General features: G+C 37.1%; 2 protein-coding genes, 1 long non-coding RNA gene and 3 pseudogenes across 17 annotated transcripts; 4 read left to right on the forward strand and 2 right to left on the reverse strand.

Moving 5' to 3' along the window:
* Positions 1–89,149: 89,149 nt before the first annotated feature.
* On the reverse strand, positions 89,150–89,732 carry LOC131750906 (signal peptidase complex catalytic subunit SEC11C pseudogene; annotated as a pseudogene).
* A 185,475-nt stretch (positions 89,733–275,207) lies between these two features.
* XIRP2 (xin actin binding repeat containing 2) lies at positions 275,208–345,998 on the forward strand. 3 transcript variants are annotated; one of them, XM_067026234.1, is made up of 10 exons: positions 275,208–275,497; positions 289,521–289,543; positions 298,262–298,422; positions 303,460–303,597; positions 325,281–325,391; positions 325,951–326,023; positions 326,976–327,106; positions 327,768–337,131; positions 339,224–339,357; positions 344,127–345,998. In XM_067026234.1, the coding sequence occupies exons 3-9, from the start codon at positions 298,366–298,368 to the stop codon at positions 339,316–339,318; spliced, it is 9,969 nt and encodes a 3,322-aa protein (XP_066882335.1). In that variant the 5' UTR covers positions 275,208–275,497; positions 289,521–289,543; positions 298,262–298,365; the 3' UTR covers positions 339,319–339,357; positions 344,127–345,998. The 3 variants fall into 3 exon arrangements, with proteins under 3 accessions (XP_066882335.1, XP_058909924.1, XP_066882336.1); XM_059053941.2 differs by lacking the exon at positions 289,521–289,543 and having other exon boundaries at positions 275,221–275,497; XM_067026235.1 differs by lacking the exon at positions 289,521–289,543 and having other exon boundaries at positions 275,221–275,497; positions 339,240–339,357; positions 344,127–345,851.
* Positions 345,999–372,135: 26,137 nt separating this feature from the next.
* On the forward strand, positions 372,136–962,188 carry B3GALT1 (beta-1,3-galactosyltransferase 1). 13 transcript variants are annotated; one of them, XM_067026238.1, is made up of 8 exons: positions 372,170–372,434; positions 560,453–560,556; positions 818,635–818,749; positions 864,614–864,682; positions 865,587–865,718; positions 883,998–884,113; positions 919,349–919,465; positions 956,825–962,188. In XM_067026238.1, the coding sequence occupies exon 8, from the start codon at positions 957,054–957,056 to the stop codon at positions 958,032–958,034; it is 981 nt and encodes a 326-aa protein (XP_066882339.1). In that variant the 5' UTR covers positions 372,170–372,434; positions 560,453–560,556; positions 818,635–818,749; positions 864,614–864,682; positions 865,587–865,718; positions 883,998–884,113; positions 919,349–919,465; positions 956,825–957,053; the 3' UTR covers positions 958,035–962,188. The 13 variants fall into 13 exon arrangements, with proteins under 13 accessions (XP_066882348.1, XP_066882338.1, XP_066882341.1 ...); XM_067026241.1 differs by lacking the exon at positions 818,635–818,749 and having other exon boundaries at positions 372,161–372,434; XM_059053962.2 differs by lacking the exon at positions 864,614–864,682 and having other exon boundaries at positions 919,349–919,478.
* LOC131750908 (ubiquitin-conjugating enzyme E2 variant 1 pseudogene) lies at positions 761,536–761,978 on the reverse strand (annotated as a pseudogene).
* Positions 861,658–862,106, forward strand: LOC131750907 (coiled-coil domain-containing protein 117 pseudogene; annotated as a pseudogene).
* Positions 962,189–963,792: 1,604 nt separating the features above from the next.
* Positions 963,793–967,552, forward strand: LOC136793598 (uncharacterized). The gene is made up of 3 exons (XR_010839127.1): positions 963,793–963,919; positions 967,203–967,336; positions 967,479–967,552. It is a non-coding gene; the product is annotated as an uncharacterized lncRNA (long non-coding RNA).
* Positions 967,553–986,658: the final 19,106 nt, after the last annotated feature.

Raw genomic sequence — 986,658 nt, forward strand, 5'->3', positions numbered from 1 at the left:
TGTTTTAAAAGTGTATTTTAGGACCATTAGTCATTGCTTTAGAAGTTGGACACAATGAGGTTACTAGAAGAGCTTTAAATGGTCCCACCATCAGCCTGTCTAGACAAATTATCTAGTAGTCATTTAAATGTAGCAGAATAACTTTATTTATTGCCTTATAATTAATTAGGGCATTCAAGCTGATATGAATGAGCCCAATTCATGGAGTCAGTTGCCATTTAAACACATGCTAAGTCTAAACGTAATTTCTAACAGAAATTACTAGTATCAATACCTAACATAGTGATCAACTATTTACAAAATTCTTTGACACCTGTCACTTTATTTAGTGCTCTTAACAACTTGATGGCATAGGTACTTTTATCCCCATTGACCTGATGTGAAAATGGGCAATCACTGAAGTTAAGGAACTCTTCTAAGAAAATGTTAAGCCATCAAGTAGCAGAGTCAAGACTCAAAATCAGATCTTCTATTTCCATGCTTAATGCTCCATCCAATATACCAGATCTGACTATTGGATGAAAACAAGGTTATTTCTTGACAAATTTGTAAAAACAAGAAGAGAAATGAGAAAATCTCTACTGCTGTAAGGTTGAGATAGTTGCCATGTTTTAAATTATAGACTAACAAACTATTTGAAGAAACTTTTACATGACTTTAATTAAGTCTATACATAATAAAATTGTTTAAATGTCTACTCTCTATAATGGTTTACTAGACACAGAGTAATTATGCTGAAGGTTGTGTGCAATATTGTACAGTTTTCACCTGCAGAGCCATGAGCTGCCTTCACTTTGCCCCATTTACAACCTCTACATCACAACCTTGCTTTCACCTGTGTACATTTATTAAGATAAATTTTCGAAGTAAGTTGAGTGAAAGTGGCAGATAACTTCAGTGTGTCCCAGAATTTACAACTCATGGAAATCAGCAAATGTGCCAAAGAGATGGTAGAGCAGAAAGTGTCAAAAATGATTAAAACAGTTTTAAAAATAGGATCATTGAACCTGTTTAAAGGTCTGATTAAGAAGGTCACCAGGGGCTTCCCTGGTGGCGCAGTGGTTGAGAATCTGCCTGCCAATGCAGGAGACACGGGTTCGAGCTCTGGTCTGGGAGGATCCCACATGCTGCAGAGCAACTGGACCTGTGAGCCACAACTACTGAGCCTGCATGTCTGGAGCCTGTACTCCGTGACAAGAGAAGCTGCGATAGTGACAAGCCCTCACACTGTGGTGAAAAGTGGCCCCCACTTGCCCCAACTAGTGAAAGCCCTTGCACAGAAACGAAGACCCAACACAGCCAAAAATAAGTAAATAAATAAATAAAAAGAATGTCACCAAAAATTAAATCTAGCTTTTTTGGAGGAGATATGGGAATGAGTGGGAAAATTGGAAATTATGCAATCAATGGACAGTAAAAATAAAAATCTAACATTTTTATTTCAGTTTAGAACCTTAAGAGCTTCATTCACCTGGACACTTCTCAGCTCCTGTAGGGCTAGATCAGTTACATCCTTCTTAATATCTTTTGCCAACTAACCATTTCAAAATTACAGCTAAAGACACTGCCTGTTATTTGCTGTATCCTGGAACTCAAATCTCCCCTTTGAGAGCTCTGAGCTTATTCAGTGAGGCATAGCACTTAATTTCATTTGCAAAGTTTCTGCTATTCAACTTTCCACAAATTAAATGAGATCATTCATTGCTTCCCTTGTAGGCTAATGGGACTTAGATTGTTTGTTCACATTTAATGTCCTAATACCTCAGTTTCATGGTCTAATGTTTAATAATGAATCAGTAATGGAATTGAATGTACTGTAAGAAAAATATTCTTCAGTTTATTATTTTTTACCTTCCTATGGCTCTGTGGAACGTTAGACATCTTCTAGCTCAGAGCTGCAAACTTAGATGCCTGCCAGGACCAGGCAGGCTATAAATGTGTGAACTGAACTTGATGTAAGAGAATAGAGGAAGTTGGGTCCTATGATAACCTAAAGAAAAAGATTCCTTATTTTTAGGAATGAAAATTAGCTTTAAGAAAAAATAAATAAGGCTAACAGACATATCGGGAGTCTGTGGTTGGAATTTGCCCAAAGCTTCACCAGTTTTTTTTTTTGCTTGTTTGTTTGTTTGTTTAACAGCTTTATTGTAGTATAATTGCTTTACAATAGTGTGTCAGTTTCTGCTTTATAACAAAGTGAATCAGCTATACATATACATATATCCCATATCTCCTCCCTCTTGCGTCTCCCTCCCACCCTCCCTATCCCACTCCTCTAGGTGGTCACAAAGCACTGAGCTGATCTCTCTGTGCTAGGCGGCTGCTTCCCACTCACTAGCTAGCTATTTTACATTTGGTAGTATATATAAGTCCATGCCAATCTCTCACTTCGTCCCAGCTTGCCCTTCCCCCTCCCCGTGTAGATGTAGAGAATGGACTTCACCAGTTTTTAAACCTGATCTTACCTACCTCTTCCATTTTATAAGTTAGAAAATAACCAGTAAACAAAACCACTTAGTTTACCAAAATCATTCAAGATCCCTAGTGTAGTGCTGAAAAACTATACCAACACTTTCTACACTTGAGAGGAATTGCAAATATTAATAATTATGACCTGAAAGAGGAAGGAAACATGCATTTTAGAGGAAGAGAAAGCCTGGCATTGGATTAAGGTAAGAAACCAAACAGCAGGAATCAGAGTGCAAGGTATATTAATAAGCAAAATGAGTACCTAAGAGAAAGCAAATAAAGCAAAATGTAAGGGTGGTCAAGACAGCAGATATGGGTTCGATGATTAGACTAATTAAGGTAGAAGTGTCAACTCTATAAAAAGACCACACAAACTAGTTGGAATATTTAGATGGACAAACATGGTTTTTGGTTTTAAGCCTAAAGTCTTCATCTTAACAGGCATTTTTAAGCAACCAAACTACAAACAAAACTGGCAGACAGTATATATCTATCAATATATACTGCTTGTGGCTTCTGTAATTAATTGGATTGTAATGTTTCTTTATGAATTTAGATTTAGAAAAGAAACACAAGATGCTTGTGTAAATAATTATAAACAGTGAAACATTTGGAGACACGGGAAAACACATCATTTATATCGTTTCTGTTTCCTAATAAGGAGAGGTGACAGACCCAAAATGCTAGCTCACATGAGCAAGATTTGAAAAAAGAACAGTGATCCTGGGAATTCAACATATGTTTGCACTCACAGGATGATTTTATATGTTAGCTCTTCTGGTTTGAATTCCTGGTATTTGGTAAAAAGGAAAAAATACTAATAAAATAAGTTGTTTCATATAGTGTTGTTTTCAAGTTCTGTGTTTCGCTAAGAGCTATGAAACCTCTTAGGAAACTAACTTTTTTTTTTTTTTAATGTAGGTTCACTATTGCTTTTGCTGCTTTAGAAATAACTCACTCTTTTGGCCAGTGTAGTGCTTCAGCAACTAAAAATGTGTAAAACATTTGGAAAGGTGACATTTGGCTAGAGTTTTAAAATTTGTGATTTTTAACTTGAGATGTTCTGAACAATGTGTTTCTAGTTGTCCTATAAAAATCATTTCTTTGAATAAAAAAGCTAAAGGAAAGATTCTTTCATATCCGTTACTGTAAGAAGAAGCTTTCTGGGGGCAGATTCATTATGTATGAGTGAAGAGACATTTAAAATTGGAAACCCTTGTTTTTTAGTGTAAAATTGAAGAAAATGAATGAAGAATGTTCTGAAGAATGTTATAAAGCTGGGTGAAGGGGGACAGGATAGTAGGTGTAGTTTAAATGATTCAACTAATGAAGGCAGAAATGTTTCAGATGCAGAGAATATTACAGATAAAAGAAACAGCTCAGATAGAAGGAATTAAATGGATCTGAAATCATAAGTCATATAGTCAGTGTCTCCTTTGGAAGGTGGTTCAGAAAGAGGAAAGAAACAAATTGATCTATCTCAGAAGTAAATGTCCAGGGAGCTGAACTAAAATTCAGAGATTTTAAGAGCTTCTCCAGGGACTTAATATTATGAAAAATGTGGAGAAAAACAGCTTTAATGTATTCAATATCTACATTTTAATATCTGAATATAACCTGAAAACAAACTGTTTTAAACAAATGATGAAAGTGACTTCAAGCAAAGCAAAACTGGGAGAAAACTGTGACATTTAGAGAAATTCTGATATCAGAAGCGCCATTTGAATTTAGGCTTACTAATGGTTTTGATTTCTGGTAATATTTGCATGACAAAGATGAATTTGTAAGGGCAACTCTTTTCTGTTAATCTGGTTGATCGATTCCTTAATCTGCCACTCCAAGTTCTCTCTTGTTCGTCAGCTGAATAAAATTATCTGATGAGATAGTGCCCTGAAAAATGTCTCACTCAGTCTCACACACTCCCCAAAGCACCTTTCCATACATCATTTCCCTGTACATTTTCCATCATGAAAGTAATATTTCCACTACAGAAAAAGTAATCAGATTCTAAATTAAGAAATTAGTTATCAATGGATTTAAACTTTCTACAGATACTTATACCTTCGAGTGTTATATTTAAGTTGAATGACTGTTAACATAAGTACAGAAAATAAGAAAATACATTTTCAAGGGCAGAGGGGGAAGATTTGCTTGTTCTGGGCACCATAGTTCATCATAAAAATGTCAGAAGTGGGGTCAGTGACTTGGTACAAATCATATAAAACACTCCACATAGATTGTTTTGTCTTTTGTATATATTTTAAATTTTTTATAAATGTATATATAAAATTATAGTGGGTTGTAAGATCCTCGAGGTCAGGTTTTGTGTCTTCTCTCTCACAGTAGACCTGTCCCTAGCACAATGCCTCATAGTTAGAATGTGACCATAAATATGTCCTAAATAAATTCACAGTAATATTTTGTAGAAAAAAAAAGAATTTTGGATCAATACACATATAATTTTATAAATAACCAGTTTTCAAATTCTGTTATATTAATTAGATATGAAGATGTATAGACATGGTACATACAGTAATAAACTAGGTTTTCTAGAGCATTCCCTAAAATTTCAATGTAGTTCAAGTGACAGATACATCATACTTGGTAGAGAAAAATTGCCTTAATTTTGTAAAACCCCTGAGGAAAGGATAAAGATAAAAAATGGATATTCTTGGCCCCCCATAATAATTTGAAATAACATGTTCAGAATTCCATCGCATTCCTCCTTGAGTGATACCTGATTATAATGATGACACTTGCTTTATGTTCGGAGTGAAGACTTGCTTTCTTCTGCATTTATTAGGACACATTTTTTTTTCTCAATGCAAGTAATACCAGAAACTAATAAAAGAGCCAGCAAGTATTAATTAAACTCCTACTCTAAGTGCTCTGGGGCTACCAAAGAACCTTGATCCTCTTCCTTTAGGATTCTACCGTATGATTGGTAAACTAAGACATATAAATTTACATTGCTAATAAAAATACTGGGTTATACAAAAGACCCATAAAGGAAGAAATCAGATTTGGTAAATATGGCTCCTTAATCTAGATGGCTTTTCTGTGTTTAAATTCAGGTAGAAACAACTCATCTCATGATACTGGGATGGAGTCTAAGATTTGTTCCTTGATTTTTCTGACAGACATCAACAGTCTTTAAAATATTTGGGGCAGGGAAAATTGTTTGAAGACAATAAAAGCCTCCTTAACTTGGCCCAAGTTAAAGATATTTATTGCAAAAATGCATATTTAAAAAATTTAAAGAAAAACAGAACAACCAGATTTCGGCAAGGCTGGAAAACATGAAGCTCCAGGTAGCGCATCTGTAGGAGTTCGTGGACCTTTACTCTAATAATCTGCCATTACCTCAGCTCGCAGCTTATTAGGTTTCCATATATCTTAGTTCAAATTCTCAAAAGGGGACCTGATTAATTCACATTGATAGATTAGTTCCTCTGGGGTTTGGTAGCTACTCTTGGCTCAATCAGCCATGTCAGGGGAATGACACTGCTAATTAAGGATACGGAAAACGAAGTGAGATCTTTCTGTAGTAGACATTTTTACAATGCCTGTACATATTTATTTATATGTAAATGTGTAATAGAAAACAGACTTTATGGGTATTAATAAAGTATCATTATCTTATTCTAAGGAGGTATATTTAATGGCGAGCTGTTGACAGTTCTTACTCCTGTGTATTCAACATCAATGCATGGCTCACAAGCTACACAACTGCTTAAGTTAAAACCCAAGTGTCCATATTGACTGGCCCCCTTAACTTACCATGCACATCCAATCACTAAATCCTAGCTCATCTATGTACTAAATAACATAGTATACTGAAATCATCTATCTGTGGGTGAAACTCTCCCATTATATGGTAGAATCCATGGAGGAGTAGACTGTGTTCACATTTTTCATATTTGTATCTCTAACACCTAACACAATGCTTGGCACAAGCAGCCCTGGCTGATACATTGAGTGTAGCTTTGTGGACCCCTACAGCAGAGGACTCAGCTATACAGTGACCACAGAAACTGAGATTATAAACATGTCTTGTTTAAGTTGCTTAGTTTGTGGTAATATTGTTATGTAAAAACAGACAGATAATATAGTCATTTTTATGCATTAAATTTTAAAAAATTAATGACAGTCTCATTTTATTTTTTTAAGTTTTTAATGAATTTATTTATTTTTATTTATTTATTTTTGGCTGTGTTGGGTCTTTGTTGCTGCGTTTGGGTTTTCTCTAGTTGCGGCGAGTGGGGGCTCCTGTTCATTGCGGTGGCTTCTGTTGTTGGGGAGCACGGGCTCTAAGCACGCGGGCTTCAGTGGTTGTGGCACGTGGGCTCACTAGTTGTGGCTCGCAGGCTCTAGAGCGCAGGCTCAGTAATTGTGGCACACAGGCTTAGTTGCTCTGTGGTATGTGGGATCTTCCCAGACTAGGGCTCAAACCTGTGTCCCCTGCGTTGGCAGGCAGACTCCTAACCACTGCGCTACCAGGGAAGTCCACAAAGTCTCATTTTAACTTCTGAATCTATGATTTTATTTTCTACCACAATGTAATATTTAGCATTTAGTAATGATTTTGTATTAACTTGGCACAGAACCCAACACGGTGGAATGAGTCAGCAAGATGAGGACCAGATGTGGGAAAATCATTGATATTTTTCCTTTGGTTCCTCCTCCCTGCCTCCTCTGTACTTTCTGCGACCAACATTGTAGACCATGGCCCCAAAGTGTTTCAGTTCAGAAGACTTTGTTGTTTTAGTTAGGAATCACAACTGAATCTTTTTTTTAGCTTCTGTGTCATACCTCTATACCTCTTAATTTTTCCTATAAGATTCCATGAAATTATCAGGTGCCCTGTTTTTGTCTCAAATTCAGATCAATCTACCATAAGTGTGTCTCTATTTCAGAAACAGAGGAACATTCTACTCCTATTCAGAAAGGAGTAGATGGTTATGGTTCTTGACCTATACAGTGTTATATTGATATAACAGAAATGATTCAAATGATCATTTCCTCTTTATGGTTCCAGAGACCATGATATCCTTAGACATCTAAGATATCCCGAGACCTAAAAGAAGCCCATTTTAACCAATTAGGTTAATAGTATGTATGGGTAATGAATTTTACCACTCAAATACTCAGAAGAAATGACAAAACTACATAAAGAATATTGAATAAAACTAGAGGAGTGACATTTTTATAAATGTAGCCTACATGATTATTCATTTATCACTGTTGTACCTGAGTATGAACTTCTGAAGCTATGTCTTAACTTATTCTCCTATCAGGAGACACTAATCTTCTAGATGGACAGGTTCTTCCTCTTCCTCTGTTCTGGAGTTACCTAAGTCCACATTTGTATCAAGTTTCCACATGCTTCTAGAATTCCTGCTTCTGGGAGTGCTAGGAACCCCTCAGATTGCCTAGAAGATGACTGAACCTTTGAGGAAACATCACCAAAAGCCTTGAGCTTTGTGATATGCTGTCCCTCAAACTGAAGGACTCAGAACACCCAGGAGAGCATTTAGCTGTTAAGGATAACATATTCAAGTAATGGAAGTTCATCAAAACAGAATAATTCTCTACTCAGAGTAAGCCTAGACAGCACAAGACAAGAAGGCAGAGGACACATGCTTTAAATTAGGAACCCCAGTCTAGCAGGAAACATTGAGTGGATCCTGAGATTTCAGTATGTGTACATGTAAGCAGCTCTATTTTTACAGGTTAGACAATCTTTGCTTTGGAGACAAAAAAGATTTCTTACCTTGAAGAAATCTGGCTACTATGATTTATAAAACCACATTACATAAACTTACTCAACCTTAAAATGTATTCAGATATCTTGGGGTTTCAAAAATGATTATTTGGGATGGGATCTGCGAATAAAACAAAAACATAAAATACGTGATTGTAAACACTGATTTTATTGTAAAAGGTAAAAAACTTAAGTCAATAATTTGCTGCAGTGTATGGTCCTAGCTAAAAGGACAGAATGACTCTGTGAATGTATTATATGCAACTAAAAATCCTTAGCATTACCTATTTGTAAACCAGTGATTATTTCTTTTTAGATAGTGTCCAGTTCATAAAGAAATTCAAATTTTGTATTCATGATAGAAGATAGGTAGGAAATAAGAGTCTTAGTTGCCTAAAGCTAGATATCTTTAAAAATTATTTAGTTATTTCAATGCCAATTTTTTCTTAAAAATGTAGAGTTTTATTTAAAGAGGAAAATGTGTTGTCTTAAAAAGAAGTAAAGCATATATAATGAAACTGAGAAATGTGTAGTTTAGCATTATTTTAAAAATAATAGTTCTACAGTTTTATTCTTTACTAATAAATGCAGTTACTACTGAACATGAAATTGTCAATTGGTGGCATGGCATTCTTCCTTTCTGAGTAATTTTAATTTGTGTGCTGAAATTAATAGTTGAACTTTTATAAAAATACGAAGTAGAACATAGTATTTGAAAGAGAAAATATGGTTGCTAAAGTATATAACAGTTAGAAAATTTAGTGTTTTCTATTAATGTTTTAATGAACCAGATAATCTAAATGTTTATTATTCTATAGAAAAATTTGTATTTGAAATATTTAGGAAGGTTTCAAGGTACAAGTCTTACACTTTTTTTGTGACAATACTTTAGTAATCTAATTACTTTGTTCTTGATGAATTCCATTTTTCCAGTATTTCAATTGACTTTAAGAAATTTAAATTCATATAGTATTTTAGTAATAGATACATTAGAATGCGTCATTAGACTTTCTATAATTCAAAAAGATTCCAGTTTTATATATTCAGAATTTTGAGATGGGAAAGGATCTCAGACAAAGTTTCAGAACACATATTTTATATATACTAACTTAGCAATAATATGGCATCAAGATAGTAGATATCTTTCTCACAATCCCTTTGGAACAAAATAAATAATTAAATGATATTAAGTGATAATATTAATTTGGAATTGAATGTATACATTTACAAGCCTTGGCATAACAGTACACAGCAAAATATATTAAGGTTGTAAGGGAATATTATGTTTTATAAAAAGAAAGTGACTTTAAGTCTTTTTAAAATGAGTAAGATAAATAAAATATGTTAGAACAGGAATTTACAAAGTTAAAATTGTATGTGAAAACATGTAGATTTTAATATTGTTTGAAACTTAACATAGAAGACAGAACTGTTTTGCCCAGCCTGAAGTCATACATACGAATCTATGCATATAACCATGCATTAAACCATAGCAGATAGACCAGATGGTGGCTAAATGAAATACTTTATATAGGGCTTCAGAGATTAAATTGCTGATTTTTTTTTTCTTTCCACATCTCATAAAGTAGACTGATAGAACTTATTTCCACCACTATCAGAATCTAATTATTAACATCTAAAAATGAAACTTTCAAAGAATATGGAGCTGTCTTCTGTTTGGAAAGATAACACCTTCAAATTTAAATAAACCGCCACAAATCACATAAGTAAATACTGCTGTAGCCATGTAGAATGAGTTATGAATGACTCTAAAACAAAGTAAATTGTATACATATGTCTGTTAGAATGCATACTAGAAGAAGAAATATCTATATAGAATACCTTGAACTTGATTTACTAGTTTTATTTTTTAATATTATTATTTTTGGATTGATATACAAAGAATCTTTAAGTATGTTTTGTTAGAAATTAATATTTTTACTATAAGTAAAAACCATACATTACTGATTCACTTATAGAAAATTAAATAGAAGCACCATGTGTTAGATAGTAGTAAATAGAAATATCAATAGGAAATACTCATTTAAAGAAATGCAAGTGTTTGTTTTGTACATCTGAACCACTGTAGCTCCTTGATCACAATTTCTAATACCATTCTCAAATTAAAAAATCCAAGGTGCTGAGCTTCCCTGGTGGCACAGTGGTTGAGAGTCCGCCTGCAGATGCAGGGGACATGGGTTCGTGCCCCGGTCCGGGAGGATCCCACATACCGTGGAGCGGCTGGGCCCGTGAGCCATGGCCGCTGAGCCTGCGCGTCCGGAGCCTCTGCTCCGCAACGGGAGAGGCCACAACAGTGAGAGGCCCGCGTACCGCAAAAAAAAGAAAAAAAAATCCAAGGTGCTTTTGAAAATTTCATGCCTGGGTCAGTGAAGATACAAGACAGGTCAAGGATATATTAGTGCACCCAAAAGAAAGTAAGATTTCACTGATTAATAGCATAATTTCAAGAGGACACAGGAGTCCTAAAGAGAGGTTCCTACTGGCCAATGTTTTAAAAATATAAACATCCAAAAGTTGAAAACTGTGGCTGGTTGAAGCTTATTGAAGGAATGAAAATCAATGAGTCCATAAAGAAAAGATAAATATATTTAAATAAAATTTATTTCTGTCATTTTATTATTCAATTACTTTGATATTATTGAGTCATTTATAGTATTTTATCTTATCATCCATTCTGAATTAAAAACCTCCAGGGAGTCTGAAGTGATTCAACAATGCCTCTTTTTCTGAAGAACAGCAGATATAGAAACATCTACTACCTAAAGAAAAGTTTTTCCAAAATTAGAGCCATAGGACTATCACAACTAAGATAAAATGACATACTCACAAACGAAGATTATTGAATACATGAGGAAACACTATGAGAGAGTGTCAACAAAAGCAAGAAACAACCATTTATATATGAGCATTTCTGAAGAAATGAAAGATGCAATTGCAAATGTGAGTGTACAAAAAGCCGCCAAGTTAACAGATACATTTTTATAATATTTAAGAAATAAAAATTATAATGGTGGAAAGTTAAATGTGCACAGTAAAATCTCACAGTAAATCACTGAATTTAAATTTAGAAATTTATAAATCCTAATATAATAGATGGCAAATAGGATAAGAACATAACCAAAAAAAAATTTTAAAAACAGGGAGAGAGAAGAAATAGGAGAAGCAAAATGAGAAAAAAATCAAATGTAAAATGATAGATATAACACCCAAATTATCAATAGTTTCACTAAATGTAAATGGAGAAAACTCACCAATTAAAGATGAAGATTGTCAAATTGATTTTTAAAAAATCAGCTATGTATAGTGGTAGACAGAATAATGCCCCCCAAAGGTGTTCAAATTTTAATCCCCATAACCTGTTAATATATTAAATCAAGTACAATAAAAGCACAAAAGTGACCTAATGGACTTAGGCTGACATGGTTGTCATTGTGGTCCTTGGTAAGAGCAGTATTGGTGGAGTGTTAGGGACAAAACTTGATTAGAGAGGGTTGAAGGAAAAAATGAAGGTGAGTAAATGGAATTGGTGACTGTAAATAACTTCTTTCCACTCATATTTATTCAATGCATGTTTCTTTTCTTCAGTAAATTTTTGCTTGGTGAGGGCAGAATCACATATTTATACTCCACACAGTTCCTAATGAATTCATTTGAACAGTGTAAGTACTATCTAACATTTGTTAAATAAAATGTTATGTGATTTTTGCCTAGAAAAGTGAAACTGATGGAGAGAAAGGCATTCCAAGGTTTGGATAAGGTTGGGGTAGGGGAACCTGTACAAGACACATAAAATTTGCTTTGAAAACCATTTATAGAGTATTACCTGCTGTCCTAGGCTGAATAATGGCCTCTAAAGATAACCACCTCCAAATTTCTGGAATTTGTCAACGTTACCTCAATGTAATTAAGAATCCTGAGATGGTAAGATTTTCCTAGATTATGAAATGGGTCCAAAATGCAGTCACAAGTGTCTTGTAAGAGGGAAGCACAAGGAGATTTTATCAGAGAGGATAAGACAAGGTGAAGATGGTGAAGAGAGAGGCTTGAAGATATGCTGCTGGCCTTGAAGATGAAGGAATGAAAAAAATGCAGCTCTAGAAGCTGGGAAACTCAGGGGAACATTTTCTCTCTGAGAATGTTTAAAGGGAGAGGGGTGCTGCTGACACGCTGCTTTTAGCTCTCTAAAATTCATCTTGTACTTCTGATCTCCAGATTGTAAAATAATAAATTTCTGTTATTTTAAGCCACTAAATTTATGGTAATTTGTTCCAGCAGCAATTCTAATATACTCATCTTCCTGGTATAGGGATTCATACTGTGGAAGACAAAACAATATTTGATTGATTATGTGGAATGTTGGGGGTTGTTTGAGAAATACTCATCTAGAATTTTGATAGCCTAAGGAGTCTGGGTCTTATTCTGTGAGTCATATAGGAGCAATAATAGTTTTTACATGGAAAATTAACTAGCTAAAGAGTGATCTAGGACATAGGACATATTTTTCTGATAGCAGAAGGAAAAAGAGAATGGGCATGGAAATTTTGGTGGGTATCTGGGTGAATCCATGTGTGACATGATAAGGATTTAGATAGGCATAGAGAAAACATGAAAGAGAAAAAGTAATGGTTAAAAGGAATTCTTTAAAATAGGAGTTGTCATGATGGCACCTCCTGGGTTGAGTAACTGGGCATAAAGATAAAAAGTTTAAAATAACTCAGCAACGCTGAAAATGGAAGAGTAGAAAGATAAGACTCTTGCAGAACTGATAATTACCAAAAAACATTATGGTGGGGAAAACCAAATGAGCCATGAGTTCATTTCTGCATTGCATATTGAAAGGTCTAGTAGAAACTTAGAAATCTGAAATTGCTATTTTGATGAAAAAGTTAAGGCCACAGATGGATATGTCTGACTACAGATGAGCTGTCTTAAAATAAAAAGACAAACAAAGGTTAAAAAGTTGATTAGAAGGTGAGAGAAGGAACTCAAAATAAAGAATAGGTTGGGGAATATCTCTCATAAGTTTCCAGCTGTATGATTTCTATTTCAGTCTGAAAGCTAAGATATGTATCAGAATTCATATAGTAAGGAACAGGCAGGTAAGAAGAAACAAACAGGTTAGATCTGTATATTTCCTCTTTATGATTCCTTTAGTTCACAAATAGCTTTCAGACTTCCGAATTTTAGGAACTCCACACCTGATGGTCTGATGCATATCCTTCTCCAGACGTAGTCTCTGATAGCTGGTCATTTCTTTTGTTGTTAATGAACTTTAGGGCTTGGCTCAGTCACTCAGTTCACTATTGTGAACTGTAGTGTTGGTGTTTCATGGTCCTAAGTCATATCATTTGTGTCTTGGGAGCCCAAAGGACTTATGCATTTTGCCTGGTTCCCTTTATGCAAACCTTTAGGCAGATATTACTATTAAGGCTAAATGTGTTGCTTCTTCCAATATCTCTGCATTTTATTTGGAACAAGGCACCTGTTAAACTTAATTTTGGAATTCAGGCATTGCTATATAGGCTGTAATGAAGGATTCAATTTCCTTCATTTCCTTTTTCTTTTGTCCTCTTTTATTTGTTGTCTGTTCCTCTCTTTTTCTACTTACTGGGAGAAAAAAGTGACACCCCCAACTTCCTCAAGCAACACTCCATGGCTGGCCAAATCAGGCAGCTCTATTAAGGTTAATTTCAGTTCTTCTGGAGTCAACAGAAGATGGAGTGATGCTCCATTGACCATCATTCCATCTACCAAAATAACAGTTTCATTTTAATTGTGAAACTGCAAGTCTTGAATAAGGTGCAAAATGAATCACCATGTAGTTTAATGCATTTTTGCGTTCTTCTGCTCCAGCAAAAATAGAACAACAGATGGCCATAAATTTAGGGAAGCTTAATGAGTTGGCAAATTATGACATAAGTAACTTGGAAGGGAGTAACTTAAATGTGTATTAACAAAGGAAAAAAAAATCCTCAAACATATTATTTTGGACAATGGAACACATTACTATTTGTGATTTCTATTTTCTTTTAATTATTGTTTCCTTGATGTGGTTAACTTAAGAAAATCAGATTCAGATAAGTATAACTCCTTTAATTTTTTTTTTTTTAAACATGGTGCTTTTTGGCCAAAATCGTTGATGTTCAGTTATAGCTGAACTGCAGATTACCCCCTGACTTTCTAGTTTCACTCTCAAGAAGCACAGTGCCATTTGATTTCCAGGCACCCTGGAAAGTTCAGGGTTCTATAGTAAACAACACTGATGGGGAGAGCCTCTGGGACAGAATATGCATTCCCCAGGACAGGACTGAGTCATATAAATTCCTTATTGAAGTTTGCTGTATATCCTGGAGTAATTATAAAACATAATAATTTTATAGGGAAATTCCAAGGACAGAAAGAAAGCGAGAGAGCGTTCTTTGAGGATTGAGTTATTTGTGGGTAAATGGGCATTAATCAATTAATTATTATTTAATTATTTTAATTTTATTAAATTAAAATAATATTTAATAATAATATTTGATAAATATTTAATAAATTTAATTGTTTAGTTTTAATTATTAATAATTAAAATTATTTTCAAAATAAAAGTAATTAGATCTTTTCACAAAACTGTTTGCATGGTTCTACAAGAAGCAAAGAAGTAAAAACCTTAAGGACTGTAAGCTTCAATATGATAGACTGCAAAGTGTCCATAGAATACTATAATATAGATGTTAGTTTCAATTTGTGAGAGTCAGTTCAGCGATATGGCAGGGCTGGAATCCAAATTATGGAGGGCTAATGAGAAAATGCCAATAAATAATTGTAGACAATGAGACACATTGCTTTTTCAGTGAGCTTACCAAGAAATGGCAGGAGAAGAAAGCAATGAAAAGACATTTTTGGAATCAGACTTTTGCATATATTTTGATAGAATGAGTGTTTTAAACGGGACAGATTATTAGTAAGTTAAGATCTCACTCTGTATTAGATATGACAAAGATGCTGAGAAGACCATCCTTGGTTGTGATTTGGAGAGGGATTCTCTTCCCCTTTCATATACAGATTTCATGTTTTCCTTGAGGCCTAATTTTACACATATTTCAACAATATTAGGTGCAATATCCTTGAGCTTTGGTAATTATGAAAAGTATTTGATAAAAAGTGTGATACATTTGGGTCTGGATACAGAAGATATCCAAGCCCTCCATAAAATATTCATGTTGGAATCTTAGAAATATATTTGACTGTTCTATGGAATTCGAGTTAACAAAAGTCAAAGTGTCATATATACCTCCAATCTCCTTTCCCCCACTAAAATGTGGAACCACTTTATAAATGAACTTTAAGTGTCCAAACTTAAAGTTTTTACAACACAGTGGGATAGTTATTAGAAAATGGAATTGTTATTAAGTATATTCACTGGAAGAAATCCCTAATGGACCTACAAAAACCAAAGGTGCAATAAAGTATAACTTGAGAGTTTCTAAAAATCTTTTAGCCTCTTAATCGGAAGAAAGAGCCTCTTAATTCTTTTATTTTACTCAACCTTCACCATCAGTTGGATTTAACTATGTATGTTTTTAAGCTTTGTAACTTTCTTATAGTACACAGGGCAAAGGAAAATGATTATTTTTCATATTTTTCTCTTTGATGTCAAGGAGACACCAATAAAAATACAATTTTAAAAAGGAGTTGCTCAAACCTTTAAGGCTATTGGAAAACTTAGAAAAACATACTGAATACATTTATTTTATTTAGGCAAAGCTTATTTTAAAAAAGATCTTAGGGGCTTCCCTGGTGGCGCAGTGGTTGAGAATCTGCCTGCCAATGCAGGGGACACGGGTTCGAGCCCTGGTCTGGGAAGATCCCACATGCCGCGGAGCAGCTAGGCCCGTGAGCCACAACTACTGAGCCTGCGCGTCTGGAGCCGGTGCTCCGCAACGAGAGGCCACGACAGTGAGAGGCCCGCGCACCACGATGAAGAGAGGCCCCCGCTCACCACAACTAGAGAAAGCCCTCGCACAGAAACGAAGACTTGAGACAGCCATAAATAAATAATTTTTTTTTTTTTTCGGTACGCGGGCCTCTCACTGTTGTGGCCTCTCCCGTTGCAGAGCACAGGCTCCGGACGCGCAAGCTCAGCGGCCATGGCTCACGGCCCCAGCCGCTCCTCGGCATGTGGGATCTTCCCGCACCGGGGCACGAACCCGTGTCCCCTGCATCAGCAGGCGGGCTCCCAACCACTGCGCCACCAGGGAAGCCCAAAATAAATAAATTTTTAAAAAATGATTTTAAATTTACAACATTCATCTAAAGATTATGATGTAAAATATGACCCTAATTATAAAGCATCTAAAATACATGTTTTTGATTTTTAAACATTCATAGATCTGTTTTAAGTAATACACACATAATTTAAAAGAGTTCTTTGCCAAACTTTCTCCATGGCCCTATGCTTAGAGACAAAAGAACTATGTTCTACTCTTGTCTGTCATCTGTTATTGTATTACAATTGGAAGTCACTAATTCTCTCTGAAACTCAGTTGTTCTCATCTACAAAATGGGAAGATAATAAGTTTTCTTAGAAGGACTGCTGTGAGGATCTAATGAGAAAATGTGAGAGAAACACATTTACAAATCACAATCAAAACATAAGGTACTATTGTTATTAGAGCATTTATTATTTTCTCCCAAAATAAAAAAAGAAAATTTCTTGAAGCATTTACGAATTTATGAAGTAGATTATATCTAAAATTCTGGTCCTAAGTATGAGATTTCCATAAAGGAAAAACATATATATTGGAAAGGGGGCAAGCAAAAACAATCTTCTACATACAAATATTTATGGAAATTTTGCTGGGGATAAAATTGTGAACAAGATAGATATGACCCTTTCCCTTACAAGCTTATGATGTAAAGCAGAACCTGTAGCAGAGGTCATTTGATGCATATTAAAATATGTATTTCTGGACCCACCACAGATCTACTTAATCAGAATCAACGATAATGGAACTTGGGAGTATACATTTTCAAAAAGCATTGTGAGAAATTATTACTCTGCAGTTTATAAAGGAGTTTCCTTGGAGTGTGATTTGTATTTTGGTGGACCAAGAAAGTGGTCCACCACTTTCTTTCTTCTGTTGTTTATGTGGTAACTCCAGTTACCAGCTGGAAAGAGTGTGGCATCATAGGAATAGCTCAAGTCTGAAGATATGGGTTCTACCAAAGAAGTATTGCACTGGGCAAGTTAAATAATCAAGGAAAATTGAATACAAGACAATTGCAATATGGGAGAGAGACTGGATTCAACTCCACTGTGGGGGAGGGGCTGGAGGTGGGAGAGTTTTAGGTGCTGGCATGAGCTAGTTGAAAAGTACTTAGGACTTTGGTGGGGAGGTTGGTCAATGTGATTCAGCCGTCTGTGTTTACTAATTGGTGATTATTGATTTTTAGACTCCTAATCTCCCAAAACACAGGGGCACTATCTTTCTTAATGATTACATTTCAAAGGGATGACTCCCAGGTCCTTGAAAAACCAAACTTCCTGGGTTGTAAAACTGACAAGATACTGGGAGAAGATTTATATGACAAAGGGGCAAAGAAATAAGTTACAATGACAAGTTTTCCAAAGCAAATGCTCTAAGAAATTGGAGGTTAGGGACCTAGAGTCAATAAGAAATCTAATCCCAGACCTTCCCAATCTGAAGTCAGTGCTTCTAGGACCCTGCTTCAATACTAGGGTCATGTCCTTCAGATATTATTTGTTAAATATTTTGAATATCACTTCTTTATGTTATAGTCTACTTTACACTTAGTCAGAAAATGACTCTAATAAAAAACACGGCATTAGCAAAAAAGGAATTCCTAAGATTTCAATATGTCATATTTCTCTAAGAATCTATGCCAGCCACTGTAATTGCTCTATATTCTCAACAAGTCTTTGATATTCTATAATATTTGTTTTCCAGACGTTAAAATGTTATTTTCCTTTATATTCAATTAAAATCTATTGATTTTGGCTCTGTGCAAAATGTGTGGGAGATCACAAATGAATCAAAACATTAACTTTAAGATTTTTCCATTTACTAAAGGGAGAGAGGTGTTCTACAAAATGCTAGGAGAATACATGATTAATTCTGACTGTAGGTGATGGACGGGTTAGAGGTGAGATGTTTGGGAGAATTAAGACCATTTCTAGTAAGGTCCATCTGGAGAATGTTTGCTTGGATAGAAGATGATTTATGGAACTTATTAGAATTTTTTTCAAATTTTTAAAGGCTTTTTTCATGTGGAGGAAGGATTAGACTTGTTCTGTATGGCCCCAAGGCTTAGAATACGCTCAATGCAGGGAAAGTTACAACTATATTTGGGGTTAATAAAAGAAATAATTTTTAAAATCAAAGTTAATGCAAGTGCCCTGTTCTGAACTTTCACAGCACCACAACCAGAGCCCTTTCAACAATTAATTAAGCCAGAGATTAATTCATTGGAATCCCTCATCATACTATGAAATCCTGGGCAAAGATAGCATGGGATTTAATCCAATATCTGGTGGCTTTTTCCAGCACATACTGGATATCAGTTAGTGTGTGTCAAGTGAATTAATAATTTTTTTAAGTGAGATTTTTTAAAAATAATGTTCCAGCCGAGTGTGGAGTGCCCATTCACAGATATAAGAGCAACCAGGTAGGTTTACACAGAATGCGTGTGTATAATGACACCTGGAAGTCTTTATTTCAAGTCCTAATAAAGACACCAATGCCTAGTTGAAGATGAGTAAATGGAAATTCAAGAATAATTACTCCCTCTGGACTTATTGTGCAATCAAATATAAATACTACAGTGGTTAGTGCACTAATGGTTCACTTACTGATCATATCACTCTTTAGAATAAGTCTAACTGCTACAAATTTGTTGGAGTTGTTATATAAGATGAAAATTATTTTCAAGCCCTAGTCTAAGGAAACACTCTTTTATTGGTCTACTGCGTTCTAAGTCATACAATGTTTATCTGTCTCCTACTTTTATAAACTTAAATTGTCTAGGCTGGGATACAATGTACTGAAATCAGGTCTTTTAACACTATTTCCAAATAATAATAATCTGCCAATATGATTCCTCAAAATTTACTTTTAAATTAATATTTATCAAAATTCACTTTAAAATGAATAATTTTCTTTTACCAAATGGTTTGCTATTTTAATACATATTCAGATATCTGACTTCCGCCTTAGGAACTACTAATGTTTCACAAAAATAAGACTCTTTCTCTGGTTTGAGCACACTCTTTTCATTTTGTTAGATGTCCCGAGTCTTCAGAGATGAGAGGGATGCATTAAACTCTTCTTGTGGAAAGAAATCCTTGTGGTCATACATAGCAATGGATCCCTCACTAGGCACATCTGGTTTCATGCCATTAATCTACTCTACTCTTCTGGGCCTCCAAACCCCAAAGGCTCAGAGAATGATCCTACTGCAACATTACATGGACTTTGTGATTCTCTATACCCTTTCTAGCTGCAGATCTCTAACTTGACATTCATAATTTAACAAAGGCATGAATAAAGTCAAGAGGAGAGGCATGACGGTTGCAAAAGGCATGATGACTTTTTAAAAAGAAGCAGTGAAATGATGATGATTCCTTCTTGGTTTTACTCCTCCTAATACCTTTCAAATTTTTTTATGAGAAAATTATCAGAATCATCCCTGTCACAATTTGGTCTTGGACTTGATCATCTTTATATCTAACCAGTTACCTTACTTGTCCAATATTCCAAGTGAGTATCATTTCCAGATATATTTAGTACAGTCATTAATAGGAGCTCTTAATAAAGTGGCACCCAAACTGTATTTTTTTCTCGATATTACATGGAACTGCTGCTACATTCTGACCAAAGTCAGGATATATTTTATCTGTCAAGTTCTCTGTGTCTACTGTTCTTGTCACTTCTGTCATAGATGGAAATTAAGTTGATTTGACAGGATTTATTTTTCACAATGCCAAGCAGATTTTACCCAGCAACCCATGATTTCTAGGTGCTTGCAAATTGATTTTTTGATGATACCTTTCAGTAAGTTTCCAACTAAGTAGTGATGATGACAGGCCTATAATTTTTAGGGTTGTCTTTATTTTTTTAATCTTTGCATGGTGAGAAAAAGAAACACACTAAGATAAGTACTGCATTTATTCTCCCAGTATAGTTGAATCCCCAAGTACTTTTTATTTATTTTTTTTAACATCTTTATTGGAGTATACTTGCTTTACAATGGTGTGTTAGTTTCTGCTTTATAACAAAGTGAATCATTTATACATATACACATGTTCCCATATCTCTTCCCTCTTGAGTCTCCCTCTCTCCCACCCTCCCTACCCCACCACTCTAGGTGGTCACAAAGCACAGAGCTGATCTCCCTGTGCTATGCGGCTGCTTCCCACTAGCTAGCTATTCTATGTTTGGTAGTGTATATATGTCCATGCCACTCTCTCACTTTGTCACAGCCTACCCTTCCCCCTCCCCACATCCTCAAGTCCATTCTCTAGTAACTCTGTGACTCCATTCCCGTCGTACCCCTAGGTTCTTCATGACCTTTTTTTTTTCTTAGATTCCATATATGTGTGTTAGCGTACGGTATTTGTTTTTCTCTTTTTGACTTACTTCACTCTGTACGACAGACTCTAGGTTCATCCACCTCACTACAAATAACTCAAATTCATTTCGTTTTATGGCTGAGTAATACTCCATTGTATATATGTGCCACATATCCTTTATCCATTCATCTGCTGATGGACACTTAGGTTGCTTCCATCTCCTGGCTATTGTAAGTAAAGCTGCAATGAACATTTTGGTACATGACTCTTATTGAATTATGGTTTTCTCACAGTATATGCCCAGTAGTGGGATTGCGGGGTCGTATGGTAGTTCTGTTTGTAGTTTTTTAAGGAACCTCCATACTGTTCTCCACAGTGGCTGTATCAATTTACATTCCCACTAGCAGTGCAAGAGTGTTCCCTTTTCTCCACACCCTCTCCAGCATTTATTGTTTCTAGATTTTTTGATGATGGCCATTCTGACCGGTGTGAGATGATATCTCATTGTAGTTTTCATTTGCATTTCTCTAATGATTAATGATGTTGAGCATTCTTTCATGTGTTTGTTGGCAATCTGTATATCTTCTTTGGAGAAATGTCTATTTAGGTCTTCTGCCCATTTTTGGATTGGGTTGTTTGTTTTTTTTTGATATTGAGCTGCATGAGCTGCTTGTAAATTTTGGAGATTAATCCTTTGTCAGTTGCTTCATTTGCATATATTTTCTCCCATTCTGAGGGTTCTCTTTTGGTCTTGTTTATGGTTTCCTTTGCTCTGCAGAAGCTTTTACGTTTATTAGGTCCCATTTGTTTATTTTTGTTTTTATTTCCATTTCCCTAGGAGGGGGGTCCAAACGGATCTTGCTGTGATTTATGTCATAGTGTTCTGCCTATGTTCCCTCTAAGAGTTTGATAGTTTCTGGCCTTACATTTAGGTCTTTAATCCATGTTGACCTTATTTTTGTGTATGGTGTTAGGGAGTGTTCTAATTGCATACTTTTACATGTACCTGTCCAATTTTCCCAGCACCATTTATTGAAGAGGCTATCTTTTCTCCACTGTATATTCTTGCCTCCTTTATCAAAGAAAAGGTGACCATATGTGCATGAGTTTATCTCTGGGCTTTCTATCCTGTTCCATTGATCTATATTTCTGTTTTGGTGCCAGTACCATACTGTCTTGATTACTGTACCTTTCTAGTATAGTCTGAAGTCAGGGAGCCTATTCCTCCAGCTCCACTTTTCCTTCTCAAGATCGCTTTGGCTATTCAGGGTCTTTTGTGTTTCCATACAAATTGTGAAATTTTTTGTTCTAGTTCTGTAAAAAATGCCAGTGGTAGTTTGATAGGGATTGCATTGACTCTATAGATTGCTTTGGGTAGTGGAGTCATTTTCACAACGTTGATTCTTCTAATCCAAGAACATGGTATATCTCTCCATCTATTTGTATCATCTTTAATTTCTTTCATCAGTATCTTATAATTTTCTGCATACAGATCTCTTGTCTCCTTAAGTAGGTTTATTCCTAGATATTTTATGCTTTTTGTTGCAATGGTAAATGGGAGTGTTTTCTTAATTTCACTCTCAGATTTTTCATCATTAGTGTATTGCAATGCAAGTGATTTCTGTACATTAATTTTGTATCCTGCTACTTTACCAAATGCATTGATTAGCTCTAGTAGTTTTCTGGTAGCATCTTTAGGATTCTCTTTGTATAGTATCATGTCATCTGCAAACAGTGACAGCTTTACTTCTTCTTTTCCAATTTGGATTCCTTTTATTTCTTTTTCTTCTCTGATTGCTGTGGCTAAAACTTCAAAACTATGTTGATTACGAGTGGTGACAGTGGGCAACCTTGTCTTGTTCCTGATCTTAGTGGAAATGGTTTCAGTTTTCACCATTGAGGACGATGTTGGCTGTGGGTTTGTCATATATGGCCTTTACTATGTTGAGGGAAGTTCCCTCTATGCCTACTTTCTGCAGGGTTTTTATCATAAATGGGTGTTGAATTTTGTCAAAAGCTTTCTCTGCGTCTATTGAGATGATCATATGGTTTTTCTCCTTCAACTTGTTAATATGGTGTATCATGTTGATTGATTGGCATATATTGAAGAATCCTTGCATTCCTGGAATAAACCCCACTTGATCATGGTGAATGATCCTTTTAATGTGCTTTTAGATTCTGTTTGCTAGTATTTTGTTGAGGATTTTTGCATCTATGTTCATCAGTGATATTGGCCTGTAGTTTTCTTTCTTTGTAACATCTTTGTCTGGTTTTGGTATCAGGGTGATGGTGGCCTCATAGAATGAGTTTGGGAGTGTCCCTCCCTCTGCTATCTTTTGGAAGAGTTTGAGAAGGATAGCTGTTAGCTCTTCTCTAAATATTTGATAGAATTCTCCTGTGAAGCCATCTGGTCCTGGGCTTTTGTTTGTTGGAAGATTTTTAATCACAGTTTCAATTTCAGTGCTTGTGATTGGTCTATTCATATTTTCCATTTCTTCCTGATTCAGTCTTGGCAGGTTGTGCATTTCTAAGAATTTGTCCATTTCTTCCATGTTTTCCATTTTATTGGCATAGAGTTGCTTGTAGTAATCTCTCATGATCTTTTGTATTTCTGCAGTGTCAGTTGTTACTTTTCCTTCCTCATTTCTAATTCTATTGATTTGAGTCCTCTCCCTTTTTTCTTGATGAGTCTGGCTAATGGTTTATCAATTTTGTTTATCTTCTCAAAGAACCAGCTTTTAGTTTTATTGATCTTTGCTATCATTTCCTTCATTTCTTTTTCATTTATTTGTGATCTGATCTTTATGATTTCTTTCCTTCTGCTAACTTTGTGGGTTTTTTGTTCTTCTTTCTCTAATTGCTTTAGGTGCAAGGTTAGGTTATTTATTTGAGATGTTTCCTGTTTCTTAAGGTAGGATTGTATTGCTATAAACTTCCCTCTTAGAACTGCTTTTGCTGTATCCCATAGGTTTTGTGTTGTCGTGTCTCCATTGTCATTTTTTTCTAGGTATTGTTTGATTTCCTCTTTGATTTCTTCAGTGATCACTTCGTTACTAAGTAGTGTATTGTTTAGCCTCCATGTGTTTGTATTTTTTACAGATTTTTTCCTGTAATTGATATCTAGTCTCATAGCATTGTGGTCAGAAAACATACTTGATACAATTTCAATTTTCTTAAATTTACCAAGGCTTGATTTGTGACCCAAGATATGATCTATCCTGGAGAATGTTCCATGAGCACTTGAAAAAAATGTGTATTTTGTTGATTTTGGATGGAATGTCCTATAAATATCAAATGAGTCCATCTTGTTTAATGTATCATTTAAAGCTTGTGTTTCCTTATTTATTTTCATTTTCTATGATCTGTCCATTGGCGAAAGTGGGGTGTTAAAGTCCCCTACTATGAATGTGTTATTGTCGATTTCCCCTTTTATGGCTGTTAGTATTTGCCTTATGTATTGAGGTGATCCTATGTTGGGCGCATAAATATTTACAATTGTTATATCTTCTTCTTCGATCAACTACTTGATCATTATGTAGTGTCCTTCTTTGTCTCTTGTAATAGTCTTTATTTTAAAGTCTATTTTTTCTCATATGAGAATTGCTACTCTAGCTTTCTTTTGATTTCCATTTGCATGGAATATCTTTTTCCATCCCCTCACTTTCAATCTGTATGTGTCTCTAGGTCGGAAGTGGGTCTCTTGTAGACAGCATATATATGGGTTTTGTTTTTGTATCCATTCAGTCAGTCTCTGTCTTTTGGTGGGAGCATTTAATCCATTTACATTTAAGGTAATTATTGATATGTATGTTCCTATTCTCATTTTCTTAATTGTTTTGTGTTTGTTATTGTAGGTCTTTTCCTTCTCTTGTGTTTCTTGCCTATGTTTCTTGTTCCTTTAGCATTTGTTGTAAAGCTGGTTTGGTGGTACTGAACTCTCTCAGCTTTTGCTTGTTTGTAAAGGTTTTAATTTTTCCATCAAATCTGAATGAGATCCTTGCTGGGTAGAGTAGTCTTGGTTGTAGGTTTTTCCTCCTTCATCACTTTAAATATGTCCTGCCACTCCATTCTGGCTTGCAGAGTTTCTACTGAAAGATCAGCTGTTAACTTTATGGGGATTCCCTTGTGTGTTATTTGTTGTTTTTCCCTTGCTGCTTTTAATATGTTTTCTTTGTATTTAATTTTTGACAGTTTGATTAATACGTGTCTTGGTGTGTTTCTCCTTAGATTTATCCTGTATGGGATTCTCTGTGCTTCCTGGACTTGATTAACTATTTCCTTTCCCATATTAGGGAAGTTTTCAACTATAATCTCTTCAAATATTTTCTCAGTCCCTTTCTTTTTCTCTTCTTTTTCTGGGCCCCCTATAATTCGAATGTTGGTGCATTTAATGTTGTCCCAGAGGTCTCTGAGACTGTCCTCAGTTCTTTTCATTCTTTTTTCTTTATTCTGCTCTGCAGTAGTTATTTCCACTATTTTATCTTCCAGGTCACTTATCCATTCTTCTGCCTCAGTTATTCTGCTATTGTTCCCATCTAGAATATTTTTAATTTCATTTATTGTGTTGTTCATCATTGCTTGTTTCCTCTTTAGTTCTTCTAGGTCTTCGTTAAATGTTTCTTGCATTTTCTGTATTCTATTTCCAAGATTTTGGATCATCTTTACTATCATTATTCTGAATTCTTTTTCAGGTAGACTGCCTATTTCCTCCATTTGTTAGATCAGTTGGATTTTTATCTTGCTCCTTCCTCTGCTGTGTGTTTTTCTGTCTTCTCATTTTGCTTATCTTACTGTGTTTGGGGTCTGCTTTTTGCAGGCTGCAGGTTTTTAGTTCCCATTGTTTTTGGTGTCTGTCCCCAGTGGCTAAGGTTGGTTCAATGCGTTGTGTAGGCTTCCTGGTGGAGGGGACTAGTGCCTGTGTTCTGGTGGATAAGGCTGGATCTTGTCTTTCTGGTGGGCAGGCCCACGTCTGGTGGGCAGGTCCACGTCTGGTGGTGTGTTTTGGGGTGTCTGTGGCCTTATTATGTTTTTAGGCAGCCTCTCTGCTAATGGGTGGGGTTGTGTTTCTGTCTTGCTAGTTGTTTGGCATAGGGTGTCCAGCACTGTAGCTTGCTGGTCGTTGAGTGAAGCAGGGTATTGGTGTTGAGATGGAGATCTGTGGGAGATTTTCGCCATTTGATATTACATGGAGCTGGGAGGTCTCTTGTGGACCAGTGTTCTGAAGTAGGTTCTCCCACCTCAGAGGTGCACAACTGACTCCTGGCTGCAGCACCAAGAGCCTTTCATCCACACGGCTCAGAATAAAAGGGAGGAAAAGATGAAAAAAAAAAAAAAGAAAGAAAGAAAGAGGAGGAAGAAAGAGAAAGAAAGAAAGAAAGGAGAAAGGAAGAGGAAGGAAGGAAAGAGAAAGAAAGAACAAGGATAAAATAAAGTAAGAAAATAAAACAAAGTTATTAAAATAAAAATAATTATTAAGAAAAGTATATTTTACGTTAAAAAAAAAAATCAGACGGACAGAACCTTAGGACAAATGGTGAAAGCAAAGCTATACAGACGAAATCTCACACAGAAGCATACACATACATACTCACGAAAAGAGGAAAGGGGGAAAAAATAATGTATCTTGCTCTCAAAGTCCACCTCCTCAACTTGGCATGATTCGTTGTCTATTCAGGTATTCCATAGATGCAGGGTACATCAAGTTGATTGTGGACATGTAATCTGCTGCCCCTGAGGCTGCTGGGAGAAATTTCCCTTTCTCTTCTTTTTTCTCACAGCTCCTGGGGTTCAGCTTTGGATTTGGCCCCACCTCTGTGTGTAGGCCGCCTGAGGGCGTCTGTTCTTCGCTCAGACAGGATGGGGTTAAAGAAGCAGCTGATTCGGGGGCTCTGGTTCACTCAGGCTGGGGGGGGGACGGAGTGGTGTGTATGCGGGGCAAGCCTGCGGCTGCAGAGGCCAGCATGATGTTGTACCAGCCTGAGGCGCGCCGTGCTTTCTCCCCGGGAAGTTGTCCCTGGACACGGGACCCTGGCAGTGGCGGGCTGCACAGGATCCCCAGAGGGGCGGTGTGGATAGTGACCTGTGCTCGCACACAGGCTTCTTGGTGGCGGCAGCAGCAGCCTTGGCGTCCCACACCCGTCTCTGTTGTCCTCGCTGATACCCGCGGCTCTCGCCCGTTTCTGGAGCTCCTTTACGCCGCATGCTTAATCCCCTCTCCTCACACACCAGGAAACAAAGAGGGAAGAAAAGGTCTCTTGCCTCTTCGGCAGCTCCAGACTTCTCCCGGACTCCCTCCCGGCTAGCCGTGGTGCAGTAACCCCTTCAGGCTGTGTTCACGCCGCCAACCCCAGGCCTCTCCCTGGGTTCCTACCGAAGCCCGAGCCTCAGCTCCCAGACTCCGCCCGCCCCGGCGGATGAGCAGACAAGCCTCTCGGGCTGGTGAGTGCTGGTCGGCATCGACCCTCTGTGCGGGAATCTCTCCGCTTTGCCCTCCGCACCCTGTTGCTGCGCTCTCCTCTGCGGCACCGAAGCTCCCCTCTCCGCCCCCCGCAGTCTCCGCCCGCGAAGGGGCTTCCAGTGTGTGGAAACCTTTCTTCCTTCACAACTCCCTCCCACTGGTGCAGGTCCCGTCCCTATTCTTTTGTCTCTGTTTATTCTTTTTTCTTTTGCCCTACCCATGTACGTGAGGAGTTTCTTGCCTTTTGAGAGGTCTGAGGTCTTCTGCCAGCGTTCAGTAGGAGTTGTTCCACGTGTAAACGTATTTTTGATGTATCTGTGGGGAGGAAGGTGATCTCCACGTCCTACTCTTCTGCCATCTTCCTAGCTCTCCCCCAAGTACTTTTTAAATTAAAAGATTTTAGGTTAATTGTTCTTTATTGACTTTGGCAAACTCTTAAAAAAAAAAGGTTATAAGTCGCCAGAACTTGCAATTCAGAATGTAACCAGTGTACAAAATTAGTCTTACAAGGAACCTTTATGTCACACCCAAATATCATATTATAGCTGTTCTGTATTTTCAAGCTTTCAAATAAGACTTATGAAACTTATAATTTGAGGTTTGCCTAAACTCTGCAGCTATTGATATGATTTATAGTCCTTTTTTATGTAAGAAAATTCATTAAACATGTAAGATTTATGATATTACACTAAAATGTCTTTCTGCCACTGGATTCATTTATCAAAAAAACAGGTAATATTGTCCTGAATAATATATCACTCTAACAATTAAATATGAAAACCTCCAGACTGGACTAACATCTATTAGAAAGACCAAATAAAAATCAGATGTTAATTAGACTTTGTGATTACAGTCTCTGAGGAGAAAGACTTTTAATAAACTCAATTGAAATAATATATAGTTTAAAATATATAAAATCAAATCAAATTATCTCAAAATTCTGGTAGTCCATAGTTCTTAGAAGATAACTGATATTTTAAAGCACTTTTTGGGTGCCAACCACTACACTTAAATACTGCTGATAAAAGCCAACATCCACTGAACACTTACTCCATAATAGGAACTATATTAAGTTCTTAAAAAAAATTATTTCACTTACTTTATTCATCTCACAAGAGTTCTGTTGGGAAATATTTTTATCATCCCAGTTTTTAGGTGAGGAAACTAATGCTTAGATATGTAAATAATGCATTTAACATCGTTTAAGTACCGGTGGTTGAGCAGGAATTTGATGCCAGCTCTTCTGAATGTGGACTTCATGTGCCTGACCGCTTCATAACATTGTCATATGTCCCAAATCCTCACAAGTGACTTTGAGTTAGATATTATGTTCATTTTTATACACATGGAACACAAGACTCAGTGATGCTTAATACATAGTTTAGTCATATAGCTCAAAAATGCCACCTGGATTCAAATTCACACTCTATATCTCTAGAGATCTGCAGAAGAAAATAATAATAGGTAACCTGATAGTACCCATTAATTGATCTGGAACGGATTAACCTATTAGTTCCAAAATAATGAACAATATCTGGTTCTGATGGGGCACAAAGCAGATTCTTCTAGAACTCAATGTGTCTTCATGTGGGACTATTTGGAGTGATCCAGCAGGTCCCTAGGCAGCCAAGAGGGAGCATCCCATAGGGATTGGAACATCTAGAAAAAAGTAAGATTTTTCTAAGATCGTTCATAAATTTTCTACACAAATTTGCTTCTCTTTAAGTACTTATGATAGGACACTATTTTCTCTCTGTATATATTTCTTTTCAATAACACATAAAATTAGGATAATATCATAGCATCATGGATGTATTTTGGTTAGGACGTGGTGACAGACACTGCTTCTAACTACCCAATTATTCATTTTTCTTATTAAGTGAACCACAATTTTATTTGGGGTGGCAATGTATCCAAGAAAAATACTTGGTCTCCCAGGCTCCCTTGCAGATGGGGCTGGCTAAGGGGCACAATTCTGGCTACTGATAGCCAGGGGATTCTGGGGAGGAAACTAACAAAAAGCATCCTCACTCACCAAGAAAAGAGCATTTGACCCTTCTGCGTTCTTTCTTCTTAGAACATGGATGCAATTTTTAGGATATAGCAACTTTCTTATAAACTTGAAGATAAAAGCCACCTGCTAAGAATGATGAAGAAAGATTGATGGCATAACCTATCCTGGACTAATTCTGAATCCATTTGTGCAGGAGTCCCCAACCTCAGGGCCTCAGACAGGTACCGATTAGACACCGGGCCGCACAGCAGGAGGTGAGTGGTGTGCAAGCGAGCAAAGCTTCATCTGCCTCTCCCCATCGCCCCTCATCACTCACATTACCACCTGAACACCCCCCCCACCACAATGTCCCCCGGCAGAGGAAATATTGTCTTCCATGAAACCAGTCTCTGGTGCCAAAAAGTTTGGGGACCGCTGTGATTTGTGTATGAAACTAACATGATATGGTTTTCTGTTTAAGCCACTGTGTCAGGAATTTCTATAACTTGTAATCACATGAAATATTAATGGACTCCTAAAAGTTAAGAAATGCAGTGATTCCCAAACATTATTTTAGTCATAGTACAATTTCTTTAAATTACTACATATATATATACTTCTTACGTGCAAAACAGTTAAAAGCATTATTTCTAAGTTGAGGGAGGGGTGTTAAATGTGGGCTTCCATTTTAAGCACCCCTGACTGTCCTGTTTTGGAAAAAAATAATAAATGAGATGCAAATTAAAATAAGTGTTTGTTGTGTACTAAGGGTTGAATTGCCATCAGAAAGAGTGGAATGCTCATTGGCCAGAGGCTAAAGACCACCACACTCTTAACATATCAAGATTTCAGCCTTTCTTTTATGGGTGAAGACAGCTTTGTGACCCTCTTGGGAGGAAAGGCCTATGGAAACCCATGTAGGACAGATGAGCCCTCAGGATACTGGGTACAAAGGGGAAAGTTTACCTTACAGTTCTAAGTTTGCAAACTTCCAGAGGGCTGAAAGAGGTTCTAATAAGATATATTTGAAAGAGGTCTTTGTGTTTGTCCAGCAAAACATCAAGGGTTCATTCATTTGCGAAAACTCCTTTTTTCTTTAACTACTGACATGCAGCGCTGTCTTATTATGGAGAGGCTAATCTCTTCAGCATTGTCATTTATACAGGTCTCACAGGCACCTCCACAGGACACTCAGGTCCCTACAGAACATGGTTATAAATTATTGATATTGTCTCTGCATTACTAAGTCACTGGCAAATCTTACTAGAGGGAGTGTCCTGCCACAGATTAAACCTGTTTTTCTCATTGGCTAGAGAAGTAGCCAAGTTCATCACAGTGTAGGTGAAGAGCTTATGAAGAGCAACCTCCCTTAGCAAGTAAGAACCTTGGGAATGTCTAAGGGCTGTGTGTAGAAACTGGAATTTAAGGTGCATAGTCATATTTATGCTTTGAAGATTTTTTTTTTAAAAAACCTGGTACTCCTCTAGATATAGCAAGTCTCAAGGGGAAAGGTGTTTCTAAATTCCTGGGATAATTTTGCTGAAACCAGTCTTTACCCAACACCTACAGGCTGGGTTTCGCTGTGGGAAGTGGCTCTGTGTGTGACCATAGTTGTTCTAACGGCCCTGTTCAAATGAGAGTTATTCTTGGGAATGAACTTCCTCCAAAGCATCACTGTGAATGGACATGAGCCTGGACTGCATTTGGACCAGAGCAGAGGCTCTGTACCTGTCATGGAGTTTTTACCAAACCACTGTGGGCAGCTTTGTCCACAGGGACAGAGGAGATGTACTTTTCTGAGACAAGTACATCTTTTCCCCAAGGACTAACTGCAGCCTCATCCTGAGCCCCTTCACGACTTCCATCAGGGATACTTGATTGTGACCCCTCATTATCTGAGTCAGTTCCCCAAAGTAGGATCTAAAGTGTTCAGACTCACATCTCAGACTGAGGGTTTCCTGAAAATGTAAAGGTGGAGAGTTTAGAAACTTTCTACTATCACCATGGCATTCAGGGAATGAACTGGACATATTATTTGAACCGCAAACCACAGTTTATGTAAGTGTAAAGAAACCAAGGCCCTGAGATGCCAAGAGGCTTGACTAAATATCTTTAGGTGCACATTTACCTCTCTGGACATCTGGCCCTCATCTCAGCATTTCTGGAAGTTTTCTAAGAGCATAATCAACCATCTAATCTCATTTTAATCCTTTGAAGACTGACTTTATTGCTGAAAATAAAATCCATCCTGAAAAGATAATTTGTCTCCACTAAAAATTCAAAATTAATTAAGTTTTATAAATTCAAAATTAATTGACAGTCTTTGAGGAAAGTTTTAAATGTGTTTTGATTTGTTTTAGTGTAGTACTCAAAAGAAATGTCTCTACTGAATGCCATTTCTCATACCACATGAAGAGGTTTTTCTGCCACTGAAATACTTTCAAAGTTCCACGTATTTCCTTTAAGACATGATCTATACAACTCTCTCAGGTCAAGGAGAGCATTACGAATCCCATTTTATTTCCAAGAGACTAAAGCTCAAGACTAAGTGGTGGCTGAATGGAAAACATAGGGCAACAGTCTCCATGCACTTAGTCCCAGATCTGTATTCTTTGCTACTACACTGCAAGCATGCCCACATTATCACACCCATTCCTATTACATGGTTCAGTCTCCATCACATTCACTTACTGAATAAGAAGGTGATTTTGATTTTCTTTTTGTTGTTGTCCGTCATTGCCCAAGGGGAAAAAAAAAAAAGCCTTATACATACATTTGCCTCTTTAATGACAGAATTTAAGCAATATCTACCTTCATGTCTCAGATGGGCTGATCTTTGCATTATATTATGAATTACCAAGTTTCCATTTTCCCTTGATTTGCATGTGTTTGGGGGGTCGGGGTGTACAGAGGGTAGAAGCAACAGGGATTGAGCGCCCTTGCCTTTAACACCACATACAAAAATTCTCTTCACCAAGAAGGCTATTTAATTTATTTTATCAAATCTGGTCATTTATTTACCAGTGTACTTTCTACACTTTCTGATTACTATTTGCATGATTTTTAATGACAAGTTTTTGTGGATTTTTTATTGTAGCTATAAATATATATGTAAAATTTACCATTTTAACCACTTTTAAATGTACAGTTCAGTGACATTAAGTGCATTCACACCACTGTGCAACCATCACCAATATCCATCTCCAGAAATTTTTCATCATCCCTAACTGAAACTCTGTACCCATTAAACAATAACTCTTTATTCATTCTCTTCTCTTCTCAGCCCTTATAACCGCTATTCAATATTCTTTCTCTATGAATTTGACTATTCTAGGTACCTCATATAAATAGAATTGTACAATATTTGTTCTTTTGTGACTGATTTCTTTCACTTAGTATAATGTCTTCAAGTTTCATCCATGTAATAGCATATACTGATACCAGAATTTCCTTCCTTTTAAAGGCTGAATACTATTCCATTGTATGTTTATGCTATGTTTTGCTTATCCATTCATCTGTTGATGGATACCTGGTTTATTTCTACCTTTTGGCTATTGTGAGTATGCTGCTATGAACATAGGTGAACAAAAATCTGCTTGAGTTCCTGCTTTTAATTCTTTTCAATATGTACTCTGATGTGGAATTGTTGGATCACATGGTAAATGTGCATTTAATTTTGGGGGGAACCACCATACTGTCTTCCAGAGCAGCTGCACCATTTTACGTGCCCTCCAGCAATGTACAAGGGTTCCAATTCTTCCATACTTTCACTAACACTTAACTATTTTCTATTTTTATATGTTGTTTTATAAATGCTTTATAACCATTTAGCATAGTACCTTTCCTACAGTAGGCTTCCACAAGCATCTATTGCATTAATGAATGATGTTGTATCTTCTTCAGTTCATTGATATTTCTGTCCATGTAGCAAAGTATTTCTCAAATCTAGTGCCTATGGGCATCAGAATCACTTGTGGTGCTTTGTAAGAAGGCAGATTCCCAAGGCCACATTCCAGGCCTATTGAATCTGGAACTCCCTAGTTGGGGCTTTCGGAATCTGCAGTGTCAACAGCATCTCAGATGATGCTGGTGCACAGTAAAGGTAAGCAGTGCATTTGATCAGACTGTAAATCCTAGAACATGAGACTGATCCTTTCTAAACCTTTGGCAGCTTCCCACAATAAACTCTAAAACTCTATTTTTCTATTATCAACATTAAGATATGTATTTTAAACCTCACAAGAGCAAGTTTTGGATGGTGGTTTTTCTACAGATGTATTCTGTATGTGAGAGTGATAGAAGCCCACCTATGTGACAGATCATGAGCTTTGTGCTAAATAACAGGTATTGTCTGGTACCCAGCCTGCTTGGGATAATCCATGAAACATTTAATGAATATATTCTTTTATTAAATACGAATTATCCACATCCTGCAGACAGTTTCCTGGGATGCTGTGAGATCAGTCCTTTGAGGATGGGTTTTTGTTCTATAGAATTCGGAAACAAAAGCTGCTTCAATCAGCCTTTACCTGGCAAACCTTGTAAGCTGAGTACCCAGCACAAGAAGGGGTTATGGTCGAAAGTGCACTTCTCTCTTCCATGACTTACTAAATAATGTATCTCCCAGCGCTAGCAATGAGAGATTTGGTGTCTTGTAACCGCTATCTAGCGACGTATGTCCATCATGCTTGATGTTCATTAGTTAGATGAGATCAGTGAGTTAAAGAACTGTTAAATTTGTGTTTTCCTTTAATGGATATGTAACTGTGGTAGCCGAGTCACAGGACAGGAACTTGACAGAAAAGGACATGGCGGTAAGATAAGCTTATTGCAAATATACAACTTCATAAATTCTTTTAATAACTTGTCTTAGCTAGGTGCTTTGCCAGTTCGCTTAATAAATGTGAATGAGGAGATGAAAGAAAAATAAACAAATGCATTATTCCTATCTTTCTCTTCACGTATCCGAATTATGCATGCATCTTATTAGTGGCAAATTAAGTAATGTACTAATTTTAGGTACATTTTCAGAAGGAAAACTAATTGAAAATCTGTTTTGATGAAGTTAGAAGAGCCAAAAAAATAATTAATGGAATTGGCAACATCTAATATTAAGGCTTTAGTTAGATATTTTTAATATTCTTTGAAACTCAATTCATTTCTTTCAAATTCTTATCAGGTAGATGTTCAGCAACTATTTGCCAAAACTAATTAAAAGTTCCCTCCCCCAAATAGCTCAATTAATTTTTTTGACAAACATTTTTAGTCATTGCCTTTAGGACTTTTTTCTCTGAAAAAAAAAAAATGAATATTGTCTGAGACTATTTCTCAGTCACAGCAAAAATACTGAATGATTGGTAACAGAAATATAACCAAAAGAGAAAAATAAATTACACAATATTAGTGTTATAAACCTAATACTAGGGATTCTTACTCTTTTTGGAAGGTGATAGTTTAACATATTTCCCTAACCTTAACTTGCTTTCTATGGTTGCAAGACTGAGGATTTCCTTGGCAGAGAATCTGGCTCAGTGACGACAGAAATTTGGCAGGTTCCTGGAAACCTTTTGTTTTGTAGTTTGAAACTGCAGTTTGCTGATGCTGATATGCCTCACAATCTTCTTAAGCTCTGTCCCCTTGTTGGGATCATTAGCTACTGTTTTTAAAGGAGGCTAGCATTATATGGCGAAATATTTTCCCCTTCCAGGCAGATAGCTGTAGTTAGCCAAAGACAAGATGCCCACAAAGAAAAGTTCTATCGCACAATACATTTTTATTCTACTCTGGTATCTTTTTAATTCTTAAATTGGTAGAGCCTTCATTTTGATTAACAGAAAGTTTCCTAACTTTGTCTGGTATGAAAATTGCTGAAATATATGTGAAAAATATTTTTATATTGTAGTCATATTTTAGGGCTTCAGGAGAAGCCCTAGATTCTACTCTGATTTCTGAAATGCAATGTTTAAGAGGATTGTAGGTGTTGGATAAAAAGCAAATTGATTTATGACTGAAATTATGTATGAAACAGCTTTGTGATACAATTCAGACCCTCTGCAGCATGCTATGTGTTCAGAACTTCAAAATAAACATTAAATAATTGGACAGAGTGAAATAGGGTTAAATAACCCCCTGAAGAATTCCATCTTCCCGCCTTCCTGGCAAAAGGCTTTCCATCCAGGTCCCCACAGGAAATATGTTGAAGAGGCTTCCCAAGTTCCTAAAGCTGAGTTTGTATTCTTTTCCATAGTAACCTTTGGCTGGTTACTTGATGTAGAGTGCCATAATTTTTGAGCAATGGAAATGACATCACCTGCAGTTAGGTTCAGGCATCATTTCATAGAAGCAATATAAATATATATACATAACCACGAGAGGGAAAAAGGAGGGATCACATGCTGATTCTGAGGAGGCTTTGGTAGTACTGTAATTTAAAACAGAGATGACTGCAGTAAAGTAAACTGACTCTTGGGTTTAAATTACCTTCAATGGCTATTCTCTGCTTAGTGAAAACTGAGAATATTGGAATTTGATGCTATAAATATTAGAGTAATGTGTGGGAAATTTTAAAATATTTCAGAAAAATCTATAACTGTTTCAAAAGGCATTTTTTTTTTCCCCATGGAAGGAGGTAGACAGTTTAAAGCTGCTAAAGACAATATTTTTTTCTTTAAGTGTGGGAAAGCCAATTTCCTCAAATTCCAATATAGTAACACAATTATTTTTACTTTTGAAGATACTTTCAGTTCTTGAACATATGCATGTATTTTGAATTAATGAAATATATTCACTTTCATGTATTTATTTGCTTAATGTTATACTGTAAATTTATTTCAATATTTCGATGCTGTCTTCCTACTTACTAGTTCAGATGGCTACATAATTTCATTGTGTAATTGACTATAATTTATTAAAACATTCCTCATGCTTTGAACTTTAGGGTTTTCTTTTATAATGACTATTAAAATGCTGCAGAGGATATTTGCATATAAAGAAGGTTCTTCTATTAAATTTTTACTTTAGGATAAATTTTCCTTTTTGAACATATAGGTCAAGGTTATCAGCACTTTTGTCTCCCGTGCCATATATCAGGCTGTTTAAAATGTTTCATTTGCTATCATTATATGATAATCATATATCTCTTAGATCTGGAAATGTATTTCAAATTGATAAATAACTCTGCTTTTAACTTGAAACACTCTTAGAAGAAAATTATACCAAAGCATGTTTTTAAATACAAGAAATGAGAGCTATGATTTTCAAGAAATCTTAGTAAATCAACCATCTGAAACTATTTACAAAGCTTGTTTAAAATTTGACTTCAGGGAATTTCAGTGGAGCAGAAAAGCATTTGGTAATTTTTCTTTTCACCAAGAGTTACTCAGAGACTTAATTTTTCTTTGAGCAGATTGGTGTGCTTGACAGGCAAAAATCAATGCTGTTGTTCATGAAATATGCCACACACCTTATATATTATATATTAATATAATTTTATATTATTATTATTATTAAATTATCATTAGAAATAAGCTCAATGTTACAATAATAGAGGCAGGAGATAATTCTTACAATTACAGAGATCACAAGGTATAAGAACACTTTTGTGAGAGTCCAGTTTTTAATGCATTGACAACTTAATTTTGGATACGGCTTTCCTTGCCTTGCTTAAAATTTTTCCCTCTACACACCTTATACTCTTTTACATGAGATAGCAGATCACCTAGCAGCAACAAGAACTCAAGACTTTGGAATTCTAATGTGAATGTTAGTTCATTTATACAGTATACTAAGTCTTGGCAGATTTTATATCTGCCAGTCCGTGCAAACAATGGACTCTTTATTAGTGTTTCACAAGTATGGATTTCAGATCACCTTCCTTAAAATCACCTCAGATGCTTATGAAATAGTGAGCCACAACATCTTTGACAAGTCAGGAATGGCTCTCCAAGAGGGTCATGCCTTAAGTTGAGACCAGAAGCATAATTAGGAGGTACCAGAACATAAGAGGGAAGAGTACAGAGGCAGAAGGAACAGCGTTTGCAAATGTCTCGTGGAAGGAGAGAAAATAAGGAATATGTGAGACTGAAAGCCTAGGGGGATGAAATCCCAGAGGGAGAGGACAAGAAAGGAGAATCTTGGTTTAAAATCCATTAAATCACTAAAACCATCCCCTAAACAAGGAAAAATGCAGAGTCTATTTACTGAGGTTAGACCAAAACATTTTATGTGTCATATGTGACAGTGCAAGACAGCATGCATTTCTATGGAAATGACAACATTGGATGTATTATGCCCTAATGTTTTTTTTTTCCCAACTCCTCAGTTAATCCTGCTGCTATGGATGTTTTTCAGTTTTACCCTACCTCAATCTGCCTAGCTAAAACTTTGGTCTTAATGACTCAACTTAGTGATGCCTAACTTAGGGATGACATTCACTTGACACATAAAACCAAAGTCCAAAATTCCTAAACTCAAGTTGTTCTTGAGCATTGCTCACCTGGGTGACTAGATTCTACAATACCCACAGACAGGCCTCTGGATATGTGAACACAAGTAAATCCTGTGTGAATCAAAGTTTGTCTCACTGAGTGTGAAAGAAGAGATCTCTGTAACCAGTTGGCAACCTTTGCAGCATAGTCACAGGCAGATCACCTACATAGCTCCTGGGGATCTTCATTTCAACTCAGTTTTTTAAATTAAATTTTTATTTAATTTTAGCTAAATTTTAATTCAGTGATTTTTTAAATTTTTATTTTATTTATTTATTTTTTATTTTTATTTTTTTTGTGGTACGCGGGCCTCTCACTGTTGTGGCCTCTCCCGTTGCGGAGCACAGGCTCCGGATGCGCAGGCTCAGCAGCCATGGCTTACGGGCCCAGCCGCTCCGCGGCACGTGGGATCCTCCCGGACCGGGGCACGAACCCGTGTCCCCTGCATCGGCAGGCGGACTCTCAACCACTGCTTTGCCACCAGGGAAGCCCTAATTCAGTGATTTTTGTTGTTATGAAACATAACAGTTAACTTCCTCAGTTCATACATACCCAGATTCTGGTTTATTATACAGTTTCCTCAATGCTGGGAAAGTCTCTCATTTTAGACATAAATGTTGCAGCCTATCATATGGTCTTTAACAGATGCCCACTGTTTTTTAATAAAATAAAAATACAAAAAAGTATTTGTTAAATATAATAATTATAAATACAAATACTCTTTTAAAACTTGTCAAAAATCATGACTGTGATGAATGATTAATTTCTACTACTACATATATACTGAGAAGGAATCTGAGGCTTACCTTGTATAGTTAGTGACTTTTGCCTTATGTCAACATTTTTCAACATGGCTTTGATGAAAGACAACACTTGAGGCAACTATGGGCAATTTATGATGAAAGATCCTCTCATTAAATAAGTTTAAAAAAATCCTAAATTACTTAGGCTTCTTTTTGTCTCAAAGATTTTTCAACAGCCTTTAATCTGGAAGTGCACATTATAGTTCTCTTAGAACCAGATGAATATTAAGCTTCTTAAACTCATTTGTCTAGATAATCCTTGCTGTAATGGTTTCTGAAAAATGTCATGGAAGACTAGAGTTCAATGGGACACCCCAGCACACTTGGTCACAAGGGGAACAGTGGCATGTATCATCATGACAATAGTGAAAACATGTGGCCTAATGACCTACCGTTGGAATTAGGTAGTAGACATCTCTTACTGAACAAGAGTATTACAGCAGTGTGGAATCAAGAAACAGAAACCACACAGCAGGTTAAACAGAAGTTTAATATAAAGAATTAACAACTACAATAAAAGTGTAACCATAATATATAAGGAAACATTATATGATACCCTAGGGCTGAGGTAGAGTAAGCAAGGAAGGACAAATTCACAACAGGTTCAGACACCCTTGGAGAAGGTGTGGTTCAGCCCCTGGAGAACAGAGAAGCTTCTGGTTTAGCCAGGCTGGGGCTGCTCTGGAGTTTCTAGACAAGCAATAGGCCACCCTCCAGGGTGTAGCCTCAATGGGTGATTAATAGCTGGTAACAAGGAAATGCAGTGGGAATCAGAGTGTGTGTGTGGGTAAGAGGACTTCAGAGGACAAGGATTGTGCAGGGGCTGGCAGAGGAACAGCAGATTAGTGTTTATCTCCTGGGCCACAGTCAGTCTGCATGCAGGCTGCTCAAGGTTTCCTAGAATCAACAACTGTTCCCTCTGTGACCCTCCAAGCCACAGGCAGCTATGGGATTTGTTTCCATGTTGAGAGGGCTGTGGAAAGATTTTTCCCAGGCCAAGGCTATAAGATCATGAGGGGTGGCATTCCATTTCTGTGACTGGACAGGCTCCACTGGGTTTTCTCACATTCTCCTAACCCCTGACACTCCACCCATGTAGCACCTTGCTGTAAGCCCTTCCTCCTACAATGTCCCTCTGGCTCCCTCGACGGAGAAAGCTAAACATCGTAAAGGAGAAATGCTTAAAGAGATTTAGTCATTTATGATGGAGCATATATTTAAGGGTACACTTGCAGGTGAGAGGCAATAAATGGACAACTGGCACAGCATGTCGCTTACCATTCATAGTGGTGGCCTGTGTAGCAGAGTACCTTACCATCTGTCACTGCACAAGAGGAATGCTAGTACATCTATGTTTCTCACCCTCCCCTCCAAGTGGAATAAAATCTGGAGGTTTGACTACCAAATCCCTGGTTTATTTGTTTGGTTTTAAACATGTTATTTTGAAATAATTCTAGGTTCATAGGAAGTTGCAAACATCGTACAGAGTGAACTCGTGCACCCTGTACCCAGTTTCTTCTAGTAGTTCCATCTTACATTACTATGGAATATTCTCAAAAACAGGAAGTTGGCATTGGCACAATGCGTATATATATTTTCACGCCATTTTATCACATGTGTAGATTGTTGTACTTTCATTGTAGTTGTTAATTCTTTATAACCAAAGCAGTCAAGACACAGAACTTTTTCACCTCCACACAGATCTCGCTTCATAGTCAAACCCACCTGACCCCCATATTCATAACCCCCGGCAACCACTAATCTGTTCTGCATATCTATAATTTTGTCATTTCAAGAATGTTATATAAATACAATCATACAGTGTGTGAACTTTCTGAGACTGGATTTTTTCACTCAGCATAATGCCCTTTCATATATATATATATTCAGTTAATGATTTTTATCTACTCTGTAATCACTGTCTTTTAATTAGTCTTTTTAGACCATTTACATTTATGTAATAATTGATGTTATTGGGCCTGCTGTTTTATTTTGTTTTATCTTTGTTCCCTCTGCTTTTTGTTTCTCCCTTTACTTCTTCTTACCTTCTGTGAGTTACTGGAATACCTCAGAATCCATTTTGACTAATCTATAGTGCATTTTAACTTATCTCATTTGTGATGGATTTTTTTTAAGTGCTTTCTCTAGGTGTCATGTTATACATATATAACTTATCACAGTCTATTGGCATCCACATTCTCCCAGCTTGAGTGAAGGTAGAAACTTTACCTCCTTTATCCCTTCACCATCCCTGGTTTATAATATAATTATCTCAAATAAATCCTCTACATATACTGAGTACCATATCAGATGGTGTTATACTTATTGCATCTACCATCAACATAATTTAGAGGACTCAAGAGGAGAAAGTCTAATGTACTTATCCATGATTTTGCTCTTGATGTTGTTCTTTCTTCATTCCTGGTGTTCCCAAATTTCTTCTTTTATAATTTCCTTTGTATTTCAAGAACTCCCTTAGTCATTCTTAGAGTAAATTTTGTGGTAATGAATTCTCATAGTTTTTCTTTGAGAATGTTGTCCTTTTGCCTTAATTTCTAAAGGTTAATTCTGGTAGACATAGAATTCAGGTTGGCAGTTATTTTCTATTAGCATTTGAAAAATATTGTGCCACTTCCTCTTAGACTCCATGGTCTCTGATGAGATAGCCACTGTCATTCAAATTGTTTTTCCTCTATAGGTAAGGTGTCATATTTTTCTCACTGATTTCAACATTTCTTTTTTTTTCAAAATTTGTTTTTCTGAAATTTGGTTTTGATGTGTCATAAGGATTAGCTTAGCTTTTTTATTACAGTTTCATATCTTTTGCTAAATTCAGGAAATTTTCATCCATGATTTCTTTGAATGTTCTTCAGTACCACCATCTTTGTCCTCTTCTTTTGGGACTCCAATGACATGAATGCTAGATCTATTTTAATGGTCTCACTCGTCTCTGATGTTCTATTTTTTTCACTGTATTTTCTTTGTGTTGTTTACATTGGGCAATTTCTAATCATTCTATATTCAAGTTCATTGATCCTTTTCTTTTGTTCTTTCCATTCTGCTGAGACTATCCAGTGAGGTTTTCTTTTCTTTTTTTCTTTTTTTTTTTTTTTTTTGGTTATTTATATCTCAATTCTAAAATTTCAATTTGGTTCTTTTTTTATCTTCTATTTGCTAAGCCTTTTCCATTTAAACATTTTTTAAAGCAGGTTGTAATTGTTCATTTAGCAATTTTATGACGACTATTTTAAAAGTCAGATAATTCCAGATATCTGAGTCATCTCAGTGTTGGTGTCAGTTGATTGTTTTTCTCCTTCACGTTAGGTTTTCCTGGCTCTTGGTATGACCAGTGATTTTCAATTATATCTGGACACTTGGGCATTTATGTTATGAACTTTGGATCTTACCTAAATCTGTTTCACAAGATGAAGGGAGGAGTTGCCTCATTATTGCCAAGTGGGGTTGAAGTTCAGTTTTCCCAGTTAGCATCCTTTGACTCCCTGGAGAGGGGTGCTCCACTACTGTTAGGTGGTGGTGGGATTTTACTGATATCACCCTGGCTGGCTGGGAAGGGGAGAGCGCCCCCGTTATTGCTCTCCATGTAGCCCCCACTGATACCACTGCTAAAAGAGAGGCCTCACCAACAGTGAATATTGGTGAAATTTCTAGCTGCCAACTCTGTGTCCTCTGATGCAAGCAGGGAAGGAGAGAAATGTCTCATTACCACTAGGTGGTGCAGAAATACATGATCCTTACATGGTCTCCACTGATATCTTAAAGAAAGGTCTTATTACCATCAAGTGGGTATGAAAATCCTGGCTCCCCACCCAGTTTTCTCTGATACCATGGTTGTGGAGGGAAGGGGAGGGGAGTCAGTGAGGGGCAAAGTCACTGGTGTTTTTGATAAATATATATTTGATCTTTGTCCCTAGTTCCTGGCACACAGCTCCTAAAACTCTTGGAACCTCTGGAGTGATGAGTGTGTTTTGTATGCTGATGAGATGACTGGTGGCTGGGGACCCTTGATAGCTTCACAATGAGGGTTGCTAGCCAGAAACACCAAAGGATTAGAAGGTGGAAACTTTTAACCACCCTCCCTGACCTCCAAGGAGGAGAGAGAGGCTGGAGATTGAGTTAATCACCAGTGGCTAATGATTTAATCAGTCATGCCTATGTAATGAAACCTTTGTGAAAACTCTTTAAATAATGGGTTTGGAGAGCTTCTGGGTTGGTGAATACATCAAAGTGCTGGGAGGGTGGCACACCCCTTCCTCATACTTGCCCTATGCATCTTTTGCATTTGGCTGTTCATGAGTTGTATCCTTTAAAATAAACAGGTACATTTAAGTAATGTACCTTCCTGAGTTCTGTGAGCCATTCTAGAAAATTACCAAACCTGAGAAAGGGGATCATGGGAACCCCCGATTTGTAGCCAGTTGGTTAGAGCTACAGGTGGCAACCTGGGACTTGTAACTGGCCTCTGAAGTGGGGGCAGTCTTGTGGAACTGAGACCTTAACCTTTGGAATTTGTGCTAATGCCAGATAGTTAGTGTCAAAATTAAATTGAACTTTAGGACACCCAGTTGGAGTCCAGAGGATTGGAGAATTGGTTGATATGGGGAAAAAAAACCACACATATTTTGGGTATATTTCATTATTTGCCTGACATATAGCAATTATTGTCTAAAAGCTTTGCTAACTTTCCCCTTTCCTACTTCTTAGCTAGAGAGAACAGGCTATTCTTAGGGAATTTCCTTTGTTCCCATTGGAGTCTTTGGATTAGTAGCTCTTCGAGCAACATGTTCTGGATATATGACTAAAAGAAAACCCAGGGAATTCACCACCATCTTGTTCCTCAAGTGCAAAAGTTCCTAGGCTGTCTGCCTTCTCTCTACCTTTCAAAGTCCTCGTTTCTTTTTACATATTAGTTCCTGTGTTTTTAGCTATATTTAGAAAGAGGAATTGAGAAAAATATGTCTATTCCATCTTTATCTAGAGCCAGAAGTTCCAAATCAGTTTTGAATGTTTGGATCGCCTTTTCTATATGATAAAAATGGTTTTCCTCCTCCATTTGCCAATTTTTTTCCTCCCAACTTTCCATTCCTAACTATGCAAGGTTGTCTCAGAAACAATTCTTTCATTAAATAACCTCATGAGGTCACTATTACCAGCTGTTACAATGTTCCCACCATTCCCTTGCTAATAAGATCTTTTCTGAAGTCCATTTACACATGAGACACAAGCATTTCCAGCATATGCTGATTAGATTCTCAACATATGCTGATCATTTTCCCAAACAGATATTCAGGTCTTATTGGGTGCTACTGTTTTATTGAGACTTTCTATAATAAGAGACTAATCCAAATTTATTAATTAGCAATTTATTAAAGCCAAATTTTCCGGTCTGTTCAGTCTGTGGATTTGTAGCTTAAAATATCCTCTTTCTTCCTGAAAGCTTTCCTATCTAGGAGGCTCCTGTTTAGCATAAATATTTGAGTGATTTAAATGATTTAGCCAGAGATGGGGCTGGGAGTGGAATTAACAGCTATTGCGGGTCTAATTCACATTAGACATTTTATGCATTATCTAATGTATTCCTCAAAATAAAGCCATATGTATATAAATCCATTTTACCAATGAAGCTTTTGCAAGGTCACACAGTTAGTAAAACCCAATCTGGGACTGAACTCCTGCTCTAAGTATAGAGCTAGCCAGCAATCCATGAAGCATTAGTGGATAGAAAACATTTTTTTTTAAGTGAAGGATATTAGAGTAGAAAATATCACCAGACATTTCACATAGTAAGGGAAAGTATTATTTAATGAAAACAAAAGTTTTTTTCATATATATATGTATATAAATTTATTAATGTTGTATGTGCGCTGAGTCCCAATGCATAAAGTGTTTTTTATAATGTGGTTGGCAGTCAAAGAAGTCTGGAGCCATTGTATTAGGTGACCTTTTGAGATACTTTCACTTAACCTAAGTGAGGTTGTTTACCATACCCACTGTGCTAATACTTTTCCAAGAAAATGCATCATCCCTCAAGAGCAGAATTTATTTCTTGAAGCCCCAAATTTGCAGTGTAGAATCTCTGGGTTACAACAGAAAGTAGCTATTTCTATGATAAAAATTCATGCTAGTGTATCGCTCTTGATGCCTATGATTTTAGTATGTGTGTGTATGTGTTTGTTTCTGTTAAAAGTGCAATCTACCATTTGTTTTTTTTTCTACTCACCACAAAACTCTATAACAAAGTTAAATTTTAATCACTTTCATAATGAGATATGAATTAAAGTAAAAAAGAGACATTACACTCCAGTGGTTAAAAGGGAAGATACTGGAGTCACACAGATGTATTTCAAATCGAGGCTCTGTCACACAGAACCCTGGGCAAATTACTTCTCAACTTCCTTACCTGGAAAATAGTGTTCATAGTAGCAACTAACTCCTTGTGAGAATGTTGGGATTAAAATGAGATATACATATAAATTATTATCTAAATTATTATTATTTTCTTATAGCAAAAACTTAGTAACTTTTAGCTATTATTCCCTTACTTTTAAAGTAATATTTGCAGAAACCAAGAAAATCCTGAATGGTTACAGGCAGGAAACAAACCCCTTTCATTCCTGTTGGATGTGTTAAATTGCTCTTTTCTCAGAACATACTAAATGATCAGTGAATATTGCTCAAATTTTACTTTGTAAGTAATTATTGACTGATTTTACATAGAAAGAAAAGGGAAGAAAATCATGTTTTCCTAGTGTTCTTTTTTTTTTTTTTTTTTTTTTGCGGTATGCGGGCCTCTCACTGTTGTGGCCTCTCCCGTTGCGGAGCACAGGCTCCGGACGCACAGGCTCAGCGGCCATGCGGCATGTGGGATCTTCCCGGACCAGGGCACGAACCCGTGTCTCCTGCATCGGCAGGCGGATTCTCAACCACTGCGCCACCAGGGAAGCCCTGTTTTCCTAGTTTTGTCTCTTTAGAGTCAAATGTCCTTGGCTATACAAATCCGTCCTCTCCATAATCTAATTCTAGGTTAACTGACATAGCTTCGTAGGGTCAAGAGCCAGAAATTATATAGCAAAGCTGGATTTCTACACTGAAATACAAATCCCAAGAGCTGGCACTCCTAAACACAGTGTTTGGAAAATTACTAACATGCATATCTTTGATGAAAGGACTTTTGATATTGCAGGACAACCTGGCATCATCGATGTTCCCGATGCAGAAGGGCTCCCTGAACCTCCTGCGGCAGAAATGGGAATCCAGCGATTACCAGAAAAATGAGTGTTGTCCCAGGGGCAGTCGTTGCAGGCTCTTCCAGCCTCAAGAAAACAAATTTCTTGAACCTGAAGGAGAGGTAGCTTCAATGCCTGGACCTCCAGATCCCCCAAGTCTGCCCCGCAGTGTCGGAGAAGAGATGTTGAGCTCAGAGCCTGAAGAGAAGTTTCCTGAGGACAAGAGTGACAACTCCAGGGACTGTGGCCGGCCAGAAGTGCTGAAAGAGGATTCCGTGAGTGGTCGGCGCAGGATCGAACACTTCTCCATCGCCCTTGATGAGCTGAGGAGTGTGTTTGAAGCTCCTAGGAGTGGAAACAGACAAGCCGGACCAGCTGAGTATGGCCAGAAGGTAAGGAACCGTTGATTGAGAGTCTAAATTTACAGTAAACAAGCAAGGTAGCTTGCCTAGTCTGCCGTTTATTTCTAAGCATGTAATTTTTTTCCCCCTCACTACTATTCTAGACAGATGTCCTGAAGCAACCGTGTAATACAGTGTGAAATGTGGCATCCCCTGTTATTGACTTCCTCTATAGTCTGTTCCAGTGGGGACCCGACCTCCTTTCAGTCCCACAAAAACAGCTCTGATAGACCCTTTTATACTGATGTTTCTTTATGTCCGTGCCTTGTTTCCACAACTAAGTTGTAAGTTCCTTAGAGGCAAGGACAATTTCTTACCTGTCTTTGTACTTCAGACATCTAACAAATGGTGCTGCATTTAGCTAGAACTCCACAAGGATTTATCAGTAATGATGGTGAAGTGGAACAAGTGAAGGCTCTGGAACCAACAGTGACCTAGATTTTAATCCTGAAACCTGCTATTTACTTCTCTAGCTGCATGACACTTAACCTCGTGAATATAAATGTCTTAATCTGCTACTTCCCAGGGATCTTGTGAGAATTATCGATAATATGTGTATACCCACTGGGCATACAATCTGGAATATTTTGTGATAGATGATTATGCCTCAGTGATTATGGTATATTATAATGTCACATATAAAATATGTCTGTTAGCTAAATGGGACATTTAATCAAATGCAGGAAATAGGATTAGCAACATTATTAACGAAGGTCACATTTATACTTCTGTTGTCAATTAAAAGCAACTACTGTTTAAACTAAATTGCTTGAATTTATTACACTCATTAGGGCCCCTACATAAAGAGAGTATAGTTGTATTTCATAAAGAATTAATAAATGATCTCAGGTTTTCCATTGGGAAACAAACTCCATGCTTTGTTCTTTTTTTTTTTTTTTTTTTTTTTTTAACCTAGTGACAGCTAACAGGGAGGCACAGTTCTATTCTTGTTAATGGATAATTAGCCTTCATTGAAGTCTTTACAGAAATAGAAAAATTTTCAAAATAAATTATTTTACTAATACTTTCTCCCATGTTTTGTAATGGGACATATACAGTAGTTATGATGAGACCATTCTTGTATATCAAGTAACTCAACTTGGTTTAATGAGAATAAGGAATATGAAGTTATATTTATGAGGTTATGTTGAAACTAGATGATTTTTCAAAAAATACAACCGCTTACCAATCTCCAGTTTGAGGACTTTGTTTCCCTCCTTTTTACTCTACAGGTGCAATCCTCTTTGTTTATGGTTTTATGATAGTTTTTAGTTGGATGTCTAGGGATTGGGTACATTTAATGTAGATATTTACAATGTCATTTATTTTTACCTTAATGAATTAAGAAAAGTAAAGCCACAGAAAAGAGTTTCCATTCACTCTCTATTGACTTTAGTGTAACAATTTTGGACATTTACTCAAGATAATTGACAAAAGAAATGGCCAAAGGTAGAAGTTGTCATCCTTAAAAATTATGTAATATAACCCATCCTCATCTGGAGCAGTACAAAATAGTAAAAAAAAAAATGAAACATTAATAAGGGTTTCTGGTTGAAATGTAAGATTCCTACTATTGGTATGCTATGTGATTTTTCGATCTGGTGCCTATAAAAATAATTATGGAAAGAAGTCAGACATGTGAAAACACTGGTTTACAGAAATGAAATTTGGTTAACTTTTTGGCTGTGTTGGGTCTTCGTTTCTGTGCGAGGGCTTTCTCTAGTTGCGGCGAGCGGGGGCCACTCTTCATCGCGGTGCACGGGCCTCTCACTGTCGTGGCCTCTCTTGCTGCGGAGCACAGGCTCCAGACGCGCAGGCTCAGTAGTTGTGGCTCACAGGCCCAGTTGCTCCGTGGCATGTGGGATCTTCCCAGACCAGGGCTTGAACCCGTGTCCCCTGCATTAGCAAGAAGATTCTCAACTACTGTGCCACCAAGGAAGCCAGTTAACATATTTAATATGCTGTGTTCTGGGTATTCTAAGGTACTATGCCATAATATGGTATTTCCCTAAATGTATGAAACATGGATTGTTCATTTAGAAATTTCTCATCTGCAGAGACACACATGAATTTTAGAATAATTTTATATAAATGAGTGTTAATGTTTGCAGAACTCTCTGTATAAATTCCATATGACTTCTAGAACAAGAAGGAAAAAAGGAAAAGAAAAATGAGAATCCAATGAGGAATTAACTTACTTTCCTCCAGTGAATCATTTTGTGATGTTACTAAGCATGCGAAGAGTCCTAGCTCACCTTAATTTAAAATTATATATTTCATGCAAAAGCTTAGTAATTATATACAACTTAACCCTTAACACTTTGTTTCTATAGATATCTTTCTTCTTTCTCATATCAGTACTTTCTGTTATTATTATAAATTAATAACATATTTATTTACATAAATTATCCAAAAATATTCTAGCTACTTTATAACACTGATGCTTATATTTATGGAAACTCTCTATTGAGATACTGGTGATGTGGGGAAAGATATTCAATATTTATGATATTTAAAGCAAGGACAGAAAATAATTACAGATAAGAAAAGTTCTTGCAATTAGCAGATCATCTCATCAATAATAAACAAGAACTGCATTTTAATGTTGCTGTAGAAGAAAACTTCAGCAAAAGGCACTTGTTAAGAAAAAGTTCATAAAATTATTGAGGTTCAGTCTAAGTTTACAGAATTTTTAAAGGCATGGAATCTTTTATATATATGTATATATATTTACAGATATGCACACAAAGATATATGTTTAAAGCATTTTCAGTGAACATAGGAGAAACATGTCTTTATTTATTAAAAATTGTCCATTAACAGATAGTTTAGAAAAGTATTTTGTTAATTGGTCAAAGGAGCTCTAAGAGCCAATATTATTTTCTATAAGTACATAAGCTCATAAAAGAGAGATGATCTCAACCCCTAAATTCACTGTATTCCAGAGCTTTTGTTAAAACAATTTATCCTAATATAATTGCAATAGAAAATTAATGAGAAAATCTTAAAATAATTTTCCAGCTGACATTTTATAATTTCCAAAGTGAGACACAGCCTATTGTTATCATTTCTAAAATACCTTATAAAAGTAACTTTGAATGAAGTTTTAAACTGAAGATTTTTATGCTCATGAGGCAGACTGTAATTCAAAGACATAAATTCACACAGACATTATCCCAAATAAATGGTATGGAACATGATTTTAAAAGAATTTTTAAGAATTTACAGGAATCTAAGATTATAAATTTTGGAGAGAATGTCATATCCACTTGCAACACTAAGAAATATTAAATTGTTATTATATAAGGCAATGTATCCATTAGTATTTGCTGTGTAACAAGTCACTCCAAAATTAGCAGCTATAAACAATAAGCATTTGTGATTGTTTACAAGTCTCTGGTGAGCTGGGAAGTTTATCTAGTGTTTTCTGGTCTCCCTCATACATCTATGGTCAGTGGCCAAGTCAGCAGGGGTTTGGCTAGTCTAGGATGGCTACAGAGCTGGGACTCAGCTCTGCCCATGTGGTCTTTCCTCCTCCTCCAGCAGGTTGCCCAGATTTATGCCCAGGTCATAAGTTTCAAGAAAAATAGTGAAACTTCCCAAGGCCTCTGGAGGTCTTTGCTCAGAACTTACACATCATTTCTCCATATTCTATTTGCCAAAATAGTCACAAAACAAGCCAGATTTTAATGGGCTGAAATATACTTCACCTCTTGATAGGAGGAGTTGTAAACTTACATTTACAAAGGTAAACAGATACAAGGAGAGGAACGATTGGAGCTACTTTGTAAACAATCTACCACAGGCAAGTTTACTTAAATACATTGAAGAATCAGAGTGTTTTAATATATCATGAATTAATGCAAACATGAGGAGGAGGACCTTACACAAAAGGATCCATGTTGAGAATTATTAGTGGATAAAATTCATGTCTTATTCTTCTCTTAGATTCATTTAATTGACTACACTGATGATAATTATTGTGGAAGGCAGAATAGTGGCTTCCCAAGGATGTCCACATCCTGATCCCCAGAACCTGTGAATATGTTACTGATATGGCAAAAGGGACTTTGAAATGTTATTAAGTTAAGGATCTTGAGATGCAAAGATTCTCCTGAAGTATACAAGGTGAAAACAGGGTCTTTATAAGAGGAAGGCAGGAATGTCAGAGTGAGAGATAATCAGAGGAGATATGATGACAGAAGCAGAGATGGGAGTAGTATAGGGCCATGACCCAAGCAATGTGGGCAGCCTCTAGAAACTGGAAAAGGCAAGGAAACCAGTTCCCCCCTAGAGCACCCCGAAAGAATGCTGCCCTAAAGACATTTTGACTTTAGCCCAGTGAAACTAACTTCAGACTTTGATATCCAGTACTATAAGATCATAAGTTTGTGTTGCTTTAAGCAACACAAATTTGTGTAGTGGTAATTTGTTACAGCAGCTATAGGAAACTAATACAGTTATATTGTAGGCTCTTCAAACATTGTTAAAGACGGTTGGGTAGTATATGATTTTGAGTTTTCCTTTGTTCTTCCCTGATGAACATATTCCTATGTTTCAAAATCAGATCTTGACTTTCTTCTACATGTAGTCTATGATATGAACACTTGTAACTTTAAGTAACTAGGCAACATTAATAAATATTAGTTTTGGATGATCTGTATTTGAAATGCAATACATAGTCACCTAAAAGGGTGAATTTATCAGGAAAGTTTGGCAAAATTACTACTACTACTACTACTACTACTACACTACTATAATAAAAGAAGAAGAAAAGAAAGAATACTTTAAGGGAACAAATAAACACAAAGCACTTGTGAGACACACTTGCTTTAGTTCATATTTCTTCTATGGATGACAGAATTTATGTGGAATATACACACAATTTTTAAACAAAATCAACTCTTAACTCTGAGTAGTAAGTTCTGAATAGCAGCAGTGTTTAGACTAATTTGGAGCAGAACAGGTTGTACAAGTTCTTCCTTCTTTTTCTAAGTTCCTAGTTGCCGTCCATAATGCTGGGACGGTGAGACCACTGAGCAAGCCCCCCTAAAGGATCACTTCAGCCTTCACTGTGATCCCAGTGTAAATAAGAGGTTTCTTGCTTCAATTAATAATTAATTTTTGCCTTTATAACATTCATATTTTTAGACTCCATATAGTAAATAATCTGATTTTCACAGTAGATTACTTAGTGACTTACTTGTGCTTTTAATGCACAGTTATGATCTTTTTCAAAAACCTCATTCACTTGTGCAATCAGGTTGAATTTACCTAATGTTCCAGCAGAGATTGTTGCTCTAATTTACTTAGGCCCTAAGTTGACATAGAGCATTCAAACATGAGCTGAACTTGATCAAACCCAGGAAGCACAATCACCCTATTCTAGTTAGTTGTGCTGCCTCAGAATGCATTAATTTGATCTATTGTATGATTGGAGGCTTAAAGGAGAACATGAAGACACAGGCTAAGGGACTATGGACCTACATGTGCAACAGTGATTGAATAGGATATAAACAATTAAATATGGCATAGTTTCCAGAATGTTATTTTCATTCCCTCCAATAATCAAAGCCTCTGGTTTTTCATTTAATAACCAATTTTTTATCTCCTACTTTTTAGTTCTGCATAAAATCAAGCCTTTAAAAGCACAGGTGAGTCATGGCTTGCAGTTTGCTTCCACGACAAAATCACTTCATTAGATACTTGAACTTACATTTGCTCCTTACACTTGGGCATGTGGGGACTCAGGGATTAATTTATCTCTAATCTCAGAGAGCGGGAAGCACTACTCTTTGCAGGCAGTTAGTTAGCTCTGTCACAGCCTCTGATTCTCTATCTCCCACCCTCCTGTCTCTTCAGTGTTTCTGAAATCATTTCTGTCAAGCGTGATGTAGTTTGTAAAAACATCTAACAAGATGGAGGTTAATACAATCTTGAAAATTATTGCTGAAGTATCTGTCCACCAAACTGTCAAAAATATAGTGATAAATGTATTTTTTTTCCTATGGGAAGAGTTTTAAAGATCTTTGAAGAAAAAAAATATTTTTTTCCTTTGCCTGAAAAATGAGCAAGTAGATTTGGTAGAACTGAATAAATAGTTTAATGAGAAAGATCACTCCTTTTTTTTTTTTTCTGTTAGAGGATATATTATACAAAATTGTAATTTTCATTTCAGCATAACATATAAAAGCATATTTGGTGACAAAGGATCAGCTGGAAACCTTGGCTCGGCTACTTCCTCATTGTGTGAACTTGAATGAGTTATTTCACCTCATTAATCCTTAATTTCACACCTATAAAATAAGGAAATTAATACAGCACAGGATTTTTGTGAAGATAAAGTTATATAACACCTGAAAGAGAAGAGGTATTTAAGAGGTAGCACCAAATGAAATTTAAGAAATAACACCAAACTAGCACCAAATTAATATTTCTTCTACTTTCTCTTCTCCAGTATCATTTGTGTAACTCAGTCAATGTCCTCAGAGAAAATATTTAATCTCAATGGGCTTTTGTTTTCTCACCTAAAGGCAGAAGCTTATACTCTATGGTTTCTAAAATTGGAAAAATGCTTTGGGCGAAGCAGCTTTTATTTCAGTCTGACAACACCTTAGTCTTTTGCAAAGGCCCCACTAGAAGGGCTCTCACTGAGTGGAGCAAATGTTAATGAAACTTTCCAACATGGGTTACAATCCCATTTTGAGATGAAAAGACAATTTGTTAAATTACAGTTTTCAAAGCTTTATTAAGACCCTAGGCAGAGATATGTTTGCCACCTTCATAGTTCTTTCTGATTAAGAGAATTCACTGGTGCTTAGTCAAAAATCCAAATCCAAAGGAGATGAGACTTAGGTGGTATAAAAGTGTTTATTGTATTCACACACACAGAGAGAACAAATTAAACTTAGACTTCAAAGACAGCACAAGGATGGATCATATTTTGTTTCATTTTGTGCTGCTTTTTCTTTGCAATATAATTTGTTTTTTCAAATATTTTTAGTGTTCTTTGGTTGTTCTTTTCCTCCATTTACAGGTTTATTATTTTACTGCCTCCTGTGCAGTGTTTTATGTTAGTTGAAGAAAAGATAGCTCTGTGATCTGATGGTAACTTTCCCAACTGAACATATCTGTGTGCCCTTAAAGACTTTCCGAGGAAACTGCCATCTTGTCTTATTTGTGTCTTGCAGTGATATATGCAGTCACAATACGACTGTAGAGAATGTAGTGCCAGTAACCACAGAAAGATGTTAAGCAATATTGACTCACCTTCAACTGGGAGAACTGCTGTCAGGTCATAGATTGGCATTCTTTGATATTTTACATGAAAAACTAGTGAGGGTTTGCACCCTTGTGTTATAAGAAAATTGATACCAGCTCTGCTGCCTCTGCTGCAAACCCACTTTCTTTTACCCACCCTGTCTTCCCCAGATGCTTAGCCGACATTTCTTCTTACTGACTGAATTAATTCTGTGAGTCCCACACATGACTCTTTTTCCCCTTTCCTGTCCTCTCATGGCTGATTTTCATATGCTACCAGGGTTTTTTTTAACCTTACCATCAGGATAAGCTAAAAGGAGAAATAAAGAAAACATTACATTGGGAAGGATGCTTAAATAGGGAGAATTTTGGTTTTTATTCAGGGCCTTTGTCTCCACCAAGGGCCATGGAAATGACATTCTAATCACTGAACCAGCAGTCCAAATGCCATCTCATCCTTGCCTTCTCCCTCTCCCTAGCCCACTCTGGTCACCTCTAGAGACTATGCCAAAGCAGTTTTGTCAGAACTGAGTTAATGAGGTGAACACTTGATCTGCCATCTCAAAGCATGAAGCTAAGTGCTAGACAGCGCCTGACAGACAACTGGTCCAACAGGCATTTGGATGCCTCTTTCCAGACCAAATGGAAAGTCTGGCTCAAGCCTTTTATCAAGTAAACCCCAATCCTCCTCATCACTAAGCCCAACCTCACAGTCAGAGTCACATCTCAATGGCACCTTGCCCAAGGGTTCCTGACCAGGTACTGAGCAACTGGCTCTGGCCTGAAGGCTGTGCAGAGGGGACACTGCCCTAAGGCAAAATAGGGCAGTGAACTGCATACATGTGGGCCAGAAATCTATAACCTTCTAGAAGAAGGAAGGCCCCAGGGCAGCACCTAGGGCTTCAAGCACGGAACCCTGGGGCCACAATCTGATGTCTACTAAGGTCCAAGTCTACAGCCAGCCGAACGCACCATTCCATTGCATATACTTGGGCCAATTGCTCCTGCAGGCACCTGCAAGGTGTTTAGAATTTGTCACAGGAGACCAGTGATGATTGCTCCTGGAAACTTTGCCCCAAAGAACAGCCTCAGGGCTTTGCCTCTCTTCCTAATAACACAGGGATCCCTTCCACAACACTCTGACAGCTAAACTTCCATGTAGTGTGGACAGGCTCAGGAAACACACACACACACACACACACACACACACACACACACACAAAATAAACCCCAAGTGATCAAAATTAATATTGCCAGTAATAAGATATATTGATATCATGTACCCCCTGAATGTACTATAAAGGGCAAAATACCACTCCTGTGGTATTCTTGCCAAAACTATGTAATCTCAATTAATCATGAGAAATATCATTTAAACCCATGTATATGGGGATGATATAAAGCAGCTGGCCATTACTCTTCAAAAGTGGTAAAGCCATGCTGAACAAATACTGAGAACAGCCACAGATTGAAGGAGACTAAAGAGATGTGATAACTAAATTGAGGATGGGATCTTTGAATCGTGGGCCAGAAAAGAGGGCCTTAGTGGGAAAGTTGGTGAAATTCTAATAAGGTCTACATATAGCTTGGCTTCACAGTCATACTGTGACTAAATAAAACGTTAAGATTAGGGAAAGCTGAACAAATGGCTAATGGGAATCTCTGTATTCTTGCAACTTTTCCATAAGTATAATGTTATTTCAAAATAAAAAGTTAAATAAATATTATGATCATTCTTGAGGCGTTAGCACTGTGCAGTAGAGGATTATGGCCTCTTTTGTCCTGATTTTTCCAAACCTCACAGATTTATTATTTTTATATCCCTTTGTAGACCATGATTCCTAGCTCACTACTCCTGTACTTCTAAAACTTTGGAAGTTTTAGCCATTTAATCTCCGCCTATAATCTCAGGTTCTCTGCAATTAATTGTTTTTCTAGCAAGGAGAATTTAAGGAGCCTGATCAGTAGTTCAGAAGCTGAGTATTATGGACAGCTCTGTAGTTAGATCAGCTTTAAATTTATACCCCAATTCCACTCACTGAGTTTCACTACATTTTCAGAAGTAGAGTGCTTGCCCTGTTTTTATTGTAGTTGTAGTAGGTGTTGCTGCTATTTAAACTGTTGGTTCTGTCTTGATTATAGTCCTTCCAAGTCATTGCATCAAATTCAAGAAACTCAAATTATCTCTCATCTCAGACTCAAACTCCAGGAACTATAACTACTATTGCCATTCTGATGCTGATTTGACAGCAAACTTCAATCTGTAGAATACATTGCCAGCCCCTCCAAAATGCTCACCCTCTTTTTGGTGTATAAAATAAATTGTTTTTTGATAGATTTCCCAAAGCTCCTAAAATATCTTCCTTCTCTTTGGAGCTAGCCCCTCTGATGCCAACTTTCTTAATTTCATAGGCTCCCCTATCTGGTCTTTCTTACTGAGTACCAAGCCCCAGGGTTGATATAGTAAAGCCTTCTTTAATGTAGTTGCCTGGTTTATTCCTCAAGTGAAGTTCTTTAACTGAACTTAGAAGTCTGGAATCTTTTGAAAGGGTTGAAATTCAAGATATTTAGCATGAAGTGCACTGGAGGCACTGATAATTCAGAATGGATGTGGCTATTACAACAGGTACAGTCACCCTGGTACCCTCTTCCTGGATATCAACCAGCCTTTAGACACCAAACTGTACCTTTATTTTAGCACCTGCATTGCACTCACTATACTGTGTGTGGAAATCAAGTGGTTAATACATTTTCCTACTTGGAAAGCTATTTCTTTGTTTAATGTGTAGTGGTAAGTGAATGCAATGAGTTTCAAACACCTGAAACAAATTCAAGCTCCGTTAATGTTTCTCATCTACACCTACTACCAAATATGATGATTTATGGTACTTAATAGTGTACTAACTTGTTTTATGTCAATGTAAAGTCATTTATTGGATGCCATCAGACAGATTGCTCTAAAGCATGGTAATACATCATAATGTATGCAGTTCTCCCCCCACTGTTATTTGTGGAGCCATGTCCAGAGCAAACATTTAAATTAATTAGAATGTTCTGATTTCAACCTTGATTAGATGTCAGAGTCTTTTATTAATGATAAAGATGATATAAAATATATCAATTTCTGGTCATAATGATGTTATAATTTAATCTCTTTCCCATTTACCTTTATTTTTGAGTGCTGGGGCAATTTTTTTTTTAATAAATGTATTTATTTATGGCTGTGTTGGGTCTTCGTTGCTGCACGTGGGCTTTCTCTAGTTGCGGTAAGTGGGGGCCTCTCTTCATTGAGGTGCGCGGGGCTTCTCATTGTCGTGGCTTCTTTTGTTGCAGAGCACGGGCTCTAGGTGCACGGGCTTCAGTAGTTGTGCCACATGGGCCCAGTAGTTGTGGCTTGCGGGCTCTAGAGCACAGGGTCAGTAGCTGTAGCACACGGGCTTAGTTGCTCTGCTGCATGTGGGATCTTCCCAGACCAGGGCTCGAACCCATGTCTCCTGCATTGGCAGGCAGGTTCTTAGCCACTGTGCCACCAGGGAAACCCCTGGGGCAATTTTTTTTACTTGTGTTTTGAAATGAAATTCTCATAGGAAAGGAAATTCAGAGTATAAAAAACAACAATAAAAACAAACAAATACCAGGAGTCCCACAGACAAATTTTCTTTCTCTTCCATAGCCTCATACACACACACACACACACACACACACACACACACACACACACTAATACATAGGCTTTTAAAAGTATTTTTTATGTTTAAAAGTAAATTTGAGAGGATGTAGGGCATGTGTCAATGTCTCTAAAAAGACTTATTTATCCAGGACCAGCAGTTGTGTTTTCCCTGAGATATGTTTCAAGTTTGCTCTTTGGTTTATAGGTATAGCTTGTTTTGCAGGTCCCACATATTTTTGATGTTATCCCTGAATGCCTCACCTCATCCTAACACTGGTCTGCCCCTAGACCCCTGGAGGATAAGGCACTGTGCTGCTGTGAATGGCTAGCAAGTACTAATTTTTAAACACAGTATTTGTCAGGTACTTTGTTGAAGGCTTCATGAGTATTGCTGCCCATTTAATACAGTCATCTTAAGTTCAGAACTATCGTTATTCCTGTTTTACAGCTGCAGGGTGGACAAGTTAAATAACTAGTCCAAGGGTACACCATTGGTAAGTAACAGAGCAGGGATCTGAACCCAAGTCTATCTCAATCCAAAACCCACAATATTAATTACTACTCTCTGAGTGTTCTCTGGGTTCATATTGTCCATTTTCATACAAGATCTCACAGCTGTGTTTCTGGTATAAATGGATCCTAGCCAGTCATAGAAATCACACAACTCTTAAACTTTGAATACCACAAACACTACTTGATATACTCCATTCTAAGACGTATTTTTTTGCATGTTAACATCTTTGAAATTGACATGCTTCTTGTAGTCAATGGCATTTCATCATTTGCAGGGATTTTCCCCTTTTCTTAGAGGTACATAAAATAATGATGTCATTTTATTTTAATAAAATAATATGGCATAAATAAACTTCATATTTTGAGTAAATACATTTAAAAAGTCAATGACCATTGTGTGCCAGCTATGTACTAAACACTTGAAATATATTTTCTCTTTTAATTTTCATAACCACCCTATAAGGTAAGCTAGGACAGCATCATCATTATGCAGATGAGAAAATAGAGGCTTAGTAAAAATAAACCCTCTTTGTCTAAGGTCCCTCTGTGAAGAGGTTGAAAAAGGAATTGTCCAAACAGGCTGAGTCCAGAGGCTTTATTCTTTTTTTTTAAAAATTAATTATTTATTTTGGCTGTGCCGGGTCTTAGTTGCGGCATGCAGGATCTTTTATTTGCAGCATTCAGACTTCTTAGTTGAGGCGTGCATGGGGGATCTAGTTCCCCGAGCGGGGATTGAATCCTGGCCCCTTGCACTGGGAACGTGGAGTCTTACCCACTGGACCACCAGGGAAGTCCCAGAGGCTTTACTACTAAAGGCTAGTTTTTGTATTATGTCTATTTGGCTAATAGAGTTTAGAGTAAGCTGAAATTTTCTACTCTAATGAACAAGAAACTTTGTGCAAAATAACTTCCACACTAACAAGGAGCTTAATAAAGAAGTGAAAGCAATCAATGATGGCTTATTTGCGGGAAGAATAAGCGTTATATTTAACTTATTTCTCCTTCAGGGACTAGGAATAGAAGCAGAGATGAATTTAGTGTAACTTGACCCAAAGAAAGATATTTAGAGATATTTGAAGTAAAAGAGAGAGAAAAAATTAGAATTTTTTTTAATATTCACTAGTTTTATTTTTGAGATTCCACATATAAGTGATATAACGCAGCATTTGTCTTTCTCTGACTTATTTCACTCAGCATAATACCCTCCAAGTACATTCATGTTATTGCAAATGACAAAACATCATTATTTGTTATGGCTGTGTAGTATTACATGTGTATGCATATATATATATATATATATATATATATATATATATACATATACATATACATACCACATCTTTATCCATTCATCTGTTGATGGACACTTGGATTGCTTTCATATCTTGGCAATTGTAAATAATACTGCTATGAACATTGACATGCATGTACCTTTTTGAATTAGTGTTTTCAGTTTTTGGATAAATACCCAGGAGTGGAGTTGCTGAGTCATAAAGGTAGTTCAAGTTTTAGATTTTTGCAAAACCTCCATTCTGTTATCCGTAGTGGCTGCACCAATTTACATTCCCACCAACAGTGTGCGAGGGTTCCCTTTTGAGACATTTTTTAAAAGAAAAAAAAAAACTTTGCAGTTTATTTTAATACTTATTAGAAGGCAAATTCTCTAACTGATAAAATCTAAATGTAGAGGAAACGTCTAACTATGAGAAATTTAGAAGCCTAAAAGCTGCTGAAGAAGGCAACTAGAGAGGAAGAAGATAGTAGGTCAAGACCAAATAAAATTTTTAAAATTTAATGAACAGGAATATAGTCTGCTTATTTCTGCTTTTTGTGCTTCTTTTTAATTCTCTGAATTACTTACTGTGGACAGTCACTCAGATTCGTTCTTCTCTTTCTGTGATTTCAATTTTTGACCCTATGTAAATGATGCTGACATGTTTATCTCAATCTTACCCTATTACCTCAGCTCTGTCCCCCCAGTTTTTAACTCATTCTGAAAACTTCCATGTGTATATTCTTCAACCACCTCAAAATGCCCAATTCTGAGCTCATTATTCTCCACCTAAATCAACTTCTTACCCAAAGCCCTTATATTTTCAATGACACACCTTCTGTGCAGTGACCAAGAGTTCTCTCTGATAGTTTAATTTATCCTGCTCATTCGCCTTCAACTCCACATTTCCCAATTTCTCTTTCCACTTTTCATTTATCACCTAGCCCTTGTCACTTCTTACCTACGTTATTACATTACCTTCCTGTCTGGTATCTTAGTCCTTTATGGTAAAACTTTTATTGTCCAGGCTTCATCTCAGTTATATAATCTCAGCTCTAATTCCCACAGTCATGGGCTTGTATACAATATCATATACTTATGTATGTCATCTACATACATTCTATTTTTTTTGTCTTAAAAAGTACATTTTTTGTACTGTCTTTCTTGAACTTTGTACATAAATTTGCTAACAGTACAGAATACTGGTTCTTCCTCAACCCAGGTGATTCTGATCCAGTAGATATGATACGGTTACCCAAGCTTCACATTGTCAGTAAGCACCCTGAGTGTTTCCCCTATGTGAATCTATTGATCTCATGTTTAGAAATACTGTCTTATACACTATAGTCATTTTCTAACTCTTTGCTATATAATGAAGGTGTACAAGACATGCCCCATCTGGTTTACAGTCAGGTGGTTCAAATTTCTCTCTATTTGGAGCAGTAGTGCTGGTATGGATGGTGCTGGAAGAGTAGGCATAGTTTTTTTTTTTTTTTTCTTTTTTTTTTAAACATCTTTATTGGAGTATAAGTGCTTTACAATGTTGTGTTAGTTTCTGCTGTATAACAAAGTGAATCAGCTATATGTATACATATATCACCATATCTCCTCCCTCTTGTATCTCCCTCATAAACTCCCTATCCTACCCCTCTAGGTGGTCACAAAGCACTGAGCTGATCTCCCTGTGCTATGCGGCTACTTCCCACTAGCTATCTATTTTATATTTGGTAGTGTATATATGTCCATGCCACTCTCTCACTTCCTCCCAAATTACCCTTCCCCCTCCCCGTGTCCTCAAGTCCATTCTCTACATCTGCCTCTTTATTCCTGTCCTGCCCCTAGGTTCTTCAGAACCTTTTTTTTTTTTTTAAAGATTCCATATATATGTGTTAGCATACGGTATTTGTTTTTCTCTTTCTGACTTACTTCACTCTGTATGACAGACTCTAGGTCCATCCACCTCACTACAAATAACTCAATTTCTTTTTTTATGGCTGAGTAATATTCCATTGTATATATGTACCACATCTTCTTTATCCATTCATCTGTTGATGGACATTTAGGTTGCTTCTATGTCCTGGGTATTGTAAATAGAGCTGCAATGAACATTGTAGTACATGACTCTTTTTGAATTATAGTTTTCTCAAGATATATGCCCAGGAGTGGGATTGCTGGGTTGTATGGTAGTTCTTTTTTTAGTTTTTTAAGGAACCTCCATACTGTTCTCCATAGTGGCTGTATTAGTTTACATTCCCACCAACAGTGCAAGAGGGTTCCCTTTTCTCCACACCCTCTCCAGCATTTACTCTTTGTAGATTTTTTGATGATGGCCATTCTGACTGGTGTGAGGTGATACCTCATTGTAGTTTTTTGTTGTTGTTGTTTTTGTTTTATTATTTTTATTGTTTCTATCTTTTTTTAACTTTCAACCTGCATCTTTTTTTAAAACATCTTTATTAGAGTATAATTGTTTTACAATGGTGTGTTAGTTTCTGCTTTATAACATAGTGAATCAGCTATACATATACATATATCCACATATCTCCTCCCTCTTGCGTCTCCCTCCCACCCTCCCTATCCCAACCCGCTAGGTGGACACAAAGCACCAAGCTGATCTCCCTGTGCTATGTGGTTGCTTCCCACTAGCTATCTATTTTAAATTTGGTAGTATATATAAGTCCATGCCACTCTCTCACTTCATCCCACCTTACCTTTCCTCCTCCCCATGTCCTCAAGTCCACTTTCTTCTTCTGCATCTTTATTCCTATCCTGCCCCTAGGTTCATCATAAACTTTTTTTTTTTTTTTTTTTAGATTCCATATATATATGTTAGACTACCATACGACCCAGCAATCCCACTACTGGGCATATACCGTGAGAAAACCATAATTCAAAAAGAGTCATGTACCACAATGTTCATTGAATCTGTATTTACAATAGCCAGGACATGGAAGCAACCTAAGTGTCCATCGACAGATGAATGGTTAAGGAAGATGTGGCACATATATGCAATGGAATATTACTCAGCCATAAAAAGAAACAAAATTGAGTTATTTGTAGTGAGGTGGATGGACCTAGAGTCTGTCATACAGAGTGAAGTAAGTCAGAAAGAGAAAAACAAATACCTTATGCTAACTCATTGTAGTTTTGATTTGCATTTCTCTAATGATTAGTGATGTTGAGCATCCTTTCATGTGTTTGTTAGCAATCTATATATCTTCTTCGGGGAAAGGTCTATTTAGGTTTTCTGCCCATTTTTGGATTGGGTTGTTTCTTTTTTTGATATTGAACTGCATGAGCTGCTTGTGAATTTTGGAGATTAATCCTTTGTCAGTTGCTTTGTTAGCAAATATTTTCTCCCATTCTAAGCATTGTCTTTTCATCTCATTTATGGTTTCCTTTGCTGTGCAAAAGCTTTTAAGTTTCATTAGGTCCCATTTGTTTATTTTTGTTTTTATTTCCATTTCTCTAGGAAGTGGATCAAAAAGATCTTGCTGTGATTTATGTCAAAGAGTGTTCTCCCTATGTTTTCCTCTAAGAGTTTTATAGTGTCCAGTCTTACGTTTAGGTGTTTAATCAATTTTGAGTTTATTTTTGTGTATGGTGTTAGGGAGTGTTCTAACTTCATTCATTTACATGTAGCTGTCCAGTTTCACCAGCACCATGTATTGAAGAGGTTGTCTTTTCTCCGTTGTATATTCTTGCCTCCTTTATCAAAAATAAGGTGACCATGTGTGCATGGGTTTGTCTCTGGGCTTTCTGTCCTGTTCCATTGATCTATATTTCTGGTTTTGTGCCAGTACCATACTGTCTTGATTACTGTAGCTTTGTAGTATAGTCTGAAGTCCGGGAGCCTGATTCCTCCAGGTCCGTTTTTCTTTCTCAAGATTGCTTTGGCTCTTCAGGTTCTTTTGTGTCTCCATATAAATTTTAAGACTTTTTGTTCTAGTTCTGTAAAAAAGGCCATTAATAATTTGATAGGGGTTCCATTTAATCTGTATATTGCTTTGGGTAGTATAGTCATTTTCACAATATTGATTCTTTCAATCCAACAACATGGTATATCTCTCCATCTGTTGGTATCATGTTTAATTTCTTTCATCAGTGTCATAGTTTTCTGCATACAGATCTTTTGCCTCCTTAGGTAAGTTTATTCCTAGGTACTTTATTCTTTTTGTTGCGGTGGTAAATGGGAGTGTTTCCTTAATTTCTCTTTCAGATTTTTCAACATTAGTATATAGGAATGCAAGAGGTTTCTGTCCATTAATTTGGTATCCCACTACTTTACCAGATTCATTGATTAGCTCTAATAGTTTTCTGGTAGCATCTTTAGGATTCTCTATGTATAGTATCATGTCATCTGCAAACAGGGACAGCTCTACTTCTTCTTTTCCAATTTGGATTCCTTTTATTTCTTTTTCTCTCTGATTGCTGTGGCTAATACTTCCAAAATTATGTTGAAGAATAGTGGTGAGAGTGGACAACCTTTTGTTGTTCCTGATCTTAGAGGAAATGGTTTCCTTTTTTCACCATTGAGAACAATGTTGGCTGTGGGCTTGTCATATATGGCCTTTATTATGTTGAGATAAGTTCACTTTATGCCTACTTTCTGGAGGGTTTTTATCATAAATGCGTGTTGAATTTTGTCAAAAGCTTTTTCTGCATCAGTGAGATTATCATATGGTTTTTCTCCTTTTCTCTTTCAATTTGTTAATATGTTTTATCACATTGATTGATTTGCGTATATTGAAGAATATTTGCATTCCTGGGATAAACCCCACTTGATCATGGTGTATGATCCTTTTAATGTGCTGTTGGATTCTGTTTGCTTGTATTTTGTTGAGGATTTTTCCATCTATGTTCATCAGTGATATTTGTGTGTAGTTTTCTTTTTTTGTGACGTCTTTGTCTGGTTTTAGTATCATGGTGATGGTGGCCTCGTAGAATGAGTTTGGGAGTATTCCTTCCTCTGCTATATTTTGGAAGTGTTTGAGAAGGATAGGTGTTAGCACTTCTCTGAGTGGTTGACACAATTCGCCTGTAAAGCCATCTGGTCCTGGGCTTTTGTTTGTTGGAAGATTTTTAATCACAGTCTCAATTTCAGTGCTTGTGATTGGTCTGTTCATATTTTCTATTTCTTCCTGGTTTAGTCTCAGACGTGCATTCTGTTTTATAGTGCTGCGTTTTCAGTTACAGAGTAACTAGCCAAGTGTGGTTACTTTAACTGCAATTAATTAAAATTGAATTAAATTCAAAATTCATGTCCTTAGTCACATTAGCCATATTTCATGTTCTTAATAGCTACATGTAGCTCGTGTTTACTGTTTGGACAGCATGGGTATAAAGTATTTTCATCAACTCTGAAAGTTCTATTGGGCATTACACTCTAGTAGCTCCTATACAGGGCTCCAACTTCCCCAGTAAAATGCTCCTAGCGTTGTATGTGTTCTAGAATTCTTCTGGTGTATTCCAGTCTACATCTCTGCCTTTCCACTTCATACTAATGACTCAGGTGGACTTTGCCTAACTTTCTCTTTTTGATTTTGCCCCTGAATGCTCAACATACTGTACGGTTGGAGCCTGTCCAAAGAGCAATACCAAGGGAATAAGAAACCAAGCCAATGAATCTACTTACAGTAATTTAGTTATCATGAATGCTGAGCATGATATTGGGACTAATTTTAAGCCTATATTGGGTACAAATAATCTTCTTAAGCATTCCAGGGTGGATTTTCTTATTTAACAAAACTTTAAAAAATAATCTATTTCCTTTCTTCCAGCTCTTTATTCTATGCAGACACCTGTCCAGTGTTGCTACCTTGGGGTCCTTTATGCCTATAGAAGGGTTCTTTGGTTTCCTCCAACTACCATGTCAAGATAATATTCCAGATGTTGATATTCACATTTTTAATAATAAACTTTCTTTTTAGAGAAAAGAAAGTTTAGAGAAAAAAATGAGTAAAATACAGAGTTCCCATATCCCCTCTCCCTCCAACCCCCAGTTTCCCCTATTACAAACATCTTGCATTAGTTTGACATTTATTAAAATTGGTGAGCCATTATCGATACAATATTACTAACTGAAGTCTTTAGCTTGCCATCATTTGGAATTCTCAGTGTTTTGAATTTTAACCTTTCTAATAAGTGTATAGTGAGTGGTTTGATTTTTTTCTACTTATTATTGTCTTGCTTCTGCCCATTGGTACTAAATTGACTTTAATTTTTCACTATTCTTGGGTGTATCTAACTTTGGGGTATAAGTTGGTTTTGTTTTCTTTATTTATGACAAGATACTCTTTTAGTCCTATTTTATATATTATTTTACTCTGTATCATTTCAAATTTAATTCCCCAGACATTTTGTTATTTAAGAATTAATTATACATATCTGACCTATACAGCAACCATATGTCCTGCTTTGTAGGAACAGTCCTGGTTTACATATGTTGCCCCAGCATAATTTTTAATAGAATCCTTTCCATTCTCAAAAGTGTCCCAGTTTGAGTGATAAATTATTTTACTACCTTGCTTGAATATCCACCTGAATTATAAGGCAAGAACACATCTTCTCTTCCTTTTCCTTCCCTCCGTTGTTTTTAACAGAGTGCCAAGCATGTTGGGTGTGCTTATTAAGTACCTTGGGAATGGGTGCATGGAAGGCCCTTGTTAAAATGAGCTGGCTCTTTCAGGGTCTACTCTCCAGGTCATGTGCTTTAGCATTTCATCCTTAGGACTCAGCTTCAAGGTAACCTTATAGGAATTCTTCAGCCTGCACTTCCTATAGTTGCACTCCTTCTGCTAATTTGACAGCAGGTGTTTAATAACCTGATGTCATTTGTCCCTTGCATATGGTCAACCCAGCCAAAGCAATCTTTTCAGTGGCTGTGTGCCAGCTTCTCTGGGTTGGACACCCTGTGTTATTACTCTATATGCCTTATAGATGACACTGGTGAAATTGTTCAAGAAATGGACATCAAGGAATTAATGCTACTTTTATAACCTTTTTTATGTCTGAAGTCTGATGTTACTTTCACATCAATTTATATCTACCAGCCTATCAAAGGATAAACTGCCTTCCCGATTCATATTTATTCCATTTTGCCCCATTTGTTATTATACAGTAACCTGGAGCATGCAGCTAATATCAGAGAGAGCTTCCATTTAGCTGTTGCATAGATTCTCTTGGTAGAATCTACCTCATGACTACTGACTTACACCCAACCCCACTGCCATCACCAGTTCAGGAAAGTCCTCATAATGTACTGTGACTTGTTGTGTGACATGTTTTTTTCTACTCTAGAAAATGTTAAGTACTAATCAATTATTACCTACTCTTCTAAATTATAAAATATTTCAGGCATATAGAAAAGAATAAAAATATATCCTGCATCTTCTTGCAGTTGTACATCAGAAATGCAGTGCTGAGCATATAGAGGCTCTCAGGTACTGGGGTCCTGTATGTATATACCACATGGTGTTGAAAGACATTTATGTCTACCAAAAAGCTTTATCTTATGCTAATGTCCAAACTCCCTTTTCCCATAATATATGAAGATTTCTACATAAAACAGGAGAAAGTAAATTCAGCAGATGCAGAACTCAGAATAAATAATAAAAATATACTGCTCCATACACATACGTATGCATACACAACATTAAAATAAGCCAACTAGAAAACCAGTTACTCTCTTTTTTTTTTTAATTTTAAATAAAGGTAACCAGGGGTCTGTGGCACATATACCTAAGTGAAATGGTTTCTAATACTCAAAGTGAAGTGTTCATAGATATAGTTGTGCCGAATCATCATGTTTTCTTATTCTTTATCAGTTAATGAAAACAAGGTTTTGGTCCCCAGCATTGATCAGCAGCTGAGTTTCTTTTCTGCTAAAAGAAAAAAATGTAGGTGACATTCCTGTCATTTCAAAGAAAATGAGGGGGTGGAAATGAAGGAAGAATGCACTGCTAAGAAGCACAGATCATATTTTCTTGCAATGCCACTAATAATAACTTCAGAGTGGTAGCTAGAGTATAGATGCTGTATAAGCAAAAATAAACCTATACTAAATGGCTTTTAATGTTTGAAAGGAAAAAGTAACTGCAAAGTTAAAATCAGTTTACTACAAACAGCTTCTCTGTAGCAATGTATTTTGCTATAGTTCTCCCTGGAGTTTTTCGGCATATTGCTCAGAGATGTCTCAGCAGAGTATATCTGATGAGGTCTTTGCCATTCATCATTTTCTACTGAAAGATGCTTTTCCAAATGTAGAAATCAAAAAACTATAAATTCTTCCAAAGAAATTATTCCAATTTCAATATGAATATTACTATTAAGTTCTCTCCCCCCGTGAAGAGATTATACTGACTTTTAACTAGCAAGTGAAGTTCCAAAGTAGATAATCATTAAAAACAAGAGACAATCCAGTTTTCATAAAGATATAGTAATTAAAGTGACTGTAGAAGGATAAGAATCATAAGGGAGAAAACTGCACTCGGGTGTCTTTGAGTCAAACTCCCTCCCAAGGATGGAATTCATATTATATCCTGGGCAGATGGCAACCCAACTTCCCTTTAAATACTTTCAGTTTCAAGGAGTTCATGCTTTTGCAAAGCAGTTCTTTCAATTGTCAGATGGCTCTCTTTCGTAGAAGGTTAGTCCTCATGTTGAGGTGAATGTCTACTGGGAATATCCATATTCTGAATCAAGTTTTGCCCTTTGAAGCAACACAATATTCTGCATTTGTCACTGCGGGAAATGACAGGCTATGTCTAACCTTGGGGGCTCAGGACACAGCTTAGCAGTAGGAGGTGAAGTTGAGATACTCCTGACTGAAGAGTCATGGCCAAACCTGTACATGACAAGGGCATGATATGACTCAGCAGGTTCAGACTAAGGAAAGACAGATGCCCTGAAAACAAAACCACAGAAAGTTTGGATGTTAATTAAGGAATCTGTACTGCAGTGGTCAGCCAATATATTTGAGTATCTTGCTTCAAAGATATTTTAAAATCTTTGTTTGGGAGTTTTATGCTTATTTTTTCAGCGGACAAATCAGGATTATATTTGTAGACTCACTTGGGAGTGCCAGCAACTTTAACAGAGACAAATGTCATTGTCTTTTTTTTGTTTGTCCAAGTGTTGCAACAAGCACTTGGGTTAGGAAGGTATAGAATTTGACAACTGTGGGATCCATCCAGCATTTTTAGTATCTTTCTTGAGTGCAGTTCATACTCCTCAGAGCTGTTAGTACCCTGTGGTACTATACTGACATAATATGTCCCTTTTGAGGCTTTGCTTTTTCTGGCTAAGCTTCAAATCAAGGACTTATAGCAGTTTTATTTGTATAGATAGATACCAAATGTGTTATTTTCATCTTCTAATTTTTATATTGAAAACATATTCTTCAATTATAATTTCAGTCACAGATACATATATTAATTCTTTTTTTTTTTTTTTGACTGATTTTGCTTGCACACATCCTTTTCCTCCTCTGACAGTTGTCTCCTCTGTCATGACAAGCAGGTTAAGGGCCAGAGTTGAAGAAGAACCTTCTTAAGTGCTTCTGGCACTAGAAGCCTCTTTTGTAGGATGCCAGATAACAGAATATACCCTCTCCTCCAACGACCGCAATCAGCCCACACACTCCCAACTCTGTCTCTCAGCATCCAGCTCTATGACACTTTTTTTCCAGTTTTAATAAGGTGTAATTGACAAGTAAAATTGTAATATATTTAAAATATACAATGTGATGATTTGTTATATGTATATATTGTGAACGAATTCCCCTCACTGAGTTAATTAAAGCATCCATCACCTCATATATTTACCTCTTTTGTTAGTTTGTTTCAGGTAAGAATGCTTAAATGCTTAGCAAGTTTCAATTATACAGTACAGTGTTATCAACTACGGTCACCATGTCATATATTATATCCTCAGACCTTATTCGTTTTATAACTGAAAGTTTGTATCATTTTACTAATCTTTCCCTATTTTCTCTGTCCCAGAGCTCCTGACAACCACTTTTCTCCTCTCTGTTTCTTTTTTTTTTTTTTTAATTCCACATATAAGCGGTACCATAGAGTATTTGTCTTTTTCTGTCTGGCTTATTTTACTTAGCATAATACCCTCCAGGTTCATTCATGTTGCCAAAAATGACAGGATTTCCTTCTTTTTTAAAGCTGAATTTACATGCACACACAAACACACACATTTCCTTGATCTATTCATCTGTTGATGGACACTTAGATTACTTCTATACTTTGACTACTGTGAATAATCCTGAATATGGGATGTGGGAATATGAATATGGGAGTACAGATACCTCTTCGACATAATGGTTTTATTTCCTTTGGATATATGGCTAGAAGTGGGATTACTAGATCATATGGTAGTTCTATTTTTTTTTTTTTTTTTTTTTTTTTTGCGGTATGCGGGCCTCTCACTGTTGTGGCCTCTCCCATTGCGGAGCACAGGCTGCGGACGCTCAGGCTCAGCGGCCATGGCAAACGGGCCCAGCCGCTCCTTGGCATGTGGGATCTTCCCGGACCAGGGCACGAACCCGTGTCTCCTGCATCGGCAGGCGGATTCTCAACCACTGCGCCACCAGGGAAGCCCGGTAGTTCTATTTTTAATTTCTTGAGAAACTTCCATATTGTTTTTTGTAATGGCTATACCAGTTTACATTCCTACTAACAGTGCACAAGTGTTCCCCTTTCTCTACATTCTTGCCACCATTTGTTCTCTCTTGTCTTTTTGACAGTATCCATCCTAACAGCTGTGAGTGATATCTCATTGTGGTTTTGATTTTCATTTCCCTGATGATTAGTGATATTGAGCACCTTTTCATGAACCTGTTGGCCACTTGTATGTTTTCTTTGGAAAAATATCTATTCAGGTCCTTTGCCCATTTTAAAATTCGGTCATTTGTTTTTTTGCTATTGAATTGTATGAGTTCATTGTATACTTGAGATATTAACCCCTTATCAGATATGTGGTTTACAAATATTTTCTCCCATTCCATAGGCTCCCTTTTCATTTTGTTGAGCAGAGGCTTTTTAGTTTGATGTGGTCTCTGTTATTTATTTTTGCTTTTGTTGCCTTTGCTTTTGTTGTCAAATCCAGAAAGTAATTGCCAAGACTAATGATAAGGAGCTTACTCCCTAGGTTTTCTTCAACGAGTTTTATGGTTTCAGGTCTTAGGTTCAAGACTTTAATCTATTTTGAGTTGATTTTTGTGTATGGTGTAAAATAGTGCTCCAGTTGCATTCTTTTGCATGTGCCTGTCTAATTTTCCCAAGACCATTTATTGAAGAGACTCTCCTTTCCCCACTATGTATTCTTAGCTCCTTTGTCAAAAATTAATTGACTTGATATGCATGGGATTATTTCTGAGCTCTCTATTCTGTTCCATTGATGTATGTGTCTGCTTTTATGCCCATACTATTACTGTTTTGAGTCCTATAGCTTTATAATATAGTTTGAAATCAGAAAGTTTGATGCCTCCAGTTTTGTTCTCCTTTCTCAAGATTTCTTTGGCCATTTGGGGTCTTTTGAGGTTCTGTGCAAATTTTAGTATTTTTTTTTCTATTTCTGTGAAAAATGCCATTAGAATTCTGATAGGGGTTGCATTGAATCTGTAGATAACTTTTGATATTAATTGTGGTTTATGGTACCAAATTTAAGAGTGATGGGAGAATAATATCACTGAAAGATTTAATGAATCATTTAAATTTAAAAGTTATTGAGGATTCCATAGAGGTGACATTTAAATGTTGATGTCTTTTATCTTTATTGCAAAGGAAAGAAGATGGTTTATCTTGTTTTGATCAGAAAATGAATCTTGCAGTCTGATTTTTAATATTAAGGATCACTAAAACTTTAATAGCATGTAGGTTTCTCTCTCCCCTTTCTCACTACCCAATACTTAGTGCCAACACTGCCTCACTGAATGTGTTTTTCTCTATACTAAAAGGATTACAGGCTATACTTTCACATATAATAAGTAATAGCTATATTTATCAAAAATCTTGTCAACTCTGCATTTAGACAGCTGTCAGCTTACATTCAGTATTGTTCTCTGGAACACCTGAGGGAGGCTCAGTATTAAACATTTAATACTTTGTAGAAAAGGTTTATACAGTTTTCATTGAGCCTTTTAATTCCATTTCTAAGTTAGATTTTCACCTTTTTACATTACAAATTCACCAAGCTCCTATAATTACTGAATGACTGGACATGCATTCAGGAATATTATCTTTCCCATTGTTAGGTATGTTCTGATAATTTCGATCAAAAAGAACACCAAATTTATACTGCTTTTTAGTTAATAGCATAGTTTTAATTTCTCATCTATTGTGATTTAATAGATGCTCCATGCACCATAATCACCTCAACTCACTTGATGCAACTGACTATCTTTGCATAAACACATATCCCAATGTCCATACCAAAAAATATTTATGTACCTGTCTGATCCCTCCCCACTGTTCTCATGGGGAAGGACTCTGTCAGAATTCATCTTAGTATCCCTAGTGGTTAGCAGGGTGATAGGTACAGGGCAAGTGTGCAATCCATGTTTGTTGAATAAATAAATCCATCTTAAAGCAATTCTGTGCCTTTGACAGTTACATATATAAGATTTGAAGGACGATCACCTGAGCTTATTTGGTTTTCTGAAGACTTTTCTATTATTCAGTTTATTTGGTGGTTATATATTTGCTCATTTCACACTGAAACACAGTTCTCAAGTTTGTAAAATGCTTTCCTGCCTACCTACCTTATTTCGTTATTATGACAACTATAAAATAATCTGTCATTGTTGAAACCTGGCCAAACCAATAATCTATATATACATCCATTCCCACCTAAAGTGTAGAAAGATATCCATCTTGATTTAAAATAGCTACCGTGGAGAGGAGCTTCAAGACGGCAGAAGAGTAAGACATGGAGATCACCTTCCTCCCCACAAATACATCAGAAATAAATCTACATGTGTAACAACTCCTACAGAACACCCCCTGAAAGCTGGCAGAAGACTTCAGACTTCCCAAAAGGCAAGAAACTCCCCACGTACCTGGGTAGGGCAAAAGAAAAAACAGAGACAAAGAATAGGGACGGAACCTTCATCAGTGGGAGGGAACTGTGAGGGAGGAAACGTTTCCACACACTAGGAAGCCCCTTCACGGGCGGAGACTGCAGGAGGCGGAGGGGGCAGCTTCGGAGCCATGGAGGAGAGCTCAGCAACAGGGGTGTGGAGGGCAAAGCGGAGAGATTCCCGCACAGAGGGTCGGTGCCAACCAGCACTCACCAGCCCGAGAGGCTTGTCTGCTCACCTGCCGGGGCGGGCGGGGGCTGGGAGCTGAGGCTTGGGCTTTGGTTGGATTGCAGGGAGAGGACTGGAGTTGGCAGCGTGAACACAGCCTGAAGGGGCTAATGCACCACAGCTAGCCGGGAAGGAGTCCGAGAAAAGTCTGGAGCTGCCGAAGAGACAAGAGACTTTATCTTCCCTCTTTGTTTCCTGGTGCACAAGGAGAGGGGATTAAGAGCGCTGCTTAAAGGAGCTCCAGAGATGGGTGTGAGCCGCGGCTATCAGCACGGACCCCAGAGACGGGCATGAGATGCTAAAGCCGCTGCTGCCGCCACCAAGAAGCCTGTGTGCAAGCACAGGTCACTTTCCACACCGCCCCTCCTGGGAGCCTGAGCAGCCCACCACTGCCAGGGTCCCGGGATCCAGGAACAACTTCCCCGGAAGAACGCACAGTGCACCTCAGGCTGGTGCAACGTCATGCAGGCCTCTGCTGCCGCAGGCTTGCCCCGCATCCGCACCCCTCCCAGCCCCCGGCCTAAGTGAGCCAGAGCCCCCAAAACAGCTGCTCATTTAACTCCATGCTGTCTGATCGAAGAACAGATGCCCTCAGGCGACCTACACACAGAGACGGGTCCAAATCCAAAGCTGAACCCCAGGAGCTGTGCAAACAAAGAAAAGAAAGGGAAATTTCTCCCAGCAGCCTCAGGGGCAGCGGATTATCTCTCCACAGTCAACTTGATGTACCCTGCATCTGTGGAATACCTGAATAATGAATCATCCCAAATTGAGGAGGTGGACTTTGGTAGCAATGATATATATATATATTTCCCTTTTTCTCTTTTTATAAGAGCATTGTGTATGCTTCTGTGTGAGATTTTGTCTTTATAGCTTTGCTTTTACCATTTGTCCACAGGTTCTGTCTGTCCTTTTTTTTTTTTTTTCTTATTTTTAGTATACTTTTTAGCACTTGTTATCGTTGGTGGATTTGTTTTTTGCTTTGGTTGCTCTCTTCATTCATTCTTTCTTTCTTTATTATTAAATTTTTAAAATAATTATGTTTCTATTTTTTACTTTAATAACTTTATTTTATTTTCTTTCACTTTATTTTATTTTATCTTTTCAATTCTTTCTTCCTTTTTTTCTCCCTTTTATTCTGAGCCGTGTGGATGACAGGCTCTTGGTGCTCCACGCAGGCATCAGGGCTGTGCCTCTGAGGTGCTAGAGCCAAGTTCAGGACATTGGTCCACAAGTGACCTCCCAGATCCACATAATATCAAATGGCAAAAATCTCCCAGAGATCTCCATCTCAACACCAAGACCCAGCTCCACTCAACGACCAGCAAGCTACAGTGCTGGACACCCTATGCCAAACAACTAGCAAGATAGGAACACAAACCCACCCATTAGCAGAGAGGCTGCCTAAAATCATTATACGGTCACAGACACCCAAAAACACATCACCAGACGTGGACCTGCCAACCAGAAAACACGATAAAGCCTCATCGACCAGAAAACAGGCACTAGTCCCCTCCACCAGGAAGCCTACACAACCCACTGAACCAACCTTAGCCACTGGGGGCAGAAACCAAAAACAAAGGGAACTACGAACCTGCAGCCTGCGTAAGGGAGACCCCAAACACAGTAAGTTAAGCAAAATGAGAAGACAGAGAAACACACAGCAGATGAAGAAGCAAGGTAAAAACCCACCAGACCCAACAAATGAAGAGGAAATAAGCAGTCTACCTAAAAAAGAATTCAGAATAATGATGGTAAAGATGATCCAAAATTTTGGAAATACAATGGAGAAAACACAAGAAACGTTTAACAAGAACCTAGAAGAACTAAGAGCAAACAAACAATGATGAACAACACAATAAATGAAATTTAAAATTCTCTAAAAGGGATCAATACCAGAATAACTGAGGCAGAAGAACGGATAAGTGATCTGGAAGATAAAATACTGGAAATAACTACTGCAGAGAAGAATAAAGAAAAAAGAATGAAAAGAATTGAGGACAGTCTCAGAGACCTCTGGGTCAACATTAAACACACCAACTTTGAATTACAGGGGTCCCAGAAAAGAGAAAAAGAAAGGGACTGAGAAAATATTTGAAGAGGTTATAGTTGAAAACTTCCCTAATATGGGAAAGGAAATAGTTAATCAAGTCCAGGAAGCACAGAGAGTCCCATACAGGATAAATCCAAGGAAAAACATGCCAAGACACATATTAATCAAGGTATCAAAAATTAAATACAAAGAAGAAATATTAAAAGCAGCAAGGGAAAAACAACAAATAATATACAAGGGAGTCCCCATAAGGTTAACAGCTGATCTTTCAGCAGAAACTCTGCAAGCCAGAAGAGAGTGACAGGACATATTTAAACTGATGAAAGGGGAAAATCTGCAACCAAGACTAGTCTACCCAGCAAGGATCTCATTCAGATTTGACGGAGAAATTAAAACCTTTACAGACAAACAAAAACTAAGAGAATTCAACACCACCAAACCAACAAATGCTAAAGGAGCTTCTCCAGGCAGGAAACACAAGAGAAAAAAAAGACCTACAATAACAAACCCATAACAATTAAGAAAATAGGAACAGGAACATACATATCTATAATTACCTTAAATGTAAATGGATTAAAAACTCCAACCAAAAGACATAGACTGGCTGAATGGATACAAAAACAAGACCCGTACATATGCTGTCTATAAGAGACCCACTTCAGACCTAGGGACACATACAGACTGAAAGTGAGGGGATGGAAAAATATATTCCATGCAGATGGAAATCAAAAGAAAGCTGGTGTAGCAATTCTCATATCAGAAAAAATAGACGTTAAAACAAAGACTATTACAAGAGAAAAAGAAGGACACTACATAATGATCAAGGGATCAATCCAAGAAGATATAACAATTGTAAATATTTATGCACCCAACATAGGAGCACCTCAATACATGACGTAAATGCTAACAGCCATAAAAGGGGAAATCGACAGTAACACAATCATAGTAGGCGACTTTAACACTCCACTTTCACCAATGGACAGATCATGCAAAATAAAAATAAATAAGGAAACACAAACTTTAAATGATACATTAAACAATATGGACTTAACTAATATTTATAGGACATTTCATCCAAAAACAACAGAATACACTTTCTTCTCAAGTGCTCATGGAACATTCTCCAGGATAGATTATATCTTGGGTCACAAATCAAGCCTTGGTAAATTTAAGAAAATTGAAATCATATCAAGTATCTTTTCTAACCACAATGCTATGAGACTAGATATCAATTACAGGAAAAAGTCTGTAAAAAATACAAACACATGGAGACTAAACAATACACTACTTAATAACCAAGAGATCACTGAAGAAATCAAAGAGGAAAACAAAAAATATACCTAGAAACAAATGACAATGAAACATGATGACCCAAAAACTATGGTATGCAGCAAAAGCAGTTCTAAGAGAGAAGTTTATAGCAATACAATCCTACCTTAAGAAATAAGAAACATCCCAAATAAACAACCTAACCTTACACCTAAAGCAATTAGAGAAAGAAAAACAAAAAAAAACCCAAAGTTAGTAGAAGGAAAGAAATCATAACGATCAGATCAGAAATAAATGAAAAAGAAATGATAGCAAAGATCAATAAAACTAAAAGCTGGTTCTTTGAGAAGATAAACAAAGTTGATAAACCATTAGCCAGACTCATCAAGAAAAAAAGGCAGAAGACTCAAATCAATTGAATTAGAATTGAAAAAGGAGAAGTAACAACAGACACTACAGAAATAGAAAGGATCATGAGAGATTACTAAAAGCAACTCTGTGCCAATAAAATGGACAACCCGACAGGAACAGACAAATTCTTAGAAATGCACAACCTTCCGAGACTGAACCAGGAAGAAATAGAAAATATGAACAGCCCAATCACAAACACTGATATTGAAACTGTGGTTAAAAATCTTGCAACAAACAAAAGCCCAGGACCAGATGGCTTCACAGGAGAATTCTATCAAACATTTAGAGAAGAGCTAACACCTATCCTTCTCAAACTCTCCCAAAATATAGCAGAGAGAGGAACACTCCCAAACTCATTATACAAGGCCACCATCACTCTGATACCAAAACCAGACAAAGATTTCACAAAGAAAGAATACTACAGGCCAATATCACTGATGAACATAGATTCAAAAATCCTCAACAGAGTTCTTGCAAACAGAATCCAACAGCACATTAAAAGGAGCATACACCATGATCAAGAGGGGTTTATCCCAGGAATGCAAGGATTGTTCAATATATGCAAATCAATCAATGTGATACACCGTATTAACAAATTGAAGGAGAATAACCATATGATCATCTCAATAGCTGCAGAGAAAGCGTTCGACAAAATTCAACACTCATTGATGATAAAAACCCTCCATAAAGTAGGCATAGAGTGAACTTAGCTCAACATAATAAAGACCATATATGGCAAACCCATAGCCAACATTGTCCTCAATGGTGAAAAACTGAAACCATTTCCATTAAGAACAGGAACAAGACAAGGTTGCCTACTCTCACCACTCTAATTCCACATAGTTTTGGAAGTTTTAGCCACAGCAATCAGAGAAGAAAGAGAAATAAAAGGAATCCAAATTGGAAAAGAAGAAGTAAAGCTGTCACTGTTTGCAGATGACCTGATACTATATATAGAGAATCCTAAAGATGCTACCAGAACACTATTAGAGCTAATCAATGAATTTGGTAATGTAGCAGGATACAAAATTAATGCACAGAAATCTCTTGCATTCCAATATACTAATGATGAAATATCTGAGAGTGAAATGAAGAAAACACTCCCATTTACCATTGCAACGAAAAGAATAAAATACCTAGGAATAAACCTACCTAGGGAGACAAAAGACCTGTATGCAGAAAATTATAAGACACTGATGAAAGAAATTAAAGATGATACAAATAGATGGAGAGATATACCATGTTCCTGGATTGAAAGAATCACATTGTGATAATGATTATGCTACACAAAGCAATCTACAGATTCAGTGCAATCACTATCAAACTACCAATGGCATTTTTTACAGAACTAAAACAAAAAATTTCACAATTTGTATGGAAACACAAAAGACCCTGAATAGCCAAAGCAATGTTGAGAAAGAAAAACGGAGCTGGAGGAATCAGGTTCCCTGACTTCAGGCTATACTACAAAGCTACAGTAATCAAGACAGTATGGTACTGGCACAAAAACAGAAATATAGATCAATGGAACAGCATAGAAAGGCCATAGATAAACCCATGCACACATCATCACCTTATCTTTGGTAAAGGAGGCAAGACTCTACAGTGGAGAAAAGACAGCCTCTTCAATAAGTGATGCTGGGAAAACTGGACAGATACATGTAAAAGAATGAAGTTAGAACACTCCCTAACACCATACACAAAAATAAACTCAATATGGGTTAAAGACCTTAATGTAAGGCCAGACACTATCAAACTCTTAGAGGAAAACATAGGTAGAACACTCTGACATAAATCATAGCAAGATCCTTTTTGACCTACCTCCTAGAGAAATGGAAACTAAACTAAATATAAGCAAATGGGACCTAATGAAACTAAAAAGCTTTTGCACAGCAAAGGACACCATAAACAAGACCAAAAGACAACCTTCAGAATGGGAGAAAATATTTGCAAATGAAGCAACTGACAAAGGATTAATCTCCAAAATTTATAAGCAGCTCATGCAGCTCAATATCAAAAAAAGAACAAACAACCCAATCCAAAATTTGGCAGAAGACCTAAGTAGACATTTCTCCGAAGATATACATATTGCCAGCAAACACATGAAAGAATGCTCAACATCATTAATCATTAGAGAAATGCAAATCAAAAGTACATTGAGATATCATCTCACACTGGTCAGCATGGCCATCATCAAAAAATCTACAAACAATAAATGATGGAGAGGGTGTGGATAAAAGGGAACCCTCTTGCACTGTTCATGGGAATTTAAATTGATACAGCCACTATAGAGAACAGTATGGACGTTCCTTGAAAAACTAAAAATAGAACTACCATACAACCCAGCAATCCCACTACTGGGCATATACCCTGAGAAAACCATAATTCAAAAAGACTTATGTACCACAGTGTTCATTGCTTCTCTATTTACAATATCTAGGACATGGAAACAACCTAAGTGTCCATTGACAGATGAATGGATAAAGAAGATGTGGCACATATATACAATGGAATATTACTCAGCCCTAAAAGGAAACAAAATTGAGTTATTTGTAGTGACTTGGATGGACCTAGAATCTTTCATACAGAATGAAGTAAGTCAGAAAGGGAAAAACAAATACTGTATGCTAACACATATATATGGAATCTTAAAAAAAAAAAAAAAATATATATATATATATATATATATAGTCATGAAGCACCTAGGTGCAAGATGGGAATAAAGACACAGATGTACTAGAGAATGGACTTGAGGACACGGGGAGGGGGAAGAGTAAACTGGGACAAAGTGACAGAGTGGCGTGGACATATATACACTACCAGATGTAAAATAGATAGCTAGTGGGAAACAGCCGCCGAGCACAGGGAGATCAGCTCGGTGTTTTGTGACCACCTAGATGGGTGGGATAGGGAGGGTGGGAGGGAGAAAGACGCAAGAGGGAAGAGATATGGGGATATATGTATATGTATAAACAATTCACTTTGTTATAAAGCAGAAACTAACACACCATTCTAAAGCAATTATACTCCAATAACGAAGTTAAAAAATAAATAAGTAAAATAAAATAGCTACCGTTCCAATCTGCTGCCACCTGTCATTTTCGTCATTGCCATTAAAGGGAATTTTGAACAGTAGTGTCTACTTTATTGAGGCATTCAAAGGGCGCAAGTGGCCACCGCAGTCATCTCTGCTTTTATTACAAATACCCAGATCAATCTGCCTTATGTAATAAAGTCCTCTTATTCAGTGGCAACTCTGTCTTCTAAATCCACATTAACCTAGCGTTGTATTTGGCAGGACAGAGTCACATTTTCAGTTGGCATCATTTTACTCCTCAAGCTTTGTGCAGAATTTTTCCCTGACATGAGTTATTGTAAGTGTTTACTTTCTGCCAAAGAAATACAATCTCATTGTTTAAGAATTTACTCAGTGAGCAGACCATAGAGCAGAGGAAACATCAGCCCTGCACGATGTTTTTCATGCTTAAAATGTAGCCCAGAAGTCTACAAATAAATAAAATAGCAGCTGTCCATTGACCCAGCAGGCTCAATGCACCAGTCATAATATAGTCAGCAAAACCCTGAGAACATGGTTTATTTTAAATAGTCTACTCTCAGTTGTTCCTGGTAATGGGAGAAAAAGATGGGCATGGCTCATTAAGTTGAGAATATAATTTTAAAAGACTCATGTGTACTATTAGTTTGAAATGTTTTCTTCCTCATGTTATTTTCTGGAGTTGTTTTCAAATAGGAAAACTAATATTTTAGCTTTGTGTTGCTCTTCACTAGTATAGACTTTAGATCTAGGGATTACAATTAATTATTAAAGAAATGGGGCTTCCCTGGTGGCACAGTGGTTGAGAGTCCGCCTGCTGATACAAGGGACACCGGTTCATGTCCCGGTCCTGGAGGATCCCACATGCCGCGGAGCGGCTGGGCCCGTGAGCCATGGCCGCTGAGCCTGCGCGTCCGGAGCCTGTGCTCCTCAACGGGAGAGGCCACAGCAGTGAGAGGCCCACGTAACACAAAAACAACAACAACAGCAAAAAATAAATAAAAAATAAAGAAATGATCAGAGTAGAAACAACAGGGGAAAAAAGGCAGCTGAGGGGTAAGATAAGAGCTACTTTAGGTCTATCAGTCCAATTTCCAGTTTAAGTAACAATATTCGTTTCCTATTGCTGCTATAACAAATTACCTCAAATTAAGTGGCTTAAACAATACAAATTTATCATCTTACAACTCTAGAGGTCAGAAATCCTACATGAGTCTCATTGGGATAAAATCAAAGTATTGGCAGGGCTGCATTCCTTACTGGAGGTCTCTTTTCTCCAGAAAACAACCCCATCTTCCCTGATTGCCCTCAGGTGCTCCACTGGTCTCTGATGCCATAGTCTTTGCTTGGTTATTTTGCAGTCCATATTTTTGGCTAAAATAATGCTCAAGGGAAGCAATAGTCATAATTCTCTAAGAGAAGTTCAGGAGGACTAACTAAAGCTCTTCTATCCCTGGCCATCCTGTTCTGCTCCTTAGCTTGTTTCACACATACCAAGTTGGTGCACAATGCACTACACAAACATCTTCCATAACATCTCAGTTATGGGACAGGAAAGGGCCCTGTGCTCTTGGATTTTCCCCTCATTTATCTCACACTCATCCATAGGCTTTTTCCTAGGTGGAGGAAATGTGCATCTACTACTCCATTTTCCTCTGTTTCCTTTCTTCTTTTCCCCACTGACTCCAAGAGCTGTAACTTAAATAGCTGCATCCTCTTGACTTAAGCTTAATAACAAGAAGAGCCTCTAGAATTAAATTGCAAGTAATAGTAACCAACTCAAAAAACTTAAGAAAATTGGGTGCTCAGAGAAGGTTTAAACCATCAGCTAATAGTCCAGGAAATTATGCAACTGAACATCATGAACTACTGTAAATAGGTCAATGAATTCTGCCAGATCTCCTTCTCCCTCATTTCCTCTCCCTCCCTATCCAGATATTTTTCCTTCCCAATAATGTCAGTTCAGTTTTTTATCAATGTGAACCATCTTCCACCACATGCTGGGGAATATGGCATCTATCCTGTTCATCATGATCATCATGCTGGGAAACACAACCTCCTTCAGTCAGCACCTCAGTTTTACATTTTACAATATTTTCCATCATAGAGAGACTGATTCACAGTTCCACTTAAAAAATCTAGAAAATGTTTACTGGCTTGACGTTGATTGAATTTTCAGTGCAGCACTAATCAGATGTGGCTAGGGGGAGGGTCAGATAAGAGCATGACTACCAATTCTTCTTTCCCAGAGGACATTCCCAGAGAAGAGGAAATCACTGTGAGAAAAGTTAACCCAAGATCATTGCCATCATTTAAGAATCTGGGTGTCCTTGGTTCCATTTCCTTCATAGAATTAAAATGACCTTCTGAAATTTTTGCTCTCCCAAATGTTTAACTTACATATTCTGTTTACCCAAGAAATAGAAACAACTGGTGGAATAGAACGCTAGTAAACGTTCCTCACCTCTCATCTTCCAGCCAAATATGAGTACAGGTCAGCAGGGCTATTCATGAATGAGAACAATTCTGGATGATCAGCATAAAGCCAAGGGTCCATAGGGAGAATCACCCTTGGGAGACTTTATTATCTTGACACAAGTTCCTTACAATTGTGGAATTAGACTAGTGGAAGTTCCCTAGAATTTCCACGATTCAATATAAAGAGATAGTGGAGAAATCTGCTCTAGTTTTCAAATACTAGAGATCAGCATAAAGCCTTTGTAAATTCTTTATATCATAGTGATCCCCCAACCAGCAGCTACAGCATCACACATGAACTTGTTAGAAATACAAATTGGGGGGCCCTAACCACCTACTAAGTCAGAAACTCGGGCTAGGGTTAGCAATCTGCATCTTAAAAAACCCTCCAGGTGATTCTGATGCATGCTAAAATTTAAGAACCACTGCTCTATAATAAGCTATAGTTAGGCCAGATAAGGCATGTTTTCACTTGAACATATCTCCTTATTAAGTGAGGGCTATGGTCCTTAGAAATATAGCATTTGGGGGATCCTTCCCTATTTATTTGCTGTCCTCAAAAACCCTGCTTCCAGTTTTACTGATAAGAATTCTGAAAAGCAGAGATCATCTCAGGGGTTTAAATCTGACTTTCCAGGGTACCTCTGAAAGGCTCTAGTCAAAAGCATTAATTAGCCTCTACTTGCTTCTGTTTTTAGATTGACAGCTATCCATTATTGGAGATTGTGGTATTACTGGAGTATTATTGTGAGTGAGTCTTTATAGTATTATAGTATTATTAGATTATGGTGATTATATAATTGTGAAAATATTATTAAAAAGTGTTTCTGACTACTTATTTCTTGAAACCAGTGTTCTTTTTTGTTTTTCTTTTCTTGTTTTACTCTATATTTGATATTTTTAAAATAAAAATTCACCAGCATATCTCTTCCTTAATTTCTTATGTTGTTTTTGCTGATTCCCAGAAAGAAATGGTGGTTTGAACATATTTGGAGATGTACTTCTTTGTTTCTTCTGACCTTCTTACTTTGGGTTTCTTACATCAGATGACTTCCTGAGTCAAGTCATTTAAAACATCTTTTGAATTCATTCTTTTCACATGAAAAAATGATTCTCAGGCTGACATGGGAATATTATAAAAATAGAGATGTGTGGTCCTCACCCAAGACCAAATTAAATTAGAATAATTAGTGGTTGAGATACAGAGAATTAATATAATTTAACAATGTCCAAATAATGACTGCATATATAGCTAAGGTTGCGACCCACTGATAATGGATTTTCCCTCATATCCAAGTTCCTCAGAACATAGTTTCAGAGGTATTATACTAGATTCTAGTTTTTTGTGTGTTACTGATGGAAATTTTTCAGATTTGAATGGGACATCAGCAACATGGGTTATAGATAGATTATGTTTAACATAAGATACCTCCATTTATTTTTAACTTGATGCATAATGGCACCTGTTAGTTTCCCATAGAGCATATTTCAGAAGTAAGGGCAATCTGACCACAACATGGAACACACCACTTCCCACCAGTCTTGACTCTGCTGATTAGCTGGCCAGATTCCCTTCCTGAAATGAGGTATTGATCACGAAAGAAGTCTTTTTAAAATTGTCATTGCTGATATTGTTATATCTGCTACTGAGAATGGAAGTCAGTTGTAGACAGCTTGGATTTCTATTTATAGCAACATATTTCAATAAGTTCATGGAAGACACAATAGGCGCACAATAAATTGTTGAATGAGTAGTTTAACAATTGATATATGTCAATATGGAAATTGTTTTGAGATAAAGAAATTAAATTGCATGAAGATAATTTATGTGTATTGTTTTGTTGTTTGGATAGATCCATTTGAATTAGAAACATGGAAAATAGTATCTGAATACACTTTTCACTGACATTAATATAGTTTACCAATTATATTAGTAATTCATTTTAATTTCTAAATTCCAGGCTTCATATCTCTAAAATGATGATCTCTTAAACTTGCAGTAGAAGCTCTTCTACATTTCTTGTACTACTGCTGCTCTTTTTTCTTCTACTCCAGATTTTACAGGCAGAGTTGTATTATCTCAGGACCTTCCTGTTGGAAAAAGCTATGTCAAAATGAGTTGTCTGTGTTATGTATACATTTTGAGGATAGTTATTTGTGTTAGTTTGTATTGGTTATGTAAGCTTTTAGACCTCAGATTTCTTAGCTGTTGAGTAGAAAAAGTGGACAAGATGACCATTAATTTCAGAAGGCAGGAAGGATTTGGGCAGTAGGTCACAGCCAGGATGAAAATATAATGCAACGTTTCTTCACCAGGAAGGGAAAAACAAATCATAGTATCAGGTTATAAATTCAGTGAGGATAACTAAAAGTTAAGAAACTAGCAAAATACTGAAAAAGAAGATTTTTGACAAAAGAAATAGGACTGGTGAAGGTCAAATAAGATTAAATACTAATGTGAAGGCTAAGCAAAGGACCTGGTACTTGTAATGCAGTGATATCTGGAGACTGACATGAATGGACAAAGTTTTGCCCTTGATGTGCCTCTTACTTTGAAGTGGTTCATTCACATACAGTAGACTGTACAGATTTCAAGTGTACATCTTGGTTGATTTTTACATGGGTGTATTTCCATTCACCCATTTAAGCATTACTCAGACCAAGATTTCCCCTCAAAAGCTTCCCTCATGCTCCTTAGTAGTCAATGACACCCTCCCAGCGTTAACAACTATTATGACGTCTATCATAATAGATTAGTTGTCTGTGTTCTTAAACTTCATATGAATGGAACCACACAGTTTGTGTTCTTTTGTGTTTGACCTTTTTCCCTCAAGATAATTTTTCTGAGCTTTGTCCATGTCATTGTGTGTAAAAGTGGTGTGTATGTTTCTTGCCAAGTTGTATTCTGTTTTATAAGTATTCTGCAAGTTGTTTATCCATTCTCCTATTGGTGTACATTTGAGCTGTTTTCATTCTGTGACTATTTTATTAAGTTTTTGCATGAAACTGCTAGGAATATTTTTATACATGAATTTTCATAGACATATGCACATTGATCTTGGATAGGAGTAGAAATGTTGGCACATTTGCTTGCTTATGTTTAGCTTTAATGGGTTCAGCCAAAGAGTTCTTCAAAGTGATTGAACTAATTTACATTTCCACTATCAAAGTATGAGAGTTCTGATTACTTAATATCCTTGCCATTATTTATGTCTTCCTGAATTTTTAATGTTAGCCATTCAAGTGGATGTGTACTGCTCTAATTATGCTTTTATTTGCACTCCCCTGACGCCTAATGATGTTGACCACCTTGTCAATGTTGATTAGCCATATGGAGATCTAATTTTGTGTAATGTCAGTTCAAGCCTGCTGCCCATCATTTTAAGTTGGTTTTTGTCTTTTTTTATTTGTAGCATTTTTATATATATACTAGGTATAAGTCATTTGTCAGATTTCCCTCTCCCATCTCCCTGTTTGTGCCTTGCGTATTTGCATTCGTAATAATGTCTTTTCCTTTTCAGAATTGCTTTATTTTAATGAAGTCTAATCTATAAATTCTTACTTTAATGTTCTGTTCCAGAAATATTTACCTACCCCAATATTATAATGTTCCAATGTTTTCTTCTAGAGGCTTTATTACTTTCAGATACATGGTTCGATTTGAATTAATTTTTGTGTATGGTATAAGGTGGAGGTCAAGACTCTATTTTTCCATGTGGGCATCTATTTGCTCCAGCACCATTGTTGAAATGACCACTCCCACCCCTTGACATATACTGAAGTGTTGTGGCACATTTCATAAAAATCAAGTTATCCTCCACCTATGGATCTATTTCTGGACTCCCTATTTCATTCCTTTGGCCTATTTGTCTATCCACACACTAATACCACACTGTCTTCACTATTGTATCTTTACAATAAATATTAGAATCTAGTGAACTTCCTCAATTTAGTTCTTCCTCTTCAAGATTGTCTTGGCTATACTAATCCCTTTATGTTTGCATTTAAGTTTATAGAATCAGTCTGTTAACTTACAGACACATGCACACATACACACACCCCACTTCTGGAATTTTAATTGATATACATTAAAGCTATATGTCAATTTAGGGGGAATTTACACCTATAAATGTTGAATCTTCCAATTCTGTAACATAAAACATCTCTAGTTATTTAGGTCTTTTAAAATTTTTCTCGGTAATATTTTGTATTTGTCAGTGTAGGTATCTAACATATCATTAGTTAGATTTATTCCTATGTGTTTGATATTTCTCAAGCTATTTGTGAATGGTACTTTTAAATTTCATTATCATGTTATTAATTATTCCATTGTTGTTTTAAAGATACAAGTCCCTTTATATTTTTGTGGGGTTTTTTTTGCTTTGTTTTTGTTTTTACTATTTTTCATGTTGCAAACATAATACATGTTTATTATAGAATTTTGAAAATCACAGAAGTATAGAGACAGATCTTAAGGTGGCCCCAATAATCTCTGTCTTCTGGTGTTCAAGTCCTAGAGTGAGGGTAGGACCTGTGATTTGCTTGTAATCAATAGAATGTGGCAAAAGTCAAAGATGTCACTCCCATGATTATGTTACATTGTGTAAGACTCTGTTCTGCTACAGTCTCTCTCTGTTGCTTTCTTTGAAGAAGAAAGCTGCAATGAAGTAAGTGGAGAAGCCCATGTAGCATGGAATTGCAGGCAGTCTCAAAGAGGATGGTGGCCTCCAGAATAAAACTAAAACCCTCAGTTCTTCAGCTCCAAAAGAATGAATTTTGCCAACAAACTAAATGATCTTGGAAGTAGATCTTTTCCCCAGTTGAACCTTTGACGAGAATGCAGTCCTGGCTGACACCCTAATTGCAGCCAGCTGAGACCTTGAAGCGGGAACCCAGTTAATTCCTGCCCAGATTTCTGACCTACAGAAACTGAGAGATAATAAATATGAGCTGCTTTAAGCTGAAAATTTTATGATAATTTGTTACTTAGCACTAAAAAATGAACACAAAGAACATACAAATAAAGTATAAATATTGGTCCCTTATAACATAGCTTTGTTACCTATGGCTACAGCTTCTTCCACTTTCTTCTTAAAAATACCTTAATTGTGTATGAATACTTCAAAAGTCAGCATTTGTCAAATATGAGATAATAAATAAGCATCTCCTTGAGTGACAATGTGTCTTTAGAGACATTTTCCCTAAATTATGAAATGTTATCTTAAGACACTTGCAGAGGAGTTCCATTATAATTGAGGGCATGAATGACCCAGAAACTATGATTGTGTTAATGAAGTCTTTTGAATTCATTACAAAATGTTAAGAAATGTCTAATAGGTGGTAATAGCAAGTATTCTAGTTAGTAAATGAGTCTGTTATGTGGGAAAATGGTGATTACATAATGTTATAAAATGCAATATCTAAAACCACATGTAAAATCTATTTTCAGCTAAACAAAATAATAGGTCATCAGATAAATAGCAGATAGAATTACAGATAGCTAGAAACAGTGAAGGACTGGAAAGAATAGGATGAACATGCTAACCATATTCATGTATGAGTCTTTAAATGTTGGAATTTTTAGTGATTTTTGTATTACTCTTTATGCTTATCTATCTTTTTAAAATTTTCTACATGTTTTTCTTATATTTCCAAATAGAAATTATTTGAAAAAGAAATGATCAATAGAACACGTAGTCTATAAAAAGAAGAAATCATAAAAACATGCTAGTTTTATTCCAGGACAATTATATATCTTACTTTGAGTAGAGAATCTTGCCAAATATTTTCACCTTTGATACCAATCTTTACTAGAAGATACTACTAAATTACAGGGAACTAGTCTGGTGATAAAGATATAATAAAGGAGCAGCAATAAAACATCTTCCTCTGACTCTTTCTGTCTTCTCTGTGAAAATTCTAACCCTTCAAGTTCCTCCCAGTTAATACAGAAATTCTCCAGAAAAATATGTTCTCTTCAATAGTCAGTAGGTCCTCACCTTGCTGTATCTGTGCTGCTATAAAACTGTCACAAGCACCCATGCCCTAGCAAAGCTTCCAAAGCTGCCAAAAGGCTCCATAGCCATGCAGAGTCAAATCCCTCTTCATATTACTTCTCTTTGAAAAGAAACTCCCCTGACTCAGTTCAGGCTTTAAAAAACCCCTAATCCTCTTGGGCATTTTTCAGTCTTAGGACAAACATAGCTTTAGAGGTCATGCAAAGACCTCTGAAACAATATTGTCTTTAATTTATGTAGCCGTTAAAAATATATAGCATGCTTTGACAAGATACTATCTCACTTTATATTTATGAAAAACTTCAAAAGTCACATAAATGCATTGCCTAATAATATCATTCTTTCCATCTCATATATAAGCAGAAGTTCCTTTGCAACTATAGTCAGTCCAAGGACACACAGCTAGTAAGTGATAGAGCCAGAACTCAAATAAGCTGCCAAGTTCCATATTGTTCATTATGCTCTTTCCATAAAAATATTGTACAATCTCGCCACAAGCATCAAATTCTATGTATTATTTAAAGAGCATTGTGACTATGCATATTTTATAAACTGGTACTGATAAATAGTTCCTAAGAGGAGACAGGAAATGTTAAAATCATTACTTTCAAAATATGATCTTTTCATTGAAAAATTCTGTATTTCACTTGTATTAGAAAAGATATTCAGTATCAGGTATTTTTTAAATGCAAAATAAATGCCTTGAAGAAGAACTGTTTTGAATATTAAGCTCCACAGCATCAACCAAATTGCTGACATAAGTGTTAAAAATAGTTAACAACATCAACATATTACCAATTAAATTGAAATTCTCAAATGGCATCTCTTTTGCTAGTAATGAAAACATCAAAATATACATGAATCATCAGGAATAATATCTAACGAAGATGAATAAAATTAAAACATGGTTTCATTAAATTTGAATTCAATACCATTATATACAAATAAATGGCTATCAGATGGAATAATTAAATGTTTTTAATTGAGATATTTCTACAGGAAACATTGTTTCCTTTGTTATTTAGAATAAAAACATTTTCTCTTCAGGTTCACAGGAGAAAAATATAAAAAATATACCAACTGCAGATCTTCACCATAAGACTGATAACATAATTTAGATATGTTTGTATCACTTTTCTCTTAATTTATTTTTTAAAAGTAAAAGAAAGATTATTCATATGATACATAATTCATTTTTAATTTTAAATATAGTAACTCAATACGTAAAAATTTAAAAGCTAGTCGAACCATTCAAAGGTGAAACAATTTTTGGAAACTGTCATGAAGTAACTCTGCTCTCCCTTTACTCTGTCCTTGCCTGATCAGAGGATTCTTTGGGTCTCCACTTTAAAGCTATTTGGAAATACTACTGCCTTCAGAGGATCAGACAAAGTACTGATTCTTTATAATAGTGGACATGTGGAGGTTTTGGTCATTATGTAACTATTTGTCGTGATGTACACTTGACCTTTTTTTTTTTCACTGATGAATCATTTATTCGAACAAGACAAAAACGTCTCCACATTGTTTCCTTTTATACAGAAAGTGGAACATTTCCAATATATTAGCTTTTCTCCTTTTCAACAGAATTTATTTCAGTCTGGTCCCAGGAACTGCCTTTCATTTTAGGATTCACGTTTTAGTAACACATATGCACCCATTACAGCCAAAAGAGCATACTTGAATTTTGGAAGTTGTTCATTATAATGGTGAGCATACCAACATATGGTAAAATCCCTCTGGCTCTCCCCACCACATCCTTCTTTTCCAGCCAGTTCTGGCCGCCTTTGTACAAGCCTCCATTGTCAACTTCATTATTACCTCCTTTAGTCAGAAATTTGATGTCTCCATTATCTTTTTTATGAACTTTGATTACTCTGTGAACTGTTGGAATGTCTTGTCCTTCCACTTCAAAAACAACGATTTCACCAGCTCTAACCGGGTCTTCCCAGAAATTTGTCAGGAATAGAAGGTCACCCCTGTGGAAGGCTGGCTCCATGCCTCCGCTCAGCACCACCATGATGGGACTCTCACTGCCAGTGAGGACGATCAGGCCTTTCCAGATCATGAGCAATCATGACACAGTCATGGCAAAGTTTAAGACCTGGTAATAGAACTGGCGCTTGTTCATCTTCCTTGGGTCCCCTAAGACGTCCAAGCCGGACTCAGGGAGATGCGACCCCGCGGCACCCATGCGCACCATGCCGGGGTCTCTGGGGGCCGAGGCAGCCCACGGGCTCCAAATGTTACAGACAGCTCACTTGACTTCTTATAGCAAACAACACTCTTCTATTTCAGTTCACATGAGGGTGGATACCTTCTGAAGTGGGACATGTGATTCAGTCTGGCCCAAAATGAGCATGGTTGTCCCATATCACAGTGACCGGCTAGTGGTAGGCATATGACTGGGCCACATTAGGCCAATCAGAATGGTGACTGTCCTGTATTTGTGTGTTTGCAACCTAAATTAGAATTTGTAAAGTCTTTAATTTGAGTCTCTTCTTTTTCCCCTATTCTCCAGCTGTTACTCCAAGAGATAAGCTGGGTCATTTATGTGACCTTTAGCTTGGACATTTCTATCAAGATGATTTTCCTCTAGAGTACAAAATCTTGTTCCATAGTGTGTTTGATTTCATGTCCAGTTCAATTATTTCTAGTTCAGAAATACTCCTCAACAAGAATCCACACGCCCAAAATGTCCTGATGCATATAATTGGGTAAAATGGCAAATAATGAGAAGTGAAATATGTATGATGGTAGCCTTTTCTCTTTGACCCTCTGAATTTTTTTCCAACCAAAAAATGAATAATTGGTACAACTAAAGTTGGCATGAAACTTACTGATTTTTTTAAACCACATTTTAATCTTAATTTTTCTTTACTGGTATCTTCCAGTTTATTGGTTTTGATGTGTTTTTTATTTTCTCTTTTAGTTCAAATTAATGTGTACTACTAATGATTATTTAAAGTATATGTGTGTTTTAAAACTGTCATTAGTCATTCATATTTCCTTTAAAAAATAAAGACCAATTATGATTTTTTGTATATTTGCTCACATTTACAAAACAAATAATTTTACCTCCTATTTATAAGTTACATGGGAGGAGTCAATATGAGGTCATCTGGGAATGTTAAAAAAGACTATTTCATGCCTGGGCCACTGATAAGAGCTGCCAGCACCATAGCCATCTGAAATCTGGGATAATAGCTACATTGCATTCCTTCTCAGAAACAGATAGTTTCCAGGAGAGATAGTGGGAGTTAATGTCCATGTCATATGATAAGAGGAACCAAGAGTTGCCTTTAATAATCATAGCTATATTAATTGCCTGTTACAGGAGCCTAATTCAAACTACCTAAAGAAAAATAGTATATTCGTTCATGTAACTCTGATCAAAAACAATAATTAACACATATCATTCAGTATATGCTAGGCATAGTTCTAAGTGCTTTATATACTTTAGCTCATTTTATCTTTACAAATATCCCTATGACCTAGGTGTTATTAGTATTATCATCTCATCCCCCTTCCAGTGTTGAAGCATTCAAGCCATAGAGACATTAGGTAATGTGAATGAGACACAAGAGACAAAAAGCAGCAGAGTTGGGACTTGATCACATGCAGGTTGGCTGCAGAGATCATGTACTGACTCCCCAGTCTAGAGTGACTCAAATGCTCCTGGTGTCTGAGGTTGCTCCCAGAAATGGAAATGCTGTGGGAACTGCAACCACAGACATGACAGCAAGACTCTCTTTGTTCATCCCTGTCAACTCTGCCCCTCTTTGCTTCTCTTGGTATGTTGACCATATTCTCTTCTGCTTGCCCTGGCCTTTCAATCTAGCAAGGACCCCATCCTCTAACAGGTTCAATTACTGACCCCAAGGGGTAAAAGATTGTCTGGTCCTGGGTCCCCCGCCCAGTTCTATGACTTGGAATAAGTTGTTTGAGGCAGGAGTACTGGAAAGCCTGCTGGAGAGACAAAAACAATCATCTCCACGTTCCCCTGCAGTTTCTACCTGCCAAAGGTATGAGGTTTTTACTCTGTTTTTACTCAGTGAAGTTTGCTATTCCTAAGAGAGCATAAAAATAGGACTGTAAGTCTTACATGGATTTCAAAATCCATAATAGGATGTTTTAAGAATTAGTTATTCTAGGAATGTGGTTTAGGATCTATTAGCTCTTTAAGGCCCATGAAAAGTCCTGAGATTAAAAAAAAAAAAAAAATTAGGTTAAAAAAAAAAAACCCAAAATCAAAATGTGTACATATCTAATTAAATGTTTACAAAGGTAAGAAATTGGAAAGACAACTGTGACCCAGCTCCAATCATATACAGATAAATTTTAATAGGTTTGGTATAAAAAGGATGAAGTTCCCCAGAAGCTTGAGAATCTTGAGCCTCTGGAGGACTTAAGAAGACCCTGTTCCACTAATATAACTCTTGGAGGACCAGAGTACCCAGAGGGATCAGACAAAAATTGAACATTGTCACCATCCAGTGAATTTCATTTGCCATCCTTGGTCCATGTCGCCTCAAAACAAATGGAACTATTTAAGCTTTGGTTATCTTTTCTAAGTTTTTGCCAAAACTCTCACAGGTGAGAATTCTACTCTCATCCTGTGTTTGCTCACAGAGAATAAAAATGACGATTATGATTTCTAGAGCTGTTAAATATATTTAGGGTTTTTAAATAAAAGATCTTGATCTAAATACAAAGTATCCTGATTATTGTGGTTAAACTTAGAATGATAGTCTGCACTGTTTAAGTAAAACCTAATATTGAAAATGATGAATTGTTCTTTAGTTGTTAGATGTAAGTTATGTTATAAAAGTGCTCTGTCCTTCGGCCACTAACCAAGCAAACCATCTCTTTGCTTGTCCCTTTTCATACTTCACCTATGCAAGGAGAATCTCCTTTTTCTTTTACTGTGATGCTTTATTGTATTACTCTGACTGTTGCAGAGTTTTTACATGTAGCCTGGATAGTTCCCATTTAACATAGATTTCTACTACTCAGTGGAGTTATGAATACAACCAGATATGAAGCAGTGATGTGTGAAATGACATGGTATATGTGGCCCATCCTCATAGAACAGAACTTTGCCCAACAATTTGGGGATATTTTTATAAATACACAAACTCATAAATACTTATGGAGATGGATCGATTGACAGGTAAAGACTGATTTTCTAGAAAGAGTAAAACCGTGATTCTCATGCATATAAAAGGAATATGTGCCACATATTTTGTGCAACTCATTAATGAAAGGGGGAATCAGTAAGATGTTACTGATTACAGAAGAATTCAAAATACCATCTAATGATGGATTAAAAAGTGCTTAAATTAATTTACAAATAGATGTAAAAGTGGTCAATATTCAAGAGACAATAATCAGATTCCACTGAGTACAATTTGGATCTCTATGGAAAAATATTGTCTTCATTGCTATCACTTATCTAAAACTTAAAGAGTTGTGAAATAGCTCAGAAACAATGATATGCACAGCATCTCCATAGAATCTGATAACACTGAAGGGTTTGCTGAACCAAGTTTTCATTGGCCCAATGCAAATCTTTCAAAATTTTTATTGAAAAAATCTATAATACATAGATATATAATAAAGAAATGGATATACTTTAAAGTAAAATGTCAAATGCCAATATCATATTAATTTTAACTATAAAATAGGTGACATCTAAAGCAATTCTGACTTTTAGCCATGATTATTGTCTCACTTTTCACAGTTCCTTTAAAATAGGGGTTCATAAACCAGGGTACATGGGCAGTATTTATATTTTCAATAGGAAGAAAACAGTTGCTTTCATCAAAATCGAAAACAGTACTTGATAAACAGTGGTTTGAAGCTAATCCTTTAGGGAGCACTTTGGAAGACAATTCTGTAACATGAACTCATTCATTCAAGCACTTCCTAAAATGTAGAATACAGAGTAGTTACACTTCCTTGGTATAAAGTGTATTCGTATGCTTAAAAACAGAATCTTGGGGGAGGGACATCCAAGATGGTGGAGAAGTAAGATGTGAAGATCACCTTCCTCCCCACAAATACACCAAAAATACATCTACACGTGTAACAACTCCTACAGAACACCTACTGAATGCTGGCAGAAGACCTCAGACTTCCCAAAAGGCAAGAAACTCCCCACATACCTGGTTAGGGAAAAGAAAAAAGAAAAAAGAGACAAAAGAATAAGGATGGGACCTGAACCTCGGGGAGGGAGCTGTGAAGGAGGAAAAGTTTCCACACACTAGGAAACCCCTTCACTGGTGGAGACAGGAGTTGGAGGTGGGGAAGCTCTAGAGCCATGGAGGAGAGCACAGCAACAGGGGTGCACAGGACAAAGCAGAGGGATTCCTGCACAGAGGATGGGTGCTGACTAGCACTCACCAGCCTTCGAGGCTTGTCTGCTTACCTGCTGGGGGTGGGTGAGGGCTGGGAGCTGAGGCCAAGGCTTCAGAGTTCAGATCCCAGGGAGAGGACTGGGGTTGGGTGCATGAACACCACCTGAAGGGGGCTAGTGCACCACAGCTAGCTGGGATGGAGTCCGGGAAAAAGTCTGGACCTGCCGGAGAGGCAAGAGACTTTTGTTTTGGGGTGTGCAAGGCAAGGGGATTCTTTCCCAGTGTGCCTGCAAAAGGCAGAGAACTGCCTAAGCAAGCTCCAGAGATGAGCACAAGCCATGGCTATCAGCTTGGACCCCAGAGATGGGCATGAACCTTTAATGTTGTGGCCACTGCCACCAAGATTCCTAGACAAAGAAGAACACACAAAACCCAAAGTTAGTAGAAGGAAAGGAATCATAAAGATTAGAGCAAAACTAAATGAAAGGGAAACAAAGAAAACAATAGCAAAGATAAATAAAACTAAAACTGGTTCTTTGAGAAGATAAACAAAATTGATAAACCACTAGCCAGACTCATCAAGAAAAAACAGGGAGAAGACTCAAATCAATAGAATTAGAAATGAAAAACGAGAAGTAACAACTGACACTGCAGAAATACAAAGGATCATGAGAGATTACTACTATATGCCAATAAAATGGACAACCTGGAAGAAATGGACACATTCTTAGAAAAGCACAAACTACTGAGACTGAACCAGGAAGAAATAGAAAATATAAAAAGACCAATCACAAGCACTGAAATTGAGAATGTGATTAAAAATCTTCCAACAAACAAAAGCCCAGGACTAGATGGCTTCACAGGCGAATTCTATCAAACATTTAGAGAAGAGCTAACACCTATCCTTCTCAAACTCTCCCAAAATATAGCAGAGGGAGGAACACTCCCAAACTCATTCTACAAGGTCACCATCACCCTGATACCAAAACCAGACAAAGATGTCACAAAGAAAGAAAACCACAGGCCAATATCACTGATGAATATAGATGCAAAAATACTCAACAAAACACTAGCAAGCAGAATCCAACAACACATTAAAAGGATCATACCCATGATTAAGTGGGGTTTATCCCAGGAATTCAAGGATTCTTTAATATACCAAATCAATCAATGTGATAAAACATACTAACAAATTGAAGGAGAAAAGGAGAAAAATCATATGATCATCTCAATAAATGCAGAAAAAGCTTTTGACATATTTCAACACTCATTTATGATAAAAACCCTCCAGAAAGTAGGCATAGAGTGAACTTGCCTCAACATAACAATGGCTGTATATGACAAACACACGGCCAACATCATTCTCAATGGTGAAAAACTGAAACCATTTCCACTAAGATCAGGAAAAAAACAAGGTTGCCCACTCTCACCACTATTATTCAACATAGTTTTGAAAGTTTTAGCCACACCAATCAGAAGAGAAAAAGAAATAAAAGGAATCTGAATTGGAAAAGAAGAAGTAGAGCTGTTCCTGTTTGCAGATGACACGATACTATACATAGAGAATCCTAAAGATGCCACCAGAAAACTAATAGAGCTAATCAATGAATTTGGTAAAGTAGCAGAATACAAAATTAATGCACAGGAATCTCTTGCATTCCTATATGCTAATGATGAAAATCAGAAATGGAAATTAAGGAAACACTCCCATTTACTATTGCAAAAAGATTAAAGTACCTAGGAATAAACTTAAGGAGACAAAAGACCTGTATGCAGAAACTATAAGATACTGATGAAAGAAATTAAAGATGATACCAACAGATGGAGGGATATACCATGTTCTTGGGTTGGAAGAATCAGCTCTGTGAAAATGACTATAGTACTCAAAGCAATCTACAGATTCAATGCAATCCGCATCAAACTACCAATGGCATTTTTCACATAACTAGAAGAAAGAATTTCACATTTGTATGAAAACACAAAAGACCCCAAATAGCCAAAGCAATCTTGAGAAGGAAAAATGGAACTGGAGGAATTAGGCTCCCAGACTTCAGACTATACTACAAAGCTACAGTAATCAAGACACTATGGGTGGGCTTCCCTGGTGGTGCAGTGGTGGAGAGTCCACCTGCCAATGCAGGGGACACGGGTTCGTGCCCTGGTCTGGGAAGATCCCACATGCCGCGGAGCGGATGGGCCCGTGAGCCATGGCCGCTGAGCCTGTGCGTCCAGAGCCTGTGCTCCACAACAGGAGAGGCCACAACAGTGAGAGGCCCGCATAACAAACAAACAAACAAAAGGACACTATGGGCTCGGGCCCTGAACCAAGATGGCGGAGTAGAAGGATATGCTCTCACTCCCTCTTGTGAGAACACCAGAATCACAGCTAGCTGCTGGACAGTCATCAACAGGAGGACACTGGAACTCACCAAAAAAGATACCCCACATCCAAAGACAAAGGAGAAGCCACAATGAGATGGTAGGAGGGGCGCAATCACAATAAAATCAAATCCCATAACTGCCGGGTGGGTGACTCACAGACTGGAGAACACTTATACCACAGAAGTCCAACCACTGAAGTGAATGTTCTGAGCCCCACTTCAGGGTCCAGCAAGGGGAGGAGGGATTCCTAGAGAATCAGACTTTAAAGTCTCATGGGATTTGATTGCAGGACTTCAACAGGACTGGGGAAAACAGTAACTCCACTCTTGGAGGGCACACACAAAGTAGTCTGGGCATTGGGACCCAGGGGAGGAGCAGTGACCCCAGGGGAGACTGAACCAGATCTACCTGTTAGTGTTGGAGGGTCTCCTGCAGAGGCAGGGGGTGGCTGTGGCTCACCGTGGAGACAACGACACTGGCAGCAGAAGTTCTGGGAAGTACTCCTTGCCATGAGCCCTCCCAGAGTCTGCCATTAGCCCCACCAAAGAGCCAAGGTAGGCTCCAGTGTTGGGTTGCCTTGGGCCAAACACAAACAGGGAGGGAACCCACCCCACCCATGAGCAGTCAAGTGGACTAAAGTTTTACTGAGCTCTGCCCCCCAGAGCAACAGTCAGCTCTACCCACCACCACTCCCTCCCATCAGGAAACTTGCCCAACCCTCTTAGATAGCCACAACCACCAGAAGGAAGAGAGTAGAAGCAAGAAGAACTACAGTCCTACAGCCTGTGGAAAAAAAAACCACATTCACAGAAAGATAGACAAAATGAAAAGCCAGAGGGTTATGTACCACATGAAGGAACAAGATAAAATCCCAGAAAAACAACTAAATGAAGTGGAGATAGGCAAGCTTCCAGAAAAAAGAATTCAGAATAATGATAGTGAAGATGATCCAAGACCTCGAAAAAAGAATGGAGGCAAAGATTGAGAAGATGCAAGAAATGTTTAACAAAGCCCTAGAAGAATTAAACAACAAACAAACAGAGATGAAGAATAAAATAAATGAAAACTACAATAGAAGGAATCAATAGCAGAATAACTGAAGGAGAAGAACGGATAAGTGACCTGGAAGACAGAATGGTGGAATTCACTGCTGCAGAACAGAATAAAGAAAAAAGAATGAAAAGGAATGAAGACATCCTAAGAGACCTCTGGGACAACATTAAACACAACAACATTCGCATTATAGGGGTCTCAGAAGGAGAAGAGAGAGAGAGAGAAAGAACGAGAGAAAATATTTGCAGAGATTGTAGTCATAACCTTCCCTAACATGGGAAAGGAAATAGCCACCCAAGTCCAGGAAGCGCAGTGAGTCCCATACAGGATAAACACAAGGAGAAACATGCCGAGACACATAGTAATCAAATCCGCAAAAATTAAACACAAAGAAAAATTATTGAAAGCAGCAAGGGAAAAATGACATATAACATACAAGGAAACTCTCATAACGTTAACAGCTGATTTCTCAGCAGAAACTCTACAAGCCAGAGGGGAGTGGGATGATATACTTAAAGTGATGAAAAGGAAGAAGCTACAACCAAGATTACTCTATCCAGCAAGGATCTCATTCAGATTCAATGGAGAAATCAAAAGCTTTACAGACAAGCAAAAGCTAAGAGAATTCAGCACCACCAAACCAGCTCTACAACAAATAATAAAGGAACTTCTCTAAGTGGGAAGCACAAGAGAAGAAAAAGACCTACAAAAACAAACCCCAAACAATTAAGAAAAAGTTCAGAGAACATACATATCGATAACTACCTTAAATGTGAATGGATTAAATGCTCCAACCAAAAGACACAGGCTTGCTGAATGGATACAAAAACAAGACCCATATATATGCTGTCTACAAGAGACCCACTTCAGATCTAGGGGCACATTTGGACTGAAAGTGAGGGGATGGAAAAAGATATTCCATGCAACTGGAAATCAAAAGAAAGCTGGAGTAGCAATACTCATCTCAGATAAAAATAGATGTGAAAATAAAGAATGTTACAAGAGACAAGGAAGGACACTACATAATGATCAAGAGATCAATCCCAGAAGAAGATATAACAGTTTTAAATATCTATGCACCAAACATAGGAGCACATCAATACATAAGGCAACTGCTAACAACTATAAAAGAGGAAATCAACAGTAACACAATAATAGTGGGGGATGTTAACACCTCACTTACACCAATGGACAGATCATCCAAAATGAAAATAAATAAGGAAATAGAAGCTTTAAATGACACAATAGACCAGATAGATTTAATTGATATTTATAGGACATTCCATCTAAAACATCAGATTACACTTTCTTCTCAAGTGCACATGGAACATTCTCCAGGATAGATCACATCTTGGGTCACAAGTCAAGCCTCAATAAATTTAAGAAAAAGGAAATCATATCAAGCATCTTTTCTGACCACACTGCTATGAGATAAGAAATCAATTACAGGGAAAAAAACGTAAAAAACACAAACACATAGAGGCTAAACAGTATGTTACTAAATAACCAAGAGATCACTGAAGAAATCAAAGAGGAAATCAAAAAATTCCTAGAGACAAATTACAATGAAAACACGATGATCCAATACCTATAGGATGCAGCAAAAACAGTTCTAAGAGGGAAGTTTACAGCTATACAAGCCTACCTCAAGAAACAAGAAAAATCTCAAATAAACAATCTAACCTTACACCTGAAGGAACTAGAGAAAGAAGAACAAACAAAACCCAAAGTTAGCAAAAGGAAAGAAATCATAAAGATCAGAGCAGAAATAAATGAAATAGAAACAAATAAAACAATAGCAAAGATCAATAAAACCAAAAGCTTGTTCTTCAGAAGATAAACAAAACTGATAAACCATTAGCCAGACTCATCAAGAAAAAGGAGAGGACTCAAATCAATAAAATTAGAAATGAAAAAGAAGAAGTTATAACAGACACCACAGAAATCCAAAGCATCCTAAGAGACCACTACAAGCGACTCTATGCTAAAAAAAATGGACAACCTAGAAGAAATGGACAAATTCTTAGAAAGGTATAACCTTCCAAGACTTATCCAGGAAGAAATAGAAAATATGAACAGACCAATCACAAGTAATGAAATTGAAACTGTGATTAAAGGTCTTCCAGCAAACAAAAGTCCAGAACCAGATGGCTTCACGGGTGAATTCTATCAAACATTTAGAGAAGAGCTAACACCCATCCTTCTCAAACTCTTCCAAAACATTGTGGAGGAAAGAACACTCCCAAACTCCTGCTATGAGTCCACCATCACCCTGATACGAAAACCAGACAAAGATACTACAAAAAAAGGAAAATTACAGACATATCACTGATGAATATAGATGAAAAATCCTCAACAAATAATAGGAAACAGAATCCAACAACACTTAAAAGGATCATACACCATGATTAAGTGGGGTTTATCCCAGGGATGCAAGGATTCTTCAATATATGCAAATCAATCAATGTGACACACCATATTAACAAATTGAAGAATACAAACCATATGATCATTTCAATAGATGCAGAAAAAGCTTTTAACAAAATTCAACACTGATTTATGATAAAAACTCTCCAGAAAGTTGGCATGGAGAGAACCTACCTCAACATAATAAAAGCCATATCTGACAAACCCACAGCAAACATCATTCTCAATGGTGAAAAACTGAAAGCATTTCCTGTAAGATCAGGAACAAGACAATGTTGCCCACTCTCACCACTATTATTCAACATAGTTGTGGAAGTCCTAGCCATGGCAATCAGAGAAGAAAAAGAAATAAAAGAATATAAATTGGAAAATACAAAGTAAAAGTGTCACTGTTTGCAGATGACATGATACTATACATAGAGAATCCTAAACATGCCACCAGAAAGCTACTAGAGCTAATCAATGAATTTGGTAAGGTTGCAGGATAGAAAATTAATGCACAGATCTCTTGCATTCCTATACACTAATGATGAAAAAAATGAAAGAGAAATTAAGGAAACACTCCCATTTACCATTGCAACAAAAAGAATAAAATGCCTAGGAATAAATCTACCTAGGGAGACAAAAGACCTGTATGCAGAAAACTATAAGACACTGATGAAAGAAATTAAAGATGATACCAACAGATGAAGAGATATACCATGTTCTTGGATTAGAAGAATCAATATTGTGAAAATGACTCTACTACCCAAAACAATCTACAGATTCAATGCAATCCCTATCAAAATTACCAAGGGCATTTTTTATGGAACTAGAACAAAAAATCTCAATATTTGTATGGAGACACAAAAGACCCCAAATAGCAAAAACAGTCTTGAGGGAAAAAATGGGGCTGGAGGAATCAGACTCCCTGACTTCAGACTATACTACAAAGCTACAGTAATCAAGAGAATATGGTACTGGCACAAAAACAGAAATATAGGTCAATGGAACAAGATACAAAGCCCAGAGATAAACCCACATACCTATGGTCAACTAATCTATGACCAAGGAGGCAAGAATATACAATGGAGAAAAGACCGTCTCTTCAGTAAGTGGTGCTGGGAAAACTGGACAGCGACATGTAAAAGAATGAAGTTAGAACACCATAAACAAAAATAAACTCAAAATGGGTTAGAGACCTAAATGTAATACCAGACACTATAAAACTCTTAGAGGAAAACATAGGAAGAACACTCTTTGACATAAATCACAGTAAGATCTTTTTTGATCCCCCTCCTAGAGTAATGGAAATAAAAACAAAAATAAACAAATGGGACCTAATGAAACTTCAAAGCTTTTGCACAGCAAAGGACACCATAAACAAGACGAAAAGACAGCCCTCAGAATGGGAGAAAATATTTGCAAACGAATAAGTGGACAAAGGATTAATCTCTAAAATATATAAACAGCTCATGCAGCTCAATATAAAAAATAACAAACAACCCAATCCAAAAATGGGCCAAAGACCTAAATAGACATTTCTCCAAAGAAGACATACAGATGGCCAAGAAGCACATGAAAAGCTGCTCAACATCACTAATTACTAGAGAAATGCAAATCAAAACTGCAATGAGGTATCACCTCACACCCGTTAGAATGGTCCTCATCAGAAAATCTACAAACAACAAATGCTGGAGAGGGTGTGGAGAAAAGAGACCCCTCTTGCACTGTTGGTGGGAATGTAACTTGCTACAGCCACTATGGAGAACAGTATGGAGGTTCCTTAAAAAACGAAAAATAAAGTTACCATATGACCCAGCAATCCCACTACTGGGCATATACCCAGAGAAAACCATAATTCCAAAAGACACATGTACCCCAGTGTTCACTGCAGCACTATTTACAATAGACAGGTCAGGGAAGCAACCTAAATGCCCATCAACAGATGAATGGATAAAGAAGATGTGGCACATATATACAATGGAATATTACTCAGCCATAAAAAGAAATGAAATTTAGTTATTTGTAGTGAGGTGGATGGACCTAGAGTCTGTCATACAGAATGAAGTAAGTCAGAAAGAGAAAAACAAACACCGTATGCTAACAAATATATATGGTATCTAAAAATAAATGGTTCTGATGAACCTAGGGGCAGGACAGGAATAAAGATGCAGGCATACAGAATGAACTTGAGGACACGGGGAGGGGGACGGGTAAGCTGGGATGAAGTGAGAGAGTGGCATGGACTTATATATACTTATATGTAAAATAGGTAGTGGGAAGCAGCTGCACAGCACTGGGAGATAAGATCAGTGCTTTGTGACCACCTAGAGGGATGGGATAAGGAGGGTGGGAGAGAGGGAGATACAAGAGGGAGGGGATATGGGGAGATATGTATATGTATAGCTGATTCACTTTGTATACAGCAGAACCTAACACACCATTGTAAAGCAACTATACTCCAATAAAGATGTTTAAAAAAATATTGTTTTCAAAAAGAAAGAAAAGGAAAATTTCTTTTAATATTTCCTCATATTATTTAATTTTGACATTCGTGTTCATTTTGGTTATCTTTCTGTTATTTTTAGTTGCTTCACATTTGCCCCCCACCCCCATAGCACCCGCTTGCTTGAGTGTGGTGTTCAAAAGTCTGTTTTGAGGTGGCAGAACATTAACAATATTCATCTGTCTCATCTTAAAAAATATGAGAGGAAAGGAGCCAAGAATCTGAGAGAGGATGATGTGTCAAGCCCAGTTTAGTTACCCCAGGAATGTTATTTTTAAATTTTTTTCCATAATTCTTATGTGCTAAGAATTATTATCATCATTTTATAGACATTGATATTGAGGCTCAGAGGGGTTACGCATTTGCTTGTATCTGTACTTGTTCCCAGGTTCATCTAACTCTAATGAGCTGTATACTTTTACTAGTACACTTTGATGCCTCTTTATTTCAAACTTTCCATCCTCTAATCTGCAAAGAGAAAGTTGTAAAAAAAAAATATTTTAAATATAAAAATAGATAGGGGCCACATGTCAAAGACTGATTTTATTAATTAATTAGGAAACCAAAAATAAATAAATAAATAAGAGAGCTGGTTACAGGAGTATTCAAAAAGCACAGTTTTGTGTGGTCAGTAAGGAAAGAAATACCAATCTACGATTGTTAAATCCTCCACCCCAAAAATCATACCTCATAAGTTTGTTTTCTTTTCCTCTGCAGATTAATCTCTAACTGTATAGGCATATAAAACACCTGGGGTTTTGTTAGTAAAACAGAACTACAACCTACAAGATAGTTCAGTGAGACGAAAACAGGTTTATTAACAAGTAATCTAGCATGATATTAAAAAATCAAAGACAGCATTTATCTTAATTTCTCATTTTGAAATATTATTTTACAGAATATAGTGATTTGAGAGTGTGGGCTCTGAAGCAGACTGCTTTGGTTCAAATGCTGTGTCCTTCCAATAGCTCTGTGTAGTTAAGCAACTTACTTAAATTCTCTGTGCCTTTATTTCCTAATCTTTAAAATGAGGAAAATAATAATGGAGTTTACATTATAGAGTATTATGGGACTTAAGGAAGGCTTGCACATGGCAAATACCTTAACCAGTCATGGTTGATAGTTCAAGGTTGATTTCATTTTGGTCTTTTTCATTGTAGCCATGAGGTGAAGTTGCAGCAATCATAACTTTGGGGGTGGGTAGTTACTTTCTTTTATTCATCATCTTCACTTGTTTCTAGACATTCTTTCATTACCTTGTTTTTATTTCTCTATGTCAACACCACCTTTCACTTAACGCTATTAAATTTTTCAGTTGGTTAAATTTGTATGTAGTTATGTTCATGTCAGATAGTCTATTAGCAAGTGTGATTAATGTGATATCTACAAATGCATTAAGCATATTTATGATTCCAGGACCAGGTCATCAATCAAGGATTATTTAAGATTCGTTTCAGAACCAATGCACTAACATAAGGTAAAGTTCCTTGAATTTCATATTAAAATGTGCCATATATTGTGTTTATAACTAAGACATTTCTGTAGTTTCTTTATTGACCTTAAAACTATAAAATTACTTCATCTGAAGTATATACTTTAAAAATCTGGATGACTTAGCCTCAAACCCGTGCTTTTTTTTCTTTTTCATTTTACTCACCTTTTCCAACTTGCTGTCTTTTAAGGAGTAGAAGCTAAACAGCAGACTTCACATTTGGATATGAAAGGATATGCCATCAGTACCAATGATAGTTAATTACATACAAATAGTTTTACAAATGAGATGGCTAGCACTCCCTTAAAATTCCAAGGTATTACTCCACACTGAATAATTTAAATTAGAAATGCAAACCAAATGCTAAAGGTAGCATTTGGCAATGTTCTTGATTAGAATATCTGCATGTAGTATTTGTTTATGCAGCAAACTGAAGGGCCCTCCCTGGTTGTTTTGCTATTTGAAGAATCTTCATAGAATCTCAAGTACTTGTTGTCACTGAGGCAAAAACTAATTTGCTTCCCATTATAATATCTGCCTTTCCAGTCATGTATTTAATTGTGGTGAGGTCTTGGGAGTAGTTTCTGACTTTTATACAAGGAAAAATGAGAGTAGAGTTGTTACTTTTGACAGCTTACAGATTTTAAAAAAGATGAAAAATAAGTTGAAGTCAGAATTAAACTCAAACTATAAAAGCCTTAATTAGTGGAAGCATAATTACAGGGAGCTATTGTAGAATAAAATCTAAATTGAATTAAAATATTTTTTCAACTGACTTGAAGATGGAAAAAGCATGCTTTTACACTATAAGCAATTTCTCTAAATTACTGCCCATCATTGAATTTCATAGATTAAAACTGAGTGCTAAAATAAAAGCTTTTTGCTACCATTCTTTTTGTTTAGTTCAGTTTGGAATGATTTCCTAAGGCATTTTTAGAGCAGTAATATTATTTCTTCCTGTTGTGTGTGGTGAAAGTTGTCCAATCATTTTCAAGGCCAGTGATAGCAATGATTATTAAAAAGTATAGATACTACAAAACTCCCTCCTTAAGAAGTCATTCAATCATTTGATCAATAACTGAACAATTATTATATACATTCACAGAACAGAATAGGCACTCAGCACCACTCTTGGTATAATCAAGGATGCTTAGAAGAGCTAAAAATGATGCTTAGATTTTTTTTTTTTAATCTCTCTTTCTTTGTTCCCAGTCTGCAAATAGTCATGAATAGGCAGGGATATGACCATAAAAGAATGAGTAGTGAATGAAAGAAAGCTAAATTGTGAGTTATTATTAGTGTACAGTTTTAAACACAAATGTCCATATATTTAATTACTCTTAATATAATAATTAGTTAAGCTTGATTATTAAAAAAATTTATCATGTTAGCTTCCAGAGTTCCTTGTCTGCAGTTGAACCTCCTAGATTTTTAGATTTCTTAAGACTGAAAAAATATGTATTTATATTTATTTACACACACACACACACACACACACACACACACGCATACATGTATATGCATATATATTATATATTATTTTGCCAGGTAGTAATTTTTAAAAAAACCTACAACTCTCTGTTCTCTCCATTATTTTACAAAATAAATGTATTTTTAAAATTTGGGAAGGACATCATTGCAAATGGAGGGTCCTTGTGTTACTGAACTCAAGTCCAGCTGCTTGCCACTCAAAAATCAATACCTGAGAGGCAGTTGTTGGTAGAAAGGAAAGTTGCTTTTAATCAGAATGCCAGCAATCTGGGGAGATGGTGAACTCAGTGTCTGCAAAAAACTAAATCCAAAGAAGATTCTGCTCGGCCATGAAAGTTTTTAAAAGGCAAAAGGGAAGTATTCTCAGCTAATCATTGAGAAAGGGGGGTCAGAGTCATTGCCATCCACTACTGCTTGGAGGCTTGTCGACTCCTTGTGATCTTTCTTTAGATGCTATCTCATTCACACAGTTTGTTCCTAAGATTACTGAATGGGAAGCTATGGAAGAGATCTGGTCATCTGTTAATTACTTATTCTTCATTTCTACCTCTTTAATCTACAGAAAGAATCAACAGGTTTGGCAAAGTATTGTGTGATCTAAAGATTTGATAGGTGTGCTAGGACTAGACATGAGTAGAGCATGGGGACACCTGATTTAAAGTAAGTTACGATATAGCTTTGCTAAACTGACAAAAATGGGGGTTTCCTGCTGAGGGAAGTTTCCTGCAAAGAGCTGCTTACACTTGCAAGGGGGAAAAATGAGTTGGCAATCTGAATAAGTCATGCACTGACTATATTATACTTTTTGACTTTTTTTTTTTTTTTGGTCATTTGTCATGGATTGGTCAAAATTCCATTACTGACTAAGGTTTGGGAATGACTGGACCAGAGGTTAAAATATTATGTATGGGCCTTTCACAATGTAGCCTCAACTTACCTTTTACCCTTATCTTCTGAAAATTTTACCCATGAATTCTAAGATTCAGCTGTGCTGAGCCACATTGTTACACCCCAAAATAGTACTTGCTTTGGAATGCACGAACTTGAGATGTGATCCCACAGTGAGCTACTTCACTTCTCTGAGCCTCCGTGTTCTCAAATAAGAGGCAGGACATGATCATAAGATCATACTTTGTTCTCAGCCTCCACTAGTTAGCAGTGTAACTTTGGGAAAATCATTTAGCCTCAGTATACTTCATTTGATCATCTATACCATGAGAACAATAGCATTACCTCCCCACCGAACTATGTAGATTAAATGCATTAACACAGGAAGCTTCAAATGTGTAAGTACAGTTATCAGTTTTCTATTGCTGTGTAACAAACCACCCCCAAATTTAACAGTTTAAAACAACAATGAATTAACACTTTTCAAGATGCTGAGGTTGACTGGGCAGTTTTTCTATACTGCATGTGTCATCTGATCTGGGTTCGCTCATGCAGTTGCACTCAGCTAGTGGATGAGCTGAGCTGGAAGGTCCCAGAAGCCCTCTCTCATGTCTCGGGTGTTGGTACTGACAGTCAGATGGCTTGCCTGACTCTTCTCCATATGGCCTCTCTTCCATATTGCCTATCCCTCATGTGATGTCTTATCCTCCATTGCTTTTTTACATGATCTCTCTCTCTCTAGCAAGATATCTGGGACTTCTAAACAGCATGGCAGCTGGGTTCCGAGAGAGTAAAAGCAGAAAGATCCAAACATTATAAGGACTAAGCCTGACCTGGCACAGCTTTACTTCTGCTGCATTTGATCAGTCAATGCAAGTCACTGAGGAAAAGGGAAATAGACTTGGCCTCTTGATAAGAGGCATGTCATGCTCATGCAAGGAAGGGAGAAAATGTGGGCAGCCATATATGCAGGCAAAATAGCATGCAATAAAGTTTAGTTATGATTATTTTATTAAATGCAGTTAATGCTCTCAAATTGTTATGAGGATAAAATGAAAAATTTTAAAGATACAAAGCACCACCTCTGTTGTCATTGATATCATTGCTAACAATTGTCACTTGTACAAGATTCTCACCCCAACTGTATTTTTGGAAGTTCTGGCAGCTGAAATTCTGCTGTAGCTGAATTATTCCAGCACATGATTTCCAGGCCTTGGGCACTGCACAACAAGAGACCACTTCTACTCCTTTCCTGCCTGGCCCCTCAGAATGTTCCAAGCCTCAGGTTGTCCTGAATCTCTGTCTGCCAGTTGGTAGAGAGGTGTAGGTGGGGTACTTGTTTCTAGAAAAGTGGTTTTATGAAATAATGTCTCCCATAGAAACAAAAATGTTGATTATGTTCTCGAGAACTCGAAACATGTTTTCTGGCATTTATGGGCTGCTTTCATAAGTTAAACTTTCTAGGGTTTTGTTTTTATTTTTTTGGCCTTGGAAAAATGAAGTTTTAAAACTAAGCTGTTTCTGAAATGGTACCTACAAGAGTCAAGGAGGTGGGCTTTCACACCTAATTTTATGGAGAACTAATTTGAAAAAATAGTTAAGTATCATTTGCAGTTTATAATTCACTGTTACACAAAAAAACTAAACCACTAAACCATTTACAAGGTCTCCATTTCCTGCCAGTGCCTCATCTTTTTACACTCTTACCTTCCATACCAAACCTCTTTTGCGCTGTTAATGTTCACTCAATTTAAAATGAGCAAAATTCAAATTATAACACAATTTAGGCAATAACTGAACTGCTGAGGTTTTCATATGCCAATATTTAACTTCATAAAGTAATAGGTTTAAGAAACACCCTGCAGAGATGTGAGAAAATACATTCTTCTGGGATTTTTGCAATTAGGACAAACATGTCTAGAATTATACAAATTTCACACCTCTCCACATCCAGGAAGTAGGTTTTCATCACCATGAACACCAATTCTCTTTGGTGACTAATACTAAAATTCCCATATGAATCCTAAAATAATAAATTGTTATTAGTCTTCCAAAGGTTTAGAAAGTTGAAAGTTGCTATAGCAACTTTGATCATTTAACCATATTTTAAAATATAAAAGAACAATTTATACTCAACTTTACCCTGTGTTTTTTATTTGGACTATCAAGGCTCATTTCAAGTAAAACTTGAATTTTAGACCATAGCCGTTTCAACAAGTATTATAAGGGACAATAATTTTGTACCCTTAACTACTTCCACAGCCAGTGTAGGTTGTAGTAAAACAAATGATTAAGAAAGTCTTGGGGCTTCCCTTGCCTGGTGGCGCAGTGGTTGGGAGTCCGCCTGCCGATGCAGGGGATATGGGTTCGTGTCCCGGTCCGTGAGGATCCCGCATGCTGTGGAGCTGCTGGGCCCGTGAGCCATGGCCGCTGAGCCTGCGCATTCGGAGCCTGTGCTCCGCAACGGGAGTGGCCACAGCGGTGAGAGGCCCACGTACCACAAAAAAAAAAGAAAGTCTCCAATTTTATCATGGCACCTTAATTATATTATATAGATATGGATAATGTTAAATTCAATTTTAAAATTGTTTAAGTATTTTCATAAGCACTATTATTATTACAGATGTTGATAGAGTTATGTCAAGTAACACATTCATAATTTTAAAGGAACTAATTTTTTCTTCCTTAAAACATACTACTGCTTTGGGACCAGCCAGGGTACCCCTAGACCATATTGTAATGTTCCTGTCCTGGCATGCAGATGTAACACACATTGCATGCTCTTAATGACAAACACACAGTGTACATCGTATTGTCACTTGCAGAGCCTAGGCTAATACTATTGCCTCTTCAAAGGAAATTATTCAATACCATCTCAGCATGAATCTAGAAGGTTCTTTGGAGACATAGTCATATTGAGGATGCCTTGAATGTTATCAGGCATATAAATGTATTTGCATTTTTGGATTTGATCAAATTATAGTAACAGCAACAGGTTACAATTGTCACTCAGGTTTCTTTAGTCTGACCTTGCCTTTGGAAAGGAAGTAGAATGTTCCATCAGTTCAGAAATCAGCACAGGTTCTAAGGTGAGGACTTAGTATCACTGCTTCAGGTGCACCACCTTCTCAGACCCTTTACTTCACACACAGCTTTGTTCTACTATAGGACATTCTCATGGCATTCTTATTGTTTCTCTAACATCCACCTTCCTTCTTCTGTCCTAATTCTTGTGCACTGATCATAAGTCAGTCAGTCAGCCTCTCCCTCTCTCTCTTTTATCCTGCCTTCATTTTTTAAAGACAAAACATGATTTCAATTATGCTGCTATGAATAAAAGTACTAGGAGTTATATCCCTGTATTCAGATATAATGAAATCATAGGAATTTTACCCATATAATTTACTTTTACATTTTTTTTTTTTTTTTTTTTTTTTTTTTTTTTTTGTGGTACGCGGGCCTCTCACTGTTGTGGCCTCTCCCGTTGCGGGGCACAGGCTCCGGACGCGCAGGCTCAGCGGCCATGGCTCACGGGCCCAGCCGCTCCGCGGCATGTGGGATCTTCCCGTACCGGGGCACGAACCCGTATCCCCTGCATCGGCAGGCGGATTCTCAACCACTGCGCCACCAGGGAAGCCCTACTTTTACATTTTAATTTTTAATTGTAAAAAGAATAACATATTGAGAAGATTAGAAAAGTGATCTATAAGCTCATCATCCTAGGCAACTAGTATATTTTTGAGTGACCCTATTAATCTTTTGTGAGTGTGTACAGACAGACCTCACTTTGCATGGTAGTGTGGGACAATAAACATGGCCATTCAAGCTAAATCATACATAGCAATCTTAATGATCAATGGGAAAATTTACAAATGTTCCACTATTTATAACATTTTTATCAAAATATTCTAAAATCTCCTGCTATTAATTATAAATGCATGCAGAAATTAATGAAACATATATGTGTTCAGTAAACTGTAATTTAAAGCATTAGCAATATTGAGAATTAAAGTGTTTATTTCTTTGTAAAACTTACCAAAACACACAAATGGTCTTGGTGGTATTATTCAAAAGAGCCAAAAATTGGAAACAACCTAAATGTCCAGCAACTGGTGAATGGATAGACAAATGTGGTATATCCACACAATGGATCATTATTTAGGAATAAAAAAAAATGAATTACAGATACATGCTGTAATATATGGATAAACCTCAAAACCATTATGCTAAGTGAAGAAGGCAAACACAAGAAATCACATATTGTATAGTTTTATTTATACAAAATGTCCAGCAAAGAAAAATCTATAGAGACAGAAAGAAGATTATTGGCTGCCTAGGGTGGAGGTTGAGGGGAACAGGATTAACAGTAAATGAACATGAAGGACTTTATTGGGATGAAGGGGAATGTTCTTAAAATTTTTAATGGTGATAGTTCTACAAATTGGGAAATTTACTTTAAAAAATCATTGAATTGTACAGTTGGAATGAGAGAATTATATGATATGTAAAATATGCCTCAATAAAGTGGTATATATAAAAGTGATATTAAGCACAGTTTGAATAGCGATTGTTTCTTCTTATCCATATAACTCATATATGGAGTAATCATCTTTTCTATCCCTTGGTAAATTGTCGTTCCCCATTCTAAGTCTGAATCAGCTTCCAGGATTTTATCCATTGTACTATCAGTATTGTGAAATATTTCTGATCATTCACTTAATGTGAAGGGTTTTTTTTGGGGGGAGGGGGAGGGCGGTGGTTGCTAGCAACATATTCTCTAGGCTGCCTTGATCCTTTTCATTACAACCACTTTCCTCATTTATGTCACTAACTTTCTTTTTATTAAGTTCCTTTTGCTGTGTATCTGGGGTGTCTCAAATGGCCACAGTGTCAACATTCCCATGCTCAGCTCTTTTTTCTATAACTTCATTACTTTTTTTTTTTTTTTTTTTTTTTTTTTTTGGTGGCCTCTCCGGTTGCGGAGCACAGGCTCCAGACGCGCAGGCTCAGCGGCCATGGCTCGCGGGCCCAGCCTATCCGCGGCATGTGGGATCTTCCCGGACCGGGGCACGAACTCGTGTCCCCTGCATTGGCAGGCGCGCTCTCAGCCACTGCGCCACCAGGGAAGCCCTATAACTTCATTACATTTGACTGGAATTTTACTTCCAGCATTATCTCTCTTTGTTTCTGTGCTGCATTTTAATCTTTATTGACCAACTTCACCTTTCCATACTGATTTTTGAAAAATGCACATGGATTTATCACTGGAAGACAGCACAACCATCTGCTTTGCTACCTGTGTTGAATGAACAACAAATGTGCATTGACCAATCACCAACAGACTTTTGAAGAAGTGATATGGCTGGTTATTGATCACAATGAGCGTCTGGTTTTTTGTGTGTAGTGATTTGTAAACTGAACAGATAGCAGTGGAGTTTTTGCTTAATGCAGTAATTCACTGCTAATATTCTGTAGTAACTGAAATTTGACCTGTGGTTTTGGGGAACTGGTGTCATTTAACTAAGTTGTGGTAACTGAAATATATTTATATTGAGACTGTGTGTGTGGGGGGGGCACATGTGCATATGTGATCAGTTTCATATAATTTGTTGTCAGTTGTAGAATGCACTCAGACCCAAGTAATCAAAGCCTGAGAAAGAGTGATTTAAACATATTAGTTTTTTTTTTTTTTCACATAAAAATGAAGTCCAGGATAGATAGTGATCATGTATCCAGATTCCTTCTCTTTCCAGTCTGCTATCCTTCCCAGGTAATGTTTTATTCTCAGACATTGTCTCATGGCTTCAAGAGGGCTGCTCTGTGTGTAGCATGAATTAGGTAGGAAGAAAGGGAAAGGTCAAGGGCCAAGTATATACAAACAGATTCTGTCCCTTTTTAAATGAGCTTCCCTGGAAGATCCTCCCACTGACTTCCACTTACATCTCAACAGCCAGAAATGTGTCACATGACCAGCTCTGGCTGCACAGCAGTCTAGCAAATGTTTATTTATTTTCAATCTAGGTATATGGTTACTCTTTAGAAACTGGAATTCTATTAAAAAGAGGGAGGTAGAATGGATATTGAATAGGTAACTAACAATACATAAGTATTTCACAATTTCACTTTGTTATATCATTAAGGATTTTACACAATTTAGCTGTTTTTAAAAGCAATATGCTGGAATATTATAATATTCCATTAATCATTAATAACATCTATTTTTATTTTGTTGAGTACCTCCTTTATTTATGGTTGATTTTTCCCTTTATTTGGAGATTTTCCTTAATTACAGCTCAAAGGATATTAATATTTTATGATCTTCTTAAAATTGTCAATTTTGAAAAATCATTATTTATTAAATTGTATCAATACAAGGGAGAAAATGTAGGAAAATGTCCCTCCCAAAATTCATACCTACCTTCTCTTACTCCTTTGATTAAAATAATTTTCTTCAAATATCAATAATCATTTAAGATTTAAAAATATCATTTTAATCCTTTTTTATTTTGTTGTCTTTATTTGCTAGAACTTGGAAAGATTCCTTTTATACTATTTTCCTAGGCAAATATACATTAATTTTCATTTATGATACAGTAAATGGACTAACCCAGGGCTTAACAGTAATAATTATCTTTGTTTTCATGGATTTTATGGATGCCACATAAAATGAACCTCTTTTCATACAAATTTTACTATGCACAGTTTCCAAGGATGGGGGGGTGGGTAGAAATTTTTTATACACTATGGCCCCTAAATGTAAGCCAAGTGTTGCATTTTATGGTCACTTTATGGATATGAAGTTGTAGTCTGTTCCTGCATGGAGGAAAAGCATGTAGACCCTATCACGAGACAGCTCTGTTTAAAACAAACCATGTAGACAAACACTTATGAGTGACTTAGGACGTCTTCCAAGATAATTTTTTGTTTAGTTCATTTTCGCGTTCATCATTGACCTTATAGCCTAACCCCATGTAAGATACAACTGCCCTGACAAGTATTTTGCATTACATACAGCTAATTTCTTTTTAAAATTATGTTAGGAACTTTCTGTGTTAGCTTAGATCCTTCTCTCAATGTGATTGATGGCTACTTGCTGAGTGTTGATGATAGCTGAATATCATCAAAATAATGAACAGGGAAAAATCTTAAGAATCCAAAATGATTGGCGATCTTGGAATCTAAGACTCATTTATATTTGCCCTTAAAATGCGAGACCCTTTGCGAATTGTAGTTTCTTAGATTAAAAAAAATGACAAATTTCAGTTTGCTGCCTGGGCATCCCCTAAGAATGCACTGACAGACAAGACCCACTGACTGTGGTTCAGGTAGCTAGATACATAACAGACAGCTGTGAGGGATAGCCATCAAAAATGCTGAGTAATTGTATAAATTAGATAAAAATGCAGCAATAATTAAGCTGACTCAATCGCAAAAGGAAATCAGTTATCAGATTTAATAGAGAGAAACTAGGGCAGGTTTTATTTTTCTTTACTAAATGATTTTTAACTGTTTATGAAGGGCTTTTGCGGGTTCTCCCCAGGTGAACAGAATCAGACTGGTGATTTTCAAGCAAATATCCTCATTTATACATATTTGTTAACAGCTGGGGTCTGGAGCCATATTGTCTACATTCTAGTGTCAGCTCTGGCACTGTAGTATGTGACCTTGGTGAATTATTAAACCATCTATGCCTTAGTTTCTCTGTGTACAAAAAATGAAAAGATTAATAATAGTAGCTGCCTCATAGGGTTATGAGGACTGAATGATAGTACATAGAAAATACTTAGAATAGTGCCATGGAGTTGGATGTGCTCAACAAATATTAGAATTATTATTACTATTATCATCATTATTATTAATTTTTATTTTATTGGATAAAAAAGCATCAAGAGTAAGCCATCCATCTTTCTACAGTGAAATTGCTTCTGCTATGTCTTTCTCTTTTGATGTATATCTTCTTGTCCTGGTTATCTTAAAGTTAAATTTTCTGCAACATAAATGTATTCCCAGCCTTTCATTCACATCACATGCTCATGGAATTTCAATGGCAAGGGGGATTTTAGAGAACCTATCTTCCAATCCCCTCTTTGTCACAGAGGGTCAGGAGGACCCCAGCACAGGCCCCTCTCCTTTTATAATGACTGCTTCACAACCCTTAGCACTTTGACAGGAACATCTCCATTTCTTCCAACTTCTCAAAGTAGAAACATTCCTGAAAGAAAGTAGAGAGTATCTGTGGTGATTGTCAGCTCTCTAGACTCAAGAGAAACTACTTTTAATGTATTTTGTTCCTGGTTGTTCCGCTGTTTCTTCTCTGGCTGTCATCTTTAATATATATCAAAATCAATTTAAAAGCAAGAGAGTGCAAGTGTCCCTGGTGTAAAAAATAAACCTAAGCCATTTTCTCTGATCAAACCATGAAAAGTTGCCCCTGGAGAGGGCCAGATAAAACAGGGGCTACAGAGACCTTCCATGGACCAATGTAATAACTCATTTTTGTGCATTTGCAGTGCTAGGCTTTGCTATGCAGTTCTGCCTGTACAAGCCAAAAGCAGCAGTGTGATTAGATTTTTAATCCCATTAACTCTAATTGCTTCTCAGAAGCCGTGTACTTATAGTATGTGTCTGGTTTTAGAAATGCAGGGGAAAGGGAAAGTGATGAAATGTTTCCTTCAGTCAGGATAGAAAACCAAAAAGCAAGGAAAACTGCAGAAGCAACCAGTTATGGAGAAATGATGGTGGGGTTTTTTTAAAGACTCTATTTATGATGTTTAGATATGCTTTTGGATATAAAAATCCTCCTGACTGCTCTGAAATTTCAGTATAGGAGGGCTCATTTCCCTGTGCTTATTCCTTGGGATTGGATTTTGACACTCTTATTGTGCTTTTGATAGTTTGCCCACAAATTATTGCACGGAAGAGAATGAGGCTCCGAGGTAGAACGTCTCCTATTTCAGAGGATACAATCCCAGCGACTGTCTTTGTGATTCCAAACAAGGTCTATTAAACACAAAGCTGACCTAGTGGAACTGATAAACACAATTGCTTTAAGGAAATGGAGATGAATTGTAGCTGAGGTTTAGGAAAATAGGAAAGCATAACTGAGTAAATTAGAAATAATTTAAAATCACAATTATAATACCACTTCATTTATTTTTACCCTGCCTGTTTCATGTTGCATGGTCTGTTATTTGAGAATGTTTCAGTGTAGCTAGTCTTACTGTTTAAAAAATGAGGTTATTAACAAGAAAATCCATTTTATTCTGCAGAACATCTATTCATTGTGAGAACACTGAGCTTAAAAGTGGGGTCGTTTTTTAACTAAGGAAATCACAGCCTTGCAGGAGTCAGCAGTTGGTGGAAAGGGGATATGTTAGTTGAATGATGAGAGAAAAGAAATGAAAAATGAGTGGAAAAGAAAATGCCAACAACAAAATCCTTCCTATCCAGAGCCCACAGAGCAAGTAGCAGAACGGGAAAAAGAAGGGAGGGAATGGAGAAAAGGTCAAATATGTGAATGTGTCATTTTAGCTCAAACAGTTGTACTTGTGAAAAGGTCATGTGAATGTTTCAAAAATAGGATCCTGGGTCTCCCACCAAGATCAGATTGGACCCACTTTTGCAAACCCCTGATCTGATAATCATATTACTGGATGTTTTGACAAATGCAAAGAACCTTGGAAAGGAATGAACTCCCTTCATTTTGAGTCTGTGAGTCTCTTGAGAGGACCAATTTATGAGTGTTGAAGATTCACTTCAAACGTCTCAGACTTATGACTCTCAGATTAAAAGCAGCATGTATTATTGGGGTAAGCTTAGTATGGAATCCTAGTTTCCTTTGAGACTAAGGTAGTTTATGCACACCTGTAAGTCGGAGGATTGGGATCATTATCACTTATCTCAATGGAAGATGACATAAGCATAATTAATATTTGCAAAATACTTGATAGTGAAAGTCAAGTCAGTCGCTTTTATAAGGACTCTATTAGAGAGACTAGAATTGGCTTTATCCCAAGCCTCCTACTTTGAAGAACTTACTGGCATACTGTAACCATCCTCGACCTTTAACTTCTTCAAGCATGGATTAAACTCATTGGGAGGACACTGACTTGTGCCCTTTGAGACACATTATTGCTATTAGAAAGCTCAGGACCATCAGTGCATTAAATGGCTGTACTTGTTTAATTAGCATGACATGAATTTGAAGAGTGTTTTAATGTAAAGTGTCACTGCACAGCCCCCCTCTCTGGGGCTCTGTGTGGTATTCCATGGATTTGCTGGCAAACTTGCAGTTAGGAGAATATTTTACATAGAGCAGAGTTAACCCTCACTTCTGGGTGAGAGGATCAGAGACATTAACAATGATGATTGAGTCATTTTGAATTAATTGTCATTTAGAGCTTGTTTCTTCCCTTGGACCTGCCCAGCATCAATACGAGGTATGCCAGAGAGCATCTAAACATGTTTCATTTAAATTCATCAGAGCAGCATCAAATTAAAGCCTCAGAATGTTTCTTGGAGACCTCAGAATTGATGTCCAGTACATTTTAGGGCCATGGGGTTGCTTTAAATTGTCTTAATCACTTTGAGTTTGCATTATCAGTTACTAAAAAAAAGAAAAGTAAAACAAATAGGAATAACCTCAAATCTGACAGCTCAATTATCCTTTAAACAGCTAACATTTCTGTTTACTTATTTTGTATTCTATTTAGAAAACAAGGAAATGAAATAAAATGTGCTACATACAACAAGGGAATGTAACAAAAACCTTGATCAAATATGTTTCTCTTTTTTAAAAATTTTGTCAGGAATAGATATGAGAATTTTACTGTCCAATTTTAAGAAGTAAGAACTTGGAAAAGGGGCATTGTATCTACCTACAAATGACTATGTTTATAGATATACTGGATGGTCATCTTCATTTCCCATCTCCCTAAAAATATCTCCTCTATTTTTCTCCATGGAGCAGAACTCTAATCCAACATACCTGAAATTTCTACCATTAACTGTGCTATTTTTGGATTAGTTAGCAAATGTAAATGTGCCTTGGCTAACGGAACACATTAAAATACATGTAATCATCTTTTTCAAAAAAATTCATTGAACACTTGTCTAGTAGGGAAGATAAGGATGGATCAGGCGTAAGTCCATGAGTCAAGGAATCTTTAGTTTAGTAAAAGGATTGTAAAATGCCCTAGAATGGTGCCTGGAGACTGAAAATGGACAATGGAGGGCTATGGGAGTTAAGGAGGAAGAGATATTTTTTCAGTTTCTCAATGAGATGCTATCAGCATCTTGAGCAGAATAATATTGTGTTAAGAATCCCCGGCTTCCTGTAACTTACCAGTCTTATAACAACTTTAAAAATAAAAATATCCACTAATTTCCAAAAGCTATCTGAATTGGCCTTTGTTGAAAATAAAATATTGCTAGAGGATTCAAAGGAGATTTCTTAGAAGAGATAGATCTTAAACTGAAGATGTTCTAGGCATGGAAAAGTGGGATGAAAAATTCATGTAGGTCTAAGCAAAACCACAAAAAATGTATGTATGAAATAGTGAGTGGTCCATACAAAAGCTTACGGGGGAGTAACACTGTATTGGTATAGGATTCATTCAGGGCAAATTTACCTCATTAGGACTGGTTTGTTAATGCTAAATCTAAATTTTCTGGGGAGGCAGAAACACTGCTGTATACATCTATAACATGAAGTTCTTTTTTTTTAAACATGAACTTGTTAAAGCAATTGATTACATCCATGTTCAAAATGTATTTCAGACAAAATCTAAAGAAAAAAGTCTACAAAAATGCAATTCAAAGAATTTTCTTGGCCGAGATAAAGAAAAAAAGGTGATACAATAAAGGAATGTATTGTTAAAGTTTATTAATTTGTCATAGGGAAGATCCAAGGTCAGTAATTTAATGGAGGTGACTCTGACTTCCTAAATGGGGTTCTTAATCTCATTAAATTACATTAAAAATTCATTTTATCAGAAATATTTGTCACTTTCTAGAAGAAGTTGTAAATTAGAGCAACCCCAGAATTCCTGTTTCAGAACCAGTTTGTGCCAATTTTCTTTCTCACATCTTAATATCCTAATACTGTAATGCCAACCACTCAAAACTAAAAATGTAAAAAAATATCAAAAAATTTTCTTAAGTAATTCATAAGCAACATAGCTCCAAACTAGCACTGAATATCTATTTGGTTATTTACATTTCATTTGACAGTCTTTTTTCCTTCATCCTCTCATTTATTCATTCATTCATTCACTCAAGCTGCTGGGAATGCACAGATGACAGTTCTATCATTCCTGTAGAGTTATATGTTGAGGGAAGAGTAGACTAAAACAAGTAAATAACTAAGATAATTTTAGAAAGACAACAAGCATTTCATGTTAATGAGGGTAATAAAAAAAGTGTTAATGAAGAATAAAGATATGGGGGAGGAGAAAATGTTTACAGTAGATGGTCAGAGATGGCATGTCTAAGGAAGAGATATTTGAACAGATGCCTCGAAGATATATGAGTCATCAGTGCAAAGATCTTGGTTAAGAGAATTCCAGGTAGAGGATAAGTTATGGCAAAGGCCCTAAGGCAGATGTAGGTTGGATTTAGGAACCTAATGGAACAAAGGCCAGGTTGGTTGAAGCAGAACACTAGAAGAGTACACATGGAACCAGAAAGAAGTCAATCCTATGTCATGTAGGATTTTGTACTTTACCTTTAAATCAATGGAAAGTCCTTGAGAACTTTTAAGCAAGGGGAATTTGTGATGATTCTGACTCCTCTAAGGAAAATGGAAGCAACAGTGATGAGGGGATGTTATAGCTGTCCAGGTGAAGAGATGGTCTGCATAGGGAGGAGTGGCTCAGTCAGGATCAGTTTTTAAAGTAGATTTGACAGGACTTGCAGATGAAGCAAAGGTGGGAACTGAAGGAGAGGAATAAAAATGACTGACATGTTTATGTTCTGAGGGCTTCAGTAGGTTGGGGTAAAGTTAGACATTGTATTAGACACGTTAGACATTGTACTTTGATTTACAGATACGCTGACTCTAAACATATGGATAAAAATTAATTGGTACTTGAATTTTTACTACAGCAGCTATTTTAGATCAATATCATTTAAAATTTTATTGTTAACGTTTTCAACTATTTAATTGCATTACTGATCACATTGTCATTCTGTTAATGTATAGGTGAATTGTACTTCTCGTAAAGTAATGTTGAAGAATGTTGTAAACAGTAAAAGTTAAAGAGTTGAAATTCTGTTTGGCATAATGTTAAGGCCACCTAAGCTACACTTTTTTTGGAAAGAAATGTCAGTGATATAAACTTAAATATGGATATCTGATATTGATACTATCACCCTAAAACATTTTAAATTTGATCACCACAAGTCGGTTTTAAATGACTTTTTATAAAGAGTAAAACTTACTTACATACTAAAATGCATTAACAAGTCAGTTGAGAATAAGTTTGGTCCTGATCTCCTTTTACCATTTTTTCTCTTAAGTGGCTGCCTCCCTGTGGCCCTAGAATTATCAGCTTTCCTTTCATATGTCCACCTTCATAAGCCAATTGGACTGAGTGAATCTTTTGTCACCTCTAGCTTAGCCGTGTTTGTATATATATTTAGTCTTCATACATACTTCAGGGATGTTGGATGATATTTTGAATTAAGTTTGTCTCAGGCAGACATCATGACTGCACTCAGTATGCCTCTCCTTTCTAGTAGCCCTCTATGGTCTGCAGCTTGTCCACCCAAATCATTCAGAGTGGATTTAATTATGCCACAGCAAAAACAATGCTTGCAATCAGAAAGTTTGTCTTTTGTTCACATTCATGCTATATATCCACTCTTGGTCACCTGGGAGGTTCTGCTCATTGTAGTTATTAAAAGGCATGGTCTGTCAGAGCAGTAACTAGCCTAAACATTGCCAGTTGACCACCATAAGGAGAGTGAGGAGAATTCTGTATGTCAATAAGTACTGCCCAAAAGCGATGCATGTCACTTCTACTAACAGTACAGTAAACAGAACTACTTATGTGGCCTAACCCAATCAAAAGAGGCAATTGTAACATGTGTTTAGAAGGCAAAGTCAGTTATGTTTGGTGAATGACTACCACACCTCCTGACTCTCCCTCTAGGAGAAAGAGAGAAAACAGTGACATTGGTGACACAGGTCAGGAGATACATTTGTCATTCACAAGCATTACTGATATTATATCTATTTATTTATCTATCTATCTATCTACCTGCCTACCTACCTATCTATCTATCTAGAGGGAAAAACACAATACCTTATGTTATATATTAACTTATTATTGCACGATGATTATAGCAGTATATGCCCAACTCTTGTTTGGCATTGACTGTCCTTTACATGTGCTCTAGTGGTTTATTCACTTTTATAATTTCACATGGGCAGAAATGATTGGGTTAGGATTTCTAGAAAATATCAACAGCAAAAATAAAAGGTAGTACAAGGCTTCATAGATAATTCAATTATGATAGATTATATATAAAGTGCTACTATGTCCCCAGAAATAGCATCATTTTGAATTCTACACAAAACTACTTAACATCACAGATTAATACATTGGAAGTCTCTGCTTTATTAATATTTGGCATTTATACATTTGAGTGTGTTTTTTCAAGTACGATTTAAAAACTGGCATAAATAACCTCAGGAATATGGAACTCAAAGAAGGAAGATGAAGTACATTGTTCAAGAGAAAGGTCTTTCTCCTTGCTGGTGAGATTGTTCAGTCAGTTCTTTACTTAGAAGTCAGATAGTATAGTGTATGCAGCATAGCAGAGGTTCAGGGTTGTATCCTTGACCCTAGATCCACTCAGAAATATGATACATTAATTCAGTCATCTCAAGGTGTACCTTTTGGCCACTCAGCAGACAGCCAAAGTCATGGTGTTCCTCAGGGGCCTCTACCCAATGGGTATACCCTTTTTACTTTCCTGTTCTTCCTCTACCTTACTTTTTGAAACTTTTAATCCTTTCTTTTCCCTCCATCTTATGGTTTCCCCCAGTTTTAGCCAACTTCTTGAGTGTGTTATTGGATTTTATTTCCTCCATCTCTTTCTGCTTCTGTAAAGAGACAGATGTGGAACTTTGGATCATGAAGGTGGGTGATGGAAGACAGTAAAGTTTCTCTAAATGTTCTGATGTCAGGGTAAATTATAGATAATCAGACCTTTTGTAAACAAATTCAATCTATAGCTTGCACGGTTTCAAGCTGAAATATATTCTAGCACCTTGGTATTCAAAGTGTGGTGTTTGGACCAGCAGCATCAACATCAACCTAAGAACCGTAGGCCCATATCAGGTCTACTAAATCTGATTCTGCTGTTTGACAAAGTCATTGGGAGATTTGTATGCACCCCTGAAGTTTGAGAAGCATTCCTTCTAATCAATACATTTCACTGCCTTTTGTTTCTTTCCTTTCCTATTTTGAGTTGCAGTACGAAATGTCACTTTCCATTGCCTTACCCTTGGTTGTTGTCAGAATCCTTGTAACTAGGACAGTGGGAAGAAAAAACTCATTTCATCACCCTAGTTAAGAAAACATTAACAATGAATAAAAAGTATTGTTTGCATAAACCTCACAGCAAGTTTTTAGAAAAGACAGACCCACTGTTAAGAGTTAAATTTTCCCCAGGTTTAAGGAAAACAGATTACTGTCACATAGTTGAAGTCTCTTTGGTAGGAAAACTAAAGTTTCTTGAATTATGTGAAATTAGTTCAAAGCAACTTTGATGAGTCACTTATTCCATATAAGGCCCTTAAAACACAAATTACATATTGCTAAATCATATCAATACAGCTATTGATCCTGATTTTCAGCACAAAGTAGTCTAGGCCTTCTGAAGGAGTACTAGAGAGATGCTTGTATCACTTTCTCTAGCACATTGGGCACTACATGGTCAGAAAGCTGATGTGAAGAGTTACATGGTAAAGGGAGACCCCTCTATCCTATGCAGGGATGACAGGGGTCTTATGCTCACACATAATGTATAAGCCTGCAGTTTTCCACTAACAACCACATTACATACTCTTGACAGGACTGTGACTATAATCAGTGGAACATTTCATTTCCAAAAAGAATAGTTTTACCATTTCAACCGTATCCCACATAACTATATAATAGCAAATAGGAAAGAATTTCATTTATGTGATTCTAAAAGATGACAGTAGACTCTAGATTGATGAAATAACTTGTTTGGTCATAAGCCATCAACTTCTATGTAAATGATTGCATGGTTTTTAAAAATTTTTTATTGGAGTATAGTTGATTTACAATGTTGTGTTAGTTTCTGCTGTACAGTAAAGTGAATCAGTTTTACATATATACATATCCACTCTTTTTTAGATTCTTTTCCCATATAGCTCATTACACAGTATTGAGTAGAGTTCCCTGTGCTATACAGAAGGTCCTGATTAGTTATCTGTGTTATATATAGTAGTGTGTATATGTCAATCGCACTCAATAATTACGTGGGATTTTTCCTCATCAGGCATTTTTATTTTATTTTTAAAATTTTATTATTATTTTATCATTTTTTTTAACATCTTTATTGTAGTATAATTGCTTTACAATGGTGTGTTAGTTTCTGTTTTATAACTAAGTGAATCAGTTATACATATACATATGTTCCCATATCTCTTCCCTCTTGCATCTCCCTCTCTCCTACCCTCTCTATCCTACCCCTCTAGGTGGTCACAAACCACCTAGCTGATCTCCCTGTGCTATGTGACTGCTTCCCACTAGCTATCTATTTTACATTTGGTAGTGTATATATGTCCCTGCCACTCTCTCACTTTGTCACAGCTTACCCTTCCCCCTCACCATATCCTCAAGTCCATTCTCTAGTAGGTCTGTGTCTTTATTCCCGTCTTACCCCTAGTTTCGTATGCTAACACATATATATGGAGTCTAAAAAAAAAAAAGGTCATAATTACGTGTTTTTTAAAAAATCTGACAGAAATAGGTGCAGTCTAATTAGTGAGTATAGCAGATTTCCCCAAAAGAATATATTTAGCTACAGTTACAATAATATGTCAGATGAGTTTCTAGAATTGGAGTTCCTAGAATTCCAAGGAGTATATGAAGGCTAAATACATAGATGGAGGCATTATCATTAGAACTGTATAAAGATGGAATGAGCTTCTTAGGAGCTAATGTGTTCTTCACCAACAAAGGAATTCCAAAGGAGGCTCAATAATGACTTGGAGGACATGCTTTAAGGATCCACCCAATATGAGGAAATCTTTCCAGTTCTGAACCTTTTAGAACTCCAAATTTTCAGTCTTTAACATCAAATTGATGTTCTTTTATACATATAATTGAATATGTAAACAATTAATAAAGAATATCTGACCATGGAAAATTTAAACATCCTCAAATAGTATTATGTGAAAAACCAATTCAGAGAACAGATACAGAATCTGTCCTTTAAGAACCTGAAACAGTAAAACAATAAACCAATTTATAAAGGACAAGAGGATTCCATCTTTCCTGATGACTACCATGTGCTATGTGCCTCTGCCACTTTCTTCTGAAACTCCTAATGTCTCATTTGCCATAAAATCATAGGGCATTAAAGCTGGAAGGAAACTTACCAGTTATTTGTTACAAAGTCTTTTTACCTATGAGGAAATATCTGGAAGCTGGTGTATTTTGCCACAATTTTCCTTTATACTGAACCTCTGTTTTCAAAAGTATATGTAAATCACACTGGACAGTTAACTCTTAAAGAAAATTGATTTTAATATTTTTCCTTTTTTTTTTTTTTTTTTTTGCGCTACGCGGGCCTCTCACTGTTGTGGCTTCTCCCGTCGCGGAGCCCAGGCTCCGGACGTGCAGACTCAGCGGCCATGGCTCACGGGCCCAGCCGCTCTGCGGCACGTGGGATCTTCCCGGACCAGGGCACGAACCCGTGTCCCCTGCATCGGCAAGCAGACTCTCAACCACTGTGTCACCAGGGAAGCCCTTCCATTCTTTTCTAAAGAAACTAGATAGTGTGTGTGAATATTTTTGACTGACAGAAACAAGACACAAAAGATGTTATGATAATAACATTCACAAGACTGATCAACAACCAACTTTTTGTTATTAACGAGATGGTTTAATTTTTTAAATGTCAGTTTTAACTGTCTGAGCTATCAGAATAGTTCATTTGAATCTAAGCAGAGGCAATTAAACAATCTATGCTACCAAACGGATAAATGGTTTCAAAATTAGGGCAATGATACTTGCCAAAGGTAGTACATGTCATTCTTAGATTCCATAGTCTTAGTTTCAAAGGAGCTTAAATAATAAAGAGAATTTATTTTTTCACATAACAGAAAAGGCTGAGGTCACATAATGTGTCAAGAAGAGTCTTATCAAGTTTTGGTTCCTCTTCTGTGCAGTTTTCAAACTACATGCTGCTCATTGTGTCCACTTTATACTTAGTCCTCATGGTGGCATAATGGTTTCCAGAAGTTTCTGGGCCTTCACTTTTCCTCATCCCCATCCAGAAAATGAATAGAATCATTGAACAGAAGTCTTGAACATCTCTTTAATGAGAACTAATGAGGTGTATGCCAACAGAAGTTTTGAACATGAGTTTGGTAAGAAAAAATGAGGGCTATGCCAAACTGAGACTATCACAGTGGCTAGGGGATGGGATCAATTCCACCCACACTCAAAACTATGACATCTTAAGCAGGTGTTTAATGGGGTTGGGGGAACAGCCTAATGTTCACTATATAATGTAAATTTATCTACGTCTAGTATTCACTAATTGCAGAGATTACATGTTTCCATGTGTCAAAGTAGTGTATAAGAGCTACAGCCTTTAAAGGTGATAAATAACTACTTATTAATATGAAATGTGACAATCCATTAAAATAATTCAAAAATCCTGCTGGGTTTTGTAATGTCCTCTGCTGTATGAGTGAAAATAAATCATATTGCAATAAAAAAACTACTTTTCAATCATTGTTCCTTTAAAAACGGTTCAAATTTTAAGGCTTTGTATATGAATCTTCTAAAAATATTTTAAAGCATCCCAACTGGGAAAGCAATTTCATGCTTGCGTTTTAAAGAGTCTATTCAAAGAACTCATTAAAACCATTCATTTAAATAATTTTGTGTATGTTCATTATTCTATGTCCTTTAGGAGGACAAAAAAATATGAACTACTGCCAGAAAGCAAATAAAGGGAACAAATGTTAAATGTAAAAGGTTAGTCCTTCATTAAAATTGTTTAAATAGGCAGCAACTCCCCCTGTATGCTTATAAACTCTTCCAAGAAACATTGTACACATTTAGGACAGCAAATTAAAAGCAAAGACAACTAAAAAAAATCTATAGGTCAGTTTCATGAACTGTTAGCATTTGGGTAATTTTTGCTTTTCACTTTTGGTTCTAGGTGACTGAAGGGAACACAGTCTGCCCACATAATGTGACATGTTCATGGACAACATGAACCTGAATATTAAGGAGGTCCTGTAAAGGCAGATTTTAGGAAATTCTGTTTTGAAAAGCATCTATATTTTACTTAATTTTTTTTGCTTACTGTATGTACTTTCAGTCTTAACTTTTTCACCCTTATTTTTGACAACAGTCTTTAAGATCTGAAAAGGTCTTGATGAGGGAGACATGAATAATTTAAAATGATTTGATGTACCTTTTAGGGATATAATATAACATTTCTTCTACCCTTACATCTTGCCTAAGTATGTAAATCAGTATAATTTTACTTATTGTTACATATACCTTAAATGATGTGAGTTCTTGGCAAGATTTCTTGCTGTGTTTTTTGGGGGTTTTTGTTTTGGTTGTTGTTTTCAGTTGAATGTTGGTAACTGACAGATTAATAACATGACAGGTTGGCCTTAGTATCTCATTTTCTAGTCACTTTTTTCTCAAATAATGTGGTGAAATATTCTCATTTCTAGAGTAAATTGAACTTAAAGGAGCACATATAGGTTACATTCTCAGTGCAACTGAGGGACTCAGGGAAGACATGAACAAGTTAAAAGACATGATCTCAGATAGGAATATTTAACCTTGGTGAGATGTCAATTCTCCCAAGTTAACACATAAATTTGAAGTGATCCCAATAAAAATATCAACAGTTTTCCATTGATAGCTTATAAAACTGATTCTGAAGTTTTTATTTTAAAATAAATATGCTATTACACATAGTATTAAAATATTATGACTTTAATAGTGAAAACTGTTCATAAATAGAGAAACCAAATACAAACTCTAGAAATAGAACCAAATACACATACCAAATATATGGTAATGTGTCATCTAGAGTTTTAGAGGGAAGATCAATCATTTAAATGATATATATAAATGTTAGGATAATACAATGGCTATCTGAAAAATTTCATAGCCTGAATGAGCAAGGAACTAAGGGGAACAATAAGGGGAGTAAGTCTACTGAGATTATTTTTCCACATCACATACTCTCTTAACACTAAATCTGTACCTCTTACCATTTAGTACAATTGTAATTTTAATTTAATTGTTAAATAGTTCAGTTAGTTTCTTCTACTGGAGTATAAGCTACATCAGGGTAGGAACTGTGAATGTTTTTGCTAGTTGGTTTTTAGAACTGAATACACTGCCTGATTCATTGTAGAAAATCACTAAATATTTGTTGCATAAATGAAAACTGATATAAAAATTCCAATTGCTTCTAGGAGATAGTTTGCAGGAAGAAAAAATGAAGTGTGTAAATTTAAGTAATTTATTGGGGTCTGATGATATTAATTTGGGGAGATTTTAAAACTTCTAATATTTTGGTTCATTAGAGAACAACATGGATTAACTACATCTGATATTTTGGACTCCCTATTCAGCCACTCTCTTCCACAAACTTGTGATTTACAAGGTAATAAATGAAAAACATTTACTTGCAGAACATAATTAGTTTTTATTTATTTATTTATTTTTGTCTGCTTCTGATTCTTCATTGCTGTGCCCAGCCCACTCTAGTTGCAGCGAGTGGGGGCTACTCTTCATTGCTGTGTGTGGGCTTCTCACTGCAGTGGCTTCTCTTGTTGCAGAGCACAGGCTCTAGGCACGTGGGCTTTGGTAGTTGTGGCACAAAAGCTGCAGAGAGCAGGCTCAGTAGTTGTGGTTCATGGGCATAGTGGCTCCATGGCATGTGGGATCTTCCGGGACCAGGACTCGAACCCGTGTACCCTGCATTGGCAGGTGGATTCTTAATCACTACGCCACCAGGGAAGTCCAAATGTTGTACATTTAAAAGAGAACTTGGGCTTCCCTGGTGGGCTCGCCACAACTAGAGAAAGCCCATGAGCAGCAATGAAGACCCAATGGAGCCATAAATAAATAAATAAATAAAATTTTTTTAAAAACATGTACAACCAGTCCCTCCCATCAGGAAATTTGCACAATCCTCTTAGATAGCCTCATCCACCAGAGGGCAGACAGCAGAAACAAGAACTACAGTCCTGCAGCCTCTGGAACAAAAACCACATTCACAGAAAGAGAAACAAGATGAAAAGGCAGAGGGCTATGTACCAGATGAAGGAATAAGATAAAACCCCAGAGAAACAATGAAATGAAGTGGAGATAAGCAACCTTCCAGAAAAAGTATTCAGAATACTGATAGTGAAGATGATCTAGGACATTGGAAACAAAATGGAGGCAAGGATCGAGAAGATTCAAGAAATGTTTAACAAAGACTTAGAAGAATTAAAGAACAAACAAACAGAGATGAACAATACAATAACTGAAATGAAAACTACACTAGAAGGAATAAATAACAGAATCACTGAAGCAGAAGACCAGATAAGTGACCTGGAAGACAGAATAGTGGAATTCACTGGTGCAGAACAGAATAAAGAAAAAAGAATGAAAAGAAATGAAGACAGCCTAAGAGACCTCTGGGACAACATTAAATGCAACAACATTCACATTATAGGGGTCCCAGAAGGAGAAGAGATAGGGAAAGGACCAGAGAAAATATTTGAAGAGATTATAATTGAAAACATCCCTAACATGTGCAAGGAAATAGCCACCCAAGTCCAGGAAGCTCACAGAGTCACATACAGGATAAACCCAAGGAGAAACACGCCAAGACACATAGTAATCAAACTGGCAAAAATTAAAGAGAAAGAAAAATTATTGAAAGCAGCAAGGGAAAAATGACAAATAACATACAAGGGAAGTCCCATAAGGTTAACAGCTGATGTCTCAGCAGAAACTCTACAAGCCAGAAGGGAGTGGCATGATATACTTAAAGTGATGAAAGAGAGGAACCACAACCAACATTACTCTACCAGGAAAGGACCTCATTCAGATTTGATGGAGAAATCAAAAGCTTTACAGACAAGCAAAAGCTACGAAAATTCAGCACCACCAAACCAACTCTACAACAAAAGCTAAAGGAACTTCTTTAAGTGGGAAACACAAGGGAAGAAAAGGACCTACAGAAACAAACCCAAAACAATGAAGAAAATGGTCATAAGAACATACATATCGATAATCACCTTAAACATGAACGGATTCAATACTCTAATCAAAAGACACAGGCTTGCTTTGCTGTCTACAAGAGACCCACTTCAGAACTAGTGACACATACAGACTGAAAGTAAGGGGATGGAAAAAGATATTCCATGCAACTGGAAATCAAAAGAAAGCTGGAGTAGCAATACTCATCTCAGATAAAATAGACGTGAAAATAAAGACTGTTACAAGAGACAAGGAAGGACACTACATAATGATCAAGGGATCAATCCAAGAAAAATGTATAACAATTATAAATATATATGCACCCAACATAGGAGCAACTCAATACATAAAGCAACTGCTAACAGCTTTAAAACAAGAAATTGACAGTAACACAATAACAGTGGGGGACTTTAACACCACACTTACAGCAATGGACAAATCATCCAAAATGAAAATAAATAAGGAAACAGAAACTTTAAATGACACAATAGACCAGATATATTTAACTGATATTTATAGGACATTCCATCCAAAAACAACAGATTACACTTTCTTCTCAAGTGCACACGGAACATTATCCAGGATAGATCACATCTTGGGTCACAAATCAAGCCTCAGTAAATTTAAAAAATTGAAATCATATCAAGCATCTTTTCTGACCACAATGCTATGAGATTAGAAATGAAATACAGGGGAAAAAACATATAAAATACAAACATATGGAAGCTCAATAATACGTTACTGAATAACCAAGAGATCGCTGAAGAAATCAAAGAGGAAATCAAAAAATTCCTAAATTACAATGAAAACATGATGATACAAAACCTATGGGATGCAGCAAAAGCAATTCTAAGAGGGAAGTTTATAGCTATACAAGCCTACCTCAAGAAACAAGAAAAATCTCAAGTAAACAATCTAACCTTACACCTAAAGGAACTAGAGAGAGAAGAACAAACAAAACCCAAAGTTAGCAAAAGGAAAGAAATCATAAAGATCAGAGCAGAAATAAATGAAATAGAAACAAAGAAAACAGTAGCAAAGATCAATAAAACCAAAAGCTGGTTCTTCAGAAGATAAACAAAACTGATAAATCATTAGCCACACTCATCAAGAAAAAGAGGGCGAGGATTCAAATCAATAAAATTAGAAATGAAAAAGGAGAAGTTACAACAGACACTGCAGAAATACAAAGCATCCTAAGAGACTACTACAAGCAACTGTATGCCAATAAAATGGACATCCTTGTACAAATGGACAAATTCTTAGAAAGGTATTACCTTCCAAGAGTGAACCAGGAAGAAATAGAAAATATGAACAGACCAATCACAAGTAATGAAATTGAAACTGTGATTAAAAATCTTCCAACAGGGCTTCCCTGGTGGTGCAGTGGTTGAGAATCCGCCTGCCGATGCAGGGGACACGGTTTCGTGTCTTGGTCTGGGAAGATCCCACGTGCTGTGGAGCAGCTGGGCCCGTAAGCCATGGCCGCTGAGCCTTCACGTCTGGAGGCTGTGCTCCACAGCGGAAGAGGCCACGACAGTGAGAGGCCCATGTACCGCAAAAAAAGAAAAACAAAAATCTTCCAACAAACAAAAGCCCAGGACCAGATGGCTTCACAGGTGAATTCTATCAAACATTTAGAGAAGAGCTAACACCCATCCTTCTCAAACTCTTCCTAAAAATTCTGGAGGAAGGAACACTCCCAAACTCATTCTATGAGGCCACCATAACCCTGATATCAAAACCAGACAAAGACACTGCAAAAACAGAAAATTACAGACCAATATCACAGATGAATATAGATGGAAAAATCCTAAACAAAATACTAGCAAACAGAATCCAACAACACATTAAAAGGATCATACACGATGATCAACTGGGATTTATTCCAGGGATGCAAGTATTCTTCAACATACACAAATCAATGTGATACACCATATTAACAAATTGAAGAATATAAAACCATATGATCATCTCAATAGATGCAGAAAAAGCTCTTGACAAAATTCAACACCCATTTATGATAAAAACTCTCTAGAAAGTGGGCATAGAGGGAACCTACCTCAACATAATAAAGGCCGTATCTGACAAACCCACAGCAACATCATTCTCAAAGGTAAAAAACTGAAAGCATTTCCTCTAAGATCAGGAACAAGACAAGGATGTCCATTCTCACCACTATTATTCAACATAGTTTTGGAATTCCTAGCCATGGCAATCAGAGAAGAAAAAGAAATAAAAGGAATACAAATTGAAAAAGAGGAAGTAAAACTGTCACTGTTTGCAGATGATGTGATACTATGCATAGAGAATCCTAAAGATGCCACCAGAAAACTACTAGAGCTAATCAATGAATTTGATTGGTAAATTTGGTAAAGTTGCAGGTTACAAAATTAATGCACAGAAATCTCTTGCCTTCCTATACACTAATGATGAAAAGCCTGAAAGAGAAATTAGGGAAACACTCCCATTTACCATTGCAACAAAGAGAATAAAATACCTAGGAATAAACCTACCTAAGGAGACAAAATACCTGTATGGAGAAAACTATAAGACACTGATGAAAGAAATTAAAGATGATACAAACAGATGGAGAGATATACCATGTTCTTGGATTGGAAGAATCAGTATTGTGAAAATGACAATACTACCCAAAACAATCTACAGCTTCAGTGCAATCCCTATGAAATTACCAATGGCATTTTTAAAGAATTAGAACAAAAACTCTTAAAATTTATATGGAGACACAAAAGACCCCGAATAGCTAAAGCAGTGTTGAGGGAAAAAAAAGGAGCTGGAGGAATCAGACTCCCTGACTTCAGACTATACTACAAAGCTACAGTAATCAAGACAATATGGTACTGAAACAAAAACAGAGATATAGATCAATGGAACATGATAGAAAGCCCAGAGATAAACCCATACACCTATGGTCAACTAATCTATGACCAAGGAGGCAAGGATATACAATGGAGAAAAGACCATCTCTTCAGTAAGTGGTGCTGGAAAAACTGGACAACGGCATGTAAAAGAATGAAATTAAAACACTCCATAACACCATACACAAAAATAAACTCATAATGGATTAGAGACATAAATGTAAGACCGGACACTATAAAACTCTTAGAGGAAAACATAGGAAGAACACCCTTTGACATAAATCACAGCAAGATCTTTTTTCATCCACCTCCTAGAGTAATGGAAATAAAAACAAAAATAAACAAATGGGACCTAATGAAACTTAAAAGCTTTTACAAAGCAAAGGAAACCATAAACAAGATGAAAAGACAACCCTTAGAATGGGAGAAAATATTTGCAAATGAATAAGTGGACAAAGGATTAATCTCTAAAATATATAAAAAGCTCATGCAACTCAATATTAAAAAAACAAACAACCCAATCCAAAAATGGGCAGAAGACCTAAATAGACATTTCTCCAAGAATACATACAGATGGCCAAGAAGCACATGAAAAGCTGCTCAGCATCACTAATTATTAGAGAAATGCCAATCAAAACTACAATGAGGTATCACCTCACACCCATTAGAACAGTCCTCATCAGAAAATCTACAAACAACAAATGCCAGAGAGGGTGTGGAAAAAAGGGAACCCTCTTGCACTGTTGCTGGAATGTAAATTGACACAGCCACTATGGAGAACAGTATGGAGGTTCCTTAGAAAACTAAAAATAGAATTACTATATGACCCAGCAATCCCACTACTGGACATATACCCAGAGAAAACCATAATTCAAAAAGACACATGCATCCCAATGTTCATTGCAGCACTGTTTACAATAGCCAGGTCAAGGAAGCAACTTAAATGCCCAGCGACAGACAAATGGATAAAGATGTGGTACATATATACAATGGCATATTACTCAGCCACAAAAAGGAATGAAATTGGGTCATTTGTAGAGACATGGATGGATCTAGAGACTGTCATGGAGTGAAGTAAGTCAGAAAGAGAAAAACAAATATCGTATATTAATGCATACATGTGGAACCTAGAAAATGGTACAGGTGAACTGGTTTGCAGGGAAGAAATCGAGACATAGATGTAGACAGAAAATGTATGGACACCAAGGGGGGAAAGCAGTGGGTGGTGATGGTGGTTGGGTGATTAACTGGGCGATTGGAATTGACGTGTATACACTTATGTATATAAAATGGATGACTAATAAGAACCTGCTGTATAAAAAAAAAAAAAAAAAAAAAGAAACAGCCAATGCAAGAAGGACAGTCTGACCCTCCTTTGTCATCCTGAAAGCAGGAAATAAATCTCACTTGTGAAAGCTACCCTCCCTTGACCAGTAAGTGAAGAGACATCTTTATTATCAGAGATAGGAAATTCAAGGCCAAGAATGCTGTATAAACAAAGCTCCTTTACTAATTTACTATCCCAAGCTTAAACCCCTTTGTCTTGTCATTTCAGAAAAATATTGTTTCTTTTTCTAAAATGTATTTAAAAAAATACAACGTTATATTTATATCATGACTTTTTTTCAAGATGGCCATTTTGCAGTGGCTTCTCTAAGTCATTCTACAAAATCAGATATTGACCTACAAGATTGAATATAGAGCTATATTATAAAATTGAATGAAAAATATTTTGTAAGTATCTGAGATATCCTTAGCAAAATTATTTTTAAATTCTCTAACCCTGAGTGGGAATATTTGAACAACATGACATACAGAGTATTGCAGAAATAGTTAACAACTTGGGTGAAGGGCATTTCTTTTGTACAAAGTTGTGCCCATAATTAGCTTAACATGTGCATGACACTTTTAAATATAGTAACAGAACAATACATAATGTAAATGGATGCAAACATAAAGGACAACTTGCTATGTACAGAATGTTTGTGTTCTCCCCAAATTCATATGTTGAAACCCTAATCCCCAATGTGATGATATTTGGAGGTGAGGCCTTTGAGAAGTGAATAAGTTTAAATAAGGTTATGAGGGTGGAGCCTCCATGATGAAATTAGTTTTTGCTATTTAAGCCACCCAATCTGTGGTATTTTGTTATAACCACTGATTTATACAACACTTATTTTCTTATGTACTACATATCGGGTAGAATGCTCTTTATATGGATATGAAAAATCAGCAGTTCAATGATGTTAACAGAAAAGCAGCTAATAGGCTTAAACTAATTATTATCTATACCTGTTACTGGATCACCTTCCCAGCTTTGTTGGGGAAATGATTCTGCTAGGAAGGAAGAGAAAAAAGATGGATTCTCGTTGGGCACTGGATAGTAGGCAGTGAAGTGCAGCTCATATTCTGGAACCCCCACCCATAAAATATTCCTTTGAATAAAAAATATACTGATAGATTGTAGTAAAATGAAGCCATTTCAAAACTTTATTTAACTATGAAAACTGTTATTCCCTGACAGACAGAATAAGGAATATATATAGAGTCAGAAGAGGTTTTCAAATATATAATTCTGGAACCCTTATTGGGAGTGGGAAAAAGGGAACAGCTGTCTCCAGGTGACTATTTTCATCTTTATTTCACAGTGTTGTCATTCAGACTTAAGGTGTAGCTAGTGATAAAGGTGTAGCTAGTGGTAAAGGGAGGGGTTAATTCCAGACTAAAAGGGAACTTGTTAAAAGAAGAGTAGCAATTTCTGTAATCAAATATTTCATGTTCCAAGATATCTTAATAATGCTTTCTAAATATATCATCACTTGTCTTACATGATTTGCATTTTGAAAGCATATTTCATGTTCTAAAAAGATTTTGCACAACTGTTTTTGTTTTAGCTTACCATTTTCTAGCAAATTCTCTAAAGGGCTGAATGAATCAGGTTTGAAGTATTGCTTCATATCACACCACTTACATTTCATAGGCCATTTTCCTTTTCTATAAGTTTGCCATAGTTTGGCAAATGAAAATTTCTTCAGAAAAAAGAGAAGTAATTATGAATTTTACAGGGAATATAGTATTTAAGAAAGAAGTGTTAAGTGAGAAGAAACTGCTTATATAGAATTGTGTTGTTTATTAGAAAATTTCAGGAAATATATTTCCTCATATCATTGACTAGAAGAGCATGCTAAGACTTTCTGTTCAACTAGTGAGAACTTATTTTATTATCTTTTAACTTTAGTCTTTGTTCTGAGTACCTTAGAAGTATTAAAGGTAAAAGTATGGCAACAGATTTGTCACGTGATGTAATTATTCTATCTTCTCTGATAAGTATATAATACTAAGATAGTACATTTATTTGCCCAAAGTCACACAGCTACAAAGTCACAGAGCAGAGTGCCAGACCCAGGTCAGTCTAGCTAAAATATCCAGAATCTACGCAATGCCACTCTACACTGCAGGTTCCCACTGAAGTGTGTTCCACAGACCAGTAGTTTCAGTGTCACATGGATACTTCAAAGCATGGCAGAATCTCAGTCTTCACCTGAGAAAGCTGAACAGAATCTACATTCTAATAATAACTTTCCATTAAAGTCTGGGAAGTAGTGCTTTAGGTCATTTGTGTCATTGAAGACAAACCTTGGCCCAAATAATACAGCGTCTCAGTTATTTTCCACATATGGAGTAGGAAAAAATATGATTCCACAATATGCCTAACTTTATTCTTATATTATTAGACATGAAACTTACTCTACAGATAAGAAACAAAGACTGAGAGATAAAATGATTTGTTCTGTAATCCATGAGCATTTAACAAAAGATGGATCATGTAGCTACATGTTCATTTTTCAATAAATACCCTTGAAAATGTATTTTTATATACAGATAAATGATTCCTTTAAATTTCCATTAAGTTGTAGATATATTTATTGCTAATAGTTATTTATAAGAGAGAAACCTGTAATGTTTTATACTGAATTTTCAAATAGAGCAAATGAAAGGGTCTAGTATCAATTACGGCAGAGTGCCTTATAGCAGACAAATCTATTTCAGATAAAACTTATGAACTTAGGAAAAATTACTAAAGACAACTATGTGAAGGGTCATCAAAGGAACTGGAAGATATTTTCCCATTGAAAAAAGAAATATACACTGAGTGCAGTCTGTGTTTATATGGTTTTTACCCTGAGATCACTTCCCAGTCTGCTAAGCATAGGTTGACTAGATGCGAGCAAAAGTCTCCAGTCTTGTTGGCTTGAGATTTCAGAGGCCAGAGTTTGTGGCAGACCCAAATTGCAAGAAATAATAAAGCAAATACTTCAGGATGAAGAAAAATGATACCAAGTGGAAACTCTCTAGATAGAGGAATGAAGAGCACCTGAATATATCCCATAATAAATATGAAATTATACTGTCCAAGCTTTCTACACTTTACATGAAGTGGTACAGTATTAATTCTAAATAGATGGTGATAAGGATAAATATTGTAAATAGTATCACCATCATTAAATGGAACGTAATAATTAAACAGGTAAAGCTAAAATCAATGAAAACATACTACCTAAAGAAAGCAGTATAGGAAGAACAGAGGAACAAATGGGATGACTATAAAAATATGGCAAATATGAATCACCTAAATCCAAACATGTCACTGATAACATCAAATGTAAATGGACTAAATATTCCAGAAGGCAGGGAGTCAAAATAGATAAAAAAAGCATACCCCAAAAACATACTGTCCAACTGAATCATATTTTAAAATAAAAAACAATGTAGATTAAAAGTAAAGTATTGAAAAGATTCACCATACTAGCACGAGACACAATAATGCTGGTGTAACTATATTAATATCAGACAAGACTTCAAGATAAGAAGTGTTTCCAGAGAGCAAAAGTATAATTTCATAACGACAAAAGGTCAATACATAAGTAAGACATAATAATCATAGATATACATGTATCTAATAAAAGAGTTTCAAAAACATGAAGCAGAGACTGATAGAATTAAAGGGAAAAATAGAAAGATCCACATTTGCAGATTTTAGCATATTTCTGTTAGATAGTGATAGAAATGCTAGAAAAAAATAGTTAAGATGTAGATTAAATAGCACTGCTGAACAAATTAACCTAATTGACATTTGAAGAACAATGCATCAAAGTACAGAATGAACATTCTTTTTGAGTACATGTGGTATGTTTTCCAAAATACACCATATAGTGGGGCAAAATGTAAATCTAAATGAATTTCAAAATTGAAATCTAATAGAATACATTCTGTGACCCCAGCTGATTTCAGTTAGAAAACAAAGCAAATTAGAATTCCACACTAATGTCAAATAGTTAGAAGTTAAACCACACACCTCTGAATAACAGATGTATGAAAGAAGAAATCACAAGGGAAAATTAAATTATTTCAAACAGAATGAAAATGGAAACATGCATATAAAATTGTGAGCTATAGATAATATAGTTTTTAGAGGGAACTTTATAGCTTTAAATTCATATGTTAAAAAACAAGAAACATTTAAAGTAAATTATTTAATGTTCTACCTTAAAAAGCTAGAAAAGATGGACAAATTAAAACCAAAATAGGTAGCAGATAGGAAATTCTAAAACTAGAACAGAGATCAATTAAAGAGAAAACATACAAACAGGAAAATAATTAAAAGCAAAAGTTTTTTTAAAAAAAAAATACTGATAAAATTGATGAAACCTTAAGGAGATTGTTCAAGAAAAAAGAGAATACACAATGTCAGGAATGACAGAATAGATACCATTACAGATTATACAATATTAAAGGACAAATAACAGTACATCATGAGAAAGAGTTTACCAATAAATTTGATAATTTTGATAAACTGACAAATTCCTTGCATAATACAGCTTACCAAAACTGATTCAAAAGAGTAAGGAAATATGAATCACCTGATATCAATTGTACACATAGAGTTTTGTTTGTATTAAAAACCCTTTCTATAAATAGAACTTTGAGCTGAGATGTTTTCATTTGTGAATGCTATCAGACATTTAATGAGAAAACAATACCAATCAAATAATTTTAGAAAATAAAGGAAGAGGGAACATTCATTTTACAAAACCAGGATAATCTTTTATTTTTAAATAGCTCAGTTCTTTATTGCCATACAACTGATACACAATCACCATGTATATTTAAAGTGTATGATTTGATAAATTTTGATATATATGTGAGTGTGTGTTTGTGTGTGTGTGTGTGTAAATTGACCCTTTGTGATTTTCCCTCCTACCCGTGACAACCCTACTCCATCACCCCATGCAACTATTTATTAGCTTTTTGTCACATAAGTTAGTTTGCATTTTCTAAAGTTATATATAAATGGAATCATACAGAATGCACTCCTTTCATTTCACTCTGCATAATTATTTTGAGATGAATCCATGTTGTTCCTTGTAGTAATAATTAATTCCTTTCTATTGTTGAGTTGAATTCCATTGTAGGTTTCCCCACTATGCTATCAGAAAATAGAGTGTTCCTATGGAAACTTTTGTATGCTGAAAGGGCATAAATTGCATAAAGAAATTACCTTAGGACACATCTTGCTAACAGATGCACAAAATAAATCAAGATAAAGCACAGATTCTTACAGACACAGTTCAAAGCTATGATGGCCTGGTATTGAGATGCAGAGTGTAGTTCCCTTAGAGTGTAGGAGCTTGGCAGTGCCATTCTCACTGCTAGGGGTGCACAGTGCCTCTATAACAGCTCACTGCAAAACATACTCTGACCACTATTTTTGCTTTTCACCTTTTTTCTTAAAAGTAAAAACTCTTCTTTGGATCTCTTTCAGTTAGCAAAAACAGATACTAATGTAGGTCTTTGATAAAAGTTAAGTGGTATAAAGCAAATTTTTGTTAAGCAGGAGATACCTGAATATGAATATACCACTTTGTTTATTCTTTTACCTATTGATAGACATTTTTGTGTTTTCCAGTTTTCGACTATTACAAATAAAGCTGCTATGAACATTCATGTAGAAGTCTCTGAGTACAATCTTTCACCCCTTTTGGGTGAATAAATAGTAGACTAGCTGGATCATAAATTAGGTGTTTTTCTTAAAGAAACTCCAAACTGTTTTCCAAAGTGATTTTACCATTTTTACACTGCCAACAGAGTGTACAAGAGTTCCAGTTCCTCCACAGTCTTGCCAACACTCGGCATGGTTAGTCAGTTTAATTTTTTAAAAAATTTTATTGGAGTATAGGTGATTTACAATGTTGTGTTAGTTTCCGGTGTATGGCACAGTGATTCAATTGTACATATACATATATTCATTCTTTTCCAGATCCTTTTCCCATATAGGTTAGGAGTTTGGCTTACCCTAAAATTCATATGTTGAAACTCTAATCCCAACATGAAGGTATTCAGAGGTGAGGGCTTTGGGAGGTAATTAGGTCATGAGCATGGAGCCATCAGGCATAGGTAATCCTAACGTGCCCTTATAAGAAGGTAGCTGGAGAGCTAGCTAAATCTTTCTGCTGTGAGGGGAAACAAGGAAAAGTTGATGGTCTGTGACCTGGAAAAAGCCCTAAGTAGAACCTGACCATGCTGGCACTCAGATCTGAGACTTCTAACTTCCGAAAATGTGAGAAATAAATTGCTGTTTGTTATAAGCCACTCTGTCTATGTCCGTTTGTTGTAATAGCCTGAATGGACTAAGACAACCCTAAAATTGTCACATCCTTAGAATTCATATTGTACCACTTCCCACCCAACACCTGACAAGTTCCACCTCCCACTTCACAAATCACACTTGACAAATAGCCTAATGATAAAGTAATCGAATGCATGGCCTCCCATCCTTTGTGCTATTGTTTTCTTACCTTTTGTTTCTACATATGTCATAGCCCCCATCTTAGTGTTATTCTTTATAAAACAAAATAGTCATTTTCTTTGTAAGGAACTCAAGGGAAGAAAAAAATAATCTTCTCTATATACCCACATATATATAATTTCTGAGACTCTCCATTCCTCCCTCAAGATTTGTTTGCATATTCTATCATTTAATTATTTACAAGATTATTTTCCTTTTGTTTCTGAACCTAGTTTAAATAGCTGCTTTAAAATCCTTGCCTGCTAATTCCACATCTGTATCTTCTCCTTATTCCCTTTCCAATGACTATCCTGTGACTATTTTTTCAAGCCAACAAGGCTGTAGACTTTCCATTGGAGTTGTAGTCTTTCCTACTTGGCACAGATTGGGGCTTTCCATCTTACTAACAGCTATTAAAATGAGAAGCTCACCCAAGGCTATCCCCTTCTACCAACTGCCAACTTACCTAAAGTTTCTGCCTATTTTGATTCATCCCCTGGTGCATTTAGTTAGGTTTTTTGTTGTTGCTATTGTTAGTTTGTTTTATTTTGTGTTTGTATTTATCCAGAGCTTATATTTGCTATCTGTGGGAAGTTTGATTCAATAGGATATACTTGGCAATAAGCCAAACTTGGTGGGGTTTTTTTCAATTTTTTTCTTTCAGTTATTCATATTGAATAATTATATTGATCTGCATTTAAGTTTCCTAACAGTTTCTTCTACCATTTCCAATGTGATTTTTAAATCTATCTGGAGAAATTTTACATCATTTGTTGTAATTTTGCACTCAATTTCCATTTGGTTGTTTTTATAGATTCCTTTGATTTCCTGAGATTCCTTTCTTTGTCATTCATTAAGACTTTAAGATCTTGATCATACTTTTAATGGTTGCTTTAAATTCTTTGTTTGTTAAATCCAACATCCAGGCCATGTTCAAGTCTGTTTCTGTTGACTGATTGATTGATTGATTGATGGTGTGTCTAGTAAGTTTTTATTAGGTAAGTAGATATTTTGTTTGGTTAGTATACTGTAGATACCTAATTCTATAGTCTTCTTCTGGAGAGTATTGATTTTATTATAGCAAATAGTCAGTTGGTATCTGATCCCCTTGAATTTCTGTGTTAATGACTTTATTATATGACTGTTTAAGTCCCAAAGTGTGTGCCACCCTTCCTGAACTTCGTGGGATTCACTCTAAATTCTGTCTTCTCTGTGGAGAAGCTTTTATATTATCCCAAGACAAAGAGCCAGGGCAGACATGAGAGTCATGAATTTCCTTCTCATGAATAGTGCAGTGTTTTTCCACGTATTGTAGAATGCCTATAATTGGTTGTTGTAAATATTTTGTGATTGTTTATAATTGTGTAAGGCAGAAGGTAGTCTGGTGTTAGTTATGACCAGATGGGGAAGTCCCTATCCTCTTTCTCTACCAGTTCCTTCTATCAACCTTTAAATATTGACATGTCTCTCCAAAAAAGAAATTAACAAGCACAGACCTTAAAACCACAAATCTCCTTTTACCTACCACCCTATTTCTTCACTTTCTTCTCTGGTCAGTCTTATTAGAGTACTGTCCAATATGGTCATCTAAACTCTCTCAATTTCTATTAGTTTATTATCATACTGTAATCTGGCTTCCAGCTTCACAATGGGACTGCAAGAAGACATTTTATGGTTATCAGTTACCTCCTTATCATTAAATAAGAGGGAAATTATTCACCCAAATCTTAAGAAAGAGAAATTTGACATGTTTGAATCTTTACAAGGTCTCTCATATTTTGGGGAATTCTTTGAATTATTTTATTTAAACAAAAATGTTCCCTTTGAAGAAGACACATCAACCTGAAATAACTCCAATCAATACTAGTTTTGGAGGCTTCTAGGGGCCACATGATAAAATCAGTTTAAAAAATGAATAAAAATTAAAGCAATTATTAATTATATTATTATAGTAATTATTTCTGGAACTATTCCCTCATAATATTAATTTTGAGATATTTGGAAATATGTCTTTTAAATATTACTATAAATTAATGTTATAAGATAGAATATAGGGGTCACAAATACATATTTACAGGGAAAGTTATATTTTTATTTAAGACAGATATTATCCTAATGTTTTTTTTGTGAGTACTTGAGCATCAGAAACATATTTTTTAAATGTGCTGTATCTAAAAGAATTCAGAGCGTACTGAGTACTAGGGAATTCTGTTTTAAATAAAGCAAAATGTAGTTCTATGATTATGAGGAAAATGGTGTCAAGGATGCATGTAGAATCTTTGAATAAAATTGTCTCATGAAATATCAGAGTTGGGTTTCTGCCTCTCAATAGGGGTCCTGACAATGAGATTAGAGAATTAAGCCAAGGCCAAGTTATTCCTGTGCTTACAGACTGGTGAGCTATTCACATTGTAAGACTCAACTCAAACTTCACTTATTTTTTTAAATCAGTTCCAACTGCTGTGCCCTTGCCTCCACCCACAAACCAAGTGTTCTCATGTAATCTTACTTATTCTAAGTATGTTCTTACTATATTGTGTTGTAATTATTTGCTATGTGCCATGTGTACCCTTTAGAACTCCCATTGTCAGATGTATTATATAATTCTTTGTTTTCACAACAGCTTGCACAAAGTTTGGCTCTTGAGAGCTGTTGGGTTGACAACAAAACATGTGCTACAACTCTTTTTCCACCTTTTGTCTTCATTAAAAATGGAAATCAATTAGAAAAGCAATTAAAGCAATTACCAGTACAGCTAAGTGACCCCAGCTGATAGGCAGGTCAGAGAGAGACATAAGAAAAAGGAAAAGTAATCTATACAGTTACAAGAACATGTAACCATGTGTATGTGCTCAAACATGTTGTTTTTCACTCACTGGCTAATATTGCAGAAATGTTTTATTTATAAATACTATTTTTAATTGCGTAATTACTTCAGTATCTTTACCTAAAAATCTTCTCTAACAGTTACACTTAGAGTTGGTCTGGGTATGGAGAGATCTTAAGAATTTCTGATCACTCTGCTCTGAAAATAACAGTGATAATACTCTCAGGGTTCAGTCCATAAGAGAGCAAAGCGTCATATTTCCAAGTTCAAGTTCAAGTGATATAGTCACCTGGGAGGAGAAGCAAGATGGCCAAGGTTGGCAGAGCATTGCTCTAAATTGAGAGAAGGGCGCTGATGGAGCTAGGAAGTCACACTCATCTCTCCTTTAAGGTCAAGAGGAGAGGAGCGAGGCACCAGGCTGCACCACAGGGAGAACGCTTGTCCTGTAAAGCCACCTAGCTGCATCAGTCATGTCTAGATCTGGTAGAAGAGGTTTTGGGGAATAAGAGACACAACTTCATATCTTTGTATTGACTAGGTTATTTGGAATGACCAGAGGAGTGCTTTGCGATCCCTCCTGTAGTAGGATATTCTAACTGACCCTGTGGCTTTGAAGATGCTTCCCTAGTGTCCTCAGACCTTTATCAACATAGCCTGGGGATCTTCATAACTAATTCTTCAAAATCCCCATGTAACTGATTTATTGTTGCCACCTGATAGAGGGTTTTTATGAAATGTTTGCAGTTCCTTCAAGATGGAATAAAATACCAATTCTTATTTCAACTGAAACCTTCAGTACAGAACATTTACTCATTGCATGGCATTCATTTTGTTGGCAGTCACATATCCGTGATAGATAGGTACATATCAAAAATGATGAAAGCATCACAACATAAATAGCACCAAAGAAGTCACACATGCCTTTAGTATCTGCTTCCTCTTAAGATGCTCATATTGCCAAATAGTTACTAGATAGCAGAGAACAGCAGACTTTGCATCGATTTATAAAAGGTACTTTATGATATTCTGCATGTAAATATATGAGACCGGTTATGAGATTGTTCTATAAATGTTCATCTGAGGTCTTTGTATTGAATTACTTTAACTCCTTTGTACTGTGAAATGGTGTCATAAAGCATATGTTTAGATAAAGGAGGTTATAGAGTCTGCACTGCGTAAATATGTTCTGGAATTCTGACCTTTCTTTTCACTTACTGAGGGTTGTTGGGAGTTAGTATTATGCATTCTGATTTTACAGGAATTATTATCAAAAATACTGTCCATGTTTCCCCAAATGTTTTACTCACTTTATCAACAGGCTGGGAATTCACTAAGTTAATAGTTAAGGTCTCATTTAGACGTCAAATAAAACTTGAAAATCTAAATGGAGGGTGGATGTCAGTGATATTCAACCTAGTATGACCATGTTTCAATCAGTTTCTTTGCTCTCAAGATCTAGCCCATGTCAGCAATTCTGAGAATTCAGTAGTTTTGACTGAGGCAGGAAGAGGAAAAAAAAAAAAAGTTTAATATAGGGCTGTGAGGCAAGGTAAGCTAACCTGAATCACCTTTATGTTAGTTCTGAGTAGTCAGGAGGCAGCAAGAGGACAATGTCTGCCTAAGGGGTGGGAATGGTATGGAATAAGTTAAGAAAAAAGCCCAAAGATAGACCGAGACTCAGGAAAGGTAGATGGCAACAACAGGAAGATGATCTAAACTGGAACACGAAGACCAATATGATAGCAAGCAGCCTCGGAGCCACCAACCTCCACCCCTCGTAGCATAGGATATCTCTGCACAGTTTTCAATTACCAGCATCTATACAATCACTGAGGTATCTGGGGTAAATATTAACACAATACTATTAATAATGTGGTGTTCGTGAAAGACAGGCCATTCATAGCATCAGTGAATAATATAATGAATTTTTTAAAATTAAAAATCTTCATTCTATAAAAGATTTTTTTAAATGTTTTTTATTGGAGTAGAGTTGCTTTACACTGCTGTGTCAGTTTCTGCTGTACAGCAAAGTGAATCAGCCATACGTATACATCTATCACTTCTTTTTTGGATTTGCTTCCCATTTAGGTCACCACAGAGCACCAAGTAGAGTTCCTTGTGCTGTACAGTAGGTTCTCATTAGTTACCTATTTTATACATAGTAGTGTATATATGTCAATCCCAATCTTCCAATTCCTCCCCACCTTTCCCCCTTGGTATCCTTACGTTTGTTCTCTACATCTGTGTCTCTATTTCTGCTTTTCAAATAAGATCATCTATACCATTTTTCTAGATTCCACATATATGCATTAATATATGATATATTTTTTTCTCTTTCTGACTTACTTCAGATTTTTAAAGTTTACTTTCAACTAACACCCAGATCTTGATTTCTAAAACCCATTCTGTGATTAAAGGAACCAGGGTTTCTTATAGAAATGCTTGGTTCCAGGGATTGGGAAGGGAAAATACAAGATGTACCTTTTGATGTGCCATAAAGTAAGTGCTCAAAAAATGATGAGAACACTTGTAAAGGATGTAGGACCCTATTTGAGGGACCTCCCGATGTCCAAATATAGGACAACTTGAACAACAAGGTAGGTAAAAATAGTAACTATTCAGTCAGTAGAATAAAGCAAATATCCATCCATGAGTCCATATTAATATAAAGAATTGAACATATACAAATGGAGAGAATACATTCTTCCATACAGTAGAATTCCAATTAATTAATATCAAAGGCACGGTGGAAATACAAAACCACCATTAGGCAAACTCCACAGTGATTGTGACAGCCAAGAAATACTGATGAGTTCTAAAGGCAGGGAACAAAAGTATGATGAGAAATACTAGTTTTCTTAGTCTCAAAGCATCTTCCTACAACATATTCCTTTTGATTACAAAGGAAAAACAAAAGGGAAAAAGAATAACTTTGCTTCAGCAGTAATAAGACACATGGACATCAGGGGCCTCCTGCTATGGGAACATTGAAAAGGACACAACATCACCTCTGTTGTACTCTTGCCAATTATGCAATACAGATAAACTCAATCTAATAATGAGAAAACATCAGACTAACCCACCTTGAGGAACATTCTACAAAATAACTGCCAATATTCTTTAAAAGTGGCAAGTGACAAGGAAAGTCAGAGGAACTGTCACAGATTGGAGGAGACAAAGGGGACGTGACAACTAACTGTCATGTGGGACCCTAGGTTGGATCCTGCCCCAGAAACAGAGCAGTCATCGAGAAAACATGAGAGTTTGATTAAAATCTATAGATTAGTTACTAGTATCATATCAATGTCAATTTCCTGGTTTCAGTCATTGTACTATGGTTATATAAATGATGCTGTCACCAGGGGAAACTGGTTGAAGGATTTATAGGAATTTTGTACATTTGCAACTTTATAGGTATTACAAAATAAAAAGCTTAAAAATAAGAAAAATGTATGCTTTGATTTTTTTTTATTTTAACAAAAACTCTCTTTATTGGTTCTAGGAAATTGTTAGTATATGTACAAAAGTAGAAGTGACCATCTGGCATTTGGATATATGGCTTGTTGCACGAATGAGTTTTATTAAATTAAATTTTTTAAGGAAAAAGCATTAGTGACCTTTTTTTTTCTCTTAACAATGCTTTACTACAAGTGCTCCCTCTCTAAATTGCTGGCTTTACTGTCGAGAAATCTTGGCCAGAATCAATTAGGGTTGATAATCAGTTGTGAGGTGTCTTTAAAGATGCATGATCAATAAGAACGTTTTTCTGTGAAATTTGTCACATCATCTATCAGATACCTGATAATATTTGTTTTATTGCCGTTAATCTTAAAGAGATTGAGAAAAGGTCTCTTCTGAGTCGACTATAAAATTAGAGACTATTCAGTTTCTTCATCTCTTATAATATGGAGATAAAAGAAGCAATAAAAACAATTACCATAGAGCAGTTTTGCTGTGAAAGTGATTTTCAAATATAAATTTCTCAACACATGTAGCATAGTACTGACTCTTTGGACTGATATGAAATTTGTAGTAGATTGAGAATTTTGGAAAATTTCTTCCCACGGATGTTTCCTTGAAGAGAATTGGCATTAGCACTCAAGGCATCAAATACTATTTCCTAGCTTAGAAACCTATGCTTACACTGTCCTGAGGTTTTCATTCCCATCTTCACCAGACTGATTTGAAGCATCCTTTATGTTCCAATTCATCACCTTCATTAACTCTCTTTAATATCTCCCCTCTTCGTGTTCTCTCCCTGCCTTTTATATGCACTTTGAATAGTATAATCAAGGGACCAATCACAGTGATTTATAATTACTTCATGTCTTAGGTTCCCCCACTAAGTTGTAAACTCTTTGAGTCTTATTCAAGGTCTGAGTCTTATCCTTTTCATATCCACAGTCCTTAAGAGAGTGCCTGGTACATAGTAGATATGCAGGAATTATTTGTCAGAGAGATGGGTGAATAAATGAATGACCCAGGAGAAAAGGAGACAAATGGTAACTGTGAGGTGATAGATGTGTTGATTAGCTTGATTGTAATAATCATTTCACAATGTATACATATATCAAATCATTGCATTTTTCACCTTAAATATATATAATTTTTATTTGTCATTTATACTTCAATGAAAAGCTGGAAAAAATCAAAATCTATTCTGCTTTACATAAGCAGTACCGCCACCCCCCCAAAAAAAGAGAGAGAGAGAGAAGAAATGAAGAGACAGATGATTCAAATTCAGGAAAGAGTAAACCAAGCCCCAGTTAAAATCTCATAAAATTTGTTAACCTAAGCAAAATTCTAAAATGCCTCCTTGGGCATATTTTTTAGTATATTTTAGAATTCCAAATCTCTAATGTAATGCAGTAAGATTATAATCAGCCTAAACAAAAATGATTCACTGTTGTTCTCAGTTTGCACCCCTTCTTACCATCACTCCGATTTACAGGAAGACATGCACGTGCACACACACACACACATACACACACACACAGAAACTCACCTCTTAAATTTAGGAATTCATCCAATCTGTAATTCTCGTCAGATCCCTTCTCCATTTTAAAATTAACCTCACTTGCTCCCATTCCCAAAAGAATAATTACATTACTTCAAGAAGGAGTAATATTTGTCCTTTCTAGATAACATCTTAACCTTAATAGAGAGGCCATAAATAAAAATATACCTAAGATAAAGATTCCTAGATATGACAGAAAAATGAATGAAGGTAAGTTTGCTTTGCTTTGCTTTGCTTTGCTGGTACTAGGAAGGAGGAGGTCGCTTAACCTAAATATAGGATTATCTCTACATCTTTGATGATGATCAGAACACATTTAGCTCTGATATATTTCAAGAACATAAGAAGCTATTTTCAAACGATTTTGAATAATTTCTAGTTTTCCAAAAATGCCTTTTATTTTTACCACATTTTTAACCTTATTTCCTTCATATTTTTTTGAATTGTGTCTTGCACCTTATAGGCATTTTTGTTTACTTAAAGATCCTCTGCTTATATAATATTTTCTAGGTCTCAGCTTAGTCCTTGAGAGCAAATCAATAACTCATGTAGCTTTAAGAAGCTACATAAAAAAATTTAAATCAAGAAGTAGGTTATTCGCTAAGAAAATCTAGTTCAATATGTCAGTCACATAGGGAGTAGGTTCCATTTACCTACTTATTTCTTTTCCAGTCTTTGTCTCTTCATAAATGTAAGTTACTCAGAAATGACATTTTGAAGTGACTTTTGCAGAAAATGTATGCTTTGACTTTGCACAAAATGAATTTCTCTATGAAATTCAACTGAACTGACTGAGGATTATTGGAAGACATTTTGGTTTAGATGTTGACTTCTGTAGGTCACATAAAAGAGTTCCAAGTTGAGAAATAGGGAGAGAGAAAATGTATTTCTTCATGAAGTTCATAAATGGCTTCCAGCATTCCTTATAAATCATAACATCAAATGCATGTGACTCTGAACTCTATCCTCTAGAATTAACTCAAAACTTAAAATATTTTCATAGTTAATTTCTAGAAAACAACTTTAAAATCTGTATATTTGTTTTTTAACTTTCAATGAATTTTTGAGAAAATGAGCATATTTCTAGATTTTAAGTTAAATAGGTGATAAAAAATATGTAACTAAACTAAAACAAACAAAAACTGACTAAACGTACACACACACCAAAAAAAAAAAAAAAAAAAAAAGGTGAAGCATGGCTAATTTTAATTACAAACTCAAAGTAAAAAACCTATGGAATAGGGAGGATGGTAGGGAGACGTGAGTGGGAGGGGATATGGGTATATACGTATACATATAGCTGATTCACTTTGTTATAAAGCAGAAACTAACACACCATTGTAAAGCACTTATACTCCAATAAAGATGTTAAAAATAAATAAATAAAATCTAAAAACACAGAAAATCTATGGGTTATTTCACTAAACTCTAGACATAGGAGATTTGTATCAATAATAGCTACTCTAAATATATGAGTCCCACTCGAGTGCTGTATTTGCTTGCTCAGGCAAAGTCATATGCTTTACTGAATTAGAAGAACTTAGAAAAATGTTTTGAAAATTTTTAATTATAAGCTTTAAACATTTAAAATATCTTAAAGATAATGCGGTGAGTGAACACCTATTGCTTTCAAAGCACAACTCTCCTACCTTTCCCCCACCTGCACAATTACAGTAGAGCTAGTCCAGAATAGGTACATAGACAGGAAAATTCAATTCTTCCCTTTAAACTAAGGAAGACCACCCAGGAATTTCAGACATGTTTCTTTGATACACTGTAGATTACACCAGATTACAGAAGGGCCTGGTCAATCTATAAATCTGTTAGACCACTGCTAGATCAGAAGTAAATCAGTGAAATCATGGACCTCTTAAACAACACCGAACTTGAAATATCAATAGCTCTATTTGGAATGGGTGTGGTTCATAAGGCTGGCTGAGAAAGCTCAATTTAAATCATTTTTGTCACTGTACATCTTTTTAGTCACAGGACAACAGCAGAGTCAGGAACCAGAAAACACTAATGAGTAGAAAACCTAGTGGCCATTATAGTGATTTAGAATGGATTTTTCCCTGAAATAGTGAAGTTATTATTATTATTTTTGTGTGTGTGGTACGCGGGCCTCTCACTGTTGTGGCCTCTCCTGTTGCGGAGCACAGGCTCCGGACGCGCAGGCTCAGCGGCCATGGCTCACGGGCCCAGCCGCTCCGCGGCATGTGGGATCTTCCCGGACCGGGGCACGAACCTGCGTCCCCTGCATCAGCAGGCGGACTCTCAACCACTGCATCACCAGGGAAGCCTGTGAAGTTATTTTTGATAATTCAATTAACTGCTTGATTTAAAAGTTCCAGTTGGTGACAAACTAATACTCATTGTAGAAACCAAGACTGAATACAGTATTTGTGGCAATGGGAGGTTTAGACCATTGCTGTGATGGCAGAAGATATGAAGGAATGCCATCTCTGCTCATTTTTGGTGATTCTGTTATTGACTGCCTTGTGACACTGGGCTTGGACACTGTGCACACAGGCTCTGTACCATTATATCATCTAAACCGGGGCCCTTTTAAGAGTGAAAGTGGGTGCTGTTAATATTAGACCATGTTAGCAGGCATAACAGGGGCTCCTGAACAGACCAGGTTGTATTTTCACTTTATCTCTGTCTAGCAGTGGTCTCTGTTCTTTGTGTAGGTTAAGACATAGCAGGTGCCCTCACAATGAGCAGTCTCCTGAAACACTAAGCTTTTTTGTTCCTTTGAATCTGGCTACATTGGACAAAATATTAAGAACTATTACTTTTTCAAGCATGAAATGTGTCACATTGTGTTCGGAGCTTTAGAGAATGGATTCACCTAAGAAAGAGACTGCACAAAGATGAATTTACTTCTTAAGGTTTACTTATGACCTGCCTAATGAATACTCTATTTTGAAAACTAGATCTCAGAACTAGCAAATATCCATGAGTCTTTGTTGCTAAGAGGTCTCTAAATCAATATTAAACATGGTGGCAAGTGGGGGGCAGGGGGCAGGGAATGCAGGGAAGATAAGGATGCCCAATTTCTGTAATATAGCTCTACCTTTGAAAATCTCATTTTAGTAACTTTAGGATGAGGTATCTGAAAACAGAAATCAATCAATCAAACATTCAACATAGAAATATGTATTATATATACATATACAATACAGAAATATATATAAAATATATGCATAAAGGTTAAGGAGCAAATTCTTGGCATTAGTCTCTTAGTTGTATGCAACACAAACTTTCTCTGGCTAACTGGCAGAAATGTCTCAGGGTTTTTGGAGGCTACGGTAGTTTATAGAACTTGTAAAAGTGCTGCAGAACCAGTCTTGGAAAACAGGGAGGAGATCTACCTTCTAAAGAAAAGAGAAAGGGAAGATCTTGATGTGCAGCTTCATAGGGAGAGGTGTAGGCTTGTGTCCCACTACAAAAAGTGGATTTCCAACCAAATAGGAAGAATGTTATGAGTTAGAGAGCTTCCAAACACCAAGGTCTCTACAGCATCCATGCAGGGAATAAAAACAGGCTAACTGAAAAAAAGCAAGAAAAAATAAGTTGGCCTCAGAATTCTCTGAAACATGTAATAGAAGAGGACTTCCCTGGTGGCTCAGTGGTTAAGAATCCGCCTGCCAATGTAGGGGACACAGGTTTGAGCCCTGGTCCGGGAAGATCCCACATGCTGCGGAGCAACTAAGCCCATGCACCACAACTACTGAGCCTGCGCTGTAGAGCCCGCGAACTACAACTACTGAAGCCGGAGGGTCTAGAGTCCACTTGCCACAACAAAGAGTAGCACCTGCTCTCCACAACTAGAGAAAGCCCGCACGCTGCAATGAAGACCAAACACAGTCCCGAAAATAAATAAATAAATTTGTACTTAAAAAATCATATAATAGAAGGGAAAATGTATAGAGCTTTTGGATGAAAAGCTTGATACCTAAGGTTTTTATAAACTCAGCCAAGTTGTCATTCAGAACAGAAGACCACAGAAATAAATTTTAAAATACAAACCTATCTAGGAAATATATAACACTGCACCCTTGAGAAACTATTGATACTTAAGGAAGTACTCTAGCCTAGCAGGAGATTTTAACATAATGTAATGGTACCAGTACTGAAACTTATATTAAGTATCAAATTACCTTCCTATCATTATCATAAATATAGCTTCAAATGTAGTCAAATTGATAGTTTTCTTAAAGACAACAGAATAATAGAGTAATCTAAAATATATCAGATTATAAAAAGAAGAAAATTTGGGAAGCAAGAAGGAAGATGTATACTAATTTATTTTCAGATAAGCATAGATGGGATTTAGTTATTTTCGAAGGAGAAAATAGAGAAATATATAATCTTATATGTAACATATTTTTATTTACATATTTTCTGAAAAAATTAGCTTGATCAATGGCTGGAATAAAAACATAATTTTTTTCAAAAAACAAGAAAATATAAATAAAAGTATAATAAGCAGAGCAAAAAGCTAATTGTAAAAAAAGAATTGGCAAGCATAAATGAAATGTGTTACAAAAGTAAAATTAAATATGTACTCTAAGATTGGGGGGAAAAAAACAAATTGAACTCTGCTATATTTAAAAACATTTTAAAAAGCAATTCAGAATGTTTTTAAAAACTTCTTTAAAAATTTTTTATTTTATTTATTTTCTTATACAGCAGGTTCTTATTAGTCATACATTTTACACACATCAGTGTTTACATGTCAATCCCAATCTCCCAATTCATCACACCACCACACCCACCGCCCTGCCGCTTTCCCCCCTTGGTGTCCATACGTTTTCTCTCTATTTCTGTGTCTCAGTTTCTGCCCTGCAAAATGGTTCATTTGTACCATTTTCTAGGTTTCAGGTACATGTGTTAATATACGATATTTGTTTGTCTCTTCCTGACTTACTTCACTCTGTATGACAGTCTCTAGATGCATCCATGTCTCTACAAATGACCCACTTTTGTTCCTTTTTATGGCAGAGTAATATTCCATTGTATATATGTACCACATCTTCTTTATCCATTTGTCTGTCGATGTGTATTTAGGTTGCTTCCATGACCTGGCTATTGTAAATAGTGCTGCAATGAACATTGGGGTGCATGTGTCTTTTGGAATTATGGTTTTCTCAGGGCATATGCCCAGTAGTGGGATTTCTGGGTCATATGGTAATTCTATCTTTAGTTTTTTAAGGAACCTCCATACTGTTCTCCATAGTTGGTGGAGATTTACGTTCCAACCAGCAGAGCAAGAGGGTTCCCTTTTCTCGACACCCTCTCCAGCATTTGTTGTTTGTAGATTTTCTGATGATGCCCCTTCTAACTGGTGAGAGGTGATATCTCATTGTAGTTTTGATTTGCATTTCTCTAATAATTAGTGATGTTGAGCAGCTTTTTATGTGCTTCTTGGCCATCTGTATGTATTCTTGGAGAAATGTCTAGTTAGGGCTTTGGCCCATTTTTGGATTGTGTTGTTTGCTTTTTAAATATTGAGCTGCATGAGCTGTTTATATATTTTGGAGATTAATCCTTTGTCCATTGATTCATTTGCAAATATTTTCTCCCATCTGAGGGTTGTCTTTTCATCTTGTTTATGGTTTCCTTTGCTTTGCAAAAGCTTTTAAGTTTCATTAGGTCCCATTTGTTTATTTTTGTTTCTATTTCCATTACCCTAGGAGGTAGATGAAAAAAGATCTTGCTGTGATTTATGTCAAAGAGTTTTCTTCCTATATTTTCCACTAAGAGTTTTATAGTGTCCGGTCTTACATTTATGTCTCTAATCCATTTTGAGTTTATTTTTGTGTATGGTGTTAGGGAGTGTTCTAATTTCATTCTTTTACATGTAGCTGTCCAGTTTTCCCAGCACTACTTATTGAAGAGACAGTCTTTTCTGCATTGTATATCCTTGCCTCCTTTGTCATAGATTAGTTGACCATAGGTGTGTGGGTTTATCTCTGGCCTTTCTATCTTGTTCCATTGATCTATATTTCTGTTTTTCTGCCAGGACCCTACTGTCTTGATTACTGTAGCTTTGTAGTATAGTCTGAAGTCAGGGAGTCTGATTCATCCAGCTCCATTTTTTCCCCTCAAGACTGCTTTGGCTATTCAGGGTCTTTTGTGTCTTTAGAAGTTTTAAGAATTCTTGTTCTAGTTCTGTAAAAAATGCCATTAATAATGTTATAGGGATTGCATTAAATCTGTAGATTGCTTTGGGTAGTATAATCATTTTCACAATATTGTTTCTTCCAATCCAAGAACATGGTATATCTCTCCATCTGTTGGTATCACTTTTAATTTCTTTCATCAGTGTCTTATACTTTTCTGCATACAGGTCTTTTGTCTCCTTAGGTAGGTTTATTCCTAGGCATTTTATTCTTTTTGTTGCAGTGGTAAATGTGGGTGTTTCTTTAATTTCTCTTTCAGGTTTTCCATCATTAGTGTATAGGAATTCAAGAGATTTCTCTGCAATAATTTTGTATCCTGCAACTGTACCAAATTCATTGATTAGCTCTAGCAGTTTTCTGGTTGCCTGTTTAGGATTCTCTATGTATAGTGTCATGTCACCTGCAAACAGTGACAGTTTTACTTCTTCTTTTCCATTTTGTATTCCTTTTTTTTCCTTTTTCTTCTCTGATGATTGTCATGGCTAGGACTTCCACAACTACGTTGAATAATAGTGGTGAGAGTGGACATCCTTGTCTTGTTCCTGATCTTAGAGGAAATGCTTTCAGTTTTTCACCATTGAGAATGATGTTTGCTGTGGGTTTGTTGTATATGGCCTTTATTATTTTGAAGTAGGTTCCCTCTATGCCCACTTTCTGGAAAGTTTTTTTCATGAATGGGTGTTGAATTTTGTCAAAAGCTTTTTCTGCATCTATTGAGATGATCATATGGCTTTTATTTTTCAATTTGTTAATATGGTATATCACATTGATTGATTTGCATATATTGAAGAATCCTTGCATCTCTGGGATAAATCCCACTTGATCATGGTGTAGGATCCTTTTAATGTGTTGTTGGATTCTGTTTGCTAGTATTTTGTTTAGGATTTTTTCATCTATATTCATCCATGATATTGGTCTGTAATTTTCTGGTTTTGCAGTGTCTTTGTCTGGTTTTGATATCAGGGTGATGGTGGCCTCATAGAATAAGTTTGGGAGTGTTCCTTCCTCTGCACTTTTTAGGAAGAGTTTCAGAAGGATGGGTGTTAACTCTTCTCTGAATGTTTTATAGAATTCACCTGTGAAGCCATCTGGTCCTGAACTTTCATTTGTTGGAAGATTTTTAATCACAGTTTCAATTTCATTACTTGTGATTGGTCTGCTCATATTTTCTATTTCTTCCTGGTTCAGTCTTGGAAGATTATATCTTTCTAAGAATTTGTCCATTTGTTCCAGGATGTCCATTTTATTGGCATACAGTTGCTTCTAGTGGTCTCTTAGGATGCTTTGTATTTCTGCGGTGTCTGTTCTAACTTCTTCTTTTTCATTTCTAATTTTATTGATTTGAGTCCTCTCCCACTTCTTCTTGATGAGTCTGGCTAGTGGTTTTTGAATTTTGTTTATCATCTCAAAGTACCAGCTTTTAGTGTTATTGATCTTTGCTATTGTTTTCTTTGTTTCTATTTCATTTATTTCTGCTCTGATCTTTATGATGTCTTTTCTTCTTCTAATTTTCAGTTTTGTTTGTTCTTCTTTCTCTAGTTCCTTTAGGTGTAAGGTTAGATTGTTTATTTGAGATTTTTCTTGTTTCTTGAGGTAGGCTTGTATAGCTGTAAACTTCCCTCTTAGAACTGCTTTTGCTGCATCCCATAGGTTTTGGATTGTCGTGTTTTCATTGTCATTTGTCTATAGGTATATTTTGATTTCCTCTTTGATTTCTTCAGTGATCTCTTGGTTATTTAGTAATATACTGTTTAGCCTCCATATGTTTGTGATTTTTGCTTTTTTTTCTCTGTAATTCATTTCTTTTTTTTTTTCAGAGAAATATCAATGTTTTATTTTTGTTATTATTTTTTTAAATTTTTTAAAATTCATTTCTAATCTCATAACATTGTGGACAGAAATGATGCTTGATATGATTTCAATGGTTTAAAATTTACTGAGGCTTGATTTGTGTCCCAAGAGATTATCTATCCTGGAGAATGTTCCACGTGCACTTGAGAAGAAAGTGTAATCTGCTGTTTTGGGATAGAATGTCCTATGAATATCAATTAAATCTATCTGGTCTCTTGTGTCATTTAAAGCTCGTGTTTCCATATTAATTTTCTGTTTGGATGATCTGTCCATTGGTGTAAGTGTGGTGTTAAAGTCCTCCACTATTATTGTGTTACTGTCAATATCTTTTATATATCTTATATCTTTTATAGCTGTTAGCAGTTGCCTCATGCATTCAGGTGCTCCTACGTTGGGTGCATATATATTTATAATTGTTATATCTTCTTCTGGGATTGATCCTTTGATCATTATGTAGTGTCCTTCCTTGTGTCTTTAACATTCCTTATTTTAAAGTCTATTTTATCTGATATGAATATTGCTACTTCAGCTTTCTTTTGATTTCTATTTGCATGGAATATCTTTTTCCATTCCCTAACTTTCAGTCTGTATGTGTCCCTAGGTCTGAAGTGGGTCTCTAGTAGACAGCAGTTAGATGCGTCTTGTTTTTGTATCCATTCAGCAAGCCCGTGTCTTTTGGTTGGTGCATTTAATCCATTCATGTTTAAGGTAATTATCGATATGAATGTTCCTATTACCATTTTCTTAATCATTTTGGGTTTGTTTTTGTAGGTCCTTTTCTTCTCTTCTGTTTCCAACTTACAGAAGTTCCATTAGCATTTGTTGTAGAGCTAGTTTGGTGGTGCTGAATTCTCTTAGCTTTCGCTTGTCTGTAAAGCTTTTGATTTCTCCATCGAATCTGAATGAGATTCTTGCAGGGTAGATTAATCTTGGTTGTAGGTTCTTCCCTTTCATCACTTTAAGTATATCATGCCACTCCCTTCTGGCTTCTAGACTTTCTGCTGAGAAATCAGCTATTAAACTTATGGGAGTCCCCTTGTATGTTATTTGTCATTTTTCCCTTGCTGCTTTCAATAATTTTTCTTTGTCTTTAATTTTTGCCAGTTTGATTACTATGTGTATCGGCATGTTTGTCCTTGGGTCTATTCTGCCTGGGACTCTGTGTGCTTCCTGGACTTGGGTGGCTATTTCCTTTTCCACTTTAGGGAATTTTTTGACTCTAATCTCTGCAAATATTTTCTTGGGTCCTTTCTCTCTCTCTTCTCCTTCTGGGACCCCTATAATGAAAATGTTGTTGCATTTAGTGTTGCCCCAGAGGCCTCTTAGGCTGTCTTCATTTCTTTTCATTCTCTTTTCTTTATTCTGTTCCACAGCAGTGAAATCCAGCATTCTGTCTTCCAGGTCCCTTTTCCGTTTTTCTGCCTCAAGTTTTTCTGCTATTGATTCCTTCTAGTGTATTTTTCATTTCAATTATTGTATTGTTCATCCCTGCTTTTTTGTTCTTTAATTCTTCTAGATCTTTGTTAATCATTTCTTGCATCTTTTCGATCTTTGCCTCCATTCTTTTTCTGAGGTCCTGGATCATCTTCACTATCATTATTCTGAATTCTTTTTCTGGAAGGTTGCCTATTTTGACTTCATTTAGTTGTTTTTCTGGGGTTTTATCTTGTTCCTTCATCTGGTACATATCCCTCTGTGTTTTCATCTTGTCTATCTTTCTGTGAATGTCTCAGAATGCTTTTAAATAAAATGTAACTCAGCCAAGTTTAAAATATAGACAAGTGGGGAACACAGTATTAATATTAGCAAATCTGTTTTAAGAAAAAGTTAATGAAATAAGAATCATCATTTTATATCAGTGAAGGGTGTCATTTTCAGCATGAATTAACATCAAAATATATAAAACACATTAAGGAAAAAGTGACAAAAACATATCACTGTAATTGATTATACCTCTGTCATTCCATGGCAGATCAAGCTAGCAATAAAAAACCAAAAGCTAAATGGTTAGAAATTGAAATATATAACAGGAATCTAACTGCAGATACTGAACTCTGTGTCCTAAAAACAGACACTACATCTTTTTTTCAATTAAGCAAATATTTTTTTAGAAATCAGTAATATGTTAGCTCCCATATAAACACCTAAACAGTAAGTGAGAAATCATACAAGCAATAAAACGAGAAATGATGTTTTTTAAAAAGCTAACCATTTTTTTTCTTAAAAGGTAACCTTTCCTAAAATAACTCTTTGTTCAGAACTAAAATCATATATCATTTTTATTTTTATGATAACAGGGGCACTTAGCCCAAAAAGTTTTGAAAAGCTTATAGGACTATTCATAGCAATATATTTTGCTGTTATCAACAGATTATATGACTATGTGTTTGGAATCAGAAGAGAATCAAGTGGAAATATTAGAACTAAGATGAGAGACTAGTATAGGAACATGAATCAAATGTTATCCTATATGCCAATGATATTCAATACAGTATAGGCACAGTCTTTTTATCTTCTATTTCTAATTCAATATTTTAAATCAATGTAAGTATAGATTTATTATTGTCTTTTTGATTGACTCAAATTTCTAGTAGCTTGTTTCATTTTGTTCTTAGTAATTTTTATAATAAGGTAATATTTTATTGAACTGAATTTAGGGAATCCTAAAGCAATTGGATTGGGGATCTTTTCCTCCAAATGAATTTTGCCTTTTCTTTTTCTATGCACCTAAGAATGCTATCAACTGGGATTCCTTATATTTATTATTACTATTCTTTGCTACTTTGTATTTTATTTTATTTTACAATGTTGTGTTAGTTTCAGGTGTACAGCAAACTGATGTAGTTTTATATATATATACATATGTGTTTATATGTATTATTTTTCAGATTATTTTCCCTTATATGTTATTACAAAATATTGAGTACAGTTTCCTGTGCTCTATAGGAGGTCCTTGTTGGTTATCTCTTTTATATATAGTAGTGTGTATATGTTAATCCCAAACTCCTAATTTATCCCTCCCACTCCCTTTCCCTTTTAGTAACCATAAGTTTGTTTTCTATGTCTGTGTTTTGAATATAAGTTCATTTGTGTGTTTTTTTTTCTTTTTAGATTCCACATGTAAGTGATATCATATGATATTTGTCTTTCTCTGTCTGGCTTACTTCACTTAGTATGATAATCTCCAGGTTGATCCATGTTGCTGCAAATGGCATTATTTCATTCTTTTTAATGGCTGAGTAATATTCCATTGTATATATGTACTATATCTTCTTTATCCATTCATCTGTTGATGGACATTTAGATTGCTTCCGTGTCGTGGCTGTTGTAAATAGTGCTGCAATGAACATTAGGGTGCATGTACCTTTTTGAACTATGTTTTTTTTCTGTATATATGCCCAGGAATTGGATTGCAGAATCATGTGGTAGCTCTATTTTTAGATTTTTAAGGAGTCTCCATACTGCTCTCCATGGTTGTTGTACCAGATTTCATTCCCACCGTCAGTGTGGGAGGGCTCCTTTTCCTCCACACCTTCTCCAGCATTTATCATTTATAGACTTTGATGATGGCCATTCTGACTGGCATGAGATGATAACTCATTGTAGTTTTGATTCTCATTTTTCTAATAATTAACAGTGTTGAGCATCATTTCATGAGACTTTTGGCCCTCTGTATGTCTTCTTTGGAGAAATGTCTATTTATATTTTTTGCTCATTTTTTGATTGGGTTATTTGTTTTTTTTGATATTGAACTGTATGAGCTGTTTGTATATTTTGGAGATTAATCCCTTGTTGGTCACATCGTTTGCAAATGTTTTCTTCCATTCTGTAGGTTGTCTTTTTGTCTATTTATGGTTTCCTTTGCTATGCAAAAGCTTTTAAGTTTAATTATGTCCCATTTTTTTTTGATGTTGTTGCTCTTATTTCCATTACTCTAGGAGATGGATCCAAAAAGATATTCCTGAGATTTATGTCAAAGAGTGTTCTGCCTTTGTTTTCCTCTAGGACTTTTATAGTATCTGGCTTCATATTTAGGTCTTTAATCCATTTTGAGTTTATTTTTGTGTATGGTGTCAGAGAATGTTCTAATTTCATTCTTTTATATGTAGCTGTCCAGTTTTCCCAGCACCACTTATTGAAGAGGCTGTCTTTTCTCCATTATATATTCTTGCCTCCTTTGTCATAGATTAATCGACCATAATGCGTGGGTTTATCTCTGGGTTTTCTATCCTGTTCCATTGATCTATATTTTTGCTTTGGTGCCAGTAACATACTATTTTGATTACTGTAGCTTTGTAGTATAGTCTGGAGTCAGGGAGCCTGATTCCTCCAACTCTGTTATTCTTTCTCAAGATTGCTTTGGCTACTCAGGGTCGTTTGTGTTGCCATACAATTTTTAAAATTTTAAATCAAATATATTTTACCTTTCTAAGTTAAGAAATGAGGAAAAGTTTTTAAAAGGGAAAAAGAAGAGAGGTGAACCATGTGTGACTGTGTTTAGGTGCTGGCTTCTTTTCATTGTGGCCGAAAGCAAAGACACCATTGCCAATGTATATGCAAAAATATATCTATATTCTTATATCAAATTCTACTTATAAATTTAATGTTGTAAAAATGTAAGATATACATTTTTATACCCTATCGCAATTCATTCAAAGACCACTTCTGTTTCTATCTAACACAGTATTTTAGACTCTCAATCATTAACCCCTTACTTGATCCTCACTTAAAATAGATGACTTAATATCAACTCTACAGTTATAGGAGAACACACAATATTCGATAAACTTTAGTAAAGGGTAAGTATATTATCAACAGTATTTACTCTTCCAAACATAGGCAACTAAAAATTCAGGAGCATTTCAAGTCATACATGGAAGTGACTATTTTCTTAGAATTTAGTGGTCTTCTTCAAGTTGTTATTTCTTTCCTGTAGCTGGAAGGAAATTATTTTAAGAAAATATATGTATTGTATAGAGAGCTCAAGTAGAGCTATAAATGATTTTACATTAACTTAAAATAGAGTGTTTAGTATAAACTAGGCAAATGTGTTGTATAATTCCAATTTGAAATGTGTGATTATGAAAAACTCAGCCCTGATAATAGTGTAAAATATAAATTGCCCACTGGGTTTTCTGTCATAAATATGAAAGTGCTCCAGTATGGAAAGGTAAAAATAACATGTGATGCGGAATATCAGAGAACATATTAGAGAAACATCACTGATGAAATTGACGGTATTGGTTTTTTGCCTTTGCTAATTTATACTGTATTTTTCAGAAAGGAAAAAAAGGAAATGATTTCAATTTCCTCTTGACTTAAGATCCACAAACGCCCATATGTTGTGATTATTTAATGGATTTCATAAGACACTTTAATCTCGTTTCTTTATTAGTTTCTTTATTATTTATTTGTTGAAGAAATTTAGACAGTTTTCCTATAGAGTTTCCCTAACTGTTACTTTTCTGAATTGTGTCCAATTCCTCTGATCTGTCAAAGTCCTCTAAATTTGTAGTTGGGTCTAGGGTTTTGTCATTCAAGTGTGATTGTTTCTTTTTGTTGTTGATTGTTTTATGGCAAAGTCTACTTTATACGTGGTATATGTTCTTCTAAGAGGAGAAACATATGTCTCTTTTTGTTATGTTAGTGGCCATGGATGTTTGGCTTCATGAATTCATTAGGGGTTGAAAAATTAGTTATAAAGAGACACATCTCCTCCTATATTTGCTTACACAGTGGTATAGTTTGTATAAGAGAGCCAAGTAAAACTTGGTTCTTTCTCTTTATCATTTTTCCAAAAAATAAGTTGTTTTCTTAGCAACTTCAATAAGTTTTTTCTTAGCAATTTTCTTTAATTTTGACTATAATAGATATAATTATTGGCCATAATTTCTCCACCTTTGGTTACCCATGCTTTTTGCAATGTGCCTTTACAGTTTCTCTCAATAAAAGCAAAGTGTATTTTCCATCCCCTTGACTTTGACTCTAACCATAGGATATTAGCAAAAGGAGGCTGAGGAAGATGTGAAAAACCCTAAGCCAACCTGCAACTTGGAGCTAAACTCAGCCAAATCTAGCCTAGATCAATCAACCCCCTCTAACCCACATATATTCAGGAAAGAATAACTAATTATTGTTTAAATCCACTGAGTTTATATATGTTTTTTATGCAGAATTTTTGTGGCAGCAAATAAGCTTGCCAGGAGCATTTTTTAATTTTTAATTTTTAGTACCACTAAGAAGTTGTGAATTTAAACACATATCATGTGTTTCAATAATTTGCAGTTATTTTCTTGAATTAAGTTCTAGTTGTCTCCAAGTTGGACATTGGGAGTACCTTCATATTGATCACTGTGTCATTTTGACATAATCCTAATGGTTTTTGATAATCTAGCACTTAAAAGAACAAATATTGAAAAAACAGAAAGGATGATAATTTTCTATCATCACATGTCCAGATACTGTTAATGTCTTAAGGTACAATTGAAAAGTTTTCTTTTCTATTTCTAAAAGGGAATTATCTTTCTTTATTTTGAACTTTTATTGTATTTCATTATTGATGTCATTTATCAGTGTCTGGCTTTTTCATGTGTATGCCTTATCTTACCTCCTAGAATTTAAATTTTTTGAAAGTAAGAATTATTTCCCAGAGCATCGGGTCTAGTGTTTTGCACATAGTGATTTTCAATACATATTTGTTGAATGAATGAAAAATTAATTACTGGAACTGCATCAGTAAAAGGAAAGATGATAATGTTATCTTTATCTGGTAAATAGCTCTTTAAATATTCAAATACGGTTAATGTGGTGTAAATGTAGTCAGGACATATTCTGCATCTGTTTGTTGCTTGGATTGTCAGATGTTCATGGCTTATTAATCTTATAGCTTATAAAGCTTGAAAAAGAAATGTCACTAGTGTATTTGCATACAGGCATACCTCAGAGATATCGTGGGCAGGTTCAGTTCAAAATCACCACAATAAAGCAAATATTGCAATAAAGCGAGTCACACAAATTTTCTGGTTTCCCAGTGCATATAAAAGTTATGTTTAAACTATATTGTAGGGCTTCCCTCGTGGCGCAGCGGTTGAGAGCCCGCCTGCCGATGGAGAGGACATGGTTTCGTGCTCTGGTCCGGGAGGATCCCATGTGCCGTGGAGCGGCTGGGCCCATGAGCCATGGCCGCTCAGCCTGCGCGTCCGGAGCCTGTGCTCCGCAGCGGGAGGGGCCACAACAGTGAGAGGCCCACGTAGCACAAAAAAAAAAAAAAAAAAAAAAAAAAAAAAAAAAAAAAAAACTATTTTGTAGTCTTTTGTGCAATAGCACTATGTCTAAAACTTCAATGTACACGCCGTAATTTAAAAATACTTTATTGCTAAAAAATGCTACCCATCATCTGAGCCTTCAGTGATTCATAACCTTTTTGCTGGTGAAGGGTTTGATTTTGATGGCTGCTCACTGATTGAATGGTTGTTGCAGTGGCAATTTCTTAAGCAAGACAACAGTGAAGTTTGCCGCATCAATTGCCTCTTCCTTTCACAAAAAAATTTGTCTGTAGCGTGCAGTACTGTTTGGTAGCATTTTACCCGCAGAAGAACGTCTTTCAAAATTGGAGTTAATCCTCTCAAACCCTGCCACTGCTTTATCAGCTAAATTTATCTAATGTTCTAAATCCTTTGTTGTCATTTCAGTAATCTTAACAGCATCTTCACCAGGAGTAGATTCCATCTCAAGAAACCATTTTCTTTGCTCTTCCAAAGAATCAACTCCTCATCCATTAAAGTTTTATCATGAGATTGTAACATTCAGTCACCTCCTCAGGCTCCACTTCTAATTCTAGTTCTCTTGCTATTTCCACCACATCTGCAGTGACTTCCTCTACTGAAGTCTTGAACCCCTCAAAGTCATCCATGAGGGTTGGAATCAAGTTCTTCCAAACTCTGATTGATGTTGATACTTGGGCCTCTTCCCATGAATCACAAATATTCTTAATGCCATCTAGAATGGTGAATCCTTTCCAGAAGCTTTTCAATTAAATTTGCACAGATCCGTCAGAGGAAAAATTGTCTATGGTAGCTATAGCCTTACAAAATGCATTTCTCAAATAATAAGACTTGAAAGTCTACATCATTACTTGATCCATGGACTGCAGAATGGATGCTGTGTTAGCAGGCATGAAAACAACGTGAATCTCATTGTACATCTCCATCAGAGCTCCTGTATGACCAAGTGCCATGTCAAGGAGCAGTTATATTTTGAATGGAATCTTTTTTTCTGAGCAGTAGATCTCAACAGTGGGCTTAAGATCTCAATTGTGTTGTAAAGAGATGCACTGTCATCCAGGCTTTGTTGTTCCATTTATAAAGAACAGGCAAAGTATATTTGGCTTAATTCTCAATGGCACTAGGATTTTTAGAATGGCCAATGAGCATTGGTTTCCACTTAAAGTCACCTATCATTAGCCCCTAACAAGTGAGTCAGCCTATCGTTTGATGCTTTGAAGCCAGGCATTGACTTCTACTCTCTAGCTATGAAAGTCCTAGATGGCATCTTCTTTCAATAGAAGGATGTTTTGTTTACACTGAAAATCTGTCATCTAGTATAGCCGCCTTCATTAATCATCTTAGCTATATCCTCTTGATAACTTGCTGCAGCTTCTACATCAGCACTTGCTGCTTCACCTTGCACTTTGATGTTATAGAGGTGGCTTCTTTCCTTAAACCTCATGAAACAACCTCTGCTAGCTTCAAACTTTTCTTCTGCAGCTTCCTCACCTCTCTCAGCTTTCACAGAATGAAGAGAGTTAGGGCTTTGCTCTGGATTAGGCTTTAGTTTAAGGGACTATTGTGGCTGGTTTGATCTTCTATCCAGATCATTTAACTTTCTCCACATTAGCAATAAGTCCTTTTCACTTTCTTATCATTCGTGTGTTCACTAGAGTAGTACTTTTAATTTCCTTCAAGAACTTTTCCATTGCAGTCACAACTTGGCTAACTGGTGCAAGAGGCCTAGCTTTTGGCCTGTCTCAGCTTTTCACATGGCTTCCTCACTAAGCTTAATCATTTCTACCTTTGATTTAAAGTGAGACACATGCTTTTCACTTGAACACTTAAAAACTGTTGTAGGGCTATTGACATAATTTTAATATTGTTGTTTCTCAGGGAATAGGGAGGTATGAGGAGAGGGAGAGAGATGAGAGAACTGCCAATCGGTGGGACAATGAGAATACACACAACATTTATCTATTAAGTTCACCGTCTTATACGGAAACAGTTTGTGGTGCCCCAAAACAATTACAATGGTAACATCAAAAATCACCAATCACAGATCACCTTAACAAATCAAATAATAATGGGAAAGTCTGAAATATTTCAAGAATTACTAAAATGTGACATAGAGACATGAGTGAGAAAATCCTGTTGGAAAACATAGTGCCAATAGACTTGCTCAACATAGGGTTGCCATAAACCTTCAATTTGTAAAAAACGCAAATCTGTGTAGCACAATAAAGCAAAGCTTAATAAAACAAGGTATCCCTGTATTTCTTAAAATCATTATTTCTTATGTTTCTCCTACTGAATAATTCATAAAATAACCAAAGTTAGTTTTAAAGTATAAATACCAAGAAAGGATAAAATTTGTCTACATTAAAAAGAATAGAAAACAGAGATATAATTTGACAATCAAAAACATATGTAATCTCAGAATGGGAGAAAATATTTGCAAATGAAGCACCTGACAAAGAATTAATCTCCAAAACATACAAGCAACTCATGCAGTTCAATATCAAAGAAACAAAAAACCCAATCCAAAAATGAGCAGAAGACCTAAATAGACATTTCTCCAAAGAAGATATACAGATTGCCAACAAACACATGAAAGAATGCTCAACATCATCAATCATTAGAGAAATGCAAATCAAAACTACAATGAGATATCATCTCACACCAGTCAGAATGGCCATCATCAAAAAATCTACAAATAATAAATGCTGGAGAGGGTGTGGAGAAAAGGGAACCCTCTTGCACTGTTGGTGGGAATGTAAATTGATACAGCCACTATGGAGAACAGTATGGAGGTTCCTTAAAAAGCTAAAAATAGAACTACCATACGACCCAGCAATCCCACTACTGGGCATATACCCTGAGAAAACCATAATTCAAAAAGAGTCATGTACCAAAATGTTCATTGCAGCTCTATTTACAATACCCAGGACATAGAAGCAACCTAAGTGTCCATCAACAGATGAATGGATAAAGAAGATGTGGCATATATATACAATGGAATATTACTCTGTCATAAAAAGGAACGAAACTGAGTTATTTATAGTGAGGTGGATGGACCTAGAGACTGTCATGCAGAGTGAAGTAAGTCAGAAAGAGAAAAACAAATACTGTATACTAACACATATATATGGAATCTAAAAAAAAAAAAAATAAGAAAATAGAAAATGGTCAGAAGAACCTAGGGACAAGATGGGAATAAAGATTCAGACCTACTAGAGAATGGACTTGAGGATACAGGAAGGGGAAGGGTAATCTGGGACAAATTGAGAGAGTGGCATGGACATATATACACTACCAAACGTAAAATAGATAGCTAGTGGGAAGCAGCCACATAGCACAGGGAGATCAGCTCGGTGCTTTGTGACCACCTAGAGGGGTGGCATAGGGAGGGTGGGAGGGAGGGAGATGCAAGAGGGAAGAGATATGGGGACATATGTATATTTATAACTGATTCACTTTGTTATAAAGCAGAAAGTGACACCATTGTAAAGCAATTATACTCTAATAAAGATATTTTTAAAACATAGGTAATATTCATTAGTTGCAGGTGAACATGACATACAATTGAATCTCATATATTCAGTCAACAAACACTTGTGTAGATGTTGGGCTGCACCCCACAGGCCTGCAAGGCCTATACTTCCCTAGCTTCAAGACCAAAGAAAGAGCCTGGAGTCAGCATCAGAGACATCAATGGATAGGGCGAGCTTACAGGTCTGAAGCAAGGTCCTGGGGTGACACCCCACCATGTGAGGTAATGGTAGGGCAGGACATGGCAGCAGTCTTTCCTCCCAGGGGGAAGGGGAGATTACCAGATATAGAGGGAACTGATGGTAGGATGGCTCATTGGCTATTGGGGAAACTAGCAGAGGGGCAAGTGCCTCACTGCCCTTTGATAAGAACAGTCACTAGCTGGGGCCTGGGGCAAGTAAGTAGGAAGGTCAGTCATGTGAGCAGGTGTAGGTGACAGGCACTGGACCAGCAGGGGATGTACAGAGAACAAAGGAACAGCCATCTTGGGTGGCCTGATCTAACAGTGGGACTGACATAGGTAGAAAGAAATGATGAATAAAGAAAACACTTTCCTTGAAGAATTCTCATCATTAAGTTAGAATATAGAAAGAAATATAAAAACCTAAGTACAATATTATCAATTAAATAAGTTCTGTAAAGAGATGACTGAAAAGTGAAAGGAAATACTGAGGACAGAGGCTACTAAAAGTAGGTTGTGGGGTGGTCAAGAAAGTTCAAAGAAGATGTGGCATTTGAGCTGATTGTTAAATTATACATTTTATTGGTAAGTATCTGTGTGGAGAAAGGCAGTGAAAGGTATTGCAGATGCGGAGAGCAGAATTACAAATTTATGGAAGTATGAGGAAGTATGAAAGATTTAGGGAATAGGATATAATTCTGTAGGGTTGAAGTATAGATTATGAATGAATATTCTGGAGTAGTTGGAAGGTTTGCTTCTAAAGAAAATGACTTAGAATGGCATCAGAAGAAAGACTTTAAAAGAGTTTGTGAATGTTAGGCTTTATCTTTGAGGCAATGGACAACTGCTGGAGGATTTTAGGTAGCAACTAACATAATGAAATGTGTATTTAAGCCAATAATTCCAGTTGGTGTTACAATTGAAAGTGAAAAATACAAGAATATATTTAATCATATTTTTTGGCCTGTGTCTTAAATTGTTTTTTGATAACACCTTCATCCACACTGGAAAACAGAAATGAAATAAATTGTAAAACATTCGATTACCTAGAGAGCAGAGGCTAAATTAGAGTATTCCTTTTTGTTGTTGAAAGGTTTTTAATTAGGATTTTCTAGTCAGGGCCAGGAAATAATTTCTATGTTCTTTGATTGTAATAAAGTTGTTATATCTCTCTATTTCAAAGGTTATATAATAAAAGAAAAAGTCCATGGGATATTTTTGTTTGTGGAACATTATAAGGAAAATCAAAACTCTTTTATCTACGAGGATGTTATGAGCAGTGCAAGAAGTGTATTATTATTATTAAGTGTATGTGTCAGTCACCTTTCTGGGCTGCATTTATGAACATGAGTTCATTGATTTTCTTTTAACCCTTTGAAATGTGTAGATGTGGAATTTGAGGTCAAGAGAAGTTTAGTACCTTCCATCAGTTCATCACAATAATATTGGCACAGCTGTTTGACTTTTTAAATATATCAATAAATAAGCTTTAACTAACATTTATTTTCAAGACCTTCTTTTAGCAAATTTGGTCTACTACATATAAATGCAGCTAAAAAGTTTATAATTGCAAGATATTAGACCACAAACTGGATAGGAACACAGTGTAATTTGTAAGAGGAAAATGTCCATTATCTAGAATAAAATGTGTAGATAGATTCTCACAGAAGTAGGAGAATTGAATGTCTTGAAACTAGCTCTCCATGTCAATACAATCTCCATTTATAAATAACATTTGGTACAATGTACCTATGTGTTTCATAAGTGAATTGAAGTGACATTATATTATTACCTGGCATTAATAGAATTCCTATGTAGCACACAAAACAAATCCTATTGGCAAGAAATGATAAATTCAAAAATGAAAACAACTAAAATATTTAAAAATAAAAAGTACTATTGAGAAGAAAGATTTTTTTTATCATAATTCCTTGTTGTGATAACATTTGCAGATACCAAGTTAGAACCAATTTTGGAGCTTTTCCAATTTTTCTGAGATTCATTCTAATACATATAATACAATAAGGAGGTGAGTTACTTTCACCTTAAGTACACATACTCTTGCCATCTACTCTTTAGAAGAAACAAGAGTGGGTTTTATATAATTCTTCAGAGATTAGATCATCCCAGGGCATGGGTACTATCTTTTATCTGTTTTGTTTGTCATTGCAGTCACCACAGGTAGTGAATCAGGGATGGTCCAGCAGGCAGGAACCTTAGAGATAGTATTGTAGTTCAATTCTATCATGCACAGATGAAGGAACTGAGATGCAAAGAGATTAAGGACACCCAATGAGTTAATGGATAATGAAAATGTTGAGATTTAGAGCAATGGAGAATTATTTAGAATAATTGAAATTTCTAGAACAATTATAATGATTCGGTGATTGTTTAAAGTACAGTAGAGAAGACTATAGAATGAATGACCCCATAAGTAACTTCTAGTTACAGGGATTACTCAGTAGGAGAAGTTATGTAGTTGTTATCAATTTAAGCAGAGGTTAGAACAGAGCAGGATGAATTTAAATTCGATGGGGGAAAAAGACAAAGAAGAGCATTTGGAAAGTATTGACTACATTTTATGTATGGCAGGAAGAATCTATTTATTGAAAGAACTGACCAGTTATACAACTGGCTATTTGCTAAGCCAGGACTAGAATCAGCTTAAAAATGTTTGACTTCCTGCTAACCCTGAGTTAGTGTTTGTGTTGGAGTGGAAGCTGTTTCAAATCTATTTGGTCTGGTGCCTGCCATATCAGAATCATAACTTTTGTCTCAATTGTAACTTCAGACATATTTATGTGATAATTTAATGTCTGTTGTATTATATAGCTTGCTAGGCATATAATAACGAAATACCACAGACTAAGTAGCTTAAACAACAATTTATTTTCTCAGTTTTGGTGGCAAGAAGTCCGAGATCAAGGTGTTGTCAGGTTTGGTTTCATTTGAGGCCTCTCTCCTTGGCTTTCAGATGGCCACCTTCTCACTGTGTTTTCAGATGGTCTTTCCTCTCTGTGAGTGCAATCATGGTGTCTCTCTGTGTATCCAAATTTCCTCTTCTTCTAAGGAAACCAATCAGATTGGATTAGTGTCCCCTAATGGCCTCATTTTAAAGGCCCTGTGTCAAAACATGGTAATGTTCTGAGTTACTAGAGGTTATTACAGCTTCAGCATATGAATTTGAAGGGAACAAACTCTGCCTATAACATCTGTCTTCCCTTTAGAATGTAAAATCCATGAGGCTAAATACTATGTTAATTTTATTCCTCACTGTATTCCAGAACCTATTGCTGTTCCTGGCGTGTTTTAGATGTTCAGTGTTATTTTTGAATGAATGAATGAATGAATCGAGATGAGGTTGAAACAGAAGTTACAAAAAACATTTTAGGAGATGTTTCTAAGATATCTGGAAATAAAAATGTAGAGAAGGGACTTCACTGGTGGCTCAGTGGTTAAGAATCCACCTGCCGGGCTTCCCTGGTGGCGCAGTGGTTGAGAATCCGCCTGCGGATGCAGGGGACACGGGTTCGTGCCCCGGTCCGGGAAGATCCCACATGCCGTGGAGCGGCTGGGCCCGTGAACCATGGCCGCTGAGCCTGCGCGTCCGGAGCCTGTGCTCCGCAAAGGGAGAGGCCACAGCAGTGAGAGGCCCGCGTACCACCAAAAAAGAAAAAAAAAAAAAAAAAAAAGAATCCACCTGCCAATGCAAGGGACACGGGTTCGATTCCTGGTCCAGGAAGATCCCACATGCCGCAGAGCAGCTAAACCCGTGCAACACAACTACTGAGCCTGAGCTCTAGAGCCCACCAGCCACAACTACTGAGCCCATGTGCCACAACTACTGAAGCCTGCACACCTAGAACCCGTGCTCCGCAACAAGAGAGGCCACCGCAATGAGAAACTGGTACACCGCAATGAAGAGTAGCCCCTGCTCCCTGCAACTAGAGAAAGCCTGCATGCAGCAACAAAGACCCAATGCAGCCAAAAATTAGTTAATTAATTAATTTTTTAAAAATGTTGAGAAGCTTGCTACTTTTGTTTGTTTACAAACTATATGATGTTATAAGCTGTCCAGGATTTTTTTTTTTTCCGAGAGTTATAAAGGACAGTGTATATGGCAAAGGAATGAACAGTTCCATCAAAAAATGAATGAAGGGTGTAGAAGATCCAAATTCTTTGACAAAAAGGAAGGAAAAATTGTGGTATTGCTCATTGTGAAAAGTGAGCTAAAATCTGGTCTATGAATTGCTGCATTATTATTTTCTTAAACCCCTGTCACCTATTTACAGAGGAGGAATATTCTTCTCTGGGAATAGAATGTATTTGTGTCATTTCTGCTTTTAAACTGTACTGCATGATATTATTATGAGGATGTTCTAAAGTTGAAAATGGTATTGGGTCATTAACAGCCAAACCCAAGTATGTACAATCCTTTGGGTGCAAAGGAGACCAAGCATCCCAGAAAAATGCACATGACTTTTTTGTCAGTAGCTGGATATAATATCCTTTGGGTGAATTGAAAACATTGTTAAAAATTCTATCACATCAGTAAATTTCTTTCTGTTAGTAATATTGTTTTCTTTGAATAAGTCTGACCATCTTAAAGATTTAAGTCATGTGCTTTACCTTTCTCATCCTTCTCGTAGTCCCTTTTTTTTTTTTTTTTTTTTTTTTTTGTGGTACGCGGGCCTGTCACCGCTGTGGCCTCTCCCGTTGCGGAGCACAGGCTCCGGATACACAGGCTCAGCGGCCATGGCTCACAGGCCCAGCTACTCCGCGGCATGTGGGATCTTCCCGGACCAGGGCACAAACCCGTGACCCCTGCATTGGCAGGCGGACTCTCAACCACTGCGCCACCAGGGAAACCCTCATAGTCCCTTTTTTTCCATCCTTCTTTAATGTGTTTGCTTTCATATTTCACTAAAGTAATCTAGAAAAATAAGGAGAAAATCTATAGGAACAAATAAGACGTTTTTCATGGATTACGTGAATTAAACTACTGGATGTAATATACCAAAGGAAAATTACCTGAAACAGCTTATGAGGAGCAATTTTTTATTAAAATCACCACTTTATTTCTCTAATTTGTGGATCTTTTGATTTTTCAAAGATTTTGGCAAGAATTTCTGTGTTACTATAAGAAGTACCTAATTACAAACAAAAAAAGACAATTTTTTCTAACCTAAAGATATACCTGGAAACCACAATTACATGAGATTAGAAGTTATATAATCACAGATTCAGAAATCTCAGATTTACAAAAAAACAAACAAAAAACACAATAGCATTGCCAGTAATGAGCTGTGAAGCTAAAAGAAACATTTCTAAATTATTATCTTAAAAACATATATATTAATCAACATTGCCAGGCAAAAGACTGAGTTATCTCTCCGATACCCAAGAGAAAATGATATGACAGGACTGTTATCCAAAAAGATGTGATCTAAGTATATATGCAGTCAAAAACATAGGGGGGAAGTATTATAGAAGTATATCAGATACTTTAATTAAAATATTAGGTTATATTTTGGACTTTATAAAATTTGTGGTATCAGACATCTTTTGAAAATGTGTACTTTGTTGGATATTTTCTCACTGTAAATAAACATTTACTGCGGGACCTATTTTATATTACAATTATTTATTTTTGTTTGTTTTCTTAAAGACAACCCCTGAAACTGCAAAATCTTCAGGTTCCACAAAGCCAAGAGCCATCCTTGGATTGAATTTACTTTATCTCAAATGCCATTCCATCATATGATTGCTGAAATTTTTTTATGTTTAACTCAAACTTGTCAACCTATCTGTGTCTTTTGGTATAGACCAAAGCTCAATCCTCAAAAACCAAAAAGAACAGCCTTAATTTTATTTTCCAAACTAGACCTATCGTTCTCCTTATTCTCTGTCTTATTTTTGCTGGACAGTATCCTCAGTTTCCTCAACTACTTTTTATATGGAAATTGTAAACTTGTCTCTCTTTTCTGTCTATGCTTCCTGTTACTCTTAAAGTGTTGCTAAGGTCATAATAAGCAAGATATGATATGATGAATTATAATAAAGTCATAAAATACTGTTATAATACAATAGTATTTCTGCTATCCCATTCTAGATACTATTCATAACATAAGTGAAAAAAATCAACTTTTGTTGGTAAGGGAGATCCTCACAATTAACCTTTCTCCAGGGTTAAATTGACTAAGCAATATCCTTTTTTGAAAATAATCTTATTCTTATTTAATCAGGAATAAATCCACCATTATATACTGTTCAATTTTCCATTATAAAATCTTCTAAAATTCAGATATACTATGCCTGCTAAATTTCTCCGCTCTGCAAAAGATAAAATCTTTTTTAAGAGGAAACTCTTAATTCTATATAGCTTATCTTATTGAAGTCATTTTTATTTTCAATAATCTTTTTTTCGAAGTGCTCACAAAATACATTTTAATAATACAATACGTAACTTTAGGAATGTCATTGTTCACGCTTTTTGGCATTTAACAAATTTGCTTTCTCCATCATTTGAATATCAAAAATGACATTGCTGGAATACACTCCTCCATGGATCTCTCCTGTTCCTGCACATATTGCTAAGGCTGGGTATGTAAGAATGTAAAGTCCTAACTGCTTTTACTTAGGTAATTTTTCAGGATTGTGTTTGCAGAATGCAACTTTTAAGGATGAAGTAATGTCTTCTTATGGGACAAAGAGCAGACTTGCTTGCAGGTGCCATAAAGTATCAATAGTAGGTTTCTTAGACTCAGTGTTCCTCTCAGGTAGCCTATTTCACCGTATGCACAGGTATCTATGTAGACCCATCTGCACCAACCCTGTTGGAAATGGGGCTTGGAAAACTAACACTAACTTGCATCTGGATATCTGGATTTACCTTTTACTGTTAGCAATCAAGTCTTTTGTCTCTGAGCTGGGAAACTCATGTCTGGCACCATGTAGGACACTACAGCAGGCTAAATTACAGCTTGTGAGTAGATTAAATCTCAGGCTCTTTAATGTTTGTGACAGATATTTTTCCTAATATTATGTTTTTCTTTATCCGTATTTCACAATTTGTCAAAAAGATTAATAATGGCAATTGGTAGGCTTCTGGTAAAAATGGCCATGTTAGCCAATACTTTCTGGTTTTCTGGGAATCATCCATATTGAATCATATATATTGAATATGTTTATTTTGATAACTGTTCTTACTTATTGAGTCAAGGGGAGAAACAACCTAAAGCTTGAAAATATATTCTCTTGGTGCCACTGTGGTGAAAATAGGCACTCTCATGACTTGCTCATGGAACTTCAGTTAGTGCAGCCCCTATGGAGGGCAATTGGGCAGTATTTAACAAAATTATAAATGTGTTTATTATAAGACCAATTTCGCTTTGGGGAATTTATCCTTAATATATATTTGTACATGTGTGAAACAACATATATATATAAGTTTATTTATTACAGTATTACATGGCATAGCAAAAGATCAGAAATAACCTAGATGCCCATCAGTAGAGGACTGTTTAAATAAATCATGGTACATCCATGATTTATTTAACCTCTGTTTTAAAAAAGGCAATGTAGTCAGATGATGAAATACAGAACAATTAAAGCTTTAAAGGAATTATGATTACAAATTAAAATATATTAAAATATATAAAAATCAGGAGTTCAAAATGACAAAAAATTACCCCCATCAGTCTCTATTGCAGGACACTGGAACACTAATTCATTACTTCAAAAAAATGATAAATATCCTGTTTTTCCTGCAGGTATCTTACAGTACCCAAAAAGTTGGTGAATAAAAGTTTGTTATCAAAAGAATTACAGCAAATTAAAGCAAGAGGGATGATAGAATTATTAAAGAATCATTTTGCAATTCCTTATGAAAAAAGAATCTAGGCAACAATCATCAGTGGCTGCTAAAAGCATCAGGGGATCATTGAGGGAGAATTTTATGCTGAATGAACCAGGCTGATAGTGCCTAGACCCACTGATTAATCACTACAATTGAACTATCCCATGATATGTGCATCCTGCTGAGATGCATCAGGAAGAAGATAGAATCACTTATGAAGGATGCTTATAAGTAATTACACCTGAATCTAATAAAGCACCTGACTCTAATAAGGCCTCTAGTTCTAACTATCCCATTTTTTCTAAAGATTTTTTCTTGATGTGGAACATATTTAAAGTCTTTACTGAATTTGTTACAATACTGCTTCTGTTTTTATGTTTTGGTTTTTTGGCCGCGAGGCATGTGGGATCTTAGCTCGCTTACCAGGGATGGAACCCGCATCCCCTGCATTGGAAGGGGAAATCTTAACCACTGGACCACCAGGGAAGTCCCCTAACTACAGGAAGTATAATGGGAAGAGGACCATGTTAAATACTAGGAGGATACAGCCAATTAAATCTGAATGTGGAAACAAGTCTGAATGTAGGAACTTCTACATGACAAATGAACCTTAGATTTAAAAAATAATAATAATAAAGGCCATGGGGGAAAAGAGAGAGAGAAATGTTATAGATTAAAAGAGACTTTAAGAGACATGTCAACCAAATGCAATGTATAGATTTGTTTGAATAGCAATTCAAATAAACCAATTGTAAAAAAATAATTTAGAGCAAAGTTGAGGAGGGACTTGAACATGATCTGAGTTTTAGATTATATAAATGAGTCATTTATTTAGCTGGGTTTGATAGTGGCATTGGGTTTATGCAAATAAATAAATAATATTTTTAGCTATTAGAAATACAGTCAACACTGGAATAATTTGGGGGTTAAGGGCGCTGACCCTTTGTGCAGCTGAAAATCTGTATATAACTTATAGTCGGCCCTCCTTATAAAAGGGTCCTTTGTATCCAAGTTTCCCCATCCCACGGATTCATTCAGCCAACCTCGGATCCTTTAGTACTGTAGTATCTACTGTTGAAAAAAAAAAAAACCCATGTATAAGTGGACTCTCACAGTTCAAATCCATATTGTTCAGTAGTCAACTATACATATCAAAGTATTCATTGATGTGGTAGAATATCTGAGACTTATTTTAAAATATCTCAAGAAAAAATAAAAATGGGGAATAGATGAAGCAAGAGTGGCAGAATATTGATAATTATTGCTGAAACTTATACTATTCTTTCTACCTTTATTTGTTTTGAGAGTTTCTATAATAAAAAATGAAAGTGGAAATTTTTAAAAATCTCTTTATGCATGGATGTGGAAAGATTACCAAAACACAACGAAGTTGGGAGATACCAAGTTGGAAAATAAAGTGTATACTATGCTACTATTTGTATACAAAAAAGGGAAAGAGGAATAAAACTGTAGATTCAGATTCGTGTAGTGATACATAGGGAAGCTATGGAAGGTTACATAAGAAGCTAATACTAGAGGTGGTTAGCAACAGAGTAGGGGAAGGTAGGAACTTAAACACAGTACGACTTTTACTTACACCACACAAATATGTAAAAGTAAACAATGAGTTGTTAATATATACAGTTGTGAAAACTCAGCATAATCATCAACATGAAATTGAAGTAATACATTTAATTATGTACCTTTGTACATTCCAATATCTTAACTATGTTCATGTAATATCTATTCAAATATAAGAAAAATGTATAGAAAATGGCAACTTGGAGTCATATTCTTCATGTTTTCTCAATCATTTTGGATCCATTTAATCAAGACCAGGGTACTGTACTTAATATCCCTGCTCTCTGAGTTTAGTAGAACTTCATTTTCACCTAGTTTAGAATTTTATAAAATTCTAAAAAGATTATTTAGTCATCATAGTAACAGTCTTAAAAAATACAAATAAAAATATTTTTAAGAGATAACTTCTCTTTTTTAACCAAAGTTGTTGCAACTCCCTCTTACCAGTATTTATTCTTCACTGATTCAGCACAGTTGACTGAGTTTATACTTCAGTGAGTTTCTACTTTATGCTATAGTTTGGTAATATTAAAATTAACCAGACTAGATTTTTGCCCTCAATTTAATTTGGGAGACAGATGTGAACAAATTATTATAATACAAGTAGAAATAGAGAAACAAAGTTAGAGTTGAGAAATCTGGCTTCCTTCTCATGGCTATATTAAGATTATACCATAATGTCCACATAATAATCCACACTTAAGGGACTTTGTCTATCTAGATTTGAACTTTCCTGTCATTATCCTTACCTAACTAAGCCATATGTTCACTCTTTAGGTCTCCTCATTTCTTTCTATGTCCTTGTAAGACTTGCTGGTCAGCTCCAATGGTTCTTAAAGCTACAGCTCTCTTCTTTCTTACTGGAATTGTGACTTCTTTTTTGAATGCCTCTCATTTGATTTTTTTTTTTTTTTAGAGACTCAGACTATGGGATCATATCCAACATTCTTTCAATTTTTGAAATTTAACTTCCCATAATCTCGCCTGTTAGTCTGGCTATGCCTAGATTTCCCTCATTATCACAGACTCTTAAACAGCTAACTGTAATTCTCCAATGTCCTATTATTTCCAATTCATCAATTGGCTCTTCTGTGATGGTAAAGTTAGGACAATAGTAGTAAAACTTCTTGTCACTTGCTCTTCCTTCTCAGGGGAAAAATCGACATTAAGTCATCAATTAAAGTGAAAAAATTTAACTGCTACCCTGCTTTTGCGCTGAATCATCCAGAAACTGTCTACCTAGCTAAAATGTCCACCGTTACTATATCTTAGCTCTGATTCAGTTTGTTCATCTCTAATATGACGTTGCCAGTTATTTTCTCTTTGCCTTTATATTCACCAGAGTTTTTCAGTATATTTCTGCTCTCAAGTACATGGATTTTCATGCAAATGTATGACATGAAATGCTACTCAGTGTTCTCTTCTAAGCTTCCCCCCTGAATATATTATACCAACACTTCCAAGATTTTGAAGTATGGTGTTCAACGTAAAACATATCATAAGGAAAAAAGCAGTTCTAGAGTAAGGACTAATGACCCTCAATTCGATCCTCTTCCCTTTCTACTGGGCAGACCTCAGTGAGCATGAGAATCTTGCAGGGGACCTCGGTAAAATGCAGATTTTGATTCAGTAGGTCTGGGAGGGGCTGAAATTCTGCATCTCTAACAAGCTCCAGGGTGATAATACTTTTGGTTCATGGATCTCTCTTTGTGTAGCAAAGCTCCCCCTCACTAAAAGCATATACTAATACAAGGAACCCTAAATTAACCTAGACTATTCATGTAAAAATATAGATGAATATACTAACTATAACATTATTTTTATATTTGTTAAAGACAAATTTGTCTGCCATCTTAGTACACACTTTTAATGTGAAACTATTAGTATTTAGTCAATAGATCAAAAAGTCACTTATAGCCAGAAACCCCAGAAATACCTGGATATCTTAAGTATTTCATTGCAGCTTTAAACTTATGAACACACATTCAGACACAATCTTTCCACATAGTTCCAAAGTTTTTCTTTTGAGTACATTAGTTAATTGGAGTCCTCCTTCCTCATTCTTACCCTACTACAGCCCAAGGTATAAATTAAATATGTAATATCAGTTTCCTTAAAGGGGTGTAACAACACTCCTAAAATAAATTGAATGCAAATCGGTCCAGACATTCAACATTTAAGCACTTTTATCATTACCTTACAACTAATACCGTAGTAACAACATTTAGTAATTATCTGTTGAGATTTACATAGAAACAGGAAGTCTCTTTCACGTTCTTTTAGTTATTGCTTTGCCATTTCTTGTCCACTGCTAATCCAATCACACTTCCCATTTCAGGGAAGAAGCACATGGATCCATATTACAAAGAAAAAGGAGGACAGTCCAAGGTCGCCAGACTTCTGAGAAAAACCTATCGAATAAAATAAACAAAAGAATATTTAAACAGAGAAGAAACAGATTTTTCAGGAAATATGAAAATAATAAGCTAGATAGGTAGATATAAAAAGATCTAGATACATCACCAGAGAAAATCAAGAATATATTATTTCTAAAAAACAAGTATATAATTCTACAAAAGGGAAGATTACGGGAAAAAAGCTCTTTGAAATTTAAAATATGATTGTATGTTTTAAAAATCTGTAAATGGACTGGAGGATAAAATTTGATGAAATTTTTCAAAGCAAAGAGCAAAAATACAAAGAGGTCAAAAATATAAAAGGAAAGATGAAACACAGAACAATTCAATAAAATATCAGACCTATAGAAAGGAGGTCAAAAAGTAAATAGTGAAACAAAAGTAAGAACATTGTAGAAGTTCATTTCCCAGAGCCAAAGAGAGGAAATAACTTCAGAATAAAAGGACCCATGAAACGTTGAGCAGAATGAAGGATGTAATAATAACAGTAATAACTAGTTTTCTTTAGCTTTCTATTATGTGCCATTTTCTGAGCCAAGTATTTATTCGTCTTTTACAGTTTAGAAAACTGAGGCTTACAGAAGTTAAATCATTTGCTCAGTGTTACATGATTAGTGCCTAATGGATTCAGATGTCAGTCTAAACCTCATGCTCTTCAACACCACAGAAATAGGTCATATTTTACTGCCTCCTAATCTTACCTACTTGGGTGGATTGTCCAATCAACTGTAATTTTGCACATTCACTAGTCTCCGCTGAAGACTAAAACATTCATGTTGGTTTAAGCACATCACTGTTTTCTTTTTCTGTGAAAATGAGTTCTTTCACAGGACCCTCTTTAGTCCACACACAAGTTGGTCATAAACAGCTCACCAGATATCACCACATAAACTAAATTCAATATAGACTCAAAGTTTGAATACTTTTCTCTTTTCCTTTTGATTGATACCTATGACAGTTATGGAATTTATTAGATATAGTGTTAAAGTCTTTACAGAAATTGTTAAAGTCCATATTATTGCTAGTCAGTTAATATAAATCAGTAAAGAATTCCATTTCCCCTACTTTGACACCTTGACTCTAATAACTAGGAGAGAGTTATCCCCCACTGATGTTGATGATCCCAGCTCTGTGACTGTCCCCCCTTGCAGACCTGCAGAAGAGATTCAACACAGAACTCCCTGGCGATGCTGGTGCCTCTCTCCTCAGTGCATTCCCAATGATCGTGGTGAATGCCATGTCCTCTGGGCCTTCCTGTGGAACATAATCCCCTGTTGGGTCTTCTGACCTCATATATTTATTCTAACAATCCCCTCACCTCTTTGCTTATTCCTCTACCATCTTCCAGTGCAACTCAGGCATTTCCACTTTGCTCAGCCTGGGGCATAGCTTCTTCAGGCCTGTAAGAGCTACCCTAGCAGCAAGTTTGCCTCATCACCTACAGTAATGGCAGGGTGTTAAATCCTGTGTCTCCCCCGCCCCCCATAATTACCCCCAAGTGAGTGAATTCTTGATTGCCTCACCTTACATCTCATCCCATTGATTAGACACATCCAAAATTCAATCTCAGATTTACTCTCCTTGCTCCTTTCAGTGCTTGCTAACTAATGCTCACATCTCCTTCAGTGGGTTCTCTTTCCTCTCTTAAGCACACCCTCACCTGGATGATGTTGGGATTTAACTCTAGTTATCAGCCTGGCAACCAGGGGAGGAAATTGGCACAGCTCCTCAAAGACACACCTGTTGCCATGAGGGGGAAAAACCTCTACAGCATCTTCTAGCACAGCAAATGTCCTATGTCTTACTAAGAAGGAGAGAGTCTGCTCTGCAAGTTCTCATGGTTCAGGGGGTTCTGCAGTGCCAGCATCCTCAAAGTCATCCATCCAGATGTCCCCATCCCATAATTTAGAGTCCCATGTTTTCCCAACCAGAGCCTTGGACTCAGCAAAAAGACCTGATTTTTCTGAACATTTGGACATTTCTGGAGCTCTTTGAATATAAATATCAAGTCATGAGTTACTGCCTCAGCTCGGTCCACAATTCCACTGCAGGAGACAAAACACTTTGTGTAAGCTACCAAAGAGAACCTCTGGCACTCACACTTAGCCTTTTACTGCTTGCTAACATCCCTCAGTTTCTCATTACCCCCCTGTCAAGAAGTCGATTCAGGGTAGCCATAACCAGCCAGCTCTGAGGTCCTTGTAGGAATCATTGCCCCCATATTTCTAAGACGCCTGAATTTTTTTTTTTTAACTAATCAGAAAAGTACTTTTCTTTTTCATTTTAACATCTTTGTTGGAGTATAATTGCTTTACAATGGTGTGTTAGTTTCTGCTTTATAACAAAGTGAATCAACTATTCATATACATATATCCCCATATCTCTTCCCTCTTGCGTCTCTCTGCCTCCCACCCTCCCTATCCCACCCCTCTAGGTGGTCACAAAGCACCGAGCTGACCTCCCTGTGCTATGCGGCTGCTTCCCACTAGCTATCTATTTTACATTTGGTAATGTATATATGTCCATGCCACTCTCTCACTTCGTCCTATTTTTTAAATTGAAGTATAGTTGATTTTTAATACTATATTGATTTCAGGCGTTCAACGTAGTGATTCGATGTTTCTATACATTATACTCCATTTAAAGTTATCATAAGATATTGGCTGTTTCCTGTGCTGTACACTATATCCTTGTAGCTTATTTATTTTATACATAGTATTGTAGTCTGTGCCTCTTAATCCTTTGCCCCTATCTTGCCCCTCCCTCCTCTCCTCTCCTCACTGGCAACCACTAGTTTGTTCTCTCTATCTCTGAGTCTGTTTCTGTTTTGTTATATTCACTTGTTTGTTTTTTTTAAATCCACATATAAGTGATAACATACAGTATATGTCTTTCTCTGAATTATTTCACTAAGCATAATACTCTCTAGGTCCACCCATGTTATTGCAAATGGCAGAAGTTCATTCTTTTTTATGGCTGAGTAATATTCTATTGTGTGTATATACCACATCTTCTTTATTCATTCATTTGCTGATGTACACTTAGTTTTCTTCCATATCATGGCTATCGTAAATAGTGCTGCTATGAACATGGAGGTGCATGTATCTTTTTGAATTAGTGTTTCCGTTTCTTTGGATATATACCCAGGGATGAGATTGCTGAATCATATGGTAGTCCTATTTTTAGTTTTTTGAGGAACCTCCATACTGTTTTCCACAGTGACTGCACCAATTTACATTCTCGCCAGCAGTGTACTAGGGTTTCCTTTCCTCCACATCCTCTCCAAATGCATTTGTAGAGTTTTTGATGATAGCCATTCTGAGAGGTGTGAGGTGATATCTCCTTGTGGTTTGGATTTGCATTTCTCTAATAATTAGCAATGGTTAGCATCTTTTCATGTGCCTTTTGGCCATCTGTATGTCCTTTTTGGGAAAGTGTCTATTAAGGTCTTATGCCCGTTTTTTAATCAGGTTTGTTTTTTGGTATTGAGTTGTATGAACTGTTTACGTATTTTGGATATTAACCCCTTATTGGTCATATCATTTGAAATATAAAATGTCTCAATCTTTGCAGCTGCATGGGGCTTCCCCTGTACCAGGACATTTTCCCAGGTTACCTCCAGTGAAATCTTCAGCAATTAGGCCACCACCTTTGCCAGGGGCTATCTTTATCCAAATACCACTCAGGATAGTATAATCTTCGCTCACCAGGCAACAAGTGAACCAGTCCCCAACCACGTGTTCATTGGCCCACTCTTGGTACCACCTGTGTTAATTCAGGTTTCCCAAGGAGCAGTCTCCAAAACAAGATTAGTCATGAAGGAGAGATTGGGTGTGGGGAGGGGAGCAATTATGAAAGATAAAGGGAAAAGAAGAAATATAGAGAGAAACCATTCAGTCCATGATAAGAGGTCTGACCTGAAAAAAAAAAAAAAAAAAAAAAAGAAAAGGTGGGAGAGAGGAAGGGGGACTTGGAAGGAAGATACTCAGACTTCAGCACAATTCTAAGAAAGCTTCATCAGGTGAAGAGGAATGGAACCAAAGGCATCCATTAGAAGAGTCCCCTATCCCACAGGAATGGCCTGTACAAGTACCCTGCAGCTCTCAGTTTTTGGCCCAAAACAGACCAAAAGAAGCATAGCTTCTACATGAAAGGAGTAGTGAGTCCAGCTGGGGCTGTCAGTCAACTATGCTTCCTGCAGCAGGAGATCTGAGCAGTGCATTTTCTTGGCCAGAGACCTGAAGTACCATTTCCCCACCACTTGCTGACATTTACTGTTAACTCAAATTTAGCTTGTGTTTATTTCCACTGGGAAAACCTCCCTCTCCTCTTCCCTTCTCTTTCTTTTGCATAAAATGCAAAACTTTAATCCATTCCCCAGGATCCCAGTGTACACCAAATGTCTGCTTGCTTTGATCTTTGATGTGAGCACCTGGAAGGCAGGGATTTTTTTCTTGTTAATTTCTGAGTTTTTACTGCCTCGCACAATTCTTAGGATGTGGGAAATGCTGAACAAGTGTTTGCTGAGTGAACAAATGCATGCACAAGAGACCAAAGGAGGTCTACTCAGGTTAGATGTTCAAAAACTGGTATACAACAGTGATGAAAGAGTCTGTAATATATCTCTGTAAATAGTGAAATATTTTCAACTTCCTGGCCTGGTTTGGAGACTTAAAACTTTGAAGTGATTTAAGCAGTAAATGACTCAAGGTGCCATTCAGTTTCTGCTGTTATCAAAATCTGAGTGTCAACCTATTTGAAAAAAAAAGTTGTGCTTTAAATTAATAGCAAATGTGCATTCTGATTACAAGAAATAGTGACCTGATAATAATACCGTGAAAGAGAAAGGTTAGCAGGTGAAATATGTCACCACAAAGAGGGTAAGGAAATGGATAATGTTACTAAAAAGGATGAGAATTTAGGAGAAATATAAATATAGAGCGACTTGACCTCATTGCTACAAATCTAATCTCTGGGGCAGTGTAGTTGTCAAGAATTTTGTCTTCGTTAAAGAAAAAATTCAATGTGAAAAAGAATAAGGAAAAAAGAAACAAATGTCAAACATGCCCAATTAGCCAGCTAGAGTTAAGACCTAGAGTCTTGAATTTAAACTCAGATTTGCAGTGTTTGTATTCATTTTTTTACTGAGAAGCGGCAATATGGTCAGAAGATTTCCCATTGATTAAAGCAAATTTAATTTAAAAATGATTTCCATAACTTTGAATTTTTATTAAGATGTTTGGCCAAAATATCAGGAAATGAATTATATACTTCAGGGATTATGAATTCCTAAAGTTATTACACTTTCTCCATGTGAAAAAAAATCACATTTTTTAATACATTAAAACTTAGTTACATTTTATACCAGTCGTTTGTATTGCCACTCTAAGTGCTTCTGTTTGTAACAAGCTTACTTTTTTAAAGCTTGTATTTTTATTTTCTAGTTTTCAGTAAACTTATGGTGTGGCTCACAAATGCATTATTAGCTTTTAGGGGATAGATGTTAATGTCACTCATTCTTTCAGGCATAACGAAGACCATAAAAAAAAAAAAAAGTCCACTAATTAACTTGTTTCCATCTATATTAAAGCATTTGCTTCAACTTTCATGGAGAGTGTATAAGCCAAAGTTGAATGTAAAGGGTCACACCCAAGATGAAGGAACTTGTAGATGATCCTAAAAATTAATTAATACTAAAAATCTTCACTTTTATCTTATCTATCTGGATCTTTCAGGTTAAAGTTTATTAACAGATTTTTTGGTTACTTAAATAGTTGCTTAAAAAGTGTGCATATTATTAAACATAATATTCAAATAATAATGAAACATAAATAATAACCAATTCTGATTTTTAAAATATATTCTAAATCTATATCCTTCTACCATCAACAAAGACCACAGATCATCATTTAAACATTTAAAAATGAATTTATGTGTGTCTATACTGTATATGTATGTGTGTAGAGCATAATATATATACTATTATATGTACAACATATTATATATAATACACAACACCATGCATTATGTAAATTGTGTGTATGTGTTCTAACTGGAAATTTCTTTTTTATTATGATTTCTCGAGAGTAGGAATCAAGTCTACTCTAAAATATATAGCTCCACGTGTCTCATACTGGACAACACAAATTGTTAATTCATTGGCTGATGCTTTTTTAAAAAAAATTTTATTGTAGTATAGTTGAATTACAATATTACGTTAATTTCAGGTGTACAGCAAAGTGAATCAGTTATACATATACATGTATCCACTCTTTTTTAGATTCTTTTCCCATATAGTCCATTACAGAGTATTGAATAGAGTTCCCTTATTAGTTATCTATTTTATGTACTGTAGTGTATATATGTCAGTCCCAATCTCCCAATTTATCCCTCCCCCCCTTACCCCTCTGGTAACCACAACTTTGTTTTCTACATCTGTAACTCTATTTCTGTTTTGTAGATAAGTTCATTTGTACCCATTTTTTTACATTCCACATATAAGCAATATCATATATTTGTCTTTCCTCTGTCTGACTTAACTGTACTCAGTATGACAATCTCTAGGTCCATCCATGTTACTGCAAATGACATTATTTCACTCCTTTTTATGGCTGAGTAATATTCCATTGTATATGTGTACCATATCTTCTTTATCCATTCCTCTCTTGATGGACATTTAGGTTACTTCCACGTCCTGGCTATTGTAAATAGTGCTGCAATGAACACTGGGGTACATGTATCTTTTTGAATTATGGTTTTCTCCAGATATATGCCCAGGAGTGGGATTGCTGGATCATATGGTAGCTCTATTTTTAGTTTTTTAAGGAATCTCCATACTGTGGATGTACCAATTTACATTTCCACCAGCTATGTAGGAGAATTTCCTTTTCTCCACACTCTCTCCAGCATATATTATTTGTAGATTTTTTGGTGATGGCCATTGACCAGTGTGAGGTGATACCTCATTGTAGTTTTGATTTGCATTTCTCTGATAATTAGTGATGCTGAGCATCTTTTCATGTGCTTTTTAGCCAGGCTGATGCTTTTTTAAATCTCTTTCTAACTGCCTCAAGTGGTGGAATTTTTTTTCTATAACAGATAGGTTCCTTTCCTGTTCCATAATTATTTGTTTTATCACTGTCTGGTATATTTAATATGAAAACATCTTCCTCAAAGGACTAAGTAACATTTACTATTTTTATTCCTGAACTTACTTTCACTAAAATCTTACTTATTTCAAAATATAATTTGTTTATTAATTTTCAATTAGAAACAACCTGTTATTCTAGTGGTCTTCCAAATCTATTTCCTGGATTCTTCAGTTGACAGCAGTGGTCCAAGTGAATGGGCCTCCAGGTCCCCTTCTAATTCTTCCAGAGCCCTGGTTATCACCCCTGCCTGTGTGTTAGAATCACTTGGGAGGGTTATTCTTTTAAATTATCTGTGATGAGGTCTAATCTGCATGCTTTTAAAACTTCCTAGGTGATTCTTACATATAATCATTTTGGCACCTATCATTCAAGAGAAGCCATGGTTTCAGATGTGTTTTAGTGTGATTACGTATAAGATTTTGTTTGAATAAATGGTCTCATTGTATAAAAGTTGAATGCTATTGCTCCATTTGAAATATAGTTCTTTTGTCAATAACTTTCATAATTTTTGTAGGAAAATGTTTTATGATGATATAACTGTTTGCTTATTATATTCCGATATCTCTGCTTCCAAGTGATATTATTTTGATTATATTACTGTAGTTGAAAAACTTATTATTAGTAATATTAACTTTGTTAAAGCTTTTACTTTTGGAATACCACTTCAGGCTCCCTTTCCTCCTTTACATGCGTGGTTTCTAAAGTTTGTTGGAAGTTTTTCTTTTTAAAAATTGCCATTATAGGGCTTCCCTGGTGGCGCAGTGGTTGAGAGTTCGCCTGCCGATGCAGGGGACACGGGTTCGTGCCCCGGTCCGGGAAGATCCCACATGCCGCGGAGCGGCTGGGCCCGTGAGCCATGGCCGCTGGGCCTGCGCGTCCGGAGCCTGTGCTGCTCCACAACGGGAGAGGCCACGACAGTGAGAGGCCCGCGTACCGCAAAAAAAAAAAAAAAAAAAAAAAAAATTGCCATTATAAGAATGAGTTAATTAATTAAGTGAATAAATCTGTAAAACTAGTGTCAAGTTTCTTAGTTATTTTTAGATTTATTTTCTGTATATCATCATATTAACACCTTTACATTTTGAAAGTTATAATCCCTACAAAAGTAAAGATCCAAAATATAGGATTAAAAATAAAATAAAATATTATTAACTTATTAATGAGTTAACATGTGTATGCATATGGCTGATTCACTTTGTTGTGCAACAGAAACTAACACAGTCTTGTGAAGCAATTATACTCCAATAAAGTTCTATTTAAAAAAAGTTATTAAGCTCACAATTCTGTGGATCAAAATTTTTATCTGAGCTAGTTGTAGGGTTCTTCTGATGTCTAAGCTTAGCTGGACTTATTCATGCATCTGCAGTACTGAAGGTAAACTAGTTATGGTAGAATCAGTAACCTATTTAAGCTTCATATACTTTCTATTTTAATGTCATTTTCATTGTACCTTAGTATTGTATAAAATCTTTGAAAATTCTTTCCTTTTTCAACCATGAGAAGGACAACAAATAGAAAAGCTCTGTGTCCATGCTTGAATAAGTTTTTTTTTTTTTAAAAGGCAGTGTGCTTCTGGGGGCTAAATGAGGGTAGAGAAAACATAATTCAAGAGCAACAGATGTGGAGTAACTCAGTCCAGCTGCTCCCTTCCACCTACTGATTATCCTTCTAGGGGTAAAGCATTGAGGCTTTACGTGTTTATTTTAATGAAGGAGGCGATTCCAAACAAGAAGGTGTTTTTTATTGAGAATATTGTGTGGATCACTTTATATAAAAAATTATAATCTACAAATTCTATGCTATGGAATAAATATAAGAAAGTTTATGTTTCATTTGATGAAGTTTAGCAGAAATATAAGCCTTTCTCATTGATGGCTATAAAGCATATTCCTTGTCTTAGTTCAGGCTGCTATAAAAACATACCATAGACTGAGTGTTGGGTTTTTTTTTTAAATAAATTTATTTATTTATTTTTGGCTGTATCGGATCTTCATTGCTGCACACTGGCTTTTCTCTAGTTGCGGTGAGCTGGGGCTACTCTTCATTACGGAGCACAGGCTCTAGGCGCACGGGCTTCAGTAGTTGCAGCACACAGGCTCAGTAGTTGTGGTGCATGGGCTTAGTTGCTCCACGGCATGTGGGATCTTCCTGGACTAGGGCTTGAACCCGTGTCCCCTGTATTGGCAGGCAGATTCTTAACCACTGCACCACCAGGGAAGTCCATGAGTGGGTTTTAAACAGAAATTTTTTTCACACATTTCTGGAGGCTAGAAGTCTGAGATCAGGTGCCAGCACGGCTGAGTTCTGATGAAAGCCCTCTTCCAGTTTCAAATTGCCAACTTCTTGTATTCTCACATGGTGAAGAGAGGGCAAGAAATCTCTGTAGGGTCCCTTTTATAAGGGCATTAATCCCATTCAGTAAGGCTCAACTCTCCTGACCTACCACCTCCCAAAGGCCCTACCTCTTAATACTGTAACACTGGAGGTTAGGATTTCAACATTTGAATTTTCAGAGGGACACAAATATTCAGTCCATTGTACCCCTCCTGGCTAAAAATATGAAATGATGATGCAGCCTCATCTCTGAATATGCTTGTTTTACCTAATATTAAGAAACCCAAGAAAATGAATAGATTTACAATACTAGCCTAATATATTAAAGAAAATATATTGGGAGAAGGAATGATTGTAATAATTTTTTTAAGTGGTTGATTGATGTAATAAAATTACAACCTAATCTCATACTAGTTTTCTGTCCTCTTCTTCTGAATCTTTATTTATGTATTTTTAGGGGGATAAAATAAAGTTTTATCTGCTACCTTGGACTATAGAGTTTAATTTTATATGAAATGCATTAACACATTAAGCATTTGCCATTTTAATTAAGACCTAATTTCATAATTATGTGGTATACCACACACTTTTCTTCAGAAATATACCAGGTTCAGTAAATACCTTCTATTTCATCTTAATTTATTTCCTTCCTCACTAATTTTCATTTTGAAAAGTTAAGGTGCTCCTTAAGTATATAATAAAAATGAAAGCATTTCTCCTTAGAGAGAGTACAAACCCTGCCTGTATTAGAAATATTTTAATATGAAAAATAAGCAACAGCTAGGGTGGCATTTACTGAGGAAACTGGGTACTTGCAGTTTGTTCCTGGCATGGGCTTCTAAGTCACTGGGGGAAAATAAGACAGGGCATTCCTCTCATTTCCTGCTAGAAGCCTGAAGTTATAACATCAATATTAGAACATAAATGTGAAATGACTTTTTTTACAGATATAAATCTGATTGATTTAAGCGGTTACTTGTTCATGTCTGCATGTTATCTCTTTCTATATTGAGAGTCTCAACACATATGTCTAGTTATTGGAAGTCCCTTTGTTCAAACTGATAGCAAAAAAAGTTTCTTCCCAAATAAATATTCGAAATTCCCAGTTTATGTAAACTCTGTTTTCTCACTTTCCTAAGGCCTTCTCCAGGACATATTGCGACAGACTCATGAGCTCAGTTTGCACTCCTAATCACTGTGCACATAATCACATGATCCCTCTGTGAGTGTGGGCAGATTGCTTAACAGTGCTGAGTGTTAGTTTCTTCAGCTATAAAACAGGAGCAAGGCTAACCATCATATACGCTGTATTTGTTGTTTAGAATAGCAAGGTAATGCAGGTGTAATGGGCTGGTTTGGGCTGACTGAGTTGGATACACACGGTAATGCATGCAGCTCCTCTGCATACTCCTTTCCTCCATATCTGTTTTCATTCTCTTATAAGAGAGGAGCTTTGGTTGCAAAATCAATGCAGTGGAATGGCGGAATGAGCTGAGAGTTCCTGGTGACAATCAGACCTGGGTAAACAAATGAAATGGGGCATGCATGACACCCATCAAGCTCCTTGAACTGGATTTGAGCTCCTATGACTAGAGTAGGGACAGACAAAAACTGATGCAATTTCTTGGAAACTTGTTTGATCTTGGGCATGTTCACTTCTCTGAGTCTGCATACCCATCTGAGAAATGGTGATGATAATAATACTATTTCGTAGAGGTGTTGGGTATATTATATGGAACTGTGGATAAAAAGTAAAGTGCTTGGCCAATGATTAATAAATATCTACTATTATTTTTTATCATCTATGAGACTCTTTATCTAAGCTGACCTGTTTCAGAACCCAGATGACAAGCCTGGGAAAGAATTGGGTAGGAAGCTCCTTTCCCACCCATGCTCTTATAGCCCAAACCAAGTAGTCCCAAGCTATGGGGAAGTAGAAAGACCACACTCCTAGTGTAGATTGGCATTTTCACGATGGGAAAGGGCACTATGAGATTTTACCAAGTGGGTTTGTGAGCAGATTTTACCAAGTGGAGCCAGAGCAGGAGTAGAATAGCATGGTAGCTTCTGGATGAGGACCTTCTTTGGTAAGCATGGAATGCTGAGATCTGGGACACCCGGATTACACATGTAAATGCCTGAACACAGTACTGTAAGCATTCAAAAAAACGACTGCTATAATTATTATCATTGGGTCCATTTTCCACTAATTGCAAGAACCAGATAGCTGAAAAAGAAAATGAACTCCTGAAACAGCTTCAGTCAACTACAATAGCAGTTTTCTTGGCATGTCAACAGTTTACAATCACTTGGGTTTAAAATATTGACAGTGTTGTAGTTACACCTAGTTAATGAAAATAGAGACAACCATTAAATACTGGGGGATTTTCTGCTTGGTAAGAAGTAAAGAAAGATAAGCCAAAACATATTAGAAATACAGGTTACCTTTATCACTTTGCTCAATACTTAATATCTCAACATCTTGAAGAATGTGTAGGATTTCAATAGGCAGAGAGGCATATACATTCTAGAAGGAAGGAAGTAAAAACATGAGAGACCCAATAAAGGAGGAAAAATGAGAAAGAATTTATGGGAAACATGAGTAGTCCAGTTTCTCTGGGGGCAAGGCTTTCCTTTGTGCATGATTGAGTTGTTTATTGCTGCGTAATGAAACACCGCAAAACAGTGTCTTAAAACAGTGATTTTTTTATTTCTTGTGATTCTGGGGTTGACTAGTCAGATCTTTTGATCCACATGGTTTTGACTGGGGTCATTCAAGTAGCTGCATTCAGTGGGGAGTCTGGCTGGAATGCCTCAGTTCTCCTTGACATGTCCTTTTCTCTCAGTTCATGAAGTCTCATCCACCTGCACCTCTCCATGTGACCTCTCTCCAGCAAAATAGCCTGGACTACTTTATAGCATGGCTGCTGTAGATGTTCCATGAAATAACATTTCAAGAGGATAATTCCCAGTGTGAAAACATATATATGCCTCTGTTGAATCATGGTTGCTAATACCCCACTGACCAAAGCAAGTCATGTGAATAAGCCTCTGGAGTCAATGTGAGGGATACAAAAAAGTGAATACTGAGAGATGTGACTTGTAGGTATATTGAGAGTGGGGGAAGATGACAGTTCTAATGGAAAGGATTCAGAGATGGAGCCAGCTAGAGTCATTTATCTCATCACCACAGAACATTATGGTGGACACAGCCTATGTGTCTCCTTTACTTTACTTTCATACATATATCCCAGGAAAAAAAGGATAGAAAAGATATTTGGGGACAAAAAGAAACAAAAAAAATCTATCATAAAAATGAAAAATAATTGTAAATTTAAAATTTGGTAGATATCACTAGAAGATTTAGGTATAAGTAGAATTAGATTGACCTGTTGAGAAAACTGCTCAAAAAAAGCTTGGAAAATAGCTCTGTAATGGAAATGATTATTCCAGAAAAAAACTAGAATCCAAGAGAGAACAAGTAGAATTAGCAGAATTAACTTTGGGGGAAATTTTCAGGGAAATATCTCCCTTCCCACCTACACAAAATCCATATATAACAAGCAGTAGGCAGCAGTGGAAGTCTGATGAAAGAGAGCTACCTACTTAGACAGGACTCCTGGTATGTGGCAGACTGTTATACTGGAGATATCCCCAGGATACACACCTTGTGTCTTCCCCTCCAATACTGAATCTGGTCATGAGACAGCAAGAATAATATTAACAGAGGCTTTACAATAGCTTACCCAGTGAAGTGTATCCACGCGGGAAGCTTTTATTAGCATCCTGCTGCCTTCTAAGGAGTTCTGGCTATAAATTTCTAATGATAAGAGAACACCACATGGAAAGAAGTCTTGAAGAACTCGTGGACATCTTCAATATGTCCATCTCAGCTGAGCTGCCATGAGTGGTTTACAGTTGATATCACATGATGTTGAGACAACCGGATCTTACCAAATTTGCCCAAATTGCAGAATTTTGAGTTAAATAGATGCCTGTTTTATAAACCACTAAATTTTCAGATGACATGTTATACAGCAGTAGGTAAGTGAGAAAAATAGATGACTAGAGGAAAAAAAAGACCAGAAATGTATGTAATTCCATATGTATGGAACATTCATGATCGGGGGAAGATGTATAAAGGAAAAAAGAAAGAAGGGCAACCATATCCATCAGGGGAAAAACACTAAAATCCCCACAACCCCTCCTTAGTATGGCAATTTAGTGGGAGTGGTATTTTCTTGCCTCTCTATTCCACAACTAAAGCAAATTCTCCTGTAAATATGTCCTCCTCACTGACAACTAAACCTACAAAAAGGGGAAGTATTTTTCCCTAAGTTTTCTTCTTTCCATTTTATCTTTTAGCTCCTATGGTTATGTTTATGATTCATTTTGAGATACTTTTGATATATATAGTATAAAGTAGGCATTGGGGTTTAATCTTTTGCATATAAATAGCCAAATGATCCAGCACAACTTACTGGAATTTCCTAACTAATTTCCTTGGAACTTTTCAGAAATCTTTTGTAATACACATGTGGGTCTAATATGGAATCAGTTCTGTTTCATTAGCCTATATGTTTAACTTCATGCGAATATAATACTATCTTAATTACTGTAGAGTAGTAATACAGTTGACCCTTGAAAAACCTGGGCTTCAACTGAGTGGGTCCATTTATTTGTGGATTATTTTCAATAGTAAATACTATAGAACTACATGGCCGTAGGTTGTTTGAATGCATGTTGCAGAACCGTGAATATGGAAGAAACTGGGCTGTGGAGGTCAGACAATAATTATATTCGAATTTTCAACTGCAGGGGAGGGTCAGCGCTCCTAACCCCCTCGCTGTTCAAGGGTTAATTGTAATTCTTGAAATCAGATAAAGTCCATGTTTTTTCAAAATTTTTTTCTTTTTCAAATTTACCTTGATTATATAGAGTCTTCCATTTTCATATAAAGTTTAGAATCAGCTTATCAATTTCTACAGAAAACTTGAAAGGATTCTGATTGGGTTGCATTGAATTTTTAGATCACTTTGAGGAGAATTCATATCTGAACAGTATTAAGCCTTCTGATCTATGTTCATGCATTCTGTCTATTGAGGTGTTTAATTTATCACAGTAATGTTTTACAATTTTAAGCATACAGTATTAAATGTACATTAAATTTAAATGTATCACCAATTATTTCATGTTTTATATAATTTAAAATGGAATTCTTTTCTGTAAAGTTCCAATTGTTGCTGGTATATAGAAATATAATTGACTTTTGTATACTGATCTTATATCTTATGATAATACAAAACTCATAAATTAGCATTAATAGCTAATTAGTATATTACTTAAGATTTTCTTCATGGAAAAGTAGGTTGTCTGTGAATAAACACAATTTTATTGTTTTTTTTTTCTCTATCTGAATTTGTTTCATTTCTTTGTTTTGCTTTATTGATCAAGTTTGGACCTCCAGTAAAATGCTGAAAAGAAGTGGTGGGACCAGAAAACTGCCTTTTTTTCTGATCTTAGAGGGAAAGCATTTGGTCTTTGAAGTACGATGTTGCAGTAGATTTTTTGTAGATGCCATTTTCCCAGGTTTGTTCCATATTATGGATTGAATTGTGCCTCCCCCCACCCAAGATATGTTTAAATTGGAACCCCCACTACCTGTTGATATGACCTTATTTGAAAGTAAGGTCTTTATAGTTATAATTAAGATAAAGTCACACTAGGTTAGGGTTGTCCTCATAAGAAGATAAGAAAGACAGAAATAGACACAGGGAAGGCCCTTAAAGATGGAGGCAGAGATCAGAGTAATCAATTAGCCAAGGAATACAAAGCATTGCTGGCAAGCACCAAAAGCTAAGAGGCAAGGAAGAGTTTCCCTTAGAGGCTCCAGAGAAAGTATTTCCCTGCCAACAACTTGAATTTGGATTTCTAGCTTCCAGTACAGTATAATAATAAATGTTTGTTGTTTTAAGCCATCCAAATTTGTAGTGATTTGTAATAGCAGCCTTAAGAAACTAATATGCTCAGTTTTTATAAGTTTGTATTGAATATGGTCAAATGATTTTTCTGCATCTATTGAGAGAAGCAGTTGTTTTTGTTTTTTCTTTTACGCTGTTAATATGATGATTTGTTTGAATTGATTTTAAAATGTTAAACCAGTAGTATACCACCTGTGTGCCTGTTTTCCAACTCTGCATTCAGTAAAATGAACAATGATACTTGAAAGGAAGTTGTCCGTGGTGGGAATTACAACAGGAAAATTAGCAAATGCTGCAAATTAGTTTTTCTTTTTCCCCCTTCTGGAGCCTGTTGTTACACATACACCAACACACAACTCTGTTAGATCAATTTAGCATCTCTCTGATAAATCTGTTTTTCATGATGTGGGTTTTTTTTTTAAATATTTTCTGGAATTGATTTGCTAAAATTTTGCTATGGAGTTTTGTTTATTTGTTTGTTCCCCTGTTCATTAGGGCCACTGTAGTGTAGTATTCTTGTTATGTCATTTTCTGGTTTTGATAACAGGTAATACAGGCATCATAATATAGGTTGGGAATTACCCCCTTCTCTTCTATTTCAGGAGCAGATTGTGTACAATTGATACTATTTCAGCCTCAAATATTTGGTGGAATTCACTAGTGAAGATATCAGGGCCTCAAGTTTTCTTTGTGGAAAAGATTTTACCATGATGTCTATATCTGTCATAGATATAAGGTTATTCAGGTTATCTTTTCCTCTTAGGTGAGTCTGGCAGTAGGTGACATTTCATCATTGAACTATGCATTTCATCTAACTTGTTGAGTTGGTGGGCATAAGGTTGTTTATAAAATTCCATTATTTTTATTTTAATGGAGTATAATTGCTTTACAATAGTGTGTTAGTTTCTGCTTTATAACAGCTATACATATACACCTAAAGGAGTGATATCCTTATTTCACTCTGATATTATTAATTGGTGTCTTCTCTCTTTTTTCTTCATCAGTCTGGGCAGAATTTTATCAACTTTATTGATTTTTTTCAAAGAACCAGCTGTTGGATTTATTGATTTTTATAAATTTTCTAGTTTTAATTTTATTGATTTCTATTCTTATCTTTATTTTCTCATTTTCTTTAAGTTTAATTTTATCTTCTTTTTTCTAGTTTCTAGATAGAAGTTTCCACATTGATTTGAGATCTTTCATATTTTCTAATGTAAGCATTAGAAGCATTGCTCTAAATTTCCCTTCAAGAAATGCTTTAGCTACATCCTTCAGATATCATTTTTATTATCAGTCTTCAAAATATTTGCTAATTTTCCTTGTGATTTTTTTTTGTCTAGAAGTCATTAACTTCCAAGTATTTCAGTATTTTCCAGAAAATTTTTTTTATTGATTTCCAGTTTAATTTCATTGTGTTCAGAGGCTATATTTTGTACAATTTTAATCCTCATATTTTTTGAGACTTGATTAATGACTCATAATATAGTCTATCTTGGACAGAGTTGTGTATGCTCTTGAAAAGAATGTGTATTCTTCTAGTTTAAGATGGTGTGCACTATAAATTTCAATTTGGTTAAATGGGTTGATATCGTTATCCAAGTTTTTTGTATCTTTACTGATTTTCTTTGTACTCATTTTATCAATTATAGAAAGAAGAGGGTTGAAATCCCCAACTATAGCTGTGAGATATGTGTGTGTGATATAATTTACCTGTTTCTTTTTTCAATGTTATCAGTTTTGCTTCATGTATTTTGAAGGTCTGTTATCAAGCATATATGCACTCAAGATTGTCATGTCTTGATAAATTGACACCTTTTATTATGAAATATTTCACTTTACTCCTAGTAATATTCCTTGTTTTATAATTGATTTTGTCTTGATATTAATATAGCCAGTTTAGGTTTTTTTATTTGTATTTTCTAGGTTTATATTTTTCCATCATTCCACTTTTAATCTCTGTGTCTATATTTAAAATAGGCTCATTGTAGATAATATATAGTGGGTCTTACTTTTTGAATTCAATCTGACTTTTTACCTTTTAAATAGAATATTTAGACAATTTACCTTTAATATAATTATCAATATGTTTAGAATTAAATCTGCAATCAACCTATTGCTTTCAACTTTTCCTATTTGCTCTTTGTTGTTGTTTTCTCTTTTTCCTTGCCTTTTTAAAAGATTCTGTTTTAGCGCCACACTTGCTATTCCTCCTTGTTTTATTTTATGGTGGTTGCTTTAGGATTTACATTATATGTCTCCAGTTTATCACACTTTGTTTCCAAATAGTTATACCAGATTATGTGTGGCATAAAATCCTTATAGCAGTATACTTCAATTCACTTCCTTCTGTCCTTTATATAATTGTCACACATATTACCTCTGTGTATAATCTAATTTTAATTTTATTTGTAATTTTGATATAATACACATAACAAAATTTATCATCTTAGCCATTTTTCAAGTGTACAGTTCAGTAGTGTTAAGTGCATTCACATAGTTGTGCAACCAATCTCCAGAACTCTTTCATCTTGCAAAACTAAACCTCTGTACCCATTAAACAACAAATCCCCATTCTCTTTCCCCTCCTTCCTGGCAGCTACCATTCTACTTTCTATCTTTATACATTTGACTATTCTAGGTACCTCATATACATGGAATCATATAGCCTTTGTCTTTCTGTGATTGGCTTCTTTCACTTAGCATAATGTTCTCAAGAATTATCTGTGTTGTAGCTTGTGTCAGAATTTCCTTTCCTTTTAAGGCTGAATAATATTTTATTGTGTGTATATAACACATTTTGCTTATCCATTTACCTGTTGATGGTCACTGGTGTTGCTTCTACCTTTTGGCTATACTGAATCACACTGCTATGAACATGGGTATACAAATATCCGAGACCGTCATTTCAATTTTGGGGATATATACTCAGAAGAGGAATAGCTGAATTATATGATAATTCTATTTTAAATTTTTTAAGGAACCACTATATTTTTTTCCATAGCAGGGGCACCATTTTACATTTTCATCAACAATATACAAGCATCTCAGTTTCTCTACATCCTTACTGATATTTGTTATTTTCTGGTTTTATGATTGTAGCCAGTCTAATGAGTGTGAGGTGATATCTCATTGTGGTTTTGATTTAGATTTCCCTAATGATTAGTGATGTTGAGCATCTTCTCCTGTGCTTATTGGCTATTTGTATATTTGCTTTGGGAAAATGTCTGTTCAAGCTCTTTGCCCATTTTTTAAATTAGGTTGTTTATTTTTTTGTTGTTGAGTTTTAGGAGTTCTGTATATACACTGGATATTAATCCCTTATCAGATATATAATTTCTGAATATTTTCTCCCATTCCATGGGCTGCTTTTTCACTCTGTTGACAGTATTCTTTGATGCACAGAAGTTTTTTTATTCTATTGTAGTCCAGTTTATCAATTTTTTTCCCTTTGTTGCCTGTGCTTTTGGTGACATATCCAAGAAATCATTGCCAAATCCTTTGTCATGTAAATTATTTTAAAGTTTTTTAAAGGAAAAATTGTTTTTACGTTTGTCTACATGTTTACCATTTCTGGCTCATTTTATTTCTTTATGAAGATTCAAATTTCTGTGTGCTATTTTTTCTGTTTAAAGAACTATCTGTAACAATTTTTGTGATGCATGTCTCCAGGTGATACACTTTCTCAGCTTTTGTTTGGCTCAAAAAGTCTTTTCTTTACTTTTGAAAGATTTCTTTCACTGGTTAAAGAATTCAGAGCCAACAGGGGTGTGTGTGGGTGCGCACGCATGTGTGTGTGTGTATGAGTGTGTGTTATGTGTTTGTTTTCTTTCAGTACATTAATGGTGAGTGTCCACACATGCTTCTTATCTTTGTCCCCTATACATAATGTGTCCTTTTTATCTGGGTTTTTTCCTAATTACTAGTTTTAAGCAATTTCATTAAGATATACTTTGGGGTAGTTTTATTATATTTATTCTGCAAGGGGTCATGGAACTCCTTGAATTAAATCTATGGGTCTTTGAACTCCTTGAATTGAATCTGTGGGTATATAGTTTTCAGTAAATTTGGACATTTTTCAGTCATTATTTCTTCAAATATGTGTTTTGCTTCCCTTCTCTATATTCTTTTCCTGTGTTTTCAGTTATACATGTATATGTTTGATCACTTGATAATATCTCCAAGTTCTCTGATGGCCTATTTATTTATTTTGTTGTCTTTTTTTCTCTTCATGCTTTATTTTCAATATTTTCCAATGCTATGTCTTCAGTTTCACTGATCAGTTATTCTTCAATGCTTAAGTTTCTATTAATCCCAATCAGTGTATTTTTAATTTCATGTACACCTGAAACTAACACAACATTGTTGATCAACTATGCTCCAACATAAAATAAAAATTAAAATAAATAAATTTATTTTATATCTACAGTTTTCTATTTTTCTTCCATTTCTCTCTTTCTTGTGCTCATATTTTCCTCTACCTTCTTAAAAATATAGATATATTCATAATAGATATTTTGAGGCTATGAAGATATTTATAATTACTGTTTTAATGTCCTTTCCAAGGGTTCCTTCTCAGGCCTTATGTAGTTTTTAGTTTTCTTTTTTCGTGTTAGATCATAACTCAGCCAAAAACTTGAGTGACATTTCTGCATATCTTGCAACTCTGTTTTTATGTGCTCTCCAGAGCTCCTATCCTTTTGTAAGTTTTGGAAATTTCTCAGCTATTATTTCTTGAAGTGTGCTTCTGCCCATTCACTCTCTCTACTCTGTCTGGGACTCCAACTTAAGTTAATTTAATCATATTTATTCTGCTTTACATGTCTTGAACACTTCTACATTTTTCACATTATTTCCCTTTATGGCTCAATATGCATATTTTCTAATGGTCTGTATTACACTTCACTAATCCTGCCCTAATACGTTCTTTCCCCCATATTTTCTTAATAGAGATTTTCATCTCTAAATTTCCATTAGATTCTTTTCTCTGGTGAAAATCTCCAGCTCACCTTTTGTGGTTCCATCTTTTTTCTAACTTCTTGACCGTATTAATAATAGTGATTTTAAAGTCTCCCTCAGCTAATACCTATATCTCAGCCACCTTTATATCTCTTCCAATTGTTTGTTTTCACTCTTGGTTCTCAGTCATGTGTCCCTTTCTTTCACAAGAATAGTTTTCTTTAATTGAATGATAAACAGTGTGTATAAATAATTGTAGAAGCTCTAGAGAAGGGAATAATAAATATTAGGTTTTGAAGGCTGTCTATGGTCTCTGTCTCATATGTTTCTTTTCTCTTTCTTTCTTTTTGGTAACAATGCTTTAAAAATATTTTAGCTTGTGGACTGTGTTAAAACAGTCCACAGCAGATTTGTCTCAGCAGCCATGGTTTGCCAAGTCCACGGTAATAGGCAATGTACTGGTAAATAGTTCAGTGCTGTGAAATCTTGAAAGACTGGACTTCAGGAGATAGAAATGGTGAACTAGGAAATAGGATGCCAATGGTACAGATGTAGACATCTTTCTGAGAGCAGAGTTAAAGGGGAGGCAAGAAATGAGTTGGCAATTCAATAATTGACTACTGTCAAGATTAGATTTTTTCAAGAAGACATCTAGAGCAAGGTCAAAGGTAAAGGTAGAGTTGAACAAAATAGGAATCAGGTTTTATTATTTCCTTAATAAGCATATCTGAATAAAACTTCAATAGAGTTTACACTGGGGCAGGAAAGTATATTTTGTAAACAAATCTTCAAACTGCATCCTAGTAAACAATGTATTTGAGACTCGTGAATACCTGCCCTGCCCTTAGAATAGTACTAAGAAAACAACACTTCTTTCATCAAGCTTTGGTACAAAGTCAACCAAATAATAATATGCAGTTTTAAATGACTAAATATATTATTACATAGCAGGCTATCCAAAGTCATTATAGACTAGTAGGTAAATAATAATGTTCAAAAGTTAATAAACACATTCATATAATACACAGGTATCATCTTCAATAAATTAAATACTGTAACTTTCCAAACATGGTCCTTTAACCAGTATCTGTAACAGCTTAAATTGATATTTATTAAACCTAATCTTGAATATATACAGGAAAAAAGTCTTACCTTTCTTATGTAGATGTTATTGTGATTAATATTTAGCTATTTTCCTGGTGAGACATTTTGGCATTGAATACTGTTGTAAAATACTTTTATTGCCCCACTCTGGAGAGTCTTATCTTCTATTACAGAGAATTCACCCTTCCTTCTAGTAGCCAGATAGAAAGGTGCTTGGTCACCTTAATATAAACAGGCACTGTGCTGAGTTGAAACTGTGTAGAAGTCTGATAATGTTCTGTTTATCTCTGCTGTACCCATGGCCCTCCAGCATTTTTAATTAAGAGCATGGTGGTGTAATCTGCAGATCCCTCCTTCTGGTGTGTCCTACACTTTACTCACTGTCTTGTCAGAATTCCAACATTTCTACTCTGCTGTCCAGAGGCTTTCTGCTCAGATTTTTAGTCTCCCAGCCCAGGTATCCACAGTATTTGGAAAATATCCTGAGGAGAAACTGGCTCTGTGCTGGAAATACCCCAAGCCTCTTCTTTCCATAGTGGTCCCCCACCCCACAGTGGCTGTCCCCACCACTGGCATTCCCAGCAAGTTTGGTCTGGATTCTCAGTTCCCTGCCCATGCCCAGAATTGGCACATTTCCCCAGGATAAGCTAGCAAAGGTCAGCTCACTTCTCTAGGTTGTTTCCCTCTTTTTCATGTTAGCCTTTCTGTTTCTCATTGGTTTCTGTAATTCTCCATCTCCTTCAAACAGATGATTTCTGTGTTCTATTTGGCTTTCCTTGTTTTTCTAGGAAGGAGTGCTACCCTGCCATGAGCTACCCTATCCCACTCAAGCAGAGTTCTTTAAGATGGTTTAATATTTAAGCAAAAAATCATCAGCTTAGCCTTCCACAGTCTGAACTCAATCTTTATTCCAATCATGTCTCAGCCACATGCCTGAGTGTACAAGTTCTAACTTGCCGAGTGCACCAAATAGTCTCTCAACATTACTCATTGGAGTTCCTTAATCTAACCGCTCTGAATCTCTGGTTGTAGAAGCCATACCTACTTAACTCTTCTCCAGTCATATGCTCCTTGAAGTTAGAGACTGAGTCTTGCTTGTATTTGGATTTTCTGATGTCTCATAGTTCAGAGCTATACACAGAGGAGGAACTCAATAAATATTTGATGATCTTATTTGAGTAGCCTTTATTTAGTGTTTTGACACCCTTTGTTGTTTATTTCTATGACCCCCTAATCTAGGAAAGTTCAGTTCCAGATAAGTCTTTTATTAGCTAGGGTTTTTCCTGGTGAAAGCATCATATTTTGAGCTCAGTGACCTTCGGGTTAGCCATACAGAACCAGATAAACAGAAGATACAATATCTAAATGAGTTGTAGTAACTGAATAGACTAGTGAGATTGAAATCTATATCTTTGACATATTCTGAATTTAATGACTAAATATAGTTCAGAATTTAAATTCATATACATTGTTCTTTTAAAATGCCCATACGACCCCAGATGCCTGTTTCTTATCAGCTAATAAAAATAGCTTTTCTTACCAACACTTTTATCTATTCTTTCCCTTTATGAGTTTTTATTATAGGGACAGACAATATGTCTGCTGGTAGAAAGTCTTCCATTAAGACTTTTAAAGGTTTAAGTTGGAGCAAACTAGGTTCACAGAAAGTTGTTTTATCCATACCATGATTTTAGCATTTTCCTTTAAAGAACAAGTTCATCTTGATGCCCTTTTCTTAAATTGACGCAGAAGGAAAAAAATATCTTAAAGAAACAACAATATGTAATGGCAACAACTATTGCTTCTTGGAAGTTTATTATGTTGGCATCCCTCTACTAAGCATTTGTCCAGATTATATCTCCTTTAAAATCCACAACAACATCATGAGGTGTGTACCTATATAACCTTCATTTTGTAATTGAGGCTTGGAATAATTAAATAGTTTGCCCAAGACCAAACATTAAGTTTGGTAAGTGCCAGGATGAAGGTTTTGCCAAATTTTGTCTGAATTCCAAAACCTGTACAGTTCATATATGAGCTATTAGCTCTCTACCAAGACATGGAAAGTCACCAATAATGATTTATTATAGAAGGAATCACAGTAAAATAATATAGCATGAACATGTGTGATTTAAAATGTTGAGCTGAATTGGGTTAATAGAATATAAATTAATTTTTACTATAAACTGATGTGAATGGCACCATTTTACCTAGAAAATTTCATGAATTAATAAAATTGAAACATTTTCCTGAAAATATCCCTACTCCCAAAAATGTCCATTATTATATGTCACAAATATAATTCACTGCTGTGGTTCTAACATATCTGAGCAAGCATGTCTGGGGAACTGGAGAGGACTCTTCAGAAGTTTATTTACTTAGGAACTAAAATATCTTATGGGAACAAACTGATAAAATAAGCTTGGTCTCATGTTAAAGCCATCATTTGTGAAGGGAAAGGGAATTCTGAATATAGGGTAGGGGGTGTCACCCATATTCAGCTCCTGACCCATTTCCTCACCGACTTAACCTCTAAGAAAAAATTAGAATAACTATTAAACTGTGTAAGGCAGCACACACAAAAAAAAAACCATGAGAAATAAAAAAAGGACAGTGTTATTAACCCCATTTCTTCTGGACGCTAGCTGGCCTTCACATAGGGGCAGCTCCTGAGAATGTAGCACATGGCTGGTGTCAGTGTCTGATAGGCTTGGCATCTCCAGTGAGACAATGAAACATCAGCCACTCCCAGTGGGCATAGGTTCCTGGGTGAAGAATAAGGAGGCTAGGTGAGGAACACATTCAGCCACTATTAACACCACATTTGGTGAGAGACTTTGTTCATAAATAGTTTTGAGGCGTTATACTCAGAAATAATTAACAGGAGCTTAGCAGTGAACTATCATATGCCATGAATGGAACACAGTGCATAAAGTAATGGTCATTTAATATAGCAGCACAATGGGGTAAATATTTTTAAAATATAGAATATGGATATATCTAGATATAAGAACAATATATATACCTACATATACACTTATATAGGTATATTTATATAGGTGTGTGTGCATATATGTATGGTATGAGTATCTCTATGTGTGTGTGCATGTATGCATACATACACACATACACACATACATATATCCTGTTTATAGAAACTAACATTTTACCTCTCAGAGACTGTTTTATGCATAGGTGATTTTGTGGGGAAATGTATATAGAAAATAGTGATTTTTGTATAATATCAGGCAAAAAAACTGACAATATTAAATCAGTAACTATGGATGGCCCTTTCTGCCTAGTACACTACTTTTTCTTCACATGATAAGGTGACCTTCACTCTTCACATTAGGTCAGATCCCTTTGTTCTAGGGTCCTCTGGTACTCTGATTTCCTTTGTCATAGCACTGATTACATTTCTTTAATATGACAATACCTATGTCATTATTCAGCACACATAGACTAATTATATATTACTCTATATCCTCAGCCCAAGCAGAGTGACAGGTGCTCAAAAATACTTCATTTGAACGGTATGTTCTCTCAAATCAAAAGCTTCCCTCAGATGAGTATTTAACAATGACTTATACACCAGCCTAGCTATTATTGGGTCACTTTTCCAATCAATATTTACATTGTGAACATCATTGCTTATATAAAACACTTATATAAAAACAATCTAAATTTTTCCATCCTACAAAGCAGATAGGAAATATTTGAGGAGTCAAGAGAGTCTTCCCTAGCCTCCTAAATCATACCACATCGAGGGGCAAATACTCTGCATAAATGGTATTTACATTTCATAGCATTCTGCATTTTCCAGTTTAGACTTATTATATTGGTTAACAAAAAGTAAAAAGATAAAAGAAAAACTTCAAAAAACCATGATTCATTCAGTAGGCCAAAATAATGATTTTAAAAATGAATTGAAGACCATCACAACAATTCATTTTAAACACGTCAAATGATCATTAATTAAACCTCCCAGGTTTGAATTATTATTTTAAAAATTGTTTATCTTTTTAAAATCAAACAAATCCGTTTGTAATGTAAATAACAATTATTTATTTTACCTTTTATTAAATAGTGAAAACACTGTTAAACAAATAAACTTTTATTTGTGTGGGACACATGTTCCTGTTTTGTAAGAGAATTCTACAGTAGGTTATTGGTACATCCAATAACATACTGTCTCCTTTCACCTACTTTACAAGATCTGTCACTTAACTTTATTTCAATCTTTATCTTAAGCTTTCAAGTCCTGGCAACCAGATATCAGTGTCATCCCATTAATTATTTAGTGCTTCATTATCATTCAGTTCTTCTTTTGTAGCAAATGTCTACCTGTCTAAACCTGTGAGATTAAAGGTTTATGTAAGGAACAAATAGATAAATTAAATTTAGAAAAGAATGTCTTTGAATGTATCAATCAAAAGCTCTTTATTCTCATAAATATGGAATACTTTGATGTATACATGGCCCTAACTAGAGGGGCCTGTTTCTAAAACTAAATAATGACGTTTATAATAAACAGGAAAAAAATAAAAATAAAAGCTTAAACAGTAAATATCTTAGATTTAGAACTTCATCTTTGAATGTCAAAGCAAGTTTAAGTTTTTAATAGTATAGTTCAGCTTAACATTAAAAAAAAATCTTTTCTTCACTTTAAACTTTCATTTGGCTATTTAGCTAAAAGCTTTGTTCTCACTGAAAGTCAGCATGCTTTAGGAGAAAATGAATTAGACCAGGCATCAGAAGTCCTAGATTCTAGTACCACATTTTCACCATTTAATTAAAGGAGTGATCTTGGACAACTAATTGTAAAAGGCCCAAATCATCAGCTATAAAATGGGGATTGGATGAATTATCTTCATATTTGCTCCCAGCTTTAACATCTACAGTGTTTTTGTGTTTGTGTGTGTGGGTGTCTGTTATTCAATATGAATCCTGTCAATCTTTTTTGTATCCATAGTACCTAGAACACTGTCTGGTCCCCAGTGGTATTGTATCTTTTTTTTTTTTTTTTCCTAAAAGTAGGAAGGACCAAAATGTAGAATGAAGGTGGGAAGAAAGGAAGGAAAGAAGGGAAGGAAGGGGTGTTTAGAAATGTGACATTAAAAAACTATTGCCTATTGAGTAGACCTTTCAACCTGGGCAAACGATATCCGAGAAATATTTGGGGAGATATTTGTTTTTTTACCACCTAGCTCTTTCTCCCCCACATCTGGAACAATTCATTCAAATTTGAGGCACACATCATTTCTAACAGTTTCACAGCTTCTCCTTCAAGGTATCATCATCATTTCTTAGCAAGGGACAATTTTATCAAACTGTTAAAGGTTTTGCTTCTTAGTGTCTCTGGGTTTTATTTTCTCTGTCCATTTTTTTAAACCTCATTTACATCCAGGACCAATAATTTAACGGAGATTTTAGTCTCATCTCTTTTACTAAGATTTGTCTTTCAACAAGGACTGATGAGTATTCACTTCACAAATCCTGCAGAATAGGCAGTTCTTTATTGAGTTCTCTCTGAAAGGAGAATGGGTCCCTAGAATACAGCCTTCATAAAATACAGAGGGTGGTATCATGAGAGTGGCAACAGATGTTTACTAATTATGATAGAAAATGGTGGCTCACTTGTCTAGCTTATATTTTTCTGGAATGTAAATGATCTTAAATTATTAGGTGTTCAAATCATAAGTGAAAGTTAAGGTAACATTTCCAAAGAAATTTAGAAGGGATTTATTTGGCATCCAGGCAATTTCTGCCTTAGAGGATATTCAATCTTTTATTTTAATGCTGACACCTCAAGCTGGAAGGCTTTCAGTTACTGTTGAAGTTAAAATAACACAATGGAGGTAGGTGAATAAACTGTTATAAAAGACATGATGAATGATCAAAAAACATTGTCTATTATATGCAAGAGAAAACACATCGAAGAGAAGGAAATTAACTTGCAAAATGAGTCAAGAAAATAAAAAGCCAGACAGCTAACATGCAGAAAAATGAATATAGACTGGAGAGGGAAGAGATTTTATTAAAGGAAAACAAGGACTGTATCTTCTACCTTAATTACAGTTAATAAGCTTTAGAAATATTCTTTCTTGCCTTTTAGCCATATTTGTTAGACTTCAGGTTGACTGGTCCAGATGAATTGATTACATGTTTAAGGTGTGAAAATTATTTTTGAAGTGGAAGATTCACTGTGTCCATAAACATTGAATGTATACTCACTTTGCAGGGAACATGAGAGCTAAGAAAATATTTTTCCATTTTAAGGTAACACTACTGTGATTATTTATTTATTTGTTTTTGCTCTGTTTTTGTAAATTATTTGGGGGAAAAACAACTATTCAATGAAAGAAAACCTTTGTGAGAGTATAAATGGAGTAGTTAGATGAACTTTGTCAAATGACATTCCAAAGCTGGTAGTACAGGCATTTTAATGGTTTGCTTCTCTAATATTACACTAATTCTTCCTTGGTGCCTATATTGAATCATTTATTCAACAAATAATTGTTGAGAGCATATTTTGTGGCAGGTGTTAGCCTAGACTGAAGATGAACGAGTTTTAGAAAAGGCAAAATTCCCTCCATTTAACAGCTGATTTTTAGGTGTGGAGACACAAAATAAATAAATACCTACACAGCATTCCCTAAGTGCTACAGAGAGAGAATAATGAATGATAAGGACATAGGAATAACAAAGAAGGAAAAATGATTGTGATTTTAAGTGGTGTGACGCAGAAAAGTCACTGAAATACATCTGAGTAAATATCTGAAAGCCATGAAGAAGTAAGTCATAAAAATACCCGGGGAAAGAGTGGGTCAGCCATACACACATAAAGTACTAAAGTCTGAAGGCAAGAGCATACCTGGAGTGTCACAGAAAAGACCTATATGCCACTGTTAGGGTCTGGTTGTTACCCACAGTAAGATGAGAAGCTGTAGAAAGTTTTGAGCAAATAAGTAACATAATTAGCGATAAGTTTTTGTAGAATTATTTTGGTTGTCCTGTGGAAAATTCCTGTTTGTGTCCAATGGATGGCAATAAAAACAGTGACCAGTTAGGAAGTACTGCAACAATACAGATAAGATATAATGGTGGCTTGGACCAAAGTGGTATGGCATGAGAAAAAAAAAAAAAAGGCTATGGTGCTCTTTGCTGTAATGGTGACATCGGTTATTTAGACCAACTCTGAAATAAAGATGTGGGGAGACAAAAGTAAAAATGGTTCTGTGAAAGCTTTGAGGAACTGACTATATAGCAAGGACTTTCAGAATAAATAATCCTCAGAGAAAGCACAATCCCAGAAAAGTAAAACAGGACATTTAAGATGCATTGGCCCAAAGGGCACTTGCTGAAATTGTTAGACTAGCTGATATGGTGATAGACTGTCAAGGAGAGGCAGTAGAAATTAATGCCAAGAGGGTATTAAGGGCAAGAACCCAATGGGATAACATGCCTAATAAAGTAGAACCCTGAAGAGAAAGAATCTTATTATGGTAAAGATGACCCAGAAGTTAAGTCAATACCTCTCACCCCCTGACGATTGAGTAGAGAAAAGAGATGGAAGGAAGGAAAGTTGAAATATCCCAATCTCATTTGAGGAGTTGAAAAACAAATAGGTATTTTTGACTAAATTAATTAACTCATGAATGAATTTACTGTATGAATATTAGTTTATACTTTGGAGTCCTGGAATAAAATAATTTCTTGGTCTAAGTTAGGATTCCAATGGAACATTTCCCTACATGAAAGAACCATGCCTGGAGAGAAATGTAGCCATCTCCATGATCTTAATTTTTTATTTAACCACAATTTATATAACATTTAAATAAATGTAACATTTAAGATTGTATTAAGGAAATATTTAACAATTTCCAAAATATTAGATGTGAACATTTTGAAGGTTCTAAGACAAAAATATGCCATAACTTTCTGATCTGAGTATATAATATTCAATTTAATTACTTTTTTTAAAAAAGAGAATGAAGTGACTTAACCAAGAAATAATGTAGGATTTGTTTTTAATCTACTTTTAAATTTACACAATGGCAAATTTAAATTTCTAAATGAAATAACTATATATAACTTAGATTCCCTTAGTACTGTTATAACTTCAGAGAGATCTGAAGAAGCTTCATTCTTGCAGTTAAAAGGAATCAAAGTATATATTAAATTGTTACTTTCAGTAAGAAATAGTCATCTATTGTTAAAATAGTCAGATGATGAATTGGAGACTCTTCATGCACAAAGTGTTTTCAGTTTCTGAGAATCTGAGTGTTTTTTTTGTTATATATCTATGATGAATAAAATAAGAATCTCTAATTTTACTGGGTCAGAAGCCAGAAATTATTTAAACATGGGTTTTTAACTTATGGTTGGAATAAAGCTATTGAAAAATTAACAGAAATAAGCACACAAAAAATGTATAGCCTGCTTTAATATAGTATTTCTTTTAAATGTCTTTAAAATATTCAAGGGATATCAAGTTTGGTACCTTACGTGAGAAAGCATAGGTAGGTAGGAGGAGTGGAGATTACACCAATTTAACCATGTACTTTAATCAATTAAATTTAATCCCATAAAAAGTTATATGTTTGTAAATCATGTGTCCTATGAAAATATTTCATTGGGTACTATTACATTTCTGGCAATAGGGATCTTAAAAGATCATGGAAAGAATAGGAAGTATAGGCAGGCAAAATATGGAATGTATGAAAGTATCAAACATATTATAAAATTAGATGAAAAGTATAGAAATTTTGCTCTGGGACTTGTTCTATAACATTTTACATATGCTTCCTCCCTGCCCCAACCCTCCAAAAGCAAATCTGTCAAAACTTCACTCTATCCTTTATCCTAGCCAACTCTTAAGCATCCTTCAAGTGTCTGCTGAAGCCTCACATTCTCACATTCACTGCACCTTGGACTAGGTTACATTTCCCTGTCTTAACACCACTGCCACTGCCCCACTGACTGCCACTTCTCTCTCCTCCACTGCTGTGTGCCTCTTTACTGAGGTCCTGGCTTTCAATTCAGGCCCAGTCAAATCCATTCTCCACATTATAGCCAGAATGATCTTTTAAAAATGCTAATTTGAGCATGCAAAGGCCCAGATTTAAAGTCTCAATAAATTGGCATATTTTTTAGGATAGTTTAAAATCTCTAATGTGATCCATAACATTCTAAGATTGTAGCGTGACCAGTCACTTCTCCAGCCTCCATGACTGCCACATTTTGTTCTTTGTGCTCCAGGCATACTGACTTCCCTTAAGTTCCTATCATGTGTTCCCCGCTGTCTCATACTTTAAGTGGAAACTCTTCCCTCTATCCTGTATCCTAGCCAACTTTTACTTATTCTTCAGGTTTGGCTTATACTTCACATTCTCTCAGAAAAGCATTCATTGCACCCCAGACAGGTCACATTTCCATAGCACTCTGAATTCTCCTCACGCATCTAATTACGAGTTCATTCTCTGTCTTCCCTATTAGAATTTAACTTCTAGGAGATGAGGGACTCTGCCATTTTCCCGTGTACTTGTCATATAATTAGCATTCAATAAATGTTTGGTAAATAAATGGATAAATTAATGACCTGACTAAAGTGGAGTAGTAACCCTTGTATTGTAATCCTGTCAACTCAGTATATCAGCAGTATGTCACTTAAGATGCTGTTGGCTTTGTCCTCAGGTAAGCTTCCTTCTACCTTGTGAGATGGTTGTCACAGTTCTGGGCATCACATACAGGAAGAATAATGCCCAGTGGAGGAGGAGCAACTATTAAGCTGTCTTTTTTGATAGCAAAGACAACTTTTCCCCAAAACTCCTTATAAGAGTTCCCTTCACATCTCATTGGCTGGTCTACCAAATTTCAGAATCTAAATAACTATAGTTCATCTGTTCATTGCTCTTTCAAGTAGCAATGGTATTCCATGAGGAAGCAATTAGTTCAGCACACAAATGATACAATCATGTAAGTTCATTTCTTAAGATAATCATCATACTTCAGCATGCAGACAATATGCTTTATGCTTACTTCCCATTATGTCACAAAGAATAGATGTGTACTCTAGAGTCAAACTGTAATAAAATCAATAATTCCTAGTGCTCCAGCAAGAGCATTCTTAAGTAAACCTGATATTGTGTGTGTGTGTGTGTGTGTGTGTGTGTGTATGACTTATTTTTACTGCAAATGTGAGTCATAGAACAGAGGTCAGCAAACTACAGCCCATAGATCAAACATAACCCATAAGTACTTTTTTAAAATAACATTTTACTGGACTACAGCCATACCCATTTATTTATATATTGTCTACATATGTTTTTGTTTTTAAACTGCAGAGTTTAGTAATTGAGACAGAGACTGTATGGCCTACAAAGTCTAAAACATTTCCTATCTGGACCATTACAGAAAAAACAAATTACTAACCCCTAGCACAGAAGAGTACAATGACAACTAGTAGAGTTTGGTGCCACTACCTTAATTTGGGCTAAGAATCTAGCAGTTTTACTCATCATGTCTTCTGCACAATCAGAAAAAATGCCAACTCAGTGAAAACAGCAAATAACATCTTATTATGGAAATAAAACTGTCTTCATGGACCCAATGAAAGGTCTTAGGGACCCCTTAGACCAGTGCACCACACTTTGAGAATAATTCTGTAAATTACAACATGCATTCTTATCAAAACCTGATATAAATTAGTAGTGTTACCTCTTCTTAGACAATACAAAATTTTAGAACACTTTAACTCCATTTGCTCCATTCACTATTGATACGTTATATGAATTTTCTCTATATTTAAACTCTATAAGACATTATTTTTTAAGCAGTTAATATCACTCAAATATCTTTTCAAATATTGCTTCCTGAATCTCCGACCTTCTCTCAGGGATCACTGGCCATCCATCTGAAAAACACTTTAGGGTATTTTGTTTGATCTGTGGCTGGTAGTAATATATGTTCTCTATTTATATTTGTTTGAAAATATATTTATTTCACTTTCATATTGGAAGGATGTTTCGCTGGATAAGGCATGGTACATTCAGTATGCTAAAATGAAATAACTGTAATGCTAGATATGTTTCCATTGCTGGTTGGCTGACATGGTTTCTGATGAGAAGTTAATGGACAGTCTTATTGTTGTTCTTGGAGTATGATCTAGAATGGTCTTTGTTTTTAACTTTCAGTCATTTTTCTATGATGACACTCTAAGGATTGTCATTTTGCTTATCTATAATTCTTTGCTTTGTGGAAATATTTGTACCTGTGATTTGGTGCCTCTATCAGTCTTTGGAAATTTTCAGTCAGTTAATCTCTTTAAACTTTGCTTGCATCATGTTCCCTCGCCCATTCCCTTTGAAGACTCCAATTATACATATAAGAGACCTTTTCACAGTATCCCTTATGTCTCTTATGCCCCATCTGTATTTTGCAACCTTACTTTTGTCCGTATTTCAGTTTGTATATTTTTTCTGACTTGTCCACTAATTCCCTCTTTAATCGTGTCTAATAGAATTCAAACCATTTTATATTCTTAATTTTAGGCACTGTATTTTCCTTTTTCTAGAATTTCCATTAGGCTCTTTTTAAACATATCTTTTTCTCTCATGAAATTCGTAAACTTGTCTTTTTGTTTCCTTGAATGTATTAACCATAGTTTAAATTCTGTATCTGATAACACTGACTTATCTATTTTTTTATTGTCTGTCACTTTTTCAATCTTGTGGGTTTGTATTCTTATGTTCCTGGCTACTTCTGAATTAGTTTAGACATTGCATATGAAAATGTGTAGGAATTAATAATGACATCTGGCAGGATACTATGAGTATTTGACATTCAAATCATCATATCCCAGTCAAGGGACTGAGATCATTTGAAACTGGGTCTCCTTCCTTTTCAGTGCTAGTCAATTGTCAGTTCATCCTTCCTTTTAGTTTGTAGTACCTCAGGGTTCAATCTCAAAGTTTAGGACATTTACTAGATAATCCTTCCTTAGGGGCTCAAAACTCTAATTATTTGTCACTCAAGCCTCCACGTTTTGTCAACAGCCCTGCTCAACCTCTTAGTTTCTCTCACATTTTATGGTATCCTAACTCTAGGAGAAAAGCAGCCCCAAAGGGGAGGCTAACCTTTTGGGGTTCCCTTCTTCTCCTGCATCTTGGCTCTATAAATCTACACTATTTCTAATGCTTTCCAATGCCTTCATACAACTGTTAAATATTTTGTCCAGCTTTTCAGCTAATTGCTATTGTTTGGAAGATTGAACCGAATTACCTAGTCTACCATTATTGGAAGTAAATTCTGGATTGGGACACCTCTGTCATAGCTCATTCTACATGAAATTCTTCTTCTACATTCTTTGCCTTTGAGTTCCATACAATTCATATCCCATAATACTTTGATGCTTACTTTTTTAATATCATGGATTTCAATAACAATAGTTAAGTTTTCTCAGTCTCTCCATCTGCAAGTGATATTTTCATGCTTGAAGAAGAAAGACCTTATCAATTGCATATTCATATCTCAAGCAGGTTCTGATCTTAATGCACAGAACTGCACAATATTAACACCAAAACCAAAATATTTAATAAAAGATATCCCACCAATTAACATACTTTTTAGAGGAAAGATATTTTTTTTCCATGTGGCATTGCAGTTTACTGTGATCTGTCCCTGGATTCTAAATTTAGTTTCCATGTTGAATCTAAAAAATATTCCCAACCAGGCAGCATTTCTTGGCAAATATAATAATTCTTACCTATTATCTTTAGTAACTTTTTGGACTTCTTGATTACACCATGCACAGATTATACAATTAAAAATTCAATGCCATGGCTCCACTGTGGTTTATCCAAGGATTGGCTTTAAGAATGGTAGTTAATGGTAGAAATTGATGATTATATGTAAGTTGTAGAGGGAGATTTAAGCAAATTACAAGCCAGGTACTGATCTGGAAAGGGAAGACCCAATACTGAAGAAGAGTGAACTTTAACTGGAGTATAAGTAGATTATAACAAAATTTTTTTTAAAAATCCACTTGTGTATATAGTGCCTAGAAAAGTAACCAGAACTAAATACTTTATTAATCTCTTATAATAAGATGGTTTTACAATGTATGTTAAAGCAAAACATACTTGTGCAAATAGTTGTAAAAGTGAAAATTAGTTTCTTATTCTTTAGTATCCCAGCTTTAATATGTACCAGAAATTTTTGATTTAAAGTTTGGGAAATAATAATGTAACATATATAATTAGCTATATTAATTCATATAATAAAAATCAATATATTAAATAGTATTAATAAAATATTAAACAAATTATTTAATAATATAAAATATATATGTTTGATAGATATATATCAATGCATATTTTTGTTTTATTTTCATTTTTTTAACATCTTTATTGGAGTATAATTGCTTTACAATGGTGTGTTAGTTTCTGCTTAACAACAAAGTGAATCAGTTATACATATACATATGTTCCAATATCTCTTCCCTCTTGCGTCTCCCTCCCTCCCACCCCTCTAGGTGGTCACAAACCACCTAGCTGATCTCCCTGTGCCATGTGGCTGCTTCCCACTAGCTAGCTATTCTATGTTTGGTAGTGTATATATATCCATGCCACTCTCTCACTTTGTCACAGCTTACCCTTCCCCCTCCCCATATCCTCAAGTCCATGCTCTAGTAGATCTGTGTTTTATTCCCGTCCTACCCCTCGTCTCTTCATGACTTTTTTTTTTCTTAGATTCCACATATATGTGTTAGCATACGGTATTTGTTTTTCTCCTTCTGACTTACTTCACTCTGTATGACAGACTCCAGGTCCATCCACCTCACTACAAATAACTCAGTTTCATTTCTTTTTATGGCTGAGTAATATTCCATTGTATATATGTGCCACATCTTCTTTATTCATTCATCTGTTGATGGACACTTAGATTGCTTCCATGTCCTGTCTATTGTAAATAGAGCTGCAATGAACATTTTGGTACATGACTCTTTTTGAATTATGGTCTTCTCAGGGTATATGCCCAGTAGTGGGATTGCTGGGTCGTATGGTAGTTCTATTTGTAGTTTTTTAAGGAACCTCCAGACTGTTCTCCACAGTGACTGTATCAATTTACATTCCCACCAGCAGTGCAAGAGTGTTCCCTTTTCTCCACAGCCTCTCCAGCATTTATTGTTTCTAGATTTTTTGATGATGGCCATTCTGACCAGTGTGAGATGATATCTCATTGAAGTTTTGATTTGCATTTCTCTAATGATTAATGATATTGAGCATTCTCTCGTGTGTTTATTGACAATCCATATATCTTCTTTGGAGAAATGTCTGTTTAGGTCTTCTGCCCATTTTTGGATTGGTTTGTTTTTTATTTGTTGTTATTGAGCTGCATGAGTTGCTTGTAAATTTTGGAGATTAATCCTTTGTCAGTTGCTTCATTTGCAACTATTTTCTCCCATTCTGAGGGTTGTCTTTTGGTCTTGTTTATGGTTTCCTTTGCTGTGCAAAAGCTTTTACGTTTCATTAGGTCCCATTTATTAAACAAATGATTTAATAATATAAAATATATATGTTTGGGGCTTCCCTCATGGTGCAGTGGTTGAGAGTCCACCTGCCGATGCAGGGGACGTGGGTTCATGCCCCGGTCCGGGAGTATGCCACATGCCGCAGAACGGCTGGGCCCGTGAGTCAAGGCCGCTGAGCCTGTGCGTCCGGAGCCTGTTCTCTGCAATGGGAGAGGCCACAACAGTGAGAGGCCCGCGTAACGCAAAAAACAAAAAATATATATATATATATATGTTTGATAGGTATATATCAATGCACATTTTTGTTTTATCTATATATTTTTAATTAATTTATTTATTGGCTGCGTTGGGTCTTCATTGCTGCATGCGGGCTTTCTCTAGTTGCAGCGAGTGGGGGCCACTCTTCGTTGCGGAGGCTTCTCTTGTTGCGGAGCACAGGCTCTGGGCATGCGGTCTTCAATAGTTGTGGCACGTGGACTTCAGTAGTAGTGGCTCGTGGGTTCTAGAGGACAGGTTTTGTAGTTTTGGCTCATGGGCTTAGTTGCTCCGTGGCATGTGGGATCTTCCTGGACCAGGGCTGGAACCCGTGTCCACTGCATTGGCAGGTGGATTCTTAAACACTGCGCCACCAGGGAAGTCCGCACAACCACACCAAGAACTGGGACCAGGAAAAACTTCACAGAAATGACTCAACTAGTGAATAGTTGAATTGAGATATGAGCACAGGCTTGTCTGACTCCCCAAACTATATTTTTCCCACTATACCATATCAAATAGGAGAAAAAAATGAAAAATCAGACATGATACTGGTGTTTACAAACATATATAATGGGTATAATATTTATGAAATATTGTACAAGGACTTCTGGTTATGGCTGGGATGTTAATTAGTAAAAAGTTCTTTGAGAACTGTTTACTTCTTTAGAATTTTTTCAAATATATTATTTTAACAAAGTGCATAAAATCTCTAAAGCTCAGTATTTATATGAATAATAAATAATGTAACAGTTGCTTGGAAATTATTGAACCACATGTGACATATTAGCCTGTCTAGATTATTATCCTGAGGAGATAATCTCCCATTTAGCAGCACCAAATTCTCCCCCATAGAGGCAGACCACTAAAAACTACAGTACTTCCCCTTGGCCTAAGAAGGAAACTACATGCATGCTGTGTTAATATTTTCAGCAGACTCTTTTAGCAATTATAGTCTATAATCACTCACCTGGGACTGAACATATGTTGTGCTGAATTGTCATTTGTCTTTCTAGATTAAAAGCAAGTAAGCATCTTGCCTACAGTAGTCACTCAGGAAATAGTGGTTGACATGAAATCAAAGAGCTGCCTATTGTCAGGTCTGTGTGTGCTACTTTGATCTTCAGTCCTCTATCTCTAGCCTTCATCCTTCCATCATTATTAATTCCCTGCTCCCAAGCTCTGGGTAGAGTCATATTTTAATGCATCTCCTCATTTCTTGCCAGAAAAATAAGTTATGGAGAAGATAAAGCAGATATTTATTTCTTAGAGGTTCAAATATAAAAGGATCCTTTTGTCCTACTTTTTGTTTGTTTTTACTGTTGTTGTTTATTCTTTTTCTCTAATATCTTTACCCAGATGCTCAAGGTCACTTGAAGGCTAAGAAAAAATGTACTGAGCACTTTGAGTTTATAATTTTGCAAAACTGAGATTTACCTTACCTTCCATGTATTCTAATTCTACAAGTACAATAAAAAACTATTAATATATTTCATACATTGGAATATTATCTAGTTATGAAAAGGAATGAAGGTCTATATGTGATGATATAAATAATATACAAGATTTATTACTAAATAAAAATGAAGGTATAGGACTGTGTGTGTAGAATATAATCTCATTTATAAAAAATGGTAAAATTGTCTGAATATGTACATATATATTTTGATATGCATTGATTATGAGTGGAAAGATATGTAAGAGTAGTTTCTGAGTTCCCTGGTGGAAGGGAGACTTACTTTTTAGTCATACACTCTTGTGTACCACTCAAAATTCTTATGAAATGCTTCAGGTAGTTTCAATTTTAAAAAGTTAATAAAATGACACAATTCAAGATTTCTCAAAATAAGATTATATAGGATATAATGCATGCATGAATGCATTCATTCATTTATCCAAGAACCATTTATTAAAGTTGAGTTATTGTTGAGGTAGAAGGTGGGTAGTAGGGTAGTCATTGTGCTTCCAGGACACAATGAGTAGAGGGGGTGGTATCAACATTTCTGAAAGTTAGAAATGAACAGTTATCTGGCCAAGATGAATTTCATACTCTGTGTCCAGGTTGCCCTAGTGTAGATTAGTGGTCTCAACTGAAGGGTTTATTTGCCTATGTAGGTTACCCCTACAGTAAGTGGTCACCCCTACAGAACTGTTGAACCCTGATAATAACTGCTTGATTTAGATTGGCTTGGACACCAATTAATAGGGAGAAATCTAGAGATCATGGAAACAGCTGTCTGAATCAGAGACCTGGAGAGGCATTGAGAAGTATAGGTGCCAGGATGAAATAATCAGAATTCTAAAGCAAAGGAATTCTTTGGGATGGTAGCTTTTAAAGCTCACCCATTCTCAATGACCGCCTTTATATACATTAACATGGCCATTTATGAACCACTTTCTGTCCAAAAAAAACTGCAGAAGTATGAATATTGGCATTCATATAAACAACTTAACATACAAATAATGTAGAGAAGCAATTAGCTTCAAGACAGCTAAGAATTATAGTTAAAGCTTGAAAACATGCTGTGTGAAAACTACACTTACTCTATCATTAACCTAGATTTATTTCTAGGAAATTTTTGTTGTAAATCTAGCATTTAAAATGGTGACAATACCATTGTTTTTAGACATAATAAAGATTGTAATATATGCTCTCCTTTAATCTCCATAAAAATCCTATCTTCAGAAGGATCAGAAAGCTGAAGAGACCATCAACACAGTTTTCATTGCTCACCTCCTCTGCATTGTAATGTGGTCTTATCAGTTTTGTGTCACATTTATTCACCAGATATCCTATTTCTCTACCGTATATAGCAGACTCTGTTGGTAGCAAACTTTTTGTTCTACCACTATTTGGTTTCCAAATTAAAAACTTTTCCCTTTGATATTCAAGTCTTATTCTTTATCTCTTGGGGCATTTTATTACAATATAATCTTTCTATAACTGGCCTATCAGACAAAAGATGAATTGCTGTAAATAATAAAGAATAAAAACCCTTTTCAGTTTGCCTACTGCAATCTACCAGATTAACTTTTTATTATTATTACTTTCAAAGAAAGAATTGTGTCCTATTTTGGTACAATTCTTAGAGAATTGGCTTTTTTCTTTTCCAAACTGAAAATCATCAGCTATGATATTTGAAAAGGATAATGGTCTATCACAGATAAAACTGGCTTTAGCATTCGCCCCCCGCCCCGCTTTGTTGTTGCTCTCTGAGATTGGCCTCTTCTGGGTTTGCACAGTAAAATCTTTATTTCTTACCCAAACAGGTTTTTCCAACAAATCTCGAGATTTAGGAAGTCACCATTGCTACCAGGAATTTATGTTGCCCAAAATCAGCAAACAGACTTAGCCAACATTATAGCAATGCTCTAGGCTACAGGAAAGCTGTTATTTGACTAAGGTATTATTACAGAGTAGAAAAACAGATTACTCTTTATATTTGGGGTTCTACAGAAACCTTTCATAAAGTAGTTATACCTAAGGAAATACAGAAATTCATTTGTCAGGAAACACTTTAGCTAAATGGAGTCAAACACTAGTTATGTCCTTGCCCAGCTTTGTAAAAACTCATTCTTATGACTTCACTTTATAGAAAAAAAGTAGTAAAGTGCCAAGGTCAAACTACAGCTGATTTTAAATGTAGCTATTATTGCATTATTACCAGCACCAGTGATTGTTTTTTCTGCCCTAATCTGTATTCCCCCTGTCAGAAAAAGGAGTCAGCTGACTCTCTTAGTAAAGCCTTGCATGTTATAGTTATTGTTAGGGCTCCTTTAGAATTTTTCTCACAAAGTGTTCACTTGCGTTTTGTATGAGAACAAAAACTAAACTACCAGCACACCAGTTGATAGGAGCTGACGTTCTTCTGTGATTAATTCTCCTTAACAAGAAATTACTGTCTTCTATTCTCTTGGTTTTTCTCATGAAGGATTTTTGTATTTTTACTTGATTGGAATAATTATCTTACTTCTTGCAGTAGAATTTATCTGAGTATTTTTCATGTCTTATTTTTATTTTCCATTTTATTCCTTGTAAAATTAGTAGATAAAGAAATGCATGCTGGTAAAATGCTCAAAAATACCAGTGCGTATAGAATAAAAATTTAAAATTCCCCTTCACTCTTTCACCAACCCTGCATAATAATTTGATTCCTTCCCCCCAAGTAGCCACTATCCTTGCAAAATAGTCTCAATTTACATTTATATACTCTCACAGATTCTAATTTTCCACTTTTAAAACGTCAAATAACCAAACTATTTGAAATTTTTCTGAAGGAAAATTAAAAGAGTAATGACCTGAACCAAATGCTTGTGCTTCATTTTATGAACTTAGTGACATTTCTTGGCTTCTTACAGATATTTACTTGTTTCTATGTGCCTTTCTGAATTGTTAATGGTTGTAGTTGCCAAATAAGTAACCTCTGGGTAAATATGGTGTTTTCATAGCTTTATTTTAGTGTTGCTTAATTTATTTCTTCCCACATGAAATTGAGTTTTTGCCATCAAGAATAGCATTAGATATATTTATGATTCAAATCAGTTGACCCACAGCCATAGTTATGATGGATTTATATCATCAAAGCTACTTTCAGTTTGTTTTCTTGATCACTCACAATATCTGTGTATAATAACATTCAATTATCCTTATTCTGTACATACCTTTTAGCTCTTTTGAGCTGCTAGTCCAGATGATGAAATCATCCAATATAAATGTTTATTAAAAGTAAAAAGTTCCTCAACACAATTTTTCTGCTAAATTGATCTATGAATTAAATGTTGAATTAATATATTTGAATAACAAAATCTACTTGTGATTAATAACTAATTACCAAATGAGTTAGTAAGCTAGTGTTTTTGCTCAAGCTTTATTTTGAGGTGATTGTAGATTTACACACAGTTGTAAGAAATAATAGAAATCGTCTGCACACTTTATGCAGTTTTCCACAATAGTAACATCTTGCAAAACTCTGGCACAGTATCACAACCAGGATATTCACAGTGAGTATTTCCATCACCACATAGATCCTTCCTATTCCCTTTCATAGTGACATCCACTTCTGTTCCAGTCCCACCACTTCCTCGACCCTTGGCTATAACTGATCTGTTCTCCACTTCTATAATTTTGTCATTTCAAGAATGTCCTATAGTGTATATATGTCCACACCACTCTCTCACTTTGTCACAGCTTACCCTTCCCCCTCCCCATATCCTCAAGTCCATTCTCTAGTAGGTATGTGTCTTTTCTTCCCGTCTTACCCCAGGTTCTTCATGACCTTTTTTTTTTTTCTTTCTTAGACTCCATATATATGTGTTAGCATACGGTATTTGTTTTTCTCTTTCTGACTTACACATATACACTACCAAACATAAAATAGATTGCTAGTGGGAAGCAGCAGCATAGCACAGGGAGATCAGCTCGGTGGTTTGTGACCACCTAGAGGGATGGGATAAGGAGAGTGGGAGGGAGGGAGACGCAAGAGGGAAGAGATATGGGAACATATGTATATGTATGGCTGATTCACTTTGTTATAAAGCAGAAACTAACACACCATTATAAAACAATATACTCCAATAAAGATGTTAAAAAAAAAAAAGAATGTTCTATACATGGAATCATGCAGTTTGTAACCTTCTAGCATTGGCTTTTTTCATTCAGCCTAATTTTCTGGTGATTCATCTAAGTTGTTGAGTATATGTGTAAATACTTTTTTGGTTTTTTATTGCTGAAAAGTATTCCATGATATGGATGCACCAGTCTGTTTATTCACCCATTGAAGAATATGTGTCGATTGCAGTTTGGGGCTATTACAAATAAAGCTGTTACGAACATTTATGTACAGGCTCTTCTGTGATCATGAATTTTAATTTTTCTAAGATAAATTCTGAAAAGTTCAGCTGCTGGGTTGTGTGATAGTTTCATGTATAGCTTTTCTGAAAATTGCCAAGCTGTTTTCTAGAATGGTTATACCATTTTACCTCCCCACCAATAATCTATAAATGATCCAGTTTATCCACATCCTTTTGGTGTTGTCGCTATTTTTATTTTAGCTATCTTATTGAATTTTAGTTTGCATTTCCCTGATGGCTAATGAAGCTAAACATCTTTTCTTGTGCTTCTGAAATAAAATGTCTTTTAATGACTTTTACCCATTTTCTAATTAAATTTTGTTATATTTTGTTATTTTTCCTGTTTTGAGAGTTCTTTATATATTCTAGATACCAGTCACTTGACATATATATGATTTGCAAATACTTTCTCCCCATTTGTTGCTTGTGTTTTCACCCTCTTAACAACATTCTTAGCTGAGCAAAAGTTTTCAATACTGATGTAGTCTAATTTATCAATATTTCTTTTGTGGATCATTATTTCAATATCAAGTCTAAAACTCTTCACCTAGCTCTAGATCCTGAATAATTTCCCCTATGTTTACTTCCTAGAAGTTTTACAGTTTTACATTTTGCATTTAAATCCATGTTCCATTTTTATTTAATTTTGTGTAAGATGTAAAGTTTTACCTTGTGATTTTTTTATTATTTGTTTGTTGTTGCCTATGGATGTCCAGTTGCTCCAGTAATTGTTGAAAAGCCTAAAAAGCTATGCTTCCTCCATTGAATAGCTTTTGCACATTTGTCAAAAATCAGTTGAGCATATTTGCATGGGTCTTTTTTTAGGTTCTATATTCTGTTCCATAAGTCTATACATTTATCTGCTAATATCACAGTCTTGATTACTGTAGTTGTACAATACTTCTTAAAATCAGATTGATTTTTTTTCCTCCCACTTTATTTTTTTTTTTTTACAAAATTATTTTAGCTATTCTAGTTTCTTTGATTTCCACATATATACCTCTTCCTTTACTTAGATCTTCTTTTATTTCTTTCATCAGTGTTTTGTTGTTTTTAGCATCTAAGTCCTGTACATGTTTTATTTACACAGTTTATTTTTGAACAATTGTAAATCTTATTGTATTTTTAATTTCAACAGGCAAGTATTCACTGCTAGTACAAAGAAATTAAATATTTTTTGTATATCTTGTGTTCTGTGACTTTGCTCAACTCACTTTTTAATCCTAGGAAGTTTTTTGTAAATGACCCAAGATTATCTACACAGGCAATCATGTCATCTCCAAATAGGAACAGTTTTAATCCTTACTTTCTAATCTACATGCTTCTATTTCCTCTAGTTGCCTTATTGCACTGGCTATAAGTTCTAGTAATATACTGAATCAGACTGGTAAGAGTGGACATTCTTGCTTTGTTCCCAGTTTCAGTGGGAAACAGTCAAGTATCGTGTTAGCTCTAGGTTTTTTTGTAGATGCTTTTGTCAAGTTGAGGAAGTTTCCCTCTATTTCTACTTTTCAGAAACTTTTTTAAAATCATGAATTAGTGCTTAATTTTGTCAAAATTTCTTGAATTAAATCATATGATCCTGAGATTTTTCTTCTTCCGTCTATTAATGTGGTGGATTTTATGGATTGATTTTAGAATATTAAACCAGCCTTGCATCTCTATAATTGTTCAAGGTGTAAAATTCTTTTATATATTATGAATCCTGCTTGTTAATATTTTATTAAGAATTTTTGGGGCTTCCCTGTGGCACAGTGATTGAGAATCCGCCTGCCGATGCAGGGGACACGGGTTCGTGCCCCGGTCCGGGAAGATCCCACATGTCGCAGAGCGGCTGGGCCCGTGAGCCATGGCCACTGAGCCTGCGCGTCCGGAGCCTCTGCTCCGCAACAGAAGAGACCACAACAGTGAGAGGCCCGCATACCACAAAAAAAAAAAAAAAAAAAAGAATTTTATACCTATATTTATGATATTTTTCTGTAGTCATTATGTTTTATTTTATTTTGGCACTATCTTTGTCTGGTTTTGATATCAGTGTAATACCAATTTCATAAAATTAATTGGGAGGTGTCCCCTCCTCTTCTATATTTCTGGAAGAGATTCTATACAATTTGTCCTAATTCTTCTTAAAATATTTGGTACAGTTCTGAAGTGAAAATGTTATGTGTTGGGATATTTCTTTGGGGGGAGTTTTAAAATTACAAATTCAATTTCTTTAGTAGTTATGGGGTTATGAAAATTATGTTTTATACTGGGTAAGTTTTGGTATTTAGTACATTTCAAGGAATTAGTCCTCTTCATCAGAGCTATCATATTATGTGTGGAGAGATGAACAACATTCCTTTTTTATTCTTCTGATATCTGCAAGATCTATAGGGAGTTTAAAATATATAGATAGAAATCATGAAGACGAGATTACCTAGAATATATGTTTATGTATATGTTTATATATTCTAGGTAATAGACTATTAGAGAGAGAAAAAGGAGGACTATGACAGAACAAGAAAGAAATAGACAAAGGTGACCAAGAAATAGGAGAAAAATCCAGAGAGTGCAGTGTCATAGAAGCCAAGGGAAGGAGATGATTTCAAGGGGAGAAAGGAGCCTAGAGTGTTAAGTGAATTAAAGACTGAGACATGTCCATTGATTTCAGCAGCAAGGAGGATATGGATGAGATTGACAACATGGCAAGATCAATGCAGTGAATCAGTGGAAGCAGAAGCTGCATTGGGATGTGTTGAGGAGCAAGTGAGAAGTAATGAAGTGGAGGTAGTGGCAGTGGACAGTTCTTTCCAGGGTTTTCAAAAAGGAGGAGGAAGATAATGAGCTCCTGAAAGGGAACCAGGAGAAGAAAATTTAAAAAAAATTTTTAACATTAGATAAACATTAACATCTTGGAATGTTCTTTAGCAGGAATCTAATAACTGGGGAAAAGTTTAAAGTATTTAAAATATAATTTTCAAAAAGGCAAAAATCGTAACAAACAAATGGAAATATAAAGTCAAAGATTTTGTATAACTCATTAATTAATGAAGGAAACGGTGTGATATTGTGACCTGTTCCTACAGCATCTGAGAAGCTGAGATTGTTATAGGCAATCTAACAAAGATATGTTAGGATAAGATTACTGGATTAAATATAAAACTTGATCATGTCCAACACACCATAAATCACTGGAATTATCAGTTCCACCAGTCGGAAATTACTTGCAACTCTTTTGGACAAAAATATACACATTAGCACGTGTCTTCTCTAAGTCTCCGATTTTGGACTTCGGATCTCTAGTAAACATATGAGGTGAATTAAATACATTTCCCAAGACAGTCATTATGTGCCTTAGCTCCAATGTGATATTGAAATGTGCCTTCCATGCTTTTGGCCTTATTTCCAAATTTTAGTTAATTTTTCTGGCATACATTAGAGACGCTGGATAACTATAGAGTAAGATCTCCAAGAAGACAAGAAAGTGCGCTCATCCTGGCTGCACATTGGACTCTCCTGCAAAATATTTTTAAAGTACTTAAATCCTGGCTCCACTCTGAGAGATTCTGATTTAATTAATGCAGAGTGGAGCCCCAACAACACCCAGAGATGAGAACTCTGGCAGAAGATGTGGTAATAAGGGCACAGGTGAGAGAATTAGTCTTAGAAAAGGGAGGATACCACTTGGTATACAGAAAAGAAGCAAGGGTTGGGGACTTCCCTGGTGGTGCAGTGGTCAAGAATCCACCTGCCAGTGCAGCAGACACGGGTTCGATCCCTGGCCCAGGAAGATTCCACATGTTGCCAAGCAACTAAGCCCGTGCGCCACAACTACCGACCCCGTGCTCTAGAGCCCAACGAGCCACAACTACTGAAGCCTGTGTGCCTAGAGCCCTTGCTCCACAGCAAGAGAAGCCACCACAATGAGAAGGCCACGCACTGCAACAAAGAGTAGCCCCCGCTCGCCACAACTAGAGAAAACCCGTGCACAGCAACAAAGACCCAACACAGCCAAAAATAAATAAATAAAATAAATAAATTTTTTAAAAATTATATTTAAAAAAGGAAGCAAGTATGGACTGGAGATTCAAGATCAAAGATTTAGAGGAAAAAATAATGCCCGTTTCACTTTAATCTGGTTGTGAAAATTAAGAGAGAAGACAGATACAATTTCTTTGAAATGGAATAATATTTTAATTGGGTGGAATTTATTCACTACTCTTTCTTTGAAGCTTCCTATGTGCATGGACAGAAACAATATTTTATGGTAAATTTAATGGTCTTTATAGAATTTTAGTTGTTAAATTCACCCTCTTTAATTTAGCTTCTTAGGTATTCTCCATTGACAAATGTGATTTCTTAAAATATATCCAGTTTTAAGAGCAAAATGTCCACTGAATAATTACTCTTTCAGCTCTTTGATGTGAGATAGTAGTCTCCGTGGCCTAACTTCTAAATGCACATGATGATGGATGGTGGTCATAGGAATGATACATTCTCCTAAATGAACTCATGGTTTTCTGCAGCAGTGGTTGGCCTTGAACCCCCCCCCCCCTTTTTTTTTTTGGCTGTGTTGGGTCTTCGTGTCTGTGCAAGGGCTTTCTCTAGTTGCAGCAAGTGGGGGCCACTCTTCATAGCGGTGCATGGGCCTCTCACTATCACGGCCTCTCTTGTTGCAGAGCACAGGCTCCAGATGCTCAGGCTCAGTAGTTGTGGCTCACGGGCCTAGTTGCTCCGTGGTATGTGGGATCTTCCCAGACCAGGGCTCAGACCCGTGTCCCCTGCATTGGCAGGCAGTTTCTCAACCACTGCGCCACCAGAGAAGCCCCTTGCACCCCTTTTAAATTAAGATAATACTTTGAAATGCAGAACAAGAATAAAATACTATGGGGATCACCATGAAATAGGGCAAAGAGGGAGTATATGTAATTCACTTGCAAAGTTCAGTACTTGGGCACAGTCTCATGACTCACCACCTCGGAGAACAATTGCACCAGCCTACAGGTGCTTCTACCAGACTGGGAGCTCTTGAAGTACAAGCTCTTGACTATTCATGTCTCTAAAATATCAGTCTTTGATAACGTTTTTGGCATTTGATAGTTGCTTAATAATATTTGCTGAATGAACAAATGGATTATACTTATGATGCCAACAATAGTTCCAAAGGCTACAGAAATAATTATAATTCAAAGCACAGAGTTTCTGAGTTAAGAAGATTGAAAATTTCTTAATATGGCACATGCTAAAGTTCAGCAGTTTATTTATAGGACAATTTTGCTTCTGCCTCTCTCCCTCACTGCTGCAAATGTTAAACATCAGTCTGTCATGCATGCAAAGTGCTGATCTAATTGGCCTATGAGAGCTCTCTTTTCCCTTTCAGCATTGTAAAAATGTTGTATGGATAATCCACTTAGAACCTCCCCTTCTGTGCTACTATATTTAAAACAGCTTGTTGTGTTCATGGGAATTTATAAAATGAGTTTCTGAGAGATGAGAGATTGTAGAGTGCTAGTATGCTTTCCACTTTTCCCTGAGCCTTTGAAACAATTTACCTCAGTCACAGTGGGGTTGGTTTCCCTTGACATTTTTTTGACCATCTGTAGTCCATAATACAGAAATGGGAACTCTCCCAGGAAAAAAATGAGGCCTTTTCTGCACTTCTTCAGTGCCTCTCCATGAACTTCTCTCTGGGAGTGTATCTGGCTTCCTAGAGCTCCACAGTGTTATTTCTAGCAGAGAGCACAGTCCCCAAGGAGGGGAGGACTTGAGCAAGCTTTCTTTGCCACCTGTTCCTCCATGGTACTGAGTGTTGTATTCCCTACAAACAGCAAATAACGGTGTTAGGGTATGTGATCCCTTCACAAGTCTCAATATTTCTACTTCTTGATTCTGAACAATTCGAGCTTTGAATAAGAGCAACACTGCCTCCTAATCATCTAAGGCATTTTATAGGCATTATTTTCAGTGATTATTCTAATTATCACTTCAGCTAGTCTGAGTTATCATTGCCCTCAATTTATGGTAAAGAAAAAAAGTTACAGAGTTTATGATATATCAAGTTCCTATAGCTCATAAGAGATGAAAGAAGATAAAAGCCCATCGTTTTTGACAATTAGAAGATTCTATCTTTTGTAAAACATGGACAGTCAGAAGCTTCATAAGAGCATGTATCTCGGGCTCTCTTTTTAACAAAATCTCAACATGGCATAATTAGCCCATGAATATAAATATTTATACCTTATGAGGACCACAGTTTTTTTCTGAATATTCAATTTAGTGTCTAGAAGAGAATTCACAACCAGAAATCAAATACATTCCCCAAGAAATCTTCTCTGAAGTGTCTCTTTGACTTTGGAAAACTCTGTTTCCTTCTTAGTATTTCATTGATGATTGTTAAAATTGTGTATTGAAATGTCTATGGAGTAGCTATCAGGTGTTGAATGCCTACTCTACCCAATACCATATTTCATATTCACCTCAAAGTGAGCAATATTATCATAATTTTACAGAGGAAGAAATTGAAGCTCACAGAGATGAAATAGAAATAATTTTCTCAAGTTCACTAAGCCGGAAAGTGATGAAGTTGAAATTTAAACCCAGGTCCGACTAGCTTCCAGCTGTTTTCCACCTTGTTACCACAACTCAACACAATCATGTGAATGTTCTAGTTGTCAAGAACTTCGTGCCCCTCAGGAAACATAAATGATTCACTCTGAGCATTGTTAGGTCACCATCCATGCAAGTATACATTTTTTCACTTTGTTCTTTTGTATTTTTTAGTATGATCTTTTGAATACAGAAATTTGCTTTTAACTCATTCATGCAACACTAGGGAATATTGTTGGGTTATCTCATTTTCAAAAAGTTAAAGGGAAATGAAATAACAAGTGAATATAAGAATAGGAAAAGAAAACACTTTGCATGCTAACACCTAAATCTCAAATGGCACATCAGTTTTAAATTGTGTTAAAGCAGATTAGATTTAAAGGGTTTAGCCATTAGGGAATTTTCCATTGCCAGTAATATGGTCAATTGAAACTAGTTAGAATATTTTAATAGAAGTTTTCTTTTCATTAGAGTTATTCCAAGCCTGGATATAGTCTCCAACTAATAAAGATAATCATAAAATACTTTAGGGGTCTAGTTAACAAAATGAGAGCAACTGGGGCAAGCTGCAGAATTTGATTCTTGACTGAGAAGGAGAAGAAGGTGGTATTTCTGCTTTTTATGGAAAATTAACTGCCTAAATAAGATGCCAGCATGAAAATAAGGGTACATAGCACTAAAAAGCTACATCTCGGGGGGAATTTGTGTTCAGTTCTCACAGAGCATAAAATGCCACAGGCTTTCTTAGGCACACAGCAAGTCAGATGAACATGTTCTCTAAGGAGGTGAGAAACGAAGGGACATCATGATATGCACTGCCACTCAAAGCTCAAATAACAACATGGTTTGTTTTTGCCCATGGGGAACTTCAGTGAACTTCGAAACATACCTCTTTCAATTGCACAGCATTCTTTCTGTTAGGTCAATAAAAACTAACAAAGTAATCATGGACATGCCCAGCTTCTAAATGAGATCGGTTAAACTAAAGAAATGAGGAAACATGCATTCAAGACCCAAATCAGCTTTTCCCCTCCCTGAAGAGTCCTCCTTCCAAGAATATTAAATAATGAGGCACACACATATACAGAATATTTTCTTTAAAAAGTTGGGACCTAGGAGTTTTACTTAACGTATAGGGCACAGTACAAGGTTTCACACCAAGAAGGTGAATGTGTGCTGAGTAGCTTTATACCCAATTGTACGTTCTAAGAGAGGCGAAGAGGAGCAGGCTCATTCTGCAGAGAAATAACATAACAGGCATGGGAAAGGTTGAAGGTCTACCCATAGTTGATAGCAACATTGTTTCCAGCCCCAGAAGTATAGGTGACAGCGTTTACCTGGCTGTGACAGTGTTGGCTTGGCCGTCCAGGCTCACCAGCCTCTCTGGCAGAGCACAGGCACCAGAGAACATCATCTGAAGGGACCTGATTCTGGCTGCAGAGAGACCCAAGGTCCCGGTGGCTGAGCTCTCCTGAGTCCTGCAGCTATATGATGGCCCACTAGTTGCATTTGTGAGCAAAAGCCCTCTTTTTGAATTAATATATTTGTCAAATTCTTTGATAATAAAGATTGGTAGACACATTTATTACATTAGGTGATCTACAGAAATCCTAGAGACCGTCTTTTATTTTGAGAACATTTCTTACTGTATGCTTCCTCCATTCCTAGCCCTCTACAGGGCACTAAGAGGAAAAGATGAAAGATGGTAGAGACGTACCCTTGTTCCTGAGGGCCATGGCATCTGTTTCAGGAATTCTAAAGAAGGGTGTTGGGGAGAATTTTAGTATACATCACAGGTTTAGAGATAAAATTCTAGAAGTCTTTATATCATTCCAGAACTAAAGTCAAAGTGAAGAATGGCCTTAAGTGGTGGACCTAGAATTAAAGAACAGAAATCAAATGTAACATAAAATAAAACACAGAGAGAATGATCTTGAGGGTCAGTGCTATTTATGTGTTTATGGTTTTTTGCTTTAGGTCTTTCTGCCAGAGAATTCTTTGGGACTTTGTGCCTTGATTTGTATTGGCTTGTCAAGAGACAGATAAGGCTTATGTTCATTTCACCTGAGGACCTAAAAATCTGTCAGAATTTAATAACATTGACCAGAATGCAGACAGAGTCACAGTGGGAATGTATTTGCAAAAGTCAGAATTTCAAGAATGAATATCACTTTGGTCAGGAGGTTATAAAATAACTAGGAAAACTTTTGCCTATGGCTTAGTCTCAGAAGCTACGGCCTGCATACTTTATATCACATGTGAGCCTTACTTCCAAAGCAGAGTAGACATGGTGAGGTAAACGCATTCAAAAATTGTGATACACAACTACTCTGATAGGTATCCTGTTAAGTTCATGCAATAAGTGAGAGACTTATCAGTCTCTCACTAAGGAGAGACCACCTTAGTGGTAGTTAATAAGAACGTTTCTGTCTGGCTGTAGAGACACAACTAGTTGAATAAGTCTGTTGTTGTTAAAGCTACTGAGGAACTTACTTTAATAGATGTATTCAATGACCAGTTATATACTTATTGCTCTAAGTGTACTATATTAGTTTGCTAGGGCTGCCATAACAAAATACACAGATTTGGTGGCTTAAACAACAGAGATTTATTTTCTCATAATTCCGGAGACCAAAATCCAAGTTACACTTGCTGACAGAGTCGGTTCTCTCCTTGGCTTGCAGATGGCCACCCTCTGGTACCTCCTCTTGTGGTTATCTCTCTGCATGTGCACGCCTGGTATCTATTAGGGAGTCCAAATTTCCTCTTCTTATAAGGACCCCAGTCTGATTGGATAAGGTCTACCTTAAGGGCCTCATTTTAACTTAATCGCTTCTTTAAAGTCCCTATCTCCAAAGACAGTCACATTCTGAGCTACAGGTCATTGAGGCTTCAACATACGGTTTGGGGACGGGGGGAGGGCCACACAATTCAGCACATAACAGTAGTAAGTGAAATGGATTAATTAACGTGGTTGGATGTGGTATCTGTGTGCACCATAGTAGAACAGGAGACTGTAGGATTACTTGGGAAAAAGGTACCTATAGGAGTGACATGGGTGATGTTAATTTTATTGCTGTACAGTCAATAAGCATTGATAAAAGCAATTTGAAAATTATAAAAATTATTGATTCATTTTGTTCCCTGGAAAATGGTAGCTTCTAGTCTATTATTTAATATTTAAACCCATGCTGTAAGGAGTAATAGAAATACCATAATAACTGATGATCCGTTTAAAAAAGGAAATTTTTTATAGCTCTTTAGCAAAAATGCATATATTCTTGCTTATAGACAATAATTTTAATACTCCGACTGTTTATTTCATGTGTCATAGATTTTTTTAGTTTGAAGTTTTTAAAATTGTGATAAAATTGCTTTGCATTAGACTGCTGAGTTGTATCTAAAGGAATATTTTTAAAGTATTGGCAGTAAAGTTTTGAGTTGTCCTGTGTAGTGTATAAATTTTGTTTTTCCTTCTCTCCCCAAAGGAGTTAGCCTGTTTTTTTTGTTTTGTCTTGTTTTGTTTTTAATGTCTGCCCTTTCACTCTATCTCACATGTCTTTACCATCTCTGGACATATCTAGATTGTATTGAGTTCTAAATTTTTATGTGAATATCAAATTCAAAAATTATTTGAATCCATTCAACAAATATTGAGTAAGTATCTGCAGTGTTCAAGGAAAGCAGTGTGTTAGATGTCATGTGGACTATAAAGATGAATAAAGCATAACCTTGATGAGCTGACAGTGTAATGGGGAAAACAAGATGTGTAAAAATGAGTAGATTTTTTGTAATAAATTTAAATGTTGCATAATCTATAAAAATATTGAATCATTATGCTGTATACTTTAAACTACTATAATATTGTAAATCAACTATACTTCAAAAACAATAAATTTTTTTTTTAAACTCCAAAAAAAAAAAAAAAAAGAGTAGAATGCAAAGCAGAGTGAAAAAGGCATCAAGGAGATTGCAAATACTGGAGGAGTTCTGATGTGGGAGGGATTGATTTTCTCTGTGGCGTTAGGAGAAAGCTTCCTAAAGCAAGAGCCACTTCACCCTCATGTGAAAAGACAGTTGGAATTCTGTAGGAAAATATGGCAAGTGGGAATATGGGGGAGAGTGTTTTTAGGCAAACATGTATGAACACAGGTGGAGAAGCAGAAAGTGCAGAGATGATTTAGGAAATAAATACCTTTGAGAACAGCCAGAGAGGGATGGGCTAGCTTAGGCAGACGGGGCCTGGTGGAGCCATATTAAAAGGTTCTGAATGCCAAGTTACCGAGAAGTTATTGGGAAATCATACAGCCCAGTTAATTCACCTGATAAACCCAACATTGAAAATATTTATCAAGTGTGATTAAATGAGGGAGTTAATAGCCAAGATTTCTTTTGACCCTTCTTGAGCAGCAGCATGCAATAGGGTGTGTTATGTTGTAACATTCATCACACTCTCCCCATCTAATTATTGAATTTGCCTATTTTCTACTTCTGTTCCTGGATGCTATGTGAATATAAAATGTCATGAGATTTTAAAAATTCAGCTCGATGTTTGTTAAATGCCTGCAATGTATAAGGCATAATGCTACTTAAGGTCTAAGGAGGAATAAGGCACATTTATAGCTGTAAAGGAGTTGATCCTTTACCTGTCATGCCATTCTAACCCATATTATTTCAGTTTGGGGGATTGATTAATAAATTACAGTAGGAAGACAAGTTTGTGTAGCAATTAAAAATACCAGTTAAGAATCGACAGATCAGCATTTGAGACCAAGGTCTAGCACTTAATACTGTGTGGACTTGGGCAAATTATTCAAGTTACTTCAGCTCTCTAACTTTAGAGGAATTCCCTGGCAGTCCAGTGGTTAGGACTCTGAGCTTCCACTGCAGGAGTCACAGGTTTGATCCCTGGTCAGGGAACTAAGATCCCACATGTAGGGCAGTGCGGCCAAAAAAGAAAGAAAGAAAGATCTCCCAATGGCCAGAGCAGAAACAGTTTGAACAACAAAATAAACAATGATGTAGTATTGCATTGTAACTCAAAGTATTAAAACAAGCAAACAAAAAAAGATAACTCCCTCAGAGTATTGTTTAAAGTATCAAATAAAAATATGCATATAGGGCTTCCCTGGTGGCGCAGTGATTGAGAGTCCACCTGCCGATGCAGGGGACATGGGTTCGTGCCCCGGTCCGGGAAGATCCCACATGCCGCGGAGCGGCTGGGCCTGTGAGCCGTGGCCGCTGAGCCTGTGCGTCCGGAGCCTGTGCTCCGCAACGGGAGAGACCACAACAGAGAGAGGCCCGCGTACCACAAACAAAAATATGTATATAGAGCAGAACCTTTGGCACAAAGTAATATTTAGGAATTGCTGGCCTTTAAGATTTCTTCAAGGAGTGTTTCTCTTCTTCAGTTTTCTGAAAATGCCCTACATCCTTGGCATTCATGGCCTTCACTCTTCATTGGCTGCTTCTGGCAGCCACGTACAGTTGTGCAGGTTGTAATCTGCTTAAGGTCACACATCTAGGGAAAGAGGTGCCCAGCAAAAATAAGAGAGAATCGTGTATCTATTGTGACATTTTCCAGCAGGTGGCAGTAACATGTTCCGGTCTAACAAAATCAATATAGTATGACAACTTTCTGACAGATGGAATAATGTGTCTGGAAGAGAAGGCACCTTTTTCTGATTAGCTCAAGGCACCGAGTAGACTGGGAGTGGCCCTGCTTCTGGCTGTTCCTCCTCTACTGCCTTCCCCAGGTAATCTTCCTTTGCCTGTCTCCTAAATGCCAGTGAGGTTCTTTCTCAGCTCTCTGCACTTATTCCGTATACTCTAATTGGGTAATTTAATACACTCCTACTGTTGTAACTATCAGCTTGTTGCTAGTGAGTCCTCAATCTTTCACTCTAGCACAGATTTCTCTTTTGAGAAATGTAGCTGCCTCCTGGATGACTTCATCTGGATGTCTCATGGAAAACTCATATTCCACATGTCAAAGACCTTATTCACAGAGGAGGCTGTACCTACCAACCCCTCAAAAATGAAACACAGGCATCACTTTTAAAGCAAGATAACTCTGTTGTTTTTTATCAATATTTTCATGGAAAAGTTAAATTTCACTTTCATGTGTGAAATATGTATGGGGAGAAACAGAAGCCCCTGTGGCTTCTATCCGGAGTAATATTGCCCCAAAACCATTAGGGTGTGTTATATGCTTGATCTCCCAGGATCCCTCCTAGATCACCTCACTTTTTGTGGTGGGTCCGGAAGGAACCCTGAAATTGGCCTTAACTTCTTTGGGTTTGGAAAAGAAATTCATCCTGTTTTATTAATTTTATACAACCATCCAAATTAGAATATCTATGAGTTATGCTAGACTTCATTCACTCCTCTACTACTTTTATCCTACAAATTACTAATTTTATGTGTAAATATTATACCCTTTTAATGTGCTCTCTTTCTACTCCCCTTCTCACTAGTCTGTTGTAGGCTTGTTCCATCCCTCAAATGGAAATTTTAATAAGCTCCTTATTATACTTACTATGTAAGATATTGTCATCTTATTCCATTATTATATACTTTTCATATACTTGAAAAGTATATAGATATACTTGACAGATATCAGATATCTATCTAAAGTATGAATTTAATCTTGTTATCCCTATTTCATTCACTTTCAAGGATTCCTGTTACCTACAGGATGGAATTCAACTTCAGTCCATGAATCAGCTCTGACATATCCTTTTTTAGGAAGCTCGCTCTGACCACATCTTAAAGAAATTCTCCCTCTGTGTGTCCAGGATGCCTGCATTTCCTTATCATTACACACTCTTTTTCGTGTTACAAGGGTCAATTGATGTACTTTCTCTGTCACGAGACTATGAGCTTCTTGAGGCCCAACCTGCATCTTAATCATCTTTGTATTCACAGTGCCTAGAACAGTGCTTGAGACATATTAAATGCTCAAAAGTATATTGAATGGATGAAAGATGCTGTGGAATCGAATGATTGAAGGAACTTCATAGAGAAGGCTGCACTGAGTTGTGTTATCAGGGAAATGATATTTTTAATACACAGAGGGGGGGGCTTCCCTGGTGGCACAGTGGTTAAGAATCTGCCTGCCAATGCAAGGGACGCGGGTTCGAGCCCTAGCCGGGGAAGATCCCACAAGCTGGGGAGCAACTAAGCCCATGCGCCACAACTACTGAGCCCACGTGCCACAACTACTGAAGCCTGTGCACCTAGAGCCCGTGCTCCACAACAAGAGAAGCCAAGACAGTGAGAAGCCCACGCACCGCAACAGAGTAGCCCCCGCTCGCGCAACTAGAGAAAGCCCGCGTGCAGCAACAAAGTCCCAACGCAGCCAAAAATAAATAAATAAATAAATAAATAAATAAATTAAAAAAGAAAAAATACACAGAGGGAGGAGGTAAAACCTTCCAGGAAAGGGGTTGGGAAAAAGGGATTATAAACCTTCAGGAGAATTGTTCATTCATGAAGTCTTCAAGCCATGATTGGAGTTCTCCTTTTCCCTCAAGTCAGCAGAACATCATGAGGAGATTTCTTCACTTGTCTCTTGTACTTTGATAATTTCTCTTTCTTTCTGGCCTCTTCTTTATGTAGGCATAAAACTTCCTTTTTATTTCTCTAAAGGCAAGAACCCACTGAGTCGGGAATGTACATGAGCTAGCTCAGCACTTTAAATATAGACAAGTCCAAACATTCTCATTTCATTAGTCCCTGCTCACCTTCCACCCCCTTCCACCTCAGTGACCTCATCACTCATGAATCCATACTGAGAAGAAAAAATACAAAGTAATAAGGCAAACCACTTTCCTTTGAAATGCCTGGGAAGATGTTCTGACCATTTTAGGTGATCTTATATAGCTCCATGTTCTCTTGGGGAGTAGATGCTAGATTGTGATTAAAAGTTGGCATTTTCGATTCTGACATTTTTAAATATACATATTTTATCTTCTAAGATAAAAATTATGTATCATGTTAAAGAAATAAATGTATGTAAAAACAAAACAAAAAAGGTTTTCATTCTCTTTTAAGCTTAAATTTCTCCTATTTTCCATGTCTTTCCTGGTTTCAAGGTGTTTTAAAGCTAGAAAAGATTATAAACATTACTGAGAGATGTTATTTATTTGGATATTATTTAAACCAGAGCTTGCACCAGTGCTTCTGGAGCTACCTGTCCATCATCAGCAACCTCCTCTCTACCCTCAACCTCTTCCACAAATTCTTTCTCTACCTTATTGCTTTAACAGAAGCATGACTCTCCCTTGAAAAACCATCATCCTTGAATCTTCCTTGTGTATTTTGAGGCCATTGTTCTTTCTGGCCACTCCTCTCCCACTCTCTTGTTAAAAACTGTGATCATCTGAGGCTCATGGCAGTCAGGTGTACCATCTTGTCCCCCTTCATCACTGTTATTGATTAAATATCAGTTAAGATTCCCTTACTTACCAGGGAGGCTGAGACTTAACTTACTGTCCTTCTCAGCCTTCCGAGCCCTTCCATTAACCTGAGATATCATAGCCTCTGAGTTCCTAGCTTTCCTCTTATTTAACAACTTTCTCCTCTACTCCACTTTAGCTTCCATTTTTATGGTCACAACTGGATCCTAGCAACTGTAACTGTTCTACTTCCCAAATCAGTAAAGCAAACAGCTCATTTGCCTTTCTTTCCAATTTGCCTCACCAAGTATTCACAGTTCATACAAGTGTTCTTTAAACTCACCAAAAGTGAGTTTGTTGATCCTTTTTCTGTCTTCTGATCCACCGGTCCTTTACTTTCTTCCCTTTCGATCCATCTTGCATTCCGTGGTGTATCATTTCAATCACTGTCTTATTTCTCTTGATGGTAACCTAAATTCGCTAATATCTCTCCTCTCCCACACCTTAGACTACCCTACAATACCCATTTTCTTTTTATTTTTTCCTCACAAAACCTCTCTCTGGCTGAAGTCAGCAGCTATCCACTTTCTCATTGTCTAAAGTAGAACTGTGGAGAAACTTCAGACAAATTTCACTCAATAACACCTAACAATAGCCCTGTAAACTTGATATTACTAACCTCAAACGGGCACCCAGTGCTGCATTAGGCATGGCCATCTCTGTCTGCTCATCTCACTTCCCATACCCCACAGCAATGAAATTAAACTTTCTTCATTGTCTTCTCAATACTCTTCCCAGTTTCTTCAGACCTCACATCCTAACAGAGAAAACAGACAATTTCAGATTGGGATGTTCTTGTCTTCAAGCTGCCAAGCATACAAATCACCTATATCTATGGTAACTTCACCTTCCTTCCCATCAGTGACAACCAGAATGCTTTATGTTCTCCTATCTTTGTGTTATATTTGATCTGCGCTTTGGGTGCCATCTTCTTGCCCCTCGCGGGGATTTTACATAATTGATTTTTCCTTCTCTCCTCAGCACAGCCAACCTCTCCAACTCACTAATCCCTTCAATTGACTTTTCAACATATGCAAGTCTCTCTCTTGACCACAAAAATAAGCAAAACACGTCTCTCAAGTTACTGCTCTATTTCTCCCCTTTGCTTTAACACTAAACTATTCAAGAAATTATCTTCACCCGCTATCTCTCATCCAACCCTTCACCAGTTCTATCTGCCTTCCAGTCTTTTTACTTCCACCAAAACAGTTTTACTCTACAGTTTATATGTATGTTGCTAAACTCAAAGTATATATTATATTTAAGTTCCTATCTAATTTATACTCTCAGTAAGAATTAAATATTGTTAACAATATTCTTCGCTTCTAATTTTCTTCCATCCTTCTTCTTGTCTGCTTTTGCTCCTCTGCCATCATATTAAATGTCAGCATTTTTCAAGGCTTGGCTCTGGACAAGAGCCATCACACTTTCCTCATCACACCCGAAGCAACTTCATTCACACCTACTGTTTCAATTACCAACCAGTATAACTCAGATGACTCACAAATTACTTGTTCAGTTAAGACCTCTCCACTGAGCTCCAGGACTACCAATCCAATGTCTTTCGAACATCTTGGTACCCAATTCATGGTCTTTCCTTTCTCCCAAATCAGCCTTCTTCTGGTGCTCTGACATTATTTAATCATACCACAACTCAGTTAGCTGTGTACGCCAGAAAGAAAAATGAAATTCTCTCTTTCTCAAACCTCAGATTCAGTCCATTATCTAGTCTTGTCAGTTTTACATCCTAAATAGCTTTCAACTTAGTTCACTTCTCTTTATTTCCATCACCACTGTTTGTCGTCGCTTGCCTGGAGCACTACCATACTCTCATAATTGATCTTCTCATATACATATTGCCCTTCCTCCAGTCCATCCAACTCTAGAGCAGTGGCTCTCAACCAAGGGTGACTTTGCTCCCCACCGGAGATTTGACAATGTCTGAACACACTTTAATGGTCATGGCTAGGGGGCAGCGTTACTAGCATCTAGCAGTCAAAAAGGAGGAAGACTGCTAAACACCCTACAATGTACAGAATAGGCCCCTCACAACAGAGAATTATCTGGTTCAAAATGTCAGTGGTGCCAGTGGAGGGACATACAAACTATTATGGTCTTAGCTGAGTGAGGAGTTTCTGAAGAATTTTCAGCAATGTGTGTGTGTGTGTGTGTGTGTGTGTGTGTGTGTGTGTGTGTGTACATTTGCACACATGACAGAATCAGGTCTACAGTGTGAAAAGCTCAGCCTACCTGTAGAGTAGATTTTGCCAAAGTAGGATATTTATCCTTTAAATATCAGCTGAAGATCTTTTCCCCAGGGTGGCTTTTTATGACTTTCCCCACTAGGCTAATTCCTCTATTTTAAGTGCTCATAGTCTATGTATCTCTTCTTCGTAATCTGTACATAGTTGCATATTTACATTTATTTATGTGCCTTACTACACTTTGTCTCCCTTACTAGACTGGAAACTACAACAGATGAATCATAATCCTTTATTTTGTTTTATTTAATTTCAAATGAAATTGCACTACAAATGGTTGATTGTTGGATGTTAGATGTTCAGTGACTAAATCTCTTCCTATAACATATGAGAAAACTTAGTCCCAGATATATCAGGTGACCTGAAAAAAGTCACACAGCTAATAAGTTGTGAAGGGAAGGCTTGAATCCAAGTTTCTCATAATCAAAAGCTGTGGTGTTATTCCCCTCTAAACTGGTCTTGGGTGCATTTGTTTAAGCCTGAAGATTTTCACTCAGAGTAAATCTTTTGTAGAAGCACAGTGCATAAAACAAATGAAAAGATTTTAAAGCAGATCATTGCTTTGATTAGAGATAGCTCAATTCAACCTTATCTAAGAAGTTCTTTTCTACACAGGCCCCTTCTTACCACTTGCCAGGGTGCTAAGGAACTTGCCACAGACTGACTTGGATCTGATAATCAAGGAGTATAAATGGGTCTACTATTTTCATTTGTGGATTGTCTGCGAGGCCCCTTACTGCCTCAATATGTGATATACTTTTGATAGTTGTGAATTCGGAGTTGAGAATATCATTATAGCATAAGTCAGTGTCATCACTGCCTGAAATTTGCTTAAATGATTTCACCAAATCACATTTCATGTTTCTATATGAAACAGAGAGATGATACTTTCACATTATCTATCAAGTTCATGGACCATGTTCAGCATTCCTCCCTTTGTCAAAACAAAAATCTTCTGAACAAGAATCACTACTTTTTTAGGCATCTTGATTTTTTTCTTTATTTAACTTAGTTTATTTTTGCCAATGCTAGGAGTTGGATTAAATTGCTAAAACAAGAGCAAATAAACATATCACATCCATTTCATAGAGTCACTTCATGTGACAGTGGGAGTGGACACCAGACTGAACTGAGTTGAGAATTCTGTGCTCGTCCACTAGCTCAGGAGCTCATGTCACATGCCGTGGCTTGTCTGACATTGTGTCTTGACAATAAAGCAAACTGCTATTATGAACCTTTGGGTTTTTGCTAATAGTTGGAAACACAAATGTTAAAGGCAATGCCTTGAAAAAAATGGAAATTTCTTTTCCTTTGTTTTACTCCTGTAAATGTTTTTAGTTCCAGTTAAACATTCACAGTAAAGAAGATAGTATATACCATACACTAGGGTGGGAGGGGGACATTTAAAGATGAGATGATTAAACACATTCCAATATTTTCTAATTATATATTGTATATATGTGGTATATATATTATGTATGTAGTATCTGTATATATATATATATATATTCTGTGTGTGAAAATTAGAAAACATAAAAATGCTAAGAAGTTAAGAGGTTATTTATCTGAAAGCATTGCCTTTCTAACCATATCATAGGTACAGGAAATATACCTACTCTAAGAAATGTTTTAGAGTTTTTAGCTGTCTCTCAAACTTGACTCATTCATACCAGTGTATTTAGAATGTAACAAAAGTGAACAGCAATTTATCACATCTTTGTCTGAATAATTGTTGTTTAGAAAATACCACCTCATGTACAAAAACATAAAACTTGTGAGTAGCTATTAAAACTTTTTTCAATGTACTACTTGATTTAAAAAATATATAGACTTTTCTTCTCAAGCTGTCTTGGTTAATTTACTTATTTTTCACAAGTTTTTATTCAAAATAATTAGTCTGATTGACTTGGTTTGTTTTATTGGATTGTATTAATTTATAAAATAAGGAACACTAGACTCCCTGTATTCAAAATATCCTTTATAATTTTTTCCATTGGGAAACTTTTCTCTCTCCAGTTTTGAATTACTGTCTCAAAGAAGTAATTTCACAATCTCTATGAACTGCCAAACTGTACTTTTGCATGGTAGCTGAATAGGTTTGGGAACTCTGTAATTACTAAGTTTATCACTATAGGATAAGCATGACACTAAAGAAAAACTCATTTCCTTCTGTCTTAAGCATATAATGTTGATATATAGCTATTTTTTGAAATCCCTTATGGACATTTCTCAGGCCTTAGGAAGTTGCATCTATTAATGTATATTATGTTGTATTTTGACTCTTATTTCCACTTTCTCTCTTTTATGAGAGCAAAAAAATCCACATGAAAGAAAAGCTAATTCAGAAGTGGAACCAGTGGCAGAAAAGTAAACTAAGCATCAGATATGTGTTTGCCGTTTTTTGCTGTTATCAACATTTTACCCGAAGCATATTGGAAAGCATCACTCATAGAAACCTCCTCCCTCACTCACTCCCGCCTTCTAAACTCCCTAAAAACCACATCGTTTTCCCACTGATAGCTTTAACACACATCCCTTTAATGTCTTCTAACAGGAAGTGGAAATTGAGAGAAATTTGTGTTCACCAACATTTAAGAGTCAGCCTGGGAACCAGTCGGATGATTCTGTGAAAGATTCAGACAAGAAAGGTGAGGAAACACCTTTTGACAAGATGTCACCTGAAAGTGGTCACAGCCGCATCTTTGAAGGTTAGCATAATATTTTGATGTGATTTCTTTGGATTATATATTATACAGCATGAATGGTTAATAAATAAAATCTTTAAAAGTTTTGTTTAAAAATTGGGAAGGAATAGCTCAAGAAAAACAATTTAGGGGGAAAAAAGGAAGGTATTTTTAAATACATCTCTCTATAACATATTTGCTTTAATTTTCAAAAGTAAAATATATTTTAATTAATTACAAATCAGTACAATAAGCATTTTCTGTATTATGCTTTTGGAACAATGCATTTGACCATCATTTGACTTTTCCTTTTGTGAAAGAAAGGAAAACATATTTGTCTCTCTGTCTATGGGAAATAAAAGGATAAAATATAAGTAATTGTTGATGGCAAAACAAAAAGAATTTTATGCCTTCAGCATCTCTTTTTCAGACAATTAAACTTAATGTGCTTAATGAATTCAGAATAAAAAGTGACATTAGAGTGTCATAATTTAAGGGAAAACCTCTTAAATTTGATTAATGTTTTACAAACAACATTAAAAAGTCACTAGCTCATATGTTAGAAATTATACTCTCAATATAATTTCAACTATGGCAGAAGTGCAAAATATAAAATATAAATAATTTATTATAAAATACAGATATCATTTATCATTTCTGATTAGTCACATTCTGGGTTTTTCCATTTTAGCCAAGTAATGAATATTACAGTATTTGTGACGTTTGTTAAGGATCATAATTAGTACAACTTTTAGGGCATTCTTTTTTTTTTTTTTTTTTTTTTTTTTTTGGTGGTACATGGGCCTCTCACTGCTGTGGCCTCTCCCTTTGCGGAGCACAGGCTCCGGACGCGCAGGCTCAGCGGCCATGGCTCACGGGCTCAGCCGCTCCACGGCATGTGGGATCTTCCCGGACCGGGGCACGAACCCGTGTCCTCTGCATCGGCAGGCGGATTCTCAACCACTGCGCCACCAGGGAAGCCCTAGGACATTCTTTGATATATATATTTATATATAGCCAACCGTCAAGTTACCAGTCAACATGAGCAATGTGGAATAGTCTTTGGAATATGACAGACAGGTCACACTTTTGGAAAGTAAATGATACTCTACTTTAAAACTTTGTTATTCATAATGTCTTCTGTGAATCAGACCAGGAGCATCACCTGGAGGCATATTAGAAATGCAGAACCTTGGGCCCCTCACCAGTCCTACTGAATCAGAATCAGCATGTTAACAAGATCCTCAAATGATTCGTATGCACGTTAAAGTTTGAGAAGCTATACTCTATGATAGTACAGACTGAACCTCAGAATTATTTACATATGAATTAGCCCATTCTGTTTCCAATTGGTTTAAGTATGTAATTTGGAGTGGGAGGTGGTATGGAAAGAATAAAGGGGAGTTTTCTAAGAATGGGCCAAGCGTGGATTTCTAAATACCTTCAAATTAGAATCTCAATCTCTCTTTTTCATTTTCAATTAATTTTGGTATGCCCAATTGATATCCTAATAGGATTAGTATCAGTTTTGAAGAATTTACTCCACATATTTCTGGCCTTGTGATTAAGCTTTGTGTGCACTTGGCTGAATGGAAAAGAAATAGATTAGCAGAGACCAAAAACAGGGAAGCTTTAGGGAATGATTTATGTTCTGATGATGCTGGCCTGTGGGGATCTCAGCACAGGGAAGTGTATATGAGGTTGTCAAACTGATCAAAGTTACATGAGATAAACAACTCTCATCTCAACCTACTTCTCCTGTCCTGTGTTTTCTTTGGTTTCCTTGCAAAGCTTCTTAAAACTCTCTTTACTTTACAAGCTTAGAAAAGGTAGTCTTGGAGGGCAGCTATAATTTAGTATCAAGATATGACTTAGAGGAGAGGAGTCAAGATGGCAGTGTGGGAAGACGCAGAGTTAGCGTCTCCCCACAACTAGGGTGCCTGCCAGCTGCTGGTGAGGAACTCTGACCCCCAAGGAGATAGGAGGAACCCCAGAGTGAACTGGTAGGATGTAGGGGGACCGAAGGGAGAGGAGAAGTGGAGGCCAGACAAGATTCACGCCCCTGAGGCCAGGGAGATCAGGAGAGACAGGTAGGAGGGACTCTCCAGGAAGAGCGGGAGAGGAGCGGAGGTCAATCACCTGACCCACTAAGGCTGGGGAGCCTGATGAGCTCCCAATCCACTTCCCACTGCTCCAAAGCCCCATCCAGGCTGCATGGGTCCTGGAGGCATAGGAGGGAGGCGGAGGGGAGAAGAGGAGAGGCAGGTGGGAGGGGCCCTGTGGGAGGAGTAGGAGAAGAGCACAGGGCGATTGCCCCGCCTACTCAGCCTAGGGAGCCTGCTGAGCTCCCAGGCCAATACCCTGCCCTCCAAATCTGCCCTCAGGTCACATGGGTCCTTGGGGGCATAGGAGGGAGGCCTAGGGGAGAACAGGAGAGGCAGGTGGGAGGGGCCCTCCTAGACCCCAGACCGGAGGAGCAGAAGTGAGGATGGTGTTTGCCCCACCCACTTGAGCCGAAGAAGCCTGCTGGGCTCCCAGGTGAAGTCCCCTGCCCTCTGAGACCAGGGGTGGGGGGCAAGCCTGGTCCCCTTCTGTTCTTTGAGCCTAAGCCCCACCCCCTATATCCCCTAGGGCCTTTTCCAGCCCTGTGGGTCCTGAGCATTGGCTCTGCCCACCGCCCAAACCTTGCCCATGCTTAGACCCCACTCTCCACAGCTGAGTCCTTCCCCCTCCCACCCCCTTACCCCCCCCTGCCCTTTTTTTTTTCCTTCCTCCTCTTTTTTACTATTGTGGTACTGTTGTACCTCCTGGCTGTTGATTCATCTATATTTTTATTTTTACATTCTTTCTAACATATCTGTTAGTTCCTAGTCTAATTTATTTTTTTACTCTGCTATTGTTCTCTCTTTTTTTTTTTTTTTTGCTGCCCCACATGGCTTGTGGGATCTTGATTCACGAGCCTGGGGTCGGGTGGAAGCTCTTGCAGTGGGAGCTCCTAGGCCAAAACACTGGATTAACAGAGAACCTCATAATCCAGGGAATATTCATCAGAGTGTGTTCTCACAGAGTTCCTCATCTCAGCACCAAGACCCAGCTCTACCAATAGCCTACAAATTCCAGTGTTAGAAGCCTCAGACCAAACAACCAGTAAAATAGGAACACAATCCCAATCATAAAAATTTTTTTTTAATTTTTAAAATTTTAAAAAGGCAAAAAACTGTGTCACAGATGAAGGAGCAAGTTAAAAACCTGCAAGACCAAATAAATGAAGAGGATATAGGTAATCTACCTGAAAAAGAATTCAGAGTAATGATAGTAAAGATGATCCAGAATCTCAGAAGTAGAATGGAAGCACAGATTGAGAAAATACAAGAAATGTTTAACAAGGATCTAGAAGAACTAAACAACAAACAAACAGAGATGAACAACACAATAACGGAAATGAAAAATACACTAGAAGGGATCAATAACAGAATTACAGAGGCAGAAGAAGGAATAAGTGAGGTGGAAGACAAAATGGTGGAAATAACTGCTGAGGAGCAGAATATACAAAAAAAAATGAAAAGAATTGAAGACAATCTCAGATACTTCTGGGACAGCAGTAAATGCACCAACATTCGAATTTTAGGGATCCCAGAAGAAGAAGAGAAAAATAAAGGGTCTGAGAAAATATTTGAAGAGATTATAGTGGAAAACTTCCCTAACATGGGAAAGGATATAGTAACCCAAATCCAGGAAGCACAGAGAGTACTATACAGGATAAACCCTAGGAAAACACAACAAGACACATATTAATCAAACTAACAAAAATTAAATTCAAAGAAAAAATATTAAAAGCAGCAAGAGAAAAACAAAAAATAACATACAAAGGAATCCCCATAAGGTTATCAGCTGATTTTTCAGCAGAAACTCTGCAGGCCAGAAGGGAGTGGCAGGATATACTTAAAGTGATGAAAGAGAAAAACCTACAACCAAGATTACTCTACCCAGCAAGGATCTCATTCAGATTCTATGGAGAAGTCAAAAGCTTTTCAGACAAGCAAAAGCTAAGAGAATTCAGCACCACCAAAAAAGCTTTACAACAAATGCTAAGGAAACTTCTCTAAGCAGGAAACACAAAAGAAGAAAAAGACCCACAAAAACAAACCCAGAACAATTAAGAAAATGGTAATAGGAACATACATATCGATAATAACCTTGAATGTAAATGGATTAAATGCCCCAACCAAAAGACACAGACTGGTGGAATGGATACAAAAACAAGACCCATATATATGCTGTCTACAAGAGACCCACTTCAGATCTAGGGACACATACAGACTGAAAGTGATAGGATGGAAAAAGATATTCCATGCAAATCGAAATCAAAAGAATGCTGGAGTAGCAATACTCATATAAGATAAAATAGGCTTTAAAATAAAGATTATTACAAGAGGTAAAGAGGGACAGGATATAATGATCCATGGATCAACCCAAGAAGAAGATTTAACAATTATAAACGTTTATGTAGCCAACATAGGAGCACCTCAATACATAAGGAAAATGCTAACAACAATGAAAGGAGAAATCAACAGTAACACAATAATAGTGGGGGACTTTAACACCCCACTTACACCAATGGACCAATTATCCAAAGAGAAAATAAATAAGGAAACACAAGCTTTAAATGACACAATAGACCAGATGGATCTAATTGATATTTATAGAACAGCCCACCCACAAGTGGCAGAATACACTTTCTTCTCAAGTGCACATGGAACGTTCTCCAGGATACATCACATCTTGGGTCGCAAGTCAAGCCTTGGAAAATTTAAGAAAATTGAAATCATATCATGCATCTTTTCTGACCACAACACTATGAGATTGGAAATCAATTATAGGAAAAAACAGTAAAAAAGCACAAATACATAGAGGCTATACATGCACTGCTAAATACCCAAGAGATCACTGAAGAAATTAAAAAATACATAGAAACAAATGACAACAAAAACTCGATGACCCAAAACCTACGGGATGCAGCTAAAGCAATTCTAAGAAGGAAATTTATAGCAATTCAATCTCATCTCAAGAAACAAGAAAAATCTCAAATAAACAATCTAACCCTACACTTAAAACAACTCAAGAAAGAAGAACAAAGAAAACCCAAAGTCAGTAGAAGGAAAGAAATCATAAAGATCAGAGCAGAAATAAATGAAATAGAAATGAAGAAAACAATAGCAAAGATCAGTAAAACTAAAAGCTGGTTCTTTGATAAGATAAACAAAATTGATAAACTCTTAGCCAGACTCATCAAGAAAAAAAGGGAGTGGACACAAATCGATAAAATTAGAAATGAAAAGGGAGAAATCACAACTGACACTGCAGAAATAAAAAGGATTATAAGAGACTACTACAAACACCTATATGCCAATAAAATGGACAACCATGAAGAAATGGACAAATTCTTGGAAAGGTACAATTTTCCAAGACTGAAGAGCAAGAATTAGAAAATATAAACAGACCTATCACAAGTAAGGATATTGAAATTGTAATTAGAAATCTTCCAACAAGCAAAACTCCAGGACCAGATGGCTTCACAGGCAAATTCTATCAAACATTTAGAGAAGAGATAACACCGATCCTTCTCAAACTCTTCCAAAAAATTGCAGACAGAGAAACACTCCCAAGTTCATTCTACAAAGCCACCACCACCCTGATACCAAAACCGGAAAAAGATATAACAAAAAAGAAAATTCTAGACCAATATCACTGATGAACATAGATGCAAAAATCCTGAACAAAATACTAGCAAACGGAATCCAACAGCACATTAAAAGAATCATACACCATGGTCAAGTGGGATTTATCCCAGGGACACAAGGATTCATCAATATATGCAAATCAATCATTGTGATACACCATATTAACAAATTAAGGAATAAAAACCATATGATCATCTCAATATATGCAGAAAAAGCTTTTGACAAAATTCCACACCGATTTATGATAAACACTCTCCAGAAAGTGGGCATAGAGGGAACTTACCTCAACATAATAAAGGCCATATATGACAAACCTGCAGCAAGCATCAAACTCAATGGTGAAAAAGTGAAAGCATTTCCACTAGGATCAGTAACAACAAGGATGTCCACTCTTGCCACTCTTATTCAACATAGTTTTGGAAGTCCTAGCCATGGAAATCTGAGAAGAAAAATAAATAAAAGGAATACAAATTGGAAAAGAAGAAGTAAAACTGTCACTTTTTGCAGATGACATGATACTATACATAGAAAATCCTAAAGATGCCACCAGAAAACTACTAGAACTACTAGAAATCAATGAATTTGGTAAGGTTGCAGGGTACAAAATTAATGCACAGAAATCTCTTGCCTTCCTATAAACTAATGATGAAAAATATGAAAGAGAAATTAAGGAAACACTCCCAATTACCGCTGCAACAGAAAGAATAAAATACCTAGGAATAAACCTGCCTAAGGAGGCAAAAGACGTACTCAGAAAACTATAAAACACTGATAAAAGACATCAAAGATGACATAAAACAGATGGAGAAATATACCATGTTTTTAGATTAGAAGAATCAATATTGTGAAAATGACTACTACCCAAAGCAATCTACAGATACAGTACAATCCCTATCAAACTACCAATGGCATTCTTCACAGAATTAGAACAAAACAATCTTACAATTCGTATGGAAACACAAAAGACCCTGAATAGCCAAAGCAATCCTGAGAAAGGAAAACAGAGTTGGAGGAATCAGACTCCCCGACTTCAAACTATAGCACAAAGCTACAATACTCAAAGCAGTATGGTCCTGGCACAAAAAAAGAAATATAGATCAATGGTGCAGGATAGAATGCCCAGAGGTAAACCCATACACATATGGACACTTAATTTATGACAAAGGCGGCAAGAACATACAATGGAGAAAAGACAGCCTCTTCAATAAGTGGTGCTGGGAAAACTGGACAGGTACATGTAAAATAATGAATTTAGAACACTACCTAACACCATACACGAAAATAAACTCCAAACTGATTAAAGACTTAAATGTAAGACCAGACACTATAAAACTTTTAGGGGAAGACATAGGAAAAACACTCTTTGACATAAACCACAGCAAGATCTTTGTTGACCCACCTCCCAGAGTAATAAAAACAAAAATAACAAATGAGACCTAATGAAACTTAAAAGCTTTTGAACAACAAAGGAAACCATAAACAAGACAAAAAGACAACCCTCAGAATGGGAGATAATATTTGCAAATGAAACAACAGACAAAGGATTAATCTCCAAAATATACAAACAGCTCATGGAGCTCAGTATCAAATAAGCAAACAATCCAGTTAAAAAATGGGTGGAAGACCTAAATAGACACTTCACCAAGGAAGACATACACATGGCCAAGAGGCACATGAAGAAATACTCAACATCAGTAATTAGTTAAAGAAATGCAAATCAAACTACAATGAGGTATCACCTCATACCGGTCAGAATGGCCATTATCAAAAAAACTAGAAAAAATAAATGCTGGAAAGGGTGTGGAGAAAAGGGAATCCTCTTGCCCTGTTGGTGGGAATGTAAACTGATACAACTACGATGGAGAACAGTATGGAGGTTCCTTAAAAAACTAAAAATAGAGCTACCATATGACCCAACAATCCCACTACTGGGCATATACCCTGAGAAAACCATAATTCAAAAAGAGACATGCATCACAATGTTCATTGCAGCACTATTTACAATAGCCAGGACATGGAAGCAACTTAAATGTTCACCGACAGATGAATGGATAAAGAAGATGTGGAACACATATACAACAGAATATTACTCAGGCATAAAAAGAAATGGAATTGAGTTATTTGTAGTGAGGTGGATGGACCTAGAGTCTGTCATACAGAGTGAAGTAAGTCAGAAAGGGAAAAACCAATACTGTATGCTAATGCATATATATGGAATTTAAAAAAATAAAAATGATACTGATGAACCTAGTTGCAGGGCAGGAATAAAGAGGTAGACACAGAGAATGGACTTGATGGCATGGGGTGGGACAGTGAAGCTGGGGAAAAGTGAGAGTAGCATCGGCGTATATACACTACCAAATGTAAAGTAATTGGCTGGTGGGAAGCCACAGCATAGCAAAGGGAGATCGGTGCTTTGAGATGACCTAGAGGGGTGGGATAGGGAGGATGGGAGGGAGCCTCAAGAGGAAGGGGATATGGGGACAGGTGTATGCATGTGTCTGATTCGCTTTGTTGTGCAACAGAAATTAACATGGTATTGTGAAGCAATTATAATCCAATAAAGATGTATTTTTTTAAAAAAGAGATATGACAAATGTAAGAGTGATCACAGATTTAAATTTCCAGGTATACTGAAAAAAAAACCATTGTAGGGAAATTGCACTAAGGATGATAACAACCAGCTTCGTTTTTATTTTATCTGCACATTGCCCAATAACTCTAATCCTTATGCATCACTGTTTTTGAAAAGAGAAACTTCTTTTATTATAGGATCCTTTTTTCTTTTTTATACATTTATTTATTTTATTTATTTATTTTTGGCTGTGTTGGATCTTCATTGCTGCGTGTGGGCTTTCTCTAGTTGCAGTGAGTGGGGGCTACTCTTCGTTGCGGTGTGCGGGCTTCTCATTGTGGTGGCTTCTCTTGTTGTAGAGCACAGGCTCTAGGTGTGCAGGCTTCAGTAATTGTGGCATGCATGCTCTATAGTGCAGGCTCAGTAGTTGTGACACATGGGCTTAGTTGCTCTGAGGCATGTGGGATCTTCCCAGACCAGGGCTCAAACCCGTGTCCCCTGCATTGGCAGGCAGATTCTTAACCACTGTGCCACCAGGGAAGCCCCATTATGGGATCCTTTTAATTCTTCCATGGTAGCCAAAATTTTTCTCTCTGATGGAATGATCATAAGTCCTTTTAATACTTAGAGTTAATTTATAATCTTGACAAAACCTACACAACCAGAGTATATTGATGTTGTCTTTCTGCTGAAAAGATAATTTTTTCCAAGAAGATAAATACAAGTGTTTGAATAAAATGTGATAACTGAAAGATGTCAGAGTTTATACAATTCTATGAGTGACTATAATGGCCTCACCTATTAGTTAAACCTCTTAAGTAGCCTCAAGCATTTCATACTTGAAGGTATTCTTTACTTATAGCTCTTTCATAAACAGTAGAAGTTTAAAAATAAACTAACAAAAGATCATTAAAATGTAGCTACCTAATGTCTTGCATTGTTAGAATTTAGTAAAATCAATGTAAATTGATAGTCCCATCTCAGGACTCAGGAATAGAGATGCCTGATAGATTAGTTCAGGCCCCTAATCCTCAATTGCAGGTCCCAGGGAGCAGCACAGGAAGGCACTGGGATTTCCCCAGACTCCTTTCTATGTTTGATGAGCCATCCCAGGTTGTGTTTAATTGCTCTTACCACCCTTTTCTTGGGTTTGCTAAGATTTCCTCACTGATCTACGGGTGTCAAATAAAACACAGTGCTGTGTGTACACATTAGTGCATTCCATTCACATTTTCTGTGGTATGTGCTCTAGCAGTTAATTGTTCCAATGATTCTAGGAAGACATGGCTCATTTGAAATTAAATGTCAAGCATGATAAATCCATAATTTGACAAATTTGGATGACGTGATAGGTATGAGAAAAAATAAATTTATATAAATGGTTTTGATAGAAGTATCATAGGGATATACAAAATCTGATTTGTGGAATTTCCTTTAGAAATTTAAAAGCCGATAAGTTGGAAAGTGAATATTGAGAGCATGAGGTACTGATTTACATGGTTTGATCTACTTAGGTTTGATCCACCTGTACATAGTGTAAAACATCTATTTTTTTCTGCTGAAAAATTCTGGTCCAAGTTGTGCTTCAAATATCACAGGTGATTGGGTAATGTTCATCAAGTTTAAATTACTTGAGATTTTTTTATATGACAATTACCTGCTTTTCACTTTTATTCTCTAAACCATAATTTTAATATTAATTTTCTAAGTCATCAACATGTAAAATGCTAACAGATAAAATATACATTCAAAGTCACTTTTTCAAGGCTTTTGTGATAAACCTTAGAAATTACCTGCTGTATTTCTCTTTTTATTATGCTCCTTTAAAGCTAAATTCATTTTTTATTCTTATAATGGCCATTCATCTTCTCTGACAGATTTTACAAACAAACTGAGTGTTCTGTTTTTTCAAATTTTATACTGCTCTTTAAGTGGTGGAATCCTTTCAATTATTAATGTTTCTACAATATTGATGTAGGTGCACTATATATATTTGTGTGTGAGTGATTATTATTTACATATCTCATTTGTTGTTTAAAATTAGGCATTTTAGAGTAGTGCTTTTTGTGATATAAAATTGACCCACATGTATGCTGTCCAATGTGATAACACTACTAGCCAATAACCACTAATGTCAATTAAGCACTTCGAAAGTAGCTGGTGAGAATGAGCAATGTATTGTGAATTTTATTGCATTTTAATTAACTTAAATAGAAGTAGTCACTCTTTTGAACATTATAGTTTTAGTAGATGTCATTTCTCCAAGAAATTCATTGTCTACCTTTTGGATAGGAAGGAATCCAGACAATAGTTATTCATTTTGTTACCCCGTCTCCACAAATGTATCCTTCTTAAAATATATGTGGATAAATGTAAAGAAAATTTGTGTCAGCAAAATAAACAAGTAAGCAGCAATAATCCACATAGTAAAAAGATTGTCTTCTAGATCTAGTGACAGTCTCTTCTGTGCAGTATTTCCTAGTGACAAAGTTAAGAGAAGCGTAGTTTCACCTGTGTTCCCTTCTCAATGCACTAAAAAACAATGGTTTTATCAGAGGAACAGAAATATCTACTGTGAGGCTATGCGTTTTTCTATAACATCTTTTCTAGAGCTTAACTGTCTTGGGAATATGAATCCTCTCAGGTCAGGAAACAACTCATTCTCTAAATTCCTAAGGTCAACAAAGTTAAATGAAATGCCATAACAGGATGCTTTAAAATTAACAGAACCATTCCTTTAATAAAAAGGGGCTTCATTTGGAAGCTTATAAATAAATCAGACATTTAGTCACAGAGCATCTTCTGTGACGGCTATCAGCACCATTTGTTCTGCTCTGACTGATGTGTTGTCTCTAATGAAACTCTGAGCACAGGTTTTCAACCTAGTCTCTGGACACACGATGGTTAACCCTAGACTCTCAACACCAACTTCTGCTTCCTGACTTGCTTCCTTCCCTGTTCGTACCTTCTTTCACGCCCCCAGACAGTCTCCTTAAAAACATCCATGTTATTTTGATTCACACAGGAGACATTTCATCAGTAAAAATATTGTTAGTGAATCACCATTTAAAATAATCCTGAGATGGGTGACATCCTTTACAAAGTGAAGACTCTTTTTGTCACATCAAAAGGATTTGCCATGTTTGATCTGTTTACTCAGTTTGGAGTTGTTTTTTCTCTTTCTTAAAGTGCGTTTCATCTGCAGTTTTTCAATGACTCCCACATGGCCCTTTTAGTCCCTTTTATAGTCAGTGAGTCAAAACAAATTCCAGAGTTAAATCATGGGCTCTTCTGGAAGGGGCAGCTGGGAGTTTGCTATTCTGAGGAAATTGTAATGAAAGGTCTATTCATTAAGTCTTTCACATGGTAGCTATAAATCAGCACCTTGGAATGCTGGAAAATTTCCATTGATTAATAATCAAAATCCCAGGAAATCATTTTGAGCTGGGACATGGTCATACTTAATTTTAAAACATGATGCCATCAAAGAAAGAGAACAACAAATATAAATATCCCACTTGAAAACCATTCATTCATCTTACTCCCTTGCAATTGGAAAGAACTAAATATTATTTTTAAATATTCTGATTGTAGAATCAGAAATGTTTATCTGTTCCTAGAGAATATTTTTATGCACTGTTTTCATTTGTCCATTCATTCATTCAGCAAATATTTTTTGACTGTTTGTTTGAGCCAGGTACTAGTCTCAGTGCTTGGGAACATCCATGAATAAAACAGACAAAGATGAGAAAAAGAAAAAAAACCCTGCCTTTGTGCAGCTTGTATTCTAACAGGGAGAAACACACAATGCACAATAAAAAATAGTTTAAAAGTAGATTACATACCAGAAGGTAATAAGTACTATAGAAAATATAGACCAGGATAGAATGGATGGTGCTTGGTGAAGGACTGCAGTTTTAATTGGGGTGGTCAGGATCAGCCACAACAAAAAGATGACATTTAAGCAAAGACTTGAATAAAATATTTTCTCTTTTTCTTCATCCCTAGGGGTATACAAAGTCATATTTTTAAATGTGTTTAAGACAAATATATCCAGGAAGATTTGAGGCAGAATCCTCCCTGGGTGATGCCAAGCCCCATGATCTGAGTTGACTATATTGCTGGTTTCTATGCAGTTACTAGAAGCAGAGGAAAGATATATATGGCAGTAAAACCCTTACACCTTACCAGTGTCACCAATGCAAAGTGTGTGGCTATTCCTCCCATTGTTCCTCAATACACATCTTATACATTTGGAGTATTTATTGCTCTCTTTTGATCTCCAGAGAACAGGACCAGATAGGAGACAAAGAGTTCAGTCAGAATCACAGGGCTGGCTGAGGACTTGGACCCCACACATGGGAGCTGAACCAGAAGTGGTTATTCTAGGGAAAGGGACATGAGAATTGTGTTACCTAATAGGTTTGAAATTAGAATGTCAGTACAAAAGTGAAACACAAGAACCCCACATCTTAACCTGAGTTCATGATTCCATGTGTCTCTCCAGGTTGGCGTGGCTCAGATGACCGTCAGTGTTTCAAAATAAAGGCAACGTTAGAGGTTCATGAATGTGTTAGGTCCACATTGGAGAGGTTTGATGACCGGTGTTGAAGATGCAATCCTAGCTGGGTTTAAGCAAAAAACCTAGTCACTAAGGATTAGTGCATGACTAAGAAAACTCATTACTTTGAGCTGGTGATTTTGAGGGAAAGGGAAGAAGGAAAGAAGAAAGGAGGAGAGGGACAGAGGCAGAGAAAGGGACAGAGAGAAACACAAGTAAGAATGGAGGAAAAAAGGCAGGAAGAGACAGAGAGGAAAAAGCAGTTCTAAAACACTTTTGAGAAGTAGCTAGAATCCAGTTATTAAAGAACTATTTTTGGTGTCACAGACAAACACAGAGGGAGAGCAGTAGCAAAATCCATAAATTCAGCAGATGTTTACTGAACATGTACTATGGACCTACTCCTGTGTTTGGTATTGGGGAGTATGTGAAGACCCACTCTGTCCCTGTGATTTTATTTTAAGAAAGGAAGCAGGTTCATAAACAAACATCATCTTTAAAGGATGAACAGTTCTACCGTAGAAGGACCCAGAAGAAGCCATGTGTGCCTGAACCTGGGATGCTTTGTAGAAGTGTTGATTTTCTTTTTCCTTTTCTCTTTTATTTTTTTTCCCACTGATTGTGAAGTATGATTGGGATTTGATCAAGAAGAGAAAGAAGGGATGTTTGAGAGAGAGGAATAGGAGGAAGGGTGGAAATTCCAGGTAGATCTAGCAAAATCATGAAGGGTTATTGAAAGTCAGGAATTTGAGGGAAATAGGGACTCTCCATATGTTTGATGCTTAGCAGGTCATTTCAATGAATGTCCTTATACCCCATGAGCTGGGACCAGAGTGGGTTCTCAATTCTAAAATGAGGGTGAAACAATTCAGGTTGAGGTTAATTAGACTCAGTTGCCAGGTTAAGAGCTGGTTTGAATGAAAAGGGAAGACAATTTTTATGCTTTCAGAATTGATTAAAATGTTCATTGACATGTTTTAACAATGTTTACAAAAATGAAGGAGTGGAGTATTTGTCTATTTTTAACCACAATAAAAAACTAGCATTCCAGGGGCAATGCTATGCTCTAGACATCCTAGATATGGGGAGTGGGAAAAAAGCCACTAAGTATATTAGCTAATTAGCATTCTTTAAAGTTCAATTTTCAAAGTATATAAAGTTTTTTATGTATTTGTAGTTTCAGATTTTGAGCCACACACTTTTATTTTAAAATGTGTATTTTTTCCACACAATTTAATATTAGAAATACCTCATTTATTTGAAATCAAAATTAATTAGAAACATTTTACTTTTAAAGGTAATTTCTTATTATTTCTGCTTAATGCAGCTTCACAAGCCCTTTAAAATAAATAGTATCTATGATAAATTATAAGAATAATAACTTATTAATAATAAATATGAAAACATAAACACATGAACACATAAAGCACATGAACTTTTCTCTTTCTGAAGTTACATTTACAAAGAGTTAGACGTTTCTATATTTGGCTTTTTTTGAACATCTATAAATATGAGGATGGGGCTAAAATAAAGTTCTATGAATAAGTTTTGCCTGTCACAGTTGTGATTCCTTATTTGCAGCTTCCAAAGTGATGAAATACTATATGAGGCCTTAATTAGAAAAGTACACAAAGTCCCAGCCAGAGGGTCTCAGAATTCTTAAAGAATAACACGTAACTTTGTATTGCCTAAGACAAAAGGCCAGTTGTTCAATTTTTTGAAGATCATCTATTTTAAAAAAGATAATCAATTCTTGCCAAACACAATTGGAAACATCCTGTTTAACAGTTTATTAGGTCTAATGTTTTAGCATGTAACATTCTAGATAATTCCAGATTTATTAGGGGGTATGTAATCATTCTCTAGTGATTGTTAAGACCATCGCCTTTCATAAACGTCAGGGAAGAATTTGATACACCACCTCCAAATCTACTTTACATCATCACGTCACAATACTTTTGACTCATTGCTTCAATATCCTCAGTCTCCATCCCTAGCAATGATGTACTGCTCTGCAGGAAAATGGTGTCAGAGCATGGAGCCATTACTTTTAGTTATACTATTGATAGGAAATTATTAAGGAATTTAAATATTAATTTATAATGGACCCAGGTTGGTAAATCGCTGGTAGGACAAAATATAAATCCTCTCTGGAAGAATATACTTTCAACTAGGGCCTCAATAAAGTCTAGGGATAGAGTTCCAGTGAACATGAGCTCACAATCAAAAATCACAACTAGGCAAGAAACAAAACTATATGAGTCAACATGTATAACAAAGCAGAACTATATCTACATAGATATCAGGTATGAATTAGAGATTTTAGAAGGGGAACTCTGTATACTATGGAATTTAGTTGTAAAACATCTAACATTCAGGTTCATTGGAAATGGATAGATTAGTCTTGGATAACTGTCTGTCATTAAAAACAAACAAATAAAAAGTAGTTTGTGTCTTTCATTATACACAAAATTTCTTCCAGATGGTTTAAAGAGTTAAACATAAAACTTGAAACTCTAACAAGTTAGAAGAATTATAGAAGGATATATTTATGACTTCAGAGGGGGAAAGAAATACTAAACACAGAACCAGAAAGAGAAAATACAACACCCAACATCATAAATGTATTTAAACTTATGTTGACTGAAAAAAAAAGCACACCTAAAAGTTGAGAATTTTGTTTTATTGGGGACATTACTGAGAAATTAAGCCCAGGACACAGCCTCTCAGTTATCTCCAAGGGACTGTTCTAAGGAGGTAAGGGAGGAGCTGGGATATATAGGAGTTTTTGAAAAACAACAACAACAACAACAAAACAAAACAAAAAAAACAAAAAAACCAGGAGGTAGTCGAACATCAAAAGATTACTGCTAATTGCAGAAAAAACAGACATCTCAAGTTAATGAATTTAACGCTGTTCTATGTATGGGAAGATACAAGAGTCTGGGCTTAATGAAATTATTCCTTTGATATGCACCTCAACTATCTAGGACCAGTATCCTATTTTTCTCCATCCTGAACCCCCTCAGGTCATACCATCAGGGTGGCTGCAGTAGTCAATGGCTTGGTGGCCCCAATGTCCTTTGTTTATTGATATGACAGGTGACATTCTTTTTCCACAGTTCTATGAACAATATATTAACTAATTAAAAGACTAGAAAAATTAAAAAATATTACAGCACATATAACCAACATAACACTAATATCCAGGATATATATAGAAAACATCTACCAAAGAAGAGACAACCAGATTTAAAACTGGGCAGAATATATGAACCAAAACAAAACTATAATAGGTAATAATCATATGAAAATCTGAACAGCATTACTAATGATCGGGAAAAATAGAAATTAACACAATAATTAGGCATAATATTTTCCATCAGACCATCAGAATAAAAAAAAGTTGTGTAACAATTTGCATTTGTAGGATATATAAAGAAATAAACCCTCTCATACATAAGTGGTGGTAGTACAGAAATGGTATGATCTCTTGGAGAGACAATTTTAAAATGTTAATTAAAACTCAAAATCTCACCCAAAATTTTTTTTATCAACTTTTATCTATTTATCTAAAAGAAACACTACAAATGAGTATAATCATCAATATTGGAGGATATATACTGCAGTATTGATTTTATTAGAGAATGATTGGATAAAACTTATATGCCTATCAATAGAGGGATGATTAAATAAATTAAGGCTCACCAATACCAAGAAATACTATATAACTTTGATAAGAATAAGATAGTTCAGTTGGTACTGACATAGAAAGTTTTCTAAGATGTGTTGTTAGGTTTCTCTGCTGTTTTAATATTTTACAGCAAGAAAGTATTTTCCATGTATTACTAGCATAGTTTTGAAAATAGAAAAATCCTTAAGAGTGTGGCAACTTTTTTGATTAAGTAAAATACTGAACTCTTCATAGTACTGTTGTCAAACCCAAGTTTGTGTTCCTGACTCACAGTGAGGCCAAACAAACAAAAATATTGGAGTTTGGAGCAGAGAAAAGTTTATTGCAAGGGCCAATCAAGGAGAATGGGTGGCTCGTGCTCAAAAAGCCCAGACTCTTTGATGGTTTTCCTGGAAAAGTTTTTATAGGCAAAGTTTAGAGGGAGGTATGCAGGGTGTGTGGCCTTCATCTGATTAGTTGATGGTGAAGTAACAAGGTGGTATTCCAGGAATCTCAATCATCAGTCTTCTGGTTTCCATCAGTCTGGGGTCTATGTCCTTGTGCTCAGCCCGAAGTTACCATTCTCCACCCAGGTGGGGGCCTTAGTTCCTGTATAAGAACTCAGAAATATGTATCAGATTGTTACGTATATCCCTTGAAGAGGAACCAGGACCTTGCCCTATCACTGCACTATTGTTTCTTGACTTCCTTTCCTTTGTTTCTACATTCCCTCACTCCTCTAATTAGTAACTGTTTGAATCTGCCCTTTGGAACTCAGGGAAGGTCTAGGAGGTTGAAACCTTTTTTCCTAAAAACAAGAAATAGGGGACATGGAAAGGCTTTTGTATCTGGGAGGACCCCACAGGGTCCTGCTTGGTTTCAGTACTGTGAGTGGCATGTCTATGTGCTTAAGAATCATAAAAAGCTGTAAAAAGTTAGGTTTAAATTTTATAATAGCAATATAAGTGAGAAACTATTATATTAAAATGTGGCTGTTTGGACAGTGGAACTGGCCTTTTGTTGCTTATTTAATTCCACATTTTTTAAAAGACCACTCTTATTTCAATTTCCTTCCACCTTGGTGGAAGTTTTTTAGAGATTTTCAAGTTTAACAAATATTAGTGAATAAAGTATTTTAGAAGAGGTTAATATAAAAATCTTATAACTTTAAGTAAAATCTATTTTAGGACATAGCTCAATCTATGATATTGCATTGTTTGAAGAACAAAGTCTAGATTCTTTTACAGGTTTACAAAGGAATAAATTCAATGTTTGTCATTTATCACCAAGCAATCTGGATTGAGTCCCAGTGGCTATAGGACATTGCTTAAGTTGTTTGCATTTCAACTGTCTCTTAATAAACAATTCAGTTATCTTAAGTGATATTGGAAATTGTTAATAGCATAAAGAAGGTTATCATTAAATATAAACCAATAGACTGAATTCCTATTGAGGCTAGGCCCTAACATAGGGTAAGAAGTAATAGGAAATGAATTCTGGGATAGAAAAAAAGGTTAACAAAAGAAGATAGATCATGAGAAAACCAATTCTCTAGGAAGTATAGGCATTTACATTTTAAAGGAGGACGTTAATACCAATTATGTGTCAGACATAGGCACTGACAATGCAAGGATGCATAAAACATCCTCTCTAAATTCTCAAGTCTTATAATTTGAGTTTCTCAGATCACCCTGCTAGCATGATTATTAAAATGCAGATTTCTCAGTGCAACCTATAGCTTAAAGTAAAATGTAGCTTATCTCTTTGATTTGGACTCTATCAGTGCATTTTAATAAACTTCCCAAGTGATTTCCTTGCATTCTGGTCTAGTTTGGTAAACTATATTATCTTGGATTTTTGTTTGCTAAGGGAAATACCACTGAATTCTAGCAGCTCATAAGTACCAAGATCCATCTTGTGTTTGGAGAGAGGCAGGAGTTAGGCTGGAGTTGAATCAATTCATTTAACAAATTATGGTTGAGCATCTCTTATAGACTAGGCTCAGAAGACACAAATATGAATTAAGACTATAATCTTGCTCTCAAGGAGCTCACAGTTTAGAGAAGAAGATAGATATGGATACAAATATATTGAAATAAATGCTGATAGAGCTATAGAAATCACTATTCATTTACTCAAGCAACAAATTCATGAGGTGACTGCTGGACACCAGGCACTAGATATACTATGATGAACAAAACGTGGTTCCTGCCCATATGGATCTTTCATTCTGGTGGAGAAGGTAGACAATAAGTACATAAACTAGTAACAAAATAGGTAATGACATATTGTGAGAGTAAAGGAAGAAAACTGGGTGTATGGGATGGGGGTGGCTATGGAATTACTGGGGACAAAGGAACCATTTAAACAATCTTTAAAATTGAATTTCCAACTAGATTTCAAAAGAATTAGCTCTTAAGTCTGACAAGATATTTTCTGAGCTATTTATGTGTCAGTAGGCTGTCAAATGATTGTAGAGGTGATATCAGCTCTCTTTTCCTGTTGTCATATTTGTAAATCAACTAACTCCTGAAGTAAGCATCTGTGGCTGACGGTTCTGTGAGAGAAATGTTCTGACCATGTATTTTCATTTCATTCAGGTTAAGCTTACTTTTTTTTTTTAGACCAGCTGGGTATTATTGCTTATGTTTTTTTAAAGTCTTCATTTATACATACATAATCATTTACGTCCTCACAGCAATGGACTTGATATGACTTCATGCCCAACACAACCTGGGCTTGAAGAGCAAGAAGATAAGTCAAATCATAGTTAATTAGGTCTAGAAAAACAATATAACAGAAACCTCAGCTCTAGATATGTGAATAGCTATTTCAATAAGAAAAAAAGGCACAGACGTAGAGAACAAACATGGATACCCGGGGGGAAAGTGTGGGTGGCATGAATTGGGAGATTGGGATTGACATAACTACACTACTGATACTATGTGTAAAATAGATAACTAATGAGAACCTACTGTATAGCACAGGGACCTCTACTGAATGCTCTGTGATGACCTAAATGGGAAGGAAGTCCAAAAACTAGGAGATGTATATGTATAGCTGATTCTCTTTGCTGTACAGTAGAAACTAACACGACATTGTAAAGCAACTATACTCCAATAAAAAATTTAAAAGAAGAAAAAACAGGCCCATGGAGAAATGTTTACCATGTTGATGCCCCCCCTTCCATGTAATCACTTTGAGAAGTACATTCTACAAAATAGAAAATACCTAGATGGCTTAAAGGGAAGTTGGTGTTTTGAGCCACTGGCATTAGAATAACAGATAAAATAATCCCAGGACGTCTTCTTCAGATGCTCCCTCAAATGCAACCCCTCCCCCAATTGCACATGCAACCTCTACATATGATGATTCTGGCATGTTCTACACTGTGTTATGATTTATTTGTCTATGTTATTCACAAGTACATAGCAATATGTGCCCTGTGTGAAGTATATATTTAAAATACTTGTTGAATAAATAAATTAACTTTGAAATACTAAGAATCATTGAACATAGTTATAATTTTGTGCATATAGAAATATGCTCTTTCATATACAGGCTCATAATAAAATTGTTGAAAATGCCCTTTGGTGGTGGGCAGGTCCAGGTTAAATCCTGTTTGGGGCGCTTATAAACTGTGCAACCTTGAGAAAGTTACCTAAATGCTCTAACCTTTAATTTCCTACTCTTTAAAATAGTAAAGTTAATAATAGCTATCTCTTAGGCCTGTTGTTGGTATTACCTTGAATATTACATAAAAATAACTTATTATACTGCGTAGCACTCAAAATGGCACACATTTTGTTTGTCAGCTAGGGAAAGTACATTCTATAAAACTTCTGTAAGATATATTTATAGAGTGAATCATTTTAAAGCATATCTCTAAGATGTTTCCAAGTTCTTTGCATCAATAAACAATTGTAAGTTCATCAATACAAGGCAAGTTGTACTTGCATACTCAGTACCTAGTAGACATTCAAGGAATGTTATTTATGTGAATACGTGATTTTCCAGTTCTTGACAAGGTGGTTGGCTATGGATTGCAATTCTGAGGCATAAATTTAAATGATAAGTCTTGAAAAAACTTTGTATCAGATAAAGTCTGCTATATTCATGTTTTTATGACCTGTCAATAGAAAATTGTTTTTTTAAATAACTAAGGCCTGAAGCGTAAGAAAAACTGACCTATCAATGTAAGACGACAATTGAAGCAAAACATAAATGGCTCTTTGGTTAGTCAATAAAAATAGATGAGGAAACAGACAAGTGTCTAAAACTCCAAAGATCATGAAACTGACTGTTCATGACTTTCCTCTTCCAAGCTCCACTGCATCTTTTTTACAATTTTATTTTCATCTTGCTTATGTTTTTTCAATTCACAGTCTAAAAATGCCCATATTAAATCATCCCTACACATTTTCCCAGTTCCCAACATAAACAAATCAAATGTTGCTTAGAAACATTTACTATGCTTTGTTATTTACAACAATGACAAACACATTGAGTGCAATAAAGGCATGGAAACAAGCATTCTCAATAGACACATGAAGCAGTTTATGACATCCAAATGGCATTCTTGAAAAGGGTGATAAGTTCATGAGAAAGCCCAGTGAACCTAGTTTTGGACTGCTAAATCCTTCCCTCAAATCTTCTTGACTTTCATTGATTCATTTATTCATTTACTTATCTATTTATTCTGTATTTCATAAAACAAACAGATGTTTTGGGTGTGCTTTTGACTTAATTCATTATTTTTGCTTGGGATAACATTTGATCCTAGTATATTCAATGGAATGTTCCTATGTCAAAAGTCAGTATCTACTTTGTATGGATATTGTTCTTCATTTATGTGAAACAAAGGAAAGACGCTTACACAGATACTAAATACATATACATGTATAATAGTTCAGAGGCTATCCTTCATCTCCAATTGTTTTTTGTTTTTTGGGGTTTTTTTTGTTTTTAGATACACCAGACACAGACACAGAGAAGGAAGTCCACTAAAAAATAAGTGATTTTTCATTACTTTTAGAAAAAGTTTTGGGAATCTAGAACCCTTGCCTTTCTTCCCCCACCCCACCACCCATGATCAGAGCAGCTTGTGAAATGTTACTAATTCCATACTCTTAGAAAAAAAAGCAATAAACTTCCTTGGCAAGGCTGCTGGAGATCATTATGAAAAATGTTGCAGAAGGAGGAACAAAGTATGTGTACACAAGCCTGAGTGCTGATGTAAGAAGAAAAAATTGTACAGCTTCATCTTGGTCATTGTGACATAGTTTAACTTGATATCTGTCAAGGCTTTTGGTGAAAATATTGTAGGAGAGACTATTAAGAGTGAAAAAAATCTATGAAAGCTGTTTCTTTTCTCCCTGAAAATAAAGGGCATCAAGTGTGAAGTTATTTATCGACATAATAAAATGCCTTAAAACAGTGTTGTAGTTATGCTGAAACATAAACAGTTTGCCATCAGAACCTATAATTTGCTTAAAGATAACAAAAGAAAAATCATAGTCAATTATATGTCTTATCAGGTTACAAACAGTAAATATCCTTACAAAATGCACCTGAAAATCACTAATTAAACAAAGCATCACAGTTTTAGTCTCTGAGGCTACATCGTTTTCATCGTTTTCTGTCTCATTTATGACTACAAATGTTTTGGAGGCAAGAATCTACAGTAGAAGATTTTGACATGCAGTTGAAGGATACAAAGTTTTTTTAAATTGTATACTATTTACCTTTTGCAAAGTTGAAAGCACTAGATTTATCTAACGTTTCTGAAATTCAGTTCAAATGGACTTAAACATGAATTGGAGTAATAGAGATGTGTCCAAGCATCTGTTCACCAAACCAGCATTTATGGAGCACCCACAGTGTACCAAGCCTTGTGAAAGGCCCTGGGTATCCAGGAACAGCAGGACGGAAATAGACCTGCCCTCACAGAGTTTACCATGTGGTAATAGTAGCTTACATTTCTATTGTGCTTCAACAATATGTAAGGCATTTTTACAAACATTTGTCTTATCTACTTCTTATCCTTTGAGATAAGTGTTATTATTCCCAGCATATAAATGAGATTATTGAAACTTGGATATTTTAAGATTGGGAGATTCAGAGATAACTACAAATACGTGTAGAGGCTATTCAATCACAAAAATAGCCATTTATATTTTATTTCACTTAATGGTTCTTTCAATAAGATTTCAATCCGGAGACAAGAAACCTACAGTAATTTCAACACGGAAAGTTTAAAATAAGGAATCATCAACTATAGCAGGAAATAGGAGCAAAAGGGTGTTCAATATAAAGGGGTAAAGAAAACTCTAAGGAATATAGAAATAGCAGATATAGAGAGCAGCCACGACCTCTAGGGATAACACAGAGCACCCAAGAAAGAAACGAATATGGAAAGGGGCCTCTGCCCTAATAAAGCTGGTATCCAGACCTCAGGGCACTACTGTGGCCCAATGGATGGCAGAGAAGTTCATCGAGGGGCTGCACTGGGAAAGTGGGAAATCACCTTCTGGGTTGCTGAGGGAGGTACCATGGAGCAGTGCCGTATGCTGCTGGCCACAGAGTATTACAGGAGCCTGCCAGGAGAGAGGATGCACAGAAACCAAGAACTGTTTCTCTTCCAGGATCCCTCCAGGGTTCTCTACTGATGAAGCTTACCGTCTTGCCAACTGGCAAGGGAGAAATGTTCCAGTATCGCAAACAGAGCCACAGAGGGTAGATTTGGAGCTTAGAGGAATAAAATGATAAGTGACACGTTGATATATCAAGAACATTTAGATGAGTTATATCATATCATTTATTTGTCACAATTCACTAAGGGGATACATATTTTATTCTTATGTCATGGATGAATTCATTTAAAAATATATTTCCTGTATTTGTTTTAAAAGATAAAGAACTATGAGATTAAATATTTTGCCCATTATTATAAGGAGTAAAACTTATAACCTGGTAATCGAAAGCATTGAATTCGGCACCAGACTGGTCCAATTTCTGACTGTTAGACTTTCGACAAAATATGTTGGGAAAAATATTTAACCTCTCTGTATTTCTGTTTCTTCATTTAAGAAACAAACAAGGGCTTCCCTGGTGGCGCAGTGGTTGCGAGCCCGCCTACTGATGCAGGGGATGCGGGTTTGTGCCCCGGTCCGGGAAGATCCCACATGCCGCGGAGCGGCTGGGCCCATGAGCCATGGCCGCTGGGCCTGCACGTCTGGAGCCTGTGCTCCGCTAAGGGAGAGGCCACAGCAGTGAGAGGCCCGCGTACTGCAAAAAAAATAATAATAATAATAAAAAACAAACAAAAAACAGAACTTACTTCATATATTTCTTAAGAAGATTATATTGGATGATGTTTGCAATGTGTTTGGAATGTAGCTAGCACATACATAATGCTCATTTGTAGACTACTGTTGTTATTATCATATATTATTGAGTTACTTCTTCCATTAAAAAATCTTAAATATGTAGGATAAAGAATAAAACTCTATAAGCATCCCGGGAAGAAAATCCATCCTATACAAAGCAACACTGTCAAGCTGCACTGAATTTTTCTCCAACCTGTGCAATGCTAGAAAACAGTACAATGGCATGTGCAGGTCTTGGGGAGAGGTGATTATTAATAAATAATTCTCTAAGCAATCTAGTTGTTTCTAACATATATAGGCAACAGAAAAATAAGATATTAAAAAAAATAGATGTAAAAAATCTGGCTACAAAAGTTTTTCCACTTGTAAATGTATATTGTCCAATGGCAAGTGACAGCACGTTTCTCATTTGAAAAAAAGTTTAATGGGGTTTATTGTTTTGTTCTTGTTGTAAATATAATATGGATTTCCCATTACAAGATAGAGAAAGTTTAAAGAAAATAAAAATTACTGATATTCCTACTCAGTGAGAAACAGGTGTATTTCCTCCTAGTTTTTTTCTCAATGGATTACATGTAAATAAGCATATATAAATATACATTTTTAGGAATTAGCATTCTACTAGCTGTGTAGTGATATTCTATATTCTATAAGATGTGTGGTGGTATTTGATTGTGTTTTTATTAGTTATAGTAATTTCTGAAGGTTTTTAAATATATAGTAATGCTATTTTAATAATGATAGTTGTACTTCTTCCTTTCTAATCATTTTGTTGCATATTTCTTTTTCTTATTCTATTACATTGGCAAGACACTCCAGCATGATACCAAGTGGAAGGGATGAGAGTAGACATATTCATCTAATTTTTAATAAAAACAAAGCATTCACTTTTTATTATTAAGTGTGATGTTGGCTATAGAATTTTATGTACATGCTGTTTTTGAAGTTTAAAAAATTTCTTTTTGTTCTTAGTTTGTTGAAAGTTTTTAATCATGAAAGGATATTGAATGTTGTCAAGTATGGTTCTTCAGTTACTGGAATGATAAATTACTTAAAAATTTTTTTAATCTACAATTATGGTGAATGACTTTATTTGCTTTGGAGATGGAAATGGATTTGCATCATTGCTCATGAAAAAATAAAGCAAATGCAGACCATTGGGTATATAATTCTCCTATTTGTATAAAAAAGGAAAGTATGGAGATATATATATATGTATATATATATATACACACACATAGACATGTTTTATGAATATATTATCACTCATATACATGTCCTTTTATGTACAGAGAACATTTCAGGATAATGAAAAACTTAACAACAATCTGTTGCCCATATGCAAAAGGTCTTGGTGTCTAGGCTAGGAGAAAGGTTTTATTTTATGCCTACTCTCTTGTACTGTGAAATGTTGACCATATATGACTTTGAAAAAAATACATGCCTCTATTTCTTATGGTTATTTATTGCATTTAGGCTTAAGTATTTTATTAGCTTAGAATGTATTTTGAAGTAAACTATAAGGTGAGACTTTGAAATATTTTTTTTCCAATTATTTAGTTGAGTTTAGTCTGGAGAATTAATTCCATTTTGTTATGCTTGATTCAGAATAGTTATTTTTATTCCACTAAAAGGAATATTGATTTCAACACCAATTTCACTGTATTTAAATTAATGTAGCTTTGTAATTGAAATTTGTTTGGGGGCTAGTGTGCCATATTGGTTTATCATGTTTTTTACCTCACTCTTTTGTTACATTTTTGTATACATTTTTCTGATGAAATTTGAAATTTGGTCACCACCTTAAGGTGTGTACCTTGACCACTCAAATTAAAGTGTTTTCGTTTTCATACCACTGATTTCTTCTTTTTCATAAACTTATCCCTCTTTATGCAGTATATATATTTGTATATTTACTAGGGCCCATGGATTTTTGTTCATCCTATAAACACTATATCTAGACAGTACTTGATACACACCTGCTCTATAAATATTTGATGACTGACCTACTCAATGAATGAATGCATGTGTGAGTGATTGAATAAATTCATCAAACTCCAAAAAAAGCACACACTCGATTTTATTTCCCCTGCTTTTCTCCACTCTTGACATTTAATATCCCATAATTTATTTTAATCTATGATTAGAGCCCTGAATTATTACATTATTAAGATAAGATGTCATGAATACTAAAAATATATTATTTTCCATATACATTTTTCAAAGATTTTGGGGGAGTTTACATTCAATTTTGTAACTGCATTTACAATATTTTTTTACTTTTAATTCAAATAATAAGTCTTTTATACAATAAATTTCTCATTCTTTTATTCTTGATGTTTAATCATCTTTTGTAGGCTTGCAGATATATTTTAGTTGCTTCCCTACTGAGGATATATTAATCATTTTCTTTGAGAAATATTTTATATATTGAAAAATATATCTCTATGTGCCTCATACATGAATAACAGGCACTTGTCTATAATGAGAATTCTTCATTCTAATCTATGTCCATCATAAAAACAAACAAAAGCAAAACACCTCATATACAACATTCCACTCTATCATAATACATAATGTCTCAGTGAAGAACTCTGAGAACAGCTTGTCTTTTTCCTTATTCATTATTTTTTATCTTTAAAATTCAAAAATTTATAAGGGCATATCCAGGTATCTGGATGAACCTTTGGTTTTTTTCCTCTCAGCTCTTCAGCTTGAAAACTTTTTCTTTTCTTTTAAATTTAATTATTTATGTCCTTGCTATTTTTCTCTTTCTTCCCCTGAAACAGTCATTTCTTTGATCATATCCCTACCGTTCGTATCCATGATTATCTAGGCCATCATTTTCATCTCTTTGATTTTGCCCCTGCATTACAGAAAAATGTCTCAACTCTTTCCCCACTTCATTGACTGAATTAATTTTTTTCATATGTGCTCTTTACTATCTCCAATGCTACTTTAATTTTCTATTAAATTTTGCATTTTCTTACAACGTGTTTTAGTCTTCAGTTTTTCCATCTTTCATTCCATCCTATTCTCTCCTTAATAGCACCTACTATGGTTTTGTAGAGGCTTCTCCTGAATCTTTTTTTTTTTTTTTTGCGGTATGCGGGCCTCTCACTGTTGTGGCCTCTCCCGTTGCGGAGCACAGGCTCCAGACGCACAGGCTCAGCGGCCATGGCTCACGGGCCCAGCCGCTCCGCGGCATGTGGGATCCTCCAGGATCCAGACACGAACCCGCGTCCCCTGCATCGACAGGCGGACTCAACCACTGCGCCACCAGGGAAGCCCTCCTCCTGAATCTTTTTGAGAACATCAAGAATATAAGTGTAAATTTTTCAGCTATTTCAAAAATAAACTAATTTTTAAAAACTATGTTATTAACTGGCCTCATCAAGTCAGTGTCCTTTGCCTTCTTACAGCAGTTCCTCCTTATGACATCTTGACTTATTTACTTTACTTGCAGTGTGTTGAGATGGATTCAGGCTTGCCATTTCCTTCAGATAGTGTAGGTGAATTTTTTCCTTTTCTGCCATCACAGAACACTTGGCTCTTATAATTTCTCCCATAATTTTTCCTTTTTGTCTCTGAACTACATCTAAAATCTTTAATTTGGGGTCCTATCCAAATTTGCTGAATAGAGGTTGCAACTTGTACCCCATACCTTACAAAATTAACTTACGTTATCAGATACAGTGTGTAAATTTGCTTTTACATGGTGCAAAGCATGAAAAATTGTACAAAGTTCCATCATCTACTCTCTAAAGTGCTTCTTTAGGAACCTAAAATCCACCCCATTTCTCCCTTCTGAGATATAGTGCATGTATTGATATATACAGAGAGGGGTAGGGGTGGAGATGAGTCAGGGCTATAGCTCAGGTTGGCCCAGAAGTATTTCACATGGTACTGAGGGAAGACCTCCTAGTTTTGGTCAGCCTCAGCATGAGGCTGTGGAGTGAGTCAGTCTTTCCCTCTTACTTGAGAAAATTGTGTCCACTTCTGATTCAGAGAGTTCACTATGCAATGTGTCATCCAAAACTGCGATTCATGTTTGTCGCTCTCAATCATAACCATTATTGGAAATTCTGTACAAATGTCAGAGTATCAGAGTATTTTCTCCTCTTCTTCCTCCTCCTCCTTTTCTCTTACTTTTTTTTTTTTTTTTTTTTTTTTTTTTTTTTTTGTGGTATGCGGGCCTCACTGCTGTGGCCTCTCCCGTTGCGGAGCACAAGCTCCGGACGCGCAAGCCCAGCGGCCACGGCTCACGGGCCCAGCCACTCCGCGGCACGTGGGATCCTCCCAGACCGGGGCACGAACCCGTGTCCCCTGCATCGGCAGGCGGATTCTCAACCACTGCGCCACCAGGGAAGCCCTCTCTTACTTTTTAAATCTCCTTCATCTTCTCTCTTACACAAACATAAAATCACATTAATACTCTCTATCTTTCATTACTGTATTAGCAATTCATGCTATTTTGTGCTGCTTTTCTTTTTTACTATTTTATTTGACAGTTAATAAAAATCCTATTAGGAATGTCTAGTCCTCTTGTCATTTTTTAACCAGGTAGCTCCCTAATTTTAACTTACCCTTTTCTGGATCAAATCTCATAGATTCCCTAGAGTTCTTTAATTCATCCCTGTCTTTGTTATAAGGAACATGTTTTATACAAATTATATTTAAAGAGTAGGGATGATTCACATACTGAAGTACCTAGTAAAGAACATTTTTCTTTTTCTTTTTTATATTGGGACCCAGGTCACTAGACATCCCCCTGTATGCAGACCCTGATGGTGAGTCAAGAAGGTCCACATTTGGCTTATTAGTCAGGTGATTCCACATCCCTGTTTGCCCTGGACTGTTTCAGATTGTGCTGTTGTGTTAGCATAATTATTTATAGTGTTCCTTTCACTCTCTAAAGCATCCTGGTTTGCATCATCCTACATAAGACTATGAGATACAATTAAAATGTGAGTCATATATGCCTGAAAGACTTACTCATGCTTCCTTAATATTGTGATGTAATTTTAAAATTTTTATTTATTTAATTTATTTATTATTTTTGGCTGTGTTGGGTCTCTGTTGCTGCATGTGGGCTTTCTCTAGTTGCGCAAGTGGGGGCTTCTCTTCGTTGTGGTGCACGGGCTTCTTATTGTGGTGGCTTCTCTTGTTGTAGAGCACTGGCTCTAGGCTTACGGGCTTCAGTAGTTGTGGTGCATGGGCTCAGTAATTGTGGCTTGTGGGCTCTATAGAGCAGGCTCAGTAGTTGTGGCACATGGGCTTAGTTGCTCTGCGGCATGTGGATCTTCCCAGACCAGGGCTCGAACCCATTGGCAAGCGGACTCCTAACCACTGCGCCACCAGGGAAGCCCCTTGTGATGTAATTTTAATGGAATTGAGCAAGTGAAAATTACAGTTAATTAAATTTAGCCATAATTTAGTTACTAATACCCTAATCCTGCTTGCATGACAACTGAGTGGGGCATGCCATCAACAATGTTCAAAGCAGATTGTTAAACTCTAATTGGTGGATTAATACTTCATGTATGCTAGATAATAATGTAGAATTTGAGACAAGTTCTTTAATTCTAAAAATTTTAGACTTTTTGTTCTTTAATTCTAGAAATCTTAGATAGGCCCCATTGGTCCAGGGACTATATAGCAGGTGACTGAAGTACAATTGTCCCAGTTTTAAAGTTCTCACTCATCCACTCTTTTTGTCTTTGGAGTATCCACTGATTGATAGTTCACTTTGCTTGCTGCCATGCACAAAACGCCTTGCCAGAGCCTACCTATTTTGCAGGCCTACACTGTGCCTTAGCCACAGTATTTATCAATATGTGAAAGAGGTGACTCACCCCTCTCAAAGCATATCATTCAGGATATGTAATAGTGATTGGATAGAATTTTTTTTTTTTTTTTTTTTTTGCAGTACGTGGGCCTCTCACCACCGTGGCCTCTCCCATCGCGGAGCACAGGCTCTGGACTCACAGGCTCAGTGGCCACGGCTCACGGGTCCAGCTGCTCCATGGCACGTGGGATCCTCCTGGACCGGTACACAAACCCACGTCCCCTGCATCGGCAGGCGGACTCCCAACCACTGCGCCACCAGGGAAGCCCTGGATAGAATTTTTTAATTAAGGTCAGGATAAATAATATATCCCAAATAATCCAAACATATGAAATCAACAGAATTGAGTCTACTTCCCAATAATGCTGATTAACTTTTGTCTTTGAAGCAGTTACTTAACTTCACTCACCCTCAGTTTCCTTCTATGAAATGGTGATAATACCAAAATCTTGGGGTTGTTGTAAGAATAAAAGAAAATAAATGTAAATCACCCTGGAGCAATTCTCTTACAAAGTATAGATTTATTATTAAGGGAAAATTAAAGGAAGAAGAGAGATTCACTGCTTTTCTTAGAAATTTTTACTATTAATGAACAAGAAAAGAAAGTGAACCAAATGAATTCCTAGATGGTGTCTTTTTTGTTAAGGAGAATAGACTTCAACCAACAAATGGTACCAGCAAAAGTAGAAAAGGGAATAAATTCAAGATTACTGATGACCTAGTAAAGAAGCACAGATAATTTTGAAATCCCCTTATCAGATACACTTTATTTCAAGTCATCAAGAATATCTACAAATGTAGATACATAAATGGATCTAAACTCATATATCAGTTTCCCTTCAGAGGGAGATCTTTAGCAGGAGTATGACTTTATATATGTTGGTGGCTCCATTCTGTTAAATATCCTTTATCATTGACTTAGATAACATATATATTGCCTTGTGAAGAGAACAACTATGCTTGATGGCAGAAGTGAGCTGGAATAATGGGATGGAATCATTGCCATTCGCTCAGGCATAAACTAAACAATTATAGGAGAATGTGATGTGGCTTGTCAGTAATATATGCAAAAAACACTTAGATTTTAATGGACGATAGTTATATGATTCAACAATGTCATATTGCTGCAGAAAATCCTGTGAGCACTTTTTGATATTCAATATAAAATATCCAAACCAAAGCTTTCTATTTTTTTTTCACCTGTCTTCCAGATTACTAATCTTGTCTTTTGCTGTCTCCTATTTGCTATTAAACTATCCCTTGAGTTCTTAATGTCTGATATTGTATTTTTCAATACTGGAATGTCCATTTCATTATTATTTGTAATTTTAATTTTATTGTGAAATTCTCCATCTTTTATATACTTTCTATGTTATTTCTTGTATTTTCTTAAATATATAAATCATGATTATTTTAAAGTCCTTATCTGCTAATTCAAACATGTGTACCATCTGCTTTTTCTCCCTTTTTTTTTTCCTTGTAACTAGCAACAGTGTTCTGTCTTTTTGTGTGCCAGGTATTTTTTTTTAATTGAAAGGCATTGTGTTTTCAAACAGCAAAGGTGGAAAAGCTCCAGATGATATACTTTCATCAAAGAGGTTCAGCCTGTCCTCTGCTAGGCAGATAGAGTAGAGGGGGTAGTGGGGCTGACCACTTTAAGTTTTCTTTGAGGATCTGTCAGATCCTATCTCTGCTCTGCTTTTAAGAGGTCTTCAGCTTGGATATGTAGCCTCACACACCGTGAAGCTTCCGAATTTGGCAAATGTCTTGAGGGGGAGTCTGGCTATGGCTGAGTCTACTCAAGTCACCACTTTTATCACCCCAAGCCTGATCAGGTCCCCAACTTTGCTGTTTCACCTGTCTCCCACCTTCAAGGGGCTGAAACAGGATCCTCACTCAGCCTCCAGCTCAGCCCACAGTATCAAGCACCACTAGGAACAAAGTTATCGCAGATTATTTTAGAGTCAATTTCCATTTCCTTTGAGGACTTTCAGCTGTCACCTGTCCTCCCAGTAGACCTTTGTCTCCTAAATATCATGAAAATGCGGGCTGTTCCACTTTCATTTTCTGTGTTTGGGCTTATGACTGTAGCCTGCTTTGCTGTGAAATTTTGAAACTTAGCAAATATCTTGGGGAGAAAAAAGAATTTGAGGTCCTGCTACTCTCCAATTTTGTTACTCCAATCCCATGTAACTGCCAAAAGTTTTGCTGTTCTTTTTTCCCCCAGCAGCAGTGCTGTTCCTGAGTTGAGCCTGGATTCTCAGCCTCTATCTGCATCCAGAAATGAAAAATAACCTCCAGGGACAGTTTCAGATCCTTAGCTCTTAGTCTTGCACTTCCTGAATTGTGCTCCTTCTGGTGCTTATTGTTTGGCTGATCCTTGATACCTTACATATATTACTTTTGTAACTGATTCAGCTTTTCTCATTTTTCTCAGTGGGAGCATTGGCCTGATGCTAATGACTCCATCTTACTAAAAGCAAGTCTTATGTAGGTTCCAACTGAGTACAATACAGGTTTTAATAGGTAGAGGTATCTAGGCTCTGTGAAGATAATTTAAAGTATGTTTATGGATTGGATAGGGAACAAAATTTTCCACTTAAACTTCCTAAGATTTTTGATACAAGGAATAACCTTCTGGATCTTTCTACCTATTTAGCTAGCTGTCATCCATCTACCCATTCATCCATCCATCTATCCACCCCTCCATTCATCTTTCTTTCAGAGTAATTTCATAGCAATTAATTAGATTGTTAACGAAATGAAGAATGAAAATCAGTGTCTGAAACAACTGAAATAACGAATGGTAAGAATCTAGGTACTGACATTTTCATTGTCTTCATGACTAAAATGAATAAACCAAATTGTATGATAGTTAGCTAATTCTATAACTGAAAAATTTTGCTTGATCTTACGTTAGTTAATTTATGCATACTACCTTAGATCTAACATTTATTGTTCTTAATCCATTACTAGCTATTTTATAATGTTTCAACAAGGATTCTTTTCCTATCCATTATTTTTTTTCTTTTAACAATGCATAATCATTGAGTTTGGGGGTGATTACAGACATTAGAAAATATGAAAAAATAATTTTATTTATGTATGTATTTAAATCAAATATATTTCTTTCCTGAAAGGGCAGAAAACAGAAAGTTTGAAGAAAGGTTACCATGAATGAAACTTAGAGAAACAAGTGAAGAAACCTATCACTACAATGGAAGGAGAAGGCAGGCAGTTTTAAGTAAGAAGAGAAAATAAGGAAGCTACAAGTCATATCTTTGAGTAATTATCAATATTTTGAAAGACTGAAACCATGATAAGCATCATTAGCACCTATATGCAAATACCAGATTAAATTTAACTATATTTACATTGTGGGTCGATCTCCTCATGACTTAAATCGAACTATTGTGATCTTAGATCGGTCTAATGCCATTTTCTTATCCATATAGAAGGATAAAGTCACAATAATAATAATAATAATTTTAAAATAAACATTTTGTCCTAGATTTAGACTTTCATGAGTATTACATATATATTATGACATTTAATCCTCACAACCACCATTTAAAGTAGGTAAACTTGGGCTTCCCTGGTGGCGCAGTGGTTGAGAATCCGCCTGCCGATGCAGGAGACACGGGTTTGTGCCCTGGTCCGGGAAGATCCCACATGCTGCGGAGCAACTCAGCCCGTGAGCCATGGCCGCTAGGCCTGCGCGTCCGGAGCCTGTGCTCCGCAACGGGAGAGGCCACAACAGTGAGAGGCCCGCATACCGCAAAAAATAAAAAAAAATAAAAAAATAAAGTAGGTAAACTTAGTCCTGTTTAGTTATAGAGAAGTAAAATGAAGCATAGACAACATATGAAATTTGCCAGGTCATAGAGTTTAGTTAGTGTCAAAGCTGTGTTAAAATCCTATGCTCTAAATCAGCACTGTCCTATAGAATTTTATGCAATAATGGAAATGTTCTAGCACTGCACTGTCTAATACATAGCCACCAGGCACATGTAGAAATTGAGTACTTGAAATGTGCCTAGTACAATTGAGGAAATGAACTTTTAATTTTATTTAATTTAATCAAGTAAAATTTAAATGGTCACATGTGTCTAGTAGCTACCGCCCTGGACAGCACAACTCTAAACTAATTAGATTATATTGGCTGCTGGCCCTGAAAAATCTTGTGACGTGTACAAGAACACCATTTTAGAAGCTTTTTCTTAATCAGCTGGAACATCACTCCTTGACCTACTTTTAATAGAAATCAATATTGTATATGGAAAAAAATGTATATACTGGTCTTTATTAGTAAATAATAGGGTAAATAGCTTACTTGTAAGCATTTGTATGAAATAAACAGTATGTAAGTCAAGTCCTTTCTTTAAGTCAAAGGGCAATTTTCTCTTTCTTTATTTGGGCTTTCTGTGAGGGCATTAGTATATATACTTAACCCCACATGAGGAAAATAATAGAAGAGAGGAAAGATAGGGGAAGCTGGTTGTTTTATATTTACTTAGAATGTATTAGATGTTGGCATTATGGAGCTAAAAGGCGAGTTCTCCTACTTACTTCCGGGTCAGGTCTGCAGGGTGTGCTGAGTAAGCAGGGTGGCAGCAAAGGACACTTAATCTGATTCTTTCAGGAGCATGTGAGGTGACTCCTGTCCCTTGCTCGCTGTTCCTCCTGCCAAGTGTTTTTAAGCTAATATTAATGGGCAGGAATCACACAGTAGGTGTGCCCTTTATTCTCTCTAGAATGCCTTATCACTCCTTCCTCCTTCACTTTTTTGTCCAAAAGAGCACTTTCTTTACTTATATAAACATCACAATAGTGTTTTGCTTTATATGTGAAGTCTCAAAAAGCAAACTAATATTTTCCATGCCTAAGAACATTCTGTGAATAAAAACAGCGTTTCCACTTCCTGAGAACCCAAATTCCACCAGAATAAATTGGAACATTCTCTCTGTGCTTTATTTTCAGATTCTTGACTCTTAAAGATGGAAATTATTAAAACAAATGCAAGTAATTCAAGAGCTTTCACTCCTCTTTTTCCTCATCGGTGCTGGTTATATTTTAGGCTTTGTTCAGAAGGTCAGAGTTGGCTCGATGGTCATGGCTGTGGAAGGGAGTTTGATTGACTGCACATGTGCTAATACTATGCATACATTATTGAGGGCCCTACGAGGCAGAGTGCCCTCAGAGAACACTTCTGAAAAGAGTAGTTGACTCAGGCCCCACCTATACAGAGCTCAGTTCCTAAAAATAGATGCGAAGTTGCATCCTTTAGAAGCAGGGCTGAAATAAATTCAGCCGTCCCATCTACTGTCTTGATAGACCCTTCAGTGGAGCTGGTCTCCACTCCACCGATTGCTTTCAGGGGACTGGGAAATTTGCTGTACAAAGGAGGAAACTAGTCTGTGAAGAACTGTAAAGATATATGACATTTCCACGAACTTGGGGTTAAGTCTAAATATTACAAAAGGTATGTGTTATATAGTCATTGATACTCTGCTTCCAGAGTTGTGATATATTCTTGCTGATTGCTTAAGATCAATGAAGACCACAGGTCAAATTGTAATTGTCATCACAGCAAATACTCAGTTGGATTTTGTAGAATAGTTAGAATTTTTTACTTTTAGTATTGAAGAAATATGAACCATACTTGATAAATAGACATCAATGAAAATTATACTTCAATTTATAGCTAAAAGGGAAAACTGAAAAAATTAGTTTATCTTTTATGAGCATAAATTGATAATGTATGCAATGAATATGTTTGAAACTCTAAACTATATTTCTTATTTTTTTTAAACTATACTTCTTAAAATTTGCTGAGGGAAAGAAAGAGTTGAAAATATGCTCAACTGTTGCAGCTTGCTCAGAGAAATGTATAAAATGTATTCTTTCTCCAGCCTTAGTTTGATTTTGTGCTTCTTGCCCCAGCCAGTCTCATCTCCTCTGGGAGTATTACTGGAATAAGGATTAAAGAATCAGGTTCTTACATGTTTTACAGAATTAAGAAAAGCACTGCCAGTTGGATCTGCCAGGCCTAATTATAGTAAATACAAACTTAAAGAGAGAAGACTGAGATTTTACTTTTAAAATAGCATGGCCTTATATACTGTTTCAAATGAATTTATTCTGTCTTCAGTTGCCTATGAACACCTTAGTTTGGTCCTGTTGTGCCTTAAATGTTTAGATGTTAGAGACTGAAGTGATTTGGAAGAGGCATTATAACAGAATCTCTTATGACACCAACTAAAAGCAAGGACACTTTAAGATTACATAATACAGGGTTTAAATTTAGCCAGCTGGTGCTGAACTGAAAGATATTTTATTTTTACCAGAGCTCTATTTGGTCACTGACGAGCTGGAGTTTGTTTGAAGTATTTTAAAATTTTATGTGCAGGGTGCCAAAGGACGAGTAAAATATTTACCTCAGCTACATTCAGAGCCCTGAATTTTAATATGAGCACCAGTTTTGAGTTTTGGAAGCTATTACCATTGAGTGGCAAAAATATTGGATAAAAAAAATGGGAAAGTGTTGAGTTCTGTGCTTAAATATTTCTCTACTTCTCTGCCTAATCTTTGAATCTTTTACCTTTTTTACTGTTAACATGTAAATGAACAACTAGATCCATTTTTTAAAGTCATTCAGCATTTCAGATGTCTACAGTACGGCAAAGTGCCAGCTGTTTGGGGAAAATGTAGTCTGGAGTTTGGAGTAAATATTTCTGCATGCAGTGGTGTGCATCTTTTAGATACAACTTCCCTCAACCACCTGAAAAATAAAAGTAGATATTCTAATGATCACAGAGAGCTTTACTTCAGAAAATGTCAGGTGGGCCTCAAGTCTTCAGTGATTACAAAGGAAGAGAGGGTTGGTTGTTTCCCTCAAGTTTACTTTTGGGTAAAAAAAACCCCACAAAGTTCGTAGATAATTTACTATTGTTTACCATTGATAGCTGTCTGCTATTCAGTCATTTCCAGTATTTTGCCTCTCACTTACATTTACCACAATTGAAAAACTTCTGCATATCAGTATTCATTTTATTCGTTTGGTAAAATATTACTTATGATGAGACAATTTGGGGTTGGACCCCCATGGTAATCTCGGAACTGGAAACTGATACTTCCTCTCTTCTCTCTCTCTCATGCATACACATAAGTCTGGGCAGTAAGATACCATTTTGTAACGCTTGTTTGTTAGCTTGGAGTCACATCTAGATTCAGTAATTTACAGACCAGGCCAGAAACTTAATCAGTGCTTGGCAGAATAATTCCCAGATTTCTGATTGAACAATCTGTGAGGGATAGAACTTAAATGACATTACGTTGTCCTTTTTATTTGCTTCCCACCCCCTCTTTTAAAAGCATTCAAGTTACACTTTGAAATTTCATTAAATTGTAATTTTTTTTTTCCCTGCTTCTGAGACAAACACTTGCTCATTCAAATTATAGGTTCATCCTTTGCAGAATGTGGGTAACATCAGACTTTTCTGATTCAGGAATAACTTTTTTTAGAACACTGATTTATTCAATATAAGTACACGGTCTTTATGTGACGGCATGTTATGTTGTATTGTTGTTTTTTCCCTGACACCAAATGCATGGTATTTTCTGACACCAACCAATTCTCCAATTCTCTGACACCAGAGGGGTGTACAACAATTCAGTTCAATTCTCACACTAACCTCCAGAGTTAGAGCAGAACCCACCGATTGCCCACACTTTAGCCACTAACTCAGGACCAACCAAATGGAAGAGATCCATAGAGTAATCGGCGGGGGGTGGGGGTGGGGCACAGAGCTTTCATGCCCTCTCTGGGCTCACCACCCATCAATATGCTCACCAACTGGAAGCTCACTAAATCCTGTTGTTTAGAATTTTTATTGAGATTTCATGATGTAGGATGATTGGCTGAATCATTGGCCATAGTTAAGTAGGTTCAATCTCTAACCCCTCTCCCCATTTCCAAGGTGGGAAGTGGGGCTGAATATTCAGACTCTAATCGCTTGGTTGGTTTTTCTGGCAACCAGCCCCCATCCTGAAGCTGTCTCTATTTCCCCCACCCCCGCATAAGGCCAGGAATTAGCTCATTAGCTAGCATACCAAAGACACCATCACTCAGAAGTTTTGAAGGGTGTTAGGAGTTCCGTGCCAGGAACCAGGGACAAATAGCAAATACTTATTGTGTATTATATCACATATATCCACAATGTTACTTCTCCGTCTATGAAACACTACCTATAAACTCCAGAGTAAAAGTTTCATCCTATTTATTTTCCTAATCATTGGAATCCTTCTTTTGCAAATTTAACCTGAGTACGTCTCCATTTGTACAATATAATCAGGAAAAGCACAAAGAACAATGATAATCAGACAGCCAGTGTAAAGAATAAAGGTTTTTTCTTAAGAATTGAGAATCAGCAAATTCAATGAGTTATTTGTATCAGTTTGTATACAAGAAATGAGAGTATTGCTATATTTAATGACTCTTGAGACTTTGTGGGCATACATGATGGCATAAAAATAATCTGGCAGTGAGTAATGCAATAGGTAATCCAAATTCCTGGTAGAGTGGCTGTACTTCTTAAAATATCACAAAGGATAAAAGGAATTTATTACATAGATAACACAAAGAACCTCAGTGACTATTTGATTTAACACCTTTAAGTTCTAGATTAGAAAACTGAGCCACAGTACATTAACTAGTAACTTAACAAGATTTAGGCAGAGAGAATTAGAAACCAACTCTCTTGACTTATATTTCTGTGCTATATGTCATTTTGCAAAGCTTTGTGCCATATCACCCCAACCTTACTCCACCCCCATGACTTGGAACACATTTAGAGGTAAACCTTGATAAAGCCTATTTTCTTCCAGGTTTTTGTTGCTTTTTATTTTGCATTTCCTGTTTCTCTTTAATTTAAGATAAATTATGGAAAAGGAGAACTGATCCACATATTCATTTAAAACTCAGAAAAATGGTGATTGGTTTATTTTTTAACTTGACTAAGCATTTAAGTTTACTCATCTTCTGTGCTAGATGAGCTGTTTCTGCCCCCAACCCCACCGCAGACCCCCACCATCACCTTGTCATTGGAGACATCATTTTTCACTGCTCTTTTTGGCAGACCTTCAAGTAGGTTTTAGTCTTATACATTTTTCTAATTGTATGCGGGATATATCCTGTTGCCCAGAGAGGTGAACGCTTTAGATATGTCTGACTGTTCAAAAGTAAATAATTGTCAAATTGCTCCAGGCATATATACGACTTAAAATAGATATAATACTAAAAGAATTTATTTTAGGAAATTTTTGTTGGTCAAAGATCCAATAACACATCCCCCCCAAATCTGAATATATCAGCATGTGTGTTTCTAAATGCATTAACTTGGTAGTTATCAACATAGAAAAGCTAAAAAAGAAAACATTGTACCACCATTAATTTTTTTTTAGTTTTATTTATTTATTATTTATTTTTATTTATTTATTTTTGGCTGCTTTGGGTCTTCATTGCTGCGTGCAGGCTTTCTCTAGTTGCGAGCGGGGGCTACTCTTCGTTGTGGTGGCTTCTCTTGCTGCAGAGCATGGGCTCTAGGCACGCGGGCTCAGTAGTTGTGGCTCGTGGGCTCTAGAGCGCAGGCTCAATAGTTGTGACGCACGGGCCTAGTTGCTCCACGGTATGTGGGATCTTCCCGGACCAAGGCTCGAACCCGTGTCCCCTGCATTGGCAGGCGGATTCTTTTTTTTTTTTTTTTTGGCTGTACGCGGGCCTCTCACTGTTGTGGCCTCTCACGTTACAGAGCACAGGCTCCAGACACGCAGGCTCACGGGCCCAGCCGCTGCGCGGCATGCGAGAGGCTTCCCTGGTGGCGCAGTGGTTGAGAGTCTGCTTGCCGATGCAGGGGATGCGGGTTCGTGCCTCGGTCTGGGAAGATCCCGCATGCCACGTAGCGGCTGGGCCCGTGAGCCATGGTTGCTGAGCTTGCGCGTCCGGAGCCTGTGCTCTGCAGCGGGAGAGACCACAACAGTGAGAGGCCCGCGTACTGAAAAAAAAAAAAAAAAAAAAAAAAAAAGAAAGCAAAGTCCAGCATTATAAATGATTTCAAAACATGTCAATGCTTTCCATGTAAAGTTTCATAAATATGAACTGAATATAAAATAATAATCATTTTATTTTATTTTTTAATTCATAGGAAGTTAATTGCATTGAAATAAGATGTAGGCAGAACTCACATTATAAAGTATCTGGGTTTGTTTAAACTATGTATATTAAATTTTGATGAGTACAGTCACAGTTCCCCATTGAATTGCATTAAAATTCAAGGGTGCTTTATCACTATCTCTGTTGTTGCTGATTATTTTATTTTTAGTCAGTACTGTCATAATAAGAATTCAGCTTTATCTTATGTAACCACTAAGCCTTTTTGTCAAGTAATTAGACTTCGTAAGTAACTATAGTAAATAAGTGCTCCAGGGAAACTGAAAAATCTTTTTTTAAAGCCAAGGATCACCTTTTCATTTATCTGTCTTATAAGTTAGAAGTTTTTCTTGTTGACACAAGGGTCTTATTGTCAAGTTGGAATATTCTGGGAAAGAGATAGAATAAGGTGAGTTTTGTCACATTATTTAAGGGTGGTCAATTCCAGCTACAAGCTTTGTTTAAAATTCACTGCCTCTGCTTCTGTTGGATTTTGACCGATTCTCCTGAGAATTATATAAGGTAAAAGTCTGCTATTTGGCTACTAGGGTGAAGCCCAGCCCAGTTTCCAGTTGGAACACAGGGGCCAGAGCTAGAGGTGCCAAAGAAAGAGCAACGGGCAGCAGTCAGCCGCTTGGTCAGCTCTTTCTGTCCTCTGTGCCATCCAAGGATGCTCAGAGTGGGAACAGAACCTCGTTACAGCCCTGACTTCTTCAGTAGAAACTATGCTAGCCCTCTGGGTGCCGGAGGACTCAAAAACATTTATTTTTAGGAATGTAACTGTATTAGTGCACGTGTGCTTCAGTCACTGACTCATTCTGGAATGGGAATAATTTCAGGATTCATCATCCATTCATTCATCCAGAGCTGAACAATAACCCCAAGTTTAACTCTGTAAAATATCAGAGAAATGAAATTTGAAAGGAAGGCATATGTTTGTATTAAAGTTGCAATATTTTTTTCCCTACAAAGATCTAGTCCAGCTATTGCAGTTGTCAGCTCAAAACTACCATTTATAGTTTCTAACAGTCCACCCTTTAAATAGAAGCAACAAATTACCGCAAACTTCAATTTTCACTGCTCTTCATTTAATTCACCATTTCAGCCCCACTGGCCCCAGGTTCTCGACTATGTCATTATGTTATACTATTACCATCTCTTTCAATTTGTGCTCCATTATGCTCATATATACATATATGTATGTATATATGTGTGTCTGTGTATGTATACCTTATTTTCTATAAAGCACAGTGTTACCTATGCCTCCATATTGTTCTCCATTTCTTTCATATTTTAAAAGTCCATTTAGATGTTCAAAGAAAGATGAGTAGTCTTCAAACAACATCCAATAACCACAATATCATCCATAATGACACCTCTTTTTACCTTTTGTGTAACATTGCGTAAAGAGCCTGACAGAGTTTTGTAAACATTTGTATTGAGAAAGTGCGAAGCTACATCTTTATAATAACGATGACAATAATAAACATTTTCTACAGGATTATTCTCCCATAGATAGCTATATAAAAGGAGTTCCAGGAGTTGGCATATAAAATTTCATTATTTATATCATTTTTACATTTTGAAATTAGAAAGTTTTTTGAATAGTTTTTGAAATTAGAAAGATTTCACAAATGATATGCTATGTTCTCTCTCTCTCTCCCTTTCTCCTTCCTTCTTTTTTATTTCATTTCTAGGAAAGACCTCTAGAATATATTACTTAACCCTAGAGCTATCACTATCCTTAAGGTGTATGGAGTGTCCTCAGTTTATCAGAATCACAGAAACATCATCTCCCAGGGCCGAAGAGATTCCAAAGGAAACCCACATAACACTTTACTAGGAAACCAGAAAATGCTGTCAGGTAAACCCTTGTTAGTTGAACACAGACTTTGCAGCCAGACTACCTGGGTCTGAATTCTAGCTCTGACACTTAACCAGCTGGTTGAATCTGGGCAAATTACTTAATCCATCTCTGTGCCTATTTCCTCATCTGAAAATTGAGATAATAATAAAATCTATCTCACAGGGTTGTTTTGAGGATTAAATAAATTCATATTTAATGAATTTAAATTATTTATGTAAAATGACTGAAACAATAGAGCCTGGTACATAGTAAGTTCTACATAAGCTTTTGCTGTATTATCATTATTATTATTGTTCAATATATGAGACTAATATAATAACCTTTACATCTTTCCCGAGAGCAAGATAAGAATATAAAGTACCAAGTTATCCTAGATGCTGAACATTCAAAATAACAGCACACTAAATGAGAACTGTTTGAGAGAAAATTATCTACCTGATTTAATAGGTTGTTCTCTTGTTAAAGGCATCCTTCCCTTTCAGAGGTTTACTCTTGAGCTCAAATTAAATTTCTGTCCTCTCTGGAGTTGTAGAAAGCTATTAAATACCCCTTTTCTTTTATAATCTTCCCAACACTTGAAACTAACTTTTCAGTTATCCTTACTGATGTCTGCATCACATTACTTCAAGAAACTGAACTCTTCAGCCACTTCAACCATAATGACTCTGTCTCTTTTCAGATGGAGCTGCTCACAGCCATACATTGTACCTTGTCATTACTTTGAGTTAGTTCTTGGACTCTCAGAATATTCTTTTAGATCACAGTTTTCTTTCTTTTCAACTTCAACTGGTCTTGACCTACAGCATAGTCCAATCCTCAACACATCCTGCCCCTCAACCCTCTCCCTCTTTTGCCTCATCTCTCTGTATTTTTGATCCACTCACAGTGTCTGAGTAAAGATGGAAGGAGGACTCTTACTAGGGAGGGAGACACTGAAAGATGGGGCTGTGGGTACCAGACTGTTTATCAGGAGAATCCAAAGCAGAAAAGGCAAAGAAGAATCCAATAATGGAAGAGAAAGCAAAAGCCTTTGAGCCAGTGAAATGGTACAATGCATCAGGTTTGATGGATGAAGCTAAGCGGGAAAATAAATCACAAGGTCAGAAGGAAGGAGAACTAGGAACATGACAGGATGGAGCCTGGGATGGACTAAGGCACCCATTTCAACCAAGGCCAAGAACAGTTCAGAAGTGTTGGTGGCCTGGTGTTAAGGGCTCCTGACTCCAGGCTTCAGGGATGGGTTTAAAGCTTAAAGGAACCATGAGACACCCAATGCCCACTCTGCCTGGGCCCCATTGTCAGCTGCAAGAGAAGAGCTTTCACTGACCTCCCATCTCATTTGTCCCCATGTTCTTGAGCTAAATCTACCCCATCAAAAGCCAGTTCAACATTTTCCTCATAATCTGATATATTTGCTTCCATTCCCAGGCTGCCTAGGTGTATATTTATATATATATTTAAAGATATATATTTAAAGGTCTGTGGTTTTGCATATATGCTAATACCCAACACTCATTTTATTCACTTTTAATTGACTGCATATCACATTCACCATTATTCCTGACAATCCCAGATGTTCTCTATTCTAATATACCACTGGAAAAGTTGAAAATGGAAGCAAATTTGTGGGTAATATGTTTTTTTAAAAGCCACGTTGAATTTTAAAAGGTTTGTCAAGGTTAAGATTAAGACTTAGTTACTGGACATATACATTGATATAATATGGATGAAGCTGAGAACTGATGGAGTGTGTGTGATAAGACAGAAACAGAAGACTGGGGATGGAGCCCTGAAAAATATACATGGTTGGGTGTCAAGAATTGTGTGTGTGTGTGTGTGTGTGTGTGTGTGTGTGTGTGTGTGTGTGTGTGTTTCAGGAGACATAGATAGATGAGTGTTACTTTTTCCTGGTCTAAGCTACTCACCAACTCCACACTCGGTTTTGAGAGTTATAAAGAACAATGCAGAGAATGCTGCAAAGCATCAGCATTTTTAATTCCTCCTTCTGAGATATTTCTTGTAATGGCAAGTGTTAAGCTCCATGAGTTTTATGACATTTTCCTCAGGCCCTGCACTGCTGGTGAACGGGACCTGGGGCTTTCTGCCACATCTGCTTTCCTTGGCAGACTTTCAACTCAGAGCTGCACTAGGACACTCTGAAAACTTACTGAGGTCTTCCTGCTAGATCTCATAAAACAAATAGGATACTACTAGTGATTAAATGGTCCTCCAAAGAAAAGTGTGTGTGTGTGTGTGTGTGTGTGTGTGTGTGTGTGTGTGTGTGTGTATTAGTGTTTCCGTGTTCTAGCCATAGTCCTGTACTTGCCTGGGGAAGCCAGTTATTTTTTCTGGGCCAAACTCGATAGAGATATGAATGTATCTGAAATTTTTTAGCTATAACACTTTTCTAATTTCTTTCTGCAAATATGTAATAACAGGAGAATTTCTGGCAGAAATTAAACTGGGCAGAAAGCCCAAAGTTGACTAGTTTCACTTTCCAAACACACATTTTTATGCAGTTCTAATTTTCACCTGCTCATGTCGTGTCCCGCTGAGCATTTTGGGGGATGAGCTGGATTTCACTGTGGCACACTCACAGGTTCACAGGCAAGAAGTTTATTTTTGCTCCCTCCCAGAAGCTCTAATCCCAAATTTCACATTGCTGCTCTGCTTAAATAACTTCTGTTACAGAATCTGGAACTTGTTTTCTACTCTTTAAAAAGAAGTACGAGAGAGAAATTAAAATCCATCAACAGGAACCGTAAAAAGATGGGCATTGAATTTTGCAGTATTTTTGCAAGGCAGTTTCATTCAATAAATGCTTATTGGGCATACACTGTGTACAAGTCATGATGTTATATGTTAAATACCTGTGAAGTTGGCCGTATTCATCTCAACTGTCGGTTTGCTTCTTGGCAATCTAGGAATTTTAGGTAATAATAAAAATTGAATAACCAGTTCTGCAAAAATGTTAGGAAAGCCTCTGGCACTCATTGTTAGGGAAAGCACAAGCATGTCATGCTTAGAGGTGCATTATATTTCTCCTGCCTCCACATAAGGGCCCACAAGGAGCATTTCTGGCCACTGTGTGATGGCCAGCCTTTCATATTCACAGTGTGGGTGTTGCCATTTTGTAAACTGATGAAACTAAGAGATTCTTTGACTGAAATCATGGTGGACACGGTTATGCAGGCTACTAGAAGATTTAAGAGATGGAGACTGATGCTGAGTTCCTGGCTAGCCGTTGATAACCTGTAGTTGTAGTTAGGTGTCTAAATTTTTAAAATAATCTTTAAATACAAACAAGGAGATGCTTAACTTTAGAGTCTGAGTTCCCTTTTAGGTAAGTTGTCCTAAAACAGTAGGAGGTCACACTAAGATGAAGTGATTTGCCCATCTGCCTATGGCTTTTGATACCTAAAGGGAGTAGTCTTGGAAAGTGATTCTATTTTAAAGCCGTGGAAGCCTAGCTTCATATGGAATTTTACAAAGAAGCCCAATATATAGTTTTTAATTGCTTCTTACATTTCACTCCCCACAACTTTCCTCCTTTCACCTTCCACTACACTTGAGTTTAAATACCACTGGTCTAGGAAAACTTTTTTTTTTTTTTTTTTTTTTTTTTTGCGGTACGCGGGCCTCTCACTGCCGTGGCCTCTCCCGTTGCGGAGCACAGGCTCCGGACGCGCAGGCTCAGCGGCCATGGCTCACGGGCCCAGCCGCTCCGCGGCATGTGGGATCTTCCCGGACCGGGGCACGAACCCGTGTCCCCTGCATCGGCAGGCGGATTCTCAACCACTGCGCCACCAGGGAAGCCCTAGGAAAACTTTTGTTTGCAAGTTTTAATTAAATTATTTGTTGTTCACAGATGTTACTGTCTTAATGTGCATGGAAAAGAGCAAGTTTCAATCTGAATAACATTTAAAGACTGATTTTTTACACTTTATCCTCTAAAAAGAGGAGTGAAATAAGCAGCGTAAACTGAGTTCCTCCACTTACAGGGCACTTACAGGATTAGGTTTTGAATCTGAGGGAAAAGAAACAAATGCCAGTGCCAAAATTTTTAAGATAAGTAACTATAAATAAATTAAGGGATGATGAGACTGACTAACTTGTATCCCATGTGTATCTTAAGCAGGGAAGACTATTAAATTACTTCTACTCTTTGGACAGTTCTTAGGACCAGCATATCCTTAGGAAACTGACATCATCTCTTTCTTTTGAAATTACAGTCTGTGTTGATATGCAGAGGATATTTAGGTCATGTTAATGGTGACAGGGAGAGTAACCCAGCATCTGGCCAGTTCAAAGTTTTGATATATTAAAATCATTGTAGCTTTAATTTATAAACATCCTTATTCTAAATTTAAGACTGTTCAAAATGTATACAGCACTATCTAGTGCCCCCTGCAATTACGGGGGACAATAATCAGAAAGGAGTTGTGACAGTACAAACATTTGACAAGTGCTGATTTTACCTTTCATTTTAGAGCATGTTAGAAGAACCAGAGCTTTGGTAAGAAAAACAGATTCTTAATATTTCTGCTTAACATTCACAGTTTTATCTTCCTACCCAGGAAACATTTAAATGATTAAAGATCACATCGTTTGCAAAGTGTTTATTTCTTTAGGTAGAATTTTTCTAAGTACATCACTGCTCTGAAAGAGTGAATTTACTTCCAAAGGCATCTTTTATTCAGCAAGCAAAATGTTGCATTATTTAAACATTTTCACTTTTCTCCTTGATTGCTTAGCTTTTCCAGTAAAGAAAGTATATGGAATTAGTGTGCTTTCCTTTCTTTGATCAAGTCTATCAGCCATTAAGTTCAAAAGAAAACCATATCAAAGTATGCTGTTATTTGTGGACTTAGGCAGAGAAAGCATGTTATACAAAGACTTACTTAATGTCATTGAAAAGAGTTTGTGTAAATTCGAAGACCGAAATTCCCTAAGAAAAAAGGTGGACTGAATTAAATACATTTTTATTATTCAAAGGAAAAGAATGATTAGTAAGAGAGAAGCTGCCATAGCATCAATTGTCTAAGTCATTGAGAGTCAGAGTTTAGTGTTTCGCTTTCTTTTAATATCCTTTGTCAGAATAAATCTCAGATGCTAACCTTAATGGAGAGGTGAAAGTCGGAAAGAGGATAAAGAATTGAGGAATTCCTAAAAATGGATCTGGAAACTTCTGACTTTTCCAGACTGCAGCTAGCATAGAACTTATTTAAGGTAATAGTAAGTAAGTAACTTTCCTCCCCTGCCCACACTCAAACAATTTAAAGGTAGGCATGCTGGGAAGATGTTTTTCAATGCTGCAAATTATTAAATGTTCATCTGCATTTTATTACTGTTGCTTATTTTTGATCTGTTGAGTGACAACAGCATACTTGGAACTAAACAAAACAGTTCAGTACACATGAACTAACTTCGTATGGATTTTTTAAAAACCTATGAGAAGCAAAAATCAATTATTTTAGGGAAAGACAAATTCTAAGCTAGTAATCAGTAGGAATAAAAAAAGAGTATATTAGGAAATAATGAGTGAGAAAAAGAAGTTATATCAAAGAGGTAACAACTTAGGGATAGGTGAATAATGTAGAATGATACCAACTTTGAAGATTTTCTAGAACAGAGACTTTAGGAAAAAAGGGATGGAAATCAATTTAAACAGAAGGAATACACAGATTAAATAGAAAGAATACCTATATTCAAACTAACCAAATATTAAAACACCTCTTCCTTTAGCAGTTATCAAACACCTAAAGAAGGTTCTTAGTAGGGGTACAGAGGTGCCTAGCAATGCAGAGGTACTTAGTAGAGCAACCGTGGAATGGATCGTAAGTGAGGGATCCAGGATCCTTCTCTTCTTTGCCTTTGGTGGGTGGTGACAAGGGCAGCAGAGACTTAGGGAGTGGCCCAGTCATCCCCGCCTGACTGGTCCAGGCCAGGGTTCATTGTGCCAAGCCCACTGTTCAGAGACCCTATAGGAAAATGAAAAATGGGAATAACTTTGAGTGATGGTGTCATGATTTTACCTAAAAAACAGAGAGCAGGGGAAAACATGAGGAACCATCGCAGGGAGAAAAGGAGCAGATCTGTCCATATATTGGGCCATACTAGGGTGATTTTCATTAACTTTACATTTTCAGGGGACTTCCCTCTTCTTTGCTGGTGAAAAATGGGTAGCTCATTGGCTAGTGCCAAAAACACAGATAGACTAACACTTTGATATCATATACATTGACATTCTTCTCTTTATTATACATTTTCTCCATTCCTATGGCCATATGAGCAGGACAGTGCCAACTTCCTTGCCCTCATCTCTTACTGTCATTATCTATTCTTTCACAATCTATTGCATTCTCCTTGTTTCAAGCAACATGGTGGATACTTGGCTTATAAAGAGGAATGGAATATTATTATAGCCTTTAGATTCATATGGACCAGAGTCAAGTCTTATCCTTTCTACTTACTAGCTTTGAGATTTGGGAAAATTTCATAACTTTTATTATCTCAGGCTTGTATCATGTCAGATTATCTGGAAAATAATACCTAGGGTATATAATAACACCTAAGGTGACTGGAAGCTTGTGAGCATATATTATTTACTATGTGCAAGATACTATGTAAAACCCCTTACTTTAATAAGATCTCCTTCAGTCCTCACAGGCAATCAGATTCTGGTATCATTCTCATGTTATAGCTAAGAAGAAGGAGACTTCGAGAGGTTAAGAAATTTGCTTAAAGTCAAAAGTGTCAGAGATAGAATAAATATTGGGCTTTCTGGGTCCAGAGTAGATGGTCAATCTCCCTGAGGGTCTGCCTGCTGTGGGATGAAACCAAGACAGAACCCAGCGTAAAACAGGTTTCCTAAATGAACTTAAACCTGTGCTGGAGGAGCGTGCATGTGGGTGGAAGGTGAGAGAAGAAGGGAAGACGGAGAGATTCAACGATACACTAAAAAGTAACAAGTAATACAAACAGAAGTGTAATTTGTAAATGTTGGGAGAGCACAGCAGAGGAGCTACTCACCGCCTAGATTAAGTGGGGAAAAATCTGGAGAGAAATTGAGCCACTGTGAGTATACATGTGAGGGACTTTTCAACCCCATCAAATTTGATTGGTCTTGATCTATTTCAATTCAGTTTCATCTCAGTATAAATAAATGTGATTTGGGGGATGGAGATGTGGAGTGTGTGCTACCAAGTTCCTCAGGATTCCCCACCTCAGGAGGACTCCATTTGGTATGTCTTCAGAAAAGGCAACTTCCTTAGCAGGGCCAGCCATGTGGGAATTTTTTATTCCTAAATCAGCATGTCAAAATGGTGCAACTTGTTGTATTTCTGTTTTTAGAGATAAGGCCAGATTACCACTTAGAATACTGTATTTCTTGAGGATCTCTCTGGTGTTTTTCTTTTCCTCTCTTTTCAGGTAGAGCAGGACTAAATACAATGGTGAGTAATTTGTGCCCTGCCTCTGAGCACTGTGCTTGGTCCACAGTAGATGAGCAGTAGATGTTTACTGAATGTATGCCTAAAGCCTTAAGAGGAGAGTTTCTCAAATACTCTTATAGTATATCTGGGATGCAGATTTAAACAAGAGGAAACTTTGATGGAAGCATGCCACCACCTCCCATGCCTTGAGGCAAAACAAATCTATAGAAATGAGAGCAGTGGACCTTGCTTCACATTTTCCTTCCCTTATAGTAAAGTTTGTCTCTCTCCCTGCTGGTTTGGATCAATACCTAACCCCATCTCAAGTTTGATCTCTATAGTGACCAAAGAAATATAACTGAAAAATTTGCTTTGATTTCTAATTCTAAACTCAAGCTTATAAGGACAAAAAAGGATTCACTTAGACATAGAAATTCAACTTATTGGTTTCCCTTTGATTTATCCCTAGATACACTGCAATGAAGGATTTGTGTATAGATGTTTAGGAAACAGAAAGGAGAATTCATACCCTTAATTTAAAATTTATTTTATAATGTTATATTTTAATGAAAAATACTTACATAAGAGACTGTGTAGAGTTAAATAGCCTTGTACTCAGAAATACCTGAACTTAATTCCAAGCTGAGCCACTTACTATATGATTTTTACCTTTTTAAATGTTACTTTCACTGCAGTAAACTGGAAATAATACCACCCATCAGATATAGTTGTTATAAGAATTAGATGTAAAATGTAGATGTGTAAGAATACATGTAAAATGATTAATGTGTAATTGATACTCATTAACAGATGGTTATCATTGTTATAATGCAACATAAGTCTGTGCTAGGGAAGTGTCTTATATTGTAAAAATATGCATCATCTATAAGCATTTAATAGTTTTAATTTATTTGACTATTTCAAAGGAATTTAAGTCATTTTATTCAATTATTGATTTTTTAACTGGCCAAGTCCTTAACTAAACTAAGCAATTAATTAATTTAATAGCAATATGATTGAATTTTCAAATATGCCCAAACTAGCAATATTAACCTACTAATGATTATTTAATTTCTGTCTAACTTCTGTACATTTATAACTGCTCTCGTACCAGAAGCACTTCTTGTGAGATGATAGGGGCTGCAGGAAACAGAAGACAAGTCTATATAAGAAAAACTTACTACAATTAGAAATGGCAGTTCTGTTACTCAAAGAGATTACTATCTAAATGGACATTTATGCTGAGTCTTATCTATAAGTAGGTGGACATTTATTCTTTGGGGTGTAAAGAAATTCAAAGATGTTTCCTTCACAGGGTGGTTTGTGTATATGAATCTGTGAGATTAGGGGGAGCTAGAACTGAAATATGCCTCAAGAAGAATTTCCTATGTAGTGATTTCTGACTTGGTCAGGTGTATGTGTATGTACAGTGGATGCTTGTATTAGTTTCCTGTTGCTGTTGTAACAAATTACTGCAAACAACTGTAAGCACAAACAATTGGGCTTATAATAGCACAAATCCATTATATTATAGTTCTGGAGATCCAAAATCCAAAATGAGTTTCGCTGGGTCAAAATCAAGGTGTTGGCTGGGGCCCCACTCCTCCTAAAAGCTCTATGAGGGAGGTTGCCTGTTTCCTTCCTTTCCTTTTCCAGCTTTTAGAATCTATTTACATTCCTAGACTCATGGGACCTTTCCTCCACTTTCAAAGCCAGTAGTTTAGATTCTGCAATGCATCTCTCTCTCGCTTTCTTTTCTTCCTCTCCCTCTTCTTCTCCCTCCCCCTCACCCTCTTCTTCTCTCCTTCTTTTTCTTCTTCTTCTTCTTCTTCCCTCTCTCTCTCCTTCTGTCATTACCACTCCTTTCTGATTCTGACTTTTCTGCCCCCCTTTCACTTATAAGAACCCTTGTGACTACATTTAACCCACCTGGACAATCCAGGATAATCTCCCCATCTCAAAATCCTTAACTTAATCACATCTGCAAAGTCCCTTTTGCCATGTAATGTAGCGTATTCACAAATTCTGTGAATAAGGATGTGCACATCTTTGGAGGACCAATGTTTTGTTTACCACATTGCTAAATCTTATTGTTTTCCTCTGTCAGGCAACTGGATGTATAGGATCTCTTCCAGTATCTGGTAAATTAGGAGAATAGTGGTTATGGAAGATTTAGTAAGGAGGCAAGAACTAATCCTTCTTATTACCCTGAGAGATGATCTGTTTTTGTTAGTGTATAAATCATGCTAATCAGACGAATGGATGGATTTTGGGGAAGGTGACAGTAGTACACACAACACAATGCATTTTTGGGGAGTGGGACCATAGGGAGGTTAGTTTAAAAGATGGAATCTGATTCACTGGGTTCGTATGCTGGAGGGACGGCACGGTATAGCTTTCGTGCCATCATGGCATACACTTCCACTCATTTTACTCTTTGCCCTTCCTCTCCATGTTTTTTTAAAAACTGTAAATGAATACAAGATTGTGCTATACACTTGCTCTTTTATTTTATTCTCCGCTTCTTCGCTTTATAATATTCAAATGAGGGTAAAATATATAAAACTCAAATTGATTACAAATTTGACTTGGCAGCAGCATTCTGAATGTTTAAAAGAGATGGATTTTATTATTAGCTGAGGGATATGCAAATATTATAAATTATAGAAAATTTATTCATGCTAACGGCTCTGAGTCCATGGTATGTCCATCGGTATGATATGCTGTACACAAATCCGAGCTGGCTTATAGATTATATATTTAGATTTGATAGAATTTAGTTCGTCATTCTCCCAATTTAGTTCTCAATCAATTTTCTGAGTTCAAAGCAGTTGACTTCTTTATGATGCATCCAGAATATAATAGCAAGGCTATTGATATGTCACCAAAAGTACGCTTGCCTCCTTGAAGCTGGCATCTATATTTGCATCAGCTTTGTGGGCTTCCATGTGACACCCCAGCTCATTTCTCTGCCTGGCTTTTAGTTTGGACTAAATAAAGGCTTCTTGAATTGATTTTAGAAAATTTCCAAAAAAAAAAATCATTAAATTCTCATTCTTCTGCTCGAGAGTTCAAATTACCATTGAACCTTACAATTTCTTTTGAGTCATACTTAAACATTGGATTACTTATCCAGGACTATTTGCTTATTGTATATATTTTATTGCAGAGGCAATGAGTCAGTTAACAACAACAAAAAAAGCATCTTTTTGTTGATTGAATTTTCCTTCATCTGTTTCCTTGGGCAAGTGATTGTTTGGGTTTGTCTTTTGGTTTTTGGACTCTTGTACTTCTTGAGATGTAGCATAGAATTATACTTAAGTCACAGAACCCGGAGCCAGACTGTCTAGCTTCCCTTCCAGCTCTGAAGCTCACCAGCCACATGATCTTGAGCAAGTTTTACAATCTTTTCTGTGTCTCTGTTTCCTTATCTGTAAAATGGAGATTAAAAATAAATATAGCCTCTACCTCATAGGGTGGTTGAGACCATTAAAAAGACTAACTAGTCTGACACATAGAAAGCACTTTTTACATGTTTGCTATTATTTTTTTACTTGTGAATCATTCTTTTAAGTCCTTTATCTGTCTTTTCAATAATGTTAGTTTTTTTTCAACCAATATTCTTTACAGAAAATTAACACTTCAACCTATTTATTATAATTGTCCCTTTTCCATCTTCTTTTTGCCTTATAAAATTTTTGAAAGATTTTTTCACTTTGAATTTTCATGCTTAGAAAGTCCAACTAAAATCATTTTATGAATTATGTCTCTCTAAGAATTTTTCATCATTTTAAAAAGCATTTAACTCTTTATCTAATACTCAGTGTGTAATATGCAGTGTGGTGAGGAACTCTGAATGTTTTCCTCAAAATCATTACCTACATTTCCCAACATGATTTGTTGGTAATTCTGCTGTTTCCTCCCATTTCTGCATTGTTCTCTCTTCCACATAGTCACATGACCAACTCCTTCGTGTTTCAGTGCAAATGTTCCACTTCTCAGGATGCCTTCCTGACACCTAGCTCACTGACACACCCAGGTGGATTAGGTTCTCCCCCGTAGGCTCCCATCTCACCTGGTGCAAAACCATAAACTCCTTGGGCTATAATTGCCTGTTTCTCTTGCCGACTAGACTGAAATCTCTGGAGTATAGTGAATGTGTCTTATGCTTATTGTAGATAATCAATATTTATTTAATAATAATGAGTAAGTATATTAAAATAAACCTTATTAATTATATAATTCAAATAATTTATTTTTGAAGTTTCATATGGCAAAGATGGAAGAAAGTTAATGTCATCCACAGCAATTATAGTCCCATAAAATTCTTCTCGTTACAGATGCTCTTTATATGTTTCTGTACTATGCTAGTCAGCATGTAGAGTCACATCATTGTTACAACTTCATAGTGGGACAGCATCTTCTATCTACAGAATAGTTCTCTATTTCATTTAACATATTTTGTCTTTAATGCTACTTTGCATGAAAGGAATATAGTCATGATAACTTTTCATCTATTTTTGCCTCACAATTTCTTGGCCAATATTTTCTTTTTAAATTTTGTGTCTTGCAGGTGGCATATGGTTGGATTTATTTGTCTTTGTCTTTTAGGGTGAAGTTTGACCTGTGTTTATTTACATTTGGTTTTTCACTATTACATTTGGTTTTCTTTGTTAAGGCTCTTTGTTTTCTTTTTTGGCTGACTTTTGTTAAATGGACTGTGTTTGGCTTTTTGTTGACTTCTCACATGAGTAACAACTTGAATTCACATAGAGTAGTCCTCAAAACTAAAATTTCAGGGCTTCCCTGGTGGCGCAGTGGTTGAGAATCAGCCTGCCGATGCAGGGGACACGGGTTCATGCCCCGGTCCGGGAAGATCCCACATACCGCGGAGCAGCTGGGCCCGTGAGCCATGGCCGCTGACCTGTGCATCCGGAGCCTGTGCTCCGCAACGGGAGAGGCCACAACAGTGAGAGAAGCCCGCGTACCACACACACACACACACAAAAAAAAAAAAAAACCTAAAATTTCAGTAACCAATAAACAGTTCTCTAACTGCTTTTAGTGTTCAGTGTTATAAAGAAGATACCTCAGGATTTCTGAATTTTGTTTCCTCATCACAGAAACTCTTCATGTGTCTGCATAATTGTCTAACTTTTCTTTTTCCTTGATTCTGAAATGTTTTACTAGGATTTGCCGATATATTGGTGTTTTAAAATTAAATTTATTCCTATATTATGGTAAATACTATCTATGCCCAAATTTTATCTTCAGCAAAAATTTCTTCTATTGTATTTCATTTGTTCTGCCCACTCTCCCTCCCTCCCATGAAATGCTGTTATCTTCTAGTTTGAATTTTGCTGTCTGTTCTCTATCTTTGTCATGTTCTTTCACATTGTTGTTAGTATGTTATTGGTTTTCTCTTCTGCAGCATATATTACTCTATTAACTGCCTTCAATGTGTATTTTAACTCTTCTAATAAACCTTCAATACCCTTAGTTCTCTTCTCACCTTTGATAACTTTCCTTTCTTCTGATTTCACCACAGCTAGGAAATCAGACACACCTCTGCTTACACCTGTACTGTAAATCAGACAGAGCAAATATCAGCTTCACAACTCAGATACTAGCAAGTGTTCTCTTAGTGAAGTAAAGAGGTCAAAGTATTTTTTACTTTATTCTATAGACTTATTTATTGATGACAGTAGCATCATTTTTTTCAATTATTTGCTTTTTAAAACTTTTTATATAAATTTTACTTTCCATTTACAGTTATTACAAAATATTGGCTATATTCCCCATATTGTACAATACATCCTTGAGTCTGTCTTACACCCAACTTGTTCTTCTGTGTTACCTTTCTCTTTAAAGTTCCCCTAAACTCATTTAACACTGCTTCCAATCTCAGTTGCATCCAAGTCTTCTGAAATAGCACATTGTGAGGTCAGGTGACCAGTGTTCCTATCTTCTCCCCCACACATCCCTAAGTCCCTAAGTAAGGGACTCTCTTATCAACCCTACAAATTTATATCAGTTGTCATCAGCATCAAGATAGGAACAGATAGGTGCACTGCCTTATAGTATACTAGTCAGGAAACATCACCTTGTTTTTCAGATGAGGAAATTGAAAAACACTGACTTAGGAGGTTAAGAAACAACATGGACACAGTTTGTTAGCTGAAGGTTGGTTTTCTTTTCCACAACCCTACCTGTGTAGGCAAAGTTACTGATGGGAAAAAGAGGAGAGAGAGTGAGAAAAAGAGAGCCAAAGAAAGAGAGAGATTAAAATGTAATGTTTTTTCTGTGATCAGAATAAAAAGCTACAAGGCAATGGAATCCAAATCTCTTAATACTCAGGCAACTGATTTCCTGACCATTAATCTTAGGCATTTCCCAGTAGGATGAAAATGATAAAAATCATTTGGAAATATTTCGAAAGTAAATACTCTCTGTACATTTTTGCAAAAATAAACTGCTGACTTTCTGTTAAGATTAATAAAAGAATGACATCTTTAATTAATAATGTACAAAATGAAATTTATATCTTATGTGGAAAAACTTCAGTGGTTCATGTTCAATTAAATTTATATAGTGACCATTTACAACAAAGTAAGAAGAGTACAGCTGAACATAAATGGAATTCATCTGTGCAAATAGATAATCCAGAGAGGAAAATAAAGATATATTTTCTTCAGCATGTGAAAGACTTTCAGTAGTTGGTGGGAATCTCTTTTTATCAGGATCAACTGGAGGAGTGTACCTTTGTGTGGATATGAGGTTTTGGAAGACAGCTGGATTTTAAAAACTAACTGACATTTATTGTGAACATATCAGTTTCTACAATCACAGTATTCATATGATACGTCTTATTCCTTTATATTGTTTTCCTTTCAATACTGTGTGAAATAAAATATAAAACATAAATATTAAAATTTTTAAAATATATTTACAAATTTTATTAAAATAAATGAAAAATTTAACTGAACAAGAAGTCCTTAAGGAAAAGCAAATTCTCAGGGAGTCAAAAAACAAATGATTTTTAATTTTTCCTGGGTCGCAGTAGTTGTTCTCAACTGCTATTGTGTACAGAAATCTTGGAGAAGCTAATAGAAAGAACAAACAATGCAATAAGCTGGTTCAATGTGGGGACTGGGTAAGAAGGTAGGGAGAACAGGGCAGGGAAGGAACAGCTTGGTGGTCTGTTACCTGGGGTTGCCTGGGACTTGGTTCATTGTAATTAAATCAAACCGATTCAAATAACAAAGTATACCAAAGACCACTAATCCTGTGAGTCCAAAAAACTACCAGCCCTAGTGGGAAGCAGCCGCATGGCACAGGGAAATCAGCTCAGTGGTTTGTGACCACCTAGAGGCATGGGATAGGGAGGGTGGGAGGGAGGGAGACACAAGAGGGAAGAGATATGGGAACATATGTATATGTATAACTGATTCACTTTGTTGTAAAGCAGAAACTAACACACCATTGTAAAGCAATTATACTCCAATAAAGATGTTAAAAACAAAAAACTACCAGCCCTAAGGTGAAAGGCAGGGGGTGTATGAATGAGTGATAAACATATTAAAACTCACACATACACACATACACACACACACATATACACACACACACACAAACACACACCATATTACTGGTTTGTCTCAGAAGGAGCCCTTGAAATGATTTTGTAATTACAATTCTTTAAGAGTGAACAGTAGTAAACCAACCAGCAGAGTGATAACAGCAAAGAACACTGGATAAAATAAGAAAAACTAGTTTTGGAACCAACTCTGGCACCTATATCTAAATAACCATCACATTAACCAGGGAGGGTCCTTAGGTTTCTTTCACATAAGGAAATATTTAGACATGTTTCCTTATGCCTAAAAGGAGTTGGTTAGACTAGATGAGACTGTATCATCTCTAAGACATTTCTGTTTCTAACAACTGTTATTCTGTGATCATGCAATCAGTCTTTTGCTCTGTTTGCAAGTATGTAATTCCTAATACCCTGTATTTTTGTCAGGTAGATGGCTTAAATGGGAAAATATAAGATGCTCTGGAACAACTGACAAAGCTTTTTTTAGTGGGACTATTATTTATTTCTTATGTTACACATACCTCTATGGAATAAAAGGAAAAAAATCCACAGTCTATAATTCTCATAGCATTCACATATTTTAGATTTATCTCCTTGAGGGTTGAAGGGTAGGGAGAGAAGCAAAGAGCAATTTTTAGACTTGCCAAAGATTTAGTCAAACCACCAAATCTGACACTTACTAATTGTGTGATCATGGGAAAGTTTTTTAACTACTCTTGACTCTCCATTTTCTTTATCTATAAATTTTAGAAAATAATAGATCTTACCTCATGAGGATGTTAGAGAAGTAAATGAGATGATGCTTTTACAGCGTTTAGCATAACTCCAACACATAATGCTTTAGGAAATGTTCATTAACATTATGTGTCTCTTAATAAATACCTATTGTTTATCAGAATAATTGCCGAGTAGGAGTGGGGACAATATTTTCTTTTGCTGTTTGCATAAGCATATGCTTCTGTGTAGGCATTTTGTAGCTTTGCTTGAAAGCTTGAAAAAAAGAGAGTGACCATGAAACATGGAAAATACCATGGAATGTTACAGTCTGTTTTCCGAGACCAGATGTTTTAAGTGCCTTCACTGTTCCTAAGATGATGCTATTTTCTTTTCAAAACCTGAAACGATGCTACATTTGTTTTCAGTGACTGCTGGCCCTCGTAAGCCTGCGAGTGGATTTGCAGAAGACAGTGCTGCGCAGAAAGAGGGTGTGTCAGACCTCCAGGAGGTGGTGTCCTTGAAGGAGCGGATGGCGAGGTACCAGGCAGCTGTTTCCAAGGGTGACTACCGCAGCTTCTCCGCCAACGTAAGCTGCTTCTAGTGCTTCTGCATTAGGCAGGCTGCTTGTCTGCCTTTCACATGCCTCCTTTACATTGCAATAAAAGAATACTACTGGACGGGCTTCCCTGGTGGCGCAGTGGTTGAGAGTCCGCCTGCCGATGCAGGGGAGACGGGTTTGTGCCCCGGTCCGGGAAGATTCCACGTGCCGCGGAGCGGCTGGGCCCGTGAGCCATGGCCACTGGGCCTGCACGTCCGGAGCCTATGCTCCGCAACGGGAGAGGCCACAACAGTGAGAGGCCCGCGTACCACCAAAAAAAAAAAAAAAAAAGAATACTACTGGACAATGGGATAAAGTAGAAAAACACAGAAATAGTGTGTATCAAATCCAGAGTATCTGAAATTAAGCTTCAGCTCTGACCCTTATTAGTTGTGTGAACTTGAGTTATTATCTTAACCCTTCTCTGAACTTCAGTTTCCTTAACTGAAAAATGGGAAAAAAAACATCTACTGCAGAGGGTCTCTGTGAAGAGTAAAAGATAATTTACGTGTAAGCCATAAGGCACTGTATAAATATGTTACTACTGCCACAATTATCATTTAACCTATAGCTATTCTCCTTGGGAAGGTTGGGAATTAATTTCAGATCTTAATAATGTGGGTCTGCATGCTGCCTTCCTTGGTCTCATGTATAGTTCGTTTAAATTCACTGGCAGTATAATTTCTTTTGCTTTTCTCGTTTCTCTGTATGCCCTAAATCCATTAGAAGTAGCTTAATCAACATAGAAATGAGGGAGATTAGCAATGTGGGGACTCTGCTAAACCAATTATGATTACAAGACACAGCAGGATTCAGTAAGACCACCACTTTTTAGAGCGAATGCATAATAAAGTCATATTCAAAAGAATTTGTTGGGTTCCATATTCTGTGGCCTTCAATCCACAGGATTTGATAAGTCATTTTATCAGTAGCAGCTTTATAGCTTAATGGAGTATAAGGATATTCTTTTATAATTATAACCTCCAAATTAGCAAAGTTGTTCATTTAACCAAAAGAGAAAGAGAGAGAGAGAATAGCCAAGAAGGCTGGTATTCTAAAATAGCTACTCTGAACATTTTTCTTTACAAATCATTCAGAGACAAGAATGACTGTGCCAAACTCATTAACAATGTTGCAATGCTAGATGACATTTAAGTTTTTACATAGTTATTGAAATACATTTCAGGCGCTCCATATATTTTGAATGAATGCACAGAAATGACGTAAGTAACTTCATCACTTCCAAAACAAATAGTATCCCTCTAGCGCCTCCTGCCAGTCTTCTTACATAGCACCCCCTGCTGGATCATTAAGGAACTTTACTACAAATTAGTATTCTAAATTGGAAACATGATTCTTGGTGAAACAAGCTGACTTTGAAAATACCTAGTTAAAGACTGGTTGTTTAGTAAGCAATCTTTTATCTAGGAAGACTTTTATCTTGCTAAGCACTAGGAGAATATACCATAAAACAAATTTGTATAAGGCATGATTCGTATTTATAGTGTACTAAAAAGAGAATATTTAGGGCTTCCCTGGTGGCGCAGTGGTTGAGAATCCGCCTGCGATGCAGAGGACACGGGTTCGTGCCCCGGTCCGGGAAGATCCCACATGCCGCGGAGCGGCTGGGCCCGTGAGCCATGGCCTCTGGGCCTGCGTGTCCGGAGCCTGTGCTCCGCAACGGGAGAGGCCACAACAGTGAGAGGCCCGTGTATCGCAAAAAAAAAAAAAAAAAAAGAGAGAATATTTAAATTGCACATAAGGCAACTAAATTATCTCACTCTTTAATATAAAAATTTTAAATTTTAATGCTATTCTGAAGAAATTTTAAATATAAGGAATTTAATAATCCTTCTCTTTCCTGCCCATTTACAGACAAAACAAATTGAGGGGCAGTGATTTATGGTAGATCATGCAATTAGACAGGGACAAAGCCAGACTAGATTCCAGTCTCTTGACTCTAGTACTCTTTTAACTATATTCAACTGCCTTCTCTTATATAAGAAAGCATCTTTGGTCCAAAAAAAGTGCCCTACTGTTTGGTTTGGCCCTAAGCTAATATTTTGAGAAAAATGAGCACACATATTGTCTCAGAGAAATCCTGATAAATATCTAAAGTAAAGCAAAATAACTGCCTTATTTGGTCAGTTGCATCAAATGTTTGTTCAATCAAAAAATCATGGAAACTGCTTATAACCAAATTTCTGTCTATACAAATAAACCAAATATTTTATGCACAAAACTTGGAAGTCACTGATTTGGCCCCAAACTGAATCCATTATATTTCAGTCACATTGAAGTAGTTTCTCTTTGTCCTAGATCAGGTTCTCTTTGTCCTAGACTCAGGCAGATGGCATTTTGTTGAACCTAAATGAAAGGCCTGCCTGTGAAAAGGCATCGTCCTCAGAAGCCCCCTAGAGGAGAAAGAAGTAACATTTGTTAGGCCACAAAATAACAAGTTCTGTAATGTGCAGTTTTATTTCCTTTATCTTTTTTAACACTTGCAAGAAATCTGTGAGAAATATATTGCTATTCCCAGTTTATAGGAAAGGAAACTGAGGTTCAGGAACTCTAGCCCAAGGTTTTAAGTGTCACAACTGGGATTAGACTTACTGTCTGTCCAACTCCCCAGATTGTTATTTCTATTATGTCCTACAAACCAAGAACAGTTCTTTGTAAAGGAAATTGCTGATTCTGTATGGAATATACTTACCTAGGTTTCAGTGTTATGTATTTAAATTAACTTATTATTAAAATCGCATTAGGTAGGTTCTGTATTAAGTATTTAAATTAACTCGTTAATAGAATAATTATTATTGGCATATCCATTAAATTCCAAATCTTGTTTCTGTGTCCAAGAATAAGAAACATAGAATAAGGATAAACATTTTTAAAAAGGTTCAACACAAAGCAATCTAAGTTATGTGGTCATTTACAATTACATGGATTAGTTGGGATGTTAGTACATGGTGGTAAACAAGGCAAAGTGATCTCAGTCTGAGCAAAGAAACATCACTCCAGCTTATGGCCATAGGCTTCTCCTTGAGTAAGTCCTGCCATCTTACATATGTAAATTTTCCAAGTTGAGCTGAACAAGAAGACCTCATCACCACCACTAACTAAACTATAGCTCAAAGGACTTTCTCCCTTAGGCCGGAGAGCAGCATCAGGAGGGCTGGGGTCATGGTTGTACTACTAGTAAAAATAATCAACTGTATGCATTTTTGCCTGTGTAACATGATCTGATTCCAAAGCACAGTGCTAAAGTAAATGAATGGATATATCTGTTTTTTAATTCATTTAGTAGATAAGAGGCAACCTGTTCCGTATAGGAACTGATATTTTTGTGTAAACACACACACTAGTGAAGTATCCACTCGTTAGCATAATTAATGAGGCTTACCAGATTAATTTGAACATCATTTGGACACTGTTTATAGTGGTTGGAAAAAGTAAGTTTCTTCTTAACAAAATCTGCCTTAATTTCTGTAATTTAATATTTATATATTATCTGCATATGATCAATTGAAGAAGACCATTTATGTAAATTAAATGGCAGAGGGGGTAAAAGAAATATTGTAGCCTTAATTCACCCTTCCCTTTCTTTATCTTAAATTTCAAAAGAGATGCCATAATTTCTAATGACTTTAACATGTATCAAGTGACAGTAATTGACCAGGATTTACACTTGAAGTTTGTTGCAGAATTTGATAGAATGTATCCCTTCTTTCCATAGAGTCAACGTGCATATTCTTAAATATTTGGCAGTCCCTGTAACTAGGGAAAGGTTATGAACCTGATAAAGCAACCACTTGAGTATTTGCTAGTAATTCAGATAATCCTGAATATTAATTTCACCTCCAGTATTTTGGAGTATGGAAAACCCCAATTTAGTAGCTGTATTTTTAGTATTTGTTTGAGGAACTACATATTTGGGTAAAGATTTCAGGATCCCAAGAGTCCACAGTCCAAGGTATGGGAACCTCAGCTCACAGACATTCAGTTACTCTCAGGTCTCAAGGCTTCCAGGGTTATGTCAGGACTAGGCCAGACCTCAGGAGACCTCCTGTGCATGAAATGTCTCTGAGTCTCCTCCCAGTTTCAGGTGGACCTGGATGTATCTTAGAGGAAAGTGGGTTGGCCTGGGGCCTGTTTGCTTGACAGTTGTCATCCCATCTGGGCTTGAGTGCCCGCTAGGCTGGTGAATGTGCTGAATCATCAAAACCAAAGCCTTGGAATTACTGCACTTCCCACAGGGGCATGATATCTGACAAGACTCCTCAAATTTATTCAGGTTATTCTAAATGACACCTACTGGAATAAGCTTTCTCATCTGTAAAATGCCAATGATAGACTTGAATCCTTCTAAACTTAGACATCCCCACCATAAAAGACCGTACCTCACAAAACATGGAGAAGCATCAAGTGACAAAATATATGTAAATACATAGAAAATCACTCAGCACTATGTATTAAGTAGTTGTTATTTTTACTAATATTAATATTTTTGTATATTAAGAAAAATATGCTCTCCAAAATAGCTTCAAAGCTATTTTGTTCATCCTTAATGATTTAAATACATTTTGGAATAAGTCAAATGTTTTTTAATATTCTTAATCATGTGTTACCTTTATAGACATTTGGAATTTTAATGACAATTTTATTATGGATTAAAATTGAATCCATTATTCTAATTTCTGCTCTGTGTATTACGAGAGAAATCCATTCTAACAGATCTAATCTCCAGACATCAAAATCTATCTGAGATAAGGAAAATTAACTCAATATTTTAAAGATCCTTCTGACTTTATATCAAAAGACTGATACAGGAAAAAACAACGTGGAGAAATTATTTTTATTAAGGTTTTCTGTAATAAGATCATCCTGAAATAATTGTGTATGTTAATATCTTTTTAACATACCACTCAATAATTATCAACCATTTTTTAAAAAATAGCTTGAGAATCCCATCCTGAGAAGATATCAAGCTGAAATTTCCTTTTTATTTCCTTTTTGTTGTCTTAGATGCTGGAAGAATCAGAAGTGTGCACAGTGCCTGGTGGTTTGGCCAGAGTGAAGAAACAATTTGAGAAGGACAAAATTGCTTCTTCCTGTAATACCTTTACTCAGTACCAATACCAGCACCAGGACAGATCTGAGCAGGTAGTACTACTGTTGGTAAAGGATAAATCATATCTGGTTGAAATGCTTTCATTTCAGTGCTAATATAAAACACACATCCCTGCCCTCTTTGATGTTATATTTATTTTTATTACTCATTAACAAGAATTGTAATTTTAAAATGTTTTAGAAAATCACCTTTAAAGCATATCAATGTATTGATTTATTTACTTGGAGCATTTTGCCATGTTTCTAGGGAATCATACTGGAATATTTTTTCTCTTGGCTTCTAATATCTCAAACAAAAATAAAAATTAAATAGCCTAGGTTAGTCAATAGGTAAATAGAAATGTTGAGAACAATATTTACATTGAGTCTCTGCCTTTAGGTTATAATTCATGATAATCTATCTGTTATTTGTTTGCATAGATTAAATTTGAAGCATTATTCAGCTGCTTATTGTGATGAGTTTTCTGCTTTCTCTAAAAATCACCAAAAATTGAGTAGTGGAAACCAGATGTTATATAAAACTGCATTATACAACTTCTAAATGCTATCTTATATAAAAGATTCTTCCCCATTTCATTACTCCATTGTCATATATTACCAAATATTGTCATGGGTTATGATTTTTGAATATGAAAATCTAAGTAATAAAACTCATTAGAGTGAGCCTGGCACTTTGGAAAATAGTAATTGCACTGTAAACAGCTGGACTTAGGCCCAGGTTTTCCAGGAGGAAGAAAGATACTGGGGTATTTCTGAAATGTTGTAGTCAGAGTTAAACGTGGGGTTTGTTTTTGTTTTTTGGTTTTGTTTGTTTGTTTGTTTGCTTGTTTTATCAGAAAACTCCCTAGGGTATTTAGAGTTGCCTAAGTTGTGACTATTAAGGCTGTTGGGTTTGTAAGGTGGTGTCAGGGGCAGAATATCAGATAGATTGATTAAAAGGCTGGTATGTGGAATAGTATTTGTTTTCTTTTTCTGGCTTTGTTTGAAAAGTAAACAAGAAAAAGAAATGTGCAATGTAAGTTGCTCACGATAAGTTTATGGTAAGATTTCTTTTAATTTTGCCTAAAGGAAATGTAATGTAAATATATTAAGATTGGATATACTTGTGACCTAATGTATAGCTCTTGCAACATAGGATTCTAAGTGAATCAAGCATATGTGTTTACTTGAAACTGATCAACCAGATGCTATATAGTCATCATTAATAATTTAAATAAATCCTATGTAGAAGTATAGGTAAAGTATTTCCATATCCTTTATTTTGCAGGGAAGCAGTGTGATAGTGTAAGGGCTTTGGGACTTGTAGATCTGAGTTCACACACCACCTCTGACATTTATCAGCTGAGTCCCATAGACCCAGGGCCATCTTCATTGTGGGCAGTTGAACAGGGCTCCATACTTAGAGGGGCCCTGCACTTAGTTTCATGCTCTGCTGTCATCTTGAAATTCTTAATGATTTTTGAATAAGGGACCCTATATTTTCATTTTGCACAGGGTGTGGCAAATTATTTAGCCAGTACTACATAGTCCAAATTCATACCCCCTCAAGTCTCAGTTTCTGTTGAGTTATGATGGAGAAACTGATGAGTGTTTTGTCTATCTCAAGAGGTGATTGTGGAGGTCAAAGATGACAAAGAGCAGTTTCCATGAAAACATTTCATCATCTGTGAAACTTGGTATCAATTAGGATGCTTTATATTGCAAAAAACCAAAAACTCAACCACAAGAGTCTTAAACCTAAAGGAACATTACAGATTCATAAAAATGCAGTCTTGTGGAAGGGAGGTTTGATGTAAGTTCTGGGGCCGTACTAGAGCAACTGGCTTGTACCAACTCTTTGATTATTAAATTTTCAGGAATTTTGCAAACCAGATAATATCGTGTTAATAGCTTGAAATCAGCCATGTTGAGAATATTTATACCAAGGGAATTGGCAAATGCAAAAAATCAGGGATGTCCCTTCCCTTCCCTTCCCTTCTTCCTTCCTTCCCTCTTTCCTTCTTTTCTTTGAGAACCATTGTGAAGCATATATTACCTTACCATTGATGTAATTAAGGACTCACAGTATGTCTCTAGCATAGTAGCTAAGAGCACTGGGATGCAGCATGATCACCTGGGTCCAAGTCCCTGCTCCTTTATTTATTTATTTAATAAATTTATTTTATGTATTTATTTTTGGTTGCATTGGGTCTTCGTTGCTGCAGCAGGCTTTCTCTAGTTGCAGCGAGCAGGGGCTACTCTTCGTTGTGGTGTGCAGGCTTCTCATTCTCTTGTTGCGGAGCACAGGCTCTAGGTGCGCAGGCTTCAGTAGTTGTGGCACGCGGGCTCAGTAGTTGTGGCTTGCGGGCTCTAGAGCACAGGCTCAGCAGTTGTGGCGCACAGGCTTAGCTGCTCCCCAGCATGTGGGATCTTCCCAGACCAGGGCTCGATCCCGTGTCCCCTGCATTGGCAGGCAGATTCTTAACCACTGTGCCACCAGGGAAGCCCTCCTTCATTTATTAGCTGAATGACATTAGGCAAGTTTCTTAACTTCTCTGTGTCTCAATGTCCTCAATTATAAAGTCAAGATTATAATAGTACCCACCTCATATGTTTGTTAAGAGGATTAAGTAAGCTGTTTTTGTAAAGTGCTTAAGACTGTGTCTGACCCTTTATAAGCACTTCACAAGTGTTTGTTTAAAAAACTGAGTATCTCCTTGATCATATTTCTTCTTTTTTACCTGTCAGCCTCACTTCCTCTGAGCTGGCCCCATTCTCTCCCAGATTTTCCCCAGAAAGGAGTAAAAATGATGCAGAGGAAGAGTGAGAATCCTTTTCCCAGAAGTCCCAGGGAAAAAAACCTTACAGCATCTAATTGGCTCTAAGTGGAATACACATGCTCCCCCTAGAACTAAATTGCTGTAGCTAGAGGATGCTGATTGGCTGAGGCCTCTGTACCAGTTTACCTACGTGGAAGATCTCAGCATACCCTTATGAACAAAGAATAAATGAATGCGGGATAAAAACAAAAACAACCAAACCAGCAAATATATATATATATCCACTATAAGCTCCTTGCAAATATAGTTTATTATTATAAGCTGTAGTTCCTTCTCTGTGACCATGACATACTAAAGTGTGTGAGAGTAATAAAAAAACATGTGCTAAAACTCTGAATATCTGCATGACTCTGGGCCTGTAGTGACCTCTCTGAACTTCAGTTTCATTATCTATGTTTAGATACACTAATAATACCCCATAATTCCATGAGGAATAACTAAATCTAAGTCACAGTGCAATACAATATAAATAAAATATAAAGGGAATATATGGAAGGATAAATTAGTAAATACCATTTATTGAACTGTATGCAGAAGTCTGTAGGAAAATGACAGAAAAAAGTCATCTGTATCTTAGAAAATCAAATGACTAACTTATAATCCTTAATGGAAATTTGATATACATATCAGATTTGATTATAGAGATGAAAACATAGAAAAATCATGTCTTAGATATTCACTTAAACTCTTAAAGCTATCTGAATGCATTCTAAAAATCACTTCTTTTATCAGCAGGGATTGAGAACAAAACATTTACTGGTAGACAGATAGTTAATTCTGTCTTACCCAAGTTATTGTCGGCTCTGAGGGTGTTTTCAGGCTCTTTATTGAAAGTACTTGAGATTTAGCTCTCTGCTAAGTCTGCCACTGGTCAGAAAAATATTTATTTTGCTGACATATAAAAATTAATATTAGCTTGGAAATCAAGTTTAATTAGAGTTAAAAGAAAGAACATTTGTTTTGGATTTCTGACAATATTTAATATCACAATTAGTAATAATTTCATAAGGTGTAAGAGTTCAGTCCAATCTGACTCTTTCCTTCCTAATGTATTGAAGTGAGCTAATTCAGGGTAATTAGCTATTTGGAAACAGTTTGTCTGGGAGATCAGCAAAGGGACTAAGCAAGTTTTGAAAATTAAGCTGAGGTTAAAGGTCCCTCTGTTTTTTGATTGATTATTTCATACCTATTGAAAAGGAGGTTCTGAAATACGGGGGAAAAAAGGAGGTACAAGATATAGGAACATTCATTTATGCCAGACATTTTAAACCTAGAATGATGTCCTATTTATGTGTTCTAGACTTATGCTTTATGGTTCTACCTGTTTAACAGTTACCAGCATCACTGCTAGCCTGTGGAGTATCCTTATGTAAATTAGAAAAAGGAGCTACTCTCAACAGTCAGGGCCCCTGGGTGAAGGATGTTTGGGGTAAGGGTTCAGCTTCTTAGAAGAATGTGTTGGGGAAAATTTTATTAGGTGTCTCTGGTAGTTAGTACTACCCTTTTTTTTTTTTTTTTCGGTACGTGGGCCTCTCACTATTGTGGCCCCTCCCGCTGCGGAGCACAGGCTCGGGACGCACAGGCTCAGCGGCCGTGGCTCACGGGCCCAGCCGCTCCGCGGCATGTGGGATCCTCCCGGACCGGGGCACGAACCCCTGTCCCCTGCATCGGCAGGCGGACTCTCAACCACTGCGCCACCAGGGAAGCCCAGTACTACCCATTTTTAATATCACCCATTTAGATTCTGTTTTTCCAAACAGCCATTACTGATTCCTGTAGATATGAATAAAATCCAACTCTCCTTAAGGGATTATGAGCCATTCGGCATGTGTCCTGTTGACATTTAGGTTAGAAATATCACATTAGCATTGTTTCCGACGTTGTCTTAGGATTGATTTCTCAGAGTTCTATGCCAGTGAAAATCAGTAGGTTCTTAATGCTAGAATGGAAAGGACCATTTAAGAGGAATATTTTTAATCCACTCAGTACAGCAGGCTCCATTTGGGAAAAACAAACAAATAAAAAATAACCCATCCCCTCATCCTTAAAAGGGTGCTTGAAGTATGCTGGAGCAGCTGTTGTTGGTATGAAATGGCCATTGTCTCTTTTCAGAGTTGATTTGCACTCACCCTTTCCATGGTTTCTGGGTTGTTGGTTTTTTTGTTTTTTGTTTTTTTTTTTGAAGATTTTCTTCCTCTTTCTTCTTTTTTAACAGCTTTATTGAGATAATTTGCATACCATAGAACTCACCCATTTTAAGTGTACAATTCAATGTCTGTTTAATATATTCGCAAAGTTGTACAGTGTCACCACACTCTAATTTTAGAACATTTCCATTCCTCCCAAAAACAAACCTTGGACCCATTAGCAGTCTTAAGACGTTCCTTCTTTGTGCCATAGTCTCATATTAAGGGTTTGATTTTCATCCTCTCATGCTTATTTCCTCTTCATTTTCTTTCCCTTTCATTTACACAGTACTGAGTAGCTCCTTGCGTATTAATTGTGAAGTCCTAGAAGCCTCTTCTTTTCTGGAGTTGTTTTTTTGTTTGTTTGTTTGTTTTTTCATTTTAAGTGGCTTAAGTAGGGAAGAGCCGATGGGGCTCCAAAAGTCTGGTAAGTAATCAGTGCGATATAGCACTTAGGTAATTGCTTTCATGTGAAAATGGCTGCACTGAATCTATGTCAAGAGTCTAAAGTATTCCTGACCTTCACTCCCTGCCGCCAAGTCTGATGTGGACCAGTAGGGAGCTGCAAGACAGTGTGTATCTTTCCACATACATCTGCTGTTGCAAAAATCCTCATGTAAACATTAGCACTCTGTAGGATTATGTGGATTTGGAACAACCTCTGGACAATTTTAGGGTGATAGAAAATATTCTTGACAGGTTGTGACAGATATAATCTGACATCTGTGTGTTTTAGACTCTTTAAAGGTGACCCATAATTATTTTCTAGCAAACTAAACATATTTTTATCAGCTTAATGTCCACATTGCAAAGCATTTCTCATGTAAATGTTTCAAACCTACCTTTGGCTTTCTGCCACATGCACGATTTTTCAAGGGCCTAGATTACTATTAACAACCCCAATCTAACCTAGATCTCTATCAGCACACAAGGTTGTGACCAAAAGTGTCTTGAAAAGTTTTTTAGTTGTGTGCACGTTTTTTAAATGACTATTATAACTAAAGTAACCCTACTCAAAATGAGGCAGTTTAGACTAATGGTTAGGCATATTGGCTCCAGAGTCAGACAGCCCAGGTTAGAATTCCCTGAGTTAACCTGTGAAATGAGGATGAAGTAACAGGTGTGTTAAGAATAAAATGAGTCAGTTCATGTAAAATTCTTACTAGAATGCCTGGCAGATATTAAATGTTCAGTGAACACCAGCTATTTTCATTAGTAGTGTTGCCACTAAAGCATAATCCAGTGGTAATTATTCTCAAAGTAGAATGCGATTCATAAACATTTTACATATAGGTAAGATGACAAAGAAGGATGGCATTGTTCTGTGCCTCACACCTTAACTTTTTTTTCAGTTTTTTAGCCTGGGGAGACAGAATCATTTCCTAGAAGTTCATTAGGTAATTAAAGATTCGTTTAAAATTTACATCCCTGTACATGCTTTGCAACTGGTGACCTCCTGCTATCCAGTCTCCATCTGTCTCCTCTCTTCCTACCCGTGTCCACCTTCCTATAGCTCTGTAGGTCTTGGTGAAATCCCACATTTTTTCCTACAGAAGTTGAATGGAAAAGAATTTATATTTGGTAAAAAAATTTCCTTGCTCAAGATGCGAAGCCAATTAACTGCATTTAGTACTGCTTTTCCCAACTATGAGGAAAACAAAAGCAAAAACACAAACTAAACTCTGTGAAAATGTGTATTTCTCAGGATGAAAGCCTTTTTCTACCAGCCCCAACAAACCATTAAGTCTTCTCCTGCTTCCATAAAGCCCATATGTGCCTGGTTTGTCTAGAAATGGGGCTTCCAGTACTTATGGAGCGCCTATTATGTGCTTCTACCCCAGGCCTCCCTAGGTTGGGGTACAGGAATGTAGTAGGAGTGGGTTTCAATAAGTCCTCTGTCTTCTGGTTTCTACATCACTCTGGACCAGAAGCAAGACCTCTTCAGAGCTCCTGACATGTCTCCTCCTACCTTTTCTCTGACTGGATAAGGATTTAGAATTGATATGAAATCTCAGTGGGAGCTCTTGTCATCTAAGTCTCCTAGGCTCTCAGTAAGGTGGTCATGCACTGGAACTCCTCGGGCAGCCCAGCTAATTCTGGTTTAATTGTCCTGGCATGTGGTCAGGGATCAGGGAATTTTATAGCCCTCCAGGGGATTCTAATGTGCAGCAATGAGCATAGCAGTTCAAGCTTGAGCCAGGATTTATCCCAGAGATGACCACTCCCCTCTTAGTTTCTCATCTGAGGCTTCTCCACTGCCCAACTCATTCTTCACTCTGATACCAAGGCCCTTCTATTTCTATTGAGATTTCTCTTGAGATGCCTACTGCAAAGAATAGAACAGGGGCTGCTGAGAATAGAGAAATCAAGGGCTTAAAAAAATCATGGTGAATATAATAAATGCCAATCAGCCAAAGGACCAATTTACTGGTATCTCCAAGCCCAGTTAACTCCCGTGTTAGTGACAGACTGTATTAAAATAGTGGGGTTCTTTTTTTGCATATATACAAAGATATATTCAAATATCTTTTTAAAACTAGATAATGGAGTGATATAAGTGAACTAAAGAAATATCTATTTCTAGAATAAAAATAAACTAAAAATAATGAATTCATTAGCTTAAGCTACACTGATATGCCAATAATTAATTAAAACTGAGATTTAGGGCTTCCCTGGTGGCGCAGTGGTTGAGAGTCCGCCTGCCGATGCAGGGGATGCAGGTTCGTGCCCCAGTCCGAGAGGATCCCACATCCGCGGAGCGGCTGGGCCCGTGAGCCATGGCCCCTGAGCCTGCGTGTCCGGAGCCTGTGCTCCGCAACGGGAGAGCCCACAACAGTGAGAGGCCCACGTACCGCAAAAAAAAAAAAACAAAAAACCCAAAAAAAACCTGAGATTTAACTCATTAATATTACCATCTTTCATTTAAAAACTTTAATTTCATAGGATTATACAATCTGGATACCTAATGTCTCTTGAGTTTGTACCTTTGATATTTCTATAAAAATAATATTAATTTCTGAAAGACATAAGACGATTATAAAGTGATAAACCTTATTAAATCATATAGTAACATGCTCATAGACATTTGGCTCCTTACACAGCTAAACTAATATGTGGACTCCCCCTGGGATACAAGGTGTGCCCATAAAGCACTATAAGACTGTCTTATGTGATCTACTGGCATTAATCGCATTACTTTAGAGCCACACACTATAACTCTCAACTTCTGCTGTCCCCAAATGAAGTTGATGGTAATTGCTAACTGTCTACTGAGGTGAGACCATAAAGTCTCAGTCATGGTTCCTTTGCAACTTCCAGTTTCAGCTTCTTTTGCAGAATCTGTTGGTAGATGCTAGTGCACAGAGGGAGTCACACCTCCCTCCCCTGGGACAGCACTGCAGGCCATTCCAGTGCATCATTATAAAGGGAAACATATTCCAACCCCACACTGTGAAGACATCCGCATAGCATTTGCCTGGGTCTTTTGTGGAAACTCTATCTTCTTGATGAATCAGTATAGTCCATCCAATGTGTGCATTCTGCCTGGGTTACTTTAATGTGCTGAAAATGAGCAAACAAACTAATCTGCCTGGTGGCTTGAAGGGGTTCAGAAACATTACCAGAGGAAGGGGGGCCCCCTGCACAGTTTCTCAGGCAGTGAGGGCCTCAGTGAATGGTACAAATACTCATAAGTAAAACTGAGTTGCAAGATTCAATGCTTTCAAAAAACCTTGAATTGGTTGCTTTTCTATGATTCATCTTATTCTCCAAAATAAAATTTGTAGTAGTAACATTTATCCCAATTATTGGAATATTACTATCAAAGTTTCTCTTTCTCTTAATGGTACTGTGAGTTTTCTGTTTCTGAAACCTATTTGTTCTTATAGAATCCATTTTCAGTTTCATTTACAGAAGACAAGTATACATACAGATATACCCTTCACTCCTTTAAAGTGAAAGGAATTGGAATTGCTTTAGGAGAAAAGGAGTGGTTTTGTTCTTATCACAGGGCCTATGGTTATTGAGAGAGTGCCACTTAGACCCTTTCCTCAAAGACACAAAGTGAGAGCACAGAGTTTCATGTTCTTAGAGCTTCAGTAGGTGATCCGAAAGTTTTTGATGTTGCTAAAGATGTAAAACACAGATGTTTTGACATAATCAAATTTTATGTCTTCTTTTATGGGAGGGAGTGGATATTTAAGGAAAGTTGGAATAGAAAAAAAATACATTTGTATAGCCCCTTCTTCAATCTGGTCTCCTATTAGTTTAGAATTATAACTGTGCTCTTTGTATAATTATGCTTAATAGAATTCTCAAGTATATAGACAATATCTTGTAATATACTAATTAAATTTACTTTCTCTTTAAATTTTGTAATAGAATGGCAAGATATAGAATTTTAAGTTCTGAGATTTTGCTAGTTTGTGAGGAGCAAGGAAAATTATAACAACAAAAGAAACCCTTAACATTACACAATCATTTTGTTTACAGAACTTAGTAAAATCTGCACAATGCTTTTTCCACATGATTACTTTTATAAAACGGGTGTTTTCTGTAAGCACTTGACATCAGAGGATATTATTAGCTCTTTCTGCTGCTTCTGGGTCTGATATTTCTCAGAATAAACCTGTCTTCATGGATCTCTGAAAATGACTGGATTGAGTCAAGCTTGTCTATTCTTTTGGATGTTCATTTATTTATTAGTTTGCATAATTACAAATGAATTATCATGCTAAAAAAAACCTAGAAGAACACAAGGCCTGAGCAAAGGAAGAGGCATTAAGAGATTCTGTCCTTAGCACCAGGCCCTTACAGAGATATGTTTAAGAAATTCATTTTTTCCAGCTTCTTTGCAAATCTCAACATCACAGAACCCAGAGTAAGATTACATCTCCTTCTAACAGCCTTTTCTTGTCCTTGTTCTTTATTCCTATCTATCCTGAGTGATCTACCCAGCATGGTCCAAGAAACAGCTTTTTAGGAGACTACTTCATTTCTAACCCCATCAGGAGGACAGGGCACATCATATACCAGCCACTAGATGGACACCAATAGGGGGAGCCAAATGCTCAATTCATTTTCCTTATCCTTGGGCAAATACCAGCGTCTTCTAGAGACATCATCCTGCTATGGCATTTGAAATTCCTCCCTTGGATCCTGCAGTTCATCATATTGCACAGTATATAGAACTGTTTGGGGAGGTTTAGGGTGCTTCGATGACGTCAGTGCTTTAGGCTGGGGTTCAGTTTGTGAGCCTTTTATCAGCAGCATTTTGTATCATTATTCTAAAAATATTCAACAAATTCCCTCCAATCATATTTTCTGTGTTTTATTTTTCTTTTAGAGGATCAAAAAAAGTTTTCCTTTTTTTCCTCAGTTCCTTTTCTTTCCTGTCTTTATTTTTTCCAGGCCTTTCATTACTAGAGAGGGGATTATTATAATGAGAAAGTGTACTATCAAGTCTGGGTACAGAAAACAGAGAAAGAAAAGCAATACTTTGTGGGGAGGAGGGAGTGTGAAAAAAAATACTGATGAGAGAATTATAGATACTTACATACAGAGCTCCTTTTTCTATATCAGAATCAGATGCAGATATGTTTATTTCCTCCTGTAAAAATAGTGGTGAGACAGACAATATCATGTCACACCTGTCACAAAATACAGGGTAAATTACTTAAATATAATGATCATAGGCTCTGTGTTTGGCACCTATGCTCAGTATTATTTCTCTTATAATTTTGAGATACATGATCAAGTATTTATCTTTTACTGTTTCATAGACCACTATACTTGAAATAAGTTTTAAAGACTTTCACTCCTTAGCAAAGCCTGTTTGAATCTCATATGCTCTGATGCATCCTTATAAAATCAACTTGATCTTCAGTCATGAGTCTTCAGCAAGTGGGTAGGTGCCCTATCCTTTACAGTGCCCTGGAACTGATAAGTGTAACTGGGAGAAAATCCAGTACAGATCAAAGGGTATGTCCTTAAATTTCATTTCATCTGATTTGTTTCTATAAATCTATAGGAGTTAATGGCTCAATTTTTATAAGCTGTAGATGTATATTTTTAGGCAAAATGAAACTATTTAAGCATCTACTTAAAGCAAATCGTTCTTTATCCTTTTTTGTAAGAACCTTGTTTCCATTTTGAGACCCTTCTAACCTCTGACATTGATTTTTATATTTCTTGAAACCTTTGCACTTGATGACCGATATTATACTGATAGAAAAGATGGTTCACTGAATCAACAATCCTAAAAGAAATAAAGAAAATTTTGTGGTTACCTGATATACTGGTGAAAAGCATATTAGGGTAAAAGACTCAGTGATATTTTTTCAAAAAAATTAATATACAATAAAAATTAAAGCACATGATTATTAATTTTTAGATTCTTTGAAGGCATTTCAGTGCAGTTCTTCAGCATACTTAGCTGAAGAACTAAGTTAGTTGAGAATAACTCTCCTTCTTTCTTGTCCTACTTTAAATGCACTTTAGGTACATCACAAGTGCACTGTTGAGCACATCACTTACTGCTTTAAGGTGTTAAAAGCATTGACTCAAAACAACTGGTTGATTGAATTCTTGTTAATCTCTATATTCATGGTATATGTTTGGAATTTTCAAACCTTGCACAGCATTTTCCCTCCAACTCCTTTTACTGGTTAAGTCCATGGGTAATCAACATGTAGAATTTAAAAATGGTAAAATTCTTAAGAAATTAGATGTTATAAAGTGTGAAGGGCCTTGTACATTTCCTGACACATAGCAGCACTCAATCAGTGGTAGCTCCTTCTAGCTATCTCCTTCAATGCTTCTCTACTCTCTACCCCCAGCAGATTACAAATGAGGATTCTAAGTGAGACTGAAATTAGCTGTGATTTACTTGCCTGATTTCTCACTTGAATTGATGACAAACTCCAGCCCATAACCCAACATTCCTGTCTGTACTTCAAACTCTTTCCATTCCCCGTTTTACTAGTAGATACATTCACCAGTGAAATTGCAACTAATTACCCTTTTATTTTTCCTGATTTTTCCTCATTGTGAAGAAAACCCAAATGAACAGAGTAATTAAGTTCTAGTCATAATTAATAATTATCCTGAAGTGCTTTGTTTGCATGGATTATCTTGGAATGCTTATACCAGAGCCAAATCTGTTTTATGGTGCTTTTTCCTTCCTCTTGGATTTTATATAATGAATTAAAATGTATTCCTCCCAGTGAGCAAGGCTGATGACCATAAAGGCTCAGAGGGACAGTGAAAGAAGGAGGCAGGTTTGTATAACAGGAACTCTTCATGACCCTATTATCAGGCAGATTGTACTGTCTCAGTCTTCCTAAAGGAAGTTGTAATGTCACATGGAACATATATTGCCAAGAAATAAGCCCAAATCAATTTCATCATAGGACATGAGTAACGTTTTCTACTATGTTATCTGTTGTCAAAAATGAGTGGCATTCCTTTTCTTGTGTTTTCAACTGGTTTCTGTTTGGTTAATAAGACCTCCATGTTGACAAATAATACTTTCTTAGGAGAGGTAATGTGCACTTTTCCTTCTTTTGGATATCTGAAACTCCTGTACTTGGGGACTCCACCACCCCATGAGGCAAAACCAGCCTCCACTAGAAGAAGCTGCAAATACCATACAATCACTCTCCTGGCCCTCCTGGTATCTAGGACCCAAGCTTGTGAACTAGATCGCACCAATCAGACACCTCCAACTCAGTCTTTGCATAAAGAAGTAATGAAATGGCATGAGAAGCAGGAACTATGCAGAATCAGTTTTGGTGATGGCTGGTGGCAGAGATAAGCTACATCAATTTTCAAGAAAGAGCCATTCTAGAAGCAATATCTTTTACATAGTATCAATGGCTTTGGCAATGAGTGTGTCCAATGTCAACAGCAAGGGTGCCTTCTCCAGAAGGTTCTGCAGCATCTTTCAGCACTGTTCCTGGCTACAAAACCTCCAAGTCTTATTCTGTGAGAATAAGTATATTTCTGGAGTCTTATTCCTGGAGATTCTGTGAAATACACTTCTGCTATGAAATGTCTCTTTAACAAAGTACCTGTCCTATTTAAATCAGTTAGACTCTGATGCTTGACACTGGGAGCTGTGACTGATAAAACAATATATAAATTACAAATCTTAACATTCTTATTTTATTGTCTAGATGAGAGGCACACAACAGGACCTTTTAGGAAAGAGTTAAGTGTGAGAAGAATTGTATAACAGTAGAGAAAATCACTGTGAACTGACTCTCCACTGGGTACCAGTTCATAAACGATGAACCTATAGATGAACGATGAACTGGATAGATGATCAGAAAGCCACTCTCTGGCCATGCCTCTATAGAAATGTCCATGTCCTAGGGGCCAGAATGACTTAGAAGAGTTATAATATGCATAGGCACCTTTTTGCTTCTCTTTGAAAAATCCCCCAAATCCACTACTTCTCTGGTTGAAAAAAATGTACATATTGAAATTTGTTTTTTCTTTCATTTCTGGGCTTAATTCTACAATGAAAAAATTCATGGCAAAATTTATTGAGATAACCACAGACAATCTACTTTCCTTCAATCTTTTTTTCTTTTTGCCTTGTTTACTGTGTATCCCAAGTTACTAGGAAAACAGCTGATGCAGAGTAAGTGTGCAATGAATATGTTAAGCAAAGATAGCAAATACTAATGTAGCACTTATGAGCCAGGTTTTCACATATGTTAACTGACTTTCTCCTCACAATAACCTTCTGAGATAGGCATTAGTTTTAGCTGCCTGCCCCCTACTTTTTTTTGACAAGAAATGAACTTATGGAAGATCTAAGTAACTTGCCTAAGAGAGTGAGCAAATGTGATCCTAACTCAGGAAGGCTGACTCCAGTGTCTGTGCCTTATTTTTTTTTATTTAGCTGATAGTCATTAAGCACTCACCATATGTCAAGCACAAAAGATTCAATGATGAGTATGATATTATTTTGCCCTCAAGAAGCTCACTTTATTAGAGAGAAACACATATAACAAATAATTGCAAGTGCAATATAGTAGATTCTATCATGGAAAATATAAATGGGGTTTGTTGGGACACAAGGAGGTTGTGATAAACTTTACTCTGGATGAAGGATGGTCAAGGAGGGGAATCTGAGGGTGGAGGATGCTTCAGCTGAGACTTAAAATAATTTTTTATAAATACAGAATTACATTCTAGGTGAAAGGAACAACTTATGCAAAGGAACAACTTATGCAAAAATAGTATATTTGTGAATATAGTGAGGCACAATTGAATCATGAAGCTGGAGGTGTAGCCAAAGGCTGGATAAGAGAAAATCTTATATGCTATAATAAAGAATTTTTACTTTATTCTAAGGCAATCAAAAACCATTGAAGAAACAAACAGGGGAATAAGATGAATAGATATGCATTTAAGAAACATTTTTTCTAGTTGTATAGGATTGATATAAATGGTGTCGAGGTTAGACTGAAAAAGATAAGTTAGGAGACTACTGAAATAGCAGATTAAATACATGAGGACTTAAATGGGTCAGAAGTTCTAGGGTAAAGAGGGCATTGACTCAAAAGATAATTAAAGATAGAATTGGAAGAGCTTATAAATCAATTGGATATTGGTGAAGAGGGATAATAATAAAAAGGTAGAATTCTTCTGTTTCTCTCTTTTGGTTTGCATTAATTAATGTCAGATATATGTTACCCCTGGTTTTCTTTTTCTTTAAATTTTTTTCATTCTTTTTGCAAGCTTTTTTTTGTAATTTCACTGCTCCTTGAGACTAAGTTTTAGCCTCTTTTATTGTACTTTTATGTTTATTTATATCCAAGTGCCTTTCTTTGTTTTAAGATGCCTTACGTCTATGTTAGATTGAAATCTTGTATACGTGTGTATGTATGTGTGTATAAAAAACATACATCTATATAAAACTTCTAAAGGTGTCCTTTACTGAAAATTGAATGTTTCCATGTATCCTGTTCTTTTTAGTTTGTCAAATAAGTATTGTTTTATATTACTAATATGTTTGATGGCTCAGTTGAGAGTACATCTTTTACATGTTCTTTTAATGAATCTTCAGCATTTTTGGATACTGGAATATGGCTCTATAAATAACACTTTGGGGAAAGTAGAGGACAAAGTTTTAGTAGTGAAAGCTGACATTACTTATTCATAAACCTCCCTCTTTGAAGTCAAATATTCCTACTTTCAAATTAAGTATTTTTATTTAAAAATTATAAGTTTTGCTCTTTATAGCTAAATATGATCAAAGCATAATTGTTTTGAGCCCAGAAAGAGCTGAAATTAATTGAATGATAGTGCTTCTCTCAGAGATTTATACAACAAACCTGCATAATTCATGCATGTGTATATATTACAAATCTTGTCTCGAGAATTTCAAACTAAGTGAGCCATTTTTATTCCATTAGATATGTATGTACATTTTTTAAAATTAATTAATTTATTTATTTGGCTGCACCAGGTCTTTGTTGCGGCGTGTAGGATCTTTTTAGCTGTGGAATGCAGGCTTTTAGTTGCAGCATGCGGGATCTAGTTCCCTGACCAGGTATCTAACCCAGGCATTGGGAGCACAGAGTCTTAACCGCTGGCCCACCAGGGAAATCCTGTACATATTTTTATATATTGCACAGATATAGAGATAGATGAATAGACAGATGATTGATATGTAGATAGGTTGGTAGATAAAACTTTTACTAAAACAGTGCTGACAATCCCTAGCAAAATGCTATAGAGATAGTTGGTGCTCAGTAGCTATTGGTTGAATAGATAAATGTATAAGTGAAGCTATATACGATCACTCACATTTAGGGATGCAGTGATTTCAAAGGAAAAAGTTACTGTCTTAATTTTTTTTCCTGAATGTTTTGCATCATCAGTCTCTTAGGATCCAACAGTCCAACTAGGACACACTCATAGCTTCAGGCAGCATTACTACTGAACCAAGTAAAATTGGAGTATTCACTTCCAAATATATTGAGTTATATGAAGAATCATGACTTACACTTACCTTGATTCTTCTTTTACCTTGATATTAAAAATAAGGATAAAGTATTGTCTTCTACTGTCATCATAAATACCTCAACTTAATTTTCTGATGTCATAGTAATCCTGCTCAACACATTTCTACTGCTATTTCTACATGATGCTTGGCAATACATCAGATTCACAAACTCAATGAATAATAACAATTCACTAAAAAAAGAACATACAGACTAGATTTTTTTTAGCACCATGAAGATCTTTTAATAAAAAGACCACCTGAAAATAAATTTTCCTATTTTTCAATGTTCTTTACCTTTTTGTATGTGTTTGTTACCTTCGTGTATTTTTTGGTTTCTTGGTACAGGTTTCTCCTCCCTCTAATGATGTCAGCTGCTCTTCACAGCATCACAGCACTGCCCATATTCTTCCATAAATGTTCTGATCACTTGCAATGTTATCAAGAGAACTCTCCTCCATATACTTTGTCAATGATTGACATGTTATTGTTATATGCATCAGCTTCAGTAACTCAACCTACCAATCATAAAATGTTCAGTGCAAAGATTGTCATCCAAAATACCAAAAAATAAAATCATAGGATTATGTGGGGAAAAAATAGAATTTTAATTTTTAAATTAGATTTTTATAAAATCATAAAATTTTCACACTCCTGGGAAAAAAGTGACTATTTGCTCATGATATTACTATTGTCTATTTGCTCATAATATTACTGTTCACTCCTTGATATTTTTTGGGGCATCTACTCTCTACCAGGAAGCTAAACATTGGAATTTGAAGATGCATGAATTCAGTTAAAGGAAAGGGTTGTATTATCAAATAATGAATGTGTAATGGATAGGTAGATAATAGAGGTGTGTACTGACCATATAGGAATACAATGAAAGAAGCAGTAATAGGGAACTCTGTATAGAAAAGTCAGGAAAGGTTTCAAATAGAAAATAATTTTTTTAATGAATTTTAGGATCATTTTTGTCAATCTCTGCAGATGAGTCAGCTGGGATTTTGATATACATTGTCTTCAATCTGGAGATCAATTGGGGTTATTGACATCTTAACAGTATTACGTCTTCTGATCCATGAACCTGGGATGTCTTTCCATAGGTTTAGGTTTTTTAAATTCTTTCAGCATTATTTGTAGTTTTCAGAGTGTAAGTTTTGCACTTTTGTTAAATTTATTCTTAAGTATTTTATTCTTTTTATTAATTAATTAATTTATTTATTTTTGGCTGTGTTGGGTCTTCGTTTCTGTGCGAGGGCTTTCTCTAGTTGTGGCAAGCGGGGGCCACTCTTCATCACTATGCGCGGGCGTCTCACTATCACGGCCTCTCTTGTTGAGGAGCACAGGCTCCAGACGCGCAGGCTCAGTAGTTGTGGCTCACGGGCCTAGTTACTCCACGACATGTGCAATCTTCCCAGACCAGGGCTCGAACCCGTGTCCTCTGCATTAGCAGGCAGATTCTCAACCACTGCATCACCAGGGAAGCCCGAAAATAATTTTTGAGCCAAGACTCAGAAGTGTATAGTGAATGAGGAAAAGCCCTAACGTGAAACTCCAATGCTAGGGACATCAAATTTTATACTGTAAAGTTTTAAAGTAAATTTTTAAAATGTAAAGAGAAAATTCAGGGCAAAAAGAAAACATGTTTGAATTCAAACATATCAAAATCTAGACAAACACAATATATCAACCACAAATTTTTATGCTCATCACTTAAAAGAAAGAACTGATTATTCTTTCAAACCTTGAATCAACTGACATTTTTGCTAACATAAATAGCACATTTTTGGTGTTGTTTCTGTCTGTTTGACAACGATGCATATAACATTAATACATCATAACCCTTCCTAGTGTTACTAAGAATAAGGTTAGTGATGGGTAAAATTGCTGAATTACTGGTATTGAGCATGAGCTGTTTTTTCCACTCTAGTGAGGCAGTAATCATCTACTCTTCTGCCAGTCTTTCATCACACTTTTTTCTACTGGGTATACTTCTAAGAGTCACAATAATAGTGAGTCACCATAAAAAGTCTGTCCTTTCCTTACTCATTATGCTAGCATGAGTTTGAATTTTTATCAGTGGAAATGTACAATGTCTTTTCCTGTAACGATAATAACAGTGGCAAGTTGGGTAGGCAGAGTGTGAACTCTTTCCTGTGCTGGAGAAATCTCCTTAGGAGACGTGTACATCCATGAGAGACTTTTGTAATATACTTGACTAATCTATGAGCTGATATCAGATTGGCGTGAGCTACGCAAATATTATAGCATTTTATGATCATGCCACATTTTCTCCTTTAGATTCCAAAATTAGACCATGTATATCATCTGTGTTTCTTTTCATGGATGAATGAGATTTAAAAAAAGAGTTTAAGTGTGATTTATTAACTTACCCAAGATTATAGCATATCTAATATAAAGGAGGGAGTGAGTACTATCCCCATTCCTGACTTTGGTTAATCCACCTGTGAACAAAACTGCATTTTTCTTCTTGTAGCCCGATCTATATTTGAATTTAATTTTTAAGTACCAATTTCATGAACTGTTTCATGTGAATTTGCATATGGTATTCTGGCTGGAATTCTTTATTACATTTTATTTGTGTAATTTGATTTCTTCCTGAGCATTATGATGAACCATCCTTTTATCTAACCCTTCACTCTATAGACACCAGCAATTGGGAAGAATGAAAGTCAGATTTAAAATCCAACTCTACTAGTTGCATAATATGAAACACAGTAAATGATGGAAACAAAATCTTGGAATATTTTAAGACAGACGTTATGTAAACTGCAGAAAACAGGGGACAGTAAAATTGATGCATTGACACTGACACACCAAACTAGTGTAGCAATTACAATTGTATTTAGTAATAGCACATAGTGCTGAAGAAGAAACTTATAATTTTAAACTAAATTTATGTATCCTTCTACTGTTTGTTATATCATCTCCCGCAAGAAAATATATTTAAAGATGATAGGCAGGTTTTTAAAAAATGTCAGCTTGGTGTTAAATACTCCATTAGTGAGTCATGGGAACAGTGGCCAACTGAAAAGTTTATGCCCCAACTAAGACAGGTGGCCACTACTTTCTTCCAGCAAGCCACTGCCATGTTGGAATAGGGCATATTGCCAGATCTTCAAAATTTTCAAACATAAGCAGAAATCTTGATTTTTTTGTAGGTTTTAATTAGTTCAAAACTTTAAAAACATTGAGTGGGTCAAATAAGCTTGTCTCTGGGCCACAGCTTGTCATCTGGGCCTCTAGGCAGAGTCGTGATTCTATAGTAATGATCATTGTGCACTTCAATAAGGATCTTGGTACTGGTCAGGTTCCCGTGTCCTTTGCTCTTTCACTTTCAGTTTCATCAGTACTTCCTATTTCTCAGTGTGTCATAAGAAAGCCATAGAATATCCCCATTATATTCCTATAGATGGAAAGACTTACCATAGTTGTAAACAGTTATTATGCAAAGAGTTGTTATTTGTGCCCATGAATTTTTTTCTATCTGTGGTCTTCAATGACAGTTATTGTTCCCTCCAGCCTAATGTTATTAATACTCTTAAATAAAACTTGATTATGCAAAACTTTTTATTATATAGAATTATGATTAGAATATAGAATTATATATAGAATTATGATTTTTTTGAACTTAAAGGAAAGAATTGTTTATTTTATATACTCCCTCTTGAAAAAGTAAAGTACACATTTTGTTCATTGTTCTAACCCCAGGTTCTAGGACATTCTCAGGCAAATAGAAGGTTGAATGAAATTCATTTATTAATGGAAATTTGCTATTTTATTCATTCATTCATTAAGTAAACTTTTTCTTAGCATAAACTATGTGTCAAGCATGTTAATAAATATCTATTGATATATGTGGATCATTAACTAGGGCTAGAAACCCATTCTGCTTAGGAAAAGATTACACTGGCCTTTAATTTAATGAGATATAATATATACTTTTTCAGCTTTATTGAGGTATAATTGAAAAAAGGTATTTAAAGTGTACATAGTGATAATTTGATAGACATACACACTATGAAAGGATTCCTCCCATCTAGTTAATCAACACACCCAATGAAATGTAATCTACATTTTAAAGTGCAAACCTACATTTTGTCTTCAATTCTCTGAAGGACTTTGGGGAGGGTATCAATTTTTTGTCTTAATTCTCCTTCCTAGATAGTGTAATAAGATCAAATAATACTGTATATCTCTAAGCAAATGTCTGACCGCCACTTGGTTAATCAGAACTTAAACCCTGTATACCAGATACCCCTGGGGGTAAGCCAGACACTACAAGTCCACTAGCAAGAAAAAAAAAAAAAAAAATCACAAGTCAGGATCTCATGAGTTAACTTTAAACTTATTCTTGGTTTAAAGCTTTAGAATTTGATCCCTTAGAACTATTCAACTCCATGTTTTTCTTTAAAAAAAAAACAACATTAGTGCTCCTATTTGATTAATAGTAATAATGCCCCTTTGCTCACTTGACTATTCTCTACTAAGACAAAAATTTTAAAATCCCATCTCAAAAACAGTATTTGTTAGTCATGTAGTTATCAAGGGTAAAGTGAAATCCCAACTTCAAAGGTGTTCAACTAGGTGTGTTCTTGGAGAGTCATCTGCCTATGTCCTTATTTTTTGATGTTAAGATTTTTAGCAGTATGCCAGCTGCTTCACCATATCAATCAGTCAATCAATCAATCATATACTTGTGTCAGATCACATTCTGTAGTAACCGCAGGGCTGGATCACCAAAATTAATAGAAGTTTCAACCCTCTAATTCATCCAGGATCACTGTGCTAACTTAACCAAAATCAAAAGTAGCGCCATGTGTGAAGATAAAGACACACTAGCATAATATGGCCTATTTATATTGGTTATATTCTTCTATTGAACTCTGGATGTGTCATCAAACCAGAAGGCCACCTTGAAGATGGGAATGTCTTTCTGTAGACTGATAATCTGGCTTATAAACAAGAAAATATATTCCTTTTTCATCAAGGGTTTTCATTTTCTTTTTGAGATTCATCTTTGTTATATTGGGTATGAGTTGCCTCATTAACATTTGTTGCTTTCTAAGGGTCGTAGGCAGAATAATGGCTCCTGAAGATATCTATGTCTTAATCCTCAGAATTCGTGAATATGTTAAGTTACATGGCAAAGAAGAATTAAGGTTGCAGATGAAATTAGAGCTGCTAAGTAGCTGACCTTTTGACAGGGAGATAATCCTGAATACTCTGGATTAGTCCAGTGTAATCACAGTGGTCCTTAAAAGTGAAAGAGGGGATCACAAGAGAAAATCAGAGAGGTGGCAGAGGGAGAAAAATTTCAACTTGATAGAGAAGGGGGGCCATGAACCAATGAAAGTGGGCAGTCTCTAGAACTGCAAGAGGCAAGAGAATGGATTCTCTCCTAGAGCCTGCAGAAAGGAATGCATGCCTTCTGACACCTGCCAACACCCAATAAGACCCATTCAGGGCTTCTGACCTACAGAACTGTAAGATATTAACTTTGTGGTAATTGTTACAACAGCCAAGTAAACTAATATACTGAGGAAACAGGTTTTTTTTCAGAAGCGTCTGTCACTGAAATTGCATTAATAAAATAAAAGTTAAAATTTTCAGAATTTTCTTAAGGCATTGTCCATTCATTCATTCATTCATTCATCCATTCATTTTCAGGAGGTAATCCGTAACAGCCAGGTCGACGTTGCAGGACACAGCCAGGAAATGGAAAGAAATGAACAAGAAACTTCCAAATCACACAAAATTGATGTTCTTGCGACAGAAATGGTAACTATTTAGAAAAACAACACTTTCCACACAGTTTGCAGAACTGTGTGGAAATTCTGACCTGTTATAAACAGCTGCTTTTATTGTCCTTTTATATATTTAATATCAATACACATCAGTGTCTCTTTCCCTACTTTGGGGTTGATATTCTTTTTTTTTTTTTTTTTTTTTTTTTATTTTTATTTTTATTTTTATTTTTTTTATTTTATTTTTTTTTAACAACTTTATTGGAGTATAATTGTTTTACAATAGTGTGTTAGTTTTCCCTCTACAACAAACTAAATCAGTTATACATACACACATGCTCCCACATCTCCTGGGGTTGATATTCTTTGAAAAATAAAATGAGCACCCTAAAAATATAAGTGTACTTTAGGTGTCAATTCATATTTGTTCTGTTATAGAATGAACCCATGCATTAAAATAAATGACCAAAGTGTAATCAATGTGCGCTGAAGTCTTGGATGAAAATCACAGTGCAATGAAGAATATGTGTGCAATACTGACATAATTGACTTCTTGAAAACAATTATTTATTTAAAATTATCTTTAAACACAGGTCTCTCATCTTGAAAAACACACTGAGGAAATAAATCAATCTTCTCCACTCCATCAATATGTTCAAGAAACAGGTAAAAATCTGGTATTATTTCACCCCAATATATCTTTTTCCTATTGATGTTTCTGTGTTTGAATGGAGGACTTCCAAAGCACAAACCTTCCCACTAAATAAATTTAGTAACTATGACTTATGATCCCAAAGGGGACAGAGTAGTATTTCTATATATAATTAGGTTCTGCCTGTGGTATGAGATGCAATAAGCTTCTAAAATAGTTCATTGCCCTTCAACCCTATGATGTATTCATCCAAAACGCCTAGAAGGTGATAAGCCAGCCACCTCTGAATTGCATTTGCTCAGGGATCCAGAATAAAACTTGATGTTATCAAGCTCCCTGGGAACAGAAAAGTTATCTAGATTGTATTACTTTTAATAACAAATTTAAGCACGTTTAAGTCTAATTCTCCAACCCACAAATATGAGATTAGAATACAGGCAAGCCTGTGCAAGTTTGCATAAGATGGGTACAGGGTGCCTTGCCTATAAAAGCAGAATGAGAAGTTTTCCTGTCCCCAAATGCTAAAAGGGTAGATTTGAGCCAACTGTGACCCAAACATTATTTGACTATGTCTGAATTTGGTTTTATTTTAGTTTTGCTTAAAGAAGTAGATCTTCCTTTTCTGTTCTTCTACTGTTCTTTTCTTGTTTAATAACTTTTATTATTCTTTTTGAGCATAACAGCAAAACATGCTTGTAGAAAATTTGGAAAATACATACAATTAAAATAAACAGCACTTTCATTACTTACGACTTTCCATCCAGAGATAATCACCACCATTTTTCCTCCTATATTTCTTGACATATACTAACTTACATAATGAAATACTGCCATATGTATACATTTATATCCTGAATATTTTTACTTAACTTACATTATGAGGAGTTTTCCATAGAATTATAATGTCTTCTCAAACACCATGTTTATTAATTACATAATATCCCTGGTGTTGTTTTCTGTTTGTAGTCATAGATACACCTGAGGATGAAGAGATTCCAAAGGTTTCAACTAAGTTTTTAAAAGAACAATTTGAAAAGTCTGCCCAGGAAAAGGTCCTTTATTCTGACAAAGAGATGACCCCGACCAAGCAGATTAAGGTAAGAGAATTTCTCTGCACAGAGACATATTAAGTGTAAAACCAGATGTAAATACATAACATTTTCAAATTATTGAATGTTTGAGGTGGTTTTTCAACAACCACAAAAAATATCCAGAGCCAGTGCTTATTCTGTTCCATAAGAATAATATTATTCTATATGAGAAAAGCAGAAGAAAGAAAACTTTTCTCACTAGATAAAATTAGGGAACAAAAATTATGTATGCACTAAAGTTTAATAACTAACATTAAAGTAATAAAGCCCATGTTAAAATGTCAGCTACTTACTCTGTTCTGTTTAAAATTCCAAGGAAAACAAAACAACCCTCAAAAGTCCTTTAAGACTTTTATTGTTTCCCTCTAGATTACTCTGCATAGCACATTACATAAAGGAGGAAAAATAATCAAGATTATGTGTAAATGTTAAAATACTGAGTCATTGATGTATCGAATAGGGAATATAATGCTAAAAAGTGCAAATAGATTATAGGGAAGATAGTAACAAATACTGACTGTTGCTCCTAAGTAGATTTCTAAATGGAATATACCACCTGTTGTTCCCAGTGCAGATGTCATAGCAGGTGGACAGGTGAAGGTCAGTGCCTAAAAAGTCTCTACCACTACACTCATCTTTATAAGATTTGATTTTCTCTCCCTTAAAGATTGAAAATGAATATGAAGAGACTTTAAAGCCATCATCAGTTGTGGGTACCTCTTCCACTTCTTACACTTCAACCAGCCAGAGGAAGGAAACATCAACCACAAGACACAGTGACCACAGTGCCACTTCCTCGACTCTGGCACAAGTTAATGCCACTTCTTTGGAAAAGGCAGAAGAATTTCCTCCTCCCCCACCCAACATACTTCAAACTCCAATAGATGTGACAGCATTTTCCCAGTCCCCTGAACTCCCCAGCCCTCCTAGAATACCACCAGTCCCCAAAGAATTATATTCCAAGCAAAGAAATTTGTATGAATTAAACCGTTTATATAAACACATCCATCCTGAGTTAAGAAAAAACTTAGAAAAAGATTATATCAGTGAGGTTTCTGAGATTGTTTCTCGTCCAGTGAACCTGGGGAGCTCAGTTTCAGCAGATGTGCAACAAGCTCGGTATGTTTTTGAAAATACAAATGACAATTCTCAAAAAGGTCTGAACTCGGAAAGAGAACAGTTGGAGTGGGATGAAATTCTGAAGGGGGAGGTGCAGTCCATGAGATGGATCTTTGAGAATCAGCCATTAGATTCCATTAACAATGGCTCTCCAGATGAAGATAACATCTCCAAGGGCATTGCTCATCGAGAAATCATTGCTGGTGGTGATGTGAGATATACAACATGGATGTTTGAAACCCAACCCATCGATACTCTGGGGGATCGTTCTTCTGGCACTGAAGAAAATGCTGAGAAAATTCCTGAGCTAGCCAGAGGAGATGTCTGCACAGCCCGGTGGATGTTTGAAACAAAGCCATTAGACTCAATGCATAAAATGCATCGAAGTCAAGAAGAATCAATAGTAACTGCTATAAAGGACATAACCGGGGGGGATGTCAAGACTGTGAGATACATGTTTGAAACTCAACATCTGGATCAAATTAGACACCTTCACTCAATAGACGAGGTGCACCTACTGCAACTCAGGTCTGAGCTCAAAGAAATTAAGGGAAATGTTAAGAGAAGTATAAAATGTTTTGAAACTCAGCCATTATATGTTATTAGAGATGGTTCAGGTCAAATGCTAGAAATTAAAACTGTTCACAGAGAAGATGTTGAAAAGGGGGATGTGAGAAGAGCACGTTGGATGTTTGAAACACAACCCTTAGACACAATTAACAAGGATATAACAGAAATTAAAGTCATCAGAGGAATATCCATGGAAGAAAATGTCAAAGGTGGGGTGAGTAGGGCAAAGTGGTTATTTGAAACTCAACCTTTGGAGAAAATCAAAGAAGAGTCAGAAGAGGTCATCATTGAAAAGGAAACAGTAATAGGTACAGATGTCTCTAGAAAGTGTTGGATGTTTGAAACACAACCATTAGATATTCTAAAAGAAGTTCCTGATGCAGACCCTGTAAGGTCTGAAGAGATAATAGGGGGTGATGTACAAACTACTAAACATTTATTTGAAACACTTCCAATAAAGGCTTTAAAACATAGCCCCGATGTTGGAAAACTTCAAAAAATTACTACTTCTGAAGAAGAAAAAGGAGATGTTAGGCACCAAAAGTGGATTTTTGAAACCCAACCTCTGGAAGAGATTAGAGAAGATAAAAAAGAGTACATACGAACAGTGAAACTTGAAGAAGTTGACAGAGGAGATGTAAGGAATTACACACGTATCTTTGAATCAAACAACTTAATTAAATTTGATGCATCGCATAAAATAGAGGTGGAAGGAGTCACAAGAGGTGCTGTAGAGTTAAATAAATCACTCTTTGAAACAACACCATTGTATGCCATTCAAGATCACCTTGGAAAATATCATCAAGTAAAGACAGTCCAGCAAGAAGAAATCCTAAGAGGGGATGTAAGAAGCTGTAGGTGGCTTTTTGAAACAAGGCCCATTGACCAGTTTGATGAAAGCATTCATAAATTTCAGATAATTAGAGGAATATCTGCTCGAGAAATACAGACTGGGAACGTGAAATCTGCGAAATGGCTGTTTGAAACCCAACCTCTTGATTCGATTAAATATTTTAGTAATATGGAAGAAGTAGAAAGTAAAACTGAACAAGCTACAGATATCATTAAAGGGGATGTCAAAACCTGTAGATGGCTTTTTGAAACCCAGCCAATGGAGTCTCTTTATGAAAAAGTTTCATTAATGACTGGCAGTGAAGAAATTCATAAGGGAGATGTCAAAGCCTGTACTTGGCTCTTTGAAACTCAGTCACTTGATTCCATAAAAGATGACTCTGAAGCAACAGTCAAATTACAAACTGTAAAACAGGAGGAAATCCATGGTGGGGATGTTCGTACAGCATGCTTTCTTTTTGAGACAGAAAATTTGGACAGCATTAAAGGAGAAGAAGGAAAGGAAATCAAGGCCGTGGAAATGGATATCCAAGCTGGGGATGTCTCCAGCCTGCGGCATAAATTTGAAAGTCAGTCCTTAGATTCTTTAAATTCCAGTTCAGAGGAAGTTCTGAAAAAGATCAAAACCCAAAAGACTGAAGATATTCAGAAAGGCAATGTTTTAAATTGCAGGTGGCTTTTTGAAAACCAACCAATTGATATGATAAAAGAAAGCCAAGAAGATGATAAATTAGTTAAGACAGTGACAGACATACAAGGTGGAGATGTAAGAAAGGGGTGCTTTATGTTTGAGACTTTTTCTTTAGATGAGATTAAAGAAGAATCTGACTATATTAGCACCAAGAAAACGATTACTGAAGAAGCAATAAAGGGTGACGTAAAAAGCTACAGAATGCTCTTCGAAACCCAGCCACTCTATGCAATTCAAGATGGAGAAGGGTTTTATCATGAAGTGACAACAGTTAAAAAGGAAGAGGTAATTCATGGAGATGTACGAGGGACAAGGTGGCTTTTTGAAACGAAACCATTAGACTCCATTAATGAATCAGAGACTGTGTATGTTATTAAATCTGTCACACAAGAAGACATTCAGAAGGGAGATGTTAGTTCTGTCAGATACAGATTTGAAACCCAGCCACTAGATCAGATTGCAAAAGAACCACATGATATTGTGCCCACTGTAGACTATATTCAAGGTGGGGATGTAAAGACAAGTAAACAATTCTTTGAGTCTGAAAATTTGGATAAGAAGGCTTATATAAGAACAGTAAGTGTCAATGAAATACAAAAGGGCAATGTTAAAATATCTACTTGGCTATTTGAGACCCACACTCTAGACGAGCTGAGAGGAGAAGGGTCAGGATATGAAAATATCAAAACAGTCACCCAGGAAGATATGCAGAAAGGTGATGTGAAGCAGGCAGTATGGCTTTTTGAAAATCAAACTTTGGATTCTATTAAGGAAGCAGATGAAAGCATCACAAAAATCACCAAGGAAGAAATCCCTCCTTCTGATGTCAAGACAACTACATGGCTCTTTGAAACTACACCCCTTCATGAATTTAATGAAAATAAGGTAGAAAAGGTGGACGTTGTTGGCAAGAGCATTAAGGAAACCTTAGAAGAGCTCTACTCTCAAAAAGTTATTGAGGCTCCTGGAATCATCATTGAAGCTGATGAAGTTGGGGATGTTCGAATGGCAAAATACAAGCTCCTGAATCAAGCCTCTCCTGAGCTACAGAAAGAAGAAATCCTCAGGGTTGATCTCAGAAGTATAATGGTGAAGCTACTTTCCAAAAGAGACTGTCAGAAAAGAGAGATTTTGGTTAGTGAAGAAGAGAAGGGAAACGTTAATTTGACCAAAACTCAATTATTAAACAGATCAACAGAACTTCCTGCTGAAAAAGAAGAGATAGTGAGTGGTGATGTCCAGCAAGCAATAAAAAACCTGTTCTCCAAGGAAGGATCTGTAAAGAAAGGCATTTTGATTCAGGAAGATGAAAGAGGAGATGTTAATATGACTATCTATTGTCTTCTTCATGAAAATGCTGGTGACACAATTAAGCGTGAAGAAGTAATAGGGGGTGATGTAAAACGTACCATTCATAATTTGCTGTCTTCCATATCAAACAATAAAATATCTGAAAGGGCTAAAATCGATGCCTCTGAGAGGGGAAATGTTCAGTTTTTTACAACATGCATAGAAACTGGAGCTTTGGATTATCTCAGACAGCTCCAGACATGGCCAAATGAAACACTAACAGCTAGAAAACAAGAAAAGGAGGAAGATATAATTGGTGGCGATATAGAAGGTACAAAACTGTTATTAAAGAAAAGGCAATCTCAGGTTGAACGTAGTGTTAATGAAACTGACATCATCCCAGGAGATGTGCATAAAACAGTTAAGGTTTTTCTGACAGAGCCTCAGAGTACATCTTGTAAGTTACCCAAAGAAGAAATCATAAAAGGTGATTTGAAGTCAACCCTAAATTCCCTGAGCCAGGCCACAAGTCAGAAAACAGTGGCTAAAACAGAAGAAATTATAAAAGGTGACATGCTGGCCACACTCAAGTCACTTAAGGAATCAAGCCAAAAATGGAAAGAATCTAAACAGCCTGATGTCATCCCTGGGGATATAGAGAAAGCTACTGAATGCCTTGAAAAGACTGCAAACGCAAGGATGGAAATCCTGAAAAAGGAGCTTATCCGAGATGAACTTGGAGCATCATTAAGGAATCTAAAAGAAGCACAAAGAGCTTTCAAAGAGGTAAATAAAAAAAGTGTAATCAAAGAAGATGTGCAATCTGTGATGGTAGGATCTAAGGAAGAGCAGAAGACCGAGAATCATCAGGTGGCTATCCAGAGGGACAAGAAAAGCTTTCTTCAGCCAAGACCAGGACCATTTGAGCCGGCAGCCAGGTGGCAGGGGGGAACAGACATTCTTAATCAAGCTATAGGCAAATCTTGTCATGGGGATTTAAGAGAAGAAAGAACTGAGATTAATCTTCCAAAAGCCCCCAAGGGCACCGTAAAGATTGTCATAGATCGTGAACAAAACAATGATGCTCTTGAGAAAAACCTTAGAAGGCTATCTAATTCACACCACAAAGCTATTAAAAATGTGTTGGAAACAGGAGACAGAATGGGTATCTGGACTGATAACACAACAGAGCAACATCTTAGAGATGAACATGTGAGTGGACAACTGACTTCAACTGTGTCAGTTAGGCAACATCTAAAAACCAAGGAATCAGAGACAGTGAGAGAACAGAAGAAGGATGCTGTCTTTACCCAAACTATTGATGAAACAATTGGAAAGCAACAGACTGAAACTTGTGAAGTGAGGAATGACCAGCAGAAGATTGAGGCTTTCCCTGACAAGAGTCCTAAAAATACCAAAAACACTAAAACATCAACAGATATACAAAGCCCTAAGCCCAGTTTAACCCAGGGTCCAGTCAACAAGGTGGCTGGAGAAACATGTGACGTTTCAGAGGACTTTCAGAAGCAGTCTCTGTTGAAGCAAGAAATGCAATATTTTACTAAAGATATAAAGAAAAAGAACGTGACCCCTCAACCAGTGTGGCAGACTTTGCCTGTGGATCAAGACATGTCAAATGTAACAGAAGTGAAAGTCTCCCCCAAAAGCCACAATAAATTTAAGGCAACTGACAAAAAGCAGACCGATATCCATCTGAAAAGCCAGGACTTTCTAATGAAGACAAATACTTCCAAAGACTTTAAAATGGCAACGGAAATGTCCTTTAATCCAATCAACTGTAACCCTGAAAATAATGCAAAAGAAAGTGAGTTCCCTCTTCCACCTCCATCTCCACCTCCATCTCCACCTCCCAATTCATCAGCTGAAATTGAATTTCCTCTTCCTCCTCCACCTCCTTTCATGATGTTGCCTGAAAAAAATGTGTTTCTTCCCTCACTGTCCACAGAGAAGATGAAGGCTGAATTTGAGAATTTCCCAGGCCTTCCTCTTCCTCCACCACCAGAAGATGAGAAATTTGAAAGAGAAGGTCTAGCAATGTTTCCACCACCTCCCCCTCCGCCAGCTCCATCTCTAATACCAGCACATGTCCTTTCCTCTTCTGTTCAAGAAAAGCACAGTGGAGCATTCATACAATATTCCCAAGAAGAAGCCTCAAGCTCTCAGGCTAAAATCATAACAGGAAAATCTGGAGGACGTTTGCCACCTCCCACACTCCCCAAACCCAAGTTTCCCAAGCAGATAGAAGATAAGAAGATTCATAGTTCCCCAAAAGTTAAATTGGAAAATTCACCGCCAGATATGGAATGTAAAATTACTCCCTCAAAGGATCAGAAAAGAGTAATAATGGCAAGTAGCAGTGAACACATAGAGACAAAGCAGAACGTATCTAGAAAAAGTCTTGATAAAAGAAAACAATTATCTATGGACTCTACAAGGTCTTTCTCACAGACAGTTCCAGAAACTTCACCACCCAAGGAAAAACAGATAGCACCTCTCGTAAAATCTCATTCATTTCCAGCAGGTTCAGGACAGCAAAGCCCAAAACCTTATACGAAAAAATTTAAGACACCTTTAATGATTGCTGAAGAAAAATACAGACAACAAAGAGAAGAACTTGAAAAACAGAAAAAACAGGAGAGTTCTTGCTACAACCTGGTCAAAACAGAAAGCCAAAATCAAAACGTATCAGAGTTGAAAAAGGAAGTGCTGTTAAAAAAAACAAAGGAGGAGGTCCCCCTAGCTGGAATGGATACAGGGGTCACTGTGGCCCAAACCAACCCAGTCTCTCAAAGTTTTTCTCAAGTACTAGGAGTGTGTACTGATAACCAGCTTTCCACAACACCAGCAGTGACATTCACTGCCAAGAGGCTCCAACATGTTCCAGCAGCCTCAGAAGACAAAGATACCGTGAAAAAGGAAGTTTTGCAGAGCTCAAGGGACATGATCCAATCTAAATCAGCTCGTGAAATTAAACAGAGTCACCAAGAATGTAGGACACAGCAAACACAACAGAAGAAGTATCCGGAGCAGTTGCACTTGCCCCAAAGCAAACCAGTTTCCCCCAGTTCCAAAGTTAAAACCATCAAGCTTCCAACTCTAGACCATAAGTTAAATGAAGCAAACCACAGCTATGAAAGCCATGAAAAGCAAGCTGAAGTTGATGTTCAAACCATTACCAAACAACAGTACCAGGAAACTGAGAAAACAGAAGCAAGGACTGAATGTAGCGATAAGCAATTGGTGGCTGAAAAATATTATCAGTTACCTACGAAGGAGAGGACAGTAACAGTAAAACTGCCTACAGAATCCACAGAGAAAAGCCATGAAAGTAAGCTCAATATAGTTCATGAGAAGCAAAAAGAATTTAGAGAATCTGAGAGTGGGAAACTTCCAGGAAGTGAAGAAACAATTGAGAGACCACCAATGATTGGTCCAAAAAAAGAGAAACTAGTAGTTGAAAGAAGACAAGAACATTTGAATAAATCAGCCCAGAAGGTAGTCAAACAAAAGGTTACTGATGCACATCTTGATTCACAGACTCAGAATTTTCAGCAAACATATATACAGACTTCTGAAAATCAAGGTGAACATAAAAAATTGCCCCAGCCATGTAATAATCTGCAGGAAGAAAAATGTCTTGGCGTCAAGGGCATACAACAGAAACAAGTCTTTTCTAACACTAAAGATTCAAAGCAAGAGATTACCCAGGACAAATCTTTATTTTCCTCTGTGAGAGAATCCCAGCAGGATGATGGAAAATGTGCTGTAAATATATTGGAATTCTTGAGAAAACGTGAAGAACTACAACAGATTTTGTCTAGGGTAAAAGACTTTGAAGCAGAGCCAGATAAAAATGGCCTTAAAACATTTCAGATGCTCTTAAATATTATTCCAGTATGGCTATTAAGTGAAGAAAAAAGAGAATATGGAGTTCGCATTGCTATGGAGAATAACATAGAAAAAATCAAAGAAGAAATAATGCACATTAAAACTCAGGCAGAGGATATGCTTGTGTCCTGTGAAAATATAATTCAAACAGCCATGATATCCTCTAAAGCAGGAAAGCAGAGAAATAAAGCTACAAGTGTTAATGAAACATTATCTCAAGTGTCTAATGCTGATGTCAGCTATAATAAAAACACTGAGCGCAAAGAAAATACAATTGTAGAAAAAACAGAGCACCACCAAGTAGCAACTCATCAAGAAGCAACTGCTCAGCATCCTGTGAAAACCCATCAGGAAATTAAACTAGATGATGCCAAGGCTTCTCCTCCCTCTTTAAAAACACGCCCGCCATCACCAACTTTCATAACAATCGAGTCTACTGCACGGCAAACAGAAACCTCTGCTAAGGATGAGCTTTCCCAGTCCCCCGAAAAGGACAGTTTTGCTGAACCATCACCAAGACCTGTGTCACAACCACCTAGAATTCTCAGAGCACATACCTCCCCGTCTCCACCCAAGAGTCACTCTGAACAGCTTGTCAAACTCAAAGACACCACTGCGAAGTTATCCAGGGGGACCATCCCAGGTTCATCCATAACCCCGGTTCCCATTGTAGAGAAGAGGTCTGAGATCATCACATCTCCTGCAACACTTCGTCGTCAAATTAAGATAGAGGCTCGTGGTAGGGACTCTCCACCTACAATCACAATACCTATAAGTGTAAATCACACTGATAGTGGTTCCTTCAGAGAATCCATGGAAGCTCAAGAGGAAGAAAGGAAAGTAGGGAAAAGGGCGACTTACGTTCACAGAGATGGAGTAAATTCCACTAAGCGCGTAGTGCCAGATACTGTGAGTTTTGACGCAGTCGAAATCATCCGCAAAGTCGAAAAACCTCACCTATCAGAGCACATGCAGAGGTATGAAGCTGCCAACCGGACTGCTCAAATGGCTGAGAATGTCATGAACGACCATGAAAACGAAATAAACAGATGGTTCAGGGGATTCGAGGATGGCCTAGGTTTTGATGCAAAGTCAAATAGAAGAGTTTGTGCAAATGGAGAAGCAAACCCTAATATAAAACAAGAAAGTCGTACATTTTGTAAGGAGGAATTTGGATTAACATCTTTAGAAAGCGCTAGCTTTACCGGCTTTTCTCACAGTCATCCTAGAGAGCTGCAAGAAACGATGCCTGTTAAGCCGCCCAGCATCCGCTCTGAAACAGAATCTCTAAGTGAACTTTTCTCAGGTGTGGATGCATTTGAGAGTCAAGTTGTTGGGTCGAAGATGATGGTCTCTTCATCACAAGGCTCAGAAGCTGGCAGATCCGGCTTTGACTTCAAGCACGCCCCACCAACCTATGAGGATGTCATCGCTGGCCATATTTTAGATGTTTCTGATTCACCTAAAGGACTCAGGAGGAATTTTCAACAGACGTGGCAGGAGAGTGAAAGAGTTTTTAAAAACCTGGGATATGCAACCTCAGATGCTTCTGCAACTGAGATGAAAACCACCTTCCAAGAGGAATCTGCATTTATAAGTGGTAAATGAGCTTGCAAAGAGTGAAGTAAGATTAACCCATTTAAAGGCACCTGTTCCATAACTAAGATGATTTGCAGATAAAAGAGTACCTGGAAAGTACTAAACAGCATAACCTAAAACTAACAGCTTTACCTGGTTGTTGATTTCCTTGCCTTTGCAATGCTTGCTTTTACTACCTTCTCTTTACGAAGGAATTTAATATGATTCACCAGCACTGTGTGAGAGTAACAAACACTACTATATAGATTATTGAGACCTGTGTTTGTCAACATAAATAAGGCTTTGGATAAAGCAGCAGGTATAATAATAATTGTTACTGTGATAGTATTAACTATTATATGGAACTATATATTTATTAATCATTGTATTCCATTAGCACATTATGAATATTTCTTGTGAAAAGTTATTATTTCAACCACTTGTTAAAGACAATATTAGATAATATTCCTTGACCTACTATTGATGGATTTTTAACTGTCAGACTTAAGTGGTGTTTGAGTTTGAATTCAACACAGCCTGTTAATAATCCAAGAAACAATTTACACTCTTCGTATGTGTTTTAAGGATTTTTATTGATTGGGATCTCTGAAAAAAGTGTAGGTATGGAATTAGACCTTTTGTATATAAATTATTGTTACTGAGTTGGATGGAATTAGCTTTCTCTACTGCCACTGTTTTTTTTCTATAAATGATATTTTTCACCTTTAAACCCCAAATTATAGCTCAATTGGCCTCATTCACAGATGAACATGGACAATAATTTTTAAATATGATTATATTTGGAAGGAGGGAGATTTAAAACATGTGAACTTAGTACCAATTTTTTAACGTCAGAGAACAGCTCATTTCTTTATATTTTCCTGCTTTTTACAGTTAATGAGGCTTCACAATAAAAAGACTTGACATAATTAATGTAGTGCATTCTTTTGGACAGATTGAAATAGCAAGTTTAAAAATAAAAACTGCTGAAACTAATAATTCTGCCTCTATCATATTTGCAACGTATGTGTCTAGCTTATCAGGTTAATATGATTTCTTAATGTACTTGCTTCTGGCATAATTAAGCAAAGCTGTCTAATTAATTTCAAATGCTCAGTTTCTAAGATAACTACAAACAAAAAACACAAGGAAAATGGTATTAAATATAGAAGTGTGTCTCCTAGTAGAACCAAATAAACAAAGGGGATTTCTCAGTAGCCCAAATTGAGCATCAAAGCATTAAAGTGTATGTATTTTTTTAATATAAAGAACATTGAGCATATATGCTCTTGTATATAACGACTATGAAAGCTTAGTTATTCTCACAGGATTGTTGTGAAGATCAAAACGATACTCCGGTGAAAGTTCTGTGTCAGTTTTGAACCATTATACAAACACTGGTTAGTAATGTAACTACTATTATTCATAGGACCTGGAATTCACATGTAAGCAGCAGCACGTGACTGTAGGTAGAGGTAGGAAAATCATAACAGGCAGATATAAGAATCCCCAGAGCCATAAAATCTTAAGCCATTTAGATTGAGGACAAATGGCCCTGAACATTTCAGTGTATTTAGGAGGCTCGTCTTAAAGTTAAGAATTGGTGTTAGAGAGTCAACACTAAGTCATGAAGAAAATATCTAAACAAATACAGTATCAGCTGAAAAGATATGTATATATTTTGGAAAAATCTCTTCAGAATGCTTTAAAAACAAACACTTTGGACCAAGTTAGGTGTAAACCTTTATATATATGGAAAGCCGAGTTATTTAGAATGATAAGTGCTCTCAGGGCTCCTCATGGCTGAGTTCCCTATATATTCTTTTTAATGTATTAAAGTTAATGAACACATTATACTCATGTATATTTCCTTAAATAATAAAATCCACGTTTACAATGTATAAATAATAGAGACCAGAATAAGGTTGATTGTACCAGGACCTTAAACCTGATGGTGGGATGCCCTGCATCCCCAAGAGCAACATCCAGAGCAGTAGTGTTAGCGCTTTCGACTCTAACTGCATGGCCAGTGAATATGCTGTTGCTGTTTGTTTTGTTTTTACAATGTGACTGAAGACGATATTACATAAGCTTTTATAAATTTTTATTTTTAGAAACTTCAACTCCAAGACAAGGAAATATGTATACTTTGTCAAAAGACGGTTTATCCAATGGAGTGCCTAGTAGCAGACAGGCAGAGTTTTCATAAATCCTGTTTCCGCTGCCACCATTGCAACAGTAAACTGAGGTAAAATGTTTCGTGGTCTGGGGCACAAATATTTGAAGAGTCTGCAGTATACTTATAACATCATGTCTATAGCAAGATGTCAACTTTTCCACATCCTGTTGCCATCAGTTAAAACAACACCAGACAGGAATGTGGTCATGTTCCGTTATGTGTTGCTCAGGATGGCTGTGACCTTTTTCCTTTTGACATTTTGCTTTCTTAATCAAATCCAGAAGGGTCCCTTTTGTCCCAGCATTGAGATCACATAAATAAGAAGAACCCAGTGTTACTCTCACCACCACCAACCTGCCCCGATGGCATGCTCCATAGCACAGGGGGAATGGTCTTTCTAAAATGCAAATCTGGGCTTCCCTGGTGGCGCAGTGGTTGAGAATCCGCCTGCCGATGCAGGAGACACGGGTTCGTGCCCCGGTCCGGGAAGATCCCACATGCCGCGGAGCAACTAAGCCCGTGAGCCATGGCCGCTGAGCCTGTGCGTCCGGAGCCTGTGCTCCGCAACGGGAGAGGCCACAACAGTGAGAGGCCCGCATACCGCAAAAAAAAATAATAAATAAATAAATAAATAAATAAAATGCAAATCTGAGAGCCCTTCTCAGTTTCAAACATATAATGGCTTCCTCTCTCCCCCAAATTAACATCTAAATATGAATTAAAAGGCACGTCAAGATCTTGTCCCTTCTCATCTCCCAACACACCTTCCTCCTGTTGCATGTTACATTTCATGAATTTCTTTCAGTTCCTCAAAATCATTCTTTTTCTCTCTCACATCTAGCTGGTTCCAAATGTTATTGCTGCTCCTTGGAGGAGTTTTCCCATGCCTCTCTCCCAGCTCTCCACCCAGCTAATAACCACTCGTCCTTCAGATCTCAACTGAGATTTTATGTCTTTGACGGAACCTGCTTTAACTCCCCTATGTGGATCACAGCATCCCCTGTGCTTGCCCCGTTCTTAACACAATCTAATGTAGTTGTCACTGGCTGTAGGAAATGTATTAATGTTTGTCTTGCCAACACCTAGTAAATGCAGATATACAATAAGGACTCAAAAATATTTATTCAATGACTGCTATTTTTAAAAATCATTATATAAAAACCCACAAATACAAAAAAAACACAAACAAAGCAAGTATGTGGCTTGCTAAATTATTATAAAGTGAACATATTGTAACCACTATCAAGGTCAAGAAATAGACATTGCTAGTCATTCCAGAAGCTCCTTCCTCCCTGGGCCCCACCCAAACACAACCTATCTCTTGCGTGTGAGTAAATGGTATCCTTTGTAGTAATTGTTCCCTTGCATTTTTATAGTTTTATTTATCCAAATGTGCTTTCCTAGAATCTATACTCTAGTTTTGTCCTTTTTTAAAACTCTAATATGTCTTTCATGTCTTTTTAATCTATAGACTTTCCATCCATTCCTTTTATTTCTTACAATCTATTTGTGAAGGACCCACGATATTTGACTGGTAGAGTTTTCCACAGTCTGAAATTGCCGATTGCACACTCACAGTGCAGTTCACATGCTCCTTTATCCTTTGTATTTTCAACAAACTGTCAACTGAATCTAGGTTCTAGTTTAAACTAAGATTTGATTCCTTTTGAAAGAACATAGGCAGTCCACTTTTCTCATTTTGTGATCATAGCAGATATTGAAGCTTAATATCTATATCCATTAACTGATGTTTACAAAATGCTGATACTCTAATTTTGTTCTTCCTTTTTCATTATGAGAATACTTTCATGGAAGATGCTTCCTCTCATTTGCTATTTTGTTACACAGGGGTACAACTGATAAAGGAAAGACAGAATAAGTACATAATTCTTTCCCTTTATTTACCAGTTTTGTCAATGTATCAGTTATTTATTTAACAGTTTAATGTAATGGTTTCTTACCACCTACAGATAACCACTTTTAAAATATTTTAATGTCTTCATAAACTCACAGAGTTACACACACTCGATTGGTTTCAATCAGATGCAATTATCATCGTTACTGACACTCTAGTTATTCTATCCCTGGCCAGTGGAAGCCACTTCAAGTTGTCTCCTGAGTCCTTTTGACAGGACCTTAGTAGTCTGTGATAGCTTCCTCATTATCTGATAGGATTAGATGTCCCATGTTCCTCTTGTGCATTTACTGTTCCATTTACTGGAACCAGTTATTTCTCCAAGCCTTGATTTCCTTTAGTGAGAAATGATATTTCAAGACTACAATCTTGATGCTCTTTCTACTGGGTTGATCACTATTTTTAAACTTTTTCAGTGTTAAGAGCTAGTAAATATTTATATATAAAGAAAAAATATATCATGAATTCATAGTGATATTTCCAAATTGAATTCAAAGTTGCATTCCTTTTGCTTAGCGTCTTCTCGATTACATCTGGACCTCCTTTATTCCACTTCAGGGCTTCCAGTTCTCAAAGGAAAAGGAGATAACAGAATTAGACTCTCCCATATTCATTTGGACAACAAGTTTTGGAATCACAAAATTATCAGCACCACTGATTTGATTATCAAAGCATTAAAAAACTGCATTTGTCCCTCTGATCACCCACACGCCATTCTTTTAAATTGTCATACTGTGTCTTTGGTGTCATAGTATGTAGCCAATGCATGTCATATTATCTCCCTCTTTGCCCTCATTTCATCTCAGTTTATAGATAGCAATTTATTTAATGCTTGTCAACTGTCCTTATGTTGACATTCCATAGTCATTCTGGTTGTTCAAGCTTATTTTCAAGTAGAGTCCTCTGAAAAGGCTCATCGAAACTTTATTCCTTGAGTTCTCACATATTGATAACAATTTGTGATCATTACAATGGAAGGTAAGTTTTGCTGAAAGTAAAATTTGGGGCTTACATTTTCTTTCATTGAGTATCTTATATGCATTATTTCTTTTTTTTCTGGCATGAAGTGTTGGAAAGGTCTGATAATAATCTAATTTTCTTGCCCTTATAAGTAATACGGTCTTTTCTTCTTTTTAGATACACAAAGGATTTTTTCTTAAACCTAGTCATTTTATTAGAATACTTCTTGGTATTGGTCATTCTGGATCAATAGTGTCAGTTATTTAGTGTGCTCTTTCAATATGTAGTTTCATACTTTTTTATATTGGGAAAGTTTCCTTAAATTATAGCTTTTTAGTATTTAACTTGTTTCATTATTTTCTTCTTTAGGAGCTCCTATTATCTCTCAAATCCTTATCTCTTTTTTCATTTATGATTATAAATTTTCAGCTTTTGATTTTCCTATTTTTCTTAAGATGCTTTCTATGGATTTGCTCTTTTATGTCTTTTAATTTAGTTTTAATTGCTGACATATTTGATTTTTTTCCTTTTACTTCTATTTTCTTCCTGATATCTGATACCTTGTTTCTGACTTTTTCTAATTACAATTCATGCTGTTCTTTCAGGTCTTTTATCATTTTCTTAATGTCTTTTAGCTCATTTTGAAATATTAGGTTAAAATTTTGATGTTTTGAGAACACATTTTTCTAGCATGTTTTCATTGTCTGCAATGATATTATAATGCTCTTTATTCTTTCATTTCTTATAATAACTTCATATACTATTTGGCCTTGATACTTTCCTGTTGCTCATTTCTATATGGAATTAGTTTATCCAAATTGTGGAAGGAAGCAAAATTCAGGATGGTTTTCCCACCTTCACAGAACTGCCTCTTCTGGTTTTCATATACTGTTCAAAAAAGTATGATGTCTTGACTTCTTGGATTTCCTGCCTTGGATCCTCTCCCCCATGTTAATTGGGACCTTCTTTTCATTTCTGTAATCATTATCCAACTCAATTTTGTTTCCACTCCCATAATTGTTTTTCTCAGGGTAGAGTCTTGTTCTAAGAGGGGATCTCAGTGGTTCAGTTTTGAGTTTGATTTCTCTAGCCTCTTCAGTCTTTCCTACCACAGGGCCTTCGCACTCACTGGCTATTGAAACAGGTAAAACCCCTCCCAATTTCAGCTGCTGCTCTCTGATTGGCATGTGACACTTTCCAGGAAATACTGATTGCCTATTTTGTGGTCTCATATTGTCAGGTCCATTAGACACTTTCATTTCTCCCTCTACTGTCACCCTTACAGATGCAACTATTATGCTAGTCCTGTAGCTGTTGTTGGTTTGTGCTTACCTCCTTGTATTTTGGGGTTGGTGAGGATAACTTGTCACTTAGTTTTGTTGTAATTTTATCCATGGGTTTTAAGTTTAGCTTTCTGTTTTTATGTGGAGGTTCAGAAATATTCAAAAAATGATGCTGCTGCCTTTGACTAAATTTGATTTTTATTTTAACAGGCATTCTATTTGTTAATCTCTCCAAAGAAACAAGATAAAAAAATTGCATAGGCAAGCTTTCCAATTCATTCAAAATCCAGTTAACAAGGAAGCTCAAATAGTTGATTTTTGCATGTATGCTATTCAGGATTTATTGAAAACTGAAACCCCTCACACAATTCACTGAGTTAGCAAAGACTTAGTCCTATCATTTTACACCATCTATAACTACATATGCATTACACTATAATACCTATTATACCAATACCTGACATACAGCATGAAATTCTAAATACTCCGAGACAAGTATCATGTAGGACATTAGTGGTGACTATTATCTAACAGGAATGTTCAGTTAATAAGCACATTCCTATTGCCAGTAAGTTAATTGTGCTGAATCTCTGACTCATTCTTGAAATAATCAATTCCTAATTCCTTATGAATTTGCAGTGTATATTGAGAATGTTAAAATTTGTTTTTCTTTTTGGCAGTTTGGGAAATTATGCATCGCTTCATGGACAAATATATTGTAAACCTCACTTTAAACAACTTTTCAAATCTAAAGGAAATTATGATGAAGGTTTTGGACACAAACAGCATAAAGATCGATGGAATTGCAAAAATCAAAGCAGCTCAGTTGACTTTACTCCCAATGAAGAACCAAATATGTGTAAAAACAGTGCAGAAAATACCCCCATGCTTGGAGAGCTTAATAAACATTTAGATGCTGGTGACAGTGAAAGGCAAAGGGAGGACTTGAGAAAATGTGGGGAGAGGGGAAAATTAAAAATCATTTGGCCCCCTTCCAGGGAGATGCCGAAGAAAACCTTCCCCCTTGAGGAGGAGCTCAAAATGAGTAAACCTAAATGGCCACCGGAAATGACCACCTCTACATCCGCTGAATTTAAAAGTGAGTCGCTGATAGAACACATGAAAACTGTGGAAAATAAAGGACAAGAACAAGATAACATTTCTTTCCTGCAGCCCATCCACATGTGTCAGAAAGAGGATGTTACAGGAATCAAAGAAATGGAAATGTATGAAGCAAGAAAAGATGAGAAGAAAGAAGGAAATAAGAATGTGCAAGATAAGCGGAATGAGCCCAAAGATACAAAGAATAAGAGGAAAAGTGACCTGGATCTTCATGACAGCAGTAATGTGGTTGTGCAGAGTGCTGAGAAGGAGAAAAATGAAAAAACTAATGAACCTGATGGTACAGAAGTTTTACAGGTTACTAACACTGATGATGAGGCGGTGCCAGAAAATCGTAAAGAGAATTTGAATAAGAATAATAATAACAATTATGTAGCAGCGTCATATCTGAATAATTGCAGGCAGAAGACATCTATTTTAGAATTTCCTAATCTATTGCCACTGTCAAGTGAAGAGCACTACACTGCAAATGAATATCAAACTGAAAACTTAGAAAATGCTTCTCGAATCTCAGAGTTACTTGGTGTATTTGAATCTGAAAAGACTTACTCGGGGAATGTACTGGCTATGGCTCTTGATAAACGGACTGACAGAGCTACTGCTGGCAGTCCTATGAAGTCTGTCCCCAAGTCAGGCCTCAATGACAGGATCATAGTAAAGGGGAAAAGGTCAATGCCCTCTTCTGATACAAATATCTTAAATATCAAAGGAAACCACTCAAATAACAAAAACCTACAGTTCTTCTTTTCTAACACTGTGAAAATTGCTGCTTTTTCCACGAAGAATGAGAACATTTTTAAGAGTAATTTAATAGATTCTGTAGATCAAATTAAAAATATGCCATGTTTGTATTTAAGAGAATTGGAGAAGGACATCAGACATTGGCATGGTGAAACAATAGGAGCAGCACATATTAATGGAAACACAAGTTTTGATGCTTCAGGCAGTGAATTTACACCTGAGCCTCCATTTCCCACGGTGGAGGTCCAGTTTGAACAACTCACGGTGGAAGAGCAAATTAAAAGGAACAGGTGCTACAGTGACACTGAGTGAAACATCTCTGGCCACTTGCAGTCTGCACTCAGGCACCGAGAAATATCAATGCCCTGAAATAGGACTTTGGGGATTCTGGTAACCTTTTGTTGAACTTGTAAACGTTCAGAAATCTCATGTCTATCACAATGGAATATTTCTTGTATTACACTACATGTTGTTTGTCATAATTGGTTTGAATCTGAATGGAACGAAGAGATGAAACAACATGGCTCTGTTTTCCTGTCAAACGGCACTTAAGTATATTGCTGTGTTTTTCAACATGCCAGATAACATCACTGGTGACATTCTATACTGCTGATATTTATCACTGTTCTTAAATTTCCTCTATAATTTCTGCTGAAATAAAATTAAATCACCTGGGGTGCAAACGAAAACACTTGTGTTTCTTTTTTCCGTATATATTATCATTCTAAGTATATATGTTTTCCATGATTTAGGAAGTATTTGTCTTGGGCCAAGTATTTAATACACACACACACACACACACACACACACACACACACACACTCCTGGAAAAACTAAATACTAAACCAAAGCCGCAGTATTGTTAGAAAGCATAAAATATTCTTTCTCTTTTTTGCTCTTTTTGTAAAGATACAAAGACTACAGTGGTTCTTTAATTAATTACCTATATTAAACTATCATGGAACATGTCTATAAACATGTAATGAAAAATATCCGTTTTCTTCAAATTAATGTGGAGTCCATACTCAGAAATCAAATGAACTGGAAAGATTTTAGAAGTTACTTAAATAAATTATGCCAATTGCATTTTAAATTGCTTACTATATGCAATTGATAAACATACACGTGATATCACTACATTTTGTCAGGTTTTTTTCCTTATCCTAATTAATGGATATTAATTTTTTCTGTTAGGAAAACAGAAGATTTGGCTTCCGAATTTTCTGCTGAATTTGCCTTTCTTCAAATACATTTGATGATTCTAAGAAGAAAACTAACATGAATATAAATGAGCTGCTTCCTGGTGATATAGAATGTATGTATGTGAAACAGGCCTTATCTCATACTTTCCTACATAAGCACAAACCATTGCCTGTCCAAACCAAAATGCAGTGTTGAAAACTTGCTCTTTTTAGAAATTATAACGATTCTCTCTTGTTAGTATGTTCTCAACAGATACCTGAGACATTATTAGTTTACCAGGGCTGCCATACAAAGTACCACATAGTGGATGGCTTAAACAAGAGAAATTTACTCTCACAGTTCTAGAAGTTGGATGTTCAAGACCAAGGTGTCAGCAGAATTGGTTTCTCCTAAGGTGTCTCTCCTTGACTTACAGACGGCTGCCCTCTCACTCTGTCCTCATATGGCCTCTCCTCTGTGCAGGTACACTGCTGATGTCTCTTCCTCTTCCCGTAAAGACACTAGTCCTATTGGGTTAGGGCCCCTCTCCGAGGACCTCATTTAACCTTAATTACCTCTGTAATGGCCCTACCACTAAATACAGTCACATTGGGGGATAGGGCTTCAACATATACCTTTTGTGGGGCATTTTTACTCAATTTAATTGAATACTGTGAGAGTCTGCCAAGAAAATAGTAAGCTGTGGGGCTACAGTAGCAAACTTATTGTTAAAATTGAATCAGTGCTCTTTTGCACTGCTTTTCATATATTCTTAAAGACATAGCATTATACCTACAATCATATATGCTGAAATTACACAGATGTTTCCATAGAGAAAAAATAATTTATGAATGATCATGACATAGTATCTTAAGATATAGTTTCTTAATGTCAGCTGTGCTTTTACAAAAGTGCCTTTCTTTATAAAAATTCTACCTTGGGACTCTGCCCACTTAATCTTGATAGCCCAGTCCACTGTTCAGTTATGCTAAAACTTGGGATTAAAATAAGCTAAGGGGGCTTCCCTGGTGGCGCAGTGGTTGAGAGTCCGCCTGCCGATGCAGGGGACGCGGGTTCGTGCCCTGGTCCGGGAGGATCCCGCGTGCCGCGGAGCGGCTGGGCCCGTGAGCCATGGCCATGGCCGCTGAGCCTGCGCGTCCGCAGCCTGTGCTCCGCAATGGGAGAGGCCACGGCAGTGAGAGGTCCGCATACCGCAAAAAATAAATAAATAAATAAATAAATAAGCTAAGGTACATATCAGGGAAAACAGTAGAAAAATATGAATTGTTCTTCTGTTTACCCTTCATTCAATCAACAACATACTGTTTTAAAATCCTCTTTATCAGAAATATCTTAATTATTGACTTCATCACTTTCCTTAGATGACATGTAAGACTTTTAAAAAATTCAGATATACTTAGAAGTCCAAATATTGTTTTATTTAGTAATGAGTATTGTTTCACTCTATGACAAAATCTTTCGGCTAAATAAATAGCAAGCTTTAGGAACTAAAGTACAGATAAACGCACAAATCCAAAATACAGCAAATTTTCTTATTGTTGCAGACAGGGTATCAGTTTGCTGGGACTGCCATAGCTAAGTACTACAGACTGAATAGCTTAAACAACCAGAAATTTATTTGGTTTCTTCCGATGCCTCTCTTCTTGGCTTACATATGGTCATCTTCTTTCTGTCATGGTCTTTCTTTTGTATGGGTCTGTGTCCAGATTTCTTCCTCTTATAATGACACCAGTCATATTGGATTAGGGCCTACCTTAATGACCTCATTTTACATTAATTATCACTTCAAAGACCCAACCTCCAAATGTAGTCACTTTTCCAGATACTGGGGGTTAGGACTTCAACATATTAATTTTAGGGGGACACAATTCAGTCCATAACAGCAGTAATCACCTTTCACCTTGAGTCTTTTTAAAATACATCTATTAATATTATGAAACAACTTCCCAATAATTTTTCACTTGGGATTTATATCACAGAACTATGTCATATATAGATTTATGCTATAAATATTAAAATTTCCAGGAAAATAATTCTCTTTCAAAGGAATCAAAATGGGCTCATGATAGACCAAGTGCTTTACCAGAGGAGGCTGTATGATGGCAGAGCTTAGCATGTAAAGGGTTTTGCATTCTTTTTTCAAAACTTGACCTTCCGATGAATCTTATAAAAATGTCTGTTACCCAGAAAACTGTGCTGAATTATCTTTTTCAGCTTCCACCAATCAACCCTTGTGAGAGATTTGGAACTCTAGGCCACACATTCTTTGGTTTAGGACAATGGTTTTCCCACAGTGCAATAATACTGCAGAATGCACACCTACTACCCAGTCCCTAATGTGCAACCAACATGTGCATCTGCCATATTTTCCCCCAGACTAACAATTCTCTATAAACATCTCTAGAGTAATTTCTAAAGGCACATTAATTTTTTAAGGAACTGGAAGATAGAAAAATAATACTTTCTCTGCTATGTTTTAGTAACTGACTACTAGTTACTATCCAACTGAGGAGGAGAAAAGTTTTCCCATTGCTAAGAAAATGAACTTATAGAAAGACAATCACAGTTGTTGCAGTGAAAGAAAAGTGCAATACATTTTCTCCTTTCTGGAAATGCTATTGAGAACCAAGGGTGATTTCCATATCTAATGTAAAAGTTTAAAAATCTGCAGGTATTAACAGTAATATAAAATCTTACTTTAGAAAAATTGAATTTACATGGAGTTCAGAAATAGGCCATGAACGTAATACTCAGATTCAAAATAAGAACCATGAGAACATATGAGAGGTACTGAGGTATTTGGAGTCTCAGTCCCATGGAAATTATCTCTAATAGAAGACAAGAACTATTTTTGGATAAATATAATCTAAAAGTAATTTAACCTCAGATTTGATGGAGTCCTTTGGGAAGGCTAATTTAAGCTACCTAACAAGGTTCATTTACCATGGATATTTCCCCCCTAAAATATTATGAGAAATTTTAAAACTTTAGGTATTTTTATGCAAATGAAGTGATAGAGGGAAAGTAATAGTCATAGATTGTCTACAATGGGATCATTATCATTATCTTTTAATATAGTACCTCTTTGTAGAAAGTAAACTGATGGATGGAAAGCCTGACAAATATAGACTGTGGTGCCCTAGTCAACAGCTATTCCACAAATATTATGGAACCCTTGGTATGTGTTAGCACAGTGATTTTTCTTTTTAAGAATAAATCATGGTACCTTCCATATAAGCTCTCAGACTGGAATAAAAATCATTTAAAAAAAAACACTAATTACAGGTGATGCTTATGAATGTAGAAGGAAACAACCCAGGAAAACATATAACCACAAAGAGTTCTCTTAAACTGGAAGACTTCAAAATAAGTAGTAGTAAATAAACGGGTGGGAAATTTGGGGATTTGAAAGCTAAACTGTCTTCATTTTGCCATAATCATAATTTATTTCGATGTAATTATGTGGTAATGGATTCTACTATGCACAGCCAAGATTCCCCCTGCAGAAATGAAGGATTTACTGCCCCAGATGCTGGAAGTACTGCCCACAGAAACCTCTTCTCTTTCAGACCCCTGCCAGGATTGGTCTAGCAAAAGAGAGCCACTCCCTTCAACATGGACTGTATTCAGTAATGTTCAATGAAAGGACAACCCGGCACAAATCTGAAGGGTCACTCCAGTGTCAATCTCCCTGTAAGGTTGGCTGAGGTCTCTACTGAGCCTACAACAAAACTCAACTGCTTCTGCCCAATCTGCCTTCTTCCCCAACCCTTCCCTGCTCTTGGAACCAAGAGCACACCCTGATAAAACATCCCTAACATTCATCTCTGTCTCGGAATCAATGTCTTTGAGAACCCAACCTGGACCAGCTGGTGCTAGGAGTGGCCCAAGAAAGCAGACACTGGAATGACATTTTGGAGTGAAAATATTTGCTGCCTGACACTGGGCACAAGATGGCAGTGCAATTGTTAAAAATCCCAGCATTGTTGAACTAGAATGGCTGTACTGACTGAAGCAAATCCCTAGCTGGTACCATATATCAGATATTTCAGACGTGTAGGAGAAATATCAATTACTGCAATGAAAATGGAACTGAGTGGCCATTGTTAAACCCTGTCACTCTGGGGGGAAAAATTAACAGAACACTGAAAGTATTAATCAACAATAAAAAGCTAAATGTGGTTTAGTTGTAAGAATATCTGAGCCCCATGGAAGGTTAAAGTTTTTGCCAAGGTCAGGGACTCGTTTGGAAAAGAATGAGATCCAGAACATGGATGGAGATAAGTTGGCTGCTGCAAGCAAAAATGTTGAATCCCCAGATTCCTCTGAATGACCTGAGCCTATGGAAGTGGCCCATTCCTCCCTATTAAAGGTTAACACTTAAACTCTTACTCAAAGATGATGCAGTTGCCTCTCCCCAACTCAACTGGGTGCTTCTGCTTGTCTTGGCTGGCCTCACTCAAGTATCAGCAAGTCTTCTGGGAGCTGTATTCTAGGTTGTGCTTAGCTGAGACAGCTCTGTAGTAGGTGATTCATCCTTCTCCTGTGACCTGAGCATGTGATTCTGAGCGTGCCCTTCTCATGGTGATGGCAGAAGTAAAAGAGAAGAAGGAGAAACACTGGCACACCATTTACTTCTGCCTCATTCTAATGGCCGAAGCAAGTCTTATATTCAGAGTCAGAGTGAGAGCACTGCAAGCCTCTAGTTGTATAGTGTTTACTTACAGCAAGAGGGGAGAGAGTGTGTGTGCAAGATCCAGCCCCTTACAACGCATTGGTCCCCCATGGCTGGTGGATCCACTCCATAGCCAATGTGGGCAGTGTCAATTCACTTCATGCTACAGTAGAAGGACCCTGACCCTTGCCCATGGAGTCTGAAATACCAGAAAGCTGAGGGTGTTCCCAAGAGCCATTGACACACCAAAGCTAAGCAGTTCCGACAAAAGTTTGCATGTACCCCGATATGGAGGGAACAGGCTTGTAGGTACAGGCTGTGCTCTGAGCATTGCACGCAGTGTGATTTGTGACCTTTCCAGCATGTCCTTTAGGAGCACAGGGTTCTTTGGGGGAAAAAAGAGGAGGTGTCTCGCTGCACTTGGACCCATCCCACACATGATTTCTGATGAGTGAAGATTTAAGAGTTTCATAGAGACAATAATTGGTAATGACAACTACAGTATCCACCCTCTCATTTACAAATCCAATTGATTTTTACTGCTTAAATAACTCTCTTATCTTTCCTTCCTAGTACAAATCACATTTGTAGTTTTATGTGTTTTTTATAAATTATTTGTTGAGTGCAATTAGCACTCAACCCCATCCCTCCCATACTGACTGAAAGCTTTATAAAGACAAGACTGGGTCTGATTTTACTCTCCACATTTCCTCAAGTCCCAGCAAAAAGTTTGGCATATGGTAGGCATCTAATAAATTTTGAAAAAATTGAAAGAGCCAATCACTATTTAAATCTAAAACTTGAGCCACTGTACACACTGTATTAGAATTACATATGGAAATGGATAAGGATATCTTCTGGAATGATTTTTACATTATACACAAAGTTTCAACCACAGACCATGTTGATAATATTTAAAAGCAATACTTCCAACAGAACTGCAGTTGTACTCCCAGATTGCCTATCTAAATGTCAATGGCACCATTGGGCATTTTTCTAGAACAATGGCTGAATGGGTAGACTTCATTATTACAAATAGTGCTAGACAGATTTTTACAGGAAAACATGTTTATTTTCTTAAAGACTGACAAAATTAATCCAGTACCTAAGGATAGGCAAATTCATTCATACAAATACATTCATACATATATGTGAAATCTGTATTAATATACATTACAATAGCTTTAAAGTATATATTTTCCCCTGTATTAGTAGTTACCTTTTTCTGTACAATAACTTGTATAGAACATTTTGGTTGGATAGTTAAAGGCTGGAATGATGATAAGTCTTTGATTTGGAGGTCACATTTCAAAAAGTGTACCCACATATAAATAAAATGATGTTAAAGATGGAATTTTAAAGGAACTTATTTAAAGTATAAGAATTCATATGGTAATACCTCTGTTATTTTTACTAGCTATAGAAGTTTATGTGGTTCTCTTGTAATTTATAAAGCATGTCAATATGATTTATCTCAGTCTTCACAAAAACCCTATACTGTATGTAAATCTTTACTTCATCTGACATATAAAGAAACTGGGGCTCAGAGAGGTTACATATTTATTCCAAGATAACCCAGCAAATTAGAAATGAAAGAGATCTTAGAATTCCTAGTTTATATTTGAGGAAAACAAGATTTAGAGATTTTGAGTTGCCCAAGATCACACATTTAATACTGTGACACAAAGACATGAAAAAGAGTTATTACTTGAAGTCCCATACCCTTTCCTCCATCCAACCAGTCCTTTCACAACCAGTGTGAAAGGTTTGTTGTGATTTTGCTACCAAGAATTTAAATTTCATTTTCTGGCTTTATTTTTTGCTCCTGCATTTATCATTGTATATATATATATGTGTGTGTGTGTGTGTGTGTGTGTGTGTATCACTTATGCGTACATGTACATCTATGTGTGCATATACATGTGTATGTACACACACTAATGTTCTAGCACCAAATGAAACATCTATTGCTCAATCAAGGTCCTACACATGATTTGGCTGAAAAAACAATTTATTAGTTTTTACATAAACACATAATTTCAATATGTTTAGAAATTTAGTGTGTTGATGATTTTAATGAACTTAGATAACCTATGGAGTCCACTGGTTTTGGAAGATTTTAACAAGAATTGAAAAGGAAAAAAAAAGGTCTGGATTAACCATTATTTAACCAGAAATTACAGATAGGCAGGGAACTAATTGCCGTTTATTAGAGAAAACAGCTATGCATTTCCATACAAAAATAATATAAATTAGTAGCAGGTAGCATTCATCTTTTGCTGTGTTCCAAGCTCACAACAAGGACAGCACTGTGGTTTCTGATCTCATTTACTCCTCACAAGTGAGGAGCATAGACTGAAATTAGACCTAACTGACTAAAAAGTCCATTAACTATGGCTTTTCCACCTCCATCTGGCCTTTCAACCCTTCACTGTGTGTGTAAAAATATATACATGAAATGATCACATATATACATATGAACACAAGTATCCACCAGTAATGTGCCTATAACTATATAAATTTATATATTACAAAGAATATACACATGTACAATGTATATGCACATCACATTTTGTGTGTGTTTCTATGTGCATTTGTGCATTTGTATACACACATACACACACGTATATTATTGACTACAACCAGGTACTTATGCCTGTACATTCCAAAGACACATTTATAATGCAAAGTAGAGAAAAAAATAAGATTACTTATCGAAAAATGTCATCAACCTCAGGGAATGGAAGTGAAGGAAATATATCAATCCTCCCGCCTACCTTAAAGGCAAGCAGCAAGCAGAACTGCTCTTTTTAAATCGATGAAATTAACAAAAGCAATTGAACGTGGCAGAGAGGAGATATCAAGTAGGAATCAGCACATGTGGGACCTGAAGACTGTGAATAACTTAGAGAAAGACATCAACGCCTCTGCTGCTAGTAATTACCTCACTCTCTGTGTGGCTGTAAAACATGGCAGCATTTGTCCCTGTGCCTGGAAATGTCAGGACGTGAAATGTTCAGCCTTGGCTATGTGAAACAGCACAAGAACTATTCGCCCTAAATACCAGACCTTTTAAGTTTCAAAGTTCTGAAATATTTAAGCTAGAAATACTTCCAACGCTGGAAGATGTGTAAATGGCTACATTATAAAGAAGAAAGGAAGAGCACATGCCTATTTTTTAATTCATAAGAAAGTTATTAAATCACTAGCATTTCAAAGAGCCCACTTTCAATTACCCACGAAGAGATTGTCCACAGAAAATGTTCAATTCCAGGCTTGGCGTCTCCAACCTACCCGGACCACTACCTCCCTTCCACCTTCACTTGTGTCCTTGGGGAATAAGAACGAACTTCAATATCAGCAGAAGTGGAACATAATGGCCACGTTTACAGAGTAATTTCCTCTGATATTTTTATTCCAAGGCAGAAGGAAGAGAATTGTGAGCATAAATGACATAGCCTGGATTTCTGCTGCCTCTGCTTTAAATGGCAATCTTCTACAAGATCCCTCTAAAGACATTCCCCGCCGTCTTCCTTTTCATCTCTCTCCTGCCCTCAGGGTAGGCAGCCACTTATTCCCACACCACCGTCTTTTCCATCCTTTTTCATTAGCTGTGGCATCCTGCCTCTGTCTCCCTTAATGCCAGCACACGATGAGTGCTCAGTTAATTCTTGATAGACGAACGAATGAATAAATGGACCAATGAATGGCATAGGTTCCCATGGACAGTGAATGGTAGCACGTTGCAGAAGCACCTTCAAATCTTTGTCCCCAAATATAGCTGATAATAGAGAGTAAGGGGAGCAGGAAGAAGGAAAGGAGGGAAGAAACTTATGGGGATGCCTATATTTTGCCAAAGTAAATAGATCTTTCAAAATAAAGATCTATTAATATCCATCTGATACTTAAAATATAGGGCATATATTTAAGTATCATGCTTTTATAATTGAGGTAACTGATTGAGGTTCATTTAGTTTTAATAACATACTTCTGAGATAAGGTATTATTATCTCTATGTAAAGAACTTAAGTCTTGAAGAAGTTAAACTACTTTCCCAAGGTCACCCATCTAGAAAGTAGCAGATCACAATAAATTATGAGAGACCATGGGAACACTGGCCAAAAATTAGTATGCTTAAACCTAATCTGGGAGATCTGAGAAGTAGAGGTATGTGGGAAATAGTAAAAGAGAAAATTATCCAGGGAAACAGCTTGTAAGTATGTTTTTGTTTTTTGTTTTTATCTATGCTTTTCATTTAAATGTGAGTAATAATGAACAGATGAAGGAAAAGCAAAGGTTTTAGCAGTATAACTGGGGTTCGTTCCATCAGTGAAAACAGACAGGTTCAGATTCTAGGATTGAAACCCCAGAAGCCAAGAAGGCAGTTAGAGGAACATATTGGTTACCAACAGTAACTCCAGGTGTAACAGACAAACCCTGAAATCTCAGTGGTTTAAGATAAGAGTAGTTTAATCCTTGCTCCTATCACAAGCCACTTTGAGTTGGTGAGGAAGAAACTCTGCTCCAAAAAGGCCTTCAGGAACTCAGTCTTCCCGCGTTGTGGCTCTACGCTCCTCTGAGGCCCTGGAGTGTCCTGAATTGGCAGACAGAGAGGTAAAGGGGAACGAAGCTCACCAGTGGGAGGTTTCTATGGGCCAGGCCTGGAAATGGGGCACATCATTCTTGCCTGCATTTCATTGTCCAGATCTCGATATAGCCACACCTACCTAAGGGAGCCTGGGAAATGTAGGAAACTTTGGGCCCAGGAAGAAAATAAAAACATGCATATATCTGAACCTCTGCTGTAATGAGATAAAATGAAGTCCAGACTTTCAGACACCAAACCGCATCTATTTTTCAGTACCTTTGTACTAAGTATTACTCTTTAAAATTTGTACCTATATGCTACGAGTATATGTGAGTTTCCTATTGCTGCTATAACAAATAACCACAAACTTAGTGAAACACAAACTTATAATCTTTTCTTTCTGGAGGTCAGAAGTCCCCAAATCAAGATATCAACAGGATTGTGTTCCTTCCAGTGGCTCTAGGGGAAAATCAGTTTCCTATCCTTTTCCAGCTTCTGGAGCCCTCCTGTAATTCTTGGCTCATGTATGCCAGCATAGCAGCAATCCAGGATAAGCACCCCATTGCAATACCTTTAACTTCATCTCACTTGCAAAGTCCCTTTAGCCATGTAAATAATATATTCAAAGGATCTGAGGATGAAGATGTGTATATCTTTGGGGGGACATTATTCTGTCTAACATAGATAGTCAAAAGAATATAAAAATTAGGCAAATATCTGAATTTCATTCCGTTATTAACGTATGAGAGTCTATTTTCCATTTAAAAACAATCCCTTATATTAACAGTTTCATGCTCTTTAAAGCATTTCATACTCATAGTCATACTTGAGCCTTAAAATAGTCCTGTGAAAGAGATAGGGGAGATATTATATCCATTTTATTGATGAGTTTAGGCATGTGTTCATAAGAGTTTAGTGGCTTGCCCCAAGGTACACAGCTAGTGAATTTCAGATTTAAAATACAATACCATGTCTTCTAATTATAAATCTTTCTCTCCACTGCTCTATAACTTTTCCTTGAGAGTAAAAAAATAAAGAAAAATTCCTGGATTTACCAGACATTTCACAGCAGAAAGAAACAAACAAAAGGGCAATTTAGATGTTGATCCATCATTATCATCTTTCCTAAATACATTCATCATTTTGAATGACAGTGAAGAAGTCGAACACATTTCTACTCCTTTCAAATTTTGGATTTAAGACTCAAGCACAGGGCTTCCCTGGTGGCGCAGTAGTTGAGAGTCCGCCTGCCGGTGCAGGGGACACGGGTTCATGCACCGGTCCAGGAAGATCCCACATGCCGCGGAGCGGCTGGGCCCGTGAGCCATGGCAGCTGGGCCTGTGCGTCCGAAGCCTGTGCTCCGCAACGGGAGAGGCCACAGCAGTGAGAGGGCTGCGTACCGCAAGGAAAAACAAAAAAGACTAAAGCACAAAGTGGTCTAGTGGCACAGGACACAGAAACTGTACAGACTTAATCCACTGCTTGTCTCTCTCTTCCAGGTCTAAGGACACACAGTAAAGGGTAGCACGCACAAATGCCCGTGGAACCAAGCAGGACTTCTAAATATGACAAGCACGTTGGGTACAGAAAGCAAGCTTAGTCGTGAACAGTCACTATCACTCACCTCCCATGGCAGGGACAAAGGGGAGCAGTAGGGCCTGCGGCAAACTGGGGTCAACTTGAAGTCATTCATTATTTCTTGGCCTGAGCGGATGAACGTTACTGTGGGCATGAAGCTTCTCATAAAGGCATATGAGATCACGTTTTTTACACAAAATGCGTACAGGCTGCTTTTGTAGATGTCAAAGGTGGTTATTAGAATTGGCAAAATTAGTCTGAACAGTGTAATTAGTGTAGATTTGTTACTTTTATTTGGAGTTGCACCAGTTTTTTGGTTCCTAAGACCAAAGGATTATTCCTATCCTTAAAAGTTTGAAAAAGCCACATTGTTGTGTATGGAGGCAGGAAGTAGCAGTTCTTACCTACTTTTTCGGTAAGGAAGAAGTTTTGTTGAGCTTCTATCGTTAAATTCACAACTGAATGTTTTTATTAAACTGTATTCGCAATATACAGGTCCCCAGATAACTTGGGGGTTAAGTGTAGAAGTAGAAGAGGTGTAGGTGGAGGGTTATGAGGGTGTTTTCTCATGTGAATGATGGTGTCATGTTATTGATATGATCCATATACTTGCCTCATCACGTTACGATTAACATACGGAGGGAGTATAAGGCAGTAAGAACTATATTGATTCTGTAATGCAGGATCATGAGAATGATGATAACACTTTAAATAATTCTTTAAGTTATTTGTTGGAGGTAAGACTAGGTTTGTGAGGCTTGCTAGCAACCATCATGCTGCTCTTAGTGGGAGAAATGCTTGTTGGCCACGGGCTAAAAACTCACCTTCACTCATTGGAAAGGGCGGCTTCTTCTCAGGACTAGGCCATTGTTGCTTTGGAGAATGTGGACACAGTGTGGAGAGATAATCCCCTTTACAAAAGGGATAAGCCAGAAATTTGAATTTTTATATTAAATCTCCCAAACTGTAAAGGCTAGCATTTTAAATTGTTTGAAGACACAGAGTGGCCAGAGAAAACAAGTATGAAGACCAGAAAGAGTCCATAATGGGGTTGACAGTTCATGATTTCTTGCCTAAGGACATCGATAGGACTAGAATTATCTGTCCAGGAAGTGTTTGGAAATAAAGGGATGAGAGGTTTTGAGAGGTTGCCAAGGAGAGGGAGAGAATAGAATAGTATCTAGATTGCCCTTTGCATGTTCCAAAAAATGACACCTGCTCCTTCATATCTCCTTTGAAAAAATTTATTGATGGAAACCTTGATGGTAGCATTAATAATTCTTTCAAAAACAAAACAGATAAAAGAAAGAGGAGGTAGATGCAGCAATGAGACACATTTTTTTTTCCCCTTGATAGTTTTCTAAAAATACACTCATAAAAAATGACAGGTCACCAAAAAAGGTTTTAGTCTTAAAGATGTGATGAGTGATTCTGGAGCCACAGAGCCCTCAGTAATAGCGGGAGTGTATTGTAACGTTTCAACCTGAAAATCTCCATCATTTTTAAGCGCTAAGAGTAAAATAGAAGAAAAATCAAGTGAATCCTATATACTCTGAGTTAAGGGGACATGTCGGATGAAGTGAGGACCTCCCTGCCAAAAGCAGCTGGACAGTCAGGACAGATCAGAGCAGGGAGACATCCATCAGCTCAGGAGCCAAGGAAAGCATGGATGACCTTGGCATCCGCTGTTTGCTGCTATGCAGCAGAAGCAAACTGGCAGCCTAGAAAGAACTTACTTGGTAGATAGGTGACGATGGCCCCAGGTGGTAAGAGTTAGCAACATATAGGAGGAAGACCATTTCCTGTTTTACAGTTTTTGGAGATGTGGACAGAAATGAGTGTGGTGTGCAGTGGCTCTGATTGCAGGAACTCACTTGGAGAAGGTGAGGAAGGTGTAAAACGTGTTATACTTGCGTGACGATGGGGAACTGGAGAAGTCTCCACAAGCCTGCATTTTGAGTGGTAGAAGTTGTGTAAGCCAAGAAATGCCTCACGCAAGATTTGGAAATTGTATAATGGTGTCCATTCCTTCCATTTTGATATAATTAAAATAACTTTCTTTAAAAAGTCAATGTAATTTCATAATCAAGAGATAATCATTGCTATTTCTAGGTATATATTTATATACCTTTCCTCCTGGGATCCACCAACCCCCGAAGTGATTTTTGGTTTCTAGTTTGGTATATTCACTCTTTCTGCTACAAAGCGCTATGAGTTTTGAGAAATGCATCATGTCTTGTATCCACCATTATAATATCACACAGAATAGTTTCACCACCCAAAAACTCCCCCTGTGCCTCACCTATTCAGCACCCTCCACCCTGAACCCCTGGCAACCACTCATCTGTCTACTATCTCTATAGTTTTGTCTTTTCTAGAATGTCACACAAATGGAATAACACAGTATATAACCTTTGCAGACTGGCTTTTTTCACCTAGCATTATGCATTTGTCTTTGGGTATCTTGATAGTTCATTACTTTTATTTTTCCCCTCTGAATAATATTCCATTGTAAAGATTACTACATTTTGTTTATCCACTTACCTATGGCAGGACACCGTTGCTTTCAGTTTTTGTGATTATGAATAAAGTTACTGTCAACATTTGTATGTAGCCATAAACATTTTGTGTGGGGTTACCATAGCATCTAACAAAGCATAGCGATGTTTAGCTTTGTAAGAAACTGCCAAACTGTCTTCCAAAGTGGTTGCGCCGTTTTATATTCCCATCAGCAATGAGTGAGAGTTCCTCCTGCTCCACATCTTCACCAGCAGTTGATTTTTGGATTTTAGCTATTTGTAATATGTATGTATTGGCATCTCATTAATTGTTTTTTGGTTTTTGTTTGGCGGTACGCGGGCCTCTCACTGTTGCGGCCTCTCCCGTTGCGGAGCACAGGCTCCGGACTCGCAGGCTCCGGATGCGCAGGCTCAGCAGCCATGGCTCACGGGCCCGGCCGCTCCGCGGCATGTGGGATCTTCCCGGACCGGGGCACGAACCCGTGTCCCCTGCATCGGCAGGCGGACTCTCAACCACTGCGCCACCAGGGAACCCCCTCATTATTGTTTTAATTTACAATTCCTTAGTGACAAATGATTTGAGCATATTTCCATATGCTTATTTACCATTTGTATATCTTATTTGGTGAGATATCTGTTCAGACCTTTTGTCCATTTTAATATTGGGTTATTACTTTATTGTTGAGGTTTAAGAGTTCTTTGTATATCTTGCATACAAGTCTTTTATCAGATATGGGTTTGACAAATATTTTCTCCCAGTGTATGGCTTTATCTTTTCATTCTCTTTACTGGGTCTTTCACAGAGCAGAGTTTTTAATTTTAATGAAGTCCAACATCAATTTTTCTCTTTCATGGATCAAGCTTGTTGTTTTTGACCTGCTGTTTTCACTTAACAATATGTTTTGAGCATATTCCTTGCTAATAAATATACCCTTATAGTTTCAAAAAGCAGACAACACTTTAGACAGAGAAGAGTGTGAAAGAAATGTTTTCTAAGTTCATTAAGTGGAAAATTAGCACAAAAATTGTTTTTGGTTTTATGAATAAATGAATGTGTTATCTGAAACACAACTCCTTTTATATTCTATTTTTCTGTTATTTCTTCTTAATTTAATTTCTGTTTTGCTGCTACCACTGTTGCACTGCCAAGGTGGATGCTTAAAGATAATCAGAATGTCAACATGCCTTTGGTTGTGCTACTAAAGAGTATAACCTAGTTTTTTGTGATATAAAAGGTTTAAAAATCTAAGAATAGGGCTTCAGAGAGAAAAAACTTGGAAGTGAATTTGAATCATAGAATCACTGAATCATTTTTATCTTTAAAAGATAAAATTTACAAGCAAGATCAAGGTTAGGGGTCTTTTGAGTCCCTTGAATCACACTTGATTGATAATAATCAGGACAAAAATAAACTATGAATTAAAGGCTTGCATTTATTATTCCATTATCTATTGGGTACACAAACTCCCTTCCAATTCTCATAAACTTAATCAAGTAAATTAGTATGTAATCTGCCTAGGAGAAAGGACACCTTATCTTTTGCCACTGTATCCTTTAATCTTCCCAATTTCCCTACAAAGTAGCTATTATTATTCCTATTTTATAAATGAGAAAACTGGTTCTCTGGGAAGTGCAGTAACCCAATGGCACACAGCTAATTTGTGGTGGAGCTGGATTCTGAACGCAGGACTGACTGATTCGAAAGCCTAAGCTCTCTCAACTACCAATACAGAAATAAGAACCAAGTGTGTGTTTTACGTTTGTATATATACTTCTCATTTGGATATAGGTGAGGAAGAATTGACCTAAATATAGCTCCTAGTGAAAAATAATTTCCTATGGTGTCACAGTTAGTATAAGGAAAGATCAGTAAGAACTGAAGTAAATAGGTGAGGAACTAGTAAGCTGTTCAACAAACCCATTTCTCTTTCTTTCTGGACAGACTGTTTCTCAACCTACTTTACAGTTAGTCTGGCCATGACTGTATATATCACTTTCAGTCCTTGCTCATAAACATCACCTGTGTAATCTTCCTCTCTTTCTTTCCCTGGGCTTCCCTCAGCCTGAATTCTTGAATGGATTCAGTACTACCCACCCCTAGTTGGACTTTATTTGAGCAAGAAATGAACATCCACTAATTTAAGCCAATAATATTTCTAGATTTATCTGTCATAGCAACTAGTGCTACATCTACTAACACATAAATTGGTATTAGAAGTGGGATGCTGCAAAACTAAAACTTAAAATATGTGGCACTGGCTTAGTAGTTGGGCAGTAGGCTACAAGAAAATTAATATTATGAGTTTGAAGATGCAGAACAATGCCACGTGCAAGCAAAATGTTTGGAAAAATTGTTGTTTGGAAAAATTGTTGTCGGCAATAAAGTGAATAATACCAAGTATCCACTGAACCTTTCTTTAGAACTAGGAGAAGTTGGAAAAAGCAATTGTAACAGTGTGTATCATTTGCTAATAGCTAAACTTAGCAAAGTACTAAAAATAAAGACACATGAGGTGAATCAAGAATTGATTGTTTTACTAGTAGAAATGAAAAGGAATAGTGAAAGACCCAAAAGTTGGTGACTTAAAGTTTTGACAAATTTGATTCTGGTCCTCACATATTAGGAAAGACAATTTAGAAATAGATTGAACAACTTGGTCCATTAAGTTGGTTTAAGAGTGTATCCACCCCACCCATTTCTGTTAATTGATCTCAAAGAAGCTTTCACTGAGTTGAAGGGCAAGAGACAGAACAGCAAGGATAAAAACAAATAAATTAGGCTTGAGAATTATGTCTAAGAAGGAACTTGTGAATATGTGAATATTAGCATACAGTACTATCTGGAAACAAGTAGGATGGGAGCCTATTAAGTCTTTGATGTATTACCAAAGACATCGGAAGTCCAGGCTTTAAAAACAACAACAAAACTTGGATTCTTCAGAGTATAAAATAACCATTGAGTTTCCAAGCTTGAACCAGCAAGAAGCAAGCTGCAAAAAGAAAGCATATGCCCATCACCACTTCAAATGTGATCAGGAAGAATAATGTACAAGAGAAAATCCTTCCTGCAGGTAAAAGCGGGGCCAGAGAGAAACATGCACAAGAGTCTTCCTCCTGGAAATTAGAATCAGGGCCTCACTAAGGAACTTTCCCTCACCCAGACTGGGGGCTTTGACAAAGCCCACAGTTAAGTTTTCTTGATTGTTATGGACCAGTGTCTCCCTGACATGGCCTACGTCTCTCATTCCTAGGAAGATGGTTTTTAATTGCTACTCTAGTCTCTATTTACTGTTGTTCACTGGGGCAGTGGCGGGGTGGGGTAAGATAAGTAGTCTTTTGGTTTATAGTTTATGAGGAAGCATGCCAGATGGAGAAGAAGGTACAGCACACAAATATCTTAGTATTGAGCCCAATTCAGTAACTAGTTGGGAATTAGTTTATCTTTCTAACCATAGTGGAGGTCAAGAGAAAATTTTAAAGGGTAGCCTGTGGTAGAAGCGGGTGAACTGTTCACTAAAAGCATTTCTCTTTCCTCCTGGTGAACAGTTACACTGGCATTCCCAGAGCCCTTGCGGTTGATGTGGCCATGTCATTAAGTTTTGACCAATAACATGTCAGCAGAAATGACATGTCGTACCTGAACAATGCTTCTTGTCTCATATGCCATCTTCATCTGGATGTTGATTCCCAGAATCATTTTGAAAGCTATATGTTGACGATGAAAGAGCCTGAATGACCCTATCGAGCAAGTCCCTTTGCCTCCCCCTTTGCAAGCTCCTCACTATACCAACAGAACAAGAATGAGTGAGAAAGAAATGTCTATCGTGTTAAGCCATTGATATATTGGGATTTATCTGTTGCAGGGTAGCTATCCCAACAACTACTTTAGGAAAGATTTCCCAGAAATAAAAGCAAAAGTGAAATAGCCCCTGAAATTTACTTGTAATGAAGAAACATATCTCTTTAGTGGGAAAAGCATGAGCAAACACTATAAGACTCGATGGATCTTTAAAAGAATGGCTGAAAGTTGAAACAAGTCAACCACCCCAACTTTGATTACTCCTGCTCTAATATAGTTATCAATAATAATGAAAATTCTCTACATAGCTAATATATATTGAGCAGTTACCTTCCAGGTACTAAACTAAGCACTTAGAGCATATTATCTCATTTAAATTTCAAAGTCCTTCTGATAACTAGGTATTATTATTATTATTTCTATTTTATACCAGTGAGGAAACTGAGGCACTGAGTTATAAACTCAGTGGGCCTGGTCATACATCTCATAAAAGGTAGACCTAGAATTTTAGCTCAGATTGTGGTCTGTCCCCACACTCCTCATTCTTAATCACTTCATTCTATTGCTTAGAAAGCAAAGCACTTGAAAATGTCCCTGCTTTACCAATTCGATGTAAATGAAAATGTGCCTGGGATGATAGAGGTTTTGTGGTGGGGTTTCCAAAATGAGTCAAACCACGCTTCTCTTAAACACATTTTTCAGTTGATCACCAAAACCAGCACTCAACTTATTGTACCACTGTCACTCAGTTAATGTCCAGAAAATCCCATAAAATGTATACCTCACTTGTGTTTATGTCACTGAATACTAGCCACTCCATTCCAATGAAAATAGACATTACACATTGATGACTTAGTGGTTAATTTTCATTACTTTCTCATTAAAAGTCAAGCAAAAAAGAAAACTTGTACATTTTGGGGTCTTTCATTTATTTTCTTCTTGTGGCTGATTTGCAATTGTGCTTCACGCAATTATCTTATTACTCTTCGGAAAACAATGATGTTCTTGCCCCCAGAGGCTAAAGCCCTACAAAGAGGATCTATGTTCTAGTGCCAATACCAGCTGTTGGAAATTATCTTCCCGTTTAAATTCGATCTATTGCTTTTAGATTCTAGACTCTCCTGTTCAATCCCCAGAAACAACAAGTTTTTCAAAGACTAAAAAGACGCTAATTAGTTACATTAAAGTACCTGATTTAAATGTTCTGTTAAGGGATTTCCAAGTTGCTACAACATCTTGAGACTTTATATAATGTCTAATGGGTTGTACTGTTAGAACATTTTTGGTATACTGGATTAGGGGATGTAACCCTGGGGTGCTGTTAGAAGGGCTTGAGATGGCATGTGGCTGAGGACTGGTGTAATTCAGGAAGATTTACACCAAAGACTTAAAATCCAGTGGCTTTATGAGAGCTGACCATCCAAGAGGCCATAGGGGAGATAAACACCAGTAAGGTAAAATACCCTGTCATCTATCTTTCTTATACATATTAACATTAATTCTAATATAACATATTTATAGAGTACCTAAAACCTGGTAGAGATGTTACAAATGTATCATGTTGGGAATCTGACTTATTTTATCCTGTGCAGCTATGTTTTGCAATGTCCTTGTTAAAAATATTTATAATTAATGTCTCAATTGAAAAGTGCTTGATAATAATCAGAATTGCTTCTCTAAGAATGAACTACTCAGTCAAGTGCTGTATAGGTTTAACCAGTGAGTATAATTAAGGAAAAAAAAAAACCTGAATGCAGTATATACAAGTAAAATCTCAATTAAAACACTGAAGGATATAAAAAATGGAAGCCATTATCACTGCAAATTTTTAAACTTCAAATAATGAGGTTTTTTCTTTCAGAGACATTCACATAAACTGTCAGGAATTCACATCTTTTGGGAGAGAAAAATCAGCAGTACAGGAATAGAGTTATAAGATTTTAGAAAGGATTATAAACCAGGGACGTAAAGATGTAGACTATAAGCTTTCTAATATTCTAGTTTACATAAGTTGCATCTTAAGAAAATTCTGAAATGTGAAACCAGATTTTCACCTTGTGATTAAAATAATGCTAATAAGAAAGGTAGGTCTTTCTACCTCTTTAAAAACATTTACTTCCACTTTCTCTCTCTAACCACATCTAAAAGTCCTGTCCACTAGCAGCTAAACGCAAGTGGGCATGACTGAGTCTACATGCAAGGTAACTCACATTCTATGGTATTAAGGTCGTAAACAACTCTCAAGTCCCTGGTTTATGTTAAAGCTTTAAAAATTCTTGACATTGCAAGGGCATAAAATATTTTGTTGGCTATTTCTATTTAAGGCCTTAAACACTGAGATGTGCAAGTCTATTTTATTTTTCCCTGTGAATGTAAAAGCATTTCATGGTGCTCACTGGGTCTCTGTGCAGTCAATACGCAATAAAACAGAAGCAGCAATGGCTTGCACACTTCACTTACCAACTAAACAACATAACCCACCTACCCCTAACATTGCCAGGTCAACAGCCAGAACACTAGCCGATTACAAACCAAGGACAGAATATGTTTGTGACTTGGTGTTGTAGACGTTTGGAGAAGTGGATTTTTAAAAATCAATCCTGTTATGAAATATCAGGCCACTGTTAAATAGACACCAAAGGTTACTGAATATAAAGGAAGCATCCAGCCAACCTCCAAAGTAATGCAACATCAAAGAAGAATTTTTTAAAAAGGTTGCTAAAGGAAAATACTACAGGTTTATCTATAGGTACAGAAACTAAGGCAGGATCTCAGAACAGAAAACAACTTTTTTTTTTTAAGGAAGAAAAATGCTTTACAAACTTAATTTCTAGAAAGTAATTATCAAGCTGCATGGTACCATAAAGCCCTATTGATCCAAATTTCTCTTTCTGTATGAACTCCACAGACTTGCATGACTTGGCATCAGTAAAAGCTAATGATTCATGTTATTAGCTTCAGCAGCCTCAGTCCCTAGGAACTCAGCTTTGACCTTTTATTAGCACTTTTCTCCCAAGTAGGTAGGATCATTCTCCAGGCATACTTCCTAATCACCTAAAAACACCAGGAGAATGAGTTAAAAGCCTGACTGGGAGAGGGGCTGGGAAGCTAAGGGAAAAGATTCAGTCTGAGGAGAGAATGCATCCCATGGCGTGTGTGATCTGCCCAGCAATCTGGGGAAAACCTGGGAAGTAAAACTACATGCTAAGATTTCGTTTACGTAAACTTAAAATAATCATAATTGCGGGACATATGTTAAATGTTATCAGTTGATTTCAACTTTCAGCAGCAGCCCTCTCCTCCCCCCCAAAAAAACTCCATGCAATATTTATAAATTCATTTTTTCTTGATCAAACATTTATTGAACTCCTAGCACTATGCTAGGCACTTAAACAACATCCTGTTGTGGTAATATAGAAGTCATTAATTTTTTAAATTAATTTTTTAGTATTCTCTGCTTTACATGGCTTCTGAAAGAAGTATTGATTAATGAAGCCATGGAAAACTGCTTCGCAAATTACTAAAAAAGCTCTGCTCCTCTCCTTCCTACCCTTTCCATCCCTCACTGCTCCTCCTTCACCTGCCTAGCCTCCCCGCAACGCCCCAACCCCACAAGTACACACACACACACACACACACACACACACACACACACACAAAATTTCCTTTCCACTTTTCTGCTCCATGCTGGACCAATGCACTATGCAGTTCTCTTTAGTGATTAAAGCTACAGGAAAAAAAAAAAAAAGAAACATTATTAAAACAGATTGGATTTTCTTATTCAAGCAAATAACCTAATTCTAGATTATAAAAATTAAAGATAATCTATAGGATAGTTAAAGATTTTTTCTTCAATGTTGATAATAGTTTGATTTCTATAACATACACACTCGTTGAAGGACTGCATATCTTTGCAAATGATTTTGTTTCAATAATAACAACAATAAAGATTGTCAATACTTTAAGACTTTGTGAGACCTTGTCTCAATTAAAGTTCTTTATACAGCCTTCTGTACAAATCATAATTCCACCTTTATTTCAAAATACTGAACCCAGAATAACATAACTCTTTTCTAATATAATAGAAACATACCCACTTGAACTATCTTTTTCCCATTCTGTGTGGATCAAATGATTTTCACTCTAATCAGCCTACCATAATTGTCCTTTCAAAAGAAACCAAAGATCTCACTTAATCCACAATCTCTCATCAACACTTAGAGTCGAGTTGGTATATTTCACCTTCCAGTCCTTTAACAACTTTACCCTTCCTTGGATTCCACAGTACCCAATTACTTTTCAATTTCTTCCCAGGTTTCAGATTAAATCCCCTCCCCCGCAAAATGACCCCACCATCCTTATTTTAACTGCAGGTGATCTCCTAGGCTTGTTGCTCTGTCTACATTTTGTCCTTGGATATCTTTTACATTCTCTTAGTTTCAGTGATTCCCTCTCTACTGACAACTCCCAAATCTCATGAGAAAAGTATGATGAGGGGGGAATAGTATAAGGCTAGGAGTTGGAACATTTGCTTAGTTTGGAGTCCCGTCCCCTTATAAAATTTTGATGAGTGACTTTATTGTGTTCCTGTGTATGCTTGGGTGGGGGAAGATCATTGGTCCTGGTATAAAGTGTATTTTTTAAAAAAATACTAGTTATGATGACCTGAATAGAATTCCATTCTGGTGGTTTTGTTTTCTCATTGATTTCTCTTTAATTTTCTAACACAAGAAACTTACATACAAATCTTTTAACATGAGCATGACATCATCGTTACAGATATCTCAGAGTTTTAAATATGAAAATAGAAGCTTTATGTATCTGAAGTTATCTAATTAATTACATTATTGGGGGGGGGGGCAATAGCTTTATTCCAGGTGCAACTTACATCCAATATTAAACAAAATGGGTTGGGCTTCATTTAAATTAAGGAGCCAGCCTTTAAACTTGCATATTTCAACCATATTGGAAATGCAGAGTGAAGGAACCATGGGGAAAACACTCTCTCTGAATTACATCAACAAATAAAATGTACCTGGTAGTCAATTTAACAAAAAATTGGTAAAAGAGCCTCTTTGGAACTTAATATATCTATCTGTAGAAATAGGTATGACATATCCACAATGAACAGGGCTGTTGTGAGAATTCACCTAAGTCACACTCAAAAGAGGGTAATATTATCATTAAAGTCCAGTGCTCTACCTTTCTGGAAAGTCTTTTCTGCAAAAAGACCGTTGTAGCTTGCAGTTCCAATTATAAGTTAATCCTCACACCTGAGAAAGGCAGCTACAGGTTTACTTTGGTTTTAATCTCTATTTTACAGATAAGGAATGCTGGGCAAGTTTAAGTGACTCACCTGCAATTACTCACCCATAAACAGATCATAAACAGATCTGGAACTAGATAGATTTCTTTCCTTTTTACTCAGTTTTCCGTCTGCTAGATGTCGCTTTTCTCAGAACTGACTCCAGTGAAGTATTCAGTTTCTATTCTTGATAAATACAGATTGTTTTTGCATCAATTAATATACAATGAGTGTATATATTTTCAAGGTTAGACAAGTGGTTACTGATTTAAGTAGTGCCTAAGCAAACTTCTTCCTCCTCTAACAAGTTGAGTGACTTCTCTCATTGCATGGGGAGAAAAACAGACATACTCAAGAAGGCAGGAACAATAAAAAAAGGAAACATCAAACAGTTATTTAATTAAATATAATTAGCTCATTAAATAGTCATATATTTAAATAACACTGGACTTTCTGCCCAATACATCCCATGAAATTCACAGCAATGCATAAAACTTAGCATCAACATGCAATCTTTTCAGCTACTTAAAAATTTTTTTTCTTACTTTTGATCTTCATTGATGTTAAATATTTCATGGTTTTCATTCTTAGTAGGTTGTTAATTGTGCAGGTTTCTTTTGCTCAAAGCTGTTATGCATAGCACTAGTGATGGGAGATATTACTGTTATAGCTGTATGTGTGCTGTTAATTTTAACTTTTTTCTTGTCAGACAGTCATTTGATTATCTTAATCACTAACAACCTATAGAACATAGGACCCATATATTTTCAGGATTAACTGTTGCAAAATACCAGATATCATTAAAAAATATTACATGATACTGGGAAAGTATGTTTGGCAGGGCATGGAGGGGTGGTTAGAAAAATTATGTAGATATTTGCGTGCACATCTCTGAAAGTTTTTAGTATGCTCAAGTTTCGTAACATTTTCATATTTTATACGCTTTCCTTAGTCAGGATTACTCTTTGGATTGAAGGTCATTCAAAACATCTTTTATCAGAGATAGTTCTAAATTGTCATTGCAGTTAAATTTTCCAACTTTAAGATACACTTTTTAATATTTCTACTTAATGCAAATAACTCCCCTTTCCCCCCATGAAGTTTGAATAAAACACCTATTTTTTTTCTCTCTCTCAGACTGAAACTCCATTCCTCTGCTGATCACTTCATGTAGTTAATGAGGGTGTTGATTTTCAGCTACACAATAATCACAAAAAATAATGATCAATAATTTTTAAAACTAAACAAACAATAGCAACAGAAACCTTCTCTAGATTAAAAATTCAAAGTGATGTGGTACATGTCTGTTTTTGTTTTTGTTTTGCGGTACACGGGCCTCTCACTGTTGTGGCCTCTCCTGTTATGGAGCGCAGGCTCCGGACGCGCAGGCTCAGCGGCCATGGCTCACAGGCCCAGCCGCTCCGTGGATGTGGGATCCTCCCGTACCGGGGCACGAACCCGTGTCCCCTGCATCGGCAGGCGGACTCTCAGCCACTGCGCCACCAGGGAAGCCCTACATGTCTGTTTTTAGACTTAAAAGTAAATAACATCTGTTTCATTTGCACAGTTGTCTCTTTAATCAGAGATGGTCTACCTCCCAAACTAGATTGGTCAAATGACTGAAGAGGGGGGAAAGGAGTACAAGAAAATTGGGAAGAATGGTAGATATGCATACATTTCCTATAGTACTAGAAGATGGCAACAACACAAGTCTACTGTACCCTTAAATTTTCCTTAGAGTGCTCATAAAATTTCGGCAGGGTTTATTTTGGTTATCACAGGTCACATGGAATTACCTTGGAAGGAAGGTAAATGAAGGAAGGGGTGATTACTGCAAAAAGAAAAAGATTACTTAAATATAATTAGAAATAGCAGCGGCAGCATAGCTTAACACATACCGAATTCCAACTATTTGTCAGACAACTATGTAGCTCATTTATACCCTTGATTTTTGACCTTCACAACAAAGTTGTAAGATAGAGAAGGTTGCTTGAAGAATGACCCACAAGTTAAATTCTTACATAGAATTTACTTTTTTTTTTTTTTTTTTTACTGCAACATGGATTACAGACTTATTAGAATTCTAGACCTTTCAAACGTATTTGCACTGAAGGGACTTAAAATGCTGCACAAGGAAAGATCATCAAGTTTGGGGGAGAGAATGATGAGGGGAAAGAGTTTGCCATTTTCGCTTTCTTTTTCTTTTCTTGTTAAATAACATAACTTCTCTGGTGTTTGTGTCAAGCACACACACACACGAAAAACAAACAGAAACCTATTTTATCATTCCCTTTTCCAAAGGGAAAAAAAGGCAAACCAGCTAGGTTGCCTGTTTAAACTATCTTTCTTATTGCTACTTGAGGTTGCCTGTTTAAACTATCTTTCTTATTGCTACTTGAGGTTGCCTGTTTAAACTATCTTTCTTATTGCTACTTGAGGTGTTTTGTTGTGTTTTGTTTTGTTTTGCGACGGGGTGAAGATGGAGAAGTTTATTTGGAAGGAAGGTCTGGAAGGTCCCTCCACCTACCACTCTGAGAACATTTTTCCAGGTGCCTCTTTCATAGCTCGGGCACACTTCTGGGCTGATTACTAGGAGATGGAGTGGTTCGGAGGCTCAGAAGTACCACTCTTCTCAAATGCCAAAGCTGCCAAAGGGAGAAGGACGGGGGCGCTGTCTAGTGGCTGTTCGCGTGATTCCTTCCAGGCGGCCACCACCTCCAGGGATACGCTCTCCTGCAATGCCGTTCGTACTAGGGTCCCACGACTGCTACACAGGGATGCCAAGACGCTGAACCTCCGGGCCGAGGGTCTGGGGACAGAGTCACCCCGGGGGGCCTTTTTCTGCCAAGCCACGGGCTCCGAGCCGTTACAGAACGCCCCAGGCCCACTTCGGTGGGCCCGGCCGTCCGGCCACACCTAAGGCTCGGGAGCCAGGACTCCCCCCCCAGCGAAGCCCTCCCGCACCTCCCCCCATCCCGAACACCAGCAGCCTCGCCGCTTCTCCCGGAAACGAGCTTGCTGAGCAAAGGCGGAGGAAAACCTTGGGCCTTCCGCTCTGATTGGTCTCCCCCCGCCTCGCAGAGCGAGGCAGCGATTGGCTGCCGGGCGTTGTCAGTCGCCGAGGCCAGAGCCTTCGCCGGGGAAGCGCAGCCGGGCTCGAGTGCTTCGGCTGCCGCCGCGGCCGCTCAAGCCGCTGCAGCTGGGCGAGCTCGAGCGGGCGCCGCCGCCTCCGCGGCTGCCCACCCTGCCGCGCCGCCGGCGCTGCCGGTCTTGCAGGCGGACGCCGGGGAGGGGCAGCCGAGAGAACGGAGCACGAGGAAGTGGAGGCGGCGGCGAAGTGATGCTGGCGCCGGGGATGGGGCAGCGGCAGCGGAGCAGCAGCATCTGCGGGACCCAGGCTGCAGCGTCCCTGTGGCCCGAGGGCCAGCCGAGCGGCGGGAGACCACGCGCCCCACGGGTAAGGTCCGGCCTGGCGGTACGCGCACGGGCTCGGGGACCACCGCGGTTATCTTTAGTGGTTACGAGGCTCATTATGCCCGGGCATTCATACAAGGGTGTTTGGGACCCTGACAGAGAGTCCGGACGCACGGCTAGGGTGATGCTCGCTCCGGTGCTACTCCTGCTCGTGCGTTCTCCCCTCCGCGCTGACAGACTTTGATAGCGCGGGGATAGCATTGTTTGTGCATCTGCGTGTGGGGGTGCGCGGTTTGGGGCACTTTGCGGGGAGCGCGGTGGGTCCCCTCTTGTGTGAACCGACGTCCTTCAGGGATCCAGGCTGGGTTGGAGTGAATAGGATGCACTTGGCTCAGCGGGAGGGAGACCGCACGCAACGCACGGGAAAGTCCTCCGTGGCTCATTAAGAGCCGGGAAAATTGAACTTTATTGCCTTAATGAAAAGAGGGAGCTGTGGATACAGCGCGCCAGGGGACAGGCGCATTCACCGAGGCTCCCCAAAGTCCCACTTTGCGCCGGGGACTTTGGAGGGTAGGGGAGGGGAGAGGAAAGTAACGGTTGGTCCGCCTCGCTGGAGAAAAGGAGGACAGAGGGCGGGGAGTGGAACTAGGCTTGGGGAATGGAACTAGGCTTGGAGAGTGGCGGCTTTTTTGTGTGTCTGACGCCCCACGTAGGAAGCTCGCTACACTTTTCGGGAACGCAGATTTGGGGATGGAGAGAGTCCCGCTTTGAGGGGCTGACGGAGGTTGCTCCTGGCCCGCGCCTGCGTGGGTCACGGGTGTCAGACTTGGCGGCTGAAACGGGGCGGGGCTCGAGTGCACGTTCAAATGTAGCCCCTGTCTCATCCGGCTACCTTGGCCGAGTACCTTCGGGGTCGGGACTCGGCCGGGCGCGCCCGCGGCAGCTGCGTTCTGTCGGGTGGCCCCGCCCTCCGAGAAAGTTCCGGCCCACTGGGGTCTGGGCAGCCAGACCTAGAGCACGATAACCTCCAAGTGTACCCAGGTTTAGTACGCAGCTTCTTCCAGTACCTACACTTTTTATTTTATATTAAATTAGTTTATTTTGTAAAGCCACTGGGAGTTCCACCCGCGCTGCAAACCTTTCCGCGGAAGGCGGATTTTTGCTGCTGCAAATGGATGGTGCTGCCAGGCTAAGTCCGAGTCTCCGTAGCTCAGTGCAGTGGTTTTTCCACCCCTCTTCAGGACGCACAAACTTATTTTTGGCGATTGTTTTGTATGTGGCCCTTTGTCTCCTAGGAGTCTTTGCTTGGAAAGTTCTTGAAATACCTCGGCAGTAACAAACTGCCCCTGCCTTGGCACAGATGGAGAGGCTGTGGTCCTTTACAGAGGCGCTGGAATTGCAGCGGGGAATGGGACTGGAGAGGGCAGCTCCGTTCTTACCAGCTAGAATCTTTGGAAAGATGTTAAAAATTGGCTCAATACAGGGAGCCGGTTCTTGAGCTGAGAATAGCACTTTCCCAGTTACGTAGATCTTTAATCCCTTTCACTGGAGGAATCTTTGGCTCCCGAACACAACGCAACACAACAAAACCCAAACCCAAGCGGCAGGAACGACTTTGGTTGGACTCATTTCTGATTTGGCAAAGCTGAAAAAAATGAAAGTAAGACACCTAATAGAAATACTGTAGAAGAACCGGGAGGGAGCTGTCCAAAATGTCAGCATTTTTTGTTATTTTTTAAATTGTAAAAGTAGTATTTACCCCCAATTTAGTAATATAAAATAATTCTGAAGCAGATGAATAACTTACTGGTGAACTAGGAGTGATGTTAGTTTTATGTCCGAGAATGGTTGCACATTTTTTCATCATTTAATTTATGAGCTGTAAATGGAATTTTTCATACTATTTTTGTTGAACACATACATTGCATTTGGTGTAGTACAAAATTGGTAGCAAATATTTTCCCTATAGTAGTCATCACATCTGGTTTAAAAGGGTAGTTTTCTGATATCATTAAAGAGAGTATAGCTTGTGGTTGTTACATTTCAATACACAATTTACCTGTTGCCAGGTGATTATTGTAATGTTGCAATATTTAGTTGTAACTTTTAGGACTTTATTAAGATGATGAAACACATTAGGCAGTTGATTTTAGTTTTGTGTTTCATTCATGCAGTGCTATGAGCTGATAAAATTGTTTTCCCCTGTTAGCGGATATGGGAGAAATAGGCTTACATTATATTATGCATTACTAATCAATACTTTAAAAATAAGCTTAAATTATAACCAAGTTACCAATAACATCCAGTAATCAAAGTGGAACTTTTAAGGAAATTTTTAACTACTTGGCTAAGAATGTGGTTTTCACATTGCTAACAAGTAATATCTTGTAAATCCACTGCATTATATATTGGGGTAAGTCACAAGTTTTTAAACAGAGCTTTTGTATTCAGTTTCAGGTGTTTTGAGGTTTTTTTTTTTTTTGGAGGGGGACTTTTACTTTGGGATTGTTTTTCAGATAATTAAATACATTTTCAAACCCACCAGACCAAAATGTAGTAAAGTGTGGAGGAATGTGTCAATGAGCAGAAATGTTAGGAAAAAGCAGCAGTGTCTGTGTGTGACTGAAAGCAGAAACGTCGCAGGGTTGGGTGGGAGGGGAAGTGCTTAGGCTTAGGGGATGTAATAGTGCTAGCCTCTTAGTTTATACAAGCAATTCAAGTTACGCCAGCTCTGCAGATCCACTTCAGTTTTGACTTGTTTTGCTGCAGGGCAATCCATGAGCTCAGACTGCCATATTTTCTAGATGGATTTTAGTAACTCAAGTAAATGTCAATTTATCAGGACTCTAGGCCACTAAATTCATTATTTGACCTATACCGGATTTTAATTTTAATACTGCATAACTTTTCTAAAAAGATCACATTTACTGTGAATAGCAATTCAATCAATAGTATGATCTTATTAAATAAAACATATTTATTTTTTCAAAGAGTCATGACTAGAGTTTCCACATTAAGACAGTGAGGTTTATTTTATTTTATTTAATAATAATTTGTATTCATTTAATTAATAATGAAATCATTTTGGTTTTTGAAAACTAACGTGTTTCAGGGAATTAAAATCCTCAACCAGTTCAGTAAATCAGAAATTCATTTGCATTTTCTCGAAGTCTCCGTCCCTGCCTCTCTTTCTCTCTCTCTCTCTCTCTCTCTCTCTCTCTCTCTCACACACACACACACACACACACACACACACACACACACACACACATACATATATATGCATGCACACGTACTGGAAAGCTTCTCAGGAAGAAGATAACCACTCCTGCATTTGAAACAAGTTCACCAATCCATCCTAAATGATCAGTATACTTCATAAGGCAAAATTCTCATCCTCTTAGGTAATCTGTTACTAATTAATTATGGTACTGGTTTATTCAAGTAAAATTTAACAAGTTGAACTGTGTTCCAACTGTGTGCAAAACACTGTTCTAGTTGTTTTGACCATATCAGAGAATAGATCAAAGACCCCTGCCCTCATAAGGCTTATATTTTCTTGAGGTAAAATAGGTCATAAACAAAAAATGTAAGTAGATAACTTATATAGAAGATTTATCTCCTACCAACCTACCCTGTATCCCATGGCTCAGTCTCTTTCCATCTCATTTTCTCTTCAGTTAATACACATCTACCCACATATCCACACAAATATACTCAAATTAATCTAAGAACTGGAAAGTAATCACGATAAATATCTGATACATGTTACTTCTGAAGCTATATATCCAAAAACAGCAGTGCATATGATGAAGGTTAAAGGTAAGAGAAGGATTCAAAGATGATTAAGCAATAAAATGACAGGATATCTGCCCTTTAAAAATTCTTTAAAATCAAATAATAATATTTTTCAGAGGAACTAGAGTGGGAAACATTATCCTTTAACATATTGCATTCAAACCAGCAACATTTTAAAAGGCATTTATGACTATCCAAGGTCAAATCTACATAACCTCATTTAAAGGGGATGAGTGAATTGAAGTGGTAATAAAGGACTCAAAAGCATAATTCTAATGTGAAATGTTCTACTTCTTCCACATTGAGAGTGACGTATTCATGTAACTCTGTGAAAGTCGCTCAAAAACCCTGGAGTTTGAGGTTAAGGTTTTTCTAAACTTTATTCATCAAAAAAAAAAAAAGACTCACCATCTGATCGTCTAATAAGAAATGCCAAAACGCTTCAAAAATTTCAAAAAAAGTTTGTCTTTAATTCAGAATTGATTTGCTTATCCAGTCCAATTACAGATAAAACCTTGCAGTATTTTCCCAGATTCTGTTCTCTTGGGTGTAAAACAGTGTGCAATTATGATTCCAGTTTCACTTTCTGTGTTTTCCATTTCATTATTTTCTTTAGGGTCTTTAGCTTAAGTCTCAAAATAGTTTGTGTGTGTGTGTGTGTGTGTGTGTGTGTGTGTGTGTGTGTTTACCTTCGTGTAAAACATGGAACCTAGCTTGGCTTTCAAAAGTTGGTTTGTGAACAGTATTTTCATATTAGAGGAAAACTGAAGTTGTACTCCCAAGAATCTAGATCACATAATTAATTAGTGCCAACTTACCAGTTCTATTATGACAAGGTATTAGTGCAGGGCACATGATGCTAATAGTCATTTCTGAATGGATTTCCATCATTCAAGGAAAATCTTCAAGATTGCTGCTCTACAATCCAGTTTTAGGAGATGAGGAAAAGTCTTCTGATAATGCTGTTTCAGTATTTATCTAGATTCAGAGATGCATATACCACCCATTTAAGCCTTTACCTTTTTTTGCCCTGGCTTTTCTCCTTTCTGCCCCAAATAACAAAACTTTAGGAAAACAATGTTTTTAAAAAAGCAAGTAAACCAACCAACAGTGACCATACCTAGCACACAAAGTCATCTTTGGCTGATTATTAATAGTTAGATGAAAGCTAAGCAGAAATCAGATATTTGGACCTGGGAAAAACCCAGGTCATTAGTCTAACCTCTCCTGTGTATAAGGAGTCAATTGAAAGTAGAACCAGGTCTAGAAACATTGTTTGTCAACTACTATTTGTATAAGTTAACTCCATACCAATTGCCCATTATACAGCCCTACATTTTGTAAAATGGAGGTATAAGAAGAAATGACAACATCCACCAATTTGTGCATCTAAATATTTTAATACCTGAAATAATAATACATCACATTAATATTATGTTGGGATCAAGAAAATGATACACTGAGAGGCATTCAGAGATGTCATCTAAGATTTATAGGGCTAGAGGTGTGTTTGCATGTAAAATATTTGTATTTAATTCAGACATTTTGTTTATAATATTCCTTTAAAATATTTACTAGTATCTCTAAAAAAGGGATTTCTTACTTCCAGAGGTCTACGGGCTTCAAAGTGATCAATAGGTGAATTCAGGGACTCCAGGAAATACCAATTGTTTCCAAATTTTTTCGTTCTGGAACATTCCATAGCAAGGGAAAATGGTTAAGAAAACCTTAAAAGCTACTGCTTTAAGTTAGCATAAAACAAAAACAAAACAAAATACAGCAGAGTGAGGGAACATGTGGGGATAAGGAGAGGATTGTAAAGAACTAGGAGCTGTCTTATTACTCAAGGAATGGAAAAAGAAAAAGAAAACAAACAAACCTATTGCTAGATTCTATCAGACAGTGGTTTGAAGAGACACTTCGTTGTCCTAAGATGCAAATTTGCAATGGAAGAGATGGTTTATAACTGATATACTGCACTTCGTTCTGAGTTTCTGCAGTTAGCATTTTGTTTGGTCTTTGACTATGAAATGTTTTCATGACATATATAGGTGACTTCAGGGCTGAATCAATTCCTCACTGGACAACAAAATTTGTGGGTGACTTCCCCAGGGCCCTAGCACTCAATCAAAGACAATTGCCAGAGGTATACTTTGGTTGTATACAATTGGTTATAAATTTAAATGCTACTAGACAAGAAAAACTGCACTAAATGTGCACACATGCACTGTGGCTGCCTGAATAGGGCACATGAACTAATAGATTCCTTCCGTTGCTGAGTTCACACCACAGTCCATCACTACTTTAGTTTCTATGTCTATTAAATGACAGCAGCATTACTGATTACTTGAATTCCAATTTTTGAGGGGTTAGATGAATTGAATGTGAATAATACATATTGATTTCTCTGAGTGAACACAGCCATCCAGTTAGAGACAGGAGAGTTGCTATATTTGATAAGCAAAAACTAAAAAATAATGAATTATACTGATAAAGTTATTTTAGTGATTATGTTGGCCTAATTCCCTTTATTCAAATAAATAAAAGATAATCTTTGTTTCTAACGATGCTGACTAAAATAAAAAGTAGGCCAATCCTGAAGTTTCTTGAAGGCAGCTAAAGTAGTCATTTTTTTTCTCCATCTTTATTGGTTCCTTCTCTCTCTCTTTCTGTCTCTCTGTCCCTTTGTCTGTCTGTCTGTCTCTCTATAGATAAATAGATAGATAGATATTTTATACTTTGTGTTATAAGGAGTTATTTCAAAGCTGCCTGAAATTTTCTCCTGACTTTTTGGTAAAGTAACTCAAACTCAAAGGATATTAAAATACAAACTTTTACTAATGGATATTGACAATAAATGTGAAAAAGTAGAGACTTTTTCAAACTAGAAATACTGAATGTTGATGTATGTGTATATACATACATGCATATATATAGACAATCCAAATAAAAATCCAAAGAGATTGTTGCAAAATTTAGAGATTCTGAAGTTCATATAGAATAGCAAATAAGTTATGATAGCAAAAGAATGTTTAAATAAAAAAAGCATTGAGACAAAGTTGTACTATCAACTAAAGATATTAAAAATGGTGGTAATTAATACAGTATATTAACATGCAGACAAACATGATGAAGAAATTTTAAAAACCTCAGACACGAACTCTAAAATATGGAAAATAAAGCATGATATGCAGTAATCACAAACCTGTGTGAAAACAAAAAATGATCAATATATGGTGCTGGGAAAATAGAGTAATTATTTGCAAAAAAGGGACACTCCCTATCTCACACTACATTTCAAACATAACTGTCAGATGATATGAAGAGTTAATATAAAGAAACTCTAAATCAAGTTAGAAGAAAATAGAGACTTCATAAACACAAATATAAAGGGAAAATATAAAGATTTGTCCTCATAAATTTTAACAGTTTTAAGTCAAAAATCCCGTAAGTAAATCAAGAAAATATTTTCAATACAAATTGTGAATAACGGTTTAATATTACTCTTAACAAAAACCTTTCAGTGTTTTCTCCTATTAGAGAACTTATCTCAAAATATTGTGATTCACAGTTTATATCCATCCTCTTTACTAGATTGAAAACCTCTTAGAGAAACTGATCATCATCATTTTATCCCTAGTGCCTTGAACATAATTGGAGACAATAGGCATTGTCATTGGCTACCAAAAAATTTCCAAGTATACTGATAGAAAAATGGACTAAGAAATAAACTGATAATCTATGAAAGCTGGAAATATATAAGGCCAATAAGCAGCTAAAATTTTAACTTAATGATAAAATGTGAAGGAAAATATTAAACGATAGCACTTTTTAGCTTATCAAAGTAGTTAAGACTGTCAGTAAAGGCTGATTCATTTACAAAAGGTGATGGAGATGGTGAAGATGGGGCAAACTGGAGATTCCCCTAAACTTCTGGTAAGGCTTTTTTCATTGGTGTTTACAGAATTCCTTTGTTGCATGCTCCAGGTATTAAATATGACTAACTCAAGGAATAAGATCCACAACAGAAGAAAGGTAGTTTGTAGCTTACAGAATCAAAAGACAAGGAGAGGATATAGGATAGCTACAGAGATCATGGGAGAAACTGATGAAATCTTTGCCAGGTACTATCACTGGAATGAATCAGTATCAGTCCTTTTCTATGTGTCAATTTCCTGTAGGCCCAAATTCCTAGAATGGGAAGTCTTACTGACCTAGCTCAAGTTTCATGCCTAGGCTTTGGTCAGTGGATCACTGGGCACCTTGATTTCTGGTCCTATCAAGACCACATTCAAAGGAAAATCAAGGGACTGTTACTGAGGAGGGAACATGTATGCTGGACTGGTAAAAACAACAGACCTCGGGCTTCCCTGGTGGCGCAGTGGTTGAGAATCCGCCTGCCGATGCAGGAGACACGGGTTCGTGCCCTGGTCCGGGAAGATCCCACATGCCGCGGAGCAACTAAGCCCGTGAGCCATGGCCGCTAGGCCTGCGCGTCCGGAGCCTGTGCTCCGCAACGGGAGAGGCCACAACAGTGAGAGGCCCGCATACCGCAAAAAAAAAAACAAACAAACAAACAAACAAAAAAAACAACAGACCTCCACTGTGTGTATCAAAAGCCTTAAAAGTATTGCCTTTTTTCAGTAATTCCACTTCTAGAAATTAATTCCATGTAATTAGTCAGAAATAACACACAGTTTCATTAAAATGGCATTTGTAGTAGTTTGGTAGTAAAAATAATCTATTTGGCCAGTGATATGGGAATATTGAAATTATGGCATGTATCATTAAATCACGATTTTGAAAGCTTGGTAATAACATTGGAAAATGCTGATTAAATCATAGTGGAAAAAGAATACATAATTTAATATGAAGGAGAAACTTGCATTCACATCACAAAATGCCTTAAACAAAATATTAATGTTTGTTTTGGGGGGGGCAGTAGAATATGGGGATTTTATGTTTAAGCCTATACAAGTATTTTTTGGCAGGAACAGGCACTACTTCAATTAATCATACAAAAATCAATACTAAAACATAAAAGCAAAAGAATCGTTGGAGGAATGATAGTGGCTTTGAGCTTCTAGACAACTATATTGGAAGTAGAACATTGGACTGATATACTTAATTTTGTAAGGAAGGGAGCTAATTGTACAATATTCCCTTTTCCACGTTAAGATAGTTACTAGTGAAATTTGGCTGGTTTCCTACGTGGATAACTTTTCAGGAGCCATCTTGGACTTTGCTTTTTAACTCTTTAATCTCAATGTAATAGGATTTAAAACGTATTCACATTTTATGGTTCAAATGAAGAATTCTTACTTGAGAAGGAAGTTAAAAAAGAATAAAAATAATTACATGTATTGATATGTGTGTATCTCATCATTTACCCTGCTCATTTCTATAGGCTCATGCTTAAATTGAGACAATATAAGCTATTATATCTTAAGATAAACTATAGTCTGGCCCAGCTATTTATTAAATAAAATTAAAGATACTATAAAATTTGATTATGATAAAGCAGGAAACCATGCCTCCTCATATAAATCAGAAAGCAAATATAGCTGAATATTTTGAATATATTTTACTCTTGCTTATACCTATAGCTCAGAAACTACAATTTCCAAAGAACAAAGGGGTGTGAATATAAGAATGGGTGGAATTTTCCTAAAAGAATAATGCATTATTATTGTAATGCATTTTTCCATAGCAGTTTGCTCTGGTGTATTGGCTGAACTCTGTATGGGATGATTTTGATGATCTTGTGAATTATACTTGAACAAATAATGCAATTACTGGAGAAAAACAGAAGAAAAAGAAAATTGGTTGATCATTGTTCCCTCCAATAACCACTGCCTCCTTGTAGCTTGTGCAGTCTGACAGCTAGTACCATTCCAAGGCACAGGAAAGGATCATTTCATTGTTATTTTGTTAAATTAATGTATATACTTTTTGAATGGATAATATACACAGGGTTCAGAAAACACACGGTAAAAATTCTCCCTCTCATATCCCTTTCCCATATACCCAGTGCTCATCTTCCCCAAATAGGTAACCATTCTTACTAGTTTCTCAGTATCTTTTCAGAGATAGCCTAGCACATGCAAACAAACAGTAAACTTTTCAACTTTTTCTTTTTTCCCGCAATTTTTATACAGATGCTAACATTCTGTGTGTGTCTCTGTGTGTGTGTGTCTCTGTGTGTGTGTGTCTCTGTGTGTGTGTGTCTGTGTCTCTGTGTGTGTGTGTCTGTACGTATATATGTTTTGCTTCCTGCTTTTTAAACTCAGCAGTGTTGGAAGGACTGTCAAAGTTAATAGTTTCCTCATTCATTTTTAAGCTTTGTGGTATTACATTTGTTGAAAGTACCGTAATTTATTTATTATTAGATAGTCCCCTCCTGATGAACGATTGTGTTTCTCTAATCTTTTGGCGAACACAACCAATACTGTCATGAATAATCTTGTACACATTATTTCATGTGTGCAAGTCTTTAAGACCTAGAAGTGGAGTCTCCGGATTAAAATGTATGTGTGCTTGTTTACTTTGAGAATGTATGGGTCTTCGTTTATTTCACATTTGATTACCTTGCTTTCCTTGTCTTTAGTTGCATGATTAATAGTGCTGAATTGAACTAGACCACAAACTAGGATTGCTGACATTACTCTAGAGACCCCTGCCCAGGATTACACTTATCTATCAGCATGCTTTGTGTTTATGCAATTTATTGTGAACTTAGCTTGCTTAGTGAGCTTCCAGCATCTGCTTAACCATCTTGACCACAATAATAGTCACTAGAATAGGCAGATTTTGTCAAATTGTTCCTTAATTTCAGATATTCTTCTTTCCTATCCCTTGGTCTACTAGACTAAATCAGTTATATGAGCAATAGAAGGACTTGTTATTCATCTACTAAATGATAATATTAAAAATAATCGTGCCCCCTGTTGGCAAGGATGCAGTGAATCCAGTGCTTTCAGAAACCGTTCGTTGCAATTAAGATTGGCACAGCCCTTTTGAAAAACAATTTGGCAGCATATGGTCGGGACTATGAAAATATTCATGCTGTCTTATCTATTACTATTATTTCTGGGAATCTATCCTAAGAAAATAGTACAAAATATGGAAAAGATCATGTGTTTGAAGATGTTGATGGATATATTTTGTGAAATAAACTCAGAAGCAACTCAAATGGCCAATAATACACTTAGGCACATATATTTGAGGATAATAGGCAACCATTAAAAGTAAATAGGATTATAATAAAATAAAAATACGTATGCTATTATGTTTCTTGGAGGAAACAGTGTGCAGAATTATATACAAGTTCCACTATAGCTAGATAAAACATACACTTATGAACACTGAGATTATAAATGTGTTATAAAATGGTGGGAAAAGAGGTAATCCCTTTCTTATCTTTTTGTCTCATTTATCTAGACTGTATTACAACATTTATCTAGAATGTGTTACGACATTTTAAATTTAAAACTGAAAAAACACTAGATTTTCCTTTTTGTTTTTACTATTTTGTACTGAATATAAGTTACAGCTTCGGATGATTCTTTTCTACTATTCAGTGATGTGAGATTTTTCATCTTCTCTTTTTTGTAGAGATGAGTGTTTGTAGTCCTAGGGTTTGCAATGCAATGCCTGTTGCCTTCAAAAGTGCTCTCTCACCCCCTTCTGTGTATCAAAAGACATCTTAATCACTCAACTTCCTTTCACTCTCATTCCTCATGACAGAATTTTTTTCTCTTTGGAAGGACAAATTCAAATATTTTGAATAGTCCTGAACTTGCTTCTTACTTTCTTTTTAGACTTAACCTCCTGTCATCCTCTCCACCTCCTACCATCCTCTCCTGTGCTCACTACGCTCTTACCACTCCAATCTTTCTCTGTTTTACTCTAAGCCAAATCAGACTGTCTCCTATTTTTTTATTAAATTCTACAGATTTCATTAAAATATACTAAGGGACAGTTAATAGCATAGCACATATATCATGCTATCAATATACTTACCCCATGAAATAGGTGAACACTAGATAAGATTGCCCATGATAGTTATATATCTTTATGAAAAAGCAAATAACTAAAATATAATGAGAAAAATACCCTTTTTACATATGAGTTAATTTGTTAACTTGAAGTAGGAAAGAACAGTGTGAAGTATGCGTTTTTCCCACGCTAACTCTTTGGGAGATGAATGCAGTGACTTTATCTCTCTTTATTGAAATGCGTTTTATATCATAGCCTATCTTGTTATCTTTGCCCAGTTGATTATCACATTGTCTTCAAAGTATTAAGCTCACAGCTAATTTCAAAGAGATGGCAATGAGAAGAGTGTCATCTCATGTTTGAAGCACTATATTTTACACTTCTATCTACTTATCTTTCCTGTCAAGTGAACTGATTTTGAATACTCATTGTAAAGATGTTAATTTCTGAGACAGTGAACGAGTGAGTAGACGGGATCATTTTGAAGTTACAGTGGAAGGCGGTAGTGTGGCTGTCTAAAGAGCTTGCTTCAGACATGCCCTGTCAGTGGTCTGCCAGGACTGTCATCTGAGACTGGGGCAGCTTTTAAAGAATCCTCTGTTTTTGCTTATGCAGTACTAAAATTCCTCTTTCTCCTTTCACTATACCCTTTAGGGATATCACTGCCAAGATCATCCCTTCCTTTATCTTTTCCTAGTTAAACTCAGAGATTTTACTCTTAGCTATTCCAAAGTCCCCCCACTGCCCCACCAGCTGATAGTTTAAAAAAATTGTGGGTATCTCCATCAAAAAGACCTTCAACAACTTCAACAAATTCTCAAGCTCTACAAACATATCCATTAAAAATTGCATTCATAGTTAACTGTTCATCCCATGATTAGGAGTAGTGATGATATAACAAAATTTGAAAATGGAGTTAAAATATCATTTTAGTAAATGGGACACTAGTTACTGTCTCATTAAGCTTTTTATTGAGAATAATAGTAATAGTAATAATAACAGTATATAATTTTTAGAGTGTTACTATGTGTTCGATATAGAATTGCTTTCCGTTTTATAGGAATTATATAATTTAATACTTAGCAAAACCTTAGGAGGTAGTTGTCATTAATAATTTTATTTTATAGATGTTGAAACTAAGAACAAGATATTGACTAAGTAACATTTCCAAGACTCAAAAATGGGTTTTTGATGGAGTCAAGAATCTAACTCTGAAACCTCAAACAAAAAGGGAATTACTTTTGTTTATTGGATTTTGGTGTATAGTGGATTTTCAGCTTTTCCCCCTCTGCCAAACAAACTCAATAAAGGAGGTGAAATTTCAAGTATACATACATCTATACATGTGCACACATATGCATATGTGCATATGTATATGTTTATATCTATATTTATTACTAGAAAGGAACAGGCAGAGGGGAGTCTATTAACTGCAAAAACAATCCCATCTTCCTCAGACATTGGCTATAATTTCTGTCTATATTATTCATATCATCTGTCATATATTTACTATGCTGTTTTATTACTTCAAATTTCAATTTAAAGTTGGGAAATGCAGTAAGTGATATTTTAAAATCAAATTTGAAAGATCCTGCAATAAGATTCCCTCCATGTAGTCAGTTTAAAAATTAAATCAAGATATTTGGCTTCTGGGCTTCCCTGGTGGCGCGGTGGTTGAGAGTCCGCCTGCCGATGCAGGGGACACGGGTCTGTGCCCCGGTCCGGGAGGATCCCACATGCTGCAGAGCGGCTGGGCCCGTGAGCCGTGGCCGCTGGGCCTGCGCGTCCAGAACCTGTGCTCCGCAATGGGAGAGGCCACAGCAGTGAGAGGCCCGCGTACTGCAAAAAAAAAAAAAAAGATATTTGGCTTCTAATAAAAGCTTTTTTTTGTGAGATGGGGATGGGAGTTGAGAGTTGAGTACATTTCTATCGGATTTTTTTTAAGGCTGATTTTAAGTTGATAGAGTTTATTTCTTTTTTTTAGTTGGTGATGGGAAAACGGCATCCTATACTTAATTTCCCCCTGTAGCTCAGATAGGATGTGAGAACTATATTATGCCATCAGTGGCTTGACAAATATTTATGATGGCTGATCTTTTTCATCTATATAAAATCCTAAAAAATAACTAAAAATATCTAAAGCAATGATTTCAGTATACAGGAACTAATGATTAACTCCTGTTTGAGCTGGGGACTTAAACACCTGAAGCCTTGTCTCCTAGCTGTTTTAAAGTCATATTCATTGTCATATTTCTATCTATAACTTTACCAGTTGCAAAAGTAATTTACCCAGCAGGATCTGGCTTAACATCCAAGGGGCCATAAATCACAATCATGAGATTTTTTTCATTAAATATATTAATATTGTATTTCAAGCAACTGAATTCTCATAGATTATAGTTGAAGAGAACTATTAAATGTACCTTGGTCTATATTTGATGCTAGATGCTCCAGAGCAGAAGGGTTAGATCTGGCATTAATCCCTATTACTTGGTTTTTCTTTTTCTCACATTCGCTTTGCTTTCTTTTTGGTTACCTTTTATGCATCCTATGCTAGCTCAAAACTAATGTACTGTAAAATCCAAAATAAACAGCAGAATTCCAGAATTTCTGCAAATGAAGAAATAGATAATACATGAACATTGGAAAGATGGAAGTGTAGAGTTTATGTGCCTTAAAATTGTATACCCACTTCTTTGGTATTACTTCATACTCATGAACCACTTTTTTTGTGCGGCAGAATTAGTGCATGTGATATCCATGATTATTTGTTCTAGTAGGACTCCATAGCTACGTTGACGTACCTCATAAAACTTTTAGGCTGTTTTGTAATCTGTCATCCAGTGATTTAGAAAATACTTAGTATCCATATTCTCTTATGCCCATCAAATCACATTATAATTCCAAGAGCCCAATTCATTGATAATAAAGGGTGAAATAATAAAAATAATTTGTAAAAGAAAGAGAACGAGTTAATAGGCAGTAGGAAAGGGGGAGGGGTGAGAGTAGAGGAGGGGGAAAGAGGCAAAAAACAGATAATATAACAAGATAGCATGTCAGGTAGTGTGAGTGCTGTGAATAAAAACAAGGCAGAGGACATAAATTCTGATGGAAGAGTGGGTGGTGTGCTTTCGGTAGGGTAGTTAAGAACAATTTCTCAGAAGATGTGATATTTGAGCAGAGAATTAAGGAAGGACCATGCCATTTGATGCTACCTGGGGAAGAATTCTTCAGGCAGAGGTGCTGCAGGGGGATTGAACCAGGTGTGTTAGAGACACCTCAAGCTACGCAGCACTACTGCAAGGAATGAGTGAGGAATAGAACAGGAGGTGAGGATGGAGAGCTAGCCAGGGCCTGCCAACAATCCCTTTGTAGGCTTGCAGGAAAGATCATAGAGTATGTTTGAAATGTCAAGGATTGCAGGGTTTTGACTGGGAAGGTAGAGTGATGGGTTTTCTGGCTACCATGTGACAACAGGGGGAAATTGATTGACAACAGGGGGAAAAAGAGCCTGCTAGGAAATGAGCTAGAGGCTATTTCAGAGATATAAATGAGAAATAATGGTGGCCTCGGAGTCATGGAATAGAAACTCCTCAGCTTTATTCAAGTATGTCCGGAAATGATTTATCTTGTTTGCTAATGTCTCGCTTTTGATTCTACACATTATGTAAGGATAATGGCAGAAACCAAGGTGCTTGCAGACTCATTTGGGAGCAGCATTCTACACTTATCATGTGTGTGCATTTTATTTTTCCTAAGGCAACTTATCAATAATAAAAACACTAAAAGATTTGATTACATGAAAATTAAATGTGCTAATTAGCATTTCCATCTTCTCTCCTCTTTAGATTTAATTCCTACTATACTGTTTATCATTTTACATGCCTTCTCCTTCTTGTTTGGTTATTGCTCACTGACCTGGATGAGTGGAGAGACACTCTATAGTTATACACATAATTTTATTGTGTACATAGCTTTTAAAACTTTTTAACCAGTCTAGACTCTAGTGCAACACAGAAACCCAATTCAAAATAACTCAGGATAATTTATTGGCTTACATAGCTGAGTGATCCAAGGGGTAAATTCAGGTTTTTCAGGATCAGAGGCTTCAGCCAGTGATATGGGGACTTTCTTTAACCCAGCATCTTTGTATTCTGCTAGCTACTGCTTGGCTTCGTTCTCAGGCAATTTCTTTCTTTTTCTCTCTTTCTCCAACCTTGCCTTTCCTCCCATCCCACCCTTCACCTCTAAACTAGTCATCTCCAAATTAAAGATGCCAGAAAAGAAGGAGTGAGGTTCTTTTCTGGGGAAAGTCATGATTAGGTCATGTGACCTTAATACGTGTGACCAGGAGAAATGAGTGCTGACACATACGTCTACACTGTGCTCTTCTGGAACTCCTTATAGGGGCTAATCATGATCCCAAGGAAAGTTGATGGGGAGACAAAAAGTAATCACATCTACTTCAGTTGACTTACTTCAAATACATTTCAGGTTTTCTGGATTCCTTGGAAGCTGTCACTCTATTTTGGGGTTAATTTATGTGAGGAGAAGTTTTTAGAGTCTGAGATAACAACAAACCTCATTGTCATCTGGGTGAATGTAAAAATTACCCAGTGGCCATGAGATAACAATGGTTGGATCATCGTCTGTTAACACATTGCTTCCAACTGTGATACACACATTCATTTGAACAAAATTTCCACCAAGAGCTGTAAGAAAAGTTGTTGGATGGAACTTAAAAGAAAAATAAAACTTTCCTCAATGCAACAAAGTTTGTAAAGAATTACAGTGCTGAAATCTGGGAGAAGGAAGAACCCATAGAAGTGAGTTCAGCATTCCAGAATATTTTTATCATTAGGAAGAAATGTCTGAGGGGTGAGTTGCACTTTTGGTGCTCTCGTGGGTCTGGGTGGAATCCCTAGAACTTCCCTAGGGGGATTCACTAGCTAACCATCCTCTATCTGGGGATGGATTTGTAAAGAGCTGCAGTTTAGGAGTAAATTTATTGGAAGCAAACCTGTCTTTGCACAACTTGCAACCCCACCTCCATGTTATATGGTTGGCCTGGAAAACCACAAGCCTTGAAATCAGATTAAACTGGGTCAACCTAGCTAGTATCTCAAGTACTTGGCAGAAGAAAATGAAAAGCCTGTCTAGAAAAAATATTATCATTCTAGGTTTGAAATGCTTTAGCAAATAAGTTTTCATATATAATAGCCAGTATACATTTAAACCAGACATACATTAACCAAGGAATCAAAATTAACACTGTCAATGTAGGGCAGATGGTCATCATATGCCTCTAGGTATGACATCCTGAGGTGGAGACAGTATCATTTATGTATTATGACTGAGAATATATAACTTGAATCTAATCATTGGGAGATAACAGATTAGCTTTAACGAGGTCATTAAGATCCTGCATGCCACACAGGGAAAGCAAGACTGTGTTGTTTAAATATGTCAGTGTCATAAAAGACAAAGAAAGTGGGTAGAAATGTTCCAAATTAAAGGAGATCAGAGAGACATGACAACTAAATGCTATACATTATCCTATACTGAATTCTGTGCTGGAGGGGAAAATATGCTAAAAAATGACATTACTGGCTCAATTCATAAAATAGTATATTGGATAGAAGACTAGATGAAAATATTTGTCTTTAGTTTGTGCTGCTACAACAAAGTACCATAGTCTGGGTGGTTTATAAAGAACAGAAATTTATTTCTCACAGTTGTAGTGGCCAGAAGTCTGAGATCAGGGTGCCAGCATGGTTAGGTTCTGGTGACAGACCTCTTCTGGATTGCAGATGGCTAACTTCTCCTTGTGTCCTCACATGGTAGAAAGAGCTAGCTAGTTCTCAAGCCTTGTAAGGGCACTAACTCCATCCACTAAGGCCCCACAAATGCCATCACATTGGGATTAGGGTTTCAACATAATGAATTTTAGGGGGAACACAAACATTCAGTGTTATAACTGTGTTAAAATAACTGAAGTTGGTAACTGTCTTGTAGTCATATAAGGTAATAGCCTTATCTTAGAAACTAAACATAAAAGATTTTATGAGTAAACAATCATGTATTCAACTTATCCTCAAATGGTTCAGAGAAGACTTATATACATATATTACATATATAGAATTATATGTAGGGAGAGAATTAAGTAGATAGCCAGACAGATAAAATGGTAAAGCAAAGGGGCAAAATGTTAACAATATTTGAATCAAGAAAAGGTTATATGGATGTGTTATATACTGCTTTTATTCTTAAAAATTTCCTGTAATTTTGAAATTATTTCCAAATGAAAAGTTAAAAAGAAAAATTAGGCCCACCAGGACCTAAGATATTTAAGTTATCAGACACAACCTATAATGCCTTACTAAAAACAATCAATATACATTTATTATTTTCATTGATATAAAAAGCCAAACTTGAAAATTTATGCAAAGGTGACATAGCAGCTTTGAAAAAGAATCATACTGAAATAATTATTGAAAATAACAATAATTGAAACTAAGAATTTACTGGAATAAGTTTAAAAGTAAATGAGGGCTTCCCTGGTGGCACAGTGGTTGAGAGTCCGCCTGCCGATGCAGGGGACGCGGTTCGTGCCCCGGTCAGGGAAGATCTCACGTGTCGCAGAGCAGCTGGACCCGTGAGCCATGGCCGCTGAGCCTGCGCGTCCGGAGCCTGTGCTCCGCAACGGGAGAGGCCACAACAGAGAGAGAAGCCTGCGTACTGCAAAAAAAAAGAAAAGAAAAGAAAAGAAAAAAAAGTAAATGAGACATAAAAAAAGAGGGACTTAGCAAGCTAGAAGATGGGGCAGAACAGTGATAATCATAAGATGAAGATATAAAAGGAGGTAATAGAAGGACAGTGGGCGGACCTTACATGCATCTAGTTGGAGTTCCAGAAAGAAAGGAAAAGAAAGAGACAGAAGCAATATTCGACAACACAATGCCTGAAAGTTTTCCAGAACTGATTAAAAAATTTAATCCAAAGATTTAAGGAGTCCATGGAGTCCCAAGTAAGTTTTTAAAAAAAATCACAAACCGTACTAAGATGCTTCATAATGAAATTGCAAAAATAGTAACATAGAAGAGAAAGACATATCTTTCAATAGATTAGAACAACGTTCAGAACACCAATGGAAGGCAGAAGACAGTACAATATTATAGTCAATATATTGAATAAAAATAACTGCTTACCTATAAATTTATACTCAGTGGAAATATTCTCAAAGCCCTAAAAAAATGGAGTAAAATTAGATTTTCAGAAAAAAGACAAAAACTGTGTTTCTCACCAGCAAACCTGCATTAAACCAGTTTTTCTGTGTATAAAGAAAATGATCCCATAGGTGCAGGAAACAAGGAGGATGTTAAATGTATAGATAAATCTAAATGAAATTTGACTTTATAAAATAATTATGAAATTGAATAAATTGAATTGAGAGAATTAAAATACACAACAACAACAAAAAATCACGAATCAAGGCTAAGTTAAATGAAGTTAAATTGGTTCTTTTGGTCCTTGAATTGTCTGAAGAGGGACATAAGACTTTAATAAATTGAGAATGTGTGCTATAAATTCTAGGGTAAATCTGGGAGGATAGAAAAGTGTACTGTAATAGAGGGAAAAGTGAAATTCTAATTAAAAGAACATTCAGTCTAAAAGGCAATCAAAAAAATGAGAGAAATTGTAATAACACAACCGGGACCAATAGAAAATATAAGATGGTGAAGCTGTAACCAATATTTTGTAATGACATAAAATGTAAATCGATTAAATGATCTCAATCTCAAAGATTGTTGGACTGTATTAAAAAATTTTACTATGTACTGTTTTCAAAGGAGTATCTATAACATTAGGATGTGGAAAGTTTGAAGTTCAAAGGCTTGGAAAAAGTTATCACTACTCACTGTTTCTGTGTGGGTAGTGATGACTTTTTTCAAGACAGCACAACAGTTTAGGCATGGTTAATTGTAAGGATTGCAAATATATGTCAGAGAGACATAACAGCAGTATTAATTTAGAAGAATATTTGTGATATAATTATCAGGGAAATGCACATCAAAACCACAATAAGATATCACCTCAGACCTGTTAGAATGGCTACATGAGACATGACAAGTGTTGGTGAGGATGTGGACAAAAGGGAACCCTAGTGCACTATTGGTGGGAATGTGTTGGTACAGTCACTATGAAAAACAGTATGGAGAGTCTTCAAAAAAATTAAAAGTAGAACTACCATATGATTCGACAATGCCAATTTTGTATATATATCCAAAGGAAATGCAAACAGGCTATTGAAGAGATATCTGCACCCCCGTGTTCATTGCAGCGTTACTGACAATAGCCAAGATATTAGGAAACAACCTAAGTGTCCATCAATAGATGAATGGATAAAGGACATGTGGTGTATATACACAATGGAATCTTATTCATCCATAAAAGGAAGGAAATTCTACCATTTTCAACAACATGGATGGATCTTGAAGACATTATGCTAAGTGAAATATGTCAGACAGAGACAGACAAATACTGTATGACCTACTTATATGTGGAATCTAAAAAAACTGAACTCATAAAAACAAAGTAGAATGCTGGTTGCTAGGGCCTGGGTGTTCGGGGAAATGAGGAGATGTTGGTCAAAGGGTGCAAACTTTCATTTATAAGATGAATAAGTTCTGGGGATGTAATGTACAGCATGGTGACTACAGTTAACAGTATTGTGTACTTGAAAGTTGCTTAGAGAATAGAGTTAAATGTTCTCACCACACACAAAGAATGTAATTATGTAAGATGATGAAGGTGTTAACTAACCCTATTGTTGTAATCGTTTTGTAATACCTACCTGTATCAAATCATCACACTGTACACCTCAAATTTACACAATATTATATGTCAATTAAACCTCAAGCTGGAAAAATTACTTGTGATAAAGCATAAGATTTCATTCACATTATATATATAAACTGGTTTAAAAATATTACAAAAAACAGACATACATAAAAATGTACCATTAAACTACTACTGTAGTTCTGCTCTAGTTTTGTCTGGGATGTTTTTTCTTTCTCCCTCACTCCCTCAAACAAGGCATAGTGAGTTAAGTCAAGCAATGTCCCAATATAATGCTACAATATCTTGGCTTTATTAAGTCCCGATTTTCTTCTTCATTCATGGAAAAACCAGTGTACCATCACTTTTGTCATTTTTCTATGGGGATCTTAGTAAACTAACTTTCCTCTCAGGATAACTTAACTGTATTTTTTTGCCTTCCTGTTCTCTACTTTTTATACAGCAAGGAATAGGGAAGATTTTGAAGCCCGTATCCCAATTCCTAAACCATCTTTGGGTAAATGACTCAGTGTAATTTAAACAACCTTACCTAAAAAATTGACAGATTATTCTTGACTATGATCAACATGTTAAATGACTGAATATAACAACATTAATTTAAACACAAATAGATACCTGTAAATAGAAAGATTAAGAGTATTTTTAGGATCCAAATCCAGGCTGGATCTCCCAATCCAAGGGACTTTAAGCACTCTGGTCCTTTGATGACCCTAATGCAGCAGGTCAGATAAAGCTCCTCTCAAATTCAAAGCATTCAATTAGTTTTTTGACCTGGTTACGGCAAGGAGAGAAAACATTTCCCTGTTTAGCTCAGCATTTAGATGCTATCACAGGGAATTTCTTGGTTTGGGACTGTCTGTAAATGTGGTCTCTAGTCCTATTTCTATCAGTCAGTTATTGAGAAGATATTGATTTATTGATAATTATCAGATGATAATTGTGCATCTGATGGATGCACAGCAATTTAGTACACCTAACAAAAATATGCTTTCTTTTCAGACTTATAAAGTCCATGTCACTTGTAGTCACTTAGAGTTTCTTTACCATTGTTTCCCTTTGACCAAAGAAAAGTGCCCTTATATTTTAAAATTGCATTTCTGTAGTCCTGAAGTATATTAAGAGTATCTCTTCTCATGTTGCACCCACAAGGAGTAACATGGCTTTGCCGTTAGGTTAAAATCCTGAATAAGACCGTATCCTGTTGTAAGCATCACTGGCTGGGAGATTGGAGGGTCTTAATCATTCCCCCCAAAATGGTTGTCAACAATATTAGCCTGATGTGCTTTTGAACTGAGCTTAGCAGTGATCATTTAAAAATACTCCCTACTCATGAGTGTATAAATGCTCCTTGGCATTGGTTTCCAGATTTTAAATGGGGAACAATAAATTTTTTTAAAACGAAGTTTGGGGAAAACTGGCCTACATGCTGAGGAATCTGAGTCCCTTGGGAGGGGAGAGAAAATTGTTCAAACGTTGTCTTTGCCCTATAATAATGTAAACTGGCTACCTACCAGCATCAGAATCGGTCTGTCACTGGGACTAGCATATACAATTTTACTTCAATTGTACGAACATTATAAGCTAACTGATGTGCTGCCAATGTGTTCTTTAACAAGTGTTCCTCTGGTTGTGTAAGTTCACCAGCTCCTCTAATATAAAGATATAATTTGTGCCAAGAGTTAATGTGTCATTTTTGGTTTTACCAAATGAATTCTTTGTGTGGAATTAAACTATAGGTTTATTTTGTTGTTGTTAAATGCAAAATATGCAAAACTAATAGTGAATATTTATGTATCATTTTTAATTATCATTTTCATTATGAATTCATATATTGTCCTGGCTGGCATGCAAACAGGACACATTTTTATATGAACACATTGAGTGATAATGCTGTTAATGTGGGCTGCTGAAAACATTGGGTACATTTATATTGACTAAAATAATGCTTCTATTTTGTATTTTAAAGCCCTTTAAGGACCTCCCATTTCCCACAAATAAAGGTCATAAGTTATATTTTACATAAATTATATGGATGTATAATCTTATATCCTAGTAAAATTCTCAAATTTACATAAATGGGTTGTTACATATTGACTGTCCATTTCTAATTAGAGAGCTGTTTCATGATTCAGTTCAGTGTATCCATTAGATTGCCAAATATCTCCAAAACAGGAATACTTAATAAATTATGTCTCTTAAGCATTATTAAAACAAATCATGCATATTTAGTAAAAACTGTAAAAGTGGTGATAGTGATATACATCCATTGAATCTTGAAATTTAATTGAAATATTAGTTAAACCTTTTTAAAATGAAGAGCTGTTTCTACATAATAAATTAAAAGGCAGAGACTAATAAGACTTGTTTTTTGCTCCATGACAACCCATATATAAAATCTCTGTTTATACCACAGTCAGCTCTACCCACCAACAGTCCCTCCATTCAGGAAACTTGCACAAGCCTCTTAGATAGCCTCATCCACCACAGGGCAGACAGCAGAAGCAAGAAGAACTACAGTCCTGCATGCTGTGGAACAAAAAACCACATTCACAGAAGGATAGACAAGATGAAAAGGCAGAGGGCTATGTAGCAGATGAAGGAACAAGATAAAACCCCAGAAAAATGACTAAATGAAGTGGAGATAGGCAACCTTCCAAAAAAAGAATTCATAATAATTATAGTGAAGATGATCCAGGACCTCGGAAAAAGAATGGAGGCAAAGACTGAGAAGATGCAAGAAATGTTTAACAAAGACCTAGAAGAATTAAAGAACAAACACACAGAGATGAACAATGCAATAACTGAAATGAAAACTACACTAGAAGGAATCAATAGCAGAATAACTGAGGCAGAAGAACAGATAAGTGACCTGGAAGACAGAATAGTGGAATTCACTGCTGAGGAACAGAATAAAGAAAAAAGAATGAAAAGAAATGAAGACAGCCTAAGAGACCTCTGGAACAACATTAAACACAACAATATTCACATTATACAAGTCCCAGAAGGAGAAGAGAGAGAGAAAGGACCAGAGAAAATATTTGCAGAGATTATAGTCGGAAACTTCCCTAACATGGGAAAGGAAATAGCCACCCAAGTCCAGGAAGCACAGCGAGTCCCATACAGGATAAACCCAAGGAGAAACATGCTGAGACACATAGTAATCAAATTGGCAAAGGCAAAGAAAAATAATTGAAAGCAGCAAGGGAAAAATGACAAATAACATACAAGGGAAGTCCCATAAGGTTAACAGCTGATTTCTCAGCAGAAACTCTACAAGCCAGAAGGGACTGGCATGATATACTTAAAGTGATGACAGGGAAGAACCTACAACCAGGATTACTCTACCTGGCAAGGATCTCATTCAGATTCGATTGAGAAATCAAAAGCTTTACAGACAAGCAAAAGCTAACAGAATTCAGCACCACCAAACCAGCTCTACAACAAATGCTAAAGGAACTTCTTGAAGTGGGAAGCACAAGAGAAGAAAAGGACCTACAAAAACAAACCCAAAACAATTAAGAAAATGGTCATAGGAACATACATATCGATAATTACCTTAAACGTGAATGGATTAAATGCTCCAACCAAAAGACACAGGCTTGCTGAATGGATACAAAAACAAGACCCATATATATGCTGTCTACAAGAGACCCACTTCAGACCTAGGGACACATACAGACTGAAAGTGAGGGGATGAAAAAAGATATTCCATGCAAATGGAAATCAAAAGAGAGCTAGAGTAGCAATACTCATATCAGATAAAATAGACTTTAAAATAAAGAATGTTACAGGAGACAAGGAATGACACTAAATAATGATCAAGGGATCAATCCAAGAAGAAGATATAACAATTATAAATATATATGCACCAAACATAGGAGCACCTCAGTATATAAGGCAACTGCTAACAGCTATAAAAGAGGAAATTGACAGTAACACAATAAGAGTGGGGGACTTTAACACCTCACTTACACCAAGACAGATCATACAAAATGAAAATAAATAAGGAAACAAGCTTTAAATGACACAATAGACCAGATAGATTTAATTGCTATTTATAGGACATTCCATCCAAAAACCGCAGATTACACCTTATTCTCAAGTGCACGCAGAACATTCTCCAGGATAGATCACACCTTGGGTCACAAATCAAGTCTCAGTAAGTTTAAGAAAATTGAAATCATATCAAGCATCTTTTCTGACCACAACGCTATGAGATTAGAAATCAATTACAGGGAAAAAAACGTAAAAAACACAAACACGTGGAGGCTAAACAATATGTTACTGAATAACCAAGAGATCACTGAAGAAATCAAAGAGAAAATAAAAAAATACCTAGAGACAAATGACAATGAAAACACGACGATCCAAAACCTATGGGATGCAACAAAAGCAGTTCTAAGAGGGAAGTTTATAGCTATACAAGCCTACCTCAAGAAACAAGAAAAATCTCAAATAAACAATCTAACCTTACACCTAAAGGAACTACAGAAAGAAGAACAAACAAAACCCAAAGTTAGCAGAAGGAAAGAAATTATAGAAATCAGAGCAGAAATAAATGAAATAGAAACAAAACAATAGCAAAGATCAATAAAACTAAAAGCTGGTTCTTTGATAAGATAAACAAAGTTGATAAACCATTAGCCAGACTCATCAAGAAAAAGTGGGAGGGGACTCAAATCAATAAAATTAGAAATGAAAAAGGAGCAGTTACAACAGTCAGCGCAGAAATACAAAGCATCCTAAGAGACTACTACCAGCAACTCTATGCCAGTAAAATGGACAACCTGGAAGAAATGGACAAATTCTTAACAAGGTAGAACCTTCCAGGACTGAACCAGGAAGAAATAGAAAACATAAAGAGACCAATCACAAGTAATGAAATTGAAACTGTTATTAAAAATCTTCCAACAAACAAAAGTCCAAGAGGAGGTGGCTTCACAGGTGAATTCGATCAAACATTTAGAGAAGATCTAACATCCATACTTTTCAAACTCGTCCCCAAAATTTGCAGATGAAAGAAAACTTCCAAACTCATTCTATGAGGCCACCATCACCCTGATACTAAAACCAGACAATGATACCACAAAAAATGAAAATTCCAGACCAATATCACTGATGAACATAGATGCAAAAATCATCAACAAAATACTAGCAAACAGAATCCAACAACACATTAAAAGGATAATACACCATGATCAACTGAGATATATCCCAGGGATACAAGGATTCTTTAATATACACAAATCAATTAATGTGATACACCATATTAACAAATTGAAGAATAAAAACCATATGGTCATCTCAATAGATGCAGAAAAAGCTTGTGACAAAATTCAACACCCATTTATGATAAAAACTCTCCAGAAAGTGGGCATGGAGGGAACCTACCTCAACATAATAAAGGCCATATACGACAAACCCACTGCAAGCATCATTCTCAATGGTGAAAAACTGAAAGGATTTCCTCTAAGATCAGGAACAAGACAAGGATGTCCACTCTCACCACTATTATTCAACACAGAATTGGAAGTTTTAGCCACAGCAATCAGAGAAGAAAAAGAAATAAACGGACTCCAAATTGGAAAAGAAGAAGTAAAACTGTCACTGTTTGCAGATGACATGATACTCTACATAGAGAATCCTAAAGATGCCACCAGAAAACTACTAGAGTTCATCAATGAATTTGGTAAATTTGCAGGATACAAAATTAATGCACAGAAATCTCTTTCATTCCTATACCCTAATGATGAAAAATCTGAAAGAGAAATTAAGGACACACTCCCATTTACCATTGCAACAAAAAGAATAAAATACCTAGGACTAAACCTACCTAGGGAGACAAAAGACTTGTATGCAGAAAACTATAAGACACTGATGAAAGAAATTAAAGATGATACCAACAGATGGAGAAATATACCATGTTCTTGGATTGGAAGAATCAATATTGTGAAAATGACTATACTATCCAAAGCAATCTACAGGTTCAGTGCAATCCTTATCAAATTACCAATGGCATTTTTTATGCAACTTGAACAAAAAATCTTAAAATTTGCATGTAGACAAAAAAGACCTCGAATAGCCAAAACAGTCTTGAGGGAAAAAAAACGGAGCTGGAGGAATCAGACTCCCTGACTTCAGACTATACTACAAAGCTACAGTAATCAAGACAATATGGTACTGGCACAAAAAAAGAAGCATAGATCAATGGAATAAGATAGAAAGCCCAGAGGTAAACCCACGCACCTGTGGTCAACTAATCTATGACAAAGGAGGCAAGGATATACAATGGGTTAAAGATAATCTCTTCAATAAGTTATGCTGGGAAAACTGGGCAGCTACATGTAAAAGAATGAAATCAGAACACTCTCTAACACCATACACAAAAATAAACTCAAAATGGATTAGAGACTTAAATGTAAGACCGGACACTATAAATCTCTTAGAGGAAAACATAGGAAGAACACTCTTTGACATAAATCACAGCAGGATCTTTTTTGATCCACCTCCTAGAGTGATGGAAATAAAAGCAAAAATAAACAAATGGGACCTAATTAAACTTAAAGGCTTTTGCAAAGCAAGGGAAACCATAAATAAAATGAAAAGACAACCCTCAGAATGGGAGAAAATATTTGCAAATGAATCAACATACAAAGGGTTAATCTCCAAAATATATAAACAGCTCATGCAGCTCAATGTTAAAGAAACAAACAACCCAATCCAAAAATGGGCAGAAGATCTAAATAGACATTTCTCCAAAGAAGACATACAGATGGCCAAGAAGCACATGAAAACCTGCTCAACATCACTAATTATTAGAGAAATGCAAATCAAAACTACAATGAGGTATCACCTCACACCAGTTAGAATGGGCATCATCAGAAAATCTACAAACAATAAATGCTGGAGAGCATGTGGAGAAAAGGGAACCCTCTTGCACTATTGGTGGGAATATAAATTGATACAGCCACTCTGGAGAACAGTATGGAGATTCCTTAAAAAGATAAAAATAGAATTACCATATGATCTAGCAATCCCACTGCTGGCCATATACTCAGAAAAAACCATAATTCAGAAAGACACCTGCACCCCAGTGTTCATTGCAGCACCATTTACAATAGCCAGGTCATGGAAGCAACCTAAATGCCCATTGACAGATGAATGGATAAAGATGTGGTACATATATACAATGGAATATTACTCAGCCATAAAAAGAAACAAAATTGGGTCATTTGTTGAGATGTGGATGGATCTAGAGACTGTCATACAGAGAGAAGCAAGTCAGAAAGAGAAAAACAGATGTCGTATATTAACATATATGTGGAACTTAGAAAAATGGTACAGAGGAGTCAGTTTGCAGGGCAGAAATAGAGACACAGATGTAGAGAACAAACGAATGGACAGCAAGGGGGGAAAGTGGCAGGGGGTGGGGGTGGGGGTGTGATGAATTGGTGATTGGGGTTGACATATATACACTGATATGTATAAAATGGACGACTAATAAGAACCTGCTGTATAAAAAAGTAAATAAAATCAAATTTAAAATTAAGTAAAATCCCTGTTTAATATCATACTGACTAAGTATAAGTCCACATACTATGAGGAGGCTCATAGAATATTTGCCAATCTAGATATAAAATGAAGAGAGAATTTTTTTTTCATAAAGACTTTTTATGTTCTGTTTATATGGCCGAAGGAAAGTCTGAACTTTTCTCAGTCTCAGATGGGATTTTTTCATAGTTCATTACCCAGTGGGCTGTGGCACGATATTCGTTTTTTTGTGACAGAGGCACTGGGAACAATAGCAGCTACTACCACCTTCATCATTCTCTACCTTCTGGTTCCTATTTTCAGGGCTGTCCGGGAGCTCTTCACGGCTCATCAGATTTTCTATTTGGCAAACAGAGGGAAGTAGCACCTTACCTATGTCAGAAAAGTTTTATGAGAATAAAATGAGATATTTGTATCTTGAAAGCTTAGGCTGACATAATACTTTGTAATTACTATGAAATTCAAAATGTCTTTTCTCCCCTGCCTTCCCCTCCACTGCAAAACATAATCCCATTTTAGCTCCGTAAGTTTTGAGCAGAATTAACTCCTCTCTGCAGACCTGACTTCACAGTCTTTCTGTTTACTTCTAAGGCAACAGGTTTATGCTGAGAGAAGATCTTTTGCACGTGACACGAGTTTTGTTTCCACAGAAATAGAGAAAGTGTTCCACTTCGCTTAATATGATAGGATATGTTTTGAAGCATTTCTGTCCACTTTATCAAATTGACAAGTATATTTTGTGTATTTCACCTATTAATAAAATACAAGTGTTTTTCAATACCCAGTCCTTTACATAGTTACATAATTCCTCATAGCATGAGAAGAAATATTAGACAAGTGACCCAGATTTTCTTTCACATTTGTTCAGGCCTTGGAAATAGAAATAAAAGCTCCTGCTGAATTTCTAGCATAGTTGTGCTTCTATCGCGATTGTGAGAACTGCTACACATGAATGGGAGAGTGGGGAAGCTAGGGTATTTGGTGCAGAAGATGCCATACCAACCTCTCAGAAGTTTTTTTATTTATTGGGAGGAAATGATAAGGAATGCTTAATGCACAGTGAAAATATGAAAGTGCATGTATAACAAGAGCAACAAAAAATAAATGGGGATGGGCATGTGATTCATAAAAACCTTTACCTTAGGATTCTTGCATAGTGCAATGCTTCCTGCCCCGTAGTACACAGTTGAAAGATAATTATTGCATAACTAGCAGTCTTGCTAATATGATTTAAAGTATGACAAAATATTTCAGCATCACATCTGCTATGTAAAGAAAATTGGTATCCACCCTTTATTTCTGCTTGTAACCTGCTCATTACCGAAAGTTGGGTCCAGCTGTTGACTACTAGGAAGTCAGTACTGAAGAGGCAAGATTGGTGGAAAGGGAAGTTTGCTTTATGTCACAGGCCGGCAACCAGGGGAGAGGGTGGACTCATGTCCAAAGGCCAACTCCCCACTGACCGTCAGTAGGCAAGAGCTTTTAAAGGGGAGTTTTAGGGGTGTCTAGGTAGAGGGAGGAGGCTACAGGCATAAACAACAGAGTCAGCTCTGACAGTCATCTTGGAATTGGTCATGCAATGGTCTGATCAGTGTCATCTTGATTGTTTTGAGTAGTTAATCTTCAGTTCCAGGGTTGACTTGTTCTCATTTCTTTGAGGCCAGTTCTTGGAATTGTGGCCGCTTATGTCATGGCTACAGTCTGGTTATCCTGTAGTTAACTTCTTCTACCTGGTGGAGATTTCAGATCTACAAAACAGCTCAAAGGATGTGGCTCAGAATATTATCTATAGCCCTTGAGGAGGAGCTAAAAGTCCTTGACTTTGTTTAATGACTAAACTATTATTATTTCGTCCTGTTGACTACTTTGCTTTTCTTCTGCATTTTCTCACTTGTCTGGTAAAACTTATTCTTTGGATAAAGTTTTCTCTACAGACAAAAGGTAGGCAGAGGACATGGGGGGAGAAGACCATAGGGTCTTGCTTCGTTTCACGCTCAGCATTAATATACTGGCGTGCGCCATTGCCACAAGTCTTGCTGCTCTCCAGCTGAGGGCTTTCAAATCCCAGGCAGGGGTGGATGGACAAGCCCAGAGGTTATTGCCCCCAAGAACATCCTTAGCTAATAACATCTTGAAGTTGGAGGTAGATACACATCTATTTGCTCCCCAGGTGGGCTAAGTCTGAGGTATATTCTGTCTTGTCTCCTAGCATTCCCTAGCAGCACAGTTGCCTAAAGCTGTAACCTACTCAACCACAAACCCTTTTTTAAAAAATTAATATTTATGGGAGTATAGTTGATTTACAGTGATTTATAGTTGATTTACAGAGTATAGTTGATTTACAGTTTCTGCTATACAGAAAAGAGAACCAGTTATACATATACATATATCCACTCTTTGTTAGATTCTATTCCCATACAGGTCAATACAGAGTATTGAGTAGAGTTCCCTGTGCTATACAGTAGGTTCTTATTAGTTATCTATTTTATGTATAGTAGTGTATATATGTCAATCCCAATATCCCAGTTTATCCCTCCCCACCATCCCCCCTTGGTAACCATATGTTTGTTTTCTACATCTGAACCACACACTCTTTATTGGCTTCTGTCCCTTCTTTATCTGACATCTGTCTTCCCTAATCAGTACTTCCTGAGGTCAGCTCCCAAATAAACTACTTGCACTCAAATCTTCCTAGGGGCATCCAAACTAACACAAGCACCTTCCACAAAATTCTGAGGTCACTAACAAGGTAAATATCATAGCACAGATACTGAACGCATACACTAGTTAAGTTTTTTGTTTGTTTCTTTTACCAATTTTCAGGTTGTGTCAGTCCTCTGAGACTTGGTCATGTAACAATTCCATTTTTCCAGGCTCCTAGGATTAAGTGGGGTGGATATTTTAGGATGAGAGGAATAAAGAAATAAGGAAACAGCTGTAATTATCTCACTGTGAAGTGCTATAGGCATTAGAGGGCTACATAAATAATGTGTGTCAGAGGATACACTGAAACATGTAGGCTGTTCCAGCATTGATCAAAACATAAATGAACACTGCAGACGATGTTAGAGAATCCAGATAATCAGCTCAGCTACCTGGGATGGCAATGAAACACACAGTGAGTGGACAAATCACACTTTAAAGGGAAGTATGTGCTAATAGGACTCAGCCCGCCTCCAGAGCCCTCCAGGTGTGGAGAAGGAAAAGCCAGGGTGCTTCAGCTCTGCCAACACAGTACAGTCACATTTTTCTTGGGAGTGACTTGAGGACACATTTAAAAGCATGTGGACCTCATGAATACCCAGACCAAGATCGCAGACCAAGATGGCAGATTTCTTACAGCTGTGATAAAGAAGCCTACCCTCTTATTTGAATTTCCAAACGTTTATGTTTGAAAAAACAAAGAAACTTTTATGTTCTCCTTGAGTGATGACATCACAAATTTGGATGGATATGCATTTTATATTTGCAATCCAGCATATTTGTAAATTTCTTTAAAAAAAATCAAAAGTCAGATAGTTAATAACTTTCCTCACAGCAATTATATTAAAAGAAATCAGTGCATGATATGATTTTTATGCAAAAGTTTGGCTGCTGCTTGTGCATAAAGAGAATGATAGGATTTGTTTTCTAAAGAAATGGCAGACTTTAAATTCTGAGATTATTTCATTTAAAAATGGCAAATTTCTTTTCAGAATTTCTGGAAGGTGAATTTTCACATTGCAAATAGACCCAATTCCAACATAAAGACCTAAAATTCATTATTAGAATCTGAATCAAACTTTGATACAAGTTTTGTGAGTATATATACTCAAAAGCAGTTGATTAGCTATACCCAACACCAAAATTATTATCTTATGTGTTTGACCTTTTTGTAACTTTAATATTCTGATGGTTACATTTTAAAAAATGCTGTGAAATCCAAATAGTAGCAGACATTTACCCAAGTTTCATTCCCTAAGCAAGTCTAGGTATAAAATAGGACTTCCTTATGATTATTTTTATGAGACAAATGAGTGACTCAGGTTTCTACCCTTGGTTCCTCTTTGCAACTGTGCCCTTATCCTATTAAGAAATTTGATGTTTAGAAGAGGCAAAAAAAAAAAGAAAAAAATCCAACTTGTGTTTTCTGTAGTTACTTTCTGTAAAAGTTTATTTTTTAAAAAAGTTCATTAAGATTTCATAGTTATTTAAGTTCAACATTTGTTGATCTTAATTAGCCAAATTGGGTTCAGAAATGCAAGCCAACTGCACTACTTGGCTAAGGAGAAGAAAAAATTCCTTCTCCAACCTCCTGGATTCCCTGAGGTGCCTGGGCTTCTGGCCAGCCTCCTTGTACTCAGCTGCTGTGGCCTAGAGACTCCTGTCTGCACAGAGGCTGCAAAAATTCTCTGTGACAGGCTGAAAATCAGCCACAGAATGCCAGCTGCAAACGGGACAGTGAGATCCCTGGGAGGGTTTGGCCTTTTGGAACCTGCAGGGTGCCATTCGCTGTCAAGAACACCTTTCTCATCACCTTTGCTCTCAGAGGAGTTTGAGCCACTTCTATTTATAGCTGTGAAGAAGGATGACTTTGATGGGTCAAACTGGCCTTAGAGAGTTCAGCATAAGACGGCATTGCCTTGCTTGTGATGGCTTTTAGGACTCTTTGTAAGGAATAATGATGGTTAGGGCAAACTGGAAGGTGACCTCTTTTTGCTCATGATGTCTGTCTGGAGCACATTAGGAGCGAAGCTGCCACTAATCTCCATGCCTTTGATCACATTTCTACAATGGGCAAGTCTGCATTCAGACATCCTGAACTTTTGAGAGGGCTTTTCTAAACCTTTCATCTTTCCCTCACTCTAGTTTACCTTTTGTAATTTTCTTCCCTGAAGCCAAAGTTCCTTTCCAGGAAGCCTAGGATGGTAGCTTCTGACCTATTGGTCTGAAGATGGTACTCGTGCACAAATGCAGGAAAAGCTGGAAATGGTTTTCAGTTATCAAATACCTGTGCAAAGATGCAAGTGATAACTGCGGCCACTGTAATTAGACAGAAAGCAGAAGAGCATGGGGAATCTCTAGAAGTCACATGTTGGACTTTCTAAGAATTCTCTTACAAGAATAACAGCATTGCCCCAATTACTTTTTGACATGAAGGACAAAAAAAGAGCACACTCTCCTTTGTTGGAACTCAGATGAAGAAACTTATCTCCTTCTTTAAAAGAGGGACATACAAAGTTGTAATACGTGTGATTTTTGTAATTCCTCAGATATAGGTACTTAGGCACACAAAAAATCTATTAATGATTAATAATAATGGCGGGTGTCACTGAGTATTTACTGTGTGCCAAGGCCCTATGCTAAGCCCTTTGTTACAGGTACGTATTGGATCCCAACAGGCTAGGATGAGGGTGCGTTAGCTCCATTTTCAGATGAAAACACTGTGGCCCAGTAGTTAAGTGACTTGGTTACTCACACACCTTAAGTTCCACAACTTAGAAGTGATCAAGTTATGACTTGAACCCAGATCTATTAGAATCCTTTGTTGGTGTGATGAATCACTATCATATTTCTTGCCTTCTTTTTTTAAAGGCATACAACATGATGATTTTATACACATACACACGCACATTGTGAAATGGTTACCACAATCAAAATAATTAATACATCCATCACCTCACATTGATACCATTTTTGTGTGTGTGGTGAGAACACTTTTAAGATCTACTCTCTTAGCAAATTTCAAGTATATAGTGCCGTATTATTAACTATAGTCACCATGCTGTACATTAGATCCCCAGAACTTACTTATCTTGTAAATTTGTAACCTTTGGCTTATCTTCTTTTGGAAATGCAATAAAATCTGCCTTTTCCAGTTAGGTTGAACAATGTTTTGATTTTAAGAATCTTTAAGTGTTTCTCTAATTTTGGAATTCAACAACATCCTGGACTATTTTTTAAGACTCTGCCTCTACATCTAGGTTTCAAAGTCCATCATAGAGTTGGATATTGCCATGTTTGTGTTAAACAGTGAAATCCATTTCCACTCTTATCTCTGTTCTTCCTCTCTTCAAAGTGTCCTCACCCCAAGTACATATATACAGTCATAAAAACTTTTTCAAGGCACTTTAAGTAATGTTTCCTGTATAGATTATAAACTGATATTATTTAGATATATTTTTAGAAAACAGCATGTTTTTAAAAAATCGATTGAAAACATTTAGTTGGATAAATGGGAATCAAGCAGTTAAGGAGTGGGCATTGTAATTGTATAATGGCTCTTGAAGAAAAATGTTCACCTAAGGTCTGCTTTTTAGGTTAAAAGGAAGATTTGCAAGTTTGAATCAATCACCATAAAACAAATCCCCTACTCTCAAATATTCTAAACAATAAAAAAATATGGAGTCACACCTTTTTAAAGAGTTTTAGTAATTGGAGCAGAAAGAAAATCATTAAATGATTGAAAGAAAAATGAACCTAGGCTGAAAATCTAGTATGCATTAAAAATAGAGAAAAACCTAAAATATAAGAATAAAATTAAGCCAAGGCCTTCACGTCACTTTTTTTAAAGACTTAATTTTTTAGAGCAGTTTTAGGTCTACAACAAAATTGAGAGGATGGTACAGAGATTTCCCATATACCCCTGCCCTCACACATGCACACCTCCTCCATTATCAACATCACTAACCAAAATGGTACTTTTTTTTTTTTTAACCAAGGATGAAACTACATTGCCACATGATAATCATCCAAAGTTCATAGTATATATTATGGTTCACTCATAAAGACATATATCCATCATTATAATATCATGCAGAATATTTTCTCTGCCCTAAAAATCCTCTGTGCTCTGCCTATTCATCTCTTAACCCCACTGACCTTTTTGATGTCTCCATAGTTTTGTCTTTTCTAAAATGGCATGTAGTCGAAATCATACAGTATGTAGCCTTTTCATATTAGCTTCTTTCACTTAGTAATATGCATTTAAGGTTCTTCTGTGTCTTTTCATGGCTTAATAGTCCGTTTCTTTTCCATACTGAAAATATCCCATCATCTGCATGTACCACAGTTTATCTGTTCACCTACTGAAGGATATCTTGGGTTTGCTTCCAAGTTTGGGCAACTAGGAAGAAAAGCTGCCATAAACATCCATATGAAGGCTTTTTCTTTTTGGACATAAGTTTTCAACTTCTTTGGGTAAATACCAAGGAGCATGATTGATAGATGTTTAGTTTTGTAAGAAACTGCTAAATTGTCTTCCCAATTGGCTGTACATTTTTACATTCTCACCAGCAATGAATGAGAGTTCCTGTTACTCTACATCCTTGCCAGCATTTGGTGTCAGTGTTCTGGATTTTGGCTATTCAAATAGGTATGTAGTGGAACCACATTGTTATTTTAATTTACATTTCCCTGATGATATTTTAACTTGAATTTTTCCCTGATGGCATATGATGTGGGGCATCTTTTGGCTTATTTGCCATGTGTATATCTTCTCTGGTAAGATATCTGTTAAGGTCTTTGGGTCATTTTTTTGTTTGTTTTTTTGTTTTTTTTGGTACGCGGGCCTCTCACTGTTGTGGCCTCTCCCATTGCGGAGCACAGGCTCCGGACGCGCAGGCTCAGCGGCCATGGCTCACGGGCCCAGCCACTCCGTGACATGTGGGATCTTCCCGGATTGGGGCACGAACCCGTGTCACCTGCATCGGCAGGCGGATTCTCAACCACTGCGCCACCAGGGAAGCCCCATTTTTTTAATTGAGTTGTTTGTTTTCTGATTGTTGAGTGATGAGCTCTTTGTATATTTTGGGTAACTGTGCTCTGTTGGATGTGTTTTTTGCAAATATTTATTTTATCCTGGTCTGTGGCTTGTCTTTTAATTCACTTGATCATTATTTTTTTCTTTTTAACTTTATTGAGATACAATTGACACGTAACATTGTGTAACTTCAAGATGTACAACATGTTAATTTGATACATTTATATATTGCAATATGACCACCAGAGTGTTAGCTAAAACTTCCATCATATCACATAATTATCATTTCTTTTTTGTGGTAAGAACATTTAAGATCCAGTTTCTTAGCAACTCTCAAGTATATAGCACAGTATTGTTATCTATAATCACAATGTTGTATATCAAAAATTATTCATCTTCTCACTGGAAGTTTGTACCCTTTGACCAAAATCTCCCAATTTTTCCCACCTCTGCCCCTGGTAACCACCATTCTTTCTGTTTCTATGAATTTGGCTTTTTGTAGATTCCACATATAAGTGATAACAAACAGTATTTGTCTTTGTCTGATTTATTTTACTTAGTGTAATACCCTCAAGGACTATCCATATTGTCACAAATTCCATCTTTCTCATGGCTGAATAATATTCCATTATTATGTTATATGATATATATCATATCACATTTTTTTAATCCATTCGTTCACTGACAAACACTTAGGTTGTATCCATATCTTAACTATTGTGGATAATGCTGCAATAAACATGAGAGTTCAGGTAACTCTTTGCTATTTTATAGTATATTCACTTCCTTTGGATATATACCCAGAAGTGGGATTGCTGGATAATATGATAGTTCTATTTTTAATTTTTTCAGGAACCTTCACACAGATATGAGGTGATATCTCCTTGTAGTTTTCATTTGCATTTCCTTGATGAGTAGTGATGTGGAGCATCTTTTCATGTACCTATTGACCATTTGTATGTCTTCTTTGTTAACATATCTATTCAGTTCCTCTGCCCATTTAAAAATAAGATTGTTTGGTTTTCTGTTATGGGTTTATATGAGTTCTTTATGTATTTTGTATATTAACCCCTTATCACACATATGGTTGTCAAATTTTTCTCCTATCCCGTTGGTTGCCTTTTCATTTTGTTGATTGTTTCTTTTGCTGTGCACAAGCGTTCTAGTTCAATGTAGTCCCACTTGTTGCCTTTGTTGCTTGTGCTTTTGGTGTAATATCTAAAAAGTCATTGACAAAACCTATGTCAAGGAAATATGTCCCTATGTTTTCTTCTAGGAGTTTTATGGCTTCTCATTTAAGTCTTTAATTCATTCTGAGTCTTGTACGATAAGGTCCAGTTTCATTTTTCTACATGTATTATCTAGTTTCCCAACATTTATTGAAGAGACATTATATGTTATATTCAATATCTTGAATATTATGAGTTCCCTTGTCAAATATTACTTGACCATATATGTGGGTATTTATTTCTGTGCCCTTAATTCTGTTCCATTAGTCTCTGTGTCTATTTTAATGCCAGTACCATACTGCTCTGGTTACTGTAGCTTCATAGTATGGTTTCAAATCAGGAAATGTTATGTCTCCAGCTTTGTTCTTCTTTCTCAGGATTGCTTCAGGTATTCAAGGGTATGGTTCCATATAAGTTTTAGGATATTATTCTGTTTCTGTGGAAAATGCTGTTGGAATTTTAATAAGGATTGCATTAAATCTATAGATGACTTTGGGTAATATGGATATTTTAACAATATTAATTCTACTGACCCATGAGTATGGGATACCTTTCCGTTTGTTTGTTTCTCTTCAATTTCTTTTATCAGAGTCTTGTAATTTTCAGTGTACAGATCTTCCCCTCCTTGATTAAACTTATCCTAAGTATTGTTTTTTTTTTTTAAATTTATTTATTTATTTTTGGCTGTGCTGGGTCTTCGTTACTGTGCGAGGGCTTTCTCCAGTTGCGGCGAGCGGGGGCCACTCTTCATCATGGTGCACGGGCCTCTCACTATCGTGGCCTCTCTTGTTGTGGAGCACAGGCTCCAGACGCGCAGGCTCAGTAGTTGTGGCTCACAGGCTTAGTTGCTCCGCGGCATGTGGGATCTTCCCAGACCAGGGCTCGAACCTGTGTCCCCTGCATTGGCAGGCAGATTCCCAACCACTGCACCACCAGGGAAGCCCCCCTAAGTATTGTTTTTTGATGCATCCTTTTAAAATGTTGGATTCCCTGTGTTAATATAATGTAATATAATAATATACATATATATTATTAATATAATATAATGTAATATAACCCTCAAAATCTATTAATGTATACTATACTCATAAAGTTAAAGAAAAAACTAAGAGGATATTTATTGAAATGAAGTGAATAAATGCTGAAAATTTAATACTTATAAACCTATTAAAGATAATACATCTCTAAGCATTTTCATTTTAGAGAAAATAGTCTTAGAAAAAATTGATCCAGCATATATAAAGTTATTAGTTTTAGCATATCAACTATTAGATTCATTGTCTTAAACCACTAAGCTAATATTTACTATATGTAATGTTTATTTTTTATCTTGTACCACCTACTTACACAGCTTTGAATTCCACCTTCCCACTATTCTCAGCTTCTAATATATGTCAATGCACAGAGAAAATCAAAGTCAGGAACAGACTGATATGTAAACCCTCAATATCCAAACCCTCAATATTCAAACACCATATCTAGTGAGACACCTGCATTCACACCAATTCATTGATCCTTTAACCAGGTCAAGGTGGAAGAAGCATCCATCCACTTGACTCTCTAGATTTTTTCTTAATATTTTCTCAGGAATCTTACCTCCCTTTCTATTGGTACCTCTCAATGTACATTTAAAATTTTTCTATCTTGAAAACAACAGCAGAAACAAAGTGCCTGTCTATCCCACATCCTATTTTAACTGCTTACTTCCACTTATAAATGTGTGGAAGTGGTAATCTAAACTTGGGTCTGTTTTCCCAATTCCCATTTACCCCTCAGCCGATTTTAATCCAACTTCTGTAGTTACCAGTCACTTGAAAACCTTTAACAGTTAATGTCCAAAAGCAAAATATACAGGGCACTTTTTGGTTCATTTCTTGTTTAAAATCTCAGCATCATCCAGTACCTTTGGCCACTCCTTCCTTACCCTAGGAACTCCTTCTTAGTGTTTAAGACACTACAATATCTTGGCATTCCTCCTGGGACTTGGTTGTTCAATCTCAGTCTCTTTTCTCTTCTACTGTCAATTCTTTAAATGGCTGAAGTGATATTTTCATTATTTATTCATTCTTTCTTTCTACTAATATTTAAGTATCTACCTCATAACCAATTTTCCATGGCTATGTGGTGTATAAATTCCTTGAAGTGTCAGGACAATTTATTTATCCCTCCCTCCCCCCATCTCTCTTCCTCCCTCTTCCTTTCTTCCTTCCTTTCTTCTTCCCTCCCTCCCTCCCTTCTTGCCTCCCTCTTTCCTTTCCTTTCCATCCCTTTTCTTTCTTTCGCTCTTTCTTTCTTCCTCTCTCCCTTCCCTTCCTCTCTCCACCCATATCTTACCTAAAGTATCTGACTCAAAATCTGACATTCAGGAATTATGTAAATACATCACTGTGCTATATTTTTCCTGTAACATGATGGATAATTTCACCACTGTTATATACACATTAACATTGACTTGGTGGTAGATGATCGAAGAAAGAAGAGGTCAAATGTGGAGAATCTAAAGTGATATCCTTGTGCTTCTAAGGACATGATGACTTTTTTCTTTATGGCAGGCATTTACATTGTTAAAAGAGACTATAAAATGCCATTTTGTAAGATGGCATTTTCTGCAAGAGGACTGGCATGCAAAGCTGTTAAGCTATTTTATTGTAATAGTCTTAAAAACAATAAAAGAAGCACACTGTTAGAATAAAATATCGAGGAATTTGTTACTTCTATCTTAGTTTTCAAAAATACAAGTGGGGGCTTCCCTGGTGGCGCAGTGGTTGAGAGTCCGCCTGCCGATGCAGGGGACACGGGTTCGTGCCCCGGTCCGGGAAGATCCCACGTGCCGCGGAGCGGCTGGGCCCGTGAGCCGTGGCCGCTGGGCCTGCGCGTCCGGAGCCTGTGCTCTGCAATGGGAGAGGCCGCAACAGTGAGAGGCCCGCGTACCGCAAAAAAAAAAAAAAAAAAAAATACAAGTGAATTGTTCCAAATTAATTTCTTTCATGTACTAAAAAGATTGTCTAATTATTAACTGTCTCTCTCCACATACACTGCCCCCCACCATGAGCAGAAAAACGCTCAGCATCTTGAGATGTTTGCTCTTAAAAACAGATGGTTACGTAAAACAATTCATAAAGGCCTAGGCATGTCTTTCAAATACTCCAATGTAACAAAAATCTATAATAGATTCCATTAGAGTGAGTTACCCGGAAATAATGTAATATATTTAACAAGTTCAAAAATATGTGCTATCTAATATTTATAAGCTTTTTAATAAAAAGGAGAACACTAATATTGAGAGAAAAATTACAGGGATATTTCATTTGGGAAATGAACTGTTTCTGAGACAGAGGAGTCTAATTTTTAAAATATTAAAATTTTGAATGGCTCCAAGAATCCAGTCAATGATCTCATTGCTCCTGGTGAGGTACTAAAGGTGAGAGATTCTCCTCTTGTGTATTACCTGTGTGAAATAAAGACACATATTCTCTGGAAAGTTAGAATCTGGTTATTTTGAACATCTAAACAAATTAATATAGTGGTTAAATGTATTGTTTAATTTATATGAAGAGAAGTACTTATCAAATTATTACCTAATTTCTATGAAAAGTTCTTCTCCAACATATTTTTAAAGGGGTTATCCAGATACAGGCTGTCCCCTACTTTCCAACTAAAACATTCCTGAAAATATATTTAATAGTTGAATGTCTTAAAGAAAAACAGTAGAATCTCACTAATGAGATTCAATTCCCTGGAAGTTAAAAAGAGAAAAACCCCATAGTTAGTCTATAACTAGTGAAATTTTATGATTTATAGTTTGTAATATTTAAAAAAATTAAGCACTAAATATAAAAATTTACCTGATCTACTTCTCTAAATGCATGAATGTGCCATATTTTTCCTATAACATAGTAGATAATTTCACATTACTTGCATGACATTTAGGAAAATAAGTGATTTGGTTATTGAGAAGTATTTGATGATCCTTTTGCAAGGAAAGGAATAAGAGATTCTGCCATTCACTTTGGTGCCTTCTGTTTTGTTTTAAGGTTTTTTTTTGAAGTGGACCATTTTTAAAGTCTATTGAATTTGTTACAGTATTGCTTCTGCTTTATGTTTTGGTTTTTTTGGCTGCAAGACATTTGGGATCCTACCTTCCCGACCAGGGATCGAACCCACACCCCCTGCATTGGAAGGCAAAGTCTTAACTACTGGATTGCCAGGGAAGTCCCAGTTTGGTGGCTTCTTATCAACTTCCTTGAAGAATTTCTCAAAAGAAATATGAATTCCAAGTTTTCTTCTTTTGGTTAAGTGGCCTGTAACAGCTGTGCAACAGTGGTGAAACCCTCTCTGAATCCAAATTACCGGCGAGCTCTTTAACCTTGATTTTTAAACTTATAATCTAAAACGCTTATTTATTTAATCTGTCACTAAATGGAGGCTTTCAAACAGAATCTTCACTGATAGAAATCAGGCAGTTCTTTTTCATTATTTTGGATTGTGTTATTTTTTCCTCACAATTGAAAACACAGCCAGTCAGCTTAGGATTCATCACTTTTGGCATGACTCACCATTTCCATTTTGTCTCAGTTGTGTTATCTCCAAAACAATGCCTTCATTTTCTATTTTCTGGTCATTTTTTTAAATGAAATAAAGGCAAAGCACAATCAAACAGTATTATGATTGCTCAAACAATCATTGCTGCAGAGACAAAAGTGTATTGTGTGTGAGAACAGAGCCATGCAAAGCAGGCAGGCAGGTAGCCCCACTGTTCAATAGCTTGAAGTATTTGCTCACCAGCTGGTGTTATATAGGTCAGAATTTAGCAAAGGACAGAAAATTTAAGAGTGTGAGTATATAAGGTGTAAAGTTGTATGTGGCATGCGTGTCGGACAAGTGAAAGGTTCATTTTAGGTGGTAAAGTATATCCTAATTGCAAGTTGGTTTCTATTTTAGAAAATCCTTGGTCAAAGCTTCTGTGTTCTTATCTGTACCTAAGACTGAGTAGATTGGTGCTCAGAAAATGTTTATTTAATGCACATATGATTAATGAATGAGTGAATGAATGGGTGGCTACTTAGCTGAAATGCCAGATTATTAGGACACTGAATAACTGAGCAACATAGGTAGCCATGTTAAACGTAGAAAGGGGATATTAACTGTGAGCATGTACAGACAGAGGAATAGGAGAGTAATAGAGGTTTTTTAAGAGAGAATGTGGTGTAGCAGAAAGAGCTCATTGCAGCGATACACATCTGTGTTCAGAGTCTGCTTTATGACATTTCAAGCATGAGAGTGTCAGACAATTACTTACACTCTGTTTTCTCATTCATCAAACTGAGCCTTAATTTTCTCATTCATGAAGTGGGAATAGTTACGTTTTTCTCACCCGGTTTTGTGTATAAAACCCTTAGCCCAGTGGTTCACATTTAGTAGCTATTAAAAAATTCTGTTTTTTAATAAACATTTCATTTCAGAAGTTGTACTTGTCTTTTCCTTCTGACATCTGGGACCTAGTGCTCCCAAGTTACCCTGTGAGTCCAGAATTACACATTGGCTCAGTTTCCTGATTCCTTTTTGAAATATGGCCAATGATATTGTCTTGCTAGTGGGAGCTTGATAGAAACAATCCAGGCCACCAACAATCTCCATGGTGTCTTATTGCTCCTTGGCTCACATGTAGCTGTGATTGATGAGTGCTGTTTCAGCAGGTGCAGGATTTGGCTACACTATTTTGGCTGGAAACACACTAGTACCCTGCTTCAGAGTGAGCACTAATGTTGATTCAAAATGCAATTCAAGTACATTTGGAATTCAAGTGATCACTATGGGTTCTGAAATTGCTACCGGATATGGGCCAGAATGACCATACTTATGATTCTTTTTCCTTTTTGTGTGCTTAGTGGATGAAATTAACAGCAGTAGTTCTATAAAAAATTTCTAGGTGTATAGATGGAAAATCTGTGTCTCTGGGATTCTCTGTTTGTTTTGACTGCTTCAGTTCATGACATTCAGCTTACAGTTTGAGGCACATTACTTTATAATGGATGATGGAGTATCCCGATGATAATCATGAGTTATCAATTGTTTATCTTTTGTCCACATGGCACCAAAACACATGCCTAACTTTGCTGCCTGGTGCTGTGTGTTTGTTATTGTTTATAAAGTTTCTGTTTGTTTTGAGATCCCCAATGGCATATTTTAATTTACTCATACCTGAGGGTTTTACTCTATGAGGACCTAACGCCAAGAAGAATGATTTTTACCTAGTACATATAACACACTAATTTGTTGCACAGAAATTACTGAAGCAATATTATTAAAATGTAAAATTATATGCTTACCTACTGCATGAACAAGGGCAGTTAAAAAGTGTTAAATTGCTTAAGAAGAGTCATGAGATCCACAATGGCAATGCATGCAAATCTACAATTTATGGTAGGAAAAATGATGAAGTATTGCAACAGGATTTAATTAAGGATACACATCACATCCAAAAGGCTGTTTCACAGCAAGGGCCCAAGAAAGGGCAGGTGCCAGCTCAGATTGCCCTCCTTAATAATGGCCATGCTAGATTCACTTTCTCTCTCAGATAAGGAAACACAGACATGTGCACAAAATTCCTTGGAGCCACTGGAAATAAGTGTAAAGCAGAGATAAACACAGGAGAATTGGTCACAATTCTGTTTAAGAATAAGTTAAGTCGGGCTTCCCTGGTGGCGCAGTGGTTGAGAGTCGGCCTGCCGATGCAGGGGACACTGGTTCGTGCCCCGGTCCGGAAAGATCCCACATGCCGCGGAGCGGCTGGGCCCGTGAGCCATGGCCGCTGAGCCTGCGCGTCCGGAGCCTGTGCTCCGCAACGGGAGAGGCCACAACAGTGGAAGGCCCCATGTACCGCAAAAAAACAAACAAAAAAAAGAATAAGTTAAGTCCTCAGATCCACTACTGCTTTCTGCTTGCCACAGTGTTATACAGATGTAGAATTTTATAATCTGAAAGTCAGTGTTAGATTGGTGTTTGAATCATGAGCCTAAGGGGCCTTCCTCAAGCTCAGATAGCTAGTTAGTGACTGTGGCTTTATTAGAACTAGGTTCTGAATTTCTTTCTATCTACGTTGAAACTACCTGCTAACCCAGAGTGATCCTGCAAGGGAATGCTTTGGACCAATCAGTAACAGGATATACAACTCAAGATTTGGAACTGGATAATTTCGTGAGAAATAATCAGCTGGTGGTTTGTAAAATGCACTAGATGAGATTTAGATGGCAAGAACAGAGATAATTTAAGTCATTGCAATATTTCACAGAGGAAATGGACTAAGTTAACCTAAACTATGGTGAAGTTACTGGGAATGGAAGGATGAGGATGTATTTAAAAGACTAAACAACCTCTCTTCTCAGAGTTGTATTTCACGGCTCTGGGAAATCTTCCTATTTAGGTTTAAGGAGCTTTCTATTTTATCTTTATAGTGTGAGAGGATTGTACTTTTTTCTCATCATTTTCTTGCTTTCCAGATAACAGCTTACTAAAACTTTTATTCAGGTGCTTATTTTAACTTTATTACTATGTCCATTAGCATTCGTTATTATATTATAATTGAGTACAGTTCAAGACATGACCCTATTTATATTGGAAAATAAACATGATACAGTACAATTCAACAAGTATTTTAGCTACTTACTATGATTAGTCTGCTAGTGACACTATGCACTAAAGAACTTAATGATAGTATGGATCATTTGATATCGACTGCCTTTAAGATTAGTATTGATGGACAACTAACCATCCGGTATCTCCTCCTAATCTTCCTCAAAGTGGAATAATACATTGGAAAGTAAAGGGACTCTATTCACTTTTAAATAGTCCCTGCCAGGTGATTTAACCATGCTTTATAATTCATTATGTTAAAGACAGTTGATGAAGCATGAAGCAGTCATTTCTGAAGTTAGTTTTAAAGGAGGTCATGAGCTGATTCATTCAGGTTTGTAATTCCCTCTGAAACCATCTTTGAAACAAAGATATTTGGAATACACACACACACACACACACACACACACACACACACTAACATAGAATCATTTTCTAATGTTACTTGGGTACTTATTGAAGCAAGAGGATGGTAAAACAGGCAATAAAAAGAGGTTTGCAGTCTTAGTTAAAGATGATAGTATAGCTTCTCTTCCTTAAGGAAAAGGATAGTATTTTAGGGTGCTATTCTTTATGAGGAATTTTAAATTTTATTTACAATACAGATAAAATATGGTGAATAAGGTGAATACAGAGATATTTTAACAATTGAGAATAACATAACCAAAAGTTTATTTGTACAGACTCATTCTGGAATCATCTCTTAAGAATTATATGTCATAGATATAAGATTGCTTTTCTTTGATTGTGGCAAAATAATTTTCTGAGGTCTGTTTTCTCTTAATTTCCGAGTGATTGTATTCTGTTATTTTCCCTTCCTTCCTTCCTTTCTTCTTTGTCCTTCATTCATATTCTTGCTTCATTTCTCAGATTTTCTGCTGAAGCTCTGCTACTGTTGCTCTCTTGCTAGAATACTTAAGCTTTTTATTTCCTCTTTTATATTTCAACTTGAGGTATAATTTTTTGCTTAGCTTACATGGCTGGGTCTCTAGGTTAAGCTCCATTTTCTTAAGAAGCCTAAAATACTTCTTTTTACCTCTTAGTTCTTGGCCTGTTTTCTTCAAAACCTTCTCAGAAGGAAAAAATAGCAGCACAGCTTATTATATTCTAGAAAGTGTACTGGCTTATCTGTCCTTCCAGTGACCACAGGTATATTTTTGACCATCTATTCATTTAATTAAGGAGTCTTATTTGTATAAGGATAACCACTTCTTAATATACTATCCACCTTCCCTAGCTTGATATCTTGGAAATATCCACTGATAAACATTCTCTGCTTAGCCTGAAGTTACTTACATTTTGACAAGATAGGCATAATAGGAAGCATATAATTCCAGTTTATCTTCAAGAACCATAGTTTAGTGCTGCACTGATTTTTAGAAATCATCTCATAATTTAACCCTTTCATTTTAGAGATGAACAAATGGAGACTTAGGGTAGTTTGGAATTTTAGCCAGAGTTCCCCAGCTAAATTATCGCAAATTCTAATTTATTTGTTAGTTTATTGATTACATCGTTGGGAGAAAATAAAAAGCTTTGGTTAAAAACAAGAGCCTAGATATTCTGCATGCATTATTGTTAGTTCTTGCCTTATCTCAATTATATTTGCCAGGCAATGGACCATTTGCTAATACAGTCATCCCTTGGTAGCTGCAAAAGGATTGGTTCCAGGGCCACCCCCACCCCTCCCCGAGGGATACCAAGGTCCACAGATCCTTAGCCCCTTATATAAGATGCAGTAGTATTTGCATATAACCTATGCACATTTTCGCATATACTTTAAGACCACCTCTAGATGACTTATAATAGCTGATACAGTGAAAATGCTATGTATATAGTTGCCGGCATGTGGCAAATTCAAATTTTGCTTTTTGAAACTTCCTGGACTTTTTTTCAAATATTTTCTATCAGCCATTGGTTTAATCCACAGATGTGGAACCCACAGATATGGAGGGCATACTATATCTTGTTGATAGGAACTCCAGAGGAAAACCTGATGGCGTTTATTCTGCTTCCACAAATTTACAGCTATAGTGACTTGAGGATTGAAGTAGTTTTCTACATGTCAGCTTGGATCCACTGTTTTAGGCCATCTGAGATCTATTCAAGAAGCATCTTGAAGTGGAGTCCTTAAAAATAGCATACATTTCCCCCATCCTTTCAAAGGGTGGGAATTGGGGTTCATGCTTGATAAGCCTGTTAGGATTTATCCAGAAAGGCCAGTTTACCATGCAGAAGGCACTTGCTCTAATGATCATCAACAATGGTGCTGATCAGACTAAATAATTATTTGGCATTCAAATTAATCTCTGAAAGATGTTGCTGCTGTGTTATTATGAGCACAGTGTTCAGTCAGCTAGGGAATTCTTACATAAAAGCAGGTTAATTTAGTGTAGCAAGGCAGGCTGATGATTATTCTCCATTCCATTCTTTTTTAGGTACTTGACAACTGATTGGGGATTATTTCGTCCGGTCCTTTTTACAGGTGTAGAAGTTAAGCCAGATGTCTCCATTTCTTAGGTCCACTCTCATCTCCTTTAAAACAGATACTTTTAAGTAATTAATTCCTCTTAAAAAATTTTTTTTAGCTTTTTACAAGTCTACGATAAAGTCTCTAACCTGGGAGATACAGGTTATGTACTAATTTTCATTTTTCTTTAATCAATAAATGATGTACAATAATTTAAAAAGTTTTAAACATTTTCCATTTAGGGTCCATATCTTAAAATTTGTCCTGAATTTGGCCCAGAAATCCCAGCCAATTGTAACCTCAGCTTGTAGCCACAAATGAGCATAGATTTCTACCTGGTAATCCCTTCCTCATCCAGTAGGGCTAGGTGGGAACAGCAGAATTCACAGTTCCCCTGCAGCTTTCCAGGTTTACTTTGCTCCTTACCTTCCTCTCTCTCTTCCACAGGTAGGATTAGGATGTAGAGAAGCCAGGGCTGGTTAGAACAGAATCAGAATTTTGAAGAATACCAGCACTACATGAGGGCTGGTTTAAAACTATTGTTGGAGGTGAACTTCTCATTTAATTTTAACTGAAAAATACCCTCCACTGCAGGAAAGTCATAGGATATCATTTTTGTGGCTTCCTATAATTCAGGTGCTTACCAGGGGATATAGGTAATATGCTGTGAGGATTGCAGTATGTAAAGTCATTTCTGGAGAGTATCCATCTCTCATCCATTCCTTTGCTACACTCTTCAAACACATACACACACACACACACACATATGCACACATACATACACACACACCACAATAAAATCTTTCCCAAAATACATTTCCTTTGTGAAGAAATATCTGACCAGCTGGCTTTCCTGTATAATTTATTTTCTAGTGATAACTTTAGCATTTGGGGTATATAATTAATTCTTTCAGGCTGCTGCAATACACTTGAGTATTCATTTGGTAGCTGTCATCCTAACAATTTAAAAAATAACAAAGAATGTACTTCCTTTAGTTTCAAATGTCCTCTCTTTAAGTAATTTATTACTAGAAACAATGTTATTAGTTGCATAGTTGTTGCATCCGATATCTGTATTTAAATTTGACCTTTAGGTACTAATAGCCATGTAAAACTAATATGCCTTTGTATTGGATGGCTTTTTACCACTCACTGTGTAAGCAGCATGAAAAGTAGTCTGTTAAAGAAGTAATCATTTATATGCATTTGTTTTCTCAGGTTACTAATAATGAACAATTATCAATGTTATTACTCTCATTGGACGAATTCTCTGTATTCCCAAAAACTAATTAGAGAAGGTTTAAGTGTATTCTGCCTTCTTTTCACTGCTAAATGGGAAAAATTTTGAAACCCAAGAGACAATGGGTCTAGCAACTTTTGTTGCATTCTCCTGTATTAATAAGGTAAACAATGAATGTTTTGGACTGAAAAGGTTATAAGATTGCATATTTTCAAGATATTTTTGAAGGAGGTGACCTAATTTCTCATTTTAGGAAAAATCAATAAGTCAAAATGGTTATACATGGTGGACAGGATGTATTATTTCTTAGATCATATGTTAAAGTGTACAGGAGTTATCAAAGTGTTAAGCTAAAGTAAACAGAATTTTAGTCATCATAGTTTTTGGTCTTGGCACACACAGCTTGGCAGATGCTTGGAATTTTGTGGACCGAATGTATCAATGTGCAAAATTAAATCATCCCACCCTCACATGGCTCTACAGCTCTGTAATCAGTTCTGTTTCATTTTGTTTCTCTTAAGTGAGGGATTTTAGAAAGGTATACTACATTTGTAAGAATAAACATTCAATATTAGAAAGATATCAGTTAAGTCCCCTTTCACCACTCTTTTTCAACATTATACTGGAAGTTCTGGCTAAGGCAGTAAGAAAAGAAAAGGAAATAAAAGGTATACATCTTGGGAAGGAAGAGATAAGACTGTCTGTGTTCACAGATGACATGATAATCTCTGTAGAAAAGCCAAAAGAATTGGCCAAAAGCTCCTGGAACTAATAAGGATTATAGCAAGGTTGCAGGATACAAGGTTAATATACAAAAGTCAATTGCTTTCCTATATACCAGCAATGAACAAATGAATTTTGAAATTAAAAACACAATATCATGTATAGTAAATACCCCAAATGAAATACTTAGATATAAATCTAACAAAATGTGTACAAGCTCTATATGAGGAAAACTATAAAACACTGATACATGAAATCAAAGAGCTAAATAAATGGAGAGATAATTCATGTTCTCAGGTAGGAAGACTCAATATTATATTCAGTTATACCAAACATGATCTATAGATTCAATACAATTCCAATCAAAATCCCCGCAAGTTATCTTATGAACATCAACAAAGATTCTGACGTTTACATGGAGAGGCAAAAGACCCAGAACAGTCAACATAATATTGAAGGAGAAGAACAAAGTTGGAAGACCAGCACTACCTGACTTCAAGACTTACTATAAAGCTGCAATAGTTCAGACAGTGTGGTGTTAGCAAAATAATAGACAAACAGATAATTGAACAAAATAGAAAGCCTAGAAGTAGCCCCACATAAATATGGCCAACGGACCTTTGACAGAGAAAATGGTGCTAGAATGAGTCTAGACACAGACCTTATACACTTCACAAAAAATAACTCAAAATGGATTACAGAACTAAATGTAAAACACAAAACCATAAAACTCCCAGAAGTTAATGGTGGGGAAAACATAGATTGACATTGGGTATGGTGACGACTTCTTAGCTCCAAAGACATGATCATGAAAGAAATAATAACGTATACTTTGTTAAAATTAAAAACATCTGCTATAAGAAAGACAATGTCAAGAGAATGAGAAGACCAGCAACAGACTGGGAGAAAATGTTTATAAAAGATACATCTGATAAAGGTCAGTTATCCAAAACATATAAAGAAGTCTTAAAAGTCAACAAGAAGGAAACAAACAACCTGATTAAAAATGTAGCAAAGACCTAAACAGTTACCTCACCAAAGAAAATTTACAGATTGCAAATGAACATGTGAGAAGATGTTCCACATCATATGTCATTAGGGAAATGCAAATGAAAGCAACAATGAGATAGTACTACACATCTAATAGAATAATAACAATCAAAAACACTGACAGCACTAAATGCTGATGAGAATGTGGAGCAACAGGAACTGTCATTCATTGCTGATGGGAATGAAAAATGGTGAAACTGTTTTGAAATAAAATTTTGTGGTTTCTAACAAAACTAAACATATTCTTAGCATACAATCCAGCAATCATGCTTCTTGGTGTTTACTCAAAAGAGTTGAAAATGTATATATGCACCCAAAAATCTGCATACCAGTTTTTATAGCAGCTAATTCATGATTGCCAAGACATGGATGCTACCAAGATGTCCTTCAGTGGGTGAATGGATAAATGAACTGTGATACATCCAGATAATGGAATATTATTAAGCACTGAAAAGAAATAAGCTTTTAAGCCATGAAAAGACATAGAAGAATCTTAAATGCATATTACTAGGTGAAAGAAACCAATCTGAAAGAAGCTGCATTCTGTTTGAATTCAATTATATGCCCTTCTAAAAAAGGCAAAACTATGGAGACAATAAAAGTATCAGTGGTTTCTAGGGACTAGGTGGTTGGGAGGGATAAACAGGCAGAGCACAGAGGATTTTTAGAACAGTGAAAAGATTCTGTACGATACCATATTGATTGATATATGTCATTATACATTTGTCCAAACCCATAAAATGTGTAACACCAAGAGTGAACTATAATGTAAACTATGGACTTAGGATGATTATGATGTGTCAGTGTGGGTTCATCAATTGTAACAAATGTACTGCTCTGATAGGGGATGTTGATAATCTTAATTATCATGGCGGAGGCAATAAATGAGGGGGTGGGCAGGAGGTTTAGGGAAAATATACCTTCCCCTCAGTTTTGCTGTACACCTAGAACCACTCTAAATAATTAAAATTGTAATTAAAAAAAATCAATACTCTCAAAATTTATCTCTGAATTCAGTGAAACAGAATTAAAGTTACAGTGGGTTTTGCATGAATGTTTATATGTATAGCAGAAGCTGCACACCTCTGCATTTTCCAGCTTCTCATGTAGTTAGTTTGGCCGGGTGATTAGCACTAGCCAACAGGACATGATAGGGAATAATATGCATCATGGGTGAGCTTCAGGCCACTGAGATTGGACATGAGGCCACAGATGAAATACCCTAAATCTCTCATTCACCACTTGGAGGAGAGCCACAATTTTTTAAGCCACTAAAATTTTGTGGGGATTTATTTGCTTATAAAGCATATTCTCACCTATCTAGATTAATAAAACTAATAATAAAAATTTATATGAAGCAGAAAAATGCCAGGAATAGGTAGCTAATTTTGAAATATATATTTATAAATATATAATATTTATAAATTATTTACAAATAAATATAAGGTGAGAGAACAAATAGATGAATGGAATTGAATAGGTATTCAATATAAGCATACCTGAAAACTTAGTAGACGATATAGGTAGCATTGCAAGAGTCCATTGGCTACAGATATGAAAAAAAATTCGATACTTATCTCATACCTTATTCAGATATTAATTGTAGATGGATTTAAAACCAAAATGTGCACAGTAAGCACTTAAGACATTTAGGAGAAAATTTAGAAAAGGAATTTCTTTCTTAGTCAAGACAAAAAAAATATATAAGCTATAAAGAAAAAGAAATGATATAAATGAATACCTTGAAGTTTTAAGTGTCTGTACATTAAAAGACCCAATAAACAAAGTGAAAAAGAAAAACCACAGACTGAGAAAAGATTTTGCAAAAAATATAATAAAGAAGCATTAATATTTAGCATATATGAAAATTCCTTCAATAAATAAGAAAACATAAATTTAAAAAATAACAAAATGAGATACCAGTTCATACCATCAGATTTTCAGAACTATAAAGGCTAAGTAATCTAAATATTAGTGAGAACGTAGAGGAACAGAAACTCCCGTAAAATGTGGATGGCATTTAAATTGGTATTATCACATTGGAGAGCAATTTGCCCACTTTGAAGATGTGCATAACCTGTGACCCAGCAATTCTGCTTCTAAGTGTATACTCTACAGATAATTCTTATACCTGTGAAAGGAGAAACTATAAGGATATTCATAGCTATATCGATTGCAGTGGCAAAAGAACAGAAAAAATTCAAATGCTCGATGAAAGTATGTAACAAGAACTACATGTATCAACACAAATTTAAAAGTAAGAAAGTTGAATTTTTAAAAAGCGGGTTGGAAAAGAGAATATAATGTATGATACCATGATATAAAGTTTAGAAACATACAAAAAATACTAAGTAGTACATTATGAATTTGAATGCATGTGTGTGGAGGGTTGGGAGTGTGTGGGTGTGGTTATAGGTGGGTGTAAATAAGAGCATGAAGATGTGTATAAGAATGATAAATATTAAATTCAGGATAATGAATATTTTGTGGGAGGGAATTATATACAGGGACTTTCTAGTGTACTTGCAGTGGTTTATTTATTATGTTGGGAAGTGGCTGATTTGCAAACATTTACTTCTTAAGCTTGGGGGAGGATACACTGGTATTTGATATACATTATTCTCTGTGTCTTTTGCTAGTCTTAAAATACTTTATAATTGAATGAGGGTTTCAGTTGAGGAATGGAAATTCAAACAATAGGAGTTTTCCATTTCCAAGAAGGATGAAACAGTTCACAGTAGGCCAAGACTCTCACTAAAAACAAAGAAGCCAATGAATTATGAAAATGATATATGTAAAGGCATTAAAGAGCAGTGAGAGCAATTAGAACTAAAAAGAGTAAAATTGCAGGCAGGAAGAAGCTTTCAGAAGTGAGCTGAGGCTCTGTAGTGGTCCCCAGGGCTGTTACTGTATCGACACACAGGCTACAAGTTGCAGATATTAGCTAGACCTGGACAGAAGGTTTCTGCTAGAAACAAAGAATCTAGCAGAACTTTTTATATCCTCACTGGGCTAAACTAACAAAAATGGAACTTGAGAAGTCTTAGACATGTGTAGTTTCCAACTCTGACATTTGGTGAGTTCTGAAGCTGCATAAGCTTTGAGCAAAATCTTTGTAAAAGCAGCATGAGTTCCTTGCATTCATATTTGGGAAGTAAAGACCTGCTGTGGGTGGAAGAAAGGTGATGTGTGAGAACAACAGGTGAGAGCTGAAAGGACTTGAAGGAGTGCCAAATTGACTTTGATGATCTCCTCAACCTCTTAATGCCTAGGGTCTCTTAAAAATCCTGACATAGAGGTTGATAATCTAGGTTTCACCCTTAAGGGAGGACTACTGAAGTGGGGACAAAAATACAGTGACAGTGGAGCAGGGCTGATGTTACAAAATCCCGGACTTAAGAGGCCTCAAAACAACATGCAGTCTTCACCTCAGGACATGTGTCAAAATCTGAAGCTGCACAGGCAGGAGCCAAAAAGCTAGGTCATAAAAATCTTTTTAAAAAGTGAAATTTTTGCTGTGTTTTAGTGCCGAGGAGACAAAGATTCACAAGGATTTCCAAGGAGAGTCGTGAAGGACCATCCAGTAAGAACAAAGGAAACCACAGCGGAGCCTGGGTCTTAGCAAAGTAGCCTCCTCACCTTGACATAACTTTGCATGGCTGCATTAAGGTTAATAGCATCACTGCCACACCCACCCCACTCTACCTGCCTAGGAGAAGAAAGAGTAAATCTTCTCTAACTGAAGATATCATCATCTGGACCCTCTATCATTTTTTTGAAAATATACAATATCTTGCATTCAAACAAAAATTACTTTGGGGGCTTCCCTGGTGGCGCAGTCGTTGAGAATCCGCCTGCCGATGTAGGGGACACGGGTTTGTGCCCCGGTCTGGGAAGATCTCACATGCCGCGGAGCTGCTGGGCCCGTGAGCCATGGCCGCTGAGCCTGCGCGTCCATAGCCTGTGCTCCGCAACGGGAGAGGCCACAACAGTGAGAGGCCCATGTACCACAAAAAAAAAAAAAAAAAAAAAAAAAAAAAAAAAATTACTTTGGGAGTGGAGAAGAGATAGAACCATGAAATTGATCATGAAAAGAAACAGACAATAGACAAGTCAGTTATTTGTGTTGGCAGGTATTCACTTGAAAATCACTATGTTTAATATGTTCAAGATAGCAAAGGAAAATCGGAGTAAAATAAAAATATGGAGAACTATAACAAAACAGGAATCTATCAGTAACAGCAGACAGAAACACAACAACTGAAAACTAACATTAAGAACTCAATGGATTTAACAGCAAGTAAGAGAAGATAGGATCACAGTACTTAGGACATTAGAAAATATACAAACCGAATAACAGATAAAATAATATGGATAAACAGGAAAGGCAATTCTGGAATATGGAGACAAATAAAAGACCCCAAAACGGTCCAGCTAGGGTAAAGAAATAGTGATTTGTTTGTTTGGTTGGTTGATTCGTTGGTTGAGTGCTTTACACCAGGGCTTCACTGAGATGTGAGGATGTTCTGACTAAATAATGGTTGAAGTCTGGTTCACTTCAAGTATTAGTTCACCATTTATCTAGAAGAGAGGCTGATATCTGAAAAAGGCAAACATGAGGATGACAGCCCAGCCTTTTCTCTCTTGTAGTGAACAATCCAGCTCTGGTTCTAAATATGCATTCTTTGCTCAACCCTGTAAATGTCCTTCATCATATTGTCCTGAAGCATCTCAAAGAGAGATACTTAATGATGCATATTTGGTATATTATATTATACAGGAAGCATTGTTAAATAAAAGGTAACATTAAGCCTTCAAAAAAAATGTCCTTCATCAGACTCACTTTTCTTAGAAGGATATCAGCCAACCCTGTTGTTCCTTGAGCATGACTTTTATAATATCATGACTTATCCAAGGAGCTTATAAGAATATTCATTCTAATATAGAACAGCGAACTCTACTCAATGCTCCGTGATGACCTAAATGGGAAGGAAATCCAAAAACAAGGGGATATATGTATACGTATAGCTGATTCACTTTGCTGTACAGTAGAAACTAACACAACATTGTAAAGCAACTATACTGCAAACTAAAAAAAATATTCATTCTAATCACATGGAGTAGTTTTTCAGAGAGGAGTTGTGAAATATTAGAATTTTCTTTACCTTATTAAATTTCTTATAAATTTGGAGTTTTTTTGTTTTTGTTTTTTTTAATAAATTGATGGATGCCACTTGCCTGGTTGGATCACCACCTCTTAGTCCAGTTTTTCTTGAACTCAGTGATATATAGTCAAGTCACATAAAAATTATATTGAACCTTACCAGAAATAACTAAAATCATCAAAGTCAGAAATTCATTGAAAGTATCTGAAAGATATTGCTGTAAGTAATAGAGAATTGTAAGGTTTTTCAATATAAGACTCAAGGGGAAATAAAGTGAACAACATAAAATAAATACTGACAACAACAAAAAGAGACACATTTTGAAAATGTCTGAGACAAAAGGTCTTGGGATCAATATTTCTTAATATGAGATGGAGTTTATCAACAGAAAAATAACTTGTAAAATACTGGAAATGAGTCTATATCACTTCTCTGATTATTTAGTACTTAAAAAAATTTTTTTTCGCCTTGTAATCCCTGTTTTGAATTTCCTGCTCGCTTAACTGCGATTCTAATTCTAGTTCATAGCCCGGTATGTATACTGAACATTAAGGGTTTGACTGGTCATGAGGACACCTTTTCCTATGGCAGTTGTCACAGTGTTTAACACCTGTTTTCACTGCTTTCTTTTTCATCATCTTGAAAATTATGCTTCTGGCCTCCTAAGAGTTTGCTCAAAGGAGAAAGAATAACCAAAGCAAATGAGCTCTTAAGGTGGTCCACACACGCGTCACCTCAAGGGGACATTCAAGATTTATTCATTTTTCCTTCTTGAAAGAAATTCCTTTCCCTGACCACTGGATTGAGTGTCTGTGAATAATGTAAAACTGGAAAATTCTGTAGTGGTAAGAAGTAGCTTCATATTTTTGTTCCGTCTTTTCTCTGATAATGTTTGAATCATAATACCCTAAATGTGAGGCAGGTTGAGTGAAAAATAAAATCAGTATCCAGGGAAGGAGGAAAAGGCAAACTTGCTATATGCCATCACACAAAAGAAAGTTTGTCAATTGTTACCCCAGTTATCTCCCCAGAACCCCAACTTTTAATTTCGGTGTACTTTATCAGTAATGAAAGGAGGGAGAAAAAAAGGCATGGATTTGTGAGTTTATGGTCCCCCTTCTGGCCTTCATCATCATGATTGCAGGATGATTTCTGTGTTTTCAGGTTTCAGTTCTCTTTTTTAGGCTGGATTAGAAGGGGCGGGTGGAAGAAGCTAAAAGGGAGAGGATGAAGGAGGATATGCTTTAAAAAGTGCTTGCCCAAGTCTTCCCTTCTCATACGCCCCATGATTCTACGTGTGTAGCATTGGCCAAAACTGGATCACATTTCTGAATCTCACCTCTGTATTAGAGGAAGATGAGGGAGAAGAGAGTATTGGATGGCTTATTTATTTATTTATTTTTGGCTGTGTTGGGTCTTCGTTGCTGTGCACGGGCTTTCTCTGGTTGCGGTGAGCGGGGGCTACTCTTCGTTGTGGTGCACGGGCTTCTCATTGTGGTGGCTTCTCTTGTTGCCAAGCACGGGCTCTAGGCGCGCAGGCTCCCGTAGTTTTGGCACGCGGGCTCTAGAGCACAGGCTCAGTAGCTGTGGTGCACGGGCTTACTTGCTCCTCGGCATATGCGATCTTCCCAGACCAAGGCTTGAACCCGTGTCCCCTGCATTGGCAGGCGGTTCTTAACCACTGTGCCACCAGGGAAGCCCTTGGATGGCTTTTGGGTAGTCAGTTTATAGTTATTTACATCTCTTTCTTGATTTTTAAAAATCATTACAGGGCTTCCCTGGTGGCGCAGTGGTTGAGAATCCGCCTGCCAATGCAGGAGACACGGGTTCGTGCCCTGGTCCGGGAAGATCCCACATGCCGCGGAGCAACTAAGCCCGTGAGCCATGGCCGCTAGGCCTGCGCGTCCGGAGCCTGTGCTCCGCAACGGGAGAGGCCACAACAGTGAGAGGCCCGCATACCACAAAAAAAAAAAAAAAAAAAAAAATCATTACAAACATTATACATAAAATTGATGAATATGATGAATAAATAAAATAACAAGGTAACAGATACAGAATGTGATCTGTGAATATAATTTAAATAAAGCAAGAATTTAACCTATAAAAATAAGATAATCTGTTGAGCCACAGTTTGCTCCCATATCATCAGAAAGAACCTTGATGATAATCATTTTGTAATATATAAATATCAAATCAGCATATTGTAAACCTTAAACTTACACAATGTTATGTGTCAATTATATCTGAATAAAGCTGGGAAAAAAGAGCCTTGTCCACTCACCCCCAAAACAAACTCACCTTCACTTCCAAAAGTGAAGAGGATGGACAAGAAAAGCAGCATAATTGAGCAACTATTTTGTGTCATTTAAATACATTTAACATCCTATTGTGCTGACATTTCATTTCAATCGTGTGCTTATAAGCAGCATCTCTTTTCTCCCTTCTCGTACTGATCAAACACTCTGAAAGTAAACTTGGGGCTTTGGGTAAATGAATGACAATTGACAAACTCTCCTTGGGGATATTACTCTATCTAGGTGTAGAGCAAAATGCTAAATAGAAAAAAGAGAAATATTTTTGGTCCTCATGGATATTATACCAAATCTAAAGAAACAACATAAATGGGCCCTGGTATTAAGTGAAAGAAGACTTCTGGGTCACATTAAATGCTTGACTCTTTAACTGTGTTAGGCAGAGTTATTATTATTTCCTTTTAAGTGGAATCAAATCTTAACTAGATTAGATATAAGCTTTGTAGTGAAACCTTAGTAGGGGACATAGAAATATCATATAAAATTGACTAAAAAGAACACATGATAAGTTAAAGATTTATTAAATAACTTTATAGAATTATCTAGAAAATTATCTGGTAAGTGTGAGTGGAAAAGGAATAAAAACCTCAATATTTTACTTGGAAGATCCTGAAAAGATTGAGCTATAATTTGAAGCTTAACTTCCGTGAAATATCTACATCAACTTAAATAATAAGGTAGTTGTCAATTTTTATAAGAAAGTAATAATATAAGATAGTTAAAAAATACAAATTTCCCATCATGTCTTAGGATTTAACCAAAAGACCTTTCCTGAAACATTGAGACAGTTTGAAATGAACCTCCTAAGTTATCTAAAATAAAATTCCAAGTCACTGTCTTCTGTTGTAAAAAAATATATGGACACAAGTATTGTTAATTATGCAATTTTTGCAGTAAAAATGCTAGTTGGGAGATGTAGTCACATTTAAATACCAGCCAAGAGTAAGTCATTAAATCAAAGTCCTTTGAGATCCTCCAGTTGTAATTTAAATAATAGAGCCAACCCTGAATGTGATTTGTCCTATGTCTTTAGTTCCTTTGGGCTGCTGTAAACAAAAATACCATAGGCTGAGTGGCTTATGAACAGTAGAAATTTACTTCTCACAGTTCTAGAGACTGAGAAGTCCAAAATCAAGATGCTGACAGATTCAGTGTCTGGTGAGAGCCTATTTCCTGGTTCCTAGACAGCCATCCTCTTGCTGTATGTATCCTTATGAGGTGGAAGGGGTGAGGGAGCTCTCTAGGGTCTCTTCTTATAAGGGCACTAATCCCATTCATGAGGGATCCACCCTCATAACCTAAGTAACTTCCAAAGGCCCCACCTCCAAATACCATCACTAATAGATTAGGAGCTTAGAACTGAAGAGGTGAGCCTGACTGGGTGAAATTATATGAAATCTCTTTTACCTCATGACCATTAGGAATCCCTAAAGCAAGTTCAATTCTGCAAGAAATGTCCTTTGCCAACGGGGCCTTCTCACCAGTGTTCTCTCTGATTATCAGATCATCTTCCCAACTGTGTTCTAGGAATTATATTTGAAGTTCTGCATCGGCAGGAGTTTTTAATATAGGAAAATTAAATTTTATGTGTACTGTATCACTCTCCAAGCTCCGTGTGACTTGGGATTCACAAGAACTGATTATACTTGAAACGGGCTTGACATTGTTTTACATCAGTATCAGTACCAGTAGAGTTTATATAAAAGTGTGGATAGAATGGTTTCCTACAGAATCTGTAATTCTGTCTTGTCTTTGCTTTAGTATCCATGGACTTCCTGCTATTTGTTAAAGATAACACTTTTTTTCTGTGATTAGGTAGAAGAAGAAAATAGAAAATAATTCACTTATTTTTTTTTTTTAATCATGGAAGAGTTGTATTCGTATCTGGAAAACCCACATGTATTAATATCTTCAGAAATCAGGTTTACCTTTAGAGGTACTAGTTTGGTGTTTTGGATAGCAAAAAGAAGTGATACTAGTTTTGTAGCTTGGCTGACCTGGGTAATCATCCCATGTCCAAAACTTATTTTACTGTGTGATCTTGGGCATTTCTGAACCTTAATTTCGTCTTCTATAAATTAGCATTAATAATCTCCAAATTACAGAACTGCTGTGTGATGATCAAAGATAGTGTGTGAAAACCCAAATATTGCATAGCAACTGGCAGGTAATATATATATAGAAGAGGTTGACTCTTATAATATTATTACTAGAAACAGTGATGGATTTTTTAAGGTAAAAATTTCAGTAAATTTAATAAAAGTTTTAAGTCATATTGGCATGAGTTCATACATTTAACCAGTTTTCTTCTCGGTGCCTTTTCAACAAATTTTAAAGTATTTCTTCTATGTCACATGAAATGAGATTGCATTGAGGCAGTGTTTTGGCAATAAATTCATTTCTTTATATTCTTGATGGACACTACTACCTTTAATTGAATAGAATATCTTCATGAATAGATAGAACTCAATAAAACAAATTTTATTTGATGAAGGTCTTAGGGCTTGATATTTGCCAGAGAATTGAAGCAATTGATAAAACCTGGTATGCTTAACCACATAAAATGACCTAAATCCAAACTTCTTGGTCAGTTGTTCAAAGCCTACTGTGAATTGGTCCCTACTTCTCCAAACTTATCTTCTCCTAACCCACTTATTATTATGTAAGCTGAATTTCACGTTCTGGAACTATAAATTATTTTTTATTCACTCAAAATATAAAGAAAAGCCTTTCCACCATATCCAATATGTTCACATATCATTTATTCTAAAAGACTTCTCTCAAAGTCACCTGTTCCAGGAAGCCTTCCCAGATTCACTTACTAAAAGTATGTGCTGTTTCTCTAACCCCCATTATTATTTTTCTATAGATGGTTTATAGTATCTGTCTTTCTGCTTTGTAATATAATCATAGTCCCTACATCATATCTTTCCTGTTATTTTAAAAGCTCATTGAAAGCAGGATCCATGATCAATTAATCTTTGTGTCCCTGCAGTAGTGAGGAGAGGGTTCTACACCTAGTAGGCCAACTATACATATTTGTTGAACTGGTCTTAATTCAGATTTTCCAGGTCAGGATATAGGTATTGAAATGTCATATTAATTATTAAGTGATGAGATAGATAACTAACTATACTCAGGATTCTATAAAGACACAGTCTGTAACTTGTGTGAATTTTTAATGGAGCATACCTATATCTATAACAGTTTATCTTTAAAACTAACTCTTTTTATGTTCCTCTACAAATAATATTGAAGAACTTGAAGTTTACAATTAAACCATAATTTCAATCAATGCATTCCATATTTGGAATACAAAAATAGAATTCCATTTATAAAATGCTTTTTATAAAAGATCTGATATAAATGCAAAGAACTTTAAATGTATCTTCACACTTGTAATTGCCAGTAAGGACTAATCAGCATTTTCACAGGGATAGCAAAGCGTTATTGTTGCCAATCTTTTAAACCTTAAAGAAAACATGGTAACTGAAAAAATATTTTAAATGTATGTAAACTGATCAGAATCATAACTCTAAGTAATTCCACCACTCATTGTTACAGTGGGCTTTTGGTTAGATTCCTAAATCTCTTTGAATTACAGTTTATTTTTCATTTGAAAATGAATATAATAGCACATGGCCTGCCTACTCTGTGGGTTGTTGAGAAGATCAACTATGATTATATAAGCAAAGGAATTTTTAATCTCTGAATTGCTTATGATACATAAATAGTATCATTGATTAGAATACATGTTTTCAGTCTTTTGAAAGAAAGGTTTATATCAGTATGGGAAGGGTCCCAGTGCAGCTGGACACCCCTTCTGTGTTCCTAAGGTTCTGTGAACCTCGTACTCAATAAATGACATGCTGGCAAGCTCGCAAACTGCATTCCATGCAAAGAGTTCAGCCAGTACATACATTCCTTGTCCGTCTGTATCCGGCACAAGCAAACTTCTTGGAAATGTTTAGCTATGCATGCTTCTATGGCCCTTGGTCACACCTCCAAGGTTGGACTTCCTTTTTCTTTATTTTTTTGCCTGCGTTGGGTCTTAGTTGTGACACGTGGGGTCTTTGTTGAGGCGTGTGGAATCTTTTGTTGTGGTGAGCGGGCTTCTCTCTAGTTGTGGCATGTGGGTTTTCTCTCTCTAGTTGTGGTGCACAGGCTCTAGGTTGCGTGGGCTCTGTAGTTGTGGCACGCGGGCTTAGTTGCCCCATGGCATGTGGGATCTTAGTTCCTCGAACAGGGATCTAACCCGCATCCCCTGCATTGGAAGGCGGATTCTTTACTACTGGACCACCAGGGAAGTCCCAAAGTTGGAGTTCTTTTACTGTAGCGTGAAGTAAGGTTCATGCAGCCTCACTGCCCACGTTGGCTACAGAGTGGAACTGGTGGTCTTGGGGGACCAATGCATTGAAAGGGGCTGGATATTGTGTATTTTCTCTATTCTCTTTCTGCAAATAAACACTGATGTACTGGGGCCTGGTGTGCACGCTGTCTATCTCAGGGATCTCATGCACTAGTCTCTTCCCCAGGTGGCACTTACCTGCCTTGTAACCTTGGCTGCACTTGTTATATTCTATCCTGGGGCTCAACTTGACCACTTTGTGAAACTGTAACATTTTATTTATTGTCATTCTGGAGGTGTTTTTGTACAGTCTGTGTCATGACTTCTCCATGTTGTTGCAGATAAAGTAGGTATTTGAGTAGTTTTTTCTGGAGCAAAAATAAAATATATCTCATGACAAGAAAAATCAGCCTTTGTAGTTTTGCATTACTTCCTACTGATGACATGAAAGATAAAAAGCAATTTTGCTGTTGAAAGCAGACTTGGCTTTCTGAAAAAAGGTTTGGTGTGGCAAACCAAAGGATATGAGTATATGTGGAGGAATGGTCAGATGCAAGGTTTGTTTAATGTTCAGGAATATTTTTGTATTTTTGAATTCTGCATGTGTAATTAGTAACACATAGGTCTTATCCAGTCAATGTATATATCCAATGCAGCTAACAGAGCAAATATGACTATTATGAAGGATACTATTCTTATTAGTGTAGCTTGTATCGTTGCAAAATCCAAGTACATCAGATGAATAATTACCAGTATAAAAATCTTTATTAAATTCTGAAATCTTACTGAAATATATCAGTTTAGGAGACTTGCATGATTTTTCAATTCCTTGTGTTTTCACTATATTGTAGCTGACTGAGTCACTTGGAGTACCTAATACCTGCCTAATAGGTGCTGTGTTTGTTGGTTATCTGATACCTCCTAGAAGTTGGGGAAAGGGATTTAGTGTTGCAGTTCTGAAAGATGAAATTTCAAGCTTCCTTTTATTTCTTGTGATAATAAAAGATGATATAATCATAAATATGGCTCATCAAAAACAACTGAGGTCTTACAGAGCTAATTGAATTCATAAAAGCATGCGATATGGTTACTAATTCAGATTTTAGTATTCTTCTTCCTCTGGAAAGATGGTACCATTTTGTCTGAGGATGCCATAAGTCATGAGGAATCTTCCACCACCTATGGTATGTCAGCTCCTTTGTCTGATAGGCATGTTCTAAAACAATGGCCTTCCCAAATTGCCAGATTGTATAATAGTTCTCAGTTTTGTATATATTTTTTCCTGACTTATCATCAAGCCATAGTGCCATCCTCTTTCTAAAACAGCTAAATCCTCTTCAAGTTATCGCCAACTTTTCTTATTTCCTTCCCTCTCATAGTAGTACATCCACAAGGATAGTTGTTTCTTCCTTTGTTAAATCTTTTGTGTCTGTCCTTTTCTTTCTACTTTGCCACTGCGTAGGCTAAGGTCCTTAAACCTCGTACTCATTTCATTAAGAGCCCATTAACAGGACTTTATGCTTCAGTCTATGACAGTACTCCATGCAAGTTATTCCCTGCTTCACAATCCTTCAATTGTCATACATTGCCTGTACCACATTTATGATCTGGTTGCCCAGTCTAACTTATTTTTCCATCTTTATCTCTCATGATGTCGTTACATCAACCATCGATTATCAGCACATTGGTTTCTAGAACGTGCCATGTGGAGTCTAGACTGTCAACATGCTTTTGCTCATTCAATACCCCCTTCTGTTCTTCCTAAATTATATCTTAATTTTCCCTGTCTTCCATCGCTAACCTCAGGTCTTCTTATCTCCTCCATAAAGTCTTGCTAAATCCATCAGTGCTAGCCAACAAAAGCTTCATTCATAGTAGGCTTTATGGTGAGTTTGTTACATGGAGAGTGACCAATAAACATGCATTTCTTTGCTCCCCTCTTTCCAACATATGTCTCAGGATGATAAGGCTTTTCCAGCTTTACCTTGTAGGTAACTATCTCAAGGACTTTTGAAGGCTCAGAGACCTAGAAGTAATTTGCAAATTATAGTTAGTCTAAAAGTGGAAACTTAATTGATTAAAATTGCATTATACAGGTGAGGAAGTGAGGGCTGAGTGGACTCATGGGGTATGCTGGGTGAGCCTAACTTATCAAGTTGAATTTGATGAGTGACTGCCAAATACATACCTATGTATTATACTTAACAACTTTACACGGTCAATAAATACAGAATATTGCCTAGAATATCAGTCTTTGGCTTTCAAACAATCTGAGCTATAAATGATATTTAAACAGGATGCCATTATATATACACTCCTAGTTTTGTTCATTGTTAGTCTAGTATTAGTTTGTCTTTCATAAAAGATGTCTATTAAAACTAGTCCCTGTCCTTGATTTTAATATTTCTGAAATTCAGAACTTTTTCTTTATAATGAGATTTTTAAATTGTGTTTTTTAGAACAAGTGATTTTTGTCAACCACTAAGTTTAAAATGTGTGCAGTTAGTTTGAACATTGTACTGAAATCCCAGATATCAATGATGGACATTTTTAATGTAATAAAATGTAGAAAGATGAACATTCATAGTTTTCCTTTTCTTCAAAAAGGATAATTCAGGGACTTCCCTGGTGGCACAGTGATTTAAGAATCCGTCTGCCAATGCAGGGGACACAGGTTCGATCCCTGGTCTGGGAAGATCGCATATGCCATGGGGCAACTAAGCCCGTGTACTGCAACTACTGAGCCTGTGCTTTAGAGCCCACGAGCCACAACTACTGAGCCTGTGTGCCACAACTACTGAAGCCCGCGTACCTAGAGCCTGTGCTCTGCAAGAGGAGCCACTACAATGAGGAGCCCACGCACCCAACAAAGAGTAGTCCCCACTCACTGCAACTAGAGAAAGCCCATGTGCAGCAACAAAGACCCAACGCAGCCAAAAATGAATAAATAAAAATAAATTTTTAAAATAGGATAATTCATGGTAAATAGATTGAAACATACAGCTGGGGTGATAAGGGTAGGAAAGTATTTTCGTTTTCAATGTGAAAGGAAGAGATCTAAGAATGATTAGTACTAAGAATGATTCATATAGTACAGAGTTTTCAAGCGCCTCCCAGTAATGTTTATAGCAACTAAGTATATCAAGTTTTCCAAGGAAAATGAAAAACTAAGCACAACTGGTGGAGTGTGAAGCCCAAGATTGGTTAAATCTCTGGCAAGAGAGTTACTACCCTAACTCCTCTCCCCTGCTCACTGCAGAAATTGCTCTCCATTTGGTGGTAAGGTCAATACCTCCATTTATAATATATTATGAACAGTGGTGTCTGAAATGGGGATAATGTACACGTATTTCTGTACCTCTTGTTACTTTGCTTTAATACAGACTATAGCAACTAATAAAAGTGAAATAGACCCTCAACACACACATATGCCCTTGGCCAAAATTTGGAGAATGAAGGTTGGATGTAGATTATATGCATTTGGTTTATTTTTAAGTACTGTTGCTGTTATGCTATAGCATAAGGTGTACTATTTTTTTATAGTAGATAATGTATTAATATAATTGTGCTAAATTACATTCCTTGCTTCTGTCATTCTAATTGTAAATTTCTGTGTCTGCAACACTGTGAGTAGGTAGTGGTGTATAAACAAATACTACATACTGTTGGGAGTCTTAATATTTAAAGAAAGCTAGCTGTGAATCCTTTTATAAAGTGAAATTTTTGGTAATCTAAAAAATAAAATTATATTTACTATGTCCTAGAATTTCATACTTCTCTAATAGATTTGTATAAACCTTGGCTCTACAGTAATTGCTAAAGGTTGGATTTAATAAAATTTACATAGTCATATATGTATAATGAGACAGCCTAGTTTCCAAAAAATAACTTATATGAGTCAAGCATCATCAGGGTGGCATTTCAATGCACTGATAATACTCACAAATGGATTCTCAAAGGATTCATAATTTAAATTTAAGTAAAGAAATCATAAAAATACTAAACAAAGAATAGATACACCATTAATCTTAACATGACTGTTGCAAATAATTTCCCCAGTTTAAGCTGTGTGCATATATACACATATGCGTGGCCATAAACATATACCTGTGAATATACATGTATACAGAATTACTTTTCTAGTGTTTTCTAGAACTTTGCCTTACAGACAAGTTATATAAAAAGTGTATAATAAATACACAACTGTATTTATATTTAATACCATTTAAAATATGGATTTTAGTATTTCAGTTCAATGTATTTCCCAAGTTTCTGCAATTAACTTGCATTTCTTTTGTGATAAAATTTTTTTTTGAAGTAGAATACGGACAGAATGTTTAATGAATTCATGTTGCAAATCCAGGAGAAAAGCTTGTTTAAAAAAACAACCAACTACTACAACTGATCAATGAATTTAGTAAGGTTGCAGGATACAAAATTAATGCACAGAAATCTCTGGCATTCCTATACATCAACAACGAAAAAGCAGAGGAGAAATTAAGGAAACACTCCCATTTACCAATGCAACAAAAAGAATAAACTACCCAGGAATAAACCTGCCTAAGGAGGCGAAAGACTTGTACTCAGAAAACTATAAAACACTGATGAAAGAAATCAAAGATGACATAAACGGATGGAGAAATATACCATGTTCTTGGATTAGAAGAATCAATATTGTGAAAATGACTCTACTACCCAAAGCAATCTACAGATTCAGTGCAATCCCTATAAACTACCAATGGCATTCTTCACAGAATTAGAATAAAAAATCTTACAATTTGTATGGAAACACACAAGACCCCAAATAGCCAAAGCAATCTTGAGAAAGAAAAACGGAGTTGGAGGAAGCAGACTCCTCGACTTCAAACTATACCACAAAGCTACAGTAATCAAGACAGTATGGGGCTTCTCTGGTGGTTGAGAGTCTGCCTGCCGATGCAGGAGACACGGGTTCATGCCCCAGTCTGGGAAGATCCCACATGCTGCGGAGCGGCTAGACCCATGAGCCATGGCCGCTGAGCCTGCGAGTCCAGAGCCTGCGCTCCGCAACGGGAGAGGTCACAGCAGTGAGAGGCCCACGTACCACAGAAAGGAAAAAAAAAAAAAAAGACAGTATGGTACTGCCCCCAAAACAGAAATATAGATCAGTGGTACTGGATAGAATGCCCAGAGATAAACTGATGCACATATGGACACCTAATTTACGACAAAGGAGGCAAGAACATACAATGGAGAAAAGACGGCCTCTTCAATAAGTGGTGCTGGGAAAACTGGACAGCTACATGTAAAAGAATGAAATTAGAACACTCCCTAACACCATACACAAAAATAAACTCCAAATGGATTAAAGACTTAAATGTAAGACCAGACACTACAAAACTTTTAGAGGAAAACATAGGAAGAACACTCTTGGACATAAACCACAGTAAGAATTTTTTTGACCCATCTCCTAGAGTAACAGAAATAAAAACAAAAATAAACAAATGGGACTTAATTAAACTTAAAAGTTTTTGCACAGCAAAGGAAACCATATACAAGACAAAAAGACAACTCTCAGAATGGGAGAAAATATTTGCAAATGAAACAACAGATGAAGGATTAATCTCCAAAATATACAAACAGCTCATGGAGCCCAATATAAAAAAAATAAACAATCCAGTAAAAAATTGGCGGAAGACCTAAATAGACATTTCACCAAGTAGGACATACAGATGGCCAAGAGGCACATGAAAAGATGCTCAACATCACTAATTATTAGAGAAGTTCAAATCAAAACTGCAATGAGGTATCACCTCACGCCAGTCAGAATGGCCATTATCAAAAAAGCTAGAAACAATAAATGCTGGAAAGGGTGTGGTGAAAAGGGAACCCTCCTGCACTGTTGGTGGGAATGTAAATTAATATAACCACTATGGAAGACAGTATGGAGATTTCCTAAAAAACTAAAAATAGAACTACCATATGACCTAGCAATCCCACTATTGGGCATATACCCTGACAAAACCATAATTCAAAAAGAGACATGCAGGGCTTCCCTGGTGGCGTAGTAGTTGAGAGACCGCCTGCCGATGCAGGGGACGTGGGTTCGTGCCCCGGTCCGGGAGGATCCCACATGCCACGGAGCGGCTGGGCCCGTGAGCCATGGCCGCTGAGCCTGAGCATCCGGAGCCTGTGCTCCGCAATGGGGAGGCCACAGCAGTAAGAGGCCCACGTACCACAAAAAAAAAAAAAAAAAGAGACATGCACCACAGTGTTCACTGCAGCACTATTTACAATAGCCAGGACATGGAAGCAACCTAAGTGTCCATCGACAGATGAATGGATAAAGAAGATGTGGCACATATATACAATGGAATATTACTCAGCCATAAAAAGAAACAAAATTGAGTTATTTGTAGTGAGGTGGATGGACCTAGCGTCTGTCATACAGAGTGAAGTAAGTCAGAAAGAGAAGAACCAATACTATATGCTAACGCATATATATGGAATCTAAAAAAAAAAAAAAAGAAATGGTACAGATGAACTTAGTTGCAGGGCAGGAATAAAGAGGTAGACACAGAGAATGGACTTGAGGACATGGGGTGGGATGGTGAAGCTGGGGCAAAGTGAGAGTAGTATCGATATATATATATATACACTACCGAATATAAAATAGCTAGCTAGTGGGAAGCAGCAGCATAGCACAGGGATATCAGCTCAGTGCTTTGCGATGACCTAGAGGGGTGGGATAGGGAGGGTGGGAGGGAGGGAGACGCAAGAGGGAGGAGATATGGTGACATGTGTATGTATATGGCTGATTCGCTTTGTTGTACAACAGAGACTAACATGGTATTGTGAAGCAATTATACTCCAATAAAGATCTATTTAAAAAAATGAAAGAAAAGAAATACAGAAAAACAGTGGAGCAAATGACAATGTACAAATTTTTAAAACAAACATTTAATTAACTTTTAAACATATTTTTCTCTTGAAAATTCACTTCAATGTTATTATTTTAAATGCCAAAATATAATAGTGCTGGTATTTATCTTAGCTTCACCCTAAAATGGAGCGTTCTGTGTATTGAGTTACATTTGGATACAGTTTATTACTCAGGTAGTTTGTTAAGGCAAATTTTCTTCTTTTTAAATCCCTGCCACAGCAACTTTGTGTCAAAAAGCCAATCAATTCGGTCATGGACCAGGTTGGTGCTTAAGAAATTGAAAACATTTCTGCTGGCAGGTTCACTATTCATTTCTGACACCTGGCTGGTACAGTATTGAGCACTTTAATTTATTGAAGTTGCTGTTTGGAAAATAAAAATTATACTTTCTTCTACCTGGAACCTATTTCAACATTTCTCTATATCTGTTTGGACACAGTTCATAGCTTTTTAATAAAACATTGCCCATTCCTCTTTTTAAACTGTAATATAAATGATAGGTAAAACCATTAACTAATTTGAATTCAAGATTCACTTTTAACATTTGCAGAAATCATAGGATATCAAAATAAAAGCATTTTGAATGTATGATAAAGTGATTTTTGTTTGGTTATATCTTCAAACTTTGGGTATTTTGAATAGGATTTAAAGTGTAGATGTCTGTTTTTAAAAGGGCACTTATTTGATACCAAAATTACTCCTTTTTTTTTTTTTTCTTTCTTTTTTTTTTTACAAGGGATGGAGCAAAACCTATAGATGTCCTGATGACTTGGATGATTGCTGGGAACCCGAGCTAAGATGGTCATAAATTGAGTCTGAACCATTGCTTTAGAAAGAGGTCAAGGCAAGGGAGCCAATATAAGTTCATAAACACAAAGTCCTAGAGATAAAAGTATGTGTGAGGAGTAGGTACAGTTTGAAAAAGGAGTGAAGGAAGAAGGTTCTGGGTTATTTTTAAAGAATGGCATCAGGGCTTCCCTGGTGGTGCAGTGGTTAAGAATCCGCCTGCCAATGCAGGGGACACGGGTTCGTGCCCAGGTACGGGAAGATCCCACATGCCGTGGAGTGGCTGGGCCCGTGAGCCATGGCCGCTGAGCCTGTGCGTCCAGAGCCTGTGCTCCACAACAGTGAGAGGCCACAACAGTGAGAGGCCCGCCTAGCACAGAAAAAAAAAAAAAAAAAGAATGGCAGCAAAGTTTAGGACTTACCTTTGTGGGCTATTTGTTAGAGGTACATGGATGGATTAAGTTGCCATAATGGTAAAACCTCAGGCACATTCTGTTTGGTAGGTTTTGTTTTGTTGGAGACAATATACACAAAGATTTTTTTTAATTACAGTTTTCTAATTATGAATAAAGCTAAGAAAAAGCATCCAATTTTGTAGAGCATTCTGGTAAATGTCTTTTCAATAATAACTTGAGAATTTTACAAAAGGCTCAATTTGAAGTTGTCAAACTTTATACTCATTAAGTAATACATTCACAATCCTTTATTTTGATGTGATATCTGAATCATTAACACTGTACACTATTATGTGATAGGATTTTAATAAATTTTACCTCTACGGGTTGATTTTTACACACTTTGATGTATCGAATTTGTAGGTTAGGAACTGTTATTTCTGCCAGATACAAACAGGTATGTAAGCAACTATTTTGCTATCATTAGTGGTGAGGAGTATTCTAAGCATTCTGTGCAATTAATGTTATGAGCAGAGAACATTGTGGCTAATCAAGGACCTTAAGTTCACTTGCTGTCATTCGAGATATAAGACTAAGTCTTTTGAGAAAATCTAGTAGGAATGATCTTTATCAATGGTTCCCACAGTGTGGTCCCCTAGACTAGCAGCATCAACATCACCTTGGAACTTCTTAGAAGGGCAGATTCCTGGACCTCACTTCGGACCTACTGAGTCAGTAACTGCACGTGAGGCCCGGTGACTCTGATGCACATTGAAGTCTGCGAACCATTGATCTACATAGATGGAGACGTCATTTACGAAGGGGAGCCTAGAACCGGTTGTGCCATAAGAAAATTAGAAAATTCTCAATGACTCATCCCTCCTAAATGATACAGAGAAAGTTCTTCATTAAGAAAAAAAATCGAGTGATCCAGCAAAAAGTGAAGAAAGGATTTGGGAACATGAAAGGTTCCATGTGGCAGTATGGAAACCACAAGAAGCAAAGGGAGCAGAGATTCAGGTCAGGTGGTGAGCAGGGAACTGACAGTTTTAGTGCTTCTGTACACACAGCAGATTGTGATCCATGAACAAAAATCCAAAAGGGCAAATCGAAAGAAAAAAATCTCTCTGCCTTTCCTTTGTCAGAGCGTCTTACTGCTTAGCATTCTTGGTAACTATTCATGTTTCCTTCTGTCAACATGCTGACAACCAGCACCAATCAACATTTACTCCTGTTTCCTTGTTTTTCTCCCTCCTTTGTTTTTCATTCTAAAACCTTCTTTATCCCAAATCAGAGTTTCAGAGTCTAAGAAAATTACCTGTCACTGTAGCAGAGGTGGTTTTAAAACTAAATACATATTCCACAGTTCAACGCTATATAATATATTGCAAATCCTCTGAATCAACTACTGTTTTTCCACTTTTGACTTTAAAAAGTCTTTAGACATTGCATAACTGACAAAGATGTAGTGATACATGAGACTATCAATAAAATGTAGTTCGTGCCATGAAACAGGTTGATATTTCCCCCTCTTTTTCTGTGCTTGCCTTTATTCTCTTTTCTCACATTTCTTCATTTCTGCCTGTTCATACACATTTACTACTTGTAATTCTAGGGTGTTACCTTTCGCTTTCACGTCATTATCCCATGTCCTTTGTGCCCCCCTTTTCCAACTTTTCTGTTTTAAAATGACCATTTTTCCCCAGTTCTTTTTTGCTGCATTGTCACTTTCACTCATTCGCATATTCATTATTTCTTCACGTCCCTGTTCCTTCATCCTCATGCCTTTGTTTCTCCCTGCTGGTCATCTGTCCTCTTTCAGCTGCGCCTTACTTAACTGCCTTTTGATCTTGCCCTTCTCATCACCTTCTATATTTTAATTTTTTTCCACTTTCTTCTCCTTCACTCTTTTTCAATAAGATAGTTAACGCTCTGATAAAAATGCATACTGTCTGCAAAGCTTGAAATGTATATGCATCGTAGCAAGATGAATAGTCAGGGCTGTTGCTCACAAAGAAGGCAGCATTCACTGTGGCTTTCGACTCAGGCCTCTAAAGGTGTCCTATGCATTGTCCGCCGGTCCCTCGATACTTGGTGTTAATGATTTTTCTCATTCTTACTTGTGGCACTTTCAAACTTGCCTCATTTTCTCATCTTCCCTCAAGCCCTGTCTCATTGTTTTCTAGTATTGGAAGATGGCCTTGCCTCCAGATTCACAAAAAAAGAGACACTGCTGGTCATATATTTTCTCAATTTTTCAACTCCCTCCCCTCTCTCTCCTCGAGCCCTACCCTTCACCTGGTAAAACTTCAAGTCCATTGAAAGCTGGATGCACTCCTACTCCATTTTCTATTGTTATGCCAAGAGTGAGCTACCTGCTTTGCTGGGTCAGACTTGTTTTTTATTTTTATGCCCAGTGCCTGGCTCAAAAGGGGAACTTAGTACATGTTTGTGGAACCAGATTAAATTACATTTTTCTTGCCCATACTCTCCGTACCATTTCCCCCGATCCTGTATGTTCTCCTCACGTGTTATTGCCGAGTTTTTGTTTACTCGACTGTTGTTTCCCTTAGTTGTTGAGGGCAGGCTTTCCATCTCTGACTCCCAACATCTTAGTACCTAGTAGGTAGCACACGTTCTCAAAACAGTTTTGCTAAATGAGGAAATAAACATTGAGTGAATCCATTATTTTGCCTGCTATGAAAACTGAATATCTACCTACCTCCTCCTCTGGCACTTCTGCCATTCTACACGTTTTCACCAAGGGACCTGGGAGAGATGCTGAGGTGTAGTTTGCATCAGCCAGAAGACTGGAATCCATTTATAGCTAGGTGTTCTCTTCCTGTTCTCATGTAGACATGTATACTTCGACAGCACTGTGCTTTATATTCAGCGTAAATGTTGATGTTAGCTCATATCTTCATTTTCTTTACTTTGTCCTTTGCATCCCATATATTGTTAGCCTAGGCAGGATCAAAATATGCATGAGATCCTCTTAAAACCCACTGTTATTTCTGGGAGCATTGGGTATCAGTCGATGAACAATTTAGATGGCCTTAAATTACTTTTTACGAATGCCTTACATAGGTGGAAATTTTTCTCTGGCCTTTAAATGCCTGAAATGTAACAACAACAGCAGTAAAATGTGAATTATAGGAATGCTTTCCTGATGGGCATTATACTGTGGTTCTTGGTATTAGCTCAAGAATAGATTCCAAAACAGTTTTGGAATTGCTTGACTACAGGTAGTTTCCAGGGCTTCAAAGAATGCATTGCAGTTGAGGAATTAAAATGAGAGACTTGCATCCAGGATACCTATTTCTTTGCCCACCTCCCTTCACAGAGCAGAAACTGGAGTCTAAGAACAGTCTCCGAGTGGGATCAGAAAGAATTATGTTCTTCCCGCCCTTTCAGTTTGGAGCATTTGGTAAAGCTGCCTGGAAACCTGGCTTCCAAACTAGGCAGAAGTCTTCAGGTTATGTTTCATTTGTTCTCACTAAATTATCATGAACTTATTCTACTGTGAAAGGATCAGAGATACTGGCTCTTGCATATCTGTTCTTGCTTTTGCTGCTGCTGCTGTCATAATGACATCTTTCTTAATCACCCCTAGATTGCAAGATGCTGAACAGAAGATATAAGAAAATCATATCTCTTTCCTTAGCTCATATTCATAATATGAGATAAACACACACACACACACATACATACTCACATGTAAAATGCCTTTTGCCAAATTCTCAAAGAGAAAAATAAAACTTAATTTTTGTTATTTTTGAATGCTTGTTTTCTTTCTTCTGAGTGAGGATATAAAAGTAGATTGTCCTAAAATCTCTAAACCATAAAAATGAAGGCATATATACTACTATGGCACACAAAAGAAATCCGGGTGATAATAGTGACAATAATTATCAACCAGAATTTATTGAATGCTTTTGTAATGCCTCGAACAATAAGTACTCACACAGAACAGCAAGGCAGAAATAGTTATCCTGAATTTATGTAGAATGAAACTGCATCTCCAAATGATTAAGTGATTGGCTGAAGGCTGCACACGTGTAAGATTCCGGTGTTCCTTTTGTCTAGCAATTTGGAAAACATCAGAAGAAAGAGCAGAATTGCTTGCAGAGAACAATATTGGGAAATGTCTTATCAAAGACACATCATAAAGTTCGTGAAAAAAATTTTGAGAGACCAGTAATAATATTGAAACACTAACTTCTCTACAATGAAAATTGGACCACTGTGTGTACAAGCAAGGCAGCATCTTGTTTATGAAGTATTCAAACTGCTGGCAACTGGGGCTCACCAACTTGAAATCACGTACAAAATCACGTATTTTGTTGCTAAAAACTTGAGCTACCTCTTTGGCTCCAAAACTTTATGTTGGGAGTAATAGATAAAAAAATTAGAATTGAGAGTTAAAGGTAATATGCTAACACTGAATAGATTCAGATATATAGAATAATTTTGAAAGCACTGTAATGTGTTTTATGTCACTTTATACAGCAGTCCTATGGAATAATCAAGATTTATACATGTGGAAATTGCTAGTATGAAAAGTCAAATGACCAGACCATAAATGGTGGACCTGGACAAGAATCCAGATCCTCTGATGTCTGCTTCTGTGTTCTTCAAAACATATGATGACCATGAGCCATCAGGAAAAGATGAAGAACAGTGTTTCAGTTGTCTGTTATCCCAAAACATAGTGGCTTAGAAAAACAGCAGTCAGTTGGTTTTCTCATGTGTACAATTTGGGCATGACCCTAGCGGGGACATCATCTTTGCTCCACAGATGTCAGGTGGCTCCACTCCACTGAGGCTGGAGGATCCACTCAGAAGGTGCTCTATTCTTAGGTCTGACAAGTTGGTTTTGGCTTTTGGCTGGAAGCTCATCTGGACTGTCAGGGACATCAGACCTCTTCTTTGTGGGCTCCCCATGAGGCTCAGGGTGATTGGGCATCTTATGGGGGTGCCTGACTTCCTCTAGAGCACAAAAGCAGAAGCTGCCAGGCCTTCTTAAGTATTAGGCCTAGAACGAACACAGTATAATGTTTGCCACATTCTGCTGGTTGAAACCAGTCGTCATAGTGCTAGTCTAGACTCGGGGAAGAGACTACGCAAGTGCACAAGTAAATCAGGGTGGGGACGGCCTAGGGGGGGCCACTGATGTAACTGACTGTTACATTGCATACAGTTTAGAATATTCTGATTAAGGAGAACAGAGACATAGTATATATTTTTGAAAGGTTTCTAACAAGTTGGGTATTTACAAAAATAAACTTTAGTTAATGGGAAATGTTTGTTACTTCCTCCAGTAAGCCAGGTAAAAGAATCCACTGTGGGGCTTCCCTGGTGGCGCAGTGGTCGAGAATCCGCCTGCCGATGCAGGGGACACGGGTTCGTGCCCCAGTCCGGGAAGATCCCACATGCCGCGGAGCGCCTGGGCCCGTGAGCCATGGCCGCTGAGCCTGCGCGTCCGGAGCCTGTGCTCCACCACGGGAGAGGCCACAACAGTGAGAGGCCCGCGTACCACAAAAAAAAAAAAAGAATCCACTGTGATTTGAAAAGGATAATAAGTAAGTAAGTAAGTAAATAAATAAATAAATTGAAAATAATCTATCTTAACTATTTTTTTTTCCGTTTAGCAACTTAATCTCACTTCAAATAGATCTTTTCAGTGAGGATGTGATGGATTATCCATTGCTTAGTGTTGGATCTTCTTTGCGAGCATGTCCAATGTTTTCCAGCATTCTCTGCTGGACATAGAGCCACAGGAATAGCCTCTCATTCCTTTTTCTGTGTCACCATGAAGAAATCACTTATTTTTCAGAGGACACATTTTTGAAAAATAAGCTAATAAGATATCTTAAGGATGAGATGTACGTTTGCGGGTTATGTGTTTAACTCTATTCACCAAGAGAAGCCTCCGGTTCTGTTAAGAATGGAAAGCTAACTATTGTCATCACCTTTACATCTGGGAAAGGCAATGAAGTTCTCTCCAGTTAAACATATAGACTGGTCCCTCAGGAGTTTGATCAAGAGTTTGAACATTTATTTGCCAACTAAATGATAAACCACCCTACTCGCATCTGAGTAAGACAGACCTCCCTCGTGAAGTGTGTATCAAATGCTATGGTTTCCTTGCCAACATCTCCTTACAGTGGTCTAGTCATTCTTTTTTTAAAAATTTTTAAAAAATTTCTGGCTGCGTTGGGTCTTCGTTGCTGCATGCGGGCTTTTCTCTAGTTGTGGCAAACGGGGGCCACTCTTTGCTGTGGTGCACGGCCTTCTCATTGCGGTGGCTTCTCTTGTTGCAGAGCACAGGTTCTAGGCATGTGGGCTCAGTAGCTGTGGCTCACGGGCTCTAGAGTGCGGGCTCAGTAGTTGTGGTGCACGGGCCTAGTGGCTCCACAACATGTGGGATCTTCCTGGACCAGGGCTCGAACCCGTGTCCCCTGCATTGGCAGGCGGATTCTTAACCACTGTGACACCAGAGAAGCTCCTCTAGTCATTCTTTAAATCGTAAATAAGACTTTCTGGAGTGTTTCAAGGCATATAGCAAATCAAATATAGCAGGACTTCAAAAGCAAGAATTTTCCCATTTATTTTTCTACCAATCTTGTGAGCAGGAAAAAGGATTTTCTGTCAGTTGACACTAAACGGTAGCCCTCTGCTGTAAATGTTCCTTCCTTTAGCAGCCAGGCTAAAAAAGCAAGAGGACCAAATAGCTCTAAGGAACACTTAAAGAATGAGAAAAGTATGACATCTTCATCTCAAGTAATCTATAGACCAGGAAATGTGAAGATTCTGGAAGCAGTTAAATGGGAGCAAAGAATAAACTAATTTGAGGGAAAAATTGTCTTCTGGAGTGTGTGACCAGAGTGCTCAGGTTCACATAAATTTCATCCTTGAGTGTCTTGAAGTTTTGTACCAACTTTTTTCTTTTATTGCTTTACTTAGCAATATAAGAGCTGTGTAGTTTAAGTCCGGAAGCTATTAGAAAAAAAGAGAAATTCTTTTGAGTTGTTACTTGTGCTGATGCAGAAATCCTGAGGGTTGTATTTACATTTGAGAAGCCTTAAATCCTGCTGTCCCCGCCACATGATTTCCATTGTGCCTTGTCCTTATGCCCTTTACCTGGTTCCCCAGTGACAGGAGTAGGTGCTATGACCACTACATAGTTATACAGAAATTATGTAAATGAAATAAAATTCTCAGCCCCTGTTTGCTGCATATGACTCAGACAACCCTCATTTTCCAGGTTTGTGAAGGTCTGGCACTTTTGTCATTTAGGCAGTTTGCAGAGAGGAATCACATTCACCTGAAACATAGGAAGTGTTAATTAAGGCTTTATGTGATTCACAATTAAGTCTCTAAATTTAACCTCGTGTATGTCTAAATAAATGTTATCCTTACTGCCTTGCCTTACTTATTGATAAGTCTGTGGTGAATCCACGCTCTTGAATCTCAGGAGCCCTGCGTCTCCTTCTGCGGCAGTGCAGGATGCTAGGGTATTTGAGTGTGCTCCTTAGTTATTGCTTCTCTCCCCGACCCCACCCTAATCAGTATCTTTTTTTTTTTTTCTTCTTGATGCAATATATATGCAAACAATTCTTTTTGTAAAGTTTCTGTGAAATTTCTGAGTTTGAGAATGATTAAGGGCTTCCCTGGTGGCGCAGTTGTTGAGAGTCCGCCTGCCGATACAGGGGACACGGGTTCGTGCCCCGGTCCGGGAAGATCCCACATGCCGTGGAGCGGCTGGGCCCATGAGCCATGGCTGCTGAGCCTGCGCGTCCGGAGCCTGTGCTCCGCAACGGGAGAGGGCACATCAGTGAGAGGCCTGCGTACCGCAAAAAAAAAAAAAAAAAAAAAGAGAATGATTGAGAATATCTTTAACTCACTTCAAATTTCTGTTAAGTCTTATACCATGTGGACATATCTTACTTTATTTTCCCTCAGCAGAGATATTCTACTGATCTTTAGCATCTGAATTTAATAATTAGATGTGCAGTTCTTATTTGCACATTTCTTTTCTCTGTCAGTGGGGACTGTTTAGTTTGCTTAGTTTGTTAGTTTATGTTCACTTAATGAACTCTTAATTTTTGATAGATATTTTTCCTCAATTATGTAGTATTTTCCATTAGCATTTCTTAGAATTGTTCATACCCTTTCACTTTTTCTATTCTTTCTGCTTAAACTCCTATTATAAAGGTCTAGATTTATTCATTGATTCTCTAAATTCTGTAGCTTTTCATTCATATTTTCCATCTATTCACTTTTGTGCTGCATTATTAGTAAATTACTCATGTGGCTTTCCAAACTATATTACAACTGTGCTGTATCTATGTGATTATGCAAACTATCAGTAAAGGTTTTTCTTTTTTATAAGTTGTATATACATTTTACAGTATCATGTTGGTATTCCTAAGATAGTAAGTAGATGGGGATGTAAAGCAGCCAGTTTAAAATGAGGAATTTAATCAGCAAAGCAATTATTTATAAGGAATTAGCTTGACTTGTCTTATAAAATTTACTTTTTCAATCCAAAGTAGTAAAATGTTTTTGTATTGAATAGATACTATTCATATCTTGTGTGTGTGTGTATATTGAGTATCTTTGAACAGGGGAGAGACTAGTCTATTTTTGGATGTGCCTAGCTTTGCACTCAGTGGGGCCTCTGTGCTGTTATGTGTGTGACACAATATAGTGAAGTTGTTTTGGAGGCCTTGCCTTTTACTATCTCCATATTCAGAATAGTGGGAAAGAGTGAGGGGTAGGATTCTATGAATTCGAACCATAGTGTGGCAAAATCACATCAAAAGTTGCTAAGAATGGTAGTATTTGCAGTATTTTGTATTTACTAATTGCTAAAAGATGGAAGAGATTTTTCAGGAAAGGGTTATAGTGTAGATGTTTTCTTTTGAATGGTATCAGACAAGATTAAAGTTTGAAGTATTGCATTGAGTAAACTAGGGATTGGAAAATATTTGACATCAACTCTACCAAATCGACTGAGCTGTGAAACAGTTGAGTAAAAATATATACCTTACACAGGTAGTGATAGTAATACTCGATTTTATTTTAACCATCCAAGCATAGATTGAAGTACATTAAGTGGAGGAAGTGAGGCTAGGATGATTTCATAGATCTGGAACAGGATTGCTTTTAGCTTCAATACTGTATGTGCAGCAGCCAACAAGAAATGGAACATGTGATATTAAGGATAATAGTGGTTATGATTAAATAAAAACCACGTTTCAGAAAGTATTGTAGCAGGATCACACTGGACCAAGGAGCAAAGTGAAATTCAGCATAGAGCAGATAAAAAATATTATCCTTCTTAGCCGTTTTTAAATTTTATTTATTTTTGGGAGGTGGTGAATTTTTTTTTTTTTTTAATTGCACTGGTTCAATTAACAAAACAAACCAGAAACCTCAGTTCCACTACTGACACTTGGTAATCCTCTATGGGTTTTTGTTTGTTTGTTTGTCTGTTGTTTTTTAATAATGGAAGCAGTGATGGTTGAAATTAACTGTAATTAAATGCAGAGCAGGTTAGTATTAGTTTTTGTTTCTTAAGCCAAAGTTTCTATCGCTATACAAATATTAGCAAATTTCCATTGCTTGTATTATGAGATTTTAATATACTTTACAGTGATTATGAGAATACCTCATTACTGTATATACATAGGTGTTTAGTTTAGAATCCAGTCTCTTAAAAGGCCACGATTGTATCCCTTTAACTGCTAAGTCTGTGCACATGATGCTTCATTTTGTTAAGCTTATTTCCTGCAGAGGCATATATTATGCCTAATGGCAATGTCTGCAGGCATTGAATGACAGAACCAGGAGTTCCTATAGTGCTTTCACTCAACAAACATTAACTAAACACATACTCTTGACTGGCTTAGTGCTAGGCCCTGTGGGAGGAAAATAAAGAAGATACAGCCTTTTCTCCAGGAGAGCACACACATTCAGGTTTTGGTGCTTCTAAGATGGGAAGAATAGTCTGCTGGAGGAATTAGAGGGTTAAAGGATGGCTACTTCTGGTGGAGCTGCATTGAGGTGGGGTAAGGGGGTGGGAAACTTAGGTAGATATAACCGGCAATACTCTAATTATTTGGGTTATCTCCAAAGTGTTCATTATTTGTTAAAATAAAATACCTAATTGATCAATTGCATGAAACAACGATGAACTGGTATCATCAACCATGATTTACAAAATTTCAGTTTTGTGCACCAAATTTCCTCATCAGGAAGCAGGGCATCAGTGATGCAGTAAAGATAGAAGGAAAAAGAAGGTATAGCAGCAGTCAATACCAGGAACTATGTAAAATTTCACCTGTGAGTCTAGAATGTCCAAACTAATTCAGTGGTGGTATTCTTCTCATTTGTATTACAGGAATATTCACTCTATGAGGGTAGAGTTTTTTGGTGTATTTTTGATTACTGCTATATCTTTGGTGCTTTGCACATAGTATGTACTCAAAAATATTTCTTGAAGGTTTACACAGTATGTCATAAAATTTTTTAGTCTTTATAAGTCAAACATCTTTTTATTTTCAAAAGTTAATACATATGTTCCTAACAAAGAATGCATATTTCTAAAATAGCAACATTTAGATGGTAAAGATCTTGTTTGGCTTTTAATAGCAGTGTGTTTAAATAGATAATACTGATACTCCACCCCATATTTAATGATAAAGTCCAAAAATGTTCTTGTGGAATACTTTCAAAACTCTCAAAAATAGATTTAATTAAGATTATTGGCAGGCTAAATTTATTAAAACTTTAGGTAAAACACTTAATACTTTATCCAAAGAAGGTAATAGCATAAATTGGAATTAATGGGCTATTGTAGCTGGGTGAATTCTTACAAAATATCTAATCCAATTCCTTCATTTCATAAACTAGGAAACTGAAAATTAGGGTAGAAATTATAAATTGTTCAAATTAAATTAATTGCTTTTCATAAGTTCTTATGGCTTAATTCTGAATCTCTAATAAGAGAATAAATATTTAAACAATATTATTACTATATCAGTTCTAAAATTTTTAATGAGATGAAAATTTGGGGGAAATTAGAGACTTTAAAGCATTTGCTAACATAAAGTAGATTTGATTATCTAATTTTTAGATATATATTTACAATATTTCTTCAAAATTGGTAGTCTACTATTAAAATGGTTAAAAGATATGATTAAAATTATAAAGTAAAACTTCCGAAGAGCATTGAATAGAACTATATCTATTAAAGAAACTAATTTTATAATAAAAAATATTCCCACATAGTCTGGATAGTTTCATTGGTAATTCTCCACATACTTAAAGAAGAAATAATACTAATTTTACACAAAGTCTTTCATTCTTTAATGAGGACAGCATAAGTCTCATAACAAACCATGACCAAGTCATTAAAAGCAAGTAAAATTATAAACCATTATTTCTCATGAACATAGATGGAAAAATCCATAACAAAATGTTAGCAAATTGAATGCAGCAATGCGTAAAATGGTAAAACATCATGACCAAGTGGGATTTATCCTAGAAATGAAAAGCTAATTTAACATTCAAAAATAACTTCTATAGTTTACTATATTTACAGAATAAAAGAGAAAAATGTATGATTATTTCAATAAATGCAGAAAAAGCATTTGACCAAATTTAACACCTATTTATGGTTTAAAAAAGAAACTGTCAGAAAACAGTGTAGATGTGTCCTCAATCTTATAAATGGGATCTATTAAAAACCTATAACTAACATTATTCCAAATGGTGAAATATTAAATGATTTTCCTAAGATTGGGGACAAAGCAAAGAAGCTCACTCTTTCCTCTGTTCTAACTTTTGTGGAGATTCAAGCCAGTACAATAAGGGGAGAAATAATAGTAATAAAAGTTCTGGGGCTTCCCTGGTGGTGCAGTGGTTGAGAGTACGCCTGCCGATGCAGGGGACATGGGTTCGTGCCCCGGTCCAAGGAAGATCCCACATGCCGCAAAGTGGCTGGGCCCGTGAGCCATGGCCGCTGAGCCTGCGCGTCCGGAGCCTGTGCTCTGCAACGGGAGATCACAACAGTGAGAGGCCCGCGTACTGCTAAAAAAAAAAAAAAAAAAAAAAAAAAAAAAAAATTCTGCAGATCGGAAATAAAAAAGTAACAAAAACATGATTGTTTATTTAGAATATCCTAAAGAATCTAAAAAGTAACTTCTAAAATTAATAAATTTAGCAAGATCACAGTTTAACAAGTAAATATATGAATATCAGTTATATTTTTATACCTCAAAAGCAAACAATGAGAAAATGAAATTTTAAAAAGTCCTTTACAATAATACCAAAGCAAAAACATACTTAGAAAACATTTAACAAAAGACATAGGCCTGTAAACTAAAAACTATAAAACATTGCTGAAAGAAATTATGGAAGTCTTGAGTGAATGGAGAGCTATGTCATGTTCAGGAATTAGAATACTCAATATTGTTAATATGTCAATTCTCTCTAAATTGATTTACAATTCAACACAACCCCAACCATAATCCCAGCGGGTGTGTTTGTAGAAATTTATAAGATATCTAAAATTTGTTACAAATACAAATGAAATATAAATGACCTGACCTAAAATAGCCAAAACAATTTTGCAAAAGAAGTTATAGGACTCATACTACCTGATTTCAAGATTTATTTAAAGGTACAATAATAAAGACAGAGTGGCATTAGCATAAAGATAGACAGATACATCATGTGAATATAATATGAGCCCAGAAATACATACCTACTCATACACGGCCAGTTGATAAGGTTCTAAGGTAATTCCATTGGGAAAAGAACATCTTTTCAAGAAATAGTTTTGGAACAATTCGATAAGTTTCTGGGGAAAAATATGAGCTTCAACTCTGCTACACATCATATGCAAAAACTAATTCAAGATGGATGGATGATAAACCTAAATTTAAAAGCTAACTTGAAGCTTCTAGAAGAAAATATAGAAGAATATATTTAAACCCTTTGGGATAGACAGGACACAAAGCCCAAACTATACAAGAACATAATTAATAAAATGAACTTCATCTAAATTTAAAATGTCTGCTCTTTGAAAGATACCATTAAGAAAAAATGAAAAAATAAGCCACAGACTGGGAGAAAAATACTCTCAGACATGAACTCCGTATATACATCAAAGAAAGGTCTGGTATTTATAATTAACAAATAATTCCTATAAATCACTAAGAAAAACAAACAGGCAGAAAGAAGGAGCAAAAGACTTGAACAGATACTTCATAAAAGGAGGAGCTTAATATCATGATTTGAGAAAGGAAAATGATGATAAAATTAGCATTCAAGTGTTGACTTGTAAATGTTTTTGTTTTAATGTAATTTTTTTCCAAATTATACTCTGACTTATTATAAATATTTAAGCCAGTGATTTTCAATTCTGGCTACATATTAGAATCACTTGGTAGCCTTGAAAGTACCAATGCTGAGGCTCCATCCCAGACCAGAATCATTGGGGTGAAGATGCTGGGGATATTGGTATATATTTGGAAGCTTTTGGTGATTGTAATATGTAGTCAGAGTAGAGAACTAGTGCTCTGACTAATACTTATATGATGTATACTGCTGACTGTGGGATTGAGGGAAGCTTACATAAGCTATGCTGCATTTGTACCATGAAAATCTGATTTACCATTGCCAACTTTATGAAGATATATTGAACATTATACAACAGGAATCTACGGGGAGCAAGTAACACCAACTGTTAACTAGAGAAGGACTGTTGTTTTAAGGTTCATATAAAAGCCTTTGTGGTGTTGAGGCTGCAGAATTGGCAACCAACATCTCATTTAATGGTTTATTTACCTACAATTTTGATCAGTTTATCTTTCTTACTCTGATGATGTAGACAGCAGGATCCTTTTAAATTTAGATCCGATATGTTGGGCATAGCCTATTACCTGAGTAACCAGGGCTTCCAACTGTGTTTTATTGGAGGTTGATGGTGTGAGCCAAAGGTGGCTGGTTGTAACAACAGTAGCAGGAATAAGTTATTGGGCTTAAATTGAGGCTATTCATTTTATATTGCAGGATGTCATTTTTCCATATCTCCATTATGAAGTCGCCTTTAAGTCCCAGTTATAAAATGTCACTGATTCCACCACTTAATACTTTTATCTCACATGGTAAAACTTCATTGGTGTTATTTAGATTTGGTGTTCCACCGATAATATTTGCCGTGAAAGCTCTTCATGTTTTCATTCTGCCCTGTTGCATGAGTTTTTTTCTCCCTTCTGTGTTTTTATTTCCCTAAAAATTTTTAATGAATTCTCTCTTATCCTCTTCACTACCTTTGCATTACTTTTTTCTTTAGTTAAGGATGCCACTTATGGATACAAATTGTATTTGAGCTGAGTTCCTGCCTCTCCCTTCCTCCATCTTTTCCTCCCTCCTTTCTTTCTTCTCTCCATCCCTGGGTATATTATCAAGAACTCCTTTACGAGAATCATTCAAGGAGTGGTAAGTGTTTCACCTTAGAATGGAAACCAGTAGTTTTAAAGACAATCAGTGTCAGAAATACAACAGGCAGAAGACACTGCAGTAAACTACATACCTAGAAATTAAACTTGGTGAATACTGTATGTGGAAGCCTACCCAGCCTTCTTTGCAGGTGAAATGAAGGAAGAGTGGGGATGGCAGGTGGAGGTGGGGAGTAAGTCGCATATGAATTTGCATATGCGCCAAATGTTACTTTATAAATCACCAGGGAGGACTGCATCTCCCTTCAATTAGATGCTGTACACTATACCTTATTTATAAACGCCTTTACATTCCTAGATTCCTTATATATACACTAAAAGAGTTGGAGTCGATTCCCTTCCAGCTCTAGCATTTTGTAATTCTACAATGAGGCAGTGCCGTTTTTTTTTTTTTTTTTTAAGAATTTATTTTTGGGAGCAGTTTTAGGTTCATAACAAAATTGAGAGGAAGATAAATATACCCCTGCCCCAGCCTCCCACATTGTGATCAAGCCCCTCCCCCATGCCAGAGGGTACATTTGTTACAATCGATGAACCTGCATGGATGCAGCATCACCACCCAGAATCCACGGTTTACATTAGGGTTCACTCTTGGTGTTGTACATTATGTGTGTTTGGACACAGCAGTGCCTTATTTTGACCAGAATTTATAGAGTACTCTCTTAACGCACGTTTACTACAAACGCACGTTTACTACAACTATGATTCAATTCTGAGTAATTTCTAATCATAGGAGAAACAACTGTTCAAAAAAGGAGCTCCAAAGGAAGTCAGTATGTGGGGTCCAAATAAGAGATCTTTCTGGGAAGCAGGAAGTTTCCAAAGGAGGCCTAAACAGTTCCCACAGTTTGACAATACGCTTGCCCAGCTTTTATCCTGGGTAGCTCCTACATATCTTCTGATTCAGGGCCTGCCTTTGCTCCAGAGCCTAGGTTAGGAACCACTCCTCTGTAACACATGGTATTACAATAATAATTTCTGTGTACTTTTGTGACTACTCCCCTGAATGGGATTAGGGATCATATTTTTCAGTGCTGAAACACCAGCATGTAATATGCTATGAAACACATTGTAAATGCAAAATATTTTTTTTTGTTTTAAAGCACATGCACGAGTATCCAGGTATTCTGTCTGGTGGTAGAACTGTCCACAGTTCCCTTCTGCTGGTGGCCACTTCAGTACTAGTGAACCAAGCACTTCGTAGCCCTTTGCAACATAAGCCTTGAGTCACTGACATTGGCAAAGTTTTTCTTAACGTTTTTCTAATGCAAACCTCTCAGGTTTCAAGTTTTATGATTAAAGTTTTACATTTTATGGCTAAAGTTTTTATTGTGCATTTTGAAATGTAGTAAACATTAACTATAACACTTTTTAACATAGATATCATACTTCCAAAATGCACAATATTTATATATACATCCTTACATGTATGTTAAATATAGAGCTATGGTTAGTAGGGATTAGTGTAAAGAGGACCAGCTCTTGGGTAACCAGCTATTGGGACTCTAGCAAACCTTTCCATTTTAGTTTTGAAATAGTAGCAACAAAATCTGATCCCTTTAAATATGGGAAGTGGTGCACCTTGAATGAGAGAATGAATCTGGACGAATTTGAAAACCATGTTGGTAAAATGGAGCTGATTATCTTTTCCAGATCCTTAGAGATCTGGAACAGAACTAGAAAGCATGTCTCTCCCTGGATGGTGCAAATACATGCTCGATAAGCTTGTTGACTGACACATTGCAGTTTTCCTTGAAGAAGCTAACATATGTGGTGAACACGTGTGCTCAGGGGATGCTCTGGGGGTCCTATGGCAGCCTTGGGCACTTTAAATTCTAGACTCTTACTTTTGAAACCCTCTCTGGACCCCCACCCATTCATCCCCTCATACACACTCCTATATTCCCTGATTTATTTGTGAGAACTCATTATCCAGTTAGCTGCCCAATCTAGAAACCTCTGATTTGTGTTTTCTCCCTCCCCTCCCCATAGGCTCTCAGTCACCTGGTTTCTCCAAAATATCTGTCTTATTATCTCACCCTCGCCATGCTCACTACCTCTGCCCTCTGGCCAGCCCCCTGCATCTCTTTCCTGTACTGTTGCCATAGCCCCTGCTCAGCATTTCTCTAAGCACCTGGCTTTTCCTTTCTCTCATCGAAAGCATCATCTGTGCTTCACCTCTCCCCCAGGTATAAAAACCTCCATCTTACTAGTTTCTGTGGGCTAAAAGCGCATTCTTCTCTATCTGGACCAGAAGTTCCCAAAGAAGGTAATTGGTCCCCTTTTACTTTTTCAGCCCAGTCTTCATGCAGACCATCAGCATTATCCTCAGTATCATCCTCATCATTCCTCACCCCCCGCGCCCTACCACAGTAACAATTTACCGTATGCTGAGCGCTGTGCTGAGGACCAGAGTCATCTCGTGTCCTTTTTGCCACAGACAAGGGCAGTGGTGGTGTGGCGGAGGAAATCGAGGCTTGGAGAAGCTCAGTAAAAGCTGGGAAACAGAACCCCAATATAGGGCCACTAAGACCCCAGAGCCAGAGCTTTGAACCACTGCTTCATTGCCATTTTCCCCCCAAAAGCAGGCACTCTTTCCCCACGCTTTCCACCCATGGTGTTCCTTCTACCTCAAATGCTTCCTCTCCTCTACCTGTCAACTTCCAACTCATCCCTATAAGATACTGCCCAAATTCCACCTTCCATATGGCAGAGGAGTTGTGAAAGATTCCAGAGGCCACACTGCTAGGAAAAAACATAACTGAGATTATGAGACAACATAATTAGGGAAGCCCCAAATAATGGTTTTTAATTGAGGGTGAGCAGCAGAACTTGGGAACATGCTTTCAAAATACATACCAACACAGCCATCTCCCATGGTCTCCAGACTCTGACTCAGTACACCTGGGATATTGCCACATATTGAACTTCTTTTTTTTCTTACAAAAGCTTTTTGAGTAACTGATGTGTACTGTTCTGAACTCTAAACAGGAGCGATAGTCTCAAACCATGTTACTAGCCTTACACAGCCATGAGATTTCATCCTCTAATATCAGAGTCTCATATAATATCACTGAGATGCTAATTCAGATTTCTAGTGGGAGGTTTAGGACACATGACCCAGGAGCTTAAATCCTACTGTAGTGTTCTTTGACTTCTGGAATTGGATAAGACCTTGGCCAATGTTTATTTTAATGGTGTTTCAGACTAGTTTTAGAAAATGAAACCTTTCTTATTCCCCCTAATAAAAGTAGCCCTAACTATATATAATAGATGAATGAGGAGACCAGCTGAATGAAGTGAGGGCTGCATAATTGCCTCCTCTTTCCTCCAGGCCTTGAATGACCTTCTTGATTCCCTTAGGGTGCCACAGTGTTAACCACTGGTAGTCTACCTGTCCCATTTCACAGGTAAGGAAACTGAGGCTTAGTGAAGCAACTTACCTTGGGAACCAGTGTTAGAACATGAGAGCCCTCACTGTCATTCTAATATACTTTACATTATTACTTTTCTTGACTCCTGCCAAGAGAGGGCATTGAAAGATATAGTAGGCTGCCGTTGTCCTTACTAACATTTTTATCGACAGCATGCCATTGCTAAACTCAAATTTATGATTGCTAAAATAAATGGAAAAATGTATGTAAAGTTAAATTAGATTTCTTATCCCATTAAAGGAATCATTTGATTTTGTCAGTTGGGAAAAATACTATAAAATCAGATGTGATATTCATTAAGTCGAGTAATATAATGAAGCTGCAAAAATCATAAAATTGGATCTGGATGGGGCCCTGTAGTGGAGGTGATATGTTATCTCCTTATGTGAAACCTTGTAGATGTTTCTCTTGTATACATTCCACTAAAAAATGTAAAAATTAGTTGAGTCCCCTTCCCTTCAGTCAAAGAAAGACTAATAGGTATTACCAAAGAAAATTATGAAGGTAAAGAAAAGCAAACCATGTAACTCAATGTTTTCTCCTTACTTTAGCAACTACTAGGTTTACCTTAAAAACTTCCAAAGAGGCTGATTCAGTTTGTTACTAAACTTGCACATTTCATTTTTCAGTACACCTTTTTGCTAGTTAAATCATAGAATGTGTTGATTTGCATGCATTTAATTTATAAACCATATAATACTGTAGGCATATTTTATTTGGAAAAGGAAAAAAAAAAGATAGCATAAATGTCCACTGCCAACCCTACCCCCAAAAGCTAATAATGCCTTATTTTTTTGCAGCTGGCAGAATACAGAATATTGCATTTCAAAATTCAATTTTCTTTATTTCATGATAGTATTGAAGCATATTTGAAAGGAACATATGTAACTTAATAGGATACCACCCATTGCATCACCAGTGGCATTTCCTAAAGAGCAAAACTTGAATAAAAATGTAAAACAAATATTGAATATTTTTGAATAACAGGTGACATTGGATGGAAAGATAGCTTTCCTGTCAGCAGCATTAAGTAGAAGTTTTGAAGGAAGCATTCTAGATGGAGGAGACTGAGGCATTAGAATACTAAATCCTGCATTTATTGGGAGATGCAAGATGATGAGATAAATAGATACCACAAAATAAAGGGAGAGTGGACTTGGTGCTGTGTAATTCACACAAGAGGATAGAATAACCTTTACCTGGTAGGATTTAAGATTGCCTTGCAACGACTGAAGGCTTCTGTGCAGTCTGAGGGATGGATCTGGCCTTAAATCATCAAACAAATTAAAGATAGCAAAATGTTTTGTTAAGACAAACCATCTGTTCCAAAGCATCAGAAGGAGACTGGGGAAATCTCCAGTAAGGCTCCTGCATTTAGGAGCGGAATACTCGCACTGAGCTCGTGTTCCTCAGGGTCTCACTCAGGTTCATTATTTATCCCAACCCCGCCAGACTTGAAGACGATACCTGGGGATTAAAAAGTGAAAACACCTGAGGTCATCATGCTATCCAGGTACCCAGGATTTCAATGCACAATAACAAGGAAAAATACACACTGACCCTGCAGCTGTGGCTCTCCACACCGGCTGCACAGCAGAATTGCCTGGGGACCTTTGAAAGAAATCCCAATGCCTGGGCCCCATCTTGGGTCATTTGAATCAAGGTCCCTGGGGCATGAAACACAGGCATTAGAAGGATTTGTTGAAAACCCCCTGCAGGTGATTTAACATGCAGCCAGCCTTGAGAACTTCTGTTCTGTAGTAAGGAGACAATAGCCATAGAAACGAGGAGAGTCATCTCCTTGATAAAAATCATACACTGATATTTGGCAAATTTGACTTCTGTAAATACAACAGAAGGACAGGGAGGTCTTGTCCCTTAAAGGCGAATGCATCTGTTTCTTTTATGGACAAAATAATTTCCTAGAGTGTAAATTATCTTTTTAAAAAATTCTGGCAGAGGCACTTCCAAGAATATACCAGCTTTTGGCTGGCAAGAAGAAGTCACATTCTGGTTACAGAGAGAGTCAGTATGTTATATAAGAAGAACATCTTGTCATAGACTTAATTCTGTGATTCTGGTGTGCCCATGAATATTTTTGATGGGGAAGACAAGTCTTAGGTTATTTTTTCCCTGCGTAAAAGCATGGGATATGAGGAATTTGAGATTTTGTTTATGTTAAGCATTCTAGTTCTTCTGTTTGCAAGTCAGAGAAAAAATTCAGATGTATACACCTTAGTAGTTTCATTCAGTAGAAAGCAGAGAAAAATAAAAATGTCAATGAACCAACCACTGATGGGACCCAGGTGATTTTCAGTGACTTGGTACCATTTTATTACTTCCGTGTCAGTTTGAGTAACTGACATATCTGTAGGAAACGACTACCTTAAGACTAGAGGAGCCACAAACAAGAGCGTTTGCTCTAGATTGTGTGAATTAATCAGCTTGCTGATGCTACCTTGAGTGGGGTCAACCCAATACTTCAGGGCCTAACAGAGTGCAGCATGAATGTCTCATGCATGAATAGGGCCCTTAAATGGGAAAGTCTGGGTGGTTGTACAGTGAACTAGAGTTGCATGGTGGTTGTAGGAAATTTGCTTACTTACAAAAGGACCCTAGTCAGAAACCAGGGGTAGGAGAAGCAAAGTCCAGCCACCTACAGGAAAAGGCAATTGCCAGATGAGTTATCAAGAGAACAACCCCATGAGAAGAGGTTCTGAATGACCCCATTCTGAGAGGGACATCAGCCATATTAAGGAGGGATCAAGGCAGAAGCCCAGAGCTATATACCAGGCCACTGTGGAGGAGAAAGGGTAAAATAACAGCTACCTAAGGCCCCAGGACCGAATGAATCATTGCTACGCTTCATTGCTAGCCTCCAAGCCCCAATAGAAGGTGAGACTAGTTCAAATACTTGCCATTCCAGCTAGGATTTATCTTGGGGACTGGAGCTAGACCAGTGTGCAGGTGGGGCTAAATAGTTGATTCAAGTTTGGGGGTGGAGGGGCTACAGAGATGTAGAAGAAATGAGGTAAGAGCTGATGCGGTTGCTCCCAGTGTATATGATTGTGATCTTGCCACTTACAGAAATTGCCAACGGTGGTCACGACACTTCTTTAAAGAAAATGAGCTCATTCTCACCTGTCAAAATGATTTGCTTCTTTCCTTTCCTATTCTCTTCATTGCTCATGGAGATTAAACACTGGGTATATTAGAAGAAGGTTCTCTTTAAAGTTTTCAGACTTTGACCTAGGCTCCAGGTGGAGGCTGTCAATTGGAGTACACACAGCAGCATTATCTTTGGACCTTTTCCAAACTAAGCATACCCACTACCTTCTCTTTATCTCCATATTTTGCTGGAAATTCTGATTATGTCCTCTCCCTCCATCCCCTCAGCCCCCCTACCTAGGTTCTGGACAAACTGCAGAAATCTTCCTTATTTAAGATCCTTCTTCCATGTCATTCATGACACTTGTAATTCTGTATTTAATGTATTCTCTTCTGGGCTGTGAGCCATGCTACTGATTTCTATGAGGGATGAATCCATGTCTGAAGTAGAGGAAGCATTTGGTCAATATCCACATGAAGGAGTGAGTGAATCCACTTACTTATCTCTCCTTTTTTTTTTTTTTTTTTTGCGGTACTTGGGCCTCTCAGTGTTGTGGCCTCTCCCATTGTGGAGCACAGGCTCCGGATGCTCAGGCTCAGCGGCCACGGGGCCAGCCGCTCCTTGGCATGTGGGATCCTCCTGGACCGGGGCACGAACCCGCGTCCCCTGCATCGGCAGGCGGACTCTCAACCACTGCGCCACCAGGGAAGCCCTTATCTATCCATTTTTAATTCAACACGTTCATTGATCTTCCTTCCTATTTTAACAACTACAACATAGAGAACATTTCAAGTCATTTTCTTTTTTAAAATTATGTTCCCTGTTGCCCATCATTCTCATTTTATGTGGCTCTAGATGTAGAAGGATGGAACAGGTCTATATTTACTCTGAAATATACTATGAAACTTGCTTTGAGACAAAATTTCTCACCTCTGTCACCTCGAATTATTGAAGGGAGAGGAATATGGATACTACGGGAAGGAATCTGGTTTGTTGGCTTCCCAAAGATGGAGGTTATACCCTTGGCTGTATCATCCACTATCATCTAGTTTTATTGTATGAGAGAAATTCTGTCTCCTCGGAACACAGCAGTACTGTATGGATGAGTGAATGCACTGGGTAACAGTACATTTATGTGACAATTTTAATTATAGTTCCATGGTTACTATACCATGATTATTTTTGGACTTTGTGAGCTCCCTGGAACTTGTTTTTAGTTCCTTTATTATAGCTTATTTATTATTCAGAAACTCTTGATAAGACTTAGAATTACCTTATAATACTGAATGTTAGGCCTAATAAATCAGTTGATGAAGAACCCTTGCATGAATCCTGGGAATAACTGATGAAAGAATAATGAATGCTCTTACACCCACTGCTGGCTGCTTTAATGGTAGCTTTCATTAAGCAGGTGTAATTTTGCTAAAGCTCAATCTGGATTAACCTGAGCTAATAGATTTTTATGGCAAATGTGAGCTTTCAATGTTTCTTGTTTTTAGAGGATCAATAATGCATGACCATTGTCCTCCTGACTACCGTTACATTTTTTGGTTCTTTGTCTGTGGAAACTTAATTCTCATTCCCCCCTTCAATCCCAGTTTTTGTGCTTTGTCTTCCATCCTGTGGCAAATGGGCTGTAACTTCTATAAGGAAAGCAGGATGTCTACGTGTCTGAACTTTTGCTCTCTGGCACCTAGAGCAGAGCCTAAGGCAAGGAAAGCCTGCGATAAATACCTGTTGAATTGAATTAAGTACCATTGAATGATGCAACTTTACCATCCCTCTTTGAATTAGGTAAGGATGAATCTGATTAGGAAGTGCACACATTTTTAAAGTGACTAAATATTGACCCTCTCCTACAGCCTCTTTAGACTTGACTTTTTAGTCCCTGGGGAGCTCCAGAGTCTTCATCAGTTCTTTGGAAGGAATATTCTTCTGTGGCACTTGCACTGTCCAGGCAGACCACTGTTGTTACTTTTCTGTGACCTTATTCCTTCCTCCCAGGCCCTACAAGTAAACTAGACCAGAAATATTTCTTCTTTCCTGTTCTGCAAGTTTTTCCTTCACATTACTTCTGTAAGCCTTTAGCAAGACTTTATCTAATCTGGGAAGTTTTCTCTCAGGGACAGAAGGGTTGGGTACATACAAGAATCTGAAAAAAGGTCACATCAAAAACAAAAATAATAATAATAAATAAATAAATTCCCCAAATATGGTGCTCTTTCACTTTAGGGATATATACTCTTTTTTTTTTTTTTTTTTTTCCAGCTTGCTGATTTGCTTCTTTCATCTCTCTTGTTTAGAATGTAAGCCCACTGGGTAATCCATTGTACCTCAAACTGCTTCAGGTAATCTGATGCTCAACTCATGGTAAAAACAGTACAGTCTCACTTGTCATGCATTTAGTATTATTCATGGTAGGAAAGGTCAGAGTTAACAGAGTCATTATAGATTTTAATTTTTGAAACATCTTGAGATGCATCATCTCTATTTTAAAGTTGAATTATTTTTAGAATCAAGTAAGATATAATTAAAGTTACTTGGTCAGTAAATATTTTTAAGTAGCTACTCTGTCTTAGACAACTTTAGTTTTTTTGAAGACAGCATGAAATAGCACGAAAGAACATTAAAACTTAAAATAATAACACAGACAGTATTTTAATACATTTATTTGACTCAGTGTATTATTGTTTATATTAATTCAACAAAAATCAGCCATGCCAAAAACAATTTATAACCCATATGATAGTGAAGGATAAACCATAATACACTCCCCTTTAGAATGAACACTTCTGAAAAATCCACACATTTCTGGGCTGAAAATGAGCCATTAATAAATATTTCTGTTGTTGGTTTTTGATGTTTTGTTTGTTTTATAATCATATCTGTGATCTGGTAGAAGAGCCAGGGTTCATTAAAACAGATTTGGGCAAGACCAAGATGTTCAAGGGCAGGGAGAGTTTAATGCTAAGAATAGGGATTCGGGGATTGGAGGCAGCATGGATCTGGTTTCACACTGTGTTTCTCTCCTAACAGAAACGCAACATGAAACAAAGACATGGTAGAAAACAAAACAACCAAACATCAGTCTACATAGCCTTTAACTTCTTTTCTTAAAAATAAATGCAATTGAACAAGACTTTTTTAAAAAAGTAAATGATTTTGAAAATGATTTAACTGTCTACATTCCTCTTTTCCAAGTTAGGAATTATTCTGTCTCTCAGTAAAGATGCTCTGCTTTCAATGAGACACACATCCACTGTATAATATTTTGGAGGTCATCTCAAAAAATCTTTCAACATAATGTGGTATTTTTTTCAACTGCAGGCCTACATATGTCACTTTTAATACTCATTACATAGGACAGGAACTTAAGACCATAAATGGACCAGACATGCCTCATGTTTTAGAGCCTTTATCCACTTGTCTGACTTTGCTCTAAATTATTCTAAATTGGACATGGAGTGAACAATATTGTCCTTTATCATTATATTTTAATATAATAATTTACTTTTTATAGCTTATGATACAGCTAAATTTCCCCCTCCTTTACTGGAGCTAGCTTGTTAAATTAGAGGCAGATATGGATAACATTCCAGAGACATCACAAATTTGTTCTAGTTAGAATTCTTATCTAAAATAAGCCATGCTGCACATTCAGTTTAGCTGTGAAATTAATCCAAAGTGAACATCAAAATAAATTGCTGCCTCAGTGTGTATCTTTTAACAATAAATCCTTCATCTGCCCCTGAATTATAAAGATTTCTGATGAGATTTTATCCAACAAAAATTTGGGATCAGGAAAATGTTTAAAACTAACCATTCCTTCTACTGATTTAAACACTCATAGTTTCAGGTCAAACATGCTTTTTCTCTATCTGTGCAGAATAGATTTGGCAGTCCTACTAAATTTCATTTGTCATTACAAAAGCCAGATTATCCCAAAGTAATCATTGCATTTAGTTCTGAAACAAAACTGCCATAACCAGATTTTTCATTACACAAGATGTGCTCTGCTGTATTTCTGAAACAGTGTAGATAATTGTAGCAACAGTTTTTTTATATGTTACTCCAGATGTGTACATGATATTTTGATACTGCAGCTTTGATGCAACCTATTGAAGAAAAAACTTTTTTTTTTTTTTTTTTTTTAATTTTGGGGATGCTTTGAAGTGGTCTTTTTGCTAGAAGCAATTTGATGTGAGGACATTTTTATATGTTACACATTTTGAAAAAAACCCATTATTTTCAGCATTTCATTACAAAGTGCAGTATAGATATTTTCCCTCCAACTTTGAGACACACATCACCAAATACTTCCTACTCCCCAGACATGGAAATCGAGAATGGAAGTGGTTTAGGGGTGGATAAAGCTCCCAGAGGATTATTCCCAGGCATTGAAACCTAATGGATTTTACCCAGTTGGATGTGACACTGCTTAGGACCTTTCTTCCTTCCATTTTCTTCCTTTTGGAATGGGAAAGTCTATAAATATTATCCTATGCTGTACCACGATTGTATTTTGGGAGCAGATCATTTATTCTCTAATTTCACAAGTCCTCAGATAGAGTAGAATTTTGCCCTAGAATGGCTCATACCCAGAGTCTCATCCACACCTGATTTAGATGATGAGGTTTGGGACTTTTGAGCTGATGATATTTAGATGAGCTTTCACTTTGAGTTGGTGCTGTAATGAGTTGAGACTCTGGGGGATATTGGGATGGGATGAACGTATCTTGTATGTGGGACGGATGTGAATCTTTGGGGCCCAGAAGGTGGACTGTAGTAGGCTGAATACTGACAGATACGCCCCTGTCCTAGTCCCTGAAACTTGTGACGGTTAGTTTATAAGGCAAACAGAACTTCTGAAAGTAATCAGATTAAGAATTTTGAGATTGAGAGATTATTCTAGATTATCTGGGTGGGTCTGATGTAATCACAGGACACAAGATGAGTCAGAGTCAGAGGAGAAAGTGATGTGTTAGTTGTGGCAGAAATTGGAATCATATGTTTTTTGGAGGAATCACAAGTCAATTTTATTTATTTATTTATTTATTTTAATTGATCTTTATTGGAGTATAATTGCTTCACAATGCTGTGTTAGTTTCTGTTGTACAACAAAGTGAATCAGCCATATGCATTTTTGAAGATGGAGGAAGAGGCTGCAAACCAAGGAATACAAGTGGCAACAAGAAGCTGGAAAAAACAAGGGAACCAATTACCCACTAGAGCCTCCAAAAGGAATGCAGCCCTGCTCACAGTTTAACTTCAGCCCAGTGAAACTGATTTCAGACTTCTGACCTCCAGAATTCAAAGATAATAAATTCATGTTGTTCTAAGCCTCTCAGTTTATGGTAATTTGATACAACAGCAACGAGAAACTAACACAGGGGATCCATATGAAACTGCTTTATAACAATGGATTCTGAGAGAAAACTGATAATTCCTTGGATATTAATTTTATACTTTTTGGAAAAAATCGAACAAATACAGACAATAAAACTCTATGTAACAGGGGTGGGAGCTGGAGATGAAGTAAAGGTCAGGAACATCCACTGCACACATTACTGGGTAATAAAGAAGAGAAATTTTACGGTTTGACAAGGCTGTTTCAACTAGTATCCAAAAAACTGCATTAAAACCCATTTTCATATTGGTTTTCCTGGATGTTTTCTCTCCTGTGTCACTCACCCCCACTCCAGAGCATTTCAAGTTGGACCAGTAGAGACCCTTTTGAAGGTTAAATGGAGTTCAAGGGCTTCAACTCTTAGTTTCACTGCAGAGACAAAAGATACACTAATTAATGGCTTTTATGAAGACTTGGCTTTTCCTGGAAATAAAACCAAATAATTCCTCTGAAGAGTTTATAATTAATTGCTATCTAGCATAATTTGATTTGAATTTCTCATGGAAAACAGTTGAATGGAAACGGAGTTGATTATTATGAATCCAAAAGCTTCTTCATCTGAAGATTAGTCATGCTAAAAGCCAATATATCATTTATAAATTTTATTCTGCAGAACAATTCCTGTTTTGCTGTACTCTGTGTGTTGGAATGCTTATTAAATAGAATATGAGTCTTTGGAGGAACAAAGTACTTACTTCATTAAGACCAAAGCTTTTACTACCTGGAAGTCTCAGAAAAATAAGTTGTTTCAGACTGAAACATTTTTTTTGGATATAATTTTTCCTTTTAATAAAAAAGCCAGATATATGTACCTAATGTTATATATATTTGCATTCTTGTTTTTTGACTTTAGCACTTTGTAAGGAAACTCTTGCAATATATAAATCATACTTATTTGTGATTTTAAAGTAACATGAAATATAAATGAACTTTTCCTCAGTGATACTGTATTAGCAATAAGGCACTATTTTCCTGGACCAAAGCTCAAGAACACAAGAATAAGCTTGTTGAGATGTGTAAAACATGAGTGTACATGAGGTCCAGGACATGCCCAAGGAGGGTCACAGGAATGGCTGTGACCTGTCTAAAAAGCAGTGCAAAAAAGGGTGATATCATTACTTACATGATTTAGTATGTATGAAAAAGGAAAAATATAACTTATCTTGTTACTTCAAAGTCATGAAATTCCTTCAGAAGGTTTTCATAACAATGGCATGTTCTGATGCAGTCAGCAAAGACCTCAACAGCATCCTTAGGGTTATTACTACAATGATTTTTTTAGGTTCTTTTCAAATAAAGAGCCTTCATATTGGCTATATTGGCTAATGGTGTAAAGCCAAAGTAAAGTTTGAATAAAATAATGTTCTTAACCCGAATCTGCCAGGTCTTCAAATTCAGTACTTCCTAAAAGGAATTGTACCCCTTTAAAGGCAATATGATGTTTAGAATAAGATCTCTATTTGTTACAATCCTAGGTGAAATCTGATTTTTGATTTATTAATCACCTTTTATTTAGATTGAAGATTTTTACTTCCTTATTTCTTTTCATGTCTTTCTCTTCCCTCTCTTCCTTTTTTCCTTCTTTTATCCTCCCTCCTTCCCATCCTCCCTTTTCCTTTTCTTCCTACTTCATCCTTCCCTCCCTTCATCCTTTTTTTTCCTTTCTTCCATCCCTCTTTCCTTTTACTCTACTTTACCCGTCGAAGTTGAATCTAAAATGCCAAGCCTATTTTCTGGGACAAAAATGGAGAAAACTTTACAAATAATTCTCAAGTTATTGAGGAGGTGAGAGGAAAACATTTTTCTTCTTAACTCAGAAGGCACTCTATTGAAATGTCATTACTTTACTTTGAAAACCTCTTAGAACATCTTATTCTCACTGGCTCCCTGATTGTACTGACCAACGCTCAATGCAAACAGATTCTTGGACAGTTAAGAAAGGGAATGGAAGAGAATGAAGGGAGAGTGATCATTTTCTACTCAAATATTACATGTTGCATATGTAACAAGTGAATTATTAAGAAATGATGTGTTGTCTTTTCTTGATAATATAGATTTGTCACCTAAAAAATGAAAAGTTGTTTTCCCCTGCATGCCTTTGTGTTCTAAGTTTCTGAATTTTGTTGTCCCATGGGTGGATGGAATTTACCTTCATTCCATCCAGGAACATCTTCATCAGTTAAAGACAGCAGATCAATAAGCAAAGTATTCTCTCCCCCATTCTTCAGGGAGGGTAATCCTTATTCTGCCACAATCTAAGAAAAAAGACAAGAGACTCTGAGATTGGACTTCTTATTAAACTGGTTGAATGGATTCAGACCTAGCTTTGATTTGCAAAGTAATGTGACATTTCTTGCACCTCGAGTGTTATGGAGCAATTAATCTTTATTGCCCATACAAAATAATAGCAGGGAACCTTTTGATATACTCCTGTGTTTGCAATCAAATCCACTAGTTTATAACTATAAATAGTGTGTTTTATTTACTAATTTGAAAAAAGTTTGTGGTTCAGTCTTTGAGGATATAATCAAAGTGAGTTCAAGTTAGTAGTTATGCAGTTGAATGGATCAGATTCCAAGTAATGACCAAAAAGCCTTATATCTTCAGTCTGTTAGTCCAGACTTGGCACTTACAAATTCCATTAGGTAATGAGAGAAACATTTGATTTTATTTTGTCTTTCTAGTCTCTCTCTTCTCTCTCCCTTCTTCCTTCCTCCCTCTATTGCCAGGGCTGTACCTCTATCTCTACCTCTGTCTTCGTTTCAATCTCTATCTCTCTATTATTCCCGAACTCTTAAAAAATAATAATAGTTAATAGCTAATCTTTACTGAGTATTTAATATGTTCCAGGTATAAATCTACATGAATTTTATTTAGATTTGAAGGAATGATAAAATGGAGAACAAAGCAATTGTTGTACATTGAATTGTTATGAAAAGTAAACTTCATATACATTTTAAAGTATTAACCATTCATGAGAGGAATACCCACTAAGGATACTCATGAGAGAAATGTCCACTAAGGTTATGGGTCTGATTAAATTTAACTGGTCAGAATATCATTTACTCAGTCGCTCATTTAATTTATCCCTCCCTCTCTTCATTCATCAAGCATATCTTAGGTGCCTACCATATCAAGATTTATACTAATGGTTGTAGCTACAAAACAAAGGGAACTTAGTTTTCATCCACCACAACCTGTGTCCGCTAGTGGGTTTTGCATTTCCATACTGGAACTCTGCCTCAGAGATCTGTGTTCTAATGCCAAAGTGACATCTGCCCGCACAGACCTTCATATGCTAAGACTTTAGTGACTGCAATCAATCAACAGGATTCACAGCTCCCCATAATTTTGAGCTACTTTAGATGTGGCAAACTGCCATGGCCATGTCAGGCAGAAATATCTTACAGCTGTTAAAGGGCAGACTTCTCATTTAATTGAGATGGCTTGGGTAGGTATGGTGCAGGTGGCCTCATTAGAGGAGTTACAGAATGCAGGCAGCCACAGCCCCCTGAAATTCTAGAAACACAGGGGCCAGCAGGAACATCACACACTAATAACTGTGCTGAAAGCCCCCTTGGGGGCTGTTGCTTCAAAACAAGCAACAGGTGACTCTTAGAATGTGTCAAATGTCTTCTGTTACTTAGAGGTCAGAATAGTTGTTAATTTATAGAAAGGATAGAAACAAATTGGATAAAACAAAGTTTAAACACCTTTTTATCCTCTAAAGTATAAATAATTTAGTAATACCTGTGCTATATTTCTACCATCAAGACCAGACGGCTCATACTCATTCTCTTTCTTTCTCTCTTTCATTCTATTTTTCTTTTACTTTCAACTGTTTAAAATTGTGATATAATTGTTTCATATTTTAACATTCACTGTTTTGCTTTCAGTTTTTCCTGAGATTTTTTATTGCTTTTATTTTTGCTGGTTCAGAGAAACAGTATTTTCCTTTATTCTTCAAAATTATTTATTTTTTCAATTATATAAGGAATTCTCTTTCCTCCCAGTGAGATCCCTCCCATAGTTTTTGATCTACCACTTTACTATGAATTATTTGTTTTCTAGACGTGCGTCATAGTTGTCATTATGGGATTTCTTTTAGATGTATTTCTGTGTGAGAGGCACTGTTTTCTGGGATTTTATGCCTTTTTCTATCTTGTTTGGCTCTCATTTTGCTAGAACGTATACTCAAGTTGATTTCTCAGAAGAATGAAGTGAAGAGTAAAGAAGTAAAAGTCTGATAGTTTCATGTCAGAAAGTGTCTTTATGTTACTTTTATTAATAACTTAGTTGGACATAAAATTACAAATCCAAAATCACTTTCCTTTAAAATTTGAACGTGTCACTGTAATATTATCTAACATTTATTTTTGCTCATCAGAAATCTGATAGCAGAATGATTCTTATTCTATTATAGGAGATCTGATTTTAAGTCTGTAAGTTTTGGGGATTTTCCCTTTCTCCTTGAAGTTGTGAAATTTCATAAATATGTGTTAGAACAGAACTTGCCTCATCCATTCTGCTTGGAAGTAGGTGAGTCATTTCAATCTAAGGACTTAAAAGTGCTGTGCAATTTTTTGGTCACATATTTGATAATTTCTTCCCCCTCTATTTTTTCTTTCTTTTCTTAAATTATTTTTATATTTTGCTCACATTTTTAATCTGCTTTTACACTTTGATGTAAATTTTATTATTATGTTTTATCCATCAGCAAATTTCTACCCACTTCCTCTCTGCTTTTCTAGTTGATTGAATCTCTGTTAGGATTTTTTTTTCTGTTATTGAAGTATAGTGATTTACAATGTTGTATTAGTTTCTGGTGTATAGCGAAGTGATTCAGTTATACAAATATATACATATTCTTTTTCATATTCTTTTCCATATGGCTTATTACAGGATCTTGAATATAGTTTCCTGTGCTATACAGTAGGACCTTGTCGTTTATCTATTTTATATATAGTAGTTTGTATCTGCTAGTCCCAAACTCCTAATTTAACCCTCCCCCACCCCCTTTCCCATTTCATAACCGTAAGTTTGTTTTCTATGTCTGTGAGTCTGTTTCTGTTTCATAAATAAATTCATTTGTATCATATTTTAGATTCCACAAGTAAGTGATATCATATGGTATTTCTCTTTTTCTTTCTGACTTCACTTAGTATGATAATCTCTAGGCCCACCCATGTTGCTGCAAATGGCATTATTTCATTGTTTCTTATGGCTGAATAGTAGTCCATTGTGTATATATACCACATCATCTTTATCCCTTCGTCTGTCAGTGACCATTTACGTTGCTTTCATGCCTTGGCTATTGTAAATAGTGCTTCAATGAATATTGGGGTGCATGTATCTTTTTGAAGTATGTGTTTTTCTGGATATATGCCCAGGAGTGGGATTGTTGGATCATATAACAACTCTGTTTTTAGTTTTTAAAGGAACCTCCATACTGTTCTCCACAGTGGCTGCACCAATTTGCTTTCCCACCAACAGTGTAGGAGGGTTCCCTCTTCTCCACATCTTCTCCAGCATTTGTTATTTGTAGACTGTTGAATGATGGTCATTCTGACCAGTATAAGATGATACCTCACTGTAGTTGTGATTTGCATTTCTCTAATAATTAACGATGATGAGCATCCTTTCATGTACCTATTGGCCATCTGTATGTCTTCTTTGGAGAAATGTCTATTTAGGTCTTCTGCCCTTTTTTTTTTTTTTTTTTTTTTTTTTTTTTGTGGTACGCGGGCCTCTCACTGCCATGGCCTCTCCTGTTGCAGAGCACAGGCTCCGGATGCACAGGCTCAGCAGCCATGGCCCACGGGCCCAGCCGCTCCGTGACATGTGGGATCTTCCCAGACCAAGGCACGAACCCATGTCCCCTGCATCGGCAGGCAGACTCTCAACCACTGCGCCACCAGGGAAGCCCTTCTGCCCATTTTTTAATTGGGCTGTTTGTTTTTTGTTATTGAGATGTATGAGCTGTTTGTATGTTTTGGAAATTAAGCCATTGTTGGTCTCATGGTTTGCAAATATTTTCTCCCAGTCCATAGGTTTTTTCCTTTTGTTTATGGTTCCGTTTGCTGTGCAAAAGCTTATAAGTTTGATTAGGTCCCATTTGTTTATTTTTACTTTCATTGCTGTTGCCTTGGGAGACTAGCCTTAGGAAACATTTGTACAATTTATGTCAGAAAATGTTTTGCCTATTTTTTCGTCTAGGAGTTTTATGGTGTCGTGTCTCATACTTAAGTCTTTAAGCCATTTTGAGTTTATTTTTGTGTATGGTGTGAGGAAGTGTTCTAACTTCATTGATTTACATGTAGCTGTCCAGCTTTCCCAACACCACTTGCTGCACAGACTGTCTTTTCTTCATGGTATTGGGTGGGCCAAAAAGTTCATTCGGTTTTTTCTGTAAGATGGCTCTAGTAGCACTTAGTTGTCTTCAACTTCATTCGAAACAATTTTGTTAGATTGTACGTGACAGATGTCATATCAGCGTGCATTTAAAAAAAGACTTATCAAAATTGGTGAATTTTTGTGTAGCCATTTTAATATCAAAGATGGAAGAAAAAAGCAACATTTTTGGCATATTATGCTTTATTATTTCAAGAAAGGTAAAAAACACAACTGAAACGCAAAAAGAAGATTTGTGCAGTGTATGGAGAAGGTGCTGTGACTGGTCGAACACGTCAAAAGTGGTTTGTAAAGATTTGTGCTGGAGATTTCTTACTGGACAATGCTCCACGGTCTGGGAGACCAGTTGAAGTTGATAGCAATCAAATCGAAACAATAATTGAGAACAATCAACATTATACCATGCAAAAGATAGCTGACATACTCAAAATATCCAAATCAAGCATTGAAAATCATTTACACCAGCTTGGTTATGTGAATCACTTTGACGTTTGGGCTCCACATAAGTTAGGCGAAAAAACCTTCTTGACCATATTTCCACATGCGATTCTCTACTGAAATGTAATGAAAATGTCCCGTTTTTAAAACAAATTGTGATGGGCAATGAAAAGTGGATACTGTACAAGAATGGGGAATGGAAGAGATCATGGGGCAAGTGAAATGAACTGCCACCTACCACACCAAAGGCCAGTGTTCATCCAAAGAAGGTGATATTGTGTATATTGTGGGATTGGGAGTCCTCTATTATGAGCTCCTTCCAGAAAACCAAATGATTAATTCCAGCAAGTACTGCTCCCAGTTAGACCAACTGAAAGTGGCACCCGATGAAAAACATCCAGAATTAGTCAAACGAAAACGCATAATCTTCCATCAGGGTAACACAAGATTGCATGTTTCTTTGATGACCAGACAAAAACTGTTACAGCTTGGTTGGAGAGTTCTGATTCATCCACTGTATTCACCAGACATTACACCTTCGGATTTCCATTTATTTCAGTTTTAACAAAGTTCTCTTAACAGAATAAATTTCAATTCCCTGGAAGACTGTAAAAGGCACCTGGAACACTTCTTTGCATAAAAAGATAAAAGGTTTTGGGAAGATGGATTATGAAGTTGCCTGAAAAATGGCAGAAGGTAATGGAACAAATGGTGAATACATTGTTCAATAAAGTTCTTGGTGAAAATGAAAAATGTGTCTTTTATTTTTACTTATAAAACTGAAGGTACTTTTTGGCCCACCCAATATATTCTTGCCTCCATTGTTGTAGATTAATTGACCATGAGTGTATGTGTTTATTTCTGGGCTCTCTATTCTGTTCCATTGATCCAGATGTCTTTTTTGTGCCAATACCATGCTGTTTTGATGACTGTAGCTTTGTAGTATTATCTGAAGTCTGGGAGGGTTTTGCCTCCTGCTTTGTTCTTTTTCCTCAGGATTGCTATGGCAATTCTGGGTTTTTTTTGGTTCCATATAAATTTTAGGATTATTTGTTCCAGTTCTTTGAAGAATGTCATGGGTAAATTGATAGGGATTGTGTTAAATCTGTAGATTGCTTTCGGTAGTATGGCCATCTAAACAATATTAATTCTTCCAATCCAGGAGCATGGGATATCTTTCCATTTCTTTGAATCATCTTTAATATCCTTTATCAATGTTTCATAGTTCTTAGCAAATAAGTCTTTCACCTTGATCAAGTTTATTCCTAAATATTTTATTTATTTATTTATTTTGATGTGATTTTAGAAGGGATTTTTTTGTTTTACTGTCCCTTTCTGATATTTCATTGTCAGTGTAAAGAAATGCAACAGATTTCTAGGATTTTTCAGTTGAGGTAAGGAGAGAGGGGGGCAGCTATGGGTTCCTGAGCCCTGACTAGACCCTAGAGTTATACCATTTTCAGAAATTTGTTATAAACTCATTCACTGAAGATCTCTCTCTCTCAATTCTATTTCCATCACTGTTGCAGATTTACACTCTTCCTTACACATCTTTACCATCAGTTTAGTGGGATTTGGAAAGGGCTGGAGGGAAAACTTGTGTAGCAGTTTGGCCATCTTGAACTCAACAGGATACACATTTTCAACAGCTTGATTGGATGAAGAGCCTACTAGAAAATCTGGCTTTGTGTAGGAAATCTATCCCAGAAGACCACCATCACAGACAGGATATAGAAACTACAACCTAAACTTCCACAGAACTGAATTGAACAGAAAATTCTCATACTCAATCCAATAACTGGAACTTCTAGCAGAGTTGCCAGTGACTAACATAGGGTGAGAATTTTACTCTGCTTCAGTCTACTTTTTTAGTTGCCTTTTTTTTTCATGCACATCTGTGTGGTCAGTTTAAGTAAGCAGGTCTCATAGGATATAGTTAGAAAAGCTCATTGTTTTTGTCTTCCACTCTCTCTTTAAATCTGCTTGGTGAGGAACTCTATGTTCCTGCCACAGAAAAGCCCAGGCCAAACCAAAAGTCACTTTAAATTACCAAAAGAAACTTGGTTAAATAATTAAAATTACTTGGTTCCAGATAATGTAAAACATTCCAAACTTTATGTAAAATTAGTCTTCTATCCTTTCTTGCCCCTCTATTCTCAGCAAGATAACTTCAGTTTTGAGCCCAACTGGAGTTAGAAGAAAGCACAGGAAGGATGGTCATGTGTTTTCTGAGTTTGGCTGTTGTTTAACACTGACTCTCTCATGGAAACTTCTGTGAATTCTGTGAAGAATCCCCTAGTGGGTTCTTTTCTCTGCAACTGCCTTGAGGTGGACATTGCCCCTCCTTTTCCTGGCCCCTCCTGAGCTCCCAGCTTCAGTCCCCACAGTATCACCCACAGACTTTTATAATTGGTGTCCTCTTGTCTTGGCAGCCTGCCTTCTTTGGCAGGATCCTTTTGACAAGGGCCTTCTCACTAATCCACAGCATCTGCAACTTCAGGGCATACACATAATTTTCTCTGAGTGCTCCTTTAGAGTTCTCTGTTACTTTTGCTTGGAGTTAGAATACAGCATCTCCTTGGCCCTTCTGCCTCAGGGGATGGACTCCCAGACCAGTTCTCTTCAAATAAATCCTCCTCTCAAATTTCAGTCTTTCAGAATTCTCCTTGGTCGGCATCACCTATGGCCTTCATACCTCACCCAAAGCTGAGAAAGGAAAAGTCACATTTTAAAAGCCTGTTTGGCACAAGTTAATATTTTTTGGAACACATTATTATTATTATTATTATTATTATTATTTTTTTTTTTTTTTTTTTTTTTTTTTTTTTCGGTATGTGGGCCTCTCACTGTTGTGGCCTCTCCCGTTGCGGAGCACAGGCTCCGGACGCACAGGCTCAGCGGCCATGGCTCACGGGCTTAGTTGCTCCGTGGCATGTGGGATCTTCCCGGACCAGGGCACGAACCCGTGTCTCCTGCATCGGCAGGCGGATTCTCAACCACTGCGCCACCAGGGAAGCCCTGGAACACATTATTGATGAAAAGTTTGAATGACTTTTTAAAACTCTGTGAACTAAGGAAGACTCCTTAAGCTTGAATTCTTTAACTGGAGTAGAATCTCATAAAAAGCAAGAAATTCAGTGGAAACAAATGAGTTCTTACCAATAAATGGTTTGAGATTTGGAAGTAAAAGGTTCTGGGTGAAAGCTGAAAATGGACTGGCTTTTAAGAAATTCAGACAGCACATATTTGAGTAAGAATTGGCTGAATTGCATAGTGAAAATATAAACAATTTCATTAGGAGAGCTAAATGGAAGGAATTGTTAGAATACCTACGAATTAATTTTGTCACTAATATGATAAAATAATTTTAATTTCTAGGAAAAATTTGTAAAGAATTATGCTCAATTGTGATATTTATGAATAATGGAAAACTATTGACTTAAATAACTCAAAAGTGTAACAAATTTCTGTTGGTTGTCTTATGTACCTGTATACCCTAATTTCAAAAAAAAAAAAGTCAAAAGGCCTAACAAATCAGGTGGAACTTGGAAATATGCATCTAAGCAAATTGATTCATAAACATAATAAATTCTGAAAATCTACTGTCTGATAGAATACATAACTGGACCACTATTCTGGTCTCAATTCTGACAGATTGTTTGCAAGTATATAGCTAAACAACTACTAAGGCTTGCTATGTACTGGACGCTTTCTTAGTAACTAATATATTTTAATTAAATGAAACCTCAGAAGTAAAACCTATGAGATGGTATTATTATTATTATATCATTTCCACTGTACCGATAAAGAAATAAGGCATGGGGGCTTTAAGTAGCTTCAAGATCACACAACTTGAATCATGGATCAGGACATCTGGTGGCAGAGCTCTGCTCTTTTTTTTTTTTTTTTTTTTTTGTGGTACGCGGGCCTCTCACTGTTGTGGCCTCTCCCGTTGCGCGGAGCACAGGCTCCGGACACGCAGGCCCAGCGGCCATGGCTCACGGGCCCAGCATGGGTCACAGGCCCAGCCACTCCGCGGCACGTGGGATCTTCCCGGACCGGGGCACGAACCCGTGTCCCCTGCATAGGCAGGCGGACTCTCAACCACTGCGCCACCAGGGAAGCCCAGAGCTCTGCTCTTAATCATTATGCTCCTGGAAGTGACCAGACCCTTGTGAACAGTTGAAGTTATCATCATGTTTGAGTTGGCCCACACATAGGGTTCATCAAGTCAGATTTCTGAAAGCCCGGAGTTAGTCACATTTCCATGGCATGAGATTTTGGAAGATGATTGGAAGATATTGGGAATCACTTAGCGATGCAATTCTGACAGTGTATTTAAAATTCAAAAATTTTCCAATAAGCCCGATATGGCTTAATGGCAAGACCTCCCACCCATTGCATTTGCCTCTAAGTAATGAATGAGATTTGGCTAAATAGAAAATAATTTTTTTAAAAAGACTCAGATTTGTTTACACAAATATGGCTTTGGTTGAGTCAGGCCAGTGAGTTATGTGATCAATATTATGATGCGGCCAATGAACTTCTGATGATGGCTGTAGGAAGAGTGACTGGGACCAGGGAATAGAGCCCCCCCACCCCCAGTCTGCACTGGAATGACCAGACTAGAATACTGCACACAATTTAGAACACTGCACACAATTATGGACAAACTGGACATGTTCATGAGGGAGACAACTCAGTGTGAAAAGAACCAGAAACCAGGTTGACAAAGAATAGTTGATTACTACCTGAGAAAGAAAGGAAGGAAAAGGGAGGACATGGGAGGTTTTTTGTATGTAAAAGTTAAGGCCTGTTCATGAAAAAGGATTAGAATTTTTTTTCTGCTTGATCCCAAGAGGCAAAGACAGATGGATGTAAATAGAAGGTTACAGGATAATATAAGGAAGTACTTTGTCACGGAGTTGAAAAAAATAAAACAGACTATCAGTGATTGTTCAAGTATTAAACTGGAGAAATTTCAGTTAATTAACAGGTTGTTCTCTTTCGTTGTTTTGTTTCTTTGCTGTTCAATACAACTTGTTTGCCTGGTATTTTTGGCCAATTTGCCCAACTTGACCAATTATTTTGAAATTGTGAAGATGCATCACAGTCAATATAAATATGTTCACTGTAATGTAAGTCCTCTTTTTGTAGTGAAAATTGATGTTAGATGGCACAGCCATTCTTCACTCAGTGTAGTGTACTCAAAGACCTCTCTCTCCATTAACCAAGAATGTCTTACTGTAGCATAGATTTCAAATGCTTTGGTGATTTGTACTATGCTTAAATAAAGCACATCCTGGCATGAAAATGAATGAATGCCTCCTGGCACTCTGTTCATGTATTCCTCAGAGGTTATGATAATTAGGATGCTTGTTTAATTGCTGTCCTTTTATTTCCACTGGCTTGTGGCAGTTAAAGAACATATTTCAAACCATGTGTGTTGCATACACAGGTAATTTATAAACTCATTTTTGCTGTTATGAGCACAGGAAAAACATCCTGAATATCAATAAGTCAATGTTTTAATCATTTTGTGCCCACTATTACTAAAGGTACATTTGGTCCACTCCTTAGAAAGGATTCCTTTGAGTGACTGCATTTCATGACTGTGTCCCTTTGGCCATGATAAGTAAGCATTCTATCACTATAATAATTTTTATAGAATAAGAACTATTCAGATGACTTAGAGGTGCAACCAGTTTTCAGTGCAGATATGAAAATATCTGTAAGTATAAAGTAGCTTTCAATTACATCAGGAGCAAATATTTTATCCTATTCAGTATTGTTAAATAATTATTATCACATAAAAGTATTATATTTTAATAATGCCTTTAGTGATCTGAAATATAGCCAATTTATTACATTAGGAATGCTTAAAGGATATTGAGTATCTGAAGGTTGTTAATGTTAACTATTACAGTGCAATAATTATTTTCCAATTGCTATTCTTATTATGGCAATCATTTTTTAAATTATAATAAGCCCAGTTTCCTGGGGTGTTATTATTGGATCAGAGTGGGTCAGAGACCGAGGCAGTATTATTCCTTATTAGGAAATCATTGAAAAGTTCATGTTAAAGGCAGGATGAGATCAAGATAAAGACAATCTGACCATCTTTGTTACATTATCAAAGGATTTACTTCACATATATATATTTAGAGCTACAGAACTAATTATTAGATTCCCGTGCTTTCCCTTTTTATGTGAAATGTACAATATTAAACGTACTGTGTAGTTTGATTCACACAATAAAGGGCCTATCACAGTAAAACAAGTCACACAAATTTGTAAATATAAATATAACATAGAGTGAATCACCTTCAATTTGTAAAGAGCTCAGAATAGCAAAATGCAATAAAACAAGGTATGCCCATATTCAAAACTATCTTTGAATAAATGAAGTATGTAAACATGTATGGATAAGTACAGTTGGCCCTTTGTATCTGCAGATTTCACATCCACAGATTCAACCGAGCTCAGATCGAAAATATTTGGGGAAAAAAATTGTGAAAAGTTCCAAAAAGTAGAATTTGGTGCAGAGGCAACTATTTACATAGCATTTACATTGTATTTACATAGCATTTACACTGCATTAGGTATTATAAGTAATCTAGATATGATTTAAATATATAAGAGGATGTACATAGTTTATGCAAATACTACACCATTTTATATGAGACTTGAGCATACTTTGATTTTCTGATCTAATGGAGTCCTGGCACCAGTCCCCTGTAGATACCAAAGGACGACTGTAAAAGAAAGAAAGAAAATGAGTAGAGATAAATATTGGGAAATAAGGCAGCTGTTATGTAAGAAATGGTGGTATTTGGGGAAATCTTTTTATTTTAAGTGTAAACATTATTGAAATATTTAAAAATAATTACTTAAAGTGAGCACCCAGTGCAATTTCTTTCCTTTAAGAAGGATGGCATAAAAGTATTCAGGGGGGGAAAAGGTTAGAACTAGGAGGAAAGATCTTAACAGGGACTGTGAATTGAAAAAAACCACACCTTTTGGCTGAAGTGAATGATATCTAGCAATTGATTTGCTTCAATCTTGACAGCTGTGGTAGACGAAAGATCACCTGATTTCCAGTCCCACACAGTACAGCATGTCATTGTTCAAAAAATACTAAATTTTATAAGATCATTTCTAGGTTTCGACTATTTTTTAAAGTTATTTTATATTGGTGGCACCGTGCAGTATTTATTAAACTTCAAAACTACAGGTGATACTTAAAACTATACCCCAACTTCAGAAAATTTAAGTTAAAAAAAAAAGAGGTGGATTGACTCTACTTTATAGCATATACAAATAGCAACTCCAGATGGATTTTAGAAATAAATATGAAAGGCAAAACAATAAGGCTTTTAAAAAGAAATCATAGGCGAAATTTTTTATGACATGTTGTTGGCAAAGATAAATTGCATATAAAAAGCACTAACCATTTAGAAAAAAATGAAAAATAAAGAAGTAAAGTAAGTTACATTTTAACTACAAATTTTTGATCATCAAATGATATCTTCTGAGTAATGAAAAAACCCAACCATAGAATTGCAGAATATATTTGCAATACCTTTACCTAGTTAGGGACTTATATCCAGAATATGTGAAGAATTTCTGCAAATTGATAATCAAAACACAGACAATCAAATATAGAAGTGGGCAAAAGTCTTAAACATGCCCTTAGCAAAAAGGATATTCCAAGTAAACAATAGAAAATTTGAAAATATGTTCAACTTTATTATAGGAACAAAAATTGAATTTGCAACATAATACCATGCATACTTGCCACATGGCTACTATAAAAAGAAAAACCACACCAAGTGTTGGCAAGGCTATGAAGCAACCGAAACTCTCATACATCGATAATAAGTGTGTAAACTGGTACAACCACTTTGGAAAACTGTTTAGATTTATTTACTTAAGTTTACCATAGGCATACCTTATAACCCAGCAATTGCATACCTAGTATATAGCCAAGAGAAATGTGTACATCTCCTCACCAAAAGGCATGTACAAATATATTCTGTGGAAACATTGGATCTGGAAATAGCTATAAAGAACTCAAACGTCTATATTGTGGTATATTGAAATGCTTTACAAATATGAGAAGAAAATGAAAGAAAAAAATGAGAAAGCTACAGACTGGCTGGATCTCAAAGCATAATGTTGAACAAAAGACATCATTCATAAAGGTACATATTATATGATTCCATCTATTGTATGAGAAATCAGGATATTCCTTGCAGAAGGGTAAGATCTAGAAGAGGGCAAGAAAGGGGCTTTTTGGATTCTGGTAACACTTTATTTCTTGTTCGGAAGACTGGTTGCACTGATTTGTTCATTTTGTGAGCCTTAATTGAGTGTACAATTGTGATTTGTGCTCTTTTCTATATGTAGATTGTTCCAGAATAAAACTTACAGATAGAATGAGGGTAGGAGGGATGGAGGGACAGAGGGAGAGGAGAAAAAGAGAATAGATGGGAATAGAAAAAAAATTGGAGAATATAGTTAGCATTATATTCATCCTTTGGAATTGACTGAGGTTTCTTTTTGACCTAATAAATGGCCAATATTGTTAATTTTTTATGTGTGCTTTAACAGATTGTGTATTCTGATTTGAGAGACAGAATTTAATATGTGTCTTCTGGCTTAAACCTAGCAATGGTTGCGAAGTTGTTTGGTTGAGGTTTTCTACATCACTGCATTTTTTTGCATGACCTACATTTTCTGAGAGCAGCATGATAAAATTTTCAATCCATATTTTCTATTTATCACTACATTTCATTTGTTTTGTTAGTTAACCCTTTTATATTTTGAAGTTGTATTGTTGGCTGCATATGTGTTTATGATGAATGCATCTTATTTATCGTTCATTTTTTTGATTTTTTTTAACATCTTTATTGGATTATAATTGCTTTACAGTGGTGTGTTAGTTTCTTCTTTATAACATAGTGAATCAGCTATACATTTACATATATCCCCATATCTCCTCCCTCTTGCATCTCCCTCCCACCCTCCCTATCTCACCCCTCTAGGTGGTCACAAAGCACCAAGCTGATTTCCCTGTGCTACGCAGCTGCTTCCCACTAGCTAGTTTACATTTGGTAGTATATATAAGTCCATGCCACTCTCTCACTTCTATTGCTCATTTTTAAAGTACATAAACATCTTTCTTTGTACTGTATTTTTTGCCTTACATTCTAAATTTTCAAATGGTAATATTACTGGAGATTTTTGTGGGTTCATATTTGCCTGATATCTTTTTCAATTCTATTAATATTATAGTTCCTATGTCTTTTTGTTGTATGTCATTTATATATATCATAGTTGCTGTTTTATTAGGACTTTGTCTTCTTGTCCATATTTTCAACTTTCTCTACTATTTGTTTCATTTTAATTTATTTTTGCTTTCTTATTGATGATTTAAAAGTCATTCATTCTAAGTTTGTTTATTATTGTAGTTGCCAAAACTTAAGAACCATATTCAGTTTATTTACCCTTATTGTTGCATTTAACATAGCAATATCTTCCCCCTAATAAGACAAGCACTTTAGTAGTTGAGGAGAGTATCGTTTGGTGATTTAATATTGATGCATTTGTGTGTTGGATCAAGATGTGCAATGTATTTCTTTTGTGACTGATGATCAAAAACATTGAAAGCCATAAGTCTACTCTGTAGACCTTTTGAAAAAGGTCAGGATATTTCTTTTAGGTCTTCAGTTTATTTCTCTGCCCCAGCATTTTACCAAAATCATTTTATTCAGGTATTTACTGCACACACATCCAGCAGGGAGTGGTTCTCAGAATGATTGAAGAGCATTCAGGTATAAAACTTATAATAGGAATTTCTCCACCATCAATCTGCTATATTTCTTTAACTGTGCTCTAGACATCCTAAGCATAATGACAAGTTATTTTAATCTTGGGAAATGTTTTCAAAAGAGACAAAGAAAGGAAGAATCATTAAAAATTAAAATGGTTTTACTTCTTACATTTCTTTTGAGAAAAAAGAATCTCTGTATCAATGATCTGATAGAGTGGGAAAGATATAGCCAACCTCTTCGTGTCTAATCAGTAATTGTTACTGGAAATAAGAGGCCATTCAGGTTAGAGGGTAATTTCTATGAAAGAGGAATGAGAACAATTTACTGCTGATACCTGAGCATTATGCTTACATTGATTTCCCATTTTGCAACATGATTTTAAAATCTTATCTTTATCTGTGAAACAGATTATTGCACTACCTGTGATTCATTGACTTTAGGAATTGGTAACACTAATTAAAAATTGGAGCAACTAAAGTTTTTGTTGATAGATAATCACGTTGCTGTTCACTCTAGTACTTATTATATACTGCCAGTATCTATTTTGATAGGTCAATATTCCTGTTGTACATGTTTTAAAATATCTTTATTAACATGAATTTTTCAAAGTTGGCTCTACAATTAATTTCACAATACCCCATAATATAGGTTAAACTATAAAACTCATTTATAAATAATGGAAATGAAGAAAAATGGAGAGATTCGAGTTTTAAAAAAACAGCCTTGCTTTTCTTGTAGATAATGCAAACAGTGAAGACAATTTCTTTTTGCCTAGTCTTGGGTCATTAAGTTCTAGCAATTTCCATGAAAACCCAGAACACCACTAGTTTTCTTCTTACTACTTCTTGAGAGAACAGCAAATAGAATGAATATTAACATCAAATCAAGAAGACTTGAGCTTAAATCTTGACTTGGCAGTTGACTGACCATGTAATTCTGGCCAGGCCACATAACCACTCTGAGATGCAAAAATTTCTTTTTCTTATTAGCTCTAATTTATAAGGTCCAAGTAACCAATTAGGTTATAGTGTTCACTTTATGGAAGTCATTTTTGTTCCCTGTGTGTTACATTTCTCCTAAAGTGGCACATAATTAACCATGTGTCCTCTTCTTGGTTCAGTGCTTTTTATAAGAGCCACAGTAAATTAAGGATGCCAAATCGTAGATCTCAGTGCAGAAAAGCAAAGTGGGCTTTCTCCACAAAAGCCATGTATATGAACTGTGGAATCTTAAAAAAGATAAGTTATATTAAAGATTTATTACATTTGAATGAATGCATGCTCACTCTAATGAACCTAGGGTAATGCCCCCTATAAACACTGTTGGAAACTGTCAATCAGCAACTCATGTTAATGCCACTAGTAAGTTGATGGTGCTTTGGATTCATTCAAATATGCTTTCATCTCTCACCAGGCTTTCACAAATATTGTATTAACAATCTTGGCAGCCATGGGTGTGAGGAGTATGAGGTATATTCCCTTACTGCATGGCTCAGATTGCTGTTTTAATTTTTTAACAGACATTTTTCAAAGTACTATAATACATTTAATGCTTTTCAAGTGAGAAGAAAATCCACGCTTACTGAGTGTTTTTTACATGTCATAAATGCATTATCTTATTTAATTTTATAGCAACTCAATGAGGCAGATAGATTTTACTCACCACCCCCAACACCTTTTGCGGATTAGAAACTGCATCTGAGAGTGGTTACATCACATGGCCAGACTTACATAGTCAATCAACTGTCAAGTCAGTATCTGTACTCTCTTAAGAGTAATTAAAGGAAACTAGTATTATTTACGGTTACTATTTCCTGGAAATTTCTAGGACTCATTGGCCCACCATTGAAAGGTGGCCTCAGGAATAATGGTTAGTCTAAAAGAGAATAGTTTCATGATTTTACTTAACCTACTAGGCCCAATGAATCACAGACTATCATAGTCATGATTATTGAAAGTGTTAACTTCTTAAACAAATGCTAAGTTCTCTGGCAAAATGACAGTTTTCCTACAGCAGTGGTAACTCAGATGCTATAATGAGCATTGTGCAGACCTTGGTCTAGTAAGTGTACGATATGAATTTCATGGTATGATCAATGTATTTCAATAGCAGTTTCTGATGCTTTTTTAATGTTAAGCACTATTTATTGTGTTACACAAGTCCCATGTGTTCTGCAGTTTAAAAGAGTTTTTACTTTTAGCTCTTGAAAATGGCAGATTTTGGTCATAGTTTAATATTCACTTAGAGTTTATATGTGACTTATTTCCATTTTGGACCTCCACCTTGTGGCCACTATGCTGTTTCGATTGAAGGCACTTTCAGGAATTACTTACGTTTGTTCCCATCATGCCACTGACTCCCAAAGTGGTACACAGCTCTCAGGCCCTGTGCTTTTCAAGTGCTTCTGAAAAGTTCAGATCTCCAGAAATCTGTGAATTAACTCTCTGACTACTCCTACTTTTTTTTTTTTAACTTTCTCTCCTTCAGTGTGGGTGTAAAAGCAGTGACTTAACTGAAGAAGACAGCTTGATGCAAAGTCTAAGGTTGTCTGCAAAACCTTGAGAGAAGCAAAAGGTAGAGGTGTAAGACATAAGTGAGGGGAAAGGATGATGACAAAGGCAAACTAATGTCTTTTCTATGGTGGTTAAAAAGAACTTACCAGAAGGGAAGCTAATTGCCTCAGTGCCAGAGAAAACCAATTTTCTATTGCCTTAAATGATACTGCAGAGCTTTTCCATGGACCCCAGTGACCCTAAAGGCAGTTGTAGAATGGAGTTTGTACTTGGTAGTGGTTCTGCAACCGTCTCTCATGAACAAGACTATGACTTTACCAGAGTCTACAGAGGAAGCTACTTTCCCACTTTCTTCCTTCTCCTTCTCTATTTCCCGCTCATCTGAGCTTGGAGATGCCGGATCTTTGATTGAGGAGAGCAGTTGCCATGGTGGCTCTTACTCCATTGTAGAGTATTGTGTGTTTGCTTTTGGCGAGTGGCAGACACCACCCAGCCTCTGGGTGCTGTGGTTGCTTGCTCTGTCAGTGTCCCACTGTAGGAATGAGAGGGTTCTATGTGTTAAATGGTTTTCTTACTTTTCCAGAAAAAAAAATACCATTAGGAAAAATGACACTGTGGCCTCTGGTTTAGGAATACTACAATGAAATGAAAGAAAGCTTGACCACAGCTCAGGGAAATATATCTAAATGAAAAGGAGATCTAAGCCATATCAGATAAAGAACTAATAAATAAGACCCAGAATTTAATGTATTGGGAACTACTGTGCTTTCAAATATGATCACATAAGAAGACAATTGCAAAGTTATTTAAAGCGTAGAGTACCTACCTGAGTAAATGAGGTGTTAGTGCTTAATCTCCGCCCACAAAAGACAACAATATTTAAATCTAGTTTCTTCTTCCCAAGAATGTTTGACATTATACTTACTACCAATAAGCAAGAATTTATTAGATGCCTTCTAGTTGCCTAACATTATACTAGACACTATGAAAAATACAGATAATGTGTGAGACATGTTCTCTTGCCTATAAGCAGAGTCTGTGTGTGAGAGGTGATAATAAAATATATCATTAAATTGTCAAAATGTGTAATAGCAAGTACCATAGGAATTTAGAAAATGTAAAAGACTGATATGAGGTAAAACATCTAGGATGATCTGTAGGGAGAAGTTGGGACAGAATACCTTTATTCATGTCATCATTCACACTCAAAGAATGAAGAATTTTAAATCATACCTGAGTTAATCTGTTGTAATGCACCAAGATGCATCTGATAGCCTCTTCAGCTCTGAAAATATACAAGGATGATCGTACTTGCTATTTTCAGTGGCTGTTGACTTTATTCACCACCTTTAATCAGAAACAGTCCAGTGAGCCTGATTGTGTCAGAACCAAAGAGTCTGACAGTATTGTTATTTCCCAGAAGATTCCCTCAATGCTCCATCATGTGAGATTATCAGAGTGGACTAAAAACACTGCTATAATCAGGATAAACAAAATATATTTTTTCCTTTGGTATTTATTCTGAAGATTTTAAAGACTATTAAATATCAGCTTAATGGGTTACCTCCTATAAAATTAGCCCCAGCAAACTGATATCTGGTTTTTGTCTATCCCTTAGAGCATAACTCCAGGTGAAACTCTAGAGCAAACTGAAGGTTTTTGCAGCAGTCTGAAGATTACACACACACACACACACACACACACACACACACACACACACACACACTAGAGATTTAGAATTGATTCAGAATTCACATAAGATTTCTATGTATCAGCATCAGTATTATTTCTGTGCCATCCATTGTTTCAAATGACAGAATTAGTAACCAACGAAATTCTGGAGTGTGCCTATGGCATAACCACTGAAGGTCAGTGTCAATTATATTCCACTTAACCTAGTGAATAATGGATAGAACCTGGACGGTTTGGCCAACTAATGAATGGTAACCACGAAAATTAACAAAAAGCAGAAATACTGTAAATTTACTAGATGAACTAAAAGTAATGCAGGGGGGCTCCTAGTAAAGCTCTGGAGTATCTAGTTCAACATAGAGTTATCAGAGATGGTACAAGTTTGTTTGTATGAAGATACTGTACATTTCAAAAAGCCAAGACAGATCCATAAACTAGAAAAACTCACTGCACACTGGGGTTAACCCCAGAGAAGACTAATGAGCACTGCATGACTCAAGCATGTCCTTTGCATCTCTAAAGTGTTTTGAAATAAATATAAATTAACTCATGCCCAGCATGGCCATTTCAGTCCATATCTTCCACAATGATTGGCTTTGCAAACTGTATGAACCATCTTATCTGTGTCCATTCTAGCAGTTGTACATAGGCTCAGTCTCAGAACACATATAGTCATTGCTCTAAAGCTTCTTTGAAGGACAAATGATGCACACTCTGTTAAGTCCTACCTTCCAGAACTACTTTATTGCATGAAGTAGAAGGGCGTAGGCATAGTTATGGTAGGAAATAGAAAGGGATGTTATTTGGTGTTAGAATATTATCAAAAGTGACTTATACTTATATCACCTACTAGACACATTTAAGTGCTAATCTTTGCTAATGTGAAAATGATGAAATAACAGTCATTTATTATTGATTGAGTAGAATAATGGACTATAAGTAGGACATCCTTTTGGGTACTGTTGTGCAAAGGGAAATAATTAGATATCAAGATCCTAATTGTGTGGCACTGTGCTGAGATGGTAGGTACTAGGCATGCGTGGTAGAGCCAAGAGCACTGCTTCTGGGAATGACCTCCCCTTCCAGAGATTGGCAGGGCAAAGGTGCATTTTTCCCATGAGCCTCATGTGGACTGTACAGAAGGGAGCCAGGTTTAGGTCATCTTGAAGTGGACCCCAGCCACGAGTTTGGAAGTGAGGTGATTTACTGAGAAAGCGATGTGGGGTGAATTACTGCAAAACGGGGCTGAGGAAAAACACAGAAGCATTAGCCAGAGGAGACATCACTTATGTCAGAGAATTACAGCTGGAAAAACCCCAGCAACAGCAGTCTAAAAACCCCTCAGAAGCATTCCAGAAGAGGAAAAGCAGCATCCAGACATCAAAATCCATAGGGCACCAATATTAGGTTATACGCCTACCAGTCAAGTGACATCTATTGGTTTTTTGCTTCTCCTCTGTCTCCCCACTCCAACCTAAGGGATCAAGAGGCAGCTTTGTTAATGGGTAAAAAGGCTAGAAGAGCCACGGGCAGGGAGTAGAGAAGTCGTTGGTACCCCCTGCCCATAATAAGGTGGTGCTGAGTCCAGGCTTCAGCTGGGAGAAGGGAGAAATTCTCAATTGGATTGAGTGATCACCTTAAACCAGACTGCTCCTTGAAATACTGGAAAGCAATGTAAAAAAGCAGAAGAGAGGAAGAAAGATGTAGAGATCTTTGAAGGGGACTTGGTGAGAAAGAATCTATTTTCTGCTCCCAACTGACCAGGACCTGTTTGTGCAATAAACTAGATACAAATACCCAAAGTGTTTCTCCCTGGTGCAAGGAGTCATTTAAAATCTTTGTGTGTAAAGAGCCTTTAAAATTGCACATGATATATTGTCAAGCACAGTCTGAGGGTTTCCATTCAAATTAACAAACTGAATATTTCTGCTCAAGGTTTGTGACCGTCATTCTTTGCAGCAATTAATACCAATCCAAAGAGGGTTATGAGTAACCTGGGAACCACAAGCAGGACCCAGAAGACCTGATTACTAGTTGTGTCCCTGCAACTGCTTACTTGGGACCAACCTTTAATTCTTGGTACTTCTGTTTTCTCATTTGTAGATTGGCAGTTATACCCTCTAGAATGTAATCCCCCTCCCTTAAAATAGGAGTGTTTCATTTATTTCCCCCTCTGTTCCTAGTGCCTAGAACAGTGCCTATCACATAAGAGATAATAAACATTGAATGAATGGCTTTCCTGCCAAGGTCACAAGAATACTGCGAAGATCAGATGAGGTGGTAGACATGACATGTTTTAATAAGCACGACAGAAGCCAAAGGTACACACAGAGCATCATTATGCAGAATGGAAATGATTTGAAATGTCAAGATGCCATCTTTCCCAGGCACATTTGGCATCCCTAATCATCCAATGGCAATCTATTAAGTGCCTAACACGTTCAGCGTTTTGCTTTGATGTATCTATTCCAGTCTGTCTTGAGTACTACACATGCCATAAGTGAAAAGGTCTTATATGGAATCAAAGAAGGAAGAAAAAGAAATTTTGTTCCCTAAGGAAAAAATATGAGAGAATTTGGGATAACTCTTATGCTACAAAGTGAATAAAGGTGCCAGAAGACCTGGTTCTTATAGGCATTTAAAAATGATGGTGACGGTAATGTAATTCTAGATCAGTGGACTGGCAGACTAGCAAAATATACAAGGAAGCGCAGATGCCAGAGCTTCATCGATCACTGAAATGCCACCTGCTAAAATGCCAGAAGGAAGTCATAATTAAAGTTATGTAATCCTAGGAAGAGGCTCTTTTTTCCAACTTGAAACTTTCAGAAGTGTTCTCTCCAGTAATGTGTGTGTGTATGTGTGTAGTGATTTCCAAAATGATGAAGCAAAAATAGTTTGCAAGCCATATTTAGATTGAGGCAAGCAAGTCTGTAAGTCCTAGGGCCCTTTCATCCCCTGCTCATTTTTCTACAGCTGACAATGAAAATATACACTTTTTTAACAGCCATTCTCTTTTATAGCCAAGGGGGTTGTTTTGAAGGGTTGTGGACTTATAGCAATAATAGGAAACTTACATATACTGCAGCTGATTTCCAACAGCAGACAGACAATGAAATTTGAAAGTATGCTTTTTAGATTCTGTGCCTTGAGGTGAGCAGAGGAAAAGGAAGAGAATTCTTTTCCCCATCATTTTGAAGTCAACATTGCATGTTCACCAAATGCACACACATATGCCTGCACTTCTTTCCCCAGCTGCTCCTCTGGTTAATTTGTTTATTACTTCTACAAGCTACGTCTTGCCAGTGGTTTTATCAGCCTCTCCTGCTAGTATAAATCTACCCTATTACTTAATATGCTGCAGTAAATAATTTCTATTTGTGACTGTAAACAATGCTGGCAACCTCTGTGGATGATAGGCACTTGACAAAGCCTGCAGAGTCCTTCTTTGTCCCTGGCAGACAGAACCCTGCTGTTTGTGTCCTGTATTGAGTGCAGATCCAAAACTGGGAGCTTTATACATTCTGTTGGCAGTTACCATTTACCACTTTAAAAATAATTTGAAGGCTACAACTGCTTTGGTTATTATTTTGTATGTGATTCAGACTTTTTTCTTTTTTTCTTGAAGTAATGCAGTGACAAGTTCCGTAGAATAACCAAGAGATTCTGCACAGGTTTAAATGCCCACCATGGACTATTAAAGGATGAATCCCACCAAGGGGAAAAAACCCACCTGTTTAAGAAGCATTTATCTCAGATAATATGAGTTTTAAAGGATTAAGAACAGTATAGTAATATGGTTGAGAAAAATCACTTTTTCATACATCTTAGGATGATATATAACTTTCCAATTGCATGCTGTGCAGACCACTGCTAGACTTGGCTTATCAGAATTAACTCCTCTGGCAAATTAGTGTGGGAATAAGAGAATTGCTCTGCTGCACAGTATTTTACTTGATATTCAGTACCAGATTTTCTCAGGTTCTTTTTTACGTTTCATTTTGCATTTATGCACACAAATGTATATTTGTATCTGAGTACCAAATCTATAATGATTCAGTGCCTTTGTACATGATTTATATGCACTAATTTTGTAATTACTAGCACAGTAGATGCATGTACAAAAACAGAGGCACTCAGAAAAATGTGTTCATTGAATTTAAATGAAATCAGAATTCCTATTTAAAAACTGATTAAATATTATTCTGACATGAAGCATAATATACCATTTGTTGCTGCTTTTTTTTTAAACATCTTTATTGGAGTAAAATTGCTTTACAATGGTGTGTTAGTTTCTGCTGTATAACAAAGTGAATCAGCTATACATATACATATATCCCCATATCTCCTCCCTCTTGCGTCTCCCTCCCACCCTCCCTATCCCACCCCTCTAGGTGGTCACAAAGCACCGAGCTGATCTCCCTGTGCTGTGCAGCTCCTTCCCACTAGCTATCTACTTTACATTTGGTAGTGTATATATGTCAATGCTACTCTCTCACTTCGTCCCAGCTTACCCTTCCCCCTCCCTGTGTTCTTCATTCCATCCGTAATTTGTCGGGCTAAGACATGCAACCTATAACCTCCAAAGCAACAATCCAGGAGTTGTTTCCTGTGACATGAGAGAAGCATATTATTCCTCATGTAAGATGCACTCCCCAAACCAATAGAACAGAAGTGAAGCAGCTTGAACTGCTTTTGAATATGATGTTAATCATGACCAGGATGATGCCTTAGATTTTTTTTACCTCTGCAGTAGGACTCTTTCCTGAAAATCATGTTCATAGTTTATGGGCCCACTGGAGTGCGGATAGAAATTTGAATCCTGAGAGGCATGCAGGGTTTGTTTATCATTATTTCAGTTTATAATGGATACAGTGAAAGAATATCTGTTGTATTCACCTTTGTGTTCCTAGTTCCTAGCAGACTGACTGGGACATAGAAAATCTTAAGTATAATAGCCTAAGTAATATACTATTAGGTAGTGACAGAGCTCTCAGGAATGCGTATGTACTGCCGATAAGTATAAAAATAGGCAAAACCACTTTGCAAAATGGTGCAGCATTATTAGTTAAGTTGAAGGTATGCATACCCTATGACCCTGCATTCTACTCCTAGATATATATTCCAGAGAAATGTGTGGTTGTGTGCTGCAGGATATAAGGAAAAATATGTTAATAGCGTCATTGTTTAATATATCCCCAAACTAGATTCAACCTGAATGTTCCTCAATAGTAGAATGGATAAATAAGTGTGGTATAGTCATATAGTAGAATATTATACAGCAATTAAAATGAAACTTCTGCTATGGCTCAATTTTCCAAATATTATACTGAATAAAATTGAAAAACACAAAGGAACACAAAATACAATTTCATTTATCCAAATCTCAAAAATAAGCAAAACTAAACTGTATTGTTTAGATAAAATATACAGAGGTAATGTGATTAAGATAACATGGAAATTAGTACTGTAAATTCAGGATAAATGGTTACCTGTATGGGAAAGAAAGAATTGTGATTGGAAAAGGCTACATGGGTTGGGGAGGGGATCTGGGGGTCAGTGATGTTCTCTTTCTGACCTGATTTATTACACTAGTGATCACTTTATAATTATTAATTAAGCTCTATGAAGGCTTTATGTATCCATGGATAAGTTTCAGGTGTATAATTTTATATATGTATATATTATGTTAACCACAATAAGTATAGTGAACACATCACATACTTACAATTTTTTTTATGATTAGTACTTTTAAGGTCTTATCTCTTAGCAACTCTCAAATATACAATACAGTATAGTTAACTATAGTAGATCACTAACAACAGATCACTAATAACTTTCTCTTGATAACTAATATTATACTTATCGAATTATTTATGATCACTTCTAATGTTAGAATCATAAAATATTAATGTCAACAAATAGTCCATCCCTTTTATGTCACTATTATGTCACTATGACTAGATGAAGTCATTGAGACCAAAAGGAATTGGCTAAGTTTATATAAATCTGAGTGTTAAAGGCCAAAAGTGCCAATCTTGTTTCTCTCCAACACGGAGGCATGTTAGTCCTAAATTTTTCTCCTACAAATAAAGTTAAGGGGAAAATGTGCATCTGTCCTTCCCAGTCTAAATCCATGTTTCTTCTCTTTGAAGCCATGTGGCTATTCATTTCATTAAACTTCTTGTTTTTCCAGCTGTCCTCTCTCTGTAGTCTAGCTGCAGTAGGGTGAATTGGATGGGCCATGGCTTAATAGTATTTACTGATTCTACTATGAGCTAAATTGTGTGCAAAGTAATCATTAGTGTTTTTGTGCAGAAGGGGTTCAGGTGGAGATATTAATGAAAGATTGAGTTTGGTGCAGGAGTTCTTCAACATTGGGAAGTCCATTAGACTAAAAACCTAAGGTTGAAATTAATAGGTTGAGATTAAACCCTGCAACCTTCCTTCTTAACAAATATCCATAGGATACTGATGCTGTGGCCCAAGGGAAACACAGATTATTTTTAGTTGGCATGAAACACAGTGGGCTGAAGACCCCATCATGAACAAAAAGTCTGTCAGTCTCAGAGTTATTGAAAATTTCACCAGAAACTTTTATGAGATTACAGAATGACCTTAACCCGAAGAATTTAGCTTTTTCTTTTCTGGTGTGAATTTTGAGTTATTTTTGAATATCGAAAAATATATAATATGACATTATAAATGTTAACATTTATAAGAGGCACATACCATGGAAACTATAAACAAAAATGCCATTTTCCACTGCAGTAGTTCCTTTAGAATTTCTATAAATGGATAAGTAAAAGAGTTTAGGCCTAAAGCTTTAACCGCTTTGGATGTTTTTATAAAGCCTTTATATAACATTAATAATTTTTTAGTTCAGCTGTTTAATTAAAGAAATCTAAACTTTGAAATGACACAATGAACTCTTGCCTGAAAGACTATGTTTTCCAATACTTATTGTGAACTGGAAATCAATATAGGGCATTTCAGAAGTACTGTACAAGACAACAGATCGCAATTTTCTTTAAAAGGAAAATGGGCACTGGTAAGAGGACAGGGCCATGATAACTATATTTTCCAATCCCACATCCCTAAGAGAGCTCCGGGAACAAAGGCAGATTGTCCTGATCAAAACAGTGGGAAAAACAGATTTTATTTGTGATCCTCCATTCTGGGAATGTGCTCTTCCTGCTTAATGGAACTGCTCCAGATTTCAGGTGTAACATCCCAGAATTGCACTGGGAGTGGAGTTGGAAAGGCCCTAGAAAGGCTATCATGATTTTGCAAGATGTTTGTCCTACACATACAGGACACCGTTTATGTGATTATTTTAATAGTAAAATGTACTTTAACTTAGAATAAGATGTGATCATCATTCTTCAGTTCCCCATGTGCTGTAACCAGTCTTTAACTTTAAATAAATAAATAAATAACAAATGAAGGTAAATAGTACATGCAATCATGCTTGAAAATTCAGAATACAGACATGAAAATACATAATTAATAGTAGTAACAACTATTTACCAAGGACTTAGACTAATAAAACACTTCACATTAAATCATTGGCTGTGAAGAGCTTGTCTGGGGAATTAAGAGTAGCCTAGACCTCCCTATCCCACCTCAGCCCCTCACAAAACCACCCACTGTGGAGAGTGTCTTTCAGCCCCATCTGACCAGAAGTGTTGACAACAACTCCTAGAAGCTCTGACACTACTAAAGAAAACTAATAAAGCTCCAATAACAGACCCTAGAGAAATGGAGATCATGAACAGTTAGACAAATAATTTAGAATAATCCCTTTTTAAAAAAATTTAATTTTTTAAACATCTTTATTGGAGTATAATTGCTTTACAATGTTGTGTTAGTTTCTGCTGTATAACAAAGTGAATCAGCTATACCTATACATATATCCCCATATCTCCTCCCTCTTGCATCTCCCTCCCCCCTCTCTTATCCCACTCCTCCAGATTGGTTGCAAAGCACCGAGCTGATCTCCCTGTACAATGCAGCTGCTTCCTGCTAGCTATGTATTTTACATTTGGTAGTGTATATATGTCAATGTTACTCTCTCACTTCATCCCAGCTTACCCTTCCTCCTCCCCGTGTCTTCAAGTCCATTCTCTACGTCTTGTCTTTATTCCTGTCCTGGCCCTAGGTTCATCAGAACCTTTTTTTTTTAGATTCCATATATATATATGTGTTAACATACGTTTTTTTTCTCTGACTTACTTCATTCTGTATGACAGACTGTAGGTCCATCTACCTCACTACAAATAACTCAGTTTCATTTCTTTTTATGGCAGAGTAATATTCCATTGTATATATGTACCACATCTTCTTTATCCATTCATCTGTTCATGGACACTTAGGTTGCTTCCATGTCCTGGCTATAGTAAATAGTGCTGCAGTGAACATAGTGGTACATGACTCTTTTTGAATTATGGTTTTCTCAAGGTATATGCCCAGGAGTGGGATTGCTGGATCATATGGTAGTCCAATTTTTAGTTTTCTAAGGAACTTCCATACTGTTATCCATAGAGGCTGTATCAGTGTACATTCCCACCAACAGTGTAAGAGGCTTCCCTTTTCTCCACACCCTCTCCAGCATTTATTGTTTGTAGATTTTTTGATGATGGCCATTCTGACCTGTGTGAGGTGATACCTCATTGTAGTTTTAATTTGCATATCTCTAATGATTAGTGATGTTGAGCATCCTTTCATGTGTTTGTTGGCAATATGTATATCTTCTTTGGAGAAATGTCTATTTAGGTCTTCTGCCCATTTTTGGACTGGATTGTTTGTTTTTTTGATATTGAGCTGCATGAACTGCCTCTAAATTGTGGAGATTAATCCTTTCTCAGTTGCATCGTTTGCAAATATTTTCTCCCATTCTGATGGTTGTCTTTTGGTCTTTTTTATGGTTTCCTTTGCTGTGCCTTTTAAGTTTCATTAGGTCCCATTTGTTTATTTTTGTTTTTATTTCCATTTCTCTAGGAGGTGGGTCAAAACGGATCTTGCTGTGATTTATGTCAGTGTTCTGCCTATGTTTTCCTCTAAGAGTTTTACAGTGTCTGGCCTTACATTTAGGTCTTTAATCCATTTTGAGTTTATTTTTGTGTATGGTGTTAGGAAATGTTCTAATTTCATTCTTTTACATGTAGCTGTCCAGTTTTCCCAGCACCACCTATTGAAGTGGCTGTCTTTTCTCCACTGTATATTCTTGCTTCCTTTGTCAAAGATAAGGTGACCATATGGGCGTGGTTTTATCTCGGGCTTTCTATCCTGTTCCATTGATCTATATTTCTGTTTTTGTGCTAGTACTATACTGTCTTGATGACTGTAGCTTTGTAGTATAGTCTGAAGTCAGGGAGCCTGATTCTTCCAGCTCCATTTTTCTTTCTCAAGATTGCTTTGGCTATTCAGGGTCTTTTGTGTTTCCATACAAATTGTGAAATTTTTTGTTTAGTTCTGTGAAAAATGCCAGTGATAGGTTGATAGGGTTTGCATTGAATCTGTAGATTGCTTTGGGTAGTAGAGTCGTTTTCACAATGTTGATTCTTCCAATACAAGAACATGGTATATCTCTCCATCTGATTGTATCATCTTTAATTTCTTTCATCAGTGTCTTATAGTTTTCTGCATACAGGTCTTTTGTCTCCTTAGGTAGGTTTATTCCTAGGTATTTTATTCTTTTTGTTGCAGTGGTAAATGGGAGTGTTTTATTTCTTTTTCTTCTCTGATTGCTGTGGCTAAAACTTCCAAAACTAAGTGGTGAGAATGGGCAACCTTGTCTTGTTTCTGATCTTAGAGGAAATGGTTTTAGTTTTTCACCCTTGAGAATGATGTTGGCTCTCGGTTTGTCATATATGGCCTTTATTAGGTTGAGGTAGGCTCCCTCTGTGCCTACTTTCCAGAGAGTTTTTATCATAAATGGGTGTTGAATTTTGTTGAAAGCTTTTTCTGCATCTATTGAGATGACCATATGGTTTTTCTCCTTCAGTTTGTTAATATGGTGTATCACACTGATTGATTTGCATATATTGAAGAATCTTTGCATTCCTGGGATAAACCCCACTTCATTATGGTGTATGATTCTTTTAATGTGCTGTTAGATTCTGTTTGCTAGTATTTTGTTGAGGATTTTTGCATCTATGTTCATCAGAGATATTGACTTGTTGTTTCCTTTTTTTGTGACATCTTTGTCTGATATTGGTATCAGGATGATGCTGGCCTCATAGAATGAGTTTGAGAGTGTTCCTCCCTCTGCTATATTTTGGAAGATTTTAAGAAGGATAGGTGTTAGCTGTTCTCTAAATATTTGATAGAATTTGCCTGTGAAGCCATCTGGTCCTAGGCTTTTGTTTGTTGGAATATTTTTAATCACAGTTTCAATTTCAGTGCTTGTGAGTGGTCTCTTTATATTTTCTGTTTCTTCCTGGTTCAGTCTCGGAAGGTTGTGCTTTTCTAAGAATTTGTCCATTTCTTCCAGGTTGTCCATTTTATTGGTATGTAGTTGCTTATAGTAATCTCTCATGATCCTTGTATTTCTGCAGTGTCAGTTGTTACTTCTCCTTTTTCGTTTCTAATTCTGATGATTTGAGTCTTCTCCCTTTTTTTTTCTTGATGAGTTTGGCTAGTGATTTATCAATTTTGTTTATCTTCTCAAAGAACCAGCTTTTAGTTTTATTGATCTTTGCTATTGTTTCCTTCATTTCTTTTTCATTTATTTCTGATCTGATCATTAGGATTTCTTTCCTTCTGCTAATTTTCAGGGTTTTTTTTGTTCTTCTTTCTCTAACTGCTTTAGGCGTAAGGTTAGGTTGTTTATGTGAGATTTTTTTTGTTTCTTGAGGTATGACTGTATTGCTGTAAACTTCCCTCTTAGAACTGCTTTTACTGCATCCCATAGGTTTTGGGTCATCATATTTTCATTGTCATTTGTTTCTAAGTATTTTTTTATTTCCTCTTTGATTTCTTCAGTGATCTCTTGGTTATTTAGTAGTGTAGCATATTGTTTAGCTTCCATGTGTTTGTATTTTTTACATTTTTTTCCTGTAATTGATATCTAGTCTCATAGCATTGTGGTCAGAAAAGATACTTGATAAGATTTCAATTTTCTTCAATTTATCAAGGCTTGATTTGTGACCCAAGACATGATCTATCCTGGAGAATATTCCATGAGCACTTGAGAAGAAAGTGTATTCTGTTTTTTTTGGATGAAATGTCCTATAAATATCAGTTAAGTCCATGTTGTTTAATGTATCATTTAAAGCTTTTGTTTCCTTATTTATTTTCATTTTTGATGATCTGTCCATTGGCAAAAGTGGGTTGTTAACGTCCCCTACTGTGATTGTGTTACTGTGAATTTCCCCTTTTATGGCTGTTAGTGTTTGCCTTATGTATTGAGGTGCTCCTATTTTGGGTGTGTAAATATTTACAATTGTTATATCTTCTTCTTGGATTGATCCCTTGATCATTTTGTAGTGTCCTTCTTTATCTCTTGTAATAGTCTTTATTTTAAAGTCTATTTTGTCTGATGTGAGAATTGCTACTCCAGCTTTCTTTTGATTTCCATTTGCATGGAATATCTTTTTCCATCCCCTCACTTTCAGTCTGTATGTGCCTCTAGGTCTGTAGTGGGTCTCTTGTAGACAGCATATATATGGGTCTTGTTTTTGTATCCATTCAGCCAGTCTATGTCTTTTGGTTGGAGCATTTAATCCATTTACATTAAGGTAATTATCGATATGTATGTTACTGTTACCATTTTCTTAATTGTTTTGGGTTTGTATTTGTAGGTGTTTTCCTTCTCTTGTGTTTCCAGCCTAGAGGAGTTCCTTTAGCATTTGTTATAAGGCTGGTTTGGTGGTGCTGAATTCTCTTAACCTTTGCTTATCTGTAAAGATTTTAATTTCTCCGTCAAATCTGAATGAGATCCTTGCTGGGTAGAGTAATCTTGGTTGTAATTTTTCCCTTTCATCACTTTAAATATGTCCTGCCACTCCCTTCTGGCTTGCAGAGTTTCTGCTGAAAGATCAGATGTTAACCTTATGGGGATTCCCTTGTATGTTATTTGTTGCTTTTCCCTTTCTGCTTTTAACATTTTTTCTTTGTATTTAAGTTTTTATAGTTTGATTAATGTGTCTTGGCATGTTTCTCTTTGTGTTTATTCCCTATGGTACTCTCTGTGCCTCCTGGACTTGGGTGGCTATTTCCTTTACCATGTTAGGGAAGTTTTCGACTATAATCTCTACAGATATTTTCTCAGACACTTTCTTTTTCTCTTCTTTTTTTTGGACCTCTATAATTTGAATTCTGGTGCATTTAATGTTGTCCCAGAAGTCTTTGAGACTGTCCTCAATTCTTTTCATTTTTTTTTTCCTTTATAATGCTCCCAGGCAGTGATTTCCATTTTATCTTCCACCTCACTTAACTGTTCTTCTTCCTCAGTTATTCTGCTACTGATTCCTTCTAGAGTATTTTTAATTTCAGTAATTGTGTTGTTCATCACTGTTCGTTTGCTTTAGTTCTTCTAGAACCTTGTTAAATGTTTCTTGTATTTTCTCCATTCTGTTTCCACGATTTTGGATCATCTTCACTATCATTACTGTGAATTTTTTTTCAGATAGTTTGCCCATTTTGTCTTCATTTATTTAGTGTTGTAGGATTTTGCCTTGCTCATTTGTCTGTAACACATTTTTTTGTCATTTCATTTTTTTTTTTTTTATTTTGATGTGTGGTGTATTCCTCTGTTATTGGTAGTTTGGCTTGAGACGTCCAGCACTGGAGTTTGCAGCCAGTTGTGTAGAGCTGGGTCTTGATGCTGAGATGAGGACCTACAGGAGGCCTCACTCTGATTAATACTCCCTGGGGTTTGAGGTTCTCTGTTAGTCCAGCAGTTTGGGCTTGGAGCTCCCACCACAGGAGCTCTGGTCTGACCTCTGGCCTGGGAACCAATATTCCACAAGCTTTGTGGCTTGGTTAAAAAAAAAAAAAATAAGAAAGAAAAAAAGGAGCAGTTCAATATCAAAGAATAAAAAACAAAATAAAATTAGAAAGATTAAAAAATGTATTAAGAAAAATAAAACTACAATTGAAACAAAAGGTCGCTGGGGGTTCTTCCCATTCCCTTAGGTGTCTGTGGTCCCCCACCGGTGCCTGGTAGGTGCCCTAGTTATGTGGAGGCATGAATTCTGTGTCCTCTGAGTATGCCATTTTGATTCCCCTCCCCCAGAATAATCCTCTTAAGGAAGTTTAGCAAACTGCAGGAAAACACTGAGAGACAACTAAGTGAAATTAGGAAAACAGTGCATGAAGAAAATAGAAGTTCAACAAGGAAAGTAACCATCAAAAAAAAAAATTCTATAGTTGAAAAATGCAGTAACTGAACTGAAGAATTCAATAGAGATTTTCAAAAATAGACTCAACCATGTGGAAGAAAGAGTCAGCCACCTGGAGTATAGGTTATTGGAAATAACCTCATTAGAGGAACAAAAAGAAAAAAGGGTGAAAAAGAGTGAACAGCCTAAGGGAATTATGAGACACAATGTAAGGAAACAGTATTTACATTTTAGGAATTCCAGAAGGAGAAGAGAAAGTGAAAGGGACAGAAAGTATATTGAAAGCAGTAATGGCTGAAAACATCCCAAACCTTGGGAGAGAAATGGACCTGCAGGTCCATGAGGCTCAAAAAACCCCAAATACGTTGAACCTGAATAGGGATACTGTGAGACCCATTCAAATTAAATTGTCAAAATCAAAGACAATTTTAAGAGCAGTAAGAAAAAAGAGAGAAGTTATTTACAGAGGAGCCCCCAAAAGGCTATTGGCAGATTTCTCAACAGAAACTTTTCAGGCCAGGAGAGAATGGAATGACATACTCAAAATATTGAAAGAAGATACTTTAAACCAAGAATTCTGTACATGGTGAAGCTGTCCTTCAGAAATGGAGGAAGAATAAAGACTTTCTTGAACAAACAAAAACTGAGGGAGTTTATTACCACTAGACCTGTTTTACAAGAAATGCTAAAGGGGGTTCTTTCTGTGGGAGTAAAAGAACACTAATTAACATCATGAAAACATGAAAACGTAGTATAAACAGTAACGGTAATGGTATAAGGAATAAATCTCCTTGACATGTGTCCTAGTAACGAATTTTTGGATATGACACCCAAGGCACAAGCAACAAAATTAAAAATAAACACATAGGACTATATCATACTAAAAAGCTTCTGCACAGCACAGCAAAGCAAACAATCAACAAAGTGAAAAGAAATCCTATAGGATTAGAAAAATATTTGCAAACCATATATCTGGTAAGGGATAAATATTGATACAACTCAATAGCAAAATAATAATAACCCAAGTAAAAAATTGGCAAAGGATCTGAATAGACATTTCTCCAAAGGAGATATACAGAAGGCCAACAGATACATGAAAAGATGGTGAATATTACTAGTCATTAGGGAAATGCAAGTCAAACCCATACTGTGGTATTGCCTCATGCCTATCAGATTGTCCATCATCAAAAAGTTGAGATAACAAATGCTGGCGTGGCTATGGAGAAAAAGGAACCCTTATACACTGTTGGTAGAATTTTAATTGATACAGCCATTATAGAAAGCAATGGAGGATCCTCAAAAAATTAAAAATAGAACCACCATATGATCCAGCAATTCCACTTCTGGGAATATATCCAAAGGAAGTGAAAACACTAACTTGAAAAGATATCTGTACCCCCATGTTCATAGCAGCATTATTTAGAATAGCCAGAAGTAGCCAAGACATGGAAACAACTTACGTGTCTATCAATGGGTGAATGGATGAAGAACATGCAGCATACATACACACCCCCACACACATACATGGGAATATAATTCAATCATAAAAAATGTGGAAATCCTTCCATTTGCGACAATGTAAATGGACCTTGAAGGCATTATGTAAGTAAAATAAGTCAGACAGAGAAAGACATATACTATATGATCTCACTTATATATGGAATCTTAAAAAAAAACAAATTCATAGAAGAAAATTAGACTTGCAGTGACTAGAGTGTGGGACGAGGAGGAGTTGGAGAAATGTGGTCAAAAGGTACAAACTGCCAATTATAAGTAGTTGGGATATAATGTATGACTGCACTGCCATTTGATATATAGGAAAAGTTTTAAGAGAATAAATCCTAGGAATTCTCATCACGAGGAAAAGTTTTTTGCCCTTTTTTTCTTTCCTTTCTTTTTATTGTATCTATATAGGAAGATGTTAGTTGAACTTATTGCAGTACTCATTTTCACAATATATGTAAATAAACTATCACACTGTGTGCCTTAAAACTGTACAGTGATGTATGCCAATTATTTCTCAATAAAACTGGGAAAAATTATTGGTCCTCATAACTACATTAAGATATATGATAAAACTATAATATATCTTGTAGGAAAGAGAAATTTGATAGAACAGATTTTAATTCGGCCTTTAGGGTACTTAATAGCAAGATCATTTAGATATCATTTAGAGATTGTACTTCAAACCTTGAACATAATATCATTCTAATTCCAAATTCTTTATCTACAATTCATATCACTTTATTTCCCTGTTTTCTTCTTGGTTTATGTATTTATTGTTGGGTTGATTGTTTAGTTGGACTGTACCTGGTTCCAAAAGGAAGTTGAAGTAGCTTACATATGTTTAGGTCCACAAACTCAGGTTTGCAGAACTGTCACTTAAAAAAAAATGTATTTTCTCTCACTTAACTCAGTTTCTGACCCTGCACCCCAGGATCTGGTAGAAAATTTAACCTCTATGCTTCCTGCATTCTTACTCTTTCTTCCCTGGGATGGTTCCACAGCTCTGGTGTCTTTCAGAGTGCCATGGCCATTCTTTTTTAGGTCATTGTCTAAATAGATGGCTTCAGGAAAGTGCCATTGCCCCTGCTGCATAATCCCTCAGCTCTTTACCAATTCTGGGCAAACCTGGGGACCCTGGTCCTTTCTCTGAGGCCGCCTAAGGTCTAGCCTATGGATGCTCCCCATAACCTCTCAAGGGCTACTTTTCTTTGTTGCTGACAGAGGTAGGGCCCATCTTTGCTGTTCTGGGTCTCACTGGCTATTTTCTGATTTCCCCCATCTTCTCCTCTCCATCCACAAAAGACTTCTCCCTTTCTTTGCTCTCTTCCACAAACCCCTTTATGTTCTTTTAAGCATATAGACATCTAGAAAACAAAAGCAAGAGATACTTGCAAGCTATTTTATTTTTCATGGCTGATCCTTATAGTATCTAACCCATAATATAATGTGAGAACACAACACTAAAAGGCAATTGAGGAATAAGCATTTCTATGAGGTCAAAGCAATTTGGTACAAGAACATAACTCTTTGATTTAATTTCTAAATAAATATATTTATCTCCATGCCATTTCATCCTAAAGGGGATTTGGGATGTTTGCATAAATATGATACACTACAAAAGATAAAATACATAACAAGGTAAGTTGGAATGTGTATGGGAATGGGAACTTTTAGGAAGTAGTATAGAACCAAGGTTAAGATTAACACCCAACATTGCATGATAAACTTAGCTCACATTTTCTCTTCAAGTTTCCTAATGAACAAACCAGATGGAAACACATGTTTAGGTAATTAAGTGTCCAAAAGATAAAAATGAGCCAGGTATCTAGAGAAATATAGCTTTTCTGTCTTTGAGACCTGAGAGAAATTTCTTCTATTGATCTACATAAAGAAGAAACTTTCTCAGTTAGTGAACAGTGTCCTCTACTTAAAACACACACACACACACACACACACACACACACACACACACACACACACAAACAGACAAGTATCATATGAGTTTCTGATGAAAGCAAGTACAATGTTGTGATTAGAAAATGGAGACTTAAAGGGCGAAGAGACTGGGTTTGGATTTCAGCTCTGCCACTGCCACCTATGTGATCTCAGTTTATATTTTCCCTGTGGAGGGCCTCATTTTCCTCCCATAGAAGGAAAACTCACCAACTGCATAGGACTGTGAACATAAATAATTCCTATAAAGATTATGCCTGGCCAATACAAAAAGGCAATTTATATTAGCCTCTAATATTATATTTTTCTTCATAACCATTTATTCAGTACATATTTATTGAATGCTTGCTATATGCAAGGCACCATTCTACACACTGGAGATGTGACAATAAACAAAACAGGTCAAAATCCCTGCCTGCAGAAAGCTTGAATTACACTAGGAGGAGGCAGACAATGATCAAAATATTTAAGTAGAATGAATAGTATGATAGGAAACCATAAATTCTGTAGAAAAAATAGAAATGAGGTTAAATAATGCCAAGGGTGAGTGCAGGTGGTCTCAGTTCTAAATAATGTAGCTGGGGTGGCCTCTCCTGAAGAGTTGGAGAGAAAGCATGAGTGTATCTGGAAGAAACAATATCAGGCAGAGAAAGCAGAGTGGCTATTCATGAGTGTTTGGGGAACAAGGGAAACAGTTTGGGGGAAGCAAGGTAATGAGGATGAGAGTTACAGGGATATAGTTAGGGAGCTTATGAGGACCAGTGCCATTGGCACCTGTAACTGCCTTCTGAATGTGATGGGTCTACTAGAGAATTAAAGCAGAGGAATGATACGATCTGACTTATATTTGAATAGAGTCATCTGATTCCTCCGTTAGGAGGCTTTTGGACTTATCCAGGTGAGGGAATAGCAATAGAAGCTTGCATCGGGATGGAAGCAGTGGAGATGGTGAAAACTAGTAAGCATCTGTAACTTTTTTTGAAGTTAGAGGTAACAAGATGTGAAGGATTACATGTGGGATATCAGAGGAAAAAAGGAGGCAGTGATGTCTTCAAAGCTTTTGGTCTGAGAAAATGAAAGGATGGAATTGATACCAACTGGATAAAGTCAGAAAGGTATTGGGGGAAAATTATAGGAATAACCAGTTTCAGGAAGAATAATATCAGCATCAACATTATCATTGTTACTTTTAATAGTATTACTTTTTTCCTCAGAGCAAAGGGATGACATGCCACCAAAATACAATTCAGAGAGAAAGCACTTCAATGAGGATCAGAGGGAAAGTAGTGTAAGTGTGCAGCTTTTTGATGGTCTAACTAAAAAGCAAGGATAAAATTTGGGACATTAGAGGAATTAATGGACTGCTTATCCTTCAGGCATCCTGCCATTTATTTCTTACAACTGAAACGTTGATAATATTTAGACAACAGAGAATTCTTTGGCATGAAACTGTCATGTTCGTTATGCTACTGCCTAGGAAAAAATCCATGTGCTTTGAAAGTCAATTGAGTGGATAGTATAATTAATTATCTACAATGAAAATGGGAAGAGTTACGGTTAAAGAGATAATCATTCCACCTTCACATAGAAGAAGGTGAGGGAAAAAAGGGCCAGAGATAAATACTTTCCTCAGAAAACAACACTTAGACAAGTGGGAAAATAAAGGCCCCCCAGATTCTTTTCCATGGAGCATTTCTGTAATAACTGTAACCTGGTAAAATTTCAAAGCAATATTACCTATCACCTACCATAGAAAAATTTCATTAATGGACCCTTGATTGTTTTTATTTTAAAGTAATATAACTTTTTGATGAATTCTGCAGGACTAATTAAGTTGCAAAAATGCATCTCTTGAGTAGCTAAGTGGGTTAACCTGTAAGACGTTATGCTTGCAGGACAGTTGTTAGAGGATATCTCCCTCATATAGGGTTTTTTTGCTTTTAGAATATTAGTCTTTAAATCATTTGTCTTGAGACTAGTTGGACCTCATGTTCTGTCATTGATTGAGACTTCTCTTACTTTGAGATAGTAAAAATACACCATTGGCAACTGTCTGTTTACTGTGGTAGGGGTAAGTGCATCCCAGTTAACCAAAAGCAGTTTTAGGTCGTTAGGATACCTGTTAAGAAAAGATGGGCAAAGCACACTGCTCTTTCGAACCCTTTAAAATTATTTTCTGAAATTTGGTCAGTCTCTCTAGAAGAGATGATTGCTTGAGAATTTTTAGGGGAGGAGAAACTCCTATGCTAAGAAAAATCTCTAGGAAATTCAAAAATCTCTAGGAAATACAATGCAGATTTTCTAGGGGAAATCTGCAACAACACTGGAAACTAGGGAGTAAGCTGTAAATCTGTCACTAACTTGAAATGCTTTCTGTTAGAATCACTGCAGATGGGGCATGAATAAAGAAGAAATTACTCATAAGTCACTGGGCCAGAAGAGATGGATTATCATATAGGAAGTATGCAGTCAATATCCTAGAGGACATAAACCTTCCTGGACTTGGAGGAATGAACTGAGAGACTGACCAGGCAAACCCCCTGTAGGGCCTTAATGACTCATATGGGTCAGCAGAAATCCCATAAGTTTTAGTGGCAGTAGAGCTGGGAACTCAGAAAAGTAAAGGGAACAGAAAATCTGCAGTAATGATGACAGCAGTGAATTGGCTCCACACTTCAGTGACTTCCATGATGAAACTGAACTGGGATGCCAGGAACTGTGGAACTGGAATAATGATATCCTGATACTGAGTGAGAGGTTCTGTTGATTGGGAAGTTAGTAAGATTGGTCCAAAGAAATAACGACTGTTGGTACACTTGGAAGAAAGCTGGGTCTCACCAAATCTAGCTCCTGACCCAGAGGCTTCTGCAAACGCAGAGGAGAAAGCATGCAGAGATGAAGTTGGCATGCTGGGATCATTCACAGCCTTAGTGGCCCCACTTCTCTTACATACTATGTCAACACATGAGCATTAAGCCCTGTGAATTGAGCTTTAAAAGAATTTCTCTAACAGTAGGCAAGTGGAAAATGAGAAAGCCCAAGAAGAATCCCCTTGCCATGTTTTTGTGAGGAAATGCCAGGCATAGAAAAATTTAAAAAGAAATTCAAAGGGGGCTTATGAAAAGATTATAAAATAAAGCATAAAGCATTCAAGAGGCAGAGGGAAATCATTTTTTAAGAAATAGACTTTATTTTTAGAGCAGCAAAATTGACCAGAAGGTCCAGAGATTTCCCATATATCCCCTGTCCCCCCTACACATGTATAATCTCTTCTATTATGAACACCCCCCCACCAGAGTGATACGTTGGTCACAATCAATGAACCTACATTTATACATTATTGTCACCCAAAGTCTATAGTATACATTCCAGTTCACTCTTGGTGTTGTACATTCTATGGGTTTGGAGAAATGTATGTCACGTATCAGAGTATTTTCATTGCCCTAAACATCCTCCACTCCCTGCCTATTCATCCTTCCCTCTCTTCTTCAACCTCTGTCAATCACTGATTTTTTTTTTTTACTATTTCGATAGTTTTGCCTTTTCCAAAATGTCATAAAGTTGGAATCACAAAGTATGTAGCCTTTGTAGATTGGTTTCTTCCACTTAGTAATATGCATTTAAATTTCCTCCCTTTTAGTGGCTTGATAGCCTATTTTCTTTTAGTGCTGAATAATATTTCATGATCTAGATGTACCATTCACCTACTGAAGGACATCTTGGTTGCTTCCAAGTTTTGGCAATTATAAATAAAGCTCCCATAAGCATCCAAAGCCATATTCTTTTTGTTGTTATTGATCAGCTGACTTTATTTTTTCAGTTTTTTTTTTTTTTGTGGTACGTGGGCCTCTCACTGTTGTGGCCTCTCCCATTGTGGAGCACAGGCTCCGGACACGCAGGCTCAGCGGCCATGGCTCACGGGCCCAGCCGCTCCACGGCATGTGGGATCTTCCCTGATCGGGGCACGAACCTGTGTCCCCTGCATCGGCAGGCGGATTCTCAACCACTGCGCCACCAGGGAAGCCCTATTTTTTCAGTTTTATTGAAGTGTAGTTGATTTACAGTGTTAATTTCTGCTATACAGTAATGTGATTCAGTTATACATATATTTTCTTTTTCATATTTTCCATTATGGTTTATCACAGGATATTGAATATAGTTCCCTGTGCTATACAGTAGGGCCTTGTTGTTTATCCATCCTATATATAATAGTTGGCATCTGCTAATGCCAAACTCCCAATCCATCCTTCTCCTACCACCCCCCACCCTTTGGCAACCACAAGTCCATTCTCTATGACTGTGAGTTGGTTTCTGTTTCATAGATATGTTCATTTGTGTCATATTTTAGATTCCACATATAAGTGATATTATATGGTGTTTGTCTTTCTGTTTCTGACTTCAGTTAGTAGGATAATCTCTGGGTTCATCCATGTTGCTGAAAATGGCATTATTTCCTTTTTTATGGCTGAGTAATATTCCAGTGTGTGTGTGTGTGTGTGTGTGTGTGTGTGTGTGTGTGTGTGTGTGTGTGTGTGTGTCTGTCTGTATATGCACCACATCTTCTTTATTCATTCATCTGTTTATGGACATTTAGGTTGTTTCAGTGTCTTGGCTGTTGTAAATAGTGCTGCTATGAACATAGGGGTGCATGTATCTTTTCGAATTATAGTTTTGTCTGGATATATGCCTAGGAGTAGGATTGCTGGATCATATGGTAACTCTATTTTTAGTTTTTTAAGAACGTTTTCCATACTGTTTTCCATAGTGGCTGCACCAGTTTACATTCCCAACAGTATAAGAGGGATCCCTTTTCTCCACACTCTCTCCACCATTTATTGTTTGTAGATTTTTTTATGATGGCTATTCTGACTGGTGTGAAGTGGTACCTCATTGTAGTTTTGATTTGCATTTTTCTAATTAGTGATGATGAGCATCTTTTCATGTGCCTATTGGCCATCTGTACAAAAACATTTTCTTGAAAAATATCTTATATATGCAGCAAGAAATTTCAGATTCTATTTGCTTTGTCCCTTTGTCAAAGGAAGAAAGCATAGACTGGGGACTTCCCTGGTGGCGCAGTGTTAAGAATCTGCCTGCCAATGCAGGGGACACGGGTTTGAGCCCTGGTCACAGAGGATCCCATGTGCCACGGAGCAACTAAGCCCATGTGCCACAACTACTGAGCCTGTGCTCTAGAGCCCGCGAGCATAGCTACTGAGCCCGAGAGCCGCAACTACTGAAGCCCATATGACTAGAGCCCATGCTCCGCAACAAGAGAAGCCACTGCAATGAGAAGCCTGAGCACCACAACGAAGAGTAGTCTCCACTCACCTCATCTAGAGAGCCCACGTGCAGCAACCAAGATGCAAACGCAGCCAAGAATAAATAAATAAATTAATTATTTTCTAAAAAGCCAAGAAGTTGAAAGAGGCTTCTATGTTGAAAGCATAAACTTTATAAGAAGAGAGATAAAAGGTAAAAGAAAAGAGATTATTAAAATGGCATTGAGTGGCAAATGGAAGTTTGAAGAGAGATCAGTAATGAAAGTAAAGTTTAAAGTTGTGGAAGAATTTTTAAATGTTTTAAAACCAATTAAGGGCAGAAACTATACAACAGAAAACTGAACAAATATTATAGATCTTAGAATGCAGATAATAACTGTAACAACAAACATTTAACTGAGCAGAATAAAGATAAATGATGTGGAAAACAACATAGAATTGCTAGAGAAATCAGCACATGTTCAAAATGGTATTAAAACACATAATAGAAGAAACCATTTCATAGCTAAAGATATAATTTGATATTTAACAAAATTTATAGAATTAATTTTAAAAGACAAAGACACAGATATAGTAAAGATATTAAAATGTAAGCAAAAGAAATTCAATAAGCAGTCTGGCTGGAAGTAGAATGGAATAAATAATACCTTTCTTGCCAAGAAAACTGTATTTTTAGATCTTTCTTACAAAGTTATAGAAAAGAATAAATAATAATTAGCCCCTTTTTTCCCCTTCTTGTTCTATTATGGAAAATTTCAAATACATACAAAAGTGGGGAAAACTTGTATAATAAATCCTTATGTACGCGTTCCCCAGCTCAATAGTTATCAACTCATTGCCAACCTGGCTTCATCTCTATCTCCACCCACTCTCCCTCTAATCTTGGAAGCATTGTATCACTTGCTTGCATAAATACTTCAGTACCTGTCTCTAAAACATAAGGACTCTTTTTTTGAAAACATAACTACAAACCCTTACCCTACCTAAAAAAATACACTTATGTAATATCACTCAATAGCCAATCAGTGTATAAATCACCCCCAGCTTTATACATTCAGTTTTGATTTATTCAAATCAGGATCCCAAATACATTTACAAATTGTTTGGTTGATAAATCTTTAAAGTGTAATTTAATCTGTAAGTGTCTCCTCCCATTCTTTTTTCCTTACAGTTTATTCATTGAAGAAATACTTATTTTTCCATTCTACAGAGTTTGAGGGAAAACACTGTGATTCTAAATTCCAGTTAAATTCTGAATTTGTTCATCTAGTCACTTATTTGTCCATGAGATTAGAAAGTGTATCATCCATGTACCTTTCCTGAAATGTAAGCAAACAACAAAATCTATGAAAATAAAATGCTGTGATATAGAACTGGCAATGAAAATAGAATTAAGTCTTATAATTACAAGTCTATCATATAAAGTAGAATGAAAATATTGTGACTGTTTCTTAAAAGCAAAGATACATAATATATGAGTCTGTAATCATAGATGATTTCAATAAAACCATTTTAAATTAATTTTTTTTCATAGTGGGTGGTCAACACATTTCTTCTTACATTTCTTCTTTATACTTTAAGTGGATTATTAGAAAAGCAAATAAACTGAAAGCAAATTTGTAGAGATAGATACTTTTTAAAAAGGTTTTTCAACAACTTTTGCTTAATTTTAATTGCAAGTATAAATGTATTGAAGAGGATTTATCTAATTGTTATTACTTGTTGCAAGATTATGGACTCAACTTTTTTTTTTTTTTAAATAAATTTATTTATTTATTGTTGGCTACTTTGGGCCTTCATTGTGGTGCACGGGTTTCTCATCTTGGTGGCTTCTCTTGTTGTGGAGCACAGACTCTAGGCATGTGGGCTTCAGTAGTTGAGGCTCACAGGCTCTAGAGCACAGGCTCAGTAGTTGTGGTACACGGGCTTAGTTGCTCCACGGCACGTGGGATCTTCCCGGACCAGGGCTCGAACCCGTATCCCTTGCATTGGCAGGCAGATTCTTAACCACTGTTGCGTCCAGGGCTTCCCTGAACTCAACTTTTTTAAGAGTACTACATCTTTATCCTATATTTTTTTCTACAACGGGTCATTTAGCAAAAGTCTAAATTTTTTGCTCACTTGGGTACTAAAGAGTTCTTTATTGAGTATCTTCCTGGGATGAATATTCTGATGTGAACTCTAACTGCACTTTTTCTCCTTTTCCTTTAGAATTGATATATCCTCAGTGTGAGATCTTTAATGTTGACTAAGGATTGAGTAATCGTTAAAGACATCCCTTCATTCATGACACAGTGTTTTATAACGTGTGAATCCTCACATGTTCTATAAGTGTTGCTCTATGAGTACTTGATTTCCAGCCTTTACTTCCATTAATTGCTTCTCCAGCATGTTATATGGTTTTCCCCAAGACGATTCCCTCTGGTAAAGAAAACTCACATAGGAGAGAAAGCTTATATCTGTAATCAATATAGTAGAGCCTTCAGTAATTAATCCTTCAAGCACCAGAAGTGAATTCATACCGAGGGAAACCATACAAGTCTCTATAGGGGAAAGCCTTTAATGCATACTCTGTTCTTATCAACAGCACAAACTTTACACTGGAGAGAAACCTTATAAACGAATGTGGAAGAGCCTTCTTCCAAAGTGTGTACCTACATAGACACCAGAAAATTCATACAAGGAGAAAAACTAAATATAATGAATATGGGGAAGACATCAGCCAGAGAACTAACTTTTATTCACACAGAGAACACATGATCAAAAAACTATGTCTGTAGTCATTATGGAAAGGCCTTCACTGATAATTTATCCTTTAAAAATCATCAGCAGATTCACACTGGAGAGTAGCCCCAGTCCTGTAGTCACTGTGGAGGGGCTTTCAGTAGAACTCCAGCCTTGGTATGCACAGGAAAACTCAGAATTGGAGTAACACTTACAAAGGAAAGAAACATGAGAGGCTTTACCAAGAGAGAGACATTTAAAAATATATATACGTACCAAAAAAGGAGATGTATAATTTTAAAAATACTTGGAAATAGGGTGTGGGGATAAATCACAAGAAGTCCTGGACTTGGAAAAAAATTATTCTAAGATGTATATCTGAGAAATGTAAGCCCCCCAGTTTTCCTCTACACCTGGGTAAAAAAGAGGACTGGCCACACAGATCCTAGTTTAATAAACACTGTCAGGCAATAAGCTAAAAGTTATACACAGGACTTTAAAAGTTTTCCAAGTTAGATTTGTTGTCTAACTTTTTAAACTTTTAAAAGTTTAAAAGTTAGATTTGTTGTCTATTCAGTCATTCTTAATATTCATTATGATTGAAGGATGTTGCCTATTTCTATTCTACTTGTTAGAATTGTTTGAGTTTTAATTGATATCCTAGTAAATGGTTCATTTTTATAAATGTCTCAAAATTCCTTGAAAAAGAATATGTAGTCTCTGTTTGATGGGTATGAATTGCTCTTTTTGTCTTGGTCTGTGTTTTTCTCCATCTCTACATACACACACACACACACACACACACACACACACACACACACACACACACTCAGTCCAAGTCACCACTATGTCCCATCTTGACTATGACAGTAACACTTCAACCAATCTCTCTACCCAACACCTGACCCTCTGTATTCTACATAGTTAGAATAATCCTTTAGAAAATAACTCATTTTATGTTACTTCTCTGCTCAAAACCTTCATCTCACTCAAAATAAAATTCCTTACACCATCTGGCCTCTGGTGACTTCTCTGACATCTCCTACTACTTTTTTTGCTAACCAATTCAGGTTGGCCTCCTTGCCCTTCCTTCAACGTGCCAAGTATAGTCTCACCTCAGGTGTTTTGCATGTGCCCTCCCCTCTCTGCTACGCTCTTCCTCAGACATGTGTAATACTTGTTCTGTCTTTACTTCCCTGGTCTCTACTAATCTGCATCCTTATTCAGGCATCCTTCTTTGACCAACCAAATAAAAATAACCCCTATCCATTCCCTTACCTAGATTTAATTTCCTTCATTGCTCTTAATCACCACTCAGAACACTGTATATTTATTTCTAATCTACGTATTTATTATTTATTTAATATATTTTCTCGTTATCTGTCTCCCTCCACTGGAATATAAACTACATTGCTGTGTCCCAAGGTCCCAGAACAGTGCATTTACTCAATAAATATTTGGTTAATGAATGTGACCCACTTTCATCTCTCACCTTGCATACAGGTAAAATCTGCACCACCCTAGTATCAGGCATGGTGTGGGCTTCTAAGAGTCATCCATTTTGCTTTTACCCTGCAGTCTGTGATTCAGGAGTATTCACTCTAGTTAGGTACCATTGTTAAGTAACCTAACTTTTACCTTGATACCTAGAGGTATTATACCTGAAATTTGTCCCTGAGCTTAGCTGCATACTGGTTTCTGGACATATAATCTCCATCACTCACACTGTATACAGAGATAAATGGCAGCTGAGGTATGTTCCCCAATATGAAAAAAAGAAAAACAATGGTGTTGTCCTGGTAGCATTATGGAAGAGCACTCTGTATCGTATCCCTAATATATTTAGTAGGTTTTCATTAATTCCCTCTTCTTGAGGGTCTTTCTTGTTGAGAGATGGAAGGTTCTAGATTTCTGACATCCCACTAGATGGAGCACTTTCCACAGCAAGGCGTTCTGGAAATCCTCCCTAATTGAGTCAGAAGTTCTCTTATAGTCTACTAGGATAAATGAACATCTTTTTGTGCCTTCTGATCTTGGGTGGGATAAGTTGGGCCTAAAAGGTGAAGGGTTTAGCCACTGCAAATATGTCCCTGGTTAAACACAAAGATCTCTGCACACTAATTCCAGTGCTTCCTGTTTGAATAGTCTTCAAGTTAAGCTGCCTGTGTGCGCAGAGCATTCTGCTAGAAGCAGCAGGCACAAGTTTTCCATTTGGATTTGATAACCTCTACAGTTTGGGGGGAAAAAAATCACTACTTAGATTAGTTTTAAAATTTGTGTGCCCGTTCAGATATCCAGAATCAGCATTCCATGTTCATCAAGGAGATACTCATGGAGTAAGGCCAATTGTATCCTCTGACCTTGAACTGAGGAAAACCATATCTTATTTATGAATTCACTGCCCTGCTTACATTTTAAGGCTTGGAAGTGGTCATGATCCATCTGTTCAAAGAATTTTTGCTTTTTTCTTTATCACCTGAAGTAATGGAAGCAATGGAGATTTTCCCAGTGTCACATATTTCTCAACCATAGTTAAATCCCCAAATGCTCAGCCATTCCTTATTTAAGAGTATCATATGCCACCATTGCCCCAGATTTCTTTGACTCATGGAAAACAGTTGCCATGTCCTGAGCTGCAGAAACTCACATCTTCGTTTCTGATGTCTGATCTGTGATAGATACTGGAAAATTATAGTCTGCAAGGGTAGACCTGTTACCCCAATACCAACCCCTTGTGTAACAAGATGTTTAAATGCGATGTGAGTCTTAGGAAACAACAGAGTAGAAAACAGTAGGTGAGGGTGGGAGGGAGGGAGACGCAAGAGGGAAGAGATATGGGAACATATGTATATGTATAACTGATTCACTTTGTTGTAAAGCAGAAACTAACACACCATTGTAAAACAGTTATACTCCAATAAAGATGTTAAAAAAAACCAGTAGGTGACAACTTCTCCTGTGTTCTAAAGTAAGGTGTTAGACAACCTACACATGCCTTACAAAGGAGATTTGCAACTTCTAGCTTATTAGCCACCAATAAAAGAGGATAGAAAGGGCAAAAGGGAATTGGATATTGGAGAAAGAATTTCTTTGTAAAAAGTTGTTGGAATGCTGTGGCATATCCCCACAGACAACATTACGGAGGAAGAGAGGTGCTCCTCCTCTAACCTCAAGCAGACTGAGGAAGGTTTCAAAGAAACCATTGAGAAAGTGTGATGTTTTCTATGAAGGTTTGAACAATACATGTCAATTAGTGCCTGATATGCCTGAGAGAACCAAAGTGCAAGAAATGGAAGTTGCTTGTGGCAGCCCAGTAGAAGGCTATAATTTGGAGAATAACTGCTTTCTCAAAGATTGATTTAAAATGCATGTTTCCTATGGATATATGCACAAGAGAGTTCCCTGGGGTTGTCTCATTGGGATTATTTCTAAGAGTGCCACCTGGAGATTAGGTGGAATTCTGAAAGAGAGTTTTTTGGATGGACTTAGACTGTTGAGAATCAAAATCTGAATTTGGGGCAGGGGAAGGTCATAAGCAGCCAGCTGGAAAGTGCACCAATGAATTTCAGTGAAAGATTCTAAGCAATGAGTACCCTTTATGGAATCCACAAGGCACACTGAGGAGTGAAATTTAGGATTTAACATAAACCAATCTAAGAGAGTACTGATTCCAGCTTATAAGTCTTCCACTTTAGGAAGCTATTCTCTGCTCCTTTCTTCTTCCCACGACCTTTCAAACTTCAAAGAGCATTGGCAGTCTAATGAATTGGAATAGGGAAGAGAGACAGTAGCTTCAGGTGGAGTCAGTAGAGAAGTAACTATGTCACCCTTTCCCGTTGAAGTGTTTCCATCTATAGCACTCAGAAGGACTTTGTATTATCATAAAGTGACCAAAGGAGAGATGAGATCTGCCTGAGATTTTATCTAAGGACAAGGGAAGACCAAGACCCACAGAGTGAATTTTCAAAGTCAGTCATGAAAAAAAAAACTAAACTGCCTTATTTTGCCCCTTTCTTCTGCCCTTTGATATCATGATATCTCATATACATATATACTATATATTACATATACATTATATATAGTGTGCATATAGTATGTATAATATATGTGTATATAATGATGCACATAACAACAACATTGTTCATTTTGTTATTCAAACACTTTACATCTTAAATGGGATTTTGCCTTCATATTTGGATACCTGAGATAGTAGTGTTAATGATTAACACTAATAGTAGTCTATAAGATTGTTGTTTTGTCAACTTTCTTATACTCAGATTTTGCTTCTATACTTTAAAGCTATATTGTTTGATGCATGAAGGTTTGTGATTATTATGTCTTCTCAGATAATTTTAACTCCTTTGAATCCTAATTTCCATATCAATATTATGAACTCTGCTTTCTTTCTACTAATATTTTCCTAACATGTTATTTTAAATTTTCTTGTTTTCAAGTTTATATGTTATTTTGTTTTAGGTTGCTGGATTTGGGTGTATATGTATATACTTCCTCTAATCTTAGAATTAATAGTTAAAATTACAGCTGTATTTCAATCTTATTGATATCATCTGATTCTAGTTTATTTCTCTACTAATAAAAATTACCCCAGTCCTTAATAGATGATTTTTAAACATTTATTTTGCTATCAATGGAAACATCCAATCTATATCTATAACCTCACCTCACCTTCTCAAGAGTGAGAGAAGATGCTTAGCAAAATTTTTACCTATTTCTTCTTCCCTCCTATTTACCTTTCAGATTTTGTGGTAATCATTTACAATTTTAGTTCCAAGATTGAAATTGTTATATTATGTTTTTACAATTATGCCTCTTTCATGAATCCTAATGTAATAAAAGCAGTATATTTCACAACTACAATATAAATAATTATTTGGAGTTAAATATACATTTTCCTGAGCTCTTGGCTTACCTTTCTTTTATCTTTTATATTCTTGTATCTTGGATTTTTGTTTTCTTATTTTCTCAGACATCAGCAAGAAAAAATTTTAAGGGCCTCTAAATCATAACATTTTGAGTTTCGAATACACTATGACTATGAATTCAAAATACTGGTTTAACTGGGCATAAGCATTGAAGTTTGCATTTGTCACCCCTGTGCCTTATAAATTTATACTATGATTTCCCTAAAATTTCATGTTTTAGGTTAAAAGTTTGATGTGTGAGTCTTTTGTCTATGGAAATAACTTTTTTTGTTCCTATATGGTTTTACAATATTTTTCTTTATTTATTTGGTTCTTAATTTAACTTAGTTATGTCCAGGTATTTTATTTTTTTTAATATTGGCCTTTATTTTGTCTTTGATTATTTCTTCTTCTTCATAGCCCTGTTCTGGAATCACTGTTTTGCTAGTTATTAGATACTTTTAATTGATCCTCCATATCTCATAGCTTTTCTTTCAGAATTTTCTTTCCCTTTGCATTGTGTTCTGAGGTATCTTCCTGTTTCAACTTTTCATATCCTTTACTTGATCTTTTTGTTTTGCTTTTTTTCTCTTTTTTCTTTATATTTTTCTTCCAGACATAACCATTATTTTATTCAACCTTCTAATTGAGCCTTTAATAATGATCATGATTAATTTTTGAGAATTCTGATTAACCATAATTGGTCACTGATACAAAGGATGCAGTCTAGATTGATCTGTATTAGTTGCCACACTGGGTTTATTTATCTCTAATGGCCCTCAAAGACAGTGAATCTAGATTCTGATTACAGGATCCCTGGCTGTCGTGAGTTAGATTGTGCATATGATTGGTCAAATGGGCTCTAGTATTATATGCTATGAGTAATTGAATTTCAAGGTTCATGAAGAGATTGAGAACTTCCCTGGACCATGACTCTACTTTTGGCTTTGGTCCTAACACCCACAATCTGAATCTCTGGGGGCAGTTTTGCTTTAAAGGGCTGTTCTTTCATTTTTAGCTCAATCAAACTCTGGAGCCAGCAGTTCTGAAAGCAAGGAAATTAAACATGTTTGTACATCCTTTTTGTTAATGGGCTCACGTATTGCCCACCCTTCAGTCTTGCTCCCAGTTTTTGCTGCCACAAATCCTGGTTTGTTAATAGGGTCTCCTGAGAAAGTCACTTTTTGGCAGTTCTGCTCATATAGTATTGTGAGTTCTTAAATTTTGTGTCTTTTTTCTACCAATCTTATATCATACATTTGTTATCTTCCAGAAAATCTTCAAGATTTGATTTGATGGCACCCTTTCTTGTTAATTATTAGTATACTGGATTTATTCTTACTTATATTTTGACATCTCATTGTGGTTTGGGACGAACAAATATAGTCATGCCCTTCTGGTTTTGATGACCCAGATTATTGGATTTAGAGGTCTGATTATTAAAGAAACAGATACATCTATTTTTTTTTTTTTTTTTTTTTTTTTGCGGTATGCGCGCCTCTCACTGTTGTGGCCTCTCCCGTTGCGGAGCACAGGCTCCGGACGCGCAGGCCTAGCGGCCATGGCTCACGGGCTTAGTTGCTCCGCGGCATGTGGGATCTTCCCGGACCAGGGCACGAACCCGTGTCTCCTGCATCGGCAGGCGGACTCTCAACCACTGCGCCACCAGGGAAGCCCCAGATACATCTATTTTTAAATGTAAGGTGTCTTACAATATTTACAAAATGACCATTTGGGACAGTTATGATTCTGATATCCAGTTCTCTAAATTATTTTACTTATAAATAGTTGAAGTAGGATGCTTTGGTATTTATGGCTTCTCTTTCTTACATTTGTTAACTTTCACTGGAGGGAGACATTGAAAATCTGCCAAGAAAACACATTCAGAAGCAGAGAATCTCAGGAAGAATATCAGCTGCATTGCCTTTGCTTCCTGAATTCAGATCAAAATATCAGTCAGATGCTTTCATCCTACTCAAACAAGGGAAGTTGTCAGGGTGTATAAGGTGGAGAGAATCATCCTTCTTTTGATACTTCTAGCAAATAATGGCAGTGACTCCTCCTCATAGCTGCATCTTACGGTCATGGTATGGCATCCTAAACAATTATTCTGTTATCAAGCAGTTGTGTCTGGGAGAATCATATCTGCAAGGCTTGTTTTTAAATCATTCTCCAATGGTAGCTCTTTTTTTCTGAGGCACTTCATGGGTCAGACTCATGGACTCTTATTAATGACCAGGTATTTTTCACCTTTAACTTTCCCCTAAATGATGGAAGAATCTTTTATTGCCTTCCTCTACAAAAAATGAGTATTTAGGGAATTGTTATCTACCAAAGAAGAAAGAAAAATGAATTTGCACTGGGTAATTTCTAATGTATGTCATCCTTTTTCTGGGAGAGACTCCCAACCATGCAACCTTCAGAATTTAAACAAAAATGAATGAATGATTTAACAGTAATATTGTTTTCAATTTTGATGTGAGTTAAAAAGTGAAAGTTATTCAGAATATTCTTTTGTTCAAATTAATCTTCCCTGGATCCCTCATTCATTATTCAGAATTCTGTGGTAGATTGACCAATTTCATAAGAATGCTAGAGAGTTTATTTTCTTCTAAATAGAGCCTCTGACAGCTGCATGAATAACCATAACTCAATGACAAAATTTTTAATGGAAAATATATTTTTAAAAATATTTTTAAAATTCCTTTTTAGTAGCTACTTTTATTGTCCTTCTGGCTTCTATGTGTCATGGATTCATCAAAGAGAGAATTACCACTCTTCTAGTATTTTTTTACTATTTTGATTAATTATAAAAAAGTTCATATTTGGTAAATGATTATAGTTATCTGTGTGTTTCAGGAATATTTGAAATATTTATTGATGATGAAAGAGAGAGGTGACAGAGTAGTCATGGCAGAAAGCTGCCCGGCTGCAGAGTCAGGGGCTCACTGTATGTACAGTCTGGGTGAGGCTTAGGAATGTACATTTGTAGCATCATTCATGTACACAGGTGTAAGAATTGTACTTTGAGAAACATTAACACACAGTGCTTCTCAAGCTTTAATAGGAGAAAGAATCAACTAAATATCTTGTTAAAATATAGATTCTGATTCAGTAGGTCTTGGGGCTGCCCTAAGATTCTGAATTTCTAAAAAGGTCCCAGGTAGTGCCAGTGCTGCTGATTCAGAAAAACCACACTTCAAGTAGCAAGCTGAGACCAGTTGAGACCAGTCCTCAACTTTGCAAATCCAAAAATCTCAATTTTGCCAATTCATATCGAATTTGATCATGGAAAGACAACATACAATAACCAAAGAAAAAGGAGGCTGATGTTTAAGCCAAATTGCCAGTTTAATTATCGCACTGCTTCTTAACCTTGAGTGCCATGAGAGTAACGTATAGAATGCCAATGCTTAGACACAGTTCTGATTTAATTGGTCTGCAATGGTCCTGAAATATAGTTAAAACTTCCCAGCTGATTCTGATATGCAGCCACAGTGAGGATCACTGATTTACATTGAGATGTATAATGCCAGTAGATCAGCTACCAATGTTAGTTGATCAGCACGTCCTCTTTCTTCCCTGAAGAATATCAACATAGGGAGCCAGGGTGAAGTTGGTAGCTTGCCTGGGGAATGTAGAATCACAAGGGAAGAAGTTTAATAACTTGAGCTTCATCGAGCCTGATAGGTACCCCTTCACCATAGGATATGCTTGCCAAGGATGTGGGAGTGCAGTAGACCCTTCAGTGCCCTTCTGCAATTGATATAATCTTGCATTCTAAGCTCCCATTTTCTATACTGAGGCAGACTATCCTACCTCTGTTATTTTCCTTAATTCTTTAAAACATATTTTCAAATACATTTTATGTTTATATAATATATAGACTTTCACTTTATTCATTTATTCCTTTAACTTTAATCATCTCTTTCCAGCTCCCTAAAATTCTTAGTCCCCTTCATTGACAGTGGATGTCCCAACATCTCCTCCATGGTTCACTTCATTGTTCATGCCATAGGGTGAATTTTCTTTATATAGGTCTAATATTTTCTGCTTTTTAGTTTCATGCTTAGAGTGTAAGCTTTATTGCCAAATGTTAAACAGCCCCACCAACTTTACAATTCCTAAATTATTTGTTCAGTATCAATTATATGAATATATGAAATGCAATGTATATATTCTACTTTTCACAAAGTTAGCACAAGGATTACAATAGTTGAAGACAAAGATGAAATGAAACTGAGTAGAAGGTAGTTTAGGTTCATAGAATAAGACTACGTTTTTCTGTCACTTAGGAAATACTGTTCAGCATAAAATTGAAATCATACGTACAAAGGCACTCTCCTACAAAGGCATTTCAACCTGCAAACTGGACAAGTGCCAATGGAGTGTTTCACTGACTTTCTATTTTAAGCAGGAAAATGGTTCACCTAGAATTATCCTTTTCTTTGGGGGGGGTAAACTTTTACTATCATGAAACTTAATGGCAATTTAACAACAGATCATTTTGAAAACATGTGAAAGGAAGCAGGTAGTAATCAGGAATTCTTTTTGAAATTCTGTCAGACTAATTGAATTTTCCTCTCCTCAGAATGATAGGACTGATATATCAGTTGAAATAACAGCTGTAATTTACCTTGACTTTAAATGAGCTTCAGCTGCTACTAATATGGCATACAAATTACAATTTTTTTTTAAGTAATCGAGACTAGACTCTTGCATGGTTAGAGTTTTATTTATCTACACCAGAGGCTTATCCAAAATTATCTAAGGTTTTTGTGTATGTGCACTGCATTTTTATTGTCATAACCATGTCTATGTTATATTTGTATATTCTGAACCTACAACTGCAGATGAACCACAGTAATCACATGCAGTAATAACAGGAATATTTGTGTGTGTGTGTGTGTGTGTGTGTGTGTGTGTGTGTGTAAACCACCAACAAAGTCAGTGATCTGCAAGTGGAGTGTTAGCTTGGCTTGGAATATCAAGACTGACATTCTGGATAAGCCATACCATATAGCCATAGAGCCTGGATCAGAAATCAGATTTCTCCAGAGAACACAACCAATAGCATATACATATGATGGAGGAGTGGTATTGTTATTTTGCTCTGCTATCTTGAAGCCCACCACAATCAACAAAACTAAAATAGATGGCTCCTTGTGAGTGGGGGAGGCCTGAACACTGCCTGGAATGCAGTAGGCATTCAATATATGTACGTTAAGTTGATTGTTTTTAGCACAGTAAAGATATATATATATTAAGAAATTGGCTCGCGCAATGGTTGCAGAGGCTGAAAAGTTCCATGATCTGCTGTCTGCAAGCTGGAGATCAGGGAGAGCCAGTGGTATATAGTCCAGTCCAAATCTGAAGACCTGAGAACCAGGGGAACAGATGGCGTAAGTCCCAGTCAAAGGGCAGGAGAAGACTCATGGTACAGCTTAAGTAAGTTGAGGGAACAAACTTTCCTTCCTCCATGTTTTTGTTCTGTTCAGGCTCTCAAAGGATTGAATGATGCCCACGCATGTCAGGGAGGGCAATCTGCTTTACTCAGTCTGACTCAAATGCTAATCTCTTCTGGAAATACCCTCACAGACACACCCCAAAATCACGTTTACCCAAACATCTAGGCACCCTCTGACCCAGTCAAGTTGACACGTGACATTAACCATCATAGCCACTTCCATCCTGGCCCTCATCAGTGTCCTTGCACTCCATTACCTGGTGGCACTGGAACAGCAAAAATCAACCTCATCATTTCAGAGAAAAAAAAAAAAAAAACGGAATCTCGGGAGCTGTATGGAAGGAAAACTGCTTTAAAATTTCAGAGGCCAATTTCTCAAATACAATTGATACAGAAGGAGAGATGTATTTCAGACTTATGCCTCATGTAAGTATCATCTGCTTATTTGTCAACCTTGTTTTCTTGGAAAACTGAATATGCTAAGAGAGGAAAGCAATGTTAGAAATGATGACCCCTTTTAATAGGATTTTATAGTAATAAAAGTCCTATCTGTTATCTCATTTGCTACTAAGAACATCCCTCTGTTCAACACTTCCAAATCAAAACTTATCCACTCAGGTGTTTCCATGCTTGGAAGTATGGGACATTCCATACTTTCCTATGTCCCATGATTGCCCTAGATTGATTGAGAACTTCTAAAAGCTATGGTCATACAATGGACTTGTCAGAATGCTGACATTTACTTTTAGGGAAAATTCTAACTGGATCAAGGTTATTTAGTAGCGTTTACCCAGATTTAAATCCAAGTTCACCAGATTTGGAAAAATATACCGAATATCATTTGGGGGCAACCAGCAAGTTCCTTATTTCATATATATATGAATATGTAATGTATATTTCATATATATAATATATCATTTATGTAATTTTTAGTTTTGTTGATTTTGGTGGACTTCAAGATAGAGGAGCAAATTAAAAATGCCATTGCTCCATCATATTGAAGAAGAATTCAGTTCTTTACTTGTAATAGATCATTCTAAATGCTATACTCTTAATAAATATCTATAAAATCATAGAGTACATACAGCATGTCTCATTCTCTTAAAAATGAGGTCCAACCAACACATATATAACCACCTGATTTAAGGCAAAAAGACCATACAGTGCGATGGAGGAAGGTGATCTTTTCAATAAATTGTCAATTGGATGATATATGAGAAATGAATTCGACCACTAACAAAAACCATACATATAACTCAACTGCAGTTAATTTCAGATCTGTATGTGATAATCAGAACAATAATACTCTAAGAAGAAAACATACAAAAATATCTCCCTGACCATGGAATAGGCAAGGATTTCTTAAATAGGAAAACAAAAAAAATGCCAATAATAAAGGAATTTTTTAAAAAGATAAATAGGATCACATATTAAGACTAAAAACATCAGTTCATCAAAGTGTACCGCTAAAGAGAATGAAAAGGCAAGGCACAGACTGGGAGAAAAATATGTAAATATAAAATTTGGTCTGTGGGCTATAGTTTCCTAGGTCTTAAAAAAAAGAGGTAAGTGAAAGGAAGAATGAGAGACAAAGGCATCTTGTCAAAGAAGGAAGACATTTTCCTTCATAAGCCATTGGAGTAGAGTCAGACTTCAGAAGGACTGGCTCATCAAATATAAGCCCATCAGGTATTGCAATAGAGAAAAAAAGATCTCACAAAATTTCCAAGGTTACCAAATTTATTTATTTATATTTTTAAATTTTATTTATTTTTTACACAGCAGGTTCTTATTAGTTATCTGCTTTATACATATTAGTGTATATATGTCAATCCCAGTCTCCCAATTCATCCCACCACTACCACCCACCACCCACCACTTTACCCCCTTGGTGTCCATACGTTTGTTCTCTACTTCTGTGACTCAATTTCTGCTCTGCAAAATGGTTCATCTGTACCATTTTCTAGGTTCCACATATATGCGTTAATATACGATATTTGTTTTTCTGTTTCTGACTTACTTCACTCTGTATGACAGTCTCTAGATGCATCCACGTCTCTATAGATGACCCAATTTCATTCCTTTTTATGGCTGAGTAATATTCCATTGTATATTTGTACCACATCTTCTTTATCCATTCGTCTGTCAATGGGCATTGCGGTTGCTTCCATGACCTGGCTATTGTAAATAGTGCTGCAGTGAACATTGGGGTGCATGTGTCTTTTTGAATTATGGTTTTCTCTGGGTATATGCCCAGTAGTGGGGTTGCTGGGTCATACAATAATTCTGTTTTTAGTTTTTTAAGGAACCTCCATATTGTTCTCCATAGTGGTTGTATCAATTTACATTCCCACCAACAGCCAAGGTTACCAAATATAATCGGTCTGTTCATGGTGGGAAAGTAGCATTCTTTTCCCCTTAAATTAATATTATATCTGCAAAGATCAACATATATCTTAAATCAGCATTGCAGAAGTCAGGGGTTAAGTTGTTTTGTTAGGGTATATAATACTTAAGTTTTTATTTATTTGGGGGACTTCAGTTATTCAGGGTGACCTTGCTTTTTCATTTTCTTGGAATGCAAAGTGCAGACTCCTGATTGGAATGTGAAGTGTACCCTTCTCCTTAATGGCAACAGGATAAAATGTCAGTTTTGCATCCACTTATGAAGGTTTCCCACAGCAATATTTCAGTTCAGAGAGATTGTCGTAAAAAGCATGAAGATTTAAAATATATTTCTAGGGATTTTCAAATACTTTGCTTCATCAAGGATATGTTAAAATGCATTTTTGCTCTAAGGAAATAAAAATTCAACTCAAACCAGCTTAAACAATGTTGAGAATTCTATGAGTCTCTGTTCTTTTTTAAAAAAATAAATTTATTTATTTATTTATTTTTGGCTACATTGGGTAACTTTGTTGTTGCACACAGGCTTTCTCTAGTTGCAGCGAAGGGGGGCTGCTCTTCATTGCTGTGTGTGGGCTTTTCATTGTGGTGGCTTCTCTTGTTGCAGAGCATGGACTATAGGCGTGCAGGCTTCAATAGTTGTAGCACGCAGGCTCAGTAGTTGTGGCTCGCGGGCTCTAGAGTGCGGGCTCAGTGGTTGTGGCGCACGGGCTTATTTGCTCCGTGGCATGTGGGATCTTCCCGGACCGGGCCTCGAACCCGTGTCCCCTGCATTGGCAGGCAGATTCTTAACCACTGCACCACCACGGAAGTCCTGGGGTCTCTATTCTTAACTGAATAAATTCAGAGGTGGTTCAGGAATCAAGTTCATTTCTCTGTTCTGTGGCTCTGCCTCCTCTGTGTATCAGTGTCATCATCAGGCTCTTTACAAGGTGTGGTGACTGTACTCCTAGTTTCACATTTATAAGTAGATCAAAGGCAGAGAGTGTAACTTTCAACATTTGGCCGTAATTGAAACTGCTTTCCCCAGACCCATAATCAAACCTACCCTTACCTGTCTTTGGTCTGAAATCTATCATATACTCATTTCTTGAGCAAATCTTTCTTACCAGGGGAATGGCCCTGACTCAAGCTGCCCATCTTGAATGAATCACTGGGGCAAGTGGCCTGGAGTTACCCTGCATAACTTAGCCCAACATTTCTCCAAGTGTGAGCTTTGAAATGGCAGCATCAGTGGCACCTGGGCCTCCTTCTAGACCAACTGAATTAGAAATTCTGAGGGAAAGCTCCGGCAGTCTATATTTTATCAAGCCCTCTGGGAGGTCCTCTGCCCGCTTAAATTTGAGAACCACTTTTTGACTAATCAGATGCTACATCTAGAGCTGGAGCCAAACCCTCAAAGAGGTACTAATTAATTGGAAAGGCGTGAAATATATTATAGATATAGCCATAAAGCTGACCACACACAAAGCATATGAAGCATGTCTTATTTTATATTGAAAAATGTACAAAAGCATTATGTTTAGTTAATTAAAGTCATAAAATGTCCTTTTTTGGAATCTTTTTTTTTTTTTTTTTTTTTTTTTGCTGTATGCGGGCCTCTCACTGCTGTGGCCTCTCCCGTTGCGGAGCACAGGCTCCGGACGCGCAGGCCCAGCGGCCATGGCTCACGGGCTTAGTTGCTCCGCGGCATGTGGGATCTTCCCGGACCAGGGCACGAACCCGTGACCCCTGCATCGGCAGGCGGATTCTCAACCACTGCGCCACCAGGGAAGCCCCTGGAATCTATTTTAAATGAGATAAACTCTTATTTGGAATGGTTTATTTTTCATACTTTGGATTGGGATGCTTTGTGTGATTATAGAAGTTACTTTATTGAATTGTGACCAGATATTTTTAATGTTATTAGATTTAATATATAGAAGAGATTAGAATAGAAAATAGAGTGCAGTAATGCGAAATTTTTATTCAGATGTATGTCTACATATATAAATGTGTATGTGCTACTAGGTTGTAACATAACATGCTTAACAACTAGCTGTCTGGGGGCAAACTGCTCTGGTTTATAGTTTGTCGGTTTCCATGGTGTAAATATTACAACCCCTCCTGCCCATAGCAGATGTCAAGCTACCATTGTGACTCTGTTGAAGGTGGAGTTGGGCAAGATGCACAGTGCACACAGTTATATAGTATTCTAATCCTAAAGATATAATATATGTAAATAACCTTATGAGCCTACAGTGAAATGTAGTAAAATAATTAGAAATTGATATGTTTTGAGTATTTATTAACTTAATTTAATATAATGTATTTGATTTTAAATTATATAATTTAATGTTTAATAATGGCCATCTTTAACAACTGTTTCACAGCATTCCTGAAAACTTAACCATCACTTCTCATGAACCAGCTCAAGTACACAATTGGACTGTCCCGGAAAGGTTGAAAGCCACTGGTTTAGGCCAATTCCCCATGCTTACTGCTGACTCAAAATTTATGAGACAAAATGACAAATGTAATAAGCCATATCAAGACTCTCATCCTTTCTCTGGACTACCTAAGCTTCTCTTTTAAAAGAAGAAAATCTGATTTCTTTCTACTCCTCTTTTCCACAATCAAACTATTTTCTCCCTAAAAATTGGCAACTATATCCATCTTTGTCCTAATACACTGATGAATTGGATTTGGGCACTGAAGGGAAGAGAGGGGTTGAAAACCTTTTGATATCCAAAGATTGGTGTAATTCTGTGTCATTAACTCCAGTAAGGAGACAGGAATAATAAGAATTTAAATGCAGCTAGCTTCTGTTGGCTGGATCATGTTCACCATTCTAAGGATTCCTGCAATCTAAACTTTTCTCATGATAATCTTTAGCTCATTATAATATATTATGAAAATGAACAAATACTAACTAAACACCTTCTGCCTACATATTGTCTCTAATTTTCATGTAAAGGATATTAAAGGAAGGACCTTATTCAGGGAACAAAATTTCAAATATGACAACAGGATGAGTGCCATGTAAGTTTGTTCTGTGTCACTTTTCCTCAGAGTTTTTAAAGTATGTTACTAATAAAACAAGTGTGAATTTATTTGTAAATGAAATTTTATTTCCACATGAGCTTCTGGAAAACATCATAAGCCTTTCCCTCAAGACACAACTTAAGTCCTATGTTCTTTGCAAAATCTTTCCTAATGATTTGCCCTAGTTTATTTGTTTATTTTTTCTAATATTTAGTTACTTTCTTTATGGCAAAATTAGAACTCCATTGTTTTCTCATTACAATCTTACCGTCACTAAACTTTATGTTTATAAGAGCAGAACCTTTTACTTATTTTTTTGTCCCCTACTAACATCAGCAACATAGTAGTAAGCAAATACCTTCTAAAGTTTATTAGAAAGAAGTGTGAGGTTCTGCTCATGGGTCCATACAGTTACATCTCCTTAATATTATTATTATTAATATATTAATAATAATATTTAGTGCTTAACAATTCTTAGCACTATTCCAATTATTTTACATGAATTATTCATATAATTCTTACCACAATCTAAGTAAAAGAAAAATATTATTCTACCATCACATAGTTTACATCCAGATATGATTAAGCAGTAGCTGCATGTTTCAAATGTCTGCCAACAGAAAGTCCAACATTGATGGATTTCAGTGCTTTTAAGATTATATAAAAAATGGACTTAAGAGTTTGGGAAGTTCTCTAAGGCTAATGCAGCAAAAGACGTGAAAATGGCAAATATAATAGCAAATATAAGGATGACATAAGAATAAACTCTGAGTAATATAAACATTTTATTTGAGTGAGAAACAAGATAGATATGGTAATCCCTTGAAAATATACTATAAATACAGCATTTATAAGATCAGACCTGACACTTTAGAACTATAGTTCATGTCTTTGGCAAGCTCTGTCTAACCTAGAGGACCCGAGCAAGAGCTAAGACAAGCTGAGCTTTGGACTGGGCCATCTTTTCAAAGCTCTGCCTTACTCGGGTCTGAGAAATGTAATTATTCCATCTCTAATCTTTAATATAATTTCTAAGAAAAGTCAAACTGAAAGACATGAGCTTTCTGAAACATAGTTACTTAAATGATTTGTTTGAGGAATTCATTACTAGAAGCCAATATTCCTGTGTAATTTTTTTTAAAGGATCTCTTTTCATTTAAAATAATGATTTGAAAAAAGCAAAGTATAAGGTGGATAATCATATAATGCCTTTATTGCACTGCTTTAGCTGTTTCTTAAAGGAGATAACCTGAAAATAAAGACAATTGAAATGCAAATTCTTGGCCTCAATGAAATAATCATTCTTCTTTTCAGACAAGAATAAAATCTATACTATTTTAAATGGGCTATTTTTTCCTTGTAAGAAAATAAAATTGTTGTTTCCTGCAGCAGATTTTATTTGGCCATCTGAAAGTTCCATGACATTCCAATTATGAGGAAAAATATAATCTACCCTCTCTCTAGAAAAAAATGAAAAAAAATTTATGAGTGCTAGTGGTGGCCAGTCCTTATCTGTTTAGCAGAATCAGAATTAATCCCATACAAACACAAGTAAGGCAACACAGGATAGTGGCTATGAGTAGGGGGGGCGGGTTGAAGTTGGATAATCTTAAATTAGAAACTCAGCTTTTCTGAATATTAGTTGATTGACTTTAAGTTACCTAACTTTCCCTAACTTCCACTTCCAAATCTCTGACATGGGTATGAATTGACTCAAAGGATCTTTCGGGAAATAGATGATCTAATAGATATGAGGTGCCAAGTGCGATAAATGGAAGTTACAATGTTATAAACTCAACACTCTGCTTTTCATTCATGTATTATTCACAGCATAATTGATCACAGGAACATTTTTCAAATTTGTATCGGCATTGTGGTCTATTCTGCTCAATTCTTTACATGCTGACATAAGTTACTACTTTAAAAATCCAAATGATTCTTGATAGGGAGGATCTTTTAAGCATAAATAAATAAGTAGATAGATAGATAGATAGAGATATACATACATACCTACATACATACATACCTCATTTTTCAAGACAGGGCATTCCTACAGTTATTTTGGAGGTACCTGATAACTGCTCTATTTCAGTCTTTTGTATGAATCTAAGATTTTCATTCCATTCTGGAATATGAAGGGGAAAGTAAGAAATATTTCAGTATTAAGAAAGAGTAAAGTATTTAAGAGAAAAAAATCATTCCATTGAACTTGTTTGGGTGTATGTGTTTTTAATATGGCTTAAAGTCTTTGTTCATGACAAGATCAAAGATGTGTGTATTCAAATGTATTTTCAAAAGAATTCCAAAAAGCAAATATACATTATTTTAAATTATTTAAAACATTGCTCAGTGACTGAGATTGAACTATACAAAGGAATAGTGCCAAATGATAAAACAAAAAACTTCATATTGCCTAAAGGGGAAGTGGCAATTTAATGAAGATGTGGCTGGACTTTTTTTCTCTTCCCCTCAGTGTAAGGTTATTTCTTTCTATCTCCAAGGGCCTTTCTCACAATGACCTTTGTGAAAGAAAAGCTCAGTGACATTGCCTGCAGAAATCATCTGCTGCTTCTAAGTCAGTCACAGGTTTTGCTTTAAGGCAAGAAAACACATTGCTCCCAATCATACCTCAGTGTGTCGTCTTCAGAAAGCTTCACCCTCCTATAAATGCAAACCCATCTCTTGCAGTCAGATGGAAATATTTCAGTGAATTCCTCAAAGGAAATGTTACCTATGGCCCAGTTTCATTGGTATGTCCAGTGAGCTGTTTTGTTTGTCTGTTTGTTTTTTTAAGAAGAGAAATAAGATGCTAAGTTATCAAAAAAGGAAGCAATAAATTTGAGAATCAAATATGGATGTATTTGGCATATATTAAGAAAAATTAGCATGTTATTTATGAATATTTTAAGCACTATGGTCTTGGGAAAAAGGCTATTAACTTGGCCTCAGTAAGCTGTGTACTTTATTTGTATAATCATTAACTACTATAATGTTCCTTTATATTAAAACTAGATACCACTATGCTGTAGCAGTAGACTTTTGGGTGGATGCAAATTCATCCACTGTACCCTTTAGTCAATCTAATGACCAACAGGGATAGGAGACCTTCACATTCTGCAGATGGGAAAGCAGATCTGAAGGGAAGGAAGGCATGCTTAGCAAGAAAAAGAACAAAGCTGACTGGACCACTGAGGGCCACATTAATATCATGCATCTTTATCTGAGCTAATCTATAACTATTCTTTGTTCTGGGAATAAAAAGTAAAAAGAAAAATAAAGAAATCCAAGTATTCTCTTGGCTTATTACTAAATGCAAGGTCTCCCCCAGGCATTGCTTTTGATAACACACAAATAGTCCTCAGCAACTATGTTGAGCTATATAGTATTACTTAGTAGTACAAACAGTAAAGAACAAAAGTGTCATGTTAAGATTCTTGAGAGAAGACTGTCTTATTTCTTTGAGTGATTATTCCCACATGTTTATAAACCCTATATTATAAATAGTTGGCTGGTTTTTCTTTGTTTTGTCCTGTCAGCCAGAGTTTTGACATGATGACACATGACTGGTAGGGCTGTGTTCCTTATAGAGGATGGGATCAGAAGGCCATTCTGTGGTACAGATAAAGAGGAGATAAATAAATTGGCTTTTAACTCCAGTGCCATTGTCTGTGTCATTTGTATTTTGTCAAAAATATTTGTTTTCCACAACTGGAAAAAAAAAGCAATTAAGTATATTAATTAAGCAAACACTTTATAAACTTGGTACAATACATATATGTATAACGTAGAGTATATAGTATGAGATTAATGTATTCATTCATTCAGCAAATATACATTGTTTAGTATGTGCCAGACACTGTTTAAGGCACTAGGGTAAAGCAAAGACCCTGCTTCATGCAGGTTATATTCTGGTGGAGCAAGATAGACAATTTATAAACACCCAAAGAAATATATATTGTTAGTTGGTGATATGTACTTGGAAGATACATAAAGCATGGTAATGTTACTGAACTCAGGTTCAGCTGTTTGCCACTCAGAAGCCAGTAGTCAAGAGGCAAGTGTTGGTAGAAAGGAAAGTTGCTCTAATCAGAAAGATGGCAATCTGGGGAGAAGGTGGACTCGTGTCCCAAAACCAACTCACAAGATTCTGTTCAGCCGGGATAGTTTTTAAAGAGGAAAAGGGGAAAGAATCTCAGTGAATCATAAAGGCAGGAGGTCAAGCTCTGTGTTATTTTCCATTGAGTGCAAGCTGACTGACTCCTCATGATCTTTCTTTTAATATTATCTCATCTTTTTGTGGTCTGCCTGCAGCATTGCTAAGGGGGCCGCTGGAGGTAGAGAGCTGGTCATTCTTTAACTATTTAATTCTTCATTCCTACTTCTTTTAATCTAGGAAAACAGTCAACAGGTTAGGCAAGGTATTGCATGCGTTCAGTAGAGCATAAGTCAGGAGTTATGTTAAATGTTTACCTAGTTACTTAGTTTTATAATTAAGATTTAAGGGGAACAGAAATAGGCAAACAGGAAAAGGGCAGAAGAGCTGCTTACAAATCCCCACTTGTCAGACATCATTCCATTCCTGTGGGATTGGATCTGTCTTCTGTAGCCATTTTCTTAGAGTGGAAGATGTTGACATGGGTCTGTAACATCTCTTTGCTAACAATTTTAGTTGCCTGCTTACATATATGGGCAGAGAAAGCTACAACTATTTTGATGCCCACGAAGATATAGATTATTATGAGCAATAGTGTTAATCCCATTCTCTTGAGGCCAGTTCTTGGAATTGTGCTAGACAAGAATACATTCAGTACTGCTCAAGATGGAACAGCTGATGTCATGACTATAGTCTGGTCGTCATGCAGTTAGCTTTTTCCCTCTAGTGGCAGTTATAGTATCTATAAAACAACTCAGGAATGTACATCAGACACTGAAAGATTCTGTGATTCTATTGTCATAATTAACTGCTTGAGCCTGCTCTTTTGTGACTCAGGAAGGCTTGGGAAACTTTAGCTTTTCTACAAACAAGAGGCAGGGGACATGGAGGGGCCTTTGTACTTCGTGTTGGGAGGGGGAGGCCTGCAGGGTTCTGCTTGGTTTGAGTAAGGGGGGGGTAGAAAGGGACAAACAGTGATGCCATTTATTGTTCAGTGGGACACTCAAGGGCATAGCTTTCTAGAATGATGACAATCTTGGGAAAATTCTGTAGACTACTGATTTTCATAATCTGAAGGTCAATAATGTTATAGACAGACATTTTATGACTTTAGGTCTATGATAAACAATTTTCAGAATAAATTACTTCTGAGAGTAGACTACAAAATGTTTTTTAATCAAATCTAACCAAAATTTGACAGGGGCATTATAAGAAAAGGTAATTACAAACTACTCTTTCTCATAACATAAATGCAAAAATTTTACCCCAAATATTAGCAAGCCAAATTCCATGATACATAAAAATGTTCATGCATAATGATCAAGTTGGGTCTATTCCAGTGATGCAAGATTCAAAAATTAAATCAATATAACTTACCACATTTACAAAATAAAAGAAGAAAGTAGATGTTCATCTCAATAAATACAGAAAAGTAGTTTAATAATATTCAACATTTCTTCATAATTAAAAAATAAAACTCTTAAATTAGTAATGGGAAAGATTCTCCCAATCTGATAGAGTATTTCTGATTTTATACTTAATTATGGAGTACTTACTACTTACCCTATAAGACCAGAAACAAGGCAAGGATACCACTATAGCCACTTCTATCCAACACTGCACTGGAGGACCTATCTAGTGAATAAAGTGAAAAGAAACAAATGTCAAGGAATTAGAAGAAAAGATGACATGGTTGTATATGAAAACAGGATAAAAGAATCTACAAAGAAATTATTACAGTAATAAGTGAGTTTAGCAAGCCCTCTAGACCTGAAGTCAACATTTTAAAATATATTTTTATATAATATTGTGGTGGATTTGAAAAGATGCTCACAAAATTTACATATATATGACATATACAAAAATGTTGTTATGGGTTGGACTATATCTCATAAAAAAAAGAATGTTAAACTCCTATCCCCTAGTCCCTCAAAATGTGACTTTATTTGAAAATAAGGTCTTTGCACAGTAATCAAGTTGAGGTGAGGTCAGTATGGTGGGCCCAATCCAATATGGCTAATGTCCTTGTAAAAGGGGGAAATTTGGACATAGAGAGACACACACAGAGAAGGAAAATGGCATGAATACAAACAGGGAGAAGATGGCCACTAGAGGGATGCAGCTACAAGCCAAGGAACGTCAAAGATTGCTAACAAACCACCAGAAGGAGGACGAGGCAAGGAAAGATTTCCTTACACGTTTCCAAAGGGGCATGATGGCCTTCAGAACTGAGAGATAAAAAATTTCTGTTTCAAGCCACCCAGTTTTGGGTATTTTGTTATAGTAGCCCTAGGAAATAGTTCATGTCCACATATTTGTTATATCTGAAGTATTTGGAAACAACCCAAATATCCATCAACAGTAGCATGGACTTCTTTTTGAAGGTGGTATGTTCACATATTAGAATAGGTGTATTTATGTATTGGAGTGGGAATAAAAATGAAGAGAATACGGCTACAACTGCAGATACGGAGAGATGATAGGTAGATAGATATGATAGATCCATGTATAAAGTAAAAAACAGTTAAACTACTCCCTGGTGTTAAATCACAATAATGATTACCTGTCTAGAAGAAAAAGATAAAGCATGATTTGAGGAGATATAAAGAGGTCTTCTGCAGTGCTGCTGTACCTGAAGTGTCCTGAAACACTCATTCTATAACCCAGAGAACTGTAGAAGCCTGTAAGAAATCTGTAAGATAAGCAACATAGTGGTATCCTGAGAAGCATCATAGTGTTATTGTTAAAATGGTGGACTCTGAAGCCTACCGAAGTATAAAAGCCAAATCTACCACTTGCTAACTAAGTGACTCTGGGTAATTTCCTTCTCTGTGCTTCAGTTTCTCATTTGTGAAATGGAGTTAACGTTATCTATCTTAGGGGATTGTTTTGAGGATTAAATAAATTAAGGCTTTAAGACATTTAGAATAGTACCTAAATATTTATTTGATATGTATTCAATTAGTATATATTTATTAAATAAATATTTTCTATGTATTTATACTTAGTATGTATTATGTATTGTGTGTTTTGTATGTATTTATTAAATAAATAATATCACAGAAAAACAAAATTTGAACTATGGAAATTTGAAATCTCATGTTTAAAATTAAATAGTTTTTCTCCATTTATATTAAGTCTGTACAAACTAGTAAGTAGTGCGTGGGTACACTTAAGTGTTCAGCAGTACATGTGAGCAGATACATTCATGATAACTTCACATTCTAAATAAAATGCAACTTAAATCACTATCAACAGTAATGAAAATGAGATCTAATAGATACGTGCAATCATTATAAAATAAAGCAGTTAAAATATTCTCTATATGGAGTTAAGAGACTTTGATAACATACTGCCAAACTATAGTTATCTTTCTAAAAAGAGAAAACTGTATTGAAAAGCAGTTTCTAATTATCATTCATGGTTTAGATATCAATACATGATTTTAATTGATATGTTTAATCATTAAAAATTCAAAACAGAGCAGAAACAAGAACTACAATCCTGCAGGCTGTGGAACAAAAACCACATTTACAGAAAGAAAGAAAAGATGAAAAGGCAGAGGGCTATGTAACAGATAAAGGAACAAGATAAAACCCCTGAAAAACAACTAAATGAACTGGCAATAGGCAATGTTCCAGAAAAAGAATTAAGAATAATGATAGTGAAGGTGATCCAGAACCTTGGAAAAAGAATGGAGGCAAACATCAAGAAGATGCAAGAAATGTTTAACAAAGATCTAGAAGAATTAAAGAGCAAACAAACAGAGATAAACAATATGATAACTGAAATGAAAAATACACTAGAAGGAATCAATAGCAGAATAACTGAGGCAGAAGAATGGATAAGTGACCTGGAAGAAGAATGGTGGAATTCACTGCTGTAGAACAGAATAAAGAAAAAAGAATGAAAAGAAATGAAGACAGCCTAAGAGACCACTGGGATAACATTAAACGTAACAACATTCACATTATAGTGTCCCAGAAGGGGAAGGGAGAGAGAAAGGACCTGAGAAAATATTTGAAGAGATCATAGTCGAAAACTTCCCTAACATGGGAAAGGAAATAGCCACCCAAGTCCAGGCAGCGCAGCGAGTTGCATACAGGATAAACCAAAAGAGAAACACGCCGAGACACATGGCAATCAAATTGGCAAAAATGAAAGACAAAAATTATTGAAAGCAGCAAGGGAAATATGAACAATAACATACAAGGGAAGTCCCATAAGGTTAACAGCTGATTTCTCAGCAGAAACTCTACAAGCCAGAGGGACTGGCATGATATACTTAAAGTGATGAAAGGGAAGAACCTACAACCAAGGTTACTCTACATGGCATGGATCTCATTTAGATTCGATGGAGAAATCAAAACCTTTACAGACAAGCAAAAGCTAAGAGAATTCAGCACCACCAAACCAGCTCTACAACAAATGCTAAAGGAACTTCTCTGAGTGTGTAACACAAGAGAAGAAAATGACCTACATAAACAAACCCCAAACAATTAAAATGGTCATAGGAACATACATATTGATAATTACCTTAAACGTGAATGGATTAAATGCTCCAACCATAGACACAGGCTCGCTGAATGGATACAAAAACAAGACCCATATATATGCTGTGTACAAGAGACCCACTTGAGACCTAGGGACACAAACAGACTGAAAGTGAGGGGATGGAAAAAGATATTCCTTGCAAATGGAAATCAAAAGAAAGCTGGAGTAGCAATACTCATACCAGATAACATAGACTTTAAAGTAAAGAATGTTACAAGAGACAAGGAAGGACACTACATAATGATCAAGGGATCAATCCAAGAAGATATAACTATTATAAATGTATATGCACCCAACATGGGAGCACCTCAATACATAAGGCAACTGCTAACAGCTATAAAAGAGGAACTCAACAGTAACACAATAATAGTGGGAGAATTTAACACCTCACTTACACGAGTGGACAGATAATCCAAACAGAAAATTGACAAGGAAACACAAGTTTTCAATGACACAATAGACCAGACAGATTTAATTGATATTTATAGGACATTCCATCCAAAAACAGCAGATTACACTTTCTTCTCAAGTGCACACAGACCATTCTCAAGGATAGATCACATCTTGGGTCACAAATCAAGCCTCAGTAAATTTAAGAAAATTGAAATCATATCAAGCATCTTTTCTGACCACAATGCTATGAGATTAGAAATCAATTACAGGGAAAAAAATGTAAAAACCACAAACACATGGAGGTTAAACAATACGTTACTAAATAACCAAGAGATCACTGAAGAAATCAAAGAGGAAATCAAAAATTACCTAGAGACAAATGACAATGAAAACACGACAATCCAAAACCTATGGGATGCAGCAAAAGCAGTTCTAAGAGGGAGGTTTCTAGCTATAAAAGCCTACCTCAAGAAACAAGAAAAATCTCAATCTAACGTTACACCTAAAGGAACTAGAGAGAGAAGAACAAACAAAACCCAATGTTAGCAGAAGGAAAGAAATCATAAAGATCAGAGCAGAAATAAATGAAATAGAAATGAAGAAAACAATAGCAAAGATCAATAAAGCTAAAAGCTGGTTCTTTGAGAAGATAAACAAAATTGATAAATCATTAGCCAGACTCATCAAGAAAAAGAGGGAGAGGACTCAAATCAATAAAATTAGAAATGAAAAAGGAGAAATCACAACTGACACTGTAGAAATACAAAGGGTTATAAGAGATTACTACAAGCAACTCTATGCCAATAAAATGGACAACCTGTCATAAATGGACAAATTCTTAGAAAAGTATAACCTTCCAAGACTAAACCAGGAAGAAATAGAAAATATGAACAGACCAATCACAAGTAATGAAATTGAAACTGTGATGAAAAATCTTCCAACAAACAAAAGTCCAGGACCAGATGGCTTCACAGGTGAATTCTATCAAACATTTAGAGAAGAGCTAACACCCATCCTTTTCAAACTCTTCCAATAAATTGCAGAGGAAGGAACACTCCCAAACTCATGCTATGAGGCCACCATCACCCTGATACCAAAACCAGACAAAGATACTACAAAAAAAGAAAATTACAGATCAATATCACTGATGAATATAGATGCGAAAATCCTCAACAAAATACTAGCAAACAGAATCCAACAACACATTAAAAGGATCATACAACATTATCAAGTGGGATTTATTCCAGAGATGCAAGGATTCTGCAATATATGCAAATAAATCAATGTGATACACCATATTAACAAATTGAAGAAGAAAAACCATATGATCATCTCAATAGATGCAGAAAAAGCTTTTGACAAAATTCAACACCCATTTATGATAAAAACTCTCCAGAAAGTGGGCATAGAGGGAACCTACCTCAAAATAATAAAGGCCATATACAACAAACCCACAGCAAACATCATTCTCAATGGTGAAAAACCGAAAGCATTTCCTCTAAGATCAGGAACAAGACAAGGATATCTACTCTTGCCACTATTATTCAACATAGTTTTGGAAGTCCTAGCCACAGCAATCAGAGAAGAAAAAGAAATAAAAGGAATACAAATTGGAAAATAAGAAAATAAGAAAAAAATAAAACTGTCACTCTTTGCAGATGACATGATACTATACATAGAGTATCCTGAAGATGCCACCAGAAAACTACAAGAGCTAATGAATGAATTTGGTAAAGTTGCAGGATACAAAATTAATGCACAGAAATCTCTTGCATTCCTATACAGTAATGATGAAAAATCTGAAAGCAAAGTTAAGGAAACACTCCCATTTACCATTGCAACAAAAAGAATAAAATACCTAGGAATAAACCTACCTAGGGAGACATAAGACTTGTATGCAGAAAACTATAAGACACTGTTGAAAGAAATTAAAGATGATACCAACAGATGGAGAGATATACCATGTTCTTGGATTGGAAGAATCAATATTGTGAAAATGACTGTACTACCCAATCTTCAGATTCAATGCAATCCCTATCAAATTGCCAATACTATTTTTTACAGAAGTAGAACAAAAAAATCTTAAAATTTGTATGGAGACACAAAAGACTCCGAATAGCCAAAGCAGTTTTGAGTGAAAAAAAACAGAGCTGGAAGAATCAGACTCCCTGACTTCAGACTATACTGCAAAGCTACAGTCATCAAGACAATATGGTACTGCCACAAAAACAGAAATATAGATCAATGAAACAGGATAGAAAGCCCAGAGGTAAACCCACACACCTATCGTCAACTAATCTATGACAAAGTAGGCAAGGATGTACAATGGAGAAAAGACAGTCTCTTCAATAAGTGGTGTTGGGAAAACTGGACAGCTACATGTAAAAGAATGAAATTAGAACACTCCCTAACACCATAAACAAAAATAAACTCAAAATAGATTAGAGACCTAAATGTAAGACCAGACACTGTAAAACTCTTAGAGGATAACATAGTAAGAACACTCTTTGACATAAATCACAGGAAGATCTTTTTTGATCCACCTCCTAGAGTAATGGAAATAAAAACAAAAATAAACAAATGGGACCTAATGAAACTTAAAGGCTTTTGCAAAGCAAAGGAAACTACAAACAAGACAAAAAGACAACCATCAGAATGGGAAAAAATATTTGCAAACAAATCAACAAAGGATTAATCTCCCAAATATATAAACAGCTTATGCAGCTCAATATTTTAAAAAACATACAACCCAATACAAAAATGGCAGAAAACCTAAATAGAAATTTCTCCAAAGAAGACATACAGATGGCCAAGAAGCACATGAAAAGCTGCTCAACATCACTAATTATTAGAGAAATGCAAATAAAAACTACAATGAGGTATCACCTCACACCAGTTAGAGTGGGCATCATCAGACAATCTACAGACAACAAACGTTGCAGAGGGTGTGGAGAAAAGGGAACCCTCTTGCACTGCTGGTGGGAATGTGAATTGGTACAGCCACTATGGAGAACAGTCTGGAGTTTCTGTAAAAACCTAAAAATAGAATTACCATATGACCCAGCAATCCCACTACTGGCCATATACCCCGAGAAAACCATAATTCCAAAAGACACATGCACCCCAGTGTTCATTGCTCTGCTATTTACAATAGCCAGGTCATGGAAGCAATCAAAATGCCCATTGACAGACAAATGGATAAAGAAGATGTGGTACATATATACAATGGAATATTACTCAGCCATAAAAAGGAATGAAATTGGGTCATTTCTAGAGATGTGGATGAATCTAGAGAGTGTCATACAGAGTGAAGTAAGTCAGAAAGAGAAAAACAAATATTGTATATTAACGCGTATATGTGGAACCTAGAAAAATGGTACAGATGAACCGGTGTGCAGGGCAGAAATTGAGACAGATGTAGAGAACAAATGTATGGACACCAAGGGGGGAAAGTGGCTGGGGTGGTGGTGGTGGTGTGATGAATTGGGCAATTAGGATTGACATGTATACACTGATGTGTATAAAATGGATGACTAATAAGAACCTGCTGTATATAGTCTTTTTTTTTTTTTTTTTGCGATATGCGGGCCTCGTACTGTCGTGTCCTCTCCCGTTGCGGAGCACAGGCTCCGGACGCGCAGGCTCGGTGGCCATGGCTCACGGGCCCAGCCGCTCCGCGGCACGTGGGATCTTCCCGGACCGGGGCACGAACCCATGGCCCCTGCATTAGCAGGCGGACTCTCAACCACTGCGCCACCAGGGAAGTCCAGAACCTGCTGTATTAAAAAATTAATAAAATTTAAAAAAAAAAAAACAGAGATCTGGTGAACTTCAGAATTGGCAAACACATCCATGTGCTGGGAGGGTGGCACACCCAACTCTATGAGGACAGAAGCTCCTCTGGTTGGGACTCTTCCAGATATCACCTTATGTACCTCTTCATTAAAAAAAAAAAAAAATCATAACAGGTAAGAAAAACTATTTCTAGCATATAAAAGCTACTAGCCTTTTATATCATCAATACTTTTGCAAATTGTCAAGTATTCTCTGTTTCCTTATTAATAGCAAATTGTGTAAAATTATTTCTGTAGGATTTGCTACAAAAGACTGTCTTTCCATAGTGTTGATTCTCAAGAATAGAACTGTTATTTTTTTTTTGAACACTCATTTTGTCCACTTTCAAAAATAAACTGCCATCACAGTAGCTTTCCTCTGAACTATAATCCTGGTGTATATTTATGAATTCCAGGACCAAGAGCTTGGCAGTACATCTCATCAGCTTCAAACCCAATGTCTCTCTACTTGATTCCTGCTCTATCCCAAAGGGAGTTTATTTGATGCCATGAATTTCATAATACCAGGAAGGTTCACTAAGTTCACTGGTATAATCATCCCTGAGAATGGACCCATGAATCATTTTCTGCTATCAGATCAATCCAGAAAATACTAAAAATTGGTTAACTCATTTTTCACAGTTATAGCAATCAGAAATAAATAGAAATACCAGTCTGAATATGTTCTGTCTTCTTTTTCTTTTATTAAGAGATAGATTTTAGTCTTAGCATCTTAACTTTAGTTATATATAGATACAATATATATATAGATTTGTAATCCAATATATATAGGTACATAGCTAAATTTGTAATACAATGCAATTCATTGGAATGTTGTAAAGATTTGGATTTTAAGTAATACTCCTAGAGTGATGTGAGGTTATTTTTAAAACTATAATAGCTATTAAATATTCTACTTTCTTTTTAAAAAATGTTGTCTAAATTGCAGTTGGCAACAGAAGGAGCTGGAGAGGGATTGGAACTTATCTTTATGATAAGTTCCACTCCTACTCTACTGACTGTACATTATCATGATCCATTCAACCCATGTTGAAGATTTTACAGTGTTACTTAAGATTATATTCACCAGTCTTTTCATTTTACTCTGTGAGAGATAGTAGACCCGTTCCTTGGAGCTAATTTCTATTTAAAGAACTATGAAAAGCATTGAGGAAATCTAAAATTAAAAATAAAATATGTACTTTTCCATGTAGCTTGATCAATTTCATATAGCTATTGTAAGGGAGCATGCAGAGCCTCCGTCCCAAGGATTCATTTATTCTACCTAGAAAATAGGCTTTGTGGCTTTTAGCAGCTTGATATTTTGTTATCCTTTATACAGGTAGGAAAGAGCAGACCGACTGAAGGGCTTCATTATAGTGTAGTTTCAGCTCCTTGATCCTGTCCAGTGGGGAAAAGTGAAGAAGATTCTGCTAAAAATAGATAAGCAGAATGCTGGATAAACAAAATGAAGAGACCCTTTCTTGTTTAGGTTCCTTTCCTGAAGAAGCCTGTGGGAATTGTTATTTCTGAACATGACTAGCTAATTAATTAGTACATATTAAATATATGTGCATTTTGAAAATAAAAATCGACATTTGGTACATTTATACCACGTAACTAGAACTAAGACTTAGTGGGAAGACATGTTCCTATGTACACATTCTCCTTTCATAAATGGAATAGTTTTATCCCTTCAAAGTTAGCTAAGAAGGAAAAAAGAAATCGATATACCAAACCCCATCTTCTAAATTACTCCCATTGAAAATGAAAGCTGGGTTTTGGAGTTGAAGATTTAAAAGAGCAGATGTAGAAACTGAGATTTTGGCAGCCTCTGTCAGAAACTAATGAGCTTTGGGGAAATCCAGCTGATACAGAGTTTGGGTAGATTACTATAAAAACTATAGGATGTCAAACACCTACAGTGAACCAGCTTCAAGGTGGCACATGGAAACTGACCAGAGGTAGCCTTTCCAAATTCCTTATAGGATTATTCTCCTACAAAAAATTACCTAGTGTAGTATCATTCAATATACCTAGAATTTACATTCCCCTCAATATATACACCACACATACTCATTTTGAAGCAGAAGTACAAGTTCACAGTGCATACTTTAAGTTCTTGGTGGGTGCCTAACATGGTCCATTAGTCACCATAAAGCTGTGGATGACCTTTCTTTCATGGTGGCTATTTAGGCCAAGCCTGTGGATTCTATCCAGTTCAAGGGCTCTCAGCGAGCGGCCCAGAGCCTTCAGCTAAATGTTAGAACAGAGGGATAGTATGAACCACTGTATTAGGAGAAAGTGCTAGCAGACCATGAAAGCTCAGAGTTCTTATACTCTGTAATAAGGAGTTCCTTTTCTGTAATTGGTTCTCCTAGTGGTTTTGCTGTTCACTTCCTTGCTGTGATTGGCTGTACACAAACTAACTAATTTCAGTGTGTTCAGTGTTTTAGTGTGTGTTTCAGTATGTTTGCAGTGTTTCAAATGTAATTACTGCATATTTGACTAGGCAATTCCTGCACACCTAGCTGTAGGTTTACAGAATATACAAATTAGGCATTCTTTATGTGTTGCTGCTGATAAGATGCCGTCATGGGACTTCAAGTCAGAATTCACCCATACACATTTTTCAGTTTCAGTCCTACTGTCTCAATGTGTGTGTTTGGAAGGGTGTGGAATAAAAGTAGAGGCGAGAGATGTTAACAAGAATAAACAGGAATCTCTTTGCAAAAGATTGTAGCCCCCAAGGGTACTGGACCTTTCCAGATCATCTCATCACCTTCCCAACTATGAGTCTGATTCAGTGTTCCCCATAAAATCCAATCTCACTGTAGGCTCTACCCCTTGGGTCCAGTGGATCCAGCTTGGTGATTCACACCATGCTGAACATTCAGTGGCTTCCCGTGAAACGTTAGAATAAAATTTAAACCTCTGATCATAGTCTAAAGGATACTACACAAGTTTACCCCTGTCCACCAAACCCTCACTGTTGTCTGTGAAGCACTCAGGTAGCCTTTCTCTTCTTTGAACTTTCCAAGTTCCTCCTGTTTTAAAGGCTTTGCCTTGTTCTTCCCTCTGCTTGCTGCGCTGTTCCTCACTCTTCACTTTTTACAAATGAAGTATCATTTTTATTTGGCAGCACCAAAAAAGCAGAGCTGTCAAATGTTAAGTGAAATGGTGAAAAATGCAACGACCTGTAGTGTTGTCAAAATTTCAGTATTTTCGGAATTCTTTATGACAGATGGCCATATATGTATGATCGAGATGTCCTTCCTATGTATTTGTGGAAAAAGGGAAGGAATGTTAAGTCATTTTCTATGTGGAGCATTAAAATTGACAAAAGTAAATTTAACCTGAATTTGACTCCTTAATTATATAATTAATTAAGGAATCTATATCAGGCACATTCTGTATTCAGAAGTCTGTAAGGGGTTTTACTTAGGGCTTTAAAGTGTATTTGCAGAAGTTAATTATTCATAAGCTCAAATCTAACAAATTCATTCTTTTAGTAAATATTTATTGAGCACTTAGTATATGCCAGTCACTCTGAAAGTTAGTATACTACGTTTTCAGTTATCATGGAGATTCTAAAGAAACATGAACCAAAGGAATAAACACATTGGAAATAACCAGTAAAGACAGCTCATTTTCCTATGAACATTACCTGAGAATGTATTATGTGCCCATCACTGTGTTTGGCACCGAGAATATAAAATCCCTGATTTCAAGAAGTTTGGACTCTGGCAGAAACAGACTTAAGGAAAAAAAAAAAAAAAAACACCCCAGCAATTTCAATATATATCATCATAAGTACAATAACGTAAACATGTTAAAGGTATAGTGGTAGTAAAAAAAAAAAGAAAAGAAAAGAAGGTGTAGTCATCAATGAATGATGAGAGGTAGCAGCAGTGGGCCAATAGGGAGGTTTTCTTGGAGTATCCGAGAGTGTTTGAGTTTCAGAAAGAGAAGGAGCACGTATTATCAACATAGAGTATCCCCAGCCTTTCCCTTCCACCTGGAGCTAAAGGTAGTTTTCTTAGTTTCTTTCCCTCCACTGCCTTCCTAGAAAGGTTTTCTCCTTGACTGATCAGTTCTTTGATTATGCAAATCAAATGAAGGAAGAAGGGGAATACAGGAGAGAACCAGGACCTGGCGAGGAGTTTAGGGATAATTTAGAAGGAAGATGAGTAGGGGTTGCTGTTGTATATGAGGAAAATGAACAGGGGAGAAAAATGGAGGCTTTAACAAGTGTCACTCTTCTTAGACCATGTATCACATTTATGGGCTCAACAATGTAACTATCCTGGCATAATGTAGAGTAATACAAAGTAATAGATGCTCAACCCATTATTGTAAAGTCTGGGACTAAACTGTATGGGACACAGAAAGGTAAGTAGATATTTACTGGGAAGACAAAGAAGGATGACATTGGATTAGAGAAACCGGAACAGACAGAGACATAAACACATGAAATAGCAAAGGTTCTTGAGTGGATCTTAAAACGCTTGGTACTTAATATTGTGCAAAGGGAAAGGGAATGTTACAGAATGGGGATGTTAGTTTATGAGACTTCGTCTATGGGATACACCACTGGAATATGAAAAATTTCTAATCAGTCAACTGGTTCATACTTCAGTAGCTGCTTTGACTTAGTGTTTGCATTAGGTTGCCAAACTGGCCACCTAATTTGCCTTCTCATTGACAGTCTTACTTACTGTCTGTTTGGTACAGTTGCTTGTTGAGACATGCTGACATGAGATTCGACTGGCTTTATCTGTCTAAAACACTTGCAGTATCTTTTGGCATCATCGTCTTTCTTTTCCCTTGTGTTTCACTTCTATTTATTTCACAGTTATATTCTAGCAAAATCATGTCGATATAAGCATCACTTCATCCCCGTGAAACTGGTTGTACTGTCTCTTGGCTGTGTTGTCACTGTCTTATCTCCAGAGATGGATATAAAGTGAAGTTAACCAAGGCTAAGCTTCAAGGCCTATCACTTACATAAGCCCATTACATACAAATCTAATTTTTGACTTGTAATCCTATCTTCTTTTCTTAAATAGGGATCCCAAAGTTGTACAGGATTCAGGCCCCATAATACCTGGGTCTACTCCTGCAGTTATCTCAGATACAAGTGATACGACACAAGTTGAAAGAGCTGTCGACAGTACTTTAATCAGCTCTTGAAGCTACATTGCAGATTCTTATGATCAGTATTTGGTAGACTTCTAAAATTTGATGTGATTTTGACCCAGATGTTAAAATGTAAATTATTCATCATGTGGTTTGCTCTGCAAAGGGAGTACATAAATGTGATTCTAAAGTGATTCTAAAAATTTTGAATTGCCAATCCAGATACAATTACTGGATGATTGAAAATTTTATCTTCTCATAATAACAAATAAATGTACATGCTATGCATTGTAAATATCACATCAGATTTTATATATCTTCTTACTAAACAACTGGATTGGTTTGCTAGGGCAGCCATAAGAAAGTACTGCACATTGAGTGGCTCAAACAACAGAAGTTTATTGTGTCACAGTAAATGAGGGGCTAGAAGTATGAGATCAAGGTGTTGGCAGGGTTGGTTTCTTCTGAAGGCTGTGAGGAAGAATCTGTTCTATGCCTGTCTCCTAGCTTCTGGGGTTTTGCTGGCCATCTCTGTTGTTCCTTGGCTTCTGCTTCACCACCCTGATCTCTGCCTTCATCTTCACCTGGCATTCTTCTTGTGTGTGTCTGTGTCCAAATGTCCCCATTTTATAAGGACAGCAGTCATACTGGAGTAGGGGACCACCCTACTCCAGTATGACCTCATCTTCATTAGTCACGTGGACAACAGCCCTATTTCCAATAAGGTCCCATTCTGAGGTACTGGGAGTTAGGACTTCAACATATGAGTTCGGGGGTGGGGGGAGGCCATAACAACACGTGATAGTAAATGGATCAGAAAGAACAGTATGACGTTCATGCATTGGCTTGCTTCTCTTGTGGACAGTGCTTAGAATTCAGGTTAGCAGATCTGAGTATTTATCTTCAGTAGGCAAAGCCAGAGCCAGGATAACTAAAAGTGTTGAGCTTTTTTCTAATGTCAGTGGACATAGTTCTAAGTATTTATTATTTTTATGGTTAGGAGTTCAGAAAATATCATATCTTGCCCACTAGGTTGTGGCCTCAAGTTGCATTTCAGTTCTGGGGCCTGAAGCTTTAAAGCAACTGATGTTGGAAGATACAAAACATGATCCTTCCTGTCCTATTAAACTTTGACAGCTTTCAGATTTTTCCTTTAAGGGGGAATACTGTTGACAGTTTTGAAATTCTTTGGACTGTTTAGGGTCTTAATATCTTAATAAAACATTCTATGTAACAGGGTACTCCCTCATTTAAAAATATAGGTACCCCATTCAAAATAAAATTTTGAAATTTTATCCTCTACACCTCTCACTGAAATAATGGCTTCCTTAAATTTTTGAGCAAAGTTGAGCATTTGATTTCATCGCCTACAGTTCATATTTAATTTTAATTGATAAAATGGAATCATTAAAAAGAAAGAAATTGAGGAAGAGGAGGCAAAGAAGAAAAAAAGAAAAAAGAGAAGGAAAGAGAGAATAAGGGGATGACTAAATGTGAAGAAAAGAAAACAAGAGAAAAGACTTTCTTCTGACTTTTCAGAAAGCCTTTCTTAAGTAAGTTTTGTAGTTTCATAAATAATTCTGTCTGCAGAAGATAAAAGGAGCAGATTGGCCAATTACTTTCAAACTGTTTGGTCACATCCATGTTTTCATTCATTATTCAAGCTTTAGGAGTCATCAAAGAACCCTAATGCATAACTCAATAGGAGGAGTGAAAGCTAAGACATCGGCAAATGCTTTTTATGTTTAAGGTTTTGCCCACTTATGAGCGTATGTGCTTTTGAGTGTTGGGTTGATTTAAACTCTGTACATGGGAAGGAGGTTGATAGTTTAGCCTTTTGGAAAAAGAGGAAGGACATAAATTAAAGGTGCTTAAAAAGTCATGTGAGCAGGTAGAGCTAGAGGTGCAGGATGAAATGACATCCTTGACATTATGTGACCCACTCTCAGTCTATCCCCACTGCGCCCAAATCGTTGGCCCAGCTGCACATTTGTTGCTCCAGCCCAAGTAGCGATTGACCATATACAGTGATAGAACCAGAGTTTTCAAACAAAAAGTAGCTGCAAGAGCAGTTTAAAGATCATAAGAAGAATGAAAATGATTAGACAAAAGAGGCAGGATGATGCAGTGAGATGCTATAATAATGTGAAAGTGAGTTTCAAAGAAACATTTTTATGAGGTCTGTAATGTATTACTTTAGTTGTATCCTGATTGTAAGTTTTCAGACCATTTTATGGGCACTATAATGGAACTAGAAGTGCATGTCTAACAAAATAATAGAGTACATTACCAATTCTTCTCTGATGACCACTGCTGAGAAACTATTAGACCCATTTGTCAATGTACCTTGGTGTCTAATAGTAGTTTTCAAGAATGGATGGTTATGAAAACTATTCAACATTTAAAGATATCATTTCTCTTTATATATATTCCATTGAACCATCAGTTTTGAGTATATCTGTTTGTCCACCCATGCCTTTTCAGTAAGCTGATTGAAAAGTAAACAACAAAAACAAACTTTGAAAGGCAGGATAGTAAATACTAACAACTGTGAATGGTATTTGGAAGGTCTCTTTACTGTTTCAAACAGAATTGATATTCTGTCACATTTTGGGTATTGTGCAAGTTGGCCCAGAACATTAAATAGAATGTATACAAAATAGAACTTCAAAATAGGAAAATCCACCTTGCAATAAAATAGCTCAGAGTTCTGAGATAGTAGTATTCATGCCATTATAAAATTCCTTTACAATGGACAGATGTAACAAGCTCTTTAAAAGCACAGCCTTAGATATTGTTTATAGTACTGTAGGCACACCTTGCAGATGTTTTCCTAGGATCAAGATTGTCTCATCTGTGGTTGCATCTCTGTCATCTGCAATCTTGGTTGTATTTGATGCCTGTCGTGTAGGCATTGACAACATAGAAGTTGCCCTGTAGGACCATAAAGTTCTACCTCTGCAGACCTAGGCCCCTGTTTGGCTTTTACTGATTTTGTGGTCCTCTGGGATTTAGCAGCAACCTCAATCTGACCTCTAACTGGAGCTGCCCCTTCTGCAGATTTTGTTCAGTTGTGGAATCCCCTAACGTCAAACCCTTTAGGCTCTCTGATTCTCCGCTGTTAACTTTTTAGTTCTACAGTCATGGTCTTCAGAATTTCTGCTATTTCCTCCATATGTAATGACAGCTGAAGACAACTTGGGTAGGATAGGGGTCCATCTCTGGCTCTCTGTCTACCTATATCTACCTGGCTGACTTTTCTACCTATTGTAGCTGACTAGTTTGATGAAGGGTAACCAGCAAGGTTATTTTCTTCTCAAGGTCCAGAGTAGATGTGGTATAAGTCACCAGTACAAGAATTACTAAATATTTGGGGGAGTTTCTGTCACCCCACCTTCCAGTTTCAACCCCAAAGTAGGTTTAGGGAATAGAGCCACCCATACTCTTTGTACTCTTTTTGTTCTCCTTTTGTAGTCTAGAAAGGATCTTTATTTTTATCACCTCTCTGTTTTGTAGGAAAACTGGTCCTATGGCATCTCTTAGTTTTTTTTCTACCCTCACTATGACCTAAACCCTTGCTCCAAGTTCTCCAAGATTTGGCTCTTGACACTTAAATCCAAGCTTTTGGAATTTTTTTCCTCTTCAGGCTGCTGGTACTTGCGATTCAAAGCCATGGTTTTAAAGACTGTTGTCTGCACTGTTGACTTACAAAGGTCAAATTAGTTGTTCAAAGGCCAAAATTGTGATTCTTTGTTCTCTATGAATCAACCATACCCTGAGGCATCGAGAAAGTACTTATTTTTTTATCATTTAAATTTTATTTTATTTATTTTTTTATACAGCAGGTTCTTATTAGTTATCTGTTTTATATATATTAGTGTATACATGTCCATTCCAATCGCCCAATTGATCACACACCCCCACCACCACCCCGCCACTTTCTCCCGTTGGTGTCCATATGTTTGTTCTCTACATCTGTGTCTCTATTTCTGCCCTGCAAACCAGTTCATCTGTACCATTTTTCTAGGTTCCACATATATGCGTTAATATACGATATTTGTTTTTCTCGAGAAAGTTCTCTTTGCTACTTAAATATAGTAGAAAAGTTTAACTGAAAGAAATAGAAAAAAATCAGCACTTAGCTTAGAATAGAATGATAGGTGTAGTGTATATTTATCTATGTTTACCTATCTCCATAAGCTAAAACAAAAACTAATAAATGTGCTGGTTATGTGTCTTTGTATTTATTCTAACTTAAGTAATGTTCTCCAGTTAAAACATAATTAACGTTAAAAAGTTTTTGCTAGGGCTTCCCTGGTGGCACAGTGGTTGAGAGTCCGCCTGCCGATGCAGGGGACACGGGTTCGTGCCCCGGTCCGGGAAGATCCCACATGCCGTGGAGCGGCTGGGCCCGTGAGCCATGGCCGCTGAGCCTGCGTGTCCGGAGCCTGTGCTCCGCAACGGGAGAGGCCGTGGCAGTGAGAGGCCCGCATACCGCAAAAAAAAAAAAAAAAAAAAAAAAAAAAAAAAAGTTTTTGCTATAGTGTGTGGAAGGCAGAGTTAATATAGTGATTGGACTATTTTTAAAGCCATTTGCACAAATAAAGTGCACCACCTTAGCTGTAAACACAGTGACCACTAATTGGAGACTGAGAGTAGGAAGGAAGAATTTTTTTTTAAAAAAGTTTTTACTATAATAGAGCTGCACATGCTATCATTGAGTCTATTTTTAAAAATCTTTTAACACGAACATGCTGTCTTGGTTGAACCCTCTTAGCTATAAACACCATTGGTTCATTTATTGAATGTCTACTATATGCTGGGAACTAGGGATAAATAAGTGAACAATGGACATGTCCCTCATCTACTAAATGCTGAGAATTTCTTGGTCACCAAGTAAATATCAAAAGTCCTCCAGCTTATACCCCAAGTAGTAGAACTCCCAAACCCCACCTCTCCAAGAAGTCCAAAGCCACACCTAGAATCTTCACTTTTCTGTCTGGTGGAGGAGTTAACTGTGTATTTGGCATTTCCTTATCCACCCCTAGAGAGAGAACTCTGTTAGATCCCCAAAAGAGTTAACTCAAGATACACAATTTTAAGGCTGAGTTCTATAAAAGGCTCATTTATATGAATAATGTACAGAAAGAAATGTGTTTTTTAAATAATTAAAACATACTTCCCACCTACTATCTACCATTTCCCAAGATGCAACTGGTTTTTAGAAGAGTAGAAAATTACTCCATCAGTTTAAACAACACAGATTTGGTATATTTCCTTTCTTCTTGGGTTTAAAATGGATACAGCATAAATCCATCACTCCTTACAGTCCTCTGCTAAAAAAATAATCTCATAGTCTGATTCTAATTATTACTAAACTCAATAATATATCAAAATCTGAAGAGATGAATGATATTTTACACCTACAGAGGGGAGCTTTCAAAACTCCATTAGGACTAGATTTTTTAAAAAAAAGACATTTATTTTGAGCCTTCATTATTCTTATGGTACATATGGGAAGTCAGGATTAATTAAAGATCATCATGAGATTGAAATAAATTAACTCTTTCAGGATACCAGAGCTTTATCTATTAAATACTAAATTTCCACAAATGCAAAATTTGAAATATACATTTTCCACAATCCTTTAGGCCAGTGTTTCTTTTTTTTTTTTTTTTTTTTTTTTTTGGTTTTTGTGGTACGCGGGCCTCTCACTGCTGTGGCCTCTCCCGTTGCGGAGCACAGGCTCCGGACGCACAGGCTCAGCGGCCATGGCTCACGGGCCCAGCTGCTCCGCGGCATGTAGGATCCTCCCGGACCGGGGCACGAACCCGCGTCCCCTGCATCGGCAGGCGGACTCTCAACCACTGCGCCACCAGGGAAGCCCAAGGCCAGTGTTTCTTAAACGTATATAATATGTAGAGTCTTTTCTAAGGCAAGAACAAAAACAAGGCCAAAAATCTTCTTTTAGAACCCCAGTATTAAATCATTTTTTTTACAATGTTACTTAAAAATATGCAAACATAAAACCAGGCATAAATGCCTTATGCTTTTACAAAACATAGTTACAAGTAAATACAAACAAATCTCCAAATCTGATAAATTCAATTTCACAATATTGATTTTAATGTAATAGGAGGTGTTTTGTGGAAATGAAATATCTGTTCACCATGTAAAAAAGGCACTGACTTGCTGTGTGTAGTATAGTGACAATTCTCCTATTTTGTTTGTGGAACTCTCTTTGTACAGTGTCATCATTGGTCTTTTTCTATCTCTGTTCCTATTAATACTTCTTGGTGCCAAAATGATTGTATTTACAAACATGAACACTGGGTTCATGTGAGAATACATGGTTATAAGATAGTGGTCCAGAAGACCCAGAAATCACTTAGATTATTTTTTAATTACTATAGGAAATCAAAATGCATATATCATAAATATATTATTAAAAGGTAATGTTTTAAAAGGCAAGCTCAAGATTGTTATACAAATATGAAAAAACTATCGAAAATTTTATTTAACTCCATAATTAATGAGGAAACTAATAAGATGTCAACTGTCTCAATGGAGAATTCAAAATACCACAGGTACATAGTTGAGTCAGGAGTGTCGAAACAAATCTACAAATAGATGCAAAACTGGCATTTTTACATAGGGTTGGAGTGAGGAGAGAAATCAGTTTTCCCTCCAACAGAAGGAACTTGCATATCTTTGGATAAACCATTGTACCTTCTATCAGTTATCTATAATTTACAGCTTTGTAAAATAGCTCAAATTGCCCTTCAAAGAATCAGATAACCAAGAAGAATGTGCCAGATAATGTAGCCTTTGCATTAAAGATACTCAGTCTTCTTTTGATCCATTTCAGTCTTTCACAAGATTTGTCCATCCAGTATATTTAAGAGGCATATATAGACCTCATAGAACTTATCCATGGACCTCTGTGGAAACCTTGAAGATCTCCTCAGCTCAGCTGTCTCCCTTGAAACTCACCTCCAGCTGCAGATGGATGCCCCATGTGAGCATTAGTCTTAGAGGAATACACAGCTCTCCCTTCAGATATAAATACCCAAGCAACCTGTTTGGATGAGTTGGATGTCTTTTAAGGGACGAAGAACTGTGATAACTAATCTCAGACCTTTTACACGTGGAAAATTTGCCCAAGGGTAGAGAGTTATAAGCCAAATCCTCAATAGGAATGTTTAAGCATTTTTCCCTCCCTTCCATTCTTCCTTCTTGCCTTCCTTCCTTCCTTCACAATTGCTGCATATCAGATACTGCACTGTTTAATATATATTATTTCATTAAATATCGTAATAAGCCTATCGGTATGTGCAGTTTGTGAGAAAATTCAGCCTGAACTAGCCACAAATATTAAATACAAGAAAATTAAATGCAAAACAAGACAAACCCAAGTGTGTAAAGTATGTAATTAAATCTGCAACTAGTAATCAAAACAGTATCTTAAGGACTGGTTTAGATGACACATGGTGTTGTCCCAAAGTTAGATGTTCAGTCAATATTTACGGAACACATCATAGTCCTTCCCACCTCATCTGGGAAACTCAGTGCCCAACCTACATTTTTTTTTTTCCATAGGCCCATATATACATTTGTTATAGTGCTTGCCAAATAACACTAAATTATCTTTTTATGTGCTTATGTCCCCTTACCTTCCTTGGCTAAGCTATGAGCTACTTTAGCAAAAGGGCCATGTTTTATTCATGTGTCCTTGGTGCCTTGCACAGTGACAGGCACATACCAGGAGCTAATTATATACTTTTGAACTTATCTGAAATACACATACACAGTAAAGCTAATTCCTAAAATTGAACCTGTGGAAAAATTCAGCCCTAATTCACTAGTTCCAAAGATTTTATTTCCTCTCTCAAAATGTTTCACTACTGTTAGATAGATTTTAGGGTTTAATAGATTTGTTAAATTTGGAGCTGCTCAAAATTTGCTCTAGGGACACAGGAAAGGCTTGTCTTACTGGATACAGGCTTGCAGACTGAATGTCATTATGTGACATCTTTGAGAGTTAGGGGGGAAGGAAGCTGTGACAATGCAAAAACCATTAGAAATAATCTAGAATTTTGTACCACAATTATGTATGCAATGGATGGAGACTGAGAAAATCTTAAATGCCAGTATTTCTAAGTTTCCTTCAAACCTCACATGCTCAATACCAAATTTTACCTTAAAGTATTTCTTAGAATAACAGTGAGTATCAAAGAATGACTAAGAAACTGGGAACACAGAGAACTGATATTCACATTGGCAAAAAGAAAGAGTAGAAACCAAAACTAAAGTGAGATTGGAGAGTGGAAGTCGGAAAAGTGGAAGGAAAAATTACACTAAAATGCTAGGAAAAAGCTTCATTGTGTTAACTATTGGGTTGAAGAATAAAGATAAAATATGGGATTTAAAAAAAATTTATTACTTGGTCAAAATATATATAGTTCTTAAATATTAAATAGGTTAAACCTACAGAAACAGGAACCATAATTTCTATTAAGCAACAGAGCATTTCTTTTGAATTTATCACTGACCAGAGGAAGAAAGTAAAGTGTCATTCCACAGTTTCAATTGCAATCTGGCAGTGTTTTCTAAAGATTTATGGAATGGCTGTCATGACTGAGATAGTTATCCATGTCCCAATTACTTTAGGATTTTAGTAGTCATTTTCTGTCCTACCAGTAGAATGTAACCCAAACCCCAAGTTGTGTGGTCAGAGACTGGGGAGGACAGTAGAGACCAGTAAGAGGTAATGTTTGGATGTTTAGTTGGTTAAATACAAAGCATTCATTATCCATTATGGCCTTGGTTTAAAGTAAGCTTCTTATTCCAAAGAAAACTTTTGAACTACTCACTTTCTAGCATGTTTTCTCATAAAGCAATGTTTTAAAAAATCATGTTGGTTTTCTTCTAGACGGTTTCACAAAATAAGTAGTATAACCTCCTTAGAGGCTTGGAAATTCAATAATTTAATTATGTGGTTCATGTTTTTTTCTCTTTTCACTTTTTAGTTATATCCTTTCATCTTTTTCATCTTTCCTCCCATTTTGGAAAGTATTTTGGACAAATATGAAACAGGTTAGAAAGCCAAGGAAAATTTTCATATGCTTTAAAAATTGGATTGCCCACAGAGGGACTTTTGTTTAAAAGCATTGTGTGGGGGGTTGGTTAGGGAAATGTATTTACCTGAAAGCATTTTATATTGGAATGCTGATCTATTCATGGTTATACTTTGTTTGTATGTTAAATACCACACCTGTCACAAGCTTGGATTTATCGTGAGTATGCATAATGCTTGTTGTTGAGAGAGCTTGCAAATCCATCATTGACAATAGAGTCACCAGAAGTAGACGCACCTGTCTCCCCAGCTGGGACTTGCTCATGGGAAAGAGGGTCATTTAACACCATGTTTTCCTCCTCATGGACAGCTGTATATATAAGCTGCCCTAGGGTGTAGAAGACCTAAATTTTGTTTGTAAAAAAAAAAAAAAAAAGAGAGAGACTTCAATGTCAAAATGAAATTTGATATGAAAAGTATTTTGATGTTTTGATTCAGCAGCTTTAGAGAACATATAGGCTTGGTTTAATAGAAAAACACTATTTGGTTTGCTTTGGTCATCACTGTAACAGCTTTTAATGACAGCAAACACCAATATTTTCAGCTCAGATTAGCTTGGGGTTTAGAGTAAAATAGTTCATTCTGTTTTGATGCAAGTCCTTAGTTAAAACATGGGCCTTGTCCTCAATGCTACAACCATAACTCTTCATTTTTGTGCATTTTAATTGTCTATTTTCCCTTGACAGACTCTAAACTCCATAATAGGAGCTGTGTCTATTTTGCTAACCACTATTTTCTCTAGCTCAATGCCACTCTGTTAGCTCTGGATGTATTTGTGCTTAATAAATCTTTGTCAAGTGGATGCTTGAATGAAAGCATGAAGGATTGTTTTTGCTGACCAGGAAGGAGGTAATGGCTCCTTCTTAAAGTCTCCCTGATTCAAAATCACTCCAAAATTAAGAGATCTCTTTGAGTCCCACTTTTTTTTTAATGGAGGTATAATTTACTTACAGTAAAATGTAGATTTTATGGGCATGGCTCCATAGAGTTTTTTTCAAGTCTGTCTACTCATACAACCACTGTCTCAACCAAATATAGAATTTTTCCATTATTCTGGAAAGTGCCCTCCTGCTACTTTCCAGTTAATCTCCCCCAACCACTGTTCTGATTATTACTACAGCCTCTTTTTTGTCCTTTCTATAACTTCATTTAAATGTAACCATAAAGTATGTACTTTTTTGTGTGTCTATAATAAGATTCATAAGAGAAGACGGTGGTATTTAAAAAACTACTGTGTGCCTCTCCTTGGAGGATTTATTGCCCCACCTTCCCCAGTCTGCAACCACTGCTCTTAAGAATTCCAAAGATAAAGAGAATAAGATTCTTACAAGTAGAGTTCAGAAGTACCACTCAACTTAAATCATTGTACTGTGAGCCTCCATTTGACAAATGAAACCCATCAGTAATAATCTAAATAACTCTAATGTTAATAATCTATTATCTAAATAAGATAATGTATAATAATATATAATATTATAGTATGCATTAATAAATAATATGGAATTTATTACATTATAATAAATACCCTAATTAATCCTAACATTTCAGAGCTGGGATCACAGCCCCTTTTCCTGACAACTCTGAGCTTTACACAACAGCACACCATTGGTTTCACTTATCCTCAAGACAGTTCTGTGGGTAACCACCATGTGCGTGACAGGTTGTAGAGGAAAAGGAATATGAAAAAGAATGTATATATATATGTATAAATGAATCATTTTGCTGTACAGCAGAAATTAACACAACATTGTAAAGCAACTATATTTCAATTAGAAACTTTTTTTAAAAGTAAGGAAAAGAAAGAAAAAAGAAAGAGCTCCAAAATTAGATATTTCCTCTGAAAGTCATCTTTAAAATATATTTTCAATAACATATAACTCTGGGGGTGTAGAGGGTGGTGTTTAGGTAGAATTGTAAAGGAGGTTTACAAAGAACTAGTCAGTTTGCAGGCAGTGAGAAGAGGCTTGCCAAGTAAAGCCTGTAGAAAATGGATTCATCGAATTAGAGCAGTCCATGATTGACTGCCAACACCAGCTTATTTTCTTTGCTGGGTCCAAAAAAGAATGCCTGAAACTTTGTGGTGATGGAAGGCTATCTTATAGAACATGCTGGTGAAGCATACCTTTTCACTGGCTCAGACCAGTATTGTTATAAACTTGATGGGGTACTTAGGGCTCTGGTAAGGATTTTGGGGTCAGAAAAAAAATTAGACATAGTCGATTAGGGAGCAAAATGTGTTAGTTTATTTCACAGCATAGTAAAGCAATAAAACAGCCTTAGCAAAGCCACAGACAGGACTTGTGTAAGTCTAACACTTTTCAACTTCTCTTGCAGAAACAGAATTGTGATCTAGGGAAAGTAAGTAAGTAATTGTTGGCAAAGAGTTAATAGATAAAGTAGCCATTCTTTCAAAGACGGATGAGATTATAAATGATTTAAAGGAAGAAAATTCTCCCTTCAAATTAAGTCTTCTGTAATAAAGGGTGTTATTTTGTACAAGATAGTTTGATGCAAGATATGTGGAAATTTCATGAAATGGCAAAAAGAGAATCTGAACAACTTGAAACACAGTATGAGTATTAACTGAAGCCCACCAAGCAGATTATTTATATATTTTTCTTTCCCCTTAGACCCGGTAGAGACGCTTCAAGAACTGCTCTGTTCCGGGAAGGAGGGATTGTGTGAGGACACTGACACTTTACCCTGAGGCGAGTGCAGAAGTTTTCATTGTAAGGTAATAGTTGATTCCTACTTTTGGTCTTCTCATCTTTGGAAATTAATGAAACTGTGGTGTAAAATTAGGCCATGTTATCAGAAGTATTAAGGATGCTCAGAATTTTGTTGATAGCTTTGTAGTCACTCATGTTTACGCCTTTCATGTGGAGTAGGTGCAGAAATAATTCCTTAGCAGATACTATCTTTACATTTGAAGTAGGACAATATGTTCGAACGGTGAGAATTGCAAAACACCAATCTAGCCATTTGGGATTAAAATATTGTTAGCAAAGATTCTCTCTCAAGGTGCTTCTCAGTCTTTTTCTTGTCGTGTGCATGTAGAAAATAGTAATATCCCTATGATACACTGCAGAGGCCGCTCATTCCCAGAGACAACTGGTACTCAGCTCCAGAGCAGCTGAAGGGATCAAATCTTAGTACATCAGTAAACCATTGTTTGGAAGAGCTCTGCTGGGGAGCAGCAGATGCTTTCCTTTTTGAAAACCCTGAAGTATCCCCTGCTTTTTATGCATCCCTAGGATTGGAGTCTGGGTTTAGAGAAGCTTTTCTTAGAGGAAAAAAAATGATCCTTTTTGTTCTAAATTTTCACATGAAGTTAATTTTCCCTGAAGACTGACCAGTAATTTACATCAAGAAACTTGAACTTAAAAGTATTTTCCTCCCCCTCTTGATCTGTACAGTGATAAAGAAGTCCTCTCCTAGAGGACCCAGAAGGCATGTCAATTCTGGCAGGACTCCTTGTGGTCCTAGGGCTTTGGGCGAGTTTACATAAGACACAATCTACCTAAAGGGTTAAGAGGGCTCCCTGTAGGGTGAGGTAATTGTATAGTTTAGTCCTCACTTCAGTATTTGGTCTAATCTGGGTAAGATTTAGTTATCTCAGTAGTCATTCAAAAAGTGATTAAGCATTCAGCAGATTTGTGGCCTGACTCAAACCCAGACTGAATCCTACAGAATCATAGGCTGCAAGCTGATGGGACTTGGATACTCTGGTGTTTCTTCTGTGCCTTATTCTAATATCATGACACGTAACCCCAACAATTACCACCTCAAGGTTAAGAGGAAACAGCAGGCATGCCCAGTGGTGTCACCGTGAAAGACTGGCATAAATACCCTTTGGTCCCAATTCTAGAAGCGGTCTTATCGAACCAGGATTTTTGTCTTGTTTTGGTTTGCTTTGGTTTTATAACCTCTGTGTCTTAGATTTTACTTTTTTAAAAAACTGTTCAGAAACAGACTTTTTTCAGAGCAGTTTTAGGTTTACAAAAAAGTTAATTAAAAACTGCAGGGAGGGACTTCCCTGGTGGTGCAGTGGTTAAGAATCCGCCTGCCAAAGCAGGGGACACGGCTTCGAGCCCTGGTCCGGGAAGATCCCACATGCTGTGGGGTAACTAAGCCCGTGCGCCACAACTACTGAACCTGAGCTCTAGAGCCCGCAAGCCACAGCTGCTGAAGCCCGCGCACCTAGAGCCTGTGCTCCGCAACAGGAGAAGCCACCACAATGAAGAGTAGCCCTTGCTTGATGCCAACTAGAGAAAGCCTGCGCGTAGCAACAAAGACCCAAGGCAGCCATAAATAAATAAATAAATAAATAAGTAAATAAATAAATTCAGCAATGCAGCTATAGCCACAGGAAGAGATTCTTCATAGTCCCTGCAAGTTATAGTAATTTTTTCTGTATGCTTGGTGCATGTTTCTGCTTTAGATTTGATTGTACTACTTTGTAAATATTTCTGATGAGATAGACTTACATACTAGAATGTTATTTTCTCCAGTGTAACTACGACTCCTTTCATATTTCTTTCTTTGAAACATGGCACAATGCCTGTGTTAAAGACAGAATTTGCATGACACTTGTTAAAGACAGCAAGGAAGACGTTATTCAAGAGGGACTACAGCAATGACATTTTGCAGCAGAGGACAAGGACAAGTGGAAATTTATAGCCAAGGAGCAAAGTGGGGATCAGTGGCTGGATGGAAAATTACCCAGGTGAGGGGAATTCTTGCTAGACTGACTCAACAGGATTCTTGCTGAAGGCAGGACAAGGAGATAAGATATGGACAGTGGGGATGAGGAATTTGACCTAATAGCAAAGATAATCAGATACCAAGGGAAGAGCTGCTAAACTGACTCAGCAGAATTCTTGCTAAAACTGAACTAAGCAGGCTAAGGAGAGAATTCAAGGTCAGAGCCTAGTTGAGAAGAGGACTCAGAGGGTGCTCACTCAGATCTGGTCAAGGAGAGAGTCTTTGTCACCTGACACATGGTAGCATTTAAGTGACCTCGTATTGTGTTATTATATAGATAGACCTACATCAAATACTGTAGAAATCTATTAAGAAAGTCCTAAAGATACCAAACGAGGATTTTAATTTAAGGAAAAATTAGGGAAATCACTTTAAATCATGTAAATAATTTTGTGTAATGTTCAAAACTAACCTATTTAATGGAGCATAGATCTGGTTAAAAAATTAGACAACTAATATACATGAGCAATTTTTACGTGCAAAACAGAATCTCAACAGTGACAGAAATGCGAAGGTAAAATTGACATGTTCTCTACTTTCTAAAAAAAAAATGCAGTCTAGTGCAGGAGGGGCTGGGGGTGGGGGAACAGAAACAGAATTATGTTATATTAGTGATCACAGATTAAATATATATGCAAATTATTTAGAGAAATAGAATAAGTGGTATGTCAGCATTGGGTATACCTCAAATCTAGATTGAAAAGTTATTGATATTGATATCATGGTATGTGGAGACTGGTTTTTCAAACATTAGTATTCATAAAAATTACCTGGAGTTCTTGTTTAAATTTCACTCTCTTAGACTTCATACTTAAATGTCTGAGTAATTTGAAGGGTCCAGCATTCCTCACTTTTAACAGTTACCCCAGGTTACTCTATTATAAGGGACCTATAATAATAATAAAAAAAAAGGGAACCTATAAGTCCTGTTTTTAAAAACACTGATATGTACTATTTACAGTTTTCCTCCTTGTAGTGTGGTTCATGTTAGAAAGTACCCACTGAGAAATAGGGAAATCAGGCCGAAATCTAGGAACCACAAGAACGTACAAATGAGATTGAGTGACTTCATGGCCCCTTTCAGTGGTGTCATCGATGAAGGGTTGTCCTAAGAGTCTGAAAACAAGACAACAAACTAAATGGAGACACCAGCACAAAAATTGTGTCCAGTATTAGCACATTTAAAAAAAGAATCATATGCATATTTTTAAAATAGAATAAGTATTTCTAAATAGATAAAATATAATACAGTTACATCAATATTCAATGAATTGTTTATTTCAAAGGTATCAGTTATGATATTTAAAATTATAGGGTGATGATAAATACCCAAGAAGTCCAAAACTGGGGAAATTATTAAGTTAATTACCCTCATCCCAATGGAATATTATTTTCACTGCTTTGAAGAATGATGACATTTAGGAAGTATTTAACATAATGTTATGTTAAAAAATAATTAGAATCCACAACTATATGCTTGATACGGCTGTTTCCACATAAAATATGTATGTATATGTGGTGAAATTTCAGGTGTTTTGAATTCTAAATTTTCATAGATATTACACGGTGCTCACAAAATCAGTGCTAGAATCTAAAACCTACATAAGGTAAAACAATACTATCCAGAATCAGAAGCTTTGGTCATGAATTTTTAATAGTTAAGAGTAAATAGTTTTCAAGTCATAAGGTGCTTTGAGGTTATGCTACTATTGAGCCACAGGGGAACTATCTAAAGCAGTGATACTCACATCTGGCTGAGTATCAGAATTATGTGTGGAGCTTTGTGAACATATGGATTCCTTAGAATCTAGACAAGTGATTCATTTTTTTGCAGATCTGAGTCTGGGCCCTGGAATCTGATTTTTTAAAAGGTTCTACTGATGGCCTTATTGATTAGCAAAAGTTGGCAACCACTGTCTTGGGGAAGACAATTTATGCCTTCAAGAATTTCTGTAATGATCAATATATGACCAAAAAAAACCCCAACCAAACAAACAAAAAAACCTCCCAAAACCCAAGGCAAAATAATGTCAACTCCTACAATATTTAATGTATATAGCAGAGTAAATAAAGTAGAAGTTCAGAGGAGGATAATTTGGGAGGGCCTTCTGGAACAAGAACCTCATAAGCATTAGTGGCAAGGTAGAGTAATGCTACAGAGACCACAAGCTTCATCATCATCTTAACAACCTTCATGTTAAGAGGAGAGGTGGTGAGACCTTGAAGCACTTAGAGATGGCAGTAAAAAGATGGCAGCATTTGGGGATGGCAGCTTTCTCACCAATCCAAAGTGCAAGCCCTACACCCCTTCCCTAGAGGTCCAGGTCCCTTCCCAGGCTTTTCTTGCCATGTGGGATTCAGGCTTTGGGGCAAGGGATGCTCCTCGGGGGAGAAGAGGCTCAGCACTTTGGGATGGGAAGGGCTGTGTAGTCTGTAAATCAGTGTTTCTTGAGATGAGGGGAAGGAAGCTGAGGAAAGGCATGTCAAAATATTTGTGGAAGGACAAAACATTTATGATGTATGCTTATTCAGAGGCATTTCCCCAAAGGTAAATTATGGCATTTAAAAGGCAGAGAATCCATCATGGAGTAAGTTGAACTTAAACCTTTACAAATAGGTGTGATTTGTTTTCCTGGAACATGAAAGGCAGAGGTGAGAGGCATTTCAGTGATGAGGACCACATATACCTAAGTCGGCCAAGTGTCTTTCTTCTGTGGACTCAATTTCTTCTTTAATACCAATGCTGTTGTTGAAACTTACATTCTTCTACCTCAGTTGCCTAAACTAACAGTAACTTCATTTTATACCACATAGGATCTAGGACTAGGAGGTCAACAAATGTTTCTTAAGTGAAAAAAGCCAGTACTAGCTTAACTAGAGTCACTTGAGGTGTGGGTGTAGGTGAGGTTGGGTGGGGTTGGTACTCATATTGGACAGGACCTCAAGTCCCAGAAGAATTTGGACTTGGCCTAACAGTGAAGGTTTCTGAGAAGGATAATGAGAAGATAAATGTGAGTTTTGAAGAAGAAAATCAGCCAACAGTAAAGGAGATGGATTGAAGAGTGGGGAATAGGAAATGCAATTAACATGCTAATTAGCTAATTACCATGAGAGGAAACCTGGATGAGGCTGTTGGCAGTGAAAAGAAAAAAAAAGGTAGTGGATAAAACAGGGAAGTTTTCAACTCAATTAGAGTAATATTGATTCATCACCTACTAAGTGCCGGTCACCATTCTAGGCCACTGAGACAACAGTGAACAAAATAGACCATATATTCTATAAGGATTAAAAAGAAAACATAATGGAAAATAACTCATAAATATAGTAAGTAAAATGTATAACATGTTGGAAGTTGGAACTGTTATAGAAAAATAAAAAGTTGAGCAGAGTCAGGGGAACCAAGAGGGAGGAGGGCAGCAGTTTGCAGTGTTCCAGGGGATGGTCAGGGGAGGCGTCCCTGAGAAGGAGCAAAGATTTGAGGAAGGTCAAAGAGTGAGCCAGTCCCCTGAGGAAAGAGCATCCCAGGCAGAAGGAAGAGAAAGAGCAAAGACCCTAAGTGGGAGTGTGCCTAGGGTATTCCAAGAACAGCCACATTTTGAATTTAAAATGTATTTCAAGGCAAGGTGCTGAATGGTACCCATCACCAACTGCTGAAATGGAGGATTTGGCTGCTGGAAAGAATCTTCCTCCTTTGCAGTTCTGCTTCAGGCCAGATTGGATTAAATTTCTAAGGGAAAACAGAGATGGAAAGAAGCAGCAAGAATTAAGCAGTCAGCCTTGGGCCATGCCTATAGTTAAAGTCATTTAGAGAAAGTGAAGTTGGAGAAAAACCAGGGTGGCGTCTGTCCTTAAAGCTGTATAAAGAGGGCTTGACTAAGAAAGGAGGCTCCCTGGTGCCAAATGCAGGAGAAAAAAAAAAAAATTAAGGGGGCTAAAGACTGCAGAAACAAAACCCCGATGGGGTTGGGAGAAGGGACACTGGGTTACCAAGGTCATTGATGACTCTAGAGAGAACAGTTTTGATTGACTGAGAGAGAGCGCAGGATTACAAAGTGCTCAACTGGTCCTGTTTCCTCCACCGGGTACAGTGACAATCTGTGCTGTTAAGAATTAGTGGTGTCCTAGACAAGTTGAGATTTTCAGCTGTTCATTACAGGTACTTGAATAATATTTTGATAAGAAGTGTTGACAAGCTTGAAAGAATCATATTCAGTGTGTGAGGCTTCACACCGAGGCTGTGCAACTTCTCCTTCCTCTTTGCTCCTCCATCCACTCTGATTTCAGAGTAAGACCCAGTGTTGACCTGTTGAAGAACCGAGTTTTCTTCAGGTCATCACCAAAGCTTGTATTTTAGTAATGCATCGAGACTTTTTCTAGGGCACAATGATATTCAGGTTTCAAAAGGCCAGCAGAAACACATGGTTATCCTAGGGTGAAGAGTGGAGCCTGTCAATATTTGATAGCCTCTTCGATAGCTCCCTTAATCGATTTTTTTTTTAAGTTTGTAAGAATTAAAAGGTAGCATAATTAGTGATCCAATACACGTCTTTAAAAATGTTAATAAAAAGGCACACGGAAGTCAGGGATTTTATAAAATTGGTGCTTTCAGCTCTGGTTCCTGCTCCCTCTGCTGTGACCTAGGATTCATTTTTTAAAATATCTTTTTATGTTATGTTTTCTGAGACTCTCAGAAAAAAAGTGCTTTGAAAGCAATGGGAAATGAGACATTCAAAGAATGGAAAACAGCTTTTTTTACTTTTTTTTCCCCCGGTACGTGGGCCTCTCACTGTTGTGGCCTCTCCCGTTGCGGAGCACAGGCTCCGGACGTGCAGGCTCAGCGGCCATGACTCACGGGCCCAGCCGCTCCGCGGCATGTGGGATCCTCCCGGACCGGGGCACGAACCCGCGTCCCCTGCATCGGCAGGCGGGCTCTCAACCACTGCGCCACCAGGGAAGCCCTGGAGAACATCTTAATCTAAGAAAAGGGATGGGCTTGTTATTCTGGAAAACAAATAAGGAAAGCGTGTTAACATTGAAGTGATAGATGGTGGCAGTTACATGGAATTTCAGGATTGACTCCTTTCTGAAGGAGATCAGATTCCTGCTTAAGTCCAGTCTCTTGCCTCTTATTTTCTTTTTCCCTCTTCGAGTCCCATCATCTTGCCCCTTTTAAAACCTGCTCTCAGGAAAGGATCCACTGTCAGTCCTCTATACCTTCTTGTGAATTTGAATCCATGTGTCACTTCTCCTAAGTGTGGGTACATTTTAAACAGGAAAGAAAGGTTGTGTCTCCATTTAGAATAATTGCAAATTGGTCTGCTCAGTCTGCATGTAAGACCTGGGGAATTTTAAGGGAATTTTGACTTGATGGTTGCACTTTTATTTTTGCTTCCATTTTATATTAAAGGAACTGTGTAGTTCCCATAATTGCGACATAATGAGATTCTCATTGCTTTTAATTTACCTGCCTTTTTCTTTCTCAACTCCACAATTTGGCTAAATTTGTTAGCAAACAAAAAATTGTAGCTGCGTGAGTTGCATGTTGCTTTTACTGTTTACTATTTGATACTCACATCATTATGCTTCAAAGGAGAACAATCTTAAAATGAAATCTAGATCTTATATTCTGTGATAAACATCACCACTTTTCCCTTGAAGGCATTGTCTCAGAAATGAGTTTTTAAAAGGTAGCTCTATTGGTTTCATTTCTTGGAGGGGGGAAAATGTCAGTCAGAATAGTAAGGTAGTAATCTAGTATATTTAGTATTATGAGACTCAAGGATTTAGCAGTAAAAGGAAATCTTTACAGAAGAAAAAATTGGCATATTTTGTTAACAGCAAGAGAGTTGAATTGTTATATTTGACTGTGAATCTGGTAACACTAGAAGTAATTACTTAGAAATAAAAGCTTCTCTAAAGCTTTTTTATTTGAATTAGTCATTGTAATTGCATCAATAACAATTCTTAACTTTTATAAGCACAGATGTATGCATCATTTTTTTTAATCCTTCGATATTCAAAAACACATAAGACATATGCTTTATAGAAACAGAGGTAGAGGGAAAATAACATGTTTTCAAAGCATCTCAAAGCTCTGCATTAAAGGATAAAAGAAATTATGTTTACTTTTCCCAAAGAAAGAGAGCAAGAGAACAATTTGGGTGAAGGACATCAGAGGACCAAGTGAGAATATATGGCCGTCTAGAACGTGGAGATACCATAGTTAAGTTAACTTGATTATCTGCTTGACTATTAGTGTAGTTTAAGTAAAGTCTTGGGGATAGTGGGGAGGGGGAAGGAGTGAGCGTGTGTATGTAAGAGAGACAGCACAAGAGGTGGACAGAGCAGAAGCTCAGGGGGAAGAGTGTGAGTTCCAAGCAGAAGGAAATATTTGATTATCTTTCAAGTTTTTGGTTTGACACTCAAAATGGCTTTTGTTGCTTTGGAAACATCATTTCACCTTCTCACGCCTGAATTTTTCAGAGAAAAACATCCACTTAACGTCACAATAGCCTCACAGGAACAATTTAATAGTTTCTGCTAAAAACCTTTAAGTCTCAGCATAGAAGATGCAGGTTTGCAAAGGTGTTCTCAGCCTCTGTCAATCTCATTTTAACCAATTGAGAACTTGATGGGTTTATTTACCAGACCATCAACTGTAGAGAATAAAAGACAAGAATAATGTCTTAGAACTTGTTAAAATGCTAGTTAAATGATGACCAGAAAATGACAAGTTAACCTTCTTCAGTGGGACTTCTAAAACATGGCTTTAATATTCCTTAGTTTTATTTTACCACTTTAAGTGATAGCTAATCAGGAAAAATTCCCCTGGGGTGCCCTTGCTATGATCTTTGGAGAAAATTCTGTTTTGTTTTATGAGTGGTGGGATCTTCTCTCGATTTGACTGTATCTGGATGATCTGGCTATATCCACCACTAGAGTAACTGTAAGCATCTAGCGGTTCTGTGCCACACTCAGACCCCAGACAGACCTCAACGTAGGAGGAAAAAAAGATTCCATATTGTGCTTCCTATAAAAGCAAGAGTATCTGCCCATGGCTACATTTTTCTTTTGTGAGCATCAATAATTCTTGAATACATTGCTAATACATAGATCTAAAAATAAATATGGCTGATCATCTTGGCTACTGTTATTGGAGCTTTCAATTCACTTTCTGATTCTAACTTATTCCTGGGGCGAGAATAGAAAAATCTTTTGAAGAATGATTCACAGGAAGAGATTATCCCAATGAGGTAATTATAGGCTCTTTGATAATAGTTGATTGATTGAACTTCAATTCTTTGCTGATAGTAGGTCTATCATACTATCTAGGATTGTGAAACTATTAACTGTAAATTGAACAGTTAGGTTATTTCATTGTTTTGCTGCTAAATTCTTAGAGTAATAGGATACCCTTTAAAAATGGACATGTAAGGAGCCAGTCGTGTAAACTTCATGATATATTTTAATAAAGTACAGTGATTATAAAATTATTGTCCCTTTAACTAACTTTGTAAGATATTGTATGATGGAAGTAAATGGAAAAGGGCTTTGAATTTACAAAACTAGAACACACCTTAAAGTGGATATTTTGATCTAATTTGTTTTTTCTTTCTGATAACATATCTATTAAATAATAAATGAGAGCAAGCAGAAGAGTGTTTATTAACTAAAAATTCAAAAATCTTAATATTACATTATAATTATAATTATATTGTAATATATTAGTAAAGCTAGTACATCAGACAGCCAATAAGTATTGCTAGTTTTCAAATCTCAAATTTTCAGGTTTTTCCACTTAAGTTTTTAAGTATGTCAAAAATTTTTTTCCTGATTTTACATTGAATTTCAAACTTAAAGGACAGCAATAAATCAAAATTAAAAACACCAATACATTTTGTTTACAAAACAAAACCATAATGTTTCAAACATTATGAAACAGGTTATAGTTGCCTCTTAGTTGTAATATAAATATAAAACCAATTAGAACTTTTCCAAATTTGGAAAACTTTTTGCCCCTGAAGACAGCTCTCAGAAATGTTAATTTACTCATCTGCAACAGCAAAAGAATGTCAATGAGGCTGAGCCACCACTGGGCTGCTCTTGCAGTAATTAAATACCTTGGACTTTACGTTGAAGTGCCTGCTTATTTCTTGGCATTTAGCCTTCAAAGTAGTGTTAAGTTTGAGACGAATACATGAATGAATTACACGTGACATTTATAGCAAGACTCTAGAGGCTCATTTCTGCTCTGAATTCTTAGTGTTAATTCCTTTGAAGTTGTAAGCACGCTAGTGAAATGAACTTGTCCTATATCACTTCTGTATTCCATTTTTCTTACAATAGAAGGAAAAGACAAAGGACCATGGACGGTTCACTCATTCATTCATTCATTTATTCAAGGAACATTTACTAAAAGTCTCCTTTCTGTTAGGTAGAGAACAAGGTGGTGAAGGCTTGCATTTTAGTAGTGGAGATACACACTAAACAAAATATTTGGCCTATCTTTCCATAGGTACAATTATGAGAAATGCCATAAAGAAAACAGGATGAACAGAATGCCTTACCATAGTCAGAAGAGTCAGGAATCTCCAGGAGAAAGATAGGTGAAGGGAAGGGGAACATCTCAGAAAAAGCAGCCATAATGTTCCAGTGATATATTCATCAGCATATTTCCTGGACAAAACTGTAGCAACACAAATGTAACTGTATAGGATTTTAATTAATACTTTATAACATATAGATTATTTCAGGATACTTTTAAAGTTGTTATTGACATACTGCCCATTAAACTTCTTAAATTTCTCTGCAGTCTTTCTTTTTATCCAATCTTATGGATTGACTCCACTATTACAGAAGTGTTTACATATAGTGAATAAACCTGATGTCTATTCATGAATAATCACTATTCATGAGTGATTATTTGTGGAAAATTCAGGGCCACATGTACTTCCAATCAAGATCTGCAGAGTATCTGGCTGCCATGAGGTTTCTCTTTACTTCATTACCACCTAGACTACTGCTGGTTCCTGGACACTTGCAAAAAGTGAAAAAGCTTACTATTAAGGTTTTATCACGCTGGACTCTTTAAAGCTTCCAATAGCTGATGCATTTTATGTGATAATTGTCAAAATATAGTAGCTTAGCACTAAAAACTCTTTACAGTCAATATGATCTCCAATCTACATTTCCAGCATCGTCACCCACTACTTCCCGACACAAATTCTAAGCTTTGGCCAAAGCAGTTCATTTACTTTTCTCCTAATGTACCTTAAGTTATCTCACTTTCAAGAAATTCCCCCATCCAAAACACCTCCCCCCCAATTTCTCTTCTTCAAAAGCCTATTCAGTCTTCATAATATCATAACTGACTACATCGCTCCAGAGTGCATTTTTATCTGATATCCAATTTTTAAAATCATATAGGCTCTCTAAGGCCATATTCCTGGATGCCCATCTGCTTGGTAACACTTATGAAATTGTGATTACCATCCTTGTGTTAAAATGTCAAGTGGGGCTTCCCTGGTGGCGCAGTGGTTGAGAATCCGCCTGCCAATGCAGGAGACACGGGTTCGTGCCCGGGTCCGGGAAGATCCCACATGCCGCGGAGCGGCTGGGCCCATGAGCCATGGCCTCTGAGCCTGCGCGTCGGGAGCCTGTGCTGCGCAACAGGGAGAAGCCACAACAGTGAGAGGCCCGCGTACCACAAAAAAAAAAAAAAAAAAAAAAATGTCAAGTGCACTTTGTTTCCTTTATTTCATGTGTAGGTTCTATTTACAAAATAGATCTAAATATTGTCCCAGATTCTAGGCATCCTTTTTAAGTTTCAAATTCATCTTTCGAGCTTACCTTTAAAGCTTTAAAGTCAGGGTGCTTTGCCTATATTCATTGTTCAATAAATGCATGCTGCTGGGTTGATGAAAAAGAACAGAGATTTAGCAATAACCACCAAGCAGAAGAACTGCTGCGTCATCACCAGGAGCTTTCTGGCTCCCTGGATTAATATGCAGTGGGTACAATTCCATAACAGATTAATTGCTACCAATCATGAAGAAGTTAAAATACTCTCAGAATTTAGAAGCTATACTTGAATCATAATGAAGTTTCTTAATTTTGTGCCAAGCCTGTAGATTGTCTACTGTTATTTAGCTGGCTTTATTTATTTAGTGGTAATCATTTCCTGAGACTGCAGAACATTGAATTGGAATGGATACAATTCTAGCCTAGAGTCCCTATCCTACTGTTTTTTATAAGTTGCTCAGGACTAGATATCATATCCTGTTACACATCAACCGTGGAAATAAGCACTAGTCAGTCTTCAGGATCTCAAAATAAATTATCTCAGATTTAAGGTACTGCTTTTTTCTGTTTTCATTGTGATTGGTTTTCGTGGAAAGACAAACTTGTAGGACCATTTGCCACAGTCAGATGCCTCTTTTCTTTTAAACCAGTCATAAAGAAGAAACAGAAGATGGCTTATCAGAAAGGAGTAGTTTCCTTCAATTTCCATTGATAGCTTGCTAATTAATTAAATGAAGGTACATCTATACAACATAATACATACAGCCATTAAAAACAGGAATGTATGTTTCTCTTTGCTAATATATAGACATCTCCAAAATATATGAAGTGAACAAAGCAAGGTGCAGATCAGTGTGCATGATATGCTATCATTTGTATAAATATAAATAAAAAGGAACATGGGTGGATCTACATGTATGTGTAAAGGATATATCAGGAAGATTACGTGATGGGCTGATTATGTTAATAACTTTGGAGGAGAGGGGAGATGATTAAAATGAAGCAATGAGAGGGAAACTTTTCACTCAACACATTTTGTATTTTCTAAATTTTGAACCATGTGACTGTATTAACTATCAAAAAATAAATATTCTAAATTTTAAAATGGAAACACAAGAGGAGGAGAAAAGAAAGGAATAATTTTCTTAAGCGAGATGGAGCTGATGAAAGTTATCTGAAAATAATAGATTTGTATTAAGCCTGTAAGCATCTGGAAAACGCCTTTGAAGCTCCTCTTTTTGATTTTGTTAACACTCACAAATGGTTCAGTGTCAGGCTCAAGAAATGTGCTTAGGGATTTCGAGAGGGGAAATGGAGTAAAATCCCAGGATTCCCAATGGAAGAGCACAGAAATAGCCATCTACAAAGCAGATGTATTTGGTCATGAGGTGTTCAGTCCTCTTGGAGTTTGAGCATATAATCAATGCTTGATCCAGAGCTACCCAGAACTCATCAACACCCCCCTTCCCAAGAATGCACTTTAGATCCAAGTATGTTGAACCACTTCTATGTATCAGGTACTTTTCTGGAATCTGAAAATAACAACAAATAATACAGCAAATAACAAAAATCCCTGCTTTCAGGAAGCTTACAGTGTCGTGGGAGAGACAGATAATAAATATGATATATAAGGAAAGTATATGGTATATTAAAGAGTGACGATTGCTAAGGATAAAAAAAAAAAGAAGGAAAGTTGGATAGGAAATATTGAAGGTGCAATTGCAATTTTATTAGGATGGCCAGAGAAGGCCTTTTTGAGAAGGAGACATTTATTTAAAGTCCTTAAGGAAATGAAACAGTAAGCAAGCCATGCAGAAATCCAGCTAAAAGCGTTAGCAGTTGGAAAGACCTTGATATGAGAGCATACCTGGTTTGGCCAATGAACCAACATGGCTGGAGCAGAGTGAATCTGGGGAAGAGCAACAGAAAATGAGGTCCAAAAAGTGATGGGGAGGAAAGGTGCAAATCACAGAGGGCTTTGTAGTTCTCTAGAAGGAACTTGGCTTTTACTCTGAGAGAGATGAGCAGCATCTGGAAGGTTTAGAACAAAGGATTGACGTGATCCATTTACATTTTTTAAGGATTATGACTGACTGCTATGTATAGAACAGAATGAAAGAGGTTGAGAGCAGAGGTAAGAATGCCACTGGGAAAATTAATGAAATAGTCCAGGAGACAGATGATGGACATACACTGGGAAGTAGAGAGAAGCAGGAGAATAGCAGATACATTTTGAAGGCAGATCCAGTAGAATGTGTTGACTGTCAGATATGGAGAATGAGATAAAATTAAGGGCAGATTGTCAAAGCAGACTCAAGATGAATTACAGATCTTACCCAGTATCAAGTTTACTAATAATTTGTGGATACAGCTAGTAGCTATGCACAAGCCAAGCATCCTTCCCTTGGAAAGGTGTGAAGCCATCAGTGTAGCTCTCCATAAAATGATCTTTTCATGCATGAGGACGTGCTCTGGTTCAGATTTAACATGAGGGGTTAAAATAATGTATGTGAAACAGTGCTTGTACAAGGAGTCATTTCAGTTATGAAGCATCTTTTGTGTGTGTGTGTGTGTGTGTGTGTTACGCGGGCCTCTCACTGTTGTGGCCTCTAGCATTGCAGAGCACAGGCTCCGGACGCACAGGCCCAGCCGCCATGGCCCACGGGCCCAGCCGCTCCGCGGCACGCGGTATCCTCCCGGACCGGGGCACGAACCCGTGCCCCCTGCATCGGCAGGCGGGCCCTCAACCACTGCGCCACAAGGGAAGCCCAGCATCTTCTTTTTATATCTCTTTAATTTCGTAATGTGATTTTTTTCATGGAGCCATGCCTTAGAAATTTATAAATACCAAGTTTATTTTTGTTCTGTTGTGGTAGTGGTATTTTCAACATAATCCTAGACATGCCAGATACATCATACTAAAACCATTCTATTGATAAGGACTCTCCCACGAGTAAATACCATTTGTATATTTGCCAGCATTGTCATCCATGTGTTTACAAAGGTCATCTGGGTCATATCTTTCTTTCCTAGATGGATTAAGGTGACATACATATTGCAAGCCTGCTACTAACCCTTGCTTTCCTAGAGAGACAGAGATGGTGTTCAGGAGTTTCTCCTGAACAACAGACAGAGTTGTTGTTAACTGTAATGAGGAAGACAGTGAGAAAAGCAGTCACTGTGGAGTAAAACTATAGTAGCTCGGTTTTGCACATTCTAAGTTTAAGATGTGAATTAGGCATTTAGGTAGAAATGTCAGTTAGTCAATTAGCTATATGCATCTGGAATTCAGGGCGAAGTCTGTAATGTACATACAAATTTGGGAATCATTAGCATGTAGACAGTGTTTAAAGCCATGAGATAATAAGATGTGATCATCTGAAGAATGAGAATGGATAGAAAAGTAAAACTTAAAGTAGCAACATTAGAATCAGTAAAAAAGAGAGGGACAAAATATTAATCAAGAGCCTTCAAATATATATATACCATTTTATTCAGACGTTTCAGTTTAAGTTATTCACCCTGTGTGATAATCATAAAAATAGTGAAGAATGTTTTTTGTATTGTTTTAATAAGGAAACATTGAAAACAAATGATAGAAAATAGTTAAATTAATTGCCTTCATTCATTTATTTAAAATAACAGACAAAAAATATGGAAGATAAAAACAAGTAAAATAGATTAATAATATACTTGATTTTAGATAGACCAGAAATATGTATTTTCATGTATATATTTTTTTAGTCTGGAAAGTCTTCCAAATGTTAGGAAGTAAATATTGCTGAATGGTAGGTTTCCTTTTTCTACCTCACTGTATTTTCCAAATTTTCTACATAAATTTATATATTCAGAAAACATAAGTCATCTGTGAAGAAGGGAATAATAAATTACATGAAAAACATAAAGACACCTAGTAAGATGGACTTGAATTTTAACATAAAGAACATATTTGAACTTATTACTTTCACTTTTTCAAAATGCATTTATTATTGCGTACCTGATACCAAAAGCTCAGCTTCTCTGTGCCCTGGTGCCAAATCGAATCTCAGAGACAGAGTTTTGGGTGAAGTAGAAAAGAATAGCTTTATTGCTTTGCCAGGCAAAGGGGGACACAGCAGGCTCCTGCCCTTGAAAACTATGTGTCCCAACCCAGGGGAGTTTGGTGAGGAGTTTTATGGCAATAGTTCAAGGGCGGGGTTGCTGACAAGATTAGGGTGTGTGCAGGGTCTCAGGTGGTCAGTCTCCTAATCGTGATGGGCTTCTCTGGTCCCTTTAATCTTGCCTCAGGTGGTTTCTTGGTTGCTTCTCCCTTGATTAGCAACTGTTCGAATCTGCCTTTTGGAACTCAGGGAAGGTCATGGAGGCTGGAGTCTTGCCTGCAAGAAACAGGCGACAGAAAAGGCCTCCGTGCCTAGGAGCCCACAGGGTCCCACTTGGTTTCATACCCACCATGGGCCAGCGCAGGGACAGGGTAGTGAACACAAAAGACGGAGTCCCTTTCCTCATGGAGCTCACATTCTGACAATAAAGAGACATAATAATAACTATAGGATCTGTTGGGAAATGATAGGCACTATGGAGACAGGGCAAGTTGTCAAACTGATGACACGCTTTTGAAACCGTGCACCTCAGATTGGGACTTGAACCCACATGGCCGGGACTCAGACCCAGCCAAGTACCCTGACTGAGACTCGAACCCACGCGGCTGGGACTCGAAGATGGCCAAAACCCCCAGTCTTCCTACTGAGATAACACACCTGGTTTCAGGACTTAATGAAGCTCAGGTTCTTGATGTCTCATCACAGAAAGAATCCAGTGAGAGACAAAGTGATGGTTAAGAAGTAGATTTATTTAGAGAGAAACACAGTCCACAGACAGAGTGTGGGTCATCTCAAAAGGTGAGAAAAGGCACCAGGGTATGGGGTTGTTATTTTTTTATAGAAGTGGGTAATTTCATAGGCTAATGAGTGGGAGGTGTATTCCAGCTATTTTAGGAAGGGGCAGGGATTTCCAGGAATTGGGCTTCCGCCCACTTTTTTGATCCTTGTGGTCGGTCTTGGAACTGTCATGGGGCCTGTGGGTGTGTCATTTAGCTTGCTGATGTGAGCACCTACTGAGGCTCAAGTTCTAATGGAAGTCCGCCATCTTGGACCTATTTGGTTCTAATCAGTTTACGTCATGTCCTCAGGCTATGTCATTCCTTCAGAGGTTGTGCCCTGCCCTCCTTCCCTCCTGTTTCACTTTGAACTAAATGTACAATTTGAAATAGAAGCTGTGACAGCAAGCATTTTTTTCTCTTTCCCCATATTAGATGAAAAGATTTCAGTATTCCATCATTAAGTATGATGCTTGATACAGATATTTTTGTAGAAACTTTTTACTGGTTATAGAGTATCCTTAATATTCTTAGTGTTCTATGAGCTGTTATCATGAATACATTTTGAATTTTATCAAATTCTTTTTATGCATTTCTTGAGATACTCATATTTTTCATCTTTAGTCTGTCAGTGTAGTAAAATGCATTAAATAATTTTTAAATGTTAAAGCAACAAGGCATTCATGGAATAAATCTGCTTTAGTTTATATTTATTATATAAATTTATATAATATTTTATGTATATTTATATCAAATATAATTATACAAATATACATATTTATATTTTAATTTTTAATATATTTATATTCAGTGTGAAAAAAATTGAGTACAATTGCTATTATTTCTTCCTTAAATAAATGTTTGGAAGAATTCACAGTGCCACGTATGGAGTGTCTTGCAAAAAAAAAAAAAAGAAAAAGAAAATAAGAAATTAAAATGGAATCTATTCAAATCTCCAAATCTAACAACCAGTTCACACAATTCACAGAAAATTTAAGGGAGTCTGGGACAGGTTAAATCACACATGAAGAAGCAATTAGCCATGTATAAAATAACAGAAATTTTACAGGATAAATGACCTGGTTTTTTCATCATATTTAATGGTACAAAATTGAAATCTTGGTATCACAGCTTCTTTTTCAAATTGTTACTTTCTACCCCATGGTACAAAAGGGAAAATGAAAGGAGGAATAGTTAGTTACAAATGCAAGTGTAGACCTTATGTGGGTTTTAATTTGAACAAATCAACAGCAGAAGCCATTTCGAGACAATAGCTTGAACATCAACTGGATATTAAAAGACCGTAAGAAATTATGATTAACTTTATTAGGTATTTTAAAGGTACTATAGTTTTTTGTTTTTTAAAAAAATTTATTTAATTTATTTATTTTTGGCTGCATTGGGTCTTCATTGCTGCACCTGGGCTTTCTCTAGTTGCGGCGAGCGGGGCTAGTCTTCATTGGGGTGCGCAGGCTTCTCATTGCAGTGGCTTCTCTTGTTGCGGAGCACAGACTCTAGGTGCATGGGTTTCAGTAGTTGTGGCACGTGGACTCAGTAGTTGTGGCTCGCGGGCTCTAGAGCACAGGCTCAGTAGTTGTGGCACACAAGCTTAGTTGCTCCACGGCATGTGGGATCTTCCCAGACCAGGGCTTGTACCCGTGTCCCCTGCATTGGCAAGTGGATTCTTAACCACTGCACCACAAGGGAAGCCTGGTACTATAGTTTTAAAAAAAGATTGTTTTTTAGAGACACATACGGAACAATTCCAAGTGAACTTATATTATTTCTGCAATAAAAAAACTTCAGAAAAAAGTAAATAAAGTAAAATAAAAAGTAGAAGTGGAATAGATGAATCAAAATTATTAAACTTGTTGAAACTAGATTATGTGTAATGTGTAGGGTAATTATACTATTCTGTTTTCTTTTTGTGCATATTGAAAATGTGCACAAAACTCTATCATACAGAGTTAATTGTTTTTAAAAGAAGAACAAAAAGGTTTTGTTAGCTTATAAATGTACAGTCCTTGCTTCAATCTAATTTCTACTGCTGCTGTAAACTACCTTGTTCTTCCCTATTGTACATAGTTTATTTTAAACGTTGAGAAAATTTTCACAATTGATACATATTTTACTGGCTACCTTTTACAGACATCTTAATCATATTTTAAACAGGATATCAATTATTCCAATTTTGTAAAAGAAAAAAATTAATGTTTGGAATTTAACGAGCAAAATCATGGCAGTTTTTAAACATATTTATTTTTGAACATTCGATGATAGTCAGCCAGCGACAATTCCCTGCAGGAAACAGGAACAAGGATTGTCTTTTCTCTCTTCTTCTTGCCTTCCAATCTCTCTTTAATGTCCCCTATTGAAAGAATCTAATTGGGAGTCATGTGGCGAAGGAGAAATAAAGTTCACGGAGTCCTAGCCCCAGCTTCACAGAGCTGAGTACAAATGAGTAAATTTGGGGCTGAGACATAATAACAATAACTGACAAGCAGAATATCTGTTACTTTAAGTACTAAAGTTTAGTATTTTGGGTTTTTGTTTATAGTCAGATAAAGTACACTGTATAGAATAGTGGCTAATAAAGTAGACTTTTTTTTTTAAGTAGCTAAATCCTGGCTCCTACTTGTGGAAATATGGGTAAAGTACTGAATTTCTCCAAGCCATGGTCTTTTCATCCATAACATGGGGCTCATAATCATATCTACTTCATAAAATTTTTGTGAAGAAAAGATAAAATGAGTAGCCTGGCACATAGTATATGGTTAATAAATATAAACTGCTGTAATCCTTTCATAATCATTATTTTGCAATTATTATCATCATAGGGATTTCTACTTTTAACTGAAAAATACATCAAAAATTTAGTGAAAAAAAATAAGAGCATGAATTTTTTGATAGTTTAGTAACCACTTTGAATATTTTTAATATTGTCATTCATACATTCATTTTACAAGTTATCACCTTTAAGGGTATTACATTTAATATTCAAAATAATACTGAGGAGCAAAAATAATTAATGTCTTCAGCCTGAGCTAACCTAATATAGCTGGGAAAATCCAGAAATGCATAAGAGATTTTCCTTTGGAGGTAAGGAGATCCATTGATTCAGCTAGATGGCTCTAGATTTGATGTACCTATCCACTGCAAATGTTATTTCATTCAGTATGTTTAAGGCTAATCAATCATCCTTGAAGAAACACACTTGAGATGGAGAAGGTGCTCACTTCAAATTGTCCTCATATTTATGTTGCAGTTTACAAAAGAATTCTTACGATGTGCCACTGGATAATGACAGTTAACATAGTCATAGAGATTTAGCATCAGCTGAGCCACCATACAATTAGAATGCCGTAAGTCAAAGTGCTGAGAAGTGCCTCTATGAATAGATTATTGTTTCAAGGATGATGTATATTCATTGTTTTCTGTTTACACTGAGTATAATGCCACCCCTATTATTGTTTATTAGGATGGAATATTTATGTTGGTTTTGGTTTTGGTCTTACTACTTTCAGTTATTTTATTCCCCTAGAAAAATTAAATCTATCATAAAGCAAGTTCATCTAAAAATTTTATTCTAAAACCCTCTGCAGTCTGTATTTATCAAGTGAATCTCTTCAATGTTACTCAACAATCAAGATACTTTTAATATTAAGTGACCTTTGTTTTATATGGTTAAAGAATATTCTAATCAAATAACTGACTTTTAAAAACCAGCTTTTTTTAAAACATCTTTATTGGAGTATAATTGTTTTACAATGATGTGTTAGTTTCTGCTTTACAACAAAGTGAATCAGTTATACATATACATATGTTCCCATATCTCTTCCCTCTTGCATCTTCTGCCCTCCCATCCTCCCTGTCCCACCCCTCTAGGTGGTCACAAACCACCTAGCTGATCTCCCTGTGCCATGAGGCTGCTTCCCACTAGCTATCCACCCTACGTTTCGTTGTGTATATATGTCCATGCCACTCTCTCACTTTGTCACAGCTTACCCTTCCCCCTCCCCATATCCTCAAGTCCATGCTCTAGTAGGTCTGTTTTATTCCCATCCTATGCCTAGGCTCTTCATGACACTTTTTTTCCCCTTAGATTCCATATATATGTGTTAGCATATGGTATTTGTTTTTCTCCTTCTGACTTACTTCACTCTGCCTGACAGACTCCAGGTCCATCCACCTCACTACAAATATCTCAATTTTGTTTCTTTTTATGGCTGGGTAATATTCCATTGTATATATGTACCACATCTTCTTTATCCATTCATCTGTTGATGGACACTTAGGTTGCTTCCATGTCCTGGCTATTGTAAATAGAGCTACAATGAACATTTTGGTACATGACTCTTTTTGAATTATGGTTTTTTCTCAGGGTATATGCCCAGTAATGGGATTGCTGGGTCGTATGGTAGTTCTATTTGTAGTTTTTTAGGGAACCTCCATACTGTTCTCCATAGTGGCTGTATCAATTTACATTCCCACCAACAGTGCAAGAGTGTGCCCTTTTCTCCACATCCTCTCCGGCATTTATTGTTTCTAGATTTTTTGATGATGGCCATTCTGACTGGTGTTAGATGATATCTTATTGTAGGTTTGATTTGCATTTCTCTAATGATTAATGATGTCGAGCATTCTTTCATGTGTTTGTTGGCAATCTGTATATCTTCTTTGGAGAAATGTCTATTTTGGTCTTCTGCCCATTTTTGGATTGGTTGTTTATTTGTTATTGAGTTGCATGAGTTGCTTATAAATTTTGGAGATTAATCCTTTGTCAGTTGCTTCATTTACAACTATTTTCTCCCATTCTGAGGGTTGTCTTATCATCTTGTTTATGGTTTCCTTTGCTGTGCAAAAGATTTTAAGTTTCATTAGGTCCCATTTGTTTATTTTTGTTTTTATTTCCATTTCTCTAGGAGGTGGGTCAAAAAGGATATTGCTGTGATTTATGTCATAGAGTGTTCTGCCTATGTTTTCTTCTAAGAGTTTGATAGTGTCTGGCCTTACATTTAGGTCTTTAACCTATTTTGAGCTTATTTTTGTGTATGGCGTTAGGGAGTGTTCTAATCTCATACTTCTACATGTACCTGTCCAGTTTTTCCAGCACCACTTATTGAAGAGACTGTCTTTTCTCCACTGTATATTCTTGCCTCCTTTATCCAAGATAAGGTGACCATATGTGTGTGGGTTTATCTCCGGGCTTTCTATCCTGTTCCATTGATCTATATTTCTGTTTTTGTGCCAGTACCATATTGTCTTGATTACTGTAGCTTTGTGGTATAGTCTGAAGTCAGGGAGTCTGATTCCTCCAGCTCCACTTTTCATTCTCAATATTGCATTGGCTATTCGGGGTCTTTTGTGTTTCCATACAAATTGTGAAATTTTTTGTTCTAGTTCTGTAAAAACTGCCGGTGGTAGTTTGGTAGGGATTGCATTGAATCTGTAGATTGCTTTGGGTAGTAGAGTCATTTTCACAATATTGATTCTTCCAATCCAAGAACATGGTATACCTCTCCATCTATTTGTATCATCTTTAATTTCTTTCATCAGTGTCTTATAGTTTTCTGCATACAGGTCTTTTGTCTGCTTAGGTAGATTTATTCCTAGATATTTTATTCTTTTTGTTGCGATGGTAAATAGGAGTGTTTTCTTAATTTCAATCTCAGATTTTTCATCATTAGTGTATAAGAATGCCAGAGATTTCTGTGCATTAATTTTGTATCCTGCAACTTTACCAAATTCATTGATTAGCTCTAGTAGTTTCCCGGTAGCATCTTTAGGATTCTGTATGTATAGTATCATGTCATATGCAAAGAGGGACAGTTTTACTTCTTCTTTTCCGATTTGGATTACTTTTATTTCTTTTTCTTCTCTGATTGTTGTGGCTAGAACTTCCAAAACTATGTGGAATAAGAGTGGTGAGAGTGGGCAACCTTGTCTTGTTCCTGATCTTAGTGGAGATGGTTTCAGTTTTTCACCAGTGAGGATGATGTTGGCTGTGGGTTTGTCATATATGGCCTTTATTATGTTGAGGAAAGTTCCCTCTATGCCTACTTTCTACAGGGTTTTTATCATAAATGGGTGTTGAATTTTGTCAAAAGCTTTCTCTGCATCTATTGAGATGATCATATGGTTTTTCTCCTTCAGTTTGTTGGTATGGTGTAACACGTTGATTGATTTGCGTATATTGAAGAATCCTTGCATTCCTGGAATAAACCCCACTTGATCATAATGTATGATCCTTTTAATGTGCTGTTGGATTCTGTTTGCTAGTATTTTGTTGAGGATTTTTGCATCTATGTTAATCAGTGATATTGGCATGTAGTTTTCTTTCTTTGTGACATGTTTGTCTGGTTTTGGTATCAGGGTGATGGTGGCCTCATAGAATGAGTTTGGGAGTGTCCCTCCCTCTGCTATCTTTTGGAAGAGTTTGAGAAGGATAGGTGTTAGCTCTTCTCTAAATGTTTGATAGAATTTGCCTGCCTGAGCTTTTGTTAGTTGGAAGATTTTTAATCACAGTTTCAATTTCAGTGCTTGTGATTAGTCTGTTCATATTTTCTGTTTCTTCCTGGTTAAGTCTCGGCAGGTTGTGCATTTCTAAGAATTTGTCCGTTTCTTCCAGGTTAGTAGGGGACTTTAACACCCCACTTTCACTAGTGGACTGATCATCCAAAATGAAAATAAATAAGGAAACACAAGTTTTAAATGATACATTAAACAAGATGGACTTAATTGATATTTATAGGACATCCCATCCAAAAACAACAGAATACATATTTTTCTCAAGTGTTCATGGAACATTCTCCAGGATAGATCATATCTTGGGTCACAAATCTAGTCTTGGTAAATTTAAGAATATTGAAATTGTATCAATTATCTTTTCCAACCACAACTCTGTGAAACTACATATCATTTACAGGAAAAGATCTGTGAAAAATACAAACACATGAAGGCTAAACAATGCACTACTTAATAACGAAGTGATCACTGAAGAAATCAAAGAGTAAATCAAAAAATACCTAGAAACAAATGACAATGGAGACACGATGACCCAAAACGTATGGGATGCAGCGAAAGCTGTTCTAAGAGCAAAGTGTATAGCAATACAGTCCTTCCTTAAGAAACAGGAAACATCTCGAATAAACAACCTAACCTTGCACCTAAAGCAATTAGAGAAAGAAAAACAAAGCCCCCCAAATTTAGCAGAAGGAAAGAAATCATAAAGATCAGATCACAAATAAATGAAAAGGAAATGAAGGAAACAATAGCAAAGATCAAGAAAACTAAAAGCTGGTTCTTTGAGAAGATAAACAAAATTGATCATTAGCCAGACTCATCAAGAAAAAGAGGGAGAAGACTCAAATCAATAGAATTAGAAATGAAAAAGGAGAAGTAACAACTGACACTGCAGAAATACAAAAGATTATGAGAGATTACTACAAGCAACTGTATGCCAATAAAATGGACAACCTGGAAGAAATGGACAAATTCTTAGAAACCAGCTTTTTTAAGTCACAAAACGAACTGCATAAATTTTCCAGGCATGCCTATGTATTCAACGTGTTGTAGCAATACCTATTCTGAAGCAAAGTTTAAGCCGAATGGACTTTACCTTCTATTTACAATTAATTTTAATCACATTTGCCCATTTGTGGTTTTTCCCTTTTGCCAAGTTTATGTCCTTTCTAGACTCCCCCTATTTAACAGCTTGAGATGATACACATAGTGAAAATATTCTGTTCAATATGCTGAAAAATTCAACAGAATTTTTTTTCTGTCAAGGGACATTTGTCATATGCCTTCTGCCTTCTATCAGGCCCTTATTACTTCTTGTTTGGACTGATGTAAGAACTTCTTTAATGACTGCCCTGCCAGTGCCTTGCTTCCTTCCAAACTGTCCTCAATACTTCTGCTTGAGAAAGTTCTCTAAAATGCAAATTTGGGGATTCCCTTGTGGCGCAGTGGTTGGGAGTCCGCCTTCCGGTGCAGGGGATACGGGTTCGTGCCCCGGTCTGGGAGGATACCATGTGCCGCGGAGCGGCTGGGCCCGTGAGCCGTGGCCACTGGGCCTGCGCGTCCGGAGCCTGTGCCCCGCGGTGGGGGAGGCCACAACAGTGAGAGGCCCGTGTACCGCAAAGAACAAAAAAAAAAAACAAAAATAAATAAATAAAATGCAAATTTGAATGTAATTTTTTTTTTGGCTTAAATGTTTTCAGTGATTCCATATCACTCTCAGAATTAATTCCAAACTTTATTGTGATAGACAAGGCCATGTTTACCACTCTGATCTTGAACTCTGAACAAAGCGTCAGAATGAACTTAAATTCCAGTTCACTAATTAGTTAGCTGGGTCACCTTTGGCAAGTCATTTAATCTCTATGGGCCTCTATTTTCTCATTTGCAAAATGTAGGAAATAATAGTTCTACTATTGAGAAGGTATTATTGTTGCAAAGATTAAACAAGTGAATCTATGTAAAATGCTTAGGACAGTGCCTGGCACAAATTAGAAACTATATCACTTCAGCTATTATTATTATCCTACTGTTGCTGGTTTGTTTTTTTTTTTCCCCCATACCACAGCCCTATCAAACCCATGTGCAAACACGTGTTATGCTGCAGCCATAATGATCTAATCATACTGTAGACTGAAAAAAAATGCACAACCTAAAAGTTGAAAATTATGTTTTATTTGGTGGACTTACTGATGACGTAAGCCTAGGAGACAGATTCTCAGATAGCTCTGAGGGACTTTTCCAAAGATGTAAGGGATGAGCCAGGGTATATAGGAGTTTTTGCAAAAAATAAATAAAATAAAAAACCCCAAAAAACCCAGGTAGTCAGAACATCAAAAGATTAATGTTAATCAAAGAAAACAAGACATCTCAAGTTAATGTATTTAGTACTTTTCTATGTATGGGAATATGCAAGGGTCTTGGCTCCCTGAAATCTTTCCTTTGATATGCACCTTAACTATCTAGGGTCAGTATCCTGTTTTTCTCCATCCTAAATTCCCTCAGGGTACACAGTCAGGGACACCTCCCCTCCTCTCACATACACACACAGTGGCTGATAGCTTGATGACTGCAGTATCCTTTGTTTACTGATATGGCAGGTGATGTTCTTTGTCCACGATACACACTGAGAATTCCTTTGTCTGTCTCTGTAGCTCCTACTTGCTCTTCACAATTTACTTCATTTTTCAATCCTGTGACCACTCACTCCATGTAGATTACCTTCTTGTCCTAGATGTCATCTAAATATTTCTTTATACATGTGAACCTTAGCTTTCTTGACTAACTATACTACAAGACTGTAAATACTTTAAAGGCAGGAATTGGTTGTTTTGATTTTTTTTTAATCTGTATACCTCTAACAAAGCAGAGGCCAGTATATAATAGGTGCTTGATATATAATTGAATAAGTGTTTTTGTGAAATGCACGCAAAGAGCAAAGTTCTCCTCAAATAGATTTTCTTCTCTTTGTTAAAACATGAAGGAAGTTATCCCTTTCTACATTGAGATTATTATCCCTTTCTATACTGTTATTATTGATGTTCTTTGTTCTGTGCATTTAAAGAGAAAAGAAACAACCCCATATGCAGAAGCTGCCTTTTCCTTTTAGGACTAACAGATTAGCAGCAACCCTACGTCATCTAAAAAGCAAGCTTTTGTCTTTTCTAATAGAGACATTCTTTGATTATAGGAGTTATAAGAAAATCTTCTCAAAGCAAAGTGGTTTTCAGTCTGGAAAGAGTTTAAAAATATTGCAAATATTATTGAAGTAAATTCTACTGTTAATCACTTCTAGCCATTTAGTACACTGCCCATATAATCAAGAATGCTTTTCTGAAATTTTTTTGTGCACTTTTTATTTCCTATTTTATAAGTAAGCCTTTTACTTTTTCATTGATTTCCATTATAGTGAGAAGAGCAGTGGTCTAGAAACAGCCCATGAATTACATTATCTAATTTAATTAAGATGAACTGGAAATTCCTCTACAGATTCACCAGACAACTAAAAATGAAACTTTAAACTAGCTTTGTAGTGGACGAAAACTTCTGTCATTTACCGTCATTATGCACTCTTACATTCCTTGACAGGAGTTTATGAATAATTTCACAGAAACTACAATGCTCGATTTACATAAGCAAAGCAGGTGTTTCCAAATGTTAGTCTATTGCTTACTCCCAAACAATCCTAGGAGGAAATCATTGTCTCTAATTTTATGAACCATACGTCTGATTGTGTGGCACTCAAGTCTATAAAAACTATTTTATTTTACCAATATAATCCCATTTGATCCGAGTAATCTGTGAACTCTCCTTGCCATGGGGTTTCCTGGTCAGAGGATGCAGTGTGTTTCCATCAATAGGACTTTTGATCCTATTTGGCTTTCTGGGAAAAGATAAGTTCCTGGGGCAAGGAGAAAGGTTAAGGCTGTAAGAAGAGAAAAGATCAGGCATTAACTCTTTTCCTTCAAGTATATTTTAGCAAGTTAGCATGCCCGGGAAATCCTAACAAATGAAAAGTGAGAAGTTGACTGTCTGACTACAAATCATGAGATTTTGTTCTAGATTTTCATCTGAGTATAACAGACACCCACTTTTCAGCCAGAGATAAAACATTGTGAAAACAATTCCCAAGTTGATGTTGATATCAGCTACTGAATGGTGAATTCTTACCAGTCATTTGCTCTCTGTTACCTAGAGCGAATTCAATATTCAGTACTTATTTGTTTTAACTCTGTCACATTTTACCCTAACATCCCAAACATTTTTCTTTCTTATTCAGTTATTTTCTAAATCGATTTTTACATTTATGTCTTGTAAGACACCAAACTGCTTGGGAAAGGTTCTAGTAACTTCAATATCTTTAATTATTTTAAGCCATTTGCTGGAAAGAATAAAATGAGTGTCATGAATTTACATTAAACCTAAGAAAATAATTTTCCATATGCTGGTTTTTTAATAAGTAATAAGAGTCAGCTAAATTGACTAGAATATGGTGCTAATGAGATTAAAGTTGCAGGTTTGTTTCCTGTATAAGGTAATTAGTCTTATGTGGAAGAAAGCTATTCATAGGCCATAATTTTGCTCCACAATGGCATTTTATGAAAGGAGGACAAGGGAAAGAGTTGTAAAGGGCTTGTTGCAAAGCAAGATTTCCTCTTTGGATGAAAAATGACAGATAAAAAAATTTACTATAGTTTAGAGCATGTAGCAGGTCAACTAGCCAAGAGCATCATCATTTTATATGAGGCTACATATTATCATGTAAATGGGCACTTTTTTTAATTTTAGAATTTTATTTATTTTTTTATACAGCAGGTTCTTACTACTCATCCATTTTATACATATTAATGTATACATGTCAATCCCAATCTCCCAATTCATCACACCACCCCCTGGCCCTCTACCACTTTCCCTCGCTTTGGTATCCATACATTTGTTCTCTACATCTGTGTCTTCTTTTCTGCCCTGCAAACCGGTTCATCTATACCATTTTTCTAGGTTCCACATATGTGCGTTAAGATACGATACTTGTTTTTCTCTTTCTGACTTACTTCACTCTGTATGACAGTCCCTAGATCCATCCACGTCCCTATAAATGACCCACTTTCATTCCTTATCATGGCTGAGTAATATTCCATTGTATATATGAACCACATCTTCTTTATCCATTTGTCTGTCGATGGGCATTTAGGTTGCTTCCATGACCTGGCTATTGTAAATAGTGCTGCAATGAACATTGGGGTGCATGTGTCTTTTTTAATTCTGGTTTTCTCTGGGTATATGCCCAGTAGTGGGATTGATGGGTCATATGGTAATTCTATTTTTATTTTTTTTACGGAACCTCCATACTGTTCTCTATATTGGCTGTATCAATAATTTACATCCCTACCAACAGTGCAAGAGGGTTCTCTTTTCTCCACGCCCTCTCCAACATTTGATGTTTGTACATTTTCTGATGATGCCCATTTTAACTGGTGTGAGGTGATGCCTCATTGTAGTTTTGATTTGCATTTCTCTAATAATTAGTGATGTTGAGCATCTTTTCATATGCCTCTTGGCCATCTGTATGTCTTCTTTGGAGAAATGTCTGTTTAGGTCTTCTGCCCATTTTTTGATTGGGTTGTTTGTTTCTTTAATACTGAGCTGTATAAGCTGTTTATGTACTTTGGAGATTAATACTTTGTCCATTGATTCATTTGCAAATATTTTCTCCTATTCTGAGGGTTGTCTTTTTGTCTTGTTTGTAGTTTCCTTTGCTTTGCAAAAGCTTTTAAGTTTCATTAGGTCCCATTTGTTTATTTTTGTTTTTATTTCCATTACTCTAGGAGGTGGATCAAAAAAGATCCTGCTGTGATTTATGTCAAAGAATGTTCTTCCTGTGTTTTCCTCTAAGAATTTTATAGTGTCTAGTCTTACATTTAGGTCTCTAATCCATTTTGACTTTATTTTTGTGTATGGTCTTAGGGAGTGTTCTAATTTCATTCTTTTACATGTAGCTGTCCAGTTTTCCCAGCACCACTTATTGAAGACGCTGTCTTTTTTCCATTGTATATTATTGCCTTCTTTGTCAAAAGTAAGGTGACCATAGGTGCATGGGTTTATCTCCGGGCTTTCTATCCTGTTCCATTGATCTATATTTCTGTTTCTGTGGCAGTACCATATTGTCTTGATGACTGTAGCTTTGTAATATAGTCTGAAGTCAGGGAGTCTGATTCCTCCAGCTCCGTTTATTTCCCTCAAGACTGCTTTGGCTATTCAGTGTCTTTTATGTCTCCATAAAAATTTTAGGATTGTTTTTTTCTACTTCTGTGAAAAATGCCATTGGTGATTTGATAGGGATTGCATTAAAGCTGTAGATTGCTTTGGGTAGTATAGTCATTTTCACAATATTGATTCTTCCAATCCAAGAACATGGTATATCTCTCCATCTGTTTATATCATCTTTAATTTCTTTCATCAGTGTCTTGTAGTTTTCTGCATACAGATCTTTTGTCTCCCTAGATAGGTTTATTCCTAGGCATTTTATTCTTTTTCTTGCCACGGTAAATGGGAGTGTTTCCCTAATTTATCTTTCAGATTTTACATCATTAGTTTGTAGGAATGCAAGAGATTTCTGTACATTAATGTTGTATCCTGCAACTTTACCAAATTCATTGATTAGCTCTAGAAGTGTTTTTGGGCATCTTTAGGATTCTCCAGTTATAGTATCATGTCATCTGCAAACAATGACAGTTTTACTTCTTCTTTTCCAGTTTATATTCCTTTTATTTCTTTTTCTTCTCTGATTGATGTGGCTGGGACATCCAAAACTATGTTGACTAATAGTGGCGAGAATGAACATCGTTGTCTTGTTCCTGATCTTAGAGGAAATGCTTTTAGTTTTTCACCATTGAGAATGATGTTTGCTGTGGGTTTGTCATATATGGCCTTTATTATGTTGAGGTAGGTTCCCTCCATGTCCACTTTTGGTAGAGTTATTCTCATAAATGGGTGTTGAATTTTGTCAAAAGCTTTTTCTGCATCTATTGGGATGATCGTATGGTTTTTATTCTTCAATTTATTTATATGGTGTGTCACATTGATCAATTTGTATATATTGAAGAATCCTTGCATCCCTGGGATAAATTGCACTTGATCATGGTGTATGATCCTTTTAATGTGTTGTTGGATTCTGTTTCCTAGTATTTTGTTGAGGAATTTTGCATCTATATTCATCAGTGATATTGGTCTGTAATTTTCTTTTTTTGTAGTATCTTTGTCTGGTTTTGGTATCAGGGTGATGGTGGCCTCATAGAATGAGTTTGGGAGTGTTCCTTCCTTTACAATCTTTTGGAAGAGTTTGAGATGCATGGGTGTTAGCTCTTCTCTATATGTTTGATAGAATTCACCTGTGAAGCCATCTCCTCCTGGACTTCTGTTTGTTGGAAGATTTTTCATCACAGTTTCAATTTCATTACTTGTGATTGGTCTGTTCATATTTTCTATTTCTTCCTGGTTCAGTCTTGGAAGGTTATACCTTTCTAAGAATTTGTCCATTTCTTCCAGGTTGTCCGTTTTATTGGCATAGAGTTGCTTGTAGTAGTCTCTTAGGATGCTTTGTATTTCTGCATTGTCTGTTGTAACTTCTCCTTTTTCATTTCTAATTTTATTGATTTCAGTCCTCTCCCTCTTTTTCTTGATGAGTCTGGCTAATGGTTTATCAATTTTATTTATCTTCTCAAGGAACCAGCTTTTAGTTTTATTGATCTTTGCTATTGTTTTCTTTGTTTCTATTTCATTTATTTCTTCTCTGATCTTTATGATTTCTTTCCTTCTGCTAACTTTGGGTTTTATTTGTTCTTCTTTCTCTAGTTCCTTCAGGTGTAACGTTAGATTGTTTATTTGAGATTTTTCTTGTTTCTTGAGGTAGGCTTGTATTGCTATATACTTTCCACTTAGAACTGCTTTTGCTACATCCCTTATGTTTTGGATCATCGTTTTTTCATTGTTATTTGTCTCTAGGTAGTTTTAAATTTCCTCTTTGATTTCTTCAGTGATCTCTTGGTTATTTAGTAACGTATTGTTTAACTTCCATGTGTTTGTGTTTTTTACCTTTTTTTCCCTGTAATTGATTTCTAATCTCATAGTGTTGTGGTCAGAAAGGATGCTTGATATGGTTTCAATTTTCTTAAATTTACTGAGGCTTCATTTGTGACCCAAGATGTGATCTATCCTTGAGAATGTTCTGTGTGCACTTGAGAAGAAAGTGTAATCTGCCGTTTTTTGATGGAATGTCCTATAAATATCAATTAAATCTGTCTGGTCTATTGTGTCATTGAAAGCTTGTGTTTCCTTGTCAATTTTCTGTTTGGATTATCTGTCCACTCGTGTAAGTGAGGTGTTAAATTCTCCCACTATTATTGTGTTAATGTTGATTTCCTCTTTTATAGCTGTAGCAGTTCGCTTATGTATTGAGGCGCTCCTATGTTGGGTGCATATATATTTATAATTGTTAAATAATCTTCTTGGATTGATTCCTTGATCATTATGTAGTGTCCTTCCTTGTCTCTTGTAACATTCTTTATTTTAAAGTTTATTTTATCTGGTATGAGTATTGCTATTGAAGCTTTCTTTTGATTTCCATTTGCATAGAATATCTTTTTCCATCCCCTCACTTTCAGTCTGTATGTGTCCCTAGGTCTGAAGTGGGTCTGTTGCAGACAGCATATGTGCAGGCTTGTTTTTGTATCTATTCAGCAAGCCTGTGTCTTTTGGTTGGAGCATTTAATCCACTCACATTTAAGGTAATTATCAATATGTATGTTCCTTTTACCATTTTCTTAATTGTTTTTTAGGTCATTCTCTTGTGTTACCCACTGAGAGAATGTCCTTTAGCATTTGTTGTAGAGCTGGTTTGGTGGTGCTGAATTCTCTTAGCTTTTGCCTGTCTGTAAAGCTTTTGATTTCTCCATCGAATCTGAATGAGATCCTTGTGGGTAGAGTAATCTTGGATTTAGGTTCTTCCCTTTCATCCCTTTAAGTATATCATGCCAGTCCCTTCTGGCTTATAGAGTTTCAGCTGAAAAATCAGCTGTTAACCTTTTCTTTTTTTTTTTTTTTTGCGGTATGCGGGCCTCTCACTGTTGTGGCCTCTCCCGTTGCAGAGCACAGGCTCCGGACGCGCAGGCCTAGCGGCCATGGCTCGTGGGCTTAGTTGCTCCGCGGCATGTGGGATCTTCCCGGACCAGGGCACGAACCCGTGTCTCCTGCATCGGCAGGCGGACTCTCAACCACTGCGCCACCAGGGAAGCCCCTCAGCTGTTAACCTTATGGGAGTTCCCTTGTATGTTATTTGTCATTTTTCCCTTGTTGCTTTCAGTAATTTTTCTTTGTCTTTAATTTTTGTCCATTTGATTACTATGTGTCTCGGCATGTTTCTCCTTGGGTTTATCCTGCCTAGGACTCCTTGCGCTTCCTGGATTTGGGTGGCTATTTCTGTTCCCATGTTAGGGAAGTTTTCAACTATAATCTATTCAAATATATTCTCGGGTCCTTTGTGTTTCTCTTCTCCTTCTGGGGCCCCTATAATGCAAATGTTTGTGCATTTAATATTGTCCGAGGGATCTCTTAGGTTGTCTTCATTTCTTTTCATTCTTTTTTCTTTATTCTGTTCCACAGCAGTGAATTCCACCATTTTGTCTTCCAGGTCACTTATCCTTTCTTCTGCCTCAGGTATTCTGCTATTGATTCCTTCTAGTATATTTTTCATTTCAGTTATTGTATTTTTCATCTCTCTTTGTTTGTTCTTTTATTCTTCTAGGTCCTTTTTAAACATTTCTTGCATCTTCTCGATGTTTCCCTCCATCCTTTTTCCGAGTTCCTGGATCATCTTCACTATTATTATTCTGTATTCTTTTTCTGGAAGGTTAACTATCTCCACTTCATTTAGTTATTTTTGTGGGGTTTTATCTTGTTCCTTCATCTGGTACATAGCCCTCTGACTTTACATCTTATCTATCTTTCTGTGAATGTGGTTTTTGTTCTACAGGCTGCTGGATTGTAGTTCTTCTTGCTTCTGCTGTGTGCTCTCTGGTGGATGAGGCTATCTAAGAGGCTTGTGGAAGTTTCCTGATGAGAGTGATGGGTGTTGGGTAGAGCTGAGTGTTGCTCTGCTGGGCAGAGCTCAGTAAAACTTTAATCCTCTTGACTGCTGATGAGTGGGGCTGGGTTCCCTCCCTGTTGGTTGTTTGGCCTGAGGCAACCCAACACTGGAGCCTACCCGGCTCTTTGATGGGGCTAGTGGCTGACTGTGGGAGGGCTCATGACAAGAAGTACTTCCCAGAACTTCGGCTGCCAGTGTCCTTGTCCTCAAGGTGAGCCACAGCCACGCCTCTCCTCTGCAGGAGACCCTCCAACACTAGTAGTTAGGTTGGTTCAGTCTCCTTTGGGGTCACTGCTCCTTCCCCTGGGTCCTAATGTGCACACTGCTTTGTGTGTGCCCTCTAAGAATGGAGTCTCTGTTTCCCCCAGTCCTGTCAAATCCTGCTAGCCTCAAAGTCTGATTCTCTAGGAATTCCTCCTCCTGTTGCCAGACCTCCAGGTTGGGAAGCCTGATGTCAGTCTCAGAACCTTCACTCCAGTGGGTAGACTTCTGTGGTATAAGTGTTCTCCAGTTTGTGAGTCACCCACCCAGCAGTTATGGGAATTGACTTTATTGTGATTGCGCCCCTCCTACCATCTCACTGCGGCTTCTCCTTTGTCTTTGGGTGTGCCAGTGTCTTCCTGTTGATGATTGTTCAGCAGTTAGTTGTGATTCCATTGCTCTTACAAGTGAGAGTGAGTGCAAGTCCGTCTACTCCACCATCCTGAATGGATTATGGACTCAACTCATCTCTCTTTTAGCTCCACACCATTGGAAATCATGTAGAATCATTGGGACCAAGCAGAAATCACAGCTGCAGAATGCTCAGAATAATTGAGACATGGCCCCCTACTAGAACAGTTATTAAAAATTATTCTTTAATTGGTACAAATGTTCTGTCAAGCTGAATAATACCAACGTGAAAAATATATTTTCATTAGATACATATACTAAGATAAGCCATTATATTAAATGTCATTTTACCCTTTTGTTTCTAATATGGCAAATCTTAGCTAATCAACATAGATATTGTGAGTATCTTTTATATGTACCATGTGTTTTCTGCATATTAGCCAGCCGTTGGGATATTAAAAGTAAAATTTAAAACCCCAACCTCATTTTAGGCTTGTTGAATATATGAAATTTTCAGTTATTTGATTTTTTTATGTTGAAAACAATACTTTTATTTTAACAGAAATATGTGGTCATTGCAGGGAATTTGGAAAATATATAAAAGTTCAAATAAAATGAATACACGAAGTATTCATAATTCTATCCAATAAACATAGTCAAGTCATTGTATTTCCCTTTATGTTTCTTTTCTTTTCGTAAGAAAAATGTATTCATATAAATAATGGAATCAAATATACCTGCAAAATTGTAGCCTGTTGTTTTCCAACTTTCCTATCAGTTGTTTTTCAAAAGCACTACTCTAATGACTTTATAGATTCCCTCTTAGGTATATACATAAATAATTTGTTTATTATCCAACTCTTAGAATTTATGGTTATTTATCTTTTTTCATTATTAGAAATAATGCCACAGTGAACATCTTTGTCTACACAGCTGGCCAGTTTGTAGACAGGACAGTCTGTTTGGGTTCTTTAAACAGTCTTAGAACTGAGGTAAAAAGATTTGAATAATTTTTATGACAAACTGCCAAATTTCTTCTCTTCTCCCACCACACTGCCCCAATTTATCCTGCCACCTTCAGGTTACAAGGGCACTCAATTCCTCACAGTTTCCCTACATCTGCTATTATCATATTGAAACCATAATTGCTACAATTTTATGTAATTTGTAGAATTTGCTTCCCATAATTCCCTTTATTTTTAGACCGATTTATGTTTTAAAAGACATATATTTCATGTGTATTTATTATGACAAAATCATATAGGTATTATTTAGAAAGATCTATTCTAGCCACAAAGCAATATTAGTTTTTTGTAAATTGATGAATATAGACAAATTATCAGTGGGTTTTTTTTGGTTTGTTTTCTAACATATATATGAGTTTTGAAGGGTAAAGTTATTTAAATGTTGAGATTAAGATTAACTAAGTATTATTCACATGACCATTGTACCACCATAATGAAAGATTATAATGTGACTTCTTCCATAAGATTTCTAGAAAGGAAATGGCAGTTAACTTTTATGAGATAAACTTTTGGTATTTTTACTAAAGAGTAGTTGAATACCTAGCCTCTTGGAGGACAGGTCTGAGAAATCTGTTAGGATTCATTGAGGGGGGAAAACTAAATATATAAATTCTTCTCCAGAGTTGGTCAGTCACTCAGGTTTGCCTCTTCTCCCAGTTGTGTTCATTTGCAATTAAAAGCATACTTGATTTAAAATGTTTAATTAGTAGCAGATTGGCAAATTTTCCAGATTTCTCTATAAATTTTCATAGCCATGCCCCAAAATTGTCATGAAAGTTTCAATGTTGAGCTACCTTTTTGCCATCAAGAACATATTTGATCAGAAGGAAGAAAGATCACCCAGTAATATGTTTTCCAGTGTTTCTTATGTACTAAATTCACAAATTAAAATACATTGCTAATTAGCAAATTTTTAGTTTCTTTCACATGAAACCTAAACAGTTTTTTTTTAGAATTTGAAATAGAAAAACATTGTGCACATTGAATAGAACAGATTAAGTCCTTACCTGATCTACCTGAGTTCAGAATGAAATGTCTATCAGTTGTTAATGATGTGATACTTTAAATGGTTTTCAATGGTTTTCAAATTAAAGAATGAGTTTCCTTTATCAAGAATAGAGTTCACTGAAGTCCTTCAGGTATTCCTACAGGATGTATGATAAACATACTATAAATCAAGAAAGTACTTTCCTGTAGGAAAATCTCTATAAGCCCTTTAGAGAGATGTTCAGTGTAAGATTAGCCCAGAGCATAATAGTAAACAAGGGATGTTCTTGTTAGTAGTGATCCCTTGGCCCTTTCTCCTTTTAGATGCCATTGAATCCCATAACTCCCACCAAAAAGTACCTACTGTCCCATGAGCATCCATACCCCAAAGTTCTTCTCTTTGTCTTAAGGCTTAAACCTAGTCCCAATTTTATCTCATTTGTTTTTTTCTGCCATTGAAACTAAGACTGTCTTCAATTTTTAGAAAGAACATCATAACCCCAGAAGAATGACTTCTATGATGGGAGTTATAATCTCATACTTGAAGAAATATTGGACCAATACTCAATCACACCTGTTACAAAAGAGTATATAAGTGAGAAGTAACTCTCTCTCCCACTCTTGTCCCCTGGTCCCTCAGTTCCCCTCCCCAAGAACAACCACTGTTAGAAGTTTTGTGTGTATACTTACAGAAATATCCCACTCATCTGTAAGCATTTATGTGAATTCCTTATAATTTTTACATAAATGAGACCAGAATATACAAAGCGACCTATACTTTTCTATTTAAAAATGTAACATCACAAAGATATTTTATTACTTATAGAGCAGCCTCATTCTTTGTAATGGCCTCATGGTCCATTGGATGGGTGCAGCATCATTTATTTAATCAGTCACTATTATTGGGAATTTTAAGGTATTTTCAAACTTTTATAAATAATACTGCAGTGACTGCTCTTATATATCAATATATGTAGGATTTTCTTGATCATAGGTTGTGAACATTTATTAAACCTTTACTATGAAATGCCAAATTGCCCTCCATAGAGATCGTACCAATAGATCACCAAAGTTTGTCTTTACCCTCACCAACTCAGCACATCAAACACTGATTTTTGTCAATGACAGGCTAAAATTATATCTTATATTTAAAGTGTGAATTTCTTTTTATGAGAGGCTGGACAAATTTGCCTTCAAATCACACCTGTTTTTAAATTGATCTTATCTATTCACCCTTAAGGAAAAATTCCATGACCTTTTTGGAATCCAGGCACCCATTAACCACCATAGAGAGAATGCATATCTATTGTGCACAGCAGGGTAACCACTACTTAGTGGCTTCTGTATAACATGAAAATACTGTGTCAACGTTTTCTTCTTCAGGGTAGATAATTCCTTTCCCAATGACTATAAATTGCTAATTTAATTCAGTTCATAGCTAATTAATTAGCTAAGGCTGTTAAAACCTCTGACTGATATATAAAAAGGTCTACTCATTTGGTTAACTTGTTAGCAGAGTACTAATCAAAACTTTATCTCCTTGATGAAATAAGTTTATTGCACATTTTGGAGAGATTGTGCTGAGTTTTTCGGTTTTTAGTGTAGATAATCCATGCACATTTTTCAAAATTCAAGTACAAAATAATGTACAGTGAAAATAACCTGTCTATATTTCTCAATCCCCCATCAGACACTTTTTCTTCCAGAAGACACTGTTAGCCAATTTCTTATAGAAGTGTGTGTATGTGTGTTTGTGTGTGTGTGTGAGAGAGAGGGAGGTAGGGAGGGAGAGAGAGAGTGTATATACTGATATCAAGCCAAATAGACTATCAGCGACTTGCTTTGTTCACCTTACAATGTGTTTTGGAGGCATTTTCATATCAGTATATATAAAGTCATATCATTCTTTTTAACAGCTATGTAGTATTCTGTTGGGTAGACATACTCTAGTCCGTAATGATGGACATTTAGGTTATTTGCAAACATGGGATATTACCAAAGTTGCTGCAGTGAATTTTCATGTGCATATGCCATTTCCCACATGTATGAAGATCTCTGTAGAAAAAATTATTAGAATTCCTAGGTAAAATAATAAATGCATTTGTTGTTATATGTTGCCAAATTGCCCTCCATGATACTTTATGCCAGTTATACTTCTACTTCCTCATGTCTTTATGAGACTGTCTGTTTTTCCATACCCTGCACAACTCAGGATTATCAGCATTTTGATATTTGTCAGTCTTAGAGAACAGAAATTATGCTTTGCTGTAGCTTTGGGGGTTTATTTTGCTATATTTTCCTTCTCATTTTCTAAATTGGAATCATAGTGTTTATTCAGTTTTTCAGTCACTTAGCAAAATATTGAGAACATTTTCCATTTATTAAATATCTTTATAAATGGTATTTTTAATAAACTTATGATTTTGAAATAATTTTAAATTCATAGAACCATTGCAAAGATACTACATTTGTCTTTTGTTCCTCATTTATTTATATCAGTATGGATTCATGTGTATTTTATACTTTGGGATATAATCTTTTTTTTTTTTTTTTGTGGTACACGGGCCTCTCACTGCTGTGGCCTCTCCCGTTGCGGAGCACAGGCTCTGGACGCGCAGGCTCAGTGGCCATGGCTCACGGGCCCAGCCTCTAGGGATCCTTCCAGACCGGGGCACGAACCCGCGTCCCCTGCATCGGCAGGCGGACTCTCAACCACTGCGCCACCAGGGAAGCCCGGGATATAATCTTAACACTATGTTATTTATTTATTTTCTTACTCAAATTCTTCCAGATTTAGTCATTGGGAGCTCTTTCAGGTTGACTTATGTGTCCCTCAGACATAGCCCCAAACCTTTTGTTAGTTGAGCATATCCTTATCCTTATGCTCCAGGATCATCTTGTATTTTCCTTGCCCAGGCCTAGAGTCAGCCATTTCTCCATGGGCTCTCGGTTCCTTCAGTGGAGAATAGGATTTAGAAATGAAGATCTGGGCACGATTATGTTTGTTGCTACTCTAGCGTTAATGCTTCAAGGCCCTCTCAGTGGACAGAATTGAGTAATATATGCATATATATGTATCTATATTTATTTCTTTATCTCTCCCTCTGTACATACCTGAAGGTAAATATGTGTTTGTGTTTATGTCTCTGACTCTAATGCAGTGGTGAAGGGTTCATTCTAGTCTTGCCTTCTTGTTTATCTGTAACTTCCCTCGCCAGTAACCAGGCTGCCACCATCCACCATCTATCTACTTATTTGTTCAAACCCCAGAGTACATACAAAGCAGTTTCAAAATATTAACCTATATTCATATGAGAAACAAATTTGCCAACTAAAATTTTGGTTGTAGTTCTAATTTGCATTTTTATGTTATCCATGAGATTGAATATCTTTTCATATGTTTAAGAACTATTTGACTTTTTTTCCTAAGTGTTTGTTATATTCTTGAGGCATTGAAGATTGAGTTATTAGCCTATTCTCATTCATTTGTAAGTACCTTGTACATTAAGGAAATTAGCCCTTGATCCATAATGTGAGTTGCAAATGTTTTTTCAGTTTGTCATTTGACTGTATATATGTATATATACAGTTTATATATACATATATGTAGTTTATGTACATATACACGTATATAATTTATGTAGATAGATGTAGATACTTCTTTTTAACTTGACACACATTTTTTTTTCCCATTGGAGGATATGTATATAAACAATCCTCTGAATGGTTGAATGAAACAGCTATGTATAATAATTTGTTTTCAAAACTAAATAATATAAGTGGATGATTTTACCTCTTTTAGATACCCAAATCTTATATTTTCATGTGTGTGTCCAAAAATCCTACTTATGTAAATGAGAACCTATGTTCACCTGACTTGTATTTTGGGTTTTTTTGACTCTGTTCCTAGCATAATATATCCTAGTAATAGTATAAATTACTGCAAAATTCTTTTAAAGAAATGTTCAACCAGTGTTATAACTGACTTAAGGCATATAATGAGATAGTTTCATTTCTAGGGAGAAAACATCTGACAGTCTTCATCTGCAAAGTTTTCTTCTACACATAATTACTCAATTCTCAGGGCCAACCACAGCGTCTTCTGTAAAATAGTTGCTCCTCAATCACGTACTGCAGTTACTGTACTTTACAGCACAGGTTCTACACCCGCTATGGCACTGAATTTTTATTACAATGGGACTAAGCTGTGGTGAGCCATCAGGAGAGTTCCTGTTTGACAAGTATCCTAAGATTATGGATATATCTTCTATGTTTAGGACTCCCATAACTATAATGGATTTTTAAACTTAGTTTATACAAAATAATCATATCCTATGATATGATGTTTATATTCCTTCCACTTTTTTTTCCATTTTTGATTTCTTTGGGGGAAATTCCTAAGTGTGAAATTATTATGGTATATTGTATGAAAGATTTGTGTCCTTTAATATAGAATATAAGACTTTATTCCAAAAAGAATATTTCAATTTGCAACCATACAATTGGTTTTTAAGATTGCTCATCTCACACCACTCTGTCAATATGATGAACTTGAAAGAATCTATTGTATCTTTTGCCCATTTTTTTCTACTTGGGCTTCAGTGTTTGTTTGCTTTTTAATCCTTTTTCTTTATATTAAGGATATTAAATCTTCATCCACTCCATTTGATATAAATACATTTACTTATTTCATGATTTATACCTTCATTTTATAGAAATGGAAAAAGGCTAATAAATTTATGAGTCCTTTTCCACTAAAAGTGAAGGTCATATTTTGTTGTATAGTTGTAAAAGATTCATTTATTCAGACGACTTTGACTAGTAAATTGACTTCCTTTTCACAGAACCACAAATAATAGAACTTTATTTCCGAACACAGTGTGTTCATCCAAAATAATCGACTTGACCCCATATTACATGATACTTTATAGCACAATAATAATTATAATAGTGTACATTTGTATATAATTTTTAAAATATTTTTCACTCGTAATCCTATTCTATCCCCCTACAACCTTGTGCTTTTCATTTCTGAGAATTGAAGAAATTGAGGCAGTCAGTGGTCAAGTGGCTTTTGGGATTAGCTGCTATGTACTGGCAGTAGCAAAGTAGAAACTAGAGTCTGCCCATTCTAACCAGAAAAAAAAAATTTTTTAAGATATTTGTGTTAAGTTATTCCCAGAATTGTTTTTAAAAAAAGAAAGCAATTCAAGAAATTGGTGTTCTTTTTTGATTTTAAGTTAAGGAAGAAATTCAATGAGTAAGAAAGATAAGATTAAGTCAGATATAAGGTTAGAAAAGAAAAAAGATGTTGCAGAAGACTATATACTGTAGAGAGATGGGCCATACATTTTGTTTTCAGCTTTGAAGCAGCAGCATGAAAAAGTAAACATGATCTTTCACCTGTACTGAGAATATAAGCCACACAGCTTTCTGCGATCCTTAAGGCCACAGGATCTAGCCCCTGCCTGTCTCTCAAACCCATTTGTTCTAGTCTCTCCCTGAACTTTCATTGTTCTCTAGGCTCCCTAAACAGGCCTCTGCTCTATTTAAGCAAACCTCAGCTTTTTTCCTACCCGTGGGACTTCGCATTTCTTTTATCTGGAGAACTATACCCTTGAGTTCCTGTAAATCTGGCTCCTCTTTGTCTTTAGGTCTATCTTGTGCCTCTGAAGCCACTGGCCACCCTATTCAAGGAAGGGAGCCCTTCCTCCATTAATCCACTGTCACATTGCTTTGCTTATTTCTTTCCCATGATCAGCTGGGGAGGCGCCATGTTCACTCCTTCAGGGAGGCAATATTGATTAATGTCAAGAGTACATACTCTGTAGCCAGGCAACCCAGATTGAATTCTGCTTTCCTGCTTGTGTTTGTATGACATTAGGCAAGTCACTGTCTCTGTTCCTGAGTTTTCTCACATATTAAATGTGAGAAACTAAATACTCTTATATGAAATAGAACTACATACTTTATACAGATTTTTTTGCTTAATTCTTCTATAGTCAATGCAGGTCTGTGGAATAATGGGAAAGTACAAATGGGAAACCTTACTGCTTTTTATATCAAATAAGCCAGTAACTGTTGCTATAGCTTTTGTTTTGTTTTCTAAACATAAAAAAGTCCTAGGATTCCTAGGAGGTCACCTGTTTTCCAGCTTTGCGCTCTTGACTTTCAATCTGCTTCTCTCTTCACTGACCCCTTTTACAGTGAGACTCTTCAAAGGGTTGTCTACACTCCCTGTTCATCTGCTTTTGTGTCTTGATCCCATTTCAATTGGTTTCTCTTTGTTACCACTCCACTGAAACTACTCTAGTCAATGTCTCCAAGGGTCTCCACCTCTTTGACCATGTCACTTCTCACTTTTCAATGTACTAGACCTGTCAACAGGATTTGGCACATAGATTACTTGATCCTTATTGAACAAATCCTTCACCTAGCCCCCAGAAAGTGTACCTTCTTGGTTTTCCTCCTATTTCACTGGCTGTTCCTTTTCAGTTTTTATTGTTCCTTTCTCCTGATCACCCTAACTCTAAATGCTGGTATATCTCAAGAGTAAACCTTTGATTCCATTTATATCTGCACTCATTTGCTAGGTGATTTCCTTGTCACATGTCTTAAAACACTATCTGTACAGTAGCAACCTCCAAATTAATACTTCCAGCCCAGACTTCTACACCGTTTCCACATTCTTGACATTTACCTCCTTGACATCTCCAGTAGGACATCTAATAGGAGTCTCAAAGTCAGCATATCGAAAGCTTGGTTCCATATCCTCCCAAGTGAGCATCACCAATAGTCACCCCCTCTCAGTTGATAGCAACTCCATCTTTCTGGCAGCTCAAGCCAAAATATTTGGAATAATCCTTGGCTCCCCTCTTTTTCTCATATGACCTTTAAATAAATTCTATTGGTTATATGTTAAAATAGACCTAGAATTGGAGCACTTCTCATCCACTTTGTTGCTACTACTCTCACCATTTTGTTGCTACCACTAAGATAAGCCACCACCATTCCTCACCTGCATCATTTCAGTAGCCTCTCATGTGGTCTCCCTGTTTCCATGCTTACCCTCAGGTTTATATAGCAGCTAAAGCAACTTGTTTAAATTATAAATCAGATCATGTCACTCTCCTGTCACCTCTGTAGCAGAGTCCCATTACCTTATAAAATAATATCCAGAATCTTTACTATGGCCCATGAGACTTTTCTTGATCTAGCCCCTGTTTCCTTCTGTGAGCTCACTTCCTACCAGCCTCCCCTTGTCCATCCTTCCTTGAACATGAAAGCCCATTTGATCTCTATGAAGTTGATCTTGCTGTTCTCTCTGCTTGGAACTGTCTTCCTTCAGATATTTGCATAGCTTGCTCACTCATTTTATTTAGTTCTCTGGTCAAATGTCACCTTCTCAAATAGGTACTACCTCTTGACTGCCCAGTGCTAACTACAGTAGTACCCCTGTCTCCGTCTGTCTCTTACCTGGCTTTATTTTTGTTTATTATACTTACAGTACCTGATTATTATGAATTTTTTAAATCTCTTTTTTTGTCTGTTTCCCAACTAGAATATACATGTCATGAGGGCATAGGCTTTCTATATTCCTGAATCCTAGATCAGTGCTTGGAATCCAAAGATGCTCACTAAACATCTAAAGGAAAGAAAGAATGAATGGCCTCTGTACAAATGTATTGTATACATGCTGCTATAATCATTCCTTAAATAAAATTTTAATACTCTTTTTGGATTGGATGGAATGATCCATTTTCTTTGACATTTAATGTTAGTTTTCAGTGAGGCCATGAAACAGCTACTAAAAAATGTGAGAATCAAGGGTGTAAGAAAAACCAAAAGTTCATCTGCATCAGCCAACACCTTCTAGCCTGTGCTGCACTCAGGTAACATCCATCTTCACTGAATGTTTGTCTTATTTTTACAACTCTTCCAGCATTTCACAACCTTGATAGGACATCTTTTCCAATATTTAACTATTCTTTCAGTTGAGCACCTATTTTTTTTTTTAAGGCAAATCAGATTTGATCACAGCAGTTTAAGCTCATTTCTTTTGGAGATCTTCTGAGGAAGTAGAAAATTAATTTTGTGTATGAAATGCTTAGGTAGATTGGCCTGAATATTCAGTACACAGGTACATAGTAGGAACACGAATGCTTGTTGAATGTTGTTGATTGAATCATATGTAAACAATAAAGAATTTTTTAGCCATTTCAAGTATTTTAGAGTTTTTATCATAAGGCCTGTTTCTATTCATTTAGTTATTCTTGCTTTACATACTCATTTTCCTACCAAATACAGACACCAAATATTCACATAGCAAATGAACACTAACTTTAAAACAATAATCCAAGGTCTCGCACGTCAAAGTAATAGTTCATCTCAGTATCATGTTATAGTTTTAGATAATAGCTTTTCTGTTTGGCTCATGGAGGCATTCAACATAAATCTGTTTGGGATGGGTTAGGGTGGAGATGGCAGGGGAAATGGAATGGGAACAGAGGAGAAAGATCATGTCTGGAAATTGATGGTCACATTCTATGTATGTTTGTTACCTTGAAAAAGATTAAGGGGAGGATGGGACCTCTTTATAATTCAGGTTTTTTTTCATACTGTGGTAAGACTAACCCAAATAAATGATCAGCCATAACAGTGAGAGTCAGACTACCCTTTGAGGACTGCATTGTTAAAGCCTGTCACAAAGGCCTACTTCCAGGATAGGAAAGTCTAATACAGTTTTTTCTTTGAATAGTGCATGGCTTACTTTTGATAAATAATAAATGTACTAAAATAAAAATAATACATGTTGTAAAAAAGTAAAAACATAGGTTTGTAAAAAGAAACTAAAACACCATGATGACACCATCTAGATAGAATCATTACTATCTTTGTACTTCTTTCCTATCTTTCTTCTATGCATATTTTAACATGTTAATGAGAGTAGTATTAATTATACTCTATAATTATGGATCAGTACTTTTAATCAGTATTACAATATATGCCCATTCCTTAAAAATGCCTAATTTTAATAATAACACAATAATATCTCATAATTTATCAAGGTATGTTAATTTGCCTAGCCATTTACTTATTGTGAATATTTTGGTTACTTTTATCATTCAGTGTTATACTTTTTTGCACAAAACCTTTAAGTTATTTGGGAGGAGAAGTTTCTTTTTGAAAAGAAGAATGTAAGGTAAATGTTCTGAAAACTTGTCTTCTTACCAGTAGTGAATATTTTGGTCTCATGCAGTCCTTATAATTTTATTTTAGATTGCTAATTTGAATATATAAATTGCTAATTGAATCTCATTGTTATTTTAATTTGTTTAGCTTTGCTTACTACCAGTGTTGAACATTTTCTCTTGTTTATTAGCCATTTGTGTAACTTCTTTGGGGATGTTTTCATATAATATGTCAGTTTATTTATTTGGGTCTCAGTATTTCCATTCCTCCATAAATAGTTTCCGCAGTCAGGACAAGACCATCTAGTCCACCATCCATTTCATTTTTTTGCTTATCAGTTTACCTTAGTACTATAGAATGGTAAAGAAATGTTCAAGGCCATGTAGCATACAATGGCTTAAAAAATAGTCTTTGTTTAGGCCCTATTCAAACATTTTCTAAATAAAATATCAAGCATCATTTTATTTATAGGCAATACAGTTTTACCTAGATTTATTTTATAGGATAAATATTTTTTTGTTTGTTGTTTGAAATCAAGTAAAACATGGTTCTCTGTCTACACTTTTATATATTTTCTTAATTCACGCTGTTTTCACACATATGCGCACACACACACACACACAAATTTCTCATTTACTTATCTTTTTGGAAAAGGGGAAAACTTAAAATAATATTCATACTTATATATATGTTATGCTTATATATAAAATATATGTTATACTCTCTTTTAAATAAAGAGATGTGATGTTTTGAGAGGAAAGAGAAAAGGTGAGGATGTTGAAATTTTGGAGGATTAGAGAATAGAAAGGTTTTACCTTGTTTCTGTATGTTAAATATATTAGTCGGAAATACTTTTGTGGATGAGCATTTTTAATAGAAAATCCTTTGTGAGCTATGGTAAAATTAAAAATCTTGTTCTAAGTTGAGAACATACGGATACAATGAGTACCATTAGGGAATGTTTCAAAGACCCCTAGAGAGTAACTGAGCGACTCATGACCTACCTGAGGGACCCTCAGTCTTACTTTCAAGTAACTATGAATACAAACACACCGAGAAAATACATGTGTGTGTAGACATTTATATTTTATATTTATATTAGTATTCCTTTTCCTACAATTTTAGTAATCAAATCTAGACTGGTCAATATAAGAAAGAAGGAAATCAATATTTTTTTTTTTTTTTTTTTTTGCGGTATGCGGGCCTCTCACTGTTGTGGCCTCTCCCGTTGCAGAGCACAGGCTCCGGACGCGCAGGCCTAGCGGCCATGGCTCACGGGCTTAGTTGCTCCGCGGCATGTGGGATCTTCCCGGACCGGGGCACGAACCTGTGTCTCCTGCATCGGCAGGCGGATTCTCAACCACTGCGCCACCAGGGAAGCCCTGGAAATCAATATTTATGAATCAGTTATGATGTTCTGGATTAAGCACAGCATATACTTAACCCTTACAGTGGTCCTGAGGAGAAGATTTTGTTATCTTCATTTTGCAAAAGAAGAAACTCAACTTAGAGGAGTATAGACACTCATGATTACAAAGCTAGCAATGGGCAGATCTGGATTCAAACCCAAGTCTGACTCCAAGGACCAGACTTGGTTACAAAACCAAAGTGTTTTTATGATCAATCCTATTCCACAAGTCATCAAGGGGGAAAAAAAAAAGATTATCCTGTTATCCTAAAGTAAGCAGCTGAAGATTGTAAAGAATCAAAACAGTAAATCTTAGAATTATAGGGGTTTTTGTTTTTTGGTTTTTTTTGTATTGGAGGAGACTTCCATTTAGGGTAGGAATGAATTGGCAATAAGGCCACAGAGTGTGTTGAACTGTGTACATCCATAGTAATGTGATGTAAATGGTGTCCCTTGAGTTCTCCAGTCTATAACCCACACAGTGCAACAGCCCATTATGGGAAAACCATGACCATCTTGTCTTCCTAGCTCTGAGGTGCAACCTGCAATGTAATTTCAGAAATGCATTAGAGGTGGGAGACTGAATCTCAGGGAAAATCAAGTTTGGTCAGCTCACAGAGTTAATGTGGTGCTTCATCATTGTACTGGCCAGGTCTTGCCAAAGAAGCAGCTCAATCCTTTGAAATTGTTCAGTCAGGAAAGAAGACAAAAAAACAAACAAAAAAACCCCACAAAACATAGAGATATGAAGGAGAGGCATACTTTTTCATCCCCCCAAATTTAACCAGTGCTGTGCCACTTCTCAGGAATAAGTGGCTGGCATAAATTGTGTTTTCAAAACAATTAGAGTAGGGAATTTTTTGTCTATATTTTTTAAAAAAGGATAATGTTTGCATCATTTCTGTTAGACAACTCTTATTATTATAGAATACAATAATAGGAGCCATTATGAGTGAAAGTGTATTTTGCATTTAAGTATGGTGCAAGGTCAAAACGTCCAATTTCGGGCTTCCCTGGTGGCGCAGGGGTTGAGAGTCCGCCTGCCGATACAGGGGACACAGGTTCATGCCCCGGTCCGGGAAGATCCCACATGCCGCGGAGCGGCTGGGCCCGTGAGCCATGGCCGTTGGGCCTGCGCGTCCGGAGCCTGTGCTCCGCAACGGGAGAGGCCACAACAGTGAGAGGCCCACGTACCGCAAAAAAAAATAAAATAAAAATTTAAAAGACCTAATTTATTTTTTTGTAAAGTAAACTGCAAAACATTGTATTTGTCCTAAAGTGGTAAATGTGCAAAAAGAAAAATAAAGATCTCATTCATCATTGCTTCATTGTCTTCTGACCTGTATTTGACCACCCTTCAGGGTGACTCATTGCACTTCCCTTCCTTCCTCCCTGTCTTCACAGCCCTCAAGGAAAACAATTCTAGTGTTAGAGACAAGGATGTGTTTGTGTTTTAAAAGTAGGGGGAAGAGAAAGGAGAATATGCAAGAAAAATAAAACATTCCTGGTCCCTTTTGTACAGGATGGACTCCAGGAGTGTTGAGAGTCCTGTAACACCCGACACACCCAGGCTCTTCCTCCCTGCTACCCTAACTGCAAAGACTAAGGAATTGGGAGTCCACCCAGCAAAGATGCAGAAAAAATGAGTTTTAGCTGCCCTTTTACCTCAATGCTGTGAACACTCTGTTTTGGAAGGTAGTCTTGATTTGCCTACTTCTTGATGAACTTGAGTTTCAGAAAGCCTGCTGAAAATCCCAGATCCCTGATGGAAGTAACTGAAGGCTGACATGGTGATCCGATCCAGAAGATGGGGAAAAAAAGGACAGTCTCTATACACGTGGTGTGTCTCTGAGAGAACCAAACGAAGTTGTAATAGGAAGGGGTACAATCAAGAAAAGAACTTAAAATCAAATGAGACAGTGGTTAATACTATATCTTCCTTCAATTCTCCCTTCCTCTTTTTCTGTAAATGGAACAGTGATCCAGCCAGTGGCTCAAGCCAAAACAGAGGAGCCCTTCTAATTCCTCTCCTTCCCAGTCTCCCAGCCTCTCCCCCACCCCATTACCAAGCATCTGCAGATTCTCTCAGCTCTACCTCAGAACCTGTCTGACCTCTTGTTGCCACCTGTCTAGATTGTTTCCCTGCTTCTGCTCCTCCTGATGGTCCAAAGTAATCTACAGTCTGTGGTAGCTAGGAATCAGAAACCCTTTCCAAACATTTTTCTTTAAATTCCTAGACGCTGGTTCTGAAGTCTCCTGTGCTCCCAGCTTCTTGTTTTGTAAATGTGTCCTCTGATCCACATCATGTTAATGTAGATATTCTAAGACTTAATGCTATGTCTGGATACTGGAGAACTAACAGAAGATTTGAAAAACTGTAAATAAAAAAACTTGATGTAGCTGAGGAAACCATACACGTGTGTGTGTGTGTGTGTGTGTGTGTGTGTGTGTATACACACACACGTTTATATGTGTCTGTGTGTCTATGTATGTTTTTAAAATGTGCATCCATATACAAGTATGTGTATATTATATATACATATATATATTTTTTAAGTATTGCAAATAGTAGGATGGTTGAGGTTATAAAGCCTACAATATTGGTGAGAATACATGAAGCATGTCATTTCCGCCTTTGCAAGCACTCTTTCACTCTTTGTTCCTCTGTAATAGAGTTGACCGCTTAAGACTTTAACTCATTAGTGAGCACATCCCCTGAGTCACCCCGGGTGGAGCCGTGATCTTATCACACTGTTCTAAGAAGGCAGCTTTGGTTATTCTCCAAGCTGGGTTTGCTTTGCTCACCAACGTGAAAAATTTAAAAAGAAAGTAACTCCAGTTCATTCTTGTATAACTCAAATAGTATTTTAGAACATTATGAAAATCACAGGAATGGCTGAATTAAACATGAAACTGAAGAGATTTTTAGCAGGAACTTCTTCAAAATACTTAACTGAGGCTTTTTCGCTTTCACGAACATTCTACACCTGCTTCTAGAACACTGATAGCTAATATAACTGATGCTTGACTAAAGAATGTGAATCAATGTAATTTATCCATCAGGCCTAACTACCTCACAATCTATGTGACAAATATTTCTTGTATTCCAAACTATTACCTTATTACTGGCAAAAAGGAATCCAAGGTGACAGATCTGATGATACTTACTTTATAAAGATTGTTAATATAAAAATGACGAAAGATGAGTTTACTGCTTTTTTTGTTGTTGTTAATTATTAAAGACACTGTGCTAAAAATTAATGATAAATGAAAGCTGTCCAATAAGAGTAACAAAAGTAGGTTAATCTCCTGAAGCTCATACGAATTATTCAGCCTCTATTCTTTCCCCAATAGTATAAGCATGATTAGAATTCTCAAAAAGAACTTAAGTAGAATATAATCATTTCCTTTTCTGTTTAAAAAAGATTTGGACTAGACCAGAGTTAGCTTTATCAGTGAAAAAAAGTCTTTATATTTCAATGCAAAGCAGCCAAATGAGACCTCCAAGGACAAAAACAAAACAAAACAAAAACCAAAAAGCCTCAGATATGCAAATATGTGTAATTTCCCAGAGTGGTACAGGTATACAGTTTAAGTAAAGTTTAAACAAAAATTTTTCATTATCTCAAATAAACCAGAACAATGCATTACTTTGCAAAAACAGATTGCCCTCTTTTAAAAAAAGTGATGTGTTTGGAACCTCAACCTGATATGATATATGGTACTAATATACTTTGTGAGAGGACAGAATAGTGCTGATTATTCCTTGACATTACAGCATAAACTGTAAATCATATAAACATGCAGAAACTGAATGACGCTAAAAATCACTTGCAGAGCTATACCCATTCTCTTCTCACATAGCTGTTCGTAGTTAAGCAAAACATATCCTTCATTTTATTTTTACAGCTTTATTTTTGAGATGATCAGATGAAGCATAGATAATATCATTGGGTTTACACAAAATATTAATGAAAATGGTAAATAATCTGATATAATTTCAAATTAAATTTAAGTCAAATAGCTTTGGGGAAAGTCTTTCATTATTTTCTATTTTCCGAACCTTGGCTAATAATCAAATCAATAAGGAATTTCTCTTTCTCCAACTGTTAAAAAACAACTATATTTCTTAAAGGAGAAAGGCATATTGAATATGATTCAGATTTTATTTATTAGGAACAAGTAGAATCCATTAGAACACATTAATCTAAAGCAGTTACAAAACAGATGTTTCTCCAGTCTTGTGTTTATAGAACACTATTCATCTTTTCTATTTCCAAAAAAATCCTCCCGACTCTATACTTGTCTCTTCCCTAGAAGCCCCATCACCCTAGGGTGATGTCAGTAATAAAGAGAACCACTTACGTCAGAAGTTGCCCAGATTGCCTCAATCCCGTTAACTCATTGAACCATGGACCAGAAAAGCACCTGCACCCATTCCTCTTCCATGTAATTAGTGCCCTGCCACTCAAAGTGGCTTCCATCCTTCTCTTCTGGAAGCTTGATGGAAACACAGAAATCTCAGGCCCCACCCCAGATCTGTGGAAGGTGAATCGACATTTTCACAAAATCCTGAGCTGATTCATATGTGCATTAATGTTTGAGAGGTGCTACTCTAGGATTTTTTTTTAGTGCCTTAGTACTCTTCCTATAATAACCCTCATGCTTATTGGTTTTCTTTTAAGTATTAAAACTATGGATCATGCTCTTTTGATCCCAATTATGCTAAAAACCAGATCCACACTTTCTGTTATGTCTTAGGTTAGTTCAACACCAGTTGGCATTGCTATCTGGTTTTTGTGGTTGTTTTCTTGTTCTTATGTCATTGGCTGTATTCAGTGGGCAAGTGTGTTTCACCTCACATGTGTCTATTATTTCTAAAGTAACATTAAATCTAGTTTCATGTTTTATAATTTCCCATTAAATCTAATTCTGAAGAATTAAATTATTTTCTCTATTAAACCTTGAGAAAGAGGAAACAGGGATTTTGCGAATATGAAGTGACCTCATTCAAACAAGGCGACCAACCAAATGGCAGCAATAGTTATTAATATTAAATGATTGAAATGATCACTCTTTAGTCTTGGCATATATAAATCAATCATTAAAACAACCTCAAATAAAAGCATTAGTCATTTTTTTTTTTATTAGTCATGTTTTGTTTGGGTAAAATTCTGAAATTTCTTTAGAACAGGATTATTTGTTCTTGCTGAGCACTAGCATTTTTATAATTAATATTTTATTCTTATTTTTTAATAGCCTCTTCATAGATATGCTTTTTTACTGAAGAGTGTGTTCTGAGGCCTTAGTTTTCAAATGTGCTACTCATTTTGCTTTCTTATCCTGCATCCTCCCTTTAAGGTAGAAAAAAATTTTATTGCCCTTTGTGATTTGATTCTGATTATATGATCAGAAGGATAGACTGTCAGTTTTAGTTTTTCTGACTCATTTTGATGAAGGATGCTGCTGCCTGCCCAAGCCATGTTTCTTTCACTTCTATTCTCCTCCTCATCTCCAGGTATTAATTTATTTTATAGCAACCAACTTTTATATATACAATATCAGGTGAAAATTTAAAGCTCTTTCTAGGTAACTAGAAGTTGCAAAAGTTGTGAGGGTGGCCTTTTCCCTGTTCCACCTCTTTTTTTTGTAGGTGTTTGAAGATGTCTCACACAGGATTTAAACTATCTACACACAATGAAATAGCTGAAGATTTGAAGTAATTTAGATTTTTCTAGAGTAATATAACTATTTCAGTTTTGACTTCTAGAAAAGCTTGAAAGATTTAGAAACCACCTCAAATTCTCTGTTTCCTTTTATAATAATCCCTACAAATTATTCTATAGTCACTACAATAGTCCTGCAGAACATTTATTAAGGGCCTATTAGATTTTTGCAAGTAACGATTGTATCATCCTTCATGAGTATTTCCCAGTTCACCAGATTCCTAGTTGTGGCTACATAAGGCTGTAATTATTTAACTCATTATTTCTAATTAACCTATGCTTTGAATTTCCATGGTGCTTAATCTCTTTAATATGACCCATTCCCTTAAAAGACAAATTATCTAGTAGAAGTATAATTGGTTTCAGGGGTCACAACATGAGCCTTTTGGTCCTGAATATGCTGTTCACTGACTGATGTCCTAGAAGGAGCTACTTGAGCTCCATGTGTCTTTTTTTGTTTTGGGGGGGGTTTTTTGCGGTACGTGGACCTCTCTCTGTTGTGGCCTCTCCCATTGTGGAGCACAGGCTCCGGACGCGCAGATTCAGCGGCCATGGCTCATGGGCCTGGCCGCTCCACGGCATGTGGGATCTTCCCGGACCGGGGCACGAACCCGCGTCTCCTGCATCGGCAGGCGGACTCTCAACCACTGCGCCACCAGCGAAGCCCAAGCTCCATGTTTTTTATGGTCATATTAACACTGACACTGAACTCAGAGGGATATTTTGAAAAGACATTAAATGCTCTTTTAGAAGGTCTTCTGAACCAATGTTTAATCCAAACTATTAACTGTTTTCTACTGCTTTTATTGCTTCCCATTTTTCTCTATACCCTTTTGAAATGTGAGACAAACATGTTTCACTTGTTATCAGTATAAATGACGTAAACTGATTTTCCTACCTGCTCTGATAAAAGAGAAAGGAAGGATCTGCCCTTTCATAATTTATCTATATTCTGTTTGTGTTTTCAACAGTTTCATGCACTGGTATTCAATTTGCTTTTCTAAGACACGTTTCAAGATTTAAAACAAGGCTTAAGAAGTGATTCTGCTGTGCCGTGCCCTACAAAACATACAGAACTCTCTGTGATGGGGAGCCCAGATGGTGGTTTTGCTGTATGCTTGTTCTGTTAAAATGTGGGCAAGTCAGGGTCTATCGTTTCCACCTGAAAATATCTGTATTTGGAAGCAGGAAAAAGCACTGGCACAGTTTCTTGTTATGGACAAAACTATATATAGTGACTTAGAAGCTTTTACTTGTTTTTATGCCAATAAAATGAGTTATAAATTCTGGAGAATGCTTTTACAAAAGAATAGAGAAGTATTTGGAATGACTCTAGTAATCACTGGTCTACTTGTATAAGTGTACTTTATTCTCAAAGATGTGACCATGATGTTGATGGAAAATCAAGTCCACAAAGTGGAATTCTGCTTCTTCTATCTTGTTTTTGAAAGGCACGAGTTACATAGGGTAGGCAGAATCTTTTCAGTACTGTAATGTTCTAGAGATCTGTGTATAAATTGGTATTAAGGCTTTTTCTAACATGAAAGAAAGTCAGGTAGATTCTAATACTGATGGTGACATCCTTTACATGCATAGTGTCTTAAATTTTACACTGTACATTTAAAAAGTTCTCCAGAGTAGAACATTTTGAAGTGTGAGCTTAAGGTTCTTGGTGTGGAAACATAGCTATAAATAGTCACATAGGGGGTTTTGTTAATTAAACCTTATTATTAGGAAATTAGAGAGACTGAAAAGTGATTGATTTATTAGTTGTTTAGTTCAGACATTTTGGAAGAAAACTATATACTAATTATGCTCTCAGAAAGTCAATAACAGAAAGAAATTTTAATTTACGGAATTTATCCTCTAGAATAGGGATGGCTGTTTTTGTAAATAAATAGAACATGGTCAAGGAAATCTAGTTAGTAATTACTTAGAAATGCAGTGAATTGAATATTTAAATCAAATAAGACACAGATTAATTTTGAGCAAAGACTACATGGATACGTTTGTATCAAGGCCTACATAGATTCATTTTGAGCAAAGGCCACTGAGATCAAATTAACAAACTTTTTGAAGTTCTTTAAAAGTGTTATTGTTTTGGTTGATGGGATAAAGTAGTTGCAGTGTGAGTGGTTATGGAATGATTAGGTACCGCATATGAATACATAGGGTGTAATGGGATGGAAATTAATAAAAGTCAAGAGAAAAAGATGCATTTAAAAAAGGAAGAAAATAAAAATTATGAAAAAAGCAAATTGATCTTTCAATTTAAGTTGTTGTTTTGAGGGTCTGGTAATGGGACATTGAGCTGTATATAACTTTAAACAAGTTCCTGTAACTGAAAGGTTGTTTCATTTACTCTGCAAAACGGGAGGTTTATCCTTAAACTCATTGTCATTCATAAGATAAGCAAATAGGGAAAAAAGGGAGTATTGGGAAAGGTGCTAGGTGGGAGTCAGGAGAATAGAGCCCCATCTTGGTCCAACCTGTGTCTTTGAACATGGTGCTTCACCTCCTTCTTCTTTCTCTGGGGACTGTACCTATTATAAGCGTATGTGGCTACAAGAAATAGAGAACCAGATAGACACTGGCCATAAACAAATGCAAGTTTATGTTTTCATACCTAGCAAGAAAGTCCTCAAATATCCCAAGGGTAATGCAGTGGCTCAAAAATGTCATTAGTGTCCCAGGCGCAATCCAGCTTTCTTTAGTTTGTTGGCTCATGGTCTGCCGTCCAGGTGTTATGTCACATCCAAGGCAGACAAACCAGCAACAGGAGAAAGCTATATGTATCCTCTTATCAGGAAGACAAAGACTTCCCCAGAATACATCACCCCCAGCAGAAATCTGTTTAGGGCTCAATGACCAGAACCGGATCACATGGAGACTCAGAGATTAAAGGGAGAGCAGAAAACAGAATTGTCATTATTGACCTTGACCAGATTTGATCCAACACCTGGTCAGATGGGTACATTGTCTGACCTTAAAAATGTCAAGAAAAGGACAATGGATTTTAAATGGCCAATTAGCAGTGTCAACCACAAGAATCCAGTAGACCCTGGTCTGGAGATTGTAAATGAGAGGTACCTGGAGTTATTCACACTCAACGTTAAGGGCACAGGCCTCCAGACTCCCAATTGACAGACATCTGATACCAACTGAAGTGAGTTTGCCAAACAGCAAGTCTGAGGGAACAGTCCTCCACTGGACCGCTCTCGCTTCAGAACTGGCCACAAGTTTAGAGGTTGGTAGGACCACCCTTACTTCATGCCAGCTAGCTACAAATTCAGGGTCCCCACGGAGTCCCTTGGGTTCAGTAATTCACTAGAACAACTCACAGAACTCAAAAAAAGTGCTATAGTTAAAATTACTGTTTTATTACAGTAAAACGACATAAAATGGAACCAACCAAAGGAAGAGACACATAGGGCAAAGTGCAGGAGGGGTCTAAACACAGAGCTTCCTTCTCCCCTGGAGTACTGGATGGCATTCCTTCCTCTCACCTACTGTGTGAGACTTAATAACGTGGCTCAACAATTCAGAGTATTGTCAATCAGGAAAACTGATTTTAGTCTTTGGTGCCTGGAGTTTTTATTGAGGTTCAATCACATACTGCTATATGGCTAACTGTTCATGTCTAACCCCTCCTGGAGATTCTGGATAATACTTTTAGTCTCTAGTTCCTTCAGAGATCAAAATTGTGATTCCTAAGCCCCCATCATATATCACAAGTTGTTAGACTAGCTGGTAACTAAAGCCCCAAGGCAAACAGATACTCCTGCCAGGCAGAGATCAATTCCCAGTAGCAAAGGGTAAGGGAAGGACCTCTCCTTGGTTAAAGTTAATCCTTCATTACACAAAGGGAATTGAAATGAAGGTCTGATGTAGCTCTCATATAATTCTGGCATTCAAATGTATCACCAGTTTATAGTGTTAGATTCCTGCTTAATATAGAACTCCCCTCTCCACAGCACTGCTATAATTTTTTTTGACCTTGAACTTTTCCTACCACTCACATCTTCCCCTGTGGTGCAATCAAGCATCTTCCAACACCACCAGCCCGAGGAGTATAAAGCATTCTTAGCACCAGAAAACAACTGTCATTACACCAAGAGTGTTTCTGCATTGAGCCAAGCCTGTTCAAGGTGAAGCTGAATCCTCATTCTTTACCCCACCGTGGCCCCTGGCCACTCCCCAGCATTCAGCATTTAGTCCTGGATTCTGTGACTCAGCCTCCAAAAACTGGGCAAACAGGCTGCTGGAAATGATCCCTCACTAAGTCAGAAAGCTGGACTTCAGCTGTGCTGGCTCTTCTCAGTGCCATCCAGTGTTGCTCTGCCTCAGATGCTCTGCTCTTGCTAATATGGAAACTTCCACATGAGAAGCTGCCACATGTCTCACCAGATCATCCAGTGGTCATTTTGTTTCCCACATGATCAGCCTGTCTGGTCCCTCTACACATTAAAATCTTTGTCAAATCCTGAGTAGGAGGAAGAGAGACCTCTGGTTCTCTACATTATTTTCTTGGGATTCCTACCAAAAAAAATGCATTTGGTAAAACTGAGACCGAAAGAATTAAATGAGTGGGTGAAAGTCCCAGGGTAGTGAGTGGCCAAGCCAGGAAAGGAATCAAAGTACTATGACTTCTTTGCCTGCTTTCCCTAGGCTGACTGCCAAAAAGGATTGATTCCAGCAGTCTTTTCTGGGTGAAATTTTCTGCTTGCAGAGGCTCATGAAATGTCAAATCAACAACGTCTAAATGACAATTTTCACTGGTTATGTGTATCAGGACCAAAATCCCTGAGGAAGGAGACTCCTCTCATCATCACTCTGGGTCTGTAAACCTTTCTCTAGATCAGTGACCTAATCTAATCTTTTAAAATGTTAAAAGTGTTAAACTCTAGAGCCTTTTTCATCTTATAAAGTTACTGGGCCCAGATCCATCAGTCTGCTTTTACCCATGATGGAATTAGAGAGTTTTAGATGAGTTAAAGGAGATACCTCTCATTTAACAGCTGAGAAAAGGAAGTGGAGAGAGGCAGCAACTGTACCTAATTAGTGAGAGAGTCGGAATGGGAGCCCAGATCTCCTTTCTCTCTTCCCACTGTATCCTAGGGGCATGTTTTAATTCTCTGTTTAGAGAAGGAGAAAGAAAATAGAAATCAAGCTTAGCAGAGACTCACCATCCCACCTACGCCCACCAGCAACCCAATATTCATTCTTTTTTGCTCTAACAAATGCTTAGACTCCAGTTCAAGAAGCCTGTGGCCACATGACTAAGTTCTGAAAACGAGAATAGAATTGGGATGTCTTTTTTATTCCATTTTTTAATTTTTTAATTTTTTATTTTTTAATATCTTTATTAGAGTATAATTGCTTTACAATGGTGTGTCAGTTTCTGCTTTATAACAAAGTGAATCAGTTATACATATACATATATCCCCATAACTTTTCCCTGTTGCATCTCCCTCCCTCCCACCCTCCCTATCCCACCCCTCTAGGTGGTCACAAAGCACCGAGCTGATCTCCCTGTGCTATGCAGCTGCTTCCCACTAGCTATCTGTTTTACGTTTGGTAGTGTATATGTCCATGCCACTCTCTCACTTTGTCCCAGCTTACCCTTACCCCTCTCCGTATCCTCAAGTGCATTCTCTAGTAGGTCTGCATCTTTATTCCTGTCTTGCCCCTAGGTTCTTCTGATGATTTTCTTTCTTTTTTTTCTTTTTTTAAGATTCCATATATATGTGTTAGCATACGGTATTTGTTTTTCTCTTTCTGACTTACTTCACTCTGTATGACAGTCTCTAGGTCCATCCACCTCATTACAAATAACTCAGTTTTGATCCTTTTTATGGCTGAGTAATATTCCATTGTATATATGTGCCACATCTTCTTTAGCCATTCATCTGTTGATGGACACTTAGTTGCTTCCATGTCCTGGCTATTGTAAATAGAGCTGCAATGAATATTTTGGTAGATGACTCTTTTTGAATTATGGTTTCCTCAGGGTATATGCCCAGTAATGGGATTGCTGGGTCGTATGGTAGTTCTATTTTTAGTATTTTAAGAAAACTCCATACTATTCTCCATAGTGGCTGTATCAATTTACATTCCCACCAACAGTGCAAGAGGGTTCCCTTTTCTCCATGCCCTCTCCAGCATTTATTGTTTGTAGATTTTTGCATTATGGCCATTCTGACCGGTGTGAGATATCTCATTGTAGTTTTGATTTGCATTTCTCTAATGATTAATGATGTTGACGTTTCTTTCATGTCTTTATTGGCATTCTGTATATCTTCTTTGGAGAAGTGTCTATTTAGGTTTCTGCCCATTTTTGGATTGGGTTCTTTGTATTTTTGATATTGAGCTGCATGAGTTCCTTGTCTGTTTTGGAGATTAATCCTTTGTCAGTTGCTTCACTTGCAAATATTTTCTCACATTCTAAGGGTTGCCTTTTCGTCTTGTTTATGGTTTCCTTTGCTGCGCAAAAGCTTTGAAGTTTCATTAGGTCCCATTTGTTTATTCATGTTTTTCCTTTTTCCATTTCTCTAGGAGGTGGGTCAAAAAGGATCTTGCTGTGATTTATGTCATAGAGTGTTCTGCCTATGTTTTCCTCTAAGAGTTGGATGGTGTCTACCCTTACATTTAGGTCTTTAATCCATTTTGCGTTTGTTTTTGTGTATGGTGTTAGGGAGTGTTCTAATTTCATTCTTTTACATGTAGCTGTCCAGTTTTCCCAGCACCACTTATTGAAGAGGCTGTCTTTTTTCCACTGTATATTCTTGCCTCCTTTATCAAAGATAAGGGGACCTTATGTGTGTGGGTTTATCTCTGGGCTTTTTATCCTGTTCCATTGATCTATATTTCTGTTTTTGTGCCAGTACCATACTGTCTTGATTACTGTAGCTTTGTAGTATAGTCTGAAGTCCGGGAGCCTCATTCCTCCAGCTCCTCTTTTCTTTCTCAATATTGCTTTGGCTACTCGGGGTCTTTTGTGTTGCCATACAAATTGTGAAATTTTTTGTTCTAGTTCTGTGAAAAATGCCAGTGGTAGTTTGATAGCAATTGCGTTGAATGTGTATATTGCTTTGGGTACTACAGTCATTTTCACAATATTGATTCTTCCAGTCCAAGAACATGGTATATCTCTCCATCTATTTGTGTCATCTTTAATTTCTTTCATCAGTGTCTTATAATTTCTGCATACAGGTCTTTTGTCTCCTCAGATAGGTTTATTCCTAGATATTTTATTCTTTTTCTTGCAATGGTAAATGGGAGTGTTTTCTTAATTTCACTTTCAGATTTTTCATCATTAGTGTATAAGAATGCAAGATATTTCTGTGCATTAATTTTGTGTCCTACTCCTTTACCAAATTCATTGATTAGCTCTAGTAGTTTTCTGGTAGCATCTTCAGGATTCTCTATGTATAGTATCATGTCATCTGCAAACAGTGACAGCTTTACTTCTTCTTTTCCGATTTGGATTCCTTTTATTTCTTTTTCTTCTCTGATTGCTGTGGCTAAAATTTCCAAAACTATGTTGAATAATAGTGGTAAGAGTGGGAAAACTTGTCTTGTTCCTGATCTTAGTGGAAATGGTTTCAGTTTTTCACCATTGAGAACAATGTTGGCTGTAGGTTTGTCACATATGGCCTTTATTATGTTGAGGTAAGTTCCCTTTATGCCTTCTTTCTACAGGGTTTTTATCAAAAACTTTCTCTGCATCTATTGAGTTGATCATATGGTTTTTCTCCTTCAATTTGTTAATATGATGTATCACATTGTCAGATTTGCATATATTGAAGAATCCTTGCATTCCTGGGATAAACCCCACTTGATCATAATGTATGATCCTTTTTATGTGCTGTTGGAATCTGTTTGCTAGTATTTTGTTGAGGAGTTTTGCATCTGTGTTCATCAGTGATATTGGCCTGTAGTTTTCTTTCTTTGTGACGTCTTTGTCTGGTTTTGGTATCAGAGAGATGGTGGCCTCGTAGAATGAGTTTGAGAGTGTTCCTCCCACTGCTATATTTTGTAAGAGTTTGAGAAGGATAGGTGTTAGCTCTTCTCTAAATGTTTGATACAATTCGCCTGTGAAGCCATCTGGTCCTGGGCTTTTGTTTGTTGGAAGATTCTTAATCACAGTTTCAATTTCAGTGCTTGTGATTGGTCTGTTCCTATTTTCTCTTTCTTCCTGGTTCAGTCTCAGAAGGTTGTGCATTTCTAAGAATTTGTCTATTTCTTCCAGGTTGTCCATTTTATTGGCATAGGTTGCTTGTAGTAATCTCTCATGATCCTTTGTATTTCTGCAGTGTCAGTTACTTCTCCTTTTTCATTTCCAATTCTATTGAAGTGAGTCTTCTCCCTTTTTTTTCTTGGTAAGTCTGGCTAATGGTTGACCAATTTTGTTTATCTTCTGAAAGAACCAGCTCTTAGTTTTATTGATCTTTGCTATCGTTTCCTTCATTTCTTTTTCATTTATTTCTGATTTGATCTTTATGATTTCTTTCTTTCTGCTAACTTGTGGATTTTTTTGTTCCTCTTTCTCTAATTGCTTTAGGTGTAAGGTTAGGTTGTTTATTTGAGATTTTTCTTGTTTCTTAAGGTAGGCTTTTATAACTATAAATTTCCCTCTTAGAACTGCTTTTGCTGCATCCCATAGGTTTTGGGTCATTGTGTTTTCATTGTCATTTGTTTCTAGATATTTTTTGATTTCCTCTTGATCTCTTTGTTATTAAGTACTGTGGTGTTTAGCCTCCATGTGTTTGTATTTCTTACAGATTTTTTTCCTGTAATTGATATCTAGTCTCATAGCATTGTGGTTGGAAAAGATACTTCATATGATTTCAGTTTCCTTAAATTTACCAAGGCTTGATTTGTGACCCAAGATATGATCTATCCTGGAGAATGTTCCATGAGCACTTGAGAAGAATGTGTATTCTGTTGTTTTTGGATGGAATGTCCAATAAATATCAGTTAAATCCATTTTGTTTAATGTATCATTTAAAGCTTGTGTTTCCTTATTTATTTTCATTTTGGATGATCTGTCCATTGGTGAAAGTGGGGTGTTAAAGTCCCCTACTATGATTGTGTTACTGTCGATTTCCCCTTTTATGGCTGTTAGTATTTGCCTTATGTATTGTGGTGCTCCTATGTTGGGTGCGTAAATCTTTACAATTGTTATATCTTCTTCTTGGATCGACCCCTTGATCACTATGTAGTGTCCTTCTTTGTCTCTTGTAATAGTCTTTATTTTAAAGTCTATTTTCTCTGGTATGAGTATTGCTACTGAAGCTTTCTTTTGATTTCCATTTGCATGGAATATCTTTTTCCATCCCCTCTCTTTCAGTCTGTATGTGTCCCTAGGTCTGAAGTGGGTCTCTTGTAGACAGCATGTATACAGGTCTTGTTTTTGTATCCATTCAGCCACTCTATGTCTTTTGGTGGGAGCATTTAATCCATTTTACATTTAAGGTAATTATCAATATGTATGTTCCTATGACCATTTTCTTAATTGTTTTGGGTTTATTATTGTAGGTCTTTTCCTTCTCTTGTGTTTCCTGCCTAAAGAAGTCCATTTAACATTTCTTGTAAAGCTTGTTTGATGGTGCTGAATTCTCTTAGCTTTTGCTTGTCTGTAAAGCTTTTAATTTCTCTGTCAAATCTGAGTGAAATCCTTGCTGAGTAGAGTAATCTTGGTTGTAGATTTTTCTCTTTCATCACTTTAAATATGTCTTGCCACTCTCTTCTGGATTGCAGAGTTTCTGCTGAAAGATCTGCTGTTAACCTTATGGAGATTCCCTTATGTGTCACTTGTTTTTCCCTTGCTGCTTTTAATATTTCTTCTTTGTATTTAATTTTTGATACCTTGATTAATATGTGTCTTGGCATGTTTTTTCTTGGATTTATCCTGTATGGGACTCTCTGTGCTTCCTGGACTTGATTAACTATTTCCTTTCCCATATTAGGGAAGTTTTCAACTATAACCTCTTCAAATATTTTCTCAGTCCCTTTCTTTTTCTCTTTTCTGGGACCCCTGTAATTCAAAGTTGGTGTGTTTAATGTTGACCCAGAGGTCTCTGAGACTGTCCTCAATTCTTTTCATTCTTTTTTCTTTATTCTGCTCTGCAGTAGTTATTTCCACTATTTTATCTTCCAGGTCACTTATCCGTTCTGCCTCACTTATTCTGCTATGATCCCTTCTAGAGAATTTTAAATTTCATTTATTGTGTTGTTCATCTCTGTTTGTTTGCTTTTTAGTTCTTTTAGGTCCTTGTTAAACGTTTCCTGTATTTTCTTCATTCTATTTCCAATATTTTGGATCATCTTTACTGTCATTATTCTGAATGCTTTTTCAGGTAGCCTGCCTACTTCCTCTTCATTTGTTAGGTCTGGTGAGTTTTTATGTTGCTCGTTCATCTGCTGTGTGTTTCTCTGGCTTCTCATTTTGCTTAATTTACTGTGTTTGGGGTCTTGTTTTCATAGGCTGCAGGTTCATAGTTTCCATTGTTTTTGGTGTCTGTCCCCAGTGGCTAAGTTTGGTTCAGTGGGTTGTGTAGGCTTCCTGGTGCAGGGGACTAGTGACTGTGTTCTGGTGGTTGAGGCTGGATCTTGTCTTTCTAGTGGGCAGGTCCATGTCTGGTGGTGTGTTTTGGGGTGTCTGTGGCCTTATTATGATTTTAGGCAGCCTCTGTACTAATGTATGGTGTTGTGTTCCTGTTTTGCTAGTTGTTTGGCATAGGGTGTCCTGCATTGTAGCTTGCTGGTTGTTGAGTGGAACTGGGTCTTGGCGTTGAGATGGAGACCTCTGGGAGATTTTTGCCATTTGATATTATGTGGAGCTGGGAGGTCTCTTGTGGACCAGTGTTGTGAACTTGGCTCTCCCACCTCAGAGGCACAGCTCTGATGCCTGGCTGGAGCATCAAGGGCCTGTCCTCCACACAGCTCAGAATAAAAGGGAGAAAAAAAAGAAAGAAAGAAAGAAAGAAGATAAAATAAAATAAAGTAAAATAAAATAAAATAAAGTTAGTAAAATAAATAAAAAATAATTATTAAAAAAAATTTTTTTAAGTAATTAAAAAAAAAAGTCAGACATAACCCTAGGACAAATGGTAAAAGCAAAGTTATACAGACAAAATCACACACAGAAGTGTACACATACACACTCACAAACAGAGAAAAAGGAGACAAAATATATATATCGTTGCTCCCAAAGTCCATCTCCTCAATTTGGAATGATTCATTGTCTATTCCGATATTTCACAGATGCAGGGAACATCAAATTGACTGTGGAGATTTAATCCGCTGCCCCTGAGGCTGCTGGGAGAAATTTCCCTTTCTCTTCTTTGTTCGCACAGCTCTCGGGGTTCAGCTTTGGATTTGGCCCCGCCTCTGCATGTAGGTTGCCTGAGGGCGTCTGTTCTTCGCTCAGACAGGACGGGGTTAATGGAGCAGCTGATTTGGGGGCTCTGGCTCACTCAGGCCGTGGGGAAGGAGGGGTACGGATGTGGGGCGAGCCTTCGGCGGCAGAGGCCGGCATGACGTTGCACCAGCCTGAGGCGCACCGTGCGTTCTCCTGGGGAAGTTGTCCCTGGATCCTGGGACCCTGGCAGTGCGGGCTGCACAGGCTCTCAGGAGTGGAGGTGTGGATAGTGACCTGTGCTCGCACACAGGCTTCTTGGAGGCGGCAGCAGCGGCCTTAGCGTCTCATGCCCGTCTCTGGGGTCCGCGCTGATAGCCGCAGCTCGCGCCTGTCTCTGGAGCTCTTTTAAGCAGCGCTCTTAATCCCCTCTCCTCGCGCACCAGGAAACAAAGAGGGCAGAAAAAGTCTCTTGCTTCTTCTGCAGTTCCAGACTTTTTCCCGGACTCCCTGCCAGCTAGCCGTGGTGCAGTAACCCCTTCAGGCTGTGTTCACGCAGCCAACCCCAGTCCTCTCACTGCCATCCTACCGAAGCCCGAGCCTCAGCTCCCAGCCCCGGCCCGCCCCGGCAGGTGAGCAGACAAGCCTTTCGGGCTGGTGAGTGCCGGTCAGCACTGACCCTCTGTGCAGGAATCTCTCCGCTTTGCCCTCCGCACCCCTGTTGCTGTGCTCTCCTCCGCGGCTCCGAAGCTTCCACCCTCCGCCACTCGCAGTCTCAGCCCAAGAAGAGGCTTCCTAGTGTGTGGAAACCTTTCCTCCTTCACAGCTCCCTCCCACTGGTGCAGGTCCCGTCCCTATTCTTTTGTCTCTGTTTATTCTTTTTTCTTTTGCCCTACCCAGGTACGTGGGGAGTTTCTTGCCTTTTGGGAGGTCTGAGGTCTTCTGCCAGCGTTCAGTACGTGTTCTGTAGGAATTTTTCCACATGTACATGTATTTCTGATGTATTTGTGAGGAGGAAGGTGATCTCTGCGTCTTACTCTTCTGCCATTTTGAAGCTCCTCCCTGGATGTCTTTTTAAAAGAGGTGGAGTGGACCCTTTCCTGCTGCCTGTAATGCAGATGTATGATTGGAGCTGTAGCAGCCATCAGGGCCATGGAAATGGAAGCATCAAGGCAAGAAGAAGCTGCGGTCTGACACTGAGAAGATGCCATGCCAACCCTGGATTGCCTTGTGTGTGTGTGTGTGTGTGTGTGTGTGTGTGGTGTGAGAGAAAGAGGGGGAGAGAGAGGAATTTTCCTCTTAAATCTGAAATTAATTTACTCTTATTTTGGTCTTCTGTTACATGTAGCCAAACCTATCCAGCTAAATTTCTAGGATTAAGGTAAATCTAAAAGGACTTAACTTGAATGGGCTTTTTTATTATTATCATTATTATTTGTCTTTTGTTTCCTAACTAACATTTAATATCTCCTATTTAGAAATATATTTTGTGTTATTCATCATCTACAACCCATGTTCACACTTAATAACATATGATTTTGTATTTATATTTGTTTCCTGATGGTATAAATCCCCCAGTAGTTGTAATCTCCTTGATTCCGAGATCCAACTGCTTCTTAGAATTATTTATAGTTTTTAACTCAATACTAAAACATAAGCTTCTCAGTAAATACTTAGAGTTGTATTAAATGAATTATTAATGTTTATTATCTATGTAAGTTATTTATAGTAGTCAAAAACCACGTGCTCTTGAAGTTGTGAGGCAGGTTATTAGTATACCTGTTTTACATAGAAGGAAACAGAATCAGAGAAGTTTATAATCTGCAAATAACCTTCCTAGGATGCTCATCTTGGAAGAGAGAGAGCTAGAACCAAACCCTGGCTTTTATCATGAATAGATTTTCCATCACACCCTGCTGCCTTAAATTCACAAATAACTTTTTATGTATATTCAGATAGGGTCCCTGCTATGTAGCGCTAACAATTAAAATCATTACTGTGATCCCTCCTTCATATTAGCAAATAATTATCCCTTACCCTTACTGTGTTTCACTCTCAGCTTCATCCCTAGAAATGGTGGCAGGGTGATTTGGCCAAACACAGCACACATGCTTCCCCCACCCCTAGTGTGGAGTTGTCACTGGAAAGTGGTGACCAGCTTCTCTCCTTACCTTTGATGCCATTCATTTCTCACATTTAAGTGGTTTGGGGTCCAAATGGTTTCCTGAAACTCACAGTAGACATAAGTGCCAATCAGTGAGTAGAGAATATGAATCTGCCTGATTTGAAAACCTTGCAGAAATGTTCTCCTTCTCCCAACTTAATTTAGCCTCAAATATTATTAGCATTAAAAGCTCATAATTTCATTTTTTTCTTTTAGTGTTTGTATTATTTCAGAACAGAAGTGGTTCCAAAGGAGAAATACCTCAAAAATAGTCTTCTGTGCTCTTAATCTTTGAGCTGATGAATAGCTGTACCAGACCTACCTTGCAGCTGGATATATTCTCAATATTTTTTTAAGATTTTGCGTCTCAATTTTCAACTCTAGTCTTTAGTTATCTATAGTAATATTTCCTTCTTTGTTGTGAACCTACATATCTTACCAACTACTCAAAATTAATCATAACAGGTGGTTCTAATCTCCAAAGTAAACATCCTTCCCATCTCTTTGCATTACTATCCATGGAGGAAGTGGGAGAGAGGAGATGGAATAGGCAAGTTAATCTCAGATAATGCAGTAATTTTGTGCAGCACATACATTTTCGAAAGAAAAATTATTAACTGCATTTGTTATCCTTTAGATAAAAGTCTGAGTATTGGGAGGGAGGGGAGAGTCATGGAATTTAAAGCTTACATACTGACTTTTGTGATCTAAAATGCAGTACATCTCTGGAAACTTACTTTTCTTTCAAGAATAGACTGTGGCAGTATGACTAAGAACAGAAAACAAACTCCATGTATTTTTCTACAGTAATAGAGAAGGTAATCCAAACCCAGAGAGCCGAGTCAATTCTACAGTGTCAGTGTGGAAGGGTAGAAATTGCATGATGATCTCCCAAATTTTGAAAAGCTGAAGCGACTTTTCATTTTCCTGAAGTCTTTGGGTGTAGAGTGAGAAAGCGTGATGTCACTGAATTTCCTGTGCCACAGAAAGGATAGCTGCCTCTAGGGGTTGTCTGACTCTCCACCAGAGCCTAAGCAGTGTTGGAACATGGCGCTTGCAGTGAGCCCAGATGGCCTGTTGTAGCAAACAACTGCGACATCTCAATGACCTACCCCTCCAAACTTTCTCACTTCTGTTCTAGTCCAGTGAGGGTTGGCACGGGGGTCAGGTCTACAGTTGTTCAGGAACCCAGGTATCTTTGCTCTAGTGACCCTACCATCACCTGGGGCCCACAGAGCTCTACTAGCTCTTCTGCACTCAAGAAAAGATGGAGAACATGGAAGATTGCTCAGGGACTTTTGTAGGCTAGACACACATGTAGCTTATTTTGTTCCATCCACCTACCCACTTGCCAGACTTTAGTCATAAAGCACACCTAACTATAAGGAAGGCTGGAAAATGTGCTCTACCTGTGAGCCCAGGAGGGAAAAAAGAAGAGTTTGGTGAACAGCCAGCCGGAATAATTATGAACGGGAAAGGTGGCAGGATACAGAAAAAGGTGAAGATAGATAAGCAAAAGTAGACTGTTGGATTGAGATGGGAGGAACAGAGATAGAAGGCATTGGTGGAGATGTTGCCTTTGAATAAGGAGAAGAAAAGCACATTCTCTAGGACTAGAGAGAAGGCAATACAAGTATGAATAGGCACTTTATGGAGGACTCCACAACCACAACATTTCATTCTAATCTCCAGGGGAACTCATGAGACAGACAGTGGATCCAAAAGCAACATCACCAGACAGTTGTGTAGTTTGTGTGTTGCACAAAAGTGTCCTGCCAAGAAAGCAGGAAGGGATGAATATCAGCTATTGGTCGGATTTCTACACTGTGTTCCCTGGGGGTGTCTGCACCCTCCTGGAAGAGGGGTGCACTTTCCTTTGCACAAACTCATCTTGTGCCTGAGGGGCTGCAGATCACCGGATGAGGTGCCTTATTCTAATTCAACCATCCGGAGAAGGTACCTTTTCCTAAATTCACACAAAGGTACCATATGGGTTAACAGTGGCCCCACTCAAAATTAGGGGTGACTTGGACAGACTAAAGCAGATATATGAGAAGTGTGCCTCCCCTTTGTGAGGGTCTGGGAACATTCTGGAAGGGACACTGGAGAAGGGTCCTCAAGTTCCCAGATCTGGGTCCTTACATTATAGCTTTGCTATTTTATTTGAGTTACTCCCTTTTCCAGTATTTTAGAGAGACGGTGGACCATTTCTGTCATGTCCTAGGGTTTTATGAAGACATTGTAAGGAGGCTGTTCTTCTTAGAACCTTACCTTCATTGCTAGTTACTGCTAGGAGCTTGCAGTGACATGGGTTTTGCTGGTAGTGGAAATGTTTTTGTGCTGGGAGTGAATATAAGTAGATCAAACTTTGCCCCTAACTAAGTAGATGTCCTTGAGAGTCGTGCATCTTGGACCCCACCTTGCCTCAGCTGTAAAGTGGTCTCATTTTATTAGTTCTGACGATTCCTTGAGAACATGATTACCAATGTCCCTTTCAGTTCTGATATTTCTAGATTCTAGGGTATGTAGCAAGCACAACAGTTTAGACAAAGATACCTTCATGTAAAAATTTAGGAAACCCAGGAATGTACAACCTTGCATTTATAAGTTTTAACGAAAATAAACAAAACTACTTATTTAGAATTCAAAAACTAAAATACCTTTGTAAAACTTTCGTAGACTACTTAGCACGATTATAAAGCAGATAGATAGTGAAATAAATTTACAACATGAAATTTAGTGTGTAAATATATATATTCTTTCCCCACTGGGGCCAATATTATAGAGTAAATAGTCCAGCTGTAATAAAAAAAAATTCTTCAAAACTTTTAGTGGAGTTTGGAATGTGTTTCTAGACCCCTTCATTCTGACGTGAATATGGCCTTCTACAAGGACAGTGGTGAGCCCTTACTGAAATTTTCCCTTTGGATAAACCATTTGGAATGACAAAGAATATTAAAACGGCAGAGGTTTCCAGGAAAGATAGTTTATTTATGTTTTTAGTCATACTATGTATCACATTTTTGCTGTCTTTAAATATGTGCTTCACGTCCTTGAATTTCTCCGCTGGTCACCTTTATCTCTCATTTCTTATTCCTTAATAACAGTCCTAATCAAGCCTTTAGTACTTGAATTTGTTGTTAAATATCTTTAAGGGGGTTTCTGTTTTATCCCTGATTATGTGACCAAAACATATCATCAAATATTTATTGTACCATCATTGTCAAGATATTTAATCCCTATACAAAGAATTTTAAAGCTACCCTAGTAGATATTTTAAAGGTTTCAAGGCTAACCAAATCCAAAACAAAAAGATCGTAGCATAATAGCTATTCGTTTCAGAGAGGCAAATGAGGGCAGTATTTGCATTTTGAATCAGAATGGTGGTGGGCTGAAGCATGGGTGGTTAATAATGATGTCTAACTGACATAACCAAATGCACTGTGATGAAATGAAATTCAGGATAAAAAAATGTTCTAGTTAGAAGCAAAAGAAAAGATCAAATAGTAAGAAACCTTTCTTTTCACACTAGGAAAATGAGATCCAGGGAGCGTAAATGACCTTCTGAAGAGAGCACAGGTGTTTAGTGGCAGAACCTGGACTTAGGGGACCCTTGACTACTGGTCAGGCTTTCCTCCTTCCTTCCTTCCTCCCTCCCTCCCTCCCTTCATTTTCTTTTTTCTTTTTTTGGCTGCATCGCATTGGGTCTTCATTGCAGCACACAGGCTCCTCTCTAGTTGTGGCAGGTGGGTTTTCTCTCTCTAATTGCGGCACTCGGGCTCCAGAGCACGTGAGCTCTGTAGTTTCTGGCACACGGGCTCTCTTGTTGAGACGCATGGGCTCAGTACTTGTGGTGTGCGGGCCCAGCTGCCCCACAGGCCCAGTTGCCCCATGGCATGTGGGATCTTAGTTCCCTGACCAGGGGTCGAACCCGCCTCCCCTGTATTGGAAGGCGGATTCTTTACCACTGGACCACCAGGAAAGTCCCCTCAGGCTTTCTTTCTATTTTATGTACCTCCAAGAAAATATGCAGAATCCTAGGGCTTCAATCCACTCCCAGCTGCACCTGACAGTGGAACCTGGGAACAGTCAAGGAACCCTTCTGGGCCTTCCATCCTCATCTGTAAAATGATAAGGCTGGACCTTATCATTAGATAAGGTCTTTAGCCCGCAGTTGCTCTGCTTTCCTGCCGTGGTTCATTTTGGTTGGTAATATAAACCAAATATTTTTCTCTGGCACAATTTAAACGTATAATTTCAGAACTATAACTATGGATATGAGGCTCTTAATCATCAAGGCATTTTTTTTTCGAAACACTTAAGCTTATGCAATTTTCAGAAATTCAGAAAACAAATTTTGCAATCAGTTTTCCCAGTGATTGAAAAGAAGGTAAAAGGACAGATAGGAGAGGCATAATTATATGGTACATTTAGTCAACAACTGTGCAGATAAAATGTCAGAAAGTAAAGGGCTCTATCAGGCATTTTAACTGTACCCTGACTCACCATATTATGGATATTCCTCCATGAGATCTATGTCTATTAGGAGCATGACCTCTGGTCACTGGCCTAGATTCTAATACTGGCCCTTCTCCCTGCAAATAATATGACCTTGAGGAAGTGATGTCTCTAAACCTCAGTTTTCTCATGTGTGAAATGGGAATAAGAGTAGTACTTACTTCATAGCGGTTAAGGGAATAAATGGCAATAATGTATATAACATTTGGCATGCCTAAAACATGGTAAACACTTAAGTATTCTTTCTGAATAGTTAGTTCCTATGCTGTACAAATCGTTAAATAATTTGAACATTGCCCCCTGTCTATAATGAGGAGTGATTGGGAAGAGAGGTAACATTACCAAGCAGAGAAGTACCTGGCCTGGTGCCAGCTCACTGAGGGAGTGCTTGGTAGGTAGTGGCTGCTTGAACTGATGGTTCAATGGCCTGATAACAGACCAAGGCAACACTAAGGATTGTTTCAAAATCAGTACTCTTTTAGGAACCAATATTATTTAGATAATCTGCCTATTGTCTTCCTCCTTAATATATATACTCTTGGTTTTCTTCTTTTCCCTCACCTTTGATTACAGGGCTGGTATGAAGAAAAATGAGTATATGAAATGAGGTATAATATTTTATAAATTTAGATTTCACACTTGATTTTCATTGCTACTCCATAAAACTCATGGCAAATCTTCTATAAGAAATGTTTTATTTATTTGCCTGAAGATTACTTTAAACCTATCCTTTATTTTTCCCTTACCAAAGTTTAAAGCTGTGCTGCTAGTAAAATTATCTTTTGAGTTACTTGCAAGCTACTCAGTACCTTTAACCAACTGAGCTAATTTCTTGTGTTCTTTCATAGTATTTCTTTACGTCTTACCATTTGGTCACCATAAAAGTGATTATGCAATTCATCATATAACTTTTATTAATTAGTCACATACAGGATAAAAAGCAATGAAACACAAAGTAACAGGCCTCCAGGTTTTCTACCATAAAATAGATGACACAGAAATGACATCATGTGTTGAGTGATATACAAATACAAGTTTGTATGATACACTTATATACAACTAACTGAACTATGCCAAGACAGTGCATAAAAGACTTCTAATGTGTGTATGGTTCAGTTTTTAAAGTTACAGTTTCTGTCTGATATCTGGGAAATCTCAGGGGAACATAAGCAGGTGGAGAAGGCATGGGAACAGACAGCTCTTAGATGTATTGCTCTGAGATGTTGTGTCATGGCACCAGGCTCTCGGAATTTTGCACACATTATCGTACGTAAATCTCACCACAGTATCATGAAGTTAGGGTTCTTATCTCTCCAAGCGCAGAAGTCACTTTCCCCTGAGTCTCACAAGCAGTAATAAGCTTAGAAAGAACGGCAAATTCCCTGTTGTTTCCACTCTACCATGTTTCTAGGATAAAGTAAAATTCAATCTTTTATGGGCATTTTCTTCGTACCAGTGTATATAGCTCAACTACTTGTCACTGAATTACCACATCTGGAGCTATTTCATCTTTTTGCTTACATTTTACTTTTATACACTGTTATTAAAAAAAAGCTGCATTCCAGGAAGAAACACAGGCTTTTATTCACACATAAAAATAAGCTAATAGCAATGACAGGATGACTGTGAAAGGGGAAATAAAGCACACGATATTGCCAGATCTATATTAGGAGTTACAGTGCTCATCAGCAAAGAACTTGAGCATGTCATATTGTGAAATAACATATGATAGAAGATACAATGTGGTGAATGCTATGACTGATTCCATTTATGATATGGTCTGTTGATATATCCTGTTTCCTTGGGGAATGCACTGAGGATGAAAGGAGAAAGGAATCCTTCTAAAGTGTATTGAATAATCATCTGAGTCTGAATGGATTTTGATGATACCACCATGCACAATGACTCCACGAGGATAATGAAATACCAGGCTCTTTGAATGCACATTGTACCATTCTCCAGCTATTGACATCGCTCAGATATGAATTATTCCAACAGGATGGAATCTCCAAGGATTATTCCGTGGATCCCAGGGACAATGTGGAAGGGACAAAGGCCAAGTGACACTTATTTGTGAATTGCTATTTTTATAAGTATAACACAATAAAGCTTCACATTTTCATTGGTAATCAGAAGGACAAGTAATAAAAAGAAAAATCTCCATATGGAAGGAATCAGGAACATTGTAAAGAATATATTTAAAATGATAATTATGGAAGATTCATCTACTCAGAGGTTAGATAAAAAGAATACTGATTTAATAGTGATGCTTAAAATTTAGTACAGAGGAGGCAATGGAATAGAAGAGACCAAACACTCTTGTAAGAACTGAACAAAGCACTGAACATTTTTGTAATGTGAAAAAGCTCTATTTATCTATCTATAGTGCACGTAGTGGGAATGTACAATTTTTTGGAAACAATTATTGTCAAGCATCAAGCTGAAGTAGTAAAAATGTAATTATTGAAGGATACAATGGGGAGATTAAAGTAACATAAGGAGATCTTTTTAGAGCCTTCCACACATTCCACTCTTTTTTAAAACTTTTAATAAAAGTGGTTTTATTTTGATCAAAATATTTAAACTCAAGAATCTGTCTGCTTTATTAAAGTCTGGAGCTAGGACAATGAGGGAATATTCACCAAAGCATTGCAGAAACAGACGTGGTGAGTAGACTATTTGTCCTTCATCTTTGCTAGTCAGAGGTGTCCTTGGCTGGAAAAATTTTCCTTCATTGCAACTTCAGTAAAGTATGAATATTCTAGATATGCTTCTCTCTTCAGGGTGCCATTTAGGAATAATTGTTCTCTTGTGGAAAAACAGATTTACCCCTTACTATGTAGAAGGTTCCTATAGGTAATCTTGTACCTGTTTTTTTTTTTTTTTTTTTTTTTTTGCGGTACGCGGGCCTCCCAGCGCTGTGGCCTCTCCTGTTGTGGAGCACAGGCTCCGGACGCACAGGCTCAGCGGCCATGGCTCACAGGCCCAGCCGCTCCGCAATATGTGGGATCTTCCTGGACCGGGGCACGAACCCGCATCCGCTGCATCGGCAAGCGGACTCTCAACCACTGCACCACCAGGGAAGCCCCTGTTTTTTTTTAAATTAATTAATTTATTAATTTTTGGCTGCATTGGGTCTGTTGCTGCAAGCAGGGGCTACTCTTGATTGCAGTGCATGGGCTTCTCATCGCGATGGCTCTTCTGTTGTTGTGGAGCACGGGCTTTCGGAGTGCATGCTTCAGTAGTTGCAGCACACGGACTCAGTTGTTGTGGCTCACAGACTCTAGAGCGCAGGCTCAGTAGTTGTGGCGCATGGCCTTGGTTGCTCCACGGCATGTGGGATCTTCTTGGACCAGGGCCGGAACCCATGTCCCCTGCATTGGCAGGTGGATTCTTAACCACTGAGCCACCAGGGAAGTCCCTTGTGCCTGTTTTATAGTTGATGTTTAGGGAGGTGAAAAGGCTTGGAGAAATAAGGAAATGCGCCCTGGGGTTAGGCCAGAGCCCATCTGTAATTCCAGAGTCCATTGTATAAAATAAGCCATTTGGCTACACATCGTAGATCGCTCTACATTGTAGAATAATAATATGTACCTACTGCCAGAATTACTGACAATATAGGCTAGTTATCTATATAACACACACGATTCTTTTTTAAAAATACTGTTCATATACCACAAAGTAAATCGTAAAGTGAATTTAAAGATGGATTATGTGATCAACTACATTTTCATCTAAACACTTTATTTGTATAGTAGCCTCAGTTGCCAAGAATTTCACCTTTCCTAATAAAAAGTTATGGATATTTTTTACCTTCTCAACTAAAATCATATCATCTTAATGCTCAATAGTGAAATTCTTGGCTGCAGAATGGAAGTTACTCTACAGGATGGAAATTTTATGTTTGTTATATATTATTTAATATCAAAAGTGTTTGGTTCTAAAAGTTTCAGTAGAACAGAGAAACACTTTATCTTGGATTTTAAGAACAAACTAATATTTGGCAGGACACAGGGCAGCCCCAGTTTTTTCTTCTTTTTAGAGGGCAGAATACAAGAGCTGAGAACCCTGTGTTCTAGCCCTTGCTCCGACTCTGAAAACAAAGGTGATCACGGACCACACTCTATCCCACAGCCCACAGATGCCTGCTGTTTTTCCTTGGTGGCTGGTGTAAGAGACAAAAGACATGTGTTAGTTTCTATAACTCACCCCAAGCAAATGATCGTTATGTACTTTTCTGTTCCACATAAACAGACATCACTGGCTTGACTGGAAACCAAGAAGAGTGTGTATTGAAATTAAATCCTTGGAAAGGAAGAATCAAACCTATTTGCTGGCATCACTTTCACAGTAGTTTTATATTCAGTCTAAATCTTTTGCAAACTATGAGTTGCACCTACATTCAATTATTTTGCCATTTAAGAACAGGGGGCAAGGAAATACCCACAGTTCATTCAGTCACTTTTCTTTATTAATGTTTCTTGCTTCTGAATGTAAACATTTTTTTCTGGCCCAGTGGACTTACCAAGTCATTTATGAATCCACGCGGGGTCAAGAGGAGTAATACTGAGTACTGGTTAAAGTCACAATGCTCGCTGATTTTTTTTTTTTTTTTTTTACATTTCTACTGTCTTATTTCTAAAAGAAAATGGAGACAATGTGTAGTCTACTGTGAAAGAGACAAGTTTTAGGTTATCAGAAAAAAACTGCCTTCAAAGCTCATTTTGAAAATACATGGCTTAGATAAAATAATATAGAAAATGAAAAGAAAAATTGAGGTTTACACCTGATTCACAGAACTTTGAAGCTGATTGTGATTTTTGAAATAATGTAATCCAGTCTACTATTTGAATAACATGAGGTTTAGTGAAGTTATGGGGTTTGCTAATTGGGCCATACAACTAGTTAATAGCATTGCTGGGACTAGAACCCACATTTTTAGTGGCTGAACGAAGCGTGCTTGTGTGTGGTTAGAATAGGAGCTAGAGGAGCTTATTAAATAAGGAAGGGTGGGCGTTTCTATGCTGAATTCTGAGGGACCCATAAGTTCTTTCCCAAACAGTGCCAGTGGCTATGCCTTCTTGGAGTGGGAGGGCAATTGAGTTTAAATACAACTAAAATTGGTCTCTATTGGCTACATGTTCTTCAACAGCAATTTTTAAATATTAGACTATGGACCACCGTCTGAATCACCTAGGATATTTCTCAAAGATGGAGATTCCAGGACCTCATGCAGTCTTACTGAGTCAGAATCTCTGGGAAATGACCCAGAGAATCTACATTTAAATAAACTCTCTGGTGATGTATATGGACACAGGTTTGAGAAAGCACTTGTGAAGAAGCTGAATTAAAGAGGAATGAGGTTCCCCTCCCTGAATGGGATCTGAATATATACATATACTGAAGAGAGTGTGGCTATATTAAATTGATATTTGGACAGTGGCTTTGGTGATTAGGAAGCTTTATTTTAGAACTTAAAAAAATAAGAAATAGAATTAATCTGTAAGAATGTAGTTAATAATACCTGATTATTTTTCACATAGTGTTCAGTGAGTATAATCCTTTTTTAAAAAAATTTATTTATTTTTGTCTGTGTTGGGTCTTCATTGCTGTGCATGGGCTTTCTCTAGTTGCAGTGAGCAGGGGCTACTCTTCACTGTGGTGCACAGCCTTCTCATTGTGGTGGCTTCTATTGTTGCGGAGCACAGGCTCTAGGCTCCCCGGCTTCAGTAGTTGTGGCTCATGGGCTCTAGAGCACAGGCTCAGTAGTTGTGGCACATGGGCTTAGTTGCTCCGCAACATATGCAGTCTTCCCAGACCAGGGCTTGAACCCATGCCCCCTGCACTGACAGGCCAGTTCTCAACTATTGCGCCACCAGGGAAGCCCTCAGTGTAATTCTTTGATTTAAATATAGGAGTTGTCTTTTATTATGCGTGGAATTTTTATTTAGTTTTGATACTAGTTTTGATAATCCAAGGCCATCTTGAGGATATATTAAGCATTCTGCATCATTTGAACACAAAGGGATTGTTCTTGAAGTTTTGTATTTGAAATAAAGTAAAATGATAGTGACAAGGATGAGTAAATTGATTTTTGAAAAAAAATCTGCTGTCACTATGTATGTGTTTCTATGGTGTTTTCAGTAATGCCATCAGTGTTTTTAAAGTTTCATGTGTTTATACCTTATTTGCTTCCATGATATTGTAGTGGATGATAAGAAGTAGTTTTTAATGTAATGAAGTTATAATGTAATTACATTAACTAAAGAGATATTTTGGATACTCTGAGTGGTTTATTTAGCTTTGTGCTTCTTAGCAGTTAAGTCAAAAAAGGAATGCAAAAAAAAAATTACATCCTAGCATTCAAAACAATGTTCTTTAGATTTTCCTTTAGTTCTTTAATTATTTAGAGAGATTTTAGTTGTGTTCTGAAAGCAAGAGTTCTGTCTTGTAGTGAGCCTGGGAAATGGAGCTGTTAAATCCCCTTCTTGGAGGTTCAGTATACATTAGCAAGTTGAAGTTTTGAGAGCATCCTACAGTTTAAAAGAAACCTGTTCAATTTTTGAGTCTTGGTTCAATTGTTAAACAAATTTAGTTTCACAGATAGAGACTTTCACTATTCACACATAATAACATCCTCCACAATAATTTTCTTTTAAAACTATTTTGGAAACTGTTCAGTTACATAATTCTCATTCTGGTGAAGGGAAGCATTCTATTCCTTCAAGACACTGTAAAAAGAAATTCACCATGGAGGGAGAGGAGATTTTTACAGGAGCATTAAAAAATGCAGCAGATAGGAACTTCAACAGAAAACACAGAAGGATTCTTTGTATAATCATGTCTTCTATAGGCTCTCAATGAATGTCTCTGCATGAACACAAATGTATAATTCGGTATCAGTGGTTCTATAGTGGAGAAATCTCACATTGTTTAGATGTGCACCTTCCCAAACATGTAACTTGACACAAGACTGGAGCTCAGACCACCTAGGAACAGGATTCCTTAACTCTCTTTATTAAACATCACTTCTGATAGCCTGATGTTTGATAGGCTTGGAGAGAGCGAAGAAAAGATTATACTCTATGAGTCCTCTGTGTTTTTCATGGAAGGGCAAGAAGAAAACAAGAAATTTTACAATTTGTATGGAAACACAGAAGACCCCAAATAGCCAAAGCAATCTTGAGGGAAAAAAATGGACGTGGAGGAATCGGGCTCCCGGACTTCAGACTATACTACACAGCTATAGTAATCAAAACAGTATGGTACTGGCACAAAAACAGAAATATGGATCAGTGGAACAGGATAGGAAGCCCAGAGATAAACCCATGCACCTTTGGTCACCTAATCTATGACAAAGGAGGCAGGAATATACAATGGAGAAAAGACAGTCTCTTCAGTAACTGGTGCTGGGAAAGCTGGACAGCTACATGTAAAAGAATGAAATTAGAACACTCCCTAATACCATACACAAAAATAAACTCAAAATGGATTAAAGACCTGAATGTAAGGCTGGACATTATAAAACTCTTAGAGGAAAACATAGGCAGAACACTCTTTGACATAAATCACAAGAAGATCTTTTTTGACCCACCTCCTAGAGTAATGGAAATAAAAACAAAAATAAACAAATGGGACCTAATGAAACTTCAAGCCTTTTGCACAGCAAAGGAAACCATAAACAAGACAAAAAGACAACCCTTAGAATGGGAGAGAATATTTGCAAACGAGGCAACTGACAAAGGATTAGTCTCCAAAGTATATAAACAGCTCATGCAGCTAATTATCAAAAAAACAAACAACCCAATCAAAAAATGGGTGAAGACCTAAATAGACATTTCTCCAGAGAAGACATATAGATGGCCAAGAGGCATATGAAAAGATGCTCAACATCACTAATTATTAGAGAAATGCAAATCAAAATTACAAGGAGGTATCACCTCACACTGGTCAGAATGGTCATCTTAAAAAAATCTACAAACAATAAATGCTAGAGAGGGTGTGGAGAAAAGGAAACCCTCTCACATTGTTGGTGGGAATGTAAATTGATACAGCCACTGTGGAGAGCAGTAGGGAGGTTCCTTAAAATACTAAAAACTACTATATGACCCAGCAGTCCCACTCCTGGGCATATACCAGGAGAGAATCATAATTAAAAAACACACATGCACCCCAGTGTTCATTGCAGCACTATTTACAATAGCCAGGACATGAAAGCAACCTAAATGTCCATCAACAGAGGAATGGATAAAGAAGATGTGGTACATGTGTACAACGGAATATTTCTAGCCATAAAAATGAACAAAACTGTGCCATTTGCAGAGACACAGATGGACCTAGAGACTGTCATACAGAGTGAAGTAAGTCAGAAAGAGAAAAACAAATATTGTATAATAGCACTTATATGTGGAATCTAGAAAAATGATACAGATGAACTTATTTGCAAAGCAGAAATAGAGACACAGATGTAGAGAACAAACATATGGATACCAGAGGGGGGAGGGGGGATGGGATGAATTGGGAGATTGGGATTGACATACAGACACTACTATGTATAAAATAGATAACTAATGAGAACCTACTGTACAGCACAGGGAAGGCTACTCAGTGCTATGTGATGACTTAAATGGGAAGGAAATCCAAAAAAGAGGGGCTATATGTATATGTATAGCTGATTCACTTTGCTGTACAGCAGAAACTCACACAACATTGTAAAGCAGCTATACTTAAAAATTAATTTAAAAAAAGAAAAGAAAACAAAGACAGGATTGGTACCTAATTAGGAAAGAAGATAAAGCTCACTTGAATATTACCCAGAGCACATCACAGAGAGGTGTGCTGCAGAGTTTCCTCCAGAAGCACATGGGGTCTGATCTGGTGCCTGGATTAGGGTTCAGTTAAGTCCCCAATTTCCAAGCTACGGAACAAGACTTTTTCACCTGGACTTTTTGAAGGTCAAGAGTAACTAGCAGTTGTAATCAATCATAAGGATTTCAGAACTACTCCTGTGGCGCTACTCTGAATTTAAGCAAGCTTTCTTTGCAGTATGCCTGCCAGCATGAGTTAGCCAAAACATATAATTCCAGACAACTGAAAATAATTGACCTGCTAATTGAGTAACTCGGATATTGAAATTTTATAAAATTACAATTAACACAATAGGAGACAAAGAAGAAGAGAAAGAGAAGAATCCAAAATCAGAGAGAACTTAAATTTTTTTTTTTTTTTTTTTTTTTTTTTTTTTGCGGTACACGGGCCTCTCACTGTGTGGTCTCTCCCGTTGCGGAGCACAGGCTCCGGACGCACAGGCTCAGCGGCCATGGCTCACGGGCCCAGCCGCTCCGCGGCACGTGGGATCTTCCCGGACCGGGACACAAACCCGTGTCCCCTGCATCGGCAGGCAGACTCTCAACCACTGCGCCACCAGGGAAGCCCAGAACTTAACTTTTGAAAGAAACAAACAAAAAGATACCATAACCTACTGTGTTGGAACCATAAATAACAAAACAGAAAATGTCATATTATATTGATGCAGTTTGAAAACAGTGTGGAATCTAAGTCTTGACCATTACTTCATTACGTTATTGCAAGTCAGTAGTGAACATAAATGCAATTAGTAGAAACAGAAGTAAAGAGAAAAACAGAATAATTAAAACGAAGTTCATTCCATTTACATTATTAATAAGTATAGGCAAGTAGTATAATGTTCTTTCCTCCTTCAAGTGTCTGTAACTGCTTGCAGTAAGTCTCTTCACTTTAGTAACATTCTATGAAAAATGTACGAATGCTGTGCATTGAAAAATATTTCTAAATAAGTAACTTTGCTATGTCTAGTCAAGATTTTTAATCATAGGGCGTAATTCCTTTTTTATTTTTAAGTTGTTAACATGTTCAGCTTTATGGAAAATCCTTCCAGGAAACATTTTTCAGATTTGGAGTTTAGAGTGAACAGATGCTTTACTTCCTTTCTTAGTTTGTTGAGGATTAACTATCCCAGTACAATAAACTTGACATAAAATCTAAGCAATATAAAATGAAACAAGGCTTTCTCTTTATAGTCATGTCTCACCAACCAGCCAAGGACTGGGATTTGTGAATATTTAAGTAAAGGCTATATGTTGCTTGAATATCTGGTAAACATCCACCTAGTGAGGTCACAACCTCCACTTTGCACAGAGTGCTTTATTTGTTTGGGATTGGATCTTGTCTCGTTAACACTGCCATTTGTGTGATCACCTGGTAGGTGTCCTAGCTCAGTTTACAGCAAATATATTCGTTTCAGTCTTGAGGTCATAGCCTCAGTGCCAAAAGGAGCCCTCCAATGACTTTGAACAGACTTGGTTGGTTGGTGAATGATGCTGGTATATGCATGCCTTAGATTAGAGGGAAGGAACATCACTAGTTGGCCTGTTAATTAGAAATAATGAGGGAAAGGAAATTAAATTCTGCTGCCTCCTTGCCCCGATTCAAAGAGACACTGATCAATTGAAGCTTCTAAAAGTTCACTTTCAAATTATCTCAAGTCCTTAATGATGCTTACTCAAGTTCCTGCTCTCAGAGTTTCTTCTACATGTGCAATTTTTGCTGCATCCAGGGGTGACCTATGAGGCAAAAAGATGCACTGAGTTAAGGCAGGTGGAAGGTGGAATGAGGTGGTTTTACTAGTCTTCAAAGACACAGATTTATCCTGAAAATAATTTTGTATGACAAAGAAAAGCTTTTTAAACTATGAAACACAATGTTCATATTTTACATAAATATACTTTGGATGTTATTTGAGATTCCCAGGACACGGCTTTTGGTTTCCATTTAGTGAATTGAAATATAAAAGGTATAAACTTTAAAAAACTATTTAGAATATTATTGAATTTTGTTTGACACCAGAGATGACAGCTAATGTGATTAATTGACACTCACAATTGCAGTTTCTTTCCAGTGGTTATTGCTTGTCAGTATCAATTAATAGCTCAACCAAAACCTCATTCATTCCAGAATATTAAAGATGATGGCTTGTGGGAATTATGCTAAACTAGCACTTTGAATTAGATTTTCAATTTTATAGGGTACTGAATAATAGTTTATGAGTTTATAATAGTAAGTACCAGAGAGTTATTGTTGAATTGTAATTGCTATAATTATGTATGTTTATCTGGAGAATTGTAATTAGCATTGTCTTCATGCTTAAAAATAGACAATTGTACTTAATTTTTCACTCAATGTATAGTTTCTGAAGTTCATTGTATAAGGGAATGGGCTTCAAAAATAACCAGTTCCAATAATATGGAAGAAGTGTACTGAGCATGACTATCTGCTTATCAGGGAGGAAAAAAGATTGTCAGGTGAACACAACCTGACAAGGTGCAGATCAAGGAATGAAGTTACTGTGCATCCTCTGCATAGTCTGAACTCTGTGTTAGAGTTTCCTTTTTCTATTGTATAAATTATCTGACATACAAGTTTATAAAAACAAAGATATATCTCACCAGACACTAATGTGCCTGTTTATTGATCTTGGACTTCTCAGCCCACAGAACTGTGAGAAAAAAATTTCTGTTGTTTATAAGCGACAAAAAAAAAAAAAAAAAAAAAAAAGGATGTTTAAGAGCAGCAGAATGGAATGCAGTACAGCTTCCTAGTTGAAAGGATTACTTGAATTTCATTTTGCTTCTAGAATCATTATGAATTTGCTTCCAACATTATTTTGTTTATAGAATTCAAGGTTTCATCAGTCCTCAGAATATTAGAGAAAACGTATAAATTTCAAATTTGAGGCCATAAAATATAAGCTTTGTATTTACATAGTAAAACTGCATAAACAGTCTACAGGGCATTTAGCATTTAAATAATAACTTCAAAAAGTAGATGGCAGAGAGTTAAGCAATCCAGTCCTGAATTTAAATTCAAAACTAAAATCTGATAAAATCATTTAACCGGAATATTCAGAGTGGATTGAAGCCCACTATATGTAGGTCCAATTCCTTTTTTCTTAGTATAATTGAACCAGTAGCATTCACCTAAAAAGAAAAGAAAAGTTAGGGACTATGTGATCAAATGAAGTAAATGTTGAAGGAAAGTCTGGTTATTTGAGAAATATGAAGATTGTCCCAGTTCACCCAAATGACTCTGGTCCAATTGACTGTGTGGTACTTGTACGTTAATTGAAAAAGTGTGTTTTTCAATTGTGATTGAAAAAGAAATAAATGGACTAGGTCACAGGTTTCAATTTTGCTTTATCTAGATTTCACTTTATTATCAACTTGATTTCTGAAAAATTGCTCACATTTTTAAAAACTTTGTGTATTTTGAGCTCAAATTATGCTATATTTTGTTTTATATTATTTCTTCATTAATGAGTCAGGTACCTTTATCAGTGTCAATATAAATGCAGGAAGTGCAGGGAGCATAAAGTTAGATCATGAGTGAATCTGAAGCAGGATGACACCATATGGAAGAACAAGAATGTTATCTGTCATGTTCTAGATACATTTCTTTCATAAATGCTGCTAGAGATGCCATTAACCGTTCTGGCAACACTGATGCCTTGTGTTGAACTCTCTGTCAAAGAAAATTTTCACTTATGGGCTGTTAAAAATATCTTCCCTAGCAACCTGTGCTATGTATTCATTTTTTTGAAACCTAAGAGCAGGATTTGTGACATAGTACGTCTTGAATTAGATGCCCTGTGCTCTATTCTCACCTCCTCTCTACATAGAGTAGAGCTCTGTAAGCTCTGTGAGTTATAGAAAGTAGCTTTACTTCTCTTTGCCTTGGTTTTCTTATCTGTAAAGTGGGAATGATAGTAACTATCTCATAGCCCTTTTTTAAGGACTAAATGTACAGGAAAACATTAGAAGAGTACCCGTACATAGTAAGGGCTTAAATAAAAGTTGACATTGTTAGGATTGCTTTTATTCTTTTTATATCATGGATTGGATTGTTAAGAGCTGACTGTGCAGTCTTGGTTTAAGCCTGGATATGGTCTCTCTCAGAACCCGACACACTTCTGTTAATGTCAGCCCATCATTCCAGCCTGTCAATGTACTTTAGATCCTGGTGTTGTTTTACAGTTTTTAGCTATGTGAGATCTGCAAATATGACAGTATTGCCTTTATATCTTCATACAAGTCATTCACAATAATGTTCCATGAGACATGTCCAAGTACAGAGTATAGAGCTCTTTGACATAGCAACAGGGGTCTCTTTGCCAGGGTGAAACTGATCCACTAAACTCACACTCTTTATACAGTGGTTCAACCAACTTTACATCTGCTTAACCAGATTATCGTTCCGCTCACACATCTCAATCTTGTGTATGAGAATATCATGACAGATACTATGGAATGGCTTTCTGAAATACACTTTTGTAAATCTAACAATGCCTTTCTCCAAATCACTTCTTAATTGACGTTTTATATAGGCAATCTGTAGGCTTACTCAGTTATCTCACTCATTGTATATCTATATCCCCCACCTACAAAGAATAAAGGAGGGTGAACCAATGTAATAAGTCATTTTATTATCATTATTATAACTTGACTTTCATGGCTTCCCAAATGTTTTAAAAACAGGAGTTCACATTTTTAATTTCTAGGATACCCAGGAAATATATCTGTATATCTCTTTGTTTTGCAGTTGCCTCTGCAACCATGTATAATTATCTCTAAATAATCTACTTTTAATAAACCCCATAAGTGAAAATCCTCATCCTGAATTTGTATGGTGATACCTATCCTTAAACTCCAGATCACACAGTTAGTAAGGAGAAATTGCTGGAGAAAACAACAGCAACAAAAAATCATACCTCTGATTTTCCTATCAACCATTATTCCAGGTCCCCAGGAGCACACCAGGCTTAATGTACTCAGGGACTTTCATCCTGTCATTGTCCCTCCTCTCCTCATGCACTATGCACTCTGTTCTTGAACAGGCAACCATTTAGTCATATAAACAGCTTGTGAAGCTCATGGCTCTTTGGTGTCAGTGAGTGTGAGACCTTAATAACCTCAAAGGGAAATTATGAAATCTCCTCTGTCTTTGTATGATATATAATACTTTCACTTCCTCTTCACCCTACTCGCTCCACTACAATAGTTAACAAATGCCTGGTATATAGAAAGACTTGTATGATGGGAAGACGATTCAATTGAAACCAAGAAACAGTAATTTTAATACCAAGACTAACAGAATTTCAGTTACATTCAAAAAGATCCTTCTTTGTGTCTCAGGATACTCTTTTTATAAAATAGAAAGCTAGGACTAGATTAATAATGATATACTAATCAATTAAAACAAACACCTCTATTTTTATTTTGATCATCAGCATCTGTATAAAGTGGTGGAAACATATTCTGAAGCTTAAGAATGGTGGAGCAATAGGCATTTCTTTCAATAATCAATCCATGTGCATTTATCACTTAACTGTGCTTCATGATGTCTTTCATAATGAATATTTTCCTTTTCCTGATTCACCTGTACTTCTTTAAGCTCAATCATATTTCTGATTTATATATAACATAACTATTTCTTCATATGGAATATGGCTTCAGGGATTACAATCATTGAAATGAATTTCCTACAGGTGCTACATGTTTTGGAAGAAATATCAAGCAGCATGCTATGTTACTTCATTTAAGTGCATTCTTTAAAAATATGTAGGTATACACACAACATATAAAATATATATATATATATATATGTGTGTGTCAAGTGTACAACATTATAATTCAGCATCGGAATGCACCACAAAGTAATCATCCCTAAAAGTCTAGTTACCATGTCTCATCATACAGTTGACTCCTGTCACCCCTTTTGCCCACCTCACATTCTCCTTCCTCTCTGGTAACCACTGATCGCTTCTTTGTACCTGTGATTTTATTTTTGTTTTGTTTTGTTTGTTCATTTGGATTTGTTTTTGTTTTTAGATTCCACATATAGGTGAAATCATATAATATTTATCTTTTTCCTTCTGATTTATTTAACTTAGCATAATTCCCTCAAGGTCCATGCATGTTGTTGCAATGGCAAGATTTCACTCTTTTTAATGGCTTAATAGTATTCCATTGTATATATATATATACTACATCTTCTTTATCCATTCATCCATCAATGGACACTTAGTATGTTTCCATATCTTGGCTATTGTAAATAATGCTGCAGTGAACATAGGGACACATATATCTTTTTGAACTAGTGTTTTCATATTCTTCAGATAAATCCCAAGAAGTAGAATAGCTGGATCATATGATAGTTCTGTTCTTAATATTTTGAGGAATCTCTTTACTGTTTTCTGTAATAATTGCACCAATTTGCAATCACACCAGCAGTGTGAGCATTCCCTTTTCTCGACATCCTCTCCAACACTTGCTATTTGTTGTCTTTTGATAATAGCCATTCTAATAGGTGTAAGCTGATGTCTCATGAGTTAGATTTGCATTTCCCTAGTAATTTGAGATGTTGAACATCTTTTCATGTGCCTCTTGGTTGTGTGTATGTCTTCTCTGGAAAAATGTCTATTCAGGTCCACTGCCCATTTTTTAATTGGATTGATTTTGTTGTTGTTGAATTGTATGAGTTCTTTACATATTTTGGATATTAATTCCTTATCAGATATATGATTGGTAAATATATTCTCCCATTCAGTAAGTTGCCTTTTCATTTTGATGATAGTTTCCTTTACTGTGCAGAAGTTTTTTAGTTTGATGGAATCCCATCTCTTTTTGCTTTTGTTTCCCTTTCCTTTAGAGTCAGAACCACGAAAATGTTACTAACACTGATATCATGAAGGTTACCATCTATGTCTTCATCTAGGAATTTTTATGGTTTCAGGTCTTACATTCAATTCTTTAATCCATTTTGAGTTAATTTTTGTAAGTGATGTAAGATGGTGGTCTAGATTTTTTTGTTTTTGTTTTTTAACATCGCTGTCCAAATTGTCCCAGCACCATTTAGTGAAGAGACTGTTCTTTTTTTCATTGTTTGTTCGTCATAGATTAATTGTTGTATATGGCTGGGTTTATTTCTGGGCTCTTTTGTTTTTTCTTTTAATTAATTAATTAATTTATTTATTTTTGGCTCCATTGGATCTTTGTTGCTGCACACGGGCTTTCTCTAGTTGCGGCAAGTAGGGGCTACTCTTCATTGCAGTGTGCAGGCTTCTCATTGTGGTGGTTTCTCTTTCTGTGGAACATGGGCTCTAGGCAAATGGGTTTCACTAGTTGTAGCATGCGGGCTCCGTGGTTGTGGCTTGCAGGCTTTAGAGGGCAGGCTCGGTAGTTGTAGTGCATGGGCTTAGTTGCTCCGCAGCATGTGGGATCCTCCCAGACCAGGGCTCAAACCCATGTCCCCTGCATTAGCAGGCAGACTCTCAACCACTATGCCACCAGGGAAGCCTTATTTCTGGGCTCTTAATTCTGTGTTGAGCTATGTGTCAATACCATACTGTTTTGATTAATGTAGCTTTATAGTATAGTTTGAAATGAGACAGCATGATACCTACAGCTTTGTTCTCCTTTCTTAAGACTTTGGAGGGGGGGGACTATTTGGAATCTTTTGTGGTTCCATGCAAATTTTAGAATTATTTGTTCTACTTTTGTGAAATATGCCATTAGCATTTTGATAGGGATTATACTGAATCTGTAGATTGCTTTGGGCAGTATGGACATTTTAACAATATTAATTCTTTTAATCCATGAGCACATAATATCTTTCCATTTATTGTGTGTCTTCTTCAATTTCTTTCGTTAGTGTCATGTAGTTTTCAATGCACAGGTCTTTCACTTCCTTGATTAAACTTAATTCTAGCTATTTTATTCTCTTTGATGCAATGTAAATGGAATTTTTTTCATAATTTCTTTCTGATTGTTCATTATTAGTCCATAGAAATGCCACAGACTTTTGTATATTGATTTTATATCCTATGACTCTACTGAATTCATTTATTAGTTCTAACAATTTTTTTTGGTAGAGTCTAGGGTTTTCTATATATAGTATCATGTCATCTGCTAATAGTGATGGTTTTACTTCTTCCTTTCCAATTTGGGTGCCTTTTGATCTTTTTCTTGCCTAATTGCTGTAGCTAGGGTTATGTTGAATAAAAGTGGCAAGAGTGAGCATACTTGTCTTGTTCCTGACCTTAGAGGAAAAACTTTAAGCTTTTCGCCATTGAGTATGATGTTAACTGTGGGTTTGTCATATTATGGCCTTTATTATGTTTAGGCACATTCCTTCTATACACTGTTGTTGAGACTTTTTTTATCATAAATCAATGGTGAATTTTGTTAAGTGCTTTTTTTTGCATCTCTTGAGATGATTTTATGATACTTATCTTTTATTTTGTTTATTTTTGGCTGCATTGGGTCTTTGTTGCTGCGTGCGGGCTTTCTCTAGTTGCAGCGAGAGGGGGCTACTCTTCGTTGTGGTGTGCAGGCTTCTATAGTGGTGACTTGTATTTGTTGCAGAGCACAGGCTCTAGGCACACAGGCTTCAATAGTTATGGCACATGGGGGCTCAGTAGTTGTGGCTCGTGAGCTCTAGAGTGCAAGCTCAGTAGTTGTGGCACACAGGCTTAGTTGCTCTGCAGCATGTGGGATCTTCCCGTACCAGTGCTTGAACCCATGTCCTCTGCATTGGCAGGTGGATTTTTAACCACTGTGCCACCAGGGAGGTCCCTATTTTGTTAATGTAGTATATCACATTGATTTTTTTGGATATTGAACCATCCATGCATTCCCAGAATAAATCCCACTTGATTGTGGTTTATGATCCTTTTAATGTATTGCTGAATTCAGTTTGCTAATACTTTCTTGAGGATTTTACATCTATGTTCATCAGGGATTTTGATCTGTCATTTTCTTTTTATGTGCTGTCTTTGTCTGGTTTTGGTATCAGGGTAATCCTGGCATTGTAAAATGTGTTTGGAAGCATTCCTTCTTCTTCAGTTTTTTGGAAGAGTTTAAGAAGCGTAGGTATCAAATCATCTTTGAATGTTTGGAAGACTTCACCAGTGAAGCCATCTGTCCTGGACTTTTGTTTGTTGGGAGGCTTTTAATTACTGATTCAATCTCCTTACTTGTGATCAGTCTATTTGAGTTTTCTATTTCTTCATAATTCAGTCTTGGTACATTGTATGTTTCTAGAAATTTCTTCTTGATTGTCCACTTTGTTGGTATATAATTGTTCATAGTATTCTCTTATGATCCTTTGCATTTCTGTGGTATGGGTTTAACTTCTCTTCTTTCATTTCTGAGTTTTTTTAAAGTTTATTTAAGTTTATTAAGCCCTCTATCTTTCTTTCTTGGTTAGTTTAGTGGAAGCTTGTTCATTTGTTTATCTTCTCAAAGAACCAGCTCTTAGTTTCACTGATCTTTTTCTATTGTCTGTTTAGTCTCTATTTTATTTATTTCTTCTCTGATCTTTATAATTTCCTTTTGTTCTTCTTTTTCTAGTTCTTTTAGGTGTAAATTTAGATTGCTTATATGAGATTTTTCTTGTTTCTTGAGGTGGGCCTAATGACTGTGAACTGTCCCTTTAGAATTGCTTTTACTGCATTCCATACATTTTGGTATGTCATATTTCAGTTTTCATTTGTCTGTAGGTAAAATATTTTTTTGACTTTTCCTTTGATTTCTTCGATGACCCATTAGTTGTTCAGCAGCATTTTGTTTAATCTTCATGTTTATATTGTTTTTCCAGTTTTCTTCTTATAATTGATTTCTAGTTTTATACCACTGTGATTGAAAAAGATGCTAGAATTTATTGAGACACGTCTTGTGGCCTAACATGTAATCTGTCCTGGTGAATGTTTCATATGAAGTTGAGAAGAATGTGTATTCTGCTGCTTTTGGTGGAATGTTCTATATATATATCTCTTGTTCATCTAATCTAATGTGTTGTTTAAGGCCAATGTTTCCTTATAGCTTTTCTGTGTGGATGATCTGTATATTGTTATAAGTGGGATGTTAAAGTCCCCTACTATTATTGTATTGCTTTCAATTTCTCCCAATAGGTCCATTAATATTTGATTTATATATTTTGGTGCTCAAATGTTGGTTGCATATATATTTATAAATGGCATAGATTCTTGCTGGGTTGACCCCTTTATCATTATATAGTGCCTTCTTTGTTTTTTATTGCAGTCTTTATTTATTTATTTATTTATTTATTTTTGCGGTATGCGGGCCTCTCACTGTTGTGGCCTCTCCCGTTGCGGAGCACAGGCTCCGGACGCACAGGCTCAGCGGCCATGGCTCACGGGCTTAGTTGCTCCGCGGCATGTGGGATCCTCCCGGACCAGGGCACGAACCTGTGTCTCCTGCATCGGCAGGCGGATTCTCAACCACTGCGCCACCAGGGAAGCCCCAGTCTTTATTTTAATGTCTATTTTGTCTGATATGAGGATAGCTATACCAGGTTTCTGTTCATTTACATTTGCATGCAGTATATTTTTCATTCCCTTCACATTTAGTCTGTGTGTGTCCTTTTTCTGAAGTGCATCTGTTACATATATAGGGAGCATATAGATGGGTCTCTTCTTTTTTATCCATTCAGCCACTCTATATTTTTGATTGATGAATTTAGTCCATTTACATTTAAAGCAATTATTCATAGAGATGTATTTATTGCCATTTTGTTAATTGCTTTGGAGCTGTTGTAGTACTTCTCTTTTTCTCTTCTCTTGTGGTTTGCTGGTTTTCTTTAGTGTTATAGTTTTCTTTTTCATTTTCTTCTGTATGTTTACTATAAGTTTTTTTTGTGTGTGTGGTTAGCATGAGATTCACATGTAACATCCTATGTATATGGCAGTCTTAGGTTAATAGCAGCTTAACTTTGAATATGTACTAAAGCTTACATTTTTACTCACCCACCTACATTTTATTTTTTTGATGACACCTTTTACATCTTTTTATTTTATGCTTTCTTAACTAATTATAATTTTAGTTTCATTTACTACTTCTGACTTTTATGCTTCATACTTGCTTTATAAATGATCAATCCACTACTACTACTGTATATTTGCCTTTTCCAGTGAGAGTTTTACTTTTGTATGTTTTCTTATTATTAATTAGTGCCTTTTCGTTTCAGCTTAGAGAAGTTCCTTTAACATTTTTTTGTAAGGCTGGTTTAATGATGGTGAATTCCTTTAGCTTTTGCTTATTTATAAAACTCTTAATCTTTTCTTCAGTTCTGAATGATAACCTTGCCAGGTAGAGAATTCTGGGGTGGAAATTTTTTCTTTCAGCACTTTGAATATGTTATGCCACTCCCTCTGGCCTGTAAATTTTCTGTTGAAAAATCTGCAGATAACAGTTATTTTCTTTATATATTTTGATGCTCATATGTTGGGTGCATGTATATTATATCTTCTTGCTGGATTGACTCCTTTATCATTATGTGGTGCCCTTCTTTGTCTTATATGCAAGAATTAATAATCTTAAAAGCAACATTACATATTACATATAACTTTTTTTGTCTTACTGCATTTAAGAGGGATAAATAAGGAGTTTGGGATTAACAGATACACACTACTATGTATAAAATAGATATACAACAGGGACCTACTATATAGGACAGGGAACTATATTCAATATCTTCAATAACCTATAATGAAAAAGAATCTTAAAAAGAATATATATGTAATACATACACATATGTATTATATATATAATATATACACGTGTATGTATGTATAATACATACACATACGTATTATGTATATATTATATAACTGAATCACTTTGATGTGTACCTGAAACTAGCACAACATTGTAAATCAACTATACTTCAATAAAAATAAATACTGATGCACTACTAAAATAAAGAGTCTCTCTTTATTCTTAACTTTTAATTTTAATGTGTCTCAGTGTGTGCTTCTCTTTGAGTTCGTCTTGTTTGGGACCCTGTGTGCTTCCTTGACCTGGATGTCTGTTTCATTCCCCCAATAAAGGAAGTTTTCTTCCCATTATTTCTTCAAATAATTTTTGTGGCGCTTTCTCTCTGTTTTCCTTCAGGGACCAGTATAATGAAAATGTTGTTCTACTTCATGTTGTCTCAAAGGTCTCTTTAAGTTATCATTACTTTAAAAAGTTTTTTTTCTTATTTTGCTGCTCTATGCAGGTGATTTTCACTGCTTTTTCTTCCACTTTGCTGATTCATTCTTCTACTTCATCCAGTCTGCTGTTGAACCCTGTAAGTGTTTTTTTTATTGCAGTTATAAATTCTGTGTGGTACTTTCTTATATTTTCTCTCTCTTGAAATTCTCATGGTGTTCATCCATTTGTTTCCTGAGTTCAGTGAGCATGTTTATGACTGTTAGTTTGAACTCTTTATTGGACAGATTGCTTACTTCCACTTCATTAAAATCTTTTTCCTCAGATTTCTCTTGTTCTTTGGTTTGGAACATATTCCTCATTCTCCTCATTTTACCATATTATCTACCATAGATTTTCTTAACATCTATATTGGAGTATAATTGCTTTACAAAAGTGTGTTAGTTTCTGCTATATAGCAAAGTGAATCAGCTATATGTTTACATATATCCTCATATCCCCTCCCACTAGCCCTTCCCTCCCACCCTCCCTATCCCACCCCTCTAGGTGGTTGCAAAGCATGGAGCTGATCTCCCTGTGCTATGCAGCTGCTTCCCACTAGCTATCTATTTTACGTTTGGTAGTGTATATATGTCAGTGATACTCTCTCACTTCGTCCTAGCTTACATTTCCCCCTCACATGTCCTCAAGTCCATTCTCTACGTGTGTGTTTTTATTCCTCTCCTGTCCCATTTTTCTTTTTTAGATTCCATATATATGTGTTAGCATACGGTATTTGTTTTTCTCTTTCTGACTTCACTCTGTATGACAGTCTCTAGGTCCATCCACCTCACTACAAATAACTCAATTTTGTTTCTTTTTATGGCTGGATAGTATTCCATTATATATATGCGCCACATCTTCTTTATCCATTCATCTATTGATGGACACTTAAGTTGCTTCCATGTCCTGGCTATTGTAATTAGAGCTGCAGTGAACATTGTGGTACATGTCTGTTTTTCAGTTGTGGTTTACTCAGGGTATATGCCCAGTACTGGCATTGCTGGGTCAAATGCTAGTTCTATTTTTAGTTTTTTAAGGAACCTCCATACTGTTATCCATAGTGGCTGTATCAATTTACAATCCCACCAACAGTGCAAGAGGGTTCCGTTTTCTCCATACCCTCTCCAACATTTATTGGTTGTAGATTTTTTGATGATGGCCATTCTGACCAGTGTGAGGTGATACCTTGTTGTGGTTTTGATTTGCATTTATCTAATAATTAATGATCTTGAGCATCTGTTCATGTGTTTGTTGGCAATCTCTATGTCTTCTTTGGAGAAATGTCTATTTAGGTCTTCTGTCCATTTTTTAATTGGGTTGTTTATTTTTTTGATATTGAGCTGCATGAGCTGCTTGTAAATTTTAGAGATTAATCCTTTGTCAGTTGCTTTGTTTGCAAATATTTTCTCCGATTCTCAGGGTTGTCTTTTTGTCTTGTTTATGGTTTCCTTTGCTGTGCAAAAGATTTTAAGTTTCATTAGGTCCCATTTGTTTATTTTTGTTTTTATTTCCATTTCTCTAGGAGGTGGGTCAAAAAGGATCTTGCTATGATGTATGTCATAGAGTGTTCTGCCTATGTTTTCCTCTAAGAGTTTTGTAGTGTCTGGCCTTACATTTAGGTCTTTAATCCATTTCGAGTTTCTTTTTGTGTATGGTGTTAGGAAGTATTCTAATTTCATTCTCTTACATGTAACTGTCCAGTTTTCCCAGTACCACTTATTGAAGATGCTCTCTTTTCTCCATTGTATACACTTGCCTCCTTTGTCAAAGATAAGGGGACCTTATTTGCATGGGTTTATCTCTGGGCTTTCTATCCTGTTCCATTGATCTACATTTCTGTCTTTGTGCCAGTACCATACTGTCTTGATTACTGTAGCTTTGTAGTATAGTCTGAAGTCCAGGAGCCTCATTCCTCCAGCTCCATTTTTCTTTCTCAAGATTGCTTTGGCTATTCGGGGTCTTTTGTGTTTCCATACAAATTGTGAAATTTTTTGTTTTAGTTCTGTGAAAAATGCCAGTGGTAGTTTGATAGGGATTGCATTGAATCTGTAGATTGCTTTGGGTAATATAGTCATTTTCACAGTGTTAATTCTTCCAATCCAAGAACATGGTATATCTCTCCATCTATTTGTATCATCTTTAATTTCTTTCATCAGTGTCTTATAGTTTTCTGCAGACAGGTCTTTTGTCTCCTTAGGTAGATTTATTCCTAGGTATTTTATTCTTTTGGCTGCAGTGGTAAATGAGAGTGTTTCCTTAATTTCTCTTTCAGATTTTTCATCATTAGTGTATAGGAATGCAAGAGATTTCTGTGTATTAATTTTATATCCTGCTACTTTATCACATCCATTGATTAGCTCTAGTAGTTTTCTGTTAGCATCTTTAGGATTCTCTATGTATAGTATCGTATCATCTGCAAACAGTGACAGCTTTACTTCTTCTTTTCTAATTTGGATTTCTTTTATTTCTTTTCCTTCTCTGATTGCTGTGGCTAAAACTTCCAAAATTATGTGGAATAATAGTGGTGAGAGTGGCCAACCTTGTCTTGTTTCTGATCTTAGAGGAAATGGTTTCAGTTTTTCACCCTTGAGAATGATGTTGGCTGTGGGTTTGTCATATACGGCCTTTATTATGTTGAGGTAGGTTCCCTCTGTGCCTACTTTCCAGACAGTTTTTATCATAAATGTGTGTTGAATATTGTTGAAAGCTTTTTCTGCATTTGTTGAGATTATCATATGATTTTTATCCTTCAATTTGTTAATATGATGTATCATATTGAGTGATTTTCATATATTGAAGAATCCTTGTATCCCTGGGTTAAACCCCACTTGATCATGGTGTATGACCCTTTTAATGTGTTTTTGGATTCTGTTTGCTAGTATTTTGTTGAGGACTTTTGCATCTATGTTCATCAGTGATATTGGCCTGTAGTTTTCTTTTTTGTGACATCTTTTTCTGGTTTTGGTATCAGAGTGATGGCCTTGTAGAATGAGTTTAGGAGTGTTTCTCCCTTTGCTGTATTTTGGAAGAGTTTGACAAGGGTATGTGTTTGCTCTTCTCTAAATGTTTGATAGAACTCACCTGGTTCAGTCTTGGATGGTTTTGCTTTTCTAAGAATTTTTCCATTTCTTCCATGTTGTCCATTTTATTGGCATATAGTTGCTTTTAGTAATCTCTCATGATCCTTTGTTTTTCTGTAGTGTCAGTTGTTACTTCTATTTCATTTCTAATCCAGTTGATTTGAGTCTTCTCCCTTTTTTTCTTGATGAGTCTGGCTAATGGTTTATCAATTTTGTTTATCTTCTCAAAGGACCAGCTTTTAGTTTCATTAATCTTTGCTATTGTTTCCTTCATTTCTTTTTCAGTTATTTCTTTTGTTTTTCCATTTATCTGATGTGATCTTTATGATATCTTTCCTTCTGCTAACTATGAGGGGTTTTTCTCTTCTTTCTCTAGTTGCTTTAAGTGTAAGGTTAGGTTGTTTATTTGAGATTTTTCTTGTTTCTTTAGGTAGTGCTGTATTGCTATAAACTTCCCTCTTAGAACTGCTTTTGCTGCATCCCATAGGTTTTGGGTAGTCATGTTTTCATTGTCATTTGTTTCTACCTATTTTTTTATTTTCTCTTTGATTTCTTCAGTGATCTCTTTATTATTTTGTAGCATATTGTTTAGCCTCCATGTGTTTGTATTTTTTACAGTTTTTTTCCTATAATTGATACCTAGTTCCTTAGCATTGTTGTCAGAAAAGATACTTGATATGATTTCAGTTTTCTTAAATTTAACAAGGCTTGATCTGTGACCCAAGATATGATGTATCCTGGGAGTGTTCCATGAGCACTTGAGAAGAAAGTGTATTCTGCTTTTATTGGATGGAATGTCCTATAAATATCAGTCAATCTTGAATAATGTGTCATTTAAAGCTTGTGTTTCCTTATTTATTTCCTTTGTGTATGGTCTGTCCATTGGTGAAAATGTGGTGTTAAAGTCCCCTACTATTATTGTATTACCATCAATTTTCCCTTTAATGGCTGTGTTAACATTTGCCTTATGTATTGAGGTGCTCCTATGTTGGGTGCATAAATATTTTAAATTGTTGTATCTTCTTGGATTGATCCCTTGATCATTCTGTAGTATCCTTCTTTCTTTTGATTTCTAATTGCATGTAGTATCTTTTTCCATACCTCACTTTTAGTCTGTATGTGCCCCTAGTCTGAATTGGGTCTCTTGTAGACAGCATGTATACAGGTCTTGTTTTTGTGTTCATTCAGTCTATGTCTTTTGGTGGGAGCATTTAATCCATTTACATTTAAGGTAATTACTGATATGTACGTTCCTATTACCATTTTCTTAATTGTTTTGGGTTTGTTTTTGTATGTCTTTTCCTTCTCTTGTGTTTCCTGCCTAGAGAAGTTCCTTTAGCATTTGTTGTAAAGCTGGTTTGGTGGTGCTGAATTCTCTTAACTTTTGCTTATCTGTAAAGGTTTTAATTTCTCTGTGAAATCTGAATAGATCCTTGGTGAGTAGAGTAATCTTGGTTGTAGGTTTTTCACTTTCATCACTTTAAATATGTCCTGCCACTCCCTTCTGGCTTGCAGAGTTTCTGCTGAAAGATCAGCTGTTAACCTTATGGGGATTCCCTTGTATGTTATTTGTTGTTTTTTTCCTTACTGCTTGTAATATTGTTCTTTGTATTTAATTTTTGATAATTTGGTTAGTATGTGTCTTGGCATGTTTCTCCTTGGATTCATCCTGTATTGGATTCTCTTCACTTGCTGGACTTGACTATTTCCTTTCCCATCTTAGGGAAGTTTTCAGCTACAATCTCTTCAAATATTTTCTCAGACCATTTATTTTTCTCTTTTTCTTCTGGGACCCCATTAATTGGAATGTTGGTGCATTTAATGTTGTCCCAGAGGTCTCTGAGACTGTCCTCAATTCTTTTCATTATTTTTTCTGTATTCTGTTCTGCAGCAGTTATTTCCACTGTTTTATCTTCCAGGTCACTTACCCATTCTTCTGCCTCAGTTATTCTGCTATTGATTCCTTTTAGAGAACTTTTAATTTCATTTATTGTGTTGTTCATCATTGTTTGTTTGCTCTTTAGTTCTTCTAGGTCCTTATTGAACATTTTTTGTATTTTCTCCATTCTATTTCCATGATTTTGGTTCATCTTTACTATCATTATTCTGAATTTGTTTTCAGGTAGATTTACTATTTCCTATTCATCTGTTTGGTCTGGTGGGTTTTTTCCTTGCTCCTTCATCTGCTGCATATTTCTCTGTCTTCTCATTTTGTTTAACTTACTGTGTTTGTGGTCTCCTTTTCTCAGCCTGCAGGTTGATAGTTCCCGTTGTTGGTGTCTGCCCCCAGTCAGTGAGGTTGGTTCAGTGACTTGTGTAGGCTTCCTGTTGAAGGAGAACTGGTGCCTGTGTTCTGGTGGTGGGACTGGATCTTGTGTTTCTGGTGGGCAAGGCCTCATCTGGTGGTATATTTTGGGGTGTCTGTGAAGTTAGTATGATTTTCAGTAGCCTCTCTGCTAATGCGTGGGGTTGTATTCCTGTCTTGCTAGTTGTTTGGCATGGGGCTTCCAGCACTTGAGCTTGCTGTCCGTTGTGTGGAGCCGGGTCTTAATATTGACATGGAGATCTTGGGAGAGCTCTTGCTGATTGATATTATGTGGGTTGGGAGGTCTCTAGTGGTCCAACATCCTGGACTCAGCATTCCCACCTCAGAGGCTCAGGCCTGACACCCAGCCAGAGCACCAAGACCCTGTTGGCCACACGGTCCTTCCACTCCCAGGTGTTCTAAGTCTTCTCCCCACCTCTCTCTTCAGTCATGCTGGGTTGAAAAGGGCACTTATCCCAGCTAAGGCTTCTTTCACAGGAGCTGCCCCCACTGGAATTATCAACTCAGGAATTGGGGCAGGGGCTCTTGCCCATACGGGGGAAGAAAGCAAATCTCTTTACCATAGATTTTAAGTAATAGAAATACTAGTGAATCGATTTTTTTTTTTGGCTTTTATAAGTGCTTAGCATTATATTAGCATGTGAGCAATCACTCTTGTATGCTTGTAAAGCACAGCACTGAGTTATGGAAAGGACCATTCATATATTACCTGGCCCGGCTCCCTGTAAGAAAGAACATAACCAAATCATCTCAGTGGAATAAGAGGAAGATTTTCCCAATTCCAGATGTGGAAACATGGTTAATGAAAAATTCTGAGTATCTGCAAGGACAAATCAAAATGCAGTGGTAGCAGTAAGTTTTATCTACACATAGTCCCCTGGACCCACATTCTCTCCATTAACATTATTCCTCTAATGAGAAATTGAATTTTTCAATGCCACCAGAATGATGTCTAAATAAGCATTAAACCAAGATTTTCCCTATTTACATCAACATATTCCAGCAAAATTTTCCTTGCAGTTTTTCAGGGGAGAAAAAGCTAATATGAAGCATAGATATCTTCAGCTTCTCCAGTGAACAGAGCAACTGAAATCAGATGTTCTAATAAGAGTACTCTTAAGATCATAGCAGGTATTCTGATAGAGGTGAAGAGACAAAAATAGCCTGGGTCAGAAGGTACACTCATAAGCTTTAACACAATCTTTTTTCTCATTTCAGTGTGTTTCAGGGAAATCCCAGAAGTTAAAAATCAGTGATGCTATGGAAGTTAACAAGTACTGAGTGTTGTGGGGACATTTGGAGGGCAAAAATGCTGCTTTTTAATTGAAAAACTGCGATATTCAAGCCACAGTATTGAATGTATGTAATAGGAAACCTAATAATATACTGGGAAGCATTTCTTTTCAGCAGAAAGAGAGGAACATACAAAAGGAACAGATGGTGATAAGTTTGAGGTGATAGGGCGAAGCACTAAATAGTCTTTGACAGAGTTTGCCCCTAGATAAAATGGCAGTGGTGGGGCTTAAATCATTTTCTACATTGCTCATTTGCTTTCTTCCTATTAATAAGTCTTCAGAGAATGAATTTAGTTTGCAGCATGATTTTGCCTTCCTCTGTTAATGTTACGTGTCCTATGTTGAATTTGTTTAACCCTATGACCCCAATTTTGGTTTCAGGATCCTCTTTTCAATATTTTCCTGTCTTAAAATGTAGTTTTGTGAAAAGCAACTCTTGCCCTGAACTATTCTCTTTTAAAATTTTGCATAATAACCAGAGAAACCTGGAGACAAGTGGTTCTCAGCCTTAACCACACAGCAGAATCAGCTGGGGAATTTTTTTATTTTCCTTTAAATACTGTTGCTCCATCTCTACCCCAAAATAACTAAATCTCTAGAAATCTCTAGATTTCTCTCTAGCCTGAACAGTCTAGACATAGGTACATTTTCAAAATATTCTCAAGTGATCCTGATGCTCAATAGAATTGGTAACCTCTGGGTTAAAGTCCTCAAAAGTAGGAAGCTTTTCATACAAACTGTTGTCACTGGCCATTTGATGCACTGCTGAGAAAAGAAGTAATTTAGCTGAACTGGAAGCCCTTTTTTCCTGGTGCTACAGTACCTTGGGATTATTTTATCGTAGTGCTTATCCTATTTTATCATAATTCTTGCTTTCTTTGTCTCTCTTGCACGCACTCATAGAGGTCAGAGATTAGATTTTAATATCTCTGTCTTTCAAGTTCTTAGCCTTTACATAATGTTATTGAAAACCAACTCCTAAATGGCAGGGCTAGGGATTTTTTTAATAAATATTTTTTTCTTTCAAGTTCCTAGCCTTTACATAAATTATTGATAGTACGTGATTGAAAAATAGTGGAGCTCAATTTTTTGTAACTGAACTTAAGTTGTTACAAGCAACAAGTTAGATCAGTTCTTCACAATTTTTGGTCATTCTTGAATCATCTTTACAATTTGGGGAAGCAAGGTGTTGAATAAAATAAAGATATTTTGACATAGTTCCTCGGTATTGTATTGCAAATTCTTAAGAAATTATAACGTTTTAAATATGTTTCAGTTTTTACTTAAAGTAGGAGAGTAAAATTTGTAATCTTTTTAGATGATGAAATTGAAACAAAAATGCTTTTAGAATCATATTTTGGTTTAGTTTCTTTCAAATAAAACCCATTCATTAAGACAGAAGTAGCGCATTAATCCAACACTGTCTCCTTCCTCTGACTTGTCTAATGAGCATTTAACTGCCCCATTCTTCTTTCCTTTTCTTGATCTTAGGAGCAAAGGCCCAACTCCACCTCTCCCTTTTTGTATACCATTCCCCAGCCTTGGGACTGTGAGGAGAAAGTCATTTTAGCCCCAGTGAGAAATTATATCTACCTTCACAAGGAGACAGAAGCTCCTGCATCCTCCCCACCCAACCACCCTGTAGAAATACTGCATATCACCATATTAATAAGCTTTTGCAAATTTCATTGCTTTTCAATTATATTAGTTTCATTTTAACTGATTAAAAGCTTACTGGGTGGGGGTAGGGAAGGATTGGATTTTGTTCATCAAATCTCTGTAGTCTTGTTTGAAGAATACACTAATGGTCCCAGATGAAGATAGAATAAGAGGTCTTTCTAGAAGCTTCTAGCCCTTAAATGATGGGCCAGTATGAGGGAGGAGCCTTCAAGGGAGGTCTGTAGGGACACTGATATATAGTCACAGTTTTTAGTATTATGTATCTGGTTTTAAAAATGGGGGGGGCATCAGAAAGGCCTTTTAAATCTCTTGTTAGAAATTGTACTCACCTTCCCCGTTTACCTCATCGTAGCCTCAGTATATGTTCTATTTATTACAAAACATTTCATCCTAATAAACTTTAAAAATTATTCTATAGTATTTCAATTTAATTCATCTTAAAGGTTTTCCATTCGTACAGAGTAAAAGATCATGTTATCATTTAATAGCATTGATTGAATTCCAGCACTGTAATAAGATTTTAAAACAGTTCCTGTCCAAAACATGCCTACTTTTACCTATGGAAATCACTATGTAAATAAGTAATTTCAATATAATATATTATGTGCTGTAGTACAGGTACATACAAAATGTTTAAGGGCATTATGCCTTAGAAATGTTAGAATAAATTGCCAATAATCATTAGAATCATGCTTCCCCAACTGACTGCCCTATTATTAATTTTGTCAACAATTTATAATCATTCCCTTATTCTTCCTGTGAGATTTTTAGTTCACTGGAAATATACTTGCCTTGAATACACTGAAACAGACTAAATATCTCTGCTGGATTTTCTATTGCTTTAGAATGTTTCTTAAGCAGATGCATTTGGACATCATTGGATCTCATAGTTCTTGTGAACCAGGTGTTTTCTAATTCCAGCCCTGCCAACCCTCCTGTGCCATTTGTGCAATTATATCAGTGAAAGTCATGAATAACAAAGTAATGACAGAGAGCTGTATTACAAGACCAACATGACATCTATTAAATCAGAATATTAATTTCAGGAACACAGGTTTTGGAAAAACTATAAAGGGGTTTGCAAATTGTTTGAGGAGCCACACTCTAAATATTTCCAGAAGTGTTAGATCACAAACTGGCCCCTGTACACGGAGGGCAAGGAGAAACCGAAGAAAGAGGCCACTCCAGATGGGTAGGTGGCAGGTTTAATAAGCAAGGAAACTTACTTGTGAGGTTTTTCTTCGGTGGTCGCAAGATGAGTAGATCATCACACCTGCCCAGCAGAATCTTAAAAGTTTATAAAAAGACCTTAATTAACCATGTTCAGTCATGCATTCAGACCAGAAGACCTCAGCAACACCTTACTCTCAAAGCTCTGTCCTTGGAACAGCTCCCACTGTTGGAACGGTAGGACGGGGAGGGGGTGGGGAACCTCTGATTGCCCAGGTCCAGCTCGAGGGTCAACCAGAGGTCACGTCCTCTTGATTACCTGTTCCGTCAAGAAGGTAGCTACCCTTTCTCTTTATGTATTTGTCTTTTGGGAGTTATGTGGGTCCTGCAGATTAGAATGCCCAAAAATAATTTCTTAGGTCTATGTTATGTTTGTGTTTGTTAATAACCGTCAAACCCAATGTGCTTCCTTCTGTACATGTGTGTCATGGTGGTAGAGCAGGGCTCCCTCTCTGCCACAGGTTATCAGCAGCTTGCACGGCAAGAGTACCAAGAGAGAAGGATCACTCTTCTCCACTGAACTGATGTAAAACGAAAGGAAAACCAAGCCCGTGTTTTTTGGTCCATCTCCCAGATTATAGAAACTGACTATCTCATTAGCAATTAAAACAGCAGCTGATAACGTCTTGGAGCTGGTTGACCAGTTTAATTATCTTGAAATCTGGCTAGAGTCCTCTTCTTTTAGCCAACATGGGGATTTCATTCTCTCCAAACTCACCCGCAAGCAAAAAAATTTCTAAGGGCCCTGAAAATGAGTGTTGTTGCCTGCTGTGGGTTTTTAGACTGAGTGGGTATGCTGTTTTATGGCAGTAGTAATATGTATTATGCAACTGACTCTGTGGTTAATACTGTAGTGGCATCATAAATTTTCTCACACTATGCTCAGATGTGCCAAGAAAATATAGTGCCATTATTCTGTACAGAGACTCTTATCTCTTTCACTGGCCTCTAAGGAGTAGAAAGTAGAGACAGGGACTTCCCTGGTGATGCAGTGGTTGAGAATCCACCTGCCAATGCAGCGGACGTGGGTTCGAGCCCTGGTCCGGGAATATCCCACATGCCACGGAGCAACTAAGTTTGTGTACCACAACTACTGAGCCTGCACCCTAGAGCCCGCGAGCCACAACTACTGAGACTGCGCACCTAGAGCCCATGCTTTGCAACAAGAGAAGCCACAGCAATGAGTAGTCCGTGCACCATAACAAAGAATAGCCCCCGCTCACGGTAACTAGAGAAAGCCTGTGCGCAGCAATGAAGACCCAACGCAGCCAAAAATAAATAAATAAATAAATAAATAAATAAATAAATAAATAAATAAATAAATAAATAAAAGTAAGTAGAGACATACTAATGTTAGTCCAAACATAGCCTGAGCCAATAATAATTAGTTTCTCTAGATTTAACTGTTTCTTTTGAAAAATTACTTAGTTTCAACATTTTCTCTTTTGCTAATCCTTCCTAAGATGGTTTGGGCTATGGGAGGGTTAGCTGATCTCCAGGAGGGGTCCTCTAGGCACCCTGCTGATCCTTGGGGTTGTGCTGGCAGGTGTCTACAAATAAATGACCCATTCAGGCCCATTCTGGGCATTCTACAGGGACGTGTGCTGAATTTAGAGAATGGTACATCCATTCTCTAACCTCTCCTGTGTGTATCAAAGCCCAGGGATGATCCCTGGCCGGCTCTCGTATTCATGTTGTGCTTTCACCATGTTCTCCAGGGTGGCCCACTGGCTCTCAGTCAGCATCCCTGCCATGTGGGGAGAGCCATGAGGCTAGAATGGACTCTATGCTTGGCCATTCCATCCCACCCTGGTGATTGGATTGAGGCAGCTCCCATACCACATTCTTTCGTCAGGGAGAGAGACAAGAATTCCTCTGCTCTTAGTGTTGCCTTAAACTTCTGTAACACACCTGCATCTTCAGCTAAAGGAGCAAGATTATGGCTCAGGGGTCTGACACTCTACCACTTTTATAACTGTTTTTTCTACTTTTTTTTTTTACCCACTGTCCCTTAAATGGCAAGAAGCAGGCATTTCTTTTTTTTTCCCATGGCATTTCTTCCTTCTACCATATGACTACAAGCTTCATGATATAGTTGCAAAAGGAGAATCTTCTCTACATTAAAGGAGAAATTCTATGATCTATCAATCACTTTCAGGATTAGACATTCTTGAGAAGAAATTTAAGAAATTCTTTCCCTTCTATCTTTCTCTCCCTCCCTCCTTGTCCTCACCCTCCACTCTCTCTCTCTTGCTTGTCAAGGTCATTTTTCTCTTGTTGTTAAAAACAATCAAATACCCCTTCTCTGGGATGTTAGAAGGCTGAGGAAATGTTTTTTAAAGGGTAAATTACATTGCACCAGTATATTTTTACGACTATTATAACTTTTACCTTACTCTACTTTCAACGTCCATCTTAATATAGTAACACCTCAAACTGTGCATTTCTCCAGATTGTGAGAACATCTCTGGGATGTTTGAACATTTTAAAACTTGATTATCAGTATACTTGAAAGAATGTACTTGGCATTGTAGGGGAAGAATAATTTCCCCCTTACCCTACTAGGTTCTTCAGCTAAGGCTCAAGAAATTAGACTGATAGAAACAGATTAACAAGAGAAAACCAGAGCTTATTAAAGTGTGCTCTTATTAAAGAGCTCAGTGATGAATAACTCAAAGGGGTGGTTAGGACTTGGGGTTAATATAACATCTGAACAAGGAATGATAAAGTTTTAGAAAAGTGACAAGACAAAGGAAAAGGGGTTTAGGTTCTTATGGGTGACAAACTGCAGAAAGATAAATATACAGGGAAGCCAATGGAAGATAAGGATTGTTTTAGTAAGGTCTGCTATGAATATTCCTCTCAGCGCTGTCTCTGGGCTGATAAGAATCTAGAGTTTTCTCCCATGATTAAGAATCACCCTTCCCATCCTGATAGAGAGGGAGAGGACAGAAAGGTTTTGTGTGTGTGTGTCTGTTTCTTTTCATGTGCCTTTAGCTCAAAATAATCTTTATGTCAGAGTCATATTTTCACTCCCCATTTGAAATTTTAAGTTTCATGTATTAAAAATCATGTTGGTAGCTAGGGAGAGAGATTTGAGTTAGAAGTTGTGAGAAAACGATCTGTAAAGGATGAGAAAAACATGGATTGGGAAAAGCAGAAAAGAACAAGTGGAGCACATTGCTCCATATCTTATCAAACCAATCTCTCATTGAGGGAACAGGTCTGTCCAGATAAACAGTTGTGTCTCATTTCCAGAAGCAGTGATGCAGCTGGGACTAGGGAAACCACCTAAGTTAGGCTTCTATGTCATTTGGGCATTCAGGCATTTAATCAGGTACATTTCTGGGGAAACAAAAGAAAAAGGAAGTTTAATGGTTAGAACAAACTATTAACCCAGTTTTGGACTCCAGAGGGCAGTCAGTAAAGATTTCTAGGTCTTGGGCTTGAAACGTGAGAACATGCAGTGGCAATTTGATGAATTTCCTGTTTTATAGTTTGAATGTCTTTGCTGCTGGCATATACATCAGTGTCTCACAGTCATGGTTATTTTTCAGAACAGAGCATGGAAGCATCCAGCTAGAGATTCCAGGACTTTTTTAGATAGTAACAATACAGACCTGGGCAGTCAGGTTTTAGTTCTCAGTGACTCCATGTAAAGAGGATGAGAGAAGAATTGGAAACCTTAATTACTGACAAAATTCATACAAAAAAAGCAAGATTCAGTTTACAAAGAGATAAAAGTACCTCAAAGATAATGAACATCTATAAGGGTAGGTTATAATTTCTCATTGAAGCATAGAATTTCTCCCTACCCTTTCTATCAAAGATAATCAAAGTAAGACTAATATGTTTACAAAATAAGTCTTGTCTCATTAAGCTTGGCCTGATTATATTTACATAAGTTTAGCAAGAATATTGATTGACCATATAGACTTTTTTTTTTAAGTCTGCTTTACTGGAATTTTTAATAAGGGCTCTCAGACTAGACTTTTAAAAGCCTCTTGAGGCCAGGAAGTCAAGCTCAGAACTTGCCATTAGATTTTCCTTCAATATCCATAGATTTGGTGAATTTCTCTCTTCTTGATGTACACAGAATATTTTAGGTTTCCTGGGCATGTCAGGAAGTGACCTTTCTTACTCACCTGTGAGTTCAGGAACCCTGTAAGCCAGATACCAGACCAGTTTTTTCAAGGAGCTTTGTAAGCACTGGCTCTTTAAAGTCAGCTCACTTTCTTAACTCTGTCTGGTTATATCTGATTCTACGCACATCATCCTCAAATATGACATTCCAGTCAAAGCACTGGTAATAAAACCAGTGTTTTCAATTGTGTCCTGTTACAAGGAGAACAGATGCTTATTGAACTTATGCAGATAACATCATTACCATGAAAATAAGGATATTCAATAAGAGTTTTCCAAATTTTGGAGGGATCAGGTAGGGGAAAAAAATGTTTCATCCTTATTTATAAGAGTATAATCCACCAGTTTGCTGCAAGCCATAGATAGTGATAGCTTAAGAGAAAAGAGAAAAAGGATTCCTTAAATCTGGAAAATAAAACATCAAAGAACCAGTAATGTTTCAAACAAAAAGTCATAGAAATTATAATCATCCTCATCAGTTCATTCAGTCACATGTAATTAATTTTTGTTCTACTTGATCCTCAGTTAGCAATTTTATAGAATCATCAGTTTATCCATTAGATTTCTGGAAATTCTTACCCAGTGCAGTGGCATCTTAAAAAGTTAACAGAAATCTGTGCTCCAGAGTACTTGTCAGAGTTTTTTCATGAATCTCTTTGAAGACAAAACACTTTTTGGACTATAGCTAATTGCAAATGCTTTCAGAGAAGAATAAAAGTAAAACAATAACTGTGAGTAATAAAAGATTTTAAATGGTTATGGTTAAAGATCTGATGAGAGCTCATTATAATGTAATTGACAAAGTAATTTAGTTATTTTTGTGATGCACAATATTTTAAGATAATTGGAATTATGACTGATAACATTAAATCAGGCCATATGAACACATATGAACAGTAAGAACATTAACAAATGTCTAGGAATTTCATAAGATTTTTGAAACACTTGTATTAATAACATATATTCATAAAAATATAACCTAAATAAGGTTAAACACTTCTTATTTGATAGTACTTCCCACATAATTTAATATACCAACTAAACCTAATCAATTTAACATCTCTCTTTTTACAAGATGAAAGAACAAATCTTTGAGACTTTGCAGGGGCCCTCAGAGAACTCTCAAAGTTAGCTCAAGGTCAAAGAATTTGATTTTATCAAAACTTAGAAATTTATAAAAAATGTCAAAAGTTTTGAACACTTGATTAAATATAATCATAAATCACTGTGAGATAATGTGTCAATATTTAACAAAACTGACAATAAAAGAGTACAAATGATGATATAGTAAGTGACATACTTAGAAAAAGAAACAAAATAAAACAAAAACAAAATCTTAGCTCTTTCAATATTGACAAGACTTGGTTTTCTTTTTCTTTTTTTAACCATTTTTTAAAAATTGAAGTATACAGTATTGTGTTAGCTTTAGGTGTACAGCAAAGTGATTCAGTTGTATATGTGTGTGTGTGTATATATATATATATATATATATATATATATATATATATATATTCTTTTTTTTTTTTTTTTTTTGCGGTACGCGGGCCTCTCACTGTTGTGGCCTCTCCGGTTACGGAGCACAGGCTGTGGACGCGCAAGCTCAGCGGCCAGGGCTCACAGGCCTCGCCGCTCCCCTGCATGTGGGATCTTCCCAAACCGGGGCACGAACCCGTGTCCCCTGCATCGGCAGGCGGACTCTCAACCACTGTGCCACCAGGGAAGCCCAATATATATTCTTTTTAGACTCTTTTCCACTCTAGGTTATTACAAGACATTGAATACAGTTCCTTGTGCTACACGGTAGGTCCTTATTGTTCACCTATTTGGGGCATAGCAGTATATATATACCACTCTCCAAATCCTAATTTATCTCCTCCCCACTCCCCTCCTGCCACTATTCAGTCTGGTATCCGTAAGTTTGTTTTCTATGTCTGTGAGTTTATTTCTGTTTTATAAATTAGTTCATTTATATCATTTTTTTAGATTCCACATATAAGTGAAATCATATGGTATGTGTCTTTCTCTATTTGACTTACTTCACTTACTGTAATCATCTATAGGTCCATCCATGTTGCTGCAAAAGTTATTTCATTCCTTTTTATGGCTAATATTCCATTATGTGTATATATACCACATCTTCTTTATCCATTCATCTGTAGATGAACATGTAGGTTGCTTCCATGTCTTGGCTATTGTATAGTGATTTTTTTTTTTAATCATCATCACCATTTAAATTTTTTTTTTTTTCCAATCTCAATCTCCCAATTCATCTCACCACCACCCCCAGTCCACGCAGCTTTCCCCCCTTGGTGTCCATACGTCTGTTCTCTACATCTGTGTCTCAATTTATGCCCTGCAAACCAGTTCATCTGTACCATTTTTCTAGATTCCACATATATGCGTTAATATATGATGTTTTTCTCTTTCTCACTTACTTCACTCTGTATGACAGTCTCTAGGTCCATCCACATCTCTACAAATGATGCAATTTCATTCCTTTCTATGGCTGAGTACTATTCCACTGTATATATGTACCACTTCTTTATCCATTCATCTGTCAATAGGCATTTAGGTTGCTTCCATGACCTGGTTATTATAAATAGTGCTGCAATGAACATTGAGGTGCATGTGTCTTTTTGAATTATGGTTTTCTCTGGGTATATGCCCAGTCGTGGGATTGCTGGGTCATATGGTAATTCTATTTTTAGTTGTTTTTTTCCAAAATAAATTATTTATTTACTTATTTATTTTTGGCTGTGTTAGGTCTTCATTGCTGCACAGGGTTTCTCTAGTTGTGGTGAGTGGGGGCTACTCTTTGTTGAGGTGCACGGGCTTCTCATTGTGGTGGCTTCTCTTGTTGTGGAGCATGGGCTCTAGGCTCACAGGCTTCAGTAGCTGTGGCACACAGACTCAGTAGTTATGGCACATGGGCTTAATTACTCCACAGCTTGTGGGATCTTCCTGGACCAGGGCTCGAACCCATGTCCTCTGCATTGGCAGGCAGATTCTTAACCACTGCACCACCAGGGAAGTCCCTATTTTTAGTTTTTTAAGGAACCTCCATACTGTTCTCCATAGTGGCTGTATCAATGTACATTCCCACCAACAGTGTGAAAGGGTTCCCTTTTCTACACACCCTCTCCAGAATTTATTGTTTGTAGACTTTTTGATGATGGCCATTCTGACTGGTGTGAGGTGGTACCTCATTGTAGTTTTGACTTGCATTTCTCTAATGATTAGTGATGTTGAGCATCCTTTCATGTGTTTGTTGGCAATCTGTATATCTTCTTTGGAGAAATGTCTATTTAAATCTTCTGCCTGCCCATTTCTGAATTGGGTTGTTTGTTTTTTTGATTTTCAGCTGCATAAGCTGCCTGTGTATTTTGGAGATTAATCCTTTGTCCGTTGCTTTGTTAGCAATTATTTTCTCCCATTCTGAGGTTGTCTTTTCATCTTGTTTATGGTTTCCTTTGCTATGCAAAAGCTTTTAAGTTTCATTAGGTCCCATTTGTTTATTTTTGTTTTTATTTCCATTTCTCTAGGAGGTGGGTCAATAAGGATCTTGCTGTGATGTATGTCATAGACTGTTCTGCTTATGGTTTCCTCGAAGAATTTTATAGTGTCTGGCCTTACGTTTAGGTCTTTAATCCATTTTGAGTTTATTTTTGTGTATGGTGTTAGGGAGTGTTCTAATTTCATTCTTTTATATGTAGCTGTCCAGTTTTCCCAGAACCACTTATGGAAGAGGCTGTCTTTTCTCCATTGTATATTTACAACAAAGGAGGCAAGAACATACAGTTCTTGCCTCCTTTGTTGTAAATTAGGTGCACGTATGTGCGTGGGTTTATCTTTGGGCTTTCTGACCTGTTCCATTGATCTATATTTCTGTTTTTATGCCAGTACCATATTGCCTTGACCATAGCTATGTAGTATAGTCTGAAGTCAGGGAGTCTGTTTCCTCCAGCTCCATTTTTTTCCCTCAAGACTGCTTAGACTATTCAGGGTCTTTTTGTCTCCATCCAAACTTTAAGATTTTTTTGTTCTAGTTCTGTAAAAAATGCCATTGATAATTTGATAGGGATTGCATTGAATCTGTATACTGCTTTGGGTAGTATAGTAATTTTTACAATATTGTTTCTTCTAATCCAAGAACATGGTATATCTCTCCATCTGTTTGTGTCATCTCTGATTTCTTTCATCAGTGTCTTATAGTTTTCTGTGTACAGGTCTTTTACCTTCTTAAGTAGTTTATTCCTAGATATTTTATTCTTTTTGTTGCAGTGGTGAATGGGATTGTTTCCTTAATTTCTCGTTCTGATCTTTCATTGTTAGTGTATAGGAATGCAAGAGATTTCTGTGCATTAATTTTGTATCCTGCAACTTTACCAAATTCATTGATTAGCTCTAGTAGTTTTCTGGTGGCATCTTTAGGATTCTCTATGTATAGTATCATGTCACCTGCAAACAGTGACAGTTTTACTTCTTCTTTTCCAACTTGGATTCCTTTTACATATTTCTTTTTCTTCTCTGATTGCCGTGGCTAGGACTTCCGAAACTATGTTGACTAATAGTCGCGAGAGAGGACATTCTTGTCTTGTTCCTGATATTAGAGTAAATGCTTTCAGTTTTTCACCATTGAGAATGATGTTTGCTGTGGGTTTGTTATATATGCCCTTTATTATGTTGAGGGAGGTTCCCTCTATGCCCACTTTCTGGACCGTTTTTATCATAAATGGGTGTTGAATTTTGTCAAAAGCTTTTTCTGCATCTATTGAGATGATCATATGGTTTTTATTCTTCAGTTTGTTAATATGTTGTATCACAGTGATTGATTTGCCTATATGGGACAATCCTTGCATCCCTGGGTTAAACCCCACTTGATCATGGTGTATGATCCTTTTAATGTGTTTTTGGATTCTGTTTGCTAGTATTTTGTTGAGGACTTTTGCATCTATATTCATCAGTGATATTGGTCTGTAATTTTCTTTTTTTGTAGTATCTTTGTCTGGTTTTGGTATCAGGGTGATGGTGGCCTCATAGAATGAGTTTGGGAGTGTTCCTTCCTCTGCAATTTTTTGTAAGATTCTGAGAAGGATAGGTGTTAGCTCTTCTCTAAATGTTTGATAGAATTCACCTGTGAAGCCATCTGGTCCTGGACTTTTGTTTGTTGGAAGATTTTTAATCACAGTTTCAATTGCATTACTTGTGATTGGTCTGTTCATGTTTTCTGTTTCTTCCTGGTTCAGTCTTGGAAGGTAATACCTTTCTAAGAATTTGTCCATTTCTTCCAGGTTGTCCAATTTATTGGCATAGAGTTTCTCATTGTAGTCTCTTATGATGCTTTGTATTTCTGCAGTGTCCGTTGTAAGTCCTCCTTTTCGATTTCTAATTTTATTGTCTTGAGTCCTCTCCCTCATTTTCTTGATGAATCTGGCTAAAGTTTTATCAATTTTGTTTATCTTTTCAAAGAACCAGCTTTTAGTTTTACTGATCTTTGCTATTCTTTCTTTGTTTCCATTTCCCTTATTTCTGCTTTGATTTTTATGATTTCTTTCCTTCTACTTACTTTGGATTTTGTTTGTTCTTCTTTCTCTAGTTCCTTTAGGTGTTGCGGTTAAGATGTTTATTTGAGATTTTTCTTGTTTCTTGAAGTACGGTTGTATTTTTTTTAACTTCCCTCTTACAACTGCTTTTGCTGCATCCCATAAGTTTTGGATTGTCCTGTTTGCATTGTCATTTGTCTCTAGGTGTTTTTTGATTTCCTCTTTGATTTCTTCACTGATATCTTGGGTATTTAGTAACATATTGTTTAGCCTCCATGTGTTTGTGTTTTTTACATTTTTTTCCTTGTAACTTATTTCTAATCTCATAGCATTGTTGTGAGAAAAGATGCTTGATATGGTTTCAGTTTTCTTAAATTTACCAAGGCTTGAGTTGTGACCCAAGATGTGATCCATCCTGGAGAATGTTCCATGTGCACTTGAGAAGAAAGTGTATTCTTTTGTTTTTGGATGGAATGTCCTATAAATACCAACTAAATCTATCTGGTGTATTGTGTCATTTAAAGCTTTTGTTTCCTTATTAGTTTCTTGTCTGGATGATCTGTCCATTGGTATAAGTGAGGTGTTAAAGTCCCCCACTATTATGGTGTTACTGTTGATTTCCTCTTTTATAGTTGTTAGCATTTGCCTTATGTACTGAGGTCCTCCTGTGTTGGGTTCATATATATTTATAATTGTTATTTTAAAGTCTATTTTATCTGGTATGAGCATTGCTACTGAAGCTTTCTTTTGATTTCCATTTGCATGGAATATCTTTTTCCATCCCCTCAGTTTCAGTCTGTATGTGTCCCTAGGTCTGAAGTGGGTCTGTTGCAGACAGCATATGTGCAGGCTTGTTTTTGTATCTATTCAGCAAGCCTGTGTCTTTCAGTTGGAGCATTTAATCCACTCACATTTAAGGTAATTATCAATATGTATGTTCCTTTTACCATTTTCTTAATTGTTTTTGTAGGTCATTCTCTTGTGTTACCCACTGAGAGAATGTCCTTTAGCATTTGTTGTAGAGCTGGTTTGGTGGTGCTGAATTCTCTTAGCTTTTGCTTGTCTGTAAAGGTTTTGATTTCTCCATCGAATCTAAATGAGATCCTTGCCGGGTAGAGTAACCTTGGTTGTAGGTTCTTCCCTTTCATCCCTTTAAGTATATCATGCCAGTCCCTTCTGGCTTATAGAGTTTCTGCTGAGAAATCAGCTGTTAACCTTATGGGAGTTCCCTTGTATGTTATTTGTCATTTTTCCCTTGCTGCTTTCAATAATTTTTCTTTGTCTTTAACTTTTGCCAATTTGATTACTATGTGTGTCTGTGTTTGTTTCTCCTTGGGTTTATCCTGTATGGGACCCTCTGTGCTTCGTGTACTTTGGTGGCTATTTCCTTTCCCATGTTAGGGAAGGTTTTGACTGTAATCTCTGCAAATATTTTCTCTGGTCCTTTCTGTCTCTCTTCTCCTTCTGGGACCCCTATCATGCAAATGTTGTTGCATTTAATGTTGTCCCAGAGGTCTGTTAGGCTGTCTTTAATTCTTTTCATTCTTTTTTCTTTATTCTGTTCCTCAGCAGTGAATTCCACCATTCTGTCTTCCAGGTCACTCATCTGTTCTTCTGCCTCAGTTATTCTGCTATTGATTCCTTCTAGTGTATTTTTCATTTCAGTTATTGTATTGTTCATCTCTGTTTGTTTGTTCTTTAATTCTTCTAGGTCTTTGTTCTTTAACTCTTCTAGGTCTTTGTTAAACATTTCTTGCATCTTCTTGATCTTTGCCTCCATTCTTTTTCTGAGATCCTGGATCATCTTCACTATCATTATTCTGAATTCCTTTTCTGGAAGGTTGCCTATCTCCACTTCATTTAGTTGTTTTTCTGGGGCTTTATCTTGTTCCTTCATCTGGTACATAGCCCACTGCCTTTTCAGTTTGTCTATCTGTCTGTGAATGTGGTTTTTGTTCCACAGGCTGCAGGATTGTAGTTCTTCTTGCTTCTGCTAATGTCTTGGCTATTGTAAATAGTGCTGCTATGAATATTGGGGTGCATATATCTTTTCAAATTATAGTTTTGTCCAGATATATGTCTAGGAGTGGGATTCTTGGATCATATGATGTCTCTATTTTCAGTTTTTTAAGGAACCTCTAAACTGTTCTCTGTAGTGGCTATAGCAATTTACACTCCCACCAACAGTGTAGGAGGGTTCCGTTTTCTCCACACCCTCTCCAGCATCTATTATTTGTAGACTTTTCAGTTATGACCATTCTGACTGGTGTGAGGTGATACCTCACTGTAGTTTTATTTTACATTTCTCTGGTAATTATCTTTTTAAAATATATTTCTTTTTAAATTGTTTTATTGAATGAAGGATTCTTTAAATTCTATAGTGCTGTATAATTTTTAATAGTTTCACAGACATGATTATATATAATCCCATAATAGCCATTTTTTCCCCCAACCCGTGTCTTGCCTCTCCCCCCTTTTCTCTCCTTTCTGGTAACCATTAGTTTGTTCCCTATATCTGTGAGTGTCCTTTTTTGTTTTATTCACTAGTTTGTTGTATTTTTTTAGATTCCACATATCAGTGATATTATACAGTGTTTAAGACTTGGTTTTCTTAAGTAATCAAAGACCTGATAAAAACAACATGAAACATAGGTAATTATTCTGATATGACACAGAATTTTGTTTTCTAGGAAGATTATTCAACAGATAAAGAAAAAAAACCCAGGGCTTCCCTGGTGGCGCAGTGGTTGAGAGTCCGCCTGCCGGTGCAGGAGACACGGGTTCGTGCCCTGGTCCGGGAGGATCCCACATGCCGCGGAGCAGCTAAGCCCGTGAGCCATGGCCGCTGAGCCTGCGCGTCCGGAGCCTGCGCTCCGCAGCGGGAGAGGCCACAGCAGTGAGAGGCCCGCATACGGCAAAAAAAAAAAAAAAAAAAAAAAAAAAAAGAAAAAAAACCCAAATTATATTTCTGGTAGATGGAACAAGTTAAGCAGTTAACAATTTAGCTTTTCAGTGAGTGTAAAAACTTTTTATGGATGTTTGTGGAGACTTTTAAGATTTTCATTTGCCCTTATATGTAATTTTATGAAAACTGTGGACTAAATTTGGAAATAATGAGTAGCAATATGTTTGCAAAAACCCGCTTTTTCCTTTTTTTCCTTTCAACCTCAGGAAAATTGAGATTGTTGATAGGTGCTTTAGCCACCAGTTGCCCCCTTGGATATCTACATTTTAAAGACATGGTAAGATTTACCTCTTAAAGGGACAGAGAAAGGATCTATGTTTTTTTCTAAGAAGGGGTCTAGGGGCATATTTGCTTATTATCAGAGATCTAGGGCAATTGCTATTGAAGTTTTCTTTTCCTTAAGTGTAGACAGTCCAATGAATTCTTTGCAGTGGGGGGATGCAAAATACATTCACTAAGAGCTTTGTATGGGAAAGCCTGAAGCTGCTGAGGTCTGATTATAAAGGACAGTAGAAACCAGGCTTGCTGTGTGTTCCCAGAACCTTTGTCTTCCTTAAGGAACCTATTTCCTGACTATCAGTATTTACTTAAGTCTCACAACTGCCTGAGTGTCTTTTTCAATTATTAACCTTTATTCTAAGTCTTATGTCTACTTTCTAACCTTGTTAAGAACTAGGAAAGTAACTCTCCTGTTCCTTCCCTCTCTCTTTTTTTCTTCTTTGAATCGGATCTTCCCGTAGGTACCAGTAAGATATTTGTTTAGGACGAGAGCTCTCTAAAAATCTTTTTAGATTTTTTCAAAGTATCTTTTTCCAAATAGAAGATCCATCATCAGGCACTCAGTGGATGTGATCTTCAAAGGTATATCCATTCCAGATGTGGCACAAACCAGAAAACCTTTTTAGGGAAAGACCCATAGGCCTCTTTCCAGGCTTAGAGTAAATATTTACCATGGAGGCAGGAGCTGTCCCTGGAGTACAGATGATGTAGCCTCCATGATCCGTAAAGGTCATTCCCACTCAATGATAGTAAAAGAAAGCAAAAACTTCATTGCCACAGGTAATTAGAAACCCCATGAAAACGGGACATCTCCAATCACAGCACCATTAATCTATGATACCTAGTAGGCTATATGGGGATGAGATTTTCCCAGCACTGACAAGGCAATGCAGGGAAAAGACAGCAAATGCCCCTTATGGGTTTTTAATAAGACCCCTTATTTAGATAGATTCCCCTGAGAGCTGGCACAGATGGTATGTGTATGTCTCAGGTCCCCAGCCTGATAGATGCCCACCTGCAGATGTAGGCCCAACAACCTGTGCCTCCCAGCAAGCAGAAAAGTCAGGGAGAGTATACTTTCACTGGATCCTGGCCAAGTTCTCAAGACACAAAACAAAACAGAAGGAGGATTTTATCTGTTTTTTTTTTTTTTTTTTAATTGGTGACTCACAGCGAAGTTTGTCCAAACAGACTCTGGTCTGGTGAGAAGTATGAACTCACCAGTTTGTGAAGCTGACTCAAACAAAAAGGATTTATGCCTATGTTTTACCCTATTATTTTTCCCCTTATGATGAATGACACAAAAGACAGTGATAAAGGGAAATTGTGGCTACCCAAGAGAAAATGGATCAATAACAAATGGCCAAAGCCACATACACCCAAAGAAGTAGTTCACAGAAATGCTTTTTCCTGTTAATCTCAGTTTGGAAAGCAGAAATTTTTACTACCCTTTTCAACTAGACTCTACAGACAGAAATCTGGGAGTCTGATTTTGGTAAGAATTCTTACCTTTTGCTGGTTTGGTCAGTTGTTCTGAGATTTATTTGTAGCCTCTGGGGTAGGTGCGATGTCCCAGGCATCCTATCTGGGTCACCAAAAGTGTAGGGGAGAAAAAATTCCTCTATTTCCTTAGGTTCAGTGGCTGGGCCTTCAAAATAAACTGATGAAACACAAATTAACAATAGAAAAAGAAGCATAGTTTATTAACACATGTTACACATGTACCCGGGAGAACTCATTGATGAGTAAGTACCTCAAAGGGTGGTTAGAACTTAGGGTTTATATAGTATATGAACAAAGAACATTTTTAGAGAAGTGACAAGACAAAGGAAAGGGGGTTTAGGTTCTTAGGGGTGACGAACTGTGGAAAGATAAATATATAGGGAAACAAATGGAAGACAAGGGTTGTTTTAGTAAGGTTTGCTATGTAGATTGCTGTCAGTGCTGTATCTGGGCTGATAAGAATCTAGAGTTGTCTCAAGTGATGAAGAATCATCCTGCTCTTCCTGGTAGAAAGAAGAAGGACAGAAAGTTTGTATGTGTGTTTGCTTCTTTTCAGTTGCCTTTAGCTCAAAATAATCCTTATGTTAGAGTACAAATGTTGGGGTGGCATACTCTGAACACCTTCAGTATTGATCATATATATCCAGTTTGTTAGATCTTAATGAGTCACTTTAAGTACCCACAGCAGTAATTCATTTTTTCCCTCACCTCCTGCCAATCCTCCAGCATTTTTTATTCTCTCTTGGGTTCCTAGAAATTACAGCAGTAATTCTTATTTTTTTTATGTCATATGTTTTTAAAAATATGATGAGAAATCATGGATTTTTCTGTTCCTCCCTTGAAATATTTTCACACTCACACAATTCTGCTTAAATTTAAGAAATAAATCCAGATTGTGAGTTCTACATCTAGAGTCAGCTCCCAGCCATGACATAATAGCTTCTATTAAACTAACCATCCCTCTAAAAACAGCTACAGTAGCAAAATAATATAATAAAAAAATAGCCAGGTGTCTGAAGGCATTGGAGAGCAACCAAGACAGCCAGGGACAGGGGTATTAAGAGCCTATGAAGATGGGAAATGCTTTCAAGAGAACTTGGAATTTTTTTCCCACTTTTCAGCTCAAGATACTTAACATTTCTTAAGTGTTATGGGCTTAGACACTGAGCAGAATGTGGTGACCTGGGGCTTTCAAAAGCTTCATAAGGCTAGGGAGATGAAAAGTAGAATTAAGAGTAACCAGGATTTATGGAACCAAGGATTACTAGGATTTATGGAAACAGAATTTCCTGGGAAAAGGTAACACAGAGACATGACCCCTTTTCCTATTGAGGCATCTGTTAATAACTAAGCTAAAAAACTAAGGAGAGCTCTTGGTAGTGTCATGGTTCTAAACAAACCGAAGTTGTTGTTCAGGGCCCATATTCAGGATAGAAAGAAATTCATGTCCAAAATATATCAGTAGGTACCACAAATTAATTAAACAAAAACAATAGAAAACTCCTTAAAACATTGGGCAGCTAATTTGACCAGGCATTTCACAAAAGAGGCTATCCGAATGGTTAATAAATGTAGAAGAAGATGCTCATCTCATTACTTCATTGGTCATTGGGAATTTACAAGTTAAGCTCAAATTAGATTCAACTACACACCCACCAGAATGGCTAAAATTTAAGAAAATGACAAATCCTAGGATTTGGAGCAAGTTGCACACTTATACACTACTGGTGGGAATATAAGTTTGTGAATCCACTTTGGAAAACCTGTGATGCCAAATCTACCAAAACTGAATATTCATTTTATATGACCCTATTTCTACTCTTGGATTTGTACACCATAGCAACGAAGACCCCAAGGGACAGATATAAAAAGTTCATAACAGCATTATTCATAATATGAAAAAAAGTGGAAACAAATATCCAACAGTTACAGAGTACATAAATTAATTTGGCATATTCATACTATGAAAGAATATATAAAAATAGTATGGATGCTTGTCTTGAACATAGGATTGTTCAAGTTTATAAGGCACAAAAGAATGCATACTTTATGTACGTATGTATGAAGAACTCAAAAACAGACAAAACTGATCTATGGTGAGAGGCCAAAATAGCTTATACTTGGGGAAGAGTAACACCCAGCATAGCACAAGGGAAATAACCAGTTTATGGACTGTTCCTTGACGTGGGTGGTACTTTCACAGCACATTCACTTGGAGTCTTTAGTAATGAAGCTGTATCTTTTTGCTTTGTGCATTTTTCTGTATTTATATTATTCTTCATTTTTTAAAGAAGTTTGCTTGAAAAGAGTTATTCAATTTATGGGAGACTAGGTGTTTTGAACAAAATCCTTTAATCCTTCCTTATTCCAGGAAGCAATTAGCAAAGCCCAGAACGCCTGTTTGGGGCATCCTGCACAATAATGAAAAAAGCCATATTTTCATGGATGCCTCTTAACTACACATTGAAAGTTGGTCATAACAAAGAGCCCAGTGTTTGAAGTTATGTGCTAATCAATACATTACATGGAACAAGAATGGCAGAATGTTGATAACCAGTTGGAAGCTGAGTTAAGGAAGATGGAAGTTCATGATATTTTTCTATTTGTGTGTTATGTTTGAAATGTTTCATAAGTTTTTTTTGAAGAAGGAAAACACGAGGATCTGCCTCTTCATTAACAAAAAATAAATAATTATATCATAAATGTAGTCCCATAGAGGATGAAAAAGAGGAATCAGGAAAAGAAATCCTATACAAAATTGTGTGATAAAATTTGGTTTGCTTCAGCTACAAATTTTAGCTAAACATCTTGAACTCCTACTTTCTTTCTAGCAAATTGAATCCCATTCCTATTTCTAGGGCTCATTTTAGCCCCACCTTTTCTAAAAAGTCTTTATTACTACTCTTGCCTCTGAACTCCAATTACTCAATTATTATTTGTTGCCACTTAATTGATCATCATTGTATTATATGCTGGGATGCCCCAGTAGTTATGTCTTTATGCATCTTATTTTTGTACTGAAATATTTTACTGCATGCCAGGGAAACTTGTCATGTTAGGGAAAAATTAAATATTCAATATATTTTAATTTAAAATTTATCAAACTTATTATTTTATTGATTATTTATTGAATACTATTCTTTGTCACAGCTTTTTCAAACATGACTTGTTCTTCTTAGACACTACATATCAAATATGCTCATTAACTTATTTAGTCCTTGTAAAACCCATATGAACTTGCTATTATTAGTATCCTTATTTTATGAATCAGATAACTGAGGCATACAGAGTAGCTTGCAGGATGTCACAGTAAGCATAGGAGCTCTGGATCTAAATTCTTAAATCTACCTAATGCTGCCTCTTGATTGTTTATTGGGCCTAGCATAGTGCAGCAGGGAAAGAAACTTCCCAAGGTGCTTCAAGAATCTAAAGCATTTTCTTTACAGTGTTGACTTTTTCTTCATAAAAGCAATATTATCTTTACTTCAGAAGCTATGGGACATAAAGTCAATTCTTTTTGAATACTGAATTTGTATCGTCATCACAAGACTATTTAAATCATGTCATTAAAACTTAGGCCTGAATTTCTGCAACTAATGTTGAACTGTTCACCAATAATTAATGTATTTGCAAATTCTTTGATGTAGTACTTCAATATATTTATGCTACCTTAGGAAAAAAAAATTCAACAACCTTGTGAGTATAATTGAAGAAAGAATCTTAGCAAATTATTTTACTGTCCTTTGGAAACAGAATTCAGGTCCCATTGTGGAGTCACAGAAATACCTGCCATGTTATATCACAAAGGCTCATTAGATGGAGGTTAGTTTCACTGTTAAATGTTTGAGGGCCAGAAATTGACTGGCACTGATAAGAATTTGCCCACTGATCCTGATGAAGTCATTGCACCTTTTTAAACATGCTTTGCTCTTCTTAGCTGCCACATATTAAATGTGCTCGGGAAACCTGTTGTGCTTCTGAAAATAACCTTCTCAGGACTACATCAGAGCTGTGTGACTCCTGTTTCCAAATAGGGCTTCTAGTCAAAACATATGAGCTCATAAGTGGAAAACTAATCTAAATTATCTGAGATCTCCAAATCCCATAATTAGCACTGATAACATTGTGATGTATACTTCCTGTCTCTTTTTCCTACACAAATGTTAATCTTTATATTAATTAAACCAAAAGAAAAAAGGTACTATCATAGATTCCATATATATTTGCATAATTGACAAATTATTATGTATATTAAATGCTAAAAGACTTGCTAGAACCAATGCAATTTTAGACTTTTTATGCATATGGTTAAATTGCTTTCTTGAAATTTTGAACCAATTTACACTCCTTTTTAAAAAAAAATTTATTGGACTATAGTTGATTTACAATGTTGTGTTAGTTTCAGGTGTACAGCAAAGTGAATCAGTTATACATATATACATATACATGTATATACACACATATGTATATACACACATTCTTTTTTGATTCTTTTCCCATATAGGTTATTACAGAATAGAGTAAAGTTCCCTGTGCTATACAGTAGGTCCTTATTAGTTATCTATTTTACATATACTAGTGTGTATATGTTATTCCCAATCTTTTTTTAAAATTTTTATTGGATTATAGTTGCTTTACAATGTTGTGTTAGTTTCTACTGTACAGCAAAGTGAATCAGCTATACGTATACATATACCCCCTCTTTTTTGGATTTCCTTCCCATTTAGGTCACCACAGATCATTGAGTAAAATTCCCGGTGCTATACAGTAGGTTCTCATTAGTTATCTATTTTATACATAGTATCAATAGTGTATACATGTCAATCACTATCTACCAATTCATCCCACCCCCTGCCATTCCCCCCCAGTCTTCTGATTTATCACTTCCACCTACATTTCCCCTTTGGTAACCATAAGTTTCATCTCAAGATCTGAGTCTGTTTCTATTTTGTAAGTAAGTTCATTTGCATCATTTTTTATTAGATTTCACATGTAAGTGATATCGTATGATATTTATCTTTCTCTGTCAGACTTACTTCACTTAGTGTGATAATCTATAAGTCCATCCATGTTGCTGCAAATGTCATTATTTCATTCTTTTTTATGGCTCAGTAGTATTCCACTGTATGTATGTACCACATCTTTTTTTAAAAAATATATTTATTGGAGTATATTTGCTTTACAATGGTGTGTTAGTTTCTGCTGTATAACAAAGTGAATCAGCTCTGCATAAACATATATCCAATATCTCCTCACTCTTGCATCTCCCTCCCACTCTCCCTGTCCCAACCCTCTAGATGGACACAAAGCATCAAGGTGATCTCCCTGTGCTATGTGGCTGCTTCCCATTAGCTATCTATTTTACATTTGGTAGTGTATATATGTCCATGCCACTCTCTCACTTCGTCCCAGCTTACCCTTCCCCCTCCCCATGTCCTCAAGTCCATTCTCTATGTCTGAGTCTTTATTCCTGTCCTGCCCCTAGGTTCTTAAGAACCTTTTTTTTTTTTTTTTTTAGATTCCATATATATGTATGAGCATATGGTATTTGTTTTTCTCTTTCTGACATACTTCACGCTGTATGACAGTCTCTAGGTCCATCCACCTCACTACAAATAACTCAATTTCATTTCTTTTTATGGCTGAGTAATATTCCATTGTATATATGTGTCAAATTTCTATCCATTCATCTGTTGATGGATGCTTAGGTTGCTTCCATGTCCCGGCTATTGTAAATAGAGCTGCAATGAACATTGGGGCACATGACTCCTTTTGAATTATGGTTTGCTCAGGGTATATGCCTGGTAGTGGGATTGTGGGATCATATGGTAGTTATATTTTTAGTTTTTTAAGGAACCTCCATACTCTTCTCCATAGCGGCTGTATCAATTTACATTCCCACCAACAGTGCAAGAGGGTTCCCTTTTCTCCACACCCTCTCTAGCATTTATTGTTTGTAGATTTTTTGATGACAGCCATTCTGACTGGTGTGAGATGATACCTCACTGTAATTTTGATTTGCATTTCTCTAATGATTAGTGATGTTGGGCATCCTTTCATGTGTTTCTTGGCAATCTGTATATCTTCTTTGGAGAAATGTCTATTTAGATATTCTGCCTGCCCATTTTTGGATTGGGTTGTTTTTTTTTTTTTTTCATACTGGGCTGCATGAGCTGCCTGTATATTTTGGAGATTAATCCTTGTCAGTTGCTTCATTTGCAAATATTTTCTCCCATACTGAGGGTTGTCTTTTTGTCTTGTTTATGGTTTACTTTGCTGTGCAAAAGCTTTGAAGTTTCATTAAGTCCCATTTGTTTATTTTTGTTTTTATTTCCATTTCTCTAGGAGGTGGGTCAAAAGGATCTTGCTGTGATGTATGTCACAGAGTGTTCTGCTTATGTTTTCTTCTAAGAATTTTAGAGTGTCTGGCCTTACATTTAGGTCTTTAATCCACTTTGAGTTTATTTTTGTGTATGGTGTTAGGGAGTGTTCCAAGTTCATTCTTTTACATGTAGGTGTTCCATTTTCCCAGCACCACTTATTGAAGAGGTTGTCTTTCTCCATTGTATATTCTTGCCTTCTTTGTCAAAGATAAGGTGATCATAGGGGCGTGGTTTTATCTCTGGGCTTTCTATCGTGTTCCATTGATCTATATTTCTGTTTTTGTGCCACTACCATACTGTCTTGATTACTGTAGCTTTGTAGTATAGTCTGAAGTCCGGGAGCCTGATTCCTCCAGCTCTGCTTTTCTTTCTCAAGATTGCTTTAGCTATTCGGGGTCTTTTGTGTTTCCAATCAAATTGTGAAATTTTTTGTTTTAGTTCTGTGAAAAATGCTGTTGGTAGTTTGACAGGGATTGCATTGAACCTGTAGATTGCTTTGGGTAGTATAGTCATTTTCACAGTGTTGATTCTTCCTATCCAAGAACATGGTATATCTTTCCATTAGTATCATCTTTAATTTCTTTCATCAACGTCTTATAGTTTTCTGCATACAGGTCTTTTGTCTCCCTAGGTAGGTTTATTCCTAGGTATTTTCTTCTTTTTGTTGCAGTGGTAAATGGGAGTGTTTCCTTAATTTCTCTTTCAGATTTTTCATCATTAGTATATAGGAAGCAAGAGATTTCTGTGCATTAATTTTGTATCCTGCAACTTTACCAAATTCATTGATTAGCTCTAGTAGTTTTCTGGTAGCATCTTTGGGATTCTCTATTTATAGTATCATGTCATCTGCAACCAGTGACAGCTTTACTTCTTCCTTTCCTATTTGGATTCCTTTTATTTCCTTTTCTTCTCTGATTGCTGTGGCTAAAACTTCCAAAACTATGTGGAATAAGAGTGGTGAGAGTGGGCAACCTTGTCTTGTTCCTGATCTTAGTGGAAATGGTTTCAGTTTTTCACCACTGAGAACGATGTTGGCTGTAGGTTTGTCATATATGGCCTTTATTATGTTGAGGTAAGTTCCCTCTATGCCTACTTTCTGGAGGGTTTTTATCATAAATGGGTGTTGAATTTTGTCAAAAGCTTTCTCTGCATCTATTGAGATGATCGTATGGTTTTTATCCTTCAGTTTGTTAACATGGTGTATCACATTGATTGATTTACGTATATTGAAGAATCCTTGCATTCCTGTGTTAAACCCCACTTGATCAAGGTGTATGATCCTTTTAATGTGTACCACATCTTCTTTATCCATTCCTCTTTCAATGGACATTTAGGTTGCTTCCATGTATTGGCTATTGTAAATAGTGCTGCTATGAACATTGGGGTGCATGTATCTTTTTGGATTACTGTTTTCTCCAGATATTTGCCCAGCAGTGGGATTGCTGGATCATATGGTGGTTCTGTATATAGTTTTTTAAGGAACCTCCATACTCTTCTTCCTAATGGTTGTACCAATTTACATTCCCACCAACACTGTAGGAGGGTTCCCTTTTCTCCACACCCTCTTTGGCACTTATTGTTTATAGATTTTTAGATGACAGCCATTCTGACCAGTGTGAGGTGATACCTCATTGTAGTTTTGATTTGCATTTCTCTAATAATTTGTGATGTTGAGCCCACAATGCATATAAGAGCACCAGTTACCAATAGCCACACCATCAAGGTTTATTACTTTTTAATCTTTATCAGAATCAATGGCATCTCAGTATTTTACTTTACCTTTACTTGACTACTGTGGTTCTTGAATGCTTCCATGTATTTATCAACCTTTGAATTTCTTTTGGGAAGAATTAGAATTGTTTCTTTGTGCCATTTTTTTTTTTTTTCCTGTTTTGCTCTTCAGGTTTTTCTTATTAATTTGAAAGCTCATTTTAAGTTTGTGCTTGCTCTCACTCTCTCTCTGTCTCTGTCTTTGTCTCTCTTTCCCCTCCCCCCACCCCCACCTGTGTGTGTGTGTATCCATTTATATATGTATCTATGTATATGCCCATATATAGATACATATATCAATTTTCTAAATATGTTGGCATTTTTCTTTTTATGTTTTTTATATATAGAAGTTTTAAATTTGTAAGAAATTAGACCTATCAGTCTTTTCTTTTATGGTTTTGGCCTTTATTGTTACGTTTAGGAAAGCCTTCCCTACCCAAAGTTTTAATAAAAATACTCATTACTTGTAATTGTTTTATGATTTTCCTTCAAAATTTAACCTGAACAAAATTTACAAAGTGTAAGGTAGGGATTGAAAAAATTTTCTTTTTAAAAAACTAACTACTTATTCTAATACCATTTGTTAAATAATCTACATTTTGCCCACGAATTTAATATCCCAATTTTATCACAACACTTCTGATATAATTGGTTCTCTTTGTAAACTTTTATTTCATTCCATTAATCTGTCTTTCTATTCTGACACTAGTACCACTCACTGGGATTTTTTTAGATTGCATTAAAATTATGTATAATTTTTGGAAAAAATTTGCTATAATCTACTTTAAACTTTTATTATAGATACAATAAAGCACTGACAGTTTTATAAGAGCACAAAATAAAGAATTTTACTCTCATTTCATTAGTATTGAAAGCCATAATGCTCTGAATAATAGTAAGCTCAGCAACAAAACTGGAGTCCATCTCCAATCAACTCTGCAGAGCTTGAAGGTATACATTTTGTACATCAACCCTATTCTTACTTAACTTCATTTTTCCCATTTTTTCCTCTTTCTTTCCATTGCCTAATTTGATTATTTTTTTAAATCTTTTGCATTGTGTTTATAGCTGCTAATTACCTTACTCCTATTTTGAAATGATTTGGAAGTAAAAGTAAAAGCTTTTAATAGATTCTCAATGGAATTCATGACCATAAAAATTTAAAACCACTGCTCTAAACCATTTAAAGTGACTCATTAGTAGCCAAAATTGAATGTAACTTTACCAATTTCTTTACACCATGCTATTTTTAAAAATCAACATTACCTAAATGTCCCTGGCATTATTTGAAGAAATATATTTGAAATTAAAATGTTAATGTCCAGAAGGCTGATGCTGAAATCAAGTACCATCCACAGAGTCCCCAGTGTAACACTGATGTTTCAGGATAACTGCAATAAAAACTATTCAACTGTAAAAAGAGAGAATGTAAAACAACAGAGATTGGTATCTCATCTATACCACATACCATTAGCTGGTTGACAGGACTTCATTGATTCATTCATTCGTGCCTACATAAAACTTATTGAGCCCTTAATGTGCCAGGCAGTATGGTAGGTGCTGGATTTGTGGCAGTGAACAAAACAGAGAAAAAGCTTTGCCTCCTTTGAGCCTACCTTCTTATAGGAGGAGATAAACAATTAAAAAGATAAGTAAGTAGAATAAGTAAATTAGATGTTGCTATGTATGTTGGAAAATTGGGAAGTTGATAGGAAGTGTGTATGAAAGGGTGGAAATGTTAGACAGGGTAGCCTGGAAAGTCTCACTGTGAAGGTGATATTTGAGTTAAGACTTGCTGTCCAAAAGTCCTGATTTGGGAACATGCCAAACATGTAGAGGAACAGCAAGGAGGTGGTGTGGGTGAAGTAAAGCAAGGTAAGGAGGGAGAATAGTAGGTGATGAGATTAAGTACACAGCGAGGGGTCAGAAGACCATTGTAAACCCTTTATCCTTTACAGAAACACTAGAGGATATTAAGTAGGGGAGTGACTTGATCTGACCCGTATATCAACTTTGTTGATATATTTGAAATTTTAAAAAAGAACAGTGAATTAATATGTGCTTGTGTGATTTTTAAATTAATCAGAAATAAAACTATTAACATAAATTGATGATAGTAGAAAAGAACAGATATGTAGAAGAAGCAGTTGAAATCAAAATGCACTAGCACAAGGTCACGTGGTTGAAGAAGGGGATACATCAAGGGCAGCGCCAGGATTCCCAGCCTGGATGATAGGTGGTGTGGTTCAACCACAGGGAATTTAGGAGGAGGAGCCTATTTGGCAAGAGAGCTTACAAGAATGATGGATTTAAAGTAATAGAGGAAAACTGAAGTTTAGTGAAAGTGAGGGAGGAAAGTACCAATGATATAAATTGGGAAGTTGTCAAGAGGAGATAGGCTGAAGCCATGAGAATGGATGAACCACTCAAGGGATAGAATTGCAAGCAAACAAATAAAAAATCAAATTCGCCACTTTGTTTTTGACCATATCTACACATTTAAAAGATAAAAATGAACACTTATGTACCTGGCTCACAGAAAGATACCCATTTAATTACAGACGTACAAGAAGAAGAGTAGAAAGATAGAACACAATAATAATGGTTATATTGGGTGAAGATAACGTTTGCTTTGGTAAGCTGTATAGTATATGTTTCAAAATCGTAGACTTTGCAGCTTCCTATTTGGGTGGCGTTAGACAATTGGATGCAAAGCAAGTCCTTAGTAGATAATGCTCAATAGATTGTAGATTGTTTGCTTTTACTTGGTGTATTATGAATTTCTATAAATTTGTTTTTCAATCAATACAGTATTATTATAAATAATATTCTGGATTAGTTGATTGACTAAAATACTATGATTATAGAGTAAAATAATGCGTATGTTTTCCAGTACGTGGCATGATCAGACTATGATTTGATGTATATGATGGAACCCGATTTGTCGTCGCATCAAGACAGTTTTTTTCAGGTGTTTTTTTAAACTTTCTAAAATCAAGTTGCCACTTAATCTCTCATGCCCTCACAGTCTTGCTGCATTGCAAATATATATGAAAAACTTGGATAAGGAACATAGGTGTAGGCAGCCACTTACTCTGAACTTAAAAGGTGGAGCTGAAGGTCAGGCATACCTAAGAGGATGCAGCAGGTTGGGAGCTAGACGCAAAACAGGGGAGATAGGATAGGGTCCCCATGTTGTGGGAGGCAGAGAATGAGTCATAATAGAGATGACAATGGAAGATTAACACTGGGGGCGAAAACTGGTTTTAAAGCTCTCTGGGAGTTACAGGGCAAAAGTATACAGAAGTAAGTTATTATGGCTGTCTGCTCTAGTCAGCCCACCCATATCATGTGTTGTCTTATTTATCTGTTTTTCCATAGTTCTTCTTGAAGTAAACACCAATTACAGTGACAATAGTCCTGTTAAATTGTAGGTTAAGGGAAACCTTCAGATTGCCCAGGAATATTTTGAAATATTGTACCTTCATCCACATGTGTATATACATAAATATGTGGGGGGGAATTATAAAAATGTTCTACTCTTTATTCTCTCTTACATTTAAAAAGTAAACTAGATGGGTTGTGTAGGCTTCCTGGTGGAGGGGATTAGTGCCTGTGTTCTGGTGGATGAGGCTGGATCTTGTCTTTCTGGTGGGCAGGTCCACATCTGATGGTGTGTTTTGGGGTGTCTGTGGCCTTATTATGATTTTAGGCAGCCTCTCTGCTAATGGGTGGGTGACCACCTAGAGGGGTGGGATAGGGAGGGTGGGAGGGAGGGAGACGCAAGAGGGAAGAGATATGGGAACATATGTATATGTATAACTGATTCACTTTGTTATAAAGCAGAAACTAACACACCATTGTAAAGCAATTATACTCCAATAAAGATGTTAAAAAAAAAAAAAAAGTAAACTAGAGAATCACTGCAGCCCAAATTCAAAGCACCGTGTTGGAAACTCCTAGCAATGGCCAGTGTCTTTCACAGATGCCTTCACCATGGGGAAAAAGAAAAAAGATTAAATTATTCACCTTAGAAATATAATTTCCAACATTCATCCCACCAAAATGTTACTAGCACACAACTCAATACTTACGTGACTTGAGATATAAGCTTATGCATTTTGGCAGAATAAATATGAAAGTTTTTTCCTTGTTTTAAAATATCAAAGACCTGTGCTAGAGAGACTGAGGGCTGCTTTGTCTCTTTCCTGTGTTGGCATATGCATGTAATGGTTATTCTCATTCATTTAAGAGGGATTTAAGCTTTTCAGTTCTTCTAAGTTTATCTTCTTACCTTCTAATACTGCTGTTTTGTAAGAGAAAGAAAAGCTCTGAGGAGCCTTCCTAGAGGAGATAATTGTGCAGAACTTCTGGTCGCCTTCTTCAGCCATGTAACATACACAGGTGGTAATGGTTAATTAGTGTATGCACTTGCAATTTGATCTCCTGAGGAGATAAATTATATTTCTTCCTTTTAGCCTAGAAGAGCATAGAATTCTGTGAATGTGTTCATCTAACTTAGACTTGAGGGCCATGCCTTAAGCGTCTATCGAGGAGAATGGAACAGAAACAACCTAAGCTCAGAGAATGACAGGCCATTTGCTGAGCCTATCAGTTATAACAGGAAGTACCTAAAGTGTTAGGTGCCTGTTTTAACTGTACCTGTTGTATATAACAGTGGACTGTACATATAGTTGCATTTTTACATACTTGTTCATTTTATTGAAAATGAGAGACGGTATGCTATAATTGAGAATATTGTAGAAAACCGTAATACAACTTTAGTAATACGTGTTAAAATGACCACATTAGTACCCACAGCAGCTGATAATTTTAAAGAAAACTTGGGTGACACGTTTTATTGCAAGGTTTTCTTGGGGGAGGCCTCGATGTAGTTATTTATAAAATAGGAATGGGATAAGTAACAGAGTTGTATGAGTTAAATGGCATAAGATTTGTAGAAATATTCTGCAAGCTATAAAAGATTATGCAAATGTCAAATTGGTCCTAGAAAGCACTTTAGAGTTCATCCAAGTCTGTTATTTTAAGGATGATAAAAATGAAAATTAGAGAACGTATGACTTATCCAAGGGCACACAGTTAGTGAGTAGCAGAACAAAACTCTAGCTTTAGTGACCAATATTCCAGAGTACGACCCACTAATATCGATAATGTGTGTTCATTGTCATGTTTGAATGGGCCATTAGTATCCTTCTAGTTTTCTAATACTCCATTGCTATAGCTACCATTCAGGTACAGAATATGTAAAATGTGTAAAATCAGTATGAAATAGTGCTGCCAACTAACGATGAGGAAGATCTGGTTCCGTCTTAGAGAAACGAGGGAGCTGTGGGATTTCCCCATCTTGCCACACCTGTCTTCCCTGAATTAGCTCCAGTTTGCAATGCCATTACCATGTGTTGTCTGGCACTGTTTTAGAATGAGGTGTTATTGAAGCTAAAGCTGTAGGGTTCTGTAGTTTCATTCAGGAGAAAAACTTGATTCCAAATCAAGTCAGCCATTTGGTAGATATATGTTAAGGTCACTCTTTCTGCTACCAGGGGGAAAAAAATGCATGCAAATGAAAGTCCAACAATGCCCTCTTTCAATATTAAGAACAATTTTGCCTCTCCCCAAATAGTTAGCATCTGCAAACTATGCTCAGAAGCTTAAATCTCACCGGATTTCTTGATATTTATATGAGGGAGTAAGTAGTGGTAAAAAGATAGGATATAAGATAGGCCTGCTTACTGAGAGCTGCCTATACAAACTAGACAATTCTAACAGATGGCATTTGGATATAGAATGACAGATGGAATTACTTTTATTCCATTACTGGAAAATTGAAGCAAAACTGAAATAGATTGCCAAATAAATCAATCAATGTAAGCTACCTTTATGTTCAAATGCGCAGTTCTGGTTTTGCATATGTGTTCTCTCTCTCTGAACAATACCTGCTTCAATTATTCCATTTGTATTGGCTTAAAATCATAATTGCTAAAAACTCTTGGGAGAAAAAAACTCTATTTTAAAGGTGGCATAATTAAAATGTGGTAGAAAAGGACATACATTCTGTTAATCTTTTGGACTATCCAATGCCATATCACAGAATCATGGACTGCCAAAGCTTTTTAAAAATGTTATATGGATAGAGACCATCTGGTCCAAATGGCTTTTTTTTTTTTTTTTCTTACAATTGGGAAGAATGCGGCTCAGAGTGATGACTTGCTCAGAGTGAGCCACACAGCAGGTGAAAATAGGGTTCCTCAGCTCCAAAGACTCACTATCACCCCAAGTTGCCTCTATCTGCATTTGCTTTGGATACTGGTTCTTAGCTGCAAAATACTCATTTCTCTCTGATTCAGAAATCACTATAACTAATAATATTTTATGATGAACATATTCCATGCTTTTTCATTATGTTTTGTGTGACTTTGAGAGTCTAGAGTATAACTCATCCATAAGTAAAAGATAAAATAATCAAAGAAGTGAAAAATAATGAGATTCCATTTTATGAAGATAACAAATCCAAAAACAGATCGCATTTCTGCTTTTGGTTTTCGGTGATATCATCAAAATCTCCATCTATACAGCACATTTAAGAGCCCATTACACATTTTGGTATATATTAGACTTCACACTGCATAGATGGCGAAAGATGGGCAGTTTTTCATGATGCCTGTGTTGGAGAAAGCTATGATTCTGTGGGTGTTTTCTTCCCACGTGGCATGAGAATATCCCCAAATTAAATATTTTTGTTGAGTGTCACCACTATAGGTCAGTTTGTAGTAGAACATTTCATTTTACATCTTATATAGTCCTAACTTTAGGTAAACATAAACTAAAATCAGATTTTTTTATCACAATGTACCCTGCTTTACTGCTAAAATTATAGAGCAATTCTGATGCATTATAACTGCACACGTGTTTTGAGGTTTGGTTTATCTTTTTCCACTTCTGACAGGTTATTTCTGTGGGAAAGTTATTTGTATCCAGGATATTAAATACTTGGTTGTTGAGCATTAATTATAGAAATGGAAAAAGACAGCAATAAGCAAAAGTGGGACACTTATTTTTATCTGTGTATAGCAGAAATGTGTCTCCATATGATATATGTCCTAGTAAGCATGTGATGTTTTACATTACCAGTCTACTTTTGTGTTACTTGATGCATTATTATTATTATTATTATTATTTATTGCGGTACGCGGGCCTCTCACTGTTGTGACCTTTCCCGTTGCGGAGCGCAGGCTCAGCGGCCATGGCTCACGGGTCCAGCCGCTCCGCGGCACGTGGGATCTTCCCGGACCAGGGCACGAACCCATGTCTCCTGCATCGGCAGGAGGAGTCTCAACCACTGCGCCACCAGGGAAGCCCTTGATGCATTATTTATATCTCTTTTATTTCAATTGTGGAGAGAGCCAATTGAGGATAATAAAAATCCTTAAAGAAGGAAAATTCTACAAGTATGATCGAGTGAAATGATCTTCAAAACCAAAGTAGGATGAAATGTAGCAAAAACCTGAGAAACAACCACAATGGCAACATCCCAGAATCAATCATCATCTCTCTTTTACAAGTCTAAGACCACTGTGATATTGTGAGAGGCCAGACCCATAAAGTATTAAGGTTTTGTAGCTTTTGTGGCCTTTCCCAATGTTTAGCCATTATTTTCTATGACAATTTTATTGAAATATAATTCACAGATCAGATAATTCACCACTTTACAGTTCAGTGGTTTATAATAGTTACAGAATGGTGCACCAGTCACCACAATTTTTTATCATTTTCATCACCTGAAAAAGATGCCTGTACTTTTTCATTATTAATTTCCCCAGCCCTAAGCAACCACTATTCTACTTTTTATCTCTAGAGATTTGCCTATTTGGGGCATTTCACATAAAGGGAATCATATAATACATGGTCTTTTGTGACTGACTTCTTTTACTTAGCATAATTTTTCAAGGTTCATACAAGCATGTATCAGTATTTTATTCCTTTTTATAGCCAAATAATATTCTGTCATATAGACATACCACATTTTGTTTATCTAATCCATTGTTTATCCATTCAAAAGGTGTCATTTCCAACTTTTGCCTTTTGTGAGTAATGCTGCTATAAACACTCATGTACACATTTCTGTACGAACTTATGTTTCCATTTCTCTTCAGTATAGATATACCTAGGATTGGAAGAATTTAGCCACTTTTAAAATTTTAATAACATTTATTTTTATATCTAACTAGAGTCTCTTACTATCAGATTATGTTGTTTTGACCTCTGTAGAGGACAACTAGATCTTTCTTTATAGTTGATGCTCAAGTTATACAGAAGATTACTTAACTCTTTATGTCAACTCCATATTAAACGATTTGAATTCACACTTTTTAAATCTGTTGTGCTGATCACATTTACTGTAACATGAAGCTGCTCTAATACTTCCATAATTTTTATACTTCTCATAAACCAGCCTTCCAGTATTAGAACTACAGTGTTCATTTGCTGACCACTTTCTCTGTACAGGTACTATCCTAAGTGCTCTGTGTATACTTCTCTAATTCTTAAAAGAATCATGTGAGATAAATGTTATTATCCCAATATTACAGGTAAGGAAAATGAGGCTCAGAGAAGTTAAGTGACTTACCCAAGGCCTCCAGTTAAACAAGTAGTAGAGATAGATTAGAAGCCAAAGGCCATCCAGCTCAGAAGCCTGGGTTCTTCTCACATAGCAGGCTGTCCCACATTGAGAAGTCTTTGATGAGTGATGCCAAATAAAATAATTTTATTCGCAACTCTTATGTAATTGTTTCAACTATTCACTTCAACATAGACACCCACAACAGTGAGCATGAAAAGCTTAAGAGTAAAATCTCAAATATCAGCCAATGTTTGGATACTTAATATTATACATTAAATAATGTATTGATATAAGAGTAATTTCAAAGATTTTTGATCATGATCAGAATAAGAAATATGTCTTATATCAAAACCCAGTTACCACTTATAAACAAAAGTTTCAAGCATGAGTTCATATCCTTTGCAGGTTTCAGGACCCATAGGTCTCCAAGCACAATTTTTAAAACATTGGCATAAGGGCTTCCCTGGTGGCGCAGTGGTTGAGAGTCCGCTTGCCGATGCAGGGCACATGGGTTCGTGCCCCGGTCCGGGAGGATCCCACATGCCGCGGAGTGACTGGGCCCATGAGCCATGGCCGCTGAGCCTGCGCATCCGGAGCCTGTGCTCCGCAACAGGAGAGGCCACAACAGTGAGAGGACCGCAAAAAAAAACATTAGCATAGAGTATCTGCAATGAGGCAGACTATTTTTTTTTATTACTGACTAATCTGAAAGTTACTCCTCTTTCTTGAAAATAGCCATGGACAATGAAAATCCTTCCCATTGCCATAGGGCCATGAAGCATCTGAGTAGAAGATAGGAGGCAGATTGGAGACACAGTAGTTTATAGAGGCTGCAGCTAGCATTTCCAGAGCTAAATGAGCTCCCAGCAAAGAGAGCATACAGAGAGATGGAGAACCGCAGTGCCACCCAAATGGAGAGTTCCAGAGTAATCAACGACAAATCATCAGCAACTTCTAAAGCATATTGAAGGAAAGACAATCACTTTAGAAATATGGCTAAGACTCTATGTTCAAACAAGTGTAAACTTAAAAACAAAGAACTGTAAAATAATCTGGAATTTATGGTAAACTACTGCAAACTTAGAAACAAAGAATTGCAGGATAATCTGCAATTTATGGGATAGGCCTTGATATAAGGAAATGGTCTTCAACTATAGATCATTGTAGGCTCACAACAAGCAGAAATGATCAATGATCAAGGGTGAAAGTATCATACTGATACTAGTATTGATGAGAAATATTTCTATTGGGTATTTTTTTTACGGTTTCCATAATTTCTACCGAGAATAATATTTTACCCTAACTATATACATGTTACCTGTAGTTTGTTATAGACTCAAATTATATTTAACTCTTCACTATAATTCTCAGCCCATAGTTATCATTTGTTCATCTCAGTTTTTCTGTTGCCTTTACAAAATCCTTAGTTTAAAAAAAAGTATGTATTTTTAGAGATGGCTATTTGGTCTGGGTGGTCCCAAATGACAGTTGCCCCCAAGTAAGCAGCACCTCATGTACAACATTCCTTTAGCAAGAATTATGCTTCTTTGGCTGTATACCACATCCACATGAGAGAGGTCACCACGTTTCCCCCTAATTAGCATGAGCAAATAAAATGGTACTCTTGCCAGATCTCCTCTTTGGAGAGCTTCCTTAGCTTTCCTCTTGACAGTAAACAAGGATTACACACAGATAGTTTTCAGTGCATATGTCATCAAGATTTTAATAAAGAAGTATTTACAGAACAAACCTCCTCTTAAGATAACCAATTCTAGTTCTTCCTTAGCGTTGGGCAGATGTAATCTTTCATGTGATTGCTAAACTTTATCCACCTCTGCTCACAAGTTTATGTATCTCAAAATGCAAGCCACAGAAGGATGTAGCAGAAGGACTGGAGCTCAGGAGACGGAAGCCACAGATAAATGCCAGCTCTATCTTAATAGCCATGTCTTAGATTTCATCCTAGTGAAAGTAATAGTATTAGGAAAGTCAGCAATCTTTTTGGAACCTCAGTTTCCTCATAGGTGAAAAAGGGAAAACATTATTATCCTGGCCTCAATAACAGGGTTGTTTTAAGAACTGAATGAGATAAAGGATATGAAAGCTCTTTATAAATTGAACTACACTAATATAAAGGTGAAAGGAACTTCAATGTGATCCTTACAAGCTAGCTATCTAAATACTTCTCCCCATGATACTAACAAATTGTTAGAACTGTTTTCTCTGCCTCCTTGTTCGAGTCTATATTTGACAGCCAGTTGCCTCTAAATGTGATCCTTACCTCTATGTTTTTCTGGGTCTCAGCTCAAATCCCCTTTCTTTGCAGTTTGAATTGTCCTCACTGAGAGATGTGGTCTCGTGCAGTGCAAGAGACTGCCACCATGCCATGTCACCACGGAGAGCCAGACAGCTGAGAAACAGATAGCTGAGGAGTAAATACTGAAAACATTTCTTCAAACTCAGGACTTTAAAAGAAAAAGAGTGTTTCTTTTCAAACCCACATAGAACAAAAACTGCTGCAATTTGAATAATTTACCATTTCTATGGCTTAATTGAGTTATCTCAATTAAAAACACAATGAGAAAATTTCAGTAGAAAAATTGCCAGAGAAGAAATAATTAAAATAATTACTATGTTTAAGAGGAAATTTCCTGAACTGAGCATATTGTTCATGCAAAAAATCTTAAATCATTATAATCTACAGTAATCATTTTCTTCACATTGCAAATACACAATAAGTACTCTGTTCCTAAATTGGTGATGACTCTTTTGGTAAAGGAATGGTAACTCCCCAAAGCTGGACAACTTGAAGGTACTGATGCCAAGCATGCGATGGTAATTAATTGCTCAGCTGCCCCCATGTTATTATATTTGATGGCAAACCCCACCAAAGATGGCAAGAATTTGCTCGCCTGGAATTAGGAACTTTCAAAGGATTCAGGAGCTTGGCTTTATATCAAAAGCAAAGAGTATGATTGGTTACTGAATATACAGTATAATATATTTTGATATTATGACCTCAATTAGGAAATTTACCTAGAATCACATAATCATTTTGTTTTGTAAATTACTGTAATTTTCATTCATTTGTGTCCTGGTGAAAAAAGGCATTGTGCATCTATACACCTGCAATTAAGATAATACTATATCTAGTACCACACTGGGCATAGCAAAAGTGATTCACAGTAGGGCAAGAAAGGCCAAGACTGGAAATCTAAAAGTGGTATCCATTAGATGTAATAGATGTAGGGACGTAGCTAGTCAAGGTCAAGGCTGGGAGAGGGAGAAAGACAGTAAGCATAGGGAGAAGTTTAAAAAATACTATAAGGAAGATCCAGGAAGCGTACGAAGGTAGGAAATGAGGGCAAATAGGCAAGTTTGGTGCTGATTCTATGATGGCACAAAAATAGATGGGACAAGGAGCAGGAAGGCAAAAAGAATGTAAATCTGCAAAGGCCACAAGCAAAGAAGGGTGAGTGAGTCTTTAAGAACTGCACCCTTTAAAGAGGTCACGATACCTGATTTTAGGGTAAACATCCTTGGTGCCGTGATTTATAGTCATGTAAGAACTCACAAGTGTGTGATATAATAAGCGGACATGCACTGCAGTGAAGATTACAATGGAAAGAAAGCACTAGTTCTTATAGAGGTCTTTTATATAAAGTGAAATTTTCCGGTTTTTTTTCTTTTTTTTTTTTTTTGGCAAAGCCCCTACTTATTATCTCCCTGATGTTTTGGTGTTGAGCAACAATATAGGATGTATTGACCCTCAAGCCTCTAAGTAGAGCAGAGAAGCCCCAATATTTTTTTCCTCATCACTGGAGAAAAATAATAATTGCTCTATTTTTTTGAGCACTGTTTTGGCTATCTATTATTGTATAATAAACTACTCAAAACTTAAAAACTTAGTGGCTTAACTTAGAACTTTGTGGCTTGAGAAGACAAAACTATTCTCTCTCGTATTGACTAGGCACACATGGGTAGGTGAGTCTCCTTTTCCATGTAGAGTTGAGGGCTGCAGTTCTCTGGAAATTTGAGTGGCCTGGAGTATCCAAGATGGTTCCCTCACATGGTTGATGCTTGGTACTGACTGTTACTGGAGATGGAGCTATCAAACCAAGTACCTTTGGCCTTTGTATGTGGCTTGGGCTTCTCATGGCTCAATGGCTGTGTTCAAAGAAGGAGCATTTCCAGCATGTGAGTGAAAGCTCTCAAGGCCCAGCCTCAGAGGTTATATGGCAACATTGCTGCTGCATTCTTTTTTTTAATTTATTTTTGGCCGTGTTGGGTCTTTGTTGCTGCACATGGGCTTTCTCTAGTTGCGGCGAGCGGGGGCTACTCTTCATTGCGGTGTGCAGGCTTCTCATTGCGGTGGCTTCTCTTGTTGCAGAGCACGGGCTGTAGGCTCACGGGCTTCAGTAGTTGTGGCTCACGGGCTCTAGAGCGCAGGCTCAGTAGTTGTAGCGCACGGGCTTAGTTGCTCCGCAGCATGTGGGATCTTCCCGGACCAGGGCTGGAACCCACGTCCCCAGTATTGGCAGGCGGATTCTTAACCACTGCTCCACCAGGAAAGTCCCACTGCTGCATTCTTTAGGTCAAGGAAAGTCTCAGGAGAGGCCCAGATTCAAAGTGGGGAGAAATAGACCCCACTGTTAGATGGGAGGCGTGACAAAGAATGTGCGGTCATCTTTATTTCACCACGACTACCTACTGTGTTCCAAGCACTCCGGTAAGCGCTTTATCCACTATATTTTTTATAAACCTCAGAACCACAGAGCAGGTGAAACATCATTATCCTCAGTTCATCAATTAGGAAATTTGGTGATCAGAGATATTCAATTATAGAGTTAATAAATGGGTTAGATGGGATTCGGATGCAAGTCCCTCTTTCTCCACAGCCCCAATAAGCCATACAGAAAGAATATAGGGATGACAACTGCTTATGCATTTATTAGGTAAGCTGTATGTGTCTATTAGTGGATCCCAAATTATTGGTTGAGTCCCCTCCCTCATTCCTTTTATCTTAAGATTATGAAGTTTTTTAAAGCCTATAAGGCTACGTTGATTAAATTGTCTAAAAATTTTCAAGGTACAATTTTCTATACTAGTTCACTTTGCTTCTCCTGATTCTTCCAAATAAATGGGTGTGTTGAGTTCTTGCCACTCAGAAAATTGCAGAGAGAGACTAGGGCAAATCACATGCCTCTAAGTTTTTCACTCATGTCCAGTTCTGGCCTGATCAAATATACTTAATGATAAAAGCCTATGGGGAATGTGCCTAGCTGAATTGAAAGTAACTATTATTATGAACTAATTGTACTGTAAAATATGCATAGACATGTAACACTTCAAACTTACAAAAATGTATCCCTTAAACTCATTCATTGTAATTTTCCTTGAGTATTCTGTCTGTTTCAGAATCTGTTTTTAAGGCTATAAAAACTGTGTGAAAAAAAGCAGCCTTCAATCAAAAGTAGTTTTTTCTATATAAACAGCTAGTTCAATGGATTTCTCTTCTGCTTCAGTTTACTTTTCCACCAAATAGATCAATTATGTGACTATGGCTTATGAAAGAGAGATATAGAAAAGATGGAACTGTTTGAAGTTTTGGAACTCATTTGCAAGGAAAGATTAAAAGACTGGTGTGATGTAGTTTAGCCTTGAGAAGAAAAGAATGGGAAAAACTTAAAGTACTCTCACTGATAGGAACTTGTACACTCTATTTAAAGTAAGACAAATGTGAATGTGTTGAAATGACAGTGGGGTGGTTGGACTTTTACAGGTAAGTTTCACCAGGAACAGTATTGTAAAGTGTCGGCTTGGACTTTGAAATAAGGATGTAGACTCTTACCACTAGCTCCTTTATAAACAGTGAAGATTCTCATATAGATTGTAGCGTGGAGGGGACAGATTCTACATGAAGGCGTGGAACTAGAGGCATTTGCCTGCAAAAGGTCCTGTGGGTTATGATTTTATGAAATGCTTGAGTATGTATCCTTGGGTTAATGATTGGGAATATGAAGCCCAACAAAATTAACTAGCTTCCTCAAGGTCATTGGCTGAATCAATGATAACAAAACAGAAGATGGTTTTCCCCCTTCTTTCTTCAGTTGGTAGATTCTACCCTGTGTAGGATGATAAAAGAAAAAAATTAAAGAAGGAAGGAAGAGAAAGTCAGAATGATCTAACTGCATTAAATGTAGTCACTCCTACATCCTCAGAAATTTAGCAGTATAGTTTTCCTGGTTTTGCTCACTAATAGTTCATTGCGGTTATTCAGCAAGCATCAGGCTTTGGAGTCCTCTCCTGAGTCTTCTGTTTCATGCAAAGAGAATGGAGGGCATATGGAATTGTGGAGCAGGCTTTTTGCGTCCTGACATCTGCCCACGTTCATTAGTCCATACTCAGTCATATGATCCTACCTCATTGCAAGGGAGGCTAGAACATGTGAGCTTAGCTGTGTGCACAGCACTGTGTATGTGTGTACAGGTAGGAGAAAGAGTAACAAAGCCAAGAACAGACCCCAAAAGACTTTGTTTCAAAGTACTAATACTTGTTAAGCATGAACTTTGACACTGCCAGTATAATACTAGAATGCATTAGTGCTTCAAGCACAAGACCATTTTTCATTCTTCTAAAGATATACTTTAAGAACAAATGTTGAATTTTTTAGTGTGGACTTCTATTAGAATTTCACTTGAAAACCAAACTTATTGTGAATTCCACTAGAAATTCCTAGGACTGAGCAATGAAATAGTGTAATTTTTAGTAAGTGCCAACCATTTCCATGTGAATGGGGCCTTTATTAAACATATTTTAACACTCCTGTAGATTAATAATGTGTTAGCAGAAAAAGACATTTTGAGCTTAGTGCAAGTATCCTTCCATCCCAATTATACTGTGACATTAAATCTTGTGACATTTAATAAGAAAGGCCATTTCACCCATGGCTACCTCTAGTACAGATGATTTATGCAACAGTGTTCCCATAGACAAAATTATGAAAAGAAGGCATTCCAACATGCTGATATATCTAACTGCCCACATAAATAAGGTGTAGCAAAATATATAAATTGTTAATATTATGATTACCTGGTACCTGAGATGAAAGAAAGAGAAATTTAAAACACTGGCTTTTAATTATTAAAAATTAAACAAATATAAATGGATAATTCATAGGAGAAGAAATTGCTTAGCAAAAGGGATTCAGGAAGTTATTTTTCCCCATGGGAGACATTTAAAGCTTTTTTCATAATGTATATCCATCTGACATATTTGGCCTCTAGCATAGCTTAATATTTGTTGAGATTTAAGTTACTTTGACTTTAGAGTTATAAGATGCCTTGATTACCTTAGGGAGTTGAAATTCTTGTATCTGAGGTTGAATTCTTGATCTTTTAATTTAAAGTGTTTTGACACCTTAAATGTCTAAATTTTACTTTTATGTGTGTATGATTAATCTGCCAGTGATTGTATAATTTCCTTCCAGAGGGTTAGAATGTCTAACTCTGATTCTGAATTTGCTATGAGTTTTACAATTAAACTATTCATTTGGCATTAAGTAATAAAGAAGAAGAAAGTCTAAGAGGTGCTGATTAAATATTTGTCAAGGTACATATTTACTTTTATTTTTGATCTTTACACTGTTGACATGATGGAAAATATCTAATGTGATAGAAAATAAATCATCAAATCAGACATTTACAGGGTTACATTAGACTTCAAATGACCAGAGTGAATTTTTAATTTAAATAAATAAATTTTTCAGTTGTTTTTGGTTTTAAATCAGAATCAAAGTTTTCAAGAGAAAATGCTAGAGTCACAAAGAGCCTTTTTTTTGGTACACTGAGAGGTCTGGGGAGAAAAATTTTTTTCCTCTGTCCTCTTAGGTTCTCTAACTGAGCCTGAGAATTAAACTGACAAAAGACAGATTAACAGGCAAAAAGCGTACAAATTTTACTTGATGTTAATATTATTACATGTACACAGAGTCCTTCATATATAAGAAATGAAGGCTCAGAGAAGCAGGTAGGCTTGAGAACTTATATACCATTTTAATAAAAAAACACGATAAGTTACAGAGATGTGACAAAGCAAAAGAAAAGGGGGTTTGGGCTAGGGGTAGCAAACTGTGGGAAAGTGACTAGGAAATATATGGGGGAAACTAATGGAAAATAAGGGTTGTTTTAGTAGGTTTGTCTGTACAGATTGATCTCAGCGTCAACTCTGTGTCTGCAGTGGTAAGAATATTCTCCTCTTCCTGTACAGGGAGGGCATCTTTCTCATGGGAAATCTGTGCCCTACTTATAGGTAGAAGGGGAGAGGTCAGAGAGCCCTTCCTGAATCTCAGTCACCTTCAGCTCAAAATGATCAATATGGCATATTTGGGGATGGTATGTTCTGATCTCCTTCAGAGTTTTATATTACTTATATAGTTAGTATTTGTATGTGTTTAATTATACATGCATATAAGTAGATAAATAGGAAAGATAACTAGCTAAATGATAGCATATCTTGATCAAATGGTCTAAAAATTACTATCTGTGAATTTCAAGCCTTTACGAGTTTTATATCCATAGACAAGAAATGACAATATTAGAATTGAAATAACCCTGATAAGATGTTAACCATTCTGAAGACAGCCCGTATCTATGATAGAAGAAGATTTAAAGGACAATAATCTTGAGATTAAGAACTGCCCCCTAATATCAGTATCACAAAATCCCTCCCTCACATTAATATAAGTAATACTATATCCTCTAGATAGATTTTGTCTTATCTGGCAGGCAAATGGCCCTCATCGACTTAGTGATGGGATTGGCTTCTAAGGATCCTAGAGTAGTTTATCATTAGAGGACAGATATTATACTTACTGATGTATCTGTTGCCCATTCCCATCCTAAATGTGCTTATTGGAAACAGGACCCATGACTTACTATACTATCTTTATAACCTCATGGCTACTGTCTGGGTTAGTGTGTTAGTTTGGGTCCTTTGGACTACAGGCCAATCTAAGCAGATTTTAGCAGTAAGAAAGCAGAGCATAAAATAGGGTGGGTCCAGTGGCTCAGTAATGTTTTCAGGTTCTAGAATTTGTATCTCTCTCTGCTCTCCATCCAGAATGTTGTCTTCATCCTGAAGCTGGTTCCCCTTTGATTTAGAATGACTTTCAGTGGCTGCTACATACCCCCTTTTTCAAGTCAAGAAGGAAAAAGAGAGATTAACTTGAACTGTTCTCTAGCAAGAGATAGGGAGAATGTTTTCAGGGGTCACCAGCATGTTACTTCTTTATATCTCATTGTCTGTTATTGTGTCGCATGCTTTTCTTGAACCTATTACTAGCAAAGAGGATAGAATGCCTGAAGGCCAATCACAATAAGGTCAATCCCCCCAATTGCCATTTTGCTTCTCCATGGAAAGGGAATGGAATGGATGTTGAGTGACCAACCACAGTGTTTACCATAATGGAATAAAGGTATGGAAAATGAGGAGGGAGATGGTGGAGAAACAGATGTGGAATGAAGGCCTCAGAGGCCCAGTGGGACTACCCTTTTGCCAGAGATAGAGACGATACAAGCCAAACAAAACAGTGAAGATAAAAGCAGAGAAGAAATGACAAATCAAAAATAGATAAGAGCTATTTCATTTTTTTTAAAAGTGGAGTGCTAAACTTTTGCCAAAAATTATGTTTATTCATAGAGATATTCTATTTTTCTGAGAAGATGAGGATGTACTTTAAAAGGATAAAAGAAAAGCAAAGAGACAGATAGTGCTGTTTTTTAGTTAATGTTAACTCATGATTTGGGAAGAGGGTTGCGTATGAGAAAGACTACCCTCTTGATCCTGTTTCTGTGGATGTATTTTTTTTTGTATAGAAAGATTTAACCATGTAAATGTTGATATATTGGGTGGTTTGTTATAAGTGGGCAGGGTATAGATAATGAGAAGTTTAACTGTACTTAAAATCAATGAGCTTGTCTTTGTGATGAGCTGTAATGAGCCTGCTCCTGTGTATATTGGAAAATGCATGTTCTTTGTAGAAAACCTATCTCTACAACCTTTCTTGGATTTCAGCTTCTAGACAGAGATTTACCATTTCATAATCAAAATTATGTGCAGGTACCAGCTCTAAAATGTTCACTGTCACTATCCAAAGTGTCAATACATAGCTCTAGGGGTCTGACAAATTCACCTACTCCAAGGAGGAACTGTCACTAAGGCAGGCCATAGTTAAATATCGATAACCACAAGGTTTCCTCTAATAGCATTTCAAGTGGGAAATAAGAACCTAACCTGGTAGTAGTAATCATTCCAAAATGTCTCCCTCTTTAATACTTTTAATCCTGAACCAACCCAGACCTCAAAATCTAGGGAATGGGACAGATCTCTGTGTTTAGAACAAGTGTCTGTGGCTAGTGATAGGACCAAAGTGGAAACCACATCTTCATCCAAGATAGAATCTAGAGACCAAAATCTGTGTCACAAGCCAAGCCAGTTGTGAGATGCCAGGGGTCATAGAGCCAACCTTAGGGAAAAAGTTGGTTTTAGGAAATTTTCTTCCTGGTTTATTTGGCCAAAAAGGGAAAACCTACTCTTGAGACCTCGATCATCTGATTAATTTATATGTTAATTGGGTTAGCTATATAAGTGCTTCACCTGTCATGTTGCCTGTGTAGAATAATCCTGGGCATATGTACAGTTTCTCAAAATATGTGTTTTTTAAAAATGGGCTTTTTATGATATAACATTGTTAAAATATAGCAAGCTGTCCTTTCTGGAGGTTACCTAGAGACCTTCATCATTTTCTTTCATTTTCTCAAATTCACCTTCTGGCCAAATCCAGGCTACACCTTGGAGTTTCACTTATGAAAGCGTTGAAAAGTCATATAAAGTCATTTCTGCATTAAGGCCCTGGCAAGATAGCTGGTTTTGTAGAAATTATATATATATATATATATATATATATATATATATATACACACACACACACACACACACACACACACACACACACACACACAGATTATTTATGGTGTAAATAGACATTGCCAGGGAGTTGCAGTTAAGAAATGGGGTGGCCTGCAGTGCTCAGTAAGAGGGATATCTGTGAGAATTTGAGTGTATCAAGCAAATTTTGAGGTAGAGGAGTGCCCTACGGTCACATAGTTCTGTCTTGGCCAAACAAGCTCACAGATCTGCAGTTCACCATAGTGCAATTTTCTTTACCTAGTAAAGCCTAATCTTTTCATGTTTGAAACCCATGGTTTCTAAAATGAGCATCTATTATCCACCTCTTGGTTCTCTCATATTCCACTGCTGCAGTGGGTAAATTGGGCTAGTGCCCCTGCAGCACATCTATTATAACCTTAAGGATGGCATTGCCTTATGAAAGTTTTTTTTTTTTCCCCTTGTCAAGTTTAAGCAGAAACATTTCAGACATGGAGGCTCAAAATATCATTTACAGTCTGGGAAATAGAATCCATCATATTTCTTCTCTGATGGAAAAGAATATCTAACAGATTGTTTAATTCAGAAAAGGGAACAAGTGGCATGTTGATGTGTTGCTTTAGTTCCAAACATTACTGGCAGAAGGCTGATAAAAATGTCTTTATATATAATCATTAACAGTAGGACTTTTCTAGGGGGTTGGTGATAGCCTGTGGATAAACAAAAGAACTAACTTACCTCATTCTAAGGCAGAATGCAAATCTATCTTTCATTGTTAAAGGACTCTTAAGAAAATTACTATTTCTATGAATGATCTAGTTTTTAGCTTTTATCAGTAGATAGTTTTATGAGTAGTGGACCTAAAAAATTCAATATTTTCTTCCCTGTGGTAACATGTTTGCAGTAAATGAGACATTAACCTTTTAAAATCTTTGCCTGAAACCAGGAGTCAAATGGTTTTTAACAGACATTATTGGGGCCTTTTTTTTTTTTTTTTTTTTTCTGCTACAGCTTGGATGCTTGCTGCTACTGTGCTTCTACATTATGAGTCAGCACAGAATTCCATAATGCAAACTAACCAGTTCTCTAATAATCCTCTATGTTCTAATTCTCATTGAAACATTGAATCTACTGGGCTCTATGGTTGTTTTGATAGGTTAAGTAATCAGGTGTCTTGAAGGCTAATATTCAAACAACATACACCCTTTTTATTTGCTTTTTAAAAATATTAAATAATTTTTGCTATTTTTCAGATATTCTGTAGTATTTATGTGTGAATTTTATATTGTGAAATTTTTTAAAATCCTTTTTTCCTTGAAGAATATCATATTGGTATTGAAAATAATGTCAGACTCTAACAGGAGGTCATGGGAAAGTTTATGAAGATTTATCAACTTGAGCAATTCTTAACCTTCTTTTTGTACTTTCTACAATAATTCCTATTTTTTTATCCTATTTAGAAAGCAGGATATAGAAGATAAAACTCTATTTTTAATGTATTTTATACACATATATTAGAAAGTGGGAAGAAAATGTATGAAAAATAAAATACCCAATATATTTTGTGGGATAAAACGGGGTATGAGAGGATGGTCACGTCCCAGGTATTGGGCGAGTGCCTGGGATAGGCCGCCAAGTGATGGCTCTTTGCTTCATGCAGGAAAGAATTCAAGAGCAAGCCAAAGTTAAAAGAAAGCAGATTTATTCAGAGAGACACACTTTGCATAGAATGTGAACCATCTCAGAAGTCAAGAGCAGCTCCAAGGTGTGAGGGTGGTTAGTTTTTATGGGCTGGCTAATGCCATAGGCTAAGGAGCAGGAGGATTGTCCTCTCTATTTCAGGGAAGGGGCAGGGATTTCCAGGAACTGGGCCACCGCCCAGTTCTTGACCTTTTATGGTCAGCCTCTGAGCTGTCATGGTGCCTGTGGGAGTGTCATTTAGCATATGCTAATGTATTACAGTGAGCATATAATGAGGATCAAGGTCTACTGGAAGTCGAATCTTCCACCATCCTGGGTCTAGTAGGTTCTAACTGGGTTTTGTCATGTCCTGTTCTTCGTAATGGTTGCGTCATTCTTTTAGTGGTTGTGTCCTGCCCCCTTCCTTCCTGTCTCATATTGACGTCGGGTAACTATCTCCTGTTTATTAGCACATGAGTTTTTGTTTTTCTTTTTATCTTGTTTATATTTCTAACTTTTAAAAATAGTAGGTACATGTTCCTTCTGTAGGGAAAAAAAAAATGTTTAAAAAATATTCTTAAGCAGTTTTCCTCTGAGAATATCTGTCTAGATATGTTAGAAGGGGAGCCCAGATTTTGACAGAACTGATAATTGGCAATTAACTTATTTCTTTCAGTACTTTATCTTTTGGGAGACACAATCAACATAGGTTAAGATATTGCAAAACTTCAGTATAATTTTTATTTTCAGAAATATTTAATATATACAAAAGATCTTCTAATAATTCAAAAAATAATTATATATCATGGATAATTTTAATTAATTATGAGAACATCAATATCCATTTTCAAGAAATTTCTTAGTAAACTAAACATAAATGTGCTTTTTCTTGAAACTGTAATCTGTCAGAAACTGAGAACCAGGGAAATGTTGAAGCCATGTTCACTAAAGGCAAGGTTAAGACCAAACTGCCACTAACACTATTATCGTTCTATATTTTTCTACAAGTTCTAGCAAATGGAATAAAACAGCAATAGATAAATTTATAAGTGTTGGAAAAGAAGACACAAGATTTTGAAAATTATTATTATTTATAGACGATACAATCATCCACTAAGGAAAACCCAAGAAAATCAGTAGATACTTTATAAAATAATTTAGTAAGTGGCTATTCTTGATAACAAAAAAATTCAGTGCCTCTCTGTATGTGTCATTCATAATATCAGTATTAAAGAGAATAGGGACTTCCCTGGCAGTCCAATGGTTAAGACTGCACACTTCTAGTGCAGGGGGTGTGGGTTCGATCCCTGATTGGGGAACTAAGATCCCACAGCTGTGCATCCCACATGCTGAACAGGACAGCTAAAAAAAAAAAAAGAGAGAGAGTGAAAAAACGATCTCACATTTAAAGTAACTACTATACATATGAAAAACCTAGACTTGAAAGAGGCAAAGCCTCTGTGAAGAAAATGACAAAATCTGGAGGAGAGACATTAAAAAACAAAACTGGATGGAAAATCTAAATATGTAAGAGTTATCAATTCTCCCTGAATCTATTTGTGAATGTAAAAGTCTTCATGGACATCTAGTAGGATTGCGGGTATATGCAGAGTTCTTAGAAAAAAAATGTGAATCTAAAATCTATCCAGCAAAATAAATATTAAAATAGTTTAAAATTTTAAAAAGATTAATGTATATGGACTTGTTAAAATATGCTCTAGAACTGTAATAATTAAAACGGTGTGGAAATGATAAGTATTCAGGGAATTCATATAGTTCATTGGGGCATAATGCAATGTCCAAAAGCTGAATGAAGTTCAAATGCAGACTGACAATGTGATAAACATATTTTAAATCTATCAGAAAAGGATGAAATATTTAGTATATCAAACTGATACAATTGACCAACAATTGATAGGTAGGTAGGTGATGGATGGATGGATGGATGGATAGACAGATAGTTATACATATAGTTTTACCCACAAATTACTCCTAAATAAGTTCCAGATTAAGTTGAATATGAAAAATACAAACATATATATATACTAAAAAAAAACAAGAGTTTTAAAATAAGTATTGGACTAGGCATGAACTTCCTAAGCATTGTATCAAAGCCAGAGATGATAAATGAAAAGACTGTTGATTTACCCACCCAAAAATGTAAAGTTTTGTGTGTCACATATGACACCATTTAAAGAGTTGAAAAAACAATAAAAGTAAGATTTAGGACAGAATACTAATATCTTTAATAATTATAATAATACCTAGCACTTATGTAGTGCTTGTCATGTCAGGCCCTATTCTAAGTGCTTTAAATGTATTAACTAGTAATTCTAAGAGCTCCATGAGAAAGATACTTTATTATCCTTTTATAAGCAATGAAACTAAAGCAATAAAACTGAAGTATAGAAAGATTTTTAGTAGCCCAAATTTAGACAATTAGTAAATAGTAGAACCAGAATTTGGAGCCAGGTTGCCTGGATATCGAGGCTGTGCTCTTCCTGCTCTGATGTATGCCACTAAACACTTGACTTACTAACAATTAGTAAGGTAAACATTCAAATGGAATAAGGGACAGAAAGGTTATTTACCAAAGAAAGAAACACTATAGTCAATAAACACTTGAAAATAGTAGACAATAATGATAACCAAAGAATGAAAAATAAAAGGGGACTGATTATTTAGTTTTTCATACTATAATGATTTACAATGTTGATGAAATATCCTGAGGAGTTACATGTATGGGGAAACAGGACCTCTTATGTGTGACATTTCTAAAGGGCAATTTTGCAATCTGTATCAAAAAAATTTTGATCACATACTTTGACCCAGTAATTATTGTCCTAAGGGAACTATTAAGCAACTGTTTGCTTGTGTGTGTGTGTGTGTGTACATCAACAAAATGAGTTGGAATTATCTAGGCTGAGTGGCTTGTAAACATCAGAAATTCATTTCTCCTACTGCTGGAGTCTGGGAAGTCCAAGACCAAGGCACTGGCAGATTTGGTGTCTGGTGAGAACTTTCTTCTTGCTTCATAGGTGGCTGTCCTCTTGCTAAGTCATTACGCAGCAGAAGAGGAAGAGAGCTCTCTGCAGTTCCTTTAATAAATACACTAATTCCATTCATTAGGGTCCCACCCTCATAATCTAATCACCTCATAATACCATCATATTGGGGGTTAGAATTTCAACATATATATCTTGTGAGGACACAAAGATTCAATCCATAATACCAGGCATTTTCTATCACTCACTCTCAGCATGTTGGCTTTTCCATTTTAAACTGAACGTCTCATGGTCATAAGATGGTTGCCTCAGCTCTAACTATCACATTCATCACACAACCACATTAAAGGCAGGAAAAATAATGGGGAGGGGGCATGAATGAATGTTTCCACCTTGTGTGTTTCCCTCTTTTTTTTTGGCTGTACACGGGCCTCTCACTGTTGTGGCCTCTCCCATTGCAGAGCACAGGCTCCGGACGCACAGGCTCAGCGGCCATGGCTCACAGGCCCAACCGCTCCGCGGCATGTGGGATCTTCCCGGACCAGGACACGAACCCATGTCCCCTGCATTGGCAGGCGGACCCTCAACCGCTGTACCACCAGGGAAGCCCTCCCTCTTTTTATCTGGAAAGAAAATATTTTTCAGTGTCTCCCTGTCTCAGTAAACTTCCTTTATTGTCTTGGCAAAACTGGCATGTCCACCCTTAAACCTATCATTGGGAAACAGGCGTGGGATTCCCATTGTTTGCTTAGAACAATTATGAGTCACCCCCTGGGGCTGGAAGAGAATCCACTCTCACTGTAAGAACGGGATAGCCCTTTATTCCACCCTCAGTTATACAGAATTAGGGTTCTGTTAGTAGTGAAAAAAGGGGTGAAGTCTGTTAGGTAGGCCACAAGTAGTGTCTGCCATAAAAACTGAATCTTCTTGTTGACACAGTAAAACAAAAGACAACAAAACCTTTGTCAGATTTTATTGGAAAAATAGGCTAGCACACATTTCAAATTAACCATTCTTTTATCATTTATAATTTGGGAGATACAAAATCATAGAAATTTAGAACTAGAAGGGAACATAAAAATTATCTAGCCTAATTAACTTAATTAATAATTAATAAGGGAAGTGGGGTCCAGCAGGTTATAATCTACTTCACATCACTTGGCTTTGTAATTAAGGAGCCAACCCAGCCTGTTGATTTCCTCCTCAGCACAGGGCCATCCGTGTGTTTGCCCCTAGCATGCTTGAATCTGGATAATACAAAACAATGTTATAATGGACTTCTCTTCATTTATTGTGTTTTGTCTGATTTTCTGCTGTTGGATTAAGATTTTTTAATTTACTATTTCATGGTTTTCTCTTATTTAGTCCTTACTAAATCCAAATGAAAACCTGTCACATTTTACCACGGCAAAAAACAAAAACAAACTGAAGCAAAGGTATAAAATACTTTGAAACTTCCTTTTCTCTTCTTGTTACCTGTCCCACATGAAAACCTCTTCTTTGAACCCCTTTTCCACCTTTTTGCTTGAAATATTTCCTCAGTTTCAGATTCCTAATAGCTGACACTTCCATGATTTTCTCCAACACAAAATTTCCAAAAACGTATTGGATCACAGCACATTTTTTTAAAGTTTTTATTAAATTCAAACTTGCAGAAAGATTGCAAAAGTAGCACGAGGAATTCCCATGTATACTATATCCGTATTACCAAAATATTAACACTTAAACACCTTTGCTATATGTATGTATGTGTGTGTATATATAAACTTTTCTGAGCCTTTTGAGAGTAAGTTATAGACATGATACCGCTTTATTCCAAAATACTCCAGTATGTGTTTCCTAAAACAAGGACATTGTCTTATGTAAACACAAACAAAAAAATAATCAAAATCAGGAAAATAACAGTGGTACAATGTCATTATCTAACCCACAGATCTTTTTAAAATTTCACCAATTCTTCCACAAATGTTCTTCATAACAAAAGAAAAGAAATTTTCCTACTCTAGATCACTGCAGAATCAGGTGTTGTATTTGGTTGTCATGTCTTTTTAATCTTCTTTTCTCCAAAGCAATTCCTTATGGCTTTGTTTTGAAACATATAGGTCCTTTGTTTTGTAGAATCTCTCTCAATTTGCTTTGCTTATGTTACTTGTGATTAGATTCAAGGTGAGCATTCTGAGTGCTTCAGGAAGCAAATTATGTCAACTTTTTCCTTTATAGATGATAATGTTGATCTTTGATTAAGGAGGTGTCATGCCAGACTTCTCTGTGCTAAAGTTACTTTCTTTTTTCTTTGTAATTAATATCTTCTGGGGAGGTACTTTGAGACTATGTAAATATTCTCTTTCTTATCTACTACACCCACTACTTTTGCCTGAAGCATTTATTACAAGAGTGGTTGTCAAATGATTTTCTAACTCCATTCTCTCTAGTACACTTATTAGTTGGCATTCCACTGGAAGAAACAGTTTTCCCTTCTCTCCCACTTATTTATTTATTTACTTACTTCTTTATATCACTATGGATTCATGGATTTTTGTTTTTACAGTTTATATTGTCATTATTTGATACTCAAATTGTCCTGGGTTTTGCCAGTTGAAACCCCTTCAAGCTAGCTTCTATATCCTTTCTATATGTCTTAATCATTCTTTGAGCACTTTACCTCCCAAGCCCCAGCTCTGAAATCAGCCATTTTTCAAGGTTCCTTGTCCTTTTCAGTAGAGAATAGTATTTAGACCAATATCTGGTCACTAGGTGTGTTCATTGTCACTTGGGTGTTATTGCTCATGGTATAATTTTAAAGTATAATATACCATGGAAAACCAACTGGGGTTCTTAAAATAGTATACATGCTTGGATTAAAGTGCACAAGAAAATATCCTTACTGAATTAATTGACGAAAGTAATGTTCAGAGATTTATTAATACAAATTTCTACGGCATGACAATTAGAATTCCACAAATTCTGTAGAATCAAATCATGGGATAGAGGATGGGAGGATTGAAGGATAAATGGGTGGATGGATAGACCGAAGGATGGATGATAGACATGTTTTACAGAATATAGTTTTGAAACTTTATTACCACTTCAGTCTCAAGCACTAAACCATTAAGATACTTTTCAGTTCTTCCCCTTTCCTTCAACAGCTTGTGAGGACAAAACTCATAAAACTTTCTGTCCTAATATCCCTCTTCTTTTTTTTTCTTACTCCCCCAATGTTGGTTTAGAATTCATTGCTTCTTTTCACTACTAAAAATTGAATAAGGAAAATTGTTTTTAAAGCTTTAATGTTAAAATGCATCAGTGATTCAGATGAAAAATCTCTCTGTGCTTTGCATTATGATAAATGATCCAGCAATGATTTCAAATATAGTAGGCTCTAAGTTCGAAGCTAGTAGAAATGCACCTGTATTTTAATTAGGTATTTATTGTTTAATGCAGGAAAAATAAAAATTTTTGAGTAGTTAAAATACTTGTATATGTGTCAGGAAAAAACCTTATATAGACGCCCTCTCTCTAGAAATAATTTTACAGTATCTTTTAGATCGAATTTTGGGATTCTCAACATTGCAATTTTGTTTAAATCCTATACCTTTGAGCTACTGAACTGTAACTTTATAAGTGTGATTCCTTTATAATGCTTTATATTAAAACCTCAATTTCATAACACTTGATGACATGTTGACAGATGTAATTCAGCACATATGCACTGTCTCTCTCTCTCACACACACACACACGCGCGCACACACACACACACACACACACACACACACCCCAACAAGAAAATAGCAGAAAAATCTCAGCTTTCAGATGATTTATGATTTATTGCAAGTACTGAAGATTGTGGGTTGTGGAATCTGCAGGAGATAGATTCTCATCCCAGCTCTACCCTTTACTGGCTGTGTGACCTGGGGGTAAATTACTTAACTTCTCTAAACTTGAGTCCTTATCCAAATGGTAAAAAATGATTCAAATGTAGATAGCGCCTAACACTATCTCAAAATATCTCACCAAAATAGCACAACCACATGAGATAATGCATATGAGGGGTTGGTGCTAAACCTGATTGATTGCAAATGTTCAATAATCTCCATTGTTAGTATTTACTAAGGATACTTCTCTAAAAAGATTAATGAAGATTCAGCTTAAAGGTGAGCAGTCTGATTTTTTTCCTTCCTCTTCAGGTGCTGTATGTCTTCAGAGTTTTAGAACAAGATAATGTTAGAATACTGTTTCAGTTCTGGGTGTCTGAGTACTTGTGCAAATTTTTTGCCTGAGTTCTATTTTGTCCTACCTATATTTATCGAGAACCTACCCTCCCCTATGGCTTTAAAACACACATGGATTTTGATGATTCTTACAAGTACCACTCCAACTCGAAATATTTTTGGTTTCCTCTGCCCCCTTCCCACTGACTGCCCTCTTAGAACTTTGACTTCACTCGCTAGCACTTATCACAGTTTGCAATTATATATATATATATATATATATATATATATATATATAAACATTTGTTTAATAGCTGCACCCATCCTTACACTAGATACTAAGTTGCATGAGGGCAGGAACCAGATCTATTTCAACCATGGAACATCCAGTGGAGTGCCTAATCATCATAGTTGTATTTTAGAACATTTCTGTCCTTGAAACTATTTTAAGGAGTTAAACCCACATGTACACTGCACTGTGCCTTTTTTTTCCTGACATGAACATTGAGAAAATATAACTTGAAGGATAAAGAAACAAATTAAGAGGTAATATTAATTAACCAGTTCCATCCTTGTGGCAAGGTGGAATCTTCCAGATACTTTGTGGCAGTTCTGCCAGGTATGTTTATGTGTGGAGATCCCAATATAAAGAAATAACAACATTTTTTCTTGTGATATTGCAACATGATATTAGTGAATTATTTATATTGTGTTCTATACTCAGTGCTTAGCTCAGGGTCTAGAGATGGACTGTGCTCAGTAAATATTTGTTAAATGACTCAGTTTGCACATGAAGCTGAAAAACACTTTGGATAAATGGCAAGGGCAGGCAAATATGTGTGTCTTCCTTTAAAATGACTATTTGGTATCAGGTAATTTTACTCTATCATGTTATGTCTGTACACCTTATTCCCCAGCTCGTAGCAGTGATGGTCTTTACCATTTGTAACCGTAGTGGAGTGCAAACTAGCTGCCTGTATGGTGGCATCCTCTGCCAACAGTACTTGTGTCATTCTGGTATAAGTTACAGACAAATGTCACCAGCTCAAAATTCTGGAGTAAGTGTAGGATTGATGAATGGTTCAGTCTTACAAAAGTGAGTTTTGCCCAGCCACTAGTTGTCAATTGCCAGATTTTTGTGTAGTGAAAAGTAGTTGATCCTTTAAAGTGCTATTCATTCAATCAGTCAGTCAGTCAGTAGCTAATATTTATTCAGGGATTTCAGCGGCCAGGCCCAATGTTAGGCATAGTTATATACCAGTCATCAAATAGGCTGCCTTTAAGGAGCTTGCAGTCCAATAAGAATGATAGGCATTAAGCAAATAGATTCCTAACTACTAATTGTACTAAGCTAATAAAAAGCACAAAAAGAATGTTATAAGGAACAGTAACAGGAGGGACCTACTTCAAATTGGATGGTTAAGAAAATCCTTTCTGAGGAGAAGCTTTGTTAGCTGAGATCTGATGGACAGGACAAAAACAAATGTGGAAGGAAAGAAAGGGGTGTGGGGGGCATGTAGGAGAAGGAGATGAAGAAAAGAAGAGCATTCCAGTGAGGAGGTGAAAATGTAGAAGTATGTGTGAGACTCAGCTGGGGAAATATTGGGATGGCCAAAGAACTGATAAATAACCCTGTGGCTGAACTCCAGTATGCAGGAAGGAAGGTGGCTGGAGAAATTGGACAGAAAGGCTGGAGTCAGGCTAGCAGGTCCTTGTAGGCAGTGGCAGGGATTGGGGATTTTTTTTTTTTTTTCCTGAGTCAAATGAGAAGTCATTAAAGGTTTCAAGTAGGGCATCACCTGATTCAAAGTACAGTCAATCCTCATCATTCACAGACACTTATTTGCAAATTCACTTACTTGCTAATAACATTTGTACCGCAAAATCAATATATGAGGAGCTTTCATGGTTTTGAGCAGGAATGTGCAGAGTGGTGAAAAATTCAGTTCACCCTGCACACAGGTTCTCAGCTGAGGTCAAACAAGGTGACACTGCCTTCTCATTGCAGCTCTCATACTATAACAAGTGTCTTTTTCACAGTGTATTTAGAACCCCATTTTGTTCATTTTTTTTCTCTTCCTTGGTGATTTTGCTGTTTAAAATGGCCTCTAAGCAAAGTGCTGAACTGCTGTCTAGAGTTTCCAAGTGTAAGAAGACTGTGATATGCCTTATGGAGAAAATACATGTGTTAGATAAGCTTCATTCAGGCGTAAGCTATAGTGCTGTAGCCATGAATTCAATATTAGTGAACCAACAGCATATATTATATAAGGGATCTTTAAACATAAACACACAGAAAACAAGGTTATGTATTGATCAGTTGACCAGAGGCTCACAGGAACCTAACCCTCTGTGTCCTCTAAGAGCAATTGTTCAGTATTTGTTAATTCCATGTTTGCAGCAATTTTAGAGACTTTAACTACTATGAATATCATGAATCTACTATATTGGTTTAGAAGATTACACTCTACAGTAAAGAGCATAAAGAATAGACAGGCGTGGAAGTAGGAAGCCCTATAGAAATATTTCAGTGGAAATGTGAGAGATCTAGCAGCCTATACTGGGAATATGGAGGATATGGCTATGAGGAAACAAATTTGAGAGACTAGGATTGACTGCAGGTAAAGATCCAGCGTAAGGTTTCTTTGGCACCCTTTCTGACCTTGTCAGTTTCTCTGCTGCAGATAGCAGAGTACTTATGATTCTACCAGCCCATTCTCTCAAGGAATTTCTCCATTATATACTAGTATCTGTTATGTTATAAGCTAAGGAGATTGATGCTTATAACTTAATTAAATATTTAACTTAGTATTTAAATATGATTCTTTAAAAAAATCTTTCAAAGAATGATACTGATGTTGACCATATCATACAGACTATGATTGATATTATTTTTTAATTAGTGTGGACTTAATTAATGTATCCTTTTGACATCTATTTAATAGGCTCTCAAGGGCTATCAACTCATTCTCTGTGAGGAAATGTCTTCTTCACCAACTTGTAATACTGATACTAATCAGCCTGTGAAAACAAATTTGTTACCTTATCATCTAGAGAGCCCTCACTATCAAGTTGAAGGGAATTTTCTTTCCATAGTGAGTGGATTGGCATATTAAGCAAACTAGTTAATGCTGGCTGCAATTGTGACATTTATGAAGTGTCTTTTACATTTTTATAAAGTATCAACTTTCTTAACTTTTAAATTTAATTTACATGACCAGAGTAGTTTCTAGGAAGAAAGCAGTCATTGATGAGTCTTAAATCATGAGACTAATTTTTTTTTCATTGAAGTATAGTTGATTTACAATATTGTATTAGTTTCAGCTGTGCATAGTGATTCAGTTACTTTTTTCTGATTGAATTCCAATATAGGTTACTACAAGACATTAAATATAATTCCCTGTGCTATGCAGTAAATTCTTGTTGCTTGCCTGTTTTATGTATATAGTATTGTAGTTTGTATCTGTTAATCCCATACTCCTAATTTGTCCTTCCTCCCATGAGACTTCTCTCTTTATTTCAAATAAAATCCAAGAGCTTCCAGTTATAAAGGTAAACAACTCAAGCAAACACATTATCAATACTTTAGCAAACAATTGGCTTTAGAAATAGATACATAAGCAGAGACATAAATAAACAAATTGCAGTAACACCTTGGTATCTATTCAAATAGATATTCCCTCCATTCTTATTAGCAGCACCTCGATATTATGCACATGGTCTTCTCACCAGGTCCATGTTCTTGAAAAAGGGGGTCTTATCATCAGCCCCAGAGGTTTAGAACTTGAACCTCTTTAGCCTATGGTGACAGTGGTGACAGTGTCATCCCCTCTTCCAGGGACTGACTTGGGAAAAGTCATGTGATTCAACTCTGCCCAAAGAACTATGAGAAATGTGCTGGGGTAGCTTCTGAGAAAGGATAGCAGCTCAAGCATGAGGACAAAAGCTAAGGCCCTGGGGAAATATATTAAAAACCTGGGTATGTGATGTCGCTGCTGAGCCTTTTAATTAACCAAACCTACAGAGGAAATTTTGTTATCTGTAGTTTATTATTATTAGTGTTTAAGGAATTATGATTTGAATCTTCTGTGACTTGCAACCAAAAGCATCCTAATATGGACCACCGTTAAGGAGTTTATTGTTTCATACTTCATAGATTGAAAGATGCACATATTTGCACACTTCAATATCTCTGAAAAGAGATTGTATCTTACAGTTGATAGTATCTTAAATTCAGTGAACTAAAGGAATTTTTTTGCTAAATTTAATATTCAACATTAAAATATACAACAGCAGTATGTTAAGGAAAAGTGCCCTGGTGACATTTTAAGTTATCTAGGCATTGATAGAACCTAGGGCAGTCAATATTAACCTGACCCATTACATTAGTTACAAAATATGACTATAGAGCATGAACTATAATAGTCGACTGAAGATAAAACAGTCAAGACTATAACATCTTTTGATTCTTCCCAAATATATGTTTTATATTTAAGTAACATTACTTTTACTGAAAAAAATATATAGCTATTTGGTTTGAAAATACAAAGTCATTTCTGATTAATTGATCATAAATTAATAAATGCCAACTATGACTATTGTGTGACAAGAAGTTTTTACCTAGCACAGGGGATGAAATCTAACTCACAACATTTTAGGGAAGATAAGACATGCACAAAAGTTAACTATAACACACAGCAGTGTTTCAGTGATGATATTAACTACTGTCAGAACACCTATGATGTAAAAATGGATACTCTACAAGGATATTGGGAAGTATTCATGCAGAAGAATCATTTGAGCTTCACTCTAAAGTATGCTTCAGACATGTCAAGATGCAATAGGGTAAGCATAAGCCAAAGAGACCTGTCCAAACAAAATTATAAAACCTATAATTGCTAGTTTTTCCAGGAAAAGTGAGGCCTAACACTAAAATGTTAAAATGGATTGAATAATCGGCAACAGGGTTGACAGGTAGGCTGAGGATAATTGTATGCTCACCACCACGTTATTTCTCCTAGGTCTGCTAAAAAGATGTAGTCCTGTAGTATATAGTAATGAAGTTCTAATCTTTGACCCCTGACCATTGCTACCTTCCCAAAAGCAAAAGCTGGACCTTCAACTTTTTTTAACATGCTTCCTTACGGTTTTCTCAAGAAACAGGACAGGACAGTGCAGAACTAGAAAGGAAACTGCAACTAAACACTCATACTAATTATAAGTAAAAATGAAAATCAAAGCAACAGTTCTCTTGTGTTCTGTGCCAGCACTGTGCTAACATTTTACATATAATTTTATTTAAAATGTCCAAAACAACCTTATGACTTAGATATGATCTTCATTTTATTTGTGAGAAAATTGAGTTTCAGTACCTTGCCAAGGTCAAACAACTATTAAATAAGAGCTGGAATTTGACTGTGGGTCAGTCTAACCCTAAGATTTAAATTTACATTAACTGGGGGTAGGGATAGATTGGGAGATTGGGATTGACATATACACACTACTGTTAAGAACCTACTGTATAGCTCAGGGAACTCTACTCAATACTCTGTAATGGCCTATATGGAAAAAGAATCTTTAAAAAAGTGTGGATATATGTATATGTATAACTGATTCACTTTGCTATACACCTGAAACTAACACAACATTGTAAATCAACTATACTCCAATAAAAATTTTTTAAAAACTAAAAATAAAAATGAATTTACATTTACTATTTCCATATATTATACTGTCTTCTAATCTCTTTTTTAAGCATGGCTTTAAATAGGTGGGCTTCACTCTTTGGTTTGCCATGTTGAAAAAGGGATTTGGAAGAATTTTTCTCTTTTAGTTAGGTGTTTGGAGGTATTTTTCTATTTCTTTTATTTGTTCTTCTTGCAGAGTCCTATTTGCTTTTGTTTTCATTTGCATTAAACTGTATGAAGAATGTTCATGAAGAACATCTAGTATTTTTTACTAGGAAATAACCTATAATTACCTATTTCATTAAAAAATTACTGAATATCTGTCTAAAGATTGGTCAATCCCAACTGATCAACCAGCTAATGATTTTCTATCAGCATAAAGTATTTACCATTCCCTTGGGCCAAATTTCCTTCCATAAGGAACAGAGAGCCAAGCCTAATTGGAGAATAAATCTCAGACATACATCATGAGGAATATAGATTTTACTTTATTTTCTACTAATAACTTGTCTGGGAGGTGCCTTGAACCTCAGAAATATTTTGGAGTTCTGCAGACTAAAGTACAAATAAAATATGAAAGTATGAACCCTTCCATCTTTTTATTTTAAACAATTTAAAGTCCAAGGCATGTGCTTTAAGTATACACCAGTCTGGAACTCCAAAGGCTACAAAATGCCATAGAAATAAAAATGGATGGCTAACCTTTGAGGCAGTGCCAACCTGGCCACAATCATTCTGACTTTGACCAGTTTAATCCTTTTATAACAGCTTTGTAACTCTTCTGTTTCAAGTGTTTTGGTTTTTTTTTTGGGGGAGGGTGATTTTTTTTTTAACATCTTTATTAGAGTATAATTGCTTTACAATGGTGTGTTAGTTTCTGCTGTATAACAAAGTGAATCAGCTAAACATATACATAATACACTGAAACATTTGTTTTAACCAAACATCAGTATTTAACAGGGCAGTACAAAGCAGATATCTGTGCTTATATAATATAATTATTTGATCAGTAAAATAAAGATATAAAAAGGCTAAATCTCAGACGAAATTGGATATTAAACGTTAAACCACCCCCCAACGCACACACTGATTTATATTTTCACATTCAGAAGGAAAAATCCACTAACGCCCATCTATTTTCCATGTCAAACGAGAGCTTTAGATTAGTATTATAATTAACTGTATGGAATGATTCATTCCAAACTATAGTTTCTCTGCACTTTGCTTGTAATTAATTTTCCTCTTTTTAATCTTTGGAAACTGGCTTTGTTTCCTTCCCCCATTTAATTTCTCTGTCTTATGTAAAGACTGCCTGTTGACTTCAAAATTATCTCTGGGTGTGACAAATTAAGGTGAAGCTGTAGAAATCAGTGAGTATAGAGATATTCGTAATGTTTGCTTTCTGCTTGAAACCAGGTCATATAAATTAGAAACCACCCAGATGACAGAAAAGTCAACTTCTAGGCTCTTTATACTTTTTTTTTTTTTCATGTCAGGAATTTCAAAATCTAAGCCACAGCAATGGTTGCTGAAAACTCCAAACAATTTTCCTCTGAAGGGAACAATTTTCAGCTCAACCAAAACTACAGCAGTGGGGTTGGGAAAAAGAAAAAGAAAAGAAGCATAAAGTTGGTCATGAGTAGAATACAAACTATTTTACTAAATATTGTATTTTTCCTCATTTTTTATAGTGACAGTGAGTGGCCTATAGCTATATCAAATTTTTTAAAATTATAAATTCATAATGACATGTATACACTGCTATATTTAAACTGGATAACCAGCAAGTTCCTACTGTATAGCACCAGGAACTCTGCTTAATATTCTGTAATAACCTAAATGGGAAAAGAATTTGAAAAAGAATAGATACATGTATATGTATAACTGAATCACTTTGCTGTACACCTGAAACTAACACAACATTGTTAATCAACTATACTCCAATGTAAAATTTTTTTTAATTCATAATTATAGCTCTAATTTGAATCCAGCCCCCCTCATGGACCTTTTCTGCCTTCCTCCATTAAGTATTTGTATCTTCTTTATCCCACAGTAACAACCTTTGCATTCAGCAATATCAATATGTTAACTCATTTTTTCCATCCTTCAATATACCATAACAGCAACCCTATTAAGTACAAGTCAAGATTTCTTTATGGTTCTGTGTCAAGAAGTTTGGTGTCTGGAAATTATATGTTGAAGCTGAAAATGTTGGGAAACGTTTGGCAGATTTCATCAAAAATAGATCCAGAGAAAGCACACAGTTCTTTTAAGTTCCTGATTAATTCTCTTATTCAAAGACCAAAAAATAGAAATATTGAACAAAACTGTATTTTTTCTTCCCTGGTAGTTTTGGCTTGCCTGTTATCTTTCTGTTAATATTAATTTAGTAACAAAAATTAGAATAATTGGAAAAAATATGTGCATCTCCCTACATATAATATTCTGTGAGATGCTAACAGAAAAATTATTCCACAGCCAAATAGATTCAGTAAATATTCAAGTAAATGTATTTATAGTCACTATAGAGACTCTTGGGGTTCTTAATGTGTTCATATATTAATAAGGGAGAACAGAAAGGTGGGCATATAGTGTACAAGGTCCCCCAGACTTATCTGATCATAGGACCCTTTCCTCATACAATTTTCTTTAAAACACAAAGCAACAAAGCAGTTATTACAGTTTGTGTTATCACATTTATACAGTTATTTAATTAATATCTCCCCTCCACTGGGCGAATGATCCAAGAGGGCGAGAACCATGTCTGTTGTTCCTTGTCATTTTCTCTCACATGTACTTTTGATGACTTAATGATAGAGCTTTATAATTACCACCCAGCTCCACACCGCTGGCTCGCCTTACCCCTATTCTCTGCTTTTTATGTTTCCTCCATTGCACTTAAGTCCATCTGACATAAAATACATCTTTTCTGGGTCATTATTTATTTTCATGTTCTCTAACTAAAATCTGTGCCCACAAGAGCAGAGATTTTTGCCTGCGGAGTTCATTCTGCCAACTAGCATTAAATCAGAGCCTGGCACATACTAGGTCTTCAATAAATATTTATTTAACTAACAGTACACCAGTTTTCATCCATCTGGCCAGAAAAAGAACCTTAAAAGTTAGTAATTTTATTTCAGTTCCTTTCCTAACATTAAACCATAGCTCTTCCATCGATCAGAAAACATTCCAATCTCATGCAAAACAAATGATGTAGATGCTATTGGTTTAGTTTGGGATCAATAAGGCTAAGACCTCAATAATGCAAGTATATCTGTCTGTAATGTGTGTGTATTTGTGTGTGTGTGTTTGTCAGGGTTTTGAGGTACAATTTATCTATGATGCTACAGTTCACACTTGAACAACATGGGTTTGAACTTCATGGGTCCCCTTATACACAGAATTTTTTTCACTAGATACATCTGATGTACTATACAATCCAAAGTTGGTTGAATCCCCAGATATGGAGGAACTTCAGATATGGAGGGCTGCCTCTAAAGTTATATGTAGATTTTTGACAGCATGGAGGTTTGGCGCCCTAATCCCTTCATTGTTCAAGACTCACCTACAGTTGCCTTCTTCTAATGTATACTTCTCCGAGTTTTGACAAACCTATACAGGTATGTAGTTGTCACCACAATCAAGCTATGGGCCATTGCCTTCACCCACAAAAGTTCTCTCATGCTCCTTTATCATCAGTCTCTCCCTCCCCTCTCCAATGTCTCTTTCAAACAATCACTAATTGATTTCTGCCCCATGTGTTATTTTTTTGTTTGGGGGTTTTTTTTAACATCTTTATTGGGGTATAATTGCTTTACAATGGTGTGTTAGTTTCTGCTGTATAATAAAGTGAATCAGCTATACATAAACAAATATCCCCATATCTCCTCCCTCTTGCGTCTCTCTCCATCCCTCGCTATCCCACCCCTATAGGTAGACATAAAGCACCGAGCTGGTCTCCCTGTGCTATGCGGCTGCTTCCGACTAGCTATCCATTTGGTAGTGTATATATGTCCATGCCACTCTCTCACTTAGTCCCAGCTTACCCTTCCCCCTCCTTGTATCCTCAAGTGCATTCCCTACATCTATGTCTTTATTCCAGTCCTGCTCCTAGGTTCATCAGAACCATTTTTTTTTTTTTTTTAGATTCCATATTTATGTGTTAGCATATGGTATTTGTTTTTCTCTTTCTGACTTACTTCACTCTGTATGACAGTCACTAGGTGCATCCACCTCACTACAAATAACTCAATTTCATTTCTTTTTATGGCTGAGTAATATTCCATTGTACATATGTGCCACATATTCTTTATCCATTCAACTGTTGATGGACACTTATGTTGATTCCATGTCCTGGCTATTGTAAATAGAGCTGCTGTGAACATTGTGGTACGTGACTCTTTTTGAAGTATGGTTTGCTCAGGGTATATGCACAGTAGTGAAATTGCTGGGTCATGTGGTAGTTCTATTTTTAGTTTTCTAAGGAACCTCCATATTGTTCTCCATAGTGGCTGTATCAACTTACATTCCCACCAACAGTACAAGAAGGTTCCCTTTTCTCCACACCCTCTCCAGCATTTATTGTTTGTAGATTTTTAGGTGATGGCCATTCTGACCAGTGTGAGGTGATTCCTCATTGTAGTTTGCATTTGCATTTCTCTACTGATTAATGATGTTGAGCATCCTTTCATGTGTTTGTTGACAATCTGTATATCTTCTTTGGAGAAAAGTCTATTTAGGTTTTCTGCCCATTTTTGGATTGAGCTGTTTCTTTTTTTCATATTGAGCTGCAAGAGCTGCTTGTGTATTTTGGAGATTGATCCTTTGTCAGTTGCTTCATTTGCAAATATTTTCTCCCATTCTGAGGGTTATATTTCATCTTGTTTATGGTTTTCTTTGCTATGCAAAAGCTTTAAAGTTTCGTTAGGTTCCCTTCTTTTTGTTGTTGTTTTGGGTTTTTTTGTGGTTCGTGGGCCTCTCACTGTTGTGGCCTCTCCCATTGCAGAGCACAGGCTCTGGACATTCAGGCTCACCGGCCATGGCTCACGGGCCCAACCACTCCACAGCATGTGAGATCTTCCCTAACCGGGGCACAAACCTATTTCCCCTGCATCAGCAGACGGACTCTCAACCACTGCACCACCAGGGAAGCTCCCATTTGTTCATTTTTGGTTTTATTTCCATTTCTCTAGGAGGTGGGTCAAAAAGGATCTTGCTATGATGTATGTCATAGAGTGTTCTGCCTATGTTTTCCGCTAAGAGTTTTATAGTGTCTGGCCTTACATTTAGGTCTTTAATCCATTTCGAGTTTCTTTTTATGTAAGGTATTAGCGAGTGTTCTAATTTCATTCTTCTAAATGTAGCTGTCCAGTTTTCCAAGCACCACTTATTGAAGGGGCTGTCTTTTCTCCACTGTATATTCTTGCTTTGTTTATCAAAGATAAGGTGGCCATATATGTGTGGGTTTATCTCTGGGCTTTCTATCCTGTTCCATTGATCTATATTTTTGTTTTTGTGCCAGTACCATACTGTCTTGATTACTGTAGCTTTGTAATATAGTCTGAAGTCCAGGAGCCTGATTCCTCCAGTTCCGCTTTTCTTTCTCAAGATTGCTTTAGCCATTTGGGGTCTTTTGTGTTTCCATACAAATTGTGAAAATTTTTGCTCTAGTTCTGTGAAAAATGCCATTGGTAGTGTGATAGGGATTGCATTCAATCTGTAGATTGCTTTGGGTAGTATAATCATTTTCGCAGTGTTGATTCTTCCAGTCCACAAACATATCTCTCTGTTTGTATCATCTTTAATTTCTTTCATCAGTGTCTTATAGTTTTCTGCATACAGGTCTTTTGTCTCCTTAGGTAGGTTTATTCCTGGATATTTTATTCTTTTTGTTGCAATGGTAAATGGGAGTGTTTCCTTAATTTTTCTTTCAGATTTTTCATCATTATTGTATAGCAATGCAAGAGACTTCTGTGCATTAATTTTATATCCTGCTCCTTTACCAAATTCATTGATTAGCTCTAGTAGTTTTCTGGTAGGATCTTTGGGATTCTCTATGTATAGTATCATGTCACCTGCAAATAGTGACAGTTTTACTTCTTTTCTGATTTGGATTCCTTTTATTTCTTTTTCTTCTCTGATTGCTCTGGCTATAACTTCCAAAACTGTGTTGAATAATAGTTGTGAGAGTGGCCAACCTTGTCTTGTTCCTGATCTTAGTGGAAATGGTTTCAGTTTTTCACCATTGAGAATGATGTTCACTGTGGGTTTGTCATATATGGCCTTTATTATGTTGAGGTAAGTTACCTCTATGCCTACTTTCTGGAGAGTTTTTATCATAAATGGGTGTTAAATTTTGTCAAAAGCTTTTTCTGCATCTATTGAGATGATCATATGGTTTTTATCCTTCAGTTTGTTAATATGATTTATCACATTGATTGATTTGTGTATATCGAAGAATCCTTGCAATCCTGGGATGAACCCCATTTGATCATGGTGTATGATCCTTTTATTGTGCTGTTGGATTCTGTTTGCTAGTATTTTGATGAGGATTTTTGCATCTGTGTTCATCAGTGATATTGGCTTATAGTTTTCTTTCTTTGAGACATCTTTGTCTGGTTTTGGTATCAGGGTGATGGTGGCCTCATAGAATGATTTGGGAGCATTCCTCCCTCTGCTATATTTTAGGAGAGTTTGAGAAGGATAGGCTCTTCTCTAAATGTTTGATAGAATTCGCCTGTGAAGCCATCTGGTCCTGGGCTTTTGTTTGTTGGAAGATTTTTAATCACAGTCTCAATTTCAGTGCTTGTGACCTGTCTGTTTATATTTTTTGTTTCTTCCTGGTTGAGGCTAGGAAGGTGGTGCTTTTCTAAGAACTTTTCAATTTCTTCCAGGTTGTCCATTTTATTGGCATAGAGTTTCTTGTAGTAATTTCTCATGATGGTTTGTATTTCTGCAGTGTCAGTTGTTATTTCTCCTTTTTCATTTCTAGTTCTATTGATTTGAGTCTTCTCCCTTTTTTTCTTGATAAGTCTGGCTAATGGTTTATCAATTTTGTTTATCTTCTCAAAGAACCAGCTCTTAGTTTTATTGATCTTTGCTATCATTTCCTTCATTTCTTTTTCATTTATTTGTGATCAGATCTTTATGATTTTTTTCCTTCTGCTAACCTTTGGGGTTTTTTGTTCCCCTTTCTCTAATTGATTTAGGTGTAAGGTTAGGTTGTTTGTTTGAGATGTTTCTTGTTTCTTGAGGTAGGATTGTATTGCTATAAACTTTGTTCTTAGAACTGCTTTTGCTGCATCCCATAGGTTTTGGGTCATCATGTTTTCTTTGTCATTTGTTACTAGGTATTTTTTGATTTCCTCTTTGATTTCTGCAATGATCTCTTGGTTATTTGGTAATGTATGGTTTAGCCTACATGTGTTTCTACTTTTTACAGTTTTTTTTCCTGTAATTGATATCTAGTCTCATAGCGTTGTGTTCAGAAAAGATACTTGATATGACTTCAATTTTCTTCAATTTATCAAGGCTTGATTTGTGACCCAAGATATGGTCTATCCTGGAGAATGTTCCATAAGCACTTAAGAAGAAAATGTATTCTGTGTTCTGTATTTTTTGGATGGAATGTCCTATAAATATCAGTTAAATCCATTTTGTTTAATGTATCATTTGAAGCTTGTGTTTCCTTATTTATTTTCATTTTGGATGATCTGTCCATTGGTGAAAGTGGGGTGTTAAAGTCCATTACTATGATTGTGTTACTGTCGTTCACCCCTTTTAAGGCTGTTAGCATTTGCCTTATGTATTGAGGTGCTCCTATGTAGGGTGCATAAATATTTACAATTGTTATATCTTCTTCTTGGATTGATCCCTTGATCATTATGTAGTATCTTTCTTTGTCTCTTGTAATAGTCTTTATTTTAAAGTCTATTCTGTCTGATATGAGAATTGTTACTCCAGCTTTCTTTTGATTTCCATTTGCATGGAATATCTTTTTCCATCCCCTCACTTTCAGTCTGTATGTGTCCCTAGGTCTGAAGTGGGTCTCTTGTAGACAGCATATATATGGGTCCTGTTTTTGTATCCATTCAGCCAGTCTGTGTCTTTTGGTTGGAGCCTTTAATCCATTTACATTTAAGGTAGTTATCTATATGTGTGTTCCTATTACCATTTTCTCAATTGTTTGGGGTTTGTTATTGTAGGTGTTTTCCTTCTCTTATGTTTCCTGTGTAGAGAAGTTCCTTTAGCATTTGTTGTCAAACTAGTTTGGTGGTCCTGAATTCTCTTACCTTTGCTTGTCTATAAAGGTTTAATTTCTCTGTTGAATGTGAATGAGATCCTTACTGGGTAGAGTAATCTTGGTTGTAGGTTTTTCTCTTTCATCAGTTTAAATATGTCCTGCCACTCCCTTCTGGCTTGCAGAGTTTCTGCTGAAACATCAGCTGTTAACCTTATGGGGATTCCGTTGTATGTTATTTGTTTTTTTTCCCTTGCTGCTTTTAATATTTTTTCTTTGCATTTAATTTTTGATAGTTTGATTAATATGTGTCTTGGCATGTTTCTCCTTGTATTTATCCTGTATGGGACTCTCTGTGCTTCCTAGACTTGATCGACTATTTCCTTTCCCATATTAGGATAGTTTTCAACTATGATCTCTTCAAATATTTTCTCAGTCCCTTCCTTTTTCTCTTCTTCTGGGACCCCTATAATTCGAATGTTGGTGCATTTAATGTTGTCCCAGAAGTCTCTGGGACTGTCCTCAGTTCTTTTCATTTCTTTATCCTGTTCTGCAGTAGTTATTTCCACTAATTTATCTTCCAGGTCACTTATCCATTCTTCTGCCTCAGTTATTCTGCTATTGATTCCTTCTAGAGAATTTTTAATTTCATTTATTCTGTTGTTCATCATTGTTTGTTTGTCTTTATTTCTTCTAGGTCCTTGTTAAACGTTTCTTGTATTTTCTCCATTCTATTTCCAAGATTTTGGATCATCTTTACTGTCATTACGCTGAATTCTTTTTCAGGTAGACTGCCTATTTCCTCCTCATTTATTTCGTGTGGTGGGTTTTTACCTTGCTTCTTCATTTGCTGTGTTTTTCTCCATCTTCTCATTTTGCTTACCTTACTGTGTTTGGGGTCTCCTTTCTGCAGGCTGCATGTTTGTAGTTCCCGTTGTTTTTGGTGTCTGCCCCCAGTGGGTACCATTGGTTTAGTGGGTTGTGTAGGCTTCCTGGTGGAGGGTACTGGTGCCTGTGTTCTGGTGGGTGAGGCTGGATCTTGTCTTTCTGGTGGGCAGGACCGTGTGCAATTGTGTATTTTCGGGTGTCTGTGAACTTATTATGATTTTAGGCAGCCTCTCTGCTAATGGGTGGGGTTTTGTTCCTGTCTTGCTAGTTGTTTAGTATTGGGTGTCCAGCACTGTAGCTTTCTGGTCATTGAGTGGAGCTGGGTCTTAATGTTGAGATGGAGATCTCTGATAGAGTTCTTGCCGTTTGATACTACATGGGACCAGGAGGTCTCTAGTGGACCAGTGTCCTCAGCTGAGCTCTCCCACCTCAGAGGCTCAGGCCTGACACTGGTCGGAGCACCAACAGTGTGTCAGCCACCCGGCTATGTCAGGCATCTGACACTTGAGAGAGCAGAGGGTTTAAAGTCAGAAGAACTGGATGAAGTGATGCCTCAGTCACTTGCTGTTTGTGGAACCCAGGCACAGCCCAAAGCTCCCTGAGCCTGTTTCTCACCTCCACTCAGCCCCAGGGCTGTTCCAACATCGTCCGGGCTCCACCTGTCACTCGTGGCTGGTGCACCTCCTCCCCTGTCTGGACTGATACCTTTTAAGTAGTAATAAGCAAGGTCATTTTTCATGGCTTTTCAAAATAAGTCTGTGCGTGGTTAATTCCAGGAGAGGAAAAGAGCTAGAACTTATGGATACATAGCAGGCAACAAGATCAAAGCATTCCCAAATTATTTTCTGCCCTATTTAAATATTTATTCATTCATTTAACAAATACTTATTGATGATGCACCTGATAGAAGAAGGCTGTGCAGTGCACTGGTGTTGGTTGGAAGCTTCAAGAGTTCCCCTGGCTGAAAGTTGAAACTGACCTCCTGTATACTGAGGGTGAGGAGAGGTGCCCCTATATTTTGCCTTTTCCAAAATGACCATCTAAATGGAGTCACACAGTATGTAGCCTTTTGAGTTTAGCTTCTTTCTTCTAGCATGATGTTCTTTTTTTCTTTTTTAAATTATAAACCATTTTCAGGTTCTTTTTTTTTTAATAGTTATCTATTTAGGCTGTGCCAGCTCTTAGTTGCAGCATGTGGAACTTTAGTTGCGGCATGCAGGCTCATTAGTTGCAGCATGTGAACTCTTTAGTTGCGGCATACATGCAGGATCTAGTTCCCCAGCCAGGGATTGAACCTGCCCCCCTCCTCCTGCAATGGGAGCACAGAGTCTTACCCATTGGACCACCAGGGAAGTCCCTAGCATGATGCTCTTGAGATTGATTCATGTGAGTGCGCGTATCAGCATTTTATCCTTTTTGTCACTGAGCAGTATACCATCATATGAATATACCACAAGTTGTTTATCCCTTCACCAGCTGATGGCATTTGAACTGTTTCCAGTTTGGGGCAATTATGATTAAAGCTACTGTAAACATTTTTGTACAGGTTTTTGAGGATGTATATCTTGGTTTCTCTTGCATAAAAACCTGGGAGGCAATGGTTGGGTCTTATGATAGGTGTGTGCTTAGCTTTTAAAATAAACTACCAAACCATTTTCCAGTATGACTGGACCACTTTGTATTCCCACCACTAGAAATGCAAAGTTCGAGTTGTTCTGTATCCTTGTCAGCATTTGGTACTGTCAGAATTTTTAACTTGAGACTTTCTAATAGGTGTATGGTGTTACTTTGTGATTTGAATTTGCATTCCTCTAGTGACTGATAATTTTGAGTAACCTTTCATGTGTTTATTTTCCATCTGCATCTATCCTTTTTTTTTTTCTTTTTTTTTTTGGCTGCATTGAGTCTTTTTTTTTTTTTTGGAGTGCAGTTGCTTTACAATGTTGTGTTAGTTTCTGCCGTACAATGAAGTGCATCAACTATATGCATACTTATATCCCCTCCCTCTTGGACCTCCCTCCCCCCTTTCCCCCCCACATCTAGGTCATCACAGAGCACCAAGCTGAGCTCCCTGTGCTATATAGCAGCTTCCCACTAGCTGTTTTACACATTGTAGTGTATTTATATCAAACCTAATCTCCCAATTCGTCCCACCCTCCCCTTCCCCCCATATCCACATGTCTGTTTTCTACATCTACGTCTCTATTCCTGCCCTACAAGTAGGTTCATCTGTACCATTTTTCTAGATTTCACATATATGAGTTAATATACTATGTTTGTTTTTCTCTTTCTGGCTTACTTCACTCTGTTTGACAGACTCTAGATCCATACACATCTCTACAAATGACCCAGTTTCATTCCTTTTAATGGCTGAGTAATATTCCATTGTATATATGTACCACATCTTCTTTATCCATTCATCCATCACTCTGGATCTTTGTTGCTGTGCACAGGCTTTCTCTAGCTGTGGCGAGCAGGGCCTACTCTTCGTTGCAGTGTGCAGGCTTCTCATTGCAGTGGCTTCTCTTGTTGCAGAGCACGGGTTCTAGGGTGCATGTGCTCCAGTAGTTGTGGCTCACCAGCTCTAGAGTGCAAGCTCAGTATTTGTGGCACACGGACTTAGTTGCTCTGCAGCATTTGGGATCTTCCTGGAGCAGAGATTGAACCCATGTCCCCTGTGTTGGCAGGCAGATTCTTAACCACTGCACCACCAGGGTGGTGGTGCACCCACCTGCATCTTTTTTTAGTGAAGTTTCTTTTTAACTTTTTTGCCCATTTTCTAAAAATTGGGATGGTTGTTTTCTTATTATTGAGATTTGAGAGTCCTTTACATATTCTGGTGAGCAGTCCTTTATCATATATGCAACTTCCAAATATTTTCTCCCAGTCTGTGGGTTGTCTTTTCATTCTCTTAACAGTATACATTGTGTTTAACCCCAAATGATTTTTCTAACATGCTATTCTATTGTGAATTGGAGATGATAAACAAAACTCTTTTAGTGGAGGTGGCCCTTTGTATATCAGTACACATATTGATTCCACTTTAACTCCATTTAAGTCTGTGAGAGCAAACTTTTGGGGTACAGAGTTGAGACAGTTGCTTTTACAGTCATTCCCCTTATTTGGAAATTTGGCTTGCTATACCATTCAGTCAAATCTCAGATTGTATCTTTAAGCCCTACCCTAAACATAGGTGGATGTGTGGCCAACTTTTGAAGATGCAAACTTTGAAGATGGACATACCCGGCCTCCAGTTTCATCTGGAGCCACAGCTACCAGCAGAATATATCTAGAATAGTACAAATAAAAGACAAACTAGCTAGTGTATTTAACAATCCTCACTTTTAGATCCATTGAATGAGTATAAATAGTTGTAAGAATTCACTCAAAATCCTCTTGTATCTCTAATATCACTGAACCAGGTAAATGCAACAACAAAAAAAAAAAAGTGGAAGAAGGAAAGATTACTGGGGAAAAGTTATTTAAACTTTGTGGGACTTTGGTAGCAAATTATCACGTTTTCATTTCATTGTATTAACTATAAGTAGTAAAGGCCTATATTTTACTTATTATATTTTTTTTGTTATAAACATGTTCAAAGGAATGAGGTGTAATCTATCATATCAGGGATTTTATAGGTTTCAAATCCCTTAGTGTGGGAAATTTTATTTATTCTGAGAAAATTACTTGGATGGTGCTAAGTGATATAGAAGAAAATGCACAGGGTAAGGAGACAGGAAGCCAACAACTGAAGCCAAGATCAGTAGTAACGATTGCTAGTGTTTGGAGACTACCATGAATTGACATAAAAGAAGTAAAAACAACCTCTCTGAGTTATATCACATATACAACAGATGGTGCATTGGAGCAGAGATATGTTATGATTCCTTAAAAAGGCAAACTGTCTTCCCAGGCACTACTTTCCAGTAACCATATTGGATGTGAGCATATCTAATCCACCAGAAGAGAGACTTGGTCATCTTGTAATGTCTAAGTGATAGGAAATTTTGGACAGTGAGGCTTTGATGTAAAGGTCCCATTGGCAAGGCCAGCAGTGTTCTGAAGACGGGTGAACTGGGCATACTTGACCTGAAGTTATTAAACCTAAGGATCATTTAAATAGCTTTTCTTGTTTTTATTTTGAGGTCCACCTCCAGGCAGATAATTGCACGTCGCATAGATGAGCGTTACAATGTGCACAACCGTTTTATTTCTCATCATGAATTAATAAATATACACTCTGGTTTCTTATATGAATTAGGTTAATATGAGCTCACCCTAGAAGACAGAGCTCCTCTATGGAGGCATTTCCTTCCATCATCATGATTGTTTTTTGCTCTAACGATATGCCCTCTAGCCCATTATTTTCTTAACATTTCTCTTTAACTTTCAAGTAACTCATCTTTGTTTTTAACTGAGCCTCAGGCTAAAGAAAAATATCTGGGGTTAGTTATATTATTTCTCTAAGATAAATTAAAATAAGTAACTACAAAAATTAAAAATTGTTTGTACATGGACCTAAAATTACCTTGCACATCACACTGATCTGTACCCTGGCAGATTTACAAGTGTGAATGCCACCCTGTGAGAAGCCAGCTGACCTTCCCCAGTAACACCAGCTCATTAAGTGCTTTTTACACTTGAAAATGATGTACTAAATAATTACGTGACTAGGCATATCACGCAACTGGTATATCTGGGCCTCTTTTTCTTCTGTTAAAAATAATACTTTTCCAACACTTAATGTTACAGTATTCGATGAAATTATATGAGACACCTATGCAGAACAGGGAAGAAAACACAGACTTGTGACCATAGAGAATTGAGTTTACCTCTCTCCCTTCCATTTTCTTATCGGTAAAATAGATACACTAGTATTGTTAATGTCTTAAGGTTGTTGTAAGAATCACATAAGATTAAAAGCATGAAATGCATTTGCAGCATTTCTTGTAATGCAGGCACCTTGATCATGAAGAAAATGAGTGAATAGAGAAACAAGCTAAATATCACCCTGAGGAAACAACCAATTTGATCTCTTCATGAAGTCAGTGTAATTTTTTTTTTTAAGGGTAGAAGGGAGCACTATTCTAGATTATAAGCAATTTAAAAGAGTTTACATCCAAATTCAAGGTGTGATTCTTTTTCTCTTTATTTTTTATTTTATATTGGAGTCCAGTTGATTAACAAATTCAAGGTGTGATTCTTAATTGAATACAAGTCCCCTCACCAAAAAATCTATTAATGATATTTGGAAAATAATTGGAGGCATTTAATAGTTGTGGATATTAGAATATATTTAATAATTATTATTGAATTTGTTAAATACAAAAATGGCTATCCCGGATAATGTTCTTAGCCTGTAAGCATTCAGGAATGAAGTGTCATGATACCTGGAGTTTACTTTGAAATGATTCAGTTAAAAAAATATATATATGAGATAGATAGATAATTGAAAGGTGCAGTAAGTGAATTAGGCAAAGAATTAGCAATCTTAATCAAGATGGAGATATTGGGTTGGCCAAAAATTTCTTTTGGTTTTTAAGTAAAAATATCAATAAAAGACACATTTTTCATTTTCACCAATAACTTTATTGAACGACTTATTCACCCTTTTGTTCCACTACCTTCTGCCATTTTTCAGGCAACTTCATAATTCCATCTTCCCAAAGCTTTTTATCTTTTTGTGCTAAGAACTGTTCCAGGTGCCTTTTACAGTCTTCCAGGGAATTGAAATTTTTTACATTAAGAGAATTTGTAAAGACCTAAATAAATGGAAATCCAAAGATGCAATGTCTGGTGAATATGGCTAATGAATCAGAACTTCCCAGCCAAGCTATAACAGTTTTTTCCTGGTCATCAAAGAAACATGCAGTCTTGCATTACCCTGATGAAAGATTATGTGTTTTCTCTTGACTCATTCTGGATGCTTTTCGTCAAGTGCTGCTTTCAGTTGGTCTAATTGGGAGCAGTGCTTGTTGGAATTAATTGTTTGGTTTTCCAGAGGAGCTCATAATAGAGGACTCCCTTCCAATCCCACCATATACACAACATCACCTTCTTCGGGTGAAGACCAGCCTTTGGTGATGTGGGTGGAGATTCATTTCGCTTGTCCCACGATCTCTTCCATTCCACATTATTGTTCAGTACTTTTCATTGCCCGTCACAATTTGTTTTAAAAAATGGAACGTTTTCGTTACGTCCAAATACAGAATCGCATGCAGAAATATGGTCAAGAAGGTTTTTTTCACCTAACTTATGTGGAACCCAAACGTCAAAGCGATTCACATAACCAAGCTGGTGTAAATGATTTTCATTGCTTGATTTGGATATTTTGAGTATGTCAGTTATCTTCAGCATGGTATAACATTGGTTGTTCTCAATTATTGTTTCTATTTGATCGCTATCAACTTCAACTGGTCTACCCGACCGTGGAGCATTGTCCAGTGAGAAATCTCCAGCACAAACTTCGCAAACCACTTTTGACATGTTCAAACAGTCACAGCACCTTTTCCATACACTGCACAAATCTTTTGTGTTTCAGTTGCGTTTTTACTTCTCTTGGAATAATAAAGCGTAATATGCCAAAAATGTTGCTTTTTTCTTCTATCTTCAGTATTAAAATGGCTACACAAAAATTCACCAATTTTGATAAGTTTTTTAAAAATGCACACTGATATGACAGCTGTCACATACATTCTAACAAAATTGTTTTGAATGAAGTTAAACACAACTAAGTGCTACTAGAGCCACCTTACAGAAAAAACAAACGAACGTTTTGGCCAACACAATATATGGGTGCTTATTGTACCAATCTTAGTGCATATTTGAGAATTCTCATAATAAAAATCTTTGAAAAAATTATCTAAATAGAGTAAGGGTTCCAAGATATACTATAGAGCAAATAAAGCCAAAAGCTAAGGATTGTACAGAATAATTCGATTTTACACAATCTTTCTTCTTCCTTCTTTCCTTCCTTCCTTCTTTCCATTTTTTCTTCCTTATGCTGGAAGAATAAACAAGAAACTTTAAATCATGATATATTTTTTCAGAAGAGAACTGGAATTGGGGAAAGGAGATTTTACTTTTTACTTTATTTCTTTCAGTATTATTTGAATTTTTATTATATTCTTATAGTAACTATTTAAAATATTTAAATAAAATAAAGTCATAGCCAAAAGTTTATGTTAATTATCATTCACTATTTAACCAAAATTATTAGTGTTTCTCTGAACTTGAATCTTCTCTAGAGTATATCAGGGCACCATATTCTGAAACCAGCACTTTTGTGCAAAGTATCGTCTGAGGTACTGATTTGACCATTAAAAAAATGGAGGTTTTTTCAGGACACAAATACCCAAAGAAGAGGAGTTTTTGGTACCGCAACACTTGTCATTTATTTGGATAGAAGAAATATCCAGATACTTGCTCTTTATTTTCTACAATTTGCCTTAAAAAAATACAGATTGTTTGAATGATTATTTTCACTGTTAAAATGTAATTTTTGAAATTTCCCTTGGTATGTAGTTTCTTGATTTCCTGGTCTAATAATTCTGTTCTAACATTCTATGGTAATATTTTTAAATTCCATCCACCTGCCTGTAGTGAGAGCAAGAAGCTATGCTTAGTTAATATTCTCACAAGTCTAAACTTCTTAATAAGACATAAGTTCTACATGTGCTTAAAAATGATTTTAGGTAAGAAGTATCCACAGGAACCCAGATAAGAAGTCTGCATGTATTATCTCCTTCCAGGACATATATTGTCTCTGGGAGAGAGAAAGATAGAAAGTTACACATTGTAAACCTTGATGGATCATTGTATATAATATTAGGCCCAAGAAATGTCATGTTGCAAATTTGTTTTCACAGTGCTATACTAGATGTCTGATACTTGGTTTATCTATGATTTGAGAATTAATCTGCATTTTAGTAATCAGTTTGCATTCTTACTTTGAATTTTGAGGCTTATTGAAATTACTTTTAAATATCACGTAACAAACCTAAAAACATTACTCAGTAAAAACAGAAACACATTAAAGAAAGAAAGCCTGTTCTTTTGGGATCTTCTTCACATTGCTTGTTCATAATAAAGTTGTAAGCAAGTTGAGATTCTGTGTTTATTTGTTCAGTCACTGTTATTGGCTCAATTTAATCCAAGAACTGTATATTAAGCAGTTACTGTAGACTTAGATAGACAGACTGAGGGATAAATAGATAATAGTATGGTTAATCAGCTTCTTACAAGCTTACTCTCATGCTAATGAAGTAACCTTGTAGCACCAATACACTTTAAAAATTCAATACTGCTATTTTTTTTAAGGATATATAATCTTTCTTTGGTCTGTGTATAAATGACACATAATTCTATGGATCCAGATAACAAAGCACTCTACTACCTTATCGATCAAAAGAAATAATTTAGCTGACATCCAAATAATTGAAGAATTAGCTGGTCCCTGCATATAACACTTCAGTTCCACACTTCCTTGATGTCAAACACCAAAGACCCCCACCAGGAAAAATGGAGTGACACATGAAAGTGGATGAAAGAAAACTTTTTTTTTGAGACTACCTGGGAGACATTGTAATTTATAATAAGATGCTAAAAAAATTCATTTAAGACTAAATGATAGATTAGAATATTATTTGTCAACATTACAACAGACAATAGTTTTGTGTAATATGATGTTCCAAGTGAATCTCTGAAGATATATTCTTTTGATCTAGGCATTATGCTGTGAGAGGTGCCAAGCAGTTATAAAATATTTACCTGACTGTAGAAGGTATTTTTCCCTTATAAAAAGTTGACCTCACACCCTCCACTTCTGTGAATGCTGCCTAAGCCTGTCACCTCAACTGGAGAGAGGTATAATACATTGTACACTACACACTGATCCTCAGAGCCATGTCCATGCATTGGGTTTTCCTTGGGTTACACAGCTTTTCAGACAGATGTCTTTTAGATAGTAATGATGACCTATGCTTTTCTTTTTTATTCTCATTGAAGGCATTGAAATATATATTCTCTCCTATGGCTTTTATTTTTAAACATTCAGCTGTCCTGCTATCTAAAATTATGGTAAATGTCAAAAAGTTCAATTTACTTGTTTTACTGTAAGTTTGGCTGATTTTCCCCTAGAATGAACTGTCTTCATTAGCAGGGTTGACAGACCAGAAGCCATAAATCAGTGCCCCTTGGGCCAGTATATTCCACAAGTGTGTTCTATTTACACTGAACAGTATTATCAAAAAATTGAATTAAATGCTAGCTTTTAAAACTAGGGAAGATTTCATTTAAAAATTCCTGATTTCTGGCTTCTCTCCAGTATGCGCCCATTGTCTTATTCCAAAACTTACAACTGGCTCATTTCCATTGCAGCCTGGTCTATGTAGGCCTTTTAGCTTTGGACCTATGATCTAGACAGACAGATCTATCATCCCATAAGTGAACATTTCAGGCAAATTATTGACTTAACATTTCATAAAATTTTACATACTGAGCTCAGCAGTGGTCTGAGCTTCTTTGATGATATTATACTTGACCTTTTCAAACTTTGCCTATCTGTAAATCCATCACAAAATGAATTTCTTCCATTAACCTCTTCCTTATCCTAACCCTGATCAACACTAATTGAACACTGAACAGATGAGAGAAATTGCGGTAAAAGCTGAAATAACAGAGATAAAAAATATAAAGAGTGCTTAGTTCAGCAGCAAAGACAGTTATCTGAAAGAATAATTGCAATAAAATATTATCAGGGCTGTTTTAATAATAGCCATCAATTATTGAATATTCTAGGTGCCAGGCATAGTAACTGTGTGCATGTCTATACCCACGATCTTTACTGTCTCATTTCCCATTTATTCTGCAAACCACTCCAGGTTCTGTACTGCTTTACGGAACAGCTCTGTTTAAGGTTATCAACTGTCTCCATCTTCCTAAATCCATTACTGAGACTGCATGACCAGGACCAAGTTATTAATAATCTATTCCATAGTCTCCTCATCTTTAAAATTATGACAATAACAGTATCTACTACACACGACTATTGTGAGGATTATATGGGATGATCCATGTAAACCTTCAAAACAATCTTTGGCAGATAATAAGGGTATAATACATGTTAACTATTATTATGTTATCATTATTAGTACACTACTATTATGACTACTGATTTTTGCAGCAATACTTTGACACAAATGGGCATTCTCTTCTTCTTGTAACATTTTCTTCCCTCGGTTTGCCTTTCCTGGCGTCACACTCTCCTGGTTTCCCTGTAATGTGATTGGCCTTGGTTTTCTTTGCCAACTCCTTCTCCTTGTCAAAACTGCAAATATTGGAGTACTCCAGAGCATGGTAGTGGGCCTCCCTTTTCTATCTACTCTCTACCCGTAGTAATCATATCTAAGCTGGGCCATTTATGCTCTCATGACTATAATATTTTTATTTCCAATCTGACATTTTCCATAAACTTCAGTCTTGAATATCCAAGTGCCTTCTCAACATATTTTTCAGGCATCTGCAAGTTGAACTCCTGACTCCCTTCATACATCTGGTCATCCTGTTTTTACTCTTTCTCCAGAGGGTCCATTCTGCATAAAGCAGCAGAATGATTTATTTTTAAGTTTCAAATCACTCAGTGCATCTCTGTGGATTGATGAGTGCTGTGAGCAATATCTAGTTTGCTGACATCCCTACTGGTGTGTGACAGCTACTTATTCTCACTGCAGACTTGGGAGATAGAATTCAACCGCAGTCACTATTTCCAACTACCCCCTGGGCTTATCACTTGCTGCCAGAATTCTAGAATAAAAAAGGGTAATAATCACTAAAGATGATTTACCATTAGTGGTTCCAGCCAGGAATTTTATTTTTCCCTGAGAGCCAGTGAATCTAAAGCTGTATCTTACTTTGTATTCATGTACTACAAAAATAGCTGGTGCAAAGAGTGAAAAATTCAGACCACAAACCACTTGTTTTGTCCATGTTTATTAGACCAAATAGTTGATTTAATCTTATTTTCTGATTGCCTTGTTGTTGGATTAGTGTTGTGTAAATACAACCCATCAGAAGATAAACCTTCTTTCCCTGATTATCAAACTTTTCCTTCCTGAGAGCTTCATACAGGTCTCTACTCAAACATCACCCTATTAGTTAAGCTGTCCCTGACAACCTGATCAGAAATGGCACCCATCTCTCTGTGCTCACTCTCCCTATTTTATTTGTCTTCTAGTATATTATATATTTATTTGTTGAGTTGTTTGTCACTGCTGTGGTTGTTGTTGATATCTGTCTCTTTCTTCAAGAACAGAAGCTCCACAACAAGAAGGGCTTCATATTTTGTGCTCCTGTTGTATTCCCAGTACCTAAAATATTGGCTCGTATTAGGCGTGCAATAAATAGGTATGAAGATGTACAAATGAATGATTACTAGTAATATGCAAAATGTATAACCAAATGCATGCTCTCAGAGGGCTCATCCTGTATCATTTCACCACATAAGAATTTAACGCTATAGTTATGTGTAAGGATGTAAGGAACCTAACCATTATAGGTTGGAGCTGCAGTTTACTTTACAGTATTCTTTTTAATTGAAGTATAGTTAATTTACAATGTTGTATTAGTTTCAAGTATACAGCAAAATGATTCAGTTTTTTTAATATATGTATATATTTTATATATAAAACTTTATCAATATATACACACATAGTTTTATATATATATGTTTACTTTTTTCAGATTCTTTTCCATTATAGATTACAAGATATTGAGTATACATCCCTGTGCTATAAGTAGGTCCTTGTTATTATCAATTTTATATATAGTAGTTTGCATCTGCTAATCCCAAACTCCTAATTTATCCCTACCCACTTCCCCCCTTGGTCACCATAAATTTTTTTTCTGTGTCTGTGAGTCTATTTCTGTTTTGTAAATAAGTTCATTTGTATCATTTTTTTGATTCTACATATAAGTGATATCATATGATATTTGTCTTTCTCTGTCTTACTTACTTCACTTAGTATGATAGCCTCTAGATATATCCATGTTGCTCCAGATGGCTTTTTATGGCTGAGTAGTATTCCAGTGTGTATATATACCACATCTTCTTTATCCATTCATCAGTTGATGGACATTTAGGTTGTTTCCATGTCTTGGCTGTTTACTTTACAGCATTTTTAAAGCATATCTTATAGAATGGGTTAGGTTACATGAAGATAATTCTTCATATAGTAAGCTTTGTGCACATACCTTTTCTAAAATCCTCAGTTACAAACATACACACACACACACATATATGCACTAATGTATGTTAAATCTTTCTTTGAGATTTAGGGGGAAATGATTTATCTACATTAAGAATGAGAAATTCAAAGCCTGACCTTTACTTCCTTGTTAATGACTCAAATATTATTGGTATATTATCTCTTCTTTATCTCTGCTGCCACTAATCACACTTGTTAGTGGTATGTAATACAGATTGGGATTGGATCAAAATTTATGACATCCATGGTTTACATCATTGACCATTTATTGGCATTGCTGGCCATGGAGATACACTGGCATGACTTGCAACTTCATGCCCAAGAAGAGAAAAGGCATGATATTAAAGATGTCTGTGGAGAATTGGGGTGATCATACAGAAACCCAAATTTGGATTGCTGACCCAGGTGGCTGATGACAGAAACAGAGAGAGGAAGAAAAAGTCAATAATGCCAGATTTCTCAAGACTTAAACAAACATGCCATAACCCCTTTCCCTATAGTCATCACGCTAAATGGAAGAGATTACCCACACATACCTAATTCTTCCAAATATAACATGTTTTCCCTTTCATGAGGTTCATTTGAATTGAACTTTGTTTACAAATGTATAAGGTGCAGGTATCTGGCAGTATGATTAACATAGGTCTGAGAACCTCAGGTGCCATATGCAGACTTCTTTGTTTTTTCATAGAAATTACTTATGGTTATAGTTCTTTGTGCAAAGTGAATTAGAGGACTGAAGCAGTTGTTTTGAACTGTTTTGCCATTAACTCCATGTCTCTTTTATGTATAGACATTGTCAATGTCTGTAAAATGGGTGGGATTATCTATTCAGAAGGAAGAGAAGAAAGGAGCAAAATACAAGGTAAAGGCAACGTGTAAAGTAAGATAAAAGCACACAAAATAACCACTAGAGTCCAGTGTTCACAGTTCTGAAGGTGATGTTTAAAACAGTTAACAATAATTATTTTATATCATGTTGATTATTTGTTTTGATACTGGCAGAAGTGGGCAGTCATTGGCATGCCAATTTTTGATTGAATGGTCAAAAGTCAGATACTAGTTGGATCTAAAGTAAAAATGTTTATGAATAAATTTAATTGAGATGTTTTGGATGAGAGAGAACAAGTTCTTACTGGTAGAATACAAGCAAACAAAACCCCTTATTATCTGGTTTTAAAAGGAGGGAAGGCTGTTTTCTAGAGGACTTGAAGAGGAGTGCCTTCATTGATTTCATTTACATCAATCTCCAATAAAAAGCCCTGAAAACCCCGTACGGAGCATAACTAAAAGAAATATCTTTCAAGATCACCTATTGAACTGATCTTAAAAACATTTTACCAGCTTTTATTCTGAGTACTATATTCTTAATAGGTTTTCTTTTGCACTTCCAAACAGGAGTCTTCTTTCCCGAATTTACCATATTGATTTTGTTATCTAAGCTTTAGCACCATTCAGACTCAGAGCCATGTTTACCTGAAGTGCCTAATTGCAGCTGAATATTTACTGGAAAAAGTTTGAAACTTCACTTTCAGAATGTTTTCTAATATGTTTCCCGTTTATTCTGAGTACAGCACTACAGAGAGTACTAGGCCTAGAGCTTTCTTTATCTTCCACCATAATCCTCTCCTCTTGTTATCTTTAAGCAAGATTCCTATTGAAGCAGGCAAGGCTTAAGGGGCTGACTTGAATTGGACTCAGCCACCACGGTTATTTAAGAAAGGCTGCCTGCTGACTGGCCACCATATGCTCATCACTCTGACTTATTTTTCAAAGCTCTTCCAGATCTTTTCTAACAATAATTTTTTTTAAGGAATTACTATAATGAAACATAATGTTGAAAATTCTCGGTAATATCTTGCTTAAATGCTTCTCTAAAAAGTCACTAACAGCTTTTTGGAGAAGCAGGGTGGTGCAAACAAGATACAAAATTTAAAGATCCAATGATTAATTCAGGAAAAAAACGTGGACATTATCAGAAATAAGAGGCACCACTACACTGAGAACTAAGTTGTTAACAGATTTCATGATGCTTCTGTGGTTTTAGAAGAGTTTGCATTTATTCTATCCTTGGCCACTACCAATAAAAATGTGTAGTAACTGGGGGCTTGTAGCAGTTGTGGAATATCTATGTGAGCTCACCATCAGGAGAATGGCTTCAAAAACTATGAATGAAACTGTAGAAGTGATTGATAGGTAAATTACATCTGGTTTTCTTCGTGAACAGTTTTCTGTGTCTTTTCTGAAACCATGCAAGGTTGTAGTTGGAAGAAAGCTTAGAGGTGATCTCTTTTGATCCCTTATTTTTATAGAAAGGCACCTGAGGCTTGGTGAAAAGAAATGGTTTGATACAAAAAGTGAATTAAATTTCTCAAAGATATATTGGGAAAGGTTACCACAACCTAAATGAGAGTCACCCCAGGCCTAATAAAGATCTGGGCACAGTTTTAAGTAGACCAGGCAGGTTGGGTAAAGAAATAGAAGGCCTCCTTGCTTTAGACTCTTTGGTCTCTCATGGGCAGGACCTAAGTCTTCCTAATCAGAAAGAAGGTCTTCCCTGGGATGAAGGGAGCAAAGGGGAACTTTTTTTTTTTTTTTTTTTTTTTTTAAGTCACTCTGTTCCTCCCTGTCTCCTGCCTTCTCCTAGTTCCTGCCTACCTGGCTTTATCTTTGTCTAACGCCCCCAGTGTAGCTGCTGACACAGCTGAAGCTACCTTTTTGTGAGTTTCTGGTTGCTGTTTTTTGCTTTGTTTTCCACCTTGACTTCATCCACCATTACGTGATCCACTGAAACCTGTAGCCACAGCAGTGGGAAATCAGATACTTATAAAAATGCCTTCAGCAAACAAATCTGAATTTGCACAGTTCTGAAGCCATCCATTCACTGAGGGTGAGTGAGGACCCACTCAGCCTTGTGAGAAAAAAGAAATAAAAATGGCAAGGAAAGAAGGGAATAGCTTTAGACTGGTCAACAATCATTTGTTAGCTAAATGTATGTAACGTTTTTCTGGCAGTGACTTTTGAAAGCTAGGGGACTTTATTAACAGATTTGTGTGGGTTTGTTTTGCATCATTTCTAAGATCTTAATCTAAAAGTTTGAGTTTTTGTCTTCTCATTCACTCCATAGACGTTGTTGTGTCATTGGATCTTCAAAAGTATTCTAGAGATCTCTTCTTTGAAAGCATAAGTGTAAAATTTATTTATCCTAGTTTAGTGTGCCTTATTGTTTTGTTTTTTTTTTTTTTCCCGGTACGCGGGCCTCTCACTGTTGTGGCCTCTCCCCGTTGTGGAGCACAGGCTCCGACGCGCAGGCTCAGCGGCCATGGCTCACGGGCCCAGCCGCTCTGCGGTATGTGGGATCTTCCCGGACCGGGGCACGAACCCGCATCCGCTGCATCGGCAAGCGGACTCTCAACCACTGCGCCACCAAGGAAGCCCTTGTTTTTGCTTTTGACGCTCAGTGTCTTCACTTACCTTCTAAAGCAGAAAACTGCTTTTATTAGAACAGATTTTTCTCAAGACTCCTTCCAGATAAGCCAGCTTACAATTAGATGTGAACCTTCTCAGCTACATGCAATGTGTATGTCAGAGAGGAAGTGGCAACCTTCCCCATGAATGCATCCCACGCAGCTGGCATGCTGGGCCAAGCGGGACCCCAAACACTCTCACAAATTTTCCTGAAAATCCAAGTAGATTACTACACATTTACATTTATATTTGCTACTTAGTTTGCTTTTCTTACATTACCAGGCACCATATTACACAAAAGCCTTCTCCCAGGTCTTCAAACTGAGCCAAGCACGAAAAGCAAAGAAAGGAAACCCACGAAAATAATCCTTCAGGAGAGAAGCAGTTTACTCACATGGTTATACTCAATGACCACACTTCTCTTCATCTCATAACACATCCCTTTTTCTTCCTCATTCTAGATGGAATACACAAAAGCAAGAGGCAAGGCAAAGAGTCCCTTCATTAAATAATGATGCAGTATGCTATTTAAATCATTTATCCAGAGTAACTCGAAAATTTGAGACCCCTTGAGAGAGTACTAGAAGTGTCTAAACAATGGCTTTCAAGTCTCTATCTCCTGACCTGGATTCTCTCTTTACTTCCTGTCCGGAATGTTTGCCCTACGGGGATCTCCACCCTGGTATGTTTCTGGGATTTCAAACTCTCAGTGTCCACTTGGACTCATTTTTCATGCCCCCAAATCTAGTTCTTCTTTCCAATCACTCCATTCTTGATAGTGTTTCCACTGTCCTTCTAGTTTTTCATCTTACAAACCTTGGAATCATCTAAGAATTTTTAAGTGTAATTCATCCCTTATAGTTATTGGTCGCTAAATTTCATATCCATATAATCCATTCTTTCAATCTCAGTGTAATCATCGTAGCTCCATGAGAATCCTGCCTGGGTTACCATCAAAACCTCCTAACCTGTCATCTCCCTCTTGTGGTCTCCCATATTTTCAATTCATCCTGAATACAATTAAATTTACCTTCTACAATTCTGCTTTTAGAATATCATAGCCTTGCTCAAAATCCTCTAATAGACCCCATCTGCATGTAGGATAATGCCAAACTCTTCACAACAGCATTTAAGGACTTCATTTGTCTGGTCTTACAATAAATATCCAATCTTAATTTCTTCCCCTGTACAGTATTACTCTTAACAAAGTCCTTGCTGTCTCATCTGTCTTCCCTGCCATGTCCATCTCATTCTGATCCTTACTTGCAAGTAATGTCTCTACCCCTTCCATCTGTGACCAATTCCTACCCATTCTTTAGGGTACAATATAAATCCTATTTATCATGAAATATTCTCACCTATCTTTATTCCACACTAATCTATACATCCCTCTTGTATTCATCAGTGAAGACATCTGGTCCTGGACTTTTCTTTGTTGGGAAGTTTTTGAAAACTGATTCAATCTGTTTACTTTTGAGAGATCTTCTCAGATGTTTTATTTCTCCTTAAGCCAATTTGGTAGTTCCCATGTTTCTTGGATCTCTTACTTTCCTTCAGCACATTTTATTTTTCTCTCCATTCAAGCTGAAGCCAGTGGAAAGATGTTCTTCCTTTGAAAGTAACTCTAAATGAAAATATGTTAACTAGAGTTAAGCCAGTTTCCTACCAAAACTAACTGAATGAGACAAGAAAATGTCTCTACCTTCCATATAATAAATGGCCCTTCATTATGTTTTGAAACAAAATTTCTAAGGAAAACAGGTGGTAGGCTTGACCTCTCAAAGCCTTTTTTAGACCTAAATTTTTTCTAGAAAGGTGAATTGCTCTGAGATTCTAAGTGAGAACAGTAGTCTAGTATTTTATGCAGTGAACTTTTGCGAGGGAACTCACAATACAATTCTCCAGGTCTTTCTCTTGTTGTGTCGCTTCTCCTACAAACTGCATGTCAGCTTTATATGCATATTCAAACATATTCCTGGAGGAGCAGGAAAGGTGTGTGTGCGTGTGCGTGTGTGTGTGTGTGTGTGTGTGTGAGTGTGTGTAAAAAAGAGAGTAAAATAGCCACTTCGTGATTATTAGTCGCTCTGAAAGGAGGTAGAGTTTAGTCAGGATAGTGTTACCCACACCACAAAATGTCTTCTGACTTAACCTACATCTTCATTACTTTCCCTATGCATTTAATACCTCTTTTCATCTGAGTCACTTAAATTATCTTTTAGTCTATGCAGTCAGCATAAATAATTATGCTTATTCATTCAGGGGAAAAAGGAGATATCTGCCGAGACACACACACACACATAAATATACACCAGCTGCTTCTCCAAGTTTATTTATTCAGGAAATATTGATTGAACACCTACTATGTGTCATGTATGTATCACGTTGGACTTCGAATACATAGTATGAACGAAACAGATATGTTTGTCAAAGATTCAGGTCATGATTCCTTTTGTTAAAGATCCAGTTCATAAGAATCCTGCTTTTATCATATGCAGAGTTCAATAGTGCAGTTGAACAAAACAGTTGAGGGCTCACATACCAGTGGAAGTTAAATGGTAATTCGAAAATGACCCCCAAGCTTCTGCTGCCCAGGAAACAGTTAATGGCGTTACCCAGGAAGTATCGTGACACCATATAAAGGGGCATCTGTTTGCAACTCTAACCTCGACAAAGAAGCAATTCTCCTTGCCAAAGGGAGTAGAATAAATCCCTTCCTTTTGCCCCAGCATGCCCCACACCACTGATCCAGCAGAGAATGCTGAATGCTCACAATAGACAGAAGGCTGTAGGGTCAACCAAACCAACAAGAGCCACAACAGGGGTTAACGAGGAAAGCAGGAAGCCAACACTTTGCTGAGCATATTGGAGGGAAGCAAAACCTTGAAGCCATTGATCGAAGCTGTATCCAGCACAGTCTCAACAGCCAAAAGTGAGATAATCTACCAACACCTCAGAGTTCAGAAATGAGGAAGCAGCCAATCTCAGAACAGACAGCCTGGGGAAAAAAAAAAAAAAAAAAAGTGGCCCTGGCTCCAGAAAAGATGATCAGCAGAGCCCGGGCTGGACAAGCCTGTTCTTACTTAAGCAGTGTGGAATTGTGGCTAGACCTGGGATTGAATTCCAGCTCTGTTGCTATCCTGCTGTGATATTGTGTAAGTCCCTGAACCTCTCTGAAGTTTAGATTTTTTGCCTGGAAAACAAGTTTCCAAGATTGCAAGAATTAGAGAAACTGAATGTAAAGTAGGCATTCAGTAAATGGCAGCTACTTTTATTTTGAAGTGTGTATTCAGTCATTACAAATGAATCCCTTGATAGTCTTCTTAAAGTTCCAACATGTCCTTTGCTGTTAAAAGTTTGGTGTCAGAGGAGGATTCCTGCCTTAGAAATGACTCTTAAACGGCTTATCTGTCCTAAATGTGGTACTCCTGATGATGCTCTTAGTCCATAGTACTTACATATTTCTCTGTCTCCCTTACATCTCTTGCCTTCTGTCCTCTCCATACTAGACACTGTTTGGAGTCAGACCCATGCCTCGTTCATATTTGTCCCTAGTGACTGTCATCGTCTTTATACATGGTAGGTACGCAGTAAAATTTAACCCTCTTTTTCATCACTTTGTACCACATTTTCATGCATTTTTGGCTTGAAAAGTCAGATCATAAGAAAAGTAAATTATTGTAGAGGTATATGAATATGGATATTTCTGTGCGTATGTATTCATGTAGAAAATGAGATACCACCTCACCTTTATTAATAGCTGGATGTCTACACATGCCAAGGATTTGTGGAGAATACCTTGCCTATTTATTGAAGGGAATACTTACAAATGGGACTTCTAAAAATGTTTATATATATAAATGTTAACAATAGTAAAATTATATGAAGAAGACTCCCCTGCCAGGCTTCAAAAATAAAGTCCAGTCAATTTGATCTGTGTAACTATATGCATATTTATGTCTTGAAAAGTGTTGAATACAAGAAGATCTAAAAACGTGAGGATTCAAAACAGCAGGCAGTTATGTGTCCAGTTGTCCAATTGTGGCCAGCGTGGACATTAACCATAGTGCCTCCTTTGCTATTCACTGTTGCTAACTTTAGTCTTCAGGTTCACATATAGCAGTTTTTAAACCCTGAAAATTCCATGAGCTCTTTTGTTAAAACCCAGCCTTGCCCATGTGATCTCACTGTTAATTATTTTTTAATAAGTAGCTTCATTCCAGCATCCCAGAACCTGTTTGAGCTGCCAACATTAAAAGATAGAAACTGCGGAAAGAGCAGCAACATCTCCCTGGAATCACAGAATCGTCAAGCCTCTGAAATGAAAGAGCTTTAGAAGTCTGCAGGCTCAGCTTCCCTCCCCATGCTCCAACATCCTCTACCAGGTTATTTACAGGAGATGCTGCAGGCTCAACCTCCTTACTGGTATTCCCATTTGCTGAACTGAGCCTGTGTCCACTGTTGGGGGTCTATGCTTGAGTCTCCTTGAAACCATAAGAATTAAAGTATCAACACTATTTTAGTAACCAAAAGCTATGTGTGCCACTAATGCCATTGCCCTGGTGGGAGTTCATCGGTTGGTTCCATCTAATCCCTCCTTATCCAGGTAATGAACTGGGTATTGACCACTCGCAGCTATCCAAAGTCCCAACATGCGTTCTTGGGGGATTATGAGTGATTATCCTGGGTCACTGAAATGGGTGCTGTCTGCACCCAGGACATCTGTGGGGCTGATGGGCAAAGTCTTGGGTATCACTCCTGCTGGATGGTAAACAGATGACACATGGGCTGGTTACTTGAATGCACCCTCCTGAAAGGGCAGTAGAGTGTTGGTCAAGAGTGTGGCCTCTGAAATCAGGTTGGCTGGTTGACATCCTGGCTTCAGCACTTTTTAGTTGTGTGATCTTGGACCTGTCACTTTTTGTCCCTCTGTTTCCCCTTTCATAAAATAGAAATAATAATAATAATAATAATACTTATTATAGGATTCCTGGGAGGATTAAGTGAATTAATACTCATCACACACTTAGACTGAATGGCATTCAGGGGATACTTAATAAGAGTATTGGCTGTATTAACCTCATCAAGTGGAACTGAGCAGAACAAACTTTATATCTCCGTATTACCAACTTCTGCTCTGCTGGTCAGCTCTGATGCTGCCTGGTCAAGCTGAACTCTGAGATCAGACCCTGTGAAATCTTTTCCAGTCTTTCTATTTCCCACCTCTCCCAGCCCAGGAATGAGTTACAAGTGAGAGCTAAAAACTTAACTCTGCAAGGTTGCATCAGAATTTTCTCTCTTCTATCTAGACCCTAGACCAACTTTTTATTTTTTAAACTTATGACTTTGTCATTATGACTCTCAGGTTCTGTAATGACCCCTTTCATATTCTTCCTACCCCAAGTAACTACCTACTAAATTAGCAATCAGTGCCTCTGTCTAATTGGGCAAGATAGAGAAGGCCTCTGTAATAGAATTGGTGAACAAATTCCGTGAGTAAAAGGAGTCAAAGGGAATTGATTAATATGCCTGGAAACAGTATTCTGTCATGTAAATCTGGAACTATATATACTTCTTACCCAGAGATGTATACTAATATTGTGTTCAAGCCTACTGAATCCTAAACAAATTTTATCATACTCAATGAGATACACAAATCCCATTTGATGCTGGCAAAAATGATTGACCATGCATGTTTTTAAGTTAGAGCAAGAAGGTTAATAAGACGTCTTAGCTCTGTAATCTAGACTCTCAACTTAGCATTCAAGCCTAAGGCAAGCTGGTGCATATTGTGATCCATAATATCACTTAGGAGAGTAGAAATTATAAACTCAGTGAAAGAAGGTGAGCATTCAAGAATTTAGAAAAAAAATAAAAATAAAGAAATATTCCATGCATGTGACCTGACCAAATCACTGTCTTTTGTTTCTTAACCACAAACAACACTGACTAAATTTGATTATGCAGTCTTAAAAAAAACAATAATTTAGGTCCTGAAAATCAACATATTGTGACATATATAGAAATTATGGAATCACATGGAAATAAAATACCACCTTAGCAAGGGAGCTTAGAAAATATATTTTGGGGGGCTTCCCTGGTGGGGCAGTGGTTAAGAGTCCACCTGCCGATGCAGGGGAAACGGGTTCGTGCCCCGGTCCGGGAGGATCCCACATGCTGCGGAGCGGCTGGGGCCGTGAGCCATGGCCGCTGAGCCTGCGTGCCTGGCACCTGTGCTCCGCAGTGGGAGAGGCCACAACAGTGAGAGGCCCAAGTACCGAAAAAAAAAAAAAAAAAAAAAGAAAATATATTTTGGATATTGGAAATTTTATTTTGGAATGAGAATATGAGAATACACTTAAAATTGTTTATTGACAGTTGGTAAATCATTTTTTTCCCTATTTTTCTCTGTGTGGTACAGATGGGAAACTAACATCTTCCAAATTCATTTCTCAGTTATACATATGTGTAAATTAGCCTGTGCAGATTACACATTTTTGTGTGTGTGCTTTATTAAATCCTGTCAAAGCTGTTATTAGGACTGATTTTATATTGTCTAGAACTTATGAAAATTGACAATTAGATTCTTAGTCACTCCAAAAGACTTTTAAATATCTGAGCAAATGCTAGCAAGCTAATAAAAATATGTGAATGCATAAATATCCATGCCCACACTTCATGAACATTTTCTTTCATATAAATACAGTACTCAACTTAAAAAGAGTCAAAATATTCTCTCCATTGGGCCAGCCACACTGGAGCTCCTCTTCCCCTGGTAACACAATGGTCTCACCATTAGTTTATATGTTAGACAGTCTAGGGGACTCAGATAACCCTACTGTTGTCTTTACTTCTCATTCCATGCACACCTTCTAGATTTATGTGAGGGAAGAATGTTAGGCTCTCCAGGACAGTAAAGGTATCCAGACTGAAAACCACTTCATACTCTTCCTCCTGCCCATAATTTCCCCATTCACATGGTGTCTTCTCACCCTCTCCAGGTTAGAATAGAGCCCAGTTTCAATCTGAGAAGTTAATCATTCAAAGGTCTTCCTCATGGTTCAATGCTTGGGTGTAATCCCACAATGGATCCACGGAGGCCTTATGACAAAGAGCAAAAACAAGCAAAGTAACCACAACAAATTTAAGTATAAAGCTCATTGTTGAATAGAGAAATTTCCAGGGTCTGACTTTTTTCATTTAGAATTGCACTTTTCGTGTGAAGTATTAACAACTTTTTCAATCCTCTTTTGTACGCATTTCCCTTAAAATTCTAAAGAATCTAAATTTAAACCACTGTGGTATTAAGGAAGAAGAATTATATTTCAGTGTATTGTGCTTCAAGCATGTAATTGGAAAGAAAAAGGCATCAAGAATTAGAATAAGGACAAGGCATTGAGGCATTGAATTGGCATATTTAAAGGTTGTGATTTATACTGGATTAGCCATCTTAAGGCTTACTGTTGGTGCCACAAAGGGAAACTGATTATAGTGTATTATCTATACAGAACTTGACCACATTCACTTAAAAAATACTCAGTTTGGCACTTCCCTAATAGATGTAAGTGTCTGGATTTTAGAGAGGGATGAAAACCTAAAGGGATTCATGGGTCTTTTCTCTAATACCTTAGAGAAAAATAAGTTTCAATAAATACTTACTGAGAACTTATGTTTGATAAGTATGCTGCTGGGTGCCAGAGATACTTTGGTGAAGATAGGGCTCACCGTCTAGTGAGGGAGACAATAAGGAAAGAGGCAACTCAGAATGAGTGTAATAAAGTTTATGATAGGGGAGAAAATAGTTTTTCAACTGGATGAAAGGTGGTACCTTTCTTTGCCTCTGAGATAGGCAAAGTTGGAAGACAGAAGAGGGCTGAAAGGAGTTGGAGGAAGTTATGTTCAGTTTTGAACCTGTCCTTTGAGATACTTGTGTTATATTCGAATGGAGAAATCCGGTGGACAGGTGACTTTGTGAATTTTGAAGCTCAAGAGAGAGATTTGGGCTGGAGAATAAAATCTGGGGAATTGTCTGCTTTTGATCATCGAAACATCAGGATTGGCTGAGATCAACAGGGGAGAGTATGCAGAGAGGAAAAAGCAGAGAGCCCAGGGAAGAAAACTTAAGGGTCACGAATATTTAAGGAGTGGGCTGGGGCATAGAAGCCTGCACAACAGCCTGAGAGGGGGCAGTATCAATGCTGAAAGATGTACGTGTCCACAGCAAAAGGGAGCAGGGGTCATTTTGATGACTTATTTAGTCATCCATTACCAAAATGTTTAAGAAAGACCATATTCTTGGAATTCAGATAAAATCTTATCAGTTAACTTTATTTTCTAATGTGAAAATATCTGACATTATAATTCATTTACCAGAAGTTATAACCAAGGAACAAATAACAAGGTTTTCTGACCCTTCCTTAATATTAATGGTCAGGGCATTTATCAATGAACAGCAAATTAAATTAGTGTGGTATACTTTATAAGAATGTGTAATATAAGGATAGGTAAGCATGTATTTGATCACTTTCAAACTGGTATGATTCCCTCAACTAATTGGTTAAGGTATTTGATGATTCATGCATGCCCTATCCTTTCTCTGCTCTTTAAAGAATCAGCACACGAACTCTATTCATTTATCTTAATTAGCATATCTGAAACCAGTAGAATTAGAAGGCTCTTTCCTACCAACATAAAGAAGCAATTTCTAACAATAAGTTCTATCAAAACCAAAAAGCTGTACTATGAAGTTTCCTGTTTCCATAAATTGGTGACTATTTATTGGGTATGTACTGTGTGCCTAGAACTATTGTAGCTTCTGGAGATAAGGCTGTGAGCAAGCCAAAGAACGCCTCTGAACATGTAAGACTTACATTCTAATTGAGGGTGACAGAATTTGAATACATTTTAAAAATTAAACATATAAAAACTATCAAGTATTAATGAATGCTATTTAAAGACTAAAAGAGAATGCTGTGATCATATATATCATGATAGATGCTGGTAGGAAAATTCCTCCAGAAGTAGATAAATTGATGATTTAGGAGAGAGGAAGTTTGTCTGTGAGTGAAGTTTTGAGAAAATTAGAGGGGATTGGATCGAGAACTAAAATTGAGGGATTGGCTTTTGACAGAACATCCTTATCACAGTAACAATAGGGAAGGATTGTTTGTTCATGAGAAGAGATAATGTGCATCTCTTCTGAACTTCGCTGTCAGAGAACCTGACCTAGGTATTTTCACCATGGGAATCAGCAACTGATACAAATCAAAGCTTTTATTTTTTATGGACTCCTGTTTGGGAAACATTTACCAGCACATCACTGGCAAAGTGTATGACTAGTCTGATGTATTTCATGATAGGAAGATAAGGCATTTCCTGGCTAACGGTAGCTATTTACTCCTAAGAAATATGGAGTAAGGTCATCAACTGAATGTTATATAGGAGATTTGAGGCATTTAAATAAAATCGGAATGGCTGCTGCCACAGGATGCTATATAGATTTAGGTATCTGATCAGAGTTTGAACTAGATGATCCCCAAAGTCCTACCCAACGCTAAGAATATATGATAATATTATAAAACTGATTGCTAAGGAGCAACAAATTCTAATTTACTTTTATCTTTTTAAACTAGTTTTCCCAGATTTTTGCCCAGAGTTGTAGATGTAAATATAACAATCACTTGTCATTTTTCTTTTTGAGTTAATTTTTATCACTACTATTCAGTTGTTAATGTTTCACTTTAAAAAGTCCGTAATTCTGTGATTTAGAACTTGACTGCACTTTGGAAAAACAAAAGAACTAAATCAGAGGTGGAGACAAAAGATATATCTGAATGGATGAAATTGTGGAACTGGTATAAAAGCTTTATTTAGAAAATATCCTGGGCTATTTCATGTATTATTTGTTTGTAATTTTCAAAGGTATTTTAATTTTTGGCCTTGGTCAACAGTTGTTCTGTTATGCTTCTTTGACTCAAGGTTGCAATACAAGTACTACAAGGTAGTTCAATATGTGTAGTTATATGGAAGCCTTTTGGCAAGTGACCAGTCAGATGAAAACTTCAACTTTGAAATCTTACTAGATAAAAGCATTGAAAAAAATCTTCTTAGTTTAATTTTTATTGAGGTATAGTTGATGTATAATATTATATGTCTCAGTTGTACAACACAGTATTTCACAATTTTTTAAAGTTAAACTCCATTTATAGTTATCACAAAATATTGGCTACATTCCCTGTGCTGTATAATATATCCTTGTAGCTTATTTATTTTATACAGAGAAGTTTGTACTTCTTGATCCCCTATCCGTATCTTGATACTTTCGCCTTCCATCTTCCCCCTGGTAACCACTAGTTTGTTCTTTATATCTGTGACTCTATTTCTGTTTTGTTATATTTAATAGTCTGTTTTATTTTTTAGATTCCACATATAAGTGATATCATACAGTGTTTGTCTGTCTCTGTCTGACTTATTTCACTTAGCAAAATGCCCTCTAAGTCCATCCATGTGGTTGCAAATGACGAAATATTATTCTTTTTTTATAGCCGAGTAGTATTCCATTGTGTATATATACCACATCTACTTTATCCATTCACCTGTCAATAGACATTTAGGTTGCTTCCATGTCCTGGCTATTATAAATAGTGCTGCAATGAACATTGGGGTGCATGTGTCTTCTTGAATTATAGTTTTCTCTGGGTATATGCCCAGGAGTGGGATTGCTGGGTCATGTGGTAGTTCTATTTTTAGTTTTTTAAGGAACATCCATACTGTTCTGCATAGTGGCTGTATCAATTTACATTCCCACCAATAGGGCAAGAGGGTTCCCTTTTCTCCACACCCTCTCCAGCATTTATTGTTTGTAGATTTTTTTGATGATGGCCATTCTGACGGGTGTGATGTGATAGCTCATTGTAGTTTTGATTTGCATTTCTCTAATAATTAGCGATGTTGAGCATCTTTTCATGTGCCTGTTGGCTATCTATATGTCTTATTTGGAGAAATGTCTATTTAGGTCTTCTGCCCATTTTTTGATTGGATTGTTTGTGTTTTTTTTGTTATTGAGTTGTATGAGCGTTTGTATATTTTGGAAATTAATCCCTTGTCAGTCACATCATTTGCAGATATTTTCTCCAGGTCCGTAGGTGGTCTTTTCATTTTGTTTATGGTTTTCTTTGCTGTGCAAAAGCTTATAAGTTTGATTAAGCCCCATTTGTTTATTTTTGCTTTCATTTCTATTGCCTTGGGAGACTGACCTATGAAAATACTGGTACGATTTATGTCAGAGAATGTTTTGCCTGTGTTCTCTTCTAGGAGTTTTATGGTGTCATGTCTTCTATTTAAGTCTTTAAGCCATATAGAGTTTATTGTTGTGTATGGTGTGAGGGAGTGTTCTAACTTCATTGATTTACAGGCAGCTGTCCAGCTTTCCCAACATCACTTGCTGAAGAGACTGTCTTTTCACCAGTGTATACTCTTGCCTCCTTTGTCAAAGATTAATTGACCATAGGTGTGTGGCAAAATTTGTTATCTGTATTCTTTTTGATTATAGCCATTCTGACAGATATGAGGTGATATCTCATTGTGGTTTTAATTTGCATTTCTCTGATGATTAACAATGTTGAGCATTTTTTTCTTGTGCCTATTGACCATTTGTATATCTTCCAATAGATATTTGGAAAAATGTCTATTCAGGTATTCTGACCATTTGTTTGTTTTTTTGCCTTTTGTTTTTGGTGTTGACTTATATGAGCTGTTTATATATTTTGGATATTAAACATTTATTGGTCATGTCATTTGCAAATATTTTCTCCCATTTAGTAGGTTTGTTTTTTCGTTTTGTTTAGTTTCCTTTGCTGTGCAAAAGCTTTTAAGTTTAGGTCCCATTTGTTTATTTTTGCTTTTGTTTCCTTTGCTTTAAGAGACAGGTCCAAAAAAAATTGCTGCAATTTATGTCAGTGTTCCATCTGTGTTTTCTTCTATGCATTTTATGCTTTCTGTTCTTACATGTAGGTCTTTAATCCATTTTTAGTTTATTTTTGTATATGGTATTAGAGAATATTCTAATTTCATTCTTTTACATGTAGCTGTCCAGTTTTCTCAGCACCACTTATTGAAGAGGCTGTCTTTTCTCCAGTGTATATTCTTGCCTCCTTTGTCATAGATTAATTGAACATAAGTGCATGGGTTTATTTCTGGGCTTTCTATCCTGTTCCATTGATCTGTGTGTTTTTGTGTGTGTGTGTGTGTGTGTGTGTGTGTGTGTGTGTGTGTGTGCGCGCCAGTACCATACTGTTTTGATGACTGTAGCTTTGTAATACAGTCTGAAGTCAAGGAGCATGATTCCACCAGCTCCATTTTTCTTTCTCAAGATTGTTTTGGCTATTCGGGGTCTTTGTGTTTCCAAACAAATTTTTAAAATTTTTTGTTCCAGTTCTGTGAAAATTGCCATTGATAATTTGATAGGGACTGCATTGAATCTGTAGAGTGCTTGGGTAGTATGGTCATTTTAAAAGTACTAAGTCGGGCTTCCCTGGTGGCGCGGTGGTTGAGAGTCCGCCTGCCGATGCAGGGGACACGGGTTCGTGCCCCGGTCCGGGAGGATCCCACGTGCCGCGGAGCGACTGGGCCCGTTAGTCATGGCCGCTGAGCCTGCGTGTCCGGAGCCTGTGCTCCACAACGGGAGAGGCCACAGCAGTGAGAGGCCCGCGTACCGCAAAAATAAATAAATAAATAAATAAATAAATAAATAATTTTTTAAAAATTTTAAAAAAATAAAAGTACTAAGTCTTCCAATCCATAAACATGGTATATTTCCATCTGTTTGTGTCCTCTTCAGTTTCTTTCATCAGTGTCTTATAGTTTTCAGAGTACAGGGTTTTTACTTCTTTCAGTTGGTTTATTCCTAGGTATTTTATTCTTTTTGGTGTGATTGTAAATGGGATTGTTTCCTTAATTTCTCTTTCTGATAGTTCATTGTTAGTATACAGCATTGGTACAGATTTCTGTATATTAATTTTGTATCCTGTAACTTTACCAGATTCATTAATGAACTCTAGTAATTTTTCGTGACATCTTTAGGATTTTCTATGTATAGTATCATGTCATCTGCAAACAGTGACAGTTTTACTTCTTCCTTTCCTATTCAGATTCCTTTTATTTCTTTTTCTTCTCTGATTGCTGTGGCTAGGACTTACAATACCATGTTGAATAAAAATGGTGAGAGTGGACATCCTTGTCTTGTTCCTAATCTTAGAGGAAATGCTTTCAACTTTTCACTGTTGAGTATGGTGTTAGTTGTGGGCTCATATATATGGCCTTTATTATGTTGAGGTATGTTCCCTCTATACCCACTTTCTGGAAAATTTTTATCATAAATCGTTGTTGAATTTTGACAAAAGCTTTTTCTGCATCTATTGAGATGATCATATGATTTGTATTGTTTAATTTGTTAATGTGGTATATCACATTGATTTTCAGATATTAAAAACTTTGCATCCCTGCAATAAATCCCACTTGATCATGATGTATGATCCTTTTAACGTATTGTTGGATTCAGTTTGCTAATATTTTTTGAGGATTTTTGCATCTATGTTCAATATCAGTGATACCTGTAATTTTCTTTATTGGTAATATCTTTGTCTGGTTTTGGAATCAGGGTGATGGTGGCCTTATACAATGAATTCAGAAGGATTCCTTCCTCTCTAATTTTTTGGAATAGTTTAAGAAGAACAGATGTTAACTCTTCTCCAAATGTTTAATAGAACTTACCTCGGAAGCCATCTGGTCCGGAACTTTTTTTGTTGGGAAGTTTTTTTTTAATTATTGATTCAATTTCATTACTGGTAATTGGTCTGTTCATATTTTCTATTTCTTCCTGGTTCAGTCTTGGGAGGTTGTACTTCTAGAAATTTGTCCATTTCTTCATTGACCAGTCAGATGAAAACTTCAACTTTGAAATCTTACTAGATAAAGGCGTTGAAATTTTATCAAAATAAACTATAAGGGAAACTTTAAAAATTGACACTATGCATATTCAAAATTTTGTTCTACCACACTGTGGAATACTTATTTTACGTATTATTTCTTCATTACTTTCTAGATGTCTTTGGTTCCTCAGACATTTGCATAAATTGTACAGATGCAGGAGAAAAAAATGTAAAGTAAAATATTATTTTTAGTGGATTGTAGGCAGTGATCCAGTTACTGGAAAGTCTGCCTGTGTTGGGTTCTCTCTTCTGGCTCCATTACCAGCCTATGGTAAAGCCAGAGAAACATTTCTGAAGAGGTTATATTAACCACTCTGTTGTGAAATATTTCTGTAGTCTGATGTGGATTACTTATGTGAGGGCTCTTTTGCAGGGAGACACTAGTGAGTTGATATCTCTCTCAGATCAGCAATAGTTGAGTCTTAGAGCATTTCAGAGATAGGAAATCTCCTCCCTTCTTACAGTGGAGGAAAAATCTTCACTTGTACCCTGGAACCAAAGCCTCAGCTGCTCCTGCTTGTGAATGATGACTAGTAATGATGGTTCCCCAATTCCAGAAGTGAGTGGTACCTAATTCCAATTTTTATCCCAGTTCCAGGAAGCCTGTTTCTCTTGCTTTGAGTCTGGTCTTCCCCAAGAAGGTTATTTTCTGGAAAGAGCCTGTCAGAGAGGGGGAAATTTCCCCCTCTACCCCTCGAGTTCTTGTGGTTGGACTAATAATAAACTGACACAAGACAGGTTAACAGGAGAAAATAAATAAATTTTAATTCACATGCAAGGAAATCTCATGGAAATGGGACCTAAGAAATGACCAAAGCAGGCAGACTTTATATTTTTTAGGCAAAGAAACAATAAATAACTGAGGAATTAACAAGACAAAGAAGTAGGCTTTGGGTGCTTAATTAGTGAAGAATCTAAACAGATTTGGGGCTTGGATTTGGGCTTTGAGTAGTAAATTAAAGAAGTAATAAGGTTTGTTTACACAGGCTTCTTGGCCCCAAGTTTCCTATCTCTGGTGATAAGGGTATCCTTCTACATCCAGATGCAGGGGGTATACCTTTCACATGAGAGATTTATTCCCTGCCTTCAGGGAGACAGCGGGGGTGGGAGTGGGGGGTCAAAGTGTCCCTCTTGCATCAGCTGCTTCTTAAGTAACTTTAGTTCAAAATAATCAATATGCCACTGAGGCATATTTTGGGGGAAGCCTGCTCCAGGCCCCAACAAGCCCTTGGGATACAGCTGCCCTACAAATCATTTGCCCAGCTCCAGATAGAAGGTCTTTTTATTTTGTAAACTAACTGACATTTCATAAACATAGCAATACTCTCTGGCAGGGAAATTTTAAGTTTGTGCAGCATGTTTGGGAAGTGGATTTTGTCAGTTGAGCACTTGGAGCTCTCTCTCCTCATAGCTGTTCCTAAGTCAACGATGCAAACCTCTGAAGTTAGTACAAGAAACTAACTGTAGCTGTTTATCTTCCCTCCTACTGTGTGGTTCTCTACTTCATGGAAATGTGAATAATGATGGGTACTGTGGTGTGTAGCTGGTCTGTGTTTTAAGGGACCAGAAACAGCTCGGTAGGTCAGGGAAGAATATTAGTGCAGTTCAGATAAGTTCAAGTGATAGTAGAAGGAACAGCTTGCTGTTCTCTGCTGTGATGGCAAAGGTATCTTGAGAGAAGATTTTATTATTGTGATTTGGCTTTTCAGGCCACAGGGGCCTGAATACTTTCCATATTCTAATTGCTTGCATACTATTTCTAAAACAATTCATGAAGGGAGTGTGTGGATTAACACCTATAAAGGATCTTTCAAAACACAATTTGTGAGGGTCTGGATCCTCCCTTCAGTACCCATTTTTGTCTTACTGTGGCCAGAAAATGTTGGCTTATGCCTCTGTTTACCAACTTCTAGGGAACCACCCTTGTTTTATCAAATAAAGGATACACTGATTTTTCTTTATCTTATCAGAAGGCTTTCACATAACTACAGCATGACTGCTGTAGTTATGTGAAATCACTGCTGACAGTGATTGCATGAGGCACTGTGTTGTAAGAGAAAACCTTGTTTCAGGAAGGTTAAAAAGTGAAAATATGCTGTTTCTGAGAATCGATGAAATAGGTAGTAAGGGGGAATTTTCTGGACTGCTTCATCACATTTACAAATTTGATAAATAGCCTTTGAATAATTGTTCCTGATAGTTTGTCATTGTTAATGCAATTTGTAGTTTTCAGATGTATGTTTGATCACCTGGGATGAAAAGAGAGAAGAATATGTTATAATCTTTGGGTTTTCTTCATCATGCATTGGAGTGTAAATCCTCCATGTAGAGTGCACACTTACCATCATCACTGAGGCTACAAAAGAAATTAATTGAATAAGTGGGAAAATATTCCTTTAAATCTGGGAAGCGATGTTGTCACCCTCTTGTCCCTCAATTACAATGTGTAAAATCTCATTAGTATTTTATAGAAGATGCTTTTATAGCCCTTTGTATTTCATTAAAGCCCAGAGCAACTTCTGTAATATACTATGGCAGGTGCTGAACTGCTGCTTGAGTTACTCTATGGAAAAGACCGTTGTGGAGGAGCATTAACTCACTGTAGCCCCAGGAGGACCAGTCTGTACAGTTTGATGTCTTCAAACTGATGAAAAGGTCTGTCTGCCTGGAATGCAATCCACCTCATTCAAGTGCTTCTCAGCTCTTGTTCTAGAACAGGGTTTCTCAATCTCACTACTACCGACATTTGGGATTAGATGATTCTGTGTCCATGGAAGCTGTCCAGTGCCCTGTAGGATGTTTGGCAGAATTCCTAGCCACCAGGTGCCAGAAACATCCTCTCCCCCAAACTGATAATTTAAAATGTCTCCAGGCATTGCCAAATGGCCCCTGGGGCACCAAATCACCCTGGTAGAGAACCATTGTTCTCGAATTCTGTCTTTCAAGGTACAGAGGCCCTGAAAAGACAGGGATCACATGCTTCAAGAATTAGTTCTCGGGCTTCCCTGGTGGCGCAGTGGTTGAGAGTCCGCCTGCCGATGCAGGGGATATGGGTTCGTGCCCCGGTCCAGTAAGATCCCACATGCCGCGGGCCGTGGAGCGGCTGGGCCTGTGAGCCATGGCCCCTGAGCCCGCGCGTCGGGAGCCTGTGCTCTGCAACGGGAGAGGCCACAACAGTGAGAGGCCCACGTACCGCAAAAAAAAAAAAAAAAAAAGTCTTCAATTTTTAAAAGCAAAAGCAATTACAGGACAAGAAAACAATTCATTCAGAGGGATCGTGTGTGCTTATAAGTGTCTTCTGTGGCCTTTCTCTAAGTTTAACGACCAAGGACTTTGAGAGCTGGCAGGTCTGAGTGACCTTGGTGACTGTTCTTTTCACCTTATCAAAACCTGAGCTATAAAAATGTATCAGCTGATAATGACAGCAGAGGGTAGCAGGGCCGAGAACCCAATATTCATTTCCCAGGCTGGTGGAGAGTAAATAAGTGTGGTTCCAAAACTACATGAGGGAGGTCAGAGTTGCTCTCCAACCTTACCTGATGGCTTCTGGCCAAAGCAAGGAAGTGTCATGGAAGGTGTTGGGTGGTGATGGTGCAAAAAAGGACTTGAGGAGGAGGAAGGACAAAGCAGCACCCCTCCATTAAGGTGAGGGGAGAAGATATGGGGAAATCCCTGAATTCCTCACCAAAGACCAATTTCAGAGGGGAGCCGAGGGGGTTACAATCTATGCTTTGGCCAAGGGTGGGAGTGGAGAGTGGCAAGAGGATGATGGCTTGGAAGGGGGGCAGCATTTCAGAGTTAAAGAAAGAAACCAGGGGTGCAGATGAAGCCCCCCTCCCCATACCCAGCAGCAGTCCCCCAGGCTGTGACCTGAAACCTTCACAGCTACTCTAGGAAGCCACCCCCAGCTGGAGGGCTGTTGCAGGGAGGGAGGAGGCAGGGGGAGGGGAAGGGGTAGGAGGCAGAGACCCCAGGCCACGTAATCAGCAGCAAGGTGATTGTGGGATGTGTCTTTTGACAGTTGAGTTAGATGTGCCCTGTCGGTTATGACGGGAATCTTGATCCCAGAAGTTCAACTATGTGGACAGTGGTTACACTTGACAGGATGATTTGTTATAGCACAACTTATATATTTTAAATGGAAATAGTATCAAAAAATTAGTATCATTTACAGTATCTTACGATAAACTGCCTTTGAATGGGAGTTTCCTTTCCAGTACTTTGAGGTCTACAAGACATATCTAGAAAATTTACTACTGTGGAAAATGAAGACAACTGCTTAAGTTGAATGGGGGGAAAGAGGGGGCCTATGGTTTTCCTTTTTGATTAATTGCTGTAACACTGTCCTTCAGGAGGCTGAGGGAGTTTCATATTTTCTTTAGACATCATTAGGCGCCAAAGCTCTTGCAGGACAACTTTGATGGTACATGAATTCTGCCATTCTGCTAGCACTGATATGGCTCTTGGGTCCACCACTCCATTAGAACTATTAACTCCATTCATATTTATTTTTGTTAAAATCTTACAAAGGGGGGTGCTTCTGGGTATTTAGGTCCACATTCTATTTTAAGGCTGTGTATTCAGTTTTCATAAACTGTTCTTGGAGGCCCAATTATCATCGCTGTCCATCTTGCAAGTGTCATGTCTTTGTCATCTTCTAGACCCCAGCTAACTGTGCCATCTCCTACTCCTTTCTGGCCTACTTCGAGTTCTTCCAACAGTGGGAAATTGCAAGGGACTTTGACTCTCTAGCCCATGGTGGCTGCCATCTTGCATCGCTGTCACTCAAAGGCCAGCCCCTTCTTCACCCCCAGGTTACATTCTTTAGTTCTTCCCACTGACTCCCAGTAAACCCAACACTGAGAGATACACATGAACAAGATTAGCACCTTGCACAATACCTTGCTCAGGGTGAATAAATATTTTTCAAATACATATTTTAAGATTAAGACCAAAATCCTTATATTGAGAGCTCAAAAAGGGTCTAGAAAATATCTTTCTTTCAAGATCCCTAACTGCCTAATTAGAATTCTTAAAAGTCACAAGAATTATCTACTTCAGAATTATTTTATTAGCTATTTGGGTTGTAATTAGAATATAGTTAGATATTATGATCTAGTTAGTTATCTAGAAAAGCCTTTGGGGTGAATCATTTTTTTTAAACATCTTTATTGGAGTATAATTGCTTTACAGTGTTGTGTTAGTTTCTGCTGTATAACAAAGTGAATCAGCTATATGTATACATATATCCCCATATCTCTTCCCTCTTGCGTCTCCCTCCCTCCCACTCTCCCTATCCCACCCCTCTAGGTGGTCACAAAGCACTGAGCTGATCTCCCTGTGCTATGTGGCTGCTTCCCTCTAGCTATCCACCCTCCATTTGGTAGTGTATATATGTCCATGCCACAGGGACCTCTGATTAATCAGAAAAATTGTTCCCCTCTTTACATTGCTAAAGAAAGATTAAAAAGTAATGACTGATTATTATAACATTTACTTTTTGCCATTAATCCTAATAGTTAGGTAAATTGGAAGTAGGATATTAACTAGTTCTGAATTAAGCTTTGCTATTTTATTTATCCATGGAAATTATTGTTTTAATTAAAGATACAACCACAGTAAATAGCAAGAAGTGGTCTCAAGACCTATGTAAACTACCAGTTACTAGGATTGCATATATATTAGATACAACTAACATTGGTATTAAAAGAGGAAGGACCTCTAGGACTGTGAATCAAATATTTTTACTTGTTATTAAGATGGTGCCTGCCAACAGGCTGCTCACAAATACCCATTAGAGTTATAAAGCAAGAATTTATCTTAGTTTATTAATGGAAAGTTAATGAGTAGAAAGCATGGCCTCTATCTCTCCTTCTCCCTGCTTCCTATCCCATTATAAATACACATCTTTTCTTCATTTTCTTTGGAGAAAAATTTTAGTGTTCCAGTTTGTCTTATGTAAGCAGAAGATTAACGCTTAGAAATGTACTTGTAACATAAAATGGCTAGTTAGTAAGCATGGGGCCATGTCTGGACTAAAAAGCATTTTGATGCAGCTTCCAGAGAAGCTTTTGTCAAAGAATAACAAACATATGAAGTAACCAAATAGTCCATCCTGAGGTCAGTTTGTTGAGAGGTCTATAGACCCAGGTTGTCTCAAAGGAGTTGACAACAGCCTGCTTTGGACATATATAAATAACATGCTGGCAAAAGCATTATTGATGAACTGGCACAATTTGATGAAAATATCAGACCAAAGTGATGAAAGACCAAAGAAGAAAATTAAGATTTGCCTGTTTTTTTAAAACACGGTAATTTTTAAAAAGAATTTATATTTTGACTCTTTTTAAATGCTGGGCAATTTGACCTGTAATGAATAGTTGCATATTTGTGATTATATGTCTACAATATATATTAACAAATTATTAAAAACTGTTTGCCTCCAATACAAAAGAGGGAAAGTTGTAATATATCACTTCCTGAAATTACTTTTGACTGGGTGTCAAGACAAGCAACTGGAATAGGACCTGATGCTGGAAGTGCATTTTCCCAAATTGTAGACATACAGTAACCTGAAGCATCCTGCCCAGGACTGTGGTCTGGACCTGCCCGATGAACCCCTCTGCACCTTAATGGCCCAGCCCTTGTGTTGAATGCACACAGTGGTCTTCTTGCCTTTGGAGTGCTTTATCACCCTCCATCATTTTCTACAACATGTGAATAAAAATGGCCTCTGTTTGGAAAAGTGAAAGTCAAATCAAGAAATGAATTTGATTCCCAATCCACCATAGTATAAGAGAAACTGAGTGGTTTGAAAATACTTTTGTGTTACGTTGACACACTCGCTCTCAACCCTGTCATACTCCAAGCCCCATTTTTATAGCAGATATTTTATGAGACATCTTTATTTGCCTCAAAGAAATTCCAAGGTAAACTACCTGCACAGACTATTTAAAGAAACAAATATAATGATCTGCCTGTAATATAAGGGGAAAGTACATAAATGCCCTGGAGTACAACTGCATAGGTGACATAATGAAGTCATCAGACACCTGCGTCTATCCACAGGTAGACTCACTGTAGACTCATAGTGAATGTGGCAGCTGCAAAGGCTGACTGATATGGGTGAGTGTATTGGGAACTCAAATGCCTTGTGATGTTACTTTTCAAAATAGTGAACAACTCCTGGAAAATTTTTAAAAAAATTGAACAAAATACTGCATTTCCTTCATTCACACAGCAGTTCCATTCCTGATAAATTCAGTATACACTAGAACCATACCAAAAATACTTTGTGTTTTACTCTGTGTAAAAAAGTTAGGTTACAGGCTTCTGTAATTATACCCAGGTGTTTTACCTTCATGCATATGTGAAAACCAGGTAGAATGGGGACTACTCTATACATTGCAGAGTGTCTAGCGTCCCTGGCCTCCACCTACTAAATGCCAGAGCACCCTCTCCATTTTTATGACAACCAAAGCCATCTGCAGAGATTCACAAGACACCCGCAAGGGATGGTACCAATGCCACTGAGAGCTTTGCCTGGTTCTCAGCATGGCACGTGATCACTCATCACTTCTACCCTACCCCAGTCCTGTTAAAGTCTGAAGTATAGCAATACTGTTAAAGCCTGAAGTATAGCAATACTGACTTCCTATCAGAAAAATTCATACCAAGGGATTTTATAACCTTTGCTAAAAAAAAATAAGGAATCACAAAATTATTTTAAAACTCAAGCCTGGGGCTTCCCTGGTGGCGCAGTGGTTGAGAATCCGCCTGCCGATGCAGGAGACACGGGTTCGTGCCCTGGTCCGGGAAGATCCCACATGCCGCGGAGCAACTAAGCCCGTGAGCCATGGCCGCTGAGCCTGTGCGTCCGGAGCCTGTGCTCCGCAACGGGAGAGGCCACAACAGTGAGAGGCCCGCATACCACAAAAAAAAAAAAAAAAAAAAAAAAAAAAAAAAAAAAACTCAAGCCTGATCATGTTTCTTCCTTGATCAAAACTTCAGTGGATATTTATTTATTTATTTAATAGTTGATTTACAATGTTGTGTTAATTTCTGCAGTACAGCAAAGTGACTCAGTTATACATATGTATATATACATATTCTTTTTCATATTCTTTTCCATTATGGTTCATCACAGGATGTTGAATATAGTTCCCTGTGCTATAGAGTAGGACCTTGTTGTTTATCCATCCTTGATCATTTTTTAAATTCAAATAGTTTTTAAGGAGCAGATCGTTTTATTCAAACAAAAATCTTACGTGAAAACACAATATATAAAAGAGATAAAAGCAGTTCTGCTCTGCTTAGAACTAGGGAGGGGACCTGGCACCTTACCCACCCAAGCCTCTCCTTAGCAGTGTCTGAGGCAATCCCACAAAACCTTTCATCTAGGGCTCTAAGGAACACTGTTTGGAAGGCACTGACCTATAGGATTCAAGCTACCAGGCTCTAGCCCCAGAACCCCTCGCTCACAGTTGACGCTCACACTATAGCATCCAACCATGCCTGCTAGGGGCCATTTACCTCCAAATGTCTGCTGCCCTTTACTTTTGTTTTCACTGCTTCTTCTCCCCTGAACTCATCTTAATCACCAAGCCTACCCATATTCTATCAGCTCTCTGGGATATTATCCTTCACATAGCTAGGTAATCAGGCTCTTTATTCTCTGTGTTTCCATCTGTTCTGTTGTCCATCATGGGTCTAATAATGACAGCTGGCATTGGCTGATTGCTTGCAATGTACCAGGGCATTTTATAATCTCTTTCTTGTTTTAACACAAGTCTTCCTCATAATAATCCAATGATCTAGGTACTAACGGTGACCCCATTTTATAGATGAGGAAACTGAGGTCCAGAAAAGCTAAACAACTTTCCGAAGGTTGTTTGTAACTTGGAAGTGGAGAAACCACAATCTGAATTTAGGTAACCTATGTGATCTGATTATCATGCCTTTTTTCCCACTATCTTCTCCTCATTGGGAATTCCTTGAAGCATCAGTCACATCTTACTCATCTCCCTGTACCCAGCACTCAATAAGCCTCAAAAAATGCTATTGAAAGAATCAAAATGAGTGCTTCCTTCATAGACTCAGCCCAGTGAGATACTTTAACTAAAAAATTCATAAAGTGTTTACTGGACTTCTTATAATGATTTCTCCTTTTCCCACTTTCATTATTTTATTAAAAGCTGATAAAAGTAACAATGTTAGATCACAGTGCAGCAAGCAGTGTGCAGCTCAGATGGTCATAGAAATTGAAAATATTTAAAAGAAAATTCAATTAATAGATTTGTAATTGTTTTCTGAACAAACTTCCAGTTAATATATTAAATGTGCTTATTCAATAGGGAATCTGTTTCATGTAATACATAGTTTTCATGTTGCTATATTAAATAGGTTTGTTTCCTGTACTAAAATAAGGAATAAATATATTTCTTTTCAGGGGGGGCTTTATATCTTTTTTTATTTTTTAAATTGAGATATAATTGACATATTTTATTAGTTTCAGATGTACAACATAATGATTCAATATTATGTGTTGTAAAATGATTGCCACAGTAAGTCTACTGAACATCCATCACCACATACAATTTTTTTCCTGTGATGAGAACTTTTAAGACGTCCTCTCTTAGCAACTTTCAGATGTGCAACACAGTGTTGTTAACTATAGTCACCATGCTGTATATCACATCCCCAGGACTTAGTTATTTTAGAACTGGAAGTTTGTAGCTTTTGATCACTTTAGTCCATAATAATTCATAGGAGTATATTCATAGGAGTGAATATATTTCTATTTCAGCTTTTCCAAAGACTCAGTTTTATTTTTATTAATTATATGTAATTTCAAACCTTTCTAACCTTTATTATACCTATTCTTTTACTCACCCACTTACGCAGTTACATTTCTTTTTCCCCAGCATATCGTCTTAATTCAGGCCTTCTGTAGAACTCTCTAAGAATTTTCCAGATCTTGAGATTTCAGAGCTTCCAGTAGTTAAGACTGTGGGTCTCAGAATGTGTCAGCCTTGGCTCTGCCTTTTACTTAGCTGGATGACACTGAGCAAAGTTACTCATCCTCTCTGAGCATCAGCTTTCTCATCTGTAAAACTGAATTATACTTGTTCCTGTCTCAATGGCTTTAAAATGCTTACCTCAATGAGTGGCTCATACTACGTGCTCAGTAAATGTTAATTATTTGTAACTTTCATGTTTATCTTGGGGGGAAAGGCTGCTTTTTTAGAATAAGTGTCTCAACTTTCTCTTAGACTGAGTACCCGTTGTTACTTCCCTTATGGCAAGTAGCATAGACTTCTTTTTTAGCTCCCCTTTATTGATAGAATGTGTTATCTGATATTGGTCTTGCTAACTCATAAACATATGAGTTCTTTCTACTTAATAAACCATGTTAGTGCCTAAATTACTTTTATTTTTTTAACTGCTCTTTGGTGAAACCTTGGAGCTTGGCATTTTCTAAATGCTAATTGTTTCTTTTCTCACTCTGGTAATTCATCCCAAACACATACTTTTGATTAAGGTTTAGTTCTATATAAATATTTTGTGAATGAAAAATATCACATGCAAAGTTAAACCTTTGTTCTGAATGTAGGGAAGATTTATAAATACACATCACATTAGAGTTGCCATGTTGTCAAAAACCCAAGAAGAGGACGTTTTTGTTTCTCCAGTTCAGTAGGCTGATATGTAAAAAGTCATTCACAAGTCAGTCTGTTTAGATGTTTTGTATTAAAATAAAGAATGAGAATAAAGATTTAATCTCTCTCTCTCACACACACACACACACACACACACGCACACACACACACATGCACACACACACAGAAGATAGTGCTTTGCCTGTCGTAAGCACACATCAAAATCTGCTAGTGGGCTTCCCTGGTGGCGCAGTGGTTGAGAGTCCGCCTGCCGATGCGGGGGACGCGGGTTCGTGCCCCGGTCTGGGAGGATCCCATGTGCCGCGGAGCGGCTGGGCCCGTGGGCCATGGCCGCTGGGCCTGCGCGTCCGGAGCCTGTGCTCCGCAACGGGAGGGGCCGCAGCAGTGAGAGGCCCGCGTACTACAAAAAAAAAAAAAAAAAAAAAAAAATCTGCTAGTGGTTTGCATGAGGCACAGGGGCAGGTGGGCAGGCAACCTTTCTAATTACTGAATAACTAAATAACCGGCTTTCCAAAGCATTCAGATCCTGGATGAGGATTTTTTTTAAGGGGATGGGGAATTAAACCTATCCCTCCATTTTTGTCCTATGTTATTATGTAGTTTAAATGTTTTTCCAATATCTTCTAAGTTCACAGATTCTGAAAGAGCTAGGTATTTAGGATTCATGTGGTTTGTAGTGAGTGAAATATATATCTCAAGATTCAGATTTGTCTCAGCCAAGGCCACAGAAAATTCCAGGGGCAGAGCTAGAATGTGGACTTGGAGACATTTCTTACATTTCCCTGATTACTGATGCAGAATTTACTTTTTTTTCAAAAAACTGAAACCATTAAGAAATCTTTCTCATTATACTTCTGGTGAAATAAAATATATAAAATAAAAATATAATACAAACTAAGATGCACATAGTTGCAGAAATTTGATCTAATATATAGAAATAAAGTACTTTTATGATTTTTCTATGAATGTTTTCAACCATTTAAAAATTTTAAAGCTAAATCATTAATTTTTAAAATTTATAATTGCAAGGTTGCTGTTATTGTTTAACCTGGCATAAAACATGACAACAAAGGCTGTGGCAAGGAGCCCTGTATTACCAGAAAGGTAGGGGATGGAATGGAATGAAAGTAAGGGGATGAGGTCCAGTGGATTACACTGTGGTGACCACACAACTTAGGAGAGGGCCACATAATGTGGAAATATTAACCCCATCATAGCGTTTTGCTTTCAAGGAGTGATGCGGCCTCCAGATACAATATTTTTCCATACATCCCCGAAATCTGCTTTACATAAGCATTTTCTGCTGGATCAAGCAAAGAGTTAGAGTCCAATTATTTTTTCCTCATTTGGTTTTAATGACCCCTTAGTCTATGAAACCATTGCCATTGTGAAATACCTCGCAACCTTCTCACTCTCCATGAATCTTGTTGACTCTCTGAGAAGAAATTCACATGGCAGCCCATGGGCTTCTTAGGAGTTTCCACGATGGGTAAGACTGGGGTCTACAAAGTCACAAAGATTTGGGTCCCATATCATCAGCCAAGCTCTTTGAGTTTTTAATGGTGTGACCTTGGCAAGTTAAATTTCTGAGCCTTAGTTTATTAATTTGTAAAGTGAGAATAATCTTACCTCATAGGCTCACCATAAGGATTAAATATGAAGATATATGTGAAAGGCTTAAGCACAGTCCTGACATTTAAATAAGTAGCATTTTTGTTGAACCATAGAAGTTTCTTTCTCATTTCACTATACATCACAGACATGATTGATTTGCATAGAAATGGACTTGGTGTTCACCAAATAACCAATAATGATATTGGCTGGTTTATATTAGAGTCATCCCATTTGACTGAACTTTATTAACCACAAATCACAGAGAGCACCAAAGAAATAGAAGGAATTTATGAAGAAATGTACAATAGGTGTAAATGAGAAAGTAAAATAAGCACTTAATCAAAATAAGCCTAAAACAGAATCCTTGTACATTTGACAAACTGCTGCAAGAACTAAATTCTAAACCTCTGCACCCACAGACCTTACACACCTCACCTAGCTTGCGTGGGACTGAGTTTCCTCATTTATAAGACAGGGACTGAATTAAATCATCTTCCGGGCCCCATTCAGTTCTAATATTCTAGACTTGTCTTGAACTGGAGAATGTTAGCAACTTAAGTCTTAAAAGCAAATCCAGTGCTTTAAAAAAATCCTATTTCTTTAACTTCTATGAAGCAAGTATAACTGTAATCTTTCCAACTAGCAGTCCTTTCACACATTTACGCAAAAGCTTTGCGGAATTCAATCTGAAAGACCATGGGCAAACCCAGGTCATATCTCCAAAGTCAAACCGATGGTGGCTGTTGACCACGAAAAGCATCTGGAAAGCATCTGCTACAGTTCACGCAGGGGCTCTCACATTCAGACTATTCCCCGATAGGACATTCAGTGTCCTAAGTAACCATGTGACTGCCTGGAGTGCCTTTCATGTGGATTTTCCAGGACAAGGATACTGCCAGAGGACAGTGTATTTAGGGATGGCCTTACGGCAAGCAGAGGCATGCAGTAGGGGTTTTCTGGAAGTTATTTTAAGCCAGAAAGTGCTACTTCCAATCAGCACCGCAGTTAATTAATCAGTTTGTGTATTCTAAAACCAAGATTAGAAGGCCTAGTCTGTGTGCATCACAGTAGCAACAGAAGAGCGAGCGTGGGTCCTACTGCTGAGGTGCTCATGGCACAGTGCAAGAAGCAGGCACACAAGTGTACGATTGCTGCATGGCGTGGTGAGGCCCAAAGCAGAGGAGCCAGCCCTGAATCCAAGGCTGACGCATAAACTCTGTCATCAATGCAGTTTGTTTTCAGAACAGTGAAGGGTGATGCTGAACTGTACTTTCTTTTGTTCTGTTTTCCACTGAACCATTCTGTAAAGTGATCTCGTCAAGGTAAATCATATTGAATCAGTTCCATATTCAAATAATTCCAGAATAATGAATTTTTATATAAAAAAAAGTCACAGCTATTTTGCTTCCTGTCTTTTCCATCCAATTGGGGACCAAGTCCTTTAATGTTTCCCTTGTTATTATATGACTCCCTTCTTCCCATCCTGTTCCTATTGCCCTAGATTTCATCCTCTTTGTCTCTTGCTTTGACTCTTGTGCCCTCCCTGTCTGTGCTTGCCTAGTTCCAATTCATTATCACCTTTGTGACCTGATATTTTAACTAAACTATTTTGATCCAATGAAATAAGCTTTCTCAAAAAGACAAAATAAATAAAATATTAAACTTTCAACCAGTTAAAAGATCAAATAAGGTGTGAAACTAATTCTTCATGTGAATCTTAACTGTTATTTCATCTCACCCCATCCTTCATCCTATAATTGATGCTGTGTCAAAAAACTGGTCCAGTTTGCATTGGAAAATTAAAATCTCCTGCCTCTCCTCACATGGCTACCAGAGCACTTCTCCTAAAACATTTAACCCCTTACCCTGCTTGTTTGCTTTAAACTCTTCAATGACCTCTGACATTGCCAAAGAAAAGGGTTTCAAACTTGAACATGTGTGGGAATAATCTAAGCGTTTTTTGTTGTTGTTTTTGTTTAAAGCAGAGTCTCAAGCCCTCCCAAGATTCTGATTTAGTAGTTGTGGGGTGTAGAGCCTAAAGGATCCAGCCCACTATGGCATGGGTACCCTTTTTTCTGGCATCTCCTCCAGTTCTACTCTTCCCTTGCTGTAAATTCCTTGCAGACAAGAACCTACTCTGTCCCCATACGTAGCAAAAAATGGATGGCTCAGGAAATTGATGGCTTTCCATAATTACCTTTAAATGAAAGAAGGAAGCAATATGTATACTCAAAATTATTCTGGCTGATTTGATAAAACTAGAAATGTGAGATTTTGACAAATACTGAAATGAATGCATCAATTGGTCAAAGATTGAAAGAAAACATATGGAGCATTCAGCTTTGGTTGTGGTTAACATCTATTTCTGATTATCCTTAGGGAAAAAAATTCTAATTTATGATGATTGTGATGATTGTGAAGATGATTTATAAACACATAGGTTTTGAGAAAAACAATTCACTTGCTTTTCATTTTCAGCATTGTTAATTTACAAAGATTCCCTAAACGCTTTAAGGCAGTTAGAGCAAGAATAAAATTATGTTGCTCATTTGTGACAGGGTATTAAGATTGTCAGGCACAGTGCCTCCTTAATGTGCTTATTTTTAATTACATAGTGGAGATAGGCACCAAAGACTTTCTGAGGAAGGTGTGGAGATGATCCAGATGAATGTGAACCTGGCCTCCTTCAAAGTTCATAAAGCCCTGCCCCTGTACAGTTCCAGCCAGGGGAATCTTGCTGTAACCCACTGCCAGGATGTTGAATCTGTTATAAAGTGATAGTGCCGACACAAATACATCTAAGGTGATCCAGGTACTGAAGTGTCATGTGTGATTCCATGCAAGGAACTGTGGTTCACAAGATCATAGAAGAATAAAAATTATTGTTATTTTATTTTTGTGTTTTGGCCATAGTGAATGGGAAGATACATTAATGCATCCACAGTGATGTGTGTATTCTTCTCTCTATCTGGAACATTTTCCCTCTTCACACAACTATTTCTTGCTTATCCTTTAGATCTCATCTTGGAATCAGTATTTTCTGGGAACCCTTCCTGGGCACCACCACTGGGGTTGATAACCCTTCCTGAATGTCATCTCTCTTCATTCCCTCGTTCTGGTCTTTATCACAGCACCTAGTGCGATCCATTGATATTACACATTTACTTGTTGGCCTCACCATTTGACCATGAGAAAGAAGTGCTATCATATTCTCCATTGTACCCACATTGTCTAGAATAAAGCCTACAATAAGACAGATATAGAATAAACATTTGTCAAGTGAATCAATGATATATGTGTATTTATTAGATCCAAATCACTTAGTATCATCACAGCCTAAAAATTACTTCAATTTTTATCTTGTTCTCCTTGTTTTTGTACTTCCGGCCCTAAAAAATTACCCAGTGTCTGATTTAACTTCTAAAGAGGCATAAATTATATAGATTGGAAGGTCTAGGAGGGCAACAATCTGCCTTCAGTCCTGGCTCTACCACCAACTAGCTAAGTGATTTTTACAGATCACTATGCCTTTCTGTTGTTTATTTTCCTCACTTAGAAGAGTGGATTTCCAGCCCAAAGATTCCATAAGTCCAAAAAAGAAAATCTTCATATTTCAGGCAACATACCTACTCCAGTGATAAGTCTAAGCCTTGACTGTTCTCCAACCATGTGATAGAAGTTTTCTTGATGATATTTTGTAACCCTAACAAAGATCCAGTGGCTTTAAGCATATAGCATTTTTTCTGTGTTCTAAGCAGAATTAATATGAAAAGGTAAAGGTGACTTTGTGCCTAGTGGTGATGGCAGCAGCTTGGTGGTCAGATCAGGTAGCACTGATGCCAAATGTGGGCGGGTTTGTTAACAGAGTTCACACAGCTGTCTGTGGTACATGTGTTGCTCTCCCGTCAGTTAATCATCGCCATCTGGGGCTCATGAAAAGTGGACAAATGACAGTGAAAAGTATGAAATCGACATCAACCACACCACTGGATAGGAGTTACAACATGACCTCTTCCTTATCTAAACTGTAGAAATTGGGCAACAACACATTACCTTCATTTCCTCTCAGTTTATATAAGCGTCTAAGAATATAACAAGATGCTGTACATGGAAATCTTGGTAAGTTGTAAAATGATTATGCAAATGTTAGGTCTTACACAAAATCAGACTATCACAGAGCCATCCGTGAAACACCCTGAGAGTCAGTCAGTCTATAAATATTTATTGAGCACATAATATGTGTCAGATACAGTTCTAGGAATGGTGCTAAAAGAAGCTTGTCCATTATTCTAGGTAGTGTAAACAGAAAACAAACACAGGAAAATAAATAAGCAGGCAAACAGATGAACAAATTATCTTGAGAGGGCTATTTTAGCAAGGCTCTCAAGGAAAGACCTAAAAGGTATCCTTTGAATTGAGAGCTGTTAAGATCTGAGGAAGTTCATCCTAAGCAGGTACAAAGGACCTGAGGTAGGAATGAGCTTGGCATGTTTCAAGAATGGAAATAGGCTGCTGAGGCTAGAAAATAGAGAAGGATGCATAAGAGGTAGAATATGAGACAGAGACAGAGGAAGGGGCCAAGGGAAGGAGTTTGGGTTTTATTCTATGCAGTGGAACACCACTGGAAAATCTAGAGCACTGTGGCCATACACCTAGTGGCCCCAAACTGCTGCTCTCTGAGCTACTTTTTCCCTCCAGAGGAAAGGGCTAGACAGACAAGCAGTCTCTCCAGCAAATTTAAACCAACTAAGAACACACAATGTTTTGTTTGCTTTCTAAAACCTGTTAAATATTTTATTCTACCTGCTTCACTTAAATGAAAAGGTCACTTTTAATTATTTTATTATTGGTTTGCTTTCCTGAAAATCAGAATAAGATCAGGAGTCATTTGCAATAAGTAGTGACTATCAGTTTGTAATCCTGGAATTCAAAGTGACAGATTATTAGAATTCTTTCCCTGCTTTGACTTGTTAATTATTTTTAATATTCTGTTTTGAGAGAAATTCGAGGTAGGAAGATTTGACAGTGCATTAGGATTTATTAACAGCCCGTTTTAATAAAAACTTTTAAGACTTTATGTAAAATTAGGTTTACTAATAAAAACATATTCTGCATGCCATCCTGATATTCTCATACATTTATCCACAATTATTTACTGGGCTTTCTAGTCTTACATTTTATTTAGAATCTGATCTTATAGTTTTCATCCAAGCAAAAATCTCATCTATTTAAATTTAAAATTGGTACAGCAACTATGGAGAACAGTATGGAGGTTCCTTAAAAAACTACAAATAGAACTACCATACGACCCAGCAATCCCACTACTGGGCATATACCCCGAGAAAACCATAATTCAAAAAGAGTCATGTACCAAAATATTCATTGCAGCTCTGTTTACAATAGCCAGGCCATGGAAGCAACCTAAGTGTCCATCAACAGATGAATGGATAAAGAAGATGTGGCACATATATACAATGGAATATTATTCAGCCATAAAAAGAAATGACACTGAGTTATTTGTAGCGAGGTGGATGGACCTGGAGTCTGTCATACTGAGTGAAGTAAGTCAGAAGGAGAAAAACAAATACTGTATACTAACACATATATATGGAATCTAAGAAAAAAAAATGTCATGAAGAGATGGGGTAGTACGGGAATAAAACACAGACCTACTAGAGCATGGACTTGAGGATATGGGGAGGGGGAAGGGTAAGGTGTGACGAAGTGAGAGAGTGGCATGGACATATATACACTACAAAACGTAGGGTGGATAGCTAGTGGGAAGCAGCCACATGGCACAGGGAGATCAGCTAGGTGGTTTGTGACCACCTAGAGGGGTGGGATAGGGAGGGTGGGAGGGAGGGAGACGCAAGAGGGAAGAGATATGGGAACATATGTATATGTATAACTGATTCACTTTGTTATAAAGCAGAAACTAACACACCATTGTAAAGCAATTATACTCCAATAAAGATGTTTAAAAAAATTTTTAATTAAAAAAATTTTTTTTAATTTTTTATTGAAGTATAGTATGTTGTGTTAATTTCTGCTGTACAGCAAAGTGACTCAGTTACACACATATATACATTCTTTTTTATATTCTTTTCTATTATGGTTTGTCCCATGATATTGAATATAGTTCCCTGTGCTATACAGTAGACCTTTTTGTTAAATTTAAAATTTTAATAATCAAAAGTGAAACACAATATTAGAAAATTCAGTGATGCTTTATTAATTCATGTGTATTTCTATCTGATTAGCCATTAGAAGAATCTATATACATTTTTTGTGTTTTAATTCCATAAAATTTTTAAAGAGTATGATTTTAAAGGTCAAACCTGAGTTACCAGGGTCAAACCAATTCTTTCTCCTTGTTACATTGTTACTTATTTAAAGATTTTGTTTTTGTTTTTAATTGGAAAGAACAATATTTGAATAAAAGTAAACTCCGCAAAGCTAGTCAAGTCTTTAAAAAATAGTATTTAAGCAATCCGGAGTGTGCACAATCATATGTTGGTCCCATACCAGCTCATTCCAACATGGCTGCAAGCACTCAGGCATGCACACACAGAGTAAATTAATATCTTCATTCCCTAATATACGAGGCTCCTAGAAAAGTGATGACTAAGTATAAATTTTGGGGTGCTGACTATTCTTCATTTAGGGCCACTGCTTCCTCTCTGCAAAGTTCACCTCTGAGCAAGTCAGTGTCAGTTCCCAGTAATGTACAACAATCACAACTTCACACAGAGAGAAGCTGAAGGGGTGCCATGTCTAGGCAGACATTTTTAAATAAGCCAGGAAGAGGTGTTTGTTACCATTTGAGCATTTTTCAATATTCTGATGTGGGTGTGCTTAAGAGGTCTCAATATCAATTCAGACATCTTATAATTTAGAAAAAGCTTTCTGATTTATTTAATGATATTCATAAATTTTGCTTTGTATCTGAGTTACAAATTCCTATACAGAACTTGAAAAGCTCTATTAGACAAGTGTTGGCCTTTTTTTTTTTTTTTCCTTTCCAAACTGCCTTTGGAAGAATTAGGAAACAGAATAGATATTCTAAAGCCAGCAACTCTCTTGTTATTCTTTTGAAAGAGTGAACTTGAGACTTATCATATAACCAGTGTTTTAAACAAAAATTATAGAGTATCCTGAATTGCTTAAGCTACATCTCTAACAGTGAACATATTTAAATGAAGATGAGCTAAAGGGTTTGGTAGTCATGGCAACATGGTATGAAAATATACCATGTCATTTAAATCTATTAGAAAAAAATATATTATCATTCCAAAGGTTTCTGTTGCTACTTTAAATACTGACTGTATAAGAGAAAAGAAAAGAAGAGGATGAGAGAATAGATGAGCCATGAACTATTCTAATTTTTTTATTACAAAAATGCTGGTTTGAAAATAATGTGATCTAAATTCTAAATAAATTTAACTACAAACAAAATTGATATTAAAATAAAGAATATGAGAAAATAAACAGATATCAGATTTGCTGCTTGACAAAAATGTGTTAAATCTACTTCCTGCAAGTACGCTTCTAGAAGTGAAGTGTAATTTCATATTTTTAAGATTTAAATAAGTTGCTTTTAGTGCACATAATTTGTGACTGTTCATATGAGAAACAAAACCTCAAAAACACAACTTTAACTAAGTTTAAACAAACATATGAGATATTCAGAGCTTTATTCAAACTCAGATGATTAAATAGTGATTATTGTAGATAATTTAAAGCACAAAGACAAAAATGTGAATCATCCAAATATTATATTCATAAAAAATACCAGCTAACATTTTGAGGTCTATTCTTAAAATTTTTCTGTGCTAGAAATATTTGGCTGTACATTTTTTCTCATAAAAATAGAACCACACTATACTTTTTGTCTATAATTTGAAAGCCTGAGAGCCTGGCTTTTATGTCAGACACACTTGGATTCTAGTTTCACCTCTCATTCCCACTCCCAAAGCTATGTTTTGAAGCCTGTCTCATTCCCACTCCCAAAGGTGTATTTTGAAGGGAGCCTCTACTCCCTTATGTGAAAAAAGGATAGAATAAAAGCACCTCTAGCAAAGGACCATTTTCAGACCAGGAGATATCTAAAAAAAGACAGTCAATAAGTGCTATAACAGATATGACAAAATATTAGAATTTTCTGCCAAAGATTTTAATGCAGACATGATAAAAATGCTTCAACAAGCAATTATGAACACACTTAAAACAAATGAAAAGGGCTTCCCTGGTGGCGCAGTGGTTGAGAGTCCACCTGCCCATGCAGGGGACATGGATTCATGCCCCAGTTGGGGAAGATACCACATGCCGTGGAGTGGCTGGGCCCATGAGCCATGGCCGCTGAGCCTGCGCGTCCGGAGCCTGTGCTCCGCAACGGGAGAGGCCACACAATGAGAGGCCTGTGTACAAAAAAAAAAAAAAAAAAAAAATGAAAAAAGTGGAATCTCAGTAAAGAAATAGAAAATGTAAAGAAGAACCAGATGGAAATTTTAGAACTGAAAAATACAATAACTGAAAATGTTAAAACTAAGTAGATGGACCCAACAATAGAATGGAGGGGACAGGGTGGGGGTGGGGGGCCGGAAATCAGTGAACTGAAAGACAGAACAACAGAAACAACTCAGTCTGAACAATTGAGAAGAAATTGACTTAAAAAAAATCAACAGAGCCTCAGGGACCTGAGGATATTAGACAAAAGGTCTAATATCCATATCATCAGATTCCTGAAAGGAGAGGAGAAAGAAGGCAGTACTGAAAAAATATTCAAAGATATAATGGCTGAAAATTTCCCAAATTTGACCCCAAAAAAGTAAACCTATAGATTCAAGAAGCTGAACAAACCCCAAATAGAATAAGTCTTAAGAAATCAACACCAAGAAACATTATATAGTCAAACTTCTCAAATATAAAGACAAAAAAAATCTTGAAAGCAGTAAGGAGAAACACCTCATTTATAAGGGGAAAACAATTTGAATGACAATGGATTTCTCATCGGAAACGATGGAGGCCAGAAGTAAGTGGCACAACATTTTTAAATGCTGGAAAAAAAAAAAAAAAGAAAGAGAAGAGCTATTAACCCAGAATCCTACATTCAGCAAAACATATCCTTCAGGAATGAAGGGGAAATCAAGACATTCTCAGTTGAGGGAAAACTAAGAAAACTTGTGACCGCAGACCTACCTTAAAAGAATGGCTTCAGAAAATTCTCTAAACAGAAAGGAAACAATAAAAGGAGAAATTGTAGAGCAGCAGGAAGTAAGAAAGGACATGGTAAACAAAAATTTGGGTAAATACAGTAGACTTTCCTTTTCTTCCTGAGTCTTCAGCAAAGGGTGAAGGCTAATCTCCTTATAAGGATTTCTGGACTCCAAAAGACATGAAGACTCATTGGAAGTCAGGTACAGAGGAGTGATGTGATCTGATCTGACATTTAAGAGGATCTTTCTGGCTGCTGTAGGGACACCAGAGTGAAAGCAGGGAGACCAGGACATAGTAACCCAGAGTGAAGTGATGGAGACCTAGACCAGGGTGTCTGCAGAGAAGGTGATAAGAGGTTATCTATTTCTGGGTACATTTTGAACATAGTGTCAACAGGATTCGCTGTTGATGATTGTATAGCAAGAGAAAAGGAGCAGCTTCATCAAGGACAATGATAAGATTTTTGTTTACAACAACTGGAAGAATTGCTAGCAGCTAATGGAAGAGGCTGCTGGTGGAGCAGACAATGGGGGAAGATCATGAGTTTAGTAAATAAGTCTATGAGAATTAAAATTTCAGAATATTTGAATTCCCTGATTATCTTCTCATACAAATATCCAAAGAGCCACATTTATCTATTTGTGTATTAGCGCCACTCTCAAATTTGGCAATTTGGAAATTTTCAAGGCCATTAACTAAGATTTGAGTGATATATACCCAGTGATGCAATAAAAGAGAAAAATGACAAAAACTGTAACTGAATATTCAGATTCCATGATTTTAAAACAGTGACAGTAAATATTTAATACACAAAAATATGAAAATTTATAAACATGATAAAATGCCAAATAAAAATTAACTATAAAATATGAATAGGCATACCTTAATATTCCAATGAAAATAATTACTAGGTAAAATTAATTACAATAAAATATTCAAGTGTAACAAACTATAGTGTAAAAATGAATAAAATTCAACCCATAATATTTTAAAAGAAAGTGAAATACCATTTTTCAAAAAGTGAAATCTTTAAAAAGCAAAGAGTATTAATGATGTCATTGTAGAGTTTCAAGTATATTTTTGGTGCACATTTTCTAGCTCTTGCATAAAAGTTTTTGAGTCAAAAAGGGTTTGGGGAAGAGTGAGAACATAATTATAAATCAAGTCCAAATACTTTCCTTTGACTCTTTCATTTTCAAACAATTTTGTGCATTATTTGATACCTTTGGAGATTTTTTTTTAACAACTTTTTGTTATTTGCAAGAGCTGAAATATTTTTATTGAGTGAAAGCTGCAATTTGTGTTTCAAAGAATATATTACCAACTTATCTTTGTTTAGATCCGTCATTTACAGATGGAGATTTCACTTTTCAGAAAGGCTTTGAAATAAAGTAAGAATTATTTGTGCACTAGAAGCTTTGCTCTGTTGATTTACATTGTTTTCTTCCTTTTGGAAATGGTTTACATACAGAAGAATGCTTCCTCAGCATAGGTACCTTTGTTTATATAAAATTTTATCATTTTAAAACTGGCTAAATTGTAAGATGAAAATAATTCAAATTTCAGATTTTTTTCAAAGGTCTGAAATAACAATAAGGATACCAACCAAGGGCTTCCCTGGTGGCGCAGTGGTTGAGAGTCCGCCTGCCGATGCAGGGGACACGGTTTCGTGCCCCAGTCCAGGAAGATCCCACAGGCCGCGGAGCGGCTGGGCCCGTGAGCCATGGCTGCCGAGCCTGCGCGTCCAGAGCCTGCGAAGAATACCAACCAAAATATCAATATTTTAATTCTTCCAAATGGCACAAAATGCCAGAACAGCTGAATGGAAAATTTGATATCTAAATTCACAAATAAATTACTTTTTGTTCTAGTGTCTTCTTAAGTAATTACAGCTAAATTCTAAAAAACCTTAAATCCTCACAAGTAGTTTAAGGTCTTGTTGTGTTGCATTTTTTTTCCCTCTTCAGAGCTAGTCAGAACTTATATTTGCATCAGTATCACTGTTGTTCCAAAGTGCACTGAATTTAAACTGGCTTTGACATACTTAATCCTTCCCACACGGGGTGGGGACTCTTTTCTAACCACAGCTAAACATCCCATCTGCAAGTGTGACGTTTACCTATATTGCCTACAGGTCCCACTGAAAAGTTATATTTTCTTTTAGCTGTGCAACCACTTTGTTTTTTCCATGAGAACATACTCAAAATAAGCTAACTTGTATTTTTTCACATTCAATAAAATTAATACCAACAAGGGCTTCCCTGGTGGCGCAGTGGTTGAGAATCCGCCTGCCGATGCAGGGGACATGGGTTCGTGCCTCGGTCCGGGAAGATCCCACATGCCACGGAGCGGCTGGGCCCGTGAGCCATGGCCACTGAGCCTGCGCATCCGGAGCCTGTGCCCCGCAATGGGAGAGGCCGCAACAGTGAGAGGCCCACGTACCACCAAAAAAAAAAAAAAAAAAATTAATACCAACAAAATAAAGATCATGACATGAAAATATTTTTTAAAACAGATTGTAGCATCACCATAAATAAAAAGGTTTAACCACTCAGAACTCATTAGAAGATTTTGTTTCTTTGTACTCTGTTGAACAAACACAATTTTTTGTTTTAGGGAAATGTAAATTTTTAAAATAATTTTTATTGGAGTACAGTTGATTTACAATGTTGTGTTAGTTTTAGGTGTACAGCAAAGTGAATCAGTTATACATATACATATATCCACTCTTTTTTAGATTCCTTTCCCATATAGGTCATTAGAGAGTATTGAGTAGAATCCCCTGTGCTATACAGTAGGTCCTTATTAGCTATCTATTTTATATATAGTAGTGTGTATATATCAATCCCAATCTTCCAATTTATCCCTCCCCCTCCTTTTCCCCCTGGTAACCATGAGTTTGCTTTCTACATCTGTGACTATTTCTGTTTTATAAAAGTTCATTTGTACCATTTTTTTTAGATTCCACATATAAGCGATATCATATGATTTTTGTCTTTCTCTGTTTGGCTTACTTCACTCAGAGTGACAATCTCTAGGTGTATCTGTGTTGCTGTATCTATAATGCTATGTCATTATTTCATTCTTTTTTTAATGGCTGTGTAATGTTCCATTGTATATACGTACCACATCTTCTTTATCCACTCTTCTCTCGATGGACATTTAGGTTGCTTCCATGTCTTGGCTATTGTAAATAGTGCTGCAATGAACATTAGGGTGCATGTATCTTTTCAAATTGTACTTTTCTCCAGATATATGCCCAGGAATGGGATTGCTGGGTCATATGGTAGTTCTATCTTCAGTTTTTTAAGGAACTTCCATACTATTCTCCATAATGGTTGTACCAATTTACATTCCTACCAACAGTGCATAAGGGTTCCCTTTTCTCCACATGCTCTCCAGCATTTATTGTTTGTAGTTTTTTGATGATGGCCATTCTGACCAGTGTGAGGTGATACCTCACTGGAGTTTTGATTTGCATTTCCCTAATAATTGGTGATGTTGAGCATCTTTTCATATGCTTTTTGGCCATCTGTATGTCTTCTTTTGAGAACTGTTTCATTCTCTGCTGTATCATCTTCACTTGAATTTTGCCTAGTACATAGTCAGGTGTTCAATACACATTTGCTAAATAACTGTGTAATATGAGTTTCATGTATTTGAGAATATTTAATTCTGCTATGGAAGACAAGAAAATGGTACAGTTATGAGTGACTTAGTGTCTTATAAGGCGTAGGCAAAATTCATAAACTGTGTTAGGTATAAAGATAATGAATAAGCAAGTAGTGTGTGAAACATAGGCAGAACTATAAGACCTACAGGTATGGATATAGGTATAAATGTTAGTTACCCATGAGACAAATTGGTCATGGATAGAGTAAGTAAAGCATGTATAACTAAGCACCTCTTATGCATCACATGCTAAATACATGTGAGGCATATGCTATGCTCCATATGTGGATTATTAAGTTGACTACTTTTTAATGACATACATCCTGGCAAATGAAACATATTGCTGCTCATCAGGCTAAACCTTTAACTGTGGCCAGGAATACTTGCCTCTTTTGTAAAGTATGTGTGTGTTGGTCTAAGTGCCTTCCATCTGCCAAGCCCCTTTACTCGAACATCACCCTTGGTCCTCGTAACCACACCATCAGCAGCAAGATGGAGATAGGATATATAACATTACATAATACAGAATTCAGGTGGAAGACTGCTTCTCAGCTTGCACTTTTCCTGTCACATCTTTTGCCTCTTTATTCTTGCTATGTGTTTAAATTGATTTAATGAACTGAGTAATTCAATCTTAATTTGGTCTGTGAGCTTTTCTGTTCCCTGGCCTTTGGGGTAATTTGCTTAATTGTGCACTTAGAGTCTACCTTGCATCATAGCCATATGACATAACTCTCGTAATATCAGTATATATGTGAATATGTATTACTTCGTTAAAAAAAGAGCATGAATACTCATTTTTTTTAAATTTAGAGCTCAGCACAATTCCCACTTTTTCTTCCCTTTGAGTTGGTTTGAGAACCAATGTTTGCTTGTTATTAACAAAGTTGGTATAAGCTTTGTAAATGCCCCATAGTTTAAATTTTATGTCTTTCTTTGCACTTAAACAGACATTTTCACTTTAATAGATTTGGACATATTTCTGATTAATAATAATTTTTAAATAATAGAACTCTTCAAGAGTTTTAAAATTATCCCAAATCATAAAAATCAAATGCCAAGTGTCATCTAGTTGATAACTATAAATAAATGATTCTAAAAGAAAATAATATCTTAAGTTTTCTAAATCATTGAATACTGCTATTTTAACTCAGTAAAGACATCATAGCCCGAGGGTAATCCAGGAGAAAACTGATGAGATGGGCTCTTCTTTCAAGTTCCCTAGATATGCAGTTCAGGCCAATTTCCAACAAGTTTTTTGAGCCATAAAAAGGAAGTCTGCAAGAGTGCAGACTGACAATATGATAAGTAGAATTATAGCTCTTAAGGAAGCAAGAGCAACATAAGGGGTTGCTGAACTTGTAATTGAATCATCGGAGGCTATCAGTGGGAGCATTGAGATGTTGGTAAACTAAATGAGAATTCACAGTCCAAGAATGTCCAAGGTCTTGGTGCAAAACCCTGTAGAGAGTTTGGCTAAATGCTTATCTAATCTCAGTCATTTCAAAAGCCTTTATTTTTAAAGAGCTAGACTCCCAATTGAATACCAACTTGAAAATCAGTGAAAGATAGAAACAAAAAAAGATACTAGCAGATGTTGTACCAGATGCTAATGAGTGTGGTAGTCTCTCTAAGCATAGGAAGCAGAAACCTAATATTTAAAAGGCACAAACCCTTGGGTTCATCCCTTCTTAAAGCCCCTTAGTGGAAAATTATTAGTGACCTTGAAAAGGCAAGGAAATCAATAGAACTTTAGGCTTCATCCAGCTTTATGAAGAGTGGCAAATAATGTCAGAAAGAGAAAGACAAATACCATATGATATCACTTATATGTGAAATCTGAAATATGACACAAATGAACTTGTCTGTGGAACAGAAACAGACTCACAGACATAGAGAACAGACATGTGGTTGCCAAGGGGGAGGGAGAGGGAGGGAGGGATGGATTGGGAGTTTGGGATTAGCAGATGCAAACTATTATATATAGAATGGATAAACAACAAAGTCCTACTGTATAGCATAGGGAACTATATTCAGTATCCTGTCATAAACCATAATTTCCAAGAATATGAAAAATAATATATATGTATAAATGAATCACTTTGCTCTACAGAAGAAATTAACACAACGTTGTAAATCATCTATACTTCAATAGTAAAATAATTTTTTAAGTGGCAAATAATGAAAAAGACTGTCTTCTTTAGTGTGCCCTATCAACATATACTCTGCTGTGAAAGCAGTGGCATAATTTGGAGGAAAGGAATTCTCCCAGTGATGCTTCATTCAGTAGGTGACAAAAAGAAATACCCCTTTTATAGACTAAATACACTAATGACAAATTCAGATATTTCACCGTGCTAATTGGCACTACAGATAATGCCTATACTTTCTAAATGTAAGCTGCTATCTGATTTCTTTACAATATTTGATACTGTAGATTGTCCTCTACTTGAAATATCTCTTTCCCGTGCTTTCATACTACTACATGTTTCCAATCTATTTCCAGCCCTCCTAGATTTCTGTTTCTTCTACTGTATTAGTTAGCTATTGCTGTATAACAAACCATCATAAAATATAGAGGCTTAAGACAACAATTTATTCATAATACTATTGGTCAGCTGGTCTAAGCTGGGTAATTCTTCTTTTCCATGTGATATTGGCTGGGGTTCCTTCTGCAGCTATATTTACTAGGAGCTCAGCTGGGACTGGAACTTCCAAGTTGGCCTCACTCACATCTTTGCAGTCTCATCTACAGTGATAAGAACTGGTTAAGGTTGGCTGGGCCTTTCTTTGCATCAGGGTATCAGGAATGGTGGTGCAAACCTCTAAATGGAAGCTGCAAGACCTTCCAAGATCTAGGTCTGAAAATGTTCCAGTGTCGTTTCTACTAGGTTCTATCAGTAAAAGCAGTCACCAGTGTTGGGGGCAGCCATGATGCAGGGTAAGGGGCCATAGACTATACCATATAATAAGAAGAATGGGAAAGAATTTACAGCTCTCATTAATACAGCACATCCTTCTATTCCTCTATGTCTTCCCAACCAATTAGTATTTCTGTTGCTGAACATTTGGACCTTAACTCTCTACTTCTCTCCTTTAAAATTTCCTCATTTAGGGAACTTCATCTGAAAGCTCTTTAATATCCCCTGACACTTTCTGTATTTTGACCCTACTGATTGCTTTTGTCCCCAGAATGAGCCATGCTGTCTGACATGACCTTTGCTCAAAACACTCCCTACCTTATCACGCTTCTCTCCACATCTGATTTACTCCCAATCTCTCTGTAGATCTCAAATTAAGCATCACTTCTAGAATATGTTCTCTAATCATCCAGGTCAGAGTTAAGTTGTATCCTATGCACTCCAATAAACTTTCATCTTCCCTCTTATTCCTGAATTCAATTCACTCTGCAGTGAAAGTTTCTAATTTGTAGACCGGCATTACCTAGTAGATATCCTTTGTATTCAGATTATTAAATATTCTCATAACCTTCTTTCCTATTTTCTGGCTATTTCTTACCAGTTATCCCCAAATGATTAATTCTTGGTTATCTTTAATCAATGGTTAATCTTTAAAAACAGTTCTTATTATATCACACAGGATAGATAATCAACCTATATTTGCTGAATGGAAGAGGTAATGAATCAATCAGTTTACAAACTCTTGCTCAAAACCTCAGTTGCTCTTGTTAACAAAAAGGTTCAGCCTGAGCAAGGAAATCCCTTTACAACATGATCTTTCTATATATCTAAGAATATTTCCTGCTGTTTATCAAATATACCTTGGCCTTAATTTTTTTTTTACCAAACACAGTTATGTTTATTACTGCTTCTGCCTCTTACCTTTTTTTAAAAAAACATCTTTATTGGAGTATAATTGCTTTACAATGTTGTTAGTTTCTGCTGTATAACAAAGTGAATCATCTAGACATATACATATATCCCCATATCCCCTCCATATTGCGTCTCCCTCTCACCCTCCCTATCCCACCCCTCTCGGTGGTCACAAAGCACCGAACTGATCGCCCTGTACTATGCTGCTGCCTCCCACTAGCTATCTATTTTACATTTGGTAGTGTATATATGTCCATGCCACTCTCTCACTTCATCCCAGCTTACCCTTCCCCCTCCCTGTGTCCTCAAGTCCATTCTCTACATCTGCGTCTTTATTCATGTCCTGCGCCTAGGTTCTTTAGAACCATTATTTTTTTAATTCCATATATATGTGTTAGCATATGGTATTTTTTATTATCTTTCTGACTTCACTATTTACAACAGAATCTAGGTCCATCCACCTCACTACAAATAACTCAATTTCCTTTCTTTTTATGGCTGAGTAATATTCCATTCTGTATATGTGCCACATCTGCTTTATCCATTCATCTGTTGATGGACACTAAGGTTGATTCCATGTCCTGGGTAGTGTAAATAGTGCTACAATGAACACTGTGGTACATGACTCTTTTTGAATTATGGTTTTCTCAGGGTATATGCCCAGCAGTGGAATTGCTGGATCACATGGTAGCTCTATTTTTACTTTTATAAGGAACCTCCATACTGTTTTCCATAGTGGCTGTATCAATTTACATTCCTACCAACAGTGCACGAGGGTTCCCTTTTCTCCACACCTTCTCCAGCATTTACTGTGTGTAGATTTTTAGATGATGGCCATTCTGACTGGTGTGAGGTGATACCTCATTGTAGTTTTGATTTGCATTTCTCTAATGATTAGTGGTGTTGAACATGCTTTCATGTGTTTGTTAGCAATCTGTATATCTTCTTTGCAAAAATGTCTGTTTAGGCCTTCTGCCCATTTTTGGATTGGGCTGTTTCTTTTTTTAATATTGAGCTGCATGAGCTGCTTATATATTTTGCAGATTAATCCTTTGTCAGTTACTTCATTTGCAAATGTTTTCTCCCATTCTGACCTTTATCTTTTCATCTTGTTTATGGTTTCCTTTGCTGTGCAAAAGCTTTTACGTTTCGTTAGGTCCCATTTGTTTATTTTTCTTTTTATTTCCATTTCTCTAGGAGGTGGATGAAAAATGATATTGCCCTGATTTATGTCATGGAGTGTTCTGCCTGTGTTTTCCTCTAAGAATTTTATAGTGTCCAGTCTTACATTTAGGTCTTTAATCCATTTTGAGTTTATTTTTGTGTATGGTGTTAGGGAGTGTTCTAATTTCATTCTTTTACATGCAGCTGTCCAGTTTTCCCAGCACCACTTATTGAAGAGGCTGTCTTTTCTCCATTGTATATTCTTGACTCCTTTATCAAAGGTAAGGTGAGCATATGGGCATGGGTTTATCTCTGGGCTTTCTGTCCTGTTCCATTGTTCCATATTTTTGTTTTTGTGGCAGTACCATATTGTCTTGATGACTGTAGCTTGGTAGTATAGTCTGAAGTCTGGGGGTGTGATTCCTCTAGATCTGTTTTTCTTTCTCAAGATTGCTTTGGCTATTTGGGGTCTTTTGTGTTTCCATACAAATTGTGAATTTTTTTTTCTAGTTCTGTGAAAAAAGCCATTGGTATTTGATAAGGATTGCATTGAATCTGTAGATTGCTTTGGGTAGTATAGTCATTTTGACAATGTTAATTCTTCCAATCCAAGAACATGGTATATCTCTCCATCTGTTTGTATCGTCTTTAATTTCTTTCATCAGTATCTTACAGTTTCCTGCATACAGGTCTTTTGTTTCCTTAGGTAGTTTTATTCCTAGGTATTTTATTCCTTTTGTTGCAGTGGTAAATGGGAATGTTTCCTTAATTTCTCTTTCAGATTTTTCATCATTAGTGTATAGGAATGCAAGAGATTTCTGTGCACTAATTTTGTATCCTGCAGTTTTACCAAATTCATTGATTAGCTCTAGTAGTTTTCTGGTGGCATCTTTAGGATTCTCTATGTATACTATCATGTCATCTGCAAACAGTGACAGTTTTACTTCTTCTTTTCCGATTTGGAGTCCTTTCATTTCTTTTTCTTCCCTGAATGCTGTGGCTAAAACTTCCAAAACTGTGTTGAATAATAGTGGAGAGAGTGGGCAACCTTGTCTTGTTCCTGATCTTAGAGGAAATGCTTTCAGTTTTTCACCATTGAGAATGATGTTGGCTGTGGGTTTGTCATATATGGCCTTTATTATGTTGAGGTAGTTTCCCTCTATGCCTACTTTCTGGAGAGTTTTTATCATAAATAGATGTTGAATTTTTTCATAAACTTTTTCTGCATCTATTGAGATTATCATATGGTTTTTATCCTTCAATATTTTTAACATGTTTTATCACATTGATTGATTTGTGTATATTGAAGAGTCCTTGCATTCCTGGGATAAACCCCACTTGATCATGGTGTATGATCCTTTTAATGTGCTGTTGGATTCTGTTTGCTAATATTTTGTTGAGGATTTTTGCATCTATGTTCATCAGTGATATTGGCCTGTAGTTTTCTATTTTTGTGGCATCTTTATCTAGTTTTGGTATCAGGGTGATGATGTCCTTGTAGAATGAGTTTGGGAGTGTTCCTCCCTCTGCTATATTTTGGAAGACTTTGAGAAGGATAGGTGTTAGCTCTTCTCTAAATGTTTGATAGAATTCACCTGTGAAGCCATCTGGTCCTGGGCTTTTGTTTGTTGGAAGATTTTTCATCACAGTTTCAATTTCAATGCTTGTGATTTGTCTATTCATATTTTCTATTTCTTCCTGGTTCAGTCTTGGAAGGCTGTGCTTTTCTAAGAATTTGTCCATTTCTTTCAGGTTGTCCATTTTATTGGCATACAGTTGCTTATAGTAATCTCTCATGATCCTTTGTATTGCTTCAGTGTCAGTTTTTACTTCCCCTTTTTCACTTCTAATACTGTAGATTTGAGTCTTCTCCCTTTTTTCTTAATGAGTCTGGCTAATGGTTTATCAATTTTGTTTATCTTTGCAAAGAACCAGCTTTTAGTTTTATTGATCTTTGCTATCGTTTCCTTCATTTCTTTTTCATTTCTTTCTGATCTGATCCTTATGATTTCTTTCCTTCTGCTAACTTTTGGGGTGTTTTTTGTTCTTTCTCTAATTGCTTTAGGTGTAAGGTTAGGTTGTTTATTTGAGATGTTTCCTGTTTCTTGAGGTAGGGTTGTATTGGTATAAACTTTGCTCTTGGAACTGCTTTTGCTGCATCCCAGACGTTTTGGATCGTTGTGTTTTCATTGTCATTTGTCTCTAGGTATTTTTTGATTTCCTCTTTGATTTCTTCACTGATCTCTTGGTTATTTAGTAACGTATTGTTTAAACTCTATGTGTTTGTTTCTTTTACGTTTTTTTCCCTGTAATTCATTTCTAATATCATAGTGTTGTGATCAGAAAAGATGCTTGAAATGATTTCAATTTTCTTAAATTTACTAAGGCTTGATTTGTGACCCAAGTTGTGGTCTATCATGGAGAATGTTCCATGCGCACTTGAGAAGAAAGTGTGATCTGCTATTTTTGGATGGAATGTCCTATAAATATCAATTAAATCTATCTGGTCTATTGTGTCATTTAAATCTTCTGTTTCCTTATTTATTTTCATTTTGGATGATCTGTCCATTGGTGTAAGTGAGGTGCTAAAGTCCCCCATTATTATTGTTTTACTGTTGATTTTCACTTTTAGAGCTGTTAGCAGTTGCCTTATGTATTGAGGTGCTTCCATGTTCAGTGCATGTATATTTATAATTGTTATATCTTCTTCTTAGATTGATGCCTTGATCATTATGTAGTGTCCTTCCTTGTCTCTTGTAACATTGTTTATTTTAAAGTCTATTTTATCTGATATGAGTATTGCTACTCCAGCCTTCTTTTGATTTCCATTTGCATGGAATATTTTTCCATCCCCTCACTTTCAGTCTAAATGTGTCCCAAGTTCTGAAGTAGGTCTGTTGTAGACAGCATATATATGGGTCTTGTTTTTCTATCCATTCAGAGAGCCTGTGTCTTTTGGTTGGAGCATTTAATTCATTCACGTTTAGGGTAATTATCGATATGTATGTTCCTATGTCCATTTTCTAATTGTTTTGGGTTTGTTTTTGTAGGTCCTTTTCTTCTCTTGTGTTTTCCACTTAGAGAAGTTCCTTTAGCATTTGTTGTAGAGCTGGTTTGGTGGTGCTGAATTTTCTTTGCGTTTGCTTGTTTGTAAAGCTTTTGATTTCTCCATCAAATCTGAATGAGATCCTTGCTGGCTAATGTAATCTTGGTTGTAGTTTCTTCCCTTTCATCACTTTAAGTATATCATGCCACTCCCTTCTGGCTTGTAGAGTTTCTGCTGAGAAATCAGCTGTTAACATTATGGGAGTTCCCTTGTACGTTACTTGTCATTTTTCCCTTGCTGCTTTCAATAATTTTTATTTGTCTTTAATTTTTGCGAGTATGATTACTATGTGTCTCAGTGTGTTTCTCCTTGAGTTATCCTGTATGGGACTCTCTGCACTTCCTGGATTTGGTGGCTATTTCCTTTCTCATGTTAGGGGAGTTTTCGACTGTAATCTGTTCAAATATTTTCTTGGGTCCTTTCTCTTTCTTTTCTCCTTCTGGGACCCCTATAATACAAATGTTGTTGCTTTTAATGTTGTCCCAGAGGTCTTAGACTCTCTTCATTTCTTTTCATTCTTTTTTCTTTATTCTGTTCCACAGCAGTGAATTCCACCATTGTGTCTTCCAAGTCACTTATCCTTTCTTCTGCCTCAGTTATTCTTCTATTGACTCCTTTTAGTTTATTTTTCATTTCAATTATTGTGTTGTTCACCTCTGTTTTTTTGTTCTTAATTCTTCTAGATCCTTGTTAAACATTTCTTGCATTTTCTCAATCTTTGCCTCCATTCTTTTTCCGAGGTCCTGGATCATCTTCACTATCATTATTCTGAATTTTTTTTTCTGGAAGATTGCCTATCTCTATTTCATTTAGTTATTTTTCTGGGGTTTTATTTTTTTCCTTCATCTGGTACATAGCCCTCTGCCTTTTCATGTTTTCTGTCTTTCTATGAATGTGATTTTTGTTCCACAGTCTGCAAGATTGTAGTTCTGGTTCTGCTGTCTGCCCTCTGGTGGACGAGGCTCTCTAAGAGGCTTGTGGAAGTTTCCTGATGGGAGGGACTTGCGGTGGGTAGAGCTAGCTGTTTCTCTGGTTGGCAGAGCTCAGTAAAACTTTAATCTGCTCATCTGCTGATGGATGGGGCTGGGTTCCCTCCCTGTTGGTTGTTTGGCCTGAGGCAACCCAACACTGGAGCCTACCTGGGCTCTTTGGTGGGGCTAATGGCAGACTCTGGGAGGGTTCACGCCAAGGTGTACTTCCCAGAACTTCTGCTGCCAGTGTCTTTGTCTCTTGGTGAGCCACAGCTGCCCCCCACCTCTGTAGGAGACCCTCCAAAACTAACAGTTAGGTCTGGTTCAGTCTCCTGTGGCGTCAATGCTCCATCCCTTGGGTCCCTATGCACACACTACTTTGCTTATGCCCTCCAAGAGTGGAATCTCTGTTTCCCCCAGTCCTGCCGAAGTCCTGCAGTCAAATCCCGCTAGCCTTCAAAGTGTGATTCTCTAGGAATTCCTCCTCCCGTTGCCAGACCCACAGGTTGGGAAGCCTGACGTGGGGCTCAGAACCTTCACTCCAGTGGGTTGACTTCTGTGGTATGTGTTCTCTGGTCTGTGAGTCACCCACCCAGCAGTTATGGGATTTGATTTTATTGTGATTGCACCCCTCCTACCATCTCATTGTGGCTTCTCCTTTGTCTTTGGATGTGGGATATCTTTTTTGGTGAGTTCCAGTGTCTTCCTGTCGATGATTGTTCAGCAGTTACTTGTGATTCCAGTGCTCTCGCAAGAGGGAGTGCTTGCACGTCCTTCTACTCTGCCATCTTGAACCAATCTCTGTTTATTTCTGCTTTTTTTTTCCAGGGCTGGTCTTAGAAAGCATCACAGTTTTATAGGGATTTTGTGTTGTTACTTAATCATGTGGTTTTGTAAATTAGTAGTTTTTATGAAAATAAGGAAAATGCTTTGAACCATCTTGGTCATTGTGGATGTTTTGTTTATAAGCAACACAAAGTTTTTTGGTTTGAATTTTATTTATGGCTCATTAAGCCATACTTTCAGGTTCAAGAAAGTTCTGAGAAATAAACTTAATGAGGAAAATAGAGAAAATGATTTTTCAAGCACTTACTTCAGGTCATCTGCTTCTTATTCTGCAATCCATTAGTGTGTAAATGGATTTAGATTTTATAAAGATATTTTTTAAATGGGGCATTAGAGATTATGTCCCTGTAAGTCCTTCATTTTACTAATATCTCGGCAATTCAAAGTCAATCCAAGCACAGGCAGGAGCTGAGCCACCAAGATCACCTCTCTGTATTAGGGAGGACAGAAAAGTAAAATGAACTCATTGGCTTTTATTTTAGAGCTTCTGAAAGTAATAAGAAGGACAGGACTTTGACAAGTTCATTCAAGGGTAAACTACTCCTAGAAAATCTTATTGAGACAAATTTTAGAGGACGATTATTCACACACATAAAGAAACTAATAGAACTTCTGTTCAGTAAATCTTTGGCCTTTGGAGGGTTAGCATTTGTGTTTTTGACCCTGTAGGCTCATAACATGATCTAAGGCAGGAATTGGGGTCTATTCAGTATGGCTATATTTTTCTCTCCTTATCTTTGAATACACAATAAGTCTTCTAAGGATATTGTTCATGGAATTTTAAACACCAAAGAAAATCCATCTTTAATGTTAAGAATGAAAATGAAGAGAGACTAAAGAGATCTAAAAGCATGATTCTTCTTAGCTTTAAAATTATTTTATTCTGTATTTAAGTATTCATAAGAAGCCAAATGGTATTTCTAACATTTTTAGCTATGGGGGAAATAATATGCCATAGAGTTATTGTGAATTTGCCAAGATCTGGGTTTTTGTTGTTTTTTTTTTTTCCTTTTACTTGTAAGCATTCACTGTGTTTATAATAGTAATAAGATTTTTTTGCTTGTTTTTCACACAATTAAAAAATAATGACTGTTTAGTAGAGGCAGATCTATATAAGGATAGATCTGTAAAGCATCATTTACAGAATATCATCTTACTGAAGTTGTTGCCCCGATAGACATAAAACATAAGTATTTTGTTGATTTTCTTTTGCCATTGTTCCTAATTTTAAAAAATCTTTTAACTGAAACTAGAACCACAATTAACCAGAATATGATCCACTCTGCTTTTAGTTGAAAGGATAAATGACCAAAAAAGGTGAATAGGCAACATTTGCAAAAAATGAAGTAAATTTCTCAAATATATCATTACAAGGACATACTTAATCTGCTATAACTTCTATGCCCAAATCTTTAAAAGTAAGGTTAAATTCACAAAAAAATTACTTTTAGTCACTGTAACATCTTGATTATCAATATAATATTAGGGAACATTCAGTATACTTAATTTAGAAAGACAAGCTATAAACCAATATATTTTAGACAAAGTTTTAATTAGAGTTTAGTATAGAGTTTTGTCATATAATGTTTTATCAAATATAACATTAGCTAGTATAAAAATCAATATGGGAAGTTAGCTTTTCTTGATCATCTAGATTTTTTTGTATAGTTTGTCATCACTATAGAAATAATCTAGAAAAATAACTCATGTTCATTCAAAAGGAAAAGTGTTATCTTTATTGTAATTCATGTAAAAAAATATCTTTTTGAAATTACAATTTTGAGAACTGATATACATAGGAAAAATGTATTTTTTCTGAGATTTAATGCTTAATTCTCAATGGGTGAGTTTCCAAACTTTATTTTGGTCATAAAAATGTGTCTATTCAAAGAGAAACAGAAGGAATAAATTAATAAATTAATAAATTAATTAATGGAACATTTGTTTACTGTCATAACTCATGTGGATTCAAAAAGCATGTTGGATTTTCAGTAGAGAGTAGAAAAGGACGGTGACCCATGGGCTAAATCAGGAACCAAGCCTGGGTCCAGGTTGGGATTGACATGCCAAAGTGGTAGGGGTAAAAGTGAAGAGAGTTTCAGAAGAAAGTATCTCTAAGAAAGCATGGCATTTGTACTCACATAGGCCATGCTTGTTCGTTTGTGTTTTCAATGTAAAAATTCTTTATTGGTAAGCAGACACTTAAAACTTTTTGATTACATACATCATGCAAAACAATTGACTTCATATATGGTTGTCTAACTGCTTATTATAACAATCTTTTTTGAGATGATAAATATTAAAAGTTACAGTGACTACAGTAGTAAAAAGAATTCAGGAAAATGACTCTAAAAGAAGCAAAACACTGTGTAGCTCTATGTTTCAACAGATTGTCCTCTCTAAGAATCAAGATCCTATTATCTGCCTTCATCATCATAATTTGTGGAATTTTTACCATGTACCATGGATTGTGCCTATGGATTGTATGAATTTAGTAGTCACAACTTTATGAGACAAGCACTATTATTGTCTTTATCTTATAGATGACAGAAAACAAACCAAAAAGACAAGGAAGCACCATTAGTAAGAGGAGCAAGCAAAGGTCACACGGCTTGGCAAGGTCCCCCTATTGCAATGAGTCCTCCCAGGACTGAGGCTAGGTGGAGCTTCACAGGTCTCTGAGGGCGGGTGGAGCATTAAGGTAGCAGACGCTAAAGTACTAATTCCTTACCGTTGCTGTAGGCGGGTAAGGAGTGGGCCCACCAGAGATGGTGGGTGGAAGGGAATTCATCAGGAATAGCCTTGGCACTGCGTGTGGTAGAGGGACTAACTGAAGGTTTCCAGTGCAGCAGCCTGTAGGGGAAGAGACCACAGGCACTCATGCTTGTAGTAGCCAAAACAGTCAACATTTTAAGAAAATGAAGTTTCCTATGAGGATACCTGTGATAGTCATAAAGTTTCTAAGTGCATTGACAGAGTAATGAATGCTGGGTTTCATAACAATAAACATAAGTTAGTTCGTGAATCTGATTTTTTCCCGTAAGAGTTGTTAAATTGAAAAAAAGTTTTAAGATCTTCTTACTTCTTTATGTTCCTTTGTTTTTACTGCAGCAGTTATCCTTTATCAAAAATTAATTAGTTACAATATAAATCTATGAGTTTCGATAATTGCAAATATCAGGCAGTATACAGGGCTCTTTTTCTTGGACTGAAATTCAGATAGGCTTTTAATTTCACGTAAAAGTTTTCCAGCCAGGCATTTGAGGACAGATGCTATTTGACAGGCATCAACACATCATATCAAGCCTCTTTCGAGTCCTTTGTGGGAGCTTTGGTGCTTTAGTATTGTATCGCATTTAGACCTGTTAACACCTGTGATAATTTCTCATCCATTTCAAATTATGCCCACTGAAATCTGGCATGTCACCTACCAGCCTGAGTTATGATTGAGTTTTAAAGGAGTTCAGGCTTTTTGAAATCCTTTGCCGAATAAAAATTATGCATTCGTAACATTCAGACCTGCAATTCTTTGAACTAAACCTCGTAGCGGTGACTTGTAAGAATCACTATGTGATGTAGTCCTCTCTACCAGAAGTTCCCTTTTCGTGGCTCCCTGAGAACTCTTAGGACACCAACTGCCCAAGCATGCCACAAGCCAAAAATCTTCCTTTGGTCATTCACGAGCAACTCTGAAAAAGCAACCAGAGCAGAAGAGAAAAGATTTCAGTTGTTATGCTTAAGTCAGATCCATTCCTGTATCCACCCAATATTGTATATTATATCTCTGCATTATATTACTTTTTCTGAGAAATGTTCTACTCAATGAAGCAGTATTCTTCTATCTTCAATTTCTGGGAGAGTGTGATTAAAATAATGTGCATATATGTTGAAGGGCAAAGGAAGGTATTGCATAATATAGGTGAAATCGCCTTTGGTTTGTTTTACATTCTATTCATTTTTAATGAGCAAATTCCCATTTACAGGAATTAAATGTTCCAGATACTGATTTCAGAGGGATAATATATAATATGAAAATAAACTTTGGTAGCCTTATGTGGTAATGTGTAATTCAGTATAGCTAGAACCCTGGAAAGTGAAAGATGACGCTATTCCTGTCGAAATATTTCAGAAAATCAAATTAATTCCCTGAAGTACATTATAATAAAATTGAAACAATGTTACATGATTTATAGTCTTTTAAATCTGGTTTTTAAAGGCGATTTTCATATCAAAAACAAAGGGATTGGGCTTCCCTGGTGGCGCAGTGGTTCAGAGTCTGCCTGCCAAGGCAGGGGACCACGGGTTCTAGCCCTGGTCTGGGAAGATCCCACATGCCACGGAGCAACTAAGCCCATGAGCCACAACTACTGAGCCTGCACTGTAGATCCCGCGAGCTACAGCTACTGAGCCCACAAGCCACAACTACTGAAGCCCACGTGCCTAGAGCCGGTGCTCCACAGCAAAAGAAGCCACCACAATGAGAAGCCCATGCACTGCAAGGAAGAGTAGCCCCTGCTCGCCGCAACTAAAGAAAGCCCGCTTACAACAAAGACCTAACGCAGCCAAAAATAAAAAATAAATAAATTTATTAAAAAAACAAACAAAAAAAGTGATCCTTAACCCCCTATTACTCAACCATGTATATATTTTATAATGACATCTGAAAAATCTACAAAAGAAGCATTATAAAGCAGATGTGCCCCCAAGTTTGCTCCTGCTTCACTCCTGTGGATGTGGAATACTCGAATTATGTAAGTGGATCTGGCTTAGATCCCAGTCACTTGTAGGTTTTCTCACAAAGTAAAATACTATACTTGCTTGTATCCATTTTTAGAGAGTAAAGATTCACCTGGTAAGATTTGTACTAATCCTTTCAGAGTATCAGAGGGACAATTAATTAGTGGAGAAGCATTAGAAAGTAAAGATTTATTGGGGGCCTTTACCAGCCAGGCATTATTCTAAGTGCTTTCACATGCCCTCTTATTTCAACCTCACAGGACCCAATGAGCTAAGTGTCATTTTTATCTGCACTTTGCAAGAAGGGAAAATAAAGCTCAGTAAGGCTTTAGTTACTTGCCAGAGGTTGTACAACATCGTAATGGAGAAGCCAAGTTTCAAATTCAGAAATCAAAGGGCCTGCTCTAACCTCTGGCCCACTCTCCTTAATGTAAGATGCCCAGAAAGGATGCAAATGGCTAGAATGAGGGGACCGACTTCTGTGAATGGTCATGAACTTGATTTCTGAAACCTTGACACATCCTAAAGTGACCCAGGAGGAGCCTGGCCCTGGGATATTTATGTTTTGTAATATTTTCTCTTCTAGAGTTGGTCCTGAAGGTTGAGATTGTGTTAAGGTAGAAACACGACTGTTTGAGTGATGCAAATAGAAGCTTTTGCTGTTAGAATAGATGACATCTGTTGCCTGGCTACAATTCATTTTACGATGACACAAAATGATGCTACCAGAGACCACGGTGCTTTCATAAGAAAACAGAAACTCTTGGTCACTTTTCCTCTAAGTGACTTCCTGTATGGGAAGCTGATCTCAATCTGGAGTGCTTAGAAATGGTTGCCAGAACGGATCATTTTAGAGGAAGAGATATTTATAAATCAAGGACTAAAGATAAACTCAATTGGAACTAGAGCAAAACAAAATTAAAACTCCGACTGAACTCTAAAATACTCCTGTCCCCTCAAAAGCACCCACACTTCTTTCTCTCCTCTAAGAAACTTATAAATCATGGAAATATGAAGTTTATTTCTATCCTGCCAACTATGACAGCCTGTCAAAATATTCGAGGTATAATGATATGGTTTTTATTTTTAACAACTTTTTGTCATAAAAAATAATACTTGCTTACTGAATAATGATCTAATGGTATGATAGTATATGAAGGAAACAGTGAAAATGAGATATCAATACCTCTCCCCAGGGGCAACCTAGCCTTCCTAATCCCTTCTAAGCAGGTATAAACACAAACATTTACTTATATAAATAATACATTCTATCTACCATCTATCTTATTTTCTAACCTACTTTTAAAAATAACAATATTTCATTAATATTAAGGAGTTGGCCTCTAAAAATTTTGAATGGTTTAGACTAAGCTGGAATTATTTTAGACAGATGCCATAGAGCTCCAAATGGGATGGCTCCAGAGAGACTGGGTACTAAATTAGTTGGTTGGTTTTTAACTAAATGAATATCAAAGGCTTTAGGGAAAAGAGAAAAGGTAACAAAATTGATGCATTGGGCTTCCCTGGTGGGGCAGTGGTTAAGAATCCACCTGCCAGTGCAGGGGACACGGGTTCGAGCCCTGGTCCAGGAAGATCCCACATGCCACGGAGCAACTAAGCCAGTGCGTTGCAACTGCTGAGCCTGCGCTCTAGAGCCCGTGAGCCACAACTACTAAGCCCATGTGCCACAACTGCTGAAGCCCGTGTGCCTGGAGCCTGTGCTTTGCAACAAGAGAAGCCACCGCAATGAGAAGCCCGCACACCGCAACGAAGAGTAGCCCCCGCTCACCACAAGTAGAGAAAGCAGGCGCGCAGCAACAAAGATCCAACACAGCCAAGAAAAACAAAACAAAACACACACACACACACACACACACACACAAATTCATGCATTAAGACTAATTTTTCTATCACATCACATTTAGACTATCAAAAAGTTATTAAACATCACAATTAGTAAACTAGTTTCCAGATAACTAAATTTGCTGATGTATTTGCTATAAAAGAATGTGATTTAAAATAAGTTCCCCAAAGACGGAAGTAAAAAAGAGAGGAGTCAAAGCATTGTCTTTCCAGGTATAGAAAGGTTTTTTTAGTTTTTTTTTTTTTTTTTTTAGAGCATTGACGTTGTTATCACAACCAGAAAAGTGTGTGTGTGTGTGTGTGTGTGTGTGTGTGAGAGAGAGACAGACAGACAGACAGACAGACAGAAACAGAGTGTGAGGAGAGAGAAAGATTGAGTCTGATGTAGGTATGGTAAATTAAATTGCTGGTCCTAATTCTTCACTCTCTCATAGTAGTGTTGTACATCCAAACCTTCTCCAGGGCCTCATAATGAGAAGAGTGAATCTCCCACCCTTTGACTCTTGGCTTGGCTATGTGACTTGCTTTGGCCAGTGGAATGTTAGCCTATGTGATTTGAGCAAAGCCTTGAAATGTGCTTGAAGACTAGGTTTTCTCTCCTGAGCTTCTACCATCTCTATGAGAACATGTCTAAAATACATAGAGCATGGGCTTCCCTGGTGGCGCAGTGGTTGAGAGTCCGCCTGCCGATGCAGGGGACGTGGGTTCGTGCCCCGGTCTGGGAGAATCCCACATGCCGCGGAGCCGCTGGGCCCGTGAGCCATGGCCGCTGAGCCTGCGTGTCCGGAGCCTGTGCTCCGCAGCGGGAGAGGCCGCAGCGGTGAGAGGCTCGCGTACCATAAAATACATAGAGCAGACCTGAACCTATCCTGTAGCCTGGAGGCACATTCAGCTGTACTCAGCCTAGATCAATTGAACCTACCCAACCTGTACTTGTTTATGTTGTAAGCCACTGAGTTTTGGGGGGATGATTTGTTACACAACATTGTTATTGCAATTACTGACTTATTGGTAGTTGTAACTGACCCAAAATAAAAACTTGTCTCAGCTTTAAACCCTGAAGAACTCTTCTTTTGGACTCTGCTATTTATCATGTTTGAAAAATTGGGAGAAAGGTGATTCAGGCCTGAGGCAGACTTTGCCAATATCAAAGCAAGATTTGGGGAGCCTTAGGACAGGAATCAAGATGCTCTTTCTAGTAAAATCATCCATGAGATCCATGAATACAAGATAATTGGCATAGTTATGTCTTTGTTTTCTCACAAAATAAAACTGTTGAAGATAAAGCCAGAGTCCAGTTGAACTCCTCATGCCTTGAAATCCAGTGGTACAACTAGAATTATATCCATATATAAAAACCTTATATTCTCCCAATCTCATGGAGCTGTGATTGCTTTAGACCTCCTTCCTTGGCTGTGAAGGAGCTTTCAGAAACTGAGGACCCAGAAATCACACTAAGATTTCATCATTTAGAGTCATGCTCTCCAATATGGTAGCTACTTACCGCATGTGACTATTTAATTTTAAATTCAATGAAATTAACTTAAAAATTCAGTTACTCAGGGCTTCCTTTGTGGCGCAGTGGTTAAGATTCCACCTGTCAATGCAGGGGACACAGGTTCAATCCCTGGTCCAGGAAGATCCCACATGCCACAGAGCAACTAACCCCGTGTGCCACAGCTACTGAGCCTGTGGCCCACAACTACTGAGCCCGCGGGCCACAACTACTGAAGCCCATGTGCCTAGAGCCCGTGCTTTGCAACAAGAGAAGCCACCGCAATGAGAAGTCTGCACACCACAATGAAGGGTAGCCCCTGCTCACCCAACTAGAGAAAGCCTGTGCACAGCAACGAAGATCCAACACAGCCAAAAATAAATAAATGAAATAAATTTAAAAATAAATATAAGGGGCTTCCCTAGTGGCACAGTGGTTGGGGGTCCGCCTGCTGGTGCAGGGGACATGGGTTCGTGCCCCGGTCTGGGAGGATCCCACGTGCCACGGAGCGACTGGGCCCATGAGCCATGGCCACTGGGCCTGCACGTCCAGAGCCTGTGCTCCACAACGGGAGAGGCCACAGCAGTGAGAGGCCCGCATACCGCAAAAAAACAAACAAACAAAATAAATTTTTAAAAAATTCAGTTAGTCACACTAGCTACATTCCAAATGCCTAATAGCCACACACTGATAGTGGCTACCATATTGGACAACTCAGATATGGAGCGCATTCATCATTGAAAAAAGTTTCTATTGGACAGTATTGACTACAGGCAAGAGGACCCTTTCATTAGTCATCTCCTACAGTCAGGAGGCTCAAGCCATTTGAGATTGGGACCAAAATTGTATAGGCCCTTGTTTGAAAAAGAAAAAGTCCAAAAGAAGGGGACAGTTATGAATTATGGGATCTCCAAAAGGAAACTACTTTAATTGATAGAAAATTTAACATATGTCATTTTACCTGTATTATCATTTAACCAAGCCTATTCTTCTAGATAAGAAAGACAGAAATAAAAATATTGTGGCAAAGAAGGCAGAGGAGATCTTAATTACTGTAATTGCCAATCAACTAAGACTACATGGGATTATGTACCTTGAACAATTAAAATTTTCAAAGGCAATCTCAATTCTGTTACTGTGAGTCTGAACCTAATATACTTACTTTGGAGTTCAGTTAGATCTTAACTTGCTAGATTCCGTTTGCATAAGGGACTGAGGAGCTTCTTAAAGAAATAGTGTCCTATGTGGGTATTCCTTAACAGTGTAACACCAAAAGCAGAAGGAGCAAATGCTGCCATTCCTCTTTTGTACAGCCTAACGTATGCATTTGGTTCCTAAGAGTGATAGTGCAGTGGGAAAAACAACAAACCTTCCATTATCCAGAAGACACAGTTGTACTCAGAAACAGGAGTTGGAAGCAAGAGAAAAGAAATAAAACTGCATATATTAAGTGGTAAATATGTGGCTTATTTTTAAACACACATGAGAAAATACACTGTGGGCTTCCAGAAGTAATTTTGGAAGGTAGTGCACAAAGCATTGAGATTTCACGTGTAAGGTGTGCAGATTGTGACTTTCAAAGATGGCCTCACCATCTCCATGCTCTACTAGAAATGTGCCACTTCCTCTCCAGAGGTAAATCTATGTCCCCTCCCCTTGAGCCTGAGCAGGCCAGTAGAATATGGCAGAAGTAAAGTTACGTTACTTCCCAAGCTCAGTCATGAAGATATCATGCTCTTCTACCTTGTTCTTCTCCCTTGTTTTCTTGGGCTGCTTGATCTTGCAGTCATCTTGCATCATGCTGTGAGGAAGCCCAGACAGCCTGTGGTGAGACACATGTGGGAAGGGAATGAGTTCCCAAGCCCACAGCCCCACCTGAGCTCCCAGCCAAGCTCCCAGCTAACAGCTAATACTTATTCAGCCATGGGAGTGAGCCATCTTGAGAGTAGACTCCCTGCCCCCCAAAAGAAGCACCAAGTTTATGGTGTGTAGAACTGAGCCAAACTGCCCTACTGAGTCCTGGCCAAACTGCAGGTTCACAAGCAAAATAAATGATTATCGTTATTTAGATCACTACATTTTCAAGTGGTTTATTACACAGCAATAGCTAACTGATACAGATATACCTTTGCTGCCTTATCAAATTGTGTGGCTTAAAATAACAAAAATCTGTTATCTTACCTTTTGGTAGGTTAGAAATTCAACACTGAGTCTCGTTAGGCTAAAATCAAGATTTTGGCAGAGCTGATTTCCTTTCTGGAAGCTCCAGGGGAGAATCCATTTCCTTGCTTTTTCCAGCTTCTAGAGGCCACCTGCATCCCTTGGCTCATGTTTCCCTTTCTCCACCTTGGAAACCAGAAAAAGTGTGGAGTCCTTCTCTCATAGCATCACTCTGACCCTTGCTTCTGCCTCTCTCTCCCACTCTTAAGGATCCTTGTGATTACACTGGGCCCACCCAGATAATCCAGGATAATTTTCCTATTTTAAAGTCAGGTCAGCTGATTAGCAACCTTAATTCCACCTGCTACTTGAAATCTCCTTTGTCATCTAACCCAACATATCCACAGGTTCCAGGGTTTAGGATGTGGGCATCTTTGGGAGGCTATTACTCTGCTACCACAACAAGTATGGACATGAATCAATGAAATCTGAATTATAGTTTTAAAATAGTAGTTACATTGGTTAATGGCTTCTAGATATCAGCTGAGCACCCCATCCACAGAGATTTAATGCAGTTGGTTCAAACATCATGTTTAGTGAAGGCTTCATATTCTTTGCAATCATACCAAGAACTCTGGTGGAGAAGAGAATGGCTTACATTGTTCGTAGTCACCTTTATTTTTATACTCCCACATCTCCTAAATTTGTTAAGTTTATGAATTTTCTCACCATCCCACACGTGGTATCCCTGCTCTGTACTATATCTCACTTAGATATAATATCCTTCCTTTCCTGGATTGCCACAAAAGAGCAAATCAAATCAAACCAAATATAATAAAAAATAAAGCACATAGAAATATTTTACTAAGAGTGTGAGGAGATGGAAAGGGTGCACATCACAAGAGAACTTTAAAGTTATACTTCAGATGTTTTGGTCAAATACCAGTTCTGCCAACTTAGGTCAGCCTCCCCACAAGGCATAGCTCTCTCTTCTGGAGGAAAACAAAAGAACATGGAATCATCTTATTGCTTCATGCACAACAAGGCAACTCCTTTCAGCCTCTGACCCCAAGCTGGGTCCTAGGCCTTCCATTATATACACAAAGTTCATTGATGTGCCCCTCTCTCATTTCTCCTTCCCTCATCAGTGTCTGGGAGAAACAGTAAGAGAAAGAGGGATCTATATCCAGAGTAATGTAAACAATATCACCACTTCCCTCTATCCCCATAGAAGGCAGCAAAGGTAACTCTCTGTTTCGCTTTAAAATGTATTTTCTCCTCCATTCAGTTATATGAGCCTTAAAGACATATTTATGTAACACTGATATTTAGTAAATCCTATGAATTCAGGGATCTAGGGACGTCCGGATAAATGTTTTTCTGGGATTTTTCCACCTGACCCTCATACCCTTCTGTGACTTGGAGACCAAAAATCAGACAAAGCAGACCAAGCAAGGAGGCTGCTCGTCCACACGGCAAAGTATCTGGTAATGTGTGTTTGAGAAACAAAAGGAGGCGTTCTTGCCAGGAGCTGGCCTCAGCCCAGAGCAGCGTGGTGCTACCGGCAGGAAGGCTAACAAGCCCAGATGTAACCCAGAGTCTGCTGGAGCACTTCAGACCTTCCAAGGAAAATTAAAAACTAATAACCAGATAATACATTCTGAACTCTATGCCCTGTGGACTTCTGCTGAATTTTGGATATGGTGAGAAAGAGAGGGAAGGAAGGGTGACTAGGGAAAGAAACCAACCTTTCACAAAGGCCACGGATAGAGTGGAAACTGCTCTTGTAACTGGTGCCGAAGGGCTCAGGAAGTCACTGGGGGGTTGGGCATGCTAAAATGGTGTTAGTATTTATTTAGGAAGATGTACTCAGCTTTGATAGCAAATTTTAGTGGGGCAGAGTTATGAATAATTTGAAAAATTTAGAAAGACTGCAGCCTCCAATAGCGTAAAAAGCTTAGTGATGGCTGCACATCAGGACGCTGCTGGGAACAGCTGGGGGAGTCTGCCTCGGGGGTTGGGAGTGAGCCTGGGCCAAGGAGGGGCTGAACTGGCCTGAAATCCTAGCTCTGTCACCCGCTAAGGTTCAGTTACCTCATTTGTGAAGTGGGACAGATATACCAACTGCTTCTAGTTCTGAGAATTAAATACATTTATATGTGAAGATCACTTATCATAATGCAATGTGTGACCCACAGCACATGTTCAGTAATGGCCAGTATATGTTATATGTCTATGTGAGTAAGTATAGATAATATGTATTTTCCACTAAGGGGGGTGATCCTGCAAGAAAAAAAAATTAGCTTATTAGAATAAAGGGAGACATTCCAACTAGGGTTTATGTACCTCTAAAGAAAATAGTTTTGTCCCAGATGTGAAGGGTAGACTTAATGTTCAAGAAAAAGGACTTACTTGCTGTCACTTCAGAAGAACTGTAAATATTAAACCAAAAAAATCACATTTTAAAAAATCCAGAATTAAGTATAGGAATGTAACAATAAAAAACACCTGAAGAATCTTTATTACTGTAACTTACTTATGTGTATGACTTATATATTCAGGATCCCTAGAATAGACCCAGTGGGGTTTTAAAACAGAGAATTTTAAAATTGGAAGCGGCCACAGAGAGCATCTAATTTAAAACTTCTTACTTTACTGACAGAAATACCATGGCTCTTCAACACTGAAACTCCTAGCTGTACTCCAGAGCTACCCACAGGGTGGCAAAGCTGCTGAGGAAGTTTGTCAGGAGGTGGTCCTGTCTGCCTCTTAGGTTTGGCTGTGCTGCTCAAAGCTTTGTCTGCAGGTTCTTCTCAGGGGACAACAGACCAACCCCCTGGGCATTAATGTGCAAAATGAAATGCATGTGCCTAATGCAGTCCAGATATCACCTCATTGGAATTCCAGAAGGTGCAGCTCTCTGTTTCCCATTTTTTGGAAAGTTGGGAATATTTTTACTGACTTTTTAATGTTTATTTAACATGATTATCTTTCTTAAAAAATTTTTCTTGGGGTATATTTGCTTTACAATGTTGTGTTAATTTCTACCATATAGCAAAGTGAATCAGCTATACGTATACATATGTCCCCTGTTTTTTTGGATTTTTTTCCCATTTAGGTCACTGCAGAGCAATGAGTAGAGTTCCCTGTGCTATACAGTAGGTTCTCTCATTAGTTATCTATTTTATACATAGTATCAGTAGTGTATATATGTCAATCCCCATCTCCCAATTCATCCCACCACCCCCTTTCCCCACTTGGTGTCTATATGTTTGTTCTCTATGTCTGTGTCTCTATTTCTGCTTTGCCAATAAGATCATCTATACCATTTTTCTAGATTCCACATGTATGCATTAATCTACGATATTTGTTTTTCTCTTTCTGACTTACTTCACTCTGTATGACAGACTCTAGGTCCATCCACGTCTCTACAAATGACCCAGCATCGTTCCTTTTTATGGCTGGGTAGTAGTCCATTGTATAAATGTACCACATCTTCTTTATCCATTTCTCTCTTGATGGACATTTAGGTTTCTTCCATGTCCTGGCTATTGTAAATAGTGCTGCAATGAACATTGGGGTGCATGACTCTTTTTGAATTATGGTTTTCTCAAGGTATATGCCCAGTAGTGGGATTGCTGGGTCATATGGTAGTTCTATTTTTAGTTTTTTAAGGAACCCCCATACTGTTCTACAGTGGCTGTATCAATTTACATTCCCACCAACAGCGCAAGAGGGTCCCCTTTTCTCCACACCCTCTCCAGCTTTTATCATTTGTAGATTTTTTGATGATGGCCTTTCTGACCGGTGTGATACCTCATTGTAGTTTCGATTTGCATTTCTCTAATAATTAGTGATGTCGAGCATCTTTTCATGTGTTTCTTGGCCGTATGTATATCTTCTTTGGATAGCATGATTATCCTTGATTCCTCTCTTCCTTTTACCCCTCACCCCATCAAATCAACGATCAAGCCCCACTGAATCTGTCTTTAAAACACACAGCAAATCCATCCACTCCATACCCATTTCCTCAGGCATCAACAGCCCAAGTCAAAGATACCATCATCTTCCTCACCTGGACTAAGGCAATAGCCCCCCAGCTGCTCTCCTTACTTGCATTTCATCTCCACAGTGCCAACAGTCTTCTAAGTGCAGATCAGATTGTAGTAGTCCTGCTGAGTGAAGTCCTCTGTGGTTTCCCACAGCCTTTAGAATAATATCCAAATGCCTCACGCTGCCTACGACACCCTATGTGATGTGGCCCCTGTCTTCATCATCAAACTCATCTCTTACCCATCTACCATTTGGTCTATGCTCTAGCCAGGCTTGCTAGATGTTCTCTTCCTTGAACATCCCCTGTTTATTCCCACCTTACAGCCCTAGCACTGTGTTGCTTCTCTTTGGGATGCTGTTCCACCCAAGTCTCCCATAACTAAATACTTGTCAGTCACATCTCCACTTACATGTCATCTCCTCAAAGATGCCTTCCCCAACTATCCAGTCCAAACAAGACCCTAGTCACACTCTGTCACATCCCTCTGTTTTATTTTCATTGTAGCATTTGATATCTTGATGTTTTCTTTCTGTTTGGATTATCATTGTAATCCCAGCACCTACTTCAATGTCTGACAATAGCAGATGTTCAGTGAATGTTTGTAGTGAGAGAATGAATGAGTGAATGAATGAATACCAGTACAAGTAGAAAAGGTGGTACAGTAAAGTCCTCTTAGTAACTGAAGGGGTTTGCAGACTGACAAGAATGTGTGAGAAAGAGACTTGGAGTACTAAATGGTATTTTGATTTAAGGGCCAAAAAAATTACTTAGTTTTTCTTCCTAACCCTAAACCTACTGACAGTTTCCAAGTGGTAAGAAATTTCATCACCACCAGTTCTAGATAAGTAGCCTAAACCTTGTTAATAAAAATAATTTTAAAAAACATTAAACATTTCCTTGGAAATGTAACAGAAAGCTTATTAGCACGTCCATACAGAACTTTTTCCCAGTGCTTATTTTATGTTTTTGGCTTTCATCTCTTCTTTTAAGCCTTTCAGAAGCATTCTTTTCTAAATATTTATGGCTTTTAATTGTGTCAATTTCCAACTTTTAATCCAAACTTTTAATCATCGGTCAGTGGGAAAGCAGAAACAGATCAAGGAAGTAGAATCCCAAACCTGGATTCACTTCCTTGATTTGATCTATTATTTGTATTTTAAGCCTCCAAATATGCTGCAGAATAAAATGATATCTACCAGATGGTTTCCAAAGTACAAACTAACACGTGACTAAGAAGTGAGGTGAAGAAATGAGAATAAAAATAATGTGGAATACAGTGAGCCCACCTGCCTACAAATAGCACCTCACACTCAGAATTTCACAATAACCAACCCTATCATAGACTACAGCCAGCCAACAGCCTTGGAAGCACTTTCTCTTAGAAGCCTAAACTTCCGCTTGACAGGTGCTTGAATAATAATACTTCCTTAGTCTTAAGTTTTGTGAGTTTTCTTTCTGCTTTTTTGTAAAAACACTGACTTTATTTTTAAGAGCAATTTTAGGTGCACAGCAAAACTGAGAGGAGGGTACAGAGATTTCCCACATATTCCCCACCCCCATACATGCATAGCCCCATCATCAACATCCCCCATCAGAGTGATACAGCTGTTATAATTGATGAACCTAAATTGATACATCATAATCAAAATCCATAGTTTACATTATGGTTCACTCTTGTCGTTGTACCTTCTTTGGGTTTAAACAAGTGTATAATGCCATGTATCCACATGACAGTATCATACAGAATAGTTTCACTGTGCTAAAAATCCTCTGTGCTCTGCCTGTTCATCCCTATCACTAACCCCACTTCTGGCAACCACTGATCTTTTTCTTTTTATATATAAATTTATTTTATTTATTTATTTTTGGCTGCGTTGGGTCTTCTTTGCTGCGCACAGGCTTTCTCTAGTTGCGTTGAGCAGGGGCTGCTCTTCGTTGCAGTGTGCGGCTTCTCATTGCGGTGGCTTCTCTTATTGCAGAGCACGGACTCCAGGCACATGGGCTTCAGTAGTTGTGGCATGCGGGCTTCAATAGTTGTGGCTCACGGGCTCTAGAGTGCAGGCTCAGTAGTTGTGGTGCATGGGCTTAGTTGCTCCGCGGCATGTGGGATCTTCCCGGACCAGGGCTCAAACCCGTGTCCCCTGTATTGGCGGGCAGATTCTTATCCACTGCACCACCAGAGAAGCCCAACCAATGATCTTTTTATTGTCTCCATAGTTTTGCCTTTTCCAGAATGTCATATAGTTGGAATCTTACAGCATGTAGCCTTTTCAGATTGGCTTCTTTCTCTTAGTAATATGCATTAAATCTTCCTCTATGTCTTTTCATTGCTTGATAGCTAATTTTTTTTTTTTAGTGCTGAATAGTTTTCTATTGTCTGGATGTATCATAGTTTATTGTTCCATTCACCTAACTGAAGGACATCCTGGTTGCTCCCCAGTTTGGACAACTATGAATAAAGCTGCTGTAAACATCTGTGTGCAGGTTTTTGCATGCATACAACTCCTTTCCATAAATACCAAGAAGTGTGATTGCTGGACCATAAGGTAAGAGTTTGTTTGGAAATTGCCAAGTTGTCTTCCAAAGTAGCTGTACCTTTTTCATTTCCATCAGCAATTAATGAGAGTTACTATTGCTCCACATCTTCACCAGTATTAGGTGTTGTCAGTGTTCTGGATGTTGGCCATTCTAATATATGTTAGTGATATCTGACTGTTGTTTTAGTTTGCATTCCCCTGATGACATATGATGTGGAGCATCTTTTCATATGCTTATTTTCCATCTGTATTTCTTCTTTGGTGAGGTGTCTGTTAAGGTCTTTGGCCCATTTTTTTTTAAGTCAGGATGTTTATTCTTATTATAGAGTTTTAATACTTCTTTGTGTATTTCATCTGATGTCTTTTGCAAATATTTTCTCACAGTCTGTGGCTGGTCTTCTCAGTCTCCTGACAGTGTCTTTTGTAGAACAGAAGTTTTTAGTTTTTATGAAGCCCAGCTTATCAATTGTTTCTTTCAGGGATCCTACCTCTGGTGTTGTATCTAAAAAGTCATCAGTAGACCCAAGGTCATTTAGATTTTCTCCTATGTTACCTTCTAAGAGTTTTATAATTTTGCATATTATGTTTAGGTCTGTGATCCATTTTGAACTAATTTTTGTGAAGGGTATAAGGTCTGTGTCTAGATTTGTATTTTTGCATGTGGATGTCCAGTTCTTCAATCAGCTTTTGTTGACAGAACTATCTTAGCACCATTGTTTTACCTTTGCTCCTTTATCAAAGATCAGCTGACTATGTATATGGGTCTATTTCTGGGCTCTCTGTTCTGTTCCATGTATCTATTTGTCTATACTTTTGCTAGCACCACACTGTCTTGATTATTGCAGCTTTATAGTAAGTCTTGAAATAAGGTAATGTCAGCCCTCTGACTTAGTTCTTCCCTTAGATATTGTGTTAGCTATTCTAGGTCTTTGGGCTCTCATATAAACTTTAGAATCAGTTTGTCAATACCCACAGAATAATTTGCTGGGATTTTGATTGGGATTGCATTGAATCTATAAATCAAGTTGGGAAGAACTGATATTTGATGATATTAATCTTCCTATCCATGAACATGTATTATCTCTCCATTAGTTCTTTGATTTTGTTCATCAATTATAGTTTTCCTCATATAGATCTTGTATATATTTTGTTAAATTTATACCTAAGTATTTCATTTTTGTAGTGCTAATGTAAGTAGTATTGTGTTTTTAATTTCAAATTCCACTTGTTCATTGTTGGTATATAGTAAGGAAATTGACTTTTATGTAATTACCTCATATCCTACAAGCTTGCTATAATCACTTATTAGTTCTAGGAGATTTTTTTGTCAGTTCATTCAGATTTTCTGTACAGATGATCATGTCATCTGACAACAAAGACAGTTTTATTTCTTCTGCTCAAGTATGTATACCTTTTATTTCCTTTACTTGTCTTATTGCATTAGCCAGAACTTCCAATACAGTGTTGAAAAGGAGAGGTGAAAGGGCACATCCTTGTCTTGCACATGATCTTAGTGAGAAACCTTCAAGGTTCTCACATTACATATGATGTGAGCTGTAGATTTTTTTGTGGATATTGTTTATCAGGTTGAAGAAGTTCCCCTCTATTCCTAGTTTCCCAAGAGTTTTTATCACGAATGGGAGCTGGATTTTATCAAATTTTTTTTCTGTATCTATTGACCTGATGATGTGATTTTCTTTTTTAGGCTGTTGATATGAATTATATTAACTGACTTTCAAATGTTGAACCACTTGGTCATTGTGTACAACTTTTACTCTGAATGTGGCTGAATACAAACTCACTAGCTATGTAAAACTCATCTCTAACAAATTAGATTACTCTGTGCTTACTTGGGAAAACTTGGACTTGAATCAAGGTCCTTTCCCTTTTGTTCTTCTTCCAGATTCTTGTTGTAGTTTCTTTTGCACATGTGTTTCTTTGATGTGTGGGGTTGTCCCAATTTCAAACTCTAGAAAAAAGTATTACATCCTGTTGGGAGTGACCCCATCTCTAGTAGCAAAGATTTAGGAAAATACTAGGTTCAAAGTTAAATTTGTTTAAATAACAAATGAATAATTTATCTGCTATCAATAGAAAAAATACCACATCAAAGGGTGAAATTAGTGACCATTTAGAATAAAGAATGTCCATATGGAAATATTAGATAAAAGTTAGTCATTGGAGAAGGAAGCCCCATGATTTTTGCAGGTGTACACATGTCAATTGTTGTCCCTTCTGAGCAGAATAGAAAAACAAGTATATGCATCCCCAAATTTTAGTTGTAATACTATTAATGACAGCTAGAATCTATTTACAAATTCTTATGCTCATTCCCAAAATCGAGAACCAAATTAATGCACAGCTTATTAACTTATTACAAGCAAACTGATAACTGTAATACTAGAACATATATAAATTCAAAAAATAAGATATAAATAAGGTATTATGAAAGTTTTCTTGGAAGGGGGGCTATTTGAACTGGGAATTTAAAAATGAATTCCAATTCATTTTATAATTAATTATTGTTACTGTAAAATGACATAAAAATAGTATAGAGTGTTTGGAGAATACATTGGAAAACAGGTAATTTCATCATCCTAACAAACCTATTATCTGCGCTATATGTCTTTCAAGCATGTTTTCACATGTATATATTTTTTATAGATTTTATATTGATGCTACCAAAGCATCCCTACTCAGAGGAAGTCTGAAGTTATCCCAGGCTCCAAGACTTTCATTTAACTTGATTTTACTCCTTTTCTGTATTTTTTGTCCAATGTATGTGTGCATGTGTGTGTTGGTTTTGAGATTTTTCTTCATTTTTTTATTGAAGTGTAGTTGATTTACAATGCTGTGTTAATTTCTGCTGTACAGCAAAGTGATTCAGTTATACATATATATACATTCTTTTTTATTTTCTTTTCCATTATGGTTTATCATAGGATATTGAATATAGTTCCCTGTGCTATACAGAAGGACCTTGTTGTTTATTTATTCTATATATAGTAGTTTGCATCTGCTAACCCCAACCTCCCACTCCATCCCTCCGCTAACCCCCTCCCCCTTGTCAACCATAAGTCTGTTCTGTATGTCCATGAGTCTGTTTCTGTTTCATTGATGGGTTTATTTGTGTCATATTTTAGATTCCACATATAAGTGATATCATATGGTATTTGTCTTTCTCTTTCTGACTTACTTCACTTAGTATGATAATCTCTGTTTGCATGGTTTTGAGATATTTTTAAATGACATGTTTTGCTACTTTAGTTATTATTTTATCAAATAATATAATGTTTGATGTACAGGCAGATTCAGTGAATTTGTTCTTGTTGTGCTGTAGCAGTAATAATAAACTCTACATGATTACAAGTATGTTTTTGCACCAAAGTTCATATCACATAATTTGACATAAGCTTATCAAATCTAAAGAAAATAGGATTCATTTCTGTGATTGCCATATATTATAGCAGAATCCTAGTCCTTACCGCTTACCTATAGAGGAACACTGTACAAATCCGCTCTGTTTGAGAGGCCTGATTCTTATCAGAACAATGAGTGGTAAAGGTGGTAAGAAAGTGTAAGAAGTCTGGCTTGGTTTCCAGACTGCACTAAGTTTCCTTAGTGAATGGAAAGAAGTAGCCACAGTTCTTGACCAAAGTGAACTGTACTTCTGCTCTTGCTTTGCCCAATGAATTATGCCATCAATACAACTGCATTACTGAAACTAATGCATGAAAACCAACAATGTTACTCCATGCCTAAACTTCTAGCACCTATTTCCCTTTTCCATCTGAGGTTATGATTAAAATGTGATTTTTTTTTATCGGTTTTCTTGGTAGTGCAACCCTGGAGATACAGCAGGATAGACCATTTTGATAAAAATAATGCTTGTTTTATCTCAACATTTGCTATTTAGTAATTGGCTTTGTATAGTAAAATCACTTTTTGTTTGTTTATTTTTGTGGTTTTATATTGGCTACTTATTAATTTACTCACTATTTGTTTTTTGCTGGTAGAAGGTATATTATGGAAATACCAGCTAAAACATCTGGATGGAAGTTAAACATTCAGTTGTCTGAATGTTTCACCTACGTCATGCCAACATCTGGACACTGGAAATTATTCTCAATTTCTATTCTGATGACTATAAATGATGCTAAACTCAATCGCTCTCAGACACCTCTTGCCTTAAAATACTGGGGTCATTCAACTTGCAAGGCATCCATGAAGTGAATCCCATTTGGGGAGTTCAACAAAAAGAAGCCTGTTATACACAGTGGCATAGTCACCAAGGAAGAATTCCAGGGACAGGACTTGGAATTCCTGGGAATTCTTGGCTCTCACCCCATTCACTCCCTCCCTCCCTCCCTCACTTGCTTCCTTACTCAATAAGCATATGCAATGCTGTTGAAACCAGAATTTGGTCTTGGAAATGATGCATTGGAGTGACATTATTTAAATTTCCTCCTAGAGAAAATTCCTCTGCTGCCCATTTACCCTCCTTATTACCATTCTTGAAGTTTTGGTTTGGTTAATTTTTGACTGAATATATTATATGGGGCTTTCTGACTGGCAGGTTCCTGCCCTTTATGCACTAAGAATACATTATTCTAAAAGTTACCCTAGAGAGGAGAAGGGAAGGATGCACCATCCACTTGGAGGATGTATTGAGGACATCACAGGAGCCATGCTGTGGGATTAACTTTCTGTTTGTACTTTGTTATTGTTATTCTTGGGCATTCTCTGTCTGTCTCTCTTCCCTCCTCTCCCTCCCACTCCTTCCCCTTCTCTTCCTCTTTCTCTCTCTCACATTTCAGCCACAAAATGCTCTGCAGGTGTGATTCATCATTGAAAACACACGCTGTTACAATTTAGTTTATGTGCTAGAGCAAATACACAGTTACAGAAAATTTATTTCATGCAACCAGGAAGTTTTGGTATCTGATCATAGCTCCTACTTAGAGGAGCTAAGGACAACAGGAAAGGATTTAGCAGGTTTACATACAGTTAAAGCAGGGTAACAGTTTGTGAGCAGATGAAGCTTTGCAGAAAAGGGAGAGTTTGTGTCTCTCACTGTCTGTACTGCCTTTGATCATTCTCCGTTGTATAAATTCATTTTGTGGACAGATAAGGGCAGAAGCAGAAAATAACAGCATAAATTATAATTTTTCCCTTGTCAGAAAACAAAAGGTACATCTTAAGAGAAGTATAACTGTGTGTGTCTTCTGGATGAGCAGCAGCCTATAGGAACTAGAATCCAGGAAGCAGCTGGGACTTGGTAGGACAAGAATCAGACCTCAAAATGAGGATGGGAGGAGAAAATTGGGGAAAGCTTTGCAGAATGTCGGGGCCCAAGCCAAGGTTTCTAGACAGGAAAGATCCTACTCAGGACAGAAGAGGAAATCACAGTACATTCTCAGGGATCCACCTGTGGCTGACACATCTCAAAACTTATAGCTGCCAGGGCTACACATACAGCGTGGCCATCAGGCAGCAGTGGCTTTGAACCTGGGCAGGGCTGGTCCTGTAGGCAGATGAAATCCAGTCCTGTAGTAAAATAGAGGTTGAGAGCAGGTAGGGATAGCATTTGTCATATTATATGCATTATTTTCAACTTATCACTTTTTGGGGTAGGCTTATGTGTCCCCATTCTTTCACTAAGGATAAATTCTTTTTTGTTATTTTGATTGTCTTCTTCACAAATATTACCGTCGGATGTAGTATTCTTTCTATGCTGCTTTTGTTGGAAAAAAGAAAGCTGTTTTGTGTAAGAAGGATAAAGGAGTTAACTAATTACTCTTCTCATATGTTAATTGTAGTACCAATACTTGTTTACTTGGAATCTTTGCATATTAATTATAGGCTTTGATATAGGCTACAGTACTGATGTACTATAATGTAAATATAAATTCCATTTGTATTAGAGAATTCTCTGCACAGCTACTTTGAAGTTAATGAATCTATACAATACATTACAGACTGAGTATTCCTTCCTCCTTTTGATATGATGTGAGTGGATTATGTTATATAAACAACTGACACTTTTCTCAAAGTCAATAGACTTAAATTACCCCAAGCGGACGACTTTAGTGTCTTTTACTTGACATTGATCAGTTTTCAACTTTCCAAATGTACTGAATAAGTAGAGAATATCAGATATTCGAAAATTTTCTTCCTTTTAATTAGCTTTTAATTAACTTTCTGTGTCCTTTAATGAGAATTCAAGTTCTTTGTAATCATACAGAGTTCATGACTCCTACATTTCCTTAATGCTGCTGAAGCCAGAATTTTAAATAATAATTGGTTACTTAAAATGCAGTAGCATGGTAGACAAGCTATAAGCTGATGGCTTTGAATTAGCATGGTCTTTGATAAGATTTTTATTCCACTGCTTTGGGAACAAGAAAATTTAAGAAAGAGTTGTTTAAAATTGGATGAAACCCCAAAGTAGTGAAAACTGAAATTCCTAAATCACATGACACAAATTTCAGTAAACCAGATAAATAAAAATTGAATTGGCCCAAGAATTATTCCTTTCCCTCACCTCTATCTCTACTCCACTCCCACCACCCCCAAGATAGCCCAGCAAAATGTGGGGAAAAAATACTCAATGATCAAGTGAGTCCAAAAAATTTTTATTGAAAAAGTCTAAATTCTTTAAGGGTAAAAATTCTACTCTTGCCTGAAATACTATTATTTTCTGTAAAGATATTCTTGAGATCTTCTATAAAATGTCACTGAACGATGTCACCTTTCACTATTTTGTGATGATTGATCTAAGATTGTGATGAATCTTGCCTATGAACCTTGTAGTAAAAATAGTTTAAAGGGTAAACAAAAAGAAATATAAGACAGCAGGTGACATGTTTTACTACCTGAGAGAACAAAATATACTTAAGAAACCTACTTGTCCTACATATGAATGAATGTAGAGCTGATGATTATTGATGTATTCTCCTTATTTAGTAGATGTGATAAGGGGGAAACCAAATAACTTGTTCAAAATTGCAAAGCAAGAGTTTTGCTTTCGTATATTCCAAAGCATTAAAATTTCATCTGCTAACATTTTATTTGAAAGTATTTCCATTCTGAATTTATTTTCAGATATTTAGTTTGGAGTTCATCTCATTTAGTCAGTTTATACTGAGATTTGCCCATAGTCATAAATCTTTTTGCTCCAAAGATAAAGCTTAACAGTATTGTTTACTGTTTCCCATAAACTAAACACAAGTGAAATATTGAGAGAGAATTTTACAGTTGATACATTTAAGTGATAAAACTTCAACCAGTTACCTAAAGATAATATTTTAAAATGTAATATTTCTCACTAGCATCAGTAGAGAGATTTTCCCTGCATTTATCCTAAGTTTTTCTTCATTTAATCCAATCATGCCTGGATGCAAGACACTTTCATCACTGGGTTATTCTAGAGGCAGAAATGTAGGTAAATAGTGTGATGCCCACTAATATTGTCTCTCAAGATTCACTCCCAAGCTGAAAGCCAGTCCATGGTGGAGAGAGTCCAAACCCTGAAGGGAGGCCCTCATGTGCCTGATGGGTCAGCCCACATCAAACCAAATAAATATCTGAATACCCATATCTCCCAGACAACTTAACATCTCATAGAAACTTAGAAACCAAGAATCTTTTCTCACTTTTACTGTTATTAAAAGACTGATTACCTATTCAGAAACACTTGAATTCCGATGCCTCTGAAATAGGGCTTCAGACATTTTTATTTCTTAACCCTCTTAAAAACTATTGAAGCCTCCCAAAGGGCTTTTTATTATATAGGTTATATTTATTAATATTTACCATATTAGATATTAAAATTGAAAGATGTATTTAACATTTTTGTTTAATTTTAAGGAGCAATAAAGTCATTACATATTAAAAATAAATAGCATCTTTTTAAAAGAAAATAACTACATTTTCCAAAACAAATTAGGGAGGAGATGGTAGTTTAATATTTTATCAAATCTCAATACTGTCTGGCCCAATAGAAAACAACTGGATTCTCATATCTGCTCTTGCAATCAATTTATTGTGATCTGTTATTTTGGTTGAAGTTTAAGAAGAAAATCAGGCCGCATAGAAATATGTAGCTGGAAAAGGACAGATCTTATTGACCTCCTAAAATGGTGTCAGAGACACACAGGGATCCAAGGACCACACTTTGAGAACCTCTGCTCCAGAAAATACAAGGCCTTATATCAACCAATTGTTGGAGAACCTGACAACTGAGGAGCCCCAGTTTCATTATTCAGAAATCACAATGAGAATCCTTTCTCCAAGAAATCATAAAAACCCATTAGCCAGACACTGCTTTGTCAGAGGGGTTCCTATAATTCAAAGCCTGTGTGTCCCAGCAGGGTCATTTTAGCCCACAGCCTGCTCCTATGTTCTGATGTACTGCCCTTTGGACTTTATAAAACCCAATATTCTGTCATCTAGAAGCCTTGAAACTTGGAGGAAAATAGTCAGTTCAAACCTCTAACGTAAAGCCTTGGTGTTTCTACCAATTCCTGGTGTAGAAGATCTGAGAAGACCTTGTCCCAGTTCTAAGACACCATAGTACTTTGCAGCCAAACACATCATGGTTCTTTCATCCCCTTGCCAATGATACTTTAATTTTTTGTGTCCTGGACGTGCTTGGTTGAATCTTATCTTCCTTAAGATGTTATAGTTCAATTCCTTTATCTTTCAGATGACAGTAAGAAGGACCAAATGACTTTCCCTTGGGTACACAGACAGTAGAGCAGAATTTATATCCACCCCTTTATGAACCCTTAGCAGTAGTGTGGCTAGACTTTCTAATGGACTGGAATAAATATGGCCCCAGAATGGGAGCCCTCTCCCACACTCATGATCTCACAGAGTTTAAACATTCTATAGTTGACCTACCACCAACCCTAAATGTCAACATTGTGTTAGTGTTAAGGGAGGTGGGGAACTTCCTAATAAAACCTTGAATTGTTCAGGATCTCCAAGAATGAAGAGCAACCCTAAATCAAACCAATTAAGGTCACAGTAGATCTACTTCTCTCCAAGAGAGAACCAATTCTCAACAGTTCTGTTCACATATTATGCTGTTACTGACATATTTAGAAATGTTGAATAGATATCTGGTGTTAGGAATCAAATATGCCTTAATAGATCTTGGTCCTTTAAGGAAGAGAGTTGTTGGCTTCTCCATAAAATTGGTTTGAACAATCCTGAGTTGCCGCCTCTTCAGGGAGGAAGAAATGGCTTCCCTTGGAGCTATCCATGGTGCTCATCTCAGGGCATCATTTTGCAGACTGCTTTGCGAGCTTAGGTCTGTCCTACTTCCAAGTATTTCTGGAATATCAAGCTTCTGTGTGAGTCTTGTTGTGATTATTTCTTGACATGGTGCTTACGTTTTTCATACCCAGAAGCCTTACAGTGCAAGTTAATATTGCCAGCCCTACTCCCTACCTGCTTCTCTCTTTCTTTGCAGCCTTATCTTCTCATGAATCTGCACACCCGCCTCTGCTCCTGGCTTGGCCTTCACTAGTCTGGGCACATTGCCCTGCCTGAGACAGCAGCAGCCTTACTCACCTTAAGAGTAAACAGTAAGTGAGCCTTACTCACCTTAAGAGTAAACAGTAAGCATGATTTAATGATGACAGGAGAAACCACCTTGCCCCATAGCAATTTTCCCTTGTAGACTTGCAATTTGACAAAGCTCACATTTGGTGATGTACAATCAAAGAACAATAGTGACTGGATTTACGAAGTGCACTGGGTTAAATACTTTAGATACTTTGTCTAATTAACATTCACAACATCCCCATGGGATAGATATCATTATCCCCCAATTTATAGTCAAGAGAACCAAGACTCCAAGAAGTTAATAACATGTCCAACTTAGCATAATGAGTATGTGGCAGAGGCAGTTTCATCTTTAGGTCTATCTGATTCTATACGTAGCGCCTTGCAGAATGCAGTCTAAAAGAATTTCAGGCATCTTTAAATTCATTGCTATCTACATGTAAGCAACATTCAGCATTTGGTCTTTAATATCTCTTTGATGTAGGCACTCTATCATTTTTATGTCCCATGTTCATTCACCCTTGACTGAGGGTAGAGAAGGTGTATGTTCTTCACAAACCAACTGATTGAGTGCAGGTATAAAGCTATGTCATCATAAACATCTAACCCCTTTCTCTATACCAGGTAACAGGCAATTAAATCACAGTGATTTGCTCTAGGCCAGAAGCTCATTGCCCAGCACAGGCATCTATACTTTTTTTGAGCTTAAGAGATATCATTAACAACACAAAGCCCCAAAGCCAGTGTGAAGCAAAGTTTTACAAGTAATGGATTTAAGCTTTGTCCTTTGGGAGCTATCAGTGATTATCTCCATCAGCTTTTGTTGGCATTTTTAGAGCTCATTTTCTAGTTTCTCTTAATCTTCAGCCTCTTCTAATTTTAAAGTCCCAGGGCTCAGAGAACTGACTCTGGGCTAAGCACTTACTTGACTAGGAGCTAGCCTTTTACCAATGATGTGATGCCATTGATGAGGAGTTTTCCTCATCCTTCTTTTAAAATATTCAACAAATGGCCTTTGGTAGATATATAGAATCATCTTTTACCTCATTTTATAGGGCTTTTCTTTTCTTTTTGTACTGTTTTTCTTATTTTTAAAGTATTATGTATCCACTGTTTAAAAAAAAATGTGAAAGAGAACATCCATCCTGCTCTATCCCAAGTTGAGGACTTCATTTTAACTGCGAGGTACAGCAGTCAAAGGTTGTCCTTACTTTCCCCCCAATACCCAGAGGTTCTTTTTACTTTTAAAGTACCTGGGCATATCCTAAGGTCACTGGATGGTGGTGGGACAGGAACTTTCAGAACCGGCCAGGCACGGCTTCCACTCCTGTGGTCAAGTACCCACCCAAAGACCTGGTAGCCTGATCTCTAGACCAGCTCCAAAGTGTTCCTGGGACCCTAAAACAGTGCCCCTTTGTAAGTATTGGTCATGCCTTTAGCATACTGGTTCAGCATTGTCCCCTAGCAGTGGCCATTGTCACACCACTTGCTGTGCTGGGACTCCCTCTCCCTTTACCCTTCTTCCTCAGCCTCCCTTTTCTTCATACTTTCATCCCTTTATTCTCTTCCCATCAAAGCCCTATTCCCTTATCATTAGTGATTCTTGGGTTATTTGGAAATATTTGAAAATCTACTAAATCCAGAGTTGACACCATTAATAAAAGAAAGAAAATGTTTTCTCCTTCTCAAGGACAATAAATTCTTTCCTTTAGAACATACCCTTTAATCTCTGTGAAGTAAGAGAGTTGCCTGTGTTCTTTCCTGGAGAGCACTGTATTCCCCACTCTGAATGGGTCTAATGATCAATTCAAGGTTAAGAGCTACTTTCATATCAACAAAGGGTTAAATGTTTATATCCCACTATATAAATACGAAAAATGTGATTAAATATCACCTAAACTCTCAGTTTTCAGAAACACCATGTTATATGATATTGTAGACTGAATGTTTACACTCCCCAAAATTCATGTGTTGAAACTCTAACCATCCCCCACCCCCAGTGTGATGGTGTTAGGAGGTGGGGCCTTTGGGAGGTAATTAGGTTTAGATGAGGTCATGAGGGTGGGGCTCTCCTAATGAGATTAGTGTCTTTTTAAAAAGAGGAAGAAATCCGGGCTCTCTCTTTCCCTCTTTCCCATGTGAGGACACAGTAAGAAAACTGCAGGTCAGAAAGAGAGCTCTCACCAGAAACCAACCATGCTCTACCGTGATTTCAAACATCAAGGCTCCAGAGCTGTAAGAAAAAAATTCTGTTGTTTAAGCTACCCAAGCAACCAAGACATATTGTCTTCCACATGCATTTCTTTTATTTATTTATTTGTTCATTCAACTTTTAAATTAAAATAGCATTTATACTACAGTGGGGTTTTTTTATTTTATTTTTTTCTTTTTGCGGTACACGGGCCTCTCACTGCTGTGGCCTCTCCCATTGTGGAGCACAGGCTCCAGAAGCGCAGGCTCAGTGGCCATGGCTCACAGGCCCAGCCACTCCGCAGCATGTGGGATCTTCCTGGACTGGGGCACAAACCCATGTCCCCTGCATCGGCAGGCGGACTCTCAACCACTGCACCACCAGGGAAGCGCCTACGGTGTATTTTTAATTTTTATTTTTTTTACTTCAAAAGTCCTGATAATGCCATACTGTACTATTATATGTCTCTGTCTTCTGCATTAGTTTCCTGGGGCTGCTGAAACAAATTACCACAAACTTGATAATTTAAAACAACAGAAATGTATTACCTCACAGTTCTGGAGGCCAGAAGTCTAAAATCAAGGTTTTTGACAGGATTGAACTTTCTCCTGAGGTTCTAGGCAGAAACCGTTCCTTGCCTCTTCTAGCTTGTGGTGGATTCAGGTGTTCTTTGGACTGTAGCTACATCATTTCAGTCTTCATAATGCCTTCTCCACTGTATGTGTATGTGTGTGTGTATCTCAAAATTCCCTTTGCCCTTCTCAAACAAGCATACTTGTGAAATTTTTAGGGGTCCTGTCAGGTAACCCAAGTTAGACACCTAGTCTCAAGATCCTTAATTTAATCATATTGTTTGCTGTATAAGGTAATAATCACTGTTCTGTCATATAAGGTAATATTCACAGGTTCTGAGGATTAGAAAGAAAATACATATTTGGGGGGAGTGGTGTTTTTTTTTCAGCTTACCATAGTCCATCCTCTGGTCCCCAAAGATTCACATCCATCCTACATGCAAATACCTCCTACCCCAACATCCTCCCAAGTCTCAACCCAGCACAGCATCGATGTAAGCCTAAAATCTCATATAAATAACATTGGCTTAAAAGTCCTAAATCTCATTGTGTAAATCACCTAAATCAAGTAGATGTGAGGCTGGGTATGTTCCATCATAGAGCAAATTTCCTCTTCATCTGTTGACCTGCTAAACTAGAAAAACGGTTATCTATTTCCAAATTACAGTGGTGGGACAGGCATAGGATAACCCTTATAGACATTCCCATTCCAAATGGGAAAACGAAATGAAAGAATGTGGTCTCCATCATTCATGGTCATAAGTCTGTTTGCCACACTGGCCACCAACAGTTCTGCATTGCTTCCCAGTGACATGACACCTCTCATAACACAGGATCTTCATCTTGACATTTCCCAGGCTTAGGGTTGATATTAAAATTTTGAGGCAAATCACAGGACCTCAAAAGCCACATACGCTTTTGTTTTTTGGCTCTATTTAGTTTTGTTTTTTGCTCACTTGTGTTATAAATGGATGAAAGTCAAACAGCTTTTCTTGAAAGTCAACCAGAAGCTTTTGATAAGTTAGTGCCTGAGTGAGAGTCCTTCATGATGTGTGAATCAGCCACACTAGCTTCTCCTGGCTTTGAAAATCATATAATCTAATCCTGAGATTTGGCTGTCTCTAGCGCCTTTAATTGCATTGTCTGGTATGCAGCAGACACAATCTTCTGCATACACAATATTTTTCATGTCAAAGCTGTATCTAAGTATATTTTAAGACAAGTAAAATAACAACGAAAATGACAATTTAGAAGTACAAACTTAAGTTAAAATTCAACATATATGGTGGTGCCATTACAAATAGCTCAACTGAGGTGGCACGCAGATAAACAGAAACCCCTCTCTTTATATATACTGCATTTGCACACACAGGCAACATAATTCACAACTTACTCATCTGCTTAGTAACTGTTGAATTGTTTCAAGGATGGTGTCTTAATATATACTAGGGATTCAGCTGATCAGCACACATAATCTGACACCCTCACCACTACCCTTTCTCTGCTGTAAAATGGCAGGTGCAAATAGTGAACACAAGGATGATGCCGTAGAGTTAGGAAAGAGATCTGGAAAGTGGAAGGAGTGTGTGGGCCCCTGAAGCACCGGCTCAGTGATTGTATTCATTAGTATAAGAGGAGGCTGACAGCCTGCAATTGTGTACAGGGACACACCTCACCAGGGGCAGACATGGAACCTTCTGCTGAGAGTAACAATCGTCTGATCCATATATCTTTCCCTCTCCCTGTGTCTGAGGCTTTTCTTTTTTAAGTTTTTTTTTTAAGTATAGTTGATTTTCAGTGTTGTGTTAACTTCTACTGTACAGCAAAGTGATTCGGTTATATGTATATTTACATTCTTTTTCATATTCTCTTCCATTCTGGTTTATCACAGGATACTGAATATAGTTCCCTGTGCTATACACTAGGACCTTGTTGTTTATCCATTCTATATATAGTAATTTGCATCAACTAACCCCAAACTTTCAATTCTTCCCTCCCCTGTACTCTCCCTCTTGGCAACCACAAGTCTGGGTTAATTTTTCAACATGTTGCCTTACCAAATACTATGATTCATTTTCATCAATCACCATATCCCTCCATCTTCTCAAACGTATTCTCAATGGTCTCTCCTTCCGACCCGCTTACTGTATACTGAGATTCAGATCAGATTCAAGCAAATCCAAAAGAATCACGTACAGAGGTAAAGCAGGCAAAATCCCTTTGAGAAAAAGCATGAAAAGAGCTAAGCGGCATTCCACTGACCTGCAGAGGTATGGGCTGTGGCCAAGCGCCCACCACGCCAGCCCCAGGTCTCCAATTAGACCCTATTTCTTCTTCATAGACAGACTCCCTAGGGTGTGTGGGTGTGTGTGTGTGGGGGGGTGGTGGTGAATGAGGCATCCTGGCCTTATAGCTGACCTGCAGTGCCCAGAAGGGTACTAGACCAGCATTGTCTAGGCTCTAAAAGGAAGAAAGGAGCCCACTGTCTCTTGAGAAAAGCCTAAAATAGAACTATGCTTTTAAATGCTGTATGACATTGGAAAAGCTCAACTCTATTTTCTGATTTACTGTAACCACTGGGTCGCCCGTCCACAATGTTGCTCTCTAGGTTTCTGTAACTCTATTTCAGAGTCCTTTCTTCATGCATAATGAGATACATCTTTTTCGAGGTTGAATCACATTTCATTTTTTGTTTGTTTTAAGCTAAATTTAGTACAGTGTGTCTCGGTTCTTAATGGCATTGGCAACGATTCCCAAATTAGAAAGCTCTTCAAACTTCACCAGCAATGTGTTGTTTTCTTGCTTGTTTTCAAACCTTCTCACGGTGTGAACATAATTACTAATATTTGTACAGTGCTTTACAGTTTACAAAATACTTTCAAACCTGTCATCACCTGACAGGGGTATTATTTGGAACTCTTTTACCAAGGTAGAGACTGAGGCTTAAAGATATACCTGGTTTGTCAAAGGCTACACAGCCACTCACAGAATTGAGATTGAAGCAGGTCTTCTGGCTCCAAATGTCATGTCCTTCATGTTACACAGCACTGCCTGTGTCTGTCCATGGGTTCCACACAAGATATTATGGATAGAAAATATAAGTGTTATTATTTAACATGTAAGAGAATAAATCTCAGCATCTGGAAAGATGTTCCAACTGTCAGTTTGTGGTAAAAATGTGTCATTTTGCTCCTGTTCACATGAAAGCAATACTCATGAAACAGTAGCTGGTGCTTTTAAAGATATCAATAGCTCACATTTATTGAGTACTTACAATACACCATACTTTCTACTCAGTGCTTTCCAAATACTATCTCAATTAATCTTCATACAAACCCATGAAAGAAAGTACTAGGGTCTTAGCTCAGGCTGCTCTAATGGAATCCTGTAGACTAAGGAGATGGTTTAAACAGCAATTTTTTTTTCACAGTTCTGGAGGCAGGAAGTCTAAGTTCACAGTGCCAGGATGATTGAGTTCTTGGTGGGATCCCTCTTCCTGGTTCACAGACAGCTGCCTTCTCCCTATATTCTCACATGGCAGAAAGAGGTCCCTTCCTCTTCTTATAAGGCCACTAATCCTATCAGTGGGGCTCCACCTTAATGACTTCATTATCTAATTACCTCCCAAAGGTTGCATCTCTAAATACATTGGGGATTAGGGCCTCGACATATGAATTTGGAGGAAGAATGCAAACAGCCCGCAGCAAGCAACCAGTATTATCCCCATTTTGTAGATGAACAAACAGTTGTAAGAGCATGTCAGTCACTCAAGCTAGTAAGTAGTAGGGTGGGGACTTGAACCCAGGAAAAATGGCTCCAGTGAACACAGTCTTCACCACTAAACCCTGAGGATTAAGATGTTCTGTAATCAACGTTGGGTTAGAATTTCAGCTGCACTGGTGACGAGCTGCATTAAATCGGGCAAATATTTAATCTCTCTGAAGCTGTTTTTTCATCTGTCAAATGACTAAATAAGTTAACCAAAATGTGCACCTAATTAGTAGTCAATAATTGTGAGCTCATATATGTGGAATCTAGAAAAATGGTACAAGGTTGCAAGGCAGAAACAGAGACACAGATGTAGAGAACAAACGTATGAACACCAAGTGGGGAAAGCAGGGGGTGATGGTGGTGTGATGAATTGGGAGATTGGGATTGACATGTATACACTAATATGTATAAAATAGATAACTAATAAGAACTGCTGTATAAAAACAATAAAAATTCAAAAAATAAATGCGAGCTAGTATTATTCTACTGATGCTACACACAGCTTCATTAATTTATTCTGAACTATATACTGAACACCTGCTTTGTGTGCCAGACTCTGTCTTTCTCTGTGGACTCAGTTTTTAGAAGCTCCATCTCCTCAGTACTCCCAAGATCAGCAATGTCCATGGCTAACCAGGCACTTTCCCTTCTTTCCTGCATTTGAACGATTTTCTCACCGTATGGAGTCAGGATTACTCACTTTTAGCTTGCTGTCGTTGCAGATGAGTTGGTAACTCCAGCATCTTTTGTTTTGCACCGTTGTATCTCCTCCTAATACCTCCTTCTTAAAAATGTCAGGATTCATGTGACTATTCTCTAGGGCTATTGGAGGTCACCCTCTCTGTGCATGTAGGAAACCAGTCTGTTTCACTATGGACATCTCCCATTTGCACAACATGATTTAAAACCAAAGGCTTCCATCTTGAGGCTCCCTCTCTTTTTCTGTTCTGCTTTCTTTTCTGCTTATAGAAAATCATGGGCTAATGCCTCTGAGTCAGAACAGTGGTGCTTGATGGTTCTCTACCCTTAAGTGGTTTTGTTCCCAGGCCCCTTCTCCCTGACTGTCAATTGTCTTTTCCCAAGACTTCTGTTTTCCCCATTCCTCAGCCGCTGAAACTTACTCAAACTTTCATTTTTCCTTTTGACCTACAGTGATTTGGTAAAACACTTGTTCAGCCTTGCAGTGCTCACTTGGAAGGGCAGTGTTTTATACATAGAGTTGCAACCTATATAATGCTTTTCTATATGAATATGGCCAAGAACAAAAACTCTTAAGTTCAATGTCAAACCTGATACCATTGTGATAAAACAAATGCAAAATACCTTTAATTGGAACAGACGTTTTATGATCTGGGTATTTCTGTAAATTTAGTCCAAACAGCCCATGTAGCCAAAAGTAGAATACATTGAGGCATAAAATTGTAAATTGGACGTGTGGATGAGCTTTATTGATATTGTAAATTATTATGGTAAAACTTTCTGTCAAATCTCCTCATTTTGGAGCACCACATAAAAAATAAAACAGTGAGAGTTGTGAGTAGTACTGACGTAATTAGACGTGGAACCTATTTGGATTCACAGCACTCACTCCAGACAATTACAGTGTTAAACTTTCAGCAGATGGCTGGAATTAAGTCCCGGTGAGCCTTCACACAGCAGTGAAGCTGACACGCAGTAAGATCTACCATTGGCAAGGATTTAACTTCACCTGGAAATAAGCTGCAGGGGTGGAAACTGCTGAATCTGATAGTGGTGTAGCTATAACTTCAGCAGAATAGCTGCTTCCATTGTAAATCCCTACTGTATCTGCATAGAACTAAAATGTGGTCAGTTTGGTGGGAAACCCATAATTGAATGAAGTAGGGGGAAAGAGATAAAAAAGGGAGGCAAATGAATCAGTTGAATTGGTCATTTACGTAAGCAAAACCTAATGTTCTTTAATAGAAGGTATTGCTCCTGTTCATGTAGTGTTGGTAATCAGTTGACATAACAATGATCTATCATGGCCCTATACTGAAGATAATTAAATGAAAGGATAAAGAGGAAGAAAAGAATATCCTCTGAGAGATTCATGAAAACTCTGCTGACACTTTTTGAGTGTTTACTATACATTGGGTATGGTATGCTTTTTACTGTATGTTGGGTATGCTATAACTCTTTAAATATATGTTTTTTAATCCTCATAACACCCTGTGAGATAGATACTGTTTTTCTTTTATTTTTTAGACCAGTTTTAGATTCACAGCAAAATTGAGCAGAAAGTATAGACATTTCCCACATACCCCCTGCCCCTACACATGCATAGCCTCTCCTACTGTCAAAGTCCCCTGCCAAAGTGGTACGTGTGTTACAATTGATGAACCTACAGTGACATAACGTTATCACCCAAAATCCATGGTTTACATTAGGGTTCACTGTTGATGTGGTGCATTCCATGGGTCTGGACAAACGTATAAAGGCTTGCACCCACCATTATTAGAAACTATTTTTATTCCCATTTTATACCAGAAAAGAGTAGGGCAAAGAGAAGTCACATAGCTGGTTAATGGCTGAAAAGAGTCTGCTGGATCTAGCCATAAGGAGGCTTATCTGTGACCCCAGTGAGGGCAGTTTTAAGGGAGTCGTTGGGTGGGGTGGGAAGAGAACCTGATTTTCTTATTAGTAGGTCCCTGGAGGCAGGCACAGGAGGGGAGCCTGTGGGCATCTACACATTCACGTACAGGGATGCCACCCTGCATGTTTCTCATCCAGGAATTTTGGCTCCAGTGTGCTCTTAACCATCATGGTAACCTACCTCTTGGTGTCTCATTTGTTTAAATAGTTTCTAACTTTCTAAAACACTTTCAATCCAATACAATTTGATTGCCACAATCCTGTAATGATTGCTTCATTGTACAGACTAACAGCAGAGGTACAGAGAGATTTCAAGTGATTTGCCAAGAGTGCAAAGCTTGTTGCTGGTAAAGTCAATGTGAGAATGGAGGAACAGCATTCTACTCTTGAGCTCAACATTCTTTAGAGCCAATAATCTTTGACTCAGGTCCCACAAACGCAGCTAATAGGGTTGCTTCATTATGTGTCTGATGGGCTTAAAGAGAGCTTCTGTGGTGATTGACAGGAGACCCTGTCATTCCCTCTTCTCCCCCAGTGTGCTGGGCAAAGGCCACTGACATGGTGATGTTACTGGACTAAATTCATTTGAGAGCACCAGGCATTTTGCCATTTCCTGGTTTATCCTAAGTCATATTACTCAGCTTGCCAGGCCAGGAAAGTAAAAAGCAGGCAGTGTAAGTTCAAGGTCACAGAGTGAGTCAGAGAAGAGCACAGGCTGCTCAAGTCCTTAAGCAACATCGCTCCCACTTGTGCATAGGCAGGACATTTCACTCATTGGTTTATTGACATCTAAGAGTCATGCTTATGGGTCTATAAAAATTATTGTTGACTGCAGAGATTCAGAAACATGAGTCCAGGGAATGTTCTGCAAAATAAACTCCCCTGTGATATTTTCTAGAGCCAGTCAGTAAAGAAGTAAACATATGTTGGTCCAGTCATTATTCACCCAAGCAGGGATGTAAAATTTTTTTAAAAAGGAACAGTGGTCTTTGATCTCATTTTCTACCCGTTTACAAGTTTATTTGCTTATGGATGCTACTATAACATCAAGTTAACACAATTTCCAGACCGTTATTACTCTAAGGCAATAGCAACTTTTCAGTTGCTGTCGACATGGCTTATATGTGTGGGAAAACTTCAGAGATTACCCAGACATCAGCAAAAAACTAATTATTTGAGTGAGGGTCTGTGTGAGTCCTTGGTCAGGAAATCAACAGCTCAATCCATTTATTCCTGAGGGCACTAAACGTTATGCATGTCATTCTAACAGCCACAGTGATCCCTCTTTAAAAGTATTCAAATATGGATCTTAGAGAACTGAGTGTGAATTATGAAAGGCTATCTTTCAAATTTCCTTTACAAGCCATTTCCTCCAGTTTCACTGGTGGACCTCTTTGCTATTAAATCAAGCAGATAATATAAGAGGAGACAGACTATGTATTCAGAGTTAGTTTACTTCTTTCTATTTATTTACTTATTTATTCATTCATTCATTCATTCATCTATGGCTGCACAGCTTGCAGGATCTTAGTTCTCTGACCAGGAATCAAACTAATGGCCCCTGGGCTTCCCTGGTGGCGCAGTGGTTGAGAGTCCGCCTGCTGATGCAGGGGACACGAGTTCGTGCCCTGGTCCGGGAAGATCCCACATACCGCGGAGCGGCTGGGCCCGTGAGCCGTGGCCGCTGAGCCTGCGCGTCCGGAGCCTGTGCTCCGCAATGGGAGAGGCCACAGCAGTGAGAAGCCCGCATACCATAAAAAAAAAAAAAAAAAACTGATGGCCCCTGCAGTGAGGGCACTAGGTCTTAACCACTAGACCACCCAGGAGTTCCCAGTTGACTTCTTTTTATTGTGTTGTTTCTGCATCTTTAATTCTTCTGATTTTTCTTTTTTGTATGTGTTTTCCATCCATCTTTCTTTACTTGATTTTCAGGTATTTTCAAATACCTCATTAACAATTGCCATTTTCCTGCCCTTCTATTTTCAATATGTGAAGTATTTTATTTCTCTTCCCTTTCTGTTTATGCTGCAATCATCTTCTCACTCTCCAAGTAACTGAGTTTACACATGGTTTTAGATTTTTAAACACACATTCTAACAATGTTCCAACTGTCTCTGAAGAAAGGAATACAATCTTAATTATAAATCAGCCTGAGCCAAGTGAAAGCATCCTCAAGCAAGGCATTAAATCCCCCCTTCTGACTTCCAAAACCATACTGAGAAATAGCTTAGGTCAGCTAGAGGGGATGTGGTAAAGATGAAAAATGATGGTATGAAAAGCCTGTGGTTATATCAAATTTTCCTTTTTTATTACTTTGGATTTGCCAACAAATTCCGGGAGCCATGCCCTTTTAATATGTTTTCTTGGTCTCCACTAACTCCAGCATTTGGCAGGTGAAATTCCAATAGACTGTCTGGAGACCTCTTGCCCCAATAGCAGCTAAACATCTCAATGGGCCAACCACAGAGCAAGAGTAATGAGAGCGTGAATTTCGATCTTTTCTACCCTTGCTGTCTTAGCACTGACTGCTTATATTTGATAATATGTAGCATAATATTTGTTTGTTTGTTTTTGTTGTTGTTGTTTTGTGGTACGTGGGCCTCTCACTGTTGTGGCCTCTCCCGTTGCGGAGCACAGGCTCCGGACGCGCAGGCTCAGTGGCTATGGCTCATGGGTGCAGCCGCTCCGCGGCATGTAGGATCTTCCCGGACTGGGGCACGAACCCGTGTCCCCTGCATCGGCAGGCGGATTCTCAACCACTGCGCCACCCAGGAAGCCCGTAGCATAATATTTGAGAAACATTTTTACTGGCTCAAACTAGCTGTGCAAAAACAAAGAAACAAATACATCTCTCCTACATATAGTTCAACAGGTAGATATAGATATATATCAGTGAAGAATGAAAAAAGGCTTGAGGACAGGAAGGGAAAGAAGTAATGTATGATGATTCACTGAGCCTCTACTCTGTCCCAAGTGCTTTAGCTATATTATTTCACTTAATCTTACAATTATCCTATGAAATATTTACAACTATACCTTTTGAAAAAGTAAGAAAATGGAGGAATAGGATGGTTAAGGAAATTGCCCATGATCACCTGGTAAATGTTAAAGTCATCTATGAATTTGGGTGATGATGATGATGATAATGATAAAGTAGAAGGAGGAGAAGAAACATTTATTGAGCCAGACCCTGTACTAAGCATTTCATACACATTATTTCATTTACAGCAGCTCTGTGAAGTAGGTAATATTATTACTTCCATTTTATTTTTGAGAGACTAAACAGTAGCATCAGTAAAATAATTTGTCCAGGTCATGGAACTAGTGGGTAGAAGATCCAGGATTTGAACCACAGCTGACTGACTTCATATCCCACACAGGAAACTCCAAATCCACATGCTTTCCACTATATAACCATGCCTCTTGAGACATTTCAAATGGATATTCAACATCAAAAGTAATTTTTAGTGCCATATTTAAGAAAACTAAAAATTATATATCATCCAAGATGTAAGTAGCATCCCAAGTAGCCCAAGTACTGAAAGAGTTATGTCAAAAGATAATTCATCATGTGTGGAAAATGTTCATCAATATCTTGTCATCCCATGGATAAAGATGTGCCACATATATACAATGGAATATTACTCAGCAATAAAAAGGAACGAAATTGAGTTATTTGTAGTGAGGTGGATGGACCTAGAGTCTGTCATACAGAATGAAGTAAGTCAGAAAGGGAAAAACAAATACTGTATGCTAACGCATATATATGGAATTTTAAAAAGCGGTACTGATGAACCTAGTGGCAGAGCAAGAATAAAGATGCAGACGTAGAGAACGGACTTGAGGACATGGGGGGGAAGGAGAAGCTGAGATGAAGTGAGAGAGTGGCATGGACATATATACACTACCAAATGTAAAAAGGATGGCTAGTGGGAAGCTGCTGCATAGCACAGGGAGATCAAAGCTCGGTGCTTTGTGACCACCTAGAGGGGTGGGATAGGGAGGGTGGGAGGGAGACACAGGAGGGAGGGGGTATGGGGATATATGTACACATATAGCTGATTCACTTTGTTGTACAGCAGAAACTAACACAACATTGTAAAGCATTTATACTCCAATAAATATGTGAACTATATATATATCTTGTCATCCCTGCAGTACATGTAGGGCTCCTTCTTCAGAATGCATTAGGGTTTCAAGGTGATATTGATGGGAGAAGGAGAGAGCAGTGTAAAATATAGTTAACTCTGTTGCTCATGCAGTATTAGCAGGTTGTTTCTGAACTGGAGTAATATATTCAAAGAATTGCATGAACTCAACTAGAATAAATTCCAAATACTAGGACTCCAAACTGAACAAAACCAAGTAACTCATTCTAAAAAAATCCCTTTTTACAGAGTTAAAGCAATTAATGATGTCTACTCTTTCCTTTGATAAAAGTATCCTTATAAGAAATGCAGATTAAAAGATATATTATTCCATAATTATTTTCTCCTTTAGCTCTTTAGATCTCCTTGTCTCTCACTGTGGCAACTTTGAATAAGTGGGAAAGTATGGACTTACAGGAACTTACATTACTTCAGTATTTACTGTGTGCCAGGCATTGTGCTATGTACTTTATTTGCATTCTGTTATGTGAGGTAGGTGCTATATAATCTCTGTTAAATGGATGAGGAAACAATGGCTTGATGAGATTAGTTAATTTCCCTGTGTCACATAACTAAAAGGAGCTTGGCTTTAAATCCAAGTCTTCCTGACCACAGAACTCAAGCTGTTCATCAGTATTCATTGAATTCATAGCTGATCAAATGTTCATATTCAAAAGGTATGGATGAACAGATCATTGTCAGCATGAAGGGCTGTGCATTGTCCAGTTCTGGGTCTTACAGTTCAAAAGAAATACAGGTCACTTGCAGTGTGCTTAGAAAAGAGCAACTCGAGGGGCAAAGGGCCCACAACCACTTCGGCTGAAAAGTGATCTTAGGAGCCAGCAGTGTTTAGCCAGGAGAAGGGAAGACATAATACAACCCTGTCTTCAGAGATTTGAAGAGCTGCCCAGAAGGACGTGAAATGAGCCTCTATTCAGAGGGGCCTGGAAGAGACCATTTCCAGGGTTGTTAGCCATTCTGTGATTCTATGATACATTCCTCATAAATCCAGAGAGTATGTCTTAGTTCAGGCAGCTATAACAAGACACCACAGACTAGGTGGCTTAAAGAACAAGCATTTATTTCTCATGGTTCTGGAGGCTGGAACGTCCAAGATCGAGGTGCCAGCAGATCTGGTGTTTGGTGAAGACACTCTCCTTGGTTTGCTGTTGGCCATCTTCTCCTTGTATCCTCAGAGGGCAGAGAGCAGAGAGGGCTGGCTCTCTTCTTCTTCTTATAAGGACTCTAGTCCCACCATGAGAATTCCACCTTCATGACCTAATCACCTCCCAGAGGCCCCATCTCTGAATGCCATCTCATTAGAGTCTCAACATATGAATTTGCGGTGGTGGGGGGAGACAAAAACACTCATTACATAGCAGGGTAGAGCCAGTCGAAGTTGCATGTCAGCTTAGCTTGAAGAATTCTCTGCTAGAGCAATCGAACGGTGGCAGTTGTGCTTCAGACTTAATCCATCACTGCAATTACCAGAATGGTCAGAAAAACACTTGGCAGGAATGTTGGAAAGGAAATTTAAATATAGGTTGATTGATTAAACGAAATGCCTTTCTCAGACTGGAGAGTCCACGAATTGACACATAAAGTCTTCGTGATTACAAACCCCCAAAGCATTGTGCTAAGATTCCTGAGCTTGGGATCCCATGTTTCCTCTGCTCATCTCAAGAAGCCTTCAGTAGAAAGGGAAGACTAGAGAGAAGAATGTATAATGACAGTCGCGTCAGCTCTCAACTCTTGCACTTGAGTTCTGAAATGACATAGACAGGGAGGTAAGAAAATCTATGTAATTATTCACAATAGTCAAGGGGTGAAAGCATCCTACTTGTCCATAGACAGATGAATGGATAAACAAAACATGGTGCCTGTACAATGAAATATTATTCAGCATTGATAAAGAACGGAATCTTTACATATGCTACAGCATGAATGCACCTTGAGACATTATGTTAAATGAAATAAGCCAGTCACAAAAAGACAAATATTGCATGATCCCACTCAAATGCTTCATCTAAAGTAGCCAAACTTATAGAAACAGGAACTAGAATGGTGGTTGCCAGAGTTTGAGGGGAGGAAGAACGGGGAAGTTGTTATTCAGTGGGCATAGAGTTTCAGTTTTGCAAGATGAAAAATTCTAGAGATGTTACACAACAATATGAATGTTCTTAACAGTACTGAACTGTTCACTTAAAAATGGTTAAATGGTAAATTTTATGTTATGTGGGGGTTTTTTTACCACAATAAAAAAATAAGAGAAAAAACATGCAGGAACTAATGAGATAATTCATAAAAAAGTGTTTTAAAAAAGAACAAAACTCCATTCATTTTAGGAAATATAAATAATATCAACAAGTTAGAGAGGCAACATTTCTAACTGATAGAGAATCTTCCTTGGTTAAATGCAACTATACATGGATGTGGGTTAATGAGTGAAAAATTCAAATTAGGTGATAAGATCAAATTCATTTTTAAAATGCAGTATAATCAGACATCATGATGAACAAAATGAGAATGACAGGACCTACTCAGCAGATACCCTGAAGATGGGGTCAGTTTCATCTTTAGCTTTTCTCAAGTGATTTTCCTAAAACAGAAGTTACTACAGTGATATTCTTTTTTTTTCTTCTTTCAACCTCAAATACCCCTAATATCTTCTATGTGAAACACACATACATGGATACACAAACAACAAATAGTTAAGAACCCCTGTCTAGACAGACAGGGTTACAGTTTAGACCTCTGAAAAGAGAGATTTCAAATAAAACCTCGAGATTTCTCAGCCTTTCAGACTACCTACAAGTTTCAGAGAAAAGTCAAACTCTCCCTTCTGATTGCTTGTTGTTTGTGTATTTTCCATTGTGGGACCAACTATTGTCTATATTTGAAACCAAGAAAACAGTTGCCTTTGAACCCCATGTTCCTTGACATCTTCCATTTTCTGACATTCACGATCTTTCCAGGTTTCCCTTGATAGCTCTTGGATTGAAACATATAACTGTTAAGACAGCATTATAAGCAGTTCTTCCTTTTCAGTTAGACATGAAATTGTCTGTCGCCCTAAGCTCAACCTACCCTATTTTTTAAGTTTCTTGCTGGTTAATTCTACTCCAGGTTTCATTCCCCGCTGCCCTCCTTACTCAAGGTTGGATTGATTTTTTTCTTTCAGCTGCCAAAGCTGTAACAATTGGGGGCGTGTGATAAAGGATAAACTAGCTATGATTCTAAATTGCACCTAGCGAATGGGGAGATTTCTAAATTAAGTTGTTGTTCCTAAATTTATCTAAACAACTGTAATTTCTAAATTTATGACTCACATATAGCTCTGATGCAACTTATAGGACAGCTTGGTGTAGTGATGAAAAATTTAAATAATTCCCTAAGATAAAAGATCAGAGGGCTTCCCTGGTGGCGCAGTGGTTGAGAATCCGCCTGCCAATGCAGGAGACACGGGTTCGTGCCCTGGTCCGGGAAGATCCCACATGCCGCGGAGCGGCTGGGCCCGTGAGCCATGGCCGCTGAGCCTGCGCGTCCGCAGCCTGTGCTCCGCAATGGGAGAGGCCACAACAGTGAGAGGCCCGCATACCGCAAAAAAAAAAAAAAAAAAAAAAAAAAAAAAAAAAAGATCAGAGAGCTATCCATAACATGTAGTAGCTTCCTTGGTCCAAAGAAGGAAAGCATGGGGGTAAATGGTAGAGATGGAAATCAGGAAACATTTGTCCATGGTTCCAAAGCTAAGGATTCTTCCTGAAAGCTAGTGTCAAAAGGATTGTGGTCCAGTTGGCTTTATTTCCCATGTTAAGAAAAGTGTGGGGAAGTGATTTGTGTTCTCTTCACTCACATAATTTCCAGGTATTTAGCATTTTCTCCCTCCTTTCTGGTTCTTACCCTACCTTATTTTCTCCATATATATAACATGTTAAGTGCTTTTCTCCACTTAACATATTACTGGGTTGGCCAAAAAGTTCATTCAGGTTTTCCATGTTATGGAAAAATGAAAAACCCGAACGAACTTTTTGGCTAATGCTATATATATTTGTGTTTAGTATCAGCCTCCATATCACTAGACTGTAAGCTCCCTGTCATTCCAAAGATTAGCCCATGGCAAGAGTTCAATAAATATTTGTGAAATGAAGGAATGACTGAACGGTGAAACAAGCTTTTTTTTCACAGTCCACATTGCATTAAAAGCAATTCTGTTGGAGAAACTTACAAAGCAATGTGTTTGGGGCTATTCAGATTAGGGTAAATGGAACACATTTAATAGCTGCTCTGAGGAGTCCACTTTTTGCAACAGTAAAGATGGATGGTATATACAGTCTCCCTAACTTCATGCTTAAAAGTGAAACATGTATAAATATAGAATTTTCAGAGTTCTTTGGCCTGTTTTTTTTTTTTCCAGGAATGTTAATACATACTACCCTTGAACACCAGTGAAAGCACCTTATAGTGAGATGTCTTTGGCCTCTCTGGCATTCTTAACTCGTGTCAACAAAAATAATCAATAAACAGTCTATAATAAGAATAGAAAAGAGTTTTATTTGAGCCAAACTTAGGACGATAGCCCAGAAGACAGCTTTTCAGATTGCTCTGAGAAACTGCTCCACATAAGCATGGTTTTCAATACAGTTTTCTATCTTGCCAGAACAAAGAACATTAAAAAAGTCAGGGATACATTTCTTCAAGGTTTCAACAAAAACAGACCAGCACATACCCAGTGAGTCAGTAGGGCCTTGGCACCTGGGAAGGGAGGCTTATCATCAAAGGAGTACCAGCATTGGCATTCCAGGGAGGGAGGCATTTAATCTTTATTTTTAACATGGACATTCTTTTACTTCTGGTCAGTGTGACCTTTTCTTTAATAATTAAAACAGATGTACAATGTATGTTTGATAGGCCACAAACAGGCTATTGTAGTTAGCATAAAATTCAAGTTAACTCATGTATAAGCCAGAATGACTTCCCTATACCACAATATATGAAAATTTCTTTTGTCACTTGGCTGCAAAATAATACTGAATAAAACTCTTGTGGACTTTCTTTTAATCAAACATGGCAGGAAAGACAATATTACCATAGCATGATAATAAATAACTTTATTATTTTTTTAGGTATTTTGCAAATGCATTACAGGAATAACCCACATAGTAATTTGGAATAAAAAGGATACAGAGTAGAAATATCTTGCCTGACTACCCCCCTGAATGATAACAAGGAACAGATAAGATCATCTTTATGCAAATAATCTGAAAAGTAAAATATTAGCAATACAAATAATCAAATATGTAAATAGTGAAAAATTTTCTAGGAATGGTTCATATATAGTTGATTATTTTTAGATTTTGCTCAGTATCATAAGCTCTGTTCCAAGTGAAAAGCTGCTTTCACACTCCACTATACAACCAATTATCCTTTATTTCTTTGGTGGGCACTGTGGTAGCCTCTCAACTTCCATTCCCACTTCACCTGGTAAAAACTCCAGTTTTCCTTTCACTTTCTGGGAGGGGCTCCCTTCTTCCCTGGTTCTAGGAGCCATTGATTCAGGGGTAAGCTCATGACTCAGGCCAGGGCAATGAGAATGGAGAACAAGATTTGGAAAACAAGCTTCCTTGCCCTTGTGGGGATGTTTCTGGAATTACTCTTTGATTTCTCCAGTCATGAATGAAGACTTTTGTAGCCTTTGGAGCTACTGGAAGCCAGTTTGTGTCTGTATGGGTGATGTACACCCAGAAAGTAGAATGAAGAGGCAAAAGAAAAGGGGTATTTGATAACATTGTTGGGTCACTGAACCAAGTTTCTCTCCTGATTCAATGTACCTGTTTTGCTGTCAGTATTGGTGTAAATTGGGTGCTTGGTTACTTATCACCAAACACATCCTAACAAATGAAATTCCTTTCTTCAACAAACATACATTAAGAATCCACTAAATGTTAGGCTTTGTGATCCGAAGGTAATTTAGGTCTCTTTCATGCCCTCCAAGAAGTTATAATCTGGGAAGAGAAACAAAAAGTAAACACCCAGGTGGGCTGATGATGTGGTGAGAATGTCCATCAGAGATGTGGGCAGTAAGGGGGTGCATTGTTTAAAGAGAATTTTAAAAATTACAAAATTGACTAAAAGTGTTCTTTTTATTATCACCACACACTGTAATTTTAAATAATGCCAGTGCAGTGATAGAATACTCCTCCCTGCCAGGATGGACCATTCCCACTGACTTAGGTCCCCAACTCTGATGTATCATTGTTAAATGACTGCACAGGAAATCATCTTTGTAGCTTGAAGCCCACCATTTCAGAAATAAGGCTTCTAAAAAAGCTGCTCTTTGATCATATGCCAACCAAAATCTTGATTGCAATATGGAGTAGAGGTATCAAACTATAACAAGGTTGGCAACAGGAAGTATTTAATTCAGTATCGTATGAAGGCAACTTGGGAACTTATTGAAACTATATGAAGGTTCACAATGGGATAAGGAAAATTATATGCCACAAAATATTAATGCTAAAGAGGGGAGGGCTGACATATACTTCCAGTTTGTCCTTACTGAGAAACTGATAATATCTCTCAGCCAGGTGAGGCTAAGAGAACAGACTCTGTAATGACTCTAAAAGTTCCTACTAAGCTAATTTAATCCATCGATGCTGTTCTGTGCATCTCCCATTCTGGCTATGTTCTAGTCCTTGTCAGGAGGTCACTTTATCAGTGCTCTGTACTCTCACTTTCTGATGAATGGTTGCTCCAAGATTGCTTTAAGTGTAGTCTTTATCCATTGTAGTATGAAAGACAGTTGCTTCAACATTATGGCTTGGCTATTTCCTGCCTGATGGATGCAGATTGCACTGTGTTGGCCTAAAACAAACAGACTGCCAGTTATTTCTCCCACAGAAATGAGTTTATTCGGGATAAGCAAAAAATCGCAGTTTGGAGTATGCAACCACAGCTAGCCATGTGGAAGTGCCCACACAGCAAGGAGAGGAGAACTCTTTTAAAGAGGGGAAGAGGAAGTTGGGAGGGCTGTAGTAAACAGAGTCCGTTGGAGGAACTGAAAGTTTGAAGTATAGCGGCTTTTCATTGGCTGAGTTGTGACAGTCTTTCACTGGCTGAGGCCTTGCCCAGCAAGAAAAGCAAGTTTTTCTTCTTACCCTTGGGCTGTGCTAGTGTTGTAGGGTGTGAGAGCTCTCCCTTATGGCCTCCCAACTATTTTCTTTGAGCTTTTTGTTTATTAATTTTTATAACTGCAATAGAGGTACAGATAATATGGAGTGGGAGAACTGACAGTGGTGAAGTCAGTCCTCACTGGGGAGATGAGGAAGTCCTGGGACCTGACAGATGAGAATGGTTTGTATGAACAGAGGCAGAAACTGAAGACATTGAAAGCTGAGGAAATAGTTTAAGATGCAAGAGTATAAAACCATGTTGTATAATCATTAAAGAACTGTAAAGCAGCAAGACAAAACTATGAGTATGTGGCAGTATATGTGAGGGAAAGAAATCTGTTCTAACATTACAGAAAGAAGACTAAAAGTATTTAGCAGAATGATGTTGCATCTAGAACATTATGCTAATTACTTAGAACTTCATTTGGTAAATAATAAGGAGCTATTAAAAAAGTTTACCCACAGAAATGATGTAATTCTGTTTTTCAATTTTATATTATGTAATATTTGAACATTCAAAAATGCATTTGAAGGGACTGCCCTGGCAGTCCAGTGGTTAAGATTTCACCTTCCAATGCAGGGGGTGCAGTTTTGATCCCTGGTCAGGGAGCTAAGATCCCGCATGCCTCGCGGCCAAAAAAACAAAACTTAAAACAGAAGCAATGCTTCCCTGGTGGCGCAGTGGTTGAGAATCTGCCTGCCGATGCAGGGGACATGGGCTCGTGCCCCTGTCCGGGAAGATCCCACATGCCCCAGAGAGGCTAGGCCCGTGAGCCGTGGCCGCTGAGCCTGCGCGTCCAGAGCCTGTGCTCCGCAACGGGAGAGGCCAAAAAAAAAAAACAGAAGCAGTATTGCAACAAGTTCAGTAAAGACTTTAAAAATGGTACACATCAAAAAAATCTTTTAAAGATACGTTTGAAATATATGTTATGAATAATATTATGATTAATATCTATGAAACTATCACCCAACTTAGAAAATTAAAATAATTCTAACACCATTGCATATCTACTTTGTTTCTTCTCTACTCTGCTTTTTACTTCCTGCTCAGTTATCAGATCATTAATTTTGTTTTATCATTTCTTTGCTATTTAAAAAGAAAAAGATTTAGCATGTATATATCCATAAACAAGGTATTGCTTGGTTTTCCTTGTTTTTTAAAATTATATGCTACATGTAGTTTTCATTATTTGCTTTTTTCTGTGAATACTATTTTTAAAATTTATCAATACATAGTTATTATAACTTTAATTCACTCATTTTCATCATTAATATGCCAATGTGAATATGCCACGTTTATTTCTCTATACTCCTGCTAATGAACATTTCAGATTTTTTTTTAATTATTACAAGCGATGTCCTCTGTGCACATGAGCAAGAGTTTCTCAGGTATATACCTTGGAAAGGAATTGCTGAAGGTTATATTTAGGAAGGTTCAGTTTTACAAAATAGTGCCAATATTTTTTCTAAGGCAGTTAAAGCAATTTAAACACTGGCCAGCATCGAACCACAGCAGCCTCAACAAGCGTGTAGAGTCAAATTTCTTGTCTTTCTGCCAAACAAGGAAACAACCAAATGTATATCATTTTTGTATTGCATTTTCCTGATTACTAAGGAAAGTGAGCATTTTTAGGATATTTATTTGCGATTATGTCTCTTTTAAGACATGTCTGTTCTTATCTTTTGTCATTTTTCAATTGAAGTATTTTCATAGTTATAGGACTATTTCAATTTTCTATATTTTAAATCAGTTTTGGTAAGAATGTTTCCTATTTTGTCTGAGTTTTCATATTATTACATTTCTCTGAATGTCTTTTTATTACTTTTTAAATCACCAATGTATCTATAGTTATGTTCTCATTTACATTCCAAATAGTTTTAATTTATATCTTCTCTTTTTCTCTTCATCAGTCTGACCACCAGCTTATCTATTTTAACAGTTCTTCAAAGAAACAACTTTGCTTTTGTTGAACATCTATGTTAATCTGTTTCTTATTTTGCTTGTTTTAAAAAAACTCATCTTTATTATCTCTGTTATTCTGCTTTCTTGGTACTTATTCTGTTTTTCTAACTTTTTAATTTGATGGCTTATCTATAAGTATACAACGTTGCGATGGTTTGTTGAGCACCATTTCAATATAACATTATCATTCCATTTAAATATTTTAATTTCCATTAAAAATGTTTTGACTTATGAGTTATTCAGAAGTGTGTGTGTTTAATTTCAAACTACATGGAGATTTGTATTGATCCTTTGGTTATTCTCTTCTAATGTATTTGAACTGTGGTTAGAGGAGCTGGTCTATGTGTACTGACTTTTCAACACTGACACTTGCCTAATGGCCTAATATGTGAAAGATTTTTTTTAAAGCCCCTTGTTTCTTTTTCTTTCTGACTTACTTCACTTAGTATGATAATCTAAGACAAATATCATATGATATTGCTTATATGGCTATATATCACTTATGGATATGATATCACTTATAGTGGAATCTAAAAAAAGTGATATGAATGAACTTATTTACAAAACAGAAATAGACTCACAAACGTAGAAAACAAACTTATGGTTACCAAAGGAGAAAGGTGGTGGGGGGGATAATTTAGGAATTTGGGATTAAAATATACACAGTAATATATATATAAAATAAATGACAAGGACCTACTGTATAGCACAGGGAACTGTACTCAATATCTTGTAATAACCTATAACAGAAAAGAACCAGAAAAAGAATATATATATACACATACATATATATATGTGTACGTATATATGTATATATACACATATATATATATACATGTAATGATATATGTATAATTTTAGTGGTTTAGTGCCCTAGGATTTTTACCATGCATACTTAATAAAGTCTAATGTTAATCAATGTATTAATTCTATCCTAAAACTATACAAAGATCTTGGAATATTTATTGTTTACCCTCTCTCCTAACTTTCACACTATGGTTAATCTTTTTTTCCTCCCTGCATTAGAGATAATTATGCTTATTTATATAGACAGTATTGGTTTAGATTTATCTGCTTATTTACAGTTTCTTCTCACCATTCTTCTTGCATTTCAGACTGTCTTTTTGAGACCATTTTCCTTCCATACTTAACATCAATATTCTTTTAGTGATTGCCTATTATTAGAAAACTATTTTGTTTGTTATTTTGTTTTTTTTAATGAAAATGTCTCTATTTTATTCTCATTCTTAAAGGGTAGTTTTGATATTTATGTTGAAAATTCTTTTCCTTCAACACTTTGAAGATTTTATTCTGTTGGCTTTTGGGTTCCATTATTTTTGTTGAGAAACTTTTTTTAAATTGCAGTATATTTATTTATTTATTTTTGCCTTAGGAGACAGATCCAAAAAATAATTGCTACAATTTATGTCAAAGAGTGTTCTGCCTGTTCTCTTCTAGAAGTTCTATGGTTTCAGGTCTTACATTTAGGTCTTTAATCCATTTTGAGTTTATCTTTGTATATAGTGTGAGGGAATGTTCTAATCTCATTGTTTTACATGTAACTGTCCAGTTTTCCCAGTACTACTTATTGAAGAGACTGTCTTTTCTGCATTGTATATTCTTTCCTCCTTTGTCAAAGATTAACTGAACATTGTGTGGGTTTATTTCAGGCTTTCTATTCTGTTCCATTGATCTATGTGTTTTGATTACTGTAACTTTGTAGTATAGTCTGAAGTCTGGGAGTTTGATACCTCCAGCTTTGTCCTTTTTTCTCAAGATTGCTTTGGCAATTCGGAGTCATATGTGGTTCCATATGAATTTTATTTGTTCTAGTTCTGTTAAAAGTGTCATGGGTATTTTGATAAGGATTGGATTAAATCTGTAGATTGCTTTGGGTGTTATGGCCATTTTAACAATATTAATTCTTCCAATGCAAGAGCACAGAATATCATTCCATTTCTTTGTCTCACCTTCAGTTTCCTTCATCAGTGGTTCATAGTTTTCAAAGTATAGGTCTGTCACTTCCTTGGTTAAGTTTATTCCCAGGTATTTTATTCTTTTTGATGTGATTGTAAATGGGATTGGTTTGTTTTACTTTCTCTTTTGGAGAGTTCACTATTGGTGTATAGAAAAGCAACATATTTCTGTTTATTCATCTTTTAACCTGCAATTTTACTGAATTCATTTATTAGTTTTAATAGATTTTTGGTGGAGACTTTAGGGTTTTCTATATAAAGTATCATGTCAGGACTTCCCTGGTGGTGCAATGGTTAAGAATCTGCCTGCCAATGCAGGGGACACAGGTTCGAGCCCTGGTCCAGAAAGATCCCGCATGCCACCGAGCAACTAAGCCCATGCACAACTACTGAGCCTGTGCTCTAGGGCCCACAAGCCACAACTACTTTCCATGTGCCACAATTACTGAAGCCCACATGCCTAGAGCCTGTGCTCCACAACAAGAGAAGCCACCTCAATGAGAAGCCCGCGCACCACAACGAAGAGTAGCCCCCACTCCCCACAACTAGAGAAAGCCCATGCTCAGCAATGAAGACCCAATGCAGCCAAAAATAAATAAATAAATTTATTTTAAAAAAGGAATCTGCCTGCCAATGCAGGGAACACAGGTTCAAGCCCTGATCTGGGAAGATCCCACATGCCGTGGAGCAGCTAAGCCTGTTCACCACAACTACTGAGCCTGCGCTCTAGAGCCCACAAGCCACAACTGCTGAGCCTGTGTGCCACAGCTACTGAAGCCCCTGCTCCGCAACAAGAGAAGCCACTGCAATGAGGAGCACACCACAACAAACAGCAGCCTCTGCTCACCGCAACTAGAGGAAGCCCATGTGCAGCAATGAACACCCAATGAAGCCAAAAATAAATAATTAATTTTTTTTTAAAGTATCATGTCATATGCAAATAGTGACAGTTTTACTTCTTCCCTTCCAATTTGGATGCCTTTTATTTCTTTTTTCATGTCTAATTGCTGTGGCTATGACTTCCAATATTATGTTAAATAGAAATAACAAGAGTGGGCATCCTTGCCTCGTTCCTGATTTTAAAAGAAAGGCTTTCAGCTTTTCACCATTGGGTATGATGTTAGCTGTGGGTTTGTTGTAAATTTCCTTTATTATGTTGAAATATGTTCCCTGTTTACCATCTTTGAGAGTTTTTATCATGAATGGATATTGAATTGTGTCAGATGTTTCTTCTGCATCTATTGAGGTGATCCGGTGATTTTTATCCCTCCTTTTGTTAATGTGGAGTATCACATTGATTGATTTGTGAACATTGAACCAACCTTGCATCCCTGGAATAAACCCAACTTGATCAGGGTGTATGATCCTTTTTGTATATTGTTGGATTTGGTTTGCTAATATGTTGTTGAGGAGTTTTGCATCTGTATTCATCAAAGCTATTGGCCTGTAATTTTTTTTTTTTTTTTTTGGTAGTGTCTTTGTCTGCTTTTAGTGTCAGGGTGATGGGGGCCTTGTAAAATGAATCTGGGAGTGTTTTGTCCTTCTCAGTTTTTTGGAATAGTTTGAGATAGATAGGTATTAGCTCTTCTTTAAATGTTTGGTAGAATTCTTCTGTGATGCAGTCTGCTCCTAAACTTTTGTTTGCTGGGAGTTTTTGTATTACAGATTCAATTTCACTTCTAGTGATCAGTCTGTTCAAATTATCTGTTTCTTCTTCATTCATTCTTGGCAGGTTGTGTGTTTCTAGAAATTTGTTCATTTCTTCTAGGTTGTCCAATTTGCTGACATATTACTGTTCATAGCATTCTGTTAGAATTTTTTGTATCTGTGTGATATTACTTGTTTTATCTCCTCTTTCATTTCTTATTTTGTTTATTTGTACCCTCTCTCTCTTTTCTTCTTGGTGAACCTGTCTAATGATTTATCAACTTGCTTATCTTTTTAAAAAACCAACTCTTGCTGTCATTGATATTTTCTATTATTTCTTTGACCTCTATTTTATTTATTTCCTTTCTGATCTTTATTATTTCCTTCCTTCTGCTCATTTGGGGCTTTGTTTACTTCTTCTTTTTATAATTCCTTTAGGTGATAGGTTAGATTGTTCATTTGAGTTTTTTTCCTTTCTTGAGGAAGGCCTGTATTGCTATAAACTTCCCTCTTAGAACTGCTTTTGCTGCATCCCATAAATTTTGGAGTGTCTCAAGGTATTTTCTAATTTCCTCTTTGTTTTCATCATTGACCCATAGTTTTTTTTAGTAGTATGTTGTTTAGTCTCCATGTGTTTGTTATTTTCCCATTTTTATTTCTGTAATTTGTTTCTTTTATATCATAGAAGTTGGAAAAAATGCTTGCTGTAATTTCTGTCCTCTTAAATTTGTTGAGACTTGTTTTGTGTCCTTGCATGTGAACTATCCTGGAGAACATTTCATGTTTAGTTGAAAAGAATGTGTATTCTGCTATTTTTGGATGTAGTGTCCTGTAGATGTCTATTAAGTTCAACTGGTCTACTGCATCATTTAATCCACTGTTGCCTCATTGATTTTCTGTCTGGATGATCTGTCCATTGGTGAAAGTAGAGTGTTAAAGTCCCCTATTATTGGGAATTCCCTGGAAGTCCAGTGGTTAAGACTCCACACTTCCACTGCAGGAGCCATGGGTTCGATCCCTGGTTGGGGAACTAGGATCTCACATGCCACATGGTGTAGCCAAAAATTTTTTTTAAAAAGTCCTTTGCTATTATTGTATTATTGTCAATTTCTTCCTTTATGTTTGTTGTTGATAATAGTACTGTCAAATTTTCATCCTTTGTATCTGGTTTGTGTTCTCCCTCTGGCCATCTCTTTATTTTTGGTGTTCTGCAGTTTTCCCCATGTCTAGGTGTGGATTTCTAAAAATCTATTCTGTTGGCATATGGTATGCTTCCATTTTATGTGGAATCATGTTTTTCATCAGTTCTGAAAATTTTTCAACCAAATATTGAATTTAAATATTGTGTCTCCTCTATTATTTCTAGTCTCTCTCACTGGACAACAATTGTGTGTATGTATATTCTCATATTATCTGCTATGTCTCTTCTCTCTAATAACTTATATCTTCTTATATCTACATAATTGTATCATATCTAAGTCTTAACCTGTGTCTAATCTGCTAAATCTCATAAATTGGTTGAGGATGGAAATAGAGAAGTAAAGTAAAGGATGATTTAGGAAGTGGTAGAGTCATTTCAAAGATAGAGGGGACAGATTAATTTCTTTCCTAAGTAACTCACATTAATAAACATTATTTTTCTTGTTCTGTTTGATTCATGCTGTACAAATAACTGAAATTTTCACTTTAAAAGAAACTTTAGCTCATCTTTCTAATTGTTACATTAATTTTTCTTTTTAAAAGATAAAATGAGATTTTTTTAAATTTATTTTATTTATTGTTTATTTTTGACTACACTGCTGTGCGAAGGATTTCTCTAGTTGTGGTGAGCGGGGGACTACTCTTTGTTGTGGTGCACGTGCTTCTCATTGCAGTAACTTCTCTTGTTGTGGGGCACGGGCTGTAGGCACGTGGGCGTGAGTGGTTGCAGCATGCAGGCTCAGTAGTTGTGGCCTTTGGGCTCTAGAGCACAGGCTCAGTAGTTGTGGGCTTAGTTGCTCTGCGGCATGTGGGATCTTCCTGGACCAGGGCTCGAACCTATGTCCCCTGCATTGGCAGGTGGGTTCTTAACCACTGCTCCACCAGGGAAGTCCAAAATGAGATCTTTATTAAGTTTCAAAGTTCAGCTAAGAAACTTAAGAGTCAGTGCAGTAACATACATTTGCAAACTCACCATATTGATTTATTTGATGTGGGATCATCTCCTAAGCCCTCTCAAGTTTTTTGACCATATATCTCTAAGAGGGTATGCATGACCTCACCCAAGGATAGCACCATATTCTATGAGTGTGTGATTTATTGTTTTCCAAAAAGATCAAAGAAAATCATGAGTTCAACAAATGCAGCCAAATTCTTCTGCAGTTGAGCAAATTCATTTCTTATTGACTTTCTTCAAAAATACGGGACTACAGGGCTTCCCTGGTGGTGCAGTGGTTGAGAGTCCACCTGCCAATGCAGGGGACACGGGTTCATGCCCCGGTCTGGGAAGATCCCACATGCCGCGGAACAGCTAGGCCCGTGAACCATGGTTGGTGAGCCTGCACATCCAGAGCCTGTGCTCCGCAAAGGGAGAGGCCACAGCTGTGAGAGGCCCGTGTACCACAAAAAAAAAAAAAAAAAAAAAAAAAAAAAAAAGAATACATGACTATAGAACTGCTTTTCCACTATGGTCATACACTTCAATTAATAATAATTTGGTAAATAGCCTTGTTGCATCTGTTTGCCAAAATCAGTATTCCTTGTTGTGCATTAATTTAAGATACAGAGCTTCAATTATGAAATTTGTTTTTCAATTTCTACATATTACATTTAATAGCCCCCAAATTTGTTGTGTCTTTTAAGTCCCCCTTCCCCACAGACTGTAAATCAATCTCTTTTTTATTTTATGAAAAAATCAGATTAACACATACAGTCGATCTCAGAAGTGGCATTAAAATACATGCATTCTATATATCTAATAATATAGTATAATAGCATGCAGATTAAAGAGATATTTCTTTCATTCCCTATGTTGACAGTCCTCCTTTCCTGTCTTTCCCCCTTCCTTCCTGCCCTCCTTTCTTCTCATTTCCACTCTCAACAAATCCAAAATTATTTGGAGCCACCGTGTTGACATTTTTCCCTTTTATACTGAGTTCAACAGTGTCAGTGTTAGCATCTGGACTTATATAGAAAATAACTTCTTCATTATTTATGGTAATAAAGGGGGACAGCATTGTGGGAGTGGATGTTCTCTGCACTTTTAGAGCTGGCAGCCAATATGATGGGGTTGGAAGGCTTTCTAACCCTTGATGCCATTCCCAAACTATTAAATTCTGCCATTAGCAATTTGATCCTAGGGGTTAGGGCATTGACCCTTATCAAAATGCGAATCCCTCTGAGCCAGAAAATGGCTTAAGCTGCTATCATTCATTAACACCATGTGACTAATTCATATATTGGAATCTTTCCAACAGAAGTAGGCTGAGTGCAGATTTTATAAGGAGAACTAGAGAGGTTCAGTTTGAGAGAGGGTCAGAATGAGATGAGGTCATAGAACATCCAAAGAACAGTAGGAAGCCATTTCAGGCAGAGAGAAAGAACAACTAGAGGTTGAAGAGGCTGAAGAGAAACTCACCTAGTGCCCATTTTTGCCCATCCTTACTCCTAAGTGTGAATATTTTTTAAATGAAGAAAAAAAAATCCACATAAACACTCTGTAAACTTAGAGCAGTGGACACAGTTTCCTGCATAATTTCATTTGGGATTACATTAGGCAAGAATCATGGAGAGTGGGAAGCATCAATAGAAAATAACTTGTAGGTGATCAAAGCATGAAGAAGTGAGGAGTAGGGAGTAGAGAGATTATTTATTGCATTTACAGGATTTTACAACACGTATGCAATTCTGATAATGACTATTAAAACTAGACACAAAAACTCGTCAAAAGTCTCATTTTAATCCAATAGTTTAATATTCGTTTCACCAAACTAGAATTTGATATGTTTGCATATGCTTCTTTTTTCTCTTCTCACATTTAGTAAGCATTTCTAGTATCTTTGTTTTTACAAGTCTTATTGCTAGTGGGGAATACAATGGGGAATACAATGAATAAGAAAAACAAAAGAGCTGTCCCCAAGTAGCTACCAAAGCATTACAAAAAAGAAAATTAAGCAATAAATATAGTACAAGGTAGACTATGATGTGAGCTCCTTGGGAAGAACAGAGGAAGCACAATGTGGTATACAGAGGGTGTTAAATAATACTCAACCCTTTGGTTATAAATAACCTATTCAGCCTTTGCTATAAAGATTGGCAGTTGAGGGGTGAGAGTTACTTTCATGCAGATCACCTAAGGCAAGCCACCAGTTATCCACTGAGATGAGGGTTAAAATCCTGGGAATTCGTCATTGATGAAGAGCTTCTGCTCCCACCTTTGCTAGAAATTCTCAAAGATCCATAAGGCTTCAAGGAAGGAAACAAAAATTAAAATATCTCCCTGAAGCTTTTTCTTAGATTATTCCTTCCGGGTCAGAATCCCTCCTTGTCATAGTAGAGTAGCATTAGGGGTTGGGAAATGCCAAAGTGTTAGAGGTTAGAGCAGGGACTTCTTAAGTTGAGGTAGCAGAAGGCACCACAACTAAAGGAAGGTTAAAAGTGGACAGCTATGTGGAAGTTGGACAACTATGATCCAGAATTTCAGAAGGAGAAACTTAACAGACCACAAATTTGAAGGAGCCAGAGGCAGGTATTGAAGTCAGGCTGTGTGGCCAGAATTCTATAAGTTAGTCACACTGGACCCCACAATAAGTGGCAGTGTTTGTGGCTTACTTTTGTGGAATATATGGTAAAAAGGCCTGAGGTCAAACTTACTGGGCCAGGGGCTGAGTGGATGTTGCCAGCCAAAGCCAGTCTTCCTTGGATAGCATCTCTGTCTTTGTGTTCTCACACTGCTTGATAATAAGTGATGAGAATCATTCTTGCTGTCATTTATGCCTCATGCATTTAGTAAGCAACAGCTGTGTTCTAGGTTCCATGCTAAGTGTGCATAGAGAGGCAAGTGAAAGTAGGTGATGCTTCAGAACCTAGAGTCCAAAGGGCACGTGTAAACCACCAACAAGCCAGACAGAGCTAAGTTGCATGTATTTTTGTGAGGCTGGCCAAGGGCTGGTCTTAGAAGTCTAGCTTCAACATGTAAATAGTCATGATTAAGCTTCCCACAGAACTCACATGATTAATCATAAAAGTACTTTGATCACAACCTTCTCATAGACTGATGTACTGTAACATTGACCTTGAAGACACATGCCTTTAAAGGACTGATGAGGGACTTCCCTGGCAGTCCAATTGTTAAGACTTTGTGCTTCCACTTCAGGGAGCCTGCGTTCTACCCCTGGTCGGGGAGCTATGATCCCACATGCCATGCGGTGTGGCAAAAAAAAAAAAAATTAATAAAAAAAAAAAATAAAGGACTGATGAGCAGAAAATAGGTAGGCTCTACTCAGGTAACACTCAGGAAACTTTGGGACTGTCATATTTGTTCTCTTGGACCTACATGTCCCACTGTCCTGCCCATCTGTTCCTTTCACTCAAGATGCCGGAATCCTACACCATGGGCAGGATTTTCACTTCTCAATATAGAACCATGTACCTTACCTCATGGTCCAACTGACTTCCGGAGAATAAATCATTGTCCTTGTACTTCATAAGAGACAACAAACAATGATTTTGTTGTTGACGTATATGAGGCTGTATTCATTTGACGACAACATATTTTAATCACCAACAAGTATCCTAAAATTTTGGATTTTAATGCCCTGAAAGATCAACTTTTAATCAGTTACTGATTACAATTTGAGGAGCCTTGTGTCCAGGCAGTGTGACTTATTCTATGGTGAGTAACTCCTCTTCATTTGAAGTCTTGAAGTTGTTTTAAATGCCTTAAGCCAAGTTTCTCCAACAGCAGTGTCAGAATTGTATCATTTTATGCTAGTTTTACAGTGAAAAGGATTCTTTAGCAATGTGTTGAAAGGCACTGTGAGTTCACTCTGAGTCTTTGATTACGTTTAATAGCTTCACTGTAAGACAGTGAGTCATGATCTTTCTCTTCTTTACAGTTTGTATTTACACCTCCTGGCATTTGATAAAAGCAATGTAGCAGGCTCTGCCTATTGACAGTGATGACTCCTTTATTGTAATCAGTACAGCAGAAACAATAAAACTTGACACAATAGGGTGTAAAACCCCTTCCTTCTGCCATTTTAAATGTTAGTAGTTATGTATGTAACCTTGTAGAAAGACTGCTTTGTGAAACAAAATGTCAGCATATCCTGTCATTTGATTTCCATGAGAAATTTTGCTTTCTTTCTATCAGGTTCAGTTTAGCAAATGAAGTTAAGAAGAAAATTTTTTTTATCTTCTCTGTTTGCAAGCCTTGATGATGTAACCATTTATAAGCATGCCTATGTAATATTTAATGGGAGAAAAATCAACGCTAATTCCCTCTCCAATCCAGTGAGGCTGAATTTGTCTAGCAGTAGAGAGTGATCAGAGTAAATGAACTGCAAACAGAACGCTGATGAAGGAGTGGGGTTGCTATTTCTGAATTCCTATTGGACTACAATAATTGTTAATAATTTATCTCAAGTTTGCCTCACTCTAGACTGCATTTTTTTTAAGTAATTTCTTCTAGAAGTCTTTGAGTTGAGTTTTGCAGGTTTTCCCCCCACATATGCTAATATCTTTAGTCAGATGTCACTAATTTGAAATAGGTTTTGCTCCTTTTGGTGAAAATAACTTAGAATTCAACAAAGTAGGTATCTGGGTACCTGGGTTCTAGCCCCTCATGTAGGAGTCTGTTTAGGATCCAAACAGAGATAAAGTAATGGATGAGTATAAAGTGGAGTTTGGTAAACGTTTTCTGTAAAGGGTCAGATAGTAATTATTTTTGGTTTTGTGAGCTATGCAGTCTCTGTCACAACTACTCAAGTCTGCCAATGTAGCCTGAAAACAGACATAAACAACACAGAAATGAATGAGCAATGATCATGGTTGTGTTCAAATATAACTTTATTTAAAACAACAGGGAGCAGCATGGTTTTGGTCTGTGCACCATAGTTTGCTAATCCCTGCTATAAGATACCAGCCCTCTAGGATTGTATTTTGGCACATTACTAAAAAATAGAGATCACATAGTTTTCTTTACATTTTCATGTAGAGAAAGTGTTGGGGTTCCTTTAGACACTGATGAGTTATTTAGAATGTGTCCTAACACTAGGAACCCCTTGCTCTAGGCTTGCAAGATCCAAGGCAACAAGTGCTTGAGTAGAGGGCAGAAAAGGACCAGAAGAGACCTGGGCCAAAGAAGCAGCCATACCCACCCAGCATGTTTTCCTGGTTATTAATAATGTCAGCTGGAATGCATTGACATGGCAGTAGAGGAGAGAGTCTGGTCGTGTGAGAAGCTTGGACCAGGGACTGTTCTTGCCAGTATGATCATTCCAATTCAGAATCCATCCAAGGCCTTAAGGAAGTAGGAGTTATCAAAATAATGGGGCCTTAGCCTAGCAGAAAATTCAGAGAGGAGCCAATCCCAGTAGGGAGGGTAGACTACTTGGTAGGCACCACGTTGGACTGGTAGAAGGTATCTGTGTTGGGGGAGCTGATAGAGGTGAAGACGGAGGAAGAAAGGAGTGGTCGATGAGATGTTCAGAAAGTGGAAACTTGTGTTTTCAGCAGCCAACTTAGACACCCAAGTTTTTCTCGGACAGCCTAATTCCCGGAATATCACAAGGTTTAATTAAGGCACTGCTGGAATGTGTGACTGAGTTTCTGACCCACAGGTTGGGTAGATGTTTACAGATACTACAGCAAAGGCTGGGAAAGGGGATGATCAAGACCCAGGAACTAGGCAGCAGCTGACAGTATGTATGTATGTATGTATTGTGCTCACATAGGACAAAAGCTACGAGGGCCAGAACTGAACTCTTTCTTTATAAAGTTTGATTTATACCTCTGTGGGAAAAGTAGACACTGCCTAATACTGCATTGTTTCATGAGAGTCTTAGCTACTGAAAGACATATTGTCTAACCCCTGTTTTGTGACACATAAAGAACTTTTACATTGTAAAAAGATTTTTAAAGATGCAGTGAGAATTTCACTTGAATATGGAAGCATTTTCAAGATGAAAAGCAGAAACAAAGAACAGCATAATAGGTATTATGTTCAGTAGATTTTTCAAGATGAGTTATTGTACTGTAGGCATTTTTTTTTTACAGAGAACAATGCTTTTAACCTTTATGTGTATATTTAAACACTTATAAAACATTTCTATTTTTTATGACAGAAATTTCAATGTACTAATATACTTACAAATGAAAGTAAAGAAGAATGCCTGATGTTAATTGTATAAACATAAAGTAAATATATAAAGCACATTGCTTTTATAGCCATGAGGAGACCCGTGTATACCATTTGGGTAGGTTTATTCTAAATTTCCCATAAAGCAATATTCTATTTGTTCTTTAATAAAGTGCGGGCTTTGCCATCAGTGGAAAATAATAACCACTGTTTAATTTCCCAATTAATGGCTTCTCTCTAGATAATATTTGCCTGAGAGGAAAAGTGCATTCCAGTTCTGAGAAATTAACATCTCCTAGGTGAACGAAGCTCTAAAAAGAAAATCAAACAAACCTCATCTCAGAACCTCACAAGAGTTGGAAACAACAGGCCTGATACCTCAGTCCCACAGCTCTTTGCCAACCACGTTTGGGGAATTGCTGTGACTAACAGAAGTAGAGAAGCTGAATTTGAGATAAACAGAAGTGAGATGCTTCCTAAGTGAGCCAGGAGAGATGAGGTAGCTAAATGCAAGCAGCACTGACTATACTCTGCACCGTTGATTCCCAGGATAAATCTACATGTGAAAAGTGGGGGCTGGATTGGGGCCATGTTAGAAAATCTACCTACCGGTGAGTCCAAGGCTGATTCTGGAAAAGAACCTTATGCCAGGCAGCCCACCGGCATCATTGGAGGTCCTACTGCATGCAGAGCATTAGAGAGAGGGGACATTTCATGGAACCTGAGAACCCAAATGCAACTAGATACTTGAGTTTGAAACTCAGGAATGTGAGTAACACTTTTTTAAAAATTTAATTTAATATTATTTTATTTTATCTTGAAGTTGATTCATTTATTGAGTACCCACGATATAGCCAGCTCTTTATGAAATTTACATTCTCATAAAAAAGACAGAGTAGCACTCATTTTAAGTAAGGAAAAAAAAAATAGGAAAACTACAGTGATAGCAAAGGCCACTCACACTTGTCCAGCCTTGAGGAATACCCAGAGCCAATTGCAGACCTTCTTCACTCAAACTGCTTCCCACAGACCAACCGGGGGCTCTTAGAGAAGATGAACTCTTCTGGCTGCTAATCTGAGGGGGAAACCTAGCAGATCGTGTTTACTTAGCCTCTCCGTTCAATTTGCCTGTGATAAACTGGGCTCTGCTAGATTTGTGCCTGTTTTAAACAATAGGGATAATAGAAATAAAATGAATACTTCAGAACAGAGGCAATAAAGTATTATTATGGCTAATGAAGGAATGATTTGTTTTGAATGTCAATTGCTTAGAGGCAAGGATTTTGTAAAAATCAAATAATAAATGGTCACCATATTGGCAATATAAATATTCCCTTATTGATCTTACATGGAAATCAAATTTCAGAGAGAAAAATGCCCAACACACTTCAGAATAGATTCTAGAACAAGTATCTATGATGAATTATCAAGTTCCTAACTTGCTTGCATTACATTTTTAGAAGCACCCTGATATTTGATTTGTAACTGTTCTTACATTACTTAGATTTCTAGATTCTTTAGGTTACTAAAATTGAAGTGAAAGTTTCATGAGTCAAAACAATCAGAATAAGACATTATATAATGCAGTAGTTCTCTTAAGCTTGCACTAGACATACCTGGAGAGTTTATTTCAAAGACAGATTCCCAGAACATATCCTCCAGAGACTTTGAGTCAGAAGATCAAGTGGGACCTAGGAATCAGCATTCACACTAAACAGCCAGCAAGTTTCTCTGCTTGTGGCCCTTGATCATATTTTGAGAAAAACTGCAATAGAGTACATCCTGCTTTTGAATCAGGTTTCACAGGATACCCCATAAGAAAGAGGACAGAAAGTTAAGAGGATTAAGATAGCTGAAATCGAGCTGGGATCAAGCCTCTGGTTCAGAGTAGAGTGCCAAATGGAGGAAAAAGATAAAAAGGAATTTTTATAGACGGGCCACTCACCTTGCTCCCCTTTTCCTGATCCACACCAAGTCTGCATCTTACAAGAGAACCCAGAATTAATCCCTGCACAGTGCCTAATGCACCCACTGAGTTCAGTAAGCCCTGCCTCTCTGGAATAAAGGCAGGTTTTAGTAAGGAACATTGCAGTTATAAAGACTAGGGCTACTCAGTACAAAAAAAACACAAAGGTTAAAATGTCAATGATAGAAAAGTACTGCCTGCCCTACTAATTATTTTAAAACATCTGGATAGCATAGTTAGTCTACAGTTCATCCAGATGTTTCAGCTTTGCATACAGAGCCATGCTATGCATTCCAGCCATCTGTTTTGACATGCATTTCCATGCTTGAACAGTCAGTGTCTGATGAGTATATTGTGGGGTGGAGGGGGAAGAGACAGCCTGAAGCCATGCACACACAGTCCCCAGTTTCAAACAGTTCTGTGCCAAAGACTGGTTTTTTAGATGTTCAGTATTCAGAGCATGGTTTCCTCTGGAAACCATGTTTCACACAGTGGTTAACTACTCACACCAGTCCACAGAAGCCTCTTTAATCCATAACATAGCTAAAGTAGGGAATGGATAAAATTACCCAGTTGAGTTGTAGAAGTTAGATGTCCCCATGAAGCCCTCTGGAAGAGGAGTGGGAGAGGAAGAATTTTTTCTCTTTCCTGGAGTCAAGGATGAGCCTTGACGTACTCCCTGCCTCCCCAACACTCAGGCAAAACTCACATTGTTAAACACAGTTTGTCTGAAATAAATGAGATGATAAGAGATTTGGACAAATTTGATTGACCGATAGCCCCCTAAGTTTCGAGGAGATATTTGTCTTTTAAAAGAGGCTGTTTATTTTTTATTGAATTTCTAATTGTTGAAATGGCAGGCAGTGTAGCATTTAACTTGCATGAAAATAAAAGAGAAATGCTCAGATTCTTTTGGAGAAAGGGAGATTATAGGCAGGTTGAACTTGCCTAGGAATCCTTTTCTCGTCTGTTCCCCAGGATGCTGCTTCATTTATGCCAACATTTTCTATTTCTTGACTTCCAAATATTCATATGTTCCAAATGCTATACAATGTGTTTTGAAATAGCCAATATGGAGGCAATTAGGCCACCCCACTGTGTGTGTGTGTGTGTGTGTGTGTGTGTGTGTGTGTGTGTGTGTGTGTGTGTGTGGTGGGCAGGGTTTGGGTAGAGGCAGAAGGGACAAACATTTGAATCTATGGATCATTTCTGAGGTGAGTTCTGCCACCACTAAAAAATATATTGGTCTATGTAGACAAATACCTGTGTTGATTGTATATAAATATACTGAGTGTTGATGGTGCATCATGTTAATTAACACAGACCAACACTTCTTAGTGATGTGCTACGATCAATACTCTTCTATTATGATATTCATCTCTAATTAATTTCGGCTCAGCTGGCTAAAGCTGCAGACTCTGGCTACTCACGGGATGACATTTGAAATATGCATTGCTTCGCTTGTGGACTAAACTAGTGAATAGCTAATCTGGGGCAGCGGAAGGAACTATTTCACATCACTGCTCTCTGTTGATGTGTTTCCACCAGAGAACCTCCGCAAAGATGGGGGGAAAAAAAATCACTACGAGAGAATTCCAGAGGTGGAAAGAGAAAGAAACCATGTAGATATCCAAGAAAATCTTGGCGCTTGAGTAGAAATCATCCAGAAGGACTGACCAATTTACTGGCATTATTGCAGAAGCTGGACACTCATTGTTTTCACTCCATTCTCTTTGTAAGCGAGTATAATCCTTCCTTGAGATGTTTGGAAAGCAGTGTATTGGGGCAATAAATAGAGGGACTTCTCGAGTCCAAAAGAGTGGGTTCAAATCCCATGTCTTCACCACTAACCGGCCATGTTATTTGGGTCAAGTTACTTATTTTCTCAAGTATCCCTCTCCTCATCTGCAGTGTCAGACTAATAATAGTTATTGTTGTCACTACCTCAGAGGAAGTAGTAAAGAAGAAGATATGGTTTCAAGGGGCCTGACACTCCATAAGCATTCACAGAATGTGAGCTGTTATTAGGTTGAGGGATATATTTGCTTTCGTGGCCGTTCAGTTCAGTGTAACATTGGGCTGTGAGTAATAGCGTCCTAGTGTACCCATCCAGACAACAGAGGCCAACTCTGCAACCCCCATGACCTCAGGAGACTAGAGCAGCAAGATCCACTATTTCTCAGAGCTGCCCTTCAGCGACCTCAAATTTCTGACTGTATAGGTAGCTAGGTCCCAGACTAGAAAAGAATGACCAGTTAAGTTTCGGGAAGACCTTCTCCATCGTAATCTTAGGACTGGACTGATAGCAATCTGAAAAAAAATATAGAGGGGTCCCCTTTCTTACCCAGGCCTTGAACATACCAAGGTCAGCCTGTGGTTGACTTGATTTGATTCCCTATTCACTTTGTAACTGTGGGGCAGGTCCAGCACCGGGGTATCCAGGGTGCATGTTATAAAGGCAGCTTGTAATTCAGGCTGTGACTTCAGTCCCCTCAGATGAAGGGGTGGAGTAAATACCCCAGCTCAGGCTTGAAGAAGTCATGGCAGGTTCCCTCTTCATGATGCAGTGCTGTAACTCATCTGCTATTTGTCCCTCACCCTAATGAACACCAGACTCACTCAGAATATACTAAGAGAGAGTTTTTATTAAAGATAATATTAATAAAAAGGTTAGGCTCCCTTTCAGCACTGCAGGCAATTACTGAAGTATATGAATTCAAATAGAAACAGAATTATAATGGGTTTTTGCTTTCTTTGTCTTCCCAGTTTCCACACTTTCCCTTCCTCTTCTTTCCCTCCATTCCCAGCTCTGTCAAATAGGCCTGTAATGAGAGCATGTAGCGATGTCCCAGGAGCCCCTTTTAGAGAGCCCTCTGATGTATAGTCCAGTCCATCCAAGCATATCTAGTCTTGGATTATAATCACCTATGAACATCTCTATCTGCCTCATTAGATCATAGCTCCTTAAAGATTGGGATCGTGTGTTTTCATCATTTTTTTTTTTTTAGCCTGGGCCCCACCCCTCCCTGCCTCAGCAACTGGCTCTGAGACATTCTGAGATGATCTCGGTGTTAGGGATACAAAGGAAGGAAGGACACTGGGGTGGTGGGATCGGCAGCGTGCAGCCTAGTGTTCCCTGGAGAGCAGGCTCATTTTGGGGGACACACCAGCAGCTCTGGTGAGCCAAGCACTGACTCCAGTCCCCTGGTTGCCTTTGCTGCCTCTGTTCCTGCCCCCCAACACTGTTCTGCCCTCTACCCAAACTCCAGCTCCGTCAGGTCTTCTGTCATCTCCTGACCTCTGTATAGTGGATTTTTTTTCTGTGCGTCTCTTGGTATTAGTGCCTTCTTTGTGTATCTCACATCTAACCTCTTCGGGAGAGGATTTGATTCGTTTCATTATTACGCAGCTCTCACAGCAACTTATCTCAGATGCCACAGGCCAGTCTAAAGATGCCCCTGCCCAGATCTCTGACCCAGTCAGTGAGGTCCAGGAGAACTGTGTTACCTGAGACAAACACGTCCACCTGGGCCCAGTGCACTTGTGGGTACTCTGTACAGAGAGAAGCATTAGGTGTGGTAGGTTCTCAGCCTTGCAGCACCTTTCCTCCAGAAAAGAAGCCCTCCAAAAATGTTTTCCAAATGGCCAACTGGCTCTGGGGGCTGGGCCTTTGCTTTAGGCAGAGCAAATACTAGCTTTTTTGAAAAGATGAGCGCAAGCCTGAATATAATTGCTAAATTCCAACATTGCGCAAGACACAAAGGAGAGAACGATTGACTAAAATGTTGTCCCTATTCGCAAGGTGCCAGCAGACTAGTAGCAAAAGACAGACATGTAAGCCAGTAAGAGCAAGCAGCAAATGACCATGGCTAAGAGTAGGGGCTTTGGATATCAGTTCAAATCATAGGTCGTCTATTTACTAGCTGAGTGACCTTAACTTCCCTGGGTTTCAGTTTCCTCATTTATAAAGTACAGCCTTGTACTGGGAATATACAGGGAGTGAAGAACGCCCAGCACTCAGCCTAGTGCTTTGTGTAAAACTGGATATGAGGATAGTATTACTTTCTTGCATGAGGTTATAATATATAAATTTGTACGTAAATCACTTAGCTTGGCACACAGGGAAATCTTACTGAAGGATAGCCATCTATTTTTCTAATGCAATGTAAATGTGAAAATGGAAGTATCCATAAAGTATCACGGAAAGGAAAAAAAGTAGAAAATGGAGGTCAAAAAAGCCCCTACTGAGAGCTGGTTGTTTGGAGCAAGCCAGTAGTTGTCAGGGTCAAGGCTGAACCCCAGGAGCACAGTGGTGGTTCTTTTCCACTGTGCTATCCGGAGCTTCTGGCTTTTCTCTCCAAGCTGCCAGAAAGCAAGGAGCAACCACGTGGGGGAAACTGAGGCATGCCAGCATCCTCAGGACAACGGCAGCCCCATCTGTAATAAGCTACTCTGTTATCCTGCAAAATGCATATCCTGTTATAATGGGAGAGCTCAAAATGTCTAGAGATTTGCATTGATTTTGTGTCCATCTAGGGCTATTAGGGTGTTAGTACAGCTGAGGCACCATTTTGAGGGTTTGTTTACTTAAGTTGAACCGCTCCTGGGAAAGCACAGTGTGAAAAATCCATGACTGTGCTCTTGGATTTATTTAGCTCAACTTTTTCTCTCATCACTGGAGTCTGAACCCAAGTACTAGTTTGAAAGTCTAATTAATAGCCAAGAAGGTCGTTAGAGAAGGACTTGAGAGTTCATTTAAGGATACAGCCGTACTTAGTTTATGTCACATGAAAAATTAAACACCAAAGTAATAGCCACAAAGATTTGTTTTTGCTATGTGATAGTCTTAGACCAGACTGGGGCGACTTATATTTCTTTAAGCTTCTGATGAAAGTAAAAGATCCCCTTTCATAATAAATGAAGATAACTATTTTTGGACCAGAGGTCACATTTATAATATTAACATGCCTGGCATGTTAATATTATATAGTGGCACTTTTATATATACTTTATATATACTTTATATATACTTTTATAATATTATATAGTGGCACTTTTGTGAGTCACTGAGAGGATACGGACCCTGGGTATAGGAACGAGAATTGTGATGAATGCAGGAAGCTGGCTATCACAGCGGCACTTGTCCTCTGCAATCATCAGGCCAACCTGCTACCTGCAACATGATGAACAACGAGGTAATCAGGACATTGCTGTGCATTAACAGGACAAGAAGCTCCTGCTAAAATTCAGGCCCACACCACCACAGTCACCCTTTTTTTCTGAGATTAAAATGAAATGCTGAATTTTTTTTCAGTTCTTGTCATCTTCCTTTTCAGACATTTGGAAATTACCTTCTACTAGCAGATTAACTTTACCTTATAAATGTATTAAGCCTATTATAAGTAAGCCGATCTAAAGAACAGCAGTTGACACTTGTGCCTTTGGCTTCTCCAGTAGTTTCTTAAGCTACCTAATAAGTATAACTCTTATTTCTTATCATCTGTAAATTGGGATGCTTAATAAATTCCATATGATGATCATTTAACATTCTACAAAAGGAAAAAAATAGGGGACAAAGATGTCACCGTTGTCTTTGGCATTCATGATACAGTGTCTTTAACTGTATAAACGCTGTCTAAAGAGTTCATTCCATGCCCTGGAGACAGGACTTAGGGTGCACATATTTGAACCTGGAGTGCAGCAGGGTGCTTTATAATTCAATATTTTGTGTGCCTACTTGACCTTGAGTCCCCTGAGAACAGCCTCGGGTTGGTGGTGCATTCCTCAGCAGCATTGTTCCAAGGCTCTAGATAACTTTTCCAAATGAAAAAGTAGTACAAAATAACGTAAAATAGTAAAACAGTGGTCATCTAGTGATCGTTTAGCCCGTTTCCAGCACCATCTCTGTAATTAAAAAAAAAAAAAAGTTCCAGTTAAAAGTTCAGTAGCAGTTTTTTCTTCTGCAGCAAAAGATAGATTTTCAAAGGATGGTTCTGGATTGATACAAAGCACCATTTCCCTCAGAACATGGTTGCTACTGTTGTTATCAGGTCCTCCTGCCTTATGGAAGCAGCATATGTAAATTTAAAAAGGAGCACATTTATCAAACTTAGAAATACAATGACAGGTTGAAGGTGTGTTGCTAGGAAGAATGCATTTCAGGGGGGCCGCGGGCGCAGCCTCCTCGTCTACCCGGCCACTGCGGCGCTCTGCTGGCTCTTCAGCGGCCTCCCCCCAGGGCGGCGGCTCGGACCTCCTGCAGCCGCCGCCGGCTTTCCTAGGCCGGGCCTTCCAGCTCGGGCCGGCCGCGTCGGGCTGGCCCCGCAGTAGGGGCCTCAAGCAGCCCGTGGTGGGGGGAGCGCGGCGCACCGATGTGTTTCAGCTCACCGTAGAAAGAAACACAAGCGAGAGGAGGAGGAGGAGGATTGTCCAGGATTAGCCAGAAGAGGCTAACTGAAGCAGAGCTCTGTGCTGGTCCTAATGACTGGATTCTTTGTGCACATCAGGATATAGAGGGTCATGGAGTAAATCCGTGCACTAGTGGCCTTTCTGCACCTGGCAGGTGAGTTGTTATTCGTGAAGAGATGAATCAGACCACAGGAGAACCACAGTGTGAAGTTGCCCGAAGGAGGCTTCAGGAAATTGAGGACAGAATAACTGATGAAGATGAAGTTGAAGCTGACAGAAATATTAATCGTCTTCCCAGCCTTGTCCTTCCTGATACCATGAAAACAGGTTTGAAGAGGGAATTTGAGGAAGTCTTTACAAAGAAAATGATTGAGTCCATGAGCCGTCCTTCAGGGAGCTTGTGCTCTGGAAGCCTCTCCCTGAACTCCTTTCTGATAAGCCAAAGCCGTCATCTAATGCTAAGAACTGCACAGGAGAGAGCCAAACTAAGCATGCAGCTGCTGGCACTGCCTTCCCTCAAAGAACTGAACTGTTCTTAGAACCTCGTGGCCAGGGTTGCCTGTTTACAATAGTTTGGAGACAGCTGCTTGCACAGAAGAAGAGATGAAACTCTAGAAGCCAGTTTCTATGCTGAAGTTGTCAAATTTAGAAGGCTTATGTGTTCAGTCATGAGCCTGCTTGTACAGCATAGGGACTTGAAAGTTTTGAAATGGGTGTAATATCTCCACCTGTGATTTGGGATGGGACTCTCATTTTGGGTAGCCGTTTCTTGAATTCAACTTTTTGCCAAGGAAACTTGTCTCCAGGGAAAAGCAGTTTTCTAGGGGGTTATTCAAGGAATAAGGAGTATACATTCTGCAAAGTCAAGTATAGAATCTATATGTGTAAGCATGACTTCTAAGTCATCTGGCACATTGTCTAAATCATTCAGATACTTGAGTTGAAAAGGATGCATAAAGAAAGTAGGATGGGGCTTCCCTGGTGGCACAGTGGTTGAGAGTCCGCCTGCCGATGCAGGGGACGTGGGTTCATGTCACGGTCCGGGAAGATCCCACATGCCGTGGAGCGGCTGGGCCCGTGAGCTATGGCCGCTGAGCCTGCACGTCCGGAGCCTGTGCTCCGTCCGCAACGGGAGAGGCCACAACAATGAGAGGCCCGCGTACTGCAAAAAAAAAAAAAAAAAAAAGGAAGTAGGCTGCTCTCCTACTACTGGCACCCTGGCAGTCGAGCCACATCTTCATCTGTAGATGTGAGCTCTGTTTACAGTGGTGACTATATATCATTGGGGGGAAGGAGGAAGAAGGCAGTAGTTTAAGCCTATGCTGGGGAATTTAACAGAGGCTCTGAAGCCTGTATATCAGTTGTCAATTCAGTGTAGCTATATTGATTAAATAGCCAGTAGCGTTGTGGCTCCCCTCTTTGCCTCTGAAAATGCAATGAAAAATACAAAGGAAAGGTTTTTCCTTTGAAGCTCTTTTGCCTTGTGCTACTACTGTTGCTGCTTGGTTTCCCTTCCGTAATCGATAAGCCCAGCTATTCAGTAATGTCTACAGCTTAATTAACTTTGAGTGATAGTTTAAAAGGTTGTGAGGTAAACCATGTGCAAATGGGCTCTGGGAGAAGCATCCCTCAGGTAATCCTGGAGCAGTGCTGTATCAGCTAAGCCCAGCATATGACTTCTGTAGTTAAAAAAAAAGTTGTGCCTATATAAGCAAGTTGAGTTGTTGAATGTTAATTTAGAAAACAGTGACTGAATAATTATCTGAGCACATATGGGCAAGTGACATTGAGATTTACTGAGATAGCCAACTTGCCTGTTGTTTCAACTATTGTGCAGTAAGCCTAAAAGTTATTAGAGAATACCTTCCTGCTAGCAGGAAATCTTCATCTTGAGGACCTTACCCAGGCTCAAGGTGTCCTCTGAGGGTAACCAGAATTGAAGTTCTTTATTTCTCAGGAAGAGCTCTTCTGCATGGCAAGGACTCGGTAGTACAAAGTAAAATGACGGTTCCTTTAATGCTACAGAATATCCACGATAACTTATTAAATGAGTGTAATATTAGCCCTTTTATCAGACAACGGGGGACCACCCCAGTTCCTTCTGTTTTGCTTTCTGGGTTTCTTTTGCCTTTGTAGGAATCAGACACGTTGTGTAGAAAACATGGTTTGTGCCAAGTAAAGGTGACTTTAGGCGGCAGCTCCCAGGCAATTTTGGAACCCATGCCAAAGTCCCTCCCCTTGTTACAGATGGCATAGAAGTCACAAGTCTGTTAACTGGACTGTTTCTTCTCCTGTCTGTTGTTCCTGCTTTCTCTATTTCTGTCTGGATAGTCAGGAAAAGATTTGATGTTTAATATTGAAACAAAATAATGTCTGCACAGTAAAATTATTCAAACTTCAAACCAGTATTGAAACCATTTGGAAACCAGCTAATAGTTTCTTAATCTCAGATTTAGAGATGAATGTAAACTGTATTCTGTTGAAATGTGCAAGTGTTTGATTCATGCCCTTTAAAAAACTCCTGCCCCTCGGTCCTTGTTAATGGGACCAACTTGTAAAGTTTGTAGCCTTAAAGAAAGCTCCACGCTAAAATGTTTATTCTGCTACAGCTCAAAAGCATGAAGTGACTGCCTGGAATTTGGAGTTAATCCCAGTGTTCAGGTGAAGGAGAGGTGACAGCTTTCCAAAGAAGGACCCAAACACACTAACATTGTCTCTCTTCTATAGAGATTCTATAGAGATTGTACAGACCTGGGATCCAGGTCTGTACAGTGAACAGGAGAAAAGAAGAGCTCTGAAACAAGGCTCTGAAACCACAGGTATATGTAGGAGAGGACTAACAAGATTCTGTTAATTAAGAGCTAAGCCGAACTTGTTTCATGAGTCCTTTTATCTGACGTGATCATTATTTCTGTAGGAAACATGGATGCTCAATGCTCCTTTTAAACTTTATCTTGCATATGTTTGTACAAAAATTGGCTTCTTCATCCTTGTGATGCTTATTCATCTGAGCTGTCTCCACAGTCCCCATGCCTCTGCTTTGTTTTTCTTTTGTGGAGGAAGGCTTTTGCTTTTGCCATAGGTTTCCCTAGGGAATTAACAGGTCTTGTCATTTTGTACAGCTTTTGCAGCATGGATCAAACGGTGGCTTACTATGCTAACATGTGAAGAGAAAAAATTATCTAAAGCAGGTGAGCTGTAATGAACAAATGTGTATTTTCTCTGAGTTTGATTAGGGTGTGTGTGGTTTGGTTTTGTTTTTTTTAATTAATATGAAGAAAGTTAAGTCCAGTTCTCACAGATATTAATCAAATAAAAATTGCTACTCATTCTTGAAAAGGTGCAAATGTAAAATTTTAAAAATAAGTGGAGTGGGGCTTCCCTGGTGGTGCAGTGGTTGAGAGTCTGCCTGCCGATGCAGGGGACATGGGTTCGGGCCCCGGTCTGGGAAGATCCCACATGCCGCGGAGTGGCCAGGCCCGTGAGCCATGGCCGCTGAGCCTGTGAGTCCAGAGCCTGTGCTCTGCAATGGGAGAGGCCACAACAGTGAGAGACCCGTGTACCACAGAAAATAAAAATTTTTAAATAAAAATAAGTGGAGTGGAAGCTAGAACCATGAGAAAAATGTTTACCAGCAGGTTCGTTAATTATTTTGGATCAGGAACTTGGTTTTGTTTTTTAATAGTAATAAGAATGGTGGAGTACTAGGAAAGTTACAGAAGATGCTGCTTTACTTTAAAATGAGAATCTGGTGTTTCTGTATTTTATTGTTTTCAATAAAATTTGTCAAGTGTTTTGGGAAAAAAAATGCATTTCAAGTCAGTGGATTCACAACATTTACCTTTTCTCTGTGTATGTATTTATTTAATTTTACCCATTCTTATGGTGTTGTTTGGTGATACTATAAATCAAGGTGTTTTTTCCATTGTCCACCAGATGTTTAAGGGGAAATAGAAGCATCAGAAAGGAGAGATGTTTGAAAGAGATCTTGTATGGTTACCCAAGGCAGTGAACCAGTACTTCATAGATTTGTAACTAGACAAGGCAAGCAAAACCCCTGCCATTTCACAAGCATCCTTCTGGTTTCTTTTTCAGAGGTTCAAATCTTTTCGAAGCAATGAAGTTCAACATCTGGAAATAAAGATAAGAAATTGATTCACCCACCTTCACACGTTCAGAAGTCTCTGACTCCTACACATGCATTCAACCAAGACATTTACTCTACAGGTATTTAAGAATGGGGTCAAATCTCATGGTCCCTCATGTCTGTTAAATATCGAAGCCCTAAACAGGCTGCCTCTTGTCCATTGATGCCTCCCTACCACAATGTCTAGCACATAGTAAGTACACAATACATGTTACTTGAATCAACTTGGAATTTTGAGGGAGTGAGGAAGTCCAGATTTGAAAGGGAAATTATCAGCATTTGTTGTTTGTAGATTTTCTGATGATGGCTATTCTAACTGCTGTGAGGCAATACCTCATTGTAGTTTTGATTTGCATTTCTCTAATTAGTGATGTTGAGCAGCTTTACATGTGCTTCTTGGCCATCTGTATGTCTTCTTTGGAGAAATCTCTGTTTAGGTCTTCTGCCCATTTTTTGATTGGGTTTTTTGTTTTTAAAATATTGAACTGCATAAGCTGTTTATATATTTTGCAGATTAATCCTTTGTCCATTTATTCATTTGCAAATATTTTCTCCCATTCTAAGGATTGTCTTTTCATCTTGTTTATGGTTTCCTTTGCTGTGCAAAAGCTTTTAAGTATTATTAGGTCCAATTTGTTTATTTTTGTTGTTATTTCCATTACTCTAGGAGGTGGATCAAAAAAGATCTTGCTGTCATTTATGTCAAAGAGTGTTCTTCCTATGTTTTCCTCTAAGAGTTTTATAGTGTCTGGCCTTACATTTAGGTCTCTAATCCATTTTGAGTTATTTTTGTGTATGGTGTTAGGGAGTGTTCTAATTTCTTTCTTCTACATGTAGCTGTCCAGTTTTCCCAGCACCACTTATTGAAGAGACTGTCTTTTCTCCATTGTATATCCTTGCCTCCTTTGTCATAGACTAGTTGACCATAGGTGCGTGGGTTTATCTCTGGGCTTTCTATCTTGTTCCATTGATATATATTTCTGTTTTTGTGCCAGTACCATATTGTCTTGATTACTGTAGCTTTGTAGTATAGTCTGAAGTCAGGGAATCTGATTCCTCCAGCTCCGTTCTTTGCCGCCTCAAGACTGCTTTGGCTATTCGGGGTCTTTTGTGTCTCCATAAAAATTTTAATATTTTTTTTGTTCTAGTTCTGTAAAAAATGCCATTGATAGTTTGATAGGGATTGCATTGAATTTGTAGATTGCTTTGGGTAGTAGAGTGATTTTCACAAAGTTGATTCTTCCAATCCAAGAACATGGTATATCTCTCCTACTGTTTGTATCATCTTTAATTTCTTTCATCAGTGTCTTATAGTTTTCTTCATACAGGTCTTTTGTCTCCCTAGGTAGGTTTATTCCTAGGTATTTTCTTCATTTTGTTGCAGTGGTAAATGGGAGTGTTTCCTTAATTCTCTTTCAGATTTTTCATCATTTGTGTATAGGAATGCAAGAGATTTCTGTGCATTAATTTTGTATCCTGCAATTTTACCAAATTCACTGATTAGCTCTAGTAGTTTTCTGGTGGCATCTTTAGGATCTGTGTATAGTTTCATGTCATCTGCAAACAGTAACACTTTTACTTCTTCTTTTCCGATTTGTATTCCCTTTATTTCTTTTCTTCTCTGATTGCCATGGCTGGGACTTCCAAAACCATGTTGAGTAATACTGGCAAGCATGGACATCCTTGCCTTGTTCCTGATCTTAGAGGAAATGCTTTCAGTTTTTCAACATTGAGAATGATGTTTGCTGTGGGTTTTTCGTATATGGCCTTTATTATGTTGAGATAGGTTCCCTCTATTTTATTATAAATGGGTGTTGAATTTTGTCAAAAGCTTTTTCTGAACTATTGAGATGATCATATGGTTTTTATTCTTCAGTTTGTTAATATAGTGTATCACATTGATTTATTTGCCTATGTTGAAGAATCCTTGCATCCCTGGGATAAATCCCACTTGATTATGGGGTATTATCCTTTTAATGTGTTGTGGTATTCTGTTTGCTAGTATTTTGTTGAGGCTTTTTGCATGTATATTCATCAGTGATATTGGTCTGTAATTTTCTTTTTTTCTAGTATCTTTGTCTGGTTTTGGTATCAGGGTGATGGTGGCCTCATAGAATGAGTTTGGGAGTGGTCCTTCCTCTGCAGTTTTTTTGGGAGAGTTTGAGAAGGATGGGTGTTAGCTCTTCTCTAAATGTTTGATAGAATTCACCTGTGAAACCATCTGGTCCTGGAATTTTGTTTTTGGAAGATTTTTAATCATAGTTTCAATTTCTTTACTTGTGATTGGTCTGTTCATATTTTCCATTTCTTCCTCATTCAGTCTTGGAAGGTTATACCTTTCTAAGAATTTGTCCATTTCTTCCAGGTTGTTCATTTATTGGCATAGAGTTGCTTGTAGTAGTCTCTTAGGATGCTTTGTATTTCTGCGGTGTCTGTTGTAACTTCTCCTTTTTCATTTCTAATTTTATTGATTTGAGTCCTCTCCCTCTTTTTCTTGATGAGTCTGGCTAATGGTTTATGAATTTTGTTTATCTTCTCAAAGAACCAGCCTTTAGTCTTATTGATCTTTGTTATAGTTTTCTTTGTTTCTATTTCTGCTCTGATCTTTATGATTTCTTTCCTTCTACTAATTTTGGGTTTTGTTTGTTCTTCTTTCTCTAGTTCCTTTAGGTGTAAGGTTAGATTGTTTATCTGAGATTTTTCTTGTTTCTGAGTTAGGCTTGTATAGCTATAAACTTCCCTCTTAGAACTACTTTTGCTGCATCCCATAGGTTTTGGATCATTGTGTTTTCATTGTCATTGGTCTCTAGGTATTTTTTGATTTCCTCTTTGATTTCTTCAGTGATCTCTTGGTTATTTAGTAATGTATTATTTAGCCTCCATGTGTTTGTGTTTTTTAACGTTTTTTTCCCTGTAATTCAATTCTAATATCATAGTGTTGTGGTCAGAAAAGATGCTTGATATGATTTCAATTTTCTTAAATTTACTGAGGCTTGATTTGTGACCCAAGATGTGATCTATCCTTGAGAATGTTCTGTGTGCACTTGAGAAGAAAGTGTAATCTGCTGTTTTTTGATGGAATGTCTTATAAATATCAATTAAATCTATCTGGTCTATTGTGTCATTTAAAGCTTCTGTTTCCTTATTAATTTTCTGTTTGGATGATCTGTCCATTAATGTAAGTACAATGTTAAATTCCCCCACTATTGTGTTACTGTCGATTTCCTCTTTTATAGCTGTTAGCAGTTGCCTTATGCATTGAGGTGCTCCTACGTTGGGCGCATATATATTTATAATTGTTATATCTTCTTCTTGGATTGATGCCTTGATCATTATGTAGTGTCCTTCCTTGTCTCTTGTAACATTATTTTCAAGTCTATTTTATCTGACATGAGTATTGCTACTCTAGCTTTCTTTTGATTTCCATTTGCGTGGAATATCTTTTTCCATCACCTCACTTTCAGTCTGTATGTGTCCCTAGGCCTGAATTGGGTCTCTTGTAGACAGCATATAGATGGGTCTTATTTCTGTATTCATTCAGCGATCCTGTGTGTTTTGGTTGGAGCATTTAATCCATTCATGTTTAAGGTAATTACCGATATGTGTGTTCCTATGACCATTTTCTTAATTGTTTTGGGTTTGGGTTTTTTTTGTAGGTCCTTTTCTTCTCTTGTGTTTCCCACTTAGAGAAGTTCCTTTAGCATTTGTTGTAGAGCTGGTTTGGTGGTGCTGAATTCTCTTAGCTTTTTCTTGTCTCTAAAGCTTTTGATTTCTCCATTGAATCTGAATGAGATCCTTGCCAGGTAGAGTAATCTTGGTTGTACATTCTTCCCTTTCATCACTTTAAATATATCATGCCACTGTCTTCTGGCTTGTAGAGTTTCTGCTGAGAAATCAGCTGTTAACCCTATGGGAGTTCCCTTGTATGTTATTTGTCGTTTTCCCCTTGTTGCTTTCAATAATTTTTCCTTGTCTTTAATTTTTGCCAATTTGATTACTATGTGTCTTGGTGTGTTTCTCCTTCAGTTTATCCTGTCTGGGACTCTCTGCGCTTCCTGGACTTGGGTGGCTATTTCCTTTCCCATGTTAGGGAAGTTGTCAACTATAGTCTCTTCAAATATTTTCTCAAGTCCTTTCTCTCTCTCTCTTCTCCTTCTGGGACCTGTATAATGTGAATGTTGTTGCGTTTAATGTTGTCCCAGAGGTCTCTTAGGCTGTCTTCTTTTCTTTTCATTATTTTTTCTTTATTCTGTTACACGGCAGTGAATTCCACCATTCTTTCTTCTAGGTCACTTCTCCGTTCTTCTGCCTCAGTTATTCTGCTGTTGATTCCTTCTAGTGTATTTTTCATTTCAGTTATTGTATTGTTCATCTCTGTTTGTTCTTTAATTCTTCTAGGTGTTTGTTCTTTAATTCTTCTAGGCCTTTTTTAAACATTTCTTGCATCTTCTCGATCTTTGCCTCCATTCTTTTTCCAAGGTCCTGGATCATCTTCACTATCATTATTCAGAATTGTTTTTCTGGAAGGTTGTCTATCTCCACTTCATTTAGTTGTTTTTGGGGGGTTTTATCTTGTTCCTTCATCTGGTACATAGACCTCTGCCTTTTCATCTGGTCTATCTTTCTGTGAATGTGGTTTTTGTTCCACAGGCTACAGGATTGTAGTTCTTATTGCTTCTTCTGTCTGCCCTCGGGTGGAAGAGGCTATCTAAGAGGCTTGTGCAAGTTTTCTGATGGGAGGAACTGGTGGTGGGTAGAGCTGGGTGTTGTTCTGGTGCGCAGAGCTAAGTAAAACTTTAATCTGTCTGCTGATCGGTGGGGCTGGGTTTCCTCCCTGTTGGTTGTTTGGCTGAGGTGATCCAACACTGGAGCCTTCCCAGATCTTTGCTGGGGCTAATGGTGGACTCTGGTAGGGCTCACACCAAGGAGTACTTCCCAGAACTGCTGCCAGTGTCCTTGTCCCCACGGTGAACCACAGCCACCTCCCGCCTCTGCAGGAGACCCTCCAGCACTAACAGGTAGGTCTGGTTCAGTCTCCTATGGGGTCACTGCTCCTTCCCCCTGGGTCCTGATGCACACACTACTTCGTGTGTGCCCTCCAAGAGTGGAGTCTCTGTTTTCCCCAGTCCTGTCGAAGTCCTGCAATCAAATCCCAGTAGCCTTCAAAGTCTGATTCTCTAGGAATTCCTCCTCCTGTTGCTGGACCCCAAGGTTGGGAAGCCTGACATGGGGCTCAGAACCTTCACTCCAGTGGGTGGACTTCTGTGGTATAAGTGTTCTCCAGTTTGTGAGTCACCCACCCAGCAGTTATGGGATTTGATTTTATTGTGATTGCACCCCTCCTACCATCTCATTGTGGCTTCTCCTTTGTCTTTGGATGTGGGCTATCTTTTTTGCCAAGTTCCAGTGTCTTCCTGTCGATGATTGTTCAGCAGTTAGTTGTGGTTCCAGTGCTCTTGCAAGAGGGAGTGCGTGCACGTCCTTCTACTCTGCCATCTTGAACCAATCTCAGAGGCACGAGGGCTTCTATAGTCGTGGCACATGGGCTCAGTAGTTGTGGCGCACAGGCTTAGTTGCTCCACGGCGTGTGGGATCTTCCTGGACCAGTGCTCAAACCCGTGTCCTCTGCACTGGCAGGTGGATTCTTAACCACTGTGCCACCAGGGATGCCCCAAAATGGTTTATTTTTATTCTCTACAGTTCTTAGCATAATAACATGTCACTTGATATTTACTTGAAATGAAAATTTGATTTAAAATATTATCATGTAAGTCCATTAAAACAGTATCAATACTTATCAGTACATGAACTTCACATTACTATATCATGAATATGGCATTTCAGATGAGAACAGTTCCTTCTTCCACTCCACTCCTTTGTAGTTGCGATTACCTTTTGAGAGGAAATGTACCATTCCCTTGACAATGCTGAGATTATAACTTCAGAAATTTCCAAAGAAATGAAAATGGATCTTTTTCCTCTGGAGCAGGCCACTTCTTCTGCCTATCAGGTCAACCAAACACCCTAGGAGTCTTAAGACATTTTTAAAGAAAGAAATGGCTTTGCGAATATAAAGGAAGTCTGAACTGAAAAAAACCTAATGAAGAGGTAAAATTTAATAAGACATCTATTTCTTGCTCAATGATTTATGTGCTGATTGGGCTGATGCCCCTTCACATGTAGAGTGTGGGATGTGTCCAGGCTCCTTGGTGAAGAATGAACTCCACCACATTTTCCCTGAGAGGCAAGAGAGGAACTTAGGTTGAGCATTTTGTGTGAAGGATTTCAGAAGTGGCTCAATTTAGCTAACTTAAGGTTGAAATAGTGAGTAAACCAGTAAGATCCCAAAGGCAAAATTCTTTGTTCTATAAAAACTCATCTTTTGCCCCCAAAATGCTTGCTTTCTAGTATAAAAGGAACTCTTGGAGCTGTGATTTAAAATCAGTTGCTATCATTCTTGCCTAGAGGGCAAGAATAAACCTGAAACTCATCAACCACGTAGTAAAATTACATCTGTTAATAAAATGCATTTTTTATTCATAGAAAGTACTACTATATATTCTGTAAGTGATCTCTAGGTTTCATAATGATTATTCTGCATTTATGGTTAAAACACTTAAAAACAACGAACACTCACAAGTACCTAGGATGTATACAGAATGATACTAGGTGTTATGAAAATATCATAGGTGGATAACCCTACAGACTCGTGTCTTGAAATCTAAAATAAATGCTGAAAATATTCATGAAAGTAAAGATAAGGAAAACTAATATTTTCTTTCTACTTTTGGTTGCCTTTTTCTATTATTAGTGATAGGAAGGGCATAAAGGAACAATTTTGGTTTAATAAGCTTATCAATAAAAAAAGTAAGTGAACATTTTGGAATGTACACTTAACAGCTTAACATGCAGCTTAACAGCTGCATGTTTTAAACAAAGTAGACAGCATCTGTTGAGACAAGAGAGAAGACAAATTATGGTCTGTTCTTTCTTCTTAATAGTCTTATGTCCAACAGAGGCATTGTGAGAACTCTAGTAAACTATTCAGGTATGAAAATAGAAGCTAGTGTATTTGTGTTAAAGGAAAAAAAAAAAGAAAAGAAAGGCTTTTGATCACTGGATTCATCTCTAGCCCCTAAAGAAAGGTACTAACCAGTCTTAAGAGAAACAAAGGAAAATATGAGCTGCAAGTACATCCTTGAAGACAAAGTCCTGATGAGTTTTCATACAAGACCAAAGGTTTGGGATAGAATGCAGCCGAGAGTCATTTACATGGAAGTAGAAGAGATGCTTTTTTTTTTTTTTTTATCGGTACGCGGGCCTCTCACTGTTGTGGCCTCTCCCGTTGCGGAGCACAGGCTCCGGACGCGCAGGCTCAGCGGCCATGGCTCACGGGCCCAGCCGCTCCGCGGCATATGGGATCTTCCCGGACTGGGGCACGAACCCGTGTCTCCTGCATTGGCAGGCGGACTCTCAACCACTGCACCACCAGGGAAGCCCAGAAGAGATGCTTTCGAAATGAAATCACTCTAGCTTAAAAGTTATAGAATATAAAAGACTCAATTTTTAAGTGCTATGGGAAGAGATACCTTGCACTTATACATACAATTACCTCAATTTTCAACAGCAAGACTTGTTGCAATGGAAGAGTTTCCTTTTTTAGGTGTAAGAGCTCCAAATAGCACTGTAGTCTACATTAAATGTCCAGTGCTCCTTTCCTTCACAAAACTCCTCTGGTTTATTTAAGTCACTGAATTCCAAATAATCTTCATTGGGGTACCAGAATTAGTCCCCATTATTATATTCATAAATTAATCCTAAATAGATTATAGTACTTCAAAGTTGGCTTCTCATTTTCCCTTTTAATTCTACAGTATAGTTTATACTTTTCACTAGAGTTATTAATAATATTAAAATATTGGGTAGCAGTTGCCTGCATAGCTGAGGAGGAAGTGCATACCCAGGCATAGGCATGGAGATGCATAGTGAAACCCAAAGACATGATTGGGTTAGTCTCAGAAATAATCCTACCCTGTTATTGTTTTATAAAGGTCTAAATTAGGTTGCCATAAATACAAAAAAAGCATTCATTTTTATTTAAGCATCTTGAATATGCTTTTATAAATATGTAAAATGAACATATTTTGAGAGTTTAATGTATTTTATAATTATATTCCTAGATAAACATACTTTTGAGAAAAAAAATAGAAAAATAATTATTCCTTGATTCATTCCAAATTAGGGCCCAGAACATAACAAAAGCAAATAATGAATGCAAATAAGGAAAGACTCCACATATTGCTTTCCTTCAGCTCCAGATTTATTAGAACATGAATATATGAAAATAAGTAATGGCTTTCTACACAGATCTTGATCCATGCTGGTGGACTGACTGCTTGGGTGTCCCCAAGGGAAGCCTTGGTAGTCTGAGCTTTACAAAGACCAGAAAAAGCAAGTAGGGATATTATAGTCATTTGGGCTGTCTCTCTTTGGATACTTGCTAACTTTCCAGGTTAAGGAGAAAAATGAGCAATTCACTTAAACGTGGCCTTAATTAGGTAAATTTCATTTAAAGTATCTTTTCAAAGATACTTTTTTTGTATGAGAGAAGTTTATTAATCTTTATGACTCTAACGAGGAAGATATTTGTTAAATATATGAAGATTGTAGACACTGTAGTAATATATTCACTCCATGTTTTCTAGAAACCAAAATCTTTATTCTGAATAGTAGGATTGGGTTTCTTTGCATCTGGCTGGAGGTGTTTTATTTTGTTTGTTTTGCTTTCCTTAAATGAAATCGTCATCATGGTCTGAAAATTGGTGGGCAAAAGACCTCCCCACTCAGGATTTACGACGTTACCCTCTGATGAAAGCCTACTAACTTGCGTGGCATATCCACTCTAGGTTAGAGGATATGGAATGATGGTGCAATTACAAATTCCACTCATAGGAAAGGCAGTTATTTTGATGACAGGAACACATTATTCTCAAAGTTATCAGAACATAAATTAAAATGTTAGATACTCAAGCTGACACCTGGAAAAATAAAGGTTTTTCCCAGTGTGTATGGTAGATATTTGCCTCTGATAAATTTATAAAATGCATCTTTTTCTTAGTGTTGTCACCAGCAACTCTCCCAGACACCTAAAATTTCCCTGCTTTTAAAATGCACTTAAGGTTACCCGAAGTATATGAGAGACATTTGGAAATTGCAAGGTTTGGAAGCAGTTGATAGTGATTGTGGGGAGATTCTAATAGCCAAGGTGCCTTTGGATCCTATTTGCTTTTACTAATGCCTTGATCGTAAATTAGAGTCTTGTTACATTTGCTATTCCATTTAGGATATTGTTGCTTAACAGGACCCTAGTCAGCTTAGAAAGGTAATATACTTCCAGAATTGCCTAATTTTCTCACCTGCAAAGGATTAGCTAATATAAGAACTTTTTCTGTTGAATCTATCTTTAAAGAGCTAGGTGGCAGTAGAAAAAAAAATTGTATTTGGAATTGCACTGAATTAGTTGGATTTTTCTCAGGGTGTGCCCATGGATAGGCAGTCTAGCAGCTCTGGGGATCCCAGGCCAGCCCCAGTAGAGGCAAAAAAAGCCTCTGAGCTCTGAGACCTTGTAAACTGTCACTTTAGCCTGCACAAATCCTGGAGAGTACGGATGTGATATACTTCAAGAAATAAGCCTAGATCAAGACCCCAGCCCCTGCAGGTGCCTTCCACTCTCCTCCAAGACTAAGTAAGAAAGAATAGAATCAGTTGCTGAATTTCCTAAATCTCAGTACCTTCTTTTTTCTCTGTTTTGAATTTTAATTTTCATCTTTTAAAATGTTATATGCAATAAGATTCACTCTCTGACATATATTTTTATGAGTTTTGACAAATGCAGAGTCATATAACCACCACCACAATTAAGATACAGAATAGTTCCATCATTCTACCCCCATTATGCTACCCCTTTGTAGTTAAACTCGTTCCCCATCCTTAACAGAGAACAGAATTATTCTCTATAGTTTTGTCATTTCCAGAATATTGCATGAGTGGAATCATAGAGTATACAGCCTTTGAGTCCATCTTCTTTTGCTTACCATAATGCATTTGAGGTTCATTCAAATGCAGTATATATGATAGATAGACAGATAGATAGATAGATAAATGTTCTTGCATGTATCAATAGTTTATTCCTTCGTACTGCTGAGTAGTATTCCACTGTATGGATGTACCACAGTTCATCTCTTCCTCAGCTGAGGGACATTGTGTTGTTGCCAGATTTGGGCAAATATGAACAATACATTCAGGGTTTTGTGTGAACATGGATTTTCATTTCATCTGAAATACCTAGGAGTAGAATTTCAAGGGTCATATGACAAGTATATGTTTAACTTTGTGGGAAACTGCTGAACTGTTTTGCAGAACAGCTGTAAGATTTGGCATTTACACCAGCAATTCATGAAAGTTCACTTGATCTACATCCTCCTTTGCACATGGTATTGTCAGCCTTTTTTTTTTAACTTGTTTGTTTAGTTTTTATTTTAGCCATTCTAATAGGGATACAATGATATCTCATGGTGTGTTTAATTTGCATTTCCCTAAAGACTAATGAGATTGTATATTTTTTCATGTACTTATTTTCCATTTGTATATCCTCTTTAGCCAAATGTCCATTCAAATCTTTTGTCCATTTTTAATTGAGTTGTTTATTGTTGAGTTTTGAGAGTTCTATAGATATTCTGGATATCAGCTGCTTGTTAGGTTTGTGGTTTGGAGATGTTTTCTCCCCATGTATGGCTCGTCTTTTCATCCTCTTAGTGTCTTTCTCAGAGCAAAAATTTTATCTTGATAAAATCCAATTTATCAGCTTTTGTCTTTCATTGATCATGCTATTAGTACTAAATCTAAGAAATCTTTACCTAACCCAAGGTCACAAAGATTTTCTCTTACATTTTAAACTAAAAAGTGTATCATTTTTTATATCAGTGCCCCTTTTAATTAGGCCATTAAGTACTCTGTGAATTCTGAGTATTGTAAATGGACATAGAAAATTTAAGATGTCAGAGAAATTTTTAAATGCCCAATTAGATTTTTAGCTCCTTGAGTCAAAGGCTACATCTCCCAGTGACATCACTGTGCCTCACCCTAGCCCCATCCTTGTCAGCAGCTAGGTGTCCAACAAACACTAATTAAGAAGTGATATATCCTCTTGGAGAAGCAAACCTATTATTTCAGCATTGTGTAGTACAAGAAGGATAGGCTTTCAATCAGTTCTAAGTTCAAAGTACAGCCCCATGCCTTTCTGGCTCTATGATCTTGGGAAAGAATTTTACTTTAGTTCTTTGTGATGAGTTTTCTGACTTAAAAATATGGACTAATAATGCATTCCAAGGTCTTTGTGAGAATTAAGTGTGGTAACATGTGAAAGTGTCTTCGTAGTGCCTGGCATATCCTGGAAACTCCATAAAGAGTTATTTTCTCCCTTTTTTCTTTTTCCATCCAGTCCTAAATATGTCTATGTTTACAGTCAAATAGCTCTGGTTCTGAATAACTGAAATCTCCAACATGCTATGAATCAATATACTCCACATCTGCAGTTTGAATATATTCTTTCATGTACGCGTGAATTTTTAGCAGAGATGACTAAGATGGTTCCACGTGGCCATTTTCAACAGGTTTTCTTCTTAGAATAACTCTTTTACTGTACACAAGTAGAGGGAATGAAAAGGGGCCAGGTTAAAATGGGGAGTAGTCAGAAGGAGAACCCAGGATTGTAGCATTCATGGGAGAGTCCCCGTCTCATTCAGGTTTGGAATTTGGCTGGGCAGTGTTAATGAGCACCTGGGAATCAGTTAACTAATAATTAAATACAAATGGGAGCAAAATGATTCTGCTTAGGATTTACTTATCAGATCATTACCAATAACTTAGTGCATGTAAGTTATGCTACCTTTTATTAATATCTCAACTCTTTATTAAACTAAAAGGATTTTTCTGTGTAAAATAGCTCATTAGTGGATGACGGAGGGGCTCAAAAAGGCTAGCATAGTTTCTAGTCCCAGATATTATGTTGGTAAACTGGATAATCAGAATCATTTTGCTTGATTGACAGGCTACAAAGCAAGCCCCCAGATTAGTTAGTTTAAACACACAGACCAATGCGATATCTTTAGGTGCTCTTGAAATTGGTTACTTTGAGAATTGACCTGAAAAGAAAATCATGATGATATTTTGTCTAATAATAGTGCTATGCATTAAGCATTTGCTCAATGCCAGGAGGTGTCATTGAAGCTTTTTGTACATTATCTCATTTAATTGTTATAACAACCCTGTGAAGTGGCTGTTATTATTTTATGAACAAGGAAATTGCAGGCTGAGGTTAAATATCTGCCCTAGGTCACACTGCTAATAAATTACTAACTCAGAATTTGAACTCAAGTCTGTGTAACTGGAAAGCCTCTTTTTAACTGCTATCCATTATCACCTTATCCTACATGGCTTACAACTTGTGGAAGTATGGATAGAAATGCTCTCTAAGACATAGAATCTCAATTTTGAAGACCCAGTGAATCAGTAATGTACCTAACTTTTAGATACACAGCACAAGGCCTTTTGATTAGGTGCATATGTATTTCCATTTGCAGTTACAAGATTAAAGGTCACTCTAGTTTTATGTTTCCTTATTAATATCCTAAACATTTTAGCACTTACAAATGCATATCATACCAAGTATGTTACTCTTCTCAAACTCATCTAAACGTATTCAGTGTAACTGATTAAATTTTACTGATACCTGTCAAGATGTAATTATCATTTAATAGAGCTGTCCAAATGTTTCCTAATTTCCTAAATGCAGAATTTCCCCAGCCAAAAGAAAACATTCCCTTAACCCCTTAGGCAGAGAAAATCTGGAGCCTCTACTATCACTTTTAGCAAAAATTCCTCTGAGTTTCTTAGTGAAAGGACAATATCCTATTCACTGTGGTATAATGCATTGATTTAAGGAGAGAATAAATTAATGTTTGTTGTGTTGAGGTATGAATGAATGAATGAGTGAATGAATGCGGCAGTTGGCAAATTTTAACTCAATATTTTTAGGATGAACAAATCAATTAATGAATTCATCTATTTACAAATTTTAGCTCATAGAGCAATAGCTTTGCCCACTTAGAATGAATTTTAGAACAAGATAATTTAAAAGCAACTTTTGATATTATATATTATGTTGAAGGTATAAACACAAATATATAATATTTGCATATATATATTTATGGTACATATATATTTTTAAGGAAAACATTAGAATCAAATTTACCTTGCCCTAATTTACTGTGCATTTTCATGATATTAAATTTATAGCTCATGGATATGTCTCCATGACTGGCACTTTAAAATGGTTTACTATAAACTAGATCTGCTCTGCAAAGAACTGCATAAAAGATGCATGAAATAATAGAAGTCACAAGCAGCAGACGTATGTTAGGTTTGGGGCCTTATATAGGCCAAATGATACGTGAAAAATAGAAGGAGGAAGAAATTAACTGCAGAAAAGCAAGACATTGCCTATATGGTAGCAGTCGGACTCTCCAATTCTACATGAACTTCCCTAAGTGAAAGTTACAAAATTCAGTAAGTACAAAATTCTAGACTCCTTTGGCAGATTTCTCACTCCACATAGGCTGCTAAACTACTGTACTTCAGGATTTCTGGAAAGAATTTCAAAGGCAGTGGGAACCACATCCAATCATATATATATTATTTGATTTTTCATCACTCTTTTTCATACTTATTAGCTGATTCCAAAGTAAAACAACTTGAGGGAAACCATAACCAAGTCCAAGTGGTCATTTATTCTTGCCAATCTACTAATCTGGCGGAGACTTATTCTTCTGACCTGGAAAGGTCCAAACCCACGCCTGGAAGTACAGTTAATCAGTTTATTGAAGGGTTAAACTGATAGCTAGCTATTCTGAATACTCAATTTAAAGATCCATGCTTCAGATTGAAATTGAAATGGTGTCCCATTTTTTCAACTACTGAAAGACTATTGTTTATGCCTCGACTTACAGGACATTTTTTCATAACTTTGTGTTTATTTGTTGAACCATCATGTGGCTGTTAAGCAGGTGATAATAAAATCACTGAAAAAGTAATTTTTCATTCGTTCAAGAATCCCAGGATACAGTAAACCAACTATGTGACCTAGTATGTTCAAATTTTCTAACAATCATCATTTGAATATTTACTGTTAGCGTTACAATAAACATGGATTAAAAAGCCAAAGTCCCTTACCTTTCTTATACCTTGATCCCAGCAAGCACCTATCAAAATGAGAATATTACTGAAAAGATTGAAGAATGATTTTCATTGCCGTTGTCATTCCCAGAGCTGTTGTTGTTGTTGTTTTGAGGTACGCGGGCCTCTCACTGTTGTGGCCTCCCCCGTTGCGGGGCACAGGCTCCGGACGCAAGCGTTCAGCGGCCACGGCTCACGGGCCCAGCCGCTCCGTGGCCTGTGGCATCTTCCCGGATCGGGGCACGAACCTGTGTCCCCTGCATCGGCAGGCGGACTCTCAACCACTGTGCCACCAGGGAAGACCCCAGAGTTTTATTTTTCTATATGAAACTGGAGAAACCATTATCCTTTGGATATTTGCTTCTGTAGCTCCCCTGTGTTTATTCTTAAAACTGGAACTGAAGCTAATGAACTGGGTTTTCTTAATTACATTAATAAACTTATTAAAAATCAAACTCACTAACAATCAAAAGAATGCAAATTAAAGTAGCAATAGGATTTTATCATTTGCCTCTCAGAGCAGAAGCACTAATTTTTTTTTTTTTTTTTTTTTTTTTCTGTACGTGGGCCTCTCACTGTTGTGGCCTCTCCCGTTGCGGAGCACAGGCTCCGGACGCGCAGGCTCAGTGGCCATGGCTCACGGGCCCAGCCGCTCCGAGGCATGTAGGATCCTCCCGGACCGGGGCACGAGCCCGTGTCCCCTGCATCGGCAGGCGGACTCTCAACCACTGCGCCACCAGGGAAGCCCACTAATTTTTAAATGATACTGTTTAATGCTGATGAGGTTACTTTAGATAATTCTTCCCATGTGCAATTTGTAGTAGGAAATTTAACCTTCCTGGAAAACCTAATGTTTCTGCCTTTTTAACCAATAATGTGAGTTCTAGAACTCTATAAGAAGGAAGATAAATATAAATGCAGATAAAGATTTGGGAATAAGGAAATTCTTTATGCTGTTATTTGAGACAAAAATTTTAAGCCAGTTAAATGTTCACAGTATGAAATTAGTTAAATTATACTATATACAAATGATGGCATATTTTCTATCCAGTAAAAGGTGTGTTTACAAAAAATGATGAAATGCTCATGATATAATGTTACATAAAAATATAAACTGTAAAGAGTATAATTCCAGTTTACTTTTTAAAGTATACACACATACACAGAGAGAGAGAGAGACACACACACACACACACACACACACACACACACACACACATACACCCACGTGGGGGAGGGGAGAGGGGTTGTATATGCATGTGTATATGGAAACCAGACTCAAAGGCAGACCATCCAAAACCAGAGATATAGTGGTTATTCCTGAGCTATAGATGATACTCTTTTCTTTCTTACACTTTTCTATCATTTCTGGATTTCATACCCTCAACTTATAACACATATACTTGGAAAATAATTATTTTTAATTAGCTTATGAGACCCCAGCATTATATAAATGAGTGACATGGAATATAAGATTACCAAAACACGAAAGTAGGAGGATAATCAAATTCAAAGGAAGACTGTGAGATACAGTATTAAGCGCGATTATTTTATAATTTTTAAGGTCTCCTCTCCTAGTGAGTGATTTTAACTCTGGTTAAAGCACTGTTTAACAAAAGGAATTTTTAAATAGTGTATTTCGAGCATTCCCCAAGTTTTCTGCTATTTAGACTATAAATAAGGTTATGCAACATTGGATTTTTTTAAATTTATTAGTATTCACAGGGATCTTAGGAAACTTAAACAGAGATGCTTCCATACCCAAATACATGAAGAAATAATACTACGTGTATTACCAATTTCTACACAGCTGATTACTTTGTGTAACCAGCAATGTCTTATATAAATCAGACAATAATAGGAAATGTGCTTTTATTACAGGCAGAGCTCTGCTCTAGGTACTGTCAAAAGACCCAAGAGAAACAATCAATAGAGTCCTTACCCTTCAGGGGTCTGTAACCAAATGAAAGAAACCAGAGTACAAAAGGAACATCAGAAAATGTGTTAGGCAACTGTACGAAGAGATGGTTATGTAACTATGGGCACACACACACACACACACACACATACACACACAATGACAGGTATCTGGGATGCTTTCCCACCTCCACAGAGATGTTTCTGATTTTGGTAGTCACCCTCAGCACCTCCAGACCTGGATGTTCTCTCTCCCATCTTAGGGATTATATCATTCACATGACTAGAACACAGATGTGAATGATGAGGGATTCTGGCCATGTAAACCATGTGAGGGGGTGTTTTGTGGGGAAAATTCCACCCCATTTTCCCCCAGCCATCCCTTCATGGAAATTAACATGGTATAGAGGAAAATCCATAACCTTGGAATTAGAAGACCCTGTCCACATCCCAGTTCTGACACTCACTGAGTTTCTTGAACATGGGAAAATTACATTACCTTACTAAACCTGTCTCCTCTTCTCTAAAGTGTGAATGACAGAACTGATGACACACGGTTTTCTGAGCAGTAAATTAGAGAACACAGGTGAATGAGGTGGTGCAGCAATGACCCCAAAGGCACTCGAGAAGCTTAGTTGAAATTGGATTCAGAGCCTGGATGTGGATTAACCAGCAGTGCTTCTCTGTATCTGACATACTCTTTGACAAACATGTCACAAGAATTTATTTTATTTTCATCGGCTCCCTGCCTTGGTTTCCTAGTCTGTGAAATGGGACATTGTATAACTTCAGTTTCTGCTTTCTAAACATCTGAGGGTCTACAGTGAGAAATATGATTTAGATCATAAGACAATTGGGTGTAGCATTTAGAAAAACTCTGAATTCCTCTTGCCGTTGTGCAACTTGAGTTTGGTATTATTTGGCTTTGTTTTGTCTTTGAAAAACAATGCTTAGAATTCTGTCTTTCAGTTCTGGTCTCCACTTATATGTGTTTCTTCTCTGTGTACGCGCTAAGGTTTTTTTGTTTTGTTTTTGGTTTGTTTTGTTTTTTAAGATCAAGTAATGATCTTCTCATATGGAGTAAAAATAGAGTGTAGTAACTTCCCAGTGACTACTGGAGAGAAGAGTGAGAGACAATTAAAATCACATTGAATTTTTCTGAGTATCAGGCACAAACCAGATTTAACTTGGAACTAAAAATATATAGTCCCACTGTTTAGTAGAGTTTGGGGAAAATAGAGTTTATAATAGAGTTTTTGTAATAGCAGAGATGTAAAATGAACAAGTAAACAAACTACATATATGGACATGACACTTGATGACATTTATTAGTATACCAATTGCTAATGATCATTATGAATCATCGTATCTACCAACTAAACACTTTAGGAAAAACAAAACCTCCTATGATATTGTTATAGCATTCCTCCAAAGGAGGATATTTACAGTCTCCTGAGAACAATTAAAACAATATGACATATTTGTACCTTGATGTCTCTACAGTGTATTGTCATTAATTACCAAGTATATTTCAAGCACTGAGTGGATTTACTCCATTGGGTCCATATGCCTAGAACAATGGTTCTCAACCAGGGGTGATTTTGCCCTCAGGGGATATTTGGCAATGACAGAAGACATTTTCCTCTGTCACAACTGACTGGGAGCATGTAGTGGCTAGAGACCAGAGATGCCGCTAAACATCCTACAATGCACAAGTCAGTCCCCACAGCAAAGAATTTTCTAGCCCAAATTGTCAATAGTTCTGAAGTTGAAAACCACTGGCCTAGAACAAGCATGAATTTAGGGATGATCTGTAAGATATCCATTCATCCAATCCATGTGTTTTGAATACCAATGCTAAGTATGACAAAAAGTGTAGACGTTTGGTGGATGTACATTTGTAGTTGAATAATAAACTAGGAAAAAGCTTTTCCTCCTTAACTCTGAATCAGTTCACCATTTACTTGCTTCACCTCTCTTGTGTTCTACTTTACTTCTATTGTCTCCTCTGCGTTTTTTTCTCCTTTTCCCTGCTTCTCCCTTCCATCAACTCCACATCCATTTTCTTCTTCTGTTTCCCTATGACCCACGCTACACCTTTCCTCTCCTATACTTTTCATCTTCCTGTCCTTTTTTTTCTTTCCTCTAAGGTTGAAGTGCTTGAACATCCTTCCTCATCAGTGCATAAATTGTGTGGAAACACAGAACTAAGTTTTATATATACTGGACACAAGGAGAAGAGTCTGTATGCTTCTTCCATTAGCAGGTAAAATAGAGACCCTACAGCTACTTCAATATTTTGTTTTTTCCCTCCTTAGGATTTGGAGACAACTTTGGCATTAAAAGTAACTTATGTATTTATGTCCTTTTAATAAGCAGAACCTTGTGGTTTCTTGTGGACCACATTTTCACAAGGAAAAGAGAACTTATAAAGGAGTATCAACCTGCACAAATGGGACGGGTGGCAAATCCTTTAGAGTGAAATTCTTAGGGATTGATTAAAATGTTAAAGCAAACCATTTTCTCTGACTTATCCCGTTCTGCTAGAATGAGGTGGGCCAGTCAGAGCCACTCCCTAGTACCTCCTTGGAAAGTCAGGGTACCTGGGCTGATTCTTACACCCATCTTTATCTCCTGATGAGACACCTATCAATTAACAAAGACATCAAATGCAAAGATTTGGGTCACAGAATTAGGAGGAGGCTAGATTTTTGTAGGTGTACTATCACCTGAGAGTCCCGAAGAGCCTTAAGAGGGACTTACCGAAGCAGAAATGCATCTTTTTTCATTCATTCACTTTTTTCATCCCTTCATTGAATGTAACTAGATGCCAGACATAAGTGAAGTATTTGGACAACAATGTCCAGGTTATTTTTTTTTTCTCTTTCTCTCCACACATTTCTTCAGTCTTTTAAAACAGGCCACGTAGCAGAAGAAGGACATTTGGAGCCACTTGGAATTGCTTGTCGTGTGTAGATTATCAGAATTTAATGCTTTGCATGATGAGAAGGGAATGGCAGACTCATCAGGAAGGTAGTAGAAGTATTTCAGGATGGTAGATATTTTAAGACCAACAGATTTCTTTAAGTTGCCTGCTATGATAGGTCCATTTTCTTTCTGTTGTGGAAAGGCTCTGACTTGCATAAAAATATATCCACAGTGATTTCCTGTTTTTCTGATGCAGTTAGCCCTGATCAAATATGCTTTTTTTTTCATTGTTTAGTATTTATTGATCATAGCTACTACATCAAGAATGACTGCTGAAATACAAATCCCTTGGTATGCATGCTCAGAGAAGCTATTAGTGCCTCTCACTAATTTGTAGGTACTGTTCATTTCATGTGTCCAGCGGCTCTGTGGTTCAGTGCCCAGCAGGCAGGGCCAAATATGAATGTCAGTTTATGAAAACAGCCATCAAAAAGAACAGTAAGAACCAGAGCATCACATATTGTATTGTTCTCACAGTGCCACTCAAACTCGTAACTTATTAATTTCAGAGTAATCACTGGATGAGAGAGTTTGATCCATCTGTTCAGAGAATTGTGGAAAACTATTAAAAGAATTTACCACATATGTAATCCCTTCCACTTAATATCACACATCCTAAAAACATTCAGCTTTTTAAAATGTATATCAAAATGTCAATGTGAATGTGAGGACAATTATTTGCTTGCTAACTGCCAAGGTCTGTCTCACTGAATGGATCACAGATCTCAAGCAAGTTTCAAAGAGACTCAAGAAAACATCACACAAGAGTTCATTTTTTATCTGGCTGTGTTACATCCACCATATTCAAGACAGTACCTCAAGACAGCAAATCAAGTTGGCAAAGCAGTTTTTGCAAACAGAGACTTCCTGTGACGAAAAGAGTCTTGAATGACAAATGTTTATGGATAATATTGCATTGCACACAATGGTTTAGATCAGCGCCTCCAAGCTGGTGTGCTGAAATACTGAACTCTGAGCCCTAGGGATGGCTTATGGGGCCCAGAGTGACCAAAACCCCTGGTCCAGTCATCTCCAGACATGATCAGCTTTGACCATTGACCCCGGTGTGCTGCTCTAATATCTTTTCCTGTATGTGTATTGGCATAGAAAAGGTTGAGAGCTCTGCTTTCAACAATCAACTTTAGTAATCATGCTCTAAGGAAGACAGACATTCTGTACTCTGAAAGGCCCACTAGAATTGTAAGAACTCACTAACAAAGAGAAGGCATCTATTATGATGACATCTCTACACAGCTGTCTGTCGTTAAGCACTTTCAATAAATAGTCAATTCCCACAGTAGTTCTCTGCCCATAAAGCTCCCAGGGACTCTCACATCTTTTTGTTAGTACATCTTGACACACTCTTACAGATGCACACTTTGTCGATAAAGCCTGACTTATTGACTAAATTGCTATACTTTAGAAGCATAGTTGTGCCCTGGAATTGTTTCCTGCCACTACCAAAATGCCACTTTTCTGAAAGCAGAGAAGTGATCCCTGCTGAAGTTTCAGTGATGGACTTCAACTCTATTTCAGCTCTGCAGGTGTTATCATACCTGACAGGCAGCCTGAGTTAGTGTGGAGGTGTCACTCTATGGTCATTGACAGAATGCACCAAAAGGGACCAGGGAAAGGCTTTTCAGAGTTAACTACAAAAGCTGTGATGTTCTTGTATGTAAATCACACGGCTGAAGACCATGGAAGAAAGTTCTTTCAGATAAAAAAAAAAAATTTTTTTTAAGGCATTTCAAAGTTGAAGATCTCCAACAGGCTATAGGCTATTCATTTCTTTCAGTAACACTAGGAATGGCCTAATAAATGGGGATGCCACGTGATGGAGGGAGGCATCCTGCAGCTGTTGGATAAATCTGTGTGTTCCACAATATTTTGGCTTTCTAGAAGTTGAATATGAAATATAACCCTATGGATTTGTTATCTTTGCATTTACTTTTCAAGCCAACATTAGCTTGAAAGCACTAGAGACTAGAAAGCGTTAGAGTTGCATGCTGTTAAAAACACATGGGAATGAAGTACTGATACATGCTACAACACGGACCAACCTTGACATCACTCTGCTAAGTGAAAAAAGCCAGACACAGATGGTCACATATAATTCCATTTATATGTAATTTCTAGAATAGGTAAATCCATAGAAACAGAAAGTTCTTGGTGTTTCCAAGGCCTGGAGCGTGGGGAGCAAGGAGAGTGACTGCTTAATAGGTACAGGGTTTCCTTTTGGAATGATGAAAAGATTTTGGAAGTCAGTAAAGGTGGTGATGCACAACATGGTAAATGTACTGAATGCCACTGCATTGTTCACTTTAAAATGGTTAATTTTCCTTATGTGAATTTCACCCCAGTTAAGAAAAATTAAAAATACACATTCAGAATCAGAGAACTGCAATATTAGATAAAACAACAACACAATGAAAGTATCTGCTCCTCTGAGTGAATGTAGTGTGTTACCTCAATTATTCCATAAATAAAATAAGTAATTATACACCATTCCTGACTCCTGGAGGGAAAGTTATTTTAACAGAGTATATGCTTTAAGATTCTCAGTAGAGGGCTTCCCTGGTGCAGAAGTTAAGAATCAGCCTGCCAATACAGGGGACACGGGTTTGAGCCCTGGTCTGGGAAGATCCCACATGCCACGGAGCAACTAAGCCCGTGCGCCGCAACTGCTGAGCCCCACGTGCTGCAACTACTGAAGCCCATGGGCCTAGAGCCCGTGCTCTGCAACAAGAGAAGCCACTGCAACGAGAAGCCGGCGCACCGCAATGAAGAGTAGCCCCTGCTCACTGCAGCTAGAGAAAGCCCGTGCAGCAACGAAGACCCAATGCAGCCAAAAATAAATTAAATAAAATAAATTTTTTAAAAATCCATATTAGAAAATAAGAAAGACCTAAAATCAATGTTTATAAAAATAAGATTCTCAGTAGAAAAGTATGCAAGTATTTTTCTAAATATAATTTAGAAAAGCTGGAATAATTTGTGAAACCTTCCTAAATAGGTGAGTCTAATTATATTATCTATCCAAATCTCTTCGAAAGCTATGTTTACAAGATAATGAAATTATCTTATTAGTAAGAATAAAGAGAATAACAAGAATACATTCAAGAAAGAAACATTTTAGATTAAAAAATAGAGCTTCTGACTATATGATTATTTTGATTACTGGAGAGTTCTCCCTCATGTATGGGCATAGAGTCTGGTGGGACATTTGATTTGTGGTGGTTGGCAGAGAACACGAAACAGGCTGTGTGCTGCAGGTCGACACTCACAGGGAATAAGGTAGACAATTTTAAAGTTACTATTTCTGCCTTCTGTTATGCCCACCGCCCAATATCATAGGAAACAAGAAAAGTTTGAAAGAAAAGGAAAAGTGATTAGAAAGAATAAAGAGGGTCCAAAAAATGTAATACCTTTTTCAACGAGGTTTAATCATTGAACTCAACTACACAGAGGAAAACAATGCCAGATGTTAGTGGCCCTCCGGGGGATATTTTTCTATGTATCTTCGTGTTAACTACATCTGATGGTGGTGAGAAAAGATGGTAAAAGCTGAGAGTCCATGCCATTATTTATTTATTTTTTAAACATCTTTATTGGAGTATAATTGCTTTACAATGGTGTGTTAGTTTCCGCTTTACAACAAAGTGAATCAGTTATACATACACATATGTTCCCATATCTCTTCCCTCTTGCATCTCCCTCCCTCCCGCCCTCCCTATCCCACCCCTCTAGGTGGTCACAAAGCACCTAGCTTATCTTTGATAAAGGAGGCAAGAATATACAGTGGAGAAAAGACAGCCTCTTCAATAAGTGGTGCTGGGAAAACTGGACAGGTACATGTAAAAGTATGAAATTAGAACACTCCCTAGCACCATACACAAAAATAAACTCAAAATGGGTTAAAGACCTAAATGTAAGGCCAGGCACTGTCAAACTCTTAAAGGAAAACATAGGCAGAGCACTCTATGACATAAATCACAGCAAGATCCTTTTTGACCCACCTCCTGGAGAAGTGGAAATAAAAACAAAAATAAACAAATGGGACCTAATGAAACTTAAAAGCTTTTGCACAGCAAAGGATACCATAAACAAGACCAAAAGACAACCCTCAGAATGGGAGAAAATATTTGCAAATGAAGCAACTGACATAGGATTAATCTCCAAAATTTACAAGCAGCTCATGCAGCTCAATAACAAAAAAACAAACAGCCCAATCCAAAAATGGCAGAAGACCTAAATAGACATTTCTCCAAAGAAGATATACAGATTGCCATGCCATTATTATTTCCTTGAGGCAAGTGAGGTACAAGAGCCATTATACTCCCTTCACACCTCCCCCTAACGCCTGACTCTGAGACACTATGTGATGCTTCCACCAGGAGAGTGGGAGTTATTTTTCTGGAATCTGAAAGAAAAAAAAAAAAAGTTTAATCATTTTCCACACATTTTCTTACCATGAAGCTAGTTGGGAATTTATTTCCTTATCCCCAACAGAGCTCAGGCCTTTAAGAGCAAATAATATGGAAGGGTGAGGTGACTGCTTAGCATGGGGTGAGGAGATGGGGAAGAAACCTTCTGATCCTGTCTAGGTGGCTCCCCAGAGATTCCGGGGAGGGCAGGGATAGAGGTCAAAGAGACAGTGTGCCCTTCTAGCTAATCTTGATTTCAAATGCCAAGTCCTGCAGGCGGGTGAAATGAAATTCAGCAAAGTTTCTGTGGTCATTAACTTCCTCTGTCTTAAGGACACCCCCCATCTCATTTGATTTAAAAGCAGTTTTTCCAGGCCAGTAACCTCTGGCAGAAGCCAGGGCTGGTGATTGCATAGAGCAGAAATAACATGACCATTAGCCATGGAAACAGGGGAGGGTCCGTCTGGGGAGTAACCACCAATGGTAAATGGTTATGACAGAGATGGCATGAGGAATTCCAAGCTGGGACTAAAGGGAGAATTCCAAGCCACCTTATCTAGCCTGTTTCCTTCTCAAGCTCCAACTTATTGCTCCCTGACTCTGTTCCCCAAGCTGTCCCCAGAGTACTGAATTCCAGCAGGCCAGCTCAACTGCACCCAGTGCACAGGCTGAGTGATTAGCATATACGGTGGCCCCTGTCGCTGGGGCGGCAGGTTGGTGGCCAACCACAGGAGATTAATGCACCTCTGAGGAGTCCTGTGGGCACACTTAGTTGCAGACAGTGTTCATAGCCTACTGTTTTTGCAGAGCTTTGAAGCCACATCGGTTTTTTTTTTTGTGACAGTATAAACATTCATGGAGGTAAGAAAGGACAGAGCTGTCCACGTGCCTTCTTTCATTGGTAGTGACACTGCTAATTAGCATGTTATTTTTAGAGAGCATTCAGGCACTGCAAGAGTTAAATGAAATGATCATGACCTTTGAGCTAGTATCCCCACCTTGGAGAATTATCTAAAGAACGTAGCTGTTAAGCTTACTTGTCCAAAAATGTTTATAACCCCCCTTATTTGTAATAGCACATAACTGGAAACAACCCAAATGCTCAACAATTAGGAGTGATGAAACAAACTTTGGAACTTTAATATGGTGATAAACTCTGTGACAGTGAAAATTATGACTATCTGAACTGTGTAAATATTTAGAAAGCCTATGTAAAATTATGCATATTTAAAAGGAGAGCACACAGTATTCCAAGCACTGTAGGACAAAATGCTACTAAGACAGTGTGAAAACCACATGTGAACAATGATAACAAGAGAAGAGGCCACCCTCTCATATCTAACTAGTGCTTGGAGTGAATGAGGACTTTGTGTTTTTATGGTAGTTTAGGGTTCGTTTTTTTTTGGTTTTTTTTTTTTTTTTAAAAAAAACATAAAACTGTGAAGCTTTTTTTTTTGTTTTTTTTTTTGTTTTTTTTTTTTTGCGGTATGCGGGCCTCTCACTGTTGTGGCCTCTCCCGCCGCGGAGCACAGGCTCCGGACGCGCAGGCCCAGCGGCCATGGCCCACGGGCCTAGCTGCTCCGCGGCATGCAGGATCCTCCCGGACCAGGGCACGAACCCGTGCCTCCTGCATCGGCAGGCGGACTCTCAACCACTGCGCCACCAGGGAAGCCCTGTGAAGCTGTATTAAAGTACAACACTTAAAGATAGTATTTATTAGTGTGGTGTAAAAAGCATTGAAACCAACCACATGTGTTGGTCTGCCCGTTCATTTGATGTGCGCTTCTGATTTATACCACAAGATCAACTTAAATCTGTGGCCCTGGGGAAGTCAGTGCATTCAAATAGTCTATAATTGGCCTTACCTAAAAGCAAGTGCTAACTTTGCTTTAAGTAATGATCACCACTTGGTATAAGTCAAGGTCAAGAATTCCATAGCTGAGTTGTAAAGGAGAAACTAACACACTATTGTAAAACAGTTATACTCAAAGATGTTAAAAAAAAAAAAAAAAAAGAATTCCATAGCTGAATAATAAAACAAAGGAAGAATCTGAACCAGAAGACCAGATCTGTAAAAAGCAGAGGTGAGGGTTCTGTGGGAAAATGGTCAGGATCATAGGAGCATAGAACAGAGTGAAAACCACCAGATGCACAGCCTGGAATAGAGAATCAGCAGAGAAGCTGATTCCGAAAAGGGCTTTATGTTCCAGGTTATCATCCCAGGGCAGCTTTTATTCTCCTTAGTCCTTGTTTTCAGATTTCAGTTGATAGTGACACAGCTCCCTCCTTGGACAGGACTTCTCTTAGGTGTTCTAGAAAGAGTTCACGTGCCATTCCAATCAGGTTCTCAACTGTGTTGCAGTTAAGAAGGCATGTGAAGGCTGACTTTCAAATAAATAGTATAATTTTCATTGATGAACACTACAGTGCACTCATTTATGTAATATTATTAGAAATATTTTATTTCCTATTGCTGAAATAAATCAACTAGCTAATTGGGACAAAATGCATAAGATCCTTGAATGTCATGCTTCACTGAGCATTTAACAGGAGTGCTTGGATCTAGAATTATTCATGTAAGGATTTCCTCATGAATTCAGGGGCCAAACCTCAGATTTCATCTTGCGGCTGAGTTCTCATTTAGGGGACGACATCCATTTTCACTCTGCTCACTGTTCATGAAGTCAAATGAGAAGATAAAAGCCCTCTGTGAAAGCTGACAAAGCTCTGTTCAGCCTTAGGGCTTTTCTACAACTGCTTTTCCAATTTCATATCAGTAAACTTTTTCCAACTGTTCAAATCAGCAAGAACCATTGATTCATGAGTGATACATTGAAAGCAATTTCCACCGCTCATTTCCAGTCATTCCCACTAGTCAGCTTTTCTGAATCACTATAGCTATTAAAACAACGCAGATGCAAATGACAGGTCTGCCTCTTACTCTGAATGAATCTAGATCATTCCTGTTAGTGCAGACTGGTGGGAAGAGGACAATTTTCAGCCAGGAAACCTAGCTGTCAGTTCCACCTTGAGTTAGTTGTTCACACACAGAATCTCAGGTTTCTCATCTGTTACACAGGAGTTACAACATCACTTGCCTTACAGAAAGGTTATAAGGATCAGATTAAATAAATATGGGGAAATGGTAATGAAGCTCTACAGCATTATTTGATTCTCTTTAAAGGAATGGTGCTTTGGTAGTTAATGTTTATTTGGTAGTTGGCTGCATTCTTACTACCCTTGTTCAGGTCTTATTTAATAATGTGACCTTAGGTTATTAGCAGAAAGAACTTCCTTCTGTTTTTAATCTTCTCTCTATGTTATAATATTTTAGTAAGTTGCATGGTAACTTGAAGTAAGTTAAGTGGCAGGTGATAATAAATATATTAATTAAATGTGTATCTTCATTCCTTTATCACATATATGATATGAGCTCAGAGCGGCATTTAGGAATATGGAATATTTATAACAAATATCAAGGATGTACTGTTTTATAACTTCCCTTTTGGTTATATAAAAGTATCTGCTAGTATTTCTTTTTTTTTAATGATTGAGTATGAGAAGTGATGTATTGGGGGAGTGTACAAAATTATGTGTATATATATGCATATATATACAAAATAACTTCACATTCTCCCCAAGTATTTCTTTGTCAAGACCTCCTGTCTATTTCTTAGAGACCATGATTCTCACCTACAACTCAGCAAGTGCTTAAAGTAAGCATTATCTCTTTGTAGAAATGAGTGGTTCTCAGCCCTGGCTGCAATTAGAAACACCTGGAGATCTCGGGCCCAATACATATATAAGCTCATTCCCGGTCCCAGAGATTCTGACTTGATTGGTTTGGGGTGGGTCTCAAGCATGTCTTTTTTTTTTTTTTTTAAAGATTCCCACATGATTATATGTACAATCAAGGCTGAGAATCACTGCTATACATTCAGTTAGCTAGAAATAAGAAATCCTTGACCTATGATTATGATCTGGCCAGTCCGTATTTTGGCCAGCTGCGAGACCATCAGTGGCCACAACATGCCTTCAACACGCAATATGAAATATCAAGAAAACCACAGACTTTGGAGCCAGCATGGGGAGAAGTCTGGCTTTGCCCCATTCTCACTATTCTCTTTGGTGAGTGATCTGGCATCCATGTCCTCATCTGTCACATGGAGATAACAGCACCCATCTTATAGTGTTGCTGTGGGGTTTATATGAAGTATATATACTAGCAAGTACTCAAACATGATAGCTATAATATTTAAAATAGATAAACAAGCAGCACAGGTTATCTCTTCTCAATACTCTGTAATAGCCTAAATGGGAAAAGAATTTGAAAAAGAATAGGTACATGTATATGTATATGTATAACTAAATCACTTTGCTATACATCTGAAACTAACACAACATTGTTAATCAACTATGCTCCCCAAAAAATAATTAAAAAACACCATCTATCTCTTAAAAAAATAAATTGTAAAAAGAAAAATAAAGATGTATTGATAATTAGTACAACAAATGAGGTCCCTATTTCCTCATCAGAAGTAAACAAACTGAAAAAAGGAGGTCAAAAAAATTACCTGACACTAAAACCATCTCAATCAAATGAAAACTTTCTGGTTCTATGTATCCGATCACATTTCTCTTGAAGAGATTAATTTTTCTCACTGTCTTAAGTCTCTGCTGAGGCCTCAAACCTGACCCGTTAAGAATCATGGACCAGGGCTTCCCTGGTGGCACAGTGGTTGAGAATCTGCCTGCCGATGCAGGGCACACCGGTTCGTGCCCTGGTCCGGGAAGATCCCACATGCTGCGGAGCGGCTAGACCCGTGAGCCACGGCCACTGAGCCTGCACGTCCGGAGCCTGTGCTCCGCAAAGGGAGAGGCCACAACAGTGAGAGGCCCGCGTACCGCAAAAAAAAAAAAGAATCATGGACCATACCATTCCAATGACAGGTACTTCTCCATCCAAGTGAGGCATGCCAAAGTGTACTGAACTTAGCTCTGTGACCCCCCCCTTACCCCCATCACTCTTTCCTGAACAGGGCATGTTGCTAAATGTTGCTGGGCTAGAGCCATCTTTAAAGGACCTTTCCCAAGAGGTTCCCTCAAGCCCAAAGATCAGGAGCTGAGAGGAGATCAGTAGAGAGTACGTCACCTGTGTCAGTGATGAGTTGTGCCAGGGGGTCCTGGAAGTGAGGGCTGGGGTGATGGGCAGACACCTGAAGAAATCGTGAATCTGCCCCATGAGCCAGAGCCAACATTTGGGTATCTGCCATCACAAAGAATATCGATGCCAGATTACAATAGCCCCATTCAGGTGAGACCTTGCTGTCTTCCTCTCATCCCTCCCCTCCTTCCTGACCCTAGCAGAGCCAGGGACAACATAGTGAGTGGGGTGCAGAGGAGAGGAGAAAGTAGAAAAGTGAAGTGGATTAGTAATGCAGAAGCCCATGTCCCCACTCCTGCCATGTGGCCCACCAGGTCTGAGCTGGGAAATAGTTTCCTTAAATTGGATGAGAGATTAGAGTTTTGATTTAGATGACACTTGACTTCTCTATAACTTGAAAATGAAACTCTTCTAATGTCCCTACCATGACCAAAAGATCTATGAAATGAACCCAAGAAAATGATCAAGGGAGGGAAGGGGGAAACCAACAAAACAGAATTGGGGAAGTGATGTGAGAAAAATTAATGATATTTCATGACTGCATCCTACCCAGTCCAGCCCATATCATATTCCCATGTACATTTACTCCCAGCCAGAGGGTCCAATGCTCCCTTGCCAGTGCAGAGTCTAAGTGCAAAGATGACTTGAAATGATACCAGGGCTCTTCGGACACAGATCATTCTAGCCCTGTAACAGCTCCCTTGATTTCTTTCAAGCCAAAGAGTTTCCTGACATTTTTAAAATTGGTACCAGCCATTAAGCTCACATTTCATATAATTTATTCAATTCTTATGATGCATCAGGAGACAGATCATTGGATAACTTCTAGTTCTTTCTCAGCCTCAAGATGATATCACCATGTCTTTTTGGCTGGGTTGTATAGTGCATTCCTTCTGATGGGTCTGACACCCTAACATATATATGGATGTAGAGAATGTTAAGAGCACAGGCTTGGGGGTCAGACTGATCTGTGTTTTAATCCTGGCTCTGTCAGTAACTATACAACACTAGTATGTTTCTTAACCTCTCTGGTCTTGATTTTCTCACCAACAAAATGGGCATAATATTTTAAGGATTAAATGAAAATGTAAATAAAGCCTTTGGCACAGTGCCTGGCACATAAGTGCTCAATAATGGCAGATGCCAAATAATAATGATGGTCATGATTATAATAATAACCATTATTATTGAAAAGGTCTTTTCAAAGAAGACTGTTAGTTTATCATTGGATAATAATTCGTATTATTACCCCAACATCAAAAAGACCCTTTCCTCTAGTATATATTGAGGAAGGTGAATGTCATTGTAGATCCCTCCAGAGTTTTCCATCCCTGCCTCTCTACATTCCCTCTCCTCCTGTAACTCCCAGCTCCTTCATGGATCAAGAATGAGAACCTACTGTATAGCACAGGGAACTCTCCTCAATGCTCTGTGGTGACCTAAATGGGAAAGAAATCCAAAAAAGAGGGGATATATGTATGCACACAGCTGATTCACTTTGCTGTGCAGCAGAAACTAACAAAACACTGTAAAGCTACTATACTCCAATAAAAATTTTTAAAAAAAAAAATCACTCTGTGCCCAGTAGTTAACAGCGTGGAGATTATAGACACAGATGTTACCAGATCTGCACAGATGCAAACAGAAGGGCCAAGGTGGGGCAGGCCCACCTCCCTCAGAGGCCTTTTACTCCTTCGTTTTCTTCACAGCCACCACCATGCAAGAGTGGACAAGTGGTTCAGACTTCTCTGGCGTCAGCAATACTTAAAGAGAATTCCAGAAGAGGTGGGGATTCCTTCTTAACTGTATACTTCATCAGACTATCTCCTAGTACAATAAAAAGCACTATAAGAAATCAGTTCTTTCACGGCTGTCCCCTTGGAGGCACACTCAAGTTCCCAGGCTTACTCCCTGGCACTCAGGTTTGCCCCCCTCTCCTTTTGCACATCTACTAAGACCGTTTCAACCCACCAAACAGGAAATCTAATTCTCCCCAGTGAGTTGGTCTCAACTGAGATTTTAGCACCTAATTTTCTGAAGGAATATTTCTTCTAAGCTGAGTTGTTCGGTCTAGACTAACACTCCACAGGGGCTCAACTAGGGCGATGGTAGTGGACTTAGATGCCTCTGTCCACTGGTACTATTAGGCCGGGCTGAGCACTGTGAGTCTGGTTCCATTTGAGATGTCTCCACTGGATAAGTTATGGCCAAGCTTTCCTATTCTTGAGTCTCTAACAGATAACTGTTGGACCATCCATCCCCTACCCCCATCCCCACCCCACCGTAACCCATACAATCACACATTTTTCAAGCACAAATTCAGAGGCAAGGATTTAAAACTGATGCAGAGGGAGAAAAGCATTTTTCCAGTGGAAAGACTCCATCTCTCTCACCTCTTCCCCATAATGGGGTCAGTGTCCACCTTCTTGGGCAAAGCCTGGTTGGCTCCTTCCATCAACCCTCTGTTCCTCCTTTTCCTGTCAAATTGCACAAGTCCCTATTCTATCAGGAGTTGTTTAAAATAGCAATTTTTCTACCTTTTAATGGCTGTTCCCATTACAAAAATGCCTAGCCAAAGCTTTGAGATTACCATTTGTATTGACCTAAGTAAGTTCTTGAGCAAAGTGCCTCCCTTTTTTCCTAGCTACATTATTACATTATTTTCTTCTAGTTGCCCTTTCGTGTAGATGTGGCATATATGCAAAGCTCTCCACTTTAGATTTTTATTTGCTGGAACTGTGTCAGGAGATGAATACAAATTACTGTTTACTCACCAAACACTTGCATAGCACTTCCTATGTGCCAGGCAGTGTTCTAAGTTTTTTAAAAACTTTAATACATTTAAATCCTCATGACAGCCCTATAGATAGGCATTATTGTCACCCCCACTTACACTTGGGGAAACAAAAGCACAGAGAGGGTAAGGAACTCAACCAAGGACACACAGCTAGTGAGTAGTAGGATTCCTATCTGGGCAGCCTTACTCGGCGGGCCATGCTTTAACCAGTAGGCTTTTCCAAGTCAAAATTAGGCAGATCCCAAGTTCAGAGCAGTCTTGTAAATCCAAAATCTGGCTTCAGTATACTGCCTTCTGCTTGAACAGGGTCTACTTGGGTAGTCTCTGAAGGATGATAATGAGGAATTTTTGCTATAGAATTTTATTTCCTCACTTTACTTTGTTGTCAATATGATCATTTGATCAGGCCTCTAATATAGAGCACATGTTCCCAGAGGGTCATATAATGAATCTATTTCATGCATTTTGTGAAGAAAGCCATAAATTATCTCCACATAAAGTAAGGGTGGATCAAGGCTGCCATGTTTCTGTGAACATTATGATACACCCTTAGCCAAAATTGTATTTTCTCCTTGTAAATGGGGATAAAAATTACATTGTTTTGACCTTTGGATCATTGGATCTTGTACATGCAGTAACTACTTCTTTATGGATTGATCTGCTGAACAATTCATACTTTGATCATTATTTAATGCAACTTATGACTTCTGAGAGGGCACTTATCAATAGCTTCTGAATGATTTTCCAAAACAAATGCAAATCAAAAATTAATAATTTAATCTCTTTGATGGGATCCTGGTTATTATGACATTGATCTCCCCCATATCACGACATAGGCATTATTAGCTCAAGGTAAAGGTAGAAGAGATGTTATATACATTTCTCACCCTGAAAATTAAGCTCTCTTGAGTTAAAATGTCCCACCTTTGCACTGTAGACCTCCCTCTAGAATCAATCACAATATATTTATTAAACACCTAGTATGAGCAAATCACTAGATTGAGCACTAAAGATTCAGAAGTAAATAAGGCATGGCCCCTGGCTTCAAGGAGTTTGTTGTTTATTGAAGAAGGCAGACTTACAAACAAATACAAGAGCTTTGTATACAAATACAAAGAATATTGTGAGACAAGTATTGATAAAGTTACCTGCAAGATACTGAGGTGGCACAAAGAGGGAGTGATCAATGAGCAGAATGGGTCAGCAATACTGCAGAGGGGACTTCTTGCTTTTTAGCTATGTCTTGAAGGATGAATAGGAGCCAGTTAAACAATACCTAATAAAGAGTATTTCAGGATAGGAAGCTTGGCAAGAACCAGATTATAGAATACCTTGTAAACATGAAAAGAGTTTGGACTCCTATTCACCATTCCCAATAGTAAGACACTGTTAAAGAATTAAAGTGAAAGAATAATATGATTCAGTTTCCCTTCTAGAAAAGGCAGGATGGTTGCAGTCTGCTGGAAGTATCCAGAGACCAGTGCTACAGACAGGGAGATCAATTAGCAATTATTGTAAGAACCCAAAAGAAAGACTTTAAGGAACAAAATCAAGACAGGAGGACAGAATTATAGATAGATGATAGGTAGGTATGTAGATTGATAGATAGATAATAATAGGTAGATAGGTAGGTAGGTAGGTGGGTAGGTAGGTAGAAAGATAGATAGATAGATAGATAGATAGATAGATAGATAGATAGATAGATAGATAGATAGAAAGAAGGAAAGATAAATAGGGTAAATAGGGTTGGAGGATGAAGAAGAAAAAGAAATGGAAGCTGTAGTTGAGGGGACTAGAAATTGATCAGTTAAGATGCCTTCAGGGAATTTATCTCTGATAACCACAAGCGTGTGGAAGTCAGGTAAGCCCAGGATTGGTTAATTCAACCATGTCCTTCGGAACCCAAATTCCCATTCCTTGCATCTTTCCACTCTCCTTGCTCACAGTGTAGACACATCAACGTGTGGCAGCATAAAAGGGAGGATGTATGCCTTTTTCTCAGCGTGAAGGAAACCATTCCCAGAAGCCCTCAGCAAATCTCCTTTCAAGTCTCACTGAATTGAGTCAAATGTGCTCGCATAACCCAATCACTGACAGAGGAAATGAGGCCACCATGGAGCAGCTTAGATCAGTGACTCATTTGGAGCTGGAGTCTGCCTTTCCTGGAGTATAGGAAGGGTACAGATGGGAGCAAAATCCTGTTACTAAGGAAGAGTCCAAAAAGAATGGGGACCAGGTAGGAACTAACCTTGCCCCAGTATAAATAACCCAAATGATTGATGTTTTGGAGACTCAAAGGATAAAGCAGGCATCATCCGTCATTTTCTATTTTTAGAAATGAAAAATGCAGCTCCCAACCTGATGTTTGACCTGCATAGCATCTAGTTAACAAACATCTGAATGATGGATATTCATTCATTTTTTTTCCAAATATTAGGATGTTATAGGATACAGATTGTCTCTCTCTCTCAATTCCTTGAACTCCTTTCCTCTTTTAAGCACAGCTCCTTCACTCTCATCACACGGGGGAAAAGATGAAGAAATCAGCCTGAGACTCTATCTCTCAGCTGATTCACTTTTTACTTCAAAACCGGCTCATTTTTCAAACGAGATTTCCCCCCAAAAGAGGAATTTGGGAGTTTCCACCACCAGATATTTCAGTAGGAAGATGGAGCCTCAGTGGACATATTATACAATTTTTGCTACTTCAAGTGCTCATCTCTGAGTCCTCCTCATATTCTGCAGGTCTGTCTCTAACTGCTGAGAAATATTGCTAATGTTTCTTGAAACAGAAATTTGTTCTCCTGTGTTTCACACTCGTCCAACTCAATTATTTTTTCATCTGTATTATCACTGAATAAACTAAAACCTTACAGTGAGCCTAATGAATATATGTCTTACTCAGATAAGTCTGGTTAAAATTGATGTTTTTAATAAAGAAATACGCACTAGAATACATTGCCTTAGTCAATAAAGTAAAAGAAAACTTTGTTTTTCTGTGGATTCACCTTTGCATTAAAAAACCTAGTAGGAGTACCAGCTCCTTTGTTATACTCTGTATAACATTAACCAGAGCATTTAATAAACTGTATGTTGCAGATTCCCTCATTTAGCAGGCACCCAATTTAACTGGCAGTTTAAACTTTTGAGCCTTCTCTAAATAAGCCAACAGGAAAAAAAAAAAAAAAAAAAAAAAGAACAAAAACCAAAAGCTTTGCTGTGTAGCAGTTATTTTCCTCAACCTTGAAATTTATCCATAAGGTGCTTAGTAAAGCCCCTTTGATGTAACAGAAAGGTCAACTTCATTGTCACTGTTTTTCTAACATGCTATTTGTTGAACAAATCCTTTTCATTTACCTCTTTTAAAAAGTTTAAGAGGGAACCGCACATATGTGATAAACTGTTGACTTTCATCCGGGCCACCCAGTTCCACAAAGTCAAAATGATCAAAGACTGTGCTGTTTCTCACCTTGCTTTCATCTCATGGCCTCCATGGAAGATGGAAGGTAAATAGTCTCACAGAGCTCCAATTACCAATATCAAGACAAAGAAGAAATGGCTTTCCTCTTCTACCTTTGAAATTATATATGGATTGGTGTAAAATAGACTTCACAGCCTCAAGTACTTGCTTGCTTTCTGATTGCAAACAATGGGTTGTGAACAAGAACAAATAAATGGGGGAAGTGGGAGAGGTAACTTGGTTAAGAGGCAGACTTGGTGAGCACTGTGATGGCACAGCCAGGTTTCCACCACCAAACTCAGCTTTCCTTTGCTTTTCTGAGTATTTGGATTAAAATTCTACTGGGAAACTATAATTTGCATTTTCCCAAGAACCTTTGTAGCAGATATATGGTTAAGAGGATTAAAAGATTATTAAAAGAGATTCAAAATTATAAGGAAAGGAAGAAACAATTTGGTATTATTTCTCTAGAACAGAAATCTAAGGGGAAGAATATTCTGGGACCCTATGAAACCAGTGCTCCCTTTTGAAAATTTTAATTAGAGGGGGAAAAAAAGCCTCTGAAGAACTCTATTTTGCATGTGGGTTGCTTTCTTTTTGTCCTGCTTAGAGTCATCATTGATTTTTTTGGCCCAATTGCCCATTTATTTGCCTGAATTAAATAAAAGAATGTTATATCTGCCTTAAAAGTAATTCCCCCATAAAACCAGTTTTTGTCTGTTCTATGTTAATATTTGGGATATTTATTAAAGTCTTAGAATCAGTCCAATCATGTGTCTCTGGAGAATCCTGATTCCGTTAGCTCATTTCTGTGTTAAGATGGAATGTCTTCCACATCCTCTACAAGCAAGGATCCATGCTGGTTTGTTTTCTCATCTTTTCACAGTAAACTAGCAGTCCTGCCACTGGTTGATTTACATTTCAAAGCTTATAGACCATCCATCCACCATCAAGCAGAATTATAGAAAACCAGCTCTCCAAGGTTTTTTCCAAAGAATTAACCTTGACTTGTCAGCAATGCAGATACTTCTAATGACAGATGAAGGAGTACTTTGAGGGAAAATGGAGGGCAGTTGATTTATCCATGTATTCATATCCTGAGCCATGTGTTTATATCATAGTGATCTGCTTCCTTCTGGAACTGCCTTCACTAAATTTGCTTTAATATTTGTCCTTGGATTTTATTGGACTGGTTGTGTGAAATATGCTTCAACATGTGGATAGTGGCCATTATATAATTTAATCTTCTCTCTCTGTATAAAAGCTGTTCTAGAGTTTAATGTCAAAATAACTTGATCTCAGGGCTTCCCTGGTGGCGCAGTGGTTGAGAGTCCACCTGCTGATGCAGGGGACACAGGTTCGTGCCCCAGTCCGGGAAGATCCCACATGCCGCAGAGCGGCTGGGCCCGTGAGCCATGGCCGCTGAACCTGTGCCTCCGGAGCCTGTGCTCCTCAACGGGAGAGGCCACAACAGTGAGAGGCCCGCGGACCACAAAAATAAATAAATAAATAAATAATTTTTAAAAAATAACTTGATCTCCCCTGAAAAACTGGCATATTTATACTTGTCATTATATTTCTAATTATGTAACTAGTCACATTTCTCATCTTTGCGCTGGCTGCCAGGAAACTCAAATTCAAATCTAAAAAAGCCTCCAGCTATTAATAACAATAACTCTTACAGTTAACTTATCTGACTGCTTATAACTTGGGTCTGTTTTCTATTTCTTTTTTATTTGCCTTATGATTATATCTTCTGCTTTCTGTCCCTGAAATCTTTGTTGGAAAGAGATGGTATTTAAATAAATTCAACAGTTAAAATATTTTTTTGTGTTGCAATAATTTTCTGATTTTAAAACAAAGGGTTTTATAAAGAAATTATACACAGATATTTTATCTTTTTCTTTGAGAACAGGGTAAAACAGAAATGAACCTGATGGATTGTGCCAGACATTAAAGAGAAATTAGTAAAAATAAAACTTTTTTTCTAGTGAGGAAGCTTGATAAGGGAGATTACAGGAACATTTTTTTTTTTTTTTTTTTTTTTTGCGTTACGCAGGCCTCTCACTGTTGTGGCCTCTCCCGTTGCGGAGCACAAGCTCCGGACGCGCAGGCCCAGCGGCCATGGCTCACGGGCCCACCCGCTCCGCGGCATGTGGGATCCTCCCGGACCGGGGCACGAACCCGCGTCCCCTGCATTGGCAGGCGGATTCTCAACCACTGCGCCACCAGGCAAGCCCTACAGGAACATTTTTGAGAGGCCATGGAATAGAGGACAGTCTTGGCAATTTTTTTACATCACCTTAAATATGCCATCATTATAACACTGATTTATAGTTATATTGTCTATATTTCTGACTCCCCTATTTTGCTCTTGGCTTCTTGAGAATATCACCCATGACTTAGCCTTTCCCAGTGTATATTACAATATCTGATCCATGGTAGGGCTTCAATAAATATTTTGAATGCCAAATGAGTTTTCATCTATTTAGAGGCACTCTTGTGTGAAGAAATATTGCAAGGGGTTTTCCAGTTCTATGATTTCAATGAATGCACTCCAATTTACGTTGCCATAGATATCATTTCCTTAATATGGCACTTGATGCAGCCTCTTGATTCTGTAATAATTTTCTCTGTGAATGGATCATCCAAGCATTTGTCTCAGTGTTGATGAAATGTATCAAAACTCTCAAAAAGAGACCATCATTTTCAGAAACCAAGAAAAATTACCATAATATGTTGGGAAGATTTTTTTAAATTTACTAACTTTTGCTAAAAGTGATTGTCCAGCAAATGTAAAGAGAGTTCGAACAATTGTTTCCATCCAATTCATTAAACCTGATTTTAAGTTTTGAAAAGTCACACTTTCTAGAACACTCTAAATGACTCTTCATAGCTGTATTCCTTGTGCCTGTTCCTGCTCTTGTCAAACTGTGAAGAGATTGTAATTTCATTAAGAATTGAGGGGTGGGCTTCCCTGGTGGCACAGTGGTTGGGGGTCCGCCTGCCAATGCAGGGGACGCGGGTTCATGCCCCGGTCCGGGAGGATCCCGTGTGCCGTGGAGCGGCTGGGCCCGTGGGCCATGGCCACTGGGCCTGCGCGTCCGGAGCCTGTGCTCCGTGGCGGGAGAGGCCGCAGCAGTGAGAGGCCCGTGTACCAAAAAAAAAAAAAAAAGAATTGAGGGGGAAAGTTTAAACAAATGTTAAAGGGCAATTTAATTACTTTATGAAATCTAAAATGTGTACATGACCCACAGACAGACTGTTACTTTTAATGTAATTTCTGTCTGCCTTCAATGAAAGTTCTATTAATGCATTATGTATATACACAAGGTGTGCATGTATATAGTTTCTTCCCCTAGAACATAAGCTTCACCAGAGCAGGGGTTTTTTACTGTTTTGTGCACTAATGTGTTTCCAAGTGCCTAGAATAGGGCCCGATACAAATCTTTTCTCATCAGACATTTGTTGAATGAATATAAAAAGTTCATGCTGAGGAAATGATAGCATTTCAATATTAACTCTATTTCCATCCTGCTGAATTTTTTCCCATTATTTTATTTCATGGACATAAAATCATTGAGACAGGAAGCCCAGAAGGAAAAACATGGGACATATAAGCAGCTCCCAGGATAGTCAGTGCTAAGCATACTTGTGAGGCCTTTTAAAATTTGGAACCTCAAGATTAATTATTCCCATGATCAAACAACCTCTGGAGTCTTTCTTACCATTAAATCAGATGTTTAGGAAGGGAAAACTGCCACCTGTACCTTCCTGCCCAATGACTCACTATCACTGCACCCTATTCACAACCCTCCTGATAGCAATAAATCCTCCTCCTCAACAGAGCAAAATCAAAACAAAACATTAAAATATGTAAATACAAGTTTAAAACTAAAATGCAAGTAGTAAATATGCTAAAAATATTATCGGCAACTCAGCTTCCCTACCTAACCGTAGATCTTTGAGACTTCGGAATTATTCCTTAGTATTGAAAATTTTTCTGGAAATAACTTGGCCTCACACTCTATTTAAGCTTATTTTTTCAGTCTTATAAAAGAGAAGTTTCTGTTGAGGTACCAAAAGGAAGGATTCTGTTGATCCTTGTTTTTGTGCCTGGGGATAGGCAGTTCTGTAAAGGAGACCTGACCTTGATCAGTTCTCCTAGATCATGAAGAGCTTAGATGCACAGCTTTTATGCCCTAAGCTCACTTAGCTTTGAGAGGTGTAGTCTAGAGAAAGCATTTGTAGAAAGGAAGCATTCTCTGGACCTGAATTTAGAAACCATACGTGAAAAACTATTTCAAAAGAGCCACTCACTGAATGTATTCATTGAGGGTTGTTTCTATGTGACAAAAATCCATCAAGATGAAAGGTGAAAAAAGGTGAAATAGCCAATCAACCTATGAATAATGAGCTGGTGTACTGGCTACTTGACAGTGTATGTGTTGACTGAAAAAAAAATGCACAACCTAAAAGTTGAGAATTATGTTTTATTCGAGGACCTTACAGAGGACTATAAGGGATAGTCCTGGGATACACCTCTCAGATAGTTCGACTGTTCTGAAGAGGTTAGAGAGGAACCAAGATATATAGGAGTTTTTTACAGGAAAAAAACAGGTAGTTGAACATCAAAAGATTACTGCTAACTAAAAAAAAAACAGACTTCTCACTGTTAATGAATTTAGTGCTATTGTATGCATGGGAAGATGTAAGAGTCTGGGCTTAATGAAATCATTCCTTTGATATGCACCTTAACTATCTAGGGCCAATATCCTGTTTATCTACATCCTGAGTTCCCCTCAGGGTGCACCATCAGGGGTGGCTGCAGTGGCTGAAGCCTTGATGGCCTCAACATCCTTTGTTCACTGAAATGGCAGGTGACATTCTTTGTCCACACAAGCTTGGCTAGTAGTCATATTCTGATCTGAATATATAAGTTTGTGTGTGTGAGAGTGTGTTTGTGTGTGTGTATGTATGTGGAAAGAGAGAATTGAAAGAGTAAAGTAATAAAAACTGTGTGTATATATATATCTCATATATAGTATATAGTGTATGTAATATATACATATATACCATAGTGAAAACAAAGCCAGTTAGTGTATATTGGTCCTAAATCAAAAAAACCATCAATCAGGAAAGTCACCCCATCTTATTTGTCCTTCCTTTGAATGAATAAGGAAAATCTATGTGGATATGACAGACAGAAATGAAAATGTGAATCTTAGATTTAAATAATTCATTTCCCTTGTACTATACTTAAAATAACAGGTCTAGTTTATGCATAAAATAAAAACCAGAATCTTTTATTTGTAGTGTTTTATCCACCTCACATATGCATTACTAAAATTGGACTAAATTCCTTAGGAAAAAAAATACAGTTTTTTTTTAAAGGATAGAAATGTTTTTATTTGCTACAAAGAGCTACCTGAATGACATGCCATAGTACAACATGACATTACTTAACTTGGGGTAATTTAGCATGGCAGCATTTTGGGGGGACAGAATTTAAAGTATTTTAGATTAACTTACCATATTAGCAAGTGTTGCATGGAATTTGCTACGGCTTTTTGAATCTAAACACATTAAATATCATATGATTTGTATACATCCCTAACACTGAATATCAGCTCTCATAGAGTTATCACAGAAAGAAGCCACCATGGATCAGCCAGCTATAATCTCCTCCTGGTATAGGACAGAGTAGGATTTCACACATGCTCCCTGAGGTGTGCCAACGCATGTTTGGTGGCAGGAGGTGAGAATCATTCTTTCTCTCTGCATCCATAGGCATCTGCACAACAAAACACAGTTGGGTAGGAATGCAGTCCTGTAGACCCCAAACACATGGACGTGGTGATGCGCAGCTTGCTCTGCAGTCCTCCCTGGGAGCTCAGACTTCATGGGAAGTGTGCAGCCCAGGTCCCAGCATGTGGTGAAAATGATTGTCAAGTTGGGAGCAAGCTCCAAAGTTATAAAGAATGAGAAGCAATTCTCAGGCTCCTAATCCAAGCCTCGTAGAAGAGAATAAATACACAGAAGAGGGAGCCAGCACCTCACTGGGCTCCAGAGAGACTGTGGATCTCATTTTGTGTGGTTGCTTTTCTTTTAATTATTTTTGTTTTTTTAAATTTATCTTTTTTATTGAAATATAGTTTATTTACAATGCTGTGTTAACTTCTGCTATACAGCAAAGTGATTCAGTTATATCTTTTAAAATATAAAAGCAAGGTTTGAATTCATGGTTGTTATAAACAATTCAAACAATATAGTTGTATGGAAAATAAAAAGAAGGGCTTTTGCACTGGCTGCTCACATGAGTCCACGCCTATCCCCAGAGGCAATAGCTGTTAATTGTTTTCTAAGTGTTTTATTTCAGGGCTAGGCCCAAACATCTAGACTTAATATAACCAAATGGCTTAGTGTTTCTTATAATGTGACTCATTCATAATTGAAAATCCATTATATCTATCATATCACCATTATTTGTATATCTCTAGTAAGTCCCTGTACAAGACACTTTATCAGTAGCTCTTGAAAGACCTTATCTCAGCTCATCTACTCCAGAAGTAGAACTCCTTCTTAACATTTAAAATGTTACAATTGCCCATAGGTAATTGCTATGTTTTTTATTCCATGGAATTAAAAAACGGTAATAACAAAAATCTGCAATGAAGTCGACAACACTTTAAAATGAATTAGCATTTTTCTTATGAGAGCATTTACATACGTTTGAAAAAATAATAGTGTCTATATGTACAAGACATTATTTAGGCTGCAAATGATTGCAAATGGGTTTTCAGATCAGATGACTTGAGGAAATTAACTCATCACTGCTGACCACATCCACCCACCCACCAACACACCCACAAATACACACATGCAGAGAGACACACACATCCCAGGCTGGGAAATATCAGTATTAAACTATAGAAACTTTTCATCAAGCAGGGAAGTTCACTTAAAATGTACCCTTAAAAAATTGCAATGAAGCAATTCTGTTCTAAATGGGTCATTGTTTAATTTTTAGCTATGTATATGTTTTAAAGAGCAAATAGGCTTTCTATTCTGAAATAGCTCAATTATGTTTTGATTGCAACATCAGATTTTTCCAAAGATCTTGGAACTCAGATACTGTAATCATTTATACATAAGTTGATAATTGCTTTACAAAAAATAAAAACTGTTGCCGTGGCAGTGGTACAGTGTGGGCATATGTGGTGTCTTCTCTCATCCTAGAGATTTCACAGTGTGCTCAGCTCCATTGATTTGGGAACATACGTTGTTGGATTCTGCATGATTCCAGGTATCTGCAGTCTTCCAGGTAACAATGCGGAGGAAACAAGCTGGTGCCTGCGGCTTTGGCAGGGCCTCGTGCAGGGGGAGTGTCTTGCAGCAGCTCACCCATCTTTGACCTTGTGCAGACGGTTTCGCTATGCACAGTTGGCTTCCTGAGCAAAGTCCTCAGAAATGAAATGACATTCAATCATTTATCTAAAACTCCCCCAGGGAATACATTTTTTTTAAAATAAAGTACACTCTGCGTGACCCATTTCCACTCTCAGTCCGTCACATGTATCACAGTTCCATGGAGGAGTAAGCAGTTACAGGTGTGCATTTAGCCCAGTGAAAGAGTTGTATTTTACTCTAATGGAGGCATATTTCTCAGGTCCTTTTGTATTTATAACCATTTTTTTCCAGGGGAAAATGTATTACAAAGAGAGTACACACAGTGACCCTGATTTGTGACTTTTCTCAAAATGTCTTATTTTCCCTCAGAGAGAAAAGTGGGCTGATTGGTTTTTAGAAGCTGGACCAGGAAGGTTTTTGGGTTTTTTTTAAATTTATTTATATATTTATTTTTGTCTGCATTGGGTCTTTGTTGCTGTGTGCGGGCTTTCTCTAGTTGTGGCGGGGGGGGCTATTCTTGCTTGTCGTGCGTGGGCTTCTCATTGCGGTGGCTTCTCTTGTTGCAGAGCATGGGCTCTAGGCATGCGGGCTTCAGTAGTTGTGGCTCGTGGGCTCTAGAGCGCAGGCTTAGTAATTGTGGCACACGGGCTTAGTTGCTCTGCAGCATGTGGGATCCTCCCTGGACCAGGGCTCGAACCCATGTCCCCTGTGTTGGCAGGCGGATTCTTAACCACTGCGCCACCAGGGAAGTCTGACCAAGAAGATTTTAATAGAACAGATGGACTGCTTAAGGTACCACATCTTTGGGGCTACTATTGCTCCAAGTTTAATGAATGTAGGCAAAACCGGGTAATTCTTAATGTAACTTTCAACTCTAAAATTGATCATTTCAGCCATTTGTGCACTATAGAGCACATCTTTGTTTACTGCCTAAAGTTTAAGTTACATCCAGCTAAGCTTGCTAAGCCTAGTAGGTCCGACTTCTCACCCTGTACAAAGAAAAGAGCATGAAAACCCAAAGGCAGTTTATCAGATAATTTTTAATAGAATTCCAGAAAACTCTGCACATATTGCCCAAGGTCATCGATACTTATCTGGGGAGAAAAATAGTTTCTTTTCCTCATATCTATCTGGTTAAAATGTACGGCTTCCTCCTGGGAAGAAATCAGGCAAAAATAGGAACACAAGAAGAAAACATGAAAATGTAGCTTACTCATCCTATTCTCAGTGCCAGAGGGGGCTACCTAAACATCAGAGAAGTTCAAGGCAACAAAGAATGGCCACCAAGCAGCCCAGGTGATATTGTTGTCAAAGGAGTGAGACCTAAGTGGCTTCCATGACCCTTAGTGAGCAGGGGAATCTAGATCTCAAAACTTGCAAAATAATAGCATTAATCAAAGTACTAGAGTAAAGGCATAAAGTTGTATTCATGTAGCGTAATTGTAGTAAAAAATTGTAAGCTGTTAACAAACCAAACTTGGGCCCATTCACTGGCACACAATAAAGCCAATCTACTGACACCAAATTGTGGTGAAGGAAACTGCAGCGTTTACTCTAGGGTGCCTTACAAGGAGTCTGGGACAGCTATTGCTCCAAAACCCCGAGCTCTCCTATTAGTTTCAGCAAAGCACTTTTTTCTTATTGAAGTAGAGTTGATTTACAAGGTTTGTGTTAGTTTCAGGTGTACAGCAAAATGATTCAGTTACATATATACATATATATTCTTTTTTAGATTCTTTTCCCTTATAGGTTATTACAAAATATTGAGTATAGTTCCCTGTGCTATACAGTAGGTCCTTGTTGGTTACCTGTTTTACGTGTAGTAGTGTATATATGTTAATTCAAAACTCCTAATTTATCCCTCCCCCCCTTTTCCCCTTTGGTAGCCATAAATTTGGTCTGTGGGTCTATTTCTGTTTCATATATAAGTTCATTTGTATCATTTTTTTTAGATTCCACATGTAAGCAATATCATATGATATTTGTCTCTCTCTGTCTGGCTTACTTCACTTAGTCAAAACTACAATGGAGGTATCACCTCACACTGGTCAGAATGGCTATCATCAAAAAGTCTACAAATAGGGGCTTCCCTGGTGGCGCAGTGGTTGAGAGTCCGCCTGTCGATGCGGGGGACGCAGGTTTGTGCCCCGGTCCGGGAGGATCCCACATGCCGCAGAGCGGCTGGGCCCGTGAGCCATGGCCGCTGACCCTGTGTGTCCGGAGCCTGTGCTCCTTAACGGGAGAGGCTACAACAGTGAGAGGCCCGCGTACCGAAAAAAAAAAAAAAAAAGTCTACAAATAATAAATGCCGGAGAGGATGTGGAGAAAAAGGAACCCTCCTACACTGTTGGTAGGAATGTAAATTGGCACAGCTACTACAGACAACAGTATGGAGGTTCGTTAAAAAACTAAAAATAGAGCTACCGTATGATCCTGCAAACCCAATCCTGGCATATATCTGGAGAAAACCATAATTCAAAAAGATACATACACCCCTATGTTCATAGCATCACTACTTACAATAGCCAAAACATGGAACCAACCTAAATGTCCATCGACAGATAAATAGATAAAGAAGATGTGGTATGTATGGAATATTACTCAGCCATAAAAAATGAAATAATGCCGTTTGCAGCAATATGGATGGACCTAGAGATTATCGTACTAAGTGAAGTAAGCCAGACAGAGAAAGACAAATATACAGTATCGCTTATATGTGGAATCTAAAAAACAAATAAACAACAAAAAAAAGGCAAAGCGTTATAAAGGCCGGGTGAAGGAGGAGTGTCCCAGGGTATGTGATCGGCTCATGCACAATTCTAATTGGTTGATGGTGAGGTAACAGGACAGTGTCACAGGGATTAACATTATCAAGGCACCAGGTCTAGGGGCTACATGCTCATAGTCATCAAGTAATTTCTTCCACTTGGTGGGAGTTTTAGCATCAGTAAAACAATTCAGGAAATGTGCACCAGATACTGTTATCCAAGGACTTCAGAGAGGAGCTACAGCAGAGGTTATGCAGGAGGAGTCTTTCCCAGGAAGGCCCCATAGAGTCCTGCTCAATTAAAAAGCCATGGGACTTCCCTGGCAGTCCAGCAGTTAAGACTCCGCACTCCCAGTGCAGGGGGCATGGGTTCGATCCCCGGTCAGGGAACTAAGATCCCACATGCTGCATAGTGTGGCCAAAAACTTTTTTTTTAATTTTTTAAAAATTACCAAAAAAAATTATTTCTTGAGTGTCTGACATTCAGATTTAGTCCCTCTATGAGATCATTAGTCTACAGGCTTCCCCTATCTTTGTTTTCCAAATGAAAGGACTTGTGGGGTTTTATTTTAACGTGAGTTCTAACTGATTCTCTGTTTACTCAAGACATTTCTAAACTGATTTCTTTCACAACTTAGCCAAGACATGGAAAACACTTTCACAGTGTCAGGTTTAACTCCCCATTCTGTCGGAAGGTCTGTTAAATGTGCCCAATTTGGAAGTAACAGATGTGCATTTTCTTTTCACATCTAAGTATCCATCAGTTAAAACCTAGTGTGAAAACCTAGGGTGAAGCTTTGTACTTCAGAGGAAAAGATGCACTGTTCCCATACTGGGCCTATTGCTTGCCAGGCCATTTCAACAAGTCGTATTGATCTTGGAATATAGAAATCCCCATTCAGCATGATCTATTTAGGGCAAAGGGGGCTTCTCTGTGAGTGCCCACCTCCTAACCTCCCACCCTCTACAGACGCTGCAACAGCATCTCTGTCATGCCTCTTTCTGGTCCATATGGCTGTGAGCATCTGCACCAGATGTGCCTGGGTATGAAGGAGAACCACTTAAGTGAGGAGGAGGATCATTCTCCAGGCACATGTCAGGTCAAGATGCTACCCTTTGAATTAAGGGGTGCTATTGCTCCTTCAACCGTCTAAAGGGCATACATTTTAAGCTGTTGGTTTTGTTTTACTGTTTTTTAATGGTGGTGATATATTTGTGCAGATGCTGACCTGTTCTCTCACCCATTGTCTCTAGTGGCAGATGCCATACCCATTTCTAAAAATACTGATCTAGAATAAAATGCCTGTAGAAAAAGAAAAGAAAAAAAAAATCAAAGCAATTGCCCACAGATGGGTCACATTCAAGTCTCATTGTTGCTAACTGACTATAGACAATTTATGTCAAAATCAGAAGACATGTTCAAATTCCATGAGCTTAAATGGAAGGATTTACCATAACACTGTTTGCAAGATATGCTGTGCATGACCTGAAATGTCCAGCTAAGGCAACAGTTGACTCAGTCAGTATGCAAACTTTGCAGAATTCCTTTGCACGTATACCCTGGAATGGTCTTAATTTTCAGAACCAGCTTCTGCCATCCATAAAGGCAGAGACCTAAAGCTGTAGCTAAAAAGTTTGACAGCCAAACACAAACAAGGATCTATTCCATTGTCCTGTTTTTGCTTGTTGTAAAGATAAATTCATTTTCTACCAAAATCATTAGCAAAACAACTCATTTATACAGGCTAAAATTTCATAAATAGACCTAAATTAGAACATTTGTATTCTTGAAAAGTGTCATGAAAATATATCAAACTTTTAAAAGGGTCATAACATATCAGATATTTGAAAAGCCACTTGAATTTTCTTCATTGTTCTTTAAATCCCCAGGACCTAGTATGTGAATTGTATATAAGAGGAAAATGAAAATATTGTTGAACTGTTGAAAGACTAGCTCAGATGTATTCCAGCTTAAAATCAGGAAAAATAAGCCAGATTATTTTTAAGGCTCCATACTACATCCCTTTAGCCTCACAATATCACCTGTTTGTTTACAGAAACATTAGCTGCATTCATATATTTTAGTCAGAACAAGTGAAGCTGTTGCTCTTAATTATTAATATCCTGAACACCTCATTTAAGAGAAAAATGCATTTGGTCACACACAAGACACAGACACACACACACAGTTCCAGTTCAGGGTCTCTCCTCTGTGCTTCAATATCTCCATTACTTGCCGGAGAGGGTGTGGAGAAAAGGGAACCCTCTTGCACTGTTGGTGGGAATGTAAATTGATACAGCCACTATGGAGAACAGTATGGAGGTTCCTCAAAAAACTAAAATTAGAACTACCATACAACCCAACAATCCCACTGCTGGGCATATACCGTAAGAAAACCATAATTCAAAAAGAGTCATGTACCACAATGTTCATTGCAGCTCTATTTACAATAGCCAGGACATGGAAACAATCTAAGTGTCCATCGACAGATGAATGAATAAAGAAGATGTGGCACATAGATACAATGGAATATTTCTCAGCCCTAAAAGGAAACAAAATTGAGTTATTTGTAGCGAGGTGGATGGAGCTAGCGACTGTCATACAGAGTGAAGTAAGTCAGAAGGAGAAAAACAAATACCGTATGCTAACACATATATATGGAATCCAAAAAAAAATAAAAATGGTTCTGAAGAACCTAGTGTCAGGACAGGAAAAAAGACAGACGTAGAGAATGGACTTGAGGACACGGGGAGGGGGAAGGTAAGCTGGGACGAAGTGAGAGAGTGGCATGGACATATATACACTACCAAATGTAAAATAGATAGCTAGTGGGAAGCAGCTGCATAGCACAGGGAGATCAGCTTGGTGCTTTGTGTCCACCTAGAGGGGTGGGATAGGGAAGGTGGGAGGGAGACGCAAGAGGGAGGAGATATTGGGACGTATGTATATGTATAGCTGATTCACTTTGTTATACAGCAGAAATTAACACACCATTGTAAAGCAATTATACTCTAATAAAGATGTTAAAAAATATATATCTCCATTACTATACTTTATTGGCTGAATTTTGTCTGTCTCAAGAATTATATGAGTTCCTTTATATTTTCAGCTTCACCTAGAATACTACAATATAGAAGACGTTCAACATAGTTTTGTTGGGTGAAATAATAGATATAGGAGAGGAATTAAGTAGCTGATTAGAGAATCGAAATGTGGCCCAAGCTATCTTTCATCAGTTCACCTAAGAGTGAGGTTTGAGAGAGACTAGGCTCCTACCTTGTGCCATGCCCTGTGCTGTGTTGTGATGTATAAGACAGAGTTTGCGCCCAATGATTTTAGGCCATGAAAGGCCATTTGTTGGAAACCTCACTTCCTATCTGCTTTGATGCCTGTTACAGAAATGTGATAGATGATAGAATAGAGATAGTCAATACTGAATTACTTTTTAATCATTAAATTGCAGAATCATCCACACTTTTCTTACTGAGTTTCCTAATTCTAGCCTCATATGCTAAAATCATGACAAGTTCCACTCCTTTTGATGGCTGTTGTTTTTTTCCCAGAATTGGATGCGTAAGTGGTGTTTTTGCAGTTGCTAGATTGCCAAGAATTAACGTGGATGTAGGATGTAAGGGGCAAAGCTGAGAAAAGTTTCTGTATAATCTGTCTCTGTCAAATTTTGAATCTCCCCTTATGGTCTTTCTCTGTGGAGTAAAGTACCCAAAAGAAGAAATAACTTTGATAGATGTGCAGCTTTGTTCAGAATGTTTCCTCTGAATTTTTCTGCCACCTCAGCTAATGGTGAATTCTCTCATACTAACTCTCTGAGTTTCCGAAAAATATTGGTATTTACAAACAGAAATTGGCTTAGTTCATCTTCTTTGGAATTTAGTTTTTAGAAAACTGGAATGATTTTTAACCCAAAGTCTTTGTGTGGCTTGGTTAATATATTAACATCTTCTCCCACCTTATGGTGTACATGCTAAATTGGCTCTAGAAATATTTTATGATTTCATTCATTAAACAAAGACATGCTGTAGTGATTATTGCTCTACCGTTAGGACTGACCATATTTATAAGTAAAGAAAATGGCAGTACTTTTAAATAAAATCATTTCAGTTGATTATAATACTCTAAGTATTATACCCAGGATGTTCTTTGATCACTGTCAGAGCTCACTTCTTTGATAACTTTGTCACTTGGACCTTGGCATGTATCACTGCGTTCTGTCTCATGGGGATGGTTCCGTTTCCATGGGAGCTGGTTGCCTCTTACAAAAAGGCAACAATAAAGATCACTGACAACACAGCAGGGTTAGAAATCCTGGGATCAGAATAATATTATGTGTAAAACAGAAGAAACCTAGCCTGGAGAAGTTACAGCCATGCAAGACCTAGGAGTATAGTGTATCATTCCCTCTGAGTAGCACTATGTGCAGTTAAGAACTTATCACATGGATTTGGGCACAGAGATGTGCAAATCAGTATTTTTTTTTTTTTTTTTTTTTTTTTTTTTTTGCGGTACGCTGGTGTCTCACTGCTGTGGCCTCTCCCGTTTCAGAGCACAGGCTCCGGACGCGCAGGCCCACTGGCCATGGCTCACAGGCCCAGCTGCTCTGCGGCACGTGGGATCCTCCCAGACCGGGGCACGAACCTATGTCCCCTGCATCAGCAGGCGGATTCTCAACCACTGCGCCACCAGGGACGCCCCAAATCAGTCTTTCTTAAGTGGCGGTTTGCTGGTCAACCAGCTGTCCAGAGGTTGAGGACTTGGGAGTGGGTAGTGACAGAAGCTCTGATTTCTAGTGCTAGCCAGTTACTGTGTTGTAAATAGCTCACACACATGCCTCCAATTTCAAAGTATCAACATAATGCCACTGACCATGCAGTTGGGAAGAGATGTGCAAAGCCAGCTCTGCCCAAGCCCAGGTGAGCAGCTCCAGCACACAGTGGCCCCCGTGCAGGCCCACCCAACTCCAGAGCCCCCTGTGAGCTGGGCACAGGTCTCTGCTGTGACTGCATCACAGTTCAATCTCTCCCTCCCCTTCCCCCTTCTCCTCTCATCCCAAAACAGGTGTTGCTCCTGAGGACATGCTCCGATCAGCTTCCTGCATGTGTGTCTCAGGGTCTCAAAGTCTGTTTCCCAGGGACACTACCTATGACAAGAGAAATGGAAAATTAAGCTCATTATCATTGAAACTTAGAGAATGAAAACCCTCTGTTCTCTCTTCTAAATTCATCAACAAAGTAGATCAGCTATTACCTCTACCTGGTTTCCTAATGAATCACAGAATTTATATTGATAAGCTAATAAATGGTGCTTTCTGTTTTGTTCTGTAGGTCTTTATTCAAGTCCTTGATTTCAGACAGACCATACACAAACCAGGATCAAATGTAGCCAGATGCTGACATTAGAGATTCACAGTGCAGATTCCTTTGTTGCTATTAAGAGTGCTGTAGCAAAACTGGAGAAACTACATCTCATGTCCAAATATTTTACTATCTTATTTGTCCTATTCTGTTACTAAAGTACTTCATAGCTAACCTTGTGTGGAGGCAAAACAAAATGAGTAGACTCCTCAGAATAAATGGCACTAGCAAAATTTCTTTTTGCCACATGAATCTAAAAAGAAGAAAAGATATTTATGAGGTATAATAGGCAAGTGTACTAGAGCAACTATAATTTTTAGGCCTGGTAAAATTATAATTTAGATTAAAATGTTGGTGACAAATTTTGAATCTAGGCTATTTTCCCAGAAAAACACAACAATTTATATAGTCAATTTTCAATTATCTGCCCAAGAAGAAATAGCAATAATGGCAATTATCCAAAAGAGTAGATAATGAACAAATTCATTTCTATTTGACTTTGAAATATTGCTTCATATTCTAAAACCAACATTTAGATGTGGATGCATTTTATATTCTGGAAAGTTGTGATGACTCTAGCTTAAATACTGAAACTGTGCTTTAGAAATCAGACTAAAGAAAGTGGCTTATGTTTTTCATCTGGTCTGGTACAATACATTCCTATTTTCTATATTATTGCTGAGAATAGCTATCATTAACTCTTAGGATAATGTTAAGTTTATCTGAAAGCAGAGAAGAATTGCATCTATGTTTCCTAGTTTATATTTTCCCAGAACTGATTTTGATTGAAAAGACACCTTCCTTCCCTGCCCTTGTTTGGCTAAAATTACTTTTAAAATATTTTGAGTTAAAAAAATTAAACAGAATGAGTGGTAAAGGTAAGGAGTTATACCTAAATAAGATTTAAGGTTTAAACTGAAATACATGCCCCTGAAAAATTGAGTTAGCTGTATATACATTTTCCATTTGTATTTTGGCCCTACTTCGATTATTTTTCATTCAGTAAAAACTAATATATAAATAACAGTACCTGGTATAGGATCCAGCTCACGTTAGCAGCCCGTAACTGCTCATTTCCTTTATTCCTTGCTTCCTTCCTTCCTTTTCTTCACTCAATAATAGTTTATATGATGCTTCATATTAATGCTTCATACACTTTAATAAATGTTTATGTCTTGTTCTATTCTTTCTTTGTATAGAAAATTCTATAAAAGCAAGGACTTAAAAAAAATATGCTAGAATGAAACCTTCCAGGTCTTATTTTCCCAATGTTGACATTCAATCCGTGTTTCCTAAAAGCTACCTCCATGGAAATTGATTTATCAACATTAAGCAAATAATCTGTTAAGAGCCATAGTATTTTAAAGGGTAAGAAGGAGGGTTGATGCAGTCTAAAAATGGACCACATGCTCTCTTGTCTTATTCATGGTCATGAGACACCCTCCTATTCTAGAACAATACATTTTTACATAAGGCAGAAGTTTACCTAGCATTGCAGTGTTTTGATTGTTTGTTTTGAGCCTCCTTTGCTTTTGTATTTGACTTAATATGTATTTGGTGTTTGAGCAGAGTTGATTATCTCTCCCTTTAAATATCTGAATAGTATCTTCGATGGAACACTGAGAAAGCACTAGTGAAGTGGGTTAAGAAAATAGCTAAGCTAAGTAGACCTATGTTCAAACACTTGGCTCCACTCATACCAGAGTGACATTAGACAAGAAGCTGGCTCTCCCAAGGTCATGGTTTTCTTATTATTAAAATGTAGGTAATAACATAAAACAAAATGGGTTTTGACTATGATTATAGATAATAAATGCAAGAAAATTAACATATAGTAGGCATTCAATAAATGTTGGCATTTGTTACAAATCGTAGCAAACACTTACTGAGTGCCTACCTTTTAAATACCATTCTAAGCACTTTCTATGCACTGATTCATTTAAACCTCAGTACAATTCTGTGGTTCAGGTACTGTTGTTATCACTGTTTTGCACATGGAACTTAGCTTACATCACAGCAAGCAGCTGAGTCAATATTTAAACCCATCCCACACACTTAACCATCACACAATACCACCTGTCATATAAACAGAGCAAACACTAGAACCAGCAGGTGGATCCAGTGGGACCCACTCATGCCTCTGTCCATATCCCTCACTCCCACTTTTCACATCTGGCCATGCTGAGGGGCCATCATATTTTAGTCACTTGGCTTTACCCAGAAATCCCTCCATAATATGAATAGTGAGAAGAGAAAATTATACCCCTCATTATGAAGGTTTATATAAATACAGCTTGGGACCCAAGGACCAGATCAACTGGAAACAGCTTCTGATTGGCTTCTAGTCTGTTATGCAGACAGGTCTGATCAGATTCAGCCAGTCTTAGAGTGGTCACGAGTCATAAATGAAAGGGACAAGGCTCATGCCTAGTAAGCCCAGCTCTGCCACCAATAAGCTGAGTGTCTTTGCACAGTGGCTTCAGTCCTCTGGATCCTTCTTCATCATTGGAAATTAAAGATGTTGCCCTACATCTTAGACCTCATGGCTACTCAGGAGCTAAACCTAACCCTCAGGTGGGCTTTGGCTTTAGCTGTTTGACCTGCATAAAGTTTTGTTTTGTTTAATTGAATTCTATAATATAAATTCAGAAGGTTTCACCTAAAAATCTGTGTTTCTGTCTTCCCTTGAGAACCTGAAGTCATGGCATTTTTGAGCCTGTTTTTCCTTATGGCATCATTGGAAGCTCACGTCTGTGAGGCAGATGTGAGCTGTGGCTGCCCGCTTCAGATGGGACACGTGCTCACCAGTTGGGCATGGCTCTACCACTCCCTGCTGTCTCACACCCAGTCTGCTTCCTCTCTTGCCCTACTTGCCTAGTCTTGTAGGAATATAGGTTTGAAATCCTAGGACCAGCTCTGATGTTTGTTTGTTCATTTGTTTATTATTTTTTTATTTGATCAATATCTGTTCAATGCTTACTTACTTGCCATTCTGTGTATTGTGCTTATAGCCTAAATACAAAGTTTTCTTTTTAAATGACAGCATTTCTGCCTTCACTTCTCAGAGCCTGATTAATTTCCATTGTTTCTAAAGTGTTCTTTCTTCTTCTTATCCACCTAGGAGCCTACAGTTTGTTAAGCAGCATCTTCTCCTGGCATGAAACACTGCAGATCTCCTCACCAGACAGGCTGAGACTATGCTCTGTGCCCTGCACCTGGAGTAAGAAGAACAAGCAAGGTTGGTCCAACAGGTGGGAGAAGGACACGCTGCTCAGTTAGGTAGCCCACCATCACTGTGGAAAAATAATAGCAATTCTGTAAAATCAGACATCAACATCTAACAACTCATGAGTAGAGAAAAAAATTATTTTTCTTTTATTAATATTTAGCTATTATGATTTATAAAATAACCTTACCATAAATGCATTGTTCCTGAGTGATACAGAAGGAAAAAACTGATAGCTAAAAAAAGTGTCTTTTTTAAAAAATTCATATTCACAAGTGTCTATGAAACCTTTGACTGATTATAGTGATAGCCTCTTTTAAAATGAAATATGAAGGAACTAAAGTATGCCTTAGGTGACCTGAGACAATGCCTACTTTAAAACCCATTTCTCCAAGGTCATAGCTAATGGATTCTTGAATTTTCTTTGCTGAAATAACCTTGTCCCACAGGCAATTGTACTTCAATTATTTCTCATTTTGCTTGAAAATAGTAGTATGTCATATAGGAAATGATGGTATAGTTATAAAAAGTGTCTAAAATAACAATTAATCATTAAAATGTTTTTATTTAAAATGATAAAAAGCAAAGACAAACACTCAGAATATTCCTTTATACACCAACTTTTTGCTATAAATAATACACTAAGTTTGTAAAAATGATTGCAGCCTTCCTGGAGTGTGGCTCGGGAAATGAAGCACCACACTGACAAGAGGTAACTTGAACCATACTTTTATTTTTCCCACCATCACCTCTGTGATTTGGGCCAATAACTTAATCTCTCTAAACTACAGTTTCCTGGCCCATGAAGTGGACGGTTAAGTGCCTTCTAAATACCAGATTCAGTTTGACAATGAAGCACAACTGTGAGTGGAGGGCAAGGAGGTAGCTCTGAGCTAATTCCCTGCAGGTAATTTGTCAAAAGTAAATTCAACAAAATGCCCATTCACCAGATTCCTCTCTTCTTTTCAACATTTACAAAGTTTACAGCACTGTGCATTGGATATGTTGGTTTTCGCCGCCTTTGGAGATTCCTGTGAGGCTTTAGTTGCGAGTTTCCCAATTGCTAACAGCATTGGAAGGAATGCCCAGTTCATGTTTGCCTTGCCCCCACTCCCCATTATGTGGAGAGAGGATCCCCTGATAGGGAGCGATGGAGAGGCGTTAGCACCCAGCCAAAGAGGGCCTCGACAGAGACATGACATTATCACCATAAGGATTCTCCAAATTCAAGACAAATAGATTCAGTATTTAACTATATTAGGTTGATTAACCATTTTTGAGAGCTGTTTCATGGAATTAGCCTGCTGACATGGTCCTTCCTCTTAGGGATCTTATAGTTCAGTGGAGGAAAACAACTAAAACCAAAACAGAAAATAAATAAATAAATAATACAATTAAGAATTGGGATAAGCACTATGGAAAACAAAAGGGATGTTAAGGCAGTGGAGAGCTAGAACTTGCTTCCTAAAGGGTGATTATGGGAGGTGTGAGAGTCAAGGGTTCCATTCCCTTCCCTTTCCTGGTACGTGATGGGATTGCATTGCCTTGGTCTCCCTGGGGTTCCATGGGCTATAGGATCTGATCTGGCTCATCAGTTGTGCCTAGAAATGATATGTATCACATCCACACTGGAGCATCTAAGTGTTGTTGCTCCTTGTGGCAATCTGACAAGTGTTGTGGTCCAAGATGTGGTTGCTCCCTTAACCTGCAACTTGTGTGACTTCAAAGAACAGAGCGCCTTCAACCAACCCACAATGTGGCTGGATTATAGTAAATCAGGAAGAAGTAGCAAATAATCTTTAGAGTTCCTTCTACTCTCTCAACTCTTGCCTGTTCTGGCTCTGAGGCTATTCTCATATTCCTGGCAGTGCTTTAAGATAGATTAAGTAGCTTGACTCTAAATGCCTTTGATTTGTTTACACAAATCAAACTCTCATGTTTTATCTCTCGCCTCTGGATTATGACCATTTTTATCAAGAACTTGGCATGTGGGTTATTGACATGATAATGCAATCCTAATGCTGTCTCAGAAGGTGAGGGCCTCTATCCTTTCAGTCAATACTGAGGTGCACTTGTTTATATAGGCCATTCATAGCTGAGTGGAGACTTGGGATGAGCAGCCCACAGCATTTTGCATTTGACTAATATGTAATATTGTGCAATTTTTAAGCTCTCAGCTTTTCATATCAATTTCTAATATTCCAGCAACAGAATCTAGGGAAAAGCCCACATTTTCACAGGACTCGTCACAGCACATTTAATGTATATGTAAGAGAGATTGTCTTTTGCACTGAAGATCTTTTTGAAACCAAAACGAGAACCCCTTAGGGAAAAACGAATTGCATGAGATGCAGTTTATCTTCTTTGGAAGCAAAAAAGTGCTGAGTCAACCCTCCTGGGATTTGACAACTTAGGTATTTCTTTATCCCTGACACTGCTCAGATAGAGCCACTGATATTATAACTGCCTTTACTGAAGTTTGGTGGACTTAGAGGAAGTACATCCATCTGATATTACAGTCATTCTTGTACGGTGTTTAAAGTCTTAAGGATTTTTATTGAGGTGAAAGAAATCCTGCCTAAGAAAAAGTTGAAGAAGAGAAGGGAAATGGATCTAGAATACAAACGGGGTCCTTAATATAGTTCAGGCTCAGTGCTAAGTGCTTTCATTTGTATTATAACCCCCATACCATGGAGGCAGTAGCCCAGAAAGGTTATGATCACCCAGCCAATGACTGGCAGACCAAAGAAGGAACAGAGGTCTTCTCCCTCTCAAGACCCTTCTCTTTCCTCTCTACTGCTAGAGAGGAAAAAGTCTAGAGTGTAAAAGTCTACCTGTACCATCACCATAGTTAAGTGTTAAATGGCCATGTCCTGCATTTCTGTAATCTCCAGAGTTGCCGTCTAAAAGATAAATACTAGATGACTCCTGATTTATTATATTTATTACATATCTAGGTTCAGAAGAGCCTCTAAACAGAGCTGGTTGTAATAAGCTATGCTCCACTAATTGTATATCTTCCCTTTGTTCGGCCTCATCCTGTATAATTAGCACCGTCTTGAAAACAGAAGTTTTCTGTGACATTAAAATTCTTACACAGCACACCCTCTAATTATTTCATATCTTCACATTAGGGACTAAGATACTCCTGATGGAGGGGGTAATTCTGTTTGTTATTTAATTAGTTATAGAGGGGTTCAGGAAAACCAAGAAAAAAAAGATTATTGAAATAATTTCTACTTGACTCTCAGATTTTTCCTCGCAGCCTTACTCCCTCCTGGCTTCAGACCTCATCATTTTTGGTACCAGTGTTAGTTATGCCTAGGATCTCTTTCTATTAAAAACTTACCTATCCTTCAAGATCTACTCAAAATCCCCTCCTTTGCAGACCTTTCCAGATGTCCACCATTAAAATTAAGCTCCATCTTCCATACCCCAGGGTACTAATCTTATAGCATCTCTCTGCTTTGTATTATAGGGATGGGAAGCAGGGCAGAGATGGCTGGTGACTTACTCAAATTTCTTCCTGGGCATATAACTAGACAGCATGTCCTTGCCTACCTTAAGAGTTGGGTGTGATCAGATGATGGATCTAGTAATGGAATACAAGTGGAAGTGACATGCTTCCTTTTGGGGCCGGGATTTTTAGGAGGTAGGTTGCTCCATGCTTGCTCCCCCCTGTTGACATCTGCATGAGAGAAGCCTGATGCCCTCAGAGATGGAGGGAGCTGGGGCTCCTGGATCACCAGGTGGAAAGCTTTCTGGTCAAATAGGAACAGCCTCATTCGGTTGAACAAGAAATAACCATCTGTAATGTTAAGCTTGGAAATTTAGGGTTTATTTGTTACATCAGCTAGTGTGGACATAGCTACCACCATGTGTGCATGTCTGTGTGTGTCTCTGTGTGTGTGACTCCCTCTATTTCAGAAGCCTCAAAAGGACTGGAACAACAATGAAAAAATCACCCTTTGCTGTGAGCAAAGTTAAACTAAATAGATGCCTTATTTGGAAATGGAGCAGATGGTCATCATAATGAAGAGTAGAGGGGTCTCTAAAACATCTCTAGTATTGGGAATGCCATTTTCTCATTTACAAGAAGCTGTCTAGAATTTTGAAAATAATCTCGTAGGCGACCAATTTAGGGTAAAGAATGAAAGGGATACCCAGGTAGTTCCTATATTAAAATGTGCCCTAGTTCATTACTCATTCAAACATTAATCATTCTTTCAATCAACAGGTAGGTTATTCAACACATTCTATATGCCAGGCAGTCCTCTAACAGTTCTGATCAACCACAGACTTGCCCCCAGCTCACTCCAAATACACAGTCCACATATCCAGCAAGTCATCACACTACTGAAGTTGGATTCAGCTTCCCACCCAGGTTTTCAGGTTCCTCGTCTATAAGAGAGAATAATAATAATATTATCTACTTCTCAGATTGTGTTGTAGTTTTAATTAGACAATTATTTAAATATAATGACTGTAAAATTTTTAGCACTGTGCTTCACACTTGAACTTGATAAGCATTCAATAAATCCTAGCTGCTATTATTCCTGTTAATTTAGATTAATACTATAAGATTGTATAACAAAAAATTCTGACCAGACTGAGAGAGGATGTGTGGAATACAATCTCCCCTTCGAAGTGATTCCTGATATGAGAGTTGAGAGGTTGGGAATAATGTTCCACATTAAAAAAAATAAAAACAGTATGTGCAAAGGACCAGTGATGAAGCATTTTTGAGGAACTGAAAAAAGTAAGAGTAACGGAGTACAGAGAGCAAGGAGGAAAGTACTGCAGGATGAGACTGTGCAGAGGCTTGGGAACCACCATGTAGCCACGCTAAGAATCTGGCCTTCTTCCTAGCACAAGAGAAAGTCATTGAACGGTTTTAAATGGGTAGTGGCAAAGAATGATAAGATCATCTTTATTTTTTAGAAAGATCATTGTGGCTGGAATGCAGAGGTAGACCACTTGATAAGTTACCACTGGAGTCAAGATAAGGGATGCCCATAGGTTGGGTATGGCAGTGGCAGTGGAGATGGAGAGAGGTTATAAGGTATGAAAAATTTCTGAAGCGACATTGGCAGGACACGGTGATGGATTAAGTACCGAACTGAGGGGGAGAGAACTGTTAAGAATGGCTCCTGGTCTTTCAGATAGATACAGGCACATTTCACAGAGATAGAGAACCCTAAAAGAGGATCAGGGTTGCAAGATCATGAATTTACCTTTGTTCATGATGCATTCAGGTGCCCCTCAGATATCCAAGAATACACGCCAAGTACACAGTTGGGTGTATGGGTCTAGAGTTCCTTAGATACGTCTGAGCTAGAGTGTGAATTTAAGAATTATTGGCATATAGATAACAAATGAGGCCAAGAGCAGGAGAAATTTGCTTAGAAAACGGGCAAAACTTAAACTGAGAAGAAAAGAGGGCCTAGGACCCAGCCTGGAGGAACTTGTTAGCAACGGAGGCTGTATTAAGCAGGGTTCTCAAGACAAACAGAACAATAGGATGTGTATGTATTAGAAGAGTATTATAAGGAATTGGCATAAGTGATTGTGGAAGCTTTGTACGTCCAAAATCTGATAGGGGAAGCCAGCAGGATGGAGACTCAGGAAAGAGTTGCAGTTTGAGTCTGAAGACAGTCTGCTGAAAAACGAGGATCAGTCAACATTGTAGATCAAGTCCAAAAGTAGTCTGCTGGAGAATTCCCTCTGGCTCGAGGAAGATCAGCCTTTGATCGTATTCAGGACTTCATCTAATTGAATGAGCCCCACCCCTCCATATACACACACATACACACACACACACACACACACACACACACACACACACACACACTATGGGCAACAATCTGCTTTACTCAGAGTCCACTGATTTAAATGTAAGTGACATCCAAAACACCCTCGAAGGAACATCCAGAATAATGTTTCACCAAATATCTGGGCACCATGGTCCAGGCAAGTTGACCCATAAAATTAATCATCACAGAGACATACAAGAAAAGCAGACATAGTGATTGTTTCTCAGGCTCTCTAGTAGTTGCTAGGAATACAGTCTACATCATGGTTTACAGTCTGAGCCCAGGGGCCAGACAGCTGGGTTTAAATCCTAACTTTGCTTTTTACCTACCCTGTGGCCTTAGGCAAGTTAGTCAACGACTCCATGACTTATCTTTAAAATGGGCACAGAATTACCCACCTCTGATGGTTGTAAAAACTGAATCAGTTAAAAAACATAAAGGGCTTAGAAAGCTGACTGAACATAGTAAGTGCTCAATAAGCATTTGCTCTTATTTTTAAGGCAGACATGGTCTTTTTCCCATGAAGTGAAAGGAAGCACCACAAGCAGACAACAATGTCAAGGAAGGCAAATGCAGCAGAAACACCCGACCTCATCTCAGATGAGGGCCTGATCTATAGAAGGAGGAGATGGCTGTCCCACTTCAGTGCTTTAGAGAATTCTGGAACTTGCCCATCCTTTTTTCTCCATGTGAAGATACCTGCCACATGAATGGCTTGTGAACTTGTGAAATAAGCCCCTCCTTCACTCTTTCCTAATAAGGCCCTAAAGGACTCCCTGTTAAAATACAGATGTTACCTAAAGCGCTGTCAGTATCAGCCTCAATAGCTTGAGGCAGATTCCTTCTTGGATAAACTACTCAGGTTCTAATGGAACATTGTTCAACTGAGGCAGGACTGAGGAGGCTCTTGGAAGCTAGGAAGTAGCTGGGGAGACAGAAGAAGACAGATGGGAAGGAAAGGGGAGGGAAGGAACAAGGGGGGTGTTAAGAGAAAGTCAGAGGACAGCAGGACCCTTCTTGTTACCCACACCTGGAATTTCCCCTGGTGTTCACTCTCCTCCAGGCCTTGTGCCCATTCATGCCTGGGGCCCCTTGAAATATTTTCCTAAATCCTTTACCTCCTTGCTTTAAATAAGTATTAATTTTAAGGTTTGTGTTTTATTTTTTCCCTACTATGGGCCAAAATAGTTTTCCAGAGAGAGGCTACCAGTAGAAGACAAGTGTGTTGCTAATTCCACATTATCACATTCAGAGTACAATGTAAATACTTGTTCCCTTAGGACATGCTTTTCATTTCCACTTCTGAACGGCAATGACCCCTTTTCTCTGCCCTACTCAGGGCGATTGTTCAGGAAGCAGAGCACCCTTGACCTCAGCCCCTGTAGCAACTGGAGAAATGGTGACTGTGCATTTGCCCCTCCGTCTTTGTCCCAGGCTTGGGCAGAGGGTCTGTGCAATAGCACTTGGATCCACTTCCTAATCTCTTTAGACAGTGCAGAGGTGTTCGATGTATTACCCTGCTTGTAATTCAGTATCCACTGTGAGTTAGCACGTTGTTTTATTTTTCTTTCTAAATGAAATACTGGTAAAGAGCTTGGACCATGACTAATTCAGAGCTCATTTCATACCTTTTGCCTGTGATTCCTTCTGTTTCAGTCCTGCAAGCCAAGGCTTAATTTAGGCACTTCTTTTTTTTTTTTTCTTATTGATTGATTGATTGATTGATTTTTGGCTGTGTTGGGTCTTGGTTGCTGGGCGCGGGCTTTCTCTAGTTGCGGTGAACGGGGACTACTCATTGCAGTGGCTTCTCTTGCTGAGAAGCACGGGCTCTAGGCACGTGGGCTTCAGGAGTTATGGCACGTGGGCTTCAGGAGTTGTGGCTCACAGGCTCTAGAGTGCAGGCTCGGTAGTTGTGGTGCACGGGCTTAGTTGCTCCGCGGCATGTGAGATCTTCCGGACCAGGGCTCGAACCCGTGTCCCCTGCATTGGCAGGCGGATTCTTAACCACTGTGCCACCAGGGAGATCCCTAGGCACTTCTTTTTATTTAGACAGAGATTGGGGCCCTGCAGTTTCCCTCAAGATGGGCTTTTCGGAACGTTCTTCAGCTGGGCAGAGTTGCAGGCCCACCTGCATTTGGTTCCTACATTTCTCAGTCACATTCCCTGAGTGGCATGGCCTCAGTCACGCAGCTGGGAATGGGTCGTCCCTTGACTCCCAGGCTTGTGCTCTGCCCACTCTACCAGTCTGCCCTCCAGGGCTCACAACATGCTCCTCTCATGCCTGAAAACCAGTGAGGTTTTCCCTTAGGCCCCCAGAGCCCTGGGAAAAGAAACTGGCAGGAAGGGCAGGAACCAGTGTCCTACGGTTACTGATGGTTGTCTTTCAGAACAGCTCCCCGGGCAGCTGAGCCAGAGCTGAGGAAAAGGAGACCCAGGAGATACCGCGGTATCTACATTCTAGCTCAGTGGCCTGTTGCTTCTCTCTGCCCCTGTGGAGGTCTCTGAGTCCCAAACCATCAAAGAACCTCAAGGAAACTGATTAGGAGATGCTGTGTCAGGAATGAGGTGAGGGTAAAGGAGGTGCTGGTGTGGTACAAAGTGAGGTTCAGAGAAGGGATGAAGTTCAGGGACGGGGTGAGAGTCAGGGATGCTGGTAGCACACAGGAATATTGGTCAGTAAAGCACATAGTTTTACACTGTAGTCTACCAAGTGTCCTTCACACCAAAACGACCATGCTAAACATTCAGAGGCACAACCCCAGGCCCCGAGGACAGTGAAGTGACAAAATATACAGAAGTCAAGACTCGGACACCAACACGATTTGTGCCTCTTTCCTGTGCCTGGTGCCTCACAGGTCATCTCATTTATTGCTCAAGACAGCCCTGCAAGCAGGTGTTTGCTCGTTCACCTGACAATTGAGGACAGCTGAGGAAACGAGGCTCCCGAGAGTGAGGTACATGGAACGACACAGATGACCCTTTCAGGAAGCAGGATGCAAGATGGTCCATTTAGTCACAAAGAACAAAGCAGGGTATAGTGCTTCTCCCCCTACAGGCTGAGCACAGGGCCAGCTGGGCATCTGATGAGCTCCTCAGCCACTGTGTTCCTGGCCACAGGTCCCCTCAGTCCCCCCGGACCAGGGGGCCGGATTGGCCTACGCTGGCACACAGCGGAGACTGAGTGAGTACAAGCAATGCCTACCACGTGCAGATGGGGGCTGAGGAGCAGAGAGCCAGGCTTATGTTCTGCAAATAATGCTCACCCTGCCCTCTCTCTGGCTACAGACCTGGCCCTTCCCCTTCACTGCAGGGCTGCTACCCAGGAGTTGGCTTTTCTGATGCTGTGTTTGTTTATGGCCTTGGATGCACTGTAACCAAAGTCTGTCTCAAGCTGTGCCTCAGCCACGGAGCATACTGGAATGGAAACTGGGACATTATACAATTCCTAGGTTAAAAAAAAAGAGAAGTCCCCAAGGGCAGAAGTTGGGTCAGGGCTGGCCATATCACAGTGTTGCCCTGTCTGTGGCAGGGATTCTCAGTGGATTTCACTTAGCCCTGGAGAGACAGCACAAATGGATCCTTGAGCACAGAAGAGGCATCTCCAGGAAGCAAAGGTGTCACAGCCCAGAGTGGTTGCTTTCTCCCCAGCCCTCCTAGAGTAGTTTTGCTCTTAGCTTTCTACTGCATTTATGATGAAGGACTTATTTCCTGGTCACACCTCAACACTTAATCAGCTGTGTGCAGGGCCCCATGCTTACTCACAGCCTGTGACATGTCCAATGGACCTTTGGCTCCCTGGCACCCAGCCCAGAGCCAGAAAGTAGTGGGTGCTCTATAGATGTTGGTCAGATAAATTAGCATAAACCATGTAGTTCCAGGATTTGTAAAATGCCCTATGATATGAAATGGTCAACAAATCCTCCTTCGCCAATAAAATCTACCTGAGATCACATAAATGGCTTCTCATACCTTCCTAATAGCAGAGACTATCCCTTGGACCCTAGTGAAGTAAGTCCAGTGTATGATGAACTGCCTTATAAATTAATGAACACCACCCTTTAGAAAAATGGTCTGTTTCATTTGACATGGCCAGAAATATGATAGGCAGTGGTCATATAGTTGATGTGAAAGCTACCATAGTGGTTCCTCATATTTTTTCTGTTACAGTCCACATAGGAGATGAATTTCTCATGGGTCATGCCACCCCAACAGGACAGCCAAACCACACCCCTTCTTTGTCTTGCAGGAAAGTAAATCCGAAGGCAAGTGAGTAAAATCAGTGTCTTTACAAGAATAAACTTGAATCTGCTCTAATTTTTAAAATGGAACCCCAATTATGGACAGCCTTTATTGAGTGCTTACTACATGCTAAGCATTGTGCCATGAGCTTTGCATATACAATCCTATTTGAGTTAGGAACAACCCTCTACAGTTGGTTCTATAGAATCTTCATCTTGCAGATTAGGAAACAGAGGCTGATGGAGTTTACACAATGTTTCCAAGGCTAATATATGACTAGGACTGAAATCCAAGTCTTTACATTTATACTCACCTGAGTCCAAAATCATCATACTCAAATTTTAGCACTTGGTGACTATTATTATAAATTTCCTGTGACATCCCTCACAAATGACTGCCACAATCTGTGTATTATAACATAAAGAACCTTTTACCAAGAATACAGTGCTGCTTCTGTCAAAACTGGATTTTGCTCCCTGATTTGAACCCAATTCAATTATTGGAGTCACTTTGGGTCTTAAAAAGCAATAAGGTAATAACCGTCTTTTACTGAGTGTCTGTTATGTTTTACTCACAAAGTCAGAGATGTTGCAGAAATTATTTCTAATATTATATTCGTTATTTCTAATATATTAATCTATGTATATTGTATTAATATTAGATTTCTAATATAACATATGTAGAAAGTGTTATATATAAAGTTAGAGCAGGAGAGAAAAACCAGGTCCCCACTTGGTTTCATTTCCAGACTCCCAGGGCCTCTGATCTCCCCTTTCCCCACTCTCCGCAAATCTCATTGGGTGCCTTTCCTCCCCCTTCGTTTCATTCTTCACTGGCCCATCTCCACCTCTGCTCTCAGCTGAGACTCAGGCCTTGGCTTATTAATGGGCCATGATGAGAGTCTGGGAGAACAGTCCTCAGACGTGTGGGAGTGATGCTGAAAACTTGGCCTCTGTGCACTGGTGCCGAATTGAATCTTGGAGACAGGGTTTTCAGTGAAGTACAATAGAGAAGAATACCTTTATTGCTTTGCCAGGCAAAGGGAGACACAGTGGGCTCGTGCCCTGAAAAACTGTATGTCCCAACCCGGGGCGATTTGATAAGGAGCTTTCTAGCAATGATTCAAGGGCAGGGTTGCTGATAAGGATCAGGGTGTGTGAAGGGCCTTCACTCCTGTCATCTGGCCTCAGGTGGTCTTCTGATGAGTTTCTGTGGTTCCTATAATCTGTCCTCAGGTGGTCTCTTGAACAGCTTCTCTGGTTCCTTTAATCTGGCCTCAGGTGGTCTCCTGATGAGCTTCTCTGGAACAAAGAATGCTAACATCTTCCATTTGTTGGGGATTTTAGTTCTGTGAAGAGCTCAAAGGTATTGTTATGTGTATCCCTTGAGGAGGAACCAGAACCCTGCCCCAAGGCTGCACTATTGTTTCTTGACTGCTCCTCCCTTGTCTCTGCATCCCCTCCCTTCCCTCATTAGCAACTGTTCCAATCCGCCCTTGGGACTCAGGGAAGGTCACGGAAGCTGGAGTCTATTCCCTACAAGTAAGAAATGGGGGGCCCACAGGGTCCTGCTTGGTTTCAGGAGGAAGGTGGGAGGACAGGACAGGAAATGTTGGAAAGAGGAGCCCTAGGAGGGGAAGTGTTCCAAAAAGAGGTAAAAGTCCCCAATAGGAGAGGGGAGAGTGGGGTGAGAGGTGATGGGCAGGGAGAGAGCACAGTGGGGGTGAGGCAGCCATCATTCAGGTGAAAATATGGAGGAGGCAGGAGAAGGGGCTACAAGCACCCCAGAGTCTTTGGGGAGGAGAGGAAAAGGGAAAGGAATCTCCGGAGAGCACTGATGATCTTCCATGGAGCAGAAACTGTGCAGAAAGATAAAAGGCAGCTTTTCCCAGCCCAGGACTGACACTTGTGTGTGAGCCCTAGTGTCAGACTACCAGGTCATTTCCCTGTCACTCTTGCCAATCACCACCGGTGTCTGGAAGTCATGCCCCAGGGAAATGCCTTCAAGAACTCAGCAACAGTGAATTCTCTGGAGCCCTCCCTCCTTGAGCAGCCTCCTGAATTACAAGGCTCACTAAGGTCAGGCCTTTCTCACAGACCAGGGAGCAGGGTCAGCAGTGGGCAGGCTGTTGGGCAAATGTTCCATTGTCCAGATTTGGATGAGGAAAGACATGAAGCTGGAATGAGATGGAACAGGGATCAATTCATGCTTCAAAAACAGGAAAGCGTTGGTCAGGGTGGAAAATCAAGGACATGTGTGAGTTTTTCCCAGCCACCCGCAAAATGCTACCACAAATTCAATCAAGGAGTTTGTACATCCTTTTATTTCAAACTTGCCCATAATTTGAAACCATCAATATCAATATGGGTACATTGTTCTACATATTTGAAGATGATGCTACCAGTGGTGATTTTCCTGTGTGTGCATAAAATTAGCAGAAAAGAGTGGTGCATGTCTGGCAGTCTCCTATGCTGTATAAAGAATTTATTTCAAACTGTAGCTATTTGAAAATAGATACTACTGAAACCAGGAGTTTGATGTAAAAATAAACAAGGGTTTCTTAATCTGTATTTTCACAAGCAACTGATTTAATCTCTTTGATTTTAAACTCACAAGTCAAAAAGTCAGTCAGTGTGATTAAAAACACATGCACAGGGCTTCCCTGGTGGCGCAGTGGTTGAGAATCCGCCTGCCGATGCAGGAGACATGGGTTCGTGCCCTGGTCCGGGAAGATCCCACATGCCGCGGAGCAACTAAGCCCGTGAGCCATGGTCGCTGGGCCTGCGCGTCCGGAGCCTGTGCTCTGCAACGGGAGAGGCCACAACAGTGAGAGGCCCGCATACCGCAAAAAAAAAAAAAAAAAAAAAAAAAAAACATGCACAGTCCAGCTGATTTATTGACTGAACTATTTGCTTGAAGGAGCAGTGGTGCAATGATAAGAGAGGTGGCTTGGAAATCAGGTAGCCTTGACTCTGGTTTGGGCTCTGTTACACACCCCTTGTAAGAACCTGGGTGACCTCTGAGCCTCAGGACACTCATACCGGCATCCTGGATTCTGGTGATAATCAAATAGGTAGAAATAATTTTATACACTGGGAAGTTCTCTCCAAAATTCCATCACTACTATCGATAACTGTCACATAACCCCAAAGCCTAGTATTCATCAATCCTTTGAAATGCTGATACTATATTTGATAAACTTACTCATAGGAACTTTCCCATGTTTGACAACTTCTGTCCCTCTCCTGTCTGAATCATACTTCCTAACAGTGCCCTCTATTACCAATTTAATTCAGCACCTCTGAAGATAATAAGCCCAACTACTGCTTCAGTTAATAGAAATTCTTCTTTCAGTATGGTACATCTGCTGTGACATCTGTTTAAAACCCATGGAGAGGATTCAGTGTTCACAAGCAAATTGAGTAATTACTATGTAATTACACTATAAATTGCACAGTCATTGATTTGCTCTCAGAATTCATCTTTTGGACATACTCACTATGACAGCCACCTGGGTTCTTCTAAGATATGCAGATCTGTTCTTAAAATGATCAATATAAGGATTTGAGCTAAATACCTGTGGGTGAAAGATTAGAGTATTATCTCTAGAAAAGAGAAAGTGTCGGAGATGGAAGAAATGAAACTGTGGAAAGGAGATGTTAATAGAGTGAGAAAGAAGAGAGAGGGATATTTTGAAGGTGGATTATCTAAGTACTTTCTCAGTCATTTCATAAAACCTGTGAAATTGCTAAGCCTTGCCAGCAGGAGAAAACACAAAAGGAAGAGAGATCAGAGATGTAGGATTTCATCCACTCCATGAAGAGCCCCTCACTAGTGATCAACTGTACCGTATATAGAGAGTAGAGGATTAATGACTTGAGATAGTATCTAGTAGTCCTTGATAACCACCCAGTGTTACCGTGGTTAAAAACTGAGACCTAACACTTGCTAAATGGTTATAAAACATAGATCTTTGGGGCTTCCTCTAAATCCATTTTTTAAAAGCCAGTCAACAAATATTTATCATCCACATGTTATATGGAGTATGAAATATGTATTAGGCTACATTCTTGAAACAGCCTGGAATATAAATAAATAAAGCAGCAGCATGGCATAGTGGAAGAAAGGCTAGCTTTAGATCCTTCCTGACTTGAGTTTGAATCCTGGCTCTCCTAAACAGCTGTTGGGTTGAGCCATATGAAACTGCTGATGACCTTTTTTAAGCTACATACGTGGCAATTTTGTATGATTCAACCAAAAGGAATTGGAAATGCCTCTTAAGTGTTTGAGAATTAGAAAAAATGTTTATAAAATGTTCATAATAAATGTTTGTTTAAGTTGTTTATGGTGGAAGGGCTGTAGAAATATCCTACCCTTGGTCCCCATTATAAACATCATCATTCCTGTACGGTGGAAATAAGACAAGACAATGTTGTGGAAGTCAAAGCTGTGAAAGCCTCCCTTTTGACCACTGTATATTTAAAAATACAAGTCTCGATAAATATTTAATGAAAGAAATGTTATTAAACTGAGAGGACTCATTTGTTAAAACAAAGGCATTTGCCACTGTACAAACAGGCAAATATATATATCCAGTCTCTGAAACCAAAATTCTATGCCAAATGCCCATCTTCTACAAACAGCCTATTAAAATCAGTTACTCTGCAATTCTATTAACATCACATGGTTCAATTTTAACAGGACAGCACTTTCTGAACATGTACATTTCTCCACAATTCTCAGAAGGTCAGTCCCACTTAAGGATGGGATGCAATTTTACAGAATACAGTATTATAAAAAAAATGCACACCAAACCACCAGTTCCGTTGATGACGGTCCGGTTCCTTTCCTTTGGGTGGAAGGAGCAGCGACACTCAGCAGCATGCAGCCGCAGCATCAGAAGCAGCAGCAGGGGAAGAGCTAGCACCATCAGTCAGTTTGCTAAGTAGAGACAAGAAGCAAGTTCAATGGAGCAGAAAGGTCCCTGCCTCTGTGGAGTTGATGGAGAGAAGGAATGTGATTGGTTTCCTAAAGGGCATGCAGCGGGGTGATGGGTAATTTTACCTCCCCCTCACTAAACATGCCTGTCTATCAGAGATGAATCAACACCTTTGATTACACATTATGCAAATGACAGTGGCAGTTTGGCACCTAATGGTCTCCTGCCAGAGTTTAGATTCATTCCCACTGTTGTCTGTGAAAAGTGAAAATAAACATGTTCCCCTTTCCCCTCCCTGGCTTCCTTGTCCTTGAAATACAGCTTCCTCCAAGCCCGCGGCTCAGAGGCTAAGCTATATGGCCATGGCCGTGTCTCCTTGCAGAGGTTATGAGCTCAAAAGTCCCAGACTAGGAAATTAATTTAACAAAAACAAAAATCGAAGCACCAATGACTCTTGGAGATCATACAGTGAAGCTCTCAAGGAAATTCAGTTCCTTAAACTAAATTCAGAAAGATCCTGAAAGTGTTACAATGCCAATGAGTCAGAAAAAAACCACTATCCAAAGGGAGCTACTTCCTGATTTGCTCATTGAAAACTAATTCTGGGCAACAATGGAACAACTATGTGTGGTGTAAACTCTTCTTTTCCCCCCAAAATTGAAAAGGTCATGTCTTAATCTGGGGAAAGGAGAGCCAGAAGTTACTGATCTACTCTCACATAAGTACTCTAAAAGAGAATTGATTTGACTATCCCCCACCAAGTCTCAGGGTAGAACTGGAAGATAGACACTGAAATTATAGGAATAACTAGTCTGTACATGAAATAGGACATCTTTAAGTGAACATGATCAGATTCTAGTACAAATTCCCAAGGGATTCTGGAAACTTTTCCTGTACCTCCTAAGATACATTCATATCTAAAATGTGATTTATCCCTGAGGTAGATAATTGTCTTAAAGCACCTTTTAAGACTATTTCCAACATTGAAATTTAGACTGTAAGAATGAAATCGGAATTTTTAACAAAACAAGCTCAACGTTGAACTTCTATATCCGTGAAGAGTTGAACTCTTGTGGAGTCGATTATTAACTAAAAAGAGAATTTTGCTGGACAAAATAGGGTGTGCTGGTTGCCATTTCAAAAACAGTCTCTAACACAGGTAAGAACTATTAAAAAAAAGAGGGCTTCCCTGGTGGCGCAGTGGTTGAGAATCCGCCTGCCGATGCAGGGGACACGGGTTCGTGCCCCGGTCCAGGAAGATCCCACATGCCACAGAGCGGCTGGGCCCGTGAGCCGTGGCCGCTGAGCCTGTGCGTCCGGAGCCTGTGCTCTGCAACGGGAGAGGCCACAACAGTGAGAGGCCCGCGTACCGCAAAAAACAAAAAAAAAAAAAAAAAAGAGAGAGAGAATGAGTTCAAGGCAATGGTGTTCTTGTGGGTCATAGGATCATTATACCTACTCAGACTAAAAGGAGATGCCATTTTGTTTAATGAAGACATAGTGGGTGTAACAGTCTTCCATATAAACACTTGTACCCACAGTGGAAAACTTAAGCTTTAAGTCAATAAATAGATACCACTCAAATGGAGCCTAGATTTTTCTTTATAGAGAGTCAGCCCTGTCTGAATAATGATCTTCTCAGTGAGCATCCTTTGTAAGTGCACAAGGTGGGAAGATAAAGAAAGACTGACTTACCCTGGCTTGTCCATCCTTGAAAGGCACCATGTGGCCTCTTTTCTAGATGATAACAAGGCTCTTAAAAGAATCAGAGACCCGAGTTCTAGCTTTAGATACCACTAGGTCTTTTACTTATGTCACAGATGGTTCATCTCTCTACAGGCTTTCTCCCCGTAAAATGAAGTGATTAAATGTTGAAATCCTTTTTATGCAAGAAACTCCACTGCTGCCTTACATTCTGTCATTCATTCACTGAGAATGACAACTTGATAAATACAGTTGACCCTTGAGCAACACAGGTTTGAACTGCACAGGTCCACTTATATGTGGGTATTTTTCAATAAATATAGTGTATTTTCTACATTAAATGTGTGGAAAGGTTTGTGTTCAATTAGAGATCATGATATGTGAAATCACAAGAACAAAGGTTTGAGTCCTGATCTATCCAAACTGTTGATCAGTTCCTTTGTTTTTGAGGCAGAGATAGCAGTACGTGGATTTTGGATTTTCCCCGGGGGTCAGCACTCCTCACCCTTGAATTGTTCAAAGGTCAACTCTATACTTATGTGATACTCAGAACCTGCTTGAACAGCTTTTTTTAAAAGCTTTTCAAAAAAGCTACTCCAGAGCAATTCTCCTCTGTCCAGTGTTAGAACACAATATGAATCAGCACAAGGTCTTCACCCTTAAGACAAGGTCGGCTTTTGTAGTTCATTCACATCTGACATTTGAGCGTTGTAAGCCACATCGGTGTCTGAATGGAGACCAAAAATTTGAGATATAGTGTCTTTCTATGCCTTTAGGATAAGAAACACATGATAGGATTAAACTTCCAGTTTGGCAAATTCCCCGGAGACCCTGAGATTATATGGCTACTCTTTCACATTCTCCAATTAGCAAATCTGGCCACCGTGGCACTGCCACACTTGTTGAGCCGCTTCTGCAAATGTACAAATAAAACGTATCAGGCATCTAATGAGGACCAAAGGCCCGTTCCAGCCTCCCCCTTTTCCTAATACTGGGTGAGAAGCTATATCAGGCTTGATTTTTAGCCAGTAGCCACTGAAGCCCTGTTCCTAATTAGGAAAGTAAAATGCCCCTGACAAAGATACAAGAAATCCAAATGTCTACAGTAGTACAGATCTTGAGATTCTGTATTTGCTGCCAAGAGAATATCTCAGGGAGAAGGAAAAATATGGGAAACCACAGGAAATAAGGATGAAAGGCTAATGTATTTAAGTAATTTTCCCTACCCTAATGTTTCCTTTAAAATATAACTGTCTCTTTGGGGGGGTTTGGGGGACTTTTTTTTTTTGCTTAATTAAACACCAGAAACCAGGCTTCCCTGGTGGCGCAGTGGTTGAGAGTCCACCTGCCAATGCAGGGGACACGGGTTCGAGCCCTGGTCTGGGAGGATCCCCCATGCCGCAGAGCAACTGAGCCCGTGCACCACAACTACTGAGCCTGCGCTCTAGAGCCCGTGCTCCACAATAAGAGGAGCCACCGCAATGAGAAGCCCCCGCACCGCAACAAAGAGTAGCCCCCATTCGCTGCAACCAGAGAAGAGCCCACACGCAGCAATGAAGACCCAACACAGCCAAAAATAAAATAAATAAAATAAAATAATTAAACACCAGAAACTATTACCTTGATTTGGTCTAGGTTTTTAAACACTTGAATAGAATGTGGTTTGGTGTACATATTAAAGAAGCTGAAAAAAACCCCAAATGAATTAAAATGTATTCCCTGTACTAGGCTATATAAAGATATACGATATTTCAAAAGTTATTTTGTACAGAGAATAACAGGGACTTGTTTTCTCACATCTTCTGTAAGACAGTAAAAGCCAATCGTTGAAACAAAACAAAACAAAAACACTTGAGGTCTCTTCGGTTCTTTTGATTTAAGCTCAGGTTGAAAGCACCAGAGGGAAGCAGCAACCACAACATTTCAGTAACTCATGCTGATGACCTGCAAGTAAAATTCCACTGACCATGCCATGTGGCTCCACTAAGTTACCCCTATATTCACCTACACTGAGCAATGCATCTCCACATCTCATACGTACTTGTATACCATTTATTTCATCACTTACAACACTATATTGAAATAAACTGCAGGTGACTACTCTCTAGACTTCAACTCCTTAGAGGACAGTATGTTATGCAACATTTTACCCCCAGGAACAAGTATAGCACTCACACATAGTAGAGACAATTAATAATAGCATCCTTATAGATAATACATTGTATTAAAATATTTAAATATATTTATAATTTTCTTTCAATATCAAAACTAATCATAATAGTATTTATTAAGCATCTCTGTGTGCAAGATGGATACTGAGTGCTTTCCTGATATTTATTTCATTTAATTTTCATGAATCTGAAGTAGACACACTTTTCCTGTATTCCAGCTGAGGAGATGATTGCAGAACGGTGATACCGCTGGTAAATGGCAGAATTTGAACTCAGGTTATCTGAATATACTGTCTATAGTTTTAACACTTCACAATACTGCCTGCCTCCTGGTACAAATCCCTTAACAAATGCCCTTCAAAATTACTGACAAAATCCAAAATCCTGGGAATTAAATACTAAAAGTTTGTAGCTGCAAATTTTCATAAACATTCGACTTGTGGAGAGAGCCAAGATATTTCTAGTCCAATTTGACCTCCTTTGTATGAAAAACTACTTCAAGGTGCTTCACAGTTAGGGAAACAAGGATGAGAGGCAATCAAGATCTTATCCTAAAATAACATGCATGGAGTAAGAGTTCCATTTAGACCAGCGAAATCCAGCCCACCAGCCTCCCTCACGTCATGCCTGTCAATGCCCGGAAGAACTTCTGTGGTCAGTCTACAGATATGAACTCTCAGTACTTGACAGCCGTTATTGGAGTTGGCTCATTGAAGAGACTACTGGGCTATGATGATATTGGCCTTTTAATAACTGTTCCTATGGTGCTGAAGGAATTATCTTTGGTGTAAGTGATGTGGGCATTCATTCCACGTCAAGCTCTGAGATAAATAGCCTGGAAGCCTTCAAACAAAACAGGGAACTGTCTCATGCTGCCATCCTAAAGATCCCCACATCCCATACTGTCCTCATCCCAAGAGCCAGAAGGGTTGACTTAGTGCCCTTCTGTGGATTTGACCCATAAATTGCTTGCATTGTCCCTCTGAAGTATTAGTGGCCTGGGAATAAGTTGTAGCTGCTGATTGATGAGTCGGGCTGGGGACTTATCACCATCTGTAGCACCATGAGTATAATTTCAGGGACTCCAGGTGGCAGGTCATTGTCAGTGCCTTTGTTCTCTGATACAGCAGTTGAGACATGAATTTTCTAGGACAAGGCTTTATAGAACCGAGAACACTGTCATCTGTTCTGATATTCACATCACTGAAATCTCTGAGAATGCTAACAGAGTAAACGGGAAGAGCAGGAAGCCTGTTAAGACTAAACATCCAACAGTGGAAGAATGATTACATAAATGAAATATGGCAGTGATTGAAGATGAAGTGGCGTGAGAGTAGGTAATAGCATGCAAAAGTGTTGATCCTGCTTGCTAAGTGGAAAAAAGGCATATTAAAATGTCCACACAACATGTTCCTATGGTTATAAATGAAAATATCTAAAATGCAAATAAAGAAAAGGTCTACATCTACTTGTCAACAATGTTCATATCTGCTTGATAGGATGATGGGTGATTTTTATTTTCTTCTTTTTGTTTATTTTGATCCTCTAAATTTTCTGTCTTGAGTATGCATCCTTTGTGTACTACTAAAACAAAAGCTTTCTCCAAAGTAATAAGGCCTTAAAATACACTGTTAGAAGAGAAAAGTTAAGAAAATTAAGAGTAATAAGGCACTAGGCTAACAAGAAGTTTTTTAAAATAGATACTCTAATAGGATTATGTTCACCCCATGAAGTAGCCAAAGGGCTGTGACCAGTCTGCCTTTTTTTAGACCTTTTTTTTTTAAGAAACAAGAAATACTATAACAAAAAAGTGGTGATAGTCATTCATAATTCCGAAAGGGAAGTTATGGAGCGTCTTAACTGTCCAGTAGGCCACAGCATCCCAAACTGTGTTCCCAAGAAACTCCTGGTAATAAGAGAATTCAGTGAACCATGTTATATCTGTATATTGAGATTCCCAAAGGAAAAGATCATATTAAAGGCTCTGAGCCATCCTGCAGTGAGTAAATCTGAAGAACCTCATTTAACCCAGTGTTCCCACCCTTTAGCATCTCACAGTTCAAAATAATAAGGATGCTGGAATCACTCTGCCTATAAGACAGCACTTTGAAAAACCTCCTCCTTCCTCTTAGAAGAATATATTACTCCTATTGGGAATTTACTTATTTGCTTATTAGCTCTCTGACCCAAGTGGAAAATAAATAATAATCTTGATTTCTGACAACTGCCACAGAAACCATTCCCTAGAGCTCCCCAGAGACCCAGAAGCATTAACACTTCTCTACTAGTTTTCTGGGACTAACATATGCCCAGAGAACCACGGAGCCCATTATTGCTATTGTGCTTCATGCCTTGAAAACTTTCCAGTTATTAGAGGGTTATCCTTCACCCCATTCTTGTTACCCAGGATGCAAATTATCCTTTTGAATCTGGCAACATATCGTCTCTATAAATAAAGAATTTCCAAGCATATTAAAATCAACCTAACAATAGCTCTGAAGATCATTTTTTGGAAGGGCAATTTTGGCAGTGAAATGATGTCAGCTCCAAACTTTTCAATGAATGTATTCTTATCAGTAGTTTGGATGTGACATGAGGTGAAGCATCTTGTTAGGGGATTTCATAGAAGAACACAGCACAGAAGCGGGTGCAAATAATGACTGTGGCTATGGTAACCCAAGGTGAAAAGCACTATTTGCATCACTTTATCACTCCTTAGAGATCCAATTTACACACATTACCGCTGTAACTGGACAAGATGGATGTGATCACAAATGACCCACCACAACAGCAAGCCAGATAATTTATTAAAAATCGGTTCAGAAAGACATTCAGGAAATAATAATTCAAGGATGTGACAGTGGACAACTCGTGAAAAACTTTGAACAATATTCACGCAGAAAAGCTGCAAATTCTGTTTCCTGAGTTTCTCTTCTTATTAATGCTGAGTTACTGTGTGTATGTGTGTTTTATTGTCACCTCCAGAAACTTTATCTTTTATCCAGAAAATGTATTTTTAATCTAGAATCATTAAAACTAAGTCATGAATTCAGGAATTAAACCAGAGGCAAAAATTTGCCTTGAATAGCATTGTGAAAAGGGCCCGGCATGGGGAAAGTTATCATACACCCAGACTACAAAAAGCACCTTCTGGTGTATCTTTCCAGCACATCACATAAATACTTGCTGTAGAATATGGCCCACTTATCTATGATCTCTCAGCAAAGGGCTCTTATTGATGCTACTGTTGGATGATGGATTGCTGTTTATGGCTATCTAGAAGCCATATACTCAGCAATTATTTATTTATTAACTACAGTATTTCTTGCACTATGCTATTATGCTTAGGCATAATGATAAAGATAGACATAATAATGAGAGTAATAAAATAGTGATAAAGCCAGATAAAATCTTTGCCCCTACAGAAGTTACAGTTTATCAAAGAGACGCAGTTAAAAAGCAGTTGAGGAAACTAGCCTATGGATTGAGGGGTTTTCTCATATGACATAAAGAAACAGTCAATCTAAAATACAATCAATGGTAAAGTTATGAAGTATATTGAAGATGAAGATATGATAAAAGGTATGGTGGAGAAGAAATATCCTCATGAGCAAGGACTTCCTCTGTATTCTTAATTTTAACTACACTCTGTCATGAATCCAAGAATTTGCCATACTGGACAGTTCCCAATTCTCCAAATAAATCAATAAAACAATTTAACACCTTTGTTTCTTTGCAAGTACTTTCATCTTATCATTGAATGTCTCTCCCCGAAAACCAATTTTTCTCCTATTGAGATTTCATTTAAAAAAATTTTTAATCTAAGTGAAAATTTTTTTATCTAAGTCAAGTGTTGTCTCTTGCATGAATTTAATCCAGTCATCCTCATCAATAATAAACTGTTTCAGTTATAGTGGCATAACTAATTATTTCTTATTTCTTCTAGATTATAGTTACTATAACTATAAACTCCTTAAAAGTAGGGGATTTTCATTTCAGTTTGTATATTTAATGTAACATTTATAAATTTTAATTGTGGGATTGTCAAATATAATGAGTGAATACATGCAAACAAAACTATAGTGGTCCTTTTGAGGACCAAAAAAAAGAACAGAGAATAAGTTGTCAGCATGTCTCCAGACTCAAGAGTGGGTACATGTATGATGCCATGTATACTTATATAAGTAAAATTAACATGTCACAAAGAACCAAATGAATTTTCAGCAATTTTTGAGAGTGTATTTTTGGAGTCCTATTTTTAAATGGAGGCTGTGTGGTTTTCAGTGAATACACCTTGGAGAAAGGGACACAACAGTTCCCCAAAAGAAATAATCAGTTGTCATACAGGGTATTTTGCCCTAAGCAAGATCACAACAAATGGGCCAAGTGACATCTAGTCCAAAGACATATGCTATACATTCTTAGACAGCATGGAGAGAGAATAATAGAGTTTTCAAATATAATCCTTAATTCAAAAGGCTGCACCTCACATGGACAATACCATGCAACATTTTCCAAGGTGAGTATAGTAGAAACTTATTTATTTATTTTGTGGTGGTTGGTAGTTCTCTCCAGCAAAGCTTATGTGGCCACCAATTAATAGTAACAAAAATTAAAAATTCTATGCCATTTTATTTTATCTTTTTAAACATCTTATTCAATTATTTATTTATTTATTTATGGCTGTGTTGGGTCTTCATTGCTGCATGCAGGCTTTCTCTAGTTGTGGCGAGAAGGGGCTACTCTTCGTTGAGGTGAGCGGGCTTCTCACTGCAGTGGCTTCTCTTGTTGCAGAGCACGGGCTCTAGGGCACACAGGCTTCAGTAGTTGTGGCACATGGGCTCGGTAGTTGTGGCTCACGAGCTCTAGAGCACAGGCTCAGTAGTTGTGGCTCATGGGCTTAGTTGCTGTGCGGCATGTGGGATCTTTCTGGACCAGGGATGGAACCCGTGTCCCCTGCATTGGCAGGCAGATTCCTAACCACTGCACCACCAGGGAAGCCCCTATGTGCCATTTTAAAGCTTACTATGTACCTCACAACCAGCCTAAAAATTAGATTACCATCTCATCTTATCCTTAAAGAGTAGAATGGTGTATGGCTTGGGGTTCTTAGTTACAAACAACAGAATCCACTGTCCCAGGTTAAGGAGAAAGGAACTTGTCAAAGGGTATTAGGTAGTTCATGGAATCTCTGGGATGGCAAGACCCAGGTTTGGTTACTAACCAACCAGACAGCAGCGCCATGAACAATACAGCCTAAACAGTGCCTGACAATTATTTGGAGATCTTTTAGAGGATGCATCATTGCTTCCACTGCCTCTACTCACCCCTACGATGTTCACATTTGGAGGCTGGAAATTTCATCACAGCAGTTCCAGAAGAACCAGATACCTTTGTCACTCCATGTGCTTTCCAGTCAATCCAAATAACCAGAAAGCAGCTGCCATCTTCTGTTGCTCACTCCTGCATCTTTGTCTTGCCCAGAGGCCTCTGATTGGTGAAAATTAGGTCATATGCCTTTATTCTAGTTGTAAAGGGACCTGGGAAATTTAGTCTGGACTTCAGCTTCTTTTACAACTGGCCCATTTCCTGGAAGAAAAGCTAAAGGGGGATTAGAATAGGAAATCGGTTAGCTAATCTACCAAATTTGCTGTCAGTGGAGAATTTACTTGATTACAGACACATAGCTAGTAAGTGACAGAGCATCAAATGCCAAGTCTTACACTCTCCACAAGATAAAAATGAGTGCTTCATTATGGTAGGGATGATAGCTCATCTGGCCTTCAGAACTTAATTAAAATATCCCTTAATAGCAACTGTTCCTTTTGACATAGAATTGCATGAGCTCTAAGCATCATTATTGGTTTGGTTTTCTGCATATCTAAATATGGTGAAGGGAGTAGCCTTGTAAATGGGGATGAGTCCTTCATCCTTTCTCCAGTTCTCATTAAAAAATGATAACTCGGGCTTCCCTGGTGGCACAGTGGTTGAGAGTCCGCCTGCCGATGCAGAGGACATGGGTTCGTGCCCCGGTCCGGGAAGATCCCACATGCCGCGGAGCAGCTGGGCCCGTGAGCCATGGCCGCTGAGCCTGTGAGGCCGGAGCTTGTGCTCCGCAACGGGAGAGGCCACAACAGCGAGAGGCCCGTGTACCCCCCCCCAAAAAAAAGAGATAACTACACATCTACGTTATGAAACTAAAGATCTCAGGGCCAGAAAGACCCTTAAAGCCACAGTAATATTTGCAGCAGCTGTGAGTCAATTTTCCCTATTTCTTACATTACTCCATGGATAATTGTTTATTAAAGGAAATAAGAAACAAACTTTTAAAATCTGATTACAATGTAAAAAGTGAAATGCAGAATATACTGTGTGGACCCACACATTACAGTTTAACAGACTTGGGTTTAAATCCAGGTTTAATCACTCACTAGCTGTAAGATGCTGGTGGAGCAAGTTGCTTAATCTCTTTGGGTCTGTTTCCTCTTCTGTAAAATAGGAACAAGGATGCCTGTTTCTTATAATTGTTAGCAAGATTTTATGTAAACTATAGAGAACATCACAGATATGAGTAGAGGCAGGGAAAGCAATGGTGTGTCTTCTAAGTATATAAACTGTATGAGCATATATTATTTGTTAAAGCTCTTTATATAGTCCTAGCAAATAGTAAGCAATGATTAAATAGAAACTACTATTTAAAATATTATTTCAAAATAATTAATTATGATCTTAAAAATCTTAATAATGACGTGCCATGACAATCTACCCAGTCATGAAAATGGTTACAGTTTTGACTGAAGAAATATATTGTAGAATGGCAAGTGAGATTTTTTTCCAAGACTATTTCCTTTCACAACTGACCTCTTTCCAATTATACTTAAAGACCTTTCCTAAATTCTACTTTTGCAAAACTTTAAAACTGTCTGATGGGTTTTCAAATTATATAATCAGGGAAAAGGAAAGCAAATAGCTTGAAATCTCTTAGAAAAGTCACCTGTACTATCTTTCTGTGACTTACTTAAAAAATGACTATTAAAATGGAGTCCTTAAGCAAAAAATAGCCTCAGAATTTCATGGCAAGTCATCTCTAATGGGCCAAGTAAAAACACGCTTTGAATAGGACTTTACAACATTTTCACAGTTTCAGAAACAGCCTGACATCTCAAATATAATGAAAAGTAAAACCTCTCATATATGTAGGTGAACAGAAAGCACAGAATCAGTTTTTACTTTCTGTTGTCGTTAGTAAAACCTGTCCCATATGCCTGTTGAGTTTGTCTGTGATGCAGACTTCCCTGTTTTAGAAATTGGACTCGGACACGTGTTCTGAAATATATTGTCTACAAGGGGAAAAGAAAGCAAAAAGCAGAAGGAAGGCAAAAGTCTCCCTGCTTTGGTACAAGTTGACATTTATACCCTGTCTGAGAGAGAGAACAGGGTGCTGAAAATGGGAAGAGATGTAAAGTTTCTTGGTCTCTCTTCCATCTTTCCAGTGAACGCTGTTGGAAAGTTGACAGCGGAAGCCTTTTCTCAAAAGAGTGAGCTCTCCGTGCTGATGAGACTGGAACGAGGGCTGAGTACTGGTTTGGAGAGTGTAAAGAGCAAGCAGAGGAGGGATGAAGAGAAGAAAACACAGAGGACCATGAAAAAGATGAGCAGAGAGATGCGAGTAGGAAGGAATCCTAGGTAAGAGTTGAAAGAAGAGAGGGACCAAGTGTATCAGAAGCAGCTGAGAGCAGGGAGGGCATCACATAGCATGCTGATAAATTGCAAGAGTTAAATAGGTGAGGAAATGAAGCAAAGCAGGAAAGAGCACTCATTTAGAGGCTCTGGTTATGAAATGAAGGAGAAAAATACCATGCTAATTGAATGTGAGGCCAGGGTCAGGAGAAGGTTTTGTTGTTACTCCTGTCATTTTCCTAAGCAAGGGCAGATAAGCATTTCTAAAGACAAAAGAGGAGCCAGTGGGAATGGAGAGGCTGAAAACACCAAAGCTAGAAGAGACCTTTACTGAGTGGGTTGAGAGTACATGGACCAGTGGCAGAATTTCTGATCAGTGAGGATTAATGCAATTTTTAAACTAAGAGAGATTTGGCGGGGGCGAGGCGTGGGGATGGCGGTACGTTTCCAAAGAGATTTCGTGGCAGAGCTACGACAATCTTTTCCTGTCTACTGTCAATCCTATGCTTTGTCCGGAAGACAAACTGTCTCAGTCTCTTTGATAATGAGAGCTTACCCCACAATATTTAAAGGCACAGGAGTAAGAAGAAAGATGACAGGCAACAGTGGGGGATTAATGAAGTGGGGAGAGTAAATGGAGAAATGACACACAAGTGAGAATCGAACCCAAAGCCCATGGGAGAGATTGATATTGTAATCCCTGCCCGTGGAATCCAAGCTAGAGGAGTCCAGTGTAGCCTCAAACAGATTCGAGAGCTATGTAAGGTTGATTGTGGTGAAGAGTTCAAGGTGGCAGTAGAATGAAAATTGGCAGGCTGGGTGTCTAACCATTGGAGAAATAAGAATCTTTAGCAAAAAGGAAGTTGTAAACAGAAGGGAATGTGTAGAAATAGAAATCCCAGGCACAAAGTAGTGTCTGATGAGGATGAAGCTGAGCAAGTGTTTGGTCAACAACTTGTGGGGAGCAAGGCTGGGGAAGAACCAACGCAGTTGACTGAGAATGAAAATGAAACAAACAGCAGCATTTCCATCTGATGGGCCAGTAGGTACTAATTTAAGAAAATTATGTACAAAACCAGAGATTTCAGAAACAAAAGGGCATGGTTAAAAAGCTACTCTGCCAAACAAAACCATCATTGTCACCCAGGCATTCCTTTGGGTGCATTTCTAGAACAATTGATAAAGCCAGTTCTAATGGTGAAAACTGGTAAGTCTCTTAGTTAAGTGTTGAAATGATGAGATACTTTGTAATAGTACATTTCTGATAGATTCTATTAAAAACCTTGACAATCCTACGAAGAAGAAAAATCATGAATCTTGTATTGGCTTTGTCTTAAGCGTCTGTAAAAGGATCATGGCGTAGCCATTTCAGGTTGTCTTGGTGTACATAGAATGTTAATTGTGGCTATGTAAATGCTACTCAGAGGGCTATTTAAATCTGGTAGATTTTTCATATTCAAGTCCTATTTGAGAAGACTTACTTCTACATCACGTTAGTGCTAATAATAATAATCATAATGACGTTTCCTCTAACTTGCATAACCACCCCCTTTTTTTGACCAAAGTGCAAGACCTTTTTAATATAGACAATATAAAATGACCTTGAAATTTCTTATGAAAACATTCAACTGGAAGTGCTAAGCTTTTTGGAGCAACAGCCAAGTAAGAAAACTGCTTTTGTACTACATACTCAAGATGCATTGACTGATCATTGCTCAGGAAACATTTTATAGGTGATGCTCTCAGGATTTGTCTTTATCATGTTTATATTAACAATGATAATACTTCTAATTCATGTCACAGTGTTCAGCTTACAAATTACTTTCAAATAATTTTTGAAATTTGATCCTTACACTTACCCTGCAAAGTATGTCCAGATGTTACCATTCTCATTTGATAGATGAGGAAACAAGGCAGAGAGATGCCCTGAGTTCAGAACCAATGACTAAAATCAGGAAGTTGAATCCAGTTCTCCCAGGGCCATAAGATTGACTGCCTACAGAATAATTTCCACTGACAGCATCTACATGAAATTATTTTGGGCTATTACATATTCCAATTAAGTGATTTTGTATAAAGGGGCATTCAAATTAGAAAAGGGGGAAAAAAGAAAATAAAAATTGCAAATTCTCATCCATATGTTATCAGTTGCTAAATGGTACTTACATCATTCTTTGAAATTTGACCTAAAATAATATTATCTCTCTGTGGTGAGCTGTGTAAGAAATATCTCTCCTTAGACTTTGTAAATTTCAGACAGTAGTACACTAACATCTTTCTGGTTTCTAAAAATAGCCATTTTTATCAGTTTCCCCCCAAAATAATGGGCCAAGTGAAAACTTTTTGGTATCACATGGCTCATCATTTTTAAATTCTCCCAGCTGATATTTATATTAGCAGGATGTCTTTCCTCCCATGCTCTTCCAAATCTGTAATGAAACATCCTGGCATTTCCTTTCCCAGTAGAGAAGCCCTTATCCAAGGCCCGACCACATGACCAGGTTCCCAAGCTCCTATGATTAAATAAGTGATTGCTCTGCCCATCTTTAAAAACATGTCTCATATAAGGCAGTCAAGACACAATATCCATCACTGCAAAGGAAGCCAAGCATTTATTTAAAATAATGAGATATCCTCATTTTCATTTTTTCCTGAGAGGATTGTAGCAATGTTTAAAAATTCCCCTGAATTCTGGAACTAGGGCAACACATTGATTTGAAGAAAGCTATAATCTTCCCTTCTAATTCGAAGTGCTCTTTTTCTGCAGTGAAATAGAATGTAGCTTTCAGAATAGCAGGAGCCCTAAGCCCATACAAAGGCATCCTCGTCCCAACAACTCCTCTTTCAAGTTGGCCCCATTCTTCTGAATGCAGGGATTTATAAAGGCCTTTTCAATAAATTTCAAGGTATACTGAAGTGAAGACAGGTTCAAATAATTTCTTCCAGATTTGAGAAGGAAATGACTTCAACTGCTAAGTCATGATGAATATTACCTTTTGCTCTCTGCCACTTCCTCGTTGCAAATGTTCTGTTGGGTAAGTTCAATTATGGGGTCTCTTTGAAAGACTTCATAATTAAATTTTTTTAAAAGAACAGATTAGCTGTTTGTCTTTCTGAAGCAAAGGAGTCAGAACACTTAACTTCTAGGAGCATTCAGGAATTTCGACTTCATGGGTATATGGTGCGTTCCACAGCCACAGAGGTTTACTTCAAAGAAAGGCCAGCCCTCTTGTGATTTGAAGAGATAATAAGTTAGCAAGCTGTATAATATAATGGTTTATGAAATTCTGCCTTCAAGGACCAGTGCTTTATTTCTTCCTCTCCTGTGCTTATTTAGAACATAATTACAAGAGCGAGAGGAAGGGAGCTAGCATGGCATCAAGATAACCATACGCTAAATCAATGCAGCTGAGTAGACTCTCTGGCCTTTGGGGCTCGTTTATCAATTAGTTCTGCTGCAGCCTGAGTTCCTGGATTTCCCCACAGAATGAAGATTCTTTGATTTCACTGATTGACCAGCTCTGAGGAAAGCCATCTGAGATCAAAACATTTTTCAGAACGAATCTCTTTTACCCTACTCACTAACCACGATGTGTTGTACAGCCAGCTTCTCATTCATTTCAAGAGCATTTCATAAGCACTAGTATTTAGTCCTTTCTCTCTCTCTTTCTGAATTTCTGTCTTCTTTTCATTCCTCCCTTTTAACTGGTTAAAAATTGGCTTATTTTTTTTCAACTGGTTTATCTTTCTACACCATGGTTTTAAAGTTACTATGTGGATTTTAATGTTAAGACCATTTCTTCAGTGCCATGTGGTCTCTGAATATTCAAAATTGGCTCTAATAGAAATAGAATAATAGAAATGCTGCTAATTTGAGCTGACCAGGAGAATTGTCCTTATTCTCTAGAAACCAAGTCAGTATTTCAAGAACTGTTGACCCCAACCTTTTGGAAAACTGGCCACATCCCTGACATAGCTTTCTCAACTAATTAGTGTTTTTAAGTGGGGGGGGGGGGGCAAAGGAAAGAGAAGTGGCAGGAACAAAGGACTGCTTAAATAAAATAAATAAACTGTCCCATATTCTTCACATGGTCTTAAAAAATAATCTGAACTAGCTTTTTTTTAATGTAAAAGCAAACCAAACTTTGTGTCCCGTTTCACACTTGTGTTTCATCCTCCTTTGAATGCTAGTTACAAATTGTTCATCCTTTCAAAGTTAATTTACCAAAATCCAAGAACTTACCTGTTTAAATCAAGAAAATAAAATGTGTGGAGGAGTGAAGTCTTGTCAAGCAAAGTATTTCATTTTGTTGCTGCCCAGGAAAGTAGTTGATTCAGGTGGAATTATGTCTCTCGGAAAAGACACACTGAAGTCCCAGCCCCAGTACCTCAGAAAGTGACCTTATTTGGAAGCAGCATTTTTAAATGAGGTCATTGGAGTGAGCCCTAATCTAATATGACTGGTGTCCTTATAAAAAAGGGGAAATTTGGACTCAGAGACACAGGGAGAACGCCAAGTAAAGATGAAGGCAGAGATCTGGGTGATGCACCAGTGATGGCCAGCAAACCCTCAGAAGCTAGGAGAGAGGCATGGGACAGATTTCTCCCTCAGGGTCCTCAGAAGAAGCCAACCCTGTCAACATCTGTTCAGACTTCCAGCCTTTAGGACTGTGAAGCAATGCATTTATGTCATTTAAGCTTCCACTCTGTGCTACTTTGTCATGGCAGCCGTAGCAAACTAAGACAGTAGATAACCTACATATGTAGAAGCTGAGGGCATTTGCAGGAGTGGGTGGAATAGCCACAGCTGAGAAACATGAAGCCAAGAAAATCCAAAAAACGAGGGAGAGGCAGAGGTCAAAACCCAGAAAGATGCTCCTAAGGAAGCATTAATTCCAAAGATCCAAGCTAAGAAACATAAACTTAGTGAAAGACTCAAGGACTGAACCAGAACTAGCAAGACCTTCTATTCTCAGATCCAGTGTCACCCCCTCAGAGAGACCAATTTACGTAAAGTAGCCCCTCCCCATTACACCTCTGTTCAGTCTCCATTCCATTGCTTCACTTTATTTACATCCCAGCACTTATCTCTACATGAACGTATTTTTGCATTCATTTATCATGTGTTTAATTTCTGCCTCCCTCTCCTAAAAAGTAAGCTCCCCATCCATCTTACCAGCTTGTAGAACAGTGCCTGGCATCAACAGGTGTTCAGTGCATCTCTGATGAACCAGTGAAGAAGGTATTATATTCCTTGAGACACCAGAGAGTGGAAGCAGGCCATTTGCTGGGGCCCCTGCAGCCTTGCCTGCGGGTGTAGGGCAGCTGAAATAATTGTCAGGCCAACTCAGTGGTAACCGAGGCTTAGGAAATCAGAGTTGACTTGTGCCTGCTTGAACTATGATGGAGAAGGACATGAACTTGGCACCCAAACTATGCACAGGTCACCCAAGGGACACTACCCACTTGGCTCTTGAGACTGACCTCTGGCTATACAACAGAACTTTTAGCAGATTCATGGGTTTTTAAAAAAATAAATTACTTAAAATAACAGACTATCCAGGATGCAATTTCTAGGAGAAACATGTGCTCCTCAAATTGAAAATTCTGCCCCATTAACTTTCTGAAAGGTGAAGGTGCATGGTTACCGAAGGTGTTCTATGAATGAGGTAATCTGCAATACAGTAAGGCCCCCGGGTGGAGGGGGTGGGTGGAATCTTTTAAATATTCTAGTTGAATGTTTCTTTTTTTTTAAACATCTTTATTGCAGTATAATTGCTTTACAATGGTGTGTTAGTTTCTGCTTTATAACAAAGTGAATCATTTATACATATACATATGTTCCCATATCTCTTCCCTCTTGCGTCTCCCTCCCTCCCACCCTCCTTATCCCACCCCTCTAGGTGGTCACAAAGCACCGAGCTGATCTCCCTGTGCTATGTGGCTGCTTCCCACTAGCTATCTGTTTACGTTTGGTAGTGTATATATGTCCATGCCACTCTCTCACTTTGTCACAGCTTACCCTTACCCCTCCCCATATCCTCAAGTCCATTCTCTAGTAGGTCTGTGTCTTTATTCCCGTCTTACCCCTAGGTTCTTCATGACCTTTTTTTTTTTCCCCTTAGATTCCATATATATGTGTTAGCATACGGTATTTGTTTTTCTCTTTCTGACTTACTTCACTCTGTATGACAGACTCTACGTCCATCCACCTCACTACAAATATCTCAATTTCATTTCTTTTTATGGCTGAGTAATATTCCATTATATATATGTGCCACATCTTCTTTATCCATTCATCCGATGTTAGACACTTAGGTTGCTTCCATGTCCTGGCTATTGTAAATAGAGCTGCAGTGAACATTTTGGTACATGACTCTCTTTGAATTATGGTTTTCTCAGGGTATATGCCCAGTAGTGGGATTGCTGGGTCATATTGTAGTTCTGTTTTTAGTTTTTTAAGGAACCTCCATACTGTTCTCCATAGTGGCTCTATCAATTTACATTCCCACCAACAGTGCAAGAGTGTGGAGGGATTTGTATTTAATGGATGATAAGTTAATGTGTCATCAGCATCTGCAGTTGCGGGAGGGCTGCTAAAAGGAATAACAAATGTTTTGTGTTTCGCTTTCTACTTTACTGACACATTAACGTGTCTGTTAAACAGGGTTTTTTTTTTTCAAATCTTGTAAAACTAAAAGAACCCTCTGGAGGATTCTGCTGTGTAATGCTCAGCTCCTTCCCCAGAACTTTTCAGCTGATGAATTTTCTTAGATTTTCGGTGCACCTTTGTCTTTGAGTTTTCCAGGAAGAAGATAGAGTTCTCTAGCAAGAAAATCTGTACAGTGTAGTCACTAACCCAAAACACTGACAGCAATCCTATGTATCTAGAAGGATTGATCAATGTATGTGCCTGGATCCCAAATCATGAACTGATGGACTGACAGAATCCCCTCACCCCATTAGAACTTGCTCTTTGTATCCTAATACCATCTGTCTGTATTACACTCTTTCCCTGGAAACTCAAACAATTAATACCTTTAACGTATTTGGAAGTAAAGCAGATGTTACTTTTGCCCTTATTTTATACCCAAGGCTACTAAGTCACAGAAAGCCACACAGCAGGTTACTCAAGGAGTAAAACAAGGACATCTGGCCCATTACCATCTACTTAATCCAACATATATGAAATTACTAATTAGCATTAAATGCACCAAGCTACTCTCTCCTGTCTTTACTTATATTACTAATTCTGGTCCAGATGTCTTTTTTTGTGCTTGTTTGGCCACCTGAGAAATTTGTTTGGTTGTGAGGAAAAAGGACGTTTTTGAGCACCCCTTGCTGTGGGTCCACATTATCCTTGGCGGATCTTCAGATTCTGGCTGGTTCCTGTTCCCATTTCAAATCCTCTCTTTTATTGGTGACCAAGATGTAACACTGTGTCTACTTTTGTTCTTGTCTGAAAAATAAGTCAATAGAAAGAGTGATTCTTTCAGTGTGTGACTCTGTGTGTGTGTGTGTGTGTGTGTGTGTGTGTGTGTGTGTGTGTGTGTTTTGCAGGACTTCAGAGAAAGGGAACTGCAGTGTTTCTGAACCATTTCAATTTCTAAAGCTCTCCCCCACCCCCAGCATCTTCAGGCTTTAATGTGCTCTTTGCAAATCATCATTTTTTGATGACCAAGGATCCCTTCAGAATTGGTGTAGTGCGGTGGGTAGCAAACCAAAAACTAGAAAAAAATTCAAGCAATGGACACACATCTAAGAAAATAAACCTATGAATCCTGGGAGAATAGCAGCCTGAGATAATCCCTTCCACTCTGGGCTTTCCCATGCAAGATTTTGCCTGTTGTCCTAACAGGCCTTAGGAAACTTGGGATGACTACTTACCCGGTCACTCACCTGCTGTGTGACCTTGAACAAGCTACTTATTATCTCTAAGTTTCCATTCTCTCATCTGTAAAATGGAAAAAATATCTCCCTTGTAAAACTGTGAGGAACAAAGCTCTGTAAAATCCATGGCGTTGAATACAGCGCATAGCACAGTGCCTGGTGCACTATACACATTTTTCAATGAGACCTATAGTAACAGTGGTAAGAAGTATCATGTTTGTTAGCTGTCTAGGGAAAAATGCTCATTCTTCTATGAAAAGGGTTTGTCAGTACATATACTTTATTCATTCTCTCACCTATTCCTCTTATATTTCTCCCTCTTTTAAAATTGCCCTGGTGCCTGTGTTTATGGTGTCCCTTCTCCTGGAAAACCGTACAGAAAGTTATCAGATAAAACAAATTTTTGCTTATTCTTCTGGGGCACAGAGCTATGGGAGATAGATATCCTTAATATGGAAAAATGAACTGCTAGTGACAATCAGTGGACAGGATTTGGGGAAGGTAGAATCCTCCCTCATGCCCTTTAGTGTGCAACGATGGGTAACCAGCTACTCGGCTAAGAATAGTTTCTGAGCACTGCTCACCATCTGCCCCCTGCCTGTCTCCACAAGCACCACCCCATCGCCCTGTCTTCTTCCTTTACTCTGCAGCCCGGGCACACACTAGGCTCTCTCATTTTATGCCTTGTATATGCTGGTTCCTCTGCCTGGAATACCCGACCCTCATCCCGATAATTCCTAGATGTCCTTGAAGATTCAGCTTAGATAACTTCTATGAACTTTCCATGGCATTGTCCCCAAGGCAACCTCATCGTTAGATTCTGGGAGCGGATGGAGCGTGGGACTCACATTGCAGTTTAGGAGAATGGTGCCTTTACGGCAGCACTCTGCACACTCTGCAGGACCATCCCTGGTTCTCCCATGCCCTGTCCACCAGCCCACCTCTCCTATGTACTCCATTAGCCCAATGATGAAAATGTTTATCCCACTGTTTTGATCATTCACTGGACGTCTTTCCTCCTAGACTGTGAGTTCCTTGAGGAGGCGTATAGGTTCTATTTCTGTTTTTCCAATACGTTGCAGCACACCATTAACCCCCCGATTGATAGCCTGATTAGTGGCTCCAGAAGAGAACTTGGTAGAAGCCTCTTCCAGGTGATGCTTTTGGGGAGCCCCTTCACAGTTCAGTGATAGGTGGCTCACAGTTTAGTAGGAAAGTATGAAAGGTGACAAGGGCTATATGATGATAAAGGTAGGCTCATAAGAATCAGATCCTAGGCTAGGACAATGGTGGAGAAAGTTGGTTTCTAGTACCATCCTGAGACTCACTCACATCCCTTTGGCATTCAAATGGAGTCGATGTCTGTATATCCCAAGGTGAGAAACCCTGTTCTAAACTCTCTGTTGCTGATTTCTCACACTTCCTTTGGCTTACCGCTTAACGTTTCAAAGCTTGCTGCACATTACATCCTTTTTATCTTTAGAGCAGAAATTCCCTCCAGAAGGCCAAGGATACTGGAGCCTATATTTAGAGAGTACTTAATATGGGTCGGATGAAGGCCTGACTATGCCTAGAGTCATGCTGCTTGAAGCCATTCTAATATTCATTTAGTTAGAACCATAACTGCACTGTGTTATTGCTGGTCTCATACGGATCATATATTCACAGTCAGTGCTTGGCTTAGACAAGAAGATGTGTATTACCTCTGCTGTTGCCCATCATGTCTTTTCATTTCATTATGACTATTGTGCTTGGAAACATGATTTTCAATCCGTAATCCCAGTTAAATTCTTTCAACACAGTCGATACATTTAAGTGCATAGTTGTCTTTGAAGCAGACTTTGGTGAAGCTGATATCCATTATCTGCTATCTCTGTCTTCCAAGACAAATTTTGCCCATTTTGATCTAACTAAGAAGGAAGAGATAATTTTTTACATGAATGGTTGTTGTAACCTGGCATATATTTTTGACTGACACTATAGCAGCTGAAGTTCTAGAAAGGATTAAGGTTCTGAAGGACAACTTTATAATTTGAACACCAATTAAAGTGCTCTGTCACATCTCCATTGAATTTGTGGCCCCCAACCTCAATGGTCTCCCTTATTATACTCCCGCCATGTTTATAGGCAAGTGTAACTAAGTAAAAAGAATTAAAAGAGGACAGTATAATTTGACCAAAGGAACATAAGGGTGAATTGCTGAAAACCACAAAAAGCGATACGATTTAGATCAGCTCCAAAATGAATGCTGCTCACTCTCTGAAGGACACTAGGGCCATGGTCTCCATGCATGAGGGGTAAGGATATTCTCCATACGAAGCGTCACAGAAAACTGAGAATGAGGAACTAACATTTGTGAGAGCCAAAATAAGGAAAAAAGTGAGAAAAGTTTGGGAATTACTTCTAAGTCAAAGCCAAGGAAGACAATTTCAGCAAAGATTTTCCAGTGGTGATCGACATATTTTCAAGAACGGGGCTAGAGAAAACAAGGAGGTGTTGAGAAATGATTACTTCATCAGAATCAAGCAAACAAAAACTTAGACTTGAGAAGAATGGAAGATATGAGGACATGTGTGAGATTTTGCTGGTTGAAAGAAGACTTTAGCATCAGAAAGTATCGATATTTAACTGCAAAGAAGGCCTCTTGTGAAGAGGGGGAATCTTTTTTAAAGTTACAAATATTCAGTTTCCTTCATGTTCATCTGTAGTCTATAATGTATTTGCTAATACCATGGAGTTATGAATATCCATAAACAACTTCTGTCAAGGGAAGAAAGGTAGAATGCTTGTGTCAGGGAGTTGTCAGTACTGATGGAAATGAATGCCTGTGTTTATTTTAATCAGGCATGGGTAATCCTTATACCCTTATTATATTTATTTGAGGATGTGAAATGACTAAATAAATCTGAATGACAACTGTACTTTGATTTTGCAGAGTTAAGAGGAAGATTTATGAGACATGGACCCTTGTATCAGATTTGGAGAAAAGTAGAATGAATACAGAGATGCCAGATGGCCACTGAGACCCATGGACAGTCCTGCACTCACGCTTCTCTGTCGAACTTTAAGATTAACTAGTAATATGCTACCTTTGCCAAATGAAAAGAAACTAATGGCAAGAAGGCATACTCTTCAATATTGGGAATAGACGTGCTCTCAAGACAATGGCTTCAAAGGTCTCCTGTTTATACGTTTTGACAGTCGTGTGCTGGGCCAGCGCTCTCTGGTACTTGAGTGTAACTCGCCCTACTTCTTCCTACACTGGCTCCAAGCCATTCAGCCATCTAACAGTTGCCAGGAAAAACTTCACCTTTGGCAACATAAGAACTCGACCTATAAACCCCCATTCTTTTGAATTTCTTATAAATGAGCCCAACAAATGTGAGAAAAACATTCCTTTCCTCGTTATCCTCATCAGCACCACCCATAAAGAATTCGATGCCCGGCAGGCGATCCGAGAGACCTGGGGGGATGAGAACAACTTTAAAGGGATCAAGATAGCCACTCTCTTCCTCCTGGGCAAGAACGCTGATCCCGTCCTCAACCAGATGGTGGAGCAAGAGAGCCAAATCTTTCACGACATTATCGTGGAGGACTTCATTGATTCCTACCATAACCTTACCCTCAAAACCTTAATGGGGATGAGATGGGTGGCCACTTTTTGTTCAAAAGCCAAGTATGTCATGAAAACAGACAGCGACATTTTTGTCAACATGGACAACCTTATTTATAAACTACTAAAACCCTCCACCAAGCCAAGAAGAAGGTATTTTACTGGCTATGTCATCAATGGAGGACCAATCCGAGACGTCCGCAGTAAGTGGTATATGCCCAGGGATTTGTACCCTGACAGTAACTACCCACCCTTCTGTTCGGGGACTGGCTATATCTTTTCAGCTGATGTGGCTGAACTAATTTACAAGACCTCACTCCACACCAGGCTGCTTCACCTGGAAGATGTATATGTGGGACTGTGTCTTCGAAAGCTGGGCATCCATCCTTTCCAGAACAGTGGCTTCAATCACTGGAAAATGGCCTACAGTTTGTGTAGGTATCGCCGAGTTATCACCGTGCATCAGATCTCTCCAGAAGAAATGCACAGAATCTGGAATGACATGTCAAGCAAGAAACATCTCAGATGTTAGGATTTTTACCAATGTAAATACGTTTCTTTTCTTTTTTAAGAAATGAGGCCTAGGGTGTAGGTATTTTACAGGTGTCACCAGAGGAAATGAACTGGTGAAGGGGTTTTGTAAAAAGCGTTTTTCCTTCCCACTCCTAGTTCCTTTCTTGGATTGCCAATTTACGTGTTAAGCTCTGCTCATAGAAACAATACATGAGTTAAAAGGGCCAGATTTCATTCTCAGGTCCTGAAGTATTGCATTTATCTCAAAAAGCAACTTCCTAACAACTGCTAGGATTTACATACTGTGCATCTGAGATAAAAATCTGGTTCTGGGAAACTAGAACTCACGGTAATGTCTTCATATCCTCTCTGCAAAAGTAAATAAGTAAATAACACTTTTTCAAAAACAATTCAGAAATAATGCACAGTCAGGGAGACACACTGGATGTGATTATTAATATTGTGTGTGCTGTTACATTGAATTTTTACATATATTGCCATGTAATGTGTACAGTATTTGCAGTTCCACCAAGAAATGAACTTAGTACCGGCAGGGAGGCTGCAGTTAAATAAATGGGAATTTAAACTTGAGAATTAAATATTCTGTATGTTTGGAAGACAACTCTGCTTGCTCATCCAAGGATTAAACCTGTTCAGCGGGTAGAATGTATATAAAACGCTACGTAACAAAATAAACAGGAGAATTTTTGTTCCTGCTCTTTCAGAACAAACATTACCTGGTGCCTCCAAGGAGATTTTGCCAAATGTAATCTCACCTGCTTCCCTCCATACAATGTCACTAAATACATTTCACACTTTCTGGCTCAGGCAGATACATGTATAGAAATAAGTTGGTAGGAGGCCAGAAGGATGATGTATCACATGGAGAAAAATATAAATTTATGTGTGCATTACAATTAACAAAAGCTTGCCACTAGTGTCAGATGCCCCTTCCATACCTTTGCAAAACACATGAGAAACTATTTGAACAGGGAGCAATGTTACTGAAGGATTTAGCCGCGCTGCTGATAGATGTAATCTCTCTAACATCTGAAACATACAAGTACCTCTAACAGCAATGCTGTTTGGGGGTGTTCTGCAAGCTCTGTGATTGAGGTTTATAGGAAGGAAGGGTGGGGAAGCTTGGGTTCAGGTTCTATTGCTGCCATCGTGTGGGTCACTTAAGCAGGCATCCTCACTTTGCTGTGCTTCAATATGCTCATTTATAAAACGGCTGGAAAAAACACCTACCTCACAGGTGCTGTGAGAGAAAATCACATTTGCTAAGTATTTTGGGATCCTTAGTTTAAAAGGTGCTACATAATGCAATGTATCATGCATTATGCTAAATGCTAAAACAATTACATAATTACAATGATGGTCATCACTAGTAGTAACATCATCTTAACATAATATCTGCCAAAATACAGATCAAATATGAACTATTAGTGCACCTGATTCTTCTAAGATTTTGACTTTTCCTTCAATATGTTAGGTGTTTGGGGAAGTTGCAATTTCTCTGTCATTTCTTCAGGTTTCAGTGAATAAGTTATTACTTCAGTGAATTGCCTTGATATCCCAGGCTGCTGAAAGGGAAGGCAGCTGCCTTTCTTTGGGGAGGAGCCTCTGGCTGGGGGTATATTATAGTCATTGAAGCACATGCTTTGCAAAATGTATCACATCAACTTAGATCTCAGGAAACATTTGATCTGAATTCTCGGTAAGAACTTTGAGGCCTGGTAGAGCTAGTCCACCTCTGGCAGAAGAAGAATAGACACTCAGCAAACCCACACATTGCACATTTCTACCATTCATTAGAAAACTTCTGTTTGTTTTCACTCAAAGAAAGCTCCACAACTGAAAGAGTGAACCTTTTTTTTTTTAACCTGACCTTTGCAAGCCCCCCTAGGAGTTGATAGCAAACAAGTAGATGAAATGTACAAATAGAAGTCATGGCTTATATCTTGAAAACACCGGATCTCTTTTTTCAGCCCAAGAGAACCCAATAGGAGATAGGTCTTTCCTTCCCTTAATACATCGTCATCTCAAGTCAGCAGGACTGCTGAGTTAGATTAGAAAATAGCATTAGGTATCCTGGAGAAAGATGGATCAGAATAAGGCGAGCCACCCTCCAACCCCCAACTCTCAACTGCTGTGCATTCCTAATCGCTGGAAAAGTCTCATGACTTTCAACTTGGTTTGCCTGTCAATCGTGAAGTCGAATCAAGGCTCAGTGTCACACCAACATCTTGCGTTTACCTTATGCTCAGTCGAGCCACTTTCGGTGTCAAGGAATTGCACAGTATAAGCATCATATGTGTACATCTGCGAGTCATTTTATATGTCTACGTGTGAGTAAATTATGAATAGAGCCCTTATCTTTAAAAGGGGCAAAAATCAGAGAATCGTGTCTTACAGAACTATTTCCTAACTTTTTTATGCTAGATAGTACCCATGTGACAAACATAAATATTCATCAAAGACCATATGTATATATTTTTAAAGGCATTTTTTTTTTCTTCTCCCCAGCTGTATGTATTGCTAGAATCGGCTTGCTATGTACATTTTCTTCTGCATGGAGCTTGGTGAGGCAAGGCCACTTGTCTGGTGTTTCAATAGCCTAAAGCATGTTTGCCCTTCGTTTTTTGAATGTTCCAAAAATGTTTAAGTCAAGTGATGAGGAAAAAGCTCTAATTTTCTACTTTTGTTAATTTTATGACACTGGCCAAATGATGATTTGTTAAGCCATTTTAAAATTTATTATCATTTCTTTGACATAAAATAGTGTTTCAGATAGCATTTTACCAGGAGTCATTCAGACAATTTTTACAAAAACCTGCTGACTATCCCTCCACCTGTTTTGTTCATTATGCATTGGATAACAAAAGGTATCAATACTTCTTGTCTGTACCCTTAAATTTTCATTTAAAGTTTTATTTTGGGGGGAAAAAAAAGCTTTTTATCTTTGGTGACTAGTTTGCGTGGCTTTGTGTCTCTTGTATTGAAGCAAATGCCAGCTTCAATATATATTATTGTATTTTTAAATAACCAGGATAAAAAAATGAAGATCATTTTCAATTTGTAATAAATTCAGAAGAACAAAACCCCTTTGCGTGATATGATATGGGGAAAAGAAACTCTTTACAGAGAAGCTAAGGAAGGAGTTTTTTCAATCAAAGCTCTTCTATCAAAAGACAATGGAATATTTACATAAAGCATCTGGGATTCATTTTCTACCTTTCCTAATATGTGGGTTTAGGGGGGGATTGATTATGTCATTTCTTCTGTAAAGGTGAAGATAGTTTTTATAAGCAACAGAGTAACTTGTGAATGAAAGAAGTAATTTACTAGAAACGCTTGTTGATGATAATTGACATTTAGGTATATCGTTATATATGAATGATTGTATTTATGTATTTATTTGTCAAAATTGTACATACTATTTCACCAACCGTAATTGTCTGTAAAAGTGTACTCTCCAGGTTTGTAGTACTACTTAGGGTTACATGGGTTGCCAATCAAGCTGCTAATCAGAATACTATTTTTTGTATCAATGTTATAAAACTGAAAAACGACAAATAGATGCTGAAAATGTCTTTACATTCAGTTTCTTCACCTTCCTCATGAAATGTAAACTGTTGATTGAAAGCACGATGCTAATGTATAAGCCCATCTGTCATGAGGAAGATTATGGTTCCCTAAAGCTGATTTTTTAAACCACTGGGACAAATAAACAGAAGGAGAACATATTTTCCACTTGGCTCTTTTCTGAAAGGATCTCTTTGGTGAGATGTGATTACTGAAATTAGCTGATGCCCTGTCGTATTATTAACCTTCCCCATAACCTCAGTATAGGTGACAGTTCAAACCATTTGGAGCTCATCCGCAAGAGCCCAGGGCAACTTAACAGTCAACTCAGAGATGATTTGGTTTAGTAGACTATGGGCTACTCCAGGATTTAGGAAACTATTATCTCCCTTGCCCTTTGGCAGCCTCATGAAAGTCTCTGTGTTAAATTTTATGGGTTGAACATGCCAAGAAATTGCAATCCAGAGAGCATTATACTGATAATGTATGGTGAACTAGGATATGTCAAATCTAAGGCAAAAGTGTCATTCTTATGTTTCACCCACATGTATCCTTTGGAATACTGCATACTCTTTTTAAAAAAGTTTGATGGGACTGGAAAAGTGCTATTCAGGCATTCTTTACAGCTGACAAGTAGATGCTGATTGCTGATGCCTCACTTTGCAAGCCATAGACTAATAGCTCTTTAAAGAGACAAAAGTTCCTTTTATTATCAATCTGATCTAGCTAAATAGGTCTTAACTTTTTAACGGATATTAAACTTTGGATCTACTAATGCTGTACCTCGGAGTTCAAAAGGTGAAGTCCATCAGGTAAGCTGAAACGTGAGTAGAACGATGAAAACATGAAATAGGTTTGTATTCAATGTGACTTTTTAAAAGGACCAACATCAAGAGCAGTGTTCTAAAAGTATGGTCTCAGACGGGGAACATCAGTGTCAAGTGGGAATTTGTTAGAAATGCAAATTCTTAGGTTCCACCAGAAACTTGGGGGGTGTGGCTCAGCATTCTATTTGAACAAGCCCTTTAGGTGATTTTCTTGCCCGTTAGATTTGAGAGCACTGATCAAGAGCAGGGGTTGGCAAACCACACTCTGTGAACCACATCTATCTAAGAATGGATTCACAATGAACATTTGCAATGACTCAAAGATAGGAGACACTAACGTTGAATTCCGACTAAGCAAAATATTATCCCAACAGGAAGAATTCTGCTTTTCTCATTAGTAGATGTGTATTGCAAAAAAAAAAAATTGTACTTAATTATTATTTTATTATATTTTGAACCCATCAATACAGAAGCTGCCAACATTTGTACTTTCCTATATCTTCAACTTTGCCTGTTGGCCTTCAAAGCTTAAAATATTTATTATCTGGTCCTTTACAGGAAAAGTTTGCCAACCTCTGATTTAGAGAAACAGGAAAACATCTGAAGAAGGTGCTACATATGAAATTCCTCCACTTGTCAATGAAAAGTCACATCAATAAAGCATCCTGGAATTGTCTCCATACAACCAGGGAGATGACAATAGAGTTGTGATAATGAATTGCATTAAAAACCGACAGCTGTGTATATTTTTAAAATATTTCGTTTGTCTCATAGTGATTTTTTAAAATGATAAAAGCTTGATTCTAATTGTAACAATTACCCAAAGCTTAATTAATATATTGCTTAAAGATATGTGGGTAGTAGACCTAAGAGGGTGGGTTTCATAAGCTCGATTATCATAATTACAAGCATTCTATTTTCTCATTTACTTAATTGATTGTTATAGCTTTCCAGATGAATTCATGCTGCTGGAAGAGAATTGAATACATTTCTGAGAGGAAAAAAAACCAGAAATGGGGCTGTTTAGAAAAGCAAGGTGTCCCAGAATATAATCCATGTGAGCATGAAAAATTTCCCTCGATAATATTTCCTTACCTCTTTGGTTAAAAGAGGCATTTTTGTGAAATGAAAAAGAAATGAATGAACTAGTGTTACTGATTCAACTACATCTATAATAACACAGGCTCCACTGTCTCTTCAGCCAGAGGTGCCTAGCACTCAAGAAGAATTTTCCATTTAGTTTTCCTTATAGAATCTATTAGTTTGGTACATTATGTCAACTATTTGTTATGCCTCTTGCAATGACCTCAGTCCTCACCTGGAGGGAGCATGGCATGAGAGGTGATTTATTCTCTCTCTGAGGTTTATTCCAGAGCACTTCCTCAGCAGTGGCTGCCTGATACGGCAGGCTGGGAAGACTTAACGTGTGGGCGTTGTGTGATGAAGATTATTTTTCAGCAGAGACAAAGGTGACCTCACCACGCATGAGGTGAGGAAAAAGAGAACATCAGAGACTTTCTCCCATTGCAAAACCTTAAATTTTCAGTGCCCATTACTCTGTTTTGTCATTGTCTTTGTTGTTTATTCCTAACAATAGCCCCCATGAGGTAGATGCTGCTGTTACCTCAACTGACAGATTAGGAAACTGAGGCAACAAAGAATTTTATAACTTCCAGGGTGAACTCAGGTCCTCTGGCTCTAAGAGCCATATTCTTAACCAATACAGCTGCATCTTAAAGGTAAGAACATATACACACACACACACCCACGTCCTATGCAACGCAGTGTAATTTTTAAAATTTGTTTTCAGACTGGAACTTCCCCCCCTTTCTTATTTTGTTATGATTTACGTACTTTAAAATTTACCCTTTTGAAGTGTACAGTTAGTTTTGACAAATGCATATGTTCCAGTAACCACCATCATAGTCAACATATAGAACAGTTCCATCACCTCCCCTGCAAATTCTCTCACACCTCTTCATAATCAGCTCCCTTCTCTACCCTCTGGCTATCACTGATCTGTTTCCAAACTTCTATTTTACATGAGATTTGCATTTTATTCAGTAGCCATCATATATATGTTTAATGTTTGTTGTCAGTCGTGCTTTTTCCTAAGGTAATGTGTTTGTCAGTTCACATTCTCTTGTGTATCAACTTAATTTTTTTGCTTGTTTTACTTTGCTTACTTTTGCTTTAAAAAAAGGTTTGTTTAGAAAAAGTTTCTTCGGATAACCCATTATGACAACTTGGTACAAAGAAAAGGAAAAATCTGAAAAGGAAGACAATAGAAAAAGACAACAAATCTTAAGATAATAGTTAAACAACATGAAAGTACAGGTAAAAGATTCAGGAATTTTAAAATAAACCACCATTGATTTGATAATATCCAAATCTAATGAATATTAATAAGAAGGTGCAAGTCAAAAATCTATAACCCCACTCACTCTGATCTAACCTAACTCACCGGGAGCTTTAATAGAGCTTCTATCCTTCAGAGCTCACACACACATTTCTGTGGAGTAGAAAGAACGATCTATAAGCTCAATCATACTTTTTCCCTTCTTGGAAGCAAAGGATCCTCTGGAGAGGCATCCATCACTTGCGAGCTCATTAAGAAGGCAAGCGCTCTCTGCACTCGGGGATTTGTCTCAAACCACACTCAGACGAGCTCTGCTTCTGTACCTGCCTGTGCTTCCTTTCTGCGGGCTTCTTCAACATATGCTAGTTCACATTTCCTTTAGGAAAAGGTAACTTCACCACTACAAGCTTCTCTTGAGACTTTCTCGGCAGAAGTTTCTGAGTTAACTGGAAAGCACGCCATTGGTAACAATGTGCCCCTCCATCTGGGAGGCCATCCAAGATACAGGCAGCATGGCTGTGGGAGAAAAACAGGAGGCTGGAGCATGCAGGCCAGCATGAAGGACATGTATGCTCTACAGCAATGCTTCTCAGATGGTAACGTGCCTAGTGATTACCTGGGAATCTTGCTAAAATGCAGATTAATAGTTTGGGGTATAACCCAAGGTTCTTATTTTCTTATGAGCTCTCAGACAATGCTGATGCTGCTCGTACATAGACTGCCCTTAGTAGCAAGACTCTAGGATTCAAGGTTAGATCTTAGACAGAGATACCAGCAGTCAATAAGCATTTGTGGGGCTTCCCTGGTGGCGCAGTGGTTAAGAATCTGCCTGCCAATCCAGGGGACATGGGTTCGAGCCCTGGTCCAGGAAGATACGACATGCCATGGAGCAACTAAACCCATGTGCCACAACTACTGAGCCTGTGCTCTAGAGCCCATGCTCAGCAACAAGAGAAGCCACCGCAATGAGAAACCTATGCACCGCAACCAAGAGTAGCCCTCACTAGATGCAACTAGAGAAAACCCATGTGCAGCAACGAAGACCCAACGCAGCCAAAAATTTAAAAAAATAATAAGTAAATAAATTTATTTTTTAAAAAATAAGCCTCTGTTATGGATTGCACTAGGGGCTTTTGTGTATATTGCCTCTTTAAATCTTCACAAAAACAAAAACTTGTTGGGAGGTGTTAAAGATTGAGTGAGGTTTGACTCTCTGGCATAGTCTTAGGTTAGAAGCTCATTCTTTTTACTTCTTGTATATAGTTTTTCTCTAAGTCCTTATGGGAGAAGGTTGAGGTCCTAGAGGAAGCAATACACCCAAGAAACAAAAACAATGGGAAGCAAAATACCACACTATTATTTCGCTGGTACAGTGTCCAGTAGCCCAATACAAGATTCTATCTTAAAACCAAGTTGCAACTCATAACTTAGGTCCAGATCAAAGATGGCTTCATCTGCTCACCAACCACCAAATGCTTACCAAGCCTAAGGAGAATACGATACCACAGGTAGAGGAGAAAGAGGAAAGCACGTACGGCCAGGCTACAGGGCTCCTGGTACTGGAGCATAGAGACAACCGGAACAGAAGAAAAGCAGCAGAGAGAGAAACACACACGTATGCTTCTGCCAACGAACAGTGACCCCCAAACAGGCATAAATGTGGCCTAACCATCATCTTGGAATATGGCCATTCAGAGGAGCAATGTTTAGGGTGAGAGGAAGGAAGTTTTTCTGGCATGGAATCAGAAACTAGGTGGTCCCTCCTAAGTAAGGAATCCAGCATTTATTATTGGTACCACTTTGGAGATGAGGAATCCAGGAGTCAAAGTAAGAGACTTCTCCTGGGTCCAAAATTGGTAACCAGAAAGATAGTATTCAAACTCTAGGTCTTTTGACTGGAGTCCAAATGCTTTTTCCCATTATATCATACTCTTCTCTATTCCATTTGCAATTTTGGAAACAAAGGAGGGGGAAACCCTGGTTTTAAAGGTTAGACGTAGCATTTTATCCAAGACCAAAAGGGCAGTCAGTGCTTGAAGTGCTTGAAAGTCAGTATACCAAAAAGACCCAGAGTCCAGATATGCAGCCCAAGGAGTATGCAGATAGCTGAGACAATAGCCTCAGAATCCAGGCAAGAGTCAGAGAAATAGGTTCAGAACATCCATCAGAATTACTTAATATTAAGTGGCAAAAAACAGAGAAGCAGATTTTTCAGGCAGAAACTCTCATCCAGGAATACTTTTAACTGCCATGTCCTGGGTTGGCTACAGGTTTCTCAGAGGGAGGGCTATAACTCTGCTTTGAATCTGGAGGCGACCTAGATCAGGTGCAGCCACAAATCACATAAATGTTTTCCAACAAGAACACCAAGCACACTTTGCAAAGGCTTTGCATGTGCTTTTTTATTTCCCAGTCAAACGGAGGGAGGAGAAAATGACTCTAAAGCGACAAAGGAGAAGTCAGCAACAGAGACAATGAGGACTTTGAAAGGAGACCAGGAGCAAAGAGCAGGAAGAAAGGGAAGAGAAGAGAAAGCAGTTAACTCAGGTGAGGGGGAAGGTCGGGGAAGGGTCACACCTGTTTTCATTTTACGTTGACCAATGCTTCTTTTTTGCTTTTGCTTTTGCTTTTGTGAAAAGTATCTAAGTGTCATAGATTTCAATCCATTTTCCTGCAAATTCTCTTGCAGCTAGAGAAGTAAAGAAAAAGGAGGGGAGCAGGGAGACTCCCCAGAGGCAGTTTTCAATTGTGCTTTTTTCTAAGGTAATGTGTTTGTGTCAGTTCACATTCTCTTGTGTACCAGCTTGATTTTTTTGCTCGTTTGTTTGTTTTGCTTTGCTTACTTTCGCTTTAAAATTATTCTCAGTTCTGATGCCCATACCAGAAATGCTACATTCTCTTGCATTAAATTTTGTAGACTTGCTATGGACTGGATCACAGAAATTAGACCTGCTTGGATTTCCATGGGCCTGGATTAAGTATTAAGTGAAATACCCAACATTTTAAGTAGAGAAAGAGATGGTTAGATTTTTTTTTTCTCCACACTAGAAAGCAGGTATAACCTAGAGCAACCTAGGTTTAAAGTCAATGTAAAGAGATTCACATTAAGTTTCTGATAAACTATAAAACCAATTTTAGTTGAGAAAGCTGTCATTTTGCTTCCTTACCCTTGGGGAGAGGCAGAATGTTGATGGAAGTCCATGAAGGCATATTCATTGATTCAACCATTCACTCAATGTTTATTCCTTGGAGGCTGACTAGGAACCAGATGCACTGTTAGCACAAAGTGTTATACATTTTAGGAGCGGATTTTCCAATATTCTTTCAAAGCTAAAGCTTCTTTGTTACCCAGAATCAGAATATGCTTAGAATTCCAAATCCCTGGTTGCCTTAGTAGGAGATTCTCCAGTGTAAAAGGACTTGTGATCCCATGATCATCAAGGCAGAATTGTCTATAGCTTGGTTTATGAAATCAGCATTATGAATAAACCTAATGCATTAGAATAAAGGTTAGTGTCTGTCAACCAGAAAAGAAATATAGCAATGCATATGTAGTCCTACATGTTTGTCTCTCAAATGCTAAATCCATTCTCATAGCAACATATATTGTCTTCGAGCCCCAGCCCCAAACAGGAAACAGTAGGTTTAATTTACATTATGTGCTTCCATTTCAAACAAATGGAAGATTACCAGGACTTTAAACAGGTTTAATAATTGAAGATGAAAACGTACTTCTGTGAAATTAAGAGAAGCAGATCGCACAATGGGTAATAGAATTTGCTGAAAAGCTTTGAGGAAGCAGACCTGTCCCAGCCCCCTGTCCTGAGTCAACAGCCATGCCCAATGTGTTTTCACAGCTATCTATGTGCAACTGGACATGGTTTGAAATCTCCAGACCGTTCAGCAGTTGCCCCACCAGGGCTGAGGCACCTCTCAGCTTGACTGATCTCCACCTACATACAAAGTAAGTGTTTGTTTAAAGTCTCTCCTACAGCGAGGTAGCCACTCCATGGTCTGGGATGATCTCCCCAATGCACACCACTATTTTACCCAAACTTCAAGACTCAGGTCAAATATTGCTCATTGATGTTCTTGATTGCCTTTCCATAATTCAAAGAATGGTGCAGGTGTGGGCAATCATATATTATGAGAGTTGAGGGACTACTCAAAATAAAAATCCTTCAGAAGTGCATTTGATGCTGCCGTGTAATCTCCCTAAATATGAAGTTCACCCAATATAATGCTAAAGTCACAAATACCCTCTAGTATCAACCCACTGGGGTAAGGGGAGGATTCCCTGGATCACTGCCCTTTGTGTTGAAAGAGCTGATGAGCTCCTTTAGAATGGATCAAACAATGATTTCCAGCCTTAGACTTTGCAGACATTATTTATCTTCTCCCAAATTTTGTTGATCTTTCAAAGAACCAAGTTTGGGGTTCATTTATTTTTCTCTATTGCTTTTATTTTCCTATTTTATTGATTTCCACCCTAGTCTGTATTATTTCTAGCCTGCTGCTTACTTTTGGTTTAACTTTTTTGTTTGTTTTTTGCATCATTTTGTCTTTTTTGCTTTTAAGTTTCTTTTGGAGACGTTTAGATTATTTATGTTAGACCTACCTTCTTTTCTGATATAGGCTTCTTTGGGTTATGTATTTCCCCTAGGCCACTGCATTAGCTGCATCCTATAAATTCTGATATGTTTTGTTTTTGTTTTCATTCAGTTCAAAATATTTTCTAACATCTCTTGTGATTTTTTTGACTCATATATTATTTAGAAGTGTATTTTTAAATTTTGAAATATTTAAAGATTTTCTAATGTCTTTCTATTGTTGATCTCCAGTTAAGTTTCATCATGGCTGGCAAACATACTTTGAATGATTTCATTTATTTTAAATCTATTGTGATTTACTGTTTTGTAGCTGCATATATAGTCTATCCTGGAAGATTTTCATATGCACTTGAAAATAATTTATATTTGGCTGTTATTTATAATTTTATTCTCTCTTTATTGATATTCTCTATTTATTAAACCATTGTTCTCATAGTTTACTTCTTTAGACATAGCTTTCTTTAATTCTTTAAACTTATTTATTATAGCTGATTTAAAGTCTTTGTCTAGTATTCATCATTTGGACTTCCTTGGGGACAATTTCTATTGAGTGTTTTGTTCCTCCAGATGGGTAGTACTTTCCTGTTTCTTTGTATGTCTCATAATTTTTTGTTGAAAACTGGACATTTTAAATAATACAATGTGCCAGTTCTGGAAATTAGATTTCTCCCCCATTCCTCAGGGTTTGTTATTATTGCTGTTTGTTGTGGTAGTTATTAACTATTCCTTTGTTTAGTGATCTTCCTGGACTAACTTTGTAAAGTCTACATTCTTTGTTGTATTGGCCACTGAAGTCTCTAATCAGTAAGGTTAGTGGCCAACTAGTGATTAGATAGAGACTTCTTTCTTTTGAAATTCTTGGGGTTCATTTTTTTGGGTTTTTTTTTTTTTTTTTTTTTTGGATAGAGGTTTCTTTAAATGCCTTGAACCATGTTTTCCAGCCTTTGCAAAGGGACTGTATGTGTGCATGCTTGACCATGCTTTCAGTGCTCTGGAAAGCTGTTTACAACTCTACCTTTGCTTTCACTTTCTGCTTGCACAGAGATTCTGAGTTAGCTAGAGTTATGGCCATCAGGCCTTCTTAAGTCTTTCCTGGGCACATACATAGCCTGGTACATATGCGTGGCCTTTTTGACACCCAGGAATATGCCAGAACTACTTTTCAAAGCCCCCTATGGACATCTCATTCTCCAGGATTTCTTTGAAGAACTTGGTCAGCCTCTTGTTAGTCCTACTGGTAACACTGTCTCAGGCAGCTATGATGTTAAACAATTGCCACTGATTGTATTTGACAAATGCTGTATGGGTAGGGCTGTTTTCACAGAGTGAGATCCATGTCAGCTGCAGTAAAGGCAAGCCCTGAGAATGGAGCCCATCAGCAAGTTGCCAGGCAGGTCAAATAGTGACAGCTCTCTGGTTATGGGGTATTTGGGGAGTTCCCAACTCATCGTGGGTTTCTGGGCTGCTGGTTTCCACAGCTGCCATAGTTGTTTTCAAGACTATTGCAGAGCTAGGGAGAGGTGGATAAGATTGGCAAATTAATACCCCACAAAGCTTGCTGTTCTTACAAAGGTCCAGCCATATTTCTTAAATAAACACTCCTCAGATCGTTGCAAGGCTTTAGTTAATTTACAGAGCTCTGATAAAGTTCATTTTGACAGTTGAGAGTTTTTTCTAATATTCTCACTGCTTTCATGGAGGAGCAGATTTTCAGAGGTCCTTATTCTACTATTCTGGAAAATGATTGTTGACAGTTCTTTGATTCATTCTCTCATTCACACAGTAACTGATAAAGGAGTGCTTTTTCATTCAACAAATATTTATTGTTATTTAGCATATGCCAAAAATTATTGTGCTAGGTATAGCTGAAACACAGTGTTAGAAGGTGGCGGCTGTAGAATATAGGGAGTAACTTATAGGTTTTAAATCACAATAGGTAGTGGTAGTGGGGTATTCACGGTAGTGGCAGTGGAGCTGGGATCAGACTGAAGAGTCATGTTTGGATTCAAATAGAATAGGTATAGATGACCACTTAAGTGCAAGACTGCGAGAGCAGGGGGAACATTTTCAGCACTCGTTTTTCAGAATTCCCCCTTGTCAATACAATTTGTCAATATCCTTTTTAACATAGATGATCTCATACACAATATAATAGTCTAGGTGTGCTCAGTGGTCCATCATCCCTAAACCACCTAAGCTTGGGATAGCTAGACTCATATTAAGCCTGCAATCAACTCAAACCTCCAACTTTTTTTTTTCCCATAAATGAACTCTTGCCTCTTCCTTTGTTACTCTGACTGAAGGAATGTGTGGGGAAGGGGAAGACAGGGAGGTATAGGTGGCTGCTCAGATCATTAGATGATCTTCATTCAATACTGTTTATTCTTAATTAGCCATAGTGAGATTTTAATTTTTTAAACCTTCTTACAGAAAGTATGAAAAATAAAAAAAATCAGCTATTAATCACACCATTCTAATGCAATGATTATTATTCTATATGTTCCCTTTAAATAATTTTCCTGTGTCTATTTTACTTATTAGTAATATTTGCCATGCAATCTGGAATCTTATTTTTGTTACTTAAAGTTATAAACATTTTTTGTGTGTGTTGTTCTGCTCTTTGTATATGTTATTTTTAGTGGATACATTACATTTCTGCTGGGGAACGTATTTTGATTTAATTAAAATGTCTACTACTATCAGATATTTCTGTCAAAGTGGCTCATAATTCCAAGAAGACTGAGAATCACTGGGTTAGTAAGTTGTATATGAAAATTGTTTATTATTTTCAGCTTTCTAAATAGAATTGCTACCTATCAGAAAAAGCACTAAGTTCACTAGGATCCACGAAGAGGGAAACATAGCCTGTGGTTCTCTTACAGAACAGAGCACATCTCTGGTGCTTTGGGGGCAGCTGTTCTACCATGCACTTAGGCTTCTCCAATGAAAGCCTAATTCAGCAAATATCAGGTTTTGGCATCTAGAGGAAGCACTCTTCTAGCAACACAGAGAGCACCAACATCTTCAGATCCTCACATTGATTTCAGTTTCCCTCTTAGGGACCTAGATGGGTCTTTATTTCTCACAGACAAAAAGGAATCAAATGCCTATGTTTAAGCAGGAACATTTACATGGTCTAGGCAGCTATCTGCCACACTTTCCTCAAAGTTTATTTTATTCTGTTCCCAGGAAAATAGACTGTGGAATTGGTTAAGAAGAGTCCTGTTCATGGTACCCAACACACCCTCTTTACATGCAAAGCCTTATTCAGTTTATTTTGAAATAAGCTCATGCTGGGAAGGGCTGCTTTTCTAAAAGTTGGGAAATGAAAGAGACAGTAGCAGATGCTCACTTGCAGGTTCAAAAAGAATAAAGTGATCAAAATACGCTGCCAGCCTCATTTATTAGATAATTAGAAGTTCTCCTATATCAATTGTCAGTTAGCCAAAAGAGGTGTAAGTTTCCTTTCCCCAATTCCCATTTCACATGCACCCACGTTTTGTGTGTCTACACAGAAACAAGCCAGAAGCTGTCTTTTCTTTGTCCTAAATAAACTGCATCTTCAAAGACTTCCCCTCCCACACAGAGGTTTGGGGTGACCCTGGGTGCATAACCCAAAGAGAGTTTCACTTTTATTGAGATGAATGGAAGCGAGTAAGTTCAGGACTGAAAGGGGCCGTTGAGATCATCTAGACCAGCGAGTCTCAAACGCCATCCATTTGCCAGTCTAGCTGATTACAAAAAACTTACCACTGGAGCTTTTAATAATACAGGTGATCACACCTCAACTCCAAGGATTCTAACAATGGGACGACATTGATGGATGATTCTTCTGCTTGGCCATGTTTGCAAACCGTTTTTAAATGAGAAAATGGAGGCCCAGAGAGAATGATATTCAATCAGTTATTCAATCAGTTATCAGGTATCTGTCAATCAGCTATTGACAGAGGTGAATCAAAATCCCCAGTCCTAGTTTTTCCATTCTATTGCACTGTCTTCCTAAAATTATAACGACAGGCTAAGTGCCTTCAGATACATTGAGGGTTCACAGAATAAAGCTCTAATGAGTTAAATGATCACTCATTTTGAGAGCAAAGCACTGTTTTCCTAAGTAAAGAAGACCCCTCAGTGGCTAATTATTTAACCATAGAATTCTAGTTAAAATGCTTTTTACATTTCCTAGGCTCTTCCCTATTACCCCAGCACAGCCTCACCTACGTGAGATGAGGAACAGGGTTGGGGAAATCTACTTGTTTACTTAGCAAATATTTAAACATAAGTCTAAGCACCTCCTAATATATCAGATTGTACTGGGTCCTAGGAATATAGCTAGTGGACAAAAGAGACATAGGCCCTACCATAATGAAGCTTATAGTTTAGAGAGTGTTAACGATAATCAAACAGACAATTTGCTATTGAGTATGGTGAGTGTTTTATGACAAGTGGATTATTAGGGAGTTACCAAAATTTTAAAGCCTTTATACAATTACAAAGGAATGATTTTGACCAACAAATCTTTCCTATTGATTCAAAATGGTCAAGGGAAATTAAGGATATGAATATATTCATAAGTGAGTAAAATTATAGCAGTTCAAGTCACCCAACCAGTGCTTATGGTAGAGTGAAGAGATTGGCAAATCCTTTTCTCAAAAAATAGCTATAGGGCTTCCCTGGTGGCACAGTGGTTGACAAACCGCCTGCCGATGCAGGGTACACGGGTTCGTGCCCCGGTCCGGGAAGATCCCACATCCCACATGCTGTGGAGCACCTGGGCCCGTGAGCCATGGCCACTCAGCCTGTGCGTCCGGAGCCTGTGCTCCACCGCAACGGGAGAGGCCACGACAGTGAGAGGCCCACGTACCACAACAAACAAACAAACAAACAAAAAGAAACCAGCTATAAAGCTCAATCAAATTCTCATAAACATCCATTTCAGGGTTCTGGAAATTGACTAAATGCAAACAACAAATTGAGGAATGTTGATTCACAAAAAGCTGCCAGAGCTCTATACAAGAACAGAGGGAATCTGTGGCGTTCTTTCCTGGGATGGTTCAGTCAGTGTGGTAATTTTGCCAGGGTGAAGCTAGCCATGAAAAGCAAGAGCTTTGTTGCTGGAGGGGACTCACTTGATTTGGAATAGAAAGTGAAAATCCATGTTTCACCAGGCTATTATAAAAGTAGCAGTATTAGTAATCAGCAACTCTGCTAAGTTAAGTTAGTTGCTCTGCTAGCCTGAAGTTGCAGTTCCGGTTGGGGAGGATAGTGTGACCAGAGACAATGCAGGACTTTAATGGAGAGATTTTGGAACAACACTGTTATTAATAGCTGACTTCTCATCTGAAACAGTGGAGACCAAAAGGCAGTGCTATGACATTCAAAATTCTTTTTTAAAAAGTCAGTGAATATATCTATATCTAGCAAAACTATCCTTCAAAAATAAAGATGAAATTAAAACATGCCTAGATGAATAAAAACTGAGCTACTTTGCTGGCAGTCTTGCCTTACGAGAATACTCGAGTACTTCTCAAGGACAGGAAATGGTACCAGATGTTAAGGAGGTTCTACAGAAAGAAATGAAAACTACTAACAGCCTGTACAAATCTTTGTCCTTCTCTTAATTACTTTAAGATATAAGGTTTGAACATTCAAAAATGGAATTAAGAAAACAATTCATTTACAATAACATCAAAAAGAATACTTTGGGGACTTCCCTGGAGGTCCAGTGGTTAAGACTTCGCCTTCTAAAGCAGGGGGTGTAGATTCGATCACTGGTTGGGGAGCTAAGATCCCACATGCCTCAGGGCCAAAAAACCTAAACATAAAACAGAAGCAATATTGTAACAAATTCAATAAAGACTTTAAAAATGTTCCACATCAAAAAAAAAATTTTAAAGAATACTTTGGAATAAATTTAACAAAAGTAGTACAAGATCTGTATACTGAGAACTACATGAATTACTGAGGTAAATCAAGAAGATCTTTAAAAACAGAGAGGCATTCCATGTACATGGATTAGAAGATTCAATATTCAAAATCCCAGTAGGTTTTTGGTTTTTTTTTTTTCAATTGACAACCTGATCCTAAGATTTACATGGAAATGCAAAGAACGCAGGATAACCAAGACAGTTTTGAAGGGAAAAAAAAACAGGAAAAACCTGAAGGATTTACATCACCAAATTCCAAAACTGACTACAAAGTAAATCAAGATGGTGGGGTACCTGTGTAAGGATAGAAATATAGATCAATGGAATAGAATTGAGGGTTCAGAAATAAATCCTTACATTTATGGTCCAATGATGTTCAAAAAAGGTGCCAAGACAATTCAATAGGGAAAGAATAATCTTTTTAAAAAATGATCTGCAACAGTAAGATATCCTCAGGCAACGAAAATGATTTTACCTCACTGATACCTCACACCACACACAAAAATTAATTCAAAATGGATCATAGATCTTAATGTAAGAGCTAAAATTCTGGTCTGAAAAAAAATGAATCTAAGAATTACCAAATTGGAATGTCATTTTGTTGTGTCCAGAAGATACTGTCCCCAGGGAATCCAGGAACACTCAAACACTGCCCCATTAACATTACCGAGGGAAGATGAAATCACAAGGAACAACAGCTGAAGAAAGTCACAGCACCATCTTACAATTAATGTGGGTATGAGCCCCAAATCTGAATGATGAAAACTGTGGTAAACTGAATCGGAGAGCCTAGAATTGAACCCCCTTTCTTTAATTGGCATTTTTCCCAGGTTAAGTAATCAATGATCTGATCCAAACTGGCTTAAGAAGAAAGAATGTATTGGGTTGTAAATGAGAAGTTCAAGGGTGGGACTGGTTTCAGGGATGCTTTGTCCTGTAGCTCAGCCCCCAGGTATCTTTCCATCCATATCACAACACACTCCTGTGTATTAGCTCCATTCTCAGGCAGGCTGTCCCTTTGTGACTGATGATGGCCACCAGAAGTTCCAACCCAACATCTTCCCATCACAAGTCCAGTGGAAAAGAGCCTTTTCCTAACAGTCTCGGAAATCGTCTCGTTGGTTTCTTCTCCCTGAAACAAACAGTGTGGCCAGGGGGGTGCAATGCTGTGATCGCCCAGGCCTGAGCCACTTGCTCCAGGGGGTGGGAGCTCCACCCAACAAATATAAATGGACGGTGGGAAAGAGATAAACTGGATAACTGTTTCCAGGAGAAGAGTGAATGGGTGCTAGGAAGTAAAAACAACAAAGGTTTCCACTACAGCCTTATTCTTCTGAGCTAATAATTTTCCCTTTGTTTCATGCAAGATACAACTAGAAAACATCCATCAGACCCAGAGGGAGAGAGAAAAAGCAGTAAAAAGTACATGTGAAAATCAAACTTTAAAAAAAAAGAACAAGAGATTGGTTCAAGAAGGCTGAGTAGAAGGACGTGCTCTCACTCCCTCCTGCAAGAACACCAGAATCACAACTAACTGCTGAACAATCATCGACAGGAAGACGCTGGAACTCACCAAAAAAGATACTGCACGTCCAAAGACAAAAGAGAAGCCACAATGAGACAGTAGGAGGGGCACAATCACAATAAAATCAAATCTCATAACTGCTGGGTGGGTGACTCACAAACTGGAGAACACTTATACCACAGAAGTCCACCCACTGGAGTGAAGTTTCTGAGCCCCACGTCAGGCTTCCCAACCTGGGGGTCCAGCAACAGGAGGAGAAATTCCAAGAGAATCACACTTTGAAGGCTAGTGGGATTTGACTGCAGGACTTCAACAGGACTGGTAGAAACAGAGACTCCAATCGTGGAGGGCACACACAAAGTAGTGTGTGCATTGTGACCCAGAAGAAGGAGCAGTGACAGCATAGGCGACTGAACCACACCTACCTGCCAGCATTGGAGGGTCTCCTGTGTGGGGGGTGGTGGTGGTGGAGGGGGTGGCTGTGGCTCACAGTGGGGACAATGACACTGGCAGCAGAAGCTCTGGGAAGTACTCCTTGGCATGAGCCCTCCCAGAGTCAACCATTAGCCCCACCAAAGAGCCCAGGTAGCCTCCGGTGTTGGGTCCCCTCAGGCAAAAAAACCAACAAGGAGGGAACCCAGCCCACCCATCAGCAGTCAAGAGGATTAAAGTTTTACTGAGCTCTGCCCACCAGAGCAACAGCCAGCTCTACCACCACTAGTCCCTCCCATCAGGAAACTTGCACAAGCCTCTTAGATAGCCTCATCCACCAGAGGGCAGACAGCAGAAGCAAGAAGAACTACAATCCTGCAGCCTGTAGAACAAAAACCACATTCACAGAAAGATAGACAAGATGAAAAGGCAGAGGGCTGTTTACCAGATGAAGGAACAAGATAAAACCCCAGAAAAACAACTAAATGAAATGGAGATAGGCAACCTTCCAGAAAAAGAATTCAGAATAATGATAGTGAAGATGATCCAGGACCTCGAAAAAGAATGGAGGCAAAGATTGAGAAGATTCAAGAAATGTTTAACAAAGACCTAGAAGAATTAAAGAACAAACAAACAGAGATGAACAATACAATAACTGAAATGAAAACTACACTAGAAGGAATCAATAGCAGAACACCTGAGGCAGAAGAACGGATAAGTGACCTGCAAGACAGAATGGTGGAATTCACTGCTGCAGAACAGAATAAAGAAAAAAGAATGAAAGGAAATGAAGACAGCCTAAGAGACCTCTGGGACAACATTAAACTCAACAACATTCGCATTATATGTGTCCCAGAAGGAGAAGAGAAAGAGAAAGGACCTGAGAAAATATTTGAAGAGATATAGTTGAAAACTTCCCTAACATGGGAAAGGAAATAGCCACCCAAGTCCAGGAAGTACAGAGAGTCCCATACAGGATAAACCCAAGGAAAAACACACCAAGACACATAATAATCTAATTGGCAAAAATTAAAGACAAAGAAAAATTATTGAAAGCAGCAAGGGAAAAATGACAACATACAAGGAAACTCCCATAAGGTTAACGCTGATTTCTCAGCAGAAACTCTACAAGCCAGTAGGGAGTGGCATGATATACTCAAAGTGATGAAAGGGAACAACCTACAACCAAGATTACTCTACCCAGCAAGGATCTCATTCAGATTCCATGGAGAAATCAAAAGCTTTACAGACAAACCAAAAGCTAAGAGAATTCAGCACCACCAAACCAGCTCTACAACAAATGCTAAGGGAACATCTCTAAGTGGGAAACACAAGAGAAGAAAAGGACCTACAAAAACAAACCCAAAACAATTAAGAAAATGGTCATACATATCGATAATTACCTTAAATGTGAGTGGATTAAATGCTCCAACCAAAAGACACAGGCTCACTGAATGAATACAAAAACAAGACCCATCTGTATGCTGTCTACAAGAGACCCACTTCAGACCTAGGGACACATACAGACTGAAAGTGAGGGTATGGAAAAAGATATACCATGCAAATGGAAATCAAAAGAAAGATGGAGGAGCAATACTCATATCAGATAAAATAGACTTTAAAATAAAGAATGTTACAAGAGACAAGGAAGGACACTACATAATGATCAAGGGATCAATCCAAGAAGAAGATATAATAATTATAAATATATATGCACCCAACATAGGAGCACCTCAATACATAAGGCAACTGTTAACCACTATAAAAGAGGAAATCGACCATAACACAATAACAGTGGCGGACTATAACACCTCACTTACACCAATCGACAGATCATCCAAACAGAAAATTAATAAGGAAACACAAACTCTAAATGACACAAGAGACCAGATGGATTTAATTGATATTTATAGGACATTCTATCCAAAAAGAGCAAATTACACTTTCTTCTCAAGCGCGCATGGAACATTCTCCAGGATAGATCACATCTGGGTCACAAATCAAGCCTCAGTAAATTTAAGAAAATTGAAATTATATCAAGCATCTTTTCTGACCACATCGCTGTGAGATTAGAAATGAATTACAGGGTAAAAAACATTAAAAACACAAACACATGGACGCTAAACAATATGATACTAAATAAGCAAGAGATCACTGAAGAAATCAAAGAGGAAATCAAAAAATACCTAGACACAAATAACAATGAAAACACGATGGTCGAAAACCTATGGGATGCAGCAAAAGTAGTTCTAAGAGGGAAGTTTATAGCTATACAACCCTACCTCAAGAAACATCTCAAATAAACAATCTAACCTTACACTGAAAGGAACTAGAGAAAGAGCAACAAACAAAACCCAAGTTTGCAGAAGGAAAGAAATCATAAAGATCAGAGCAGAAATAAATGAAATAGAGACAAAGAAAACAATAGCAAAGATCAATAAAACTAAAAGCTGCTTCTTTGAGAAGATAAACAAAACTGATAATCCTTTAGCCAGACTCATCAAGAAAAAGAGGGAGAGGACTCAAATCAATAAAATTAGAAATGAAAAAGGAGAAGTTTACAAGAGACACTACAGAAATACAAAGCATCCTAAGAGACAACTACAAGCAACTCTATGCCAATAAAATGCACAACCTGGAAGAAATGGACAAATTCTTAGAAAGGTATAACCTTCCAAGACTGAATGAGGAAGAAATGGAAAATATGAAGAGACCAATCACAAGCACTGAAATTGAAACTGTGATTAAAAATCTTCCAACACACAGAATTCACTAGTGAATTCTATCAAACTTTTAGAGAGGAGCTAACACCCATCCTTCTCAAACTCTTCCAAAAAATTGCAGAGGAAGGAACACTCCCAAACTCATTCTATGAGCCCATTATCACCCTGATACCAAAACCAGACAAAGATGCTACAAAAAAAGAAAATTACAGACCAATATCACTGATGAATATACATGCAAAAAGCCTCAACAAAATACTAACAAACATAATCCAACAACACATTAAAAGGATCATGCACCATGATCAAGTGGGAATTATCCCAGGGATGCAAGGATTCTTCAATATAGGCAAATCAATCAATGTGATACACCATATTAACAAATTGAAGAAGAAAAATCATATGATCATCTCAATAGATGCAGAAAAAGCTTTTGACAAAGTTCAACACACATTTATGATAAAAACTCTCCAGAAAGTGGGCATAGAGGGAAGCAACCTCAACATCATAAAGGCCATATACAACAAACTCACAGCAAACATCATTCTCAATGGTGAATAACTGAAAGCATTTCCTCTAAGATCAGGAACAAGGCAAGGATGTCCACTCTCACCACTATTATTGAACATAGTTTTGGAACTCCTAGCCACAGCAATCAGAGAAGAAAAGGAAATAAAAGGAATACAAATTGGAAAAGAAGAAGTAAAACTCTCAATGTTTGCAGATGACATGATACTATACATAGAGAATCCTAAAGATGCCACCAGAAAACTACTAGAGCTCATCAATGAATTTGGTAAAGTTGCAGGATACAAAATTAATGCACAGAAGTCTCTTGCATTTCTATACACTAATGATGAAAAATCTGAAAGAGAAATTAAGGAAACACTCCCATTTACCACTGCAGCAAAAAGAATAAAATACCTAGGAATAAACCTACCTAGGGAGACAAAAGACCTGTATGCAGAAAATTATAAGACACTGATAAAAGAAATTAAAGATGATACCAACAGTTGGAGAGATATACCATGTTCCTGGATTGGAAGAATCAATATTGTGAAAATGACTATACTACCCAAAGCAATCTACAGATTCAATGCAATCCCTATCAAATTACCAATAGCATTTTTAACAGAACTAGAACAAAAAATCTTAAAATTTGTATGGAGACATAAAAGACCCCGAATAGCCAACCAGTCTTGAGGGGAACAAAGTGGAGCTGGAGGAATCAGACTCCCTGACTTCAGATTATACTACAAAGCTACAGTCATCAAGACAATATGGTACTGGCACAAAAACAGAAACATAGATCAAAGGAACAAGATAGAAAGCCCAGAGATAAACCCACGCACCTATGGTCAACTAGTCTATGACAAAGGAGGCAAGGATATACAATGGAGAAAAGACAGTCTCTTCAATAAGTGGTGTTGGGAAAACTGGACAGCTACATGTAGAATAATGAAATTAGAACACTCCCTAACACCATACACAAAAATAAACTCAAAATGGATTAGGGACCTAAATGTAAGACTGGACACTATAAAATTCCTTACAGGAAAACACAGGAAGAACATTCTTTGACATAAATCACAGCAAGATCTTTTTTGATCCACCTCCTAGAGTAATGGTAATGAAAACAAAAATAAACAAATGGGACCTAATGAAATTTAAAACTTTTCCACAGCAAAGGAAACAATAAAAAAATTAAAAGACAACCCTCAGAATGGGAGAAAATATTTGCAAATGAATCAACGGACAGAGGATTGATCTCCACAATATATAAACAGCTCATGCAGCTCAATATTAAAAAAACAAACCACCCCATCCAAAAATGAGCAGAAGACCTAAATAGACATTTCTCCAAAGAAGACATACAGATGGCCAAGAAGCACATGAAAAGCTGCTCAACATCACTAATTATTAGAGAAATGAAAATCAAAACTGCAATGAGGTATCACCTCACACCAGTTAGAAAGGGCATCATCAGAAAATCTACAAACAACAAATGCTGGAGAGGGTGTGGAGAAAAGGGAACCCTCTTGCACTGTTGGTGGGAATGTAAATTGATGCAGCCACTATGGAGAACAGTATGGAGGTTCCTTAAAAAACTAAACATAGAACTACCATATGACCCAGCAATCCCACTACTGGGCATATACCTTGAGAAAACCGTAGTTCAAAAAGACACATGCACCCCAAAGTTCATTGCTGTGCTATTTACAATAGCCAGGTCATGGAAGCAACCTAAATACCCATTGACACACAACTGGATAAAGAAGTTGTGGTACATATATACAATGGAATATTACTCTGCCATAAAAAGGAATGAAATTGGGTCATTTGTAGAGACATGGATGGATCTAAAGACTGTCATACAGAGTGAAGTATGTCAGAAAGAGAAAAACAAATATCATATATTAACACATGTATGGGGAACCTAGAAAAAGGTACAGATGAACCAGTTTGCAGGGCAGAAGTTGAGACACAGATGTAGAGAACAAACCTATGGACACCAAGGGGGGAAAGCGGCGGGTGTGTGTGTGTGTGTGTGTGTGTGTGTGTGTGTGTGTGTGTGTGTGTGTGTGTGTGTGATGAATTGGGCGATTGGGATTGACATGTATACACTGATGTGTATAAAACTGATGACTAATAAGAACCTGCTGTATAAAAAAATAAAATAAAATTCAAAAACAAACAAAAACAAGGCCCCAACTACAGCAGCTGCTATATAGCTCAGCTGCTATATACCTCAGCTGCTATGTGGCAGAAAAAGAAAAAGGAGAGGGAGAGAGAGGTTGAGAGAGAAAGGGGTGATGGCTGAATCTCTACCCCATGCAACCATGGTGAAGAGAAAGAGGGAAGTCCAGGGAAAGTCAACAAGAGCAGCAGGGGGTGGCCAGGTCTACTTGGAAGCAGCAGGCCCTGGAGCAGCCTAGCAGGGCAGCTGCACAGAGAGCAGAGACAGAGCAAGGTGCCAGAGCCTCCCCTCATGAGTGATTGCCAATTAGTCTTTAATAGCCAAGCCAGGAGTAAGGAAGAAACCAGTGAAAGGTGCACCGCATGAACTGGTCTTTCAAGACGCAGTGATTCTGCTTACTCTTGAAAGGGCACCAGTCGTCAGATGAGCATTCCTCCTCCTTGGAGAGGATGGAGAGGGTGGGGCTACCCCTCTCCCAGAGGTCTACACATTTAGAGATGGTTATTAAGCCGTGGATGCGTGTAAAGTGAGGAGAGAGGAGGAGAGGAAAGAGAAATGGAGGAAGATAGAGACACACCTAGGATAGATCCTAGGGTTGCCCCAATCTTTAAGGAAAAGGTAAGCTTTCTTTTCTTTCACAGGTTTTGCTGGTTTTGGTTTTCAGCGTCCTTGAAGGTTAAAAGCAGGCTGGACACAGGCTTGTCTCCTTATCCCTGATTAGTGAACCGCAGAGGACTCAGGCTTGCCCTGGACATGCATGGAGGAGGTTTGGTAAGTGGGGGAATTGTCCTTTGTGCTTAGGACTGGAGATACAGTAGCCCGGACAGCTGACATAGAGCATTAGTTGCATTTTCTGGGTTTGAGAGGAAGTATTTCCCTTTTCGAAACCTTGTTTGGCCATTAAGAACCTCTTAATAATGTATAACTTTGAGAAAGTTACCAATTAAATTGTCGCCGGAATCCTGACACAGATTTCCAAGTTAGCAGGTTTTGTGAGGTGCCAGGGGAGGAACAGCTGTAGAAAGAGAAAGGCGCTCACTCTTGGGCAGGAAAGAAGTGTCTGGAGTCTAAGCATTTAGCACCAGCAGAGTCATGGAACTGCAGATGTGAGGCATCAAAGCTGAGTGCATTGGGCTTCCCTGGTGGCCCAGTGGTTGAGAATCCGCCTGCCGATGCAGGGGATACGGGTTCGTGCCCCGGTCCGGGAAGATCCCACATGCCGCGGAGCGGCTGGGCCCGTGAGCCATGGCCGCTGAGCCTGCGCGTCCGGAGCCTGCGCTCCGCAACGGGAGAGGCCACAACAGTATGAGGCCCGCATACCGAAAAAAAAAAAAAAAAAAAAAGCTGAGCGCATTGCTATAGAGGACACAGTGCCTGATCAGGGAGAAGAGATTGGGAATGAAAACTGCTTATTGAATCCAGAGTCAGTTACATGGAGACAGATCATACTGTGGGAATCTTTTGTTTATAATCCTGGGACAAATTATTTTGAGGCTAGGAAGACAGGTGAAAAGAAAGTTGGTAAAACCCCAAATCACCCACATGCTTTGCCAATAGTGCTTTACATACATGACCTCACTTAGTGCCCATTAAAATCCTACAAAGAAAGGGCTATTGTTATCATTCCTACTTGAGAGAAAGTCAAGGCACAGAGAAATCACAGAGCTTGTTCACAGTCACAGAGCTCGGTGGAGATAGAGCTGGGATTAGAACCAAGGCAGTCCTGGTTTGCAGAGTTGAAACCCCAAATCACTGTGCAACCAAACCTGCGGTTAGTTGAGGGCTTGTATCAAACCTAATATCAGAGAGGCTGCACACGTGTCCACACCCAGCAAATCTCTCACAGCTGGACTCAGAGTTTGGGTACCTTGGAGCAGCTTGCCTGAGAGTGACAGACTGTTGGAGGAGGAATTTTGTGGAGTGGGGTGAGGTCACGGGGTGAGGAGAAGAAAGACGAGAATGATCCTCGCCTTGAAGGAGAGGATGTATTTCACATAGGGCACCAGGAAATCAGACCTTCATCTTCCTTTCACAATCCGTTTTCCCCTCACTGAGCTCACTTAAGGAGGAGAAAATGAATTCTGCCCATTGAAAAAGGGCATTCTGTAATGAACAACAACTTTAAAGACACTTCAGCACGTCAAGTCTTTGAGCTACATCACTGACGATGGTTTACAAGTTTATTTTCCATTTGCAGTTACGCTGAGCAGACATTCTGCAAAGTGCGGCAGTAATTCAGGCTGCGAGCTGCAGCCTCGTCTGCTGGGCGTCCGTCTGTACAGGAGCGGGTTGTCATAGACGATCAGGTGCAGATTTATCCAGACACATAATCTGCAAAACGGCCAGCCAGGAGAGATTTCAAAATTCTTTTCCTCACCATTTTTGCTAAGTATACAATTCTAAGAAAGAGGATTTCCTAGCAGAGACTTCTTTTCCCCCTGAAGAAGAAGAAGAAGAAAAACTTTACTTTGAACAGAGGAAAGACAACACAGCCTTTAAGTCCTTGTTTGAATGTCAGCCCTGGCACTTGTTAATTGGCAACCTTGAGAAAGTTATGCAAACCCCCTGAACTTGACATCCTTATTTATTACAAGGAGAGAAGACTTAATTTATAAAATGGGGCTGTCAGGGGAAATTAAAGGAGATAATAACCATCATTTTCTTATGCTACATAGAAAAAGATGATTTTTTGGTTCTCTATTTTAAGCAGTGCTTAGCATAGCAATGGCACATAATATATGCTTAGTAAATAGGTACTGTGTGAGTGAATGTGTGAATAACACTATACATTGAAAATGACATCTAGGGACATATCAGAGCTAATTTCTTCTTAATTATTTCTCCCAAAGGAAAAAAAAGAAACAAGCTCTCCCATTCAGCCTCTTCTCCTTTCTAAGGTGATTTCTTTCCATGACTGTTTTCATGTCCACTTTCTTAGTTATTTCTTCAAAGATTTTTTGGTTTGGGTTTTTTGCTTCCTACATCCCATGTCTTCCGCTTCACTGGCTTATTCCCTTGTTTTGTAATAAATCATTTTCACTGAGCTTCCTAAAAGGACAAGTTGAAGATACATTTTTTAGTAGTTTCATGTCTGCATTTCAGCATGCTATTGATAATTAATTGGATGGGTATAGAATTCTAGGCTGAAAAATATTCCCCCTGGAATTTTAAAAGTGATTCTCCAGTGTTTCCTATAATCTGCTATTACTTATTAAAGAAAATGTGAATAAATGTAGGAAAGAAGACTGAAAGCAACAGTAATCCTACACCCAGAGAAAACCCTGTTAACATTGTGATGTCTACATTTTTCAGGACACACACATGCACACACAAGGTCATATTTATTGTATATTTAATTTCACATCATGACTGCTTAATTTCATGTCATGTTATCCCAATGTCATTATATATAGCTAAATTACTTTTAAGATCCTTTTCAACCCTAAGGATCAATGGTTCTGTGACTTGTTAAGAAGAAATTGTGACATATGGATGATTTCAGTAGAAGGAGCAGACAGTTTAGGAGTTGGTCTCACTGACACAGGCATGAAATAGAACTGTGGCGAAGGAAGATAAGGGTAACTACCTGCCAAGTGCTTTTCATTTAGGGACACAGAGGGTTCTCAGTGAGTATATGGGAATCAAAGACACGTTACAGATGAGGCTCAATAAATCATCTGAGTATAACCTACAGTTGGGTAAGCATGTTCGGGTGGAAGAAAGGGCACAGCAGGGCCTCCTGGGAAGAACATCGCATGCATCCCTTGGGATGTAAGGGGGCTACATACAAGCAAAGTGCTCAAGGTCCTGAGTGGGAGACAGGCAACCAGTGCCAGTTTCAAAGGTCTGCAATTAAAGATGACAAGTGATAGATAGCAGAACAGAGTTGCCACCTGGACACAGAATATCTTTGGTGCTGTAAGAGGACAGAGCCTACATGGGCTTCAGAAAGAAATG

The sequence above is a fragment of the Kogia breviceps genome, chromosome 2 (assembly GCF_026419965.1).
Source record: "Kogia breviceps isolate mKogBre1 chromosome 2, mKogBre1 haplotype 1, whole genome shotgun sequence".
Taxonomy (NCBI): Eukaryota; Metazoa; Chordata; class Mammalia; order Artiodactyla; family Physeteridae; genus Kogia; species Kogia breviceps.

Excerpts from the sequence above, each read along its gene's own strand:
- B3GALT1 (XM_067026247.1), top strand. The coding sequence starts at position 957,054 with ATGGCTTCAAAGGTCTCCTGTTTATACGTTTTGACAGTCGTGTGCTGG.
- XIRP2 (XM_067026235.1), top strand. The coding sequence starts at position 298,366 with ATGGCGAGGTACCAGGCAGCTGTTTCCAAGGGTGACTACCGCAGCTTC. Across the intron at positions 325,392-325,950 it reads ATGTTCTTGCGACAGAAATG|GTCTCTCATCTTGAAAAACA; the intron begins GTAACTATTTAG and ends CTTTAAACACAG. Across the intron at positions 337,132-339,239 it reads GGAATCTGCATTTATAAGTG|ACAAGGAAATATGTATACTT; the intron begins GTAAATGAGCTT and ends TTCAACTCCAAG.